General features: G+C 40.0%; 6 protein-coding genes, 1 long non-coding RNA gene and 2 pseudogenes across 9 annotated transcripts in view; 3 read left to right on the plus strand and 6 right to left on the minus strand.

Annotated features, from left to right (window-relative positions):
* The window catches only part of LOC127634789 (rho GTPase-activating protein 21-like), a 93,304-nt gene extending 56,369 nt beyond the window's left edge, over nucleotides 1-36,935 (minus strand). The window contains exons 1-3 of the mRNA XM_052114471.1: nucleotides 36,628-36,935; nucleotides 23,904-24,086; nucleotides 16,754-16,775 (exon numbers count right to left, since the gene is read on the minus strand). Coding sequence (XP_051970431.1) covers nucleotides 16,754-16,775; nucleotides 23,904-24,086; nucleotides 36,628-36,909 — 487 coding nt within the window. The 5' untranslated portion in view covers nucleotides 36,910-36,935. The remainder of the gene's footprint in view (nucleotides 1-16,753; nucleotides 16,776-23,903; nucleotides 24,087-36,627) is intronic.
* Nucleotides 1-56,039, plus strand: part of LOC127634792 (uncharacterized) — a 61,974-nt gene extending 5,935 nt beyond the window's left edge. The window contains exons 2-5 of the long non-coding RNA XR_007969412.1: nucleotides 54,726-54,745; nucleotides 55,430-55,486; nucleotides 55,781-55,858; nucleotides 56,009-56,039. This is a non-coding gene — a long non-coding RNA (uncharacterized LOC127634792). The remainder of the gene's footprint in view (nucleotides 1-54,725; nucleotides 54,746-55,429; nucleotides 55,487-55,780; nucleotides 55,859-56,008) is intronic.
* A 98,839-nt stretch (nucleotides 56,040-154,878) lies between these two features.
* On the minus strand, nucleotides 154,879-167,067 carry LOC127634797 (phosphoribosyltransferase domain-containing protein 1-like; annotated as a pseudogene).
* Nucleotides 167,068-168,728: 1,661 nt separating this feature from the next.
* enkur (enkurin, TRPC channel interacting protein) lies at nucleotides 168,729-171,761 on the minus strand. Its single transcript, XM_052114392.1, has 5 exons — nucleotides 171,434-171,761; nucleotides 170,250-170,395; nucleotides 169,805-170,037; nucleotides 169,185-169,331; nucleotides 168,729-169,058 (listed from the first exon to the last, which is right to left on the minus strand). The coding sequence occupies exons 1-5, from the start codon at nucleotides 171,511-171,513 to the stop codon at nucleotides 168,885-168,887; spliced, it is 780 nt and encodes a 259-aa protein (XP_051970352.1). The 5' UTR covers nucleotides 171,514-171,761; the 3' UTR covers nucleotides 168,729-168,884.
* A 101-nt stretch (nucleotides 171,762-171,862) lies between these two features.
* Nucleotides 171,863-175,117, plus strand: LOC127634727 (threonine synthase-like 1). Its single transcript, XM_052114391.1, has 2 exons — nucleotides 171,863-171,945; nucleotides 172,656-175,117. The coding sequence occupies exon 2, from the start codon at nucleotides 172,678-172,680 to the stop codon at nucleotides 174,880-174,882; it is 2,205 nt and encodes a 734-aa protein (XP_051970351.1). The 5' UTR covers nucleotides 171,863-171,945; nucleotides 172,656-172,677; the 3' UTR covers nucleotides 174,883-175,117.
* A 5,219-nt stretch (nucleotides 175,118-180,336) lies between these two features.
* On the minus strand, nucleotides 180,337-654,800 carry dpp6a (dipeptidyl-peptidase 6a). Of its 3 annotated transcripts, XM_052114878.1 has the most exons (27): nucleotides 457,903-458,008; nucleotides 457,691-457,798; nucleotides 355,031-355,145; nucleotides 336,231-336,329; nucleotides 294,479-294,573; nucleotides 293,724-293,798; nucleotides 289,601-289,653; nucleotides 287,542-287,623; nucleotides 273,751-273,871; nucleotides 254,741-254,895; nucleotides 254,567-254,664; nucleotides 230,238-230,361; nucleotides 229,591-229,629; nucleotides 228,930-229,037; nucleotides 226,505-226,596; nucleotides 225,825-225,872; nucleotides 225,614-225,732; nucleotides 205,138-205,185; nucleotides 203,353-203,451; nucleotides 203,179-203,248; nucleotides 198,633-198,827; nucleotides 198,355-198,409; nucleotides 196,058-196,157; nucleotides 187,156-187,214; nucleotides 186,998-187,070; nucleotides 186,840-186,913; nucleotides 180,337-183,126 (listed from the first exon to the last, which is right to left on the minus strand). In XM_052114878.1, exons 2-27 carry the CDS (start codon nucleotides 457,745-457,747, stop codon nucleotides 182,977-182,979), a joined length of 2,403 nt encoding a protein of 800 aa, XP_051970838.1. In that variant the 5' UTR covers nucleotides 457,748-457,798; nucleotides 457,903-458,008; the 3' UTR covers nucleotides 180,337-182,976. The 3 variants fall into 3 exon arrangements, with proteins under 3 accessions (XP_051970838.1, XP_051970839.1, XP_051970837.1); XM_052114879.1 differs by lacking the exons at nucleotides 457,691-457,798; nucleotides 457,903-458,008 and adding an exon at nucleotides 654,545-654,800; XM_052114877.1 differs by having other exon boundaries at nucleotides 457,691-458,001.
* Nucleotides 654,801-692,986: 38,186 nt separating this feature from the next.
* LOC127634799 (putative nuclease HARBI1) lies at nucleotides 692,987-693,958 on the minus strand. Its single transcript, XM_052114477.1, has one exon. It carries the CDS (start codon nucleotides 693,956-693,958, stop codon nucleotides 692,987-692,989), a length of 972 nt encoding a protein of 323 aa, XP_051970437.1.
* A 203,835-nt stretch (nucleotides 693,959-897,793) lies between these two features.
* On the minus strand, nucleotides 897,794-922,903 carry actr3b (actin related protein 3B). The gene is made up of 13 exons (XM_052114887.1): nucleotides 922,760-922,903; nucleotides 922,614-922,670; nucleotides 921,498-921,553; nucleotides 919,826-919,950; nucleotides 913,425-913,535; nucleotides 912,937-913,032; nucleotides 912,659-912,766; nucleotides 910,910-911,053; nucleotides 907,774-907,947; nucleotides 907,592-907,684; nucleotides 903,184-903,309; nucleotides 900,939-901,022; nucleotides 897,794-899,271 (listed from the first exon to the last, which is right to left on the minus strand). Exons 2-13 carry the CDS (start codon nucleotides 922,655-922,657, stop codon nucleotides 899,176-899,178), a joined length of 1,257 nt encoding a protein of 418 aa, XP_051970847.1. The 5' UTR covers nucleotides 922,658-922,670; nucleotides 922,760-922,903; the 3' UTR covers nucleotides 897,794-899,175.
* Nucleotides 922,904-930,594: 7,691 nt separating this feature from the next.
* Nucleotides 930,595-937,500, plus strand: part of LOC127634800 (DNA repair protein XRCC2-like) — a 13,642-nt pseudogene continuing 6,736 nt past the window's right edge.

The following is a 937,500-nucleotide window of genomic DNA, read 5'->3' on the forward strand; positions in this document are numbered from 1 at the left end:
AACATGATATATGCGCAACAGTAACTCTCTCAGTCAACACTGATACTGAAAATAACTTTCGTCTTTTCATTTCTGTATTCATGTCGCCCTTTTTTTTATATCCTGTAAAATTAGCCTAAAACGCCTAATCAAGGCATACCCAAAGTAAATTTAAAGCTGTTCTTGAACCGTTTGGAGTACATGCATGGTTTTGGTCACATTTGAAAGGGGACACTCTGAAGTTTTTTCCCCAGCAGTCAGTGCTACTGATTCTGAGTAACAGAAGTTTGAACACAATGAAATAGAAGTTTTTTTTTTTCCGCCTGAAATTTTTTTTGCATACAGATGCCTGCAGATGACTATAACTTGTAGCTATTAGCTTGAGAACACAATGGGATCACAGCATGAAGCCTTACCTAGTCCAAGTTCAAATGTTAGAACAATACCATAAAAAATGAATATTTTACACATGTTTTTCTAAGGGTACACCCAGGCGTTTTACAAAAGTGCCTTTTGGATACTCCAAAAGGACCCTTTGGTAACCTAGGACAAAAAGGCTCCTACTTTTGAACGCTTCAACGTACAGTCATAATTTTGGGCTCTAATGAAAGATGACACTTAGAGCTATCATATTCCATATCCAGATCCACTATTAGTTTTGCTGACACAGAGTAACTGATGCATAAACACATTAGAGTGCCTTTTCCTTCTTGAAACTAAATGTTGTGCATATAAAAGAGTCAAAACTAGTGCTATGGTGGACAATTTGTTTATATAAAAATACACAACAAACTATTTACATGAATTTTTACACAAAGTATTTACAAACCATTATAAAATTGTACATGTTTCTAGCAACATGCCAGTCATTGTAGCAGTCACATTTGGGTACAAAGCACAAAGGCAGAACACAGGAAGAGTACTTCACTGGTGTCTTTGCATGACACTGCCTGCACTTCAGGCGACCAGCGGTGCAAGATTTGGTGATGTGCAGCGGCCTGTGATCTGCTCTTACGTGGAGCAGGAGATCATGGTCTGGCTGTGGAGTGAGACCCCAACTCTGCCAGCTCCTCAGCAAGGGTCTCTCTGAAAGCCCTCCTCTCTTGATGAGGTGCTGTCCTGCTGCTCCACTTTATGTGGCAGCTTGCTGAGTGGGGAGAATAAATAAATGTAATTTACAAAGCTAGACACAACTTTTCCATCTTTTCTGTATTATATATATATATATATATATATATATATATATATATATATATATATATATAGTTTTTCTTTTCGAGTGTGTAAATATGCATTATTGTATGTATATTTACTGTAAATACTGTATACTTTGCCAATGTACTATGGAACAAAGAGATGGGCCTACACCTCCCCATGAATTCAGCATTGTAACAAATAGATGGGCCTACACCTCCCCCACCTCCCGCATTGTAACAAATAGACTCTCAAACACAACATATATTCTTATTTTCAACTTATATTTATTGATTTATTTATATATATATATATATATATATATATATATATATATATATATATATATATATATATATATATTTCAGTCCATATATATATATATATATATATATATATATATATATATATATATATATATATATATATACATAATATCTATATATATATATCTCACAGTAAATATACAAAACATCTATATAGCATGTCAATAGATCTACAGAAACAAACAATGAACTACAAACACTCACTACACGCACAAACAAATACAAAAACACGCACAAACGGTTCAAACACTCACTGAGGAAACACACGACAAAGGGTAATTACAAAATGTGTTCATTATTCAAACTAAAGCTTATTTATGCGGAATATACAGTAATATATGTTATAAAACACAAGAAAACACTTACTTGTCCAGAGCCATGTCTCATCTCTCCATATTTCCTCTGCCTCCAAATCATCCGTATTGTTTTCAGAAATTTCATCTCCAAACTCAGAATTTTGACAATGAATGCCTTCTTATATCACATCCTGGGGTGAAAATCCTGTTTTTCAGCGTCCGTTTCACCATATTTAAATCGCCAAATGTGTAAACAGTTCCAAAACAGCTCTCCAATGGCTTTATGCGCAGAGCGCTAAACACTGTCGGTAACTGGCAAGGCAACTTTACGCTACACATAACAGAACCGTGCTCTAATCAATCCACTAAAGCTGCATATCACTGTTTTCAGAATTTCATTGGCTATACGATCGTCAGTCATTTCCACTCTTCGATGTAATTGGTTTGATCAGTAAACAAAGGAATGTGGGTATGCCCTTACATTCGACACAGACTGTGGTTGGGTATTGAAGGCTTTGGACAGGACATGGAAGCTCCTATTGGGTCAAATGAGGTGTCAATCGAAAGGTCAGAGTGCGTGCTTCCATTTTGATACAGGATATAGGAAATGTTTACATCTGAACTGAAGTTATTACCGGTAATATGTGAAAGTTTAGGTACAGCTGCCAGGTGCTTTGAAATGATGCAACAAGAGTCTGTGGATATTTATTGATGTAATAATGTGATTTGGACTAAACATTTTACTTGATTTGATCATTTGGACATTTGACAATGAAACAACACCGTTTTTGTCGGGAAGTTATGGCTCAGTGGACTACTATGAGGCTTCATAGGTGAGTTGCCTAAATTTTGTTTTTGGTTGTTTATATGTTGGTGGTCTGACAAAGATATAGATTGTACCTGCTGTTGTGATTGTATCTTAAAAAGGTTTACATCGTTCGAATCACGAGTATCTCAGCTTTCCAAATATATGTATTATGTTTACTTTTTTTTTTTTGGAGTTTTATCTTTCAAAAACATAAACCTCTGAAACACACTGTGGGTCGAGTTCGGCACGTCGGACCGGGAAAGCGTTAAAATCAGATTCATGTAGTGTACAGTATCAAAAATAAGTGATGTATTTTAAAAGTTTTAAAAAGTCACAAACACCTATAAAATACTCACTACTCATGAGTACTTTTAAATGATCAACTCTTACTTGAGTAGTTTTTAGGACAGGTACTTTTACTCTACTCAGAAATATTTTTTGAGTAACAGTACTTTTACTTGAGTATGATTATTCTGTACTCTTTCCACCCCTGGTCAAGCACGGCATTGAACTCCACATTAAAGGTGCCACAGACATCTTGTTCTGCTTTTAGCGCTGGCACTGCCCACATATTGATACAAGAATTAGCATTTTGGTGATACTTAAGACTTGACATGCTTCTGTGGTAATTCAATTCCACTTTAAAAAGGCTGCAAAGTACTTGATTTCTACCACAAGTCCCATCTGGGTTTGGTTTGTACAATAAATAGTACTAAGAGTTCCGTTCACCATCACTTGATCACTGATACAGAATCAGTGTGTGTTTGTTTGTGGTGTGTGTATCAGTGTAACAATGTCCCTATTCCAACCAGTGTTCAGAAGTCACACTGAGCTGAAATAAATGTCAAATTGTTAAATGCCTTAATCACATTAAAGAAAAATTAAATATGAAAAATGTTTTATTAATCACATGCGTAAAAACTCCAAAATGCTCTAAAAAAGCATCTCCTAAATACAAAGGTCAAAACATCTCTTTAGAGTTCAGAGACTTACAGCTGAAACTCGACTCTGATCTGAATGTGTCCACATGAGCAGACTGCTCTGCATTCTGATTGGTTGTTTAAAGCGATGATGTTTCACTGTAGCTGGTCTGCCAAATTCTCTGCTGTCCCTTGAGTGACTCTTTCAAACATGCTTTTCTTCAACACATCAATAGAGGGCAGAGGAGGGCACGCTGAACACAGACTCTGTGTGGGACAGGTTTGTCTAACCCCCCCACAGTCTGAAATCTATTTTGTTACTCTGTCTGTGTGTGTGTGTGTGTGTGTAGTTGGGCTTGTGAATAAGCAGCAATGCCCATACAACAAACAGCTTTTATTAGCCATGATTTGCTTCTCACAACCAACATAAAACTAAAATAGTCTCTGCCAAATTGCAGATCACGTCCCAATGTTCTCTTCTCCAGAGCTCTGTTGTCTTTCAGTGTGAGGTGTACAAATGACTTATGTTTCACAAGTGAAAGCAGCCTGAACCGCATTCACCCTCAAATCCAGCCAGTGTCAACACACAATCTGTGGTTTATTGTGGGAAATCTAGTCTTGTTCTGCTGTAGGTATTCTCCACCAGCACCGCACACTGCTGACCCAGTCAAGATGTGTTGATTGAGTGTCAGGCAGTTATCAGGGACACATGTCCTCTGGGATATGTGGGGCAAATGAGTTCAACTCAAGAGCAGGTAAAGTGTGAACTGGTTGAACTACTGGCCTATTCTACTACTCAACAATACCTGGTCTCAGATGGCATGCCATCGGACTGTTCACGGACTGCAAATGTATATTACATTGTAAGGTTTTCAACATATGTGAGGTTGTGGTATCAGATCTTTGAAAGCAACATGATCAAATGGGAAATCAACTGATTCTGAAAGTATATGCACCTTGAAAATGATTATATTCGTGCTCCCCCATCAGCAGGGCTGAACAGTGCGATGGTTTTGCTTGCATTTGCGTTAGGAAATTATATTATGAGACAACTAGTATTCCAACATGTGCGATAAGAGTCATTTCTGCCTACGAGGACGTTGCAACCAAGAACACGCAATGAGTCTCATGTATGCTTTGATATTGCCAAATCTTGTGCCCTCAAACTTTAGCGAGTTGCCGTGGATGCATTGCAAAGGTCAAGGAAATATGTCCTTCTGTGCCATGCACTCAAGAGCCTGGATGCAAAAATTGAGTTTCATAAACTGATGCGATCAATAAAAATGCAAGATATTATTCTGCCCTCAAAGTCTGTCAGCAACTAGCTGTTTGATTTTCAGAGGACAATCTTTATCTTTTTCAGTGTTGTTATTGGCGCCACTCAGTGGACATTTCTCGTGGAAACTGCTCATATGCTCACCAACACTTTCAACTTCAGCCACTGGGGGCAGTGATTAGAATTTCTGTAAACACAGTCCGATTTCAGCTTAAGAACTTTCAACCTACCATCTCAGAATTCAAAGTGATATCAGTCTGTTAATATATATATATATAAATAAATATATATTTTTTAGGTAGTTAGAAGCAAGTAAACAAGACATCCTTGATCACAACTGTATTCTGATAGAGACCATTAAGCAGAGATAGGTCACTTCAATTAAAATGAATGGAAGAAATTGGAACGCCCAATGGTAGTCCTGCCTTTCAGGTAAAATAGCCAATCACCTTTTAGATTCAGATATCGCTGAATCTGAGTCTTTCATTTGCAATTTGTGGAATTTATGCATTTGGCAGATGCTTTCATCCAAAGTGACTTACAGTGAATTCAACGTAAAAAAAATCAAGAAATTGCATGCATATTAGCAATACAAGCCAGGAAAATTACATTTTTTAAGTGTAATCTGCAGTAAAGAACAATGTATGATACCATTGATGTCAGATTTTACTGCTGATTTAAAATATATTCTTTGATAGCAATCTAGACCAACATGTTTGGAGATTTTGGTCTTTCCTCTTGTTTACAATAGCTGACCAGGAGCGTGCCAAAGATGGCTGACGAGTGAACAGACTTGATAAAAAGACTTTTATTCTGTCTTGTTTTAAGAGTTATGTGAGATAAACTCGTAGCTACATGTCACAAAAATCGAACTGTGGTTGGTAGGCCTGTCACAATAATTACGTTATAGATTATTGTATGATATATGGACATGCGTGTTTGTTTACATAAGAATGAATGTCACCAACATTTTAGCCAGTCGCGCTGCTTCTGTCCTCTCATCTACTCTTTTTTTTGTCGGAGACAGGACTCAGCTTTTTGAATGTCAACATAATTGATTTAGCAGCAAGGTTCTCTCAGGATTTATTCTGTTGATATTTTCAATGCATTTTGTCAATATTAAATAGATGTTTTTAATGCAACTGGAGAGAACTGACTTGTACACTCAAAGAGATGATTTACCCAAAAATGAAAATTTAATAACACTAGTTAACTACAACAGTGAACTAACAATAAACACCACTTTTATATCATTTATTAATCTTGGTTAATGTTAATTCCAACATACAGTATATGAACAGCTACATTATCAAACATTCAAATAAAAAGTTGTACATGTTAACAATGAACAGTTGTATTTTTAGTAACTAACATTAACTAAGATGGATAAAAGCTGTAGAATATTGTTCATTGTTAGTTCATGATGCTAATGCATTATCTAATACTAATGAACCTTATTGTAAAGTGTTACAAAAATCTGTCATCATTACTCACCTTCATGTTGTTCCAAACCGGCCTGACTTTCTATCTTCTGTGGAACTCAAAAGAAGATGTTAGGGTTAATGTTCGTTTCAGTCTCAATCCACTTTTATTTTAAGGAGAAAAAAAAGAAGACGCAGTGACTGAATAGTGACTGTGACTAACATTCTGCCAAAAAATAGAATTTGGTGTTCCTCAGAAGAGAGAAATTCATACAGGCTTGAAGATGAGTAACGATTTACCGTCTTTCAGCACTGTTTTCCGAGCAGGGAACCAAAACCACAGTTTTTTAGCACAGAGAGGGGCCTTCCCGACCATTCCGATGCCAATGTCTGAATATTTGCTCTTTGAAAGGGTGTACTTGCATTATTATGCTATAAATGGTCTTAAAATGACAATAATATCACTTATCGCAATTATTTCTGGGACAATATATCATCCATCAAAAGTAGTTATCCTGACAGGCCTAGTGGTTGTCACTTTACAAGTCACTGGTCTCTTCCAGTGGTGGTTCTTGGCCAGAATAAGGAGCAATGTGGACCAGACTATGTTGATACTATTTTGTATACTCAGTTCTCATATTCTAATTCAGTTATCAGCTTTACTCAACTTTGACCACTCCAATACGAGCTCTTTTCAACTCTGCTCTATAGTATTTTCCTCTAGTCTTCTTCACTCATCTCTTCTCAATCAAAATGTTCTCCTGTTTTTCTTCTCCTTCTAGCTTTGCATTATTTTGGCTGAAGTCTCTCCTGCACAGCTGGCCCTCCTGTTGTTTTGTGTTGGATAATGATGTTTGGCAGCAGCTGAGAGGACGCCCATTCCCTTTATTCCCCTGAACATTACACAGCAGGGCCAAATTCCTGCAAAACAGCCCCTGAATCTCTCTCACCTGACTCTCAGACTCTGAGAAGAGACAGATGAAATAAATATGGAACTGGATTTGGTATACTTTAACCAATGATTAAAATCAATACATTTTTACCTAGCATTCCCAAAAACAGAAGCCCTCCATCAAGACATCATATCCTGTCCATTACAGAGTCCGAAATAATTTTGCATCCTAAGAGTCCAGATTGACCGTGGCTTAACATTGTGATTTTCAATATCATGTAATTATTTGTCCAACCTGAAAGCGAAATACTGCAAGAAGTGACAAAATCACAGCCATTCAGAACATATTACATCTATATGGAGCAGGACTTTAAACCAGTCAGATTTTGCTGGGGGAGGAGCAAACCAAGTCTATGACAGGCAAGAAATAAAAACCTAGCTGCCAGCAAAATATCTTGTTTGATGCTTGATGTGTGGCCTGCTAGAACAAAAAGTTAGATTTACAACTTGAATCACAAATGCATTGTGCATGGCTAGGATATTTTGTAAGATGTCTTTTACCAGTTTTTTAATTATTCTCTCTTATAAAAATTTGCACCATATAACACTGGACCTGTTCATGTCTAATCAGGAGTAGGAACACAGGACAGCAGCCGAGCCAATAACACATTTTGTTTGGGAATCCAGAGAATTCTCTTATTTACGAGTGTTCTCCATATCTCTTGTATTCAGGCAGAAGTAGTGTAATAAAACCCCTGAGCCAATGGAGACACCAGAGTTCACATCTGGAGCACTTCCAAACCGAGCCTGGCCTCTGCGTATAAGGTTGGGTTTTAATGGTCCTCCAAGAATCTTGTTGAATTTGATTTGCTTGCGCTATTGCTCCATCCTGTCCACATAGACGCCACCCAAAACACTGGCAAGAAAATAAAATGAAATATCTCTAACTTTTATTTTCGCAGAAAAGGAAAACAAATATTTGAACAGATGTTGGCTTTTTCTTTTACTGTGTCTTCATATGTAGCAACATTTTAAAGCATAATAAAGAGAAATACTATAGCGAATTGCACCTGCTGATAGCGTTGTTTATTAGCACATGCTATAAATAAGCAGACTGTGTTGTTTTAGCACCTTAATCACTGATGTCACAAACAGGCCAACAAAATTAGTTTTTTATATGCTGTTAAGAAAAAAATCCCAAAACTCTTCACCTGTCTACAGTTACTGCTGCCATCATCATTAGAAAATGTGCACAAATATCCCTTTTAAATAAACCTCCATGTCAGCCAACTTTCAGTAGCAAAAGTAGCGAGTATGCTATCAATTTAACAAACATTTTCAGTAGCATTACAGTAGTTTACCTATTTTGACAAGTAAAAAGCTACATTTTCCAATGTTTAGTGCTCTAGCGTCACAAAACGCTTTGTCACATTGTATTAAGAATGTAGCAATGAAGCCAAGGAAGTAATCAAACAAACACAAAGGTTTCCCACACATCACCATTTTTCCATGTAAGTGGTTACAGACAAATTATATAGAAAAGTGAAATCAGTGACAACAACTTTTTTACGTCTTTACTGCACTTGGCTCCATTATCTCACAGGAGACAGATGTCGAGAGCTCTACCGTTTTCTCTCTATGTGCGATATCGCTCTGCATTTGCATAGTTAAACTGTTTTGAAAACAAATGTTTATTTTTGCACTAAAGTAAAATTACGTTTATTTTGCAATTCCATTTGGTGGGGCAGATATTAAATCATTTCGTTTTAAATAGCTGCAATGTCATTAAATCAGTTTCATAACCATCTTGTAGTGTAGATAGACTGTAGTTTAACTATTTTAAGTTATGAGTAACTTGCAGCTTGGGAATAGCTTACATCAACCTTAAAAGCATAAAGCTTTAAGGTAGCTTCACCAACACTGGCATTAATAGTCCCACATTAACTGTGTCATGCAAATGAGCTGCATTCTATAATTCTCGTAATACATATTCGTCTTATTCGTAATACTCTTCTATGACAAATTCTGCATTCAGAGTTACAATTTCAAAAGAATGATTACAATGACATTATTATGCTAAATTAATCATGAATGAGGCCCAATGACTTAAAAATATGCAAATCAGTGCACACAGTATAGTACCTTGTTAAAGTTGGACTTCAGATGGTAAGACACAGGATGTTTATCAAATTCATCCATTACATGTCTAATGAGAGGGAGCAGAACATGAGGGTGACTGAAAGACATGATGATGCAGAAGACAACAAACACACACATTCTGTCATTCTTTCAATCACATTTTAAAGGCAGAAAAAGTCATGATCTCATAAAGCTGTTTACACACAGCTCATACTGGAGGAAATCCAACAGCTCCACCCAGACTGCCGGCACGTGGAGAAAAGATCTCCATTCTGGCTAAATGTCAGACAAATAAACAACCTCATAACTCAGAGGGTGACCGCAGCAAATATCTAGTGCTAAGCAATGACAAGAAGCAAAGCAGAAAGAAAAAAGAAAACATGCTAGTTTCACTTGTGTGAATGGTGTGTGGAAATCCAGAGGAAAATGTTTCTGCTCAGAGGATGCATTTTCATCACTCATGAGACTTCATTGACCTCTCATTTACTTAATACTTAAGTATCAACTTATACACTGCCTGGCCAAAGAAAAGTGGCACTTTGGATTTAAATAAGCAGATACTTAAGAGCCTATGATTGGATCATTATTGCAGTGATTAATATGTTTCAGCTGGCAACAGTTATTTTAACCCTAACTTATGCATTGTGTAGCTTCTCATTTCTTAAACAACCATCCTGTGGTCTTGGAAAAGATGTTACTGTGTTTCAGAATTGGCAAATTATTGGCCTGCATCAAGCAAAGAAAACTAAGGAGATTGCTGAAATCTTTAAGGCTGTTTCCTAGTTTAAGTATTGTAGTAGTAATACGAGCGATCACAAAGAGCTGTTGAATGTAAAAACTGAGTGAAGCTGACTCACTTCACGCCACCTAACTGGCTCATATTACACACCATAATTATCTGTTGCCTCCACCTGCTGGCTAAAATATGTATGGGCACAAAATTCAATGTAAATAGACAGATGGCTCTTAACACATACAGGTGAAACTCGAAAAATTAAAATATCGTGCAAAAGTTCATTAATTTCAGTAATTCAACTTAAAATGTGAAACTAATATATTATATAGACTCATTACAAGCAAAGTAAGATATTTCAAGTCTTTATTTTATATAATTTTGATGATTATGGCTTACAGCTTATGAAAACCCCAAATTCAGAATCTCAGAAAATTAGAATATTACATGAAATCAATAAAAAAAAGGATTTTAAATACAGAAATGTCGGCCCTCTGAAAAGTATAATCATGCATATGTACTCAGTACTTGGTTTGGGCCCCTTTTGCATTAAGTACTGCCTCAATGCGGCGTGGCATGGATGCTATCAGCCTGTGGCACTGCTGAGGTGTTATGGAAGACCAAGATGCTTCAATAGCGGCCTTCAGCTCTTCTGCATTGTTTGGTCTCATGTCTCTCATCTTTCTCTTGGCAATGCCTCATAGATTCTCTATGGGGTTCAGGTCAGGCGAGTTTGCTGGCCAATCAAGCACAGTAATACCATGGTCATTGAACCAGGTTTTGGTACTTTTGGCAGTGTGGGCAGGTGCCAAGTCCTGCTGGAAAATGAAGACAGCATCTCCATAAAGCTTGTCTGCTGAAGGAAGCATGAAGTGCTCTAAAATGTCCCGGTAGATGGCTGCGTTGACTCTGGACTTAATAAAGCATAGTGGACCAACACCAGCCGATGACATGGCTCCCCAAACCAACACAGACTGTGGAAACTTCACACTGGACTTCAAGCATCTTGGATTGTGTGCCTCTCCATTCTTCCTCCAGACTCTGGGACCTTGGTTTCCAAATGAGATGCAAAATTTGCTCTCATCAGAAAAGAGGACTTTGGACCACTGAGCAACAGACCAGTTCTTTTTTTCTTTAGCCCAGGTAAGACGTTTGACATTTGAAGCCCATGTCCAGGACCCGTCTGTGTGTGGTGGCTCTTGATGCAGTAGCTCCAGCCTCAGTCCACTCCTTGTGAAGCTTCCCCACACATTTGAATGGCCTTTTCCTGACAATCCTCTCCAGGCTACGGTCATCCCTGCTGCTTGTGCACCTTTTTCTTCCACACTTTTCCCTTCCACTTAACTTTCTATTAATGTGCTTTGATACAGCACTTTGAGAACATCCAACTTCTTTTGCAATTACCTTTTGAGGCTTTCCCTCCTTGTGGAGGGTGTCAATGATGGTTTTCTGCACAACTGTCAGGTCAGCAGTCTTCACCATGATTGTGAATTCAACTGAACCAGACTGAGAGACCATTTAAAGGCTCAGGAACCCTTTGCAGGTGTTTACCTGATTAGAGTGTGACACTTTGAGCCTACAATACTGAACCTTTTCACAATATTCTAATTTTCTGAGATTCTGAATTTGGGGTTTTCATAAGCTGTAAGCCATAATCATCAAAATTATATCAAATAAAGGCTTGAAATATCTTACTTTGCTTGTAATGAGTCTATATAATATATTAGTTTCACCTTTTAAGTTGAATTACTGAAATTAATGAACTTTTGCACGATATTCTAATTTTTCGAGTTTCACCTGTATGCTCTATGATTACACTTTAGTTTAGAACAGCACGAACACAAGCAGAGTGATACACACAGTGAAGCAGCCGAGTGCTGTTGTTGTGAGAACATCAGTACTCATGGAATGTGTCTCATCCAATCAGATTCGAGGACCGGAAATAACTGTTTTGTGTGTATGTGTGTGTGTGTGTGTGTGTGTGTGTGTGTGTGTGTGTGTATATATATATATATATATATATATATATATATATATATATATATATATATATATATATATATGAAGATACCCCCATCTCAGTTTATTTATATCTCATTTAGATTTCAGTTCAATTACACTTATATGTTGTCAAAAGTCTGGTGAGTAAAAACTAAAATGTACTAGCCAATGGCGATTCATTCTCCAATGTGTCCATAAAGTGTTGGGTTTTTTCAAAAACTTAACCCCAAGTATTAAATTCAATCCTTAACTCTACAGAGGTGTGCTATTACTTCGTATTTTCTCCTGGCGGATGATAAAACAATTGAAAGATCCTACTGACTTACATTGAAGGGTGGTACCCGAGCCATAATTAAAGACCAGAATATCATAGAGACTTGGAGGTAGGCTCTTCACTTGAACCAGTAAGCAACCACCTAGTAACCACTCAAGAGTACTGCCCATTAGTTGAGTAATACAAGCTGCCGAATGAAGGCAATTAATCCTTAACAATACAATAATAAATCTGTGTGTGTGTGTGTGTGTGTGTGTGTGTGTGTGTTTGAGTGTGTGAGAGTCAGGTTACACCCCCTTTCAAATGACTTTCTAGAATGCACCATATAGGGACAGTTAAGAGGAATTTAATTTAAAACCTCTTTACCAAGTCTGACACAGGCAGGGTCATTGATTAACTACAGCCATCCCATAGAAAATCCCTACACATACAACAGTAAAAAAAAAAAAAAAAATGTGTTAGGAGACATCAATATGTGTTTAGTTCAGCAACACAAGGGCTGTGATTGGTGATTATTTTACTAAAGGTTTTTCAGCATGTTGAAATGTCACTTTTATGGTAAATTAGTTCCATTTGTTGGCTGTGAAGGAGCTATAGCATTTCACTCAAATGAGGTCAATAAAATGTCATTGGTGTTGTGCAGCCTGATCTCATGAACCACAGTTCCCCTTCTGTCGCTCTCTCCACGTTGTGTCAGAGAAGCGACACTAGAGGTCTCACTTGAGCGCCAATATTCACCTCTGAACTATGAAAAAAGTATTTGCATGTCCCGCCCCCGGACATACGGGTATTTGAGCGGCGCAAATACGGGAGTTCATTCAGAAAATTTCTTTGGAGCCGATGGTCGTGCATGCAGTCTGTTGCGAGTTACACACCGAGTTCCTGTTTAATCCTCTGACGCTCTGCATGCTGTTGGATCTGACGGCGCATAACAGCGGCTTTCTCATTCGTGCATGGCTGTGCATTCTTGCCCCTGGGCGCTTCGACAGCGCAGACAACTCGAAAGAGTTATTCTAAAAGAGTGAATTTCGCTCTAAAATCCTGCCCTGCCGCAAACCTGCCGCCAGGGGCCATGCCCTGTCTGCTCGCCGAGGGTGTCCTCCTGCGGCTTTCAAGAAAGAAAGAAAGTGGTGCTCTGCCTCAACTAACAAGTGAGTGGGCCCAGCTCTCAGCCCCAGCGTTGAGCTCCCCGCAGAAGTTGGACGCCCATCGTCTCACGGACTCCCTTGAGGACCCAGAAGGCTCCCAGGCGCTCCTGAGATGACAGACCCAGAGACCGAGACGTTAGCTCCGGAGCTGGTAAGACCACTCCGTTCCCCGGTGGAGGACAATTTTTTGTTAAATTCTTTACACTCTATAGAGCTATTTCCTTGTTGTCTCTGGGGTCACCTGGCCCGCAAATGCCGTTCTCATGGCACTCTGCTTTCAGGCCTCAACAGTCCAGGCTCCATGGACGTGGTGTCCCCGCCTTCAGCACCACGACTGTTCCCCGGCCGGCCGGTTCAGAAGAGTCCTTTGAGTGCTTTGAGTTTCTTCTCAGCACCAGAGCCTCGGGACGCCACGTTGCCTCCCGACGCCGCGTTACCTTTTCCGCACCGCTGCGAAGCCCCGCCGGGTACAGCACCACGGTCGTAGCCTACATAAACTGCCAAGGCGGAGTACGCTCCCTCCACATGTCACAGCTCGCCCGTCGTCTCCTCCTTTGGAGTCAGCAGCGACTCAAGTCACTGCGCGCCACTCACATCCCCGGCAACCTCAATGTGATAGCGGACGCGCTGTCAATACAAAGCTTGCCTGGCGGAGAGTGGAGGCTCCACCCCCAGTCGGTCCAGCTGATTTGGGACCGGTTCGGCAAGGCAAAGTTTGCCTCCCAAGAAACCTCCCACTGCCCGCTCTGGTATGACCGGACAGAGGCTCCCCTCAGGGCAGACGCGTTGGCACACAGCTGGCCTACGGGGCTGCGCAAGTACGCATTTCCCCCAGTGAGCCTTCTTGTACAGGTGCTATGCAAGGTCAGGGATGACGAGGAGCAAGTCATTCTGGTAGCCCCTTAATGGCCCACCCGGACTTGGTTTTCGGACCTCACGCTCCTCATGACAGCCCCTCCCTGGCGAATTCCCCTGAGGAAGGACCTTCTTTCTCAGGGACGGGGCACGCTCTGGCACCCACACCCAGACCTCTGGAACCTCCACGTCTGGCCCTTGGACGGGATGCGGAAGATCTAGCCGGCCTACCATCGACCGTCATAGATACAATCAATCAAGCCAGAGCCCACTCTACCAGGCATCTTTACGCTCTAAAGTGGCGTCTGTTCGCGGACTGGTGTTCTTCCCGAGCTGAAGACCCGCAGAAGTGCGCAGTTAGGTCAGTGCTCGTGTTTCTTGGAGAGGCTGGAGAGGAGGCTGTCCCCCTCCACCCTCAAGGTGTATGTCGCCGCTATCGCGGCCCACCACGACGCGGTAGACGGCAAGTCTCTTGGTAAGCACGACTTAATCGTCAGGTTCCTAAAAGGTGCCCGGAGGATAACTCCCTCCCGGCCTAACCTGTTCCCCTCCTGGGATCTCTCGGTCCTCCTTACGGGACTCCAGAGACCCCCCTTCGAGCCGCTTGACTCAGTTGGACTCAGGGCCCTCTCTCTCAAGACCGCCCTGCTGATCGCGCTCGCTTCCATCAAGAGGGTCGGGGACCTGCATGCGTTCTCTGTTAGCGCCGCTTGCCTGGAGTTCGGTCCGGCAGACACTTTCGTGATCCTAAGACCGCGACCATGCTACGTGCCCAAGGTTCCTACCACACCCTTCAGGGATCAGGTGGTGAACCTGCAAGCGCTGCCCCGGGAGGAGGCAGACCCAGCCTTTTCACTGCTGTGTCCAGTACGCGATTTGCGTATTTATCTGGACCGCACACAGAGCACCAGATGCTTTGAGCAGCTCTTCGTCTGCTTTGGGGGACAGCAGAAAGGGAACGCTGTCTCCAAGCAGAGACTCGCCCACTGGGTTGTCGATGCCATTTCCCTGGCTTATCACACCCAGGCCGTGCCCCCATTTGCGGGTCCGAGCCCACTCCACCAGGAGTGTTGCGTCTTCATGGGCACTGGCTAGGGGCACTGCCCTAGCAGACATTTGTAGAGCAGCGGGCTGGGCAACACCTAACACTTTTGCGAGATTCTACAATCTCCGAGTTGAGTCAGTATCGTCCCGTGTTTTCTCAGGTACCGAGCCCGTAGAACTCGGTAGCACGCCCACGATCTGACCGGGTGAATCGTTCACGGTACGTGCAGCCTGATACAGTTGGTCGCCCTGCACGTAAGAATACCTGCTCGCTCCTGTAGCAGCAGTTCACATACACGGCTCAGCGCATGGCACTTTTATAAATGGAACCCTAGTGTCGCGTCTCTGACACAACGTGGAGAGTCTAGGTTACGTATGTAACCTCCATTCCCCGATGGAGGGAACGAGATGTTGTGTCTCCCCTGCCACGTCGCTGAGCCGAGCCACTGTTGTGGCCGGACCATTTCCGGCTCCTCAGAAAAATCCTGAATGAACTCCCGTATTTGCACCGCTCAAATACCCGTATGTCCGGGGGCGGGACATGCAAATACTGGGTGCCAACTCTCATTGGCCTTTTTTCATAGTTCAGAGGTGAATATCGGCGCTCAAGAGAGACCCCTAGTGTCGCTTCTCTGACACAACGTCTCGTTCCCTCCATCGGGGAACAGAGGATACATACGTAACCTAGACGTTCTTGTAACTGACAGTGCCTCACATCACACCGTAGCTCTTTTTAATGTCCAATTTGGTGTTGAGATTGATATAGGCTTTTTTATATGTATGGGGGGTTTATGTGCCCCCCAATGTTTAAATTAAACTTACAATCTAACCTACAGCATTGACAGCGTCAACAGAGGTAAGCAGACGAACCTCATGATCACAATAAATTATTCTGTTATCTCAGTTACCTGAATCATAGGATACCCTCGGATAAGAGATCTTCCAATGCTTAATACAGACACCTGCTGTTCCACAGTCAGGATGTTCCTCTGCAGTAACTTAACACCGACCCTAAGCTTATCAAGAGAGCATGCTACACAGCCAGCTGGGAGATTTCCTGCCCTGGCTGCAAGCATCAAAGATTCCCAACTATTCAGATGGTATAAGGTCAAATACAAGTCACTGAATATTACACCTTGCTCAGAAGTTATTGGCTGACACTGCAGATAGAGGACTGAAAAGGTCATAACTTCCTACACATTATTATTCTGAAGCATGAATCTAGATACAGTATTTTCTAGAATGCATGGAAACATTCCATCAAGAGAAACACTGATTATCTTTTGCAACTCCAACACTGGCTATGTTCTTATATAGACAGGAAGCTTTGTTCACTATGAATGAGTCTGTGATCAGCGCAGCCCGTCAAATCCTCAGTCGTGTTCACTGCCTCGAATATAAAAGCCTTAAACAAACACAATGTGGATCACAGTCTGATAGAACTCACCTCTGCTGCTATTGTCTTCATCCTGAAAGAGAGAGAAGATGAAAGAGTGTTATATCTCTGCTATTTCAAAAACTTCCAATCAAGAGGCCTGTGGGACCGGAACTACATCCTTTTTATCACACACACACACACACACACACACACACACACACACACACACACACACACACACACACACACACACACACACACACACACACAGTTGTGTTTCCATGTTTTATGGGGACTTTCCATAGACATAATGGTTTTTATACTGTACAAACTTTATATTCTATCCCCTAAACCTAACCCTACCCCTAAACCTAACCCTCACAGAAAACATTCTGCATTTTTACATTTTCAATAAACATAATTTAGTATGATTTATAAGCTGTTTTCCTCATGGGGACCGACAAAATGTCCCCACAAGGTCAAAAATTTCGGGTTTTACTATCCTTATGGGGACATTTGGTCCCCACAAAGTGATAAATACACGCTCACACACACACACACACACACACACACACACACACACACACACACACACACACACACACACACACACACACAGAGAGAAACAGCAGAGATGATGCAGAAATATGAGTGGAAAGGTATTAGAAAGAACCAGCACTTTTCTTTAAGTCTCAGATACTTCATTTCCTCTGAGCACTTGTTAAACTGCATCTAACAACTATTTCAAAAACTAGATATAGGTTTTGCAATAACTGAAGAGCCAAATGTGTCGCTTATTCTTAAAATGAGTTTGGACTGTAACTAGGGCTGGGTATCAAGTTCGATACATTTTAGGCACCGACCGAATTGCCAAAAGTATCGAAAAATGTCTTGTCGTTCCGTACCAAATTTCGATACATAAGGGGTAAATCTCGTCAACGTCAGTGATAAACATGTAGCATGCTAGAAAATCTAAATGTGCCGGTTATTGGCTGTGTTTAGGCATCAGGGAAAAACACTAGTGTACGCCGGTTACTCCCAGAGACGTAGCTCACACGTGAGGCTGTAGTGTGTATGCGTCTCAACCCCCATATATGTGAAAGATGTGGAAAAGATCAAATGTGTGGTTACATTTAAGCAGGCTCGATGTCAACAGTGCGAGATGCAATATTTGCGACAAGATAATTGCTGCCAAGACCGGCAACACGACAAATCTGATGAAGCACTTGACAGTGCACGGAATAAACTTAAGAGCAGAAAGTTGCTCCGTCTTCATCTGCATGAAGACCGAGCCGGTGCAGTCATCCTCTCAGCGTCCTCCGGCCACAGAGCTTCCTTCAACATGCCCACCACGAGTCCTCCTCCAAAACTACTGATGAATGCAGCGGCGCTATGACTGGGACACCGACAGTTAAGGTTAACGTTTAGCAAACAAACCAACAAACAAAATTGGATAACTTGTAGTAGTACATACTTGTGTACATGTTAAATGAACGTTTCTGTGCACGGTGACATAGTCCTATAAACTGGGACCTACGTAATGTTAGATATTGTTTGGATGTATGGCTATAGATAGCTAGCTAAATTGATGCTAAAAATATTTTAAAGGGTAACTAAACCCTAAACCAACTTTTTTAATTAATGATCTGTAAGAATGGGGCTTTATTAGTACTGGTCATTGATTCAAGTAATTTTTTTGACATTTGTGTATAAAGTGTTTTAATTCTACAATATATGGTGTAAAAACGTCTGAGTGCTGCCCTCTTCAGGTTGAACGGTGGCTACTGCAGTTGAATTTTCCTATTGGCTGTTTGCGGTACTGCGGACGTAACCGGTGACAGCTGACGTAAGCAGGTTCCAGTTCACCACGCTCTTGGAACGAGCTACCACGCCCATGGCAGTATAAAAACCATCTCGTTTCATCAAAACCACTGTAGCGAGTCAGGAGTTGGAATTGCGAGTATTGAAAACGATCAGGATAGAGTATTTTAGCATCTATTTAGCATAGCATTTATATAGTTATTTAGATTATTTAGTGTAGTCTAGGTAGTTAATTAGCATATTTGTTAGTGCAGTATTGTTAGAGGCATAGTTAGTTAGTAGCATAGTATTGTGTCAGTTAGGATAGCTTCAAGTTAGCGTAGATTATCTGTATTTAGTACAGTGGTCAGGATGGTACGTAGGTGTAGTGTTGCTGGTTGCAACAGCACTGCTGGACTGTATAGCTTTCCAGCAGACTTGGAAATTAGGCACCAGTGGTTGCATGTCCTTGGCCTGGAAGACCGCGAGTTCCCGCCTAGAGCTGTAGGAGTGTGCAAACTGCATTTTACGCGGGATTGCTTCTCCAACGCAATGGAGGTGGAAATGGGCTTCTCCAAACAGCTGGCGCTGAAAAGCGACGCAGTGCCAAATGCTGCTCCTCCTGCATGGACTCCACCACCGCAGCGGCGTCTTGAGGTGAGTGATCATATATATTTGAATCACAATTTATGGATAGGCTAAAGTTAATCCTCTGGGGTCGACAAACGCGCCGGCGCATTTGCTGGATTTTTTCACATAGCGGCAAAATATGAATATGCCTACAGAGCGTGCGCTATTGACATCAACTCGATAAAACTCATCAGATTCATGTACATGTCGTCTTGCGACCGTGTGAGGAATAATAATAACATAATAGTAATACTCCTGGAGAAAATTACCACTCCAGTCACTCTCCATTTTAGAGTCTGACAGCAGCTGTCAATTAATCCGTCACTACGGGTCTCAGGTGCACGCCCCCCCGCTCAACGCCGCCCTCGTTTTGTCCCCTCTATCCCCGCTGGTGTCTGCCCACTTTTCCAGCATTTTTCAAATATTGCTAGTGGGTGGAGTCAGACTCTGAGCAGGGGTTTAGTTACCCTTTAAGGTTGACAGGAACTGGTTAAGTTTAAAGTACATTAAACTAGTTATCTTGTTAAACCGTACTTATCCTTAGGGTCGGCTGAATTAACAGTTTAGTTTTCTTTTTTTTTGCCTCTTCACATTAATTTTATAGCCTCTGCCCCTGCTGCCCCTGGCATGAGGAGACCAGAACGAGTCAGTAAAAAAAGTCAACAAACTGAAAAAATAAAACCAAAGTTTTTTAGGTAATGTGTAATGTTTGTAATCTTGTTAAAACCTATTTCATAAAATTGGTATCGGAAAAAAATCGTTTAGGGACCGGTATCGAAGTCGAGGTATCGGTATCACATTTTTTTGAACGATACCCAGTCCTAACTGTAACTGAGATTACTATTTTCATTTGAATAAATAAGCAAACACTTCTAGTTTCAACAGAATTTATACTCCAGATCTGGTTTGGTACAATTGTTACAATTTAACAGTTTGTGGATGAAGCCACATTGGGAGCCCCATATCTCTGGGATTTAACCATTTAGGGCCTTATATGTGAAGATACCAAAAAGGAAGATTGTTCTGAACCAGAATCTAAAAGGATATTAAGATATCTTTATTTAATCTTGGTGTTACAGGCACTCCAGATTTGGAAAAACAACACAAAAAAAAAAATTTCCCAACCATTTTTGGACTCACACTCTTGGCATATAATGCAACAAGGGGTGTTGAAGTCAGCTGATTTTAGTAATAAATCTACTCATCTTGGTGCAAATGTAAAATAATGACAATGCCACCTTTCTAAGGTTATTATTCGACCTGTAATTTTGGTCCAAATTCATAGTCGAAAATCATAATTTTGACCTCCCTCTAGAAAATAATGGACTATACTCAGTAAATAATGATCCACAGCATTGACTATTTTGGCTTTCATCTTCATTTATATTTACAGTAAAAAAAGAATAAAAAAATCTAATTTTAAGCCGGGACCCTCTGGTTGAGTTGAAATGGCCTTATGGATGTGGAAAAGCAGTTTCATGTAAGGACTGAGTTTTCACATAATCCAGATGAATTACAGCAAAAGGCTAATCCTAATCAGTTTAATCTAACCCATTTCTGTTAGTTACATAATTTATTTTTGTTTAATTCCCTAAAGTGACTTTGGTATAGGAGGTATCTCATCCATATTCATGTTTGAGTCCATGTTTTTGGCAGTCTCGGGGATTAGAGTGAATCACATGTTTGCTAACAGTAACTAAACTGTAAGGAAGCATTATGTGAAAGCGATGAGAATGATCCTGCCAGGTTGTCCATTTTCAGCAGTTTTCTCCAGAGACTTCATAACTGCCAGTTGATTATGGTGGGCTTTAATCAACTTTAGTCAGTGACCACTGGCTTATGCCACTCAGACAGGAAGAAGGGTTAGTTTGCGTGCAGTTGTACCTAAAGTGTTTATCATCACAATAAAGTCTATCAACTATCTTATTCTGGACAAGAACAGCCCACTTAAACAAGAACCAGCCTCTAACACAACAAACTTTTGATTTTCTTGTTTTATGCTTAAATGCATCTACATTTAATTAGATTTCTCTGCAAACAATGCAAGGGAGACTGGGGCTAGTTGTCACACTTTTTATTCAGTGAATATTTCTAAGGTAGCTTTTTAATATATATATATATATATATATATATATATATATATATATATATATATATATACATATATACATTATATACAAGTCTTGGCAAAAAAAACAAAAAACCTTTGAACATTTCCACCATTATTGCCTAAGAAAAAATATATATTTCACTGAACACACATTGACCTTTTGTGACAACTTGCCCCAATAGCAAAGAATGTTGATGCATTGTATGGGGTAAGATGATGCATTGGAACCTGCCATTAAACCCATGGCAAAGGTTTCATGTCACCTCCCAAAACAAAACAGAATCTACATTCATCTTTAAATCTACGCCTGCATTAAACATCTTATAAACGGGCTTTTCAGCCAGATGTAGCTTTAGCTCAGCATGTATTGACACTGACTACCACCCCTGGAGTCGCGAGTTTGAATCCAGGATGTGCTGAGTGACTCCATCGAGATCTACTAAGCAACCAAATTGGCCCGGTTGCTAGGGAGGGTAGAGTCCCATGGGGTAACCTCCTCGTGGTCTTGATTAGTGGTTCTCACTGTCAATGGGGCATGTGGTAAGTTGTGTGTGGATCGTGGAGAGTAGCATGAGCCTCCACATGCTGTGAGTCTCCGTGGTGTCACGCACAACGAGTCACGTGATAAGATGCACGTTTTGACTGTCTCAGAAGCAGAGGCAACTGAGACTTGTCCTCTGCCACCCGGATTGAGGTGAGTAACTGTGCCACCATGAGGACCTACTATGTAGTGGACATTGGGCATTCCAAATTGGGAGAAAGGGGGTGAAAAATAAATAAAAAATAATCCTTACCTTAACTATACCCCTACACCTAAACATACTGTACCTCAATGTCAGTAGCAGCAGTGAATCTTGTGAGAATTTTGCACAACAACATGTAGTTACACAGTAAAACATTGTATTGCATGATTATTAATGTTAGTACAGTATTTAAAGACACCTAATATAAAGTGTGACAAAACATTCTTTGTGTCAACCAATATTGTAATTGATTGTGTAAATTTATGACATTTAAAACACATGTGACAACATGACCCAACCTGACTTTCATGAAAAATACCTTTGTCCCATGAACACAATTGAACCTTTCAAGAGAACTCTGCCATCATCTTACACTGTTTGTTTATATAAAAATGATGACTGTGAAAATTTACTTCGGAGGGTATAATTACAATTTTCTTTTTCTAATTTAAGAGTTTTGAACTCTGTGTTTGAAACCAACATCAGCTAGAGAAAATGTTCATTTGTGCATGTGAATTTTTGTAATTTACTGTAATTACTGGACATGGGCCGGTAAAAAAATTAAATGTCCGACTAAATTAAATCTCTCCGGTCAAATTGTCCGATTAAAAGTGCCTAATAATCCCGTCCCCCTAACACAATCTGAATTTGAGAATAAGCCTAAAATGTATAAAGCAAAAATACACCGATCTCTTGCTATGTTATAAAGGAACAGGCTCTATCGTTTGAAAGTTATGAAACAACATCGCATGCTGCATTTCAAATAAAGCGCACGCCTAAAACGGCTGCAATATAGACCTAAACAACGAACCATTGAGTGAGACGTTTCAAATATGGCCAGGCCCAGGCAGACTAGCTTTAAAAGCTTTTTTCAGAGGCCAGACGATGGTGAATCAGGAACATCTCATTATAGATAGATCAGTGCTTCTAATCCGCGCATTCGTGCAGTTTTTTCTCTATCAAAACTGAATAGCCTATGTTCATCAGTGCATGGTTACAGTCTATATCAAGCAGGGACACGCTTGTGTGCATTTTATTTTGTGATTTCACCAGAATTAATAGAGAGTCTCCTGAACGGCGATAGATTGAAACACGCGCCCTAGTGAAGATTGCGCAACTCGCGCAGCGCGTCGTCCATGCAACTGATAGCAGCGGACACGAAGCGCCAGCTTGATTTCAAAAACAACAGATTTTAGCGCTAGATCTCTTTATTTAATAACGGACTAAATGAATGATCTGCTAGTTAACTGGAGATGTTTTATTTATTTGTATTAGGTACATCCGTGCCTCAATGTTTCAAAAAGTGAATGTGTGTGAAACCACAGTAAAAAACAATTGGCGTTGATTGACGCCAATCGGACGCTCATGTTTTTTTTTCGCTCTATTTGAAAGTTAAGCTAATAATAATATGTTGCATTCTATACGGTCTGATTATGTCATTTTTTAAGTTACATAGACTGCCTCCAGTTTTCCTCAACTTGACTAATTAAGAGGCGATATATTTGACCGGCATATCATCAAAATGTCCGTAAAACGAAACCTCGGCCGGTCACTTTGACCGGCACCATTTTTTTCTAACGGAAACTCTGACCCCAGGTCTCTCCTATCTTGTGATTTTGTTAAATGTATCTAAAGTAAGGCCATTTATAAATCTTTTACTGGAAAACGAGACAGAAATACAGAGTAAGAACAGTTTTTGCAGCATAGATGTTTTCTTAGAGAAAGCTCTTGAATTATCCTATTACTCTATGGGGAAGAGCTTTTTCCATGTTTGCGCTTAGCTTTAAGTGCATCTTTACAAGAGTGGCAGAAAAATGCAAAGCACCAGTATAAAACCTGAATAAAACCAATTACACAAACTTCACTTTGTGTGTGTGTGTGTGTGTGTGTGTGTGTGTGTGTGTGTGTGTGTGTGTGTGTGTGAATGAATACTGACCTTAAGAGAGCACTGTATTGCAGACTCCGGCGGGTAAACGATGAAGTGGCGCAGTGTGAAGCCGAAGCCGTGCGAGGTGCGCCGCAGGTACAGTGTTTTAGGTCCTGGCCATGAGAAAGGATCCACTTCAGCAGCCGGAGACAGAGCCGTTGTCTCACTGCGCTCACAACCATTCTTCTTTGCCTTTAAGAGAGAAGAAAACGTACCTATTAGTCATTGAGCAGATGCTTTTATCCAAAGCAACTAACAGCACACTTATCACAGAGACCTCTGTGCTACTCCCTGGAGCAACCTGAAGTTGAGGACACCATTGGTAATTCATGGATTTCTCCTTGCAGTGTTTGAGCTCTTCTCTTACCAACCCTGATTTTGTACCAATAGACTACATTTTAAGTAGCCTTGCAGATATCTTGAGGCTCACTGAGAGGAGAAATATGAAGTGTTGTGTATAACTTTGCCATTTCATAAATACAGTGAGAGAGTGTACTGTAAACAGCAGAGAAAACATGGTCACGTGATTGGGAAATGACACAAGACAGATTTAAATAAATATTCCTGGTTCAATACAAGTAAAGCTCAATCGACAGCATTTGAGGCATAATGTTGATTACCACAAATTTATTTCGACTCGTCCCTGCTTTTCTTTATAAAAAGCAAAAATCGAAGTTCCAGTGAGGCACTTGTAATGGAAGTGAATGGGAACAATTCTCTGAGAGTTTGGAGGGAAATATGAAGATTATCCATTTATAAAAGCACTTACATTCATTTTTCTGTTAAAACTCGGATATTATTTGAGCTGTAAAGTGTTTGTATTTTTTTCTATTTTTGCTTTTTTTTTTTTTTTTTTTACTTATTACCTCACAAAGCATTCTCTGTTTCCAGGGCAAAAGCATAGACATTTTGACTTTGACTTGTGTATTTGATTTTCAGAGGCATTTAGTGCTGCACAAAATAAATTGAATAAATAATTAAGATTATTAATAATTAATACATAATTAGTAATTACAGCATTCCATAGGTCTTTACCCATTATGTAAAAATGTTCTATTTATAATGTGTTTTTTTTTTTTTGTACTGGTTCAGCATGGTAACTAATGTCCATTGCTCACTTTTCCATTAAAAATAATCACAAGTAAAATATCAAGGGAAATAATGAACAACCATCCATCCATCCATCCATTTATATATTTTATATATATATATATATATACACATATACACAGTATATGGTACATACACCGATCAGCCACAACATTAAAACCACCTGTCTAATATTGTGTAGGTCCCCCTCATGCTGCCAAAACAACATTCTAAGAATCTGTTCTTCTCACCACAAATGTACAGAGCAGTTATCTGAGTTACCGTAGACTTTGTGAGTTCAAACCAGTCTGACCATTCCCTGTTGACCTCTCTCATCATCAAGACATTTACATTTATTCATTTACATTTATTCATTTGGCAGACGCTTTTATCCAAAGCGACTTACAAAAGAGGAAGAACATCAGCGAATCATCTTAGGGAGACAGTGGTACAAAAAGTGCCATATTACAAAGTTTCACTATCATCAGAATAGTACACCAAACAGATTTAAGTGCAACAAGAAATGTAAATAATATATATTTTTTTTTTTTTTTTTTTAGTGACCGGTTAAGTGCTTTTGGAAAAGATGTGTTTTTAGCCGTTTTTTGAAGATAGAGAGTGAGTCAGCTTCCCGGATTGAGTTGGGAAGGTCATTCCACCAACGTGGTATGATGAAACTGAAAGTCCGGGAAAGTGTTTTGGTGCCTCTTTGTTTTGGTACGACAAGGCGACGTTCCTTAGCCGACCGCAGGCTTCTGGTGGGAACGTAGCTCTGCATAAATGTTTTTAGGTATGCTGGAGCAGACCCAGTGACTGTTTTATATGCCAGCATCAGGGCCTTGAATTGAATACGTGCATGAACCGGCAGCCAGTGGAGAGAGACAAAGAGTGGTGTAACATGTGCTCTCTTAGGCTCATTAAAGACCAGACGTGCTGCTGCATTCTGGATCATTTGCAGGGGTCTAATAGCACATGCAGGAAGGCCTGCAATGAGAGCGTTACAGTAGTCCAGTCTAGTTATGACAAGGGACTGAACGAGCAGTTGTGTGGCATGTACAGAGAGGAAGGGTCTTATCTTCCTGATATTGTAGAGTGTAAATCTACATGATCTTGCAGTTTTTGAAATGTGGTCTGTGAAATTTAGCCCATCATCAATGGTTATCCCTAGATTTCTGACCGTTTTGGAAGGCGCAACTGTAGTTGGACCCAGCTGCACGGTGATGTTGTGTTCAACAGTCGGGTTGGCTGGAAAGACAAGGAGTTCGGTCTTGGCAGGGTTGAGTTGAAGGTGGTGTTCCTTCATCCAGGCTGAGATGTCTGCCAGACAGGCAGCAATTCGAGCGGTCACTGTGGTGTCGTTGGGCTGGAAAGACAAGTAGAGTTGCGTGTCATCAGCGTAGCAGTGGTAAGAGAAACCATGTGACTGAATGATGGGTCCCAGTGATGTTGTGTATATGGAGAAGAGAAGTGGCCCAAGCACTGATCCCTGAGGTACCCCAGTAAGTAACTGGTGTGGCTTGGATACTTCCCCTCTCCATGCTACCTCGAAGGACCTTTCTGAGAGATAAGAGTTGAACCAGTCAAGCACAGTTCCAGTGATACCCAGTTTAGAGAGGGTGGAGAGTAGGATCTGATGGTTGACTGTGTCAAAGGCTGCAGAAAGGTCCAGCAGAATCAGAACGGATGATCTGGATTCAGCTTTCGCCTGTCTCAGCGACTCGATGACAGACAGCAGGGCAGTCTCAGTGGAGTGTCCACTTTTGAAGCCTGACTGATTGTCATCAAGCAGCTTGTTCTGTGAGAGATAGGCGGAGATCTGATTGAAAACTGCCCTTTCAAGTGTTTTTGCCATGAATGGGATGAGAGAGACTGGTCTGTAGTGTTCTATCTGTGTGGGGTTAAGTGCAGGTTTTTTCAGCAGTGGGGTTACTCGAGCCTGCTTAAATGTAGTGGGAAAAGTGCCTGCGAGAAGGGATGTGTTAATTATGTGTGTAAGTGCCGGTAGGATGGACGGAGAAATGGCCTGGAGAAGATGTGATGGAATGGGGTCAAGGGAACAGGTTGTGGGGTGGTTGGAGAGGAGGAGTTTAGAGACCTCAGTGTCAGTTAAAGGAGAGAACATAGGGAAAGAAGGGTTGCATACAGGAGCCAGGTGTTTGACAGGGTGTGGTGCTGTGAATGTATTGCTGATGGCTGTAACCTTATCAGTAAAAAATGTGGCGAATATATCTGCTGTCAGTGATGTGTCAGGTGGTGGAGGGGGAGGGCAGAGAAGTGTGTTAAATGTTCTAAACAAGCTACGAGTGTCTGTGGTGCTGTTGATCTTGGTCTGGTAATATGAAGTTTTTGCAGTTTTAACGTTAATTGAAAAAGTTGAAATACATTTCCAACCGCAGAACTGCCACTCACTGAATGTTTTTTGTTTTTGCACCATTCTGAGTAAATTCTAGAGACAGTAATCCCAGAAATACTCAAACCAGCCCATCTGGCACCAACAATCATGCCACGGTCCAAATCACTGAGATCAACATTTTTCCCCATTCTGATGGTTGATGTGAAAATTAACTGAAGCTTATGACCTGTATCTGCATGATTTTATGCACTACACTGCTGCCACACTATTTGCTGAATAGATAATCGCATGGGTGTTTGTTGGTGCCAGATGGGCTGGTTTGAGAATAAATGTTTTACTTCCTGAAACTTCACACGATAGGAGAAAATGTCCCGAGTTATTCCTGGCAGGCTACTCATCTGCTGCCTACCAGGAACAAACCAGGCACCTTAGTACAATGGGCGAAACTTTAAAAAAAAAATGTCTTCATCTAAATTTTCAGGAGTTACCTTCTTGACTCAACTGCACATCCTCGCACAGAAACTGATTGTGTGGAGCAGTGCACGCTTCAGCCCCATTCACATTGTCAGCGATTCTGTCAATAGATGTTGCTAGTCTCTGTATTTCTTGTTGCTAGTGGGTGTTTCTACTGCTGTCACTTGTAATGTTATTGGTTGGCTGCAAAACTCTGACCTCAGATGATCTAGATTGCCAGAAAAATTTATATATCACTCTTATTTGACAAGGAATCTTTAGTTTTGCTTCAAATCAAGAACATTCTGCAGGGGCGAGTGCTTTTACATAAACCACAGCTGTGCTCAATGCATTCTATCATGAACAAGACAAACAATCTATTAATGTATGTAAACTCACTAACAATGTCGACAATTTCCGTTACATTATCCAATTTGTTAAGAAATCAGTTTACTTGCTGCTGAAAATATGCATTCTTGATGGGAAAATATTATAAACTGCAGCAAAACTAAATGCTAAAATTTTCTATGGCACACACACTCCCATTCAAATGTTTGGACACACTTTTGGTTTTGGTTTTTCATGATCTAAACCCATTTAGACAAACATCAACTTTGCCTATTTAAATTGTGTAAAATATTAATAATAAATTATAAGTAGGTGTTTCCAAAATTTTGAATGGTTGTGTACAAATGCTGGGTTTTTATTTTTAGTTTAAATTTGAGCTTAAGAAAAGGTGAATGGAAGCACTATATGTGCATAAACCAACCGAGTCTCATAGAATGAATGATACTATAACATCTAGGCTACTGAACCTTGGGCACGTAGCCCGTCGCGGTCTTAGGAAGACATGGGTGTCTGCCAGACCGAACTCCAGGCAGGTGTCTCTGACAGAGAACACTTGCAGTTCCCCAACCCTCGTGATGGAAGCGAGCGCTATCAGGAGGGCCGTCTTCAAGGAGAGGGCTTTGAACTTGACTGATTCTAGCAGCTCGAAGGGGGGTCTCTGAAGGCCCGAGAAGACCACTGAGAGATCCCAGGAACAGGCTTGGCTGGGGAGGATTCAACCTCCGGGCGCCTCTAGGGAACCTGATAATCAAGTCATGCTTACCCAAGGACTTGCCGTCCACTGTGTCGTGGTGATAGCTGCTACATAAACCTTCAACGTGGAGGGGACAGCCTCCCCTCCAACATTAGAGCAATGACCCGACTGCACACCTCTACGGGTCCGCATACCGGTAAGAACACCAATTTGCGAACAAGTGTCACTTTAGGGTGTAATGTTGCCTGGTAGAGGGAGCTCTGGCTTGGTTGATTATGTCTACGACAGCAGGTGGTAGGCCACTTAGATCTTCCGCATCCAGTCCAGGGGCCAGACGTGGAGGTTCCAGAGGTCTGGACGTGGATGCCAGAGGGTGCCCTGTCCATGAGAAAGAAGGTCCATTCGCCAGGGAGGGGCTGTCGCAAGGAATGTGAGATCAGAGAACCAAGTCCGTGTGGGCCAGTAGGGGGCCACTATAGTGTCTTGTTCCTCGTCCTCCCTGACCTTGCACAGCTCCCGTGCAAGTAGGCACACTGGGGAAAATACGTACTTGCGCAGCCCCCTGGGCCAGCTGTGTGCCAGCACGTTTGTCCCGAGGGGAGCCTTCATTAGGGAGTACCCGGGCAAGCAATGGTAGGTCTCTCTGTGCTTTGCCAACCCGCTCCCAAATCAGCTGGACCACCAGGGGGTGGAGCCTCCACTCTCCGCTGAGCGTACCTTGTCGTGACAGTGCATCCGTTGCTGTGTTGAGGTTTCCCGGGATGTGAGTGGCATGCAATGACCTGAGTCGCTGCTGACTCCAAAGGAGATGGCGAGCGAATTTGTGACATATGACGAGAACGCTTTATGTATGCTACTGTCGCAGTGGTGTCTGATCGAAACAAGATGTGCTGTCCCCATATTAGCGGGAGAAATCTCCGCAGGGAAAGTATTACAGCAAACAAATTTAGGCAGTTGAACCCTGTTTGGAGCAGTCTGTGGTGACTAGAATGTGTCGGGACACCTGCTGTAGGGGGACTCCTGTCTGCAGAAAACAGAGGTCTGTCCAGGGGTTGAAAGTTTGGCGGCAGGCTCATATGCATCAACCCCAGTGGAGCGACAACGCGGAAGATGCCATATGCCCCAGCAGCCTCTGGAATTATTTTAGAGGAATCCCTGTGCCTGGCTTGAATAAGGTGAAGCATTTCAGCACCGACTGCACACGCTCATTGGTGAGGCGCGCTGTCATTGAGACTGAGTTTAACTCCATGCCGAGAAAAGAGATGCTCTGAACCGGGGCGAGCTTGCTCTTTTCCCAGTTGACCTGAAGCCCTAGATGGCTGAGGTGCCTGAGCACCTGGTCCCTGTGGCCACACAGTAACTCTCGAGAGTGGGCTAGGATGAGCCAGTCGTCGATGTAATTGAGTATGCGGATGCCCACTTCCCTTAGCGGGGCAAGGGCTGCCAGCCCGAGTGTCCGTGCTGTGACCTTCATAGCCCTGAGGGCGAGGTCGGTCACTGAGCACACTGTAACACATCGTGGTCAGGATTCCCACGTGCAGATCTTTGAGTGCCTTGGCCTGGTAAACTTGCAGGAGGGCCATGGCATGCAGGGCGGAGGCGGCCTGTCCAGCGGCACTGTAGGCTTTGGAGGTCAGTGATGACGTCATTCTACAGGCCTTGGAGGGGATCACCAGGCGATCCCGCCAAGTGGCGGCATTCTTGGGACACAGGTGGTGGCAGCCCGGGCAAGCATGTTGGCCATCTGGGTGTCAGCCTCAGACTGGGTGTGCCGACTCGAAGGCAGCAGTCCAGTCGAGTCTTCCGCATCAGACGCCGGAACACTCTCCGATATTGCGTCAAACTCATCATCGAGCTCAGGGGGCTCGAGGAAGTAAGCAGACTTGCCTCGGTGTGATCGCTGCCCAGACACTCGAGGCAGCGTCTGTGACCGTCAGGAGTGGAGAGAAATAGACCGCATCCAGGAACTACACATCTTTATAAAGATGCCTCCTGAAAAGGACATTCAACGCCGCTGTGTATTGCTCTTTTAGACAAATTGAATTCTTTAAAGAAATATTCTCTTTTAGAAGCCCAGGGGCAAAGCTGCACTGCCATGCAGAGAAGGAAAAAGCAGCTGATATGCACCGTAGATCCAACAGCATACACTCTATAAAGATGAGTGGAACAGTAAGTAACTGCAGCTCGCTGATCACACAAACGCTCGGCTCTGAAGAAAAAATATGAATGGACAGACACACGATTCCCTCCCTTTATACCCGTATGTCCAGGGGAGGGACATGCAAATTCTGTCTGCCAAATTCTCATGAACCTTTTCTCGAGTTAAGAGATGCGTGAGGCTCTCAAGAGAGACCCCTAGTGTTGCTTCATTCGACACAACGTCGAATTGAGCGTCAGAAGGGGAACAACATTTTCGCAAACTGAGTTTTACTTGCAGTGTCCTACGTTTCTCTGCAGTTTCCTGTTGAAATGAACACTAGAGGCGCTACTACAACTGAGTGTTTTATTCACTTTCACACAAATCTAGAGTACAACAGCTGATTATGACTTTTTAAACTCTTATTTTTCGCACTATTACTCACACAATGCTATGTTATGATATATTTTACTACAGCGCATCATAAGAAAAATGACACATTTTAACAGTTGTATTACAGACTGACCTACATATACACACTTATTCCAACATGACTAGCTTGCTCTGTAGCTCACCTCATAGAGTGTTGGACATTGGACTTGGAAGGAAACGGTTCGACCCCAGCCAAACAGGCAAGCTGACACGTGAGACGAGAGTGAAAAAGAAGTGATATCAAATGACATGGTTGATTAAGAAGATTTGCTTTTCATGACATTGGCACACAATTCTCAAAACATAGCCTGTGACATTCGTACACAGCTGCCCGTTAAAGTGGGTCCGCACAATCCACCAAAACGGGTTTGAGCATGTGTGCTTCCAGGTAACTGAAGGCTGGTGGAGTATGGGCATAGCAGCCATTTTTGCACTTATTATATAAGATATTAAATTCATACTGTTGCATCTCCTGGCAGCATCTGATAATACACATACCACAAATACAACTCCCCAAAGCAAGGAAATCATTAAGCTGCTCCATCATGACACGGCGGGCTCCCTCAAGATAATGCATGGTGCAGTGAATGGAAACACAATAATTCACATTGTCTTTAGTCTAATTTTAAGAAATGAGCTTTAAAATGCTAACCATTTGAATGGAAACACAGCTACAGATTTGTGGCAGGGCAGAGGGTGGGGCCGGGTCGTGATCCTACACACCCGGTCCCGTATTAGGCTAATCAAGCCTCCAAGAGGGATAAAGGTCGGCTGCAGAGGATCGTGCAGGAGAGAGAGATAGTTTACGGACATGTCCGTCATGTGTGTGTTTGTCTTTTAAGTTTATCATTAAAACTATTATTTATATTGTCAAGCCGGTTCTCGCCTCCTCCTTTCCATTGATCCCTTTACAAGATTGTATTCTGATACACCCTTCTCTATTGAATTCTTTGGGTCGGTAAGATGTGGCGTTTCACACTGGGGCATCTGACTTAGGCGACGTCAGCCTCAGAGGAAACTTGTATCATTTACATGATTAAATATTCCCAGTCCACCGCAGGGTGTGTCTGTGGTCTACTCTCACAACACCACACAGAGTTTGGGTCACTCTGTCTGCCAAACAGCCCAGATTGTGGTCTCTTGCTGCTGGAGATGGATGTGTTTTAGCTCATGGCAGGGCTCAGGTACACACAGCTGTGGAGTCAGGGCTGGGCGTCTACATAATCAAGCCTGAAAATGACATCACCTGAGTGAATTTTATCACCTATTGTACATTTAGTTCTGGATGCAATTCCCCGCAAGAACTGAAGCGAGAGAGAGATAACTTAAGTGTCATAGAGACTTTCTCTCTAAGAAGGACAGGATATGTTCAGAATAGCATACTAATTCGACTACCTCTACAGTATGTAATTCTCCAGATTATCTACTATATATAACAGAGCATACTGTGTGGAATAATGTATCCCAATGCAATGTGACAGATTTTAAATCTCATACTTGAATAATTATTTGATCATGCTGCCAACATTTTTTACTACTTATTTATTGGTTTTTATTACAGAGCTCCCTGGAATACTCGATTCTGATAGGGCAATGGCGCCATCTAACAATTTAATATTTCTCAGTAACAACCGCACATCCACAAATCAGACCGCTCATCTGGGTATTTGTGAGCCATCATTCCTCCTCTGTGGATCACAGTGCAATCTATCAAGTTAGCTAATACATTATTTTCAACTCACATCAATGTTTCATGGGCACGTATTTATTTATTTGGGAAGTAGTTTATTAATGAACCACTCTGTATAATGGTCATGAGAAGAATATCATCTCAGAATGTTATTCTGAGATGCGGGTTGGTGCTGTTTTGGCAGCACGAAGGGGACCTACACAATATTAGGCAGGTGGTTTTAATGTTGCGGCTGATCGGTGTATGTATCTTTTTGTGCACTTTTTGCACTGTGAACTATTGTGTTTGATATAATTCTGTGCTGGATATGATGCTGATGGAAATTACATTCATATTTTTTAAATAAAATGACCAACTCCTTTGACTTGTTATGGCTAATTTCAACATTTAATATATCCTAAACAAAAACACACACTTAAATCATATTTGTAAAAAAAATTAATAATAAATTTGAGCTTGATTGAAAATTACGCCAAATAAAAACTTTCTGTGCACAAGTGATAAATTCCTTAAATTGTCTTTGTTTTCTTCAAACATCACTTCATATTTAATCTTAAATATGCTCTTCACTGACACTTTTGTCAACTTGCCTAACAAGTACACTAACTTTTGAAAAGACTGTATTAGAGGCAAAATTGTTTGGTGTGGTGGAAATGACGCCATAACTGTGGGACAGTCGTAATTTTGGAAAAATGTAGAGAAATAATATGTGCAATAAATGTTGAAATGGTTTATTTTTATTTCACTCTTTGTTAAGGTTATCATCCTTTTTACCATGTAATGATTTGTATATTTATTATAGATTTTTTTTTTTTGTTTAATAATGAATCTCTGGGTCTGGGACAAGGCTTAATCTATACATATAAATGCCTGGTAATACATTTCAAAGTCAGTTTTAATGTGACCATATAACAAAAAGGAAAAAGGATAAATCTGTTTATTTTAGTACAAGTCATCCCCTGGGACATGAAGATGGCCAAAGTTGAAGTTAAAAAATTTGCAGTATATAGTACAGTATATAATACACAGTATGCAAGCAGTCTTCCATTTAGAGTATTTATTAAGCTACCTTGATTTATACACGTGGTTTTCCAAACTCTTTCCAAAAATGACCACTAGTTATAGCGTCACAACTTTCCCTTACCCAATCCAGTTCTCTGTGGTGGGTACGCAACTCTTGTTTCCAATGCTAAATTTAACCTGTTAAATTATACAGCAGGAAAAGGCACTCATCTGAATGTCTGAAAGTCCAGCAGAAGAGAATGACTGCTCTGTTTATGACTCTCCACAGCAGAGACACCATCATGCAAACCATCCAGTCCAGAAAGTGCATGAATAACACACCTAATCTCATTGGTCACATTCAAGAACCCATCACTTGCTCCGAAATCACCAACACGTGCAAAGCAGAGCTCTCTGACAGGTCTATCCACAACTTGGGATAAATGAACTATTAAAACCATTGGCTTTGCCATAGCAAATAAAAATTACAAATCTGATCACTTTAATATCTAAATTGTTCTTCAGCAATGAGAATAAATGGAGAGCAAATGTACACTTTTGCTCAAGTATCATCTCCATTGACTCCTTGACACAAATGAATTTTAGGAGATTGTTGATGCATCAATAAACAAGACCTCAAATGAATCTCCCAAGCTATGAAAGAGCAACATTTATGCAATAAGATTTCCCTCCTTAATGTTGCTATGATGAAATGCACAATTGTGTGTAGCAGTTCAGTTACGGCAGGTATGAGTCACTCTAGAGCCACATTGGAGCTCTCAAATAAACCCTTTCCCAAACATAAAAACACAGCAATACAGCTCAACCACTTTAAAGAACATTTACACAACTCTAGATGAAACAGCCTCTCAGATCTTCCACTTGGCATTTTCATTAAAGACATGAGCAGTTACCCAATCAAAAGTTGCTTTTGAATCCAGAGATTCCTCTTTTGGAACCATTGCTTATATAGGAACAATAACTTAAACATGAAACCACATACACCCATGGTCGTCTCACTGTAAAAAATATACTAGATGTTGGGTCAATGTGAAAGACTGAAGCAACCAGCCTGGACATTAACGACGTACAAAGCATTCCTGAGAGCTGTCTCATCGCCCCCCTCAGCTCTGCGGAACTCAATCCAGCACAGGGAGAGCTTGCCAAAGAGCGGAAGAACCTCCATCCCATTACAAAACAGCTGTCTTTGCACTGGCACAATGAACATATCTTCTGCTGAATTCTGTTGCTCTTAAAGGAATAATCTATGTTAATACAGGTTAAGCTCTTTTGACAGTGCACTGACAGGCATAATGAATGTATCCACAGAAAATAATTTCAACTCATCCCTTAGTTTTTAAAAACAATTGAAGTACACGGGACCAGCCAATTAGCTTTAAAATACACACTGTTTTGAAAGTAAAACCTAGATTTAAACATTATTAGAGTTGGGAATCAAGAAACGGGTCTTATTCAGATTTTTTTTAGAATACCTTAACCAAAGGATTATCATTACTTTCAGTTCAGCCATGGCGACTCTTGGAAAGATTTGGCATGTTAATGTGGGTATTACATATTGATAGAATATTGATCTTGGTGGACTAGATCTGCTACACTGTTGCTGCTGGCGCTACTGCAGAGCTAGTACAGAGACTTGCAACTGCTAGACCAGGTATGTTGACATGCTGCTGCCGATACACATTAAGACAAAACACATGCATTGAGCATGTAGGATGTGCTGCTACACAAATAGACATTATAAACAACCCCAAGTAGCAGATCTAGACAGGTGGCGCTGGGGGTGGAGGTAGATTTCAGAGGAAAACTCTCACAACACATTGCGGTGAAACTGGCTTATCTGCAAAACTGAGCAATTTAAATGTTAGACAGAGAGAGTTGTAAGTTGATTGGCAACACAATTACGTGTCAAAGGACCAATCAGCTTATATCAAGTGAGCCAATTGGCTTAACATGTCAGATGTGAGTGAGCAATTGGCTAACAGATAACAAGCTTGTGCCACATAGTTTCATAGCTGAACTTTGTTCATTTCCACTAACAATTCTTGAACATGCATTTATCTGCTGATGCAGATTTTTACATTGCACACTTATAGTGCTTCTTACTTAAGGAAAGTTATTTTTAATGAACGGTAAACTATACTGCAAGTCATTCATATCAGTAGCCAACTGTTTACATGAAGCAAACTTGACCCACAGAAATTATATCGATATTGCCTAACCAGAAGTTTGTCCAACTAGAAAAATTGTCCCACCTTTTTTGACATATTTATATGTCAGTCTATAAACAAAACTACAAGCATAGCATTTAGCATTTAATACCCCAGAACGCTGGCTAGGTTTACTTCCATTCTTCTGTAAGTGTGTTAGTGTAAACACCATTGTTGATTGGTGAGTCGAAATAATTTTCTGTAGTAATCAACATTATGCCACAAATGCTGTTAATAGAAAGAGAGAGCTTCATTGTATTGAGTCCAGAAAACTGCCTCAACCAATAGCAGATCCATCAATCCTTACCCATGATCGCATGCAATTCCTCTGAGACGTCTTCCTCGATCTATGCCAAGAGACGCCCTTCTGGGCTTCCCAGAGACCCAGTTCCACATCACCCCAGTATGCCTTGGCCAGAAGCTGAAACCAAAGGCAGGACGCATCTGATAAACAACCATCCACCCCTGCAAGACAATCCCACGAACAGTTTCCTATTGCGCAGGTACAGTCCTCTGTCTCCACCTGATCTGAGCAGTCCTTCCTGAGCAGGACGCAGTGGGCACACGCCCCATTCCTCTGAGTGAGCATGACAAAGCCTGATGGTCCTTGCTCCATCTCCATTCCTCTGCTGATCCTCTGATGATGTGATTCTCTCTCCTACTTTGTGCTCCCTCCCTCTCTTGCTCTCTCTTTCAGAGTGGGATGGCAGTGAGCACACATGCATGAGGTTTTCATTGAGACAGAGAACGTCAGGGAGATAGTGAGGCAGGGAAAGAGGCTGTCACAAAGCAAACCAGCAGACTGCACACCTCTGATTGTACTGTGCAGGTTGGCAAAAAAGTTTCTCTGTTCCTCTATGTCTCCTTTCGTTCACATTTTTTATTTCCTTATTTTTTCCTATTGCTCTCCAATACTCAAAATGTTGCAACTGGGAAAGCTATTTGCAAATATTAACAATAAATTTAATGGGATCATATCATAAAATGCTGTACAAGCATGATGTAATGAAAATTATGTGACTGTGGTAGTGTTGTCAAAAATACCGGTACCAAGTCGGTACTCAAACAAAACATTTTACCCATGCAGAGGCGGGAACTTTCGAACGCTCACAACAAGCAAAAGATTGCGGCAAGTAAAGCTGCTGCTGCTGTGGAGCCTCAACTGAATCTTGTCGAAATGAAAAGTGGGAAAAAGCCAGGTAATTTCAGGCCTGATATATATATATATATATATATATACACACACTCACCTAAAGGATTATTAGGAACACCTGTTCAATTTGTCATTAATGCAATTATCTAATCAACCAATCACGTGGCAGTTGCTTCAATGCATTTAGGGGTGTGGTCCTGGTCAAGACAATCTCCTGAACTCCAAACTGAATGTCAGAATGGGAATGAAAGGTGATTTAAGCAATTTTGAGCGTGGCATGGTTGTTGGTGCCAGACGGGCCGGTCTGAGTATTTCACAATCTGCTCAGTTACTGGGATTTTCACACACAACCATTTCTAGGGTTTACAAAGAATGGTGTGAAAAGGGAAAACATCCAGTATGCAGCAGTCCTGTGGGCGAAAATGCCTTGTTGATGCTAGAGGTCAGAGGAGAATGGGCCGACTGATTCAAGCTGATAGAAGAGCAACTTTGCCTGAAATAACCACTCGTTACAACCGAGGTATGCAGCAAAGCATTTGTGAAGCCACAACATGCACAACCTTGAGGCGGATGGGCTACAACAGCAGAAGACCCCACCGGGTACCACTCATCTCCACTACAAATAGGAAAAAGAGGCTACAATTTGCAAGAGCTCACCAAAACTGGACAGTTGAAGACTGGAAAAATGTTGCCTGGTCTGATGAGTCTCGATTTCTGTTGAGACATTCAGATGGTAGAGTCAGAATTTGGCGTAAACAGAATGAGAACATGGATCCATCATGCCTTGTTACCACTGTGCAGGCTGGTGGTGGTGGTGTAATGGTGTGGGGGATGTTTTCTTGGCACACTTTAGGCCCCTTAGTGCCAATTGGGCATCGTTTAAATGCCACGGCCTACCTGAGCATTGTTTCTGACCATGTCCATCCCTTTATGGCCACCATGTACCCATCCTCTGATGGCTACTTCCAGCAGGATAATGCACCATGTCACAAAGCTCGAATCATTTCAAATTGGTTCCTTGAACATGACAATGAGTTCATGACTGTACTAAAATGGCCCCCACAGTCACCAGATCTCAACCCAATAGAGCATCTTTGGGATGTGGTGGAACGGGAGCTTCATGCCCTGGATGTGCATCCCTCAAATCTCCATCAACTGCAAGATGCTATCCTATCAATATGGGCCAACATTTCTAAAGAATGCTTTCAGCACCTTGTTGAATCAATGCCACGTAGAATTAAGGCAGTTCTGAAGGCGAAAGGGGGTCAAACACAGTATTAGTATGGTGTTCCTAATAATCCTTTAGGTGAGTGTATATATATATATATATATATATATATATATATATATATATATATATATATATATATATATATGTCCATATGCATTTCTTATCATGAAGAAAATTGGCAATATGCAGCTTTATTAATAAGAGAGCACTTTGCACATTAGTTTGGAAATAGTTTTTTATTCATTCTATTTTATGCTTGTTTATTTAGGTTTTGTTTTTTAGTACTTGGTAAAAATTTAAATTAAAAGTTGCAGAAGTTGAAGCAAATCTATATATCTATATATAAGTGTTCAAAAATACTTTAATTATTAAAATTATATATTTAAATTAAAGTGTTGCTCAATGGCATATTTCTGTTCTTATTTCAGCTGCTAATGTTTTGTTAACTTTGTTATTAAAAGAGTGTTGTTCAGTAACCTGTTTTTGTGTTTTGCTTTGGTACCGAAAATGGTATTCGAGTACAGTGAAATTTCACTGGTATTGGTACCGACTACTGAAATTTTGGTACCGTGACAACACTAGACTGTGGTGAATATTTTGCTAACTTATATTACATGGTTTATTATACTGTATATCGTGGCAATTCTGAGGTGAAATTTCCACTGTGTTGAGCAAAAAGCGAGTTCAGTTTTCTCCCAAACAGATTATAGGTACTTAAGGTTTAATGATAGTGTCATAAAAAACAAATGTTAGATGAAAAACATCATTTTTTGGTGCTTCTATGACACTTTCAGCTCACGTGTCGATTTGCATGCTCTTCAGACTCATACCCCGGTCTTTGTATCACATATGCAACACTCTATCAGTTGAGCTACCACACAATTTGGTCACACTTCAACAAGCTTGAGAATGAAGTTGGTTTTGTAAAGCAAATCGCCTTACAAGTCATGTACTATATAGTAAAAGTGTTTAGATGTCCTTAAATAGCACTGTGTGAAGAAAAGGGATACGTATTTAAGAATTGATCATCTGTAATTTGTGTGAAATTTGTAATGCGTGTGAAAGGGTATATAGGTAATTGTTGCACCTATATTGTTCATTTCACCAGGAAACGGCCACAAGACGTATAACGAGCTACGTAAAAATTATTTTGCCAAATTTTAGGTGTAGTTTTGTGATTCAATGAGACCAGGTTATCTAAAAATAAAAAATGTATTCCAAGAACTATGTAAACTTTGCACCCAATACACTCTATACAAGTTAGCGGTTGACCGATAATGGATTTTGACGATAATGATAACTAACTACTATGGCAGGCACAGACATAGAGGCTAAGAAAATTAATAACACAAAACAATTCAAACCTGGTGCATAACGTGGTACTTTTAACTATAAAAAAGACATAAATACACTTGTTTGGGACACTAATTTTGAAATGAAGTATTTACCAAATTAAGCTTTTTATAGCCTATATATTCACCAGATTAAGGATTTTTTTGTGTATATATTTTTTTATCATTCACAAGATGTGAAGTTGGAGAGTCAATGATGTTTTTATTCAGGTAGCTAGATGTAAACAGTATGTAAGTGTGTGCTATTGTATTTACTAAGCTGTAGCTCCGCCAAAGCCTATAAAATAAAACTGACTGTAGAAGAACACAGTGCTCACAATAGCAGCTGTTGCGACAATGCTGAGAAAGCAATATATAGCCTACTTGCATTATGAGTTACATTCTGACACATTTCACAAGAATGCAAGAAAAATAAATCTTCATGGTTATTAGGGATATGCAAATGTCTTGACACTGCATCTTAAAAATGCAACGCACCATCAAATACTGATACTGCCAAAGACTGAATGTTTATCGCTGTAGCAGTGTTGTTTTAACGTGGATGGATTTAAAGTCACAAACTGTCAAACAGCTACAGCACAGCACTCCATCGGCACACTAAATCAAATTAAAAAAAATCTACATAAACTATTCAACCACATTAATTAATTGTGTTCAACAATATGCTGATAACTACCCAAAATCTGTAAATCTAGAGCAAATAGTTTTGTGGTCAGTGGGATTAAGATGTGAAATTGTAAATAATACCAAGCTATAGAAAGTCGTATTTTTTTTTTCATCAAATAGTTTATGTGTCCAGGAGTGTTTGTTTATTCATGTTTTTTAAACGTTACAGACATTACAGCTGATATTCTAGAAATATGAATACATCATTTTGATTTAAAGTAATGGCCATCATCATCCAATCACTGCCAACCATGTTAAAATAAAATTCTGAATCTGTGCACTGATTATCATTGTCCCATGTCTGACAAACATGTTGAGTGATCCAAACATGATCTGCAGCCTGAAACTGGACTTTTGATCACATTTTAGGAGTGAATACACTTAACTGTATAGAAAGCAATAGGATGCGCCCTTGCTCCCTATTTAGAGAATGACTTAACCTCATGTGTGCTCTCTGTCTGCACTGCTCTCAGAGCAGTTCGAAATGCACCTTATTTTCATCCTAACTCCATGTATAGCATCTGAAAGCAACATTTTTCATCTTTAGGATGAAGCCATTTATTCTCAATTTGAAAATGTACAGTAAATGTATAGGAATGCATTTACTAATGTTAATGAATAGAACTGTATTTTACAGTGATAAAACAATTAAATATAATAAAATGAAGCAAACTGAAACACAGATGTGTTAATGTTGAAAGTTATTCAAAAGAACTAACATGGAATTAAGTCCCAGTTTCCATGTATGTGGACTTCATGTTTGGAAACACAGTTGCTTTCTCAGCAACAAACCAATGCATCACTGTAACATCTAATCTAGAAGTGGAGCTGTTCATCTGTTTATCTGCTCATGCAGTGTTATGTAAAATGAGTGCTCAGTGCCATGAGTTATGATCATGTGACCACCAGCATACTGTCCCAGAGTAGACCCTCAAGAGCTACTTTAAGACATGCTTCCCACAGTGACCAAACCACTAAGACAAGTGCACTGATGATTCCAAACAGCATTCCAACATTAACACATGCTCCATTACCAAAAACACATACAGCATGGACAAAACACATCTATATAAAACTGCCTGTCCTTTGTGCATCAATAATTCACTTTATAAATTCCATGCATAAACACTTTCGTTATTCCACATGCATGTTCTGGGCTATTTTTTGCAAGATACACAGAAAACATTCAGAATCATGAAAACAGGAAACCAACAGGCATGTTCATCTTCACTACTCTACCCTGGCATGGAATCTCAATACCACATACACATTCCTTCAGACATAGGCAACGGCTCACTCACACTACTGCGCATGGGGAAACAATAATCACCAAAATAACCAGTGCAGTTATCTGAGGCATTCTTGTTTGTGAGGATCAGGGCAAGAGTGCTCAAAGTGTGCACTGTGTGATCCCCGCTAATGCCCCAGCCCAAAAAACGAAGCCACGCTGTGTGATTGATTGGTGGTCATTGCAATAGGTTTCACGCCAGACAACTAACATTCCAATTCAACTGACATCAGCGTGTAAAAAAAGAAAGACACTCATAGTTCAAAATGCATTTTAATGCAGGAGATGAAGAGTTACCACACATTTGGATGACTGTTAGGTTGTTCTGGGTGGTTGTTTACTGCCATAAGTCAAAAGAGCCCACCTCAGTCTCCATGATGATCACTTCTAAAAAGACAGTGTTCAAAGTTCAAAATGTCTTCAAATGTCACTAAGAGTTCAAACACGTTTGAACGAGTGCTGAACATTCTTATTGTTTATGACACATCATGAAAAATTAACATAAATACAAATATATTCCAGCTGCACGGAGTCAAACAGTCTGTGTTCATGAAGATTATTTTATAACGCATCTTTCAACTGAGTAGGAACTCCCTGCTGCCATGGAAACAAACAGCACCATCACAGGACATTGTGGAGCGCTGACTGTGGGTATTTTCCTGTGATCTAATGATAGATATACTGGCCCCAAAACATATTTAAAATATACCACTGTGGCCATTACCCATATTGATATACAGTATATAGGGCGTCACTGTATTTTTCCATTCCATTTGGTACAGAAAGTCAAATTCCTGACAACCAAATCAACCGAATGATTTTCTTTTGTTTTGTTTGAAATCCTGTACAATAGTGAGGAGTTCAATTGAGGCCACCAGACAGATGAATCTGGGCATACAGTCAATGATATCTGAAGCATGTCAGCAATCAAAGGGATAAAAAGGCATGTTTGTAGATTATTTCAAAAGCTCACGTGTACTAGGGATGGGCGATATCTTATCGTTTGCGATATATCGTTGAAAATTGTCCTCACGATAAAAATGTGTCTCCTCACGATAATAACGATGAGTCTAGTTGATGACGTAGTTTTGAGCGCGCGCGCGATTCACTGTTCACGTGCGGACATTCTCTGTGCGGAGTGAAAACAAGCATGGCGGAAGGCGGACGTGAGGCTGTGGGGGAGCTTGTTGTTAAGCGAGGAGCTACCTCCACAATTTGGAACTGGTTTGGTTACAGAAAATCAGATGAGGAGCCAACTACCGTAAAATGCAAAGTTTGTAGAAAAACGGTGGTTACAAAGAGTGGAAACACGTCCAATTTGTTCCACCATCTGAAACACAAACCAGAGTATGACGAATGTCTGAAGATACGCGAGGCAACGGAGGCGAAAACTACAAGTGGACCTAGGGTTAAGAAATTATAGAAATTATATTTACATTCTAAGAGTGTGTTTCACTCTGAACTTCTTTACTTTATCAGGATTTATTTGCAGTTGTAATTTTGAAACACAACTGAAGACATGGTTGGTGATTGTTACTTTTGCTGTTTGCTTTGCACTATTTTTCCACCATGAGAGTATAAATAAATAAAGAATCTGTGTTTACATTTTAAACTTGTAATTGATTTGAATTATTATTATTATTGTGTAATTGTTGTTGTGTGATGTTTTTCAGCACAGTCACTGAAACACAACTCAAACATAACATAATCTGATATTTTACAGAAGAAAATAATTTATCGTCATTTGTATCGTTATCGCAATAAATCCCTGAAATTATCGTGATAAATTTTTTAGGCCATATCGCCCATCCCTAACGTGTACTTCAAAGAAGCCTTGATACACAGAGTGTCCTTTGAAAGCCAGAGTGTGAAAGCCTTGTGGCATCACAAGTGAGACACTTCAATCATCTGGTGACCTTCTGTTTTGTCTGGCATATTAATAGACAAACAATTCATCAATGGCCATGTGCTCTTTTAAGTGGATCAGGAATGTTCTTCTTTTTTGTTTAAAGTGACACTTCACCCAAATTTGCACCCTGGTGCAAATAATGGTATATGCTATTTACACCCCTGTACAAACACTGGCTGATATTATTTGCACCTCAATCCTGGTGTAAATAATGGTAGATACTAATTGCACCCTAGTGCAAATAGTGTGAGATATTATTTGCACCCATATTTAAATACAAACATACAGCGTATGGGCATCACTGCAGTGTATTTACTGTGTTTATTTAGAGCCCCACAGACACACTACATTAACCTCTAAATTTACCTTAGGAAAAATAACCTTGATTTTACTACAGTAACCATGGTTTCACCGTGGTATTTTTGGTAAATTTACAATAACCACAAAATTAGCCATAGTTACTATATAACCATCATATTAGTATGATCACAATGGTTAATTGCATTAAAACTATGGTTTCTGCCCAAACGCATGGTTACTGCTATATAGTAATACAGTGATGCAATCTACACACAAGCAATGATGAGCCGTGGGAATGAGTGCCATCGACAGACCCCGCCTCTTCACTCAAACTCTTCTCTGCACTCCCCAACATTCACTGTGACCAAATCACTACGAATTTCTGTGCTCACCAAAATTCGAATCACTGTGGCCAAAGCTGGAAGTGTTGTTAAGGTGAAATGTCCACAGAGTGGCGCCAAAAATAAGTTGTATTTTTCATGTAAATGATGTAATAGTCAACAGAAATGCATATTTAATTAACATCACAGTTTAGGTGAACGTGATTATTTCCTAGTTTCCATGGGACACAAACCTGTGTGCAATCATTTTAAATGAAAATTTACCATCCACACAAACAGCTGAGGAAACTGCCTACCATGCCTTTTGTTTTGCATTTAAATCTTTATACAAGAAATCCTGCAGGTCACAGAGAACTTTATGTTTTCCACCTCCACGATGAGATGAGTGTCATCCATAATGTCTTGATTTTCCAAATGTGAGGTAAGGTGTAGTTCTCACATGAAAAAATCTTTAGATATTTTTCTGATCGGATTTGTTATTTTTGCCAATTCTGATAATAGTGTGTTTTGATTTTCTTTGCTTTACTCAGGTCTGAAAGTCAGATGGTGATTGAAACACAGTAGACTTTAATTATATGCATTTATTGTGACATTGTCATGTCAATCCATGTTCATTTTGCCCACGAACAATGTGCTATCACTTTAATTTAGCGCATGCAGCACAGCAAAAATAGACTTGGTGCGGAAACGATCGCTGCACTGCTACTTCTATACTGCTGCTGCAATGCATTGCCTTGCTGTATCCGCGTGAAGTCTGAACGCTCTAACCTGTTAACATGGGCACTGAAACAATACGTACAGCATACATACTGCATATGGATCACATGTGAAACGGATGTAACTCTGCACTATGGGGTTGATTTCAGGGTATATAAGCTTTTGGAAGCTATATATTGATTTCTTGTGTGACCCTGTTGTAATACCGGGACTATTTGAAGTAATGTGGACAGACTTGTATATATGATAATCATTCAGTACCATATTATCTATCAAAGTACTATGGTAATACCATCTGACAGCATTACTATATAATGATACCACCACTGCACTTAATTGTAAGGGGTTTCCCTTGGTTTCTCGACTTTTTGTAGGATTTGTGGTCTTCTCAACCACTCATCACCCTCATGTCACAGCTGAGAGAAACTCTGAGCCGCTCTGCCAGCAGATTGCGGCTCAATGCATTAGCAGACTTCAGGCCAAGCGAAACATGCTGTAACCATGGCAGGGTAAGACCACTGGGGTTTTCCCCCTTTATTGCTTAGTAAACTAAAACCAAATTAGTGGTGAAGAGAATGTCCTATTGTGGGGGGATTTTGTAGCCAGCTTGTAGATTTGGATGTTGGATGTTGCTGCACACTGCATGGATAAAGAGTCAAACACAAAGCTACTAGACATTCAGTTACGCAATGTATTCATTTGTCAACAGGTCAAATACAGCATATGGGTGCATCTTGTGAAAACTGGAAAGAACATGTCCAAGTCAAATTTCACCCTAAAATTATAAGAAATATATAAGAAATTAGAAAGTATATCAATAAAATAAGGCATGTTTTAAGGCCTTAAATTTTTTTTGCATTTTGATCATTCAGTGTTGGGTGCAATCAGATTACAAAGTAATTAACTACAGTAATATAAATATTTTAAGTCAGAAGTAGTGTAAAGGATTACGTTTTTAAAGTGAATTTTGATCAGATTGCACTGACTTTGTCACATTACATTTGCATTTTGTGGATAGGACATAAGTGATGGGTAAAAATATAGGTTTTTTTTTTCAATTAATCACGATCTTCATTTGAACCATCTCAATATCGATTCTTAAATCCTAGATCGATCTTTCACTCAATGTGCAACCCTCCACTACAATGAGATGGAATCACTCACATTTGCAACCAAATTTTGTGAAAATATTTGTCAACTATCTGGTAAATGTTTATATTTCACTCAACAGTAATTGTGTAGTTTAGTCGTGAAGGTTTCGGTAGTGAGATCCTTTCACAGCGTGTTGAGAGTAAAATGAGTTCCGTGTAATGTGTGTCCAAGTCGAGATCCACGCAACCCATCTGTCATAGAATACTGTCTCTTTTAATATGCTTTCTGTTATTTACAGTCAGTTGTTGAGCAAAAACAACTACAAGAAAACATTTAATTCTAATCATGCATAGCAGAGATGAGGTAAAGTCATTTGAGTCCTCTCTCGTTCATATGAGCTCATTTAAAGGTGCTGTTCAAAGATATTACGTTTTTTGTTAAGCCGCAAGCAGCAATTATTGGGGACCAAGCACACATGGAAAATTGACAAAAATAATCTGATTTGACAGGAAAGATCCTGTGGAACCCTAACTCAAACCCTAAACCTAACCCTAACTCAAATCCTAACCCTAACTCAAACCCAAAACCTAACCCTAACCCTAACTCAAACCCTAAACCTAACCCTAACTCAAACCCTAACCGCCTTCATTTGGCTGATGGCAGATTCACTCTTCTACTGTTCTAAGTCATTCATGTTTTACTGTAGGTCAATTTTATATTTAAACCACCTCAGCAGCAAGTTTAAAATTAATCCATAACTGATATTTAAATCAGAGTTTAAAGTAATGGAGCAACAGGATTAAAGTAAATTCAGATTTACTTTGATATTTAAATCAGGATCAAAGCGATGATTTAAATGTAACCAAAAAATGTTAAATTATTTTTAAACAAAGTTTAAAGTTTGGTGCAATAGAATTATCAGACAAACCTTGATTTAATCTATATTTAAGATTAATCCTGGTTACCTACCCTTATCCTACCTTTAATTAATGTTTAAAGAACCTTTAAATGATTAATAGTCATGCGGCTCACTCTGGTGGTACTGCATTTTATGCCTATGAAGGCCTTAAATACATTTGAGAAATTAGGTATTTCTAATGTCACAGCCATGCCAAATTGATTACATTTTGCATGTTACCTCAGAATGTCCATTTGTGCATGTATAAGTTTTAAGTTTTAAATATGTGCTCACAAGATATGGATTGATTAGTCATAATATGCTATATCCAAAAACCTATCAGCTAATATCTTCTGAATGATTTACCATACCAAAATTCTTTTGATAGCTTTTTGTCAGGGATGTCTATAGATAATGTATACAAAGTTTAATGCGAATCGGGCAAACAGAACAGGAAGAGTTCGAAAGAGTATGTTTTTCAAAAAAATCTAAATGTAGAAATGTTTTTTTGCATAAATGGGAATTTATTTGACCACATGATTTGGAGGCACTGATGGATTCTCATTAGTAAAATATTTGTATCCTATATGGTTCTGGAATTAATTCAACTGCTTTGAGCACAGTTGCACAATTAGGATTTTCTTAAGTTATAGTGGCCCTAGCATCCAAGAATGAATAAAACTCTGCATGTTACATTTTTACATTTGAAAATTGCACTCACAAGATACAGGCTTATTATTCATTATAGGCCATGCCCCAAAACATATTTGCTTTGAAACAATATTACATATCAAATTTTTTTTGATAACTTTTGTCAGGCAGGACTGTAAATGATGTATACCAAGTTTTGTGAGAATCAGGCAAACAGCCTAGGACAAGTTAAAAAGACTTCAAATAAAATCGGAGGTGACATTTCTTGCGGAAATAGAAATTCAAGTAACCATATGATTTTGTAGCACTGGTGGATTCAGAGAAGATACAAATTTGTATTGTATTCTATATGGTTCCAGAGTTATTAGCAGGGGGTTTGGGACCATCCTACCAAGTTTGGTGTCTTCACTTCTTACGGTCTCTGATGCTTTTTGGAACTATTGTTATCAGATCTGTGCCGATAGTTGCTGATAGTTCAAAATAAAAGTCTCCGGTGTATTTTGGCTTGTTTATACTTAAGTGTTTTTTTTGTGGTTATTTTGGGGATTTTGGTTGAACAATAAACTGCATCTGAGATTTTATTCATTTAGGACTCTTTGTCTGTGCCCATCATAGTAAGGAAAGAATGAACATTTTTATTTATTTATTTTACATTCTAAAAATGGATTTTAAAAACTATCGGTCGATTAATATGTATTATCAGTTATCAGCCTTTCCCTACAAAAGCAGCCCACATGAAGGCTATGGGTGGAAAACCACACCAGGACCTCACATATAATTCCATAGTCAATACAGGTGGTAATCAGCAGGGACCTGGTGATGCCATAATATATCTGGGTTATAATATAACATAACTTTCAGATTCTTCATATGATGCAAAACTGTGATGTATTACAATCTTCATTGAACTTTTGGTGCTTTACGTGAACTTCCTGCTTTACTTAATTGTAGAGTCAAAGAATTAGTGTGAAAAACATTTTGGTCACACTGAAATACATATTGTCTTCGACCACACTTGTTCTCAGTGGAGCTCAATCTCTTTTTCCCAAAAATCTCGCTAAAAATACTGATTCTTGGCTTTAGAATATTATTGCAATGAGGTCAAGTATAGGGTTGCAAAATTCTGGGAATTTTCAAAGATGGAAAATTTCCATGGGAATTAATGGGAATTTAAGGGAATTAACAGGAATTTATGGGAATAAACGGGAATAAAGTGGGAATTTTCAAAGTTGAGGGTTGGCTCTTCATAGGGAACTTAAATATAGTTGAGGAAAGTATATTTTAGCATAATCTTGACTAAAACAAACAGATGCCATTCAAATACACTTGAATATCCATGCCATTCCTCAATCACATGCACATAGAACACTGCAATGGCTATTGAGACCACACCCCCTACTGGCACTGTGCATAACTCCATCACATGTACAGAAGCCCAAAGCACAAGACTATTGAAGGCACACATTGAAGGCTGGAAAGTGACACTGAAGAGGAAGAGTAAGTTGAGGAAGTGGACGTGTTGTTGGATGTTGATGAGGCCCACGAAGAGCCCACTGACTGAGCAAAACTGCAGAGGATTGCTTGAAGGAAGATTTGCATGTTTAATGGGACGTTTTGGAGGGTGAATGTTTTTTTTTTTTTTTTAACATTTTGAATGGGACTTTGTGGGGATTTTTGGATGGGGGTGCATTTTTGATTGAGTGGGGTTGGGGGATGAGTAATATTAAACCCAATATTCCTGTTTTTGTTCTTCCATGAAACAAGTGATTGTTCAGTAAAATAATTAAAACTTGTTCTGTTCTACTTACAAATAAATCTGTTGAAATATCTGTTGAAAACCTTTTGCATGGATGTTTTCTTATGACTTCTGTTTATATTTATGCTTGGATATGATACAATGATCGATGAATTACAATTAATTCCCAGTTAGTTCCCCTAAATTCCCATTAATTCCCATTATTCCCATGGAAAGTTTCTAATATGGAATATTTCCAAAATTCCCCAGCTTAACTTCCCATGGAAATTTACCGGAAACTTTCCGGAAAATTACCGGAAATTACCCGCCCCTTTGCAACCCTAGTCAAGTATCGCAATACTTGCAAATCTCTACAATACGTACTGGTTAGTTCATACTAGCCCAGCCTCATGACCTAGTACCACTGGCACACTCCAGTACACGACATGGGGAGTGAACAGACGGGCCATTATGTGTAATAGTGACTTGTATTACTGGTTTCCTAAAAGCGGGCAGTTTTGGGAAAGTCACCCGAAAGGGTAGAGGGATATTTTGGCATTTCTGGTCATGAGGGAAGCTGCTCAGTGCGTTTGGGTGAAATGTGGAAAATAACCTGCTTATGTTAATGTTGGCTAAGCACTGTTAGTCTAGTGTTGTGCATGACTGAACGAAAGGGTAGAGGGATATTTTGGCATTTCTGGTCATGAGGGAAGCTGCTCAGTGCGTTTGGGTGAAATGTGGTAAATAACCTGCTTATGTTAGTGTTGGCTAAGCACTGTTAGTCTAGTGTTGTGCATGACTGAACGAAGAAGGTTTAGTCACACTGGTTTTCCCCATCTAAATCAAAAAATCTTAGTCTACTGACCAAACATCAACACAATACACTGAGAAGTCAGCGAGTCACTGACTTCTCAAAAACAAATGGGAATTTGAGTGCCGCCATTGTTTTCTAACCGTGTCAACCAACAAAACATTTACTATTGTGAAAATAACCTAAAATGTATCCTTTTTTGCACAGCAAATGTAAGTCACACACCAACCACATTTCAGTTCTGTTCAAAGCACAGGAAAGGCAAACAATTGAGCACAAATTAGTTTCTATTTCATGATTTAAACAACAAAAATGTGTACAGTGGTGCACTTGTTAAAGCACTTATGGGTGTTTCAACTTCATGCACTTTTGTCACTGTTGACTACGAGCTTAAAGTTTTGTTAAATATTTTTTAAACTCTCACAAGTTTATTGAATTTGTCAATTTATATATAAAAAAAAAATGTCATGACATTTCAATTTGCACAGACTAGGTACAGTAAGGAATTTTATCATTCCAATCTAAAATGATGCTATTAAGTATTGTGGCTATACTTAAAGAGTGCAATAAATGTGTCTATTATTTGAACTATTTTTAATTCATTACCGCGCTCAATAGCTCCCCTATAGAATTCCATTGAGAGTGCATTACAGTAAACACATTTTTGGTTTGATTTTACAAACTGGAGAACGACTCGGAATTATTGTCTGTGGCAATCAATTCTGTAGACTTGTACATAACCCAGAATATTCCTGTAAAGCAAAACTAGCACAGCAGGAATGAAGGAGATTCAAAGTTCCTCAGTAGTGAATTCTAACAAAGGGTCTGATGGTGGGGGGTTTAGGGTGTGAGGTGTGATAGCTCTTGCTCCATGGAGAGCCCAGCCATTGTCCCACAGGTCCCCAGACTCAAATCACGCTGTCAATCACACACCACTTCATTCATTAACAGCAGCTGCTCACGTCCAGAAAAGAAGACAAAATATGTTGTTCACAAAAGAAGAGAGTCCTGATGATTTGAATATTTGTATCCAGACAGATTGTGCCTGAGGGATTACACTGAATCTGATAAACAAATGAAAGGGCTGTGAGTGGAATATCTTGAAAGAGAAAATAACAATATAGTCCATGTGTGTAGCATTTCTTATGAAGCAAACGTCACAAGAGTCCATGCGTTCCAGTGATTTTATCACGTTTAATGTGTGCTGTTAGGCACAATGTGGGCGGCAATAAGACAAAATTCACCAATGTTCAATGAATAAATACACTTAATAAGAATAATAATTAAAATAAACAATACTTAGTGCTACACTTCATTAGCTGAACTGTGGGTTGTTTACAGTTGTTAGGCAAAAAATTGTTAGACGTGAGCTTTTACTTTGACGTGTTTTTGATGGAAACTTCACTTCTCTGGAAAAACATTTCGCTACATGATCCAATGTGGTCATTAAAGCACAAATGCTGTGATTTATTTATATTAATATATAATAATTGGCTTATGCTGTTCCCTTCACAGTGGATGAGTGCTCTGCCCTGTCATCTCATATAACACACAGCGCATGTAATTCTGTGGAGTTTGGAGTTAAGAGTGGTCTGCTTCACAAATTCACTTTAAAGTATGCAGCTCATGCAGAATAAGATTTCAGTCTTTCGTGGTTTAATAATCACACTATGACATATGACGATTTTAATTTGATTAATCTGGCTTTTTTTCCCAAATATGTCAAATTTGTGTGAGAGCTTTTATAAGCAGCCGTGTGTCAGTCAGGCAGTGTGCATGTATCGGATTGAGTCTGTGTTTGGTACTACAGGTATTGCTGACACACTGGTATTGTGACATTTTTTATATTTTTTGTACTGAAGTACCAGTATCTTTGACATCACTACAAGATTGTGTACTTAAAGTCTTCACGAGGGAATGAACTACAGTTGCATGAAGCATTGCAAATTACGAAATTTAATTAAAAACGATGGAATAATGAAAAAGATTGATTTAAAGTAGTTGATTATGAATACAGAATCAATGTATTTTAATATAATAGAAGTAGTTTGAGAGTGCAGGAAGACTCAGTTACGTAATTCGCAGAGCGTCATCGGAGTGGATGGTCACTGCAGAGCTTGTTTGCCAAAGTTGGATGGCTGCGACTCTCTGATTGGTGGATTTCCCCCCTCAGCATCATGGGTAGTAAAGTTTTTCAGAAGGATTCCACTATCAAAAAAGTTTTTTTTTTCTCTTCTTTTTTTTTCTCGGACTGATGGTTTCAGCAGAGGCATTCACCATTGATTAACAACCTAAGAGCTCATGGTAGGTCTGTCTTTAAAGGTTTTTAATTTATCAGTAGAAATCAATTCCCTTACAGAATAAAATGAATGGGGATTTTTACTTTCAAAACCCTACTTTTGAATTCCTCCTCCAATAACACACTGCTGCTCAACCCAGACTTTTAATCATTCATAAAAACAACTGACTCATACATAAACAGATAAAAACATAACTATTCGGAACATGAGAGGCTACAGAGTAGCTGTGCAGTGTGTCAAATGACTCAAGCATGTGTTCCTGTGGGCTGAAAGAGGCTGCAGTGGGAGTTTGGAAGGACTGTGTTAATATGCTCTATTGGAAAACTACCTGCACATTAAAGAACCATACAGCAAAAGGGCCAGAGCAGATTGAAGCTAAAATTGAACTAATAAGATAACAGTCATATAAGATTAAATAACATGAGGGTGAGTAAATAATGACAGAATTTTTATTTTTGGGTGAACTTTCCCTTTAAAATGAAAATCCTGTAATTATTTACTTATTTTTAAGCTATCCCAGATGTGTAAGACCTTCCTTCTTCAGTAGAACTTAAGTGAAGATTTTATAAGCAGATTTCAGCTCAGTTACTGGTCACATGGAATCAGGTGATTCTCAGCACCCTCTAGAAACAAAACGGCCAAAGAAGAAAATGTATGGCCTCAGCGAAATACCGGTCGACCACTAATGTATATGTACATAAATATAAGATATTGATAAAATCCAACTGTTGCACAGAAAATCCACATAGTATAGTAGTTATTTGTATGAATATCCCAGATAGCAAAAAATGTCCGCACGGCTTCTTTTTGCCGCCGTCCCCAAGCTGTCGGCTATAGGTGCGTCCCACTGGCGGGGATGAAACGTTTGCCGGCGAATTCGTCACTCCCATTTCTTGCGAGATGCCGCCGGCGATCAGATGGCGGGCCGCCCGCTTCATTTTCTCTGGCGGTTGCCTCGCGGCAATCGATCATGACGGTCGGCGGCAAGCGCTTTGAAATACAAGGACAGCTTAGACTCTCAAAATCGACCAGCCATGTTGGCTATTATTATTTTTGCTCCAAAGCCATTAGGGTTTATAACAGATTCTTGACTCTTGATTCCATGATAAGGTAAGGTTTAGGAAATTACATTTAAATTACTTTGAAACTCTGAAGCGATTATACAGTAATATATGTAAAATATATTGAATTATTTATGCACAGGTGAAAATTGTTTACATTTCTTTGATTGATGCACATTGAGACATGCACCAATAAACCAAAAATAATTCCTTTTTGTAAAACTTAGGCTTCTTGGCAATAAATATCTTTCTGATTCTGATTGGGTTTTAAAATAGATATTTAATACAGGGTATGAACAATTTAGCAGAATAAATTGATGAAGTTAGACTTTTCACCAATGCCTGTACCAGTGAACAGTGAAAGACATCTGCAACATGGCCAAAATATCGGGTATACTTTAATTATTTTTTATTAATTTGCAACCATGGTGATATCTATCATAAACATGAAAATCCCTGTTTTGACGTGAAGGATAAACTCAATGAAAAAGCTAAATTATCCTCTGGTTTCACAGTTGCGCAGAAATTCTGTTTATGTCTTTACATTTTTTCCAACCTCGATTTTTTTTGTTATTTTACCTTTTACAGGTTTTGCAATTTGACCTGTACAAATGTTTAAGAAAGTGTTAAAGTCCCTGTAAAGGCAATAAAAAAAATCTAAACGCATTATAAATGTTAAAAATGTATTGCTAAAACACATGACAAAGACTGAACTGTGAAGTTCCGCTGTCGCCATATCTGTTTCCGGTTTACTTGCGCGTCGCCCAAAATGTCTGTTTTACTCGACGTCTCCAGAATCTTCCGAAAATACGGCGTCAGCGATGTTCATCGCATTGTTGATGCCTGGTCCCCTGCTCCGACAAGCAAGAGGGACAAGGGCTTTAAACTCTACATATCGAGTTATCTGCACAACTACAAGGGTAAGTATTTTAATCTAATGTGGTGTGCCGGCAGATAGCGGCTAAGCTAGTTCGCCACGTGTTCATTTTTAATGTAACGTTAGTATAGAAGCTTGTTTTTTCTTAGTTTTAAAGCAGACTGTTTGTTAATTTTTGTGATAATTGTGATATCAATTATATTAACTTGGTCTCCTCTCAGTTTCTAATAAAGATCAGGACACCGGTGAAGTCACTGTCAGGGCATTGTGTTACAGGGCCATGAGAAAAGCAGATAAACCTCACAGTTGAGAGTATGGTGAAGCTAGAATTAATAAGACCGCAGTTATAGGCTTGTTACTTTAATAGCCCGATGTTCCTGGGGACTCGGCTAAGGTTATTCATGATTAATGTAACTCAAATGAAAACAGTTATTGTAGGCAGGTAAGTTTCCCTAGCTGGTTCCCTCTGTGTAAAATGCGTTCTTATTCAAGTTTTCAACTCAGTCATTCGTTTAAGATGCAATCTCATGTTATAAGTATTAGGCTATCATGATTATACAGTGAGCAAGCTATATAAATAAGTATTTAATATAATAAAAGTGTAGAGCAACAACCGAGGGTGTAAGGTAAAGGCTGAATATTGTAGATTTATTACAATATGTTGCATGTTTGAATTAAAATACCTGTGGATATGCAACTTCCCACTCATGAAAGTTTTATTCAAAAGGAGCACACACTCTACAAAAGCCTGACTGGAGATTTGCCTGATCTATCCGTCCTTCAGGTGAGTAGGGATATAACAATAGCACATTTCACTGTACAGTATGATATATCAACCAAAATCTGTATACCAATATTTCATTTTCTTTTTCCTCCCCTTTTACAAACAAATATTTTGCTTCAAAGAAAAAAAATGAAATTGATGTTATCATAAGGGTTCTTCATTATGAACTTGTATGCCATGCATAACATACTGTGGATAGAAATTACAGGGAAAGTTACTGGTATGATAATTGTGGTTATATTATATTACTATTATATTTAGTGTATTGCTAATCAATATATTGTTACTTCCCAGATGACAGCGGCTCGCTTCAAGAGCAGGTGAAGCAAGTTGGGACAATGTTGAAGACATTTGCTCGCACTGGGCAATCAGGTACAACTTGCAAACAACACCTGTGGTTGTTGGTTTAATTCCCACTGGGGCCACCTGTACATGTAGTAGAACTAGATATAAATGTCATAGTTTAGTAGTTGAAGGACCAGGACTGACTACTTTATTCTTTTATTCTGGGAACCCCTGTAGGTGCAGATCAAACCCTAATGCTGCGACGTCTTGGATTTTGGCGATGTTGTGCGTAGCATGGACGACCAAATGCTATGCTGCAACGTTTCAGTGCCAATGTGTCTGTTGGAGAGTTATACCTGCCAGGGGATCTGTTACTCCCCCCTAGACACCCAGGAAGATTTGGCGTTGCGTTACAACAGTTTGAGGCAGGATAAAGAGCTCCAGCAACGATTTGTAAGTGTGCCGATTTCGTTTATAACGCCATAGGGTAATCTAAAAAGTAAAATTAAGATCGTACACTGCATATTCTACAGTCTGAATCCACAGCCTGTCACATTTTAAATTTATGAGAAGCTTCAGAGAAATGTAATTTGTAACATGTTTTTTTTGTATTTTCAGCTTCGGTTTTTGGCAATCAATTGTGGGAGGGACCTAAAGACAACCGTGTGGCCAATGCTTCAGAGTATCTTCTCTAATCACCTTTCCATCAATACAACCTGGACTGGTGTAAGGGATAAAGCATGTTTTAGAGACATGTTCCTGAAGACCATTGTTCAAAGTAAGTTGGATATTTTTTTATATTTAAGTAGATGTGTATGACCTTATTACCATTCAAATGGAATGACAGATCTTTATTTTCTACAGGAGCCATCCGGAAGAACCCGGCAACCCAGGATGCCACTGATGAGGCGATCCAGGTTAACGCTACGCGTTACCTGAAAGGAGCATCTGAACATGAAGGTGGAAAAAGGCGCCGCACAGCTGAGAGGGACCCACAGCCGACCCCTTAAACCTAGGCTGACTACTGACACCCCAGCATCACTGACAACTGGAACCCTTTCTTTATCCTGCAGTCAGTAACATCAAGACCCCTAAAAAAGCCTGCTAAAAGTGTCAGACTACACTCAACCAATCCACACAGTTCACTGTGGAAATTGCTCTTTTTTTTTTTTTTTTTCTCTCGTGTCCCTGCTTTGAGGGCAGCTCCTTGGATGAATATGGGATGGTTTGTGCTTTTATACAGGCGCACGAGGAATCACTGAAGATATGCTAATTTGCACTGCCTCATTCTGGAGGTCGGGGAAAACCGGTGATTCTTAGCGCACTACGCCAGGCAGTCCCCAACCTCTCCAGACATTCTGATTGGCTGTGTTCTCTACAGCCAGATTTTCTGCTGTTAATTATATTTATTCCCACTTGTTGGCATGTGTAAGTTGAATGTCAAAATGTATATTATACCTGTTATCCTGCACATTCCTTGATACCAAAGATCTCAATTATTTCATATACAATTTGCTGCTTATTTCATTGTTACAGTGCTTATCTATTCTATTTTTAAATATAGCTTGTAAATCCTAGATTATACATCTAATACTTGATATTTGCACATTATCTGGTATCAAATATTCTACTTACCGTGACTTTAGTATTGGCTTATTTCATTCCGTCAGTGCTTAACAATTCTATTATAGTTTGTAAATCCTATTTCATACCTCTGATATTTGATATTGCACATTAACTAGTACCAAAAATTCTACTTTCATTCCGTCACAATGATTAACTGTTATTCTATTGTTACATATAGCTTGTAAATCATTGTGCCACAGTCAGCATTGCAGTTATAATGGTATATTCTACTCCAGAGCTTTACTCTAAATTATTACCACTTAACCTATTGTTAGAAATGACTTGTAAATATGATGTTATACCTCAATTTATTTGGTATCCTGCACTTTCTTTGGTACCAAATATCCTCATTGCTTGTGTTTACTGGTAATTCTTTTCATCCCAGAGCTGACCTCTTTATATTATTAACAATTATTGTAAGTGTTACAATAGAGTTTTTAAAAAAAAAAAAAGAAATTGGAATCCTGCATGTTCTTTTGTGTGTGTGTGTGTATATATGTTTGTATTTTTCTGTTATTTATATTTCAGTGATCTGACATCTTGTTTCAATGACAGTTACTGTACTTTGAAATGTGGAATTAAAACGCCAAATGGAAATTTGTCTGGTTTGATCAATCATTATTCTTGATAAACTGCATGCTATAAATATATATATACACACAATAAGCGGCGGCAGATCGCTCGGAAAAAGTGTTTGCCTCCGACGGTCCGCCTTCGATATAACGGCGGCGGAGCGGCGGCTGGCCAGCGGGCCGTCCGCGTATCGAAGGCGGTAGGAAGGTGGCTGCCGCTTTTAAAAAGCGGCTGCCGCCGGCGGACCGCCGTCAAACGTGTTTGCGATATCGCCATTCTGCCGCTTCTACTGCCGCCGGCGCACCGCCAGCGGACCGCCGACTTATTGCTATCTGGGATAGTATGTATCTGTCTTGAAATGAGCAAAGAATTATATTTCATGTGATAATGAAACAAACATTATGTTATAAATATGAAACAATCACATAAATATACAACTATTGCAACACTATTACATATTTCGGGTCACTGCCAACTAGGGCTGCAACTAATGATTATATTGATAATTGACTAATCTTCGATTATTTCTACATTTATTCAATTAATCTTATAAAAAATAAAATGATATTTCCTGTATTTTATTAAAATATGATTTTTTCAAAATGCTGATATGATAAAGATTTAGTTTGATTTACATTACTGAATTCACGATACTTTACTCTCACAAAACTTTGAACAAAGCCTGAATCATGAAAAGTTACATTTAAATGTATTATTATTACTTTCAGGACATATGCGAAACAGTTCCTCTCCTTGTAAAACGAAACAAAAAATGCTCATCATTAAACAGTAAAATCGTCCATAAAGCATGGAGTGGGACAAACAAATCTGCCCAGCAGAGGTCAATAGTGACACTAGAATAGAAATATTAATTATTCTGCCCAGCTGAAAAATATATAATTATGTTAGATGCATATGCTTGTACACTGTCACTGATTACATAAATCTAAGTATTTTAAAATTATAGTTTTAAAATATTATTTTCACTGATTTACATGTTTCTAAACTATTCTTTTAAAAAAAGTATGTATAGTATAAATGTACTAGTGAAATCAGACATTAGATACGCATTATCATCGCACCACAGATGGCTGCTTCGGTGCGGAGATCTCTAGCATTTTTGTTTGTTTGTCATGTTATTTGTCACTCTTTCCTGATCAGTTTCACCAGGGAAGAACTGCTGAATATTCTGCAGAGCACACATGATAATTCTTTGCTGGTGTTTGATTACTCAGACATTTTTTAGACATCTTAGATGAAGACGCAGCAGTGCTCTACAAGCGATCCAAAAGATGCACGTGAGGGAAGAGAGCCGGCATGCTTGTGAAGTTTGTCAACGTGATTTTAGGACTCCACTGCTGGGTATTCATCTTCCGAATATCCGCTCCCTCACCAACAAAATGGACAAACTTATTTTGCTCACTCAAACAAATAAGGACTTTTCATCAACTGTATGCCTTTCTACTCGTTGCAGGAGTTTTCCTCGTTCATTCTGGTGAGTGTTTATTCACTGCAACAGCTGGCTGATCACATCACAGACACGGAGCAACAACACCCAGACTCACTTATTATTATTCTGGGAGATTTTAATAAAGCTAAACTCACCTGTGAACTGCAAAAATGCAAACAACACATCACATGGACAAAGAGCTTGTAGTGGACTTCAGGAGGAAAGACAGAGAACACAGCCCCATCACCATTAACAGAGCACCGGTAGAGAGAGTCAGCAGTTTCAAGTTCCTTGGTGTCCACATCACTGAGGAACTCACATGGTCCGTCCACACTGAGGCCGTTGTGAAAACAAGAGTGATGGTGGTGTAGTGGTCTAAGCACATAACTGGTAATCTGGTAATCAAAAGGATGCTGGTTCTAGCCCCACAGCCACCACCATTGTGTCCTTGAGCCCTTAACTCCAGGTTGCTCCAGGGGGATTGTCCCTGTAATAAGGGCTGGACTCTGTAAGTCGCTTTGGATAAAAGCGTCTGCCAAATGCATAAATGTAAATGTAAATGTAAAAAGGCTCACCAGCGCCTCTTCTTCCTGAGACGGCTGAGGAAGTTTGGAATGACTAAAATCACATCCTCACACGGTTCTACACCAGCACTGTAGAGAGCATCCTGACTGGCTGCATCACCACCTGGTACAGCAACAGCACCGCCACAACCGCAAAGCTCTGCAAAGGGTGGTGCGAACTGCCAGAAACATCATCGGAGGTGAGCTTCCCTCCCTCCAGGACATCTATAACGGGTGGTGTGTGAAAAAAGCTCGGAGGATCACCGCACGAGTCATGGGCTGCTCTCAGTGCTACCATCAGGCAGGCGGTATCGCAGCATCAGGACTCGCACCAGCTGACTACATAACAGCTTCTTCCACCAAGCAATCAGACTTCTGAATATTTGATCTCTCACGATCAATAATCAGCTCTGCACTTTATTAATCTATAATCTCACACTGGACTGTCATAATTATACTCTCCACAATAGAACTTATTTTAAATTTTTATTGTGTGTATTCTATATTGTGTGTATTGTTTACTGTACGTTGTATATTATTGTTGTGTAAGTATGTGTACATTTGATATGTAAATTGTGTTGTGTAAATATGTTGTTTATTGTAATTGGTATATGTCTCGTCACTGTCATGACTGCTATGTTGCTCGGAACTGCGCATAAGACTTGCACCAAATTTTGCACTTGAGGATATGGTTGTGTGACAATAAAGTGATTTGATTTGATTTGACATGCCCCTCCAGAGACAGAAATATACTGGACCACTGCTATGTAAAGGATGCATATCGCTCTGTCCCATGTGCAGCTTTAGCACTCTCAGATCACTGTCTGGTTCATTTTCTCCTGACCTACAAGCAGAAACTAAAATCAGCTATGCCTGTAGAAAGGACTGTATAGAGATGGACTAATGAAGCAGAGCTGGAACTACAAGCCTGCTTTGACTGCACTGATTAGAGTGTTTTTGAAGCTGCAGCCACAGACCTAGATGAGCTCACAGATACTGTGACATCATATATCAGTTTCTGTGAGGATATGTGCATCCCTACTAGGACATTTTTATCATTCAATAATGATAAACCATTGGAAAGCTCTTCGTCATGCCAAAGAGGATGCTTACAGAAGTGGGGATACAATATTGTACAACCAGACTAAGGCAATCAGAATGGCTAAAAGAAGCTACTCTCAAAAGCTGAAAAAAACGTTTTCAGCCAATGATTCTGCACTGTGTGGAAAGGCCTGAAAAGCATCACCAAGTACAAGACACTGTAAAGGGTCAACTAATAGCTGATGAACTGAATGTGTTTTACTGTAGGTTTGAAAAGCCCAGTCTCATACCCCTCCACTGCTCTGATCTTCACTTCACACACACACAACACCTCCTGTAACCCCCCTCCTGCTACTCAATCTGCACTTATGATCTGTCAGGAGGATGTGTGCTGGGTCTTTCGGTAACTAAAGTCTAGGAAAGCTTCAGGCCCAGGCGGTGTTTCACCTGCCTGTCTGAAAGTCTGCGCTGACCAACTGGCCCCCATCTTCACACAGATCTTCAATAGATCACTGGAGCAGTGTGATGTTCCCTGCTGCTTCAAACGCTCCACCATCATTCCACCCCCAAAATAAAATAAATCACAGGATTAATGACTACAGACCTGTCGCTCTCACGTTTGTGGTCATGAAGTCATTTGAGAGACTGGTTTTGGCCTACCTGAAGGACATCACTGGACCCCTGTTGGACCCTCTTCAGTTTTCAAGGAGCAAACAGGTCTGTGGATGATGCCGTCAATATGGGACTGCATTATATCCTGCAACACCTCGACAGACCTGGGAGTTATACAAATATGTTATTTGTGGACTTCAGTTCAGCCTTCAGTACCATAATGCCTGATCTTCTCTCAACCAATATGACCCAGCACTTCATGTCCATCCCAATATGTTGATGGATCATCGGCTTTCTAACAGATAGGCAGCAGCTAGTGAGACTGGGTAAACTCATATCTGCGACCCTCAATGTTAGCACTGGTGCTTCTCAGGGAAGAGTTCTCTCTCCACTGCTCTTCTCCCTGTACACAAATGACTAAACTGCAAAGGACACCACAGCTCCTGAAGTTTGTAGACGACCATGTCATCTGTGTTGGTGATGAGTCTCCATACAGACGGGAGGTTGAACTGGCTGTCTGGTGCTGTTACAACAACCTTGAGCTGAACAAGCTCAAAACAGTGGAGATGATAGTGGACTTCAGGAGAAATGGTTTGGTTCAGCCACCAAATCAGACAGAAGGAAACTACAACGGACAATCAGGACTGCTGAGAGGATTGTTGGTGCCCCCTGCCCACCCTCCAAGACCTGTATGTCTCCAGAGTGAGGAAATGTGCAAGTAGAATCACTCTGGACCTCACATACCCTGCCAACTCCCTCTTTGAACTGTTGCCCTCTGGCCAGCATTACAGAGCACTGAGCGGCGGGACATCCAGACTCAAGAACAGTTTTTACCCTCAGGCCATTTTTCACATGAACAATTAAACTGCCTCAGGACTCCCCATAGTGCAATAATGTAAATACATATCTAATGTACAAATGTAAATTCCATATTTAATTCAATAACTGTACATACCCCTACCTATACATTACCACTTGCACATGTACATACGGCATTCTGTTATACTGTATGTCCTATTATTTGTATGTCTGTTTAGACTCTTACCTTTTTTATATTATGTGTCTCACTGTAATGTTCTGTGTGCACTTGTTTCTCCTATCACCAAAAAAAAATCTTGTTTATGTGTGAACACATGGCAATAAGGCTTATTCTGATTCTGATCTGGAAGACTTTCAAATATCAGGACCATTAGCATTATTATACATTATATTCAGCATTACATCCAGTTTAATATAGTACAATCATCTGTAAACCCTGTGCAAATTCACTCTTATTATTCACAGGAAATTTAACCCAGGTCTGTATGCATGGTTAGCAAACACAATACCCCTAGACCAACAGACTATCTATGTGAACAGTAGCAACTGACCAGTTTATCAAGCTATTGTTTATATATATATATATATATATATATATATATATATATATATAAAAGTAATATAAGAGTATAAGTCAATTGATGACACATATTAGCCTATTATGCTTTAGTATTGCAAATAAAAGACTTCCACATGCAATTTACTACTCTGACAAGTGTATTCGCCAGTTCCCTTTCAAGCCAATGTCTCATGTTAACAAAAAAAATGTACGATGTGTAAAATGCCTTTTTTTGGCTCCTTGGCAATTCACATTGAACAAATCTGCAAGTAAAATTATTTGCATGCACATCCCCAATTAGCACAATCCCCAGTTGATTGACATGGATGAACGTGCTCGCTCATTAGAGTTTAACGGAGACTGACACGTAGTAAGAACAAACGGTTAAAATCACATTCATTTTCTGAACAGGAAAATTGACTTTTAATGGTAAATTGCAAATGATAAATTACAGATGTACTGTGAGCTGGTTTCGTGCAGATTTGAAAGGAAATAAATGTTCAGTCGGAATATTTGAAAATGCACATACAAACATGCACAATTTCACTGAATCTTTTCAGTGTGCCTGATATCACAGTAAAGTAGAGGTCAACCAATATATCGTATTTACCGATTAATCGGGCCCGATAGTTGTTTTTTCGGTTATCGGGAAAAAATCAACACAGATTGTTTCAGATAGTTATTATTTGTTTCATTTCTCCGTAGCTGGTGCTGGACGGTTCTACAGTCTGAACTCGTTTTTTCAGTATAACGGCATCCTCAAGAGGTTAAATAAAAAACATCCACTGACTCCACATGGAGTTTGTTGTGCAACGGGACTAGGCTGTTAATAGAGACGGACGCTTCAAACGCTGGTTTAAAACATCGACAGAGAAAAGCAAAGGTCTGTATACAGTGTATGTTATTATTATTGTCATTTCAATTAGCTGTTCGAATGGTTACAACAGTGTTATAAAGTCAAGGATGGAAACTGCTTACCTTTCCTCTTAATACGCTGTTTTGAATTGCAAAAAGTCACTTATGAATTTGTGCAGATCAGATTTTTTTTCTTTTTTCTGGGGATAAGGGGTGTACAATTTGTTCCAGTCAGGTTTTAAACATGAGCGCTCTGAAAAGGTTATGTTGCGAAGTAGATTAATATGTTATTCGTCAGTAATAAATCAATTTCATATTAATGGCAACCTTATGTGAAATGCTGCCCGAGTTTTTGCTTTTGCTCAGCCGCTGCACAGTACATTGTGTGAATTCAAACAGGAACTGTTTTATGTGACTATAAAGATGTCCAAACTTTCCTTGTTCTGACAAAATAAACTTCTGTCCAAACCTCTTTTGTTATGGCGTGGTTATGTTCAAAAGAAACAGAAGAGCAAGGACAAATTTATAAACCTGAAATATACATTTTATGTTTATGAGAAGGCACACTGATACATAATATAGACAGTGTTTTCATGCAAGGGCACATGGATATATAATATATTGTATACAATGCCATTCATTTAATTAATCATTCGAATCATTCATTTCAGATGGCAAAGGCTTTGAAGAAAGTACCAGTGTGGGAGAAATGTATTAAAGTATCGCTATGGAAAATAACACTTAATAAAGTTTAGCACTATTAGACATTCAGTGGAAAGTTTTATATTATAGATTTAAAAACTATTGTCCGATTAATTGGCTATCGGCCTGTTTCCCCACCGAGTTTTTAGTATCAGCAAAACCCACTATCAGTCAACCTCTACAATAAAGTGTCACAGATGAAAAGCACACACATCTCTGAAGCTCTAATGCAGGCACTCCTCTGAAATAACTGAAAATTCTGCTCTAAATGTAGGCTAATGTTTGTGCTTAGAGTAAATGCAAGTAATTGACAGAAAAGTTGCACTGCTTTTTTCTAAACTTTTTTGCACTTTATTATAGTTAAGTAACACTATCATGCAGTAACACACACACACTAACGTAATGACAGATGTATGCAGTCATTAATTCAGAGGCCCTCTCCTCAAAAGAGTCAAAAGAGATGCATATTACCAGGTGTTAATAATGATGGCGACTGTTAATACAAATCTTAATACTAACAGGCAATAAACAGGACACACACACTCAGCGGGAGTGTGTGAGAAAGTGACAGCTAAATCAAAAGTGACGGGACTTTTGAAATTATCTGTCACTGTTTCAATCAAATCTGTAAATGACGGGGAGTTTTTCGTTAAAGAAACCCCATATGCAATCGGGTCATTAAATCAATAGTTTTACATTTTTCCATGATTTTTCATTTGATTATGTCATTTGCAATGCGTTTTCAAATGTGATTTTAGTGCATTAATATATAGTCTTCTACCTTTGTCATTTTGTCTGATTTCAAATACTTTTTGTTTCAAATTAAAATTTGTAATGTTGTGATTCTCTTCGGAGCTGATTTAATTTGGTTCATGGCTTAGAACACTTCCAAAAAAACTTCCATGGCATTTGTTGTCATTTACGCTAAACCATAATGAGATCTAAAATATCAGGGTTTATGGAGGACATCTCCAAGCAAACCCATCTGAGCAGTCTCCTCTGAGACATTCCTTCAGAGTTGAGTAAAGAGATCCCAAGCAGGATTTAGGCCTACTCTCTGCTGTGCTGTACACTGCTGTAATCAGTTGCTTTGCGTAATGTCTGTATTCATCTGAAGTCCTGTTGTTGTGCCAGAGACTGCAGTTTACTATGAGGAAGGGGTTGATGTCAGGTCAGGTGACTCGAGAGAGGTGGGGCGAGGGAAAAGACGTAAGCCTAGAAAAATGAACCTTAATGTGGAGAAGTTTCTAAGTTACACCAAGGGCAGAGATTGAGGACATTTTAGCACTAGGATATTCAATTACAACTAATGATGATCCATGCTAATGTCTTGACGATTGATAAAGATGAAACAACTCAAGAAAAGTGCAAAATATACTGTACAAGAGAGTGGCAGAAATCAGATCAAATATTATTATATTACAGCCGTGGCCAAAAGTATAACATATATTTTGTGTTTTGCAAAGTTTGCTGCTTCAGTATTTGTAGATAATTTTTTCACATGTTTCTATGGTATACTGGAAAACAATAATAAGGGTTTCATAAGTTTTAAAGGCTTTTATTGGCAAAAACATTCAATTTATTCAAAGAGTCAATATTTACAGTGTTGACCCTTGTTCTTCATAACCTCTGAAGTTCAATCTGACATGCTGGATATCAGCTTCTGGGCCAAATCCTGACTGATGGCGATCCAATCTTGCCTTATTAATGCTCGGATTTAATCACAATTTGTGGGCTTCTGCTTGTCCACTCGCCTTTTGAGGATTGACCACAGATTCTCTATGGGATTAAGATCCGGGGAGTTGCCTTCAAAATTTCAATGTAATGATCACTGAGCCACTTCATTATCACTCTTGCCTTGTGACATGGTGCTCCATCATACTGGAAAATGCACGGATCATCACCAAATTGCTCCTGGATTGTTGGGAGAAGTTGCACTTGCAGGAAGTTTTGATACCATTCTTTATTCATGGCAGTGATTTTGGGCAGAATTGTGAGAGAGTCCACTACCTTGGATGAAAATCAACCCCACAAAATGATGGTCTCAGGATGCTTCACTGTTGGCATGATACAGGACTCATGGTAGCGTTCACCTTTTCTTCTCCGGACTATCGATTTTCCAGATGTCCCAAACAGTTGGAAGGGGGCTTCATCAGAGAAAATATCTTTGCACCAGTCTTCTGCTGTCCAATCCTTGTACTTCCTGCAGAATTTCAGTCTGTCCTTGATGTTTTTCTAGGAGAGAAGTGGCTTCTTTGCTGCCCTTCTTAACACAAGGCCATTGTCCAAAAGTCTTCACCTCACTGTGCGTGCAGATGCACTCACACCAACCTACCAATATTGAGCAAGTTCTGCACTGGTGGTGACACGATTCCATAGCTGACTCCTCAGAAGGAGACGTCCTGGTGCTTGCTGGACACTCTGAGATGTCCTGAAGCCTTCCTCACTGCAGTTGAACCTCTCTCCTTGAAGTTCTTGATGATCTGATAAATGGTTCTTTCAGGTGCAATATTCTTTGCAGCAATTTCCTTGCATGTAAGGCCATTTTGATGGAAAGTGATGATGGCTGCACGTCTTTCTTTAGAGGTAACCATTGCTAACAAGAACACAATGATTGGAAGCACTTCTTCCCTCCTTTTATAGCAAACAGTCTGCTCTTATAATCCAATCAGAATGATAGAGTCATTTCACCTGACTAGTACTCGTTCACACTTTCCCAGGTGCTGCTGATATGATTAGTGAAATGATGTTGGCTGGTAATTTTTTTTGCCAGGACCAAAAAACTGTGAAATTTGGGTTTTGTGATTGTATCAACACCACAACAAATGAAGCCGAAAAACTTGCTTTTGTGTGAAACACAACATTTATGTCACTGCCAATACTTCTGGCCACGACCGTACATTATTATAGTAATTCTAAAATTATTAGCCTAAAGAAGGTTTAATCAGGCTGCCCAGCATGCATAACTTTGTGGGCTACAAAAAAAAAAAAGGAATATGAAAGACGAAAGTGACCAGGGATTGATTTATAATCCGTGTTGGCGATTTGAGGTTACATGAGCAACAGAGACTGTTAGTGATGTGACAAAGCTGAGCATTATTTAATTTAATGCAAATGCAGAGTGATGCCATCCAGCAACTTCCAGTGGGAGTGCAATCCGCCACCTGATATACAACGATATACACCGTTTACTAGTAAGCAACAGTACAGAGACTTCCAGTGATTCTATTCCGATCAGTGTGAACTCCCCTTGAAAAGGATAGTCAACCTAGGAGAAACACACTCTTCCTCGTGAAGACTGTTAGAAAGTGTATCATCTAGAATGCATCACATCTTAATTTTTTTGTACAAACATCTGATAATCATTTAAAAATTAGCAATTCACATATATTCCAAGGAGGTGATTGGACAGGACACGTTCTTTAATTTCATCTCCACTACTTTTTAATTGATGGCATGTACACATGTGCCAGATGGATGTCTTTGGCCTTTGCGTCATGTCTTGATGTTATTTTCTGCGTCTCAGGCCATGAGCATTGCATTTTTAAGTTAACAATAGTTCAACTAGTAATTAGTTGCACATTCGCCATCTCATGATTTGCAACCCTTTTTCACCACAAAGTCACAATCTAACATCATTCAAATGACAGCCGGCATATTTAAATGACATCTACTTGAAAAAGTCTTAGGCTACTTTTATACTGGGTTTTAACATCGGTCTCAGGTGATTTGATCACAAGTTGACAGCACTGAATACAGCTGTAAACAGAGTCCAAACAAACGCTGAAACAAGAGTTTTAAACTTTGCCGGTGTGACGAGGAGGAGGGCGGGGACAGGCGTGAGTCGTCACGGCCAAACGGGCTAATCGGCCGAGGAGAAGGATAAAGGCAGCTGGATGCGGCAGTTTGAGAGAGAGAGCCACACACAGCTGCCGTGTGTGTGTTTATGTTTTTCTCTTTATGTTTTAATTTTTCATTAAACATTACTTTGATGGTTCGTCCAGTTAAAACCTCCTCTTTTTCCATTCCATTTTAAGCCCCCAATTGGTGCCAAAAGGAGCAGCTGTGGCCATCTGCAGGGGGATGGAGGAATGGACTTCTAGCTGCCTGGACGCAGAGGAACGGCCGCAATCCATGAGGGGAGGAGGGGCTCGCTGCCAGTCGCCTGGTGCGGTGGAGCCTCTGCCAGGGCGGAGGGGCTCGCTACCGGCCACCAGAACTCAGAGGGGTCGGAGGAACGGCCACCTTCCGCGAGGGGAGGAGGGGTTTGCTGCCGGCCGCCTGGAGCGGTGGAGCCGCTGCCAGGTGCGGAGGGGCTCGCTACCAGCCACCAGAACTCGGCGGGGTCGGAGGAACGGCCGCATTCCGCGAGGGCAGGAGGGGTTCGCTGCCGGCCGCCTGGAGCCGTGGAGCCGCTGCCATGGCGGAGGGGTTCGCTACTGGCTGCCAGAACGCAGAGGGGCACTCCATCCACCAGGGGTCAGAGGACTCGCTGCTGTTCACTCGATCAAAATAATCAGCCAAGGAGAGGGATAAAGGCAGCTGGATGCGGCAGTTTAAGAGAGAGAGAGAGAGCCACATGCAGCTGCCATGTGTGCGTTTGTTTTTTGTGTCTTTATGTTTTCATTTTAAATAAAATATTACTTTGACTGTTCAGCCGGTTCCCATTTCCTCATTTTAAACAGATGGTTATGTGCAGGTTTACAATAAAATAACAGTTCATTTGGAAACTTTTTAAAAGCCCATTCATCCTGTACATGCACAAGTCTTGACAAAACATTTTCAATATCCCAATATCAACAAGCAATGAGCATTACACTCAAAACATCACGTTTGTGGTTAGAATAAATAATATAGTATATTTGAAAGTATTTTTATTATTTATATTATTTAGTATTTAGAAGCAACAGTGTATCAACAACATTTTCTCTGTTCTGTCACCTGACCCATCAGGCCATCTGTATTGTTGAGTCCTTATATGTGTTGGATTTGTAATTGATTTGTTTAGATCCTTTCATTATCATTGGAAACAGTACTGGTGTTGTGTAATAAAACAAGCAGCTTTTAGAAATCAGAGAATGTGTATAATGAGAGCAGGGCTGAGGATGTTGAAAGAGGGGGTCACTCGCTGGCACAAAACTCTTACCCACCTGTGTACAATTACAAAAGTTTCTATTTCTTGAGTGAAAGCAATGTTTCTTCATAGCTTAACGTTATAAGCTGTATTTGACAATTCATCAATAATTAATGAATCTTCTGCTGTCACATATGTAAATAATCTATTTATGGCAAATGTGCACTTTGTTCGATTATCTGTTGTCTCTCCAAGGATCACCAAGACTTAAGGAAGCCAGATGAGCCAATCAATCTGCCAATCCTCAGAAGTGACCAGCATCAACAAAAGCTTACTTCGAATCTCAACCTTTCACTGGTTGATCTTGTTAAATCCGGTTCTTTGGTCACCATGGGAAACCCCATCAATCCAGTTGGCAGGTAGTTTAAGAGCAGTTAGTGATCTTTGGTAGTGCATTCAGCTTAAAGACCATGGGGTGATTTTAACTCTATTACATGCATTACCATTTGAACAGACCAAAATACAAGTCAAGTCAATTAATCTGTCACTGTCTGGCCATTTTGAGACATCAGCCAATAAATGTACACACAACAGACCAATTAGATCCACCTTATGTCAGCCTGAAAATCAACCTACAGCCTTGTTAATGGAAAATGTATTTTCTGTTTTCACATATTGACAGTGAATTTTGAGCGAGTATTTTGTCAAATAAGTGTACATTGAATTTCTGAAACACGTCTGTTTGGCTGATAATAATAATTCTGTATTCAGCCACCCTGTGTTACACTAATTTCTAACATAATATTATTAATGTATTGTACATTTCACGGGTCTGACATTTGTGCCAGCTCATACTGTTGTTTGTATTCTCTCTCCCTTATGTCTCACAGGTGGAGTGGCACACGTAAGCATTTCCATGGGAACACTGGGGAGGTGCTGATCATGGCAATAATGTACTCTGCTCTTCCACCTGCTTCTTTGCCAGTTTATTGTTTGCTGTCAAGTGTTACCATACTCTTATTTAGTTGGAGATTGCTCATGTGTCTGTTGGTTGCCTCTAGAGGTGTGGATTCCTTCCTGTTCGCCTTCGCCTGTATTGTCGCCCAGTTCCCTTGGAGGAGGATTCCTCAGTCTCTGCCCGCATGTCAGGGGAGAAACTCACCTGGGCTTTGCTTCGCACCACACTAACGGACTCTCTTCATTTTGCTCCTGACTTCCACAACGCACACACTCATACTAACACACTCATTCCTTTGCCCACTGAGTGGCTATAGCATTTGACTCTGCTCATCACTCCACTCCTGGTGATCACCATAATGTGGTTCGTTCTCGGTGGGGCGCGTGGTTAGTTGTGCGTGGATGCCTCGGTGGATGGCGTGAAGCCTCCACACGTGCTATATCTCCGCGGTAATGCGCTCAACAAGCCACGTGATAAGATGTACGGCTTGACGGTCTCAGACGCGGAGGCAGCTGAGATTCGTCCTCTGCCACCCGGACTGAGTCACTACGCCACCACGAGGACTTAAGAGCACATTGGGAATTGGGCATTCCAAATTGGGAGAAAAGGGGGAGAAAATCCACAAAAAAAGGAAAGTAATTAGTAATGTGAATACTTTTTCCAATAAGGTCATCAGCAATAAGAAAATCAAATTTATAGTAGGTTACATTTTTGAGTAACTTACCCAAAATTGTTTGTTGTCCACTAGTGTACACATGACCCAAGCACTAACTATCTGGTCAGTCCTGAGAGAGATCATAAGACAAAGGCTTTGGAAGCATTGAGTTTTGTGTTTTTTGGGGGAGGGGGACTAACAGCGGAGGGAATGGCTCACAGTTCCATAAGAATCAAAGATTGCCCACCAGAAGGCTCAACCAGCTAACACCTCCATCAGCCACTCGTGCTGGGTGGGGGGTTGGTTAAGCCAGAGTGACTGATTAAGAGTCAGCCTTTAATCTGGATGCAAGTAAGCATGAATCCGTGCGGGCAGAGACTGCGCTCCTGTCTTGGACATTCTCAGATCAGTTGGTCTGTATTTTTAGTGATGTTAAGATGCAAATGATGAAGAAGTTTGAGAAATGGGGCAGGGAGCTAGATGGTGAGGGAACGTAATAAAATGGAGAAACAGAGAAAAGACACAAAAGATTATTTATCTGCAACAACCAGCTACAACTTCAGAGGACTGCACAAGACAATCATAGTGCAATTACAGTAGAATCTGGGAAACATGACAAATAAATTTGGACTTGCATGTAAAAGAGTGACTCTAACCCATAATCATGCAATTAACCCCAACCCGATGAATTTTAAATCATCTCATCAGGCAAAACATTATTTCATGTCTTAAAACTACATAGTGATACTAGGGCAAAGTGTAAAGCAAGGTCATGGGGTGTAACATCATGTTATTGGATGAATGAAGACAAAAGACAGGAGTGGGGGACGAATTACTGATGTGTTGTGATGCTAGGGAGTTAACTTTTTTGCCATTTTTTCTCACAGCGAAAGAAGAGGACAGGAAATTATGGGGAAATGAGAACAAGAACATCAGGACACAACATAAAATTGAACTAAATTCTCCCTCCTGAGCACCAATGCATCAAGACTCAATGCAACAAGAGCATGCACGCCAAACTATAAGGCCCTGGCTCTGACAAAGGTGAGAGAATGACAGTTTCTCTGTGATCTTGAGACATCAACAGTATATGAGGCAGTGCATGCCTGAACTGTGAAGGTTAATGGTAAATTGACCATTGTAACAATTAACCAAAAAACTGGCTCAAGCTTTCAAGAGGACTTGTCCCAAATAATGTCCTCAGCTCTTTGGTGACATTAGGTAGTACTCTGCTGTAAAGCCCTGTCCAGTGCGTATATGGAAAAAGGGTGCATCAAAGATTCATAGAGGCCACTAAGTGAGTGAGCTAGCCAAATCATAAAATGACAAATGATGACCTACTTTGACCTACACATGAAAAACTCTGCAGAGAATGTTTTGTTTTAGTGTTGCATCAGCCACGTAAAGAATGATACATCATCTGAATTGTCCGTTAATCACCGACTAATGCTTAGAAATGTCACCAGCATTGGGCTCGATTCTCTCTAAGCTGAAGTCGTTTGAACTTTTAGCACTGTGTTAAAATGTTTGACGGATGCGCAATACAGCGCTGGGGGCCTCCCTGAAGTTGACGCACGACTCTATAGACTTAAATGTATTTGGCAACACAAGACATGAGGAAATCTTTTTAGTAATGCAAATTCCATTTGACAGAGTTTTACAGAACAAGGTTAACTATCTAGACATGATGTCTTGTTGACCAAGGACACTCTCTAGCAAAGGCCACAAAACCATTTGGGACAAAAACAATGATAAAATGACCCCCTGTGGGCAAACGTCACTAAGAGGGATAGATAGACACAAGACATGCACCATTATAATGCACTGTGCAGATAAATAAGTGTATGTGCTGGCAAAGAGCAAGAATCAAAGTCCCAGTTGAGTGCAGTCACACCGTATGTTTGTGCCCAAAACACTTACTAAGAGCACGAGTAAATTAAAAAAAGTTAGGGAAGTGCTGCAAATCTCCCGCTTACAAACTCAAGCATCTCCATAAAGCCTCATCACAACCCTCCCCCTGGGCTTGGCAGAGAGCATGTGCCCTGAAGTTTGAGGCTTTGAAAAAATTAAGCAATCCCTATAAGCCTTTAAGAGGCATTGGAATCTGTCAGAGCATTCAATAATGGAATCCTGATAGGCTCAGAGCATGTTGCTCTGTGTGTAACGTAAATCTTCAGAAGAGGTCAAATGCAAAACACTCAGATGGTTCTACTACAATAACCAGGTAACCTGATAAACACTGCCCAAGCTTTCTCTGTGAAAAAAAAAAAATTCAGAATCCAATATGAGTAGTGATGTCAGCAACTAAACAAAGCAAAAGAGAGTAAACAGGGTTTCTTCTCATGTTACGTTATGGGTCTGTATTCCTGGCTCAAGAACCTCGTCCAGGGACTCAGTAGACAGACTGAAACCGTTTTCAGAAGCAAGTCCTCACTGAAAGAGAAATGCTACATGGAGCAATAAATTCCCAGCCAATCAGAACATATTTGATATTTAATACACAGTTATATGGAGTGGAATTTTGGACCAAAGACATTTCATTGTTTGTGGATCTACCAAGCAGGACACAACATATATGGAAGCCAAGTAACTGACAAAATGCCTTGACTCTCATTTAAATTAATATTGGAGAAGTGACCTGGTAGTGCACCTGATGCCATATCCCACTCCATTAGTTAAGGCAAGGCAAAATATTAAAAAAATAAAAAATCTATATATATATTAGAAAATTTGGTCAATATTTGCAGATTTTCTTTATCATAAATTGTTTTATTTTGTTTGCCGTGGGACACCAAGTGATTTTTCAGAATGTTAGTTTAATTGAGGATAACTGAAGAGATACATTTTGACTGTGACATTTTCAAGGTGCAGGAAAAAAGTTAAAATATGAGGATGCCGCTCTTATGAGACTGCTCTGGCTTTGACATGTTGCTAGGTGCAACATAAATAATATACAGCTCAAAGTATACTTCGGAACAGGATGCAAATATCGCAAACTTCATCGACAGCTGAGTGCTCGAGCACTGAATGCATGCAGCCAGATGTCTAATCCCAAGTACTCACATGAACGCTCAGTGTATGCATACAGTCGAACGCCAGCCTTTCAAAGAATACTTCATATGACTTTGCAAGCATTCACAGGTTCTGCATGTGGTATGAGATACTGGTCTCTTTCTCTACAAGAGCTTAGACCCTTAAAGATGTCTTAATGTTCCTTCAGACTTGAGTTATACAAATAAAGATATGTCCTGACCTCCTCACACATGCGCTCTTGACGTGGACATCCGCTGTTGTTGTTTCCACCTATCTCCTGTTGTTTATTGTCGATTGCATCTTCGTCTAATGCTTTGTGATAGCGGCGGCTCAACTTTGAGTGTTGCAACATTGTTGGCTCACTAATTTGGTCTAGCGTGGGCAACCCTTAGTTGAATCCAGTTAGGGTTGTGTCCTGATAACAACCCCTTATCCCCAATCTCTCCTAAAAACTAGATTAAACTTGCTTGCAGAAAAGACCAGCTTAGCAAGCATTCAATTCCCACACTGGTCATATGCTGGTGACAAGTTATGATGTTATTGTTTTTCGCAGGGATTGTAGGGATGACAGAGATGGTACTGATCATTTGTCATTTTATTGTGCATGATAAAAGCCCAAAGTTTAGTTCGGTTACATTGGAATGCTATGCGTCTGCTCACATTATGCATGACCAAATTCCACCATCAGCGCAGTGTGGGCAGACTGTCCGTGTGCATTCCAGAATTTCTTGACCAATGGACAGTTCTTGCCTGTACACATCGTTGGCGTTGAGTGCTCGACCGTGTGCGACAATACGGCATGCAATAAAACGTATTATCCCTTAAGAAGTGGTGAAAGAGTTGTTTCCTGTGTTCGAGGCCAATCTCCTGGTGAGAGGCCCCCACATGGCACCTGAAATGCACAACACACTGAAGTCATGAAAAACATTGCTCTCCAAAATTTACAGCAACAGCTTCAGGTCATTATGTTGTTAGCTGGCATGGAAGAATTCACTGCCCTTAACAAATGTCCTACTTAGTTTTGTGTATGAAGAGTCACACAGTCACAGGCACTGATTTTCATAACCACCAAACACCATTTCTCAATAATGTCAAGAGTCCCTGACGTTGAGATTGAGAGCAGTCGGAGCAAAAAACAGACCTGGTTGAGCCAGACTCTCCTCTTCTGGCCAGAGCTCAGGCCCTGTCTCTGTGGACAGTGAAGTCATACCGAGAAAAGGGCAGGGTCTAGAGAAATATGTTTGCTATTATAGTTTAGGGTCCCCCCTCCTCCCTCCCCTGTCCCACCCAAACTTAAAGCAGCTGGGCCGCCTCGTGACCCACATGATTGAAAGCAGTTGAGGCCCTCTGTGAGATATGGTGAGTGGAATGCAGCGGCAGCATGTGTGTGTGTACTGTAAGCTTCAAGTGGTTCATCAGGAAATGTTTCACTCCACAATTGGACGTACATTCCAACACCAGTGCCACACCTGATGCGTGCCATTACCTCAGTTTCTGTAATTCCCCTCGCATAAAGTCCAGAATGAAAAGCAAAACATACTCTAACTGCACATATGAAGACAAATACGGAAGCAAATCTCTTGAAGGGTGCTTAAAAGTTACAAGACCACCAGGTTGATTCTAGGAAACACTTTTCACACAGATCTGACCACAGCATTGGAACAGGAAGCAAAGAACTAAATGGCTGCTTGAATGTGAGAGAATAAAAACAGTCCCTCAGCACACACAAAGTCTAACCTAACACACTTCCTGATAAACCAATACATTTAAATGAAATGCTTTTAAAACCACTAATTCAAGAAGGAATTCAGGGAGGAACGTCCTGTCGGAACCCCTACGCGAAGTATTAAACTTCTGCACATAACTCATCCAACATCATTTATAAATGATGCCTAAAATCATGTGACTTTTTGAAGCGATCCAACTAATGAATCCCTCAGACTTACAGTGAAGGAAGGACCATTTATAGAGACCACTACATCATTGACAACTGGGGGTGGACTGCTTTGGGCCTTTAAGCAGCCAATCACCTCACCACCTACAGCATCCTAGCAACTGCAATGCAACATGCTTAGCACATAGCAACACCACAGCAACCCCCCACAACACCCTAGCATTATACCTACATTTACTTTATTTTCCTTTATTTTCTTCAAACATCACTTGTCTCATATTTCATCTCTAGCATTTTTCATTTATTTATTTGGTTAAGTACACTAACATTGAACTTTATTAGAGGCAAAAAAGAGATATGATGGAAATGATGCTATAACTGTGGCACCATTGTAATTTTGAAAAAAATTATAGAAATCCTTTTCACAATAAATAGACTAGATAATTTTATCTATATTTTTGATCTGGTAGTGTGCCTTGATTTTTATTTTATTTTTGGATTATTATTTCCTCATTCAATAGCACCTTCATATATTTTTTGAAGAGCTCTTGAGCATACCGGATTTAGTTTTTGGAATCAAAAATAAATGCTAAAGGCCTGGTAAGAAGTTTTCAATTTAGTTTTAATTAACAAGTCGAGTTTGTTTTGATGAAAATCAACCACTGAGACATGAAATGGCCTAAAGTTTAAGAAACACCCATTTGCACTTCCAGCCAAATGTTGAACACACTTTATTTAATTTATGCTTACTAAAAACTTTTGATTGAAAGGCTTATGCTTAAATGTTTTAAATTAGCTTTTGTAGACAAATATAAATTGTGCCTACAAGTGAATTTGTAATTTAATTAATTTTTTTTACTGGTAAGTTGGAGCAGATATATCTAGTGAAGGAAAAGCAACGTTAACAGCAAGTGTCCATCATACATAGGAAATCCTTCAATAATCCTGAATTAAACCATCTCAGGATGCACCTCATGAAGTTGCATAAGAGAATGATTTTGAAGAAGCACAAATATATGATAGTATTGATTTGTTTAACATTTTTGGCAACAGCATGATTACCATATTTCCATTGTTATTTCAAAGTTTTGACTCTACTATTACTCTAAAATGTAAAAAATAAAGACGAGTAGGTGTGTCCAAACTTTTACACAAGTGCCCTTCGAAGAGAAGCCCTCCTCAACTCAACTGTGTTTTGGCAAAGTAAGCTGCAAAAGAAATAGCTACAAAATTAGTACAAGTTTATGAATGTCTATTTTTACAAATCACACAACTAGGCACATACAGAGCAAGTGGAAATAAGCCAGAAAAAGCCCTGAGCATGTAAGTGGCACTTGTCTACTGAGAGGGACACAGCACAGGCCCAAAAGCAGACCAATAACAGAACAGGACGAGTGGCATGACAGCTGACTGACTGACAGAGCGTGTCACAATTCTAGCAGCACAACAGCAACCGGTGCATTATTCAGGACATGTTCAGACATGATCACACTGGCCTGGTAAAAATGCCAGAGCATGATGGGGCTTATACTGTGTAAACAGATGCCACTGCAATTTCTGCTCTCTTATAAAGCCATGCCAACACACATTGTGTTGTAAGACAGGTTTGTTTGGCAGTGGCTTCAGAAACTCTGACTGTAACTCCATTCTGAGCTCCGCAGGTCACTCAGCTGATGACCACACCCAAACCTAGCTGTGCCCAATAAACACACTCCTCTATTCACTCTGTCTCTTTTGCCAGGCCACCATCAATTATTTTTCCAATTAAAAAACAAACCATTTAATTATTCATTGCGGGAAAAGGATTTCTTGATTAGTTAGTGTACTCGTTAACAAGTAAACAAAAGTGTCTGAGTGTGGAGTCTGAGAGCATGCTTAAGACATGTGATTTTTGAAGAAAACAAAATCAAGGTAAATATAACTTGCAAACAGAATATTTTTATTGGCCGTAATTTTCAATCAAGCTGTAATTTTGCCACATACCCAGAAAGTTGGAACATTTTATTTAATTGTGTGTATATAAAATGTTAGCTCTGAAATTAGCCTTAATAAGACAAAGTCATCAGATATTTTATTTACAGTGTAAGGAGGCCAAACAGTTGGAGTGATAAAAGGAAATGACGTGCTGTACAAAACGTTGATGCATAATCCAAAAATGGTGTTTAATTGGAAGGTGCAAAAATATTTACAGTGCAGGAGTAAACAAAAATAAATAAAAACTGTACAAAAAACAAAACAGCAACAATGTGCTAATTTGGCTAAACCGAATGGCCCAAGTTTGCAACACTGCTCAGTCCAAAATCAGAGCTGAATGCATTCAGCCAGCAAGCCTATTTATAGGCTAAAGCCCCACCTATAGGGCATACCAATTTAACAGAAACAAACTAAAAAGTTTGAAACAATCAAATGAAATAATTTAAATACTCAACAAAACGTAAACTTCCCAAACAGGTAATACCACAACCATTAACAGAAGAAAGTTTAACAGCAAAATAAATGGTCAAAAACCACGGTTCATAAATTCTCCCTTGTGACATCACACCAAAATGGTAGCTTCCACAGGAAGTGATGTGGCTGTTGCTTTATAAATCAGTTTGACCCAGATTATTGGTTCGGTTGTACAAAGTGTGAACCGGGAAGTTTAACTGCTACCAGGTTTTTGGAAAATTTTTGGAATAATAAAGGTAATTGTCACCTGAATTATTGTATGTTCTGGCATTTTGTTCTTTTAGAAATATAGTTACAAACTTAAGAAAACAAACTATTAAGAGTTGAAAACTCCACAGTAACAAACTTTAGACTATACAAAATAAAACCTCCATAACACCTCCCTGGTGTACACGGACGTTAATTTTGCCAGCAATGTTCAGTACAAGTGATATGGGTGTATGTTTGTAAGTCCAAGTTTATACAGTCAACCGGTTAACCTGTGACATACAGTATTAAATAAACATAAGCAAATGTTTTGGATTAATATAATGTGAAAATCTGTAAAGCATGCAAAATGCATGACATGTAAGCACACAAGGGACCATTGCGGTTTTCCATAATTTCTCACAAATATTCACACAAATGTAACTATCATGGTATAAATGTATAGCAAAATCTCTACTGGCCAACACATTTCTACCTCCGCTCTATACCATCATTCCATCCGACATATCTGCCTTTCTTTCTCTTCATTACATCCTCTCTATCAATGTGTTTTTCCGTGTGTGTGTGTGTGTGTGTGTGTGTGTGTGTTAGGCTGGGTCAAATGGCTCACAGACAGGAAATACTTGAGCTCTAACAGCTCATTTCTGGCATGCACGTGCTCTCTCTCAGCACACATCACTCACAGAAACATATGGATGAGTTCTGTTAACCGCACTCAAAGCCATCATATATCACCCTGAGATGCATTCCATTCATCACAAAGCAACTGACAAGTTATCAATAAAAATGAAAGTGTGTGTTTGAAATTAATCTTATTTCACATCTCACATGATGTGCGTGTTTGATGTGTTGAACAAACTTCAGCTCTGAGCACACTGAAATAACACCAAGAATGTTACCACCAAGAAAGTTGTTGTGAGCAAAACAGCAACCTAAACAGAGCAAAATCATGTGATATTATTTCTGCAATCTATATTTAAATATATATATATATATATTTTGGGAACATTGTTGTTTTGCATAATTTGTCGCAGCAGTGTTTCTCCTCTCCTCCAGGTGTTACGGAGTTATAGCTCTGATGCAGATGCTGTCAATAGGAAATTTAAGCAACAGCTTTGGACACAGTTCTCTGTTCTTTTGCGCATGTGTGATTTTAACAAGCTACTTCCGGCCAGTGTACTGTGAGCATCTACTATGGGAGAATCATAGCTGAGATTATGCTGTTACTACGTGACATATTTGCCAAGTAATTGTTATGAATTATGATATGTGGTTTTGTAATTGTGTCTGAAATAGGTTTTTGCCATTAGTCTTTTAATGGATTCTGTGTACTGATTTTTAAACTCTATTTTTAAATAATCTTGTATTTTTCATGATCAAAGAAATGTCCTCTGTTGCCAACAACACCTCAGATGATGCGAAGCGATCACAGTAAGTAGCCAAACATCCTCCTCAAAACTCTATAAAATTCTCAATGTCGGTTAGAATTGACTCACGTAATTATAGGCTCCTTATTCATATATGAGCCTGAACCCAAAGAGATCCAGAAATGTACTACCCGAACCCGAACTGGTCCCCTCTATTATTTGACAGCTTGGGCCCATACCCATGCAGAACTGAGAATTTCCAGACCCTTCAATTATTTGAAAGCTGGGACCCGGACCCGGCCCGGGAGACACAGACCCAATCGACACAGACTTCACATCTGATTGCTATTAACTAATTGCTATTAAGTTAATTTAAAAGTTGTGAAAACAAAACTTTGTGTCTTACATAATGTAAGGTTAGTAGCCTTCTCCCCTGTGCCTGGCTGTGACTCATACAATCCATCCTCCTTGCCAAAGAAAGTTGGTAAAATACATCCAGGTTTTCGGTGACTCCTCTCTTGCTGATTGAACCAGCATAGCTAATCCACTCATTATTCAGCTCCAAAAGTCCACTTGCTGTCACTGTGATGGGTGACGAACATGACTTGTTTAGAATCAGCTTTGCAGTTTTTTTGTATCTCGCATAAGATAACTTCGACTGTTTGCCCTTTTGAACTAGAATAATGATTGCTCGTTCATTGCCAAGGCTGTTAACGTTAGCATTGCAAATTTTCTGTCATATGCCTTAACTCCGCTCTGCCTTTGACGGCTCTGCTGTTTTTCACCTTATTTCTCGGCTCGCACTTTCTCATCCTAGTTTTACAATGTTGCATGTTACAACACACAAAAACAGCACCATCATCATCAGCGCTGTCTGATCACGACCAGGTCTTCTCAGATCGACTCTGGTATTACACATAATGTTAAACAGACCAGAGAACTGCAGCAATAGAATGCGGACCCAGACACGGCTGCCCTTATAAAACATGGATCCGAATACGTAATTGTCCCAAGTCAGGTCTCGGGTCCTCTGGTTAGAGTGGACTCATGAAGACCTCTAGTTCAGAGCCCCTATGGAGTGAACAGAGATAAGAGACATGATACACTTCTCTGTAGAGAGTCCTACTGACGGAACCATACAGGTACAAGAAAGGGAGTGTTGAGAATTGTGGATACATTAAATAGCTTAAAAAGACCTTAAAAAAAAACTTACATTTTCACAGAGGTCTGTGAGGGAGGGATTCCACTTCATTCAGATGAAATACAAGAACACAAATAACAAAGATGAGAGGAGTAGAGGCACATCGGCAGAAACAATAGAGCTTGATGAGCTCATTGAAGTAATAACAGAGAAAGAAAGGCCAGCAGAGGAAAACAGAGAGAGTGATGAGAAACGGAGGAAGATAGAGGCAGACCATACCAAGGCAGAGGAAGCAAAGAAGAGGGCCATGGAGAGAGTGAGTCAGACCACCAGAAGATTGTAGAACCAGCAAACGTAAAAGAAGTGGGAATGACACCATTGAGTTTCTGAAGGACAGAGGACAGGCTGAGAGAGAGCTGAGGGAAAAGAAGTTGGAGTTGAAAAGAAAAATACAGATTGAAGAGCAAGCAAAAGGCAGAACAAGTGTCAAAAAGGCACATGCAGCTAATGCAAAACCAGCAGCAGCAATGCAGACTATACTACTTCAGCAGCAGCAACAGCAAGGGCAAGCATTACTTTGGCTCAATGAAAGTATGTGAAAGAAATTGAGTTGGTTTACGGTTTACACACATTTATTTCATTGTGAGCTTATTGGTCAAAGATATTGTTATTTTATTTTACAAGTTATTTTACCGTTCATACAATTGTATTTATTTCATTCCAATTTCATAAAACATTTTAAATGTACAAATGCTTTCTTGATAATAATAATAATAAAATATAAAATCTGTGAACAAATTTACAGGTGTCACATTCTATTTTCATTGCAATTAATGCAACATTCTTTTTATAAGAAAATATGGCTAAAGAGTTTGTGTGCGTGCTTGAATATGTACAGATGTGTGATTTATTTAATGTAATTATTTATATCGAGTTTAATGTGCATGATAAAGTGTATGTGTACGTGTGAGCTAGACATTATGAAAAATAGTCTTGAATGTGTGGAGGATCCAAGTTAAAAAACCAAGATGTCTGATTACCATACAGACAAGTAAGTGCATTTCTTAACAAAGCAAATACCACATCCAGTTTGCCAACACTACCCAGTCCAATTTTGTAATTATTTTTGAAGTCCATGAACTTGAACTGATTTGCTGTCTTCAAACATCCATTCCACAGACACGCTAAATTCACTCATAATTTTGTTGTATATCTGCATTTGGGGGGTGAGTTGAACATTAATAATGGGCTCTGCAGTTGCAAAACAAACACATAGGATAACCATCCTCAGACATGGCATGATGTTCCAGCAGTGGTAACATCCCAGCATCCAGCATCCCAGAGTCATGCTTCTTTCCCTCTGTCAAAAGATTTTTTATGAACTGAAATGGTAACATCAATGTTTTTAAATATGGAAAGTAGTTCAAACCTACTTACAGGGCCATACTGATGGACAATTAAACCATTAAGAATGGCAACTGCCTGATATTTCAAACTGTGAATCCCCTTGTGACAATCGTATAGGACCCTCTGTGTTATACCAGGTCAGGCTATGGGTCGCACAGTCCCATCTATGAATCCAAAGCAGTTATCTAGAGGGGCTCCCATTTGGTTAATGCAGCAGAGTTCTGTATGTTGTTGTTATCCTCTGCTTGACTACATACAATATATGCTGCACATCATCACAGTGTTTGTGGCCATAAACGGGGCCGGTACTTGTTGGTGACCAAACCTTTGCATCATGTCACTGTACCAGCAAGGGTATTTCAACCTCTTCAGCAGCATACACTGCGCCTCCACTCCTCCCACAACACTTCTCTGATCACACCTTATCTTGTAGGGAATGCCAAGAACATCTGCCAGGATTGGTAAAACATATTTTCTCACATGAAGTTCATTGAAACACTCATCCTCTTCTATGTCATCGAGATTGAAAGGTGGGTATTTTTTACACGGTAAATCTAGGTTTTTAGAGCTCTTCTTCTATCATCTTTTAATGCTATAAGCAACCTTTCTCTTGCAAATATTATGAAAAGAAATGCCATTTTCATAATTGTGAAACGATTAAATGAGCAGTTCTACTGTCCTCTGTGTTGTTGCTTAATGATCTTTAAGTTTCTTGGCAATGGCGGTTGAACTGCCTACTTCCAATCGCCGTGGCGTCCACAGCTGTTTCTTAAATTCCCTATTATTCTCTTTGACACTACCGCAACACTGTTGCCACGGCAAACACCTCCTCTTTGACCTGGGGCTGTGATGCGTACGTTAAAAGAGAAATGCATAAATGCATATGTGAGTGTGTCAGTTATTTGTTTTTTAGTGGGTGGGGGCGGGGTTTGAGGGGACATGGTCATAAAAATACAACCCTATACAATCTGAGCTAGAGCGCCTGACTCCCCCCTCTGGCCCATCTGCATTGCACCAAAAGAGCTGCCGTTTCACTTGAGACGTCTCACATACTCTCTCGCTCTCCTGCTTCACATTCAGAGCGCATTGGACTCCACTGAACAGCACACTGCAGAGAGAGAGAAAACGAGTGCAATTTCCTCCATCAACATTAATAACATGGTTTTTAATAAGAGAAAAGAGAAGACAGGTTCAATGTGAGCGAACCAGGACAAAAGTGTCTGAAAAATCTGCCCTGTGTGTTTCAACACAGTTGTGGCTGCCTGTGTTACACTAATTCACACATCTGCACTATGTACCGTGGTACATTAGTATTAAAATACCTTTTTGTTCTCCATGGGAATACCATTGTACATGTATATCTCAATCATTCAACAGTATGATATATTATATCAAAAGTACAATGGATGGTTTTATCATATCCATCACTGTCCCAAAGTATTGAAATGTTTCTTTAAAGAATTTAAAAACTATTCAAAAGCATTTCTGGAGGCAGCTGTTTCATGTTATGATAGCACTGACACTAAATATGGAGGGAATATTTCTGCAGCATTAGTGCTCATTGATTTTTTTCTTGCATCTGGTTGTGTTGTGCTGTTTAGTGTCACTGTGACTACAAAGTTCAGGGCCAATTAACTGCACAGATAGTTCAGTATTAAACACAGGGAAAGTGAATTTGATGTAGCTCAGGTTTTCTGTTGGTATACAGATAAACCAGTAGATATTAGCATGTTTAATTATAGACTTATTTCTTCTTCTTCTTGTGATATTTTAGGGATTGACGGATCGATCCTAAAGTATTTATACTTTAGATACTGGTGTTGAATCAAAAATATTGATTAAAATTTTTTTACATTTAACTAGGATATTATCATTTAATTACCATGAACATGAACAATAATCATAAGCTTTAAGGTGAAATAAAATGGATTAGGCTATATTATCAAATACTTGTGCAGGATAGGAACTGTTTGTTCACTCATCTTGGAAGACAAAAGCAGACAAGACTGTCACAAGACTCAAACAAGAGGGATCAGAGAAACAGCTTCAGTTCTGGAGTAAATTCACACTAAAATAACAACATATCTAAAGGTGACATTTCATATTTCTTTTCATTGTGTTTAATTGTTGTTAATAAGTCATTTAAAACAAATAGTTAACCTTGGTTTTACTAAAGTAATATTGTAGTAAGGGTAAACAAAACAGAAGTGTAATAATTTTCTGACAAATTATGACGATTTTTTATTTTTAAGGATTGGCAATCCATTTTATGGTGCATTACTGCCACCTACTGAGCTGGAGTGTGGAGCGTCATAAGAAAGTCTTCAAGTGGAGTCAAACGTCCGCTGAAGACAAAGAAATTGGTGAAATTTGATCGAAAAAAATGTCACACACCTTATGTAGTATTAAATCCTAAACTGAGTGTACTTGAACTTTAAATTGTAAGGTAGCTTAACCAGTGGAGTTTTACAAGTTATTTTGAATTCATTTTTGAGGTCTAACAAATTATAAATGCGATTCAATTTTGGGGGACATTGCATTTTAAAAAAATGTCTCCCCTCTTTCTCCCAAATATGGAATTCCCAATGCACTCTATGTCCTCGTAGTGACCTCAATCTGGGTGGCAGGGGACAAATCTCAGTTGCATCTGAGACCATCAATCCGCACATCTTATCACATGGCTTGTTGAGCGCATAGTTGAGAGACATAGCGAGTGTGGAGGCATCTATGCACAACTCAGCACACACCTCACCGAGATCGAACCACATAATAGCGACCACAACGTGGTTAACCCATGTGATTACCCTCTCTCACAACCGTGCCAATTTGGCTGCTTCGGAGACCTGGCTGGAGTCACTCAGCACACCCTGGATTTGAACTCGCGACTCCAGGTGTGATAGTCAGTGTCTTTACTCGCTGAGCTACCCATGCCCCTGGGGGACATTGTATTAAAAACATAAGATATGTAAAAATATTTATCTTCGGACATATTTTTTAAAGCCATGATGGTAAAAACAGCTATTTGTCATTTTTGTGTTGAGCCAGTAGAAAAAATCCTTAGCGTTGAGCTCTGATGTGTAAGCAGAGAGTGCGGGTGCTAGATTGACCTGTCTGCATTCCTGATCTGTGTCCAATTGAGTATGTGTGGTGCATTATGAAGCCCACAATACTGCAACGAAGACCCCATACAATTGTGCAGCTGAAGACATACATAATGGATGAATGGGGGAAAATTCCACTTTTTAAACTTAACAAACTTCAGTGCCTAAATGCTTAATATGTGTTATTAGAAGAAATGGAGATGTTTCACAATGAAAAGAAATATGAAATGTCACCTTTAGATATGTTGTTATTTTAGTGTGAATTTACTCCAGAACTGAAGCTGTTTCTCTGATCCCTCTTGTTTGAACGGGTCTTGTGACGGTCTTGTCTGCTTTTGTCTTTCAGCATTTATGAATGTTAAGATGAGTGAACAAACAGTTCCCATCCTGCACAAGTATTTGATAATATAGCCTAATCCATTTTATTTCACCTTGAAGCTTATGATTATTGTTCATGTTCATGGTAATCAAATGATAATATCCTAGTTAAAAAAAAAATTTTTAGAATTGCTTTTTTTGTGTGAGGATTGATATTTCTGAAACATCATCAATATCGGAAGTATTGATTGGATGATCTGCACATCCCTACAAACCAAACTCACCAACCGCAGACAACACAAGATGAGAACACGTTCCTGCTAGGGCTGGGATAAACGATTATTTTTTAAACGATTAATCTAGCTATTTATTTTTTCGATGCATCGATTAATCTAACGATTCATTTTTTTTCAGTCCGATTCGATTTCGATTCGATTAATCGACTTGTGACAACACCAGTAATACCGGTTTCATCGGGGGTGGGGGTGTATAAAATGTAAAAAAAAAAAACATTTGCCGGGAGTTTGATTGACTGGCGATCTGATCAATCAATCATAATACGCCATTTTTGTCCGACAAAATAGTCAGGAGAGAGAAGATTAACGTCGGTGGATTTGAATTTGAATAATGGATTGTAGGCTACTGTACTGACATCTTTCTGCGGTTAAAACAACAGTCCTTCTGATGTAGGCTACATTCATGTTTAGCATATTTGATGCTATAAATTAACCAAGGAAAAGATGATCGGTTCACGAGCAGCTTTAACTGACGCAATCTGTCACGACACATTAAAGAGCCACAAAATAGTAAGCCTATTTATGGTTTAATTTTCTTTGAATGACCAAATTTGAAAATTGAGACTTTATTAAATGTTACCTGCTTGGTCCTGTCTGTCAGCGCGTTGTCAGTGTCCTCTATGTATTTTTCACGACATTCATAGCTATAAGCGCATTATTAATAGCTATAAGCGAAAACTTTAGGTGTCGACAACGTATTATAGCCTACTCCAACATCGAGTGCAAAGTGGGGAGTTGAAAAAAAACTGCCTTTTGTGCTCTGTCATCTGCAGCTGCTCCCGGGTGGCGCCTCTTCAGATGCTGGTGCATTGCCGTGGTGCTAGAATGGAAGGCCATTTCCATTTTGCAAAGACGACATATCACTGAATTGTTTCCTTTTAAATTAAAGAATTCCCATACTTTAGAGGAACGAATGCATGCTGCTTTGCACTTCTGATAGTCTGAGGAGCCACTCGTGTTTCTACTACTCGCCGGCGCCGCCATCTTTGTTTTGGGTCCGACGAATCGACGCGCATATTTTGCGTCGACGTATTTTTTGCGTCGACGTCACCGCGTTGTCCCAGCCCTAGTTCCTCCGTTCAAACACAGCTTGATGGAACGCAAATACGAATGCAGGGTTCCCTTTCGAGAGGTCTCTCCTATTGCGTAAGTAGCTTACGCTATGGGAAAACTCAGTTTCTCGAGAAATATTGAAGTCTTTATGTAAAACGCATTGCAGCTGCACAGCAGACAGCAATGAGCAAGGCAGCTCGGTCATTGGCTGTGCTGCGGCAACTTGCTTGAACCAATGACGGGGCGACTCTGAACGCGCAACCAATGAGCTCGATTCACGCCCGCGCGCTCAGAGCCCGCCAAGATGGGCGTGGCTAAGGCTATATATTAGGCGCCCCGTCATGAGAGTTCTTTAGATTTAATCTCCTTCAGCCAAGACCTTCTCTTCGCTGGAGCCTCCGGATTATTGGAGTCTTTTCGCCCGCCGTTAACAAGCCTACAGCAGGACTGCTACGAGGACGCCGGCGCCTTCAGCCGCCTTCAAAGCCTTCTGCTACGCCATCCGGCGCGCATCACCTTGATATCCTTTTACTAAAAGCAATAACTTTGCAAGTGTTCGCCTCTGCGACGCTTTTTGTCCTTTAGTAAAAGAGCAAATTCGAGGCGTTGTTTCAAATGCCTTCGACCTGAGCCTCGTGCAGAGGCCCTCTTCCTGACGGGGACCGTCACATTCTCTGCGCTCGCTGCCTGGGACCTGACCACACAGAAGCTGTTCTCACTCGAGGCGGATGCCCCGTATGTGACTCCCTTTTCCTCACCGAACTGCGCGCTCGCTTTGCCGCCTTCGCCGCGAACGAGCCTGCTACCACCGTGCTGCCATCTCCTCTGTTTGAGCCGCGCAAGAAAAAGCGCCACTCACGGAGGCCGCCAGAGCACACGGACTTCAGTGACGTCACGCCGGGCCAGTCCCCGCGTGCTTCACCACCACCCGAGGACTCCCTGCCGCCAGTTCAATTCACGCAGGCAGACCAGCACCCCTCCAGAGCGGTGGGTCTCGTCTCGTTCGGCGCGTCAGGGGACGACGGTGAAAAGGATGACAGCCTTTCCATTGACGCAGCATCCGACGACTGGCCGGGCTCGGCCTTCGACCCCGCGCTGTCGACATTAGCGGACACGAGCAGGGGCACCAGCATGGACTCAGAGATCGTCCGCATCCTGTCTAAAGCCGTGGAAGACCTCGGGCTCGACTGGTCTTCTCCGGAAGAAACCGCCCGCAGCCGGCTGGACGAGTGGTTCCTGCAAGGGCGCCGGCAGGCTCCTCGACAGAGACCCTCCCCTTTCTTCCCCGAAGTTCACGACGAACTCACAAAGTCGTGGAAAGCCCCGCACTCTGCTCGCCTGAAGCCTTCTTTCTCTTCCTCGCTCTCCTCGGTGGACGGCGCGAGAGAAAGAGGCTACTGAGGAACCCGCCCCTCGAGGAGGCTATGGCCAACCATCTGTGCCCACCCTCCACCGCTGGATGGAAAGCCAAAGCTTCTCATCCCTCGAAGCCCTGCCGATCTCCCTCAGCTCTCGCCGGTCGCGCATATGCCGCCGCCGGCCAAGCTGCGTCAGCGCTTCATTCCATGGCTGTTCTGCAGGTCTATCAGGCCAAACTTCTCCGCACCATGGACGAGTCTGGACCTGAACCTGAGGCTTTCAAGGACCTGCGCAGCGCCACTGATGTAGCCCTGCAAGCCACAAAAGCCACCGCCCCAATCCATCGGCCAGGCCATGGCTAACCTGACTGTCCTTGAGCGCCATCTGTGGCTGACACTAACAGAAATGAAGGACGCGGATAAGGCACCATTCCTCGACGCGCCTATCGCCCCAAGTGGCCTGTTAGGACCGGCGGTAAGAGAGTTCGCTGAACGCTTCACTGAAGCCCAGAAGAATTTGCAGGCTATGCGTCACTTCCTGCCCAAGCGCTCCAGCTCGTCACAGAGCCGCCAGAGACGGCCTCAGCTGCAGCAGCGAGCCAGGGCGGCGCCTCCCGTCTCCCAGCCAAGACCTGAAACGGACGCTCGACGCCGCTCGCGTTCCGCTAACCGAAAGCAGCCGCCTGAGCGACAGGACCTCGGCCCAAGATCGTGCTGAACCCGGAGCCTCATAAGTCTTCCTAGCCATAGGAAGAAAGAGAGAGAGTGCGTAACTCGCAAAAGCCGGACCACTCTCTCCAAAACGTGTAAAACATTACCCAGTACCCTTACAAGCGGCTGGAAATGTCTGTACAGCAGTCAATGGGCCAGTCACAGAACTCGCTCACCTGCAATTAAATGCCGTTTTAACGGCAACACACAGAAATCACAAAAAGAGTCATTTTCTGCCTGTGTCACTAAGGGGTCACGTGTCCACACTAAAGTGTGCATTCCCACATATCAATACTGTCCAAACAGTGCCGAATACTTCCCCAGCTCAAGCTGGACGCCCCATAAATGTGGATTGTGTGCCTATTGTCATGTATACACCACTACACACAAGCACTGTTCCCACAGTTATAAACACTTCCCCAGTAAAAGCGGGAAATACTATAAAGGTAGCGCGCGTGCCTGCTGTCATGCATGCACCCCTACACACAAACACTGTATGCATGCCCAAAAACCCCCGCCGCGAGCGGGAGGCTTTATGAAAATGGCGCGCGTGCCTACTACGGTATATGCACCCCCACCCATAAGTGCTGCCCATACAGTTTCAAACAGTTGTCTGGCTCATGCCGCGAGCATCACAGATGCGACGAGCGAGCCAAGAAACTCCCCGCTAAGAACGGGAAGCATTACGGAGATAGCGCGCGTGCCTGTAATCTCACACGCACCCCTGCACTCGGCACTCAACAAAGCTGCTCAGCGCGCTCCCGCGCCTCTGAGAGCTGTAAGCTCAGTGTTAGCACAAGGGAATTCGCCGGCAGGGCCCATACGTCACTGCGACACGCCCCCAGCCAGCATTCAGTCCATATCGGTGCAAGCAAATCCTGGGAAAAAATCCCCGACATGCCGAAATGGGTTTTGAACATAATAAAACACGGTTACTCGCTTCAATTCGCTCGCAGACCACCCCGCTTTTCAGCGGTGGTCGAGACGAAAGTGAGGAAAGATGTTTCACATGTTCTACGCACCGAGGTGCTCAAACTGATAGAGAAGAGCGCTATAGAAACTGTTCCTCCCTCTATGAGCGAGGCGGGTTTTACAGCCGCTACTTTCGCTCCGAAAAGGACGGTGGCCTCCGCCCCATCCTAGATCTCAGACATCTGAACAAAGCTTTAATGATTCAGCTCGTTCAGAATGTTAACGACCAAACATATCCTCGCGCAAGTTCGCCCCGGGGATTGGTTTCTATCAGTGGATTTGAAAGACGCTTACTTTCACATTCCGATAGCGCCTCATCACAGGCCATTTCTGAGATTCGCTTTCGAGGGACAGTCATACCAGTACACAGTACTACCATTCGGCCTATCATTGGCCCCCTGTACATTCACGAAATGTATATACGCAGCACTTTCCCCCCTGAGACAGCTAATCCTAGCACAATCAGAGAGTCAGTTATCGACGCACAGATCTTGGATTATCAGCCATCTAGAATGTCTGGGTCTGAGAATCAATTTTGCAAAGAGCGTGCTATCCCCCAGCCAGAATATCTCTTTTCTGGGAATAGTGCTAGACTCAGTGCAGATGACGGCGCGCCTCTCATCAGAGCGCGCGCGCTCGCTATTTGGCCTTTGCAACATCATTCAGAGCGTAGCGCTGCCGTCAAACAATTTCAAAGGATGCTCGGTCTCATGGCCTCGGCATCAGCTGTGCTCCAGCTAGGATTGTTGCACATGCGTCCTCTCCAACGCTGGCTCAAGAGCCGTGTCCCCACTCACGCGTGGCGCTCGGGCCACTTTTTAATCAGAGCGAATCACGGCTGTATAAAAGCCCTGACGCCCTGGAAGGCCGTCGACTGGTATCAAACCGGCGTGAGTCTGGGCGTGAACACACGGAGAAAAATGATCACGACAGATGCCTCCAAAATAGGATGGGGGCCCTTTACGAGGGCAGGCCTGTCTCCGGTTTTTGGTCAAACCCGGAAAAGCGCCTACATATAAACTGTCTGGAAATGAAAGCGGTCGCCTTGGCTCTCACAGCCCTGCTTCCGTACCTGAAAAACGAACATGTCCTGGTCCGAACGGACAACATGACAGTAGTATCGTATATAAATCGCCAGGGTGGACTCAGGTCGAGCTCCCTGCACTCTATGGCCAGGGAGCTCATCTTATGGTCACAGCACAACCTGCGCTCGCTGAGAGCAGCGCATGTGCCAGGCATCCTGAACCATACGAGGCGCTTATATGCCCAAAAGTGGAAAGTGTTCAGTGACTGGTGTGATACCAAGAGCTTGAACCCCAAATCGTGCGAGATACCAAGTGTACTCGCCTTTTTTGCAAGAGCTGCTGGAGGCGGGCCGCACACCCTCCACGCTCAAAGTCTATGTGGCTGCCATAGCGGCGTCACACAATCCTGATAAAGGACGCTCATTAGGGAAAAACGACCTAATCATTAGTTTCCTAAGAGGCGCTAGGAGGATGAACCCTCCTCGCCCCCCCTCGGTACCGATCTGGGACCTGGCCACGGTCCTGGACACACTCAAGAGTGCCACGTTCGAACCGTGCACCTTAAACAGCTCTCGCTCAAAACTGAGCTCTTGCTGGCACTCGCCTCAGTCAAGAGAGTGGGTGACCTGCACGCGCTTGTCATCAAGCACTGCTTGCCTGGAATGTATGCTTTGGCGGCCGCACTAAAGGTCTCGCAGTTTCAAAGCAAAGAATATCGCGCTGGATAGTAGATGCTATAGCGCTGGCTTATGAAGCCAAGGGCCTTCAATGCCCTTTAGGCGTCAGAGCTCACTCTACGAGGAGCATGGCCTCCTCGTGGGCGTGGTCGAGTGGGATACCCATTGAGGATATTTGTGCGGAGGCAGGCTGGGCCTCGCCTTCGACATTTATCAGGTTTTATAACCTACAGGTCCCCTCATTGCATTCCAACATTCTATCAGCCTGACTGTAGTATGGACTGGAGTACGTATATGCTGAGCATTATCTCCTCCCTTATAAGGTCCGTCTCTGACTGACTTAGAGAGTTTTTATGCATATCAGTAAATAGAAAAATCAGTACATAAGATATGTGAGTGTGTTTTTACAATGAGCTCCCACCATGGGCCACCTTGGGGCAAAGGCTCTGTATTATCCCATTATATAGCTCGCCGTTGGTCGGCTCGTTGAATAATCACTTTGCTTTAAGGCTCAGGCATCTGCCTCTGGCTTTATAGAGCTGAAGTCAGCACGCACGGCGTTTTGCATGGTGTTCCCATAGCGTAAGCTACTTACGCAATAGGAGAGACCTCTCGAAGGGAATGACTCGGTCACTAACGTAACCTCGGTTCCCTGAGAGGAGGGAACGAGTATTGGCGTAAGCTGCCGTGCTTGTGCTTGGTCAGTCAGCTTCAGTCGATTGAACCTAAAGAACTCTCATGACGGGCTCTAATATATAGCCTTAGCCACGCCCATCTTGGTGGGCTCTGAGCGCTGGCGTGGCGTGCTCATTGGTCGCAGCGTTCAGAGTCGCCCGTCATTGGTTCGAGCAAGTTGCCGCAGCACAGCCAATGACCGAGCTGCCTCGCTCATTGCTGTCTGCTGTGCAGCTGCAATGCGTTTTACATAAAGACTTCAATATTTCTCGAGAAACTGAGTTTTCCCATAGCGTAAGCTACTTACGCAATACTCATTCCCTCCTCTCAGGGAACCGAGGTTACATGGTTAAACAAACCATGTTTAACTTGACACAGTGACCTAAAAATGGTATATTTATGACGCAATGCAACTGAGATGCTCCAAAAGCATCTGAAGCCCAAAGTATGACGCAGGTGTACATTGGTGCGTCCGTAGACCCTCATAATAAATCAGACTGATTGACTCAATTGCAAAATGGTTTGCTGTGAACTGTAGGCCAATCAATGATAGGCAGATGACATAAAGTCAATAATATGGAAATAAACAACATACTAAAGCCACTTTTTGAATGGTCTTTTTGGAAACACTTTACAATAAGGTTCTATTTGTTAATACTAGTTAATGCATTTGGTATCATGAACAAACAGTTAACAATACATTGTTTACAGCATTTATTCATCTTTGTAAATATTAGTTCATAAAAATGCAATTGTTGATTGTTAGTACATGTTAGATTATAATGCATTAACTAATGTTAACACACAACACTTGATTTGAGAAATTGATCAGTATATGGTCTGCACTTATGGTAAATTGTCTGCACTTATATAGCACCTTTTTAAGCCTTAATGGTATTCAAATCGCTTTACACTGCGTCTCATTCACCCATTTACACACACATTCATACACCAATGGCAGCAGAGCTGCTATGTAAGGTGCTAGCCTGCCATTGGGAGCAACTTGGGGTTCAGTCTCTTGCCCAAGGACACTTCGGCATGTGGAGATGTGTGGGCCAGGATTCGAACCACCAACCCTGCGATGAGCCACAGCCGCGTATATGTTGAAATGAACATTAACTAAGATGAATAAATGCTGTAAAAGTATTGTTCATTGTTAGTTCATGTTAACTAATGTTAATAACTAACGTAAACTAATGGAACATTATTGTAAAGTGTTACTATATTTTTTAACGCTTAACTTGTGTGCCACATAGGGCAGAAATGATTAGTCAACATTATCGACAACGTCAACAGTAAAAACAAATTATGGTCATATAGTCATTTGATCTCAGTTAATGTACCATGAGATCAAATTAAACTCTAATGATGACGTGCAAGAGCAACACTCTCGAATTACACAGCTCACAGTCCAGATGCACTCTAAACTTTCCAAACAGCTTCAGGTGATGTAGATCGCAAAGTATGAGGGAATTATAATGCAAAAATACCAAATAAGTAAATACAGATGCACTCTCGTTGTGGAATAAGCGGTGACGGAGGTCTTTAAAGGAAACAACCCGGTGTTACATCTTAAATGCAGTTATATTTAATGTGTTACAGCTTTATTAAAGTTCAAATAATACGGAAGCAGATCATGTAAATAACTACAAACTCCGAAAATAGCATTTCTCTATGCAGTCAGAGCATCTTCTATGAGTTGCGCAAATGTATTCTCATCCCTCAGGCACGCACGCTTAATGCAGCTAGATTGTAACGTGATGGCTCATGACTTGTTGAATCATAATATATGTGTCATTTCCTTTTTTATCATGAAGAAAATTGGCAATACACAGATTTATTAATAAGAGAGAGTTTATTTTTTTGTGAGTTAAAGATGGATTGAAGTGAACAGATTATATATACACTGCAACAAAATACGTTTTTGATTTGTTTTTGTTTTGGCTTGTTTTCCAATATAAATATCTAAAACTAAATGTACATTTACTTTAGGAACTATACTGCAGAAGAAAAACAAATTATCTGAGAATGTTGAATATAATATTAAAAATACTAATATTTTAAAATATCTAAAAATCCTTTAAAAAGAAACATTCACCTGAGAAGCAGCATATAAGATTCTTTTAGAGAACTGATCTTGAATATAAGTATATTTTGTCTTTAATGCACACACAGAAGAATAACTTCTGTGTTTTTTAATAAAAGTTAAAAAATACACTTATATACAAAATACACTTATATTTAAGAAACATTCTGTTAAAGAAAGTCTAAATATCTTATATGTTGCTTCTCAGGTGAATGTTTCTTTTTTAAAGGATTTTTAGACAATTTTAAATGGAAAACAAGATAAAAACACTTGATAACAATAGGATTTTATGCAGTGAAGAAGATTAATCTATTATCAAAATAATTGTTAGTTGCAGCTCTAGTGCTATAATGATGTAATGCATTATAATTACCTATATTATTATTTTTTATTTATAATTATTTTAATATTTATTTATAAGTATTTGATCATTATTTATTGAATTATAGTTATTTGAGGGGCTTTCTTAGCAAACATTTATTTTTATGATTAATTGCGATTAATTTGGTTAATTAATCTGCATACCATATAATTAATTTGAGAAAAAAATAATTGTGATTGACAGCCCTAATTATATCATATCACTTTATATTACTATGCAATATAATGACACTCCCATTAAACACCCTTATTTTGCATGATTTTTTAGTTTAAGTTTTCTATTCTTTAAGATTCTGTTTCTTTATTCTATCATCAAGGTGTCTCTTCCTCTGTGTCACTGCATGTCATTAACACTACATCTATGAACCCGCAATGGACAAGAACATTTGCAATTACACAAACATTAAGCGGTTTGTGTAAAATATTAAAATCCTCGCTTATAATTTTTCCACCCTAGATGGCAAACATAGCAAAGCACAATATTTTATCATCAATATTTTTGGTCATTTAACTGGAAGAGAAAGACTGTAAATTTTGAATGAGAATATCTGCTAAAAGATAATTGTCAACTTTTAAGAGTAAACTAGCATATACTGTAGTCAAGTCAAGTCAAGTGGTTTTTATTGTCGTTTCAACCATATACAGTTAGTACAGTACACAGCAAAACGAGACAACGTTCCTCCAGGACCATAGTGCTACATAAAAACAACAAAGGACCAACATAGGACCACATGAGACTACACAACGAAATAAAATACCTATATAAACTACCTATATATACCTATATAAAGTGCACGTGCAAACATGTGCAAAAAGTACAGGACAGTACAACAAATTACTGACAATGAACAGGACAATAGACAGTGCAGCGCCGACCAGTACTCAGTAGTGCAAAAAGATGACAGTTTCTAAAAATGTAAACATAACATACTATGAGATAATGTTCTATGCACATAGCAGTTATTGAGGTAGCAGACAGTTATAAAGTGACAGTTATTAAAGTGCAACTCAGGACACGTGTGTGTCAAACCAGTCTCTGAGTATTGAGAAGTCTGATGGCTTGGGGGAAGAAGCTGTTACACAGTCTGGCCGTGAGGGCCCGAATGCTTCGGTACCTCTTGCCAGACGGGAGGAGGGTAAAGAGTTTGTGTGAGGGGTGTGTGGGGTCGTCCACAATGCTGGTTGCTTTGTGGATACAGTGTTTTTGTAAATGTCTTTGATGGAGGGAAGAGAGACCCCAATGATCTTCTCAGCTGTCCTCACTATCCTCTGCAGGGCTTTGCGGTCCGAAACGGTGCAAGTCCCAAACCAGGCAGTGATGGAGCTGCTCAGGATGCTCTCAATAGTCCCTCTATAGAATGTAGTGAGGATGGGGGTTGGGAGATGTGCTTTCCTCAGCCTTCGAAGAAAGTAGAGACGCTGCTGGGCTTTCTTGGTGATAGAGCTGGTGTTGAGGGACCAGGTGAGGTTCTCCGCCAGGTGAACACCAAGGAATTTGGTGCTTTTGACGATCTCCACAGAGGAGCCGTCGATGTTCAGCGGAGTGTGTTCACCTTGTGCTCTCCTAAAGTCAACAACCATCTCTTTTGTTTTGTCGACATTCAGGGACAGGTTGTTGGCTCTACACCAGTCCGTCAGCAGCTGCACCTCCTCTCTGTATGCTGACTCGTTGTTCTTGCTGATGAGACCCACCACGGTCGTGTCATCGGCGAACTTGATGATGTGATTCGAGCTGTGCATTGCTGCACAGTCGTGAGTCAGCAGAGTGAACAGCAGTGGACTGAGCACACAGCCCTGGGGGCCCCAGTGCTCAGTGTGGTGGTGGTGGAGATGCTGTTCCCGATCCGGACTGACTGAGGTCTCCCAGTCAGGAAGTCCAGGATCCAGTTGCAGAGGGAGGTGTCCAGGCCCAGCAGGTTCAGCTTTCCAATCAGGTGCTGGGGAATGATTGTGTTGAATGCTGAGCTGAAATCTATGAACAGCATTCGAACGTATGAGTCCTTATTGTCTAGGTGGGTGAGGGCCAGATGGAGGGTTGTGGTGATGGCATCGTCCGTTGAACGGTTTGAACGATACGCAAACTGCAGTGGGTCTAGTGAGGGGGCAGCTGGGTCTTAATCTGCCTCATGACGAGCCTCTCGAAGCACTTCATGATGATGGGTGTAAGTGCGACGGGACGGTAGTCGTTGAGGCAGGACACTGAAGACTTCTTTGGCATGGGGATGATGGTGGTGGCCTTGAAGCACGTTGGAACAACGGCGCTGCTCAGAGAGATGTTGAAGATGTCGGTAAGAACATCTGCTAGCTGGTCTGCACATCCTCTGAGCACTCTGCCAGGAATGTTGTCTGGTCCAGCAGCCTTCCGTGGGTTGACTCTACGTAGAGTTTTCCTCACATCTGCCGTGGTAAGACAGAGCACCTGGTCGTTGGGAGGAGGGGTGGACTTCCTCGCCATCACGTCGTTCTGCACTTCAAACCGAGCGTAGAAGTCGTTCAGCGCATCTGGAAGGGAGGCATCTTTGTCACAGGCAACTGATGTTGTCCTGTAGTTGGTGATGGCCTGGATGCCCTGCCACATGCGCCGCGTGTCACCGCTGTCCTGGAAGTGACTGTGGATTCTCTGGGCGTGTCGCGCTTTGCCTCTCTGATTGCCCGTGACAGTTTGGCCCTAGCTGTTCTTAGGGCTGCCTTATCGCCTGCTCTGAAGGCGGAGTCTCGGACCTCAGCAGCGTGCGCACCTCCGCAGTCATCCACGGCTTCTGGTTGGAGCGTGTGGTGATGGTCTTGAGAAAGTGACATCATCAATGCACTTGCTGATGTAGCTGGTCACTGATGCTGTGTATTCCTCCAAGTTGGTAGAATCGCCATATGTTGCAGCCTCCCTGAACATGTGCCAGTCAGTACACTCAAAACAGTCCTGAAGAGCAGAGATGGCTCCTGCTGGCCAGGTTTTCACCTGCTTCTGAAGCGGTTTTGTGCGTCTGACTAGCGGTCTGTATGCTGGAATTAACATAACAGAGATGTGGTCTGAGTAGCCGAGGTGGGGCGGGGCTCCGCCCGGCAGCGCCTGGGATGTTTGTGTAAACAAGATCAAGCCGTTCAGCCTCTCGTTGCAAAGTCCACATACTGATGGAATTTAGGGAGCACTGTCTTGAGATTTGCATGGTTGAAATCTCCGGCGACAATAAACAGTCCGTCGGGGTGAGCGTTCTGCAGTTCGCTCATAGCCCCATACGGTTCACAGAGTGCTTCCTTAGCGTTAGCGCTGGGGGGAATGTAAACTCCGGTTATGCAAACTGTGGTGAATTCCCGTGGTAGATAAAAAGGTCTGCATCTAACAGTCACAAGCTCCAACAGCGATGAACAGTAACTAGAGACTAGCATAGAGTTCTTGCACCATTCCGTGTTGATGTAAACACACAAGCCACCACCTTACCGCAGAGAGCTGTATTTCTGTCGGCACGAAACGAGGCGAGCCCGTCTAGCTGAATAGCGGCATCCGGAACTCTGTCGCTGAGCCACGTCTCCGTGAAAACAAAGACGCAGCAGTCTCTAAACTCACGCTGCGTAGCCTGCTGGAGTCGGATATAGTCCAGTTTATTGTCCAGGGAGCAAACATTTGAGAGCAGGATAGACGGGAGAGCCGGCCGGCTAGGGTTTGTTTTTAGCCTAGCATGGACGCCTGCCCTCTTTCCGCGCTTCCGCTTTCTCGCACACCGCTTACGACGTCCTCTCCCCGCCACCGGCATCAGGCGACGCCGAGGGCTGGAGGCCTGGTCTCCGCAGCAAGCCGAGTACGCGTAGCGCCTCCTGCAGGTCATCATGCAGCTTGGTTTTTGCATGAGTCTTATATTTGAGTAGTGTCTGGCGATGGTAGACACGAACACTGGTTGCTCCGATGTCCATGTGTTGCAAAAGTCGGGCTTTTTTAACAAAAATAGCACCATTGTGGATCCGGAGTGGCCGCTGCGTGCTACCGCGCCGCCATCTTGGATCAGCAGGCTGTAGATGTAGATGGCTTCAAAGCTAACTAAAGGACTAAATGGACTAAAAGACATAAAATACCAGAGCTGCAGCTCTCAGGTCCTCATACCGGAAATGACAAATGAAAGTTGTGAGCATGAAAGGCCTGCACAGATCAGTCAGATATGATGTGACCTCTGTATAGTGCCAAACACTGACAATCAAACATGCATGTCTGAGCCATAATCTGCAATTCCTCACTGCAGCTGATCTGCAATTCTTATGATTCTCTCTCTCTCGCTCTCTCTCTCTCTCTCTCCAGTGGGTTTTCTCATGCCAATGGAGGTGATTGTGTGGCCGCTAGCCCTGAATTCCTTTTTATTATAGAGAGAGAGAGATGCACATATCAGAGCAGAGACGCTTCTCTCTCTCTCTCTCTCACAGTCTTCCCAGGAATCGGCATGAATTAAAGGGATAGCGAGTTTTCTCCTGGGAGCGGGTGGAGTGAAATGATGTCAGAACATATCGGTTATCATACAATCAGCCTTTGATTGAATAAACCCTCTCATGTTGATTCCTCGCACACAGATTTCTATCAGATGTCTCTGAGTGGACACTACTCGCAGGCGTTTCCGTTTTTCCCGTCACAGATCATGTGAAGATGTCTTGTGAGAGTTTGTCTTGCTGAGCCAGGCTTTTGACTTTTAATGGTGGATAAAAAAAGTGGAATATGTGAATTTGTGCTCAAGAATAACTCATTTTGTCTCAAACTAAACTTTTTGAACCTGATCTAATGAAAATTATGCGACTGTGGCAACATTTTTGCAAAATGAAATTAGGTGGTTACATGCACGTCTCGCGGCAGTTCTAAGCAAAATGCTCACTATGTGGCGCTAATAGCCTCCCAAACACGTGAGGTTTTTAAGGTTAATGTGTCTTAAAAAGTAAGTGTGAGATGGAAACGCAATTGCCGAAGTAACCATGTCATTTTGAGGTGCTTCTGCGACACTTTCGCGTCGTCTCTTCAGGATTCGTACCACAGTCCTTTGCCTCACAAGTGCAATGCTCAATCAGCTGAGCTACCACACAATTTGATCAAACTTGAACAAGCTTGTAAATGTTGGTTTTGTAATGCAAGTGTTAAAATATATTGCCCTAAAATTAATGCGCTATAGTAAAACTGTTTACATGTCATAAGATAGCGCTGTGTGAAGAACAGTTTATTAACTGATAATCTGCCGTTTTACTAGTGATTTGTGTGAAAGTGCACGTAAGTCGTTGTTGCTGTAGCACCTCTATTGTTCATTTCACTAGGAAACTGTTGTGATATGTACAACACGTCACATAAAAGTCATTTTTGCAAAAATGTATGTTTAGTAATATGATTCTATGAAGCCAGTTTGGGGAAATGTGTTCAACTTTCAATGCAAAAGGTCTTAATGGTCATTAAGTAAACTTCAATTTCATTCAAATAAACACACTATAGGGCAATCTTCTAACAAATTTTGGCCCTTCTGGAAGGTTAAGGATTTACCAGCATGGAACAGTCATTTTTTCCACAGTCTGACCAGGTGCTGGAGTGTGAATTCTGAATATTATACTGCAGTTGGAGCACAAAGGCTGCGTTCACGGCCCCAAACAGAGGCCCGTCAGTTCTGCATGCTCGCAAACAGTTTCAGCAGACCTAAAATTAAATTAGTTCAAGGCAGGCAGGCAGAGGCAAGTTAGAGCCGACATGACCCGCATCTCAGACCACACAGAGTTGGACAGTGAGTACAGTCTGTATATGAGCTGCATGCCAACTTTCAAACTTTTACAATATGCACCAGCTATGAGTGCACATGAGAGAGATATTTTCACTGTGAAGTACTGTACTTATCAGTGCCACATATCAGGGGGTCATGTTTCACCCCAAAATCAAAAGAAAACAAATAAGAAATTATATTTTGCTTAATTTTGCATTACAGTATTACATTATTCCGCAGAATGCAATTTAAGTTTTATCATCAAAATGATGTGTAAATAAACAAATTTATTAAAACTTTAACCAAATGAATATAGAACAATTAATTATCAACATAACATTGTATTATTTTTCAAATTAAGTGCTTATATACAAAGCCTCACAGCACAATCAAAAATACAACAAATTATATATAAAGCACTACAGATTTACTTCAGTTGCATACTTGCATAAATCCAAATATGTTTGGGTAATAAGTGTGTAAACAAATCCCTTAAGTAATCCCTTCTAGAATCTTTTCTTCTAGAATTGTTATCTAAGCAGTTGCAACTGTCTTTTATGTCTGCTTGGTCTGAGGCATCTCCTCCATTCACTTGCATTCAAACCGATTCAAAAAGCTCTTCTTGTTGACTGTTCCAAGATGACATATCAAAACCAGCCGAATGATTATTCATGCTCCTCTGATGTAAACAACACTACGCCTCTGTATTTTTTCTCTGTGACCTCGACCTTTGTGAATTTTTAGATAAAATATTGATCTATTTCTTACACACACCTAGCATTTTACTTCAGATTACATTAATTAATCTACTGGAGTCAAACAGATTACTTTTATGATGGCTTTATGTGCGCTTTGGAGCTTAACATTTTGGCACCCATTCACTTGCATTGTATGGACCTACACAGCTGAAATATTCTTCTAAAAATCTTCATTTGTGTTCTGCAGAAGAAATAAATTAAAGCACATCTAGCATGGCATAAGGGTGAGTAAACTGAGAGAGAATTAAACATTTTGGGTGAACTATTCCTCTCTAAGCCTTTATGCACAATAATAAGTAAAAACAAATCTGTAGACAACCAATAAAAACATAATAGCACTACTTTACTAATAGCAATACTAATGTTTTTCTCAGCCAACTAAATACATCATGATTATATCATGAGCAATGCATCTGCAACCAATCTAACAGCAAAATTTGTTCATGGACATCACACACAAGTGATCTAGTTCTCAAACAAGCAAAAATATATATATTCACACACACAACCAGTCATTGGTAGATCTCTAAATATGACCATGGCATTTCTTAGATTCATCTATACAGAAACATAACAGCAGAGATCAGCCAGGTTGCTCTGTGAATTTGGACATCCCTGTACAGCCAGTCAAACGCTGCAGGAATGCACTGAATAATTCTTGGTATCAGACAAGCATTTCCTAGAGATAAAACATAGAGAGAGCTGCCAGGGTCAGGATGCAGAACTATGAATATCTGCAGAACAAGGCAGCTCTTTGAGAAAAGATTCTGACATGCACACTAAAATAAGTGTCATGCATACATATTGCAGAGGAGAAAGACTGCACAGACCTGAATGTTAAACGCACAGTAGATGTCACATATCCAACTCCATTTGTGGCTGATCATGCAATTCAGCATTTTTAGATGGGCCATTTCATTAGTCCAGACTCAGACAGCACCCAGCTGTGCCCCTATATCTTTTATCACCCAGCTCTCCAATTGGTCCCTTGGAGTCTGCTCCTGGCACAGAGGTGAAAGAGGGCATGAGGAAGTGAGGATGTCACGTCTGTGCCCATCTGTGTACCCTGAAGGCACTCCATCAGCCATTCACATCCTTTCCACAGCTCATTAGAGCTGGATTAATAATGAACACATGCAAGAAATCTACTCAAACGTCCAACAACTCTTCTATGAATCTCTAAGAGGGGTCCATGGAGATGTCTCTAAATAAGTGGAAGGTGATGACACCCACAAAGAGGCTTGTATCCCTTCTGGTGTACAGTAATAACCAGTAATCAGTCTCTCCGTCTCATTCAACCTACGGCTCGATCACTTCGATCTGTTTCTCTTCTGGCAGTGCTGAGTCAGGTAGCGCTGCTGCAGCAGGTTTAATCACTGGATGGGAAAGACAGGACTGCAAAAGACAAATCACTAAACTCCATTTAAAGAAACACCTACTATCTTCTTATGCAGTGCAGAATTATAAGAATGAGGCTTTTATGTATTAGGCTTTTAAACGTACATGTGAAGAAGTGGTAAAGACATTGTCCTAATATTATTGGCAAGTAATTGGTTGAACCAGTCTGAGCTCATGAAAATTACATGACTGTGGTTACATTTTGCTAAATTATATTTCATAGTTCCTTACTGATATTATGCAGTTCTGAGGTGACATTTTCTCTCAAACAGGTTTTTAAAGGGTTAGTTCACCCAAAAATGTAAATTATCCCATAATTTACTCACCCTCAAGTCATCCTAGGTTTATATGACTTTCTTCTTTCAGCCAAACACAATCAGAGTTATATAAAAAAATATCCTGGCTCTTCCGAGCTTTATAATGGGAGTGTATGGTACCTCAGATTTTAAGCCCAAAAAAAGAGCATCCATCCATCAAAAAAGTAATCCATACAGCTCCAGGGGGTTAATAAAGGCTTCCTGAAGCAAAGCGATGCATTTATGAAAGATAAATATCCATATTAATAATTTTATAAACTATAATCACTGGCTTCCGGTAACGGACATCCACGCAACCAATAGGCAAGTACCACTTACATACTACATATTCTGTAGTATGATGTTGCTTTGAAGCTTTAGAAGATTTACAAATAGTAGCAAAAAGCTACGATCAAGGGACATCTGCACATCTGTATTATGACAGATGTCGTTTCACCCTGTAAATATGAAATAAGCCATATTTGAAGCAATGATGTAGCAAAACAGTTACAAGTTAATCTGGCTGGATCTTGTAGATGACAGTATTGGCTCTGAAATGCACAAATCACAAAAGGAATCCAACTGCCAGAGGATTGGTTCCACATCCACACATGCATTTTTAATAACATCCAAATGCTAACTGTCAGTCAGATAGAGGGACTTGGCAACCAGAAGCACATTAGAGTCTGAATTAATGAGAGACATGGAGAGGGTTGAATAGAGACTGTTTGGAGGGATGGGTTTATTAGATGAGCGCTGCCATGGAAAGGGTCTCACTGAGGCTTTGGGATACTAGGTCAAGCCTGAGCGAGATAAACCAGAGCAATGCACTAGAGAACGACAACTGTGTTGGATTATTCTTGGCTATGCATCACATTTAAAATGGATTACAATGAAAGGGAGAAGCAAGACGAGATTCAAAGCATAAATGGGAAAGATTACATAAAGCTTTGGATGGCATTTATGAAGCCATACATGAGTGATCTCGGCACATATCTGTGCTACATACACACTCATGTTGTGCAGGTCACCCTTACAAACAATTGTCAAACTTGCCACAAATTCACCACAGAAAATTTTCACATCTAAATGAGCTTTGTGACAAACTTGCGGCAAATCAAAAGCTCCAGTGTTTCCCATTAATTACCTAGACTATGAGCCGAATGAGCCGAAAATATTTTTATACTTCTCATAAGAGATCTCTAACATTGTGTTTCTTCCTGGGGGACATGCCCACGGACCCCCCCTAGAGGTCCACCCACCACAGTCTCACAAAATCCTGTGGGAAACACTGCAAGCTCATTTGCATGTGAAAATAGAAAATGACATATTTGCGGCAAATTTGTGGCTAGTTATGATTTTTTGTAATGCTAACCTCACAAAGTTGCAGAACTTCTATTTCCTCTGTAGTGATAAATACACACCGGTGGAGCATTGTACAGTGAACACTCAAAAGCGTCCATCTCTAGGGTACAACGGTTCCTCTGAGCATTTCCCAAACCAGTATCAACATTGAAACACATTACCGGCTCAGGGACCGCTCAAATTAGAAAACTAAACACAACAACGACTCGCAAACTGTGACCAAAAATATCATGGTAAAGAAGAGCGAAAACAAAAAATAACAGCAAAATCAAAGTGGTAAAATCATGTTAATAAAAATCATCTGAATCACCTGTGAACATCAATTGAATTTGTTGTCAATGTGCCATGTTGCTACGAACAATTAAAATGGTTAATGATCTGTAACACATGGCAGTGCATTGTTTATTTTAGTGGTGCTTGCTAAAGCGAACATACTTAAGGCCAAAAAAAGAGTCTACACAAGTATGTGAACGCAGGCCCCAATCTCTATGCAAGCTCAATTTTGAGCAGTTTTACATTCCAAAATGTTTCAGACCGCACGCAATTCATAACACAACACAAGTTTTGGAACTGCTTTGTGACACTCTTATAGTACAGTCAATGGCCAGCGCATGCGTAGACAACGCACACAGCCAAGGGCCATGTCTTTCTGACCTATTCCACTCTGCCCAGGGGCCAATCAGATGAAATCAATATGGTGGTGAAGCCATCACTCTGTCACCACACATCAAAAGCACAAATCAATCATCACTGGGAAAAAAAAAATTTGTGCAGCCCATTCAGACATTGGCTGTGTGTTCAATGAGACACAAAATCACATGATTCCTAGTTCAGATGGAAAATAATTCAGCTGATGTGAAATGGCTAAATACATTAGGACAGCACAGTTTACAAACACCACGCTACACCCTCTGATGATTCATACATTGGCAGAGCTGGTGTCAGATAAACCCATCAGGGATGAAAACTGAATGAAATCCTGGTTGCATGCAGTAGGTAGGGCTGGCCGATAAAGACGATGTAATCGGATATCAACGATGTCCTACAAAGATCCCGATGCCGACTGCGAACAGACGAAGACTGACAATATCGGGAAATGGCAAAACCATGGATATGGGAAGTTACCAAATATATTAAACAGTAGTCAGGGTGTGAAACTAGAACCCGCCACCCAGTTCGCAAGCTCCTCGTCCAAATGTACATCATGCATGGGTAATTTTAAGAACAGATAAAAGAAAAGCCAGTGTCAATGCTTGTGTCTGATTCGCTGTTTGTTAAGAGGCGTGCAGCGCAAGCCTGTCTCGTGGAACAAGAACATGTAAAGGGTTTTCACTCTTTTTTTCCTCTATTTCGTTAATCTGAAAACTGTTTGCAAGAATAATGTCATCTATGAGCAGGGCTGGATTGATAATCTGCAGCATTTCCCAAGCCATTATATTATACTCCTGTGCTGGAGTCGACCCCAACTCTGGGGCTATTCAGAGTCGAGGAATCAACTCTTTTTGGAGTCGACTCTCCATCACACACTCCCACCAGCGGACAGAGAGCATGCGTCAGAAAATATGTTGCATCAACCACCTGAAAAGCAGACAAAAATATCTGCTCCCAGGGTTGTGAAGATGGCAACACTTGCTCTCCTGCGAGTAGCAGCCGGAGTAGCTCTCCTGCTCGGAGTCCAAGTACAGAAAAGAACCAAGTGCTGCACGCCCTGCCCTTGGCAAGCAGCAAAAGTCCAGTCACCACCAGATGACAGGTTTTGACCCAGCTTGGCTGTCAAAGGGGAATACTCCCCAGGCTGTACAAGACTGATCTTGGTAAGTAAGTACATACATTACCATACATACATACATGCATAAATAGATAGAAATGTTGTGGGCCACAGAAGAAAGAAAACATATAAATATTACAGGTTATTGACAAAAATTAGTCACTGATATTGCATAAATATTTGGAGTGAGTAACCAAATTTGTTCACAGATGTTTCCTTTCTTAAAATAAAGTGTTGGATTGGAGGCTAGCTACTAATTGATGCCTGAATTGTATCGATTTGAAATTCTGGGTGGTGATTGGTTGGTCTCTATGGGAATAAAAGTTGCACCTTTTCGTATAAACCAAGTTGTACAATTTCTTACGATTTCACCATTTCATTCAAATTACTATGAGTTGTCAAGAAACTACGTTTGGTCTACTTGGTAACTTAATCTGTCTAAAAACGGCCTACTTAATCCCAAAGTATAAGAGCCAAAGCTCAGCGTCTGCATATAGTTGAACGCGAGCCTGTCAAAGTATACTCCATATGACTGTGCGTGCTTACACAGGAAGTTTGCGGTCTAATTCTCTTCAGGAGTTTAGACCCGTTCATTTTTATTTATAGCCATTCAGACTCGATGTATACAATTGCAGATATCTTCTGACCTCCTCACACATGCGCTCTTTGACGCGTGGTTAGAAAAATTGGGCTGCACAAATTCATTGCTCAAGTGGTCTGCAGATAACGAGATATGCGTCACCCATCCCAACAAAACTATAACTAAACCTAAAATCAGAAAAATGTGATGTTGAAAGAATGTTGTTCAAGCCCATAATCCAAACCCTAATTATAAAATCTGATTGGTTGATATAAACGTTGTGTAAAATAGCTCAAGGATGGGCAAGGAGGCGAGAACCGGCTTGTCAATATAAATGATAATTTAATGAAAACTTAAACCAAAACACATAAACAAACACACACGACGGACATGCCCATAATTCTCTCTCTCTCGAACCATCGTCACCGGCCGCCTTTATCCCTCGCGCGCCTCATCAGGCCGATTGGGGACCGGGCGCGCGATATTCTGATCGGCCGCGCCCCCCCCCTCCGCTCCACACTCCTCCCGCCGTTATCTCAGGCCGGGGTGCCACCGGCATGACGTACACCCCCCCTATCCCTGGGGCGGGGTGTATCTTGCATCCCGCGTGGTCATCCCCGCCTTCCTCACCCTGGGAGGAGAGGAGGGAGAAAAAAAACAAACAAACAACAAAATAGGCGAGGGAAAAGGCCAACACGGTGCGAAAGGGAGAGAGAGAGAGAGAGAAAAACTCACTCACCGGTTCTCCGATGTACCGTCGCGTGGTCCTCGAACACTCCTCCACACTCAGGCGGACGACAGCCGCTCCAACCCCGGGCAAACCGGTGACACCTTCGACCCCCAGCAGGCAGAACGTGCCTCCGCTTTTCTGGCGGCAAATGGGGACACTCCTCCGCCCCTGGCAGCGGCTCTACCGCTCCGGGCGGTCGGAGAGATTATTCCCTCCTCCCCTCGCGGACGGCGGTCTCCCTCGACCCCTCCGCGTCTCGGGGGACGGCAGGGCACTCCTCCGCCCCCGGCAGCGGCTCCCTCGCTCCAGGCAGTCGGGTTATCCAGTCCCCATTTGCCCCGCGGACGACGGCCGTTCCCGCATCCGGGCGGTCGGGCTACTCCGTCACCCGGAAGATGGCAGCGGCGCTCCCAGGGTGGACGGCAGTGTCGAGGACTCTGCGACGGGCATCCCTCCTCCCTCCCGGCTTTCGGCACCAATGTAAAATAGCTCAAGGATGGGCAAGGAGGAGGCGAGAACCGGCTTGTCAATATAAATGATAATTTAATGAAAACTTAAACCAAAACACATAAACAAACACACACGACGGACATGCCCATAATTCTCTCTCTCTCGAACCATCGTCACCGGCCGCCTTTATCCCTCAGCGCCTCATCAGGCCGATTGGGGACCGGGCGCTGATATTCTGATCGGCGCGCCCCCTCCGCTCCACACGTTGTTATAGAACCAACAAAGTTTCCCCTAGAAAATCACAGTCACCAATCAAGGTAAATTCAACAAAAAGTGAGACATTTTCCTTGTCATTTATTCCCCTCATTCATAAGTAGTGCATTCATAAGATCATCCATTCATTAAACTGTGTTCTTATGAGTTACCACAAACAGGAAAGAGTAACATTTCCTGCTATGATCTCAAAGCATCCATGCAGTACACTATACAATCATAAAACACTTATTCATTTACAAATGATTGAAATAATCTGGCCATGATTAGGGCTGGGCAGTATATCGACTAAAGGTATACAGATATATATATATATGAGATATAGGATGAGACAATTCCGTTTATATCAATATAGTTTGATGTTGCATTACATAACCCGTTTCTTCCATAAAACCATTCTGTGATTGTATCTCTCCTCTCTCACACTCTCCACGCAACCCCGCCCCCATTCGCCCTCTGTGCGCAAACCTGACCCCACTCGCTCACAAGTTCTCCTGCAACACGGAGAAAGAACTGGTTAGTAAAAAAGAAAAACAATGGTTCAATTATTTGGAGATGGTTTGGATTTAAAAGATCAGATGAGCAGCAAAACTGTTACTTGCTGTTTGACTGACAGGCAGCTTGTGTGTGTGCGCCAAGCTTTACATGTGTGTGAGCTCAGAGAACAATCATGCCTAAATGGTGTATTGTAGGTCTTGCTACAATAAAATGATGGAAAAGAAGATCATATTCCATAGAAGTGTGTGCACCCCTGCTGTAAATTGTGGTGGAGGCAGGCTTTCCTGTATTTCCTTTATTTGACATGTAACATAAAATAACCTCCCCTACCCAGGAAAGTTTACATTTCTGTCCCAGATAATCTAGTTGAGTGCATAGGTATAATACTATTAGGTTGGCCATGACATAATTTTAGAAAACATACAACAGAAACTCTGACATGTCAATACATGTCCTTTTTTCTCTCTGGACAAGTTTTTTACTCAGACAAGTGAATGACCAATTTACTTGTCCTACGGACAAGCACATCATAATGCTTAACGTCAAGCCATGCATGTCATCTGTAGAGAATGCCATAAACAGGTTGCATCCAAAAGTGGAATCACTTAAAATCTCTTCCACCATTTACAACAGTGCCATAAACAGCATTATGTTTAATTATGTTTACTTTGTGCAGCTGCTAAAACCCCGGCCGCGAAGCCTTCGCAGCCCGAAAAGCCTTCTGCCCCGAAACAAAGCATGTTGCAAGCTTCATTTACCATCTCACATGTGGCTTTGACTTACAACTGATTTATATCAGCCTAATAATACATAGGTATGATTTTTGGTCCATATCGCCCAACGCTAGCCATGATAAAGACTACAACTATGTGTCAAACACGCACAGGCAAACAATTCTAATGTACGATGGCGGCTGTGGTCCGAGTATTCAAAGCATTCTGATGCTGAAGCTATGCAGCATAGGCGGAAATCGCGGGGGGTCAGCGTTAGGAGGCAAGATCAAGTTAACTAAAATGACACAGATCAATCCTTATGGCACTATATTTCACATGCTTTGCAGTTATGTAAGCTTACCTGTCCAATAAAAAGAACACTAATTCAGGGTAGGTTTTGGAATGAAGGTCCTTCCAGGAATCAAATGCCCTGCCGATGTTCACTCTAGTTTTCACTCGACCACGAAAACTTTCCCGCTTAGCCAGATGGAATTCATTAGATAAATGCTTTTTTTTGGCTTACTCAGAGTTTGTGTAGGAGTCAGTGTTGTGCTGGGAGCCAGCTGTTTGCTGGATTTCATCTCTAAGATAACGTTACCTAGTGTTGCATACTGTTGTTGCTGTTGAATAGCGGAAGAGAAGCAATGAGGCAAGGCTCTCGGGAGGGCGCATAAACGTCACATAATTTGGATTTTTCTGGCAAAAGCGACCTGCTCCCTTCGCATGAAAATCAGTCTACAGGCTATAATAGGCAACCTAGGAAGTCCAGAAATTGTGTTACAAGCAGTTCACACATTGGCACAAAAAAGGCGACTATTACATGAAACATTTTACTTATTGCACATTTAAGTAATTCAATTCATATAATAAACGTGCAACAACTAATGGATTAAACTAACAACTGCAATTTGATGTTTTTTATTTAGCTGTGTTAGCTCCATTATCTCATGAAGAAATGTCTATTGAAGAACAGTTGTGTCTGAAATGACATTTGTTTTACCCTATAATACAGAATTTGCAGTATCTGTACTTTATTTGAGTATTGTTTTTTTCTGGAAACTTGTGACTTTAACTTCACAACATTTGCAAGACAAATATCGTTCTTTTCACTCCACAACATTTCTATCAGGGTCTAATATTTTTTCTTCTCTAAAACGTGAAAACGTGCTGTTGACAGACAGCCTATCAATAATCTTGTAGGGTCACTTGTCGTGAAGCTTAATGATTTCCCAGCATTTTTTGAACACTGATCAGTTGGCAAAATGGAAGACAGCAGTTCCTCGGCACAGTACCATACTTAGAAAATATGTTCCAGTTTTCTGAAAATGTTAAAAATGTATTTTGTTTTAAATGTTTACATTGTTTGCCTAAAACGAACCATATCACAGCCTTCAAAAACTCACCGTCCAACTTGCGGAGCATATTGAGGTTTGTTAACTTTTAATTTCTTGTGAAAGCTTGAAATTATCTGTGCTTTAGATCTAAGGTTTCAGTATGAATTATGGTATTCAGAAGTGCACAGCTGTTATGTTATAAATATTGAAGGGGCGCATATTTATCAGTTTGATAAGCCTTTATACAGCTAAACTCTTTATTACAGCACCTCACAAATAAATCTTTGGATTATGCATAGTAATTGGAACAAGTATCAAGCAGAGGATTTTATGTCCAACAGTTAGCAAGTGGCGCTTTGAAGGCTGCAATAGCGGCGGCGTATTAAATGACTGAACGTAAAGAATTAAAGAGAAGAAACTTCTCAGAGAGCAAACCTGTTCGAGTTGAACTCTGCAAAAATATAGCTTCTATATTTATCTATTAGCATTAGACTAAATGTATAAAAAAAATTATACAAAATAGACATTTCATCAGTTAAGCGATTTTAAAATCATTTGTCTCAAGAATCACGATTAGTAACAGAATCTATTTTTTTTCCCAGCCCTGGCAAATATCACATCATTAACACTGGAACTGCAGCTTAACAACAGCGATATTTAACCTGTCAGCAACAGTGGCAACGATTCAAACCATTTTTGTTTCTTTTGATGAATTCAAATAAACCTGAATTAAGTCTTCTTACATGAATAAAGTCGAGTGAAGTAGTTCTTTAACCGATTTACACAATTCATGGGGGTAACATTTTTAGGTTGGAAAAAACTGAATTCTGGATTAATCAGGAAGAATCACATCCCTGCTTCAAAATCAATTGCTTACTGATTTGAGCAAACGACTGATGGATTAATAGGGTTTTATTGGAGTAAACAAGAAATGGCATTCTCAGCTAATTTTACGTCCATTTTTTTATGTTTTACATTGTGAATTTAATTTTTTTTTTTTATTAATTAATTTTATTCATTATTTATTTTTGAAATATACATTTCAAATCAGCTGATTTTATGTTGTTGATCTGTAAGACATCACTGTCAGTGATTTTCTTCACAATGAGCTTTCCAAGAGTAACAGAGAAGTGAGAGAGCCTAAACAAGGTGACCTCAGTGAGGGAACACCAGACAGGGAGAATGTGTGTTTGTGTTTGTTAGGGTAGGTGTAATTGTGAGGAGCAGCTGGTCTTTGATAACCCTCTACAGCATTGGTACGCTCCCAGGGGGCTGCTCGACTGAGAGAGGGAGACACAAAGAGAGCGAGACAGACAACCTCCTCTAGCCCTCATTAGACATGGAGAACAAGATGGGACAGAACAGCGGTCCACCTGAGACTGCTGGGCCCATTGAACCCGGGGGGGGGGCATTGAATAAGTGTCATGGGAGACGAGAGGAAATACAGTCCTGCATCTGTCTGTGCCCTGCAGGGAAGTACTTACGAAAAGCTCCACGATTAGGGCACTGATGCATACTATATGTGCCTTACTCTTTATTTGTGTCTTGGGGGGTGAAGTTATTGAGGTAGAAACGGGGAGATGCTGGTTTAACTCATGTTAAACAGGAAGTAGTTGAGGACTCCAGGGTGATAATGAATTAAACAATCTTCATCAGAGGCGTTAACACAAACGGCCCGCATAATTAACCATGAGGGATGCAAAATGTGAGGATAATGCATCACATCACTCTTTCATGCATTTAAATAAAGCAATTACATGTTCTAATATTGTCTGGGTCCCAATATAATGACTAGTACACAAACTCTTCCCAAACCTAGACAGCATATTAAGGCATCATATGTAAGCAGCACAGATAAGCAGTAATTGTCACGATTCCCTTGTTGTCTGCCCTGGGTTTCACTTGTCATTGTTAAATGTACTACATTTCCCACAATCCACCTGCCGTCATCACTGCCATTTTGTGTCATTGTTCACACCTGTTTATCATTTGTAATCATCCTGTCCTTGTGTATTTAAGCCCTGTTTCTTGTTCACTCCTTGTTGATTGTTGTATGTTGTTAGCCTGGTATGTGTCCTCCTGCCTGAGTGTTCTAGTTTATGTTTTGTTTCTCCATTGTGGGCTTTCCTTTGTGTTTTGCCTGTCTGTTAGTCAATAAAGATAACTGCGTTTGGATCCTCAACCTTCGTCTGCCTTCGCTGCCTCATTCATTACAGAGCGATCGACCTAAAATGGATCCAGCAGCATTCTTCGCCGAACTGACCCAGGCGGATCTGTCAGTCCGAGTTCTCCCACTTTTTCATCAGCGTGGCCAGTTGCACCGGCTGGGATGACCACACTCTGAAGGTGGCGTACCGGTTCGGTGTTCCCAAACACCGGTGGTGGGAACTCCCGGAGACTGCACCTGGCGGGAGTACGTGGGACTCATCTTGGAGGAGTTCGCTGCCGGGGAACCACCTCTCCAGATCCCAGCTCCCGCCTCTGGGCTTTCCTTGCCAGCCACGGTGAGTGAGCCAACCCCCACGCCTGCCGTGGTCAATGAACCAGCGCTGCTAACTTCATCCGCCCGGAGGAGGAGGAGAAGAAAGGCCTCTGCTCTCCAGCCTCCGCTAACCACGGCCAACCAGCCAATGCCTGTGGCCTCCGATGTCAGTGAGCCAGCGCCTGTGGCCTCCGATGTCAGTGAGCCAGCGCCTGTGGCCTCCGATGTCAGTGAGCCAGCGCCTGTGGCCTCCGATGTCAGTGAGCCAGCGCCTGTGGCCTCGACCGTCCAAGAGCCAGTACCCCCTGAGCTTTCCAGAGCTCCGCCTCCCGAGCTTTCCAGAGCTCCGCCTCCCGAGCTTTCCAGAGCTCCGCCTCTCGAGCTTCCTAGAGCTCCGCCTTCCGAGCCTCCTGAGCTTTCCAGAGCTCCGCCTCCCGAGCTTTCCAGAGCTCCGCCCCCTGAGCCTCCCTTGGCTCCGCCTCTCAAGCCTTCCGGGGCTCCGCCTCTCGAGCCTTCCAGGGCTTCGCTTCTGGAGCGTCCTACGGCGCCACCTCCCTCGGCTCCACCTCCAGAACCTTCCAGACCTCCGCCTCTAGAGCATCCTACGGTGCCACCTCCATCGGCTCCGCCTCTAGAGCATCCTACGGTGCCACCTTCATCGGCTCCGCCTCCAGAGCCTTCCAGACCTCCGCCTCTAGAGCCTCCTACGTCGCCACCTCCATCGGCTCCGCCTCTAGAGCCTCCTACGGTGCCACCTCCATCGGCTCCGCTTCCAGAGCCTTCCAGGTCTCCGCCTCTAGAGCCTCCTACGGCGCCTACTTCCACGCCTCCGCCTGCAACGGCTCCACCTCCCACGGTTCGGCCTCCTGAACCTGTCCTTGCCCTGTGGCCGCCTTCCAGGCCTCCTGAACCTGTCCTTGCCCTGTGGCCAGCTCCCAGGCCTCCTAACCCTGTTCCCGTCCTGTGGCCTCCTCCCAGGCCTCCTGACCCAGTCCCTGTCCTGTGGCCTCTTCCCAGGCCCCCTGACCCAGTCCCTGTCCAGTGGCCTCCTCCCAGGTCCCCCAAACCTGTCCTTGCCCTGTGGCCAGCTCCCAGGCCTCCTGAACCTATCCTTGCCCGGTGGCCAGCTCCCAGACCACCTGAACCTGTCCTTGCCCTTTGTGCCCCCTTGGACTGCCTGTCTGCTCCCTGTGCCTCCTTGGACTGCCTCTCTGCCCTTTGTGCCCCTTGGACTGCCTGTTTTCCCCTTGTACTACCTTGGTCTGTCTGTTTGCCCCTTGTGCTCCTCTGGTTTGTCTGTTTGCTTCCCCCTCACTCCTTGGACGATTTTTTTTTTTTTCATTTATTTTTTTTCTCTGAGGAGCGTCTGGAAGCCGCTCCTTTGAGGGGGGGCTATGTCACGATTCCCTTGTTGTCTGCCCTGGGTTTCACTTGTCATTGTTAAATGTACTACATTTCCCACAATCCACCTGCCGTCATCACTGTCATTTTGTGTCATTGTTCACACCTGTTTATCATTTATAATCATCCTGTCCTTGTGTATTTAAGCCCTGTTTCTTGTTCACTCCTTGTCGATCGTTGTATGTTGTTAGCCTGGTATGTGTCCTCCTGCCCGAGTGTTCTAGTTTATGTTTGGTTTCCCCATTGTGGGCTTTCCTTTGTGTTTTGCCTGTCTGTTAGTCAATAAAGATAACTGCGTTTGGATCCTCAACCTTCGTCTGCCTTCGCTGCCTCATTCATTACAGCAATATTATGCTGCCTTCTAAGGTACCTTGTTTTGTACTAATTATATTCACAGTATGGAAATTTCAGAATGTACAACAATGAGCAGTTCTTCTAAGATGGCGGAGTCCTAAGAAATGTTGATTAATACATTTCACCATGGGTTGCCTCGAGAAAGTCCTATGGGTTATTTGGTTTGAGTAAAATAAGGTCTGAGGTAATATTACTTGAAGAAACTTGCATGTTTTGCTCTGCAATATAAATGACACACAAACATCAAACACGCCTTTGTATAATATTAAGCCAAGCCTAAAGGTAAATGGTTTAAACAAAGTTCAGACTTTGAACTGAACAGCAAAAAAAAAAATCCTATTCCCTCAAAATAATGCACCTTTCTTCCAAAAAAATGACTGTCTCTTCAAAATGTTCTTTTCAAAATAATGCACCGTTCCTTTAAAACAATGTGAATTTTAAAGCCGCTGTGGTTTTGTTAAAAAGCTACTTGGTTAATAAGTTTCTATGTATAAGGACTAAAACAATTGTCAATTCATCAGTCACATACACTTACATCCCTGCTAGATCTAGTCCTTATTTAGCAATTTGTTAAAAGTTTGAGGTATGGCTGTGTGTAGTTTATGTTGTAGAAAATGGCTAATTGTAACTCAGTTGGAATCAATTGTGAGTCCAGTCTCCCATGCACCTCGTGAGGAGTACTGTTTATGACAAACAGAGAAACATGTTGCTGCCTATGTAGCACATTTAAATCGTAACGTATGAGGTTCCATTTCAGTTTGGAAGCTGCATTTAAAGTAAGTAGACATCAAGGCAACTCACTTAGTTTTTGGAACAAAGCTAATGTATGTATACTATGCAAAAATAATGTTTTTTATAAAAATATTAATTCAATTGTTAATCACATTTGAGAAAGGGTAGCAGTGCTTACTGAAGTGCAGACACTGTTAACTCCAGTGTGCACAAACAGAGGACATTACAGTATTTAATGGTGTGCATAAAAGCATTTTTACGAGTCTGCTGGGGACTTTTCAGACACTTGCGGATAACTTTGGTTAAGTAGGTAGCAGTGGAGCAGGTGGCCTGATGTGCACTAGACTGAGACAACCAAGACCCCAAAATCATGCCACACCATCGCAACTGGTGACTTCAGACAGTGTCTGACTGTATGCAATGTAAAACCAAACAGAAACTGACTTCTAGTCACTGCAGGAACATACAAAGCTGTTTATAAATGTATTTGCTGCTCACTTGTAGATAATGTTTTACTGGCTTTAATTTCAAAGGCAAATCAATTTAAGGCAGAGTAGATTAAGGGAACTCAGAGAGAGCTACTGGCTGCTGAAATTTACAAACTAGTCACAATCAATGCTGTGTTGATTCAGATAAAAACTGCCACACTGTGTGACCTACCCTCTTCAATTATGGAGCTTTCAGCCAGTTTTAAGCCAAACTTAGAGTAAACAGTTTAAAGAAAGTTCAGACCACATCAAACAAGACACAAGCAGATGAATAGCAAAAAATAAATAAACAAATAAATTACACAAAAAAAGAAGAAAACAATATATATATATATATATATATATATATATATATATATATATATATATATATATATACACAGAATAGCAGAAATGTGCCAAAATGCATCATTCCTTCAAAACAGTGCACTGTTACCTGAAAATAATGGACTGTTCCTTCAAAATAATGGACTGTGCCTTTACATTATTTTAAAAGAACTTTGCATTTATTTAATGTTCATTTAATATATTGTAATGTTCTTTCAAACTTGTCCTTTAGAATAATGGACATTTCCTTTAAATTAATGCATTATTCTTTTAAAATAATGCACTGTTCCTTCAATATGTTGCACTGTTCTTTCAAATAAATGTACTGTTCCTTCAAAAAATGGACTGTTCCTTCACAGAAATGGACTGTTCCTTCACAATGTTGGACTGTTCCTTAAAATCAATGCATTGTTCGTTCTTTTACAATAATGTACTGTTCCTTCAATATGTTCCACCGTTCTTTAAAAAAAGTGTACTGCTCCTTCAAAAAAATGTACTGTTCCGTCAAAATAATGGACTCTTCCTTCAAATTAATGCATTGTTCCTTTAAAATAATGCATTGTTCTTTAAAAAACTAAATCTGTTTTCAATATGTTCCACTGTTCTTTCAAAATAGAGTACTGCTCCTTCAAAATAATGTACAGTTCCTTCAAAATAGCCACTTCATTTCAAGAACTGGCTGTGTTTAATAAATAAAATCATATAGCATGTAAATACCGAATCCCTTTGGACACATGCTGAGTGATCTGTGCACATTGTTCACAAACTGTGCCCAACCACATCCCTGTACCCACAGATTTATGACACCCACCCTCTGAGCACACTTAGTAAGGAGATTACACACACACACACACACACACACACACACACACACACACACACACACACACACACACACACACACACACACACACACACACACACACACACACACACACACTGGTATTGCCATTACTGGTAGGTTAATCCAAACATGAGGCTGCAGCTCTGTGTTATGCTTTTATGACATGCCTTCAGCAATCAGGCTTTCAGTGATGATGTAACGGTGCATGTCAAAGAGTGGGCACGCAAAGCCCAATGCTTTTATAGTATTTAAGAGAGTGACATTACGCACTGGCAACGCTGATGGTTCAAACATTACTGATATTAGATAAGCAAGGCCTTTGCTTGCCAAATAAAATACATTTTTCATTTAATGATTGCAGTCTCAATGTAAACAGTCTGCTTATAAGATGAAAATGCTTTGCCATGAAGTCAGTTCTCCACCTGTAAGAATGCATTGCATGCAGATCTACATTTATAATGTTGAATTTTCATAGTTGACTTGCAAATCAAAATGACATCTTGTAAAGACTACCCTCAAATTGAGATCAACATGAACAAGACACCCCTATGAACCATCCTACCACCATGTTGTGCCATGTTATCTTGGACCTGTGCCTAGACAATACCATGGTTTTGGACATAAAGCATGGTAGTAACATGGTTTTCTTTTATGTACCATGTAAATACCATAGTCCATGAATTTGGTAATCATATATCAAAGCACCATGGTATAACCATCAATACACTGGGACGCTCCCATTATAATCAAAGCAACTGTCTACAATGAAACTGGACGCTCACAGTATGTGAGGTACTTGTCCTGTGCTTACCAATAATGTGCATGTGGATTTCATTGTGCTTTTTCACTTTAATAAAACAATGATTTACCTCGCAAACTGGCAACACGGCTGAATTTATCGGCTCATCGTGTTGCATTGATGCAGCCCAGCGCGTCGCCATTATTTCATTTCAGAGCACAAGGCAGAGGTCCTCTGGAGGCCAACATTGAGAAGAGATGAGAGAAATCAAATCGCTATATTCCCAATGGTCTAATCCACACCGTCCGATCTCTTCATGCCCGTCCACTGCAGAGTCCTGCGGACAGAGAGAAGTTACTGGAGAGGACACAGTTTGATCCCTCTACCTCTCCATATTAGGACATCTCCCAATCTTAACCTTTTTGCTGTAACTGTGAATAATGTGTTGTATTTATTATTATTATATTGTACAGCACTCTGTAAACATGTTCTTAAATATGCTATAGAAATAAATGTGTAACACCACACACTACAATGTCAGTGTAACAATGTAGACTAGAGGACATTTATAAAGCTCTGAGATTCACACTGTCCCAGGATAGGCAGGAGATCTGAACATTTTTAATTATCTCATCATTTACTCATCCTCATGCCATCCCAGATGTGTATGACTTTCTTTCTTCTGTAGAACATAAATGAAGATTTTTAGAAGAATATCTCAGCTCTGTAGGTCCATAAATTGCAAGTGAATGGTGGCCAGAACTTTGAAGGTCAAAAAAGCACATAAAGGCAGCATAAAAGTAGTCATACGACTCCAGTGGTTAAATCCAAATCTTCAGAAGTGATTATTATATATATATATATATATATATATATATATATATATATATATATATATATATATATATTAGGTCCTTTTTTACTTTCACATTCTTCTTGTGTTTTTGGTGATTAGCATACTTTGTGAATATTGCCACCTTCTGGGCAGGGAGAATAATTTAGAGAAAAAATAAATACTTATTGATCTGTTTCTCACCCACACCTATCATATCGCTTCTGAAGCGACATGGATTTAACCACTGGGGTCTTATGGATTACTTTTATGTTTCCTTAAAGTGATTTCTGGAGCTACAATGGTCTGATCACATTCAGTTGCATTGTATTGACCTATAGAGCAGAACTATTTTTATAAAAATATTCATTTTAGTCCTGCAGAAGAAAGAAAGTCATAAACATCTGGGATGGCACGAGGGTAAGTAAATGATGAGGGAATTTTTATTTTTGAGTGAGCTATCCCTTTAAAAATAGTTTATTTAGAGAGCATTAGAATATAAAAGAGTACGGTAGAGTTAAACACATTTACATTTATTCATTTAGCAGGTGCTTTTCCCCAAAGTAGAGTAAAACAGAGCAGAATAGAGTATAGAGTAGCGTAGAGTAAAACAGTAGATTACAGTGAATTTCAACAAATAATAGCAGGGCAAAAAGTACAGTAGAATAGAGAACACATTCACATTTATTAAATGTAATTGAAGGAAATTGTCGTGTACAATTTAGAGCAAAATAGAGTAGTGCAGAGCAAGGAAGAGTAGAGCATACTTTATTTATCCCAGGAGTTAGTAAACATACACAAAATAAAGCATATTCTAACATATCCATTTGATTTCCCATTCGTTCCTCTGGAGCGACCAGGGCTATTGGAGAGACAGTTTCCCCATGTCTGATTTAAACAGCATAATTAATATCATGAGCTGCCTGTCAGATCACAATATACGTGTTGTTTGAATGCATCCATACGACAAGGACAGGACTGTGAAGCATTAAGCTATTATTATGTTTAATTACTGTTTGTGGTTGTTACTGCAAAGCAATCATAAGATAATACACTCAATTTGAGTGTTGACATCCAGCATGAAGAAGTCTAATCAACATCACTATCCTAAATGTTTCCTTCATTCCTGACATAGCAACATCACCTCGTCTCTATGCCGCTACTAACCATAGTATCTTGATTGAGGTCTTAATGGCAAACGAATAGGTCAGTACGCCTACCTGTTCCAGTTAGTGTTAGATGACCATGAATCATAATGCATCGTTTCGTTTCCAAACACGCGACTAATATCCGAATATCTCATGAGTTGCAATCGATTTTCAATCTATCGTCCCGACATTATTCCCAGAATTCCACAACGAAAGCAATCCGTGTTCATGCTGAAATGAAAGCAGCCCACGATTACAACATCTAACGGAAGAACGACGAGCGTTTCAACGCGCGCATATTTGTATCATCGTTTTGAACGCGAGCACAGTTTGATCTCGGCTTCTTCCAGTTGGCGGCGCGTAGTGATGTCTGATTCGAGAACGATTTGTTCTTTTTACTCGGTTCTTTTGAATGATTCATTAGAACCGATTCGTAAGGTGTTTGTATATCACTTCTCTAGAAAATTTAAAGTAAAACTTTAAGGTGGCCGTTATTAAATGCTAAGATTATGCATAGATTGCACCTAATTTCCATAGTTAGTTATTGTTACTACAATAAAATAAGTATTAAATAAGAGTTCAAATATTTTGAAAGATTAGTATTTTTTTAATTATTAGCAATAACTTTAGTAACCGTGGTACTTTGACATTTGAAAACATTAATTTTGCAAGATGGTGACAAACACAGCATGTGACACTATGTTTACACCAATCAAAGATGTTGTGATAAATAGTAGTATATATTTAAATATATGGGGGGTTTTTTACTACAAAAAAATTCTACTCACTACGCGGAAAAAGTACTGTTTTGAGTGTTGAATCAGTGAGTCGGTTGAATTGATTCAGTTAATCAGAACCATCCGAACGAACCGATTCCATCGAAATGGATCGGACTCCCCAATGGCGTTCAGTTACTCCAAAAGCCCGCCCCTTCTGACTGCCCGCCGGCATTTTGCCCAATAGCATGCGATATTCAAAATTGCTTTTTGACTTCAACCAACCGGATTTCTTCTTACGTAAGAGGCACATGCCTATGCATTCTCCACTCAATTACTTACACTCACTATTTATTAAAACAACAGATTGGGAGATCCTGCGTAATGTGCTAGTGCAGAAATCTGCTATTAAATCCTGATTTCCAGAACAACAGGAGATATTTAAAGGATAATATCAATACCTTGTTGTAAACCTTTCTTTCTCTTGGGGGACAACAAATTACATACATAAATACGATGTATACGTCTGCCAAATACATAAATGTAAATGTAATCAAGTTTATATAGGCAACAAATCTGAATAGCGATAATATTCCAACAGCATATTTTAGGGTTTGAATAACATTTCTGTCTCAAACGGCTTTATTTCGAAATTGTGGTGATGGACGCAGCATGGAGCTTTAGGACAAAGACAACAGCCAGCAGTGTTTTGTTTGCCTCTTTCCAGCACAATAAATCTGACCTATTATGAATGAGATGCTCCTGAATCTCAGAGGAACTTTTCTTCTATTGTTTGGAAGCCTGGTGCACTATCAACCAAGACAATATAAGGTTTACAAGCATTTGGCTATATATATCCTAGTTAATAAAACAACAACACTACTACAAATAATAATACAAATTAATAATTATAATAAAAATACGTTTTAATCATTACCCCCCACAAAATGGTTATTAGATTAATTGTATTACTAATGACCTGCCAGTCATAATTATGTTGGCTTGACACTGTTATTCCACCAAACTTGTTGCAGACCTTCAAACTGATCTGAAATAGTGTGCTGTGTCTTTTCTAACTGATCAGACTTACAGTTTACACACAGCTGACGATCAAAGATCGGGAGAAAATCCCACTTAAATTGACAGAATGTTCAAACAGGCCAATGGAATGTTCGTTAATTCAAACTCCAACTGTCGTAAATTCAAATGAAAACACATCTTAAGGCTCAAAGTGCTCTCTCTCTCTCTCTCTCTCTCTCTCTCTCTCTCTCTCTCTCTCTCTCTCTCTCTCTCTCTCTCTCTCTCTCTCAAATTCAAATTCAAATTCAAAATGCTTTATTGGCATGACTGTACATAATACAATATTGCCAAAGCTTGGAACACATAGATTATACATAGAGAATAATTATAAAGACATCAAAATAATAAAGTATATAACTTAATTTTAAATGTAAAAATTAAATTCATTGTACAAATTAACAGAGTAACAGATTACAATATCTATGAACATCGATACCACAGTGTTTTAACACATATATACATACACACACACACACATACATTACTGAGGGTCACTGTGGTGGACAGTAGGGAAACACACTGAGGTCAGACACACACACACACACACACACACACACACACACACATACATACATTCACCTGCTGTCTCTCAGGCTGTGGCACACACACACGTATCTGGCAGCCAGTGCTGCTGTCTGTCCCTCTCCTAGTAAGGTCTTTATCTGATCTATTTCAGTCATGGCTGTAAAGTCCTGTATTAAATCAGTGAGTTTGTTGAAGTAAAGTTCTCTGACTGAGCTGTATTTGTGACAGTGAAGGAGGAAATGTGTCTCTGTCTCGATCTCTCCTGTCCTACACCGAACACACACCCTTTGCTCTCGGGGTAACCAGCTCTTTTTGTGTCTGCCGGTCTCGATGGCTAGGCTGTGTTCACTCAGCCTGTACTTGCTCAGGATCCGTCTCTGCTTTGTGTCTCTCTCACTCTGGAGATATTCTGCCAATTCATAATTTGATTTCAAAGTTCGATAGAATTGTAATTTACTTTGTGTTTTAGTTTCCTGATCCCAATGTTCCAGATATGTATTTTTAGACTGTTTGATAATTTGGTTTATTCTGATGTGTGTGTGAGAAGCAGTGCTGGTCTGAGACTGGTTAGAGTTAGTCGAGTTAGTGAGTCTCAGGACCAGCTGACTGAGGAGACTCTTTTCGGGTTCAGTTCTTGGGTTTGTAGTGCTTTAAAATGTAGCGTTTCTGTGGGACTTGATTTTAGATGCATTCAGAATTTGAGGGATCTTTTTGCATATTAACAATCAATGGGAATCGGCCTAATTCTGCCCTACATGCATTATTGGGTGTTTTCCTTTGTAGTTTTAGAATCATTTTGCAGAACTCTGTGTGTAGGGCTTCTGTTGGATGTCTGTCCCATCTAGTGTAGCTCTGATCACTGAGTGGACCCCAAACCTCACTTCCATACAGCGCAATGGGCTGAATTACACTATCAAAGATTTTACACCAGATTGGAATCGGTAATTCAGTGTTTTGGAATTTCTTCTTAATTGCATATAGAGCTCTTCGAGCTTTATCTCTTTGAGCATTCACTGCCACACTGAAACTCCCGATGCAGTGATGACCAGGCCGAGGTAAGTGTACTGCATCGTGTGCTCTAGGCCGGTGCTGCCTAGAGAGAACTGGTATCTGTGTTCCTGACATCTGGGCTTTTTCTGAAAGACCATAATGTTGGTCTTTGTGAGGTTGACTGCCAGGGCCCAGTTCTGGCAGTAGTTCTGCAGCAGGTCCAGGTGCTGCTGTAGTCCCTGTGCAGTGGGTGACAGCAGCACCAGGTCGTCTGCGTGACAGCAGGAGCTTGATGCTCCTGTCCTGTAGAGTGAGTCCAGGGCCTGTAGACTGCTCCAACTGCACCGCTAGTTCATTAATGTAGATGTTGAACAGCGTTGGACTCAGGCTACAGCCCTGCCGCACTCCTCTCTTCTGGGTGAAGAATTCTGTATGTTTGTTGCCAATTCGTATTGCACATTTGTTGTTCGAATATATTGATTTTATAATGTCATAGACTTTACCCCCTACACCACTTTGTAAGAGTTTGTAATATAGTCCGTTGTGCCAAATAGAATCAAATGCTTTTTTGAAATCGACAAAGCATTTTGGTCTGTTTTACGTGTTTATCGATTAGGGTGTGTAGGGTGTAAATGTGGTCAGTAGTTCTGTGATTTGGAACAAAGCCAATCTGACTCTTGCTCAGGACATTGTGTTCGTTAAGGAAGTCTACAATTCTATTGTTTAAAATACTGCTAAATAACTTCCCCAGATTACTGCTCACACAAATGCCTCTGAAATTATTAGGGTCTAATTTATTTCCACTCTTATGAATTGGGGTAATAAGTCCTTGGCTCCAGATGTCAGGAAAACAGCCTGAACGAAGGACAGTGTTGAACAGTTTGAGCACGGCCGCCTGCAGCTCCGGTGTGCTGTGTTTCAGCATCTCACTCAGAATGCTGTCAGGACCACAAGATTTATTACCTTTCTGGTTTTTGAGTTTGTTTGCCAATTCTTCATGTGTGATTTGGAAGTCAAGTGGATTTTGATTATTTTTAATTGTCTCTTCATAAGTTTGTAGATTTTGTTGGATCAGATTATAATTGTCATTGAGTTGTTTTGATGGGATTTCTTTATATAAGTTTTCAAAATGATTTGTCCAGATTTCTCCATCTTGTATTGGTAGGTCTTGTGGTTTTGCTGTGCTCAGATTATTCCACATATCCCAGAACTGATTTTGATTTATTGAATGTTCTAATTCTTGTATACTTTTGGTCAGATGGTGTTGCTTCTTCACTCTAATCGTGTCTTTATATATTTTTAGTTTTGAAAAGTATTCAGTTCTTAAGTCAGTGTTGTTTGGTTCTTTATGTTTCAGATTTGATAATTTTCTAAGTTGTTTTCTTAATGTTTTGCAGTCTGAGTCAAACCATTTTTCATCTTTTGGAGTATTTTTAGTGTATTTTTTGCCTTTCTTTTTCAATTCACTTCTATGTGCTGCTTTTTTAAATATGTAATTGATTTCATTTGTGGCCGAATTAACACCATCTTTAGTTGTTTCAAATTTCTTATTAATAAATGTATTTATTAGATTTTTTAGTTCTTCAGAACTGAGGGCTTGGACAAAAGTATCTGCGCTGTCCGGAGCCCATCTGTATCTCTGCTGGACCTGATACATTTGGCAGGTTTCCAGTCTGTTTTGTTCTGGTGTGTCATGTGTTTTGATATAGATGTTAGTTTGGTTATGGTCAGAAAGCGGAGTTTGCTGTTTGGCAGTGAATGCATTGAAGGAGGATGGGTCCATGTCAGTGATGGCATAGTCAACTACACTAGCTCCAAGACCTGAACAACACGTGAACCTCCCTAAAGAGTCCCCTCTGATCCTGCCGTTCAGTATGTACAGGCCTGAGGCTCGGCAGAGCTGCACCAACTCTCTACCGGTTTTATTTACGGTCTGGTCAAGGTTGTTTCTCGGTGGAAGTTTTCTTGTGAGACTAGGGGGGGTTCTGGCCAAAGACATATTCATTGCCCTTTGGATCTACGTCATCAGGTTCAGATCCAGTTCTTGCATTAAAGTCTCCACACAGCAGCACGTTTCCCTGGGCCTGGAAACGGCTGATTTCTGTGTGGATGTTGTTGAGATATTCCTCGTCGTGGTAAGGGGAATCCGCTGGGGGAATGTAGATGGCACAGAGATATGTGTCTGTAGCAGAAATGCCAATTTGGTTTAGTTTTAACCAGCAATGAAATTTTCCAACTGAAATAGTAGAAATGTGTTTGGCCAGATCCTCCCTGTACCACACCAGAATTCCTCCCAAGTCTCGTCCACGATGAACTGTACTTATTTTAACTGAGGGTACAATTACTTCATAGTAGCCTGAGGGACAGTAGGTAAGCGCATCATTTCGACACCAGGTTTCAGTGAGGATTATTATATCAACATCTTCGATATGTTTTAGAAATTCTGGGTCTGTGCTTTTAGAACCAAATGTTGAAGAATTAAGACCCTGAATATTCCAGCAACTTATTTGAAATGAACGCATTCGTATTCTAAAAGATAAACCTATTTGGTGAGACAGAGAGAAAGTAACGTGAAGCTAGTGTACATGTGAAAACATACATGGCAAACAATTTACAATAGTGCACTTTTTTTCTTTTTTTTTTTGTCAGTATAGCACTGTGTGTGTTCTTATCTGTTCAGGAGCTGGTTGCACAGTGTGTGTAGCATCTCTCTGATCTGGCTCAGTTCGCTGGCAGAGGTGGAGCTGGAGCTGGAGCTGGTGGGTGGAGCAGGAGGCCGGGCTAAAGCTTCAGCGTAGCTCGGTGCTCTCGGGTGGAGGGATTTATCTGGATGTGGGGTTTTTTTTGGTTTCTTCTTGCTAATGGGGGCTTGATGGCCAGCAGGTGGACGTGGAGTTGGTGACTGCAGGTTTACAGGTGTATAATGAGCCATAGGTGGGTGTGGATGATGTGGGATGCTTGTCCAGCCGACGTCTCTCCTCGCCGGGGTCGGGAGGGTGTGTCTGTGCATGTAGGGGTGATTCGTCATCGGGGTCGGGGGGGTGTGTCTGGGCATGTAGGGGTGAATGGGCCGGTAGTGTTCTGGAGTCGGTAACAGATGTCTCGGTGACGACGGGGTGCGGCCCATCGCTGCGTCTTTAAGGGCTCTTGCAAAAATGCGCACTGCATCTCTGTGCAGGTGGAGCCCATCGTACAGGTGTTGGGGGCCGATGTGGTGGTGGTGGACCAGGTGCACGTTTGGAAGTGTAGAACATCTGCGGGAAATTTCAGTGTTAATGTTGTGGATGATGTGTGGTGGTGTGTCATGTCGTGGGAGAAGTGTGGAGATAACAATCCGGGATTCTGGGAACTTTTTGTTGGTGATTTCTGCCATTTTTCTGACAGCATCAGCAGTGTTGTTGCGCAGCGAGTGAAGGTCATTGGTCCCAGTGTGGATTATGACACATGAGGGGTGTCCTGGGAAGTCTCTGATTATCTGGTGGGCGTGGCCAGTTGTGCTGCATCGTTTTGCAGAGACTTTCTGATGTGGGAAGAGTTTCTGTGGGTCCAAGAACTTTCCATTAGAGTCCATGAGGAGGAGAACATCTGGATCAGGTTCTGGAGGGTGGGCAGGGGGGGGGTTGTGTTTCTGCAGGTGTCTGTGTGTTTGTGGCAGGCTCGCTGTCTGTGTTTGTGTAGTCTGTAGTAGGAGCTGTACTGTAGTGACGTGTGTTGTCTTCTGTGTTTTTCTGTAACTGCTCTCTCATTTCTTGCAGCTGTCTGGAGAAGCTCTCTTCTTTTCTCTCGTTGTCCTCCTCTAGCTTGCACATCTGTACGCGGAGAGTTTGGTTTTCTCCTTGCAGTTCTCTGAGAGCTCTGTTGAGTTCAGTGATGGAGGAGTTGGTGTCTTTCTTCAGCTGTCTGAGCTCATCTTTGAGCTCTTGGATGTAAATGTTTGTGTTGCGTGTGTCTGAGAGTTTGACTTGAGTGTGTTCTCTGAATTCAGTGAAGTCCAGTTCTAGCAAAGCTAAACTGTCTCTCAGTCGCCGGTCTGATGGTGCAGGTGGAAGAATGGCTGGGCCGTCCTCCTCAGAGTCTGTGCTGTGTGCGTGAGGCTCGTCTCTCTCCTCCTCTACACTGGCCTTCAGCAGGGGGAAGATCTCCTCGAATGAGTTCAGGCTTGCCTCATTGCCTTGCAGAAGGAAGGTGCCTTTAGTATAGTAGGTTATGGTGAGAATTGGGTTGTCTGTGTCCAGCATTTCATCTTTGCAAATAGTTAGTCTTCCACCTCGAACGATTCCTTCTTTAAAAATGTACTTGTATTCCTCACAGATGGCTGATTTCCATGCAGTTATCAAAGTGGTGTAGAAAATAAGGTTGTTCTTGATTCTTCTCCCATTGAGTTGAATGTAGTCAGCATACAAAAGATCAGGGTTGTCTCTGAGAGTTTTCTCTTTGTGTTTTTTTCTGGCCTGTACACTTCTGCACTTCTCTGGGTAAAGCACCTCCCCCCTGCACTCTGTCTGCACCAGGGTTGCCATGGTGATCGGGCTGAGCACTGAGCCAAAACTGCAGCTAACTTAGCTTTTAGCTTGTAATAATCAGTAATTTACCAGAATAAAGTTAAAATATACAGTTTTTGTTCGAGATTTTTGCCAGATAAAGCTTATCTCTTTTTTTAGTAACTGAAGATCAAAAATTGTGTGAATTCTTTCAGCTGTAGTTCCTTTAAAAAAGCCTTTCACGTTTTGGAGGGAAAACTCCAGTTAGCTGATAGAGTGGTGAGCAGTAGCCAGATGCTATTCCACAGGTTCAAGTCTTCTTTCTTTTATTAAAATGTATTTTCTTATTATATTATTATAGTCTTTACCCGAATCCAGGTTGTTCTTCTGTTGTTTGTTCTTGTTTGTTGTCGTTATTTCACTCTCTGTCTCACTTTTTGTCTCAATCTTTTATAATTTTTCAGGAGCTCATTTTTAGAGTGGCTGAACTCACTCTCTCCTATCTATCTATCTATCTATCTATCTATCTATCTATCTATCTATCTATCTATCTATCTATCTATCTATCTGTCTGTCTCTCTCAAGATTCAAGATTCAAATAGCTTTATTGGCATGGTGAAAGAAATCTTTACATTGCCAAAGCATTCATAACACTATACAATACAAATAAGTAAATAATTATAAAATAAATAAATATAAAGTAGTTTTGTTTTTTTGTTTTTTTTGTGGAAGTCTTTCTGGTAGGTTGTAAAAAGGGGATAGAAAGTGTCCCTAATGTTTGTATAATTGGGTCCTTCGGCAGCCAGGTCTGTCTGTGTCTGCCTGTCTCTATGCTCAGTGTGTGTTCACTGAGTCTGTACATGCTCAGGACTTTCCTCAGTTTAGGGTCGCTCACTTTACTCAGGTATCCTGCCAATTCATATTTTCTGTTTAGGGCCAAATAGCATTCCAATTTACTCTGTTTGGCTGTTGCGTCTGTCCAATGTTTGAGGTATTTCTCTTTTTGTGTTTTAATTATTTGGTTTGGTCTGGCTATGTTTTTATTGTCAGTTTGTGACGTTAGCTCTAAGACCAATCGGCCGAGGGCTTTTTGCTCTGGCTTCAGCTCTTGGTAGGACAGGGCTTTGTGATGGAGGGTCTGTTTATCACTATTTTTTAAGTGGGCATGGAATTTAATGGCTCTTTTTTTAATCGTTATTACAAGGGGGTATAATCCTAATTCTGCTCTACAGGTATTATTTGGGGTTTTGCACTGAACTCGTAGCAAGATTTTGCACAGCTCGGTCTGCTGAGTCTCTATTGGGTGTTTGTCCCATTTAGTGAACTCTTGGTCTGTGAGTGGACCCCAGACTTCACACCCGTACAGCGCGATGGGCTCTATTACAGTTTTTATTATTTTTAGCCAGATTCTGATTGTGATGTCAATTTGGATATTTCTCTTAATAGCATAAAAAGCTCTCCGTGCCTTGTCTCAAGTCGTTTACAGCTTTTTTAAATTTCCTGTGTTGCTAATATTTATGCCAAGGTAAGTGTAGTCCTGCGTGTGTTCGAGGAGCATGTTGTTCAATTTAAAACTATGATGTTGGTCTTGGCGGCTGGGTCTTTTTTGGAAAATCATTATTTTTGTCTTTTTGGGGTTAACTGACAGGGCCCATGACTGACAGAAGCTGTGCAGGAGGTCTAGATGCTGCTGTAGACCCTCTTTAGTGGGAGACAGCAGCACCAGATCATCAGCAAACAGAAGGCATCTGACTTCAGTGTCCAGTAGAGTAAGGCCAGGTGCTGTAGACTGATCCAGAGCCCTCACTAGCTCATTTATGTAGATATTGAACAGCGTGGGACTTAAGCTGCAGCCCTGTCTCACTCCACGACTCTGAGGGAGGAATTCTGTGTGTTTGTTACCAATTTTAACTGCAAATTTGTTGTTTGTGTACATTGATTTGATGATGTCATATGTTTTTCCTCCATTGCCGCACTGGATTAATTGAAGGAAAAGACCTTCATGCCAAATGGAGTCAAACGCTTTTTTGAAGTCAACAAAGCATGAGAAAATTTTACTTTTGTTTTCGTTAATTTGCTTATTGACAAAGGTATGGAGAGTGTATATATGGTCTGATGTGCGATATTTTGGTTGGAAGCCAATTTGACACTTGCTCAGGACATTTCTGTCTCTGAGAAAATGGTCTAGTCTGCTGTTTAGGATGTTGCAGAAGAGTTTGCCTAGGTTGTTGTTTACACATATACCACGGTAGTTATTATGGTCAAATCTGTCTCCATTTTTATGGATTGGGGTAATAAATCCTTTGTTCCAAATGTTGGGGAATGTACCTAAACTCAGGATGATAATGAAGAGCTTGAGAATGGCTAATTTGAATTTGTGGTCTGTGTATTTAATCATTTCATTTAGGATACCATCGACACCACAGCAGGGGCGTGTCTAGGGGGAGGCTGGGGCAGGCAGTGCCTCCCCTAGGATAAGCTCTGCCTCCCCTGAGAATTTGAGAAATAATCTGTCCATCTGATGATAAATTACAATTTAAAAGTGGATTGTTTTGTGCATATTTTTCCATCGCTAGCAGATGAGTGAGGTCTGACACAACAAAAATCCAGTTTTGGCGCTGTTTCACAGTGCGCGCGAGCTCGGCGTACACGCTCAGAAAAAGTGCATTATGTCAGAACAGAACGCCAATGAAATGTTTACCTGGCAGAGCTTTAAAGCACGAGCAAACAATGAACTTTTGTGATTGCGAATAAGTGCAGTGTCCTGTGAGTGTAACTCTACCGCTGCATTAACATATGATGTGAATGTACGTCGAGTTTTCGGGGACTGATCGAGGCACCAGAACTGCAGCTGATAGAATGTGCGGTGATGAGAAAGCAGTGTGCAGTGCACTGTATGCGGTGCACGAGCAGCGTGAGATGCTTTCACATATGCTGCGTTACTTTGTAGGCTAACTGATCCGCGGCTGTACTGTACCAGAAACACATAGGCATACTCACTATTTTTTTAATTTCAAATCCAGAAGTTATCAGCAACTATTATTTAAAAAAAAAAGTTTTTTCAGCATTGCGATTCTCTTTGTACACATATACACTCTTTAATAGACGTATTCACGTTAAAACCCAATTTAATCAACGTATTCAATGCATTACTTCTATATAGATGTATATATTAATTTGCTCGAGCAATTAAGTGGAAAAATATTTAACCATGTATTTATATTAAAATCGCAAACATTTTAAATTAAAACTTAAAACAGCAGACTCATACCTTTTCTTTTGCATTTAAATTTTAATACAATAAATCTTGCATTTCACAAAGAACTTGTTTTTCCACCTCCAAGAATGAGACTAGAGTCGTTCATTATCCCGCCTTGTTGAGGTAAATTTGAGTTTTCCTTGCTTTACCCCGGTCTTAAAGTAAAATAGTACTTGAAAAATAGTAGTATTTAATTAAATACATTTATCTAAGTCTATTTTGACTATAGATCTCAAAACTCCTCCAGTAACCCCTTAAATAAAAAACGAACAGTCCTAACTAGAACGTTCATTAAAAAAAAATTAGCCTATTGCTTTTCTATTGGCCGTTATTGGGTGTGTGTCAGTCTGCTGCCGGATCACATTAACAACCAGAGTGCGCAGTAGTCACAGTCATACAGTCACGACGATATATATGCACACAGACGATATATATTTTGAATCTGTTGGCAGCTCGTGTTACAAGGCTCACTGCTCACAACTTTGTTATTTTCTCATTTAATGCTATTGTGTACTTATAAGCTTTTCATGAAAGTTTTGTATTTGAACAGTTAAGTTTTGTTTGCATTTTTGCAGGCTATTAATTTGTTGGGTAACATACCCTAGCTCAGGCTGCTTAGCTACCTGCTAGTCACTTAAATTGCTAGTCTCTAGTCAATGAAGTTGGCACTGAAGTCAATGAAGTAGACTTTGTGATGTAATAATTAGACCAGTTTTTATTAAACATTAAAATGCATAAGTGGCTCATTAAAAAACAGGCACCTTGTCATTCACCCTCCATGCAAGCTGCCTCTGTTGAGCTCAGCACACCTGCTAGTAACAGTGAACATGCTGCCTCTGACAAGCCCAGTACCTCTGCTCCCAACACTGAGCAGAGCCTTGTTGCATCCACAACGGCAAATCCTCCAAACGCATGTCCTCCACAAAATCCACATGCACCATCCTCCAGCTCTGCATATGTGTCGGAGCCAGCAACATTCTGCCCTCCCCAAAACAGACAATCCTCCTTCAGCTCTAGTGTGTCGGTTCCCCCTGACTTAGATTTGCATAGCCCATCCCAGCCCAAGCTAAGTAGCTATCCTAAGCGCCCATTTGGACAGGCTCTCAGGTGTTTCAATGCGGGCTGGTATCAGTCTCGACCATGGCTCGAATATTCTGTCTTACGTGATGCCAGCTTTTGCTTTCCCTGCCGTAAATTTAGTGTCTCCAATTCGGAAAGAGATGACGCATTCACAAAAGTAGGCTAGAACAATTGGAAAAAAGCGCTGATAAAAAACTGTGGTTTTCAGAAACATGCCTCCGGCACTGCGCACGTCAGAGCCATGTCTGCGTGGCAGGAATACCAGTGCCAGACAGAGACCAATAATACCATTGTTCACCAGCTTGGTCAATCTCACATTGAAAAAAACAGATATTATGTAAAAAGTATTGGGGAAGTTATTCAGTTTCTGGCGGTAAATGAACTTGCTGTACGTGGGCACCATCACGGGGGTGGGGATGAGGAAGGTCTTTTAATTCGGCTATTTGATTACACCCTCCAAAAAGACCCTAAATTCGCAGAGATTGCAAAAAGCATTCCCGAAAACGCGAAATACACATCCAATTTGATTCAGAACGAGATAATTCAAACTCTTGCCAAAATGGTACTAAAAGACATCCAGACCAAATATGAGGAGGCCGACTCTCCTGGCCTTTACATTAAAAGTGATGGTACCAGGGATCGGTGTAACATTGAGAATTTGTCAGTCATCATTAGATTTGTCCGCAACTCGATCCCAGAGGAACACCTAATCGCCCTCATTGAATTGAATCAGCTTAATTCTGAGTATGTGTGTGACCAAATTCTGTCTAATCTGTCTGACCTGGGTTACAATGGTGACAATTTAGTGTCTCAGTGTTATGATGGGGCTTCTGTCATGTCTGGAGTGAGGGGCGGTGTGCAGGCTTCGCTGCAAAACAAAGTGGGTAAAGATATCCCATATGTGCACTGCTACAACCACCAACTCCATTTGGCAGTGGTACATGCAATGCATGCAGAACCTGTGGCAAAGAAGTTCTTTGACTGGTCCAGTTCACTGAATAAATTTTGTCACAGACATAATGTTGCAAATAGATACAGTACACCCACATTGAAAAGACTACTAGAAATTCGCTGGACCAGTCATTATGATGTCACCAAGTCTATTGTTCACAATGAGGATGTCATCAGGGGGCTTCTGTCTGAGATAGCAGAGGATGACAGTGCTCCATTTGACATTAACACAGAGGCATGTGGTCTTTTGACCCAGCTTAACAGACAGAACTTCTTTGACACTGGCAAGTTTCTTCTGCAAGTGCTTGGTGCGCTGAAGCCAGCCAATTCAATTCTGCAGTCACAAACAGTGGATTTGTGTACTGCAGGGGAAGTGGTGACAGCTTCCCTGGTCACACTGAAGGAGATGCAATGCGATTCATTCTGGGAGGAGCATTTCTCTCAGTATGGAAGAAGGCCTACCAACCCACCTAAAAGGAGACAGATAGTTAATTCACAACTTGTCAGTAGTGTTATCTTGTCTACAATAGGGCATGGTGGTGACTCTGATGACCAAACTGCTCCTAATCATACTTTTAAAAGGTCTATGTTCAACATTCTTGATAGGGCTATTGTGGAGATGGAGACCAGATTCTCTCAAAGAAATGTTGATTTAATGAGGGCAACATCATTTCTCCTACCAAAATCAGCGTCTTTCCTTGACCTTTCTCTCCTGAAGCCACTTCAAGTGCTTGCAGGCACAGAGCAAAATAGTATGACCTTGCAAAATGAAATTGCTGTGGCAAAAGCAATGTTGCTCAATCAACTGTCCACTGATGCTAACCTCTCTGAAGTATGCAAGTGCATTCAGCAGTACAAAGAGGCCTTCCCCATTTTACATAAGCTGTATGTCACAGCACTCATCATTGGTGTGTCCTCCGCTGCATGTGAAAGTTTTTTTTCTACCTTGAGCCGCATTCTCACCCGGCTCCGAAGATCAATGCTGCATTCAAGGAAGAGAGATTTGGTCATTCTGGCACACGAAAAGAAAATCACAAAAGGTCTGGACGTGAATCAGTTTGTTTCTGAATTTGCCAAGACTAGCTGCAGACTGGTCCTGTAGATAGGATACACTGGATGTACTACAATAGTTCACAAAAAGGGTAAAATAATAATAAAAATTAAAAAAAAAAAAAGTTATGTTGCCTCTGCTAATCATATCATATTTTCAATTCTATTAGTTTCACAAAAATAGATTTTATTTCAACTCTCTAGGTCTCCTGACCCCCTGTAGCCTAATATGTTGTGTTTTCTTTTATATAGGCCTACTGTTTACATTTACATTTATTCATTTAGCAGACACTTTTATCCAAAGCCACTTACAACCAGAGAATAACATTAAAATACTGTTCTCATACCGTTCAAATGAGCATATCAAATTTTTTTACCTGGGTCCGCATTCACAAAGAATCTTATAAGAGGCTACAAGTAGCTTCATAACTTTAGACTCCTAATGTGTTTTACTAAGAGTAATTCACGAAGCATTTTAGCCCTAAAAGTAGCACCTAAGTCTGGAACAGCTTAGAAGAAGAAACAAATTAATTTACCTCTTGTCTATACAAACGTGACTTCAGATTCATTTAAAAAACTCTCTCGTCTCGGTTGCCTACTCGTGTAGCACGTCTTCTCACAAGCAAACACCTGTCACTCATCACCAGGCAATCACCGTGATCTGATATATGAATCTGTCAATAATAATAATAAATAATAATAATATCATCATCATATTATTAATGTTGACCTGGTTTAACTTTTATGTGATAGCCCTATAGTCTAATAGGGGCCCTGTGCCTATCTCTGGGTTCCTGGCTTAGAAAAAGATATGCACTAAAACAGATTGTGTGTAGTATAGCTTAATTTTGCGCCGATTTTTTCAATAGTTTATGTTGCCCCCAAACAAGCCAAATGCCCCCAAACATGATATCCTGGTAACCCCTCTGCTGTGACCACAGGCTTTTTGCAATTTCAGGGTTTGGATTTTGTCTAATAGTTCGGTTAATGTCAAAATCAAAAATCCAAAGATGCTGAGGACAGATACAAGCTGTACAAAAACAAATTGACAGCTATAATGAGAATGGCGAAAAAACATTATTATGAAAAACTATTAATTGCTAATAAATCTAACATAAAAAGAACCTGGGCAGTATTAAATAGTGTCATTAAGCAAGGATCGAATATAACGGAATATCAAGAATATTTTGATGACTCTAATGGAGAAAACAATGATATGAATAAATTAGTAAATGATTTTAATAATTTCTTTGTAAATGTTGGTCCTGATTTAGCAGCTAAAATTCCTAACCAAGAATTGAAGTTGAACACTGTAAGGAATGACCGTACTATTTTTCTCTCTCCTGTCAGTGAGTGTGAAATAATGAATATTGTTCAAAAATCCAAAAACAAGTTCTCTACAGACTGTCACTCCATCGATATGGTACTAATAAAAAAGACAATTAAAAGTATTATAAAGCCTCTAACACATATCTGTAACCTGTACGCTTAAAAACGGCTGTGTGCCAAGAAAAATGAAAATTGCTAAGGTCATACCATTGTTCAAAAATGGAAATAGGAATCACTTTACTAATTACAGACCCATTTCTCTCCTTCCCCAGTTTTCAAAAATCCTTGAAAAGGTTTTTGACAAACGGTTAGAAATTTCACATATAAGCATAAGCTAATTAATGAAGGACAATATGGGTTCAGACCCAATAGATCTACTTCGATGGCCATAATTGACGCCACAGAAGAAATATCGAAGGCTCTAACAAACAAAAAAACATGCAATAGGAATTTTTATAGATCTCAAAAAAGCTTTTGATACCATTAATCATGATATATTACTTAAGAAATTAGAACTATATGGAATACGGGGGTTGCTGGGAAATGGGTGAAAAGTTATTTGAGCGACAGAGTACAGTTTGTTCAAATGGGTGAATTCTCTTCTGGATGTCTTGACATTGCTTGTGGTGTCCCGCAGGAGTCAGTATTGGGCCCCAAATTATTTAATTTATATATTGATGATATTTTCAATGTTTCTCAATTGGTTAAATGTGTATTGTACGCTGATGATACAAATATTTTTTATAGTAATGATAGTTTGGAGCGACTGATTAGCGTTATAAACAAAGAACTAAGTAAATTAAAAAAATGGATGGAAAGCAACAAATTATCCTTAAACCTAGATAAATCCAAAGTGATGTTTTTTGGAAAGTATCAAGCTGATTCGCAGAAACTGGTTGAGATAGACGGAGTACACATTGAAAATGTTCAGGAAATAAAATTTTTAGGTGTAACGATAGACAACAAGCTAAGTTGGAATGCCCACATCAGACATATTACAACTAAAGTCTCCAAAAGCCTTGCCATAATAAGTAGAGTTAAGCATATTCTTGATTATAATGCACTCCATACCCTGTATTGTGCTTTAATACAGCCATATTTAACCTACTGTGTTGAGGTATGGGGCAATAATTACAAAAATGTAATACAGTCACTTTTTTGCTACAGAAAAGAGCTATCACGAATTATACACAAGGCAGCCTATTTCGAACACACAAATCCACTCTTTCTTAAATCCAAGCTATTAAAAATGCAGGATCTTGTAAAATTATATAATGCACAGTTCATGTTCAAAGCGTATCACTATTTATTACCTGTGAACATTCAAAATATTTTTCTCATAAGGAGCATTACGTACAGTTTGAGAGGATTAGGAAACTTTGTGGTCCCAATGGCGGGTTCCACCAGGAGGAGTTTTTCTATGTCTGTTTGTGGGGTTACTTTGTGGAATAATCTGGGGCTTGAATTAAAGCAGTGTCAAGGCATTCACAATTTCAAGCGTCTTTACAAACGAAAGGTCTGGTTCCATTACAATGACATTGTGCTTTGATTGTATTCATGTTGTGTGGATTGTTGGATTAGTTATTATTTAGTTACCCTTGTGGTATTCCGTCTACCATTGTTGGTAGTTGTTAGTCATTATGTACTCTTGTGGTATTCCGTCTACCATTGTTGGTAGTTGTTAGATCATTATGTACTCTTGTGGTATTCCATCTACCATTGTCGGTATTTGAAAATCATTGTTATGTACCCTTGTGGTATTTAGGTCTACCATTGTTGGTATTTGATTATCATTGTTACCTGTGGAAATATCTGTATATTATTAATATGTATGGTATGAATGTGTGGTTTTGACTTGTGCAACCACTGTTTCTAAATGAGGTATTATTATTGCTATTATTATTATTCTTTTTTTTTTAATTATTATTATTTTCTCTTTGAGATTATTGATGAAGGAAGCAGCTATTTTTTGGTTGTATAAATTCTTTGATAGACTGGGGTGGGGTTTAATAAGTTTTACTTCTTCCCACTCCATTTTCAAGCATAAGTGTATAAGTTATTATTATTGTGTATCTTTTCTGTTGTCACACTATTTTTGCTTGAAAATAAATAAATAAATAAATAAATAAATAAATGTCATTGGGGAGTCTAAGGGGTTCTGGTAGTCTTTGATGGTTGATTCTAAAACCCTTAGTTTGTCATAAAGGGCATTTTGTTCCTGATTTTTGTTTACATTATTAAAGAGGTTGGAGAAGTGGTTAATCCAAACATCTCCATTCTGGATAGCTAGTTCTTGATGGTAGGATTTGTTTAGTGTGTTCCAATGTTTCCAGAACTGGTCGGATTCTAAGGATTCTTCAATTTCCCTGAGTTGACTTTTTGTGTTTTGTTCTTTTTTCCTTTCTTAAAGTATTCCTATATTGTTTAAGTTTAATTCTTTCCTAAGTTTTTTGCAGTCATTGTCAAACCATTTCTCAGTGGCATGTGGTCTTTTTGGTTTTCTTTTTGTGGTTTTTAAGTTGGATAATGTTGCTGGTACCTCAAATATTCTGTTCAGCTTGTCTACTGCTAGGTTTGTACCTTAACTATTGTGTGGGAAAGGAGTGGCAAGGAATTGATCTAATAGGGCTTGAATTTTCCATTGACTAATTGTACTTAGATATGTATCTTTACTGTTTTATTTCCATCTATACATGTTTCTAAGTGAGTGGAGCTGGGTTTGTTTAGATGCTTCTCTCTCTCTCTCTCTCTGATGGTTTATCGGACTATCTTTCTGTATCAAATTTCTAAAACTAGTTTAAAGTTTTAGACAAGGCTTTGTCAAGCCAACATCAAAGTTTGTCATGACAAATAGGCTATTACTTTTGCTCATAGTTAGCGTTAGGGATTTGAACAAACCCCTAACCCTAATATTAAACTTCAGCATGTAACTCATACTGCATCATTTGTATTACAGACATGAATGATACCTCAAATCACACAGGTTGATGACATGTGCTATTCATTTTCTAAGCAGTGTGACCCTGGCAGCCACCTAGTAAAGCCTTACACTGTAAAACATTTTTAAGTAATTTTAATGGTAAAAGACTGTAAAAATACTACAGTTAAAAAAAAAAACATTAATTGGTAAATGGGCAGTTACCTTAAAATGTAAAAAATTATAATATATTTAAAAAGACAATACATGTAATTTTACAGTACAATGTTGAAAAAATTTAATGTTTACTTGTAAAAAGTATGATTTTACCATAATTAATGGTAAAAAGAATGATATTATGTTTAACAAGAGCGTACATTTTTATGGTAAATTATTGTTAAAAAAAAACTGGCATTCCCAGAATTCTCTGCATTACCCATCATATTTCATTATATTTTATGGGAATAGTTATGTTTCTTTTTAGTTTGAATATCAGTAAAGTACATTGTGGTTCTTTGTTATATTTTATGTAGTTTAGTTCATGTTTATTGCATAATTTTAAGTGTACCCTGATGTTGTTTAGTGTTTGTGTGAGTGACACTGAGCACTGTCTCTACATGTTTATTGATTATTGCTCTTGGAAGGGTCTCAATTGATGGGTCATTATGTGCCTTTCTGCAATTACTACAGTGATTAACAATATATTATAAAGTGAAAAGAAGATTTTTTTCAGTTTCAGAAGGTTAAAGTATTAAGTTTATGTAATGTAATAATATAAACAGTAATATACCGTAAAATATACAGGCAAAAATGACATCCCATAAAGCCTGATGGGTGGTTACCATATATGATACAGTGAATTTCTAGAAATCACAGCTGCCAGATTTTTTACTGTAAATTTAACAGTATATTTTTACAGTGCTAAAACTATTCAGAACACACTAGCAAATACAAATGTCTAGATGTAGGTGCCGCATTTGCAGCTGTTCCTGTGGACCGTGATACTGGGTGCATCCGCCATATTAAAAAGTTTAAGAAGTGTTCAGAAACGCATGAAAATAAATTGCTAGATGTGGTCTGCAACAGTCTGGAGTTTTTTTCACCCAGTTTTCATATGATTTGATTTGACATAAACATCAGAAACTATTTTAATGTAGATGATATAAAAATAAAAAATTAAACAGAGAATAAATGTTGATCATCAGAGCACAGTCCAGTCCTCAAAGCTTCTAATAAAAGCAGTGGGACTAGTCATCATTAATGCAACAGTATGAACAGGTCATAACCATAAAGGAATCTAGCTCCAAAAACACCCATAATATATTTGTTTATTCAAATCATATATTTGTCATACTGCAGCAATCACTCACACAGTAGCCTAAACTAAGATATTAATTTAACTGAGATAAATAAACTTCAGTGCAATTTGTATTCTATTTTTTACATGTACAAATATTACAATACAATTTGCTTGAATAACACAGACATAAAATACTGACAGTGCAGTATTCATAATTTACATAAAGTTAGAAAGTACAAACATTGATATGACAACACTTTAAGAGTTTTACAATGGTTAGTAAATAAATCCGACTTGAAGCAAAAATCTGTTTTCTCTTCTAAAATGTATTTTTTCTTTACAAATGTATCATTGCAAACACATTAAAGATTAGCACTCATTTGTTATATGAATAAAATCAGCTTATGCAGCAATTTGAGACATCTGCTCCATACAAACAGGTCTCCTTTCCAAGATGGCAGCATGCATTTTTGTTTGCAACCACCTAGAACGTTGCTTAGCAATGCCAGCATGGAAATTGTATCCTGGTAAAAGGATTAGTTCACCTAAAAATTTTAATTCTCTCATGATTTACTCATCCTCATGCCATCCCAGATGTGAATGACTTTCTTTCTTCTGTAGAACATAAAGAGTAGAAGAATATATTTTAGAAGAATATCTCAGCTCTGTAGGTCAGTGTTATTATAGTTCATTAAAACTGACACTAAAATAAAAATAAAAAAATATTGAAATTATTGGAAAAAACTGAAACTAAACTAAAATACTTTTTCATAGTCCAAAACTAACTAAAATAAACATGGTCTCATTCATTTTATTTTGTAGTTTTTGATATACTAGCATGAATATGGGAAAAGTGGGAAACGTTTGAAAATATTTTTAATTTTTGACTATTTTAATTATGATCCAAACACACATAACCTAACATTATACCTTTGAAGAAAGCTTAGGATGTCTTCAACTTTAGTCAAAAACAAAAAAAGATGAAATGCTTAATACTGGGAAGATTTTTTTTTTTAAGCATTAAAGTGAAACAGAGGAAATTGTATTCTCTAGAAAATATCTACAAAGTATTTGGAATTATTTTTTATATGTTCTTGTACACTTTTACATCATAAATCATAATGTATCATTGACAAGCATTACACCTCAACATTTTTTGTCATTTTTTTCTTTACTATTGCTTTTCCCACCAGTGGTCATGAAATGAGCTTTGCCACACATCCCGGAGTAAAATCATCCATTTAAAACCTCAAAATGTTAAAGAGACAGTTTACCCAAAAAATGAATATTCTCTCATCATTTACTCACCCTATTGCCATCCCAAATGTGTAAGACCTTCTTTCTTTTGCTGAACACAAACAAACATATTAGAAGAATATCTCAGCTCTGTAGGTCCATGCATTGCAAGTGAATGGTGATCAGACCGCTGTAGCTCCAGAAATCTGTAGCTTTAAAAACATAAGCATTTACATTTCAGTTTTTTTCCACCCAAATAAGCATTTTAGGAGGGTAAACTTAAATCGAATATGCATTCTAGAGTTAAGTGTTAGAACTTAAGATCACATATGAATTATGGTCTTAATATGAATTAGCAGGGGCAACCAACAAATCCGGGACATTGAAACCCATTTTGAAATTAAACTGGTTCTTCTTTTCCAACTGCATACATGCAAATACACTCAAAAATCAATAGTTTCTATATTGTGTCCTTTGTACATAGTCGTTTCTACCATGCTCCTCAGAGACATTGCATAAAAAACTCACCTGTATCTTTGTCTGTCATTCAGACTGGCTGGTGGGAGAGGGCGGCCCGATGGCTGCTAGGTTCCCATAGCGTTGTGCAGAGCTTTTCGGCAAGGTAAGTTAACCGTTCTTAAGTGCTGATGTTTGATAAGAGCAAGCGAGTCACAGCCAAGCCAACAAAGAGCGACTTTGTCAATCCTGTCACATAGAACCAATGTGCCTCTTTAGCCAGGGGACAAGAGATGGTTTTAACTTCTCTGTAATCTTTGCCTATACATTAGATACTCTAGCTAGGACTAAGAGACCTCTGTTTAATAGTTCTTTACTTCCATGAGGGACATATACTGATTGTATAGAACAGCAACTTGATACATTATACAATATGTCTGTACATTGTCATTTGCCCTCTTTTTTTTTTTTGGCTGTGCTTTTTTTTCAACTACAAACCGATCTCTGCATGCCGTTTCTCTGATTGTAACAAATGACCCAGTAATGCAAGACAGTTCACTTGGCGGCCATATTGGTAAGTACAGCTTCTATTTACTTGAATGGGGAAAGACACAAATCTCCAAAAAAATTAGTTTCTAATTAGCTATAAAATTTGACAATGATATAGTAAACTGTGCTCCTTTAGTTAAAACCATGCAAAACATTTTGTATGTTCTTGTGTAAACAAACAGGCAATGCTTCTATCATAAAGGTGAGTGGCTCTTTAAACTGTAACTCTTTTTTGATGGATGAGGGACAACGGCCACCATATTGAGCATTGTTATTTCTCTCTTTCACTTTCCTTAAAATGTCTGTGGTGTAACTATGCCACAACGTACAGCACTGACATGGCAGATACCCAACATGCTTTTTTTTTTTTTTTGGCCTGCTGTTCCATGTTCTCCTACTGAATTGATCTTAAGGCTGTCATCAAGAATCATGATCATAATCCCACACTAAGCACAACTAAGTCTCAAAAATGTACACTTCATGCTCTTTCAGAAAAAAAGTAAATAAGGCCTTTCAAAGCATGCTAACGCACATTTTTTCGATGTTATAAAACTTTCATCCATCCCAACGGAATATGCAGAGACAATTATACGTAAACCATGCATACGTAGGTTGATTTCCATGAAAAGTGTAAACAATGGCTCTGTGGCACTATCAAGAAAATTTTTCAGTTTGTTTGAAATCTCAAACAACCCAACATATAGCAAGACTGGCTCTACCAACGGGGTGAGTTTGGGGTGAGACTATCAGTTTGTTCAACCAATGGCAAATAAGGGGAGTGTTTGAGAAACGTTTGAAAAAATATTGTTTTAGAGCAGCGGTTGATTGATAGGTGAAGGGTGGTGCTTCACTTGGGATGCATTCATGGCAGATTAGTTTACACATCAAATGCGATGTGGTCACATGCATTTTCGACCACATTCATATGTGGTTTTGGTTACTTCTCTATTTAGCGCTAAACATATGTGATAGGATCACCTGAAATGCATCTTAATACCAGGTGTAAACAATATGGCTGCCAAGTGAACTACATTGCCTTATAGCAATTTTGGTTACATTTACAGAAATGACCAAGGTGGACTTGGACTTGCCAATTACGATTCTCAATATTTTCCAACTTTTCCCAAATGCGAATTTGTACATCTTAACCCAGTGAAAAACTTCCAAATTGTTGGAATTCCTGAGTGAGTAGATGGTCAGAATATGGTGGAATTTCTGGACAAGCTCTTTTCGAGTCTGCTCAACATAACAGGCCATAATTTCCGGCTCTGAGATCATTCAATAAAGTTGTCATGTTACGCGAGGCGAGGAGCAATGGATGGCTTTCTTGCAAGAACCCCAAAATGTTCTTGTTCCCACACTTGTTCCCACTTTGCAAATTCGACAAGATAGAAACGTGATCGATTCAAGGAATAAAAGAGTCTCTTACATCAACAGAAGGCCACTTTTGCACATGACATGAGCAATCCAACAGCAAAGTTGTCGCAGGGGTTCTCGTAGGTGTACATGGACTGTTTGAGTTTAAATGGATGGATGCAGGTTGGCGCTGTCGTTCGCGGGGTTAATGCACACGTTTTTGTTTTTCTGATGTTTGGTTTTGAGGGAAGTTCTGGGTTTTATTATTGCACTAATGTTGGAATGTGGTCTTTATAATTTTGTTTTTGACACACAATAAATTTTTTCGAATATGTAAAAATGTCAAATGTTAATTTTAGTAGATTGTCTCTCTCCACATGGAATGTGAATGGGTTGGGGCACCCCATAAAAAGAAGGTAGGTTGTTTCTTTTCTTAAACAAAGGAGGTATGGTGTTGCTTCAGGGGGTGAGTCTTTTACCGCGAGAGGCTTGGAGATTTGGGAGGATGTGGGGTGAGCATGTTTTCTTTGGTGCTGGCTCAAGTGGGAGTGGGGTAGAGCCCGAAGCCATTTGTTTTGAGAATAATGGCTGGCTGATGAAGTTATTGGCTGGCTAGCCGGCTCAGCCAAAACCTAAATGGCTGCTGCAGCCGCCAAAATTTTCATAGCTGCAAATGGCTGAAGCTGCCACTTCACTACAGATGTCTATGTTATACTGATTTACTAGATCTCAATATTTCCAAGCAATGCATGGCTTACACTATATTTCTACAAAATGCAATACAATGTAATAAAGAAAACACCAGATTTTACTTTCACAACGTATGTACATATTTATTTTGTAGTCTGTATGCTACTAAACATTTTCAAATAGCCTACAAAGTGTTGTGTTTAGGCTAAATGTATGTAGGCTAAGTTGTATACAATAACTTGGCATTATCATGGATGAAGCTTATCATATTACACCTTGAAGGAGCAAGTGATGATCGTTTGCCATTGAGCAGTAGGCCAGTGGAACTAAACATGCATTCCACCGGCACACTACCTGCGTGACGGCAGAGATCGCGGAGAAGTATGTTGATTAAGAACGCAAACTTTTGTTGAATTTATGAGACATCTACAGACGCAAACAGACGTGTAGTAAAATAAAGACCTAAATGTGTATTTCAGACTTTTTTTCACCACAAGTCTGAAAGAAGACATGTTATTGAAGACAACTATCCAAAAATCTCAAAATTGACCAGTAAAAAATAAACTGTTTTTGCCTGCAGTGTCTGGCCTTAATATAAACACACTTATCAGTATTATTTTGGACAAAGTTTTGCACATTTCACTTCAATGTACAGTGAAGCATGCGTCGTGAATTAGCAATGTGGAAACGGTGGTTCAGTGCTATAAATCTCTCCGTTTCAGAATATTTGGTTCATAACATCAATCTTTGATTCAGGTGTTTGTGCAACCGTGCCCTGAAGATTTAACAAAAGTCTGGGTAGGCCTAAGTTAAAAAAAAAAAGTAAGTAGGAATTAGGAAAGTATGTGAGAAGTGAGATCAAAATTACCTTGCTTTCTTCTTTCTGCCATTTCACCTCAGTGCGAGAAAAAAATGCATCGCTTCTTCTGTACGGAAAACGAGCAATTTTAATTGGTCGTCAATTCACTGTGAGTCTGTGTATCGTAGCAACGAGCACTAGACTGTGCTGTTATGAATCCAGTGGGAAAATAGATCTCGTGTATTGTTTATATATTTTGTGTGTGTATGTCTCTATGTGATAGAATTATTATTTGATGCAAATAATTCTAGCCGGCTCAGCCAAACTTTATCAGATGGCGGCTCAATTTGGCTTACGAAATTATTGGCTGGCGGCGGCTGAAATTCTAAATGGCGCAAATGGCTGCGCCTGGCGGCGGCTTCGGGGTCTAGAGTGGGGGAGTCATTACATTGATGGGTGGACATCAGCGTTTCAGATGTCTCAGAGTGGGGGTAAATTGGGAAGAGTCATTATTGTTTTGGCGGAGCAAGGGTTGATTTTGGCTAGTGTTTATGCACCTAACGCTGACAATCAGGGCTTTTTTGTGGATCTTGGGGGGAAGTTGCAGGCCGCTGGCACCCCTCATGATATGGTATTGGGAGGAGACTTTGGTCTTTTGATGGACTTGGTCCTAGATCATAGTGAAGCGGAGGTGCACAGGCCCCCCTGGAGCAATGTTGACGCTTCTCAGGATGTGTGAAAATCTTGGTCTTGCAAATGTTTGGAGACTTTTGAGCCCATCTGGTGGGGACTATACATTCTTCTATACATGGTTGGCGCTTTGATGTGTCCCTTTTGCAGGGTTCTGATTTCCAGCAGGTGTTAAGGGATGGGGTACATTTTTTAATTTTAAATGGTTGGTCCTCGGTGTCCTCTGGTTGCATGGCTTGGGAGGCACTGGGGCGGTTCTCGAGGGCCAGATCATTCAATGTTCCTCATTCATCAAGGGGCCGGAGCGCGAGAACTCATAGAGTTGGAGGGAAATGTTGGAGGTGCCGAGGTGGAGCTGAAGCGCCGGGTGTTATCTGGTGGCCTAGGAGAGTTGAACTGATTGAAATACAGATATAGTACTGTTTTGTCATGTAGGGGGGAGTTTTGGCTATTCAGTCATGCTTTTTGTCAGTGTAAGTGGCGGGGAAGCTTTTAGCTGGATGTATAGAGCAGAGAGTGTCTTTTTCTGCCATTCACTCAGTGAAATCAGCTGGTGGTGAAATTTTTGCCTTGGCCATTGATATTGGTAATGCTTTTTGGGAGTTCTGTCTTGGTCTCTGTGGTTCCATGTCTTTGTCTGCCGATGAGGATATTGGAAAGTTTTTGGAGCCTTTAGAGATCCCTAGACTGACAACTGAGCAGGGGAGATCTCTTGATTCTGGGATTGCTTTGGAGGAGCTTGGCGAGGTGATTGAGGCATTGCCTGCAGGCAGGGCTCCGGGGCCGGATGGCTTTGCCGCTGAGTTTTTTAGATCTTGTGCTGCGGAGTTGGCTCCACTTTTACTGGAGGTTTGTGAGAAGTATGGAGGGCTTCCACCGGTCATGACTCAGGCCTGGATCGGTCTCATTCTTGGAGGGTACAAGGATACAGGCGAGTGAGGGAGTTGTCGTCCAATTTCCCTGATCCAGCTAGACATTGGAATGTTGTCAGGGATTTTGTCTGATCCATTAAGTGGGGTTGTGTTCGAGGCCGCAGCTCTTTTGATGGTATTGGTCGTTTCATTTGTATCATGTGGTTGGTGGTGGTGTCACTGTCATCTCACTTGACGCCGAAAAAAGGCATTTTATGTGGTGAAATGGGATTGTCTATTTGACATTTTGGAGGTGTATGAGTTTGGGAGTATGTTTGTTGGATGGATTAAGTTACTTTATAGACACCCGTTAGCGGCGGTACAAACAAATGGATTGATTTCAGATTATTTCACTCTGGATAGTGGCACCCGGCAGGTTTGTCTTCTTTCCCCATTATTGTTCTGTCTTGCCCTGGAGACATTGGCAGCCGAGGTGGAGGGGTGGATGATTTTCCAGGGGTGGTGGTGGGAGATATGGCGAGTGGGCTTTTGCTTTGCGCAAATAATGTTTTTTGGTCTGTCTCTGACCCTACTGGATCTGTGCCTTGCCTCCACAGAATTGTTGGTTTCTTTTCTGCGTTCACAGGCTATGGAGTCGATTGATCTGGGGCTTTGGCTATGACAGCGTACTGCCCAGTGGCAGCTTTTCAGCCGGGCACCTTCCAGTGGCCCCAGCGGGGTATTGAGTGTTTGGGTGTTTTGTTCCCAGTGACTTTGTCTGATTTATTTGGAGTTGGTTTTGACCCTTTGGTGGAAGGGTTTTCGAGCGATGTGGGTGGGTGGGCTTCATTGCATTTAACTATGATTGGGAGGGTTGATGTTGTTGAGATGAGTTGCGCTCCAGAGTTTAGCTGCCTGCTGCAGTCTCTCCCTCTAGATGTTCCCGCTCTCTTGTTTCGGGCATTTTGATCGCATGAAAAATGTATGGTCCCTCTCCCTACCAGATGGGTTCAAAATTCTCCAAATATCTGTAAGACCAAGACTTTTACACATCCTGTGAAGTGTCAATGTTGCTCTAGGGGGCTTACACAGTTTTACTTATATATATCTTTTTATCGATAAAAGGCCATTTGAATGGAAACGGCAGAAGCCGGCAAATGTCGCAATTTTATTTTTAGCATATACACATTGTCAATAACAAAATAGCACGAAAGGTGGTTGGAAACTAGGCTATTGATTCCTCTCTCACCTTGGATGCATTAAACTGATTAAAATCTGATCTGATCTTAAACATTAGTAATGCTTCTAATTATTACTGTTTGAAAATTGTTTTCCATTTCCTAAACTCCTAAACTCACAGCTTCAATGACCAGTACATGGCAAACACCAGTTTCCTCTGCAATACTGAGGAGAAGTATGTAGACTTTTAAAGAAAAAGTCACATCTGACCCATTGACAGCCTAGAAATACTTAGACATTTTTAACATACAGAAGTTAATGTCTTTACTGTAATTCTAAACCAATTTAAATCATCCATGGTGAATACAATTATAATTTTCTTTAACAAACATAAAAAAATATCTATAAGGATTGTGTATTTTTTAATGTTGTTTTTTATAGAACAGTCCTATATACTAGTAGTTAATATCAAGTAACTGACATTTCAGACCCAACATGGGCAGCTATCTTTGTTTATTTCAAGCTCCGTCAATAAAACTGTTTCAAAAAGACCTCTTGCTTGTATGGTATTGCATTGCATACTTTTGAATAAGCTAAATTAACTTCTAATACAGACACACAGCTTGAAACTCTTCTGTTGTTTATTATGTCAGCATTATGCAATAAAAGAATAGGAATAATCAGGCGCTTTATCAACTGACTGATAAAATTATCAGTTTTATTATTCTGATCAACTGACTGATAAAATGAAATAAAGTGTAATTGTGCAGTAACTGATGGCAGATGGCGGGTTTGTGCCCCGCTGACGCCCAGACTGACTCATGGAAAGCTCTGTGTGAGGCACAAACTGCTCACACTCCACACTTTAAACTAAGCATGCAGGACAGTATCAGAAACAGACTCACAGAACACTCACAAAGCCCAGACAGAGGGTTATCGTTTGTTTATTGTTGTTTTTTTCCCCTAAGCATGGACAAAATTTATAGTGATGCTTTGCTTGGTAAACACTCATAATTGTAATGTAGTTTCCTTGTAATATTTTGTTGGGTTGTGTCATGTAATGCTTTTAGAGAGGTTAGTTGTCTGTTTCTTGCACTATATTACTGTTTTCAGAAGCCAAACCTTTCATGCGGATTGTCCTTAAGACTAGAGATCCAAAGTAGATGAGCTGGAATTAGTTTTTTTTCTTCAGGATTTTCACAGAACATCAGATTTGAGTTGAGTGTTAACAGTAAATTTCCAGTGTGTTCATTGCTTGTCTGAGATTTGAGATAACCACAGCGTTGTAAAGTAAATCAAACACGCATGTCTGTTTCGTCTGCTGGATGTGGACTGAGAAAGAGGTCAAACCTCAGAACAGATGCAGGGATAACAGCACCCTCCAAAGTTTCAAAATAAATTCTCCATGTAACAGGGTCCAATGGAAAGAAGGAGGCGGGAACCAGAGAAGCTTAATAAACTTAAACATGACGACACAGAAACCTGAACACATATGGGGCAGCTGCCAGTAGCTCCCTCTCTCCCAAACTAGCACATCTCGTTGCATTATCCATCTCCTCGGCTGATTAGCCCGATTGTGGCCGGACGTGTATAGTCATGGCCCAGCACGGCCCTGCCCTCCTCCTTGTCACACTCCATATATCATCTTTATTCAGGGCTGCTCATTTGGTCTTTAATCCCCCTTTATATAGTATGCATACTGTTTATACATAAGTAATATCCTCCTGGGATCCAGAAAAAAAAAATTAAATACATGAATGTGTTTTGGGGGCAATTTGTTATACAAAAATATTAATACTGTGTGTGTGTGTGTGTGTGTGTGTGTGTATGTATATGTACATATATATATATATATATATATATATATATATATATATAATGTCTTTCTTTTAAAAGAAAATCATACTATGCTTTAAATCAAAAAGCTTTTCTTGAGACGGTTGTGGACTTTAGAAGAATATCAATATCAATCTTTTTTGACTGAGATATATATTTAATCAATATCACAAATATAAGAGTGCGAAATGGCCCTACGTTAGCACTGTTGTGATTCAGCGGTAGGTAATTACAGCAGTGCTGATTTATGGCCATATCACACGATTGCGAGTGTGATACTGCTTATATACAACAGTAAATGTAAAAAAATTAGGAAAAACTGAGAACAGTCATAAAAAACACATTTGTTCATTTGTTCAATCGGCCGTTGCTGGTTCAAAACAAATGATGCGTCCAAGCCTTCATTAGTAATTCAAAATGTTCACTTCAGAAATAGTATCACGGCTTGTTATTGTTTCTAACAAGTTATTGGATAAACAAGGATGGATGTGTGTGTGTGTGAGTGAAAGAGAGATAAAGAGAGAGAGAGAGAGATGGAGTGTGTGATCACCTGTTGCCACACCCAAGCAGAGATGATGTCAGCTTTCTGAAGATCAGCTTTCTCAGTGGAAAAATAGCGTCCAAGTAGGGGTATTTCTCCCAATTTCACGGTAGCCGGTGCGCAAGAGTCATTCACTATAGAAACCACAGTGTCCTCCACCATTTTAAACAGAATTTTCTCTCCAATGTGGAAAGTCAGGTAAGAGGTAAGCACCTTGAGCTTGTGTAATGAATCAGTCTGTTGTGTCTCACAGTTGTGATAAGCCATAATGCTGAAGTTGTTTGTTTAAAGCCATTTAAAGCTATTTCCTAGTTTTAGTAGTGTAGTAGCAATACGAGCGATCACAGAGTGCTGTTGAATATAAAAACTGAGTGACGCTGACTCACTTCACGTCAACTAACTGGTTCATATTTAGGACTGGAACTAACTGCTGTGTATATATATATATATTAGGGCTGTCAATCGTCCCGATTAATTAATCACGATTAATCGCATTTAATCACATATACAAATATTTGCTGAGAAAGCCCATATCAATAATTTTATATATAATGATGAAATAATTATACATAGTTATCTTTAAATATAAAAAAAATATATATATTGTTTTTTGTATTGCATTATCAATGATTAACTATTCTGCCACATATATATATATATAAAGATAATTAAAATTAATTACATTCTTGTGGCAGAATAATATATATATATATATATATATATATATATATATATATATATATATATATATATATATATATATATATTAGGGCTGTCGATTTAACAAGCTAGTTTTATTAAAAATAAAGTGTTAAAAAAATTAACGCAATTAATCGCAATGCCCCCGGACTGTAATATGGAAGATTCCTGAGAAATGCAAGCTTGTAGTACCAGCTGTTTACTTCAGAGGGCAGTAAGTGACAATTCAGGTGTATATCTATATCAGCGTTTCTCAACGGGGGCGGTATCGCCCCCTAGGGGGCGTTTGGACAGTGTTGGGGGGCGGTGTGAACGAGGCAGCAGAGAGGGGGGCGCTCAGGCACAAATGGGGGGCGTTACTCAGAAGTACTCAATAGGCGGCCTGCGCAAAAACCTTTTCAGCTCTTCTCCTTAGCCTATGTCTTCGTCTTGCTCAGATTACTGCTGCCACTTCACCAGGAGGATATGCCAGGAGAGCCGCTTCCTAAGTTACACATGCTTTTAAGAGGCGGAGAATTTTCAGCGCAAAATACAGGCACGCTTTCACCGGCTTTTTCTGTACATAACGCGGAATACATAATTAGGCGCATAATTAGTGCTCAGGGCTCACACTAATGACCGTAATTAATTAAAAAAAATGTGGCTGTTTTTGACATCTTTTTTTTTCGGTTCAGTTCAGGTGGCCGAGCTGTTGTCGTCTTTGTTCGTCATTTGAAATCAAATGACCGTTTGTAGGCTATTCAAATTTGAAGCCTAGTATATATTGCCTAATTGAGTGCGCGAACGACCGCTGCTTTTTCATTGGCCATTTAGGTTAGTTACATTATTGTTCACGTGATTGGTTCATCTTAAAAAAAATTGTGTGTGAGCCTGAATTTGTTTGAATTTCTAAATACATTTGCAATACCTTTCAAACAATCCATGTGTTTTTGCATTTTTTTCCAAACACAATATTACTCAACTTGAGGCTTTTACATGTAGTTTATACAATAAGAAACTTCTGTTTCAGTTTTTTTTTTTTTACCAAAAACTCAGGCTTCAGGTATCAGTGTTGCTATTGTTTGGCTGTAATAGTATTTCTGAAGTGTTTTTTTTTTTTTTTGGGGGGCGTTAAGAGGATCATGAAGAGGTCAGGGGGGCGTCTGTTCAAAAAAGGTTGAGAACCACTGATCTATATATCTATCTATCTATCTATCTATATATATATATTCAGATAATTATAATGCATTATATTCTTGTGGCAGAAGAGTTAGAATACAATATATTATTTACTATCATATTATTGATCATAAGTCAATCATTGGCACACAGTTCACAGCAATCCATTTCACAATTGAATTTGTCAATCAGCTGGAGATTTATTATGAGGGCTTGTTTAAGGACCCGTCAATTTACACTTGCTTGAGACATGCTTGTGTAGCGTCATAAACATAACATTTTAGGTCACTGTGTCAAGTTAAATATACAGGTGCTGGTCATATAATTAGAATATCATCAAAAAGTTGATTTATTTCAGTAATTCCATTCAAAAAGTGAAACTTGGATAATGTATACATTCATTCCACACAGACTGATATATTTCAAGTGTTCATTCCTTTTAATTTTGATGATTATAACTGACAACTAATGAAAAACCCCAAAATCAGTATCTCAGAAAATTAGAAAATTGTGAAAAGGTTCAATATTGAAGACACCGGGTGCCACACTCTAATCAGCTAATTAACTCAAAACACCTGCAAAGGCCTTTAAATGGTCTCTCAGTCTAGTTCTGTAGGCTACACAATCATGGGGAAGACTGCTGACTTGACAGTTGTCCAAAAGACGACCATTGACACCTTGCACAAGGAGGGCAAGACACAAAAGGTCATTGCTAAAGAGGCTGGCTGTTCACAGAGCTCTGTGTCCAAGCACATTAATAGAGAGGTGAAGGGAAGGAAAATATGTGGTAGAAAAAAAGTGTACAAGCAATAGGGATAACCGCACCCTGGAGAGGATTGTGAAACTTGCATTTCTCAGGAATCTTCTATATTACAGTCTGGGGGGCATTTTTTTAAACACGTTATTTTTTATAAAATTAATTGCACTGAATTAACGCGTTAAATCGTCAGCCCCAATATTTAAAATTTACGCAATTAATCCAGCCGATTAATGAATCGAATGCGAACTTGCACCTTCTTTCCAAGTTGAGCCAGCAAGCTCTTGCTTCCATGATGCTCTTCCTCCCTAGCCCCTCTGGCCACAGATTCAGCAGAGGAATTCGCCACCAGACCAACCACAAGTCAAATGCTCCATGTTGGGTTTGGGCTCCACAGGCATAGTTCCCACTTCAGGCAACTCCCTGTCATGTATTTTCCACAGTACAGTCCCCCCACTGGCAGGGCCCGCATCTCCATGTGGCAGTCCTCGCTACCAGGGTTACACCCCAGGATTTTTAATGACCACAGAGAGTCAGGACCTCAGTGTAACATCTCATCTGAAGGACAGTGCCTTTTTACAGTATAGTGTCCCCATCACTATACTACTGGGGCATTAGGACCCACACAGACCGTAGGGTGAGCACCCCCTGCTGGCCTCCCTAATACCATTTCCTGCAGCAACCTTGGTTTTCCCCAGGAGGTCTCCCATCCAGGCACTGGCCAGACTCAACCCTGCTTAGCTTTAGTGGGCAACCAGGCAAGAACTGCAGGGTGATATGGCTGCCAGTAAATTAAACATTAAGGCTTGAGGAGGGGCTCACACACATGATGTTTGATGTTGATTTTGAGGAAAGATGAATGTCGTATTACATGCCAGATTTCATCTGGAAGTTCACCAAGTCTCAATCAACACATCACCATTCAAACAGACTCATGCTGCAGGTTCATTTGACTGTGGATTCATCTGTGATAATGTTGTGCAATGAGCTGCAGCTCTTTACCTACATCTTTAAACCGTTGTCCAGTTTTTTGCTTTAGTTTATTGCTTCAGTAAAATCAGTAATACACCCAATACTCATATATTCACCCTCATGTCATTCCAAATATGTATGACTTTCTTCTGGTAAGACAGATTTGTCATTGTCTTTTTTAATACAAACACATCTGAAGAACAGCCTTGCAAACATGTTGGCTCATTTGCATTCACTTGATTTCCTGAGGATGATGTGGCAGTTATGAATGTGATAACACTTGATTTGCCTTATAAACTCTATAGTACCTTCTGCTTGACACTAAATTGTCCATCTTTTTTATTTATTGTGAAAAGTACCTTCAGAAATAAAAAGATGGAACCATTGTGTATGAATCTTTCATTTGAATCATATTAATCTTTAATATATGATACATGTTTAAATAATTGTAAGTAGTTTATAGGCCTACATTTTCAAAATCTTTGAATATTTGGTTTGGTGTGTTAAAATTTGATACTTGTTTTTGAATTTTTGCAAATGTTCGTCAACTAAAAAATGTCATGCCAGTCAAAATAAAAAACAAAACTGACTTCAATGAATGAATATGACATGATGAAATATTGACTAAATTTAAAGGAAATTTTTTCCAAAAGATAAAAATAAAATGATTTGTAAAAATGAACACTGACCATAATACCATGTAAAAAAGAAAGAAAGATGGTGGTGATATTATGGCACTCTGGTACTTTTTTGGTAGTGTGGTTTCAAATTCAATATCTCATCAACTATCGATGTCTCTGAAAGATCATAGAAAGAAAAAAGACATGAAGTACATTCTTTCATTGAGTTCTCTGAGGTACTCATTGAAGTCAAGAGCATAACCCACCACAAAACGATTGGGAATGACAAACGACAGATAGAAACTCAAACACACAACAACACAGATCATAGCACTATAAGCAGTCCATCCCATAAGTAAAGAGTGTGCTGTTTATGACACACGTTCTGTGTTTGTTGCCAGTGGCTCTGTTCCAAAACTAAGTCAACTGCCTTGCTGTCTACTACCTACATAAACAGCTTTAAAGTTAGCATCCTAATTTTGAAATGTTTAATTTGAAACACTCTAGATAGGCACTCAACAACTTCACACGCCACACAAATAGCACTCCTCGCGTGAAGTGTACGAGTTGGTTCAGAATTGGTTTCAATAGTATTTGACATTAGCATGTTGCTATGCTAATAATGTGATGCTCTAATATGCATTAAAATACATAGTACGCACAAATATTGGGTAAAATTGTTTATTTTACTTAGATTGAATCTTTATTTCAGTCCTTTTCATTGTCTCATTATTTACCATGTTATCATATGTCGCTACGTTCGGGAATGTGTCTAAATGCAATTAGCATCAACTGTCTTCGACTACTGTCAGTTTTCTCTTTCAGGTCAACTACTTTCATTGCGGAGTTTGAAGTTTGACAGTTTGAAGAGATGCACTCAATACTCAAGTTAGTAAAAGTTCATATATTTATTGCAAATTAACTTAATAAAAACACATCCAGTTTAATAGCACAGACATTTGAAGGTATTGTTTAACAACACACCCTCTGTTGGCCAAGTTTTTGCATTTGGGTACATTTTCTGGCTATACAGTTCTCTCTAGGTCAGCAGCTCACCAAGTTTGAACAGAGCCATTTTCAGAGTGGTGTTTGAGTACACTTGAGCACTCACAGACTGGGAGTGTTGCCGCCCCATGAGGAAGCCTCTTGTTTTATTAAACAAACATAGATTCACACGTCCATTAGATCTCATTCAAAATAGCAGTGAGTCACTTTTCAGCTTGGCCCTCTCTGAATTCAGCCACAAACGCAACATGATATTATTTCAGGCCACACACAGCACAGGTGAAATAATTTTTCCTAACTGAAGTAATTTCCTCTCTGCTTTCACCCGGCAACTTTAACCAATTTGGGCTGGAAAGACACATGCTGAAGAAGTGCTCTCATGGTCTTTCCAGCGTCCACTATTGCCTGTGAAGAAATAGATATGCACATAATATTGTGTTTGTGTTTGTTTGTGAGATATGGTACACTTGGCACAATGGATGTGTCAGAAGCCTAGTGAGCTGCCTTGCTGACTACTGTCAGTATACTAAGGCCATGTCCACACTGGTTTGATTGAAAATGCACGAGAAACAAACTAGTAGCACTCCTCACGTGAAACAACTCGACTAACGCTCAAAGTTTATTCCAATAGAGTTTTACATTAGTATTTGCTAAGATAACAACTCAAAACTAATAAGCACAAAAAGTTCAGAGCACTCTCATATATTTTGTGTGAAATAGTTAAATAGAAATTGTTAACCTTTGATAAAATGAGTGTTTCACCAAACATTATTACATATTTAGATCTTTAGTAACCTGGCACTTAATCTATCACAAAAATATCTACAAAATGCCCAGATAGTGTACAATTCTCAATTTTTAAGACAATTAGAAATAATAGATAATATAATATATTATGATATATTTTGAGTTGTTTTTTTATATATACTATACTGAATATACCAGTGAAATGACACTACAAATGGCTGTCAAACACATATTAAACTACACATAACACATAAGTCATATTCACCCAAATGGCAATAGTCATATCATACTGTTCAGGTGTTGTACTTCCAGTAGTTTTTTCCATGTTGCTTCTTCGTCAAATAACTGTCAAATGTACATCAAGTCAATCACTAAAACAACAGCACCACCTTGAGTAAGAAACACCATGTATAATACTGTATGTATGTTTAAGTACACAAGGTATTGATAATTCACCATCTTAGCGCAGAAATTCGACATGATATAGTAGTCATTTGAATTAATATAGGACTAATATATCTGGTAATAAAAAAGAAAGAGATGTACTGTGATAGTAAACTTATATCAATATTAAATAATAATTTAATATACAGTATTTGGAATAGGGGGAGACCGGGGAGTGTTGTAATACTGGGTTAGTTGTAACACTGTCAGTTTGACCAATCAGAAAAGATCTGCATTGATGTCATCAATATCGTAGACTCCAATTTCATTTTCGAGCTCACATGAGAAGTGGCATATCTCTGTTAGAAACACTGTGAATTTTACAACCAAAAAACTGATTTTCAGGTAAGAAAGTACTAGCGTTTTTTGCCTAGCGTTCATTCTATTGTAGATACAATGTTGCAACTTATATCAACTAAAGTAGCCGTTTCTCTAGTTTAATTTGATGCTTTGCAGTCATGCTAACTTTAAACCCACATACCTTAAACAGTTAGCTATGTAATGGCTGATTGTTGTGGGGATTGTTGTAACAGTTCATGTTAAAAAAAATGTTTTTTGTACTTAAGTACTTTTCAACTTTTTTCCAGCATGCCTAGGCAGTGGAAGCACAAGACAGGCAGAGGCGTCCCTGCAGACATTTTGAGAAATGCTGCAGTTGAAGTCAGGCAGGGAAAATCTGTGAGATCAGTCGACAAGACCCATTCCATCTGTCACGTCACATTGTACAGATTTTGTAAAGCCGCAAAGAAGCTAAGAGCGGAGGGTTCAAGTGAGAAGCCCCATGTAGGCTATCGTAGTAGTCAGAGAGACTTCAGAGGCACAGGAGGAACTCTTGACAGAGTATTTGACGGAAGCAGCTGATCTTTTCTATGGGTTAACCCCTCGTGAGATAACAATGAGAGAGGCATAATGGTGCACTCATATGTTTAAGGAAAATATTTCACTCCACAATTATTATCCCCATTATGAAGAGCTTTTCAGCAACAATGTTTGTGGCTTGTTTATTACCTATTGCTCCAAGGGGTCATACAACATTCATGGAGATAACATGTTTACTGATCACTTGCTTTTAGGTGAGGAAGTTTGCATACCAGTTGGCAGTGGACAATTACTGTAAACACCCCCAGTCATGAGTGGAGAAATCCATGGCAGGAACTGACTGGTTTTCAGGCTTCATGAAACACCATCCAAATCTGTTCATCAGAAATGCACAGCCAACTAGTTTGTCACGAGCCACAAGTTTCAATCATCCAAATGTGGAGAGATTCTTCAAGAAGCTTGGAGGTGTGATTGAGAAGCACAGCTTTACTGGAAATGATATTTGGAATGTGGATGAGATGGGTATCACAACTGTCCAGACTCCTGACCGTGTAATCGCACGGCGCGGTGTTAAGCAAGTTGGTGCAATGACATCAGGAGAAAGGGGTGGCCTGGTTTCTGTAGCTTGTGCTGTGAATGCACTAGGAAATGTCATTTCTCCAGCCTTTGTCTTCCCATGTAAAAGATATAAAGACCACTTCTTAAACGATGGACCACCAGGTAGTGTTGGGTGTGGTAATGGATGGGTGCAGGAGGAGGATTTCCTCATCTTCCTGGATCACTTTGTTAAGCATACAAAGGTCGGTCCTGAGAGGAAGGTGCTACTGTTGTACAGGCACTTAGTTTAATAATTTTAAACCATTATTTTACCTATACATAATTAATATTTACATTACATTCATAATGTTAGCCAGAGGGGAACTGGCCCCCACAGTGAGTCTGGTTTCTCCCAAAGTTATTTTCACCATTAATCTACATCTTATGGAGTTTTGTGTTCCTTGCCACAGTCGCCTACAGCTTGCTCACTGGGGTTATTAATACAATTATCATTTAATTATTTTTAAACACTATTAAAAATAGTATTTTATCTAAATTACACAATGATGATTAATTGACTTTATAGACATAACAGTTTTATCGTCTGTTAATGCTGATATTCTGTAAAACTGCTTTGAAACGATGTGTGTTGTGAAAGGCGCTATACAAATAAAATTGACTTGACTTGACTTGACTTGACTTGTTGTTGGACAACCACAGTTCTCATATTTCAGTGAAGGCAGTCACTTTCTGCAAAGAAAATGGGATAGTGCTCCTTTCTTTCCCACCCCACTGTTCTCATAAGCTACAGCCCCTTTATCGCAGCGTCTATGGTCCATTCAAGAAGTTAAACAACACAGCAATTCTGCAAAAACAAAGACAATCTATGACATCCCAAACCTGGTCAGTATTGCATTCCCCAATGCTGCTACGCCAAGCAACGTACAAGCTGGTTTTAGATGTACAGGCATCTGGCCTTTCAATCCAGACATTTTCCAGGAGTGTGACTATGCACCATCACAGGGTCACAGATCGCCCTGATCCATCTGCCTCTCTGGCCTCCATCTCAGCTGACCAGCCAGCCCAAGCCTCTACCTCAGCTGACCAGCCAGCCCAAGCCTTTTTCCCAGTTGACCAGGCAGGTCTAGCCTTTTCTCAGACTCAGCCAGACCTCTCAACTCAAGCTGCTCAAAAAGGTTTCAGTCCTTCTGCTCCCCATCCATTTCCCAAAGCAGGACCAAGGAAAATTGCCAGTGGGAAGAGAAAGAAGAGGCAATCAGAAATTCTGACAGATACACCTGACTGAAGAGGAAGCAAAGAAGAGGACCATTAAAAGAAAAGTGTAAAAAAAGAATAACCCTGCCATCTGGAAAGGGTGAAAAAAAAGAAAGCAGAGCAAACAAGCAAAAGGCCCAAGCCCAATGATCAAGAGGATTCTGAAACCTCAGATGATGAGAATTTCTGCATTGTATGCATGGAACACTTTGCAAACTCGAGGCCAAAAGAAATGTGAGTCAAGTGTGTACACTGTCAGTTCTGGGCCCACAAAGCCTGCACTCCAGGGGCAGCCATCTATTTTCCACAACTGTGACAGTAATTGAACCTGTGACACATGAACATTCAGGAATACAGTCCACACACACACACACACACACACACACACACACACACACACACACACACACACACACACACAAAAACACAAACGCACACTCAAACAAACACACACATAAAATGTTTTTCAGATAATGTTAAGTTTTGAAAAAATAAGACATTTTTTGTTCACTTTAAATTGTTCAGATAATTCAAAACAATGTCTTCTTTATTCTTCATTAAAGTTCTTGTATAAATATATTCTTGTATAGTGTGGATCTTATTTTAGCAAATTAACTCTCATTGTTACATCCATCCCCAGCTAGTGTTACAACTCACCCCAGTTGTGGGGCAGGTTGTAACAATGGAACTCTTTGTATTTCACACTAAATCACATAATCTATGATTGTGTAATAGATGTCCAAGTGAGTTTTATTTGTAGAAGACAGATATGGGTAATATGTATCAAAATTTGAGAGACCTAGCTCAAACAACCTCGTAGTTACTGATGCTCAAACAAAAGGTGTTACTTTCATCCCCCTATATTATTTTGCAATTTAGGCATTTTTTATTGTTGCATTATTCATAGGAGAAAGGTTGAGGAATACTAAAAAGGTGGGGCATAACAAAAAAAAAAATGGATTAGGTTAAGGTGGTGAAATAAATACACTAAGACAAAAAGTATGCATGCAAGGGTTAAAAAGTAGCACTAATAGCATATATTTTAGCATATTTTTAAGTTGAACACATTTCAATCATTTTGTAACATTTTGTAATTTTTATCAAATTAAATGAATAAACCTTTAAGATTTAAGAGTATGAATAATAAAAAAAAATGTTTATTGTACGTCACACAATTTATACATTAAAACACAGTAAATAAAAAAGTTATGAATGAGAATTAACAGTTAACGCAGGTTATGAGAAAGAAATGACCAATTCAACAGCACACGCTATAACGAGCGTGATTTAACTCTGGAAAAGGTCTGATGCAAAATGTTATCTGAAAGGAAAATACCTTTCCACTCTTTTGCTTTCCAGACAAATGCCAGACTACCCATGTGCATGTGCCCTGGGAAATTGTCATAAACAGAAATAAATAAAACAGAAATACGGGCATCCACGTCTCTCTGTCTTGTGATAAAAGTTAAACATCTTTTTAATTTGCCTGAATACTTTGTTTCATCCACAGTGAATGTAAGAAACAAAAAATGTTTCTTACATTCTGTGTTCATGTGGAAAAACAGAGAGAAGATGTCAGAATTTAGAGAATACAAGAGATTTTCAATAACAGCAGAAACAATGAGAGACAATCTTGACTTTATCAAAATGATTACCACACCCTCTGTAATTGTTGTATGAAATATTTTGAAGAATAACTGTTGCCATGGCGAAGCACACTCTACTCTTTGTCTTGTGGAACGTTTTCTTTTGTGTAGAGAGACTTCTGTTAAAGAGAATTCCACATGCTCATACAGTGACATTTATATTTGTATTATATTTTAAATGTATTATTGTTTATATTTGAAATGTATTACTATTTTGATCAATTTATTTCATATCATAATAACTTCATGTCTTTAGGGGGCTTGTAAAATTACATTTACATTTATGGATTTGGCAGATGCTTTTATCCAAAACAACTTCCAGTGCACTTATTACAGGGACAATCCCCCCAGAGCAACCTGGAGTTAAGTGCCTTGCTCAAAGACACAATGGTGGTGGCTGTGGGGATCGAACCAGTGACCTTCTGATTACCAGTTATGTGCATTAGCCCACTACGCCACCACCACTCGAATGAAGGCAGTGTAGTACTTTCATTTGGAATTCCAATTAGGGGAAAATTAACCAAACAATAATATTGGAAAAACATACTATTTCATATGATTATTATTAATAATATTGCTGCTGAGAACCCCAGCCTTATCCTGTGCTTGACAAATATTTTGAGATAAAAAGGCTGATTAAAAATTGATTAGGACCTATACTCCAGTCCATGATATGATCATCTGCATTATGTTATCATTAAAATTAAACACTGTGACAGCTCCTATTTAAATATTTATCATTTTAATATACAGCAGAAGAAGAAAAAACCAGCAAAGTCTTGGCATTACAGAAGTTTCTCAGTTTAGGTAGGGCTCATAAATGAACTCATGGCAATTCAATGATGTGGCTTGTTTTTGAAAACCACATGACCAACACCCACCCATTGAACACATTAGGCCATTTCTCACTAAACACACTGACCCATTTAAACATTCTTGTGCTGGACCACCCCAGTCACAGACCAAGACTTCTCTATAAAGACACACAATCAATAAATCTGCCCCCATTATAAGGTGTAATCATAATCCCATTACATTCACACAAGCTGTTAGAGAAATTGATACACGACTCAGAAGTCTGAAAGAGCTGTTCTAGACTCTGTGTGTGTGTGTGTGTGTGTGTGTGTGTGTGTGTGTGTGTGTGTGAGCGTGTATTTATCACTTTGTGGGGACCAAATGTCCCCATAAGGATAGTAAAACCCGAAATTTTTGACCTTGTGGGGACATTTTGTCGGTCCCCATGAGGAAAACAGCTTATAAATCATACTAAATTATGTTTTTTGAAAATGTAAAAATGCAGAAAGTTTTCTGTGAGGGTTAGGTTTAGGGGTAGGGTTAGGTTTAGGGGATAGAATATAAAGTTTGTACAGTATAAAAACCATTATGTCTATGGAAAGTCCCCATAAAACATGGAAACACAACATGTGTGTGTGTGTGTGTGTGTGTGTGTGTGTGTGTGTGTGTGTGTGTGTGTGTGTGTGTGTGTGTGTGTGTGTGTGTGTGTGTGTGTGTGTGTGTGTGTGTGTGTGAGCTAATTATCTGTGACTTGTGACACATGACTTGTTGGACAGATAAGGTCTGGTTTTACATTCTTTTTTAGTGAGAGTCAATGTACTGTTTTTCTTCTAAACAAAAGTCTATCATTTCAGATTGTAGATGTACGAAGAAAAGCTGGGTAAAACAGTTTAACAGAACAAATCTGGAAGAGAATCTGATACTCCTAAGTATTACAATCACAGCCACACTGCTAGGGTGTTCTGTGTGGTTGCCAGGATATTGCTATGTGGATGCTAAGATTTACTGAGTGTTTTAGCAGTTGCTAGGTTATACATAGTGGTGGCCAGGGTGTTTCTATGTGGTTGCCAAAGTGTTCTGCATGTTTTAGCAGTTACTAGGGTGTTCTTGGTGGTTACCAGGGTGTTGCTATATTGTTCTGGGTGGTTGTTAGGTGGTTGTTTTGTGGTGAAAACACAGCACCTCCAAATCTCTGTCATATTCTTGTCTGTAGGTATGGCTTGGCTCCCTCCTTCAGAGTAAGCCTGTGGGAATTAATGAATGTATTTCTTGCTAATTTTTTGCACACCTAACCTCTTCTCAACAAAGCCGTGTGATTTTAGGTATCATTCATGTCCATAGTACACATGGTGCTGATTGAGTTACATGGCAAATTTTAATACATAAAATATCTAACCCTAAGTATAAGCAACAGTAATAGCGATGATTGCTTAAGCAAACAGCACTAATAATAAAGGACACAGTGAATATTAATGCATTCTTCTGACTAATAATTATGGAAAGACTGGTCTGTATCTTTCTTTTCAGCATGGATAAATCCTCTGGTCCAATAATATGCAGGTCTTCAGTGGACTGGTCATTCTGTAAAACACACGGAGTGGAAAACACAAGACAAGAGTGTTAAAAACCCTCTATTTAGGGCCTGTCAGTCCATATGATCTTACAGTCTCTATAGGCATGAGCACTGCAAACACAATTGCCTGCAATCGCTACACCAGTCAGACACAAGCTGCTTTTGTCTGTGAGACAATCGTGTTGTGTCCTCTGCTCGAGGTCAGTTGATCTTCAGTGAAAGGGTGAAGTAGTTCTTCAGTGTTTGAGATTGAGGTTTTGGGTCAGTGCTCAGACAGGAAGTAGTGCCACTGGGTGATAAAGTGGAGGCTCACAGTAAAACACCAGAATATGAAGACACCCAGAAGTGACAGGACAACTTGGACTTCACTGTGTCACTGAACTCTCAAAGTGGAAGCCTTAACTCTATTTTCACTCATAAACCAGTGAATCGTAAAGACTGTCAATAACTCGTATTTCATCCCAAAATCAAATAAAAACATGTTTAAAGGAAATTAAGCTTAGGTCACATTTATTTATTTATTGTATATTAAAATCAGCCTAAATTCTGTACCACAAAGAAGGTGATGGTATATAATACTTATATTATATTATATTATATTAATATGTATACTGTGTGTATATATATATATATATATATATATATATATATATATATATATATATATATATATATATATATATTTCCGCTTTATGGAAATGGGAATTACATTTTTGCACATTTCAGTTTTAGAATTTGGGGGAAAAATAGATTAATTGTCCAAATAATAATCTTACAATGATAAAACTCTTAATGGTTTTAAAATAGACTGAATAAAGAAGACATAATATCTTTTTTTTTTTTTTTTTATAATTTATTTTATTTTTTATTGTGGGTTGAAATATGACCCAGATATTTTCTCAGTGAGATTCACTACACACAATTTTTCCCCTTGGGTTTTAAGCATTTTGAAATTAAATTTTAATGTGCACTGAATGATACACTGCCTTTTGACTTTTTTTTTAATTATTATTCAAATGTCTTTGTTGAGCAAAATGTGTACCTCTATTAATTAAAATGTGTAAACAGCTCAATCTACTAGCAAATAATTCAAACAGCGTTAGAACTTGTGATGTCGTGAGTCCTTTGGAACCAATTCTTTGTAATGATTCATTCGAACCAATTCGCAAAATGTTTGAATCACACCCCTGTAAGGAAGATTCCTCAGAAGTAAAACCGTTACATGGATATTAGAGGACATTTAATCATTTAAACAACAAAGCATTTGATAAACAGCAGTATTTAACATAAATGTATTTTACTACTAAAATTCAAGGTAAATCATAATGCCACACGGGACTTCCAGTGACACATTTGATTGATGACGAAGAGAAATGAGTGAAATGTTTCTGTAAACAGTTCACTGAAACTAACTGTGCGAACGAACCGATTTGCTCAAATTAATTTCATTTCTTAAAAACTTAAAGCAGTTGTAGTGCTATAATAAGTTTGTTTTGTAATAATTTTTAAATGTTCAGTGAGCATTGTGCCATTATCATTTTTAACACTTCAAAATATCTGTGCAAAGCTACAAATCTCTCAACTACTTGAATCAGCGTCCAACCTTACGACTATATTATAGTAAAGTTCAAATTCCATCACTTTTTGTTATCCTCCGGTTGTCCATTGTTATAGCTGGCAGATGAAGGCTTTTATTTGCCATCAAAAGCCTTCATCAGTCAACTAACAAAGAACAACTGCATCAATATGAACTTCTGCACTTAATACAGGATGAACTTCAACAACAATAGTAATTAATCTTACAGTTCATACCAAATCTTTGTTTTAACACTGGCTTAGTTAGAAGTCTTGCGCCCTCTGCTGATCACAGCGAGCAGTTACAATCATTTGGAGTTGTAAAACGATTCGATGTTTTTAAAATGGCTAGTCTCAACTGGCTGTTGTGTTGCAGATTATTTTCTCACCAGATAGCTCTTGGAGCAGATAAACTCAACTCTGGTGCTATTTAGTATTATTTTGTTGGCGCTGTGGTTCTGAGCTTTGATGGACTCCACCAGATCAGAACAGAACTTGAATCCTCCCTTCAGAACACACAGATGTATCATGTCCTGATGTTCAAGGTCTTCCAGGATGTCTCTGGCCAGACACTCAATCATACAAGTCACACAAATAACTGTGTGAGGAGGTCATGTGACCTCCTACATTTGATTTAACGGAGTCACATGGACTTGATGTGCAAAGTTGCAGCCCAAATATTTTTGGAATGTGCATGTGGGATTGCAGGATGAATACTTGAGAACAGACACTACATGGCATGTTTTCACAAATAATATATATCTATATGTAATTATCCAACTCAAGAGGAAACCACAGATTGTTCCATTGCATTTCTGTAGTATATAGTTGAGTAACAACCCACAGGAAAGAGAAATTACAAATTAGATCTCAATTGTTTCTTCTAGACATCAACGAGAAGAAAACAGATGGATACTGTACATTTAGCTTAAGTTTCCTGCTTCTCAGATATTTCTCCTGAGAATGAGACACAAGAAATCTCAAAAAGTGTTCAAGAGTCTGCAATCAAAAGTCAGAGATCTCAAAATGAACATTTACATTCTTTTTTACTAGCTTTGTTGTTGTACGTTAATGATTGTCTTGTTTGTGTCTATTTTTTATTTCTTTAAAGGAATTTTAGGAGAAACATCTGAAAGTTAATACCTAAATGAAACATAACTGTTAAATTCATTAGGTCTCCTGAAATATGAAAGTGCAACCTCAGAGCAATAACATTTTCCTCAGTGAATAATCGGCTAATTCATTTGATGATGCATATGACTGAAATATCACATTCAATACTTGAATAATCTTCCATCTTAAAAATGTATGTCTTGTACATTTACATTTATGCATTTGGCAGACGCTTTTATCCAAAGCGACTTACAATGCACTTATTACAGGGACCATCCCCCCAGAGCAACCTGGAGTTAAGTGCCTTGCTCAAGGACACAATGGTGGTGGCCGTGGGGCTCAAACCAGTGACCTTCTGATTAACAGCCCTGTGCTTTAGCCACTACGCCACCACCACTCCATATTTTCAAGACCACCGTCTTGTAAATAAATTTCAATAAAAAAATGTCTTTAGCTCTTACATCTACATAGGTCATCTAGTGTCAGTTGTGTGTTTACCTGTTCTTTATGACTCCATGAGGGATGTACACACCATCAGTGACACACACTCCAGATCACCATGGTAATGTTCAGGATAATTGAACAAATCTAAATTATAACCTGGCCAACCATGACCAGTCTATCATATAAGCAATAATCAAAAACAAAACAGGAAACAAATATATTCCTTTAATGATATAGTTCATTGTACATCTAAATGACAAAATACTCTAGAAATAGTCATTTATACACAAACTAAGCTGTCTTTTTAATTTAATTGGAATTGTAATGAATAAAATCCTGTTAAATATATTTACCACAACGCCTGGTTCTTTTGTCTGGTCATCTGACATGGCATTGGTCATATGGTGGAGAGAGACTCAAATTAACCGTAATAGTTCCTGAGAGAGAGGAGATGTTTTTGCACCCACCCACTTTACATGACTACACGCTGTGCGATGTTTACAGTTTTCTTGAAATTATTAAAATATTGCAATACTTCCTTTTTGACATGTCATTGTTTCTACTCAGTAGTGTGAAATGAATTAAATGTCTTTAACTATGAACAGACTAGCTCCAGCATGAAATGAGGGCAATATTGTTAAAAACTGTCCCTTAATGAATTTCATGAACGGTGTGTTGTTCTTTAAGCCGATGCTCAGATTTTAATATCAGTCACATTTGATGTTTAACTGAAGTCAAGCAGAATTTATTAATGGAGTATCATGCTTTCCTAAATTTTGGGACAAATGACAGTTATATTTTCAAGGATATATGTATATACCTGTATACAAAACTAGATTTTTACAGTGTGATGTTTGCCTGTGGAGAACCCGCTGCCATGATGATTGGCTGTTGAAAGTGGTTGTCAGGCCATTAGTAATAGGTTGCTAAGGTGTTCTGAGTGTTTGTAGCAGTTGCTGGGGTGACTTGGGTGGTTGCCATGGTGTTTCTATGCAGTAGCTAAAGTGTTCTGAGTGTTTTTAGCAGTTGCTAAAGTGTTGCTAAGATGTTTTGATTGTTTTAGCTGCTGCTTTAGTGTTTTAGCTGTAGTTAGAGTAATCTGGGTCATTGTAAAGGTATTGCTACGTGGTTGCTAAGTGTTCTGAATGTTTGTAGCAGTTGTTAGGGTGTTCTGAGTGCTTGTCAGGGTGTTGCTATGTATTTACTAAGGCGTTTTGGGTGTTTCTGTCAGTTGCAAAGGTGTTCTGAGTGTTTATGTCAGTTCCTTGGGTGTTAGGAGTGGTTGCCTGGGTGTTGCTAAGATGTTCTGAGTGCTTTCTTTGCAGTTGCTAGGGTATTCCAGGTGGTTGCCATGATGCTTATATGTGGTTGCTAATGTATTCTGAGTGTATGTAGCAATTGTTAGGGTGTTCTGGGTGGTTGTCAGGGTGTTGCTATGCGATTTTTGCAGTTGAGAGTGTGTCCGGGTGGTTGCCAGTGTGTGTCTATGCAGCTGCTAATGTGTTCTGAGTGTATGTAGCAATTGTTGTTCTGGGTGTTTGCCTGGGTGTTGCAATGGAGTTTTTGCAGTTGTTAGGGTGTCCTGGATGGTTACTAATGTGTTTTGAGTGTGTGTAACAATTGTTAGGGCATAATGGGTGGTTGCCAGTGTGTTTTCAGGTGGTAACTAACAACTAAGGTATTCTGAGTGTTTTTTGCAGTTGCTAGGGTGTTCTGGGTGGTAACATTTATGTCTGTAAGACAAACAGTGCAGGAGTAATACTGAGGGTTTGTTCAAATTCCTAATTCTATGTATGAGCTAAAGTATTGTGATGCTTTCCTAAGCAAACACCACTAATAACAAAAACAAAATGAATTACTAGCAAGTGATCATATTTCTCCTCCTTAGATCAGCAGTAAACTGTTTATGGTGTTTGCACAGTGGGTTAAAGTGAGATATTAACATTTGCACAGCCAACAACAATAACAACAAAGGGTTTGTGCAGTATTATGAGCACAAAGCCAACACCAAGTTTAGCAATAATGACTTAAAAGAAAATGCTCAGAGACCATGCAGTTCATCTAACCTGATCTTTATTATACTCACATTTACTTGTTTAACCTTGTAACTGGAGGGAGCAAAACGGTTGCCATTTGTTTCTGAAGGACCACAAGAGGAGATAAGCAAAAAGACTGGGGCAGTTCTGCACGTTTCAAATGTTGTTAACAAAAATCACACTCAGTTATTAGCGATGTAGACGGTCTTGTGTCGCTCAATCAGATCAATGTCTTTCTCCAGCTGCTTCATCTCCAACTCCAGACGCTCCTTCCTGTATTTTTTGGGTGTCGTATCTGTGACAACAGAAAGACCCTGGTACTGATGATGAATATCATCCCAGTTCTTCTTCAGAGTCTGTGAAAAGATTCATTTAGCAGATTATTTTATCCAACGCAACTGGATAATAGTGGAGTAATAAATCAAACACATGCAGGAGACAATTATGCATGAAGGGGTCACAGTTGATTTCTATGAGTTTACCTGCAGGATGTTGAAGCGTTCTTCCTCAGAGAGCTGTTTCATGGCCCCTTCTCTCATGCGCTCCTTCACATAACTGTCATACTCCTCCTGAGCTCTCCTCACCTCCTCTCTGCGCTGGAGCAGATACTCTGGAGTTTGACCATAGTCCTGAGAAACACACCACAACCAGGATGAAATGGCCTATTCAAACTACTGTTGGAATGTACTCAATATGCAACAATAAACACTCCTCCAACCAGTAGCGACATCATTTGCATTATTTATCCTATTTTGGATTATACAGCATTTTGGGCAATGTATTCTGTTGTACACTGAAGACTTTGGCAAAAGTAGTAGGTCATCCTGGTATTCCATGCAGAGAGAAATGAATAGGATAAAAATGCAAACAATGTTTTATACTACAGTTTGCATTGTTTATCATTGCACATTGCATACTGTACTATTTTACATACTATTTAAAAATATAGCTGGCAGCATATACTGCAGAAGATTAATATTCCATTCCGGACATAGACATTTATCCAAATTAAAAAGGATTGTTCACCCAAAGAAGACTTGGAATACAGTGCACAAGTCCTATGGATGTCTTGATATATTTAATCCCGCAATGGAGCTGTTACCTTCTTCTTTATGTATTTTGGGATGAGCCCAGATTTCTCCAGGAGTTGTTTGTCTCCTTTCTTGGTATCAGCACAAACTGGCAGTGGTTTCTTTGGGAGTGCCATGATATTCTCAACAGCGTTGGTTTTAATAAAGTTTTTGTTGGAATGGATACCCATGAGTGGCTTGTCAGTTCTTGCAGGTACTGCTGGTTTACTGTGTAGTTCATCATCTTCATATTTAAATGGTTTCTCTGAAACAATACAAATAAATTAGTCAAAGTTAGTTTTAAAAATAGGACAATTACTTGAGATCTTTATAGCCTTTGCATATTAAATTGCCAAATGTGATTTCAAAACTAAGAACCTCATCTATCACCTAGTTCACATACATTTTGAAAAAGTCCATATTTAATATTAAATTGTCCAGAACTTCTGAAATAAACATTAAAGGCAGGACACATACTCTCAGGGAGTTTGGGTTCCTTGGAGTGCTTCAGCAGATACTTCTGTGGAGACGGCACGTCCACTTTTGCTGATCCCATAGTTTTATTAGAGGCTTTATTCAACTCTTTCTCCAGTTTCACCTGCTCTCTGAACTTTGACATGTACCTGAAAATAAATTAGGTACAAAAACATGTCTGGTCCAAAAAAAGAATATATATATATACACACACACCCACACACACTGACTGTGTATATTGCAAAAAGACCAGTAGATTTTTTTTTGTTTTTGCATTGTGACATTATTTTTATGAAAATTACGTAAATTGAAACACCCACATTCTCATCAATGAATCTGGAATGGATGTACTTTTGAATTTAATTGTAATAATAATAGAATTATCTTAAATTATGGTTCTCATTACATTCTAATTATAATCAGTAGGCTTCTAGTAATTAGTAGCTACTAGTCCAGAGATATTTCTTAATCTTCATAAAACAAAAGGAAATATATATATACACAGTGGAATGCAAAAGTTTAGGCACCCCGATCAAAATGTCTGTTTCTGTGAATAGCTAAGCGAGCAAAAGATGGCCTAATTTCCAAAAGGCATAAGATGACACATTTCTTTAATATTTTACAGTTTCAAAATAACAAAAAAGAAAAGGGCCCAAAGCTAAAATGTGGGCACCCTGCATGGTCAGTACTTAGTAACACCCCATGCAAGTATCACAGCTTGTAAAAGCTTTTTGTAGCCAGCTAAATGTCTTTCAATTCTTGTTTGAGGGATTTTTGCCCATTTCCTTGCAATAGACTTCTAGTTCTGTGAGATTCTTGGGCTGTCTTGCATGCACTGCTCTTCTGACTCTTGGGGTGCCCATTAATCTTTAACTTTATGCCTTCTGAAGATCAGTCCATCTACTACTCACTTAACTATTCACAGCAACAGAAATTTTGACCAGGGGTGCCCAAACTTTTGCATGGCACTGTGTGTATTTCTATCTATATAAATGAAATGCAATGCTTTTTGAGATTCATCAGAACCAGACAATGACAGTGAATTGAGAACAGTTTACAAAACGTCTTTATAAAAGATGATAGAGCTGAACAGATAGGTGATAAATGACAGTGGAGAAAATGATTTATCATACGATCATCTTATTGTGGCCTGTTATCTCATTTGATCACGCAGTTTGATGTTGTACCTGGGAGGTTTCGTGGTTTTCTCCTCTTCTCTGGGAATGAGGTTATAGATGCTCTCTGGAGGATAGATGGTGTCGCCCATGGTGGCTGATACAGAACACAAATTACACAAAATAGCGAGAACGAATCAAACAACAGTTGTTTTCAGGCTGTGTTTTATGAGCAGTGTGAGGGCCGATGAAGTCCGTGCTGTTTGCCATACGTCTCTATGACAACCGCTGTCTAGCAACACAACAGTAAACAGATTACCTCTTATTTTGTTTTACTCTGCACATGGTTTCTTAATGTCAGATGTTAAAATGTATAACTTGAAATTACATTCCAAAAGAAATTAACATCATTGATTTATTATCAGGAAACGTCAGGCCAATGAGAGCCAGAGTTTGAGTTCAGCACGAAAACGGGAAGTGTCCTCGTGCAGTTGCCGTACTGACGCGCTTTGATTACATATGCTGTGAGCACAAGTGTGTTGTCTCGATCTCAACAGAACTATCATATAAACGCTGTGCTTTAGGTGAACCTATCAGTTTCAACTTATAAACTGTTTGCGATCATTCTTTATTTTCTGTGTTACTGTGTAATTACATATGTACAGTAATTACCGAGTTATGCTAGTGAACTACATACATTAACTGTTTAATTATTTTATAGAGCTGCCTGTACTTATATATAGTTATTACTTTAGTTATTAATAATAGCAACAAGTAATATGTGTAACGCGGACAATGTAAAATAAAGTGTTAGCCTTTTTGGAAATATCAATGTATGAATGTTGTACGTGCACCTAAGCTACTGTATAAACACCAACATAAATGCCTAATGTACTTTATATAGACCGACAGATAATTCATGAATTTATTTTTCTCAAAATAGAAAATGTAATATATATATATATATACATATATCAAATGTATCAACACAATACAATAGTATTTATAACCTTATTGTTCATCTACAAGTCACAGCTTATAGTAAAAACAGTTTGAGTTTCCACATTTACTTTCTCAAATTGGGGGAAAATGTTATATATAGATAGATAGATATAAACTGCAAAACATATGTACTTAGTGTTTTATAATACAAACCATCCATATTACAGAACATTGGTTAGGCTGACAGAATAAATGTAATAGATTATAATATTTACATATCTTGAACTTTAGTGCTGCAGCAGTCAAATATACTGATATTGTTTTAATACTGTAAAATATTACTGTTTTCCAGAATCTATGATCTTTTCCCTAAGATGATCCCTTTCAGCAAGTTGTTGGCTAAAGTGGAAAGGCTGAAGACTTGCCTATTATTTGCTCCACTAGGTTCTTCTTCATACTTCACTAAAGCATGGCTATCTAGTAAAATCTCTAAACATCATGAGAGAAACATTCTCCTGATGGGTCCTCCTGGAGCAGGGAAGACCTGTGTGGGGAAGATTGTGGGACACATGTTAGGGATGCCTGTTATTGATATTGATGATGACGTTCTTGAAAAAACATGGAGTATGAGTGTGTCAGAGAAGCTCTTTGAGGTGGGTGGAGAGCGTTTCATTGAAGAAGAAGGTCAAGCAGTCTGCAACTTCACTGCGACAGAAAGTGTCATTTCACTGACTGGCTCCAATCCACTGCATATGGACGCCATGCAGCATCTGAAGCGCTCTGGACTGGTCGTGTATCTGGATGTGGATATAGAGGATATTTTGTTAAGGCTCTCCAGAATGAAGTTGAACAGAATCGTTGGTCAGGACACTGGTGTTTCTATGCGAGAGATATTACAGTACAGGAAACAGTTTTATGAGAAATGGCTGGATGCTCGAGTGCTTTGTGGGACTGGAGACTCTGTTGAGGAAGTGGCCGATAAAGTTCTGAGGACTCTCAGTAGGTATGAGGACTCAGAATCAGAGACGTTTGTCTCAACAAGAAGCCTTGAGTCAAGTAAAAATGATGTTGCAACAAGTGACCCCAAGTTCTTTAGTGATGTTGTTGTAGAGGGTCTTGCACCAGATGGAGGACTTTACGTACCAAAGAAAGGATTTCCCAAACTGGAACCTTCTGTGTGGTTGAGAATCGCCGACTTGCCATATGCTAGCAGAGCTTTGACCATATTGGAAAACTGTATCCATCCAATGGATGTGTCTGCTGTAGATTTGAGTGCAATGGTGCATCGTGCCTATGGGCGAAACTTCGCTAGTCAATCAGTTGTACCTCTTAAACACCTAACCGAGAATCAGTATATTCTTGAACTTTTCCACGGCCCCACTGCGTCTTTCAAAGACCTTGCTCTGCAACTAATGCCACAACTTTTTGCACACTGCCTTCCGCAGATGTGCAACTACCTCATTCTTGTCGCAACATCTGGGGACACCGGAAGCGCAGTGTTGAATGGCTTCAGGAATCTCAAAGACTGTGACCGTGAGAGGATCGGTGTACTTGTGTTCTTTCCAGAGAAGGGCGTGAGCGAAATTCAGAAGCTACAGATGACCGGGTTTCAAGACAGCAATGCCAGGTCTGCCAGCATCTTGTCCGATTTTGATTTCTGCCAGAGGACCATTAAGCGAATGTTTGGGGACTCAAGCTTGACGGGACACATAGCAGTTGAATATGCCACGGTTCTTAGCACGGCAAACTCAATAAACTGGGCTCGACTGCTGCCACAGGTGGTGTACCACTGTTCAGCGTACCTGGACCTGCTTCGAAATCGAGTGCTGAAGTTTGGTGATCCCATTGATGTGTGCATCCCAACTGGAAACTTTGGCAATGCCATGTCAGCCTTGTACGCAAAACAAATGGGAATTCCAATACGGAAGGTGATCTGTGCATCCAATCAAAACTGCGTTGTATCCGACTTTATCGCTAGCGGCAAATACGATCTCAGCGGCAGGAAGTTGCTTGTTTCAAACTCTCCTGCCATAGATATCCTCATGTCTTCGAATCTTGAGAGATTTATCCATTATGTGTCCGATGGGGATGGGGGTCTTGTCAGAGATCTGTTCTTGAATCTAGAAAGAGATCAGTTCTTTAAAGTACCAGAGGATTTACGGCAGAAGATTCATCTGGAAGTTCAAGCAGGTTGGTCCTCAGAGGTCGACTGTTTGCAGGCTATTTGTGAGGTGCATGCAAGAACAGGCTACATTATGGACACTCACACAGCAGTTGGCAAAGTGGTCGCCGACCATTTGCATGACAAAACCTGCCCGCTTGTGATATGCTCCACTGCACACCATGGGAAGTTTGCCCCAGCTGTCTTAAAAGCTCTCCAGTGTCCAGATATCCCACAGGACCCTGTTAAGCAGTTAGAGAAACTCTGCATCATTGGAGGACGAGAACAGATGCATGACGCTCTGCTGAAGTGTTTAAGAAACAGTGGAAATCATCTGCATAAAGTGTGCCCAGCTGATTTTAGTATGCTTGCAGATGAAGTAGAAACTATGATACAAGACTCATTTCTGAAAGTTTAGTGAGATCCGCAATACTGTGAATATCCTATAGATGGAGATGTATGTCAAGAAACTGTTCATCAGTTCATGCAATTCTTTGCACACAGAGGCATGATTGCAGTGTCATATATTTTTACAGTGCAGTTCTGCTAGTGTCACAATGTTCAGATTGAAATACTGTGCAATACAGTTTTATATACATCTTATTATTTCAAGTAGTATGAGAAACAATGCAACAATAAACAATTCAAACAGTTGGATGTTACATTGTTGTAAAATGAACTCATTACTTGCATTTTTAATTCTATGAGTGGCGTCCAGTCTCTGCAATAAAAATGGTTATCAGTCCAATCAAATGAGAATGGAAGTTAATAAAGCACATTACATTGTGGGATATAGTATCCCATGCAATGTGCCTTGAGTATACAGCAGATTTTGGCAAAGAAGGTAATCTGCATATTCATTGCATACATACATTTACATACTATCTACATTATATGAGTGTTTCTTTAACATTGGGTTATTTCATGTCCCAGGGGTTGATTTTTAAATTGATTTTAACAGGGATTTTAACTCCATTATAAAAATATAAATCACATGTTTAAAACTATGATAATCTTAACAAAGAGTGAATTGAATATAAACCATTTCAATATTTGTGTGAAAATTAGAATTTCTCAGAAAATTCGACTGTCCCACAGCTGTGGCGTCATTTCCATCACACCAAAACTTTTGCCCCAATAAACTTTTTCAAAAGTTTGTGTACTTGCTAAACAAGTGGACAAAAGTGTCAGTGAAGAGCATGTTTAAGATTAAATATCAGACAAGTGATGTTTGAAGAAACCAAATTTAATGTAAATATCAGATATGAGAATTAGTTTTTTCCAATCAAGCTTTATTTTTTCAAATTATGCAAAAAGTGAAAATAAAATGTAATTGTGTATATTTAGGATACATAAAATGCTAACTGTGAAATTAACATTAGCAAAACAAAGGAGTCAACTATTTTATTTAAAAATGTTAATTCTCTCATCATTTACTCATCCTCATGCCATCCCAGATGTGTATGAGTTTCTTTCTTCAGCAGAACACAAATGAAGATTTTTAGGAGAAGACAGATCTCTGTCAGGTCTTTATAATAGAAGTAAACTGGTGCCAGCACTTTGACAGTCAAAAAGTCACATTTAGGCAGCATAAAAATAATCCACACGACTCCGGTCGATCAATGAATGTATTCTGAAGCAAATCGATCTGTTTGTGTAAAAAATAAATAGATAATTAAAACATTTTTTAACTTTTTAAAAGCGCTTTCTGCCAGCAGTTGTTGCATCACGTAGCTGTTGCGTGACGTAAGCGCGTCAGCAAGTTCACAGCAAAATTCAGAATCAGCTTTTATTAGGCTTGTTCGAGATGATCTGATTGAAATCACCGGTGATAACCGCGTCGTGCATTCCGGTTAGAAATATGTCTGAGAGTGGTCCGACTTGCTCTGATGTACAGCCCGAAGCCATTTGTTTTGAGAATAATGGCTGGCTGATGTCATGCTGAAGTATGCAAAAAAAACTCTTGCAATATAGAGGCGGCCGTGCCAGGTGGTGCAGTTGCTCTCCCCCGACTGTGCAGACTAAAGGTATGATGGGAAATGATGGGAACTGATGTCACAGCTTAATGCTCATTGGCTTAAACAACCATGATATTTCATTTTCTTCATATTTTTTTTAAATCTCTGATATCATGTTTTATGTGCAAAAATGATATGTGAATATTCCCAACACTCTGACAGTTGCATCTCTGTATGCAGTAGAGGATCCTGGCATAGGTGATATAGGCAGGACCTGGGGTGGCACGACAGGGCACCTGATCTATCAAAGTCGCCCTCCTCCTCGTCACAACCACAAGCAGAAATCTGTAAGTATTCTGCCATTTTTTTTATTCATTGACAATAATTTAATTGTGCAATTTAAGTTCAGTGTATATAATGTACATGATACAAAGTAACGCGTTACTGCAACATGATTACATTTTGCGGTTACGCAGTAATGTAACGCTTTACTTAACTAAAATAAGTAATATTATTACAGTTACATACATGAATAAAATTGTTACTTGGATTACACATTTATTGCATGCACTCTATCACACCACCACGGCATTGAGGACATGTACTGAGGCGACGGCAGATGAGTGAGAGGTGTTACTATGGATGCAGCATTGTGTAGTTGTTTATTCAAATTGAAAACGAAAGTGAAGCGTTTCAAGTTTTCATGCTCTCACCATCAATCTCAGTGAGCTCTGTGTCAGTGTGCTCCCGGCTCTGGCTGGAGGAGAGAGGCACGCAAGGCTGGGCCGGAGACAAATCCTTCTCAAATCTCCACGCTCTACCCCATCCTCACGCGCCTCCCTCGGGTGTCCCTCTGCAGCTGCCAGAAAACAGCGCTCGTTCCCATCTGACAGAGGGATATATCGCTCACAAGGTGGAAACATTGTCTTTATAAGACGTCATTAAGCAAACGGCACTTTTATGTTCTTTATGTACTGTACACAATAAAACACAAACACAATACTATAGCATTAAGGATGCACGAGTGATAAAGGACACTCAGTTCGTCTGAGCACAAGCAGGGAGGAAGAAATAACCACTCGCTGTAAAGTTGTGTAAACACACACATGCTGCACATGTACATGCACAAACAGACATACTGTACATGCAAACATACACACGCATGATGCAACACACAAGCAGACCTGTATATTCACACCAAAAAGAATCAACAAGCATTCAAATATACAATGGTTTACTATCAAACTGTCTGCAAATGGATTTTCAGAAATGTTTTCAGTTCATTAGTATTCTTTTCTGTCTTTCACACCAACACAAGTAAACAAGCTTACTGTACACATACATGCCACAAACAGCTAAGAAGGTTGTAGAGAGTGGAGACACACACACACACACACACACACCAGAAGATACTACAACAGCATATTTGAGATAAGACAGTTAAGTTCAGATCTCTTTAGCCAAGTTGCTGTCTTTGTCATAATTGCTGTAATTTGGTTAATATTTCAGTGAATATTAAAGTACTAAAAGAGCTATTAGTGCCACAACTGTGTTATTTTCACAGGTTTGATTTGTTGCAGAAAGTAACTTCAAATTAAAGTATATAGTAATCTAATTACTTTCCAAATTAAGTAATTAGTAAAGTAATCTATTTTCAATTTTCCAAAAATGTAATTAGTAATCAGTAGTGGATTACTTTTTTTGAAAGTAATTTACCCAACACATCATTTCTATATTCATTGTCTTGTCATACCTAAAAATACTCTCATCGTTTATTCACCCTCATACCATTCCGGAAACATGGCTTGCTTTCTTTTGCAAAATGCAAATGAAGATTTTTAGAAGAATATTTCAGCTCTGTAGGTCCATACAATGCAAGTGAATGTGAACTTTGAAGCTCCAAAAAGCACTTAAATGCAGCATAAAAGTAATCCATAAGACTCCAGTGTTAAATCCATGTCTTTAGAAATGATATGATAGGTGTGGGTGAGAAATAGATTGATAATCCCTTTTTACTTTAAATGTCTGTTTACATTTTCTGATCTGAAAGTGAAACTAAACATGCACATTTAAGATGTGAAAGTGGAGATATAGAGTAAAGAAATTACTTAAATATTGATCTGTATCTCACCCACACATATGATATCACTTCTGAAGACATGGATTAAACCACTGGAGTCTTATGGATTACTTTTATGCTGCCTTTATGTGATTTTTGTAGCTTCATTCATTAACCTGGTCTTTTGTAGCTTTAAGTTCTGGCCAACATTTACTTGCATTGTATGGACCTACAGAGCTGAAATATTCCTCTAAAACCTTCATTTGTGTTCAGCAGAAGAAGGAATGTCATACACATCTGGGATGGCTTGAGTAAATGATGAGAGCATTTTCATTTTTGGGTGAACTATCCTTTTTATATACTTTGTGTTAAACCATAGTTCTGTAAGAAAAGTTGTTAACACAGGTAGGGGTGGGAAGTTAAGGGGGGTGCCACGTCGGATCTTGCATAGGGCACCAAGTAAGCCAGAAGCACCACTGGGTATATGTGATTTTGATCATATTTCTGAAACATACAAGATAAGTGTCTTTATTAAACTAAAAATGGATGGAAAGACACGTCTTAGTGTCGAAATAAAATAACAAGTGCATTGAGTTTCTTTTTCATCATATTTATTTTCATTTTAAAGCAACAGAATTTAAACGATATCCACTTTATCAGCAACAGCACATGAACGTGAATCCCGTGATATCTGCCTTTGATCTCAAAGCAGTCTGATCTAAGAGATGTGAGAATTGTCCGACTTGACAGCACATATTTCACCCCTCCCGACTGCAGCCGTGTTCTCTCGTCTTCTTTCAAGGCGAGCCGTTCTGCATCTCGAACAAGCCTATTTACAACCGAAGAACGAACGTCACACGAGAGTTTGGCCATTTCAAACTACATCAAAGCCCTGGATGGAAGCAACAATTTAAAGTTAAAAACATTTTAATTATCTATTTATTTTTTACACAAACAGATCGATTTGCTTCAGAATACATTCATTGATCGACCGGAGTCGTGTGGATTATTTTTATACTGCCTAAATGTGACTTTTTGACTGTCAAAGTGCTGGCACCAGTTTACTTCTATTATAAAGACCTGACAGAGATCTGTCTTCTCCTAAAAATCTTCATTTGTGTTCTGCTGAAGAAAGAAACTCATACACATCTGGGATGGCATTAGAATAAGTGAATAATGAGAGAATTTTCTTTTTTGGGTAAAGTATTCTTTAAAAATGATATTTCCATCAGCATCATTTCCAGCACAGAAATCTATTAAACACAATACAGAATTTGAGATGTGCTGGAAATGACACAATGGTGGGAATTTCAATGACAAAAATGACATCAAACTGTTATGGATGTACAAACACTGTTGGACATTGTTTGTAGACAAATTAAATAAATGAAAGTGTGAAAATGTTTTAGAAGTCTGTGCTAAAAGTGGCCGAAGTTGAAGAAACAACCATTTCTTGAAACAACGTCTTCGGTTGCCTCCTCTTCTGAGACCGTCAATCCGTGTATCTTATCATGTGGCTCATTGTGCATGACACTGTAGAGACTCACAGCATGTGGAGGCTCATGCTATTCTCTGCGAAAACTTACCACATGCCCCATTGAGAGCGAGAACCACTAATCACGACCAGGAGGAGGTTACCCCATATGACTCGACCCTCCCTAGCAACCGGGATAATTGGGTTGCTTAGGAGACCTGGCTGGAGTCACTCAGCACGTCCTGGATTCAAACTCGTGACTGCAGGGGTGATAGTCAGCATCAATACTCATCGAGATACCCAGACCCCCTAAGTGTTTTATCCCTTAACTTAATTCACTGTTATCAAGCAAGACATTGGGACAGTACCAATGAAGGCTTTCAATTTATTTTGGTTACTTATGGATTTGTCCTTTAGTGAGGATCAAAACAAATGATAACAAAGGTGATGATAAAATAGTTTGTTTTCTGACAGTTGTCACAATATGTCTACTCTTTCCCAGTCATTATATGGTAATCCCATCATACACTTTGTCCCATGTGATTATTTTTCATTGTGCACATTCAGTTCGTTGTAACTGTGACCTCCACCACCCTCTATACAGGAGAACAAAACACCTTCAAATGCTTTATGTACAAGTAACACTCAGATATTCAGAGACTTAAATGATATTTGAGTAACATTTATACATCAAGCAGACAAGACTGAGATCTCACCTACAAAACTACTGGAAATGATATGCAGGTCAATAAAGAACATTCAAGCCGTCAAAAATACTATGCACACGTTTGACCAGTTTTAAAAAATAAAGTTTGTTGCAAATGTTTTTTTTTTAACATGCACTATGAATGCATCAAGACTAAACATGAACATTTCATTCAAACAAAACATATTTCATCCTCCAGAGCTTTAATATGCAAAAGTTACAGCTGATAAACTGTTAATAAACAGTACTGTGCAAAGCACTGAGACAAACACACATAAAAATACCATAAATGACTATAATGACTTAAATAATGAAAATGAGCAAACTGCAATTAGTTGGCCACTCCTGTAATGAGAAACATTTGCACAGTACTGTATTGCTCAAACGTGAAAGGAATAATTCACTTACCCTCATGTTGTTTCATATGACTTAAATTCTTACACAAAACTCCAAAAGAGATGTTAGGACAAATTTAAATGTTGCTTTTTCCATACAATGAAAGTGAATGGGGATGGATGCTGTTGAGCTCCAAAAAAAAACCAAACAAACAAAAAGCACCATATATATATGTATTTTTTACATCTTGTGTGCTATATTCTACGTTTTCTGAAGTGATGAAAAGACTAGAACTTGAGTTTAGATGCAAAAAAACCCCCAAAACTTCTTTCTCAAATCTCATTCATGCATGTGCAAAATTTGATGTCAAGATTTTTTACGTGACATGCAAGAAAAACCAATGCCTAGTGCATTATTGGTGGTAAAACCTGGCTCAACTCATGTTTAATGCATTGTATATATATATATATATATGCACATATTGTACACTGTATGTACATTTAAGTTAATTTAGTTAAATAAATGACTTAATTTTGTTTCTCACACCAAGCAATTGTTTAAAATTCTGAAGATTTGGAATATAAAAGTCATTTGAACTACACTGTTTTTCCTTTTTTGGTGTTTTTAGTCCTGCTTGGAGCAATCCCTGGTCATTATATTCTTTCAATGTATTTAAAGAGCAACATGAAGATTTTTCAGAATACACCCTTTTTTCTCCATGGAAGATCGAAAGTCATACGAGGCTTGAACAACATGAGGGTGAGTGAACTTCATTTTTGTGCAAACTATTCTTTAAACCAACTCATTAATCCTTTATGTACAGATTTTTTGGGCACGTATCAACATGAAATACAAAGTGTCTCTAAACCCTCAAAGGGGTTTTAGTTTAATACTGAGGTAATGTTGAAATTATACATTTTAATTTCATGCTCCATTACTTGATCCTTATAGTGGATGGAAAGCCACTATTAGCGGGATGCCGAGCAAGTTTGTTTTTGTTGGCGGTAAAACAATGCTAGCTCACACATGCACAAAACAAGAGTGTTAAAAACATAATTTACTAATAACAGAGTCATCATAATGCTATCACAGTCAATAATGCATTTTGTTTTTGAATTGAAGTACAGACATGATTTTAGTCAATCAATCGTAAGCCTTGAATGACTCGTGGTATTTATACGGAGGCTCCTCGTACAGTAAAGACTGTTCGCTTCCATAGTAAGGCACAGTGACTAAAACAAGATAGTGTGCTTTTTTCAGTACTGACAGACCAAACACACACTGAGATGTGGTGTCAACAGTCGTTTCAAACTGTCATGGTCTCCGAGAATAATGATAATCATTGCTTCTGCTCCCCTTCTGCTTGATGAAGTTTTCACCATGAATTAACACCATCTAAATACACACTTGAGGCTATAAGATTTCCAAGACTGTGACACGCTTGAACACTGAAAACACCAGACACGAGCACAACTGGACATGAGAAGATCGTTTGAAGCACAAATGACACATTTCCCCGACAACAACCCCCCGCAATTCCCAAAACATCAAATATCTATTTGAATCGAACACCAAATGACCCATTAGTCTCGCTGTTGCAACTCCAGATGTTCTCAGTCTCCTGTGAGTTTCACAGCAATCGGGATTCAAAGCCCATCACCCTCTCATCCGTCAACGTGATGGACAGGCCAGAAACGTCTTCACAACACCCTCAGAAGCTCATAACTGGCCTGCCAGGTTGAGAGGGATGATGTAGCGCCAGCCAAATGCCACGCCGTACTGCACGACTGCAGTCTGAAGAGGGTTGATGGATTGTGAGGAGCACCTGAAGGGGAGTTTCAGAGTCAGCATGCGACACCACGAGGCGTGGAGGGGCCGTTGACTGAACAAACTGAAAACAGGAGGGCTGAAAACTATGAGTTGCATATTATGTGGCAAAAAGAGCTGGCTTTGAACTTGGGCGTCATGGTTGAAGTGGACTAACCCTCCTCTTCGCTCTCCTCCTCCATCGCCTCCTCGAACACAAGCTCCGGGAGCCGGAAACACTCCTCAAAGAAGTTGACCAGCGACTGACTGAGGTGCTGCCGCGTTCCCTCCTTGTGAATGAAGTGACCTTCATCTGGGTAGATCTAATGAAGGACACAATGACATGATTATAAGCTCAATATCATTACTGCTAGTCTAGAACATTGCATTTGTTTGGTCGCTATAAAGATATTTTCCAAACTTGAGGACTTGCACCTACGTCTGGGATATGATTCATGTGGATTCCAGAATATGATTTGCAATAGGTATGAAAGCCACTGGGCATGTTTGCGCAACCTGGTCTTAGAGAATCACATTACTATACCTACATTTCAGCAAAAAGATTTTTACGTGGCTCGTGCAACGGCAGATTATCAGTTCATGAACACTCACTTTTCACCCTGTTCCTCACACAGTACTATTTTAAGACATCTAAACACTTTAAATATATTGTGCATGGCTTGTAAGATGATTTTAACATTTGCATTACTTAACTAACTATATTTACAAGCTTGTTTCAGTGTGATCAAATTGTGCTGTGGCTCAACTGATAGAGTGTTGCACTTGTGGTGTTCTGAAGTCGACAGGTGAGCCGAAAGTGTCATACAAGCACCACAAAATGACATGGTTGCTTCAGCAACTGAGATTTTCATCTCACAATTTATTTTTATGACACTATCGGTTAGGTTACAGTTTAGGGTAGGGAGGGCGGTTTTGTTTATACACATTTATCTTTAAAATATTATACAAATGTAATTAAAGCTATTTGGCCAATTTGGAAAAGTGAACCATATGATATATATCATATGTGGTTTTGGTAGAAAAACATACAAAAAAACACAGCCAGATCTCATGAAAATTCTGTGACTGTAGCGACATTTTTGTAAGATGAACTTGGTTGTTTACAAGTATTGCGGCAGTTCTGAGATGAAATGTCCACTGTGTGGCGCTAAAAGCGAGTTGCTCTTTCGAGTTTTAAATAAAACAAACATACCTCTCTACCCTAAACCTTAAACATAAACCAAACCGATAGTTCAGAAAAAGCAAACGTGAGATGAAAAACATTTGCACGTCATTTTGTGGTGCTTCTTCTATGGTGCGTGCTCTTCAGGACTTGTACCCCACTCATTTAGTGGGGTACAAGTGCAACACTCAATCAGTTGAGCTACTGCACAATATGATCACACTTGAACAAGCTTATAATTGTGGTTGGTTATGTAATGCAAACGTTAAAATGTATCACTTTACAAGTCTCTGTTTACACTCTAGCAGGGGTCGGCAACCTTTGGCACGTGGAGGGGTAATCACTGGCATGCAAGCAATAGCGAGAGAGGAGTATATAAAGTTCCTCGCATCTGCATTCCAACCTACATCTTGATGTAATCCCTTTTCGTGATCAAGCAGCATTTTCTTGAGTAGTATGGGAGGCTAAACAAAAAGTTAAAGTGTGATGAGACTGCACAGAACGTGCAGACCATTCGTGCATCACGAGCCGGTGGCACAGCACACAATTCATTTGTTTGAGTTTGAGCAGATGACACCCAACCATCTGTGTTTCATTTGTTTGTTTTTTGCTTTCAGAACATCACGTGATGCACTGTAAATAAGAAGACACCACCAGGAGATTTTCATCTCAATTCACAAGCTCTTTAAACAACAGTGATGGTCACTCTCATAACTACATAAAACGATTAAAAGAGTAAATATAAACACACATCGTGGAGTTCAGAAATCTGAGTCTAATTGAAAATATAAATTATACCTGGAAATAGAGAGTTAGGATTTTGCGGGCGCGTTTACTCGCACGATTCACCATAAGAGAAGTACTGCCTGAACTGATTGGCTCGTGATGTGTGAATTTGCACGCACTGCACGAGTCTGTTGGGTATACTGGAGACTCGTCACACTTTATTAGTTTAACTTCCCATTCAGCTCATGAAAACACACCGCGTAATCAGAGGAAGGATTACATCAAGATGTAGATTAGCATGCAGGTGTGAGGGACTCCATATACAGTAAATAAAACAGCCTGCTCCTCTCTCGCTGTTGCTTGCGTGCTAGTTATAACAACTTTGAAAAATGTATGACATAAATATTTCACATTTCACACAATTTCATGATCACTAATCAAAAAAAGCAGATCTCATTTTGTACAAATATGCAGGTTTCGTGAAATATGAAGCACTTTCGTGGGCACAGCCACTGGCAAGGAAAATAATCAATGGCGCTCCATGTCAAAAAGGTTGCCGACCCCCGCTATATAGTAAAAGTGTTTAGATGACATAAGATAGCATTGTGTGAGGAACGGGGTTCTAATGAACTCTTTATGAACTGATAATCTGATGATTTACTCGTGATTTGTGTGAAGTGGATAAAAGTCATTGTTGTTGTAGCGCCTCTAAAGTTAATCTCAGCAGGAAACTGCCATGATATGTACAACGAGCCAAGAATAAATCGTTTTGCAGAAATCTATATATACTGCTATAACATGATTCTACGAGGCAGGGTTGAAAAAAATGAGTGAACAACTGGTTTTCTTGCTACAGTGATAAACTGCTGCCATTAAAAGAAGCATTAACCTACTGAAATAATGCAATGTTTGTGTGTGGCAGTCCTAACCCTTCCTAACAGATGATAAATTGAGAACAGCAGCTTGCCAAAGTAACAATCATAGTGTTCCTGATGAAGATCTCCCCTAATCAATTCAGAGTCATTCAATGAACAGCAATTAATAGCAATCTATTATGGTGCAGAAAGCCGAGAGGAAATATAATGGGATTATACAGTGTGTTCTCATGAGAGTGGCCTGTATAATGTTTTAATGAGTGCGTGTCTAATCCCTCTGCTGGCAGAAGCTGCTCAGAGCTCTGGATGTTTAGAGGGGCTCAGTACCCACATCCCCCTGACCTCACACACCTTTAATGAACTATATCTGGATCTTCACACTCAGGGTCTACAGGATGTACAAAGAGGCAGTCTCACAGAGGAATACTGGGTTACTTGTTATCAGAAATATAACTGATGGGTATAATGGGGCAAACTTCCAAACTACTGACAATCCAGGGTCTGGTGGAGGCACCAGCCGAACATAAATCAGAACTTGGCCTGGCTGTAATGTCAATGGGCACTAAGTTACGATGTGCACACAATAAAATATTAGTATGTAGCACCAGTAAACTTCAAAAAAAAGTGGAAGCCTCCAATCCAAAATAACTGTCTAAATAAGAATAACTGTCTGACTTCAATCCTTTAGACATAAAGTATAAACCAATGTTGACAATTTACACTTGTTTACTAGAGAGAAGCCTCCAAATGTGCTCTGGATTTCTGCTGGCTATACGGACAACTACATTTGCATGTTAGATTTCACCAAAAATATAAATGAAAGAAAAGTCTCATTTCTATTAGTTTTTAATTATTGCCCCTGATTCATTTTGGCATACAATTACTGATTATTTATTACTGACATATTAACATATATTAAATATACATAAAAAATAACATTCTTTAAATCTATACATTTCATGATTGTTTAATGCATTTCCAGTTTAGTGTATATAATGAATGGAAATTTGATTTATCAGATGTTGACAGTCTATGATATGCACAGCTGCTCTACACTACTTCTTGATTACAGGGTAGATTTTACGTGAATAACAATGAGGCTGAAAAGACTGGTGCAACCTACCAAAGTTTATTACTTACAACCTAAATCTTGTGTTACGCAGAAAAAGTGCAACCATGTGAGTTACAAACTGCACTCAGTTGCTCACTGGTGCAACCCTACCCAGAAAAAAGAGGGCAGTTGCGTACTTACCTGCAGAGTGTAATTTGCTCTCTCGCTGATTAACCTGGAAATGAATTTGGCTGTGTGCTGAAAGTGGACCTTTTCTATAAAGTAAATGAAAGATGCGTGTTAATTAACAGCAGTATTTAGATTTAAAAGGCACTGTAAGAAGTGAGGAGTGGACCCACCATCTGCGGTAGGATGAATGATTAAAAACTTCTTATCAATGAACTGGGACGCTCTGTATGCGAGGTTGGCCATCTGCAGAAATATTAAAGATCATATTGGAAGTATTGTCTGTAAACTACAAATAGAATATACAGACTGTAAATTGCAGGAGATGTACCTCGTATGCTCTCCGATCAGGCTTGGGAGGACCCAGATATCTCTCTGAGAAAGCTGACGCTGAACACAGGAAATAAAGAACAGTATCTCTCAAAAATGACAATTTTCACTGGTTGAGTTCATTTCTGAGCATTTCCTCTGATAAGAATATCTGCATAGCACAGCCAGTTCACAATACTCTCTAACACACGGAGTGACTTATGAGCATGTTTCTGTGCTGTCTGCACTTTAAGACGTGGCATATTGTTTGTGATGAACACACATGCCATATTATTCATTCTTCTTTTCCTCTTATTGTCTGAGTGCAGGCCCTGCTATCAGAATACTGATGGGATGCACTGTCACATGCACAGACAGGAAGATACAGGAACAGCTGTTGGTTTGGTCTCTCATCCTCAACCCTCAACAGTGGGCATACACACTGCTCTATGTAAACAGACATTAGATGGGAGTTATTATAGCAGTCTAAGCCATTTCACAAATAAACATGATCTGTCATGGTCAAAAGACTTCATGCCCTTCTTCTTTAAAATTCACAATTTTAATGGACCGGCATACATAATAATTTAATGTTTCATATAATTCTAAAAGAAGGGGAAAACATCTCTTTAATTAAGTCAAATAAACAATTTATCAATTAATCTAGTTTAATAAAATATGAAATAATCAAACAATTATTTTTAGTACATGACTCTAACAAGTCATTGGTGGTTGCATCACATCTGATGATTTTTTGCAATGGGGCAAGAATATTAACTGATAACTCCTCAGTTAACATAAATACCATGCAACAAGAACCAGTGTCGTGGACATTGCACATGAAACGTGTTATCAGTAGCACCACATGGGAAAGGTGAACACATTTGAATTGATTCAAAGACTGATAACATGTTACATTGATGTTCCCATTGTTTATGGTTTTCAAAGAGGTTCATTAATTACTAATAAATCATTTACAAATTTAAATTGATATGTGGTTATAAAAAAAAAAACATGCATAAAAGGGTTATTTTCTTGTAATACCTGCCAAATAGGGAGTCATTTTACCTCACATGTTCAATACCTCAAATGCTTAATAGTGCTTTTTAATGGGGCCTGGATAGCTCAGTGAGTATTGATGCTGACTTCTACCCCTGGAGTTGCGAGTTCGAATCCAGGGTGTGCTGAGTGACTCCAGCCAGGTCTCCTAAGCAACCAAATTGGCCCGGTTGCTAGGGAGGGTAGAGTCACATGGTGTAACCTCCTCGTGGTCGTGATTAGTGGTTCTCGCTCTCAATGGGGTGTGTGGTTCGCGGAGAGTAGCATGAGCCTCCACGTGCTGGGAGACTCTGCGGTGTCGTGCATGACGAGCCATGTGATAAGATGTGCGGATTGACTGTCTCAGAACTGAAGGCAACTGAGACTCGTCCTCCACCACCCAGATTGAGGTGAGTAACTGCGCCACCAAGTAGTGGGAATTGGGCACTCCAAATTGGGAGAAAAGGGGATGTTTTTTTTTTTTTACTTATTTAAGAAAAATCTATGAAAATGTGTGTATGTAAATGAATGTATGAAACGTGGACACATATGAAGTATCTAGTAAGGAGTTGCCATCATTAAAAACCTACAAACATAAAGTTCAGATTTGTTTAATAACTTCACTGCCAATGTCTCAACAACGGCCCAGTCTTGCAGGTTCACGCTTTACAACATCAGGAAAATAAGGCCTTTCCTGTCAGAATATGCTACACAACTCCTGGTAATCTTAAGACTGGACTACTGCAATGCCCCATTGGCCGGCCTCCAAGCTAGCACGATTAAGCCACTGCAGATGGTCCAGAATGCTGCAGTCCGTCTGGTCTTCAATCAGCCAAAAAGGGTTCACGTTACTCCACTCTTGATTTCACTCCACTGGCTGCCAGTAGCTGCCCCTATCAAATTCAAGGCTTTGACTATGGCCCTCAGGACAGCCGATGGAACCTCCAGGTCTATGTCCCAACCTGCTCTCTGCTGTCAATTAAGGAGCACCGCCTGATGGTTCCGTCGCAAAGATGCACAAAGTCCATTTCATGATCGTTCACTCTCTGTTCCTCTGTGGTGGAATGAGCTTCCAACCTCCACACAATCTGCTGATACGATCTCAGCTTTCAAGAAACAGCTGAAAACACATCTGTTCCACGAGCACTTCACCAATCCACATTAAATGCACTTAATATTTAACAATAAAAAAGATATGCTTGTCTGTCTCTTTCTTTTGTGCTAGCATCTTTACTACATCAGCCACCGTGAGAACTTGGCAATGCGATACCGCAGATGCTGTTTACTTTTGTATGACAAATTGCTTGATATGTTCCTCATTTTTAAGTTGCTTTGAATAAAATTGTCTACTAAAAAATTACTAAATATAAATGTAAGTAAGTGTGTCAGTTATGTGTGTGAGCAGTCAGACCGGATTGTTGCCTGGGGAGAGAAGCTGTTCTTCAGTCTGGTAGTCTCGGTGTAAATGCTCCTCATCCTCTGACCTGATGGTAGAGGAATGAACATGAAGCCATGTGACGGGTATGTAGGGTCCATCCTGATGGCAATGGCCTTCTTTCTGCACCGTACAAAATAGATGTCCTCTATCATAGGGAGGAGGGTCCCAGTGATGGGCTGTGCAGTTTTAACTATCCGCTGCAGGGCTTTTCTGTCTGTGACAGAACAATTCCCATACAAGACAATGATGAAGTTTGTCAGTACACACTCAATGACACATTTAGAAGTTAAAGAAAATGGGAGTTTTCAGGCCAGCTCTCTTAAAGGGATAGTTTATCCAAAAATAAAAATTCTCTAATCATTTACTCAACTTCCAGTAAATTCTCTCCCATATCCCAGATGTGTATTGCTTTCTTTCATCTTCTAATCTCAAATAAAGTTTTTTGGAAGAATCTTTCAGATATGTATGTCCATACAATGCAGTGAATGGAAACCAGAACTTTGTAGCTCCAAAAAGTGAAGATTTAGAGTAGTGCTTTCGTCGTTAATGTTTTAAAACATGCGATTAATTAAAAAAGTTCAACACGTAAATTTTTCCTAATCGCAATTAACACATTGACCATTAATACAGCATTAACCAGCACTTCTTGGGAGGGCTGAACCTTGGTAATGTGTCCGTCAGTGTAACGCCTCCGGACATTAACACATACAACAGTGCTTCCTTGAAATGATGGAGGTGGAGAGAGGAACTCTTAATGCTATTTGATGTACAAAAGAGCCAAGATAGGACCTATGTAAAGGGCGTTTTATTTACCACAGAGGCAGGTCAAGTCTTAACTATCACCAAAATGCAGAATGTGACATTTTTGTCTGCAAGCGTGGAGTTCAAAGCGGCGTATAACGCTGGCATTGATGCTCTGACCCATATCATGAACGCAGCTTCATGGTTGCTGTAGGAACGTGGATAGCCGCAGGCTACCAGTTGATTAATATAGTGGAGGATGAGAGTTTAAGAGATTTAATGCTCATTGCAATGAATATGCAAACTATGTTTCTTTCAATATGTCAAACTCCCACTTAGACTTTGGGAAACGTTTAATGTTTCTTGAATTGGTGCTATTTTACAGCTATCTTTATCCTATCTTTATACTGCAGAAGGCTTTGTTTGGAAAATGTTAATAAACCATCATATTGTTACATAATGTTTTGCTTTCTTCCCTAAAATGGAAATATATGCTTTTTGATACGAAAATGTCAAACTTCAACATTTTTGAAACCTGCGATTAATCGAGATTAACTATAAAAATAAGATTAATCACATATAAAAAAAATTGTATCTACTGACAGCACTAATTTAGAGTATACAAAAAAGACTTAATATTGATCTGTTTCTCACCCACACCTATTATAACACTTCTGAAGACAAGGATTAAAACACTGGAGTCATATAATTACTTTTATTTTTCCTTAAAGTCATTTTTTGGAACTACAAAGGTCTGATCACCATTCACTTGCATTGTATGGACCTACAGAGCTGAGATATTCTTCTAATAAGTTTCATTTGTGTTTTGCAGAAGAAAGTCATCTGGGATGGCATGAAGCTGTTTTACCAAGGAGGGATGGCATTGTGCCTTCTTCACCAAGGTGGAGGAGTATATGGTCCATGAGAGGTCATCAGAAACATGTACTGTGCGGCCAGGAATTTGATGCTGTGTGTTGTTTCCACAGTCTGAAGTCTGACAGTCTTGTCTTGCTGATGTTAAGTGAGAGATTGATTTTCATGCACCAGCCCTCGAGCTGCCTCACCTCTTAAAACTATTGTAGATCGGGCTGGGCGATATGGCCAAAATGTTTATCATGATAATGTTTTTCATATTGTTCGATATCGATATTTATCACGATATACATTTACACATTGTACTTTCTTTTTATATTTCAAAGTTGACGGAAGAAAATAAGAAAAGATTAATTCTAAACAGTCAAAATAGTCTCTACAAAACTGCACAGGGGGTCCAGAGACGGCCAAAGCAGTGGGGTCTGTGGGATCTTTCACCAATTTTACTGTCTTTTACCACTTATCAATTGAAAATGAATGTTAAAAGATCATCTGTTTGTTCTGAAGCATAGTAACAGAGTCTGAAATATTGAAATATTAAAATGAAATATTTTGTATATTTCTTTAGATTCAGATACCAAAGTATGGGGCATAGAAGCTCTTGTGACTGTGGAATGATGCTGAATGTGGGTTCAGGGGTGTCCCGAGAGAACTTAAAAAAAAAAAAAAAAATGTAAATGTAAAAAACACTTGTATATTTTCATTAAAGTGAGAGACTAGTCTAACAACTAGTAAATTAGATCCATTCCAGACATCTAATTCATTTTCACAAAATTAGAACAGAAATGGATTTGTTTATTATTAAAGGCTCGTAACATGCTGATTAATAAAGATAAATTTAGAAGGGAAAAATGTTTTGGTCTAAAAGGTGCTTTGAAACCACGTTAACTCATGCAGCACTTCATGTCTACACACATGCAGGGAAAAGAGGCGACGCGTGCGGAGCGGTACAGGGTAGAAACGATGCATGTTTGGTGCTAGAGAACAATATTCAAGATTACAGCGCAGAAAGATCAGAGCTGTTGTCCACATCACTGTTGTTCTGTCGTGCTCTTCACTAGAGATGATGAGAGGGCGCAACCGTTGTCATGAAGTCTTGTTAGCAAGGCAGCTAGCTATCCAGTCTGACCCTACGTTACCACTGGCGCATTGTGAGTGAAGCTGAGAGCGTTTTCAATTCATTCCTATGAAAGACAATGAGGATTGCCAGCGGTGCGGAGCGGTGTGAACACCTTTGAGCAGATTTCGTCCGCCCCAGTGGAAACGCAGCCTGAGAAAGCCGAACAGCTTGTGTTTTAGCGACACGCAGTAAATATAGAAAATTCCTCAAAAGCTTATCGTGGATTTTCTTTATCGCAATATATATCTATATGTTTTATCGCCCAGCCCTAATTGTAGATGAGCCCAATTACTGAGGTATCATTCACAACAGTAATGATGTGACTCTTCTTGTGTTTGCTGTCATGGGTAAGAACGGTGTAGAGTAGTGAGCTCAGTATACAGCCTTGTGGAGCACAGGTGTTAATTATGTTGAGAAGTACTGGTATGGTGTTTGACGACATGAGGCCTGTCTAGGACCCAGTTGCAGAATGATGTGTTCAATCCAAGATGAGATTTAGTTTATTGGTAAGTGTCCAGGGGATGATGGTGTTGAATGCTAAACTAAAATCCAGGAAGAGCATTCTGACAGTGGAGTCTTTATTTTCCAGGTGACTAAGTGCAAGATGGATAGTGGTTGCTATGGCATCATCTGTTGAGTGCTTTTGTCTGTAGGTTTACTGATGAGGGTCTAGAGTTGTTGGGATGGTGGCTTTGATGTGTGCCATGACCAGCTGTTCAAAGCACTTCATAGCAATGGAAGTAAGCGCTACAGGGCGGTAGTCATTCAGGCACAACACTGGAGATTTTTTTGGCACTGGAATAATGGTGGTCGACTTCGGACAGAACAGAGGCTTGTTTACATTTACATTCATGCATTTGGCAGAATAATAAGAGCCTTATTACAGGGACAATCCTCCCAGAGCAACCTGGATTTAAGTGCCTTGCTCAAGCTGACACAATGGTGGTGGCTGTGGGGCTCGAACCAGTAACCTTCTGATTAACAGATTACCAGTTATGTGCTTTAGACCACTACACCACCACCACTCTGTTTAAGAACTGTGTTACCGTAATTTCCGGACTATAAGCCGCAACTTTTTTCCCACGCTTTGAACCTCGCGGCTTATACAATGACGCGGCTAATATATGGATTTTTCCCGCTTTCAAATTTTATTAAAAAAAAAAAAAAAAAAACATTCTGTGACGTGCTCAGTTTTTTGCCGGCGTGAAGCTTTCATTAGACCAATGAAATTGCCGAACGGGTTAAGGTCAAAACAACTTTTTTGTTTACTGTTTAGATTAAATCGAAGCGCTCAAACTTCCCATCATTCTGATTACGGTAGTAATTTTGTCACCCTCACCATGGCAAAGACATGGAGAAACGCATATGATGCTGCTTTCAAGTTGAAGGCGATTGATCTGGCTGCTGCACGGGAGCTTGGTCTTAATGAGTCGATGATAAGACGTTGGAAACAGCAGCGTGAGGAATTGACTCAGTGCAAAAAGACAACTAAATCTGCTATTCAACTCCGACACCGAAGGAGATGACTTCAGTGGTTTCAGTGCACAGGACGAGGAAGATAGTGACCAATGACTTTCTTGGTAGGCTACTGTTTCCTGCAAATGTTTTATTACAAGCCGTGTGTGGCAGCGGGGGCGTGGTCAAGCACCCGTCCGGGAGAGAAAAGCTGTAAGGGCGCTTACACCTGCGCTAAATTATGTCTAACACCGGTGTCTAATTTCAAGTGCCCTGCTTCACGTGTCCTTCTTGGGAAAACTGTCACGCGGGCACCAGTGTGACAGTTTTCAGCAGGGCACTTGACGTTCCAGGTAAGGCTTTTAATGGCCACAGCAATGTTTACAATCAATTTTATAAAGTTTCTCAATTCTTCTATGCGACAACACTAGACTGACGTGTGTCACTCTCTCAGCTCTGTGGCTGCTGCCTTTTAATGCCGCTCTCCCCATGCTTACTGAAATTAGACACCGGTGTTAGACATAATTTAGCTCAGGTGTAAGCGCCCTTACCGCTTTCTCTCCCGGACGGGCGCTTGACCACGCCCCCGCTGCCACACCGTGTTTCGTTAAAGCCTATTTATTTTTGTTACAAGCCGTGTTTCGTTAAAGCCTGTGTAAAGTTAATTTGTTTCAATGTACCGGTAGGCACCTGCGGCTTATAGACAGGTGCGGCTTATTTATGTTCAAAATAATATTTTATTTAAAAATCAGTGGGTGCGGCTTATATTCAGGTGCGCTCAATAATCCGGAAATTACGGTAAATATGTCTGGAAAAACCGTCTGTCAGTTGATGAACACAATCCTTCACAACCAGCAAAGGATATCCATCCATCCATCCATCGTCAACCGCTTATCCTGTGTACAGGGTCGCGGGGGGCTGGAGCCTATCCCAGCTAACATTGGGCGAAAGGCGGGGGACACCCTGGACAGGTCGCCAGTCCAGCGGAGGATATCATTTCTGATAAATCATTTATTCATCTCTTCATTGTTTACATTACTGAGTGATAATAGGGTACAGCGACACAAAAGGCTCCATTGGGTAAAATACTCCTTTGATTTTATTTTCTCACAAAACACTAAATAGCATAATTTTGATTCCATAATATATAGAATTCCAATTACATGGAGATTTATCTGTTTATAGAATACTTGACAGGTAATGAAATGTCAAATGTGATCGAAATGAACAAGAAATGGTGCACCCTTTTCTGAAGTTTTTATTTTGAACAAGCATTATCTTCATTTGCTACTCTAAATGCATATTACTGTCTCAAACATATTTGCAATATTTGACAAATTATGCCATATAACTATTTCCATATTATTTACACTGTTTCACGATACATAAATACATCAATATTTATGAGCACAAAATACATCAATATTCATGACCATTGACAGGGACAATGTCATGCATAAATCCTTTCTAAATATTTTATGTTTTGTGTGAGTGTATAGGTATGATGGCTTTCATAATATGTTGTGACAAAGACTTTGATCTACTAAATCCAGCACTGAAAAGTCTGGTTAAAAATATATTTAGTGTTTTATTTTATCTCAGTGTCCTTCATAATTTTTTTTTACTACTCAAGTTTAAACTTGATTTTCTTAAAAATACAAACATGTACATACATGCAGCTCACATATTATTGTAGCACAATTTGTGCTGAATACAGAGTAATGATACGTTTTACAATGTACAATTAATATGGTGTAAGTAACTGAAATTAGCACAAATATCAGGGCATGTCAAAACATCTCATTAATTTGTCATTTTTGGATATAACTTTACACGGAAAAGGTGTCACACTAAAATCATGTTAGCAAGCATATTGTTTATGTTTTATGGCTATACTTTTGAAACAGTGAGTATTTTAATGTTTACGGATTGGCCCCATTCACTTCCATTGTAAGTGCAACATTCTAAACTCAATTTTAAAGAGGAGGAGGGGCAAGTAATTATTTTTTATTGTGTTAATTATTATTATGCCACAAATGCTGTCGATTGAGCTTAACTTGTATTGAACCCGGAACATTCCTTTAAGGATTTGTTCTGTCCGATTCCGTTGTGCTCCATCTAGCTATTTTTTATGCATCCTGTGTATATTCCCCTTTTGTGTTTATAAGACACACACACACACACACACACACACACACACACACACACACACACACACACACACACACACACACACACACACACACACACAAAGCCTACCATATAGTGTAAAGTCTGTGATGGGCGAGAGCACTGCAGCACACTTGAGCATGGACTCTTCAGAGCTGAGCAGAAGACTGGTGATATAACCTCCATACACCTGAAACATTCACACAACATAACTCACTTTAGACGTCTGAGATAGCACAGCTCTCATTACAGTCAGCACTCATTAAAATGTGAGGCAGAGGTCCAGTCTTACACCCTTTGAACATTCATTAATGAAACCTTTGGAAAACCACAATCTTTCGAGGAAAGAAACAGACGTGGGCAAAAACGAACATGCAGCAAAAATGTAGATCTCCTCCATTAAGTTATTCTGACTGCATGAAACCAATTTGTTCTGCTCCATGAGAGAGAAACTGGACTAAAGTTAGTAAACGTGGATGAGTTCATCTTACATGCTGAAAGACAGATGGGCGCAGTGGAGTCTCTAAACACCAGCCGTGTCCTGCTTCTACTCATGAGCCGGAGAGGACTCTTATTGTTCTCTGACACTCAGAGAATAAGAGATATTTAGGTATCCCAGGAACTCGACTGATGGGAAGGCAGTTCAAACAGTAGGCAGCAAACTATGCTGGTCTCTAATTGATCTCATTTTGGCCAAATTTTAACACCATCTTTGAACTAGACACGTTAAAGCGACACAATATACAAGGAATCTGTTCCTTGTTAATCAGGGTTTTTGTCCGAACAAGCTGTGACCGCAACAAGCAGGCAGGACATTCTGTCAATCACTTGTTTTCTATTTCTACCACATCCTGCTCCTTTATCCATTCTGAATCTTCAGTGTCGCTGTGTGCAAAGTCGCCTATCATAGATCAAATAACTTGAACTCCATGTGATATCCGGAAGGGAAAATTCTTCACCAACAGGAAATTCATTGCATGAAATTCATAATCACGTGGAATCCCGTTGAGATGAATATTTTTGCTGCAGAATTTCACAGCGCAAAGGTGAATCTAACCTGCAAGTGAATGGAGATTTCTCTTGTGAAGCTCCAAAAATCACAGACAGTCAGCATAAACGTTATCCATACGACACCAGTGGTTAAAGTAATGACTTCTAAAGTGACACGATCACTTTTGCTGTGAAAAAGATCAATAATTAAAGTACTTTTTAACTCTAAATCATGCTTCCGTTCTGCAGTGGTATGTGCATGTGACGTAATCGTTGGCTCGTTCATTTGAGAACTGAAACACGTGTGACACAGCCAGAAGAGCAGCGCTGTTTACAAGTGAGGAGGAGGAACCATGTACAGAAGCTTAATTGTTTTTTAATCTTCAGATCTTTATATTTGTTTCATTACTCACAATGTTGCATTTGTGTGCCTATCTTTGATGTCTCAACCGAGTGGAGAACGTGAGATTACCTCGGTATCCATGGCAACACAAATACATCACATGAGAGACCGCATGATCTCCACCCTCTCCTGAACGATCATTTTGCAGCTGAACAGAAGTGATATTTAGAGTGATGATTTTGCTGAAGTACTTCAATATTGAAGTCACTTTAAAAGACATTGAATTAACAGCTGGAGTCGTATGGTTGATGTTTATGCTGACTGTCTGTAATTTTTGGCGCTTCAAAGGTCTGATCTCCATCCACTTGCATTTTATGGACCTGCTAAGCTAAGATATGTTTCCATTTTTCTCCAAATGTGTTCTGGTGTAGAAAGAACGTCATCCACACCTGGGATATCATGAGGGTAAGTAAATAATTAGATAATTTTCATTATTGGGTGAACTAACCCTTTTAGGCAGAATCACAAGTAGACTTTGTGGATCCCAAAATGCAACAAGCTCAGTGAAAAGTTTTAATTTGAGATGTCAGATGAGTTGAGAGAAATGTTGATTATACTGTAAATGTAATGTATTCAATACTACAATGTATTGTTAAAACAGTTCAACAGATTGAATAATGCACTTTTACACAATATTTGTGTGTGGTGTATTTTTATGATTTTTCAAGTATCTTGTCATTAAATTATCAACATGTTAATGTCAAACTCCTATGAAATCAATTGTTGATTGGACAAGTACATAGATTGGACATAGTGGTCTTGGTTGGTTTGGTGCTGGTCAGTTTAATGATCTGGTTTGTTCAGACATAAGCTGGTGACCATGCTGCTTTTTTCAACAGAGTAAACAGCAAAGTGGCTCACTGTTGGAACAGAGCAGTATGTGTGTGAGTGTGTGTGTGTGTGTGTGTGTGTGTGAGTGAGTGTGTATGAATATAGAGATGCAGAGGTCTTTGTTTGTGTGCCTGACATATAAATGTGATTCATGAGAGTTTACCTGCCCAAAAGCTCCGATCCTTGTCTTGTCAATGTACGGTTCCTGTGCCATTATGCTGTCAAGCATAAAGACAAAGTGTTAAACAAAGCATCAGCCACTGATTAGATTCTGTGTGAAATCTTCTAACATGCTGAATAATCAGTCTGCTATAAATCGGTTGCTGCAGATCTGCTTTGTGGGTTAAGGAGACGCAGCACATGTTTATCAGTGCGTGTGCAGCTGTATGTTGGCACTGATGGATGTACACTGTGTGTTGGGTGCAGATGGTGCTCATCTACCTGAGGGCCTCCAGCTGGTCTTTCTCCTCGAACACCCCCAGTCTGCGCTGCACCTTATGGAGCAAGTTAGTCCCCTGAAAGCCACTTCCACGGCCATCAAAGCGCACCACAACCACCCCAAAACTGCTGACCAGCACTGACGCCCAGTCAATGTGGAACTGCTCCGAGACAGACTGACTGCCTGGAGTCCCATCTCTGAGAGAGATAAGAAACAAATAGTGAGCATTTTTAACTTTACACAATGGCTTTGACTCAAATCCTCCTTAGACAAAATGTTTGGGCATCCTATATGCAGTCTGAGTCACATGAGTTTTTGGTTCATTTTAAATCAGCAGCAATTTTTGGCATCATCGAATGCTTTCTGAGTAATCTTGTTTTGATGCATTCAGCACAATTTGTGGGTATCAAAGGTGCTTTCTGAGCCATCGCTGTTGCATGTTTGCTGTATTTTGGCAGATTTTGAGTCAGCAGCAGTTTTGGCCATCATAGGTGTGTTCAGGTAATGTATATTTTGGCAAGCTCTGAATGAGGAGCATTTTGCACAATATAGGCATGATACAAGTCAGCTTTTTTGAATGTTTTGGTGCATTCAAAGTAGGGATGTAATGGTATGAAACGTTCACGGTATGGTGTAAATTCTTTATTTAATGCAAGTCATTTTGTTAAAATCATGTCACAGTCTAAACATCTGAGCGCTCTCTGTGCAAAACTACAGACTTAAAAAAATAAATCACAGCTGTTCCAGGAGTGATGTCAGCTCTTATGCACAACACTTTTCAACAAAAGAAAAATCAATGATGAAAACCTAACCTTCAAAGAAAATACACAAAAAAGTGTGCTTTTACTCTCCACTGTTCAAGTGTTAAACGCACGTACCTAATGAATTCATGATCATATTGCTTTTATAACGTGAAGTTTCAATGAATCTGTGTGCATGCATATATACTGAAGTATTTGGCTCTTGCACAAATTTTGGTGCAAGACTAGGAATGGTTAATTGTTCCCCTTTACTGAATGGGAGGATAATAGAGAAAATGGAAGAACAAACCTTGCTCTTTTTTCAGTTTTACATGTTTGAGTTGAATGTAAAAAGACTTCTAAATTATATTGCCATTGTTTTCCTATGTGGGTTGAAATTGTCAAAGATACAAACTTTTACAGATCAATTAGTTTTAACTTAGTTTTCATAAACAATAACCGTAGATAATCTGGCAACCCTTTAAGAAATGAGTTAAAGAACCCTGCCATTTAGTACAAACTTTCTAATTAATTAAATAATTTTAAATAAACATATTGTAAACAAAAGCAAAGTCTCAGAGGATCATTGTATTTACAAAAATATCAAGTTTACACTGGTGGTCAAAGTTTGGAATAATGAACAGATTTTGCTGTTCCGGAAGGAAATTGGTACTTTAATTCACCAAAGTGGCATTCAACAGATCACAAAGTATAGTCAGGACATTACTGATGTACAAAAAACAGCACCATCACTATTTGAAAAAGCCATTCCAGCAGCATCACTCCAACACATTATCTTGGAATAATCATGCTAAATTGATCATTTTGTGTTAAGGTCAAAATGGTAATGGCATTTAGGCATCATAGTTTTGAGACACAGCCACTACACCTGACATGGGCAGCACTATAGAGAGCTCAGGTGATCCTCTTCTGAGGTGTGTATGATGTGTGCAGTGGGTTAATTGAAGGCGGTTTGTAGATGAACTCATCTGTGGTGTAATTACAGTGGCTGAAAGTGTACGGCTGCGAAGACAAGATTAATAGCACTGACTAAATTTCAGAGTTCCACTCTTACATTTGATGAGACCTGTTGCAATAAACCCCCTAACTCTGGAGTGGTAGAATGGCACTCCTCAGTGTTCAGTGACCCTCAACACAGTAAATAATCCAAGCTAATTACATTTAAATAAAACATCAATATATGATGAATGAATAAAATGTGTAGTGGGGGAAATTAGTTTTAAGTTCGATAATCCTTGAATATTCATCATCTGTTTATAAGGGACCATCAGAAAGGTCCACACACTGCACTGAAACGTCACTGACTTTCAGGTGTTTATCCAATTGACTTGCATCATATCAAACCCTGTTATGAAACAAAATCTTCACATGAAGTGGGTGGAATTTTTAGATGGCCCCTTACATACTCTAAATGCTGGTGTCAGAGCATTTTCAGGCATAATTCTGCAGCTACAACAAGTGTGGACTGTTTAGAGGACAATATTTTATCCCCATTTTATATGTTATATACTCTTTAATGTAATTGTGCTAATGACATCTTTGTAATATTACCGCTTCCAGAGTATGGGAAGGTGAAAACGAATGTCCAACGGATATCAAACTAAATGTATTGCATTCTGGAAGCATTGGTGGCTGTTTCAGCATTAGACAGCTCCAGCTTCAGTTCTACATAATGTGTGTTCTATGTGCTGATTTCAGAAACACACAGGTTTTCAGAAAAATACGAAAAAAGAAAACAATTACATGAAGATTACATTATGTTACGATCCCCTGTGTTCTCTGTTTCTCTAGTCATGTTCATGTCACGTTTCCTTGTGGTCTGCCCCGTGTTTTCTGTTTCACCCTCGCCAGTCACGTTCCATGTCACTCTTACTTGTTGTCCGTCCCGTGTTTTCTGTTTCACCGAACACGCTCCCTGTCATGTCTTCCTTGTTGTCCGCCTGTGTTTCATTGTCTCTGTTAAAACTACACTTCCCTTCTTCCTCACTCCTCATCACCGCTGTCACAGCATTATTATCCGCACCTGTCACCTATTTTGTTATCACTGTGTCTGTCTATTTAAACCCTGTCGTTTCCTCTCTCCGTTGTCGATCGTTACCGTTTCATGTTCATGTCTATGCCAATGTGTAATCTCCATTCGTGTTTTCTCCAGGTTTTCCCAGCCCTTCGTGGATGTTCTGTCGACTCGTGTTCAGCTTTATGTTAGTTCGTGTTTGTGTTTACTTTTCCCCTCGTGGACTTTTTATTGTGCTCCAGTGTTTGTTTGTTTGGTATTATAATAAAGCCGCATTTGGATCCGCACACCCTTCTGCCTTTCCCTTATTTCCACAGCATTACACATTAACAGCACGATTTCCCACATTATTATTATCATCAAATCTATGAGTCTGTATCGCTGAGATTTTCTGCCTGATTGAATGCATTTGAGCACAACACGCTAAAGATGTATCTTATATTGGCAAGTGTTCATTGTTTTAAAGTGATATAAAGGAAATATTTGATACGTGTATGCCGGGTTTGTGAAACAACAATATACAGAATAAGAATATACAAAAACAGATGGGAATTCATGGGGAGTGTCAGATATTTATTTTATTTTTTTCTTGGGGGCAATATTTGCCCCATTGGAATTTATTTTCAGAGTTTTCTTTTCTTTTTTTCCCGCCATATAAAAACAGTATGTTGTCCATTTAATATTCCAAATAATTCACTCTTGAATCAGTTAATTAAAGGAATATTCTGGGTTCAATACAAGTAAAACTCAATCAACAGCATTTGTGGTGTAATATTGATTATCACAAAAATTTAATTTCGACTCATTCTTCCTTTTCTTTAAAAATAGGAAAAATCGAGGTTCCAGTGAGGCACTTAAATGTAAGTGAAATGGGACAATTTGTAAATGTTAAAATACTGTTTCAAAAGTACAGACACAAAACATAAAGTGTAAACATGAGAAAACATCTGTGTAAAGTTATAGCCAATTTTACAACTTTATTGCCATGATGATGTGATGCCAACAAACCCTAAACAACTAAGCACACCTAAACAATACAAACAATTTTACAGCTCAAATGATAAACAGGTTTTAACAGAAGAATTAATGAATGAATGAATCATGAGCTTCACATTTCTGCCTTTAAACCCTCAAAAATGTGGCCCCATTCACTTCCATTGTAAGTTCCTCACTGTAAACCAGATTTGTGCTTTTTTTTAAAGAAAAGGAGGGAAGAGTCAAAATTAATTTTTGTGGTAATCAACATTATGGCAGAAATGCTGTCGAATGATCTTAATTTATAATGAACCTGGAATATTCCTTTTAAATAATTCCTAATCTGGAAAAGTAGCTCTAAATAATGTGTAATATACTATATAATAACACAGCGAAAACTCTGAATAAATTGTTTATATAATTGAACTGTCTTGTGTTAGATTTTACAGATGTCCCGAGTCAGGGATTTCACTGTTTCAAAGTACATTTTTTCTTCAAGTTCAGTGATTTTAGTTCTAACATGTCACTACAGTGGCTGTACAGGCACAAAACTCAAAACTAGATAGACCTAGAACATAGTGAAATATGACAAATGTAAGATAACATATAAAAAATAAAAAAAATTCACAAAAATGCATGACGGGCATTTTTTTGGCCCCACGTTTTAAATATCTGGGTTATTTTTGTAATTTTCGGGTCTTGGTTCATTTCTGACCCTGGGTGAATGGAGAAGAATCAGATCTGAGATATCCTTGAAAGGAAATTAAGAAAAAGTGATTGACATTGACATTTACTCACACGAGGAGCAAAAGTGGGTAGTGTGAGGTGTCCATGAAGCCAACAGGTTTCAGGATCTGCATGCTGAGGCCTGTAAATGACAATCAGACATTCATTTGTATCTGTATTACATTAATATCCCTCTTAATCCTCTTCCATCATGCTGAGCGGTTAAACATGATTGAGATAACGCACTGTAATCCTCTATGTTTATCTCTCTGTATTCCACATGCGGCATCTGCATCGAGTCCACCGTTCTCCTCAAGCTCAGATTCAACTCAATGTCACACACCTCTGCAGAGAAAAACAAATGAATTATTTCACTGATTAAAACAGCTCATTAAAGGCATATTGCACCCCAAAATTAAAATTCTGTAATAATTTACTCACCTTATTCATGTCCATGTCCATGACTTTCTTACCTCTAAGGAACATGGGAGATGTTTTGAAAAATGTTCAAGAAGCTCTTTTCCAGTAACCACGTTAAGCTCCAAAAACATCATAAAAATTGTCTAAATAATATGCACACTATATGTCTTTGGAAGCCATGAACAAAAGCTTTGTGAGAGGAACAGACCAAAACTAAAAGTTGCTATTTGCAGTTGTAGCTCTCATTTCTTAACCACACTTCTGCATACGGAAACTTGTTATGAGTCACATGACACGCAATAACTAATATTTTGCAAACAATATTTAAGAGCTATAGTGGAGGGCAAGATTCAGTTAAACTTAACATGTTAAACTTCTGTTCTTCACACAAAGTGCCCAAGTCAAATGGACTACTTTATGGTACTTTAACGTGGCTGTTTGGTCATTTTTGTAGCTTGAAAGTCAGGGTCACTTTATACATACATCCGCTGCATGGAAAAGAGCAGCAAGACCATTCTTCCAAAAAATAAAAATAAAAATAAATAAACAATTTGTGTGTATGAGTGTTCTAAAAAAAGGTAGAAAGTCACGCTGGTGTGGAATGCCATTAGTGCAAATTAATGATGACTTTTTTGGGAGAACTATTCCTTTCAGAACTTTTAAACCAAGCCATGGCAAAGTCTGTTCTTTATCTCAAACTAAGCATCTGCTTATAAAACCTTCTCAAAACCAGCAGAAATGAGTAACTAATTGCTCAGGGACATAAACTAATGCGTCCAGGAGAGACTGTGGTTTATTAACAGTTGTAGATGTTCTGCAGTACTGGGATGCAAGTGAGCAGCTGGGTTTTCTGATATTGAGGGTCTAAATAGAGCAGATATCAAGTTTGGTGCAGTAAACACAGAGACCCTCCATTCTGAGGAACAACGATAGAGTCTGAGAAGGGTATATGAAAATTAAGAGCACATTGCATTTCAGGGTTTCAATTTTAGACAGGCTTATCAGTGCCTGCTCAGACTCCAGCCCCACAAAAGCACACTTGCTCCCATTGCACCAATGCTATTGACGTTGAAAAACAGCAATGATTTGTGCATCAGTGTGGAAAAGGATCCGTGCGATTGCCGTGTATGTCATCTAAATTTGACCTTGGTGTCACGTTGTATGTGGATGGGGAAAAAAAATTTAATTACAGGGCAAGAAAGTCCGATTAAAATGTAAGCGTTTGTAAACATTCAACACACACAGACGTGAGCACTAAGAGATTAGTTCTTTGACTGACAGTGTCGCACTGAATCACACTCCAGTTTGATTCTTACAATATATTTTAAACAGAATAACACAATTATTGGCCTCTTACACAGAGAGGTCACGTGTTAAGGAAGTCACGGCGAATCTGTCTTTAATCCAATCATGTTTGAGTGCTCTCAGTGTGGGACAGCAAGTGTGTGTAGGGCGACTCAATCACATCACTGCATGTGGTCGGCTGGGAGGAGCTCTGCTTGGGTATTGCATGCTGTGGGTGTACAATGCGGAGTGTGTGTGTGTGTGTGTGTGGATGGGCACACTTGGAGACCAGACACACACAAACAGAGAGGAAGGCTGGGTACTTACTCTGTCTGTCATGGGTGCTGTATACTGCCACATATGGAACTCCAGGACCTGACAAGACAGGAACACAAGCATAAACTATATTAGCATTTCATTGAAAATGATGTCATCGCTGTCAGTTACTTTTTGAATGTTGAACATTCAATCAATCTGAGCAGCGTTGGGAGGATTACTTCTGAAATGTAATACAGTGCTGATTACAAATTCCATAACTTCAAATTGTTATCAGTAATGCACTCTTTTAGATTACAATTGTTTAAGTAATCTAATCTGATTACTTTTGGATTACTTATTTACTACTAATTGCATATTTTGCTGAAAATCGAATAATTAATTTTAAATATATGAATTATCAATTAACACCTTTAATTAAACATTCGTAAACATAAAATCAATCAGAAACGTGTTATTTGTTAGTTGCTGAGTAAAACTAAATTGCTTAACCCTCAAATGTTCTTTGGTCATTTTTGACCTAAAGAAATGTTTCTGATGTAATAAAAATGTATTGCTTTATCTGAGCCACTGATGCATGAAAGCATGAAGATACTGCATCATTCTTTACTGTTCATACTCTTATTTATTGTTTACAGTTGTTTTAATGCATTTATTGTTGTTCATTATTGCTGTTCACCTCACTGTTTGCTAAATAAATGTTCCCCTTCTGTCGCTCTCTCCACGTTGTGTCGGAGAAGCGACACTAGGGGTCTCTCTTGAGCGCCGATATTCACCTCTGACCTATTGAAAAGGGCCAATGAGAGTTGGCAGTCAGTATTTGCATACCCCGCCCCCGCATACGGGTATTTAAGCGGGGCAAATACGGAAGTTTAGTCAGAAAATTTCTTCGGAGCCGATGGTTTGTCTGCAGTTTGCTGCGAGTTACACACCACTCAAACGTTCCTGTTTCCTCTGATGATCTGCATGTTGTTGGATCTTGACGGCGCACAACAGTGGCTTTCTCCTTCAAGCATTGCACGACGTGCATTGTTGCCCCTGAGCGCTTCGACAGCGCAGACACACACACACACATTGTGTGAGATGTTTAAAAGAGCAATTTCTATTAAAAGAGCAAAACACAGCGGTGTTGAACGTCCTTTTCAGGACGCGTCTTTTTCAAGATGCCCTTCCGCCCCTGTGTTGTTCCTGGATGTGGTAGAGTGCTCTCCACTTCAGACGGCCACAGGCGCTGTCTCGTGTGTTTGGGCCGCGATCACACCGGATGGCTGTTTGTGGATGGCTCATGTTCTCACTGCGAGAACATGACCATGACCACGTTGCGGTCGTGGCTTGCTTTCAACAGAGAGCAAGCCACCCCAGCTGCACCCCGCATTGCTCCTTCTTCCCTCGGGATTGAGGACGATGCGGTTGGCGCTGGGGGCGATAGCGGGTGCAGTTTCGCCGGGTAGCCCCCCGCGAACCTCCCGTTCCTCGACACGCTCGCTGGTCCCCGTCTACGCTCGCGGCGATAGCGGCTTGCCTCACGGCCCGGCTGTCTATCCTCCCGAGCCCGAAGCAGATGAACTCGCCGCTGCATTGGAGAGTGTGATGTCTGATGCCGAGGACTCCCCTGGACTGCCGCCTTCGGGCCAGCAGGCCCAGGCTGAGGCCGACGCTCAGATGTCTGACATGCTTTCCCGGGCCGCCGTGAGCGTGGGGTTGGATTGGAACCCTCCATCCTCCCCACAGCCTTCACGGATGGATGACTGGTTCCTGGGGACGGTGCGCCGTTCGTGGCCTCGCATCCCCCCGGTCCCGTTTTTCCCGGAGGTGCATGACGAGCTGACGTCTACGTGGAGAGCCCCCCTCTCCGCTCGTCTAGGTGCCACCCGCTCCACTCTCACCACCCTCGACGGCGGAGAGCGCCACGGATACGGGGCGATTCCCCAGGTCGATAGGGCAGTTGCGTACCATCTATGCCCCGGTAGCCCTACCTCCTGGCGTGGCCACCCCATACTCCCATCCAAGCCCTGTAGGACAACATTCTCGCTCAACGCGAAGGCCTACAGTGCGGCTGGATGCGCTGCCTCCGCCCTGCATGCGATGGCCCTCCTGCAAGTCCACCAGGCCAAAGCACTCAGAAGCATGTATGGGGGTGGACCTGATCCTGATGTGCTGCAGGAACTGCGCTCAGCGACCGACCTCGCCCTGAGAGCGACGAAGGCCACAGAGCAGGCACTCGGACAGGCGATGGCCACCCTAGTGGTCCAGGAATGCCATCTCTGGCTCAATCTGGTCGAGATGCGTGAGGCTGACAAGAACCGCTTCCTGGAAGCACCTGTCTCCCAGATTGGCCTTTTCGGCGACACCGTCGAGGACTTCGCCCAACAGTTCTCCGCGGTGAAGAAGCAGACGGAGGCCATCTCTCACATCATGCCTGCCGCACACCTGCCGCTACGGGCCCTGCCCCGTCTGCTCGCCGAGGGCGCCCCCCTGCGGCGAAGAAACCAGCTCCTGCTCCGCCCCAACCCGGGCCCAGCTCTCAGCCCCAGCGTCAAGCACCCCACAGGCGGCGTACACCCCCTGTCTCACGAACCCCCTCTAGGACCCGGAAGGCTCCCAAGCGTTCCTGAGACAGTCGACCCAGAGCCGAAGACGTTAGCTCCGGAGGTGGTAAGACCGCTCCGTCCCCCGGTGGAGGGCCGGGTGGAGAATCCTTTGTTTTTTAATTTGCCACACCCCCTGACGGGGGCTGTGGTACCCACATTCTCAATAAAAGAGCTATTTCCTTTGCCTCTGGTTCACCTGGCCCACAAATGCCGTTCTCACGGCAATGTGCTTTCAGATTACGACAGTCCCGGTACACCGGACGCGGCGATCCCGCCTTCCGCCTGCCCACGACTGTCCCCCGGCCAGCCGGTTCAGACGAGTCCAGAGGACGCCAACATCAGACCTCCTCCTCAGTCACGAACCCGCCCCCTGCCGGGTGCGCATAGCAAGGTAAGTGTTTTGAGTCTATTCTCAGCACCTCAGCCTCAGGCCGCAACGAAGCCGCCCGACGCCGCATTACCTGTTCCGCCCCGCTGCAAGGCCCCGCCGGGTACGTCCAAAATACTCGTCCCTTTGGTGCCCCTAGCGCAGAGCTGGGAAGCGTGGCTTTCGCTTCCCAACGCATCACGCTGGCTGCACCAGACCATTCGACTCGGTTACGCAATTCAGTTTGCCCGGCTCCCGCCCCCCTTCAGGGGCGTCCGCTTTTCCGCAGTACACGGCGAGCATGCCAGTTCTCTGCGCACGGAAATCACGACCCACTTAGCCAAGGGCGTGGTAGAGCCCGTCCCTCCAACCGAAATGAGGAAGGGTTTCTACAGCCCTTACTTCATTGTACCCAAGAAAGGCGGCGGCTTACGACCAATCCTGGACCTGCGAGTTTTCAATCGGGTTAAAACCTTGTTAAAACTCCTGTTCAAGATGCTCACGAATATTCTGGCTGGTGTTCAGCATCTAGATTGGTTCGCAGCGGTAGACCTGAAGGACGCGTACTTCCTCGTCTCAATTCTGCCACGACACCGACCCGTCTGACGGTTCGCGTTCGACGGCCAGGCGTTTCAGTACAAAGTCCTCCCCTTCGGCCTGTCTCTGTCCCCTCGCGTCTTCACGAAGGTCGCAGAGGCGGCCCTTGCCCCGCTATGAGTAGCCGGCATCCGCATTCTCAACTATCTCGACGACTGGCTCATCCTAGCACACTCTCGAGAGTTACTATTTGCACACAGAGACCAGGTGCTCCGGCACCTCAGCCGCTTGGGGCTTCAAGTCAAATGGGAAAAGAGCAAGCTCACTCCGGTTCAGAGCATCTCTTTTCTCGGGTTGGAGTTAGACTCAGTCTCAATGACAGTACGTCTCACGAGCGAGCGTGCTCAGTCGGTGCTGGACTGCCTCGCTTCCTTCAAGCCAGGCACAGTGGTCCTCTCTAAAACTTTTCCAGAGGCTCCTGGGGCATATGGCGTCCTCTGCGGCGGTCGCGCCGCTGGGGTTGATGCATATGAGACCACTCCAGCACTGGCTCCAGACTCGAGTCCCGAGACAAGCATGGCACCACGGCACGCATCGGGTAAGGATCACCCCCGCCTGCCTCAAAACACTCCGACCCTGGACAGACCTCTGCTTTTTTCGGGCAGGAGTGCCCCTGCAGCAGGTGTCCCGACGCGTTCTGGTCACAACCGACGCCTCTCGGTCTGGATGGGGTGCCGTGTACAGCGGGCACGCAGCAGCGGGCCGTTGGAAAAGGGCCCCGCTGCGTTGGCACATCAATTGCCTGGAGTTGCTGACCGTCCTTCTTCCCTTATTTCGGGACAAACATGTCCTTGTGAGATCGGACAGCACCACGGTGGTGGGGTACATAAATTGCCAAGGCGCCGTACGCTCCCGCCATATGTCACAACTCGCCCGCCGTCTCCTCCTATGGAGCCTCAAGTCGCTGCGTGCCACTCACATCCCCGGCAAGCTCAACGTCGTAGCGGACGCACTATCACGACAACGCCTTCCCGCCGGGGAGTGGAGGCTTCACCCCCAGTCGGTCCAGCTGATTTGGGAACGGTTTGGCAAGGCCCAGGTAGACCTGTTTGCCTCCCAGGAAACCTCCCACTGCCCGCTCTGGTACGCCCTAACAGAGGCTCCCCTCGGAACAGACGCGCTGGCACACAGCTGGCCCTAGGGGCTGCGCAAGTACGCATTTCCCCCAGTGAGCCTTCTTGCACCGGTGCTGTGCAAGGTCAGGGAGGACGAGGAGCAAGTCACGTTAGTGGCCACTTACTGGCCCACTCGGACTTGGTTCTCGGAACTCAGGCTTCTCGCGACAGCTCCTCCCTGGCGAATTCCCCTGAGAAAGGACCTCCTCTCTCAGGGACGGGGCACGCTCTGGCACCCGCGCCCAGACCTCTGGAACCTCGCCGTCTGGTCCCTGGACGGGATGCAGAAGAGCTAGCCGGCTTACCGGCGACCGTTGTGAATACAATCAACCAAGCCAGAGCCCCCTCTACCAGGCACCTTTACGCCCTAAAGTGGCGTTTGTTCGCAGATTGGTGTTCTTCCCGAACTGAAGACCCGCAGAGATGCGCGATCGGGTCAGTGCTCCTGTTCCTACAGGAGAGGCTGGACAGGAGGCTGTCCCCGTCCACCCTCAAGGTGTATGTTGCCGCCATTGCCGCCCACCACGATCCTGTAGATGGCAAGTCTTTGGGTAAGCACAACCTGATCCTCAGGTTTCTGAGAGGCACCCGGAGGTTGAATCCCTCCCGGCCAGGCCTAGTTCCCTCCTGGGATCTCTCGGTAGTCTTGGCAGGACTCCAGAGACCTCCCTTCGAGCCGCTTGAATCAATTGGACTCAGGGCCCTCTGTCTTAAGACGGCCCTGCTGATCGCGCTCGCCTCTATCAAGAGGGTCGGGGACCTGCAAGCGTTCTCTGTCAGCGACACTTGTCTGGAGTTCGGTCCGGCAGATACGTCTGTGATCCAAAGACCGCGACCGGGCTATGTGCCCAAGGTTCCTACCACACCCTTCCGAGATCAGGTAGTGAACCTGCAAGCGCTGCCCCGGGAGGAGGCAGACCCAGCCTTTCGTTGCTATGTCCAGTGCGCACCCTGCGCATTTACCTGGACTGCACACAGAGCACTAGACGCTCTGAGCAGCTCTTTGTCTGCTTTGGGGGACGGCAGAAAGGGAATGCCGTCTCCGAACAGAGGCTCGCCCACTGGGTTGTCGACGCCATCACACTGGCTTATCACACCCAGGCCGTGCCCCTACCCTTGCGGGTCCGAGCTCACTCAACAAGGGGTGTTGCGTCCTCGTGGGCACTGGCCAAGGGCACCTCCCTAGCAGACATCTGTAGAGCCGCGGGTTGGGCAACACCCAACACCTTCGCGAGGTTTTACAACCTCCGCGTTGAGTCGGTTGTGTCTCGTGTTTTGTCAGGTACGAGCCCGTAGAACTCGGTAACACTTACACCGACCGGCCGGGTGGATCGCTTGCGCCCAGCGCCCTTTTCCTGACGTAGTGCGCCTTCTTCCCAGGGCGCTCCACTCCGAGTCGGGACCCTGGTCGATTCCTCCCCAGCCCTCCGGGTCCGCGGTTCAGCGGAGGAACTCGCCGACCCAAGCCACTGCAGGTACCCTGATGGCTACCCTGTACTGGTATAGGTGCTCCACAGGTAAGGCCTCCTGCTCGGACTCCCCCAGTGTGTAATTCCATGGTTCTGTCCCCTTACGAGCGGACCCCCGTGTCTCCCTTAGGCAGTTACAGCTGCCCTGGTCGCCGTGCTGTAGCAACTCCCCCCTTTCGAGACTGGATCTACCACCGCACCATACTTTCCACACGAGCCCTAAGACGTCCGTGTGACGTGTCTACCACTTTTCCTCCCCAAGAAAAATTGCAGGTGTGGTCTCCGCAGGGTCTGGGTAAGACCCCCTTCCCTATATGCGTGTAAGGGCCCCGGCCGTGATTGCTCTATGCAAGAAACATAGAGAGAAAAGAGGCCCAGCCAGGCTGGCCCATTCCCATGTTGGCAAACATCGCCTTGTTCTCCTCCCAGGGTAACTAGAAGGATTCCCATGTTCTTATGGGGCATTGGGGAAGGGTACGTGCAGCCAGGTACAGACGATGCGCGGCACTGGATGAAATCCCTGCCCGCCTCTGTATCGGCGGTTCACGTACACGGTTCAGCGCATGGCAAGATTGGAATGGGTCCCCTAGTGTCGCTTCTCCGACACAACGTGGAGAGAGCGACAGAAGGGGAACGTTTGGTTACGTATGTAACCTCCGTTCCCCGAGGGAGGGAACGACACGTTGTGTCTTTCCTCTGCCATGTCGCTGAACCGAGCCACTGTTGTGGCCGGACCATTTCCGGCTCCTCAGAAAAATCCTGACTAAACTTCCGTATTTGCCCCGCTTAAATACCCGTATGCGGGGGCGGGTTATGCAAATACTGACTGCCAACTCTCATTGGCCCTTTTCAATAGGTCAGAGGTGAATATCGGCGCTCAAGAGAGACCCCTAGTGTCGCTTCTCCGACACAACGTGTCGTTCCCTCCCTCGGGGAACAGAGGTTACATACGTAACCAAACGTTTACTATAGAAAGTATGAAATTGCAAAATGTTTACTCTGATTCTTCTATTTTATACTCAAATTGAAGTTTCACAATTTTGCAGTTCATTTTTATTAACTGCAAAAGCTGACATTTCAAATCTATTTTAAAATGCTAACTTTGACAAATAATAGTTTGATAATGTCTAAATACATGTCCAAATGCATAACTTGCGATAAAATATTAAATTAGGTGAAAATAAGGTACAAATAGCATAAAATCCCAAAAGAAGTGCATCATTTTATTGTTATTACTTCTGGGAAGAAGAAATGGTATCGTTATCATCATCATCATCATCCAAAAAAAAGGACAACTTTGCTCTTTCCAGTCAAAAGACCAGGAGGACCAAAGGTAGGCACAGTTATGAAAACCATAGGATGGTTAAAGCATCATGAAAAACTAACACTTTGTTACCCAAGATAGACAGTGACAATAAGAACATGCATCTATATTTAATCTTAAAAGAGCTGTTTTTTTTTGTTTTTTGTTTTATTAGGAAATTAAGAATAGGGATTAGATTATTTTACAGCATTGAGTGTCTTGGTATGTACGATTTGTACCTCGTAATTATTCATGAGAAGGTGTGTACTTAACCTACGATGGGCAATTTTTCTGCCATGCTGAAGCATAAAGTGCATTTGCAATGAGTAAAAGCACCAATTTATCCTTTAGGGTTGTGGCTGGGTTGAGGTCAATTCCTCTTCCTGTTTCTGCCGGTGCTTTCGAGTCTGTGTTTGAAGCCTGCTTAGCATTGTTTATATTTCTATTTTCTGCATTTAATCTTTAATCTCTTCCATTTTTTCACATGCATTGTTTTCCACCTTTATACTTTTTAACGCAATACAACTATGTGCATTTTACCGCACAGACCCGCCTTTCTACTTTAATCAAGATTGCTATTCATGTCGATGTCAGACACTGTAATATACTCTGGCCCCCTTCTTGCTCATCATGGTGACGAGGTTTATAGTAGATTAGTGTCACTGAATGGCTGGATGTCTGAGTGGTGTCTGGAGAATAACATAGACAATTGGGAGAGTTTTTGGGGTTGACCTGACCTGCTAAAGAGAGAAGGACTCCATTTCTCCAGGGAAGGTGCCACTCTACTGTCTAGTAATGTGGCTTAATAGTGATAGTATCTGACTAACTGGGGCCCAGGTCAGGAAGCAGACAACTGTTTAATCTGAACGTCTGCTAGCTGCCTTGAGATGTAACACAGGTCACATGAACTACAACACATAGACAATTAATCACCATGTCATATACATATATAGTCTGTTCCCCAAACTACCAAACACAAAATATTTACAAGTCACAAGTCGTTTAGATTTTTTTTTAATTGTCAAACAAATTTAGATTTGCTCTGTTTGACTGAAACCTGAAATAAAACAGATACATTTATTAGTTTAAATGAGTCTACTCCCTCAGGTTATTGTTATAAACATGAGCCTCGTCTGAAAGGTCAAGGATGTGTTGCTACAATTTACAGTGATATTTTGATTGTTACTCAAATGTCAGTATATAAATGTAATTCTTTTGAACTGATAATGCTTAGATATAAATAAAAAATCTTTGTCGCCTTTTGTTCTTGCAACATTATATAGACTACCAGGGCCATATTCTGAATTTCTTCGACAATTTGCTGATTTTCAGTCAGATCTAGTATTTGCTGTGGATATAGCTTTAATCGGCTGTGACTTCAACATCCACATAGATAATGAAAACTATTCTTTGGGATTAGCATTTATCAATATTCTCAACTCATCGCCAAAATAATATGCCATATCTACTTTTGTCATATGGAATTGATGTTGATAATATAGAAATTCTGCTGCAGAGCGATATCTCAGATCATTACCTCGTCTCTTGTATGCTGCACTTAACAAAGGTCACTCAATCTACGCAAAGTAATTGTTCAGGTAGAAATATTCTTTCAACTACTAAATATAGCTTCAGTAATAATCTCACAGATTTGTCTCAAATAGTCAGTATGTCAAAAAGTTAAGAAGAACTTGATATTGTCACAGAAACTATGGATACAGTCTTCTCTAGTACTCCTGATAGTGTCACCCCCCTTCGATTAAAGAAAGTTAAAGAGAAAAAGCCTGCATGATGGTACAATGATCACACTCATGCCCTCAAGAGAGCAGCTCAGAAAATGAGCGTAAGTGGAAGAATACAAAATAAGAGGTATTTTGTGGTACGTGGAAGGATAGTGTCTCTACCTACAAACAGGCTGTAAAAACTGCCAGGTCTGCATATTTGAGCAAACTCATAGAAAATAACCACAACAATCATAGTTTATCATCAGAAAATACATTGGAATTACGCATCCGTCTGCCACAGCACCTCAGAAGACTAAAATTATTCCCTACAAACAACTTCAATCCTTCACTCTAATAGGTCAGGAAGAGCTAACAAAAATTATCAAAACATCCAAATGAACAACATGTTTGTTAGACCCAATACAGACTAAACTCTTAAAAAGGTGTTTAATGTAATCTCAGAACCTCACCTTAATATTAACTCCTCATTATCCTTAGGGAATATCCCAAGAAACTTTAAACTTGCAGTTATCAAACCGTTTATTAGGAAACCACAACATGATCTAGGAGAACTAGCTAATTATAGACCGATTTCAAATCTCCCATTTATGTAGAAAATTCTAGAAAAGGTGGTGTCCTCCCAACTATGTTCATTTTTACAGAGAAATTGTATATATATGAAGAATTTCTGTCAGAATTTTGGCCCCATTACAGTACAGAGACTGCACTTATCAGAGTTACAAATGACTTGCTCTTATTATCGGATTACGGCTGCATTTCTCTTCTAGTGCTCTTAGATCTTAGTGCTGCCTTCGACCCCATAGATCATGACATTCTCTTGGATAGGCTTATGTTGGCATTTGTGGATGCTCTCTGACCACTTCCACTTTGTCTGTGCTAATGAGGAACTGTCAGATCAAATTAAAGTATGGAGTGCCACAGGGATCAGTTTTAGGGCCTCTGATTTTCTCTTTACCTTCTATCATCATATAATCCATCTCACTCACTACAATCTCAAAACTCCAGCCTATTAATAAAACCGAGAATATCAAAATCCACAATAGCAGGGAGATCCTTTTCATATTTTGCTCCTAAACTATGGAATAGTCTTTCTATCAATGTTCAGAACTCAGATGCACTCTCTCAATTTAAGCCTAGACTTAAGTCTTATCTATTCTATTTCTTTCCCTGTCTATATATCCCGAGGTTACCAGAGCCTGCCAGATCCATCTCCGGTCCTGCCTGATGTCCGACTGAATGATGATGACCAACTGCAGCATGTGCCAACCTGACTTCACTTCAGTCTACTAAGACAGACTTCATAGAGGATGAATTGATGCAAACTCAAAGACATGGGATTCTTCATGAGCCACTGTCTGAAGCATGAGCTCAGGATGGAGTTTACCAAAATTACCTGCCATTAGCTTCCAGCCAGACAGTGATGCTCCTCACTGAATGATAAATTTGGGGTCACTTGACTGAAATGTTTCTCATGATCTTAAAAATCTTTTGATCTGAAGGCGTATGCTTAAATGTTTGAAATAGTTTTGTAGACTAAAATATAATTGTATCAATATATTAATATATTTAAAAACGTTTTTTAAAATGGATGACTTGGACCAAATAATACATTCCCAGAATTGAATGGAACTCCTTCAATATTGTTTAAACAGCATCTCAGGGTGAAACCTCAAGAAGCTGTTTGAGAAAATGTCAAGAGTACATGCAAAGGGAGACTATTTTGAAGATGCTAAAATATAACACAATTTTGATTTATTTTGGATTTTGTTTAGTTAAAACATAATTCCCATAGTTCCATATATATTAGTCCATAGTTTTGATGACTTTACAATTATCCTTAAATATGAAAAACAATAATAATAAAGAATGAGTTAGTGACCCTAAACTTTTGACTGGTAGTGTTTATAAACGTTATCAAAAGAGGAACAACACCTCCAAAAAATAACTATATAGAAAATGAATTAACCACTAACATTGTAACGTATGACCTTGTCCTGTTTTTCTGTTTCCCCTTTGTCTTCCATTTTGATACTTTCGTCACTCCATAGTTTTCACTTTTGAACCTTCTGTACCTCCATAGTCTTGTTAGCCATCGTGTTCATTGTTCATTGTTCTCACCTGTCCTCGTTAGTTTCTCATTGGTTTCTGTTCATCACCTTATCATGTTATTTTGAGTTCTGTTTGTTCATTGGTCCCTTCTTGTATTTATACCCTGCCTTTTCGTTCAGTCACTGTCGATCGTTGTTTGTTGTTATGAATGTTAGTTTATGTTGTAAGCCTGCTCTGTGTTTCCTGCCCTTGTGCTCTGTTCATGTTTATTTCCCCATCGCGGGTGTTCCTTTGTGTTTGTTTAATTAATAAATATACTGCGTTTGGATCCTCGACCTTGTCTCCCTCGTTGTCCCTGCTAATTCGTAACAAACATAAGCCTTCATTGGCCAAAATCAAAGAATAATACATGTGAATTTCCTCAGATAATTCAGAATAACTTCAAGGACTTCAACACTAAAAATTATAATTTTGTTTAACCATTGACCCACAACACTTAGTTAGTTTATTAATTATAACCATGAATGGTTCTAAACATACAGTAAATAACTAGTATTAGCATTATATTCATTTTATGTTATAGTGTAATTTCCTGTACAGCTGCTTTGAAACAATGCCTGTTGTGAAAAGCGCTATATAAACAAATTTGAATTGACAAATTTGCACTGCTGAAATGTTGGTTTGCAACATGTGTTTTTGCAGAAGGGTGTCTAGAATTATGGACAGATGTACAAGAGCTTATTTAAAACACTTGAAACATTATTTTCGTAGCAATGTGGGTGCAAATACAAACAGCTCTGCATTTATTTGTGCACAAATTGATTTAGCTTAATTTAAAACAGAAACCAAATGCCCTGTGTGTATTTATGGATTATTTTCAACACTTTCAATGCAATGTATCAACTTCGGAAGCTCCATGCACACATGGCTAGATCTTACATAGGCTTTATAGATATAAGGGAATTAAATCCCTTATACTATATCTAGAGAGCATATTGTATATACAGATATTGAGAACATATACAGTACAGATACATATTTTCAATGGAAAAGAGCTCGGACGCTCTTGTAAAATCAGTAAATTACACACTAGTAATTGCTGTTGGCTGATTAATCAGGAATGCAATCATGTAATCCATTAAAACTGTGACTGTAATAAGATTATGCACTTTTAAAATGCAATGATATCCAATTACAAGTACTCTGGTTTTGTAATCTGATTACTGCAATCCATATTGCATGTAATCTGTTACTACCCAGCACTGAAATTAACATGTAAGTCATTAAGAGATTTTCAAAATGTCGTTTTTAAATTTCTTAAAAAGAATAAAGTTCACAAAACATACATAGCACACCCAAGGCTGCAGTTATCTACAAAAAAATATTTGAATGGAGTCATTCATTAAGCACTCTTGGGTACATTCAATGGTTTGGGCTAATTGCATTGCAGAAATTTGAGGAGATGAAAGACAAGAAAGGAATTTCAAATGAGTGATCTGCTTGCAAGCCCTATTATAAATACATACACAAAGAAACTAGGACGTTCACAGCTGTTAAGAGATTTAATGAAAGCTTTTTACTGTAAAATAATGCTTTTGATTTTGTTTGTATATCAGTGTGAAGCTTTCCACTAAGGAAGACACAGGAACCAGCGTCGGCTTCAAGGTAAGATTTTTTAATTATACACTTTCTGTTCGATACACAATCGTATAACACACGTTCTTTTAGTTGCTACTCTGGGTGTAGGCACTCTCTCTCCCGAGGCTCTGTGGCTGCTGCTCTTTTATGCCGCTTTCCTCATGCTTACTGCAATTAGACACAGGTGTTAGACATAATTTAGCTCAGGTGTAAGCGCCCTTACCGCTTTTCTCTCCCGGACGGGCGCTTGACCACGCCCCCGCTGCCACATACCCCCCACTGCCCGACTCAGGCCGGGGCGTCATCCGGCCTGCCTACCACTCCCCCCCATTTCTGGAGAGGAAGTCAGCGGTAGCCATCTGCACCCCCGGTCTGTGGATCACCTTGAATTTAAAAGGCTGGAGAGCCAGATACCAACGGGTGATCCGGGCGTTAGTATCCTTCATGCGGTGAAGCCACTGGAGTGGGGCGTGGTCCGAACAGAGGGTGAAGGCCCGCCCCAGCAGGTAGTAACGGAGTGTGAGGACCGCCCACTTGATGGCCAGACACTCCTTCTCCACGGAGAAGGAGGAGAGCTTCCAGCTGATGTACAGCACCGGGCGCTCCTCCCCCTCCACCACCTGCGATAGTACGGCCCCCAGCCCTCTGTCTGAAGCGTCTGTCTGCAACACAAAAGGGAGAGAGAAGTCAGGTGCATGCAAAAGCGGCCCCCCACAAAGTGCAGCTTTAATCTGTGTAAACGCCTGTTGGCACTGCTCTGACCATTGGACCGGATCTGGAGCCCCCTTTTTAGTGAGGTCAGTCAGCGGGCTGGTGACATCCGAATAATTAGGCACAAATCTTCTGTAATAGCCAGCCAGCCCCAGGAACAGCCTCACCCTCTTTTTGGTCTTGGGTCTGGGGCAAGTCGCAATCGCCGCGGTCTTGTCAATTTGGGGACGCACCTGGCCATGACCCAAGTGGAACCCCAGATACCGTACCTCCACACGCCCAACCGCGCACTTTTTCGGGTTTGCAGTGAGCCCCGCCCGCCGCAGCGATCTCAAGACGGCCCTTAGATGTTGCATGTGCCGCTGCCAATCATTGCTATAAATGATGATATCGTCTAGATAGGCAGCGGCGTAAGCAGTATGCGGTCTGAGGATCCTATCCATGAGACGCTGAAACGTGGCTGGTGCCCTGAACAAACCGAAAGCGTCACGAATTGGTGTAATCCGAACGGCGTGGTGAAGGCCGTTTTTTCACGGGATATTGGCGTCAAGGGGATCTGCCAATAACCCCTCGTTAGATCCAAGGTCGAATAAAATCGAGCCGTACCTAACCGATCGAGCAGTTCATCAACACGGGGCATTGGGTACGCGTCAAATTTAGACACCGCGTTGACTTTCCTATAATCCACACAGAAACGTACAAACCCATCGCTCTTGGGAACAAGGACGACCGGGCTGGACCAATCGCTGTGGGACTCTTCTATTACTCCCATCTCAAGCATCGCGTCCAATTCTTCTCGAACTACTTTCTTTTTGTGTTCGGGCAAGCGATAGGGGAGGCAACGTACCACCACGCCCGGCTCGGTCTCGATATGGTGATGTATGATGTTTGTGCGGCCCGGTAGAGGAGAAAACACGTCTGCAAACTCCTTTTGTAATTCGGAAACCTCTGCGAGTTGGCGCGGTGAGAGGTGGTCTCCACAAGGAACCGGGGTGTTGAGATTGCGGGCTTTGTTTACCTCCGGTCCGAGCTCCGCCCTCTCCGGAACTACCGTTGCCAACGTCACAGAGGCCGCCTCTTCTCTCCACAATTTCAGGAGGTTGAGGTGATATATTTGACACGCGCCCCCTCTATCGGTATGTTTAACCTCATAATGGAGATCCCCTACTCGTCGTGTGACCTCAAAGGGTCCTTGCCACTTGGCGAGTAATTTAGAGCTCGATGTTGGGAGTAATACAAGCACTTTATCTCCCGGTGCCAATTCCCGTAGCTGAGGCTTGCGGGACCTCTCGTACTGCGAATAACAGAGGGTCCAGCCACTTATCCCAATTTCTAGCGTCTTCGTGTACGAATTTACGAATCATATTTTTGAGCGTGCGGCACGGTGGTGCAGCGGTTAGCACTGTTGCCTCACAGCAAGAAGGTCGTGGGTTCAAACCCTGGTTGCCCTGGCCTTTCTGTGTGGAGTTTGCATGTTCTCCCTGTGTCTGCGTGGGTTCTCTCCGGGTACTCCGGCTTCCTCCCACCATCCAAAAGACATGCAGGCTAGGTTAATTGGTGTCTCCAAAAAAAATTGCCCTAGGTGTGGATGTGGATGTGGAGGTGAGTGTGAGTGTGAGTGTATGTCTGTCTATGTGTGGCCCTGCGATGGACTGGCGACCTGTCCAGGGTGTCCCCCGCCTTTCGCCCAATGCTAGCTGGGATAGGCTCCAGCCCCCCGCGACCCTGTACACAGGATAAGCGGTTGACGATGGATGGATGGATGGATGGATATTTTTGAGCGTCTTATTAAATCGTTCCACCAGTCCATCTGTCTGAGGATGGTAGACGCTAGTGCGAATCGACTTAATGCCCAAGAGTTCGTAAAGTTCGCGAAGTGTTCATGACATAAAAGTAGTGCCTTGATCGGTGAGGATTTCTTTCGGAATCCCCACCCGGGAGATTATTTTGAAGAGTGCCCCTGCAACACTACGTGCTGAGATGTTGCTCAAAGGCACTGCTTCCGGATATCGCGTTGCATAGTCCATCAGGACTAACACAAAGCGATGTCCGCGTGCCGTCCGTTCTAATGGCCCGACGAGGTCCATTCCAATTCTTTCGAAGGGAACCTTGATCAATGGAAGGGGGCGCAAAGGCGCTTTTGGGGTGGCCGGTGGGTTCACGAGCTGACATTCGCGGCACGCCGCGCACCACCTGCGGACGTCGCCGCCAATGCCCGGCCAATAGAAACGGGCTATTAGACGGAGAAGTGTCTTTCTTTCCCCTAGGTGACCGGCCATAGGATTATAGTGAGCCGCCTGGAAAACCATTTCCCGGCGGCTCCGTGGAATCAATAATTGTGTCACTTCCTCCTTTGTTTGAGCATCCTGCGTCACTCTGTACAACCGATCTTTAATAAGCGAAAAATATGGATATGAAACGGCGACACCCGGCCGGAGTTGTTGACCATTGATTACTCTCACTTGGTCAAAAGCGTGCTTAAGGGTTTCATCCCGCGACTGCTCCAAGGGGAAGTCCCCCTCCGGGAATTCCCTGAGAGGAGGGGCGACAACCTCGCCCCTTCCCTCGTCATTCGGAGCAGCCGAGGACGGCCCCGGCTCCGCCTCCCCTGCCAAAGCATCGCACATCACACATCTCTTCATTTTCATGCAGGACCCATCCGCACAAACTCCCTCCAATAAATTTCTACAATTCGGCCAATCAGTTCCCAAAATTAGCGGATGGGTGAGGCGGGAACTAACCGCTGCCTCCACACTATGTTTTTCTCCCCGGAATTTGATCGCCAAAGTCACCATGGGATACTTGTGAACATCCCCATGCACACACCTCACCTCATCCGTTTAGCTGAGCCCAAAGCCCCGGGTTGAACCAAGCGTTGGTGGATGGTGGTCTGGTTACAGCCGGTATCCAACAATGCTTGGTATGTACCCCCCTGGATCCTTACCGGAATACGGTACGCTCCAGCCCGATCGGGGGCAGCCTGCGGGACATCGGAGACCCGCACCACCATCCCTATTTCCATCAGCAGACACTGATCCCGGAAGTGGTCCGGGTCTCCGCACCCGTGCTGGCGGGCGCCCCCACCTGAGGAGGAGAGCGGCTGAAGGACGGGGAAGGGGTAGGCGGGTTCTCCCACAGCCGGGAAGTTGCTCTCATGAATCCTCCGCGCCTGCGGTGGGCAGGAACGGACCCTGGGGAGAGAGCAGCGCGAGAGGGAAGAGGGGAGGGGAGAAAAACAGGGGAAGACACAGGGGAAGGGGAGAGAGAGAGAAAGGGCTCATCCGCCCTTGGAATCGCCGCCATGTGGACCTCCGCGAGTCGTACGGCTTCCTCCAGCGACGCCGGGCGGTGGCACTGGACCCACTCCGCCGTTCTCCGGGGCAAGCGCTGGACAAACTGCTCCAGTACCACCTGATCGACGAGCTCCTCGACGTCGCGGTCCCCCGCAAGCAGCCACCTCCGACAGGCATCATGGAGCCGCTGGGCGAACGCAAACGGGCGGTCGGACTTATCCAGTTTCAAGGCCCGGAAGAGCTGGCGACTTTCTTCCGGGCTCCGACCAACCCGTTGCAGGATGGCTCTCCTCAAGTCGGTATAAGCCAGGAGGCTTGTTGCCGGAAGTTGTTGTGCCGCGAGCTGTGCTTCCCCGGACAAGAGAGGGACGAGGCGGGCTGCCCACTGGTCATGCGGCCAACCCCAAATTCCCGCCGTGCGCTCAAAGAGGTCCAGGAACGCCTCTGGATCATCTGCCGGCCCCATCTTCTGTACCGTGGGTGGGGGCAGTGTGGCGCGGGTGTCCGGGGTCGCGGCTGCGTCTGGAGCGGCCTCCTGGCTGAGGAGGCTCCGGATAGCAAGCTGGTCCTCTGCTTGAGCCCGCATTATCTCAAAGAACCGACGATCCTGGTCCTGTCGGAGCTCAAGCAGAGACTGTTGGTGGCTCTGATGGAGAGTAGCGAGGGACTGGAGGACTTCCGCCAGCTGGGAGGACTCTATGGGGCAACTCTGTTCCATAATTTGCAGAACATTTTTCAGCTAATTCCCGGGTTTCGGCACCAGTGTGAAGCTTTCCACTAAGGAAGACACGGGAACCAGCGTCGGCTTCAAGGTAAGATTTTTTAATTATACACTTTCTGTTCGATACACAATCGTATAACACACGTTCTTTTAGTTGCTACTCTGGGTGTAGGCACTCTCTCCCGAGGCTCTGTGGCTGCTGCTCTTTTATGCCGCTCTCCTCATGCTTACTGCAATTAGACACAGGTGTTAGACATAATTTAGCTCAGGTGTAAGCGCCCTTACCGCTTTTCTCTCCCGGACGGGTGCTTGACCACGCCCCCGCTGCCACAATCAGTAACTGTTTGTGCATGATAGAAAAATAAAACTGCATCAGTGTTATGCATGCTGAAGCAATTGGTATGAAAAAAAAACTTCTAACTTGCATTTTGATGATGAAGCTTATCAGAAGAAAATGGAAGAGTCCAATTTGGGATTATTTTGAGTAAGATGCAGTTTGTGATAAAGTGTCATTCACAGGCAGATGGAACATTTTGTTTGGTGCTGTAGTGTTTGTACACAGCCTTTAGATAAGTTCAACAGCCCAGAGTGGAACCAGCTCTATTGAACATCCTTTTATAGGATACAACATCCATGACCTCTGTATGAACACTGCAGAGCAATGCCTGTGTGTGAATTCTGCTCTTATATTACATGCATGACACCGCAGTGCACACGCATGTAATACAAGACATGAAAACTAAAGCTTTGAAATGAAAACCTTACTAAAAGTATTTTTAAATAGATAAAACTATACATGTACCATAACAACTGATCTGAATCGAACCTGTCTAAATACTATACTCATAAAATCATACAAAAGGAAATAAAATAAAAAACTAGTGAAATTCTCAAAACTATAATCAATGTACAGGATCACTATAAGGGGTTAAAGGGGTCATGAAATTTTGTTTTTTAGAGTTTCGTTATCTTCTCTGAGTTCCAATGATGATGTAAAGTTTTTTCTCACCAAAACAGTCATCATTTTGTAATATATGATCATTTTCCTCCCTTTCTCTGATTATCTTTCTGAAAAGCTCGAGTTTTTCCTCAGCTCCTCCTTTAAACTTCAATGTAAATGGCCTCTGTTATGATTTGCTAACGGTGTTCTGCACCTAAAATTCAGCCATTTTTGAAACTCAATCGGAAGAGCATAAACAAGCACTAAAACATTAATAGAAAAGTACATTTCACAGTTTACACAACTCAAATCCAACACATTGCATCTGAATATATTACACTATTCATCTGAAGCACAACTGTTAACACGCTGGACGCTATAAACAATGATGCTGTCTACCATGGAAGTGTCTGTTGCGGCGCATCACTCCAACCGTAATTAGGAAGTGTTCCATTCCATTTTGCGCTGGTGCTACTACTGCCAACAACACAAAGACACGTTTCAGAAAGTTTGTGTCGACGTGCCCGGTGTAGACAGACTCAAGCCGTTGCGTCGCTTCAGCGGACGTGCCCCGTGTACACAGCATATCAGCATCATAAACAATCATGACATTTTAAATATTAATAAACAGATTTATTTATTTATTTATATATATATTTTTAAACTGCCCCATATCCTTCAGTGACAATCCCTTGGCAAACTCGTTTTATGACTGCTTCACAAGACGCACACATCAGCTGCACTGAGGTGCACATCACCGTAAACAAATCAAAACGGTCAAAGACGTCCATCTAGTGCACATTTTCATGCACCAACAATTAAAAATAGCTCTGATAGGCGAAAGAACAGTTTGTTGAGCAGTTTAAGCAACAAAACAACAGGAGCCACAGCAGCTGATGAAACGCATCTTCTCTTCAGAGTTGTAACTTGACACTGCGTCTTTAAAAAACATGCCAGAGAGATGACAACAGTCAAAGACATCTGTGTAGTAAATGTTTGTATAGCAAAATCATTCAAAATAGTCCAGATGTGTCCCCTTTCGTGCTCAGCAGTTAGGCCACATACAGTAGGCCTTTTGTCCATCTCTCTGTCTCTGTTTACGAGCCAAGTGAGCACCAGTGGGCGGGGCCATGGGTGCGATGATTTTAAAATAGGTGTTGACGATTTTGCTTCAAGGCCGTCTTGAATTAATGAGTACCCCAAATGAAGTCACGGAAGTAGAGAATGGAGCATTTTGGCAGCTTGGTTTCAATAAATGCTTTTATTGCAATGGGGATTAAGTTTTGAGCACTGGAATTTACAGTTTGTTTTTATAGTAGAATGACCTCTTATATGTCAAAATATGACATGACCACTTTAAGTGAGGTTAGAGCTCATGTGTCAGCTTTAAGTGCATGTCATAGCAAGATGTTTAAACGTTCAGAAAAGCAATTTATCAAGTCATTTTACAAGTGCTTTAAAGTTCATTTTAAAAACTGCAGAGTCACTAAACTGTACGAGAAAGCTTTTGCTCTTTAATGAGCATCTGCGATGAAGCTTTCACAAGGATCTCTCATGATGCAGACAACCACACAACGCTTCTGATTGTAAACACGATAACCGTTCTTCAGAAGTTCTGCCATGATGATTCAATGAATAAGAAGACCACAATAGCATTCAAGCCCTCCAGATTGCCTTCAAAACCAATCAGCTGCTGCAGAAACAAGCCCTCCATAAGAGACACAGAGCGAATGATATAACTGATGCACTTGTTAACTTGTAAATAGAAACTTGACTGCTGAACAAAACAGGGTGCTTTCTGACTACACATCAGCTATTTGTCGTCATTTTGTTCTCAAATTCTCCTAGTAAACTGCTCTCCTCTCTGTTAAATGGGTTTGAGTCATAACCAATTATTACAACTCTTGTATCTAATTGCCACGGAAGGAGGGGAGAGATAGAAAGAGCCAGTCAAAGAGAAATAGCAGGAGAAAGGGAGAGATGTTTACCTTTACAGTTGAGCAGGAAGTAGTCCATATTATGACTGAAAGAGCCACGGACATACCCACAGCTGTCAGTGAAATCACAGGAGAGACATCGGCGGTTAAAGGTGCCCACCGTGTCTGCGCTGGAATGACAACAGGCACATCAACACTGTCAGCAAGAGCACGCCTGTGACATCAGCAGCCAAACTTCACAAAACACAAATACTGTATGTACCTGTAGAGGTGCCTTCGTTTAGGGTCATCCTCGGTGCTCAGGAAATATCTATTCAGTCAAAAAACACAATATAAAAACGTCACCAATTAACAGTGTGTGTTCACTCCACATTCATCTTGGCAATGCAGCAATTTTTTTAAAGCATGCTCTATTTTTAAGAACAGCTTCTATTTGTTCAACAAGCTTATGTTTTAATAAAATATGTCAAATCACCAACAATGACAAGAATATTAGCTAAAAACTACTTTTCAGGCTGGTGCAGCTAATTTGCATATGCATTCTAATGCAAAACAACCAGGTGATGCTTTAATAAATATACCTATTGGTTCTTTGAACTGAAAGGTGAAAAGTATTTCAACGGCATACTGAGCGTTGCATTTTCTCCCATTCATTTAGCTGCTAGTGATCAGTCAGATATTATATCCAGCTCATAGCACTCATTCTTTTAAGGCACAGTGCTTCTTGATAACATCTGAATCATGTACAATATTGCTTGAGGTTACTAACTGATTTAATTGTTATTCTAAACAATTCTGTGCTTTACAAAACAGAAGAATAAACTGCATTACCTCAAATGACATTACAACTTGACATAAAGACACCTCTAAAATAATAAGTAAATGAATTGTGATAATTAAGTTTGGTTTGATCCAAAGTTCATGCATGTAGACTTCGCTCACATTAACTGGCTGTCCTCGTCATATGCCAGCACTTGTGTGACGTCCCAATCTCCTGATGTGATGGACTGTAGAGTATCTGTACTGCTGTTGGGCTGCATGGAAAAAACATATTACATACACATTAGTTATCCTGAAGAATCTGACATCAATGTTATTCAATACTGTAAACAATTGTTCATCAATATTAAGAAACTGTGAGTAATTACATCTAGAGATGTTAAAGTAATTTTGAAGAATCCACTTGAGAACAGACTGAAACAGCTGAGCATTTGAAAAACTATTTTCCATGTAAATTAAACTCTGGGCACTGTAAAAACCTGATTAGTTGACTTCTGCAAAGTAATTGAAAATAAGGTAAAGGAACTCATCTGAATTAAGCTAGAAGTTAATTAGGCTTAGTCTACAATCTCAACTTTTATTATGCTTTTTTTTATTTTTATAAAATGAACCACTTTGCTTTGTAGTACTGAGAAGTTTGTGTTAAGTTTATATTTTCATCAAGTATTGTTTATTCAAACAATGTCAACATTACAATAAACATAAACAGGAAAGAACATACTGTGTTCACTGATAGTGTTGTTTATTTTTATGCTCTCCCTTTGAGAGTTCACTGCAAACTTGCCTCAAATTCGCCACAGATCATTTTCACATGCAAATGAGCTTTGCAGCAAACATGTGGCAAATTGTCCATTGTTACCAAAGATTTGCCAGAGGTTCACCAGTACCAGTGAAGAGCTGCAAACTTCTGGCAAACATTTGCTGCAAATCACAAGCTCATTTGTATGTTAAATGATCAAGCGGCAAATTTGCGGCTAGTTTCAATTTTTGGTAAGGAGCTGTCTGCATTGTTTTAGCACCGGATTTCAGGGTTTTTGTACAGTGACCCAGAGGTGCACAACACAATGTAATTGGCAAAGAAAATAAAAACAACAGAAATAACTCGCAGCACAACAAAATTCAGCCACAACACAATGTACATAAGTCACATCACAACAAAATTAAAGGGGTTATGACATGAGGAATACAATTTTCCTTGATCTTTTGACATAAGATGTAATTGTACTATAAAAACATAGTGTAAGTTTCAGAACTCAAAACTTCCTCGTTAATAGAAAAAGAGCATTTATTTAAACCAAGCTCTAGAAACAGATCGTTTGGAATTTGTGGAACTTGTGACCTCACAAGGACCAAATACATCTGCATTATGACTGCCTCCAGCAAAAATCAATGCCTATTTTTAGTCATTGCACTATTGGCTCCGCTCACACAGTCAGTCAGAGTTAAAGAGGACAGAAGGCCTGTCATGGAAGATTCATCCAAAGGAGATTTACACAGGACACTATCATGTGCCTATCTAGATTTAAATGTTTTTCTACATGAATCAGCATTAGATGAATGGCGTTGACCATTATCATACATCTTACGCCGCTTTTAAAAGACGCCATGTCAAGTTATTGCTCTAAAAAGGAGACCAACATTGCGTTTCATCTTGCTGTCTGTTTACTCTTGCTGTTGTGCTGTTTTGAAGGTGTCCTGGACCAGTTTTGCACCCATCTGTGCTTTTGTACACATGCACTATATGGATGTCTTTGATCTTTTTGATGCATTTCCTGCGATGTGCACCACATTTTAAGAGTGGTGCAATCGCAACTTCTTAAATTCTGCTGCTGCCAATGACTGGGAGAAGCACCCAACAACAGCGTGGATTGTATGTGTTTTTGGGCTCATACCAACGAGGATTGCTTGTGAACCAGTCACTGTTATTGAAAGATGGGGCAATTAAAACACAATTGGACCGCAAAAATGCAAATACACAATTTAATTCATGAATATTTCATATGTCATGACTGTTTGATTGTTTATGGTGCAGCTTGAGTAAACATTTTCATATATTCAGGGTGTATGTTATGTGTAAACCCTGAAATGTAGTTTTATAATGTTGTGTCTTGAGATTGCGTTTCAAATATTTCTGTACATTTGAATAATTTTGTCCATTCCTAGTGTTGGGTCAATTACTTCTGAAATGAAATATGCTACTGATTACAACTAAAAACTAAAATTGTAATCAGTAACATTATATTTTTAAATTACATATTTTAGGTATCCTACCCGGATTACTTTTGAATTACATATAGCATTTTTCTATGCAAATCATTTTGTAACAGTAAGAGTATTAAGGACCAATTAACGCTCCTCTCAAATAAACATTAATAAAAAATGAAATCAAACAACAATTGCTCTTTGTCAATCCCTGAAACCTCAAACCATCCATTAAAAATTAACTAATCTGATTACACAAATGCAATTTCATCTAATTACAAGTGCTTGATTTTTGTAATCTGGTTACTTACTCCAGATTACACACAGTCCATTACTACCTAACACGTCCAATCCCTCTTGACACGCGTGTCGCTGAAGCTCGTACCTGTGAGATGGACATGGAGATGTGGAAGAACTTCCCTCTTCCTCCCTGTGGGATCGCTCTAGTGAAGAACAGCCGGAGGCCATCTTTAGAGAACAACAGCTCTTCATTCTGTTAAAGAAATGCAAATCGAAATGATTGTTACTATCAGACGAGCAGTGTGAATTTCTCATCCCATGGTCGTTTCTTTTCATTTAGCTCATTATGAGGGTTTAAATATTTTATAATTACTGAATTATATGACCAGAAGGAGCCATAGAGAATAGTCTGCAGCACTATTTTCAGCAGTATTTCTACAGCACAAAAATATTAAAACCAAAACCACATATACAATATTAGATGCAAATTATTATGATAATGTTGTGCATATGCAATGGTGCGTCTGTGCCTTGAGGACAATAACTGCAGGAGCATTACAATACTTTATTCATGTTATTGCAAAAAATGTCATACCACTCAGGCCACTTTCAGCCTCTAGCGACAAACAGACATGAAAAACTAATCAGGAAAAACAATACCAGCTCAAGCACTGTACTGCAGGGAATGTGATGAAACAAACAACATCAAACATCCTAAACAATTCAACAGCATTACTGTTGACAGTCATTGTCGTGGCACTTCCCATCTTATTTTTTGCCTACTTCTGGGAAATGTTTATACTCACCTGTCTGTGTAGCCAGCCCTCACTTTCATCCTCATGTTTCTGAAACAAATACAAACAATAATATCACATGGCAAGAATATAGTGCATGCGACAATTCTGGTTTATTTCAGTTTAATAAGAAATATTCACACTGAGTAAACTCCATTCTCCACAGACTCTGAGAAAAGTTTCTGAACGAAAGCAAAGTGCACTCCGGTCATTTGTGTGGAATCTAGAATGACAGTTCTGGACACATGACCAAAGGGCTTATATCATATGGGCCGTTCACACTGACAGTCAATTGCTGGGGCAGTGACTGGAAATGATTCATTTTCAAAAACAGTTGTCGATTTGAGACAACATGAGCAAAAGTGCAACAATGCAACAACCAATAGGAGTTTAGACAGTATTGTCCAGTGATCCGTTCAATTGGATACTGTAGTCAAGTAGGAATGCTTACTAGTAATTAACAGTAGAGCAATTTGGCAATCTCTAGTGATTTAATTGCTGTCAGTTTGAATGCACCTTTATTGGTCTGCAAGGTATATTGGCAAAAAGATGGTTTGTGACAGGGCAGATTTTTACAGTCAGATTAAAGTTGTCTTTAGGAATATTGAATTAACTTAATCTTTGCACACACAACTGAGACTTCACAAATCCAAACATACCTTGGTGCAGACACCCGTCGTGGCTTCACAGAGAGTCAGGATAGAGATATTCTGGGCTCTGTTCAACCAGTTCACAGACAGTTTTGTACTTGTGGCCCATTTTACCATTGTCACATAATACTCTCTGTAATACACAGAAAAATGAACCGTTTTGTTTTCCGACAGACATAATGTTTCAAAGACAAAATTGGAATGTCCGTCATTCACAACATTAAACATCCCTTGCATGTTTGTTTATTGAAAATGAACCCTTTGTCAGGACTTGTGAGTACAGTTGGTATTTATATGTGGCCGACCTGAGTTTGAAACATAGCTCGGGTCATTGCCAGATCCCACCACTCCTCTTCTCCCCAATTTTTCCTGTTTCTTTTCTACTGTCTTATTGATTTAAGGTCCATAAAATAAAGTTTTATTTAATCTGTAATAATAATAATAAAATAAATAAATTAAGTTTTAGGTAACTTCGCAATTCAGTATGCATGTATTACAATGATGTCATCACTGTTGGTTACAGTACAACACAACACTACCCTCCCACTTTTCTGCCATCTTGGTTCCAGAAGTTTTTTCCCATTAATTTTTTTTCTATATATGAATTTCATAAAATCCTTTATAAAAGACTTGCAAGTCATGAACTAAACCTACCAGCTCCAAGGTGAATCACAACATTATAAACTTTGATTTGAAGCAATAAAGGTCTTAAAAATCTGTTAAAATTACTTGTATATGCTGTTTCATGAGGAAATGTACTACAATCCCATGAAGTATTATGAATGACATAATCGGATGAAAATGATGGAAAAATTTAAAACTACTGATTTAAAATGGTTGATTATAAGTTAAAAAAAATATACATTTGACATTTTTTGGCAAAATATTCAGATATATACAAATCCATAAGTAGTTTGTGAGTGTGTGGAGACTCGATTGTGTCATTCACAGTGCGTCATGGGAGTGGGTGGTCGCTGCAGTGCTCTTTTGATGTGCTTTGTTGGCCACGATTCTCTGACTGGTGGATTTCTCCCTCAGGAGAAATGCAATGTGTAGTTCTTCACCACAAATTCCACTATTAAACATGTTTTTTTCTTCTTATTTTATTTAGTTGAAATTACATGGACTGTTGGTTTCAGAAGAAACATATACCATCAATTAACAACCTCTGTGCTCACAGCAGGGCTGTCTTTAAAAGTTTACACATTGCAAATCCATATCCTATGGAAAACATTTATGGTATTTTTACTTCTGGATCCAAATTTTCATGTTCTATTTAAATGCTGAACATTCAATCGATCTAAGACAAAACAAAGTTTGAATGGAAGTTACGATGTCCAACCCCAATTATGAAAAACAAGGGGGAGTATGGAAAATAAGAATAAAACCAAAAAGGAGATTTGTAAATTCTATTCATCCTGTGTTATATTGAAAGCACTCCAACAACAAATTATTTGATGTTTTACCATGTGAATTTAGGCCAGTCGAGTGTTTGTGTAACATAACCATTTCTTCTAATAACACGTACTACGTTTTTTGACACCGAAGGCACTTGTTTGTTAAGTTTATCAAGCAGATACCCCCCCCCCATTTATCCATTATGCAGGTCTTTAGCTGTGCAGTTAAATGGGGCCTTTGTTGCAGTATTGTGCGCTTCATGATACACCACACATTTTCAGTTGGAGACAGATCAGAACTGCAGACAGGTCAATCTAGCACCCACACACTCTGCTTACACAGCCATGCACTTGCGTCACAACATGCATGTTAGATCCAATACCAACTAAGCTCTTAAAAGAGGTATTCCCTGTAATCTCAGAACCTCTTCTTAATATTTTTAACTCCTCGCAATCTTTAGGACATGTTCCAAGAAACTCTAAAATGGCAGTTATCAAACCCCTTATTAAGAAACCACAGCTTGATACTGGAGAATTAGTTAATTATGGACCAATTTCAAATCTCCCATTTATGTCAAAAATCTAGAAAAGTTTGGAAAAATTGATAGATTTTGCTGTTTTGGAAGGAAATTAGTACATTTATTCACCAAAGTGGCATTCAACGGATCACAAAGTATAGTGAGGACATTACTGATGTAAGAAACAGCACCATCACTATTTGAAAAAAGTAATTTTTTATCAAATCTAGACAGGCCCCACTTCCAGCAGCCATCACTCCAACACCTTAACCTTGAGTAATCATGCTAAACTGTTATTTTGGCTCTAGAAAATCACTTGCCATTATATAAAACACAACTGAAAGTTTCTGTCATCTTTTTCTGATTTGGTTTGTTAAATGAAGCTTAACATTGTCTTTGTTTTTGAGTTGACACAGTATGAAATTGGCTGGCATGCCTTAAGATCAATATTAGGTAAAAAATGGCAAAAAAGAAACTGAAGACTGTGGTGTACACCTTTGTATGAAAGCTTCTAAGACAAAGGACAACTGGCTCTAACAAGGACAGAAAGAGATGTGGAAGGCCAGATGTACAACTAAACAAGAGGGTATGTATATCAAAGTCTCTAGTTTGAGAAATATACACCTCACATGTCCTCAGTTGGCAGCTTCATTGAATTCTACCCGCTCAACACCAGTTTAATGTACAACAGTAAAGAGAAGACTCAGGGGTGCAGGCCTTATGGGAAGAATCACAAAGAAAAGCTAAGAGTGGGCAAAGAAACAGATAATGTACAACAGATCATTGGAAAAGAGTGTTCTGGATCTTAACCCCATTGAGCTTTTGTGGGATCAGTTAGACTGTAAGTTGTGTGAGAAGTGCCCGGCAAGACAGCCACATTTATGGCAAGTGCTACAGGAAGTATGGGGTGAAATGTCACCTGAGTATCTGTATAAACTGACAGCCAGAATGCCAAGAATCTGCAAAGCTGTGATTGCTGCTCGTGGAGGATTTTTTGATGAGAAAACTTTGAATTAGTTTAAGAAGTTCTGACATTTAAAAAAAAAAATTGTAATAGTAATTTTTCATGTTATTAATGTCCTGACTATACATTGTGATCAGTTGAATGCCACTTTGGTGAATAAAAGTATTTTATTCAGTTCCATAAGAGCAAAATCTGTACATTATTCCAAACTTTTGGCCACCAGTGTATGAACAATTTCAGTCAGGATTTAGGCCCCATCACAGTACAGATATGGCACTTATCAGAGTTAAAAATGACTTGCTCTTATCATCTGATTGCGGCTGCATTTCTCTTCTAGTACTTTTAGATCTTAGTGCTGCCTGCAGTACTGAAATATAGTAGTAATACAATCACAATGCAATACCACTTGCGAAGCAAGCATCCACAAGCATTGGGTGATTTGAGGACAACAAACTTTGCTCTCCATATTAGGAGGGAGAAGATGTGATGCGTGGCAGTCTAAGGAGATAACTCAGAGAATCTGTCCAATTGTGGTGAAATACATTTTCCCCATCAGCGTGGTCTGTGGCAAGGGTTTTCAGGAGCTACTGGGCTATTTCAAGCTTAATTACCAAATCCTATCAAGAACGACTATTATCCGTCAAATTGAAGCCTGTTTTGCAGAGAAAAAAAGAGCTTAAAATGCAAGTTCGTGGCTCTTACGACCGACTGCTGAACAGTGCTCACAACGAAGAGCTACGTGAGTCACAGACACTCGTCCATTCTAATTTCATTGAATTCTAAATTTAACATTCTAATCTTGTCATTTAACAGTTAATGGTCAGTTAATGAGTGTTGGCTATCAGTCAGGAAAAAAATTCAAAATGAGCATCCCTACTCCTTATATGTTTCCCCTGGGAGATATTATCAGGAATTGTGGAATAAGTTTCCAGTGTTATGCCGATGATACCCAACTTTATATTTCTTCTAAACTTGACGAAATTTCACAATTCTTCAAATTAGCAGAGAGTATAAATTAAATCAATGATTGGATGGCCAACTCATTTAAGACAAAACCGAGGTACTAATTATTGGAAACCTAATTAAAATAAGCAGCTAAAATATAATTTGACTCTCGATGGATGTACTGTTATGTTGTCTTCTACAGCAAAGAACGTAGAACGTGTTATATTTGACACCAATCTGTCCTTTGAAAATCAAATTTCCAATGTTTGTAGAACAGCATTCTTCCACCTCTAACTCTAATAAAAACTAATTCATGCATTCATGACCTCAATACTAGATTATTGTAATGCATTACTGGGAGGATGTACTGCAAGTTCAACAAATAAACATTAATTCGTGCAATGTTGCAGCTGCCGGAGTGCTGACTAGAACCAAGAAATATGATCATTTTAGCCCCATTATATCGTCCTTACATTGGATGCCGGTTAATTTTGTATTCATTTAAAAATTCTGTTAACTACATAAAAAGTTTGAATGGTCTAGCTCTGCAGTACTTAAGTGATATTATACCACGCTATATTCCATCACGTTCATTACGATGAAAAAATTCTGGCCTGTTAATAGTTCCTATAATATCAAAATCCACAAGCAGTAGATCCTTTTCCTATTTGGCTCTTAAACTATGGAATAGTCTCCCTAACACGGGATGCAGACACACTCCCTCAGTTTAAGTCTAGACTAAAGAATCATCTATTTAGCCAGGCATAAACCTAATTTATCCATCAACTCACAATTAAGCTGCTTATTTATAACTCTGCAATAAATTGAATGGCATCTACACTAATATTATTCTATTTGTTCCCTGTCTCAATCCCGATATTCATTTCCTGAGGTTACCAGACCCAGCCAGATCCAGCTCCATTCCTGCCTGGTGTTGGTCTCCACTGCTACGTGTCGCTGAGTGATGACGACAAACTACAGTCAGTACTAGCCAGAAATCACTTCAGTCTTTTATGATGGACTTTAGAGGATGAACTGATGCCAACTCCAACTATAAGACATAGGATACTTCATATGCCACTGCCTGAACTTTGGACTTTGGATGGACCACACCGAACCTCACCAAAATGACCTGCCGGTTGAATCTCTGTTGATCTCTGCCTGCATCGCCAACTAACTATGTCTATTGATGGACTACACTCTTGAAATGGAATACATAAACTATCAATGAATTGCCAACAAAAGCTTTCATCAGCCAACTAACAAAGGACAATGCATCTATGTAAACCTCTGCAGATAATCCAAGATGGATTTCAATGACATTAGTCATTAATCTTACAGTTCAAACAAAATATTTGTTTAAACACTGACCCTTAACACTTAGTTTAATAATTTTACACCATGACTTGCACTATACGTAAATAATATTGGCATTATATTCATGATGTTAGCCGGAGGGGAACTGGCCCCCACAGTGAGTCTGGTTTCTCCCAAGGTTATTTTTCTCCATTAATCTACATCTAATGGAGTTTTGTGTTCCTTGCCACAGTCGCCTACAGCTTGCTCACTGGGGTTATTAAGACAATTATTATTTAATTATTTATTTTTATACTCAATTTACAATCATATTTAATCAAACTATACAATGATGACTCTTTATATATATTACAGTTTCATTTTCTGCTGAAACTTGATTTTCTGTAAAGCTGCTTTAAATGATGTGTGTTGTGAAAAGCGCTATACAAATAAAAACTAGATAGGTACATTTCCTGAAGAAAATGTGAGTGGTGCTTGCCGTGGCAAAACTCGTCAAACAGCATGTTGTAACTTGAAAAAAACAAAAATTATGGTCATAAATAAATCAACCCAGAAGTCTCTACGATTTTCTGGTTCAGAAATATGTGATTTGTTACTCGGTTGCTAGGGTAAGCCCATGTGGTTGCTATGCAATTACCAAGGTAATACAATACATGGCTCCTTTCCATCCTGAGTGAAATAAGTCAACCCGAAGTCTGTAGTGTTTTCTGGTGCAGAGATATGTGATTTGTTACTCGGTTGCTAGGGTAACCCCATCTGGTTGCTAGGCAGTTACCATAGTGATACTAATGAAGTGTCCTTGCCATCCTGGTTGAAATAAATCAACCTAGAAGTCTGTACGATTTTCTGGTGCAGAAATATGTGATTTGTTACTCGGTTGCTAGGGTAACCCCATGTGGTTGCTAGGCAGTTACCATAGTGATACTTATGAAGTGTCCTTGCCATCCTGATTGAAATAAACCAACCCAGAAGTCTGTACGTTTTCTGATGCAGAGATATGTGATTTGTTACTCGGTTGCTAGGGTTACCCCATGTGGTTGCTAGGCAGTTATCATAGTGATACTTATCAAGTGTCCTTGCCATCCTTATTGAAATAAACCAACCCAGAAGTCTGTAAGTTTTTCTGATGCAGAGATATGTGATTTGTTACTCGGTTGCTAGGGTAACCCCATGTGGTTGCTAGGCAGTTACCATAGTGATACTTATCAAGTGTCCTTGCCATCCTGATTGAAATAAATCAACCCAGAAGTCTCTCTGATTTTCTGGTGCAGAGATATAGTTATTGCTAAACAGTTGCTAGGGTACTCTGTTTAGTTGCTAGGGAGTGGCTTGGCAGCTGCCAATCATGAAACTCCAAAGGCTGCTTGTCAGTATGAATGATATAAACCAACTCCCATGCCTCTGTGACATCCAGAATGGAAGATATCCCTCTATGGATTTTGGTTGCTAAGGTGTTCTACAATGGTTGCTAGGGAGGGGCTAGGAAGTGTTGAGGTGATTCATGATTGGCTGTTTGCTGCCCCGAGTCAAACGAGACCACCCTTGTGTTTCTATGACACGTTTATCCGGAGATATCCCTTTGATGTCTTTCATTAGAAGTCTATGGGACTTGTTGCTAAGGTGCTCTAAATTGTTGCTAGGGCGTGGCTTGATAGATTGAAAATGATCCTGAGAGACTGATTGGTCGTCTGAGTAAAATGAGCCCGCCCTTTCGTCTCTATGACACTGTGATCCAGAGCTATGTTCAATACAAAATTCCTATGCCATTTCATTTCATGGGCCGTCCTACACCATTATAAGTCAATTGGGGCATTTTTGGGCAGCTCCTGCCCCCTAGGGGTGCAACTTTTACCCCATATTGAGGTATGCTCTTACAGAGCCTGCCAGCCTCTTCAAATGTGGCAAATCACACGTTTCTGTGAAATCCTCGATCGGAGCTGTGACGCGTCAAAGTTTGTCGCAATGTTAAGTCTATGGGATTTTGCGGCCGCTTTTTTGCCCCTGGGGCAAATACCGTACCCCCGATCACTTATAATAGTCATAGCACACGTGTCATCAATAGGCCGTTCGATTTGACACCTCATTCGTGGGTCTACGCCAAACGGTGCGGGACGAGTTAGGTGCCGAAGTTTTGTACGGAGATATAAAAATAACTAGATAGGTACATTTCCTGAAGAAAATGTGAGTGGTGCTTGCCGTGGCAAAACTCGTCAAATAGCCTGCTTGAAAAGAACAGAAATTGTGGTCATAAATAAATCAACCCAGAAGTCTGTATAATTTTCTGGTGCAGAAATATGTGATTTGTTACTAGGTTGCTAGGGTAAGCCCATGTGGTTGCTATGCAGTTAGCAAGGTAATACAATACATGGCTCCTTTCCATCCTGAGTGAAATAAGTCAACCCAAAAATCTGTACTGTTTTCTGGTGCAGAGATATGTGATTTGTTACTCGGTTGCTAGGGTAACCTCTCCTTGTTGCTAGGCAGTTACCATAGTGATCATAATCAAGTGTCTTTGCCATCCTGATTGAAATAAACCAACCCAGAAGTATCTACGTTTTTCTGATGCAGAGATATGTGATTTGTTACTTGGTTGCTAGGGTAACCCCATCTGGTTGTTAGGCAGTTACCATAGTGATACTAATCAAGTGTCCTTGCCATCCTGAGTAAAATAAGTCAACCCGGAAGTCTCTACTGTTTTGTAGTGCAGAGATATGTGATTTGTTACTCGGTTGCTAGGGTAACCCCATCTGGTTGCTAGGCAGTTACCATAGTGATAGTAATCAGGTCTCCTTGCCATCCTGAGTGAAATAAACCAACCCAGAAGTCTGTACGTTTTTCTGATGCAGAGATATGTGATTTGTTACTTGGTTGCTAGGGTAACCCCATATGGTTGCTAGGCAGTTACCATAGTGATTGTAATGAAGTCTCCTTGCCATCCTGAGTGAAATAAGTCAACCCGAAATCTCTACAAATTTCTGGTGGAAAGATATGTGATTTGTTACTCGGTTGCTAGGTTAACCCCATCTGGTTTCTAGGCAGTTACCATAGTGATACTAATCAAGTCTCCTGGCCATCCTGATTAAAATAAATCAACCCAGAATTCTCTTCAATTTTCTGGTGCAGAGATATGTGATTTGTTACTCGGTTGCTAGGGTAACCTCTCCTTGTTGCTAGGCAGTTACCATAGTGATCATAATCAAGTGTCTTTGCCATCCTGATTGAAATAAACCAACCCAGAAGTATCTACGCTTTTCTGATGCAGAGATATGTGATTTGTTACTTGGTTGCTAGGGTAACCCCATATGGTTGCTAGGCAGTTACCATAGTGATACTAATGAAGTCTCCTTGCCATCCTGAGTAAAATAAGTCAACCCGAAGTCTCTACTGTTTTCTAGTGCAGAGATATGTGATTTGTTACTCGGTTGCTAGGGTAACCCCATCTGGTTGCTAGGCAGTTACCATAGTGATAGTAATCAAGTGTCCTTGCCATCCTGAGTGAAATAAATCAACCCAGAGGTCTGTGATATTTTGTGGTGCAGAGATATGTGATTTGTTACTTGGTTGCTAGGGTAACCCCATCTGGTTGCTAGGCAGTTACCATAGTGATAGTAATAAAGTGTCCTTGCCATCCTGAATGAAATAAATCAACCCAGAGGTCTGTACTATTTTGTGGTGCAGAGATATGTGATTTGTTACTCGGTTGCTAGGGTAACCCCATCTGGTTGCTAGGCAGTTACCATAGTGATACTAATCAAGTGTCCTTGCCAGCCTGATTGAAATAAGTCAACCCGAAGTCTCTATGTTTTTGTGATGCAGAGATATGTGATTTGTTACTCGGTTGCTAGGGTAAGCCCATCTGGTTGCTAGGCAGTTACCATAGTGATACTAATGAAGTGTCCTTTCCATCCTGATTGAAATAAGTCAACCCGAAGTCTCTACGCTTTTCTGATGCAGAGATATGTGATTTGTTACTCGGTTGCTAGGGTAACCCCATCTGGTTGCTAGGCAGTTACCATAGTGATACTAATCAAGTGTCCTTGCCATCCTGATTGAAATAAATCAACCCAGAAGTCTCTCTGATTTTCTGGTGCAGAGATATAGTTACTGCTAAACGGTTGCTAGGGTACTCTGTTTAGTTGCTAGGGAGTGGCTTGGCAGCTGCCAATCATGAATCTCCAAAGGCTGCTTGTCAGTATGAATGATATAAACCAACTCCCATGCCTCTGTGACATTCAGAATGGAAGATATTCCTCTATGGATTTTGGTTGTTAAGGTGCTCGACAATGGTTGCTAGGAGGGGCTAGGAAGTGTTGATTTGATGCATGATTGGCTGTTTGCTGTCCCGAGTCAAACGAGACCACCCTTGTGTTTCTATGACACTTCTATCCGGAGATATCCCTTTGATATGTTTCAATAGAAGTCTATGGGACTTGTTGCTAAGGTGCTCTTAATGGTTGCTAGGGCGTGGCTTGATAGCTTCACAATGATCCTGAGAGACTGATTGGTCGCCTGAGTAAAATGAGCCCACCCCTCGTCTCTATGACACTGTGATCCAGAGCTATGTTCAATACAAATCCCTATGCCTTTTCATTTCATGGGCCGCCCTACACCATTATAAGTCAATTGGGGCATTTTGGGCAGCTCCTGCCCCCAGGGGTGCAACTTTTACCCCATATTGAGGTATGCTCTACAGAGCCTGCCAGCCTCTTCAAATGTGGCAAATCACACGCTTCTACGAAATCCTCGCTGGAGCTGTGACGCGCCAAAGTTTGTCTCAATGTTAAGTCTATGTGATTTTTCGGCCGCTTTTTGCCCCTGGGGCAAATACCGCACTCCGATCGCTTATAAAAGTCATAGCACACGGTCCTCAATAGGTCGCTCGATTTGACACCTCATTCGTGGGTCTACGCCAAACGGTAGCGGGACGCAGTTAGGTGTCGAAGTTTTGTTAAGAGATATAAAAAAATAAAAATAAAAATAAAAACTAGATAGGTACATTTCCTGAAGAAAATGTGAGTGGTGCTTGCCGTGGCAAAACTCGACCAAATAGCCTGCTTGAAAAGAACAGAAATTGTGGTCATAAATAAATCAACCCAGAAGTCTGTATAATGTTCTGGTGCAGAAATATGTGATTTGTTACTAGGTTGCTAGGGTAACCCCATGTGGTTGCTAGGCAGTTACCATAGTGATACTAATCAAGTGTCCTTGCCATCCTGATTGAAATAAGTCAAACCGAAGTCTGTATGTTTTTGTGATGCAGAGATATGTGATTTGTTACTCGGTTGCTAGGGTAAGCCCATCTGGTTGCTAGGCAGTTACCATAGTGATACTAATGAAGTCTCCTTTCCATCCTGATTGAAATAAGTCAACCCGAAGTCTCTACGCTTTTCTGATGCAGAGATATGTGATTTGTTACTCGGTTGCTAGGGTAACCCCATCTGGTTGCTAGGCAGTTACCATAGTGATACTAATCAAGTGTCCTTGCCATCCTGATTGAAATAAATCAACCCAGAAGTCTCTCTGATTTTGTGGTGCAGAGATATAGTTACTGCTAAACGGTTGCTAGGGTACTCTGTTTAGTTGCTAGGGAGTGGCTTGGCAGCTGCCAATCATGAATCTCCAAAGGCTGCTTGTCAGTATGAATGATATAAACCAACTCCCATGCCTCTGTGACATTCAGAATGGAAGATATCCCTCTATGGATTTTGGTTGTTAAGGTGCTCGACAATGGTTGCTAGGGAGGGGCTAGGAAGTGTTGATTTGATGCATGATTGGCTGTTTGCTGTCCCGAGTCAAACGAGACCACCCTTGTGTTTCTATGACACTTCTATCCGGAGATATCCCTTTGATCTGTTTCAATAGAAGTCTATGGGACTTGTTGCTAAGGTGCTCTTAATGGTTGCTAGGGCGTGGCTTGATAGCTTCACAATGATCCTGAGAGACTGATTGGTCGTCTGAGTAAAATGAGCCCACCCCTCGTCTCTATGACACTGTGATCCAGAGCTATGTTCAATACAAATCCCTATGCCTTTTCATTTCATGGGCCGCCCTACACCATTATAAGTCAATTGGGGCATTTTTGGGCAGCTCCTGCCCCCAGGGGTGCAACTTTTACCCCATATTGAGGTATGCTCTTACAGAGCCTGCCAGCCTCTTCAAATGTGGCAAATCACACGTTTCTACGAAATCCTCGCTTGGAGCTGTGACGCGTCAAAGTTTGTCTCAATGTTAAGTCTATGGGATTTTTCGGCCGCTTTTTGCCCCTGGGGCAAATACCGCACCTCGATCGCTTATAAAAGTCATAGCACACGTGTCCTCAATAGGCCGCTCGATTTGACACCTCATTCGTGGGTCTACGCCAAACGGTGCGGGACGGAGTTAGGTGCCGAGTTTTGTTAAGAGATATAATAAAATAAGATAAAGTAATAAATAGATCTGAAGAACTAACTAGATAGGTACATTTCCTGAAGAAAATGTGAGTGGTGCTTGCCGTGGCAAAACTCGATCAAATAGCCTGCTTGAAAAGAACAGAAATTGTGGTCATAAATAAATCAACCCAGAAGTCTGTATAATTTTCTGGTGCAGAAATATGTGATTTGTTACTAGGTTGCTAGGGTAAGCCCATGTGGTTGCTATGCAGTTAGCAAGGTAATACAATACATGGCTCCTTTCCATCCTGAGTGAAATAAGTCAACCCAAAAATCTGTACTGTTTTCTGGTGCAGAGATATGTGATTTGTTACTCGGTTGCTAGGGTAACCCCATGTGGTTGCTAGGCAGTTACCATAGTGATACTAATCAAGTGTCCTTGCCATCCTGATTGAAATAAGTCAACCCGAAGTCTCTATGTTTTTGTGATGCAGAGATATGTGATTTGTTACTCGGTTGCTAGGGTAAGCCCATCTGGTTGCTAGGCAGTTACCATAGTGATACTAATGAAGTCTCCTTTCCATCCTGATTGAAATAAGTCAACCCGGAAGTCTCTACGCTTTTCTGATGCAGAGATATGTGATTTGTTACTCGGTTGCTAGGGTAACCCCATCTGGTTGCTAGGCAGTTACCATAGTGATACTAATCAAGTGTCCTTGCCATCCTGATTGAAATAAATCAACCCAGAAGTCTCTCTGATTTTCTGGTGCAGAGATATAGTTACTGCTAAACGGTTGCTAGGGTACTCTGTGTAGTTGCTAGGAGTAGCTTGGCAGCTGCCAATCATGAATCTCCAAAGGCTGCTTGTCAGTATGAATGATATAAACCAACTCCCATGCCTCTGTGACATTCAGAATGGAAGATATCCCTCTATGGATTTTGGTTGTTAAGGTGCTTGACAATGGTTGCTAGGGAGGGGCTAGGAAGTGTTGATTTGATGCATGATTGGCTGTTTGCTGTCCCGAGTCAAACGAGACCACCCTTGTGTTTCTATGACACTTCTATCCGGAGATATCCCTTTGATCTGTTTCAATAGAAGTGTATGGGACTTGTTGCTAAGGTGCTCTTAATGGTTGCTAGGGCGTGGCTTGATAGCTTCACAATGATCCTGAGAGACTGATTGGTCGTCTGAGTAAAATGAGCCCACCCCTCGTCTCTATGACACTGTGATCCAGAGCTATGTTCAATACAAATCCCTATGCCTTTTCATTTCATGGGCCGCCCTACACCATTATAAGTCAATTGGGGCATTTTTAGGCAGCTCCTGCCCCCAGGGGTGCAACTTTTACCCCATATTGAGGTATGCTCTTACAGAGCCTGCCAGCCTCTTCAAATGTGGCAAATCACACGCTTCTACTAAATCCTCGCTTGGAGCTGTGACGCGTCAAAGTTTGTCTCAATGTTAAGTCTATGGGATTTTTCAGCCGCTTTTTGCCCCTGGGGCAAATACCGCACTCGATCGCTTATAAAAGTCATAGCACACGTGTCCTCAATAGGTCGCTCGATTTGACACCTCATTCGTGGGTCTACGCCAAACGGTGCGGGACGAGTTAGGTGTCGAAGTTTTGTTAAGAGATATAAAATAATAAAATAACTAGATAGGTACATTTCCTGAAGAAAATGTGAGTGGTGCTTGCCGTGGCAAAACTCGTGAAACAGCATGTTGTAACTTGAAAAGAACAAAAATTATGGTCATAAATAAATCAACCCAGAAGTCTGTACGATTTTCTGGTGCAGAAATATGTGATTTGTTACTCGGTTGCTAGGGTAAGCCCATGTGGTTGCTATGCAGTTACCAAGGTAATACAATACATGGCTCCTTTCCATCCTGAGTGAAATAAGTCAACCCGGAAGTCTGTAGTGTTTTCTGGTGCAGAGATATGTGATTTGTTACTCGGTTGCTAGGGTAACCCCATCTGGTTGCTAGGCAGTTACCATAGTGATACTAATCAAGTGTCCTTGCCATCCTGATTGAAATAAATCAACCCAGAAGTCTGTACGCTTTTCTGATGCAGAGATATGTGATTTGTTACTCGGTTGCTAGGGTAACCCCATGTGGTTGCTAGGCAGTTACCATAGTGATACTAATCAAGTGTCCTTGCCATCCTGATTGAAATAAATCAACCCAGAAGTCTCTATGTTTTCTGATGCAGAGATATGTGATTTGTTACTTGGTTGCTAGGGTAACCCCATCTGGTTGCTAGGCAGTTACCATAGTGATACTAATGAAGTCTCCTTGCCATCCTGATTGAAATAAGTCAACCCGGAAGTCTCTACGCTTTTCTGATGCAGAGATATGTGATTTGTTACTCGGTTGCTAGGGTAACCCCATCTGGTTGCTAGGCAGTTACCATAGTGATACTAATCAAGTCTCCTTGCCATCCTGATTGAAATAAATCAACCCAGAAGTCTCTCTGATTTTCTGGTGCAGAGATATAGTTACTGCTAAACGGTTGCTAGGGTACTCTGTGTAGTTGCTAGGGAGTGGCTTGGCAGCTGCCAATCATGAATCTCCAAAGGCTGCTTGTCAGTATGAATGATATAAACCAACTCCCATGCCTCTGTGACATTCAGAATGGAAGATATCCCTCTATGGATTTTGGTTGTTAAGGTGCTCGACAATGGTTGCTAGGGAGGGGCTAGGAAGTGTTGATTTGATGCATGATTGGCTGTTTGCTGTCCCGAGTCAAACGAGACCACCCTTGTGTTTCTATGACACTTCTATCCGGAGATATCCCTTTGATCTGTTTCAATAGAAGTCTATGGGACTTGTTGCTAAGGTGCTCTTAATGGTTGCTAGGGCGTGGCTTGATAGCTTCACAATGATCCTGAGAGACTGATTGGTCGTCTGAGTAAAATGAGCCCACCCCTCGTCTCTATGACACTGTGATCCAGAGCTATGTTCAATACAAATCCCTATGCCTTTTCATTTCATGGGCCGCCCTACACCATTATAAGTCAATTGGGGCATTTTTGGGCAGCTCCTGCCCCCAGGGGTGCAACTTTTACCCCATATTGAGGTATGCTCTTACAGAGCCTGCCAGCCTCTTCAAATGTGGCAAATCACACGCTTCTGCGAAATCCTCGCTGGAGCTGTGACGCCACAAAGTTTGTCGCAATGTTAAGTCTATGGGATTTTTCGGCCGCTTTTTTGCCCCTGGGGCAAATACCGCACTCCGATCGCTTATAAAAGTCATAGCACACGTGTCGTCAATAGGTCGCTCGATTTGACACCTCATTCGTGGGTCTACGCCAAACGGTGCGGGACGAAGTTAGGTGTCGAATTTTGTTAAGAGATATAAAAATAAAAATAAAAATAAAAAGTATAACTAGAAAAAAAAGTTCGTCGAGACAAACTTTAAGTTGGCTTGTGAAAGTTTGGACCAGAAAGTTTGAAGAAGTTTAAAGTAGTTTGAAGTTTAAATTAGTTTAAATTAGTTTAAAGTTTAAAGTAGTTTATAGTTTAAATTAGTTTGTAGTTTAAATTAGTTTGAAGTATAAATTAGTTTGTAGTTTAAATTAGTTTGAAGTTTAAATTAGTTTAAAGTAGTTTATAGTTTAAATTAGTTTAGTTTAAATTTGTTTAAAGTAGTTTAAAGTTTAACTTAGTTGCTAGATAGATAGATAGATAGATAGATAGATAGACAGACACTCAGATAGAGAGATAGATAGATATTTACCCTCAGATAGATAGATAGATAGATCGATAGATAGATAGACATTGACCCTCAGATAGATAGATAGATAGATAGATAGATAGATATTGACCCTCAGATAGATAGATAGATAGATGGATGGATTGATTGATGGATGGATTGATCCTTGCTACCCTGAGTCCCAAGAACAAAGCCAGAAGTCTTTATGTTGTTCAGTTGCAGAGATATGTGATTTGTTACTCGGTTGCTAGGGTAACCCCATATGGTTGCTAGGCAGTTACCATAGTGATACTTATCAAGTCTTCTTGCCATCCTGATTGAAATAAATCAACCCAGAAGTCTCTACGATTTTCTGTTGCAGAGATATGTGATTTGTTACTCGGTTGCTAGGGTAACCCCATCTGGTTGTTAGGCAGTCACCATAGTGATACTTATCAAGTGTTCTTGACATCCTGATTGAAATGAACCAACCCAGAAGTCTCTACGATTTTCTGGTCCAGAGATATGTGAATTGTTACTCGGTTGCTAGGGTAACCCAATATGGTTGCTAGACCGTTACCATAGTGATACATATCAAGTCTCATTGACATCCTGATTGAAATAAATCAACCCAGAAGTCTCTATGATTTTCTGGTGCAGAGATATTTGATTTGTTACTCGGTTGCTAGGGTAACCCCATCTGGTTGCTAGGCAGTTACCTTAGTGATACTAATGAAGTGTCCTTGCCATCCTGATTGAAATAAGTCAATCCGAAGTCTCTACGCTTTTCTGATGCAGAGATATGTGATTTGTTACTCGGTTGCTAAGGTAACCCCATGTGGTTGCTAGGCAGTTACCATAGTGATACTTATCAAGTCTCCTTGCCATCCTGATTGAAATAAATCAACCCAGAAGTCTCTCTGATTTTCTGGTGCAGAGATATGTGATTTGTTACTCGGTTGCTAGGCTAACCCCATCTGGTTGTTAGGCAGTCACCATAGTGATACTTATCAAGTCTTCTTGACATCCTGATTGAAATAAACCAACCCAGAAGTCTCTACGATTTTCTGGTCCAGAGATATGTGATTTGTTACTCGGTTGCTAGGGTAACCCAATGTGGTTGCTAGGCAGTTACCATAGTGATACTTGTCAAGTCTCCTTGACATCCTGATTGAAATAAATCAACCCAGAAGTCTCTACGATTATCTGGTGCAGAGATATGTGATTTGTTACTCGGTTGCTAGGGTAACCCCATCTGGTTGCTAGGCAGTTACCATAGTGATACTTATCAAGTCTCCTTGCCATCCTGATTGAAATAAATCAACCCAGAAATCTCTCTGATTTTCTGGTGCAGAGATATGTGATTTGTTACTCGGTTGCTAGGGTAACCCCATCTGGTTGTTAGGCAGTCACCATAGTGATACTTATCAAGTCTTCTTGACATCCTGATTGAAATAAACCAACCCAGAAGTCTCTACGATTTTCTGGTCCAGAGATATGTGATTTGTTACTCGGTTGCTAGGGTAACCCAATGTGGTTGCTAGGCAGTTACCATAGTGATATTTATCAAGTCTCCTTGACATCCTGATTGAAATAAATCAACCCAGAAGTCTCTACGATTATCTGGTGCAGAGATATGTGATTTGTTACTTGGTTGCTAGGGTAACCACATCTGGTTGCTAGGCAGTTACCATAGTGATACTAATGAAGTCTCTTTGCCATCCTGATTGAAATAAGTCAATCCGAAGTCTCTACGCTTTTCTGATGCAGAGATATGTGATTTGTTACTCGGTTGCTAAGGTAACCCCATGTGGTTGCTAGGCAGTTACCATAGTGATACTTATCAAGTCTCCTTGCCATCCTGATTGAAATAAATCAACCCAGAAGTCTCTCTGATTTTCTGGTGCAGAGATATGTGATTTGTTACTCGGTTGCTAGGGTAACCCCATGTGGTTGCTAGGCAGTTACCATAGTGATACTTATCAAGTCTCCTTGCCATCCTGCTTGAAATAAATGAACCCAGAAGTCTCTCTGATTTTCTGGTGCAGAGATATAGTTATTGCTAAACGGTTGCTAGGGTACTCTGTTTAGTTGCTAGGAGTGGCTTGACAGCTGCCAATTATGAAACTCCAAAGGCTGCTTGTCAGTATGAATGATATAAACCAACTCCCATGCCTCTGTGACATTCAGAATGGAAGATATCCCTCTATGGATTTTGGTTGTTAAGGTGCTCGACAATGGTTGCTAGGGAGGGGCTAGGAAGTGTTGAGGTGATTCATGATTGGCTGTTTGCTGCCCCGAGTCAAACGAGACCACCCTTGTGTTTCTATGACACTTCTATCCGGAGATATCCCTTTGATATCTTTCATTAGAAGTCTATGGGAGTTGTTGCTAAGGTGCTTTAAATTGTTGCTAGGGCGTGGCTTGATAGCTTCACAATGATCCCGAGAGACTGATTGGTCGTCTGAGTAAAATGAGCCCGCCCCTTGTCTCTATGACACTGTGATCCAGAGCTATGTTCAATACAAAATCCCTATGCAATGAGGGAGAGAGAGAGGGAGAGATGCAGGGCTGACAGGCCCTTTTTGTCTGTGTGTGTTCCCAAATTAATGACTCTAATGAGCCGGTTCTTTTGACTCTACAGTGTGAAACATACAGTGTGACCAGTGTAGTCTGATTCCCAAATGAATGACTCTAATGATCCAGTTCTTTTGAATCTACAGTGTGAAACATACAGTGTGACCAGTGTAGTCTGATTCCCAAATGAATGACTCTAATGATCCAGTTCTTTTGAATCTACAGTGTGAAACATACAGTGTGACCAGTGTAGTCTGATTCCCAAATTAATGACTCTAATGAGCCAGTTCTTTTGAATCTACAATGTGAAACATACAGTGTGACCAGTGTAGTCTGATTCCCAAATTAATGACTCTAATGATCCAGTTCTTTTGAATCTACAATGTGAAACATACAGTGTGACCAGTGTAGTCTGATTCCCAAATTAATGACTCTAATGAGCCAGTTCTTTTGAATCTACAATGTGAAACATACAGTGTGACCAGTTTAGTCTGATTCCCAAATGAATGACTCTAATGAGCCAGTTCTACAGTGTAGTGTTAAAAAGTTTAACTTAGTTGCTAGATAGATAGATAGATAGATAGATAGATAGATAGATAGATAGATAGATAGATATTTACCCTTAGATATATAGAGAGATAGATATAGATAGATAGAGAGAGAGAGATAGATATTTACCCTCAGATAGATAGATAGATAGATAGATAGATAGATAGATAGATAGATAGATAGATAGATAGATAGATATTGACCCTCAGATAGATGCTAGCACGCTTTTAGCATGTTTTAGTGTGTGGCTAGGAAGATTTTAGGTCATTACTTTTGGCTGCTTGATAAAAGAAATCCTCTGAGGGAGAGAGAGAGGGAGAGATGCAGGGCTGACAGGCCCTTTTTGTCTGTGTGTGTGAAAATGTCAGTTGAATTTGAATTTCTGAACATTCCACAATGTTAAGTCAATGGGAGTTTTTTCCGAGTTTGATCATCATTTTTAGGAAAACCGTAAGTCCGAACAGTTAGAAAAGATATAGCACACTATTCGGGATTAGTCTGAAGGTCTGTGCCGAGTTTGGTGCCTGTAGCTTAAAAGCTCTAGGAGGAGTTAGTCTTGGTAATTTTAGTCTCAGAAGAATAATAATAACTAGAAAAAAAAGTTCGTCGAGACAAACTTTAAGTTGGCTTGTGAAAGTTTGGACCAGAAAGTTTGAAGAAGTTTAAAGTAGTTTGAAGTTTAAATTAGTTTAAATTAGTTTAAAGTTTAAAGTAGTTTATAGTTTAAATTAGTTTGTAGTTTAAATTAGTTTGAAGTATAAATTAGTTTGTAGTTTAAATTAGTTTGAAGTTTAAATTAGTTTAAAGTAGTTTATAGTTTAAATTAGTTTAGTTTAAATTTGTTTAAAGTAGTTTAAAGTTTAACTTAGTTGCTAGATAGATAGATAGATAGATAGATAGATAGATAGATAGATAGATAGATAGACAGACACTCAGATAGAGAGATAGATAGATATTTACCCTCAGATAGATAGATAGATAGATCGATAGATAGATAGACATTGACCCTCAGATAGATAGATAGATAGATAGATAGATAGATAGATATTGACCCTCAGATAGATAGATAGATAGATGGATGGATTGATTGATGGATGGATTGATCCTTGCTACCCTGAGTCCCAAGAACAAAGCCAGAAGTCTTTATGTTGTTCAGTTGCAGAGATATGTGATTTGTTACTCGGTTGCTAGGGTAACCCCATATGGTTGCTAGGCAGTTACCATAGTGATACTTATCAAGTCTTCTTGCCATCCTGATTGAAATAAATCAACCCAGAAGTCTCTACGATTTTCTGTTGCAGAGATATGTGATTTGTTACTCGGTTGCTAGGGTAACCCCATCTGGTTGTTAGGCAGTCACCATAGTGATACTTATCAAGTGTTCTTGACATCCTGATTGAAATGAACCAACCCAGAAGTCTCTACGATTTTCTGGTCCAGAGATATGTGAATTGTTACTCGGTTGCTAGGGTAACCCAATATGGTTGCTAGACCGTTACCATAGTGATACATATCAAGTCTCATTGACATCCTGATTGAAATAAATCAACCCAGAAGTCTCTATGATTTTCTGGTGCAGAGATATTTGATTTGTTACTCGGTTGCTAGGGTAACCCCATCTGGTTGCTAGGCAGTTACCTTAGTGATACTAATGAAGTGTCCTTGCCATCCTGATTGAAATAAGTCAATCCGAAGTCTCTACGCTTTTCTGATGCAGAGATATGTGATTTGTTACTCGGTTGCTAAGGTAACCCCATGTGGTTGCTAGGCAGTTACCATAGTGATACTTATCAAGTCTCCTTGCCATCCTGATTGAAATAAATCAACCCAGAAGTCTCTCTGATTTTCTGGTGCAGAGATATGTGATTTGTTACTCGGTTGCTAGGCTAACCCCATCTGGTTGTTAGGCAGTCACCATAGTGATACTTATCAAGTCTTCTTGACATCCTGATTGAAATAAACCAACCCAGAAGTCTCTACGATTTTCTGGTCCAGAGATATGTGATTTGTTACTCGGTTGCTAGGGTAACCCAATGTGGTTGCTAGGCAGTTACCATAGTGATACTTGTCAAGTCTCCTTGACATCCTGATTGAAATAAATCAACCCAGAAGTCTCTACGATTATCTGGTGCAGAGATATGTGATTTGTTACTCGGTTGCTAGGGTAACCCCATCTGGTTGCTAGGCAGTTACCATAGTGATACTTATCAAGTCTCCTTGCCATCCTGATTGAAATAAATCAACCCAGAAATCTCTCTGATTTTCTGGTGCAGAGATATGTGATTTGTTACTCGGTTGCTAGGGTAACCCCATCTGGTTGTTAGGCAGTCACCATAGTGATACTTATCAAGTCTTCTTGACATCCTGATTGAAATAAACCAACCCAGAAGTCTCTACGATTTTCTGGTCCAGAGATATGTGATTTGTTACTCGGTTGCTAGGGTAACCCAATGTGGTTGCTAGGCAGTTACCATAGTGATATTTATCAAGTCTCCTTGACATCCTGATTGAAATAAATCAACCCAGAAGTCTCTACGATTATCTGGTGCAGAGATATGTGATTTGTTACTTGGTTGCTAGGGTAACCACATCTGGTTGCTAGGCAGTTACCATAGTGATACTAATGAAGTCTCTTTGCCATCCTGATTGAAATAAGTCAATCCGGAAGTCTCTACGCTTTTCTGATGCAGAGATATGTGATTTGTTACTCGGTTGCTAAGGTAACCCCATGTGGTTGCTAGGCAGTTACCATAGTGATACTTATCAAGTCTCCTTGCCATCCTGATTGAAATAAATCAACCCAGAAGTCTCTCTGATTTTCTGGTGCAGAGATATGTGATTTGTTACTCGGTTGCTAGGGTAACCCCATGTGGTTGCTAGGCAGTTACCATAGTGATACTTATCAAGTCTCCTTGCCATCCTGCTTGAAATAAATGAACCCAGAAGTCTCTCTGATTTTCTGGTGCAGAGATATAGTTATTGCTAAACGGTTGCTAGGGTACTCTGTTTAGTTGCTAGGGAGTGGCTTGACAGCTGCCAATTATGAAACTCCAAAGGCTGCTTGTCAGTATGAATGATATAAACCAACTCCCATGCCTCTGTGACATTCAGAATGGAAGATATCCCTCTATGGATTTTGGTTGTTAAGGTGCTCGACAATGGTTGCTAGGGAGGGGCTAGGAAGTGTTGAGGTGATTCATGATTGGCTGTTTGCTGCCCCGAGTCAAACGAGACCACCCTTGTGTTTCTATGACACTTCTATCCGGAGATATCCCTTTGATATCTTTCATTAGAAGTCTATGGGAGTTGTTGCTAAGGTGCTTTAAATTGTTGCTAGGGCGTGGCTTGATAGCTTCACAATGATCCCGAGAGACTGATTGGTCGTCTGAGTAAAATGAGCCCGCCCCTTGTCTCTATGACACTGTGATCCAGAGCTATGTTCAATACAAAATCCCTATGCAATGAGGGAGAGAGAGAGGAGAGATGCAGGGCTGACAGGCCCTTTTTGTCTGTGTGTGTTCCCAAATTAATGACTCTAATGAGCCGGTTCTTTTGACTCTACAGTGTGAAACATACAGTGTGACCAGTGTAGTCTGATTCCCAAATGAATGACTCTAATGATCCAGTTCTTTGAATCTACAGTGTGAAACATACAGTGTGACCAGTGTAGTCTGATTCCCAAATGAATGACTCTAATGATCCAGTTCTTTTGAATCTACAGTGTGAAACATACAGTGTGACCAGTGTAGTCTGATTCCCAAATTAATGACTCTAATGAGCCAGTTCTTTTGAATCTACAATGTGAAACATACAGTGTGACCAGTGTAGTCTGATTCCCAAATTAATGACTCTAATGATCCAGTTCTTTTGAATCTACAATGTGAAACATACAGTGTGACCAGTGTAGTCTGATTCCCAAATTAATGACTCTAATGAGCCAGTTCTTTTGAATCTACAATGTGAAACATACAGTGTGACCAGTTTAGTCTGATTCCCAAATGAATGACTCTAATGAGCCAGTTCTACAGTGTAGTGTTAAAAAGTTTAACTTAGTTGCTAGATAGATAGATAGATAGATAGATAGATAGATAGATAGATAGATAGATAGATAGATAGATATTTACCCTTAGATATATGAGAGATAGATATAGATAGATAGAGAGAGAGAGATAGATATTTACCCTCAGATAGATAGATAGATAGATAGATAGATAGATAGATAGATAGATAGATATTTAGATAGATAGATAGATATTGACCCTCAGATAGATGCTAGCACGTTTTTAGCATGTTTTAGTGTGTGGCTAGGAAGATTTTAGGTCATTACTTTTGGCTGCTTGATAAAAGAAATCCTCTGAGGGAGAGAGAGAGGGAGAGATGCAGGGCTGACAGGCCCTTTTTGTCTGTGTGTGTGAAAATGTCAGTTGGAATTTGAATTTCTGAACATTCCGCAATGTTAAGTCAATGGGAGTTTTTTCCGAGTTTGATCATCATTTTTAGGAAAACCGTAAGTCCGATCAGTTAGAAAAGATATAGCACACTATTCGGGATTAGTCTGAAGGTCTGTGCCGAGTTTGGTGCCTGTAGCTTAAAAGCTCTAGGAGGAGTTAGTCTTGGTAATTTTAGTCTCAGAAGAATAATAATAATAATAATAATAATAATAAGTTTAAATAGGATTTCAGTAAGTTGGCTCTCACAAGCCAACTTAATAATAATAATAATAATAAGTTTAAATAGGATTTCAGTAAGTTGGCTCTCACAAGCCAACTTAATAAGTATGTGAGATTACAATAGTGATGCTTTGCAAGCACCACTAATAAAAATAAAAATAATAAGTATGTGAGATTACAATAGTGATGCTTTGCAAGCACCACTAATAATAAGTATGTGAGATTACAATAGTGATGCTTTGCAAGCACCACTAATAAGTATGTGAGATTACAATAGTGATGCTTTGCAAGCACCACTAATAAGTATGTGAGATTACAATAGTGATGCTTTGCAAGCACCACTAATAATAAGTACTAATAAGTATGTGAGATTACAATAGTGATGCTTTGCAAGCACCACTAATAAGTATGTGAGATTACAATAGTGATGCTTTGCAAGCACCACTAATAAGTATGTGAGATTACAATAGTGATGCTTTGCAAGCACCACTAATGACTTGACTTGTAATTTGGGCACGATGTGGTTTACAATCATCCTACTGGAAAACCACTTCTGAATGTGCGTGATCTCCGATTCCTCAGACGACACTGTCTGTAATGGAAATCATGACATGGGCTCAGGAATACTTTGGCAAACCTTTGTCAGTCAACAGTATTCGCCGCTGCATCCACAGATACAAGTTAAGACTTTACTTTGCAAAGGAGAAGCCATACATCAACACTGTAAAGAAGCACTGCAGTCTTCTCTGGGCTCATTATCATCTGAGATGGAAAGTAGAGCAGTGGAATTATGTTTTGTGGTCCGTCGAGTCTACATTTCAAATAGTTTTTGAAAAAAATGTGTCGTGTTCTCCGGGCCAAAGAGGAAAAGTATCATATAAGCTGTCATCAGCGTCATAGGAGTATATTGTCTATCACTGTATGGGAGGTGTCAGTGCCCATGGCATGGCTAACTTGCACATCTGTGTGCGTATCACAGATACTGTCTTTTCCAGGTACGTTGCTGCATTTTCCAGCATGATGACAGAAAGCCACATACTGCCAGGATTACAAGTGCATGGCTGTGTATGAAGAGAGTTGGGTGCTAGATTGACCTGACTGCAGTCCTAATCTGTCTCTAATTGAGAATGTGTGGGGCATTGTGAAACTGTGAAAATATAGCAATGAAAGCCCCTTGTGCCGCTGAAGACCAACATTATGAATTAATGGGGGGAAAATTCTGTTTGCTAAACTTAACAAACTTGTGTCTTCCCTGTCAAAACGCTTAATAAGTGCAAAGATCCAATGTTGGCATACTGATAAATGAATGAGTGTACTGTATTTAAGCAGTCAGCTCACCCTATTCTCTGGTCATCTGGTCTTCTCATCTCAATGGTATGCAGAGGTCCGTTGAGATTCACCACATAAAGAGAGATGATGGGGTTCTCCTCTCCTGCCTGGAAAACAGATGTCCATGCATAATAAACATTCACCTTCAACACTAAATCTTTTTACCACATTTCATGTCTTTACCTTAGGGTAGTGATACTGTCTCGCTGTAGGGTACACAGAGCCAGTGAACATTGGAAGCTCCATCTTGGGCACCAGTGTGTCATTGATAGTGGCGTATGCGAGTCTGGCTCCATCTGGAGACCACCAGTGGGCAATATGGTACTTAAAGATCTCCGCTGTAAGAGAAAGATTAAAGAGTTTCTCTCAGTTATATTTCACAGCAGTTCACTCACTCGAATAATTGCAGGAATAGTACAAATAAATCATCGGTGACACGATGTCTCAAAGGTCTCATTCCAACTACATCCATACTTCCATTTCCATTCGGACACAGTCCATGCACTTGGTGTGGTTAAAAGCATCTCTACGTAACCACCTGTTTCTGTATCTTTGCTTCCCCCACACAGAGGCTGTAGGGAAGGTTCTGGACCATAAATCACAGGGCGTGCGTAATCTCAGCTGCGCTGGTGAGAGAGAGAACGCCAACCCTCTCTATCAAGTGCACATTCTCTTCCACAATCTCAGGAAAAAGCTATTTCTACAGTCCACCCAAGGCTGTAGAAAAGGGACTGACCCATCTTCCTGAGCTGAAATGGCAAGCAAGTGGCACAATCAGCAGAGTTCTGTTTACTTCATCACACAATGCTGGTGTGAATGTGTTCAGAGAGCTTGAGGTTGAGATTTGAGGCTTCAGACAGATATTATGTCAACAGAGAGAGACTTATCTTGCACACTGTCTTATCACACAATTTTCAATAATTGCATTATGTGTTGAAGTTTAGTCATTAAACTCTATATGGCTCAATATGATAGGCCCTTTGAACATCTAATCTGTTAGCCATTTGTCTTGCATACTTCATTGCTCAATGTGACAATTCCAGTGATAATCTGATAATCAGTGATCATCTAGTGTACTCACTTTTTCTCTAGCATTTCAATTGCCTCAGATGTTCGCAGGTAAACTGGTTTCACTGCAGCGTGCTATGAGTGTTAGCTCTATGAAAACCTCCTCCTCCCCAGCACCACCTGTCTAGATCTGATTCAAAGGGGATTATAGGTATGTCTAATTATGCAGCAGCACCATGTCCAACATGCTTGATGCAGTATGTTTTATATAAGTTATTGTGTAGCAGCATCTCTTACATGCTTGACACAGCATGTCTGTTGCAGTAGCAGTAGCCAGTCTTTGTACTTGGCAGCATCGTTAGCAGATATAGCTTGCCAAGACCAAACCTACAAATATATATATATATATTAGGGCTGTCAATGGATTAAAATTTGTAATCGAATTAATTACATGGTGTCCCGATTAATTAATCGTGATTAATCGCATATACAAATATTTGCTGAGAAAGCCCCTCATATATTAATAATTCAATATATAATGATGAAATAAGTATACATAGTTAACTTTAAATATTAAAAATTATATATATATATATATATATATATATATATATATATATATATATATATAAAATAAAAAATATTCAGATAATTAAAATGCATTACATTCCTGTAGCAGAAGAGTTAATAATTGATAAGACAATACAAAAAGCGGCTTTAGAATACAATGTATTGTTTACTACCACATTATTGATCATAAGTCAATCATTGGCACACAGTTCACAGCAATCCATTTCACAAGTGAATATGTCAATCAGCTGGAGATTTATTGTGAGGGCTTGTTTAAGAGCCCGTCAATCTACACCTGCATCAGACATGCTTGTGTAGCGTCTCGGGTGCGTCGGATCATAAACATAAAATGTTTAGGTCACTGTGTCAAGTTAAATATAGTTTAATACTCAATCTTTAAACACATCTTGAGATCCCTTATTTCGCATTTGCACTCCCTCAAGTGTTTTGAACGCAAGAACGTAACGCATGTTTGTGTTGTTCTGCCTACTGAAGTGTTTTCTTCACTGTATAAACTGTGTGTTGCTCATACAGCTTAAATGTCACTTACTACCCTTTGGAGTAAGCAGGTGGTACTACAAGCTTGCATTTCTCAGGAATCTTCCTCATTATGGTGTGATTAATTGCATACATTGTTTTACACGTTATTTTTTGTCAAATTAATTGCACTGAATTAACACGTTAAATCGACAGCCCTAATATATATATATATATATATATATATATTCCACTTAAACACAAGTTATACATGTTAAATATTTTATTTCAAGACATTTCTCAGGGTTCCATCCCTAAAGTCCTCTTGTGTAAAGAACTAGTTATTTATGGCACTGATTAAGTAGCCTATTCCACAATGAATAGAACAGAACGCAGGAGTCTTGAGACGAGATTTTAACAGTTTTGAACACATAAAAACAGATCACTCCTACACGAGACACTGAACAAAGGTCAAACACATCCTTCAAGCATGTTTACATAAAAAAATAATAAAAATAATAAAAAAAAACAGCTCAGACAGTCACAAAAACATGTTTGTGTAAAAGATCCCTTTGTTCAGAAAGAACATTTCAAAGTGATACAGAACTTTAACAAACCCAGAACTACCGTGCATTTAATTAGAAAATTAGACTGCCCCTTGGAACAGCTGTCAATCAAAAATAATGAAGGATTCAACAATGCTGTGGTATAGAGTGCAGGGATCTGGATAAAGTGATGAGTGGTATCATAGTCCGTCCATAATAACTGGCATCTGAGATTCTTGCATAACTGCTACTATTCTAGGGGGACACATTTCTGGTTGTGCATTACTGACACATTTCCTGTGTTTTTGTTTTCTTGAATGTAATCAGTACCTTTTTGGTGCCACCATATACCTACAAATGTTACCATGTTTACCAGCTTTACATGGTTGAGACATGACAAAATGGATATAACTTTGCACAGTCAATGTTGGTTAGCGATTTATTCACACTAACCTCATGTTAACACACACGATGTTGTATTTTTGTGGTTATATGTTTAAAACAGTATTTATTTGAACATTAATCTTCAATCCATTGACATCCATTGTGAGTGCATTACTACACATGATTTTGTCAATATAATTGTTTTGGTAAACTCATCTCTCTCTTCATCCCTGTTGTTTTTGTCTCTCTCTGTCTGCACTTTATTCTCTCAAACAAACACATACCCACAAACACACACACACACACACACACACACACACACACACACACACACACACACACACACACACACACACACACACACACACACACATACACAGCAGTGAGAGAGGAAGCTTGTTGTGCTGTTGATTGCTCACACGGGGAGGTTTAATGGCAGAGCTGGATGACTGATGAAACAGGAGTGTGTGTTCTGAGAGGTAGAGGACAGAAGAGAAGAACACACACACACACACACAGTTGTCCTCTTTAATCAGAGGACACAGCTGGAGAATCGGGGACAAATGAGCAGATGGTTTGTGTCATGAAACTTTACTGTTTAGAAGAGTGAGTCTTCATTATATCAACACAAAAATAGCGCAAAAGTCATCGTAGACACACTCCTAACACAACGGCTGATCTAAACAGTAGGCTATCAAAAATTATTCTATTTAATAAGATACCTTGTTTTTTATAAGACAATCCCAGAATGTGTTGTGATGAGCTCAGTGAAAAAATCGAGTCGAGGAAAACAACAGTTTTTATTAAGTACTGAAATGTTGCAATAGTTGCAAAAGAAGTGTAATTTTAACACAATGTTTTGCCCAATATTTGTGTGTGGTATGTATTGTTGTGCTTAGTAGAGTATCAAGTTTGTTTCCTCATTTGTAAGTCGCTTTGGATACAACCTTTGCTAAATGTCTAAATGTAAATCTAATTATAAGTTGTTAGCTTAGCAACATGCTATCAGCTTGGCTAGGCTATCACTAAACACTTACACAAATATCTGCTTCACCAATGACAGATCAATCAAACCTGCCCATCGATCATGTGATATCACACCAGCACGTCTTCCTATGTCTATTAACAGCACATCTCGAAGATTCTCATTTAAATTCAGAAGACTCCTAACAAACATGACTTTAGTGAATCAATGATTGAATGACAAATTAAAAATACTCTCATTTGTTGCCACCTACTGGAGTAAATATGCATTCTCTGTAAATGTTCACTGAATGGATCAGTGAATAAAATAAAAAATCCCCAGCACTTTTTGGAAAGCCACAAACAGGGAGATGCAGAGAGTTACAAACAGTAAAGCGCCCCAGCACTCTTGGCATACCTCTCATCCTATCAGATTTGTGGACCGTAACTAACTTTTTTATCCACAGATTTCCTCTAACCACTGGACGGCACACTAATGATTCTAATGATTCTTGCCACTGGACTGTTTATTGCTTTCAGATCTCTATAAGAAGCAAGACAACAACTACCAATATACGAGACTTCCAGACTGAGAATAACACTTGCTCTGATATTTAATATGAAATTACATAACTTCAGTTTCAATGTGACTGACTCTAAGTGTCCAAATACTCTGTGGGGCCATTGTAAGTCAGTTTAGTACAGTAGCTCATTTCAAAATCTAAATGGCAATAGGGGGCAGTAGAGAGCCTTAGTAAAACACTTCAGTCTATACTGTAATGACACTTCAGAACTGAACACACACACAACTTTAATCAGGTGAATGATCTAAAGAAGGCAGAGTACATGGGAAACAGGTCAAACTAGTTATCAGAAAAACATGAAGCTGTCAGCATATCATAATATCCTCAAAGACAGCCTCTGAGATTCTTGTTTAAGAGAGACTGGAAAACAAAAATGAAACAATCTTAACGTCTCTCTGTTAGGGTTTTGGAAAACCAGAATATGGTCACCCTACTCTCTGTGTTACATTAAAATAATATTGTAGGTCATTTTACCTAATGAAAAGGACATACGAGGGCAATTACTGACTGTTAACTACAGTCTAGCAAGGCAGCATCAAGGAGCCTCATAAGGGTCTGATTTGAAACGCTTGACATAGACAGAAACTCCCCTCTACATGTGTGCACACAGAGCTCCTCAAGAGAAGCACATGGCAGCACGATTCACAAATATTCCAATGGAGTTTGATGTTAGCATGTTGCTAGGCTAATGAAGTAATACTCTAAATAAAAGCCAACGTATACTTCGGGTGTGCGCGTTGCGGAAGTATGTGTGATGCAAATTGCGTCATCACCACAGCCGCTCGGTTGTGCGTGTCGTCTGCACATGCACAGGCCATTGACTGTACTAAAAGAGTGCCACAAAGCAGTTGTAGTGCACATGCATCGAACGTATTCCTATTTGTTTGCAGTCAGAAAAGTATACTAACAAAGGCAACGCTGTCGACCAGGCGCGAGGTGATTCGGAAAACAAGTCAAAAATACACAACACCCATAAAGAAGTATTGGGAGAAATTTTAGTTAGATTAGGTAGACTGTTTTTTTTTATCTATATTCTTCTTGGATTTCCCTTTGTGTTCTGGGATCTTTCAAAGGTAACACGCACTGCTGCTATCGATGTTGCCTTTGAATTAGGCTAAAACAAGTGTTTTAGAAGGCAGCTGAATGTTGCTGTCTACCTTTTGGAACAGACTTCATTTCAAGAGCGAGCCTATGATTCTTTAATATGCTGTCTACATGAGAAGCTCACTAAAGTTTCAATGAGACCAAGTGAGATCAGTGATCTGAATGAGAATGCGATGATGTGTCTGAAAAATCAAAATTCAGTGTTATTGGGAAAGCAGATTAAACTCCTCCTTTAATTTTATATGGTCTCATCAAAAGGCCAAAATTCTATGCAGGGTACATAGGACATTGTTACAGACTCTGTAAAAGAGTTTTAATGGTCCAGGCTAAAAGACTTTGGTTAGGGTATATTTAAAGAGCATAATGATTGACAAGTAGAGTAGCTAATCACTTGGACTGCTTGCTGGGTATCAGTGATGTGGCCTGCAGGTCCAGCATTTTTAGGTCTTATTTAATCATTTCATGTGTGTTGATCAATTGGACTGCTATCCGATTGAGTGTGCACATTCTATTTACAATTGACCACATAAAGGTGTCTCTGACATAGTTCCGTTTGGGAAAAGTAAAGTTTATGTACGGGGCTTGAACAACCTTGAATAAACTATGTTCGCAAACACCACAGTTACAATATAGCTCAAAGATTTTGTGTTTCCCAAAACTGTAGATCTGATGAACATTCGCAAACAGTAGAGCTGCATAATAGTTTTAAACATTATAATCACAATTATTCTGTCATTTGGGAACATTTGAGACAACTAGTTTGAAGTCATGTTTTGCCCATGCTTTACTGCCAATAGAAAATGTTTCTTAGATCTCATCAGGGGCATAGGAGCCATTATACGTGGGGGGGACATGTCCCCCCCACATTTCAAAATCTAAGTTTTGTCCCCCCCCCACTATTTCCCAATGTAAGATTTTGTATTGCATTGCCTGCCTATCTCTGCCAATTTCGGAGTCTCCAAATGAATCCATTCTGTAACTTTTAAATAGGCCTACGCCCAATTCAAAGTCACGTTGCTCGCGGTTCTAGACAGATCCGCAGACTGTACGCTCCACAAAGTTGCGTTCAGACGTTCAGCTGTTTTCTTCAGCAGTCTGTTCAAGTTGCAGCTGACAGCCTGTTCTGCATCTAAAAGTAAAACCTCCCACACTTGTCTGTCTGGAGTAAAGTTTTATAAAATCTTCTTGACTGACAGATCGCGTTCCTTCATCGTTTTGTCGCTATGGTTACACACACACACACACACACACACACACACACACACACACACACACACACACACACACACACACACACCGTTGGCGGTGCACTCAAAGTCATCTGTCAGTTGTGCAGTTACCCAAAATCTCATGAATGAAGTTAAAACCCTTCATGTCACTGGATGAAATAAAATCGACTAGCAAAAATACAGGAGGCCGCCTTACAAACGAGTGTGTGAGGAGGATATTGTAATTTCGCCGTAAGGTTTTGATAGCGTCATTTATTTATAAGGAGGGCAACACTCCAGTCCAGGAGGTGGCACTAATGCACCTAAAAACGGTTTATTTATGTATGCTTCGGCAGCCGGTGTTTTTATTTCTTGTATGTAAATCTAGTATGATGTAAATGTGAGGCAAGTTAACGTAGGAAAGAAAACGTGGAAGTAAAAATACTGAAATAAATACTGATAACATATTTTGGGCGGTTTTGTTTGCATTTTGGCGGTTTTTGAACAGTTTTTGGGCTAATTCAGCCGATGAAATGGCAGATTGCTGGTTTTCAGTTTGATCATCGGTTTTGTTGTATTTTGAAACTGTCAAATATAGCCTTAGAAGCAAACTATCTAATTTGATGTGGTGTAAAACAGGCAAATGTTAGCTAATTAGTTAACTAGCTATATGCTATCAAAGCTGATGAACAGCCAAGAGTGTGTGAATGTGCCATTGATACGTGTCCATAAACTATGTAGAAGTAACATTAGTCACAAATTGTTCACACAGAGATGAGCATCCTACAGTACTTTAAGAGGAAAAGGACAGAGGAGAACGGGCTTGTAAGTTTAATGGATAGCTACATACAGTATATTCTAAAATTCACATAGTAAAAGCACTTTAGATCAAATTAGGCCAACGGCATGTCATCAGAGTTTGCATTGAAACCAGTTCTGTGTCCCCAAACATTTGTTACTTTCCTAGACAGGATATGAAGAGACCACAGAACAGGGAGAGTTAGGGCCAAGTGAGACACAGGTAATGGGAATATAACAGAATGCTCATTTGTGTAGGATAACAGAATACATTGGTACTGTGTCCAGCTAATTTAACTAGTTGTTCTTATGATTAATATACAGGTGCTGGTCATATAATTAGAATATCATCAAAAAGTTGATTTATTTCAGTAATTCCATTCAAAAAGTGAAACTTGGATATTATATTCATTCATTACACACAGACTGATATATTTCAAATGTTTATTTCATTTAACTGTGAGGATTAAAACTGACAACTAATGAAAATACCAAATTCAGTATCTCCGAAAATTAGAATATTACTTAAGACCAATACAAAAAAAAAGATTTTTAGAAATGTTGGCCAACTGAAAAGTATGAACATGTAAAGTATGAGCATGTACAGCACTCAATACTTAGTTGGGGCTCCTTTTGCCTGAATTACTGCAGCAATGCGGCGTGGCATGGAGTCGATCAGTCTGTGGCACTGCTCGGGTGTTATGAGAGCCCAGGTTGCTCTGATAGTGGCCTTCAGCTCTTCTGCATTGTTGGGTCTGGCGTATTGCATCTTCCTCTTCACAATACCCCATAGATTTTCTATTGGGTTAAGGTCAGGCGAGTTTGCTGGCCAATTAAGAACAGGGATACCATGGTCCTTAAACCAGGTACTGGTAGCTTTGGCACTGTATGCAGGTGCCAAGTCCTGTTGGAAAATGAAATCTGCATCTCCATAACGTTGGTCAGCAGCAGGAAGCATGAAGTGCTCTAAAACTTCCTGGTAAACTTCAGAAAACACAGTGGACCAACACCAGCAGATGACATGGCACCCCAAACCATCACTGACTGTGGAAACTTTACACTGGACTTCAAGCAACGTGGATTGTGTGCCTCTCCTCTCTTCCTCCAGACTCTGGGACCTTGGTTTCCAAATGAGATGCAAAATTTGCTCTCATCAGAAAAGAGGACTTTGGTCCACTGTGCTTTATTAAATCCAGAGTCAACGCAGCCATCTACCAGGACATTTTCAGAGCACTTCATGCTTGCTTCATTTTCTGGCAGGATTTGCACCTGCCCACACTGCCAAAAGAACCAAAAGCTGGTTCAATGACCATGGTATTACTGTTTAACTACTGTGTGATATCATGTAATATTCTATTTTTTTGGGATTTTGATTTCATGGGTTTCATAAGCTGTAAGCCATAATCATCAAAATTATAACAAATAAAGGCTTGAAATATCTCACTTTGCATGTAATGAGTCTATATAATATATTAGTTTCACCTGTTAAGTTGAATTCTTGAAATAAATCAACTTTTTGATGATATTCTAATTTTATGACCAGCACCTGTATATATTTGAATGTAAAATGAGTTTATCGCTGAAGCTTTATAATGATAAGCCACGCTAAGTAAAGTGGCTTTTTATGATAACAATTTATAGAGTTTGATTTGTGTTATCAACATCAACTCAGTCTCCATCCATCACCAGGCTCTGCCTCAGCCTTTCTCCATTGCCAACCTCTTTATCACAAGGCTCTGTCCCAGCCCGATCATCTTCTAAATGGTGTGTTTTCATTTATGTGTTCTTTATTAAATAAAGTATGTTTTTGTACAGTTCATGGTATGTAGTAATTTGGTTGTAGTTATATTAGATTGCCTCTCTCTGTTTTTATAATCTACCCAGTCTGTCACTGTATATACCCTCTTACAACCAAACTAAGTAGTACAGTCTGTTCCGAAAAGTCATTAGAAATGAGCATTTAAGTGCTTTATATATATTAAAAATATTTTAAAAAGCGGGGAATTTCCCCCGAACCCCCCTAGCATTTCCTGTCCCCCCAGGTTAAAAATTTGTCCTACGCCCCTGGATCTCATTGTACTGTATTTGTTTCTGGCCCACCTTTGTTCACACCTTTACAGACAGATGCAAATAACAATGCAGACTAGAGATCATTACAATACACATAATCCTTCATGTTGCTCTGTGGGGTGTTCACATGCTACATTGTTGTGTGGGAAATCCACCCCAGATGCCTTGACACTTTGATGCGTGTCTTCTTGTATGTGTTTCAAACCTCCGGAGGTGGTTTGAAAGATCAGATTGCTTTCCATTTCGAATGCGTCTTGGAGGGAATTTACACTTGGTCTTTTTGTGATTGGATAGCTATCCGATCAGTCAAAATGCTTGGCGTGACCAAGTGTAAATACCCCCGTTGGCTCCCATTGGTTCCAAATGCCACCTTCAGCACTTGTGGTCCAACTTCATCCACATTTATGTGGTGTAATGCTACATAGACAGTCAGGTAGTAGTCCACTCTGAAGTCCAAACTAGAACAGGCTTGTCAAAAGGGCACATCGAGGGGGAATAGTGGCTGCAAAGGGCATGCATGTGAGCACCCTGCTGTCTCGTGGACTTCACAGACATGTGCGGACAAATGCAACATTGTGATTGAGTTCATTTCTTCAGTAAACCAGACGTCTGCAATAGCAAAAGCTACTTCTGGTTCACTGATTATCCAGTGGTAATTAAACCTCAGCATTGATTATGCAGACTGATTGAGGTAATTAATATCCTCAAGGCAAGAGATGAACTACTCTGAGAAACCACACTCACAACAATATACCAATCTACACTGTTGATCTGCAAATTATAGAGAAGAGAGTTTGTAGGGGTGAGGTTGATTTGTGTACTTCTCAAAATAACTTTCAACCACTTTCCAATCCCCATAAGGAAATTAACATTGTGTATCTTTCCACTTGGATGCAACTGCACACAGCTGGACGAATTAAACTGCTCTTGTAATGATGCAAATGTATTGTTTAAGCCCTTTTCGTTGGCATGGCTAATCTGAATTAACATACATTAACCTTTCTCGAAGAACATCAGGGACCGTGAGGCAGGAAGTCCAAATCCAGAAGGGTCCAGCAGGCCTAAATCCCATCCTCAATGAATGCACAGCCACCTGTTCTCCTCAACGCATAGAAAAGACTGAGGATTTGTATTCAACAGCCTCAGACTGCACATTAATCATTCATCAGTAGATTTGTTGGTGAATGGAACGTACAGCATTTCAAGAGCTGTACAGCATTCACATAAACACTGACAGACTGCAAAACCCAGAGTTGAAGAAGTCAAGGTCAGTTCATATGTGTAGGGCACTTGTAAACATGGACCAACAGATTAGATCTAATCAGAACAAGTTGACTTTCTAGAGGTGTGTTCACACTTGAGTTCGGTTGCTAGTAGACATTCCTACTTGACTGCTGCACTCCAGTTGGTAGTCAAAGTATTGCATCACTGTGCATGCATCAGTGTTACTAACGAAAGGTTTTCATTAATAAAACTTAATGGAAAACATTTTAATTAAAGCTGACACATGTAATTTCTGAGTAGATGTCGACCGATATTGGTTTTTTCAGGCCGATGCCGATCTTTTGAAATCCGGGTCGGCCGATGGCCGATTAATGCTGCCGATTTATTTTGGCCGATATTTGGCCGATATGTGCTTGTTTTTAACCTCTTATTTGAACCTTTTATTTGAAAGATAAAATGTAACACAAATAATTACTTAAGCTAGACAAAATTTCTCAACAAATACATTTATTGAACACTTGACCAATCTGCACTTGTACACTTAAAATGAAAAATGTATAATGTAAAAACATATTGTATAATGTTGTGGAGCGGAGGGGGGCGGGGCCGGTCGGAATATCGCGCGCCCGGTCCCCAATCAGCCTGATGAGGCGCGCGAGGGATAAAGGCGGCCGGTGACGATTGTTCGAGAGAGAGAGAATTACGGACATGTCCGTCATGTGTGTTTGTTTATGTGTTTTTGAGTTTAAGTTTCTCATTAAAATGTAATTTATGTTGACAAGCCGGTTCTCGCCTCCTCCTTGCCCATCCTTCAACTGTGTTACATTGGTGCTGAAACCCGGAAGGAGGAGGGATGCCCGTCGCAGAGTCCTCGACACTGCCGCCCACCCAGGGAGCGCCGCTGCCATCTGCCGGGGACGGAGTAGCCCGACCGCCCGGATGCGGGTACGGCCGTCGTCCACGGGGCAAGTGGGGACTGGATACCCCGACCGCCTGGAGCGAGGAGCCGCTGCCGGGGCGGAGGAGTGCCCTGCCGTCCCCAGAGACGCGGAGGGGTCGAGGGAAGACCGCCGTCCGCGAGGGGAGGAGGAAGAAACTCTCCGACCGCCCGAGCGGTAGAGCCGCTGCCAGGGGCGGAGGAGTGTCCCCATTTGCCGCCAGAAAAGCGGAGGCGCGTTCTACCCGCTGGGGGTCGGCGGTTTCACTCCGGTTCGCCCGGTGTTGGAGCGGCTGTCGTCCGCCTGAGTGTGGAGGAGTGTTCGAGGACCACGCGACGGTACATCAGAGAACCGGTGAGTGAGCTTTTTCTCTCTCTCCTCTCTCTCTCCCTGTCGCACCGTGTTGGCCTTTTCCCTCGCCTATTTTGTTTTTTTTTTGTTGTTGTTGTTGTCTTCCCCTCCTGTCTCCTCCCAGGGCGAGGAAGGCGGGGATGACCACGCGGGACGCAAGATACACCCCGCCCCAGGGATAGGGGGGGGTGTACGTCATGCCGGTGGCACCCCGGCCTGAGATAACGCCGGGAGGAGTGTGGAGCGGAGGGGGGTGGGGCCGGTCGGAACATTGCGCGCCCGGTCCCCAATCAGCCTGATGAGGCGCGTGAGGGATAAAGGCGGCCGGTGACGATTGTTCGAGAGAGAGAGAATTACGGACATGTCCGTCATGTGTGTTTGTTTATGTGTTTTTGAGTTTCTCATTAAAATGTAATTTATGTTGACAAGCCGGTTCTCGCCTCCTCCTTGCCCATCCTTCAACTGTGTTACAAATGTATAACAAATATATTAAATAAACAAAGCAGGTGTTACGAACTGCTCCGAGACACGAAGGTTGAGATCCAAATGCAGCTTTAATTAAGGGGCAATCCAGACACGTAATCCAATATTCAGAGCATCCAAGAGAAGCACAGGCATAACTAGGGATGGGTATCGTTAAGGTTTTAATGGTATTACCGATACTGCTAATCGATCCGGTACTTTAACGGTATTCTTAACGGTTCTTTTTGTTATATATATATATATATATATATATATATACACTCACCTAAAGGATTATTAGGAACACCTGTTCAATTTCTCATTAATGTAATTATCTAATCAACCAATCACATGGCAGTTGCTTCAATGCATTTAGGGGTGTGGTCCTGGTCAAGACCATCTCCTGAACTCCAAACTGAATGTCAGAATGGGAAAGAAAGGTGATTTAAGCAATTCTGAGCGTGGCATGGTTGTTGGTGCCAGACAGGCCGGTCTGAGTATTTCACAATCTGCTCAGTTACTGGGATTTTCACGCACAACCATTTCTAGGGTTTACAAAGAATGGTGTGAAAAGGGAAAAACATCCAGTCCTGTGGGCGAAAATGCCTTGTTGATGCTAGAGGTCAGAGGAGAATGGGCCGACTGATTCAAGCTGATAGAAGAGCAACTTTGCCTGAAATAACCACTCGTTACAACCGAGGTATGCAGCAAAGCATTTGTGAAGCCACAACACGCACAACCTTGAGGCGGATGGGCTACAACAGCAGAAGACCCCAACGGGTACCACTCATCTCCACTACAAATAGGAAAAAGAGGCTACAATTTGCAAGATTTCACCAAAATTGGACAGTTGAAGACTGGAAAAATGTTGCCTGGTCTGATGAGTCTCGATTTCTGTTGAGACATTCAGATGGTAGAGTCAGAATTTGGCGTAAACAGAATGAGAACATGGATCCATCATGCCTTGTTACCACTGTGCAGGCTGCTGGTGGTGGTGTAATGGTGTGGGGGATGTTTTCTTGGCACACTTTAGGCCCCTTAGTGCCATTTGGGCATCGTTTAAATGCCACGGCCTACCTGAGCATTGTTTCTGACCATGTCCATCCCTTTATGGCCACCATGTACCCATCCTCTGATGGCTACTTCCAGCAGGATAACGCACCATGTCACAAAGCTTGAATCATTTCAAATTGGTTTCTTGAACATGACAATGAGTTCACTGTACTAAAATGGCCCCCACAGTCACCAGATCTCAACCCAATAGAGCATCTTTGGGATGTGGTGGAATGGGAGCTTCATGCCCTGGATGTGCATCCCACAAATCTCCATCAACTGCAAGATGCTATCCTATCAATATGGGCCAACATTTCTAAAGAATGCTTTCAGCACCTTGTTGAATCAATGCCATGTAGAATTAAGGCAGTTCTGAAGGTGAAAGGGGTCAAACACAGTATTAGTATGGTGTTCCTAATAATCCTTTAGGTGAGTGTATATATATATATATATATATATATATATATATATATATATATACACAAATATAAACGTTATATAGGCACAGTGATTTAATTTCAGGAAGGTCTACTAACATTACTGTTCAGGTGTGGTCTAAAAAGAAATCTAATAATCTAGTAATCAATTGTAAAATAACACTGCATAGTTTATCATAGATAGATTAATGCTTATTAATGCAGAAGTTATTCATTCAAGAGCTGTAAGTGATTTTCTCTTTGCCTTTTGTTGTTTGATTTGCAGTAATGGCTCAATCGTCAGCATGTTCATTAGACCGCTTCCCCTTTAAGACCGAGTATAATAGACTCCTGATGCAGCATATTTTCTCCCAACTATTTCCATAACTATGTCCATTTAAGACATAAACTGTGTTTAAGTGAATCTCCAAGCCGGTCGTTTTGACATATTTTTGTGTATATTTGATTGTTTAGACGCGCACATGAAACCCAAAGTAGCCTATAGTTTTGCTTGTCTCTTTGCGGTGTGTTTCGGAGCGCGCGCCGCCTTGGGAACGGTATCTCTTGCGATCTTTTTATTATTAAACGCGTCCCGCAATTTAGCAACAGTAGCTAGACTGTGTTTTACAACAATCACCGATCGTGCTGATTCTGACGTTAAGTTTGAGTTTTAGGGAGAAATGTCAGTGCACCGCTGTGAAGGGAAGGAAGTTGTGCTAGACAGAATGCGGCTTATGTATAAATATTCTTTTTAGAATCTTTGGAAGGCGAAATCTAAAATAAAATCAGACTAATAATCACAGATCTAAACCAGGCTATGTTTGAATGTTTAGTTCTGTCACTCATTATGCTGGGCTCGTGTTGTGCTCGCTGTACGCGAGATCTCTCTCTCTCTCTCTCTCTCCAACTGCGAATAGCTAAATTGCATCACAGACAAATGGTTTCATATTATTATACATAGAAATGGCTGGTGAGATAAAATAACTTTCTCTTTATAGCAATAATAAATGTATTTTCTTAATTTCTCCAGTACCGACAGCAGAACCGATAACGTCCGAGCTTACCAAAGCCAGTCCTTCATTAGCCTATAGCGCATTGGTATCTTTTTATTAATTATTTCTCTGCGTTGAGTGACAACCCTCTCAAATATAAGACACACAAACAGAACAAATAAAAGTCTCAGATTCACTGTCTGTAATTGCTAAATTCTTGCTTACTTATTGTGACATGATAGCAACCCTTCTGCTGTGATAATGCAACTTAAACTACGCTATCAATATCCAAAGTAGCCGAAGGTCATGTCAACTATCGCGTTTGTCACGTTTTTTCTTGAAGTTGGAAGTAACATATCAAAAGTTTTTAATTAAATATAAAGAAGTTATACAAATGTAATCCTTACTGTTTTCTCCAAGGAACTTAGCTCCTTCCTTAGGCACTGGATGAGGTCTGCTCACTCTGCTGGAAAATGACTCTAGGGGCAGCGTGCGTCGAACACGTGTTCCACAACAACACTAGGCTACCCACAGATGCGCCTGCCTAATAATCGGCTTGATATACTTGGATATTGGCTGATGCCGATTATGTTAATAAATGCAAAAAATTGCCCGATTAATCGGTCGACCTCTACTTCTGAGTGTTAAAATACTTAAACAATTCCTCTGTGACCTGTCCAGACCAAAACAACATTGATTCAACTAACTATCTGTTTGTTCGATCAACAGCTGATATGGAGCGTATTTGGAAATCTGTTTGGAAACTATTTTTAATTTTGCACTTCCATTCAGTGGCTTTATCTTCAGCTTTAACGTATTCAAATATAAAAACTAAAGCATTTGGAAAAACTACACACTCACACTACACACAATCTACAATACATTATACAGGTGAAACTCGAAAAATTAGAATATCGTGCAAAAGTTCATTAATTTCAATAATTCAACTTAAAAGGTGAAACTAATATATTATATAGACTCATTCAAAGCAAAGTAAGATATTTCAAGCCTTTATTTGATATAATTTTGATGATTATGTTTACAGCTTATGAAAACCCCAAATTCAGAATCTCAGAAAATTAGAATATTACATGAAATCAATAAAAAAAAAGGATTTTAAATACAGAAATGTCGGCCCTCTGAAAAGTATAATCATGCATATGTACTCAGTACTTGGTTTGGGCCCCTTTTGCATTAATTACTGCCTCAATGCGGCGTGGCATGGATGCTATCAGCCTGTGGCACTGCTGAGGTGTTATGGAAGACCAAGATGCTTCAATAGCGGCCTTCAGCTCTTCTGCATTGTTTGGTCTCATGTCTCTCATCTTTCTCTTGGCAATGCCACATAGATTCTCTATGGGGTTCAGGTCAGGCGAGTTTGCTGGCCAATCAAGCACAGTAATACCATGGTCATTGAACCAGGTTTTGGTACTTTTGGCAGTGTGGGCAGGTGCCAAGTCCTGCTGGAAAATGAAGTCAGCATCTCCATAAAGCTTGTCTGCTGAAGGAAGCATGAAGTGCTCTAAAATGTCCCGGTAGACGGCTGCGTTTACTCTGGACTTAATAAAGCACAGTGGACCAACACCAGCCGATGACATGGCTCCCCAAACCAACACAGACTGTGGAAACTTCGCACTGGACTTCAAGCATCTTGGATTGTGTGCCTCTCCATTCTTCCTCCAGACTCTGGGACCTTGGTTTCCAAATGAGATGCAAAATTTGCTCTCATCAGAAAAGAGGACTTTGGACCACTGAGCAACAGACCAGTTCTTTTTTTCTTTAGCCCAGGTAAGATGTCTGACATTTGAAACCCATGTCCAGGACCCGTCTGTGTGGTGGCTCTTGATGCAGTAACTCCAGCCTCAGTCCACTCCTTGTGAAACTCCCCCACACATTTGAATGGCCTTTTCTTGACAATCCTCTCCAGGCTACGGTCATCCCTGCTGCTTGTGCACCTTTTTCTTCCACACTTTTCCCTTCCACTTAACTTTCTATTAATGTGCTTTGATACAGCACTTTGAGAACATCCAACTTCTTTTGCAATTACCTTTTGAGGCTTTCCCTCCTTGTGGAGGGTGTCAATGATGGTTTTCTGCACAACTGTCAGGTCAGCAGTCTTCCCCATGATTGTGAATTCAACTGAACCAGACTGAGATACCATTTAAAGGCTCAGGAACCCTTTGCAGGTGTTTACCTGATTAGAGTGTGACACTTTGAGCCTACAATACTGAACCTTTTCACAATATTCTAATTTTCTGAGATTCTGAATTTGGGGTTTTCATAAACTGTAAGCCATAATCATCAAAATTATATCAAATAAAGGCTTGAAATATCTTACTTTGCTTGTAATGATTCTATATAATATATTAGTTTCACCTTTTAAGTTGAATTACTGAAATTAATGAACTTTTGCACGATATTCTAATTTTTCGAGTTTCACCTGTAATTACTCCATTCTTCCGTATAATTATTATAAGCTATTATTTCAGGAGCTCAGGTTTTAAGGAGTTTTCTCATGCAGGTTAATCTTACATCTTAAACATAATAATCTTTAATATGTTTGATACATGTTTAATAATTGTAATTACTTGTACATTATTCAAGTCTGGTTTTGACACTGCGTCAGTGTGAATGGCCCACAAGCCTTACTCATTTGACTTGCAAAATGTATCTTAACCAAAAAGAAACAGATATGAAACGCCTCTTTAATCTATTTTCGAAACCACGGCATACATTTGTTTTGGAATTTAGATCAACACATCACAGCCACTGAAGGATAATTTAATAAAATAAAGCAATAAGCCACTCAAAGCTGCGTGTTACAGTGATTTGAACACAGTTAAATAGTTTTATAGACAGTGTTGAGTGTAATGTGCTACTGTAATTAAATGGCGTTTTCCTTGAAAAAGTGAAGGGATTACTCTTCTTCTTTTTTAGCAATTTAATTACAGTTACTTATGATGTACTTGAGTTACATACTGTATAGACTTTCATCAATTCTATATAAAACAATATTGAATTAGAAATCGAAATTTAACATCAATGAAAACATTTGTTTGTAATTCAACGCCGGCCCTTTAAATGCATTGGCAAAATAAGATACTAGTGGTTGTTTTACTAAATGGATATATCTCCATTAATATGAGTTTATGACAAATGCAGATCCGAAGCACAAGTACCTACTGAAGTACTTTACAAAGCAACATAGATATACATTTTTGAGATCGCAGGGGCTGTTCACACCAAACGTGTTTTGGCGCACATCTGCACTGTTTCAATGGTTTTCTGTTGTAATCACATGTTAGACGGACGTCTTTGACTGCTGCAGCAAGTCTCGGGACCGACAGATTTTAGACAGTAATTTCATTAGTTAACTGTAGGCTGTTAACAGTATATAAATACAGAATTTAATTAACATGAGGTCACTGGTGTGCATACGTATATCAGCTATTTTACACATTTTATATTTCAGATTTTGTGAAAAGATTAAAATCAAGCTGCTTTGAGACTCCAAGTCCTGCAAAATCCATTTGAAAAAAATGCAAACACTGTACTGTATATGGAGCAACATTATAATAAAATAAATCAAACACAAACAGAAGCAGAGAGATACTGAAATCATGATTTAACACATTCATCCCTATCAATAAATAATAAGAGTCAATTTCGAGACCTTCAGCACCTCATAAGCCCATGGCAAGGGTCAGCCTCTGCAATATGAACCCAGATTAAAGTTTAAATAGGAGACTCGCATCACACTTGGTTGAAATCCACAACTACAGAGTCCTGCCAATGTCAGTGGTGCATTCTGGGAGCTGCTATTGATTCTTCTTTCTGTCTGTGATTCTTTGAAAATGGCTGACATCTCGATCACATCTAGATCTGCCTTTACTACATAAGCAATTTATTACATGTAGATTACACATGATTCAATCAGCTTCTGTGCATGCTTGCTATCGGTTTATTGAATGTATATTAGAAGCCGAGTTCATGTTATCTCTTGCTTTTGCAGAATAAAGACATGTTGAGGTAAGTGCTTTTCATACCTTCATAAAGCCAGTCGCTCAGACCGTTGAATATCACGCCCTCCTTTCCAGTTGAAACCAGGCGGATGGATCTGTTCTCAACAGTGGCTCGATAGTAGATGTTATTCTCAAATATAAAAATCTGAAAAATGTACAAAAAGACAAACAATGCAATCAAAATCTGATGGATGTACCAGCAGGATAAAAAGATTTACAGGGTACTTATATGATCTTTATATTATTATTTTCGCATATAATGTCAGCAGGTTCATCATAATTTAGTTTTTCATGACAATTTTCACCCTCTGTCTGACCCTTAGAAATAAAGGAACAGTTCTCCCAAAAATGAAATTCTGTTATCCTTTTCTCACACTCCAAACCCATATGACTTCCTTTCTTCTGTGGAACACAAGATGAGGAATTTGTATGCATATTACAGTCTGTCTTTGTCAATATAATGGGAATTTTTAGGGACTCACTTTAAAGTTTACAAAAAAAAGACCCAACAGTCTCATCTGTGATAAATTGCACTGTTTAAAAAAATTAAAAGTCTGTTTCTCATCAAAACCTTTGTATGCTTTCAGAAGACTAGGACTATGACACGAGCTACATGGACTAATTTTATGTTAATTTTGGGTCCTTTTTAAGCTTTAAAATGTGTCCCTATCAACTGCCTTTGTATTAACCTCGTGAGACCACACTTCCACATGCGTGGACTTTACATTTTGGCTTCACGATAGGCTATGTTTGATTAATTTATTTGTAAACCAACTGATCCCAGTTCAGGAGATTCTAGGATGTCATTAAAAGGTTAAACCTTCAGCACCAAGTCGTGTGACAAAACAACATGGTGCCAATCTCAGCCAAGTTTGTCTTTCTGAGAAATGGCAACAAAACTACATCTGGTAAGAAACCAGATTAAGTTATCACATTAAACCCTGTTTGAGTCAAAAGAGTAGAGTCTATAGTTTCATCCGATATGCCATTTTAAAAATTGCATCGCTTTATCATGAAATGACACGCTGTTAAAAACAATGTCCACATACTTGGACAATAGGACTAACTTTCCCAAAAATCCTACATTCACTGTGTATTATCACAATGAGAATCAATGGACGTTTCTTATTTCTTGTTTATGTTGCTTTCAGAGGCTGTAAATGGAGTTAAGAAGAAAATAAATTGCATATTAAAAAGTGATTTCTGAAAGACCGTTATAACCTTTCAGAACTCTGAAGCTCTCACAGTGGAGGGTTATTGTCTTGAATGAACAGGGCATAGGGATGATCACTTCTAAAAGAAAAGCTGGAGCCGGATGCGGATGCGGACGCAAGGGAAGTGGCTGGCGTTTCTAATTTTCTGAGGTTTCTTGGGATGTAAAGCATGAGCCTGTCTGACGTTCTTCATGAACATCGGACTGATCTCAGAGCAGCTGAGAGGAGATGGCGGAAATCTAGATATCCAGCAGATCTAGGTAAATATCAACATCTGCTTACAACTTTTTCAGATAATGTTAAAGCTGCAAAAACCTCCTATTACCAGACCAAGATCAACAGCACCACAGAGACTCGTTGCATATTTAGAACATTCAACACACTTCTCTGTCCTCCCCCTCCACCACCTGACACATAACTGACAGCAGATATCTTTGCCACATTTTTTACAAATAAGGTTACAACCATCAGCAATACATTCACTACTCCACACCCTGTCAAACACCTGTCTCATGTATGTTCTCTCCTCTGACTGACACTGAGGTCTCTAAACTCCTCTCCAACCACCTCACCACCTGTTCCCTTTACCCCATTCCATCACACCTTCTCCAGGCCATCTCTCCATCCATCGTACCTGCACTTACACACATAATTAACAAATCTCTACATACAGGCACTTTTCCCAATACATTTAAGCAGGCTCGAGTAACCCCACTGCTGAAAAACCTGCACTTAACCCCACACAGTTAGAATACTACAGACCAGTCTCTCTCATCCCATTCATGGCAAAAACATTTGAAAGGGCAGTTTTCAATCAGATCTCTGCCTATCTCTAACAGAACAAGCTTCTCTTCCTCATATACACAACATCACTGGGACCCATCGATCAGTCACATGGTTTCTCTTACCACTGCTACGCTGACGACACGCAACTCTACTTGTCTTTTCAGCCCAACGACACCACAGTGACCGCTCAAATCGGATCTGGCAGACATCTCAGCCTAGATGAAGGAACACCACCTGCAACTCAACCTAGCCAAGACCGAACTCCTTGTCTTTCCAACCAACCCTGCCGTTGAACACAACATCACCGTGCAGCTGGGTTCAACTACAGTATTGCCTTCCAAAATGATCAGAAATCTAGGGGTAACCATCGATAACAAGCTAAATTTCATAGACCACATCTCAAAGACTGCAAGACCATGTAGATTTACACTCTACAATATCAGGAAAATAAGACCTTTCCTCTCTGAACATGCCACACAGCTGCTTGTTCAGTCACTTGTCATAACTAGAATGGACTACTGTAACTCTCTCATTGCAAGCATTCCTGCATGTGCAACTAGACCTCTGCAAATGATCCAGAATGCAGCAGCACGTCTGGTCTTTAATGAGCCTAAGAGAGCACATGTTACACCACTCTTTGTCTCTCTCCACTGGCTGCCAGTTGATGCACGTATTAAATTCAAGACTCTGATGCTGGCATACAAAACAGTCACTGGGTCTGCTCCAGCATACCTAAAATCATTTATGCAGACCTACACTCCCACCAGAAGCCTGCGGTCAGCTAAGGAACGTTGACTTGTTGTACCAACACAAAGAGGCACCAAACACTTTCCCAGACACTCAGTTTCATCATACCACGTTGGTGGAATGACCTTCCCAACTCCATCCGTGAAGCTGACTCACTCTCCATCTTCAAAAAACTGATAAAATCAAATCTTTCCAATTGTTTTGAATGCTATTCTGATGCTAGTGAAACTTTGTAGTATGGCACTTTTCTTACAAATGTCTCCTTAAGATGATTTGCTTATGTTTTCCTCTTTTGTAAGTCGCTTTGGATAAAAGCGTCTGATAAATGAATAAATGTATTCTTTGTTTAGTGCATGGTCGGGTCTAAAGAGGGGCTAGGGGGGCATTGCCAAAACAGCTCTAGATTTAGCAAAGTTTCACACCATACAATTATATCTATATTAAGGGTTTTCTGGTTTTTAGGAATATTGGTATTTATCCAGATTTCTCTGTTACCTCAGCATGACTGCATGTGTCAGTTTTGCAAGTATGTGTATTTGTCATTGTGTTAAAAGGTATTCCTCATGACATGACCCTTTTAATAAATATCATAGAATCTAACAGTGAATAAATGATGACAGAGCCTCATAATACTGAGAGACCTCATACAGATTCTAAGGCCTCTTTTCATTTGTAACTCACATGTCTTCACTCAAAGTGTCATTTTTGTCTTTGTGTGAGTGAATGTCTGTATCAAAGACAGGACTGTACCTAAGAAGAACCTGGTGGCTTTGTTTTTAAAATGACCTCCACAGCCTTGTCTTTAAAATAACCTGTGCGCTCAGAAATAAAAAGAAACACAGCCCAACTGCTCAAGATCACTATACAAAGTTCCTGTGGGAAGATGACAGGCCATTTTCATTTTTAAAAGGAAAACCTTCCAGAGGAGAAACCTCCTAGATCAAACCAAAAACAAAGAAGTCTTTAATATTTCAAATTTTAGGGCAGCATGTAGAAATGGCTATGATGATTTATTCAGTGTTTAAAGTAGAGCTGGGTATTGATACAGATTTCCCGAGTCGATTTAGGATGTTAATAACGGAGTTAGGATGAAAATAAGGTGCATTTCAAACTGTTCTGAAACCATTGCAGACAGACAGCACACTGGAGGTTAAATCAATCAGTAATTAGGGAGCAAGGGTGTACGGTATCCTATAGCTTTCTATGCAGCTAAAATCTGGTGCTGGCCATTACTTTGAATAAGAACTATTTATTAAACTTTATAAAAAATCTAAACAATTAATGACCAACACTCCTGGACACATAATAGACTATTTGATGAAAAAAATCGGACTTTCTATAGCTTGGCATTATTTAAAATTTCACAACTTAGTCCTGCTGTCCACATACACCAATCAGCCACAACATTAAAACCACCAGCCTAATATTGTGTAGGTCCTCCTCGTGCTGCCAAAACAGCACCAACCCGCATCTCAGAATAACATTCTGATGATATTCTTCTCACCACAATTGTACAGAGAAGTTATCGGAATTACTGTCGACTTTTTCAGTTCAATTCAGTCTGGTCATTCTCTGTTGACCTCTCTCATCAACAAGACGTTTCCGTACACAGAACTGTCGCTCACTGGATGTTTTTTTTTTTTTTTTGGCACCATTCAGAGTAAATTCTAGACCGTTGTGTGTGAATAACTGCTCTGTAATTGTGGTGAGAAGAATATAATCAGAATGTTATTCTGAGATGTGGGTTGGTGCTGTTAGGCAGGTGGTTTTAATGTAGTGGATCGGTGTAGGGAGATCAGTTTAAAAAATAAATAAAAATAATTATATATATATATATATATATATATATATATATATATATATATATATATATATATACACACATATACATACAACAGTTAGTTCTGGTCCGCGAATCTGATTGGAGGAGAGACGTTCCATGAGCACTGATGGTGTGACAGCATCAGCACTCAGACACTTCACTGTGTGTATCACTCCGCTTGTGTTCGTGCTGTTCTAAACTAAAGTGTAAGCGTAGTGCATATGTGTTAGGAGTTACTGTCTTTATTTTGTACATTACATATGTTAGCCAGCAGCTGGTGGCAAAACATAATTTTTGTGTGTAGTATGAGCCAGTTGGTGACGTAAATTGAGTCCGTTAGTCATTGTTTACATAGAACAGCACTCTGTGAGTTTCCACATTGGATACTGTTTAAAATGGCGGAGGACATTGCTGTTTCTATAGTGAATAACATTTGCTCACCGGCTACCCCGAAATAGAGAGGAATACCCCACATTACAGTTTTATCGTCTGTTAATGCCTGATCTTCTGTAAAGCTGCTTTGAAACGATGTGTGTTGTGAAAGGTGCTATAAAAATAAAATTGACTTGATTTGACTTGGACATCTATATTCCACTGAGAAAGCTGACCTTCAGAAAGCTGTAAGCATCTCTGATTGGGTGTGGCAACAGGTGCTCTCTCTCTCTCTCTCTTTCTCTCACTCACTCACACACACACACACACACACACACACACATCCATCTGTCTATCCTTGTTTATCCAATGAGTTGTATACTATTTCTGAAGTGAATTACTTGGACACATCATTTGTTTTGACCCAGCAACGGCAGAATCTGATCGGTCACGTATTAAAGTAGTTCCATGCACAAATACGTTTTTATGACCGTACTCAGTTTTTCATAATTTTTCAAATGTACTTGTTCATTGAACTGTTGTATATAAGCAATATCACACTCACAGTCTTGCTATATGTCCCTAAATCAGCACTGCTGTAATTACCTACAGCCGAATCACAACAGTGCTGACGTAGGGCCATATTGCACTCTTGCTCGTGTGATATTGCTTAAATATATATCACCTTTAAACCGCATCTGAAAATTTTTTTCTTGCTTTTGGCGCCCCCAGCTGGACATTTCACTGGAAAACTACAGCCAAACGTGTTATAAAGTACATACATTTTGAATTGCAAAAATGTTGTCATGTTCACGTAAATTTTATAAAACCAGGCTGAATAGAACACCTCAAACAAAACAGCTTTCAAAACACTTCAGGAAACTGATCTTAGAAGCTGATTTTCTTTAGGATTAATGTAGGTTTTCACTTCATTAAATTAATTATGAAAAGTGAAGCTGGACAGCAAGAAAAGTTCATTCTCAGTGTGTGTGAGTGTTTTTAAGCCAACTACAGGCTGTTAAAGAAGCCTAAAACCTGTGCATCGTTTTTATGTTATGCCATCATTCATTCTGTTTATGAATATCTATACTGTTGCAATCTCATTTTTATAAATCAATAGAAACCCCTTGCAGTTGTATTTCTTCATGCTGGGTTTCTGTAAGTGTTGTTCTGGGAGTTTGTGTGCAGCAGTGAATGTGAGTGGTGTCAATAACACATCAGAAACAGTATTGACAGCGGACTGGCTCAGCAGAAGCATTGATTCGTAATCTCTTTTAAATGCACCACAGCCACTCTAGACAGCACTGGATGACACAAACTGATTTATACAGGCACGATATAGCCTAAAGAACCACAGCAAACAAAGCAAACTTAAAGGGGACATATCATGGAAATAACTATTGTGTTTTTAATCTCACATTTGCTTTTCTGACACTATCAGTTAGGTGTACAGCCATGACCAAAAGTATTGGCAGTGACATATATTTTGTGTTTTGCAAAGTTTGCTGCTTCAGTATTTGTAGATAATTTTTTCACATGTTTCTGTGGTATACTGGAAAACAATGATAAGCGTTTCATAAGTTTTAAAGGTTTTTATTGGCAAAAACATTCAATTTATGCAGAGTCATTTACACTGTTAACCCTTGTTCTTCATAACCTCTGCAATTCAATCTGACATGCTGGATATCAGCTACTGGGCCAAATCCTGACCGATGGCGATCCATTCCTTTGCCTTATTAATGCTCGGATTTAATCAGAATTTGTGGGCTTCTGCTTGTCCACTCGCCTTTTGAGGATTGACCACAGGTTCTCTATGGGATTAAGATCCAGGGAGTTGCCTGGCCATGGATCCACAATTTCAATGTAATGATCTCTGAGCCACTTCATTATCACTCTTGCCTTGTGACATGGTGCTCCATCATGCTGGAAAATGCACAGATCATCCCCAAATTGCTCCTGGATCATTGGGAGAAGTTGATCTTGCAGGACGTTTTGATACCATTCTTTATTCATGGCAGTGTTTTTGGGCAGAATTGTGAGAGAGCCCACTCCCTTGGATGAAAAGCAACACCACATGTGGATGTCTCAGGATGCTTCACTGTTTGCATGACACAGGACTCATGGTAGCATTCACCTTTTTTTCTCCGGACTATCGATTTTCCAGATGTCCCAAACAGTTGGAAGGGGGCTTCATCAAAGAAAATATCTTTGCACCATTCTTCTGCTGTCCAATCCTTGTACTTGCTGCAGAATTTCAATCTGTCCTTGATGTTTTTCTAGGAGAGAAGTGGCTTCTTTGCTGCCCTTCTTGACACAAGGCCATTGTCCAAAAGTCTTCACCTCACTGTGCGTGCAGATGCACTCACACCAACCTGCTGCCAATATTGAGCCTCTGCACAGGTGGGGACACGATTCCATAGCCGACTCCTCAGTAGGAGATGTTCTGGAACTTGCTGGACACTCTGGGACGTCCAGCAAGTGATCCGATAAATGGTTCTTTCAGGTGCAAAATTGTGGTGTGGTGTAGTGGTCTAAGCACATAACTGGTAATCAGAAGGATGCTGGTTCAAGCCCCACAGCCACCACCATTGTGTCCTTGAGCAAGGCACTTAACTCCAGGTTGCTCCAGGGGGATTGACCCTGTAATAAGGGCTCTGTAAGTCACTTTGGATAAAAGCGTCTGCCAAATGCATTAATGTAAATGTAAATTCTTTGGAGCAATTTCCTTGCATGTGAGGCCATTTTGATGCAAAGTGATGATGGCTGCACTTCTTTCTTTGAATTAACCATTGCAAACAAGAACACAATAATTGGAAGCACTTCTTCCCTCCTTTTATAGCAATCAGTGTGCTCTTATAATCCAATCAGAATGATAGATTGATTTCACCTGACTAGTACTCGTTCACACTTACCCATGTGCTGCTGATATGATTAGTGAAATTATGTTGGCTGGTCATTTTGTACCAGGGCCAAAAAACTGTGAAAGTTGGATTTTTGTGATAAAGTTTTTTGGACGATGTGCTTTTTGCAATTATTTAAAATGCATCTGATCACTCTGCACAATAATCTAGAAACAAAGTGAATCAACACCACAACAACTGAAGCACAAAATGTATGTCACTGCCAATACATTTGGCCATGGCTGTGAGGTTTAGGATAGGGAGGTTTTGTTGATTTAGCATTAACCTTAACCTGTTAAGCTGCAACCCCACTTTTGAAAAATCCCCAGAAATGGCATACCCAAACTGAAACAGATACAGTTCATAAACCATTTGTTCTAAAAGCACAAGTATGATCCCATTTGAAAGCTGACACCTGGCAGTTTATTGTAAATGTAGAATTAATTATTGTCATAATGAAAAAAAATAGTTATAAATAGCTTCAAAGTTTTGTCAAGTTATTAGAAATTTATTTTTATGAAATATTTTCATGAAAATAAAATTGAAGTTGGCATTGCAGCAATCTAGAAATGCACTGCAGCTAAAGCCACATGTCTGGCCATGTTATATTTAAAATCTGAAGATGACAAGTCTAAAACTCTGTATTTAGTTAAATGTTTTTCAAGATCATGTCATACCACTTTATTTTGATTAGACTCTAAAATGCAAACTGATGTTTATTGTCATGTTCTAAGCATCTATTCAGTCTATTGTCTCTGTTTATTTATGTGGTGTAAACGATCTCCATTCAGTCTCAGTCTCCCCTGCACACATTCACACCTCTCCAGCCTGGTTATGGCTCTAAATATGCTTTTCTTTTGTCTGCATTATAATTACTAACGACTGGCTATTCACACTGTTTCAATCCCTAATCTCTTTTAGGAAAGTTCTCAAAGTTCTCACCTTACATTTTAAACTATATAAAATGACCTTCTTGAAAAAAGAAACATTTCAGCAAGCAGTCCTATTTAAAAATATTCATAAAAATAACAGCTAGGTAGCAGGTGCACCAAGCTAGCTAGCATATTAGCTTAGCACACCATCAATACACGACAATTTATGAGATTAAAACCATGTTTGTGCTCTAAAACTTACTTTATAGCACAAGTCGAGTGTTTTAAATAACCTTTTGTGCTCTGATTTGGTTTCAGATAAAAAAATCAGACAGAAAATATATTATTTTATAGTATTCTGCACGATGATAAAGTCTATATCGATTAGCATTACATTATCAATATAATCTATTATTATGAAAATACCTGACATGGCTCAAAGAACACAGATAAATCAAATATCATTGCAATCATGTTTATTGTCTTCAAAACATCTTTATCTGCAGTTACAGCGATCTCTGATAGCTTTGTTGTGTCAGGGACTTCCTGGAATGTCAAATGATTATGGCACTTCTTCGTGTGTTCCATATATGGAGTTCCATATACTGTGCACAGAGCGCCGGCGCCCTCAGGCTGCCAGTATGGATTGATAACACAATACATCAGAGTCTCAAGCGCTCATAATGATTACATCGACGCATTTGGGTATATATTCAATAAATATGATTCCTGTCTATATAAATCTGATGTAAACCTATGAGAATCTATCAATATTTCTCCAAATCTGCACATTTTTGAGCTAAAAGCCCTGAGGGACGTTGTTTTGTCAAGCGCTGTCATGACGATCTCACAGGAGTTTTTTTCTGAATGAGAGCGGCTGACGCTCATAATTCATATTAAAGGTATCGACTCATTTTTGTGATTACATAACTCCAGACACAAATTAAGACATAACTGTCACTATAAGTTTCTCAGAATACAATAGTGGTCAAATACTGAACCTTGAGTCTTATATCTTTTTAATGATGTATAGTTTGTCAAGGTAATAACATTAAATCTGATAGTAACTTTGAACTATTTAAAAAAAAAAAACGCTTCAGAGCGCCAGCGCTCTGGCAACGGTTAACAGGTTAAAAACCTCATCCGTTTGGGAGAACATTTAACTCACTTTTAGCACCACACTGTGGACATTTACCTCTGACATGCTGCAGTATGTGTAAGAAACCATGTTATATCAGTTGGCTAAAATGTCAGAGTCAGAGAGAGGGTGGAAAATGGTGATTTGAAAATCTAATTTATGATTGTAGTAAACTTTCATTAAAATTGACTGAAATAATAAAGACAAAAGTTATATGTTAAAAGGACAAATTAAAGAATGGCTAATATGGTAATTCACAGGTTCAATAGAGGAGGGGGGGGGGCACATAAGCGGGGGGGGGGGGCACATAAGCAATGCGGCCACGTGCATCTCTCTCTCTCGAATGGCGTCTCCGGCTGCCCTTTATCTCGTTCTTCCACTGATCAGTCTTATTCTTAATTCCAGGTGGAAATGGGGTCATTGTAAAAAAAATTTAATCAACTAAAATGTAAACAGCTTTCTGCAAAGCATCTCATTTTGTGTTCTCTGGAAAAAATAAAGTCATACAGATTTGGAACGAGTAAATGCGTCTAGAAACAATAACAGAATTGCGATTTTTGAGTTAATATGGTATATTTTCATTTAATCATTAAGTTAGTCCATTTTGATAATTTAATTAACATATATGCAATATGCAATGATCTAAAAATGATAACGTGTAATCAATGTACTACGAATAACTCCATTATGAATGTTATTGAATATGTTAAATATTTAAAGGGCACCTATTATGGAATTTTGAAAATTACCTTTCATGTAGTGTGTAACATAGATTTAAGTGAACAAAAACATCCTGCAAAGTTTTATATATGAAAGTTCACAGTAAAAAATGTATTGTCTCTCAAAAGTAGGAGTCGACTCTGAGTCAATGTAGTGAATCGTTTTTCCAATGAGTCATTTTCCTTTTCGTTGTGACGTCAAGACGAAAAATGATCAAATTGGCCGTGCCCACTCATTGCGCGCGCAGACACCAGGGAAAACTTGAAAACATCATGTCGACAACAAGACGTGTTCTGAAGTGCATATCAAAAGCGACCTTTTTTTCACTGCCCAGGGACGAGCATGTGAAGAATCAGTGGCTAGAGTTTATATGTACAACTATACCACACAAGTATAGCCCGAACCTTGTGCTGTGTTCGCGTCATTTTAATGACGATTGCTTTATGAACATGAATGCTTTCAAGTGTGGATTTGCGAGCCGGTTGATACTGAAGGAAGGTTCAGTACCAAGTTTATTTGGATCAGCTTCCTCCTCCGAATCACAACCTGTAAGTATTATTAATAATTGTTGCTTTTATTAGTTTTTTAGCATGCTTATTAAGTATTTGTGTGTGTTGTGTACGTTACACTCAGCGCAGCTTCTAGGTCTCCAATGTCAATTTTTTTGAAATATGTGAAATGTTTGTCGATGTTATTGGAGTTGTCATAAAGAATAGAGCAATAACTTGTAGTAATGCAGTGCTTTACCAATATGTTTATGCGTTGGGCTAACGCAAATAATAACTGATTGGGTGTTTACCACCGAACTTTGGGCTATGATCGCTAACAAAAATCAACTCAAATTCCTTCTCTGATTTTGATTTTTTTACTACAAAGCGGTGATGGGCGTTCCGTTTCCAACAATCTCTGCACAGAGTATACCAATCACAACTGACTGGGTCATCTGACCAATCACCGCAGATTAGCGTCACGCAAAGGTGAAGCGTGATGCATGCGTCAAGAGGAATAGGGAGTATCGGGGTGAATCGAGATTCATGCGTCAAGAGGAATAGGGTGTATTGGGGTGAATCGAGATTCATGCGTCAAGAGGAATAGGGAGTATTGGGGTGAATCATGATGCATGCGTGAAGAGGAATAGGGTGTATTGGGGTGAATCGAGATTCATGCGTCAAGAGGAATATGGAGTATTGGGGTGAATCGAGATGCATGCATCAAGAGGAGTAAGGAGTATTGGGGTGAATCGTGATGCATGCGTCAAGAGGAATAAGGAGTATTGGGGTGAATCGAGATTCATGCGTCAAGAGGAATAGGGAGTATTGGGGTGAATCGTGATGCATGCGTCAAGAGGAATAGGGAGTATTGGGGTGAAACAAGATGCATGCATCAAGAGGAGTAAGGAGTATTGGGGTGAATCGTGATGCATGCGTCAAGAGGAATAGGGAGTTTTGGGGTGAATCGTGATGCATGCGTCAAGAGGAATAGGGAGTATTGGGGTGAATCGAGATGCATGCGTCAAGAGGAATAGGGAGTATTGGGGTGAATCGAGATGCATGCGTCAAGAGGAATAGGGAGTATTGGGGTGAATCAAGATGCATGCGTCAAGAGGAATAGGGAGAATTGGGGTGAATCGAGATGAAGTCTCAAGGATAAAAAAAAGAAACACCACCTGTGGCAGCACACACACACACTTCTCCATCTAACAGGGATGTGTTGTGTGTGACCAATCAACTAAAATAAGGGAAGTCAACTAATAGACTAATCAAATGAATGCAGAAAGTAATGATTGTTAATATAAAATATTACAGTGTGTTTTATGCATATAAAATAAAATGGTTATGCTTTTGCCACCACTAAAATAAGTTAAGCAGGATGGCCTGTTAGAAGGAGTGATGACTTAAATAATCGAGAATTGTATGATTGGAAATAATTGGATGATGTTATTGGATGATATCATGGGTTAATTGAAGAGGCCATCCTCAAAGAGTACAGAAACTGTATAAATAGGCATGTTCTAAAATGTAACTTCAGATGCTCCACGGAGCACCTCGACTTTATTACTCTGTAATAAAAGTCTATTTTTGGAATCACAACTTTGCGCCTCTGAGAAATCTTTGACTCGACTGAGCTCCAATGGCTGTTTTGGGGAATCTGCCATCACATTAACTGTTAAGAATGTTAACAGAACAATTACTCCATGTTTGGAGCTACACCTAGATGACTTAACCACTGGCATTACTAAATATTTAATGTCACAAGCACACACGCACGCACTCTCTCTCTCACACACACACACACACACACACACACACACACACACACACACACACACACACACACACACACACACACGTAGTGTTTCCATGTTTTATGGGGACTTTCCATAGACATAATGGTTTTTATACTGTACAAATTATATATTCTATCCCCTAAACCTAACCCTACCCCTAAACCTAACCCTCACAGAAAATTTTCTGCATTTTTAAATTTTCAAAAAACATAATTTAGTATGATTTATAAGCTGTTTTCCTCATGGGGACCGACAAAATGTCCCCACAAGGTCAAAAATTTCGGGTTTTACTATTCTTATGGGGACATTTGGTCCCCACAACGTGATAAATACACACTCACACACACACACACACACACACACACACGTAGTGTTTCCATGTTTTATGGGGACTTTCCATAGACATAATGGTTTTTATACTGTACAAACTTTATATTCTATCCCCTAAACCTAACCCTACCCCTAAACCTAACCCTAACAGAAAACTTTCTGCATTTTTACGTTTTCAAAAAACATAATTTAGTATGATTTATAAGCTATTTTCCTCATGGGGACCGACAAAATGTCCCCACAAGGTCAAAAATTTCGGGTTTTACTATCCTTATGGGGACATTTGGTCCCCACAAAGTGATAAATACACGCACGCACGCACGCACACACACACACACACACACACACACACACACACACACACGGAGTGTCTCTGAGATGAGCTGGAGAGCACTCCTGCAGATTTAATGTCATAAATTGGATTGGAGTCTTTTGGAGAAAAGACTGTTTCTGTGTGTGCTAAAAACCACAGAGATTATTTCCAGGAAGAGAGTGAAAGAGAAACATGAGGAGAAGGAGACAGATGGAGAGTCATGTGATTCATGTGTTCTCTGTGGAAGTTTCGGCCCCTATAAAATGATTTCTAGTGGTTGAAGTAGCTGCATATGATGGTAAATGTTGCATTACCAGCTGCTGGCCTTGTGGCCCCCATCCTGCAAACTGCAGATGAGCATTTCGCACTTCTGGAGGGTTCAGGATCCATGTTTCCCTGAAAAAAACAACAACAAACAAACAAACAAACACACGCACACACACACACACACACACACACACACACTGTTAAAAAGTGAGCAAAGACATTCACACACCCGACAGACAGTAGGAATAGGCAAACTACATGCTGTCAAAATTACTACTCAATGGGTTTTCTGGGGAAAACAACAACAACAAAAACAGTCAGTCTTAAGCAAGCCCTGTATAATTAGGCTGATTTCAGGTCATGTCTATGGGAGACTAGGAGTGCTACTGAAAGAAAAAAACCCATCAATTTATACATTCAAAAATACAAACGCAAATAAATAAATCACCTTTCAAACTGACACATAAAAAATCATATTCAAAAACTTTTCAATTAATTCATGCTTAAAATGAATACATTGTTTTCAAATGAATCTTATAAATAGCACTATAAAAATCTTTGCCAATTGCTTTTCTTAATCTATTTGCCATCAGTCAGGGCTGGACTGGTAATCTGGCATACTGTGCATTTTCCCGGTGGGCCGACGCACTTTTGGGCCGATCAGGGGTGGAATGGCCATCGGGAGAACCGAGCGGGCTGGTGGGTTGGCTGCGAAACATGCCACATGTACCGCGATAAGCAAAAATGAGCCGCCGCGTTATGCAGAATGGACCACAAAACGCCGCCAGAAAAGAAAAGATATACAGAAAAGGACAGTGAACCTGAACCTAAAATCCTGGGCCGATTTCTCTTCCCAGTGACTGTGAGTATGACTGAACTGAAGAGTGTAGTTAGTTTCTCCATGATCATCAATCAATAATGGCAATTTGTTCATTTTTAACCAAAAATTCTTACATAGTGCAGCTTTAATGAAGTGGAATGGGCTTCCACAATTGCACGATGACTGCCCCCTGCTGATGCGGCTCAAAAATACACTACGTCACGTGTATTTCAAGCTTGAATTGCTCCGATAGTAGAAAAATAAGTATTTTTATTATGGAATTTAAGTACAGGTCAGGGGGCATGATTCATTTCATTCATCTTTTTAACATTTTATTTTTTATATAATTAATCACACTGAATTAACACATTTAATCAACAGCTCTACAAATGATTTAATTCTGCATACAGCATGTCTTTATTATACCACTCTTAGTATATTCATTTATTACTTGTCCATGGGGTCTGTGGCATTAAAAAGTTTGATAATCCCTGGACTAGTTGACCACCACTTACACACAGATATGTAAACAGTGAAGTGTCTTAAAAGGACTAACACACTATACTTCCTGTATGTGGTGCAGTGGACCATGTGCCAAACAGTGTTGGGGGAAGTTACTTTCAAAAAGTAATCCAATACTGATTACTTCTATAAAATTGCAACCAGATTACATTACTGATTACTTCATGGAAAATTAATCAGATTACTAGTTACCTTACTTGAAGTTACTTTCTAAAATGTGACACTAATAGCTCTTTTAAAAAATGACAGCAACTTGAATGAATGTAATTAGATTACAGCCAACACTGGTGCCAACAGATATTGATTTCATTACATGTACAACACAGCGCAACACAACTGCACAGTGAATAAAGCACCGTGAGGGAATTCCTGTGGCAGTGATAGTATATCCCCATCCGGCCGGGGCGACGGCCCAGCGCTGTGTCAGCATCTGCTCAGTATCACACAGCTCATAAATATAGATGCTTTATTCTGCTGTCATTTACGGATGTTCTGTTCACTGCAGGCCCAAAAATTACAGGTGACACAAGCTGTACTTCTCTGTGCTAATCACAGAACAGACGGGGCGGTTAAAAGAATGGTGGGACGGCCACAGGGTAGCAGTATAGAAAGATGACATCCTCTGAATGGATTAACACATAACACAAACTTAACTGCAAAATGCGGCATACATTTGTTTCTCAGTTTGTTTTATAATGACAAATTGACTTTTACATCATTAATCAAGGAATCTGACTTTTACATCAGTGAACTCAGCAACTTACGGAGTTTGCAGACTGCAAATGATGTAGTCCGCCGTGAACGAGTGCTCGTAAACCTGAGAGTTTGAACAAGAGAAAGAGGAATAGAGATAGAAAGACAGAAATGATAGAGAGAAAAAATACATTTTCAGATAAAAAATGTTATTGTCATTACCAGCAATAAGCCACAAATGGTCATGTGTTACAGTGACTTTACCAGTGTTAAGTTGTTAAGGCATGTGCCTAGCAGACAGATTTTACTGTGGTAAATCACGGTAGCAAACAGTCTTCACAGGCGTTTTGTAAAGTGGTGGCAATCACAACATGTTAAAATATTCATTAAAAAAGTACACTGCAATTAAAAAAAAATCTTCCACCATGTAATATAGTTCATTAGTCCTGAAACAAACTTTACACAAGTATATATATGTGAATAGTTCTGGAAACACAAGTTTGAATACACACGCTGATGTGCTCCAAAACGGATGACATGATCTATTACCCCAAAATGGCTTTGACTTGATAAATAAATTAGCTGGCTGGTAACTTAATTAGAAACTGCAATACTATATGGTTTAACTGGTGGAATAATAATATCATGGCCCTTAAGAAATAATTATGCTTTAAATATATCAATTATATAGTAATTTATGTCAAGTATATAGTCATTTTTGTATACATTATAGTGTTCCCTCACAAAGGTTTTTGATCTCTCGCAATAGCTTTATCCATCCCTTACTCAATCTAACCTTGGTTTTACTATTGCATTTGTATTACAACCATATTAACCACAAAATGTACCATGGTTTTACTATAATAACTGTATTTAAACCATGTTATTTGCAGTAATAATACAGGAAACCAAAACTATAGTATTTGAAAACTAAAAACAATAATTTGCTAAAAATATATGATCCGCTGAGATGAAAATCATTAAATTCAACAACATAAAATGTTAAATGCAATTATGAAGAAAAAAAAAACACTGCATTGTGATGAACTTGTACGTCAGCTTCCACCGAAGACCATTTTTGACCCAGGACAAACCCTGTTATGGTTTACTAAAAACACATTGTTGCACAATGGTTACTACAGTAACACAATGGTTAATGTTCTTAAGTGATGGATTAAGCTCAAACTATTGCAAAGGGACACTCAACTTTTTGAGGGAACACAACTGTATTGTGAGCAAATGCAAAACTATATTTTAAAAATTAACTCCATCCCTATCATTTCAGGAGCTCTGTAGAATATTGTCTCATCTTACCCCACCCCCATTTTAAAAACAAAAAAGCTTCACAGGACTGTCTTTAGTGTTTTTCGTCTAATTATCACATCATAGCTTATGGGAGCACCAACTTCACACATCAGATTTCCTCATCTTAACCCAATGGCTCATTGTAATCTGTTCGCTCCTATTGGCTATTTTAAGGCTTTGTACATGATATCAGAATTTAACACCGGAACTATTCATTTTATAAAATCACAATCCATCTGGCTGGAGCGCAGTGACAGCCTGCTTGTTGAATCACTCTGAGGACAGTGTCAACATCTGTCTGTGAGTCAGAGGGCCGACCGAAGCATATGCTCACTGCTGACATGAGCCTGACACATGTGCTGTACAGGAGCTGTTAATACTGTCAAAGATTAACATTCAACACCTGTACTCACCAGCAGATGAGTGAGAGACAGAGAGAGAGAGAGAGAGAGAGAGAGAGAGAGAGAGAGAGAGAGAGAGAGAGAGAGCTGCTTTGTGAAGGGCAAGCAGTACCATGACAGAGTTTGAGAATGAGGGATGTGTCATGAACAAGTGTGTGTGTGTGAATGTGTGTGTTGGCAATAACTGCTAGGGGACGAGGCTGTCATCCATCAAGGTGATATAGGGACAGGCACAGAATAACAAATTTACCAGCATGCACACACTCTTTTCTTGTCATGTGTGTGTGTGTGAAGTGCTTTGGTGTCACTGTCCCAGCGCTGATGACACTTCTGTCTTTCAGCTCTATAAGATGGCTGTCTTGATCAAAACTATCTCACCATCTTCAGCTCAGAAACTTTAGCGTGTCGGACTCATCTGTGCTTCTGCTGCGTTTGCTCATGATTTACTCTTGAGTAAATACTCTATCATGACACTGAGAAGTACAGAAACCCACATAGGATCAAAACGCCTGTTTCCCCCACTTTTTCATTCTGTCTGGGGGTTTTCACACTAGGCTGTTGATGCAGACCAAAGTTTGTTGGATGGCAGAGTTTGGTTTTTCAGTTGGTGTGAAAGCAACAAGGATGTTATCTGAACTTGGATGTGCTGCATGGTAACCACATCCAAATAGATCTTAAAATGGGTGTTTGGGGTAATGACTGACCGATATATCAGCCAGGGTGATTGTGGCAGGGCAGAGGGTGGGGCCGGGTGTGTATAATCACGACCCGGCCCACCCTCCGCCCTGCCACAGTGATTGATCGACTACTACTGTATTTGGCGATTTTGAGATTATAAGCATTGGCAGTAACCATTCTCGCCTTCACCAATGAACGGACGTGTCAGTTCCAAAATATACAGACAAGCTTGTCAACACGCAATAAATATATTTTGTTATTCAAATAAGTGTGTTTAATAACAAATGTGCAAAATATAAATTCAACTTCAAGACTTAATGCATGTCTTATTTGATTTTATGGAACTGGAATCTGTTTATATTATATATATATATATATATATATATATATATATATATATATATATATATATATACACAAGTGATCAAATGAAATGAGAATTCTTGGCCGAAACCAAAACCGAAAATTCTGGCCACACTGGACCTAAAACTGAAATTGAAACCCGAAAATTCATATTTGACAAAATCTACATATTTTAATTATTTTTAATTGATTGCACTTGTTATTTCTTCAAAATGCATAACTACTTTAACATCTAGGCTCCAACATCTTTTCACATATTAGATCATATTTTTTTTATATTTCACAATTCTGTTTGTAGCTTCATTCTGATTACCTCAAATAATAAGTTGGACTAGTCGCTCCTTTTCTTAAAAAAAAAACAAAATCTAAAATAGATGTTCCAGTGAGGCACGTACAATGCAAGTAAATGGGGTACATTTTTGGAGGGTTTAAATGCAGAAATGTGAAGATTATAATTTTATAAAAGCACATATTAATTCTTCTGTTAAAACTCAAGCTGGGGACGATAACCAACAAATGCCACAAATGCTGTAGACTGTGTATTTAGTATTTATAAAGGAGTTGTTAAAAAGCTCTACATTCACGGAATACTTCATCCACAACAGTCAATTAGGCAAAGAAATGTGTGATGCAGCAGTTTCCTTCAGGATCAAAACACATGTATCATTTTTTCTGGTAAAATTTACTGTGATAAACCCTCTGGCCTTTAGTTTCTTAAAAATAACGTTTTCACTCCGGAACAATTGAAAATCAATTTGTTTGTTTTTGGTTTCATTCTAAAAAAATATTTTGTTCGTTTTCCGTTTTCGTTTTCATTCCTTGAACTGTTTTTAGTCCCTGATAGTAGCTCTACACTGTATATGAAACAAAAAAACATACTGGTCGGGGTATGGATCCTGTGGACTCAAAAGGTAAGGTTCACAATTGGCATGAAAGTAGTCTGGTGTAATTTGTGTAATTTTTTCCTCTTGCTTGTCTTTGTAAAAACTTCAGAGCACAGCTTGTATTCTACACATCTCTTTCAATGCATCTTCAGCAGTCGACGCAAGTGCCACAGAACACGTTCATTTCTGGCAGTAAATCCAAAACAATTAAATAAACAATGCTTTCCCGCTTTCCCATTGTGGCTATTTCGTGCAGTGATACTCACGTTGATGACGTAAACATAGCTCAGTTTGGAACCAAACATATCATGTGAAAGGAGATCTGCGGGGTCATGGGGGAGGAGGTGAAATCAAGCTCAGCACAGGTCCAAGCAATTGAACCAAATGTGCCAACAGCCTCTTTCTCTCTCTCTGCCAGCAGCAGGTGTGATTGCATATGTTTGGTCTGTTCCTGTCACTCTAGTGGGGTGCATTTGTTTCTGGTGAGGCAGTGGAGTGTGACTTTTGCTTTGTGCCATGATTATTTTCATTTGAACACACATACAGACAAACACAGGCCTCACCGGCTGAACGTTGTAGGCCAACAGAACGAGTTTCATATCTGGGGAAACCTCATACTTGCTGGCTTTGTACATTTCCTGGAAAAAAAGCAGTGAAAGAGCACACAAGAGGTTTTAAAACATAGTTTCATTAGCACAGTCCTTCAATCACAGATTGTTGTTCACAGACACAGGGAAAGTGTGGCAATTATCAGAGCCGCCAGTCTTATTGATTCAGAACTAACATGTTGTGTGTCCTTTTCTCTGTTGTTCTTACAGTGATGCTGCATTACAACTCACCAGACTCCCTTTAACCATCTGAGCTTGTTAATGAGCTACACAGAACATTGAGCAGAATGGTTTCAGCTCTATAAATAACAATACAACTGTCAGCACTATGATCTGCTGACTGAGACAATGGCGTAATTTATACTGCAGACCATGTAGTGTGTTAATGCTTGAAAGTGCATGCATGTGCTGAAGACTACAAAAAACATTCACAAAGCATTTATCTTCCATGATATGATGTATTGCCAAGTGCAACTGAATGTTCAACAGGAAATAATGCAGGGCAGGTCTTTTATCCATTGGGATTTAATCAGTATTTTCTCCACCTGCAGGGCTTTAGTTACAAAGACAAATTGTACGAGAGGCAGAGAATGTTAATACACTTTGATGAACGATTAAGAAAGCAAACTTTTATTCCCTTTTAAAATGTTAAAGGGTTATACAATTTTAAACGAAGAAAGAGAAAGAGTAGAAAGATGAAAGTCACTTACAAACTTTCTGTTGGTCACCAGGATTGTGCTCTCGTTGGTGTCCATGTTAAAGCGGACCACGTCGCCATCACGGGTACGATACAGGAGCTCATTACCTAAACGGAGAGACAATGAGAGACACTGTTAGTGAAATATTGTGGGGAGGAAGATCCATCAGTGTGTCAATCTACTGTATGTGCGCTCCGAATGTTAAATTTCCTCTCTTCTGTCAATAATCCAGTCAATGTGCGTTTCAAAGTTCTCGAGCTGTACCGGGAGGATAACAGTTGAACTGAAATGATAAAAGTTTTCTTTTTAAGTTTTTCCGCTAATGACAATGACTTTGGCAAGGACATCAGCCAAAAATCTCTTTGAAAGGTCTGGAATGTCACACATGGCCCTCGGTGAGAAGAATGCAGAATGAGCAAACAGCCCCATTGGCGGGTCTAATTGCGGATTAGGGAATGGCACGCACAGGCTTTTTAAAATCATGTTTGCATAACTGATCGGTGATAAGAGGTGACACAATTACCACCACAATCACTTTAAAGTCAAAGAAGATGCCACTGAAATCACAGCAATTCTGACGGGTCAAAATGCAATTAACACTTTTTTCTTTCTTTCTACGGACGCTTCCAAAATGGAGAAGTAAATACTCATAAGGGACATAAAACAGGAGTTGCTGAATGCGCTGCACAATGAATAATAATGACATAAACTGTGTTGTTGTGATCCTCTGAATGTTAAATTTGCTCATTTTATGGTGATTGTTGGAAGAAAGGTGCCCTTCGCTCTGGTATTTCCATGCCTGAAATTGAATGGCAGGCTGATAAGATGCCAAAACAATCATTTGTCGACTTGACAAATTCCCCTTTTTCCTCGTGCACTTTTCCTGCGACCTGATGTTGGGCTGTACGCTTCAGATCAGAACCTCATCAAGCGTCCTCCTTTCCTCTGCTCTCATTCATCTCTCATGCTCGATCCATCACACCTCCAGACAGCTGCGCTCTAAACACACTTCTCCAAAGATCACACATTCTCAAGGACTCATCTAACCTCATTCCAGACTCTGTATGTACCCTCTCAAATCTCTAGGTCTCGCTGACAAGACCAGCATGAATTTACACAATCCAGTCTAATGACAAGTCAAAACAATAGATCAAGATTTAACCCACAACTCAAACCTACACAAAACGAAAGTCATTTTTTCTACAAATTACCAGATAATTCTCTGTAACCAGATTACTGACTTACTACTTGAAAAAGTAATCACATTGATAATTACTTTATAAACGCTCATGTTTTTCCACTCAACGAACTCAAATAAAATGTCCATATTTCCTCCTTGTTTATTGACTCGTTAGATGGCTCACACCCTTCAGATGTCACAAAACATTACACATTCTTTGTAATTAGATTACACCCAACACTGAACCTAACCATACAGTCTACCCCATAAACCAAACCATAAATCTACTGTATAGGGATTAATGAAAAGGAGGAGACGAGAGCCGACTTGACAATATAAATAACATTTGAATTATAAACACACACAGGCAGGGCCGGTTCTAGACATTTGGAGGCCCTAGGCAAAATGTATGTTGGAGGCCCCCCGCCATGCCCTCCTCCCCTCCACCTTTCAGAATTCACGAGTTCACACTTACATCAAATTAAATAGAGTAAAGATTATGCGTATTTAGCATGCTGTCCAGGGGAGGGCTCCAGGCTCTGAATTTTGGCCAGATTTACACAGTATTACATTGGATTGCATTGTATTTTGGATTGTGTTGTTTACATCCAATAAGAGATTATTAAAAATCAAAGTGAGGAGATGGGGGTGGTGGAGGGATGCTGATAAACTGTCAATGAACAGAGGTAAGTCTGCAGTATATATACCTCTTATCTCGTTGATTATCTGAATGTGCTCCTCCCGAACTTTGTTAATAAAACATCATTTAATAAAAAAGACTTGAAAACAAATATGATTCCTAACCATTTTATTTATACAAAACCTGTTATCAGTATTTTTATATTTTTACTTAAATGTGCATATTAATGTAACTTTAATTAAGGTAAACAAAAAAAAATCATCTGAAAAGTCATCTTTTTTTTTTTTAGCAGTCAGGAAGTTTTTTTGCAGTAATTTGTTCAGTAATTTATTTATGGTAACACACTAACCCACTATTTGGGATAATGAACAGTTTTGTTTTTGATAGACTAAATATAGTAATATTAGGTATGTATTGTAGAGAAATACCTTATGATACACAAATCAGCTGCTAGTGGAAGTGAAAAGACAAGTTAATTTCGTCAACCGTAATTGTGTGCTTATTCATATGCTTAAGATTGCATACTTATTTTCAATAAATATTGCAACAGTATTTATGATTGGAAAACGAAAAAAATGAAGTCTATTATGGTCTATAGTCTATTATGATAGACTAGAGCAGTTAATGTAGGCTAAACATCTACGTTTTAGAAGATATACAGACTGTTTTAAAACATAATAAACAATGCTTTAGTATAGTGCGTTTGCTCTTTGACTGACAAACTTTACTTTTTCTGTAGTATTTTGCTGAGTCAGCTCCTGACTAGGGCTGGAAATCGATTGTAGCTACATACGCTTCGGATTCAAAGTGTCAGAAGCGAATTCAGTCCATCAACGGTGCTCGCGCTCTTTTGAACTGGAAATAACCGATCAAATGATCTATCTCAAAATGACGCTGATCGTTAGAATCAGTTTATTTTTTACAATACATTACAATCACTCAAAAATAGATGATACCTGAATCACGAGCTGCACTTTCTTTGCGTGCCTGCTTAGCCTTACGCTTAACAGCCCCTGAAGGATGAGTTCGCTTCGGCGCCATCAGATAAATTTGCCGAAAAGTTGGATTTTATTCATCTACAATCTCTTCATTCATAAATTCAGAGGTTGGGAATGACTCGCATGTAAACGGTGATATTAATTGGTTTAACTACAGGTGAATGACAATTGTTATATCCAATGGACAAACAGCATAGTATTTTGCTGCTCTTGATTGGTGGATAAGCATGTGTATGTTTTGGAGGCCCTGCCTCCAAGGCCGAGGCCCTAGGCAACAGCCTAGTTCGCCTATAGGTAGCGCCGGCCCCGCACACAGGTGTCGGACAGCTGCCCGTAAGTCTCTCTCTCTCTCTCTCTCTCTCTCTCGCACTGCTGTCCTCGGTTGGCCTTTATTCCTCTCTGAGGCTTGATTAGCCTGATTAGGGGCCGGGTGTGCAGCATCACGACCCGCCCCGCCCTCCACCCTGCCACATTCCTCCCTCGTTCTCTCAGGCCGGGGAGCCCCTGGCATGACGTACACCCCCCCTTTTTCCCTGGGGGAGACACTGTTAGTGGAATAAGGTGGGGAGGAAAATCTATTAGTGTGTCAAACTACTGTATGTGCGCTCCAAATGTTTTAACTTTTAAAACCACATCATTGAGTCTCAGACCATATCTTTTATTTTTGGATACATTAAGTAACAGTGTAATAAAATAAAAAAGCGAAGTCACAAGTGGATAAAAGAGGGCATTTCATTCCGAAAATAAGCTATTGTTCATGCAACTGAACATGAACAAGGAAGATAGCTTGTTTGCAACTGGAGACCATTTCACGAATATTATTTAAACAGACTGCAGAGATCCACTCTTTTGAGATATTAGATTATTGTCTGTTTACACTCACATAATAGATTAACAGCTGTTAATTTCACGTCAAGAAGGGCATTTTGCCGTAAAAGGCACATTTGACTGTTCATGTGTTCAAGAAACCAGCACTCTTTAAAGCACGAGCATTCATGCAAGTGTTTGAAAGCAGCTGACTGGAAGTCAAACAGTGTGAGGGTACCAAACTGAGTCAGTAATGGTTGCTATAGTTCATTTCTTTACCCTCGTATACTGTATACACATTATATATGTATAGTTTTTTTTTTTTACAGATGTACACACATACAAGTTTTTTGACTGATTAATAAAAAGCTGTCTCATAAGAGTCAAATCAAGACATATTTATTTATATAACACTTTACCCAAAACACATAGTTTCAAAGCAGCTTTACAGAAAATGATTCTGTAACAAAAAACTATGCTGTGATGTCTGTAATGTCTTAAAGTCCTCACCGAGCAGTTTAAAGACAAGAAAAGAAAAAAGATTGAAAATCAGGCCTTAAAATTATTTTACTTTACGCCCCCAGTGAGCAAGCCAATGGCGACTGTGGCAATGAACCCAAAAATCCAAAAGATGGAGATAATGGAGAAAAATAACCTTGGTAGAGACCAGCCTCACGGGGGGGGGGGCAGTTCCCCTCTGGCTAACATCATGAATATAATGTAAATATTAGTTATCTATGTGTAGGATAAGTCCTATAGATGTTGGTGGACAGTGTTTAAACTAAAGGATTATGTATGAACTATAATATGAACGATTATTAGTCTTGGAAGTCAATCCTGAATTGACTGCGGAAGTGGACATAGATGCAGTGTCCTTTATTATTTGGCTGATTAAAGCTTTAGATAGCAATAATTTATTGTTTATGTATTCAATTTTAAGAGAGTGTAATCCATCCTATGAATAAGAATATGCAGACAGAGGTCAGTGAGGTGTGCACTGATATCTTGTGGCAGTCATTCGTTCGAAAATCGGACAAAGCGAAAACAACACAATAGAAAGACGAGCTGTCTGTTTTATGCTGGGGTATCCAGTCTCTTTAACTCATAAGTTCACAACTCAGATAAAACAGGATTTCTTCTACCGTGGTACTGTAGATTCAGCAGTAGAAAAGTGCCGCAGGTGAATAGTGGTGCAGGAAACAGTGAGGTAAACAGAAGACAGGAACTGCCACACAGCACTTCCAGAGTCGCACATTGACCCACAGTACTCACCGTCTCTCTGCTAAACTGTCTTCAGGGCATAACTTACTCACCTTGACTTTCTTTCTTTTCTTCTGTCTCTGTTCCCTTCCCTTGTCCTCTGTGACAGGCCCCTGGGCATAATTTCTTCTTTTCTGGTCATCTCTCTTTACCCTGCTCTTTCTCTATTAGTCCTTTAGGACTTTTTGCTATAGGAAAAGATTCTTTCTCTGATCCAACTGTTCCCGCATGTCTCTCTCTGACAGCAGGTCTTTATTTCAGTGTCTCTGCCTGATACATGTTGGCCACATACAAACTGCAAAGTTTTGGTAGAATAAATGCTTTGCTTCTACTATTGTGATGGTCGACATAGTGACAAACATATCAATATTTTTTGAGGCCAAAAACTGCTTTTTATTTTTTAAATGACCGGTGCCGATTTCTAGAAAGCAGGCTGAAGGATTGTAGTTATATTATAGGCTGATATAATAACAATATCTGTATATGATCATAAATATGACAGTAAATGACATGTACATAAAATAGTTACAAATTAAATTAACAATTTTTTTTGTATTATGTTTACTTCAAATTTACACAACTATACATTTACATTTATGCATTTGGCAGACGTTTTTATCCAAAGCGATAAAGGGACAATCCTTCCGGAGCAACCTGGAGTTAAGTGCCTTGCTCAAGGACACAATGGTGGTGGCTGTGGGGATCGAACCAGTGACCTTCTGATTAACAGTTATGTTAACAGTTATGTGCCTTAGCCCACTACGCCACCACCACTCACATATATCAAACTTACATATCAAAAATAGAAAATAAATCTTTAAAATAATATGATATTGCGTTACTGTTTAAATGAGACTTTGTTGCACGCCGGTCTATTATTATGACACAATGGCACGCAACAAAAAATAAAAACTGCTCCTTCCCATGCAAGCAGGTGACTCTCGGCCAAGCAGGAACATTTATCGACCAATGTATCGGCCAAAATATCATCTGATTTATCAGCCTTGTCAATATATCAGTCGACCACTAAACATGATGGCATCTCATGGCTGTGAACATGGAACATGAATGCCAACAGTTTACTGTTTACAATGCACCCCTTAAACTCAAATCTCTCTGAAGCAACAACCCAGCTGCTAAGTTACATGTCGCAGTTTCTTTGGATCATCTTCAGGAGTGAGAGGTTCTTAACGCGGACAAATTGGCAGATTTATTTGGTACCTTTCCATATTAAGAACAGGACAGCTCATGTTACATAACTGTTATTATATTTTACAGTAGCGTCGTTAGCTTTGACTGTGCTAGTTTATGATGGCAAATGGATCATGAATAAGTTTGCTATTCACTTTTCCAGATTTTTGAGTAATGCAAACTTTTCAAAATTATTTAAAAAAATAAAAGTGTAACAAAATGTTCAGTTCTGAATCCAAAATACATCACCTACTTAATTCATTTAGTTCATAGCCTATAACACCTTGTTTACAACGGATGCGAGCGACGCACTGTCAGATGCTTCCAGTGTAGACACAAAGGCCCTTTTACATCACTTGCAGCCTTCGGATGCAACCTTTGTTTAAACTAAGCTAATTGTTGGTATACCGCTGCCTACAAAGGATGCGTGTTAGCAACAGCCTTTGTAATGAGACACACACTTTCTTTGTTTAAATCCTTTTCTTTTGGTTTCTTTAAATCTGTCATTATATAGGTTGGAAAAAATATAGTGGAGGCTGATGTCAAGTCCTTATTCCCCTAAACCTTACACTCAGCAATACAAGCATGCACATAGATTATTATTATTGTTTTTATTTATTTAATAAATTTTATGGATTCTTATTTATTTATGACATGGTTTTCTGGTATTAGACACTGGCATTTGGGTTGAATAAATACTGTAACCCATTTTGTTGGATTCAAATGAACAAGCTAACATGCTGGGTTAGATTAGCCCAACGTGTGTCCTTGTGCCATTTAAACAGCGGCTGGGCTAAAAACAACCCAATTTGTTTTTTGACCTGATTTGTAGCAACCAGATACATATTATCGTCTGGCAGTTGGAATGATTTAAAAACGTAAAAAATAGGCTGATTTATAGCCTTTGTGATATATCTGTAGGTCACTAAACATTTTGGTGTCTCATGGCTGTAAACAAGACACTTACTGTAAATGTAGACAGTTTACTGTTTGTCATTATTAGCATCAACCGTTTGGCATTAGCTAGACCAAACTAAAAGTAGTGACCAGATACAAATTATAGTCTGGCAACTGTTGGTAAACCGCAGTTGACTGATACAGCATGTTTTATGTATGTCTGTGTGTCGAGGATGAGGGCGGGGCCAGACCGTGACTACGCACGCCGGCCCCCAATCGAGCTAATCAGCCGAAGAGGGGAAAAAGGCAGCTGGATGCAACAGTTCGGGAGAGAGAGAACCACATGTGGCTGCATTTGTGTTTGTGTCTTTTAGTTTAAATTAAATATTACTTTGACTGTTCAGCCAGTTCCCGCCTCCTCCTTGCCCATTTTAAACCATGTTACAGTCTGTTAAAGAAATACTCTGAGTTTAATACAAGGTGAGCTCAATCTACAGATTTGTGGCATAATGTTGATTACCACAAAAATGTCTTTCGACTCGTCCCTCCTTTATTTAAAATTGTTGTTAAACTCATTTATTATTTGAGCTGTAAGTTGTTTAAATTGTCATTTTACAGTCGTTTTAGGGTTTGTTGACATTACATCGTCATGGCAAAAAAAGTTGTAAAAATTGGCTATAACTTCTGAAAAGCTTAGTAAGCGATGTTAACACAAATATTGTTTATGTCTTGTTTTTATACTTTTGGAAAAAGTATTTTAATGTTTAGGGATTGGCCCCAGTGAATTGCATTGTACGTCTGTCACCTGGATTTTTGCTATAAGGCAATATATATTTTTGTGGTAATCAACACTGTCACACATGCTGTCGATTGAGCGTAACATGTACTGAACCCGCAACATTATTTTAAACTACTACTTTTAAACAGCGTGCACTCTCTAATGTTAAACACGAGTTGCCTTTAGACCGCAGGGCTAGTGGGAGCAATTATTGTGGAGATAGACTGGTATAAAAATTTGCGAATGAAGGCAGTTTATTAGAGAATGACGTGAAACCATTGTTTGCGAAAGTGATGCTGTCAAGTAATCAAAATTAGCTTGACACAACCTGCATTTTTCATTAGTAAATTTGAAGAATTAAGTTGTCACTCCCACATAACCAAACTATGTGCATAGAGATGAAGAGTGACAAACATTTTTAGATGCAGTGTGTACATGGCCATACAATCTCCATGCTCCCACAGGCCACTGCATAGAGACAGAGGAGTAGGAGGGATGGTGCAGCACCTTCACCTTTCTTTATTTCCTCCTCTGGCCTCTACACAAACAACTTCTCAGAATCACACTGTAACTTATTTTCCTTTGTCCACTCTCTGTTTCTCACTAAACTTGGCTGAGTATGTTTTTTTCTTAAAGGGCAGGAGAGCAGCAGTGCTATTGAAGGTAATTCTGTAGTGATTGTAAATAATCAGAGGTACATGAATGCCCATAATGCTCTCCTCACACAAGTCAAAATAACTTGAAATGGACACATCCTATATAAACAAGCTGTAACTAAGATGATGTTATTTTCCGTTTATTTATTTATTTTGGTACTTGCATGTCACATTTAATACATGCAATGCTTGCTCAACATCCAAAAAGTCACTTACTCTACTGTACCTTAAGGGTGTTTTTCACACTTAACAAAACAAACACAAAAAGAAAAATGGAACAAACAGTGAAGTAAGTGAAAAGGACCATTCTCTCTTTGCATTCACACAGTTCCTGAACTTAAAAGTGGACTCGGATCACATTTTGGTCCAATTTAGTTGTGTCAGTCCACTTCCATTCAAACTATTGTTGTTTTTTGTTGTTGTTTTTTTTGGCAACTGGACAACTAGAATAATATATACATTGTGGTAATACTTTGTCTTTATTATTATTATTATTATTATTCTAGCACAAACTTTTCATCTACTCTCTTACAATGTTCATCATGATTTTCCAACTCTTAATAGCAAAACTGATGCTTTATAAACCATTCTAAGAGTTCTATCTTTACAATCCAACATCGTCTAGTTCTGTCTAGTTCTGTATTAAGATGTTGGAGATTTTTGCTGCTAAAGGCATATAAATCCATAGGACAAGCTTCAATGAACTGATTCAAAACTGATTCACATATTCGCTTGAATCATCACTCTAAAGTGCTCCCAGAAGTCCATTAGGGTTGAGCCAGGACGCTCGACTAATTGATTGTTGGAGGTGTGGTCGACTGGTGGCAATTATAGCGGCCTAGCTTTTAATGGGGGAAACAATTCTCAAATAATTAAGAGGCACAAATTATTGAAGGGTGCTGTTGCGTGTTGATGGCTTGCTGTGCTTTAGCTTGCTAACAGTCATCATGATAAAACCCTCTCAGAGACGTTTTGTCTCTAATGTAGCTATAACCTTACAGTTCTGCACTTTTGAATGTGGAGTGAGGATCACCCTGAGAGTCCAAGCACTCGGTTTCATTCAAGTGGTTCAGTGATTAAAGTGGGTTTGAGTCGCTCTGTATTGAAGTGTTTGTTATTGTGATAGTTTGGCACAAAATGAGGATATAGATATTTATGTGTTGAATATCGATTTGCCCTTTTAAAGGTTTGTGCTTAGCATCCATATTTCTCTATAAAATGCATCTGTCTGGTGGACATAACGCAGCTTAATAATACAACACCAAATAGGTGAAAATTGGTAGTTTTGCACATCCCTAGTCAGTTACATCTTTTTTATGTATTGCTATTTTTGGCTTGTGAATCAGAGAGAGAAAATCCATGATTATGTAACAAATGCAGCTTTTTCTTTCGACTTGAGCTCCCACTTAATTGCTCTTGATTAAATTGATTTCTCCTTGTAAAGTTCATTTGCTGCGAGCAGTGGCAGGGCTCGAGAAACAGAGCTAACCACAGAAAACATCTTAATGGGAATTAAAGGGGATTCTACTCAGCAGTAATATCAGGCCTTTTGGCGCAGGCCAGCTATAAAAGGAAATGGAGTAGTACATGATTCGACCCACTTTCAGTTTAGACGTGATCTACCCATCCTGACATCATCACAGGATACATGCAACAGGATTGGTATTAACACCACTTCAATTTACTTTCATAACTTTCACATTTATTCCACTAACAATGTCTCAAAAAGTACTATGGTATTACCATGTTTTTTAAACATGTACCATGGTAAACCAATGGAATATTTGAAATACCTTGGAGTACAAAGTAAATAACGTGGTAAATGAATATGGTAATAATTCAGTACCGTAGCATAAGGATTATTGACAAATAAGGGTCATGAGACTCATTTAGTTGAAAACACATGTTCTGAACAACATTTAATGCCTTCATCAAGCACCATTTTTTAAAATGCAGTACTTAAAGCTCTTTCGTGAGTGTATACATTTAATTGTTAACTTAAAGACAGTTTACAAACTTATTTTTCAAGGTAGACAATCATTTTTGTTGTTGAGTTATGCATATAAAGAAATGTTGTCTGGGTTACACCATTTGAGCTGAACCAAATGTGCCTTATAATAAACATGTAAATCAGATCTAAATGGGGCCCTATGATTAAAGTTTTTTTTTTCACAACAACAGGATGGCCACCTGCATGTTGGTAATACCACCTGACATTGATCTGGTGGACAAAGGTTTTTTGGTAACACTTTACAATAAGGTTGCATTTGTTAACATAAGTTACTGTAACTACTTCAGTTAAAATGAACCAACAATGAACAATACTTTTACAGCACTTATTAATCTTGGCAAATATTAATTTCAACATATACTATTACATTTTTACAATGTAAATTTGCATCTGTTAACATTAGTTAATGCACTATGAACTAACATGAACTAACAATCAACAATTGCATTTGTGTAAACTAACATTAACAAAGATTCATAAATGCTGTAAAAAATATTGATCATTGCTTGTTCATACTTTTCAATATTAATAATTTTAGATAGAAATAATTTTTTAAAGGTTATTCCAAACTACATATGCCTCATTGTTTTTTTCAAGAATTGAATCACACTTTAACAATACTTTTATTTATTTATTTTTAATGCCTCTTGATGGTTACAACACTTTATTAACCAATAATAAAATGAGTTTATTTACAAAATGATAAACAAGAATAACTAACAAAAACTACAAAATGGTACCAATATGCTAAAAGATACAAATAAATGAATTGGTAAATAAAGTGCATTGGATGGGACGATGCAAGTGGTTGAATCAGAAGTAGCAATGGCAAAGTATGATTATTAACTTATGGAAGATCATTTGCTGTTTCTCTGTTAATTAATAAGGTGAAAACCTTATTTCTATTCAAACAAATAATAATAAATTATTTTATTTTTTAATAATGACTTTGAACTTAGTAATGGAAACATGTTCCTCATACTGTAGTCGAGGTGTATTAAAGTAACTGTTTTGTTTGAATTTAATTTATTGTACTTTTTGAATAAATTAATAGATGTGAAAAAAGAGTGTCTTGTCTTCAACCCCCATGTATCAAAGCATTACTGTACCATGGCACGACCACAGAACTTTTTTGGACTAATTTAAATGAACATGTGAAGGCAAAATGAATATGAATGTGATGTGTCAGACCATAATTCATATCTCAACCTAAGCACTCATTGCTTTATCAGTGTTCTCTCAAGTGCTGTTAAAACGAGAATTACCATAAACTCTCTGATTTCACAGTCAGTTTTCTCATTTAGGTCAACTTCTGTCATAGTTGAGCAACAGTTTAAAGACAATCTTGTTTTTGACATATTTATAGCAGCATTCCATGACTAATAACCCATCCGGTTAAATGTCACAGACATTTGAAGATAACACGATCACCAAGCCTTTTCTGAATTTTCTGTACCCATTTTCAGGGAAAATCTGATAAATGGTTTAAAACATGGTAAAATGTGTTCAGCAGTTTTGAGAAATACATCTGAAAGCATTTTCTGCCTACTTATCACCCCCTACTGCTGAGGGATGTTGACTTTAAATGAGCATTTGATATGTTTTTTTTTTATTACTCAGTGAAATAACCACCAACGAAGTGACTGAAATTAAATGAAAGCGAATTTAACATCTGATATCAATAAAGGCATTATCCCATGCATGTGTGTAAATCACATCCTCAGTTGCATGAATTGGACCAGTGTCACTTCACATTTTCTGATCTGGTCTCTGTATCCTCAGAGAAGACCCGTCACATTGCCCTCCCCTCTCGACAGCAGATATCAGGCTGTAATATAACACAATGGGCCTCCAACGCCTCCTGCACATTGCTTGAATGTGTGTTTTCTCTCTGATTTATAGTTATCAGCAACACTGATCAAGGTCGACCGTGTGTCTCATTTTTCAGCGCCTGCTGTCAAAACCTGGAGAGCAAGCCGGCTAGTCACAGGGCGCCTCAAGCAGCCACATTAAAGAGAACGGTGCTTTATTATACAGCCATGGCTGTCCATCATAAAACTGAAAACACACACACACACACACACACACACACACACACACACACACACACACACACACACACACACACACACACACAAGACAGATATACACATGATGGCAAGCCTCTAAGGAGCCTGCTATTTGAGTCGATGAGGCCCAAGAGGAGCTTATAATGTGAAACAAGACAAGCTTGTTTAAATCTTGTATTTGTGCCAACTTATGCTGTGCAAAGTGTTAACAACACACAGGAAGGGTCCAAAATTACGAGTCAGTCACTGTGTCTCAGTGAAACTGCACCTGAAACAAATACATGAAGGCACATTATGATTTTCTTCCTCATAATTTAGTTTTGTTGGTAAAACGTGAGGGATATTCCATAGATGTGTCACCACATGGAGTTTTATAAAGCAACAATGACAAAAGGTAATTCCTAGACCTAGATCCCAGTCATCCAAATTTTCCACTGAGATCAAAAAAATAATCAGCACAAGTCACAACAGATGTTGTCTTTGCAGATGGTTTGCACAGTATTTGTAAAGAAGTCGAAATACTTAGTTACTGTACTTATGTAGCTTTTTCAGAATTTGTACTTTCGTGAGTATTTAAACATGTTGCAACTTTTACTTTGCAAGTTTTTTTTGCCAAATTAATACGTTTTACTCTGATACAGAGCCTCTTGTTACTCGTTACTGGATTAAAAAAGTTTGTTTCATTATTTGCAAAAAGAGAGCAGAGAGCATTTTATAAAGGGCACAGTGAGTTTGATTGACAGCAGCCAGCATGAGCACACAGACACTAAGTGCATGCGCACATCATGGAGTCTAAGTCAGACTAGCGCGGAGTGCTTTCATGAATATATTAGTGAATGTCTAAACTTAAATAAGCCTAAACACACTTCCAAACACACAGATAATGATGTAGTTTACCCAAGTTGTGTATAAACCTTACGGTCTAAATATATTCATCACTGTATATAAGCCACAGAATACGAGGAACACAGAAACAATGGAGGACTTCCAAGATTCTGTGGAATAATGACAGTAGGTGCTGCTTTCAAACTCTCACAGGATGTGTGCTTATGTCTGCTGTAAAGATTGCTCATGTCAAGTTGCATCCGTCCTTGATTTCCCAGGATCGTCCTGGTTTTTGTTCGTTTGTCCTGGAAAAATTAATTTCCATTCCCAAAATGTCCTGTAATTTGTCAATTTTCCTGACGCGTCTCCATTTTGATTGGATAGTGGCAGGACCACCACAAACAAATGCCAAGCACAGCCATCAGATAAGCTGCTCACCAACTACCAGACACCCCTCACAAGCTTCCAACACGTTGGAAAAGACTTCTCATTGTCTATAAGTGGTTTCTTAGCAACCTCTCAAACCCCTCATTCTAAGGCCAGAGATGAGAAGGACCATACAATTCTTCAAGACCTCTAGAAGCAGCATTAACTTACCATGTGGCAAAAGCTGAAACAAATAAACCACAAAGACAAATGTTTACACACAAACTTTATTCCTAATATGTACACCAACTGCAACACATCCACTCCATGTTTCTTCACAGAACTGTTTATGTAAATTGCAGTTGTTCAATTAGCACAATAGTTCACACAAACAGAACTATGGTGGTACAAATTAATGCATGTGTAATATTTAATCTCACAATATCATGTTTGGTCTTTATATCTTCAGAAAAATGCCAAGAGTATTTTTGAAGAGGTTTGGAAAAGGAACAATGCATAGATAAAACTTTAAAGACATTGTTCTATGTACTGTACTTTAAAATACGTAAATGTTCCACACAGAGAAGGGATGGTGAGCACACTGGATTGGCACCCTCCAATGTCAGCAGCCAATCATAACCCTGAAGCAAGAAGTGCCAAACTGAAATCTCCTCACCAGGAAGGTTTTACTATCCTTCGGATGACCACACCTTTGACCAGTCCCTGTCCAGACGGTCATTAACAGGATACACTTCTAAAACACCTTTGTTCTGGTCTCACTCTACGAGAGAGTCAATAACAGAATAATAACGAACATTCTGATTCTCTGGCCTGAGTGGTAGGAGATGTAACAGAATACAAACCATCTAACATGCTAAGTATCACTCCATGAAAGAGAGGATAACAGATTATCCAAATGTCTTAGTCTCCATCTGAGTGACAGTAGATCAACAAAGTAACAAGTATCACTACAAGAGACTATTGCAACACCAAGTTCGGAATCCCTATACCAGGGAGATCACTGCACTCATCAATCGATTAAGGAGAACGTAAATATCACTGCTAAACCTCTTTCCAGAGACATTGGCATTAGTGTATACTATCAGTTTATGATTTTCTAATGTTCTTTAGATTACATAACCTTGCAAATAATCTTTGGGTTATTTGTTTGAATAGAAATAAGGTTTTCACCTTATTAATTAACAGAGAAACAGCAAATGATCTTCCATAAGTTAATAATCATACTTTGCCATTGCTACTTCCGATTCAACCACTTGCATCTTCCCATCCAATGCACTTTATTTACCAATTCATTTATTTGTATCTTTTAGCATATTGGTACCATTTTGTAGTTTTTGTTAGTTATTCTTGTTTATCATTTTGTAAATAAACTCATTTTATTACAACTGTGTGTTCCTTGTGTTGATGATATAGAAGAGCTCTAATGGGTTAGGCCGAATCTCATGAATCCTTCAGATTAATCAGATGACCAACTCCCTCCAATTTATATATTTTTAATTTATCGAATGGTCCATTTGGACAATTTATTTTACTGTCAAGGTGAAACTCCTTAGCTGGTGCCCCGAGGATGGAGGGAGGGGCTGTCTGATATTAATAATAATCACACACAAGTGAAGTGTGATCAAAAATCACAAGATATTTTGGTGTCTTGTGTGAGGCCCAGTTCATTTCAATTGGTGCCAGGATGATTCTCACTTCATAATGCTGCTGTTCACTACTGTTTATCTGAATAAAATGCCCAGTCCTAAGCCATGTAACGTTGATGGGATAGACAAGACGTGAGTGTGTGGATCCAAATGTAGAATCTATTATTAATGTAATTCAGAAGATGACATAAACATGAAAACAAAACATTTGAGAAAAAGGGAAAATCAAACGCAACAGCAATTTGCTGGTTAAATAAGTCTGTGACATTCAAATGAACATGTTAACAAACTGAGACAAACTAACAAGAACCAAGGATGAGGGAAGGAAACTAGAGGGTATTTATACACAGAAGGATGATGATAGAACAGGGAACCGCTGTGGAAGATGGAAAGCAGGTGAGGGTAATCAACAAAAGTGCATCCTGGGAAATTAAGTCCATAAATAAGGGGAATAAAAAGGGTTGTTCTTGACAAGCCACTAGTGACTATGCTTTACTTATTACACTAAGCTATCACTTAATGTTTTCAATATTAAAAGTATGAGGCTCAATTAATCCATCCATCCATCCATCCATCCATCGTCAACCGCTTATCCTGTGTACAGGGTCGCGGGGGGCTGGAGCCTATCCCAGCTAACATTGGGCGAAAGGCAGGGGACACCCTGGACAGGTCGCCAGTCCATCGCAGGGCTCAATTAATAGGCTTTAAAAAACATTAAAAAAATACAATTCATTTTTAAAGATTTCATTTTCAAGAATTTGCTTTTAGAATTTTTAAAACCAGATACTTTCTACATTTACTTAAGTAAAAGCTGTCCAGTATAATACTACTTAAGTAATACATTTGTGTGATATCTGTACTTTAACTTAAGTATGGAAATTGAGTACTTTTTCACAACTGGTCGTATGTTTTCATTTCGTGGTTTAATGTTATTCCACAAGTGTTGCCACATCAGACTGATCACACTCTGAATTCGGCGTCAGTAGGTCAAAAATTCTTAAGCTGAAATCGGTCTTTGCTTCCCAAAATTTGAACCAGTGCCCTCAAGTGGCTGAAGCTTGAAGTGTTGTTGAACACACAGAGTGGCACCAAAAAGTCCACAGAGTGGCACCAAAAAGAAGTTGTGTTTTTAGCTATAAATACTGTTATACAATCAACAGGAATGTCTTTTATTAACACTAAACCTAACCTGCAGTGGAGTAAAAATGTAATGCAACTTCCAAATCCTGCTCACCATTGCTTATATGAACATGAAGTCTTCCTGGTTCTGTCACAGGAAAAGGTAAACACATTTGAATTGATGAAAAACTGTCTGATGGGAGATGGCGCTTGTCAGTAACTTGGTAGAATGTTGGCCACATGGAGTTATGCAGAACACTGAACATTAGGCATCGCTAAAATTCTGATGGCACATAAGTTATGTTGCGTTTTAAAAAGTATGTTTTGTGATATATCTTGTCTTTTATAAACTATTTGTATGGGTCTTAAAATCACACTTGCATGTTGAATCACACATGTATTGTGTTGTAATTTCTATTAAAAGTGTCAGCCAAGTGGTGATTATCTCAATTTCACATGGCAAAGTCCTAGTTTTTAATGTGGTGCTTGGTGAGTGTTAATATTGGGACCCGCACATGATCCAGAAATAAGGTAATTTACAGCCATACTTTTGAGTACTGAATTTTCAGGAGAAGCTAATGTTTAATGGTTACACATACAGCTCATGGATGTTTGATTAAGGATTCTTCCTCCACTTCTGTGTACCGATAATATTACCTGCTTAATACCTCTTGTTCAGCCAATATGATCCCGACAGACCAGAGTGAAGCTCTATATAACCTCTTAATATTTTAGAAGTCTATCAGTCTGCAGTCTTGTAAAGCTTAACAAATATTAGGCAGGTGCTTACTACGTCCACATTAATCTGGATACATTTGAATCTCTGTCTCTTCGTGCTGCTATCTTTTTGAAAGTGCTCTCCCAAGTGAACAGTCGGGTTGGAATGTGAACTGGGGAAACTTTGATAGCATTGCTATATCCATCCATCCATCCATCTTCATCCGCTTATCCAAAATCAGGTCCTTACCAGATACCCAAACCACCTCAACTGACTCCTTTCGATGCAAAGGAGCAGCGGCTCTACTCCGAGCTCCTCACGGATGACTGAGCTCCTCACCCTATCTCTAAGGGAGAAGCCCGCAACCCGTCGGAGGAAGCCCATTTCGGCCGCTTGTACTCGCAACCTAGTTCTTTCGGTCATGACCCAGCCTTCATGACCATAAGTGAGTGTAGGAACAAAAATTTACCGGTAGATTGAGTGCTTTTGCCTTCCGACTCAGCTCACTTTTCATGACAATGGTGCGATGGAGCGAGTGCAATACCACCCCCGCTGCCCCGATTCTCCGGCCAAGCTCCTGCTCCATTGTCTCCTCACTCGTGAAAAAGACCCTGAGGTACTTGAACTCCTTCACTTGGGGCAATACCTCCTTCCCTTCCCGGAGTACGCACTCCATCGGTTTCCTACTGAGAACCATGGCCTCGGATTTAGAGGTGCTAATCCTCAACCCAGCCGCTTCACACTCGACTGCCAAGCGTTCCAATGAGAGCTGAAGGTCACGGACCGATGACATGAAGACTACATCATCTGCAAAAAGCAGCAATGAGATCCCCAGCCCACCGAACCGCACACCTTCCCCATCCTGACTATGCCTCTATATCCTGTCCATGAATATCACAAACAAGATTGGTGACAAAGGGCAGCCCTGGAGGAGACCAACCCCCACATGGAACGAACTTGACTTTGTGCCGAGGACCCGGACACAGCTCTCCCTTTGGACGTACAGGGATTGGATCGCCCTAAGAAGGGACCCCCCCCCACCCTGTACTCCCGCAGCTCCTCCCACAGTCTCTCCCGGGGGACCCGGTCATACGACTTCTCCAGATCCACAAAACACATGTAGACTGGATGGGCATACTCCCAGTCCCCCTCCAGGATACTTGCGAGAGTAAAGATCTGGTCTGTCGTTCCACGGCCAGGACGGAACCTGCACCGTTCCTCTTCAATCCGAGGTTCAACAATCGGCCGAATCCTCCTCTCCAGCACCTTGGAGTAAACTTTACCAGGGAGGCTGAGAAATGTGATACCCCTGCAGTTGGCACACACTCTCTGATCCCCCTTTTTGAATAGGGGAACCACCACCATGTTCTGCCACTCCTTAGGCACTGTCCCAGACTTCCACTCATTGTTGAAGAGGCCTGTCATCTATGACACCCCCTCCATATCCAAAGCTTTCAGCATTTCTGGTCGGATCTCATCAATCCCCGGGGCTTTGCCACTGCAGAGTTGTTTGACTACCTCAGTGACCTCCCCCGGGGAAATAGAATCTGATCCCCCATCACCCTCCGGCTCTGCCTCTAGCATAGAGGGCGTGTTGGGATTTAGGAGTTCTTCAAAGTGTTCCTTCCACTGCCCAATAACCTCCATGGTTGAGGTCAACAGTGTCCCATCTTTGCTGTATACAGCTTGGATGGTTCCCCATTTCCCCTTCTTTAGGTGGTGGACGGTTTCCTGAAGCACTTTGGTGCGGACCGAAAGTCCTTCTCCATGGCCTCTCCGAACTTTTCCAACACCCACTACTTTGCCTCCCTCACGGCAGAGGCCGCAGCCCTTCGGGCCTGTCGGTACTTTGCAACTGCCTCCGGACACCTCCGGGACAACAAATCCCGGAAGGCCTCTTTCTTCAGTCGGACGGCTTCCCTGACCACCAGTGTCCACCACAGTGTTCGAGGGTTACCACCCCTTGCGGCACCTAAAACCTTGAGGCCGCAGCTCTCCACCGCGGCTTCGGCAATGGAAGCTTTGAACATTGCCCACTCCGGTTAGCATTGCTATAGATAAATTACATTTTGTACAACTTTTTCTGGAAGGCTGAGCAAGAGACAGACACAGCGGGGCAGTGGTGGCTCAGTGGTTGAGGCTCAGGGTTACTGACCAGAAGGTCTGGGGTTCAAGCCCCAGCACCACCAAGATACCACTGTTGGGCCCTTGATCAAGGCACTTTACTCCAGGTTGCTCCAGGGGGATTGTCCCTGTAATAATAATTGCACTGTAAGTCGCTTTGGATAAAAAGCGTCTGCCAAATGCATAAAATGTAAAAATGTGTTAGGCCTTGGAGAGGCATTTATTTTAAATAATAAACAGAAAAGGGGGAAAAAATGTGTCCATGGTAAAACAAAGTGTCCAAAATAAAGGAGAATCTAGCATCCTAGCGGTGAATGGGGCTATGTGAAGGAAGGTTGGTGATGAGAGGGTAAGGCAGAGGTGTAGTGGGGCTCTGCTCCTTGGTCCAGGGTGCGAGGGGTGGTGGCTTCTTCAGCGGCCCGGCAACCCTGGATGTCGGCATGTGAGTGTAATGGTGGCCCTGCATCCTGGCCAGTAGGCCATGGGGCATGCTCCAGTTCGGGGTGCAGGTCCAGCAATGTATTCACGCTGGACTCTACCCGCTCGAGGAGAGATGCGCTCAGTTTCTAAAGGCAACGGTGATGAAGCTCTCCATTGACTTCAGGTGTGCCTCATCATGTGCTACCAAACGGGGAATATTCACTGTGCCCCTCCTCTCTCCTGCTTACTCCAGTTGTGAGCCATGCTTCTTCATTTTTTCCCCACATGCGCCGTAAGGGAATTTAAGCATTTTCAGATGTTTCAGTATGGACAAGCACCTTTTAAAAAACAGTGGAAATTGGCATTGTGGACGGAGAGCGTTTTGAAACCATATATTTTTTTTTTTATTAACACAGATTAATGTAGATGTAGTCTGAATTGATTGTTCATAGCACACTGGCTCATCTTTTGTAACAGGCTAATTGTTGCCTGGAAATGTCTAAAAAAAAAAAAAGTAACACATGAGTATGTATCAACTGCGTGTTGCTGAAACAGAAGGTGCAAACCTCCAGACACTGTGAAAAGACAATACAAGCTTTATTATTAATATACATGCTGATAGCGGCATCAGACAGTACATGTAGTTGTGTATGTATTTACATCAACTATTCATCTGTATAAATAAATTCATGCATCTTTCCCTACATCCTCCTCTCTTTCTTTGCTCTTCATACACTATTTTGTTCCAGTATTTCTTTTAACTTAATTGTCAATACAGTATACAGCATATGTAAAAAACAATTATTATTATTATTATTTCCTTCTATAAAAGCACTCAAAATACAACCATAGTTAATAGCACAGTTAATCCAGTGCAAATTGACATGTTAGTAAGAGCCTTTGAATCTATTCCCTACGGCCCATGTACAGTCTGCAGGCCATTTAAATGAATAAGCTCAGGCAGGAAACTCTGAATGGCTCACTCACATGTAATATGTTAAGCCAACAGGCTCACATGGCGCAAGCGGATAGGTCCTTTGATGTGTAATTTGGTAATCAATCAATTTGTGTACTCTCTTTTTGCCTATTTTTTTCATTTGCTAAAATTGCAAGTAAGCCGGTTTCACTGCTGCACATTGCCAGAGTTTTCTCTGAAACCCTCCATTTCCCCAGCTCCACCTGTCAAGGCCCTAGTCTAATTTGTCCAACCACAGTTTCATAATGAACTGAAAATTTGGCAAAGCATGCTCACACACACACACACAAACACACACACACACACACACACACACACACACTGGAACCAATTATCTAACGTTAGTGTTATTATCAGCGGCTCTGACAACATAACTATTTTCAACATCTGAGGAGCAAGTTCAACACAGGTAATCACTTTTGCTTCATTTCTATGATGGGTCACAGGGCTCGACATTAACTCTTCTCCGCGACAAGTGGATTTTTGAAGAAACAAGTAAAAATAACCAGTTTTATTTGTGATGATCTCTGCTGTTGAAAGTAATCAAGAGCATGTAATTTGGTAATTTGCTAGTGATCTAGTAACAGCTGCGCCCTGTTTGATAGACAGGCGGTGTATATGTGTGTGTGCTGAACATGCACGTATGTATGGGATGGATCGGGTCACATGGTCTTGGGTATGGGCCGGTTCAGGCCTGTGCAGACCTCTAATCAGATTCATCATGGCGCCTCCCAGTGGTTTGTCAGGGAACTGTAGCTATAGTAAGAGTAGCACACAATTCCACACATACCCACTGGTGGTCTCTGTTCAACAAGCTCTTACAGCAGTGACAGTTTTGACACTAGGAGGTGTCGGCCTGCTTGATGCTGTTGTTAACTTCAACAAATAATCATATAGGGAAAGTGAGTGACTGCCATCAAGGTTAATAACCGTTTATTCTAACAATCATGCTCCTGTTTGCTCAACAGCATTTAGTAAATGTACCCACTCAGCGTACGTCATTCTCCGCGCGGCTGCTTATGCTAAGGACAAAGGGGTGGGCCATTAAAATGGAAACCAGATGGTTTAGACCACAGCAGGCATTAGCATGGTTTAATTTCTCATTGCGGGTTTTGAATAATGTCGATGATGTATCTGTATGATTTAGACTCCTAGCTAGAGAGCCTGATCAATGGGCGCCACTAATTATGCAATTATATAGCGGCTTTAATACGATCATAACGGGGGCAGGCCAGCAGAATGAAAATGAGAGAGTCTATTATGGGCAAAGAGAAACAGAGGACAGAGAGAGAGAGAGAGAGAGAGAGAGAGAGAGAGAGAATGACTAAATGCGGTATGGATGAATCAAGCCTGATCTTAAAGGAGTAGTTCCTGTCAATATTGATGTTCCAACATCGTTTGACTTGGTTTCTGCCATGAAATACAAAGGAAGAGAATGTGAATTGTACTGGTGCGTTGATTTATATTTTAATTTTTGTCCACACATTTACAATGAAAGGCGACTGAAGCTTTCAAGCTATAAAAAGGACACAAAATCACCATGAAAGTATCATAAAAGTAGTTAATATGTCTTGTGTGCTATACTCCAAATAAGTGCATGTGAGCGGTGTAGAGTGAGTTGTCGTTCCGCTCAAATATTTGCTCATGCGCGATCGCTCAACTTCAACTCTCAAGTACAAAAGACATCGCTCCACTCCTCGCTCAGGAGCGTGAGTGATGTTGGAGTGGAGCGGATGCCTGCCTCATTAAAAAGAATACACTTGAAGGTTCAGATTTTTGTGTGTGTCGTATTGGGCACTCGGGTTTCATTTTGCTGAAGACTTTGTATTTTGGGGTGGTCATCGATGTAGAGAATAGACACCTAATCTAACCAGTGTCTTGATCACCAGGCAGATAGTTTTAAAGGAATGGAGGTCAGCTGGAGCACCCTCGTTTCAGAAGAAATGCTCAGAGATGGGGAGGGTGGCGGCCTTTGAAGAAGTGTCATATAGAAGACTGGGGAAATTTGTTTGTGGGAAATGGGGCGGATTTCTGGATGTGTTATTATTATAAATGTAATTTATTTATTTTTGTGTGTGTATCTATAATCATGTATGACCACTGGGATGGTATTGGGGGCCAGGGCGGGCTTGAGGATTGGGAGGGGTAATAGTGTTAATAAATTAGTAAATTGTTAATCAGAAATAAAAAGAATGCACTCAACCTACTGCCATTTCAAATCCTACAGTAACAAAAACAGACTCTCCTAATTCATTAAGAATTGTGACTTGGATTTTCTCTGATCAGATTGCTATCCAATTGAAAAAGCACATTCCATTTACACCTGACCACATCAATGTGTCTCAGCCAAATGAATATAAATCCGATCTTGAATTCCCAACCTATATGTAAATAATATGTAAAGTTCACTTACATTATTATGCTAATGCCAGGCAGAAAATTTAAAAGATGCCATTTATTATTTGATCCCAACTGACTTTGAACTGTGCGCGTGTATTTCCCCCCTCTGGGCTTCTCGTAGCAAGATGCGTCGTGCATGTCAGCTGCACTCATTGGCAGTGTTTACTTTCAGTTTCTTCAGCGATCTATATCGAATAAATGAAGAAAAAAAGTCCTGTCTTTCCTACAACATGCATCTGTGTCTTCATTTGATGATATTTATGGCGTGGCGTGAGCCCTATGCAAATACTTATTAGCAGCTGTTATATTTCGCGTTTTCCCTATGCTGACGTAGTGCTGTATGAGTGGAGTATAGTTTACATATGTGTCTTGAACAGCCAGATGCATTTACACTTACCCGAGTTACGAATGGATTGCATCTCAAATCACCACCTGAAGTGGTTTGAGCGATCGGATTGCAATCTGTCTTGAATGTGTTTCGGAGGGCATTTACACCTAGTCTTTTCATGATTGGATAGCTATCCCGTCAATGCATGAAGTGGCCAAGTGTAAATAGGCTCTTTGATATGAGATTCGTTGTGCTTGTTCTATAGCCTTTGTGTAACCTCCGACAGAAGTTCTCAAGCGTTTAATACTGTGGAGTGTTTATTTACCCATGCAAAAAAGACAAAAACAGCTGTTTCATTATTTCTCTCTTTTCAAAATACATGTAATTTTGTCATTTGACCAGAGTGAAGGAGGTAAAAAATATAGTTCCCTTCCGAGGGAACTCGCACTGCGTCGTTGAAAACGACTCTTTGGGGAACGCTCCTTAGCGTGCGCCTCTGAAGTATGAATGAAACTATTCCAATCTTGATTGGTGTTGCGTTATGACGTAACATGTGACGGCATAACCGGATGCATAAAAGTGACGCCGGCACACATACACATTAGCTTTCGCTCTTCAGCAAGCGCTCTATGTTGAAATTGTTTGTCTTATTTGGTGTTGTTTGTCTGATTTAAAAATATTATGGCCACCGAACAGTTCAAGAAGTGCGTGCACCCCTGCCCTCGTTTCATTACGGGTAGGGACACGCACGCTTTATGTGTGAACTGTTTGGGAGCACAGCACGCACTGAGGCAGCTCTCGAGGGATCTGCCTGTGAAAGTTGTGAAGCACTACCCATGAGAGTGCTGCGCTCCGGTTGGCGTGCTTCGATGAGCACGGTCAGGCTCGCGTTCCCCACGGTTTTGGTCCGCGTCTGTTGAGGCAGCGGCGATTGAAATCGCGGGGTTCGCAGCGGATTTTGCAGATGAGAATGAGACTGCTGCGGCACGTTCTCATTCTTCGTTTGAGGATCCCGAGCCTACTGTGAGTGGTGCAGAAGCCAGCGTCGCGGCTTCTTCTGCCCATGATCAGGTCCCCTTGCTTGAGCTCACTGCTTCGAGGAAGTGGATATGCTCAGCATCGATCGCGGACGACCGTGAGCCAAGCACGCCAGTTTTTGGCCAAGCTTATGAGGAGCTGATTGAGGTTGTGACGCGTGCGTGGCCAGACTGAATATCAGCTGGCCACAAAATGAGCAGGGAGCGCAAGTTGAAAGCAAATTAGGCGTGCGTTTCCTGCGGCACAGATCACAAACTCAGCGCCGGGGTTTGCCGTTTTTCCCGATCTCCACAAAGATATCTAAAACGAGATCGTGGGGTAAACCGCATTAGTCCCGTATCTCCAGCCCCAGTGTTTGATTACGTTTTGGGGCACGGTATATGGGCTAAAACCCGGCGCTGCCTAGTAAGCCCTGCAGAGATACATCTGCTTTAATAAGTAGGGCTTACATGGCCGCACACAATCGGTGTTGGTTTCCGCCGTCTCTGACGCTCGGGCCACATCAATTTCCAGCGAAAGCACAGCGAACGTTAGTGTCAAAAAAAAAAAATATATATATATAAAAAAATAAATAAAAATAAAATAAAAAACAACAAGCATCAATTGTGGTCACAAGAACCGTATCGACTAAATCCTGCCGGTTTCCTGCTTCAGGAAGTCGGGAACAGTGCTCGAAAAACACCGAGACCAGCCTCGAGAGGCTGGTTCCCTAGATTGAAGCTTCAGGAAAGAGGTCCTACGAGGTGGTAGAACCTCGGAGGGCTATCCCCGCTGCAGAGCAACCGAGGTTGCTCTGCGTGAGTCCTCAGAAATCGGTGTCGGTTCCGCCGTCTCTGGCGCTGGGCCACATCAATTTCCAGCGAATGCACACCGTGCCGTTCTTGTCAAAAAATAAAAAACAAGCATCAATGGTGGTCACAGAAACCGTATCGACTAAATCCTGCCGGTCTTTGGCTTCAGGAAGTCGAGAACAGTGCTTGAAAAACACCGAGACCAGCCTCGAGAGGCTGGTTCCCTTAGTGGAAGCTTGGGAAGAGGTCCTACCGGGTGGTAGAACCTCGGAGGGCTATCCCCGCTGCAGAGCAACCGAGGTTGCTCTGCTAGCGAGTCCTCAGGAAATGCGGTGTCGGTTCCGCCGTCTCTGGCAGCTGGGCCACATCAATTTCCAGCGAGCGCTACCCGTGCGTTAGCGTCAAAAAATAAAAACACACATCAATTGTGGTCACAAGGACTGTATCGACTAAATCCTGCGGTATCTCGCTTCAGGAAGTCGAGAACAGTGCTCGAAAAACACCGAGACCAGCCTCGAGAGGCTGGTTCCGTAGTAGATTTTGTAGAGGCATGGAATCATCTTCCCAACATATCTGCATGGGTCCTGCATATAATAAAATCAGGGTACAAACTGCAGTTCGGGCACCGCCCCCAAATTCTCTGGGGTGGTGCAGACTACAGTGGTTCGGAGCAGGCTCAGGTGATGGAACAAGAAGTGCAATCTCTGCTGCTGAAGGAGGCCATAGAGCGTGTTCCTCATTCAGACAGGGAGTCCGGTCTTTACAGCCGGTACTTTATAGTTCCAAAAAAGGATGGGGGTTTTGAGGCCGATTTTAGATCTCAGAGTTTTGAACCGGCCTTTGAGGAGGTTCAGGTTCAAAATGCTTACCATTCCTGTCATCGTGAGTCAGATCAGATCCGAGGACTGGTTTGTCACGATAGATCTAAAAGGCGCCTATTTTCATGTACCCATCCTTCCATGTCACAGGAGGTTCCTGAGGTTAAGCTTTGGTGAAGCTTACCAATATCGGGTTCTTCCGTTCGGCCTAGCACTCTCTCCCACACATTCACCAAATGTATGGATGCAGCTCCTGCTCCTCTGAGACTTCAGGGCATCCGCATACTGAATTTTATCGACAACTGGCTCATTCTGGCCCAGTCTCGAGAAATGGCGGTTCGGCATCGAGATGTCGTTCTTGGCCACATTCGAAGTTTGGGGTTGAGACTCAACACAAAAAGAGTGTGTTACAACCATCCCAGTGCACAACGTTTCTGGGCGTTGTGTGGAACTCTGTTACGATGCAGGCACGCATGTCTCCTGCACGTGTCGAGTCCCTTATGGTGATGGTGTCGGGTTAAAAGCTAGGCCAGGCCATCACTGTAAAGCAATTTCAAAGACTGCTGGGCCTCATGGCAGCGGCATCCAACATTGTACCGTTGGGCCTTCTACACATGAGGCCCCTCCAGTGGTGGCTGAAAGCCAAGGGTTTTCCCCAGCGGGAATCCATTTCAGTATAATCAGAGTAGCAGCGCAGGTGCCTTCGTTCTCTGCTAATATGGAAGAAACCTTGGTTCCTGTCCCAAGGGCCAGTGTTGGGAGCGTCATGTCGCCGGAAAACCGTTTCGACAGGCGCCTCCCTCACTGGCTGAGGCGCTGGTCATGGACGGCAGCTTTGCCAGGGGTCTGTGGCAGGACCATCATCATTCTTGGCACATAAACTGTCTAGAGATGTTGGCTGTGTTCAGGGCTCTGAGGAGCTTCCTTCCAGACATCAAAGGTTACCATGTCCTAGTGCGTTCGGACAATACATCAGTGGTAGCTTATCTGAACCGACAAGGAGGACTCAGATCGCGCCCTCTGTGCAGACTGGCGCATCAGATAATTCTTTGGTCCCAAGGGAAAATACTGTCTATCAGAGCAATGTATATTCCGGGGTTCAGAATCAGGGAGCAGACATCCTGTCGAGGCAGGGGCTGAGGCCGGGGAATGGAGACTTCATCCAGAGGTGGTGAAGTTGATATGGGACAAATTTGGACCATCAGAAGTGGATCTGTTAGCGTCTTGAGAGACGTCCCACTGTCCACTTTGGTTCTCCCTCTCACATCCAGCCCCACTGGGGTTGGGCGCCATGGTACAGGCTTGGCGAGGCTTCGCCTGTCATGCGTTTCCCCGATCGCTCTGCTCCGGGAGTCCTGGAAAGGGTCCGCCAAGAGGGCATCAGTCTACTTCTGGTTGCCCCCATGTGGCCGGCCAGTATGGTTCTCAGACATAATTTCACTCCTGATAGCTCCGCCATGGCAGATTCCTCTGAGGAGGGATCTGTTGTCTCAGGCGGGGGCACAGTCTTCCACCCTCGTCCAGAGCTGTGGAAACTGTGGGTCTGGCCCCTGAGGGGTTCAGTACCTAAATGCTGGTCTATCAGCGGGGGTGGTTGAAACCATACTTAGCTCTAGGGCTCCGTCTACTAGGAGATTATATGGCCTCAAGTGGAATGTGTTCTCCACTTGGTGTAGAGAACATGAAGTAGATCTAGTTAACTGCCCGGTGGCTTCAGTTCTGGAGTTTCTTCAAGATCGTTTCTCTGCAGGTCTCTCCCTTCCACACTTAAGGTGTGCGTGGCTGCCATTTCGACGTTCCATGCACCACTGAGTGATGGGCCTCTGGGGAGGCACCAGTTGGTCATTCGTTTTCTCCGTGGTACATGGAGGATGAGACCGACAACCAGGTCCAGGGTTCCTGCCTGGGACCTGGCGGTGGTTCTCGAAGGGTTATCCCTGGCCCCCTTGAACCCCTTCAGTCGGCTTCACCCAAGGACCTGGCGTTCAAGATGGCTTTTCTCTTAGCTATTACCTCTCTAAAGAGGGTGGGTGATCTTCAAGCCCTGGCAGTGGCGCCAGCTTGCTTGGAGTTTGCCCCTGGCGGAGTTAAAGCCATTTTACACCGAGACCTGGCTATGTGCCTAAGGTGCCGTCTAACACGGCACGGTCTCTGATCCTGCAGGCTTTTCATCCTCCACCTCATGTGTCGGCAGAAGAAGAGGCTCCATTTGCTCTGCCCTGTCAGAGCTTTGAGGGCTTACCTCGAGAGGTCCTCTTCTTGGAGGAGGTCGGACCAACTGTTAGTGTGTTTTGGGTCACCTAAGAAGGGGCTCCCTGCCTCAAAACAAACCATTAGTAATTGGATTGTTCAGGCTATTATCTCGGCTTACAAGGTGCGCAATTTGCCTTCACCTTTGGCCGTGAGGGCTCATTCAACTAGAGGCATGGCGTCCTCTAGGGCTCTCTTATCGGGAGTACCCCTCCAGGAGATCTGTGAGGCAGCCGGTTGGGCTACCCGCACACTTTCATCAGGTTTTACAGTCTGCACCTCCCTAGTACGCCTGGCGCACGTGTGCTCTCGTCCTAGCTGAGTGCCTGAGTTCAGTTTCACCCTAGGGCAGGCCTTTTTTCGGTGCGTGGCCTAGTGGGCATTCGTTCCCCAAAGAGTGGTTTTCAGCGGCGCAGTCGCGAGTTCCCTCGGAAGGAGCGTCTCGGGTTATGACTATAACCCTTGTTCCCTGAGAGGGAGCGAGACACTGCGTCGTCCTGCCACGCCCCTCAAGGCCTGAGAGCGGCTTGCTTCATCGCTAGGCTAATGTGTATGTGTGCCGGCGTCACTTTTATGCATCCGGTTATGCCGTCACATGTTACGTCATGACGCAACACCAATCAAGATTGGAATAGTTTCATTCATACTTCAGAGGCGCATGCTAAGGAGCGTTCCCCAAAGAGTCGTTTTCAACGACGCAGTGTCTCGTTCCCTTCTCAGGGAACAAGGGTTATAGTCACAACCCGAGACGATTATTGTATGTTGTTTGGACACTGTATCCCCACATTACACAATATATTTTCTGGAGAGCTAAATCACTTTATACAGTATACAGAACAAATTGTCCATATTTTTAATTCTAGAGTGTAATGTATAATTATATGCTCAAGCATGCCACCAGATCTGTTGTAATTTGTCAGATATTCCAATATTTTTTTCTAATAATAAGATTCATTATATAATATATGTGTAATATTCCCTGTGTAATTAATCAGCACTGCCAAATACTTTTCTGATGGTAAGTGCATGTGGCAACCGTGTATTAATGCTGTAGGCTACAATAAACTCCCATCTGTGATTTATACAGACATTGCTTATCTTGTGTGAATTGACGTACACATTACAGTACAGACGTCCCCAGTAATAATTACTTAACAGAATAATGGGAAACTAATCTGTGTTTTGAACTGCCTCTGCACATTCACTTTATATCGGTCTGTTGTTGAATTCGGCCGTAACCAGCATGAATCTCTCCAAATGTATTACTCTGTGGCTCATCTCTGACACTGTTTAAAATCTTGGACAACCGCAAAAAATAATATTTGTCCGTTAGAAGTGTACACATAACCATTTTGCCGCAGGAGAAACGTACGGCATTCTGGGAGGAGTGAGTGCCTCGGGAGTGGCCGGAGCGGAGCGCAGTCTTGTGAAATGGCCTCGTCGCTCCAGTGAAATTCTTCTTGCTCCAGTGAAATTCTCCTCGCTCCACTCCTAGCTATGCTCCTGCTATGCTCTGTTCCAAATCTTCTAATGCAATACAATAGTTTTGTATGAGAAACAGTGAGTGTTCATTATAGATGGAGCGATGTCTGATTCATGTACAAGTTTTTCTTTTGAGTCAGATCTTTTCAATGAATCAGTTTATAGAGTTAAAAAAAAAACTGGTCTGAATTATTAGTTCTTAAATGTATTTGGTTCTCTGACTTGAGCTGGTTATGGTATATTTATGGTGCATTTGCATCCTTTTTAAAGCTTGAAAAATCCAGTACAACACTTAAAAGTTTTTCCTTTTGAGTACCATAGAAGAAAAAATGTCCTAAGGGATTTGGACAACATGGAAGCTGTGTAATTTTTGGGTGAAATATTCATTTAAGAGAGAATTCAAGAGCTCCCATTTCTTAGATTATTTATGATTTCTCAACTCACTTTAATTGTCACTACACAAGTGAAATGATGTGTGAAAACGTTATGTGTGTGGTCCAGCCCATCATCCCAAACTCCTGAGTCATCTTAGGAAGAAGAGCCGCTGGTGCGCCTTTTTCACTAAGACCTCTGTGTGGACGGACCATGTGAAGTCGTCAGAGATGTGAACTCAGAGGAATTTGAAGCTGTAGACCCTCTCCACCGGTGCTCCATCGATAGTGATGGGGCTGTGTTCTTTGTTCAGTCTATTGTAGTCCTCCAAAAGCTCCTTGGTCTTGTTGACGTTGAGAGAGAGGTTGTTCTCCTGTCACCAGCGTGTTAGGGAATGCACCTCCTCTCTGTAGGCCGTCTTGTCGTCATCTGTGATCAGGCCTACCACCGTTGTGTCATCTGTAAACTTGACAATGACGTTGGAGCTGTGTGTGGCCACGCGGTCGTGGGTGTAGAGAGAGTACAGGAGTGGGCCGAGAACGCAGACCTGTGGAGCTCCAGTGTTGAAGGTCAGTGGAATAGAGATGCTGCTGCCCATTCTGACTACCTGGCGTCTGCCTGACAGGAAGTCCAGGATCCAGCTGCAAGTCGGTCGATGGTTGACAGAAAGGCCCAAGGGAGAGAAAGGCTTTGCTTGTGTAAATAAATTACCTGTATCATTGATTCATTTATAGATTCATTCAGCATGAGCCGCATCAGCTGTGACGCTCTGACTTTGATTGATGAGTTGTGGAAACTTCCGAGGGGGAAAAAATAAAAAGGGAAAACAAAATCTGGCCAACTCGTGTATAAAAAATTCAATTTCTGGCCTGTCCTTGGAAATCAAGTTCTAGCTAATGTTCCAGACAGGAACTAAGTGCCCCGTGTTATGTGAATCATTCTAACTAACTGCTTCTGACACATTAAAGAAGATCAAATAATCAGTCAGTGATGGCCAGTGTAATGCTCTTTCCCCTTCTCTAATTTGCTGTGGCAGAGCCAATGTCTTACATGCATTTATGAATTCACTGCAGGTGATTCACCATGAGAGATGTGTAATCATATTAATGACATGACAAACCATGTCATATTCTGCCTTTCCTATGGTTTGAAAAATATTCAAGCTTCTCTTCATATCACATTACAATCCAAGGACACATTTGATAAGTGTTGGGGAAGATAACCTTTAATAGAAAAGAAGATAGAAAGTTATCGATAGAAGAAACCACCTGAGCAAATAGCATTTTCTTATATATAACTCCAGCAGTGTGCTGCAGTGAAACTGGCTTGTCTGCAAAACTGAGCAATTTACACAAAGAGAGAGATGCAAGTAGATTGGCTACCCGATTATATGTCAAAGGCCCAATCAGCTTAGACCATGCGAGCCAACTGGCTTAACATGTCACCTGTGAGCAAGCCAATTGACTACAGATAACGAACTCAAAAGATCAGCTTGCGCCTCATATAGTTTCATGAACTTTGGTCATAACGTCACTTCATGTTACATGTTACCCCAACACTAAAATTGGTTCCGTAAAATCTAAGTAAAACTATGCAACAGGTAAAGCAACACCCCCCCACCCCTATATCGCTTTAATTAGGACTCTGCTTTTAAACAGACATTCTGGTGTGATATAGTGGCAAGTGATTGTTCGGAAACAAATTTTAGGTAACTCATCCCCACATTGATATCAGGCATAAACTTCTATATTTCTTTGAGCATATTCTGTCATTGCATGGAGGCGACCTACTGACATCTCTGAGAAATGGTTGTGGGATCCGGTAGCACATTCTCTGCTGAGGTGTGACCATAGAAAGCTTCCACATTTATTAGTTCTTGTGCTAGGTCAACAAATCCCTCTCCCACAATAGTATTGAAGGACCTACTATCACGACAACAAAAGTCTATGCACATTTCTGTAAGGTGGGATTTCATAGTAGATGGTATGGATTTAGAATATGCAAATGTATACTCAGACATTTTTGTCTCTGACAAAACACTTGGCAGATGCAGCTGAACAAATGCCAACGTGACACTGAAGAGAAGACGTTCCGGTCCTTTTGCTATCATAGGTGATGATCAGCATGGCAAGACTTTAACTGCACAAATATCAGTAGTAACCACAAGATCAAAATGTTCCCACAATGAAGCTTTCCTGGCCTCATTTTGTATAGTTATAAGTTCTTTCTTATAAATGTCTTGTTTTATTTCGCTCATTGTGCACAGTACGCTAAACTCAGACTTTCCTCTCCTCGTTTGTTTGCATGTGTCTGTGTTAGAGCACGTGCAAACTAACAAGATACGTTAAAATTAACAAAATAATATAGCTCAAACAAATGTATAGTATTATATAGTAAACATATGAATAATAATTTTTTATTAATTACAAACCTGAACCCAAATGTATACCGTCATTTCCGGACTATAAGCCGCAACTTTTTTCCCACGCTTTGAACCTCGCGGCTTATACAATGACGCGGCTAATATATGGATTTTTCCCGCTTTCAAATTTTATATATATAAAAAAAAAACAAAAAAAAACATTCTGTGACATGCTCAGTTTTTTGGCGGCGTGAAGCTTTCATTAGACCAATTGAAATTGCCGAAGGGGTTAAGGTCAAAACAACTTTTTTTGTTTACTGTTTAGATTAAATCGAGCGCGCTCAAACTTCCCATCATTCTGATTACGGTAGTAATTTTGTCACCCTCACCATGGCAAAGACATGGAGAAACGCATATGATGCTGCTTTCAAGTTGAAGGCGATTGATCTGGCTGTTGGAAAAGGAAATAGAGCTTCTGCACGGGAGACGTTGGAAACAGCAGCGTGAGGAATTGACTCAGTGCACAAAGACAACTATATCTGAGGCTATTCAACTTCGACACCGAAGGAGATGACTTCAGTGGTTTCAGTGCACAGGACGAGGAAGATAGTGACCAATGACTTTCTTGGTAGGCTACTGTTTACTGCAAATGTTTTATTACAAGCCGTGTGTGACAGCGGGGGCGTGGTCAAGCGCCCGTCCGGGAGAGAAAAGCTGTAAGGGCGCTTACACCTGCGCTAAATTATGTCTAACACCGGTGTCTAATTTCAAGTGCCCTGCTTCACGTGTCCTTCTTGGGAAAACTGTCACGCGGGCACCAGTGTGACAGTTTTCAGCAGGGCACTTGACGTTCCAGGTAAGGCTTTTAATGGCCACAGCAATGTTTACAATCAATTTTATAAAGTTTCTCAATTCTTCTATGCGCCAACACTAGACTGATGTGTGTCACTCTCTCAGCTCTGTGGCTGCTGCCTTTTAATGCCGCTCTCCCCATGCTTACTGAAATTAGACACAGGTGTAAGACATAATTTAGCTCAGGTCTAAGCGCCCTTACCGCTTTTCTCTCCCGGACGGGCGCTTGACCACGCCCCCGCTGCCACACCGTGTTTCGTTAAAGCCTATTTATTTTTGTTACAAGCCGTGTTTCGTTAAAGCCTGTGTAAAGTTCATTTGTTTCAATGTACCGGTAGGCACCTGTGGCTTATAGACAGGTGCGGCTTATTTATGTTCAAAATAATATTTTATTTAAAAATCAGTGGCTGCGGCTTACATTCAGGTGCGCTCAATAGTCCGGAAATTACGGTACTTAAAAAAATGGACCTCTAGCTCCAGGCCTGCGTGACATTTTTTCTTCCCAAAATTAAAAAAAAGTCACCGTGACAGGGCGGAGGGCGGGGTCGGGTTGTGACTTATACACACTCGGTAGGGGACTCCTCCGCCCTTGGAGGCTGCGCTGACCGTGCCAGGTGGTCGGTTAGGAGCCCCTTCTCCCCTCATGGTCGGCGGTTATCTGCCCGGCCGCCTAGAAGCGGAGGAGCGGCTGCTCCGTTGGGGTGGATGTAGTGGCGAGAACTGTACTACGGCGTATCCCTCCTCCTTCCCGGATCTTCGGCATCAGTGTAAAGGGATTTAAGGTGAAAGGTGGAGGCGAGAACCGCCTTGACAATATAAATAATAGTTTTAATATAAAACAGAACAAAAAGACACAAACACACACGGCGGTCAGCTGATCGCAAACGATCTCTCATCGCACCACCTTCCGCAGTCAGCCTTTATCCCTCTCGGAAGCTTAATTAGCCTGATAAGGGACCGGGTGTGTAAAATCACAACCCGGCCCCGCCCTCCACCTGCCACTTTTACATGTTTTTACAATAGTGCAGGAGTCGTACTGATTATTTTTACTGAGGTCACTGGAGTCACTATTTACGTCTAGGTTACGTATGTAACCTCGGTTCCCCGATGGAGGGAACGAGACATTGTGTCAGAGAACGACACTAGGGGTCTCTCTTGAGCGCCGATATTCACCTCTGTACTATGAAAAAAGGCCAATGAGAGTTGGCAGCCAGTATTTGCATGTCCCGCCCCCGGACATACGGGTATTTAAGCGGCGCAAATACGGGAGTTCATTCAGGATTTTTCTGAGGAGCCAGAAATGGTCCGGCCACAACAGGGGCTTGGCTTAGCGACGTGGCAAGGGGGACACAACGTCTCGTTCCCTCCATCGGGGAACCGAGGTTACATACGTAACCTAGACGTTCCCCTTCTGTCGCTCTCTTACGTTGTGTCAGAGAACGACACTAGGGGTCCACTTAAAAGCGGCATGCGCTGAGCCGTGTATGCGTGATCCGCTGATACAGGAGCGAGCAGGTATTCCTACGTGCAGAGCGACCAACTGTATCAGGCCGCACGTACCCTTCCCCAATGCCCCATTTAAGCCATCAGGATTCCTTATCGTTACCCGGAGGGGGAACAAGGTGACGACGCCAACATGGGAGCGGGCCAGCCTGGCTGGGCCTCTTTTCTCTCTGTGTTTCTCGCATAGAGCAACTACGGCCGGGGCCCTTACGCGCGTGAGGGAAGGGGGTCTTAGCCCATGGTAGGGCGGGGAAGACCCTCGTGGAGGCCACACCTACCCGGAGGGAGGCAAATTTGAGTGGCACATACATCGCATGGCCTATACCTAAGCCTTATCTGGAACAGTAGTCGCGGTGGTAGCACCAGCCTCAGAGAGGGGAGCATACAGCACGGCACCTGAGGTAGCTGTGACTGCCTAAGGGAAACACGGCGTCAACTCACGTGAGGGGACAGAACCGTGGTTTTACACACAGGGGAGTCCGAGCAGGAGGCCTTACCTGTGGGGCCACTATACCAGTACAGGGTAGCTAGCGGTACCCGCAGTGGTTTGGGTCGGCGAGTCCCTCCGCGAGAACTGCGACCCGCAAGGAGCTAGGGAGGAGCCAACCAGTGTCCCAAGCCTGGGATCTCCTGGGAAGAAGGCGCACTGTTTCCCCTGGTTAGGGGAAGAGCGCTGGGTGCAAGCGATCCACCCGGTCAGATCATCGGCGTGCCACCGAGTTCTACGGGCTCGGTACCTGAGAGAACACGGGACGAAACTGACTCAACTCGGAGATTGTAGAATCTCGCAAAAGTGTTAGGTGTTGCCCAGCCCGCAGCTCTACAAATGTCTGGTAGGGCAGTGCCCCTAGCCAGTGCCCATGAGGACGCAACACTCCTGGTGGAGTGGGCTCGGACCCGCAAAGGGGGGTGCACGGCCTGGGTGTGATAAGCCAGGGAAATGGCATCGACAACCCAGTGGGCGAGTCTCTGCTTGGAGACAGCGTTCCCTTTCTGCTGTCCCCCAAAGTTCACCACCTGATCCATGAAGGGTGTGATAGGAACCTTGGGCACGTAGCCCGGTCGCGGTCTTAGGATCACGAAAGTGTCTGCCGGACCAAACTCCAGGCAGGCGTCGCTAACAGAGAACGCATGCAGGTCCCCGACCCTCTTGATGGAGGCGAGCGCGATCAGCAGGGCCGTCTTGAGAGAGAGGGCCCTGAGTCCAACTGAGTCAAGCGGCTCGAAGGGGGTCTCCGAGTCCCATCAGGGCGACCGAGAGATCCCAGGAGGGAAATAGGTTAGGCCAGGAGGGAATCATCCTCCGGGCACCTTTTAGGAACCTGGCGATTAAGTCGTGCTTGCCAAGAGACTTGCCGTCTACCGTGTCATGGTGGGCCGCGATAGCAGCAACATACACCTTGAGGGTGGAGGGGACAGCCTCCTCTCCAGCCTCTCCTGAAGAAACACGAGCACTGACCTAACTGCGCACTTCTGCGGGTCTTCGGCTCGGGAAGAACACCAGTTCGCGAACAGGCGCCACTTCAGAGCGTAAAGATGCCTGGTCGAAGGGGCTCTGGCTTGGTTAATAGTGTCTATGGCGGCTAAAGGTAGGCGGCTAGACCCTCCGCGTCCGTCCAGGGACCAGGCGTGGAGTTTCCAGAGGTCTGGGCGCGGGTGCCAGAGCGTGCCCCATCCCTGAGAAAGAAGGTCCTTCCTCAGGTGAATTCAGCCAGGGAGGGGCTGTCATAAGGAGCGTGAGATCCGAAAACCACGTCGGTTGGGCCAGTAGGGGGCCACCAGAGTGACATGCTCCATGTCCTCCCTGACCTTGCATAGCACCTGTGCAAGAAGGCTCACTGGGGAAAAGCGTGCTTGCGCAGCCCCACGGGCCAGCTGTGTGCCAGAGCATCTGTCCCCAGGGGAGCCTCTGTGAGGGCATACCAGAGCGGACAGTGGGAGGTTTCCTGGGAGGCAAACAGGTCTACCTGGGCCTTGCCGAACCTGTCCCAAATCAGCTGGACCGATTGGGGGTGGAGCCTCCACTCTCCGCCAGGCAAGGTTTGTCTTGACAGCGCGTCCGCTATCACATTGAGGTTGCAGGGGATGTGAGTGGCGCGCAGCGACTCCAGTCGCTGCTGACTCCAAAGGAGGAGATGACGGGCGAGCTGTGACATGTGGGGGGAGCTCTAGGCAGTTGATGTGCCAGCGCAGCGGGCCTTGGTTCCACCGGCCTGCGGCTGCGCGCCCGTTGCACACGGCGCCCCAACCCAATTTGGAGGCGTCGGTTGTAACCAGAATGCGACGGGACACCTGCTGCAAGGGTACCCCTGCCCGAAGAAAGCAGAGGTCTGTCCAGGGTTTGAAGGTTTGGAGGCAGGCAGTGGTAATTTCCACGCCGTGCGTGCCGTGGTGCCATGCTCGTCTCGGGACTCGAGTCTGGAGCCAATGCTGAAGTGGTCTCATATGCATCAACCCTAGTGGCGTGACTGCCGCGGAGGATGCCATATGCCCCAGGAGCTGTTGGAAACGTTTAACGGGACCACGGTGCCTGGCTTGAAGGAAGCGAGGCATTCCAGCACTGACTGAGCATGCTCGTTGGAGAGACGTGCTGTCATTGAGACTGAGTCTAACTCCAAACCGAGAAAAGAGATGCTCTGGACTGGGGTGAGCTTGCTCTTCTCCCAGTTGACCTGAAGCCCCAAGCGGCGGAGGTGCTCGAGCACCTGGTCTCTGTGTGCGCATAGTAATTCCTGCTTGAGGGGCCAGAATGAGCCAATCGTCGAGGTAATTGAGTATGCGTATGCCCGCTCCTCGTAGCGGGGCAAGAGCCGCCTCTGCGACCTTCGTGAAGGCGAGGGGACAGAGACAGGCCGAAGGGGAGGACCTTGTACTGATACGCCTGGCCGTCGAATCGCGAACCGTAGAAAGGGTCGGTGTCGAGGCGAATTGAGGCGTGAAAGTACTGCGTCCTTCAGGTCTACCGCTGCGAACCAATCTAGATGCGAGCGCCAGATAGGATTTGTTTCTGGGTGAGCATTTTGAGCGGGAGTTTGGACAGGGTCCGATTGAAAACTTCGCAGGTCCAAGATCGGTCGTATGCCACCACCTTTCTTGGGTACAATGAAGTAAGGGCTGTAGAAACCCTTCTTCGTTTCGGTTGAAGGACAGGCTCTATCGGCGTCCTTGATTAGAAGGGAGGCGATTTCCTCGCGCAGGGAGAGGGCATGTTCGCCGTGCACTGCGGAGGAACGAGCGCCCAGGAAGGGGCGGAGACCTGGCAAACTGAATTGCGTAACCGAGTCGAATGGTCCGGTGCAGCCACCGTGACGAGCTGGGCAGTGAAAGCCATGCCTCTAAGCTCCGTGCTAGGGGCACCAAAGGGACGAGTATTTTAGACGTACCCGGCGGGGCTTCGCAGCGGTGCGGAACAGGTAACGCGGCGTCGTGAGGGACGCGTCCAGGAAGCCAGGACTGTCGAGGCCTGAAAGCAGAGTGCCGTGAGAACGGCATTTTGCGGGCCAGGTGACCCAGAGACAAGGAAATAGCTCTATAGTGTGTAAAGAATTTAACAAAAAATAAATTCTCCTTCCGGCCCTCCACCGGGGGACGGAGTGGTCTTACCAGCTCCGGAGCTGTTGTCTCGGTCTCTGGGTCGGTCATCTCAGGGGTGCCTGGGAGCCTTCTGGGTCCACAAGGGGGCCCGTGAGACGATGAGCGTCCAACTTCTGCGGGGAGCTCGACGCTGGGGCTGAGAGCTGGGCCCACTCACTTGTTAGTTGAGGCGGAGCACCACTTTCTTTCTTCCTTGAAAGCCGCGGGAGGGCCCTCGGCGAGCAGACAGGGCATGGCCCCTGGCGTGCAGGTTTGCGTCAGGGCAGGATGTGTGAAAAATAGCCCTCGTCTGTTTCTTCACCACTGAGGACTGCCTTTTTGGGCGAAGTAGATCACGTGGCGTCGCCGAATGGACGGAACTGGGAGGCGAGGCGTTTGAGAAGCGTGCTTTGTCTGCCTCCTGTACTGCCTGTCCATCGTTGTGTTTCTGGACCACGGAGTGTGCATCGCCTGTTTGGGTGTAGTTCCTGCCGCGCGTCAAAAACAGGACTACCCAAGTGCAAATTTTGAAGTGCCCTGGCCCGGTGGACTTGCAGGAGGGGGCCATGGCGTGCAGGGGGCGGTCAGGGACCGTTCTACCACCGAGGGTAGCGAGGCGGAGGAGCGAGGAAGCTGGGCTTGCTCAGCTCGTCATGCACGTCGGGAAGGGTCCCAGGGGGCGGCTGTGGCGGCGCACATGCCCGCGGAACCAATTACCCAGGGAAGCATAGCGGACCTTCGATGCGTCAGGCTCAGACTGGGCGGGGACCCGAAGGTGGCGGCCCAGGCGAGTTATCCGCCTCGGCGCCGCTGTTACGCTCTCCGATGCAGCGGTGATGTCATCATCCAATGCCAGGGAGCTCGAGGGACCGGACGGCAGGCCGTTAAGCCGGCCGCACTAATCCAGAGCTCGCGGGAAGCCGGCAAGCGTGCGGGGAGGCGGGAGGTTTCGAGGGATTTACCCGGCAGCGTCCGTTATTCTCCCCAGATCGTTCTTCATCACCACGGCGCCTGCCTCAATCCCGTAGGAAGGAGGCGAGCGGAGGGCGGCTGAAGTGGCTCTCTCTCACTACAGAGAAAGCAGGGATCGCAGCGCTGCCGCGGTTATGTTCTCGCACTGAAAACATAACCCATTGGAGAGAATGCTCATCCGAGCTCGGGCGGAAACAAGCAAGCGTGCCGGGAGGCGGGGGGTTTCGAGGGGTTCACCCGGCAAGCGGAGCCGTCATTGCCCCAGATCGTTTTCATCGCCCGGCGCCTGCCTCAATCCCGTAGGAAGGAGGCGAGGCGGCTGAAGCGTTTTTTCTCACTACAAGAAAAAGCCTACGACCACAATGCTGTCATGGTTATGTACTCGCACTGAGAACATAGACCATTCATAAAAGCGCTGCCTGCGTGTAATCGCAACCCAGGAATGCAAGGCAGTTTTTATGACCGTCAGAGGTGGGGAGAATCACCGCATCCAGAAACTACACAGAAGCGGAAAACCGTCTTTAAAAAGACGGCGTCCTGAGAAGGGCGTTCAACGCCGCTGTGTTTTGCTCTTTAGAGGAAATTACTCTTTTAAATAAAATCACTCTTTTATGAATGAAAGACTCGTGAGAGATCTTTCTTATCTGCAACTGTCGATGCGCTCAGGGGCAGGAAGTGCACAGCCGTGCAAACAGGAGAAAGCAGCTGTTGTGCGCCGTAGAATCCAACAGCATGGAGCAGAGGATAGCAGGAACTTCGGTGTGTAATACGCAGCAGTCTGCAAACACGACCATCGGCTCGAAGAAATTTTCTGAATGAACTCCCGTATTTGCGCCGCTTAAATACCCGTATGTCCGGGGGCGGGACATGCAAATACTGGCTGCCAACTCTCATTGGCCTTTTTTCATAGTACAGAGGTGAATATCGGCGCTCAAGAGAGACCCCTAGTGTCGTTCTCTGACACAACGTAAGAGAGCGACAGAAGGGGAACTTTCATTATATGGTTAAAAAAAACAAAACATGCAGAGACTTTTAAAAGTTCACCTTTGGTGTTCCATGTAACAAGGAAAGTCATGGGTTTGCAGTGACATTAGGAAATATTAGAATTTAACAAAAAAAAAAAAGCAAACACGACAGCAAGAAATAAAAAGAACAGTGTTTGCAATGTCAACACACCATGAATGTTAATACAGTGTAAAGTGAGGCAGTTCAACACAGTTCATTTGTTCTGACATATTCTTCTGACATATCGGTTTACCTTTCCTGGACTGATGTGAACAATAACAACCTGAAATGATGGTATGAATAATGGGCAGAGCATCAATCAATACGAGAGCAGTGACATTGTGCCATAATTTCCTCCTAAATTACTCCACCCATTTCAGTGGGGGGGAACTGTGCTAAGCGGTGAACTGTGCTTTGTTATGAATCAAAGCCAGTAGAGATAAATGACTGTGAGCATTGAGTTAATGTCCCTGTGAGAGTGAAGAGGGGCTGCTGATGCCTCCGTAGAGCAAATGAAATCACCATCCAAATGATCTTCGTTATGGTTTAAATGCATCACACAATCTACAGAGTGCAGGAGCAAAGCTGGCTTATACTGTAGACAACTGAAGCATAGTCTGGGCATATATATTTAGCACACAATGACAACAGTACACACCTATATAAACGGCGTGCCTAGCAGCTTTTTCAGTTTTGTTGATTCATGGGAGCACTGTATTTTTGTAGCGTTACATAACATTATGCCACTCCAGTTTTGATACTTAAGTCAATGACATGACGCTTATTTTTTTGGATGTTGGTGACAGAACGTTAGTCCCTTTGGGAAGTAACCGCACAGAGAGAGCTTCCATATCTGCACAGTCCAAAGTGGCTGATTAGAGGAGACAGCTCAATGAAGCTTAAACCAAATCAGACTGCTTGATTAATCTCCCGGCTGATAAATGCCTCCTCAGTTCGCCTTAAATCAGCTGTCTGCATACAAAATAGATATCACAATCCAGACTCATGTCCACCAAGATTTAATCGCCCCTCACTTCTGACTTAATTCAGCATTACGGAAGGATGGGTCACAATTCATAATGGAAGCCTTCTTGGTCATTAGGATAATTAGAATCTTTGAATGTTTTACTTTGCAAGATGGAAATTAGTAATGCATAACCTTGTATTCATCTGCCACTTTGAATTCGGTCAGTGCACAATGGGAATGATAGTATTTTTGAGACTCAGACTGCACATAAAAAGTCAATCGTATTGGATGCCAGACAGCACTAGTGGAAGTGCCTTAAAGTAAAACGCCTGCTGATGAGAACACTTACTGCTGATCCATTTAGCGTTCGGGTCGTGAACCTTGAAGTCCTTCTTGAAGATTTCTTCAACTGTCACTTTTCCCTTAAAGGCCAGGCTATCGTCCTCACCTATTGGGAGAAAAACACAAACCAGAAAGAAAAAAAACATTTCAGTTTTGTTTGTATAACTCTCAATGGGGGAATTCAATTACAGCAGAATGAACAGTCCTCTTATGGCAATGTTTATGCTGAATATGTTGTTTTAGCACCTGGTTCACTGAATGTATGCAAATCAGGTAATGATGCAAACACACCAACAAAATCTGTGTTAAACATTTTATGCAAAGCACAATTTCTGAGGTATCTTTTGGCTCTTTAAAATAATGATAAGTGCCCTTGACAATACGGCAGGTAAGCCTGTGTGCATATATGCCCTGTTAAAATGTCCTTCCCCAACATTCAATTATCATTTGATAAATAACTGCTGCCATGATCGATAGAGAATGCACTCAAACATTAATTAACACATTAATTGTGCCAGAGCAGAGTTTTTTTTATGTGCATTCTGTGTGCAATCTATAGTAAGCCTAATAAACACAGAAAGGAGTGTTTGATGTGAAGAGAATGACAATGACCTTTTTACATTTACAATTACAGACACATTTTTTTGCCAGCCTGGTCTTAATGCAAAATACATTTTAACAGGGCTTGCACGCATCACAGCATTTTCTTGGTAACATGAACTCTAGAAGTGCTAAAGTAACATTAAGTGTGTTTACATGCATGTTCTTACAGCGATTAATGGTTAATAAGCCAACAACACATGTGGTTATCTAAACGCAACAAACTGCGCTCCATTATTTGTGTATGGTCATAAACAGAGTAAAAATAAACTGGTCAACACGGGTAGATTTTTGCCCATTATGCCACGTGGCATGTAAACACCTTTACCAGAGTTCTCACCAGCTCATCCAATGTGCACGTGTTGAGGGCATGCATCTTCATGGTTTGACGTCAAAAGTAGAGAATAATGTGATTATTTCATGTCATGTAAATGTCAGATTTTTTTAAATTAGCAGATTTTTGGGAGTAATCGGCATATGTGGTGTGCATGTAAATGTGCTCATTGACTTACATTCACTTTCACGCAAATCACGAGTAAAATGGCAGATTATCAGTTCGCACAAGGCTTAGGGTAGGAAGGTCGGTTTTGTCGATTTTAAACAAAAAAAATATACCAAATATATTCATTAACCAAAAAATATCATCTGTTAGTCATGGCTTGTTGGTAGTTAATGAAAAAGCATAATGCATGTTTTTAAGCAAACATTCTGCACACAAAAGTGCCAAAACTATTTAGTGAATTCACTCCTCCCCTTTACGCTTTCATCGTCTGCAGAGTGTACGTCAAAAACTCTCCGCATTTCATGTTCACGAGAGTCCCTGCATTTGGGTGAAATTGCTGACACGCTCTTCTTTAGGGCAGCCAGGTGATTTTTCCTCTGAAAGTGGAGATAGTCCCAATCTGTAATGGCAACTGAAGCTACCGGGCTTGATGTGAAAAGCACAGTGCTCTCCAGTAGAGTTCTCACTGTTCCAGCTTGAGCTCATTATCTCGGCTGTACCGCTGCACTCAGGGTCCAAAGATCGCCTGCGTCAGGCCACCTCTGTTTGACATTACCTTTCATTCGTTCAGCACATGGCAAGAGCTTACAGACTCACCTCCACATCAATACCTAGATAGACCGGACACACACTTTAGTGGAAAAGCATTTTAAACCATATGCATTGAGATGGAAGATGTTGGCAGAGCTCTGCATTAAATTACAGTCCCATAAGATGAGAATGAATACTAAAATGTATTCAGCGTGGGAAGAGAAAGCGGGGAAGAATCTATCAACTTGCGCACACTTCGTCTTGCTCTGACTAATATTACGCTGTCACTTTGACTTGTGTATGCGTGCCGACTTGTGTGTGGGCTGGGTACGATTCTCAATTGATGCTTGGGAAGAAAAAACAGGGAGGACACGGTAGTAAATACAATCATGAGTTCCTCCAGGCTCTGCTTAAAACCAATTGAATATTTCATTATTAAAATAGGCTTTGTGCGTTTACAGCTGATGCCAGCACTTACCTGATTTATTTGGTCATAATTTGGCAAATCAGATTTGATCACAGAGAACTTGCGTCTGGCATATGACTCAATTTATATGCATTGGAAGACACAGAAAAGGCAATATCTGATTTGTTCCATTTTTCAGGATGAGCTTTTGCAGATGAGCAAAGATCAGAAAATCTCATAAAAAGTAATGCGATTGTAGTTTGGACTTATCCAGCAGTTACATGTTAATTAGACAACAATTGACTTCCGAAAGACAGAGGTGATACGTGACATGTTCTTTACACTTCATCCCAGCTGATGTCATTCCTTCAAGAAGAAATTCCTCAAGATGGCGCCAAGTATGGCTGCTGCGTTGCGAGCCCCGACACAGTGTTACAGTTTTTTTGTTTGTTTTGTATACAATGCTTATGTTTTTTGTCTCGGATGTTGTCTGCCTTATTGTCTACGATAGACAAACACTTTTGGACATTGGTTCTGCAATAGCACACAGAAAACTGGACTTTATTTCTAAATTCAAATTGCACACCAAACGAAATGAAAAAGCAAATAAATAAATCATAAATGTATAAAAGAAAGAATAAAACTGATGTATGTGTATATATATATATATATATATATATATATATATATATATACATACACACACATGTAACCACCTTTCCATTTATCGTCAGGCAAGTATCCGTCTCAAAAACAATTATAAATGTAAAAATAATAATTATAATGATGGTTATAAATCATGGTTCGAGGTGAACGTGTTTTTGTATTATTTTATATAGTTTGTATTATTTTACAGGCTGCAGAGTTGCGTTCACAATGAACTGCTCTGTGGAAATAAAGTGAACTGAACTCAAAGCACAGCCTGAACTGAGATGTCTGAGGTCATTTGCAGCACTCATAAACGATACTGTTCTTGCCAAATAAATACAAATCGGAAGACAGAGACAAAGAAAGTGTGAGAACCTTTTACATGTACGTGTTCCATTAGACTGCACGCCTATGAACAAACATACACGCGCATAGATGCTTCTCTGTCATCTGTTATAATATAATAAAGTGTTTCTTCAAGCGTGTTTCTGTGTCTCTACGGGCAAATTATTGTAATATTAATTTGATAATAATAATAATAATAGTCTAATAATAAGAAGAATTGAATAGATTTATGGGAAAACGAGCCAAATATCGTCTTGACGTGGTCAAAGGCATCAGCTATTAGCGATCACTCTGACCATCATTGATCCCAGAGATCATTGTCTGTCGACACAACCCGAATGTGCATTTCACTCTATAAATTAACAAAATGTTCAGACAGTCTCTTGCTGGTTTTTCTGACACATTCAGGGTCAAATACCACTTTTGCTGGTGTTACTGCGGCTCGCTTTGTGTGTGCGCTTAAACAATTGATATTTTAACACCGGTTTATATCTTAAATTACGGTTTAGTATTTCTCTGTAGAGCAGCATTAGAAATGTTACTTATAACATTCTTTCTCAGTCCTGGAACTCAAACCATTTTCTGATGCCCCCCAAAATATATATATTTAAGTAATTAAATTAATAACATAAACGTCATGACGACTAATTAGACTAATGGCTTAAAATAATGCCTACTAGTCGAAAAGAAAAATCTTTGGTCAGGGGCAGCCCTAATATATATATATATATATATATATATATATATATATATATATATATATATATATATATATATATATACACACACACACACACATACATATATGTAAGAGATAAAGGATGGTCAAGGAGGAGGTGGGAACCAGTTGAACAGAAAACTAATTTTAATAAGAAACTCAGCCTAAAACAAACATAAACAAACACAGACACACATGCATCGCACTCGTGTGCTTCTCTCTCTCCCTCGAACTGGCGTCCCCTTTATCTCGATCTTCCGCTAAACAGCTGATTCAGCGCCGGTCATGCCCTCTTCCTCGTCACAATATACATGCATACACATATATTTAAGTAATATCTCACAAGAGTGCAATATGGCTCTACATTAGTGCTGTGATTCAGTCGCAAGCCGAGTGGCATAGGTAATCACAGCAGTGCTGATTTAGGGCCATATAGCACAATTGCGAGTGTGATATTGCTTATATACAACAGTTCAATGAACAAGAACATTACATTATTTTTTTTTAAACTGAGAACAGTTAAAAAACGCATTTGTGCATGGAACTACATTATAGTCTGTTAGTCAGCTTTCTAAAGATAATGTCATTTTGGTGAAATTCATCCTAAAATAGCCGTCCAAGCTGTTCATCTCTATTTCGCGGTAGCCGTGGCGCAAGAGACTTTCACCACAGAATCTACAATCTCCTCTACCATATTGTCCTCTTCAAGTCCGGCAAGAGGTAAGTGCCTTTAGTTTGTGTAATTAATCAGTCTGTTGTGTCTCTCAGCTGTGATGAGCCTTAATGCTGAAGTTGTTTGTTTAAAGCCATTTAAAGCTATTTCCTAGTTTTAGTAGTGTAGTAGTAATACGGGCGATCACGAAGAGCTGTTGAATGACTCACTTCACGTCACCAACTGGCTCATTTTAAATATAAAAGTGGTATTTTGCCTCCACATGCTGGCTAAAATATATATGGGCACAAAATTCAATGTAAATAGACAGATGGCTCTTAACACATATGCTCTATGATTACACTTTAGTTTAGAACAGCACGAACGCAAGCAGAGTGATACACACAGTGAAGCAGCCGAGTGCTGATGGTGTGAGACAATCAGGACTAATAAAACGCCTCTCGTCCAATCAGATTCGAGGATCAAACTAACTTTTGTATATAAATATATATATATATATATATATATATATATATATATATATATATATATATATATATATATATATATATATATATATATATATATATATATATATATTATATACACACATACACACTGTATAGGGTTTATGGTTTAGGCTATAGAAACATCCATTACTTTTTACATTTTAGAAATCACCATGAATTTTCCAGGATTGGAATCTTAACCCTGATAATCTCAGGTTTTCGATGAACAGGCCTAAGTATTTCAAACAAAAGCTAGTAAATTCCAGTAACTAGTTCTTGTAAAAGCACACTGTAGCAGCCTGGGAATTGTAAACACAATTTAGTTGATAAAAACTGCATTCTCACTCCAGGGGATTGATTGGGGCTTGTTATTTCAAACAGCTCTTTCTGTGTGCAATATGCATCAGACAGTCCATAAGTGATCTGTGAGTATGCCACCTGAGACTCATGCTAGGAAGCATTTAAAAGGAGTAAATCACCACTTATAAACCAGCACATTACATAAACATACAAATCTATTAGGCAAACAAGATGCAATTGTTACCATTGAGTTTAGTCAAATGAGTTTCAAGTCTTAGTATGACAACATAATAAATGTCTTTTGTGTGTTCATGGTCATACGCCCCACTGTGTTTATGTTAGAAGTAACAGCTGATGGCTGATTTTTGAGCGGACAGCAAAGAGGAGAAATGAGCCCAGCTGGAAGCTTCTTCGCCTGGCTGCCTGTTACAGACAGACTGCTCATTTCAGAGGAAGAAGCGTGCTTGGACATTGCACTATTAAAAGCAGAGCTGCCCACCATTGCAGACGGATAAATATTCATCAACTGTACATGCTCATTTCAGAGGTGCACTGAGGTAAGAAGCTCTAGAGTAGATTTAGAGCACACATCTCTGTAATGGACTTTTTTGTTGGAGTAATGTAGTCAAGCGCTCCAGTTTGTGTGAATGAGGAAGAGATTCACACACACATTGGCTGCATCCCAATTTGCATACTTCTAATACACACTAAAAGTATGTACTTGGCTGGTGAAGGGGAAGTTCAATCTGTTGAGTATTTAGTAAGACAGTACGCCGGTAAGAAGGCACACTATTTCTGGATGCCACAGCCACCTTTTTCTCGTACACTTTATGTTTGCATGTAAGAATTAGCATCTAGCTTAATTTTTAAGGTCATACAAATACAGCTGGTGCATCTTCAGCTTTGCATTCCTCAAAAATTTGCTAAAACTTAAAAAGTTGAAAAAGTACAGTCACAAACTCTTCTTGCGTAGACCAAGGCGTTGTGGAAAATGTTAGCCCAAAAAGCCAAAACGATCAGACAAGATACCGACATGTTGATTCAGAAAGTTAACCATACCCTGAAATCAAGCCCATAGACCTTTTTCACGCTAGCGCCATCTTTGATTTTTAATGTGAATGAAAACAATGCGGTGAGGGATAGAATTACAGTCTCTTCAATGGCACGAACGGCATATACATAAAGCTCCTAAATCATTCATTTACATGACGTAAATTAACTGGTGAATAATTTTTTTTAACAAGTTCATTGAAACAAACCGTCCGAAAGAACCGGTTCGTGGAAAAGATTCAGACTTCCCATCACTAATGCAGATCTTATTAAAACTACCACAAAGGAGGAACTCAAATGTCCGTCAAAATAAAAGTTCCAGCAAAATGAAAGCTCAGTTTAACTGGATACATGAAACTGAAGACATTATGCCAGAAAAAAAATTACTATTATAAGGAAAAGTAATATTCAACATAATACTACTAATAACAATAATAAGAAATGGTTATATTATTACCATTATTATTTTAATATAGATTACAATTAATGTAAGCAATATACAAAAAAGTATACTGAATATCAGCACACTGTGATTCAGCCATGTCAGCCTTTTGCCACAGGCAAAAGGCTGACATTTTTCATACATTTTTCATTTTGTGAAGCTCTGTTGTGCAGCATTTTATTTGACCAAAAAACAATTGCTATTTTTTTGATGAAAATGTATTATTATACATTATTTGATTAAAGCTTTATTTATTAATTTGTTTAAACACTGTTTTCATTTAATTAAAACATAAAACGAGGAATCCTGAAACATTTAAATAAAAAATGCAGAATTTGCACTGAAGACTTTATGCAGCTCTTTTAATCAACTCCTTTTCTGTGTGATTTCTGAGGCTATTTTAGTATTGATACTAAGGCACCAGGTCTGGTATCACACCAGAGACAAAATGTTGGTATCGGAGAAACCTTACTCTCTAGTGATACTGAAAGCGCGTTCGAGACACGGGTCCTGGTCCTGTCTGAACCAGGAAGAAATCACAATCATTTTTATTTGACTGATGGTTCAGTTTAGAGTTGGGGTATGGTTAAGTGGGCAGGGTTAATAAAATATGAATTCCTGTTGACTGCTTTACATTATTTATCATTTTAAAATCTATTTGTTTTTGGTGCCACTTTGTGGACATTTCACCCAGAAACTTGCCCATAGGTTAAACAAAATGTCCAGCTTTCATCGATTTCAGCTGAAGAACTTTTTGTCTTACGGTTGCTGAAATCATAAAAGGCTTGCTTCAAAATTGTATTACAAATGGTATACCATCCGGGCACCTTTGCTATTCTGTTTTTAACACACTATGAATTGTTGAAATCCCATACACAATTTGTTTTAGTAATCAAATCACTGCAGCTATACTTGTATGTTTGGAATAGAATACTAACATACTTCTTATTCTGCAATATACACTGTATACTACCTACTTGTTTAAAAAACATAGCTGATATTAATTCTGGTTCATTCATCACACTGGAATGGTTGCGAAAGATCAACATATTGAATTGTGTGTTAAGAGTTCACAGCGCAGTGTGCTCTGGATATATAAGTCTAGATCATCCAGTTTTACGCATACAGGAAATTAACATCCCTTGTATATACTTTATTCAGCAGAAAGAGTAAGGGTCATATGGTAGTTTGCCATTCCACAAAAGCCTGCATCTGGAAAAATTTGAGAAGCTATGTCTCCACGGTAACGCACTCAACAAGCCAGCGCAGAGTTTTTCCTGGCTCAAAATGAGGAGGTAGTACCATACTGATCAAAAAAGTGACGTTAAAAACAAGTAAACGTTGGCTTTACATTAATACACTCCTAATGACCTGGCAACTGAAATTTTAGTTGATAAAGTCTGGGGATTTCAATATAGTTTTAGTCAATGAAAAAAGTTGACATTTTAGTCATATTTTAGTAACATTCCGTCATATAGTCACTGAAAACTGTAAACAAAATTTAGCCATAAGGGTATTATTGATAAGCATTTATCAATCTATTCTATCCAAAACCTATATATATATTTTATTGTTGTTGTAATTTTAATGTTATTTTTCACATAAGATTGATCTTATGATGATCTCATGATGATGACGTTGCGAGCTGCAGACGGGTGAGAGACGAGCGTCTCCATGTTAGAGTGCGCATCATACGGCGGAACATTAAATCTCTCCCGATCTCGACTCCCGCTCAGATTGGGTCTCTTCTGCAACTGGTTGAAGCAGCTCTGACCGCACAGAAAATAATGGTTTTGGAGTTTGTGTTTATATACTTGGCACACTCCCGTATTATATGAACATTAATTATTGATGAAATAAAGATATATCGCCAAGCTGTGATCTGTGTTTCTATCAGACACTCGAGCTGCAGCACTCCTCTCGTCTCATGTGTCATCATTCTAGTTTTATATGATCACAAATTACGTTAAAATGACATCAATGACTATTTGATAATGGAATTTTTTATTTATTATTATTGCAGTGATTTGCAGTTACAAATGACAATCCACTGAGAGCAATGCTTGTTAGTGTTTTCCATGAAGACACCCACCAGAGTTTTGGTGTCTTCATGGAAGAGGCAACGGAGATTCTTCCTCCACCACCCGGATTGAGGCGAGTCATTACGCCACCACGAGGACTTAGAGCGAATTGGGAACTGGCCATTCCAAATTGGGGAGAAAAAAAAAGAACAGCAAGAGCTTTCATAAATGGCAGAAAAAGGAGATGTTCTTAACTCTTCAAAGTGCGAGTGGCCGAATGAAAGGAACTTTTGTTGGTTAAGAAGATCACAGTGTTATCTGTAAGGCAGTAGGCCTAACATACTGCTCATTTCACATGCACTGCTGTCTGCTAGACAGACATGTGGATTTCAGTTGTCAGCTCTTACAGCCCAAAGTTAATGCAAAGATTATAAGAAAAAGAAGACCTTCCGATTTGGTGTATGACTCATTGTTTCCAAATAGACGGCTGTTCTTTGATGAGCACAGGGGGAAGATACATGTTCTTTTCATTGTTTTCTGATATAAAAATGCAATGTGAATGCAGAGGGAGGAACATTATAAAAGGGTGTATGCATTTTTGATTCAGTGACAGTTTTCATTGAATCTTGTGCTTTGAAAGATATAGGATTGTCTACGTACACCAATGTATTAGTATTCAACAGAGACGCTGGTGTAACTGACCCAATTCACATCTGCTGCCAGCTAAGATATCAGCAAAATATTTAAAAGTGGTCTACAATCCACAATAGCAAAAGGCTTTCTGTGGGAAAAATTCCTCTGGCAACAGCATGGAAAAATCCGGGAGAGTCAGAAGGTGACCTACACGCAAGGAAGTGCAATTTCAGTAACAACAGGACAGAGAAACCGAAATAACTCTGGGGAGGCTATCTGACAGACCTACCGCCACGGGTCCGGAGAGATTTGTGGAATCAGGAAAAATTCCATCACAACTCCACTGAGAGTTCTTCTGACACATCCAATTAGCTGTCATTGTGTCAGTCAAGTGTCAGTCTTCAGTAAGTAATGTTTCCCCTAAAAACATAATAATAAAAGAAGAACTGACCCAGTTTTACAGAGGATACTCTGATCGAGCCTCATCATATCAACCTATCTGTTAGATATAAGAGCAGAGATAGAGAAAAAACACTGCAGTTAAAGGAAATCCTGAGACGCACCATTGATCGAGTGTGGTGTGTGTCAGGAGCATTTTGTATCTGGAAGTGTGGATAACACTGAACAGTCCATCAGCAAGGCAGTGAAGATGATGAACTGCAACCTACTTCTAAGACTGGCAGGACAGGCAATGTTTTAAAGTTGTAATTATCTTAAGGTTTTGTAAATTGTACAAGGTTATAGATTGTTTTCCATAAGTAATTAAAAAAAACAAACACTTTTTTTTTTTTTGGTAATAAAGCAATATCATACAAGCAGGTATGCTGTATGTAACAGCTGTGCTGATACATTATATGCAACAACAGCACAACTGTATGTGTGATACTGCTGTTATGCAGCAGTTTAAGTAGTAAATAACTTAATAAACAAAATAATAAACAATAAAAAGTAAATAACGAAATAAACAAATAAATGGGCATAAAACATTGATTTGTTTCTAAATAATTTTATTAGCTTACTTGCAGAGAACAAACAGTGACCCGAGAAGTGGTAAAGATGACTCGCAAATACCCAGACGACCAGTCTGATATGTGGATGTGCGGTTGTTACTGAGAAATATCAGAGCGCTAGACTGTCCAATCAGAACTGAATATTCCAGAGAGCAATGTAATAATATGAAATGACCTACACTTCAGACAAAAACTGGGAAACAGTGAAAATAGCTCCAAAAGAAGCCAAAGCATCAAGCACAACACTATCTGCATTGTTTTTTAATTTGTAATTCTTTTAAGTGAACAAATAGTGTTTGTTCACTTCTACTGTTTTGGTAGTGAACGACTCTGTGGTTGTTGATGAATCAGTTGAGTCAATGATTGAATGACTCACTCATAACATAAAATACATTAATTTGTCACCAGCTATTGGTGTGAATTGTCATTCTCCAGAAATTATCATTAAATTAATAAGTGAATAAAATAAAATGTAACAATGCATCAAAATCCCCACTAGTACTTGGAAAACAACAAACAGGGAGAAGCGGAGTGATAAAAACAGTGACTCGTCCCAGTACTGTTAGACTGTATATCAGCACTCTTTTAATGCCCCTTGTTCAATCAGACTGAGGACAGGAACCAACTGTTGTATTATTATTATTATTATTATTATTATTATATTTTCACATAATTTACAGCACAACTAAATCTCTAGAATTAAATACGTATATAAACTGCTGTACTGCTGATGTGCACTACAAACATTTTTTACAAATAATAATATATTTACTGTAAATATTCTTAAAACAAGATCATTTTATCTGAGAAGCAAAAGATTTACATGAAATGTATCAAGGATATAAATAGTATTTGTTGTTCAACTGGTAAATTTTTTCATTTCATTTCATTCAGTGAGGTTAATCATTAAATCCAGTGAAACAATCTGCAAATGAAACAAGACAATTAATGATAATCCAGATACATCCTCTGAAAACAACTCTTTATATCTTAAACAAATTTGCTGCTCAAGTAAATCGATCTTGTTTTAGGGATGTTTACTGAAGAGATTAGGGATTTTAATAAGACAAAGATAATGATATAAATCAACATGAAATAAAAATGGACCCTTTTCCTTTCTTCGTACACATTCCTGGTCTTATTGTGAATGATAAATCAGTGCATTCTTTTCAAAAGAAAAATAAATTGTCCTTTTTCATTTATCAAAATTTTATAAATTGCACTGCCTCTAAAACGACTTCCTTTTTTGCTTACATCACCAAGCCCACTTATTTTTCAAACTCCCCAACCACCTGTCATATACAGTGGATATAAAAAGTCTACACACCCCTGTTAAAATGCCAGGTTCTTGCGATTTAAAAGAATAAGACAAAGATAAATAATGTCAGAACTTTTTCCACGTTAAATTTGACCTATAACGTGAATAAAAAAAATAAAAAAATAAAAAAAAATCACAATAACCTGGTTGCACAGGTGTGCACACCCTTAAACTCACCTTTTGATTTTATTACAGCACTCTTATGGATAGGAGTCTATTAGCATGGCACATCTTGACGTGGCAATATTTGCCCACTCTTCTTTGCAAAAGCGCTCCAAATCTGTCAGAATGCGAGGACATCTCCTGTGCACAGCCCTCTTCAGATCATCCCACAGATGTTCAATTGGATTCAGGTCTGGGCTCTGGCTGGGCCATTCCAAAACATTAATCTTCTTCTGGTGAAGCCATGCTTTTGTGAATTTGGATGTGTGCTTTGGGTCGTTGTCATGCTGAAAGGTGAACTTCCTCTTCATCTTCAGCTTTCTAACGGACGCCTGAAGGTTTTGTGCCAAAATTGCCTGGTATTTGGAACTGTTCATAATTCCCTCCACCCTGATTAAAGCCCTGGTTCCAGCTGAAGAAAAACAGCCCCAAAGCATGATGCTGCCACCACCATGCTTCATTGTGGGTATGGTGTTCTTTGGGTGATGTGCAGTGTTGTTTTTGCGCCAAACATACCTTTTGGAATTATGGCCAAAAAGTTCAACCTTGGTTTCATCAGACCATAACACATTTTCCCACGTGCTTTTGGGAGACTTGATGTTTGTTTTTGCAAACTTCAGCCAGGCTTGGATGTTTTTCCTTTGTAAGAAAAGGCTTCCATCTTGCCTACCCAATAGCCCATTCATATGAAGAATACGGGAGATTGATGTCACAAGTAGCACACAGCCAGTACTTGCCAGAAATTCCTGCAGTTCCTTTAATGTTGCTGTAGGCCTCTTGGAAGCCTCCCTGACCAGATTTCTTCTCGTATTTTCTGCAATATTGGAGGGACGTCCAGTTCTTGGTAATGTCTCTGTTGTGCCAGATTTTCTCCACTTGATGATGACTGTCTTCACTGTGTTCCATGGTATATCTAATGCTTTGGTTGCTCTCTGCAGACCATGGCTTTTGCTCTGAGATGCAACTAAGAAAATGTCAGGAAAATCCTACCAGAACAGCTGAACTTTATTTGTGATTAATCAGAGTCACTTTAAATGATGGCAGGTGTGTAATGACTTCTGTTTAACATGAGTTTGAATGTGATTGGTTAATTCTGAACACAGCCACATCCCCAGTTATAAGAGGGTGTGCACACTTATGTATGTATTGTAAGTTTTCACATTATAGGTCACATTAAAAGTGGAAAAAGTTCTGACATCATTTATCTTTGTCTCATTCTTTTACATCACAAAAACCTGCCATTTTAACAGGGGTGTGTAGACTTTTTATATCCACAGTATAGACCACTTTACTGCATTCAATCAGTGATGGATTAAATCGTCTATCCCTAAATGTTTTTTCCTAATTGAAAACGGCATACAACATTATGGAAGTAAAATTAGTTGAATTGCATTTTGTGTTGTCCTTAAAAATATATATTTTTTGCAGTGTACCTTTTCAGGATAAATCAGATGCAACTATACACAGTGACATGTGTATTGTCAGGTAGTTTTGGAGAGGCGTCAGGACTCAAGCTAGAGATGCCACCTGCTCAGTCTCTACGGCCTGTGCTCTCCTTCTCTCTCCTCCATCTGCCTGAATTCCTAAACCGTCCTCTGCTCCAGATAGAACAGAGCAGTGAAGTAAAGAACTGCAGCCATTCAAAAACGGTATGGTTTATCAAAATTCTGTGAATATCTTTTTCTCGTGCATGTCTCTAGATGATGCAAGCCAATTTTCTTGCAAATCGGACAAATGGCCTAGGACAAGTTCGAAAATGTATGTTTTTCAGAAAAAATGTATGACGGAAAATGACTTCATAGGGTGTCTTGAGCCATGGAATCAGAGGAATCTGTTTCTAGGACTCACGGTTCAAAAGTTATTAACATAAACGTGAGTGCAAGTTTGGGCAGTTGGTGGCACTAGAGGGTTCGAGGTAGAGATGCCAAATTTGCTGTGGTGACATATCAGACTGTCCTCTATCTGTGTGCCAAATTTCATAACTTTCCCACAAGTGGTTCTATGGGTTGCCATAGACTCAAGAGCGGAAGAAGAAGAAGAAGAAGAAAACTAACAGAAACAATAGGGGTCTTTTGCCCCTTTGGGGCTTGACCCCTAATAATAATAATAATAATAATAATAATAGTATTTGCTTTATTATCAATTCTCCGATTTAAGATGTCCCCAAACTATAGCTACGGTTTTACACTCTGGACGTTGCATAATTAGAGATAAAAAAAAATGTTTATGTGTGGAAACAGACAAAACTAATCAATTTGTTTCTCAAAGGCTGAATCTGTGAGCTTAATTTAAGCAAGGTAGCATTCACAGCATACTTATAAGAAGCACAGCTGGGAATTTTAAATACATTTCAAAGAGCCAGGGAGAACAGAGATTTACAGTTGAAGTCAGAAGTTTACATACACCTTTACAGCCAAATAAATTTAAACTCATTTATACACAACTACTGACACGTAGTCATAGAAAACATTCACTGTCTTAGGTCAGGAACACTACTTTATCAAGCTGGTACGTTCCGCATACCTGTGAGTAATAAGGGGGATACATATCAGGCCTTGGTGGATTCGGGTTGCAGCCAAACCTCCATCCATCAATGCCTGATTCAAGATTCGTGTGGCTTTGGGTGCTAGTCACAAGGTGAAGGTAAGGTGGTGCATGGGGATATCCACGATTATGCTGTAGTGACAAACGCATATTGTTTTCCAAGCAAATCACGGATGTGGCCTAGTTGCAAAGAGAATTCCCCGGACATGTTCTCGCAACTTCCTGGTTGTACGAACCTCATAAAACACCATATCGAAAAAAATCCTGGGGTAGTGTTATGCAGTTGTCCCTGCCAATTAACAGAGCAAAAAAAAAATTTGGTTTGAGAAGAATTAATCGATATGGGGATAATAGAAGAATCCCACAGTGACTGGGCCAGCCCAGTGGTGCTGGATCTGAAGAGCGAAGGCTCGTGTGGTTCTGTGTGGATTATAGAAAGGTTAATGCAGTGTCTACATTTGATACAAACCAAATGACTCATATTGACAAACTGCTCGATCGCTTGGGTGCGGCTCGCTTTTATTCGGCACTGGATTTAACGAAGGGTTATTGGCATATTCCCTTAATACCAATATCCCATGAGAAAACAGCCTTATCAACACCGTTTGGCTTACACTAATTTGTGACCCTTTCTTCCGGTTTGTTTGAAGCCCCAGCTACACTTCAGTGCCTAATGGACCGAAACCTCAGACCTCTCTGCGTATGCAGCATCTAAGGGTGGTTCTGAGGTCGGTGTGACGGCGGGACTCACGGCAAGTGCGCGAGTAGTGTGCAATTAGATGGGTGGAGGTACAGTATATGGGGTTCCACTTGGGTCACGGGCAGGTGTGCCCCCAAATTGATAAGACAGCAGCAGTTGAGGCATGCCCAAGACCCAAGACCAAAAAGGAGGTGATACATTTCCTGGGGCTGGCTGGCTTTTATAGGAGGTTTGTGCCTAATTATTCGGACATCACCAGGCCACTGACCGATCTCATTAAAAAGGGAGCCCCAGACCCGGTCCAGTGTTTGGAGCCATGCCAACAGGCTTCTATGCAAGTGAAAGCTGTGCTTTGTGGTGGGCCAATGTTACATGTTCCTGAATTTTCTCTCCCTTTTGTTGTACAGACTGATGCATCAGACAAGGGGTTGGGAGCCGTATTGTCCCAGCTGGTGGAGGGGGAGGAGCACCCGGTATTGTACATCAGCTGGAAGCTTTTCCTCACCCTTCAGTACTACCTCTGACCACGACCTATTCCAGTGGCTCCATTGCATAAAGGATATGAACCAAATGTTGTTGGTGTTCGCTGTCTTTTTCTGAATATCGCGGTGCCGTTTTGTGCGAACCACCGGCCGCTCGGTTCTCCCGATGGCCATTATGCGCCTGATCGACACAAAAGTGCAACGGCCCACCGGGAAAATAACCCTGGTATGCCAGATTACCAGTCCATCTCTGGAGACAGGTGTAAGAAATAATTTAGCTCAGGTGCAGGCATCCATACCACTTTCCCTCTCCGGACGGCCACCTGAACACGCCCCCGCTACCACAATAATATTAATACAAATTAGCTATATGTTACAATCAAGAATTTTTTTTTACTAAATATAAGTTTGTAAAAAAATGCAATGGTACGTTGAATAGTAATTGTTCTACTATTTACTTTAAGTTTTAAGAATTATTTTGATTAGACAAGTTTTTGACGATGACAAAAATTAAACTTTAAGACATTGAATTATGGAAAAATTATTAAAAAATAGGGAAAAAAAAGTTTTTAAGAAAAATATATATATTTCAGTAGGGCCCTACTTAAAAAACTTAAGCAATGCAGGGTTACTTGAGAAACTTTAAGGAAACATGCATATCTTTTAATTTATTATATACATTGAAGCCATAATGTGCCATATTAGCACATTTTTGTTGTGGCATCGAAATTGGTCGAAATTGATCGAAAATATCAGCACACTGTGATTCAGCGGTACCAGCCTTGTGCCACAGGTAATCAAATTTGTTTAATCAATACATTTCATTGATAGTCTGAAGCTCTGTTGCGCATCTCTTTTTGACCATACCAATAATTTTTTATTTTAAATATACATATGTGGCAAGGTGGAGGACGGGGCCGGGTCATGATCCTACACACCCGGTCCCGTATTAGGCTAATCAAGCCTCCCGAGAGGGATAAAGGTCGACTGCAGAAGATCGTGCAGGAGAGAGAGATCGTTTACGGACATGTCCGTCATATGTGTGGGTTTGTCTTTTGTTTAAGTTGGTAAGTAAAATATTATTTACACCGTCAAGCCGGTTCTCGCCTCCTCCTTGACATTGATCCCTTTACACTGGTGCCGAAGCCCGGGAAGGAGGAGGGATACGCCGTAGTAGAGTTCTCGCCACTACAGTCCACCCCAATGCCGACGAGAGGGGAGAAGGGGCTCCTAACCGACCGCCTGGAGCCCCTCAATTTCAGTTAGGATGCTGCCATAGAAGACAGCTGACTATGTAGAAAAGAGACAGAGAGGCAGCTCATGTCTAAGGGTCTGGATGACACAGGACAGTTGGGAGCAACTACTGTAGAGAGAGACAGACTGGTATGATGTAAGATACATACCTCTGTATCTGTGATTTACTTGTTCCACTTCTGGAGAAAAGAGACCCGCATTTCAGAGGAGTAATGCATTAATTCAAAACGTTAACACTGGGTTATAAAACCCTGTTCCAGAGCAACAAAAACACAGCTTTTACTGAGTAAACCCAGAATTGCAGTGCCAAAGGTAGACAATGTGAAATGTAGTGATAGAGTGTTACAGAGCTTTACTGAGCAGCAGACAACCAATAATATAATGCCTCAGTGACTACCTCTATTCATGTGCATTATACAGTCACAGAAGCTTCGACATGCTTAATTTTAACATCTGATGGAAATGAGGATTGTCGAATTATGGTAAACTACAGTGATGAAGAAACGGTATTATGTTTGTAGTATATCTCAGAAATTAATGACAAACAGATTGGATTTACGTGCTGACATTTCCACAAATAAGAAGTTCCATGGAGAAGTGGTTATCCACCTTTTTCCTAAACACAGAAGTGATCCACGATTCATAGCCCCCCCCCTCCCAACAACATTTGGTTCAACCCAAACCCTCTGCTCTGTCTTCTCATACAATGCTGAGATACATACAACTCATACAATGCATGAAGTCTGCAAGACCCCTGTAGGGTATCCTGTGGTATCTGGCACCTAGACATTAGAGGTCATCATGGGCAATCTAACCAGTCTGCGGCTACGCATCCCAATATGCGTTGGTGTGCAATGCACTGTGTGTTGTGACACATTCCTCCCTTAACCATCATTAAAGTTTTCTGTGACATGTGCCATAGTAAACCTTCTGTCAGTTTGGACCAGACGGAATAGCCTTCGTGACCTTATGCATCGATGAGCCTGGGTGCCCAACACCCTGTCGCCGGTTTTTGGTTTATACCTCCTCAAACCATTTTCGGAAGGTACTCACCACTGCTGACAGGGAGCACTCTACAAGGCTGCAACTAATGATTATTTTAATGATCGACAAATCGAACAATTATTCAGGCGATTATTGCAATGATTAATCATTAGCTCTTAACCAGCTGAATACTTTCAAATAAAAATACTTTCGCTTAAGTATAATTCAGAAACAAGATCACTGAAAACAAAATCCTTTTGTTAGTGTTTTTGCCTTGTTTTCTATTAAATAAATATCTAAAAATCCTTAAAACAAATACCTTTACCTGTGAAGAACATATATGATATTAAGACTTGCTTTCAGGGAACATATCTTGAATATAAGTGTATTTTGTGTGTAAGTGTATTTCTCACTTAGTTTGTACTGTCAGTGCAAATTCACAGATAATACTGAGAACAAACGGCGATATAGAAACTCAAACGTGGTTTGTTTATTGGCCGCTGTGGATATATCAACGGATGGTTTTCAATTAATTGATTGTACGGTGAAATCATTTCTCTCAGTCTCAAGTTCAGCATGGACTGAGAACAGGTTTGTTAAACCAACGCAAATCTCTACGGCAAGCGCTTCTGGACAACATTTTTCAAAATAGAAGTCCCACATTTAATAAACAAATTATTAAATAAATATGAACATGAATTACAGTGTAAAAATAATACAGACTATTTTGGGATATCCCACATTATGGTGAAATGTACTTTTTACCCAAAAAACAAACAAACAAACAATATTTAAATATTAATATTCAAGGTGTTGTGGCAGAATGTGTAGATGTGAGGCTGTGTTTGTAATAGGGCCATGCATCTGTATGCAAGCATTCAGTTGGTTTGTTTACAGCACTGAAGGAGTATGTTAAAGTAGTGTAATGTGTTTTGTGTATGTGTACTGTGGCCTCAAAGCTTGTGGCCCCGGCCCCTTTGCTCCCATGCAGCTTACCTGGAGTCAACAGTATGACAGAGGTGACGATCAAAGAGCAGATGACCAGAATAACAAGCAGTGCGATCGCTATTCCCTTCCAGTTCCTTTGCGGAGGGTTACTACCCACCAGTTCCTACAGAAAGAGATGCACACAGAGAGAAAGCATGTCAATGAATGCAAATGGGAGGTTAGTCAAGGACAGTTGTGTCAGTGAGCAGCACCTCCAGGGAAACTGATGTTGGCCTACAACAAATTCTGCTGTCATCTCTACAAAACTGAAGTGTCAATTGACATAACCTATGTGTAGTCATTTTAAACTTCTTTTCTAGAAGATGTATCACTTAAATAAAATTCTGAAAAGCTTGAGGGCATTTTAATTTCTAAAGGCTGTAATAACCATACATCATTTGTATTTAATTTATGTTTCACATGTATGAATTATGTAGAGCTACAGCAAAGCAATTTTGTCCAAATTCAAGAAAATTGGTCATAAATGTTGAGCTTAAATGCTTTTAGGTAACTCTAAATGAAACAAATATAATACAAATGTATTTCCCCATATGAAAACATCAAAGCATGACAGCAGAAAGCTATTTCCAACTATAGATTGATCAAAGAGACAAGCGAGTTTAGACAAGTGTGAATACAGACAATAAACACAAATCAGACCTGTAGGTCCTTTAAAAAAACAGAGAGGATTAAATCTTGAATGCTCTTGAATCCCGATCATACCAACATGTTCACAAAGAAAATCAATATGCTGCTTCAGAATGTTTATGTATCCTGAAATAATAATAAAAAAAAACTTTTTGTATATGGTGGTGTAGTGGTCTAAAGCGCATAACTGGTAATCTAGTAATCAGAAAGTCGCTGGTTTGATCCCCACGGCCACCACCATTGTGTCTTTGAGCAAGGCACTTAACTCCAGGTTGCTCTGGGGGGATTGTCCCTGTAATAAGTGCACTGTAAGTTGCTTTGGATAAAAGCGTCTGCCAAATGCATAAATGTAAATTCACATTGTGTTCACTCCTAGACATGGGTACATTCTCAGAGGATCTCAAGACATTCTAGTCCCATCAAAACCAGGAAGTAATCATGCTTACTCCAAAACATTGGTTCTTATCTCATGGAAACCAGGAAGTAATCATGTTCACTCCGACTTTGGGTGCTTCTCAATTGGAAGGCTGCAGCCTCATTAGCTGGATATCTCAGCTGCCATGTCATTAAGCATCGTCAAAGGCCATCTCAATTGTGAGAACACTTGTAAGGCAGCCTCGTTTCACACCTTCTGTTGCATATTTTAGATGATGCATCAGGTGTATCCTTCATGGCCTTCAATTACCCACAATCATTTGCACCAGGGTTGGCCGATTAATAGAATAGCATTTTCAATTACGATTTTGGTTTCGAATGGTTATGAAATCAAGATAATCGAGATAAACGATTATTGTGCAGCATTCCGTTTCACAATGAAACACCCCGGCACTATGTCTTTAAAGCATCCTTTATTAAAGTTCAAAAACCTTTATGACGCAACTTTCTCTTCAAGTTTTAAAAAATTTTATACAAAAAATTGCAATAGTTTATACAATACAACAAATTAGAATATACAAAGCACTAAAAAAGAAAAAAAAAGAAAATTAATAAAAGGGCAATTACATGAATTTGAAAAGTCTAGGGTTCCATTTAAAAATTAATTCTAAGATCAGTGTTGCAAAATGTATTATATAAAAGCTTTTTTGAGTGAATCTAGCTTTGTGAAGAGCAAATTTAGCTAAAATATGGTAATTAAGAGATTAAGGACGTATTTCTCATTTTCTGAAGTATATGGATTTTCTAAAAAGTAAAATATCACATGGTTCTAATCATATGGTTTGCCATGCGCATTTACGACAGTCTCGTTCTAGCATTGAATGCTGATGAGGAGTCTAGCTTACAGCCAGAAGGACTGGTCTAGGAAGGACACAGCCTAATTAGGGAACAGCCTTCCATTTGAGAAGCACCCACTGGTTCTAGTCTAATGGAAACCAGGAAGTAATTGTGTTCACTCTGAGACATTAGTTCTAGCTCTACTGAAACCACAAAGTAATTTACTCCAAAACATGGGTCCTTCTGTCATGGCAACCAGATAGTAATCATGTTTGCTCAAGAAATATTTGTTCTAGATCTTTGGTAGCCAGGAAGTAATTGTGTTCACTCCGAGACATAGGTTCTAGTCCTATGGAAACCAGGAACTAATCAGAAACCAGGAAGTAATAGTCTTCACTCCAACTAGAGACAGGTTCTATTCACATAGCAACCAGGAAATAATCACATTCACTCCTAGACACGTGTTCTAGTCCCATTGCAACCAGGAAATAATCACATTCACTCCTAGAGATGGGTTCAAGTCACATCGTACCCAGGTTTAGGGTTGGGGTTTAGATAAGGGGGTATGCATTCCAGCAGACTCTATAAAATAATCTACAACTAAAAATACAACTCAGGTTTGGTGCCACCCTGTGGACATTTGACCTCAAAAACACTTTCAGCTTTGGACACTGGGCCAGTGGTTTGGATTTCTGTAAGCACAGAACAATTTTACCATCAGTCTGCGCATACAGACAAACACAAAAATATTGCCACCATTGAAATAAAACCATCAGATGGAGCACTTCAACTTTTAAGCACAACAATTGCAAATAGAGTTGTGAAAGCACCATGCAGTGCCCTGTGTATCTGTGGCTGATGTTCTCAGACTAATGGAGTGGAAGTGTAGTGGTCGGGGCAGCATTAAACTCTTTAAGGCCTAAGCTGTTAGTGACCATGTTTCTGTCCTAATTGAATAGCGCTGCAGACATCATTAGCTTGCAGATAACAGTGGCCAGAGCCTGTTTACCAGGACACCACTTACAAGGACTCATTAAAGTCTTTTTCTCTTGATCTCTCTCTCAGTCTCTGCTTAAACAAATCTTTCTCTCTCTTTGGATCACAAAGGCAGCCTCTTCTTTTCTAGCATGCAGACAGAGATGTTGAGCAACATGTGAATAGACACGTCATTTACAGTACAGCACTAACCACCAACATCGACTTTCATCTCCTGCCCCATATATGCTGTCTGAATGACAATTAGAAAGTGGAGTACATTTCAATCGCTATACCTCTGCTGACAACCTAAAATACATACAAATATTTTTTCAATGCAGTGAATGTGCACACACTCGTATAAACAACCAAAAAAAAAAGATAGAGCCAGACAATTACCTTCTGACTGTTCAGTGACCACCTCATGCACATTGCACGCACAAATGGCAAAATCACAAGCTCCAATTCGAATGGATGGCTTCTACATAACTTCTGTAAGTCAGGTTTTTAAGGTGTGATTAAGTTATGTCGTAATTACCATATTTACGAGTTGAGCGCACATGAACCCTACAACAAAGTCATAATTAGCCGTGGAATAGTCTGGATTTTCTTTGAGCCCTGACTTTCTGAGTTGGAAGTGTGTCAATTAAAGAATCATTGGTGTTGGTCATAATTGAGTTTTAAATGATGATTTAGACTGTGCAGATTAGTTTGTATGCATTTTGTACTGTTGTTGAACAAATAAGATAAAAACAAGGTTCATTTAGCTGGTTTTTGAGGTGACAGCCGTGTGCAAAAAACTAAATTGCCCATCATTACACGTGGCGGCACAAAAATGATAAAATGGCTAGAATATACTGTAGCACCAAGTGTCAATTATCGGGGTCCAAGCACGTTTGGAGAAGATGACCAAATTTGACAATATATTATGTGGATGCTGTAACGGTTACCCTGTCTTGTCTCACTGTTGCCCTTTGTTTGTCATTTTGTCACTTTTGTTATTCCTTAGTTTTCAATTTTGTCACCCTTGTACCTCCATAGTCTTCCTGTCAGCCCTCGTGTTCACTGTTCATTGTTTTCACCTGCCCTCGTTAAGTTTGCCATTTGCTTCTGTTTGTCATCTTGTTATCTTGTTTGGTGTTCTGTTTGTTCATTGGCCCCTTAGTTCTATGTTCATGTATATGTACCCTGGTTTTTGGTTCAGTCCCTGTCTTTCGTTGATTGTTTGTGAACGTGGTTGTATGTTGGTGATGTTCGTTCCCATGCCTGTGTTCCCAGTTCCAGTGTTCTCGTGTTTTGTTTTCATTTTTGCCCATCGTGGTAGTTTTGTTTGTTCATCTCTGTTTGTTTCCATTCGTTTAAATAAAGTTAACTGCACTTGGATCCTCAACCTTTGTCAGCCTCAGTCCTCAATCGTTACAGAACGAAAGACCACACCATGGATCCAGCAGTATTACGCGCCAGATATCACCTGCTCTGCCTGAGGCAAGAGGACCGTCCTATTGAGGCCCACGTCCGCGACTTCCTTAAACTGGCGGCTGTTGCGGACTTCTTGGACTCCTCCCTGGTGGTCTTCTTCAGGGAAAACCTGAGTGGCTGGCTGAAGGAGCGGCTGCCGCCGGCATCATGCGGCTGGACTCTCCGCGACTTCCTGCAGTTAACCTTGCTGTTGTGCGGCTCCCCGTTCATGCCTGCCCCGGTCTGCGAGCCAGAGCCTACGCCTGCCCTGGCCATCGAGCCTGAAGTCACGCCGACCAGGAACAGCGTTCCAGCGTCGCCAGTCACCTTCCATGAGCCAGCGCGGCCCACTTCGTCTGCCGGAGGAGGGAGAGAAGACGGGCTTCCGCCTCCCGGCCCGCGCCTGCCCCGGTCTGCAAGCTAGAGCCCACGCATGTCACGGTGAGCGAGCTAGAGCCCACGCATGTCACTGTGAGCGAGCCTGAGTCCTCGTCAGCCACGGTGAGTGAACCTGAGCCCTCGACCGTCCCCGAGCCAGCGCCTGTAGCCTCAGACGTCCCTGAGCCAGCGCCTGAAGCCTCGACCGTCCCTGAGCCAGCGCCTGAAGCCTCGACCGTCCCTGAGCCAGCGCCTGAAGCCTCGACCGTCCCTGAGCCAGCGCCTGAAGCCTCGACCGTCCCTGAGCCAGCGCCTGAAGCCGTGACCATCCAAGCGCCAGCGCCAGTGGCCGTGACCGTCCAAGCGCCAGTGGCCGTGACCGTCCAAGAGCCAGCGCCAGTAGCCAGGACCGTCCCAGAGCCAGCGCCAGTGGTCGAGCCCGTCTCAAGTCTCTCGAGTCTTCCAGGGCTCCTCCTCCCGAGCTTTCCAGAGCCCCGCCTTCCGAGCTTCCTGAGCTTTCCAGAGCCCCGCCTTCCGAGCTTCCTGAGCTTTCCAGAGCCCCGCCTTCCGAGCTTCCTGAGCTTTCCAGAGCTCCGCCTTCCGGGCTTTCCAGAGCCCCGCCGTCCGAGCTTCTTGAGCCTTCCAGAGCCCCGCCTTCCGAGCTTTCCAGAGCCCGCCTCGAGCTTCCAGAGCCTTCCGAGCTTCCAGAGCCCGCCTCGAGCTGTCCAGAGCCCCGCCTTCCGAGCCTCCTGAGCCCGCCTGTCCAGAGCCCCGCCTTCCGAGCCTCCTGAGCCTTCCAGAGCTCCGCCCCTCGAGCCTTCCAGAGCTCCGCCCCTCGAGCCTTCCAGGGCTCCGCCCCTCGAGCCTTCCAGGGCTCCGCCCCTCGAGTCTCCCGAGCCTCCTGCGGCCCCGCCTCCCGAGCCTCCTGCGGCCCCGCCTCCCGAGCCTCCTGCGGCCCCGCCTCCCGAGCCTCCTGCGGCCCCGTCTCCCGAGCCTTCCTCGGCTCCGTCCCTGGAGCCTTCCAGGCCTCCGCCTCTAGAACTGCCTATGGCGCCACCGCCCTCGGCTCCACCTCCTGAGCCATCCTTGGCTCCACCTCCTAGGCCTCCCTCAGCTCCGCCTCCTGAGCCTCCCTCAGCTCCGCCTCCTGAGCCTCCCTCAGCTCCGCCTCCTGAGCCTCCAGAGCCTCCCTCAGCTCTGCCTCCTGAGCTTCCAGAGCCTCCCTCAGCTCTGCCTCCTGCTCCTCCTGAGCTTTCCATGGGTCCGCCTCCCTTGGCTCCGCCTCCTGGGCCTCCAGAACCTCCCACAGCCTTGTCTCCAGAGCCCCTCTCAGCTCCGCCTCCGGGACCAGTCCCTGTCCTGAGGATGCCTCCCAGGCCTTCTAGACCTGTCCCTGTCCAGTGGCCTCCTCCCAGGCCCCCTGACCCGGTCCCTGTCCTTGTCAAGTGGCCAGCTCCCGGGCCATCTAAACCGGCCTCTGTCCTGTGGCCACCTCCCAGGTGCCCTGTACCGGCCCCTGATCTGCGGCCATCTCCCAGTCCACCTAAACCCGCCCCTACCCGGTGGAAGCTCTGCAGGCCACCCGACCTGGTTCCCAGCACACACCCCCAGAGACTGCTTATCTGCCCTCTCGCCCTCCTTGGTCTGTCTCCGTGTCCCTTGTGCCCCCCATGGACTGCCTGTCTGCCCCTCGTTGTTCCCTGGACAGCCTGTCTGCCCCTCGTAGCCCCCTGGACTGCCTGTCTGCCCCTCGTTGCCCCCTGGACTGCCTGTCTGCCCTTTGTGCCCCCAGTCATTGGTTATTTGTTCTTCCCGTTTTTGTTTTTGTTGATCGTCTGGTATCCGATCCTTGGGGGGGGGGGGCTATGTAACGGTTACCCTGTCTTGTCTCAATGTTGCCCTTTGTTTGTCATTTTGTCACTTTTGTTATTCCTTAGTTTTCACTTTTGTCACCCTTGTACCTCCATAGTCTTCCTGTCAGCCCTCGTGTTCACTGTTCATTGTTTTCACCTGCCCTCGTTAAGTTTGCCATTTGCTTCTGTTTGTCATCTTGTTATCTTGTTTGGTGTTCTGTTTGTTCATTGGCCCCTTAGTTCTATGTTCATGTATATATACCCTGGTTTTTGGTTCAGTCCCTGTCTTTCGTTGATTGTTTGTGAACGTGGTTGTATGTTGGTGATGTTCGTTCCCATGCCTGTGTTCCCAGTTCCAGTGTTCTCGTGTTTTGTTTTCATTTTTGCCCACCGTGGTAGTTTTGTTTGTTTATCTCTGTTTGTTTCCATTCGTTTAAATAAAGTTAACTGCACTTGGATCCTCAACCTTTGTCAGCCTCAGTCCTCAATTGTTACAGATGCTGTAGACATCTGTTATGGTGTCAAATTTCAACTTATTTGATCAGTCACACAAATGGCATTTCTTAACTTATCCTAGCCTCAGACATTGATGAAAATATGCACGTGACCTCACAATGTTCTGTTGTCCATGTGTTTTAAGTTTTGTTAATTTTGCATAATGCACGCACAATACACAGGTCAATTAGTCATAATAGGCCACACCTGAAAATGTATTAGCTCATATCTTCTGAATGATTTAACAAAATAAAACTGTTTTAAGAAATTTTTGCCAGGAGGCTCTGTAGATGAGGTAGTGATGTCAAATGTATCAGTACTTTGGTACCATGTCAATACTAAAATAAATAAGATGTAACGATACCAGTGTTTCTGCAGTACCGGTAGTACCGAGCACCGACTCTATTTGGTACCAGCACGCAGTGTGACTGTGATTTCAGTCCTAGTGTGATTTATTAAACCGCTGAAGGCTGCAATTATTGTGTGGAAGAGCTGTGTACTTTAAATGAATGTATACATTTGACTGCTCATCCACTAAAAACTCCAGACACTGAGAATCATTCACGTTGTATCAGATGACAAAGTAGAGCACTAATCCACAGTGACCCACACAGCACATGTAAACTATATTTATATAATTAAATCACTGTATTTGCACTTTAATCTCAACATTATTTATTTATTTAGCATTTAAAACAATAGAGTTGACCAAAGTGCTTCACAGTAACACAATTTAAAACATCACATTTCAAAATTACCACATACACAAACACCAATCATCAAAAACACAAAATACAAACACTCCAAAACTGTGTCCTAAATTTAATTTGTCAGAATTCGATTTCAGACGTGACTTAAATGACTTCAATGATCAAACTGGGCCTTGTTGTGAACTGTTTATCCATCATAATAAAAGCACATTTTAAAATATAAGCTAGAGCGCAGGAATTGAAGAAATTGTGACAGAAATATATTAAAACTGTAAAGTAAAATATAAGATACTCTGTAATGATGATAATAAATAATAATAATAATAATTAATCAATTTATCACAAGCAAGATTGCTGTTGAATAAAAGTTTGGGGGAAAATGCAATGCCATGTAGAAATGTTCTATTTTCACTTGTTAAAAGTTTTAAGAATGAATTGATTAGACACCATTTTGATGATTAAATTAAATTAAACTTTAAAACATGGAGTTCTAGAAAATAATAAAAATAATAATAATATCTGGTAAGGATGCCCCCTGGCCGCCTCCCTAGGGAAGTGTTTCAGGCACGTCCAGCTGGGAGGAGGCCTCGGGGAAGACCCAGGATTAGGTGGAGAGATTATATCTCCACACTGGCCTGGGAACGCCTCGGGGTCCCCCAGTCAGAGCTGGTTAATGTGGCTCGGGATAGGGAAGTTTGGGGCCCCCTGCTGGAGCAGCTGCCCCCGCGACCCGACTTCGGATAAGCGGTTGAAGATGAATGGATGGATGGATGGATGGATAATAATAATAATAAAAATGAAAACATGATTTGGTAAGGAATAAAACTGATTTACTACTTAAAAACATTCAAGCAATTCTTCTTTGAATGAGAAACCCTTGAAGGAAACTTGCATTTCTTTTCATTTATTATTTTCATTGAAAAGTAACTTTTTAAATAGGCTAAACGGGTGTGTTCAATAGCACATTGTCATACCAGCATATTTATACTGTGCTACCTAAACTGGTATCGAGATCTGTGAAACGTCACTGGTATCAGTACCGACTACTGAAATTTTAGCACCGTGACAACACTAAGGTGTGGTATACCAAATTAAATTGTTAGTCGGGCAAACGGCCTAGGGCGAGATCGAAAAAGTAGGTGTTTTAAAAAAATCAAAGTGGTATAATAATTTTTTTTTTTTTTTTTTTTTTTGGGAAACATTCAGTCTATCTAGGTCTATGTCTGTCTAACTTTATTGCTTATTAAACTTTCAAAAATGTAAGACCAGTCAAGTCAACATCAAAGTTTATTTCTAGTACAAAAATTATGATTCTAGTACAAATTCACTTAAAGGCCACATAGAGCACGATGAAATGTTGATCAGACTTTATGCAAATAGTCAAAAGTCTGATTCTGCAAGTCTAGACCATCAACCATGACCCACAGTCAAGTAATATTCCCACACCTGGCCTCTGCCCCACAAGACAAATACACGAAGGACAGAATGGGGACAATTCAGAAGTATGTCATCCATCCCGAGCCATTATCATAATCACCATGCCACTACAGAATTAATGAACTGGCACCTGATTTGAACACAACAAGCCTGTTTATGACAAACTCTCTGCTTTTCATTAAACCACTGCAACACTTTCCAACCAGGAGAACTATAATAACTAATAATGGCTGCGGTCCAGAACACCATCATTATATTTGTATTTTATTTTTTTATATTTTCACCAACAATTCAAAACAATACAAAAAACCCACACTGGCCACAAACAAGAGTGCTCTTTAATACAGGCATACCAGAGTTTCCACTAGAAAAAAATGGTGCCGGTCAAAGTGACCGGGCAGAGGTTTCATTTTACGGACATTTTGATGATATGCCGGTCAAATATATCGCCTCTTAATTAGTCAAGTTGAGGAAAACTGGAGGAAGTCTATGTAACTTAAAAAATGACACAATCAGGCCGTATAGAATGCAACATATTATTATTATTAGCTTAACTTTCAAATAGACGAAAAAAAACCATGAACAATTGTTTTTTACTGTGGTTTCACACACATTCACTTTTTGAAACATTGAGGCACGGATGTACCTAATACAAATAAATAAAACATCTCTAGTTAACTAGCAGATCATTCATTTAGTCCGTTATTAAATAAGAGATCTAGCGCTAAAATCTGTTGTTTTTTAAATCAAGCTGAGCGCTCGTGTCCGCTGCTATCAGTTGCATGCACAACGCGCTGCGCTGAAGTTGCGCAATCTTCACTAGGACGCGTTTCAATCTATCGCCGTTGCGGAGACTCTCTATTAATTCGGTGAAATCACAAAATAAAATGCACACAAACGTGTCCCTGCTTGATATAGACTGTAACCATGCACTGATGAACATAGGCTATTCAGTTTTGATGATAGAGAAAAAAACTGCACGAATGCGCGGATTAGAAGCACTGATCTATCTATAATGAGATGTTCCTGATTCACCATCGTCTGGCCTCTGAAAAAAGCTTTTAAAGCTAGTCTGCCTGGGCCTGGCCATATTTGAAACGTCTCACTCAATCGTTCGTTGTTTAGGTCTATATTGCAGCCGTTTTAGGCGTGCGCTTTATTTGAAATGCAGCATGCGATGTTGTTTCATAACTTTCAAACGATAGAGCCTGTTCCTTTATAACATAGCAAGAGATCGGTGTATTTTTGCTTTATACATTTTAGGCTTATTCTCAAATTCAGATTGTGTTAGGGGGACGGGATTATTTGGCAATTTTAATCGGACAATTTGACCGGAGAGATTTAATTTTGTCGGACATTTAATTTTTTTACCGGCCAATGTCCGGTAATTACCGGACAACGGAAACCCTGAGGCGTACAACACAATACACAAAGCACACACAAGCTCCCACACAGATCATAATGTACTTGCATGTTGTATGTTTGCAGAGAAAGGGTACAGAAAAGAAAGAAAGAAAGAAAAAATAAGTGTTTGGCAGGTGTGAAATGAATACAGAAGCATTGATAACAACAGAGAGAAGTGGAGTACTCCAGGGTTTATTCCCTGATTGGAGGAGACTACACCTTACAAAGCCAAAAGAAGCACACAAGCCAGGTCAGAAAAAACAATAGGAGCAGATAGACAGGCAGAATGCGAGGAGAATATATAAGCGGTGTTTTTGTCTTTGACACGTAGTGGTAATCAATTGCAGTGCTGTGGGTACTTAAGATATACTGTATGTGCGGCCTGAATAACACAAATGAAAACTGCATTGCTGCTTCATCAAAGCTTGAGTTCTAGTTTGTAAACAGCTGGAGGTGGAATTGAAATGAAAACAGATTTGCATTAATAAATAGCAAACACTGGTGCATTAACAAATCTTAATACATGATTATCTGACATTATCGTCAGCACAAGTGATCGGCAACATCTTGCATAAAAAAAACTACTTCCTCTGACCAGAATAAAGACTTATCTGTACTACATTAAAATTGCTCACTTTTTGGTGGCATGTACTGAAATTGACAATATTTTTAAAGCCACTAAACATGCTTGTATCATTTGCTTTAATTGATATTCAGGGCAGAGGAGGACTACATTAAATTGACTGTATTTGCATTGATAATCATCATTATCTGACATTACCTCCCAAGATTTCTACAAAATCTCTTGGTATCTTTCCTGAGTGCTAGGACCTTGGTGCTTCAGGTCCATTGAAAACTACAGTATCTACAGTCAATTTTGAATAGTTTTAGACTGAGACAGTACAAGCCATTCATGGACTATCTGATGCACACTGTACAAAAATGGCAAGAGCTTTGTCGATCATGGCAAGTGGTAATCAGATTGGCTGGTTTTACACAAGTGATCCGTCAGTCCTCTGGGTAACAAAAAAGTCCCATTTCCAAGTTCCCATGCTTTAATAGTCATTTGATTTATCAAAAATTTGCAAATATTCAAGAATTTTATTTGAGACAGTTAACAGCAAGTCAAAAAGATACTTTGAGCACACCTGTACTGTATATTCTGCTTTGCTCTTTGTGTTATATTTCAATTTCAGATTAAACTGTTCCTAAATGTCCCGTAAAAAGAGTGAACAGTGGATTGGCCACTTTACATGTTCTGATGGCCCCTTCCTGTCAAATTCAACAGTTTTGGCTAAGTTTAAATGTGGACCAGACTTTAGGCCAATAGTTAAAAGTCTGTCTACGCAGGACTATTTGTTAAAGGAATATTCTTGTTCAATACAAGTTCAACATTCAGCAATTGTTACATAATGTTGAATCCTACAGAAAATAATTTGGACTTTACTTAAAAACAAATGTTAAAATACGGTTTCAAAAGTGTAGCCACAAGACGTAAACAATACACCAATCAGCCACAACATTAAAAACACCTGCCTAATATTGTGTAGGTCCCCCTAGTGCCACCAAAACAGCGCCAACCCACATCTCAGTATAACGTTCAGAGATATATTCTTCTCACCACAATTGTACAGAGAGTTACCGTAAGACTTTGTCATTTCAAACCAGTCTGGTCATTCTCTGTTGACCTCTCTCATCAACAAGACGTTTCCACCCGCAAAACTGCTCCTCACTGGATGTTTTTTGTTTTTGGCACCATTCTGAGTCAATTCTAGAGACTGTTAAGTTTGAAAATCCCAGGAGATCAGCATTTCAAGAAATACTCAGCGGTTGACCAATCACAACAAACTAGGCCAGCTGACCAATCAGAGCAGACTTTTCAGAAAGACCTAAATCAGTTTCAGCCAGAGGTTGAAAATAGGTTTAGCAAAAAAAAAAAACATGTAAACCTATTCTAATTGACCCCCAAAATAAAATCATGAACCTGTAAATTAGCATAATATGGGATCTTTAAGTAATTTAATTAATTAGCCAAATTGTAGGCTGTTTTCAGTTGGCAAGCAACATGTCTATCAACGTAACTTGCTGCATTAATGTAGAATTCACCTAATGTGTGTGTGTGGTCACAGGTGTGTATATCGGCTGTATTACAAAGATTTTGAATGTCGCTCATCCATCCAAAATTCATGGTCCATTTTTTAAGTCATTGTCAACATTCAATAAATGGCATTTTTGAAATGCCACAGTGACAGGTAGTAGAGGTTCCAACAAACCCCTAAACCGTCTCGCCAAGCTAATGTCATCACATGATACTGTACACAAACGCATACCATGGCGCGGAGCTATAATACATTCCTAAGTGGAATATTATCACTCCTGAAGTACGAATCCTGCTGAGTGCTCGCTCCTTTAATATGCAGAAGGGCTTTACGGTCCCTGCCTTCATAAGAACAGAGAGCTCAGCGGTAAGTGTTCTCACGCTCAGTGAGAGGTGTGAGGCTTATGTGAGACGCACATGTTTCCTATCGTTACTCCTCCTGAAAGCTTCTTATCAGCAGGAACAGCTCGGATATGTGCACATCCTGGAGTTAACTTTTCTGAAAGGCAAATCCCATTGACAGTGCTGCAATAGTTAATATCAGAGTTCCATAAAGCCAGTGTCCACATTAAATCATGGCAGAATCACTGGTAATGTGAAGGTGCATACTGTGACATTCTAAGTGATGGAAAACCTGTAAATGTGAGAGGATACTTTAGTGAGACTGGATGATGTTGTTTAATTGATGGCGCTCATGTTTCAAGAAGAACATTTAACACAACCTTCCATCTTGAAACAAAAAAATCAAACTGTAATACAATGGGAGTGTTTGAAATGGAAGACTACTCATACTACAGTTTCAGAGGGGGACACATAATAAAACATATCAGCTTTGTGATGTGACGTTTGTCCAGTTTTCCTACCTAATTTTCTGTAAGGCAGATGTAGTAAGACAGGTGCTTGCATGTTGCCAACACAACTGGTTTGTCAGAGGCTTCTATTTGACCTTAAATTGTATATGGCCAGTTTAAATGTTTTCTTTGTACTGAGGCCAGGCAAAAACTAACCTCTTAAAATATAGGCCTAATGATTATTTCCCAAATGCTAATGGTACCACTAATGATACCATTACACTAATGCTATAATGGTGCCACTACATTTCCAAAAATGTGCAGTAAACAACCAAAGCTCACTGCTACAATGCAATGTCAATCGACATTCATTCCTGCTGCAACAAAAAAACTTAAAGTAATCAGTCACAATATTTTAACTTTTGACTGGGGATAGGACTATATATCCATTTTCGATATATCGTAAACTACAAAAAAAGTACAAACCATATTGAGGCAAAACTCAATGTTTTCAACATTGTTTTCTGTCCATGTGCACAACTGCACATAAATGAAATAACCCTTGAAACATCATAATCTCTCCAGAGCTTGATTTTACCCTTACTGGGATTTTTTACAAGGTCCTTGAAGTGCTTAAAGTGCTTGAATTTAGCTCTTAAGAGTACTGGAATACCTGGAAAATTATGACCTCCAATGTTTTTAAAAAATGGTATCTGCTTTTGTCGAAGATCAGTCTATTTTATTTCAGATTTTTAGGTGAAGAACTACACTACCCATTATTGGTGGAAAATGATCCACCAATCCAGTAGGCCTGGGAATTGCCACAGACCTCTTGATTCGATATTAAAACAATATTCCCTAGCCAATTCAATATGTATTGCAATATTGCGATTTGATGTTTTGACATAAAAATGTCATGAAAAGCTACAAAATAAAACAAACTATTTTAAGTCGTTTTTCTCATAAAGAAATGTCTATTGAAGAACAGTTGTGTCTGATATGACAATTGTTTTTACTCTGTAATATATCATTTGCAGGTAAAAGGTAGAGAAGTGTAAAACTAATTTAACACTATCAATGGACCAGTCATTGCATAGTTGGTGCAAATGAACCCATGTATAAGGCTGCATTCTGTCCATTTGTATTCAACTAAATATCTACAATATATCATTTTAACTTATCAAACTAATTATGTTATTTTAGAATATAAAATATAATACACTGTGCTGTGAAAAAGAATTTGCCCCCATCCTGATTTCTTCTGTTTTTGTGTATATCTCATCCTAAATAACAAAATCTAACATACAACAATGGCAATGTGAGTAAACACAAAATGCAGTTTATAAATGATAATGTTATTTATAGAAGCAAAAAAGTACTGTGAGAAAAAGCATCTTAGACACACGCATAAGCTGCATTTATTTCGTCTGCTCTTTATAATATAATCAGGTGTGTTTCTCCAAGTACGCATCTTTGTGTCTAGAGGTATTTCTTGTCAACATAGGTGGCTAAATGTACACAATTACCCACCACTGCACATGAATACCCTGCTGTTAGATAATACTATTTGCGGGGGTGCGGCATAGTTGACGGCTTAAAATCAATATTTCTTCCATTTCTATTGTAATTTTTATATTACAGACATTGCAATGCTGCATTGTGGTTCACTTTCTCATGAAAGACGTTAAGGGCAGTCTTGTACTTTGTATTTAGGTCTGATTTTCAAATACTGTTTTGCTTCAAATCAAAGTTTATCATGTTACACTTTGGAGCTGGTCAGTTTGTAGCTCTTTAATGAAGGATTTCATGAAATCTTATCTCTATAAGAAAATGTCTGGAAAAACCTTCTGGAACCAAGACGACTGAAAAAGTGGGTGGGCACTACTTCTCTCTCGCTATATCATCCAGTAGCATAAAACAGTATGGAACTACTGAAATGTTTAAATTTGCATTCTGCATACTATTTAACATAGTATTATTTCCACTGTAGTATGCACTAGTATATAGTATATCATGTGCAGTATCCTAGCATTCCATTTTGAACATAGCCAATGACCCACAATTTATAGAAAGCTTTCTTTATTGAAGAAAGAATGGGTACAATGGGATTATTACAATGGGCGGGTGCAATAGTGTAATAAAAAAAACATGAACATATTCCCAAGCATCAGTACACTAAGCATTTCATTATTGTTCAACAAGCTCTTTGCTTTAATGAAGCCATTAAAAACCATTCCTGTAGGAGCGATTGCTGTGACGAGTGATGTTAACATGTCAAATGATCATTTATTAGGTTCTGTATACAATGCCTTCCCCCGCAGTTACTTACATTACAAGAAAACACATGCTTCATCCGTCCACACACCTACAACATAACACTGAAATTTCACACTTCACAGAGGCTGATTTCGAATTCATCATCGACCGACATCATAGCGCAAGTGAGAAGAAAAAGAATGAGGAAAAAAGAAAAAGAGAAAGGGAGGAGAAGCCCCAAATTCCCCAGCCTGCACGGCTCTAAATGCATTCCTGCTGTGCTCTCTTAGCTCTCAAAGCATTGTTCTGAGATGTCTGGCAGGTAGAAATTGCCTGGCAATACCCAATGGGGGAGCATCAGAAACCATTTGCTTAAAATCGCTGTGGCGTCTGACTCATAGAACACAATTTCTTCCATTTAACTGGAAAATAAGATCCCACCTTCATTTTCTATTTACCATTAAAGAGGATGGAGAAAAAAAGCCATGCTTTATGACACATCTCAAAAGTGAGGAATCAAATTTGCAGCCCATCCACTCTCACTGCTTTTAGCTTTTCCTTTAGTATGGAGTCCATCTCCCACCACCTAGCCTTAGTGTTCTGTCTGTCTGTCTGTCACTGTCTCTCCTGGCCAGCTAAAAGACTGATTCACAAATGACCACAAAGACGTGGGAAACAATCTTGTGAAGACTGTGTAACTAGAGAGCTGCTCACAAAGGAAGATTAACATTGAATGGGGAAACACTGTGATTTAATGTGAAACGCATCATTAAAACCTCAGTCAAACACAACAGCTGAATGTGTTGACCTGCTATACAAAACAGCCACTGTGCAATTAACACAAAATGTAAAGCTTCTTCTCGATTCTTCTACACAACATGTTGTTAAATCCATATATTCAGAAGCAGTATAAAAGGTATGGGTGAGCAACAGAACAATATTTAAGTAATATGTTTACTCAGATGTGAAAGTGAAACTAAACAGGCACCACATGTGACTTTCAGATATAAAAGTGAAAGTGGAGATTTAGAGTAAAAAAATACTTCAATATTGATCTGTTTCCCACCCTCACCTATTATTTCATTTCTGAAGATACAGATTTGAACACTGGAGTCTTATGGATTACTTTTATGCTTCCTTTATGTGATTTTGGAGCTAAAAAGGTCTGGCCACCTCACTGTAAATACTAATGGTTATCTCAAATGGTAAAAACGTAGTTTATTCAAATTAAGCACAAGTTTTTACTATTCTAACTAGTTTTAATTAAGTTACCATTACTCTCTTATCCCTAAAGTTGTAATTAATAAAAAAAAATTAAGTAGTCCTAATTAAACAGTACTTGAAATTTCATATTTTGGAAACATAACTCAAATATATACGTTCTTTAAACTTTGACTTCAACTAATGCTAACTCAAAATTATCAAGTACAAACCGTGGCTGTGTGGAAAACCCATAAGCCTTTGCACTTGAATAAATTATGAATATTTGGTCAAAACAAGTGAACTTATGTAGAAAAATAATCATTCTTATTTGAAAATGTATATAGTTTTAATTCTTATGACTGTAGTTTTGTTGTAGCTGGTTGATAGTTGTGATATGTGTGAAGTCACCATGAGGGTGGTGTTACTTCTGTTGAAGTTTAAGCCATTCTTTACTCAATTGTACTTTACAAAAGTGCAGATTTATGTGCACCAAGTAGTACTGGGTATATCCAATATGCCATATGGCTAAACTAAAGTACAGTATAAGACGAGGTAACTCCTTTTAAATGTAAGCCACGATACTTTTATCACAGCTGAATTAAGTTTACTAAAAAAAAAAAAGGTTCAGTTGTCTTGAGACAAATAAATACATTTACTTAGAAAAAAGCATGCAAATTGATAGCCTTGATAAATCTAAGTAAGAAAATCTTAATTTGTGTTCAGCAGAAGAAAGAATGTCATATACATCTGGGATGGCATGAACTATCGCTTTAATGTGACAAATAACGGCATTGCATGGCAATGATAAACAACCTACATTTACACCGTGATTACAGAGGACACAAGAGTGTCACATCAAAACACATAAAAAATAAGTCAATCACATTACAATCAATGAAGCCATCTCTACAATCACTCATCTGCGGCACAATCTCTGATGTTTTAAATCGCACAAATAACAACAGTAGAAATGGTATAGCAGACTCTTATGAGCTGGATATTTGAATCAACAATGCAAAACATTCAGCATAACCAATGTAGTCCAATTCCTGAACGGATGAATCAGAGCTGTTTTTTATTTAATGATTTCATTATTTGGTAACAGACTGCAGAGGGCAGTAAATCCAATAAGAATTGTAATCTTTTTTTCCCTTCAAATATTTCTTCCTAATACGTACTAAAATAATTATTAATGGAATCGTAGAGGAACGAGAATCGTTAAGAAGAATCAGAATTGGAACCGTTAAATTCCGTTAAATAAACTCAGGATTCTCATCACTAGTACCAAGTAACGGTAGAAATGTCTCAACCGGTAGAGATGCGGGCCACATTTTTAGTAGTGCTGATCTAAAGTATCGATGCAATATCACTAGAAACACAATCGTGATGTATAAATGAATAGTTATTTCACACTAGCACAACACTTGTGGTATTGACAATGCAATGAAACCCTTAGTCCATGTTCTCATTAGCCCAAACATGCTGCTGTCTGCTTCTGTACCGCTCTGTCACCCTCCCTTTCCCTAACCTGTGTTGTTACAAGTAATGCTGTTAAATGCAATAAAGTCATGTTCTTCTGCGGACCAGGGCTTTAAAATGGAGGCTTTCTGTTTGAATGGCGAGAATGTGACAATCCATAAGTGAGTCTCATTACCTACAGCACAGCCACCTCGTCAGTTAGTATTGAACAAAAACGAGCTGAGCAATGCTTGTGTAACACGCTATTATTGATCAATGCACAGCAGAGAGCCAGTTCATCAAGACCTTCTCACTTTCCTCTAGCCGACTAAGACCCAGAAGTGGACAAGGCTGTTGGTCTCAGCTTCTGAAACATTCACTATACTCAATCCAACATATTTTTAGTACAAAGCAACTTATTATCATTTATCTTCCCTCTTTGCAACTTCCCCACCCCTGGCCGAGAGCAGAGAGACCTCAGTTCCCTATGATCTACAATTATAATAATGATGAGGACAATTATCTGAGCTCCTCGGTTAATGAACAGGTAATTGAGTCAAACAGAAGTGATGATCAGAGCATGAATAGGGGTGGTGGGGTCACCTGGACCCAGAGAATAGAATAAATAACAAAGACTGATCTAAAGACAAATCAATGATAGACTGCAGAAAAAGAGGAATAGGAAATATAAGAGCTGGATATTGAATAAAGGCTGAGAGCATGATAATCCATGATTATTTAAGAAACAGATGGGGACAAAACAGTCCAAAGACAGCAGTAATAATAATAATATATATATCAAACCATGCTTCTAGCAACATGTGGACATCCAAGGATGTTCATAGGTCCTGCAGTGATGTTGGAGAAAAATGGGATGGATTTCAGTAGGTATGTAAAAAAGTACTTTGGTACCAATCTGAAACATATATATATATATATATATATTTAATATAACAAAACTAGTCTTTCAACAGTATAAGTAGACCACAGCACTGGCTAAATTCAGTATCCTCGGAATGTCTTCAATGAAAGACATGCTTATGTTTTCCAATGCTCACATGCTTTTTTCTGGGAATGCTCTGAAGTATACTCACGCCTTAATGTGGAAACATAGGCTATGGAAGTATGTCCATGCAGACTTGATTTTTTCTCCCAATTTGTAATGCCCAAATGCCGAGTGGTGGTGGCGTAGTGGGATAAAGCACATAACTGTTAATCAGAAGGTTGCTGGTTCGATCCCCACAGCCGGCACCATTGTGTCATTGAGTAAGGCACTTAACTCCAGGTTGCTCTGGGGGGATTGTCCCTGTATTAAGTGCACTGTAAGTTGCTTTGGACAAAAGCTTCTGCCAAATACATAAATGTTAATGTAAATTTAAATTCCCAATGTGCTTTTCAGTCCTCGTGGTCGCATAGTGACTCAATCCAGGTGGCAGAGAACAAATCACAGCTGCCTCCGCGTCTGAGACTGTCAACCCACGCATCTTATCACGTGGCTTGTTGAGTGCGTTGCCACGGAGACATAGCGTGTGTCATCCACTGCAGCATCCACGCTCAACTCAACACCCGCCCCACCGAGAACAAACCACATTATAGAGACCACAAGGAGGTTACCCCATGTGACTCTACCCTCCCTAGCAACCGGGCCAACTTGGTTGTTTAGGAGACATGGCTAGAGTCACTCAGCACACCCTGGGATTCGAACTAGCGAACTCCAGGGGTGAGAGCCAGTGTCTTTTACCACTGAGCTGCTCAGGCCCACGCAAACTTGATTTTGTGTGTTGTGACAACCAAAATGTGTCAGGAAGCACTTCAGAACACAACAAAAGTTTGCATTGCAGTCTCAACACAAAGACTGCTATAGTGGACATTTGTGTGAACTGTCCGCTTTTACGGGGAGCTTTCTTATTCAAATGAACTACTGTCATGTTCAAGATATTTAAGAAAATATTGCTAAGCAAGCAAGCTAAAATTAATATATTTAAGAATCCTTCATTTTGGTCACATATTATACACACTATTTTTTGCAAATATACAGTGAAATGTATTTGTTTTCACATATACCAGCTAAGCTGGGGTCAGAGTGCAGGGTCAGCCATGATATGATGCCCCTGGAGCAGATAGGGTTAAGGGCCTTGCTCAAGGGCCCAAAAATGGCATTTTGGTGGTGCTGGGGCTTGAACCCCCGACCTTCTGGTCAGTAACCCTGAGACTCAACCACTGAGCCACCACTGCCATTTAAAGCAGCTTATCAGAAAACTTGTGTGTACAGTTTAATGGCTCTTACTTTTGAAGGTAACTTGAGCATTGAGGTTTGTTACTGCCAAAGGAACGCAAGAATGCCAACCCGTTCTCACTCCCGATGTGTCAAATACTTCAGCAGTTTCCGACGCATCCGGCAAGCACATTGCTTTCAATGCCAAACGTTCGCAGACTATTATCATTGTCAAATTATATGTTGGGGTAGTATATTGTGATTCTGACATATGTTGGGTTATGATTTTTATTACGCTTGAAATCAGCCACGTTTATTCACAATGGGAATGTTTAATCAGCAACATGTTTTATTTTACAGTGGTTAATGTTAAATCTGTTATTTTATACACACATTCTGCTCTGCTGAGTTAAATAAACTCATTCATTCAGCATTGAAGCAGCTGATATTGTTGGAATTACATGTATCTAACCGTAGAAGCTGAATAAGACTTGGCTTTGCAGTTCCATGAGCAATGGAGCAACTTGCCCTGATACATGTCTGTGTGAATAAGTTATTAGACCAGGGATACAGAGCGTCAGCGCTCTACTGAAAGACCAACATGAAGACAGGCAAATGTTGAGCCCCAGTGAAAAAAGTTCTCAGCAGAGGTCTGAGAACACACCCTACCAGCAGCCATACAGGGACAGTCCACCACCTTCAGCAAGAAACCTCTGAAAACTTCTGATCCACATCACATACCCCTAGAGCCTTTCAACAGCTACGCCTGAAGCACAATTCAGGAAGATACCTGAAATAAAGGGAGTTGCTTTGCCCACATGTGTCTTGTCGTTCCAAATTCGTATGCCTTTTTCTGTCCGTGGAACGCAAAAGGAGATTTTGAGCAGATTAGTCAAGATGCTCTATTCTTTGTAATGAAGGTAATGACAGTGGCCGTAAATAAAAGAGAACCATAAAATGTATTCCACAAGACTCTGAAATGTAAGTTTTTATTTGATGAAAGTCCTTCCCTCCGACGCAGCCCTCTAATCTCATTCACGCTTGCGTTCCATTCAAAGCATTTATATGTGTCCACTTTTTTGTTGTTTTTGAAGCTTGACAACAACAGTTTTGAAATGACGTCAGGGTGGGTTAATGATTACAGAATTTGGGCTACCCTTATAAGTCAGCAGTACAAAACATTGCTGAGGCAAGCATTAAAATTTCTCAACATGCCCAACAATAAATCCAGAAACGATCGTTTGACTGCAAGAAACACTTCACAGCGCTTATCTGGTGTGAAGAAGGTGCAACTGAAAGCCTTTAAGAAGACAACCTACTCAGATATCTCAAATAATGAGCCTTAGAGAGCAAAAATAAAACACCATGAACCCATGCTGTGAGTTTGACATTTCTTTTCTTTTCTTTTTTTTTATTGGGGGATAGATAAAGTGTCTAATGGAGGTGGTATGGAGAATGTGTGTAAGATGGAGATTCTCTGGTATGTAAAAGGCATGTGGACAGATACTATTTTTAAAATTCGGTTAAACATGATGTTTCACGAACGGTTAATCGTTTTTTCATCTGGAGTCCGGACGCGGGAATAAATAACGTTTATTGTAATACAATTTCCTCAAACACAACTCAAAATATCAGCAAATAAAGTGCACAGTGAGCTATGAGTCTAAATAACATTTTCAACGATTTCATACAAATCAAAGATCTTTTAAACTTTACTAGGTGTCGAAAAATGTGGCAATCTTGTGCAAGACGTAGAAAGAAAAAACAGAGAGATTCAGCACAACAGTCAACGACATCTGTCCAGCACTTGTTAACAGTATATAGAAAAACAGCACAGATGCACAGAAAAGCATGTTTGAACAGCCCCTTACTCGCCCTATAATTGAACAACGGACCCAAAACCTGATGGTTTGTCAGAACTCGTTGAGGTTGGATCGGGTTTGAAGACCTCTTGCACGCGTACAAATAATGATTTTGGTATTCAAATAGTGGCACGTTAAACGGTTGACTGAATGTCGACTATCTGTACTAGTGCCCGACCGATATATCGCTGTATTATCGGCCAGTATTAGTCATTCATAGATATTTTGTATCGCCGTATATGTTTATCGATATGCACATATATTAAAACTTTTTCAGAACATATAATGCAGAAAACAATGATTTAGAATGTGCCGTAACGTAGTTTGTCCGGCAGAGTGCACTCCGACTTGTTTATAGAGCTGACTCTGAGCCGATGGTGATTCTTTAGACAGGGCGGAGCTAAGCGGTGCAGAGTTAAGCGTTGTCTTCGTGGTAAGTTGCTAACTAGTTTGTGAAATACATACTGGAAAGTTAATAAACAAGGACCCCATCATTTTCCCTTTTCAATATAACTAATATTACTTTAACCCTGTCTCTGACAACCATGTCACTAATGTTGATCACGTCTGTTTGCTGTTAGCCAGCTATAGTTTGTCAGTGCAGAAAGTAATGAAGTAGATTGAAAGGTAAGCATCAGAGCATCTTTCTGCAGATCAGCAGACAACGGTGCGGTGGTGGATTGTGTCTGTTGAATGTTGAGTTCACGATACATTGTTACCTAGTTGGTGAGAGGCAATGCTGGAAAGTAAATAAACAGCTTCCATCTTTTACTCTTTGTGGCAATAAGCTTATAGCTAACTAGCAAACCACATAGCTACTTTCATTGCTTAACAGCTGAGTGGAAGCTAATGTGTAAACATGTATTCACCAAACTGTTTTGTTCAGGATTCACAGTTTGTTACCCCCTTCAACCGAACAATTCCAGTCATTGCAGTTATAAAATGTAATATTTAAAAGTCTGGTTTTCCTCCGTTGAAAGTTTCCCCTGAACTTGTATAGTAGAATACGGTGTAACACCACTGCAGCTGTTTATCTCTTGTCTTGGCAGGTGTAAATGCTTGTTTCATATAAATTAGCTATTTATTTTATTTGACTTTATTTTTTATTTAAATGGTCAGCAACTGACTGATACGATTTATCTATTTATTGTATTTAAATGTATTCTTTATTTAAATGGTCAACATTTGACTGATACTGAACATATTTTTGTATTTTTATTTATTCTTTATTTTCTCAGAGTTAATTTCTAGAATTTGTTGGCAATGTATAATAATAATGTAAAATATTCTTTGATAAAAAATATTTGTTTAAGAAAGCAGCCTTCTGAGTACATTTTTACAGTCATATCGGCGCAAAAGCGGTGAACAATCCACATAGAAAAGGTTTGTATTCATTCCAGCTCAATTTTGTGGAACATAATACTTGCTTCTGCCTCTCTACTGAATCTTTTGTGCGAAACACACAAGGACAACCAGTGTAGTCTGATTTCCAAACAAATGATTCTTATGAGCTGGTTCTTTTGAATCTATTGATGAAATTAACCTGACATCACACAGCAGGCAACTCTACTTCCAGGTTATTTTGAGAAGCAGATTTCAATGATGGATATGGACAGTGCTGGCATTTTAGTAACCTTTAAGCATCATATTTAAGCAATATCACACGAGCAAGAGTCATTCACTATAGAAACCACAGTGTCCTCCACCATTTTAAACAGAATTTTCTCTCCAATGTGGAAAGTCAGGTAAGAGGTAAGCACCTTGAGCTTGTGAAATGAATCAGTCAGTTGTGTCTCTCAGTGATAAGCCATAATGCTGAAGTTGTTTGTTTAAAGCCGTTTAAAGCTATTTCCTAGCTTTAAAACAAGTAAAACAAGCAATCACAGAGTGTTGTATGGAAGCACTGGCTGACGAGAAATTCACTTCTCGTCACCTAACTGGCTCATATTATATGTCTGCAAATTCTAGGCAAAGTGTGACTACTTTGAAGATGCTAAAATATAATATAGTTTTGAGTTATTTAGCATTTTTATAGTCACAACATAATTAACATATTTCCATTTCTATTATTCCATAGTTGTGATGACTTTACTATTATTCTAAAATGTAAAAAAATAAAGAGTGTTTCAAAACTTTTGATCGGTAGTGTATATATATACATATATAGTGGTGCCCACAAATATTGGCACTCTTGGTAAATATGTGCAAAGAAGTACCGGTATTTCTCAATGTGTTTTGGATACAAATCTTTATTTAATGAAATATTTCCCCTCTTTCAATTGTTTAGGTTAGATTTTTGTCAATGTTTTGAATGAAAGATCAAAAGGATAAACAATGCAGATTTTTGTTCACAGATTTCTTTGCTCATATTTACCAAGTGTGCCAATAACTGTCCGTATATATTTATTTATTTACATTAGGATAATTTAGCCTGCTGGACTGCATTAAGACAAAAAACAAAATGCTTTGTAAATTCAACAAAATGTCTGTGTAAACGTATCTTTAGAAAGAAGTTTATTACATTTATATCTGATTTGATATAACAGCATTGACGAAATCTGAAATTATCTCATCATTTGGCAACAGAATGTTGAAGAATCATTAATGGAACCATTAAAATATCTGAATAATTTTTTATTTATTTATTTGTTATTTTCTCCCCAATTTGGAATGCCCAATTCTCAATGCGCTCGAAGTCCTCGTGGTGGCGTAGTGCCTCAATCCGGGTGGAGGAGGATTGAGCACGTTACCGCGGATACATAGCGCTTATGGAGGCTTTACGCTATTCTCCGCGCCATTACGCACAACTCACCACGTGCCCCATCGAGAGCAAGAACCACATTATAGGAACCACAAGGAGGTTACCCCATGTGACTCTACCCTCCCTAGCAACCAGGCCATTTTGGTTGCTTAGGAGACCTGGCTGGAGTCACTCAGCATGCCCTGGATTCAAACTTGCGACTCCAGGGGTGGTAGTCAGAGTCAATACTCGCTGAGATACCCAGACCCCCAAGAATCGGAATCATTAAAGAAAAATCTAAATCAGAACCAAAATTGTTAAATTCCTTACGATATTCATTTCCTACTAGAAACCAGATTTGATACAATAACAATATGCTGGCTTGTTGCAAGAGTTGTGTGGATGGTTGCATGTTGCTATGTAGTTGATTAGGTGCTCTTAGTGCTTTTTAGCATGTAGTGATGAGGTTTTTAGGGTGTTCTGGCTGAGTGGTTGCTTATTGGCCCCAATTAAAAGAGTCTTTATGATATTCTGGAATCAGGATATGGTTTGGGTCAATGTAAGATTTGTGATTTTTCACCTCTTTCATCATCAGACAAGCAAAATATTCTAACTCTGATCACTCAGAAAAGCAGTCATCAAGTCACAAAGTGTTTGATGGTGGCTGCAGGTTTAGATGTGGCGCTCAATAAAGAGATCTGATTCGCAGACCAGGTGCATGCTCACATTATTGAGCGGGATGAGAGACTAATCTGCAAATGCTCACTCATACTTCTCTTTATATTCCAGCCATGTCTCCAATGTTTTAAAGTTAGGGCTGTCACGATTCATTTCCAAACAAATAATTGTGATTAGTTATCTGTTTTAGGGCTATGGAAATGAATTGTCTCTTTAAGATTTTTCATGATTAATTGTCACATTTCTTAAGGTGTGATTTTTTTCAGCATGTGCGCTTCATCCACCTTATGAAGTCATTTTTACACATTTAACTTGAAACATAAAAATGTAATAATAAAATCGAGACATGCGCTTTCCTTTTAAGTCTTTAAAAACGTATGAATTACATGAAAAGTTATGTTAAAAAATATCAAAATATCTTTGCTTGCTTTTACACTGTTGTTTTTTTAACTCTTATATTTTACATTATATATTTTTATTAAAATATATATATTTGTATATATCAATTATTATATTTATACAATATTATATTATATTATGCAATAGTAAAAAATATTTTGTCCTAATTTCTTCACTGTCGCACGTTATTTTAATGCTCTGATCAAAGCCTTGAGTCCTTATTTGTCATGAAGCAAAATCATTCTATCACTCAACAGAAATAAAGTGTTCGTCTCTTCCTCTGTTTCTGCGTGTCATTAACTCTGTGTATTAACCAGGAACATATGCCATTACATGATCGTTTAAAGTTAAACTGGAGCATTTTGCGTTCACTATCTCAGTTTACATTCATTCGTTTATATTTTCGCGGGATCTCTTCACGCGCTCTTCAGGACAGGAACTGGTTGACCTCCGTGGTGCGGCTCAGTGACACTCAGACTCAGTCAACTGAATGACACATAAACATGCAGTTCATGGCATTTATTCAGTAAATTGGCTTTAAATTCCCATTATAATGCCCAACAGTCTGATCGAGGTTATTAGAGACAACCATGTTAGATCAAATAACCGTGATCAGACGATTACTTAATAATCACGATTTATCATATTTACAGCTAATGTGAAATAGAGTAGGATTTAACTACCTCTAGCTGCTAAATAACACGGAGGGAAGCAAAAACTCTGTACAGACAGCCTGTTTTTCAAAAGAAGAATAAGCAGAGAAGAATCTGACCACAACACATACAGAGCCTCAGAATGTTGTCCTCTGCCATAGTAGAAAAGATGGAAATTAATAACAAAACTTTTTTAGAATTCGTTTAGTGAATGTATGAAACAGAAATCTTTTTCACAAAAAATCAAATATAAATGGCAGTCTATCATTTTTAACATTACCGACTAGTTCTGCCTTGGCAACTTTTAGTGACTGTAATTACTACAATGTTTCCTGCAGTGTTTTCACAAAGTAATTTATTGACAAAAGTAGTTCTGTTCCATTATCTTGATAACTGCATGCAAAAACGAATCTGTAGTGTAAAGTACTGTCCAATTGGCGAATAGAACTCTTGTTGTCCTTTTGAGTTAATCAATCAAACTGATTGGGAATCAGTCATAAAGCTGAATTATTCTATATAACTTTTATAATCTAAACAGATTAAAAAAATACTAGGTATCGGGGTCTGGGTATCTCAGCAAGTAAAGACACTGACTACCACCCCTGGAGTTCGAGAGTTTGAATCCTGGGTGTGGTGAGTGACTCCAGCCAGATCTCCTAAGCAACCAAATTGGCCCGGTTGCTAGGGAGGGTAGAGGCACATGGGGTAAACTCCTTGTGGTCACTATAATGTGGTTCTCGCTCTCTGTGGGATTTGTGGTGAGTTGTGTGCGGATGCCGCGGAGAATAGAGTGAAGCCTCCACATGCGCTATATCTCTGCGGTAACATGATCAACAAGCCACGTGAAAAGATGCGTGGATTGACAGTCTTAGACGTGGAGGCAACTGAGATTCGTCCTCCGCCTCCCGAATTGAGGCGAGTCACTATACCTCCACGAGGACTTAGAGTGCACTGGAAATTGGGCATTCCGAATTGGGGAGAAAATGGGAAAACAAATAATAGGTATCATACACTTACGACTATGTAAATATCTACAGATAAAAACTGGCCATCACACATCAAACAACTGAGGATCACTACCCGACCCAAAGTCAGATCCGTACACAAACTCGTGGAAACATGCCCCCATTCTAGGAGACGCAGTACAGATGTACACAAACGTGGATGTATGGGAGCGCTGTCACTATTGTTGCAGCTAGTCTGTGCAAATCAGGACAAAAATTGGTTTTCAAATTTGGTTGGTGTGTAATCAGCCTTCAAATGGACACAGGAATTATTGGTTTACAACATGAACTGAATCAGTCAAATAACTCACTTCCTCACTGAATCAGGTCGTAAAATTGTTTAGTTAAGCTTAAATGAATGCAATGACTGACCGACTGGTGGTTTATGATACATATTCACAACAGAGATTCAGAGGTGTGTTGTGATAAATGGCATTGTAAAATAGAAATACATGTAAATCATGAGGGTGTTTTTTGTTGCAGCAAAAACTAAATTATGTTGGAACCACTCTTACGGCGACTATGTATAATTACTACACATAAATGCAGGGTTAATCAATGTTATTTAATAATGTCTGAGGTATTCAATAAATTTTTAATGTTTTACAGCGGCAAGACCATGAGTTAACAAGAGAGCTTGTTGCTGGCAACAGTAACCAAGGTGTAGCCAGGCTTAGTAAAGGGTCAGTTCTGAACTCTTTCAATGTGTAGTTAATGACACTGGTTCACGTGTATATGAAGGCACTACATATATATATATATATATATATATATATATATATATATATATATATATATATATATTCATGTTCATATATATTCTACATTTTTCTCAGGAGGTTCCCCAGTCACTAACAAGTTAAATAACAATTTTCAGACATAGTTCAAGCTACTACAGTCCCTCTTTTCTATTGGAGCAGAAACAATTCCCAGGTTCAGAGCAGCCATGCAGAATCCATGCCAGGACTGATTTACTGTAGTGGTGGTGTAACAGTTTAACATCATCAGATACATCGCAATTAAAAAATGTGATTATGCATTTTCAAATGTTTCAAGTTCCAGAGTGATCTGCTCTGACTGCACGAGAGAAAATAAATAAAGTTAACAGAGATTTAATGATAGTACCATATTAACCTACTATATACTTTATAATACTGAACATATAATGCTATGGGGAAACAAAACCAAATGTCAAGTCTGATTTGATTTCATCGGTATATTATTATTTAACTGGATAAGCATGCACTGCCATTAAATATGCATTTTTGAAAATAATATTTTGATGTAATCAGACACAATATTATTTTAGAATAAAAAAAAAATATATATATATATACAGGTGAAACTCGAAAAATTAGAATATCGTGCAAAAGTTCATTAATTTCAGTAATTCAACTTAAAAGGTGAAACTAATATATTATATAGACTCATAACAAGCAAAGTAAGATATTTCAAGCCTTTATTTGATATAATTTTGATGATTATGGCTTACAGCTTATGAAAACCCCAAATTCAGAATCTCAGAAAATTAGAATATTGTGAAAAGGTTCAGTATTGTAGGCTCAAAGTGTCACACTCTAATCAGCTAAACACCTGCAAAGGGTTCCTGAGCCTTTAAATGGTCTCTCAGTCTGGTTCAGTTGAATTCACAATCATGGGGAAGACTGCTGACCTGACAGTTGTGCAGAAAACCATCATTGACACCCTCCACAAGGAGGGAAAGCCTCAAAAGGTAATTGCAAAAGAAGTTGGATGTTCTCAAAGTGCTGTATCAAAGCACATTAATAGAAAGTTAAGTGGAAGGGAAAAGTGTGGAAGAAAAAGGTGCACAAGCAGCAGGGATGACCGTAGCCTGGAGAGGATTGTCAGGAAAAGGCCATTCAAATGTGTGGGGGAGTTTCACAAGGAGTGGACTGAGGCTGGAGTTACTGCATCAAGAGCCACCACACACAGACGGGTCCTGGACATGGGTTTCAAATGTCAGACATCTTACCTGGGCTAAAGAAAAAAAGAACTGGTCTGTTGCTCAGTGGTCCAAAGTCCTTTTTCTGATGAGAGCAAATTTTGCATCTCATTTGGAAACCAAGGTCCCAGAGTCTGGAGGAAGAATGGAGAGGCACACAATCCAAGATGCTTGAAGTCTAGTGTGAAGTTTCCACAGTCTGTGTTGGTTTGGGGAGCCATGTCATCGGCTGGTGTTGGTCCACTGTGCTTTATTAAGTCCAGTGTCAACGCAGCCGTCTACCGGGACATTTTAGAGCACTTCATGCTTCCTTCAGCAGACAAGCTTTATGGAGATGCTGACTTCATTTTCCAGCAGGACTTGGCACCTGCCCACACTGCCAAAAGTACCAAAACCTGGTTCAATGACCATGGTATTACTGTGCTTGATTGGCCAGCAAACTCGCCTGACCTGAACCCCATAGAGAATCTATGGGGCATTGCTAAGAGAAAGATGAGAGACATGAGACCAAACAATGCAGAAGAGCAGAAGGCCGCTATTGAAGCATCTTGGTCTTCCATAACACCTCAGCAGTGCCACAGGCTGATAGCATCCATGCCACGCCGCATTGAGGCAGTAATTAATGCAAAAGGGGCCCAAACCAAGTACTGAGTACATATGCATGATTATACTTTTCAGAGGGCCGACATTTCTGTATTTAAAATCCTTTTTCTTTATTGATTTCATGTAATATTCTAATTTTCTGAGATTCTGAATTTGGGGTTTTCATAAGCTGTAAGCCATAATCATCAAAATTATATCAAATAAAGGCTTGAAATATCTTACTTTGCAAAAATGTATATATATTAAATAAAAAATATAAATGCATGTAATGAGAGTGTATTATGGATTTAACACAATTCTGTATTTTCAATAAGCATAATTATTAGCTAATATTTTTATTTAGTGTCACCATTGCCCTATTCTATGCTGATTTATAGTCCCAGTACATCTCTGATGGATCATTTAGCACTTTTAAGAACAGTACTTGTAGCTAAATGTAAAAGTAAAGCAACAGTTTTGCATATAGTATTTCTATCAAGTTAGAATAATAAAATAAAAACATTCAAACTGAACTTTTGTTTAATTCAGGCTTAGTTTAAAGAGTCGAGAACCGAACAAAACCATGAGTTCAGTATCTTGAACTGAACCAAAGCGGCATGTGAGATGAGTGAGTCGTTATACCACTACGGAATATTGGGTCAAATTTTTGTTTATTTAATCACAATGGTTTTTATGAAAACCAAGAGCCACCTTAGAAGGGAAGAGGTGTATTCTGGGACGGGCAAGGTCTTGTTCTTCAATGAACTATTCAGGTGTAAAGTGCTTTGAATACTACTAAGGTTAAAAAGGCGCAATATAAGTGCAGACCGTTTACCATAAACATGACAACTATTATATGCCGAGTGTTTATACTCACCATGTACATTAACTGACTCAGTCTATTTCATAGTTTCTATTTCTTCGCTTTGCGTGAGCTTAAATGTTTGATTCTATTCTTTTTTGTTTTCAAGCATTGCTTGTTTAAATATATCAACAACAAAAAAACACAGGACATGTTATAAGCTTGTTTTGATTATAATTAGAAGCTTGTTTTTTATGGTGATGCAACCTTTAGGACTAAAAATATAATTTTACATCTCTTTCTCATTAATTACCTTTATTTAAATAATAGAATATTCAAATATTATTTTTTTATGAGTTTAAACATTCGAATACCAAAATACTGATTAATGCCCATACATAAATTCTTCCCATAAGGCTGCACCCCTGAGTCTTCTCTTTACTGTTGTACATGAAACTGGTGTTGAGCGGGTAGAATTCAATGAAGCTGTCAGCTGAGGACATGTGAGGTGTCTATTTCTCAAACTAGAGACTCTGATGTACTTATCCTCTTGTTTAGTTGTACATCTGGTCTTCCACATCTCTTTCTGTCCTTGTTAGAGCCAGTTGTCCTTTGTCTTTGAAGACTGTAGTTACACCTTTGTATGAAATCTTCAGTTTCAAACATTGAATGGCCTTCATTCCTCAAAACAATGGTTGACTGATGAGTTTCTAGAGAAAGACTAATATTGACCTTTTTTGACCTAATATTGATCTTAAGGCATGCCAGTCTATTGCATATTGTGGCAAATCAAAAACAAACACAAAGACAATGTTAATCTCATTTAACAAACAGAACATTTCTGTTGAAATGTATATTAATGTACTATGTATATGTAGTGTAAAGTGCCCTTGAGCTTATTAACAAAACTTTTATTATAAATATTATTATTATTATTATATATCTTTCAACTGTGTTTGATATAATGTCAAGTGATTTTCTAGTACCAAATGATCAATTTAGCATGATTACTCAAGGATAAGGTGTTGGCTGCTGGAAATGGGGTTTGTCTAGATTTGATAAAAAATGACTTTTTTCAAATAGTGATGGTGCTGTAATGTCCTGACTATACTCTGTGTTCAGTTGAATGCCACTTTGGTGAATTAAAGTAACAATTTCCTTCCGAAACACAAAAATCTCTACATTATTCAAACATTTTGGCTTCGAGTTTATATATATATATATATATATATATATATATATATATATATATATATATATATATATATATATATATTTTAGAGAACCAAGAGTAGCACTGCACTCAAGTTACATTTTGTTCAACGGAAAAGTTTCTTTAAAGTCAACTGTGATGCAAATCAAACATCAGTGCGAGTCTGAGCTATTGCAATTTACGCTGGGCCACCTAACCACCAAGGAACATTACGAATTGAAAAATGACTATCCTGTTGTTGTTATATATCAGCCTTCATTCCCTACTGCATGCTTGTCATGGCCTATGAGAAAAAAATGGCAACCATGGAAACAATACATTCCATCCGACATGCTCCACTAAAGGCTAGAAATGGAAAAGTGGCAATAATTAAAATGGCCTACTTTCCTCCTCTGAGGAGAAAAATGTATCAATAAAAGAAATAGCTGATTCTGCCATCATTTACTTGTGTTTTTCCAAATCCATATGACATTTTTCTGTAAAATACAAGAAGTTAGGCCGCATTTTTACATTGCTCTTTTCCACAGAAGGGAAGTAAATAGGATAGGGCAATATTGAGCTTCAAAAATGACAAAAAACACACCATTAAAGTATCTTAAAAGTAGTAAAAGTAAACTTAAAGGCTTAAAGCCTTCAGAAGCCACACGATAGTTTTAGGAATAAACTAGGGCTGAACGATTTGGACAAAAAATCGAAATGCGATTCAACTGAAAAATAATGCGCTTGTGATTCTAAAGCAATATGATTATAAACATTTTTACTTTTAACCAAATTTAAGTAATAGACAAACATGCTCTACAGCCAATAATATTACTATTTAATAAAGAATGTTCACATTTGAGTCCTCATATTTATGTAATATTTTCTTTAAAAAAAAAACTTGCAAGCGGCATTGCTATGCATTTTTGTTAAATCCTTATCCCTTTATTTTGAAGAGAGCTTTTATTTTAGTGGAACAGTGAAGAAAAACACTTCTATCCACAAAAAAAACTAAACGGTGTCATGAGGATCATTTAGATTAAGTAACTTTTAGCATCCAAGCATATTTAGAATTCAGCAAATGTGAAGTAAGTGAATCTAGAGCACTATAAAAATAACAGGCTCAGCTCATTAGCCTCACGTGTGCTTTGAGTATGTGTAATAAAGAACAGAGATTATAAGTCACTATTTACTCAAAATCTTGCCCACCGCCATAGCTCTCAAATCTCTTTTGCATTTCCACATATTTAAATGTGGCGCATCACGACTGGTCACAAAACAGACTGATCACGCTGTGAATTAGGTGACAGGAGGTCGAAAGTTGTACTGCTGAAATCGATCTGCGCTAACCAAAATTCGAACCACTGCCCCTGGTGTTTGAAAATGGAAGTGTTTTTGAGATGAAATGTCCACAAGGTGGCGCCAAAGGCACATTGTATTTTTTGTTGTAAATCCTTAAGGGAGAAGCTCCCAAAGGTTTACCTCAGAATGACTTTACTGTTTGATTTTGTTGAGCAGATGGATGAATTCATGATTAAAATTCACTCAGTATTTATTATTAATATTTATATTTATACTATATAGTTTTCATGTATACATCATAATTCAGATCTGAAAATGTTGATTCGGTGATGGTCAGGAATCCACGTAGCCCCTGTGCGACTCTCAATTGGAAATAAATGCTATGATGCAACATATTTAAATATATACAAATGCTAACCTTTCCTTTATGTTCCGCTGCAGAAAGAGAGTCTTACAAGTTTCAAATGACATGAGGGCAAATAAAAGACCCACTTCATATTAGGTGGGCTTAACTACCATGTACTTTATGTACATACATGTTGTTGCATTGTAATTACATTTAAAGTACTTGCATTTAATTACAATTGTAGTTACACTGTCAACTTTACCCCTAACCCAACCCTTACCCCAAAACCTAACTCTAACCCCTAATCCTAACCCTACACGATTGGGTAAAACTCCTAAATTTACCCAATCCTCAACCTCAGTAGCAGCAAATGTGGAAATTTTGCAGAACAACGTGTAGTTACGCAGTAAATACATAGTCTTGTATGTATTTAATGTTAGTACATAGTAGATAAGGCCACCTAATATAAAGTGTGACCCAAATAAATGATGACATATGTTCCCTACTGAGTGAACTATTCTTTTAAAATATCTGAGTTTACTACTACTTTTCTAAAAACATGAAAAGCCAGTAAACGCTCTTGTCAAGGTGACCTCGCCAAAGGAACATGGCACTGAGATCAAGTAGCCTAATAATTTATCGATAGCTCATCTCTGTTTTTCATAATATCCCATAAGACCACTTAGAGACAAGAAAAAAACAACAACATAGAGGACATGCTCCCTACAGCAAAGAGAGAGTCCATGGCTCTTATGATGTTTTATCGATCACCTGCACTTTTTTGGGAGTGATGCTCAGGGCCATGATACATTTCAAGATCTTATTCATGAAAGCATTTCTTTGCACTGTGTTGTGCTTTAAAGTAAGGAAGATGACAAAAAGAGACTTAAGCACAAAAGCAACTTTTTTTTTATTCCATGTATATACATTTGGATTCATTTGTTTTGCTTGCCTCATTCCCATGGCAACATGGCTCAGGCCGAAAACAAATTGTATGCCTGTGTACTCTCCAGCACCTGATTGAACCAATCTATATGCATTAATAATGTAATGTATCCTCTCAGGACCAGCACGTCACTCGTTAATGTGCATCACAAGACACAAGAATCATCACACATCAAACAGCAAGTGATGTTTCAACTAATCTTTCAAACACAAACTACATGAACATGTTTATGGCAAAGTGTGCTTCAAGGTTTTTATTATTTGTTGATTTATTTATTTATTTTCTGCCCTCTCTCATTTTATAGGAAATAAAATTGCTAACAAATCAGGTGTCACCATTTTCAAATATTAGCCTGGAGCCCTGGTCAATGATAATATTAGAGCCAGAGACTTCTGTCAGGTTAGGAAAAATGGCAGATGGTTTGTGCAATCAATGTGTTGTGTTGGGGAAGCCTGATCTCTTTATATCTGTAGCTATTTGTATGTTAATATTTGTAACATTTAAACGGACACGTTTGGATAGACACTAAAATGTACAATATGAACGTTTGAAGACATCTAAAACATATATTTTTTTGACATATTTATAGCTTTAGAAACGTACAATATTGACAAATCCGTTACAAATATATTTGAATACACAAAACGATTTTTACTGTTTATATATATATATTAGATCCCTTAAAACTACCACAACCTCTAAACATAACCACATTTCAACAATATAAAAATATGTCAAAAGTAAATGAATGTACAGTAGCAATAATTTTTAATTCAATATGTTAATTTAAATATAGTATACAGCTGCTAATCCCACACCTACTCCTAAACCTAACCAATTATTAAGCATGTAATAGGCAGATTCATGTAATCACAATAATTTATTCAGAAAAATTACAAAATTCAAAACAAAAGTAGTCCAAAGGGCAACGCATCAGATGTGTTCTCTGACGGCATACAATAGTATTGCACGAGGTAGAAAGTGGAATAAATTATTAGTCACTGTAAATCTTCTCCTGATGCACACAGCAACAGCACTGTCATACCTCATTCAAACACATACATCGTAGAATATGGCATGTCGCAAACGGTCACAAGACACTTGAGAGCCAATGAGGATTCGATAAACCTGCTATAAAACTGCTGGTCGTAATGTTTCACGAGGAGGCAATTTTTTCAGATTGAAAATTAAATCAATGCGGGTTGATGGTTATGGCAGGCACGATGGTTCTGCAGTGGATGGAGACAGAGATTGTTAAATGAAAGGCTTGAATTTGGGTCTGTTCTTCACAGAAAGCAATCTGAAGAAAGGTGTGGCATGGGGGGCGTGGTCATGTGTCTGTCTGCAGGAAAGGGAGAGCGGTAAGGCTCATCATCTGGGTTGTAATTACTCTAACACCTGTCTCTCATTATAGTGATGGCGGAGGGAGACCAGATAAGGCACGTCAGAGTGGCAGAGGAGAGAGAGAGTGTGGCTCAGAGCAGTAGTGAACGAAAGACACAAAAACATAAATGCACACATGGCAGCTAGCTGCATGAACTCGGTTTCCCAGAATGCTTTACAGCCGGATGGGAAGTCCCACCCATTGACCCAATCTCATTGGTCAAAAGAGGCCTAAGACCGATGATGTCATCTCCACAAAACTAGCAGACAGATTTGATTTCGTTCTCTCTGCATACAGCTATGCAAGCCTGCGGTTTAAAGAGACGCGTGTCTACACATACAAAGGAGTTTCCCTCCTTCTGGACAACGAGAGACCACGTTTTTCTAACCTCATTTTGGCCACGGTAGAATAAGATTAACTTAGCTTTGTTCCAGTCATGTAGTGTACTTATTTTAACCGGTTCATTTCATTTTCACTGCGAGACAACAGTGAATTTATTTAGAAAACGGAAAAGGAGACCAGCTTCCCTTCTCAATAGTTTTCTATCAACGTTGACTACCTCCTGCATTTCTCTCCATCACCGGACCTGAGAAATAAGCAGAGACGCATCTTTTCGCTGACCGCTCAACGCAACAGGAATTCAAACGGACAACCTGTAACATCTAGATGTGTTTTTGTTCATGTTATGTTTATGTCCTTTATTTTGAAAAGTTTGATCATGTTCCATGCCATGTTTTGTTCCTGTTTCTTTGTCATGTGACCTTTCTGTTTCCCTCCATGTTCATGTGACTTGTTTTCATTGGTTCATTGTTTGATTACATTGTTATCAGTTCTAGTTTGTGATTGGTTTTAGTTAATTGTCTTGTTATCTTGTTTAGAGTTCTGTTTGTTCACTGGCTTATGTTTCCCCATGTCCATGTATTTAAGCCCTCATGTTTGCCATTGTCTCTTGTCTAGTATTGATGTTAGTTTGTGAAACAGAGATCAAGTCATGTCAAGTTCATAGTCAAGTTTTAAGTTTATGTCTAGTTTAGTTTATGTGTCAAGTTCATGTTCACTGGTATAGTTAGGGTTTTTTGCATAATCATCGTTTTGTAAATAAACTGCACTTGGGTTCTACACATCATATTTGTCATTGCCAGCTACACATCGTAACACAACCCTGCTGAAATCACACAGGATTTCCCAAGTAAGGCTTGATATCTGGGCAGATTTAGGTTAGAAACTGTGACTTTTCTTATAAAACTAAATCATATATTTGATGCTGAATGTTTGATGTTTTGATTACAATTGTGTTTAACTACGATCGCTGATTGATGTTTTGATTTGTGAGATCGTCCTTTTTGGGGAAATTTTATTTTATTGTGTGATCTGAACTAAAGATTCAATCGCGCTGTAACCAGCGTGTATCCTCTGTTAAATTGCATGAACACCTGTTTGTTCGCGCTCTCACACACGCACTGAAATTCATCGGAGTGAGCCGCACCGCGGATTTATGTTCGACTCAGGCTGGTGTTTCAAATTCTCCCGCCTGTTTCGTTTGTACCCCACGTGGTATTATCTCCGTTGCTCTGGAACTGATCCAGCCATCTTTCTTTCCCTCCACATTCAAATAATCGTTGGCACCGCCATTTATGATCTAATTCTTCATTTTGAAACTAGTTTCCATTTTGAATTCAGTTTGCCATTTTGATCCTAGTTTTCAATGTTGAAACCGATCCTCCATTTTGAAACTTGTTCCCCACGAGGAGATTAATCCGCCATTTTGTTTCCTTTGTTACCGAATATAGACACACACCCACACACATACACTAGCATATAGCTCCACTATTTAGTTAGGACTTCCATGTTATGTTTTTGTGTTATATTCATATAGTATTGGCAGTGTTCATTGCTGTTTGATTATAATAAATCTTGTTATATTATAATAAGAAGTACTCCTAGTTGTATGTTTGACTATTGTGTTGAAGCCAGCCCCTTCAACGAGTTAAATTATATTATTTTATTTAATTATTAATTAATAATTAATAAACATTAATTATTAGTTATATCTGATAGTAAAACTGATATATAGTTAAACAACCAGTGCACCCTACATATTGTAGGCGATTAATGAATATGATGCAAGTTTTTGCGCTGAAAGACCATGCAAAAAAGTCACACAACTCTTTAGTGAAGTAAATGTAGCATATATCAATCACGCTCATGGTGCTTTCACACTTGGTTCGATTGATTGGACCGAACCAGATTTCGTTTCCTCCCCTCTCCCACTGGTCTCTGTTCACATAATACTTTTCTGGGTCCAAACCGCGGTCCGATTACGTCATCAACGTGTGAACATGTGGCAGCTGTTTACCACTGTAACTACGCAACAACTCAAGAAGTCATCAGCTTCGCTTAGCTTGTTAAAGTATTGTTCTCTTTGGATTTACCACCTTTCCATGCACAAAACCACATTTATGTTTGTTTGCCAGGGATGCATTGAATGTGAAGTGATGAATGGTGAAGAATATCAGCGCTTGTCTGCCACGAGCCTGCGGATGCATTGCAAGAGATGTGAAGAATGTGAGCTGCTCTCTGAAGGTGATTTATTTGGATAAATTATGAGAAATTCATTAAACCATAATAATTGCGATTGGGAGCCTGCAAAGATGTGAATTATACGTCATCAATAGTGGTTCACTTCCACGATTTGGTACGATTGCTTTCATATCAGTAGCGATTTGCACTGGAGTTCACAAGAACCATACCTCAGACCACCTTTTCAAGCAGACTCGGGTGCAGTTCGTGGGTGCACACCCGAGTTTGGAAATCAGCGTTCACACCACCCAAACAAACCGACCCTTTGACGTTATTGAAACAAACCAAAATGAAACACCACCACAATGCAAACATAATGACTGTTGATTTTTTTGCAAGGAGGCCATTTCCTGGCCAAGCAATAAACTAAAAGGCTAGATCAGGGGTCTCAAACCACCGAAGCGTAACTGTCTTAAAGGATTATTAAACAGTAGCATAATATATTTCACACAGCTTATTATACACTTTACAAAACTAGATTGCTTCCATCATGATCTACTGAGATGTCTGTACTGGAAACTTCGGTTGATGTGACGTGCTTTCAGGTGATGTCTGCTCCATTTTTATTTTATCACTGTACTGCTACTCAAATCACTTATTTTGCCCATCCAACTGAACAACACTTATTTCATTTACAAATATGAGTAAACTGATTGTTATTTATGTTATGTCCTTATATATTCAAATAACTTCCCCAATGAATCAGCTTGTAATATTTCTTGTCTCTCGGCACTAAATGGAACTGCAACTTCCAATGGGTCTGTGTTCTCTTGAAAGCGTCATTACTCCATGGAACATGCAGACGTCTGTCCATGCATAATACCTGCGCTAATAACTTAAACTATTAACTGAGCACTATTATCTGGCACAATTGGCCTCTGCTCAGTCCACAGCAAAAAACATATTATGTTCTTCCGTTCAAAACACATGATGGAGTGCAAATTCGAACTAAGAGATCTCAAGGTGTGTTCTAAGAATTAAACTATATTTAACTTGACACAGTGACCTAAAATTGTTATGTTTATGACGCAACACACCCGAGACACTACACAAGCATGTCTCAAGCAAGTGTAAATTGACGGGTCCTTAAACAAGACCTCATAAGAAATCTCCAACTGATTGACAAATTCACTTGTGAAATGGATTGCTGTGAACTGTGTGCCAATGATTGACTTATGATCAATAATATGGTAGTAAACAATACATTGTATTCTAAAGCCGCTTTTTGTATTGTCTTATCAATTATTAACTCTTCTGCTACAGGAATGTAATGCATTTTAATTATCTGAATATTTATATATATATATATATATATATATATATATATATATATATATATACACATTTAAATATTTAAAGATAACTATGTATAATTATTTCATCATTATATATTGAATTATTGTTATATGAGGGGCTTTCTCAGCAAATATTTGTATATGTGATTAAATGTGATTAATTAATCGGGACAATTTGTAATTAATTCGATTATACATTTTAATCAATTCACAGCCCTAGTTAGGACTATTACACATTCTGTGTATTTTGTACCACAAATCAATTTTCATGTTTTTATGTGTCCTTGTGTGGTTCAATTATGAAACAGAACATTTTCATCAGATTCACACTTAGCTTACTAGTAGCCTACGTATTATTTTTAACTGAAAATGTTGATTGTATCAAGACAACATCAATGATAGTCCTACTGCATATCAGCCCTGCATCTCTATATATTTATACTTAAATATAATCTGATAAGCACAAAACACGTCAGCCAAAGAGTTTGCATTAAAAATGTGATCTTCAGGAGAGTTAACCTGGGCACAGCAAGAAGACAAAAAAGTATTGGAGACTATCAAACAAAATATAATTATGTGCACTTTTATATGAACTGTTCAACTGGCCCTCGATGAGGAATACCACCTGGCTAGTGGCCAAAGTGGTAATATGAGTTTGAGACCCCTGGGCTAGATGTTTGGAAGGAGAGGAGAATGAAACTGTGTAAAGCAAATATAAATAAACAAATCCTTAAAAATGGGTGTGTGATTCATGGGTAGCGCAGGGAGGCATTAGTCACAGAAACGGCACACGCCGAGGAGGGTGGCTGATGGACTCGCCTCTAAAAACAGGCCTGCTGATGACAGACGGCCGCGGTGAGAATCTACCCACCATCTACAAATCCCCATTCACTCAGTTTCTCTGACACACGTAAAGGTTGAATCCACTTTATGAGGATTTAGTGAGCTGTGGGAAAAGAGCAGTATAGTATTCACCAAGCCGGCAGATGCAATCCTTCTGCTTATTTTCAGACAATTACTGAGAATAGAAAAATGTATGCGGTAAAAACTCTGGCGACTTGGGTTGGTATTTATAGTGACTGGAATTGTGTGATCGAGAGAGAGGTTGCTCTGCACACATGATGGATAAGACAAACCAGAAGAGAGTTAATGAGCTTGGATTGTGAAGAGGAAACCGCAGTGTTATGAGTGTTTGAAGTGGAATTTGGGACAACACCTCAAGGCCTCTATATTCTCGAGCACTCACGCAGACACACAACACTCTTGCTTACACGGACACACAAAGAAAGAGAAAATATATCACCCATCTGGGCTTTGCTGCAAGGCTTGTATCTTTTCTCTTTGAAATATTTTGAAATAAGCCAAGGCATTAGAGGAGCCCTTGTTTCGTCCCTGAAGCGATGCTATGATCTCAGTAAGGCACAGAGACCTGCACGGCTAAAGATTATCACATATTCAGTAAAGGAAATCAGGCGGATTTCCTCAAAACACCACAGCACACCCTTTGCCCACCTTAAAAACACACACAGAGGAACACACATAGAGGAAAGGGAGAACTGTATGTAGAGGTTACTATAGTCAATTCAAACCATCAGAATACAGCAAAAAGTATCATGCCGATACCATGTTATAGTAAAGGTAGCAGATTGTTATAACATGTTTTTTTGAAAATATAACATGATAGTATCATAGTATTCTTGGAAGTACCTTGAAGAACCATGCAAATAACATTGAACATGTATTTCTGTACTATGGTATATGTCAAAGTACCCTAGCTGTGGCAGGGCGGAGGGCGGGGCCGGGTCGTGATTATACACACCCGGTCCCTTATCAGGCTAATTAAGCCTCCGAGAGGGATAAAGGCCGACTGCGGAGGATGGTGCGGGAGAGAGAGATCGTTTACGGACATGTCCATCATGTGTGTGTTTATGTCTTGTTTAAGTTTATCATTAAAATATTATTTATATCATCAAGCCGGTTCTCGCCTCCTCCTTTCCATTGAGCTGCTTTACACTGGTGCCGAAATCCAGGAAGGAGGAGGGATACGCCGTAGTAGAGTTCTCGCCACTACCGTCCACCCCAACGGAGCAGCCGCGGCCATCTGCCATGGGACGAGGAGCCCGGCCGCCGACCACGAGGGGAGAAAGGGCTCCTAACCGACCACCTGGAGCGGTAAGGGCCGCTGCCAGGGGCGGAGGAGTCCCCTACCAGCCGCTGAAACGGGGAGGGGCTCGCTGCCGACCGCCTGGAGCGGGAGAACCGCTGCCAGGGGTGGGGGAGACCCCTTCTGTTCCCCAAGAATGCAGCGGTGTGTTCCGTCCGCCAGTGGCTGTCGTCCGTTAGAGTGTGGAGGAGTGGCCGAGGAACAAGCTACGGCGTATCGGAGACCTAGCGAGTAAGTGTTTTTTTTCTTCATATCTCTCTCCTCTCTCTCTCACTGCCGATCCGCGTTGGCCTTTTCCCTCTCGTTTACATTTTAGTGTTTTTTTGGGGTGTACTACACTTTTACAGGAAGTACCCCCCCACACTTTTTATTATTTCTGTTTCCCTCCCCTTGTCCCCTCCCTCATATCAGGCTAATCAAGCCTCCAAGAGGGATAAAGGCCGACTGCAGAGGATGGTGCGGGAGAGAGAGATCGTTTACGGACATGTCCGTCAAGTGTGTGTTTGTCTTTTGTTTAAGTTGATCATTAAAATATTATTTATATCGCCAGGCTGGTTCTCGCCTCCTCCTTTCCACTGAACTGCTTAACACTGGCATTACCATTTGATTTGATTACCCTACAGTACCACCACAGTACTTTTTGGTACCGTAATCATTAAGTCTGTGTCATGATACAGATTTTCCAATTTGATTCAATTCTGATTTACAATAAAGCAATTTGTCATACCACACTACAACTTGTACAAATAGCTGGCATCTTTAAGTCACTTCCTAATAGAGGTCAACCAATATATCGGTTTTGCTGATTAATCAGCACAGATAACAGATTTCTGGAACTATTTGTTATTGGCAAGAATCCACACCGATAGTTTTCCCCTTTGTGTCCGGTGCTGGAACGGCTGGAACGGGTCCGCCGTCGTTATACAGTATGAGAGCAGCCTCTAGAGGCGAAATAAAAACACACAGCAGAGATACTTTCAAAAATAAGAAATATATATCCATTACAAGCTTTAAAACGGCTCCGGTGAGAAATAATTAATATATAAGATTGTTTACCAGATTGTTACTTGTTGTAAAACAAATCACGAATTAAGCAAATGTGTGAAAACGTGGTGCCGTTAATGAAGGTTAAACAGTTACATCTGTGATTAGTGGTATTGTGACTAATATTAATCTGATTTCAATTGGGATCCTCACAGAATATCTCTGGAATAAGTGACTGATGTAATACTGAGAGCACCTGGAGAGCACGCATGTTCGATTGACACACAGTGCACTCATGTAGAAAAGGGAGAAGCTAAAAGCACTCATGATCGCTCAAACAGTCTCTATTGCTCAACATAATGTCTGATTGTCACGACTCACATTGTCATATATCATGTACTTGCATGTTTACTTTTTGTTTAATTCGTTTTTATACCTGTTAGCAGCCTCTTTATCCTCTTCCTGCTCACTGTGCAGCGAGTCAGAATTACTACCGTAATGACTCTAGAAAATGGGCAGCTTAATATTCATACACGTGTAATTCTTACACATTTTTTAAAACAAGCCAGCATATATATCTAAATTAAAGCATGTCTGAAAGTTTAAATTTGTGAATGCTTAGAACTGCCAACATCTCACCCTTCATAGGCCATTCTGTCATGCACCAAGGACTGAGAAAGCACTCATTCGTTAGAGGAGCAGTGTATGTGTGATTCCCTGCGTGCTGCAAAAAAGATCAGCCCTGATTCTAGGCATGGTCATTTGATCGCCCATCACGGATTTAAGACGAATATCGGCCGATATTGATTGGTGGCCGAGTGATTGGTGCACCCCTAATTGCTACTCTACATACAACAGTACTGAATAAAAATCAATGTGGTATTTCTCTGTTATTATGAAGCTTTAGTCTGAAGTATTAGGAATCAGTGCAAGTGTAACACCATGTGAACTGTCTATTGAAGCGTTTTCCCCCCTCATTTTACTTTTGACTCATTATTTGAGAATATGGAGCAACTTTTAATTTATTTATTTTATGTACAATTATTTCATAATTTTTTTTCCCCCTATTTTCCCCTTTTCCCCCCAATTTGGAATGTCCAATGTACACACTAAGTCCTCGCGATGGCGTAGTGACTCAGCCAGGTGGCAGAAGACCAGCTGCCTCCACGTCCGAGACCACCTACTCACACATCTTATCACGTGGATCACCGGACTTGCCACCGTGGAAGCACGGTGCATGGGGAGGCTTCACGCACACCCACCGCAGCAACCATGCCCAACTCACCATGTGCCCCACTGAGAGCAATCCACATTAAAGCAATCACGAGGAGGTTACCCAGTGTGACTCCACCCTCCCTAGCATCCAGGCCAATTTGGTTGCTTAGGAGTCCCAGGTGGAATCACTCAGCAAGGCCTGGGATTCAAACCAGCGAACTCCAGGGGTGGTAGCCAGCATCTTTACCACTGAGCTACCTGGGTCTACTGGGTCTACTGGGTCTCCTGAAATGCTCTTTTATTTAACAGCCAGGATAGGAATGTTCTATGCAATAATGTAATGTTGCTGAATTGTTTATGTATTTATTGCACCCTCTTGTGGACAAAGGAAACAGTGTCAGTTTAAAAATCAGCTGACATTAAAATTAGAATATTTGTTCATAAATATTAATATTCATATATTTATTCAATTAAAAAAAATACATTATTCATGGTTCAGTTCAGCGCTATTTTACTTTCAGTGTTATTTTTTTCATTCAGTATCAATTTTAAAAACTATCGGCTGATTAATCAGTGAAAGAAACACAAGTAAAAGTATGATTCACCCTGTACTGTAGCAAAAACAATAACTGGGCATTCCCAGAATTCCCTTGAAATAAATGTATATATATATATATATATATATATATATATATATACAGTGAGGAAAATAAGTATTTGAACACCCTGCTATTTTGCAAGTTCTCCCACTTAGAAATCATGGAGGGGTCTGAAATTGTCATCGTAGGTGCATGTCCACTGTGAGAGACATAATCTAAAAAACAAATCCAGAAATCACAATGTATGATTTTTTAACTATTTATTTGTATGATACAGCTGCAAATAAGTATTTGAACACCTGAGAAAAGCAATGTTAATATTTGGTACAGTAGCCTTTGTTTGCAATTACAGAGGTCAAACGTTTGCACACACTGCAGGAGGGATTTTGGCCCACTCCTCCACACAGATCTTCTTTAGATCAGTCAGGTTTCTGGGCTGTCGCTGAGAAACACGGAGTTTGAGCTCCCTCCAAAGATTCTCTATTGGGTTTAGGTCTGGAGACTGGCTAGGCCATGCCAGAACCTTGATATGCTTCTTACAGAGCCACTCCTTGGTTATCCTGGCTGTGTGCTTCGGGTCATTGTCATGTTGGAAGACCCAGCCTCGACCCATCTTCAATGCTCTAACTGAAGGAAGGAGGTTGTTCCCCAAAATCTCGCAATACATGGCCCCGGTCATCCTCTCCTTAATACAGTGCAGTCAGCCCTGTCCCATGTGCAGAAAAACACCCCCAAAGCATGATGCTACCACCCCATGCTTCACAGTAGGGATGGTGTTCTTGGGATGGTATTCTTCTTCCTCCAAACACAGTTAGTGGAATTATGACCAAAAAGTTCTATTTTGGTCTCATCTGACCACATGACTTTCTCCCATGACTCCTCTGGATCATCCAAATGGTCATTGGCAAACTTAAGACGGGCCTTGACATGTGCTGGTTTAAGCAGGGGAACCTTCCGTGCCATGCATGATTTCAAACCATGATGTCTTAGTGTATTACCAACAGTAACCTTGGAAACGGTGGTCCCAGCTCTTTTCAGGTCATTGACCAGCTCCTCCCCTGTAGTTCTGGGCTGATTTCTCACCTTTCTTAGGATCATTGAGACCCCACGAGGTGAGATCTTGCATGGAGCCCCAGTCCGAGGGAGATTGACAGTCATGTTTAGCTTCTTCCATTTTCTAATGATTGCTCCAACAGTGGACCTTTTTTCACCAAGCTGCTTGGCAATTTCCCCGTAGCCCTTTCCAGCCTTGTGGTGGAGTACAATTTTGCCTCTAGTGTCTTTGGACAGCTCTTTGGTCTTGGCCATGTCAGTAGTTGGATTCTTACTGATTGTATGGGGTGGACAGGTGTCTTTATGCAGCTAACGACCTCAAACAGGTGCATCTAATTTAGGATAATAAATGGAGTGGAGGTGGACATTTTAAAGGCAGACTAACAGGTCTTTGAGGGTCAGAATTATAGCTGATAGACAGGTGTTCAAATACTTATTTGCAGCTGTATCATACAAATAAATAGTTAAAAAATCATACATTGTGATTTCTGGATTTGTTTTTTTAGATTATGTCTCTCACAGTGGACATGCACCTATGAAGACAATTTTAGACCCCTCCATGATTTCTAAGTGGGAGAACTTGCAAAATAGCAGGGTGTTCAAATACTTATTTTCCTCACTGTATATATATATATATATATATATATATATATATATATATATATATATATATATATATATATATATATTAGTGTGTTTTGCACATTGGGGTTTTTTATGTTACATTTTATGTATTGCAGTTATTTTTTATATTATAGTTCATTATTTTTGAGTCTGAAAATAATGAACAGCACAGATAGAAAGCTAGCGTTCATATTTTAATGGATTGCATCTCCTTGCTGGTGAAAATATCAGAGGCAAGGTTTTGAAAAGAGTCATCCCTGTCTCTAGAGAAAAAAGAGAGAACTATACATTGAAATTGAATTGTAGATGAAAGCCTAATCGAAATGAGAGTTTGAATATTGCTGAGATGAGATTGATCTATCCGAATGCTCACTGTGCAGCTTCTGATATCCTAATAATGTGAGCCACTGGTGTGAAACCTTCCAAACTGGACAGAAATGCTTTATGTAAAATGACTTCAGTCAAACATATTAGTTCTTCCTTTAATTTGTATGAGTAAATCACATTAAACTGAGAGTGGGTACGGAGAATGAATGCTAGATTGCCATCTAATTTAAAGTTTGGCAGCACATCAATCAAATATTCCGATTTCACCAAGGCAATAACTGCTGGAGGCAATCAGCTGCTTTATAGGACGGGATGTGTAATCGTCAAACATTTGGCAGAGGTATGGAGGTTATTAGAAAGCAAACTGTACTTCGCTATTAGAGAAAGGGCACAAAATAGCGAGACATTACATTGGACATTTTATCCATTACATCCTCATCAACCGCCCTCCGATTCTCTTATCTGACCGTCTGCTTGTCAACGGCTTTAGTGGTGACAGCCACACAGGTGGCGGTAATGTGATTTTCCCCTCACTTGTAGTTAATTTTACATTGATTTATGTGCTTTGAGAAGGCAGTAATAGTGTTTGGGAGTTACTTGGCCTGGGTAACTTGCTAGCAAAATTATTGCAGCAGATAACATTTCTGCACCAGTGTGAAAACCCAGTGCCAAGTAACATTGTTATGGCACTGCTCCGGCGCTTGTTTGATAATGAACTGTTCCAGCAGGTTTGCTGCACTGCCACACTGAGAACAGCTGGACTAGCACTTTCAACTTCATTACCTGATAGAACGATAACGTTTTTCCCATGTAGTTCACATTCACCCTTCTCCCTGCCTCTGAAAGCATCTGTAAACTGGGCTGTGGCACTCGGCCAGATGAATATTGGATTAAGGTTCCCTTCATACTCTCTCGCCCACCGACTCCGCTGACCTCCCTTTGTAAATGACGCAGCAGAGGCAGAAAAGCAAAGCACCATGGGTGAGCCAGGGGAATGCAACAATGACAAACATTATTTTCCCACCCACAAGCCGATTTGCTGTTCCATTGGATAAGCGTTATTAGCATCAAATGGCACCAAAGGATAAGAAACACTTTTAAAGTTTCGAAGACTTTAACAATGGAAACAGAAGACTGGGTGAGTTTTCCACCATTTCTCAAAAATAAATGGCCACTGTTACCGTCACTGTTTGTATCTCATGTTATGAGCACCAACTGTATGGGTCGGGGTTGCATCTCAATTAGCTCCCTAGTTCAGTAGTCAGCGCACTGACTAGGGAGTCTGCCATTTCTAGGGGTTTAACATTTGCAAAAGCATTCCAGTGCTGAAATGTTGGTTCCCTAATGATTCCCAGAATATACTGTAAAAACCAGGGATCATTGTTGCTCACTATGTTCCTGTACCGGAAATGTTGTCATGTCTTCTGAAGTTGTTAGAAAATGTCAAAGTCAAAACCTTATTTTCTCTTTAAAATATATTTTACTGTAATATCTTTTATCTATGATGTACAAGAAAAGGGAAATAATCTTAAAAATTGTAGAGTTTTAAGAAGATAAAAACACACATTTGTATTTTATTTACTTATGTCATTTATCTTTCATAATAACACTGCACTTTTTCATATCTACCATGAAAATGCATTTATTTGTATACATTTATACAGCAATGTAGTTGATTAACACCAGCTACGTTTAAATGTGCAACCTCATGTACTGAATGAGTGCCTAATGTTCAGTGGATTACCACCCTTGCCTTGGCCCGAATTCGTGTTCAAGACATACTGATGTCTATTTTTGATAGGGAGCTTGGAAGCATGTTGAGACGCACCCAATGTCACACAAAATGTATTTTACTCAGACAGCAGCAAACCAAATGGTATATTCAGGACATGCCTATTATTCAATTGGCTCTGGGTATTTAGATTTCGTATGTGCATTTGTAAACCCTGGGTTAACATTCTTTTTTGCATTTTTGAGTTTAAAATAAGCCCAGTCTCATGAAAATTACATGACTTGTATTCATTACAAGCATCGCAGCAGTTCTGAGGTGAAATGTCCACTGTATGGCGCTAAAAGCAAGTTAAATGCTCTCCCAAACATTTGAGATATTTAAGGTTAATGCTCTATCAGGTTTTAAATCAACAAAACTTACATACCCAAATTAAACCTTAAAATGAAACCTAACCAAGTGTAAGAAAAAGCAGATGAGACATAAAAAAGACAATGGCTGAATACACTACGTCATTTTTGGTCTTCCATCACACTTTCGGGTCACATGTGCTTTTCAGAAGTCGCACCCTGGTCCTTTACATCACAAGTCCAATGCTATCAGTTGAGCTACTGCACAATATTATTGCACTCTAACTCGATCGTAAATATAGTTGATTTTGTAATGAAACTTAAATATGTATTTGTAACAGACCAAGATCTTAATGTGGAAAGGGGGAAATGGGAACTGTGTGAATATTCTGCATCAGTCATTTATTGCAGCACTTTTCAGTCTCACACAATAAGACACCGCTTTTCAGCAGTACACAAAAGGTTTGTTTTTCAACACACACCACACGCAGCCACAGACAAACAGCTTTGTGCATTTCTCTCTCAAACTGCGGATCTGGCTCTACCTTCTCCCTCTCCCAGCTGGTTGCGATCATTTTCCCTCATCGCTCGGCCACAACACCCCCCCAAAAGCGGATTTTACCCATACTGATAACTAAGTTGGGCAGTAATTGCTGATAACCAATTAATTAACTGATGAAAATGAACACAAGTAAATTAAGTTGTGTAAAATAACACTTCAAGTAAAATAGCGCTGAACTTTATTACAAAAATAAACAGTACAGACTGAACCATGTGCTGAACCATGAATTTTTTAAATGGAATAAATATATAAATATTAGTATATACAGTATATGAACAAATATTCTCATTTTAAAGTCAGTTGATTTGTAAAATTGACGTTTTTTCCTTAGTACATCCATTTGTTTTTCTATGTAACGCACGCTAGATGAACGTCTATGTTTCCCTGTTTTTTTTATTCAGTGTCTCGTGCAGGATTGTTGTTTTTTAGATGATGTTTCTAATGAAAGAGAACTTTATACGCATATTGAGACACCTGCTTTCTGTTAAACTGTATTTGTTGCGCTGTGTGCAGCCTTTTTTAGCGCTAGAATGTGTTCAATCTGAAGTCATCGTATCACAGTATACGAGTATAAAAACAGTTTCTGATTTCTTTATATGCATGAAGACATTCATTTGTTTTCTCACGTCACTAGCTTTAAATGTGCAACTTAGCTGGCGAACGAATGCATAAACGTGACCAGCTGGATATAAACTAATGCAAATAGATGATATCAATCGTGACATTTCAACATTTGTGTAGGACCTGTGTGTATTTTTGTCATATTGTTCTAACCGCTAGAGGTTAGCTTTAATGTTAGCATCCTCTCAGCCTTGTCTGCAAACATACTGCTGTTCTCTACGAATGCAGCATCTAGTCAACAGATTCATTCGTTTATAATGATATGACAACTTGTACTGAAGTGTGCTGTATACACACCTTTTCGTTGTTGAGGTTTTAAATTCCGCTCCATGTAGAGTGTAATCTCACGTGTCAAAACAAACACTACAAGGCATCAGTGAAGTGAAAGTTTTTATTTCGCCTCTAGAGGCCGCTCTCATACTGTATAATGACAGCGGACCCGTTCCAGCCGCTCCAGCACCGGACGCAATGGGGGAAACTATCGGTGTGGATTTTTGCCAATAACAAATAGATCCAGAAATCTGTTATCTGTGCTGATTTATCGGCAAAACCGATATATCGGTGGACCTCTACCACAGTGGGCCTGCAAATTTTTGTTTGATCCACCATTGGCACTCGTAATAATCACTCACTCGCACACGAGCGATAGCAAAAGAGAGAGAATGTATTTCAGTCCATCTACATTTTGAAGTTTGTCATACCTGCATGCTAAATCTTCCTCTTGCAGTAATTGTTACTCAGATTCGTGCATTTTTTTAGTTCTGAATTGAATGGAACACCAAACATTGTTAAAGTGTGATGAAACTGCACTAGTTGACAGAAGCATGCAGTGCGGACAAACTATTTGCTTGACCACTGCTAATCACAAGCCGCATCGGGACCCACACCATCCGACTTCATGACAGCTTGTTCCCCCAAGCAATCACACTTTTGAACTCTTGATTGATCATGATACATATATCAGCACCGCACTATATTAGCCTCAGACTGGACTCACACTTTATACTTCTCATAATAATACACTGGCAACTGACTATGAACTGACAGCTGAATTGGGGGGGGGGGTAACAGTGTATTTTTTATTATATACAGTCTTCTTATATTGTATATTATTAGGTGTATATTGTGTCATGTAACCGATGTGTATATCAGATGTTTATTGTAATTGTCATACTGCTATGCTGCTTGGAACCACACCCAAGATTTCACCCACTTTTGCACTTGTGTATATGGTTGAGTGACAATAAAGGGATTTGATTAAAGCTTGATGCAGATCAGGTTCAGCAGAGCTGCAGCAGAGGGTAGTGCAACATAAACCTGATTGCTTTGAGTTAGTCATGCTGTCTTGTGTCAGTAGCATGGACAAGGCTTGTCTCTCTGTCTGTCTGTCTGTCTGTATGTATGTCTGTCTATCTATCTTTCAGGAATGGGTATAGGGAAGGCAACAATGATTGACAATGAAAATTAAAAATAGTACTTCAAGTCAAAAAGGTGGCAGACCCCTGCTGTACATAATTTAATTCATATTTTAATGGTTTGCAATGTTAAAATCATAAAGTACATACAGGACCTAATATGTACCAATAATATGTTACTATACACATTTTTACAGGCATAAAACACAACGCTCAATTTTATACAATATGTAATGGGGGTCCCTGCTCCACCTCTCTACCACCAAGGGGTCCTTGGCTAGAAAATTATTGAAGAGCCCTGGTTTAGATGTCTTAAGGCCAAAGTATACTTTGGGTATACCGCTCTGCACACAATATGTGTGATGCAAACTTCGTCATCAGCACAACCTGTGATCGCGCTGCCTAGATTTACTTGACCCGTGGACGCAGTCCTCGGCTGTGTGTGTCGCTGATACATGCGACTGCTATTGACTGTACTGAAAGAGTATCACAAAGAAGTTGCAGTGGGCATGCGTCAAACGTGTTTGTATTCGCCCGTGGTCAGAAGAGTAAACGGTAACACTTTAGAATACTGTATCTTACTTAATGCATAACTAATAAGGAATTACCACAGAACTAATAGGTAATTCTTCATTAACACTTAAGTCACTACTATTAACTACTAAGGAAGATGTGTTAACTAATCAGTATGTAATAGTGCAATTACAATAATATCATAACAATTAGCCATTACAATATTCAGGTTGTGGCCCTTTCTTCTTCCTTATTTCTAATGTTATTATTACTATGGAAATGCAATACGCATTTAGTGGAATTACTACACTCCCAAAATGAGTCATGAAAGCAAATTTAGTAGTTTTGGCCTGTATGGTCAATTGCTTTGTTAGTGTGGTCTGTAACCAGAAATCAACAACGGAATGGAACCCCATCCCCACTATAAGTGACTAGCCAACTTACCTCAGGTAGGTTTATGATTTATATACAGTATAGTGTGTGTGTCGCTTGTCTTCCTCAGCATATATCACATTACATTTGGGTAAATTATTCCTGTATGTAAGGCAATGACTGAGGGGAAGGGAACATACAGGGAACCCCTGAGTATTTAATAAAGAATTACCACATAATTATGAGGGAATTATTTACAACCTGGAACAGTATTCTAAAGTGAAAATACGGGGAATCCATGATAAATTAATAACATTAGAAATAAGGAAGAAGAAAGGGCCACAACCTGAATATTGTAATGGCTAATTGTTATGATATTATTGTAATTGTAATTAATTGACTGTTCATTAGTAGTTACTCAATAGTTATTTCTCCTGAAGCTGAATTAGTAGATAATTAAAAGTAGTTCATCAGGAGGCATGACTGAATTCAATAGTTATTTATTAGATAATTGTTACTTAACACAACTATAAAATGCTATTACATACTGATTAGTTAACACATCTTCCTCAGTAGTTAATAGTAGTGACTTAAGTGTTAATGAAGAATTACCTATTAGTTCTGCAGTAATTCCTTATTAGTTATGCATTAAGTAAGATACAGTATTCTAAAGTGTTACCGAGTAAACTCACAAAGGCAACGCGGTCAACCAGGCATGATCTGGAACGCACTACAACGAAGTAAACCTGGGCCTTTAAGATAGCACTGTGTCAAGATCAGAGCGATAAGTAAGTGTTTATGAATGAAAATTCTGACTTTTTACTTGTGATTTGTGTGAAAGGGAATAAAAGTAATTGTTGTTGTTGCGCCTCAAGAGTTCATGTCACGATACATGTAAAAATCATTTTGCTAAATAAGTCTGCTAATAAATCATGCAGTTTCTGGCACAGTTCACCATTTGAAACAGTTTTCAGACAATTACAGAAAGTGAACTGTGTATGAATGTTTCTGCAACTGTACAGATACATGCTGTTTTTAACCTATGGGATTTTTTCACTGTAAGATCAAAGATCCAGTCGGGTGAATTCAGAGAGTAATAAAAGACTTAATGGAACGCTGTTTCATGAGCAGCTAGAGATTTAAGTGGGCCAAAGCTTTACACAGCTGAACCCATATGCCATATGTCGTCTCTCTGTAGAGGTGCCAAAAAAAGATAAATCCAGCAAAGAAAGACTGTAATGTAGTCATCGATTTTACCAACTGCAGGATCAACCACCTGCTCATTTATCACAACAATAGTGAATTATTCTAATAAGGTAGTGCAAATTGCTGTAGGACTGTAGCTTTCAGAGACCCTATAAATTAAACTCATATGAAGTGCATTATATTCTGTCACATGATGTACAGTACATATATGCAATCTGTATCTGAAACCCCTGCTGTTAAAACAACAACAACAACAAAATAACAGCATATGACTGTTTGCTGGTCTTAGCTGGTTTAAGCTTGTCTGGCTAGTCTCCCAGCCTGGCCAAGCTGGTCTTCAGCTGGTATTATTGGTCTTTAGTTGGACTGACCAGCTGACATGAGCCCAAAAGTCCTCTAAGAACAGTACACAGACTAATAAGACCAGGCAGGGCAACCAGCTAAAACCAGTAAACCTGCTTGTTTTTTCTTTGTTTTTCAGCAGGGACATCTGGGAAGAGAAATATGTGTAGTTGGACAATAGTGAAGAAGTACTGAATGGTTCCATCTCAATACGTTGTCTTGCTGCAATGTGAAAAAGGCTGGATACATTTTTCTTTTTTTTTCTTTTCTTTTTTTTACGTAAAACTGGCAGGAAAGCACTTGAACCATAGTTACAGTGAAATCGGCTGATGATTAATTGGCAAACAAATAATTGCGATTATGACGATGAATTTTCTGTTTTAGGTCTTTCATAAGTATAACAATTAAATGTCATACAAACTGTCACTATGTGTGCTTCATGCACACCAAAAAATTATGTATACAAATTATATACATTTCGTTTTCAGGCTTCAAAAATTGATGAATGACAAATTTTCAGTATAAAAGTATACATTATAAATATTAAAATAATATTATAATTATCACAATATATTGAAAAACTAAAATAAAATAACACTTATTTTTCAGATGTAGATCACTGGCTATTGAAATGTTCCTGAAATTAATATTTACTCACCAGTGGCTAATAACAGACATATTTTAGTCGTATAGCACAAAATTTACTCGCATATATGAGTGGTTTACTCGCAGTATAGAGGGCTGAGTGACCTTGATTCCAGTGAAACAAGTACATTAGCTGTGATTCAGTAAGCGTGTCTCCAAACAGACGGTCTGAGGACATGTACACATACAAGAGCATTGCACGCATTTTTATATGTATTTTTATAATGAGTGCCATTCATTAGCAGCTCCAGCAGTGCAGTTTACAGCAAGAATGGGGCTTTATGTGTAAGAGAAGATCAGCAGAAATCGCCAGGGCTGGTGCTCCACACGTGCCACATGCTGAGGGGACGCAAGGCAACACTTTTCACAATGACCTGCAGCAACAGTCACACTGACAGCAGGCTCAAACAGAGGTTGAATGAACCAAAACAAATTCCATTATTAACCAAATTTACTTTTAACGGATAATTACAAATGCTGTCCATCGTTTCGACAGGTACAATATTTGAAAACCATTTATACCTAAAGCATCAGTTTAAGGGTCAATGATGTGACGCCCCTTTTTCTGCATCAATGAAGTTATTCAAAAATACATTTAAAAAATGTAATTCACCCAAAACTATACACCTCTATTATGGTGAGTTCAAAGTCATTTAGATATTTTCTTCTGGGGCTTAAAGTTAAAAATGTCTAAGTGGTGTAACTGTTTACAGACAGCAAAAATGAAGATGAGCAGATGAAGATGATGATGTATAGAACCCAAGTAAAGTTTATTTAAAAGTGAAAACAAAACAATTATCCACCTTTTTCCTATGACCATGTGATGCTTAGCGAGAAATGTAAGCGTTACTTCTATTTAAAAGTAAACAGCTGTTGTTGCGGAGCACGTCCATTCATTCTTTCACTGCTGTGTTGGGATTTTGAGAAGACCGTGTCACGAGGACATACATCAATCACTATACCAGTGTGTTACTGAATGATAATAAACTGCAAAAAAGTCATACAAGACAAAGAAAGCACAAATAAAACTGGCACGCTATTTCTCCCAGATGCATTTGAGATTTAATCCAAGCACAAACGCAACATTTCGAGCAAAATTATCGGTTGCTTTAGTCCATGTAACGCAGTTCAATGGAAAGGAGGAGGCAAGAACCGGCTTGACAACATAAATAATATTTTAATGATTAACTTAAACCAAAGACAAACACACACATGACGGACATGTCCGTAACCAATCTCTCTCTCCCGCACCATCCTCCGAAGTTGGCCTTTATCCCTCTCGGAGGCTTAATTAGCCTGATAAGGGACCGGGTGTGTATAATCACGACCCGGCCCTGCCCTCCTCCCTGTCACAGTCGAGTACCTGTGATAGTTCAGCTTCAGATGTGTGTTCTTGTCATCTTGTCACCCTATATGTTGAAATCAGACTGACACACTGAGGAAGAGCCGTGGTTCTCATCCTTGGATATGTAATCGCTTTATTATTTAGTTCAATGAATCATAAACAATTAATGAACAAGCACCTGTGGAATGGTCATTAAGACACTAACAGCTTACAGACGGTAGGCAATTATGGTCACAATTCTAAAAACTTAGGACACTAAAGAGACCTTACTACTGAATCTGAATAACTCCAAAAAAAGATGCCCAGGGTTCCCCGCTCACCTGTGTGAACGTGCCTTAGGCATGCTGCATGGAGGCATGAGGACTGCAGATGTGGCCAGGGCAATAAATTGCAATGTCCGTACTGTGAGACGCCTAAGACAGCGCTACAGGGAGACAGGTCAGCTGATCGTCGTCGCAGTGACAGACCATGTGTAACAACACTTGCACAGGATCAGTACATCCGAATATCACACCTGCGGGACAGGTACAGGATGACTACAACAACTGCCTGAGTTACACAAGGAATGCACAATCCCTCCATCAGTGCTCAGACTGTCCACAATAGGCTGAGAGAGGCTGGACTGAGGGCTTGTAAGCCTATTGTAAAGCAGGTCCTTACCAGACATCACCGGCAACAACGTCCCCTATGGGCACAAACCCACCTTCGCTGGACCAGACATGATGTTCGAACTTGAATTTATCATTGAAGGAATGGGTTACTCTCAGTTACACTGAAGCCTGTACTCTGGAGCGGGATCGATTTGGATATAGAGGGTCCGTCATAGTCTGGGGCAGTGTATCACAGCATCATCGGACTGAGCTTGTCATCATTGCAGGCAATCTCAATGCTGTGCATTAAAGGGTAAACATCCTCTTCCATCATGTGTTACCTGTCCTGCAAGCTGATCCTGACATGACCCTCCAGCATGACAATGCCACCAGCCATACTGCTCGTTCTGTGCATGATTTCTTGCAAGACAGGTATGTAAGTGTTCTGCCATGGCTAGCGAAGATCCCAGATCTAAATTCTGAGATCTGTTGGGGCGAGGGCTAGGGTCATTCCCCCCAGATATGTCCGGGAACTTGCAAGTGCATTGGTGGAAGTGTGGGGTAACATCTCACTGCAAGAACTGGCATATCTGGTGCAGTCCATGAGGAGGAGATGCACTGCAGTCCTTAATGCAGCTGGTGGCCACACCAGATACTGACTGTTACTTTAGATTTATACCATCAGTCATATATATATATATATATATATATATATATATATATATATATATATATATATATATATATATACCTGTATGAACTCGACATGTGTTTTGAACTACATTTTTAAAAGATCATGGACGATATTATTGGTCAACGACCCATAAGTAACGTGTTGATGTAACGCTTTACTTTTAAAAATGTGTAGCCTATGTTTTGCCAGTCTGGGCCATAACAGTCCTGAACATACAGTACACTCCGATTTGAAAATTATATAAGCCTAAATTATCCATGAATAATTAACCAATATTATGGAACATAGAGTACCATGTTTTAGCTGGGTTACTTCTACTCATCGGTAAAGCAGTATTTGGCTTTGAATTGTAAATTGTAATGATTGAAAATGTTAATATTGCATTTATCAAGAGAATATTAAATGTGTTTATATACATGTGTAGAGGCATACCGCTACATAACTATCAGGGTAATTAAAGCTAACATGATGGATAGAAATAAACTACAATATGATTTTACTTCATTGATTTTTTTAATCATTCAATTAGAGTGATGGATAAAGCAACCTCTGAGCCAGAAAGAGAGAAATAGACACGTGTTGCTCATGAGATGGGCATAGTCTCTACCGCTGGCACATTATAACTTCAGCCCCACCACAGCAACTTTAACACTCACCTGAGTGAGTAATCTGAACAACTAGCACAAAATGAATCCTGCTCCAAGTATAATCCTCACCATGTTCACAAAGCCAGACACTTTCCCCCCCTTCTTGAGACACCACATCTAAATAAAAAATATTCTCATTATTTGATCGCTCAACAACAGGTTGTCTTTGGGATGGTGACCATCAAGGGAGCCGTATACAGGAGAACACAATTTTTTATTCATTTTTAACGATCCCTAACAAAGGAGCCCTCTCATTAAAACGGGTCTGTGGGATCACAGAGTGTCTCTAAATCTGATCTTCTAATGCAACCTTGATCAGTTGAAAATATGTCCTGCCATCTAATTCCTGAGCCTGGTTATGTGGTCATAATTGGGGGGTTATTGATTTCCAGGCTGTCGTCATGGCTGGGGTGATATTTTGTCTTAAAATAATTGCTCTATTAGAGGCTTTCTAAAGGCTTCTGCTGGGGGCCTTGCACTATTTTTAGACATAAGAATAACAGCCATATATGAGCTGACCCTCTTTTAATCTGAGGGGGCTAGTATATTCTTCCCGGTATTGAATCAGTTAATGCAAAGAGAGTGAGAAAGATGGAGAAAGAAAAGGATGGTGATGGTGAGAGAGAACTTCCTATTGATAGCTTAGATATTAAGACAGGGCATCTTTGCAGGAAATGTGTGCTTGTCATATAGAGCTATTACAAAATTCTGGAGGGAACATGCTGCCCTTCCACCGTTCTGCCAGCTGGTGGTCCACCCCGACTCTTGTGAACCTGGGGGAAAGACGAGGGGAGGCGTGGGGAGAGGGAACAGGCGAGTGGAGACACAAACAGAGAGAGAAAAACTTGCTCGCTGACTCCCGGACGCGCTGTCGCACGGTCCTCAACTGCTCCTCTGCCCTCTGGCGGATGCCAGCTCGCTCCTCCCCCTGCGGATGGCAGCGAGTCCTCCACCCCTTCTTCGGCGGATGAGAGCAGTTCCTCCGGCTTTTGGCGGCCGGCAGCGACCCCTCCGTCCCCAGGCAGAGGGCCGCAGCTGCTCCTGCAGATGGCAGTGGCGAGAATTCCATGGCAGCGCATCCCTCCCGGGTTTCAGCACCAATGTAACATCATAAGGATGGGCAAGGAGGAGGCGGGAACCAGCTGAACAGTCAACGTAAAGTTTAATGGTATAAATTAACTTAAAACAACACAGAACATAAAACATAAGACAAACACACATGCAGCACGGCAGCAAGCGTCTCTCTCTCTCTCTTGAACTGGCGTTTCTGGCTCCCCTTTTTTTACTTTCCTGCTGATCAGCTGATTCAGCTCCGGCCATGCCGGAGTACACAATCATATGGCCACTTAGACTAAGCCATTTATAAATGAAATCGACCAGTATCAGAGGGCTTAGAGAGCTTCTTTCATTGACTTGCAAGAATAATCTTCAGCTTTGGCTTCCAATGTTAAGGCTCTCTTTATCACACTGCACAGGTTGGCCAGCATTTCAACTTGTGTGGGTGTGTGTGTGTTTGTATGTATGAGGGTTGCCACCCCTTTTGAGCATTACATTTATATGACTTCTCCATGACTTTTAAAGTTGTTTGTAATTACTGGATAAGGATTTTTGAAAATCGTTTAAAAGTTTGCTGCACTTTTATATTTATATTCTCGTTGGCTAAACAACAACATATTAAGATAATTGTATATTTCCAACATTTTTAATTTTTCATAAAATGCATTAATGTGTGCACCACAAAAATGTAAGAAATATCATGAACTGAATCATTTTGAGAATAATTTTGTCAACTGGCAGTTAAAATTAAGGAAAACTTACTTACATTTTAACACATTTTACTACAAACCACATGATACATAAGTATTTTGAGAAGCTTGGTGACGACGGCGGAATCATTCTGAGGTAAGCTGTCTTTTAATAAATTATAAAAAAATATTGGAATTTGTCTTTTGAACAAGAGTGTTTCACAAGTGTGAATATCGAGTTTGCATGTCTAAGTCTAACATAAGTGCAGTGAGATTGCACATGTTGTTGAGTGTTTCAGTGCATCGTGTTTGCATGTGTTTAATAATGTACATCGACTTTTCACATTCGCACGAATGCAAGTATGTTTGAGTTTTATTTATTGTAGCATATGTGCATCCATCGAGTTGTATGGATGTATGAGTATTTTAGAAATATGAGCACATCCATCGAGTTTCATGTATGCACAGGAATTTTATAATTGAAGTATTTGTGTGATGATCCAGTTTTCGCGTATGCACGAGATGGGTGGCTGGTCACTTTTTACCTCCACACACTATGTAAGTTTTTCTTAAGTATGTGCTATGTGCATGCTCCATGTATTTCACAAGTACAGTATATGATCAAGTGACATTAATGCACAAGTATTTTCAAGTATGCATGTCTGCGTGAGTGAGGAGCGTGAGTAGGCAAGATGGTTAGTTGTCACTTTTTAATTAAGTGAATATTTTTCAGGATATTTTTTTTAAGTCAGCTCCTGCATAGGCACCATAAAATAATGGCAACTGAAACTCTATTTTCAACATTTCAACCATTACAAAGAAAAAAGGTACACATTTGTATACTGGACTTTTTACTCAAATCCTTAGTTAATGAGATACACAGTAGTCTTCCCTGTGTGACATCTAGTCCTGGTCTCCCCTATTTCATTTTGTGAGTGTGTGTGTGTGTGTGTGTGTGTGTGTGTGTGTGTGTGTGTGTGTGTGTGTGTGTGTGCAGTTGTTTAACACATGCAGTAAGTGCAGTTTGATTTAAAACTCTCATGGATTTTTCTCATTTTGTTCTCTTTTAACTTGATCAACATGTGAATATCTATCTTTCCATATAGCAGCAGGACAAGTTGTGCAGCAACTTTTAGAATCCTATGGGAAGCAAAGCATTCATATATATATACACATTACAGTTGCCTGTTATTGTGTTCAGACATTGTCAGCTAATTGGGCAGTTTGTTGCTTTGAAGACAATAACATGGGTGTTCTGATTCTCTTTCCACCTCCATTGAAAAGTTCTGCACTATGAAGCTTTTTTTTATAAGACTTGTCATTTCTCTGTTCGCTTTTCTCTCTGCTTTTAGTGCTTGATGATTTGGATGGACATTGATTGCACACTGTTAGGATGTGCTCGGCTGTGCCATATTAAAAGGAATGGGTTAAATACAAGGTAGGCTCAATTGACAGCATTTTTAGCATATTGTTGATTACCAAAAAACTTCCCACTCGAAAAGCTAGCACAGTTACATCAGTAACTTATGCTGGAAGTGGATGGTGCCAATCCATATACTTTAAAATACTCACTGTTCAAAAGTATAGCCAAAAGATATAAACAACATGCATGTTAACATCATTGTCACAGTTATTCACAGTTCTGTTCCATGGACTCTTATTTTGATATGTTTTTTTGTCCTATGTCTTCAGTTTTCTCCAACTACATTTCCCATAATGCACTGCCCTCATCACTGCCATCCGTTTCCAATTCTACTCACCTGTCCTCCATTCCCTCATTAGCACTTGTGTATAAATACCCTCTAGTTTTGTCCATTCATTTGTCAGTTCTTAAAGTGTTATTTAGATGGTTATTCCAAACTTTTGGCCACCAGTGTGTATATATGCAGTTGCAATCAAAATTATTCAACCCCCTTGACCAGCAATACATTCTGGTGATGTGAATTAAAACACATAAACTAAAACCTCAGTAAACAGTAAAAAAAAAATTATACACATTTGAGGGATTTTGAGATCATTTTACCCACATTTTAAAAGAAAAAATAAAGAATTCTCTTCACAAATATCATGTCAAAAATATTCAACCACCAAAATCAATCATTTGTGGAGCATCCTTTATCCTTAATAACATCACATAAATGTTTCAGGTAATTGTTCTCCGGTTTCGGACACCTCTATTTGAATTTTTACACATTTCTCATTAGCAAAAGCTTCCAGCTCATTGACATTCTTTGGATTCTGTGCTGCCACTGCTTCACTGAAATCCCAACAAAGGTTTGCAATGGGATTTTTATGATGGACTGAAAGGGCCATTTAAGGACATTCCACGACCTATCCAATAGGATAGAAAGTCCAGTGATCACCAAGCTTCAATTTACACACTCAAGGCATCACATTTTTCATGCCAAAATGGCCTGATACCTGAAAGAATCTATGGTGTCAGTCGCATAGTCAGGACAGCCATTCCTGCAGGCATAAAACACCCCATAACAGGACTGACCCACCTCCATGCTTGACATTCTTGTCATCTTACTCCAGACGTACTGCTGACCCATGGCTCTAAAACTCATATGTGTCATATGTCCAAAAATCTGCTTTCAGGACTCCACAGGTCTTTCCTAATTCTAGAATATTCAGTCAACTCCTTGGTGAAGTTTTGCTTTCTTCCACACCCCAAGAAGATTGCTGTTGTACCATATTAAAAAAATGAATAATTTTGATTACAACTGTGTGTATATATATATATATATATATATATATATATATATATATATATATATATATATGTTTAGCTTAAATATTACTTTGAAAAAACAATGCTACGTATATATATATATATATATATATATATATATATATATATATATATATAAATATAAATAAATCCAACTCGTAATATTTTCAATGTGGGAAAAATTTCCATCATGCACCAAATCCTTCAAATAAAGTTTTAAATGTTGTGTTTCCTGAACCGCTAATCAGAAGTGCCGTTGTGACAATACTGAATACAACAAATTAAAAATAATATGTATATACTGTATATATTTGGAGATGCATTTCTTGAATAAATTGAGAGATGTCTATTGCCAGAGATCATTTATACATGATGATGGCTTGCTATGTTAAACCGTAAATAACTGTCAGCATGGTAAAACCCTCTGCAAGAATGTTTGTCTCTTAAATGTTTTAGGATCAGTCCTTTCCTGTGCTGCATCAAAGCGCCGCAACAACAACACATTTCAATACATTTTCAATCACTGTTGGACCTTAAATCCTCTGCTGTGAATGTTTTTTGAGGTGCTGTGGAGAGATTAAGTCTTCTGCTGATTGTATGACACTGCTTAAATAAATAGTTGCAGTAAAAAAGGTTTAAACTGCTGGTTACTGTGTGACCCACAATCACAGTTATGTGCATTTGAATAGGGAGGAGGGATCACCCAGGAACGCTCCGGTTACAGTGCGTGTCATTCTGCATTCAGGATGTATGCAAAAAATAAAAATAGAGAACAACTGTGTTTTTCGTGTGCTGTTCATCACTCAGACGGTCGAGCCTTTCAAAGTATGCTCTTTTGACGGTGAGCCTGTACGGACACATCCGCTTCATGCACACTATGACTGCTCTGTGATACTCTACATGGACAGTAAGTGCGTACTGTGTTGATGACAAAATTTGCACCATGTGTACTGAGTGAGATGTAGCTCCAAGCAGAAAACCGAAGTATACTTTGGCATTTAGGAATATATGAATATAATGTAATGTTATTACTACTTAAATGTTTCAGAGAATTGTATATAGTATTCCTTTTAAGTCACATCCAAGGCACATCAATGAAGTAAGTGAAAAAACACAGTTCAGCCCTCAGTGCTGATGTGCATGCACACACATTTAGTTCCAGCCTCGGGCAGTAAGACATTAGAAAAACTAACGATTTTAGCAGAAAAAATATGTAATCTCCTTTTGCTGATTTTACCGTGAGATAAGTCTGTCTCAGCTGGATGTAAGCAAAAATGTATATACAGCGTAGGGCTGGGGATATATCAAATACTCACGATATTTATGTGAACACTTTAAATTGTTCACAGCGTTTCCTAAAGAGTGCATCTTAGACTCATTTCACAGTGCTCGAGGGCACCACAAACAATAAAAAGCATCAGAAACGCAATATGGTCATACATATGTAAATATTACACTGCAAAAGGCTGTGCTTTAATTACAAGAATCCATGGTCTGTGTGTGTTGCAGAGTGAACAGGTCATCTGCTGCTCTGGGTGCACGAGCGGGACATGTGATGCGCTGTTAGTGCTCTTGGAGCGGTTTTAGAAGCAAAGTGTTACAAGATCATTCATTTGCATAATTCCAGACATTTGTAACCATTACATGTTATTATACAAACCTAATAATGCGACAGTATCCAGAGGAGTCTAAGTGTGGGCATTGCCCACCCTAAAGGTACGTCTGCCCACCTAAAATAAACAAACTAGGGTCAAAGCAACCAAGGCAGAGCTGTAGCCTATTCTCTAGTGCTTGGAAAATGTGCAAGTGATCTCTATTATGGGCATTGCAACAAAGAACATGTGCAAATAGTCTTATGTCTACTTGCTAATGCTATTTTGAAATCTCGAGCACTCAGACATTAGCACATGTATGACTCGCTTTCAGGGTCCCTCTGTGCTGCACGCACTAGAGCCACATGTGCTGTATGCACAGATATGTTTTTTTTACAGTCTATTTATAAATCATTACATTAATTGTTCATTAAAAATATATTACAAATCTAAGTGTTAGACAATAGGCCTAATCTGTTATTTTAATTTATCATTATATGAATATAAATAGTATTAAAATATGTAATTATATCAAAATGTGTTTGGACATGGGTTTAAATAAAAGGTGATTTATTTAATTTGATCTCATTATCATATGTTTTAGTTGCTATATTTGTAAAACACTAAACATTACGACAAGGAAATTTCAAGAAAATGTAAACTTGCTTAATGCTGAAGGTTAAGTCTCAGCCTCAGACTTTATGCCCATGGAATACCCAACATACACACCATTCATTATAAGCACGATGCATTTTGCAGCACAACAGCAAGAGCTGGCAGAAAGTCCATTCTGATTGGTTAGCTGCAAGGAATCTCTTGTGTGGACAGAAATTTGAAGCATATTACATGTTTAATTGATTACTTGAATACCACATGCCATAATTAAAAATGCAATCTTTAAAAAAAAATCACTTTTAAGCCATTTCAGAGCAAATACATAATTATTGAGATAAATATTGATTACTGTCCGATTAATATTGAGATATCATTTTTGTTGCCATATCGCTCAGCCCTAATACAGTGTGACCAATGTAGTGCCATTTCTGAACGAATAACTCTTATGAGCTGTTCTTTGAATAAACTAGGGGTGTAACGGTTCAAGTTTCTCAAGGTTCTGTTTGTATCACAGTTTTAGGGTCACAGTTTCTACATGCATCAACATAAAATGCATTTCAAACTCTACTGCACATATCAATATTCAGAAGCTGTTCATCACTATAGAAGGAGCGTTGCCATTAAAATGGATGTTGTGACGCAGCTCGAGTGTTTTAATCATACGTGGAAATCACACATCTTCATCAGCGGAGTAGGGAAACATATCGTTGGCAAATAACACCCCAATCACTTTAGTTACTTTAGTTACTGTCTGTCCGAATTAGCACTGAGTGCCTGCTTAAAACCGAAACGGAGTGTTTGCGGTTTCAACTCATCTGCGGCTCTGTGAGCTCTGCAAGCTATCTTTCCCCTTTGATTTCAGCGTAAATACCAGTAACGGCACTCGCGTCGAGCGATGTCTGCAACAGTGCTTGTTTTGTAAAAGTTTTTTGACCATCGTTGCTGTAATTAATTGCAAAAAGAAAATGTTTCCAGACAGGAGACCTGAATAACGCAGGGGGCTTCTCTATCAGCGGCTTGTTTCCTACACTTACCAACTACACAAATTGCTTGCAGAACATGTCAAGTTGACCCACGTGAAAAACTGGCAGGTCCATCTACAGGTACATTAGAGGAGGCTGTAACTGTGCGTGTCTATTTGATGCTTTGTTTTCTTCGCCAAACCATGTGCTCCAGATGTGTCAATAAACTTGAGGTGAACCGTGGTGCAAATGCTTACCGAACCGTATGGTTAATTTTTCTTTTCAGAGAAACGTTACACCCCTAGACTAAACCAGTAAAACAAGTTATCGCTTTTAAATTACACTATTTAATGGACTCCTAATTTGCAAAAGCACAATTCTGTAGGAAGAATAAAACAATTCCCTGTTTATCTTGCTTCCTTCACCTTTTTCTCTTCTCACAAGCTTTTAGCACCAAGCAAAAATCCCTGTAAGCCTCCCACATTTCCAAAATCTTCCATTGCTCAATAATTAAAACTGAGATAAAACATACTTTCTTCCACTTGCACCTCAGTTCATCTTTTATTCTGGTCTAAAAGTAATCAAAACAAAGACCAACACAGTCTGCAAATATGGGAAAATACTGATTTGTTTGAAAAATGTTGTCACAGGTGGAAATTTAAGACAGCAAAAAATACATTGTTAATCAGTATATCAATACCATTATTATTCCAGAGATAAAAATAATAGACTTTGTTCTCAGTGACAGAGCCAATTCTGATCGGTTAGTGGTCTGAACCTCATTTGAACCTGCTGTAATATATGACATTAAAACCTACACTGGATATACATTTCATAACCTATCATAACTAATACATGAATTTCCAAAAGCACACTTTGAATTGGCACATGACTGTGACCTCACCTCGCTCTATGCCTCACAGACAGTGGTGTGGTGTTTGAAATCTGTCACTGAATATGTATTTCTGGGCTTTTAAAACCTATTAGGTCAAAGCTGAGAGCAAACTGCCACTCACCAGTCATATTTTTCCACCATTAATGCTGTCTGGGGAGAGGTGTGCTGGTGATATCTTACATTAGTCAAGCATTGTGAGCTCAAAATGTTCTTAAAGTGACATATCAGAAGAATAAAAATTTATGTCTGAGATGCAGAGTTCAAAATTTGAAGCTAGACAAAAAGAGGCCTGGATAGATGCTGACCACCACACCTGGAGTCACGAGTTTGAATCCAGGGCATGCTGAGTGACTCCAGCCAGGTCTCCTTAGCAACCAAATTGGCCCAATCAAATGGTCTCAAGGAACACAATAGGAAAGGTTGTGCAAACTGTTAACTTCTGTCGCTATTACTGATTACACTATAAATATGGTGGCAGGAGGTTTAAAGTTCTGCAGCTGAAATTAATAGTCAAAAATTCAAACAACTACAGTCAGTGTTTTGAATTAACAAAATTAGGCTACTTTCATGTTTCCATGGGACCATAAAACGTGTATCTGAGTGACCAATATGCTTGGTTTCCATGGGACCACAACCTGTGTCGGAATGAACACAATAACTTGCTGGGTTACATGGGACCAGAACAAGTGAACGCAATTCTTGGTTTCCATGGGTGCTTCTCATTTCTAAAATTGTTCATCTTCTTGTCCTTTCCTTGCATCCTTTCTTCAAATCCTAGCTCCTCCCTCTTAGAACGGGAGGGAAGGATGCAAGGAAAGAAGAAGAGGACAGAAGAATCAAAGCAAAATGTATTTCTGAAATGCTAGGTCCTGCTCACTCAAGGGTCACTTGAAAGTGCCGTCTTTGCGCAGCTGCATTACCACAGAGTTGTTAAAACTTTATTTATTCCTATATTCATTATAAATCATAATAATACAAAATAATAATACTGTTAAAGTATGTGGCAATTGCGGTTTATTTAAACTGCAAATGTAACTTGAATTAAAACTGTTGTTTCAGATGTGAAGGGGAGGAGAATTTGTGCGTGCGTAAGGTAATTCGACCAAAACAATATCCATATAGGATCCACCTGTGCTTCCTCGTTCAATCCTCAGGAAGCTTCCTCTGTCCTCGGCTCCTCACTGTGCATTTAGATAATTGATACATATTTTATGATGGCAGACTTCATTCTCGGAATGAATGCAGTTTCTTACGGGTTTCCATGGGGCCAGAATCCGTGTTTCGGAGTGAACATAATTCTTGTTTTCCATGGGATCAGAACCCGTGTCTCAGAGTGAACATCATTCTTGGTTTCCATGGGGCCAGAACCCGTGTCTCGGAGTGAACATAATTCTTGGTTTCCATGGGATCAGAACCCGTGTCTCGGAGTGAACATAATTCTTGGTTTCCATGGGATCAGAACCCGTGTCTCGGAGTGAACATCATTCTTGGTTTGCATGGGGCCAGAACCCGTGTCTCGGAGTGAACATCATTCTTGGTTTCCATGGGGCCAGAATCCGTGTTTCAGAGTGAACATCATTCTTGGTTTCCATGGGGCCAGAATCCGTGTTTCAGAGTGAACATCATTCTTGGTTTCCATGGGATCAGAACCCGTGTCTCGGAGTGAACATAATTCTTAGTTTCCATGGGGCCAGGACCCGTGACTCGGAGTGAACATAATTCTTGGTTTCCATGGGGCCAGAACCCGTGTCTCGGAGTGAACATAATTCTTGGTTTCCATGGGGCCAGGACCCGTGTCTCGGAGTGAACATAATTCTTGGTTTCCATGGGGCCAGAACCTGTGTCTCGGAGTGAACATAATTATTGGTTTCCATGGGGCCAGGACCCGCGTCTCGGAGTGAACATCATTCTTGGTTTCCATGGGGCCAGAACCTGTGTCTCGGAGTGAACATAATTATTGGTTTCCATGGGGCCAGGACCCGCGTCTCAGGGTGAACATCATTCTTGGTTTCCATGGGGCCAGAACCCGTGTCTCGGAGTGAACATAATTATTGGTTTCCATGGGGCCAGGACCCGCGTCTCGGAGTGAACATAATTATTGGTTTCCATGGGGCCAGAACCCGCGTCTCGGAGTGAACATAATTATTGGTTTCCATGGGGCCAGAACCCGTGTCTCGGAGTGAACATAATTATTGGTTTCCATGGGGCCAGAACCCGTGTCTCGGAGTGAACATAATTATTGGTTTCCATGGGGCCAGGACCCGTGTCTCGGAGTGAACATAATTATTGGTTTCCATGGGGCCAGGACCCGTGTCTCGGAGTGAACATCATTCTTGGTTTCCATGGGGCCAGGACCCGTGTCTCGGAGTGAACATCATTCTTAGTTTCCATGGGGCCAGGACCCGTGACTCGGCGTGAACATAATTATTGGTTTCCATGGGGCCAGAAATCCAGTAAAACAACTGAGAGTAGGGCTGGGCAATATATAGAATATTAACTATATAATCACAATGATTTAGCTGACAATATAAAGTTCAGCAACATTGTGAATTTTGTAAAAATTTAATGTGCTTTATATTTGGCCATTACGTTTCATAAAGAGCGCATAAGTAGACTAATTTCATGATCATTCAGGGCTGCATAATTAATCAAATAACATTACATTTATGATATGGTCATGGATTGTAAAAAACGAATTAGTTTTATTATTTTATCCACCATATGGGGGTTTTTGAGTCACAAAAACGCGTAAAACTTTAAACTACCTTGCAGCTATATAAAAACACATGTTAGAGCAACAACATTCTTCCAAATGTTGTCCTAACTAGTCAAACAGTTGTCTGAACGAGTTGCTGATGTTTGAGTTACCAGTATGCATTGCAACATAAATAAATTATGTGGTTAAAGTTATAGGCTTATTTCTTGCTGTTTGCTGACTTGTTGTTTTTTGTTGCCACTGTTAGTTACTAGTTGTGTGGTGATGTTAAGAGCTCATCTTTTAACTTAATGAGGTTTGCTTTTTGTCACCATTATCAAGATTTGTGTGTTAAGGGTTGAGTTCTTTTGTGTGTCTATGTCAAATAATTGTACACACTGCCTTGCCTTGCGAGATATACTTCTCTCTTCAGAAGCAAAGATTATAGGTAACTTCATTTAAATGTAATTTAAATGGTGACTAAATTAAGGTTCTCATATTGTGAATTGTTAGTAGGCTGAACTAGAAATTAGAAGTCCTTGTTTAGTTTTTCAGAGCTAATACATAATTATCAAATATTGTCAATAGGAAGAAAAATAATGAGATATAATTTTTGAAGCTACATCGCCCAACCATACAGGAAGGTGAGAATATTATGAGATAATGTTTATTTTGGGGTGAAATATCCCTTTAATTGTTGAGATATCGGTCACTGTATTGTAGGACAATCAAATGTTATGAAGAATGAATGGAAATAAGAATGAAACAGAAAGACAGATGTTGCTTTACCTCAACTCTTGCGCCCCTACTTTATTCATAATCTAAGAACTATTTAATTTGCATCTAATTATTGTATTGTATTGTCCAATAGCTTGTTTTATTTCTTTCATGAATCTGCACTATGCAAGTACTCAAATGCTTTGGCAATTCTGCAATGCTTTCCTGAAAATAAACCTTTGTTAACGCTGACATTGTGAGGGCACAGTGTCTAGAGCTTTACAACAGGGGTATCATGCTAATGTCAAATTGTGCTTTCAGATCTCTTCAGTACAAGGCTCTATCTGTGGAGGAAGTATAAAGGCCTTTTCCTCAATTTTTCTTCCTCTATAACATACTCTGCCACAAATACAGTGACCCTATTAAGCCCACATACCACCTAAGCCATTTTATTTTGAAATATAAAAAGAAAGATGTGTTGTTACAGAGGAAATTCACATGTTTTTGGTATCATTTTGCTATTTATTTGGAGCAAATCAAATGTATTGTTCTCAAGTTATTTGTAAAAAATAAGGACAATCCAAATATGATTAAGGTTTGCTGGACTGAGAAATTATATATGCCATTAACTGGTTATGGTGTTTTAGGTCTAAATCTAATAACAAATCATAAATATGGTGTTTATTTAGTCAAATGTGAAGCATTTATATTTTTAAAAGCATAGTGGGCTTATTAAGAACATGTGGGCTTAAATGCAGGGTATCTGCAGGTTTGAAGGAATGCAATTTAAGACTTTTTAAGACTTTAAGGCCAAATAAAAGAAATATTTAAGACCACTTTCGCAATAAAAAAAATGTCTTTGGACATTATTTTTTATATATATTTTATTGTGCATTTATGTGCTAATAAGTTAATACAACATTAAAACTCTAAATGAATTCATTATGAATGCATGTAGCCAAAAGTATGTAGCCTATATTGTGACATTTTCCAGCAAAACATGATGCATTAGACCAATGCTTTGGCAATATCACCGCTTATGTCAAACACAGATGTGGTGGCAAAAACCATGCGTAAAAGTACACTTTTATCAGATTACATTGTTGAAAAATGATTCCGAGTGCTCTTGTTGACTGCTGTGTCTTCAAGATAATCAACAGAGCTGACTGAACTGAGATCATTTCAACTCATAAATATATATCGAGCATGATAACATGTTTGTTATTAACTCATATCATTATAGTAATTGTATTACTAAGAGCAGGTTTGTATTTATTATGGTTTTGTGTTATAATTCTGTTTATTCCTCTAATCTGTCAAATCTAACACAAGAGTCAGTGGACTTTCTGCCATCACATACTGTGCATGTGCTGATATTTTTGTAAATAATTGGTCGATAGACCTTACAGTAGCGCCAAGTTTGATTTTTTATGGGAATGACAACAATGCGGTGAGGGATTGACATACAGTCTCTTCAATGGCATGCACGATGTAAATCTGTAAAAGATCCAATATCCCATCTGATTTTCCACAACTCATTCTGTCTGGAGTTTTTTCTCTACTGAGTGTCCTTGAAAATATATTTTTTCAATGTTTTGTACAAGGAACGATTTAAAAAAACACTTTAAACAGCAGCGTATCTCACTGAAGAGACTGTACGTCTATGTATGTCATTAAAAATCAAAGATGGCGCTACTGTGAATAAGGTCTAGCATGTGCAGAATAACATTTATATATTTTTTCTTGGCAGATACCTTTAACAAATACTTTAACAGGTAGTTAAAGGGCCGTTAATTTAAAAATGACATTTCTGTCATACTGCTCACCCTTAAGTCTGCATACTTAAGGGCAAAATGTCTCAATGGAGTGGTGGTGGTGGCGTAGTGGCTAAAGCACAGGGCTCTTAATCAGAAGGTCATTGGTTCTAACCCCACGGCCACCACCATTGTGTCCTTGAGCAAGGCACTTAACTCCAGGTTGTTCCGGGGGGATGGTCCCTGTAATAATTGCACTGTAAGTCGCTTTGGATAAAAGCATCTGCCAAATGCATAAATGTAAATGTAAATTCATTTTCATTGTCATTGCATCTTGTTTTTCATTCAATGTAAGTGAATGGAGACTGAAACTCACTAATATCTCCTTTTGATATCAACTGAAATAAGAAAGTCATACAAGTTTGCAACAGCATGAAGGTAAGTGATGACAATTTAAATTATTGAGTGAAATATCACATGAAATATCACACTGAAAATAAAAACTTATCAGTTACCTTATAAATGGCCGTTTAAAGTTGACAAGATGTATCGTAAATGTTAACCGATTAAATGATGAAAGAGAAGGAGAGGGAGAGAAGCTGATTGGTCTGAATAACTCGCAGCTTCATACAGGCTGCTCTGTCTTGTCTGTCCGTGCGCTGTCAGTGTCCTATTTGCTCCGCAAGGTTTTTACTGTGTGAGAAAAGGGACGTGTGGCATGAGAGCATGAGAACAGTGTCAATTGTGTTGACAGCCCTAAATCTAGAGAGATGGAGATGAGAGATGTAACAGGTGTAACTCTGCAGCTGAGTAGTTCTATTTAAAATGATTGTCAAATGTAGTGTAAAATAAGGAAGCGCAATGATTTGAAAGTGGTCAGCTGACCGCTCCAGACTTGCGCGCTTGCAAACTGTAACGTTGACACTTTGTCGATTATAAGCAGGAGCGATAGTGTTAGAGACGCAAAATAATGCCATTTGCATTACGGATTAACAGGTTTATGAAGGTTTATACATGTGTAACATTGTAAGTTCAGTAAAAATTTGCTTCCCTGCACACTAAACTCAAGCGCCAGCTGCTAAATGACGGATGCACAAGAGACAGAGGGAGAGAGAAATGATTATGATTTGCGAGTCACGCAGATTCTGCTGATTTAAGCGTCTCCTCTATTCACGCCCCAAAATGTAAGACCTCAGCAAACAAACTTTAAGACTTGTAATTTATTTAAGATATTTAAGACTTTTTATGTCCTTAAATTTTAAAAAGTGCATTTAAGATTTTTTAGACTTTTTAAGGACCCGAGAATACCCTGAAATGGTACACATGATCCTTATAAGCCCTTTTAAGGACTTTTAACATTTGTAATAGAATAAAGTAACTTAATTTTGTCCGTTCATGACAAAACATAACATGAGTGTTAAGATGAGAGATTAATCTTTGATTTAATACTCACTTTATTGGAAGGCTTTTAACATTTCCATAAGAAAACATGTAAAAGTTAGATTTGGGTGGGCTTAATTGGAACACTTTTTTCCACATTCTCTGTTTCACCACCTCTAAAAAGCAATTCAGCTGAGGAATCAAACATATGCACAGAAAAAGCTGCTTTTTGCACTACCATTGTCTATATGGGATATAAAGAGGGGATGTTCCATGTATTCCAAATATTCCATGTTTCTTTTGGAAAAAATTAATTTTCTTATTGAAAAAGCTGTTCATCCAAGTCTCTCAGAGCTAAAATAAATATTGGCTCTTCTGGCGTGTAAGTCCTCCATAGGCTTTAAAGAAACTGTAACTGTTCATGGATGGTAAAGGAGGAAGCTGGGACTGGCTTGACACAACCCATAGACATTTATTGCACATATACTTCTCAGTGTCACACAATAAGGATTTTCAGCTGAAACATTCACTGCACATGCTGCTTTTAAGCAGACATGTTCAAGACAAAGTAACACACAAACACATCGCTTATGCGTCTCCTCTCCTCAAATACTCCCGCCACCCCTCACTGGAATGTGAGACTGGTGTGGCACACAGGTGGAACTCATTCACCACTTATCTTCCCAGCCTCGCTCTGCCCAGAAGCTGCACGGCCCCGCCCTGCTTGCCACAGAAACATTTCAGTTTCAAGCTAAAAGCTAGAAAGTAATTCTGGAGTCTGCATCATTCTGAGATTTCAATAATAATGGTTCCTCTTCACAGTTCATCACTGAATGAGAAATAAAATGTAGTGTGATCAAAAATATGTCCATCTACGGTACAGAAAAGAGCCATTTATCAATCTGCATATTGAGTAATTCACCTGCATGTGTCATCATCCTGAGGAGCTTGCAAACCAGATTACAAACTCAAGAGTTCATTACTGTGCAGCCGGGAATATAATTAGGAGAGAGAGATAGGGACGACTCCTCCAGCCAGCAGCAAGGAGACAGACTGAGCTCAATTAGAGTCATTATTAGTCATAATGAAGCATCCAAATGCACATCAGAGACCGCAGCATGGATCAAATGGCTCCATGACTGCTAAACACAATAGTAGGTTTAGCGTTTGAAATTGCATTTGTCAACAAGACAAACCACAGGGCAGTACATGGTTTTATCCAATAGGAATTGATTGGTGAAAGTGAATAGTGGTTGTTACATACCAAAATAGAGCAGAGTGGTTTGAGGGAAACATTAAAAAGATTTGTTGTTAAATTTTGATAAAAGTGTAAGATATTTGGAATAACGTGCAACAATGAATTCCTAGGTGACACAGTAAGTCCAAGATGGCAGCGCGGTAGCACACAGCGGCCACTCCGGACCCAAAATGGTGCTATTTTTGTTAAATATCTCTACTTTTGCGGCACATGGACATCGGAGCAAGGGGTGTTCGTGTTTACCATCAACAGACACTGCTCAAATATAGGATTTATGCAACAACCAAGCTGCATGATGACCTGCAGGAGGCGCTACGCAAACTCTGCTTGCTGCGGAGACCAGGCCTCCAGTGATCGGTGTCGCCTGATGCCGGTGGCCAGGGGAGAGGAAGCGCGGCAAGAGGGCGGGGGTCCATGCTAGGCTAAAAACAAACCCTAGCCAGCCAGCTCTCTCATCTATCCTGCTCTCAAATGTTTGCTCCCTGGACAATAAACTGGACTACATCCGACTCCAGCAGGCTACGTAACGTGAGTTTAAAGACTGCTGCGTCTTTGTTTTCACAGAGACATGGCTCAGCGACAGAGTTCCGGATGCCGCCATTCAGCTAGACGGGCTCGCCTCGTTTCATGCCGACAGAAATGCGGCTCTGTGCAGTAAGACTCGCGGTGGTGGCTTGTTTGTTTACAGCAACATGGAATGGTGCAAGAACTCTATTCCAGCATACAGACCGCTCGTCAGACGCACAAAACCGTTTCAGAAGCAGGTGAAAACCTGGCCAGCAGGAGCCATCTCTGCTCTTCAAGACTGTTTTGAGTGTACTGATTGGCAAATGTTCAGGGAGGCTGCAAAATATGGCGACTCTACCAACTTGGAGGAATACACAGCATCAGTGACCAGCTACATCAGCAAGTGCATTAATGATGTCACTTTCTCGAAGACCATCACCACACGCTCCAACCAGAAGCCGTGGATGACTGCCGAGGTGCGCGCGCTGCTGAGGACCCGAGACTCCGCCTTCAGAGCAGGTGACAAGGCAGCCCTAAGAACAGCAAGGGCCAAACTGTCCCGGGCCATCAGGGAGGCAAAGCGCGCACACGCCCAGAGAATCCACAGTCACTTCCAGGACAGCGGTGACACGCGGCGCATGTGGGAGGGCATCCAGGCCATCACCAACTACAGGACAACATCAGTTGCCTGTGACAAAGATGCCTCCCTTCAGATACGCTGAATGAATTCTACGCTCGGTTTGAAGTGCAGAACAACGTAGTGGCGAGGAAGACCACCCCTCCTCCCAATGACCAGGTGCTCTGTCTTACCACGGCTGATGTGAGGAAAACTCTACGTAGAGTCAACCCACAGAAGGCTGCTGGACCAGACAACATTCCTGGCAGAGTGCTTAGAGGATGTGCAGACCAGCTGGCAGATGTTCTTACCGACATCTTCAACATCTCTCTGAGCAGCACCGTCGTTCCAACGTGCTTCAAGGCCACCACCATCGTCCCCATGGCAAAGAAGTCTTCAGTGTCCTGCCTCAACGACTACCATCCCGTCACACTCACACCCATCATCATGAAGTGCTTCGAGAGGCTCGTCATGAGGCACATTAAGACCCAGCTGCCCCCCTCACTAAACCCACTGCAGTTTGCGTATCGTCCAAACCGTTCAACAGACGATGCCATCGCCACCACCCTCCATCTGGCCCTCACCCACCTAGATAAAAAGGACTCATACGCTTGAATGCTGTTCATAGACTTCAGCTCAGCAATCAACACAATCATTCCGCAGCACCTGATTGGAAAGCTGAACCTGCTGGACCTGGACACCTCCCTCTGCAACTGGATCCTGGACTTCCTGACTGGGAGACCTCAGTCAGTCCGGATCGGGAACAGCATCTCCACCACCACCACAATGAGCACTGGGGTCCCCCAGGACTGTGTGCTCAGTCCACTGCTGTTCACTCTGCTGACTCACGCAATGCACAGCTTGAATCACATCATCAAGTTCGCCGATGACACCACCGTGGTGGGTCTCATCAGCAAGAACAACGAGTCAGCATACAGAGAGGAGGTGCAGCGGCTGACGGACTGGTGTATCTGTCTCTGAATTGACAAAACAATAGAGATGGTTGTTGACTTTAGGAGAGCACAGAGTGACGGCTCCTCTGTGGAGATCGTCAAGAGCACCAAATTCCTTGGTGATCACCTGGCGGAGAACCTCACCTGGTCCTTCAACACCAGCTCTATTACCAAGAAAGCCCAGCAGCATCTCTACTTTCTTCGAAGTCTGAGGAAAGCACGTCTCCCAGCCCCCATCCTCACTACATTCTATAGAGGGAATATTGAGAGCATCCTGAGCAGCTGCATCACAGCCTGGTTTGGGACTTGCACAGTTTCGGACCGCAAAGCCCTGCAGAGGATAGTGAGGACAGCTGAGAAGATCATCGGGGTCTCTCTTCCCTCCATCAAAGACATTTACAAAAAACACTGCATCCGCAAAGCAACCAGCATTGTGGATGACCCCACACACCCCTCACACAAACTCTTCACCCTCCTGCCGTCTGGCAAGAGGTACCGAAGCATTCTGTGTAACAGCTTCTTCCCCCAAGCCATCAGACTCTTCAATACTCAGAGACTGGTTTGACACACACATATATGTCATGAGTTGCACTTTAATTTTGTCACTTTATAACTGGCTGCTACCTCAATAACTGCTATGTGCATAGAACACTATCTCATAGTATGTTATGTTTACATTTGGCATTTTTAGGAACTGTCATCTTTTTGCACTACTGTGTACTGGTCTGTGCTGCACTGTCCCTTACTGTGTCTATTGTCCTGTTCATTGTTAGTAATTTAGTGTACTGTCCAGTACTTTTTGCACACGTTTGCACGTGCACTTTAAATAGGTATTTTTTTAGTCTGTGTAGTCTCATGTGGTTCTGTGTTTGCACTATGTTGTTTTATGTAGCACCATGGTCCTGGAGGAACATTGTCTCGTTTCGCTGTGTACTGTACTAACTGTATATGGTTGAAACGACAATAAAAACCACTTGAATTGACTTGACGTCAATTCATTGGTGACACAATAAGTCCAGAAATGAGCGTTAAGAAAGTAAATAGGTTCAAAAAAGCTAATTTCTTGTTGACTTTAATATATAGTTGAGTGGAGCAGGATTTTGGACCATGAGGTTTCACTTTTGAGGTTTTTTTTTTTTTGCCTTTATTTTTTTCTGATCAAATTTAACAATTTATTCATCTGAGATGTAAAGAATAGGTTCATTGTCACCTAAAACAGAGAAAATGTAACTCTTAGAATGAGATCTTGTTTAATTTATTTGAATTTACAAAAGTCATGTTAAAATCATTCTTATCTGAATTTGAAGAGTGATTGCACGCATATGCTCATATCTTGTAAGCTGAGAAGGCAATTGTTTTTCTGCAGAATTGGAGGCAGTAGGAGGCTTGACACTGTATCGCAAAGCCAAACGCAGCCTGCCAAGATGGTAGTTTGATGTGGATTCAAGGCAGAGGCGGTGGATATGACCAGCCAATGGGCCCAACTTCAGAGAGAAGAACCTGACAGTGAAAGTGAGAAAGCTTGCAGCTACAAAGAAGGAAAAGAAAGATGTTGAACACTATTTTTGTATCGTCATTCAAATCTTTTGCCATGATCACTTGGGAGCTCTTAAGAAATATCATAGTGTCATAAGCGCCTTTTTCACCATTGTACCACAGTTCTCATTGCTAAACCTAACCGTTCCATGCTGATTCAGGCAAGTTGGCATGGTTACGGATACAATTTCCACTGTGGTGCTTGAATGTACATAACAAATTCGCCAGTTGGCGAATGACGTGACAGGTAAACATTGGAGCGAGTGTGCTATGGAAGATGATCACCTATTCCAGTTTTAGAAAATTGGCAATACACAGATTTATTAAGAGAGAGTTTGTTTTTTGTGAGTTAAAGATGGATTGAAGAAAACAGAAAGATGAGAGAGGGTAGTCATTGCCCCATTATGCACTGCAACAAAATACGTTTTATTTTATTTTGGCTTGTTTTCCAATACAAATATCTACAACTCCTTTAAAACAATGTACATTTACTTTAGGAACTATACTGCAGAAGAAAAACATTTATCTGAGAATGTTGAATATAATATTAAAAATACTAATATTTTTAAATATCTAAATATAAATATCTAAAAATCCTTTAAAAAATAAACATTCACATGAGAAGCAACATATAAGATATTTAGACTTGCTTTTAGAGAATAGATCTTGAATATAAGTATATTTTGTCTTTAATGCACTCACAGAAGTATGTGAAAATAATAGAAACAAGTGAAAAAATACACTTATATACCAAATACACTTATATTTAAGATACATTCTGTTAAAGCAAGTCTAAATATCTTACATATTACTTCTCAAGTAAATGTATCTTGTTTTAAAAGGTTTTTAGACCATTTTAAATGGAAAACAAGATAAAAAACTTGATAACAATAGGATTTTATGCAGTGAATTTATTTACTGAATTACATTTAAAATAATTTTTTCCTTTAATTCAATGAATGTCATTTAGAGGTATTTTTTCCTATTTATTGTTAGTAAGCATGTTTAACACAACATTTTAAGTTGGGCACAAGCTGAATAGTCAGTTAAGAGCTAATGATGAATCATTGCAATAATCACGAATAGTCGGATAATCATTCTAATAATCGTTATATTAGTTGATTAGCAAAATAATTGTTAGTTGCAACCTTACTGGGCACATACGCACAGAAATGTAAAAGTCCCCAGACAAGCTAAAAATGAAATTTATTGACAGAATATTATCCAATTATATATTTTAATGAATTTTGATCAGTTTGATTCTTTTGAACCAGTCAAATTGGTTAGAAAAGTAGTCTAAATGATTTGATTTTGAAAGATTAATGAAAATCTCAAGAGGAACCCTGGACAACACGTGTTTCCACTTGAGAGTCTAAGGAGAAGTGACAGTTCATACAGTAGCAAGTCTCCATATTTGATGAATACTTTCACAATATAAATGACTCTCCATCTTGAGAAAGAACTCAGTCAGAGCACTGTTGTAACTGTTGTTGTACTGTGGGGTCGATAAGTTCCCAGAATATGTAAATAGCTGATGATCAGCAGGTTTAACATAAGGCACATGAGAATTAGGGTCGAAAACCAGCAAGGGCATGACTGTCATTTACACAGGCCATGAAAGCTTTATCTGCTACATGTCGACAAAAAACAACCCATAAAGGAATCTGATGAGAACACACCAAGAATTTGTGCATTATAAAATGGACACATAAACATATGGAATACTTCAAGTGCATGATTGTGACATATATTTCTCACTCTGCTCATTTCCCCCAGTATTCTGAGTAAAAATGTTACATTAAAATAGCAATGGTATTACATTTATGAAAAAAAATCTATATCTGCAGCATCAACATCATGATAGTTTCAAGATGTGCATCCATGTTTCATTCCAAGAGTACAATTATACCACCACTGTAGAAAATAATAAAACATTTAGATCCAGCTGTATTGTTTGATTCATGTTCAAAGCCGCTGATATTAGATGCCAACCGACACATCAGCCCAGTTCTACATTTATGCGCCAAGTTGCTTTTATTGTTACACACGCTTGTGTGAGTGTTTTAAATATGATGTTTAAATACTTTAGAATTGAAATAGTATGTCATTTATTCCCATTCGCCATGGCACACTGTGTGACATTATGTCTATACGATCCCTATTGTCCCAATCGTCCTGATCAGGGAACATGATCGTTACGGAATAGAAGTGAAATGGTGAGATTTGCCCGGAGGAGCTTTTATTTTTTTTATGAAAGTCAAGGCTTCAGCAGTTCTGTTGTTCCAATACTACTCCATCACCAGTCAAAGAGGCCTATAATAAGACATTCTGGTCACCAATACACAAAATTAAAATGTTGAGAATGAATGCCAGTGCAGGAGGTAGCCTACAGTAATACGGAGCTACCACAAGCAAAGATTAATTGTGGAAATAAGAAGACTTGCAGACCAAAAAATGACAAAGTTCTGCACTCACATAAGGGAAAACAAAAAATGTGGGTTACAGTCCATTTTTCTCCTCTTTTAGATTAGACCTATAGGCCACACAATATGTAGGGAGACTAGTAATATATTGCACTTGCAAATTCCATATGGATAATGCACAAATATGACATAGATTTCTATAATTATAACCAGTTGTATCTGCTGATTTGTATTAAAACGTCCCATAAATATATTTATTTTATTCTTTTGTATTTTTTTTTTTATTAAATTGGAATGGTGAGAATCTTAACTGGAACTCTACAGATGCTTACAGTAAATTCATTAAAATAAAAATAGTAATTACAATAAAGTTGTAAAGAAAATGGATGATAAATGTAAAGGGAAAACAAACGGGTTAAAAAATGCTGTCATTTATTTATTTCCATTTTGTAAGCTCTGTATGTAATTTGGGAATAAAGCTTTCATTTTGCTGAAGTGTTACACTCTTCCCCAAGTATTTTCTGCTTATTTATTAATTAAAACTTTATATAAAATTAAAAGTAGAAAAAACAAAGAAAGAGCTTGAGTAGAGTGATAAGTGGGCACAAATGTTGCTATGGTGCAGAAGTGGAGCAGGTTTCTTTCAAAGAAGCTCAGTGGGGTTTCTCAGAAAACAGTGAATTGGGGTGTGAGAGAGGAGTGGACAATCTCATCTGGCCGTCATAATTGCAGTCACACTATACGAATGCGATGCTAAATTCCTGACACTGCCAGAACTTTGTCATAGGCTATGATCATCGCAAAGGCTATTAATCAGCTGTCGGTGACAGAGCATTTGAGCAGAGCGAGCGTGAGCGGTACTTGAGTGGAGTGTCCGTGCATGAAGCGGGTAATTGAGAGGAGTGTCACACCGCTCCACTTCGCTCACATGCTCTGGATGGTGAGTATGTCACACTATACCTTGCAAGATTGCAGATTATGCCCTACGACGACAAAAAATTATTTCAAAATCATGTATTCAACTTCATGCCATCCCAGATGTGTATCTACATAACTTTCTTTCTTCAGAACACAAATTATGATTTTTAGAAGAATATTTCAGCTCTATAAATTCATACAATGCAAGTGAATTGGTGCCAAAATGTTGACACTCCAAAAATCACATAAAGGCAGCATAAAAGTAATCCAGAAGACTCCAGTGTTTTAATCCATATTTTCAGAAGTGATATGATAAGTTTGGGTGAGAAACAGATACATTTTTAAGTAATTTTTTGCTTGAAATTGTTCTCCCTGCCCAGTAGGGGGCGGTATACATAAATAAAGTGAATCACTAAAAACACCAGAAAAAGAATGTGAAAGTAATCTGTTCGTCACCCACATATATCATATCACTTCTGAAGATATGGATTTAACCACTGGAGTCATATGGATCACTGTTATACTGACTTATGTGATTTTTTTTGAGCTTCAACATTTTGATCACCATTCAGTTGCATTGTATGAAACAATAGAGCTGAGAAATTATTCTAAAAATCTTTGTTTATGTTGTTGCATCTGGACCAATCAGACCAATGACAATTAGTCATTATTTCATGAATAATCCATCAGATGTCTCAAAACTGTAACAAGCAAAGGTCCAAGTAGGCCCAAGTCAACTCCATTATGTCTGCTCCCCCACTGATCATTATCAAGTCTTTAACCTGTCTTTACTGCCACTGGACCAGCAAAGAGTGGAACCCCAGTGACATTCCAAGCGGGGGAGGTTAGCTGCATCCTAGAGCAAAGAAAGCAGAAAGAATGATTCACTCCTTTCCCCTATAGAAAATGGACATAAAGCCATAAATTAAATTTTATGAATTCATAAATTATAGACAAACTGTCTATAAATTCACATGTATATCACCAGGACATTGTGTATAGGATCATTACTGTCTTGTAAAGTGTTTTTGTACTGTATACTGTGTTATGCATGATTATGACAGGACTACCATGTTTCCTACCAAATTAATCCTTGTGTGACACCCTGCACAATGGTGTATATATATATAATTCTGACAACATGCATTGTATGCTTGCTATATTAATCGGAGCATAAAGGAGCTTAACCTAACCCCATTCATGTAAATGAGTCAACTTCCAAACAAAGGAACATTTCCCACTTGAAAATTGCACCTTTCTCATTGGTCAAGCCAGACTCGAGAGGAGGGACATCCAGCAGAAGTTAAAAGACATGTCCCACCTCTTACTCTCTCTTTTCCCCTGACTCTCTCTTTTCCCTGACCCTCTGCTGCTGGTCGTACTGACCATAAGGTGGCAGGCCTCAACACCTCAAGCCATGTCCATCTACCTTGACCATGGAGTTCATCATAATTTCTTCATTCAACGCAGAACAAATTGGTTCCAACTTGAACACATCGACTCGAGGAACCATCAAGAATTTCTCCAGCGACTGCATCCGGGTGCTCTCTCAACAGCCAAGGCAATTGCAAGTATCGTACCAGTAACTAACTGAACATAGTTTTAGTGTAAGCTGAAAACCCCTTTGTAAAAAAAGGTGCTCTTAAGAAACTAATGGTTCGCTCAGATGGTCAAATGATTCTTTTCATAACTTAATTTCCCCTATTCTGTTCCGGTTTAATTCAAATTTTCCCTATGAGTATGAGTGTTTTGTGTGTATGTTTAGATTAGTTATGTGTTCGTATTTTAGTTAAATAAATGTTCGTGTACCTTCTTGCAAGTTGATTCTGGTCTGCTTTTATATCAACGTAACTTTAACGATTTGAACTCAGCTCCATGCTATTTTTGAGTGGCCATGAAAAATATCCTTTCTGAGAATTGATAGACAATCAATACTGAGTGTTCGCTGGAGGAACAGATAAATTGATTTGTAATGTTAATTCAGCTACCTCAAGTTGATTCTATTAACTGATACAAATGTTCATAATTAATTATATAGAGTTATGATTAATTATTCATGTTTCCCTTTTAAAGATATTGTGACTGTGGTATATTTTGATAAATAATCTCATCCTTGTTTCTAAAATATTTAGCTTCAAAGCTATACCTATATGTGAAATATTATTGTCAATAAGCCATGAGAATAATTTCACTCCAATAAGAGAATTAATCATAATTCACTTATTAAAGCTAATTCCCTAGAGTAGAAATTTTGAGCTGATACAACGAGACGTTTTATTACGAATTTAATGGTGGAGAATTTTATTCAGACAAATAATCTAGTTATTTGTCATTTATCTAAATTATAATGGTTGTCAAACATGACTGATTCCATTAGTAATTTCCTTGCATAGTAATGTAGAAATAGGAGCGTATAATTTAATTCCTAGCTCACACATACTATTTCCCTTACAAATAATGATAATATACACAACACTTTAACCTGTGCAGTGAACATTTATCATACCAAATTCGCTACATATATTGATGCGAGAATCTGGGCACATTAATTGATTTCTGTTTTTTACATTGTGCGGCGCACTAACGTTCATATGCATCGATGAAACGGTTATCATTAGTGTTGACCCAGATCACAAATCACTGGTGTTGGTTGTTCTGGTGACGAAAGTTCACGGGAAGTCCTAAAGAGACTCTTCCAGGGAAACTAACTACACAAGCGCAACCTGCCGACGCCATACTGTCAACACAGTACATTAAGCTAATAGCATAACACAGCACAAATAAACTAACCAGTCAGCGAACTTTCATTTCAAGAAAGTCACATCTGGGATGGCACGAGGGTGAGTAAATCATGAGAGAATTAAAATTTTTCTGTAAACTATTCCTTTAGCAGGTTTCACCCATTAACTCACTCTCTCGCTCTCCGAGGTCCACATCTAATAACATATTCTCTTCTGGAGTGGTGGTGGTGTTGTGGGCTAAAGCACATATCTGTTAATCAGAAGGTCACTGGTTTGAGCCCCACGGCCACCACCATTGTGTCCTTGAGCAAGACACTTAACTCCAGGTTGCTCTGGGGGGATTGTCCCTGTAATAAGTGCACTGTAAGTCGCTTTGGATAAAAGCATCTGCCAAATGCATAAATGTAAAAATGTAAATGTTCTTCTCACTCAACTTTCAATCTGTTTGTAATGGAACATCAATTAATCTGATTAAATGGACAGCTTGTTGTACGCATCCCTTCAGCATCAAGCTTGATTGATGGCCCGCAGATATTTACAAATGAAAAAAGCACTGCCTAATAAAAAGGTGAATAATTTAAGCTATCGGACCTCTGATATCATCTCCAAACTTCTGCAAGGTTCAGATAGGTACAAATTAATTCAATCAAAAGGTAAAGCTTTTCGACAAATACTGTTTCATAAATGATCAGCACTGACTCTCTGATTCAATCTGAACTTTAAAACTTTTATAAAAAAAAAACTCAAAATTTCTAACTATCTGAATGTGCATGACATGCACTGTCATCTAATGTTATCATTGACAGTTATGTTAAATTAAGCAAAGTTAAGCTGTTTTTCCAAACTTGCACCCATGACACCTGTGTTGTACGCAGACAGAAATACTCTTACCTTTCCAATAACACACTCTCCTATGCCCACACATCTGCTACTACACGCCACACTGACAGCTATTAGAAAGGTAAGACCACCGTGACATTTAATTTGGCAGCCTGCAAAAACATGAAATGAGCAGAGAAGATGAGGACAGAGCGAGAGAGTGTGAGACAGCGTGAGAGTGAGAGAGAGAGAGAGAGAGAGAGAGAGAGATGCATCTTTTATCTCATCAATGCTATGCTGCATTGTATGTCTGGTAAAAAGTAGACGCTCTTGCCCATGATGCTTTGCGTTGATGGCCAGATTTAATTTTAATTTAATTCAATCTATTGGCACATCAAGGTGTAGTATCCAAAGGCTCTTTTGATCATAACTATGGCGAGGAGAAATATTCCCTCAACACAATGTGCTGGACATTAATGACAGAAGCTTTAACATCCTCCCTCTTACCCTTGATCTATGGACACTGAAAAAAAGAAAGAAAAAAATCACAAATTTTCCACTGAATGTCCCCCAAGAGCCTTAATTATCTTTATTCATTATCTGTGCTATTTAAGAGCTGTTTTACTGAGGCACTGCCATATGCATAGGGGGAAATGAGTATGAAGAAGCTTATTACATATATACTTATAAGAAGCTTATAAGTGTTATGCAAGCTAGGGATGTCCGATCAGATTTTTTGGCCCCCGATCCCGATCCGATATTTAAATATCTGCCGATACTGAGTTTCGATCCGATACTTGTATTTGCCTAGATAATAGAGCTGCAGATGTTTTTTTGTTTGTTTACAAAAATAACTATGTAAACAAAGTAACTAAAAGATGTCTTCAGCTTACTGCATTTAACTTAGTGCAGCTAGCATTTTTATAAAACTCACATAGAAAATCAACTTCTACTTTAAATGGTGTAATAGCTTATTTTAACTTTAATATTCAGGTACAAAAATAAATCACAAATCCACTGAATTCTGTATGGATGAATAGAAATCTTACATACAATTACAAATGGTGTAAACCGCTTGAATTGAATAGTCATAACAAAAAAAATATTCTATAAAAACAAATTCAAAACTTCACAATTCCACTAAAAAGTGGCATAAACAGTTACACTTTAATCGATCGGGACATATCTAATACAAGCAGTTTGGAATTGTAAATCCAATCATCTTGAAGGAATGTTCCAGGGTCAATACAAGTTAAGATTTATGGACCGAAACTGTGACATGTTGTTGATTAATTGCAACTCATTCATAAGTTTGTACTTATATTCATTCTGCACAATTTTTTTTTTATTTAAACTGTAAAGTTGTCTAAACACTTGTTGAAATGATGGACTTCTGGTTACCCAAAAGCGAAGTGAAGCCACCGGAAGTGTCGAGAGGGCATATTGGCATGGCATCAATAAGTAACATGTGAAAACGTTTCATTGTCTATGATCTCCGGATACAACAGTCGCATTTCACCCTCTAGTGACAATCCTGTTTAATGTTTAATTTTCTTGTTATGGATAATATTCGTTACGAGTGAGAAGACGGATCGCAATGTCAGAGCATTCACCTGCCCTGGTGTTCAGTCTATCAGTGCAGCACAACAATCAAAAAGGAAACAGCAAAACTGTCCACAAGTTGTAATGCCAGTAGAAAAAGTTTGTTTGTTTTGGGGTGACAACATGTCCTTTCCCTCAGAGGGTCCTTAAAAAAGTAAAACGGGTATTTTTAATTTGCCTAAAATGCCCAGGAATTGCCTTTTTTCATATTGAAGTGCTCTCTGTAGTCATACAATGAGTGTTTGTTTGCTCTTTAAACTTATTGTATCAGTTTAATTTGACCCAGCTTTACTTTGCGTACCTCCCTCAATCTCAGCACCCGCTGTGCGTGTGATAGAGGTAGAGAGATTGCGCGCTCTTATTCAAGTTACCACAAGAAAAAAGCACTATATAATGAAAACATCAAACAATTAACTCTGAATAAACTCTTAAAAATGCAATAAATATGTCTGATAGTGTCTGTTTGTATCTTACCTCAGTTTCAGAGAACTTGTTTACATTTAGCTGATCTGTTTGCCACTGAAATTAGTTTGAGGTATACTGTTTGATAGAGATATACATAACTCACTTGGGCTTTCAAGAAAAAGGAAAAATTCCAGATTTTATATAAATAAATAATTACATGTGTGGGACGTTTGCGTAGTAGGGATCTGTAAGGTAATACGGTTATACCCAGTAAAGAGACCAGTATGAACAATGATTACCAGGAGATGAAATTTCAATCAATAGAGAGAGAGTTTACTGAAGACAAAGTTCCCCACATTTCCAAAGGCAAAGGACAGAAAGAGGAAATGAGTTGAGGATCTAATCTCAAACTAACTTAGATTAGAGAAACAACAGTAATTATAGGCATATGCAAATGGACTGACATAATCTCTTACGAGTACAGATTTCTGATAGGTGGACAGTACATATTATTCTAGAAATCTTACAAGCAAAACGTTCTGTTTAACTAAGCGAATGCAATCATTTAAAGAAGTCAAGTTGGTAAGCAGAAACGTGTCAGAGGTGAGTCTTCTCTTTAGATAAACAGTTCCTCTGACTCAAGTTGTAAAAGCTATTCCAGATGGGTTGAAACATTTGATGAAAAGTCACCTTACTTTTGGAAGTAACGAAAGGAAACTTCCTGAGTTAATAGTTGATGGTATCAAACTATTTTCTCATTCTTGTAATAATAAAAATATCAGATTAATTTTTCAATCCAATCATAAAATCTCTCCTAGAGGGAAATTTTTTTGGAATGCACAAATTGTTGATATTCATTGGAAAGAGGTATGGTTAAATCCATATATATTTTGCATGCTGAATAAAGTTAAAGAGGTACACTTTAAAATACTTCATAAAATCTACCCGTGTAAAGCTTTGTTATCCAAATTCATGGACATTGACAACAAATGTTCTTTTTGTAATGTAAATGAGGAAGACTTGGCTCATTTGTTTTATAAATGTGATTTACAGTGAGGAAAATAAGTATTTGAACACCCTGCTATTTTGCAAGTTCTCCCACTTGGAAATCATGGAGGGGTCTGAAATTGTCATCGTAGGTGCATGTCCACTGTGAGAGACATAATCTAAAAAAAAAAATCCAGAAATCACAATGTATGATTTTTTAACTATTTATTTGTATGATACAGCTGCAAATAAGTATTTGAACACCTGAGAAAATCAATGTTAATATTTGGTACAGTAGCCTTTGTTTGCAATTAAACGTTTCCTGTAGTTTTTCACCAGGTTTGCACACACTGCAGAAGGGATTTTGGCCCACTCCTCCACACAGATCTTCTCTAGATCAGTCAGGTTTCTGGGCTGTCACTGAGAAACACGGAGTTTGAGCTCCCTCCAAAGATTCTCTATTGGGTTTAGGTCTGGAGACTGGCTAGGCCACGCCAGAACCTTGATATGCTTCTTACAGAGCCACTCCTTGGTTATCCTGGCTGTGTGCTTCGGGTCATTGTCATGTTGGAAGACCAAGCCTCGACCCATCTTCAATGCTCTAACTGAGGGAAGGAGGTTGTTCCCCAAAATCTCGCAATACATCCTCTCCTTAATACAGTGCAGTCGCCCTGTCCCATGTGCAGAAAAACACCCCCAAAGCATGATGCTACCACCCCGTGCTTCACAGTAGGGATGGTGTTCTTGGGATGGTACTCATCATTCTTCTTCCTCCAAACACGGTTAGTGGAATTATGACCAAAAAGTTCTATTTTGGTCTCATCTGACCACATGACTTTCTCCCATGACTCCTCTGGATCATCCAAATGGTCATTGGCAAACTTAAGACGGGCCTTGACATGTGCTGGTTTAAGCAGGGGAACCTTCCGTGCCATGCATGATTTCAAACCATGACGTCTTAGTGTATTACCAACAGTAACCTTGGAAACGGTGGTCCCAGCTCTTTTCAGGTCATTGACCAGCTCCTCCCGTGTAGTTCTGGGCTGATTTCTCACCTTTCTTAGGATCATTGAGACCCCACGAGGTGAGATCTTGCATGGAGCCCCAGTCCGAGGGAGATTGACAGTCATGTTTAGCTTCTTCCATATTCTAATGATTGCTCCAACAGTGGACCTTTTTTCACCAAGCTGCTTGGCAATTTCCCCGTAGCCCTTTCCAGCCTTGTGGAGGTGTACAATTTTGTCTCTAGTGTCTTTGGACAGCTCTTTGGTCTTGGCCATGTTAGTAGTTGGATTCTTACTGATTGTATGGGGTGGACAGGTGTCTTTATGCAGCTAACGACCTCAAACAGGTGCATCTAATTTAGGATAATAAATGGAGTGGAGGTGGACATTTTAAAGGCAGACTAACAGGTCTTTGAGGGTCAGAATTCTAGCTGATAGACAGGTGTTCAAATACTTATTTGCAGCTGTATCATACAAATAAATAGTTAAAAAATCATACATTGTGATTTCTGGATTTTTTTTTTTTAGATTATGTCTCTCACAGTGGACATGCACCTACGATGACAATTTCAGACCCCTCCATGATTTCCAAGTGGGAGAACTTGCAAAATAGCAGGGTGTTCAAATACTTATTTTCCTCACTGTATCTCAACAATTTTGGTCTGATGTTAGTCATTTTCTTTTTGCCCCAAGAAAAGTGAATTATAAATTATCTCTAAAAGATGTTATATGTTCTTACACACACAGAAGCAAATTGTATGAATATGTGGTGAATTTCTACATTTTGCATGGTAAATATTATATCCATAAACAAAAATTTGCAAAATGCATACCTAAATGTAGCCTATTCTTGATAGAGATTGAATCATTGAGGAAGTCATTAAAATTAATTAAAAATAAAAAGAATGAAATGTTGTTAAACTTTATGGAGGAATACTTTAAATTGTAATTAATGCCCCCAATATGTTTACCAAATTCTATGAACATTGAACTTGTCAAAAGGAAAAAGGAAGAAATATGTAGTTTTTTTTTTCTCTCTCTTGTTGTTGTTCCTTTTTGTTTTGTTTAAATTGTTTAAGAACATGTGATATTTGTCATGTGAAGCATTCTTGATGTATGCTGAATTCTGTCATTTGAATTATTTGTCAATAAAAAAAATAATTAAAAAAAAAAACAGTTCCTCTGACTGTTTTGAGTCACATGATTCTCAAAACTACAATACTCCCAATGATATCATTTGACAGAACACAACATTTCTCCCAAGGTTGAGAACACTGGAATAAAATATAACAATATATCCAAACGCATCAGAAAACGTAGGCAGAAATGTACTTTTAGTGATGAATGCTAAAAATGTATTTGTGTCAGTAAATAATGACAGAAATCTTAAACCCAATAAAACTCTTTCTTAAACTGAAAAAGTGATCATTGAAATAGTTACAACTAACACTATATCTGTTCTCTGGGAGCCAGACTAAATGAGAAAGCACTGATAACTGCATTTCTGACATGGGTCAGACCCTCAGTCACACCTCAGATGTCAAATACACACAAATTACCTGTAACATTCATAATTATAACATAATCAGAATAAATGCACACACCTAAAAGCACTTTGATTAACAATTGTTAGTGAATGTATTCTACTCATCAATAAGCTGAAGAGACGGGTAAATCCACCCCTTCAGGATGTACAGGAAGATTTCAGATATAAAATCGGTGATTGAATGACTGTTTACTCACTGAAAACAGAATATTTTCTATTAAGTCAATAGGGACAATGGAATGTTTGGGCATCGCAATATGGCGATGAGGTGGCTTCACTGTTTTGACATCATCGGCAATCCAGTTTTATATATAAAAAAACAGTGGTATACAGTCATTTTCAGGTAAACTTGGTGTGTATTATGTGAAATGGTTTACTAGATTTTTTTCATGGTCATGAAGTGGAACTAAATATAACTTCACACAGACAACGTTAAAGCTGAAGTATGCAATTTCTGTGCCACTAGCACCACCAAATGGAATTGCAATTTCTTTTTGAATATGACCCCTGTCTGCTGTTGGTAAAAAAAGAGATAGTCCTGCCCCCAACTCATGCCATTGGTTGAGTAACGTTGGTTGGGCGGGTCTAAGCGAGTAGTTTAAATTAGGGCTGGGGAATATGTAAAAACAATTTTATGGATAATTGCCTTAAAAAATATCATGATATATGATTCTATCATCAACCCCCCAACAACCAACAAAATAGTCGATGAATACTTTATTGACTTTGATTTAAATTCAATTCATTTATTGAAATATGAAAAACACAAACAAAAGACGTTTCTAAAGTGAAATAGTACTTTAAACTTAACGAGAAAAGCAATAAAATAACTAAGTGATCAAAAAATCTTATTTAAACACATCCCCATATCCAAACATTTACTGTCTCCAATGGCCCCATTTGCCATCACGCAAGCATCCATCAACGACACCGGGTGGAAAATTACTAATAGCCTACAGATTAAGAACTAAAATACCACACATGGAGTCGCGAGTTCGAATCCAGGGCATGTTGAGTGACTCCAGCTATGTCTCCTAAGAAACCAAACTGGCCAGGTTGCTAGGGAGGGTAGAGTCACATGGGGTAACCTCCTTAGGGTTGCTATAATGTGATTCTCGCTCTTTTAGGGCGCATGGTGAGTTGTGTGTGGATGACGCAGAGAATAGTGTGAGGCCTCCATATGAGCGGTCTCCACGGTAATGCGCTCAACAAGCCACATGATAAGATGTGTGGATTGACGGTCTCAGACACGGGGGCAGCTGAGATTCGTCCTCTGCCACCCGCATTGAGGCGAGTCACTACGCCACCACAAGGACTTAGAGCGCATTGGGAACTGGGCATTCCAAATTGGGTAGAAAAGGGGAAGAGGAAAAACATTTTAAAGGTAATAATAATTATAATAAATAAAGCCTAATAAATTCCCTTGTGTTCCCAAAATAATGCTGGCAAATGTATGTTCTTATTATACAGTAATACTGTTAATGCTGCCTAATGAAAATAAAATATAACTCAATTTTAGGTTCAAGGTGAACGTGTATTGTATTTTTTTTTTATTTAAACACTTCTGTCTTCGTTTCTTTAATAGATATGTATTAATGAACCTGCTAATGCATGTTAACCTCAAACTGGTCCATGGATTTAAAGCGAACTAAACTCACAGCACCTCCTGAGATGATCGGAGATCATTTGCAGCATTCTCAGACGACATTATTCTTGCAAAAAGTTTTCATTGAACCAGAACAGCCTCACAGAAACAAATGCATACATGTCATTTCACATCATCTACCCCAGTTTACATTGACATGAGTCACAGTAGTAGTATAACAAGCATAAAAAACTCCTAGCCTCGTACAGTCAGGTCCATAAATATTGGGACATTGACAAAATTCTAATCTTTTTGGCTCTATACACCACCACAATGGATTTGAAATGAAACGAACAAGATGTGCTTTAACTGCAGACTTTCAGCTTTAATTTGAGGGTATTTACATCCAAATCAGGTGAACGGTGTAGGAATTACAACAGTTTGTATATGTGCCTCCCACTTTTTAAGGGACCAAAAGTAATGGGACAATTGCCTGCTCAGCTGTTCCATGGCCAGGTGTGTGTTATTCCGTCATTATCCCATTTACAAGGAGCAGATAAAAGGTCCAGAGTTAATTTCAAGTGTGCTATTTGCATTTGGAAGCTGTTGCTGTCAACTCTCAATATGAGATTATGTTACGTCCCCCTTTTATTTGTCTAAAGAATTTAAGAGTACGTAACATATAGTGAAAAGATTAACTAAATTAAGAGAATTAAATGAAAAGAAAACGGGTTCAGTTACCGAAAACTTGTGTGGTGGAATGAATCAGGCAGAGACAGATATGGGTTACTGCTAAATATAATTATTTGTAATGAATCATAGCAATACACCCAATCTTATTTACAAAGCAAATAGTGAAACAACAAATATCTATTTACAGAATATGTACAAATGGTAGGACAAAACAAATAACAAACCAGACAAAGGAGTAAAGGACAATGAGCGGTGCTAAAGCAAAGAAATCAGCAAAACAAAACTTATATCTTTAAATCTCAAGCTAATGCAGAAAATAAAAATATGAAAACAATACTTAAACTACACTAACTAAACAAACGTCATAAATACAGAGGGTAGCACCCGCTCCTTACCTGGTGTGTTTAGACAATTCAAATTCTACGTAGCGCAGTGTAGATCACGTGACATACTACCCTATCCCCACTCTCAAGGTCCAAAAAGTTAGTTTTTGAATAATTGATCTAAGTGAAGCAATGTCACAACAGATAAACCAAGTAACGAAAAAATTATTGTCTCGCTAACACAAAGTAGCTATTTCAAGTCCAAAGACAAAAGAGAGATAAACAAGCCTCCTTCCGCGTTGTCACTTCCAGGTTTTATAGAGAGAAGGAGAGTCCGGATTGGTTCCTTGAGGGGGAGGTTGTCATGTAAACTAATGAAGATTGACAGGGTGAATAACCAATCACTGAACCTAAGAATCATGACAGTGAAGATGAATGGGAGAAAAGAAAACAATCGAAATACGCTGCAGCACGTAACAGATCCAAAGAGCTGTCACTATCAGTGAAGCAAGCCATCATTAGGCTGAAAAATCAAAACAAACCCATCACAGAGATAGCAAAAACATTAGGTGTGGCCAAATCAACCGTTTGGAACATTCTCAACAAGAAAGAACGCACTGGTGAGCTCATCTACACCAAAAGACCCGGAAGACCACGGAAAACAACTGTGGTGAATGACCGAAGAATTCTTTCCCTGGTGAAGAAAACACCCTTCACAACAGTTGGCCAGATCAAGAACACTCTCCAGGAGGTAGGTGTATGTGTGTCAAAGTCAACAATCAAGAGAGACTTCACCAGAGTAAATGCAGAGGGTTCACCGCAACATGTAAACCATTGGTGAGCCTCAATAACAGGAAGGCCAGATTAGAGTTTGCCAAACAACATCTAAAAAAGCCTTCACAGTTCTGGAACAACATCCTATGGACAGATGAGACAAAGATCAACTTGGACCAGAGTTATGGGAAGAGAAGAGTATGGAGAAGGAAAGGAACTGCTCATGATCCAAAGCATACCACCTCATCAGTGAAGCATGGTGGTGGTAGTGTCATGGCGTGGGCATGTATGGCTGCCAATGGAACTGGTTCTCTTGTATTTATTGATGATGTGACTGCTGACAAAAGCAGCAGGATGAATTCTGAAGTGTTTCGGGCAATATTATCTGCTCATATTCAACCAAATGCTTCAGAACTCATTGGACGGCGCTTCACAGTACAGATGGACAATGACCCGAAGCATTTCTGTACCCTTCCCCAGATCTGTGCCTCGATACAATCCTGTCTAGGAGGTCTGCAGACAATTCCTTGGACTTCATGGCTTGATTTGTGCTTTGACATGCACTGTTAACTGTGGGACCTTATATAGACAGGTGTGTGCCTTTCCAAATCATGTCCAATCAACTGAATTTACCACAGGTGGACTCCAATCAAGTTCTAGAAACATCTTAAGGATGATCAGTGGAAACAGGATGCACCTGAGCTTAATTTTGAGTGTCATGGCAAAGGCTGTGAATGTAAATGTGATTTTTATTTTTATTTTTTTTATAAATTTTCAAAGATTTTAAACAAACTTCTTTCACATTGTCATTATGGGGTATTGTTTGTAGAATTTTGAGGAAAATAATAAATTTGATCCATTTTGGAATAAGGCTGTAACATAACAAAATGTGGAAAAAGTGAAGCACTGTGAATACTTTCCGGATGCACTGTATATGCAACGATCTGGTGGAAATTTAAAGATGCCCTAATCTCCAATAATCTGTGGGAAATGGGGTGTTTCAACCCCATAAACAGTACTTTTTGGACAGTTTCAGCACAATTTGAGCAAAGCGCCCATAGACAACTGTTCTTTTCTGGGCTATCAAAAGAGCCCGGAAGGAGCGGAGCATTTGTTTGTAAACAGTCACTTCATCTGAAGGATTGGAAAATATCTGCAAACATAAACAAAGGTCTGTCATGCAAAGATGCACTCTCTTGGTTTCATGGAATCCAATTATCCAATTACGCCCTTGAGGGAAGCTGGCATTTTGAAATAAATGCCATCTAAATAAATCCACAACTCTTGGATAACTACCAGCCTGTTGATTTTCATTATTTAAAATATGCACACACATTAAAAATACTGTGCTGACATTTCAGTGACCAAGACAATTGAGCCCACATGCCACATTAATTGCCTAAAATATAATTGGAGCCTCAGGTTGGTTGCCTCCTAGTCAAACGCAAAAGGAAACGTCACTTTACCAACATGTATACATACACCAAAAAATGGCAATATAATACTGTTTTAAACCTCATTTAAAGAATTCCTCAAGGCCTTGGTGTATGGCGGTAGGGTTACTTTTTTAGGTATTAGCACTAATGCTAGTGAACTAAAAAAAACCATAACCAAGCAAAAATTATAATTTACTAGCTCACAGAGAAGTGGTCAACATTGAATGTCTAATATTATTATATACAACATTTGCTATTACTACTACGAATTTAATACAATATCGCATACTTAATAATATAATGTATTACTAAATGTAATTTAATGATTAAGTAATTTCTATAAACATCCATCACAAGATACATCATGGTGCTGCATCAATCTCATAATTAACTTGACAGGGCATTTGACCCCACCACCAAATACTTTGTATATCTTAATTTCCTGCCACATATGCAATTAAACAAATATATAATACAATTATTTCATTAATATTTTGCTTAACATATTAATTGTTAAGGTTTAAGAACAGACCCATTAAAAAACATATCCATCGACCACCAATCTGAGTAACACTAATTAGAGGAACAGATCCCAATATGGGTTTCTTCTGAATCTCAGAACCATGCTAAATCCAGTTTCTGAGTCAAAAGCAATATTTAAGCTTGTTGTCAGGGAATAGAGCAACTAGATGCACACCGATTTTGAGGGCAAATAGAATAATATCTCATGTTAATATTGATTGCATCAGTATCTGCCGATGTAATTTTATGCATGCAGGCTAGCATACTAGGAACATTACTGCGACTAAAAATCAACAAATAAAAAACTCAAAGACATTCTGCTAAGATTTAGATAAATCTACCTGTCATGTCAAAGTGAAGCACTATTATAATCTTGTTTCACCCCACCATGTGCACCACCGCCCACCAGCAGTTGGCTTTTGTCTTGTGAGTGATAGTGATTTTGAGGGTTTATGAATTTAAAGAAACAAATTGTATTCCCCCTCAAACACACACTGTGTATTTGACACTGTGTGTGTGTGTGGTTGTATGAGTATGTTAACAGAGGCACTGTTACTGCCATACTCTGTAGCAGAGCCAAAAGTACTTACCCACTTATGGCCTATAAATCAGAGCATAACACCGTGTCCTAAGCACAGCACAATAAAGTGAAACAAGATTAAAGGCAGTGTTTTCCTGGGGAAAAAACAAAACAAAACAAAACTTGCACCTAAATTAAAGTTAGGCCTTGTCAAAGTTGTGTTGTTGATAGAAAAAAATAGATTAAGTCGCACAGAGGTTGACGCTCAGCATAACAAGTCACTCAGTAAAGATTGGGATGGGCCGATATATCAAAATTCTATACATCATTAACAAAAATAGATCTTTTGAAATTTGCAACATTGTTTTATGTCCATGTGATCATAAATTAAATGACTTGTCAAACATAAATTTCTCTATCGCTTGATTTTACCCCTACTGCACAAGGTCCTTGAAGTGCCTCAAGTGCTTAAATTTACATTTTAGAAATGTAAGTACTGGAATATTGTATAATTGAAAAGTGCTTGATAATAAAAGAAAATATTTTTTTCTGTGTAGACCTTTCTGTTTTTAGTCAAATAAAAGTACAAATTATATATATTTTAATCAAAAATAGCACATATGCACTAAAGAAACTGAGACCTCTCTCTTTTGTTAATAAATTAAATTTAGTTTGTGATGCATGTTAACATCTTAAAAAAACACATTATTTCAAACGTTGGCAGCTCATATTATTATGATATATCCAATGTCATACACATTCACATACCATTTAAGGGCAGGTTTGTTCTGCACCTAATCAGCCTGAATGTAGCCCACTATCTTTTAAGGGTTATTTGTTTGTGATCTTTTTCTTCTAGAGAAAGGTATATGAAAAACTCTAATACACAATTTAAATGCTAAAAGTTTAAATAAAGAACTTTATTTTGATGAGAAATTATAATGTGCCTTTTGCGCAAACATTTAAAAAAATCATACTTTGTCATTTTAGTGTCATTATATCGAATTGTAGCCCTCATATCGTCTATCAAACCTAATCATGAGATAAGCATCGTCCTAACCCTAGCAAAGTTTACCTACTGATCTACACATCATTTCACATTGTATTTGGGCTAGTTTTTCTGGTGAGCATTTAAATAATAATAATTATTTTTTTAAACGTGCTTACAAAACATTTTATTCTGTGAATGAAACAATAAGCTTGTTGTATTCTATTCATTAATTTTAACAACTGACAAAAAAAACTACTCACAAATTACAAATAACCCAATAAAGTTCATTATTTGCTTCCATAAGATAAGTTTAGTCTTTATTTTTATTTTTCCATTAAAGGAAATACACATTGATATAATTGGGATTAAGCTTAACTGCCTAACTTTGCACCTTTTCCCACTTTACCATATTCACCCTAAATTTGTTACTATAATATTCTAAGTTGCAGGATATTTCAGAAAAAAAAAGTAAATTCTGGAAAATAAGGTAACTAATAAGGTAAACATGAGGTTTTATTTCCTAGCCAGCCACAACCAAGACAACCGACAGGACATTTTGTCGATCACTCAGTTTCTATTTCTGCTGCATTGTTTCTGGTAGCCCAACCTATTGTAAAATCTCATTGGTCCAAAACCCAGCTCCTCATAACTTCTCATAAACCTCCTCATCAAACATGTTTCGACTAGCTGTTGCTGCAGCATTGCACAGCAGTTTCACATTTAGTGTGGATAGACAAATTGCTTGTTGCTGAAATCTTATTGCATAGCATCTGGTTGGAACAGAGTGTAAAGCTACAGTCACAGTTTTCTTCCTATGTTCTCAGAATATTATTGCACTGGACTCCAAGTAGGACACCAAGCCGAAAGCAGGCAACATGATTGCATGACCAGCTTTTTTATTGAGGTCCAATAATTGCCTTTGGAAGAGTGGCTGCTGCTGCTGAGTGAACAACAGAAGAGTCTACTGTATTTCGTGTGGTGGGTGGAATTTCCAGTTGGCTAGTGGAAGTGTGATTGGTTGGTGTTTTTGTGTAGCCGGTCTTTGCTTGCTTGCGTGTCATGCAGTTAGATACTTGCATTTTAAATGCTGTAAAATGTCTTTAATTTCATGGACAATGTGTGCAATTAATGGTTATCCTTACCCTTGGAGTCACAAGTTTGAATCCAAGGTGTGCTCAGTGAATCCAGCCAGGTCAACCAAATTGGCTCAGTTGCTAAGTAAGATATAGTCACATGGGGTTACCTCCTTGTGGTCATGATTAATGGTTCTCGCTCTCAATGGGGCGAGTGGTGAGTTGTGCGTGGATTGCGGAGAGTAGCATAAGTCTCCACATGCTGTGAGACTCCGCGGTGTTGAGCACAGCTAGCCACATGATAAGATTGACTGTCTCAGAAGCAGAGGCAACTGAGATATGTGCTCTGCCACCCAGATTGAGGTGAGAAACTGAGCTACCACTCTGACCTATCAAGTAGTGGGAATTAGGCATTCCAAGTTGGGGAGAAAAGAGGAGAAAAAAAAAGAGAAAAAAAAAGGTTATCCTAATAATCAAGCAAAGCTAAAGTTGTCGACCATTACGGTCTGTCTATGATAGACATCGAGAAACAGACTGCATTGTGTAACAAAAACGATAGGATTATTGGTGTGAACATGTGCTGAAAGTTCATTAGACATTTTGAGAGTTTTTTCATTTAATTTCAGCTTTGGCCTTTGCGAATGCTTCACGTGTTTTGAAATGGCATTATTACTGAGTATAAAAAGGAACAGTGTTTTTTTCTGAACTGTCTGTGAGTAGTGATGGTGTTTTAATGCAGTGATGCAAAATGAATCAATTCTACAGTGGAAGACCATATTTATTAGATGAGACATGTACAGTACAGTGAGATGTTTTAACACATTATAAATGAACTGCATTAAAATTTTATTCTTTCCTGCATTTTTCCTGCCTGCAATCCAATTTCTTTTGAATGTCTTTGCAGAATGTGCATTCCCTTAAGGGGAAAATGCAATTTGAAAAACAGTGTGCACATTTATTCAGTATCAATTAAATGTATTTTAGTAATTTAGTTAATTTAGTTCTTTAAATAAAACATACCGTTTTATAGTTGCTTTACATTGATTTACATTGAACTATCGTGTACAGTGTTTATAATGTATGTCCTAATAAATCTGTTTATTTATATTGCACGTAGTTCTTTTTGTATGGTACCGTTTACTATGTGGCTGCTAAGACATCGTTATTGCCTACACAAGAACAATAAATTCAATCTATCAACAGGATCAGTTGTTCAGTCAACACTAAAACATTTCATGCAGGATATAACATTTAGATACAGAGATCATGTATGTAAACTAACAATTATAAAGCTAGATTGAGCTTACTACATATTCATCTCCCGCAAAATTATTATTTTTTGCTCCAAAAAAAAATGCAAAATGTCTCATCGCCTGATTCATGAAATACACGAGCATCCTGCTGTCTGGACCTCCACTGTGCAGTAAGTAAATAATCTCAGTACTAGGGCTGCAACAAACTATAATTTTGATAATCGATTAATCTAACGATTATTAGAATGATTATTCGACTATTCAGGCGATTATTGCAATGATTAATCATTAGCTCTTAACCGACTATTCAGCTTGTACCCCGACTTAAAAGGTTGCATTAAACATGCTTACTAACAATAAATAGGACAAAATAATATTTTTTAAAACACCTCTAAATTACATTCATTGAATTAAAGGAAAAAAATACTTTTTATTACATTTAATTCAGTAAAGAAATTCACTACATAAAATTCTATTGTTGTCAAGTGTTTTATCTTTTTTCCATCTAAAATGGTCTAAAAACCTTTTAAAACAAGATACATTTACTTGAGAAGCAACAAATACTTGTTGTTCAGAATGTATCTTAAATATAAGTGTATTTTTTATATAATTGTATTTTTTAACTTGGTTATACTTCCGTGAGTGCATTAAAAGACAAAATATACTTATATTCAAGATCTATTCTCTAAAAGCAAGTCTAAATATCTTATATGCTGCTTCTCAGGTGAATGTTTCCTTTTTAAAGGGTTTTTAGATATTTATTTAGATATTTTAAAATACTAGTATTTTTAATATTATATTCAACATTCTCAGATATTTTTTTTTCTTCTGCAGTATAGTTCCTAAAGTAAATGTACATTTAGTTTTAGATATTTATATTGGAAAACAAGCCAAAACAAAAACAAATAAAAAAAACGTATTTTGTTGCAGTGTATATATAATCTGTTCACTTCAATCCATCTTTAACTCACAAAAAAACAAACTCTCTCTCTTATTAATAAAGCTGTATACTGCCAATTTTCTTCATGATAAAAAATGGAAATGACACATATATTATGATTCAACAAGTCATGAGCCATCACGTTACAATCTAGCTGCATTAAGCGTGCGTGCCTGAGGGATGAGAATACATTTGCGCAACTCATAGAAGATGCTCTGACTGCATAGAGAAATGCTATTTTCGGAGTTTGTAGTTATTTACATGATCTGATTCCGTATTATTTGAACTTTAATAAAGCTGTAACGCATTAAATATAACTGCATTTAAGATGTAACACCGGGTTGTTTCCTTTAAAGACCTCCGTCACCGCTTATTCCACAACGAGAGTGCATCTGTATTTACTTATTTGGTATTTTTGCATTATAATTCCCTCATACTTTGCGATCTACATCACCTGAAGCTGTTTGGAAAGTTTAGAGTGCATCTGGACTGTGAGCTGTGTAATTCGAGAGTGTTGCTCTCGCACGTCATCATTAGAGTTTAATTTGATCTCATGGTACATTAACTGAGATCAAATGGCTACTTTTATTGTCAACATTGTTGATAACGTTAACTAATCGTTTCAGCCCTACTCGGTACATCAAACTCTTCAGTTTCTTACTAAACACAATATATACTTAAAATAAACATAATTATCTACAGTTCTCAAAACATGTCCAGCTTTACAGCAGTGAAGGTGCTAATAGGCTATAAAAGACTCAACAAAATAAAATGCTATATATGCAATATTTGGTCATCATCCTGAAACCCATATTCATTAACAGATAGGTGAGGAAGAACAATAACGCCTAACTATAATTCTGTGATCATTTGTTCTCACGTAATTTTTAATGCTGCATTAGTACATAACATAACAACTGTTTATGCCTAAACGGAAGTTCCACCCACATCGCCTGCAAAGCGCCATGGGAATGTGTGAAAGCTTGCCTACCCTTGATGTGTCCACCTGCCCTCTCTCTGCTGCTTCTTGTGGGAGCAGCCACCTTACACTCTTTTTTTTTGTTTTGTTATTTTGCACTTCACTTCGTTACTGTCAGTATTGCCTCTGACTGTTTCTGTACCTGCTTCCACAGTCCACTCCATTTAAATCAAGCACAGAGATTCAATGTAGGCTTTAGTCAAGCCAGTCTTTGGACAGTAGATTTTTGTCATGTGACAACATTACCATCAGGTAATATATTAGGCCTATTTGGACATTAGAATTATTATTATTAGAAACATTTGTTTAATGCAACATGAAACAGACAGTATTTGAGGTACAAAGCAAAAATGTAACCGCAATATTTAAAAAGTGAGACTAATTCAGACATAATATCATAAAAGATAACCAAGAAAATAACCTTTTCCAATTTATTATTATTTATGTATTTATTTGTGTTGCTCAAACCAGTTTATAATAGTTTGACTTGTGCTTTATTTCCAATGATAAAAGAATAAGTAGCTTATAAATGGCATAAATGAATAATTTGAATATACACAAAGTGAGTTATTACGAGCTGACAGCAGCTGATAACTTTACACTGATAATGAAGGCAGATAATAATCAATGGTAAATATGACCACATTTTCCTTTAAAAGAACATTTTCAAAGTACTTCTGGCGATGTCGTATAAGAAAATCAGTTCATTGAACTGTGACATTTGACTCTCTGCTTTTTAGATCACTTCACGTATAACTAAAGCAGTTTACCTCATGGAATTAATTATTTCTAAAAACCAATACGCATGCCAATTCGTTTATCTGTGAGTTGTTTTTAAAAAAAGAAAATCACTTCGGTACCTTGTCCTGCTGTTGAGCGACTTTGGTCGATATATTTGACTCCTTTGCAGTGGTCATGGTAACAGATTACCACAGACAGCAAGAGACATTCAGTTTCTGACGAGACCGCTGACGGTTACACACAAGAGAAGAAGGTGAGGGGAAAAAACGGCGGAGATGATGCAAAATCCCAGTGAGAGACAAGATGCGATATTCACAGAATTATTTCTTACAAGAGTCGCTCTTCACAGAATTAAAGCTGCACTGCTGAATTACAGAGATGGAGAGAAACTGAGACAGAGAAACAGCGATCACCACCTGCCTGGCAACCGACACCGGTGGACTGCGAGTGCAGCAGCACACGAGCTTTAGTGTTCACAAGCACGAGCTTGCCGCCTTTTCACCCTCAGCCTCAAGCGCGCATACAAAAACGGCGGCAAGCGCGCGTGTGCGACTCCTCGCTCACATCCTGCCACTTCTATACAAATTACAACAACTTCACAGAAACCACACTGACATACATGTCATGTTTTTTTGTTTGTTTTGGTTTGGTTTATTTCCCCAGAATTTTTTGGTAATACAGGCTAATCAAAATATAATGCTCAATTGTTTTGTAAATGTAGGAGATACCCAGGAATATTTGGCTATAACTGAGTGTTATTCTAAGTGCTATTAATGGGAAAACATTTATAATACAATCATTACAGTCGTGGGAAATTCTATAATTGCCTATTTTCTCATTAAATTATGCTCCAAAATATTTCAGTTTTAGATCATATTGCTCTTATGCACTGCCGGCATTAGCTATGCATTATCCCTTTCAAATGAAATGAGCATGGCCCTCCAAAGGGCCCCCAGCTGACATGCCAGAATTTAATAATTCATCAAATAATAATAATAATAATATATATATATATATATATATATATATATATATATATATATATATATATATATATATATATAAAATTATTATTATTTATGTATTTATTATATATGGCATATATATATATACACTCACCTAAAGGATTATTAGGAACACCCTACTAATACTGTGTTTGACCCCCTTTCGCCTTCAGAACTGCCTTAATTCTACGTGGCATTGATTGAACAAGGTGCTGAAAGCATTCTCTAGAAATGTTGGCCCATATTGATAGGATAGCATCTTGCAGTTGATGGAGATTTGAGGGATGCACATCCAGGGCACGAAGCTCCCGTTCCACCACATCCCAAAGATGCTCTATTGGGTTGAGATCTGGTGACTGTGGGGGCCATTTTAGTACAGTGAACTCATTGTCATGTTCAAGAAACCAATTTGAAATGATTCGAGCTTTGTGACATGGTGCATTATCCTGCTGGAAGTAGCCATCAGAGGATGGGTACATGGTGGCCATAAAGGGATGGACATGGTCAGAAACAATGCTCAGGTAGGCCGTGGCATTTAAACGATGCCCAATTGGCACTAAGGGGCCTAAAGTGTGCCAAGAAAACATCCCCACACCATTACACCACCACCACCAGCCTGCACAGTGGTAACAAGGCATGATGGATCCATGTTCTCATTCTGTTTACGCCAAATTCTGACTCTACCATCTGAATGTCTCAACAGAAATCGAGACTCATTAGACCAGGCAACATTTTTCCAGTCTTCAACTGTCCAATTTTGGTGAGCTCTTGCAAATTGTAGCCTCTTTTTCCTATTTGTAGTGGAGATGAGTGGTACCGGTGGGGTCTTCTGCTGTTGTAGCCCATCCGCCTCAAGGTTGTGCATGTTGTGGCTTCACAAATGCTTTGCTGCATACCTCGGTTGTAGCAGTGGTTATTTCAGGCAAAGTTGCTCTTCTATCAGCTTGAATCAGTCGGCCCATTCTCCTCTGACCTCTAGCATCAACAAGGCATTTTTGCCCACAGGACTGCCGCATACTGGATGTTTTTCCCTTTTCACACCATTCTTTGTAAACCCTAGAAATTGTTGTGCGTGAAAATCCCAGTAACTGAGCAGATTGTGAAATACTCAGACCGGCCCGTCTGGCACCAACAACCATGCCACGCTCAAAATTGCTTAAATCACCTTTCTTTCCCATTCTGACATTCAGTTTCGAGTTCAGGAGATTGTCTTGACCAGGACCACACCCCTAAATGCATTGAAGCAACTGCCATGTGATTGGTTGATTAGGTAATAGCATTAATGACAAATTGAACAGGTGTTCCTAATAATCCTTTAGGTGAGTGTATACTGTAAATATAGAGAACTGTGCAAAAGTTTTAGTCACTTGTGAAAAAAGTTGCATAGTGAGGATGTCTTCAAAAATAATTCCATAATTAGTTTTAATTTGTCAGTTGACATCATACAAGAAATTGGAGTCTAAAATTGATATTTCCTATTGATACACTAAAAAACCATCTTAAGACAAATGTTTTTGTGAAACATCTTATGTACCTAAGACTTTTGCACAGCATTGTGTATATATATATATATATATAGCTATTTTGTGGCGTGGCGGCTAACTGGATTTCCGCAATCGTAATTTCTCTCTCCCACTTGGCTTGCTCCCCCTCGGTCTATCCCTCTTCTTTTTGCTCTCTGTGGCCGGTTGCACCAGTTACAACTTAGCCTAGTTGTAGAGTAAATGGGCACTAAGTTTCAATTTACGCACTACAAAACATTTTCAACATTAAACTTAGATAGAATATAACCCTACATGTGAACTAACTATTTACGTGATATTTTAAGGGATGGAATAAAAAAAAGCAGACTTGACCTCAATGAGCTCATGTTTTGGTTGACAGGCTTCAGTCCTTTCAACATACACTCACCTAAAGGATTATTAGGAACATCTGTTCAATTTGTCATTAATGCAATTATCTAATCAACCAATCACATGGCAGTTGCTTCAATGCATTTAGGGGTGTGGTCCTGGTCAAGACAATCTCCTGAACTCCAAACTGAATGTCAGAATGGGAAAGAAAGGTGATTTAAGCAATTTTGAGCGTGGCATGGTTGTTGGTGCCAGACGGGCCGGTCTGAGTGTTTCACAATCTGCTCAGTTACTGGGATTTTCACGCACAACCATTTCTAGGGTTTACAAAGAATGGTGTGAAAAGGGAAAAACATCCAGTATGCGGCAGTCCTGTGGGCGAAAATGCCTTGTTGATGCTAGAGGTCAGAGGAGAATGGGCCGACTGATTCAAGCTGATAGAAGAGCAACTTTGCCTGAAATAACCACTCGTTACAACCGAGGTATGCAGCAAAGCATTTATGAAGCCACAACATGCACAACCTTGAGGCGGATGGGCTACAACAGCAGAAGACCCCACCGGGTACCACTCATCTCCACTACAAATAGGAAAAAGAGGCTACAATTTGCAAGAGCTCACCAAAATTGGACAGTTGAAGACTGGAAAAATGTTGCCTGGTCTGATGAGTCTCGATTTCTGTTGAGACATTCAGATGGTAGATTCAGAATTTGGCGTAAACAGAATGAGAACATGGATCCATCATGCCTTGTTACCACTGTGCAGGCTGGTGGTGGTGGTGTAACGGTGTGGGGGATGTTTTCTTGGCACACTTTAGGCCCCTTAGTGCCAATTGGGCATCGTTTAAATGCCACGGCCTACCTGAGAATTGTTTCTGACCATGTCCATCCCTTTATGGCCACCATGTACCCATCCTCTGATGACTACTTCCAGCAGGATAATGCACCATGTCACAAAGCTCGAATCATTTCAAATTGGTTTCTTGAACATGACAATGAGTTCACTGTACTAAAATGGCCCCCACAGTCACCAGATCTCAACCCAATAGAGCATCTTTGGGATGTGGTGGAACGGGAGCTTCGTGCCCTGGATGTCCAGCCCACAAATCTCCATCAACTGCAAGATGCTATCCTATCAATATGGGCCAACATTGCTAAAGAATGCTTTCAGCACCTTGTTGAATCAATGCCACGTAGACTTAAGGCAGTTCTGAAGGCGAAAGGGGGTCAAACACAGTATTAGTATGGTGTTCCTAATAATCCTTTAGGTGAGTGTATATGACGATGTTGTCATTTACACTCGTTTACAATTACGGGAGAAAACATTACGCAAAAAAATGTACTTCTTCAGCATCATTCAACCAATCTATCTGTGCCCTTTCCTGTGTACGGTGTCAAGTTTCAACATATACAAAATACATATAACATTAAAACGAATAAATGTCTATTTTTCCACATTGTTGTATTAGTATTTATTTATTGTTCCTTATTCATTTTAGATACAGTTATTGAATAGTTTTATTAACATAAGATAAATATATAATTCATTAAATTTTACTATGTATCATATTTCAGTGGGGATATAATTTTTCACAGCTGACAGTTACGTGAGCAAACAAGGTTTGAACATCAACCATATCAAGATCAAACTGAAATGCATGGCTTTTTAACACTTCTGTGTATGAATCTGAAGGCTGCTAATTGGATCAATACAGGTAAACATCATATTATGCGTCTACTCATCACTTTATGGAGAGCTTACGACCTACTAGTTAAGTCTTGTCTTAAGAACAGGAGGTGCAACCAAATTAAGCACTGGCATAATTACAAACTAACTAGAAGTTACTAAGCCCTTAGTGTGAAAATTAAGTCCCATCTTACATGAGACCTTATGCAGACCTGGTGCAATCATACCCGAATAAATGTAGTGAACTGTCCATGGTGCTGAAAGAGTGTCAAGCGCAATTCACTGTAAACTACCAGTCACTTCAGACACTTTTAATTCCCAAGCAAAATATGTTATTGCTGTTGTTAATTCAATATGAGAGAATTGTTTAAGCTGTTTTTATGTCATCTGATACATAACACAAAGTGCTATTCAGTCCCGAATAATAGTTGCTGAAGGGCGAGGCTTCTCCTTATTCCAGAGTAAAAATAAAGGCATTGTTTCAGTTTTTAATTAAGGGAATTGTCTGAATTATTTCTATGCTGAAAGTGCACATAAGGTGAAGCCCGAAAATATACCATATTGATGAAAACCAACTTTTTCTCTCTGTAATGTAAGAATGAGACCATTTAGCCAAGAATGCAATACAGTGCATATAAAGATTAAAGAATGCACTAATCTGGTGATTCTGAGCTTGTTATACAGATGACACATGTTCACAAATGGCTTGTTACATTTTAAATTTTTGATCAAATAAATGCAATCCATTTTCAGGGACAAGTAGTCCAGTCAAGACTTTCAGGTCTAACTGATATTGTTAAATTCAGAACAATGCAAGGTGACAGGTTACCATTGCTATACATCATTCAAAATGTTAATTAATTTATTATCCTCAAGGTCTCTGCTGTTCTGTTTTTTGCACATGCTCTGCCTCCTTCGTTAATTAAGAGCAAGGCAAAAAAAAACATTTTCCACCAGGCAAATTATTCCAGAATCCCCATAGGTGTCCACACATCACGGATCATGCAATTCCAAAACCAAAACTCAAAGCTAGTGCCAAGCTCAGGATTCAGTCCTTTAGGAATTTAGAAGGAAATTTTAGTGTCACTCTGTGCTCACTGTGTCTTCTCTTAATGAATAAGCATAAGACGCTTTATCATAATCACCTGCTGGTGAAAGACATGTAGGAATATCTTGTGTGCCCCTCTGCATGCTGAGCAACACAAAGGGAAAGAAGGGGCTGGTGCTCAACACATATTTTGAGTTCAACTGGCAGGGAGTTCAATGCTAATGCACTGTATATCTTAACTTATGTTATTCAAATGCAACTCAAGAGGAAAATGACATACTTTTTTCAATTGATATAAGTAACATGCATTTTTCTGTTTAGAGGTCAAGTGTGAACAGGATCTTTTGCTGAAATGTTAGAAAATCAGCTCTGGCCATTTGAACCATTTTGCCATAGGAAGATGTTACACTGCCAAAAAAGTTACATATTTATGCTATGTGAGAACAAAGCCATTAGAATAATGGTTCAAGCATGTAAGATGTTAAGATGCTCTGATGTATGAAGTGTGCTGTTTGACATAAGAGTTTGAGCCAGTCGCATAGTTCTGTAGAAGCTGAAGCAATTACTCCACAGCATTAAGAGTCGAAAATTATCTAGGGTGTGGAAAGAAATGTGTTGGACACGATCACAGAAGCAAAACAGCTTCTCTCAATCTGAAAAGATGGAGAAAAAAGACAGATTACTGGAACAGTTTGAGATTTTCTTACTTGTGACAAAATAACTAGCCTCGTTCAGCGCAGCAGTTCAAAAGTAATTTGCGACCAATGTATCATGAACTTTAAAGGTATTTTGGCACTGAATAGCATCAATGAGCATACAAGGCAGAAAGTCATTGCATGTGTGAATACCTAAATGATCTCATTAAAAATTTGTGACAGGAGGTTGAAAAAAATGTGTCTATTAAAATGGGTGTTTACTTTGTGTATGATTTCTGAATGTCTGAACTGCACCTACCAGTGGCTGAAGCTGGACCTAGAGTTGTGAGGCACTGCACAAGCCCACAAACTTTCTGCTTTTAATGGATGTGACATGAAAGGCTCAGTGAGTCAAATTTTTGGAAACATTTTAGTTGTAATTACATTAATATAACCCCTAACCCTTATCCAAACCATAAACCTAACATTACAAAGACTAAAACAGCCTTCTTTTACTTATGTCTTTGCAAATGTATGATCTGGGATATGACGTCTAAGTCACAGTTCGGATGGTTTTCTGTGCATGGTGACCCTTGTAATTCTGCTTGTAATGTAATTCATGTAATTCAACAAATTGGGTTTGAATATGGTTGGCAAAACATTCAGAACTACTGTAAAATGGCAATTTCTTGTGTGACCATAGTGCAATAGCAGATGTGCTACATTTACCAAAAATGGTAATCTAGCAATTTTGCTGCAATTTAACTGATTACTGTGATTTAACAGGTTGCATGAAAGTGACTATAAGATAATGGGTAGTTGACATGACATCCATTTGGAAAATGTATATGTCCTGCGGTGTGACTTCCTATATTCCACTTAAAACTATTTTAAACAGTATTTTGACAATACTTATTGAATAATTATTAATAATATTACATATTAAGTTAATATGCTTGCTAATGTTATGACCTCGTTGACTGAAAGACAACATTTGTGGAATACATTTCTCACACCAAATCACCATTTAAAATGTAATGGAAGTGATGGAAAAAAGTTAATAAAAAATTGTAAAACATGAAAGAAATGGTGAAAAGTAGCAGAACCAAAGACATTACACCTTACCATATACAGTATATTCAAATGTTAATGTAAAATATTTTTGTTTATTATAACAAATAATAATAATAAATGGACAAGTGCCAAACAGTTTTGCCATCCAAGTTCTGCTCCACTACTTGTCCTTCAAATCAACTCTTATTTTTCATCCGCCCTATGATGGGTGAAATGAAAGATCTCTTCTCAGCAAATCAATCAACTCCAAGCTAATGACGCTCGCTTTGGTCACAGTAGCCAGCAGCATGAACTTGCTGAAGGAGACAGCCACTCTGCCAGCCACATAATAGATGTTATTATGCTGCGGTAGGGCCCGTTCAGTGTATATACAACCTTATGGTAATACTGACAAAGAACTATTCAGAAAATTATAGATGACCTTGGTTTGCAGGTCTCTTTAAATACACATTTTTGTAGAGTTTTACAGATTAACTGACAAAGACAGACAGGAAAGAATTCCCTAGCCTGCTTACTGGACTCAAGCGCAACATCGATGGCTTGCACAGTTTTAATTAACCCATTAATGCATGTCCTCCACTACAATAGACAAATCTTTAAAAGCCATTTTAACCATACAGGATGTAATGTTACATTGACAATACCAAGAGTGATTTGACCCTTACTCGTTTCAAGGTTTCCAGAACATGATGATTCAAATTACAGCTGGACTGTTGTCTGGTTCAGGTCTCCATAAGAAGCAATGTAAAAATGACATAAATGAGTGATCCAGGTAGAACAACAACAAGTTTAAATGTTAACTGCAGTGAAAATTAGGCCATTCTCAACATGTGCAGCTGTGGGCTGTCATGACAAATCTAAGTAACAGTTAGAGGTCTTCATCCCAACCCGGGCTGACGGGACCCGTGAACCCGACAAGTTTCAGGCCGTGTTTGGGTCAGTTTTCAAGTAGGACTTTGGGTTCGGGTTTGTAATGAATTTAACAATAAACAGGCTTACCGAACTTGTTTCGCACATATGCTCTCACTCACAGACACACGCAAACAGAGGAGTTAGGGACCATTCACGGTGAACATGTTTTTGCACACATCTATTCTGTTTCCCCATTGTTTTCCTATGCAAACACATGCTGAATGAATGTCTTTGACATTTGCACTGCATCTCGCTTTTTGATCAGCACCTCGTGCAGGATCGGCACATTTTAAACAACATGTCAAGTAAAAAAGAACTTTCAAAATGTAAAAAAAAATGCATGTTGAGACCTGCTCTCTGTTTCATTCTTTGTGCTGCGTCTAGATTATTTTTAGTGCAGTTCTCACACAGATTCAACAATATGAACATGTTCGGGCTGCATAGAAGGGATTGTTGCAGTGTTTCATATTAGTCCAGATTGTTCTGCACCAAGTGAAGTTTCAGCAAATTTACAGTCAATGCTTTTTCCCACCTTTTTTGCTTTTTTCTGCTCTAGTGTACCAAGTTTTCAATATATGAAGCACTCACCTCTCCTCAGAAATTAACAGACCCACATATTTACAAACAGTTCAATGAAAATACTCTATGACATAAAAAGACATTAACCAACCAAAAAAAAAAAAAAAAAAAAGATTCCACATATTAATTACAGAAATTACCAATAAGATATCTCCTTAGCTATATGATATATCCTCAAAAGCCGCCACTCTGCCCAACTCTGTGCACCACTCATGAAATGAGGGTGCACCCGGCGACTTCAGTCCTCTAAGTATCACTTGCCTGCCTATCAGATACGCAGATAAGGACCCAGTTTTGTATATATTTATTTATCATATCAATACCCGCCCCATCTCCCAAAATACAAAGTCTGGGGCAGAATAAAATCTGAGTGCCCAAGACCTCACAGACAAAACTCTGACCCCTTGTCCAAAACTCCTGAATCTCAACACAGGACCAAAAACATGGTCTATGTCCCCATCCTCCAACTGGCATCACCAGCAAGTAGTTAAAAGAAAGAAGGTGCTTTCATATTTGAAAAGGGTAAACACTGATATAGCTTTTATTCAGGAGACTCATCTTACAGATCAGGAACATAGAAAACTTAGGAGAGAATGGGTTGGTCAGGTCTATTACTCTAGTGTCTTTAAGGCCAAGTCTATACAATCTAAAGGGAGTCCAATAAAATTATGCAGAATCTTAAATTGAATGAGGAGCACCCTTGCATCCCTAGACATAGACTTGACATTTAAAAAAATCCTACCCCATTCTCCATCTTCTAAAACAAAATTTAAGTCTCTCTCCCATAACTTCTTAAGAGATGTTAAAACCCAATCCCCTAGACTCTGAATTAGACTGGAATTGTATGCTGAAGCCTCATGACATTTTCTAAAAGCAGCAAGCACCATCTCAACAGTGTCTGCCACTTTAGGGGGCTGCTTACTACACCTAAAGGTGGTACAGAGTAGATGGCGCAGCTGTAAGTACCTGAAATCTGGGAATACCAAACCGCTGTATAATATTTTCAAAGGATCTCAATGCTCCATGTTCATCCAGCTCACCCAGCGTAGTAACACCATTACCAATCCATTCCGTCCAGCAGAAAGGGCACTTGTTAACCCTCTGGGGTCTGAGGGTGTTTTGGGCCCTGGAGAAGTTTTAACATGCCTTGACATTTGTGCTTTTTTCAGTTGCTTAAAAACATATTAATGGCTAAAGTCTGATAACACGGTATTCAGCACAAACTGGGCTACAGTAATCTGTGAGCAACACATGTGTACATGTTTGTATTTTTGAGAAAATAACGTTTATGCATGGTTTTTGAAAAAAACAAAATTTTAAGTCACTGAAATAAGCATATTAAACACATATTAAACATTTGTCCACAAGACTTTTGAGAACTGGATCTTATATCCTAGAGTTTTTGCTACAAAATGATGTGAAACACATCCTGATCACTCATTCATACAAAACAATATACTAATTTAACTTTTGTAAGACACTTTTAGTGTTAGAAAGGTCATATGTGAGGAGGCATGAACTATAATGAATATTGATTGTAATTCACACCCGGCAAAACATTATACACACTAGATAAAATATAATCTAAACATTAATATTATTTTTATATCATATTACATATCATATATATTCATCATACAGCATACAATTTAAATACCTGCTTTAGCTGAAACAGCATTTAAAGGTAACTAAAACTTGCTTATTAGGAATAACTCTGAATCCTGGCTGGCAAGTCTGGAAACAGTCCCACAAGTAAAATATGTACATGTTTATATAAAATAGCATGTCAAAGTCTCTCTTCAAAATACAAATATTCAATATTCAAAATGTTAACTCTTCATCACTATCCAGGAGTTTTCTATCGTGCTGTCTTCCAAATGCGCAGAAAAGTGAATGAACTTTGTTTTTAAGGCACAGTCGGGGGCGTTTACCATTTGATTTGATCGTCTCAGCACATTAGCGTATGACTAGCGCCCTCTGCCCGTGGGTGTGATCACATTAGAGATAATTAGCTGTGCCAGTAAAACTTGTACATCGCTTAGTTTCATACATATTACATTGCAGGAGAATATTTGTTTTAAATTTGAATTGTTTTATTTAAAAGTAGACATTTTAAGCTTTCTGTAGACATATGTTTCATGTTTGTGTAGTAAGTATTCGTGGAGTTTCAGTTCATTTTTGTGACGTGTTTCTGAAATATGCTCGCGAACACAGAGACTACTTACAGCTCACCCTTTTTATTTTCTTTATTTTACAAAAGCACACGGTTTTGTTGTTATTGTGAGTGTACACATATAAAAGTAGACCCTTTATAGTCTCTAATGATGTCTTACACTTATCTGTATCCCCCAAAATGAAAGAGAATTTTGTGTTGTTTCTGCTGTAATGACGAAAAAATCCAGTAGGATTTTGCGCCGGTGTGTCCGTCGACCCCAGAGGGTTAATGCACAATTTCATGTTTAACCAAATACTCAGATAAATGTCCACATTGAACACACAAGAAACTTTTGTCCACACTAAATGCATGTGCAAGATAACGTGATGTGTCTTTACTTCTATGGCAGCTTGGTAGAAAGACTTCGCAATGGCAAGATTGTGGCAAGGATCTCCTTTTCAATAAGGATCCAGGGAGGAGCTCTCTCAGGTGGAAGCTGCCAATGCGCCAAATATTTGAGTCCAAAAGCATGATAGTAAAACAAAATCTTGGGGAGACCTAACTCACCTTTGTCAGTTGGCCTGTGTAACTTGTTAAAATGCATCCAAGGACATTTTTGGATTATACACGCAGAAGAATTGAAACGATATGACTTGAATCTGGAGTTTTCAACCTTTGCAGTCCTGTAATTCTTCACTGTCATAAATCAAATGACCTGATTGGTCAGAAAGGACCCTCTGCAACCCACACACAGTTAAAGCAGACTTCTCTTTTGTAAGGATACCAGGACCATCAGATTTGCACAACTCTAAGACATTTTCATCTTAATCCAGGAACATTTTACACAAAGTCACAGTACTTTGCTTAATCAAATTTCTAACTTGTATAACTGACAAATTAATGATTATAGCCTGATGTACTTCTTTAAAATGGGTGTAATGTTTCATCAATGTTATATAACCTATGAATTAATCAGGATTAATTGATAACCAGGGATTTTCATGTTTTGTTACCTACACGTATAATATCCATAAAAAATGTCATATTTGGTATGCAAACATTTGTTTAGTTACATAGAGAAAGCAGATGACAGTGAATTTCATATCTCTTGTACCATTTGCAAGATATAAAGTTCATTATTAAATATGCACTATTTTTAAGCGGGAAATGTTTAAGACTCTGAAACAAAGGACCATAACTCAACTGTTGGAAAAGAAAGCCCAGTTGACCATGTGACTCTGAAAAGTCACTTCTGATTGGTGCAGGACACCTTTGGGGAATGCGGCCAATCTCAGTACAAACAGTTCCAAACAGGAAGAACTCTCTCTCTTCGTCCTCTTGCTCCTCTTCAGCTGCTCTTGCTCTCTTCTTCATCTTGTCTCTTCGGCTCTTCTGCCTGCACGCACCATGTGAGATCCATGGGACCACTCGACGTCCCGAGAAGGAGTGAGAAGGCTAACCTTCACAGCTAACCTCACCATACATACAGAGAATAAATTCGGTCACAAAGAGATCAAAACATCGTTGGAACGAACGTTCGACCAAGCACCAAGAACCTTTCCAAACCTTTCAAAGAACGCAAGGAAACACCACAATGACAAGCAAGTACATCTCCAATATTGTGCTCAAAGTGCTGGTGTATTAATCAAATAATTTGGGTAATCCGATAGCAAATCGATGTAGACTCAAAGGAGGATAAATGGTTTTTAAGGTATTGTCAACAGACTCCGTAAAGTTAATCTTCACTGTATTAATCAGGTATTCCACATTCTGTCACTTTTCACCAACCTGTCTCATGTATATATGTTTTAGATTAGATTTATATTTAGAATAGTAATAAAGTTTGTCTCTGTTCAAAGGAGACTTGACTGTGGTATATTTTGATAAATAATCTCATCCCTGTTTCTACAAGTTTTCCCTTCAACACTGTACCTAAATACATGTAATATTATTTTCAATAAGCCATGAGAATAATTCCAATAAGTGAATTAATCATAATTCACTTATTAAAGCTAATTCCTTACAGTAGAAATTGTGAACAGATAGAATTAGACATTGTATTATGTTTTCAATGGTGGAGAATCTATCAAGACAAATAATCAAGTTATTTGTCATTTATCTAATTTATAATGGTTGTTGAACATGACTAATTCCGTTATACATTTCATTACCTAATAAGGACAGTTTAATTTAGTTCATAGCTCACATATTTCCCACAATTCCCTCCTAAATTTAGCATGCATGCAAATTACCCTACATATTATGATGGTAAAATGCGTGCAAAATACCCATTTTAACTGACCCCGTCCACATCTCTAAATTATATGTAACATCCTACATTTACCATTCCAGATAAAGGATTTAGCTATACTATCAAATTGTTTAAAATAAAAGAGGATCTTCAATGGGGAGAGACTGTAGTAGGTAGTTGAATTTTGGAATACAATTAATTTTAATGACATTAACCTTCCCAATCATAGATAAATGTAATGATGCCCACCTGCTCACATCACACAAAAACTTTTTATTAAGAGGTCAAAATTAACTCAATCACACAAATTTGCTGGGAATCAAATGCCCAAATACTTAATGGCTTGTTTGGGCCACTGGAAGGTGCCCGGCAGAAAAGCCATTACTGGGCAGTACACTGTCAGAGCCAAAGCTTAGGATTTAGACCAATTGACTCTGTATCCTGAGATATTTGAAAAGTAATGAATCATTCTGTGGAGGCAAGGCATAGATCTAATCGGGTCAGAGATGAATAATAAAATATAATCTGTGTAAAGCAAAAGCTTATGCACCACACCTCCAGCCACCACCCCAGGGAAATTGTCCTCCTTTCTTATCGCGACTGCTAATGGTTACAGGTCAAGACAGAACAATAATGGGGAAAGAGTGCAACCCTTCCGGGTGCCCCTATCAAGAGTTATATAATCTGAAATTAATCAATTTTGTTTGTACCGCAGCTACCGAGTAACTTAATAAATCCAATAAAAGTATTCCTGAAACCATATATTTCCAAAATCTTAAAAAGATAACCCCATTCTACCACTGACCACATGATATTGATGAAATGACTAATGTTATCAGACGTTATTTGATGCTATCAACAAAGAAGATCACAAATAAATAATTATACTGTAAATACGATCTTTGTAATTTAGGGCAGCCTACATCTAACTTGTCCTGACGAGCACCAGAGTTTCCATGTGTGTTTAAGGAGCACGTCACCATAATACAAGACGTTGTTAATGCACAAAAGAATGCAAGAAACAAATGGTCCATATTTCTTTTCTGCTAATGCATTGCATAGAGCCCATTTACACAACCAAATTCTTATAAATAGGCTGTCTTCCTTTATATACAGGTTGCTTGACAGGGAATGTAATATATAATAGGATGCAGACCATGCAATTACCGGCAAAGAATCTCAGAATTCAATTGCACTTGACCAAACCCATTCACACTTGGTGTGTAAGAGTAAAGTGCATGCTTGCATGGAAATACCAAAAATGTATGGCCATGTTCACTGACTTTGCGCACATGGTGTATTGCATAGTGCTGCACTTGACATGAAGCGCTCTTAAAATAGGGCCCTTATATGTCATTGCAATTTTTTTTATGGCAACATAAATTCAAAATGGCTACGTAAATGCTCCAACTATAAAATATCCACACCAAATCTTACACTCTTATATGTTGAACTTTACCTGGTGGTGAAGTTATAAAGTTATTTTAAATAAACCATATTTGATATGTAAGCACATCCCTATTGTATACTGTTATTTTTTATTTGACTTATTTTTTCAAATTTTACTTTGTCTTTTTCCTTTTTCAATGGGCAATTTGTCAATGTCAATAACAGTCAAATAAGATTGAACAAGTTCCTTACAGCATTCAAAATAAATACATTATGATCACTTGTGTGAGTTTGGGGCAGGACTCTCTGTTTGTGCAAACAATGGCTGACACAAGGAGTGTTTTAGAAAAATCATTATTTTTGTAATTCTAATTTGTAACACTTTAGCTTTAACGAGAAGGCAGGAACTTGCCTTATTTGTGTGCCTCATTTGTGTTTGCACGTTAAGTAATGTGAGAAAACTGATCAAATCCATGTGATAATGGTGAGGGTTGAGTGAAGTTCAGTTGTAAGGTGTAAAAGCATTTTGAGTGAGCCCTTATTAATTCCCCCAGCTTCATAATCTAGCATGAACTCATATTTCAGGAGATTGAAAGCCTGCTCTCTTCAGCGTGTATGTTCAACCGCAAGGCCAACAGTAAGGCCGTGACCAAACAAGCAATTGCATTACACCCTTGGGAGAACAGCTTCCAGCTATAATTGTTATCTCTTTTAAGAGAACTTCCAACACTTAAACGGTCTGCTAATGGTGAAATCCTGCAATGGTTAAATAGAAAAACATTTGGGCTCTTTTTTCCATCATTGCAGCAGCTTGCATGGTAATCCAGGCTTTGCGCTTAGATAGTACTGTCACTCCTTTGTTGTCTCTTACATGTAGGATTTTAATTGCGATTTTTAAAGATCTACCCTTTCGAAATCCCACCCGTAAATCCACAAAACACTCCAGGGCTTTCCAGATAAAGCCAAGTCTGCTGTTGATTTGAAAATTCTGAGGTTCACTCCACCTCCCCGTGAACTGTCATCCTGAGCGACTCATAAAAGCAAAGAACAAAGAAAAAGTTTGAGATGGAGCAACACTTATTCAGCAGAAGCCTCCAAAACCCTGATCCAGTCAATTACTTTGCTCTCAGCTATTTAAAGGAACAGTTCACCTACAAATGAAAGTGAAAAATGAATAGGGACAGACACTATCAAGCTCCAAACACAGAAAAGCGACATAAGAGCAACATAAAGTTTTAGTTTATACAATTTATGCGTTAAAAATAGTTTTCAACAGATTTGTGAATATACCTTTTAATCTGCCATCGGCCGAACTAACAGATAATCCCTCCCCTATTTCACACCATAGATTGAGCCAATGTTGTTGTGTTGGATGGGCTGCTCAAACAAACAGGAATGTTGAAAGAATGAGAAAGCCACAGTGTCAAAGGCTGATATTTGCCTCTTTATTTTCATCAGATCAGTGTTTTGCTTAGAATTACGGTTTAAACATGTTCAAACAAGTTTATTGTTTTATTGTTTATTTTTTTTAAATGAATAATTTCCACTGAACATGGATAGGACCCGTTGAACACATGACAGACCAAAAAACAAATTTACAAAATGACAAAGAAATACAAGATAAAAGATGGAAAATGAATCTAAAAAAATATACTCGCTCTCATTTTACATCATGTAATAGCAAATTACAAATTCAAATTTACAAATGCTTTACTTTTTTGGATTTCATATAGGTATTTCTTTAAATGACACATTTAAAGAGTGTCGTGGAGTCCCCTACGCCATCCGCCAGGGGAGGAGCCATGGCCGTCTGATTAGATCAAACGTTGTAAAGTTTTTATAACTGCAGGATGTTTTGGCCAATAGATCACTGTAGTAACTCATTTATAGATTGTCATTGTTAGCAATCAGTGGTCACATTATTACGCACATGTTATTGGCAAGCCTAGGACTAAAGTATTTATTTATATAAATTATTGCCGTTAAAAAGAAAAATACTGTGCTAGCAAGTGAAATGCTCTGCACTGATTGCAGTATAATTATTGTATTTCACTACACACACACAGACATAAATCATATCAATAAATTATCTTACCCATTGAGTAAGAAAAATGCCATATTTAGTTCGCTTTTAAATCCTTTCAGATCTCGGAGTTGTCGCCACCTCTGAAAAGCCAAGCCGATGTTGATTTGGGTTTTATTATTATTCACTTTCCCTTTTTGTTGTAGACTCTGCTCTGTTCGGGGTTTTCTTTGTTTATACAAAGTGATTCCCTAGAAGATTGCCGTTTTGAATGATCCAAGGTCAATGTTTCCTGGTTCGTTGTGACAACAAACTTTCAGCTTGAGCAACACTCACACGCACGCTACAGCAGTCGGATCTTACTTTCTATGTGTATGTGTATGGATATGACATCAACACGCACGAGCGAATAGAGGTTTATAGTAACACAGTATAAATACTTCATTACTGTACTTAAGTGCAGTTTTTTAATATTTGTACTTTATTGAGTATTGATATTTCTTTGGAATTTGACTTTCACTTTAATAAATTCTGAAGATAAAATTAATACTTTTACTCCGATAAATTTCTCCAGACCCTTTCGTTACTTTTGCGATTGAACACCTAAAATAAAGAAATAAAAAAAATAACAGCAGTACGTGCATAAATGCATGCAGATCGGAGATAGTGATGTGTGATTCTTTGAATCATTTGAGTTGAATCTTTTTAATTTGATGCATTTGAACTGAGCAAAAAGATTCCACAAATTAGAACCATGAATCTAAATCACAATCACAAGCGAAGTGCGCACCAGATTACGTGTTCCGTCGGCTGTCTCCTCTGTGGAAGACAAAACACTGCTCATGTGAGTTCATTATTTTTTTTTCTTCTGCAGAACACAAACAAAAAAAAAAGATTTTCAGAGGAATACTGCTGTTATGTAGGTCAATACAATGTAAATGAAATGGTAGCCAGACCTTTAAAGCTCCAAAAGCACATAAATGCAGAATAAGAGTAATATATATGACTCCAGTGATTTCATCAATGTCTTCTGAATGGATCAAATTGGGTTTTGGATGAGAATAGACCAAAATATAACCCCTTTTTTGACTATAAATTTTGACATTAGCAGTCTTCTTGGCGATCAGGATTTCAAGCTCAATTACAATTCCTATAGCGCCACCTGGGGCTCTGCGCATGCATCAAGCACTAGAAAGTTAAATCAAGCTTGAAATCATGATTGTGCCTAGAGATTGCAATGGCAAGATATACATTGAAAATGAGTTACAGTTTGGTTTGTTCTCATTCAAAACCAACTGAATTGCTTCAGAAGACATAGATTTGACCACTATAATAGTATGGATTACTTTAAGCTACTTTAATGTGCTTTTTGTAGCTTGAAATGTCTGGCCACCATTCACTTGCATTGAATTGACCTGTAGAGCTGAAATATTCTCTGCAGATGGAAGAAAGTCATACACATCTGGGATGGCAGGAGGGTAAATGATGAGCATCAATAATCAAATAAGTTGCCATGAGTTTAATGAACTGTTCTGTAATTTATGAAATTTACCTGTACTTTTGATACTTAAGTACATTAAAAATCAGTTACTTTAATACTTTTACTTAAGTTGTTTTCTTGTGAGCTAATTTATCTTTTAGTTGAGTCAATTTCCATGAACCTAACTTTACTTTTACTGAAGTATGACAAATGGACACTTTATGCAACACTGCATGTATGCAATTTCCTGCAAAATCCGTCCCAACAGCTGTAAAATATTTAGAATATAATATCATTTTTATAGGTTTATCAAAGTGTATTCGGGTAAATACATGGTTTGGAAGATCAATTTTTGTTGCACTCTCTTAGTAATAACATTTTCTTATTTTTTAGCAAAAATAGTTAGCTAGTGTAGCTATAATTTATGTTATTAAAGTTATATTGACTCTTCTGCCGGTTCCCGCCTCCTCCTTGCCCAACCTTACCTGTTACAATGACGCTTTTGAGAAACGTACTACTTATGCGACTAATAATATTTCCCTGCACTCTGGATCTCAAGTCTCATTCACACCACCATTAGTTATGACACACACGACAACCAACAGCATTTAGGATTGCTGACGTAAAAGATATGTTCGATATGTCTCGATGCGTAAATGATTACAGAATTTTCTTTGTTAGATGAACTATCCCCTTACAGAAGCATTTAGGGGAGGAAAGGCATGGCCGGGTCTTTTGTTTATTTCAATACTGGGTATTTGTGTGCTTGTGATTTTGTCTGCTGTATGTGTTTGAATACACATCTATTCACTCACTGTGTTACGAAGACAAAGTGGAGGTAGGGTGTTTACTGACACACACGTCTGTGGTGGGGATAATGAAGTTTAAAATGGCTTTCCAAATCATATTCCTTGCTGGTCGTATAGAAAGCGACACACCGTTTCGAGGTGCCAAAGCAATCGCTCACTGTTACATTAGCTCTAATGTCAAAGTCTTCAGCTCAGCAAACCACCAGCGCCGAGATTACCCAAGAGACTGGAGAGCTGTGCACCGACTCAGAAACACGGACCTGATCCCTTCAGCTGGTCGCTACACAGAAAAGTGCAGTTTAAAAGCCATTAACACCATCCAATGTTCCCCAAGACAAACAGATTCAGTTGCCTGCACAGAAATGAATGCAGCTCTACAGTGTTAGCATCAGTGGAAATAAACAGCTCACTCCTCCCTTAAGACTTCAGCTGGGTGTACAGAACATCACCTGAACTCTCATTTCCACTCTTTAGTTTTCACTGCAGGAAAGCAAACTGCAATTGTTAGTGTTGTCACTAAAACAAATCCATACCATATTTCATCCTCTCTCCTTTTATTGTACCCATCAGCAGCCCCACACAGAATATTGTGCCCGCAGAGATACACAGCTCTGCAGATCTCTGTACTATAGAGCGCAACAGTGCCCGTCCACTTTTTAGCTGTCTTTTTATTATTAATTTCTTCCAAAGTGATTTCATTCAATCACTCATAGAGTTCCAAGCCATGAACCAAACCACCCAGCTCCGAGGAGAATAACAACCTTACAAACTTTGATTCGAAGCAAAAAAGTATTTGAAAATCAGACAAAAAGGCAAAGATAAAGACTGTGTACTTAACTTCTTTAATGAGGGAATGAAATTTGATCCAATGAAGATCTGTGAATTCTTAATCAAATAAAAAATTATAGAAAAATATCAAACTATTGATTTAAAGCTGCAGATTATAGATAATCACTAAACCTCATCTACAGGTTTATAGTCATCACATTGTGCTATACGATGATCTTCGAAGATCAGTCAGCATTATCCAGCATGATCAGAATACTACTGTGCTCAATTTAGTGTAGACAGCTAGATTTCACATTTCTCAGTGCATATACAGTTTTACTAGGTTACATTTACACAATAAAATGCAGTGTGGTGTGTTGGTGCTGATCTGTCACAATGCAATACATTAGGCCTACAGTATACTCCAGCATGCCATCGTTGTGGCAAATACCACCAAATGGGGATATCAGTCGTGTGAGCACCAAACCGTGAAATCTGCTGAATGGGAGTTGCTGTTGCAGTGTCATCCAGGAGAGAAGCACTGTATATATATATATATATATATAATATGTGTGAGGCTGTATTGGGGAGTGCTGAAACTTGTATGCTCACTTGTGAGTGTACAGTATATATTGACATATACAAAAAAACTATATATAACAAAATAGCTATACAAATTCTAACTAAAATGTTTAAGCCTTTTGAAAATATTTTATCTATCTATCTATCTATCTATCTATCTATCTATCTATCTATCTATCTATCTATCTATCTATCTATCTATCTGTCTGTCTGTCTGTCTGTCTGTCTGTCTGTCTGTCTGTCTGTCTGTCTATTGTTATGTTCTTTGGTGTCTTTTGTCTTTGTGCTCTTATGTTGAAGTTCAGTTTAGCCCCTGTTTCCTGGTTCCTGTTCCCTGTTTGGTTTCTGTCACGTCCATTGGTGTCTTTTGTCTTTGTGCTTTTATGTTGAAGTTTAGTTTAGCCCCTGTTTCCTGTTTGGTTTTTGTAGTCCTTTGTAGTTTGTTATTATGATTGGTGTTCCCTTGATTATTTCTCCTTCCCTGATTATTTCTTCCAGGTGTCCCTCATTCTCTTGTTTGTTCCTTGATGTATTTAAACCCTGGTTCTTTGTTCAGTCTTTGTCGATCGTTGTTGATGTTTCTTGTCATGCTCAAGGTTACCGTTTATGTTTCTACCCTGCCCTTCGTGGATGTCTTTCCCAACCTGTGTAACCCCTGTATGTTCTTCCGAGTTTTAGTTTTGTTTCCCGTTGTGGACCTTTTGTTTTGTTCCAGTGTTTGTGTTCCCTCTACTTTCTTCAATAAAACCGCATTTGGATTCAAACCCCCACGTCTGCCTTCTCCTGAGTCATTACATCTATACAGTATAGTGACTGTTAAATGACTAACTGGAACCAAAGAGCCACTGTTGTCAAGTAGATTAAAAAATGCTTAATGTAAGAAGTACACAGTAGAAATCTGGTTAAATCTAATCAAGTCACCCTCATACCATCCAAGATGTGTTTGACTTTTTTCTTCAGCCGAACACAAGCAAAGATATTTAGAACAATATTTCATCTCTGTGGGTCCATACAATGCAAGTGAATGGTGACCAGAACTGTGAAGCTCCAAAAATCAAATAAAGGAAACATAAAAGTAATCCATACAACTCCAGTATATTAATTAATGTCTTCTGAAGCAAAATGCTAGGTGTGTGTAATAAATAAATAAACATTGAAATGTTTTTTAACTATAAAATTTTGCTTCTGCCCAGCTTGGTCACGCGACTACAAGATGCCTCTTGTGTGACATCAGCACATTGGAAATATTACCCAGAAACTGATGCATGAAATCACAACAATGGAGGAATGTTATACAGAAGCTGAATTGGTTTTGATATTGATTTGTATTTGTATCTTTTACTTTTTCAATATGATGCTTGTGTTTGCTTATCCTGAATGCCTCAACTTACTGAAACATTTTAGATTACATCCGTGAGTATAATTGCAAGAAGAAAGATGAACTTTTCACAGATTTCCTATCAGTGATCCTGAGCGACTGATGCTACAGCTGCTCGATACACTCATTGAGTCACTCAAAATGTTGAAGGTGTGCAGTGAACACTGACTGTTTCAGACCAGGCAAGGAATCAGACAATATTAACATGCCAATGTGCTTATGTCACATGAGGTGTAGCTTGAACTCCCCCCATGTGACCATTCATACTACAGCTGACCGGAACAGAACATTTTTAGAATTTTAAATATTCATGTTTTTCTTACACACACACAAACATTAATTAATCCACTAAAGTCTTATGGTTTACTTTTAGGATGGCTATATGTGATTTTTGGGGCATCAATATTTTGGTACCAATTCACTTGCATTGTATGGACCTACAGAGCTGAAATATTCTTCTAAAAATCTTCATTTTTGTTCTGCACAAGAAAGAAAGTCATACACATCTAGTATGACATGAGGGTGAGTAAATGATGAGAGAATTTAAATCTTTAAATGAACCAATATACAGTATATCGTCCTACTACAGTATTTACCTAAATATATTTTTCAAAATGATATTTATACATGTAAAATGCCACACAGAGTCTTTTCTGTGAACATTTTTGCATAGTGATGCAAACGAAATGTAGACTTATCAATTGATTCATTGAAAAGGATAGTTTGAACTGATTCACTGACATTTTTGGAACTTACAAAAACTCACATGGTTTTTGCTACTGAGAACCTTTTAAAATATCAGCCTTAAAGCTCTCATATATATATATATATTGTAGAATAAATCTTATGGAGTGATGAAAAACATTTATAGTCCCTACCAGATGGGTCCAAAAGACTCCAAATATCTATAAGACCAAGATTTTTACCCATCCTGTGAAGCGTCAATATTGCTCTAGGGGCTTGCACACATTTGCTTCCCTATGATCAAGGACTGAGTCCTTCAAAAGATTAAAGTCTCCTCCCAATATTATATCATGAGGGGTGCCCGCGTCTTGCAACATCCCTTCAAGATCAATAAAAAGTCCTGATCATCAGCGTTAGATACGTAAATATTAGCCAAATTCAACCTTTGCCCCTGAATTTATGCTAAAACAATAATGACTCTTCCTAATTTATCTTTAATCTGTTTGAGACATTTGAATTGTAGATACTTACTTATCAATGTAATGACTCCAGAGAAAACATATCCATATCTTTCCAAATTTTTCAGCTTCCTGTGGGGTAAGGATGTAGTTTCTTCAAGAAACACTATATCATATTTATTAAGTTTATGAAAAGAAATAACTTCTTTCTTTTTATTATGTGCCCCAACACATTCACACTCTTTTTAACATTTCAAATTTTGATATTATAAAAAAAATAGATTGTGTGTCAAAAATACAATTATAACGACCAGATTCCAAAATTAGTGCAACAATCAAACCCCGAACCAAACAAACAGAAAAGAAAAATGTGCACATTAACCCTGTGCACGACCGCACAAACTGGCGTCCATCATTCCAAACTCAAACTGTACATGTATGCCTATGCCGATCCTCTGTGACAACTTTGCCATCGGATTGCTCAAGTCTGGTGCTTCTATACAAATTTTATGAAACAGAATTACACAACAGAAACAGCCAATAGGAGGCATAAGTATAAAGAATTTGTAGATTCATCCACAAACTGTCCCAAAGTTATTCCACAAAACAAACTCCAGCCAATGGCAGAACCTGCACAAAAAGAAACAATAAAGGCTCTCAGCTTCTTCGGACAGTTAGGTGAATGTTCAGTGAGTCAGGCCTACACGGCTGCAACATGAGAACCACAAATATCTTACTCAGTCATCGACTTTATGAAGAACATTGCTTGCTGTGGGCATGTAAATATTTTGCGGACATCCTTAGTATCTATTCTCAGTTTGGGAAGGAACATCAGTGCAAAAGTGACCTTCCGTTGATGTAAGAGTTTCTTGCATTCCTTGAATCGATCACATTTCTCTATTGTATAATTCGCAAAGTCTGGAAAAAAGAAAATTCTGTGGCTCTTCCAAGAAAACCTTAATTTACTCCTCACCTCGTAAAACACAAGATCTTTATCGGATGATCTCAGAAATTTTGCCAGAATTGATCAGGGCCTGTCTCGATTTCAAGCAGACTTTGTCCTCAGAAATTCCAAGAATTAGGATATTGTTTCACTGGTTACAATTCTCCAAGTCTTCTAACTTTTCCCAAATGGGTTCCAAGTCCGCCTTGGTCACTAGCGGGTTAGCAGCTAATTCCCTCTCCGATGACTCCAGATAATCGATCCGTGTCTCAACATCTGCCACTCTTGTAACCATCTCAGTGAATTTCATCCTCCAAGTCAGCAATGTCTTTTGCAGGATTGCTGACAAGTTCATCAATCGATGCCGAATTTCCTTCTCTTCACCGTCCAAATTGACTCCCGGTCTTGCAGCCTGCTGCTCAGGGGCTTCAGCTTGAGCATGTAAATGTCACATAATATCTCCAGAGCCCAAGGATTTTTAATTCTTTGACACATTGTCTTCCTAGAACAGTTAAGAATCAGGGTGTATCGAACCTCACCGGTTTATGACACAAAAATTATTAAAACAAGCAAAGTGGGCAGAGCTCACCATTCACACATCCGAACCTTGCATGGTGCCACGCGACCCCCCCTGGCATATTCCTTTAATCATACCAGCTTCAGATTTCATCACTGCCAAATTAACATTTATGCATTTGGCAGACGCTTTTATCCAAAGTGACTTACAGTGCACTTATTACAGGGACAATCCCCCCGGAGAAACCTGGAGTTAAGTGCCTTGCTCAAGGACACAATGGTGTTGGCCGTGGGGATCGAACCAGCGTCCTTCTGATTAACAGCCCTGTGCTTTAGACCACTACACCACCACCACTCCTGTACATTTACATTTACATTTACGCATTTGGCAGACGCTTTTATCCAAAGCGACTTACAGTGCAATTAGCATTAAATTAAATTAAAAGCACATTAAAACCAGCACAATATTCACAATGTTGCTTAAATTTAAATCGCCAACAAATTCATTGCAAACCCTGTCCACCCCTAACATAGCTGTTTGAGAGTCCTCCTTTTGCTAATAATTTGTCCAACATTAATGATGTTCCTGGAAGACTCCAGCTGATGAAATCATTACATCTCCATCTCTCCATTCAAATCGGTCACTCTATGAAATGAAAAAAAGGCTTAATAGGATTTCAGTATAGTCATCTCTTCATTAAAGTGTTGTTGTCATAACAACTAAGTGCATATGCAACCGTGCATCCTCTAAACAAGAGAAAGGCATTTGTGTGTGAGCATATTGTGCATTTCAGTTCTTGTTTCACTGGTTGTAGTTCAGGGCCCATTTAACATCATCATGAACACACTGAGCGCTGACTAAAACATGTCAATGTCTTGATAAAAAAACAGCTATAACGAAGTGTCAGCCAGTGTAATCACCAGGGACTTAATATATTTTAAAGTTTGAAGTTAAAAAACTATTATTTTATACTATATATTATAATTAGATTACAGCATATTTTCTTGGCCAAATGTTAGCTAGCTAAGATACATAGTTCAAGACTTAGTTCAACTTAAACATTTCTACCTTAAATAGCACATCTGTATGGTTTCAGCACTGTATAATGGACAGCTCCTGTAGACTAATGAGAGCATTTGAGCACTGCTGCAGGAATGGCGTTGTTGTGTTTCAGCACTGACAAGTGGACAGCTCCCAAAATGCCACTGTGTGCCTGGACTGATGCCACACGGACAGCTGCCAGCAAACATTCATACACGCAATATCACAATTCTCATTTTACCTATCATTGTTCTTAATAGATCAGTATGAATTACCTAAGTTACATGATTTTACTTTATTATTGTAATAATGCTGTCTTGTTTGTTAAGTTAACATTAACAAACATCACTTTTGGGGCATTTTTTAAGCCCAATTTGAGCAAAGCGCCTGTAGGTAGTATTTTCTGGGCTGGCAAACAAACAGTTTTTGCGGTAAAAGTAAAAAGTGCTTCTGCCGAGTGTGTGTTTGTAAATAGTAATGCCATCTATTGTAATATTTTACTTTGCAATATTGTATCAATACTCTAAAGCCAATAATTTAATATTTTTATTAACATTTTTTCACATTACTATTTGGGTAAAAACAGATTCAAATCAAAATGTACCCTATTTATTTTATTAATGCATGTTACTAGTCCTTTTGTGAATGATGCATCCATGTATATTTCATATTTTATCAAATAAAAAAAATGTACCTCATAGTCTTTAATTAAAATGTGAAAACTTGCGCTTCCTGTGATGTATGCAAGGTTGTACACAGTGTCCCAAGTTTTAAGTTGGTTTTAACCTGCAGTCAAAGCAGATAAAGAGATGAAGAGGTGTTTTTTGGCTGGTTTCCATTTCAAACCCAGTTCCATACCCAAAACTACCATGATTACAGACATGCAGGCTTGAATGAACATTTCTGAGGAGGAGGAATAGACCGTGATATGGGGAAAAATGGCTGGAGTTTATTCATTTTTGAATGCAGGCAACTTTTGGAGGGATTTAGGCATGTACAGCACAAGTAAGTGTTCTCTTCCTCTTTATATTTAGTGTAATGTGATTCAAAAACATTTTTTAATCGCTTGCTTCTCAATGGCTACAGTCTCGTCGTTAGCAAAGACTGTGATGTAATGTATGCGTTTGTGGGCTGGTAAAGTAATATTATTGACAGTTAGATGATCATCACTTGGTTCTGGCACAAGCAGCATGGTGGAGAGGGTGAGCATTGCCCAGTTTACACAATCCAACCAACAACTGATAAATAAAATCAAGTCCCCGTCTTACATTTTTTTCTTGTTCAATAAGCCGTTTCATTGGGAAGTACGTCAAAACACAGAAGAAAAGTTGTTCGCAATTTCCGTCTCATCCTGACTTTTAGCACTACCCTGAACAAGTGTGCCAAGACAACTTTCAATTATTTCTATTCAACCAAAATGCTAACTCAGAAAGAGCTAAGAATATAAGTATATAAATTGTTTGTGAGGATGTTTTATTTTATATTGATATTTTATTTTATCGTCAATGTCATTCCCTCGCTTATGTAAATGCCCCCTTCACATTTGAAATAGAAAACCATGCTTAGTTAAACTTACATACAAGCTGCGGGTTTGCTGTCAGGTCTAATGTAGTTTTTATTTCTTTATCCATTCATCCATCTTTTCCGGGTCAATGTCGCAATCCACCCTTTTCTGGCAGAGAACCAGATTTGGAGGTGCTGACCCTCAACCCAACCGTTTCATACTGAGCCGCAAACCGCACCAGTGCACGCTGGAGGTCGCAGCCTGACAATAACATCAGGACAACATCATATAAACATAGCAGAGATACAACACTGAGGCCCCCAAACTGGACACACTCCGATCCTCGGCTGTGACTTGAAATCCTGTCCATGAATATCACAAACTCATATACTCTATTTCTCTTTCCATCAATAATTATCTTATCCTTCATTAACTTCGTTGCAAAGCCTGCATTAAATTGTTACAGATTCATAAAACAATCTGAGCTGAAATATGCCACTAAAACTACGAAGATCCGACTAAATGAAAAATAAACTTCAGACGCTCATATCTAACATTGTGTTTTTTCAGAAAAATATGTAGAGTGGCAGGTGCTACACAGTCAGAACGTTAAAAAAAACACAGAATAGGTATCACCGATGTGAAAAAATGGATAGTCACGAGTCCGTGTATTCATCTGATGTCAGAAAGTTGCAAAGGTTTAGAATAAGCCATTTTTACAGCTTCTCCTCAATGGTCTTTTTGGACTAGAGAAGGGAAAGTTCTGAAAGTTACAGTATGTATATATAGTCAAATGAACTATTTTATTTAATAAAAGAGTGATATGAACCCTTTACAATCAGTTGTAAACTATCAGTAGGTAAAGTCAAAGCATTTCTTTAAAACAATGTCTTCAGTTACACAAGCATGCATCTGGGTATCTCGTGTCAGTATCTTTCTCTCTCTCTCTCTCTCTCTCTCTCTCTCTCTCTCTCTCTCTCTCTCTCTCTCTCTATCTCTATCTCTCTCTCTCTCGGCATGACTCAGATGAGAGCAGGGGAGATGATTGGAGAAAGGACACCTTTTTTATGTCAATACACTCATTTCACTGCTTTGCCAGACGAGCCATCAAACACGATTAGTTCTGCTGTCTTCATTCATGAGTTTGGCCTGTTATTCTTGTTCACAGGCGAGGAAGAACACAAATGAGCTGATTATTACAAATATACTAATCTCTTCCCTCAAAGCAAAAAGCAAAGCCCTTCTCAATGCCAGTTAATGTTAGCAAAACATACAAAGGTGGGAGCCTATTTTCTGCCAGCAAATAAGGTATTTATATGAGCCCAAGCACTGCATTACTTATTTAGCTAGAGACATTAAGCACAATGTTTAAGAGGCAGGCCTAACACTTGTCATTTTGGTCCATCTGAAGAATGCAAATGAGTTGTTTTCAATATAAGATTTCATGTATACAGTACAAGAGTATATATGTATTATTTTGATACTATCCAGTAGTGCAATGCCAAATACTGTTGAGTGTGACATTCAAAATAATGATTGACCCCTTACACTCTTGAAGGCACACAGAAAAGAAATGCTCATAACTTTAAGAAAAAACTAAAACTAAAAATATGTTTGTTTAATGGCATGGGTTGATTTTCATTAAAAAAAAAATAAAAAAAATATATATATATATATATATAATAAATGATCGAACATGATATATATTACAAAAAACATGAAATAATCTTCATAAAATAATTTACTTTATACTTTGTCTCAAAAAAATGCAAAAAACGAAAATAAGTCAGAATTTAATTTCATTGTTAAATATGTTCATTGTAATGATTACCCTGTCTTGTCTCTCTGTTGCCCTCTTGTTTTCCATCTTGTCACTTTTTCACTTAGTTTTCACTTTGTTCCTTTATTTAACTCCATAGTCCACCCTGTCTTGTTTCACTGTTGCCCTCTTGTTTTCCTTATCTCTTTTAGTTGTCACTTTAGTCCCGTGATTTGATTCCATAACCCTCTGTTAGCGTTCGTGCTCACTGTTCATTGTTTACACCTGCACTTGTTAATTTGCCTTTGGTTTCTGTTAATCACCTTGTTATCCTGTTTGAGTTCTGTTCTTTCATTGGCCACCTATCCTATGTTTGTGTATTTATACCCCGTGTCTTTGTTCTGTCTTTGTCGATCGTTGTTTGGTGTAAACCCGGTATGTGTTCCCTGCCCAAGTTCTCCGCTTGATCCTTCGTGTTTTAGTTAACTGTTTTATGCTTTATTTCCCCATCGTGGGTTGTTTGTTTGTGTTTCTCTTCTGTTTATTCAAATAAAGCCTCAGCTGCGCTTTGATCCGTGAACTCCTCGCCTGCCTCGCTACTCCAACATTACAGAACGATCGACCGCACATGGATCCAGCAGCTATCCGAGCCAAATGTCGGCTGCTCAATTTGCAGCAAGAGCACTACCCGCTCGAGACCACGCCGCTACTTCCTCCTCCTGGCCAACGCTACTGACTTCCCGGACTCTGGCGCTTGATGGTCTTCTTCAGGGATAGCTTAAATCCCTCGCTGAGGGAGCAGGTGCCACAGGCAACGCCCGCAGCACTCTCCGCGACTACCTGGAGATGACCCTACTAGCTGCAGCTCATCGCGACCCTGTCACACCAGCCCCACCTGTCAGCGAAGCCTGCCCCCACGCCAGTCGCCTTCCATGAGCCAGCGCGCCCACTGCGCCTGCCCGAGGAGGGAAAGAAGACGGGCTTCCGCCTCCCGCCCGCGGCCAGCCCCGGGTCTCGCGAAGCCTAGAGCCCCCGAGATGTCACGGTGAGCTGAGCTAGAGCCCCCGCGATGTCACTGTGAGCTGAGCCCGAATCCTCGCCAACCACGGTAACCCAGCCAGAGCCTGTAGCCTCAGACGCCAATGAGCCAGTGCCGCAAGCCCCAAACGCCAATGAGCCAGTGCCGCAAGCCTCAAACGCCAATGAGCCAGTGCCGCAAGCCTCAAACGCCAATGAGCCAGTGCCGCAAGCCTCGACCGCCCCTGAGCCAGCGCTGTAGCCTCGACCGCCCCTGAGCCAGCCTGTAGCCTCGACCGTCCCTGAGCCAGCTCTGTAGCCTCGACCGCCCCTGAGCCAGCGCCTGTAGCCTCGACCGCCCCTGAGCCAGCGCTGTAGCCTCGACCGCCCCTGAGCCAGCCTGTAGCCTCGGACCGCCCCTGAGCCAGCGCCTGTAGCCTCGACCGTCCCTGAGCCAGCTGCCTGTAGCCTCGACCGTCCCTGAGCCGGTGCCAGTAGCCACGACCGGCCCAAGAGCCAGTGCCAGTAGCCTTGACCGCCCAAGAGCCAGTGCCAGTAGCCATGACCGGCCCAAGAGCCAGCGCTCTCGAGCCTTCCAGGGCTCCTCCTCCCGAGCTTCCAGAGCTCAGCCATCCGAAGTTTCCCGAGCTTCCAGAGCTCAGCCATCCGAAGTTTCCCGAGCTTTCCAGAGCTCAGCCATCCGAAGCTTCCCGAGCTTTCCAGAGCTCAGCCATCCGAAGTTTCCCGAGCTTTCCAGAGCTCAGCCATCCGAAGCTTCTCGAAGCTTCCAGAGCTCAGCCATCCGAAGTTTCCCGAAGCTTTCCAGAGCTCAGCCATCCGAGTCTCCCGAGCTTCCAGAGCTCCGCCATCCGAGTCTCCCGAGCTTTCCAGAGCTCCGCCTCCGAGCTTCCAGAGCTCGCCTCCGAGCTTTCCAGAGCTCCGCCTCGAGCTTCCAGAGCTCCGCCTCCGAGCCTTCCAGAGCTCGCTCTCGAGCCTCTCGAGTCTTCCAGGACTCCGCCTCGAACCTACCAGGGGTCCGCCTCAAGCCTCTCGAGCCTCCCAGGGCTCCACCTCCTGAACCTCTCGAAGCCTACCAGGGCTCCGCCTCTAAGCCTCCTACTGGCTCCACCCCCAGAGCCTCTCGAGCCTCCTGCAACTCCGCCTACGGGCCTCCTACGGCTCCGCCTCCAGAGCCTCCGATTGCTCCGCCTCTCGATCCACTCAAGCCTCTGACTGGTTCCGCCTCCAGAGCCTCTTGAGCCTCCTACGGCTCAGCCTCTCGAGCCTTCCAGGGCTCCGCCCCTCAAGCCTCTCGAGCCTTCCAGGGCTCCGCCCTCAAGCCTCTCGGCCTTCCGGAGCTCCGCTCTCAAGCCTCTCGGGCCTTCCGGAGCTCCGCCTCTCGAGCCTCCCAGGGTTCCGCCTCTCGAGCCTCCCAGGGCTCCGCCTCAAGCCTCTCGAGCCTCCCAGGGCTCCGCCCCTCAAGCCTCTCGAGCCTCCCAGGGCTCCGCCCTCAAGCCTCTCGAGCCTCCCAGGGCTCAGCCTCTCAAGCCTCCCAGGGCTCCGCCCTCAAGCCCCTCGAGCCTCCCAGGGCTCCGCCTCAGGCCCCTCGAGCCTTCCAGGGCTCCGCCTCTCGAGCCTTCCAGGGCTCCCTCCAAGCCTCTCGAGCCTTCCAGGGCTCCGCCCTCAAGCCTCTCGAGCCTTCCAGGGCTCCGCCTCTCGAGCCTTCCAGGGCTCCGCCTCTCGAGCCTTCCAGGGCTCCGCTCTCAAGCCCCTCGAGCTTCCCAGGGCTCTACCCTTCAAGCCTCTCGAGCCATCCACGGCTCTGCCTTCCGAGCCTCCTCCAGAGCCTCCTACGGCTCCGCCTCCAGAGCCTCCAGCGGCTCCGCCTCCTGAGCCTTCCTTGGCTCGTCTCCTGTGCCTTCCTCAGCTCCTCCCGAGCCTTCCAGGCCTCGCCTCAAGAACTGCTCTCGGCCACGCCCTCAGCTCCGCCTCCTGAGCCTCCAGAGCCTCCCTCTGCTCCGCCTCCTGAGCTTCCAGGGCTTCGCTCCGAGCCTCCTACGGCCTCCCAGAGCCTCCAGCTGCCTCGCCTCCTGAGCCTTCCTTGGCCTCGCCTCCTGTGCCTTCCTCAGCCTCGGCCCCTCGAGCCTTCCAGGCCTCCGCCTCAAGAACTGCTCCACGGCGCCACCGCCTCAGCTCCGCCTCCTGAGCCTCCAGAGCCTCCCTCTGCTCCGCCTCCTGAGCTTTCCAGGGCTTGCCTCGAGCCTCCTACGGCTCCGCCTCCAGAGCCTCCAGAGCCTTCTAGGGCTCCGCCTCTAGAACCTCCTTCGGCTCCGCCTCCTGAGCCTCCCTCAGCTCCGCCTTCTGAGCCTTTCACGCCATCGCCTCCCCTGCTCCACCTCCCGAGCCTCCCTCGGCTCGGCCTCCAGCCTTCCACGGCCGCCTCCCAAGCCTTCTACTGGCTCTGCCCACAGGGTACACCATGGCTCTGCCTGCCTCTGCTCCGCCCTCAGGGTCTCCTGCGTGCCCTGCCTATGCCTCCTGCGGCGCCGCCACCCAAGTCTTCGACTGCCCCGCCTCAGAGGTCCTCCTTGGCTCGGCCACGCTGCTCCGCCAGCTCCCCAGTGGCCACACCTCCCAGGTCCCCTGAACCGCCATTGGCCCACGACCACCTCCCAGGCCACCGGCTGGCCTCTGTCCTGTGGCCTCCTCCCAGGCCTCCTGACCCGGTCCCTGTCTTGTGGCCTCCTCCCAGGGCTTCTGACCCTGTTCCCGGCCCTGTGGCCTCCACCCAGGCCTCCTGCCCCTGTTCCTGTCCTGAGTCCTCTTCCCTGGCCTCCTGACCCAGTCCCTGCCCAGTGGCCTCCTCCCAGGCCCCCCGACCCGTCCCTGTCCTTGCCAAGTGGCCAGCTCCCGGGCCATCTAAACCGGCCTCTGTTCTGCGGCCACCTGACCCTGGTCCCTTGACACACCCCCATAGACTGCTTGCCTGCCCTCTCGGCCTCCATGGTCTATCTATCTACCCTCTCCACCTCCCTGGACTGCCTAATGGCCCCCATGGACTTCCTGCCTGCCCAGTGTACTCCCCTGGTCCGCCCATGTGCCCACTTGTCTCTGTCTGTTTGCCCCTGGTGCCCCTCATTTGGGTTTTTCTTTGTGGGTCTTTTTCCGTCTTTTGTTGTTTTGATCGCCTGGAATCCGATCCTTAAGGGGGCTATGTAATGATTACCCTGTCTTGTCTCTCTGTTGCCCTCTTGTTTTCCATCTTGTCACTTTTTTCACTTAGTTTTCACTTTGTTCCCTTATTTAACTCCATAGTCCACCCTGTCTTGTTTCACTGTTGCCCTCTTTGTTTTCCTTATCTCTTTTAGTTGTCACTTTAGTCCCGTATTTGATTCCATAACCCTCTGTTAGCGTTCGTGCTCACTGTTCATTGTTTACACCTGCACTTGTTAATTTGCCTTTGGTTTCTGTTAATCACCTTGTTATCCTGTTTGAGTTCTGTTCTTTCATTGGCCACCTATCCTATGTTTGTGTATTTATACCCCGTGTCTTTGTTCTGTCTTTGTCGATCGTTGTTTGGTGTAAACCCGGTATGTGTTCCCTGCCCAAGTTCTCCGTTTGATCCTTTGTGTTTTAGTTAACTGTTTTATGCTTTATTTCCCCATCGTGGGTTGTTTGTTTGTGTTTCTCTTCTGTTTATTCAAATAAAGCCTCAGCTGCGTTTGGATCCGTAACTCCTCGTCTGCCTCGTTACTCCAACATTACATTCATATGCCATAAAATCAGAGTAAAATTAAGATTCAGGCAAACTGTTCTGTACGGAGCCCCCGAAGTGACCTGTGCAAAAAAAAAATCTAAGAGACTTTCTCGTGCGCACGAGAAACTATCGCATTATCACTAATACATTTTCACATTCGTTAGAATTTAAATTTCATGTCCTGGTGTTTATTATTAATATAACAGATTCATTTATTCATGGATTTTGATTCCAGTGAAAAAACTTGCTGTACACAAAGCGAGGCACGCACCTTCCGGGGCAGTCTAGCAGCTAATATATAATATATATAGGCATATGTATTTGTATAGTCTAGCACTATTATTACAAAAAAAGATCATATTATGTAGGACTATCTGCGTTCGCTTGGCGCTCCATTTGATCCATATTATTCTATTTTATTTAATAAATTTTTAGGGTGATGACGCCATAAAATATGACGACAGACATTAGAAGCTTCATTCTAAAACCTCAATAGAAGTTTCGAATGTAAATATGACATGACATTTGGTCCAGTCTAGTATGAACGGTCAGAATGACCGCTATGGCCATTCTAGTAGTTACAGAATTCCGGTAGTTCTCGTGTAAAATGCAAGTACAAGTCTATTGCTTGATTAGTGTCCTTTGGAAGATCAAAGCGTGTCTCAGCCATGACAGTATTACAAATGTCATAGACAGTAATGTCTTTGTATTGAAGGCCAAGTTTAAAATATATCTCTATAAATTCATGCGCATCCATGCTCTCAGTATCTTTGAGTAAATGAATGATGGCAATGACGCAATCGGAAAAGAGCTATACACACACCGGAAACTGTAACGCGTGCGCACGCGATAGTTTCTCGTGTGCACGAGAAAGTCTCTTAGATTTTTTTTTTGCACAGGTCAATTCGGGGGCTCCGTAGTTCTGCCATTCTTAAGTGGACTTTTTTATTTTTATTGATAGGATGAAATGGCCATCAAACTTTATTGGCAAGAGAAACTAAAGTGTACATTGCCAATGCATACATGCATTTTTATACATTTGGATGTTTTATATACATACAGATATAAAACATATTGAATGCAGAAGTTTAATTTGCTGAAGTGCCACACCTGGTTCACTGCTTGCGGAAGAAGTCTTCATTCTACGTACAGTAAATCCGCTTCCGTGTTTATCATGCCCGGCACATGCGTCACACATAATTAATAAGCATACTCACAATCAGTTTCTGTGTGAGGATGTGCAGTTGAGTTGAGCATATACCTCCATGATAAATGTATATATCATACAGTGTATGCCAATTTTATCCACAGAAAGTGGGGATAAATATTAGTGAAGTTTTGCCCATTGTACAAATGTGCCTGGATTTGTTCCTGGCAGGCAGTAGATGTCCTAACCCCACTCCCAACATAATAAGAGCAGGTCAGGCTGAGCAGCCTGCTAGGAACAACTCGAGACACCTTTCTCTACAGTATATCGCATGAAGCTTCAGGAAAAATAAATAAATAAATAAAGGGATACTGCACTATTTGTGTATTTTTTTTACACGTAAACCAAAAAATATTAGTCACAGAAATTAACGCGTTAAGTTTTACAGCACTAAAATATTTATTAAATGCTTAAACTTACATATAAATTAAACCCAAATAATTTTAATCAATTCATATGGGCACCTTATTCCATCACTAAAACAACTGTGCATTGAGTGCCCTCTTGTGCACACTCTGTGTTAATGTGCTCTGGCTCTGCTCGTGGGATAATTCCTCTTTTCTAACACTCTCCAGACATCCAATGACAACGATCTAGCAGTGTGGGCTTGTTTGATTCAGAATCCTCTGCTGTAAGCTGTGATATGCCATTTTATATATCATGTTTATTTTTCATTAGATAAAAAACTAAATGTGATAAATCTGTTTATCTGTTTATTATACATGTGTATTTCACACATTATACTCACTGTAGTTTGGTCTCTGAGTGAAACAATTATTCTACTAATAATTCTCGTTGTACTCTACTAATCAACATCGTTCTAAATATGATTGTTGTGGTCACAAATTTGGAAATTATGAAAATGGAACCATTCTAATTTGTTAGAAAATTTTAAAACATTATTTTAGAATTGATCAGATCAGCTATATTCATTGTAAAGATAAGAGTCTAAGCTTTTAAATGACTCCTATTTTGTGCAGATCCAAGCAAGTGGTTGTTGAATAATACCATAATATTATTTTTTTCATGATTAGGGCCCATGCTTGGGAATTAAGAGGTTAAAAAGGACATTAAAAAAAAGAAAATCAGGGGGCCTGGGTATCTCAGCGAGTATTGACGCTGACTAACACCCCTGGAGTCAACCAGGTCTCCTAAGCAACAAAATTGGCCCGGTTGCTAGGGAGGTTAGAGTCACATGGATTAACCTCCTCCTGGTCGTGATTAGTGGTTCTCGCTCTCAATGGGGCATGTGGTAAGTTGTGTGTGGATCGTGGAGAGTAGCATGAGCCTCCACATGCTGTGAGTCTCCGCAGTGTCATGCACAACGAGTCACGTGATAAGATGCGCAGATTGACTGTCTGAGAAGCGGAGGCAACTGAGTCTTGTCCTCTGCTACTCGGATTCAGGTGAGTAACCGCGCCACCACGAGGACCTACTATGTAGTGGGAATTGGGGAAAAGGGGATATATATAAATCAAATCAGTCAATCCAGTCAGTCAAACAGATCTGTTTATATTATTGTGGATATGTCAGAATAATTCAAGACATAAAGGTGGTGTTGATATTAAAAACCCACCAGTGCTAATGAATGTACTTAATCATAGGGTTAATTTCAGTAGACTAACAAGGTGGATTTCAGTAGATTTCATTGACTTGAATATGTGAATCTGTGATTTTTATGTAACACTAAATGACAGTATCATCGTTAAGAAATTAGATAAAACAATACATACACAGTTCATATACTGTACTTATTTTCATGTCTTGCTGGATTTTTTTTTCTTTTTCTTTTTTTTTTTTTTTACATATATTGTTTAAATGTCAACTTCCCACATGCTGTCTGCATAAACGTTTCCTCTGCTGTAAATAGATTTTGTGATAGAATCTGCAGGGCTGTTCCAACCAAATACAGATATAAAATGTCATTATAAGAAATGAACAACTGTCACAATGAAAAGAGAGTAAAACAATGCACTCTTCCTCTAACAAATGATTACATTTAAATAATGTATGCGTCCTTCTCTGTCGGCCAGTTCTGTCAATCAAACCCATGAAGATTCTTGTTTTTTGCTAGTTTATAATAAGAACATTTATTGTCTGTAAATGTTTTCCATATCTTGCATTTTTTTAAAAAAATGATTTTGACAATAGTTCATTTAAATGTAGCATATTAGTGGCAAAAAGCTGTTCAGGTCATTGTGTGTCTCTCTCAGCATCATATCTGAGATGAGTCAGTCACAAAAATATGAAGGCGTATTGAGATTTTGTTCCTAATAAATTTGTTGTTTGTTTCCACATAAATGGCTTTATGGATCTGCCAAACTTCTGAGGGTACATTTTCCACCAAGATAAAAAAAATAGCATTTTCTTTTTTTTTTTTTGCACAAGTAGCGACAGATATTTTCTTTAGTAAACAGTTTGTATGTCTTTAATTTAAATGGCTCGATTTCACTTTCATCATTAGATGGTCAGACTATTGTTTTTACAGGTGGACTTAAAAGGGACACTAATGTCAGTCCAAACTCATATATAAAAATAGTCAATACAACTTGTGCACTATATTCCAAGTCTTCTGAAGCCATACGATCACTTTGTGTGATGAACAGAGATAAATTAAATTTGCTATTCACTCTTGAATTAAATCACTGATCAAATCTCATTTAAAGACAGCGTCAAATTAAAATATGGCTACTATGCTGAAAGTTTGATGTCAAGACGTTTGGTCACAAGACACACAAGAACTAATGAGGTTCGATGTTATTAACGCCCAACCTGTGATCCTTTGTACCGCTAGACTGCAAGAGTTTTTATGGATCACATTGTACAAAGTAAGTCCAATGAAGATGAATGACAAGGCAGTAATAATGCAGTATGTCACGCTTTAGAATTAAAATTCCCAAAATAAATGTGCAATATTATTGTATCACAACTCAAATATCAATATAATACTGTATTGCCAGGTCCCTGCTTTAATGCAGGTTTTAACTTCTATTTTGCAAAGCCAGTTTTTGGTGAGTGATAATTTTGGCACCTGCGTGAAGCGGTTTGACTTTGCAGAGTTCAGTCTGGGATTGTTCTCTGTCTGTGGTTGCTGATTCTATTGCTTGATACACAACTTGAAATAAAAATAAATAAACTCTATGACTTTTGTAATATTATGACCCCAAAAGCAATAATGTACATGTCTGAGTTTATGCAGGTGGAGACATGCGTCTCTTTCTCAGCTGTGAGTGATGAACTACACTAGCTGGAGACACAGTTTCTTGGAGAAGCTTCAGTTTTTCTTTCCTCTCTTCTGCCTCCTATTATACTAAATGTGTCTGTTATTCCTCACTCTTGCTGTGCTGGAGTCTGTACAGTATGCAGCGCCCTTGGCCTTAACCTCAAACACACACGCACACACACACACACACACACACACACACACACACACACACACACACACACACACACACACACACACACACACACACACACACACACACACACACACACAAGCTCTGTTCCAAAGCTTAGTGAGCTGCCTCCAAAAGCATCATAGTCAATAGCTCCCCACTCTAGTCTTAAGAAGTACTGATAAATAAAACTTACAATAATAGAAAACTGACTATTTTACCCAAAATGTGTATAATTCAATTCATAAATGTATGCACTCCAATATCAAGTTGTTGTGCTACCTGTATTAGCACAAAGATGCTGCCTATGAAGATAATTCCAAATCAGTCTCTTACAGTATAAAGTTCAATGCCGTTTCAGATGCTGCAGTACAAGGCAGCCGCCTATGTACTGTAGGCAGAATGCAGCAAGGCGGCTCACTAAGTTTTGGAAGAGACATAAGACGATAAACTTCCTCTTTTCTCACAGTTAACACATTTATTAAAAGAAGAGGACAATAAAAACTCATAAGCTGATAATGAGAAACACTGAAGATGCACTGAACTTGCAAGCAATGTAATTAAAACTGCTGCAGTTTGGCAACACTGCATCATAGACAAGCTTCAGACAGAAAAGCTGTTTTAAATGGTAGGAAGCAAAAATCATGCTGTCTGGAAAAATCTTTCTTGGCTAAATTCTATGGCAGCATTGCACATGCTGAATAAATAAATATTTCACGTCTGTTTATTTGTTATGTATCCTTGAAATAAGTCATATAATGGTGGTCATTATCAACTGAAGAAGTTAATACAGAAAAATATCACACCTAAAACATTTTATGCATCAATCTGTGCTGTTATGCAAAGTTTTTTTAATTTTATGTAAATGTGACGAAGAGGAGGGTTAAAGATGAGCTGGAGGCACCAGTTCGAGAGAGAGAGAGAGAGAGAGAGACACATGTGGCTGCTGTGTGTGTGTCTGTGTGTTTATGTTTAAGTTGTTTTATGTCATTAAAGTTATGTTGGATGATTCTGCTGGTTCCCACCTCTTTCTTGCCCATCCTCGAACACCGTTACATTGGTGCCGAAACCAGGAAAGGAAGAGGGATGCCAGGGGAGGAGCTGTGGCCATCCGCCAGGGGACGGAGGAACCGCTGCATCCACTGGGTGAGGAGTGGCTGTCGTCCACTAGAAGGCGGAGGAGTGGCAGAAGACCAGGCGACTGCGTGTCTGTGAAACAGCAAGTGATTTCTTTCTTTCTCTCTCTTTCTCTCTCTCTCTCTCTCTCTCTCTCTCTCTCTCTCTCTCTCTCTCCCCTCGCTCTTTCCCTCTCCCTCCCCTTGTCTCTCCCAGGGCTCCAGAGAGGCGAGGAAGACCTGCCAGCAGAAGGACGGCTGGAAGGGCAACACCTCCCCTCCAAAAAGTGAAGGGAGGGGAGTATGTCAAGCTGGAGGTTTCCCCGGCCTGAACTGGGAGTTGGAGGTGTGTGACAAGGAGGAGGGCGTGGCCAGGCCGTGAGGACGCATGCCTGGTGCTAAATTGTCCTAATCAGCCGGGATGGGGATAAAGACGAGCCGGAGAATATTAGACACACATACAATCCCCCAACAAAGCACGAAAGCTGCACAAAATATATAACAAATACACACAAATTACAATCCCCCAAACAAGCCTCTATCGACAAGACTTATGTACTGCTGCTACTCCGAAGAGCCATGTGCACAGAGTATTAAGGCTTACCTTGTTAAAGACGCCCTTCTAAGTGTCATGAAAAATAAAGCCCAAACGCAATGCAGAAATCACAGAAGTGACTGCTTTAAACACAGGGAGATATACCTGCATAAACAAAAATAGCAAAATGTTATCAGAAGACCAAGTAGAAAGCACGTGGCAAGGGGAAGTGGGTCGGCCCAGCATGAATAGGCGAGATAATAGAGGTCAGTTCAGCAGTACATCAATAACTCACACCATCACCTCTAACAAGCATGTGAGGGGTGAGCTATACAGTCCACTGCAGTGAGGCCAGAGGCCACCATTAAGAATGCTTTAAGTAAACATATACAAGAATCAGAGAAGATCCAGTCACTTTATTGGAAGTTGTTCAACAAGCATTACACTGAATTCTCTTCAATTCTCATATGACTAATCCAACTAAAGCTCCAAAACATGACTGATTCCTTGGTAAAAGACTGTTCCACTTAAGAAATGTCCAAGATTAAATACAACTTAAGCTCTATGGACAGTATCTGTAAAATGCTGTCGACTACCACAGAAAATGATTTAAGTTGCCGCTCAGTTTGTAAGAACAAACAAAAAATCAGCTTATAGTAGTAGACTTATCATAGACATCTATGGGGTTTATGCATTCCAATGCCTAATGGCACAGTCATATATACCTTTCAACTTTTTACAGTCATCTAAAAGGTAATCCACATCATGAATTTTGTGAACTGGAATTGTGGTGGTGAAAAATGTCACATTGAGTGAACTCTGTCAGGCAATAGGAAGCTGCTTGGTTTAGCAGTGACCACTGTGTGTGCGGTGCATCGTACGCATCCATACTAAATATTCACAATGGACAAGGATATCATTTTAGCAACAAGCCTCTTTTTAAGTTCACCTTAAGACTTAAGATTATAACTGTTAATTCTAATCTTGCTTGTTACAAACTGAGGGATGAGCCAAACGTTTTTTCTGTAGTAATCGATTGCATGTCACAGAAGCTGTTTCTATTCAACTCAGAACATTCACAGTTCACTTTATTATCAGATCATTGTGCAAACAACATCACTTGGATCCACATTGCATCTTAAATGCTTCTGTTCATTTGTGATTAGTTGTATATTAATTAACGCTGAGGGAATGGGTGACCTCTCCATGCAGTACGAGGTCAACTTAGAAAACTAAAAGCATGTAAATAATGCCAGATCCTTTCAGAATATTTAAACGCCTCCACAGCACCCTCAATAGATATTAAAAATCAAACCACCACACCATCCCCTCAACCAAACGCCCAACCCCACTAAGGCTAGGGATGTGTGAGAATAGTCGACTAAACGGTTCTGATGCTGCTAGTCAACACTGGAATTACTAGTCAGTTAATATTTCCCCACATTAAACTGATGAACTGATCATTCTTACACATTTACACTTGGCTTTATATTTTTACAGAGGCTGCGCTTAAATTACTGTCATATTAATAGTACATATTTCAAATAGAATTAATAATAAAAATATTATTTTAAAAAGAGAATACCTGAATATCATATGCACAAAGTTTCATTTCACCTCAGGCTGCATGTATTTCTTCCCTCTCTCACATGCAGAAAAATGTCAAACTCAGCAAATCACTTCTGTGGTGGTGCAGGAATCAGATATCCAAACGTTTGAAAGTCCCTATGAATGTTTTCCCATTTGAGTCTTCTTTACATCTGTGTAGGCTTGTACGTTATTTTTCTGCTCTGCAGGCTTTTTCAAGCACAAGATATCTGCCTCAGGTGAGTCAAGCCTCATCTTTCACTGGACCATGTCCAAGTGTTAATTTTGCTCATCAAAAACTGTATGCTTTGAGTAAGTAGCCTAGAAAATATTATCAATGAGGTCCCGAGTGCGGGTTAAAGTATATTTTATTCTGTGTGCATGTCATGTTTAGACTACATTAGGTTTATTTTTTCTATACTATGGCTATTATTCTTCATAACTGTTATTGGTTAGCATTCTTTACCGAACAGCTATCATATTACATCAATGGCTAATGCACGACAGCACGTCATGAAATATGCACAACTTTCAGCACATTTACTCTCTTAGATTTGTCTTCGTATACCAGTTAATTATTTTCAACAATGTCCTGACTGTTTAAATATGTTAAGTAACTTTTGCTTGGTGAATTCAATAAATATGCCTGCTAAATATTTGCTAACATTGATTCAGTGAACGTGTGTCATGATCTATATTTAACGTACAATGATATAATGCAAGGTAAATGCCCTTTTTCTGTGGATTTTTTTTTACTGTTTTCTGAATGTTGGTTTATTTGAACTAGTAGACTTCAAAATTTCTGTTTAACGTCAGTGAAATTAGTCGTTCAGCCCATCCCTAAGGCCTTAGTTAAAGTTTTTTCATATTATCATACATACATTTTAAATTCCAGATAAGCTTCTGATGGGGTATATTCTTTTGGATGTGGAGAAGCCGGGATATTAAAAGGTGAGATTGCTGGTGTGGAAGACTCTGAAGAGAGCATAATAAAATAACTCATTAAAAGTCTTCATCTCGTAGGGCTTCAGATAAGCAGTAGGATAAGCAGGCGGAATTCAGACAGACAAATCAAAAGAAGCCCACCTCTGCAATTCATTATCAAATGTGCCTGTTCTTTTCACCCTGTGCTTTATCAGAAACAATGTGGATCTGAGAGTGAGAGTTTTTAATTGAGTTCATTTTAACGTCACTAAAAACTCTAAGGCCTGACATATACTCTACAAAAGCATGTGAACACAAACAAATGTGTCTGGCCTTGGAGAGGCATTCATTTGAAATAATAAAACACATAAAATATCCTTAAAGGGAAAGTAATGTGTTCAAGGGGGGTAGTGTCCAAAAAAAAGGAAATCTGGAATCCATGGAAGGGAGTGAAGATAGGGTTAGGTCCAGGTATACTAATGTGGTATCCAGCAGCATGCGCTCCCCTCCTTTGTATGGTGAGGAAGGGGTGTCCCACCAGTACAGTGGACCCTGACCAGGGTGAGGGGCATGGCGGCCTGGCATCCTGGCCAGTTCCAGGAAGCTGGTCCGGCAACACATACAGAAACCTTCTCTCTCAATTTCCAGACCTGTGTGGATGCCAGTGTGCAAGCACAAGAGATAGAGGCCAACCTCAGTTTTTAAAGACAGCTTTTAACTTCAGGTGTGCCTCATCACATGCTTCCAAACAGGGAATAGTCTCTGCACCCGTCCACCCTCTCCTGTCCACTTCAGAAGAATTGAAAAGATATTACTTGAATCTAGAGTTTTCAACCTTTGCAATCCTGGAATTCTTCACCGTCATAAATCAAACGGCCCAGGCATCACTGGTCAGAAAGGCCCCTCTGCAGCCTGATCTCCTGATCTTCCACACAGAGTTAAAACAGAGTTATCTTTGTAAGGTTACAAGGACCATCAGATTTGCACAACTCTAAGACATTTCATCTTAATCTAGCCTGGCTAGATAATGCTGAAAATCACTTTGAACTGTGGTAACATTTGTAACTGACAAATTAATGATTATATACTGATGGAACTCTTTAAAATGTGTGTAGCGATGTGCAATCACCTATAATTGATAAATATAATCTTTAATTCTGTTTGATTCATCTCATCATTATACTAAGAATGGTAACTATAAAGCTTAACTTGATAAAATGAAATGATGTGTAAAACCAATATGATTTTGTAATCAGAGATTTTCATGTTTTATTACCTACACTTATAACATCTATAAAAAAATGTCATGTTTAGTATGTAAGCGTTTGCTGGCATATGCAGAGAAAGCTGATGACAACGAATATCATGTTTCTTGTACCATTCTCAAGATATAAAAGCTCATGATTAAATATGCACTGGTTTTGAGCGGGAGATTTTTTAAGAGTCTGAAACAAAGGACCATAACTTGACCATAACCATAACAGTTGACCATATGACTCTGAAAAGTCCTTTCTGATTGGCGTAGGACACCTTTGGGGATGCGGCCAATTTCAGTTAAAATATTTCCAAACAGGAAGAACATGCTCTCTTGCGTCTTGTCTCTTCTCTTCATCCTCTCTTCTCGTGGCTCTTGAGGCTCTTCTGCCTGCATGCGCTTCATCTGGTCGCTCTGCTGACGGCCAGGTCCCTCGCTATGTGAGGTCCAAGGAAGCTCGGGACTCCACATCCCGAGAAAACTCACTCTCTATGGCCTCGCTTCAAAGCTAACCCTATAATTCATACAGACAAAACCATCATTCATACAGAGATCCAACACATCAATATGAGGCATTCTTTCAGAAAATGTGTGTAAACAATCGAGAAAAACTGTAACAAACATCAATGCTGTAAGCCTGTCGACCATACAACACATCCTCCAACGGCACCAAGTGATGATGAAACAACAACAACAACTTACATTTATATAGCGCTTTTCTCAAACTCAAAGCGCTTTACATAGTATAGGGGGGAATCTCCTCAACGTGGTGTGCAGCATCCACCTGGATGATGCGACGGCAGCCATAGTGCGCCAGAACGCCCACCACACACACACACACACACACACACACACACACACACACACCAGCTATTGGTGGAGAGGAGATGGTAGAGTGATGTAGCCAATTCAGGGATGGAGATTATTAGGAGGCCATGATAGATAGGGGCCAATGGGGGAATTTGGCCTGGACACCAGGGGTTAAACTCCTACTCTTTACGAGAAAGTGCCCTAGGGATTTTAATGACCCCAGAGAGTCAGGACCTTGGTTTAGCGTCCCATCCAAAAGACGGTGCTTTTTTACAGTATAGTACCCACATCACTATACTGGGGCATTAGGACCCACACAGACCATAGGGTGAGCACCCCCTGCTGGCCTCCCTAATACCTCTTCCTGCAGCAACCTTGGTTTTCCCCAGGAGGTCTCCCATCCAGGTACTGGACAGACTCAACCCTGCTTAGCTTTAGTGGGCAACCAGGCAATAGCTGCAGGGTGATATGGCAGCAGCAACTTTAAGAAACAACTTTTCTGACAGAGTCAAGAATCTGACATGACTTTGTAGAGGTATGTATGCAACACTACTTCCAGTACTTCAGACATACCATATTTACTCTTCTGTATGTCCTTTTGTCTGTTACAGAGAGTATTGCAGATGGATGCCCATGTAATTCGCCATGAATTTATTTATGTGGAGTTTGGCTTCAACCTTACCAAAACCAGGCACCACGGAAGAAATGTAATAGGACAGAGGGCAATTACCAATGTCCCTGGACAGCGTGGGGGGTAATATAACTGTGTGCTGCCATCACTCAAAACAGGGTCCTCCATCACAATGCCACACTGGGTCTGTACAACACCGGCCATATGCTCACTTTTCTGGATGCAATTTACACAATGCTTGTCCCTGATCCAGATGTGTGGTTATATGGGACAATTTTAGTTTTCACCGGGCTGTTCTTGTCCAAAATTGGTTTGCCACCCATCCACAATTTTTAGTTTTGTACCAAACTCCATATTCACCTTTTCTAAATCCCATAGAGGAATACTTCTCAGCCTGACGCTGGAAAGTGTATGATCGCCAACCCTATGCCCACATGCCGCTTCTCCAGGCAATGGAGGATGCATGTGGGGACATAGAAGTTGCCTCTGTCCAAGGTTGGATATGCCATGCTAGGAGATACTTCCCTCGATGTTTGGCAAGAGAAAATGTATCTTGTGATGTGGACGAAATATTGTGGCCAGACCCAGCCCGGAGAAGAGATGAAGCGTAGCTTAGCACTGGTGATTCTAATTATTTATATATTATTAGATATATTATTATATATCTAATTATTTGTCATTTATCTCATTTATAATGGTTGTTGAAAGCGACTAATTCCGTTATATATTTCATTACCTAATGAGGTACAATAAGGAGCGTTTAATTTAGTTCATAGCTCACATATTTCGAGACCCTAAATTCCCTTCTAAATTTAGCATACCTAATATTATTATATATAATGGTGTGAGAATGAGGGCAATTTAAAACTCACTTCTAAATGTCACATTTCCTTTATTCCCTACAAGGACCCCCTCTGTCGAGCTCCTGAAGTTTGCAAATAAGACTACAGTCAACGGCCTAATACAAGATGCCGATGAGAGAAAGGATGTTAAATGGCTGGTGCAGTCAAAACAACCTGGAGCTGAACCCACTCAAAACAGTGGAGATGATTGTGGACTTTAAGAGGAAAACCCCAACATTGGCCAGCTCACCATTCTAAATAGCACTGTGGCAGCATAAATTTGTTTTCCATTTTAATAATTTTTCTTACCCCATTGGCAAATAGTTGTTTCTTGTAATAACCATAAACATTAAAACATTTTGTTAGATTTCTCTAAAATATAATGGCCGCTTAAGGCAGTCTATACTGGACGTGTTGACACGAACATTCTAAAACATTTATTTGTGATGTTGGCAGAAGTAGTGCCAGCACATGAAGTGCAAAATGGAATGGGACATCTGTTTGCTGTTGGTGCGATGCAACACTTCCAGTGTAGACAGCATAATTGATTATAATGGGTTCAATTGCTTCTGATGCGACACAATGCTCGTACCCGGTGTAGACAGGGTGTTAGTGTGTGATGCCTAGTATTTTAAAATCTGTTGATGTCTTGTAGCGTAATCCAGCCTTTAAAAAACAGTAGGTAATTTGTTCCATAATATTTACCTAGGATTTGTGAAAAAAAAAGAAAAAAAAACACAGACATGCTCTGTGATAAATGTTCTTTTTCCTAATGTCCTAAGGGAAAACTAGTCCCATCCCAATAAGTCTTATGTTTCCTGGTGGACTGTAAAACATTTTTTTTTTAACATACACACTGCCAGAATTTGCAGAATGTCAGCATTGCAATATTTGGTGTAATATGCATCTGATGGTCAGTTCACGGACTGTGGGTGGTCTATGGCATGCCGTCTGAGGCTGAGACTATCACCAAAGTAATGCAAGAGTTTACGTTAAGTATTTTCAAAAGGTCTGCACCTTTGAAATGTGTTGTCAAGGCATTCATGTCTTCATTTCCATACTTGCAAAAAGTTTCTGACCTAATAATGAGGACAAAGCCAAGACGGAAGGGCACTGGGGTTTCATCGCCACTTAGCTTCTTGCCGCAGTCTCAAAAGAGGGCGCACGCAAGTACTTAAGCTCACCAAATTACTGTGCCAAATTGACTGTGTGCCCAATAATAGCTGATGGGTGAAAAATGCATCATGCCCACTGATGAACACCTCAAACAAAAGACAAAAACAAAACCTTCTACAAAGTGCACTTAACTCATCGCCAGGCCCCTACAGACATAATTTCCCAGGAATCAAATTTGCCTTGTAATTGTGGCCGAGGCAGGTAGTTGAGAGGTAAAATAGGCTAGAGAGAGACAATAAATTTGAGATAAAAATGAGAGAGAGAGAGAGAGGTAAGTGTGAGGTGAGGGAGATGAGACAGGCGGTAGATTTGGGCGAGAGATGTGCGTGCAGGTAAATTTGTGCTGATGGTAATTGCCATACAGCTGTCTAGTTTAGCAGTTAAATGGCATGCCATGTCCTCAGCAGCGAGCGCTGAGAGCTGACTGAAGCTAATGGAACAGCGCTCTGATTGCACTAAGCTGTGCGGTCTCTGGACTCCACCAGAGCAAAGGTGCCTGTACAGATGCTAGAACGCTTGACCTTTGCAAATTTCTCTGAAAGAGCCACCAATTCCAGAAAATGCTCAGTTGGTGCAGGACATGCTTTTCCGGATAATTTACTCAATTTGGAAGTTAACATGACCTGCAACAAATATTTACACTGGCAGTCAAGAGGGGTTAAATCTATTAAATGTAGAGGCAGTTAGCCCAGTTGCTAACCCCACTTCAGTTTTATCGTAACCTCTGTCACACACACAACCTGTTCCAAACAAGTCAACATGAAATCACAATTCACCCAATGGACATTTTTAGCACACATCCATAGTCTTATTTAACACTATTCATTGGTGCATTATATTCCAATGATGTTTGTTTTCGTAATCTTTAATCAACATGTAATAACTTGCTCCAGCTGATGTCACCAAGGCCGCATAATATGTACCTTCCTAACCAGACATGAATTGCTAATCGTTTAAATCGCTTCCATGTAAATCTCAAATGTTATCTTAAATGGCTGCCACCACGTTAAACATCAAACAACAGTACATTGTTATTGTCGATTGTTTTCTAGTTTCCATTTTGAAATCCATTGGTCCAAAATAAAACAATATATATTAAACAAAGCTTTTGATTGGCTATGATTGTGTCCCATCACCAGCAGTGTTGCTGGAAACCAGTCATATCTGTTTAGGACTTGCTTGTTTGAATCGTTGATCCACTGACTCGTGAACTGCTTTTTTGAATCGCAAATTGAACCGACACATAAAATGTTTGTTTGTTTCGCAAAGTTATCTGACTCATGAACTGTTTGTTTGTTTCGCAAAGCTATCTGACTCATGAACTGTTTGTTTGTTTCGCAAAGTTATCTGACTCATGAACTGTTTGTTTGTTTCGCAAAGCTATCTGACTCATGAACTGTTTGTTTGTTTCGCAAAGTTATCTGACTCATGGACTGTTTGTTTGTTTCGAAAAGTTATCTGACTCATGAACTGTTTGTTTGTTTCGCAAAGTTATCTGACTCATGGACTGTTTGTTTGTTTGTTTCGCAAAGTTATCTGACTCATAAATTGTTTGTTTCGAAAAGATATCAGACTCATGGACTGTTTGTTTGTTTGTTTGTTTCGCAAAGTTATCTGACTCATGAACTGTTTGTTTGTTTCGCAAAGTTATCTGACTCATGAACTCTGTTTGTTTCGCAAAGTTATCTGACTCATGAACTCTGTTTGTTTCGCAAAGTTATCTGACTCATGAACTGCTTGCTATTTACTTAAAATTAACATAATAATGTACTGATTGTTTGAGTGAATGAAACTCACAACATGGTTTAAAGTGAATCATTAAACGGGTGACTGAATACTATCTAAATTATCACTTTTATTTTGAAGATTTTTCATTATTATTTGAAATGTGCAATTGAGAAACACAGAAATAGTTTTGTTAAGCCCTTTGTAAATTATTAGATATTCATTTTGTTATGTATTACCTTGTCTTGTTTCACCGTTGCCCTTTGTTTATCATTTTTGTCACTTATGTAACTCCTTAGTTTTCACTTTTGTCCCTTTTGGATCCGCACCTCCTCGTCTGCCTCGCTGCTTATTCGTTACAGAACGATAGACCACACTATGGATCCAGCGGTTCAATGAGCCAACTACCAGCTGCTCTGCTTGAAGCAAGGGGACCGACCGATTGAGGACCACGTCCAGGACTTCCTCGAGCTGGCGTTTGTCTCCGACTTCCCAGACTTGAACCTGGCAACTTTCTTTCGGGGAAATCTGAATGCCTCACTAAGGGAGCGGTTGCCACCGGCGACGCTCGGCTGGACTTTGGAGGAGATGGTGAAAGAGGCTCTGCTGGTCAGCGGCTCATCACTCACGGTGTACGTGGCAGAGGAGAACCCTGCCTCACCTCCCGCGGTGGCGATCTTCAGCTCGCCCTCGGCTCTTCCCGTCACGCCAGTTCCACCTGTCAGCGAGCCCATCCCTACGCCGGTCGCCCCCCACGAGCCAGCAGGTTCATCTTCGTCTGCCCAGAGGAGGAGGAGAAGACGGGCTTCCGCCTCCTGGCCCGCGCCTGCCCCGGTCTGCGAGCCAGAGCCCACGACTGCCCCGGTCTGCGAGCCAGAGCCCACGCCTGTCACGGTGAGCGAGCCAGAGCCCACGCATGTCACGGTGAGCGAGCCTGCGCCCACGCCTGTGACGGTGAGCGAGCCTGCGCCTGCGGCCTCTACCGTCAGCGAGCCGGAGCTCTTGCCAGCCACGGCCGGCGAGCCTGAAGCCACGCTGACCAGGAACAGCATCCCAGCTTCGCCTGTCGCCTCAGAGGTCAGTGAGCCAGCGCCTGTAGCCTCGACCATCCCTGAGCCAGCGCCTGTAGCCTCGACCGTCCCAGAGCCAGAGCCAGCGCCAGTAGCCACGACCGTCCAAGAGCCAGCGCCAGTAGCCACGACCGTCCAAGAGCCAGCGCCAGTAGCCACGACCGTCCAAGAGCCAGCGCCAGTAGCCACGACCGTCCAAGAGCCAGCGCCAGTAGCCATGACCGTCCAAAGGCCAGCGCCATTGGTCGCGCCCGTCCAAGAGTCAGCGCCTCTCGAGCTTCCTAGTACTCTGCCTTCCGAGCCTTCCGAGCTTTCCAGAGCTCCAACTTCCGAGCTTCCTAGTACTCTGCCTTCCGAGCTTTCCAGAGCTCCGCCTTCCGAGCTTCCTAGTACTCTGCCTTCCGAGCCTTCCAGGGCTCCTCCTCCCGAGCCTCCTAGGGCTCCGCCTCCCAAGTCTCCCGAGTCTTCCAGGGCTCCTCCTCCCGAGCCTTCCAGGGCTCCGCCTCCCAAGTCTCTCGAGCCTTCCAGGGCTCCTCCTCCCGAGCCTTCCAGGGCTCCGCCCCTCAAGTCTCTCAAGTCTCCCGAGCTTTCCAGAGCTCCTCCTCCCGAGCCTCCTAGGGCTCCGCCTCTCAAGCCTTCCAGGGCTCCGCCTCTCAAGTCTCTCGAGTCTTCCAGGGCTCCTCCTCCCGAGCCTTCCAGGGCTCTGCCTCTCGCCTCTCGAGCCTTCCAGGGCTCCGCCTCTCAAGCCTCCCTCCGCCTCGCCTCCGACGCCTCCTAGTTCCTTCCCGGCTCCGCCTCTCCCGGCTCCGCCTCCTGGGCCTCCCTCGGCTCCGCCTCCTAAGCCCCCCACGGCCCAGCCTACGCCTCCTTCGGCGCCACCTCCCAAGTCTTCTATGGCTCCGCCTCCGAAGTCCTCCTTGGCTCCGCCTCACGCAGCTCCGCCGGCCCCTATCCTGCCGCCATAACCCAGGTCCCCCAAGCCTACCCACTTCCCGTGGTCAACTCCCAGGCCTCCTGAACCTGTCCCTGCCCTGTGGCCAGCTCCCAGGCCTCCTGAACCTATCCTTGCCCTGTGGCCAGCTCCCAGGCCACCTGAGCCCGTCCTTGCCCTGAGGTCAGCTCCCAGACCTCCTGCACCTGTCCTTGCCCTGCGGCCAGGTCCCAAGCCTCCTGAACCTATCCTTGCCCTGTGGCCAGCTCCCAGACCTCCTGAACCGGTCCTTGCCCCATGGCCATCTCCTAAGCCACCACAACTGGCCTCTGTCCTGAGGCCACATCCCAGGTCCCCTGAACTGGCCCTTGGCCCACGGCCATCTCCCAGGCCACCAAAACCGGCCTCTGTCCTGTGGCCTCCTCCTAGGCCCCCTGAGCCGGCCCTTGCCTTATGGCCAGCCCCCGGGCTATCTAAACCTGTCCCTGCCCGGTCGATACCTCCCTGGCCCCCTAAACCTGTCCATTTGTGCCCTCGTGGACTTCCTGCTTGCCCTCTGTGCCCCTTGGACTGCCTTCTTGCTCTTGTGCCCACCCTGGTCTGCCTGTCTGTCCCCGGTGCCATCATTTTGTTTTCTGTGGGTTTTTTGTCTTTGGTTTTTGTTCTTTTGGATCGTCTGGAATCCGATCCTTTTGAGGGGGGGCTCTGTTATGTATTACCTTGTCTTGTTTCACCGTTGCCCTTTGTTTATCATTTTTATCACTTTTGTAACTCCTTAGTTTTCACTTTTGTCCCTTGCGTAACTCCATAGTCTCTTTGTTAGCTTTCGTGTTCACCGTTCATTGTTTGCACCTGCCCTCGTTTATTTGCCATTTTGCTTCTGTTAATCACCTAGTTATCTTGTTTGAGTTCTGTTTGTTCATTGGTTCCTGTCTACCCACGTCCACGTATTTAACCCTGTCTGTTTGTTTAGTCACTGTCTATCCTTGAGTGTTGTTAGCCTGGTATGTTTTCCCTGCCCGAGTTCTCAGTGTTTAAGTTTCCTGTTTACCCATTGTGGGTTTTTCCTTTGTGTTTATTTGTTTATTTGATCATTCAATAAAGTTAACTGCATTTGGATCCTTACCTCCTCGTCTGCCTCGCTGCTTATTCGTTACACATTTGTTATCATATAAAAATAATAATAATAGTGCAATTGAGAATTTGCTGTTTTGCTAATTCTTTTTGAGTGGAAATCCATTATCTAAATAGTACACACCATTGTTTATGTAAACATGATAACTTTCTGATTCCCATGGGATCAGAACTCTGAGGTTGCTTGTGTTACATGCTACCATTCACACTAGAGGGAAAGGTATTCACATTTGAATTGATGCAAAAAATTCTGATGGGGATTGAGCTTGTCAATAATTAGAATGGGGTTGAGTTCAGGTTCAGAAGCAACTTGCTGATTTTCAGTGTGATCATGCTGTTGAAAAATAAGAGGGCTTATTGTCACTTGTCGTTTAAGCGCATATTGTCACTTGTCGTGCTTCCAGCTTCTGTATATCTGGTTCACACAGCTTTTGTTTATACTAGATGGGTGAATCAGTCAATGGAAACCTGATGCCTCTATAAGGAGGGAGTTTTATTAATAAGGCACAATGTGGGTGTGTGTGTCTTCACAGTATGCGAGAAACATTACTAGGTAATCAAGAAAGCACCACTATCAGTACTAAGCAGCTGTGCAGACAACAGGCCTGTGGCAACAGAGTTCTCCATCTTTACTCATCTTAGTGGTTCCTACAAACCTCAAATTAAAGCAAATCAGTCCCGCAGGGCAAACCCAACACGGAGCCACTGCTGTTTGTCTTAAATTCAGATGAATACAGAACACACCGAATATTAAATCTGTCTCTATCTCATCGTTTGGGAATGAATGCGCTGCAGTTTCTGAGCGGATCAGTTTTGATACCGTCACCTACCCCAGAACACAACTCAACCTCACATATCAGAGGGTGGTGGGAAAAGATAAGCCCAACAACATAATGTACACAAGTAAATGCTAAAGTTTGGCCAAAGCATGTCTTGTTGTACATATCCAAGCTGACACTGCAAGTTTGGTGCGTCAATTACAAGATCACTCTCTTCCCCAACTAACTTAAACTTCATCCACAAGATTCTCTTCAAACCGTTGCTCTGCTATGACAGTTGTTGACCTGAAAGATTTAATTCCCACCCTAGAGTCCCTTGTGGGATCACAATACAACACATGCTGTTGCTGCATTCTAAATTGGGTTCTGAGACATTTAGAAAATCAATGAGTGAAATCGAGCTTAAAGCTAGAAGCATAAGCTTTTACATGCATGCAGAGTATGTTCCAGGTCTTTGGCTACAGCTATGACTTCAATAAAGACTTTTACAATATTTTACATAAATAAAATTTGTGTCATCAGTCTCAATAATATCATATTCATTTAGATCCACAGAACAAAAACACTGCTCATTTTCTGTCTGGGACTAAAAGGGACTCCAATTAAGCTTGTTTGTTTCTCAAAAGCTCAGAGAAAGAATGTTCCTGATTGTTCCGAAGCTGACAACTTCTGACTCATCTAATTATGAAACGGCCATTAAACATCTGCAAGGTGGCAATCAGGAAAATTGCCCTCTCTGCAATTGAAGTGGATGTATAAGACAGCATGACATTCTGATAGAATGAAATTCAGTCTGTTCTTTAGTCTTACTCACCCCTCTTGCTTCATGCATAGCTCCATTTGTCCAGTTGCTTTAATTAGAGTCTGCATTAAATTGCAGGTGAGAGATACATTGTTGCATAGATGCATAACGAAGGACACAACAGGTTCCCATGAGGGACACACTGGATGAGAGGTGAGATTCATACAGCTTTGCCCAATTGAAAATACAAACCAATACAGATAGTGATGTAGAAGAAACTGAGAACATTTCCTAGTACACAGAAGCAGACTTATGAATATAAACATGGGTCGTGTCCCAACTGCCAGACTGGAGCTGAACTTGGCCTTCCATGGTAAATGGTCTGCACTTATATAGCGCTTTTTTAACATTAGCGGTTTTCACAGTGCTTTATACTGTGAACTCATTCACCCATTCACACAGCAATGATGGTAGAGCTGCCATGCAAGGCGCTAGCCTGCCATTGGGAGCAACTTGGGGTTCAGTGTCTTGCCCAAGGACACTTCGGCATGTGGATTCATATGGGCTGGGAATTGAACCACCAACCCTGCGATTAGTGGCCAACCCGCTCTACCAACTGAGCCACAGCTGCCCCAAATTCAAAAGACTGTTGAGTTTCCCATTTGCAATTATTCAGAATAATGCTCACAAGTGACAACTTGATATCAACAGTATTCAGGCTAAGTTGGATGGAAGGGGGAAGGGCATTCATATTTATGAGTAAAGCAGAACGACTCACCCCTCACTCTTGTCAAAATCATCCGGTCTCTTAGGGCCATCTTTAAGCCAGGCTCACAATGGGAGTGGGCTGGAGAGAGGAGAGATGCAACATTGGGGCGAGTGATTGATGAAGCACACCTGATGTTAAAAGAGCCTCATCAACGTTGTCATAAAAACGCAGAGCACGCCTTTTCACAGGAAGCTGGCTTCTACCTCACTGTGTGCACACACTGGCATCTTATGCAGATCCAGGAGCACAGCAGGGAGGGTACCGGCCAAATTCGATGTGTGCAACCTCGTAATTGGAGCACGCATTACGGTCGACATTCTGGTGCTTTTTATTATACTCGTACACCGGTCCTTTGCACCGCAAGTGCAACACTCTGTCAGTTGCACTACCAAGCAGTTTGGTCAGGCTTGAATAAGTTTGTAAATGTTTTTGTTTATGTAAAACAAATGTTAAAATATATAGTCTGACAAGTTATGCACTGTAGTAAAAATGTCATAAGATAGAATTGTGTGAGGAACAGAGTGAGAAGTGATTATGAACTTATAATCTGTCGTTTTATTTGTGATTTGTTTGAATGACCAAAGTTCAGCCATGAAATTCTATGTGGCACAAGTTGATAGATTCTTTGAACTTGTTATCTGTTAACCAATTGAATCATTCAGAGAGTTGTCATGACTGAAATTAAATTTGTTGTTTTAGCACTTCTAGTGTTTATTTCACAAGGAAACTGCTGCAGTACAACCAACGAGCCACCTAAAAATCGTTTTGAAAAAAATGTTGGTATATGTAACGTTTTTCTGTGAACCAGGTAAAGTTCTTTAAATGTCAAACGACAGTCCAAGAACAGTCCAATCAGTCCAGTCTGAGGCTGAATCCACATCACACATTTCTCCATTTGTATTATTCTCACGCTCTTTTGTTTCTGTCTCTACAAAATGACTTACCATGTCCATTGAGAGTTGAGTATATTCTGCACTGCTGGAGAGGTAATGGAAATATCTATATGTAATAATAACAATGCCCTTTCATATCCAGATTGCCACTCTATCATAGCACAACTCCAGGAAGGAGGCCAAGACATCCCTGACCCACAGAAACACCTGCCTTGCTAAAGACAGAGTTTGCTGAGGTGCACAAAGCACTTATGTGAGAACATCTCAGCACTTTCAGAAAGAAGTTACATGTGGCAAATTTAAATGCAATAAATGTTCTTTTTGAAACTGTCTCATTTCATCAGGGTCAAGAGGCTCTGGAGCTCTACCCATTCTATAAAACACTTCTGGAGAGACATCAGAACACTAAATCAAAAGACAGATGCAGAGGCAGATGCTTAAAAGAAAGATGGATAATTGGATTGTGAGTATCCAACATTGATTATCTTCCCCTCAAACAGGAGTCATATAACCCCTCTTGTTTCTGTTCAGGCAAGTGAAACGAGGATGCTTTAAAAAGGCTGGGCCTCACCACTCTATAGGATTAAGATGGATTTGGATGATATTGTTTGTATCCATACATGATAATATCAGGCGAAATTACTCAAATGATCTCTGATTGAGGTTTCAGAGATGGAAAGGTCTCTAAAGCCTTTCAATATCAGTGTGGACACAATAATGCATAGGCTACAGCTGAAGATCCCAATTAAACCTGCTCAACAACAACAACAACAACAACAACAACAACAACGCAGTTAATAACTAGATTTTTACATTAAAGAAAATTGTAAATAAAAAAACGATCCCTTTTTCTCCCAATATGCAATGCCCAATTCCCACTACTTAGTAGGTCCTCGTGGTGGTGTAGTTACTCACCCCAATCCGGGTGGTGGAGGACAAGTCTCAGTTGCCTCCGCTTCTGAGACAGTCAATCCACGCATCTAATCTTGTAGCTCACTGTGCATGACACCGTGGAGACACAGCATGGGAGGCTCATGCTACTCTCCATGATACACACACAACTCACCACACGCCCCATTGACAGTGAGAACCACTAATCACGACCACGAGGAGGTTACCCCATGTGACTCTAACCTCCCTAGCAACCGGGCCAATTTGGTTGCTTAGGAGACCTGGCTGGAGTCACTCAGCACGTAATGGATTCGAACTCATGACTCCAGGGGTGGTATTCAGCAGAGGTGGGACCAAGTCATTGTTTTCCAAGTCACAAGTAAGTCTCAAGTCATTGCATTAAAGTCTCGAGTCAAGGCAGGCAAGTCCAAGTCAATTTACAAGTCCTCAACTTTTAGCTTCAAGTCTTAAACAAGTCATTAGTGCGCTTTGCGAAATTAGTATCAGAGCATTAATTACTATAGTCAATTTATACTAATTTTATCTAGAAGTTTCTAATTTATAATCTAATTTTATCTTCTTTTTTTTATCGATATCTACCTGTAAAGACCAAAGAGGGTAATAAAGATGATACATGGATCTTATCTCTGGACACACATTAAGGCAAACCAAACTTTTCCTCTAAACACGCAATGAAAGGACACTGAACATGCTGAACTGGTGAATGAAATCTGAAATATTACCAGGCAGTGGCTAATTGCAGACATTTAAGTTGCATATATGAGTTATATACTGTAAAGGGCTGTGAACAGAGTAAATGATCGGTTTTGTGATTTTTAGAATCATAACCAATATAATTAAATAAATATAGCTAAACGCATGACAGAGGATCAGCGCGTCCACAAAAGCATGAGTGTGTTTACATGCACGTTCTGACCAGTTATGCTCAAAAAGCACCAATGTGTGTGTGGTCACAATAAATGCAGTTCCTTTATCGAGCTCATACAACAGCGTGATAAAACACTGGGTAGATTTAGTCCATTACACCAATTGCTATAACACGTTAAACGCTACTGACCGCAGTAAAAAATAGTTTGCAGTTCGATATGCAGACTTTGTTAGCCTGTAAATCTGCCATGTGCTGCCATAGACATGTATGTTACTGAACCATAGCTGACATAAATTAGTTAACAACTTACCTCTGTCTGTGGATTTTCAGATGCCTCACAAAATTGGACGTTGTCGACGAGGTGTCTGTAATTTTGGAACCACAGGTTCTACATGTTGCAATCCTTTTGTTGCCTTTAACTCTGTATTCAGTATATCCCAATTATATCACCTTTGGTATAATTTTTGCTCTGTCCTTGTCCTTAAATGCGCGCCGCAGTCTTCAAACTTGGTCCAGCTTTCGTGGAAGCTGATTGGTTTGTTGTCTGATTGGTTGAATAAGGAGCGTTGACATGCAGATTTGTAAATCAAATTAATCGTTTATTTGGGAAATTAATTGTTGGTTTACTGCACATTTTTAATTATACAACTCTTATCTTTGGTTTTAAAAAGTATTTCCAAGTCAGACGGCTGAAGTCCAAGTCAAGTTGCAATTCATTGCTGTCAAAGTCTAAGTCGAGTCGCAAGTCTTTTTTGATTCTATCGAGTCGAGTCGCGAGTCAGCAAATCAGTGACTCGAGTCCGAGTCAAGTCCAAGTCACATGACTCGAGTCCACAACTCTGGTATTCAGCATCAATACTCGCTGAGCTACCCAGGCCCCCGATTTTTAAGTTTTCTAAAGAAAACAATTAATAGTACTTGCTCGGCCAAAACTCCCTGCCACAATGCAATGGGGATCAAGGTAGTTGCCAGGGCATTGCTAGGTGGCTGCTAATGTGTTGTGAATGTGTTTGTAATATGTTTTTAAGTGATTGCTAGGGTGTTCTGAGTGGTTGCTATTTAGGACATTGCTATGTAAATGCTCATTTGTTCTGAATAGTTTTTAGCATGTTTTTATGTGGTTGCTATGATGTTCTGGGTGGTTGCTAGGGTATTACTAGATAGTTGATAAGGGGTTCTGATTGGCTGCTAGGGTTGTCATCCATTCCGTAAAATACAGGCCTTATTTAAAGTTCCCTTTTTTAATGAAGAAATTATGCATCCCATATCAAATCAATACAGGATGCAATGTGTATATATATTTTAGACTCCCAAACATTCCTTTGCAAATAGAATAAAACAGAAGAATATGTAGCCTTGCAACAGATGCCATGGCCCCACAGAGTACCCCCACTGAACATCGAGTCATTCTGGGATTACATGAAGAGACAGAAGCAACTGAGACAGCCTAAATAGATAGAAGAACTGTGCTGAACTCTCCAAGATGCTTGGAACATCCTATCTGCCAACAACCAAGTAAAACTGTATCCAGGTGTACCTAGGAGAATTGGTGCTGTTTTGAAGGCAAAGAGGGTCACACTAAATATTGATTTAGCTTTTTTTATGTTTACTGGACTTTGGATGATGTTAATTGAAAAATGAAAAGTAATTTGTCATTATTTTTGAAGAAATCCTCACAATGCAACATTTTTCACAAGTGCCTAAAACTTTTGCACAGTACTGTGTGTGTATATATATATATATGGCACAATCAACAATCACATTTTAAGCAAATTGCACAATGATGACTAAGACATTACTTTATTTGCTGTTATAGCATGATTTCCCGTGAAACTGCTTTGGAACGATGTCTGTTGTGAAAAGGGCTATAATAAATAAATAAATATATATCTATGAAGATATTGGTAGGGCATTGCAAGGCTGTTGCTAAGGTGTTCTGAATGTTTTTAGAATGTTGTACGTGGTTGCTAGGACATTGCTAGTCTGTTGTTAAGGGGATCTCTGTGATTTGTTTTGCATTGATGTGCAGTTGCTCGGGATTTCTGCGTCATTTTTAGCATGCTGCCTTGTGATTGCTTGAGTGTTCTGGTTGTTCCAGAACAGTGTTCCAGTGTTGCTAGGTAGTTGCTAAAGTGTTCGGAATAGTTTTAGTGGTTGTGATGATGTTATGGATGGTTGCTTGGGTGTTGCAATTCTTATTGTTATACGAATTACCAAATGAAAACAAAATGGACAAGGTCAATTGATTTGAGTAAAAAAAAAAATGTTTGATGAAAGAGAGTGCAGTGATATGAGATGGAGGTCTACCAATAGTGGATATTGTTGATACTGATAACTAAGGTGGTGGGAAAGGCTGATAACCAATTAACTGGCCATTCGTTTTTCAGATTGATAAATAGAATATAAAAAAATATTATTGTTCATTCCTTACTATGACGGGCAAAGACAAAAAATCCTAAATGAATAAAATCCCAGACAAAGTTTATTGTTCAACCAAAATCTCCAAAACAACCAGAAAAAAATGAAGATTTGGTGCATAACACAGGACTTTTAAGTATAAACAAGCCTGAAACACACTGGGGACTCATATTTTTAAATTATGAAAAAACTATCGGCATCGAAAAACAACAGTTCCAAAAAGCAGCAATCGGCACTGATTAATCGGTAGAACTGATATATCGTCTACCTCTAATATATTTCAAGGCTCTCTAGAATACTCAATTCTGATTGTTCAATGGTGTCATCAGTGGTCAGATATTGCTCTGTAACAAACGCACATCTGGGGATTAAGACGTATCAGACTGCTCATCTGAGTTCTGCAAGTCGCCTCTCCTGCTTCTTGCCAAGTAGTCTTGTAATAGGCTGAATACTGAGGAGTCAGATGTCATTTGTCATCAACAGAACTCCAATACAAACCGGAGGTGGATTCCAGCTGTTCAGCTATTTATTTCTTCTTAAATTACATAATTTCAATGCAAATCAATAATTTTTGTCCATGTATTTGTTTATTTGGTTAGTAGCCGTGTCATAAGAGGGATAAAGTACAGTCAGCCGGTTGTTATCAACTTCACATCTGGATCCTGTTCACCCTGTCAGGGTTTATTGTGCGATAACAACTGACTGACTGTACATTATCCCTTACATATTTGACCACAGAATGGTGTGATTAACAAATCTGTATCAAGAACTTGAGAGAGCCCTGTAAGAACAATACCAATAGTGATGCTAGCCTTTGCCAGCACCGTAACTACCTAAATACTATACTTCCACAGTGAGTGTGTCTCATGCACACCATTACTAGTTAAATATTTCATTGGCAAACACCAGACCAGCTGGCTTTGTTCCTGCCATCACACAGGTACCCAGACGTGCACATGGTCACATCTTCCCCACATCAGTAACGGGCATCATGCAGCAGCAGGACAACACAGAGATGTGACTGTTATCACCAAAGAAAATCTTGTGCCAGACACAGCTGCTTATCAGCATCATATCATTCCCTCTTCCTCAAACAGCCATGAAAGCCTTATGGCCAATCTACCTCATCAACATCATGCAGAGCTGTCTGTCTGGTGGTAATTCTGCTCTTATCAGCTGCCGAGTCAGCGGCCTCAGCATTTCTGCCCCTAAACCCGCCTCGCCTCAACTCGATCTCCACTGTGCACAGGCCAACCACAGCCACCCCGCTCACATGCACCAAACCACTTTCTGTGAAGGTCACAAAAGGACACTGCTTTTAACGGACAAGATCTGTCAAGGAGAACTTGTGATATCTGGTTCAAAATTTTGTTTCAGACTAAGAAAATATTGGATCATTTATGGTATTGAGGTCCAAGATATATCAAATTTACCAAATAATCGGTGCCAATAGTTGCATTTTTTATCGGACAAGATCAACACCAAGCAGTTCAGAGGTTCTAAAGTCTGAACTCCTTGTTTCTACAATATAACGGCATCCTCAAGAGGTTAAATAAAAAACATCTACTGACTCCGCATGGAGTTTGTTGTGCAATGTGACTAGGCTGTTAATAGAGACGGACGCTTCAAACGCTGGTTTAAAACATCGACAGAGAAAAGCAAAGGTCTGTATACAGTGTATGTTATTATTATTGTCATGGTACAATAAATCAGTCATTTTAGAACACTAGAGGTGGTTTGATAATTCATTTGTTTATAACTATTCGCTGCACTGTTACAAACACATTTGACCTGTTATATTTTACTTCATATTTTCATTCATTTCAGATGGCAAAGGCTTTGAAGAAAGTACCAGTGCAGAAGAAATGTATTAAAGTATCGCTATGGAAAATAACACTTACTAAAGTTCAGCATTATTTTACATTCAGTGGAAAGTTTTCCTTTGTATTATTAAGCTTTAATAACTATCGGCTATTTTCCCACCTTATTTATCGGTATTGGTAAAACCCACTATCGGTCGACCTCTAGTATCTTCATGAAACAGTTGCACCTTCAGCCTTTCATCTGATATAAACACAAATATAACAGTCAAAATCTAAAGTAACAGTCAGTATCTGGAGCTGCACTAAGTACTGCAGTGCATCTCCTCCTCACAGACTGCAACAGATTCTTGCAAGTTCCCGGACATATCTGGGGGGGGAATGACCTTAGCCCTCACCCTCCATTCCAACAGATCCCAGACGTGCTCAATTGGATTTAGATATGGGCTCTTTGCTGGCCATGACATTCCTGTCTTGCAGGAATTGCAGGTATTGTAAGTGTAACATTGTTGGATTGTTTAAATCAAGTCAAATCTAGATTAGTCAAGTTTAAGTTTATGTTTTGTTTCACGTTTGGATTTACGGATGTTATATTTCACTTATGTAAATAAACTGCACCTGGGTTCTAACTTCGTCATCGTCTTCGTCAGCCTGTCATTGACACCAACAATCATGCCATGCTCCAAATCACTGAGATCAAATTTTTTCCCCAATTCTGATGGTTGATGTGAACATTAACTGACCCGTAGCATGATTTTATGCACTGCAATGCTGCCACACGATTGGCTGAATACATAATTGCATGGATGCTTGTTGGTGCCAGACGGGCTGGTTTGAGTATTTCTGGGATTTTCACACAAAACAGTCTCTAGAATTTACTCTGAATGGTGCAACATCCAGTGAGCAGCAGTTCTGTGGATGGAAATGTCTTATTGATGAGAGGCCAACAGAGAATGGACAGACTGGTTTAAATTGACAAAGTCTACAGTAACTCAGATAACTGCTCTGTACAATTTTGATAAGAAGGACAGCATCTTAGAATGCTATTATGAGATGCGGGTTGGCGCTGTTTTGGCAGCACAAGGGGGACCTACAGAATATTAGGCAGTTAGTTTCAATGTTGTGCCTGATCGGTGTATATATGATAAGAATATCATAATGACCATCTTATTTCACATTGCAGTAATGAGAATCGGGTGCTAAAATGTGCATAACTAATAAAACTAATATTACAATGTAAAAAAAAGCTTATTAGTCCTACAAATTAGGGTTCATTTTCAAAATGAAAAATGTATATATTTATTTTTATATGACCAGGACATTTTCTTGACAGGTCTTATGAGAATCTCTCATGGGTACTACAGTATAACTGTAGTAAAACCATTTTGAAAGGGTTACACTAATAGGGTGACATCAACATTACCTATACATTAACCAACATTAACTATATGTATGTATATTAACATCATACTTAATATGCATTAATAAACTAGAAAACACTATCCTATACAACTGAACCTAAAGTTATAATGATAAACAGCAGGATTAGCAAAATATGCCTCTTAAAAAGTAAAGTCCCTTTAAGGCTGTATGGGGCTCAAGTGAATCAGTTAATCATTTATGTGAACTAGTTCATTTATGTGAACTGTCTGAAAGAACTGGTTCACTTAAATTATTTAGATTTCCAGCACTTCATGAGAGAGGACAGATTAGGTGAGAGTGTTTGATTACTCCATGGGCTCCATTGCTTTGTTCACAATACAATGTGACAAATGTGGTGTTTTGTGACACTACAGTACAGTGCTACTCGTTGGAAAAGTTTGTTAATGCTAAAGCTACATTATTGTGAAAATACCTGAACCACTATAATGCTCCTTACCAAATTTAACTATGTTTGCGTCACTACTTTAAGTTAACTACTGCCCAACACTGGTTTGTATGCTTTACAATTCGACCAAGCGTTGTAGTCCTTATGTAGCAAGCTGTTAGCTAATACGTTTTTAAAATTGATATCAATGAAGTACAATTACATGCTATGTATGTGTACAAATGAACTTTTCTTCATATTAGTGCTATCCACAGACCCTACTCTTCTCATAAATTGAAAACAGCAATTCTAAATACACTCTATTCTAAAAGACTCCTGAAATTGCATGTTTTATAAATCGTGTTTTAGGACTACAACCTGAACCGCTCTATAGAAGAGATTTGTGGGAGTAGAAAAGGAAGAGTGATATAAGCTGTGCTCAGCTATAATGTCAACATTTGAAAAGGTGTGGAAAAAACAAAACAAAAACAGTCTGCCACCACTACCAACAATTATAGAGGCCGTCCATGCATGAAACACATTATCTGAGGAAGAGAGTAAAGATACAGAACAACTGTTTTCAGTCGAAAGGATCAGTGGCCACAGCACTGAATTTACATGTCAAGAAACAGCAAGATGGGTCAGAGAAAATGGAAAAAGTCATTACTCAACAAGGCATTTTGATGCGAATTAAAGGAATATGCATGGGTTTGTTATATACAGGTTAGATGCAACCACCCAGCAACCAGAATTATGGCAGCACTGCTGCTCGCTGTTTCACTCCATTTGACATTTTAAGTGACTAGACTAGAAAATGCTGACAGAACGGGCACCTGATGAAAACGGGTGAGCGGCCAGGGCAAAGAGGGCGACTGAATCAAAATCTGGTTTAGTTGGAGATTCAGTTTTTTTTTTTTTTTCTTTTCTTTGAACTGCAGTCACATATGGAAAAGTCCCTCTAGCAACTTTTCCAGTGCACCACCAAAGCATCGCTTGCCCGCCTTTTTAACATCATTTCTGAGTTTTCTGCAGATGTCTTTGACGGTTGTGGCTTTTGATATGATCAGTTGTGTTTTGGCTGTATTAAGCTTTCAATGTAAACATTATAATGTCAATGTATGAGCATCTGATTTTACCTTTAGGACTTTCCTTACATATTCAAGATTACTGCTAACATGCATGTGAGAGTAAACGGCAATCAAACAAACTAATGTAATTCTTACAGTTCTAGGGTTGGGAATCAAGAACCATTTAAAACATTTTTTTTTAAATAAAATGGAAACACTACAATAAGGAACCATTTGTTAAAATAAGTTAACTACATCCATCCATCCATCCATCTTCAACCGCTTATCCGAAGTCGGGTCGCGGGGAAGTTAACTACATTTGTTAACATAAATAAAAATAAACAATACATGTATAGCATTTGTTGGATAATGTTAATTTCAACATATACTAATACATTTTCTAAATTAAAACCTGTGTATGTTAATATTATTAATGCAATATGAACTAACAATGAACAATTGTGTTTTTAACAATTAACCAGAATTAATAAATGCTGTTTAAAATGTTTAAAATATTGTTTATTGTTAGTTTATGAGACCTAATGTATGAACTAATGTTAAAGGCAAATTCCCAAAAATAGAAATGCTCTCAACATTTACTCAGCCTCATGCCATCCCAGATGTGCATGACTTTCTGTCTTCTGAAGAACACAATTAAGATTTTTAGAAGAATATTTCAGCTCTGAAGGTCAATACAATGATAAAATGTTGATGCTCCAAATAGCAAATATAGCCATCATAAAAGCAATCCATACAACTCCAGTGGCTTAATCCATGTCTTCAGAAGTGATACGATAGGTGTGGGTGAGAAACAGAACAATTTTAGACCTTTTTTGCAAGAAATTCTTCTCCCTGTCCAGTAGGGGGTGATATGCAGGAAGAAAACCAAAACCACAAATAGAAGAATCTGAAAGTGATCTGTTTCTGACCACACCTATCATATCTCTACTGAAGACATGGACTAAGCCACTGGAGCTTTACGGATTACTTCTATGCTAATTTATGTGATTTCTGGAGCTTAAAAATATCACATAAGGAGACCTACAGAGCTGAAATATTCTTTTAAAAATCTTCAAAATTCATACATATTTGGGATGGCATAAAGGTGAGTAATATTTTTGGGTGAACTAGTCCTCTAACGAAGGACCCTTATTGCAAAGTCAAAGTGGTTTTTATTGTAGTTCAACCATATACAGTTAGTACAGTACACAGTGAAACGAGACAACGTTCCTCCAGGACCATGGTGCTACATAAAACAACATAGGACAAACCCAGAAACACGTGAGACTACACAGACTAAATAACACACCAATATAAAGTGCACGTGCAAACGTGTGCAAAAAAGTACGGTCAGTACAATAAAATACTAAAAGGAACAGGACAATAGACACAGTAAGAGACAAGTTCAGAGCCGACCAGTACACATTTGTAATGAATAGTGCAAAAAGATGACACTTTCTAAATTGCTGAATGTAAACATAACATACTATGAAATAGTGTTCTATCTCATAGTATATAGCAGTTATTGAGGTAGCAGCCAGGTATAGTGACAATAAATAAAAAGTGCAACTCTGGACATGTGCAAAAGTTGGATTGTGTACAGGTGTGTGTGTGTGTGTGTGTGTGTGTGTGTGTGTGTGTGTGTGTGTCAATAGTCCCTCTATAGAATGTAGTGAGCATGGGGGTTGGGAGATGTGCTTTTCTCAGCCTTCGAAGAAAGTAGAGACGCTGCTGGGCTTTCTTGGTGATAGAGCTGGTGCTGAGGGACCAGGTGAGGTTCTCCGCCAGGTGAACACCAAGGAATTTGGTGCTCTTGACGATCTCCACAGAGGAGTCGTCGATGTTCAGCGGAGAGTGTTCAATTTGTGCTCTCCTAAAGTCAACAACCATCTCTTTTGTTTTGTCAATTCAGAGACAGGTTGTTGGCTCTACACCAGTTCGTCAACCGCTGCACCTCCTCTCTGTGTGAAAGTGTTACTAATAAAAGAAATAACTTTTATTTTTAAGTAAATACTAAATTACTTAACATTACTTGAATACTACTTATTGTGTGTCACACATCTTTCTATAGTGTTATTCTCACTGTTTGCTCATAACCTTATAAAAATTACATTTAGTTTTACTACAGTAACCACAGTTTAACAATGGTGTTTGTAGTAAAACCATAGTAACCAAAACAAATAAACATGGCTACAACAGTCATGGTTACCAATTACAATATTATTATTATGGCTGAAGCAACTAATCAATAAAATCGATATTTACTGATAATGGAAATCATCGACAACAAATTTCATTACTGATTAGTTGGATATATGCACGGAGAAGCTCCATCAGTGACGTCACTTTACAGCTCAGTAAAAAATGTGTTGTATGATGAAAGTCGTTTGAAAAAGAACGGAGAGAAGCTGAAGTGGGAAAAAAACATGTCCCAAGTTCTCCAGCGCACAAGATCACTTTATAAACATCTCAAAGATCATAATAAGCATACAGTTTAATGTGGAGCGGTTCAGCATCAGATGTGTTGACAGAGAGCTTGTGCTGTTTGATGTGTGAGAGTTGTTTCTCTCCAGCGCATCACTTTCATTTTACTGCTATTTTCTGTTTTATTATGCATACATGTTATGAATTCAAAATCTGCCACGTATATCCATTTCGCAAAACTGTTGTCATTGCCACAAGTGAAGCCCCGTTAAACTCTAATGAGCGAGCAAGCACGCGCATCCGTGTCGATCACACAGATCGCAATGAAGAAAGCAACGCAATCGTTTGCGTTAAACCAATTGTGCTGCTTTTTATATCACACTGATGTCTTGGAGGTCCAATTGTGTCTGTTTTTAAATTGTTTAAGATTAGTTCGCTTCATCCTGTCAGCACTTGTAATTCAATACAATTTGGCAAAAACAATACCAGTTTTAAGAAAAACCTACAAATCAAAACCAATATTTTGCCACTTACTCACTCTATTTTGACAGCAGAACACAGTTTTGCTTAGGAATTATCCTTTAAAATGCACAAAGAGGCACAAATGCAATCTTATTGTTCAAACAAAAATTTTTTTCCATTGAACATGGGTTGGGTCTGTTGATCACAGGACACATTTTAAGACAGCTACAATAAAAGATAAAAGAGAAAAATCATACATAAATATAGAAAAGAAAAAGGTTATTTTGGACTTCCAAGACATTTGTTCACTTCTGTTTTTGCAGTTCTAAACAATAGAACTCATAATTTACATTTTATAATAGATTATTACAAATCCATATTATGATTATATTTTTATATTCAACATTTTTACTTTTTAACTTGAATTTTTGTAGGGATTTCTTTGTATTTCACACAATTAATTCTTATAAACTTAACACAATGCATTACATTTATGTAATTATTTATAAATTAACCATGCTGTTCCAAGTGTGTGTCTGTGTGTGTGTGTCATATTTGTGTTTTCCTGATTATGGATTCATGCGCATAAAAACACAGATATGAAAAAGCAATAGTTGATATTGGTGGGTTATATCGGTTTTAATTTGGCCAATACATCAGTGCATCCCAACAGATAATATTTTAATTTATTTTGTCTTCAGTAGGCCTACACTAACATCAATGAAAGCTAATCATTTAAATTTTCATTATAACATAAAACTTTTTTAATAAAGAAATTTTTCTCTGGTCTTTATAAACAAAAACATATAGAGACCTTTATATATATTTTAGGGGGTCTCTCGCAAGATGATTGTCATAGCAGATCTAATCACCCAAGGCCAATATCCTATCGATATATCATACCCACATACACATGCTAAGTCTTTCCCAGAATTGTCATAGCCAGTGGCGTAGCCAAGAGTGGGCTGGGGGTGTGAACCAAGAATATTAGAGATTATACTTATATATATATATATTTTTATTTTAAACTGTTGAAAAGTGTGAAAGAACAGTTTGAATGTGCCTTCTATAGGTTTAAGGAAATATTGGAGAGAAAAAAAGGTTTGGGTGAAAACTTGGCCCATCCATTTTATTTGAGGCCCACCCAATAGTTATTTCATGGCTACGCCTTGGTCATAGCTGAACTGTACTGATTTTAAAATGCAGAATACTTTTCAATTCAATTCAATTTTATTTATATAGCACAATTTAAAAACAACAACAACAGTTGAACAATATGCTGTACAATGTGTTCGCAAGAACCTTTTAAATACAATAAAACCCACAATAAAACAAAAGACTTAAAATAACAAACAACTGAGAACATCAGTTGTAGGCTAGAGAAAAAAGATGCATTTTTAACCTAGATTTAAAAATATGTAGTGTTGGAGCAGTTCTGATAGAAGTTGGTAAGCTGTTCCAAAGTTTAGGTGCAGCTATGGCGAACGCTCGATCACCCCTAGATTTTAGCTTCGACTTAGGAACAGTTAATAAACTTTGGTTGGCAGACCTAAGAGATCTTCATGGATGGTGTGCATAGCAGTGATAATTAAAGCCATGTTTTTTTTTGTTTGAATTGAGCCTAAGGGAAGCATATAAAGAGAAAACAGTATGGGGCCAAAATGGGGGCCAAAATAGAGCCTTGGGGGACCCCACAAGTCAGGGGAGCTACACTTGAGTGGAATTTTCCTATGTTTACAGTAAAACTTCTATTTTTAAGATATTGGAACCAACAAAGGGCAGTTCCTATAATGCCCACAGCATGCTCCAACCGAGAAAGAAGGATATCATGGTCAACTGTATCGAATGCATCACTTAAATCTAAAAGAACCAGGACATCCAAGTCACCATACTTGTAAATGCTTGTAAAATGGTCAAAAACATTGAAACACTGCAAGAGTGACATTTCCATTGTGAACAAGGCTTATTTGAACTGAAGGAGTCACTCTATGACTGACTCAAACAAATTTTATTTCTTTTCTAGCAATTTGGAATTCCCAATTCCCACTACTTAGAAGGTCCTCATGGTGGCGCGGTTACTCACCTCAATGTGGGTGGCAGAGGACAAGACTCAGTTGCCTCCGCTTCTGAGACAGTCAATCTGCGCATCTTATCACGTGGCTCACTGTGCATGACACTCGCGGAGACTCACAGCATGTGGAGGCTCATGCTACTCTCCACGATCCACGCACAACTTACCATGCGCCCCACCGAGAGTGAGAACAACTAATCAGGACCACGAGGAGGTTACTCCATGTGACTCTACCCTCCCTAGCAACCGGGCCAATCTGGCTGGAGTCACTCAGCACACCCTGGATTCGAACTCGCGGCTCTAGGGGTGGTTGTCAGCGTCAATTCTCGCTGAGATTCCCAGGCCCCTACGTTACCTCTTTAACAAATAAAAGGAGTCAGGGTCACACCGTGACCCAAGTCTAGCCCAGATGGATGGGAGAAGTCATTTCTTGGCAGACACAGGAGATCTAAAGTCGCTCAGGTAGAGGATATTTAGTGTTGTTCACAGTCACAAACATCTGCTGTTGCCTGTCAAAGAGGATGAGGGTCAAACAATATTCACATTCGACTCATGCAGCGAGTAATACTTCTTATCTCAAATGCACCAACAGCATCTCTTTGACTGACAGCTCTGTGTGTCACACATGGAGGGCAGACGTGCTGACAGCTCCTGAAATTATGTGAGCCTACTGTTTCCAGAGCAACCACTTGTATTCTTCAGTGTTATATCGAAGATGCTGGAATAGAAACACTTAATCAAGTAGACAAAAACCTCCCACTACCCTTGAAGGTAAAGTTAACCCAACAATGGCAGTTCTGTCAGAATTTTGTCACTCTCACGTTGTATGTCGTCATTCAGACCTGTATGATTTTCTTTCAGTTTCTTCAACACAAAAAGTGAATTTTGTTGAGTTTACTCTACGCTCTTTTACATGTAGTGAAAGAGGACCTGCAAATTGTTGGCACATTTGCCACAAGGCTTTGCCAAAACTCTAGATGTTTGTAAGTGTACAGAATTGTAGAATAGTATCCTGCTTACCTTATCAAATCACCTTGTGTTATGCTATCTGCAATGCTTTCATGTGGATGTGAAAGTCTTGAGAAGCGAGTTGAATTCCTGATGGAATTGTTTTATGCAAATCAAGAGGCAGAAGTTTATATAAAAAGCTTTTAAGACTCTTTATTCTAATTTTGTAATGGACCCACAGTGATTTCTAACCTACTTACATTTTTTAATTGGCAATATCACAAATCATGGTCCAGATCCCAAAGGGACAGATGCACGACTGACCCAGTGAATCACATACTTAAACCTGGAGACTTTGGAACTTTCAGGAGAGTTCAAATGACTTCAAATCTAATTTTCTCTCACATTATGAGGTCAGAATAACTGCACAGGTAGAAATCAAGGTCTCGCTGCTGAAGGGACAGTTGCTGGCCAGGAAAGAACTGCGAAAAAATGAAAAAGGTCACTTGGAAGGGGACACTTGTGACCTTAACAATTGAGATGTATGATTATAGGGGTATCAATGCTACACTGTGAGGTTAGATTAGTTATCGATGTAGGGAGTGCAAGAGAGAGACATATTACAGGAGACAAGTCAGGAAGCCAAGTATAGGGGAGGAGGACAGGGCAATCTGGTATCATCGCCATCTAGGAGATAAGAGACTAAGTTGGGGTCACGGTTAATTTAAAGTAAGTGTACAAGAGACTGGAGTCTATTTTCTGCTTGAGCTTTGTTGCGTAATGCAAGAAATAATATTACTAAAAAGAAATCTTAATTACAACAGGTTTCAACATGTATTGAAAAGTTCACTCAAAAATAAAAGGTCTTACTTTACTCACTCTCATTTCTTTCCAAACCAGTATGACTTTTTCATCTGAAACATAAAAAAATAAAACAATATATATATATATATTTTGGGCAATCTTCTCAATAGAACAGCAGTTGATAGTGGGCCACTTTAAAACAAGAATCATAAAAGTTGTCCATGCGAATTGTGCATCATATTCTAAGTCTTCTGAAGACATGTCCCTCTCATGGCGAGTCGTTCCACCCGACGACCATCTTTGGAATGGTCGGGCAGCTATTTTCTATGGATGCAAGCAGCATAAAATTACAACTACAATCTACTTAAATGGAGGGGGGCTCCCAAACTGTTAGTCAAGTTTGCAGTCAAAAAACATATTTATAATCAGAGGTAAAAACAATGGTATGTTAGAATTATGACGTCCGATGGTAAATCCATTGAGTAGTTGTGTACATGGATAGACGACAAGCTTTTATTGAATGTACATTTTGCTAATCTAGTTAGGAAGCTCAAAGTAAAGATTGGCTTTTATTTTAGAAAAAAATCTTGCTTTATGTTTAATGCCAAGAAAAAACTTGTGGAAGCTAAGTTTCTGCCTGTGATTGATTAGGGTGATATATTGTATACACATGCAGCCTCTATGTTACAAAGCCTTGATTCAGTGTACCATACATCTCTATGTTTCATTACAAATTCATAGTCTCTTACCATTGATTTCTTTATGATATAGTGGATTGGACATCATTAACCAATCGCAGACAACAGCATTGGTATATTTGTATATATAATGCTATGCTAGGTAAACTTCCAGCCTCCCTCTTTACCCTTCTCTGTCTCAGCATTGGTAATTATCAACTACACTCTTCCAAGTGTACCACTTTTAATGTACCATGTGTTGTGTCAGATCTGGGCAAAACTGCATTTTCCTACTATGCTTCTTGGACATGGAATAATCTACAGAAAGATATCAAATTAAACATAGATGAATTTAAGGGCATCACAAAGGCATGTGAATGTTTTTCATGAGAGACTACAGTGTTTAAATAGCTGTTCATGTTGATGTTTATAGGTTATATTTTAACCTGAGTTTGTATTGCTGCTACCTTGCCCAGATCTATCTTGTAAAAGAGATTTTTATCTCAATGGGACTTAGTGGTAAAATAAAGGTAAAATAAAATAAAATAAAATGCTTCTTTAGCTCAGATCTATGTCATCCATATTTTTATTTAGATAAATAGTCAAGTGTTCTAAGTTGAAGCAAGGGCATGCAATGAATTTTGCATCTATATGGAAGCATGCCTTGTCAGCACTGTACATAGTTTCTCTTCACATCTTATGAACTTTAATGAACCTTAATCCTTATTAAACCTCATCTGGAGAAAAATATGCATACAAAACATTCATCTGATGAATATATACATTATAGTTAGCTATAAAAAGCTTTAAATGTAAATAGCTTCCTTAGCTAATAGAGCGTTGTAATGGAGCAAAAACTTTGTCATTTCAAAATAAGAGTCCCTAGTTTGTTTTGGCTTGTTTATGGTTAAAAGTCCAGAGTTCTACACCAAATATTTATTTATTATTTTGGGGTTTTTCTTGGGATTTTAGTTCAACGATAAACTGCATCTAGGATTTTTGACTCTTGTTGAATCCATGACTGTGCTCGTCATAGCAAGACTAAGAAATTATAAATTGATGTTAAAAACTACTGGCCAATTAATGGGTTATCGGCCTTTTCCACCACATAAGTTATCAGTATCAGCAAAATCCACTGTAAGTTGACCTCTGTTTAGGTTTAAGGTTTAGGGTAGGGAGGTTTTGTCGTTTTCTATGATGACTAGATTTTCATGCTTTTGTGACGTGCAGTTTTACAAATATGCACTGAAAAACTGTTAAAAAAAACCATTGTCATTAGGCGTGGGTAAAAATATAGTTTTCCCAATGAATTGTGATCCTCATTTGAACAATCTCGATATCGATTCTTAAATCCTAGATCGATCTTTCACTCAATGTGCAACCCTCCACTACAATGAGATGGAATCACTCGCATTTGCAACCAAATTTTGTGAAAATATTTGTCAACTATCTGGTAAATGTTTATATTTCACTCAACAGTAATTGTGTAGTTTAGTCGTGAAGGTTTCGGTAGTGAGATCCTTTCACAGCGTGTTGAGAGTAAAATGAGTTCCGTGTAATGTGTGTCCAAGTCGAGATCCACGCAACCCATCTGTCATAGAATACTGTCTCTTTTAATATGCTTTCTGTTATTTACAGTCAGTTGTTGAGCAAAAACAACTACAAGAAAACATTTAATTCTAATCATGCATAGCAGAGATGAGGTAAAGTCATTTGAGTCCTCTCTCGTTCATATGAGCTCATTTAAAGGTGCTGTTCAAAGATATTAAGTTTTTTGTTAAATATGTCTCTTTAACAGCACAATTGTAAGCACGTGTACAACAAATCAATGTAAATACTTTTAACTAGTACAAATTATGCAATTTAATAATACATTTGGAACAAAAATAATATATAAAATATATCTTATTTATTGATTGAATATGTTTATTTTTTAATTTAAAAAAGACAAAATGTGACTAAAATTATAAAAAGTAATAAATTATAATGAGTAAAATGTATATTTTCATAATGTACCTAGTTCAAAGGTCCCCTGTATAATTAACAGCATTAGCTGGGAGATTATTTATTTTATATGAAAGCAAAAGGGACATTATATCTGAAATAAACCCAAATGAATTGATATTAAATAGAAATCGAATTGAAAGCTTGTGAATTGGAATATAATTTAATCGGGAAATCTGTATCAAAATCCAGCCCTAACTGTCATAGGGACAAAAAAAAATATTATTTATTACACATAATGCAAACACTTATAGAAATATTTAGCCTATGAGCATATGAACATTTGCAGGGGTGGTAAAAATTATGTTTAGACTCAAATCTCCCTCACTAGCCTGCACTATGATCAAATACATTTATCTTTAGTTGCTCGTGTTAGTAAAATCCAATAGATACCATTGGCACTTTAAAATTGAAGCATTCTTGACAATTCTTTGCATTGTAACTTGTTAAAACCCAAAATCATGATTAAACTCTTCACCAAGAGGGTAAAAGCTTAATTTCAAGCTCTGTCAAGTCCATGTATAAGGAGGGCACAATCACTGCCATAAATATAAACAAGCATTAACAGATGTGTAAAGCAGAAGTTAAAGTTGGTAATAGCTACAGGATTTACATTTGCATCAGTACGACACAACATCTGCTGTGATTAACCTCCTGCGTTCACTCCTGTAAACAATTAGCCTGATTAACCACGTTTAACCAACAAGCTGTTGAACAACCCAAGAACAGCGCATGAACCTACACACAGTAATTCAGCATGTAACCCATTTGTTCCTGAATATGATCTCTTTAGCTGAACACACTCAAACCAAACATGGTAATAAAGCAACATTTACCTTCCATAACTTTCTGGCCGTCTGTACCTTGGATGGTTTGCGTGAGAGCAAGACAAGCCCATCAGGAGCCACATGATCAAAAAACATCTTGAAGGTTGAGAAACTGCTGTGAAAATAGGTACTGCTTTCGGTAAGAGGGATTTTTATAGCCTCAGAATGCCTGGCAATTAACAGACCCTTAAAAACAATAACAACCAAGCCCATTCCAGGAGATCCCATTACAAGCTAATGGAACACAGGACGGAGCAGTCGTCTGGTCTGGCAGACATGGAGCAGGGATGAGGACAACGGATAGGAGAGACCTCCTCACTAAAGAGTAATTGTTCCTTCTAGTGTTATCAAACTAAGTGGGTTATCATTGTAATGAGTTTAGCGTGCTGGATAATGGGATTAGAAATTACAAACATAATGTGCAGAGATTAGCACAGCTCTCCACAGGAACTCAATATCCTTTTTAAAGAGTAAATGTATGATGAAAAAAGTATTATTTTCATAAGCAGTATTTTTGTCTTGTATTCCAGTAAAAATAATTATACTGAAATAAACTAAAAATAAACATCCTTAAAACCAGAGAGATTTACCAGAGAAGCAAAACTTCCATATATATTAAGATGTTATTTTCAGATAATATATATTGATTAAACACTTTAATGCATGGGTGTTTCGTCAAATATTATTACTGTACATGCCTCAGGTCTTCAGTGACCCGGCATATATCACTAATACAGTATATCTACAAAATGACCTGATAGTCTCAAATGTTCAAAGCATTTTTAGGACAATTAAAACATACACATAGTAATATAGAACAGGGCCTGAAGGGGGGAATGTTGGGGGGGGGGGGGTAAAACTAAAACACACACACAACAAACAAACACACCTACATCTCATGGGGGGCAATTTTTCTCAATTCCGGCATAGGTCCCCAGTCGGGAAAGATAGCGTGGAAATTGTTGGTGCTCGTGTGGTCTAGGCTCGCATCATGTGAGAGGAATTACGAGTGGAGCCGAGCAGTTTACGAGCAGTGTATGCACTCTCGATAACTTTTTTAATCTCTAAAAAATTGGCTTTAATTCTTGAGGTGTATGCGGCAATCTACCTGAAGTTGACCAATCAGAAGGTGTTACAACTCGCACGATTAATGAGTGTTCATGAAGCTTTTACACATTAGGAGAAAATGGTTGTGTTTAAACAGTGTTTTCCCCATATTATGAATGACCACATCACTGTGAATGATTCTACAGAAATGTGGTGCTGTTCTCTGCTCTTCAAACAAACAGTTTGCCATACGGGTTGCGCTAGACAACAATCTTTATCACTCTGATGAACAGAGTTGTAAAATTTCCGTCACGGTCTATTTTTAATCGTCATACTTAGATTAGTTTCAGTTCTAGGGCTTCATAAAGGGGGGTATGTAGAATCTGTTAGTGGTGGTGGCTTAGTGGGCTAAAGCACTGAACTGGTTGTCAGAAGGTTGACGGTTCGATCCCCACAGCCACCACCATTGTGTCCTTAAGCAAGACACTTAACTCCAGGTTGCTCTGGGGGAATTGTCCCTGTAATAATTGCACTGTAAGTCGCTTTGGATAAAAGCGTCTGCCAAATGCATAAATGTAAATGAAAATGTTAGAATTGTATATACATGATAGTGGATATCACCCCAAGCACGAGTCTGGTGAAACCAATAACTTCTAGTTTTAAAGTTCCTCCAGTCAATAAAAACAAGATTCTTAAACAAGACCTCCTGGATGATCTTCAGAATATCTGCTAACAACATGCCAGCAGTGACAGGTGAGAATGACGTACATCTAAAACTGAATTATACAGGTGGCCCACTAAAATAACTCTGCACTAAATGTCATGTTTGCACTTAGATTAAATCCACTTTCTTAATCTTGTACATTGTGTGCACTTTATTATCACTGGCAGCAGCAACACACTGACGTTATGACTGATGTATGCAGTCATGATATCACACAGCCTCCCTTTGTCACGTATTTGTGTGTTTTCAGGTTTTGATTTCACTTCTTTTATTTTAAAAGGTTACGATTCTTTTTCTTGCTCCTGTTCGTTGTTTGTCATGTGATTTCCTTGTTTGTCATGTTACCCCTGTATCTGTTTATATAGCCCTCATGTTCTCGTCCATTGTCCAGTATTGATTGTGAATGTAACCTTGTTTGGTTTGGTTCTCGTCTTATTTTCAGTCATAGTCATGTTTCTTGTTTCTTGCTCGTTCTTGTTTTTTCTCGTTGAAATTCATGGTTTATTTATTTCATAGTCAAGTTCATGTTTTATTTATCATGTTTATGTTTCACCTTGTAAATAATCTACATAATCTTCACCATCTCGTCTCATCTTCGTCTGCTCTTGCTCGGCCAACACGTTACACCCTTCGAAATATGAATCTGTATCTGAATCTGAATCTAGATTTGGAATGAGGATCTTAAAAAACTTAGCATCTCCTTCATGCCAATTAAATAAAATAATGGAAATAATAATAATAATAATAATAATAATAAAAATTTGATTTTTTTTTTTATTTCACAATGAACATAATCAGAGATATGATTCATACACTAAAAGAGTTAATGTAAAACGATTACTGTATCATTAATAATGTTTTATTTAACATCAAGGCTATTACTCCAAATATAATTTTTTTGCTAATCTTACTTATAAACTTATAAATAAATATATAACACAAACCCTCCGGTGTTTTTTTTTGTTTTTTGGCTTTGCAGGTGAGGAGGCTTTTCAAACAGACAGATGGGCAGAGAAGTGCAGAAGGCTATCCACAGTTTTCCTGACCAACCACTGGGCAATGATGATTCTAATTGCCTGTTTTTTATTTCTGGTCTCGAGATGCCAAGTAAAATCTGCCAAAACGAGTGATCCAAAGGAGAACATCAACCATTTAAGTGTTACTTGGAATAAAAATGAATTTCAGGCTCAACAGTTGTTGGCTGTCATAAAAACTCAATAATTAATGATATCAATGTAACTAATCTCAAATCATCATGTCATGTCATCTACACACAAAGGTGAGGCACTATCTATAAAAAACCGTCATCTGTACTCTGTAAAGTATCGGCATATTTTTGGACAATTTAAATAAAATATAATACCACAAACATTACATTACTCACTAAGAATATGGGCCGATGTGAGTGAAAACAGCCGAATCGTTGAACACTTCCATGTTCAGGAAAAGGTATATAGCATAAGGAGCAATATTGTTACCAGTGACTATTTAGCAGAGACAAGCCACTTCTATTTAAGTGAATGGGAGAAATTGGAACACCCAGCCAAGGAGTTCTAGCACCCAACAGTCAACGGATGTAGGAAGTCCCACCTTACAGGTAAAACAGCCAATCACCTTTTAGATACAGACATCACCTGTCAATCAACTCACTAACGTGCAAATGCATTAGCTATACAAGCAAAGAAAATTGTGTGTTTTAGCATTATATGCGACAAAGAAGTAGAATTTATGATTTCAGTATTGTCAGATTTTACATATTTGAAATATGCTGTTTGATTGTAAATTGGCCAACCGCAAGTAGATAGGAGCAGCACTGGCATGATTGGAATTAGTCTTTGGAATTAGAGTTCCAAAGATGGTCGACACTTGCTAGATAGACTTAAAAGGACAGTATGTTTTCAATGAAAGAAGCGAATGGTCAGGCAAATTAGCACATGATCACAACATCAAACACGCGGCGCATAAGAAACGGAGTACCCGTCTATGCGTGTTTATGGTGCGAGCATCTGCCACGACTCCGGACACCGGACGGCACAAAACAAATAATGTTCAGCGAAAATTAAAATGAAGATTGCGATATTTGGAACTACACTGGCTGCCAAAGGTTTGGAATAATGTAAAGAAAATGCTACTTTTATTCACCAAAGTGGTATTCAATTGATCACAAAGTATAGTCAGGACATTAATAACGTGAAAAATTACTATTACAATTGTAATTGTTTTAAAGGGGGCCTATTATGCAGAATTCCCTTTTACATGGTGTTTGTATATACATGCGAGTCGGCAGTGTGTGTACACAACCACCCTACAATGTTGAAAGTCCACCCACTCCTCTTTCTTATATTTCTATTCATCAAAAACCATGTGTCAGAATGAATGCTCTGTGAATGTTTTAATTTCTGCTCTAAAGTGACGTCACATTAAGCAGACCTCGCCCACGACTGATGACGGACTCCACCCTATTATCATAGCTCCTCCCCTGAGTGATCTATGTCTATGAATAATATCTCAGCTTTGTAAGCATCATAAGTGTTCTGTTGTTGCTGTAACAGTGAACATAAGAGTCTTCATGTACTCCCGGCATCAGATCCACTGAAGACACAGTGGACAAGTTTTGTTTCTGTTGAAGGAAATGTGCCCCAAAACACAAATGCGTGTATATTTGTGCAAATAATTTTACACTGGACTGCTTTGTGAATGAGTGTCAATATAAAACAGGATTTTCAAAAAGAATTATTCTCAAGCATGGATCAGTTCCAACTGTTCTTGTTCCAGCTTTATATCCTGAAGATGTAAGTATCACACTTTATATTTTGTGAATGTTTGCCAGTCGCCTTTCCGAATGTGCTTGTTAGCCGATTCCACGGCTAATGCAGCTAAAGTTAGCATTGTCTCTGATTGTATTAACAGAGACCAGATATGCATATACATATATATTCATACATATATGGCTGAACTCCGGTATTTACGCTGTCAGTCATGTTGGTTCTGATTTGTTGTTGCTGTAGTATCCGAAGCACAAGCTGTAAAGGCACAGCCCTCTTCTGGAAATGGGGTGGGGAGCAGCAGCTCATTTGCATTTAAAGAGACACACACGAAATCGGCGTGTTTTTTATTCCACCCAAAAAGAGGCATTTATAACTCGGTATAATAAATGAACCGTGATGTATTTTGAGCTGATACTTCACAGACACATTCTGGGGACACCTGAGAATATGACATCTTGTAAAAAGGGGCATAATAGACCTCCTTTAAACTACTTCAAAGAGTTCTTTGGATGAGGAGGATGTCCATTTCACACTTTTAAATATGTTGCTTTCAAGATCGTATTTAGTCAGAACACTACTTTTAAATAGCTGTCAATGTTGAGAGATGCTTTTTGGAAACCGAACTTACCAAGCTGTGAACGCCTGGTACATACAGCCAAAATTTCTTTCCTTCGTTTTCTATATGTATGCCACACACACAGCCACTCATTTCATTAAAAAAATAATGAAACTGCACTGTGAATCTCAAGTTAAAGTAACCAAACACTCTTTTTATCTCCCAGAATACATCAATCCTTATGTTAATCAGTCTAAGTATGGTTCCATTCCGCTGCCTCCAACATCTGACAATAAGGGTCTCTCGTCCTCGCTCTGGCCCCAGCCTGCTGGGCTCCTGGGGGCTGAGGTTAAGTGATGGCAGAGACATCACACACATCCTGTACAAACGCCCACTCAGGACACACTTGCCAGCGGCTAATCACACACAGACCTACATAGCCAGTTGAATCGCATTACTCTCCTACTTCAACACTTCAACTTTTTTCTGTTCATCATAAAGGCTCTAAACACCCTCTCCAGGTCCTTAGTGACACCTGTGGGAGTGATTCAGCTTCACGTGTGGGAGTTATTTTATTTGAGGGCTTGAAAAGCACTTGATCATTATTCACCCATAATGTGACAACAGATGGGGTGAATAAGCGTCAGGTAAGAACCAGCCCAGTAGTCAGTGAATTAATCAGACCAGAGGGTAATTCTACAGGTCCGAAGTTACCCAAAATGTGGCTGAGAGTCTTAGGGGGCCGCTAAGAGCCACGACCCCTGAAACACCTGCTAATGGATTAAATACAACAAGAATGATCCAAAAAAGACCCCTGCACCATGGAGACCTGAAACACCTGCTAAAGGAAGTAGAGTAATGCTTCTCAATCGATGGTCAGCGATCCAAAAATGGGAGCATGAACACGAGCCATGAACAGGAGCATAAAATGATGCTAAATCCTAGTAATAAAACTCAACCAATCATAAAGTCATGCATATTTAGGATGAGTTTGCTATAACAGGTGTGCTCAAGACAGCAATGCTGTTCCAAGCAGTAGGCAGTAAAATATTATTGCCTTAAAAGAAAGCAGTATTTCAACAATTATTAGACAGCATTTCATGTGTGGTTTGCTTATAAGCCAATCGAGAATGTACAGTATTGCAATGAACTTGCAGTTGATGAAAAAATGTCATGCAAGATGTCAGATGGAGCTGAGAGAAATGTCAAAATTCAATTGAAGTATATTTAATTTACTATTTAAAACTGTTGATATAAAATATAGTACATATAATTCAAAACTACAATCTACAATATATTTATGTGTACCTATTAAAGTATCAGGTCATTAGCTTAGCAATGTGCTAACTCTCAGAAATAAACAGTGAGTGTTAGTGGAGCCTCGTGCACATCCATCGACAGAGTAACTATAGTAATGTTCAGCGTTTCAGTTTCTTATGTAGTTTCATTTTGGTAAGTATGCTGGCACTAACAAGAAGTGGCACTGCGTTATTTTTTTGGACATGGTACCATGGCAATAGCAAGCTATTTTGATCATGTACTGTGGTAGCAGCATGGTATTCTTAGAACTAGCGTGGACTACAATGTAAATCCAATGGTATTAGCATGTTTGTGGAGATAGTATCAAGTAGGGCTTCTATTGGTATCAATACAGTTTTGCCAATTCGATTGGCATTGAATTTCTGAAACATTTGGCCATATTTGAGTGATAATGTCTATTTTGCTAACATAATAAATAAATCATCTCCCACTTAAAGGTGCCTTCTGTCATTTTTTCAACATTAAACAAGTTATAGACATGTAAGATTCATAAGTATAAAATAATGATTACCCACATGAGATGAAGGCTCCAGTCATCTCAGTAACCTAATAAAAGCAGTTTGTTTTACAACTGGAGAGGGTCCCCTCATGGCCATGTTAGAATCACATGACCAGACAAATACTACTCACTTAGTCTCAGTATCCGCCTGTTATAGGATACTTTTACTCATGGATTAAGTTAATCATGGCTGACAGTAAATAGTTCATTTTTACACTGTTATCTGAAACTGAAAACTGTTTGAATGATGCAGCATCCATGCACCTAGGTGTCAGTGTACAAAAGACCTATAAAATAAATAAATAAAAACTGAGTGCACTAAGTAAATTATTCAGGGGACCTTCTAACTTGGTACACACACAAAAAAAGAAAGAAAACAAATAACAGAAATATTTAAAAATATAATCTAGAATCAAACAGCTTTTATAAGTTTACTGATATGACTGGAGTCTTTTTATCATGTGAGTGCTAATTATTTTAAATAAATATTTAAAATTTATAACTGATTTATTATTATTATTATTTCATACAGTTAATTAGGAAAAAATGCACTGAGTGCACCTTTAATATTTAGAAAAAGCTCTAAAATGGTACTGTCTCTTTAAATATAGCGGCAGTTTAACGACTGTCTCTCAGAAGTGTTTTGATTGAGCCAAATCAATGGGAGTGGAGTCGCATGGCTTCTTTAACTCATCTGTGTGAGATTAAAATGAAATGTTTCGTTTTTTTGTTGTGTTTGATAAACATCTGGAAATTAAAAGATACATTATTCATTGACATATGGATGGCATGGATCTTGTCTTTGGACACATTACATGGAATCAAACTATTTCACCACTATACTACTCAATCACTGGGGAGTGAAATCTGAACATTTAGCAGCCAGTGGCGAATCACAGATATTTTTAGTTGCATAGCGTGAAAGATAGTTGCAAATTACTCATATTATTGAGTGTTGAGCATAAAGTACATTTTAAGAATCTATGTCTGGTTCAACCGAAGATCAGGCAATCTGAATGTCTACATTTGTACCCATCCCGACTACCATGGTAGCACCCTCGCGTACCATGGAATTACCATATGATGCAATTACTGTACCGTGATACAGTCACAGCACTTTTTATTTCCTATGTGTACAGTAGACAGTGATTCAGCTTATTAGGGAGTGGAACACAGCCAACATGTCCAAACAATGAGTGTAAAGCATGTAAGATGTGCGAGAGAGACCAGGAGAGTTATTTCCTGCACGGACGTCAGACTGACATGTCTGAGCTACTGTATACGCTGTAAGCACACTATCTGTAGTGTCATTAATGCCTTGTCTATCTTTATTTACCCAGCTGTCAGGTCAGAGGTGAAGAGGATAAATACAGTCTGTGCTTAAACTCAATGCCTAGATTTTCACTCTCTAACCTTCTCTGTCCCGCCGTGGAAACAGTGCTGACGCAAGCGTTAATGGCTGACACCCTGTCAACGGCTGCTGTAAAGCAGGGTCACAGTGAGCTGGGAATATATATATGCTTTCCTAAAAACAGATTTCAGGTCTCCAGGGTGGAGTGGATAGATTTCATACACCTCCACACTCAGAATGTAAACATGTCATTCCGAGGTGATATGAGTGAAGTTTCCTTGCCTGCTGATGGAAGCAAGACACTCTAATTTCTGAGAGGCTGAGGGTGACTGAGCAAGCTTCATTAACATAGCAAACACGGGAAACCCTGCATAAGCACTGCATATTTAAACATTCAGGCTTGCAAATAAATACAGCAATGTACATCAGGCGTCAGAGTTAACAAGAGTAGACATTTGGGGACAAATTCATGAAACAATCGCACCCCTTTAGTGTTTGGTATTTCAGCGTAAATCCCTGTGTCTAATTTACATACCAATCACAATCCAAATTAAAGGTGCTGAAAGTATTTATTGCAGAAGTTCTGAGGTGAAATGTCCCCTGTGTGGCGCTAGAGTTGGGTAACATATTCTCCCAAACAGATGAGGTTTTCAAGGTTATTGCTATTTTGAGTTTTAAATCAACAAAATCTCCCACCCTACCCTAAACCTAACCGACAGTTTCAGAAAGAGTAAATATCAGATAAAAACTCACTTTCGGCTCATGTGTTGACTCATGTGTTGACTCATGTGTTGACTCAGCGTCCTCTTCAGGACACATACGCCGGTCCATTGCCAGTTGAACTCACCACACAATTTGATGGCACACCAACAAACTTGTAAATATATTTGGTTATGCAATGCAAATGTTGAAATGTAATGCGCTATAGTAAAATATTTAGATGTCATATGATCGATGTGTTTATGGACTTTCACTAGTGATTTGTGTAAAAGGGAATCAAAGTCATTGTCGTTTTAGCCCCATAGTGTTCATTTCACCAGAAAACTGCCACATACCTTGTTTATTCACTTATTATCATACACAGAAAACTGGTTTATTTAACCCAGATATTTATCTACAATTTCTAGTGATAAGGGAGCTAGATGATGACTGGAATTTCTCAGAAAAAGCATGAGAAATAATTTCACATGGGTATTTCTTCAACTGCACTAACCCAGAGGTCGATTTTTATTAAAACAAACAGGTTTTCTAACTAACTGACTGGATTTTCTTAGAACCGTGTATCTATGAACCTCGAGTTCCCTATCTGAAAATTGTGGCCCTTACTATTTTTCTGCATTGTCTGAATGCATTTCACTGCATGGAGTGCAATTAAATTCAAAATGTGTGAGTGTGTGGTAAGCCAGTACCTGATTTGCATAATTCCGTTATTGAATCAAGTAATAACACAACCAATTTGATCACAGGAAATTGGCATGTTGCCGAATGTTCATGTACCCTGAAATCCACCCCATTCAAACAACAAGCACTATTCCCCATCAGACATTTTTGCAACAATTCAAATGTGTTTACCTTTCCCTGTGGTAAAAGCAAAAAATGACAAATACTGTCATTACTGAACTTAAATAAATTAGTTTTTTCAGGATTTGTACTTTTAATAGTTTAAAAATAATATACTTTTACTTCAGAACATTTTAACTGTACTTTAACTCTGCTATTTTCCCTCCGTCTATGTTCGCTACATCCATGTCCTGATTTTATTTTATTATATCCATCAACGTTATAGCCTATGGAGAGAATAAACTATCTTGTGACTCTTGTCAAATCAAATCATGGGGGAAGTGGTGGGTATTGTGGATGATGCCTCAAGGAACACTACACCACGAAGGAGTGGTGGTGGTGTAGTGGCTAAAGCACAGGGCTGTTAATCAGAAGGTCGTTGGTTTGAACCCCACGGCTACCACCATTGTGTCCTTGAGCAAGACACTTAACTCCAGGTTGCTCCGGGGGGATTGTCCCTGTAATAATTGCACTGTAAGTCGCTTTGGATAAAAGCATCTGCCAAATGCATAAATGTAAATGTAAATGTAAATGTACAACACCTGGAAAGGATTTCGCATTGAAGACAAAGGGCAATTATGTGATCATGTCAGTTTTTTACTCCACTGACGATTAGGCATAGGGGTTTGGGGGTAGAGTTAAGACATTATGCATTCCTGTTGACTGTATTACAACTAAAACTCGCTTTTGGCACCCCACTGTGGACATTTCACTCAGAAACTGGTCAACAACACTCTCAGCTTTGGCTACTGGGGCAGTGGTTTGCATTTTGGTAAATAAATATAAATTTCAGCTGCAGAACTTTCAACGCTCTTTTACCAAATTCATAATAACCATTTTTCAACGCTAACGTGATTAGTGAAGACTGTCGTGCCCAGCAACCTTGAAAGAATAAACTTGGAAGGACAGGAGGACATAAAACATAGCCTATCTGTGCATGTTCTAAGATGTCCCGCTATATGTAGATTCTACAACCTTATACCTATTTTTTCCAGCAGCGGATGATGATGTTGATCAAGTCCACAAGAACGCATAAGAACATACATTGAGAAACATCTTATGTGATCAGTCTAAAACAACAAAGACTGCACATGCAATATGTACATTGTATGAACAGTTGATGACCCAGAATTTTAAACTTTATATCTATATCAGTTGAGTGACACATTAATATCATAGTGTGAATATATAACCTAATAATTCTATTTAGTAGGATTTTTTTAAGTACAGCCATGTCATAATTGTTCAACCCCTATTATATGTAACTGTTTCTTTAATATGTAAGGCTACAGAAGTAATTGTTTTAAAACTAAATTAAGTCATCAGTCTGCAATGGCACTTATTTAAGTTTTAAAATGTAAGTTTAGTGTTGTAAGCAAAAATGTATTTCTGTGTAAAAAAAATGCAATTAAAAATGAGCTGTCTCAAAAACTAATAGAGGAGATTATTTCATTACACAAGAAAGGTCGTGACTAAAAGTACATTTCCAACGCACTTCAACTTCCAATAGACAAAGTTGGCAACACCATTCATACATTTTTTTAATATGGTACAACAGCAATCTTCTTGGGGTGTGGAAGAAAGCAAAACTTCACCAAGGAGTTGACTGAATATTCTAGAATTAGGAAAGACCTGTGGAGTCCTGAAAGCAGATTTTTTGGACATATGACACATATGAGTTTTAGAGCCATGGGTCAGCAGTACGTCTGGAGTAAGATGACAAGAATGTCAAGCATGGAGGTGGGTCAGTCCTGTTATGGGGTGTTTTGCGCCTGCAGGAATGGCTGTCCTGACTATGCGACTGACACCATAGATTCTTTCAGGTATCAGGCCATTTTGGCATGAAAAATGTGATGCCTTGAGTGTGTAAATTGAAGCTTGGTGATCACTGGACTTTCTATCCTATTGGATAGGTCGTGGAATGTCCTTAAATGGCCCTTTCAGTCCATCATAAAAATCCCATTGCAAACCTTTGTTGGGATTTCAGTGAAGCAGTGGCAGCACAGAATCCAAAGAATGTCAATGAGCTGGAAGCTTTTGCTAATGAGAAATGTGTAAAAATTCAAATAGAGGTGTCCGAAACCGGAGAACAATTACCTGAAACATTTATGTGATGTTATTAAGGGTAAAGGATGTTGAACTCTTTGTTCTCAAAATCCCTCAAATGTGTATTAAAAACTTACTTTGACTGTTTACTGAGGTTTTAGTTTATGTGTTTTAATTCACATCACCAGAATGTATTGCTGGTCAGGAGGGGTTGAATAACTGTATATTACACTATCTGTTGGCGTAATTCATTCTTAGTGAATATGGGTCATGGTGTCAATGTAATTGAAAGACTTATTTTCTGTCACACCCCCACCTCACAGTTTTACTACATGCACTTACTCAACATTCATGCAGTAAATCAATCTTATAGACCATTCTTATGTAAATCATAGCACTCAACAAATATACTGTTTCTATTCACACAACTGAAAGAATAAGTGGTGTTTAGCCATGACATTCATCTCAGGTAGAATGAGAGAGGCTCTGCAATTAAATATTTCAGAAATAAAATATTATTTCAAGATTTACAGATGTCAGTGAACTCTGCAAAAGCAATAATGTTCGGCTGCCATACATCAGAACAGCGCAGCAGTCACCGGCGAAGAACAGAAGAATAACAAAGAATAGAAAACAGGGCTTTAGAATGGAGAATACAAGACATTAAAGAAGCAACAATATATATATGTATATATATATATATATGGTCAGACAGAGAGATGGCTGTTTCTTTAACTGTAGGCACCTAGAAGATGATTTTTATTCAAACTAGGGTTGTCAATCCAATAAAATGTAGAAACAAATTATTATGTAAAATGTGAATAATTAATTTAATTGATCAGAATTAATCACATTTATCATTATTTGCTGAGAAAGCAATTTTTATTTAATAATTCAGTTATTTAAAAACTTTAAAACTTAAAAAATCGTTTCTCAAAATCCCTGCTTTCAGCAGTGCTTTGTCCAGCTGCATGTTCTGCTTGTGAGGTTTGTTGAAGCATGCTGACTGCCCCCTGCTGAAGCACCGCTGACTCGTAGAATCACTATGTTGCACATTGAATTGCTCCTATGTTAGTCAAATATGTACGTTTATTACAGAATTTATGTACAGGTCAGGAGGCATTTAACGTGTTATTTTTATTTCTACCACAGCACTGTTAAATTCTTGATTCTGACTGGTTGACAGATGTTCTAAGGTGTGCAATTATTTTACAAGTAAACACACAGCTATGAAGTAGTTCCAGGTCTTGTGAGGTATGGATTTAAAATAAAAGCCTTGGTAAGACAGTCTTTTGACATTTTATTCTAGAAAATGTTCAAAACTTCAGAATCCTATCAAACAAAATAAATTATTAGAAATTTGATGGAAATGACAATACGGTGGAAATAGCATTTGTTCATGACATTCAGAAAATGACCACTGTGGTACATTACACAAAGTAGATAAATGTAATACACTAGTCAGATTGTGAAAGGTGTGTTTTAAATGAGTTTCTATTGTAAAAGTCCATAGAGCCCAAAGTGCTAATAGTTGAACTAACACTCATACATCTATTTCACTTATTTCACAGGAATGACAGTTTGATAGGTGCTCCATTAGTGCATGCCATAGAGGTCAGCTCAGCAGAAGTATATAGTATTTGAGGCAATTGTGCGGTGAAAATCTGTCTCAAGTTGAGAGATATAATTCTTGTTGTGTCCTGACCTGAGTCTGAAGAGCAAACAGAGAGATGGGCAGTAATGATCTGCTTCACAGAGCCAAAAATGTTCTGGAGTTGCTGGGTCGAAAACCGAGAAATCAGGGAGGGAAAAAAGACTGGATAAGGAGGTGAAGGGAGGGGTGTGCCTCTTTTATAAAAAAATCTCCCCAGGTAGTATCAGTCAAGGCTGCAAGGCTTTAATTCTAGACACGCATTTGGAAGCAACACACTGGAACCACTTCAGCTTGAGTGAAAGACCAGCGCCCTTGCATAAAGTGCTTCATGTCTGACCTGATCTTCCATGAAGGGTCACTGAAGTTTCTTTGGCCATTATTAAACTACACTTCAAATCCCGACTGGGGCTTCGATTATTCAATGTTTCTGTAAGTTTGTCACTGAGATGAACGCTTGTAAACACTGACTTTCAATGACAGTACGAATCAATTGACATCTGGCTCTGTACAAACTCCTTAAAAGGATAGTTCACCTAAAAATAAAATACTCTCATTATTTACTTACCCTCATGATATCCCAGGTGTGCATGACTTTCTTTCATCACTAGAACAGAAAATCAGTTTTGTCTGCACGCCTCTTGGTGGTGCTATAATAATAAAAAATGATAAATGGCTCTAACTATAGAACCGTTGGTCCGATTGACTTGACATTTTGCATGCAGTGTCTTTGTCCAAGGTGCCATCAAGGTGTATGTGGGTTAAAAAAGATGTATCGAAATGATACATGGTAGGCCTATTTGTCTCTTGGCTCAAGTGGTCTGTGTTAGAATATTGGCCACCGGGAGGTGCTATCGCATTTTAAACGTGTGTAAATCGCTGTATATATGGCTGGCTTTCACAAACAAACACATTATTTATATCAAATGATAGAACTCCTCTTTCTGAACAAATTGAAGAAAATCAGAAAAATATCTTAGTTCAATGGGTCCTTAAAACGGACGTGGATGGTGATCTGATTTTGAAGCTCCAAAAATCACAGACAGTCAGTATAAACATCATCGATATGACTCCAGCAGTTAAATTAATGTGTTCTAAAGCAACACGATTTACCTTTTATTAACTCTAAAGCATGCTTCCGGCAGCGGCTCGCACGTGTGACTTTCGCATTGGCATTTGAAACACGCGAGAACTGAGGCATGTGTGACACAGCCGGTAGAGCAGTGCTGTTTACAAATGAGGAGGAACACTGTAGAGAAGCTTGGTTGTTTTTGGTTTAGATCTGGATTTATTGGTTTCTTTACTCACAATGGTGCATTTGTGTGTTCATCCTGGATGTCTCAACTGAAAGAACGTGAGACTGTGTCTGTTAATACATCACAGGAGAGACCACTTGGACTCCATCCTCTCGTGAAGCTTACCTTTGGATTATAGATAAAAAAAAGTACTTAAATACTGATCTTTTTTGGCACCAAATGTGATTGTATCGAAGACAATAAATTTAACCACTGGAGTCACATGGATGATGTTTATGCTGACTGTCTGTGATTTTTATAGCTTCAAAAATCTGATCACCATTCACATTAAGAAAAATACTTAACAGTCCTTGGTCAGTATATGCTTTTGTTGTAAGAAAACAAAAACAGTGTGGACACTGCAAACATTTATTTATTCATTTTGTTGTTCCACAGAGGAATGGATTGGCAAATGAGTGACAAACTTTTATAACAAACCCATTAAAATATGTACACTGATAAGCCACAACATTAAAACCACTGACAGGTGAAAATAATAAAATGTAGTATCTCATTACAATGGCACCTGTCAAGGGGTGGGATATATTAGGTAGCAAGTGAACAGTCAGTTCTTGAATTTCATTTGTTGGAAGCAGGAAAAATGGGCAAGCGTAAGGATCTGAGCGAATTTGACAAGGGCCAAATTGTGATGGGTAGATGACTGCGTCAGAGCATCTCCAAAACAGCATATCTTGTGGGGTGTTCCCAGTATACAGTGGTTAGTACCTACCAAAAGTGGTCCAAGGAAGGACAACTGGTGAACCGGCAACAGGGTCATGAGCGCCCAATGCACACTGATTTGCGTGGGGAGCCCGTCTGGTCCGATCCCACGGAAGAGCTACTGTAGCACAAATTGCTGAAAAACTTAAAGCTGGCCATGATAGAATGTCAGAACACACAATGCATTGCAGCTCACTGCAGATGGGGCTGCGTAGCTGCAGACCAGTCAGAGTGCCCATGTTGACCCCTGTCCACCACTTAAATTCCTACAATGGGCAAGTGAGCTTCAGAACTGGACCGGTAGAAGCAGTATGATGCTCTGGGAGAAACCTTGGGTCTTGGTATTCATATGGATGTTACTTTGACACATATCACCTACCTAAAGATTGTTGTAGACCACGTACACCCCTTCATGGCAATGGTATTGCCTGATGGCAGTGGCCTCTTTCAGCAGGATAATGCACCCTGTCCATCCATCCATCCATCGTCAACCGCTTATCCTGTGTACAGGGTCGCGGGGGGCTGGAGCCTATCCCAGCTAACATTGGGCGAAAGGCGGGGGACACCCTGGACAGGTCGCCAGTCATGCACACTGTCACACAACAAAAATTGTTCAGGAATGTTTGAGGAACATGACAAAGAGTTAAAGGTGTTGACTTGGCCTCCAAATTCCCCAGATCTCAATCTGACTGAGCATCTATGGGATGTACTTGACCAACAAGTCAGATCCATGGAGGCCCCACCTCGCAACTTACATGATTTTAAGGATCTGCTGCTAACGTCTCTGTGCCAGATACCACAGGACACCTTCAGATGTCTTGTGTAGTCCATACCTCGATGGGTCAGAGCTGTTTTGCGGCACGAGTGGGACATACATGACATTAGGCAGGTGGTTTTAATGTTGTGGCTGTAGGGTATCTAGGTTCAGGTTTGGGGAATGTACAATTAATTATAATGATCGTAATCAATGATTAATCATAGGGTTTGAACTAGATAACAATTTAATTAGGAATATACATCATATGCAGACAGGCTATATTAATTTTCAGAACACCTTAATGGACTTGACCTGTATCGCGACCAACCAGTTCGTCCGCCGAACCACTTTGCTCGATACTCTTGATCAATTCTCTTGAAGGTTTATTCTTAGTATAAGCTCACTTAATCAAAGCACGTTAACTTACTTTGATAATATCAGCTCGTAGCTTTAGATCGCACATTAAAGAGGCTTTGTTTTATGACCAACAAACACAGACAATCAAGTGTATAATTGGGATTAATACAAGGAACTAGGATATATCACTACACTTAACAAACAAACATTTAACATAGAATAAACATAAAATAAACACAGAAAGGGAAAATAAAGAATTAGAGGTATAGCAAACTTATTTCCACAGTTAACCTTTCAGAGCCAGCACGGAAGTTACACACTGTAACGCATTTGAATTTCAATGAAATAATACTTGCACAATGGACCTTTGTGTAGCTGAGCAAGTATGTCGTGTCCTCGTGGCGTCCTTGAGATGGGCTTTCTGTCGGTGCTTCCAGAGCGTGGATTGTTCGTGGAAAGTTCGAAGCGTCTTAAGAGTAACTGTTGGAGAGTGTTCAGGGGAGTCCGAGGGAGGAGAGAGAGGAGAGTTGAAATGTTCAGCAGAAGAGCGGGTGAAGAATGCAAAAAGAGAGGTGGGAGCAGCAGAAGAGAGTGATTCAATGCCGGAGCCTAACTTTTAAGGCAGGGAGGTCACACCTCCTTTGGGAGAAATGACCCAATGAGGCTCCTTTGTTTTGGGCGCGAGATGGTTTCTTTGTCCTGTCAAGGCTCTTCATTTGCATAATTTACGACCGTAAAGGCTTTGGGTTGAATCACTCAAATGACAGTAAAACATAGCAGAATACCTTTTAATGTACCCTTATATTTATATTCAGCTAGGACAAGTCATAAGGTTTAATTTGATAACAAGAAATGTGTATTTGGTACACTTAAAAGTGGATATACACCCTTAGGCTTTTTTTATTTAAGCCCCCAGAGTTTAACTAACACAACTTACAATTTTAACTAGTTTGATCTCAATCAGAAATACACAGGCATACTGGGATAAACATATTTCCTTCAAAATAAGCCCTTCTGGGTTTTAAATGAAAGACACACACATTTTTACGTTCAAAGTCTCCCCTTCCTTTTCCACATGGTAAGGCACGAGGGTGTGGGGCGAGTCACATGGGTAGGGGGTTTTAGAAGGCACGAGGATTCTCTGTCAATAGCGCATTATACTCCCCAGACTAGCTGGCGCTATTTCAGTGATTTAGATAAGGTTTAACAGTGTGTTCATTGTATTCAGGATCCATGAGTCCATGATTCTCCTCATACTCTACATGGCTGATCAGTGTATATAGTAGAGATGTTAATGATTAATCATTGATTTTTGAATCAGAATTTGATTGATTAAACTTATCGATAGTCAATTAATCAATTTCAAATCAAATGTGTTCAGTAATCATGCCAGCAGACGTCTATAACACTGTCTATATAGTAATATAGCCCCATGATAGTTGACCAAAGGTTAGTCGATGAGAAGAGTCTTGGTCGAACAAGTTTTGATTGGTTGGTCACTTCACATAAAAACGACGAACACCGGTATTACCGCTGGTTGGACGCTACGTGGTCCTATGGGGTCATTTTCATAAAGCAGGTTTAGGGTTAAACCTACACATTAAAGCGAGACACTTTGATTTCAAACTTAGAACTTTATTTTTTATTGGTTTAAACGAAACAGAAAAAATTCTGCACACTTTGCAAAAAATTATCAAATTTTATTTCCGCCGCTAGAGGGCGCACTGCCGCAACACAGAAGAAAAAATAAATAAACACACAGATCTCAGCTGGGTCCGAAACCAACTGCCCTATCAGTCAATGACTGAACAGACAGTGTTTGCGTACAAAGGTACAGTACCTCAAGAAACTGGTTTTTGGATAGGCTACAGAGGCAGCATAACGTCACATCGTTGCTAGGATAACAGGAACTGATTATCGCCATATGGTATCCACTAAAGGTAATGAGTCTGCTTCACTGTGGTCCGGTTGGAATGGATGGTCTAATAATTAGAACAAAATCAAGAGAGTTTTGGCGATAACAAAAACTACTACTTTACTTTTATACAGTATACATTTATATACAAATTGGCTCTCAACTGCTTCTTCAGCCACCTTTTTTCTTCTTCAGCAGAACCGCCATGGATCTGGGCACACAGTATTATGGGATTTCATAATCAGCGAAGGATACATCTATGCTGCCTTAAAAAAGTGATCAGATGAAGGTATCTCAGTAGACAGGATGTGACGTAAACATTTGGATTCAGACATGGCTTCAGCCCTTCCTACCTCTGTATACAGCCTCCGGAGGCAGCATTTTCCTGGTTGCAGCCCTCCTTCACTTTCTTCTCTTGTAAAGTTAAAGTGCGCTCAATGTAATCATGGAGTGTTTCTTTATAGATGAACATTATGTTTTCTGCATACACAGTGATAGTGTGTTAAAGTACAACATGATGAACTGTCTGCAACAATTATGACAGTGATCGCCGAGAGAACACAAAGGTACATTTACCAAAAAAGTGGTGTGTTATGTACTGTGTTTACGCAGAGTGTTTACGATTTGACATCATTTCAAATAATAAAATAATGTAAGTCCAAAGGTCTGAAATATACCACGATTTACACTGTAAAGTTGTAATGAACTCAAATATGAATCTTGTACAAGTTATTATTAACAGTAATTAATTAACAGTAATTCAATTATTTACAAATTCGTACTAAACATAGCCTAAATGCATTAAAATACACTGAACTAAGAATATTTTAAGATGAAAATAGCAATACTTGCATTTCTTAAGTATATACATTTTAATTATATTTAAACAGTAGGCTAAATGCTCTTTAGTCTTCCTTAGTATAACATGGTATATTATATGGAGCCCCTCAGAGAACAGAAAGATAATTTATTTTCTAAAATATTGCAAGGGAACACAAAACTTGTGAGCGCTTTTCTTGTGAAGGAATGCAACTATTTTTAATGGACAAAAAATCTCTACATGGACTCGGAATCAAAATGGTTAAATTCCTTATGATTCCCATACCTAGCGATAAAACATGCTGGTCTATGTTTGGAAAAACAACAGGTTGGCACTTATTTAAAAGTACATGATGTGTGGGCCATCACACTTCTCATTGTTTTAGGCTGTTCGCTCTTAGTTGTTTCAAATGGAGCACCTTCATCTGCACTAGGCCATTGACTTTCCAAGGACGCCCCTTCCTTTGTGAGTTATTCTGGGAGGATTTCAGCCACAATGACAGAGAGAAATGGACACATTAGGAGACATAAAGTCCGGCTGACCATTGAGTACAGAAAAATTGAAAACTCAAATTTTGAGCAGGGCAAAGAGGATATTTCTGCAGAGAGCGAGAAGGGGGAAACTAGAAAGGACAAAGGAGAGAGAACAAAAGACAGAGACTGTTAGATTGAAAGAATAATGCGCCCTCACAAAGACTGCAAGCCCAATTAGTGCAGAAAATACATCGGCGCAGGTGAATGTGACAGGAATATTCTGTTTGAGTCTGAGGAGCCCATCCAATTAGACTGCAGCTCTTACAAAGTGTGTGTATGAGTGTGTATGAGTGTGTATGTGTGTGTAGGTCTGTTATACTGTACACCCCCTCATTGCTGTGTCACAGGACACTGGCAAACCACTGGCGAATTATCAGTTACAAGCGCTGCATCAATGGCCATGATGCGTTGGCTTTATGATATGCTCACTATAGCACCAGGATGCATTACTGCAGCCATGTGTTCAGGGAGTCTGAGAGAGTATCTTTATTTCATAAATCGGTAAGGCAGCTCTATCTCTACCCTTCAGTCTCTGTAGACCTGACTGCAGCCAGCATTAGATAGCACTGCCAAACCATCTAAACCTCTGCTGCACCTCACAATGCAACCACAGATGGTGGAAGCTCTCAATCTCTCTTTCTCTATTTGTGTCTCTATTTCAGAGTCACAGTCGACAAGGTTTATTGGCATGACTGTCAGAATTAGCAATTTTCCCAACTGAAGGGGGCTGCTCACCGGACAAGAAGCACCACACCTATCACAACCCTTTTGACATTTAATCAAGTGCAGGATGGGAATTATAGATATCTACATTTACATTCCCACTAGTTAAACTGTTAATTCTTGCTATCAGTAATTAGGTTTGCATTATTAAAAATGGTAATTCTTGAAATCAAAACACGATTATTGATAACTGCATTTTCCAATGATCTGTCATTCACTCCTCTTCAAAATGCAATAACAAATATCTATAATTAGGGGTTCAAGCCTGAAGGGCTAGAAACCCTATTGTTTTTGTCAGAATTTGTATTATTTGTATTATTTTTAGGCCCTAAAATTGCGTCATGGCAAATAATTTAAGCTCTGGCCAATTTTAGCTCTGCGCTCCTGCTATTTTGGATAGTTTGAAAAAATATTGAAAACAAACTTGTCCTAGGCCGTTCGCCTGATCTGATCCAAACAAATGCAGAAAGATTCAGCAGTGTCTCAATATAAAAAGCTATTAAAGAAACTTTTGTCTGCACGCCTCTTGGTGGTGCTATAATAATTAAAAATGATAAATGGCTCTAACTATAGAACCGTTGACTTGAAATGTTGCATGCAGTGTCTTTGTCCAAGGTGCCATCAAGGTGTATGTGGGTTAAAAAAGATGTATCGAAACGATACATGGTAGGCCTATTTGTCTCTTGGCCCAAGAGGTCTGTGTTAGAATAACTTACATTTCAGACTAAAATCACTCAGTTAGTTGGTGCTTTTCTTCTCTGCCAGCACAATAGCAAACAACCAAATGAATCAATGATTGAATGACTCAATCATGCATCATTTAATGGGGAGTGGTGTTTGTCAGTAATTCAACATTATGTGGTTGTTTTCACGGAAGAAACATGTTGAGTTCTTGTGTGATCGTGTTGTCTGGTGTGCAACCCCCTTAAATCTCTCCTGTATGTAAGAACAATAGCAAACAGCAAATCTCATTAATATCTCAGATGTTTCTCCAAGACAGCAATGTGACTAATCTCTCTATTTTCATTAGTGCGCAAAGTGCAGCGCTACGACCACGTATAATGTCTTGCGCTAATTCTAATCGCAATTTCCATGCCAGCTCAAAGCGCAAGAGGCCGTGGGTGAGAGTGTTTGTGCTATTGTGGGTGTATGTGTGGAAACTGTGGGTGTATTGTGTTAATTAAGTGACGAAAAGCGCAATTTGCAGAAGACATTTGAAAACCACGTCTTAACTCAAAGTTTAAACTCCCTTTTCCCTTTTGCTTTAGCAATTTGGAGATCCCACCAGCAAATGGATATAAAGTTCATGTCCAAACTCTGAAAATATAATGAAACATCAAATTATGTCCCTGACTATCAGAGTTGTAGCCATCTTTTATGAAACAAAAATGTCTGATATGTGTGTTAAAATATATCATGGTTTATTTTTCAATTATAATTATTATTATTCAAATTTTAGTTTAATTTGCCTAAAGGTATTTTGAAGTCACTGGAAAATAGGTCAGTGTATTTCTTCAGCTTTCGGATTGTCTGTCAGATTTCGGCATTAGGAATGATGATTGGTTAGGCAGAGCCTAAAGTTGCGAAGTTTATGGTAACTATGCAGATATAGCAGGTAAATGCTAGCCACGACCCAAATCGGATCTGCACAAATCACATAGGTGAACAATTTGGGTTTCAAAACGGCGAATTTCGCCGAAAGGTGAGGAGTTTTCATGCCTGTGTTGTGGTGTTGATTCACATTGTTTCTAGATTATTGTGCAGAGTGATCAGATGCATTTTAAATAATTGCAAAAAGCTTCATAGGAACTTTATCACAAAAACCCAAATTTCACTGTTTTTTTGGTCCTGGCACAAAATTACCAGCTAACATAATTTCACTAATCATATCAGCAGCACCTGGAATAGTGTGAACGAGTACTAGTCAGGTGAAATGACTCTATCATTCTGATTGGATTATAAGAGCAGACTGTTTGCTATAAAAGGAGGGAAGAAGTGCTTCCAGTCATTGTGTTCTTGTTAGCAATGGTTACCTCTAAAGAAAGACGTACAGCCATCATCACTTTGCATTAAAATGGCCTAACATGCAAGAAAATTGCTGCAAAGAATATTGCACCTGAAAGAACCATTTATCAGATCATCAAGAACTTAAAGGAGAGAGGTTCAACTGCAGTGAAGAAGGCTTCAAGACATCCCAGAGTGTCCAGCAAGCGCCAGGACCATCTCCTACTCAGGAGTCAGCTACGGAATCGTGTCACCTCCAGTGGAGAGCTTGCTCAATATTGGCAGCAGGTTGGTGTGAGTGCATCTGCCAAAAGAAGGGCAGCAAAGAAGCCACATCTCTCCTAGAAAAACATCAAGGACAGACTGAAATTCTGCAGGAAGTACAAGGATTGGATGTTTGGGACATCTGGAAAATCGATAGTCCAGAGAAGAATAGGTGAACGTTACCATGAGTCCTGTGTCGTGCCAACAAAGAAGCAACCTAAACATCCATATGTGGGGTTGCTTTTCATCCAAGGGAGTGGACTCTCTCACAATTCTACCTAAAAACACTGCCATGAATAAAGAATGGTATCAAAACGTCCAGCAAGAGTCAACTTCTCCCAACAATCCAGGAGCAATTTGGTGATGATCCGTGCATTTTCCAGCATGATGGAGCACCATGTCACAAGGCAAGAGTGATAAAGAAGTGGCTCAGAGATCATTACATTGACATATTTGATCCGTGGCCAGGCAAATCCCCGGATCTTAATCCCATAGAGAAAATGTGGTCAATCCTAAAAAGCAGAAGCCCACAAATTATGATCAACTCCGTGCACTAATAAGTCAAGAATGGATCGCCATCAGTCAGGATTTGGCCCAGAAGCTGATATCCAGCATGTCAGCTTGAATTGCAGAGGTTATGAAGAACAAGGGTCAACACTGTAAATATTGACTCTTTGCATAAATTGAATGTTTTTGCCAAAAAATTATGAAATGCTTATCATTGTTTTCCAGTATACCATAGAAACAAGTGAAAAATAATCTACATATACTGAAGCAGCAAACTTTGCAAAACACAAAATATATGTCACTGCCAATACTTTTGGCCACGGCTGTAGATATGATCTGTCAGTACATGAAAAGGATGAATAATACTTACGTTCTCTGTAATTTATTAGAGTCAAAATCCAAATTCTGATGAGACACAAGCCAACTTACACATAGTCTTAGCACATTCTTGCACGAAAATACCTAAACTTCATGGCCATGCCCATTGACTATGCGCTTATGATTTATTACAAATTAAAATAGGACCCTAAATGGAGAGATAATGGAACAAGTAATCTCATTTTTGTCTCCTTAAGAGTTTCAAAAGAGATCTAAAACTGTGCCAAGATTTGACTAGATATAATGCCCAGCAGTAAAAATACAGAGATTTTAATTGGAACTATTTCACAGGCAAGAACCACTCACATTTTCTTTAGAAAATGGAAAATATTTTCTACATCAATGTATACTCTTACTGTAGGTCAACCAATTTGTTGCTTCACCTGAAAATTACCTCAGAAAATCTGAGACAAAGTCGATTTTCAATTAAACTTAAATGTGCTGTAAGCGATTTATTCATGGAAAAAGAATGCAAAAATGTTTCCTAATCCCATAAAGACATTAAGAAAATAAGTGTCCTGAGATATCTCAATGTTCTCTGTGATGGCTCATGACTTTGTAAACAGCAAAAAAATTTTGTGTCCGCGAACATTGACGCTTTTCACCTGTCAATGATTTTTCTCGTTCTCATAGTGCGGTATATGAAGCGGCTCATTAAGGCTACAATTCATAATGTTTGTCAATGGAGGATGCTATTGTGCCACTGTTGAATTTGACAGCCACAGGAACAAACAATACTTCTCTTTTCCTCTTGTTTGGTCTCAAAATTAACTTCGGAGGGCGGGTTTTGAAATGAAGGAGCGTGGCTAATAAAACGGCTCAATCACGTGAAAGTTTCAGAACACTAAAATCGCTTACAGCACATTTAAGTGACCTCTTGCGCTAAAAAAGAAGAACTTCTGAACACTAAATGTTCCTCTGAGCCACTCCTGAGCCATACTCCCTGGTGAAGCCAGTCAAAGTAAGCTGCTAAAAGCATCTTCTGCCAAACAAAAATTAAGGACCACCAGGGCACGTCACTCTTAAAAGCAAAGTTTAAGACAGAAGATTTTAGATTTACTACTCTGAGTTCAATGTTTCTATAGCTTGGTGCAATCAAGTTAAATATAGTGATTTGTTTTGTTTTGTTTCTTTTTTTTTTTTTAAACAGGCAGAACAATACTGCGATCCCAGATGGTGTGCGTGTTCTTGAGAGAGCTTTAGATTGGAGCAGAGAGAGAAAAAAAAAAACACAACACCACCTGTCCAAACCTGATTTATGAGAGAATAAGGGCATGTGTTCTGAGAGAAAGCTGCAGCATATTGTGAAGCATAACTTTTTAAATGCGGCGGAAATGACTCTGGGTTGCCTGCTTCAATTAATTCTAACAAGAGGCCACGCTCCTCTATTGACACTCATGAATTATGCGCACTATACCTTCACAAGATCAGATGCTGTTAGCAAACAAGTTGTTATAAAAATAATACATTTTATTATTGATTTCACCCCCCAACCCCCAACCCCCAACCCCTTGCACATCTGTCATTGCAAAGAGAAAGAGACTGTTTAATTTATGAATAATTTATGGAAACCTGATTCTGAATCTTGTAAAACAATTAAATATATGTTGGTATTTGACTTATTCACTCTCATTAGATTGAGCTTCTACAAGACAAGAATGACCTGCAGTCTAATCACTGTCAGGATGTATCACAGACACTCTGTAAAAATTGCAAGATTCTTCTTACAACTTGGTGGACATGAGAACTACACAAGACAGAGGATCAGAGGTAAGAATGACCTCAGATGAAGAATAGCACATCATGGGATCAGACGAGTCGATCATTTGTCTAACGAAAGAGGGCTTGAGTTTGAATGACAGCACAGAAAGCTCTCTAAGTATCGCACATCAGCACTGTGAGGATTTCAAAGACTCTTTTAAGGTGCGATGCTTTCATTGATTTGTCAGGATGATTACCTTTCATGTCCACATATTACAAGACACCACAGCTCACACAGTCGCTCAAGGGGACATTCTTTATAAAGAAAGTGCAAGTAAAGAACAATGGGAAGACATTGAACAGGGTCATGGGCGAGATGAGACAAGACCAGAGATGGTCTGTCCGTCCGTCTGTCCTCTAATTTCCCCTTGTTTATTGTCACATGCTAGTCAAACACTCATTGGAATTCAGTAGCTGTAATCTAGTTTCTACTAATGAAAAAGCCCAGCCAGAAGATGGAAGAAATGTTTTCCTTTAAATCGTGAAATATATACTGTAAAAAGCTCTTCGTTCGGGGCAATGGAGGAGTTAGGAGACAGCGAAGCAGGTTCAAGGTCAGTCTTTAATTTCTCCAACACACTATCACAATCGACGGTCACCGTCGGAATCAAAAATAAGGGATAACAAAGGGAAGCACTATCGGCTTGTACGTCACTCTCTCTCTCTTTGGACACTCTGCGTGCCTTTTATGTCTCCCTCCGCATCACTATAACACGAGACAGGTGTTAGGGTTAATTATGAACCAGGTGACAAGCCTTACCTCTCTCTCTCTAATGCAGACCGACACATGACCACGTCGCCACGCCACATATACATTATTAACATTTACAGTAAATTCAGTTCTGACTGCCAGCCCACTAGGAAAAGTCCAGGTGTTTTTTTTATGGCCAGTCAACCCCTTGTTCAAGACCTAGAAGAGATCTGATGAGGGCAACAGGAGGGTGAACCATCAGACCTGCAGCGAGAGTTAGAAAGCAAGAACTGAAGAATTTAACTTCCATGCATCTCTAGGAGGAAAGAAAATAGGCCATCTGAAACAACATCAGATGAAGAAAGAAGAAAACTAAAAACAAATGAATCTCAAATGATTCCTCCGACCTTCTTTCAATTGGCTTTTATGTCTTACAAAATGCAGCCTCAGCCAAGAGAGGGAAAAAAATCCACTTGTGCTGCTACTGTTTTTTTTTCTCTCAATCTCGGTAAAACAAGAAAGCATCATAAATTATTACCACATAAGCACGTTGTCTGTAAACCCATGAGAGTGAATGCTATACTGATCTGCACACTGCTGCAGTGTTGTGTGGGGTTTTCAAGGGGGAACTATGGGGTCTACGAAAAATTTGAGGAACAAATTAGATCACAAAATTTATATAAACTGTATGCATACAGTAAAACAGCATGTAGTGTTTTGATAATTAATTTCTAAATGTTCAAATGCACTCCTTCAAATGCACACACAGTCTAAACTAGTGCCCGACTGATTTATCGGTCGGCCGGTATTAGACTTTCACAGATATATAGGTATCGTGCATATGTTTTCCAATATGCACAGATATATAAATAAAAAAAATTCAGAACACATAATGCAGAAAACAATGCTTGGAGTGGTTTAGAATTGGTGTCATAACGTAGTTGGGCCAGCAAAGTGCTGCGACTCCATCGTTTACAGAGCTGAGTCGATGGTGATTTTTCAGACAGGGCGGAGTAAGTGGTGCAGAGTTAAGCATTGTCTTCATGGTAAGTTGCTAACTAGTTTGTGAAATACATACTGGAATGTTAATAAACAATGACCCCATCATTTTCCCTTTTCAATATAACTAATATTACATTAACCCTGTCTCTGACAACCATGTCACTAATGTTGATCACATCTGTTTGCTGTTAGCCAGCTATAGTTTGTCAGTGCAGAAAGTAATGAAGCAGATTGAAAGGTAAGCATCAGAGCATCTTTCTGCAGATCAGCAGACAACGGTGCGGTGGTGGATTGTGTCTGTTGAATGTTGAGTTCATGATACATTGTTACCTAGTTGGTGAGATGCAATGCTGGAAAGTAAATAAACAATGTACATCTTTTACTCTCCATGACAACGAGCTTATAGCTAACTAGCAAACCACATAGCTACTTTCATACCTTGTCAGCTGAGTGGAAGCTAATGTGTAAAAATGTATACATGTATAAACTTTTTTGTTCAGGATTCACAACTTGGTACCCCCTTCAACCGAACAATTCCAGTCATTGCAGTTATAAAGTTTTATATTTAAAAGTCTGGTTTTCCACCGTTGAAAGTTTATCAGTGCCACTTTCATCTTTAAGGCCGAAACATTCTCTACACAAGTACGTGAACGCAGATGTTTCTAGCTGGGCAAGCTCGATTTTGTGCGTTGATGCGTTTGAAAATGTGTCTGACTGATATTCATACCACAATGCAAGTATGAGTTGCATTCTCAACATTTCCACAAGGGCCAATGTTGGAGTAACAGATTGAAGAAAATACTGCTGAGCAAGTAAGGTAAAGTCAATAAGTCAATATATTTAAATCAACTTACCAAAATAATAACAAATTCAGTTTAATAACACAGACTTTTCAAAGTAACTTTATTGTCCCTTTGAGTACTGAGGTTTGGTACCACCACAGTAACGCAAGAACGCACGTTAAACATGTTCAGCCGGGCTGCAAGTTAGCAATGCATCAGCCAAGCCATTAGTGTCTGCATATGCGAACTTGCATAAAGTATGTTTCAGATCATAGTTTGCTCACTGGTTGTGAAAAATCAGTTTTGGAATGATATTTATTATGAAAGTGCTTTCAATTCATTTAAAAGTATGTTTCTTTTAATTGGGTAAAAACAAATATAAATTTCTAACTTACCAATAAAATATTTTCAATAAAATTTTCAATAATTAGAAATGGCTTTTAGCTACAGTGACAGTTTTTCCAAAGATAGTATAATTGGGTCTGTATATATGAAAATATCTAAGGTAGCTAAATTTAGGAAGGGGTCCCCTCTCAAGGGGATCGTCATATTTGGGGGTTCTAGGCATTTAAATGTCTGTGAACCTCCGCTACAGAGGATGAGATGCAGTACTGGAGTTCTATCCCTGCACTAACGGTGAAAGCAGGCAGAGATGAATCTGTATTAGAGAAAAATGAAGTTATTAAAGTCTGCCATCTGCTTCAGCCTCTGTCAGAAGAATATGAGACCCAAAATAAATCCTTTAAGCCGAACACAGAGGGCTGTAACTTCATTAGAGGAATAAAGAAGATTCATGCTGATAAGCTATGTCAGGTGTCACCCTTTAGCATATAACCTTAGATCCCAGTATGAATACAATACATGGCTAAACATATTTAGAGGGTAAAGAGCAAACTCGATAGCCTCCTAAACTTACATACAGCAATATTTTATTTTCTGAGATAGCTAATGTGTTGGTCGTTCCCAATATCTATTGGGATTTGGGAACATTGCCATTATACTCCAAGGTTCTTCAAAGAATCCCAGGGTACTATCATGGTACCATGTCTAAAAACAGGGTATTATCATGGTATGTTTTGGCACTTTGTTTTAGAAGTGTCTCAATGACAGTATCTGCCAGAGTTAAACCAACAGCAATCTTCAGTCACAAGTATTTACTACAACGCTATTCCCAGTAACGTAGGAATCCAGACTTGAATGAACTAAATGTAGCAATTTCTACTGACTACTTTGCTTATACATTTAGATACATTATGTCTGTGCATTTTCACAAAAATATGTACACTGAATTTTAAGGTTAATTGTGTTATTTCCACACCACTAGTAGCACCAAACTGAATTAATGGTTAGACTAATTGCACTTTGAAATTGACAGTAAGGATGCTTACATACACACTAGAGTATACACTGCATCAGAATACACTGCGAATGCATTGATTTAAAAGTGGATGGATGCAAGGGTTTTGCGATAGCGATGCTCCATCATGTGACCAAAACTTGAAAGCATTTTGCATTTTGTTGCTACAAACTCTGACGTAGGCATGCGTTGACCAATGAGAATCTCGGAAAAGCATGACTAGTTGCACTGTGAAATCTAAAAAACATATTTATATTTATCCATTACTTGTCCTTTTTATTATTCTCTGCCATGCTAAAAAGATAGTAATTGCAGAGAGAGAGCCTGGAGAAGTGTTTACTGGTACATTTCATTTTCAGCTTTCTAATTCATGAAGTTTTGCCCTAATATCAGGCTAGTTTTACCTTAGCCGCTCTGCCACATATCCTTACCATGTGTGACACTGCTCAAGTAGAGCAGCTGAATAATGACATTATGGATCTGTGAGATGTAATAGTCTAGCATTTACTGAACTCCAGCCATGAAAATAATAGGCCATTCTGCTGCGATTCGCAACATCTCCAGACTGAGCTGGGTTAAAAGATGTGTGAGCTTTATATGAGAAACTAAATTACTTCAGACTTTATATGCTGTCGATGAATATTCAATACCATGTCTCCTCACCTCACTAACTGCATAATTCACTAAGTGAACAGACTCTATACCTATATGCTACTTTATCAGGCATTAACACACAAACAGGTGGGTCTTACATTAACCACCATGTTGAACAGGCTCATGGTCTTTGATTGTTAGACATAACCTCCATTTTTACATTTAGGTCAGTACTTGACATTTATATGATTGATGTGATTTATAACATGATGATATGAATTGTAACCATGTCTAACATCCTAACAGTAAAAATGTCCAATATTGTGTCCACTGGTATTTAAACAGTGATCCATTTCCTGGCAAACTCCCGTATAATTCTGGCTTGATTGGCAAACAAAACCCAGAGCTGTGCCAGCTGTCGTTCATTTGCGTTCATTCTCAGCCTCTCACTCTGGCTCCAAATCACTCGTCCCGTGATACAGCAGCTGCTCCAGAGGCTCTGTCTCTCTACAGCAGTCCTGCCAGGATACTAATGTCTCTATTATTCTATTAATCTCCTGCATAAGAGTCGTAATTTCTCTACAACCACCCAGATTGTGACACCTGAGAGCTCATGGCTGTGGATGGAAGGCAGTTCAAATTTGTCAGAACTTTAGAGGAACATTCACATGGTGGTTTGCTCAGGCCTCTGTATCGGTCAGAGGCCAGGCCTTTTGAAAGTAATGCTGAGGCTACTGTTGATGCTACATTTAGTCCTGGAATTAACACTGACACTTTGCAGTATGTCAACCTGGATTAACATGGATGAACAGAGGACAAAGCAAAATAGACACTAGTCTTGCAGAGCCAGACTTTTAATTAATGTCATAAATTATGGTCCAGATTACAGCCTTTTCTCATCAAGACTACCCATTTAGACAATAAGAGGCAATCTGAACAACGTGTAAAATGACCAACCACAGTTTGTCCAGTTTTTCATATCATTTAGTGCCGGGTAAATCTTAAATGAATGGTACTGACTGTGGCACATGAAGCATCACATTTTATTTTCTACCTTTTTTATGTATGTATGTATGTCTTTATTTATTTATTTATTTTAGTTTAAAGAGACAGTAAGATATTGGACAGGAAATTATGGGGAGAAGGTGGAATGGCATAGGGAAATGTCACAAGATGGATTTTAACTTATGTTATCTTTTAAAAAAAATATGCAAATGTAATTACTTTTTTTTGTCTCCCTCTTAATTCCTGACTGACAAAATCAAGTTCTGCCGAATGTCTTTTTTTAGTTAATTACCCTGTTTTACTTAGATACATGTCAGATTACGAATGTAAAATGGATTGCAAATAGGGATGCTATACAAAAATGTCAGTAGTTCATACTGATACTAGTAAAACTTAATGATTCTCGATACCAATTCCGATACCACCGAAAAAATATGTAATGTGCTAAGTGGCGGATGCTGGCATAGGCAATATAGGCAGCTGCATCAATCATCCATGCAATTATATAATCAGCCAATTGTGTGGCAGCAGTGCAGTGCATAAAATAATGCAGATACGGGTCAGGAGCTTCGTTAATGCTGGTTCCATACAGGCTGGTTTGAGTGTTTCTGCAACTGTTTCACAAACAACAGTCTCTAGAATTTACTCTGAATAGTGCCAAAAACAAAAAACATCCAATAAGCAGCAGTTCTGTGGATGGAAATGTCTTGTTGATGAGAGAGCTCAACAGAGAATGGTCAGACTGTGTAATTCAGAATGCGGATGTCCCGGAGTCGCAAAGGAGCCAATGCTGCATCCATGCATTCCATGAATGTGCGGGGTGATCGGGCTTGGCCGAACGGAAGAACCCGATATTGGAAGGCTTCGCCCCCTAAAGCAAACCTCAGGAACTTCCTGTGTTGTGGCAAAATTTCTATATGAAAGTATGCGTTCATGAGATCGATTGTAACCAGCCAATCGTGATGTTGGATTTGTGACACGACCGTCTTGATAGTTAGTATCTTAAACTTGAACGCCTTGACTGAAAGATTCAAGCCTCAAAGATCTAAGATCGGACGCAACCCCCCAACATGTTCTATGGCCCCTTTGACCAAGAGATTTTGCAGTTCTTTCCACAGTAGACATGCTTGCTCTGGTTTCACGGTAGTGGAAACCACACCGTTGAAACGCGGAGGGCGGCGAGCAAATTTAATTCTGTGGCCATTTACTACTGTTCTTAGGACCCACATAGAAATACCTGGCAGAAGTTTCCATGCTGCCAGGTTCTCTGAGATGGGTATTCATTTTGACACTTCCTGTTGAGGGGATGTGGAGTGTTCCGCATCCTGGACTAAGGCAGGAAGCAGCAGTACACAAGCGTGGCACCAGCACTCAGGTCCTTCAGCAGATCATCCTGGTATCCCTGTAACACTGCCATAGTGTGCATCCTGCACGGCTTTGTGGGGAGAGAGGGTTTGTTTAACGATGATGCCGAGCCAGGCGAGAGATAACCCGTAAGTGTCTCCTCTACCGGCGGCATCACCGAATACTTCAACAGATTAGCCTAGTACGCCTGTAACACTGCCATAGTGTGCAGGGCAGCTCCATAAGTGTAGCTTTTTGAAAGGGAACACCGATCATGCATGCCTCACAAAAATGAGGGAGAGAAAAACAAAACAAACAGGACAAACCAGCAAATTCACTGAGACCATGACAGTTATATTTGATACCAATCTGTCCTTTGTAGAACAGCATTCAAGTTACGACACATGCTCTTTGTTGCTGATGCCGAAAAACTAATTCATGCATTCGTTGTAATGCATTACTGGGAGGATGCCCAGCTAGTTCAATAAATACACTTAAGTTGGTTCAAAATGCAGCACCCAGTGTAATGACAAAAAACAAGAAATATGATATTAGCCCCATTTTATCATCATTACATTGGCTACCTGTTAAATTTCGTATTAATTTAAAAGTTTTGTTAACTATGTACAAAGCTTTGAATGGTCTAGCTCTGTGGTATATAAGTGACCTTCTACTGGGGTTGAGCAGCGAAGCATTATCTGTATTATTTATAAATGTTACTCTTACATTTATAGTTTCTATTAATAAAATATGTCTTGTATATGCCTTTTCATAATACTAACCTTATAATAATAATAATAATTATTATTATTATACAACTAATATTTAAAAATATAATTTTATTATTTTTTTCTTACCAGATGAAACTGAATTTGTAGGCTATATTAACTGAAGAATATGTTGTTAACTTTGTTTTCTCCTGGTATTTCTTATATTAATACCTGCATGAAATTTTTGTTTGTCTGTGCATGTATAACAACATTATTCTGAAGGCAGGAGGTGACAAGCAAAATGTGACATGTCATGTACACATTTAATCAATATTCTCAAAATTCAAACACTAAAATAAATAAAATAATATCAATATAGCCTACAAACAGGTGAAAGTCCCATAAATATATCAGGCATTTTTACGATAAGACACATTTATTCTGTTAAATAATAATAATAATAATGTTAAATTTATACAGCATCTTACCAGAGGTAGCACAGTTTAAAGAACTGTTCCTAATAGATAGACTCTATGGAGCATTTAATCCTTTATCAAGCACTTTAATTTTTTTAAATAAACTTTTAACCAGATAATTTCCAAAATGGCTGATTTGGATATAAATGTGCTCAACTTTAAAACACAGATAGACGAGATCCGATGTGAAATCATAATTTCAGGTCATGATTTTAACATGCGCTCATGTTTAGACTATAAATAAATACATGAGAATCAAGTGTGAATTGTGTGATACATTTACATAGACATTTCAAGAAGTGGAAAGTGTTTATGATTTCATTGGTCTCCATTGCTACGTGTCACTGTGTGATGATGACTAATTGCAGCCGGTGCCAGCCAAACATCACTTCAGTCTTTTATGATGGACTTCAGAGGATGAACTGATGCCAACTCCAACCATAAGACCTGGGATAATTCATATGCTTAATTATTTAAGGATTCATTTGTATACACAATTTACAATCATAGTTAATCAAACTACACAATGATAACTCTAAGACTTTATATATATATATATATATATATATATATATATATATATATATATATATATTACATTTTCTGTTAAAGCTGCTTTGAAACGATGTTGGTGTTGTGAGAATTGCTATACAAATAAAAATGACTTGACATGACAGCTATTTTAAAACTTACATTGTTACTTAAAATATCTAATCAGTGACAGTGTAAAAGCATGTTTCTAACATAACATGTAGTTTTCAGCCCTTTGCTGGGCTGATTTTTAGTTCATTTTACTCTTTTATGAACAGTACTTTTTTGTTTAGTTTTACAAGTAAAGGAAATAAAACTGTTTTGCATATGTCCAAAATGTAATATTAATAATAATTCAAAATTCGAACTTATTTGTTCATGAATCAGGCTTTGTTCAAAGTTTTGTGAGAGTATAAAATTGTGAATTCAGTACTGTAAATCGTCCTTAAGGCCTTTATCATTTACATTTTTTTATAATATTTTCTTAAAATACAGGAAATAAAATATGTTTTTAATCCATTTAAATCCATTTAATCGATTAATCAAAGAAATTTATTATTTATTCATTTATTATTATTAAAATTCCAGTTTGTAAGGTTAAGAGTTTGTTCAAATCACGAACCCTAATGAGCAATAGTGGGTCATAGTGCTGCATGATTTGGCCATTGGCAATGACATGTCCACAGTCCCTGAATTCTGCCTGCCACATCCTCCTTTGCTACAATTCAGCTGCTGTACTTTTCAATAGTCTTGCTAGGAAATTGAGTCCCATTGGAGTTTGGCAGAAAACTAGACTGATTCAGACAATGTTAAAGTCAGTGGAGTGAAACCTTTGAGACCTGTCAACATCCCAAAATCTAAAAGCGATCTTCATTGACAGCATGAAATTCAACATGGTGTTAAAGTGACAGCGTGACATCACAGTTGCTCCAAACACAGTTGACATGTCTTTAAATTTCTGTCGTAAACACATGGGATGAAAGAATAAAGACGTGAAGATGACGGTACCTAATCCAAACACATCCAAATACACCTCATTTGCATTCTGCGCCTCGGGTGTGTGTGCTTAACTGCGAGAGAGATTTCTCAGCAAGGAAAGTTTGATGAGATTTTAATCAAACATCTCTTCATGCGGAGATTAAGGCGCCAAAGCCATAGCATGGTGTATTGACAAAATGGGAGTTTTGCACAACAAAAGCTCAGCTCAAGCTGCATAAGGACATAATTAATCGTTTTAAATGCATTGCATTTTTTACCAACACGCTAATTCCAGCACGTAAGCCATTCGCGGCCAATAGCCTAAATCAATAGACTTCCATTAGCCTCTGTTGGACATTTTCAGCCGTGTATTAAAGGTGCGTTGACGTTATGAAAGGCCACGGTTTAGTGGATGCAGTCCTCATTCTTATGAGGCCAATAAAAGGTAAGAGGACGCAAACATTACGCCGGGAAATATTAAACACTCTTCCTCGATGCAGAGAGATTCAAAAGGTTTCTGAGCACGGAGAGCAATATTTTCACAAGCGTGCTTGTTTTAAATGCCAGGTTTTGTAGGCAGTGGGGTTACAATGAGTAATTAAGGTCACATTATTGGATTACAGACTCTGCATTGAGAAACACATTTAGAATCACTCTAAGGTTCCAATAGCTCAGCTGGAAGAGCATTGTGCTAGCAACGCTAAAGTCATGGGTTCGATTCCCAGTGACCACACATATTGATAAAATGTACATCTTGAATGCACTGAAAGTTGCTTGGATAAAAGCATTTGGCACATACACTGTAAAAATATAAGTAGTTTTAATGGGAAAGAATGTAAAAATGCTACAGTAAAACAGCTGTTATTGTTTTTAGAAGTAAATAAAAAGTATGAATTACCTTAAAGTGTGCAGTGAAAATGTATGTTGTTATTTAAGAAGCCAATGCATGTTCTTTTACGGTAAAATATTGTTAAAATTATGATGAAAAACAATTATTGGGCATTATCAATTTTGATTATATTTCATTGAAATGTTAGTTTCTTCTTATTTTTGATATCAGTTATGTACATTTGGGTGTTTATGTAACATTTTATGTATTTAAGTAAATGTTTTTCACATAGTTTTAGTGTCACATATGTTACCCTGATGGTGTTTTGTGTCTGGCCATTGCTCCTAGAAGGGCCACTCGGTGAAATTGAAGTTATCGTTTGGCCTTTTGATTTACCACCAGTACTGTGGTGGTTAACAATACATATAAAATTACAAAGCTGACTTTTGTAGTCCCAGTATGTAAGTATATTAGCTCGAGGTCGACCAATGGTGGATTTCCCCAATACCGATAACCAAGGTGGTGTGAAAGGCCGATAACCGATTAATCGGCAGATAGTTTTTAAAATGGATTAATAGAATGTCCAAAAATAATCTTGTTCTTTTCTTATTGTGACGGGCACACACAAAGGGTCCTACATTAATAAAATCCCAGATGCAGTTTATTGATCAACCAAAACTTTTAAGTATAAACAAGCCTGAAACACACCAAAGACTTATTTTGCAATGACATAATTATGAAAAAACTATCCGCAACTATCAGCACAGATTAATCACTAAAACTGCTACATTGGTCTACCATATATTAGCATTATATCATTTAATGATATATACAATGGTAAACGCTCAAATATACAGGCACCAAAATCATGTCCCATAATGCCTGAAACAGCGTCAGTTTATTATTAACAGTACATTTCTGCCAGCTACAGCTGCAAGTTTTTTTTTTACCAAAACGTTTAACAGGAGTTTTTGACAGTGTATGCAAATTAAATAAAGCCGATTGTCTTATCTGTGGTGGCCGAGGAGTGCACAACACAACACAATTAGCAAAGCAAATAAAAGCTTAAAACACCACAGAAATAAGTGACAACACAACAAATTAAGCCACTGCACAACGAAATAAGCAAAAACAAAAGAATTGTCATAAAAATACTGTACATATTTATCCTTAAGTACTCTGGCCAATAACTCGTTGAGTTTTTTTTACCAGAAATCTTATTGTGCATAACTTCATCAACATTTGCTTGAATCCATACAAGACAATGATGTGAAAATGACTTCACAGTACCACCACCAGCTATTCTTGCATATCGGCAGCTCCCACGATAATGTGTTGTATGCAGGCTGTAGCCCCTGCTCGGGGAAATGCTCAGTCAATGTTCTCTCGTGACGTGTTGACTGGGGAACTATTGCAGTTATCTGCAGTGGGATGAGCAGCTCTCTACATCTTCAAGCAGCCCTTATATTCTCTCATGCATTGTATCGGACTGCCAAACGACTTAAAATATTGTACAGTGCATACAAAATATTTATTTTCTGTTAATTTTGCTGTGCTATGGCTAAATTCTGTTATGGTATGGCATATTTCTGCTGTGTTATCTGCATTTATTTGCTTTGCTGATTTGGTTGGGTTGTGCACTTCATGGCCACTTATCCGCTTTTGGTTGTTGCAATAATTGACTAGATATAAATATACTCGCCGATAAACATCCTTTTGGTTTAAGTAATTACTAGGGCTGCCCCCTGATAGTCGACTAACCATTAGTCAATGAGAAGAGTCTTGGTCGGCCAAGTTTTGATTGGTCGTTTGGTCAAAAAAAATTAAAAACTCAGCAGGAAAACAACCAAAACTGGTATTACTGCTGGTTGGACGCTAGGTGGTACTATGGGATCATTTTCGTGAAGCAGGGTTAGGGTTATGCCTAGGGCTACATCGACTAATCTAAGGATAATTAGAACAATTATTCGACTATTCGGGCGATTATTGCAACGATTAATCATTACACTCAGCTAACTTGTGCCCTGACAAAAATTTAAAATAGAGAAAAAACTCCTTTTAGACCCCAGTCACAACTGTAACCAGTGGGATTAAATGGGCTAATGACAGTGTAGATTACCTGCAGGGTTTCAGAAATGTCTCCAACTTCTGCATTGGCTAGTGCACTATCAAACAGAGACTGTGACAGAACCTCGGAGACAGCAGCAGGGTTTCCATTCGGCGGTAATCAGTACCGCCACTCCCTATACACATATTACGCAGTCTGCATAAGACACCAACTCCCCAGAAACTCCACCGGCTGCGTTTACGGGCACATTATACGTTGTTCTAGGACCCGGTAGCAGTTGCGGGCTGTCTTGCAGCTGCAATCATTTTACAAAGTTCCGAGATCTATCTGTGCGTGCGGGCAAGTTCTACTGCTATACTACATTGATAAAACGCTAGGCACAGGAATCAGCATAATGTCTCCCGACGGTCAATATGATATTAGCAGCGTTGACATGCTCCTCATGAACTACGGTTTATTCAAAGGGTCATATTACACGTTAACGCCGTTAAAAAAAATGTGCGGCATCAAACTAATTATTAACGAGTTATTAACGCGTTAACTTCAACAGCACTAATATATAGTACACGTCTGGAGAAATGGCACCAAGCGTTCGCCTATATGGATTCTATGATGTGGCTCCCTATGGACGTCGTTAAGCGCCATCAGCTAATAAATTGGCATGATTGTATACAGGCTTCAGACCATGTGTCTCACTGAGGTAGTCCCAATTGCATCATTATGCAACATCATGTATCTTCGAAAGGGAACCCAGCAACGTTGAAACACCATGGACAGCTCCAGAGAACAGATGGGCCACATATTTTAGGAAAATGGAGAGCAACCTCTAAAGATGAACTCAAAATACAGAGGTGATACTGCAAAGCATTTTCCTAGATCTACAGATTTTGTTGGTCCTGAAACAACATTCGCATCAGACCCACTTATCTCTATCCCTAACCCCAACCCTTACCCTAACCTAACACCAACTCTAACCCTATCTACCCCTAACACTTAGAGGCAACATACAAGTTGATAAGACTGTTATTCAGCCCCAAACCCAGCCCGAGCCCTAATCCTTACCCCAAAATCTGATACAAATCCTTGGAAAAAGCTAATTTGCTCAATTGTCAGACTTCATAAAAACTGTCTATGATATGCTGCAATAATTATGATTGTAAAATACAATGACTAGGACAGCGCAAATGCTTGACAAGTGAAAATGGCACCTGCTGTTATGATAACCACATAGTAGGAATATGAACGCCAGTTAAACTGAAGCCATGCTTGTGTGAGTCTTTTGGCACATTTTTATCTGCCATTATTGAGAACAAATGGGCCTTTAAACCTCCTAAATGAAGGTGTAATGAATTTCTAATAGAATGTCTGACAGGATTTTAAACCAATGCAAAAAAAAAAAATGAACTCTTCTGCTACAAGAATGCATTTTAATTATCTGAATATTTTTTATTTTATATATTTATTTTTATTTTACACACCACAGGTGTGTTCATTGGGGGTTAGTGTGGGATTGTATTAGTGGGGTTTGAATGTAAAATGTTGATTCCTGGTATGTTTGGTTCTTCATTGTCATGTACATATGAATCAGTAAAATATGTTAATTACAAAAAAAAAGAATGAAGACTAATCCCTTTCTTCACTTTTTCTAGTAAAAAAATAATTTAATTACAGTAATGTGTTACTTTATAATGTGTTACACCCAACACTGCCTACAAACGTGCTACCTATGTGTTCCACGGAAGGAGGAAGGTCACAAAGGTTTATAACAACACTGATAGAACATCCATTTTGGGATACCCTATAGGTGTTCTATATTGAAATAATATCTTACAACAGTACAGCCGTGGCCAAAAGTATTGGCAGTGATATACATTTAGTGTTTTGCAAAGTTTGCTGCTTCAGTATTTGTAGATTCTTTTTTCACATGTTTCTATGGTATACTGGAAAACAATGACTTATGTCATTTCATAATTTTTAAAGGCTTTTATTGGCAAAAACATAATACGCAAAGAGTCAATATTTACAGTGTTGACCCTTTTTCTTCATAACCTCGGAAATTCACTATGGCATGCTGGATATCAGTTTCTGGGCCAAATCCTGACTGATGGCGATCCATTCTTGCCTTATTAGTGCTCGGATTTGATCACAATTTGTTGGCTTCTGTTTGTCCACTCACCTTTTGAGGACTGACCACAGGTTCTGGCCACAGATCCAAAATTTCAATGTAATGATCTCTGAGCCACTTCATTATCACTCTTGCCTTGTGATATGGTGCTCCATCATACTGGAAAATGCACGGATCATCACCAAATTGCTCCTGGATCGTTGGGAGAAGTTGCTCTTGCAGGACATTTGATACCATTCTTTATTCATGGCAGTGTTTTTGGGCAGAATTGTGAGAGAGTCCACTCCCTTGGATGAAAAGCATCCCCACACATGGATGTCTCAGGATGCTTCACTGTTGGCATGACACAGGACTCATGGTAGCGTTCACCTTTTCTTCTCCGGACTATCAATTTTCCAGATGTCCCCAAATGAAGCAGAAAACTTAGTGAAACACAACATTTATGTCACTGCCATTACTTTTGGACACAGCTGTACACTGTACTGTAAGAATTGTAAAATCCTGAAAAAAAAATTCTTCCTTTTATGTCCTACTGGAGCATTTAATCAAATTAGGAATCATAATAGTCTCATTGAGAACTCCACTGTTTGTTCAAGCAGAACTATTGTTTAGTGTTTTGTTGGAATCCTATATGACATCCATTAGGATCCTTAGGATTGGGTCCAAGTTATGACAGAACAAAGCACACATTCCTTTAGGATTTTTTGACTAGGGAATTTTCAGCAATAAACATGTAAGAAGAAACTGGGACAACTAAAGGTTGCAACTGTGAAACTGGCCTTTTTAGAGGAACACATGTGGTGCGCCAGATTCACACCTTTCACACTATTATTAGAATTGAGTTATACTACCGAATACAATTCCACAGGAAAATAATTGAGATCCAAATGTGTGAATCTGCCTTGCTAAGTGTGTACATTTGAAACGCACAGCAAGAAACACAATCAGTATGGGATCTATATTATTATAGGACACAAGTCTTTCTATAAAGTGTTTATGGTGACAGCCGGAGCGTGTAAAGAGATACACATACAGAACTGGGAAATGAAGGCCTGGTAATTACAGTAGCTTTAACATTTCATTGCACTGCTCACTAATGAATAGGAAATGATTGTAAGGCAAGTATTGGTGACACTGTCTGTTTCTCAAGTAGAAATGCAATGACGGTAAATGACTTACAGCCAAACACGTAACAAACCACATTCAAACTTTGAATAGACCATAAAATAGGATGTAATTAAAAATCAAGAGGCCACTGTGGAGTTATTTTAATTAAAATTATTTAGGGTTGTGCGTTTGCTGGTACTAACGAAGTACTGCGATACCAAAAAAATGTAAACCGTATGATATCATCTTGTTGTTAAGTTAGGTACCATATTACAGTATGCTGTCATTGGCAACATGATATGAGATGTGACAGTTTTTAGATTAAATCAATCACAATTTAAAAAATAAAATAATAAAGAACCTCTGGATATGGCCAAGTGTGATCTTTAAACAGCAAAAGGATGTAATTTTATTAAATAATATACAGTCACATGCACTGCACGCTACAGAATGAACAAGAGGTGCCGCTCAGCTCTGTCATATGATTCCCACACACACACTCACACAAATGCAACACACACTGCTGGTGCTTAATATTCATGCAGTGTGTTTACAATATAAACGGCTGTTAACCCTCTGGGGTCTGAGGGTGTTTTGGGCCCTGGAGAAATTTTAACATGCCTTGACATTTGTGCTTTTTTCAGTTGCTTAAAAACATATTAATGACTAAAGTCTGATAACACTGTATTCAGCACAAACTGGGCTACAATAATATGTGAGCAACATGTACCGTAATTTCCGGACTATAAGCCGCAAATTTTTCCCATGCTTTGAACCTCGCGGCTTATACAGTGACGCGGCTAATATATGGATTTTTCCCGCTTTCAAATTTTATATAAAAAAAAAAATAAATAACATTCTGTGACGTGCTCAGTTTTTTGGCGGCGTGAAGCTTTCATTAGACCAATGAAATTGCCGAACGGGTTAAGGTCAAACAACTTTTTTTGTTTACTGTTTAGATTAAATCGAAGGCTCAAACTTCCCATCATTCTGATTACGGTAGTAATTTTGTCACCCTCACCATGGCAAAGACATGGAGAAACGCATATGATGCTGCTTTCAAGTTGAAGGCGATTGATCTGGCTGTTGGAAAAGGAAATAGAGCTTCTGCACGGGAGACGTTGGAAACAGCAGCGTGAGGAATTGACTCAGTGCACAAAGACAACTAAATCTGAGGCTATTCAACTCTGACACAGAAGGAGATGACTTCAGTGGTTTCAGTGCACAGGACGAGGAAGATAGTGACCAATGACTTTCTTGGTAGGCTACTGTTTACTGCAAATGTTTTATTACAAGCCGTGTGTGGCAGCGGGGGCGTGGTCAAGCGCCCGTCCGGGAGAGAAAAGCTGTAAGGGCGCTTACACCTGCGCTAAATTATGTCTAACACCGGTGTCTAATTTCAAGTGCCCTGCTTCACGTGTCCTTCTTGGGAAAACTGTCACACGGGCACCAGTGTGACAGTTTTCAGCAGGGCACTTGACGTTCCTGGTAAGGCTTAAGGCCACAGCAATGTTTACAATCAATTTTATAAAGTTTCTCAATTCTTCTATGTGCCAACACTAGACTGATGTGTGTCACTCTCTCAGCTCTGTGGCTGCTGCCTTTTAATGCCGCTCTCCCCATGCTTACTGAAATTAGACACAGGTGTTAGACATAATTTAGCGCAGGTCTAAGCGCCCTTACCGCTTTTCTCTCCCAGACGGGCGCTTGACCACGCCCCCGCTGCCACACCGTGTTTCGTTAAAGCCTATTTATTTTTGTTACAAGCCGTGTTTCGTTAAAACCTGTGTAAAGTTCATTTGTTTCTTTACCCAAGGGTGGGCCGGAGAGGGCCCGGGACAAACACTTAAATGTAACACCTCACAAGTCATGTGCAAAAGTATTTTAAAAAGTAAGTAAAAGTATTCAGATGTCATAGTATAGCATTGTATGAGGAACAATTTATAAATGTATATGTTGTTTTACTCTTGATTTGTGTAAAACTGAATAAGGCTATGTTCAAACAGGCAGAAAACAAAAATGATTGTTTGACCTATCTGACTGAGGTTTTAGTAGTCTGAACAGGACAAAAACCCATAAAATCCCACTTTTACAAGCCTGATCTAAACCACATTCTTAGGTGGTTTGTAATCCAATTAAAATGCGATTTTTGTTAATGTGTTTCAGTCTGACGGATTGTTTCGTCAGGTGTTGCGACAAGACGTCAGAAATGATGCTTTCACAGGGCACTTCAAAGGAAAAATCATAGCAACCGCCGCGCTGTAGGATCGTTACAAGAGAATGACTTAAAAGTGGCCAAAGCGGTGCTAACCTCTTTTAAAGATGCGCTAAGGTGCAGTAGCATACCAGCTGCGAGCCACCCCAAGATATGAGATAAGATCTTGAATGTCTCATGTGAAAACAGACCGCTTGAGCATTTTGAGCGCTTCACTACAAGACAGGGGTCCTGTTCAAGAGTCTCGCTGTCTGACCCTTTTATGCTATAATACGGGACACAATATCGGGCATTCATCAGCCCATTAAAATACAGGACAACAGACGTCCCGTATGGCTAAAGCAGGACAATTGTAAACCATAGCAGCAACAAGCTGCATATACATCTTTCCCTTTTTTCATGACATTGTCTGTGACGAATGTGTTAATATTTGGAAAGTGCCCTCAAATAATGGCAAAATAACCATTGCTAAATACTCGCACATGGTGAACATATGCAGGTTGGCATTGTTACAATGACAACTAATGTGGGCATGCTAGCAAAAGCAACTGCAGTCTGAACAGAAACAAATCCGTTCACATATACTGTAGTCTAACCTGCAGTTTGAGCAGTTAGTCTAAAGAATCGGATGAGAAAAAAATCTGATTTTCATAGTTATTTCAAAAGTCGTTGTTGTAGTGCCTCTAGTGTTTATTTCTCCAGGAAACTGTAGCGATATATACAATGAGCCACGCAAGAATCAGATTAGATTCCTAATGATATATCCTCATTAAAGACACATTAATGAGTTATTTAAAATGTTATCACAAGACCCTATCAGAGTGAGGCCTGATTGATCTTATGTCATCCTGGTCTGTACTGGTACTGAGAGTCTGAATGATCTGTAAAGAATTTATCTTCCCTGGAAATCTCTGTTGAAATGAAGCCAATAGAAAATATCACAGGAAATGCTCTTATCAGAGTGTACTGTGTCTTATTGGGTCGCAGTAAGCGACAAAAATATCTCTTTAAGCCCTCACACTCAACACACAGAGTCAATGGAGTGCAGAGGAAAAATACAAGCAAATGGATCAATAAGGTTTCAATTCAGGGAGTGAGATGAGTTGATCTGAGGTGAGTTTGGAAGACTTGAGTTCAACTCTTAATCCCAATTCTCCACACGTCTGTCACATCTGTTCAAATCCCTCCATCCAATGAGATTATCCAACCCATAGAAACATGAGAAGATGGGTAAATGTCTTTAGTGGTTCAAACCTTGTTCTCATCTTAAGGCAAGTATCACACTTCAAGTTCTTTAGACGATCTCTCATATGTGAATAGTGACCAAATTGACCCTTCGCTAAGCTTCGCACCCTTTAGTTATGTTTGTTCGCTCTGACAAGCTCTGTAGAACACCCCATTTGAATGAACGGTAGATTGCTGTGAAGGATGCGGTATTTGGCTAAATGTTCTCACAAACGGAATGGATAATATATTTACGTGGGCTGGTATGAAGAGTGACATTGTAAGGCATATTTATCTGTTGTTTTGGTAATAGAAATTGTTAAATTACACAGTAGTTTGATTGAAAACTGTGGAGACTGTGAAACAAAATCAAGGCAAACAATTATTACAGTCACATGAAAAGAGAAAAACTCAATTTAAGAGTGATTGCACATCTAATGACATTAGTGTAAGTGAACAGAGCTGTTTATAACATCTCATACACACTCATTTTTATGCTGTAAACTGTTTATTTACTGTTAATATGTCTTAAATACAGATACTAATGGATGGACAGTTATTAGCTTTAATTTACCTTGGAGCAAATGCAGGTGTCGTTGCAGGTGTTAAATGTTCATTTGGGAGTGAGGGCTGACAGTTTAATCCAGAACATGCTCTTCTCCAGATTTATTTTAAGATTATTTAAAAAAAGAAAGAAAAACACTGCATGTATCCTCTCTGAGTAACTCGTGTCACTATTACAAATGACCTGGCAACAATGTGTTTTACATTTTGTTTTTATTATTTTGATAAAATACCGCATAAAAGTACTCACAGTACACACTTTACTTACATAGACTGTCATTGGAAAAAGCAAACGCGTGTCAGAGTAATACACTTTTAAAGCAGGCTTAGCGAAGGGTCAATTGAAATAGTAATAATAAGACAGCGAGAATGAGAATGATCAAAGTATTATCGAGAGCGAGTAGAAAACAATGACTTTATAATACTAAGGAGTGAATTTTAACAGCTTTCAAGCCTCTGTATATGTATCACTTACACTCAGCCCATGTCTCACTTCACACTGAACACAGGAAATACTAGAGCGCCTCCATGTGGCCAGATGCTCCTCAGCACTGAGCCATCATAAACGCTTGAAAGCAGAAACGATGAAAATGTCTCATAAGGACAGAAAAAAAGGAGCTACAAATATGAACCATTAAATTCAGCTCATATTACAATGATTCATAATAATTATACTGTAATAACCAGTTTAGCTAGTCTAACAAAAACACTATGGCACTTCCATGCTACAGTTACTCAGATGGTAATGCAACAGTACTAAAAGTACCTATTCATATAACATGGTATTTAAATGGTACTCTAATGTACTTTAAGCACACAATTTTTTGGTACTTTTTGCACCATCAAATTTAAATGTGTTTACAATGATAGATGGTGGCGTATGTTGAATGATTTTGAATTATCTTTGTTCTAAGAGGTAATTAAATAACGAGTGGCTCTTTCTTTACAACACAATGTACCAATCTGCAGCCAGACCCACAGTGCTCACACATACACAGAGACACACACACAGACAGCCTCAGGTGGTGTGTAAAAGGAGTAAGGACATCTGCTCCATCAAACCTAACCAGCCACTGAGAGATCTGCTTATGAAAGAGCCGCTTAAATGATGCATCACTCATAAACACCTGCAGGAGCAATGAACGCATTCAAGAGAGTGTTAAAACCCTTCAACCGTCTTAAAAAATGCAAGCAGGTCATTAAAGAAACAGCAGTTTGCCAACCAGACATTCAAAGAGAAACACACAAACAACAAAGACAACCTGGTCTTATAGAATCAAGCTAATCTACAATTTAGCAAAATGATTTTACTTGGCTCATTATGCGTATCAGCAGTTTCCTGGTGAAATGAACTCAAGACACAAGAGGTGCTCCAACAATAATGACTTTCACACAAATTACGTGTGAAACAGTTGAGTTCTCATTACGCAGGTCTCTGGAATACTCAATTCTTATTGATCAATGGTGTCATCTAGCGGTCTGATATTTCTAAATAACAGCACATGCTGGGATTAAACCATATCAAACCGCTCATCTATGTATTGCAAACCATCTTTACTTCTTCTTGGATCACTGTGCGTTTCCTACAAGTAAGCTAATAAAATAATTCCAACTGAAATCAATGTTTCATGTGTATTTATTTATTTGGCAAATAGTCTTGTAATAAGATGCATAATGAGCAGTCAGAATGTAATTTTTGCAATCAAAACACCAACAGAACGCCGATGCAAACCGAGGTGGAATTCAGCTGCTCAGCGATTTTGTTTAAGGTTTCATACATAATTTCATCACAAATAAATATTTAACATCCATGTATTTATTTATTTGGTTAGTAGCCATGTAATAAGCAGGATAATGTACAGTCAGCCAGTTGTACATTACGGCTGACTGTACATTCTCCCTTACATACAGTATACTGTACTTATCACCCTGTTCCTCACAGTTATCTTATGACATCTAGACATTTCTACTATAGTGCATGATGTGCATGGTGATACATTTCAACGTTTGCATTACATAACCAACTACACTTACAAAATTGTTCAAGTTCCATCAAATTACGCTGTAGCTCAACTAATAGAGGGTGTTGCACTAGTGAGACAAACGACCGAGGTACAAGTCCAGAAGAGCATGTGAAATGACACGAGAGCAGAAGCACCACAAAATGGTGTGGTATTCTGTAGTAAACACATACTGTAATATCGAAGTCCTTTTTTACTATAAATTCTTCTCCCTGCCCAGTAGGTGGTGATATGAATGAAGAATGCGAACTGCCAAAAACACAAGGAGAACAGATATTTCAAGATATTTCACAGTAAGAAATCGATTTAATGTAAAATACCAAAAAATAAACAAAGAAAACAATAGACATACTGTTCAAAATGAAGAATAAAAAAGACAATGTTTAGTTGTGAAATGCTGAAATGTGGATAGTTAAAGTGATGACTAAACCTGTAGTTACTCTGTTAGGACACTGTGTGAATTTGAAGGAAACTGACTTCATCCGTCAACTAAAAATCACTGCCACACTAACAGCTTGAAAGCCATTGCAAAAATGGCTCAGAAACGTGAAAGTAGGACTGAGAACAGCTCATAAAAAAAGAAAAACTCAACACTAGCTGGGTATCCATCAAAAATTTTACGTTTTTTTTAAAGCGCCTTTCTAAAAATTTGACTTAAGAAAATACAAATTGTTGCGTGTTTCCATCCACTGCGTAATGCACATTATCATGAGGGAGCCGCCTCGTTGTGATGGAGCAGCTGAATGACCTCTCCCTGCTTTGGGGACAGTTTTATTTGCAAGATTGGAGCAAGTATCTTATTTTATTAAATGCATCCACGAGACACCACAGAATAAGTGTAATATCTGGTATAACGTAGGCTGAAATATCTGCGATGCCACACTCTGCCAGTCTCCGCATACCTGGGAGAGCCCGCTCTCAAAACTGTTTGGCGGATTTTGAGGACCCAATTTTTCGACCAGTTGTGGGTTCAACACTTCCGAATGACAAGTGCTATGTTCAAATAATTGTGTGCCAAGGTTGGGCTAGTCACATCAAGCTATCGCACGCTCATAACACATGCACAAATGGTGAAAACATTAATAAACCATTTCCATCAACTTAATGCACATTTTAACTAATGCGAAACTCTAGAAAGTCCACCTCCTCCTAGTACATTACCTTTTTAGCAAATGTATAATGTTTATTCACATATCAAGCATTTCCATTCAGGAATATTGTCATCTAGTGGACATACAATATGCCCCTAATTTGCCAAATATATAGTTTTATATCTTTATAATCTTTTATTGCAAATTTCCTCCAGTTCACCAATTAAAAATCTATGCCAATGCTTTGTAAATTAGATGTTGAAGGAAAACATAATTGTGGACTGTGGTTCTCTTACTCCTTGTTTCAGGGTCTAATCGTTTCCATATCACCATCCAGATTGATCTGCCCAGTCTATTTGGGTTTATCATCCATTTCAGTACCAGACTGTCCTTTCCAGTGTAATAGTAATATGTCCTTCAAAGTTCTAATATGATGGATGCATTCTCGCTGTGAGCAGCACATATCAAGCTTGAGTTTTTCTGGACTACTACAGTCAATAAGTGTGACTATGATATGAATGTGATTCTGGAATACTAATATCTACAGAGAATCGGTTTCACAAATGAAATTACCATAATTACAAGATACTACTGCCTTTAGTACCATTGAGAGAGACCATGGCTAATATACAGTACAATTTATATGAAAGACTTCAGTAAACAAAAGCCTGATGTTTTTCCATTCAACAGCTGAATAAACAAGACAAATTAAAGTACATCTAAAAATAATTTACTCATTTACTTACCCTTATGTTGTTCCAAACCCTTATTACCTCTGTGGCACACAAAAGGAAAAACATTGCACAATGTTCACATTGCTCTTTTTCACTCAATGTAAGTGAATGGTGACTGGTGCTGTCAAGCTCCAAAAATGACAAAATAAAGCACAAAATATCATACTGTAGTCCACATTTCAGTCTGTTACTTACACAAAATATCTAAAATAACTGTTTAATTTATGTCAAAACAGAATCAACCTGACTACATTATTACACCAACAAAACACATTTTTAGGTCATATCAGGTATAAAGAGCTCCTTATTATCATAGTTACAGATTGCCACATTTTACAGTGCATCACATGGATTTAAGCCATATTTGTTGTTGCTTTAGTATCATGCAATGCATTAATACATTCTAGATAAATAGAAGATATAAAGTGAGGACAGGAGATTAAAAACAATTACATATATATATATATATATATATATGGCTCTAACAAGGACAGAAAGAGATGTGGAAGACCAGATGTACAACTAAACAAGAGGATAAGTACATCAGAGTCTCTAGTTTGAGAAATAGACACCTCACATGTCTTCAGATGACAGCTTCATTGAATTCTACCCGCTCAACAGCAGTTTCATGTACAACAGTAAAGAGAAGACTCAGGGGTGCAGGCCTTATGGGAAGAATCACAAAGAAAAAGACACTTGAAACAGAAAAACAAAAAGAAAATGTCAGAGTGGGCAAAGAAACACAGACATTGGACAACAGATCATTGGAAAAGAGTGTTATGGATCTTGACCCCATTGAGCTTTTGTGGGATCAGCTAGACTGTAAGGTGTGTGAGAAGTGCCCGACAAGACAGTCACATCTATGGCAAGTGCTACAGGAAGTGTGGGGTGAAATGTCACCAGAGTATCTGGAAAAACTGACAGCTAGAATGCCAAAGATCTGCAAAGCTGTCATTGCTGCACATGGAGGATTTTTTGATGAGAACTCTTTGAATTAGTTTAAGAAAATTTCAAATTTTGTGCCGATGGACGATATCATCGTCCATCGTGATGGCTGACCAACATCACGATGTAGAGCCACCATCGTGATGCCACGCCCCCTTTTGCGAGTCTTGCTAGTGTGACTCACTAATCCTAGTCTCTTCTATAGTTAACCTAAAAACTTTGCAGGGATTGCTCTGTAAATTAAATTGAGAATATAACTAATGCATATATGCTATTTTAAATACTGTAGTATATGCCAGAGACGTGACGTGTTAGTCTGTGAAAGTACCGTGTCAGGCAGGCTACACAAATATTGATCTTGACATTGTTAGCTTCTTGTCTTTTTTTACATGTCTTACACTGTACATTTAGATTAAAATATGTTATGTTGTAGGCTACAAGAAAATAGCCTTTATTAATTAATTATTAGTAGTTGTAGTGTCTCAGAAAATCTTGCTCATTGTCACATAGCTCTTGTATACACTGAAGCGGCAGTTTAAGATAAACCCAGACCAGCGAACGTCAAATAACTTTTGTCTGGTTAATACTTTTAAAGAAAAATTTCCTTGGCCATAAATCCATAATGTCAACTCAAATGAAAGAAACAAGGTGAATATGAATAACACACATTTATTAAAACATAGAAGAACAACAAATAGGAACAAGAAAATGGAACAACACTCAGACCGAAACTCGGCATTAACATTTCACTTATAATTATCAGCACAATTAACTTCAGCACAGGCTACAAAATAAATTATGTTATTGAAATATTGTAAAGTGGTCATATGAACTACACAAATGAACGTTTAAAAAATAATATGCAAAATCGAATAGCTCCGCAACGGATAACGAAAAATGCGTAAAGAAGTCTAATATCTTTCAGCATAGGCCATGTTTAAATTTCAATGTTTCTGGCCAGAAATACCAACATATTCACTTTATCTGGTTTTAATAAGCTGCAGATTGGAGTAACTACACTACCCGCTGTGCTGAAGACCCGCTCTGATGGAGTACTGGTAGCACATATGCACAGATATTTCCGTGCTAATCTTGCCATGAACGGAAACCTTTTGTTGTTCGTTTTCCACCAAGTCAGCGGGTCCTCTTCCCCATCAATGGCCATTTCCTGCAGGTACATGGTCATTTCTGCCTCCACCTTTTGCTCATCAGTGAGTAAAATAACGAAATTATAGTTTTTAAGTGGAAAATAGTATTTATGTAAAGAGATATATTAAAATAAAAAGTGCTTAAATGTGCACAACTCTTCTTAAGTGGAAGAAATATTTTTCCCCCTTACGTGCAACCTATTGGAAAGCGCGGATGAGTCAGTTGGGATAGTAAAATAACGAAATTATAGTTTTTAAGTGGAAAATAGTATTTATGTAAAGAGATATATTAAAATAAAAAGTGCACAACTCTTCTTAAGTGAAAGCTAAAAAAAAGGCTTCACGTGTCGTGCAACCTACTGATAAAGCGCCGACGAGTCATTAGTTGGGTTAGTAAAATAACGAAATAATAATTTTTCATATAATTTTTGAAAATGATATGAAATTATATAATCCCCCGCCCCCACCGACGATATCATCGTCCATCGCGATGTTTTACTGTCAACATCATCAACTGCCAATTTAGGGGACATCGCCCAACCCTAATAGTAATTTTTCACATTATTAATGTCCTGACTATACATTGTAATCAGCTGAAATCCAATTTGGTGAATAAAAGTAGCAAAATCTGTACATTATTCCAAACTTTTGGCTGCCAGTATATATCTAAATATATATATACGAGAGAGTGAGAGAGAGAGAGAGAGAGAGAGAGAGAGAGAGAGAGCCAAGTCACATTTCTCACCCGAAATGCTTTGATATACAGCAGCCTTCATATGTCCAAGATCAATATAGCCATTACCTGGATATTTCATATTTCTGTACTTTACAACAGAAGGACAAACTGAATTAGCCCAGGCAATCCCTTCAGTAAGCCAATCTCTCAGAAGACTGCAGAGGTGAAGAAGACCACAGTGTCGGAGAGGTCAATTCTTCAGGATTCCAAAACTATTCTGGGTTGGGCAGTGTGACCAAAAGCTTATCTCAAGATATGAGTAATTTATTTTATTACATTACTATAATACCAGTTTTGGATATTGCATAATGGACTTGCCATGCAAATACTGCAAAGCAGCCCAAGCCACTGATATATCCATTCACATAGTTTCTCTGCACCCTGTGTGAATGACAGGGAGAGATTGAGTCTGCTGGACCTTGACCGTGTTTGTCTAAAATCCAAACGGTGAAATTAATAGCCCCCTTGTCAAAGTGAGAAACCAGCGTTGAGCGACAGCTCCTTCCCTCTAAACATCAAGCACCAAAAACAACATTCAGGACAAAAATGTTTCTGTTTCTGTCCATCGTGCAGCTCCTTATCATAACACAGGATTTTCAAACATGCAGCCAGCACTGCAAACCCGATCTCATTTAAAACAAAAGATAAAGGCACATGTAGGGGTGGGCAATATGAGCAAAATATTATATCACGATGTGAGTAATTCTATATCATGATAACAATATATATCACAATAAAGTTAATTCTTTGGGAAAATCAATAAATTATTAAATGTGTTTTTAATGCATATAAATTGTTTTATGTATTATATAACTATATTTATATAGTTATTGAACTTGAACAGGTGTTCCTAACTTATCCACATTGTGATAAGTCACACTGAAGGGAACGCTGGCGCGTTTTGGCTGCCGCTCCTAAACTGTTTCACTATTGTTTGTTTTTATGTTGATGCGGTTTTTCTACCTGCTATTTTTAGTTCTCAACTTGTTGCTATGTCGCGGGACTATTTTACATTTGCTGGATTATTGTTTATATCTGCCTGTGTTTTCTGGAGGACCCTGGATCCCTATCCGAGGAGTTTACCCTGTGGCCTTACTTTGAACTTTCGCTGCCTTGAGACTGTTGCGATCCTGGATCCAAGAAGCATGGCTTTAAGGTACACTGCACACCAGTTGCTGAACTTAAAACAAAACTACTACTTACAAAAGATGTTTATGCACTCTGTCGAAACGCCAGTCTGCTGAGACGAAGACGGTACATTCATCGGAGTTTTGGCCGTAGATATGACCTCTTTCCTTTTAGCAACATCTGCGTGCCAATGTGTTGGCGTCATGCTAAAAGCGTGTCTCGTACTGGTGCAGTCCTGAGTAATCTATCCTCGTTTGTTCGGTCGGATTTGCACTCTGTGATGTACCAAAGCCCCGTGAATGTTGGGTTGTTTAATGCACGCTCAGTAAACAATAAAGCCCTGCTTTTATCAGACATTATCGCAGAGCGAAAACTGGACCTATTGTTTTTAACTGAAACATGGCATAAACAAAATGACGGTCTCCTCTTCAACCAGATCACTCCTGAGGGGTATGGACTGTTTGATTTACCGCGATCTACTGGTCGAGGTGGTGGAATTATTGTGGTTCATAATCTGCAATCTAACATCAGCGCCGTGAGTGTACCACAGTTCTCATCTTTTGAATGCCTTGTTTTAAATATTTCTGCTCCAAAGGCAATTACCATCGCTACTGTCTATCGACCACCAAAGGCAAATGAAGCTTTTATGACTGACTTTGCTGACTTGTTGTCAATGTTGTGTTACAAATTTGAGAGAATCCTCATTCTAGGGGATTTCAACATATACATTGATGAAAATGACTGTGCGATGGCAAAAGACTTCCTATTTCTATTAGACTGTTTTAATCTTAAACAGTTTATCAGTGGTCCTACACATAACAAAGGTCATACATTAGACCTTGTGATTGCAAACCAAGCAATTATATCACATCAGTGCACAGTTGATATTGGTCTTTCTGATCATCTGGCAATCTTTTTTAATATGGAACTGCCTTTTCCTTCTACGCCTTCTTCACATTCTGTTCATTTTCGTAAATGGAAATCAATTAATCCGTCAGATTTTGCAGACTCTGTTGTTTCCTGTCTTAGTGGTCCACAGTCATCTCATCTGGAAGATAAGATTTTACATTTGAATGCTGTGCTTGCCTCTAATTTTGATTCTTTTGCTCCCTTGAGGTCACGCAGAGTCTCTTTTTCTCGTTATGCCCCATGGTATAATGATGACCTGCGCTTTAAGAAAAAAGCTTGCCGTGAAATGGAGCGTAAGTGGCGTAACTCGGGCCTGAATGTATTTTACCAGGCTTGGAAAGATCACTTGGCGGAATATAGATCTGAAATTGAGTCTGCTAGGTCTGTTTATTTTTCCCAGATAATTGATGATAATCTAAGTAATCCAAGACATCTATTTCATACTATAAATAGGCTTCTTACAGCCAATGTTGGCATCTCTCTGCCTGTTTCAAATCAGGTGTGTAATGATTTTCTCAATTTTTTAGCTCTAAAATTGAAAATGTTTACAAAATGATTCATGCTATACCGGTTTCCTCTTCTATACTACGCTTGCCTTCTTTCTTTGGCACATCCTTTACTATCTTTTCTGAAGTTGACTCTGAGCTGCTTACTAGGGTGGTAACAGGTATGAAAGTTACCAATTGCATACTTGATCCCTCCCTACAAGCCTGTTTAAATCCTGTTTTGATTCATTGTGTCCAGTTGTTCTTGGCATTGTCAATGAATCTTTGTGTTCTGGTGTTGTCCCTGCAGCATTGAAAACTGCTACTGTAACGCCTGTTCAAGAAGCGTGATGCAGAGTTGGATAACATAAATAACTATCGCCCTATATCAAATCTTCCTTTTCTGGCAAAAATTTTGGAACGTGTTGTGGCTTTGCAGCTACATAGTCATCTCTCAGTAAATAATCTTTTGAGCCCCTTCAGTCTGGTTTTCGAAAATTTCATAGTACTGAGACAGCCTTGGTTAAGGTCACCAATGACCTGTTAATAGCCTCAGATTCTGGTTCTCTTTCCATTCTTATCCTTCTCGATCTTAGTGCCGCTTTTGATACTGTTAATCACAATCTTCTACTAAACCGTCTGGAAAATGTCTTTGGTGTTTCTGAGACTGTATTAACCTGGTTTAGATCTTATCTCTCGCATCGTAAACAGTTTGTTTGTATGAATGGTTTTCGGTCTGAGATTGGTTCTGTCCGTACGGGTGTTCCCCAAGGTTCAATTCTTGGTCCCTTACTTTTTAGCATTTACATCTTTCCACTCGGACTGCTACTAAGATCACTTGGACTTAATTATCACTGTTATGCAGATGACACTCAGATTTATATTCACTCTAAGCCTGGTCAAAATCTGGATGTTCTTTTTTAACACACTGTATTTCTGAGATAAAAACATGGATGTCTCAAAATTTTTTGTGTCTAAATAATGATAAGACTGAGTTCTTGCTTATTGGCACTCCTCATCAGCTTCAGTAAGGCTGGTTCACTAATTCTGAACATAGATGGGACTGACTTGGAGGCACAGACTAAGTTAAAAAACTTGGGAGTTATATTTGATTCTAGTCTGTCCTTTGACTCTCATGTGCGGTACATTGTTAAGAACTCTTATTTTCATCTCAGAAATATTGCCAGACTTCGCTCTATGTTATCCCTCTCTGTGACTGAAAGGCTTATCAATACTTTAGTTTTTCTCGCATTGACTATTGCAATGCACTTCTTGCTGGAGTTCCAAAACCACACTGAACAAATTACAATGTGTTCAAAATTCTGCTGCTAGGATCTTGACTGGAATCAGAAGAAATGAGCATATTACACCTATTTTAAAGTCTTTGCACTGGCTCCGGTCAAGTTCGAGTCGATTTTAAAATACTTATGCTCACATATAAGGCACTGCATGGTCTGGCACCGCAGTATTTGTCTGCGCTTTTAACTTTATACACACCCAAGCGTCATTTACGCTCTTCACAAGCTGGTCTATTGGCAGTCCCACAGACTCGGTTGCGTACTGTAGGGGATAGGGCTTTCTCATCCTATGCTCCTAGACTTTGGAATGCACTCCCTTCAAATATTAGAGATGCACAGTCTTTAAGTAATTTCAAATCTTTATTGAAAACGCATTTTTTTAGGCTAGCTTTTATTTGACTTTTATTTTATTGTATTTTATCTTGTTTTTTTTTGTTTTTTTGTTTTTTTTTCTTTCTGTGATGTATTTTTGTTTTGCTTGTTTTATTATGTAAAGCGCCTTGAGAAGCTGCTTTAAAGGCGCTATATAAGAATAAAGTTATTATTATTATTATTATTATTATTATATTGTAATGCCTTTTTGAGGGGTAATTATGTCAGTTAATTAAATGCTTTCAAATATGTCCTCTTATATCATTTTCTCTTTATTTGGAGCTTCACAATAGTCAAAGTACTAAAAAAAATTAAAAACTTTGTTTTAAATCACTCAACTGTTTTATGCCACATGTTGTTGACAAATATTATTTTAAACTCTCCTCAAGAAACTCATCTTCTCTAATCAATACAACATAGAGAATAATACATACTAATTAAAATAATTATAATTAAATAAAGCAACAAAAAGAAACCCTACTTGCATAAAATAAATATCAAATAAATATAAACACTTCTTGCAAAAAACAACTATAGCCAATTTAATGCGAGCGCATCTTTTGACTTTCATACTATTCTTTTGCGTTCTTCATTTTGAGGTTAAACAAGTTGCTTGTATTACGAGTGATTATCGTTGTGCTATACAGTATGCATATTATATTTTTCTGCTCCGTGTTGAATTTGTGAACCTACACCACAGATGTCACACCTGTTTTAATAACAAGCTTCATTTTCTTGACTTGTTCAGGAGTTGTCCTGTTCTGTTGAGGTTTTTCCTCAGGATTTTCCTAGGTCAAGAATGAGAGTAGCATGAGTGATCCCGCTCTGAGCTCTCACGCTCTGCGCTCTCCTGTAAATATAAGGAACGCAGCTGGACTTGAGCGCTCCAGAGATGGCACATGATGGCTGCATAAAACACAGATGCACAAGAACACGAGATGAAAGAAAATTAATTTGTCTGGGAGGCCGCCAACATTTTTTTTAAACCCTGTCCATGTTTCTTAAATTCTCTCAGTCTCACATGAAGCCATGCCAACTGATAGACATGCCCATGCTGAGCACATGGATATTTACATATCACGATATACATGATATGGAAAAATCTCTATCGACTGACCCTTTATATCATCACCACAATATTTATCGTCATATCACCCAACCTTAAAACATGTGAATAGAAGAAAGAAAGAAAGAAAGTCCTGTCTTGTTTTTGCCGCCTGTTGTGTGCATTGCATGGCGTTTGCATTACGATGTACCATCAGGTTTTGTTTAGTGTGAGAATGCTTGGCATCACTTTGTTTGGCGTTGCTACACATTTTCTCGTCTAGTATGTTGGTTGGCATGGGCATATATTGCCTTATTGTCTTGGCAATGTGCACTCATGCCATTTGGGTGTTTTGTTGTTTTGTGAGAGCACATGGCTTTGTTTTGTTTCTCCATTGCCACGTGTCTCTCTGTCTTATGCCATACCCTCCCTCCTTGTTTGCTTATTATTAGATACTTTGCCTCACCTGTCCACTGTTAACCCTTTTGATTTCTCTTCCTATTTTAGTCTCCTCATGTCTGCTGTCCAGTGCCAGTTCGTCTTGTTTCCAGTCTTGTGTTTTCAGTCTTCCCTGATGGGCCTTGTAAAGGTATTCAATGGAAAGGAGGAGGCAAGAACCGGCTTGGCGATATAAATAATAGTTTAATGATAAACTTAAAAGACAACATAAACACACACATGACGGACATGTCCGCTAACGAACTCTCTCTCCCGCACGATCCTCTGCAGTCGACCTTTAAACCTCAGAAGCTTGATTAGCCTAATACGGTACCGGGTGTGTATGATCACGACCCGGCCCCGCCCTGTCACATTCCTCCCTCGTTCTCTCAGGCTGGGGAGCCCCCGGTCTGACGTACATCCCCCCCCCCTCTTTCTCTAGGGAAGGCCGCGCCTTCTGGACTGTCTGCCAGCAGGTCATCCCCATCTACCTGGATGAGGGAGGGGACAAGGGGAGGGAAACAGAAATAATTAAAATGGGGGGTACTTCCTGTAACAGTGTAGTACCCCCCAAAAAACTGTAAAATTTAAAAGAGGGAAAAGGCCAACGCAGAGCGACAGTGAGAGAGAGAGAGAGGAGAGAGAGAGAGATGAAAAAAAAATAAACCTCTTACTCACCAGTTCTCCGATACGCCGCAGCTTGTTCCTTGGCCACTCCTCCACCCTCTATTGGACGACTGCCGCGCCTCTCTGGGCGGATCAGAGGCAGTCCTCCAGCCCCTGGCGGACAGAACGCCCCGCCGTCGACATTTAAACCTCGGAGGCTTGATTAGCCTAATACGGGACCGGGTGTGTATGATCACGACCCGGCCCCACCCTCCGCCCTGTCACAGTCCTGTTTCCCCCAGCTGGCCCCAGCCTAGATTACCCTTTCCCCCTTTGGGGTAGTTTACATTTGTTTTTCCCCGTTGAGGGAGTTTTTATTTTTGCCCTTGTTATTAAATAAATTTTTATTTTTCAACTCATTCATTTGGGTATTACCTCTGACATTTTCCTGACAGAAAGATTACTATATTCATGTATCATGGTGCAATGTTTACACGTTAATCCAAGGTCCTTAAGAAATATGGTATTTTCATGGTGCAATGTCCAAAAACATTGTAGAACCATGGTACCATGTCCACATAAACATGGTATTGCATTGGTATATGTCCAAAAACAAGGTACCATGTACCAGGTACCACCGTCCCCAAAAAATGATGAACAAAATGTCTTAAATGTCTATCATGTCTAAAAAACATGTTCTTAACACGGTACAATTTCTTAATCCATAGTATTTTCATGGTAAAATGTAATATATATACATATATTTATTTATATATTATTAGTTAATAATATATATCATGCTACATGTCCAAAAATATGGTATTTTTATAGTTTAATGTACAACATTGTGGTACTACCATGGTATTATGTCCAAAACAAACATTGTATTACCAATGTACATGTCTAAAAATATGGTATTACAACATAAAACAAATTGAAAAATAAATATATAACATGATAATAACATAGAATGATCTCCAAAAAAACCCCATAAAAGTGCCAGCAGCTGTATATGAGTGTATATGAAGTATGTTTGTGTGTGTGAGTCAAGTGGCACTCCACTGCTGCAGGATTGAATGCATCAGACAGACTCTACACTGCTTTATTACTTTAGTTTCCAGAGCTGCCGGCCATACTGCACAGAGCAAAGTTCACTGTTATTATCTAGACCCCCAGATATAAGAGATATATGGAAAAAAACAGGACAGGCGACATGCAGAGAAAATGAGACAGTGAAACAGTGGAAGGTCTATGGAGTGGTAGTACTTCAAGTCAACAAACAAACTAAAACTGCAGAAAATTAGTAGCTGAAGACCAAAAGTTGCTGGTATACTTGTTCCCCTATATGGACTTTCTGATAAAAGTTCTGATCCAAACTCTAGTGAGAACTCTACCTAGACAGAATTTAAGGCATCATAGGAGCACTTTCCTGTGTGAACATTGACCAGAAAACACTATTCAGTTCCAAATTCAGCATTGCATCCTTCACAGAGAAGATGACCCCAGAATTTATTCCATCAAACTCAGTGTGAAAAATTCAATTTGTCTGATTTTGTTGGTTATAAATATACATATATACTAATATTTCATTCAATGCCAGAAAAATATTAGTAAAACATCATTATCTAATTAATAATGGGCAATATACTGTATATCACATAAGCTGGGTGTCCATCCTAGGGTTGCAGCGGTATACCGGTTTCGCGGTATACCACTGTATGAAAATTGACGGTTATCATACCATGTACATTTGCTTATCCACGGTACTGAGAAAAAAATGCAACCGGACGGAAAATCTCACCTGCGCGTGCGCAGCTCCTTTCCTTCTCATCTGCCTGTCAGACTCATCATCTTGCACACACACACATGCAGCAGATGTCAGAGAGAAGCGAGACAAGGGGGTCTGACATGAGTGTGTGTGTGTGTGTGTGTGTGCATTGCGGTGAGTTAAAGCAGTGTTTGTCATCTGGTGGGTTGCAGTCAGACTGGGTCGTGGACAGCAGGGAAAGAACAATGACATGGTTCTCCCATTGAAGATATTTCAGTGGCCGTCCAAGTGATGGTCTATTTAGGACTGCCGAGGAAGATTTAATGATAATCTTGCAATTAGCTAAAGGCTTCTCATTTGCACTTTCATACTAGTGTAACGATCTCGTGATCATGATCTGCTCTTCTTTCTGATGCGTGTGCAACAACCGGGCTTCCCTAGATATTGCGGAGTGCAGACATCAAAACTGATGTGATTTCAATTCTAGTGAGACTCGTTTAAAGCGTCGAACCTCTCAAACAGTAGCAGCCCTGACATGCCAAACAGCACTGAGGAAAAGAGCAACTGTGCTATGTGCTTTACAAATTTGTTTCAGGATTTTACATGAGTAAAAGTAACTGTTATATTTTGAGGAAATGTTATAGTTTCATATGAAATAATCTAAAGGGAGAATCTATTAGACCTCATTATATATCAACAGTGGCAGTTGTACTTAAAGTTTCAAGATGTGTTTCAGCTAGTATTTATTTTTCATAAATACATTCATGTATTATTATTATTACTATTATTTAAGACTAGCACTCTGACCTAACCATGGTAATGAGGAGCCTTTCCTTCTGTGTAATATGTGTATAAATATGTAATATTAGGTAACAAACAGGATAATAAAGGGCTCATATAAATAAATATGCTCTTCAATTTTTAAAAGGGGGGAGAGAAAACTTTGTGACGTCAACAACAAAAATAATTTCACTTGATGCATTTCCTTGTACTGGAAAACCATGAACAAAACTATACAACATAAAAGGAAATGCAACCCAGGATACATTAAATACAGGTTATGATTAATCTATGGCAGGTCGACACTTGATTTCCAATGTAAAATCTGTCCTGAAAAACCAGTTGAGAAGCACTGAGTGAAAGATACAGACAGGAGCAGTTTGTGTAAATTATTAATAATCATAGGACGTTACTACAAAAGCTCACACAGCTGATGTTATTTTTCATTTAGTAGTTCATTTAACATGTAAACGAACATACTTTAGTTATATAACATGTTATAGTTACTTGATATTTTTTTATCAACTTTATAATTCGGTTTATTATTATAATTCTGTTATAGCTTTAATTTTTATTCTATTTATTTTCAAAAGGGAGACTTTTTTTTTTACACATAAATCCCTTATACAAAAATGGTTTCGAGTTTCAATTATAATAAAGCATTGGTTCAATCAAAAAAAAAAATTAATTCTGTTTTCACTCCTTTAAGGGTCATTGAAACTGATAATAATAATTGTGTAATACCATATACCGGGATTTTTCTGAGACGGTTATCATACCGGGAAAAGTCCATCCAAAGAATGTATTATTATTATAAGAATTTACAAAAAAATTATTAAAAAAAATGCAAATAAAGCAGCATTTCTATCCTATGTGTTTAGGATAGAAATGCTTCTATCCTAAAAAAACATAAACATTTTGATAGCAACCCAACTATTGTTAGCTTAGCAACATGCTAATGTCAAACTCTGTTCAAATCAATTGTGAGTCTTCTGAGTGCCGAATCTTCATACGATGAGTGCTATTTGTGTGTGTGCTGAGTTCTTGCTTATAGACAACAAGGTATCTCATTAGGTTTTGGAACAGGGCGCTAATACAAATTTTCAATTGTAAAATTTATTTACGGACACACATTGTGAAAAACAGCAGCGAGGCTGACGTGAAGACAAGGGCTTTGGTCGCATGCTCAAACTAGTTTACTAGATTACACCCAAAATTCAAGAACTTGCTGCAGTAGCTTTGTTTTTGCTTTTTTATTTCAAAGGCTTTGGACTTGAAGGCAATTCAATTATCCTTTAAACTTTAACAAGAGTCTGCTTTCATTAAAAAAAATAAAATATATAAAGATCAATACATTAAATTCAGCGTAATTTATTTCTCTGAACAGCTATTTTCATTTTTTATTTGATATTCAGCCAGCCGAAAGCTAAAGGTTGAGTTAGTGACAGGAAAGCAATAGGCCGCAAGTCAATATTGATTTCGCCATGAAGAATAATGACTCGAAGGGCAAAAGGAATCTTTCCTCAAGACAAATGCCCTCCGAGAGGATCACATGGTCTTTTTTTGATCACATGTATTTCATTCTTCAGTTTTTGATTGATTGCAAAATTCCATATATTTAATATGTATTGATTTTTCATCTTCATAAGACTCTACAAGCCATCTTTTAAAGCCTTGTTTTAGCCAGTAACAACACAATGGAAAAAACTAACCTAACTGTAAACTTCACCAAATCTCTCTTACCTTCAGAATTCTCCCAACTCTCAAATCAAATTCAACTTTTAAAAAAAGAAACATTGATTTCACAATTCAATATCAACATTCACTATTCATTTTTTGGAGGCTGGATTAACGCTGAACACATTCAGGGAGCCTCGATCATCTTTCTTAAAGACAAACGACTCCGTGGAGAGTGTGTAGTTGAAGGATGGACTCAAACGGGCAGCATGAGTTTGGAAATGAAACGTCTCAAGCAAAAGGACTGATGAGTCATGCACAGCACAGGTCTGATCATTCATAAATTGGAATATTGACAGTTGCAGCACATGAAATGCGACAGTCAAAGGCCAGCAACATAAGCACTCAATCAAATTGAAGTGTCAGCATAAATCTGCCTCATTCTGCCACATCCTGAGAGACCCCATCCAAAGACTAATTCTGCTTATTAAGAGCTTGTCACTTGTTGAAGATCCTCTACATCAATACATGACACGAAGCCAAAAACATGCTGATGCAGCTGTCTTGACCACACCAATGAAATATCCAAAAACTCAAAGTAATACATTTATTTGCAAGGACTAAAAAGGACTCAAATATAAAATGGTACATTTCACAGTAATTGTGTACACATCAACACTAGTTAACAATAACTAATAATGAACGTCGCTTATTTTTACAGCATTACTTATGGTAATGATATACTCATTGAAGTTTTATCTTAAAAGTTAACATTACTTAATGCATTGTGAACTATATGAACTAAAAATGAACAATAGCATATTTATAAATGAAAATGAATCAAGATTAATAAATGCTATAAAATGTTATTGTTAGTTCATGATACCTAATGGATTAACTCTTAACAAATGTTAACAAATAGCCCCGTATTGTAAAGTGTTTCTAATAAAATAAAATGTCACAACTTTACAGTAACGTTGTATATACATCAACATTAGTTAACACTGACTAATAATGAACTTCAGTTTTATAACATTTATTTATCTTAGTTAATTTCTAAGGAATATTTCGACTCATCCCTTCTTTTCTTAAAAAAAATGCACAAATATATGTGCCTCCAGTGAGGCACTTATAATGGAAGAGAATGGGACCCATTTTTGGAGAGTTTAAACACAGAAATGTGAAGCTTATTATTTTATAAAAGCACTTACATTAATTCTTCTGTTAAAACTCATGTATTACTTGATCTGTTAAGTTGTAAAATTGGATATAACTATACAGAAAAGTTTAGTAAGTGGATTTTATCACACTAAAATCATGTTTACACGCATGTTGTTTATGTCTTGTGGAAATACTATTGAAACAGTATTTTAACATTCAAATATTGTCCCCATTCACATCTATTTTAACTGCCTCAATGTAACGCATATTTTTGCTTTTTTAAAGAATTGATTTTTGTGGTAATAATTATTATGGCACAAATGCTGTTGATTGAGCTTAACTTGTATTGAACCCGGAATATTCCTTTAGCATCTAATTTAAAGGTTAACACTGTATAATTGTACTGTATAGTGAACTAACATTAACTAACAATGAACAATAGCACATTTAAAAAATTTACATTAAAACAAGATTAAAAAATGCTTCAATAAAAATATTGTTCAATGTTAGTTCATGATGCCTAATGCATTAACTCGTGTTAACAGATAGAACCTTCTTGTAAAGTGTAACTTATAAAGTCAAAATAAATAAATAAATAAAATGGCACAACTTTACATTAAGGATATATATATGCCAACATTAGTTAAAACTAACTAATAATGAACTTCACTTTTACAACATTTAATTATGTTAATGTTAATTTTTAATACTAAAGGTTGACATTATTTAATGCATTGTGAACTCACAATATCTAACAATGAACAATAGCATATTTATAATTCAGCATAAATACTAATATAAATACTGTAAAACTATTTTCATTGTTAGTTCTCAATACCTACAATAATGCATAATGTTAACAAACAGAAGCTAATAATAACAACAAAAAAAATATAATTAATTAATAAAAAATGTTTTTCTTTTTTATTAATTAAAAAATAAATGCAGGAGACACAAGCATCACACAAATAATTGTAAAGCACTGCAAAAACACACATGCACTACCAAACACATCAAAATACCTCAAAAGATGCATTTTCAGTCCAGAAATCACTTTGTTACTGTAATTCACACAGCATCATATCAGCATGCCATATGTTGTACTAGCTTTAGCCATTTAAAGACTATTGGGGCGCAGTACTCATATAACTACAAAAACAGCAATACAAATAAGTTCCCCCTGAGATGTATGTATTTTGTTTATACATATATTAATTTATGAAACTAATAAGAAAAAAGTTGCTTCTCTGTTCCTGTTTAAACAGTGTAGCAATCACTGAAAGTTTCTTACCAGGTCAGGAGAAGCAGCAGCACTAATCCGATGGTAAACAATTAAGACAGACATGTTTGAGAGGCCCCTTTTCTCTGTCTTCAGGTCTTGAGGAAGTCTACTGCGGCACAAAGGGCTCTACATACAACTCCACCTCAGGACCCCACACCAGCTCACCATAAGACTTTCTCCATCAAATTGGCTTGTTGCACGACACCTGCCTTCAGTATATCACCCCCAACCTTGAGAAAACAGTCTTTTTTCTGTCTATCCCAGTTTCATACACCAAAGCTGTCTCTCTTGTTCTCACTCTCTCAGTCTAGTCTTGCTGTTTTGACTCAATCTCACAACTGTTTTCCTACCCACCTCCCTCAGTACAACTTGCCTCTTCATGGTTGATTTTGGTGGTTCAATGGAGCATGAGGTGTACAGAAAACACACACTGTGGGAGACCACAAAGCCGAACTAGAACACCCCAGGCTGTTTGCAACTTGGTCCTGTAGTATTTGTTTTGAACCAACCAAGGAGGTCTATAATCCTTGGATAGAGATATCCATTAGCATTCCCTTTCATATCAATGGCAACTATTATGAATTGTAGAATGTAGCAAGTTCTGAACATGGGTGCATCTCATCTTCCTTACTCCCTATGTCGTGAAATCAGTATATCGTGAACACAAATTCAGGCACTGGCAAGAATGTTCATCCACTAAATATTGGTACACTTATGACTCAATCACCTGTCACACGATCACAAGGTCAAGCGGTTAAACACAGCTGTTTTTAATCAGCAACATCCCTGTATCATAGTAGATATGCAAACATACACTTTTATTATGAAAGATAAATTTAATTAAAAAAAATAAATAAAAAGTGTGTACCTATGTAGCTATGAACAAGTTTAATTTATTAAGAGTTGTAGCTAGCTTTTTGTGTAGCTAGCTATTAAGACTTGTAGCATGTTGCTATCTATTAACAAGCTGACTTTATTATCAGAAACATAATTAACTTTATTGACAAGTATGCTTAAACACTCAAGGAATTTGTCTTGGTCACAAGCTTCCAGTGCAAAGAGAATGCATATACATACAAACATATACATTTAAACATATATACAAATAGTGACATAAAAATAAAAAACAAGATATAACAGATATATAACAAAAGATCAATACAACAGAGTCATAACGTCGTTCAAATATTTGATATACAGATATACAGTTATGAGCAGGTGATGTAATGTATTGACGAAGAGGTAGGATATGTTAAAAAATATAAATATATATTTAGGAACAGATGGATTGAATATTGCACATGGTTGTGTTGACAAAAAGGAAAGTATTTGGGGGCAGTTTTAACTGTTCATGAGGTGGATGGCCTGAGGAAAAAAAATGGTCCTGTGCCAGGCTGTGTACAGTTCTAGCTGGGTGGGTAGGGGAGAGCTAACAATTCTCTCAGCAGTCCGAACTTTCCTTTGAAGTCTTTTAATGTGTGACTTAGTAGCTGAACCAAACCAGACAGTTATATAAGTGCAGATGACGTATTTAATGACTGCACAGCAGTGCCTGTGGCAGCTGGCGAAGGAAATACAACCTCTGCTGGGCCTTTTTCTAAATTTAGCCTATGTGGGTCTCCCACTTCAGGTCCTGAGAGATGGTAGTGCCCAGGAACGTGAATGACTCCACCTCAGCCACAATGCTCTTTAGAATGGTGAGTGGGGTTAATGCTGGGGTTTTCCACCTTAAGTCCACTATCATCTCCACTGTTTTGAGCATGTTCAGCTCCAGGTTGTTTTGAATGCACCAGACAGCCAGCTGTTCAATCTCCCTTCTGTATGCAGACTCATTGTCATTTTGGATGAGGCTGATGACAGTAGTGTTGTCTGCAAACTTCAGGACCCTTAACAGAGGGGTCCTTGGCAGTGCATTAATTTGTGTATAGGGAGAAGAGTAGTGGGGAGAGTACACATCCATGGGGGGGACCAGTGCTTATTGTACATGTGCTGGAGGTGAATTTCCCCATTCTCACTAACTGTATGTCAGAAATTTGGTGATACTCTGACAGAAAGAGGTGGGAACAAAGAGCTGGTTAATTTAGTTAATAGGAGAGAGCGGTATATGGTGTAAAAAGAAGAAATGACGTCCACAAAAAGGATCCTTGCATATGTCCCTGGTATGTCTATATGTTGAAGTATGTTATGCAGTCTCCTATTGACTGCATCATTCACAGACCTGTTAGCTTGATAAGCAAACTGCAGGGGATCCAGAAATGGTCCAGTGATGTCCTTGGGCTAACACCAGGCTCTCAAATGACTTCATGACCACAAATGTCTCAGCAACTCACATGTGTAGTCATTAAGGCCTGTGGTTTTGGGTTTCTTTGGATTTTGGGATGATGGTGGAGCATTTGAAGCAGCAGGGAAATTCACACTGCTCCAGTGATGTGTTGAAGATCTGTGTGAAGATGGGGGCCAGCTGGTCAGCACAGGATTTTAGCCAAGTGGGTGAAACACAATCTGGGACCTGTGCTTTCCTTATCTTCTGTTTCAGGAAGACCCTGCTCACATCCTCTTCACAGATCCTAAGTGCAGGTTGAGTAACAGGATAGGGGATGTTGGGGGGTTGCAGGAGGTGTAAATGATTGTGTGATGTGAAGGTCGGAGCGGATGTGGGGTGTTAGAATGGGCTTTTTAAATCTACAGTAAAACACATTCAGATCTTCAGCCAGTTGTTGATTCCTTACAGAGTTGAGGATGGTGTCTTGTAGTTGGTAATGTCCTTCATGCCTCTCCACACTGAGGCAGGGTCGCTAGCTGAGAACTTGTTTTTCATCTTTTCAGAATAGCTTCCTTAAGACACTCTAATCTCCTTTGTCAGTCTGTTTTTGGTCTGATTGTTCAAGATTTTATACCCACTTCTATAAGTATCTTCTTTAGCCTGACGAAGCTGCCTGAATCCTGCTGTAAACCATGGTTTGTCACTGTTGTATGTTAAATAAGTCCTTGTATGAATGCACATATCCTCACAGAAACTGATATATGATGTAACAGTATCTGTGAGCTCGTCCAGGTCGGTTACTCCAGAGTCGTAGATATCTAAGAGTTGTTGTATGTTGCTAGCTATGAACAAGTAAACTTTATTAAGAGTCTTGGATATCTATTACGAGTTGTAGCATGTCGCTAGCAATGATGACTTTATAGGCCTTTATCACAGTCCGTGTGTTGTTACATCTGGCTCTGAATAGTAGCGCAATCAAACATCCACCCATCGACCCGTCCATGGATGATCGCAGTTTTTCTAAACAAATGTAGCTAACTTGGATGCACTTGGCAGTAAACATCAGCCTTTTAATCATTTCTTTGAATTAACACAGCATGTGTGTTATTTACAACTTGTATTATATAATAGTATCTGAGAGAGACGATTATCAGCGCATAAGTTCACGAGGAGTTCAGGTTAGTCCAAAATTATTAAAGTGCTAAACTGAAGTCTGAAGAGACGGTGTTTAAGCATTTAAGCATTTAAGCATTTTAATGTCATTGTTTTCACTATTGCAGCATGTTCAACTCCCGTTTGTATATTTAATACAGTTGTAGACACTGGGGCAGTTTCATCTCTATGTTTTATTTAAATTGCAAATTGCGATTTGCGAGTGAACGCATCCCCAATCATCATACCCAAACCACTAGGATATAACTTTGTGTTTACAACAATTAAACCAGTTATTTTCTGAAATCGGACTCTGGGATGGAAATGTTTCTTTATTTGAATATTTTTACTGTATATCATACATTATATCAGAGATAATAAAAAGTACATGAAAGCAATGTGATCATTATGATTGAAAATAATCTGAATTATCTTTACTTGAAATATACAGGTTTTTTTTGTAACATATGTGTACCCCTGTTTTGTTCTTATGCTATTTAATGTACTCTTGTTTGTATTATGTTTTGTATATCTTGCATTCCTACAATAACATTTTTCACTTATACCCTGTGAAATGTTTCTGCTCACACACGTACTATTTAAAATCATAAAACATGACACCATTTTGCTTTACTTTCAACATCTCGGAGTAATGATTATAAGATGAGCTAGGTCTGTTTAGATTAAGTATTTGAGATGAATTGTACATAAAATAGTCCATAATAATTCTGCGCTGTGGGTACTTTCATTGAAAAAGGCTGCAGCAGTAGTTGATTTACGATCCTAAGCGAAGCTTCCCCTCCGCGAACACAGAAGTGTGATAAAGGCCTATTAAGAGTCATAGAGATCTATTACGAGTTCTAACAACAACAATTTACATTTATATAGCGCTTTTCTAGGCACTCAAAGCACTTTACATAGTATAGGGGGAATCTCCTCAACCACCACCAGTGGATCCAACGGCAGCCATAGTGCGCCAGAACGCCCACAACACACACCAGCTACTGGTGGAGAGGAGATGGTAGAGTGATGTAGCCAATTCAGGGATGGAGATTATTAGGAGGCCATGATAGATATGGGCCAATGGGGGGAATTTGGCTAGGACACCAGGGTTAAACCCCTACTCTTTTACAAGAACTGCCCTAGGGATTTTTAATGACCACAGAGAGTCAGGACCTCGGTTTAACATCTCATCCAAAAGACGGTGCTTTTTTTTACAGTATAGTGTCCCCATCACTATACTGGGGCATTAGGACCCACACAGACCGTAGGGTGAGCACCCCCTGCTGGCCTCCCTAATACCACTTCCAGTAGCAACCTTGGTTTTCCTCAGGAGGTCTCCCATCCAACCCTGCTTAGCTTTAGTGGGCAACCAGGCAAGAACTGCAGGGTGATATGGCTACCTTTGTAGCATGTTGCTTGCTATGAACTAGGGCTGCACGATTTGGGGAAAATGTCATATTGCGATTATTGAGGCTAATATTGCGATATGCGTTTGCGATATAATAAACAAATGGTATCATGAGTCAACTTGCTTGGTTATTAAGGAAAATGCACAAATAGATTACTGATAATGCTGATACGTGTATTTCGCAACTCAAACATACAAACAAGCAACAACAACAACTATAAATGTTCAGTGTTTTCAAATTAAAATATTTTTACAAAATGAAATCTCTTTGCATTACTGCAAACTTGTTATTTTCTCAATATTACACCTAAATAAAATAGAACAATAAATAAGAACATACACATTTTCATGAAAATAAGATTGTCCAAACAAACAGGGACATTTAATCAGGATGTAACATGTACTTTCTATAAACTCTTTTGAAAAGGAAACTGGATATAAAAGTGTGGTTCACTCAAACCACTAAAACTGTTGTTGTTGTTGCAGTTGTGTGTGTTTTTTTTTTTTAAATGACCGACTGGTATTAACAAATAAGTTCTACTTATTGCTTGTATCTCTTGTCCAGTGTGTGGATCGTTTTCTGAAATCCCACTTTGCTAACGGTGCATCATGTCTCTTTACATCTCTGTGAAGACTTGTCATATGGCGTGACACTCGCAAACACATCTGTAATTGAGCTTTGTTTGGCTTACTGGGCTTTTTAATGTAGATTTAGTCAATTGATATTTTAGCCACTGAACACTGTAAACATTTTAGCCATAAGAGTATTATTGATAAGCATTTGCCAATCTTGTCGTTTTTCACATAAGATTGATCTTATCATGATGATCAATGATGCTACACGTTGCGCTGTAGACAGCGGGGGTGAGAGACGAGTGCGCATCACCCGGCAGAACTTTAAATCTCTCCCGGTCTCGACTCCCGCTCAGATTGTGTCTTCCGCGACTGGTTGACACAAGAGAATGACAGTTTTGGAGTTTGTATTTATTTACATGGCACACTCCCATATTATATTAACTTTAATTAAGGATGAAATAAAGATATATCGCCAAGCTATGATCTGTTATTTTTTCTGGCCACCAGTTCAGTGTCGGTCTGCTCGGCATCTATCTCCACGCTGCACACCGGAAACTCACACGTCATGACCGCACGTGCCACTCCCTAAACTGAGACTGACTGGTCATCTTTATTAGCGGTGTAGAAAATGGGCAAACAGCTCTCAGTAGTGCAGCACTACTATGAACAAGTGGGCATTATTAAGAGCTGATATCTACCAAGAGCTGTAGGCTGTTGCCAGCTATGACACGTCAACTTAATTTAGAGTAGTAGCATTTGTAGTAGCCAGTTATTACGAGTTGTAGCATGTAGCCATAGTTGTAACTAGTTCTTTTCCTCTAGCTATATCTATTAAGAACTGTTGCATGTAGCATGTAGTTGGCTTTAATCATCGACTTTATTAAAAGTCATAGGTAGCATTTAGAGTGGCTAGTATTCAGCTATAAACAAGTCATCTTTATTAGGAGATGTAGCAAGCTTTATTCGTAGTTAAATGTTTAGAGTTGTAGCATGTTTCTATCTATGAACATGTTGGCATTATAAAGACTGATAGCTACCTTTTTCGTAATTAGCTATTTAGGTGTTTGTAGCATGTAGTTAGCAAGTATCCTATGCTAATATCATCTTTAACATTGCAAATTTGTGTTGCATAACAAAATGTGGTAATGAAAACAGCTTACAAAAGTTCCAATCTGATTAAAGTCAAATTGTCTCTATGTGACACATACAGCATGCCATAAATTACAGTTGCTCATCTGAACAGCACTGGTGCAATCCAGCGGGAATCTGTTTTATTTGTGTAGCGAATAACAGTCAAGGTGTCAAACGATCAAATGATTTGTCTCACTGCTGATGACATGTGTTGTGATCTAGAGGTTCAGTGCTATGGGAGAAACTCAGACTGGTCAAAGATGGCATGTTGTTCAAGACTGATGTCTGACAGAATGAGGTGTGTCTTCTCGCTGTCACAATCATTTTAAAACAATATGCAGCTTTTCCACACAAGACACTGAAAGGTGCTGGCATCAAGACATAAGCTTCAGATCTTCTCAATGTCTCAGTTTTTCCTAGACAGCATGAGGTAGAATAGAGAGCAAATAGTGATTATCTATAGATTGAGGAAGATGTCCCCCAGGGTAAGATGACTCCCCACCTTAACTTTATCTCTTGAATAGAAGCATGATTTAGAGTAAGAAAGTCATACACACCTGGGATATCATGAGGGTAAGTAAATAATGAGATAATTTACATTTTTGGGTGAACTATCTGTAACACAGTTGAAGGATGGGCAAGGAGGAGGCGAGAACCGGCTTGTCAACATAAATTATATTTTAATGAGAAACTTAAACTCAAAAACACATAAACAAACACACATGACGGACATGTCCGTAATTCTCTCTCTCTCGAACCATCGTCACCGGCCGCTTTTATCCCTCGCGCGCCTCATCAGGCTGATTGGGGACCGGGCGCGCGATATTCCGACCGGCCCCGCCCCCCTCCGCTCCACACTATCCCTTTAAATCAATTATAAATCTGAGGTGTATTAGGAACCATAATTTCATCCAAAAAGCCAATGTACCAAAGTAGATAAAATATTTTAAAGGTATTAAATAAAAATCTAATAATGAAAAAGGTGTGCAAAGCTACTACACTGACTTGTTTTTGAAACCACAGTTGAACATTGCATAATACAAAATTATTACTGTGTGACACATCATGTTTATTATTATAATATAATGCTGAATAATCATTATTATTCTGATAATTAGATTTGTGTTATGCAAAAGTAAAATTTCTGTCCTGTTTACTTCATCTTCACCTGGGGGCTTTTATTTTGACACAGATAAGACAATCCCTGCGTCTGAAAATCCATTTTATTCATATTATATATAGCAAGAAATGCCCGGATGACCTACTACTTCCAGCAAAAATCCAAAAGGTGAATCGGTTAAACACTTTCCTATCCCACAATGCATCGGAAGCCAAGGAGACGGCACACTCAAACTCGAAGAACCACGGTGCTGAAGGCTGTTTTCAACAGTAAATTTTTTATACACAAAGAACGTTGCTCATTGTGCTTAACTGGCGCTTGTTTAACCGAACTTGAATGGATTATTTTCACGGTTGTCCTCAAGTCATATATGCTGTAATCTCCTCCTTTTCTGTTATTCAGTGCCGCATTTGTAGATTTGTATAACAATTTGTAACTGTTGCAAATTTTTTAAATTGCGCGAATGCTTAAACCTGCATTACTTTGATTTGACAATCCATGTAAACTGATCTGAGATCTGTGCCATATGTGTCACGATTCATGAATTCGCTGTTTCCTTCATGTCCCGTTTTATTGTTGTTCTGTGTTGTGAGCGTGTGTTAGTGGGCGTTACCGCTCGTTCCATTGATCAGCGTGCCAGCTGATCTCATTCCCCGCACCAGCTGCTGCCTATTCACTCTCATGCATATATACTCATCACTATCTCCTCTCTTTGTCAGATCGTTGGTTTGGTGCCCTCAGTGTTGTCCTTCGTATGCCTGTCCATTTGCTATTCTGGTTCGTGTTCCTGTTCGGTGTCTTCGTGTTCGTCTCGTCTGGATATTCACCTGCACAGGATTAACTCCTTCACTCTTCACCAGCCCCCCCCGTGTTTCTGAACTGTTTTGTGTTGTTCTCACCGCTCATTAAAAGGAGTCACTTGCATTCTTGCTTCCGCCTTTTGATTGTCACAATATGAGCACACAGATCAGCGAATCACCGGTTTATTCTGAATCACACAGATCGTTTATCTGTTTTTAAATCACAGCTATTTTTATGTTATTTTTAGGGCTGTTGATTTAACGCGTTAATTTGGTGCGATTCATTTTACAAAAAATAACGCGTTAAAAAATATTAACGCATTTAATCGCATGCCCACGGACCATAATAAGGAACATTCCTGAGTAATGCAAGCTGTTTACTCCAGAGGGCAGTAAGTGAAATTTCAGCTGTTTGAGCAACACACAGTTTATACAGTGAACAAAACACTTCAGTAGGCAGAACAACACAAACATGCGTTACGTTCTTGCGTTCAAAACACTTATGAGCGCAAATGCGATCTTAGGGATCTCTAGATGTGTTTAAAGATTGAGTACTAAACTATATTTAACTTGACACAGTGACCTAAACATTTTATTTTTATGACGCAACACACCCAAGACGTCTGACATAGGTGTAAATTGACAGGTCCTTAAACAAGCCCTCATAATAAATCTCAAACTGATTGACATATTCACTTGTGAAATGGATTGCTGTGAACTGTGTGCCAATGATTGACTTATGATCAATAATATGGTAGTAAATAATACATTGTATTCTAAAGCCGCTTTTTGTATTGTTTTATTAATGATTAACTCTTCTGCCACAAGAATGTAATGCATTTTAATTATCTGAATATTTTTTATTTTATATATATATATATATATATATATATATATATATATATATATATATATATATATATATAATTAATCGGGACACCATGTAATTAATTTGCTGAAAAAATTTAATCGATTGAAAGCCCTAGTTATTTTGTTTCATTGTGCAGCCTCGAATGATCCTGAAATTAGTCTACTGATGTGCCCTTTATGAAAATTAACGGCCAAATGAAAGCACATTAAAATCATCACGATATTCTCGATATCAAAAGTCACCATTCTCACTTATTTATTTTAAAGTATGCTTCGTTTAAGGGGTGGTTAAATAAAGCAAATCACATTTCTAGAAAACTAATGGCTCAGCTGACTCTGTCTGCAGAGGATTACAAAGAAAACACAAGAAGAGGAAATGTGTGTAGACTTTGTAATTTGAATTTCTTTCCATCCAATAGTCATATTTATTGATTATTTTCAAGGACATACCAATGAGTAGAGATGCTGGTGCACTGTTAACGTTTCAGTTTATTGACAACATTTCAACCCAAATTGGGTCTTTGTCACGTCAAACAAACTGATTATCTTTTCCCTCCTAAGTTATATACACTTCTTTTTTTATAGGAGATAAACACCATATAAAAAAAAAAAAACAGGAAACATATTCTACACGTTTCAATCCACACCAAACATAAGCAAATACTTTTCAATTTTCTGAAAATTTAAAATACCTTAAAACATTCAACTGATGCAAACAGATGTACAGAAATGTAGACAGATGTATTCCAAAGAAATCAATAAAATATTATATACATAAAAAATAGTTTTATGTCATAATCCTTGTTTCCAAATCCGATGCTACATTTTTATAAAGAATACATGTAACAAGTTTCTCTCCTAATTATTTTCCAAGGGCTGAGAACTGAATATAAAATAAAGGACAAGTATTAAAAAGATACTTTTTTCTTTTTTGAACAAGTACTCATCCTGTGTCCTCTGTAACCTCAGAAATGAATTCAAAGATGATACTGATTTGAGATTAAAACAATTACTTGAGGGGGGAGAAATCACATAGAAAGAATACATGCGTGTATCACATCCAATAATGCCAATAACATACCTACAACCAAAAACTCAACAGTCCAAATCACTGAGATCATATTTTTCTCCATTCTGATGGTTGATGTGAATGATGTTATGTACTTCGATGCTGCCACATGATTGGCGTATTAGATAATCACATGGACGATTTTTGATGCCAGATGGACTGGTTAGAGTATTTCTGGGATTTTCACACACAACAGTCTCTAGAATTTACTCTGAATGGTGCCAAAAAGAAAAAAACATCCCGTGAGTGGCAGTTCTGCAGGTGGAAACATATTGTTGATGAGAGAGGTCAACAGAGAATGGCCAGACTGGTTTGAACTGAAAAAGTCTACAGTAACTCAGATAACTGCTCTGTACAATTGTGGTGAGAGGAATATAATCAGAATGTTATACTGAGATACGGGTTGGTGCTGTTTGGGCAGCACTAGGGGGACCTACACAATATTAGGCAGGTGATTTTAATGTTGTGGGTGATCGGTGAATATATATATTTATATTGTAGAATTCTACAATGTTGACAGATAATGCTAATATATTTAAAGGAATGATTATACAGGAATGTTAATGAAGGTTATACTCATTCGACAACTTTTTTGACAAAACGTTGATTACAATAAAAAAATATTTAAACTCATCTCGCATTTGTTTAAAAAAAAAAAGAAGCAAAAATCGTGGTTACAGTAATGCAATTACAATTGAATGGGAAGTGAATGGGGCCAGACTCTGAACTATACAAAAAAATTAATTACACTTAAAATTGAGTTAACATGATTTTAGTGCGATAAAATTGCTTACTAACCATAAAGTTATATCCAATATTTCAATTTTGTTGTCACAGCAAAGTAACGCCAGTAAACCCTGCTTTTAATTACACTAAAATTATGTTAATACAAATATTGAATTTAAATGTTTATGCACTGGCCAATTGCCTTTCATTGTAAGTGCCTTACCTAAACTGATTTATTTTATTTTTAATAAAGGAAGGACTTTGAATAAAGTCAAAATAATTTTTACTGTCAGCTGTGCTTAAATTGTATTGAACCTAGAACATTAATTTAATTCAGAGGCAACCAGTAATCATCTGAGAAATAAATATGCTTATTTCTCCTCTTTAATCCAATATTGTATAAAAATCTCTAAACTTTATGCAATCAAATAATGAGTCAAAAAAGATATGTTAAAACTTGGATCTGATATTACTTTCAGCGAATGTTCTGCACTGAAATAGTAACATCAAGTTAAGCGTATTTCATTGTGTAATACAGTATTTTCGGACATGAATGTATAACATCATCCAGGTATTCCATGCATACAGAAAATTCAATTATTCTGCACAGTATGCACACTGCATAGCACTACTTTCTTTCAAACAGCAGGATAACTAAACAATACAAGTTTGTTACCATGGTAACATGAAGTTTGTTGCCCATGAAATTCATGAAAAACAATTGAGATCCTTAAGCTGTGTGGGATACTAGAGGGCTCGAGGATGCAGACTTTAAATTGAGAGAATTCAAGAGTCCCGTGATGATGAGTTTTATTTCATTATTGAACAACACCTCCTCTATTCCCCACTTTATGAAGGACGGATGAATTCGAAAATGAACAGGTTCTCAGAGGCCTGCGATAGCGCTGTCATTTCGCTCAGATTTGCCTCAAGCAAGATAAAATGAGTCTGTATCCATCGCTCACATCAGCTTAGAGTACTAAACACAGACAAAAAACATTTCAATGATGGGAACAGAGCAAGCTCAAATTAATGGCCTTCTTTTCTGTTCATTTTTTTTTTCATGTCTACAAATTTTCTGTTTGTCAGCATTGTAAAGGTGTGGGTGTTTATGTGTGTGTGTGTTGGTGGCTGAAAATCTACATGTAAATACAAACGCATGTTTAAATGCATGTTTTACCACTTGCAACTATATTGTAGACAATACAGAAAATGTGTTCTTTAAATACAAATTAGCGGCATATTTCATACAGAAGCAGAGAAATAGGGTGCAGAGGTGCATAGTATAATGGTATAAATTTTACAATGGTAAAAAAAAAAAAAACTGAAAATGATTGAAAACGGGCATTGAAAACGATCTGGGGACAGTGACGGGCTCCGTTTCGCCGGGTGAACCCCCTCGAAACCCCCCGCCTCCCCGGCACGCTTGCTTGTTTCCATCTGAGCTCGGGATGAGCATTCTCTCCAATGGGTTATGTTTTCAGTGTGAGAACATAACCGCGGCAGATTTGCGATCTCTGCTTTCTCTTGTAGTGAGAGAGAGCCATTTCAGCTGACCCCCGTGCCTCGCCTCCTTCCTACGGGATTGAGATGAACGATCTGTGGAGAATAACGGTACGTCGACCCTTCGACCCTGGACATCGACCCTTCCTACGGTTCGCATTCGAAGCCAGACAGACGTATCAGCACAAAGTCCTCCCCTTCGGCCTGTCTTTGTCCCCTCGCGTCTTCACCAAAGTCACAGAGGCAGCTCTTGCCCCGCTCCGAGAAGCCGGCATACGCATACTCAATTACCTCGATGACTGGCTCATACTGGCCCACTCCCGAGAGTTACTATGCGTTACTATACTATGCACAGAGACCAGGTGCTAAGCCACCTCAGCCGTTTGGGACATCAGGTCAACTGGGAAAAGAGCAAGCTCACCCAGCATCTCTTTTCTCGGTTTGGAGTTAGACTCAATGACAGCACGTCTCTCCAACGAGCGTGCTCAGTCAGTGCTGAAATGCCTCGCTTCCTTCAAGCCAGGCGCCGTGGTCCCTCTAAAACGATTCCAACAGCTCCTGGGGCATATGGCATCCTCCGCGGCAGCCATATGAGACCACTTCAGCACTGGCTCCAGACTCGAGTCCCGAGACGAGCATGGTGCCGCGGCACGCACAACGTGAAAGTTACCACTGCCTGCCGCCAAACCTTCAAACCCTGGTCAGACCTCTGCTTTTTACGGGCAGGAGTACCCTTGCAGCAGGTGTCCTGACGCGTTCTGGTTACAACCAAACGTTCTGGTTGCTTTCGGGTTGGGGCGCCGAAAGCAACATGCGCACAGCCGCAGGCCGGTGGAACCGAGGCCCGCTGCATTGGCACATCAACTGCCTAGAGCTCCTGGCTGTTTCTCTTGCCCTGAAGAAGTTTCTTCCGTTAATTTGTGGCAAGCATGTCCTAGTCAGGACAGACAGCACCACGGTAGTAGCCTACATAAACCACCAAAGCGGAGTACGCTCCCTCCACATGTCACAGCTCGCCCGTCGTCTCCTCCTTTGGAGTCAGCAGCAACTCAAGTCACTGCGCGCCACTCACATCCCCGGCAACCTCAATGTGATAGCGGACGCACTGTCAAGACAAAGCTTGCCCGGCGGAGAGTGGAGTCTCCACCCCCAGTCGGTCCAGCTGATCTGGGACCGGTTCGGCAAGGCTCAGGTAGACCTGATTGCCTCCCAAGAAACCTCCTGCCCGCTCTGGTATGCCCTCACAGAGGCTCCCCTTGGGACAGATGCTCTGGTGCACAGCTGGCCCGCGGGGCTGCGCAAGTACGCTTTTCCCCCAGTGAGCCTTCTTGCACAGGTGCTATGCAAGGTCAGGGAGGACGAGGAGCAAGTCACTCTGGTGGCCCTCTACTGGCCCAACCGGATGTGGTTCTCGGACCTCACACTCCTCACGACAGCCCCTCCCTGGCGAATTCCCCATGAGGAAGGATCTTCTTTCTCAGGGATGGGGCACGCTCTGGCATCCGCACCCAGACCTCTGGAACCTCCACGTCTGGCCCCAGGATGGGACGCAGAAGATCTAGCCGGCCTACCACCGGCCGTCATAGACACTATCAACCAAGCCAGAGCCCCTTCGACCAGGCATCTTTAAGCCCTAAAGTGGCGACTGTTCGCAGACTGGTGTTCTTCCCGAGCCGAAGACCCACAGAAGTGCGCGGTTAGGTCAGTGCTCGTGTTTCTACAGGAGAGGCTGTAGAGGAGGCTGTCCCCCTCCACCCTCAAGGTGTATGTCGCCGCTATCGCAGCCCACCACAACACGGTAGACGGCAAGTCTCTTGGTAAGCACGACATAATTGTCAGGTTCCTAAAAGGTGCCCGGAGGTTGACTCCCTACCGGCCTAACCTGTTCCCCTCCTGGGATCTCTCGGTTGTCCTCACGGGACTCCAGAGACCCCCCTTCGAGCTGCTAGACTCAGTTGGACAAAGGGCCCTCTCTCTCAAGACCGCCCTGCTGATTGCGCTCGCCTCCATCAAGAGGGTCGGAAACCTGCAAGCGTTCTCTGTTAGCGACTCTTGCCTGGAGTTCAGTCCGGCAGACACTTTCGTGATCTTAAGACCACGACCAGGCTGTGTGCCCAAGGTTCCTACCACACCCTTCAGGGATCAGGTAGTGAACCTGCAAGCGCTGCCCCGGGAGGAGGCAGACCCAGCCCTTTCACTGCTGTGTCCAGTACGTGCTTTACGTATCTATCTGGACCGCACACAGAGCACTAGACGCTCTGAGCAGCTCTTCGTCTGCTTCGGGGGACAGCAGAAAGGGAATGCTGTCTCCAAGCAGAGACTCGCCCACTGGGTTGTCGATGCCATTTCCCTGGCTTATCACACCCAGGCCGTGCCCCCCCCCTTGCAGGTCCGAGCTCACTCCACCAGGAGTGTTGCGTCCTCGTGGGCACTGGCTAGGGGCACCACCCTAGCAGACATCTGTAGAGCAGCGGGCTGGGCAACACCTAACACTTTTGTGAGATTCTATAATCTCCGAGTTGAGTCAGTATCGTCCTGTGTTTTCTCAAGTCCGAGCCCGTAGAACTCGGTAGCATGCTGACGATCTGACCGGGTGAACCGCTTGCACCTAGCGCCCTTTCCCCCTAACCAAGGGAAAACAGTGCGCCGTCGTTCCCAGGAGATCCCATCTTTGGGACACTGGTTGACTCCTCCCTAGCCCTCGTGGGTCGCAGTTCTGCGGAGGAACTCGCCGACCCAAACCACTGCGGGTACCGCAAGCTACCCTGTACTGGTATAGGTGCTCCACAGGTAAGGCCTCCTGTTCGGACTCCCCCTGTGTGTAATACCACGGTACTGTCCCCTCATGAGTTGACTCCGTGTTTCCCTTAGGCAGTTACAGCTGCCTCGGTCGCCGTGCTGTATGCTTCCCCCCTCTACGAGGCTGGATCTACCACCGCACCAACTTTTCCACATAGGTCCTAAGTATAGGCCATGTGATGTATTTGCCACTAAAATTTGCCTCCCCTCCCAGGTAGGCCACCGCAGGGTCTTCTACGCCCTGAATAAGGGCAAAGACCCCATTCCCTCAATGCGTGTAAGGGCCCCGGCCGTAGTTGCTCTATGCAAGAAACATAGAGAGAAAAGAGGCCCAGCCCATGTTGGCGGCCATCACCTTGTTCCCCCCTCCAGGGTAACGATAAGGAGTCTGATGGCTTAAATGGGGCATTGGGGAAGGGTACATGCAGCCTGATACAGTTGGTCGTTCTGCATGTAGGAATACCTGCTTGCTCCTGTATCAGCAGTTCACGTACACGGCTCAGCGCATGGCACTTTTTAAGTGGACCCCTAGTGTCACTTCTCTGACACAACGTGGAGAGAGTGACAGAAGGGGAACGTCTAGGTTACGTATGTAATCCGTTCCCCGATGGAGGGAACGAGACGTTGTGTCTCCCCTGCCACATCGCTGAGCCGAGCCACTGTTGTGGCCGGACCATTTCCGGCTCCTCAGAAAAATCCTGAATGAACTCCCGTATTTGCGCCGCTTAAATACCCGTATGTACCCGTATGACATGCAAATACTGGTTGCCAACTCTCATTGGCCTTTTTTCATAGTTCAGAGGTGAATATCGGCGCAAGAGAGACCCCTAGTGTCGCTTCTCTGACACAACGTCTCGTTCCCTCCATCAGGGAACGGAGGTTACATATGTAACCTAGACGTTTTTCACATTTCCTGATATTTAATCATAGAAAACATTCCCTGTCTTAGGTACGTTAGGATCACTACTTTATTTTAAGAATGTGAAATGTCAGAATACTAGTAGAGAGAATGATTTATTTCAACTTTTATTTCTTTCATCAGAACTTTACATACTCTTTGTTAGTATTTGGTAGCATTGCCTTTAAATTGGGGCAAATGTTTTGGGTAGTCTTCCACAAGCTTCTCACAATAAGTTTCTGGAATTTTGTCCCATTCCTCCAGACAGAACTGCTGTAACGGAGTCAGATTTGTAGGCCTCCTTGCTCACACACGCTTTTTTCAGTTCTGCCCACATATGTTTTATCGGACTGAGGTCAAGGCTTTGTGATGGCCACTCCAATACCTTGACTTTTTTGTCCTTGAGTCATTTTGCCACAACTTTGGAGGTATGCCTGGGGTCATTGTCCATTTCGAAGACCCATTTACTACCGAGCTTTAACTTCCTGGCTGATGTCTTGAGATGTTGCTTCAATATATCCACATTATTTTCCCTTCTCATGATGACATTATTTATTAAAGTGCATCAGTCCCTCCTGCAGCAAAGCACCCTCACAACATGATGCTGCCACCCCCATGATTCACAGTTGGGATGGTGTTCTTGCAACTCTCACCCTTTATCCTCCAAACATAAGGATGGTCATTAGGGCCAAACAGTTACATTTTTGTATCATCAGATGAGAGGAAAGTTCTCCAAAAAGTAAAATCTTTGTCGCCATGTGAACTTGCAAACTGAAGTCTGGCTTTTTTATGCCGGTTTTGGAACATTGGCTTCGTTCTTGCTGAGCAGCCTTTCAGGTTATGTCGATATAGGACTCGCTTTACTGTGGATATTACGGATGTGCATTTCCATAATTGAAGCCGCATAGCCAATGATATGATACATTAAAGATGAAGATGCATAGCCAATGATATGATACATTAAAGATACATATGAAGCAGCTACCGATGCGATACGATTCACCCCTATTACAATGCAGTGCGATCCGATTTCGATTCGATTCAACACAATGCGATTCAATGCAATGGGAAAAAAATATGATGCTATGCAATTCAATATGGTAGGATACAGAGAGTTCACTTTTATTTCTTTGGTTCAGACAGACAGTACATTTACATTTATGCATTTGGCAGACGCTTATATCCAAAGCAACTTACAGAGCCCTTATTACAGGGACAATCCCCCTGGAGCAACCTGGAGTTAAGTGCCTTGCTCAAGGACACAATGGTGGTGGCTGTGGGGATCGAACCTACAACCTTCTGATTACCAGTTATGTGCTTTAGACCACTACACCACCACCACTCCATAGTAAATCATAAATTAACTTAAGTGCTTTCTGACTTCTAAATCATGGACCTTTCACAAAAAGGCCTTTGTAGTGAAAACAAATTCTGATGACTTGCACTGAATGGAATCAGACAGTTTTGCATAATCCGGGCAGTAGCTGCTGGTAGCTAGTCTCAAACACTGCTAGCTTCGCAATTTCGCACTTTGTTCTCAGAAGCCCTAGGAAGGCTCAAACCTAGTTGTCATGGCAACTGAATAAACAAAAATCTTGCCTGGTCAAAATTTACTCGTCAAGTTCAAGTCAGACAGAATCTAAAAGAAGGAAAGACATTATATTTATTTTCATTAAAATTTAATGAAAACACATTTACATTTTGAGCGATCTACCAGCATTGCCTTTGCGATCAACATATGTGACACTCAGGATACACCTCGGTCTCCGTAGTGTTGGTATACGTCAGTGTTGATGAGAGAACGCGCTGGAGAAACAGTTTAGAGAGGAGAAATTAATCTACATATAAATATTGGTCACAAATTATTGGTCACTTTCAAAATAATAAAAGTATAGCACATCTACTAATAAATAAATATGTTTGAAACTATGCATCGCGATACAAATGCCAACTTGAATCCGATGCACACTTTTTAAATCGATGCATCGCATCGTTAACTTTTATGCCGATGCACCGATGTGAATCGGTGAATCTTACCATCCCTAGTAGATATAGATACTTGTCTTCCTGTTTCCTCCAGCATCTTCACAAGGTAATTTGCTGTTGTTCTGAGATTTATGTGCACATTTCTCACCAAACTACATTCATCTCTAGGAGACAGAATGCGTCTCCTCTCTGAGTGGTATGATGGCTGCGTGATCCTATGATGTTTATATTTGCATACTATTATTTGTAAAGATAAGTGTGGTACCTTCAGGCATTTGAAAATTGCTCCCAAGGATGAAACGGACTTGTGGAGGTCCACAATTTTATTTTCTGAGGTCTTGGCTGATTTCCTTAGATTTTTCCTATGATTTCAAGAAAAGAGGCACTGAGTGTACACAGGTACACCTCCAATTGACTCCAATTAGCCTATCAGAAGCTAATTGGCTAACTGCCTAAAAGCTTGACATCATTTTCTGGAATATTCCAAGCTGCTTAAAGGCACAGTTAACTTTGTGTATGTAAACTTCTGACTCACTAGAATTGTGATATAGTCATTTATAAGTGAAACAATCTGTCTGTAAACAATTGTTGGAAAAATGACTTGTGTCACGCACAACGTAGATGTCCTAAATTACTTACCAAAACTATAGTTTTCTAATATGAAAAAGAGTTTTAATGACTTCAACCTATGTGTATGTAAACTTCTGACTTCAACTGTACATTTCCGGTACATTTTGCTATACTGTTTATACCACAGTAGATATATTCACATGACTATTAGTATAATTTACATTCATGTGTGATTACAGGCGTGCCTAAATCTTTTTTTTTTATATTTATGTAATAATGTGAAATCGATTTTTAACTGCTGATTTCTATTTTGCAATAAAATTATGCCTCAACTTGTTCTAATTTCACACAGGCTCTGTCAAAGTCTGTGTACAGAATTGTCGTACTTAATAACTTGACATTCAGTGAGCGACTGAACTACTTAGATAAGTGATGTGAGTCCTTTGAACACCCCACAAGCATTTCATGCCAAATTGGTCCAATTCCTCCAATAAAACTACATCTGAGTGTAGATTAACTGAAGTATTTTATTGTGTTTGTTATTAATAGGACTGTATCAGAATATCAGGAGCAGCCAGAATGAAAATACACATGAAAAAAGGAAGACTGTAACATGTCACACAGGAAAGTGTTTAATGTAATAGGATCTACACTGGTTATACATTACATGACTGTCCTGGCTTAAGTATCAATTTACTGAAAGTCCAGGAGTAAAATGTGTGTGTGATTGCTGAAACACACACACACAACCAACATACTCATACTAGAGCAAAATAATGTTTATCTCTCTGGGGCCTTCATATCAAACAGGCCCTTATTTGCATATAAATGAATGATTGTCCTCTGCTGTTCAATTATCAGAGTATTTGATGAAAAAAAAAGTTGAAACATATTCCTCCACACTTTGATAGGCTTGTCAAAAGAAAGTCTAAAGAGGTGGGATGTTTATGAATAATAAATAAATGAATAAAATAAAATCTTTAATCTTAATTGAAGTGGAAGAAAGTAAATGGTTTAGGCAGAGCAGTTTAGAACTGCACGTATTTTCACACATTCATATAAATGTATAAAAGATGTGTTAAATAGGTCATATCATTCATATTTTACCCCCCCTCCTCAGCTCCAATAATATTTCCACCATTTTGTTGTTGTTGTTGATTTGTTTGAGCCAAAAATAAATTCATGACCATTTCCCACTCTCTCTTTTTTCTCTCTTTTATTTTTTATAACAGTTGAGCTAATGGGGATGCAGGTTCAAATACTTATGTCATGATCCATTTCCCATCTCTTTCTTGACTTTGCTATGTTAAAAAAGCCAAAATGTAATAGAAATAAACAGAAAAACAATTTTTCAAGCATTCTGACAACATAAAAAGGAACTCTTTGTGCCATTAGTGCAAATGATTGACCGATATGTTTTGTTCCCCTTCTGTCGCGCTCTCCACATTGTGTCGGAGAAGCGACACTAGGGGTCTCTCTTGAGCGCCGATATATGCCTCTGACTTATGAAAAAAGGCCAATGAGAAGTTGGCAAATACGGGAGTTTATTCAGAAAATTTCTTCGGAGCCGAAGGTCGTGTATGCAGTCTGCTGCGAGTCACACACCAGTTCCTGTTATTCCTCTGATGCTCTGCATGCTGTTGGATTCGACGGCGCACAACAGCGGCTTTCTCCTTCCTCGCACGGCTGTGCATTGTTGCCCCTGGGCGCTTCAACAGCGCAGACAACTCGAAAGAGTTCCATATAAAAGAGTGATTTTATTTAAAAGAGTAATTTCCTCTAAAAGAGCAAAACACAGCGGCGTTGAACGTCTTTTTCAGGACGCGTCTTATTCAAGATGCCTTTCCGCCCCTGTGTTATTCCTGGATGTGGTAGAGTGCTCTCCGCTTCAGATGGCCACAGGCGGTGTCTCATGTGTCTGTGCAGCGATCACACTGAGGCTGTGTTTGTGGATGGTTCATGCTCTCACTGCGAGAACATGACCATGACAACGTTGCGGTCGCAGCTTGCTTTCAACAGCAAGCCACTCCAGCCACCCCCCGCATTGCTCCTTCCCACGGGATTGAGGACGATGCGGCTAGCGCTGGAAGCGATCTGGGTATGGCAGCGGGTGCAGCTCCGCCGGGTACGCCCCCTCGGACCACCCACCCCCGCACGCTCGTTTACTCCGGTCCGTGCTCGAGGAAACAGCGGCTCTGATGCTGAGGACTCCCCTGGGCTGCCGCTTTCAGGTCAGCACGCCCAGGCTGAGGCCAACGTGCAGATGACCGACATGCTTTCCCGGGCCGCCGCTAGCGTGGGGTTGGATTGGAACCCTCCATCCTCCCCACAGTCATCACGGCGGGATGACTGGTTCCTGGGGTCCGGGCGCCGCTCACAGCCTCACCCCCCCCCACCCCGGTCCCGTTTTTCCCGGAAGTGCACGATGAGCTGACATCATCGTGGAGAGCACCCCTCTCTACTCATCACAGCGCCACTCGCTCGTCCGCTCTCGCTACCCTCGACAGCGGTTACACTTTGGAAATTAAAAACAGCCATTTGTGAACTGAGTTTGTGCAATTCATGAACATTTTAAATCTACCAATAGCAGCTGTGGGACAAATGGGTCTTAATAGAGCAGACGCGATAATATTGACGGGGATTTGTGAAATATGCCATTTATGCCATTTTTTTTAATGTTGGTTACACCTCCAAAACAAGCTTAAAACTTAAGCTAAATAAATGTATTGCTATTTAATACAAAAGAAATTCATATTGGCCTACTTATAATCATGATAAAACTATTATTGAATTTTAAATAAACTGTAAACAAAAATCAAGCAATGAGACGAACTCTCCCATTAATGACTGCTGTCACTCCCTGCAGATTTAAACTTTGAGCCCTGCAGTTCAGCACGAGTTCACTGATGGTCCAAACAGAGTTCTGCACTCTTGCAAATGCCCTCATTAAAAACTAAGCTGTCTAATCAACATGAATAAATGAGTTATTTACACTGTGTCTATGACTTGATTAGAACGGGAGCAATTTAGTTAACATTTGCAGTGTTTCCACCATCTATGTTTCAAGCGAGCAGCGCAGTATGCAAATAAAACCAAAAAAATACCACAGGGCTTTTCGCCTTTGTTCTACAGCTTCTTTCCGAGTGCCAGGTGATGTTTCTTCAGTATTCATTTTCATGCCACTGCAAACAGAGTTGAAACATCTGGCCATCAGACTGTTGAAAACATGCACATTAGAATCGGTTGTCATTACTGATAGGACGGAGGACTAATTTAAGCATATCTGACTGGCTATTGCATTTCCTTGCTCAATGGACATGTCTGTGATTGGTTAGAATCCACATACCGCTGCAAAAACATGTGATAAACAGGAACAAATGACGCAACAGAAGCAGATTTAAATTAAACGCTGTAATCGTCAGTTTTCATGATTAAATAATCATGGCAGCCATAATTGCGATTAGTTTCTTGATTAATTGTGCAGCCCTAATATATAGATATAGTACACACACACACACACACACACACACACACACACACACACACACACACTGGCATCCAACAGTTTGGAATAATGTACAGATTTTGTACTTTTATTCACCAAATTGGATTTCAACTGATCATAATGTATATTCAGGACATTAATAATGTGAAAAATCACTATTACAATTTATAAACAAAAACATTTCAGAATTTCTTAAACTACTTCAAAGATTTCTCATCAAAAAATCCTCCACGTGCAGCAATTACATCTTTGCAGATCTTTGGCATTCGAGCTGTCAGTTTGTCCAGATACTCAGGAGACATTTCACCCCCCACTTCCTGTAGTACTTGTCATAGATGTGACTGTCTTGCCGGGCACTTCTCACAATATGGGGTTAAGATCCATAACACTCTTTTCCAATTATCTGTTGTCCAAAGTCTGTATCTTTGTCCACTCTGACCTTTTCTTTTTGTTTTTCTGTTTCAAGTGTCTTTTTCTTTGTGATTCTTCCCATAAGGCCTGCACCCCTGAGTCTTCTCTTTACTGTTGTACATGAAACTGGTGTTGAGCGGGTAGAATTCAATGAAGCTGTCAGCTGAGGACATGTAAGGTGTCTATTTCTCAAACTAGAGGCTCTGATGTACTTATCCTCTTGTTTATTGTACATCTGGTCTTCCACATCTCTTTCTGTCCTTGTTAGAGCCAGTTGTCCTTTGTCTTTGAAGACTGTAGTGTACTTTGTATGAAATCTTCAGTTTTTGTAATTTCAAGCATTGTATAGCCTTCATTCCTCAAAACAATGATTGACTGATGAGTTTCTAGAGAAAGCGGTTTATTTTTTGCCATTTTTTACCTAATATTGACCTTAAGACAAGCCAGTCTATTGCATACATGTGGCAACTCAACAGCAAGACAATGTTAAGATTCATTTAATGAACAAAATATCTTTCAGCTGTGTTTGATATAATGGCAAGTGATTTTCTAGAACCAAATGATCAATTTAGCATGATTACTCAACGATAAGGTGTTGGAGTGATGGCTGCTGGAAATGGGGCCAGTCTAGATTTGATAAAAAATTACTTTTTTCAAAAAAAAGTAAATGGTCTGCACTTATACAGCGCCTTTTTTAACCTTAGCGGTTCCAAAGCGCTTTACACTGTGACTCATTCACCCATTCACACTCACACACCAATGATGGCAGAGCTGCCATGCGAGGTAATAGCCTGCCATTTGGGAGCAACTTGGGGTTCAGTGTCTTGCCCAAGGACACTTCAGCATGTGGAGTCATGTGGGCCGGGAATCGAACCGCTAACCCTGCGATTTGTGGCCAACCCGCTCTACCACCTGAACCACAGCCGCCCTGACTCTTATGCTGTTTTTTACATCAGTAATGTCATGACTATACTTTGTGATCAGTTGAACGCCGAATGCCGCTCATGCCACATTATTCCTCTCACCACAATTGTACAGAGCAGTTATCTGAGTTACCGTAAGACTTTGTCAGTTTAAACCAGTCTGGTCATTCTCTGTTGACCTCTCTCATCAACACGACGTTTCCACCCGCAAAACTGCTCCTCACTGGATGTTTTTTTGTTTTTGGCACCATTCAGAGTAAATTCTTTTTTGTGTGAAAATCCCAGGAGATCAGCATTTACAGAAATACTCAAGCCAGTTCATCTGGCACCAACAATCATCCATGCAATTATATTCCATGCAATTATAAAACAAAAAACATCCAGTGAGCGGCAGTTCTGCAGATGGAAAGGACTTGTTGAGATTGGTCAACAGAGAATGGCCATACTGGTTCGAACTGACAAAGTCTATGGAACTCTGATAACTACTATGTACAATAGTGGTGAGAAGGACAGCATCTCAAAATGCCATTCTGAGATGCGGGTTGGCACTGTTTTGGCGGCACAATGGGGCCTACAGAATATTAGGCAGGTGGTTTTAATGTTGTGGCTGATCAGTGTAGTGTAATACCTACATTTACAAAGCTTCAAATGAGCATGCTTAGAGAGGAGATAAGTGGATTTATCCAGCAAACTTTATCATTCCTGGACACGTTGGCAAGCACTAAATCTCTGGTGTGCAGTGCAAGGCAGGCGTTCAAATGGCCGCTGCAATCATGTTACGACCACTATCTAACTGTATTTATTGTGTGCTTACTTCATTCAAAATATTCCCCAGCTTTGCTACATTGATAAAATGCTTGGCACAGGTCTCAGCATAATGTCCCCCACCACCTGCTTTCACAAAAGTCAATGCATGGTTTATTAAAAGGGTCATATAAGGACATGCGTTAATGGCATTAAACATTTTTGCCTTTAAAGAACTTTTGTATTAATGCTATTAACACGTTAACTTTGACAGATCTAATTTAAAGGTCTGTATTTTATTTGAAATCTCAGGTGGTACTTGAGGAAAATAACTTCTATCATTGGGGATCAGCTAACAAGAAAGGGACCGCTGTTATATCAGATAGCATATTTTTAATTCTACAATTCAAACCATTGACCCTAGAAATAGAAGTCTTTGTTTCTTTGCTTAATCTCATTTCTCTGGCTGTTTCAGTTACAATAGTGTTGATCCATTAAATAAAAATCTCCAGCTGAGTTACACTTAAAAGATTCTGTTTAAAGTGTCCTTTCTCTGTACCTAAATTCACTTTACAGACCCAGGGACAACATCCTGAACCAAAACTGTAAAACCCCAAAAACTCTGAAAAATAGAGACAGACATGATAGCCAGAACGACAGAGAATGGAAAATCGTACGGAGCAGCACTCGCGTGTAGCTGCTCTCCTAATGGACAGAGACGCCAAATGTTTTTCTGTGCTGATTGGATCCTCCAGGCCTGCCATACTCCCCTGAGCTCACTGAACGACAGCGGGCAATAACTGTCTGCCTCACTCGTAGCACACATGGCTGCGGCTGAGATGGGGGTATTTGCAGAGACATCCTTCTGGATAAAAGCCCACTTCAGATACAGCCTCACCATACAGACGTGGGCAGAGTTCATAAACAGCTGCCATTACAAAAACACTCTCACAGGGGCACTGACCGGCCCTCACAGACACAGGCAGATCAGCATTGTTTACTTGACTCGGTGCAGACGCCCATAGAAAGTGTAACCCTTTGTCATTATTTCAACACCCCCCAGTGTGCAGTTAGAGGTGTGATGTAGTGAAAGGTGTTTCATTTTCAAATGTGTAACCTCTCTGATCCGACTGATTTCTGTGTTTTGAGCATGATAAAGTGAAACACCCACAAATCATGACGTCTCACTTCTAACTTCACATGGAGAGATTTGAAATAAGATTTCAGATCTCACTTTATAGCTGATCCTCAGGGCAAGTAAATGACAAGTTAAATTCACAGAAAATAAAATACAATTAGGGTGTAAAGATGCATCATGGTGCATCAATCTGACAATGCAATTTTGATTAATCGATTACAGAATTTAAGAATCGATTATCATTGCTATATTAATACCCAATGTGATAAAAATAAGATGTCAGATTACATGAGCCTTCTCGCAAAATTGAAAGTGAAACAGTGCACTTTAAATTGAGTTCATGCTGCAGTGCTTTCTTTCTTTGGCTTTCTGTGTCAACAGTCATAGCTGTTTCCGTTCATTTAACCAAAATCAATTCAATGCCATTGCTTTATTCCCCAATAACAACATCTGTTCACATTGCTCATATCTGCATAAATGTGTTATTTCTCTATAAAATAGTTTAACCACGAATAGAACATGGCCTGAATAAATGTGATTGGTGAGCAGACATTTAATGTGAGAACAAAATCATCCCTCATTCTCTTCATTCATAGTGAATGCTACATATAGGAAGTGAGTGCACAATAGGAATAGTCTCAAACTGTGATTTCAGACAGTTCTGAAGGGAACTAATCGGTTAAAAGCTAGAGGCCAGTTGATTAAAGGGGACATGACATGCCTTTTTTATTATTTTAATGTGTTTCTTGAGGTTCACATAATATTTTTTACACAGTGAAATATGTGTAAATTATCATTTTCCACCCTCATTCTAACAACGTTCTGTTTTGATCTCCTTTAAGACTTGACAGTAAATGGCCACTGTTGTGATTGGCTCTCTGTTCTTGACTGACCTGCTCTCCTTTCCATCTTACTGCTCACCACTGTTGGAGGAGCAACAGAAGTGATAAGGCAAAATAGGCTTTGATCTGTTGTTGTGGAGGCAGTTAGATGCAATTATCTCCCAAAGTGTGACATCACAATGTGGAGGAAGTAGAGAACGAGTTGTTTTGGCAGCTTGGTTTCAACAAATACGTAAGTAAGTTGATTTCTGAAACTTAAAGTATGTTTTCAGAATAAATTACCTCTTATATGTTAAAAGATCAAGGGAAATGTTATTCCTCAAGTCATGACCCTTTTAAAGTCGCCAATGACTTGTCAATGACACTTGGCAGCCACTAACAAGAAAAAAATGATGAATAGTTAAAAAAATCCTAATCAGACCGAATCAAATTGTGTCTAAAAATGCTAGATATTACTATGCATCTTAATCGTTCAGTAAAGAATCATAATGCTATCAAATTTGTCAAATCTGTCTTACTTATAATACTCTAGCATTATGACAGGTAGATTTTCATGTGCAGGAAGCACTCTGCAAAATAATTTCCAAACTTGGTTTCTTTCAATATTACAAGCCCTGGCTTATCAATGATTGGTTAAAACGATAATTGCTTTAACAAGCAGATGTGCAGGTGTACCTAATAAAATCAGTGTTTCCCATTAATTACTGGTCTGAGGTCCACCCAACACAGTCTCACAAAATCCTGTGGGAAACACTGAAAATGGCAACTGAGTGTGTTTCTTCCCCATATAAATGTCCAGAATGTTTTCTAGGTGTATATAAAAGGCCATTGAGCACTGCAAGACAAAGCTGCTTCAGTCCTAATTAAAGGTCCCATCAGTCAGTAGTACAGAGAAATGAGCAACAAGGTCACCATTAAGGAGCAGAGAAGGTACACGTGGCCATTACGACAGTACCTTTGAATGTTACATGTGCACATTTGAATTCATTTTAATGTTGGGAAAACTAGCTAAATATTCATGAAAATGTCTGTTCAACATTATCCTTACACACTACACACAGGATTCCTAACACCAGACTTAGAGTAGCAACAAATTATGGGATACTCCAGAAATCCAGCTACATCAGACACTATGAGCAAACAGATGAACTTGAATATGTTGAAGATAAACAAGCCACATGACAGCCTCTCTATAATTATATTTTAGGCATAGATAACCCAAAAATGAAAACAATAAGCCAATGGTGCCATGCTTAGATTGCTTTAAAGCATGTTGATTTATAAACTGCTTTTTTATTCTGTGATTAGGATGAATGATATTCCTCAGCTGCGATTGGTAGGGTACATACTGTACCAGCCATTAATGTAGTCAGTATTCTGCATATGTTGCTGATTACCAAAAGCTTGATATGGACAGAATGGCAGTTTACAGAAAATGCAATCTTTTTATTGCATCTCTGCACTTTTGCACACTTTTTCAATCATAACTTCTGAGGACAGAGTGGAAAAAGCAAGATCAGGCAGGAATGCATATTGGGCACATCAGCTTTGAGAACTCATTAGGAGGGAGGCAGTGAAACAGCACTAAACTACTGTATAGAAATATGATCTGTTGTCGGCAAATATTGGAGAAGTGGCACAATTATAATCACAGTACTTTATCCAATAATTTTCTACCATCACCAGTAAAGGTTATGAAGGTTTGTATATTTCATTTTCATCCGCAAAAATATATGTTTTCATAACTGACTAGTCTGTGGGTTGTCTGAATGATTAGTTGATTAGTCATGGAAGTAGCCTTACGGATGCCCCTAATAATAAGGGTCCACCAGACCGCAATCAAAAGTGTCTCTTAGGGGGTATTCACATAGTCTTTAGAAATATTGAGCACAACAGAATGGAGCAATGTGCATGCATCTCAAAGCACGGATTAAACTGTTTTTAATTGGATGCCATATTATGAATGGACACTAAGGTCCTACAGTATAAGAGCAGTTACATCTTTAAGTTGAAAAAATATTACAGCTAAAACCAAAAAGAGAACCAGTCGACCTCACCAATTGACTATAAATGTCTACTAATAAGCACCACAGCAACGATCAGCAAAAGTTGTGCACTAGCCTAAAAGCTTTTAAATTGTATTCTAAAAGGCAAGCAGCCCCGGCTTTTACACTCAAACACTGCACAGCGTACTCTTCCCTAACATCCCTGTTTCATTTGGATTCACGAGAAGGGCTTTGGCCACCACATTAGCTCTGCATTAGAAACAACCATTAGCATAAGATCATCTTAGCATCCAATTTGCCTACGAAAAAATAGTGCCACTACACGCAATAGAAGAAGAACAAATGAGCCACATCAAACTCTATTAGCCCTAATGACAATGTGTCATATTGGTTTGGGTCTAAAAGATGACTGGATTTCCTGCCACTGAGCACAAAATAATTTAAAGCCAAATTGAACTTTGCAACAAAAAAAAAAGCAATCTATCCTCGTGAGTTCAATGGTATGTGCTAAATCTAGAGATAATAGGCAAGCTACTTGAGTAATCGGGAGCAACCAAAGCAATCACACAGGAAATCAAAATGTTCCTTTCGAAAGTTCATGTACCCTGAAATTGACCCCATACAGTACATTTTAGAAAACTGAGCTCACACATTCCCATACACCCAACAACATTTAACGCTTTGGCCACTGGGGGCAGTGCTTCACTGCACTAGCACTTTTATAGCAGGATGCAGACAGCAGGCAAAAGTCAAGAGCAAAGGGATATGAAGGTGAGTGATCTCGCTCAGGAACAGAGGAATGGGCCAGCAGCATCTGAGCAAGTTAGAGCTGATCTTTAAATGTTGGGGGGAGCAGAAGGTCACGTATCTCAGTCCGCCTTAGCAGTCTGATGTTTGATTAAATGGCGTGTTGACCTTTCAGAAGACTCTGGGGTTGGATACATCTTTACCCGCAGGCTACAATCAAGTCTTTTACCACTGAACATATCTATCAATCAGAAGAGATTCACCACATCTCACATGCTAAATTCAATGTCCAGGAGTGTTTCATACCTTACAAGGTTGAGGAGTGTTTTAAAAAGAGCCAGATCTTAAAGCTGAAATCGCCTGTTTGAATCTGATTGGCAGGCTTCTACGTAATTATCAAGAGTCTAGTTGCTTAGGTTTTAAATTTGCACCAAGAGACAAAGTCGAGAGGCTCCAGGCTGCTACAATCAGCGGTTTAAAGGAAAAACTTTACATTTGCAACTGAATTTGCAAACTCTTGCAATCAAATGTTTGAAACATATTCAAGAGTTGTATTTGAGTGATTGAGATATCCCTGAGTATGCCTCTAAATGACAAAAACAAAAATTAACTGTGGTTGGTCATTTAATGACTCCTTCCTCCTTTTGGCCAGAATAAGCAGCAATGTGAACCAGATTTCATGCCGATATTAAAATGTCTGGCAAAGCAAGACTAAGCATACCTGACAGCACACATCAAAACTTTTTAATTAATCTTAGCCAAATCTGCAAATATTCTGTTCTTTGTCAACATCCAGTTCCCTCTTCAACAAAAAGACATATACAGTACCTAGAGGCAAAAAGTTTCCCAAAGATTTTACATTTTAAGTACTTTTAAGTCCAGTTTGTGCATATAAATAATATATAGTTTGATGCTGTTTTCACACTTGGTTGGATTGCTTGGTCCAAAATATATTCTACCTACTTTTACATCTGCAAATTATATTGGACTGCTTTCATACCAATTAAGAATGGGTCATGATGGTTGGTTAGTCTACTAGTCATCCAACAACCAACTACAGCATGTAGACACATGTAGATGAACATCTTTAGCTATTGTGTCTCGACTCACGCTGTTTCTTAGAGCATACTCGGCAATGAGCATTGCATTTTTTGCAAGTTTTTAGGTGTGTCAAGTTAAAAAGAGTTCCATTCTGTTCCGTGTAACTGTTTTTGAATTTATCTTATGTAAACACCCCCTGAGAAATACATCAGGTGATACCGAAACCAGCAAAATATACATGGCTTCATTTAGGCCGTAAAGTCGAGTTGTTCAGTCAACCCATCGACAAGCTGATTTTGAAAATATGTAGTTATATGGTCAAATTTAATTTTAATTGTGTGTAGGATATTAATTATTATGGATATTAATGATGCACTGATACCACTTTTTCTCTTCCGATCCGATTCCGACATCGGAAATCTCAGTATCGTCCGATACCAAGTCGATACCAGTGTTGTTTTTTGCATAATCAGTTTAGAATATCTTTACTTTACAACTAATTGGGAGTACTCTTTAATATGTAAAGAAACATAAACCTCTAACTACACTAGCGCTGCAACTAACGATTATTTTGATAATCAATTAATCTAAAGTATTATTAGAACGACTATTTGCGATTATTGCGACGATTCATCATTAGCTTAACAAATTATTCAGCTTGTGCCCCAACTTAAAAGGTTGTATTAAACGTGCTTACGAACAATAAAGAGGGCAAAATAATCTTCTAAAAAATACCTCTAAATGACATTGACTGAATTAAAGGTGGAAAAATACTTTTTTTTACAAGTAACAATCACATTACTAATATGAGAAATGAACAGTCCCATTAGTGAAAAAATATAAAAATCTAAACTTTTAACTAGTTACAGTTGCTGATATCAGGAATATCGCAAATTTTTCTAGTAAGAAGTGCATATAAGGTGTGTGTATTTGGAATTTAGATATATTTATGTGAAATTCTTCTAGTGATAATGCAACTACCAATATCAAGAATTATTATGGTTACTATAGTGGAAATTCCATGTTTGTTATCAAGAATGTGTCTTTCTGCCAGTGATGACACCATTTTTCATGTGATGAACCATACCCCAGAAAAAAATGTTTAAGCAGTTTGGGCTATGGTTACATAGCATAATCAGTGTAATCAGGTCTTTATCAAAAGCGCTAGTGTGAATTTATTCAAATGTATAGGATACATACGACAAACTACATTAAGCTCCATTGCCACTGTTACTGATATACTTTACAATTGAATATTACAACTCCATCATGAACAACACATCCACCACAGAGAAACAGTCAGTGCCTTTCTAAATCCACTCCCACTTGTTCAGTGCCAGTTTTGTGCACTCTCCAACATTGCCACTTCCAGTGAAACTCTAGAGCCAAAAGTTCTCTTAGATTTTACTTTTATTTCATCTTAAACAAGACGAGTTGGAACGGAGGTGGCACCCGCCTCCTCATAATCTCTGCTCTCCTAAATCCTACTTTCCTGTTTTGTGGGAACCTAATTAATAGGCGTATGCCAGAGGCTCGTCGACTGCCATGGAGCATCTGCCCAAGCGTTAGGTTTGGAAAGCCAGACTGAGACACCACAGCCTACCATTAAGCAAGCATGAGTGGCTCCATGTGCACCCAGCACTTTAGGTGAGTGTGGCGGCTTGCAGACACGAGCGACGCCATGCTAAGGCCCAATATGGTCTACGCTCAACCGTTCCCTCTTCCTTTGCACAGATCTGCCACCAAAGAGGGCTTCAAACAGAAAAGCTTTCAACATCGTTCAGTCAAAGCATGCATAAACACTCGCCGTCGCTCCTCTACGGCTCTCTACAAAGATTTCTTTCAAATAAAAACCTTTGAAAGTGTTTTTCAGGTCAATACCCAGCTAGCCCGGCCGGCGGTTGAGATATTGCATGCCTGACGAGTCTGACAAACAGAACAGAACACATTTGGAAGTCATGACTCTAACCTTCACCCTCCTCTCCTTATTATGTGCATATGATTGGCAAGGCATTAGATATCTCCTGCACTCTGGAGGGGGCTCGCTTCCAATTGAAATGTAGCACACATTCAGGCTTCAATCAGATGAATGAATATGAAAAAACTGAATGCTTCGGCAGAGCTTACCCAACTCACCTCTCACCACTGATCCATAATGTGCCCTCTGCGATCATTTAGTCCCATCTCCTCATACTTTAGTTCAAATGTGGACTTTTATAATTATTTATATTTAATAGGAAACAATTTGAATGAATGATCCCTTTGTTAAGGATTTATGCAGGGCTTCATTAATGTCTTATAAGTCATTTGCAAACGCATTATAAATCAGTGACATGCAGGCATAACAACATGAAAAAAACAATCATGCAATACTTGTTAATTAATGAGCATTTTAACTTCCATGTTATAAATGCTTAATAAAAAAGCATGTTCATACTTGTTTATAAAAAACATAAAATGTCTTTTTAGACTACTTTTTCCATCTAAATTTAGCTTTATTAATCAGCATGTTACGTGCTTTTCATGACAAACAGTTTTTTGTTTTAATTTTGTGAAAATTAATCAGAGATCATCAAGCAATAAACAGGCCTGTGATATAAGCATTTATAATATGTAAAGTAAAATTTCTCACAATCAAATTTGACACCCTTTTTATACATGTGTTATAACTGCAAATAAATTACTTAAATTGCATTTGTAAATGGCTTATTAGTCATAGTAACATTAATTTTTAATGTAATGAAAATGAAAAAGAATTGTGTCTATGAGATAAAAAAAATGCCAAAATAATAAGCAACCCTCCACGGACATGGAGAAATAATCGCCATTGGCTAGTACATTTTTGTTTTTACTCGCCAGACTTTGACAACATGTAAGCGTTATGCAACTAAAACTAAAAAAAGATATTAAACAAACCGATAAGGGGTCATCTTCACATATATATTTATACACAGTATAGTTTTCATATATATGACTTCACACAGTCTAGTACATATTATTTTGTCTTAGAATTTTCATAATTTTTATCACATTTTAGCTTTTTCAAAATGTACTAATTTAACATTCTGTCAATTCATATGATGTCAAATTTTTTAACAAAATAATTACAAGGTTGGAACCTAATAATTAACATAGAATTACACTATGTGTAATTAGGCTATAATTTCATAATTACAATTTATAATTACATTGTATAAATTATCATTTGTGCAACTACATGCAAAATATATATATATATTTTTTTTTTTACCAAACCCTTGCATGGATGCAGCATCAGCATATTTGTTCAATTCTTTCATATTTCAAGTGTTTTATGAAGTTCAAATATTTCACAATGTATGATTGTGCCTTTAAATATTTACACATATGTAACACTTTCTACATTACTACATTTTGTTGAATGTTTTTATATGCACTTGTTCACATTGATATGTATAACAAGCGCTAAATTGGTACTGTCCCTTTAAGAGATCAGCTCCGCAAGCTACTGTTCATGGTTGAATGAGAGCAGTGCACATTATTGAAAGAGAAGTTGCAGTTGTTTTTACCTTTTTATCTTTTTGTTCACCAACTGACTGAAAATAACTGAAAGGATTTTAAAAGAGACATGAAATGAAAATGGGTTGCCTGGGTCTAATCTTTGGTCACAAAATACACGGAAAAGAAAATTATTATGTGCATAATGATAATAATTGGTTAATATTGTGAAAACTTAATGTATTCGCCATTGGCTAATAACTGACTTATTTTAGTCGCATAGCATGAAATTTAGTTTAGTGATTTACTCTTTAAGTAGAGGGCTGCATAGGTAGAAAATGCCTTACTCCAAGTAATTCCAACTTGTAGTGCAGTCTATGGACTTTTTTTTTAACTATAGATAGTTTCTATGTTGGTCCTTTTGGAGCTTGACAGACCCAGTTCACATCCACTTTACTGATATGGAAAAGAGCGGTCAAGATGTACTCGTAACATGGGTTGGAAACAACTTCAGTATAATTAAGATGCCTGAATTTAATACTTGTGGAATTTTCCAGTCCTCAATGACCATTTCTGGTAGCCAATCATTTGGTTTCATGGAGTTATCAGTTCAGTTCTCAACCATGCTCTGAACATAGATAAAACACGCCCTGGGGAACCTTTGTGGGACTGGTCTCCAAAGCCAGGACAATCAATCACGAGTGTACGGCCCTGAACAAGAGCATGATTTTCATTGCCATTATCTTTAAAGCCTCTTGAATGAATTCCTTCAGCAACAACAGACACTAAATGGAAGCGTGGCTGAAATGCAAGGCTCTTTCATGCATTTATAAGTTAATTTAGATGTAGTGAGTACTCCCATGGTGAAGCGCTCTCGTGTTCTCATAATGGCTGGGGAATATTCCGTTCAGGGTCTAAAGTGTTATTTAATTTTCTGTCTGACGGCCATAGAAGATCACTTTAAAACTTTATTCTGAAAGAGTGCAGTCTTACAGTGGCAAACATAATAAGCTAAATTAATGTGATGTGTAATGTAGTGATTTTACAGAAACCTGTCATTACAGTGCTTACAAGGTAGCACTGAATAAAAATCAAACAATCTGGTTAGGTTTTGTTCTAAACCCATGACATGTGGTTGGAGGGGAGGGGCTATAACATAATATGGACTGGTGACGTCAGCCTAAAACTAATTTTGTTACGAAGTGGTTTATTACACAAGATCTTTATTTTTTCTTTGAAAAATGATGAATCGTTCACATTAGGAACATGTAGCAACATGTATTAAGAATGTAAACAGGGCCAAATTTGACTCTAACAGGTCTCTAAAAACCTGTTAAAAGTTTTCAAATCTTCGTCTGAATATAACTATCCACAATGCTTTGCTCAGGGGAAGACCAACCTGAAGCGTTCCAATAAAATGAGTTATACATCACAGAGAATCTTTCCAGCACTCCTGTCACTATGCCAGACAAAATGGTACGTATGAATCAAGAACGGCTAGTGCGTGTGTGTGTGATTGTGTGTGTGTGTGTCTGTGCTTTTTAAGTCTGCACTTCTCTACTGTGACTGTCATAGAGAGAAACCAAATACACCGGGAGAAATTGCAAACTGGCATGTACATTCAGCCATTTAGAGGAGAAAGAGGCATCAAACTAGAAATCATAATAGAAATTCTGAAAATGTGCAAACCATCAGCAGTACAAAAGCACATTTCATTGCATTTACTTCGACTCAGCAAAAGATGTTTTTTTCATTTTGTATTCTGGTTTTATAAATTCACTATTTACAGTTTTAGTTTTCGTCCCCGTATTATTTTCACCACAAATTGTTACATCTACATTTGATGACTAAACTTAAGCATGTACTACACTTCAATGACCAAGTTCAACCATGAAACTTTGTGGCACAAGCTGATTTGTTCACCAATTAGCTCGCTCACAACTTTGCACTGTGAAATTCCGCTAAGCCGCCCCTTTTTAATGCTGCAATTTATACTCTGGAAGAATGAGGTTAAAAAAGAAACTCGCTGCTAAAATGATTTCCTTTGTGGATATTCAGTGTAGCTATGTACAAAACCCCTTGCACTCAGGTCAACTGCCAATCCAAGTATCCTCCTATTGGTCAACGTGGCAAATTCACACGCCAAAGTTCCCCTTGAACTTCTCGCGATATCCATGTGGGAAAGTCACGATTGCGCGGATTTCCACAGAGATGACAGTATTCCTGCAGAATTTCGCCATGTGAAGGTAAATATGACCACACCTTTAGCCAATTCTGACATCTCACATGGGATCATTCCAAAATAAGAGTTCTGGTACCCTGGAATTGGCCACATTATGCCAAATTACTGACAAGTGCGATCTCCTATCAGACATTTTTGCATCAGTTCCAATCTGAACCCAATTTTACCATCTTTTACCACTTATCAATTGAAAATGAATGTTAAAAGATCATCTGTTTGTTCTGAAGCATAGTAACAGAGTCTGAAATATTGAAATATTAAAATGAAATATTTTGTATATTTCTTTAGATTCAGATACCAAAGTATGGGGCATAGAAGCTCTTGTGACTGTGGAATGATGCTGAATGTGGGTTCAGGGGTGTCCCGAGAGAACTTAAAAAAATAAAAAAATAAAAATGTAAATGTAAAAAACACTTGTATATTTTCATTAAAGTGAGAGACTAGTCTAACAACTAGTAAATTAGATCCATTCCAGACATCTAATTCATTTTCACAAAATTAGAACAGAAATGGATTTGTTTATTATTAAAGGCTCGTAACATGCTGATTAATAAAGATAAATTTAGAAGGGAAAAACGTTTTGGTCTAAAAGGTGCTTTGAATCCACATTAACTCATGCAGCACTTCATGTCTACACACATGCAGGGAAAAGAGGCGACGCGTGCGGAGCGGTACAGGGTAGAAACGATGCATGTTTGGTGCTAGAGAACAATATTCAAGATTACAGTGCAGAAAGATCAGAGCTGTTGTCCACATCACTGTTGTTCTGTCGTGTTGTTCACGTAGAGACGATGAGAGGATGCAACTGTTGCCATGAAGTCTTGTGGTGCGGATGGAATCAATACGGTGTCCGACGTAACCTAATTGTTAGCAAGGCAGCTAGCATTAGCAAGTTCATCCAGTCTGACACTACGTTACCACTGGCGCGTTGTGAGCGAAGCTGAGAGCGTTTTCAATTAATTCCTTTGAAAGCCGCGCGTCATGCTCGCAAGGTGGATCATAGGATTGGTAGCGGTGCGGAGGAAGCTCTCTCCTAGCGCTGTGAGCGCCTTTCGTCCGCCCCAGTGGAAACGTAGCCTGAGAAAGCCGAACTGCTTGTGTTTCAGCGACACGCAGTAAATAATGAAAATTCCTCAAAAGCTTATCGTGGATTTTCTTTATCGCGATATATATCGATATCGTTTTATCGCTCAGCCCTAATTCAGAGGTTGCTTTTTTCCCTCCAACATAAAATTTTTTCTCTACTGATGCATAGTTTTAGGTTTGGGATAGGGGTTCAGATTATAAAATATGCATTCCTCTTCACTGTATTACAGCCTGTAAAGCTGAAAACAACTTGCTTCACAACTCGCTTTTGGTGCCACTAAGTCAAAAATAAACCTGAAAAATGGATAGACCAAAGAACACTTACTGCTTGTGCAACTGGGTGCAGTGTTTTGCATTTTGGTATGCACATTTCTCTGTGAGATCAGTCTGTTAACTGACCCGCTGACCACACTCAGAGCAGCTCCTGAAGATCATGTGAAGATTAAAGTTAATCATATATCCATATTTTATTATATGACTACATGTTAAATAAAGAACACATACACCTTAAGAAGTTCCTTTGACCTCATGGCTTGGTTTTTGCTCTGATATGCATTTTCAGCTGTAAGATATTATATAGACAGGTGTGTGCCTTTCCAAATCATGTCCAATCAATTGAATTTTCCACAGGTGAACTCCAATCAAAGTGTAGAAACATCTCAAAGATGATCCAGAGAAATGGGATGCACCTGAGCTAAATTTTAGGTGTCATAGCAAGGGTCTGAATACTTATGTAAATGTGATATTTTTCGCTTTTTTTCCCCAATTTGTAATGCCCAATTCCCAATAAGCTCTAATTCCTTGTTGTGGCATAGTGTCTCGCCTCAATCCGGTTGGCGGAGGAACAATCTCAGTTGCCTCTGCGTCTGAGGCGATCTTATCATATGGCTTGTTGAGCGCATTACCGCTGAGATGTAGCGCATGTGGATGCTTCACACTATTAATGCTATATAAATATAGCACTGCCAGGGCACCTATAATTCACTAGTCACTGGATTTGCCAAAGTTAGGGAAGTTCATTGTTGAGAATCTATAAAACATCTTTGAGAGTTTTGTTTAAGTCCATTTGAATCAACTAAACAAGACTCAAATTGTTGTTTTAACAATGTTTTTTGTTGTTGTTGTATTTTGATTACAAATAAGTCAAATTTTATTTTCTCTTAAATTACATTTAGTTTTTAATTGTGTGTCTTTTTGTGTACAATTTTAGTTTCAGTCTCCTGTATTTATTCATTTAAATGTACAAAAATATTTTTCAAAATTTATTTTTCAGAAATGTTATAGTTAATAGATAGCAGTAGATAAAACCTTTGTTGCAAGTGCAACCCTGTAAATAAAATTGTAAACAGAGTCTTGCCTCAATTTCTGATCTATGAATTTCTGAAGAGCGTTGTTGTGTCAGCCAAGTTTTCAAGAGCAAATAGCAAAATACAATGAAATGAGAAAAAGAGAAGCGAGTAAGAGGAGGAAGATGAATACCATAGAGCCCATGCTGCTCTTACATCTCTTCTGCTGTTCAGAAAACAAACAGCGAGATCAGTAATCAAGGTTGTATGCTCACAAAGTCTTTATTTGAATGCCAGCTGAAGGTTAATGAGGAAAATACAAGTGAAAGCTTTCAATGAATGGACCTATTCTAACAATGGGATGGAGAGAATGGTTAGCAACAGCACATTATTGTCACTGTGAGGGAGGTTGTTGGAATATTATTATTTTTACATTAGCCATTAAACACTAGAGTTTTACATTTTCTGAAGAAAATTAGAGCAGTGCTAGCCTGTGCAAAAGTCCAAGTCAATGCACAATTGTTATAGGTGGCTGTCAAGATATTTCCAAATGACATTATGAGTAGTTACTGTACTCCTTTGTGATTGCAAGGGTTGAGGGTTTTGTTGAGGGTAAGGATGCCGTGGTGTGAGTTTTTTTCTAAGTGTAGCCCTGCAATAGGAAAAACGATTTTTACACAACAAATAAATAGGAGGTATCTGCATCCCGGGTGCAAAATGATGCGCTTCAATGTAATGTTCAGTCAGTAATGCATGGTCAAGCACCATGTGGACACTGTCCAAAATCACAGCAATAGCTGCAAACCCAGGCACAAGCCATAGACTTACGTTGAAAAACTTTTATAGATGTAATATTTTTGACAACATGACATTTTGAATCGTGGTTAATGGCGAAACTCAGTGGTGTAAAAAAAAGTACTCCGAAATTAAGTATGGATACTTACTCAATTAAAAGTCCAGGTATCTAGCCAAAAACATACTTGAGTGAAAGTAAAAACGTATTCACATTAAATTGTACTTCATTATTAAAAAAGTAACTTTTTTCCTAGCTAGAATGAAATCAAGAAAGGAGACTGTGTGAGAGAGGAAGTTGTTAAGTTTGATTGATTTGTTAAGTCGAATTTTACTGTCTCTGACAATTGTCATATTTTTCCCCCAGTGGCATTCGCAAAGTGGTCATAGAATCATGTTACAACAACTAAATGATCAGTTCATACACAGTTATCGGTCTGTTTCTCACAGAATGCTATCTTATGAGAATCACTTTTACTATAGTGCATGACTCATCTTAATGTTTGCATTACATAACCAACAATTCCCAAGCTTATTTAAGTGTGATTAAATTGAGTGGTAGCTCAACTGATAGAGTGTTGCATATGCGATACAAAGGACCGGAGTACGAGTCCTGAAGAGCACGCGAGTTGACACGTGAGCAGAAAGTGTCATAGAAGCACCAAAAAATGCACATTTTCTTTTAATGACACTATCGGTTAGGGTTAGGTTTAAGGTTTAGGGTAGGGAGGTACAATTTGAAATCAGAAGTTTACATACACCTTAGCCAAATACATTTCAACTCAGTTTTTCACATGTCCTGACATTTAATCGTAGAAAACATTCCCTGTCTTAGGTCAGTTAGGATCACTACTTTATTTTAAGAATGTGAAATGTCAGAATAATAGTAGCGAGAATGATTTATTTCAACTTTTATTTCTTTCATCACATTCCCAGTGGGTCAGAAGTTTACATACACTTTGTTTGTATTTGGTAGCATTGCCTTTAAATTATTTAACTTGGGTCAAATGTTTTGGGTAGTCTTCCACAAGCTTCTCACAATAAGCTGCTGAATTTTGTCCCATTCCTCCAGACAGAACTGCTGTAACTGAGTCAGATTTGTAGGCCTCCTTGCTTGCACACGCTTTTTCAGTTCTGCCCACAAATGTTTTATCGGACTGAGGTCAAGGCTTTGTGATGGCCACTCCAATACCTTGACTTTGTTGTCCTTAAGTAATTTTGCCACAACTTTGGAGGTATGTTTGGGGTCATTGTCCATTTGGAAGACCCATTTACGACTGAGCTTTAACTTCCTGACTGATGTCTTGAGATGTTGCTTCAATATATCCACATTATTTTCCCTTCTCATGATGACATCTATTTATTAAAGTGCATCGGTCCCTCCTGCAGCATGATGCTGCCACCCCCATGATTCACAGTTGGGATGGCGTTCTTCAGCTTGCAACTCTCACCCTTTATCCTCCAAACATAAGGATGGTCATAATGGCCAAACATTTACATTTTTGTTTCATCAGACCAGAGGAAATTTTTCCAAAAATTAAGATATTTGTCCCCATGTGAACTTGCAAACTGAAGTCTGGCTTTTTTATGGTGGTTTTGGAGCATTGGTTTCCCCCTTGCTGAGCAGCCTTTCAGGTTATGTCGATATACACTACCATTCAAAAGTTTGGGGTCACTTGCCTGAAAAGTTTCTCATAATCTTAAAAATCTTTTGATCTTAAGGTGTATGCTTAAACATTTGAAATTTGTTTTGTATAAAAAAAAATATTTAATTACAAAACTGAAATTTTATTAAAAAAAAGTTTTTGAAATTGATGATTTGGACCAAATAATAAAGAAAAGCAGCCAATAAGTGCCCAACATAAATGGGAACTCCTTCGATACTGCTTAAAAACCATCCCAGGGTGATTCCTCAAGAAGTTGGCTGAGAAAATGTCAAGAGTACATTTCTGCAAAATCTAGGCAAAGGGTGGCCACTTTGAAGATGCTAAAATACAATATAGTTTTGATTTATTTTGGATTGTTTTAGTCACAACATAATTCCCATTTTTCCATTTCTATTATTCCATAGTTGTGATGACTTTACTATTATTCTAAAATGTGAAAAAATAAAGAATGAGTAAGTGACCCTAAATTTTGAATGGTAGTGTAGGACTCGTTTTACTGTAGATATAGATACTTTTCTACCTGTTTTCTCCAGCATCTTCACAAGGTCCTTTGCTGTTGTTCTGGGATTGATTTGCACTTTTCACACCACATTTCATTAATCTCTAGGAGACACAATGAGTCTCCTTCCTGAGTGGTATGATGGCTGCGTGGTCCCATGATGTTTATACTTACTAGTGTTTGTACAAATAAATGTGGTACCTTCAGGCATTTGGAAATTGCTCCCAAGATTGAACCAGACTTGTGAAGGTCCACGATTTTATTTTCTAAGGTCTTGGCTGATTCCTTTTGGTTTTCTGATGATGTCAAGCAAAGAGGCACTGAGTTTGAAGGTATGCCTTAAAATGCCTGTGCGTTGCTATGGTGTTATGGGTAGTTACTATGGTGTTGTGAGTGGTTGATAGGGCATTGCTAGGATGTTAGTGTTGTAGGTTGTTGCTAGGGCATTGTGGGAGGTTGCTAGGGTGTTGCTATGGTGTTGTGGGTAATTGTTGGGGTGTTTTGTGTGCGGTCGTTAGGGCATTGCTAGGGTGTTGTGGGTAGTTGCTAGGGCATGAAATATTTGACTTAAAGTCGGCATGAAATCAAAAATGTCTGGTATTATTGTGAATTAATAATCCATGCGTATTTTCCATTTTATAATTTTTTTACCTCATAATCTTTGATCAAAATATCATGAATTGCTCTTCTGGTGAAATGACTGACTCTGCTCTACTGACGTATGCAAGCAGTAGTCAGTTTTAACCCTGCCCCTTTAAGAATATAAACAAAAATGCCATCAAAGCAGCTAATGCAGATGTTATAAGGTGTATTTTCATCTGTTTTCCTCCAAAACTATTGTTCCTTAACCCAAACTTTATTGGTTATAGGCCAGCTGGCTTGAATTATTTTGAGTGAGGAGGAATAACGGTGAAGACGGTTGAGAAATATTTTTCCTTTATATTTATTTTATTGTGAATCAAACCATTACAATATTGTTATCTTAAGAGAAGGAGTGTGCGTTTGTGTCTACTGCACACTCACATTCAGATCTGTCTCCATTCCGCTATGCAACCCACTTTTCACAATCCAATCAACAACTGATGGATAAATCAGTTCCCCGCCCATAATTTTGTTTCTTGTTAGACAAGCCGTTACATTCGGAAATACGTCACAATACGGAAGTAAAGCCGGTCCCAACATCCGTTTCATTCCGACTTTAATTATTGATCCGTTTCTCATACCGCTTCAGAAGACATGGATTTAACCACTGGAGTCTTGTGGTTTACTTTTATGCTGCCTTTATGTGCTTTTTGTAGCTTAAAAATTCTGGGCACCATTCACTTGCATTGTGAGGACCTACAGAGCTGAAAGAGGACCTACTGAGCTCACTTAATTCCCTTGTCTCATTGGAACATTTAGTACTCTACTGTCACTCACCGGTTGTCCCTTATGACAGAGATAAAGTCTGATCTGCTGCTCTTGCAGTGAGACTGTAGAGATTTCACACTATACACACCTCCAGTGTTATCATGCAGTGGGCATAGAGACTATGAAACACAATTACACTCAATGCTGTGAGTAAGTGCTAGAGGGCAGATTATGACAGCATATTCATAATGAGCATAACAGAGGGAAATCATCATTAATGCTGCTCACAAAGACAATTTCCTCTCACAGATCATGGGCCCTTTGCACAAGCCCCCTGCAGCCGGTCCCCACCCCATCCACTTATTCTGCATTAAATGTGTGGCGAGCATACACCCTTCACACAACCAAATTGAATAGAATTTAAAAGGATGTTTTTCCCATCATGCAAATACATGATGAAGAACTCTTACATGGGGTGGACAAAGGAACCAAAATTATTATTAGGCCTAATACGTTTACTGTATATCATGAAAAAGATATGTTACTATTGTTATTTTTGCTGGAAACTCTTGTGGTTTAAAAAATTGTTTAGTCTTCATATTAAATAACCATGTAGTGGGGGCCTGGGTAGCTCAGTGAGTAAAGATGCTGACTATCACCCCTGAAGTCATGAGTTTGAATCCAGCTGAGTGACTCCAGTCAGGTTTTGAAAATCAGATGTGATCTAGGAGCTTTATACAGATTTATACCTATCGTGCCATTGAAGAGACTGTATGTCTATCCCTCACAGCATTGTTGTCATTCCCATTAAAAATCAAAAGATTTTTAGATCAAGACCGTGAATAAGGTTTATAATAGGGATGGTAAGATTCACTGATTCGCATCGGTGCATCGGCATAAAAGTTAACGATGCGATGCATCGATTTAAGTTCGATTTAAGATTTAAGTTGGCATTTGTATCGCAATGCATCTTTCTAACATATTTGCATCGGTAAAAAACGATTTATTTATATATAATTATTAGTAGATGTGCTATACTTTTATTATTTGGAAAGTGACCAATAATTTGTGACCAATATTTTATATGTAGTTTGATTTCTTAAACTGTTTCTCCAGTGTGTTCTCTCATCACCACCGCTGCTATGTGAACATGATGTATCCCAACACTACGGAGACCGAGGCGTGTCCTGAGAGTCACGTAGAACAGGGTTGCCCAATCTGTCGATCGTGATCTACCAGTCGATCGCAAAGGCAATGATTTAAATGTGCTTTCGTTCAATTTTTGTAAAAATCAATATAATGCATTTCCTTCACTTGACGAGTAAATTTTGACCAGGCAAGATTTTTGTTTATTCAGTTGCCATGACAACTAGGTTTGCGCCTTCCTAGGGCTTCTAAGAACAGAGCTCGAAATTGCGAAGCTAGCAGTGTTTGAGACTAGCTACCAGCAGCTACTGCCCGGATTATGAAAACCTTTCTGATTCCATTCAGTGCAAGTCATCAGAATAAGGTAAATGCCCTGGCTATTGTAATCTATTGTGCTGTAGGTGTTTTGGGTTTAGTGTTAAAACTGAATGATATCAACATTGAACACTGTTATATATTTTTTTATTAATTAGAAGATGAATTCCATGTAGGGAAACATGCAGTGGTCCATTTTAATTTTTTTCATTTTTAAATGAAACTGTGTTTTTTTAGTTAGTAGATCGTATTGAGTTGGTGATTTAAAAGTAGATCATCACCCAATAAAGTGTGGGCACTCCTGCCATAGAATATAGATTAACATGGCAGAGGCAGGGCTGCATCTTCCACTAAATAATTACAAATCTATCGGTAGCTGCTTCATATGTATCTTTAATGTTTCGTATCGTTGGCTATGCATCGAGATGCGTATTGCATCGGCTTCAATTATGGAGATCCACATCCCTAGTCTATACTATTCTTAAGACTTGAGCTTGTGTTGAAAAGATGGCCGTGCAAATCTGCCACAGTATCAACAGTTTAGAAAGATTTCTACCGGTTGACACATTTCCACTATATTGCATTCATTTGCCGACTGCCCCGAATCTAACATTTAAACATTTTCATTTCTCAATGCAATCTTTATGTCTTCACACACATTAATTGTCTGTTAACTTAACGTTATTTTACCTTTCAATCATATTTTCCACTCTTGGAACGGAGTACCAAGATAATGGTCTGATAATGGAAAATAATGAAAATTAGTCTATAAAAGAGCAAAGTTATAAAAGATGTAATGCTTATTTAAAAAAAAATTAACCCATAACCAAATGGACAGGACATTCGTGTCCAATTTTCTGGGCAAACACTTTGCATTAAAAGTGCTTATATATTTTTAATTATAAAATGATTTGCATTGTGCTGTTAAACAGCATTACACAAACACTGATAAAATATATGTGCCATAAAAATCTAATTTATTTTTATCTCGATTATTAATTTTACTTGGAATTGTGTGATTCAGTTATATTCACATAACCCCAGATGGTCTTTAAGAAATATTTGTGTCACTCATCCCATAGATTGTTCAAATAACTAGTACACAGTATCACAAAACTCCAAATGGCATAAGGTATTACTTTTTAGCCTGAAGCCATTTGAATCAATTATGATGTATTAACAATATCAGCTCATCTAATCTGTGTGCAACATAAAGGCAGAGGGCGAGGCAAACGGCATGATGAAATATTCAGCTTATGTAAACTAATTATTTTGCTAGCAGACTGGCCTACATTTGTCTTGTGAGTACTGATAGATGACTTTGGACTGGAGTACCAGTGGAACATACAGAAATGGGGATCATGGGAGAAATATTATCTTTTATCATGGTAAGCAAGGAAATCAATGTGAACAATGTGTACAGATGATAAGTCAAGTCAATGAATTAATAGCGATTAAAGTATTTAATATTTCAGTGACGTTATGCTGGGAAGCCCCACCCACCTTGAATTATTATTGGTCCAAACTCCTGCTCCACATAACTGTAAAATAAACATCAAATATGTTCTTATTGGCTGTGAATGTGTCACATCGTACAGAAGTTTCACATTCAGTGTGGACGGACAAATTGCTTGTTGCAGAAAAACGTGTCGCTTTGTGCATGGTGATAAAATTGGATTTTTATTTGTTTGGTGATAAAATTGGATTTTTAGACAAAATATGTCTTTTATGACTGTCTTAAAATGTTAGATAGCCTTGTAAATCTCTCACTGACTACAAATGGCTGCGTGTTCATGCATCAAGGTTTGATGTCCGTGGAAAGTAACTTGATGTTTATGTGCGGTTGTATCTCTTTAAATTGCATGGAGCAATGCATTGAGAAAAATATTACACATGATGGATTCCAGCAGGCGTAATGAAACACAGCGAATGCCCGGCTCCTGCTTTGAGAAACGACGGCTCACTTAAAGGTCACAATAAATCATGGACCTCTTTCCTGCACTCGTCCGGCGAAACAAACCCAATCAAATAAAGCCCTGCACAGAGCCCTGGTGCATGCAAGCATGCATTTAACAGCATGAAAACAGGGCTTGTAGACAGGCTATCCTGTCTGTTCTGCTGATTAGCTTTATATGTGACGTTAACTGATGCAGTTACTGTCCAGGTCTGATTACACCAGTTAACTCTCTATCAACAACTGAGGCTGGATCCACGAAAATATTCTTAAGAAAAACAATGTGAAAGTTCTTATGATAAATTATAAGTAGATCGTAAGAACGTTCCTAAGTGCAATTCTTGAAAAATTCTTAAGAAGTTAAGAATAAAAAGATTTTGACATTGTCTGATCAGCCAGGTCATGGGCTTGGCTTGTCTAATAGCCTACAACAAATTCAGTTCTTCAACACTGGTAAATCTTAACGATAAATTTATCTATTAACCTTTTTTTTTATTAAAGTAGCAAGTGCCTCGCAATAATTTCGCTTGAGATGTGTTCGTTTAACGACACTACCCATCATAAGAGAATGTACTTGCTGCTAACCATTTGATAACTTTTCATTTGACATGGCGGAAAAGAAAATAAATAAAAACTTAAGCAGACAAAATGTTGTTGAGGAAATTACTGCAAGAAAAATGTTCTCCTCGGGATGCTTGATAATAATATCACGTTGGAAGAGCACGAGTAGGAGAGAGCGCGCTACATGCAGCATGATTGTTCACCAAACAACATTTATTGTTTGAATTTGGTGATACATTTACATGGTTAACAAGCAGAAAATAAAAATATCATTAAATCACACATTTTTTTCAGTTCAATAACATTCTACATAAACAAATCCCAGAAAATTCATTAAACATCTTACCTTTTAGAATTTAAAACAACTGTGACGTTATCCTAACTTTAAGATGTTATTTACAACGAATTGTACAAAAAAAAAATCTGAGAATTTGAATGCTTCTTACATTTTTTCCTTAGTACTTTCTTAAGAAATTTATTCGGGAATACAAAATATTCGTAACAATTTTTCTTAAGTTACAAATTAAGAAGTGAATGGTAGATAAGAAGATTTTTCTTCTTCCCTGATCACGAGTCTAGAAGAAGTGTTTTTTCACTCTGTGTTCTCAGAGCTTTAAAATGTTAACAAGCATCACTCTAGTGCAACATCCGATCTTAAAGCTGCAGTGGATAAAACAGATTCTAGAAACCCCACCCAAACAGTCCCACTCTAAACTCACAATTGGTTTTGCAAATGTTGCTTTCAGCTGATCAACATATTTAACAAGCAAATAACATGAAACATGCTGATTACACAATGTGTGACAACAGTTGAGCTGGTAAGAAAATATTTTAACATAAAATGTGCACATTTTAGCATTATGGGTCCACTCATTAACTTTTTGTTTGTGTCATCTTGGACTTATAGTGACACCTAGTGGTGTGGATACAGCATTATTCAAAATCAATAGTTTTCAGTTAAAGTTGCCATTGTAGAAATTCACTATTCACAGTCGGCCGTTATTAATTTAATCCACAAGTGAAAGTGTCCAATAACAGGATGGCTACTGAGATTAAGAGAGTAAACTCAGCTGGTAATGTGATTTTAAAATGGTGCGGATCCTCTCCATGTAGTACATAACAGCTTTTATAAGGTTAATTGTATGGCTGGAGTCTTCATCTCATGTGAGTGCTCATGATTTTATACCTATGTTTCACAATTGCAATTAATTGGGGGCCTGGGTAGCTCAGAGAGTAAACGCATATAATGCATTTATTGCACATCAAACTTTAAAAAGTGTTTCATTGAAGTATGTATCATCACAAATGTAAATCTAATGTAAATTAGATTACGTAAATTATCACAAAATACCCCTGTAAAGGAGTTCAATGGGAAGGAGGAGGTGAGAACCGGCTTTTCAATATAAATAATAGTTTTAATGATAAACTTAAAAAGACACAAACACACACATGACGGACATCTCTCTCTCGTCGCACCACCGTCTGCCATCAGCCTTTATCCCTCTCGGAGGCTTAATTAGCCTGATAAGGGACCGGGTGTGTATAATCCCGGCCCCGCCATCCGCCCTGCCACAACCCCCAATAAAAAAATATTATTATTAATATTTCTGTCTGTTACTGCAAGAGCTTTTTAATAACCTATTTTCAAATGCATCTTACATGTATAGCCTATATATATGAGCTTTAATCAGCCATATCAACAATATTAATATTATAATATATATATATATGGCTGATTAAAGCTCATATATATAGGCTATACATGTAAGATGCATTTGAAAATAGGTTATTAAAAAGCTCTTCCGTTTACCGGGGCTCATGCACAAGAATATATATAACTGAAATCTATTAATCAATAAAGGCAACAAATGTACAGCAGAGCTTGTGTTCTAGACAGTGTGCATTAACGGATGCAATTCGTTTCTTTCAGGTTTTTAGGAATTTAGGAATTGTAACTTCGGGGCCAATGGATGTGTAGTTGATCCACCTAGTCGTGCTGTACATTTGGCTTGAGCTACGTGCTAAATGCGTATCTTGTGAATCCGCTGTTACCACAAAATCAAGAAGTCTCTAAAGAATGGGAAATTAATACATCCCTATGATGAATAATCCCCAAAACAGTTATTACATATCTAATACTTTAATATACTCATTAAATAGCAGCATTTCAGGAATTTAGATCAAGTTTTTGTAAGGTATTTTATTTAAGTTGATAAGTTAACATCACGTGCATAACCGGCAGTGGCACTCTACTAACACAGTGGTTTAGTTGTCATGGTGATGCTAGGAGCCCTATTTGGCGATTGCATTCTTACACCGTACTACTGTAAACAATCAGTTTTTCCTGCACTACCATTCGGTGGCAATGCCACAACAATCTGTGTAGTCCGAATCATGAACAATTGATTCCTATGAGCCGGTTCTATTAAATCTACAATGTGAAACATACAGCGTGACCAGTGTACACCGATTAATGAACAATTGATTCCTATGAGCAGGTTCTTTTAAATCTACAATGCGAAACATACAGCGTGACCATTGTAACTTAAAGCAACCAGATATTTTACACAGAACCAAAGCCTAAAACCTAAACTAACACAAAATTTAAACACTTTTATTTTGCTACCTTGCAAGCACAATGTTATTTCCTGTAAGAAATGCAAATCAAGTAAATGATTAACCACAGAGCACTTGAGTGGCCACTGTAACACTCCAATCACAGTAATCAAAGCAAAGTGCTGGACTATTACCAAGTTCATTCTTTATTAATAGAGCAACTCAATGCAAACAGCCAATCAAAGACACCGGATACAGCGGAGTGCCCTTTGGCACTCTTGACTCTTAAGAGCAATAAACACTTGGCATGGCACTTAAACCCCAGAGGAGAATAATGTGGAAATGTAGACCGTTCAGAGTTTCTCTTTAATAAAAATACAGCAGGATAAGCAATCAATGGATAAATTACATTTAATAGGGCAAAAATATTTTTTTGTAAAATTTCACAAAATATTGATAAATTGATTATGGATCTGCACATTATTTTCTTGATAGGCTTTTGAGGCATCAATATATTAACAGCGGTCTGCATTTAAATTAGAAGCCTAATTGTTTTTCTTTCCAATTCACTGTCAGTTGGCCTTCTGTTTAATGCTGTCTGGCATAATAGCTTTGGGAGACCACAAGGGGGTAATATAACATTTACTGTACTTAATACTGAAGGACGTGTTGATGCGGTGCAGGTGGCAGTCCAAAGTTATAAATCTTGTCACTGTAAACACAAAAGTTATAAAGGTCTTTGTACTTCTTCAAAAATGAACAAAGTGACATTCATGAGTTTGCAGGTTGGTGTATGAAACTGGTGTAACTGAACGATTAGAAATGGTGATGATTATTATCAGATTGATCTGTATGTACCCTTGAATAGTTTTTATTCAAGTGTCAAACCACAAAAATACATACTAGTAAATGAAAATACATTGTGTACACTATATGAAAGATGCATAAACACAATATATCATTCAGTGATGGCTAGAGTAAATAATATAATTGCTTTTATAATGATTTGGTTCAGATTGTGAAGTTGTAAAGGAAAACTACATGAGATGTGCTCTGTGGCTCTGCAGAATTTTGAGCAGCCTTTGGAGTCTTAGCTGGGCACTGCTGACCAGTGTTGGGTAAGTTATTCTAAAAAAGTCATTTATTACTAACTACTAATTACATCTTCTACAGTGTAATTAGATTACAGTACTAATTACTCTGTCTGAAAAGTAATTGCATTACTTATTACTTTCTATAACCCTTATCAACCTCAAGGGCACGTCTCTATCAGCAGGGATATATGAATATACACACAAATTGTTTATACAGTGAGTACTTTCTAGATAAACATGATCATTTATAGATATTGATTTGTAGATAACTTTCTAGAAAGACTTTGTTTAGATAAAATCAATACCTACACTGGCTAAGAAATATTTTGCAGTTTTGTTTTTCTATTATTTCTGAAATTTGAATTATTTCTGAATGTTTATTAGATTTTCATTTATTTTACTTTTACACTCTGTTGACAACTTCCCCCTGTGGTGTATTAGGTGCATTTGTACATTTTTCTTGCACACCTTTGTTTCCTATAATGAAAAGAACTTGGATATCTTGAACCAGGTTGCCTTGCATTCTAATAATGAATATACAATTTGAAGCATGTTGCAGTACATTTAAAAGTTGAAAAAATATAATTGTGAATCATCCTTAAATTTGATAAAAATCAAGAGGATTTTTTGGGGCAGATTTCATCAGGTGGATGGCTGCGGCTGCTCCTTTGGGGTGGAAGGTAGTGGCGAGGACTCTACAACGGCACAACCCTCCTCGGCACCAATGTAACAGGGTTCAAAGTAAAGGAGGCGGCGGGAACCAGACGAAGCATCACCGTACACAAACGCATACAGTGCAGCTGCCTGTAGCTCTCTCTCTCCCGAACTGCCGCATCTCGTTTAATTTATCCCTCACCTCGGCTGATTAGCCCGATTGGGGGCCGGGCATGTGTAGTCATGGCCCGGCCCCACCTTCTTCCTTATCACATCGAGATATAAAAATATTTGCCATATCACCCAGCCCTAGTATGAAGAGAAAAAAAACTGTATAAAAATACAAATTGAGTATCAATTTTCCCAAGCTTATTATATACTATTCCTTTAATTAATCTTCATTAGAACAATAGAATCTCAGAAGCAAATTTTTCTTGGACAATCGCTCAATTTTTACATGGCATGCTGTGGACAACTTTTCCATTTCAATGCCCAATTTACTAAAATCTTCTGATTAAAGTTATGTTTTAATAAAAAATACATACATTCTATATTAACTGTTCACTTGGGAAGGAACTAAATCTTCTATTGCTTATCAGACTTCCCTTCAAATCAAGTTGAGTGAACACATTGAAAGATTGAGAAACGCATCCGTCTCTGCTCAGCTCATGAGGATAACAGAAGTGGACAGGTTGTCAGACAGGTACATGCCTTAACCTGATGTTTCTCATAGCTTGCTGGACAAAGATCTTGCCCCTACATGGAGGACAGAATTTTACGTCTGGTACTTACAGTGCATGAGTGTACTGCTGCTTTTAAGTCCTCGTGGACATTCCTACTAATGATTTCAATAATTAGAATAACAACGTGATGTGCATTTTATTGATTTTTGTACAAACAAAATGGACGTCTAATTTCATAGTCCTTTCGATCTTTTCACTCACACAACAAAGAAAGGAAGCTTATTTAATGATTTTGCAACAAAATGAAGAGCAAACGATGAGCATTAGATGTGTGACTGATGCTTAATCTGTGTATTTCGTTATTCTCATGCTGCCTCAGAGAATGACAAGAAATAATTGCACACACTGAGTTATGTTGCAAAAGTCGGTCACCTCATTAACTGTCTAAAGGAGCAGCAATAAAGAGACAGTTCACCCCAAAATGAAAATTTTCTCATTATTCACTCACCCTCATGCCATCCCAGATGTGTATGACATTCTTTCTTCTGCTGAACACAAATTAAGATTTTAGAGGAATATTTCAGCTCTGTAGTTCCATTAATTCAAGTCAACAGGCTCCAAAACTTTGAAACTCAAAAATAGCATGTAAAGGCAGCATAAAAGTAATCCATATGACTCCAGTGGTTTAATCCATATCTTCAAAAGTGATAAGATATGTGTGGGTGAGAAACAAATCAATATTTAAAGGGATAGTTCACCCAAAAATGGAAATTCTGACTTTCTATGACTTTCTTTCTTCACTAGAACACATTTGAAGAAAAATAGAAACATTTCTCAGCTCTGCAGGTCCTTAAAATGCAAGTAAATGGAGATTTCTCTTTTGAAGCTCCAAAAATAACAGACAGTCAGCATAAACGTTATCCATATGACACCAGTGGTTAAAGTAATGACTTCTAAAGTGACACGATCACTTTTGCTGTGAAAAAGATCAATAATTAAAGTACTTTTTAACTCTAAATCATGCTTCCGGTCAGCAGTGGTATGCACGTGTTGACGTAATCGCTGGCATGTTCATTCGAGAACTGACACACATGTGACACAGCTGGAGTGTCTGAGTGGAGAACATGAGATTACGTCCATAACATGCCAACATGAATACATCACACATGAGACCGCATGATCTCCACCTTCTCCCGAACGATCATTCTGCTGCTGACCGAAAGTGATGATTTATAGTTAAAAAGTACTTAAAAAAAATTCCACACCAAAAGCAATCATGTCAATTTAGAAGACATTGATTTAACCGCTGGAGTTGTATCAATTACTTTTATACTGATTGTCTATGAGTTCTGGAGCTTCAAAAGAGAAATCTCCATCAACTTCTGGTGAATAAAAGAAAGTCATACACACCTGGAATACTATGAGGGAGATTAAATAATGAGAGACATTTCATTTATGGGGTGTTTGTTTGATTGTTTGGCTTTTATTGCCATATCAGCTACAATGGCTATTTCATGGCAAATACAGGTGGCAATCAAATAGTTCATAAATACAACACCCTTTTGAGGTATACTATCCCTTTAAGTCCTTTTTTACAATAAATTCCCAGTATGTGGCAATATGAATGAAGAATTTGTATCACCAAAAAACACAAGAAGAAGAACTCTTAGGAGAAAGAGCACATAGAAGGGCTATTTGAAAATGAATGTTTAGAGTAAAAAAAGGAATTAAAATATTTGTTTCTCACTCACACCACTCACACCTATCCTATCTCTTCAGAAGACATAGATTAAACCAATGGAGTCATATGAATTTGTAACGGTGGCAGCTCCCAGGAAGCACAATTTAAATCAAATAAGTAAATAAATTGATCTAAATAAAGTTTTCGGGTGCCAGACAGGAGTAAGCCTGTCAATATACAAAATGATGCCACGGATAAGCTCTAAAAGCCACCAGCTACATAAATACAAAATAATTTATCTTTTTACATTGTACTTTTTGGCTCTCTACACCAACATAAATAACAAGGCAAGAGAAAAAGGTTTCAAGTCAAGTTCAGATTATATTTTTTGTAACCAACATCAACATATTACAGGTACCTTTTTACACCTTGATTTAAACACTTGCAAATAATAAAAAAAAAAGGGAAACAACAAAAACCAAACAAGATAATGAAATAAATAAATAAATAAATGTATGGCAGAGGATCCGCTCCAATCCCGCATTTAATTTGGTAGATTCAAGAGTCCAGATCTCATCAACAACCATAAAAGAAAAAAGAAATAAAAAGGAAAAGACAACAATATTAAATGTCAAGTACTGTTCCCTCTGGTAAGATAATAGTAATTAAGGAAAAAAAAAGAAATTCATATACTCACGCAACTATTTACCGATAGGCATGAATGAATTTGTTGGCGGAAGTGGCACTGGTGTTTGTTTTTGTATGTGTGAAGCAAGCCACACAGCTGAACCGCTACTCTTGATAATTAGGGGTCACAGCTTTGATCGGGGAATCGCAAGTAACGTTTACCAGGAAAGTGAGGATATCTGGGCTGAATTCCTTCCGCTCTTGAGTTCACCCACGCTCTGCACTGGAATTCGAAGCTCGAGCACGATTCCTCGGAACACTCTCACAACCGCTCCAGCCCTAAACACCGCGTGCGCTCAGCTGATGAGACGGCATCTTTCTCCACTCAGGTATTCGCTTTGCACTCTTTCTCCTTACTTCCCAACAACCCTCCTTTGATGACTCCACCTTATATATACACGCGACCATTAACTCCCATCCGTTAATTACGGTCATATTTTCTTCGAGGGGCGGCAACAACAAAAGCTTGTTTGTTTTGTTTTTAGCTCCACCACAAATTACTTTTATGCGGCCTCTACAAGCTATCTTTTTGTAAATTCAAAGTTCTGGCCACCATTCACTTGCATTGTATGGACATACAGATCTGAGATATTCCTCTAAAAATCTTCAATTTGTGTTCACAGAAGAAAGTCACACACAGCTGGGATGGCATGAGGATGAGTAAATGATGAGATAATTTTCTCTTTTGGGTGAACTATTCCTTGAACTGGCAAGCTTTATGTGCTTCAGCAACAGTACAGAAAAAGTGTGCAAACTAAATAGTAGTCACATATTCACAATTAAAACTTGTGATTATGATCAATGAGCTAGTTTACATGCATATTCTTACACGATTATGCTTAATAAGCCGACAACACGTTTGGTCCTGTAAACTTAATAAACAGCATTCCTTTATCGGTGTATGTTCATAAACGGTGTAAGAATAAACCGATTGGTGTGGGTAGATTTTTGCCTGGTCGGCATGTAAACACCTTAAATGCCGTTCTTACCGGCTCATCCAATGCGCACGCGTGTTGAGTGCATGCATCTTCACGGTTTGACCTCAAAAACAGAGAATAACACGATTATTTCAAATGTCATGTAAATGTATAATTCTTGATTTGTCCGATTTTTCAAATAAGCTGATTTTAGAGAGTAATCGCCGTATTAGTGTGCATGAAAATGGCCTCATTATCAGTTAGCTAATGGTTCAACTGTTTCTTTGTGTTTTTGATGAAGTTGTGTATGGTCCACAGCTACAGTAGAGCAGGTCACAATGCAAAACCATTTGCCTTGATTTCTTTCCATACAACACTTTTCCAAAACTAATAACAAACAACCTAAGCTTCTATAGATCTAACATTTACAATGAATCAACTCATGTTGTGGTACTTTCAGAGCACATTTCTGTACATGTTATTGATTTAGAAGAAGCAAACACCTCCGTATCTCTTACATGAATGCAGTGTAAGGTTATTTATCAGTCTTTGGTATTAGATCACACTGTAGAGTTTCAGTTGAATGAAGCCTAACTGACCGTGAGGTTAAAGTCTGGACCTCAGTCTCAGCGGGTCACTGAGACATTGAGCCTGCAGCAGTAATATCGCAATATTCCACTGTGCTTCAGGTGTGATCAAATTTTAATGAATCCAGTCTCATCTCAACCGGGGACACTGAAGGTCACTTCTGCATTTAATGCAGGCTATAAAAAAATAAATAAGATCCGGTGTATATTGCTGTACTGACTCCAATTTAAACATGTTAGTAGCTATACACTCTAAAAAATGCTGGGTTATTTTTTTAACCCAACCGCTGGGTTGAGACTGTTGGGTCATTTTATTGGGATATTTTCTCAATGGTGGGTAGTTTTTTATGTAACCCAACGCTGGGTTACCGGTTGTGACCGCTGAAACAGTGAACTCACCCCTCCCATCGACGCCTTAAACAAGGCTTCAGACCAACAACTCTACCTTCGCGGGCATTTTGGATCACCTCAGAAGATCGTTTTTCAGCAAGGACAGCTGTTATTCGGCGAAAAAAGGTATGTTTTAGAGTATTTAATCTAGAAAACTATTACTGTACCCCAGAAAATGTAAAAGTATGCAAAATAGGGCGATTCACATGACACAAAAAGTCTTGAAGTAAGTTAACTTTAACGTTACAGCTTTTTCCTGCCTTTTGAATAAGTCAGATACCTCTTTTGGCCAACATTTCCCCTGAAATATGTGACTTAAGTGAGTCATTTAGTTCGCTAACGTTATGTGTCTTTATATTGGGTTTTTTTAAGGTCGATTGTCGGTACGCGAGCGTCGTTTGCTTTATGATACGACATTCGCGTCAGCCGTGTATAAACTATCGCCTTTTTTTGTTTAAAATGATCAAAATTAGAGAGTACGTCATGAGTTCATCTTCCAAACCGGGTTTTTGTCCAGTCATGAAACCCTAGATTGAGTCTTGAATAGCTGCTAACAGTTAAGTGTTTATAGTCGGACTTGTTGGACCTATCTCTACTGCAGAGTAACGTTACTTTAGCTGAGTAAGTTAAGTTACCTAAAGCTAACGTATGTAATATATTCATATCTATAAACAGAGAGAAGTAGCGCAGGCTACAATGTTCTTCAGACATAATAATATGCAGTTTTACTTATTAACCACTAGACTAACAAGCTTTAAACAAGCTACAACACACACACATTTAATATCTTAAGATGTTGAGACATGGCTTTATACAAAGCATATGAGTGAGTTGTGTGACATATCTGTAATGTTAGAAGGTGCACTTACGTGGAAATTTAAAACCATAGTCATATGGTCATATCTACGCAGATATAACAAAGTGATAATACCCCTGACGAAGGCCTTGCTGGCTGAAATGCGTAGGCATGTTTTTATTTTATTAGACTAGCCATGGATTAATAAAGGCTTTTTAACCTTCATCCTCCTGAGTGCCTCAGGTCCTTTTCTTAAGTCATTTCAAAGTATCAATTCTCATATCGCACGGAGAAGGACAACAATATATCGCCATATCGATATTTTGTCCCACCCCTAATTTTGTATATAATGCTGCATTGTGTTGTGAGTTGTATGTTTTTAACATTCTTCTGTTTTGAACAGGTTGGGACCAACATAGTTGAATACTTGCAGGTGGCTGGGCTCACTAAACCCTTCCCCTTTGTCCTTGGTCTTGGGGATGACAGTCAGTGCCATCAGGCCTTTGTAATTGTTGGCAAACAGGCACTACAGCAAAACACTCTCCTTGGTGCTGTGGACACATGCTTTAAACTTTTTTATGTTTTGGACATCCATCTCCCAAAGCAGTGCGCACCAGTGTGGGAATTTTTGCAGACTGTTGTCTACAAACTCCCAGGAACAGAATCCCCTTCAGTAAGACTGCTCCGTGGATATTTGTCATGTTAAGCAGTACTGGAACCAAAACAACTAACCCTCTCTAAAATGTTATGAGTTTATATGAAGAGGAAAATTGTCAGACTAATGCATATATCTAAAAAGCATTTTACTTGTGCCACTGTGTTCTTGTGCCACTTTGTTAACCTTACTCTCTAAAAAGCTATGAGTTTAAATTAAGTTTAAACTAAAAGTTTAAGAGTCAAACTAATTTATAAAGCACTTGTGCCACTTTGATAACCAATGTTAAAAGTGAAGCTGTAATTTAATGTTAAATGTGAAGCTATAATGTTATTTAATGTTAAATGAGAAGCTAATGTAATTTAATGTTAAAAGTGAAGCTAATGTAATTTATTGATGTTATTTATTTTTTAAATATTTTTCATTATTTATTATTTATTTATTAAATATTTTTTAAATATTTCTAAACAAATTGGAATGAAATGTTTTTATATGCTGTTTTATTGTTCATTGAGCATGAAAAATTGCCTTTTTTCTATGAATTTCTTTTTATATTACATTTGGATGTTCTTTCTTATTAATAAATCTTCTCCTTTTGATTATTACTGTTTCCTCTGGTAATTCTCTGCACTCAGTATTTTCAAATACTGATACACTGTATGTACCGTACCTTTGAACAAAAGTGTCTGGCAAAATGAATGAATGTACATTTATATTATAGAATTAGAAAAACAGCACTAACAAATGGCACAATGTCATCATACACTATAGACTACTATGGAACCACCACAGTACTTTTTTAAGGAGGTCCTGTTCTTGCTTGTGCAGATCGCATGCAAAACCCCGTAACAAACATTCAAACAAGCCTGATGCTCACAGAAAGAGACTTCCATGATATGCGTGTTTACGTTTGTGAAACGCACTTGTCTAGTAATAAAGATGCTCATCTTACCATCATGTTTCCCTGCATTTTGGCTGTTTCTATTAAAGTCTTCTCCTTCATATCGCTTTTTTCCTTTGGGATGGACGTGTGTGTCGCAGGTTCCGCACGGTCCGGTCCTTGTGAGGTCCGTGTCCGTTAAGGTTCCTCAGAACCCTGTTGAGCGCTCCGATACTAAACTGTCTCTACCGTCATTCACCGTCGGCTGTTTTAGACGCCTGTTACCGTGTATTACATCTCCGACAGCCTGAGCAGTGGCTCTGGACGGTTGTTTGATGTTTTTAGAGCGGGATGAACGGCGACGGTCCGTGAACTCGACGTGACTGTGTGTGGAGCTCCACGTGAATCCCGACAATCCCGCTGAACACGCCTCGACTCTTCGATGAGATCCACACTGCGTTAACTTTCACTGCTGAAGTCCTTCAAATATCCTGCGAATTATGTTATTAGACTTAGAAATTAGAAATCGAAACGTCAGAACACCTTGTTTAAAATGACTACACCGAATCTTTATCCTACTAAATGAATCCTTACAGATCAGCTTGTGAATTAGTAACGCAGTAAACAGTCATGCAGATATTATTTCACTTATTTATTAGAAAATTAAATGTTATTTATTTATTAGTCTTTTTTTAATTATTATCATTTTGCAGAGCACAAAATGAGATGTTTGAATTAAGATCAGATTGCTCTTTTCCATATAATGAAAGTGAATGGGGACTAGTGCTGTCTAACTAAAAACAAACAAACATTATAAATAGTTAAACAAATAAGTAATATAAAAGTTGCCAAATGACATTTTGTACTATATTTCAAGTCCTCTCAAGTCATACAGAAGCTTTGTTTGATGAACAGATTGAAATGTAATTCTTTATATACTGATAATCTTCCTCTCTTCCACTGCTCTCAAATCTCATTTGTGCTTTCATTTAATTCAAAATGTGGCATATCAAGATGCATCATGCAGCTTAATATTTGCAAGTCTTACAGGGAGAGATTTTAAAAAACATAAAGGATGAGTAAACAATGACACGATACAATTTTTGGGGGTATACTATTATTTTAAATGTCAACACTGAAACATCATGTTAAAACATGCCCTTTGTTCCAATTGCACTGACTGTGAACAAAACCAGAGAGCACAAGTCAAGAATGAGATGCATAAACCAAAAGTCTTTCAAATGCATTTGTTTCTGTCAACCCTTAGTTCACCCTAAAATGAAAATTCTCTCATTATTTACTCACCCTCTTGCCATCCCAGATGTGTGACTTTCTTCTGCAGAACACAAATTATGATTTTAGAAGAATATTTCAGCTCTGTACAATGCAAGTGAATGGTGGCTAGAACTTTAAAGGTCCAAAAAGCACATAAAGGCTGCATGATTATATCCATGTCTTCAGAAGTAATCCAGTTCGTTTTGGATGAGAAAAAAATCAACATTAATGTCCTTTTTCACAGTAAATCTTGACATTATAGTCTCTAGGCATGTTCACGATTTCAAGCATTTATTGGAAATAATGATTAACATAAACATTTTTAAAAAGGGGAATAAATTGTGACCTGGGTAGCTCAGCAATTAGAGATGCTGACTACCACACCTTGAGTTCAAGTTCGAATCCAGGATGTGCTGAGTGACTCCAGTCTGGCTTCCTAAGCAACCAGTTGGCCCGGTTGTTAGGGTGGGTAGAGTAATGTTGGGTTAATCTCCTCGTGGTCGCTATAATGTGGTTCGCGCTCGGTGGGGCAATGGGTGAGTTGTGTGTAGATGCCATGGAGAATAGCGTGAAGCCTCGACATGCGCTATGTCTCCACGCTAACGCGCTCAACAAGCCACGTGAAAAGATGCGCGGATTGTTGGTCTCAGATGCGGAGGCAACTGAGATTCGTTCTCCGCCACCCGGATTGAGGCGAGTCACTACGTCAACATGAGGACTTAGAGTGCACTGGGAATTGGACATTCCAAATTGGGGAGAAAATGGGAGAAGAACTGGCTTTACAATATAAATAATATTTTAAGGTAAAACTGAAACCAAAAGACACAAACAAACACATAAACACATACATTAATTGTTATGACCATTTTCTACCCTCTCTTACTCTTAGGCCATTTACTGTGCCTTTAAGACTTCTATACAAACACCCTCTTCACATGAGAAATGAGTAACTGCGCTTTGCTGTTAGCTGAGGGTTTCCTGTTGAGTTCAATAACAACCTCTTTGTGACAGATTCATAAAACAATCCATGATGAAATGTGTCACTCAAACCAACCTGGTCTCATAGAATGACATTAGTATTCCTAAACTGATGCAAAATTATGATTTTAACATGACTTGTACATTTTGCAGCAGTTTCCTGGTGAAATGAACACTAGAGGCATCACAACAGAACATTATTTTACTCACTTTCACACAAATCACCAGTAAAACGGCAGATTATCAGTTCATAAACACTTACTTTTCACCCTATTTCAATTATATCTTATGACATTTAAACACTTTTATAGCGCTTGACTTGTAAGGTTTTTAAGACACTATCAGTGATGTTTTGGTTTAAGGTTTATGGTTGGGAGCTATATTTTTTTTAATTAAAAATTCACAATTTAAAAACTTTATCTGTTTGTGAGACAAACTGCATTTTATTTGCTTTAGCACTACACAGTGGACATTTTACCTAGGAACTGCGGCAGTACATCAATAAATCAAATAATATAATTTAGCAAAAAATTGTCACAGTCACGTGATTTATAAGAGATCAGGCTTACTCAAACTGTTTAGAACAAAGTGGGGATTTTGTTAAAAAACTAACTTCAGTCGCTTGTTTCTTTAGAAGGACCTGCAGAGCTGTAGGTGCTACACAGTCAGAAACAACACAAGCTTTGACACATTTGACTCTTGTTTCATTAGTTCCTAATGATACGTCATATCATTGTGGTTGTTGTAGCTTAGTTTCAATACATGCCGGGAAAGAACTTTGGAGTTCTGAAAGTTACAGGGCACTATTTTAAGAGCATAGCACTATGCCATAAGTCATAAAGTCAGTGGGCATGGCCATGAAGTTTAGGTATTTTCATGCAAACATGCGTTAAGTCTAGGCGCAAGTAGATTTGGTGAAATTGCATGCGCAACACACAATCTCCAACTTCTTCCACTGGCCTGTTTTAAAGTGACTTCAAAATCACTCTACGACAACAGGTGGAAAAAACCTTTAGGCCTACAAATTTAAATAAAAATAATAATTGAAAAATAAACCATGACCTATAGTTATTTTACCTATACTTATTTTAACACAAATCTCATACATTTTAGTTTCATATACAACAGCTACAACTCGTCAGGGACATAATTTGATGTTCCACTATATATTAAGAGTTTGGACATGAACTTTATTTCCACCTGCTGGTGGAATCTCCAAACTGCTAATGCAGAAACTGAGTTTAAACTTTGCACTGAGTTAAGATGTGGTTTTCAAATGTTTTAGCGCAACAAACTATTTCTCAAGATAATAGCAAATTGCACTTTGTGCCACTTCATTAAGATACAATACACCCACAGTTTGCACACATACTCCCACAGATAGCACAAACACACCAACCCACGCCCACTTTTTCAACGGCATTGCGCGTAGTGCGATTTACAATAACTTCAGTGACAGGAGCTGTTTCAGGCTTTCAAATATGTTGCTAGCTTTTGACTTTTTCTTTTCCTTTTGCTCTCACAAAGTGGAAAAGACAAGGCAATGTGGTCTTGCAATTGAACAAACAATAAGCCATGAATTATTCTGCTGCGCTACACTGGCAATCTCTCGCTTCTCTCCCCAAATCCTCGCTCACGGCTCTCTCATGGCCCATTTTCCTGAGGATGCTTTAAAACTTCTAATCCAAAGGACAGACCAGGGGACATATCCAAGGATCCTTTTTGTGGGCTTCAGTTCGGCTTTCAACACCATAATCCCAGCTATTCTATGGGCTAAATTAAACCAACTCTCTGTTCCCACATCTATCTGTCAGTGGATCACCAGGTTTCTGACAGATAGGCAGCAGTTAGTGAGACAGGGGAAATTCACTTCCAGCACATGTACAATAATCACTGGTGCTCCCCAGGGATGTGTGCTCTCCCCACTATTCTTCTCCCTGTACACAAATGACTGCACCACCAAGGACCCCTCTGTCAAGCTCCTGAAGTTTGCAGATGACACCACTGTCATTGGCCTCATCCAAGATGGCGATGAGTCTACATACAGAAAGGAGGTTTAACAGCTGGCTGTCTGGTGCAGTCAAAACAACCTGGAGCTGAACACGCTCAAAACAGTGGAGATGATTGTGGACTTTAGGAGGAACACTCAAACATTGACCCTCTCTTTTTTCTAAACAGCACTGTGGCAGCAGTGGAGTCATTCAGGTTCCTGGGCACTACCATCTCACAGGACCTGAAGTGGAAGACCCATATTGACTGAAAAAGGCCCAGCAGAGGTTGTACTTCCTTCGCCAGTTGAGGAAGTTCAACCTGCCACAGGCGTTGTTGGTACAGTTCTACTCAGCAGTCTTTGAGTCTGTCCTCTGCACTTCAATAACTGTCTGGTTTGGTGCAGCTATGAAATCAGACATCAGAAGACTACAGAGGACAGTTTGGACTGCTGAGAGGATTATCGGTTGCCCCCTACCCCCCCCTTCAAGAACTATACACTTCCAGAGTGAGGAAAAGGGCTGGAGAAATCACTCTAGATCCCACTCACCCCGCCCCTTTTGAACTGTTGCCTTCTGGCCGACGCTTCAGAGCTCTGAGCACCAGAACCATCAGGCACAGGAACAGTTTTTTACCCTCAGGCGATCCATCTCATGAACAGATAAAACTGCCCCTTTGAGCAATAATTAATGTGCAATACACAGTTTAGTCTATTATCCAATATATCCTACCTCTTCTGCCATTACATACCTTTGTATATACAAATCTGTATATAACAGATTTGTAATTGTATATTGTATATATATATATTATCTTATTGTGTATTTCTGTATGTACTTATATTTTCTTTTCATGTTTTTTATTATCTCTGTCTTGTTGCTGTATTGTTTGTGCACTGGAAGCTTCTGTCACCAAGACAAATTCTTTGTATGTGTAAGCATATTTGGCAATAAAGCTCATTCTGATTCTGATTGTATTTCATTCCTTACGGTAGTTTCTAATGCTTCTAAATTAGGTTCAAACAATAGACCAGATACTTTATTTTTTAACTGTCAAAATGATGGAAGCATTCTGAATGATCCATTTCCGTTTTTAACATTTTCGGTTAACGCAACCTCTGTTTCCCACCAAACAGGTTTTAAGCTGGCAGTCATTCACTCTAGCTAAATTTACTGCTGTCTAATAAGTCAGAGTTTCCAGAATCCATCCAAAAGAGTGCTCAGTCAGCCCTGATGGCCAGAAACTGTGCCACCTGCTCACATAAACAACATTTAATAATCTTAATGAATCCTGTTTATGAAGACACCATACGAGGATGCCAAGCTCATAAAATACACGCTGATGAAAAGTCTTGAGTGTTTCACTTTTAAATATCTGACTTAAAGTCACCTTCCCAATTTTGCTATAATTTATTAATAATACACCCTGTATATGAAGAAAAATTTAGTAAATATCCCTTCACACAAAAATGATTTACCTATCCTCGGACTGTTCCAACTCTGTATATTTTTTTCTTCTGTGAAAGACAAAAGATGAAATTTGGCAGAAAGTTCAAGGTGCCTTTTTCATATACAATGAAAGTGAATAGGGACTGACACTGTCAAGCTCCAAAAAGGATCAAAACAGCATTATAAAATTAATCCATACAACTTGCATGCTATAATCCAAGTCTTCTGAAGCAATATCGCTTTGTGTGAGGAACAGACTAAAATTGTACTTGTTCATCGTCCACTGTACACTGATGCATGAAGTAAATTAATAGTTGCAATGTCCTTGAACTTCTTTGGCTACTAAGTACTACTAACTCAAACGATCATGTATAGATCTGAGGTTGTGGGGAATACCCATAAACCCTTGCACTTGAACAATTTAAGCATGTTTGGTTGATCAAAAGGAACTTATGTGGGCATTTATTTAGTTGCTATTAAGAATTATTTTCAGTGTTATTGATGTTGTTTTACTGTAAACACTGTTTTAATCTGTTTTGTGTAACATCACCACTGTTTTGTGTAACACTTTGTTAAAGTGGGATCCTGTTCAGCCCATGTAAGTTTTCCCAGTGCATATGAATGTGCGTTGCTGAAGATCAGCTTTATCTCCACATCTTTGGAAAATCTAGTTTCATAATTGACATCAGTCATTATTATCTTTAGAGTCCATTAAATCAAGTAGAAGCAATAATATAGTGTGACATATCTTTTTAAGAAAATAAAGTTGAATGAACCTATACATTTGTGTATATCTAACAAAGGGTTTCTAGTTATGCTGACATAAAATGACTATAAGTTGAATATACTTAAAAGGTGTGATGCAAAATGCTACATATTTATTTAAAGTTAATCCAAACACTAATTTACGCTTCAGTTATAAACATGGCACTTTCGGATATGTTGCACCGGGTTTGACATCATCAGGGGCTGCGTTTCACATGACCAATCACAATGTTTACAAATGCAACCACACATAAGATCTGACAGCTACAGCATAATTTTCTGTCCTTTTTTAAGCTTGTCAGGCTAGAAAAAATGGTTCTACACTTTAAGCTGATAATTTACTTTCTATCTATCTATCCATCCATCCATCCATCCTGTCAGGCAAGCCACCGCCATCTATTTCACCATCATCTTTAATTGTGGAATACAGAATTTCAGCCTTAAATAACCTTTAACATTTGATTTCATTTTTTTCAACAGTAAAGACTGTGTGACTGGAAAAGAGAGTATGAGTAAGTCAGTGAATTGCACATTGAACATAATAATCCATAAAGTCAAATATAAAGTAAAACAGCTTGGAGGACATACTTCCCCTAATAAATAAACAGTTGTTAATAAGGCTATTATGCTAATTCTAATAATCGAGGGCCACACTCAATATATGGCAACACTGTGGATTGACTTCTTCAAGGACATTAATTCAATTACAGTATGTCTGCATACACAAAACAGTGTATACTACATAAGGACGTTGGTTTAAGGGCATAATTTGTAATTTTGTCAACATCCAGTAGTCCATGGTAAAATGTATATTTGAAATCCAAACCTAATTATATTGGCAAGTAATTTTAAGGTTTTGTTAATAACAAAGTATGTTGAATGTCGAAGGGAATTTGTACTCTGTGGTCACTGTATTAAATTGTGTCCATCAGTTGATCAATTACTTCAATTAGAAAAGCCACATACAGTTGTAGGCCTATTTTTCTCCATGTTTTGTTCAGCTTTGAAACCAATAGACTGACAAAATTGGAGTCATATGTCAATAATGACAGCGATAATGGTTTATTTTTTAATCACAATATAAAACAGTCAAATGCCCTTTCTCATTCAACCTTTTGTGCCTACATGTTCAATGAACCCATAACTTTATCAAGGCAGCAATATGAAATATAGTATTTACCTAAATTAAACCATTGTTTGCATATGTAATATATGTTGTATATTCAATTATATGCTGCAATTAGTTAACATTCCCTCAAAACTCTAATTACTTCACTTATAGCATATGTGGACAGACAGACTGACGGACAGATAGACAGTCAGACAGAGGATGGATGGATGATGGATGGATGAATGAATGGAATATCCAAATGAAGTGTTGAATAGGAGGCTATAGCTCAAATTTGATGTATTTGATCAATTCAAAATTTAGTTTGTTGATTGGTTGGCCTGGATGGGACAAAAAGTTGTACTTCTTCATATGAGCTAAGATGTACAATATCTTACAATTTCACAATCTCATATGTATTATTTAAAACAATTTTTTTTACATTTTTATGCATTTGCCAGACACTATTATCCAAAGTACCTTGCTCATGGACACAATGGCGGTGGCTGTGGGGATCGAATCAGCGACCATCACCACTCCATTTTTACGTAACCTCCAATTATTACGAGTTGTCATCAGACTATGTTGGACAGAAATAAAGATTTAAAAGCAGCATCCTAACTGAAGAGGAGCCACATAAATTACGGATTTGGAACACTCTATAGAAGCAGTTCATATAATTCATTTGAAATTTAAAGTTACAATTTTCAATTGATTGACAGCCCTCATTTTTAACATAGTATTTGGTACTGATTAAATTAAATTGTATTTATTATAACATTACACTAAGTTAATTCGCTATCTTGGATTTATTTTTTCAATGAGTTCGTTTCTATGGGTTTTTGGAATGCCTTCTACGTGAAGCATACATATGATGCTGCTTTTGAATTTGGTCAAAATAAGGGTATCTTTGAAGACAGCATAATCATGCAGCCTAAATTCTGGAACAACCTTTACATCAGGAGAGTTTCTATGATGCCTTAAAATGTGGCCTTCATATGCAGCTCACTAGATTTGGGAACTCATTCATTACCTCAATGAAATCTAATTGTATTCAAGAAGAAACTCTGAACAGAACAATCTGTTCTGCAAATCTTTTAACTGATTACCCCTTGGTGAAACTTTTCAAAGTCCATGCACTATTTATGATTTGATGATGAGAATGGATGAATAAGTCTTAAGCAATTACCAATGTTTTATCTGAATATTAATAGTTTCTGGGAACAGCAGGTAGCTGCCATAAACTTGTATTAAATCCATCATTTGAAGCTGCTCTGCTGGAGAGATGAATGATGAGGTGAAGTCACACGGCAGATGTTCTTCTACCTCTGGGCCAGACTGACTGACAGCAGAGAGAAGATCTTAAGGAACTGTTCCAGGAAAGTTGCCCACCCCAGACCGGCTGGTGTTGCAGACTTGACATTGAAAATTGAAAATAGCAATCTGAGTGCACTTACAGTATAGAGAGTGAATTAACTGAAGACATGCATCAAACCCCTTTTAACCAATCTGAGACGGCGGTGGTGAGTGTGCTTTTGTAGAGGAGAAAGAAAATACATATCTGCGACATGCAAGGAACAGTTCACCAAGAAATGAAAATTCGGCAGTTTTCTCAACCTCATGTCATTTCAAACCCATTTGATTTTTCTGAAACACAAAAGATGTTAAGCGGAATGTTCATGCGACTCTTTTTTTATTTAATGAGCTCCAAAAATGACAAAAAGAGAACAATAAATGCATAAATTCAATCCGATTATTGGTCCTCTATATTACCCAGGAGGGTTTGATTTAGGGTCATTTTTACCCAGGGCAGGTGAAGAATATGTTATAAATACACCATAATTGTTTGGGTACTTGAATAAAAAATTTAAACATTGTAAAGACCATCAACACAAACAAAATAACAAATAAAATCACACAGAGAGAGAGAATATTCATTTGTTCATCTTTTTCAGGTTTGAAAAGGTAATATGTTAGAAACGTTTAAGCTAATCACATTGGAATAAGTGTGTGAATGTAGCAGAGTCTGCTTTTTTTATCATAACATAACAGTGTGAGTAATAGTGTGAAAAATGAGTGTTTATAAAACTCATAATTAGACATTGTGATTTGTGTGAGAGTGAATCAAATGCATAGCTGTTATAGCGCCTCTAGTGTTCATTTCACCAGGAAACTGCAGGGAAACATAGAACACTGCAAATAAAAGCTCAGTTTACAAAAATGTAGTTACAGTAACATTCATTCTATGAGACTCTGTTGTGTTTGACATTAGTGGGAAGGGATGGATATGTTACAATGGACTTCCAAATTATGCCCATTTTGACTGCTGGAAAAGGCAATAGAGTCATTTGTGAAATAGGCCTTTACTGAAGTTGTAACTCTATAATGTAAATTTATATATATATATATATATATATATATATATATATATATATATATATATATATACAGTTAAAAAGAGTTATACAGTTATATATATATATTTTTTACAACATTACATAACTAGGGGTTACATTGGAGGTGCGGTAACCCTAAAAAGGAGTTTAAAATTCTTCTCTGTGACGTGAAGAAGCATTTTCACTTGTGAAACCCACTGTATATTAGCTAGAAAACGTTTTCTTTAAAAAATAAATACAAAGTTTTTAATAAATGCTGAATTAACAAAAATGGAGTGCACACGTCAATATACAAATAACAGAGAAATCATTTACAGCGTGTTAGTCGAGTGGTCTCTTGATCTATGTAGATGTCGCTGTGGATGCGAGTGATTCCGGATTCAAAACCCTTTGTGTATACAGCTTTAAACTAAACTAAATCACTTCTGCACATCAAAGGATCTAAGAAAAGGGTGAGCAGTTGATTCCATATTACGCGATTTCTCTGAAACAGAGCGGAACATGTGTATATATTCGGGGGCACGCGGTCTCATGCTGCCTTTGAACAGCTGCCTCTTCAAGTGTCCTTAACTTACTTATTAGTGAACATTTGCATTCGCTAAATAGAAACAGGATGTGTCCAATGGATCAAACAAACAAATGAATAAGAGAATACAAGAGATGGAATGGATTGAAAAAAAAGAGCATTTAATGTAACCCCTGTACATAACACAGTAAGAGTTCTTGGGTCAATTGAAATTGGACATGATGGAAGTCAGACTCACAAATAACAGCTGTCACATCAAAGTCATTTGTTCGGGAACTACATTGGTCACTCTGTAAAACAGGCCATACAAAAGCATAGCTCTGATACTGGCGTCCTCCAACGGTGTTGTTGTTGCTGCTGTTGTATCGTGTGTACAAACAATGTCAGAGGAAATGTCATCAACATTACATCATGTCATTACAGGAGTTCCCATTGTATGTGTGAATGCAATAGGGAAAAGTCTCTATAAGAATGTAGTTCCACTTAAAAGTTATCTTTCCAAAAAGTCACGGTGAATACCGGAACTTTATGTTGGAAATGGGCTATTCATTCTGGAATCTGACTACACTGGTTGCACTGAATAATTCAGAGAGGCAGCGATGCCACAGAAAAGCGCAGCAGAGAACACACTGTCAGAATATTTTAGTAAGGTGTCCCATCCGCATCAGAGGAAACATGCACATTCAGGAACCATTAACAAACCGAAAATCATGAAAATCATTTGATTCTAGTATTGTTAAAAAATGTTTTACCAAAAAAAGAAACCAACCCTAGTAAATGAAAAACAGAATAAATTCATCTAGGTTTTCAGACATTTACAAAGTCAGGATTATTCTATGCATAAAATACAGGTTGGCAACGGCATAAATGTGAATTATAGATTTCCAATGCTATTTTCAATATGAGATTTGCTAGCTCAGATCTAATGATATCTTAACTCCTTATTAGAGCTCACACTGTGACAAAAGCACAGTCTCTTTATCTGGGGTTTGGATGGGGCATCTAATAGTAACATCAGACTTCTCTGAATAAAAGAGACACAAAAGAGACAGTGTAATTAAGAAAGTCTAACGGACATAATATCAGCTGCATATCAGATATGTTATTAAAATGATACTCTGTCATTTCTGATGCAGATAACTGGTGTTAACGTATACCTCACACCCACACTGAAGATGTAGTGTAGTAGAGAATATGTTTTATGTACAGCTCATAACATATCCTCAAGGTGGTTTCTGGGTTGACTGAAAAGAGCATCAATCAGCTTGTGTATTCCTGCAGACAGTGCTTCACGAATGCAAATTACCATCACCTTTATGCATGCTTATCCAAGCACCACACTTATTGCAAAGGTCTCATAAAATATTAAGCATCCTGCTGCAGGTGTCACAGGTGAAGCGGAGTCTTTAGCAAGGCTATCTGAAGGAAAGAGCTCAGGATTTCTTTAAACAAATAAAATAAAGGGTATTTTCAAGGGTTTTGGCACAAACCTGAGAACGTTTGACGTCAAAGTTCGATTCTTTTGGTCGGTGTGGAAACTGTTTTCCAAACTTGAGTCATTGAAAAGCTGGTCTGAGAAACTGTTCAAGGAAACTCAGTTAGGGTTTGAAATTAGTAATGCATCATAAATGGCAGAAGTGAACTGCATTTTTGCATGCTCCTTATCATACTCACAGTACATTTATTACATAATACATTTCTCATATTCGCTTCTATCCAAATAAAATCTTGCATTCTGTACAATCTAGAAGAATACATTGCTAAATTTAGGGTACAGTTTACAAATCTAAGAGAACAGTGTATAAACTGCTAGTACCCATAAAAAAAATCATGTGATGGATTAGCAGTTCTCATTTTTGTTTCTCCTACATGACGCTTGGGAGCTCCACTTGAATCTTTCTTTGTAAGGAGGCACAACACAAATGCACACAAAAAGACATAATCATACTGTACTGACTTCCTCCAAGGGACGACACTTGACACAGCGGCTCAGAGGTGAGGTTCTTTATTCTCTTTTTAATTACAACGTGCCCACAGCACTTTTAAACAGTCAGTTTTGACCACACACAACCACAGTAAATTGGTATGTCACTCTCCCTCCCATGGAGGCCCTCTGGCTGCCTTTTATGCCGCTCTCCCCGTGCTCACTGGAATTAGACACCGGTGTTAGACATAATTTAGCTCAGGTGTAAGCGCCCTTACCGCTTTCCTCTCCCGGACGGGCGCTTGACCACGCCCCCGCTGCCACACATACTTTCCACATTATAGCTGAAGCACATCTACAATTTATTAGTCATTCTGTATATTAGCAGATTACACTGACATAGATTGATCAAAGACTAAAATTATATCAAAGCATTCAACGGCCCACATGAAGCCCCACAGAAGTGGGTTAAGACTGATCCATAGTAATATACAGTAGATAAAGGCCAGTAAAAATGTAAGAACCGGCCAGTGAAAACTCCATATTTGTTGACCACTAATCACATACCTTCTGGCAAAAATGCCACTAGCATTTAGCTGTTCTTACACAGACGACCACACAAATGGTCCCACAGACGATAATTCATACCTTAGGCATGTCAGCGAGTGATTTAAAAATGTCTGATTTCAGACGTTACTGCACCTCTATAACCGTTGTTTATGTTCCAGCATGTGGCATTCACTATCAGGTCCAAACATTGGCGATTTGCAGGTCCAGCAAAGCCTTCTCTGCTGGCCTAACATGCCAAATAAATAAATAAATAAATAAATATTTTTCATCCTTTCATTCTCAATCACCTTTTTGCCAATGTATTTTAATCACTTTCCACTCTTAATTAATCTACAAACAAATAGAGAAAAATGAAAAGTTTATCCAGTCAGAATTAATTCATCGTGACAACTGTTTCACAAATCACATGTCTGAAGCAGCGCGTGAGTCTGAGCTCCACCCCGTCAGACCTTCAGAATTTCCACAGAATCCCTCAACAGTGCAAATGAATGAACAACTAAAGTCAGATTTTCAGATTCATCAGCCAATCAGATTAATTTATTTGTTCTTGGTGGTGGGTGTAGTTTTTAGGATATGTCCTGGTCAAGGCCTTTTAGCTGGCCTTGAATGATGCATTCACACTTTAAGTGACGTAATTTGAAAGCGAAGAGCACGAGATTGTCATCACTGCCTCACCGCCATTGAGAAAGAGATCCTTATGGATTTAAAAACACGAGATGTTCTGCATGACCGTGTGATTGATTCATTAAACAGGAAAAGAGGACTGATTTTAAGTGTTTTTGCGTTGTTATAGCAACATCAGGAGTTTTCTAAGTGTAAATTATGTTGCTTGAGCATCAAGTTTCCGATCAAGTTTTGAAAAGTAGTGCTGCGCTCCATTCAACTCGGAAAGTCGGATTTTACAACTTCCTACTTGGAAAAGTGCAACGGAATGCATCTTGAAGTCAGAATTACAACTTGTAAGCACGTGCAGAAATTCTCAATTCTCACCGAGATGCAGGTGCATGATGTCACACAAACATGTCAACACTCAGGCAGATATACAAAGTAATAAACATTCACTTTATTAAGGAATATCGATAAATGAGTTTGTTTCCACATTACATGATATTAAAGCTTGATTAATAAACGCCTGCAGAAACAGGTGTATAAAACATTATAATCTCTTTTGATAATCGTACACCTGAAGCACAAATGCTAGCGCTGAAGCATTGTTTATCAGTTGGGTTGCTAGGAGACATCTCTAATGAGAGTCAAACCCCTGCTAAGCTAATGGCACTGTTGCAGTTATGTTTCCTTAAAGGTCATCTTCTGCATATCTGGGAATGGAATGCTTTTATGTTCGGATATATCAAGTAGGAATGTCCCACATCAACTTGAATGGAATGCAGTATAACCGTATACCCTGACGAAACGAAATCTATTGCAAGAAATATTTAAATCACAAATATTATTAGATAGATTTTTCCAGGTATTATAGACCTCCTTGGTAGATTCGTATGAAAAATTATGATTTTTGAATGTCTGTTTGGGAGACGTTCATTTCAAAATACAGTCATGCTGCAGTTAAAATTAGGCTTGTTTGAGTATTAAGTGTCGTTTCAAGTTTAAAATGTCAATTGGTATTACTAGTTAACTGAAATAGTGAAACAGTGTTTTCTTAATGGCATTAATCGCACTGAAGGCCTAGACTTTAAATGCATGGCCCACTACAGCGTCCAAACGACTGCTCATTTGTACCCATGTACGACATGAGTGCGGTTTAAATACGGTTCATCTCCAACAAATCATTTCTTTTAACGGCTGTGTCCCTCGGCCTGCACAACAGGTTATATGCCAGACATTCTCAAATAGTCAATAAAACATTCAGCCGCATTTATGGGAAGATGGCTGTGCTATAGGCAACATCGTGCATTTCAATGAAAGGCTTTCTATTCTAAACAGTATGAGCCGAGGAAACTGTTCTGGAATGATATTTGAGGTGAGACCTGGGGACTGTGTGAATATACTGTCCAAATATTTAAGGAGAATTTGCCAAATGCATGTGATATTCCTGCTGTGAAGGATTTGTTACTGCTGCATAATGCATTCAGACATTCAGCATGCCTGTCACTTTTTAGTGTGCTTGTATATTCTGCCTTACCTGCTCAATGACTGCATGTGTTTGGCCATCGGTTTCACTTTCAGGTGTGTAGTAAGATTTTTTTTAAAGTCAGACATGTTGTTTATCAGTCACTTCAAATCTAATTAATTATATCAGCTTTGACATCCACAAACAAAGATCAGAGAAAGGAAAATATAAAGGAACTTTGATCTTTGTTTTGAAATTTTGCTTTAATATACATAAAAGTGAGAAGATGATTAAAGACTTGGAAATGGCTCTTAGACTAATTGGCTAAAAAGGCTGGACTTGCCACATTTACACTGTCATTCAATTCCAAACTGTTAAGCTCCAGAGGATGTGATCTTGATATGTATGTAAATAGACAAAACAATTATGAGATTGCGCTTAAACAACTCTTTGGCTGAACTTGATTCAATTGTGAACAGTGGTTACTCGTGTTTAAATTTAGTTTTCTTACATTAAAACTTCCATGTAATTTCAACTTAAATTCTTCACATTGAGGGAACCTAATTGAATTGAGGAAATACAACTAAATTAGACATGTAATATTAATTCAAATGAATCTCTTTTTAATGATTAAATAGCTAGTGCATTGAATGCTAGCATGCTAAATGCATACTAATGGGATACACTATGTTATGACTAGCATAGCAATTGCTCAGTGAGAAAGCACTTTCAACATCTATCTGTCCTCAAGCTCCACTCATTACCATTGTAATATATATGGGACATTGTCCCTAGCGGCCACTAGAGGTGGCTAGAAGGTTTAAGACTTTTTGTTTGAAGTTTGGTTGTGGTTTTTGTGTCTACGTTCTCTGTGCTCCTCTTTATTGCTCCCAGGTTAATTAGTCTTGTTACAGAGTTTCTGTTCTAGTTTTTGTCTCTACTGAACCTTGCTTTGTTTTATATTTCACCTTTTCTTTAATAAACTGCATTTGGTCCACACACTTGCTCTCAGACCCCACTTCATTACAGAATCTCTGACCAAAAATGGATCAAGCAGTAAAACTAATTTGCCTTCATCAAGGAGCTTGCCCAATAGAGGAATATGAGGTTGACTTTTGTGAGGTCTCCAATCTGCTAACTAGAATGAGGTAGCGCTGATGGACATTTTTAGGCATGGACTGGATGAGCCCACTTGGTCCAATATGCCAGGAGGTAGAGTGGGATGGTCTGTGGCACAATTTATTGACATTGCCATGTACTTAAAAGGATAAGATCTTACCTCTGCCTGCGACCTCAAGAAAAGAAGGAGGACGAGAGGGAGAAAAGCTGTAGTTTTCCTGGAGCCGCCAGAGGCTGCTGCAGCTCCCTATATTCCAGAAGCTGCCTTCACTCCCTCTTCGGCCACTCACTCAGAGGTGGTGGGGGTCCCAGCTCTGGTGATCCCAGTGGTCTCAATCTCGGTGGTCCCTGTGGCCTCAACCTAAGTGGTCCCAGCTCCAGTGGTTCCGGTGGTCTCAACCTCAGTGGTCTCAGCTTTGGTGGTCACAGCTTCAGTGGTCTCAACGGTGGTCCCCACCATGCCTGCCGTGGACCATTAGCCAGCGTCCACGCCTGCCATGGACCACGAACCAGCGTCCATGCCTGCCGCAGACCACAAACCAGTGACTACGCATGCCACAGACCCCTGAGTCTCCGCCTCCTGTGGCCTCACCTCCTGAGTCTCCAGTGGCTCCACCCGAGTCCCCTGGTGCCCTGACCTCTGAGTCTAGAGCTGCCTTGATCTCTTCATCACCAGCTGCAATGACCACTGAGATAAATAGATGGACGGGCGGGCGGGCGCGCGGGCGGACGGACGGACAGATAGATAGATAGATAGATAGATAGATAGATAGATAGATAGATAGTTAGTTAGTTTGTCCATTGGGAAATGCTTTTGGTCATTTTCATTGACCAGCTCCTCTGTGTTTTCTTCCAGTTGGGCCAGAGCAGAGCCACAGCAGCTGATCAAATTGTTCACAGAATTGTTGTTGCAGCAATCTGAAGCAAGCATGTTCAGGTTCAGGTTCAGGTTACTTTAATTACACCCATAGGTAGATTTGGTTTGCAGTGGATTAGTTCATGCACATATGCAATAAATCACACCGTCTGTCAGTAGAGGTTTTAAGACAAAATTATCCCAGCGGCTCCTTATCGCAGCAGCAGTAATGCTCTCATCTGCTCCTGCTCTCTGTCTGGAGACAGCATCACCTCCTCAGCAGCGATCCACATTAACTTACACAAGTGTCACTAATCACTATTAATATGAGGCAGAGGTGGAGTAATGGTGTGCAGAATTTCATTAGGCAGCATTTATGCAGCCGAGCCGCTGGGTTTTACTCAATCACTGGTGGTGAGCTGGTGTGTGACACAGACACATCCACTAATTAAAACACTGCCTTCTTCTGTCTGAGTCACAGCCAGAGACAGTGAATTGTTTTCAATTTGTCCCTTCGGTGTAGTTACATTTTTGTTTGTTTTCACTCTGACTGATTAGTGACTGACCATGGTTTAGTTTAAGTTTTTCAGTTTCAGTTTAGTTTGAGTTTTTCAGTATATTTGGTTTTATTCCTTTGGGGCTGTCAACGTTAACGTGTTAGCTGATATAATTTAACCTTTTATTGAACCTTGTGGCCTCTGAGTAACTGTCACGATTACCTTGGTGACCACTGACTCGCCCTGTTCCCTGCCTGTCTTGTGTTTTGATTATGGGTTTTGCAGTTCTTGTCATTGTCTTTGTTTCATTAGTTCTTGTGATTATTAGTTCCAGGTGTTCCTGGTTTCCATGTTTGCCCCTTGTGTATTTAATCCCTTGGTTTTCGTGTGTTCTTTGTCAGATGTTACCATTTATAGATGTAACGGTTTGTTCTGTTTTCATGCTTTATTTTCCTGAGTTATTAATAAATAAGCCTGCATTTAGATCCTCTTTCTCTCGACTCCTCTCTGCAAATGTTACAGAACAACTGACCACTACTATGGATCTAGTGGTTTTACAATTACTGTCTCTCAAAAAGGTGACGATATCATAGAGCAGTATACTGCAGTTTTTGCAGTCTCACACAGATTTTCAATTGGGGAGATATTGCGTTAAAAGACTGTTATCATTTTGGACTCAACGAGCCTGTGAAATCCAATCTGCCTGGAGGCAGATGTGATCTTTCCCTGATGGAATTAATTGATCATGCCTTGAGGCTCACATTCTCTCCTTACACTGTGGGTTATGACAGTAATCCCTCGCTGCTGTCAGCACCCATGACTGCCACAGTCCACGAGACAGCGCCCGTGCCTGCCACGGTCCACGAGCCAGCCTCCTAAAAGAGGAGAAGGACTCCTGCTCCCCTGTCACTGCCTGTGCTCACAGCCACGGAGGCCGTTCCCCATCACTGCCTGTGCCCATGACGACGGATGCCATTCCCCGAGGCTGCCGACGAGCCTGTCAAGGTCCCCTAGGCTGCCGACAAGCCTGTCAAGGTCCCCTAGGCTGCAGACGAGCCTGTCGAGTTCCCGAGGCTGCTGACGAGCCTGTCCAGTTCCCCAAGGCTGCCGATGAGCCTGTCCAGTTCCCCAAGGCTGCCGACGAGCCTGTCTAGTTCCCTGAGGATGCCGACGAGCCTGTCCAGTTCCCCGAGGATGCCGACGAGACTGTCCAGTTCCCCGAGGCTGCCGACGAGCCTGTCAAGTTCTCTGAGGCTGCCGACGAGCCTGTCCAGCAACGATGACCCTTGAGTCTTCCATGGCTCTACCCCTTGAATCCTCAGCTTCCCTGGTCTTTGAGCCCTCTGAGTTCTCTAGTGCCTTACTCCCTAGTGTCTTGATCCCAGAGTCCTCAGCTGCTCAGAGCTCTCTGAATCCCCAGCAGCTCTGACCTCTGAACACTCTGTGTCCACAGATGCCATAACCTCTGAGCCCTTGCCTACCATAGCTCCATCTCCTGAGCCTCTGCCTCCTGTGGCTCCACCCCCTGGGCTACAGCCCCCTGTGGCTCCACCCACTGGGCTTATGCCTACTGTTCCTCCCATTAACTGTTTGTGTTAAGGAGCTTTAGGAGCCGAGATGGGGGGCTCTGTCATGATTACCCTGGTGAGCACTAGGGGTCACCATGTATGTTTATTGTTCTCTGCCTGTCTTGTGTTTTAATTATGGGTTTTGTAGTTCTTGTCATTGTCTTTTGTTTCATTAGTTCTTGTGATTATTAGTTCCAGGTGTTCCTGGTTTCCTTGTTTGCCCAATGTGTATTTAATCCCTTGGTTTTCCTGTGTTCTTTGTCAGTTGTTACCATTTATGGATGTAATGGTTTGTTCTGTTTTCATGTTTTAGTTTCCTGTTTAGTTTTATTAAATAAGCCTGCATTTACAGTGCCTTGCGAAAGTATTTGGCCCCCTTGAACTTTTCGACCTTTTGCCACATTTCAGGCTTCAAACATAAAGATATAAAACTGTAATTTTTTGTGAAGAATCAACAACAAGTGGGACACAATCATGAAATTTATTGGATATTTCAAACTTTTTTAACAAATAAAAAACTGAAAAATTGGGCGTGCAAAATTATTCAGCCCCCTTAAGTTAATACTTTGTAGCAAATGATGGAAATGATGATGGAAATAAAATGGTTAATAATGCTTATTCTTGGTCAAAATATATCCTAGTCATCATTTTTGCATCTTTTTCTGGCATGGTGCACTGTGAGCTGGCTGCACGTTTTTGTTCTGGAGAACTGTTCTTCAAAAAAAAAAAAAAGTATAAATAAAATCATGAATTTTTACCCTTCAAAAATTTATTGAAATTTTGTTAGTAAGTTAAATTCATTTTAATGCATTTAGATTCACATTTATTATTTGTATTTTATGAGGAATAACTTAAATGTGTTTGTTGAGTTGAATAATGCAACAGTGATGGATACAGCTCACTTGTGCAGTGAGCCACTATAGAGAATAATGCAGTTGTCATATGTTTTTATTTCGAATCTTGTGTATTATCCATTATTATACTATCTGCTTTTTTGTTTAGTATTTACTTAACATTTTAGCTAACATTAGTGAAAAACTAACAAGCAAACAAGTATATTGCATTACTATTAGAACTATATTACAAGTGTTTAACAGCATTGCTCATTGCTGTTGTTTTTCTATTTTGTTTTATTTACAATTTTAGTATTCAGATATCCACAAAATGTGTAGTCACTCATTTTCACGTCAAATATTCTTTCAATCATTAAATATTTTCCATCGTCGCACACTGTTGCCTCAAAACAACTGTGAGGGATCAAGCAGTTAAGCAAGAAGAGTCACCAGGGAAGTTCAAAAGTAAGGGTTTTATTTCCCAAAAATCATTACAACAAAACAAAAATAAAGTTTTGGGCCCGTAAAAGAGGTCAAATAAACAGACAATAACTAAAGCGCTGAACATAAGAGACTCAAAAATACAACTGACCTGAAACAAAAGAAACAAAGGGGACTTATATATTGGCTGATCAAACCAATTGACACACAAGACTAACAACAACACTACTACATAAACTACAAATAACAGCAAAACCTACCTAAAAACTTATTCCAAAAGAAATATGCTTTTACTTAACCTTAACTCAACAAAAATACTCAATATAATATGAATTCAACCCCCACAATATCTAAACAGGGAATAAAGCTACCCCCCTCGGACTTAAGCAGTGGTAGGGTCCAATTAGGCCACCTCCCCTATAAAGCTCCAAACGCCGCTCCTGCTCCAAACGCCACCCCTTTAAGCCAGCTGACTTCCTGAATCTCTCCCGGGTGTGGAATCCAACACTGGTAAGCTCAGAAACAAAATAATTATACAAACAGAATAGCAATCCAAAAGTAACTAATGTTGCATGCTCCCAAAAAGATACTCGTGTATGGTCAACTAAATAAAGTATAATGTGTGTGAAATGAACTAAGTGTCCTGTGAGTTATTTGTAACTAAATAAATATTTGCAACAAATGTATAGTGTGTATGAGGTTACCGCTCTTGAACTGGTTGAGGCCATGGCTGTGGCCATCACAACAACCTTAAATTATTGTTAAGTTATTCTTTTTCGGTTTTAATTTTTATTTTATGGAAGAAAAGTGAAGCAAACAATTTTTAACAAAAATGAAACGACAACAGAATGTTAAAAGTTTAACGGCATAACATTTCTCTGGGTCATCTAGTATTACCACACTCTAGTATCATGTTTTTAATGAAGGTGGGTTGGGAAGATTTTAAATTCGATAATATACAGTGTATTCAAACCAAAAACTAAAATATGTTTTAATTTCAATACAGTTTAAAATACATTTTTATTTTAGTCAGTTTCAGACACATGAAAACATTTTAACATGGTGTCTGTTTTTACAATGATGATTCTTTCTTTTATTTACATTTTTTTTTTATTTAGTTAACAAAACATCATTAAGTTTTCTTTGTAGTTTTTGTTAATGATAGTGTTAGGCTGGCTTTACATAACCTCCAGGAGTCAGTATGTACAGGTTTACACCAGCCCACCTGGAAAAGCTGTGTTTACAAGTTAGCGTGTGTAGACTTCGATCAGAATTTCTGTCCATTCAGAAGTAATAAGTGTTGATTAGTTCAGAGACACAAAACACTATCAACTGAGTCTCATAGAATGAATGTTACTATAAATACATTTTTGCAAACTGAGTTTTATGTGCAGAGTTCTGTTTCCCTGCAGTTTCCTGGTGAAATGAACAACTACAACTGTGAGTTGTATATACTTTCACACAAATCATGACTCAATGACAGCTGATTATGACTTTTATAAACACTTATATTTCGCACTAGTACTCACACACTGTTGTTATGATATCGAAACTTTTATAATGCATAATAAGTGCATAATTTGAACAGCAGACTCACCAACATTTCATTTTTTTCCCAACATCATTAACGCTCCCCTAATAGTGTTGGACTCTGAACTACGAAGACAACGGTTCAAAACCAGACAAAATTGTCAGTTATTTTAATTTAGCACTTTCTTTTAGGATACTATCGGTTAGGTTCTGGTTAAGGGTAAGGATGTTTGTTTTGTTTACCTCTCATATGCTTTCACAACACTATCGGTCAGATTTAGGTTAAAGTTTCAGGTTACAGAGGTACGTTTTACTCATTAAAACCTCTGAATCTAATATTCCCTTTAAAACCTGATCTGATGTTATTCATATTAAAACAAAACAAGCCATGGTTGATTGCTTTATTTCAGTCAAGCAAACCCTTCCTGTCTAAGTGAATGGCTCATGGGTAGTATAAGCTGCAAATTTGACTGGACTTAATGCCAAAAAGTCAAAAGTCTGGCTAAGCTAAACTATCGACTATATGAACACACAGACTAGAGTGGATTTTGCAAGATAGATTCCCTTGCTGAGTCTTAGTTCCTCCCAGTATTGTCCAACATCATTCAGTGTTTGTCTTTGTCACTGTTGCCTTTGGCTTGCTCACTTGGGGTTAGTAAAAACTATACAATACATTTAAATTGGATTAAGGATCTTTTTAAGTAAAGTTGTAGTGTGTGATTTCTTCACCACTAGTGTCCTTACCTTACAGAATTGCACAAGTAAAGATTGTTTTCAAAAAAAGATTCACAAACACTCACCCCGTTTGCCATTGATCAAAGCATATATACTACTAGGGAGTGTAACATACTGTTTCACTAAGAGCATTCGTCATGTGTTAGTGGACATGCAGACACTAATTAAATCTCTGTGCTTGTGAATTATTAATGGACTGCTCTGTCTCTTGCTGTGTCTCTACTCAAGGTCTAATTCCCTAAGTTAACCATGGCTGTGCCTCTGTGCTTTAAAACCTTTGGGGAACCCATTCAGGCCAGGGTTACCTGCTCCGCAATGAAGGAGAGAAGACAAGGGTTGTTTTCACTTTCAGGCATTCAGACATTGACAATCATATCATCGTAAGGTTCCTGGAATTTCAGCTCAAACCAGTTGTCAACGGATTCGTTAAGATTTATGTAAAGCTGTATTTATAAATGTTTAGGTGCTGTCTATATGTTCATATTACACATCTCAGAGTCTGTTCCAACATGCCCTACAAATACTAATGGTATCATCCTGGTTGGCTGCTTCATCCTTTGGCTGATGATATGATGTCACTTTCTCTCAACTCCCATTGTGTGTGCTAAAAACCTTTGTTAATCAGTTTGAGAGCACTTAAAAAGCAACAATTAGGCACATTGCAAATAATAAATTAAGTTTTCCTCTGAACCTCAGGCCGCTCTCTCAAATCAATGCTTATTTCAATAAGTTCTGCTAGAACCTCCAGTGAGAACTATAGATTTGAGCAGGCTGAGTAATGAATTAACGCTCGATAGCTGGACTGTTTCAGTGAGCTCACTGTCAGACTGTTGGCTAATCCTGCCACTGTAATTATGGGATACACTTTAAAGCAAAACACAGCATGAGTGCATCACCTCTGAGCCTGGGTCAAACCCCTGCTTCACTTGAGATTATTTGTATAAAAACTAGGGCTGTCGATTTAATGCATTAATTCAGTGCGATTAATATGACAAAAAAATTACGCGTTAACAAAATTAACACAATTAATCGCAGTGCCCGCAATGATATGGAAGAGTCCTAAGAAATGCAAGCTTGTAGTACCACCTGTTTACTCCAGAGGGCAGTAAGTGAAACTTCAGCATGGTGGCAACACACAGTTTATACAGTGAAGAAAAACAACCCTTCAGCAGACAACACAAACATGCGTTACGTTCTTGCGTTCAAAACACTTGGAGCGCAAATCCGAACTAGGAGATCTCAAGATGTGTTCTAAGTATTAAACTACACTCACCTAAAGGATTATTAGGAACACCTGTTCAATTTCTCATTAATGCAATTATCTAATCAACCAATCACATGGCAGTTGCTTCAATGCATTTAGGGGTGTGGTCCTGGTCAAGACAATCTCCTGAACTCCAAACTGAATGTCAGAATGGGAAAGAAAGGTGATTTAAGCAATTTTGAGCGTGGCATGGTTGTTGGTGCCAGACGGGCCGGTCTGAGTATTTCACAATCTGCTCAGTTACTGGGATTTTCACGCACAACCATTTCTAGGGTTTACAAAGAATGGTGTGAAAAGGAAAAACATCCAGTATGCGGCAGTCCTGTGGGCTGAAAATGCCTTGTTGATGCTAGAGGTCAGAGGAGAATGGGCCGACTGATTCAAGCTGATAGAAGAGCAACTTTGCCTGAAATAACCACTCGTTACAACCGAGGTATGCAGCAAAGCATTTGTGAAGCCACAACACGCACAACCTTGAGGCGGATGGGCTACAACAGCAGAAGACCCCACCGGGTACCACTCATCTCCACTACAAATAGGAAAAAGAGGCTACAATTTGCAAGAGCTCACCAAAATTGGACAGTTGAAGACTGGAAAAATGTTGCCTGGTCTGATGAGTCTCGATTTCTGTTGAGACATTCAGATGGTAGAGTCAGAATTTGGCGTAAACAGAATGAGAACATGGATCCATCATGCCTTGTTACCACTGTGCAGGCTGGTGGTGGTGGTGTAATTGTGTGGGGGATGTTTTCTTGGCACACTTTAGGCCCCTTAGTGCCAATTGGGCATCGTTTAAATGCCACGGCCTACCTGAGAATTGTTTCTGACCATGTCCATCCCTTTATGGCCACCATGTACCCATCCTCTGATGGCTACTTCCAGCAGGATAATGCACCATGTCACAAAGCTCGAATCATTTCAAATTGGTTTCTTGAACATGACAATGAGTTCACTGTACTAAAATGGCCCCCACAGTCACCAGATCTCAACCCAATAGAGCACCTTTGGGATGTGGTGGAACGGGAGCTTTCGTGCCCTGGATGTGCATCCCACAAATCTCCATCAACTGCAAGATGCTATCCTATCAATATGGGCCAACATTTCTAGAGAATGCTTTCACCACCTTGTTGAATCAATGCCACGTAGAATTAAGGCAGTTTTGAAGGCGAAAGGGGGTCAAACACAGTATTAGTATGGTGTTCCTAATAATCCTTTAGGTCAGTTTATATTTAACTTGACACAGTGACCTAAACATTTTATATTTATGACGCAACGCTCCCGAGATGCTACACAAGCATGTCTGATGCAGGTGTAAATTGACGGGCTCTTAAACAAGCCCTTATAATAAATCTCAGACTGATTGACAAATTCACTTGTGAAATAGATTGCTGTGAACTGTATGCCAATGATTGACTTATGATCAATGGAAGCCCAGTGTAGTTCTAGCGGGAAGACTAGCAGCTGTACATCATCACACCATTAGCTGGGTAATTCCTAGCCAATCGCATGTAAGCCATTGCTTTATAAGTCTGCTCACAATCTATCACATTGCTGTTTCAGTGTGCTAACACAGGCAACCTCCACCACCCCACCACCACCAGTTGAGCCCTGTCCCGCACAGGGGTAGGCTCCTCGCCCCTGCCTCCTATCTCCGGCAGGACATGACGGTTCCGGGTACAACTCCCTCGGACTGCCGGACGGGGCCTACGCCAAAGAGAGAGACTTTACTTCCAGTTTTACATTTATCAAATAAATGGCATCTTAACCTTCACTCAAGCCTGCATGTCTTCCCGATAGAAATAATATGGTAGTAAACAATACATTGTATTCTAAAGCCGCTTTTTGTATTGTCTTATCAATGACTATCTCTTCTGCCACAAGAATGTAATGCATTTTAATTATCTGAATAGTTTTATATATATATATATATTTAAAGTTAACTATGTATCATTATTTCATCATTATATATTGAATTATATTTATATGAGGGTCTTTCTCAGCAAATATTTGTATATGCGATTAATTAATATCATGTAATTAATTCGATTAAAAATTTTAATCGATTGACAGCCCTAATAAAAACATATAGATTAAAATATCTATATCTAAGTGTGTGTTTTCTTTCTTTTCAGTGTCATGATTAACCTTTCAAAAAAATAAAAAATAGATTGCCGTAATTCCAATAGCTCTTATGCAGACTGCAAAACTTTTTCTTTTTTAAATTAATATTTTTTGAACAAAATCAATGCTTGCATATCCAATGTAAACAGCAATTCTTTGTGGGTAACACGTCAAGTTAATGTTTCCTTCGTAAAAGGTTTATAAAGGGTTTATTAATGACTAATAAGCCATTTACATATCATATATAGGCAGTTATAGCAACATCAAAGCAACTTCCGTCCAATACTTGCCAAATAGTTATTTCAACCTACATGTTATAAATGCTTAATTAAAATGTATTAACTTATGCTTATACATACATCAAAAACATAGAATGTCCTAATTCATGATTTTTGTTACAATGCACCACAAATAGACTGTTATAGTGAGATTAAAAGGAGGGATAATGTCATTCATATATTCATGACTGTAATGTCTTGACTCACTGTGTTGTGATGCTTCTTGTCACGTTGATGTGAAAAGAATGGTTGTAGTGCTGTCACAACTTATCTAGTCTAAAGTACTCTGCAAAAACACTTTACAGCTCTTCATTCTCATTCACAACATATATCATATAATAAAGCCTGATGACCATAAACTCATACAAAACTTTATTTACATTGTTTTATAATTTTGCCAACTCCTTATTAATTATAATAATTACTTCTTATGTGTCCACTTTACATTAAGCTACATTTTATAGCTTATTAATGTTGAATATGTGTTGTTAAGCAAATAATGTAAAGTAAAATGCCTCACTATTGGGTAAATATTGCATGAAAATAACCTTCTAATGACGTAGCAATGATTTGTAATGCATTTGTAAATGAATTATTAGTTATGACTGAACCCCTTTATTATCCCATAACTAAAGAAATAATACCCAATAGAAAGAGAGATAATTAAACTTGTATTGTCTAATTATTATTTTGCAATAAGGACAGAATAAAAAGTGTAAGGATGGGCAACACTAAACCTTAATTATAATAATTTGTGCAGTTTTCTGAGGCATGCATCATTATTCCTGTTGCTCCAACTTCAGGTTAGTGATTTGAATGAGCCCCCAAACCTAAAATGTTTATTTCAGCATGCAACTCATTCCACCTGTGCTACAGTCATGAATTAAATCTCAAATCATGCGGCTTGTTGAGGAAAGGTGTGCTATTATTCATCTAACCAAACATATCATTTTTATCTGGTGGACGATAAAGCAGTTGAAATGTTCCATATTGATTGTCATTTAACCATATCTAGAGAACAAAATATCATAGAGACATGAGGGCGGGTTCTTTTGACTCGTGCCAGTAAACAACCACCTAACAACAACCCTAACCCCCTAGCAACCACCTAGCATTGCCCTAGCAACTGCATAGCAACTGACTTGATCCAGTGAGCAACCACATAGAACAGTAATTCCCAACTGGGGGTCCGCAAGCAAGTTCCAAAGGGTAAGAGAAAAGAATTTGAAAGAGCAAAGTTCATCAAGAGATCCTTTCACTGCATGTAGAAAGTAAAATCTTGGCAGGGGTTGGGTTACAATATCTGAGACTCCATGCAACCATCAAGCCGGGGCCCCCCTTTCGGAACTCAGGCCTGTTGAGGTCTAAATATACAAATGTATCAAAATTGAGGTGTTTATAGTAAAATGTGAGGCTTTAACATTTTAAAAGCATACTGGGCTTATTAAGAACACACGTGGGCTTAAATGGTATGCAACGCTTCTTCAGAAAGCATCCATCTTGGATAGCGTGAAAATTGCTTCTGTGAAAAAACAGCAAATGTAAATCAAATTTCCTATAAACAACATGTAAAATCTCATGTGGGAAGAAGCAGAACAGGATCTATTCAGTCATCTCATTCATATCAGGTGTCTATTGGAAACCAAAGTAAACTGCTGTTGTAATCTTCTAGGCACTGTCCATTCAGCACCACACCTCAGCACAGGTCAGTAGCACCACGGAGAGCTCCATATAAAAACCCACTTCTCTTATACACAGTAGTGCACCCAACTTTCATGCAGAAAAGTGACTAGATTTTTATTCAAGTAAATGTGAGTGGTGTTTGCATGCAGAAATCACTGCTACAATGCTAAGCTGCTCTAGGGGGGATACCAGGGTGTTCTATTACAAAGGTGTTCAGGGTCATGGTTAGGACATTGCTAGGTTGTTGCTAGGGTGTTCTGGGCTGTTGCTTATTGGTTCAAGTCAATAGAACCCACCCTCAAGTCTCAATTATATTTTAGTCTCTAGATATGTCATAGGTCCTTCAATGTAATGTCTATGGAAGTATTTTTAATCATCCAGCTGGTGAAATACCATGTCCCAATACTTCGAAACGCAACAGCACACCTCTTCTCAACAGCATATTTTGAGGTATTTTGCAGCTTATGTTTCATTGGGCTTCTAATGCAATGGGAAACTAAGACGTATAGCCTCATGGTGTAAATGAAACTTTTGTGAACTTGCCTCCAGGAAGAATTGAGTAGAAGAGGAATCTCTAGGTAGAGAGGAAATCTATCTGGCAGATGTTGGGAAAGGCTTGGGAGACTCAGATTTCCTCCGAGCAGGTGTTCTTCAATGTATTTAAAGTTTTGGAAAAGTTTTAGAGAGCACCCGGGGTGAGTTCTTTCTCATCACAGTGGGCGCTATTTGTTCGTGGTCTTATTTTCAGAGGAAACTGTTACAACAAAACTGCTCTACACACCGCCACGGTACACTGCCTTATTCATTTGTTCCTATTAAACAGATTTTCTGTTTCCTGTTTTACTTCTCTCCCAGTGACAGTTCAGATTCAGACAGTCATTGTGACTGCAAATTGACTCAATGGAATATGACTCCCCACACACACACACACAAAAAACTGACATATGAGTAACTGTAAATGTCAATATGTAAAAAAATTTATAAATTGTACAGTAATGTGCAATAGGGTTGTGGAAATTTTTGGAGAGTTTCTTGACGTTTTCAATGTTCAATTGAGGTGTGACATGACATTCACAAGGGAATGTTTACCCCACTCATAAAACATAACTAGTCTACACAGTGTCACAGTGCAACACCAGTAAAGACATTCTCTCCTACTTATCCGCTCATGTCACATGCCCTAATATTATGGTTATTTGTTGGGATGTTTTTCCTTGCCTCCATAAACATGTGCCTGCACAGCCCTATTAAAAGTCAAACTGAAGAATAGCTCTGTAGGTCTAATATATGCACAGTCATGCACAATGTTTACTCCAGTGAGCATCCCATTGATGGTAAATCTGCCTGCACATAATCATATAAGCATCTACGGCTCTTTATTTGTGTTAATATATTTATCATGCTCATTGCTAGTAGACAAGTAGGCAGCATACACCCACACAGCCATTTCTTTATTTACCTGTCATTTCCAATAAGCAAAATTAGGACATCCTGCACAACTATGAAGTACCAAACCTTTCTGTACGTGAATGCATTGCAATAGGGCCCTCTAGTGGTTAACTGCCGCTACAGATTGATACTGGCGAAAACAGGACAACATTTCCATGAGTTATTATAAACCAACACACAAAGCATGTTTGGTAACAATTACATTACAGTACATTCATGTTAAATTTGTTAAGTTATTATAAAGGGGTTCATTAATGACTAATTATTCATTTACAAATGCATTTATAATTGTAAAAAATGTGGTTAGAACAACATTAATACAAATTTGACTTTCATGCAATACCTGCCAAATAGTGAGCTATTTAACCTCTCATGTTATAAAGCCTAATAACACGTCATAAACATGAATAACCCATGAAAATGTACCTTAATGTAAATGGATACATGTGAAGCATTTATTTCTCTTTGTTAAGTGATTATAATGGGGTTCAATTACAAATGCATTAAAAATAATTCATATGTGACTATAACACCATGCATAAAAATGGTGACTTTCATGCAATACCTGCCAAATAGTGAGCTATTTTGCCTCACATGTTATGAATGCTTAATAGCACGCCTTCAACATTAATAACCCATGAAAATAGTGGATAGTAGGAAATCCCTCCTTTTAATCACACTATAATAGTCTATTTTTTCCTGCATTGTGACAAATCATGAATTAAGGCATTTTACGTTTTTAATTAATAAATGTATAAACAAGTGTATTAATTTAGCATTTATAACACTTATGCCAAAACACTCACTATTTGGCTAGTATGGCATGAAAGCTGCCCTTTATATTCATGTTGTTATAACTGCATAACATTGATTTATAATGCATTTGTAAATGACTTATTAGTCATTAATGAACCCCTTTGTAACCTTTAACAAAGGGAACATTCATGTAAAGTGTTTCCATTTTTCTTAAATGAAATATAATTGTTACTTTAACAACTTTACTTTAATATATTATAGGCTCCACACAGAAGATGATTCAATCAGGCTGTTTTCTGCTTATTCAGACAAACAAAGGCCTCGCTGGTATATGTAACTGAACAATCTTCTCTCAATATTAACACTTTTACTTTCAAGTTTTCCTCCCCTCAGAACAATTCTTCAAAACGGTCTTGAGTCACAGCTGAGTGGAAATACACCACACAAACCACGAAACAGTGACATGATCTGCTTCTGGCGAGAGGACACACTAAATATTCAAAGACTTGAGAGATAATACAGGTTTCCCCTTACACCTCTGTGTGTTCCTGCTATTGTCACAGCTTGTCAAGAAGATAATAATGCCATGATGTGTGTCCACCCTCAGGGACAAAACTGATGCTGTTGTCCTTACACATACCTCATTACATGGTGAGGAACAGTGGCCAAGGTTGCCATCAAACACAAAACAGTATGGTTGAACCAGACAGACATAAAGAAACCTCTGCAGCAGTGGAGGGTCACTATTCAAAAATAGGGCCGTGAATAGCGGGAACAACTATGCTGAATGCAAAAAATACAGTGCAACTTTAAAACTGTGCATAGATAGGATAGACTACATTTTAAGAAAGGAGGAGAAAATGTTTCCCATATCTATTGTTGTTGATGCCAAAGACCGTACATCCTATCAAGCTCTATAACATTTCAGTCACTTGATAGAAGCTAGTCAAACAAAAATGGTTTCATGGAATGACACTTATCCTTGAAAAGTATGAACAAAAATATGCAAGGTTTAGTTGTTGCAATTATGCAAAAATACAACCCAGGCTAGATAAACATGGTTGGTGCCGACCACAATGGTCTTGGTGTGGTGAATTATTAACTACTATAATCATGAAGGTCCCATTAGGAAGGTCTTTTTTCCCATTAATGTTTTTACACAGGGATTTAATTAAATCCTTCATAAAAGTGTTTTAAGCCATGAACCAAACCAACCAGCTCCAAGGTGAATAACAGCATTATACATTTTGATTTGAAGCAATTTGAAAATAAAACAAAAAGAAAGGTACATGAGTATTGTCACAATGAAATGTCCATCAGTGATGTTCTCAGCCTCCATCCATCAAGAGTTTTTCATAAAGATTGATTTTTTTGAACGAAGTAGAACAAATTTGGCTTTGACCTTCAAAATGGCTACAAAATAAGTTAAATGTTCTCATGTCAGTCAGAACATGATTTTTATTAAAACATATTTAGATTTTTTTCCATATTAAATTATTTTTTAAAGTATGTTTAAACCATTATATAAATATTTGAGCCCAAATATGCAACGTATGCAAGAATACAATGTTGCTGGATCTATCTATCTATCTGTCCGTCCGTCCGTCCGTCCGAAAAGCAAATGCTGCGTTTTAATGAGATAAATATATAGTTTGCACATGCAGTGTTTTAAACGTGAGTGCTTGTGAATGTGTGGAGCCGGTGTTGTTCTGACATAGAGACACAAACTGCTCATACATTTAGAGATCCTTAACTCATACACGGAAAACACTATTATGAGCATTGCATGCTCTGTTTGCAGTAGATAATAGCAAGCAGATTACTAATTCACTTTTTAGCTCAAGGCACATACAGAAAATAAAATATATAATAAAAAGCTCCACCAAAATAAAAGCTATGTGGTGTGGCACGAGAGGTGGCTCACATAGCTTTTACTTTGGTGGAGTTTAAAATGGATGTGTTAATTGTTTTTGTATCATTTCTTTAATAAATGACTATACAGCTAAAGCTGGTGTGCTAATACCCTTGACTTGAGTGTATCACAATTAAAAGGCTATCCAAGTGATCTAGGTTGTAACATGTTTAACAGGGTAAATCAGGAAGACAAAGTGCTGTCATATTTACTTACATTTTTATTTACATGTTTGGATTTTCTACCCAATTTCGCATGCCCAATTCCCAATGCACGCTAAGTTCTCGTGGTGGCGTAGTGACTCAATCCGGGTGGCAGAGGATGAATCTCAGTTGCCTCTGAGTCTTAGACCGTCAATCTGCACATCTTATCAGTGGCTTGTTGAGCGGCATTCACGCACAACTCACCACACGCCCCACCGAGAGCAAGAACCTCATTATAGCGACCACAAGGAGGTTACCCCATGTGACTCTACTCACCCTAGCGACCAGACCAAATGGTTGCTTAGGAAGCCTGACTGGAGTCACTCAGCACGCCCTGGATTCGAACTTGTGACTCGAGGTGTGGTAGTCAGCATCTTTCCTTGCTGAGCTACCCAGGTCCCCCATGTTTACTGTATATTAACAGCCACTAATGTTCAGAAATAATGATTTAGGTGCTTGAAGGAGGACAGATGGATTTCTTGTAATGGAATTTAACTATAAACCTTGCATGGAATTCTCTTAACCGCAACTTTTTTTTATAACTTTTTTACAGAAACACATAACAATATCTTAAAGATTTACACAGCCAAGAAACTTTGACAATTATTACATGGCAATTATAATCATTTATCCTTATACCATTCATTACACATTTAAAAACTGTTTGGGTTCATCTGAAACACACGAACACACACACACAAAACAAGGTGTGAAATTGGTAGGTGTGTTTCGGTAATGAGATAAATTGTTTAATTTTTAATCAGATTTTGGTGTGTTATGATTATTTGTTTAAAGCATCTAATAAAGGTTGGCATGTAAAGTTAAAATCGATTTTAATTGTTTTTCAAACTAATCAGCTACTTAGCAGCTTCTTTTTCACCATCGGGCCAAACAAATCTCATCGCAAAACCATACAGTCCCGTGCCGATCTGGGCCAGCTAGCATGGTTAAGGTTTCTTTTTCCACTGTGGTACGTAACAGATCCATCATTTGGTGACACCATGAGGGGTAAACTTTGGAGCGAGTACAGTGCGCTATGGAGGATGATCGCACATTCCAGTTTTTAGGGCTGCTTTTCCCCCTGGTTTTACTTTGCCAACAGCAAAGACACGGACCTTGTCACAAAAAGGAAAGTAAAGAGAAAAAGGCAGGAGGTTTACCATTATCTGCTGAGGGCTTGTGTTTGCCACCAGACACAAACATGCAGAAAGGTAAAAGCTCCCAGACAAGCATCCAAGGATATTTATTGACAAGATATTATACAAGTATTATATTAAAATAGCATATGAGAATATATTGATGTATTGGAGTTTAAAAGAGCTAGAAATCGACTTCCCTGACGAAAAAGGCATGTACAAATATACATGAAGTCTACAATACTAGTTAAATCATCATAATAAAATCATGAAGATACACCAAACAAGTCACCATGTACTAAAGCCATTCCACCAGCACAGATGAGAACGGTTGAGTACTGTTAGTTAAAATGGTGAAAACTCCAAGCTGAGAACGGTTTATAATCGTGCCGTGCCGAACTGTGCTCCAGTGGAAATACTACTGTAATCAGAATCAGAATGAGCTTTATTGCCAAATATGCTTACACATACAAGGAATTTGTCTTGGTGACAGAAGCTTCCAGTGCACAAACAATACAACAATAAGACAGAGATTTCTGTTTGTAGGTCGGGAGAAGATGATTAGAGAGTCCCAAAGTTGCTTTAGGGACAGAGTGATATGCATTCTTTAATGTTGTGTAGCAGTGATCCAGTATTTTTCTGTCTCTGGTGGGGCATGTACTGTCTGTATTTTGGCAGTCCAGAACTGTTCGGATCGATGGTGGAAAAGGCACTAATATGTCTTCAAAAATGTGGGAAAAATATTAAAATATGTCTTTATTTTTGTTTACAATGATTTCAGACTTCCCTTTTTGAGTTCCAAAAGAAAATAATCTAAATCTTTAACTTTCAAAAAAATCTTCGTGGCTTCGTTGAAATCAGTTTTTCGTGAGAATTAGCCAAACAGTGGATTTCAGCTGTTCAGCGTTTTATTTTACTTGGTTAGTTGCCATGTAATAAGCGGGATAATGCACAGTCAGCTGGTTGTTATCCCAAAGTAAACCTGTGTTTATGTTTTGTGTAGGGTCCTTTATCATTATGCTAAAAACAAGGTCCTCCATCATTCCAATTACAGATCCCCAGCGATTTCAGCAACACAATATGTTTCAGAGCTTAAGGAAGGAATAATTTAAAGGCCAGCATTAAGGCTAAACACCTCAGAATGTTCCTATCAATTCTACAAGTAGGCCAAAATACAATCACTCTTTTTTAACTTAAAAACTTTTTTAAACATTTTGGCACTATTGTAAAATATATATACGCATAAATTAATTCCAAATATTCAGGAATCAACCTACCAATGACTTAAAGTTGACTCTGGGAAAGAAAGTAGTTTAAAGGAATAGTTCATCAATAAATACAAAATATGTATCATTTCCTCACCCTCATGCTGTTCCAAACCATATGACTTGCTTTTTCTTAGAAATCATGTTGGGCATGATGTTAGCTTAAGTCACCATTCACTTTCATTGGGGATAACAAATACTGTATCTCCTTTTGTGTTCCATGGAAGAAAGAAAGTCATACAGATTTGGCACAACACGAGGGTGAGTAAATGGTGACAGAATTTCATTTATGGGTAAACTATTCTTTTAACAACTCAATAACTAAATAAATCTCTCTCTCACACACACACACACACACATTTATATATATATATATATATATATATATATATATATATATATATATATATATATATATATATATATATATATATATATATCTATATATATATATATATAACAATTTTCACTTTATGAATTATATTTTTCACTTCTACCAAGACATCACAATTATCTGCAAACTGTTGCTCCCAATCATCTTACCATAACATCAGCGTAAATGAGTAAATGTCACCCCCACCCCCTACATGCACATTTATAAATTTGATCCAAATTTAATATGACAGATGCAGTCTTGCTATCTAAAAGGTGTCTCTCAGCAGTGTTTACTTCATTCCATGTCCTTCAGTCAGGGTGCTTGCATACCAAACGCAAAGCAAGAGTGACATGTATTCAAATGAATTGCCATTTTGGCGATTCGGCAGCAATAAATAGCGATTTGATCAAATAAATTAGATGAGCTTATTGATAGCAAATCCCTCTGGAGAACAGGCAGTAGTATGAGTGGTGATTTAGCTGGTCCACCGTAAATTCCAGCTCGCCCTCTCTACTTAAATATTTTGAGGAAATGTCTTGCACATAAAACTTTTAGTTTAGTCCAGCACAGTAACATGAATGTTTTGAGTACACTTAACAAATATTTAGGTGTTGTTTCTACTCAGGGCTTCAGTTCTTGCCCAAGGACACTTCAGCAAGTGGAGTCATGTGGGCTGGGAATCGAACACCAACCCTGCGATTAGTGGACTAACCGCCCCATAACCTGAGCCACAGCCGCCCCACAATATAACAATATAAAATTGTCTTAATGTAGTGAATCGGAGTAAAGTAAGGACATTTTTTGAACACTGATTTTTTATGTACTCAATCAATAAATTCTAAAAGCTGTAAAATTTCGTACAGAATTTCTTTACTAACTTATTTTATAGCAATGAGATGACAAACAAAAGTGTAGACTGTTAGGAAATTCACTCATCATCCAGTTGCATCATTTAAAACCAAATCTACAATTTAGTAGACAGTACTGTTCAAGGAGTGCAAAGGGAAATTAGCAGCATTCTCAGGAAACTGTAGTTCTCTTGGGAATTCCAGCTGAGAATCTGTTCTGCCTAAGGGAAAACTGTTCACCCATGTACATTCGCAACGTGCATGGAAATTTCCATTGATACTCCAAAACTCTGTTTGATGACTTCACAGAATGCTCAAGGTTGAATAGTAAACCCACAGGGGCAAGGTATGAAGTGTACTTCCCATATTTACTGTTTTCTTTTGTATAACACTGACTTATTCCACATCTACATTTCTTCCGTGTCTATTGTACACTCTTTACAGACAGAGCTTTAACAGCGTGATGCCATGAAGAAGATTGTAAAACCAATAGATCATCCAAAAATAAAATTCTGTCAACTGAATATTCAAAATGCAATTTGTGTCCACATTCAAATAAAATAATAGCTTGCCAAACTGCATTGGTTCTCATGTGTCGTAACCGAATGTGGCACGGCAGTTCAAATACGGAGATGCCATGGACGATTTTTGTACTGCAGCAGAGGGGGAGATTTTTATTGAGTACACAAATATGGACAATTGTTATTGTGTTTTATTGGTCCTTTTTGGGACTTAACAGACATGGACTGAATTTCCCGATAACGTTGTCTCTTAGCGCGCTACGAAGACTCTTAAGGTATAACTTAACTGAAGGTATACCATTTCTAGGTGTGTTCCTCGAACCATGCCTTAAGAAGCCTTAATATACCTTCTTACGTGCGACGTTACCCGGTGCTGTCCATGGCGATGGTGCTGAATTTGTTGATATCGATGGCTCGAGAATCAATTATTCTCTTGTGCAGGGGCTGCTTCACTGCGTTATGTGAGAAAGCGGTGTTCTTTTTAAAAGAAGCACGTCAGAAATAGTGGAAATTGCATTTATTTGGACTCATGGGATATTATAAAAAATAAAAAATTACAAATTGCAAACTAAATTAAACCCTGGATATTTTATATAATTTCGGAAAGAGTGCGCGAACGCACAACCTCGTGCTCAAACGTGTCAAGCGTCTAACCAACTACAGTAACTGTCCGTATGCTTTCATTGCATTAGAAAGGGCCACTTATATTATCATAATATATTTGCTATAATTTCTTTATTTACTCCACAACCAGGGTTGATTGCCCAGCAGCTGCATCACATTATTGGTGTAAATAAAAATGTTCTGTGATTGGATGACCTACTCAATAAAAGCGCAACACGTGAAACATTTAATCAATAGCTATGGCGGAGAAAAAAGAAAGAAAGAGGAGAGCCCCCAGCTTTAATCCAACTGAAATGGACATCCTTTTAGACGAGGTGGCACTCCACAAAGATGTGCTTTTTTCGAGTTTTCGGACAACTGTGTCCAACAAAACGAAAAAAGATACCTGGGAACGCATTGCCATGAAAATGGCAGCATCAAGTTCAAGCCCACAGAGAGAGTGGGAAGTTGTTCGTAAAAAGTGGCACGATTTTGCCAGTGCTGCCAAGGCAAGAGGTGCTGCAATCCGGAGAGACCGGGCAAGAACAGGTGGTGGGCCCAGCTCTGTGCCTGCACTCAGCCCCGATGAGGAAAAGGCACTGGCAATCATTGGAGAAGCGGCCTCAGAGGGTATCTCAGGGGGTATAGATCTGAGAGCAGGTGTGGATACCACTCCATGCTCTCAAAGCAGGCCATCCTTGCCAACTCGCACCCTCACGCCCTCTGACGTCACCACGGCGGTCTGCACCTTCATGTGCCTCCACTGAGGTCGCCCAACACCAGCAATCTGCGAGTGGCTCCAGAAGGTGTCGTTCTATCCGATGCGACTGCAGTGAAGAGCTGGTGAAGCTCGAAAAGGAGAAGCTGGAAGAGTTCCGATGGATCGAGCAGGGGTTACAGGAGGCCAACAACCTCGCCCGGACCACGCTGGAGGTGAAGAAGGCGAAGCTCCAGATTTTGGAGAAGCAATATGCTTTGTCCGAAGCTAAATTTCAAAGGCCAACCATTTCTGTTCCAATTATAATGCCAGGTCAAGGTAAGCTTGATTATGATGCTCGGAACTACTAGAGTGTTGTCTGTTATCTTTTTGTTCAAACTATTTGATTACATTACAGATGAACTATCAACAACCCAGTGACTGGGCTTCAGAAAGCAGACTTCTATATGATTTCAAATATATATTTTCAGTGCTTTTGTTTGAATAAACACCAATTTGATTAGACAAACTTGCTGTCATCGATGTTGGGTCTGCAGAGCATCTTTATTGTAAAGAGTTCACTGTGTAATGATCAATGGCACATAATAGTGAATGATACGTTACTTTAACCATCCTCTACTGTGGAGGAGAAATAAACTCGGCTGTGCACAACAGCAAAAAAAAAAAAAAAAAAATGACAGGGAGAAACTGTGTATATCCACAAAAAGGGGAAAGTTTTATGTTGATGATGAAAAATAGGGTGCAAAAATACATTAACCAAAAACGTTGGGAATGATTTGCTGCCTCGTTTGTACACCAGCTGCGTGTAGGGCATCTCTAAGTTGGGGTGGGTTATGGACACCTTCCTCCTCCTCCTCCTCTTCTTCTTCCTCCTCCTCTTCTGGCAAAGCTGCACCTCCACTGACTGCAATGTTGTGTAGTATTGCTGTAACTACTGCAACTGCACAACATCTTTCTGGCTTCAGACGCAACCCTCCAGCTGATTTATGCAGGCACCGGAAGCGCATCTTCCAGTGCCCAATCGAGCGCTCCACCAAGTTGCGGGTATGGATGTGTGCAATGTTGTAATTGTCCTCGGCCCGCGTGGTGGGGTTGGTGACTGGATTTAGAAGATAGGTTCTGAGGGGGTAGCCGCTGTCTCCTATAAAAAAGCTCTGCCCAAAAAACCCTCTTTCTGCATCTTGAACCTCTACTGAATTGGCCCATACAAAGCTGTCGTGTGCGCTACCAGGCCACTTTGCCACCATGTCTGCAAACATCCCCCTGTGGTCCACCACCACCTGGACATTGATGGCCGCGAAGCCCTTACGACAGATGAAGGCCTTGTTGAGCGCTGATGGGTTGGCTATGGGGATAAGTGTCCCGTTGACAAGCCCTATTATTTGTGGTATACCGGCAATGGCATGGAAGCTTTGACGCGCCTCCATCACTTCGTGCCTGGCGGAAGGCATGCGGATATAATCTGTGGCATGACGGAGCAGGATGTTTGTGACTGAACGAACGCACCGCCACACCGAGGTCTTACTCAGTCCATATCCATCCCCAACCACCTCCAGAGAACTCCCCACTGCATAAAAACGGAGAGCCGCAAGCAGCTGAATTTCGGGGCTGAGGGGGTGGTTCCGTCGAGTTTGTCTTGACACATCCGGACTAATAAGATCTAAAAGCTGCTGAATTTGCTGTCGTGGCAGGCGAAATTTCTTTTGAATTGTATCTTCTGACATGGTAGCCAGGGGACTAAAGTTTTTGCGAATATAATAGTGCACATACACTAAATGGCTTCGCGAACGGCGCCGTCTTTGATTTAGCACAACTATTCGCTGTATCGCTGCCATAGTTTGACCAAATTTCCCACCACAGTCATTCTCTTTAAATAGACGAATAAGCCTTTACTTTCGAATGGTTTGCCAGCTGATGTACCTTTGGATAATATAATTAAAAAGCTAACAACAATCAGTGTGATGACAATTTTATTATTTGCATGAAAACACATGAATTAGCCTAATTGAACACTGGGTATATTCAATTTAAAATAATATTCATATAGACTAAGATGTAAAGAAGCTTTTTGCAGTGGTGCCCACTAGCGGAGTGAACTGCCAACAGTGATAAGGTATAGCTAAGAGTGCTCCAGACCAACCTTCCGAAGGTATGACTTACAGAAGGTATACTTAACTAAGAACGTTTGGGGAAACAGGTATTAACGATAAGGTACAGCTTAAGGTGTAACTGAAGAAAGACGTAGCGTTAAGAAGGTTTCGGGAAACTGATGTGACATGGTCAGTATGAGCTGTTGTTGTAAACTTTGTAAAAGGGCTGTGTTCTGCTGTGTTCCACAGACCAATAACAGCATACAGGTTTAGAACGGCTTCAGATTAAATAATGACATAATTTAGTTTTGTTCACAATGATTTCAGAGATTTCCCTTTTCGTGTTCCAAAAGAAAAGAATGTAAAAGACTTTAAATGTAACTGCTTAGAAAACCAAACACTGTTCAATACATTTATCTGATCAATTTATTACTAATGTGCATTTATTACTAAACATACAGTAGCTATTGTTGAAGAACCTTTATTTTTAAGGGTGTACTTTAGTGCAGGTTGCATTTGTGTTTCACTGAATTTCCTATTTGAAATACACACTAAATAGATTTCGTTTTTTAATTATCTCTTTTTCTCCCCAATTTGGCATGCATAATTCCTACTACATAGTAGGTCCTCGTTGTCTTACAGTACACTTGTCACAGAACCACTCTCCCTTCTGAAGTGTCTTTATAAAGGATGCAACGGTGACACTTTGCAAGTCAACCCTTATGGGATTCAAACCAACACCCTTCAGTCACCAATATGCTACACTATCCCAACTTACAATATGACTTGAGACAATTTTCAACAGTCAATCCAAAGACTATAATTGGGTGTCTGACAAATAACATGTCCACAAACACTTTTTTTAAACAGAAAGTCTGCATAAAGACTGCATAAAGGTGCACTGAGTACATTTTTTGTTCATGTTGTCTTGGGATTACAGTGACACCTAGTGGTGTGGATACAGCATTATTGAAAATCAATATTTTTCAGTTAAAGTTGCGATTGTAGAAATTCACTATTCACAGTCAACCGTTATTAATTTAATCCACAAGTGAAAGTGTCCAATAACAGGATGGTTACTGAGATTAAGAGAGTATACTCAGCTGGTCATGTGATTCTAACATGGCTGCCCCCATGTGCGGACCCTCTCCATGTAGATTTAAACAGCTTTTATAAGGTTGCTGATACGACTGGAGTATTCATCTCAAGTGAGTGCTCATGATTTCCTACAAATATTGCAAAATTACAATTAATTTCTTTAGAAGTAAAACTTTTTTAATGAGGGAAAAATACTAAGTGCACCTTTAAGGTAAAATTGTAGCTGTATTTAAGGTGCTGTGACTAGACATCATTTTTAAAATGTTTAATCCCTGCTTAATCACCTTTTAGCTTTTTACACTTACAAATAATCCTGTGGTGAGACAAATGAGTTTCAATTAAAAATAAAATACAAATGTATCTATCTGAGCTCACAATCAGCCAATGCATGTATTAAAATGATTTTTTATGTTAATTTACTGTCAGAGATGTTGCAATGGGGAAGGCAAACCAGGCAATTGCCTGGGGCCCCGAGCTGGAAGGGGGCACCCTCAAGGATGACTGAGAGGGTTCCATGTTGTCATTGCTGTGGTCCAATGTTATCACATTGGACCACAGCAATGACAACATGGAACCCTCTTAAATTGTTTGATGGTACAAGACACTGCAATGACATGTCCAGAACCCCCTAAAGGGGCCCCCATGATACGAGACTGCTGTAAAAATTTTGCATGGATGAATGATTAATGTGCCTTTTTTTGGGTAGTAGGGGTGGTTGTTTGGGGTGTCTCTTCTGCCTGGGTCCCCCAGAGTCTCTAGAAACGCCCCTGTTTACTGTACATGTAAAAATGTTGCTTCAAATAGTTTTAGATGAAGTATAGCATACTGTTGTTGCTGCTTGACATGTCATGTCAACTGCTATTGAACTAGACTGACAGACAGCAGCTTTGTGAAGGTTTTCATTTTCCCATGTAAAGACGTGACTTACTTTTCCTCCTTGTGAACATCTTCTGTAAGTGTTTGTGACTCCTGCGGTCTGATTCATTCTTGATCACTGGAAAACGAGAGGTTATAAATCATCTACAAACGTGAAATCACACCAAACACCGCGTGTACACCACCACGCGACACGTCAAAACTTGAATGCTCCTGTAAGTCCATGCAGCTCTTGCGTTCTGTTTGCGCTATTATTGTAATGGGCCGTTCACACCAAACGCATCCTTGTGCTAAAAAGCTAAACGCAGCGCCACGAACAGTTGCCATTCTTTTTAATTTGGCACGGCGTCTGAAAAATGCCCGCTAATGCGCAAGACGTCTAGCAGAGATGCCCAAACAAAGGCCCTCGATGACCTTTGATGTGGCCCGCCTTGAAGTATATGACAAGCGTGAAAAAAATAATTGCTATTGACGCAGGTTTTCATTGCATTAATTTAGCAGATTGTAGAGTAATGTTTTTTTTTTTTTTTGGTATAATGAAATTATAAAGGAGGGGAACCAGGGCAAGTTTAATATTTTAATTTCAAACAGTTTGCAGAGCCTGAAATTCGGCACAGAATTGTGGCGAGTGCAAACAATTTGAATGATTCCTGCACACTTTTATTCACTCTACAGTGCAACAGCAAATTAATCTCTGTATTAGTAAACCAATAGATAGAGATGAACAAATCAAATCAATAAACTTGTTTTTGTATCAAACTGTAATTCCAGAAGCTGAAATAAAGTCCCTCTCTCGCACTCATGCAGCTGTCAGCAGTGTCAGAAGTGTGAGCGCCTCAAGAGAAAAAGTGCTTTGTCACTACTGAACTTAAGATGTTAAAGATGTATGAACCTTTCTAAACCTGTTAATTCGACATGCAAATGCCGTTACACCACGTCTCCGTAAACGAGCAATGCGATAAAACTCAACAAAGCTGTTAACAAGGGGCCTGGGTCAGCGAGCATTGATGTTGACTACCACCCCTGTAGTCATGAGATCAAATGCAGGATGTGCTGAGTGACTCCAGTCAGGTCTCCTAAGCAACCAAATTGGCCCGGTTGCTAGGGAGGGTAGGGTCACATGCGGTAACCTCCTTGTGGTCGCGATTAGAAGTTCTCACTCTCAATGGGGCTTGTGGTGAGTTGTGTGTGGATCGTGGAGAGTAGCATGAGCCTCCACATGCTGTGAGTCTCAGCAGTGTCATGCACAATGAGTCACGTGATAAGATACATGGATTGACGGTCTCAGAAGCGGAGGCAACTGAGACTTGTCCTCCACCACCCTGATTGAGGTGAGTAACTGTGCCACCATGAGGACCTTCTAAGTAGTGGGAATTGGGCATTCCAAATTGTGAAAAAAGGGGATAAAAAAACTAAACAAAGCTGTTAACATTGCAAGCGCGTGACGGCAAACGCCTTTCATATCTTGGTGCCCTCATTATCCATAATGCAGCACATTTGAAAGAAAGGCAGTAATAGTAAAAGTGCTTTGTGTACCAGCTGCATGATGAAGAGAGACGCTTAAACACCTGTTACATCTCTCATCTCCATCTCTAGTTCCATCCAGTGTTGGAAATTAATGGAAGCTCTGGGCTAAAAATCCCCCTGCGATCTGATAAAGTTCCCAATTGATATATCCATTAAGTTCTTAATTAGAATTTTCGCTGAACGTCATTTGTTGTGTGCCATCCATTGTGCAGATGTTGCTGAGTCAGTGGCGGATGCTCGCGACATAAACATGCACAGACGGGTACTCCGCTTCCACGCTTTGCATCAGTTTGGTGTCATGCTCACGCTCTAAAATGATCAAATACTACAATGTATTTAATAATAATATTAACAAAAATAATATCTGGTTGTGTTAAATAGCCTTGAAGTTAATTGAAACGTTTATTAATGATACAATAATAATTTTACAGAACATTAACCACTTCATATATAATGTTCCTTGTTTTATTAAATTGACTTGAAGGAGTTGCTAAGTTTTTTTTGTAAGCCCCTCATTCAAAATCCGGAGAAATGCTGTCATCTGCATCTACTGTGTCAGTGCATTTGTTTTGTAGGCTGTTCATTTGAGACAAAATATTTGGAAATATGTGAATCATTTTCAGAAATAGATTCCAGGCTAACTTTGTTATAATGCAATGTTCTCTTTTGGCCCACGGCCCTCAATCAAGATTGATTTTTTGCCCTTCGCAGGAAAAAGTTTGGGCACCTCTACATGTTCACATCGGAAAACAATTGGGGAAAACGGCACGGACGCAATAAAACGCATTCTATACTTGAGATGAGACTTTCGTTGCGTCACCACTGCACTATGAGCGTCGCGTTTAAAAAAAAAATAAAAAATTATTATTAACTTTTAGTAATGTTTGAATGAAACTGTCAACGCTACAGAAGTGTACAGTACAGAAGCGTTCCAGTTTTGACGCGTCGCGTCCAGTGCAAACGGGATGAAAACTGCAGCCCATTTAAATAACAGTCCGCTTTACCTGTTCTCTCAGCTCCTCCACCTCTTTAAAGCTCTTCCACCTCTCGTCCTCACAGAGTCTTGGAGAAATCAATTATTCCCACTGATATGCCACACAGTCTAGAGAGAAGGGTGTCCAAAGTCCGATATTTAACACGTGCAATTATTCCCAAATAAAACAGGGTCCTCCAGGAATTCCAATCCGAGTTATTATTTGTCAAACTCAAGAAATCAAATGGAGAGAGCAGGTTTTGCTGCACATGGCTTGGAGGGAGTGCTGGATGAGTTATTCTCTCTTCCCATGTGCTTCAGAGGAGGAGGAACAACATCCAAGGCATTACAGAAACCCTGTTTCATGCCTGTGTTACATAATTCTAATTGAATGTATTAAGAGATCTTTTAAACAGTTCATTGTATACTCATTGAAATTCAAGGAATAATAATTAAAAGATGCTCACTGGACTTTTTCAAAGGATTCCCAATTTAGCAAAAATCCAAATCTTGACCTTTTAGAATAGACTATACGTCAATTCCCATTAAAACTATAATTATTCCCAACCTGATCAAATGCCTCTGTGTGACATCAAAATTGATTTGAAAGGAAATCATGCAGGATAACTAATTATATATATATATATATATATATATATATATATATATATATATATATATATATATATATATATATATATATATATATATGCATGTACATGGCAAGATGCAGCCAAAGACAGTTTAGCCCAAGACATGGATCTCTTAAATTAAAGTGAATGGGAGAAATTGAAGTGCCCAACATGGCGGACGTATAAAAGGAAGTCACAGCATACAGGTAAAAGAGCCTTTCAGATACAGACATCATCTGCCAGTCAACTGAAGAATGTTCATGATTCACTGAATCAGCCTGAAAGATAGCATTTTTTTAGCATGATCTGAGTTAAAGAAGCACAAGCTACAATTCCATTATTGTCAGATTTTACTGCTGATTTGAAATATGTACTTTGATCATAATCTTGACCAACCGTTTTGGAGATTGTCAAAGAACTTGACAATATTCAAGCTGTCTAGCTCATCAACTTCAAAGTTCAAAAGGAATACAACAAGTCTAGCTTGGAAAAATTTATCCTTTGTCCTTTGGCATCGCCGTTGTCATATACAGTTCAGTGTGACTCCCAAAGCCATTTTCATACCATGACATAATGTTTGTATGTGTGTGTGTGTGAGTTTAGTGTACCATCAGAAGGTACAGAGAGGAACAGATTAAACAAGCTGTAGGGTAAATGTATTTTTTAATCACAAAGCAGACAGTGTCTATCTGAGCTCACAATCAGCCAATGCATATATTAAAATGATTTTTTTATGTTAATTTACTGTCAGAGATGTTGCAATGGGGAAGGCAAACCAGGCAATTGCCTGGGGATAGTGGCTTTCACTTCATTCCGCTACATTTAAGGGCCAAACAGTTCAAGCCTGTCCGTCTTCGATAACTGATGGTGATGCTGTGACAGGTATGATGTGCTAAGCGATGAAAAATGGCAAAACTACAAACCACTATCAATCTTTCTTTGCTGAGAATACCTGGATGAGAGCAATATTACATTTTTTATATGTACTATACATGATTTGGATATTAAAAAAGTTGATTTCCATGTAGGGTTATTGTCAATAAAAAATTATGGATGAAAACCATTTTTTTAGACATACCTGAGTATGTACAGCAATTGGTTTTTTTTTAGCTCCTAGGTACAACTTTTAAAAAGCACACAAAAAACAATGTATTTCTTATATTGTTGGTTGTGTTTTCTCTTATGTGTGTCTCACACACCGCTGTAGATCACAAAAATCATTCTATTTATTTGCACAGCCAAAATTGTTCCAGTATATACATCGCTGGTTGGCTGAACATTGCTATTTAAATAAACAAAGATGTTTAGTTTTAAGTTACTTACTCTTATGAACATAACCCCCCCCCCCCCACCCCCAGTAGAAAGTGAATATGAGCAATTCTACCTCTGTAAACTGAATAAAACAACTTTTTTTTAAACCAATTATATAAATCACATAAACATGTGATATTATATACACATGATAAGCAAGAGGTCTATCATTGACAATCAGGAAAAACAATTATTGAAATCAAAATTAAATCCACACATGTCCCCCATGATTTTTCCTGCAGTGATTGTTCGAGAGGATCTGCAGGAGGGACTGTAGGGTAGCAGATCACTGTGGAGTTTCTCTCACCAATATGGGCTTAGCTGAAGGGCACATTAAGGGTGCAAAGATGGTGTACGTGAGCACCCTTCTGGGTGCTGATATAACAACTGGGACACCATACAATCTCGTGGACTTCATTGGGATGTGCAAATGAAGGCCAGGAGACCACAAGTCCACATCAAGTGTGCCATTTGGGACAGGGTCAAAAACTTGTGGATAGGCCCTTTTGACTTGAGCCACCTAGCACCACACCTTCACACACAATACCCTAATATCAGAGAGTTTTGCATGGGTAGTGCCACTCACATTTTCTATAGAAGCCAGTTTCTCAGCTCAGTAATTGATGTGATGCATGTCTCAACTCCTGTTGATTTAAAGGATACTTTACAGTTTCAGGTTTACATTCACTTTTCCATTCCTCAACTCTATATATACTCCTAAGAACAGCCAAGACCATAAGGCTACATCCACATTAATCCAGATAAATTTGAAAATGACGTTTTCATTTTCAAAACGCGTTCCGTCCACACTGCCATTTTCAAACGTTTTCAAATGATTGCACATCCACACTGAAACGTATAAAAATGTTTAAGTCCCCTGTCCCATGTACTGTCTAAAACACCATTATCCTGGTATAACCTTTGAATAAATTAAATGTTAAATAATCATCTTGATTGTTTTGGGTTGAATGGAGTCATGGTCTGCACTTATACAGAGCCTTTTTTTAACCTTAGTGATTACCAAAGCACTTTACACTGTGTCCCATTCTCTCTCTCTCCACACACACACACACACACACACACACACACATGTTTGGTTTCCATGTTTTATGGGGACTTTCCATACACATAATGGTTTTTATACTGTACAAACTTTATATTCTATGCCCTAAACCTAACCCTACCCTTAAACCTAAACCTCACAGAAAACTTTCTGCATTTTTACCTTTTCAAAAAACATAATTTAGTATGATTTATAAGCTGTTTTCCTTATGGGGACCGACAAAATGTCCCCACAAGGTCAAAAATTTCGGGTTTTACTATCCTTATGGGGACATTTGGTCCTCACAAAGTGATAAATACACACACACACACACACACACACACACACACACACACACACACACACACACACACACACACACACACACACACACACACACACACACTATGGCAGAGCTGCCATGCAAGGTGCTCTTGCCCAAGGACACTTCAGCATGTGGTGTCATGTGGGCCAGGAATCGAACCACCAACCCTACGATTAGTGGCCGACCTGATCTACCACTTGATCCACAGCCGCCCTACAAATATTTTTTCCAATGTCTCAGTTTTTCCAGTCTATACATGAAGATGGCTTCAAATGTGTACACTTGATAGAGGGTTTTCTAAAAGCTCAGTTTTCACTGTCAAAAAGGCTGTCTTAGTGTTGACAAAAGGCTAAAACATAGACAAAAAGAACTTATTAGTGTGGACGTAGCCCAAGAGCACTACATCTTAAATGCATAGCTACTGTATGCAATACATCAGACATGCCAAGTAATTTGGCATGGCCTAGAAGGTTTTAAATATTCTGCAAGCATGCACTAAGTCTGTAAGTGGCCTGACAAAGCTGGTGGTGTAAATGGATGGTATGCAATACATAATTATTGCAATAGCAAATTCATTTTTGCACCAGTATGTTTACATAGACCTCCTATATCATTTTGTGTATACACAGTTTGTGCATATTAACCCACAGATAGCATGAACACTTCTACCCACAGCCAGTTACACATTGCCAGGCCTGAAAATTGCACTTAGATTTCGCACTCTCCCGAAAATTATATATGACATAACCCACAGTCATCAGCCCTGTGCCTGGCACGGCTATGAAAATAGGGCCACTTATGCTAAATATACCACCAGAATGAAACACACTGGAATTGTTTTTGTGAGCCTTACAGGGGAAAATCTCAGCAAATTCCATTGATTGACTAGATTTTGGCATTCAATTATAGAAGGCAAATGTAAATTGTGAGAGTTTTCCCAAAAGTGCTGATTCAGTAATCCTGAGAGTGTCGATTTGTCAACCTTAATCTAAGTAGGTCCTGAGAGTTTTGTTTCTGTTCAAATTTCCTCTATCGAGTATGTAAATGTGAGTCTGGGTTCCAGCATAATGGTGACAAGGCAATATACTTGTGCATAATCAAGTCATTGTGTATACACTAATTTATGAGGCTTCTTCTTCTCTTCTCCACAACCAGTAAATGCAGTCAAATCAAATCAAATCACTTTATTGTCACACTACCATGTACACAAGTGCAACAGTAGGGGAAAGTCTTGTGTGCAGTTCCGAGCAACATAGCAGTCATGACAGTGACGAGACATATACCAATTACAATAAACAACATATTTACACAACACAATTTACATATCAAATGTACACATACTTACACAACACAATAATTATATACAATGTACATTAAACAATACACACAATATAGAATACACATACAATAAAAATTTAAAATAAAGAGTATTTTAAAAATATATATATATACAATAGTTGTGTTGAGGAGAATATATTTGACAGTCCAGTGTGAGATTATAGATTAATAAAGTGCAGAGCTGATTATTGATCGTGAGAGATCAAATATTCAAAAGTCTGATTGCTTGGGGAAAGAAGCTGTCATGTAATCTGCTGGTGCGGGTCCTGAAGCTGCGATACCGCCTGCCTGATGGTAGCAGTGAGAACAGCCCATGACTCGGGTGGCTGGAGTCTCTGATGATCCTCCAAGCTTTTTTCACACACTGCCTGTTATATATTTCCTGGCCAGAATCACTCCAGAATCACTACTTTATTTTTAGAATGTGAAATGTCAGAATAATAGTAGAGAGAATGATTTATTTAAGCTTTTAACATTGGAGGTATGCTTGGAGTCATTGTCCATTTGGAAGACCCATTTGCAACCGAGCTTTAACTTCCTGACTGATGTGTTGAGATATTGCTTCAATATATCCACATAATTTCCCCCCCTCATGATGAAGCAAAGCACCCCCACAACATGATGCTGCCACCCCAATGCTTCATGGTTGTGATGGTGTTCTTCGGCTTGCAAGCCTCACCCTTTTTCCATAATGATGGTCATTATGGCCAAAAAGTTCAATTATTATTTCAACAGACCAGAAGAAATTTCTCCAAAAAGTAAGATCTTTGTCCCCCATGTACACTTGAAAACTGTAGTCTTATGATGGTTTTGGAGCAGTTGCTTCTTCCTTGCTGAGCAGCCTTTCAGGTTATGTCGATATAGGATTAATGTGACTGTGGATATAGATACTTGTCTACCTGTTTCCTCCAGCATCTTCACATTGGCCATTACTGTTGTTCTGGGATTGATTTGCATTTTAAATCCAAACTACATTCATCTCTAGGAGACAGGATGCGTCTCCTTTTTGAGCGGTATGATGGCTGCGTGATCACATGGTGTTTATACTTGTATACTATTGTTTGTACAGATGAGTGTGGTACCTTCAGGCATTTGGAAATTGCTCCCAAGGATGAACCAGACTTGTGGATGTCAAGCAAAGAGGCACTGAGTTTGAAATTAGGCCTTAAAAAACATCCACAGGTACAATTTGAATTAACTCCAATTAGCCAGTTAGCCTATCATAAGCTAATTTGCTACTTGCCTAAAGGCTTGACATCATTTTCTGGAATTTTACAAGCTGCTTAAAGGCACAGTTAACCTCTGACCCACTGGATATAGTCAATTTAAAGTGAAACAATCTGTCTGTAAACAATTGATGGAAAATCAATTGTGATCGTCTCACACACAAAGCAGATGTCCTAAATGACTTTCCAAAACTATAGTTTGCTAATATGAAATCTGTGGAGTGGTTAAAAATTAGTTTTAATGACTTCAAACTAAGTGTATGTAAACCTCTTACTTCAACTGTATTATTATATATTATTATTTTTTTAAATCTCTCCTTCTGTCTCTCATTAACTTCATGTCAGTTTACATGAATGCTTACATAAATGTAATTTTCCATCTTTGACCAGATGTTTATTTCCCACATTTAATAAGTTGGAATTTACATATTTAAAATTTTTAGTTTTTTGCTTTCTGGAAAACTGACCACAAATATGATATTGATGACATCATCTTGCACTCAGTCACAGCCCGGGTATATACAAACTTTTGTCCAGTCAAATCCTATCGAGATGCAGATTTTCCCTGTCTCTAATACCACCTTTAGCAACAGCTTGTAGCAAATCATGGTTCATTGCTGTGACATAAAATGAAGCCTATTTGCTATTTAATACAGCCACTTGATATGTGCCACCCAAATTTCGTGTTATTAAATATTTAATACTTCACAATGCATAAACCATCTCAAGCCAAAGAAACTATCTGCCTTCTAGTGCTTTGACTCTAACACTATGAATGCTTTCAGCCATTGTAAAAATGTATCTTAAATAAATATATTTCTCTTGTTGTGTCTCAATGTACTTTTTTGCACATTCACTCATATATCTCATATGTAAGCACATCACACAATTATATGTAAATTATTGTCCTATATTTATATTAACTAAATCAACACAAATTTGCTGTGAATATAATGCCCAAATTTTTAATGTCGTTTGGGCCACTGGAAACGACTGGCTGTTAAAAAAAAAAGCTGTTACTGGGCAGCACGCTGTCAGAGCCAAAGCTTTGGATTTAGACCAATTGACTCTGTATCCTGAGAACTTTGAAAAGGAATTAATAATTTTGTGGAGGCAAGGCATAGATCTAATCGGATCAGAGACGAATAATAAAATATCATCAGTGTAAAGCAAAAGCCTACATTATGCACCACACCTCCCGCCATCACCCCTGGAAAATAATCTTCCCTTCTTATCGTGGCTGCTAATAGTTCCAGGACAAGACAGAACAATAATAGGGAAAGAGGGCAACCCTGCCAGGTGCCCCTATCCAGAGTAAAATAATCTGAAATTAATCAATTTATTTGTACTGCTGCTAACGGGTGTCTATATTGTAACTTAATCCAAAGTATTCCCGAACCCATATATTTCCAAAATCTTAAAAAGATAATCCCATTCTTGGGGCCTGCGTAGCTCAGCGAGTAAAGACACTGACTACCACCCCTGGAGTCACAAATTCGAATCCAGGGTGTGCTGAGTGACTACAGCCAGGTCTCCTAAGCAACCAAATTGGCCCGTTTGCTAGGAAGGGTAGAGTCACAAGGGATAACCTCCTTGTGGTCACTATAATGTGGTTCGCTCTCAGTGGGGCATGTGGGGAGTTGTGTGTGGAAACCGTGGAGAATAGCGTGAAATATCCACATGCGCTGTATCTCTGCAGTAATGCGCTCAATAAGCCACACGATAAGATGCGGGGGTTGATGGTCTCAAACGTGGAAGCAATTGAAGTTCGTCCTCAACCACCCAGATTAATGCGAGTCACTAAGTCACCAAGTGGATTTAGAGTGCATTGGGAATTGGGCATTCCAAATTGGGGACAAAAAGGGGAGAAATTATAATTTTTTTTAAAAAGATAATCCCATTCTACCATATCAAACGCCTTTTTGGCTTCAATTGAGATGGCAGCGACCAGAGTCTGATCATTCGCCACTGACCACATGATATTGATGAAACACCTAATGTTATCAGAAGAGCTGTGGATCAAGGAAATTGGACGGTAACTCTTACACTCGCTTGGATCTTTGTCCTTTTTAAGAATCAGACTGATCTGGGCTTGTGTCATGGTTGGCGGAAGCTTTCAATTCTTTAAAGGAGCAGTATGTAAGATTCAGAAACCCTTGTTATAAATTACACCTGTGGCCATTAAGTGAACTGCAGCTAGCTACCTGTTTCTCATGCACACGCTCCATATGGACGCAAGCGAGCATCGTAACGTAAATTACAAAGAGACTGAACATGATTCACTGACAGATGAGGAAGCATAATTAAAATGAGCTAGCTAGCCAGCTTTATCAATAGCTGTTAGCTAAATATGGTGGATGATGACATTAGCTGTTTATAAAATACACTGTACATTCGTGATTCTGCACACAGATAAGTCCGATGAGGGAGGTGTCGTCCGCAAACTTCAGAAGCTTGACGGACTGGTGACTGGAGGTGCAACTGTTAGTGTACAGGGAGAAGAGCAGAGGAGAAAGAACGCAGCCCTGGGGGGATCCAGTGCTAATGGTCTGTGAGTCGGATACGTGTTTCTAAAGGCAGAGCTGAAACCCACAAACAGGATCCTGGTGTAGGTTCCTGCAAAGTCCAGGTGCTGGAGGATGTAGTGGAGGGCCAAGTTGACTGCATTGTCTACAGACCTGTTGGCTCTGTATGCAAACTGCAGGGGGTCCAGGAGGGGGTTGGTGATGTCTTTGAGGTGAGAAAGCACAAGGCGCTCAAAGGACTTCATCACCACAGAGGTCAGGGCGACGGGTCTGAAGTCGTTAAGTCCTGTGGTCCTTGACTTCTTAGGAACAGGGATGATAGTTGAAGACTTGAACCAGGCTGGCATGTGACATGTCTCCAGTGAGGTGTTGAAAATGTCTGTGAGTCGTTAAGTCCTGTGGTCCTTGACTTCTTGGGAACAGGGATGATAGTTGAAGACTTGAACCAGGCTGGCATGTGACATGTCTCCAGTGAGGTGTTGAAAATGTCTGTGAACACTGGAGACAGCTGAACAGTGCAGTGCTTCAAGCTGGATGGGGAGACAGCATCCGGTCCAGCAGCTTTCCTGGGGTTCTGGCTCCTGAAGAGTTTGTTGACATCCCTCTCATGGATGGAAAGGGTCATCAGTGAGGTGGGTGGGGGGGGTGGAGGGGGGTACCTTTAAGGTGGGCATTGGTGGGGGTGCCCAGGCCCCTGCTGAGGTGGGGGAGGTGGAGTTGATGCACTGTGGCTGTAGCTGTTGGGAGGTGTTGTGGGGGATGGTTTCAGAACTGTCCCTTTGTCTTTCAAAGCGGCAGTAGAACTCATTCAGGTCATTGGCTAGGCCTCAGTCGTTGATGGCCTGGGGGGCTTTAGGCTTGTAGTTGGTGATCTGCCTAAGCCCTTTCCAGACATATGCAGAGTCGTTGGCTGAGAGCTGGTGTTGGAGCTACGTTTAGCCTCTTTCCGTTGAAATAGGCTAAACTTATACTTCGCCTCTTTAAATCTGTCTTTGTCCCTACTCCTGAAGGCCTCTTCCTTATCAAACATTAACCTTCTGAGTTTGGCTATAAACCAGGGTTTGTCACTGTTGTAACTCACCCTGGTGCGTGATGGAATACAGCAGTCCTCACAGAAGCTGATATATGACGTCACAGCCTCTGTGTACTCATCTAGACTGTTTGTAGCAGTCCTGAACACATCCCAGTCAGTAGTGTCAAAATATGTCTGGAGATCCTCCACAGCCTCACTGGTCCACTTCCGTGATGTCCTCATGACAGGTTTGCAGAGCTTTAGTTTCTGCCTGTACACAGGAATCAGGTGGACCATGACGTGGTCAGAGTTTCCCAGTGCAGCACGGGGGACGGCATGATAAGCATTCCTGACTGTGGTGTAACAGTGATCCAGAATGTTCTCCTCTCTGGTCGGGCATTTAATAAACTGTCTGAATTTAGGGAGTTCATGAGTGAGGTTTCCTTTCTTAAAGTCACCAAGGACAATAACTAAAGAGTCCGTGTTGGTCCGCTCCACACACAGTATCTGGTCGGTGAGCAAGCGCTGTGCGACCTGCACGTTGGCCCGCGGCGGGATGTAAACACCGACCAGAATGAATGAAGGAACCTCACGGAGTGAATAAAAAGGCTTACAGTTTATGATGAAAGATTCCAGGTCAGGAGAACAGTGCTGCTGAATCACTGTCACATCGTTGCACCAACCGCTGTTGATGTAAAAACAGATTCCTCCACCTTTAGTTTTGCCGGAAAGTTCAGTGTCTCTGTCCGCTCTGTAAATTTGGAAGCCTGCCAGCTGCAGCGCAGAGTCCGGTATTAATCCACAAAGCCACGTCTCCGTGAAGCACAAAACAGTAGATGAAGAAAACTCCCTGTTTTTCCCCAACAGCAGTTGTAATTCCTCCAGATTGTTGGGCAGTGAACGCACGTTAGAGAGAAATATTCCCATAACGGTATACGTAATCCTCACTGGCGAAGATGCACAAGTGCACCAGCCCGTTTCCCTCTCCTTCGGCGTTTCACTGCATGAGCAAAGGTGAGTGCACCTTTGACCAGAATGTCCAAAATTTCCAGTGTAGGGAAAAGAAAAGTAGGAAATAAGTCCTCTGGAGTTGTACCCCTTATGTTCATGAGCTCATCTCTGGTGAAAGAGCTCCCGGTACCAACGCAAAAAACAGAGTTAAAACACAAAACAAAACAAAACAAACTTCACACACACACACAGAGGCGGCCGTCTGTGGCACCATCTTGTGATCACTTGTGAAAAAGACATGGACCTATAGAGATCAAGATAGCATTTTTTAAAAGCATTATTAATATAAAAAAATTTCGCAACCAGCAGATATCACTGAGGGAATGGTAGAAAAAGACTCTCTCTGCTTTATATATGTAGCCAAAAGCTTCCCTGCTTTGTCCCCTGACTCAAAGTATGATTGTCTTGCCCTGAATAGTCAAAACTCCACCTTCTGCAACAAAATAGTATTACATCTCTAATTCAATCAGTTAAATTCTCAACATCTGGTGCTTCAGATCTGCCTCGCCACTTTAAATATTCCCTTCCAACTTCACAACTTCTCACGCTTTGGATTTTTTTATGAATGAGGCATACTGTATAATCCGACCCCCTAAGAACCATCTTAAGTGCCTCCCAAGCCACGCCCACAGAGGACACTGAGGACCAGTTAGTCTCTCTATATAAACATTAATTTCAGCTTTTAACATTTGTTAGGTGATTTAAGCAATTTTGAGCGTGGCATGGTTGTTGGTGCCAGACGGGCCGGTCTGAGTATTTCACAATCTGCCCAGTTACTGGGATTTTCACGCACAACCATTTCTAGGGTTTACAAAGAATGGTGTGAAAAGGGAAAAACATCCAGTATGCGGCAGTCCTGTGGGCGAAAATGCCTTGTTGATGCTAGAGGTCAGAGGAGAATGGGCCGACTGATTCAAGCTGATAGAAGAGCAACTTTGCCTGAAATAACCACTCGTTACAACCGAGGTATGCAGCAAAGCATTTGTGAAGCCACAACACGCACAACCTTGAGGCGGATGGGCTACAACAGCAGAAGACCCCACCGGGTACCACTCATCTCCACTAAAAATAGGAAAAAGAGGCTACAATTTGCAAGAGCTCACCAAAATTGGACAGTTGAAGACTGGAAAAATGTTGCCTGGTCTGATGAGTCTCGATTTCTGTTGAGACATTCAGATGGTAGAGTCAGAATTTGGCGTAAACAGAATGAGAACATGGATCCATCATGCCTTGTTACCACTGTGCAGGCTGGTGGTGGTGGTGTAATGGTGTGGGGATGTTTTCTTGGCACACTTTAGGCCCCTTAGTGCCAATTGGGCATCGTTTAAATGCCACGGCCTACCTGAGCATTGTTTCTGACCATGTCCATCCCTTTATGGCCACCATGTACCCATCCTCTGAGGGCTACTTCCAGCAGGATAATGCACCATGTCACAAAGCTCGAATCATTTCAAATTGGTTTCTTGAACATGACAATGAGTTCACTGTACTAAAATGGCCCCCACAGTCACCAGATCTCAACCCAATAGAGCATCTTTGGGATGTGGTGGAACGGGAGCTTCGTGCCCTGGATGTGCATCCCACAAATCTCCATCAACTGCACGATGCCATCCTATCAATATGGGCCAACGTTTCTAAAGAATGCTTTCAGCACCTTGTTGAATCAATGCCACGTAGAATTAAGGCAGTTCTGAAGGCGAAAGGGGGTCAAACACAGTTTTAAAAGCAAGAGTTTCTTGCATTCCTTGAATCAATCACGTTTCCCTCTTGTCAAATTTACAAAGTCTGGGAACAAGAAAATGCTGTGGTTCTTCCAAAAAAATCCTTCCTTTACTCCTCACCTCGTGTAACACGAGATCTTTGTCGGATGATTTCAATATCTTTCTCGACATTCCACACTCTTGTAACCATCTCAGTGAATTTAGTCTCCATGGCCATGATCGATCGACATATTGCAGCAACATCCTCAAAGTCATCAAAGACCTTCATCAGCATTGCCAATATGTTCAGCAAATCTTGTCGAATTTCTTTCACCTCTCCGGTGAATAATATGAGTGGATTGTCTCTCTTCACATGGAATGTTAATGGGTTGGGACACCCCATAAAAAGAAGGAAGGTTAACATTGAGACATTGAGTCTAACTCCATGCCGAGAATAGAGATACTCTGAACCGGGGGGAGTTTGCTCTTTTCTCTGTTGACCTGAAGCCCCAAGCGGCTGAGGTGCCTGAGCACCTGGTCTCTGTGAGTTCATAGTAACTTGCGGGAGTGGGCCAGTATGAGCCAGTCATTGAGGTAATTGAGTATGCGTATGCCGGCTACTCGGAGCGGGGCAAGAGCCACCTCTGCGACTTTCGTGAAGACGCAAGGGGACAGAGAATTGCCGAAGGTGAGGACTTTGTACTGATACGTCTGGTCGTCGAACGCGAACCGTAGGAAGGGTTGGTGTCGAGGCAGAATTGAGACGTGAAAGTACACGTCCTTCAGGTCTACCGCTGCGAACCAATCTAAATGCCGGACGCAAGTTAAGATGTGTTTTTGCGTGAGCATTTTGAACGGGAGTTTGTACAAGGCCAGGTTGAAAACTCGCAAGTCCAAAATCAGTCGTAAGCCGCCGCCTCCCTTGGGTACGATGAAGTAAGGGCTGTAGAAACCCTTCTTCATCTCTGTTGGAGGGACAGGCTCTATCGCGTCTTTGAGTAGAAGAGTAACGATTTCCGCGTGCAGGGATTTGGCATGTTCGCCGTATACTGCGGAGAAGTGGATGCCCGTGAAGGTGGGCGGGGGCCTGGCAAACTGAATTGCGTAACCGAGTCGAATGGTCCAGGCCAGCCAGCGTGACGGGTTGGGAAGTGAAAGCCACGCATCCAAGCTTCGTGCTAGGGGCACCAAAGGGACTATTATTTTTGACGTACCCGGCGGGGCATCGCAGCGGGGCAGAGCAGATAATATGTCGTCAGGAGGCGCAGACGCGTCCCGAGGCTCTAGTGATGAGAAAAGACTCAAAGCACTTACCTTGCTCCACACTCCTGGCAGGGGGCGGGTTCGTGACCGAGGAGGAGGTCCTGTAGCGGCGTCCTCTGGGCGGAGGGTCCGCGTCCAGCGTGCCAGGACTGTTGATGTGTGGCGGCAGAGTGCCGTGAGAACGGCATTTGCGGGCCAGGTATTTTGCGGCCTCACGTATCTAAACCAAGTTCAGCCACAGATGACGTTCCTGGACCACGAGTGTGGCCATCGCCTGCCCGAGTGAATGCGTTGTGACCTTAGTGGCTCTATGCATGCACAATCATTTCAAAACACTTACATGCAATTGTGAAATCACATAAACACAAAAAAAAGTATAATTACTGTCCCACCCAACCCACTAACCATCTGACACAAACAATGTCAAGTTTGTTGGTGAAGTTAGAATTACAGGCTTTTGATCATGCTCAGTTTGATCTCTGATGCTCAGTCCTGAGGAGGCCATTTGTGGCAGAATAACCTCCCTACACCTCAGCACCCCCAGCCGCTTCAAACTAGACAAGGTTGATTTTGTGCATTGTTGCGTTTCAAAATGTGACAGACAGAATTGAATAACACCACACAAGTATGTATTGCAGTCTCAATGTTGCCACAAGGGGCACTATTGCAAATGTTAGTTTGAACTGTCCTGTTCGAGGTTGACATTTTTCAAATCAAAATGGCCAAAAAACACTTTGTAGACAATCATGCTGAGCAAGTATGGTAAAGTCAATATATTTATAGCAACTTACATGGTTAATAACACATCTAGTTTAATAGCACAGATTTTTTAAGGTAACTATATCGCCCACTTTAGTACTAAGGTTAGTTACAGCCACAGTAATGCAGGATCGCATGTTATGTATGTTAATTCAGGTGGTGCATTGTCCAAGCACTCAGGTTTGCTTCCCATACTTGCATAAAATATATTTCTGGCTAGTTAGTGCTGCCCATGATGGACCAGTCACAGTTAATTATGATTACAGGACAGGGCATTTTATTTCATCATTTTATAGAGATTGCAGGGGTGAATGTCCATTTCTATCTCGAGTACCAATCTTTGGAATTAATACATTCAAACAAGCTTACTATTTTATATACAGATGCTCCCAGGAAGACATAAAATGGCTAAAAATTTTAATGTAGCCCAACTAATTTGTCTTTTCAGGCCGGTAAACGTCCCGTAGAGAAAAACCCTGTTGTTTCTGATAGGGCACAATTAGCCAACAACATTTACCAATTGCTACCAACCATTACACTCTAGCTACTAGGGTTGCCATCTTTTCACCACACAAACACAGGATACTTGAGCATTTGTCCTCTTCAATACAGGCCACGTTTCTTCAGTATGCAATGTTTTGATCTCTGACCAGGGTTTTGTGCATTGTTATAGGACTACAAGTATCCCCATACAGGTAAAGTGTTGGGGAGTAGTCAACTAAAAGTAGCGACACTACTAACTTAACTACATTTTTCAGTAGTGTGGCAGTAGTTCAGCTTTTTTCAGAACAGTGCAACTTTTCCACAATTACATTTTCTTTCTTTTTTTTTTTTTTATTGCTTTCTTGTTTAACAAACACAAAACAAAACAACATAAGAAGCCCGACACAACAAAGATAAACGCATAGGTGTACATACAATAACAACAAGGCATTATACCATACCAAACCTTAGAACAGTGCTTCTCAAATAGTGGGGCGCGCCCCCCTGAGGGGGCTCGGAGCGATGCCAGGGGGGGGCATGTGTGACCCCGGGGAACATGCTTTTTTTGCAACGAAGAAGAACACACAGCACAGAGCAGGAGATATGAAGTGCAGATAACAAACCCGTGAGACACCATGGAAAAATATTTAACGGGGATGAAAAGAAAGGCGGAGAAAGACGGAGATAATGAGAAAAACGTAAGTCTCCCGAAAGCTAAGACGAGGAAATATTACGAAGCGTATGTAGCGTTTGGCTTCACTGTGACTACGGTGGGAGACGAGGAAAGACCGGTATGTTTACTGTGTCTAAAAATGTTGGCAGCGGACAGCATGAAGCCAAATAAATGAAGGCGCCACTTAAAGACATTACACCCCAATCACGCTGATAAGCCGCTTGAGTTTTTTCAGCGAAAACATGCCGAATATTGTCAACAATCGTCCCGCTTTGTGAATGCTACTTCAGCAAACCAGCAAGCACTGTTAGCGTCATATAAGGTGGCGTACCAAATTGCTCAGTGCAAAAAACCCCACTCCATAGCCTGCATGAATTTGTTGACTCTACAGACTATGATGCCACCTCAGTGATTCCATATATCAAGGAGCATATTTCATCACTGATGGGATTCTTTAAAAAGTACTTCCCTGAAAACAGTTCCCAATATGACTGGGTGAGAGATCCTTTCAATGCACCAGCTCCAACATGTTTCAGCTCTGCAGAGGAGGACCAGTTCATTGATATGACGTCTGACTCCACATTGAGAGGTTCACATCACAGACACTGAGTGAATTCTGGCTGACTGCAGAGAGGCAGTATCCACTCTTAGGGCAGAGGGCCATGGGCATTCTTCTTCCTTTTGCAACAAATTATCTTTGTGAGATTGGCTTCTCTGCTGTTGCTGCACTGAAGACCAAGTACAGGTCCAAGCTAAACATTGAGCAGGAGCTGAGAGTTGCAGTATCATGCTTCAAACCCCACTTCGAAAAGCTGTGCACTGCAAAACGTGCTCATAGTAGCCATTAATCCTGACTTCCTCATTTTGATAAAAAGAAAAAAAATCAGCACAAATTGTTTTATTCATTTTTGTTTTATAGGTCAAAGTGTTTTATATATTGTGCTCCTGAGTTAATGTTGCTGATCAATTTGAATTTATTATTATTTATTGATTATATAAAAAAAAAATTTAGTATCAAATGGTCAAAAAAATTGTACAGTTTAAATAAGGATTGCATTTTTTTTTTTAAATTTCAGTCAAATTGATGCACTTTAAGTCTTTTCTGTTACAGATTAAAAAACAATGTTAATAATGTTATTCTTTGTTGTAAGTTGATCTATATTTCTTTTTTTTATGTTAATAAGGATACAATGTTATGCAGAGGTGTACTTATAACAATTTTATAGACAAATGATACTATTTACCGTCGCGGCGGAGAGTTGGGGGGCGCGAAATGTTTACTTCTTCCTAGGGGGGGCGTAACAGAAAATAATTGAGAAGCACTGCCTTAGAATATCACAAATAGAGGCATTGATGCTGTCCAAGTATGGAGTCCAAGTGCGAATGAAAGTGTCAGTTGTAGAGTGAATAAAACATGTTAAAAGTTCCAGAGGGATAGTCTCTCTAATGACTGAATGGCATCCCTTCATAGAGGGGGGTTTATCGCTGATCCACGACATTAGTAAGTTCTTCCTGGTGTTACGATGCAGATGAAGGCAGACGTGGAGTGAGGATCTAAATGCAGTGTTACTTTATTTGGAACGGTGAAAACTAAACAGACAAAACCAAAACAAAGGAAATACCCGCAATGCGGAAATAAACCAAAAACACGGAAAACATACGAGGAGTTTAACAAGTAGGAGAAACATACAAAGACCACGGAAACAGCCGTCCACAAACATCAACAATCGACAGGGGAATGGAGATACAGCAGGGTTTAAATGCACAAACACAATAATGACTAAACGAGACACAGGTGAGAACAATGATGAGTGCAGGCAGTGAGGGAGGTCGGGAATTGTGGGAATTGTAGTGCATGACAAATTAACAAGTGAAACACGGGGCAGACAACAGGGGATCGTGACATAACCCCCCCTCAAAGGAGTGGCTTCCAGACGCTCCTAAGGAAACGAAAAAAAAGAATACCCCCAACAAAAAAAATCGTCCAAGGAGTGAGGGGGAGCAGGCAGACCGAAGAGGGCACAAGGGGCAAACAGACAGACCAAGGGAGCACAAGGGGCAAACAGACAGACTAAGGGAGCACAAGGGGCAAACAGACAGACCAAGGGAGCACAAGGGGCAAACAGACAGTCCAAAGGGGCACAAGACAGGCAGTCCAAGGGGGCACAGAGAGCAGACAGGCAGCCCAAAGAGGCACAGGGGGCAGACAGGCAGCCCAAGGAGGCACAGGGGGCAGACAGGCAGTCCAAGGAGGTACAGGGAGCAAGAAGGTGGTCCAAGGGGGCACAGGGAGCAAGAAGGCGGTTCAAGGAGGCACAGGGGGCAGACAGGCAGTCCAAGGTGGCCACAAGAGGACTGGACCAGGCAGCCTGGGAGCCGGCCACAGAGCAAAGACAGGCCCGGGAGGCGGCCCCAGGACCACAGCCACGGGGAACTCCGAGGGCGGAGCCGAGGCAGGCGGAGCCGCGGACCGCTCAGGAGACCACGTTGCAGAAGGCTCTGGAGGCGGAGCCGAGGGAGGCTCATGAGGCGGAACTGAAGGAGGTTCTGGAGGCTCAGGAGGCGGAGCTGAGGGAGGCCCAGGAGGCGGAGCTGAGGGAGGTTCTGGAGGCTCAGGAGGTGGAGCTGAGGGAGGCCCTGGAGGCTCAGGAGGCGGAGCTGAGTGAGGCCCTGGAGGCGGAGCCGAGGAAGGCCTAGGAGGCGGAGCTGAGGGAGACTCAGGAGGCGGAGCCAAGGGAGGCGGAACCATGGAAAGCCCTGGGGGCTCAGGAGGCGGAGCCGAGGGAGGCTCTGGAGGCTGGGCAGAGGAAGGCTCTGGAGGAGGAGCCGAGGGAGGTAGCGCCGTAGGAGGCTCTAGGGGCTATGACCTGGAAGGCTCTGGAGGCGGAGCCGAGGGAGGTGGCGCTGTAGGAGGCTCGGGAGGCTCAGGGTGCTCGGGTGGCAGAGCCGTAGGAGACTCAGGGGCGGAGCCCTGGGAGGCTCGAGAGACTTGAAAGGCAGAGCCCTGGGAGGCTCAGGAGGCGGAGCCATAGGAGACTCGGGAGGCTGAGCCATAGGAGACTCGGGAGGCTGAGCAGTAGGAAGCTCGAGAGGCAGAGCCCTGGGAGGCTTGAGAGACTTGAGAGGTGGAGCCCTGGAAGACTCGGGAGGCGGAGCCCTGGAAGGCTCGAAAGGCTCAAGAGGCGGAGCCCTGGGAGGCTCGAGAGACTTGAGAGGTGGAGCCCTGGGAGACCCGGGAGGCGGAGCCATGGGAGGCTCGAGAGGCGAAGCCCTGGGAGGCTCGAGAGACTTGAGAGGCGGAGCCCTGGAAGACTCGGGAGGCGGAGCCCTGGAAGGCTCGTGAGGCTTGAGAGGCGGAGCCCTGGGAGGCTCGAGAGGCGAAGCCCTGGGAGGCTCGAGAGACTTGAGAGGCGGAGCCCTGGAAGACTCGGGAGGCGGCACCCTAGAAGGCTCGGGAGGCGGAGCCCTGGAAGGCTCGAGATGCACTGGCTCTTGGACGGTCATGGCTACAGGTGCTGGCTCTGGGACAGTCGAGGCTACAGGCGCTGGCTCTGGGACGGTCGAGGCTACAGGCTCTGGCTCTGGGACGGTCGAGGCTACAGGCGCTGGCTCACTGACGTTCGAGGCTACAGGCGCTGGCTCACTGACGTTCGAGACTACAGGCACTGGCTCACTGACATTCGAGGCTACAGGCGCTGGCTCACTGACGTTCGGGGCTGCAGGCCGGCCTGGAAGAACACCACCAGGGAGGAGTCAGGGAAGTCGGTGGCACTCACTATGTCCAGGAAGTCCCTAACATGATCCTCTGCGGCTTCCTTGCCTCAAATCTAGGAGGCGGCAGCTTGCCCGAAGAACCGCTAGATCCATTGTGGTCGATTGTTCTGTTACGATGCAGATGAAGGCAGACGTGGAGTGAGGATCTAAATGCAGTGTTACTTTATTTGGAACGGTGAAAACTAAACAGACAAAACCAAAACAAAGGAAATACCAACAATGCGGAAATAAACCAAAAACACGGAAAACATACGAGGAGTTTAACAAGTAGGAGAAACATACAAAGACCACGGAAACAGCCGTCCACAAACATCAACAATCGACAGGGGAATGGAGCTACAGCAGGGTTTAAATGCACAAACACAATGAAGACTAAACGAGACAGGTGAGAACAATGATGAGTGCAGGCAGTGAGGGAGGCCGGGAATTGTGGGAATTGTAGTGCATGACAAATTAACAAGTGAAACACGGGGCAGACAACAGGGGATCGTGACACCTGGCAGCAAAAGTTAGTAGGCTAAAGAGACGTCTTTTATGCTTATTAGAAATAAGCTTACATGGGAAACCCAGGAGGAGAGACAAAGGGTCAGGATCCAAGGCCAGACCTAAGATGTTGTTCAATTGAACCACAATTCTGGACCAGTAGGTCTGAATTACATGACAATCCCATAAACAGTGAATATAATCTCCTCTGTCAGATTTACATTTGGGGCAAAGTGGTGAGTGAACTGGATTGTATTTGTGTCTTAGAAAAGGCGTAATATGTAGTCTGTGGAGGATCCTAAGCTGAATGGCTCTTGCTCTATTGCAAACTGAAAGCCTATTGGCTGGAGACCAAACCGTCTCCCATTCATTCTCCGAGATATCCACCCCAAACTCTCTTTCCCAAGTTAATCTGAGGTGTGAGGTATCAACTGTACCATAGGAGCTTAGGGCTTTGTAGAAGAAGGAGATCAACTTTTGCGTAGGAGGGTTTAAAAGTATCTTCTCAATTATGAGCATGACTATTTGGAAGTAAGTGTAGTACCTCCAAATATATAATCTCTAATTTGCAAGAATCTAAAAAAATGTTGTCTAGGTAAGTTATATTTTGAGGCTATACTATCAAAGGGCAATAGTGATCCCTCCTCAAATAGGTCACCTATCCTACATATGCCATTAGCCAGCCAAAGGTTGAAACCAGAGTCCATAGTACTTGGCAGAAACTCTGGATTGTTCAGGATTGGCAAAAGGGGAGATGTTGTATCGATCCTATCTTCTAATCTTTGAATTATGCGCCATGCCTTGAGAGTATTACGTACTAAAGGATTGTCACACATAGCTCTCTTCAGTTTGGAATCACGGATTCCAAACTGGATTGTGGATTGTGCAGATTCAAGATCGAGCCAAACTGATTTAGGGTCTTCGTTAAGCCACTCAACAATGAATCTAAGCTGGCAAGCCAGCTGATACAGTTTAAAATTTGGGAGATCCAAACCGCCCTTTGCACCAGGGAGCTGAAGCTTGGATAATTTCAACCTAGGTTTTCTTTTGCTCCAGATAAATTAACTTAGCCACCCATTCAACTCTTTTATAACCTTATTGGACATTAAAATAGGAATCATCTGCATTGGGTACAGTAATCGAGGTAGGACATTCATCTTTATCATAGCAACCCGTCCCAGCCAAGACAGGGGGAGAGTCATCCACCTGGTCAAATCATCTCGGATTTTATTGAGCACTGGCGTAAAATTGGCATTGTATAATTTCCTAAAAGTAGCGGTTATATTGATACCTAAATAAGTAAAACCTTCCTTGGAATATTTAAAAGGAAAGGAGGAGGGTTGGTTTATGGACTTCTTATTCCCTATAAATAGGGTGACTGATTTAGAGAAATTAATCTTGTAGCCGGAAAATTGCCCAAATTCCTGAATGAGGTCAACAACCGCTGGCACAGAGCTCTCGGGGTCTGTAAAAAAAAGTAACACATCATCTGCATATCTCCCAGAGACACCCCCGACACAGCATCACTCTCTCTTATCCTCTGAGCAAATGGCTCCATTGCTCTTTGCGGAGAGAGGGGACATCCCTGCCTAGTGCCCCGGAACAAAGAAAAATTATCAGATCTATGACCATTGGTAATAACCGCGCATAGGGGATCTTTATAGAGTGTTCGCAACCACTTAATGAAGTATCCCCCAAGGCCAAATTTTTCCAGCGTGTAAAACAGACACGGCCATTCCACAGAATCAAAAGCTTTTTCCGCATCTAGGGACAGAATACAAGAGCTAGTACTGAGGTTGTGGGAAAGTTCGATAATGTTTAAAAGCCTCCTGACATTATGGGTGGAACTTCGATTTTCCTGCAAAGCCATCAGGCCCAGGAGATTTTCCAGACTTCAAACAATGGAGTGCGATTATAGCTTCCTCTCTTGAAATAGGTGCATTGAGAAGTTCTCTCTGATCTTCTGAAACAACAGGGAGGGTTTGGCGATCAAAGAATGATACCATAAAATCATGTTTTCGGGAAGAATGATGAGACTGATAGAGAACAGAGTAGAACTATTTAAAAGTGTTGTTAATAATAATAGAATCCAAATGACGCACTGCCATGGGGTCTACTATAGAAGTAATAAATTGTGAATCAGCATTGGACTTCGTTAAATGAGCCAAATATTTACTAGGTTTATTGACCCATTCGTATAGTTTTTGCTTTGAATATAATATTTTTGAATGAGACTGATGAGTTAATAATAAATTTAGAGAGGTCCGCACAGCACTTATTTTTTCTAACAAAACTGGGGAGGGATCATTCAAGTAGCTGCTAGTGGCAGTATTTAGTTCTAACTCTAGGTGTTTCTGTTTCTCTGACTGTTTTATTTTTTTGGTTGTAGAGTATGAAATAACAAGGCCTCTAATGTATGCTTTGGTTGTCTCCCAGAGAAGTGAGGGATTATTTGTAGATTCTGAGTTAATAGATAAAAATATTTTAAATTCTGAATTAAAGTATGAGAGAAATGTATAATCTTTGAGTAATAAATTATTAAATCTCCAACTTCTAACAGGTCTAGGAAACCCCTTCACGCAAACATCTAGCACCACTAGAGCGTGGTCAGATATAACAATGTCTCCAATGCTGCAATGTGAAATCATATGCATTATAGTTTTAGGGGCAAAGAAGTAGTCAATCCTAGAGTGACAATTATCTGATACGGGTTCAGGGTGCGCCAAACATCCAAATATTCTAAGTCCTCACACAGTGCGGCAAGAGCTTTGGACTGTTTGGTGAAAAAAGTGTCCCTGAGGGGAAAACGGTCTAGCGATGAATTCAATAAACAATAAACAGTCTCCACCAATAATACACAATCCAGATGCGCGTTCTTTAAACTCAAGGAAAGCTTTTGTAAGAAATTCTGGGGAGTAATTTGGGGGGAAATAAATGTTTAAAAGCGAAATTTCTTCTGTGTTCAACGTCCCTTTAATAATGATGTATCTGCCATGTTTGTCCTTTAAACTGTCTGTAACCGTGAAAGGTATATTTTTACTAACCAAAATAGATAATCCTCTACTGCTTTTCGTAAAAGATGAGAAATGAATCTGACCAACCCATTTGTTATGTGTTAGGTTCAAATGTTCGCTATCGCTTAAATGAGTTTCCTGCAATAAGGCTACATCTATATTCTCCTTATAGAGTCGTGTGAACACTTTACAAATTTTTGTACACCCATGTAAACCCCTTACGTTCCATGTACAAAGTCGTAAACTACCAGCATTTTAAAGAATAGATCAGGTGGTGCTCTCCCCCCTTCGAATAATTCCATGATCATTATTACCCTGTCATTAGGTTCAGTGAACAGATATGCGTGTGTCAAAGCATTACAGTAAACAATAACACATATTAAAACACGCCAAACTGGCAACATGAAAAGAAAGGAAAAATAGGAGAAAAAATAGCACAAGGAAATTAAAGAATAGAAAAAAATAGAAAAAATAGAAAAAAAGGGGGCCGTTTCCCCAAATCAAGGGGAAAGCTCTTCATCCCAGAAACAGTCCGTCTCTCGTTGTCACTCGTTGTCACTCTCGTTGTCACACAACGATACATAAAAGTAATACACACCCAAAATGAAAACGAAAGTTATTGAGCCAGCCCCGTCACTCAAAGAAGAGAAATTGAAAATAAAGTACGCAAACTAGAACTCATGTCGCTGCACATTAACGTTACAATGCTTGAAGCCAGACCAGCCCGACAGAAAAGCCGATGAAGATCAGGTGCTGGATTTTGGATCGCTCTTGTCCAGGTACTGCGAGACTGCAGCCGCCGTCTGGAAGACTTTAAGGGTACTTCCAATATTGACTCGTAGCTTGGCTGGATACAGCATCGCATATCGGGCACCCATGTCTCGAAGTCGCTGTTTGACCGCGTGGAAATCTTTACACTTTCATATCACTGAAGCCGAGAAATCCTTGTAGAATGATATTGTGCTGTCCTCGTACCGCAAATCTCCATCCGCGATCATTTCCTGCTGGCATCGAGAATCCTCTGCTTATCGCCATAGTTGTGGAACCAGACGATCAGTGGTCGTGGCCTGGCGTTAGCACCCGGTTTTGGGGCTAATATGCGACGTGCCCTTTCAATTTTAATGCGACCACTCTTGGTACGCAGGCCAAGAAATTCGGGGATCCATGATTCAAGGAAAGTAACTGCATTGGCGCCCTCTATTTCTTCGCGAAGGCCCAGAATGCGGATGTTTTTGCGCCGGCCTCTATTTTCCAAGTCATCGATATGTTCGGTAAGCGTGGCCACTTGTTTTTCAAGAGTGCAAGCGCGGGAGCTCGCGTCCTCCGAGGATGCCTCGGCCAACATGATTCTCCGCTCCGCCTCATTCAATCGACCATTAACACTTTCCAGCTGCTGGGTATGATTATGCACCGTTTCTGCCAGTGGGCTGAGTTTTTCATCTATTGCATTAGAGATCTTTTCGGTCATAATTTGAAGTGCTCTTGCAAGCGCCGGGCTAAGTTCAGCCTCGCTACCCACATCTGCTTGACTCTGTTCAGGCTCGTCGGCCAGTCCCTCAGCGGTCGAATCTTTTTTCGACATTTTCTTAGAAGGTCTTGGCATTTTCGGCAAAGATTGCGGCCAGAAAGTCTCTGGCAACATACTACACAAGATTTATAGTCGAAAATCAGAGCTTGCGTACCTCATTTAACGAATATGAAAAGAAAACGAAAAAGAGTGACAGGAGCGACCCAAAACTGCAATAAATAACTTCTGCAAATATTAAATGATAAAAGCTAATTTACATGTACACCAGAAAGGTGACAAGCTTTTATAATTTTATAAAATGTTTATTGGAAACTACAGTTTCGGAACATCAAATCGTTGAAGTATGTTGGTAAAAACGAAACTTGCGAACATAGTTGGTTAACGATGCTGTTAGGAAATGCACCTCATTTCAATTAATTTTCAAAGAGAACACAAGTCAATGATACTTCAAACATAATGTGCTTGACTCATTAGAGAGAGCGAAGACAGTGAATTGTGTAACATATGGACAAGTAAAGCAGTCAGACTCACAGTACACAGCAGAGATGCTTGTCCTCCAAACAGATGGGCTGTCTGAAATCCTCAACCTGTATCTCTTAATAAAGAGCTTTCTCATGGATTCAACAACAGATGCTGGAGAAGTCCTTCTGCAGGCTGTTGTGTGGGTATCTTGCTCACAAACCACAGCAACTTTTGTAATGCACATTAATCTTCTAACATTTGTAAGGCTGAGACATGAGAGCCCTCTACTCCCATGATGCATGTCAAAGCACTGAAGTGGAGAGTGGGCCTGTACAACTTTTGAGGTAAAACAAACCTAACAATAACGTTGCCAGTTCTGATAAACAGTTTGACAGGTAAACACATGGGCCCGGTTTTTCAAAAGTAATCCACTAGGATTTTGGATAACGGATTGGATCAAATCTTGAAAATGGGTTTTTCAAAAGAAAAAACGGATTACATAATCGGATTAGATCACGTAATCCAATCTTGGTTTTGATCCGGATCAAACCTTTAGTTTGGGTTTTTCAGAACTTTTTTGTAGGATTTGGATCACTTTGATCCAAACAATCTGGATTAAACTGATCCCATCAGAAGGGTGGATTCAGCGTGGATTTCATGCCCAAAATGTAATGAAAACTTTAAAAATGTATCAAATAATACTATATTTGGATCATGCAGTATCTTACAAGATATCCTATTTATTCATAAGGTTTTAATTTTATTTGTTCATCCGGCTACAGTGATTAGGTAGGCCTTTCAGTATAGGCCTACAGCAAAATAGAAAGAGTTTGGCCTCATAAAATAATCCCCCAAACAGCTGTCAAAATTAACCAAAAACAATATATTTTATTATGTCACTAATTGATATATATATTCATCACAATCGAAAATATTTTTGTTTTTAGAATATTTATTAGTGATGCATGCAATGATTACAGAATAACCAAAAAAATGCAAAGAATGGCAATCACTTATTTTTGAAATCCAAAACAAATCCAAATCAGAAATAATGTCTAACTATTGCGTCCCTTGTTGCACGTCCTGTTTGCTCGTTCTGGCAGAATGCAGGAGGTTGTTTAGGGACTCCAAGGGGCTCAGGTGCATCATTGTCAGCACAGAGAGAGACGTTTAGTAGCGATGTTGTGCAGGACAATACAGGCAAGGGTTATGTTGCATGCTTTCTGTGGTTCCGCTCTCAGGTAGTTAAGGCATGCAAAGCGCCTCTTAAGAACTCCATTTAAACGCTCAATTGCACATCTTGCTCTGCAATGAGCAGTGTTGAAGCGTGCCTGCGCCGGTGTATTTGCTGTTAGAAAAGGAGTCATCAGCCATGGTAGGAGTGGGTAGGCACTGTCTCCTAATATTATGCCATCCGGTCGGTTGGTTTGGAGGTCTCTATATAGAGCGCTCTCCCTCAGGATGCGTGCATCATGGACAGACCCAGGCCACTTGACAACGCAGTTGGTGATGATGAGGTCAGCATCACACACAAGTTGGACATTGATGCTGTGCCTCCCCTTTCTAATTATAAACTCCCATTCATTCTCACGAGGTGCTTGTATATGCACATGTGTGCAGTCGATTGCTCCAATAGTATTGGGCATATTCCCCAAAAGAAAAAAGCTGCGCTTGGCCTGGGCAATCTGGTTGTCCTTTAGAAAAGAAACAAATTCATTGACCAGGCTGGCCAGTGCGATTGACACATCTCTCACCACATCACACACAGCTGATTTCACCACTCCCATATAGTCACCAACAACTTGATAGAAAGTCCCACATGGATAAAATCGGAGAGCAATGAGGATCTGGTCTTCCACAGACAGACCGTGACTCCTTTGGGTTATGTGTTGAAGTTTTGGCCTGAGAAGGTTCACAAGGTACTCTATATCAGCCTTCCCAAAGCGAAACCGGACATACTGCTACTCAGTGGTGTATTGCTCCAGTGGCTTGGTATGTTCAACATACACCCTTTGACGGTATCCTCTCCTGGCAAAGTGGTGGTGGCGGTGGACAACACCTGCCATTTCACTGTCTCTCTGTGAATCCTCTGAGAAAGGCTGATTTATATGGCTGTGTAGTTGGTCTTTTCAAACACACCTATTACAACTGATCAGTTTTGGCTTGTGTTCAATTGAGGCAATTGGACCCAAGGCCTATAATTGATGAACAATGTTCACTATAGTAAAGCAACGGAACCATGGACTCAAGAAGCTGTAACTTCACTGCTGCTGAAACCAATGCACTACTAGAGGGTGTTCGGTGCCATTATGGAACAATAGTGGGACGTTTTAATTCTGCTAAGGATACCAACAAAAAGAAAAATGATGTTTGGATTTTAATCACAGAAAATGTGAATGCCATAGGGTCTGTCCAGAGGAGGACCACAGACCAAATCAAATTGCGGTGGAAGAATCTTAAGGCCAGGGCAACAAAGGACCATGCTGAAGCCAAAAACCCACAAACAGGCAACAAGCCATTTAAGAGGGGAGATTACACAGATGTGGTCCTCGACATCATTGGAGGTGAGAAGTCGCAAGCTCTCCATGGTATTCAAGGTGTTGTAGGGGATGGCAAGCCTTGGATTGAGGAGGAGGAGGAGAATCTGCCAGTTCCTCCTGAGGCTGATCCAGAGAGCGTATTTATATTGAATCTCAGCTCTGTTCCTGTGGAAGAAGCTGGATCCTCATTGGTTGAGCCAGTGGTAGTTGCCATAGGATCTCAGAGGAAAGGCTTGAAGTGCCATTCATCAAACAAAGATGATGATTACAAGGCACTTCTGCAAAAAGAGACTGAAAGGGCAGAAGCACAGCTTCGTCTGGCAGAGGAACAACTGACTCTGACCAAACTGCAGCAAACCAAGACCAGACTTGAGATCCACCTCCTAAACGCTACGCTCAGACAAGCTGGTCACTCCACATCAGATGAGGAAGTCTGAAATTATTGTGGAGTATTTGACATTAAGTCTTTTTTTTAATTCAATACATCTATATTTGAAACTTGTTATAAATATCCTCAATGTACAGTGTTTGTGTTGTAGGTCTCAGATGAGCGGACTGCTGGAAGAGGATGGGGTGGGGTTTTTCTTGTTTTTAGTTTTTTTTAAATGTGTGTGTTTTCATTTCAAATAAAAATAAACTTATATTGACCCCACACTGGCTATTCTACTTGTTGCTCTTTACATATCTATAGTTCTACATTGTGATTTCCTATCCTGTTTGAGCACTGGTTATCCAGATTTGGTGATCCTGAAAAGTTCCTATCCGGATCAGATTGATCCAATCCGATGTTGCTTTGAAAAACTGGCTCAAAAGTAAGCTGGATTACGTGATCACGGATCGCAAAAAAAAGGATTACTAAATCCGGATCAATTTTATCCGGATTAAACCTTTTGAAAAACCGGCCCCTGAGGATTCAACAACTATCCATCAATAAAATGTACAATCCCAATACCAGTATTAACCAGACAGATTCCATCACATTAATTGATCTCAAAGTACTTGACCATACAGCTGTGTATAAAGATGAATGTGACACTGATGCCTGTCTGAAGGAAAGAAAAATCCCAACAGAGCTCTCTTTAATATATTTTTCTCCTAGATAGCAATAAATTATATGGAGAGCAAACAGAGACTTTCTCTTAATCTCACAACATACAATGCAACAATAGATTTTCTTAATTCTTTGTCTTGTTTTCCAGTACAAATACCTAAACATTCTTAAAACAGGATATAATTCCTTGACAAGCAAAACTAAATTCGATATTTTGTCTTGTTTTGTAAGATATTTAACTAAATTTAGTGGTTTATGCTGAAAAAACAATTATAATAATAATTTCCAATGGGGTTAATTCAATTTATTTCAAAGTGAAAACAAGTTTATTTATCTTATTCTGTTGGAAATTTTATATTTATTATTATAAGCATAATCTTCATTAAATTTTATCAGATTACTTTGAAAATTAGACTTAATATCATATATAGATTTGTTTCAAAAGTAAATATATTGTATCTTGTTTTATTGTAAGGATGTTTAGCTATTTTGTTTATAGATTATGAAATTATTGTTTTATTATTATTAATGTAATTGATGCTTTGTTTATTAAGTAAAATCACAAATAAGATCTCTTTCATATCTCAATGATTTCTCCTATACAGTAATAAGATGAAATGTGGAGCAAATAGAGACTTTTGCTTAAGTCTTCTTCTGAAATATTTCTCCTGAGAAAAAGATCCCAGTAATCTCCTCTAGACTTTCAGATCTCAATATTGTCTCAAATGTGCTCAGATTCATCAGCATATCAAAATCGGTAGTCTGAAACTTTATGCTGAAATTCTAAATAAATATTTCTCATCTCAAAGTCAGCAATCAACATTTAGAAGATATAGATTTCAATATATACTTCCAATCAAATTCTACCAAAACCAAATCATCCAAGCCATCATTAGAAGTTGCAATAAAAGCACAAGATGGCGAAATCAAAAGAAATGATATGAGATAGCTTGTACAAAAATGGGCAACTTTTACATCTAAAGAGAAAAACCACCAAAATGAACCAACAAACCAAATAACCAAATGTTATTATTAAGATTTGTAACCCAAATTTACACTTAACGATAAAGTGTAACTGCTTACCCAAACATAAACATAAACCATTATTTTAGTAAAAAAATAAACTACTAATAACCTACTAGTGTACCACGAAAGAAAGAAAACATCAGGGAATGAGACAAGAAAGGGTATCACATTACATTAGTCATTTGTATTACATAAATAAACAAGTAACCAACTTGTCCACATGATGTTTCCTTTCTTAAAATGAAAGTGTTGGATAGGAGGCTAGCTAATGTGTGATGCCTGTATTGTATGAATTTGCACTTCTGTTTGTTGATTGATTGGTCTCAATGGGCATAAGTTGTACAATATCTTACAATTTTGCCATCTTAAATGAATTAACAAAAATTGTCATGAGAACATGCTGAATCTGTGCTATCCACATTAATTGTATACCTCTATACTTTTACTGGATTTAAACAATAGATACATTGGTGTTTATTTTTATTTCTCCAAAGAAATATTAGGTGAAAAATCTGAGACAAAGTTGATATTTCAATAAATCATAACCGAAACTCCATTTATTTTTCCTGAGGTCTGAAAGAGCAACCTTTAGGGAATAAAAGCCAGCATTAAATCTCATTAATTGCTGTTCCTTGACCATTAGACCTGACCACAACAATGAGTGCAAAACTGATGCCTGCCTCCCCAAAACACTTACAACAACACTGATCGATAAATACTGTCACATCTGCCTTTACATTATGATCACATAACCACATTATTGATACATAACTCAATACAGTTCATTTAGCTTCTCTCAGTTCTCAAGTGACGGCTCAGCTTGTTTGGAGAAGAATATTTGATACCGGCAACTTCAAACAGTCAGGGAGGAAGCAGAGCCATTCTGTAATACCTGAATTTACCAGCTTGAACATTATCTAATAACTTGTCCAAACCTGTTTGTTTCACACCCACATGACTTGGAAAACAAAACAAAAAACTATATACATGTATATTTTGAAGAATGTTCATGTTGCTATTTTACATTATCTGACAAAGCACTGTGCTGCATTTTAGATTACTGATTGCACTGTATTTTTTGTTGCTTTATTTATATATATTTTTAGGGCTGTTAATGGATTACAATTTGTAATCAAATGAATTACATGACATCCAGATGTTAATTAATCGAATTAATCACAATTAATCACATAAATCATGATTTATGAAAAAGGTCTCCAAATAAATATAATTCTTATACATAATGACTAATAATTCAAAGCTGTAATAAATACATAATAAGGATTGAAATTCAGTTTGAAATAAATTGCATTATTGTGGCAGTTGAATAAAACATTTCACAGTATGCATTCTTGTGTTCTATCTGCGCTCTTTTTAATTGTCGCTCTATGTACATGTGCGTGGATGCATTTGGAACGTCTCACTGGCATTCAGCATCATAACGCCACATTTGTAGGATGCTGTGTCAAGTTAAATGTTGTGGACAATTTGAAAACCACATCTCAAGATTCCTGTTTTATATGTTTGTTTTTTTATGCATATGAAGCACCTTGAATTACCAACGTGCATAAAAAGTGCTATGTAAATGCACTTGTCTTGCATTTCCCAAAGAAAGCATATAGTGACCAGAGGCTGTCAAGCTCCAGAATGGACATAAACATCAGAACTGTCATTCCCTATACGCATATTACGCATTCTGCATAGGGCACCAACTCCCTAGGGGGGGCTCCAGAATCTCTTCCATCTACCAGACGATCGCCTCACAGCTCGCAGCACATCAGATTTTCACCCCTCCACTGAAGCTCTCAAATATAATTTGCAATTCCCAGCTTTTCAAATCAAAAGCCTTTCTCTTGTGCATCATAATTGACATGAAGTGCCAATTTTGAATATGTGGAGGTAATTAAAGTAATTAAAGACTAAATTAAATTTTTGAGTAAAATATTCCATAAACAGCATGAGGTTAACGTTCACTAATCATTCCCACAGAGCTTCACTTACATTATAATATATGCAATCAAATATTAGCTAAAGATACTGCCAAAGCAGATAGCAATACAAAGACCATTTACGTACAGGTGAAACTTCGAAAAATTAGAATATCGTGCAAAAGTTCATTAATTTCAGTAATTCAACTTAAAAGGTGAAACTAATATATTATATAGACTCATTACAAGCAAAGTAAGATATTTCAAGCCTTTATTTGATATAATTTTGATGATTATGGCTTACAGCTTATGAAAACCCCAAATTCAGAATCTCAGAAAATTAGAATATTGTGAAAAGGTTCAGTATTGTAGGCTCAAAGTGTCACACTCTAATCAGCTAAACACCTGCAAAGGGTTCCTGAGCCTTTAAATGGTCTCTCAGTCTGGTTCAGTTGAATTCACAATCATGGGGAAGACTGCTGACCTGACAGTTGTGCAGAAAACCATCATTGACACCCTCCACAAGGAGGGAAAGCCTCAAAAGGTAATTGCAAAAGAAGTTGGATGTTCTCAAAGTGCTGTATCAAAGCACATTAATAGAAAGTTAAATGGAAGGGAAAAGTGTGGAAGAAAAAGGTGCACAAGCAGCAGGGATGACCGTAGCCTGGAGAGGATTGTCAAGAAAAGGCCATTCAAATGTGTGGGGAGCTTCACAAGGAGTGGACTGAGGCTGGAGTTACTGCATCAAGAGCCACCACACAGGCGGGTCCTGGACATGGGCTTCAAATGTCAGACATCTTACCTGGGCTAAAGAAAAAAAAGAACTGGTCTGTTGCTCAGTGGTCCAAAGTCCTCTTTTCTGATGAGAGCAAATTTTGCATCTCATTTGGAAACCAAGGTCCCAGAGTCTGGAGGAAGAATGGAGAGGCACACAATCCAAGATGCTTGAAGTCCAGTGTGAAGTTTCCACAGTCTGTGTTGGTTTGGGGAGCCATGTCATCGGCTGGTGTTGGTCCACTGTGCTTTATTAAGTCCAGAGTCAGCGCAGCCGTCTACGGGACATTTTAGAGCACTTCATGCTTCCTTCAGCAGACAAGCTTTATGGAGATGCTGACTTCATTTTCCAGCAGGACTTGGCACCTGCCCACACTGCCAAAAGTACCAAAACCTGGTTCAATGACCATGGTATTACTGTGCTTGATTGGCCAGCAAACTCGCCTGACCTGAACCCCATAGAGAATCTATGGGGCATTATAAGAAAGATGAGAGACATGAGACCAAACAATGCAGAAGAGCTGAAGGCGCTATTGAAGCATCTTGGTCTTCCATAACACCTCAGCAGTGCCACAGGCTGATAGCATCCATGCCACGCGCATTGAGGCAGTAATTAATGCAAAGGGGCCCAAACCAAGTACTGAGTACATATGCAAGATTATACTTTTCAGAGGGCCGACATTTCTGTATTTAAAATCCTTTTTTTTATTGATTTCATGTAATATTCTAATTTTCTGAGATTCTGAATTTGGGGTTTTCATAAGCTGTAAGCCATAATCATCAAAATTATATCAAATAAAGGCTTGAAATATCTTACTTTGCTTGTAATGAGTCTATATAATATATTAGTTTCACCTTTTAAGTTGAATTACTGAAATTAATGAACTTTTGCACAATATTCAAATTTTTCGAGTTTCACCTGTATATGCTTTTGATGGATCATTTATCAGTGTAAGGTGCGTAATCCAGTCTTCATTATTAATATCTAAAACATATATTGCTGCAGTTTGATAAGTCAAAATCTCGCTCAGTTTCCACAGAACTTGTGACGAAATGATACAGAAACATTTGCACATACAGAAACTCATTGTGCATACACCTGTCTGTGTGCATTTGTGTTATTTCTGTAATATCAGAACATCTCTTTATTTTATGTGAGCAAACTTCAGATTTTAGTTCACTTGTGAATTAATAAGGTTTGCTGTGTGTGGGGAAAAAACTCAATTTTATGGAAATTGCTCTGATAATATTAACCAAAGGATCTCATATCTGCCCTGTCATGTCCTGGGTGAAATATTATCAGTATGTGAATCAGGAATAAATTAGCAGTGGGGGCATTAACAGCAGGAACATATATATATATTTTGTGCTGTGAAAATTGTTTTGATATTGAATAGTTGAAGCCTTCAGGCTTACAAGTTGTTTACTAAGGATTAAAAACATGATCAAACTGCATAGCACTGTATATGAACTTTTATATGAATATCCATCCATCCAACTAAATAATGTACAGTCATAATTGTGAAATAAACCCTTGTATCACTCTGAATGGGTTTATTTTGCTATAATAACCAGCTGACTTTACATTATCCCACGTATTACATGACTACATGCCAAATATAAAATGGACATGAAATATTAACTTGACATTATATAATTGTATTATGTAAGAATAAAGAGACCGTAGAGTAATATGAGAAAGTATCTATGTAGGAAATTGCTTGCCGGGGATTAAACAGCTTTAACAGTTGCAGAATGCTTTGATTTGACCAATCTGAATCAAGTAACCAGGGAACTGTGCAATAAAACATAAAATATGTGTTGTAAGAAGATACACCGGTGAAATACAATTTTTCGCTAGTCCCTTCACAAAGACAAATATTTCTCTGTGGTGTTATGGAGCATGTTTTAGCTGAAAGCTCAGGAGAGGAGAGCCACCCACTCTCTCTTTTAATCAATCAGTCTCTTTTAACGGTTTTGATGTATTGTAGAAAGCCTGCCCTACACTTTACACTCTGCACTGACAGTTTATTCCCATCACCGCATGACTACAGCTGTTTCCTGAGCAATGCACAGTAGATAGTATGTAAACTGTTTACAATATGTACATTTTCAGGATGACCTACTATATTAGCAAAAATGCCCATTATTTAACAGAGCACACTGTAAGGAATACTGTGTACACTCAAAATCTTCAAGCTTTCATTTTAAGTGTGATGAGAGAACCGAAAAAATATCAGCCGCATATTTTAGCATAAATATTTTTACTCATTATTTGATTGGACTGCTAAAACTTAAGACAAAATACACATGCTAAATAACTGTATTTATTTGATATTCATCAAAGATGAATACTGGATGCCACTCACATGCACCATGATGATGAGTTAACGAGACAACAATGAGTACATTTGCATGCACAAACACCTATTATGCTTAATAAACTGACAACTTATGTGTGATCAAGTAAACACATAAATGGTTTTCTTTTATCAGGCATATTAAGCATAAACCGATCAGCATACATCGATTTTTGCCCATTGCCCCAATTTCGGGTTGCATGCAAACAGCTAGACCGGCTTTCTTACCGTCTTATCAAATGTTACATAAATGTTGTGAGCATGCCTATACACTTTGACGTAAAGTGTATATTTAAAATGTGCTCAATACAGATCACAGAATACATTGGTGTAAATGTAATTTTTGACATATTTTACTATATTACCCAAGGTCAGTAACGTAATCTAAATACTGTAGATTACTTCTTCAGCGCTGGCAGCTTTTTTCACTTTGAGGACAAAACTAAACTGACATTTAGTACACAAATACATTTCCTGAAAAAAAAAACCTTAAACACTTTATGCAGTGTTGCTTCTCAAGTAAATGTATCTTGCTTTTACGGATTTATACCGCTATATCGCAAATGTTTATTTTCATTTATTATGTTAAAGTCCCCATATACATAGGTCAAGCATATGAGGTATCATTTGAAAGCTTAGAATCTGAGCTTTTCAGAGAATGCCATCCTTTTACAAAATAATAAAACAAGGCCTGAAAACATTTGTATAGAAACGTATCGCCCCCTAGAGGTACTGGGTAGAAATGTAATATAAATGTCTTTCACATGGCACTTAAATGGACAAGTCATACATCAAATTAAACATCTCATTATTAGGAATGTGACCATATAGTTTAATTTGTTGCCCTAATACCACAGTTTGAAAGATTGTAAAAAAAAAAAAAAAATCTTTAAATGAAATATGATTTCTGTAAATCTTCAAACACATACATCTCATGTATGCACTGATTATTGCTACTGTAAGACCCAAATAGCAAGAAACATTATATCTGCTTTTGTCTAAAAAAATTGCAATTTTTTTACTTGTCTGTAAGATTGCTTGGCTGAATAATTAAATGTTATATCTTAGATGGCCAGAACAAAATATGCCATCCAGCAGGAAAAGCATGCTAAATCATCACAAAAATATTTTTTCGACCATTGATGATAAAACAGTTTGTATATAGTCCACAGTGTGTGTGAATGGTGAGCTTTTAAATTTGAGAGTGGAAAATTGCAGGCGGCAGCCCAAAAATGAGTTTAACAAGTTAAGAAAATTATTTTCTTATCTTTGCTTTGATATCAAATGAGTTAATTGATAGAATTAATTATAAAATATACTAGTGCCTGGCAACAGGTGCATGTAAAAGGGCTTTAAATAGCATTTTAGCTTAGCATAAAGTAAAATATTCACTTGACAATTTACAGAAGATTCATTATTTCTGCTGCACCAGACTCACTTAGAAATCCCACAACGACATCTTTTTCTAATCATGTGGATTCTGTTTATAGAATGAGGCAGAAAATATATTATTTGTAGCTTTCTATACAATGCTAAAGGCTACATCAGTTTGTATTTCTCATTTAAAAATTATTTATTCTTGTAAAAATACACAAACCACAAACCACATATATCATTGTAATCTTGTATTTTTTTTTTCTCCCCAATTTGGAATGCCCAATTCCCAATGCACCTCATGGTGGTGTAGTGACTCGCCTCAATCCAGGTGGCGGAGGAAGAATCTCAGTTGCCTCCAGGTCCGAGACAGACACATGGCTTGTTGAGCACGTTACCGCGGAGACATAGTGCGTGTGGACGCTTCACGCTATACTCTGTGGCATCCACGCACAACTCACCATGTGCCCCACCGAGAGCGAGAACCACACATTATAGTGACCATGAGGTTAATCCAACGTGATTCTACCCACCCTAGCAAGGACCAATTGGTTGCTTAGGAGACCTGGCTGGAGTCACTGGATTCAAACTTGCGACTCCAGTTGTGGTAGTCAGCGTCTATACACGATGAGCTACCAAGGCCCCCTAACATCATTATCGTGTATTTATTGGATTCATGTTTTATCTGTCAAAGTGTTTCTAACAGTTTTCAGTTAATCTGTTGAAAAATGCTGTACTGTAGTTCCTCTGATAAGCTCCCAAGGGGCATTTTACCATATAAACTTTCTTAAAACACATTCCTGGTCTTACTGTGCATGACCATCTAAACGGTTTTCAAGAGGGAAAAAACAGTTTTTAATCAAAATGTAACAACAACTTTCCTACTCGGCTGATGCCTCCTCTTCTTTCCAACCACCTGCCACATAGAGACCACTTTTCACCTTTCAATCCATTCCCAGTGGATAAAATCATCCCAAATATCACTTGGAAATGCAATGCATTACAGAAGAAAAAGGGGTTGCGAACCCAGTTTCACATTTGACGTTCTTATAAAGGCCATCATAAAGTATAATACAAACTGTGACATCACACAATTACAGAATAAATTAAATAATATTCATTTATACACATACTTTATACTCATACTCGCATACTCATAGATTTATATAAACTTTTCTGTTTGCAGAGCTTCCATATTCCTGATATTCTTCACTCATATGATTATGTAACTGTCTGGCTTTCATTACCAATTATAATCTAATTCAATGCAGTAATGCTCATGGGCAAAAACACAAAGTCAGACCCAGCCACATAATCATCGCATAATCTCTGGTGGGCCGTGCAACTTCAAGAATAAACCTCCATTTGCATTCGCGCCTTCCTTTAAAAGATTCCATCTCCTCCCCACTGGCTGTTCATGGCACACAAACAAAAACCAAGTGTTAATCAAAGATCTCAGCGGAGAGCATGTTTGCTGTCTTCATCCTCGCTGAGGAGCAGGGACTGCAGATCTCACGCTGACACAAGAGCAGCTCCCACACTCGACTGGCTTTTTCCAGCATTCATCACTGTTAGAATGTACTCTGGACTGCCTGCTGTGTGATCAGGCCTGACCTCACTCTGAACACTTGAAGAAAGAAGACAATTTTCAGCAGCGAGCAGGAGATAAAATAAACTGTTCTACTGTGCAGTTGATAGAAAATAACAGCGTTGTGCATTTAAAAAAATATCCTCAGTTAAAGCTGAAGTGTATTCTTGAATGCTAGATTACTATGTAGAAACAACTGTAAGTAAGCCATTTGTTGGTTTACTTCACCACAACGTGTGAAACTTTTGATTTTTGGTACTATCGAAACATTCCTCTATTTGTCTGAGCAACCCATCCAGTTTGACAGAGCAACATTGGATCAACCAATCGCGTTAGTTTGGGGTGGGACTGTCTATTTGAGCGGTCAATAGAAGACAGAGTGAGTGTTTACTAATAGTTTAAACATTTGTTTTTGCAATTAGTTTTGCAAACAAATAAATGTAGACTTAATATAATATAATTGTAAAGTTTGGAGGAAGTCAAGAGAGCCCTGTCTAAATGCAGCTAAGTTTAATGGAAAATAAATAATATACAAACAGGGTAAATGCTGGAACAAGGCAAGACTTGGAACTAGGAAACAAAACAAACACAAAGGCAACCAGTACAGGAACAGGAGAAAAACACAGACTGAGCAGACATCAGGGCATTATATACACAAGGATAAACTAAGTAATGGAAGACAGGTGAAAATATTTAGTGAACAGCTGGTAGTGATGAGAGCAGAGCATTTTGGGAAGTGTTGTCCAGGGAAAACAGAAGACAGAGGATAAACATGACAAGGCAACATGACAGTGAATTATGACAGATCCCGGCCTGTCATGGGGAAGGCCAGGAGACCTAGAAGACCAGAGCAGATCAGGCGGATGGCCATGGGACACAGGCGACCAGAGCAGATCAGGCGGATGGCCATGGGACACAGGCGACCAGAGCAGATCAGGCGGATGACCATTTCAGGGTAGGGACTGGATCAGGAGGCCTGGTTGGCAGCCACAGGGCTGAACCGGGGTGGCGACCACAGGGTCGAGATAGGGTCAAGAGGCCTGGGAGGTGGCCACAGACTAGAGACTGGAGCCGTGGAAGGCTCGAGGGGTGAAGCCATAGCAGCCAGAGCAATGGGAGGTTCGAGGGGCGAAGTTGTGGAAGTTGGAGCAGGGGAAGGCTCGAGGGGCGAAGCAGTGGGAGGCTCGAGGGGCGAAGTCATGGAAGGCGGAGCTATGGGAGGCTTGAGAGTCCTGTATGACTGGGAATGACCTCAGTGGTCTCAAACATGGGGAAGAGGCTTGGGAACAACCTCTGTGGTCGTGGGCACGGGCAGAGACTCTGGAACAACCTCTGTGGTCATGAACACTGGCAGAAACTCGGAAACAACCTCTGTGGTGGTGGGCATGGGTAGAGACTCGGGAACAATCTCTGTGGTCGTGAACACTGGCAGAAACTCGGAAAGGACCTCTGTGGTCGTGGGCATGGGCAGAGACTCGGGAACGACCTCTGTGGTCGTGAACACTGGCAGAAACTCGGAAAGGACCTCTGTGGTTGTGGGCACGGGCAGAGACTCGGGAACAACCTCTGTGGTTGTGAACACTGGCAGAAACTCGGAAACGACCTCTGTGGTCGTAAACACTGGCTGAGGCTCAGAGACGAACTCTGTGGTCATGAGCATGAGCTCGGGAACGACCTCTGTGGTTGAGAACACTGGCAGGGAGGCGGAGACGACCTCTGTGGTCGTGGGCATGGGCGGAGACTTGGGAATGACCTCTGTGGTCATGGGCGGAGACTCGGGAATGACCTCTGTGGTCGTGAAAATGGGCAGAGTCTTGGGAATGACCTTTGTAGTCGTGGGCATGGGCAGAGACTTGTAAACGACCTCCATGGTCGTGAACATGGGCCAAGACTTGGAAACAACCTCCATGGTCATGTACATGAGAAGAGACATGGGAACGACCTCTGTGGTAGTGGGCATGGGCGGAGACTCAAGAAGGACCTCTGTGGTTATGAAAACAGGCAGAGACTTGGAAATGACCTCTGTGGTCGTGTACACGGGAAGAGACTTTGGAAAAACCTCTGTGGTTTTGGGCATGGGTGGAGACTTTGTCCTTTTGTCATGTGACAGACGTAAAAGCTATGCATTTCTCACACAGGAAACAGAAATTATTAGTTCACCTCTCGGTGAACTAATCATTTCTGCTTCCTGTGTGTGTGCATAGCATATACACTCTGTCACGTGACAAAAGAATGAATGACTCGGACAAGTAGATTCAATCCAGAGGTGAATTAATCTTTGTGTTTGTCCTTGGCTGCATTATATTGGGGTTATAATCAAAGTTTGCATAAGAAGACATGATGGGGGGGATTTGGCTATTGAAAATGTAACATTTTTATTTAATTCTGCTCAAATGATCTAAATTACTTTGTTTGAGGTTCAAAAGATGGGCAAGGAGGAAGCTGGGGCTGGCTTGACAAACACATAAGACACTTTAATGTGACACTTTTTAGTGGACATTAAACACTATAACACAGCTGCTTTTCAGCAGCTCCAACACACATTGCTCTCAGCATCACACTAACAACACTTCTAAGAAAAAGAAGAAGCTGACGTGAAGGCTGATTTTGAGCCTGGACTGATTCTTTTAGATTTGATTCAGGAAACTGATTGTGTTTTTGGTATTGCTCTGATCACTTTTATCATGGCTCATGGTGGCCCAGTTTCATTTTATTAATTTTGAAGAATAAAATTGTAGAATAAAATAAATAATAAACTAATAATCTTTCTGTATGTTAATGTGAGTGAACAGTTAGGGTCACAAGTAAAGTTAAATAGTTAAACCCCATAAAAATCACATGAGAATAAGACCATCTGTTTTCAAACATATTCCACAATTATTTTCATCTCTCTGTTTTTGTCATTCAGTATCAGTAGTTTGCTGATTCATGTTTCTCGTGTGTTTTATTTTGAAAAGTTTAGTTCCTGTTTCATGTCATGTGATTCCCTTGTCATGTGATTTCGTGTTTCTCTCCATGTTCATGTGTGTTGTTTTCATTGGTTCATTGTTTGATTATCTTGTATAGAGTTCTGTTTGTTCAGTGGTTTATGTTCTCCCATGTCATGTATTTAAGCCCTCATGTTTACCTTTGTCAAGTATTGTATGTGAGTGTAACTTTGTTGATGTAATGTTGGTTCATAGTCTAGTCATGCCATGTTAAGTCAAGTTTATGTTAAGTCAAATCATGAATTATGTTAAGTTAAGTTCATGTTTTTGTTTGTTATGATATAGATTCATGATTTGGAGATTGTTTATGTAAATAATTGCACTTGGGTTCCTCACTTCTTTATTATCGTCTACCTCATTGCCAGCAGCAACATCACTACAGTTTTCTTTTCTTTCTTTTTCCCTCTCCTCCCTTCCTTCTTTCATTTTCTCCTTTCCCTCCCTTCCCTTTCTTCTCCCTTTCCATTTTTACATTTATACAAACACATTGTGGATAAAACATGTCACTTTGAAAAATAGAACTAAATAAGAGACCAGGATCTCTTTTCAGCTTTACTTGGAGAATAGTGCTGATTTCAGTTATAGCAATAAAAAAAATTATTTACACTTCCAGAAACAGTGAAGGTAAGTCTCTAAGTCTGTATGGCATTTCACACAGACAGCCAATATGCTACAATCAATTGTATTAATTATAAATGGTATTATAGCCTATAAAGTATCTTTTATTGGGTCTGATTGAGACAGTTACTAATAAAACTGAACCTCACACATTTAGTAAATACTCCTATTTATGAGCTATATTATTCAAAAATCCTAGGACATGAGAGTATAAGAAAGAATAAAATCGAGATATAAAATCAGCAGCATTACTTGTATTGATTAAAAAACTCTCTAAGACTTTGAGCAATGGCATATCTGACAGGGATCTCCGCTTTAAGATTATATAAAGCAGAATTTGAAGATAGCCATAATTATGTTCTTTAGGGAGATCAAACCTCTTTTGTACCTGCTGGAAGCACATGAGGAAATCATTCTGGAACAAGTCCCTCACTGTCATGATATGTAATTGTGGCAGCGGGGGCGTGGTCAAGCGCCCGTCCGGGAGAGAAAAGCGGTAAGGTCGCTCACACCTGAGCTAAATTATGTCTAACACCTGTGTCTAATTGCAGTAGCATGAGGAGAGCGGCATAATAAGCAGCAGCAAGAGAGCCTCTAGAGGGAGAGAACCCGAAGACGAGCAAGAAATGTGTGATGTCTTGTCTTGTGTTGTGATTTTTAAAACATTAAAAAGAAGCTTTACCTTGAAACTGATGCTGTTCCGACCCTTCCTTAGTGGAAAAACTTTACACTGGTGCCGAAACCCGGGAAAAGAACGAACATTTTTTTTTTCCCAAGCTATGGAAAAGAGTCACCCCATAGAGTCCTCCCAGCTGGCGGATGTCCTCCAGTCCCTCGCTACACTCCATCAGAGCCACCAACAATCTCTGCTTGAGCTCCGGCAAGACCAGGATCGTCGGTTATTCAAGATCATGCAGCTCAAGCAGAGGACCGGCTCGCCATCCGGAGCCTCCTCAGCCAGGAGGCCGCTCCAGCCGCAGCCGCGACCCCGGACACCCGCACCACACTGCCCCTGCCCGCGTTACAGAAGATGGGGCCGGCAGATGATCCAGTGGCATTCATCAATTTGTTTGAACGTACGGCGGAAATTTGGGGTTGGCCACAAGACCAGTGGGCAGCCCGCCTAGTCCCTCTCTTGTCCGGGGAAGCACAACTCGCGGTGCAACAACTTCCGGCAACAAGCCTCCTGGCCTATGCAGACCTGAGGAAAGCCATCCTGCAACGGGTTGGTCGGAAGAAAATCGCCAGCTCTTCCGGGCTATGAAACTGGATAAGTCCGTCCGGCCGTTTGCGTTCGCCCAGCGGCTCCGTGATGCCTGTCGGAGGTGGCTACTTGCGGGGGACCGCGACGTCGAGGGACTTGTCGATCAGGTGGTACTGGAGCAGTTTGTTCAGTGCTTACCCAGGAGAATGGCGGAGTGGGTCCAGTGCCACCGCACAGCGTCGCTGGAGGAGGCCGTTCGTCTTGCGGATGACCACATGGCGGCGAATCCGGAGCGGATGAGCTCTCTCTCTCTCTCACCCCTTCCCCTGTGTCTTCCCCTGTTTTTTTCCCCTCCCCTGTGCCCTCTCGCTCTACTCTCTCCCCAGGGCCTGTTCCTGCCCCGCGCAGGCTTGGAGGATTCCCGAGACCAACTTCCCGACCGTGGGAGAACCCGCATACCCCTTCTCCGTCCTTCAGCCACTCTCCTCCTCAGGTGGGGGTGCGGGTGCGGCCGTGGCGCCTGGGCCGGCCTGCTGGAGGTGCGGAGACCCGGACCACTTCCGGGATCAGTGTCCGCTGATGGAGGTGGGGACGGTGGTGCGGGTCTCCGATGTCCCGCAGGCTGCCCCCGATCGGGCTGGAGCGTACCGGATTCCGGTAAGGATCCAGGGTGGTACATACCAAGCATTGTTGGTACAACCCGGGGCTTTGGGCTCAGCTAAACGGGTGAGGGTGAGGTGTGTGCATGGGGATGTTCACAAGTATCCCATGGTGACTTTGGCGATCAAATTCCGGGGAGAAAAACATAGTGTGGAGGCAGCGGTTAGTTCCCGCCTCACCCATCCGCTAATCTTGGGTACTGATTGGCCGAATTTTAGAAATTTATTGGAGGGAGATTGTGCGGATGGGTCCTGCATGAAAGTGAAGAGATGTGTGATGTGTGATGCTTTGGCGGGGGAGGCGGAGCCGGGGCCGTCCTCGGCTGCTCCGAATGACGAGGGAAGGGGCGAGGTTGTTGGTATTCCTGGAGGGGGACTTCCCCTTGGAGCAGTCGCGGGATGAAACCCTTAAGCACGCTTTTGACCAAGTGAGAGTAATCGATGGTCAACAACTCCGGCCGGGCGTTGCCGTTTCATATCCATATTTTTCGGTTATTAAAGATCGGTTGTACAGAGTGACGCAGGACGCTCAAACAAAGGAGGAGGTGACACAATTGTTGATTCCACGGAGCCGCCGGGAAATGGTTTTCCAGGCGGCTCACTATAATCCTATGGCCGGTCACCTAGGGGAAAGGAAGACACTTCTCCGTCTAATAGCCCGTTTCTATTGGCCGTGCATTGGCGGCGACGTCCGCAGGTGGTGTGCGGCGTGCCGCGAATGTCGGCTGGTAAACCCACCGGCCACCCCAAAAGCGCCTTTGCGCCCCCTTCCATTGATCGAGGTTTCATTGGAGAGAATTGGAATGGACCTCGTCGGGCCATTAGAACGGACGGCACGCGGACATCGCTTTGTGTTAGTCCTGGTGGATTACGCAACGCGATATCTGGAAGCAGTGCCTTTGAGCAACATCTCAGCACGTAGTGTTGTCGGGGCACTCTTCAAGATAATCTCCCGGGTGGGGGTTCCGAAAGAAATCCTCACCGACCAAGGCACTACTATTATGTCACGAACACTTCACGAACTTTACGAACTCTTGGGAATTAAATCGATTCACACTAGCGTGTACCATCCTCAGACAGATGGACTGGTGGAACGATTTAATAAGACGCTCAAAAATATGATTCATAAATTCGTACACGAAGACGCTAGGAATTGGGATAAGTGGCTGGACCCCCTGTTATTCGCAGTACGAGAGGTCCCGCAAGCCTCCACAGGTTTTTGCCCATTTGAGCTGCTGTACGCGCGACGCCACGCGGGGTCCTCGACGTCATCCGTGAAGCTTGGGAGGAGGGTCCTTCTAATAGTAAAAATGAAATTCAATACGTTCTTGATCTTCGAGCAAAGCTCCACACACTGGGGCAATTAACACAGGAGAATTTGCTCCAGGCTCAAGAACACCAACGCCGGCTGTATGACAGGGATGCTCAGCTACGGGAATTTGCACCGGGAGATAAAGTGCTTGTATTACTCCCAACATAGAGCTCAAAATTACTCACGACGAGTAGGGGATCTTGATTATGAGGTTAAACATACCGATAGAGAGACATACCGCGTCAAATATATCACCTCCTGAAATTGTGGAGAGAAGAGGTGGCCTCTGTGACGTTGGCAACGGTAGTTCCGGAGAGGGCGGAGCTCGGACCGGAGGTAAACAAAGCCTGCAATCCTAACACCCCGGTTCCTTGTGGAGACCACCTCTCACCGCGCCAACTCGCAGAGGTTTCCAAACTACAAAAGGAGTTTGCAGATGTGTTTTCTCCTCTACCGGGCCACACAAACATCATACAACACCACATCAAGACCGAGCCGGGCCTATCGCTTGCCCGAACATAAAAAGAAAGTAGTTCGGGAAGAATTGGACGCGATGATTGAGATGGGAGTAATAGAAGAATCCCACAGCGATTGGTCCAGCCCGGTCGTCCTTGTTCCCAAGAGCGACTGGTCTGTACGTTTCTGTGTGGATTATAGAAAAGTCAACGCGGTGTCTAAATTTGATGCATACCCAATGCCCCGTGTTGATGAACTGCTCGATCGGTTAGGTACTGCTCAGTTTTATTCGACCTTGGATCTAACAAAGGGTTATTGGCAGATCCCCTTGACACCAATATCCCGTGAAAAAACGGCCTTCACCACGCCATTTGGATTACACCAATTCGTGATGTTTCCTTTCGGTTTGTTCGGTGCACCAGCCACGTTTCAGCGTCTCATGGATAGGATCCTCAGACCGCATACTGCTTACGCGGCTGCTTATCTAGACGATATCATCATTTATAGCAATGATTGGCAGCGGCACATGCAACATCTGAGGGCCGTCCTGAGATCGCTGCGGCGGGCGGGGCTCACGGCAAATCCGAAAAATTGTGCGGTTGGGCATGTGGAGGTACGGTATCTGGGGTTCCACTTGGGTCATGGCCAGGTGCGTCCCCAAATTGACAAGACCACGGCGATTGCGACTTGCCCTAGACCCAAGACCAAAAAGGGGGTGAGGCAGTTCCTGGGGCTGGCTGGCTATTACAGAAGATTTGTGCCTAAATTATTCGGACGTCACCAGCCCGCTGACTGACCTCACTAAAAAGGGGGCTCCAGATCCGGTCCAATGGTCGGAGCAGTGCCAACAGGCGTTTACACAGATTAAAGCTGCACTTTGTGGGGGCCGCTTTTGCATGCACCTGACTTCTCTCTCCTTTTGTTTTGCAGACGGACGCTTCAGACAGAGGGCTGGGGGCCGTACTCTGCAGGTGGTGGAGGGAGAGAGCGCCGGTGCTGTACATTAGCCGGAAGCTCTCCTTGAGGGAGACTAAGTACAGCACCATAGAAAAGGAGTGTCTGGCCATCAAGTGGGCGGTCCTCACCCTCCGATACTACCTGCTGGGGCGGGCCTTCACCCTCTGCTCGGATCATGCCCCACTGCAGTGGCTCCACCGCATGAAAGATACTAACGCCCGGATCACCCGTTGGTATCTGGCCCTCCAGCCTTTTAAGTTCAAGGTGGTCCACAGACCGGGGGTGCAGATGGCTGCCGCTGACTTCCTCTCCAGAAATGGGGGGGAGTGGTAGGCAGGCTGGATAACACCCCAGCCTGAGTCGGGCGGTGGGGGTATGTGGCAGCGGGGGCGTGGTCAAGCGCCCGTCCGGGAGAGAAAAGCGGTAAGGGCGCTTACACCTGTGCTAAATTATGTCTAACACCTGTGTCTAATTGCAGTAGCATGAGGAGAGCGGCATAATAAGCAGCAGCAAGAGAGCCTCTAGAGGGAGAGAACCCGAGGACGAGCAAGAAATGTGTGATGTCTTGTCTTGTGTTGTGATTTTTAAAACATTAAAAAGAAGCTTTACCTTGGAAACTGACGCTGTTCCGACCAGTGGGGATTTCTTTAAGACTGCAAGGGAAGCTCAGCTTCCCCTATAATGTCAAAAAAATAATGGTCAAATATGTACTATTGTGTAAACAATTTATTGACTAAAAATGCATTAGAACACGTTCATCTCGAAGACGAGTTCGTTCAGAATCAGCTACATTACATATAGCAGGTCGGCTGACTCGATTTACTTCTCATACATTCCCGTGAGCGCCAGTGCATTTCCCTGTTGAAGCCGAAGCGTCCATTGACTTCAATGGGGCTGCTCTGAACAGTTTTTTCAGTGCTCCGAAAATAGACGGTCATTGGATAAATGCTGCGATTATGTCCTGCCCACGGACGCTCAGCGTCTCTGGGGTGAATGAGGAGTGGGCTGGCCCGGACTCCGGGCTTCCGCGTGATGATTGGAGGATCTGTCGAAAGACTGCATCTCCTTTTGATTGACAGCGAATCTGTACTATAAGAAGTCACTGAAGCTATTTCAAGCTCAGTCCCATCGTGATTTCTCAAGTGTAGTCGAAAGACAAACTGCTGCAACCTATTTCTTTATATTTGTTTGGTGAAATTGTTAGTCAATTTGCATAATACATTTCACACAATCATACACCACATTCCTTGTTTCAGTTTTACCAAGTTTAATATATTTTGTTTTAGAGCGTCGTTCGTTCGTCGTTCGTTCGTTCGTTCGTTCATTCATTCATTCATACAGTAGGCTAGGCTAGCGTCAGTACGGGTGAAACTGCGCACGATGGCAGACGGTGCTAATATTGTCGACCTGATTTTGGCGAAGCCATTTGAAAGTCTTCCTTACAAGGAAAAAATTTGAATTAAACAGCAGGGCAGATCAACACCTAAGATTGATTTAGTGCAAATAATAGGGTAAATAAGTTTATAATGTAGACCGAAAATGAGCTTCCCCTCTTTGAAAGACCAGCAGCCGCCACTGGTTCCGACCCTTCCTTAGTGGAAAAACTTTACAGTAATACATGAGTCACCTATTGCCAGCCGGAAGCATAAATGTAATGTTGGGGTTACGGGGCGGGGTCAACGCAGATAAAAAAGGTTGATGGTTAAAACCTAAAATTGGTCTCGTGTCTTCTCCTTACAACACAACGAAACATGGTGTCAGAAGTAAAGTTCTAAAGAAAATAAAGCGACTAGACGAGTAACGAAAATGGAAGGATTAAAGCCACCTGCAGGACTTGATCTACTGCACGGTAATTTGTCGGAAAACTGGAGGAGATTTCGGCAAAGATTTGAGCTGTATCTAGACGCAACTGGAAGCGCTAGCAAGCCAGCCAAGGTAAAGTCCTCACTATTTCTTCATGTAGCCGGCGAAGAAGCGGTTGAAGTGTATAATACCTTCACGTTCGAAGAAGACGATGATAAACACAGTCTGGAGAAAATAATGGAGAAATTTGAAGAGTACTGTAACCCGAAAAAGAACATAACCTATGAAAGGTATAAGTTTTTCACGTGTGTGCAAGGGGACATGCCCATTAGCCAATACATTACAGAACTAAAGCTAAAGGCGAAGTCATGCAAGTTTGGACTGTTGCAAGAATCTCTTATAAGAGATCGAGTTGTCTGTGGAATCACGTCAGATGCCATGAAAGAGAGACTTTTAAGAGAAGTTGACATTAGTCTCGAAAAAACAACCCAGCTGTGTATCGCGTCAGAAATGACAAAAGCTCAGATGAAGCAAATGCATGACGAGGATCACAACGCACAAGCCTCTGCACGTGAAAGCAAGCACGTTGATGCAGTGAAACATAAGCAGACACGCAAAAACGAGCAACGAAATAAATACAAACCGAATGAAAAAGTCAAAGCAAGCCCTTTTAATTGCAAAAGATGTGGAATGGAGCATGCATCACGCAATTGCCCCGCATATGGCAAACAGTGCAAGAACTGTGATAAAATGAACCACTTTGCTAAGATGTGTAAATCGAAGAAAGTGCATGCGGTTGATGATGACGTCAAAGATCAGAGACCTAGTCTGTTCGTTGGAGCAGTGCAAACACAGACAGGGACAGATGAATGGACAGTTGACTTGAAATTGGAGCACAAACATGTAAAATTTAAACTAGACACTGATGCTCAAGCCAATGTAATCCCGTTCAGCCTGCTGCAAAGAATCTGAATCTGAATTTCTTTAAGCTGTTATGCATGGAATTGTTGAATTTTTTCTGTGTCCATGCACTACAGTAGTGTCTGGGTCTTTGGACTTTTATTTTGAAATGTAGTTTTGCTCTGTTGTCTTAGTTCTGTTCTTGGTTCCTTCCCTGATTGTATCCCAGCTGTGTCTTGTTACCTTGTTAGTCCTTGTGTATTTAAACCCTCTTGTTTGCAGTGTCCCTTGTTGAGTTTTATGTTTGCAACATTGCTTCATGGTTGGGTCTTCGTCTTCGTCTTCGTCTTACGTCACGTCACGTCACGTCACGTCACGTCACGTCACATCACATCACCTAGTCTGTTGTTTTGTATCTTTTGTTTAATTTCATTAAACTGCACTTGGGTTTGTTACATTGTTTTGTCATCATCTTCATCTGCTCCAGTCTTTCCGTATGTTAACTCGACCGACAAATTGAACCCAGCAGTGAGACTTATGCGCCTACGTCAAGGGGATTGGCCTACTGAGGAATTTGCGGTGGAGTTCTGTGGATTCCAATTTGTGGTGGAGTTCTGTGCGACTGGGTGGGTTTCGAACAGATATCCCTGAATATATTTTTTAATGCAGGAATAAACAAGCCTGTCTATTCTCTGATGCCACCAGGGAGAATAGATTGTACTCCCAAAGAATATAACTACTTTGCCCTGTTATGAGTGGCTCGGCCTATACTGTTGATATACTGGCCTATACTTATACTGGCAGATTAGAAAATCAGCATTCCTCTTACAGTGACCACTACAACAGAGACCACCACCACATCTGAGTCCCCCATCATGCCATACCTCCGTTTCCCGTCATGGCTGCCAGTGCCCATGAGCCAGCACCCACACCTGCCACAGACTTCAGAGCAAATGCCTGAAGCTTCGTCCATCCCAGAGCCAGTGCCTGAAGCCTTGTCCGTCACAGTGCCAGCACCTGAAGCTTTGGCCATCCCAGAGCCAGTGTCTGAAGCCTCAGCCATCCCAGAAGCCTCTGCTGTCATGTCTGCCTCATCATGCCATGTTGCTGTGCATGCCTTGTCATGTCAAGTCATCACATCTGACTTGCCATTTTTTTAGCTTTCTGCTTGATTTGTTTCCTTTATTAAAGAAGAGGAACAAGAAAATTAACTCATTCTTTCACAAAATTCATTTTTGTGGTAATCAACATTATGCCTCAAATGCTGTCAATTAAGCTTAAATTGTATTGAACAATCCTATAATGCAAATGAGTCCTCTGATTACTGTCTGCATTACTGTTTAAACCAATAGCAAGGACTTTTTCTCTTCTAAGTCCAAATACACACATGTTTTTCAATGTGTACTGAGCATACCTTCCACTGTCTTGCCTTGCAAACTCATAAAATCGCCCCTCCATGAAACAACCTGCAGTGCTTACCATGTTGAATTCAAGGCAGTGCTTGACGCTAACATTGAGTGTTGCATTGATTCTTCTAACACAAATCATGTGAAAGCTCCTTAACTCTTCCTCAGGCTTTCATACATCCACCAAACTTCACACAGACCTTCAGCCTGTTCTGAACAGGGGCCTTTCACACTGAATGTGTTCCTGCATTAGACACAAAGTGAGTGTGTGGAGCGGAGGAGGGCGGGGCCGGGTCGGAATATCGCGCGCCCGGTCCCCAATCGGCCTGATGAGGCACGCGAGGGATAAAGGCGGCTGGTGAAGATTGTTCGAGAGAGAGAGAATTACGGGCATGTCCGCATGTGTGTTTGTTTATGTTGTGTTTTAAGTTTCTTATTAAATTATTATTTATGTTGACAAGCCGGTTCTCGCCTCCTCCTTGCCCATCGGTAACTGTTTTACATTGGTGCCGAAAGCCGGGAGGGAGGAGGGATGCCCGTCACATAGTCCTTGACACTGCCATCCACCCTGGGGAGCGCCGCTGCCATCTGCCCGGCAGCGGCGCTCCCCAGGGTGAATAGCCCGACCGCCCGGATGCAGGGAACAGCCGTCGTCCGCGGGGCAAGTGGGGATGAGATACCCCGACTGCCTGGAGCGAGGGAGCCGCTGCCGGAGGAGTGCCCTGCCGTCCCCAGAGACGCGGAGGGGTCGAGAGAGAACGCCGTCCGCGAGGGGAGGAGGGAAGAAACTCTCCGACTGCCCGGAGCGGTAGGGCCGCTGCCAGGGGGGGAGGAGTGTCCCCATTTGCTGCCAGGAAAGCGGAGGCGCGTTCTACCCGCTGGGGGTCGAAGGTTTCACTCAGGTTCGCCCGGGGTTGGAGCGGCTGTCGTCCGCCTGAGTGTGGAGGAGTGTTCGAGGACCACGCGACGGTACATCAGAGAACCGGTGAGTGAGCTTTTACTCTCTCTCCTCTCTCTCTCCCTTTCGCACGTGTTGGCCTTTTCCCTCGCCTATTTTGTTGTTGTTTGTCACCTTCTGTCTCCTCCCAGGGCGAGGAAGGCGGGGATGACCACGCGAGATACACCCCGCCCCAGGGGTAGGGGGGGTGTAAGTCATGCCGGTGGCACCCCGGCCTGAGATAATGCCGGGAGGAATGTGGAGCGGAGGGGGGCGGGGCGGGGCTGGGTCGGAATATCGCGCTCCTGGTCCCCAATCGGCCTGATGAGGCGCGCGAGGGATAAAGGCGGCCGGTGACGATTGTTCGAGAGAGAGAGAATTACGGGCATGTCCGCATGTGTGTTTGTTTATGTTGTGTTTTAAGTTTCTTATTAAATTATTATTTATGTTGACAAGCCAGTTCTCTCCTCCTCCTTGCCCATTGTTAACTGTTTTCCAGAGTGCAACAAAATGCAGGTGTCACAATTTAAAATGCAAATCCTTGCAAGAGACACTGAGAATCCAGTGAGACTCATTGCAAAAGTCAAATATGTTAATCTAGTGCATGTTAACGTAGAAAAACAATCAGAGATAATTTTGTATCTACCCTAAGAAAGAGTGTAATTGTCAATTTGCTAATCATAGTCTTCTAATCATATAATGGCCCTGATATCTATGAACGAGTGTTATGACAGCAAATCACCATTTGCGGATACCATATTGAAGAGGGGTTCAGTAGGAAGAACATGGGAGGCGGTTTCACAGTCCAAGTGAGTCAACTTTTAATTTAATGCTTTTCATCTTCACACCGAAGTATTGGATTTTCAGCTTCACAACAAATTATGGCTTTACACACACAGTGTCTCTGGTCTCTTTCTGTCAGGGGGCCTTTTAAATCTCATCTCCGTCATCACTGAAACGAGACACAAGTGTTTTCTGTTAACAATCACCAAGTGATGCCCTTACCGCTTCCTCTCTCCCCAGTGACAGACACACGACCACGTCCCACTCCACACATACAAATGAAAAGGGACAGCTGTAAACTGACACCTTCATATCACAAAATTGTCTTCTCTTATAAAACAGTTATTTTATTATTGTAAACTCTTTTTTTTAGGATTGTTTAGTGTAAAAAAAAAAATATTGTGGACAAAATGTGCCAAAAAAAGTGATGCACAGAAGCAGTTTATTCAGTGTACTGAAGCATCTCCACTGACATCCATTCCAATAGAATGGCTTCTTCTCCCCTCTCCAGTGTACTGCTGATTTATCCTTTGTTTTGAAAACCTTGAAGTCTCCCTCCTCGGAAAGGGGCTCTGAACCATTATAAAACACAAAAACCCTTATGCGTTTTCTTCGATCATACCAAAAAAACAATATATCTAGCAACCACTAAGAAAACAACTAGTAAGGCTCTAGCAACTAGCCAACCAACTGAGTAGGGTTGTGTTTCCCAAAAGCATTCTAAGCCTAAGTAGATAGTAAAAAGCATTGGTACCAATGGTCTTTATGATCAATTTAAACTTGAAATGTTTTTGGGAAACGCACCCTAGAACACTCTAACATCTTCCCAGCAAGGCCTACATCACTCCAAATCTCTCTTAAAATGTCTTAAGCATACATAAGGCTTGTAACTTTCAGACTTTAAAACAAACTCCTTTATCTTTGTAAAACCAACATTTTGTTTCAAGTTTGTTTAGAAACATTTTTCCTTTTTTAGTTCAGAAATAAAGGCATTAATCTAAGCCTTTGTGCATCATCAGATTCACTTTAAACATAAAGCAAAAAGTTTAAAAATGAAGTATTTTGATGACACACTTACGAGAGCATTATAATAAATCTCTGACATAATCTCAGGTTGCTTTGTATTGTTGTAATGCAACTAGCAGAAAGATTGTTACTTTGTTATTAAAAAAATAAAAGTACCCCAACTAAGTCATTCTGCAAGTCACTGCCTGTTCTAAAAATAAATCAGAGAGCATTGCACACTTCATGAGTGCATGAAATGGCACTCTGTGACAGCGGAGCTTAGATGAAAACTTCCCATCTCTTTGATGAGGCAGTACCTTTCAGCCCATAAATTACATTATAAATAGCTGTGATCTTGTGTGAGATGATTCTGGATTAAGAAATTTCCTTCTTATTATGCTGTTTGCTGAACAATGACCACGATGTCACGTGATCTGTTGAGTCTATGTGTAGTAAACCGGTTTATGGAGGACAGAATCTTGTGTGTTCTGAGTCTCTTGGGAATTCCAAAAGTGTGTATTCGGTTTTTTTTTTGCTTTGACTTTTGTACTTAGGGCCTCTTTGCAGAGAAGTTTTCAAGTCATATGGGATCTAGACAAGTCTCTTGGTTAGTTTTATTGGGCAGATGTGAGACTTACTGGCACCGATGTCTTTCCATTTATGACGTTGTGGAATTCCAGGATTAAGATTGGGTAAATCCTAGATTCAAATCATGTCATTTCAATTCTTCTGCATGTATAATAAAACATAATATTTAAATGCAAACCCACATTCATTCTATACATAGAGCTTGTTTGTGTTTCTGACAGGGATATGAGTTGGAATTTGAATAGAATTACCCACATATATGCATGAATAGTAAAAAATAATTACACACTAAATACTAATAGCTTAGTTATAATTTATAATTATAATTATTATAATTATATATTTTTTTTCTTATAGCACCACAAAATGCCCACTTTAATACAGATAACTTTATAAAAATATTGACATAACAATTTAAAGCATATATATAAAATGAAATTTTATATATATATATATATATATATATATATATATAGGCTACACACTGTCAGACAAAAGTTTGGAATAATGTACAGATTTTGCTGTTTTGGAAGGAAATCGGTACTTTAATTCACCAAAGTGGCATTCAACTGATCACAAAATATAGTCAGGACATTACTGATATAAAAAAACAGCACCATCACTATTTGAAAAATGTTTCTTTTGATCAAACCTAGACAGACCCCATTTCCAGCAGCCATTACTCTAACACAGTTGAAGTCAGAAGTTTACATACACCTTAGCCAAATACATTTAAACGTAATTAATCGTAAATTAATTACATTTCTTAGGTCAGTTAGGATCACTATTTTAAGAATGTGAAATGTCAGAATAATAGTAGAGAGAATGAATTATTTCAGCAGGGTCTATACATTCTTTTCATCATATTTCAGTAGGGACTATACATTCTTTTCATCAGTCCATAAGATTTATTCTAGAATAGAATACATCTAAGTCCCTCATTTCATCTGTTGTTGATTGCTCAGTTGGAAGCATCTTCGTCTCAGATCACACCCTGGTGAGTTTAGAGGTGTTGCCACATATGGAGAAAAAGAAAACATATAGTTGGCACTTTAATGTATCCCTTTTGCAGAATCCTGATTTCCAACAAATGTTAAAGGATGAAATCAATGTTTATATGGAGACTAACTGGTCCTCAGTATCCTCTGTGGGCATGGCTTGGGGGGCACTTAAGGTGGTTCTTAGGTGGCGGATCATACCGTATGACTCATTCATAAAAAAATCCAAAGGATGAGAATTTGTGGAGTTGGAAGGGAATATAAAAAGTGCTGATGCAGACCTGAAGCACCGAATGTTGTCTGATGGCCTTAGAGAATTGACCTGATTGAAATACAGTTATAATACTATTTTGTCGCAGAAGGTGGAGTTTGGGCTATTCAGGGTAAGACAGTCATACTTTGGAATGGGGACAAAGCAGGGAAGCTTTTCATTATATATATAAAGCAGATAGTTTCTTTTTTTCCATTCCCTCAGTGAAAACTGCTAGTGGTGAAATGTTTACCTCGGCCACTGATATCAATAATGCTTTTAAAGAATTATATCTTGATCTCTATAGTTCCAATTCATTGTCTACTGATGAAGATATGGAAATTTTGTAGAACCATTAGAACTCCCATTTTCTTAATTTTTAGATAAACATGGTGGAGCTTGGTGAGGTAATTAAGGCCTTGACTACAGACGATGGCTTTGCTGCTGAGATTTTTCAGATATTTTTAGATGCTGAAATGGCATTTGATATGGTAGAATGGGATTATCCTTGAAAGATTTTGGAAATATATGGGTTTGGGAATACTTTTATTGGATTAAGTTACTTCAAAGACACCTGGTAGCAGCAATACAAACAAATTGATTAATTTGAGATTATTTTACTCTGTATGGGGCACCCGGCTGGGTTGACCTCTTTCCACATCATTGTTCTGTTTTGCCCTGGAACCATTAGCAGACACAATAAGAAGGGAAGATGATTTTCCAGGGGTGGTGGCGGGAGGTGTGGCGTATAAGATTTTGCTTTACACAGATTATATTTTATTATTTGTCTCCGACCCCACTAGATCTATGCCTTACCTCCACAGAATTATTCATTCCATCAAGTTCTCAGGATACAGAATCAATTGGCCTAAATCTGAAGATTTGGCTCTGACAGCGTGCTGCCCAGTAATGGCATTCCAGCTGGGTGCCTTCCAGTGGCCCAAACAGGGCATTAAGTATTTGGGCATTTCTTTTTGTTGATGAGAGGTCAACAGAAATGGCCAGACTGGTTCGAACAGACAAAGTCTACAGTTACTCAGATGACTCAATTCTGTACAACAATTCTGGTCAGAAGCATTCTGAGATGCGGGTTGGTGCTGTTTTGGTGGCATAAGGGGACCTACACAATATTAGGCAGGTGGTTTTAATGGTGTGGCTGATCGGTGTATTTATAATATAAATTTCTCTCACTTCATCCACCATTTTGGATTCATTATTCCACTGAGCTCATCACGGTGAATTCTGTGATCGCCTACCTGAGGAAGGATACGTATGATGATACCTTAGAATTTGGCCAAAACTAGATACCTTAAGAGGCAGCATCATTAGGATACTGACATTTTTGAACAGCCTTTGCGTCGGGATTGTGCCTATGATGCCTTAAAATGCTGCCTCCGCTGACTAGGTTTTGGAACAGACCCAATGTTTTTGAAGAGTGTGAATCAGTGTATGTGCTCAAGTGCTTTGGAGGAACACCGAAGTCTAAGGCAGAGGAATACTCCATTATTGCAGCATATCTATCTGTCGCATTACGTTATGCAATACTTTAGTGTCTTCGGCAGCTTTCTCGCATTAAATGGCTTTTTGGAGTACGTGCAAATTAGTTATTAGAATGTAATATTTGTGGATGTTATTACTTCACCCCCTCTGTAACGTCATTAACGACAGCTCTATGTTGTTGAACCAATGTGGTTTAAACTATGGATGTACAACATAGTTACTATGGTTTCGGGAAACAGTCATGAATTGCTAGTTTATTTATCCAATGATTAATTGTACTATGGTGGTTAAGCAGTGAGTTATGTTGTTTTACGGGAAACAGACCCTAGATAAGTTCTATACATTATGTGTATAGACTTATATTGCTTATACTGTATATAAAGATAAAACCCATACCTTGTGTGTATCATTACATATTTATTGGTAATTCATACTGAAACATTAAATAATTAAAAGAAAAAAAAATGTAAATACACATACTGTATATCAGTGATATGAACTTTGAAAAATGTAATTCCATTTGAATTATACTCTGTACAAGAAATTAATTGGAATTTAAAAAATATTCTCAATTGAATTCTGAATAGTGCACAACCTTGATTTGTATGAGCGGTGTGTAAGAAAAGGAATAAGAAGGGGATGAAAAAATACTAAATTAAAAAAAAAAATCTAATTTCACCCTCTGTCACTTGTTTAATCAAAAAGCACATACAGTATTTCATGCATCTAATTTTTTATGGAAATTTGACTTTTTGATCCTCTGAAAATGCGAGTCAACAAATAATTCCGATGCAGCCCTGCGCGTCAAACAGCAATGCAGTGAATACATCAAGAGAACCTACAGCAGACAATAAAGATCCACTAGGCTGCTCTTTCCTTCATTTTTCTCCTTTCATCCCACCCTTCTTCCTCTTCCTTAAATCAAGGCGTTTTAAAGGCTCAGCAATTTTTGTATGTGATATTGATGAGAAATCACATCAGAGTGTCATCACTACGGTAACACTGATGGATCACCATGGGAACGCAGAGGAGGAAGGGTTAAATTATAGTACCACCAGTAGATGATGGATAGCGTGGCCCTCATCACTGCGGTTTCCAGCTCCACTGCTAAAGCACAAACACTCACTGATGGGAGGAGAGAAGACTATGAGAGGTCCTCTGCTCCTGCTACATACAAACTCTCAGTGGAATATACTCCAACTACACTACCAATAAAACGTCTGGTCAAGTCAAGTGTTGGGTGCTTTGCTCAGGAGCAGGTTTGGTTATTAGCAATAATGAAAAAAGACTAAATATAATTATTAATTATTAAAATCAATAGAACATTTATTAGAATCAATGTTAGCTTTTTAATCTTTTAAATCAAAAATCATTAAAGATAACCATCAATTATAAAATTTTATGTAATATGAATTATTATCAAAGATAACCATCAATTATCAAATTCAATATAATATTAATTATCACCAAAGATAATTATTAATTATTAAAATCTATAGAATATTGATTAGAATTAACACTTATTGATCCTTCAAATCAACAATCATCAAAGAAAATTATAATTTATCAAAATCAATAGAATATTAATAAGGATTAATATCACCAGGGCACCACCCTGGAATTGGGGACTAATAACCAGAGAGTAAAGCAGTCTCACTATAGGATTGTTCTTTTAGGAAAGTCAATGTACAGAGAACATCGACATTCAAAAGTAAAACAATGAAGGCTTGAATCCGAGCACTGACATCCCCTGCCAGCCCTTGGCACAGGTGTATGCAGAACAATACCAAAACACTTCTCTTTAAAGTAGAACAAAGTTTATTAATGCAGTAATATCAATTAATAATCAATACAGTGCAGTCAATAAACTTCCGACTTCCAACTACAAACTAAACAATAACATGATTAGATATGATAATTAAATAAGCGTATAATACATGAGAGGAATGTATGTATATGTGTGTGTGTAAGGAGGGAAGGAGGGCACAAAGTGGTGGACGTGGCTCTCATGGAGAGTATGTCACGTGAATAAGGGAAACTGGTTAATGGCGTCTGCCCATTTAATGCGTGTCTCTGCTGGTCATTAACTTAGGGACAAAGCTGAGCTTTATTGGCAAGTTATCTGCTCGCCAAATGTGTGTGGATGCATGTCAGTGAGGGGTTGTGAGTATGTGCGGTTAGAACGAAACAGTCAGTACTGCACTCCAAAAGAGCCAATTGCACCTACAGAAAGCTAGACAGATTATTGACATGCTGAAAGAAGACATAAAGTGTCTTCGTGAAGAAGGATTCCAAGAATTTTGGGAAAACACTACTGCAGCAGCTCATGACCTGAACTTGGAGAGCCCAACTGTGCCCAGACCAAGAAAAATGCCCCGCCGACTGGAAGATGGAGTAGTGCCGCCACACAGCTTTCAAACACCAGAAGCAACAATACTTCCAGAACCTGGATACAGCATCAGCATCCCTGGACTGCAGATTTAGTCCTTCTGCATTTAAACACATGCAAGATGTTGAGGATTTTGTAACAGGAAAGAGCGACTGCAAAACCATTTTGCAGTTCCATGGGGATGATTTGGATGAGACCAGGCTCACACTGCATCGTAATATGTGCATGGACATAGCAAAATGACGAGGAGTCTGCCTAGCTACTTTTCAAGATGTTGTGGACTTTCTGAAAGGCGATCAAGGAGAGCACTTGAGAACCATGTTGCCAGAGATCACCAAACCAGTAAAACCCGCACTGAATGTCCCTGTAACATCCTGCATTTCAGAAAGGTCATTTTCAGGCCTGCAGCAACTTAAAACCTATCTGCGGTCCACAATGTGACAAACAAGACTGAACCATGTTGCTGTACCAAATTATCATAAGAACGTATCACGAAATAGGAACATGGATTTTATCATGGATGAATTCATCAGGCGCACGGCTGCTAGGAGTAACACTTTCCTCATGACGACGTAACGTCAATGGTGAGTGACAACAAATCCAATTTTTATATTTAGTAGCTGTGTGTGGGCCTATGTGTTGATGGAAAATGTGTAATGTATTTTACTGTGTGTGAAACAATGTTATAACTTGTTTTGCTAGTTAATGTGGGCCCCTTGTTGTGGTGTGTCAGCCAAGATGTCGGATTTTCTTGGATTGTACACTTGGCCTATGATTTATGTTCATGTGTGAGCAGTATTTACAAAATCACTTTGGTGGAATTGATTATTACTTTTCGTGCATTTCATGGTGTGTATCATTAGATAACTTTTGATAAAATCTTTGTGAATGTTTGTTGTGTGTGTGTGTGTTGGGTCGTCACTGTTATTTTTGTATGTTGCTTAAATGCATGCTTTGAATACTTACTCCAAATCTGTATAGCAACAAGAAACGTAGAGTATGTTTTTTGAAAAAGTTTGATTTTGGCCATGGGGATGGAGAATTCAATTGTTTAGAGCACCCACCGGCAGAAACATAAATCGGCGGCTATGACTGCATGTGTATCTCCAGTTGCCAACACTCTGACCTCGATGCGGACCTTTTGCATTTCATAATCTGTCAACCACGTAAATCGCCATTTCAATTATTTTCCATTTTTTGTAATTTCCTTTTAAGAGCTCAACCAATCATCATATCCACCTTCATATCTGCCACCAGAGTTTTACTTGCTTTGGGTAAGTGTTCAGTGGCGAATCTGATGTTTAAAAAAATTGCCACATAAAAAAACATATGGCTTCATAGTGCCAGTACTTTACAGAGTCGCGTTGACCATCTTATGACTGTAACTCAACTGTCAGTAGATGATATGAAGCAATTGCCCTGAGGTTAGTTATGTTGATATCATTGACTATTTTGAGTTGTTGTGACAGTCAGTCCTAATTGTACCAACCCTAACCCTGCACACGTTGAGCACATACTTATTTTTATTCCAAATAACCTGCAAAAACCTTTGTTCTGACCTTCTGGGTCACTCGTTTTTATACTTTTTACATTGCTTCTTATGGAGACTGGAACCAGTAAACATCAGGCAATCAGAATTGGGCTGGGCTTCCAGGTGGGACAAAAATATTTTTATTGAAATTCAGATATGTTTTCCATTGCATATAGTGCTCAAGCTGCTCCCAAACACACCCAAAGTAGCACGGTGTCTGGGTGGGACCCAAAATTACATGTTTAAAGCCACTCATCTGAGATAAACATTTTAAAAAAAAAATCTTTACTCCCATAAAAAGATACTCTGCCATAGACTTACACTGAAGCATGGTTTCTATAGTGCTCTATGGGCTATGCATCCAATGTCTTTTATGGACATACAGTATTCATGTAGAAACAAAAGAAGAAACTAACTAGATTGTATGACTTGAACAAACAGTGCAAAAGTTGTGTGATATTTGACACTTATTCACCAATTTTTTTTTAATTCAAAGCCCCTAGAACACCTGAAATGTTATAGGTAGGTTCATTTATCAAGACAAAAAGAAAAATCCTGCACACTACCATAGCTTGCAAAACATGATCAAGAAAATATTTGCGATGTTTCGGTCACACAACCTTCATCAGGCATATGCACCGAAACGTCACAAATAAAAACTAATTTTACTGTATGTATCAAGCAACTTCAAAATTTTAAACAAATTATTATGCACACATTATTTGATTTGGGGGTGAAATATGATCCAAACAGTTCTCACCAGTTTCTATGAGATTCAACTGAATAAATTATGATTAAGCACTCTGAGGAGGCTTAAAGTCAAACCCACACACAAGCTGCATTTAGGGAATAAAGGGGTATGTGTGTGTGTGGGGGGGGGTGGGGGGTTCACCACTCATTACTTTCACATCATATGAGTTTGCTGCAAACTCTTCATTGTCACCAGAGGTTTGCTGCAGGTTCACCGATACAGGTGAAGAGCTGCATACTTCTGCCAAATATTTGTGGTGAATAGCAAGCTTATTTACATGTGAAAATAATGAGTGGTGAATTTGCGGCAAGTTTGCTAGAACTGTAGATTTTTTGTATGGGAATTCAAGAACCATTTACAAAACTGAAAGTTATGAAAATCATACTTTTTCATACTTGAATTCTCAGGAAATTGTAACTGCTTTCCAGCCCTAGTGATGCACTATTTAGAACATTCCAACTCTGTCACTAGTGTGTTTCCATGACAGTTAGGATGATGATTTAGAAGGTAGTTACCTAGTAGACAGCAAGGAAGCTCACCAAGATGTGGAACATACGTGGCTAAAGAGTCTAGTTTTCATCGCAGTCCCTCAAGTTTTGTGAAACTGATTCATAAGCAGTTTATTAACAGCAGGTCCAATGATATGAAATCCTAATGCATTCTTATCCCTCCTCAAATAAAGCAATTTTCTTTACTCGTCCCCTGAGCCTTTCTTCCCAAATACAGATGCTAATGTTTGCGTGCTAAACAGACGTATGGCCAATTTCAAATGTAATTTATTCGTGTCCCAGATACTTTCCTCCAGGGCCTGGATCTGGGCTTCCCGCATTGTGTGCCAACAACAATAAATTACACACAGAGGACCAACAAACATGTTTGATTGTTAGTGTTTGAAGGGCAGATAGTGCATTTAAAACCATCTCTCCCTCTCAGCAGGTGTCTAAGATACACATAGGGGGTCTCTGATATGGCAAAAAAAAAAGAAAATATGAAATATCCTGAAATTTTTGACTAGACACCTCCCTGTGAATAAAAGGTCTCAGAGGATATTAAAAGATGAATTTCAAATGAATAAATCCCTACATCAGCATGACTCTCTCTGATTCTCTGCCCCACATGCAGTGAGTACTGAGGTCACAAATCTAACCAGAAATGTCTGTACCCATGGAAAGTAGAGCGCTCCCATAACAAAACAAATGCAGAGTGTGCATATGAATATTTTCCTAATATTTTTCTTTCTAGGTGATGTTCACAAGGCAACCATTGCTAATGTTATTGCTCAAAATTTGGGATTAGGGATTTGCACAAACCCCAAACCTTAAGTATTTAAACATGTCCTAACTAGGCATGAGGCATGGATGGATGAAGTTTCTAGGGACAAGTAATTTGTCTGTCCAAACTGACCATGAAACTGCTGTGTGATGTGAAAATCACAGCAATTTAAAAACATATTTGATGTTTATTATACAGTTCAGCACAGCAGTCTGCTTCCAGAAGACTCCCTTTCATTTTGGCCATAGACTAATTTTTTGTTAATGAAAACTTATTGACCTTATTCAGCCTTGCATTTTTTCAGCTTATCACCCATGCCTAACTTCCTGTTTGTGTTGAAGCTACTGAGAAGCGTCGATACAGTTACAGCCTTTAAAATTTACTCAAACTAAAGTAAAAGTATCCTATTTTAAAACTACTTAAAAGTAAAATTCCTGGGAAAACCACTTACTGTAATGAGAGTATTTGTATTTCGTTACTTTACACCCCTGGACATTAACACCATATCAATATAGCAACCACAAGACTGAAAGTTCCAAGACAAATTTCCAAGATGGCTGCGTACTTGTTTCTTTGAGGTGAATAAACCTTTAAAGACAGACCTACTGTAAAGTCAGTGGTTGTTAATCTGTGGTATATACTGCTGTGGAAACCATCAGTCCATGTTATTTCAACATTTTAAAAATCGTATTTAATAGCAAAATTTCTGATGTAGAACTGCCAATCAGAGAAATGCGGCAAACAAGCTTTGCAGTGACCACCCACTCCCATGACACACTGCGAATGACGCAATCGAGTCTGTCCCAGTACACTCTCTAACTACTTATATATTATAAGTAATATATCTGAATATTTTGCAATTAAATTAAAATACAATGTTTTGATATTTAAAATAAAACAACTTTAAATAAATAGTTTTATATTTGTTCAATCGTTTTTAATTTGCTTACATAATTTGCAATGCTCCATGGAATTCATTCCCTCATTAAAAACGTTAAAATGCATTCTTTTACTTCTGTCTTTTTGTCCCATTTAAAAAAAAATGTAAATACGTTTTTGCTTCAAATCAAAGTTCGAATTGTTGTGATTCACCTCAGAACTGGTTGGTTTGGTTCATGGTGTACAACTCTTTTATAAAGAATTTTATGAAACTCTTGTATACATATAAAAAACATTATAGGAAATATAATTCTGAAAGTAAGACTACTATTAAAAATAGGCGGGTACTGTTGCATACAACCAAATTTACGTCGATCTTCACTTTTAATTAACACTACTTTTTGCTAAATCAACAAAGCAACAATCACTGGAGAGATACATCATTTATCTCTTTTAAGCAACCATGCATCATAATGGATTTTTATGGGATAGGAAACACTTAACATGAAAACAGAGTATACCTCTTTGGATTACAGTGCAGTTGTTTTGGCAACAAACAGTATTTATCACAAGATAAATGTAAGACATCAGATGAAGCGTTTTAACTAAAGCTATACTGTACTTCTCACTCAACTCAAGGGAAAGGTGTGTTTTTGAGGTCCACTTCTCTCAGTTTATTAAACGTTCTCATTATTTTGGGTGCAAGACTATAAAATACTGGAAAAACGTCATCCCGTATGTTTCCTTATATGTGGGACAAATCCATATTATACAGGACGGTTGGCAAATCTACTTACAGTACATGCCATCTTATGCAAATCTGGCAACGGAATGCCTTGATGGTCGGAGATTGGAGCTATCAAGTAGATATACCCTACATCTGACCTTGAATCGAACGCAGCATAAGAGTTTGACATTAGCCTGTTGCTATGCTAATGAAAAGAAACTAACAAACTTAAAAATATCTACCACACAGTCATGTTTAGATGGTTAAATGGTTAGATTTGATTTTGTTTGAATATAGTTTTTAGAAAAGTATTGTTCAGTAATTTTTTTGGAAAAATATAAACCAGACTACGCCTGTTACGATCCCGTGTTGTCTGCCCCGTGTTTTCTGTTTCACTCTCCACTGATCACGTTCCATATCACGTTTTCCTTGTTGTCCGCCCCGTGTTTCACTGTCCTTGTATAAACTACATTTCCCACAATTCCCGACCTCCCTCACTGCCTGCACTCATCATTGTTCTCACCTGTGTCTCGTTTAGTCTTCATTGTGTCTGTGTATTTAACCCTGTTTGTTTCTCCATTCCCCTGTCGGTCCTTGATGTATGTGGATGCCTGTTTCCCGTCGATGTTACCCCGTCTGTTAACTCTTCATATACCTTCCGTGTTTTTGTTTTACTTTCTTCCATTGTGGATGTTTCCTTTGTTCGTGTTTTTTCGTGTTGCCCTTTTATTTAAATAAAGTCTCGCTGCATTTAGATCCTCGCCCCTCGTCTGCCTTCTTGCTCACCTACACTCATAACATCAAAGACCGACAGGGGAATGGATAAACAAACAGGGTTAAATACACAGACACAAAGAAGACTAAACGAGACACAGGTGAGAACAATGATGATTGCAGGCAGTGAGGGAGGTCGGGAATTGTGGGAAATGTAGTTTATAAAAGGACAATGAAACACAGGGCGGACAACAAGGAAAACGTGATATGGAACGTGATCAGTGGAGAGTGAAACAGAAAACACGGGGCAGACAACACGGGATCGTAACAACGCCACCCTGGGAATTTCACCCAGGGAACTTAACAATACCAAAAATTAACAAATAATAATGGGTAAAATCAGAGAGGATTCAATAAAATAGAACAGCAATACTTGGTAATTGCACATGCAATAGTAGTCACAAGTGTTCAGGCTAAACATACAGTGCTATGAGGGAAGAGCACTGAAGAATCATGTACCAATGCTGTATAAAAACAACTGCAGGGCTGAAGCTTGCCAGCAGAGAGGCCAGCACGCACCCACACACAAAAGGAACAATACTAGCAACAAAACAGCAGCACTTCCTCGTAGCCCAGACGATTGCAGGGAACAGACAGCCATACTCAACTCTAGAGTCAACCTTGGTTGAATAAACAATATGCTGAAAATAAAAGTTTAAAAATACCAAAACATCTCCAACTTCCACTCCAACAGGTAGGCTAATGTTAGCACCAGCACATAAAACAAGGAGTAGCAGCTGGCCAAATTTTTAATGACACATGGCTCCCTGGTGATGCAATTCAGACCTGGAAGGGCAGATATATGACGGACAAACTCCAAGTTGACATGTCTGGTTCAGAATCATGCTCGGAGTCACCTAAGTGGCAAGGCGTCAATATTACATGGAGGTGACAACCTGTCCTGCTACATTATAATGCAGCAGAATTATTCTACCAAATTCTTGGAATGTCTTTGTTGCTCACTAGGGTTTGGAACAGAGTGACTGTTGTGTCACTTTAATATAAGATGTTATTTATTCTCAGCAGGAACATTGGAGCTAGGGTTTCTACCCAGTCCCGTAAAATACCGGATCATCCCGGTATCGAATCAATACGGGACGCGATTTGTCCTATATTTAAGCTTGCCAGATGGCGTCACAGTGAAATCATTCCTGATCGCTTAATTAACAATGAGATAAGTTGGAAAATTTGCTTATGGTGGGCAAGGAACCATCTGAAATGTCCACATATTTTGCTAAAACATGCTAATACTGTGGAGGGTGTTGTAAGGGACCATCTGAAAAGTCCACAAATGTTGCTAAAACTGTGGATTATTTCTATATAAATGTTCAATAAGATCAAACAATATATGAATACAATCACTGAGTCATGAAGACAAGAACAGATGAAGGAAAAAAATAAACAAATAAAATAAATAAAAATGATTAAACAAATTTAAATATGTATAAACAAACCAAAATGTATACATAAATATGTTAAAATTAAAATAAATACATGTTTGACATAATAAAGTATTTCTTTTATGGGTCATGGGTCAGGGAAGTTCTCATTTTAGCGTTGACGTCCACCTCTTTCCATATACTGCATTTACATTACAATTAATGACCACCAGAGCCACTCTGCTTCAAATATAAAAGCTCACATCAACATGAATCAGTTTTTCATACAGGTTTTCATACAGTAATGCTGCATAATAGACATTTTATGTTTTTTCATGACTCTATTCATCAAGCACATTCAAAGCACGGCACAGCTCTTCAATATTCTTAATTTGTTCCCTTCTAAACATTGTTGTATAATGTATTTTTACATTTAATTCATCCCCTTTCTATGACCAACCTCAATTACACACAGTCATGAACATGATTTGCTACTTGCTACTAATAGTCAGATGCAGGTGGTATAAGGTGGAGGGACTTTCTCATAAAGCATTTTAATGGACAAAAATGTGAATATGCTTGTTTTACAAGAAGCTAAAGACTGTTATGTAAGCATGTATCTTCTACACTGCAAAAAAAAAAAAAAAATTTCCAATAAAATATCTATATATCCTTAATTCAAGAAAATATTACTTGAAAAGCAAAATTACATATGATAATATGTTTACTTTTCAGAGAAATAGTACAAAATTGAATTGGGGTTTACACTTAAAACAGAAACAAATATTTGCCAATGGGGTAAGAAAAACAAATGATCTTTCCCTTTGAATCAAACTTTTTTTTCTTACCCCATCGTCAAATAGGTTTTTCTTGTTATAAGCATAAATGTTACTAAATTAGGTTCGATTTCTCTTAAAACAAGACTTAATATCTAAAGTAAAATGATCTTGTTTTATGAAGTTATTATTACAGGAATACAAGACAGAAAAACATTTTGCAGTGTAAATGTTATATTTGTCAACTTTTAGCAAATCACAAGCATAGAAATGGCCTCAAACCTAAGATACATGGAGTAAAAGCCACAAAGCTCCAATTTTGATTTTATAGGATCTCAAGCAACATGTAAACATGCAGGTGGGCACTTTTAAAAGTGACATTTTTGTTACAGAGATATCAGATAAAAAGTATTGTGGCCCTGGTAGTCCTTTATTAAATAATTGTGTATCTGATATTGAGGCGTGTTCTCCAATCATGTGCTCTCTGTGAAATGGAAAAACTGAACGCAGAGTTTTATCTCAGTGGATCTCATTTTCTGGGCCCGGAGGCAAAAATAGTAGTGGGAATAGTGGAGGGAATCTGACGACAGTGTATTTGCACTTCTAAAGAGGCAGCATGTATTTCCAGAGCGCAGCAATGTTTAATCTAACACCTACTCTCGTCTGGATGAACCACAACAGAAGGAATTGCTGTTTTATTTTGTCATCCCTGGTAAAAGCATGACAAAGTTACTCGCTATTGTCGAGTCCCTCTCTTCTGTCCCTCCTTCCTTTCTTTTCCAAAAACTTTACAACCTGCTTTTATGTATCATGCATGAAATCCTTCCTTTGTACTGTATATTCAAATATGTTTCTCTGATAGCTGCATATTCATGAACACAATTCAATATTATTTGTGTAAATACATATTTCAACACAGAAAAACAATGTGTTTTTTAAAACAAAATATTTTAGAAAATATCCAATTCTCATGAAATAGTCCTGCAATTGTTGTTTCTACCTAATAATTTCATTTGAAAAACTTAATGCTGAACTTTCCTTAAATTATATTTTATCAACTCATTGTTGTAACCACCACAAAAATTGGGGGGACCACTAGGTGTATGTTCATGCAACAGGGTAAAAGGGAAAGGAGGAGGTGAGAACTGGACGAACCATCAAAATAATTAAAACCATAAAAAATATAACACAAATGCAAGCTGCCTGTAGCTCTCTCTCTCATGAACTGCAATATTCAAATAAGTTGTCAAGAAATATGGAGTTTTGAATGGCCGATTATTAAGCCATTATCCCTAATCTGAGCCTATGTTAAACCTAAACCTAATATTAAAGCATTTTTCTATTATTCAACCCTATCACAAACCCTGTTTACACCTGATATTAAGATGACTATTAATTGACTTAGTGATGAAGCATCTGTTTTTTGTTGGCGGTATGGTTTTGTTTGTTGGGTCCTGTCTCTCATCCTCCTGACAAGAGCAATATAAGGAGGAACCACGGCAGAGACAAGGAGAGTCACACTTCTACTGCCGAAGTTATCTGTCTGTGTGAAAAGCAATTTTTGAGGTTTGTCTGATTAAAAACCTACCTTTTGAATTGAGTCCCACATTTCCCATTTCCTAATTTTCCCCACAACAAACTCTTATACACTGGTGCCGAAAACCGGGATCTGGGAGGAATTACGCCGGCATGGAGTCCTCGCCATTGGTGGAAGTCATCATGTCCCTCACCAGTATTCATCACGCACAATATCAGGTCCTGCTTGAGCTGTTCCAGGACCAGGATGTGCTCCAAGCTCAAGCAGAGGACCGGAACTCGATCCGGAGCTTACTGCACCAAGAGAAAGCCCCGGCCACGACTTTGGACACATCAGCGCCCATGCCTCCGGTCACATTCTTGGACCTGTTTGAGAGGACGGCTGAGATCTGGAGCTGGTCGCATGCTGAGTGGGCTCATGCCACTGTTTTCTGGGGAAGCTCAGCTCACGACACAACAACTACTGGCAGCGAGTATCCTGGTGTACAACAATCTGAGGAAGACTATCCTGCAGCAGGTTGGTCACAGCTCTGAACAGCACCGACAACACTTCCATTCGATGAAAATGGATGTGCATGGCCACCTGTTTGCCTTCACTCAACATGTGAAGCTGGCTGAGCTATGCCGAGGGAGTCATCGATCTTGTGGTATTTGAACAGCTTATCCATCATGTGCCGTAAGGTATGTCAGAGTAGGTCCAGTTCCACCGCCCAGCATTGCTGGAGGAGGCCATCCAACTGGATGAGGACCATATGTCAACGCCCCTCCCCTGTGTTTCCCCCTTCTCACTCCTCTCACTCTGCCCCTTTGATACAGCCCATACAGGTTCCCTGGAGGCATGTGAATGTGCCGCCAAAGCCGGCTCCCCATTTGCGGGGTTTGTCCTGCTGCCAGTGGTCCCAATGTCTCTTCGCTCTCCCCTTCACAGGTGCGGGCTTAACACATCGGCCAGCCTGCTGGAGTTGTGGGGAACCCAGGCTTTTCCGGGACCAGTGCCCAGTGATGGAGCTGGGGACACTGGCCCGGGTCCCACACACTCCACGGGCTGCCCCCGATTGAGCCGGAGCACACAGAATACCGGCGAGTGTCAAGGGGAGTACACATTAAGCCTTGGTGGGTACTGGCTGCAATCAGACCACTATACACCAATGTTTGGTTCAAGACGAGGCTTTGGGCACAGGTAAAAGTGTGAGGTGTGTGCATGTGGTTATTCACAATTATTCTGTAGTGACACTCATTATACATTTTCAGGGGCAAAAGCATAGAGTGGAGGCTGAAGTTAGTTCCCGCCTAACCCTTCCACTAATTGGCCAGAATTTAATACTCTATTAAAGGAAATATGTGTGGATGTGTCCAATGAGAAAATTATTAGATGGGAAATTTGCGATGCCTTGTCGGGGGAGGCAGTGCCAGGGCATTCTTCGTCAGATCTATGTCAGGATGATGTAAGGGAGGGAGAGGCTTTGACCCATCCTTAGAGGATTTCCTGAAGGGGACGTCCCTCGGGAGCAGTCGAGAGAAACCCTTAGGCATGCCCTTGACCAAGTGAAAATAATGGATGGTCAATGGCGCCAGCCAAACATCGCACTTTCATATACGTATTTCGGTATTATAAAAGAGTGATTGTATCGAGTGACACAGGTCGCTCAGACAAAAGAGGATACAACCAAATTGTTAATACCGCAGAGTTGTCAGGAAATGTTATTCCAGACGGCTCGTTATAATCAGATTATGGGTCACTTAGGGCAGGAAAATAAATTGAACCGACTAATGGCCCATTTCTATTTTCTGGGCAGTTGTGGGAATGGTCGCAGGTGGTGTGCGCAATGCTGTGAATCTCAGCTGGTGAATCCACCAGCCAGCCCCTTCCGTTAATTGAGGTCCCCTTCGAAAGAATTAGCATGGACCTCGTCAGGTCATTAGAGCAGATGGCACGTGGGCATCACTGTGTTGGTTCTGGTTGACTATGCAATATGATATTCGGAAGCAGTGCCTGTGTACGAAATCTCGATTATGACGTAAGGTGAACAGATAGAGGTGACATTTCAAATATACCATATCAGCCTCCTAAAATTATGTAGGGAGGTGGTCCTGTGGCATTGGCAACAATGGTTCTGGAGAGGGCAGAGCTCTGGACGGAAGTGATCTTAAAAGTCAATCATGTCACCACGGTCACTTGTGGGGACCGCCTCTCAACGTCGCAAGTCACAGAGGTTGCCAGGTTGCAAAAGGAATTCGAAGAAGAATCCCACAGTGATTGGTCAAGCCCATTTGTTCTAGTCCATAAGTGCAACAGGTCAATACTGCTAAACGGCTGTGTGGAATATAGGAAAGTCAATGTGGTGTCTAAATTTGATGCATACCCAATGCCTCGTATAGATGAGTTGCTCAATCATTTGGGCACAGGTTGCTTTTACTCGACACTGGATTTGAAAAAGGATTATTAGCACATCCACTTAATGCCACTGTCCCGTAATAAATGGCCTCCTCCACACCATTTGGCTTACACCAATTTGTGACACTTCCATAAAGTTTGTTAGGGGCCCCAGCTTTGTTTCAGTGCCTTCAGTCCTCAGATTACAATTTGCTTACCACGCTGTCTATCTGGATATCATCATTATATACATTAGTGAATGGCAGCAGCACATGCAGCATTTGGGGGCTGTTCTGAGGTCCCTGCGATGAGCGGGACTCACAGCAAACCCCAAGAAGTGCGCAGTTGGTGGTACAGTATCTGGAGTTCCACTTGGGTCATGTGCAGGTGCATCCCCAAATTGATAAGACTGCAGCGATTGCGACCTGCCCAAGACCCAAGACCAAAAAGGAGGTGAGACAGTTCCTGGGGCTGACGGGCTATTATAGAAGGTTTGTGCCCAATTATTTATATGTTACCATCCCACTGACTGATCTCACTAGAAAGGGAGCTCCAGACCTAACCCAGTGGATGGAGCAGTGTCAACAGGCGCTTATGCATGCTGGGTGGCGGTGCTCTCACAGGTGGTGGAGGGGAAGGAACGGCCAGTGCTGTACATTAGTTGCAAGCTCTCACTGAGAGAGACTAAGTACAGCAGTATTGAAAAAGAGTGTCTTGCCAAGTGGGCTGTCCTGACTCTCTGGCTCTACCTGTTGGGGCTTGCCGTCACCATCTGTTCAGATCACACCCTGCTCCAATGGTTCCACCACATGAAAAATACCAACACGGGATTAACATGGTGGTATCTGGCTCTTAAGCTTTTTAGGCTTGAGGTGGTCCACAGGGCGGGGTCGCAGATGGCTGTTGTGGACTTCCTTTCCAGACTGGATGATCCCCGGCCTGAGTCGAGTGGTGGGGGTATGTGGTGGCGTGCCCGTGGTCGGGCATTCATTCGGAGAGAGAATCCAGATAAAGTAATCCTGAAGAACTTGATTAGCTTATTTAGGTGTTGATAGAAAACCAGTAATGCATTACAATAATCTAGTCTTGAGGTCATGAATGCATTAATTCGTTTTTCGGCATCAGCAATAGAGAGCCTGTGTCAAAATGTAGCAATATTTCTTAGGTGGCAGAATGCTGTTCTACAAACATTGGTAATTTGATTTTCAAAGGACAGATTGGTATCAAATATAACACCTTAGTTCCTTGCTGTTGAAGATGATGTAACAATCGAGAGTCCAATTATATTTTACGGGCTTATTTTTAAAGGTTTTTGGTCCAATAAACCCATGTTATGTCGGAATTAAGTAGAAGGACATTTCTGGCCATCCAATCTTTTATTTCATTGATACACTCTGCTAATATAGAGAATTGTGAAATCTCATCAGGTTTTGAAGAAATATAAAGTTGGTATCCTCGGCATAACAGTGGAAACTTATTCCACAATTCCTGATAATATCTCCCAGTGGAAGCATATACAAGGAGAAAATCAGAAACCCTAAAACTGATCCCTGTGGCACTCCATACTTTACTTTTCTTTGATTTGACAATTCCTCATTTACATAGACAAAGTGGTAGCGGTCTGCTAAATTGGATCAAATCCATGCTAATGCAACTCCACAAATACCATCATAATTCTCTAGCCTATTAAAGAGAATGTCGTGATCTATCGTGTCGAATGCAGCACTAAGATCGAAAAGCACTAGAAGTGAAATGCAGCTGCGGTCAGATGATAAGAGCTAGTCATTTGTAACTCTGATAAGTGCAGTCCCTGTACAGTGTTGAGGCTTAAATCCTGACTAATCCTGACTAATTGTTCATATCTACTATTTCACTGTAGAAATTAACATAGTTGGATAAGAGGATACTATATTTTCTAGTATTTTTGACATAAACGGGAGATTTGAAATCGGTCTATTAGCCAATTTTACAGGATCAAGTTGTGGCTTCCTAATAAGCAGCTTGATAACTGCTATTTTAAAGTGTCTTGGGACATGTCCTAAGGATTGCGAGAAGTTAATAATATTAAGAAGAGGTTATGATATTACAGGGAATACCTCTTTTAAGAGCTTGGTTTGTATTGGATCTAACAAACATGATGTGGCTTTTGATGTTTCGATAAGTTTGTAGGTTTTCTGATGTGCAACAGAAGTCTATACTAAGAGCTTGAAGCCATTATATAAGTAGTTGCAGCTTTTGTCACTGCTCCAATGCGACAGAGCAAGCATGCTTGAGGTCGTAAACTCTGATATCAATACTGGTCTCAACAGCAGGGAAGGGTAGCTCCCAGGATCCAGACTTCTGGCATCTCTCCTCCATGAGGAATAGCATCAGAGCATGCATAAGTTTGGAATGTCATCAAGACATGGAACCAAAACAAAATTTGGATTAGTGGAACAACACATTTAGACCACAATACATTTCATCTACCCACGGGCATTTAGTCTACCATAAATGTCCAAAGGAGATTTCTGACAAAGTGCAATTCATTTGATCATGTGAATGCATTAAAATCAAGTATAAATTCCAGATCTAAAAACCTTAGGTGCACATAGACAGCTTCTTATTAGAGCCCACAAGATAATTAAAACACCCAAGTGAATGAGAGCCAATTGCCTTGTTTGTAGACACATTCTAGGCGCAGAGAGTTAAATGACACACATGCTGCTGACAGATGATCCAAGCACCTTAAAGACTGAATGTCTGGCCTGACTTAATGGAGGAAGGCTGCATTATGCATAATAAAATACACATAGGCCCTAATATGAAATTACAGCAAACATTATGCAAAATAGAGCAAAGTCGATCTGAGGAGATTGAGCTATATTCGCTGCATTAGACACTTTTGCATAACATTGTAGTTAGAGAGCAGCAACAGTAATGACTAATTAAGTGCAAAGTGACTTTACTTGATCATTATAAATGTTTTTATTCATAAGAGCATATAATGTATTAATTTTAAATGGACTGTTGTAATGTTTAATGTGTTTGTTCATGTGTTTCATTTCATGTGGTCCCCTGGTCATGAGATTTCATGTTTCCCTCCTTGTTCATGTGTCTTGTTTTCATTGATTTATTGTAAAAGTTTTACAGAGAAACACTGCTATTTTACATGTATTTCCTGATTTATTATGATCAAACACCTTCAATTAAGTGATTACACTAAACGTTTTACAGAGAATCACTATTATTTTACATGTATTTCCTGATTTATTATGATCAAACACCTTCAATTAAGTCATTGCACTAAACGTTTTACAGAGAAACACCGCTATTTTACATGTATTTCCTGATTTATTATGATCAAACACCTTCAATGAAGTGATTGCACTAAATGTTTTACAGAGAAACACCGCTATTTCACATGTATTTCCTGAATTATTATGATCAAACATCTTCAATTAAGTGATTGCACTAAACGTTTTACAGAGAATCACCGCTATTTTACATGTATTTCCTGAATTATTATGATCAAACATCTTCAATTAAGTGTTCCCTTTACAAAAGGCTTCACTTTGATGTTGCGCTGCTAAGCGCTATGGGGAACAGCTTTCGCTGTGAGCCGAGCTGAAATAATGTGTGGAACACGTCAATGAACATTGACCGGAATTTATAGCCTCGGTTGATGTAATCATTAGATGCATCAGTGGCCAGGCTATAAATGGATACGTCACCAGGTGTCGTCAGAAACTCTTTTTTCAGAGCGATTCTGTTTCTGTGTGTTTCACACTCCCTGTCAAAACTTTCTTTCCTCTGTTAGGAGATAGAATCAGTTAGGCAGTGTGCAGTGAATGTTGTTCTATTTTTCTCTTCTGTTTAGAAAATATTATATATATATTTAAAAAAAAAAAAAAGAGAGAATGACTGAAAGCAAACGGTGCGTGTTCCTCTCTTCTAGCTCTATATCTGAAGATGGCACACATCAGTTTTTGCTCTTTGTTTGGGGGTAAGAGCACGCTGCTCTCGCGTTGCAGCAGGGCGGGTGCGAGCACTGCGATTTGCTTTAACAGGCAGAGTGCGTCGTGCTCGCCTCGCTTGCTTCCGGGAGTCAGCACTCACGAAAAGATCGTTCGTGGGGCTCGTGCATGGATTTGGCTGAGGAGCAAGAGACGGGTTGATCCCTTTCTCTCACTCTCTCCCCAAACCCAGCTGGTCCTTCACATGATCTCGAAGCGCGTTCCGACGCTTCTTCGGATCATGAGGTGGATCGCAATTCTCTTCCCGCCTCCGAGCTTTCCGTCCGCGATAAAAAAATATACGGAGGAATTGCTCGATGTTTTTACTCGTGCGGTTGCCAGATTGGACTGGCCACGTGAAAAAGAGACCCCAAACGCTCCAAATTAGGGGATAGATTTTATCTTCCAGTCTAAGAAAGGGAACGCCTCATGGGTCCCTTCCCTTTCTTTGATAACCTCCATGAAGAGCTTTTTCTCTTATGGAGAATCCCTAAAAAATAAATAATATATATATATATATATATATATATATATATATATATATATATATATATATATATTCTTCCCGTGTTCACATACCCTCGACGTCATTATATTCAACTATCGTGGGTGCTGAGGCACGGGCGTATTCAGTGATGCCGCCAGTCGAAGAGACGCTTGAGGGCTATCTCTCGCCGGGCTCGGCATCGTCACTGAAGAAGCCCTCTCTCCCCTCAAAGCCTTGTAGGACAACCTCCACTTTAGTGGGAAGGGCTTATCAAGCAGCAGGTCAGGCTGGTGCTGCTCTGCACACTATGCTGTTTTTCAGGCGTACCAGGCTGACCTCCTGGACGACCTGAGTGTGGGTTCTGTGCTTGACAAGCAAGCCTCAGACCCACCTCGGTCCTGACTGAAGGGAGGCTCAAAAGCAAAGCGTGGCGAGTCGTGCTCCTCCTCCCAGGGATTGGGGACAGTCTCGCCGCCCTCGCCAGCCCCGAAGCAAGACCTCAGGACTATAAATTCTAGTAAGAGAAAACCCTGACGGTCTTGCGCCTAGATTAGGGGTAGCTCCCTCGGGACGGGCGCGTGCTTCACTTCACCCCTCCCGGTACCCCCTCGAAGCCCCTCCATTCCCGCCACCTCTTGGTGTTTCGGGTTGCAGAGGCTTCCGTCAAAATCGGTGTTTTCACTGTTCCTGCATTTTATTCAGGACGCGAAACACCCGACAACCCCTCAACTGGAAGTGTTAAAATATAATACCCATCTCAGAGATCCTGGCAGCGTGGAAACTTCTGCCGGATATATTCTTTTCTGTGGGTCTTATAAGGGCGTCAGGATTTAATTCTCTCGCCGCTTTCCGTGTTTCAACAGCGTGTTCTCACTACCGTGAACCGGATTTCTTTTTGTAAAACAAAAAAAAACTCAATCTCCTGGTTAAAGGGGCCATGGTATGTGTTCCCCTTCCAGAGAGAGATTAGGTTATTACACTAAATACTTCCTGTTTCCCATGGAGGGTGAGGGGTGGCATCTGGCTTAGATCTTAAAGCTTGAACTACCCGTGGGTGTTCAAGTCCAAGATGATGCCTGTCAAGACGGTCGTGTCTCAAGCCCTACAACTCGTTTGGCTGGTCACCATCGATCTTATGACGCACTTCTATACTTCATTTAGAAGTTCTGCCACAACATGGAAAGTTCCTGAGGTTCACTTCGGGGACGAAGTCTTCCAGGGTCAGGTTCTTTCACTCAGCCTAGCCCTTTTACCCGCACATTCACAATGCATGATGTAGCTGGCTCCTTGCGACTCCGGGGCATCTGCATTCTGAATTACGTAGACGACTGGCTGATCCTAGCGCAGTTCCAGGAACTGGCAGTTCAGCACAGGGACATCGTCTTAGCTCATCTGTTTCTCTGGGGTTGAGACTCAACGCCAAGAAAAGCGTCCTCTCTCCCACTCAGAACACTGTGTATCGGGGCATCGTATGGAGTTCAATCTCAATGCGGGCACAACTGTCTCCCGCTAGGATTGAGTCCATTCAGATCACCCTGAGCAAAGTCAGGCTAGGTCAAGGTTGCACTGTTATCAGTACCAACGGTTTCCAGGTCTCAGGGCGAACGCGTCCACGGTGATCCCTCTGGACCTTCTGCTCATGAGACCATTTTTGTTGTGGCCAAAAGCCAGGGGATTTCTTCCAAGGGCCAAAACCCCTGGGCTAAATAGGGTTACGCGCCTCAGGCTTCGTTCCCTTCCTATGTGGTTCAGACCCGGTTTTCTGCCTTGGGTCCCACTCTAGGTGCGTCTTGTTGTCGCAGACTGCTAATGACAGACGCCTCCCTGATGGGCGGGGTAGCGGCCTTAAGTGGTCGATCCAGCTTAAGGGGATAGGAGGGTCATCAGCTCGGTTGTCACAGTCTCTGTCTCGGGTTGATGGCTGTATTTCTGGCCCTGAAATACCTCCTCCTGAGGCTGCCATGTCTTGGTGCTGGTGGACAATACAGCGGTAGCCTCTTACATAAATCTTCAAGGAGACCCACGTTCTTGTCAGCTGTATTTCTGACACGTTCGGATTCTCCTTAGGGCCCAGGGTAAGCTCCTGTCACTCAGGTCAGTTATATCCCTGGATGCCCGTGATCACGGGAGCAGATTTACGGTCCAGACAGGAAATACCAACGGGGAGTTAAGAACTCCACCCTAAGGTAGTAGTTGCCCAGAGTTCAGCCAGCAAGGGTTTTTGCCTCTTACTGATAGCTCCGTGCTGGCCAAACAGGGCTTGGTTCTCGGAGCTAATCTCTTCCCTCGACGGCTCGCCTTGGGCGATTCGAACAGGAAGGATCTTCTATCTCAGGCACAGGTCAATATTTCATCCCTGCCCCAAATTGTGGAATCTTTCATGTTTGGCCCCTAAGGGTACCAACTGAGGGACACAGGGCTCTCTCCTGAGGTTATCGAGACCTTTTTAAATGCCGGGCTTTTTCCACTTGGAACAAGTTTGGGTGAGATCTTAGGGCAGAAGAGGACCTCTTTGCCTCTATGAATAGCGCAATGTCTCCTCTACTTCTCCCTGAAATCACCCAGCCCCTTGGATCTGGACGTTAAGACACATACATGACCCAGAATGCGTCTGTATGTGTTTCTCTCCCAGTTTCTCTGCTCCCGGAGTCTTGGCAATGTTCACCAGCAAGGGTCTTGCCTCCTAATAATGGCGCTGCGCTGGCCGAACAGGATATGTTTCTCGGAGTTAATTCCTCTCCTCGACGGCTCGCCTTGGGCGATTTCGAACAGAGAGGACCTTCTCATCCTTGAGGTCATCGAGAGCATTTCAAGTGCTAGGGCTCCCTCCACTTGGAACTGATCTGAGTAGATTTTACAGGGCAGAAGAGGACCTCTTCGCCTCTGTTGATAGCGCAATGTCTCCTCTACTTCTCCCCGAGTAGCCCAGTCCCCCCCCTCCCCCTCGGGAGGGGCTGAACGTAGAAACGCAAATGCGCCTGCATGCATTTCCTTCTGCTAAAGTTCTTATTACAGAACCAGCTAACTGCCAGTTTGCTTCAGTTCTGGATTTTCTGTAGAAAGAACTGTCAGCGGGCACTTGCCTCGCCACTGCCAGGCTGTATTTGGCCACTGCAGTTTGCCACGGCTTGGTGGGCGGGGTGCCCTCAAAGAGGCATCCTCATTATTGCCCGGGCCTACAGGTAGCGGTCAAGCTTCGCCAGTAGGTTTCAGTGCGCACTCTACCAGAGGGCACTCCTCCTCTAAAACCTTGGCTAGAGGTCCCCCTCTGCAGCAAGTTTGTGATGCGGCAGGTTGTCCTCTCCGCACACATTCATTAGATTTTTATAGTTTGGATGTTTTGCCACTCCAGGCTTTTATGCCCTTGAGTCGACATCTCAAGCTCATGTCTGGACAAGTTTGTGATGCGGCAGGCTGGTCCTCTCCGCTCACATTCATCAGTCTTTATGAAAAGTTTGTGTTGCGATAGGGTTCTCTTCACACACATTCATCGAACTTTGTGGGCTAGATGCTTTGCTACTCCGGACTCTTATGTCCTTGAGTCGACATCTCAGCCCATGCCTAAACAAGTTTGTGATGCGGCAGGTTGTCCTCGCCGCACACATTCATTGGACTTTTTTAGTTTGGATGTTCTGCACTCCGGGCTCTCATGCCCTTGAGTCAACATCTCAGATCATGCCTGAACAAGTTTGTGATGCGGCAGGCTGGTCCTCTCCACACACATTCATCAAAAATGAATGGTTTAGATGTTTATGCTACTCCGGGCTCTTATGCCCTTGAGTCGACATCTCAGCCCATGCCTAAACAAGTTTGTGATGCGGCAGGTTGTTCCCTCCGCACACATTCGTTGGACTTTTTAGTTTGGATGTTTTGCCACTCCGGGCTCTTATGCCCTTGAGTCGACATCTCAGCTCATACCTGAACAAGATTGTGATGCGGCAGGCTGATCCTCTCCACTCACATTCATCAGTTTTCATGACAAGTTTGTGTTGCGATAGGGTTCTCTTCGCACACATTCATCGAACTTTATGGGTTAGATGCTTTGCTACTCTGGGCTCTTATGCCCTTGAGTCGACATCTCAGCTCATGCCTGAGCAAGTTTGTGATGCGGCAGGCTGGTCCTCTCCGCTCACATTCATCAGTTTTATGACAAGTTTGTGTTGCGATAGGGTTCTCTTCGCACACATTCATCGAACTTTATGGGTTAGATGCTTTGCTACTCCGGGCTCTTATGCCCTTGAGTCGACATCTCAGCTCATGCCTGAGCAAGTTTGTGATGCGGCAGGCTGGTCCTCTCCGCTCACATTCATCAGTTTTATGGCAAGTTTGTGTTGCGATAGGGTTCTCTTCGCACACATTCATCGAACTTTATGGGCTAGATGCTTTGCTACTCCGGACTCTTATGTCCTTGAGTTGACATCTCAGCCCATGCCTAAACAAGTTTGTGATGCGGCAGGTTGTCCTCGCCGCACACATTCATTGGACTTTTTTAGTTTGGATATTCTGCACTCCGGGCTCTCATGCCCTTGAGTCGACATCTCAGATCATGCCTGAACAAGTTTGTGATGCGGCAGGCTGGTCCTCTCCACACACATTCATCAAAAATGAATGGTTTAGATGTTTATGCTACTCCGGGCTCTTATGCCCTTGAGTCGACATCTCAAGCTCATGTCTGAGACCTCTCGGCGTTTTGTGAGTACACTGCACAACCGTAGGGGTCGGACAGCCCCAAGTGTGGCGGCGTGGGTATTGCGTTCCCCGTAGCGCTTAGCAGCGCAACATCAAAGTGAAGCCTTTTGTAAAGGAACGTCTCGGGTTACATGTGTAACCCTTGTTCCCTGAAAAAGGCGGAACGAGATGTTGCACTGCTTTGCCGCACTGGGACGTCCCAGGACTGCTCTTCAAAAAGAAGTATCTGACGACACCTGGTGACGTATCCATTTATAGCCTGGCCTCAGGTGCATCTAATGATTACATCAACCGAGGCTATAAATTCCGGTCAATGTTCATTGACGTGTTCCACACATTATTTCAGCTCGGCTCACAGCGAAAGCTGTTCCCCGTAGCGCTTAGCAGCGCAACATCTCGTTCCGCCTTTTTCAGGGAACAAGGGTTACACGTGTAACCCGAGACGATTGCACTAAACGTTTTACAGAGAAACACCGCTATTTTACATGTATTTCCTGAATTATTATGATCAAACATCTTCAATTAAGTGATTGCACTAAACGTTTTACAGAGAAACACCACTATTTTACATGTATTTCCTGAATTATTATGATCAAACACCTTCAATTAAGTGAAGGCACTAAAAGTTTTACAGAGAATCACCGTTATTTTACATGTATTTCCTGAATTATTATGATCAAACACCTTCAATTAAGTGAAGTCACTAAATGTTTTACAGAGAATCACCATTATTTTACATGTGTTTCCTGATTTATTATGATCAAACACCTTCAGTTAAGTGAAGGCACTAAAAGTTTTACAGAGAAACGTCTCGGGTATAACCCTTGTTCCCTGAAATAAGCAGAACGAGATGCTGCGCTGCTAAGCGCTATGTGGAACAATCCTAGTTGTGACCGAGCTGTGAATAATGTGTGTAACACGTCAGTGAACATTGACCGGAATTTATAGCCTCGGCTGATGTAATCATTAGATGCACCTGAGGCCAGGCTATAAATGGATGCGTCACCAGGTGTCGTCAAATACTTGTTTTTGAAGAGCAGTCCTGGGACGTCCCAGTACGGCAAAGAAGCGCAGCATCTCGTTCCGCTTTTTTCAGGGAACAAGGGTTACACATGTAAACTGAGACGTTCCCTTTACAAAAAGCTTCACTATGATGCTGCACAGCTAAGCGCTATGGGGAACGCAATACCCACGCTGCCGCACTGGGGGCTGCCCGGACCCCTACAGTTGTGCAGTGTACTCACAAAAACACGAGAGGTCTCAGACATGAGCTTGAGATGTTGACTCAAGGGCATACGAGCCTGGAGTAGCTAAAACATCTAAACCATTAAATTTTGATTAATGTGTGTGTAGAGGACAACCTGAAGCATCACAGACTTGTTTAGGCATGGGCTGAGATGTCGACTCAAGGACATAAGAGTCCGGAGTAGCAAAGCATCTAACCCATAAGGTTCGATGAATGTGTGCGAAGAGAACCCTATCGCAACACAAACTTGTGGAAAAAGCCTGGCATTTAAAAAGGTCTCGATGACCTCAGGAGAAAGCCCTGTGTCCCTCATTTGGAACCCTTAGGGGCCAAACATGAAAGAGACAGTTGTGCCCGCATTGTGATTGAACTATATATGATGCCCCGATAGACAGTGTTCTGAGTGGGACAGAGGATGCTTTTCTTGTCGTTGAGCCTCAACCCCAGAGAAACAGATGAGCTAAGACGATGTCCCTGTGCTGGACTGCCAGTTCCTGGAACTGCACTAGGATCAGCCAGTAGTCTACATAATTCAGAATGCAGATGCCCCGGAGTCGCAAGTAGCCAGCGCTACATCATGCATTGTGAATGTGCGGGTAAAAAGGGCTAGGCTGATTGAAAGAACCTGACACTGGAAGACTTCGCCCCCGGAAGTGAACCTCAGGAACTTTCCATGTTGTGGCAGAACTTCTAAATGAAGAATAGAAGTGCATCATAAGATCGATGGTGACCAGCCAAACGAGTTGTAAGGCTTGAGACACGACCGTCTTGATCATCTAGGACTTGAACACCCATGGGCAGTTCAAGCTTTAAGATCTAAGCCAGACGCCACCCCTCACCCTCCATGGGAAATGGGAAGTATTTAGTGTAATAACCTAACTCTCTCTCTGGAAGGGGAACACATACCATGGCCCCTTTAACCAGGAGATTTGAGGAAAGAAATCCGGTTTACGGTAGTGAGAACACGCCGTTGAAACACGGAAAAGAGGTGAGTGAATTAAATCCTGACACCCTTATAAGACCCACAGAAAAGAATATATCTGGCAGAAGTTTCCACGCTGCCAGGATCTCTGAGATGGGTATTAGATTTTAAGACTTCCTGTTGAGGGGTTGTCGAGTGTTTCACGTCCTGAATAAAATGCAGGAACATCGAAAACACCCAATTTTGACGGAAGCCTCTGCAACCCGAAACACCAAGAGGTGGCGGGAATGGAGGGGCTTCGAGGGGTACCGGGAGGGGTGAAGTGAAGCATGCGCCCCGTCCCGAGGGGAGCTACCCCCTAATCTAGGTGCAAGACCATCAGGGTTTTCACTTACTAGAAATTATAGTCCTGAGGTCTTGCTTCGGGGGCTGGCGAGACTGTCCCCAATCCCTGGGAGGAGGAGCACGACTCGCCACGCTTTGCTTTTGAGCCTCCCTTCAGACAGGACCGAGGCGGGTCTGAGGCTTGCTCGTCAAGTGCAGAATCCACACTCAGGTCGTCCAGGAGGTCAGCCTGGTACGCCTGTAAAACAGCATGGTGTGCAGAGCAGCACCAGCCTGACCTGCTGCTTGATAAACCCTTCCCACTAAAGTGGAGGTTGTCCTACAAGGCTTTGAGGGGAGAGAGGGCTTCTTAAGTGACGATGCCGAGCCCGGCGAGAGATAGCCCGCAAGCGTCTCTCCGACCGGCGGCATCACTGAATATGCCTGTGCCTCAGCACCCACGATAGTCGAATATAATTACGTCGAGGGTATGTGAACACGGGAAGAAATTTTTTTTTTTTTTATGGGTTCCTCCATGATCGAGAAAGCTCTTCTTGGAGGTTATCAAAAGAAGGGAAGGGACTCATGAGGCGTTCCCTTTCTTAGACTGGAAGATAAAATCTATCCCCTAATTTGGAGTGTTTGGGGGGTCTCTTTTCAAGTGGCCAGTCCAACTGGAGTCTGGCAACCGCACGAGTAACAACATCGAGCAATTATTCTCTCTATTTTATTATTATTATTTTTTTAAATATATATATATATAATATTTTCTAAACAGAAGAGAAAAGGTTCACTGCACACTATCTAACAAATGAAAGAAAGTTTTGACAGGGGTTGTGAAACACACAGAAACAGAATCGCTCTGAAAAAAGAGTTTCTGACAACACCTGGTGACGCATCCATTTATAGCCTGGCATCAGGTGCATCTAATGATTACATCAGCCGAGGCTATAAATTCCGGTCAATGTTCACTGACGTGTTACACACATTATTCACAGCTCGGTCACAACTAGGATTGTTCTCCATAGCGCTTAGCAGCGCAGCATCATAGTGACGCTTTTTGTAATAGGAACACCGTTATTTTACATGTATTTCCTGAAATATTTTGATCAAACACCTTCAATTAAGAGTTAACACATGCTAAAGATTGTAAAATACCAGTTTTATTTTGGAAGACAAAATAAACAGTCTCTAAAAATACTGAAATAAACAGATTAAAATCATCTCAAACTTGACTGGCAGTGTTTGTGTTTAGATAAAAAAAATTTAAGTACAATCTAAATACAATATTTATTTATTCAGTTTTTATGGAATTACAGAACAAACCTTAAATGAAATATAAACATTTAATTTACTGTACTGATTAACAATAGAAAGGTTTCTTCAAATTCTCATAAAATAGCTTTAAGATTACTGTGAAATATTCACAGCTGAAAACATTCTGAAGAAATACAAAATAAATTGACACATCTACAATTAAATTGGGGTTGGAAACTTAATTACAAATAAAGTACACACCACTATTGATTCTAACACTTTCTTATGTATTCAGATGTAATTTTACAATATCAACCAATTATTCACAAACCGTTCATCTGAGCCCCCCAGGAGGAATTTAAAAACTAAAAATGTAATTTCTCTATGTGTCTATCTAGTCTATTAGGGTTACTATCATGATTTCACTCTTGAAAAAGGTGGAGAAAGCAACAAATTGTGCTGTTGAGCTGAGGGGGGTTGTGGTCTGTTGTTTTTTAGCTTGTATTATAAAATTCTGTTTTATTTTTGTTGTTTTCCACAAAATTCTCCTGACACCTGGGGGCTCCATATAGTTCTAATATATGTCAACAAACATTACACTATATTTTAATTCAGAATCCTAACTATACAGTGTATTAAAAAGTAAAAGAAAACATAAAACACACAAAAAATTATGAAATCAATGAATCTGTATCGGTGGGGGGGAGTGCACCAAATGTACCAACATTTGCCATTATGAAACAATATGGCAATGCGAATGCGAAAGTCAGCTTTGAGAGTGTTAGTTATTAAATGTTTACCAATTTAAACATGCACCTAGCACTCAAGAAGATGTGGATTCACAACAATGGACACTTTTCACATATGTATCATAGCAAGGTAAACACGGTTGTAGCTAAATAAAATATTGCTAATTGATACACTAAATCAATAGCTTATCTTATATAGTACTACAGTTGATGCTTACTAGTGATGGATTTCTCTCTCTGTTGGGTGTCTGTTCTCCCCATAAACCTTGTTCCAATGCTTGATCTAAAAAATGTAAGCAAGTTTCTTATCATTAGCAGTTATCAGTGTTGGAAATGGCAATGTAACAATTGCTCAAAGAAACAGGAAGCTACACATACACTACCAGTCAAAAGTTTTGAAACACTTGACTGAAATGTTTCTCATGATCTTAAATTTTGTTTTACGCTTAAATGTTTGAAATTAGTTTTGTAGACAAAAATATAATTGTGCCACCATATTCAATTCACTTTAAAACTTAATAAAAAAAAGTTTTTTAAATTAATGACTTGGACCAAATAATAAAGAAAAGCATCCCAGTGTGATTCCTCAAGAAGCTGGTTGAGAAAATGTCAAGAGTTCATGTCTGCAAATTCTCTGCAAAGTGTGACTACTTTGAAGATGCTAAAAAATAATATATTTTTGATTTATTTGGGATTTTGTTTAGTCACAACATAATTCCCATAGTTCCATTTATGTTATTCCATAGTTTTAATGACTTTACTATTATTCTAAAATGTGAAAAGAAAAAAATATATAATAATATATTTAATAATAAAAATAACAAAGAATGAGTAAGTGTGTCAAAACTTTTGACATATCAGTGTATACACTCACCTAAAGGATTATTAGGAACACCTGTTCAATTTCTCATTAATGTAATTATCTAATCAACCAATCACATGGCAGTTGCTTCAGTGCATTTAGGGGTGTGGTCCTGGTCAAGACAATCTCCTGAACTCCAAACTGAATGTCAGAATGGGAAAGAAAGTTGATTTAAGCAATTTTGAGCGTGGCATGGTTGTTGGTGCCAGACGGGCCGGTCTGAGTATTTCACAATCTGCTCAGTTACTGGGATTTTCACGCACAACCATTTCTAGGGTTTACAATGAATGGTGTGAAAAGGAAAAACATCCAGTATGCGGCAGTCCTGTGGGCTGAAAATGCCTTGTTGATGCTAGAGGTCAGAGGAGAATGGGCCGACTGATTCAAGCTGATAGAAGAGCAACTTTGCCTGAAATAACCACTCGTTACAACCGAGGTATGCAGCAAAGAATTTGTGAAGCCACAACACGCACAACCTTGAGGCGGATGGGCTACAACAGCAGAAGACCCCACCGGGTACCACTCATCTCCACTACAAATAGGAAAATGAGGCTACAATTTGCAAGAGCTCACCAAAATTGGACAGTTGAAGACTGGAAAAATGTTGCCTGGTCTGATGAGTCTCGATTTCTGTTGAGACATTCAGATGGTAGAGTCAGAATTTGGCGTAAACAGAATGAGAACATGGATCCATTGTAGCGACTGGGGGAATCAATGAAGGAATCATTAACTCGGCAGGTTCCGAACAAACAAGAACTTACTGTTGAAACTCCCCTAATTACTGAAATAGCGCCAACTAGTCTCCACAAGCACAATAAATGTATTGACAAAGAGACAATGAACTATTGACAGAGAACCGCATGTGACATCCGCATGCTCACCACGTGCTTATCGTGTGGACAGGAAGGGGGAAACTTTGAACGTAAAAATGTGTGTGTGTGTGTGTTTTTCAGTTAAACACAGAACTGCATATTGCTAATGAAATACGTGTAATCCCTGTATGTTGTGTATTTCTGAGGTATATCAAACTCGTTAGAACTGTTTCGTTGTGTGTTTTAAACTCTGAGGCCTCATATTTAATAGCCTCAGTGTATATTCCCTTTCTAAGTGTACTAAACACATGTTTCTTGGTATCAAATTAAACCTTACGATTTGTCCGAGCTGAATTCGAATATAAGAGTCATTCAGCCCAAAATCTCTTACTGTCATAAACATGCAAATGAGCCTTGACAAAGGAATCATTCTCCTGTCCCAATGGAAGGAGAATTTTACGACCTCCAAAGGAATGTTCAGAGAAGTGCTGACCCTCACTTCATTCTCTTACTGAGAAAGAGAAATGAACCCTGTTAATCCTATATATATATATATTCTATATATCCATGTGATAAATATTGACATGTATCTAATGTGCCATCTCACATTTTCCCTTAAATGTGCTTGATCTATGTTTTCTTGCAAACTAATGGGTTAATGTTTCAGACTTTGCATACCATGGTTACCCGAAATCATATGTGTAGCATATTTGGTCTCTATAACTTGGTATTTCGAAGATTGAAATGACTGTGTACATGATATGTCGATAACAACAACATATTAGTATTACAAGTATATTTCCTAGTTTTCTTTCTTGCACATGCAATGAGAAATGTGAGAACAAAGAGCAATAAACCAAATTCCCGCCTGGAACCCAAACCCTTCTCATTGGTCGAGCCAATGAGAGGTGGGACATGTTTTCTAAGGGTATAAAACTACTGCGCCCACTTTCTCTTAGCTCTCTCTTAGCCCTCTCTTAGCTCTCTCTTAGCCTCTCTTGCTTCCTGCCTCTCTTGTTTTCTGGTCCTCTGAGCCTTGTGCTCTCTCACTCTCTCGCTGAATGATGCCGAACTAGAAGGCCCCAAGGAATCCCAAGCGTCGCCAGGCTACGGCCTTGTCTCTGACTCCCACTGGTTCTCTCTCTCATCAAGACAACATCATCAAAGATCAACTCAAGCCATCAACAAATTGCATCAGGACAGTTTAATTCAAATGGGACATGCAAGTATCAAACTTAGTCTCATTATTTGATACATTAAGTATCCTTAACCCCTTTCTAAAAAGGGCGTGTCAGAACTAATATGATGGTTTGCTCAGGCTGTTGATCTGCTGAACTTCAAACAATGCTATAACTTCTTGCCTTCCTGTATTCTGCTTCAGCCCTCTTTCCCTTGGTAAACTGTATGAATGTATGTATATGTATGTTAGAGTAGTTTAAATGTTTAGTCTAGTTAATAAAGTCTTGTTCATGTCACATGTAAAGTTGTCTGTGTCTCAAGCTCATATCTAAAGTCACTAATCATAGATTTTGACTACTTGCTCTTAATACGTAGTAAGAAAGACATTTCCCATGCCCCGGAAATGTACCTTTTATTAATTAATTAATTAATAACCAATATTGAGTGTTCACGGGATGAACCGAGCATTTGGTTGTAATGTTAATGTAGCTACATCAAGTTAACCCGATTATCTGATCCAAATATTCATGATCGATTATAACAAGTTATGATTGATTATTAATATTTCATAGAGCTGATTCGCTACCTAATGGTGGAAGAATGCGGGCATGATTCGCTACATAATGGTGGAGAATGTGTGGGCATGATTAAACAAAGGTTATGAGCTTGAACCACTGTCAACCTAAAAGTGTGCATTGAATAATTCCGGTCAGAATAGGACATGACATGCGAAACGGCATTTGCTTCACTAGTTGCTGGCTTGTTTGGATGCGGATAAAGTGATGGCTTGAATTGACATCTCTACTGTAACTGAAAGAGTCTTAACACATTTAAGCATATTTTCAAAAGGTATCAGTGTACGAGTAATATGATTTTAGCGGAGAAACCCTAATTTCAGTATTAAAGTGTAAGTCTGTTTTGATGAAGGAATCTCAGCTCAGCGGCATGTAAACTGTACCAGAATTGATTGCTTAACCTGTTTCTGATGAAGAAATCTCAGTACAGTGTTATATAAATGTAGATTTGGGCGATGCTCCCTTTTCACAGTATAAAGGCCTTACAAATTATAGTTAGATTGATGTCCTTCATCTAAACTATCTGTGCATCTAAGAGGCTTAGCTCCCTGGTGATCAAAACTGTGTTTCACTCACTGAAACTCTGAAGTGCATTGGTTCCCATGACAACGACTTGTCACAGGAAGTGCTCACTCCAGATAGCACATGTGTTTCCTTCCGACGCCATTTTGTAAACAAACCAGCCTAGGTGGCTAAGCTAACCCAACTTAGCAGCCCCTTAGCTTAGGCTAAGCTAACTAATAGCTTCAACAGTTAGCTGCTAGCATAATTTACATGAAGCCTTTATCTACAGCTTGTGTGCATGCAGAGTGAAGTGATCTAAACCATTTTCCTTTAACCCCATTTCTGGTTTCTGAATTCTCACTTTCTCTTTCCTTAACTTTAATTCTTCTCATCTAACTTCACCTGCACCTTTCAGGTGCATCCCTTACTGAACGCTGTTCAGCTAAATTTGCAGTTACTTTGTTAATTAAATCTAAAAACTTAATTACATGTAAACTGTTTAGATAGAGAATAATTTTTATAGTTATTGGGAACTTTCTATGGCACGTTGACTAAACTTTATAGAGGGACAAACACATTGTGTGGTCTTGAACACGCAACAGCTGTGACCAACTATAGAATGATGCCCAAAGCAAATCTAATTGTTGATCATAAGTGCTATTGATTATTCCCAATACAAGGTTATTCTGCTAATTTAATCACTTCTTCAAGTCTTTTTATTATTTTTACTAATAATAGAAGTCAGCTATTCATTTTCCCATTTAACCCTCTTGGTCTAGTGTAGTTTATTTCCCCATAAAACTGCAAAAGTAACTAGACATACTTTTCTTCTCGATTTTGTGTTTATTTGCAACAAGTTGCTTAAATTTTATGAGCCAGCTACACTAGTAATCTAGACGATTTCTAGGGCATAATTTTGAGCACCACTAATAGACACAATCTAATAGGAAAGCTCTTTTCTTCCTCTTTCTTTCTCCTCTTCATGTGTTCAAAGATCAAGCCTGTTGTATGCTATCAGTAAGTGCTGATAAATAATTTGACCCAAAGAAACATCTTAAGTCATTTATTAAATCTAGGCTTACGCTCTTTTAGCAAAGCCACTCAGATCCACACAAATCTGAGCATCCTGCTATTTGCAGCTAAGATAGTAATAATCAGGAACACATTTCAATTGTTAACCACACCTAGCAAAACCTAGCTGTACATTATACACCTTGCTGTCTCACTTTGCCTTTAGCTCCAAATTCTGTTTGATCTTGCATTAGTCTCTTGCCCTTACTCTCACCAGAAGTGTGCCAAAATGTTGCAGATGCTTAGCCTAACTGCCCAGATGGCAGGCCAAAAGGACTGGCTAGGTGTTTTGAGGAACACCCTTTTATCCATGGCTGCTGACGACCTTCAGCAACAGAACAAAAAGCAACTGGAAAACGAGGGAAAAGAACTAATGACAGACGACTCAAACCAGAGGTATGAGCACAAATATCTGACTGAGGTTATCGTCCTGGCCCACAACCTCACAGGTCTGAAACAGGAGGTAAACAACCTCCAACGCCAGATCACTGAGTCCCAAACGGAGCTGACACATGCTAAAAACCGCATAGACCAGCTAGAGATGGAGACTCAGGACAGACACAAGGACCCTGGCAGAAGGGAGTCACAGGAGGTAATCCACAGACTTCAAACGGCTCTGACAGCTGCTAAACAACAAGAGCAGTTGGAAAAGACAGCCAGAGAGCACCTGGAAAAGGTACTTTTTCACAAAGATTCACTGTTAAAAACAGCAAATTCTGAACTCTTGGACAAAGATGCCAGAATCATGGCCTGTGAAGGTCAACTGAATGTGTCCAGAGCTGAAGTTAAAGTGCTGACTCAGCAGCTGGACAACACCAAAGATGAACTTGACATGGTCCAACGAGAACTGAGACACTCTTACCTGCTGCAAAAGGAACCACAGCAGGAGAGACATCTCACTCCCCACTTGCAATCAGCAGAGAAACCTCCCCAGCCAAGCACAGATTTACAAAGGGGAGACAAACCCCACTGCTTAACACGTCATCGGACAGTTTCCTTAAAGCTTCTGCAGCCGCGGAAGGAAAAGGATTGATTCAGACGAATCTTGAAACAACACGTGTAGCGACACTCAAAGACCTCAACCGAATGGCCAGACATATCCCTGCATTTACACCAGAGCTTGCAGGAGACCACGACGTCCACGCTTACCTGCGAGACATTGACTTTCACCTGGAGTCTTTGATGAGTGTGAACCATCAAGATAGACTTCATCTGATCTGGATCACATCCAGCCCAGAGTTGCGACGCTTTCTGGCTCGACAGCCAGAAAACATCCAGTCTAACTACCAGCAGCTGAAACAAGCCATCATAAGGGAATTCTCAGAGTCTAAAAACGGACTGATCGCTGCCCTAGACACCAAACAGGGTCGGCATGAAACTCCCTATGTTTACTACCACAAACTCAGACGAGCTTACTTCGGAGCTCGCAACAAACCTGGGATGGAGGAGGACGCCAGCTTCAAGAGCCTTTTCCTCCGAAACCTCCATCCTATGGTAAGTCACCAGTTAGGCATTATGGCCTGCCCCCACACAATGCCTATCCAACAACTGCGTGACCTGACACAGAAGGCCTTTAACAAACACAAGGCCTCACCCAGCAAACACCACAGGACGTCCCACAGCAGTCTACAACAACATCCTCCTGTACACCTTTCAAACAGGTGCCAAACAGAGGCTGCACAAAGACAGCTAGAAACGCCTGTTTCTGAGTTACAAGAGCTGCTAGCACTAGCAAAAGAGCTCCTGGAACAGAACTCCCCTGAGGAGTACTGGGAAGAACAAACCTCTGACTCTTGCCCAACACCACTCAGGCAAGCTCAAGTCAGCACTGCTGCCAGAGCAGAGTAACACTGCAGACTTCAGACACCTGGTGACTGGGTGCCGAACCAAGGGTGATCGGCCACCTGCTGCCCTTTTGCTACCAGTACTAGGTCAGTCTGGAACTCTCTCCACCCTACACAATGCCCATAACCACTCCCTGCAGCCACAAACAAGCACCTGCCTCAAACGAACTGACTTCATAATGACAGGTGACACACTGTCAAGGCACCTGCTGCCTCTGCACCTGCTGCCTCTGCACCTGCTGCAGAGACCTGGATGTGGCTACTGTCTACATCACCCACCGTGGAACAACCACCTTCTACAAAACCCTCATGATTCACCTGCCATCCGCCATTGTGATGATTGTCGCCTGATGATGTCTCCAACAGGGACATCACCTGGCTAAAAGGGGACTGTAGCGACTGGGGAATCAATGAAGGAATCATTAACTCGGCAGGTTCGAACAAACAAGAACTTACTGTTGAAACTCCCTAATTACTGAAATAGCGCCAACTAGTCTCCACAAGCACAATAAATGTATTGACAAAGAGACAATGAACTATTGACAGAGAACCGCATGTGACATCCGCGATGCTCACCACGTGCTTATCGTGTGGACAGGAAGGGGGAAACTTTGAACGTAAAAATGTGTGTGTGTGTGTGTTTTTCAGTTAAACACAGAACTGCATATTGCTAATGAAATATGTGTAATCCCTGTATGTTGTGTATTTCTGAGGTATATCAAACTCGTTAGAACTGTTTCGTTGTGTGTTTTAAACTCTGAGGCCTCATATTTAATAGCCTCAGTGTATATTCCCTTTCTAAGTGTACTAAACACATGTTTCTTGGTATCAAATTAAACCTTACGATTTGTCCGAGCTGAATTCGAATATAAGATCTCTGTAGAATGATATTACGTGATGTTTTACTATCTTTTGAGTCATTCAGCCCAAAATCTCTTACTGTCATAAACATGCAAATGAGCCTTGACAAAGGAATCATTCTCCTGTCCCAATGGAAGAAGAATTTTACGACCTCCAAAGGAATGTTCAGAGAAGTGCTGACCCTCACTTCATTCTCTTACTGAGAAAGAGAAATGAACCCTGTTAATCCTATATATATATTCTATATATCCATGTGATAAATATTGACATGTATCTAATGTGCCATCTCACATTTTCCCTTAATTGTGCTTGATCTATGTTTTCTTGCAAACTAATGGGTTAATGTTTCAGACTTTGCATACCATGGTTACCCGAAATCATATGTGTGGCATATTTGGTCTCTATAACTTGGTATTTCGAAGATTGAAATGACTGTGTACATGATATGTCGATAACAACAACATATTAGTATTACAAGTATATTTCCTAGTTTTCTTTCTTGCACATGCAATGAGAAATGTGAGAACAAAGAGCAATAAACCAAATTCCGCCTGGAACCCAAACCCTTCTCATTGGTCGAGCCAATGAGAGGTGGGACATGTTTTCTAAGGGTATAAAACTACTGCGCCCACTTTCTCTTAGCTCTCTCTTAGCCCTCTCTTAGCTCTCTCTTAGCCTCTCTTGCTTCCTGCCTCTCTTGTTTTCTGGTCCTCTGAGCCTTGTGCTCTCTCACTCTCTCGCTGAATGATGCCGAACTAGAAGGCCCCAAGGAATCCCAAGCGTGCGCCAGGCTACGGCCTTGTCTCTGACTCCCACTGGTTCTCTCTCTCATCAAGACAACATCATCAAAGATCAACTCAAGCCATCAACAAATTGCATCAGGACAGTTTAATTCAAATGGGACATGCAAGTATCAAACTTAGTCTCATTATTTGATACATTAAGTATCATTAACCCCTTTCTAAAAAGGGTGTGTCAGAACTAATATGATGGTTTGCTCAGGCTGTTGATCTGCTGAACTTCAAACAATGCTATAACTTCTTGCCTTCCTGTATTCTGCTTCAGCCCTCTTTCCCTTGGTAAACTGTATGAATGTATGTATATGTATGTTAGAGTAGTTTAAATGTTTAGTCTAGTTAATAAAGTCTTGTTCATGTCACATGTAAAGTTGTCTGTGTCTCAAGCTCATATCTAAAGTCACTAATCATAGATTTTGACTACTTGCTCTTAATACGTAGTAAGAAAGACATTTCCCATGCCCCGGAAATGTACCTTTCTATTAATTAATTAATTAATAACCAATATTGAGTGTTCACGGGATGAACCGAGCATTTGGTTGTAATGTTAATGTAGCTACATCAAGTTAACCCGATTATCTGATCCAAATATTCATGATCGATTATAACAAGTTATGATTGATTATTAATATTTCATAGAGCTGATTCGCTACCTAATGGTGGAAGAATGCGGGCATGATTTGCTACACCATCATGCCTTGTTACCACTGTGCAGGATGGTGGTGGTGGTGTAATGGTGTGGGGGATGTTTTCTTGGCACACTTTAGGCCCCTGAGTGCCAATTGGGCATTGTTTAAATGCCACGGCCTACCTGAGCATTGTTTCTGACCATGTCCATCCCTTTATGGCCACCATGTACCCATCCTCTGAGGGCTACTTCCAGCAGGATAATGCACCATGTCACAAAGCTCGAATCATTTCAAATTGGTTTCTTGAACATGACAATGAGTTCACTGTACTAAAATGGCCCCCACAGTCACCAGATCTCAACCCAATAGAGCATCTTTGGGATGTGGTGGAATGGGAGCTTCGTGCCCTGGATGTGCATCCCACAAATCTCCATCAAATGCAAGATGCTATCCTATCAATATGGGCCAACATTTCTAAAGAATGCTTTCAGCACCTTGTTGAATCAATGCCATGTAGAATTAAGGCAGTTCTGAAGGCGAAAGGGGGTCAAACACAGTATTAGTATGGTGTTCCTAATAATCCTTTAGGTGAGTGTATATCAGATTTGGGCCAAATATAACTTTCCAAGGTTTTTACCCAGAATGCATATTACAGTGGCCATCAGATTGCAGAGCTACTTCCTGGATAATTCTGTGGGAATGACCAGCCTCCATATAACATAATGACAAAGCAAAAACCAGATTTGTGATGACTTTACAAATGTATTAAAAATTAAAAAAGGGGCCTTAGTACCTCAGCGTGTATTGACGCTGACTATTACCCCCTGGAGTTGTGAGTTTGAATCCAGGGTGTGCTGAGTGACTCCATCCAGGTCACCTAAGCAACCATACTGGCCCGGTTGCTAGGGAGGGTAATCACATGGGGTAACCTCCTTGTGGTCGCTATAATGTGGTTCTCGCTGGGGCGCATGGTGAGTTGTGTGTGGATGCCGCGGAGAATATGTCTCCACAAGCCATGTGATAAGATGCGCGCATTGACGGTATCAGACGCGGAGGCAACTGAGATTCGTCCTCCGCCATCTGGATTGAGGCAAGTCACTAAACACCACAAGGAATTAAGAGTGCATTGGGCATTCCAAATTGTGGAGAAAAAGTGGAGAAAATAAAATAAAAAAGAATTATGTAGGCCACTGTGCTCATGGCAACTTTCAATGCAACAGAATTGTTTTTGTAGTCTTCCCCAGATCTTGCCTTGACACAATCCTATCTCTGAGCTCTGCAGGCAGTTCCTTTGACCTCATAGCTTTTTGCTCCGATGTGCATTTTCAGCTGTTAGACCTTACATAGACAGGTGTGTGCCTTTTCAAATCATGTCCAGTTAATTAAATTTGCCACAAGTGGACTCCAATCAAAGTGTAGAAACATCTCAAAGATGATTCAGAGAAATGGGATGCACCTGAGCTAAATTTCAAGTGTTATAGCAAAGGGCCTGAATACTTATCTCAGTGTGATATTTCAGTTTTTTCTTTTTAGTAAAGTTACTATAAATCATTTTTTTTTGTTAGTTATTATGGGGTATGAAGTGTAGACTGATGTGAAAAAATACAAATTTCAAAATGTTTAGCATAAGGCGTATGGTATGTGTGATGAGAGGAATAAGGATCTAAACAGAGCTTTATTAATATGAAAACCAAACAAGTAAACTCAGAGCAAGAGCAAGAGCAAGAGCACAGGGAACCTGGCACAGCACATAGATAAAAACATTCATACATGCAAGAACTGACACAGGAAACAGGGAAACCAAGGAAATGGCAGTCACTTATTTCCAGGGGTTTCAGTACAGCGTAAAAATGTGACGTGGTAGTGTAGGCGTTCTCCTAACTCAAAATTTGCATAGTTCATATGCACTTATATTGCAAACGGTAACAAAAATTATTTATCGTTACTCGTTCTTTACATTAAAATGCTACCGCATCTTTTACAAAATCATCTGCCTCTGTATCATAGTAAAACAACAAAAACATTTACCGATTTCCCTATTTTGTCTTAGATTCTCCATGGCTGTTCCATCAGTTTGCTGTCGCTGTTATGAAAAGCCCGCGGAAAGAAGGCACTATAATGCACATGTGCGCTGACCTGAAATTTGTTTTATGTCATGGCCACGCCCCTTGTGCGTCGCTGTACTGAAACCCCTGTACTTTAGTGAATGCCCCAAGGAAATACACAAGGGAACAAACAAGGGAACGAGGAACACCTGGGGAAACATTTAGGGAATGAGAAATAATCAGGGGGAATCAATCAAGGAATAAAACTACAAAGGACTACAAAACTAACAGGAAACAGGAACTAAACAATCAACATAAATGTACAAAAACAAAAGACAACAGGGAATATGACAGTATGAATACTTTCTGATTGCAGTGTATGCTTGTATATGTATTTATGTGTACGTATGCATGCATGTTTCTGTTTATAATTACATTTTTGTTTTTATGTAAAGCACTTTGGACTACTTTTGTATGAGATGGTTATACTGTATATAAATGAAAATGAACTGGAACTTGGTTTAATGATACAAATTAGTAAGAACAAATCCAATCTCTGTATGTCTTGCCTCTGTTTGCTTACCTGTCCCTGGGTTTAATTCTGTACCCCACCATCTGGTGATATCTTGTCATCAGTTCTTCAGCCTTCTCATGATCTCACAGGTGATGCACTGCTGTGGTCATTTGCTGTGTTAAGTACAGTACGAATTTGTTTAAACTCTATAGTAGCTGACAATATTAACACATACTAGCAACACTGGCTACTACATTGAAATATGTACTAATATATCAATTAGCATCTCACTTTTACACACGACATCTTGATGAAGAAGTAAATATACACATAAAGAGGTATTTACCTTCTGCAGGTTGCGATATGTCCGTTACTGGACACACACGCACGCACGCACACTTGTTTCACTGTAATAGTGAGGACATATCCTAGACTTCAATTGATTTCATAGAAGGCAAAATATATTTTATATCCCCGAACCCTCACAGAAACCTGTGCATCCTAATCCTGTAAAATAACAGTGTTTCTCTGTCGAACTTTTAGTGCCTCCACTTAATTGAAGGTGTTTGATCATAATAATTCATGAAATACCTATAAAATAAAGTTTTTTCTCTGCAAAATCTTTAATGAAAACTTCTGTAAATGTATTATTTTTGTGCTTTATTTGAATAAGGATATTTTACGTTAATTTTATGGTTTTTGTTTGGCAGCCGCTGCTGCCAGTCATTTGACAATTTTTTTATGTTTTTTTATACAGTGCATAAATATATATATATCTAATAAGATTTACCTTAAAATTACAAAGAAAAACGTTAAATTGTTAGTATGGACATAAACCTTTAAATAATGAGCTACATATTTAATTACAGATAATTATTGTCATTTTACATAAATTTGTCTGTAATTTTAGAAAACGATATCTGTAAAAAAATGTGAAATACCTGTGATTTGTCATTATTTTCATAAATGTAAAATTCCAGTTGGGTTGTTAATTTACAGATAATGTCTGTAATTTTACAGAGTTTTGAATGTAAAAAAACAATTTTATTTTCTGTAAAATTTGGATTTTTTTACGGTGTAGTTAAGTAGTTCATGTTTTTGTATTTGTTCACATTTGTAGTTAGGGATTCTGGATATCACGTTTGTAAATAAAACTGCACTTGGGTTCATCACACATCATCATCTCCTCCTATGTTACAGAATACCTGACCGACCAAAATGAACCCAGCTTCTTTGTTTTCACTAGGGGAATGAATCCCTGGAAAATTCTGTGGAGGACTTCTGCGCTCTGGCCTGCCGGGTGGACTTTAATGAAGTCGCCCTCAAGGACATTGTCCGGGTGGGACTGAATGAGCCAATCTCTACCCGGATGTCTGGCAGTCGCAGTACCCTCAGTCTGGCTCAGTATATAGACCTTTCCCAACTGATATGTGGTCCATCGTTCACTGTGGGTGAGGTGGATAAAGAGCCAGAGTCCCACGTCATGGCCACCAAGCCAGAGTTCCACGTCATGGCCGCCAAGCCAGAGTTCCACGTCATGGCCGCCAAGCCAGAGTTCCACGTCATGGCCGCCAAGCCAGAGTTCCACGTCATGGCCGCCAAGCCAGAGTTCCACAACATGGTTGCTCAGCTAGCGCCCAGATCCTGAGTCTGCTCCATGCCATGTTACAGCAACGCCTCAGCCTGCTCCATGCCACGTCCCAGCAACACCTCAGCCTGTTCTATGCCACGTCACTGCCTCGCCTCAGCCTGCTCCATGCCACATCACAGCCACACTTCAGCCTGCTCCATGCCATGTCACAGCCATGCCACAGCCTGCTCCATGCCACATCACAGCCACGCCTGAGTCTGCTCTATGCCACGCCCGAGTCTGCTCCACGTCACATCACAGCCACGCCTGAGTCTGCTCCACACCACGTCACAGCCATGACTGAGTCTGCTCCACGCCACACCACGTCACAGCCATGACTGAGTCTGCTCCACGCCACACCACGTCACAGCCATGACTGAGTCTGCTCCACGCCACGCCACGTCACAGCCACGACTGAGTCTGCTCCACGCCACGTCACAGCCACGACTGAGTCTGCTCCACGCCACGTCACAGCCACGCCTGAGTCTGCTCCACGCCACGTCACAGCCACGCCTGAGTCTGCTCCACGCCACATCACAGCCACGCCTGAGTCTGCTCCACGTCACAGCCACGCCTCAGTGTGCTCCATGCCATGTCACAGCCAAGTTTCAGTTGTCTTGTCATTGGTTAATTTGTTTCTCTTTTTACACTTGTCCATATATTTAAGCCTTGTGATTTCCATTGTCCATGGTCAGGTATTGTTTGTTTGTATAATACAAAGTCATGTTTATGCCAAGTTCATAGTCAAGTCATGTTAGGTAAAGTCTAGTTAAGTAGTTCATGCTTTTGTATTTGTTCACATTTGTAGTTGGGGATTCTGGATATCACGTTTGTAAAATAAATTGCACTTGGGTTCATCACACATTGTCTCTTTGCATACATAACAACTGTTCAGATTTGAGAATAAATGTATTCCTCAGCAGCATAAAAAATGTGATCTGGATTAAGGTGCTTTAACTAGCCTATGCTGGACTGAGATTCAATCAAACTAGTTAACAAAAAACAAAACAAAACAACTGTAAAAAATGCCACTGAAGGACACATTGATTCTTCTATTGACTAAACTATATTTACAGACACTTCAGTAACACGTAACTCGATCAATATATATATATATATATTGTATATCAGTGGTTCCCAAAATGTTTTAAACTGAGGCACCCCTTTACAGTGTCTGGTTTGTTAGGTCTTGCATTGGACATTTTTGCATTGGCTCCAGCATATTTTCCTTCTCTTGTGGCATGACCGGAAACATGTTTTTCAGCAGCATGGGAGACCCGGATTCGAATCCCGTGTTGAAATCAAGAAGTAATTGTGTTTGCATAATCAGTGACAAGTGCGTTTTGGAGGTTGCATTTTTCCCTCTAACTTAATTTTTTTTTTCCACTGATGATAAGGTTTATGTTTGGTGGTTGGGTTGGGGGTAAAGTTTATAAAATATAAACTTTACCCCCAACTTGTTCGTATTGAAAATAGCTACCCAGGAGCATTCTGAAGAAAGCCTTGAAGAGGCTGGATAGTTATCAGAAACACAAGATTTGTTGCCTGGATACAGTCGTAATCAGTGTGAACTGCTGGCTTCCCTAATGAGTGTTTTTCCACTAACTCCCATGAAGTTTGAGCAAGGTTTACTTAAAAACCTAATTAATACAGAAGAGTTTTGAGACTCTAAGCCCTCGGCCTGATAAATCAGTTCAATTTGAAGCTGAATTTCAGCACATCCAGGGTTTATACACTCACTTTATTCCACACCTACATCAAACATCTCAATGAATCTGCTTTCCATCCAGTCCTAGTGTTGCTCACTTCCATCAGATCAGGGAATCTTTGATGTTAAATGTAAAACCAGCTTCTTCCTTGAAGTGTTTGTGGGATGAGATATATCCATTGCTGTGAGATACTGTATATCAATGTTGTAAGATATCAAATTCTGGAGCATGTTTGCCATATGTGATCATGTTAGAACTGCTCATCATTATGAGATAATAGCGGCTGCTTCGCCAATGTGTGATTTCTCTCAAAGTTCATTGGTATGTAAATTGTCATTAAATTCTTTAGAAGTACATTTAAATGAATGTGCCCTCTTTAGATAGGGTTCAGTATAACAGCAGGGATTCTTAAAGATCCCACGATGTGAAAATTTGAGTTTTTCATCTGTCTGTTTGCTTTGATATCATTTAAGGCAGAGGTCAAGATTTTCACTATAAAATGACTGAAATTATGGGTTGCTTCATACTAAAACCTCTTACGTGTCTTCAGAAAACTTCGAATATGATACATGAGTCGCATAGTCTACTTTTGGGTCCTTTTAAGCTCTTTAAGTGAGTTACTATGAACTGCCATTGTACTGAAATCAGCAAACAGGACAGCCTTCAAAATTCCTCACTCTGAGGGTGAGTAAATCATGACAGAATTGTACTTTTTGAGTGAACCATTCTTTTTGGCCATGCTTTAAAGCTTCAAGCATTTTATCGAGTATGCACCCAACTTCCATTATGAGGAATAAAATCTCTTTTTACAAATGTCAAGGGAGAAAAAAATGGAATAAAGAAGAAAGAGTAGGTACATATTAAAGGTTGAATGCTAAAGCAGTATTGAGCTGGCATAACATAAAAGGTTTTTTGTTCGATTGTGGTTCGCCTTTTGTTGACATTTAATTCTGAATCCAGAGCGTAATAGGTTTTATGTGGATATTGGCATGTCTTGTTTCTGAAGCTTTAAGAGAAGATGTTATGGATAGACTATGAATATTTATCTATGGATACATAAGGCTCTTGTCGGACAGCTGCATAAATGTCAAACAATAGCTTTCTGTATTAAAAACACAAAAATAATAAAACCAAAATAAACCCTGCAACATTCTTCAGAAACTATTGCTCATATTCTTTCCACTGCATTGTATATTGAGGCTCCTGCCACATTACAGTCATTTCGATTCAGAGAAGAAAATAGTCTTCTACAACATACAGTATTTGAGTTAAACTGAAAATGACAATAATCGAGAATATTGAGGAACACATGATAATTAATTACCCAATTTTGTAGGAGTTCCATGTATAATTGCATTAATTAATTAAATAAATATAAATTTAATTCAAGGTGAAATTGATAGTTGTATGATAGTTTTTAAGTAAAAACAATTTTTGGACCAAAACTAACAATTTGCATTTCAGTCTGTTTCTTACAAAAACTATAGTATGGTTTTAGAAGACTTGAAATATAGCACAAAATTGTGTGAACTACTTGCATGGTGCTTTTTTATAATTTTTGGAGATTGACAGCCATTGAATGCTTTTGTTGTATGGGAAAGAGCAGCATGAGCATTCTACTAAACATCTCCATTAGTTTTCTCAGAAGAAAGAAAGTCATACAGGTTCAGAATGGCATGGGGGGAGTTAATGATGACAAAGTTTTCAATTTTGGGTAAAAAAAAAAAAAACATAAAAACAAGCCACCAATTCAGCACTTCAAACTGACAGATTTATCTAGACTCTGAACTCTTTTCAACCTCCTTTATCTCCAGCTGATGTAATCCCTAGAGTTTTCCACCTTCTGTTCACCCTGAACGTCTCTTTGCAGGGCCTGAGAACTGACCCTCATTTATTCATGATTTACAGCTCTGAAACTCCTTCAGATCCCCTGACACTCTCACCAGCCATCGAGTCCTGCTTTCCCATCTGTGGGCGTATAAAATATTTGAATCTTGAATTCCCAGTAGATACGCATGTTATTAAGATGTTAACAGCTGAAGGCATATCATCCGGAGGTGCTTCTATAAACTTTCTGCTTGTATTTAATCAAGAACTCAGGGAAGAATACAGTGGCTCCACTCATAACTTACAATTCTGTCACTGAGATTTGATGCTTTGTTCCTGCGGTTATTCTCAGATCTGTGTGTGCTGAGACCATGAGCAATTGTTTCCTTTGACAATGTGATTTGAAGCTAATCTGATAGTCTCAGAGAGGGTTATTCTTGAGGTTTGGCAAAGCTGGAATTACTCGTAACCGATGTGGCACCATTCCTTCAAAAGTAAAGGGGCAAAATTCAATCCATCTATTTTTGCTATTGACATCTGGTATAATATGGTACAGACTATAACAAATAACATTTATGATTACATGTTTATGGTGCACATTTTATTGCATGTAACATCCTTTTCTTTGTGAAATTGTGTTTTCCTGACAGGCCCAATGAAATATCTCAAATGACTTTGAGAAATGTCTAAAGTAAAAGGCAGAGCAAATTCAATACAATAGAATTGCAGTACAGTTTGCCTTGCTAGCATCTGCAAAGAGCACAAAATTATACCTTACCCACATAACAGTAAGCAAAGAAGCAATCACATGTTTGATTGCATAAGTTGTGCCCACAATCACAAATACAGTATGCTTACCACTCTGTGAAAAAGTGTTGCGACATTGAACTTCTAGATTGAGTCTGAGATTTGATTTATTTATTTAGATCTTTAGTTAAGCATTTTTATTTTGTGTGGCATCCTGTGCCTGCATCTTGGTGAAATCTAAATGTTTAATTATCACACAAGTGTCCTAGTTTGAAGTCCAACTTCGAGTTAATTTCCATTGCACTTTTCCAAGTTGGAAGTTGGAAATTCTGACATTCTGGGTTTAATGTAACGCATTAAGAGAGAGCCGTTTTTGATCTTAACATGGCGGTGCCCATGAGGGTATGCCAAGTTCTATGTACATTAAAACAGCTTTATCTAGAAGACTGATATGAATAGAGAGTGATGGAAATATATTAAACATATTTGGCCGGATGAGCAAGAGACAGACACAGTGAAATGGGGGAAAGTGTCCAAAATAAAGGGTGATCAGGAGCAGCGGCTTCCTCGAGTGGCTCAACTTCCCTGGGGCCGTGACATGTGAGGGAAATGGCAACCTGGAATCCTGGCCCATCGGCCTTGACTCATTCTTTGAGCATCTAACTCATGTCAGACCCTCCCCACTCCATTCCATTCTTGGACCCTTGAGGACACCAGTGTGAGAACACAGTGAGAGGAGGAGATGTGCGCTCTACGTTTTTATGGCAGCGGTGATGAGGCTACGTATAGTCACATTAGTTTGACCTCATAATCCGCTGCAAAAGCACCTCTTTTCTCTCCTGCCCACTCCTGTTGTGAGCCTGGCTGAAAGATGGCCCTCATGAGCAGGGTGATGATAACGAGTGGGAGGGGTGGGTCATTCCGCCTCAACATATTTTCTAAATTACTATTTATTTCTTTATTTGTATTACTTTTTAATTTATTAGGAAATATTACAGAGTGCATCATTAATTGGTGTAATATTTGCCTGGCTAAGACTTTTCAATAGAGCTGAAGAATCCATGAAGATAGTTGAATAAAATCAGAGTTTCAGAGTAAGTTTCAGGCTGACAAATCGGCTTAGATCGGGTTCAGCGACCTCAAGATGCTCATTGTAGGGGCCTGGGTAGTTCAGCAAGTAAAGACGCTGACTACTACACCTGGAGTTGCAAGTTTGAATCCAGGACGTGCTGAGTGTCTCCAGTCAGGCTTCCTCTGCAACCAATTGGCCTGGTTGCTAGGATGGGTAGAGTCACTTTGGGTTAACCTCCTAATGGTTGCCATAATGTGGTTCTTGCTCTCAGAGGGGTGCATGGTGAGTTGTGTGTGGATGCCGTAGAGAATAGCGTGAAGCCTCCACATGTGCTAGGTCTCTGCGGTAATGCATTCAACAATCCATGTGATAAGGTGCGCGGATTGACGGTCTCAGATGCAGAGATTCCTCCTCCACCACCTGTATTGAGGCGAGTCACTTCGCCACCACGAAGACTTAGAGCCCATTGGGAATTGGGCATTCCAAATTGGGGACAAAAAGGGAGAGAGAAAAAAAGATGCTTGTTGTAATTGTGGGACAATGAGTAAATGTAATGTATAATATGAGACCCCCCTCCATTCATCCTGGTTAAAAACATTTGAATAATATTTCATTTCATAGTGTTTTTATGTTCATATACTGTATAAAATTGAATGTTTATTTTGTTTAAAGCTAATGCATTGACACATACACACATTCAGGTGACATTGAACAGGCCCTAGGGTCCTTGGTAAGAGGCGCATGGATTGTGTTATTCAGTATGAAGCTATGTGCCTGCATGAACACAGCATCTTACATGCTGCTCATGCTTTGTAATTTCAGGTATGCGATAACTGCAAATACATGCATAAATATTTGGATATGCTATAGGTTACAGCAGTGGATCGCTAAGTTTAAATCAGATGAATTGTGTGATTTGTGTAGTGTTTACACACAAACAGTGTAGAGAATATTAAAGTAATTTGCTGTGTTGTGTTATTCAGTATGAAACCATGTGCCTGTGTGAACACAGCATTTTACATGCTACGGTTGTTTAATCCAATGGACATTAAGCTGTTTCATCAGCAAGTCGTTTCCCATCATCCTTGCAGTTTGTGCAGCTGAAAAAACCCTACTGAACCGCCTGGGCATACGTCACAATGACATCACATCAAGTCAGACAGATTTCGAACTGGCATGCACCTGCCGCTGATCACCAGTGATCGGTTCTGTGCAGAACTTGCTCATCTCAAACGAGCCTAATGTTTTACGCTTGGAGTGAGAAATTCAGCGTGATTTATGCCTCCGCTAGGGTTGCCACCCTTCCTGTAAAATACGGGATTGTCCTGTTTTTAAATATTAAAATTTGCATCCCATATTGAATCAATATTGGATACGATTGGTCCTCTATTTTAAGTGGATCCCATCCATATAAGATATACATCCAAACTTCACTCATTTGGAGTCAAAATAACTCTGTATACAATTGTAGGGTATGGACGGAGAATCATGAAGTCATTGATTCTCAATGCAATGCACACATTCTTGCGAAGGGTCATAAAACCCCCACTCATGTGACTCGCCCCGCACCCCCCTCCTTAGATGAGTAAGGAATGTGAAAAGTTGAGAGACACACACGTTTCTCACATTTAAAGCCCAGAAGGGCTTATGTTTAAGGAAATATGTTTTTATCCCCGTAGGCTTTGGTATTTCTGCTGTATATCAAACTAGTAAGACTGTTTAGTTGTGTAGTAAAACTCTGAGGATATATATATAGAGTCTAAGAGTGTATATTCACTTTTAAGTGTACCAAATACACGTTTCTTGGTATCAAATTAAACCTTGCGACTTGCCCTAGCTGAATATAAATATATGGTTACATTAAAAATGTATTCTGCTATGTTTTTACTGTCTTTTGAGTGATTAAACCCAAAATCCTGACCCGGTCATAAATTATGCAAATGACATGTAAATGAGCCTTGACAGGACAAAGAAACAATCTCACGCCCAAAACGGAGGAGTCTCATTGGGCCAGTCCTCCCAGAGGAGGTGTGACCTCCCTGCCTTAAAAGTTAGGCTCCGGCATTGAATCTCTCTCTTGGCTTCTTCCCTCAGTATCTCTTCAAGCTCTTCAAGCTTTCTTTACTTTTCTTTTGTGTTACTTTCGTCAGACATGTCTTTTATTTTATTTGCCGTTTATCTCAGTCTTTTATTTGTCTTCGGACAAAGCTCAACACTTTACATTTCTAGAGCAATCCGATACCCTCCGGTGAAAGGACTCTCTCTCAGCAACAACAACCGTTCCTCCTAAGATGCTTTGAACTCCCTCGAGCGACCCACGCTCGGGAACACCCAACAGAAATCCTCCAACTCACGGACGCTAACGAGGGCACAATAAACACGCAGTCTTGTTCAGCCACAGAAAGGTCCATTGTGCAAGTATTATTTCATCTAAATTCAAATGCGTTAAAGTGTGTAACTTCCGTAATGGCTCTTAAGGTTTAACTGTTGTAACAAGTTTGCTACCCCTCTCTTTACTTTCCTTACCGTTTTTACTTTGTGTATTTTATGTTTGTTCTATGTTAAATGTTTGTTTGTTAAGTGTAGTGATATATCCTAGTTCCTTGTATTAAACTCAATTATACGCGTGATTGCCTGTGTGTGTTGGTTACAAAACAAAGCCTCTTTAATGTGCGATTTTAAGCTACGAGCTGATATTATCAAAGTAAGTTAACGTGCTTTTGATGAGTAAGCTTATAACTAGGAATAACCCCTCTGGAGAATTGGATAAAGTAGGTTCCAAATAAAGTGGTTCGGCGGACGAACTGACTGGTTGCGGTAGCCTACGGGTCAATTTCATTGAGGTGTTATTAAAATTAATATAGCCTGTCTGCATATGATGTATATTCCTAATTAATCATAATTCGTTGTGTTTAATTATCTGTATATATTTGAAGCAGACTCTTGGACTATATAAGCCCGTTTGGGGCGTTTTTACATGTATGGGTGTTCGGGTCACACTGTATGATTAATCATTGATTTCGATCAGTAATATTAATTGTACATTCCCCAAACCTGACCTGTTCACACGCTACACAATGGATCCAGAGTTGCAGTTGACTGTCAAACAGAGTGTTCATAAAGAATCTCTAGAGAATGTGTAGTCTTATTAGATGAAGAACTGCGCAAAAAGTTACAAATCCATCGCAATACAAACCTTCACTCATAGTCATGTGAAAGGATAAACAATAACTACACCAATAGCAAAAGCTTTAACTGCTAACTGTTCTGCCGCAAGGACAAATGATTTTGTTTTTAAACAAAGCAAAGACAATTCATGGATGCAGCATCACACAAGAAATAGTTATACTTCAAGTCTTCTGGAGACATGCAATAGCTTTGTGTGATCAACAGTCTGAAATTAAGTCATTATACATCACTTTCTAAGCCAAACCTCTCATATCATCATCACAATAGCGTTCACAGTAAAAAATCTTGATATGCTGCTATAGTTTTTTAAGTTGTTGTCACCAACAGAGCATTGATTCTTGCATGGTTGAATAAAGACTTGGAATATAGCAGACAAGTTATACAATAATAATAGTAATATTCAGGGCGGCTGTGGTTCAGGTGGTAGAGTGGGTCGGCCACTAATTGAAGGGTTGGTGGTTCAATTCCCGGCCCATATGACTCCACATGCCGAAGTGTCATTGGACAAGACAATGAAACCCAAGTTGCTCCCAATGGCAGGCTAGCGCCTTGCATGGCAGCTCTGCCATCATTGGTGTATGAGTGTGTGAATGGGTGAATGTGTGAATGGGACACAGTGTAAAGTGCTTTGGTAACCGCTAAGGTTAAAAAAGGTCCTATATAAGTGCAGACCATTTACATTTACCATTAATAATAATACTACATTGTATTTTTTGAGCACTTTTCAGGGTACTCAAAGATACTTTACACAAGTTAAGAATAGTCATCAAAACAATCCAATAAAACCTATAACACACAGCATTAATAACACATTAAAAGCAATCCTGAAAAGATGAGTAGAGCAGAGCAGATGAGCAGAGGCTACGGGAAGGAGAGTAGAATGGAGCATTTTGGTGAGATAGGAGGGGGCCTGGTTATGGACGGCTTTGTCAGTGAAGGAAAGGACATTAAAATTAATCCGTTGTAGTACAGGAAGCCAGTGAAAATTCTGAAGGACCGGGGTGATTTGGTCACGGGAACAGGAGTGAATGAGCAGGTGTGCTGCAGAGTTCTGGATGTACTGGAATTATTTAGGACTTTGGATGATGTGCCATAAGAGTGCTGTTACAGTAGTCAATTCTGGATGTGCTGAGGTTGTGGATCAAAGTTTCAGCAGCAGAGACAGAGAGTGATGCATGGAGACAAGCTATGTGTTTTAAGTGCAAAAAGGCAATTTTGGTGATTTGATTTGGCGTGGTGAACGAAGGAGAGGTTGCTGTCAAAAATGACTCTGAGGTTGTGGATGTGTGGAGAGGCAAACAGAGTGGAGTTATTGATGGTGAGGCAAAAGTTCTGAATGGTTTTGGTGAGGGACCGATAATGGACCGATAATGATCATGTCTGATTTATCGCAGTTTAGTTTGAGGAAGATGACTTGCATCCATGATTTCATTTCAGTGATGCAGTTGGTGAGAATGGAATGAGTGGCAGTGGTGATGGTTTTAGTAGATATGTAGAGCTTGATTTCGTCAGCATAACAGTGGATGTGGAGACCATGATGATGTATGATGTTACCAAGGGTAAACATGTAAAGAATGAATAGAAGGGTGCCAAGCACAGAACCCTGGGGCATGCCTTGGGACAAAGGAGCAGTGGAGGAAGTGCAGTTGTTGATATGGACAAACTTTTGTCTGTTTGTGAGATATGACCTTAGCCAGGAGAAGGCAGAATCAGGGATGTTGAGAGAATATTTAAGACGAGAGAGAAGGATGGTGTGGTTGATGGTGCCAAAAGCTGCAGTGAGGTCGAGGAGGATGAGGATGCTGAGGTGACCAGAATCTGAGGAGAGGAGGAGGTCATTGATGACTTTGAGGAGGGCTGATTCTGTACTATTCTGTAAGCGGAAAGCTGGATTGAAATGGTTTAAACATGTCATTAGATATAAAGGTGTGCTTTGAGTTGGGAGTTGACAATACATTTTGTTTGAAAAAAATTTAAGGAAAGAGTTGCACTTGTTAACTGTGAAGGATTTGGAGGTGTTGTAACTGGGTCTGAGAAGTTTGTTTATTGTGGAGAAGAGAGCCTTGGGGTTGGTAGAACCAGAATGTAGGAGATCAGAGTTATAGGTGGTCCGGACTTTGTTGAGAGCATCTTTATATTGTTGAATGTAATCTGAGTAGGCTTGAAGATGCACTGTTAGATGCACTATTAGACCAGTTTTCTGGTGTATAAAAGGGAGCTGAGTGTGTAAATGAGACTATTTGGGTTTTGATGGGAGCCAGCTGATCAAGACTAGAGGAAAGCTTATCATTCGAATAGTTGATGAGATCAGAGGAATTTACAGACAGCAGATAATGGCATAAACCAAAGGAGTGGGACAAGAGAGTTGGAAGGTTAGGATTTCAAAGCAATACGTGGCAGGAATAGAAATGGTGGTTGTTTTAATTTCCTTCCTGTTCACAGCAGCAAACCAACCTCCCCGCCCCTCAAGATGAGGTTTGTCGAATCCTGTGGGTGTGGTCTGGTTTAGTGAAAAATTGTCCAGGGGTTTATGCCAGGTTTCAGTGAAGCAGAGGAAATCTAGATTACTGTCAGTTATACGTTTATTCAAAATAAGGCTTTCTAGAATACTTTATTGGTGTTTTTCAGACTGATCTCATTATTATCTGTAGGCATTCGAACATAACATTTACACGTACATTTTGGTAAACATGAAACATGTAAAATGGACATATTGACAGCATCTTAAAAATAAAGGTCTTAACAATGGCTGTTGATTTAACATTTTAATTCTGTGCAATTCATTTATAAAAAATGACGTATTACGGATCTTAATAAGGAATGGTCACCTTCATGTTTTTATGAGTTTCTCTGTCAACAGGGGGCAGAAAGTGAATCTCCATAGGTACAGGTAACTCACAGCTGGACAGGCAACAAACACAGGCTGTGTCTCGCTTCTAAGGCTGTGTACTCCGGAGGTCACTTTTATCAGCTGCATACGTCTCGTTTCATAAAAGAAAGTAGGACACTCTGAATGCAGCCTCCGAATGTGACCTTTTTTTATGAGAATTAGGAGGATACATGAGGTGTATCTTTCGCTGGCACTCACAACCCACAATTCTTTGCTTCAACGAAATCATATATTTGTCTGAAAAAAATGACGCTGATGTATCCAGAAATGCAAGTTCATGAAAGTGATGTTCAAATGCAAGTACTGTTAATACCCAAGTTGAAGTACCTTAGATGGGAGTGAAATATATACAATTATAATAACATAGTGTAAAGCAGTTAAAGGATGGGCAAGGAGGAGGCGAGAACCGGCTTGACGATATAAATCATATTTTAATGAGAAACTCAAAAGACAACATAAACACACACGACGGACTTGTCCACTAACGATCTCTCTCTCCCGCACGGCCCTCTGCAGTCAGCCTTTAAACCTCACGGAGGCATAATTAGCCTAATACGGGACCGGTGTGTAGTATCACGACCCGGCCCCACCCTCCGCCCTGCCACACATATAATGCAAAATTAGTAAACATTAAAGTATATCTGCATTGTTATAATTCTCCTAAAGTTTACCTCAGATGTTCCCTTTTCACTCAGAGCACTCACGCAGGTTAAGAGCTGTGCATGCTTTCATAGCAACCATGCAACTTTCAATTAATGTTTGTCCAAAAAAAAAAAAAAGGCCCTCTTGTTTAAACACAGCTAATTCTTGTTGAGGATGCTTGGTATGACGCTGCCTACAGAGGATGCGTCCTATCTAGCAACAGCCTTCAGGTGAACAGAACACAACTCCAAATGTAGGGGTGTCGTGATGAGTTTTTTAGTTTCAAACTATGGTTAACTTGACACAGCGTATAAATAATGCTGTGTTTATAACAGAATGCAACCAAAGTGAGATAAAAGAAAAGCATCCGTTTGAAGTGCACTTATAATATCTCTGATAGATTGATGAATTAATTTGCAAAATGGAATGCTCTGGACTGGAAATATGGAAATAAACAATAAATGCCCTCTGAAGCCATTTTTTGTATTGTCTTATCAATGTTTTACTTGTCTGCAACAATAATGTAATGCATTTTAATTATCTGAATATTATAGTTAATTATTATATATTACTGTATATTTTTAATTATTTAAAAATTATTATTTATAATTATTTTATTGTATAATTTCAGTTAAGTTTATTTGGGGGCTTTTCTCTGCATGTACTGTATTGATGTATGTGATTAATTGTGACTTATTCAATTAATTAATCGGCATATCATGTAATTAATTAATAAAATATTTCAATCGATTGACAGACATATTTTTAAAGTATTTACAGCTTTAGACATGTAAAAGTACTTATAAATCCTTTATATTTGTACAGTTAAAATTTTTATATTTTATAGATATTTTCGATATCTTAACCCTACCCTTAACCTAAGCACATGTGAACAATATAAAAAACCATAACAGACAGATGTACAGTGACAATAGTTTTAATATGAAAATTATAATTATATTTTTGAAGCTGCTAAATAGGATAGGGTGTTTGCCATTGTCTCCGGTCAAGTATTGTTGATGTAACCTTGTTTGCCATTTCTAGTTTATGTCTAGTTCATGTTAATTGTTTATGTTTAGTTTAGTTTTGTTTATGTCTATAGTTAGGGTTTTGGATTTCACGTATTTAAATAAACTGCACTTGGGTTCTTCATCTTCACGTCATCGTCTTCGTCTTCGTCATTGCCAGTGCCAGGACATCGTTACAGAATACTTGACCCACCAAAATGGACCCAGCAGATCTACTAATATGTCTATGTCAGGGAAAACATTCTATAGAGGACTACGTGGAGGACTTCTGCATCCTGGCAGATGAAGTGTGCTTCAATGAGACCTCCTTCAAACACTTTTTTTCGTGCAGGCTTGAATGAGCCGGTGCACACCTGGATGCTTGGCAGAGGGAGTACCTTAAATCTGGCTCAATATATCGACTTTGCCCTGCAGATAAGTGGTTCAACTTTCACTGTGGGGGAGGTGGATAACGAACCAGTGTCCCCCATCATGGTCAACGAGCCAGCGTCCCCCGTCATGATTTATAAATTATAATATCATCATACAGGTTTCAAACAACATGAGAGTAAGTAACTGATGACAAAATCATTTTCAGAAATTAAGAGGAATTAAAAATTAAAGGAATAGTTTACCCAATCACGAAACTTCTCTCATAATTTACACACCCTCATGTCATCCCAGATGTGTTTGACTCTCTTTCTTTCTTCTTTTAGAAGAATATTTCAGCTCTGTTGGTCCATACAATACGAGTGAATGGTGACCAGAACTTTGAAGCTCAAAAAATCACATAAGTCAGCATAAACGTAATCCATAAGACTCCAGTGGTTAAATCAGTATCTTCAGAAGTGATATGATAGGTGTAGTGAGAAACAGATCACTTACACATTCTTCTTATTGTGTTTTTGGTTATTCACATTCTTCATGCATATCACCCCCTATTGGGCAGGGAGAAGAATGTCTAGCAAAAAAGGACTTTAATATTGTTCTGTTTCTCACCCACACCTATCATATAACTTCTGAAAATATGGATTAAAACACTGCTATAATCCATAAAATATTTAAGTTTTATGATGCCTTTATGTGATTTGTGGAGTGTCAAAATGTTGGCACTGATTCACTTGCATTGTATGGCCCTACAGATCTGATACATTCTTCTAAAGACCTTCGTTTGTGTTCTGCTGAAGAAATAAAAGTCATGAGAGTGAATAAATGATGAGAGAATTGTCATTTTTGGGTTTTAAGGGGGACTCTCTTTCTCACACACACACATACACACACATTGAGTTTCCATGTTTTATGGGGACTTTCCATAGACATAATGGTTCTATACTGTACAAACTTTATATTCTATCCTCTAAACTTACCCCTAAAACTAACCCTCACAGAAAACATTCTGTATTTTTACATTTTCAAAAAACATAATTTAGTATGATTTATAAGCTGTTTTCCTCTTGGGGACATGACAAATTGTCCCCCACCATGTAAAACATTTCTGGTTTTACTATCCTTATTGGGACATTTGGTCCCCACAAAGTGATAAATACACGCTTGCACACGCACACACATACACACACACAACTTCCTGTTATTGTTTATTTAGAACGTTAGCTTGAAGCATCAAGCATAGTACCAGATTTCTGTGTCTCATGACAAACTGTGTGAAATATTTGTAACCAATCAGTGGAGATTCTTGGCACAGTCTACAGTAATAACATTGATTGGTTTGCATGTGAAGAAATAAGCAAGCAGGCATTGGTATGTTAAGAGAAACATCATAAATCATCTTTAATGGTATTCTCAAACACTCTCAATAGCATTCTGGCAGGGATACTGCTCACAGAAGCCTCCGCACACAGATGCATTGGGAAGCAGAGATAATCACCAGACATTCATTAGGATAAATTCAGTGCATCATCACTCAGTGAGCAGAGCATCATTACGCCTAAAATGAATGGAATATGAGATGGGTTTACGACAGATGAATAAATAAATAAACACTCAATGAAACAAAGCAAAGACTGTCCAAAAGTTTAAACCTAACTGATAGAGTTTTAAAGCAAATGTGAGATAAAAACGTCTAGGTTACTAGTGTAACCCCCATACCCTGATGGAGGGAACGAGATGATGTGTCGATTGTAGTGACACAAGGGGCTTCTTTCGGAAGCCTCGGATACCTCTGAATATGAAAAAGGCCAATGCCAAATTAGTGAAAAGAATTTGCATGTCCCGCCCCTGGACATACGGGTATAAAGGACATGGATTGTGCATCTGTTCAGTCAGGTTAGCACTGAGGAGCCGAGAATAAGGTTCGGTCATCACAGCGGCTTGGTACAGTGTTGTGGCAAGGGGGACACAACATCTCGTTCCCTCCATCAGGGAACGGGGGTTATACTAGAAACCTAGACTTTCACCTTCTGTCACTCTTTCGATATAGTGTCGATTGTAGTGATAAAAGGGGTCCCTATTCAATAGCGCCACCTACACTGAACCATGTTACATGATCTGCTGATGCTGGTGCAGCAAGCTATAGCGTGCCAAGAAGCATGAGCATCAGTCAAGTCAAGTCAGTCAAGTGGTTTTTATTGTCGTTTCAACCATATACAGTTAGTACAGTACACAGCAAAACGAGACAACGTTCCTCCAGGACCATGGTGCTACATAAAAACAACAAAGGACCAACATAGGACCACATGAGACTACACAACGAAATAAAATACCTATATAAACTACCTATATTACCTATATAAAGTGCACGTGCAAACATGTGCAAAAAGTACAGGACAGTACAACAAATTACTGACAATGAACAGGACAATAGACAGTGCAGCGCCGACCAGTACTCAGTAGTGCAAAAAGATGACAGTTTCTAAAAATGTAAACATAACATACTATGAGATAATGTTCTATGCACATAGCAGTTATTGAGGTAGCAGACAGTTATAAAGTGACAGTTATTAAAGTGCAACTCAGGACACGTGTGTGTCAAACCAGTCTCTGAGTATTGAGAAGTCTGATGGCTTGGGGGAAGAAGCTGTTACACAGTCTGGCCGTGAGGGCCCGAATGCTTCGGTACCTCTTGCCAGACGGGAGGAGGAGTAAAGAGTTTGTGTGAGGGGTGTGTGGGGTCGTCCACAATGCTGGTTGCTTTGCGGATACAGTGTTTTTTGTAAATGTCTTTGATGGAGGGAAGAGAGACCCCAATGATCTTCTCAGCTGTCCTCACTATCCTCTGCAGGGCTTTGCGGTCCGAAACGGTGCAAGTCCCAAACCAGGCAGTGATGCAGCTGCTCAGGATGCTCTCAATAGTCCCTCTATAGAATGTAGTGAGGATGGGGGTTGGGAGATGTGCTTTCCTCAGCCTTCGAAGAAAGTAGAGACGCTGCTGGGCTTTCTTGGTGATAGAGCTGGTGTTGAGGGACCAGGTGAGGTTCTCCGCCAGGTGAACACCAAGAAATTTGGTGCTCTTGACGATCTCCACAGAGGAGCCGTCGATGTTCAGCGGAGTGTGTTCACCTTGTGCTCTCCTAAAGTCAACAACCATCTCTTTTGTTTTGTCGACATTCAGGGACAGGTTGTTGGCTCTACACCAGTTCGTCAGCCGCTGCACCTCCTCTCTGTATGCTGACTCGTTGTTCTTGCTGATGAGACCCACCACGGTCGTGTCATCGGCGAACTTGATGATGTGATTCGAGCTGTGCATTGCTGCACAGTCGTGAGTCAGCAGAGTGAACAGCAGTGGACTGAGCACACAGCCCTGGGGGGCCCCAGTGCTCAGTGTGGTGGTGGTGGAGATGCTGTTCCCGATCCGGACTGACTGAGGTCTCCCAGTCAGGAAGTCCAGGATCCAGTTGCAGAGGGAGGTGTCCAGGCCCAGCAGGTTCAGCTTTCCAATCAGGTGCTGGGGAATGATTGTGTTGAATGCTGAGCTGAAATCTATGAACAGCATTCGAACGTATGAGTCCTTATTGTCTAGGTGGGTGAGGGCCAGATGGAGGGTTGTGGTGATGGCATCGTCCGTTGAACGGTTTGAACGATACGCAAACTGCAGTGGGTCTAGTGAGGGGGCAGCTGGGTCTTAATCTGCCTCATGACGAGCCTCTCGAAGCACTTCATGATGATGGGTGTAAGTGCGACGGGACGGTAGTCGTTGAGGCAGGACACTGAAGACTTCTTTGGCATGGGGATGATGGTGGTGGCCTTGAAGCACGTTGGAACAACGGCGCTGCTCAGAGAGATGTTGAAGATGTCGGTAAGAACATCTGCTAGCTGGTCTGCACATCCTCTGAGCACTCTGCCAGGAATGTTGTCTGGTCCAGCAGCCTTCCGTGGGTTGACTCTACGTAGAGTTTTCCTCACATCTGCCATGGTAAGACAGAGCACCTGGTCGTTGGGAGGAGGGGTGGACTTCCTCGCCATCACGTCGTTCTGCACTTCAAACCGAGCGTAGAAGTCGTTCAGCGCATCTGGAAGGGAGGCATCTTTGTCACAGGCAACTGATGTTGCCCTGTAGATGGTGATGGCCTGGATGCCCTGCCACATGCGCCGCGTGTCACCGCTGTCCTGGAAGTGACTGTGGATTCTCTGGGCGTGTGCGCGCTTTGCCTCTCTGATTGCCCGTGACAGTTTGGCCCTAGCTGTTCTTAGGGCTGCCTTATCGCCTGCTCTGAAGGCGGAGTCTTGGGACCTCAGCAGCGTGCGCACCTCCGCAGTCATCCACGGCTTCTGGTTGGAGCGTGTGGTGATGGTCTTGGAGAAAGTGACATCATCAATGCACTTGCTGATGTAGCTGGTCACTGATGCTGTGTATTCCTCCAAGTTGGTAGAATCGCCATATGTTGCAGCCTCCCTGAACATGTGCCAGTCAGTACACTCAAAACAGTCCTGAAGAGCAGAGATGGCTCCTGCTGGCCAGGTTTTCACCTGCTTCTGAAGCGGTTTTGTGCGTCTGACGAGCGGTCTGTATGCTGGAATTAACATAACAGAGATGTGGTCTGAGTAGCCGAGGTGGGGGCGGGGCTCCGCCCGGTACGCGCCTGGGATGTTTGTTTAAACAAGATCAAGCGCGTTCGCCCCTCTCGTTGCAAAGTCCACAGACAGACTGTACGTAACCCTCCCCGAGGCCCCACTAAGATGTCATATTGTTTTTATTAGTTTCCCGGCATCCGACAAAGGATTCTCTTGGCAGGTGGGAACAAGCGACGTGGCAAGCATGGGAGCAGGCTACGCCAGCCACAGCCTTTTCTCTCTCTAGGTTTCTCCTCATAGAGTGTTAGATGCGGCTGGGGCCATTTAACGCTATAACAGGCATCGGGTAAGGCAGCTGGCCGCTGGCCAGTGCCCACGAGGATGCCACACTTCTTGTAGAGTGTGCTCTAACCCGCAAGGGGCAGGCACGGCCTTGGTCTGATAGCCCAATGCAATGGCGTCGACTACCCAGTGAGCAAGCCTCTGTTTGGAGACAGCGTTCCCTTTCTGCTGTCCACCAAAGCAAACAAAGAGCTGCTCAGAGAGTCTAAAGGTCTGTGTTCAGTCCAAATAGGTACGTAAAGCACGTACCAGACACAGCAACGACAAGGCTGAGTCTGCCTCCCCATGGGGCAGCGCTTGCAGGTTCACTACCTGGTCCCTGAAAAGGGTCATAGGAACCTTGGGCACATAGCCCAGTCAAGGTCTTAGGATGACATGAGTATCTGCTGGACCGAACTCCAGGCAAGTGACACTGACAGAGAATGCTTGCAGGTCTCCGACCCTCTTGATGGAAGTGAGCGCAATCAGGAGGGCCGTCTTCTGAGAGAGGGCACTTGGCTCGACTGATTCTACAGGTTCAAAGGGGGTTCTCTGGAGGCCCACAAGGACCACGGAGAGGTCCCATGAGGGGAACAGGCATGGCCTGGGAGGGTACAACCTCCGGGCGCCTCTTAGGAACCTGATAATCAGGTCATGCTTTCCTAGGGACTTACCGTCCACCGCATCATGGTGGGCCACTATAACAGCAACATATACCTTTAAGGTGGAGGGGGACAGCCGCCCCTCCAGCTTTTCCTGTTGGAATGAGATCACTGACCCAACTGCGCACCTCAGCGGGTCTTCAGATTGGGAAGAACACCAGTTTGCGAACAGGCACCACTTTAGGGTGTAAAGCTGCCTGGTGGAGGGAGCTCTGGCTTGGTTGATGGTGTCTACGACAGCTGGTGGTAGACCACTCAGATCTTCCGCATCCTGTCCAGGGGCCAGATGTGGATGTTCCAGAGATTTGGGCACAGATACAGAGAGTGTCCCATCCCTGAGAAAGAAGGTCTTTCCTCAGGGGGATTAGCCAGGGAGATTCTGCCACAAGGAGCGTGAGATCTGAGAACCAAGCCTGGGTGGGCCATTAAAGGGCCACTAGAGTGACTTGTTCCCCATCCTCCCTGACCTTGCACAGTACCTGTGCAAGTAGGCTCACTGGGGTAAATGCATACTTGGACAGCCCCCCACAGCTGTGCACCAACTTATCTGTACCGAGGGGACTTGCCTTCAACCTGAGGGAGTACCAGAGCGGGCAATGGGAGTTCTCCTGAGAAACCATATACCCGTGGACCACCCCGCCGGTAGATCAGACGAGTAAGTAGGCTGGTTCCGGGCAGTAAAAGTGCCCTCCATGACCTCATTAGCTCGGCAACCCGGGGGTGTGTGTCTTCGAGCGACACACTTACCCGAGGAACAAATCGTCTAGCCGAGTCCCTTGAGGGGAGGACGGAGGGTTCCAGTCCCACGCTCACGGTTGCCCGGGCAAGCATATCAGACATCTGAGCTTCAGCCCCGAACTGTGCGGGCAAGCCTGAAGGTCTCTGATGCAGCGGCGACATCATCATCCTGCTCCATGGTGCTGACGGAGACATCAGACTGCCCGTGAGGCGAGCCGGTCTCACATAGAGCCCGGATGGAAGCAATCAAGTGTGCTGGCGGGCGGGTGGAGTAATGGTGCACTGAACACACACAACCGCTCAGGTCCGAAGAAAGAATCCAACTGAATGGATGCACGATCCCTGCCTTTTATAACCGTATGTCCGGGGGTGGGACATGCAAATTCTGTTCGCCAATTTGGCATTGGCCTTTTTCATATTCAGAGTTATCCGAGGCTCCTGAAAGAAGCCCCTGTTGTCACTACAATCAACACAATGTTGAATGTGTGACAGAAAGTGAACTTAACTGCAATCATGTCTTTTTGTGGTGCTGCTATGACACTTTTGGCTAAAGTGTGGATGCACACACTCATCATTATTCATATCCCAGTCCTTTACATTGCAAGTGCATTGCTTTGTCAGTTGAGCTACTGCGTTTTGATATGCAGATTACGAAAATTATGTTTTTATGAACTGATAATCTGATGATTTACTTGTGATTGCTGTGGAAGTGAATAAAAGTCTTTGTTGTAGCGCCCCTATTCATTTCACCAGGAAACTGCAGCAATATGTATAATGAGCCAAGTAAAAAAAAGAAATGAAAAAATTTAGATTTAGTAACTTGATTATATGTTACCAGGTTGGTTTTTGTAGTCTGAAAATAATAATAATAATAATAATGTAACCTGCTGCAAATCACATCCATTTGAGGTTTGAAATCCAATAAAATAAATCAGATTGTTTAGAATGTGTTTCAGTGTGAACAGTCAGATTGGATTGTAAGTCATGTTCTTTGAAATGTAATTTAAAGTCTGCTATATTGTTTAGAGCCTCTTTCCTCATACAGTGTCATTTTGACATTCACTTTTAGTGTATAGGGATAGACTGAATGAATCAGCAATTTTAGACATAGTATATGCATGACTCTATTGATTCAAATGATATCTGTTGCTTATGTTCTCTTATGTGCTTCGTGAGATCAGCAAAGTAGCGAGATGTCATGATGGAAAAATTTCCAGTTTTTCATCTACTCCCAATGATGTATGAGAAAGTCTCTTGGCATTGTTCTGACTTGCATCATCACTTTTGCAACCAATGTAGATACATTAGTAATATATTACACTCTTTGAAGCAAAAAATAAATAAAATTGGATGATGAGTAAATTGACAGTACAGGCGGACAGTCCTAAAGATCAGATATCCAAATATATATATAAAAAAAGATTTTATGTGCAGTGTGGTGTTGTGTACTAGACCAAATTATGATTTCCAGCATGATTTTGGTTCACTGTTCTTCAGCTGCCAAATAATTAACGGTGTGATTTTGCTTGAAGATCTGAACTAGTCCCCAACACAGTTATAAACATTATTAAAGCTCATGTATTAATAAAGCCACAGTGCAGCTACAGCCTGCAGTCTGCAGTGTTTTGTCTGATCTTGGCCTCTGGTTAACTCGAGCAGCGACCAAATGTATCTGAAATGCCTCTTGGATGTGTGATACTCTTCCTCAAGCTCAGTCTACAAAGAAATCTTGCACTATTCAAAGTAATGGCTCTTTTAAGAAGATATTCTCTTCCTCCAGAAAAATTCTTCAAAACACATTTGCTTTGTTTGAAATCATACAATAAACTACTGCAAACTAAACAGTATATACAATTTATTTTTTATGCCTGTTGCCTGTGACCTCCAACCCGTTTTTGGATCACAAACCACCAGTTGAGCACCACCTTTGTATATTACAAATGCTTTTTGGGAAAAATACATATCAGTATATCAACCTAGTCTCAGAAGGAATGTTACAGTAAATTGAGTTTTACGTGTTTCCTGTTGAAATGAACACTAGAGGCACTACAACAACTGGGTGATTCATTTACTTACACACACAAAACATACAATGGCTGATTATGACTTTATAAACACTTCACACTGTAGCATTTGATGTGATGAAATAATTGCGTTTGTAAGTCACAGTTTCAATTTATTTTTATTTTTTTTATTTATTACTTTTTTCTCTAAAGAGCTTCTATTCAAGCCCTTTGATGGCCAAAGGTTCTCAATCACACATACTCAAAGTCAAGAGCCATTTAGTCCCACTTTTCAGTAAGAGATCTAGTCTAATTATAACACAAAGCAAGCATTGGTTGATTGTATGACAAACAATTACAGGTTACCACTCCTTAGTGAGGAGCCGCATGACTTTGAGATTAAAAAAGGATTTTGACATTCCTCAGACATTTGTTTAATGTTATTTATTTATTTACAAAAGTAATTAATTAAAACACCTTTTTCTTAATCACAGACATAAATATTAACTGCAATAAGCCCAAAACTAAAAAGTTTCACATTTTTTGGATTAAAAAAACAAGTGGAAAAAAGTAAATATACACACACATATATATACATAGACTTAAAGATTAACATTGAAAATAAAATGTACACAGCTGTGCTTGCATTATCATATAAATCATGTGCCTTAACATTTTAATTAAAAGTGGGGAAAAATTGTTTTTGTAACCTACAACCTACAAAATTACTCGGAGGGGCTGAATGAATATGTGATTTTCTGCAAGTTGCTCTCAGTCATGTCAAAATGTTTTGTGTCAAGCAATATCACTTGGTCCACTCATGCCTGTGACCCAAAATGAGTCTCATGGCGCTTTGCAGGCGATGTGGGTGGAACTTCCGTTTAGGCATAAACAGTTGTTATGTTATGTACTAATGCAGCATTAAAAATTACGTGAGAACAAATGATCACAGAATTATAGTTAGGCGTTATTGTTCTTCCTCACCTATCTGTTAATGAATATGGGTTTCAGGATGATGACCAAATATTGCATATATAGCATTTTATTTTGTTGAGTTAGCCTATTAGCACCTTCACTGCTGTAAAGCTGGACATGTTTTGAGAACTGTAGATAATTATGTTTATTTTAAGTATATATTGTGTTTTGTAAGAACCTGAAGAGTTTGATGTACTGAGATTATTTACTTACTGCAGATACAGTGGAGGTCCAGACAGCAGGATGCTCATGTATTACATTAATCAGGCGATGAGACTGTCATGTTGAGTTTTTTTTGGATAAAATACAATTATTTTGCGGGAGATGAATATGTAGTAAGCTCAATCTAGCTTTATAATTGTTAGTTTACATACATGATCTCTGTATCTAAATGTTATATCCTGCATGAAATGTTTTAGTGTTGACTGAACAACTGATCCTGTTGATAGATTGAATTTATTGTTCTTGTGTAGGCAATAACGATGTCTTAGCAGCCACATAGTAAACGGTACCATACAAAAAGAACTACGTGCAATATAAATAAACAGATTTATTAGGACATACATTATAAACACTGTACATGATAGTTCAATGTAAATCAATGTAAAGCAACTATAAAACGGTATGTTTTATTTAAAGCACTAAATTAACTAAATTACTAAAATACATTTAATTGATACTGAATAAATGTGCACACTGTTTTTCAAATTGCATTTTCCCCTTAAGGGAATGCACATTCTGCAAAGACATTCAAAAGAAATTGGATTGCAGGCAGGAAAAATGCAGGAAAGAATAAAATTTTAATGCAGTTCATTTATAATGTGTTAAAACATCTCACTGTACTGTACATGTCTCATCTAATAAATATGGTCTTCCACTGTAGAATTGATCCATTTTGCATCACTGCATTAAAACACCATCACTACTCACAGACAGTTCAGAAAAAAACACTGTTCCTTTTTATACTCAGTAATAATGCCATTTCAAAACACGTGAAGCATTCGCAAAGGCCAAAGCTGAAATTAAATGAAAAAACTCTCAAAATGTCTAATGAACTTTCAGCACGTTCACACCAATAATCCTATCATTTATAAGTAATTCATTGTGCTCTGTTTCTGGACGTCTATCATAGCTGGACTGGTGGATAATATAAGTAATCCCCGCTGTTGGCTTCTTGCCAATAACGTGAAAAGAGCACACAAACAAACTATTCCAAGCTTTTTCAAACAGACTTTCCTGAGTCAATCCTTCTGTAGTCAGCCGATGGAAGAAGCACATTGTACACATTGTCCAGTGAATTTTTAAGACATCTTACAACATTTAAAAAGCAAGAATCTAACTGCATGATACACAAGCAGGCAAAGACCAGCTACTAAAAACACCAACCAATCACACTTCCACTAGCCAACTGGAAATTCCACCCACCACACGAAATACAGAAGACTCGCTGAGAATATTGTGGATAGGGTAACTTCTGGAGATTTTGGATCAAGACACTTTTTCAGTGCATAGCAGCAAACAGGTGATTAGGAAAGTACTGTGGTAGTTTTTGTGGCTATTTAGTATTTTGGGAGAAAATAAAATCAAAGAGGTGCCTTTTACCCCATTGTACCCTACTGTGTTCTTACCTTCAGAGTCAGCAATGGCAAATATTTGACAACCATTGCTGATTGTTCTTTTGTAACCAATCCAAATAATTTAAACCAATTAATTGAATTGAATCAGTTCTTTCAGAGAGTTCATGTAAATTAAATGGTTAAAATAAATGATTCCCTTATATATATATATATATATATAGACATAGATACAGTATCATTTATTTAGATTTCTTTTAAAAAATATATTTTTGATTCAGTTATTTAAAATAAGGAGTGTTCTAGTTTATTGGTGTATATTAAATATAAATGTATGTTCAATTAAATGATTTAACCTTATTTGTTTTGCCCTTATGAAATTTAACCATGGTATAACTATAGTAATACTGTAGTAACCATGAATCTAGTAATAATGCTTTTTTTTGGCAGAAACCATAGTTTGCTAAAATTGACCCTTTGCTAAGCTCTGCCCCCTTGGTTACGTTTGCTGTCTGACAAGCTCTGCAGAACTCCCCATAGGAATGACTGGGAGATTGCCGTGAATGATGCAGTTTTTGGCAAAATATTCTCTTAAAAATTTTTTTTATGTATTAGTACTGTACATGTTGAAATTAACATTAACTAAGATGAGTAAATGCTTAATAATTGTTGTGAATGCGGACGGAGGCAGACAAAGGTTGAGGATCCAAATGCGAGTTTATTGAACAAAACAACCACGATGGGTAAAAATGAAAGCAAAACACAAAAACGCTGGAACACTGGAACACTGGAACACTGGAACACTGGAACACGGGCATGGAAGCGAACATCAACATTTAACAAACGACAAGGTAATGGAGGAACGGGCAGGGTTATATACACACAAGGCAGGATGATTACAAACAAGACACAGGTGAGAACAATGACAGTGAACACGAACGCTAACAAGGAGACTATGGATTTAAATAATGGACAAAAGTGAAAACTAAGGAGCAAGGTGAAACACGACAGGGTAATACATGACAATAATATTGTTCACTTAGTTTATGTTAACTATTGTTGTTAACAATTGGAACCTTATTGCAAAGTGTTACCGCACTGGCTACATTTAGCTCTTTATTTCCATCCTGTTAATTTAGTAATTAATAAAGTTTAAGTGCCTGAGTTTGACCACTGCATATTTCCGATAGTTTGGTATACCCTTTCCATAAATATATTTCCATAAATAACAACAGAAGCATATTAATTTTTAAAAGTACAAGGATCAAAATGATCTGGATAACAGGAATGACCCTCCTAAAACTGCTGTCCTGGTACAATTAGAAGAAAATAAATAAGAATGATGTTCAAGCCAAAATCCCACTCTTGGCAATAATTCCAAGCTCTAAAATTTGATTGGTTGAAGGAATGTTGTTTCAGGCCAAACAGGAACATGTCCTACTTGGCAAAATCCTGTTAAGCAAATTCTCTGGCTGCTGGGTCAGCACTTCTGTATAACACTTATAGCACAACTCCACTTACCTTAAACTTGTGCTGACAGTTTCTATGTATCTTCATGTGGTGAAATGTAGTTATTTGCCTCTATTTTTAAGGCTGTTTGATCCCCATGCCCCTTTGGCATTTACCTATTACTGAGCCGCATTTAGTGGGGGTATAAAAAAGGTGTCACCAGGTCAGCTAGGTGGTGCGTCACTTGTTCAGCTGATCGCAGTTTCTGGGTTTCTGCTGCTCTGTATTGGTGCTGGTGTCTTCTCGGGTGTTTGCTGTGCCGATCGCCGTTTCTGCTGCTTCGTGTTAGAGCTGGTGTCTGCTCGGGAGTGTTTGCTGTGCTGCATAGTGCTCTGCTCTGCTTCAGAGGTGTGTGTTTGTTTTGTTTTGTTTCAGTGGGTTTTTTTGTTTGTTTCAGTGTTTTGTTTTGTTTTGTTTCAGTGATTTGTTTTGTTTCAGTGTTTTGTTTTGTTTCAGTGATTTGTTTTGTTGTGGTTGCTTAAAGTTTTTTTGTTTTGGCTTTGCTGGCTTTTGAGCTTAATTGTTTATTTTTATTTATTATTTTTGTTGGCTGCTACTACTTGCCTTTGGTTAGAGTTTCTGGTACACCAGTGGATTAAACTCCCTGCTGTGGTGCCATTAACCATTGGAGTAGATATCCTTAGGTTTGAGTGTCTTTCTTTTGTTATTATAATTTGATTTGTTTTTTGTAATGGTGGCCGATTATAAGATCTTGCGGTTATTTTCTAATTTGATTTCTCTCCTGTGATCGTTGTTTTTGGTGAATTTGCTTTTGATTTCATTTTTTGTCTTTCTAGGAGCTGGGGGCTCTGGAGTGGGCAGGCTAGTCGTCCCCATGTGGTGGTGTTTCTCCTTTCACTGAGTGCTGTGTGCATATTTCTGTTTGCAGTGAATCTCACCGGAGTGTGTGAGTGTGTGATCTGTTGCACTTGTGGGTATTTATTATTGCGGGCATTATTAAAGCCCTTATCTAGTCTGCCTTGCTAATTGTAAGCCCCAGCTCAAGAGTTATTTTGTAAATTTGTTATATTACAGCAGCTTGGTGCTATTTGCCTTTTTATATTGGCACTTTATTCCTGTTACATCACATTGAATGCCCTTTTTCTTTTGTGTTTTTAATCAATTTTATTGTGACTGAATAAATATATTTTTGGTATAAACATACCCACATCTCATTGTCTCATTGAGAGAAACTGAACCTGTGTGCCCTTATTGGGTATTTCCCAGGGTAATTAGACCGGGGTGGCGTAGTCATTATTTCCTGTAGAGGTAAACCTCTTGAGAGGTGTATCCTCTGAGAACTCTCTTTGGGTTTTTTTACTCCCTTGATCCGCTCACTTCGCCACATTCACATATATTTTAAGTGTAATGTTCACAGATTGTAAGTTTACCATGCAGAAAACATAACCCTCCCAATCTTCAGAAAACACATGAAGAACCATTTCTTTTGCTGTTTTTCAAAACCGAAATCAGAGAGAAAAGTAGCAGAATTTTATTACAGCGTTTTGCAATATCATTGATTGTTCTTTAAGATTTCAAATGCTACAGAATCAAATTTCTGTAGTCTTTAACATATTGTGTGGATTGAATTCCTCTGTTAAGATCCTTGCAAGCCTGGTTTGATCATAGTCATACTTTTATCATTTTGTCACTAAGTATCAAGTTGGTACTCAAATATAAATACACTTTAATATTAGGTTTAATGATACCGGTTATATCTGTAATACTAAATACTGACTCAATTCAGTATGTTTTAAAGTATATGGTGTTAAAGACACACAACTTCTGATCTTAAGCATATCTGAGGCTGTGAAAAAAGTTAGTGGGAGCTTTTAGTTTTAGTTCCAGTAGTATTTCAAGATTTACTATATAAATGACTCTTTACACAGCTCTTATCCAACAGTTTATAGTGACTATCCCTGTTGAGAGAAACAGCCCGGGGGTTTGATGGTCAACCAGCTGGTCTCCCATTCTGTCTAGCTGACAAGTACCCAAATCCCCTCTAAAACCGACAAAACAGACCAGCTTAACAGGCTTGGCCAAGCTGGAAGATCAGTTAACCACCTTAGGCTGGTTGAAGCTGTTTTGTTTGTCTGCAAGGCATGTTTGTAAAGCCTCAAAAAGGACACTCACAAAAAAAAAAAAAAAAAAAAAACACACCATAAAAGTATCATGAAAGTACCATAAAAGTCGTCCATATGACTTGTGTGCTGCATTCCAAATCTTCTAAAGCATACAACATATTTGTGTTGGGAACAGTCCGAGTCATCATTCTCTGAATATTTTCTCCTCTGCCGAAGTTCGAATCTAGTCAGTAATGGGGCTTTTCCACTGCACGGTACTACTCGACTCAACTCGACTCTGCTCATTTATTGGGGGTTTTCCACTGTGGATAGTACCTTTTACTTTTTTTAGTACCACCTCGGTCGAGGTTCCAAGCGAGCCGAGCCGATAATAAATGTGACATCAAAACCCTGAAAATCACTGATTGGTCAGAGAGAATCGTCACTACCAGCGTCACTGGATTTTCGACACGGGACATCAACCCACTAGTTTTAAAGCTACAGCGATAGCAGTATCATTTGTTCATAAACTTTTGAATTGTAAAAAGAAAGGGCTGTATGCAAAACCACGCCGTGGTCAAGAAACGAGGTGCAGACAGTCCACTCTTTAGCGACGAACGAAACGAAACGAAAAAGTCTTTCAGGAAGTGTCTCAGCTGTTGGCCGAACACGGATACTACTGGACCTTCCCACAGTGGAAGTGGTTCGACAAAATGGACGCTATCTAGACCAGCGAGCAATGGTAGGGAGATTGCCCTGGACTGGCGTTGATCCACGATGGAGGATGGCATGTTTTGTTATGTTAACTCTATACTCTGCTCTAAAGCTTCACTTTATTCAGTTGACCAGCTTCTGGAAAGCTTGCTTCTAAAACAATCAGGCCAATTGAACTGTTATACTTGTGTAAAATCACCATGCAACAACTGCTTTATGCAGAACAATGAGCAAGTAGCTAATAGCTAGCGGTTGTGTTATTGTTTATTGTTTTGTGTCACATTTAAGATGATGTTACGACAGTAGAGGCAGCGCATCTATGACGATCAGCCTATAATCTCACCCACGTTGAGGCGGCACTAAACTGCAGTGTAAATGCAAGCTCAGAAAAGTAAAGCGAATAGAGTCGAGTCGAGTCGAACCGTAACGTGCAGTAGAAAAGTGCCATGAGTGCCAACTTATATTACTTTTGTGGTCCTTTTACAACCTTTTTGGAGCTTGACAGATGTGGCAGCACACCAAATATAGCCACATCACACAACCAATAGTTGAATCCCATTAGTATGGGATTATGTTTATTAAACATCCGAAATGATCTTTTATGTTGCAAAAATATTACAAAAGGATTTTATTATGTAATGTGTAGTGATGTGTAAATGTGTACATTTCATTTATTTCTGCACATGAAAAACCTTTATAATTCATATATATGTATTTGTATCCCCTCTTTGGTAAATTAGTATAATGATAATAATAAAATATGAATTATTATTATTAGCATAACTTTAATAATAGTTATAATAATAACAACAACAATAATAATTTCAATCATAAAATGTTTTTTTTTATCATAAACATAAATCTGCACAATAATATTAGGCTACATATTAATATCATTCTGCAGTTTTTGAAGCAAACCTCAGAAAAGCAAACATTACCTTCTTCAAAGCCTTACTTTAAATGTTTATTATCTTTTTATGTTTCAGGTGATTGGATGCTCTATAATCGTGATTCGCGGGTGCTTTCTCACATGCATCAAATATAATCCATTGGGAGCAAATTAAAAGTTTTCAGAACTGCCACTATAGGTGGAGAAATGCGACAGTTGTATGTGAATGTTGGAGATGGTGAAAATGTGCCTTAAGGGCCCCAACTGCTCAAGACAATTGTTGAAGGACCTTCTTAACGAATTCAAACTCATTGTAAAGCATTACCAATGAAGTCAGATTATATAATGTTATTTCTTTTTGTCATCTTGCAACCCCAGTTTGCAGAGGCCCCCTTGTGGGCCCAAGTCCCCCTGGCTGAGAAACACTGCTCTATTTGAAATGAAGAGTACATTTTCAGTTCTGAATTTTATTTATTTTTTTTTAAATATAAAATTAATTGTTACTAACTCTCACCTCCTTGCATTAGTGCCTACAGTAAACGTACACAGAAAATCTTAATGCATAAAATTATTGGTTAATTCTCATTAATGTGTATTAAGCCTATTAATTCATTTTCAAATGCATTATAAATCTCTTAAATGCAGTTATAACAACTTGAAAAAAGAGTGACTTTCAAGAATACTTGCCAAATAGTTTTAATTATTGCATTTAATAAGTTATAATAATCGCATATTATAATATGTTAATAAATACACATATACACTATACAGTACATATAGAGTTATTCACGCTCATTTATAACATGTATCATATAATAAAGCCTGATGACCATTAAATCATACTGAACTATAGGTACATAGGTTTATAATGTTTTGTAACTCCTTAATAAATGTTTCATATGTGTCAAATTTATATTAATGTATATTTTCATACATTACTAATGTTCAATATGTGTTATTAAACATTTATAACATGTGAGGTAAAATGGCTCACTATTTAGCTAGTATTGCATAAAGGTCACTCTTTTTATGCATGTTGTTACAACTGTTTAGCAATGATTTATAATGCATTTGTAAATGACTTATTAGTAATTAATTAATCCCTTTATAAACCCTTAACAAAGGGAACATTAATGTAAAGTGTTACCAAAAAGACAACTGTTGAGCACTTAACTACAGTATTCATAAAGATGTGTTTGTTTCACATCAAGAAAGACTGAATTATTACTTTTATTCCCAATGACAAGCTGTGATACTGGCATATTTGGCCAGTATGTGCCTCTCAAATCAGCTTGAATCACTGAATGCCAAAGGGAGGCAGTCAGACTGAAATTTGACATCCTTGCTAATGCTAATATGACATACTTACACATTAAAACAAAAGTGACAGATTTGCATTAAACAGGAATCTCATTTGATTTACATTACAAAACAAATCTTGAATAATTAATTTACATTTTAATTTAAGCAGCCATCCTTTGAGAGAAAGCGGGACAGATAGTGACAAATGAAACATTGATTTGGAATTAAAAAGATCTATGGATCGTCTCCTATGAGAGGATTTGTAATTAAACCTTTTTTGAGCTTGCTTGACAAATATCGCAGCTCAGAACAAGACTGTTCCTATCTCATGAAATGAGTGGAGACAATAACAAGGGCTGTCAGTGGCGCTGTGCATACTGAGAGCAATGCTCGCCATTCGTCTCTCACCTCAAGTGAACTGTGTGGCGACTGATCTCAATCGTACTATGTGGCAGAGGGGCGGCATGCCAACCTGAGCAGGAAAGACAAATCACCAAAATAACAAACAAATGAGATGGAGCAGTCCATTGGGAAGATGTCAGCCAAATTGATTCCTGCATGCTGTGAACACATCCCAAGGGTTAACAGATGGTGGCCAGTGCTTACAATGCCAAGTGGAGCTGCATTCAGCCAGTACACAAGTGTTTTGTGTGTGTGTGTGAGTATGATTTTGTGATGGAAGGAGGGAATTGTATGTGGTTCCATTTGTGTAAAAAAAAAAGAGAGAAATAAAGTTTTTAGATAAAAATTGAACCAAGAAACAAGAACCAAAAGTGAGTTTGCATTTTTTTGTATAAAGCCTTAAGGCATAAATATTATAAACGGACATGATTTTGGTGTGATAAAATCACTTATTAACCTTATCAGGGTAAATGTATATCCAATATTGCAAATTCGTTGACATGACATCACAATGACGTTAAACACTCAAATTGATTTTATCACACTAATATCTTCTTTACATGTATATTGTTTTCATTTTGCGTCTATTTTGAATCAGTTTGTATTTTAATGTTTGAACTGGCTCTATTCACCTCCATTGTAAGTGCCTTACTGTAAACAAGATTTTTGCTTTCTATTTTTTTAACAGTGGCGACCCATGCATTTTAATTCTAGGCCTTCAGTGTGATTCATGGCATTAAGAAAACACTGTTTCATGATTAATAAGACCCTATGCCTATGGCCATCATACACTACTGTTTTGTAAGGGTACAGGGTACCCTTCAACTTTTCAAAACTTGAACCGACACTGAACCGACACCATCCAGCAGTATAATTTACACTAGGAAAACGAAACTAAAACTAAAGTCGCTATAACAATGCAAAAAGCACTTACCAACTTGCTTGAAGTGAAAATCAGCCCTCCTTTCCTGTTTACATCCTGGGTTTTCAAATCCATAAGAATCTCTTTATCAATGGCAATTGCGGCAGTGACAGCCAGAGACTTTCTGCCAGCCGACTCGTCAGCATCTCGTGCTCTTTGCTTTCAATTTACGTACATCAATAAAGTGTGACTGCATCAATCAAGGCCAGCTAGAAGGACTCGACAGGGACTTATCCTAAAGACCACACCCACCAATAACAACTAAATCAATCTGATTGGCTGATGAATCAGACAATCTGACTTTAGATGCATATTCACTTGCAATGTTGAGGGATTATTTGCTTGTAAACATCAAGGAAAAAAACTGATTGGAAAAACTTTTAGTTTCTATGCTATTCGATTGTAGATGAATTAGGAGTGGAAAGCGATTTCAAACAAATAGGCAAATAGGTCAATGAGAAAGAGTAATCAAGGGAAGAGTTGAAATAATTTTTTGTGGCCATCGACATTATGCTAAAAATGCTGTCAATTGACCTAAACTTATATTGAACTCAGAATATTCTGTTAATACCAGCATGCACCATTCAATGTATACACGTCTTCTTTCTGTTGCTCTTGCTTGAGTCAGAAGGTTAACATAACCTCAGGACAACATTTACACAGAAAATAATAAGGAATATACAATTCTGAGTTTGCAAGTAATCCTTATTTATAACCACATCATTGGACTACAGTATTGATGCAATTAAAACATTTGTGAAAGAACACATTATAATACCAACTTTTAATTTATATCTATGGAGATGATAATGCATTGTCCTTGGGGTGAGTTTTAACCAAATGGAAAATGCACTAGGAAATTGGGAAGAGTTCCAGTCATCTAGTGGTTGGTTGATTCCAGAGTGGCTGATAAATAATTCAGATGAAATCATGTTCCATTTATGCTGCTGCGACTATTGGAATTAATATTAGGGGCCACAGGAGAAAGACACATTTCCCAGAGTTAAGCACATGAATGTTAAATACAATGGCTTTATGGAAATGGCATGTCTTTGATTCCTCTATGTGCAGAGAAAAATAGTCATAGTAATACTGAATAGCACAATTACATCCTTGAGAATGTGGGTGATGGCAGCAGACAGGGCCTTGCATATGGCTAATGCAATGTGCCAAGGGGGTTTTGCAATGAACTTTGGGAAAGCAAAATCATCCATGATTGCCTGTATCCTCAAGCAAACTTTCCTCTAATCATGCTTTCCCCAGTCTCTCCCCAAACTACAATTCCCAGAAGCACCTCCCCAGACTTCCAACCAAACACACCTGTTCCCCATTCCTCATCATTAGTGTTTTGTGTATATACACACACCTCAGTTTCAGTTGTTCTTTGTCAAGTCTCGGTTATGCAACACAATTCTGTGTACATTGCTGTCTTTGATCATCTTCATCCATCATCGTTGTTCGAAGTTAAGTGTTTTATATCAGCAGTTACTTTTATTTAATATTTGGTATTTTTGCTCTGCTTTTTGTAGTGTTGGTTATTTAGATTACCTTTTTATTAAACTGCTGTGTTTGGGATCTACATCTCCTGGGTAGGATTGTACCAGCTGTGTGTAAGGTCCCACGTAAGGTGGGATGTAAATTCACACTCTGGGCTTAGTAACCACTATTAGTTTGTAACAGTGCTTAATTTAATAACACCACCTGTTCTTAAGACAAGACTTAACTAGCAGGTTGTAAACTCTCTATAAAGTGATACGAAGTCACATAATATGATGTTTACCTGTATTGATCCAATTAGCAGCCTTCAAATTCGTACACAGAAGTGTTAAAAAGCCGTGAATTTCAATTTGATCTTTTTAAGGTTGATGTTCAAACCTTATTTACTCACGTAACTGTCAGCTGTAATAAATGAAATCTCATCATTAAAATATGATGCACAATAAAAGTACATTTGATAAATGGTATATCTGCCCTGTGTAAATAACAATATATAGGAACTGTATTTAAAATAAATAAGTGGTGATAAATAATACAACAGTCTGGAAAAATGTTTAATCATATTTATTCAATATCCTATATATATATATACTGTGTATATAATGTGTTGGAAATTGACACCAGGTGTTGCACCCTGAAAACTGCACTGTTAGAACGGTTTCATGCTGAAGTGAATTAAAAACAGTTAATTGCTCTCGTAATTGTAAACAAGTATAAATGTCAACATCATAATGAATGTCAAAAGTATTGATGCCTGACATGCAAAACATGAACTCATTGATGTCATAAAATATCAGTCTGCTTTTTTATTCCATCCGTTAATCCTTGTAGGAGGCTTCCTTAAATATTTAGTTTATAATATATAACCCTACATGGGTTACGTTCTACCCAAGTTTAATGGTGCAACGCTCAAATATTTAGTGCATAAATAGTGCCACTACCAGGCTAAGTCACAAAGTTTTAACTTGTGTATAGCTGGAGCAACCAGCCCCTGTTGTCAGTTTCTCCATTTCAATCCTGCTCATGACACCTCTTCAGTAAGTTTTGTTTTAGTAAACCCAGCCTAATCACTGTTTACACTTATCTTGACCATCATAAAGGGCTGAAATAATGACAAGCAATCAACAATCATGTGAAAGTGCTACAATCTTAACGATGATGACCATGAAAAATGACTAATTTCAAACTAAAGATGTTCTACTCAAGAAAAAATTATTTTCTATTAACATATCATTTAATAAAAGCAGCACGAATAATTTCAATGACGTTTTATTTCAAGCACAAATCTCAAAATATATAAGAGCACCAGGAATTTAGGAAACCTTTTGACTTTTGTAGGGGGACATTACTTGAAATAAATGAGCACATCTACTCTTAATTATCGTTGGTTTTTAATGGTAGAATGCGAGAAGTCTTGAGATGAGAGCTTCATTCCTCAGAATATCTGTCACTTTCTCTTGACAAAACAGTTCCCTTCCGAGGGAACTCGCACTGCATCGTTGAAAACGACTCTTTGGGGAACGCTCCTTAGCGTGCGCCTCTGAATTATGAATGAAACTATTCCAATCTTGATTGGTGTTGCGTCATGACGTAACATGTGACGGCATAACTGGATGCATAAAAGTGACGCCGGCACACAAACACATTAGCTTTCGCTCTTCAGCAAGCGCTCTATGTGTATTGTTTGTCTTATTTGGTGTTGTTTGTCTGATTTAAAAATATTATGGCCACCCAACAGTTCATGAAGTGCGTGCACCCCTGCCCTCGTTTCATTACGGGTAGGGACACGCACGCTTTATGTGTGAATTGTTTGGGAGCGCAGCACTGCACAGGCAGCTCTCGAGGGATCTGCCTGTGAAAGTTGTGAAGCACTACCCATGAGAGTGCTGCGCTCCGGTTGGCGTGCTTTGATGATCACGGTCAGGCTCGCGTTCCTCACGGATCTGGTCCCGCGTCTGTTGAGGCAGCACGGCGGTTGAGATCGTGGGGTTCGCAGCGGGATCTTGCAGATGAGAATGAGACTGCTGCGGCACTTTCTCATTCTTCGTTTGAGGATCCCGAGCCTACTGCGAGTGGTGCAGAAGCCCGCGTCGCGGCTTCTTCTGCCCATGATCAGGTCCCAATGCTTGAGCTCTCTGCTTCAGAGGAAGTGGATATGCTCAGCATTGATGCGGACGACCGTGAGTCAAGCACGCCAGTTTTCGGCCAAGCTTATGAGGAGCTGATTGAGGTTGTGACGCGTGCCGTGGCCAGACTTGATATCAGCTGGCCACAAAATGAGCAGGAAACGCAAGTTGAAAGACAAATTAGACGAGCGTTTCCTGAGGCACAGATCACAACCTCAGCGCCGGGGTTTGCCGTTTTTCCCCGATCTCCACAAAAAATAATATATATATATATATATATATATATATATATATATATATATATATATATATATATATATATCTCGAGATCATGGGGTAAACCGCATTAGATCCCGTGTCTCCAGCCCCAGTGTGGTGATTACAGACGATGTTTTGGGGGCACGGGATATGGGCTAAAACCCCGGCGCTGCCTAGTAAGCCCTGCAGGGATACATCTGCTTTAATAAGTAGGGCTTACATGGCGGCAGGTCGGGCTGGTTCTTGCCTGCACTCAATGGCAATTGGCCGCTCTATGGCAGCTATGGTGGCCACAGAGAGGCACCTGTGGCTGAATTTATCGGGGATAAAGGAAAAGGTTAGATCTTTTCTGCTTGATGCTTCCCCCGTAAGGTAAGTCTAAATCGAGTAGGGCAAGCAGATCAGCCCCAGCCATCAGTCAGCTCCTCGCACCACAGAGTTCCCCCCCGCTGCAGAGCAACCGAGGTTGTTCTCGCAGCGGCGTCCTCAGGGAATCGGTGTTGGTTTCCCGCCATCTCTGACGCTTCGGGCCACATCAATTTCCAGCGAACGCACACCGTGCCGTTCGTGTCAAAAAAAAAAAAAAAAAAGTATCCTTTGTGGTCACAAGAACCGTATCAACTAAATCCTGCCGGTCTCTCGCTTCAGGAAGTCGAGAACAGTGCTCGGGAAACACCCTTTAGTAGAAGCTTCGGGAAGGAGGTCCTACCAAGGTGGTAGAACCTCGGAGGTTCTAATGTGTTTGTAGAGGCATGGAATCATCTTCCCAACATATCTGCATGGGTCCTGCATATAATAAAATCAGGGTACAGACTGCAGTTCGGGCACCGCCCCCCCAAATTCTCTGGGGTGGTGCAGACTACAGTGGTTCCGGAGCAGACTCAGGTGATGGAACAAGAAGTGCAATCTCTGCTGATAAAGGAGGCCATAGAACGTGTTCCTCATGCAGACAGGGAGTCCGGATTTTACAGCCGGTACTTTATAGTTCCAAAAAAGGATGGGGGGTTGAGGCCGATTTTAGATCTCAGAGTTTTGAACCGGCCTTTGAGGAGGTTCAGGTTCAAAATGCTTACTATTCCTGCCATCGTGAGCCAGATCAGATCCGAGGACTGGTTTGTCATGATAGATCTAAAAGACGCCTATTTTCATGTATCCATCCTTCCATGTCACAGGAGGTTCCTGAGGTTCACTTTCGGGGGCGAAGCTTACCAATATCAGGTTCTTCCGTTCGGCCTAGCACTCTCTCCCCACACATTCACCAAATGTATGGATGCAGCTCCTGCTCCTCTGAGACTTCAGGGCATCCGCATACTGAATATATTGACGATTGGCTCATTCTGACCCAGTCTCGAGAAATGGCGGTTCGGCATCGAGATGTCGTCCTTGGCCACATTCGAAGTTTGGGGTTGAGACTCAACACAAAAAAGAGTGTGTTACAACCATCCCAGTGCACAACGTTTCTGGGTGTTGTGTGGAACTCGGTTACGATGCAGGCACGCATGTCTCCTGCACGTATCGAGTCCGTTCTGGCGATGGTGTCCGGGTTAAAGCTAGGCCAGGCCATCACTGTAAAGCAGTTTCTAAGACTGCTGGGCCTCATGGCAGCGGCATCCAACTTTATACCTTTGGGCCTTCTACACATGAGGCCCCTCCAGTGGTGGCTGAAAGCCAAGGGGTTTTTTCCCCCAAGGGGAATCCATTTCGTAAAATCAGAGTAACGCGAAGATGCCTTCGTTCTCTGCTAATATGGAAGAAACCTTGGTTCCTGTCCCAAGGGCCAGTGTTGGGAGCGTCATGTCGCCGGGAAACCGTTTCGACAGACGCCTCCCTCACTGGCTGGGGCGCGGTCATGGACGGCCACTTTGCCAGGGGTCTGTGGCAGGACCATCATCATTCTTGGCACATAAACTGTCTAGAGATTTTGGCTGTGTTCAGGGCTCTGAGGAGCTTCCTTCCAGACATCTAAGGTTACCATGTCCTAGTACGTTCGGACAATACATCAGTGGTAGCTTATCTGAACCGACAATGGGGACTCAGATCGCGCCCTCTGTGCAGACCGGCGCATCAGATAATTTCTTTGGTCCCAAGGGAAAATACTGTCTATCAGAGCATGTATGTTCCGGGGGTTCAGAATCAGGGAGCAGACATCCTGTCGAGGCAGGGGCTGAGGCCCGGGGAATGGAGACTTCATCCAGAGGTGGTGAAGTTGATATGGGACAAATTTGGACCATCGAAAGTGGATCTATTCGCGTCTCGAGAGACGTCCCACTGTCCATTTTGGTTCTCCCTCTCACATCCAGCCCCACTGGGGTTGGATGCCATGGTACAGGCCTGGCCGAGGCTTCGCCTGTACGCATTTACCCCGATCGCTCTGCTCCCGGGAGTCCTGGAAAGGGTCCGCCAAGAGGGCATCAGTCTACTTCTGGTTGCCCCGATGTGGCCGGCCCGAGTATGGTTCTCAGACATAATCTCACTCCTGATAGCTCCGCCATGGCAGATTCCTCTGAGGAGGGATCTGTTGTCTCAGGCAGGGGGCACACTTTTCCACCCTCGTCCAGAGCTGTGGAAACTGTGGGTCTGGCCCCTGAGGGGTTCAGTACCTAAATGCTGGTCTATCAGCGGGGGTGGTTGAAACCATACTTAACTCTAGGGCTCCGTCTACTAGGAGATTATATGGCCTCAAGTGGAATGTGTTCTCCACTTGGTGTAGAGAACATGAAGTAGATCCAGTTAACTGCCCGGTGGCTTCAGTTCTGGAGTTTCTTCAAGATCGTTTCTCTGCGTGGTCTCTCCCTTCCACACTTAAGGTGTACGTGGCTGCCATTGCGGCTTTCCATGCACCATTGAGTGCTGGGCCTCTGGGGAGGCACCAGCTGGTCATTCGTTTTCTCCGTGGTACATGGAGGATGAGACCGACAACCAGGTCCAGGGTTCCTGCCTGGGACCTGGCGGTGGTTCTCGAAGGGTTATCCCTGGCCCCCTTCGAACCCCTTCAGTCGGCCTCGCCCAAGGACTTGACGTTCAAGATGGCTTTTCTCTTAGCTATTACCTCTCTAAAGAAGGTGGGAGATCTTCAAGCCCTGGCAGTAACACCAGCTTGCTTGGAGTTTGCCCCTGGCGGAGTTAAAGCCATTCTGCACCCGAAACCTGGCTTCGTGCCTAAGGTGCCTTCTAACACGGCACGGTCTACGGTCCTGCAAGCATTCATCCTCCACCTCATGTGTCGGCAGAAGAAGAGAGGCTCCATTTGCTCTGCCCTGTCAGAGCTTTGAGCATTTACCTCGAGAGGTCCTCTTCTTGGAGGCGGTCGGACCAACTGTTAGTGTGTTTTGGGTCACCTAAGAAGGGGCTCCCTGCTTCGAAACAAACCATTAGTAATTGGATTGTTCAGGCTATTATCTCGGCCTATAAGGTGTGCAATTTGCCTTCAACTTTGGCCATAAGGGCTCATTCAACTAGAGGCATGGCGTCCTCTAGGGCTCTCTTATCAGGAGTGCCCCTCCAGGAGATCTGTGAGGCAGCTGGTTGGGCTATAATAATAATTCATGAATAACTAAACATGTATTTTTTTTAAACATGTATTGTTTGTGTCACTATATGTATGTTTAAATTTATATGTTTGTATGTATATATGTTGCATTTTCTTGCACTGGAAGCTTTTTTATTTGCTTCATGGCTAAATAGTCTCCCAGAGCATGGCACATTCCAGCAAGTCTCTTTTCCCTGTGCAGGGCGACCTAACCATCAAAGCTTATTTATGCCGATTCTTCGTGAAGCTGCTTGGAGGCTGTGCTTTTGTGAAATGTCCATTAAATTAATCTGTCCTGGACCTTGATAGTCAGATTCTATCGAGAAGAAACAGGAGGGAGGGCTTAGGCCTCATTTAGACTTGCAGCTCCTGTGGAGGCACCCACCCTGGCCCCTGCTGGACCCTTGGAGGTACCCACCCACACTGCTGTTCACCAGGAGGTGCTTGCCCTGTACACTTATGACTGCCAGGAAGCACCCTCTTGTCCAGTGCTGACCAACAGGAGGTGCCCTCCTCATCTGCTGCTGACCACCAGGAGGCTGCTGAATGCCAGGAAGCAGCCAAGCCCGCTGCTGATGCCAGAAGGCGTGCGAATCTGATGCTGTTTTTTCCTCCAGCCTCAAGAGAAGCAGGGGGAGGAAGAGATGGTTCTCATAATCCACCCTGTCTGCTGCTGACTGCCACGAGGCAGCCGAGCCCCTTCTGCTGATTGCTAGGAGGCTGTTAACTGCCAACCGAGCCGATTGATGTTTTTCCTCCAGCCTCAAGAGGAGCAGAAGGAAGAAGAGACGGTTCCCAGCAGCCGCCCAGTCTGTCCCCTGCCCAGCAGCCGCTGATGCCCCAGTTCTGTCCCCTGTTGCCGTGTCAAACCAAACCAGTTCTGTCCCCTGCAGCTGCCGCTGTTCCTTATCTTATCTCTGTCCTGAGGCTTACTGACCTCATCCCGTCTCTGGAGACCTCCCCCTTCCTGATGTCACCCTTCTGGATGCTAGAGCCTGCTCAGTTTCTGGAACCTCCCCTCCAGCAACTGGACCACGCCCCCTTCCTGGAACCTTTCCCCGGTTACCAGACTCTGCCCCATTCCTGGATTCCCCTCCCCAGGCTGCCAGACTCTACCCTTGCCCTTTTAGTTTTGATATTTGTTTAGTATTGGTCATGTTGGGACACACCTTAGAGGTGGGGTAGTGTCACGATCCTGCCTTCTCAGTTTGGTCATTCTTCTTGCTCTTTAGTGGCAGGATCCTGACACACATGTTCTTTGTGTTTTTGCCGTCTGTTTTTTTCCTATGTGCTCTGTCTTGTTTTTGACCCCACCCCCCACATTTGCCCTTTTATCTCTGATTATTAGTTAATTTCCCTCACCTGCTCTCCTCTGTTGCTACCCTGAATGCTTTTGTCTTTACATTTCCTCTGTTTGCTCTGTTCTGTGCTGGTTTATTTCCTCTCTTGTTTCATGTTTGGTCCTGTTCTACTGTCCCTTTATACCACTGTTTGATTATTTTTACAAGGTCTGTTCTTGGTTTTATTTGGCTTTTGTTCTGTTTTGCCCTGACCTTCAGTTATTTTGCACTCACATGGGTGTTTTGTTTCCAGCCCTGTTGACTGTTGTCTGGTCTACATTTGTATTTATGTGCTCCAGTTTTGTATTATTATTTAATAAAGATTTTTTGCTTCTCTGCTGTCTGAGCTTGGCTTCTGTCCCTTAACCTAATATTACTGTTTTAATATGTTTAAATAAACTTGAGTACTACCTAGTGAATGCAAAACAAACCAATAGCTTGAGTAGGTTAATCTTTCACTTTAGAATAGGGATCAAGTTGTACTTGTCAATTATTTGTAACCGCTTTGTAAAGCCAATACTAATTTGACTTAATTACTGGCTTAAGATTGATTAGTGAACTTGATATTTGTCTGTTACAATCCCCTCATTGGATTGTAGTGTTTTAATGTTTGGTTAAAAACCATGTCTAGAATTCAAATGAAAAAATTTCAGATTCGTTGTTATTGATTGCTCCACACTAAAGCACTCTCAATACATATTTATTTTTTCATCCGTACTGGATTCCCTCCAGTTTTTTGAAAAGCAATTGGGCAGTCGCACAGCAGATTTAATGGTGTTTAAGCAGGATACGGTCTATTACTTTGACTGATTGCTGTAGTGCTGTGATCCCTGCAGTAACATTGTGACCTAACAGCGCTATTTGTTCAGTGATTTGCTGGATAATATAAAGGGAATGAATCGAGTCCTAAATGGCAATAATGTTCCAACAGCTGTGAACAGCAAGCTTCTAGCTTCATGTGCTGGTGTAGGAAATGACAATAACATACAGCATGTCTGCACTGGGATTTCTCCAGTGTTTGTCATTGGAGAACTGGCAAGCTAAATGTATCCAAAGGGATTTATTACTGATGTCAAGATCTGTATAATTCTTCTAAACTAGCGCTCTCAGAGAGCACAGATTTTACTAAAGTTTATAGAGGAAACCCAATACTAGATTTATCTAGAGATACAATGCATTTAGTTATTGCAATATTCTGGGACAGTCTATAAACCATTGCATGTAGGGGAGATGGGAGCTAGTTGTCAATTTTAGTTGCCTCAAGGGCTGTATTTCTTAGGTTTTAAGCCAAAAGACAATTTGGACAAATGCTTATTTTCTCTAGCAGTTATATTCTAAGTTGGTTTCAACATTCTTATTGTTTAAAATTGCCTCATTAGGATAATGTTTGCTATTTCAATCATCAAACAAAAATATCAGGATATTTTTGGGCAAAAATCAAACCCCTCCATCACTTTTGTTTTTAGATTTAGCGTTATATTGGATACTGTAAACCTTTTTGGCAGCCAGCCCCCTGAGCAACACATAAAACCATTAAACATATTATGATTTCACTTAAACAAAGACAGTATGCACTAATGCATAAAACTAATGAAGATCTTGTGAAAAATCTTATGTACATTTAAAGCTGTGCAAATCGCTCACGTCAAATGAAAGAAATATTTTTCATTTGGCACATGGATCACACGCAGTTCACTAGAAAACCTCTTCAGATGCTTCAATATTGCTTCAGAATTGATTTCTGTATCTTTCATTCACTTTGTAGTTGTTTGTTTGGGAAGACGGAAGCCCATCAAAGGGGAGAGTGATTTCCTTTCCTCAACTTTCAACATGTTCATTGCAACCTTCTTCAAGGACTACACATTCTGAATGCTGTCTTTGAATCAATATTCTCTGATCTGGCACAGTTCTGCAGTCATACCTCATTCTACTAGTTAAATTCTCTAAAACACATTATAATTTGACTGTGAAAAACCACATAAAACCCAGAAGAATTACTATGTGGTATTTCCATTTTCATATTATGTGCCTTTCATGATTAAAAAGAATCAAACCAATTATTGTGAGTTATTGTGATAATGTTTCAATTCCTACATTCCGCTGACTGCAGAAACAATTGCCTGGTTTTACCTATAGTCTCCCATCTGACCTCTAGGAAACAGTACAGCATTTCTGATTTATCATCTTGATTTGCAGTAATAAAGTTTACAGCTTAAGAGCTACAGTATACTGAAAAACATTGAAAACTCTCAGAGCCACTGATATATTGAAGGTCTGATGTTGTGAGAATATTGTACTTCCTGCAATGGTTACTGTATGAACTGGAAGTATGAAAGTATTCCATCACCACTGTGATCAGAACAAAAAGAATTGTAAAGAATGTCAACAGGTTTTTTTTTTTTACAATAGTTTATAGTGAATCATTGTTCAATATGTATGACTCCATGCATTTGCAATGGGACATTACTGTGGACTGATAAATAAGGGATAATGTGTAATCGCTACCTCAAGGATTAATGGACCTTATACTATAGTTTCAATTGGTGTTCATTGATCAGTGGATCCATTTCACTTCTCGCGCAATGCTTCTCACTGATTCTTGCAAAGCTACGAGTTTAAGAGCTTGAGCTCTAAGAGATTTGCACTCGCGCTGCTCTGTCCATTGAGCCGTAACCCCCTACTGAACCATACAGTTGCATTAGCCGAGGTTGTGCTTCTGCCTGTGTATTTGACGCTGATAAATAAAAAAAAAATAATTGAAAAAAAAAAAAAAACAAGTTGTGCAAAATGGATGTGAAACGTCTAGGTTACGTATGTAACCTCCGTTCCCTGATGGAGGGAACGAGATGTTGTGTCAGAGAAGCGACACTAGGGGTCTCTCTTGAGCGCCGATATTCACCTCTGGACTATGAAAAAAGGCCAATGAGAGTTGGCAACCAGTATTTGCATGTCCCGCCCCCGGACATACGGGTATTTAAGCGGCGCAAATACGGGAGTTCATTCAGGATTTTTCTGAGGAGCCGGAAATGGTCCAGCCACAACAGTGGCTCGGCTCAGCGACGTGGCAGGGGAGACACAACGTCTCGTTCCCTCCATCAGGGAACAGAGGTTACATACGTAACCTAGACGTTCCCCTTCTGTTGCTCTCTCCACGTTGTGTCAGAGAAGCGACACTAGGGGTCCACTTATAAAAGTGCCATGCGCTGAGCCGTGTACGTGAACTGCTGATCACCTGAAGCAGGTATTCTTACGTGCAGGACGACCAACTGTATCAGGCTGCACGTACCCTTCCCCAATGCCCCATTTAAGCCATCAGGATTCCTTATCGTTACCCTGGAGGGGAACAAGGTGCTGGCCGCCAACCTGGGAACTGGCCAAGCCTGGCCGGGCCTCTTTTCTCTCTATGTTTCTCGCATAGAGCAACTAAGGCCGGGGCCCTTACACACATTGAGGGAAGGGGGTCTTAGCCCTTATTCAGGGCGGAGAAGACCCTGCGGAGGCCACGCCTACCCAAGAGGGGAGGCAAGTTTAAGTGGCAAAACCATCAGAGGCCTGCTTAGGGCCTATATGGAAAAGTCGGTGCGGTGGTGGATCCAGCCTCATAGAGGGGGGAACATACAGCACGGCAGCCGAGGCAGCCATGACTGCCTAAGGGAAACACGGGAGTCAGCTCGCCAGAGGGGACAGAACCGTGGTGTTACACACAGGGGGAGTCCGAAGGAGGCCTTACCTGTGGAGCACCTATACCAGTACAGGGTAGCTTGCGGTACCCGCAGTGGTTTGGGTCAGCGAGTTCCTCCGCTGAACTGCGACCCACGAGGGCTAGGGAGGAATCGACCAGTGTCCCAAACCTGAGATCTCCTGGGAATGAAGGCGCACTGTTTCCCCTGGTTAGGGGGAAGGGCGCTAGGTGCAAGCGATTCACCCGGTCAGATCGTGGGCGTGCCACAGAGTTCTACGGGCTCGGTACCTGAGAAAACACGGGACGATACTGACTCAACTCAGAGATTGTAGAATCTCGCAAAAGTGTTAGGTGTTGCCCAGCCCGCTGCTCTACAAATGTCTGCTAGGGCAGTGCCCCTAGCCAGTGCCCATGAGGACGCAACACTCCTGGTGGAGTGAGCTCGGACCCGCAAGGGGGGGGCATGGCCTGGGTTTGATAAGCCAGGGAAATGGCGTCGACAACCCAGTGGGCGAGTCTCTGCTTGGAGACAGCTTTCCCTTTCTGCTGTCCCCCAAAGCAGACGAAGAGCTGCTCAGAGTGTCTGGTGCTCTGTGTGTGGTCCAGATAAATACGTAAAGCACGTACTGGACACAGCAGTGAAAGGGCTGGGTCTGCCTCCTCCCAGGGCAGCGCTTGCAGGTTCACCACCTGATCCCTGAAGGGGGTGGTAGGAACCTTGAGCACATAGCCCGGTCGTGGTCTTAGTATTACGAGAGTATCTGCCGGACCGAACTCCAGGCAAGCGTCGCTAACAGAGAACGCATGCAGGTCCCCGACCCTCTTGATGGAAGCGAGCGCGATCAGCAGGGCAGTCTTGAGAGAGAGGGCCCTGAGTCCAGCTGAGTCAAGTGGCTCGAAGGGGGGTCTCTGGAGTCCCGTAAGGACGGCCGAGAGATCCCAGGAGGGGAACAGGTTAGGCCGGGAGGGAGTTATCCTCCGGGCACCTTTTAGGAACCTGACGATTAAGTCGTGCTTACCAAGAGACTTGCCATCTATCGTGTCGTGGTGGGCCGTGATAGCGGCGACATACACCTTGAGGGTGGAGGGGGACAGCCTCCTCTCCAGCCTCTCCTGAAGAAACACGAGCACTGACCTAACTGCGCACTTCTGCGGGTCTTCGGCTCGGGAAGAACACCAGTCCGTGAACAGATGCCACTTCAGGGCGTAAAGATGCCTGGTCGAAGGGGCTCTGGCTTGGTTAATAGTGTCTATGACGGCCGAAGGTAGGCCGGCTAGATCTTACGCATCCTGTCTAAGGGCCAGACGTGGAGGTTCCAGAGGTCTGGGTGCGGGTGCCAGAGCGTGCCCCGTCCCTGAGAAAGAAGGTCCTTCCTCAGGGGAATTCGCCAGGGAGGGGCTGTCGTGAGGAGCATGAGGTCCGAAAACCAAGTCCGGGTAGGCCAGTAAGGGGCTACCAGAATGACTTGCTCCTCGTCCTCCCTGACCTTGCATAGCACCTGTGCAAGAAGGCTCACTGGGGGGAATGCGTACTTGCGCAGCCCCGCAGGTCAGCTGTGTGCCAACACATCTGCCCCGAGGGGAGCCTCTGTCCGGGCATACCAGAGCGGGCAGTGGGAGGTTTCTTGGGAGGCAAACAGGTCTACCTGAGCCTTGCCGAACCGGTCCCAAATCAGCTGGACTGACTGGGGGTGGAGCCTCCACTCTCCGCCAGGCAAGCTTTGTCTTGACACCGCGTCCGCTATCACATTGAGGCTGCCGGGGATGTGAGTGGCGCGCAGTGACTCTGGTCGCTGCTGACTCCAAAGGAGGAGACGACGGGCGAGCTGTGACATGTGGAGGGAGCGTACTCCGCCTTGGCGGTTTATGTAGGCTACGACCGTGGTGCTGTCTGTCCTGACTAGGACGTGTTTGTTCCGAATTAACGGGAGAAACTTCTGCAGGGCCAGAAAAACAGCCAGCAGCTCTAGGCAGTTGATGTGCCAGCGCAGCAGGCCTCGGTTCCACCAGCCTGCGGCTGCGCGCCCGTTGCATATGGTGCCCCAACCCAATTTGGAGGCGTCGGTTGTGACCAGAACGCGTCGGGACACCTGCTGCAAGGGTACTCCTGCCCTTAGGAAGCAGAGGTCTGTCCAGGGTTTGAAGGTTTGGCGGCAGGCAGAGGTAACTTTTATGTTGTGTGTGCCGCGGCGCCATGCTCGTCTCGTGACTCAAGTCCGGAGCCAGTGCTGAAGTGGTCTCATTTGCATCAACCCCAGCGGCACGGCCGCCGCGGAGGATGCCATATGCCCCAGGAGCTGTTGGAAACGTTTTAGCGGAACCATGGCACCTGGCTTGAAGGAAGCGAGGCATTTCAGCACTGACTGAGCACGCTCGTTGGAGAGACGTGCTGTCATTGGGACTGAGTCTAACTCCAGACCGAGAAAAGAGATGCTCTGGACCGGGGAGAGCTTGCTCTTTTCCCAGTTGACCTGAAACCCCAAACGGCTGAGGTGGCTGAGCACCTGGTCTCTGTGTGCGCATAGTAACTCTCGGGAGTGGGCCAGTATGAGCCAGTCGTCGAGGTAATTGAGTATGCGTATGCCGGCTTCTCGGAGCGGGGCAAGAGCTGCCTCTGCGACTTTCGTGAAGACGCGAGGGGACAGAGACAGGCCGAAGGGGAGGACTTTGTACTGATACACCTGGCCATCGAACGCGAACCTTAGGAAGGGGCGATGTCGAGGGCGAATTGAGACGTGGAATTACGCGTCCTTCAGGTCTACCGCTGCGAACCAATCTAGATGCCGGACGCCAGATAGAATTTGTTTCTGGGTGAGCATTTTGAACGGGAGTTTGGACAAGGTCCGATTGAAAACTCGCAGGTCCAAGATCGGTCGTAAGCCGCCGCCTTTCTTGGGTACAATGAAGTAAGGGCTGTAGAAACCCTTCTTCGTTTCGGTTGGAGGGACAGGCTCTATTGCGTCCTTTAATAGAAGGGAGGCGATTTCTTCGCACAGGGAGTGGGCATGTTGGCCGTGTACTGCGGAAAAATGTACGCCCACGAAGGGGGGCGGAGACCTGGCAAACTGAATTGCGTAACCGAGTCGAATGGTCCGGTACAGCCAGCGTGACGGGTTGGGCAGTGAAAGCCACGCCTCTAAACTCCGTGCTAGAGGCGTGCTCCGGCGCACATGCCCGCAGAACCAATTAAGCCCGGGGAAGCATAGCGGACCTTCTTGCGTCAGGCTCAGACTGGGCGGGGACCTGAAGGTGGCGGCCCAGGTGAGTTATCCGCATTCGGCGCCGCTGTTACGCTCTCCGATGCAGCGGTGATGTCATCATCCAATGCCGGGGAGCTCGAGGGACCGGCGGTAGGCTGTTAAGCGGACCGCACTAATCCCGAGCTCGGGGGAAGCAGGCAAGCGTGCCGGGGAGGCGGGAGGTTTTCGAGGGGATTTACCCGGCGAAAGCGTCCCGTTATTTTCCCCAGATCGTTCTCCATCGCCCACGGCACCTGCCTCAATCCCGTAGGAAGGAGGCAAGGCGCGGGGGGCGACTGAAATGGCTCTCTCTCACTACAAGAGAAAGCAGAGATCGCAACGCTGCCACGGTTATGTTCTCACTCTGAAAACATAACCCATTGGAGAGCATGCTCATCCCGAGCTCGGACGGAAGCAGGCAAGCGTGCCGGGGAGGCGGGAGGTTTTCGAGGGGGTTCACCCGGCGAAACGGAGCCCGTCACTGTCCCCAGATCGTTTTCATCGCCCGCGGCTCCTGCCTCAATCCCGTAGGAAGGAGGCGAGGCACGGGGGCAGCTGAAGCGGCTTTTTCTCACTACAAGAAAAAGCCTACGACCGCAATGCTGTCATGGCTAGGTTCTCGTACTGAAAACATAGACCATTCATAAAAACGCTGCCTGCGTGTGATCGCAACCCAGGAATGCAAGGCAGTTTTTATGGCCGTCAGAGGTGGGGAGAATCAACGCATCCAGAAACTACACAGAGGTGGAAAATCGTCTTTAAAAAGACGCGTCCTGAGAAGGACGTTCAACGCCGCTGTGTTTTGCTCTTTTAGAGCAAAATTCACTCTTTTAGAATAACTCTTTCGAGTTGTCTGCGCTGTCGAAGCGCCCAGGGGCAAGAATGCACAGCCGTGCACGAATGAGAAAGCCGCTGTTGTGCGCTGTCAGATCCAACAGCATGCAGAGCGTCAGAGGATTAAACAGGAACTTGGTGTGTAACTGCATGCACGACCATCGGCTCCGAAGAAATTTTCTGAATGAACTCCCGTATTTGCGCCGCTTAAATACCCATATGTCCGGGGGCGGGACATGCAAATACTGGTTGCCAACTCTCATTGGCCTTTTTTCATAGTCCAGAGGTGAATATCGGCGCTCAAGAGAGACCCCTAGTGTCGCTTCTCTGACACAACGTGGAGAGAGCGACAGAAGGGGAACAGGGCTTTAAATACAGTGACTGCTATTACAACAGGATGAGATATTCTGCTCCTCTCTCGCACCCAAAAAAACCTCCCCGCGTTTTCACCACCATAACAGCATTTGTCCCCAGTTATCACTCTACTCAAGCACTTTCAATGGTTTTTCTTCTTTTCATTTTATATAAAATGCTTTCATAAATAAATAAACAAAAATTACACATATATATATATATATATATATATATAAAATGGTTAAAGGAATATTTGGGGTTCTACACGAGGTGAGCTCATTCAACAGAATTTGTGGCATAATGTTGATTACCACAAAATTGTATTTCAAATCATCGCTCCTTTTCTTTATAAAAAACAAAAGTCGCTGTTACAGTGAAGGAATGTGACACATTTTTTGAGGGTTTAAAAGCAGAAATGTGAAGCTTCTAATTCTATAAAAGCACTTGCATACATTTTTCTGTTAAAACTCATGTGTTATTTGAGCTGTAAACATTTTTTAATTGTAATTTTTACAGTCGTTTTAGGGTTTGTTGACACCACACCATCATGGCAATAATGTGATAAAATTGGCTATAACTTTACACAGAAAAGTTTATTAAGCGAACACTAAAATCATGTTTACATGCAAACCCTTTATGTCTTGTGTCTATACTTCTGAAACAGTATTTTAACTTTCAAAAATGTGCCCCATTCACTTGCATTTAAGTGCCTCACTATAAACCAGATGTTTCCATTATTTTGTTTAAGAAAAGGATGGACAAGTCAATATAATTTTTTGTGGTAATCAGCATTGTCACAAATGCTGTCGATTTAACTTAACTTATATTGAACCCTGAATATTCACACCAAAAGTGTAAAGGGTCATTAGAAAACCTAGGTATGTAAGAGTGTTTTTATTGTTGCTCACTTCCATAAAATATATTTGTATGATTGTTTCATATCTAAAAAAGTTTACTATGACATATCTATTAATTTTTTACACGAGAAATTAGTACTGCAGCATATTCACACAAATAAATACTAGATCATGTTGACTTTCTGTGCAACAATGAATTATCAACAATGGTGAATTATAACATGCTATTTATTACTCAAAGTGGCGCTGTTGTTTCAGTGATTGACTTGATTTACATTTGCCATTGCTTTTTGATGAAGAAACAACATAAAAGTAAACTATAGCAAGTTTAACACAGAACAGTATGACATGACTATTGCTAATACATATGTGTAACCTATTTGTAACTTATGTGTAGCTTATAGTGAGTTATGTGTATGTCAATACGTGCTTGACAGCCAGTTGCGTCTCATGAAAGTTTTTAATACTGTTCTAGATTTGTCCTGAATTGTTGCATTATCTGTTTGATTTATGAAATATAAAACATCATAGTATTTTAAAATATAGTTTTTTCTATTATTTCTAATTGTCTTGAAAATATTTTGAAAATGTTACACTATCTGGACATTTTATAGATCCATTTGTAATAGATATACTTGCTGGGACTCTAAAGTGTTTGGGAAAATTCTGTTGCATTTAAGGGTTAAAGAATTCAAAACAAACATGTTACATCATATTGTTTCCATTCAAGGTCAATATTCAAGATTTAAAAAAAACAAATCACACTACTGTTTGCCAAAAACATGGTCTTGGAGTGATACGAGAGACATGAAACTAGCACAGAAAGAAATGTAGATTTGCCGATCACGATCAAGTATCCCAGACAGCCCTGTAACAATTATAGAGATCAGACAGAAAAGTCAGCTCTGAAAAACATTTATTTTTATTTTTTTTTATAGTTTGTGCGGTCTGTGCGTGAATTCCCACATTATGAAGGCCAAACTTTCAATACAATCCCGTGCCAAATTCAGAACCTGTTATAAAATACATAACATAACTTTTTAACATAAATAGCTAGTATGTCCCTTACCTTGACATTTATTGCAATGATGATAATTCTCTTCAATTGCCTGGTCCAGTTCTTAATGGCAAAACTGGCCCGACCAAATAATCAGTAAAGGAAAAATAATTAATTGAAGCTGCTACAGTGAGCAGCACCCTCTGTTGGTCAAAATAAACAACACACAGTAGGCTTTGCTGCTCGGGCTTTCTTGCAATGTAATTTCACTATGAACTCTGTCTTGAACACTTGGGAGAAAAACTGGGGGATTTCTGGGGACAGCTCCAGTCGGGCACAGGCCACCAAAAACCGGGACAGTCCCTAGAAAATAGGGACAGCTGGTCACCCTATGAAAAATTATCATAAAAGTAGTCCATACCTCGTGCATCACATTTAAAATTTGCAAACAAAAAGTCTTTAGACAATCAAAAGATTTGCCCTTTTCTCAGATTTCGCCCCTTGGAAAGAAAAGATTTCCATTTTAAATTAGTCCAAGAAAACACTTGGTGGATTGTCTGTTCAATGGGTTTAAAATGTAAGCTGAGCTAAACTGAGGCAATGAGACCCAGGCAAGACTCCCTGACCTCTCCAATCCAACCTGAATCTCCCTGCGGCACAGCACAGACAGAGTTCATCGTACACCTGGGACCCAATTTAAGCTTGCAGGTCAGTGACTTCATGGTTTAGGATGTGTGAGGATTCATTAAGTGAACTAAAAGACTTGTGAAAGCTATAGTACTGAGTGTTATTGCTTTCTCTGAGAGATGGGAAAACCAAGCTCTGCTTTCTGCCCTGTTGCCTTAAAGTAACTGTAGGAAACAAAAGCCTTTGGGTTTTAACCAGATTTTTGGATCATATGGTCTTCAAGAGAATACAATACCAATGAAATAATTATTTACTCACTCTTGTGTTGAGTAAATAAAGTTGCTCTAAACCCTTATGACTTTCTTTCTTCCATGGAACACAAAATAACATATTTTTCATTGTGACTACACCTGCCAAGTTTAAAAAAGGATGAAAGAAGCACCATTAGTAAGTATTTAAAAAGTAGTCAATTAGACTTATGTGCTATATTCCAAGTCTTATGAAGACAAAAGATAACTTTGTGTTAAAAACAGAGTAAATCGGTCATTCACTGTAAATCTTCCCCTCTGCTATCACTCTCAAGTCTCAGTCACACTCAAATGCAGATGTCATTGATGCAAAAATGCCATTGGGTCTCACTTGTGCCATAACTGAAGGTGATACGCCAGCTTAAATGTGCGGAATGGAGAGTGAGATTTGAGAGCTACAGTGGACCGCAAGCTTTGTAGTGATCTTTGCAAATGTTGGTATGTTCCTCACTCAAAGCAATTGTGGCCTGCCTGATCTCATGAAAATTACATGACTGTAAGGCAATATTTTTGCAAAATGACATTTCGTGGTTTATTACACCTATTGCAGCAGTTCTGATATTAAATATGCACTGAGTGGCGCTAAAAGCAAGTTAAATGTTATCCTAAACAGATTTTTACATCAGGTTGTTGAGGTTGATGCTCTATTGAGTTTTAAATCCACAAAACCAACCTCCCTACCCTAAACCTTAAATCTAAAACAAACAGATAGCGTCAGAAAAGAAAATGTGAGATGAAAAATGCAATTATTGAAGCAACCACGTTATTTTCTGGTGCTTCTGTGAAACATTCGGGTCACGCGTCGACTCGCATGCTCCTCAGGACTCCCCAGTATTTCCACAGCTTGATAGCACTCGAACAAGCTTGGAAATGTAGTTATTTATGTAATGCAAATGCTAAAACAAGTCATGCGCTATAGTATTAGTGTTCAGATGTCATAAGATAGAATTGTGAGGAACAGGGTGAAAAGTGTTTCCGAACTGATAATACATAATACTGATAATAAAACAACTTGTTGTTTTAGCCCCTTTAGTTTTCATTTCACCTTGGATCTGCCGCGATAGGTGTAATAAACCACGTAATGTCGTTTTGCAAATATATAGGTATTGGAACATGATTCTATGAGACAGAAATGATTTATTTCTTTACAGATTTGGAACAACATGAGGCTGAATTAATTTTTTAATGAACAACCACTCTTTGCCCCCCCCACACACACAATCATGACACAAAATCACCATAAATATTCTATAAGTATTCCTAGATTTCTAAAGCCACACAACTGACAGAAATGTACTGAAAGTCTTTGTTCACTGAAAATCTTAACATTTACCCTATAGGTCTTCTTGGAACATTCATGAAAAAAGCTATAAATATGTGGCACTTTTATTGTGCTTCTGTATACTTTTTAAAGCTTAAAAACCATTCCTCCGTTGTTGTAATTGCATTTAAAATAGAGATTAGTGCATTCTTCAAAATAACTTCTTTTGTGTTCCATAGAAGAAGCTCAGGATTGATAGGACACAGGGGTGTTTAAATCATGACAGAAATTTCATTTTGGATGAACTCTCCCTCTAAAAAGAAAATTGGGATTGTTCTTTCCTGTAGTCATTTTTGAACTTTCATGATTAAACACTACTATAAATAATCACACACAAAAAAAAGCTAGTCATTTTCATTCTTATTCTGAGATTTGTTCTCACCCCACTGAATATATTACATAAGGATATATTCCAGAGTGAGTTTTTTTTTTTCTTTTCAAAGAAAATTACATGTTGAATGCATCTTTCTCTGGTTCAAGGGAAGTCCATGGCAGGCAAGTCTTGTACCCTTTCAATAGATCTCCCATACATTTACATAATCATCACATAAAGTAATGTAGCAGTGTTGGAGAAATGCATTTGGTGTTTTGCGATGTCAAGTGACTGAGGCGGGGCTGTTGGGTACTTCATGTTTCTTTTCCAGACACTGTTTTAATCTAGGTTTGTTTATTGGCATAATATGGCTTTGACCAGTTGACATCTCTGTAGTGTTCCCAATGGGACAAGATGTTTTACCAGCAGAGACAGATTAGCATGTGATATCAACTGTGGAGCACTGGCTTGCATATAAAACCCTCATAGTATGTCTTAGTGCTATGTCTGTTTGATGAGGAGGAGGGGAGGGCTGGGCTGGGCCATAAGGACACACACCCAGCCCTGAACCTGGCTAATCAGCTGGGAGGGGGATAAAGATGAGTTGGAGGTGCCAGTTCAAGAGAGAGAGAGAGAGAGAGAGCCACATGTGGCCGCTGTGTGTGATTTGAGTTCATTTATGTTATTAAAACTTACGTTGACTGTACAGCAGTTTCCCACCTTACCCCGCTACATTGCTGCCGAAACCCAGGACGGTGGAGGGTTGCGCTGTCACAGAGTCTTCGCCGCTGCCATCTGCCAGGGGAGCAGCCGCGGCCGTCAGCTTGGGGACGGAGGGGTCGCTGCTGGCCGCTGAAAGTCAGAGGAACCGCTGTTATGTGAAAACCATCCTGATCACTCATTCATACAAAACAATATATTAATTGAACTTTTGTAAGACACTTTTAGTGTTAGAAAGGTCATATGCGAGGAGGCGTGAACTATCATGAATACTGATTGTAATTCACACCTGTGGAGACAAAGACCCTCCTCTGGGCCTATCAATGAGGAATGTGACAGAAAGAGAATGAATGTGAGGAGACGTAATGATCAAAATCAAGTTTTAAGTTAAAAGAAGTAATCTGACTATATATTTTATTTACATAAAGACTTTACTTAATTTTAGACCTACACTACCGTTAAAAGAAGTCTCTTCTGCTCACCAAGACTGGATTTATTTGATCCAAAACACAGTAAAAACATTGATATTGTGAACTCTTTTTACAATTTAAAAGAACAGTTTTCTTTTTGAATATATTGTAAAATGAATTTGTGATCAAAGCTGAATTTTCAGCATCATTACTGCAGTCTTCAGTGTCACATGATCCTTCAGAAATCATTATAATATGCTGATTTTCTAATATGGGCATATATAAAGTGTATTTTACTCATTTACACCTGAACACATATTTGCAAGCACAAGCTTTGTTGATGATAATGAGGCAGCATAAACAGCATTTAAATGTAACTAAAACTTGCTTATTAGGACATATTTCAAATGTCAATACTCTGAATCCTGTCTGGCAAGTCTGGAAACAGTCCCACTAGTAAAATATGTACATGTTTATATAAAATATCATGTCAACTAATGAAAACTAAATGACTTACTCGTCCGAAATTGTATCCTCTCCTGGATCAAGTCTCTCTTCAAAATGAAAACGTTCATCGGAGTCCCGCTCTTCTTCTGAGGAAAATTGTAACTCTTCGTCACTATCCAGGAGTTTTCTCACTTGTGTATTGTGTTATCTTTCAAACACGCAGAAAAGTGAATAAACTTTGTTTTAAGGCACAGTCGGGGGACGTTTACCATTTCCATTGATCGTATCAGCACATTAGCGTATGAATAGCGCCCTCTGCCCGTGGGTGTGATCACATTAGGGATAAATTAGCTGAGCCAGGAGAAACTGTACATCGCTTAGTTTCATACATATTACATTGCAGGAGAATATTTGTTTTAAATTTGAATAATTTTATTTAAAAGTACACATTTTAAGCTTTCTTTAGACATATGTTTCATGATTGTGTGAAAAGTATTTGCGGAGTTTCAGTTCACTTTAGTGACGTGTTTCTGAAATATGCTCGTAAACCCAGAGACTACTTACAGCTCACCCTTTTTATTTGCTTTATTTTACAAAAGCACAAGATTTTGTTGTTATTGTGAGTGTGTTTACTGTAAATTCTTCTATTTAGCATTTTTCAAATAAATTTTTTTTTCCATTAAATATTATATGGAAACATGCAATAGTTGCCTTTATGTAGGAATGTCATAAAATATTGATACATATATTATTGATAGGCAATTTATTTTTTCTATATGTTTTTGAGGCATAGATATATTAACATTATAGCTGATATTTAAATTAGCAATAGCAATTGCACAATCTTAAAAACTTTTTGTTTTAGATTAGGTTGTATTTCTTAACAATGAAAAATACCTTTGCAGCATTTATTAAACTTGGTTAATGTTAATTTCTACATAAACTAAGACATTTGTTTACATTAAAAGTTGTATAAGTTAATATTAGTTAATGCATTATAAACAATGAACAATAGTGAATTGTCGAATATGGGTAAATTGGGACTGTAAATGTTGATCCCCATTATATCCATAAGTATTCCCTTAAATACCAGGTCATATGGTATTTGGATCATAATTAAAAGTGCCAGGATATTGGAAATTTCCAAAAGTGTCCCACTTTGTCCATTTTCACCCTAATGTTATCGAATCGAACCTTCATGTAAAGTTTTACCAATAATTCTTATTCACTTTTTGTGATAACATTTCTTTGTTTTAAAATGTTTTTGAAGATTTTGATTCCTATTTTTTCTTTTCACTTTTGGAACCCCACTGTATGACTAGATACAAATGTAGCTGTTGTAGTGATTGCACACTAACATACACACAAACTCACAAATACATGCCATAAAGATTAAAAAGTTGGTATGTTCTTGTGGAGCGGAGGGGGGCGGGGCCGGGTCGGAATATCGCGCACCCGGTCCCCAATCGGCCTGATGAGGCGCGTGAGGGATAAAGGCGGCTGGTGACGATTGTTCGAGAGAGAGAGAGAATTACGGGCATGTCCGCATGTGTGTTTGTTTATTTTGTGTTTTAAGTTTCTTATTAAATTATTATTTATGTTGACAAGCCGGTTCTTGCCTCCTCCTTGCCCATCCTTTTACTGTGTTACATTGGTGCCGAAAGCCGGGTAGGAGGAGGGATGCCCGTTGCAGAGTCCTCGACACTGCCATCCACCCTGGGGAGCGCCGCTGCCATCTGCCGGGTGACGGAGTAGCCCGACCGCCCGGATGCAGGGAACGGCCGTCGTCCGCGGGGCAAGTGGGGACGGGATAACCCGACTGCCTGGAGTGAGGGAGCCGCTGCCGGGGGCAGAGGAGTGCCCTGCCATCCCCAGAGACGCGGAGGGGTCGAGGGAGACCGCCGTCCGCGAGGGGAGGAGGGAAGAAACTCTCCGACCGCCCAGAGCGCTGCCAGGGCGGAGGAGTGTCCCCATTTGCTGCCAGAAAAGCGGAGGCGCGTTCTGCCCGCTGGGGGTCGAAGGTTTCACTCCGGTTCGCCCGGGGTTGGAGCGGCTGTCGTCCGCCTGAGTATGGAGGAGTGTTCGAGGACCACGCGATGGTACATCAGAGAACTGGTGAGTGAGCTTTTTTTCTCTCTCCCCTCTCTCTCCCTTTCGCACCGTGTTGGCCTTTTGACCTATTTTGTTGTTGTTTTTCCCCTCCTGTCTCCTCCCAGGGCGAGGAAGGCAGGGATGACCATGCAGGATGCGAGATACACCCCGCCCCAGGGATGGGGGGGGTGTACGTCATGCCGGTGGCACCCCGGCCTGAGATAACGCCAGGAGGAATGTGGAGCGGAGGGGGGCAGGGCCGGGTCGGAATATTGGGCGCCCGGTCCCCAATCGGCCTGATGAGGTGCGCGAGGGATAAAGGCGGCGGTGACGATTGTTCGAGAGAGAGAGAATTACGGGCATGTCCACATGTGTGTTTGTTTATGTTGTGTTTTAAGTTTCTTATTAAATTATTATTTATGTTGACAAGCCGGTTCTCGCCTCCTCCTTGCCCATCCTTTAACTGTGTTACAGTTCTGTATGGGGAGACCCTATGCTGACATTTCAAAGCACCCATATAGCTCTATAAAGTCAGCTACACTGGAGAAAGAGATTGGGAAAATGGCTATACTGGAGGGAATGTGGTGCAGAATTCCAAATATAGCCACCGGACAAAAGATACAACCTCAAAATTCACTGGCACAGAAAAGACGTTATTATAAAACAAAAGAGTTGCCTATCTCTCTTCTCTTTGAGTTGTCTAAGCGTTTCATCCATCTGCCCTGGTAAGAAATCTCCTGAAATATCATGTTCAAAACCAAACAGGCTTACATTTACATTTATGCATTTGGCAGATGCTTTTATCCAAAGCGACTTACAGAGCCCTTATTACAGGGACAATCCCCCTGGAGCAACCTGAAGTTAAATGCCTTGCTCAAGGACACAATGGTCGTGGCTGTGGGGATCGAACCAGCGACCATCTGATTAACAATTATGTGCTTTAGCCCACTACGCCACCACCACAAGATCATCTATTTCAAAAGCTAGTCTAAGTCTAACAAATGGTAGCTGACGGTAAAGATATTGTGAAGAGCAGTCCACCCTTAAAAGCCCTCAAACTAGATTATATATCTATCATAAAACCATCTCTAAAGGATCCTGTTCTTATTGCAGCATGCTCTCAGTCTTCAGAGGACATCAGGCTGAGCTTTATGTTACAACGGCAGTGTAGCTTTCCTTTTAGTCGTAGTAGAGGTTTGTAATCCAATTTGATGTATTTTTAGGGAAGTTAAATACAAACATGTGTAGGGGAATTGGCTGTTTTGTCAGCTTTTTGCTTATACTAGACCATACATGTACTAAACAAAGAAATTTCATTTCGATTTTGTCACTTTTGAAATAGATATTTATTGTTTCAAGAAAGCAGTTGATATCATTTGTAAACATGTCAAACAAATTTTCCTTACATAATGTCACATATTTTGTAGTAGAAGGGATATTAAATGGTGGAGAAAAAACATTTATCCAAAGGGAAATTATTGGATTGTGAAAAGTGCACAATACATGCTACAGTGCCCGATTGAGTTTGAGGTTATGGATTGGAGGAGATCTTGGCAGGGACTTGGCAGCAAAAGTTTAAGTTCACCCTAGTTTGTAACTGAGGAACTATGTAAGTTCATGCAAGTTTACATTTTGATGAAAATTTATGAAGACAAACATTTTTGGTTTTGATTACATACGCTGTTCAATCAAGCACAATACAAACAGGAATGTCAATTTAATGCACTGACTTTTTAAATTACTATCCATGGTAACATGATACAGTTGAATATATCAACCATTTACAGAGAAGCAAACATAAAGAACATCCTCTCATATATGCATAAAGAATTTTAAAGCACATAGAGTAAAGCAACATGATATCTGTTGATGTAAAACATTCTATAAAATCAATAAACTTCCAAAAATTCAGCATCTGTTGTTCATCGTGTTTTCATTTCTTTCTTTTTTTCACAGTCACTATATAAGAACAGATCACTGTCAGTATGTGGTGATGGGGGTGAGGTCTTGTGTCTGTTTGCGGGAGGGAGTGGTGTGGCTCATCAAGCTGGTTGACATGATTTCTAACAGCTGTTTCTCATTTCAGTGATTGCGGAGAGAGCCCTTATTTTAGTGTTCTAATGTTTTAGTGTTGTGAAGCTGAGATTTCAAGTAGTTTATGCTATTGTCTTGCCCTGGTACCATTAGCAGCTGTGATAAGATAGGAGGATGATTTTTCCAGGGGTGGTGGCAGTAGGTGGGGATTGAACGCACACAGAGAATGTGGAAGGCAGAAAAATAAAAGCATACCTGAAGCGTGTCATGCCTCCTCCTTTTCCATACTCGAACCTGGAGTGTTACACAGTACATCAACAAATCCCCATCTCAGTGTTAAAAATGTGTGTGTTGTTGGAGCAATGCTTTTGACTTGTTTAATGTGGTGACCGTGTAGGTGATCAAAAAGCCTAAAATTAGAAAAGAACAAAAAATGTGTTGTACAGTATTACATTTTGTCATCATATGATTCTATTTCTGTAAAGCTGGATTTGAAGAACACGCATTGTACAAAGCGCTATGAAAATAAAACTGAATTCAATTCAATAATGTACTCACCATCATGTTGTTCCAAACCTGTATGACTTTCTCTCTTCCGTGGAATACAAAAGGGGATTTTTTCAAGAATATACTAGCCACTCTTTTCCAAATAATGAAAGTGAATGAATTGGCCTAAATTATTATGGTAACGCAGATTTGCCAGAAATGGGAGAACACACATGGAGGGAGTACGTAAACATCACTCTGGAGAGTGTATACACTTCATGTAAGCATGTAAGTGCTCTCTCACCGGAGGCAGCACCCAGTGCTGTCTCGCCAGAGATGAAAATCTGGGGGGAAGAGGAGAAATGCCTTGTTGTCTTGCCATTACCCTTGCCGGAGTCCCCAGTTGCCTTGAAATTGCCCTATCCAGAGTTCCCTGTTGCCTTGCCATTGCCCTTGCCAGAGTCCCCAGTTGCCTTGCCATTGCCAGAGTCCCCTGTTGCCTTGCCTTTGCCTTTGGCAGAGTACCATGTTGCCTTGCCATTGCCCTCGCCAGAGTCCCCAGTTGCCTTGCCATTGCCAGAGTCCCCTGTTGCCTTGCCTTTGCCCTCACCAGAGTCCCCTGTTGCCTTGCCTTTGCCCTCACCCGAGTCCCCTGTTGCCTTGCCATTGCCCTTGCCAGTGTCCCCTGTTGTCTTCCAAATGCCTTCACCAGAGTCCCCTCTTGCCTTGCCTTTGGCAGAGTAACATGTTGCCTTGCCATTGCCCTCACCAGAGTCCCCTGTTGCCTTGACATTGCCCTTGCCTAAGTCCCCTAGTCTGTGACCCCCGCTCAAGTCTCCAGGTCTGTCAGCCTACCTTAGACTCCTGGTCTGTGTCAATAATATAGATTTTATTGATATTTTGGGAAAAATGTAAAGTCTGTCTGTCTATCTATCTATCTATCTATCTAGCTATCGTTTTTGGCTGACATAGACCATTTCAAGAATGTAAACACTAACAAAGTTAGAATGCTACTGGCCTGGGTGCACTTCCTGTATCATTACTGGATGCTTTAAATAAGGCTCTGAGTTAACGGTTAAATTTTATCATAGTTTGGATGTTCACAATTATTTCCTCAATGGAAAGATCAGGAATATTGGATCGTTCCTATTATAATCAATGAAACCTTTCAATGAAGGTGTCTGTGTGACTTGCGAACAAGGTAAGAATTTCTTATTTTGGTTTCCTAATTTGTAAGTCGTTTTGGATTAAAGCGTCTGCTACCTGTAACAGTAAATTACTTGCGCAGCTTCATTCATTATAATGGGAGCAATCTATTGTCACTTTTAAAGCTCTACCTATCAGCCTACAATTACTTTAAATAAATGTTGCTTACCTGCCAGATATAAGATGTGTGCTACAGTTGTTAGTAATGCACATATCCACCTTACTTCACAGAAGCTGTTTATGCAAGCGGTTGCTTTTTCGGAGAAAAAAAAAACTTTAATTTCCAGGCATCCTGGGAGTATACAGGCACCGAACTACATGGTCCACATTTTAATAATAACATTTCATGACAATTGTGTAAATGTTAATAATGTTAACCATGTTAAAATCACTATAAATGAAGCACCTCCCACTGTTGTTTTAAACGAGAGTGAAAACTAGTAGGAAATGTTCAGGGAAAAAGACGTCCTTAAACAGACGAATTGTCCTTGAAATGGTCTATACATTTTAAGGTTTAGAGTGAATCTTCAAGAGCCTTAAAGGAATAGTTTAACCAATTTTTTTTTAATTATTATAATTTCTCAAATCATTCACTAATTTTCCTCCATGTAAGAATTTTATAATTTATTTATAATTTATTTCAGTAAATAATTACTTAAATTTCAACTATTTCAAGTTATGGTATGACTTTAGAATATCAGGGTCCAGTTGCATAAATCTGTTTTAGAACTGATCTTACAAATTTGTTGTCTAAAAATGTTGGTCTTATCTTTTTCAGTCAGTTCCATAAAACTGTCTAATTTAAGACCAAAAGCTAATACAGCAAACCTGTAGTCTAACTTTTGCTTGCATTCTATGTTGTCATCTAAAAAAACTGTCAGCTCAGCTAGTGTGGGCTTCAGTTGAGGGCTAAAAGGTGCTTGAGTTGAGACTTAAACAAATTTCTTGTTTTTTATTATTTGGTTTAAAATCACAAAATTTGTTCATAAGATTCATTTCTGAAGCATTGTATTCTAATAAGAAAATATTTTCAGCGAAGGAAATCTGTGTTGAGTGTCCACTGTCTGCCTTTTTTTTATGTCGTTTAGTGGCTGCATCTGAAATGAGGAAAATGCTGCCTCCAGTATACGGAGGTAGGAAGGGGTCCAAATACAAAGTTCACGTCACATCCTGTCTACTGAGATACTTTCATCTGATCAATTTTTGAAGGCAGTATAGATGTATCCTTCACTGCCTAACAAATCACACTGGTTAGGAACAACATGAGGGTAGATAAATAATAAATTATGGCTGAGCTATCACTTTAAAGAGATAGGTAACCCCAAAATGAAGATGCTCTCATCATTTACTCTCCCTCATGCCATCCCAGATGAGTATGACTTCATTTCTTCTGCAGAACACAAATTCAGATTTTTTAAAGAATATTTTAGTTCTGTAGGCCAAATTTATGATGCTCCAAAAAGCACATAAAGGCAGTATAAAAGAGAAGACTCCAGTGGTTAAATCTATGTCTTCAGAATTGATATGATAGGTGTGGGTGAGAAACAGATCAATATTTGTCATTTTTTTGCTAGACAGCAGGGGTGATATACAAAGAAGAATGTGAATCACCAAAAACACAAGAAGAATGTGAAAGTAATCTGTTTCTCTGTTTTTCTTCCACACCTATCACATCGCTTCTGAAGATACTAATTTAACCACTGGAGTCTTGTGGATTATTTTTATGCTGACTTATGTTTGTTTGTTTAGCTTTAAAATGTTACCACCCATTCACTTGCATTGTATGGACAAACAGAGCTGAGAAATTCTTCTAAAAATCTTCATTTAAGTTCAGCAGAATAAAGAAAGTCATACACATCTGGGGTTGCATGAGGGTGAGTAAATAATGACAATTGTAATTTTTGAGTGAACTATTCCTTTAAGGGCTCTTGTCAGGTCTGAATGAATTTGTCAATAAGAAGAGAGGTTTGGAAACATTTCTAGTAATTATTACAGTGAAAATGTCCCACAAGGACATTATATATAATGCTGAAATATAATGCCTTCTTTTGCTATTTCATAGCTTTTAAAGTCCTGTGTGGATTCTTATTTCAGTGTAGTTACAATTTTCAGTGTCATAAGTATTTAGATCATTAGTTCTGTACAGCAGTACCGCCGCTCTATAAATGCAGAGCACGCAGCCTACGTAGGGCACCAACACTGATCGTGGAACACTCGCTGTGTCTGAAACTGCCTCCCATCCACTATATAGAGCACTATTTCGAGTTTTTCGGTATTTTGTAGGAATGTCTGAATTCTGAGTGAGCCACTCATTCCCTAATTTTGTTCACTCATTCTTACTCACAGTGCACTCTAATTTCAAAAGTACATTTCAAGTACACTCGATGATGGTTAATTTCCCACAATCCACCGAGGGGAAGACGTACGAGCTGGGAGTTTACTGCTTCCTTCATTCCTGCAATGTTTTATTTCATTCTGAATGTAGTAAACTACTTTTTGACAAATCATTACTGGATTAAAATAACATAATAACATATAGAGATACAAAACATACAGAAATTACTTTAAAATGTACTCTTTATTTGATCAAATGTGTTTACTCTTTATATTTACTACATTATATATTAAAAATGACAAACAGAATGAAGATTTATTGTATTTATATATTATTTATTAAGAATAACAAATAAGGCCCAAGTATTTTAAAATTTCATATGTGACATTTCTGCACCAGCCCCAGAGCTCCGATACTCTCGTCCGAATTCACTCATTTCGTTCACTTACTGCTGATATATAGTGCACTAACTGCCATTCACTATATAGAAAATAGTGAATGAGTGAACGATTGTGTACACAGCCACTTTCGTCGTGATGATCGCCTCGCGCCTGCACATCACGCACGCACGCCCCACGCACATCACTGTGCATGTGCAGAAATGTCTTCTGATCGTGATCCAGTTGTCAATCACGCAAATGGCAGATGGCAGCCTGAAGTAGCTGCGATAGTTTCCAGTAACCCCGCGAGGGCGTGGAGTAAATGCATAAATAATGCACTGACTTAAAAATGTACACTTAAAAACTGATGTCATAAGAGCCCAGTTACAGAATCACCCTGAAAATGACCATCTCATTACACAGAAAAGCCCGCGTTAGAATTAGAGCCAAAACTTACCTCAGCGTGCTGGCTGAAGTTGAAGCTGTGACTTTAATCTTGAAATATCAGCTTGTCTTGGTGTTAAATGAAGGCTTTGCATGATGAAACTATTATTTTTTTCACTGTGTGAAGCGAAGAAAGTGTTTCACTTTGAAGAGTTTGATGCTGCTGCACTGATGACTTGAATGACAGTCTCATTGTTACGTTCCTTTGTTGTCTGCCCCGTGTTTTCTGTTTCACTCGTCACTGATCACATTCCATGTCACGTTTTCCTTGTTGTCCGCCCCGTGGTTCACTGTCCTTGTCTAAAAAACTACAATTCCCACAATTCCCGGCCTCCCTCACTGCCTGCACTCATCATTGTTCTCACCTGTGTCTCGTTCAGTCTTCATTGTGTCTGTGTATTTAAACCCTGGTTCTTTGTTTAGTGACTGTCGATCGTTGTATGTTGATGGATGTTTTCCCAACCTGTGTTGCCCTTCAATGTTCTTCCGTGCTTTGTTTCTTTTCCCATCGTGGACCTTTTCATTTGTTCCTGTGTTTATTATTATTATTATTAATTTATAAATAAAGCTGCATTTGGATCCACACCTCCCGTCTGCCTTCTCCTGACTTCCCTGCCATAACACTCATCACTCAAGTGGGAGCGTCTCATCGCGCGCAGCTGTGAACTTCTGCTCTCGTAAAAGTCCCATTCAAAAATCTCTCAATAAATTACACATGAATTCAAATTAAACCCAGTAATGTAATGACAGTAACACCACAAATTGTAAAGAAGTAAAAAAAATTCATTAGAAATTTACTTGAGTGAGAGTAAAAATTACCCACTTTTAAACCCACTCTAAAAGTAAAAGTTTCCCCAAAATGTTACTCAAGTAAATGTAACGGAGTAAATGTAACTAGTCACTACCCACCTCTGGTGTGGACCTACAGCAGCTGAGCTGAAGAAAGAAATGGTGGCATAGAGTTTTTTATTTTTTTCTACTTTTGCTTCCATTTCTAGCAAGAAAGTAGTATTGTAGTTATTAAATATAAGCTTGGTAATCGCCAAAACACTCTTGCTTTTGTTCTAGATTAATAGTCCTTTGTGGTTCGGTTGGACTGAATGAATGCTGGTATCCTAGCAACAATGTGATGTAGTGCTGCCTCGGAACCAGTTTCTGGAGGTACTTTCATATGCAAATGATGTCTGTTAAGCTACCTTACTTTTTTGTTTTTTAAGCTGTTCAGTGTCTTACTTTTCCACCAATGCAATGTGAATTAGACTCTCTTACTACAGACAGCTGTAAGCTTGTTTTATACAACAGGTTTTCTCTGGTGTCTCTATTTACTCTAATTGTAAAAAACAGTCTTAGGTTAATGGCAATGTTTATGCAACCGGACACTGTATTTTGACTCTTCCCATATAGAAATACTTAAGCCATTGTGGCATGATATCCCACTCTCTTCCAGTGAAGACACTATGTGAAAACTATAAAACATAAGCACAGACATACTGTCAGCCCATCTGATAACACACATGGCACAGCGAGGGTGGCTCTTCAAAGACATTCACAAAAGCTGGAGATGTCTTTAATGCTCAGGTAAACATGACCTGCTCTGAGAAAGATGAAGAGTGATTGATATTTGGGCTGAAAGATGTTGAAAGTGGCATGGAGGTGATGTGTTCCAGCATGCTTCTATCTGTCGGGACTAACTGATGAGACATGTGGCTGATATTTACCGGGGGTCTCACCTAGGGACCGGATCCCCAGCCTGAATCACCACTGCGCCTATATCCTCATTATATCTCAAGTAGATGGTGCCTTTCAAATGTACTCTCACAGTTTAAAGAGTAATTGTAGAGCATGGTGCAAAGCTAAAGATGGGGGTTCAAAACTTAAGTAATGCATGAACTGATAAATTATATAAAATGGTGCCATCAGGTACAAAAAATATTGTAGGGGTGATAGGGGCAAGTTGTCCACAAAAATATTGGAGTCAAAAGACTGATTGCACAAATGTATGCTTTTTTTATTATTCTACCCACCAAAGTAAATTTGTAAATCATATTTTTTGTTTTAGCTCTTAGGAAAACAAGTGATTGTTTGATACAAGAGAGAGAGAGAGAGAGTCCTGCACACAACAGCAGCTGACACTCTTGGAAACAAACTGCATATTGAATAAATAGTCCTGCAACAGTCACCTCAAACAAAAAAAACAAAAAAATATTGAAAAACAAGATTTTCTCATAGACTGTCATTGTTTTCTGAAGTCACACCAAATTCACCTCAGATCAAAATATGCTTAAAATAATTTGTGGCTTCCAAAAAACACATACAAGGAAGGAAAAAAAAAAATACATCATCAATGTCTATACCTTGGGTCTCTGAAGGTTAAGCACATTATTGAAACACATAATCCATTTATACAGACTGTTGTCCTCCTTTTTCTATAGCCTGATAAAATTGTAGGATTATCCACGAACAAAGCCATCAAATGAACACATCACATTCTACATATCAGAGAGATCCCCCACAGAGCCATTAGAGTGTCAAAAAAATTAATATATGGTGCCTAAATTGCTGAAGGAGACCGTGTCTCCCATGCATATTTAATTTCAAGCTAGGGTTTGTAATGACAGAGCTAACCAATAAAGAAGATCCTTCTTTGTTCCACAAACTTAAACCCTCAGCATGACATTCTGAACTTCCACACAGAGCAAAAGCAGGTTTCCTTGTGAGATCCTCATCCCAGTACAAGTACTTGTGATTTAACCCTATAAAATATACACTATACCTAGCCTTGCAAGATCATTCTGAAAATGACTCTATGACCTGTGATCACTTGTATAACAAATGAATGATTATAGCCGATATACCTTTTAAAATATGTTTAGTGATTGGTAATCACTTATAATTGACAAATCGATGATTATAATCTTTAAACTGGTACAATTCATCTCATTCAACTAAGAATGGTAACTATTAAACTGGATATTATACCCCGACAATCAGGTTTCTCATAATGTGTAATGTATTATTCATGGTGTAAAACCAATTAATTAACCAGTATGATTTGTAACCAGGGATTTTCATGTTTTGTTACTTGCACATATAATATTCATGAAAGAATGTCAAATTTAGTATGTAAATGCTTGCTTCTTTATGTTGAGAATGTTGATGACAACGAATGTCATGTCTCTTGTACTATTGTCAAGATTTAAAAGTTAATGATTAAGTATGCACTATTTTTGTGTGGGAGTTTGTAAGAATCCTCCACAAAGGATTGTAAATCAACTTTTGGAAATGGACTGACCAGTCGACCATGTGACTCTGAAAAGCCACTTCTGATTGGCTCAGGACACCTTTGGGGTGTGGCCAATTTAAGTTAAAAACTTTCCTACCCAAGGAAGAACTCTCTTCTCTTCTGCTGAGTTTTTGCTCTTGCAATGCTCTATTCGGGACCGTCGCTTGCTGCTTCCAGATCTTCTGTGTATGTAGAATTCAAGGAAAACTCGGGACACCAAAAGTCCTGAGGAAGCCTCTCATTCTCTGCTCTACAGTTCACACACCCAATGGGAGTCGTGAGTCTTCCTTGAAGAAGGCCTAGCTTCATCCAGACAATAACTATCCGTGATCATAACAGATTCCAAGACATCCAGACAACCATTTATCTTCAGGACAAGGTCAATATATTGAGCCAGATTAAAGGTACTCCAACTGCCAGGCATCCAGGAGGCTCATTCAAGCCAGCACAAAAAAAGTGTTTGTAAGTGAGCGCAATCAGGAGGGCTGCATTCAAGGAGAGGGCCTTTAGTTCGACAGATTGTAGCGGCTCAGACGGGGCTTCTCGAAGGCCCGAGAGGACAACGGAGAGATCCTATGAGGGAACAGGCATGGCCTAGGAGGGTTCAGCCTCCGGGCGCCTCTAAGGAAACTGATGATCAGGTTGTGCTTCCCAAACGACTTACTGCCCACTGAATCATGGTGAGCTGCTACGGCGGCTTCAAGGTGGAGGGGGACAGCCACCCCTACAGCCTCTCCTGCAGGAAAGGGAGCATTGACCCAACTGCGCACCTCTGTGGGTTTTCAGATCGGTGCTTGCCACGAATCAATGGCAGAAATCTGCAAAGGACCAGAAATACAGCCAGCAACTCTTTGCAGTTGATGTGCCAACCCAGCCAGGGCCCCATCCAGGAGTCAGTGGCTGCGTGCCCGTTGCACACGGCGCCCCAACCCAACTGGGAGGCGTCCATAGTAACTACGACGCATATGAACACCTGCTGTAGGGGGACTTCTGCCCGTAGAAAACAGATGTCTGTCCAAGGGCTGATTAAGTGACAGCAGGAAGGGATGAGGTTCACACAGTATGTGCCGTGGCGTCATACCAATCTCAGAACTCAAGTCTGAAGCCAGTGTTGAAGCAGTCTCATATGCATCAACCTGAGTGGCATGACCGTCGCTGAGAATGTCGTATGCCCCAGGAGCCTCTGAAATTCTTTCAGAGAATGTGCGCACAGAGCGATCGAGATAGATACATACATACATACATACATACATACATACTTTATTGTCATTGTCACCAGTACAACGAAATTTAAAGTGCTCACCAGCCAGTACATCATTCATAAAATAAAATATATTGTATATAAAAACTGCCCAAGTATACCCACATAAATGTACATTTTATCATTGCACATCCCTTTTTTACAGTCAACTCCAGATTCGGCCACAGATGGCGTTCCTAGACCACAAGGGAGAGGGGCATGCAAATTCTGTTCGCAAATTCTCATTGGCCTTTTCTCAAAGATAGAGGTAACCGAGGCTCTCAAGAGAGACCCTTAGTGTCACTACATCGACACAACGTCGATTGAGTGACAGAAGGGGAACAACAAAGTTACATTCACAATACTTGGCAAGAGACAATGGCAAACATGAGAGCTTAAATACACAGACATTGGGTAAAACAATAACAAGAAAACCAATAAACAGACAGAACTATAAACAATATAACAAGACTAAACCTTAAAACAAGGACAAACTAGAACTGATAAGACAATAAACCAATGAAAACAAGACATATGAACATGGAGGGAAACATGAAATCACATGAAAAGGGAACATATGACATAAACAGGAACTAAACTTTTCAAAATAAAAGACATGAAATACATGAACACACACATTAAACATTACATATCCCCCCACTAGGGGCGGCTCCCGATTCCCCAAAACATGAACACATACATGAAACAAGACAAATTCCAAAGTTCTGTAGGGATCTGGGGGGTGGTCTTGAGGCATGGGGCGTGGTCTGGCGTGACAGGGCATGGAGCATGGGATAAGGGCAGAGCCTGTGGGGGGTGGAGCCTTGAGAAACGAAACTCGAGCAGAGCCGTGGAGCAGAGGCGGGCCTGGACCATGGAGTAGAGGTAGGCTTATGACATGGCATGGAGCAGTCTGGGGCTTGGCTGTGACATGGCAGGGAGCAGACTCAGACGTGGCATTGACATGGCGTGGAACAGGCTGAGGTGTGACATGGCATAGAGCAGACTCAGACGTGGCAGTGACATGGCGTGGAACAGGCTGAGGTGTGACAAGGCATGGAGCACACTCAGGCATGGCGGTGACATGGCGTGGAACAGCCTGAGGCATGACATGGCGTGGAACAGGCTGAGGCGTGACATGGCATGGAGCAGACTCAGGCATGGTGGTGACATTGTATGGAGCAGACTCAGGCCTGACATGGTATGGAGCAGACTCAGGCGTGACATGGCATGGAGCAGACTCTGGCATGGCTGTAACATAGCCTGGAGCTGACTCTGGCATGGCTGTGACATGCCTTGGAGCTGACTCTGGTGTGGCTGTGACATGGCCTGGAGCTGACTCTGGCGAGGCCACCATGATGTGGAACTTGGGCTTGGCGGCAATGACGTGGGCCAAGTCGTGGAAGGTGGAGCTGTAGAAGGCTCAAAACTAAGTGTCATAGATGACTGGGAAAAGACCTCAGTGGTTGTGAACATGCGCAGAGACTTGGAAACAACCTCTGTGATCATGTACATGGGCAGAGACTTAGAAACTAAAGCCTTTCCCCTCCTCCTCCGGGAGGCCAAAGTTGGCAGCGCAGGCTCTGGGACGGACGAGATTTATAATGCTGGCCCTGGGACGGATGAAGTTTTCACGCTGGCTCATCGACCATGATGTGAGAACTCTGGCTGGGCATCCGCCTCCCCCACAGTGAACGTGGAACCAATGATCTGCAGGGCCAGGTCGATATATTGAGCGGGGGTAAGGGTACTCTTACCACCTGGCATCAGAGAAGAGACTGGCTCAATTAATCCATAACGGAAAATTTCTTAGAGGGCAACCTCATTAAAGTTCACCTGGCAGGCCAGAGCGCAGAAGTCCCCAAAATAATCCTCAAGGCTAGGGGATGACTCCCCTGGCGTAGGCGTAGGAGTAGAACTGCTGGATTCATGGTTGGTGGTCAAGTATTCTGTAATGTTGTAGATGTGGCAATGGCATTGTCATTGGGTTAAACAATAACAACAAAACTATTAAACAGATAGAACTATAAACAAGATAACAAGACTAATAACCTTAAACCAATGACAAACTAGAACTGATAAGACAATAAACCAATGAAAACAAGACACATGAACATTGAGGGAAACATGAAATCACATGGAAACAGGAAATTAACTTTTCAAAATAAAAGACATGAAATACACGAACACACACATTAAACATTACACCAATAAGGACAAAACACATGAAAACATGGCTGGAACAGGAAATCACATGACGGGAACAAGGAACTTAGTTTTCAAAATTAAAGACATGAACAAAAACACACAATAGCAATAGCTCTTCCAGAGTATCTGTTCCCCAGCATGCCTGTCTTTCAAAAAGGTTTACACATTTCCTGCCCTTTGCATGTTCGTTTATGAAATATTTAGTTTACTTTCACCATTTTGAAATCCCTTCTGCAGATTGTCTCATATAATCAGTGCAGAAAATGCAGATCAAGTCTGCAGATTCAATCTAGACCTGGATTGAGGAAAGAAACAAAAGGGCAGGGGATAAATGATATTGACAAACAAAACCTCAAATCAATGCAAACAATAATAATTAATTAGACAGACAGATTGATGTCAGGTGTGTGTTCTCTCATATAATGTGTAAGGTATTAATAGTATTTCTCGAAAAAGAAACAGTAAGATGTTACCACACAAAGCACATATTTTGAGGTTATCCGACAAAACATTTTTGTAGTGTATGTCTTACACAACTAAAGTTATATTGCACTAAAGCAGTATTTAACCATGGTTACTACTAGGGCTGAAACTATTTTTATAGAAACTTGAGTAACTCGTTCAATCTGTGCTGCTCAGTAGTCACTGTTTCGGATGATTATTGCTGTTGCACAAAGTGTTTACGCTGTGGATACGTGAGGTAGACTTGATTTATTGGCGCGGATTGCAAAATGGAGAAATGGAGAGAAAATAGCGAGGAGCGAGGTGAAGAGATATGCCAGAGAAAATGACAGAAAGTGTCCAAAGTTTAGGATAATTTTAAGCTGAAAATCTCTGTACAGTGTGTCTATTGTAAAACCGTACTTGCCTACCACAATAGCACGACGTCAATGCTTCAGCATCTCAGGAGAAAGAGAGTGGACCGGACACAAGGTAATGTTAACATTAGCATTTCAGTATGATTGCTAGTTGAGATGAAGTTAATTAGTTAGTTAATTATGGCTATATGTAATGGCTAAAAAACGTAAATCAATATGTTGGCTAGTTTTGATATCCCTAAGTTGGCTAAGTTTTGCTCAAGAAAAAAACACAGAAAATATAATGCTGCAGTCAATTTGTGAAAGTATGAGCTTAACTCATGTTGCTATTATGATAGTATGACACACACACAGAGAGAGAGAGAGAAACACACACATACTCCCCTTACAGTGATGCATAAAATGCCACATAAAATATCAGGTGGTTTAAGTAGAAAGTGGAGCCTAAAATGGACCAATCCAATACACCAGATATATTCAGTTTATTTGATTTTAGTGAGTAGGCAACTTACATACAGTATGATATTTAGCCCTAGTAATAGATATCAATAATACTAATTATTTCACTTCTTTTTCAGTAAATCACTTCGTGTATACATCTGCACCATGTTCAGCTGAGCAAGCAGCTCAACAGACAGAATTCACAGACAGCATTTTGAAAATGATTTTCTCAGACATGCGCCCACTGTCCATGGTGCAGAATGAAGGCTTTCAAAGGATGATTTTAACTTTCAGTCACAGGTACATGCTTCCTTCAATAACCTACTTCATGAAAATGATGGAGAAAAAGTATGAAGAAATCAAAGGCAAGTTGAAGAACACCCTTAAGGAGACAGCATTGCACTCACAACTGACATTTGGATGAGCTGTGCTACAGAGGCATATCTGGGGGTGACATGCCACTTTCTTGGGGAGGATTGGCAAATGGAGTCTCACAGCCTGACATCGATGCCCCTTGAAGAGAGACACACTGCTGCAAACATGGCAGAGTGGCTTGAGGATTTTATTGCCAAATTCAACATTCTACCAGAGAAAATCAAAGCTTTTGTCCACGACAACGGTGCTAATGTCATAGCAACAGTGAAGAATTTGACAGAAAAGCATGGATGGGCATCAGTGCGATGTGCAGGTCACACCCTGAACTTGGATGTGCAAAGAGCTCTGAAGAACCACAAAGCTATCTCCAAGTGTGTGGCTACAGCAAGATGCCTTGTCGAACATTTTAAAAGGAGTGAGCTGACATGCACTAAGGGCAGCCCAATGAAAGGGAACATGGAGCCTCCAGCACAGCACAAGACAACCCAGAACGCATGTCAAGGGTGCAACATCATTCCTCGACAATATACTGGGATCATCATCAGACTCCAGCACCAGTGATGAAGAGGATGAGGAGCAGCAGTTCATCCAAACTGTGCTGATGGAGGTCTTGATGAATTTTGGAGAACAGCTCCTGTCCAAGAAGGAGAATACGCTGTCATGTTGGAAAACAAATGCAGTGCACTATCCAACATTGGCAAAGCTGGCAAAGTGTATTCTGGCAACATACATGCCATCAGAGCATCTGTTTTCTGCAGCAGGAAACATTGCATCAAAACGCAGAGCAAGCCGCATGTTGATATACTCACTTTTCTTCATTGCAACCACCACATGCTCCTTTAAAGGCTTACACACACATGCATGCACATACACACACACACACACACACACACACACCATATCAACCTCATCCAGGAGATATGATCCTGCCAGAATTTTTAATTTTATTTTTTTGCCTCCTACTAATGCTACAAAGCCTTCCATGAAGACAGTAAAGGCTTACGTTATGCCTGAGCTGTAGTTAGGTTGAAACTTGTAATTCTGAAAGTTAAGTTGCACCAACTTAAACCAATGTTTATGTATTATTATTGTTATTATTATTTAAATTGAGTTTTACAGTAGGTTTAAAGAACAAAGGTTGTGAGGGTCATGGTGCCTGCCCCATGGCCATTTTACTGAAACTCCAACGGTATTTTTCCACTGTTGCTGACATCATGGTCCAAACCCGAGCTGGATGGTGAGTCAGCTGGGTGTGCAATCATGAATGGCAGGATGCCCTGGCACTTCTTGGTTTCATGTGTATAAAAACAATACACTATACAGTATACAATACAATTTTCTAACTGTTTCCTTTCATTGAAATAATATTACAATATTATATTATTGAAACAAATATTACAAAGAATGAATTAATAAGTAAAGTTAAGGGATAGTAGCAGATAATATTAAAGATAAAGGAATGATAAAGTTATTATTACCCAGTTGTGACAGGTCGGAGGGCGGGGCCGGGTCGTGATTCCGCACACCCGGCCCCTAATCAGGCTAATCAAGCCTCAAAGAGGGATAAAGGCCGACTGGAAGCTGCAGTGCGAGAGAGAGAGAGAGAGAGAGAGAGAGAGAGAGAGAGAGAGAGAGAGAGATTTACGTACAGCTGTCAGTGTTTGTTTTCTTATTAAAATATTATTTATATTGTCAAGCCGGTTCTAGCCTCCTCCTTTCCCTTTAATCACTTTACACCAGTATACAACAGTTAGTTCTGGTCCTCGAATATTATTGGATGATAGACGATCCATGAGTACTGATGTCTCACACCATCAGCACTCGGATGCTTCACTGTTTGTATCACTCCACTTGTGTTCGCACCGTTCTAAATGAAAGTGTAAGAGCAGCGCAGATGTATAAAAGAGCCATGTGTGTCTTTTCATTTTGCCTTGTGCCATTAAAGATTTAAGCACTTGATACTTGATATGTCACATTTAGGATATTCTCAATATTTCATACATAAGCCTTGCATTAGTAGCGATTTAAAACGAAAGATCAGATAAAAGCACACTCAAGATTCTAGCAGCTAAAAGCATTTGTTACTTCAAAGTTGTGAAGGATAAGGCCATATGCTAAGGCAATTAATGTGACTCTAAATGAGACTTGACAGCAAACACAACAAATAGGACGTGTGATAATGAAGGGTCTGCGAGATAATTACTTCCCCTCAATTAGTCACGATCGTGACCTAATTTTCAATCAAAGGCAGAGAAGAGCTGCGAGCGTATTTCTTAACTCAATTTAACACTTGCATGCACTGCTGGAGACAACCATGGAAGATAAAATAAACTGCCAGAATTTCTGCATATATAAATAGAGAGAGAGGTGTGAATCCATATTGGTCTAATTCATGTGTTAATCAATTAAGACATTGATGAGTTTTGCAGGTTGAATACCAAAAAATATATTGCCTGGCTTGCGCTATGTAGCATACCAAACCTATTGTACCATAATAACATCCAGCACTGGAACACACAGAACAAATTGATCATTTTGGGATGCAGTATGTTCAAAATAGCATACCATCTTACAAGTCTCTGAATTTTTGCTGTATATAGTATGCATACTTGCACAGAAAGCAATTTTCTATATGTGTAGAATGACCTGGATGACCTACTAAATTAGCCAAAATGTGCAGTATACACCAAATCACAATGCATGAAATACTGTATCCCGAAATGAAATATGCTGACCTTGACCATCCAGATTATTTGTGATAAATTAACTGAAAGTAATATCTGCATTTTAACATCTCTAATTTGACAAATTATTTGATCAAATTGCAAAGTGAAGACATTCCTACACAAAATGACATAAAAAAAAATGCAATAATTGTGTCTGTTTCAAAGATCAGGTGATAAAACTGTAGCATACAACTGTTTGAAATGTGTAGCACTGCAAAATATGCGCTTTTAAAACATAAGAAAAAAGTGTTATGCTATTATTATATTCTGAACCATTGTCTTTGCATCTGCTGAGCAAAAAACATCTTCTACCACATGACAATGGACTCAGTTTTGGCAAGGAAGTATTTTTGAACCTGCAGCTAAAGTGTTGTTGTAGAGAGATCTCCTAATGTCCTCGCTCTGATGTTGTGTTTGTTGGTCACTCACAAAGGTCTGGTGTTGTCTAATGAGCCCCTCTGGGTGCAGTGTCAGATGCCTGTACAGTATATACTGACCTTATCCACAGGCAGTCAGACCCTACTGCTGTGTGTATGCTTTGTAAGGACATAGATATTTGAGCTATGGGGACAGCAGTAGCTATATCGAGAACTTGAGCAAATCCACTTAAAATTATACAATATGATACATCGGATATCAGATATGATACTTTCTAGTGTTGTAGGACTTGAGACCGGACTCAACCTCGGACTCGGTTTCATTTTGACTCAGTCTTGACTCAGATTCGAACAAGTGTGGAGTCTGACATTGTCTGACTGATCAACCAGTCCAGTCCCTTCAAAATATATAACATGAGCGCTCTCAATATATTAATCTCAATAATTCAGTTGCATTGGTTTATTACTCAGAAAAACAGTATGAGGATATTAAATTAAACTGCTGAATGAATTGGATGTTTACCTACAATCATTTGAAACAAAAGGCAACTTTTTTGAGAGGTAACTTTGAGAAACTTCAACTGGTGATGTGTCATCATGTGAATAGTGTACAATGTTAAAAAATTCAAATTAAAATCTAAGATTTCGAGAATAAAGTCTAAATGTTTTGAGAATAATCTCATAATAATACTTTTAAGGGAATAAAGTCATAGGGTGGGTTGCACCAACTAGGATTAATCTTAATTTAGATTAAATCAAGGTTTATCAAATAATTATGCTTTAAACTTTGTTTGAAAATAGTCAGGGTTACATTTAAACCATTATTTTGATCCTGATTTAAATTTCACAGAAAATCTAGATTTAATTTAACCTTGTACGAACCCACATCCAAAAAATAATAAAAAATAAATTGATCAATTGTCACACATTATACATACATTTCTGCATATACATGGTGAAATTATTTATTTTTCACATATCCCAGCTAAGCTGGGGTCAGAGTGCAGGGTCAGCCATGATACTACCTTCTGGTCAGTAACCCAGAGCCTTAACCGCTGAGCCACCACTGAATCCTCCACGTGGAGGATGTTGTATTTTGGCTTCGCTATACGCAATGCATCATTTAAATGAATTAAAACTGGCTGAATACTGTTCACAACACTCGATACTGTCATTTAAGGGTTCATTTTAAGATGTACTTAATATTTCACAACTTAGTCCCACTGTCCACATATGTGGACATCCATATTTATGAAAACTATTTGCTCTAGAATTTTTTAATTTTTTAATTTTATTGCTTGTTTATTAGGTGCTACTTGTTATGTGTAAAAAAAAAAAAAAGGGAAATGTAAAATGCACACAGCAGTCACTTGCTCCATTACTTTAAACTCTGATTTAAACAGAGTTTTAGGAATTAACTTTAAACTTGCAACTGAGGTGGTTTAAATAAAAAACACACAATTAAACAAGAATGTCTAGGTAAGCATACAGTTGATGTGCTGCTACCAGTCTGAAGACGTTTATCATATTATTTATGTTTATTATGGCTGGAAATTTCTTTCAAATCTGGAGTGTGATGCTCATCTTGGTGGTTGCATGAATAATAAACAATGTCTCAAGTCACAATAAAAACAATACAACAGTTTCTATATTATCAAAATAACTTTTAATATCTGCAGAAATCACCATCACGCTCCGTCTTTTGCTATCACACACTCTCAAACGCGGACACACACCCACACGAGCAACAAACAGAGCCTTCTTGTCAGCACACCCATGCAAATTAGTGGGGTTGTAAACAGTTGTTTAGCAATGGAAAAGCTATTTACAAGAATAGTGACACTCGTTGCTGTTGAGAAGTATACTTAAGCTTACATCTTGGTAATTTGAAACGATGTTACTGCTCACGAGAGCCACAGCAAACACAGGTAATTCCACACACAATCTCTCTTAGTTTCTCTCTTTGTCACTCTGTCGCTCACACACACACACACACACACACACACACACACTACCTTCTTACTCCAATAAGTGCTTAAAAGCAGCACAAGCCTCTTTTACTAGTTCTAATGTGACGTTTTCACACTAGCAACGAAGGTTTGGGCTGTATAAAAGCAGGACAATGAATCCGTTGTGGAAGAAAGTAGTTCAGTTCACTAGAGCGTTTTATGGACAAATAATCAAATGTCCTAAGATAAAACCTTGAAAAATGTCTTAAGTTGTGGAATAAGTGGAATAATTGACAGACTCTACAGCGAATTGTGGCTGCATGACCTTCCTGGGGTGTGCATTATTTTCCAATAATTCAATGACCTTTGTCAGTTAGTCCTTACTTAAAATTAAGTGTTGCAACACTTGAATTAAAATAAAACTTGGATCAACAACCCTTGGATTATCTCTAAACTCTGCTTAAATGCACCCACCCATAAAGTTTCAAGAATAAATTTGTAGCATTATGAGTTTTAAGTCATAATATTTTGAAAATAAAGTACAAAATTACTAGAATAAACAGCGCATAATCATCACAACGGTAGAACGGATGCTGAGCCAGCAGCTTCATTAATGCAAGAAATTGATATGAAGGAATTAGATACATTTTGCTTTAGGATAGGATTTAACAATAAAGAAATCCTTGCACTTTTAGCGCATCAGCACAGAGTTATTGTTAGTTTCCAGACAGTGGTTATGTAGGAAATGTATTTTATTCAGAAGAAAGTATCAGATGCCAGGTGATGCTTATTGTTGGTTTTTGCTCTCAAAATAATAGTATAACTGATCGGATGTGTAACGAACTCCATTTTGCAGAAGAGTTTAATTAACACATCCAAATCAGAAATCACGAACGTAGTAAGTAATACAGGGAGGTTGGCGACAGGTAATCAATCCAAACAGGCAAACAATTCAAAAGAGGAAATCCAAGAACGTAATTCCAATAAACACGAAGCAGAATGAGATAGCAACAGATAAACACTTGGTAAGACAGGTGAACTGACAATAATTCACAAGGTGTGAGTGAGTGTGCATGGCTTAAATACAGAGCAAACAGGAAGTGACATGGCAGGAACTAATGTGGCAAGAAACAGGAAGTGGCAGAGTTCAGTATTCAGGTGAGGGATCCCTCTGGTGGACGGGAGGCCGCTCAGATGTTACAGGATGTTGACGTTGAACTCTGTCATGATCTCGGTCTGGACTCGGATGAGCTTGTCTCGACTACAACACTGATACTTTCTTTTATAATGAAAAATACTTCCCTTCAAAGAAGACGATTCTAAACCTTCAAGAAAGATTCAAAGTACTAATAAAATATCACAATTAGTGACATTGGCCATGTCAATTCCATTGTACAAAAGGTCAGATTTCCATGACACCTTTTAAGCACACACAATGCTCCTTGGAATCATCATAACAAATACTAATAATCCATGAATTCTCAAATTCATGTTAACATTTCACTCAAACTTTTATCCTGATAATATAATTTGTTATAAAACAAAACTATAGTACATTAGAAAAATACAAAATAGATTCATTTTCTAAGGTGGACTTTTGAAAGACACTGTAAATGGGGGATATATGGGACATGTTTAGCCATACTAAGAATAAATATAAGATATTATTTTAATATGGAAATCCATTCCTTCCATATAGAATTTCAACTATTACAAGCTATATGCTAATGAACTGAAGTTCAGCTTGTTACAGCGTATTATGTTATTGATGACATGATAATATAAGATACGATAGACTTTACATTACATACTGTGAATTATGTGACTCTATTTGACCTTGAGATAGCTGAAAGTCATGCGATGAGATTAAACCTCGTTCAGATTCACTGAAATAACACAGCACAAAAAGCCACTCTGTCATGTCAACCTCCATTTCCTTTTTAAGTGGACACATGCACATTAAAATAGTTATGCTTTCATATTTTACTGAAAGGCTTTGAATAAAAGGTCAGAGATCATACAACTTTCAGTATCAAAGATGTGGATTAGATTCAAGGTTTAAATGCAACTCCAGTTTAAAGGACTTCTATTGCTCAGAGACGTGTTTGAAATGTTTAATGATTGTTACATTGCTTAAGATGAGTGACACTAATTGCCAATCTAATTGTGTTGAAATATCAGTTCATTATATGTATTTATTTCCTCAAACTACTTTACACAAATAAGATTTGAAAGCTACGGCAGAGGGGATTTGCATTGCATAGCAACGTAACCCTTGTATGGCCTCACAGGTCAATTTGACCTGTTTTAACTTTTAACATTGATTTACATCAACTTAAGTTTGCTGACTGAAACTTCAATGCATCCCCCGCAGAGGTGATCTGAACTTGCCAATGTCATTTTTTATAATTTAATGTATTTACAAACAAAGCTATAAAAAAGGACCTCCTTTGTAACTCAGGGTGAATTTGATTAACCAGTTAAGACCAGAGAAAGCTGTAAAATGGTAGAAAAGTTAAAAATGTTATTTAAAAGTACACTCATAATTGCACACACACACACACACACACACACACACACACACACACACACACACAAATATTTTAAACAAATAATCTTATGTATATATTCCAGACTACTGATGATGAATATACAAATATTATACATTGCAAAGCTGAGGTTCTTTGCTTTCAAATGACAACAAGATTACAGCTGTAGTTCCTTCAGAGGCCAAGATATTCCAAAAAACATGGGGAAGGGAAGGGGCTTCCCGAAAAAGTCTGGATGTCTATGGGCATAGTCACAAAACATGTTGGGGCACCCCCTACTTTTCAGATCTTTATATTGTGATAAAAGGTGACAGAGAAAAAAAATTCTAGTCTTTGCTGCAATCTAGTGGAATGATCTAAGACAGAGCCTTTTTTACAAGCATTTGAAATTAAAGATAAAAAATGAGTCAAGTAGGTGCTTGATCGTTAAGACCATCCAAGGGTTAAAATTCTATCTGTTCCGTATACAAAGCTTTTGTATGCATAGGCGGGGTGTGTTTAAGGCTGGAGACAACTTAGCTTTCTCCTGACCACAGGCATGGTGTGTGTATTTATGAATACAGATATCGATAGAGAAATCCGATTGCTACCCAGTATTATGCTGCTTATAACTGCTGGTCTAGGATCAGTTTCCCCACCTCAAATCCAAACCTTAATTACTAGTGAGAAGGGAATAGCTGTCTCCAGATCAGTGACTTCAGATAAATTCATCTTACATCATCAAATAAAATGTAATAAAATGTTTTATTTAAAATTGTTAAAACAAATATTACATAAAAGGAGTTCATCAAGTTTTAATTAAATATCCACTTTAAAACAATATGCAATCAACTCTCAATCAAATTTGGAACTAGCCTGTAATGAGATCACATCAAATAAATTACAAAATAAATTTACCAGAATCCAATGAACTTGTGAAGACGGTTCACTCAATTTTGAAACGGGACTATCTGTTTCTACAACCAATGAGGACAGGTTCTGGAATCCACTTGAAAACAAAGATTATTCTTTTAAATGCTATTTGGTGACACTAGTGGTGCAGAAATTACACACTTCTGCTTGAAATTATCAGAATATTGTTCCAAGTACCCCACTATCTGTGATAAGCACTCTAAAGGCTGTCTCGGTAATCAAGGTCCAATTTGGTTGCTTAGGAGACCTGGCTGGAGTCTCTCAGCACACCCTGGATTCAAACTTGTGACTCAAGGGGTGGTAGTCAGCATCTTTACTCGCTGAGCTACCCAGGCCCCTGACAGCCACTTTTAAAAAACTTAAAGTACATTCAAATCACATGATTTGGCATTATGAGCATTGTGCTACAGGAACTTGCATGAAGGGTCTAAAATTATCATTACTCATCAAGCGAGTAAATAAAATGTTACTTTTGAATGTAAAAATTGCAACATTATATGAATTAAATGTAATTGTAAGCATGATGGTTTGGGCCCAAATGCAACAAACCTTTTGTGTTAAGGAAAAGGGTTTTCTTAACTTTAGGGGTTTGGTGCAACAATCAGCTGATGGTACTGTAAGTGACATGCAAGATTTAAATCAAAGACATCTACCTCATTGGAAAAGACAACATCAGAAGCTTAAACCTAAAGCCTATTCTTCTCCAAAACAGCATGTTTTTTCCCACATACAATATTTGGAATAAAAAAATCAAATAAAAAAACAAAAAAAACAACATGAAGACAATGCAGCATGCATATGGAGATACTTGTAATGTGTGTAGGAGGAGGCAGACAGGGAGTGAGGATCTATGTGCAGGCTTTATTAAACAAGAATGAAAAACATGACCAACAGGAACAAATGAAACATCCACGGTGGGAAAAACTGAAACTAAAACATGAAAACATCAGGGGGTACACAAACTGGTTAAACACGGCAAGACAGGCAAGGCAGGCAAGACAACTACATCCAGACACATCAACGATCGACAGGGGAATGGAGAAACAGCAGGGTTTAAATACACAGGAGACATGATGATGACAAACGACAATCAGGTGAGCACAATGACACAGGGCTGGCAGTGATGAGGGCCGGGAATCATGGGAAGTGTAGTGCATGACAATTGACAAGTGAGACACGGGGCAGACAACAGGGTATCATGACATAATCCCCCAACGGAGCGGCTTCCAGACGCTCCTCAATAAAACCTGAAAAGGGAATACCCAAAAAAAACTAAAATCGTCCAAGGAGTGGGGGGCAGGCAGACCAAAGAGGGTACAAGGGGCAAACAGACAGACCAAGGGAGCACAAGGGGCAGACAGGCAGTCCAAGGGGGGCACACGGGGAAGACAGGAAGTCCAAGGGGGCACAGAGGGCAAGAAGGCAGTCCAAGGGGGCACAGGGAGCAGACAGGCAGTCCAAGGAGGCACAGGGGGCATGATGATGACAAACGACAATCAGGTGAGCACAATGACACAGGGCTGGCAGTGATGAGGGCCGGGAATCATGGGAAGTGTAGTGCATGACAATTGACCATAGTCCGATAGACTTCTATGTATCGCTGAACCGGAGCGTGTAGCGTGGAAATTTCTTGGGTAAGCTCACGCCGCGAATGGGTCGCGAGTCGAGACTGCAATAAATAAAAATAAAAACGAATAGGCTACAATGGCCCTCCAACTGTTTTTTGATGTTTAAAAACCCGGACACATTGTAAAATGACGCCATTCTATATATCTCTGAACCGGAGCGTGTAGCGTTGAAATTTCACGTCTTGGGTAAGCTCACGCCGCGAATGGGTCGAGAGTTGAGACTGCAATAAATAAAAATAAAAAGGAATAGGCTACAATGGCCCTCCAACTGTTTTTTTATGTTTCAAAACCGGACGCGTCGTAAAATGACGCCAAAGGTACACCCAGCGTGTCAATAAGTGACGCCAAGGGGTCCTGCCCGAGTGTCCATATGTGACGAGTTGGGGTGTGAGAACGTGTTGGCCACAGACAAAAAGCTTCTTCGTGTCCTCGCGAGAGCTGTTGAAGAGCTTGATCTTGAGTGGTTCCCTCCAGAAGAACCGGAAAAGTCTTGAGTGGATGAATGGTTTTTGCAAACTGGCTGCTGTCAACAGACCACGGTCTGGAGGAGCACACCATTCTTCTCTGAGGTCCACATGGATCTCACAAAGACCTGCTGTGCATCTTACTCTTTAAACTCTTTATTCTAACTTCGCTAAAGTGTGCAGCGCCAAGGAAAAAGGTTACTCAAAGCTTCCCCCAGTGGAACAGGTGGTCGCAGCACACCTCTTCCAATAATACTGCCATGGAATGGATATCCCGCCCCTGTAACTAACACAAAGATAAAGAAGTGCAAACACAAAAGAAAAAAAATATTTTGCACTTATTATTAAATAAATACACAATGCTGTGGGGTAGAGACCTAAAAACACATTAGGCTAAAGCCCTAAGTCTTATCAAGCTATGTTTCCAATTTGAAGGTGATACTAGCAAAAATTTGCTTTCTGTAAGCCTTTGTCTAAGTGCTTGTTTGGGTGCATTGCGTCACAGCGTTGTCAAGGAGACTGCAGGGGTCTATGTCACAGCAAGCATGCGTGTTTGAATCTTCCAATGAGAAGTGTCCTCACTTATGAAATGACTTGATAATTCTACTATTTTGCGAAATATCAACACCCACATATGGCCGAATTCTTAATTTCATTGGGTACATTTCCTCATCAATCATAACCCTTTAGAGTTCTATTGGTAGATTTTTTTATCCCAACAAATTAGCCTATGCATGAACAGACGTCATCAGAAACGGCTGTTCTCATGAGCTATTTTCTAAAACTATGAATCCAGTTTTATTCAGAAAACACCATGGGTGCGATACTTCTGTTTCAGACACTATATGTTCTACACTCATTTATATATTTTATTTTTTATCAAAGGGCACGTTAGACGCGCATAGTTTGTCAAATACAAAGGATGACGTCATCGTGTTTACCAGAATTCATGATGTAACAAATGGAATTCTATGGATTCTTATACAACTTTGCGTGTTTTTGGGCAAAGATTTACTATGGATGTCATGTCATGGACTATTGCAGTCAAAAGAGATGGATGTCATCATTGCTGGATCAAAACCTTCACTGGTATAGCAAAAACTTTTATGGACTTCCTGATTTGTTTTTGTGCTGTCTATTGTGCACTCTTTACACAAAATAAGAAATCATCATCTGAAAGTCATTTAGATTGACCAATGCTTTCATTGGAAGGAATCTGCAGCCTTAGATATTTTAAATGGTGTATTGGTTAAATAGATTAGTTAATAAAGCAATACTAAACACATATGCTAAATGTAAATATGTTACATTTTTTAAATATCTAAGTCCCTCATTTTGTCTGTTATGGATTGCTCAATTGGAAACATCTTAGTCTCAGATCACACCCTGGTTAAAAAGGGTGTTTAGAGGTGTTGCCACATACGGAGAAAAATAAATCATATAGTTGGCACTTTAATGTACTGTGGCAGGTGGAGGGCGGGGCCGGGTCGTGATCCTACACACCCCGTCCCGTATTAGGCTAATTATGCCTCCGTGAGTGTAAAGGGATCAATGCAAATGAGGAGGCGAGAACCGGCTTGACGATATAAATAATAGTTTTAATGATAAACTTAAAAGACAACATAAACACACACATGACGGACATGTCCGTAAACGATATCTCTCTCCCACACGATCCTCTACAGTCAGCCTTTATCCCTCACGTCCCTCCGCCCTGCCACATATATCCTTTTGCAAAATCCTGATTTCCAACAAATGTTAAATGCTGAAATTAATGTTTATATGGAGACCAACTGGTCCTCAGTATCTTCTGTGGGCGTGGCTTAGAAGGCCCTTAAGGCTGTTCTTAGGGGCCAGATCATACATTATGCCTCATTCATCAAAAAATCCAAAGCACGAGAACTCGTGGAGTTGGAAGGAAATATTAAAAGTGCCTAGGCAGAGCTGAAGCGCTGAATGTCATCTGATGGCCCCTGATTGAAATACAGATATAATACTATTTTGTCGTGGAAGGTGGAGTTTTGGCTATTCAGTGCAAGACAGTCATACTTTGAGTCGAGGGACAAAGCAGGGAAGCTTTTGGCTAGAAATATAAAGCAGAGAGAGTCTTTTTCTACCATTCCTTCAGTGAAATCTGCTGGTGGTGAAATATTTGCCTGCTATTGCCTTTAGAGCCTCCTACGGTGTCACCTCCCTCGGCTCCACCTCCCGAGCCTTCCGTGGCTCCACCTTCCACGGCTCCGCCTCCCGAGCCTTCCTTGGCTCCGCCTCCCTCAGCTCCGCCTCCGGAACCTTCTACGACGTTGCCTCCTGAGCAGTCCACAGCTCCGCCTACCTCGGCTCCGCCCTTGGAGTTCCCCATGGCTGTGGTCCTGAGGCCGACTCCCAGACCTCCAGACCCTGTCTTTGCTCTGTGGCCAGCTCCCAGGCCACCTGACCCAGTCCTCGTCTTTTGGCCACCTTGGACTGCCTGTCTGCCCCCTGTGCCTCCTTGGACTGCCTGTCTGCCCCTTGTGCCCCCTTGGACTGCCTGTCTGCCCCTTGTGCCCCTTTGGACTGTCTGTTTGCTCCTTGTGCTCCCCTGGTCTTTCTGTTGCCCCTTGTACCCTCTTTGGTCTGCCTGCCCCCACTCACTCCTTGGACGCCTGGAAGCCGCTCCTTTGAGGGTGGTTATGTCACGATCCCCTGTTATCTGCCCCGTGTCTCACTTGTCAATTGTCATGCACTACACTTCCCATGATTCCTGGCCCTCATCACTTCCAGCCCTGTGTCATTGTGCTCACCTGATTGTCGTTTGTCATCATCATGTCTCCTGTGTATTTAAACCCTGCTGTTTCTCCATTCCCTTATCGATCGTTGATGTGTCTGGATGTAGTTGTCTTGCCTGCCTTGCCGTGTTTAACCAGTTTGTGTACCCCCCGATGTTTTCATGTTTTAGTTTCAGTTTTTTCCCACCGTGGATTTTTTATTTGTTCCTGTTTGTCATGTTTTTCATTCTTGATTAATAAAGCCTGCACATAGATCCTCACTCCCTGTCTGCCTCCTCCTACACACGTTACAGATACATATAGATCAGGTGGGGTTTATTCGGGCCATAGCTATTCTGATAACATTAGGCATTTCAACAATATCATGTGGTTAGTGGTAAATGATCAGACTCCAGTAGCGGCCATCTCACTTGACGCTGAATTACCTAGCAAGCCTAGGTATTGTAAAAATCATGGATTTAAATTAATGCTGTACATTTTAGAAGGTTAAATCGGTAAAATCAGGGCAAGATCTCAGCTTTCCAACAATACCTAGATTGAGCTTCTAGTCCACTCAGAGGCTGAGATAGTTGACGAAAGATTGGGGAAGGTGCGTGGAACCACAAAATACTGAATGTCTATTGACAAGCAGGTGGCGAGTGCTCAGCTGCGATAGGTCGGCACCTGCATATCAGATTCTGCATATTGTGATTGAAGGTAATAGAGGAAAAAGTATTTTTCCTAGTACTTGCTGGCCTGAAGTGGAATGAAACACTTTTTGTAGAGACATAGAGCAGAGTGGGAATCACATGCTTTCAAAGAAAGGAAAACAAATAATAATAAAAAAAACAATGTATGTAAACTTTATGTAACAGATTGTAAAAAATATTTATGTTCAGGGGTTTTCTGTAAAATGAGACCCATATTTGGCAATTAGTCCACTTTATGTTTGTGCAGTGGCGGTTCTAGACAAATTTTACTAGGGGGGCCAAGGAGGGGCCAGTGTTTAACCAGAGGGGCACATAAAAATGGCAACAAATGATATTTTAAGATTATAAACTTTATTTTACTTTAAAATCATATAAACATTTATTTTGTACAAGAGTGAGTGGAGGTTCAAAAGAGGTAGGGACATACAAAATGAAAAATACAGTACAGGGTACAAATACAGGGTGTCAATTCAATGTGAACAAAACTCCAGTGTACAACAATGTGCCATTTCCTATTTATGGAAGCCCCACTACTGTGGACAGTTGAGTCCACACTTTAGTATTTGAATTGGCACAACAATGCTGGATCAATTGAATTTGAATAAATAGATACACTACACTACATTAACAGGATACGGCGGTTGTGCTGTCTGGAAAAACGGTCCACAAATACATCAAGATCCAGAGCCTTGGCCCTTCTGGACTCTATGCTCAGGACACCAAGATTATCTCATCAGTAGTGGTGGACCGCAGGAAGGTTTTTATCAATTTCAGTGTGGAGAAACTGCGTTCGCAAGAGGCTGAGCTTACAGGAAGGGTTACAGCAATCTTGCAAAGTCTAAAGAGCTCAAAGAAAACTTCCCTGTATGGCTCAATAAAACAAACCAGCTAAACTGTACTGCATGGCTTTTTAACTTCACCACTCTGTATTTTTCTGTCCAAAACTCTCTTAAATTGATGGAGCTCATGCCCTAAATCATCAATGTCTGCATTATACAAACGGCCAAATGAAAAAACATTGCTCTCCTTTAAAAAGGCATCACTCTGGGGGCTGAGAGACTGTATGCTTCTCATGAGCTCACAGTTGGTATTGGAGAAACGTCTGTTCAACTCACTGAGCATGCTGTCAATTACAGGATAGAAAAATGACGTGCGAAACATATCTTTGTCACATTCTACCTCCCTCGGACCAACAGTGCTTAGTGTGCAGTAGCCACTGAGTCTAGAGTGGCGAAACATTTTCTGATGTTTCGCCACTGACGTTGTTGCAGAATCACACTGCTCACAAATATTCAGTGCTTCATCCCACAACTTATCAAAGAAAGACTCCTGCCTGTGGTCTTTCAATGTTTTGACTAAAGCATTTACTAAGTCAACAGCTCTTGACAGATCAGCAGTTTCTGACTGTAACATGCCAGACAGTAGCTTTGTCTCCCCAAACAACTTAAGCAAAGTAACAAGATGCACAACAAATTCTAGGTCAATTTGAGCCAGAAGACCTCGGCCTCAACAGTTTTTTCACCATGACGTTCTTGAGCAATCTCTTGCAGTAGTCGTTTAAGGGCAGGTAGAGTGTCCATAATATTACGTAGGGCTAGAAATCGGCACGCCCAACGTGTGTCGCTTAAACGTTGCAGCTCTCTTGTTCTGCCATACATTTCTCTTTGGAGAGACAGCCATTTTGGGTGCACATATGAGGCAGAGGTAAAAATATAAAGACTCTGTAACAAAAAAAAAAACTCCTCTGTTTCTGGGACACTTTTGACTACATCAACTAACACTAAATTGAGACAATGTGCACTACAATTGATGTAGAAGGCAAATTTAGCCTGTTCTTTGATCCTTGCCTGAACCCCTGAATGCTTACCGCTCATAACGGCAGCGCCATCGTACGCTTGGCCTACGAGTTTATTTTTGTAGTTCAGGCCATAACGTTCCAGTAATTGCACTATTTTTCCAGTAAGCCCTGCTGCATCTAACCTCTCTGCAGATTCAAAATGGAGAAAACTCTCCTTAATGGCCCCATTGTAATAGTACCTGAGTGTGAAATAAATCTGTTCCCTTTTTGAAATATCCTTTGTTTCATCTGCCATGATGCTAGAAACCTCACTGTTCTTCACTTCATCTATGATTTCAGACTGAACCATTTCTGCCAAACAACCCAAAACCTCATTCTGGATGATCTTGCTTGTGTACTTTGCATTGTGAATGGAAGTTAATCTTCTCTTAACAAGTGGGTCGTGGTTAGCAACTGTTTTAAGAATTTCCCTAAAGTTTCCTTTGTTATTGGACTCTTCAGATTCATCATGTCCTCTTTGTGCTATATTTTGTGTAGCTGTAAGTAACAGCACTTCCCCAACTGTTTTAATATATGCCCGATTTTCTTGTACTTGTTTAGTATGTTCTTTGTCAAGAAGATCTGCTAGTGTTGCATCAGTTTTAACAGCTCTTTAATAATCCCTCCATGCCATCATTGCACACTTTTGCAAAGTTTCAGTACAAGTTTCAGTTTGCAAAGTTTCAGTACATGCAAAGTTCAGACTTTGCATGTACTGAAAACCCTGCATCTCTCATAGTTGCTTTTTTCCAGTTTATAAAACCGTGTGTTGAAACAAAAACAGTGTCAGGGGCATTTGGTGTGCTAAAATGTCTACATGCATAGCAATATGTTGAGTCCATCATGACAGAATACTCAAGCCATGGATGAAGATTATACCAGTTTGGTCTGAAGCTCCGTCTTCTGTCCCCCATCAAAGTGGTAGGGAATGTATTCAAGTTGGGCTGTACTGGTACATCATTCTTGGACTTGCTGATATCTGTTGAAAGATGTACAGTAAACTACAACATTTATTTACATATGCATGTACAGGTGAAACTTGAAAAATTAGAATATCCTGCAAAAGTTATAATTTTTATGATTATGGCTTACAGCTTATGAAAACCCCAAATTCATAATCTCAGAAAATTAGAATATTACATGAAATCAATAAAAAAAAATGATTTTTAATACAGAAATGTAGCCCTCTGAAAAGTATAATCATGCATATGTATATAGTTATATATACTAAATATATTAGTTTCACCTTTTAAGTTGAATTACTGACATACATGAACTTTTGCACGATATTCTAATTTTTCGAGTTTCACCTGTATATCTGCATGTATTTCAAAAAGTAGGCCAAGTATTTACTTAATAAAAGAAACATTAGAGACATATTGACACAAAAAATAAGTTACAGTAGAAAGCACCATTATAAGGACACATGTAGGATGAAATTATAATTGCACTGCTTTGCAAATAGTAAGAACCTTCTTCATCACAAACCTGATGGTGCAGTACTTGATCAACATGGATCAACTTTCTGTCCCTCTGGCTGTTCCTCTCTCTGTCCCTGTATGTTTTCTTCCTCCTCACCCTCTTCTTCATCCTCCTCACCCTCTAGAATTTCCCTCTCTGTGTCAGAGCCCTCACTTTCATCACATGCCCTCTCTCCAACCTCCACTGACTCCTCTGGCACTCCCTCTTCCTGCTCCTCAACTCTCTCAATGCCTTGATTTGTTTCTCTTACTTTTTTGTTTACTGGGGCAAAAAAGGATGCTATGTCCCTTCCTCGTTTCATGATAACTATTAGAAGAAGGAAAAAAACATAGGGGCATGCATTACACTTACGAGACACTTACATCACTTATGAGATTAAATCGTTTTGCTTACCTTCAACTCTTGCAACAGGAGAAATCTTATAGCTCCTCTCTCCAAGAGTAGTTGCTGAGCTCTCATTCACCGAGCAGCACCGCAGACGGTGTTTGGGTGCGCCACTCTAATTTACCCATGTAGAACGTTGCGTCACATTAGTTCTGCTTTTGGCGCTCGCGTGTAAAATCATAATAAATTCATATTTTTTTATTTGGTCAGCACGGGGGGGCCACAGGGGTGGCCAGGGACATGTCTACAGAGGCACGGGCCTCCCTAGGCCCCCGTGTAGAACCACCACTGTGTTTGTGAGGTGAGCTTTTATATTTGGGTGTGAAAAATTGCAGGCAGCGGACAAAAAATGCAGCAGAGTGTAAGGGGTTAAGAAAAACTTCACTACTTCAAGGGTCAGAAGGTAGAAGGTAATGTCAAACAGTTGAAATACCCATGAAGATATAAATAAGTATTAATACCAGCTGATGCTCCCAAGATATTCCCTTCCACTCCCATTACACACGTACATCTATTCATACTGTTCTACAGCTGTCAGAGACACAAAGGAAGGCCAGCGAGATATGTGAGCTGTGTCAGTGCCAAGGCTGACTTTGATGTTTAATGTCAGAGGACCCAGTGTTGAAGGCACACCTTGGATTCAGTAGGTATCTAAATAACAGCAGCAGAAAAAGCACAGCAGGGAGATTTATGTCATCATGTGTCTAAAGTGGCTGTGTCCCACTGGTAATGTCCGGCGACTCAAGACCATAAATCTGTGTGATGTGGCACAGCCCTGGATGGAGATTGTCAGCATGTTGTCCATGCATTTCACTGACTTACACTCTAATGAGGCAACCCAAGGTCCTTCAAGTGTCATGAAACCCCTATTTCAGCACCAGGGTCAGTTCTCACAACCAGGGGTGGATTTAGTGATTTGGGGGCCCTAGGCAAATTACAGGAATGGGACCCTCTTCATTGTTATTATTTTATTATTATTATATTATTTTATTATATACTGTGGTAAGCCATGAAATCACTTAATTACACAATTTTCTTCAAAAACAATCTTTAATTTCTTTCAAAAACCATAAACTTGGGCAAATCTAATAAAAAAAACTTATAGACTAGTTCTTTCTCAAAGGTGCTCATTGTAGCTGCTTAGCAACAACAAAAAAAGATGAACCAGATGAACTGAACTACCAGATAAATCCAGATAATTCTGTCTCTGTATCACAAGAGTTGCTTATAGCAGCAGGTCAGCTGCTATACATATTATAGCAAATGTACAGTGAAAAATTCTACAATTAAAAATAGACCACTAATAAGAGTCATCAGTTCAGGAATCTTACTACACTGGTCATGCTGAAGATTAAAAAAGAACCAGCTCATAAGAATCATTCATTCGGAAATTGGATTACTCTGGTCGCATCCGAAACCAAAGGTAGCTGTCTTGTCTCCTCGCTGCCCTATCAGTCAATGACACAACAGACAGTGTTTGCGTACGAAGGTACAGTACCTCCAGAAACTGGTTTTGGATAGGCAACTGAGGCGTCCTGTGTTTCATGCTGTAAATTCAAAAGAATGGACTCATTAGAGTCATTCATTCGGGAATCGGATTACTCTGGTCGGTCTGTGTGTTTCGCGCTGTAGATTCAAAAGAACCGACTTATAAGAGTCATTCGTTCGAGAATTGGATTACTCTGGTTGCACTGTGTGTTTTGCACTATAGATTCAAAAGAACCGACTCACAAGAATCATACATTCAAGAATTGGATTACTCTGGTTGCACTGTGTGTTTTGCACTATAGATTCAAAAGAACCGACTCACAAGAATCATACATTCAAGAATCGGATTACTCTGGTTGCACTGTGTGTTTTGCACTATAGATTCAAAAGAACCGACTCATAAGAATCATACATTCAAGAATCGGATTACTCTGGTTGCACTGTGTGTTTTGCACTATAGATTCAAAAGAACCGACTCATAAGAATCATACATTCAAGAATCGGATTACTCTGGTTGCACTGTGTGTTTTGCACTATAGATTCAAAAGAACCGACTCATAAGAATCATACATTCAAGAATCGGATTACTCTGGTTGCACTGTGTGTTTTGCACTATAGATTCAAAAGAACCAACTCATAAGAATCATACATTCAGGAATCGGATTACTCTGGTCATGCTGAAGAACTGACTCATAAGAGTCATTCTTTCAGGAATCAAACTACACTGGTCGCTTTGTGTGTTTCATGCTGTAAAGGCAAAAGAACAGATTAATAAGAAGTATTCATTAAGAAATTGGACTACACTGGTCGCGCTGTGGGTTTCACACTGTAGATTTAGTAGTAGGGTTGCAGCGGTATACTCGTTTCACTGTATGAAAATTGATGGTGATCATACCATGTACATTTCATCTTATCTACGGTATTGAGAAAAAAATGCAACCGGACATAGAATCTCACATGCGCATGCGCATCTCCATTCCTCCTTTCCTGCTTTCACATCATGAATTATTATGAGTCACTGTCTTCTCATAGGACAAGGCTACGCAGTCCCATGAATAAATACGAGACACTGCTGATCATGAACTAAAGTGCACAAATCGGTCACGTCCTGTGATAAATGTTGCTTTTAAACCTGAAAAAGAAAATAGCCCCCAAAATACTGAAATTAACCACAATCCTGTTAAATGTAGAAATTATCAATTATTATTAATTACAATTATGAATTAAAGGAACAGATGCCAACATCATGTGCAACACATGCATACCTGTTAACATCTTAAAAAATGTGTAAAAAGAGCTGTGTTGCACTAAAACAACCAGCATTTTATAATCTTCCTCACTCATTCAATCAGTTCTGCTATTTTTAGCTATTTTGTAATAAATTCTAAAAGCTTTTCACTGATTTTGTCCCAATGTTGGGAAGCCAGTTGCCTCAGATCTGTTCTTGAACATGTTTTTCAGAAACAAATTGAATTTGTTGCTATTTAAGCCCATTCTAAACATCCAGATGTGTGGTTATAAATTCAGAAAACTACAATTTAAGAGCTGCTAATTTACTAAGATGTACTAACCCTGTAATATATAATCACCAATAGTTGCCTATATACAGTCTTCAAAAAATGATTTAGCTGCAGATAATAGCATGCTGTTTCAGCACACTGGCATTAGCACTTCAATTCCGTTTTCACTGATTGAACAACCATGCTTTACTATTTTGAGCTATTTCATAATTAAGGAAATCAAGTTTTTCCCTGGTTTACTTCTGAATGTTGGGAGTGTTCCCTTTTTAGTTAAATTATGATTCTCAGATCTGATCTTGAATGTATTTTTCAGAAAATAATTTATTTGTTGCTATTTTATGCATCCTAAACATCCATTTTTGTGGTTATGAATTGAATTATGCTGCAAATTTGAGAGCTAGATAGCAATCCGCCTCTGTATAGTCACCAAAACATGTATCCATATGACGGGTTGAAAGTTATCTTGGGCTTCCTTTTCAGTAAATGATCTTCTATGTACAATCTACGATGGCGCCGCAGATAGCCGCTACAGTGTGGAGCTCTCCAATTCTTTTGTTGTTTTTGTTTGTTTGTCCTGTGTTTAGTTATCTTTTTCCAGTCAGTTTTACCAGGGATGAACTGCTGAACATTTGGCAGTACATACCTGATAATCTTTTCCTGGTTGTTGAATATTCAGACGTTTTACTGGACATTTTAGTCAGAGGCGCAGCTGTGTTGTTTAAATGCGCTACGAGACGCAGGTGAGGGAAATGAGCCAGTGCACTGGTTAAACTCCAATAAGCGGCGTTCAAACAGCACTGCCGAGCATTCATCTAGCGAATCTCCGCTCTCTTCCTAACAAAACGGACGAACTAGATCTCCTCACACAGAAGTCCTTACTAATAAGGACTTCTCAAACTCTGCTGCACTGTGTTTCACAGAAGCCATTCTGAACAGCACATTACATCTGCCGGGCTTTCAGCTGTTCAGAGCGTAACGCATCACAGAGTTAACAGGGAAAACTAGAGGTGGTGGAACATGCTTTTACATCAGTGAAAGTCGGTGTACAGATGTAACAACATTAAAAAGGATGTGCTGTCCTAATTTGGAAGCGCTCTTTAATAACTGTAAGCCATTCTACTCACCGCGGGAGTTTTCCTAGTTTATTCTGGTGTGTTTATGTATATTTCTCCAAACGCATCTGGGAACATAGCATTCAACAATGATAAACCATGGTTCACAGGAAAACTCAGACAGCTTCGCCATGCCAAAGAGGATGCTTACAGGGGTGGGCATAAAGTTGTGTACAATCAGGCCAGGAACACACTAAATAAGGAAATCGGAGTGGCTAAAATAAGTTACTCTGAGACTCTGCGTCAGTGTTGAGTGGCCTAAAACAACTTACCAATTACAGGACTCCTACCCCCAACCCTGTGGTGGACCAACGACTGGCTGATGACCTGAACGTGTTCTACTGCAGATTCTAAAGGCCCAATCTCACACCCCACACGCACTTGGACCTTCACTTCACACAAACATTAACACCTCCTGCAACCCCCTCCTATGCCCTCCTGCTAATCAACCTGCACTCAAGATCTGTGAAGACAATGTGTGCTGTGTCTTTCAGAAGCAAAGGTCAAGGAAGGCTTCAGGCCCAGATGGCGTCTCACCAGTGTGCCTTCGATCCTGTGCTAACCAACTGGCCCCCATCCACACACAGATCTTCAATAGATCACTGAAGCAGTGTGAAGTCCCATGCTGCTTCAAATGCTCAATTATTATCCCTGTCCCTAAGAAACCAAAAATCACAGGACTTAATGACTACAGACCTGTCGCCCTGATGTCTGTGGTCATGAAGTCATTTGAGAGACTGGTGTTGGCCCACCTGAAGGACATCACTGGACCCTTTCTAGATCCCTTCAATTTGCTTATCGAGCAAACAGGTCTGTGGATGATGTAGTCAACATGCATCATGTCCTGCAACATCTGGACAGACCGGAGACATACGCAAGGATCCTTTTTGTGGACTTCAGCTCGGCTTTCAACACCATCGTCCCAGCTATTCTCCGGACTAAGTTAAACCAAATCCTTGTTCCCATGTCTATTTGTCAGTGGATCACCAGCTTTCTGACGGACAGGCAGCAGTTAGTGAGACAGGGGAAATTCACTTCCAGCACATGTACAATCAGCACTGGTGCCCCCCAGGGATGTGTGCTCTCCCCACTACTCTTCTCCCTCTACACCGATGAATGCACCACCAATGACACCTCTGTCAAGCTCCTGAAGTTTTCAGACGACACCACTGTCATTGGCCTCATCCGAGATGACGATGAGTCTACATACAGAAAGGAGGTTGAACGGCTGGCTCACTGGTGCAATCATAACAACCTGGAGCTGAACACGCTCTAAACGGTAGAGAGGATTGTGGACTTTAGGAGGAACACCCCAACACTGACCCCCTCACCATTCTGAACAGCACTGTGGCAGCAGTGGAGTCATTCAGGGTCCTGACCACTACTATCTCACAGGACCTGAAGTGGGAGACTCACATTGACTCCATTGTGAAAAAGGCCCAGCAGAGGTTGTACATCCTTTGCCAGTTGAGGAAGTTCAACCTGCCACAGGTGTTGTTGATACAGTTCTACTCAGCAGTCATTGAGTCTGTCCTCTGCACTTCAATAACTGTCTGGTTTGGTTCAGCTATGAAATCGGACATCAGAAGTCTACAGAGGACCCCCCCCCCCTTCAAGAACTATACACTTCCAGAGTGAGGAAAAACGCTGTAAAAATCAGTCTGGACACCACTCACCCAGCCCACTACCTTTTTGAACTGTTGCCTTCTGGCCGACGCTTCAGAGCTCTGAGCACCAGAACCATCAGACACAGGAACAGTTTTTTACCCTCAGGCGATCCATCTCATGAACAGTTCTGCCCTACAAAGGCAAAACGCCGTAACATCATGTTTGGTCAAAAATGAGTTATGTCATTTTTTGGGGTATTCAAGACCTCCTTTATCATGTGAATAAATATCGTGGTCAATTTGATTGTTTTAACGAGAAATTAAAGGGCTATGACAACCGTAACTTCCAAAACCATACGAGAAACCACAGCAGAATGCCGCAACAGCTGTTACGGCTCTTAGCCTTTGTTCCGGCACGCTGAAGTTGAGTTAAGGTGTTCTGACTTTGTTTCGCTTGGCATCAAGAGAGATGTTACGGTGCCGCTGTGATGTTACTGTACTCTGGCTTTGTCATACTGTCAAAGATTGCTGCTCTTTTATTGTCACCAAACTGCGTAACATACACACGACACATCTTTGAAATAAAGTGTAGACTGCCGACTGCTTGTTTGTATTATTACTCTGTGATAGCGATGTGATAGGGCGATGCTTCAGATCTGTCAATGTCAGTGACAGCCCGGAGCTAGCTAAATTTAATCTGTGTCACGTAAATTAGCGCTAACATTGACGCTGACACTCGCCTCACATCAGATGCTGAAAACCAAATATTAAATACAGAGGCATCCTACCTTTCCATGCAATCCGATATAATCCATAGAAGATATAATCCATAGCAATGCACGTCATCTGCTGTATCCACAACAATCCATACGTGTTTGAGCCATATTGCAGGTGTTCACGTCAGATTTTACAGCTAGTTATCGCTAACGTCCGTACAAAGTAGGCTAACCTAAATAGTAAAAGTAAATCCAACTTTTTTTCGGTATACTCTGTCTATATTATCTCAGAATTAAAAAGTAGTAATCCAAGTCGAGTTCGTTGACTGAGCATCTTGAGCAGTTTGGTGGCCCTTAACCCTTTAACTGTCACCCCTCCCCCTTTTTTCGCATAGACATGAAAATCACTATCCAAACTTAAATGGTTGTATTTCAAGAATGCTTTGTCATATATACCTATGGACAAGTTGTGTTCCAAATTTTAGGTTGATATCTCAAAAAATGAGCTTTCAGTAAGATTTTATTTGGGTGCAGTAAAAAACTTGGAATGAGCAGTCTCTAATCTCTAATGTATTGGTCCAATGTTTAATTAATTATTACTCTATATCTTGCATTTAAATACATATACCTTTGTATTCAATTATAATTAAATTATCTTTATTGTGAAAATATTTATTGTATTTATTCATACTGTACATACTGTACTGCAAAGTAACTTATCTGTTATACTGTTTAACTGTGTTAGTGTTGCCGCACTATCCTGATCATTATAGCACTAAATAGGAACAACCAAAGGTCTTCTATATAATTTAAAACAAATACCATGATGACTAGACCTTGGTTAGGTGTTCTTATAATGGATGTAAGTATGGTGAACAGCAAGTAAATATTGATTATATGTCAGTTACGACCTTTTGCCTTTGCATGACTCCTGATTTTTGGCACATGATACAAAGGCAGAGTACAGTAACTGCCAAACAAGGGTCAAAGGTCAATTTTGAGCTCAAGATTTTTTGCATACAAACATTTCTTCATTATAGCAACTAGTTGTGAAATTTTGGGAGTCCTACCTATAATACTTTTGTCTGGACAAAACAGAAACTTTAAAGTCATTTTTCTCAGTTTCATACTCTAGTGAGTTAAGGTCTTGTGCTTTTGCAGGGCAGAGTTAAAATTGCCCCATTGAGCAATAATTATGTGCAATACGCAGATAAGTCTATTTATGTTATCTAACATATCCACTTCTGCCATTACATACATTGCTCTGTACATAATATACTGTATTTTTGTTCTTTATATAACAGATTTGTATTAGATTTGCACTACGTGTGTGTATGTGGGTGTGTATGTAGGTGTGTGTCTGAGTGTATGTACGTATATGTATAATTATTTATTTTTGTTGTCTTGTTTTTAATTATCTATGTCTTGCTGCTGTTGTTGTATTGTTTGTGCACTGGAAGCTCATGTCACCAAGACAAATTCCTTGTATGTGTAAGCATACTTGGCAATAAAGCTGATGTACTATGTACCCCTGGTGTGGTGCCTCAGCATGCATTAGCATTTAATTCAGTAACATGCATAGGTGAATTACGGACTGGGCCAACGGCGCACGTATCATGATTGATACATTACTTTCTAAAGCATCTACATCATCATCACAACGTGTATGAGATGTCTACTGTCTCCTGGTGAAAGTGTTCATGCTATACTGGAAGTAGAAGATCTTAAAAGAAGATCTTCTTCCAAAATAGCAACCATCATGTTTGGATGCACTCATTTATGTGAAATATTTGCTGATTTTGATCAAATAAAATATTTTTATTATATTATTCATTGCTATAACTGCATGTTTGCCCAACATTACAAACAATAACTGGGCTCATGTTGTTGGGAAAAATAAAATATTGATATTTTACTTTTGTGTGGTTCAAAAGTAATGATTAAACTAGATACATATTTTTTCTCATAAGGAGCATTCGTACAGTTTGAGAGGATTAGGAAACTTTGTGGTCCCAATGGCGGGTTCCACCAGGAGGAGTTTTTCTATGTCTGTTTGTGGGGTTACTTTGTGGAATAATCTGGGGCTTGAATTAAAGCAGTGTCAAGGCATTCACAATTTCAAACGTCTTTACAAACGAAAGGTCTGGTTCCATTACAATGACATTGTGCTTTGATTGTATTCATGTTGTGTGGATTGTTGGATTAGTTATTATTTAGTTACCCTTGTGGTATTCCGTCTACCATTGTTGGTAGTTGTTCGTCATTATGTACTCTTGTGGTATTCCATCTACCATTGTTGGTATTTGAAAATCATTGTTATGTACCCTTGTGGTATTTCGTCTACCATTGTTGGTATTTGATTATCATTGTTACCTGTGGAAATATCTGTATATTATTAATATGTATGGTATGAATGTGTGGTTTTGACTTGTGCAACCACTGTTTCTAAATGAGGTATTATATTGCTATTATTATTATTCTTTTTTTTTTTTTTTTAATTATTATTATTTTCTCTTTGAGATTATTGATGAAGGAAGTAGCTATTTTTTGTTTGTATAAATTCTTTGATAGACTGGGGTGGGGTTTAATAAGTTTTACTTCTTCCCACTCCATTTTCAAGCATAAGTGTATAAGTTATTATTATTGTGTATCTTTTCTGTTGTCACACTATTTTTGCTTGAAAATAAATAAATAAATAAATAAAAATAAATAACTAATACATAAAGTTTGTCTAGACAAAACATTGTCTGAAAGTTTAAAATAGTTTTAAATGCTTCAAGTTAGAAATATGTATAGGTTTTACAGTAAGAAAGAAAGAAAGAAAGAAAGAAAGAAAGAAGAGAGCATCTTAAAGCAGATTAAAGGGCTTGTGTGTGAGTTTTGACAGCTGAAGTTTGAAATCACAAACAGACTCTTACATCATTTAAAGTTTCTGTCAATGTAATGTAGTCTAGGGGGATTTTCAGACACTTTGAAAATGCTTAAATGATTTTTGATACAAGAATAATAATGGAAGCCAAGCTGTAGAGTCGTTCCAAACAGAATTTACCAAAAAATGACCAAATTACCACTATTTCTGAACAGTGAAACACAGAGTTTCACAATTTAAGAAAATTGGCCCTGAGAGGCCTTGCTAGTCATAATCCGCCCCTGGTAACATGTTCCACCTGATCAATGTAGCAATCAAACATTTGTGCATAAAATTCACGTCTCATATACAGTATATCTGAAATTCTATAAAGTCTGCCGTAAACATGACCTCATGGCTTTTGCTTGATAAGACTGAAGGCACCTTTTCACTGCTTATGACAAATGACATTTTGTCAATTATTTCCAAAGGAAAGGTGCACAGGGGCTACGGTGGGGTTCCAACCATCTACAGATGCAGGATTTTCAGATCTGATTTTAAATTTTAATTCTAATTGTATAACTTGTGTGACTAGACTAGACTTGCTACAGTCTGACCATATGTGATGTATAGGACATTTTTCACAGACTGTGATGAGGCATTTCAGCATTACTTTTGAAGCATACATCTAGCAAATTTAGCATTTATAATTATACTTTGTGTTATATTACTTTGGCATTATTATTAATAATAATAATGATAATACAGTCCTGTTGACTATATAACATCATGTAAAACTAAAAATACAACTCGCTTTTGGCACCACCTTGTGGACATTTCACCCGTAAACTGGCCAACAACTCTTCCAGTTGCCATTGGGGACAGTGGTTTGAATTTCAGTAAGCGCAGACTGATTTCAGCAGCGCAAATGTTTAACCTAGTGTCACCGAATGCACAGTATGATCAGACTGTATGAATTAAGAAATCTGAAATGATTTTCTTACTGTGTTTAATGCTGTAGCTTTGGGTAACCCATAATATGATCCCTCCAAACGTTTTGATGGTTATTTGTCCTGTATGCAACCTGGTATCATAGTGAAAACATGACTCTAAGTAAATTTTTGGAAAACTTCTTAAATGTGTCTCCAGGTACAATTCCCTGCAGTTTCCAGGAGAAATGAACACTAGAGGTGCTAAAACAACTGTGTTTTATTCACTTTCACTCAAATCATGAATTTAATGGCTGATTATGACTTTATAAATACTTATTTTTCTCTCTATTACTCAGAACCTGCTATGGTATGATATCCACACACTTTTACTCAAACACATCTTTTGAAAAACTATACATTTTAGTGTTTGTCAGACCCACCTAAATATACTGTATATACTTCTTCCAATATGAATATCTTGTGCGGTAATAGCCCACCTGACAGGACCAAATCAAGTCCAGCCATGAACTCAAGCTGACACGTGACACAACAAATCATGGAAGTCATGGAATCAGCAGGAAATGAGTCGCTTGCATCAGAAAATGTGTTTTTCATTTCGCTTCTGCATTTTAAAACACTAATGGTTAGATGTAGTCATTGATAAGGTAAAGATGCCTTTTTTAACATCTCATATATAAAACACTAAGGTGTTTAAGTTTAAGGTTAGTTAGATCAGTTTAACACATATATCACCTTAAAACCGCGTCTGAAAACGACAACATTTTTCTTTCTTTTGGAGCCCTAACTACAGCCAAATGTGTTAAAAAGTACATACATTTTGAATTACAAAAATGGTGTCATGTTCATGTAAATTTCATGAGACATGGCTTCCTGTTTGGGTATTCAACCTGTATGTAATCATTCAATATTCATTCTTGCCAACATGATCAATAAATGGATGGCAAATGCTCTTGATGATGCATTCCTTTAGAGGAGACATAAACAAAACAAATCACAGGTCTGTATGGGTGTTGCCTTTGAAGTTAGCTGCCTATGTAGGCAGTAGACAACAAGACAGCACATTAGGTTTTGTAACAGAGCTTGATAAAATCCCTTAAAGTAAAGGTGAATATTAATGCCAGAGAACTTGTATGTCTTGTTTATGTACCTGTCGGTCGCTCCAGCCTTACTGGAAAACTCCAGTCTAAAGGGCAAAGCCAGAGAGTACCTAAATAATATTGTAAATTAAATTTCAGCACTGAAAAATGTACCACATTAATTGCATTTTCATTAGATTCCGATAACTCTGGGAAACTGGCCTAACTTTCATTTAATTGGAAGGAGATTTATGCCTTGCATGAAAATGTCTTGCCTTCAAGGAGAATGAGAGAAACACAGATAAAACAGAGCAATCAATTGTAGAGCATAATGAATAGTAAGAACAAAATTCATGAATAAAAATGCAACTACATATACTAATATGACAGTTGGCAGTGCCCAGGTGGCTTGGTGTTGTTCTTGCTGCCCTCTGACAATTCTGGCATCCTGGGTCTCAGCACTGTGGGAGCCAGCTGTGCCAGGAGACCCATTTTTGCAAAATGGCATGCCAGTATTTCCCTGGCTGTATCCATGAGATAATCAGTATGTTTTCAATTAATATTTCAATAATAGCTCTAGCACAGCTTTCTTTGTCTGCTGAGTACATTGATTGCAGGTAAAAAAAAAATAATATTTGCCTTTAGCGTAGAGCTTTTATTCACATTAGCTTGAAAACAGCAGATTTCATCTCGGCAGACATGGTTGCTTGGCAAGCAAAGTAGCAGTTCAGTGCTTCTTACTGCAACAACAGTGTTGAACTAAAATACAGAGATACTTTGTATTCAAAGGATAAAATAAAGTCTATTTTCTTTCAGACAAAAATTATTTAATAAATCTATTTTCATTTGATCAAGCTATATACCTCAATTTCATTAAGAATATATACTACTGTACTTCAAATTCATTCCATTGCCCTCAAATCCAAACATTTTCACTTTAATGCAAATGTAAATTAATCCTAAAATAATCCATCATATAATATAGAAATCTACAAGTATGTACAATTCAATGCAATTCAATTTTTCATTCAATGTTGGCTTTTACAAATCAAAATCAGGCACCTACATGCAAACAGATCACAGCACAGAAACCTTTTATAGGTATAATTCACCCAAACATGAAAAATCTGTCCTCATTTCCTTGCACTCATGTCTTTCCAAACCTGTTTTATTGTATGATCTGTATGAATCGAAACATATTCACATTGCTTTTGTCCATATAATAAAAGCATAAAGTGACCTTGGGCTTTCAAGCTTAAAAAAAGTATTTTAAAGGCATGTGATATCTTTATGTGATGACAGACTGAAATTTAGGCCGTTAAAAGCTGCTGCAGCGCTCAAAACATATTCACAAATAGGATTGTTTACGTCAAACACTTGAAATGTCATCTTTGAATATACATGAACATTATTCAAATTTGAAAGCAACGGCAAAATGAAATACAGTTTTACGGCTTCTGAAGACTTGGAATTAGTACTTGTTTTGCATGGACTGCTTTTACGGTGTATTTATGGTGCATTTTGTAAAACAAAAGAGCCTCATGAACATTCTACATTTTGTGTTTCATCTCTTATTGTGTTTGGAATGCCATAAAGTTGAGTAAATAATGACAGAATTTTCATTTGTGTGCAAACTATTCCTTTAAACTACAAGCAAAACACCAAAACTAAGATTTGTTGCAAAGAAAACGTTCACTCATTTATGGATTCATCAGAGCAGTCTGCAGTCATTGTGCAATTCTTCAATTCCTCTTTCATGCTGCATTTGTAATTTTGAACATTCAGCACTTGCTATTAAAGCACAGGGCTCAAGACTCCAGATCATTCCACATAATACCCTTGTGCTAGGCTTTGACATTTTAACTGATAAACAACCAGCTTTGTTCCTTCTATTGTAAGCTTGTCAAAGCCTGAATGATTCCTCTTCAAAGAGCAACGGCAATAAAAGTGTAATGCAGAGGTGTGTGATGAATCGACTGAATTGATGTCGAAGTCTACAGCGGTGGCCTGCATAACCCAACACTAGGACATGATGCCAAAGACCGGGTTGTGGCGACAGATCCTGGGACCGTATTCCTCATAGTCCTTCTTAGAGTGGCAGACTTCAAAGAACTCAGGCTATTTAGTGTTAGGAAAGGGAAATTAATTAGTAAGAGACAAATATGTTAAAAATGCAAATGGACAAAGACGTAATGTAGACTTGTGAACATCTTAACATGAAGTTGTGTAAAGCATTTTCTGGATAAGAGAGGCTGCAAAATGCCTTAAAGATGAAGTACATAGTTTTTTTTTCATTGTTCCCAGCTTAATATGAAGAGACAACAATAGGTTCAACGTGTCAGATTTGGCTCAACCAATGGCGCAAGATTGGGATGGGAATATCTGTTTGTCTGAACTAGTGGGTCAAGGTTTGGCTACTGAAAACGCTGTAACAACAGCATTTGGGTAGCATGTACTCAGACAACAGTTTAAATATTGTGGATGTTTTGCCAGTGAACAATTTTGTTTTGGAGGCTCTTAAAAAAATTGTATTGACCCTGTCTTCTGCTTTCAATGTTTTGATGAGGCATTGATAGATTGGTTAAAAAAAAAAAGAAATCCAGAACTGAGTGCCCTTGAGCAAAGAAGGCAGCATGCAAATTGTGTAAATCCTGGAGGTTATGGGGCAGCCAAGCAACTAAATGTGAATGCTAACATACACGGGTGTTTTATAAAACTTCAGGCAATTTAATGTACCATGGGTTGATTTTTATTCAAACTAACAGATTTAAAAAATATTTAATTATTATTTGAAGGTCATATTAAAACCGACTTTTAAGAAAATAAACCAGGCCTTCAACATTTATTTTGTTACTTTTCAAATGCCTTTTATGAATAGATTTGACTGTTTTCCAGATTTTCAATAATAAACTATGAAATCCATTATAAAAATACAAATTATGTTTAAAACAATGATAATCTAAACAAAGATTGAAATACACATAAACCATTTCAATATTTATTGTGTAAAAATTACAGTTTTCAAGAATTTCCACCACAGCAATTAATTTTGCCCCTAATTAAGTTTTATTTTTTTTAAAGTTGTGTACTTTTTATCCAAATCAACAAGTGTCAGTGACGAGCATGCTTGAGATGAAATACAAGTGATGTTTCAAAAAACATTCAAGATAAATATCACTTGTGAGCAGAATGTTTTAATTGTAATTTATATTTCAATCTTGCCAAATTATGCAAAAACTGTAAACATATGATTTAGTTGTGTGTTTTTTAGGATACACAAAATATCAGCTATGAAATTACCCTTAGAAAGACAAAAACGTCTGCCATTTTATTTCAAAACTATACAAATTTCATTTCCAGCAGTGTAATTTCCAGCACACAATACATGAAACACAATACAGAATTTAAGATGTGCAGGTAATAACACTGTGCTGGGAATTTTCATGATTTTCAGAAACTTTCCTGTGATGGATGTACGCACACAGATGAACAATGTTAGTAGACAAACTATATAAACTAGTGAGAGTGTGAAAAAAGAAAAAAACTTAATGAGCCTTTACATTCTAGATGTTCTGGAATTTAAAAAACACCCATACATGTAGCTATCTCCATGTATTATAGACCTCCTTCATGGTCTGAACAATGGCATATTGATGGAAACCTGTTTGGAAGTATTTATCATTTCTGCACTTCTATTTGATGTGATGTTAGTGGAGCACATATTACATACTTCACAGTAAAATGTAGGGCTAAATGAAAATGTGTGTGCTATAAAGAAGCCTTACCGTAGAGGCCAACATGGACCCCCCAAACCACACAGCGTATCTCTGCATATGATGAGAAATCACCTGCACCTCCATGGGTTTAGGCTGGAAGGAGAATAACAAAGTATTCGCAGGAGAACCATAACAGACAATCACTAAACCATCGCACCACTTTTGTGTGAGGTATTTCCAGGGGTGGAAAGAGTACTGAATAATCATCCTCAAATAAAAGTACTGTTACTTCCCAAAAACTTCACTGTGAGTAGAGTAAAAGTACCTGTCCTAAAAACTACTCAAGTAAGAGTAAATAAAGTAGCTCTTTTAAAAGTACTCATGAGTAGTGAGTATTGGGTTGCAAAGGCGATGACCCCTTAAAATAAACACTGTATGCTGCAATTTCAAAATGTAGCACACATACTATAATTCACATTCAATTTTATGGCTGTTTGCCAGAAAGAATGAAAAATACAGGAATTAAATTTCCCTTAATGCCAACAGAGCGAGATATTCTTGCTCATAAAACATGTTTAGAAAATGCAAAGAATGTAAAAAACACTAAAAGACTATCAAAAAAGACTGCCAAGTGGCAGTTGGCATGTCACAACAGAGGGGGGTAGGGGTAAAGATTTTTAGTACATGGGCCACATCAGGCTTTAAGTATTGTATGGGTGGCCAGTGGCCATTTTCTATTCCTTTTGAGATTGAGATACAATGTTCTGCATTAATTTACTATCTCTTGTATATTTTAAGCCCAGAAATAGTTGTGTTCTCAATCTAATGCATGATGCACAATTTTCTGAAGTTTGTGACTGGTGGGATGTTCTGCTGAAGTATTGCTCTACAAATGTTGATACTTTTATATCAGCCATTAGAAAAAACATGATAAAGGTTGAGCTTAATTATAAATTATTTTATCGTCTCTTACTTCCCAAGTAATTTATTATTCAAATTAACACTCTCTCTACATCAGGGGTCGGTATTATTAAAAATAAACAATATTATATATATATATCAGACTTTAGCCATTAATATGTTTTTAAGCAACTGAATAAAGCACAAATGTCAAAGCATGTCAAAACTTCTCCAGGGCCCAAAATACCCTCAGACCCCAGAGGGTTAAAGTTATTTAGCCAAAAGCAATGAGATTTTTTATCTTTTTTTTTGCTGTTTGATCAATAGCCTTTTAATGACTTTAAATTCACTTTAGGCATAACTGACCGTGTTTATATTAATACCTGCCAAGATGGGCATTTTGACGGAATTATGATGTCTATTCGACCGTTTAGGTGAGGATGCACATTAGCGGAGCACACACGCATGTACCTTAATATGTTTCTTTAAATTAGAGTTAGAATTAATTCTGATATCATGACACGATCAAGCAATTGGCTTTCTATATTGCGGAAAGCCCTTTCAGGTTTCGCCATGGATTTTTAGGTGTTAAACTGCTACTTGAGAAATCCTCCACATCCATGATGATTAATGGCAGTTAATAATGTTTTTTAATTCTTGTTTTTAAAGAACTACATAGATACTCCTGTAAGGAAAGATGAGTGTATAAAAGGATGGCAACTCTGCACTCTAGTGTGTTAATGCTGACTGTTCTTGATTTTCTGAAAGTTTGCACGGGTAAGCTTTATCGAACCACAACAACAAACTCAAATCGCCCATGAACTCTCTTTAGTATCACTAGAAGTGTATTGGTACCTTACTGCTGCACAATGCATATTTAAATGTATTTAATGTCATTCTTTTCAGATCAAACACACGCTTCATCCATCTAAATTAAGCATATTAGACATAACACAAAAGTTGCCAGAATTTATGTTGGAAACTTTTTGTGGACAACATGGAGTAAACACACTATTGTTTAAAAGAGACATACAGTCTGTGTATACTTTACATAGATTAGGGCAGCAGTAATTAATCAAATGATGTAGAAGAATATTATAACCCAGCATATATTTAGAGGCACAATGAATTCAAGCGTACTTTCTTAATTTTAAAGATGCGATTCAGATCTCTCTGGATCACAGTGGTTGAGTGATGCTCTATAGTCCCATTAAAGTATGAAAGATCACACAAGGCTGCTGCATACTCCACAACATAGCACTCAGAAATGATCCGCAGGACTGGAAATTGCAGGTGCACATTATGTTCAACAGGGTGTTTGCGCTGTTATGTGATTTGCATAATTCCTAAATTTGGTGCTAAAACAATGCAGACAACATGTGATTGTCTCATATAGACAGTAGTACCATCTGACCTTAATTCTGCCTCCACTGAGCTCCTCGCTTAGTCTGAGTCTGGCATCCACTACACGCTTCAGATCTCGCTGCAGTCTGCGGCCAAAGTCACGAAACATGGAGGAGCCACCAGACAGGACTATGTTCTAATAAACACACATACACAAACTTCTCAAATATTTAATTTCATCAAAAAGAGACCCATAGTTCACAAGGGTTAGGTCTCTAAAATATTTTTTAGCAATATTACATTTTTTCTTTAAGTACAAACAGTAGTATTTAAGGAAACCTAATATACACTAAAGTGCATCCAAAACAAAGTCATGGCATCACATTCATAATATTATTAATTAGGTTATTAAAATCATGGGCAAACATGTGTATTTACTGTTTATCACTGTCACTCACATGTGATATGCTAAGCCAATCTGAGCACATGGTGCAAGCTGATAGGTCCTTTGACATGTAATCTGGTAGCAAATCTACTGTTGTACTCTTTGCAAACTTTGTCTAACATTTGTCTAAATTGCTCAGGTTTGCAGATAAGCCGGATTCACTGCAACATGCTGCCAGAGTTTTTTTCTCAAAATATTGCTCAGGTGGTTGCTGGGGTTTCAGCTTGCACTGTAAGGTCTGATTTTGACCATGACACATTTTTAACAAGGTAAGCCTTAGCTAAATATGGCACTAGCACACATAGCTTACTTAGGTCATTAGTTTAAATAAATTCATAGTACATAGCTATGCTAAGTCACTTGTCAAATAAGCTCTGGGCTTTCCTGGTCCAGGTACATATTATGAGTCAGATCACAAGCTTTTTAAGCTGTTTGGCCAAGCAGCCTCAGACACACATAGAGATATAGTTCATTAGCATTATGATATTTGTCCTAGCTGGCCAAAGCATACTTAGATAGTATACACTATCACTAAACCAATAAACCTAAGTATTAAACTTAAGTTGTCGCACACAGTTTGCACTACGGTTATGATGGAAAATTATATGGCTAATGCTCCGACTTTTCTAAGCAATCAGACCATGAATTTTACATGGAAGACAATAAAACAAGTGAAAGAAATTGAAAAAACAAGTGAAAGAAAGTGCATTGAAGAAAGCACCCAAATCATTTCTTGACACTAGAATTAGCAGCCAGTTCTATCAAATGTAAACAAATTCATGACAGTGAAGAAGTTAACTTAAAGGATGAAAGATCAGGTTTCATTGCTTTCACTGAAGCACACAAAATGCTATTTGGAACATTCTCAAATCATGCTGGATATCAAGATCATCAGGTTTTGTTCATGTCACTGCATGCTGCCATACATTTTATAATTTAACTTATAACTCAAACTGTTTTTATAATATAATTTGCAATGAAAAGTGTATATAAAAATAGAGAAATGCAAAATAAAAGCATTTTTACTAGTGGTCTCAGACTTTGGGAGCCCACTGTAGATATAAGGAATATTACTGTAATATTGCTATAATTTAATCTAAGGCCAGCAGAGTTGAATGGTGTGAGTAAATGACCATGAGCTGACCTGAGGTCAGTACTGACACCTTATAACAGGGGATCTACAGGAGCTCTGGGTTTCATCGCAGGGGTGAGAGGTCGATTCTTACTTTACAAACCTAAAGAGCGGCATCCTGCTACTTAGATTAGGACATGCTGGTTCAATATCTAGGGAATCAAAGAGGCTTGTCAGTATACAACACACATCCCTCAAGCTGGCCTTTTATATCTTCACTGTGGATGAGATTAAAGGGTGAATGGACTGAGACACTTTCAGTGGGATTGAACAGATTTCAATTTGCACCGTAGGCCAAAAAGCTGCTCCACTCTGCTCTACTAAGGGGCTGTAGTGCTTAATCTTGTCTGGATATCCCTGAATGTTTTAGGGAAACATGGTTGAAGAAAGTAAAATTACTTTTATTTCATTATTAAATCAGGCCATTAAATCAGTAATACAAAGGTAAAACATGTTTGAGTTATGACAAAAATTTACTTGCATGCAACAATGAACAAGGATGAAATATAGACATTATTTGAACCCTTGTGTGTCAATTTTAAAAAGTGACTCAGATCAAAAATCTGCCATAAACATATTATATATAAAAATTATATTCCACTTTCACTGACTTAGATTTTTTAACCAACATCAGTCCTGATCATAACTTCCAAATATTCATTCATTTTCAGGATTTTAACCCTTTAAATGCCAGTTTGTTTACATAATGCCACTGTTGTTTTTTACACACACACACACACACACACACACACACACACACACACACACACACACACAAACACACTCTGACATCCATACCAACACAACCACCCAATTTTAGCTGCATCATTTATTCAACTGGCCTGCAGTGCTCTATAATACAGCAAAGAGAAAACAGGAAAAAAGCATGTATTTGCTCCATAGGCTAAACATGAGAAAAATGGCACCATCTGGTGGAAAATATAAAAAATGTACATTTTGAAGCCAGGCCTCTGGAATGAAAGCATAATATCACAGAATATCACATGATTTTATGCTTTAATGTCACTGGGATCAAATATTGCCATTTTAATGGGTCTCAATAGGGACATTATTGTCCTGAAGGTCCCGAGTGTTACTATTTTGTGTACACAGTGTATTGTAGATTTATTAAAGGAACTGAGGTTGAAATATCAAAATTCCCACAAAAATACACACCTTTCGCAAAATGTATGCCATTGACATTAATAAAATGATTGAAAAAACTAAAATGAAAAAGGCAAAAATGTCCCAAAGGTCACACAAGGGTTAAATTAGCTGAGTGGACAAACAAAGACTTCTCTGTAAAGTGTTTTATAAAGTAACTTAAAAATAAAATAATTAGTAATGCGATTTCTTTTTGTGTGAAGTAATGCATAGGGTAATCTGATTAGGTCTACAATTTGAAATAGTTAATTTGTAATGGATTAATTTTTTAGTAATTTACCCAAAGCTGCCTGTGACAGATGGCTTTTGCTCAACATATTCAGAGAAAACGGAGTGAAACCATTTAATAATTCACATATGGCTGGGCAATCAAAATGCATTCAAGCTATTTTTTCCAGTCCAGTGTTGGCGTAGTTACAGTTTTTTGCCTTTGTAGGGCAGAATAGACAAGCTAAAAATTCATTGACAATATTAAAGTGAACATGAAATCAAAATTGACGCTATTCACTTTCTTCAAAAAAAAAATGTCTGACTTTGTAACCTTTCATCAAAATACAATATCTTGTTCCAGCTGTCAAGAGACCACTTCTCATGATCCAATCAACTACAATCATTCTTTTATTGTTGAATATCCTTCTCCACACAAATATATGTCCAGTTATGGAAGTAAAACAGCTTTTATATCATAACACTTTTAGAAAACTGTATTGTGACAACATTGCTGCAAAAGGTACCGTGTTGATGTACCAATCACTGCTTACTGAATTTGAGGCTTATATTGTTGAATAGTTGGTCTTTGTTGCCAAGAATTCATTGATACTAGAGGAATATCAAAGCAGTTTCCATTGAAAGTCCAATTCCTTCAATATTGTCTACTCTAGACTGAAAGAGTTTCATGTGGTAGACAAATAAATAAGAATAATTTCAATTCACCATGATGTAGACTTATAAGACAGCACTAATTATCACTCTTATTGAATTTTTTGAGATGCTATTTATTTATGCAGTCTGGGAGATCACAGAAATGATACTGAGGTTATTCCACTGCTGTGTTGCAGGGATCAGTCACAGCTCTCTCTCTCTCTCTCTCTCTCTCTCTCTCTCTCTCTCTCTCTCACTCTCACTCTCACTCTCTCTCTCTCTCTCTCTCTCTCTCTCTCTCTCTCTCTCTCTCTCTCTCTCTCTCTCTCTCTCTCTCTATTCCTGACAATGAGTCATTGTGAACACGGTAGATAAACACTGACCCCTTTCGTACAAACATCAGAACTGAACCCCAATATACATTTGTCCACCTTTAATGTAAGTCAATGGGCTGTTTGACCAATTCTATCATCCAACAGATGAAAATTAAAAGCACCTCAACAAGCCACATGATTTGAGCCATCATTCATGTTATAGGACAAGTTACGCACCAAAGTTTAATACTTAGGGTTAGAGTTAGGTTAAGTTAGGAGTAGGGGTTAGCTGAAATATAAGCAATCGTAATAGTGATGTTTGCCTTAAGAAACACCACTTACTCTTTATTGTATTGTAAAATTACCAGATTACCAAGAGGTACTCAGGGAATGTAACGCTCCTTTCCACTGATGTTTGTTTTTTCCATTTCATAATGCATCACCCTGAATAATTAAATAATCCATATCTTTTCTTATATTACATTTCCTTAAAAGTAAGATCTTGCAGGAAATGGGGGAGGGTGCTAGTAAACAATATGTTGATATGATGGTAATTCCGTACCTTGTAAAGAGGTCTTCTGACATCGATCGGGCAATTCTGAATGACTTCATCCACAACATCTGAGATAGGCTGCATGAAGTCTGGGTTGGCAAACTGTGGAGTTAAAAGACCTTTAAAACATACTTTCAAAAGGTCATTCTGGGTGTTCATGATGAATTATTCAGAAGGTTTGCTTTTTGTACCTCAGGGTGAAAAAATATCTCTGGTCCTAGAAAGCGTTCATATCCAACATCTATTTGAAATTCATTTTTGCTGATGGCGTTGACTCCCTTGTATTTTTTGATCCATTTGCCAGGGTCCACATCATATTTGGTGAATTCTTTCACTATGTCGGGACAGACGTAGCAATACCTTTCCTGTGGGAAAACACAGTTGTTGCTGTTCCATTATTTGGACATAATTGAGCATTCATGTCGAAACTACAATAATTTAGTGAATTTGAACTATGAATTAAATGAAAGCTCAGACTTGACAGTTCTGGCGTCATATAAATAAAAAACAATATGTCAGTGGCCTCAGCAGTTAAAGGTAGTAAACAAATTTCTGTTTAATATGCCATTTTATTATGCCATTGATGCCTGGAGCACTTTATTTGTTTTAAACACTTTGCAAGCACATATAGAGGTGAATTAATGAATTAATGTAGAGAAAAATATTTTTCTATTATAATCAACAAAACTGTTTTGGCATTAAACGTGTTGCCATAGAAACAAATAAATTCATGTCCCGAAGCCATGAAGAGCTCAGTGTAATTACAACATGGCAAACCTGAGACTCTACTCTAATTCTGACATGATGTGAACACAGCATAAATAGAGTATGACATGCTTTAGCATAATATTACTGATTTAAAGGTTCACTGGCTCATTTCGAGACTGTAAGGTTGAATCCAACAAAACATGTCAAGAACATTTCCAGCCCATAGCCTGTTTCTCCCAAATATAAAGATATAACACGAAAATGTATGTAGTCTATTTTATGATTGCTTGCATTGTGACATTATTTTCCTGACACATTTTAAACACATCCCAGATTCTCATTAATGTAACATATATACAGTATATATATATATATATATATATATATATATATATATATATATATATATATATATATATATATATATATTTTTTTGTTTGTTTCTCCCTAATTTGGAATGCCCAATTCCCAATACGCTCTGTCCTCATGGTGGCGCGGTTACTCATCTCAATCCAGGTCGTGGAGGACGAATCTCAGTTGCGTCTAAGACCGTCAATCCACGCATCTTATCACGTGGTTTGTTGAGCGTTTTACCGCGGAGACCTAGCACGTGTGGAGGCTTCACGCTACTCTCTGTGGCATCCATGCACAACTCACCACGTGCTCAAGTGAGAGCAAACCACATTATAGAGACCACAAGGAGGTTACCCCATGTTGCTGAGGAGACCTGGCTGGATTCAAACTCGCGACTCCAGAGGTGGTAGTCAGCATCTTTACTTGCTGAGCTACCCAGGCCCCCATGAGATGTCCTGCCTTTAAAATGCTGATTTTTTTAAATCACTATGTCAATTTGAATGAGAATCACTTCAGCATTGAGAATGAAAGTAAGGCATACAATCTCTAGAGTAAAATGTACTGTAAAAGCACATTATAGTAATAAGAATTCAGTGGGGGAAGTGCATAATTGTCATGAAAATAATGTAAAAATTCTGAAAAATCTTAATGGTCTATTTACTTGAAATATGACCTCATATTTTCCCCCAAAATGAAAAAATAAATAAAATTAAATATTTATTTATCTTAAAGGAAATTAAGAATATTTAAATCTTTATTTATTTATTTGCATTGTAACATTATTTTCCTGTGAATTAAATGCCCACCAAGTTCTCATTACTGTTATGCAAAAAATAAAGATATAGTGCTATATAAAAATTAGACATAAACTAATTTATAAATCATTGTAGTATGTGTTATACTGCCTTTAATATGTTATCTAATCTAAATAAAAATGTACTGTAAACCTGTAATAAGAATTGGTGGGGATGTGCTAATTTGTCTTGAAAATAATCAGGTAAAATATAATTTGTTATGGTTTTTTTCGGGGATAAAATATACCCGAGACATGTTCTTCTTGAGATACACCCATTCAGTGATTAACAGCCAACCAACACGAAGAGGTTAAAATTCCATACCGCCCATCTAGACAGGAATATACAGGTTCCTTATCAACTTTCCCAATGGAGTAAATATGCCATCAAATACTGACAGCCAGTATATTATCATCTCTATTCATCTTATTCAGCCCCACCCCTTTTACATGCTCCAGTCTCCCGAATTTTGTCATCTAACTTCCTGTTTGTATTGAAGCTACTGAGAAGAGTCGATCAAAATGGATTACGTGTGGGAGCACAGAACGTTTTTTCCCCAAGAGTTGATGTGTGAGTCTACATCACCCTTTCACTACGTGAAAATGCTAGTGAGGTGTTTTTCTCTCACTCTAAATGTTCATTTTACCGACACCCACGGAGGAAAATTGGACCTACAGATCACATTCAGACAGTTATGACACACTGCACTTTTTCATAATACAAGCGTTTAATTGATATCCTTCAATTCTGCTTAATTTTCAGGTTTAAACTTGTTAATAGTTTGTGTTCAAATGTGTAGCTGATATGAAATTTCCAACAGTGACACCTTAATATGTGTAATATTATTACACATGGAAGTTCAACATTAAAGAAAATGACAATTGTACTTTTTAAAATTGATTTGTCACCCTACATTTTTTAGAGGCCTAAATGTGATAAAAAAAAATAGTTGTAAACGGAATATTAAATAAAACAAACACTTTCACGCGTGTGTGCGTGTGTGTGTGCGTGTGTGCGCGCATGTGTAAATACAGTGATACCCCTCCTCCCTTCCCGGTTTAATGCTCAATAAATCTGATTACCTAAACTATTATGCGATGTGTGAATGACAGGAGAAGATGGTCAGAGGTGTCGTACAGAGATATTTTAAATGACTGTGTTGTCTTTTAGAGTTTTATGAGCACAGAGGTACATCAGCACATTCACAGCTTGAATGTAGGATCTTTATTTATGAATGAAGCACTCTTGAATCTCCCCGCTCTGCTTCCAGTTCTAAGGTAAATAATATCTGATTCTTGCCATATCCTACTAATGGAGTTAACTATCTTCAGGAACACATCAGACATTGTATGATGACAATGAGCTCTTATCAGTCTAAAGTGAATGAGACTTATATGGGAATAAAATGTATATATACATTATGTATGAGAGAAAATGATCAGAAAGAGATGAAAAAAAGAGAGTCACTCACTTTAACAGCTTTTGCAGTCTCTAGTGACTGTTCTGGTGGAATCCCCACCTCTCTCTCTCTGAGCAGCTGTTGAATGAAGTAGGTGATATCTCTGCCTGCTATAGGGATGTGCTTTATACAGCTGCCAATCACATAACCTTCTGCCTGAGAGACACAAAATCTCTTTAATAACTCACTGTATATTTGACTCAGGACATGTGGTTTGAGGATACTGTAAACAAGACATACTGATTCAAACTCCAATGACCAATTCTAGACACTTGTAGATTACTAAATAAAGTTGCATGCTTCAGTCTGATACTGTGGCAGTTCACCAGTACTACATTAATGTTCACTGTAAACCCTAATGTTGCCATTACTGGAACAAATCAAGTTGTCTAAATTCAACATTACTTTAAAATGTCAAGTCTTAGATTCATAACACAAATATTTAATCTATCCTTGAACTTTTTTCTTTTAAATCCAGAGACTTAGGATTTTAAGTGTTAATAGCAATGCTCAATTATTTAGGATGTATTACTGCGTGACTCAAATTTGAGTCCATTTATCAAAATTATTATTAAGTTAATAACAACAAAATTGAAATAGCAAATCTGAGTTAAGACAACTTGCATCTAGTTCCACCTAACTTGTATAGTTATGTTCATTCTTAATAAACACCAGATTAAGTGAAGTTAATTTTACAAGTTTTGTAGCCGCCATTACTCAATTCATCAGAGGGAACGACTTTACACAATCAATTGAGTAAAGTCAACTGATTAGGGTTTTCAGTGTTCCCTTTGTTAAGGGTTTATAAAGGGGTTAATTAATATGTAGTAAGTAATTTACAAATGCATTATAAATCATTGATAGGCAGTTATAACATGAACATAAATTGTGACTTTCATGCATTAAGGATTTTTACATACATGTTATAAATGCTTAATAAATACACTACATTAATGTTAACTTTGCTTAGTAAAGGGGTTCATAAATGACCATCATTTACTGAATAAATACTTGTCTTTTATGCAATACTTGCAAATAGTGAGTATTTTAACGTACATGTTATAAATGCTTAACAAATATACTTATCCATACAAATATTAATCAAAAACTTTATTAATGATTTGTCAGAATGCACCAAAAACAGACTGTTATAGTGAGATTAAATGTGTCATTTTGTCTTTTTGTTCATTACTGTAGTGTCTTGACTCACTTGTGTTGTCACTTTCCTTGTCACGCTGATGTCAAAATAATGGTGCTACTCTGAGTGCTGTCCCAACTTACCTAGACCTAGTTACTTCTGCAAAAACACTTCTCAGCTCTTCATGTTCATTCACAGCATATGTCATATAATAAGGCCTGATGACCATTAAATCATACTGAACTGTATGTGCATAGGTTTATAATGTCGCCAGCTCCTTAAGCAATGCTTCATATGTATTCACTTTACATTAAGGCACATTTTCATAGATTATGTGTTATTACATATTTATAACATGTGAGGAAATGTGGCTCAGTATTTGGCTATTATAAGTATTGCATGAAAGCTTCCATTATTATTTATGTTGTTATAACCAATATCAATTATTTACAATGCATTTCTAAATTATTTATTACTCATTAATAAACCCCTTTATTTTTGGTGTTATTGAAACATGTTCATAGTTCCACCTGTGGTTACTCCGCTAAGAGAACAGACTGCCACTAATATTTTTAGGCCCCCCAAATATTTTGGGGCACTGAATGAATGTGTGTGTTGTTTACCACTGGTATGGCATGAGTAACTCCATCACCGCTGTCAATCACAATCCCTGTTAGCGTTCGTTCTCCAACTTGCCTTGAAGTCCATGATGCTGCCAGAGCCAAAACAGCCTGAGATTTGGCCATACAAATAAATATATTTAGCTTTCTAGGATTTTCCATGCAAAGGAAAGCTTATGGCTTGTTTAACTGTGGTTATATTTGTTATAGTGAATCAAACATAGATTCTCTGATATATTATCCACCAATCTAATTGAATGTATTTCAAGATAAACGTTTGCCTGAACAGCGATGTATAGGCCTGGAACGTTGAACGTTTCAAACATGATCTCTGCTAAGTATTCTCTGTTCTCTGGGGTATTCAGAGGCGGCTCTGTCTGAGAGGAAACATGGGAATATAAGATAAGGATAAACCAAAACAAAAGGCCCTTTGAATAAACAAAATGTGCTCTTTTGTAATGTAAAATTTCAGGTACATATAAAAGGTGTTTGTCATCATCAAATGAAACAGGAAGATAAAAGCACACACACAAATGACCCATACTGGAAACATCCTGTTTGTGACATAAAACACTATGGCACTCTACAAGACAAAGCAGCTTAATCTATCATTATGCAAACAATAAATATTTCTGCTGAGAGCTTTATTTATGTATATGTTTTCCTCATTTCACTATGGAAAGAATCTGTTTTATAAATGACTTAAACTGAGCCAAACATTCCATACACCTGTTTTAGGTTTGAAAATGTACCGTCCACATCAACGTACCATGAGGAAATGATGGTCTTCTGGCTCAGCTCTGAGATATTTGAATATGACCTGCTCCATGAACTTCTCCATGAGGTCCCAGTCTTCAACAATACCATGCCTGATGGGCCACTAGATTACACAGAGAAAAAGAGTTTAAATTCATATTGTAAATTATTCTAGTCTAATAGAGATTTTCTTGAAAATGTATTAACCATAATTCTCTGAATTAACTGTTTTAATGTAAAAAGATTTAAGAAAATATTCTCATCACAAAAGATATTGAAATATGCTGGTCACATAGTTACACAATCAGACATTTTATCATTTTGCTGCAGCAATAAATCAATCTATGAAACATTACTTTTGCTAAGTTCTTCCATGGCAGTTTCCAGGTGAAATAACCTCTAGAGGCACTAAAACAACTATGACTTTTATTCAGTAAAACGGCAGATTATCAGTTCATAAACACTTTTTATCCTGTTCCTCACACAATGCTATTTTATGGCATCTAAACACTTTTACTATAGTGCATGATTTGTTAGCCAATACAATGTAACATATGTATTACAAAACCACCTACATTTACAAGCTTGTTCGATTGAGATAAAATTGTGCAATAGCTCAACTGATAGGGCGCTGCACTTGCAATAAAGTCCTGAAAAGCATGGGTCGATACGTGAGCCGAAAGTGTCGTACAGGCCCCACACAATGATGTGGTTGTTCAGCAATTGTGTTTTTCACCTCACATTTGCTTTTATGACACTATTGGTTAGGTTTAAGGTTTAGGGTAGAGAGTTAGGTTTTGTTGATTTTAAAACTCAATACAGCATTAACCTTAAAAATCTTGCAAATATCTCATCTGATTAAGAGAACATTTAACTCGCTTTTAGCGACAAACAGTGTCCATTTCACCTAAGAACTGCCCCGATACATGTAACAAACCATGTAATATCATTTAGCAATAATGTTGCCACACTACCACTGCTCCACTGGGTACAACATATTTTGACTAATATAAAACTATTATCTCCAACAATTATCTAGAATCATACACTTATTTTTAAATAGGTAATATCAAAAAGATCCATATAATGCAAAAAGTCAAATATCTCCCAAAATAAATAAAAACAACAACAAAAACAAGAAGACGCATAGACAGTGGCCAGATGGACCTGGTGTTTCACATATGAAATATGATTGTTAGTATCTGTAATGTAGCAGAGAGTGAGAATGTGGATCCAAGTGCAGATTTATGAAACAAAAGAGAACATAAAATCAAAGCAAAGTAAAGCAAGGTACAGACAAGGCGAAAACAATAACTAAAAACATGCTACAAAACATCCAGTACAGGACAAGAACAAGAGGGCATTAAATTCACAAAAGCTGCATCTGAATATCCATACTTCTTTACTGTATAGTATGCCAAAAACAGTATGCCAATGGAGTAGTATGTCAGAATCCACAGTATTCATGAAGCAGTAAGTGAGAAACACTGTCACGTTTATGTGTTTTGTTCATGTTTAGTGTTCATGTCTTTTATTTTGAAAGTTTAATTCCTGTTTCATTGCCATGTCATGTGATCTGTTCCCTCATGTGATCCTCTCTTGTTCCATGTGTTTTGTTCTCATTGGTTTGAGTTCAAGAGTCTTGTTATCAGTTCTGTTATGTCATTGGTTCATGTTTCATTGTTTTATTATTAGTTCAGTCTTGTGATTAGTTGTCTCGTTTACTTGTTACCCATGTCTGTGTATTTAAACCCTTATGTTTGCCATGGTCCTTTGTCAGTTATTGTTAATGTAACGTTGTTTGGATGTCAGTTCAAGTTAATTCAAGTCAAGTCAACTTATGTCAAGTCAAGTTAAGTCAAGTCTAGTTTAGTTCATGTTTATGTTTCTGTTCACGGTTTTTGGGATCTTCACATACTCATCTTCTTCATCTGCCTCTCATTGCTGAGCGAATGTTACAGAATACCTGACCTACTATGAGCCCAGCAGTTCAGCTCCTACGCCTACGTCAGGGGAATCGTTACCTGGAGGAGGAATTCTGCGCTCTGGCCTGCAGGGTTGACTTTAATGATATTGCCCTCAAGGGCTTTTTCCATTTTGGAATGAATGAGGTGGTCTCCTCCCTGATGCCTGATGGTCATATTACCCTCAATCTGGCTCAGTTCATTGATTTAGCCAACTGACAGTCTTTCACTGTAGTGGCTGAGGAGGAACTATGCACTCCTACAGTGACTGCCATGTCAGAACCATCCACCGGCATGGCTGACGAGTCAGAGTTCCTCATCATGGCCGCTGAGCCAGAGTTCCCCGTCATGGTCGATGATCCAGTGTCCCACGTCATAGCCGATGATCCAGAGTCCCACGTCATGGTCGATGATCGAGTGTCCCACGTCATAGCTGATGATCCAGAGTCCCACGTCATGGTTGATGAGCCAGAGTCCCACATCATGGTCCATGCCATGTCAAAGCCATGCCTCGGCCTGCTCCATGCCATGTCACAGCCATGCCGGAGTCTTATGAATAAACTGCACTTTTGTTCTTCACATCATCATCATCTTCGCCTGCCTGTCATTGCTGAGCGAACATTACAAATACCTGGATGACATAATATTTCCGGTGAGATTTTGAAGTGAGTATCGACTGGACACTTAACAATCCCATAATCTCTCAGGAGCTGAGGTGACGTCACATTCAAAATGCTGGATTTAAAAGAACGGCGGTGAACTGCGTGTCAGATGGCTCTTCTCAACTGTAAGTGCTACATACTGTATACCAAGATAATTGTTCCTTGCACTTAAACTGAGCTTATTTAACAAAGCCAAAGCAGATCATTTTCGTGTTTTTTTTCTAGTGGCCGCAAGGGAAAATGTCCCATAAATATTACAAATCATTATTTTATATTAAAGTATCTAAAAAAACATTCCACAGCATTCAGTGGGTCTGTCAAATACACTGATATCCTCTAAATAACCTGACCTACCAAAGTGGTGCCAATGGAGGATGAATGCATAGGATATAGTTTTCCAGTTTTTCAGAATGTAGTTTTTGAAGTATATTATAGTATAATTTCACCATCAAACACATTTTCTGTCTAGTGTAAAGGACTAGTTCACCCAAAAATGAAAATTCTGTCACCATCACACTCATGTCATTCCAATCCCGTATGACTTTATTTTTTCCATGAAACATAAGATGTAAGACCAATGTTAAAGCTTCTGTTTTCAAAAGGAATGTCCTTTCATGGTTTTTTAAGCTACAAAAATAACAAAAAAGCACATTAAAAGATGTTCATATGGCTTATTCCATTCACTATATTCACTAAATAAGTCTTCTGAAGTTACACAACAGCTTAGTGTGAGGAACATACTGAAATTTAAGTAGACTTCCCTGATAGTCTTCGCCTGAGCTCTGATTTTTAATTGGGTTCAGATTGGCTTGGACTATAAGTAAAATATGATAGAGTTATCGTAACGGGCTCACCTGTACAGGTACTCGCCCCTGCGACATCTGTGAGCCCGTGGCATCGCTCTCTCCTTTTCCTCCCTCAAGGCACCTTCCTCCAAACTGGGCTGAGATAAGAGGCTACTACTGGTTTTTAAATGGGCACCCTCCTTACTCGATGTTTGTTGATTTAAGCTCATGACATCCACGGTTGAACCAGCGTACTGATACTACCCCACTGTCCACCGCTCAACACTATGATGTTGTTAGCCCATCACCAGGTTGGCTCTAACATCGCTCATTCTGCTTTATCCAGATACACCGGGATGTCGCCTCTGCCTGCTTGGTGATGGTGGCTACCAGCCGATTCCTAGCTGGGGCTTAAATACCAAGCAGTCCAAGAGCTCTCCAGAGTGACTGCCCTGTGAGGCCCCTGCAGCTGACTTCCATTGGCTCTTGAGGATGAGGGCCTGATATTTCTTTAGCTTACCCTCATGTGCCTCCTCCGTCCTCTTTTCCCAGGGTACTGTAAGCTTGATAAGTACCACCTGCTTGGTACCTTTAGACCAGAAACCAATATTGGATCTGAGGCTAGTGTGGGTTATCTCTTCTGGGAATTTGAGCTGCTTCTCAAGGTCTGCCAGCATCTCCCAGTCATTTGCCGTGGCCAGGACCCCTTTGCTACTCGTCTCTGCTGATGCACTCTCCCCAGACCTAAAGTATTTAATGAAACAGGGCCCCTTAGAAAGTTGTTTTGGCTTCTTTCTTGCCTGCTCCACACCAGCAGCCAACTGAGTTAGAATCTGGTTGTGTCACAACTGAAATTACCCATCTGCCAATCTTGACAGACACGAGGAGAGGACATGCTCAAGATTGGCTGGCCTTCCACAGAGTGTGCAGTTGGGACTCTTTACCAGCCCCCATGTATGAAGGTTTGATAGAGTAGGCAGGACATCATACACGGAACACAACAGAAACTTTATCCGGTGTCCTTCCATGCTCCAGATGTCCTGCCAGGTCTCCCACTTCATCCAGCTGCCTTGCTTGTTCATTTGCTACGGCCTTGACATGTCGACTTTCTTCCTCTGCTTTGTGGACCTCACTCTGTACCATGTCACACTGGCGCTTAGGATAAACCTTATTCCAGCTTGCCCTAATAGTGCAATCTAGGCCTTGCCTGCCCTGGGCCACTGACTCTGACGATGTCAGCATGATGCAGGAGATCCCCCACCTCCCTCAGTGCTCTGCCGGCTGACCACTTTCGACCTGTTCTGACCTCAATGTCTGCCTGACATACACTTGCATCATTGCTGTCTTGCTGCATCATAGCCTGGCATGTTTTTGTTGCCTTGTACGCCAATGGAGCAGAAGCTTCTGGGGACACCCAGCCATCTCCTCAGGTAGGTGTTCATCTTCCTCTCCAACCTCTCTACAATGGGGATGGGTAACTTGTGACTGGCATTGGCCAGAGCAGTCTGGGAAACACCCCATGTTGGTATTCCCAGGCCTTATCCTTGCCGGTATCGTTCCATAGGCATTGGTGAGATCAAGTCACAGATCTGACAGGTCACCATGGTTCCTCTTCGCATCCTTAATTATCTTAGAGATTACACTGGACAACCGCTCAAGACAACCAGGTACTCCCGGAACTCCCCCTTTTTGAACTGACGTGTTCATATACTCATTGTCCAACATGAAAGTGGTCAGCCTCCTTGCCAGAATCCCAAAGAATATTTTGCCTTCCACATTGAGGAGTGAGATGGTACGGAATTGTTTGATATCTGTAGAGTTTTCTGTCTTAGGGATGAAACATCCCACAGCAACCAACCAACCATCCACAAGGAAGTTCTTCCTCCACACCACCTTCAGTAACCTCCAAAGTCATCTCCTGAGCCTTTCGCAATAATTGTACCCCTTATATGGAATGCTATTCGGTCCTAGGGCTGCATCTGGCTTTCTTGAGAAAGTTGTTAGCTTCCTGCAAGCTTGGTTCCTTTACTCCAAAGGAAATAGCTGGTTCGGCTGGTTTGATGAGTTTCTCCATCTCCTCCAAGCTGTCCTCCCTTCTGGGGTCCCTGTGGACTTGACGAAGGTGCTCCTCCACCTCCTCCTTTATTGCCTTCAACGCCTCTGATCTTTTGTCACCCAGATGTTTTGACAGATACTTGAATGGATTCTAGGTGAAGCCCACCCTTTCCTTCATTCGTCGCTTCCTGTTCTTGCGGTGGCACTCAGCTCGGCGCAAGATCTTAATGAGCTCCCTTAGGTTGTCTCTGATTTCAATGAGTGCTGGCTTCTCATCCTCTGTTGCTTCATGCAAAGCCTTCTTCACCCTCCGCAGATCGCCTCTTAGGACTGAGCCATTGTAGGACATTTGCCCTTTGCTGCTAATGTTCATTTGACCTCATAAAAGACCTTCTTAAAAGTTTTTGTTTTTTGGCATACTGACTTCTCTTGCAGTATGTGCCTGTATTTTGATACTCAATCTCTGGTGATGAAAAGCCACCCCACAGCATGACATTTCCACCATACTTCACTTGGGTGTTTTTTATGTGTAGCAGGGCAGGAGTAGTGCCCTACATGCCCAGGGCGCAGACCCGCATGGACCCAAATCAGTGAGTTTCCTTCTGTTTCCTTTCAGTCATTGCAATTTCTTTTTTGTCCATCTTTGTTATCAGAATCATTAACCTTACAGGTATCACACAGCATTTTGCCAACTGCAGGCTGGATGTCTTCTCTCACACACAAGCACGGGCAAGATTATTCCACCATGTTCATTATTCTTTTAGTTTAATTCGTTTTTCAAACACTGTTTTTAGTTTTATATTTCTTCATGCAGTAATAATTTAGAGACACCATGAAATGAAAATGAGAGTTTTGTGATTATAAATCCATGTGTGTTAGTTTTTACACACTAAGCCAAATTAAATATATTTCACATTTTGCTTTGGTAACAATATAAGAACTGATCACCTTGGTTGAATAGTTGGGTTTATCAATGGCTTCATCTCCGATGAAGAAATCAAGATCATCTACGCCTTTCATGAGACGTCTCTGTGCCTGATCTCCCACACTCGCCGTCTCTCTGATCGCAATACCTGCCGTGACAACACTATATTCAGCTCTGTGAAGTCAACAAGCACATTTACTACAAGCTCAACATACTTTTGAATATGTCAGTAATGGTTCTCAAATGGCTTTGATTCCAGATTTAACATTGGTCATCAAGAGGCAACCCAACACATTACCAAAATAGTTTATTATACAAAAGTTAACAATTTTGGTCTCTAAATGGTTTTATACTCTCAGCAGACATACTGTAGTTGGAACAAATCATGTTAATCTTCAGTGCAAGTGAACCCGAATTCATAATCTAGGTCATATTTATTTTTAATGTGCATTGTTTTATACATGGTTATCAAAATTGTCCATGTTGCCTAATTTGGCTAGTTTCTACCAGGTTCAAACAAGACAGATGAATTTGCAGCAAAATACTGTGGAGATTGATTGATGTCAACAACAAAAGATAAAGGAAGCATTTTCTCCTCCTTTATAAAAGTTAATAGGCTGATTTATTTTGCAGTTCTAACTCTGCCTGAAAATGTAGTTAGCTGCATTAAATAATTTATATTTCATTGTTGTTCTGTGCTGTGCTTTCCACGACGAGGGCAGTTTAGTGATAAAGACGTCACCTTTGCGACTTGCTTCTTTAGCCGTTCTCACCTCAGTTCAGAGGATTTAGTCGAAGATTTATTGTTTTGGTTAAACTGCAATGTTTCATTATACTTATAAATAAATATAAAGTAACTTTATACTATCAAATTGATATTTTTTATTTAAACCTATTTTAGATCTAGACCCAACCCAACCCCTCCCAACCCCAAAACCTGACCACTTATGAACAACATAAAACAAGTAATAGACAGTCACACAAGTACAATTTATATATATATATATATATATATATATATATACAGTATATATATATATATAAAAGTTTAAATCGCTGAAAATCTTCCTCTCCTTTAAGGCACTAAAATCTCATTCAAACTTATACATTTGAATATTCGCATGCCCCAATCAGTTACATGACATGCAAGGACCAACGGTATTTGACATCACTGATGTCAAAGCAGTCAAACTGCTTGTTGAGGTGGCAAATTTATGAATCTTTAAATAAGAGCTGGTCGGGATCTGACTGTTATGGCAGATGGGAATACAGATCATTAAATAAAGACTTCAGGTTGGATCTGTTCATGACACAAAGTGGTCACACAGCATTGTAAGATCTGGAATACAGTGTACAAATATACAGATCATTTTCATGGTCATTTCTCAGTACAGAACTGTGACTTACTTGTGTAAATGTTAGTATTAGTATCCTTTGACAAAAGTAATAAAACCAAAAAGAGTTATTATAAAGGAAAGACTACTCTTAAGAGGCTCTGAGCAGTTATTGAGGTTACAGAAATGGTGAATTGAGAGTTTTATAATAGCTTTAAGTAGAGGTTCCCTGAGGCAAAGTTTAATTAAAATCCTGATCCAAATATCATATCCTGAAACTGAGTGCTGGACAGCATGCAGTATTATTCTGGTCTGATCGGCCCAGCTGTGCTATTAAATCTTAAAGTGTCAGACAGCTCACAGGACGGCATGATGAACTGCGGCTCTGTGTTTCCTGCATAACCAATCTTAGTGTACCTGAAGAAGAGAAAAGAACCACATAATAATACATTTGATATATGAGGATGACCGTGTTACAGTTTATTTGTATTTTTCAGCATTTCCAGTAATTACACATTTATCTATCTATCTGTCCGTCCGTCCGTCCGTCCGTCAATCTATCATCTGTCTATCTATCTATCTATCTATCTGTCTGTCTATCTATCTATCTATCTATCTATCTATCTGTCTGTCAGTCTGTCAGTCTATCTATCTGTCTATCTATCTATCTGTCTGTCTGTCTGTCTGTCTGTCTATCTATCTATCTGTCTATCTATCTATCTGTCTATCTGTCTGTCAGTCTGTCAGTCTATCTATCTGTCTATCTATCTATCTATCTATCTATCTATCTGTCTGTCTGTCTTTCAATCTGTCTGTCTCTCTGTCTGTCTGATTATCTATCTATCTATCTGTCTGTCTGTCTGTCTGTCAGTCTGTCAGTCTATCTATCAGTCTATCTATCTATCTATCTGTCTGTCAGTCTATCTATCTGTCTATCTATGTATCTGTCTGTCAGTCTGTCTGTCTGTCAGTCTATCTATCTATCTATCTATCTATCTATCTATCTATCTATCTATCTATCTCTCTGTTGGTCTGTCTGTCAGTCTATCTATCTATCTGTCTTTCTGTCTATCTATCTATCTATCTATCTATCTATCTATCTATCTATCTATCTATCTATCTATCTATCGTCATTCTGTCTGTTTATTGTCTGTCAATCTATCTGTATTACGTCCGTTTGCCTGCCTGTCTGTCTGTCTTTCGATTGTGTCTGTCTGTCTGTTTATCACTACGCGCATGCTTTCATCTTAATCCATGACACATAAGTGGAACATACATAGGCTAATAGCTGTGACAAATTACACAGATGAGCAAAACTTTTTTTTTAAGATTTATTGTTGTTTCCATTTATAGATACAAAAGGGCTGAAAACCGCAACAACCACGATGTATGATCATTTCTAAAGCTTTATTTTTTATAAGTGTATGAAACTGCAAGAATGTGAATGTTGTCAGTGAGTGACAGAAAATAAACTCACCCTGTCCCGCAGTCGATCACACAGGGAGGCGGTCGCACTGCCATTCCAAACACTTCACTGCATACACAAACACAACCGCATGTCACAACGAAAACAACGTCACCTACATACGAAACATGTGTCGTTTGTAGGCCTGTCAGGTTTACCTTTACTGCAGGGTTAAAAACGCCCTCCTTTATGTCATGCGCCGTTATTTTTCGCGTCTACTTCCCGAGTCAAAGGAGATTCAAAAATAGAAACATATGCTGGAGTGGATCCACTCGCGCTGCCTCATCACAGTCCATGAGCTGTCAGCGATTTTAACAATCCTACTATGGTTAAGAAATTAGTTAATATTCATGAACCAAACGTTCGCAATAGGAGGATTATAAGGCAGCATACGCATGACCTACTTAATAATCATGAGTCAAGCCTTTGCCATTGGAAGATTATCGGGCAATGACAGCATCGTACAATTAATAATTATGAGCCAAGCCTTCTCCACGTGAAAATCAGCAACGTCAATATGTCATTGTTCATAGTTTTGAGCTGAATGACTTTGCCATAGTAGGATTCGTAATTTCGTGAGCTGGAAAAGTGTTTGTAAGGTCGTGGCGCATTATTGTTTACTTTCTTACTTTTTTACGTAGGGGATCATTTGTTCAGATTCAGCTCAAGACATCGCTCTCTATATAAATATACATTTGTATTTATTCGCTCCAAGTTAATGTTGAAGAATTTGTAATTAACGTTCGGATTGTTCAGTATGAAATAAAGCTTTCCTAATATGTGGGGTATGTGACGTATATTCATAAATTGAATATATTATCAATGAGATTTGAGAAGTATACTGTAATATCTGGAGAGTCAGTTGATCTCAGTATAAACTATAAAGAGAGTGCATTAAGTGAGACTCTAGATGGCAGTCTATCATAACTTTGTAGTCACACTCTTGTTTTTAAAGGATTGTGTACATGTTACATGATGTGTACATTAATTGTTAATTAAATATTGCTGTTACCTCTTTAATTCTATTAGTTATTTCAGGTCCATGCTGTGAAACAAACAATAAACAAAAACTATTTTTTTTTTTTTTTTTAATTTTGAAGTTTGACAGAGTTCGCGTCAGGGACGTGGTGGCCCAAGCCACTGCCCCTTTGCCCTCCTGGGCTGAGGTGCCCTCTGGAGAAAGTAATGTAATTTACAAATGTTCATTTTTCATCAAGCGTTTTGCAGACGCTTTTTATTCACAGTATTAACGCAATTAATACATGATGAAACACTTTTTATTTCTATTGTATTGTTTATGTAAACATCCGCTAGGCTAGACTGTTTTGCAAGGCAGCGGATTCAGTGCGAGCGGGTCCAAACGTGTCAAAAATGTGCATTAATTAGTAGCCTATTGACATTGCTTGAGCAGACCCAAATGCATTAAAAACGTTTATTCATAAGGTGAACGATCAGATGCTGCATAGCTAAATCATAAAGTTATAGCATAAATGATAAAGAATGATAAAGTGAGCCCTTCAACTGTTGCTAAACTGAATATATAAAGCAAGATGTATTTTACATTTTACTGTAAATTAAAGTATACATACATATATAAAGCCTAGGTAAGAATAACAACAGTGAAGTGATAATAACACTTAAGTAGCCATGGAGTTTAACTGCATAATGTTAAATGTATGTATTACATTTCAACGCCATTAATCCGCGCGATAGATTAAAGCCACGCGAGGAAAAAGTAAGAAAACCCTCGCGCGCATTATTGACACAAGTGGGACAGTAGTCCCATATTATTGACATATTTGCAGACAGTAGTTTATCGCTGCACGAGGAAACGGGAAGATCCCGCGCGCGCATGACATCTCCTGCGCGCCCAATACAAGATGCCTGACAACACGCGCAAGACAATTTCCCAAAGTCCCCTGTTCTATCTAATCTCATCTGCTGCTTTTTCTCTCTTAAACCACTTTTATTTTTGGCAGTCTTGGGGTGGGCTTTGCTCTTTTGTTTGTAAACAAAAATGTCATTGGTTACTAACCTTTTTCAGGAAGTCTATTTAAAAAAAAAAAATTATTCTTCATATGGGGGGATCACCAAACTAGATCGCACAGCCTTAAAGCCCAGGGCAACCCCAGGAGTCAAGGGCCCCTGGGCACTGGACCCATTGGCCCGGTCGGTAATCCGTCCGTGCTCCTAGGGTAAGATGTGCCCCCCTAGGGAGTTGATGCCCTACACAGACTGCAGTCTGCTTATAGGGAGCGGCGGTACTGCATCCACGCACAACTCACCAAGCGCCCCACCAAGAGTAAGAACCACATTATAGCAACCACAAGGAGAATACCCCATGTGACTCTACCTTCCCTAGCAACCGTGCCAGTTTGGTTGCTTAGGAGACCTGGCTGAGTTATCATAGACTTTGTCAGTTCAAACCAGTCTGGCCATTCTCTGTTGACCTCTCTTATCAAAAACACATTTCCATCTGCAGAACTGCCCCTCATTGGATGTTTTTTGTTTTGGGCATCATTCAGAGTAAATTCTAGAGACTGTTGTATGTGAAAATCCCAGGAGATGAGCAGTTAAAGAAATATTCAAACCAGCCCATCTGGCACCAACTATCCTCCATGCCATTATCTAAAAGCCAATTGTGTGTCAGCCATGCAGTTCATAAAATCATGCAGATATGGGTCAGGAGCTTCAGTTAATGTTCACATCAGAGGACTCCAGTCTATGACTAAAATGGTTGCAAATGTGACCAAAAATAATTGAATGCAACAATCATTTTAAATCTAGTCGCCATTAGCGACAGTCTGGTTGTGTGCATTCATATGCAGTTTTATCAGATCTTTAGAGCGCCACTGTGTCTTGTGCCACGTTTCCTTCTTTTGATGATATGAGCTCGCTGCTCGCAACAACAAACACAACACAAGAGAGTCATGACCAAATGACTATTTTGAACCAGGTCTTTTTCATGAATCATCCAAAAAGAACTGAGAGTGTAATATCAGGAGCTCAGGTTAGCAGTTTGAATCAGAGTCACTTTCTCAGTGAATCATCCGTCATGTGTTCACAACTAGGAGCGCAGACATTTCAAAATATAAGTCCCATGTGTATTTCGGGCTTCTTTATAAATAAAAGTCTGCACCACTTTATATATATATGTATTTTTTTACAAATATACAAATACATTTATTTAAACAAATTTACTAATAAATGAATTTATTTGTGATGTGAGATCCAGCTTTTGATATTTGGGACCACTGAGTGACTCATAGGCAACACACTACAATATGCATACTATGTTTTATGTAAATATCTGCTTATGTAGATTCTGAAGGGCAGTTCTAAAAAAAAAAAATGTATCTCTTATATTTGTATAAATTATGAAAGGGGTTTGCCATGGGAGGCCATTACTTCCTTCCATGGATTGATGAACATATCTTCTCAACTATATTCACTCACCTAAAGGATTATTAGGAACACCATACTAATACTGTGTTTGACCCCCTTTCGCCTTCAGAACTGCCTTAATTCTACATGGCATTGATTCAACAAGGTGCTGAAAGCATTCTTTAGAAATGTTGGCCCATATTGATAGGATAGCATCTTGCAGTTGATGGAGATTTGTGGGATGCACATCCAGGGCACGAAGCTCCCATTCCACCACATCCCAAAGATGCTCTATTGGGTTGAGATCTGGTGACTGTGGGGGCCATTTTAGTACCGTGAACTCATTGTCATGTTCAAGAAACTACTTTGAAATGATTCGAGCTTTGTGACATGGTGCATTATCCTGCTGGAAGTAGCCATCAGAGGATGGGTACATGGTGGCCATAAAGGGATGGACATGGTCAGAAACAATGCTCAGGTAGGCCGTGGCATTTAAACGATGCCCAATTGGCACTAAGGGGCCTAAAGTGTGCCAAGAAAACATCCCCCACACCATTACACCACCACCACCAGCCTGCACAGTGGTAACAAGGCATGATGGATCCATGTTCTCATTCTGTTTACGCCAAATTCTGACTCTACCATCTGAATGTCTCAACAGAAATCGAGACTCATCAGACCAGGCAACATTTTTCCAGTCTTCAACTGTCCAATTTTGGTGAGCTCTTGCAAATTGTAGCCTCTTTTTCCATTTGTAGTGGAGATGAGTGGTACCCGGTGGGGTCTTCTGCTGTTGTAGCCCATCCGCCTCAAGGTTGTGCGTGTTGTGGCTTCACAAATGCTTTGCTGCATACCTCGGTTGTAACGAGTGGTTATTTCAGGCAAAGTTGCTCTTCTATCAGCTTGAATCAGTCGGCCCATTCTCCTCTAACCTCTAGCATCAACAAGGCATTTTCGCCCACAGGACTGCCGCATACTGGATGTTTTTCCCTTTTCACACCATTCTTTGTAAACCCTAGAAATGGTTGTGCGTGAAAATCCCAGTAACTGAGCAGATTGTGAAATACTCAGACCGGCCCGTCTGGCACCAACAACCATGCCACGCTCAAAATTGCTTAAATCAACTTTCTTTCCCATTCTGACATTCAGTTTGGAGTTCAGGAGATTGTCTTGACCAGGACCACACCCCTAAATGCATTGAAGCAACTGCCATGTGATTGGTTGATTAGATAATTGCATTAATGAGAAATTGAACAGGTGTTCCTAATAATCCTTTAGGTGAGTGTATACTATTTATTAAACCTCTGATTAATGGGTCTTCCTTTTCTTCTGCTTTTATCTTGTTTTTGAACAACAATCTAAATCGAGCAATTATATTATTTGGCAACTAAAAACAGCCTTTTGGCTCCTTAATGTTTCAGTTCAGTTACTAAAAAAATTACTTGCTATTGGCTCCTAAGTATTTTTTATTTTTTTGTCTGGAGCCCTGCGTCAACCATCAGCATGGGGGGAAAATGTGAACTCAGTGATTTGGACCGTGGCATGATTGTTGGTGCCAGACGGGCTGGTTTGAGTATTTCTGTAACTGCTGATCTTCTGGGATTTTCACGCACAACAGTTTCTAGAATTTACTCTGAATGGTGCCAAAAACAAAAAACATCCAGTGAGCAGCAGTTCTCTGGATGGAAATGTCTTGTTGATGAGAGAGGTCAACAGAGAATGGCCATACTGGTTCAAACTGAAAAATTGCTAAGGTAACTCAGATAACCGCTCTGTACAATTGTGGTGAGAAGAGAATATCTCTGAATGCTATTCTGAGATGCGTGTTGGTGCTGTTTTGGTTGCACGAGGGGACCTACACAATATTAGGCAGGTGGTTTTTATGCTGTGGCTGATCGTTGTAATATTGACTAAAAGAGCCACTTGCATAATACGTGTCTTTCTAAAAATGTCATTTCACAAGTGTTTTCTAAGCGAGAGCTTTGTTCACTGTCTGGGCTGCACCCAAGCACGAGCAGCTCTCATGGAGACAGACTACCCTCACACTGCGAGGTCATGAATCTCCAGACTTTGCGCTCTAGGATCGACCTCGTTCTGAGGGAAGGTCCTGCCTCTCATGCCCTCACCTGCCCCTTCTGTGTTAAGTCCCTAGGGACCACATGAGGAGGCACGGCGGGGCAGTGAGATTGAGCTGGAAGCCTTAATGGAGGATCTTGTGCCGGCGCAAGCCCTGCGATCTAACATTCTCGCTTGTGCAATATGCACGTGATGAGCTCCAGAGTGACTCACAGAGGATCTTTATGTCTCTTTCCTCAGCGAGCTTGAAGAGCATGCACACACCATGTACAAGTAGCTTCTTCGTATCAGCGTTTGAAGAGCTTGAGAGGTCTCCTCCAAAAAGAGCCAGAAAATCTCACCTGGATGTATGTTTTTTTCAAACCGGCCGTCGTCACAGGTGGTTCCGAGGAGCACACCATTCTTCCATGCGGAAGAATCCATGGTGGTTCATGCAGAGCTCAAAAAGACCTGGTGTACACCTTACTCTTTACGCTTTCAGGTCTGAGGTGCTGCCGTCCTCACTAAAGTGGACCACGCGATTAAAAAAGGCTATTCAAATCTTCCTCCTGTAGAACAGGCAGTTGCAGCTCACCTCTGCCATACAGTGCATCCGGAAAGTATTCAGAGCGCTTCACTTTTTCTACATTTTGTTATGTTACAGCCTTATTTCAAAATGGATTAAATTCATTATGTTCCTAAAAATTCTACAAACAATACCCCATAATGACAAGGTGAAAGAAGTTTGTTTGAAATCTTTGCAAATTTGTTAAAAATAAAAAAAAATAAAAAAATCACATGTACATTAGTATTCACAGCTTTTGCCATGACACACAAAATTGAACTTGGGTGCATCCTGTTTCCACTGATAATCTTTGAGATGTTTCTACAATTTGATTGGAGTCCACCTGTGGTAAATTCAGTTGATTGGACATGATTTGGAATGAAATACACCTGTCTATATAAGGTCCCACAGTTAACAGTGCATGTCAGAGCACAAACCAAGCCATGAAGTCCAAGGAATTGTCTGCAGACCTCCGAGACAGGATTGTATCGAGGCACCGATATGGGGAAGGGTACAGAAACATTTCTGCAGCATTGAAGGTCCCAATGAGCACAAGCACCTCCATCATCCGTAAAGGGAAGAAGTTTGGAACCACCAGGACTCTTCCTAGAGCTGGCCGCCCGGCCAAACTGAGCGATCGAGAGAAGGGCCGTAGTCAGGGAGGTGACCAAGAACTCGATGGTCACTCTGACAGATCTCCAGCATTTGTCTGTGGAGAGAGGAGGACCTTCCAGAAGAACAACCATCTCTGCAGCACTCCACTAATCAGGCCTGTATGGTAGCGTGGCCAGACGGAAGCCACTCCTCAGTAAAAGGCACATGACAGCCCACCTGGGGTTTGCCAAAAGGCACCTGAAGGACTCTCAGATCATCAGAAACAAAATTATCTGGTCTGATGGAACAAAGATTAAACTCTTTGGCCTGAATGGCAAGCGTCATGTCTGGAGGAAACCAGGCACCGCTCATCACCTGGGCAAAACCATCCCTACAGTGAAGCATGGTGGTGGCAGCATCATGCTGTGGGGATGTTTTTCAGTGACAGGAACTGGGAGACTAGTCAGGATCGAGGGAAAGATGAATGCAGCAATGTACAGAGACATCCTTGATGAAAACCTGCTCCAGAGCACTCTGGACCTCAGACTGGGGCAAAGGTTAATTTTTCCAACAGGACAACGACCCTAAGCACATAGCCAAGATAACGTAGGTGTGGCTACGGGACAACTCTGTCAATGTTCTTGAGTGTCACAGCCAGAGCCCAGACTTGAACCCGATTGAACATCTCTGGAGAGATCTGAAAATGGCTGTGCACCGACGCTCCCCATCCAACCTGATTGAGCTTCAGAGGTTATGCAAAGAAGAATGGGAGAAACTGCCCAAAAATATGTGTGCCAAGCTTGTAGCATCATACACAAAAAGACTTGAGGCTGTAAAAGGTGCTTCAACAAAGAATTGAGCTAAGGCTGTGAATACTTAAGTAAATGTGATTTTTTGGTTTTTTATTTTTAATAAATTTGCAAACAAACTTCTTTCACGTTGTCATTATGTGCTATGGGGTCATTATGAGTATATATATATATATGGGGAAAATAGCTAATTTATTCCGTTTTGGAATAAGGCTGTAACATAACAAAATGTGAAAAAAGTGAAGCGCTGTGAATACTTTCCGGATGCACTGTAATACTGCCATGGGATGGAAATCCCGATCTGCCCACACTTCCATGCCATATCGATTGATGTCCGCACTGGCTGAAAGAGCTTAAACGGCAGCAGGCCAAGCTGGTTCAGCACTCCACAATATGTTGGTGCTCCTGGTTTTTTAAGTAAAGCTTCTTCAACAAATGAATGAGCAAGAATCCAGAGCTGTTCAAAGAGCTCTGCACCGCTTCAGATTTGGCACTGCGATTCACAAAAGCTACCGATCAGGCCATTGGAAAAACGATGAGCAACCTGGTGGTTTTGTATCTGCATATTTAGCTAACTCTTACAGAGATGCGTGATGCAGAGAAAGCCGCCCTCCTCAACACCCCGGTATTGCCAAACTCCAAACAGCTTCAGGTGATGTAGATTGCAAAGTATGAGGAAATTATACAAAAATAAAAAATATCTAAATACAGAAGCACTCTCATTGTGAAATACAGTGGAGCTGGAGCTGCCGTTCCACTAAAGCAAAACTTGCATGTCAGAGTGTCTTTAAAGGAAACACTTAACCGTTATATTTTTAATCCATCCTTTATTAAAGTTAAAATAATAAGGAAGCATGTCATGTAAGTATAAATCCGATCTAAGGGGGAGAGATTGAAACTGAACCCAGCAGATGTACACTCTGGCGCGGGCACGCTCATCCCTCATGCACGCTTGCTCCAGTTAGATTATAACATGATGGCTCGCCACAAAGGGAATCATAATACATATGTGTTGTGGTGTGCATCTTATCTTGAAGAAAATATGTGATATGCAGCTCAATTACTGTAAAAGAGAGAGTTTGTTTTTTGTGAGTTGAAGATGGATCTATTTAAACAAAAAGGTGGGAGGGTGGTCTTCGCCCATTATCTACACTGCAACTATATACATTTTTGATTTGTTGTTGCTTTCAGAGAATAGATCTATTTTGACTTTTCTGCATTGGCAGATGAATAAACAAGTAAAAAATTACAAGATTTTAGAATATTAGAAAGATACATTGTCTGAAAGTAAATCTAAATATATTATATGTTGTTTGTCAGGTAAATGAATCTTGTCTTAAGGATTTGTAGAAGGAAAACACTTTATTACAATATTATTTTTTGCAGTGATTTTTTTTTTACTGAATTAAACTTAATAAAAAGTCATTTTTGTCCCTTTAATTCAATGAATGTCATTTAGAGGTATTTTTAAAATATGATTTTGTCCTCTTTATTATTAGTAAGCACATTTATTACAACCTTTTAAGTTGGGGCACAAGCTGAATAATCGGATAAGAGCTAATGATTCATTGTTGCAATAATTGGCTGAATAGTCGAATAATCATTCTAATAATCATTAGATTAATCGATTATCAAAACAATCATTCGTTGCAGCCCTAGTCCTTTTTAAGTATGGGCTTCCCCATCATTTTACACAACCACCTGCATACAGACAGTTGTAAATTTCCCATAAAGTCATAAGTGCTTTCATTGTAATAAAACTTCCTTCCCGACTGGGCTCGTGAAGTAGTTCATTCATACTAAATGACTAAATAGTTAATATATCCATTCTAAGTGCTCCCGTCCTGGCTCACCATGATGGTTATTCACTTGCGGTATACGCATGTCGGTCGCCGTCCCACAGGACTGCTGCGTCATTCTCTTTCAAGTACCATTAGAAATAAAAACCTTCCAACTATGTTGTGAAAGGGATAATAAAACTGTGTATGTCTATATGGTTCATATAAAAACCAGACTGCGTTAATTCCACATGGCATCCGCCATGTGGGACTATTCATATCCACTATAATATGACTTATAATTATAAGTCATGTTATAACTCTGGAAGTTTAATGTCATAGTGCGGTGTGTGAACTGAATGGATAGGGAACGTCTACAGTTACACATGTAACCTCGGTTCTCTGAGATGAAGGGAACGAGGCTTTGCCAAATCTGGCCACACTACTACTTCAGAGTTTCATAATTTCACTCTTGTCCAGCTGTCAGAACATTCTGAAGAAATGGTAACTGAGCGCCCCCTTTTTTAGGTGTAATGTGCCCTTAAAGGAGCGGGGCTCAAACACCATAGCCAATCTGAGGATTGGTGTGATTGTATAAGGGATTCAATAAGGTCGTGTAAGGATACTTCCTCTTAGTGTGTGAAACTTCCTCCAAGTGAAACCCAGGGCAGACAACAAGGGAATCGTGACATAGCCCCCTCTCAAAGGAGCGGCTTCCAGACGCTCCTCAGAGAAAAAAAATAAATGAAAAAAAAATCGTCCAAGGAGTGAGGGGGGGAGGGGGGGGAGGGGGGGGGAGCAAACAGACAGACCAGAGGAGCACAAGGGGCAAACAGACAGACCAAGGGAGTACAAGGGGAAAACAGGCAGTCCAAGGGGCACAAAGGGCAGACAGGCCGTCCAAGGAGGCACAGGGAGCAGACAGGCAGTCCAAGGAGGCACAGGGGGCAGACAGGAAGTCCAAGGGGGCACAAAGGGTAAGGACAGGTTCAGGTGGTCTGGGAGCTGGCCACCGGGCAAGGATAGGTTCAGGAGGCCTGGGAGCTGGCCACAGGGCAAGGACAGGTTTGGGGAACCTGGGAGGAGGCCACAGGACGGGAACAGGGTCAGGTGGTCTGGGAGCTGGCCACCGGGCAAGAACAGGGTCAGGAGGCCTGGGAGCTGGCCACAGGGAAAGGACAGGTTCAGGAGGCCTGGAAGGCAGCCACAGGGCAAGGACAGGTTCAGGAGGCCGAACCGTGGGAGGTGGAGCCGTTGCAGGCGGTGGCGTGGAAGTAGGCGCCATAGGAGGCTCTAGAGGCGGAGACCAGGAAGGCTCTGGAAGCGGCGCCGACGGAGGTGGCACCGTAGGACGCTCCAGAAGCGAAGCCCTGGAAGGCTCGAGAGGCGGAGCCCTGGAAGGCTCGAGAGGCTTGAGAGGAGGAGCCCTGGAAGGCTCGAGAGGCTTGAGAGGAGGAGCCCTGGGAGGCTCGAGAGGCTTGAGAGGCGGAGCCCTGGGAGGCTCGAGAGGCGGAGCCCTGGGAGGCTCGAGAGGCGAAGCCAAGGGAGGCTCAGGGGTGGAGCCGAAGGAGGCTCGAGAGGCGGAGCTGCAGGTGGAGCTCTGGAAAGCTCGGGAGGCGAAGCGTTGGAAAGCTCGGGAGGCGGAGCTCTGGAAAGCTCGGGAGGCGGAGCTCTGGAAAGCTCAGGAAACTCGGGAGGCGGAGCTCTGGAAAGCTCGGGAAACTCGGAAGGCGGAGCTCTGGAAAGCTCGGAAGGCGGAGCTCTGGAAAGCTCGGAAGGCGGAGCTCTGGAAAGCTCGGGGGGTACTGGCTCTTGGACGGTCGAGGCTACAGGCGCTGGCTCAGGGACGGTCGAGGCTACAGGCGCTGTCTCACTGACATCGGAGGCTACAGGCGCTGGCTCACTGACATCGGAGGCTACAGGCGCTGGCTCACTGACATCGGAGGCTACAGGCGCTGGCTCACTGACATCGGAGGCTACAGGCGCTGGTTCACTGACCTTCGGGGCTGCAGGCATTGGCTGGTTGGCCGTGGTTAGCGGAGGCTGGAGAGCAGAGGCCTTTCTTCTCCTCCTCCTCCGGGCGGATGAAGTTAGCAGCGCTGGTTCGTTGACCACGGCAGGCGTGGGGGTTGGCTCACTCACCGTGGCTGGAGAGGAAAGCCCAGAGGCGGGAGCTGGGATCTGGAGAGGTGGTTCCCCGGCAGCGAACTCCTCCAAGATGAGTCCCACGTACTCCCGCCAGGTGCAGTCTCCGGGAGTTCCCACCACCGGTGTTTGGGAACACCGAACCGGTACGCCACCTTCAGAGTGTGGTCATCCCAGCCGGTGCAACTGGCCACGTTGGTGAAAAAGTAGGAGAACTCCCGGACAGTCAAGTCCGCCTGTGTCAGCTCCATGAGGAACCCTGCTAGATCCATAGTTGGTCGTTCGTTCTGTTAGGAATGAGGCAGCGAGGAGAGAGGATCTAAATGCAGGCTTCTTTATTTATTAACAAAATACAAAACAAACACAAAGGAAAAAACCCTCGATGGGGAAACAAACATAAACTAAGAACTCAGGCAGGGAAACACAGATCAGGCTTGACAACATTCAACGAACGACAAGGAGTGAACAAATTTGCAGGGCTTAAATAACCAGGGAGTGATGACTGAATTAGACACAGGTGAGAACAATGAACAAAATGGCAGTGGTGATGGCAGGTGGATTCTGGGAAGTGTAGTACATTTAACAATGACAAGTGAAACCCAGGGCAGACAACAAGGGAATCGTGACAATGTGCAATGTACGGTAATATCTCGTTCCCGTCATCTCAGGGAACCGAGGTTACATGTGTAACCGGAGATTATATTTTAAGAGGAACATGACAATACTTGCATTCCTTAAGTGTATTAATGTAAATTATATTTAAACAATAAGCTACATGCACATATTATTCATATGTTCAGATATTCATTATTAGTCCTCCACATTTTTTTGCGATATTAACGTTAACGATTAATCAATTAATTGATAGTTAATTTCCACAACAATCGATTATGACAATGTCTGAAAATTGACATCCCTACTTTGAAGCCTAACAGCTGAAAGCTGGACCGTGATGAAGAGGAGGGTGTGGCTTGGTCATGAGGATGCTCGCCTGGCACAGCGTTTCCCACTCAGCGGGAGAGAGATAAGGGAGGAGCCGGGGTCATCAGAGGGAGAGAGATACACACACAGCTGCTGCATGTCTGAATGTTTTATGTTATGTTTAAGTTCCTTTGTATCTTTAAAGTTTACATTGAATCCTCTGCCATTTTTTCTGCCTCATCCTTTCCCATACTTGAACAGCGTTACAAGGACATTTTAAGTGAATCTTCAGGCCACCGGGACACACTTCACAAAACTGGGACTATTTCAGGTAATTCAGAACATCTGGTCAGTCTGTTACATTGGTTTTTGTATTTATTTATTTTTTTGTAGGTAGTAAGCAGACTTGTGGGGCGGCAGTCACTGATGGACATTGAACCAAATGAATTTCCTGTTGTATGGTGGTCCAGGACAAAGTGCAGTAAAAACACACTTTAATGTAATAAATGGTGATTGAGTTTATACAGTTCATTAACACAGTAGTGTCCAAGACAATATTAGAAGGCTAAGTTATTTTCTCTAGTACTTCTAGCAATAACATCAATACTGAAAACATTGTGCTTCTTTAACTTTTAGATTACATTAAAAAAATCTATTTTCCTGGCTTTTATAGCTAATGTGCATGCATGTTCTTGGGATGATTGACAGGTGATGTCTGTATATGAAAAGGTTATTGGCTCTTTTACCTGTAAATTGGGACTTGCTTTCTACATCCGTTGACCTTTCGGCACTTAGAGATCCTTGGTTGAGCATTCCAATTTCTCCCATTCATTTTAATAGAAGCGGCCCGATTCTATTAAATAATCTCTTACCCCGTCCCCCTGGATGAGAACCACTGTCTTAAACCTTATGTTCTGTTTGTGGTCTATATGACCACGCACCCACTTCAAATAGTAAAAAAACATATGCATCATTATTTTTAATCATGATATTTCATGAAGTTTCCTAGTTACATGAGATCTTTTCAGAAATGTACTTTTTACTTAATGGCAATGTTTCTGATATCAGCTATGACATGATTACACACATGTGATGTTTGACCCCAGTCATAAATGTTATTGAGAGCAAAGTATTTTCACATGCTTTGAATCTATTTGGTACCTAAGGTGCAATTTCTCAATACAAAACACTCTCTCTCTCTCTCTCTCTCTCTCTCTCACACACGCACACACACACACACACATGTTGTGTTTCCATGTTTTATGGGGACTTTCCATAGACATAATGGTTTTTATACTGTACAAACTTTATATTCTATCCCCTAAACCTAACCCTACCCCTAAACCTAACCCTCACAGAAAACTTTCTGCATTTTTACATTTTCAAAAAACATAATTTAGTATGATTTATAAGCTGTTTTCCTCATGGGGGCCGACAAAATGTCCCCACAAGGTCAAACATTTCGGGTTTTACTATCCTTATGGGGACATTTGGTCCCCATAAAGTGATAAATACACGCTCACACACACACACACACACACACACACACACACACACACACACACACACACACTCTCTCTCTCTCTCTCTCTCTCTCACACACATACACACTCTCTCACACACACACACACATACACGCTCTCACTATCTCTCTCTCTCTCACACACACACACACACACACATACACGCTCTCACTATCTCTCTCTCACACACACAAACACACACACACTCTGATGAGCACATTGCACAGAGATGCATCTTTGAGCACCAGAGATGACAAAAAACAGACATGGTGTTTGGTTACAATAACACAAAAGGAGGGGTAGACAACCTAGACAAAGTGGTTGCCACATACAGCTGTCAAAGAAAGACCGCTTGTTGGCCTCAGGTAATATTCTTCAACATCCTGGATATCAGTGCATACAATGCGTTTGTGATATGGTGTGCCATCAACAATGAGAGGTGTGGTGGCAAAATGAACCGGAGGAGAATATTCTTGGAGCAGCTAGGATAAGCCTTGGTGAGGCCTCACATTGATAGGAGAGAGTGCCTTTCTAGGTCACTTTTTGCTGCATCCACTGTGAGGGAGATTCAAAGTTGGCCTGAAGCCGGCAGCAGCTGCTGGAAAACTTGGACAATACCAGGTCTGCTCCAGAAAAATCTGAAATGTCACAAGTATTTGTGTACAGCACACCAACAAATGATCTGTTCCTCATGCATCTGAAGTTAGTCTTTTTTGGTTTTCACCATTAGCATAATACAGTATCAGGAATTTTGAGGTGTGACAGGAGTTTAGGAGAAAAGTGTTTGGTCATGCTTTTTGTGTATTTTATGTTATATATGTATATAGAGGGAATAAAAGAAAAACTCTTTGATTATCAGCAGTTCAAGTCATATTGGTAATGGCAAAATCTATTACAGAGAACTCATCAGTTATCTAGCTTTGGAAATGTTCTGTTTGAAAAACTAACAGTATTTGTCATCAGCAAAAGTGTTTGTCTTAGGTAACAGTAATGTGTGCCTATTATTTTTTCACTAGCACTAGGGAACTGTTATGAAGGCAGACGAGGAGTAAGGATCTAAATGCGGTTTATTGAAAATAATAAGACAAACAAGACTGGAACAAACAAAACATCCACGACGGTCTC

The sequence above is a fragment of the Xyrauchen texanus genome, chromosome 42 (genome assembly GCF_025860055.1).
Source record: "Xyrauchen texanus isolate HMW12.3.18 chromosome 42, RBS_HiC_50CHRs, whole genome shotgun sequence".
NCBI classification, from domain to species: domain Eukaryota; kingdom Metazoa; phylum Chordata; class Actinopteri; order Cypriniformes; family Catostomidae; genus Xyrauchen; species Xyrauchen texanus.

Excerpts from the sequence above, each read along its gene's own strand:
- enkur (XM_052114392.1), bottom strand. The coding sequence starts at position 171,513 with ATGGGCGACACCATCTATCCTCCAGAGAGCATCTATAACCTCATTCCC. Across the intron at positions 169,332-169,804 it reads CAAAATACATAAAGAAGAAG|GACTATGGTCAAACTCCAGA; the intron begins GTAACAGCTCCA and ends TGTGTTTCTCAG. Across the intron at positions 169,059-169,184 it reads AACGCTTCAACATCCTGCAG|ACTCTGAAGAAGAACTGGGA; the intron begins GTAAACTCATAG and ends ATCTTTTCACAG.
- LOC127634727 (XM_052114391.1), top strand. The coding sequence starts at position 172,678 with ATGATCCCTTTCAGCAAGTTGTTGGCTAAAGTGGAAAGGCTGAAGACT.
- dpp6a (XM_052114878.1), bottom strand. The coding sequence starts at position 457,747 with ATGACCACTGCAAAGGAGTCAAATATATCGACCAAAGTCGCTCAACAG. Across the intron at positions 203,249-203,352 it reads GATAAACATAGAGGATTACA|GCCTCAGCATGCAGATCCTG; the intron begins GTGCGTTATCTC and ends TGTCATTTACAG. Across the intron at positions 186,914-186,997 it reads CATTCATCCTACCGCAGATG|AAAAGGTCCACTTTCAGCAC; the intron begins GTGGGTCCACTC and ends TTTACTTTATAG.
- LOC127634799 (XM_052114477.1), bottom strand. The coding sequence starts at position 693,958 with ATGTCAGAAGATACAATTCAAAAGAAATTTCGCCTGCCACGACAGCAA.
- actr3b (XM_052114887.1), bottom strand. The coding sequence starts at position 922,657 with ATGGCAGTGCGACCGCCTCCCTGTGTGATCGACTGCGGGACAGG. Across the intron at positions 921,554-922,613 it reads GTGATCGACTGCGGGACAGG|GTACACTAAGATTGGTTATG; the intron begins GTGAGTTTATTT and ends TCTCTTCTTCAG. Across the intron at positions 912,767-912,936 it reads GCCTATACATCGCTGTTCAG|GCTGTTTTGGCTCTGGCAGC; the intron begins GCAAACGTTTAT and ends GCCAAATCTCAG.